This window comes from Penicillium hordei (assembly GCF_028827395.1).
Source record: "Penicillium hordei strain IBT 12815 chromosome Unknown utg000004l_segment0_segment0, whole genome shotgun sequence".
Taxonomy (NCBI): domain Eukaryota; kingdom Fungi; phylum Ascomycota; class Eurotiomycetes; order Eurotiales; family Aspergillaceae; genus Penicillium; species Penicillium hordei.
The window spans coordinates 1,768,041-2,747,543 of record NW_026623145.1 but is presented as its reverse complement, the minus strand read 5'-3'; the positions used below and the strand labels follow the sequence as shown (position 1 = coordinate 2,747,543).

At 47.2% G+C, this 979,503-nt stretch overlaps 331 protein-coding genes across 331 annotated transcripts; 169 read left to right on the top strand and 162 right to left on the bottom strand.

Annotated features, from left to right (window-relative positions):
• Positions 1-15,378: 15,378 nt before the first annotated feature.
• On the bottom strand, positions 15,379-15,819 carry N7537_008245 (uncharacterized protein; the record flags this gene model as incomplete). Its single annotated transcript, XM_056899300.1, has 1 exon — positions 15,379-15,819. The coding sequence occupies one exon, from the start codon at positions 15,817-15,819 to the stop codon at positions 15,379-15,381; it is 441 nt and encodes a 146-aa protein (XP_056751376.1).
• Positions 15,820-16,843: 1,024 nt separating this feature from the next.
• On the bottom strand, positions 16,844-20,251 carry N7537_008244 (uncharacterized protein; the record flags this gene model as incomplete). The annotated part of the gene is made up of 5 exons (XM_056899299.1): positions 16,844-16,977; positions 17,934-19,068; positions 19,115-19,601; positions 19,674-19,814; positions 19,920-20,251. The coding sequence occupies 5 exons, from the start codon at positions 20,249-20,251 to the stop codon at positions 16,844-16,846; spliced, it is 2,229 nt and encodes a 742-aa protein (XP_056751375.1).
• A 1,600-nt stretch (positions 20,252-21,851) lies between these two features.
• N7537_008243 (MFS transporter) lies at positions 21,852-25,197 on the bottom strand (the record flags this gene model as incomplete). Its single annotated transcript, XM_056899298.1, has 8 exons — positions 21,852-22,703; positions 23,321-23,591; positions 23,647-23,842; positions 23,902-23,943; positions 24,004-24,332; positions 24,383-24,402; positions 24,463-24,729; positions 24,793-25,197. The coding sequence occupies 8 exons, from the start codon at positions 25,195-25,197 to the stop codon at positions 21,852-21,854; spliced, it is 2,382 nt and encodes a 793-aa protein (XP_056751374.1).
• Positions 25,198-25,613: 416 nt separating this feature from the next.
• N7537_008242 (L-threonylcarbamoyladenylate synthase) lies at positions 25,614-26,402 on the top strand (the record flags this gene model as incomplete). Its single annotated transcript, XM_056899297.1, has 1 exon — positions 25,614-26,402. The coding sequence occupies one exon, from the start codon at positions 25,614-25,616 to the stop codon at positions 26,400-26,402; it is 789 nt and encodes a 262-aa protein (XP_056751373.1).
• A 313-nt stretch (positions 26,403-26,715) lies between these two features.
• N7537_008241 (uncharacterized protein) lies at positions 26,716-27,012 on the top strand (the record flags this gene model as incomplete). The annotated part of the gene is made up of 1 exon (XM_056899296.1): positions 26,716-27,012. One exon carries the CDS (start codon positions 26,716-26,718, stop codon positions 27,010-27,012), a length of 297 nt encoding a protein of 98 aa, XP_056751372.1.
• Positions 27,013-27,592: 580 nt separating this feature from the next.
• N7537_008240 (Zn(II)2Cys6 transcription factor domain-containing protein) lies at positions 27,593-28,988 on the top strand (the record flags this gene model as incomplete). The annotated part of the gene is made up of 2 exons (XM_056899295.1): positions 27,593-28,387; positions 28,437-28,988. The coding sequence occupies 2 exons, from the start codon at positions 27,593-27,595 to the stop codon at positions 28,986-28,988; spliced, it is 1,347 nt and encodes a 448-aa protein (XP_056751371.1).
• Positions 28,989-29,771: 783 nt separating this feature from the next.
• On the bottom strand, positions 29,772-32,563 carry N7537_008239 (uncharacterized protein; the record flags this gene model as incomplete). The annotated part of the gene is made up of 3 exons (XM_056899294.1): positions 29,772-29,865; positions 29,927-31,091; positions 31,150-32,563. 3 exons carry the CDS (start codon positions 32,561-32,563, stop codon positions 29,772-29,774), a joined length of 2,673 nt encoding a protein of 890 aa, XP_056751370.1.
• A 1,204-nt stretch (positions 32,564-33,767) lies between these two features.
• On the top strand, positions 33,768-35,589 carry N7537_008238 (MFS transporter; the record flags this gene model as incomplete). The annotated part of the gene is given in 2 exon segments (XM_056899293.1): positions 33,768-33,998; positions 34,018-35,589. The coding sequence occupies 2 exon segments, from the start codon at positions 33,768-33,770 to the stop codon at positions 35,587-35,589; spliced, it is 1,803 nt and encodes a 600-aa protein (XP_056751369.1).
• A 2,406-nt stretch (positions 35,590-37,995) lies between these two features.
• Positions 37,996-38,226, top strand: N7537_008237 (uncharacterized protein; the record flags this gene model as incomplete). Its single annotated transcript, XM_056899292.1, has 1 exon — positions 37,996-38,226. One exon carries the CDS (start codon positions 37,996-37,998, stop codon positions 38,224-38,226), a length of 231 nt encoding a protein of 76 aa, XP_056751368.1.
• A 429-nt stretch (positions 38,227-38,655) lies between these two features.
• On the top strand, positions 38,656-39,062 carry N7537_008236 (uncharacterized protein; the record flags this gene model as incomplete). Its single annotated transcript, XM_056899291.1, has 3 exons — positions 38,656-38,710; positions 38,772-38,949; positions 39,017-39,062. 3 exons carry the CDS (start codon positions 38,656-38,658, stop codon positions 39,060-39,062), a joined length of 279 nt encoding a protein of 92 aa, XP_056751367.1.
• Positions 39,063-41,340: 2,278 nt separating this feature from the next.
• Positions 41,341-42,468, top strand: N7537_008235 (uncharacterized protein; the record flags this gene model as incomplete). The annotated part of the gene is made up of 1 exon (XM_056899290.1): positions 41,341-42,468. One exon carries the CDS (start codon positions 41,341-41,343, stop codon positions 42,466-42,468), a length of 1,128 nt encoding a protein of 375 aa, XP_056751366.1.
• A 2,171-nt stretch (positions 42,469-44,639) lies between these two features.
• N7537_008234 (uncharacterized protein) lies at positions 44,640-46,896 on the bottom strand (the record flags this gene model as incomplete). Its single annotated transcript, XM_056899289.1, has 4 exons — positions 44,640-46,212; positions 46,265-46,308; positions 46,362-46,678; positions 46,761-46,896. The coding sequence occupies 4 exons, from the start codon at positions 46,894-46,896 to the stop codon at positions 44,640-44,642; spliced, it is 2,070 nt and encodes a 689-aa protein (XP_056751365.1).
• Positions 46,897-47,343: 447 nt separating this feature from the next.
• N7537_008233 (uncharacterized protein) lies at positions 47,344-49,099 on the bottom strand (the record flags this gene model as incomplete). The annotated part of the gene is given in 4 exon segments (XM_056899288.1): positions 47,344-48,132; positions 48,143-48,685; positions 48,769-48,915; positions 48,977-49,099. 4 exon segments carry the CDS (start codon positions 49,097-49,099, stop codon positions 47,344-47,346), a joined length of 1,602 nt encoding a protein of 533 aa, XP_056751364.1.
• A 792-nt stretch (positions 49,100-49,891) lies between these two features.
• N7537_008232 (putative MFS transporter) lies at positions 49,892-51,603 on the top strand (the record flags this gene model as incomplete). Its single annotated transcript, XM_056899287.1, has 6 exons — positions 49,892-50,389; positions 50,441-50,501; positions 50,567-50,793; positions 50,856-51,252; positions 51,310-51,441; positions 51,494-51,603. 6 exons carry the CDS (start codon positions 49,892-49,894, stop codon positions 51,601-51,603), a joined length of 1,425 nt encoding a protein of 474 aa, XP_056751363.1.
• Positions 51,604-52,173: 570 nt separating this feature from the next.
• On the top strand, positions 52,174-54,607 carry N7537_008231 (transcription factor domain-containing protein; the record flags this gene model as incomplete). Its single annotated transcript, XM_056899286.1, has 4 exons — positions 52,174-52,298; positions 52,414-52,506; positions 52,562-53,123; positions 53,180-54,607. The coding sequence occupies 4 exons, from the start codon at positions 52,174-52,176 to the stop codon at positions 54,605-54,607; spliced, it is 2,208 nt and encodes a 735-aa protein (XP_056751362.1).
• Positions 54,608-55,018: 411 nt separating this feature from the next.
• On the bottom strand, positions 55,019-57,415 carry N7537_008230 (putative C6 transcription factor; the record flags this gene model as incomplete). Its single annotated transcript, XM_056899285.1, has 3 exons — positions 55,019-56,102; positions 56,176-57,012; positions 57,060-57,415. 3 exons carry the CDS (start codon positions 57,413-57,415, stop codon positions 55,019-55,021), a joined length of 2,277 nt encoding a protein of 758 aa, XP_056751361.1.
• Positions 57,416-60,921: 3,506 nt separating this feature from the next.
• On the top strand, positions 60,922-66,426 carry iml1 (GTPase-activating protein IML1; the record flags this gene model as incomplete). The annotated part of the gene is made up of 1 exon (XM_056899284.1): positions 60,922-66,426. One exon carries the CDS (start codon positions 60,922-60,924, stop codon positions 66,424-66,426), a length of 5,505 nt encoding a protein of 1,834 aa, XP_056751360.1.
• Positions 66,427-67,021: 595 nt separating this feature from the next.
• On the top strand, positions 67,022-69,608 carry N7537_008228 (putative sugar hydrolase; the record flags this gene model as incomplete). The annotated part of the gene is made up of 6 exons (XM_056899283.1): positions 67,022-67,054; positions 67,125-67,239; positions 67,296-67,359; positions 67,427-68,082; positions 68,138-68,415; positions 68,472-69,608. 6 exons carry the CDS (start codon positions 67,022-67,024, stop codon positions 69,606-69,608), a joined length of 2,283 nt encoding a protein of 760 aa, XP_056751359.1.
• Positions 69,609-69,974: 366 nt separating this feature from the next.
• Positions 69,975-73,598, bottom strand: N7537_008227 (uncharacterized protein; the record flags this gene model as incomplete). The annotated part of the gene is made up of 1 exon (XM_056899282.1): positions 69,975-73,598. One exon carries the CDS (start codon positions 73,596-73,598, stop codon positions 69,975-69,977), a length of 3,624 nt encoding a protein of 1,207 aa, XP_056751358.1.
• Positions 73,599-74,796: 1,198 nt separating this feature from the next.
• N7537_008226 (pre-rRNA-processing protein ESF1) lies at positions 74,797-77,009 on the bottom strand (the record flags this gene model as incomplete). The annotated part of the gene is made up of 2 exons (XM_056899281.1): positions 74,797-76,865; positions 76,943-77,009. The coding sequence occupies 2 exons, from the start codon at positions 77,007-77,009 to the stop codon at positions 74,797-74,799; spliced, it is 2,136 nt and encodes a 711-aa protein (XP_056751357.1).
• A 400-nt stretch (positions 77,010-77,409) lies between these two features.
• N7537_008225 (uridine kinase family protein) lies at positions 77,410-79,152 on the bottom strand (the record flags this gene model as incomplete). The annotated part of the gene is made up of 8 exons (XM_056899280.1): positions 77,410-77,893; positions 77,953-78,184; positions 78,239-78,280; positions 78,334-78,447; positions 78,495-78,537; positions 78,590-78,734; positions 78,790-78,917; positions 78,982-79,152. The coding sequence occupies 8 exons, from the start codon at positions 79,150-79,152 to the stop codon at positions 77,410-77,412; spliced, it is 1,359 nt and encodes a 452-aa protein (XP_056751356.1).
• Positions 79,153-79,570: 418 nt separating this feature from the next.
• On the top strand, positions 79,571-80,818 carry N7537_008224 (glucose-induced degradation complex GID8; the record flags this gene model as incomplete). Its single annotated transcript, XM_056899279.1, has 4 exons — positions 79,571-79,585; positions 79,638-79,717; positions 79,902-80,097; positions 80,309-80,818. The coding sequence occupies 4 exons, from the start codon at positions 79,571-79,573 to the stop codon at positions 80,816-80,818; spliced, it is 801 nt and encodes a 266-aa protein (XP_056751355.1).
• Positions 80,819-81,336: 518 nt separating this feature from the next.
• N7537_008223 (putative NADH-ubiquinone oxidoreductase 64 kDa subunit) lies at positions 81,337-83,671 on the bottom strand (the record flags this gene model as incomplete). Its single annotated transcript, XM_056899278.1, has 5 exons — positions 81,337-81,383; positions 81,450-82,181; positions 82,244-82,394; positions 82,449-82,789; positions 82,852-83,671. 5 exons carry the CDS (start codon positions 83,669-83,671, stop codon positions 81,367-81,369), a joined length of 2,061 nt encoding a protein of 686 aa, XP_056751354.1. The 3' UTR covers positions 81,337-81,366.
• Positions 83,672-84,260: 589 nt separating this feature from the next.
• Positions 84,261-89,773, bottom strand: N7537_008222 (putative sister chromatid cohesion protein Mis4; the record flags this gene model as incomplete). The annotated part of the gene is made up of 4 exons (XM_056899277.1): positions 84,261-89,116; positions 89,174-89,310; positions 89,363-89,552; positions 89,614-89,773. 4 exons carry the CDS (start codon positions 89,771-89,773, stop codon positions 84,261-84,263), a joined length of 5,343 nt encoding a protein of 1,780 aa, XP_056751353.1.
• Positions 89,774-89,953: 180 nt separating this feature from the next.
• On the top strand, positions 89,954-90,762 carry N7537_008221 (DNA-directed RNA polymerase I core subunit RPA12; the record flags this gene model as incomplete). The annotated part of the gene is made up of 3 exons (XM_056899276.1): positions 89,954-90,251; positions 90,325-90,556; positions 90,622-90,762. The coding sequence occupies 3 exons, from the start codon at positions 89,954-89,956 to the stop codon at positions 90,638-90,640; spliced, it is 549 nt and encodes a 182-aa protein (XP_056751352.1). The 3' UTR covers positions 90,641-90,762.
• Positions 90,763-90,774: 12 nt separating this feature from the next.
• N7537_008220 (deoxyhypusine monooxygenase) lies at positions 90,775-91,835 on the bottom strand (the record flags this gene model as incomplete). The annotated part of the gene is made up of 2 exons (XM_056899275.1): positions 90,775-91,297; positions 91,366-91,835. The coding sequence occupies 2 exons, from the start codon at positions 91,833-91,835 to the stop codon at positions 90,775-90,777; spliced, it is 993 nt and encodes a 330-aa protein (XP_056751351.1).
• A 1,152-nt stretch (positions 91,836-92,987) lies between these two features.
• On the bottom strand, positions 92,988-93,765 carry N7537_008219 (ETC complex I subunit; the record flags this gene model as incomplete). The annotated part of the gene is made up of 3 exons (XM_056899274.1): positions 92,988-93,297; positions 93,357-93,467; positions 93,530-93,765. The coding sequence occupies 3 exons, from the start codon at positions 93,763-93,765 to the stop codon at positions 92,988-92,990; spliced, it is 657 nt and encodes a 218-aa protein (XP_056751350.1).
• A 22-nt stretch (positions 93,766-93,787) lies between these two features.
• N7537_008218 (F1F0 ATP synthase subunit f) lies at positions 93,788-94,714 on the top strand (the record flags this gene model as incomplete). Its single annotated transcript, XM_056899273.1, has 7 exons — positions 93,788-93,800; positions 93,842-93,965; positions 94,047-94,104; positions 94,175-94,189; positions 94,334-94,487; positions 94,543-94,608; positions 94,689-94,714. 7 exons carry the CDS (start codon positions 93,788-93,790, stop codon positions 94,712-94,714), a joined length of 456 nt encoding a protein of 151 aa, XP_056751349.1.
• An 866-nt stretch (positions 94,715-95,580) lies between these two features.
• On the top strand, positions 95,581-99,671 carry N7537_008217 (uncharacterized protein; the record flags this gene model as incomplete). The annotated part of the gene is made up of 4 exons (XM_056899272.1): positions 95,581-95,835; positions 95,887-96,142; positions 96,191-96,358; positions 96,418-99,671. 4 exons carry the CDS (start codon positions 95,581-95,583, stop codon positions 99,669-99,671), a joined length of 3,933 nt encoding a protein of 1,310 aa, XP_056751348.1.
• Positions 99,672-100,987: 1,316 nt separating this feature from the next.
• On the bottom strand, positions 100,988-102,932 carry N7537_008216 (NuA4 histone acetyltransferase complex catalytic subunit ESA1; the record flags this gene model as incomplete). Its single annotated transcript, XM_056899271.1, has 6 exons — positions 100,988-101,146; positions 101,220-102,406; positions 102,470-102,504; positions 102,568-102,632; positions 102,736-102,763; positions 102,850-102,932. The coding sequence occupies 6 exons, from the start codon at positions 102,930-102,932 to the stop codon at positions 100,988-100,990; spliced, it is 1,557 nt and encodes a 518-aa protein (XP_056751347.1).
• Positions 102,933-103,375: 443 nt separating this feature from the next.
• On the bottom strand, positions 103,376-104,620 carry N7537_008215 (mRNA guanylyltransferase; the record flags this gene model as incomplete). Its single annotated transcript, XM_056899270.1, has 1 exon — positions 103,376-104,620. One exon carries the CDS (start codon positions 104,618-104,620, stop codon positions 103,376-103,378), a length of 1,245 nt encoding a protein of 414 aa, XP_056751346.1.
• A 790-nt stretch (positions 104,621-105,410) lies between these two features.
• On the bottom strand, positions 105,411-106,832 carry N7537_008214 (deubiquitination module subunit SGF73; the record flags this gene model as incomplete). Its single annotated transcript, XM_056899269.1, has 4 exons — positions 105,411-105,814; positions 105,882-106,520; positions 106,577-106,690; positions 106,805-106,832. 4 exons carry the CDS (start codon positions 106,830-106,832, stop codon positions 105,411-105,413), a joined length of 1,185 nt encoding a protein of 394 aa, XP_056751345.1.
• A 415-nt stretch (positions 106,833-107,247) lies between these two features.
• N7537_008213 (putative beta-ketoacyl synthase (Cem1)) lies at positions 107,248-108,812 on the bottom strand (the record flags this gene model as incomplete). Its single annotated transcript, XM_056899268.1, has 6 exons — positions 107,248-107,409; positions 107,468-107,836; positions 107,895-108,248; positions 108,306-108,377; positions 108,430-108,537; positions 108,612-108,812. The coding sequence occupies 6 exons, from the start codon at positions 108,810-108,812 to the stop codon at positions 107,248-107,250; spliced, it is 1,266 nt and encodes a 421-aa protein (XP_056751344.1).
• A 664-nt stretch (positions 108,813-109,476) lies between these two features.
• N7537_008212 (agmatinase) lies at positions 109,477-110,887 on the top strand (the record flags this gene model as incomplete). Its single annotated transcript, XM_056899267.1, has 3 exons — positions 109,477-109,605; positions 109,694-109,820; positions 109,917-110,887. The coding sequence occupies 3 exons, from the start codon at positions 109,477-109,479 to the stop codon at positions 110,885-110,887; spliced, it is 1,227 nt and encodes a 408-aa protein (XP_056751343.1).
• Positions 110,888-112,174: 1,287 nt separating this feature from the next.
• cdc42 (Rho family GTPase CDC42) lies at positions 112,175-113,099 on the bottom strand. Its single transcript, XM_056899266.1, has 4 exons — positions 113,026-113,099; positions 112,825-112,944; positions 112,344-112,722; positions 112,175-112,265 (listed from the first exon to the last, which is right to left on the bottom strand). The coding sequence occupies exons 1-4, from the start codon at positions 113,043-113,045 to the stop codon at positions 112,203-112,205; spliced, it is 582 nt and encodes a 193-aa protein (XP_056751342.1). The 5' UTR covers positions 113,046-113,099; the 3' UTR covers positions 112,175-112,202.
• A 2,098-nt stretch (positions 113,100-115,197) lies between these two features.
• mirC (siderochrome-iron transporter MirC) lies at positions 115,198-117,262 on the bottom strand (the record flags this gene model as incomplete). The annotated part of the gene is made up of 5 exons (XM_056899265.1): positions 115,198-115,293; positions 115,343-116,004; positions 116,057-116,791; positions 116,854-116,984; positions 117,042-117,262. The coding sequence occupies 5 exons, from the start codon at positions 117,260-117,262 to the stop codon at positions 115,198-115,200; spliced, it is 1,845 nt and encodes a 614-aa protein (XP_056751341.1).
• Positions 117,263-119,406: 2,144 nt separating this feature from the next.
• On the bottom strand, positions 119,407-119,997 carry N7537_008209 (uncharacterized protein; the record flags this gene model as incomplete). The annotated part of the gene is made up of 1 exon (XM_056899264.1): positions 119,407-119,997. The coding sequence occupies one exon, from the start codon at positions 119,995-119,997 to the stop codon at positions 119,407-119,409; it is 591 nt and encodes a 196-aa protein (XP_056751340.1).
• Positions 119,998-120,548: 551 nt separating this feature from the next.
• On the top strand, positions 120,549-122,126 carry N7537_008208 (glycosyltransferase family 69 protein; the record flags this gene model as incomplete). The annotated part of the gene is made up of 1 exon (XM_056899263.1): positions 120,549-122,126. One exon carries the CDS (start codon positions 120,549-120,551, stop codon positions 122,124-122,126), a length of 1,578 nt encoding a protein of 525 aa, XP_056751339.1.
• A 337-nt stretch (positions 122,127-122,463) lies between these two features.
• N7537_008207 (cytochrome P450) lies at positions 122,464-124,261 on the top strand (the record flags this gene model as incomplete). Its single annotated transcript, XM_056899262.1, has 5 exons — positions 122,464-122,772; positions 122,830-123,070; positions 123,130-123,248; positions 123,306-124,088; positions 124,148-124,261. The coding sequence occupies 5 exons, from the start codon at positions 122,464-122,466 to the stop codon at positions 124,259-124,261; spliced, it is 1,566 nt and encodes a 521-aa protein (XP_056751338.1).
• Positions 124,262-124,921: 660 nt separating this feature from the next.
• Positions 124,922-126,566, top strand: N7537_008206 (uncharacterized protein; the record flags this gene model as incomplete). The annotated part of the gene is made up of 4 exons (XM_056899261.1): positions 124,922-125,227; positions 125,417-126,265; positions 126,324-126,433; positions 126,491-126,566. The coding sequence occupies 4 exons, from the start codon at positions 124,922-124,924 to the stop codon at positions 126,564-126,566; spliced, it is 1,341 nt and encodes a 446-aa protein (XP_056751337.1).
• Positions 126,567-129,655: 3,089 nt separating this feature from the next.
• On the bottom strand, positions 129,656-130,483 carry N7537_008205 (uncharacterized protein; the record flags this gene model as incomplete). Its single annotated transcript, XM_056899260.1, has 1 exon — positions 129,656-130,483. One exon carries the CDS (start codon positions 130,481-130,483, stop codon positions 129,656-129,658), a length of 828 nt encoding a protein of 275 aa, XP_056751336.1.
• Positions 130,484-141,346: 10,863 nt separating this feature from the next.
• N7537_008204 (Iwr1 domain-containing protein) lies at positions 141,347-143,091 on the bottom strand (the record flags this gene model as incomplete). The annotated part of the gene is made up of 3 exons (XM_056899259.1): positions 141,347-141,498; positions 141,601-142,887; positions 143,025-143,091. 3 exons carry the CDS (start codon positions 143,089-143,091, stop codon positions 141,347-141,349), a joined length of 1,506 nt encoding a protein of 501 aa, XP_056751335.1.
• Positions 143,092-143,999: 908 nt separating this feature from the next.
• N7537_008203 (putative differentiation regulator (Nrd1)) lies at positions 144,000-146,471 on the bottom strand (the record flags this gene model as incomplete). The annotated part of the gene is made up of 1 exon (XM_056899258.1): positions 144,000-146,471. One exon carries the CDS (start codon positions 146,469-146,471, stop codon positions 144,000-144,002), a length of 2,472 nt encoding a protein of 823 aa, XP_056751334.1.
• A 1,890-nt stretch (positions 146,472-148,361) lies between these two features.
• Positions 148,362-150,224, top strand: N7537_008202 (asparagine--tRNA ligase DED81; the record flags this gene model as incomplete). Its single annotated transcript, XM_056899257.1, has 2 exons — positions 148,362-149,968; positions 150,041-150,224. 2 exons carry the CDS (start codon positions 148,362-148,364, stop codon positions 150,165-150,167), a joined length of 1,734 nt encoding a protein of 577 aa, XP_056751333.1. The 3' UTR covers positions 150,168-150,224.
• Positions 150,225-152,561: 2,337 nt separating this feature from the next.
• Positions 152,562-153,048, bottom strand: N7537_008201 (uncharacterized protein; the record flags this gene model as incomplete). Its single annotated transcript, XM_056899256.1, has 2 exons — positions 152,562-152,769; positions 152,954-153,048. 2 exons carry the CDS (start codon positions 153,046-153,048, stop codon positions 152,562-152,564), a joined length of 303 nt encoding a protein of 100 aa, XP_056751332.1.
• A 4,465-nt stretch (positions 153,049-157,513) lies between these two features.
• On the top strand, positions 157,514-158,379 carry N7537_008200 (uncharacterized protein; the record flags this gene model as incomplete). Its single annotated transcript, XM_056899255.1, has 2 exons — positions 157,514-158,182; positions 158,353-158,379. The coding sequence occupies 2 exons, from the start codon at positions 157,514-157,516 to the stop codon at positions 158,377-158,379; spliced, it is 696 nt and encodes a 231-aa protein (XP_056751331.1).
• Positions 158,380-159,104: 725 nt separating this feature from the next.
• Positions 159,105-160,366, bottom strand: N7537_008199 (uncharacterized protein; the record flags this gene model as incomplete). The annotated part of the gene is made up of 3 exons (XM_056899254.1): positions 159,105-159,828; positions 159,968-160,027; positions 160,158-160,366. 3 exons carry the CDS (start codon positions 160,364-160,366, stop codon positions 159,105-159,107), a joined length of 993 nt encoding a protein of 330 aa, XP_056751330.1.
• Positions 160,367-162,190: 1,824 nt separating this feature from the next.
• Positions 162,191-164,596, bottom strand: N7537_008198 (putative signal transducer; the record flags this gene model as incomplete). The annotated part of the gene is made up of 2 exons (XM_056899253.1): positions 162,191-162,564; positions 162,622-164,596. The coding sequence occupies 2 exons, from the start codon at positions 164,594-164,596 to the stop codon at positions 162,191-162,193; spliced, it is 2,349 nt and encodes a 782-aa protein (XP_056751329.1).
• Positions 164,597-165,013: 417 nt separating this feature from the next.
• Positions 165,014-165,291, bottom strand: N7537_008197 (uncharacterized protein; the record flags this gene model as incomplete). The annotated part of the gene is made up of 2 exons (XM_056899252.1): positions 165,014-165,151; positions 165,241-165,291. 2 exons carry the CDS (start codon positions 165,289-165,291, stop codon positions 165,014-165,016), a joined length of 189 nt encoding a protein of 62 aa, XP_056751328.1.
• A 1,435-nt stretch (positions 165,292-166,726) lies between these two features.
• N7537_008196 (putative RNA binding protein Jsn1) lies at positions 166,727-170,359 on the top strand (the record flags this gene model as incomplete). The annotated part of the gene is made up of 3 exons (XM_056899251.1): positions 166,727-166,947; positions 167,013-170,280; positions 170,354-170,359. The coding sequence occupies 3 exons, from the start codon at positions 166,727-166,729 to the stop codon at positions 170,357-170,359; spliced, it is 3,495 nt and encodes a 1,164-aa protein (XP_056751327.1).
• Positions 170,360-170,958: 599 nt separating this feature from the next.
• On the top strand, positions 170,959-172,467 carry N7537_008195 (MT-A70 family; the record flags this gene model as incomplete). Its single annotated transcript, XM_056899250.1, has 1 exon — positions 170,959-172,467. The coding sequence occupies one exon, from the start codon at positions 170,959-170,961 to the stop codon at positions 172,465-172,467; it is 1,509 nt and encodes a 502-aa protein (XP_056751326.1).
• A 480-nt stretch (positions 172,468-172,947) lies between these two features.
• On the top strand, positions 172,948-174,882 carry N7537_008194 (uncharacterized protein; the record flags this gene model as incomplete). Its single annotated transcript, XM_056899249.1, has 5 exons — positions 172,948-173,174; positions 173,321-173,830; positions 173,909-174,065; positions 174,113-174,445; positions 174,511-174,882. The coding sequence occupies 5 exons, from the start codon at positions 172,948-172,950 to the stop codon at positions 174,880-174,882; spliced, it is 1,599 nt and encodes a 532-aa protein (XP_056751325.1).
• Positions 174,883-175,147: 265 nt separating this feature from the next.
• On the bottom strand, positions 175,148-175,951 carry N7537_008193 (ubiquitin carboxyl-terminal hydrolase; the record flags this gene model as incomplete). The annotated part of the gene is made up of 1 exon (XM_056899248.1): positions 175,148-175,951. One exon carries the CDS (start codon positions 175,949-175,951, stop codon positions 175,148-175,150), a length of 804 nt encoding a protein of 267 aa, XP_056751324.1.
• A 1,327-nt stretch (positions 175,952-177,278) lies between these two features.
• N7537_008192 (uncharacterized protein) lies at positions 177,279-178,683 on the top strand (the record flags this gene model as incomplete). The annotated part of the gene is made up of 4 exons (XM_056899247.1): positions 177,279-177,431; positions 177,528-178,030; positions 178,089-178,153; positions 178,223-178,683. The coding sequence occupies 4 exons, from the start codon at positions 177,279-177,281 to the stop codon at positions 178,681-178,683; spliced, it is 1,182 nt and encodes a 393-aa protein (XP_056751323.1).
• Positions 178,684-178,899: 216 nt separating this feature from the next.
• On the bottom strand, positions 178,900-180,051 carry N7537_008191 (putative mRNA decapping hydrolase; the record flags this gene model as incomplete). The annotated part of the gene is made up of 3 exons (XM_056899246.1): positions 178,900-179,141; positions 179,228-179,905; positions 179,970-180,051. The coding sequence occupies 3 exons, from the start codon at positions 180,049-180,051 to the stop codon at positions 178,900-178,902; spliced, it is 1,002 nt and encodes a 333-aa protein (XP_056751322.1).
• A 413-nt stretch (positions 180,052-180,464) lies between these two features.
• Positions 180,465-181,215, bottom strand: N7537_008190 (ribonuclease H2 subunit C; the record flags this gene model as incomplete). Its single annotated transcript, XM_056899245.1, has 4 exons — positions 180,465-180,518; positions 180,595-180,812; positions 180,905-180,979; positions 181,062-181,215. The coding sequence occupies 4 exons, from the start codon at positions 181,213-181,215 to the stop codon at positions 180,465-180,467; spliced, it is 501 nt and encodes a 166-aa protein (XP_056751321.1).
• A 461-nt stretch (positions 181,216-181,676) lies between these two features.
• On the bottom strand, positions 181,677-182,649 carry rex4 (putative 3'-5' exonuclease; the record flags this gene model as incomplete). Its single annotated transcript, XM_056899244.1, has 2 exons — positions 182,362-182,649; positions 181,677-182,280 (listed from the first exon to the last, which is right to left on the bottom strand). Exons 1-2 carry the CDS (start codon positions 182,637-182,639, stop codon positions 181,677-181,679), a joined length of 882 nt encoding a protein of 293 aa, XP_056751320.1. The 5' UTR covers positions 182,640-182,649.
• A 328-nt stretch (positions 182,650-182,977) lies between these two features.
• Positions 182,978-184,409, bottom strand: N7537_008188 (ribosome biogenesis protein NOP53; the record flags this gene model as incomplete). The annotated part of the gene is made up of 3 exons (XM_056899243.1): positions 182,978-183,194; positions 183,249-184,193; positions 184,276-184,409. The coding sequence occupies 3 exons, from the start codon at positions 184,407-184,409 to the stop codon at positions 182,978-182,980; spliced, it is 1,296 nt and encodes a 431-aa protein (XP_056751319.1).
• Positions 184,410-184,716: 307 nt separating this feature from the next.
• cef1 (putative cell division control protein (Cdc5)) lies at positions 184,717-187,268 on the top strand (the record flags this gene model as incomplete). Its single annotated transcript, XM_056899242.1, has 4 exons — positions 184,717-184,742; positions 184,798-184,831; positions 184,903-185,243; positions 185,297-187,268. 4 exons carry the CDS (start codon positions 184,717-184,719, stop codon positions 187,266-187,268), a joined length of 2,373 nt encoding a protein of 790 aa, XP_056751318.1.
• Positions 187,269-187,620: 352 nt separating this feature from the next.
• N7537_008186 (dolichyl-diphosphooligosaccharide--protein glycotransferase subunit OST1) lies at positions 187,621-190,397 on the bottom strand (the record flags this gene model as incomplete). The annotated part of the gene is made up of 5 exons (XM_056899241.1): positions 187,621-188,403; positions 188,539-188,674; positions 188,733-188,854; positions 188,914-189,955; positions 190,057-190,397. 5 exons carry the CDS (start codon positions 190,395-190,397, stop codon positions 187,621-187,623), a joined length of 2,424 nt encoding a protein of 807 aa, XP_056751317.1.
• Positions 190,398-190,688: 291 nt separating this feature from the next.
• Positions 190,689-193,439, top strand: N7537_008185 (pseudouridine-5'-phosphate glycosidase/carbohydrate kinase family protein; the record flags this gene model as incomplete). The annotated part of the gene is made up of 7 exons (XM_056899240.1): positions 190,689-190,881; positions 190,959-191,167; positions 191,217-191,316; positions 191,372-191,413; positions 191,471-191,701; positions 191,753-192,053; positions 192,125-193,439. 7 exons carry the CDS (start codon positions 190,689-190,691, stop codon positions 193,437-193,439), a joined length of 2,391 nt encoding a protein of 796 aa, XP_056751316.1.
• A 525-nt stretch (positions 193,440-193,964) lies between these two features.
• Positions 193,965-194,712, bottom strand: N7537_008184 (uncharacterized protein; the record flags this gene model as incomplete). The annotated part of the gene is made up of 4 exons (XM_056899239.1): positions 193,965-194,065; positions 194,118-194,245; positions 194,299-194,425; positions 194,487-194,712. 4 exons carry the CDS (start codon positions 194,710-194,712, stop codon positions 193,965-193,967), a joined length of 582 nt encoding a protein of 193 aa, XP_056751315.1.
• Positions 194,713-196,663: 1,951 nt separating this feature from the next.
• N7537_008183 (putative MFS sugar transporter) lies at positions 196,664-198,419 on the top strand (the record flags this gene model as incomplete). The annotated part of the gene is made up of 2 exons (XM_056899238.1): positions 196,664-197,462; positions 197,524-198,419. The coding sequence occupies 2 exons, from the start codon at positions 196,664-196,666 to the stop codon at positions 198,417-198,419; spliced, it is 1,695 nt and encodes a 564-aa protein (XP_056751314.1).
• A 1,728-nt stretch (positions 198,420-200,147) lies between these two features.
• N7537_008182 (cupin domain-containing protein) lies at positions 200,148-200,674 on the bottom strand (the record flags this gene model as incomplete). Its single annotated transcript, XM_056899237.1, has 2 exons — positions 200,148-200,318; positions 200,381-200,674. 2 exons carry the CDS (start codon positions 200,672-200,674, stop codon positions 200,148-200,150), a joined length of 465 nt encoding a protein of 154 aa, XP_056751313.1.
• A 779-nt stretch (positions 200,675-201,453) lies between these two features.
• Positions 201,454-201,933, bottom strand: N7537_008181 (putative multicopper oxidase; the record flags this gene model as incomplete). The annotated part of the gene is made up of 1 exon (XM_056899236.1): positions 201,454-201,933. One exon carries the CDS (start codon positions 201,931-201,933, stop codon positions 201,454-201,456), a length of 480 nt encoding a protein of 159 aa, XP_056751312.1.
• A 2,642-nt stretch (positions 201,934-204,575) lies between these two features.
• Positions 204,576-206,161, bottom strand: N7537_008180 (dienelactone hydrolase; the record flags this gene model as incomplete). Its single annotated transcript, XM_056899235.1, has 3 exons — positions 204,576-204,916; positions 204,989-205,678; positions 205,786-206,161. 3 exons carry the CDS (start codon positions 206,159-206,161, stop codon positions 204,576-204,578), a joined length of 1,407 nt encoding a protein of 468 aa, XP_056751311.1.
• A 2,605-nt stretch (positions 206,162-208,766) lies between these two features.
• N7537_008179 (Cytochrome P450) lies at positions 208,767-209,376 on the bottom strand (the record flags this gene model as incomplete). Its single annotated transcript, XM_056899234.1, has 3 exons — positions 208,767-208,879; positions 208,928-209,280; positions 209,372-209,376. The coding sequence occupies 3 exons, from the start codon at positions 209,374-209,376 to the stop codon at positions 208,767-208,769; spliced, it is 471 nt and encodes a 156-aa protein (XP_056751310.1).
• Positions 209,377-209,517: 141 nt separating this feature from the next.
• On the bottom strand, positions 209,518-209,865 carry N7537_008178 (Cytochrome P450; the record flags this gene model as incomplete). Its single annotated transcript, XM_056899233.1, has 1 exon — positions 209,518-209,865. The coding sequence occupies one exon, from the start codon at positions 209,863-209,865 to the stop codon at positions 209,518-209,520; it is 348 nt and encodes a 115-aa protein (XP_056751309.1).
• Positions 209,866-211,928: 2,063 nt separating this feature from the next.
• N7537_008177 (uncharacterized protein) lies at positions 211,929-213,359 on the bottom strand (the record flags this gene model as incomplete). The annotated part of the gene is made up of 1 exon (XM_056899232.1): positions 211,929-213,359. The coding sequence occupies one exon, from the start codon at positions 213,357-213,359 to the stop codon at positions 211,929-211,931; it is 1,431 nt and encodes a 476-aa protein (XP_056751308.1).
• Positions 213,360-214,301: 942 nt separating this feature from the next.
• N7537_008176 (Ribosomal protein S5 domain 2-type fold subgroup) lies at positions 214,302-215,240 on the bottom strand (the record flags this gene model as incomplete). Its single annotated transcript, XM_056899231.1, has 1 exon — positions 214,302-215,240. The coding sequence occupies one exon, from the start codon at positions 215,238-215,240 to the stop codon at positions 214,302-214,304; it is 939 nt and encodes a 312-aa protein (XP_056751307.1).
• Positions 215,241-215,453: 213 nt separating this feature from the next.
• On the top strand, positions 215,454-216,674 carry N7537_008175 (4-diphosphocytidyl-2C-methyl-D-erythritol synthase; the record flags this gene model as incomplete). The annotated part of the gene is made up of 1 exon (XM_056899230.1): positions 215,454-216,674. The coding sequence occupies one exon, from the start codon at positions 215,454-215,456 to the stop codon at positions 216,672-216,674; it is 1,221 nt and encodes a 406-aa protein (XP_056751306.1).
• Positions 216,675-217,146: 472 nt separating this feature from the next.
• N7537_008174 (ATP-grasp fold subdomain 1) lies at positions 217,147-218,778 on the top strand (the record flags this gene model as incomplete). Its single annotated transcript, XM_056899229.1, has 1 exon — positions 217,147-218,778. One exon carries the CDS (start codon positions 217,147-217,149, stop codon positions 218,776-218,778), a length of 1,632 nt encoding a protein of 543 aa, XP_056751305.1.
• A 2,162-nt stretch (positions 218,779-220,940) lies between these two features.
• N7537_008173 (ankyrin repeat domain-containing protein) lies at positions 220,941-223,571 on the bottom strand (the record flags this gene model as incomplete). The annotated part of the gene is made up of 2 exons (XM_056899228.1): positions 220,941-223,290; positions 223,492-223,571. The coding sequence occupies 2 exons, from the start codon at positions 223,569-223,571 to the stop codon at positions 220,941-220,943; spliced, it is 2,430 nt and encodes an 809-aa protein (XP_056751304.1).
• A 363-nt stretch (positions 223,572-223,934) lies between these two features.
• On the bottom strand, positions 223,935-224,815 carry N7537_008172 (SDR family NAD(P)-dependent oxidoreductase; the record flags this gene model as incomplete). The annotated part of the gene is made up of 2 exons (XM_056899227.1): positions 223,935-224,128; positions 224,227-224,815. 2 exons carry the CDS (start codon positions 224,813-224,815, stop codon positions 223,935-223,937), a joined length of 783 nt encoding a protein of 260 aa, XP_056751303.1.
• A 544-nt stretch (positions 224,816-225,359) lies between these two features.
• fgaOx3 (chanoclavine-I aldehyde reductase easA) lies at positions 225,360-226,535 on the top strand (the record flags this gene model as incomplete). Its single annotated transcript, XM_056899226.1, has 1 exon — positions 225,360-226,535. One exon carries the CDS (start codon positions 225,360-225,362, stop codon positions 226,533-226,535), a length of 1,176 nt encoding a protein of 391 aa, XP_056751302.1.
• Positions 226,536-226,969: 434 nt separating this feature from the next.
• fgaFS (festuclavine dehydrogenase easG) lies at positions 226,970-228,087 on the top strand (the record flags this gene model as incomplete). Its single annotated transcript, XM_056899225.1, has 3 exons — positions 226,970-227,387; positions 227,570-227,769; positions 227,839-228,087. The coding sequence occupies 3 exons, from the start codon at positions 226,970-226,972 to the stop codon at positions 228,085-228,087; spliced, it is 867 nt and encodes a 288-aa protein (XP_056751301.1).
• Positions 228,088-228,353: 266 nt separating this feature from the next.
• On the bottom strand, positions 228,354-229,547 carry N7537_008169 (uncharacterized protein; the record flags this gene model as incomplete). The annotated part of the gene is made up of 2 exons (XM_056899224.1): positions 228,354-229,149; positions 229,273-229,547. The coding sequence occupies 2 exons, from the start codon at positions 229,545-229,547 to the stop codon at positions 228,354-228,356; spliced, it is 1,071 nt and encodes a 356-aa protein (XP_056751300.1).
• A 216-nt stretch (positions 229,548-229,763) lies between these two features.
• On the bottom strand, positions 229,764-232,065 carry N7537_008168 (FAD-dependent oxidoreductase; the record flags this gene model as incomplete). Its single annotated transcript, XM_056899223.1, has 4 exons — positions 229,764-230,765; positions 230,835-231,355; positions 231,557-231,732; positions 231,932-232,065. The coding sequence occupies 4 exons, from the start codon at positions 232,063-232,065 to the stop codon at positions 229,764-229,766; spliced, it is 1,833 nt and encodes a 610-aa protein (XP_056751299.1).
• Positions 232,066-232,230: 165 nt separating this feature from the next.
• Positions 232,231-233,723, top strand: N7537_008167 (tryptophan dimethylallyltransferase FgaPT2; the record flags this gene model as incomplete). The annotated part of the gene is made up of 3 exons (XM_056899222.1): positions 232,231-233,375; positions 233,473-233,594; positions 233,683-233,723. 3 exons carry the CDS (start codon positions 232,231-232,233, stop codon positions 233,721-233,723), a joined length of 1,308 nt encoding a protein of 435 aa, XP_056751298.1.
• Positions 233,724-234,736: 1,013 nt separating this feature from the next.
• N7537_008166 (catalase Cat) lies at positions 234,737-236,243 on the bottom strand (the record flags this gene model as incomplete). The annotated part of the gene is made up of 2 exons (XM_056899221.1): positions 234,737-235,987; positions 236,055-236,243. 2 exons carry the CDS (start codon positions 236,241-236,243, stop codon positions 234,737-234,739), a joined length of 1,440 nt encoding a protein of 479 aa, XP_056751297.1.
• Positions 236,244-237,356: 1,113 nt separating this feature from the next.
• On the top strand, positions 237,357-242,581 carry N7537_008165 (amino acid adenylation; the record flags this gene model as incomplete). Its single annotated transcript, XM_056899220.1, is given in 4 exon segments — positions 237,357-237,953; positions 238,057-239,173; positions 239,630-242,531; positions 242,545-242,581. The coding sequence occupies 4 exon segments, from the start codon at positions 237,357-237,359 to the stop codon at positions 242,579-242,581; spliced, it is 4,653 nt and encodes a 1,550-aa protein (XP_056751296.1).
• A 926-nt stretch (positions 242,582-243,507) lies between these two features.
• On the top strand, positions 243,508-245,367 carry N7537_008164 (amino acid adenylation; the record flags this gene model as incomplete). Its single annotated transcript, XM_056899219.1, has 1 exon — positions 243,508-245,367. The coding sequence occupies one exon, from the start codon at positions 243,508-243,510 to the stop codon at positions 245,365-245,367; it is 1,860 nt and encodes a 619-aa protein (XP_056751295.1).
• A 194-nt stretch (positions 245,368-245,561) lies between these two features.
• Positions 245,562-247,738, bottom strand: N7537_008163 (flavin-containing monooxygenase; the record flags this gene model as incomplete). The annotated part of the gene is made up of 6 exons (XM_056899218.1): positions 245,562-246,425; positions 246,478-246,793; positions 246,876-246,911; positions 246,993-247,370; positions 247,446-247,464; positions 247,546-247,738. 6 exons carry the CDS (start codon positions 247,736-247,738, stop codon positions 245,562-245,564), a joined length of 1,806 nt encoding a protein of 601 aa, XP_056751294.1.
• An 875-nt stretch (positions 247,739-248,613) lies between these two features.
• Positions 248,614-252,736, top strand: N7537_008162 (elymoclavine monooxygenase; the record flags this gene model as incomplete). Its single annotated transcript, XM_056899217.1, has 10 exons — positions 248,614-248,866; positions 248,940-249,003; positions 249,073-249,325; positions 249,399-249,510; positions 249,591-249,682; positions 249,765-250,085; positions 250,168-250,278; positions 250,335-250,495; positions 250,612-250,750; positions 251,786-252,736. 10 exons carry the CDS (start codon positions 248,614-248,616, stop codon positions 252,734-252,736), a joined length of 2,457 nt encoding a protein of 818 aa, XP_056751293.1.
• Positions 252,737-255,884: 3,148 nt separating this feature from the next.
• N7537_008161 (SRPBCC family protein) lies at positions 255,885-256,465 on the top strand (the record flags this gene model as incomplete). Its single annotated transcript, XM_056899216.1, has 2 exons — positions 255,885-256,157; positions 256,241-256,465. The coding sequence occupies 2 exons, from the start codon at positions 255,885-255,887 to the stop codon at positions 256,463-256,465; spliced, it is 498 nt and encodes a 165-aa protein (XP_056751292.1).
• Positions 256,466-257,527: 1,062 nt separating this feature from the next.
• Positions 257,528-257,967, top strand: N7537_008160 (Glycoside hydrolase superfamily; the record flags this gene model as incomplete). Its single annotated transcript, XM_056899215.1, has 2 exons — positions 257,528-257,542; positions 257,620-257,967. The coding sequence occupies 2 exons, from the start codon at positions 257,528-257,530 to the stop codon at positions 257,965-257,967; spliced, it is 363 nt and encodes a 120-aa protein (XP_056751291.1).
• A 106-nt stretch (positions 257,968-258,073) lies between these two features.
• Positions 258,074-259,011, top strand: N7537_008159 (Glycoside hydrolase superfamily; the record flags this gene model as incomplete). The annotated part of the gene is made up of 3 exons (XM_056899214.1): positions 258,074-258,370; positions 258,436-258,529; positions 258,692-259,011. The coding sequence occupies 3 exons, from the start codon at positions 258,074-258,076 to the stop codon at positions 259,009-259,011; spliced, it is 711 nt and encodes a 236-aa protein (XP_056751290.1).
• A 1,646-nt stretch (positions 259,012-260,657) lies between these two features.
• On the top strand, positions 260,658-261,752 carry N7537_008158 (uncharacterized protein; the record flags this gene model as incomplete). Its single annotated transcript, XM_056899213.1, has 2 exons — positions 260,658-261,020; positions 261,075-261,752. The coding sequence occupies 2 exons, from the start codon at positions 260,658-260,660 to the stop codon at positions 261,750-261,752; spliced, it is 1,041 nt and encodes a 346-aa protein (XP_056751289.1).
• A 1,625-nt stretch (positions 261,753-263,377) lies between these two features.
• On the top strand, positions 263,378-263,792 carry N7537_008157 (uncharacterized protein; the record flags this gene model as incomplete). Its single annotated transcript, XM_056899212.1, has 2 exons — positions 263,378-263,642; positions 263,743-263,792. The coding sequence occupies 2 exons, from the start codon at positions 263,378-263,380 to the stop codon at positions 263,790-263,792; spliced, it is 315 nt and encodes a 104-aa protein (XP_056751288.1).
• Positions 263,793-265,757: 1,965 nt separating this feature from the next.
• On the top strand, positions 265,758-266,172 carry N7537_008156 (uncharacterized protein; the record flags this gene model as incomplete). Its single annotated transcript, XM_056899211.1, is given in 2 exon segments — positions 265,758-265,861; positions 265,872-266,172. The coding sequence occupies 2 exon segments, from the start codon at positions 265,758-265,760 to the stop codon at positions 266,170-266,172; spliced, it is 405 nt and encodes a 134-aa protein (XP_056751287.1).
• Positions 266,173-266,757: 585 nt separating this feature from the next.
• On the bottom strand, positions 266,758-267,587 carry fmn1 (riboflavin kinase; the record flags this gene model as incomplete). Its single annotated transcript, XM_056899210.1, has 3 exons — positions 266,758-267,060; positions 267,171-267,380; positions 267,480-267,587. 3 exons carry the CDS (start codon positions 267,585-267,587, stop codon positions 266,758-266,760), a joined length of 621 nt encoding a protein of 206 aa, XP_056751286.1.
• A 1,055-nt stretch (positions 267,588-268,642) lies between these two features.
• Positions 268,643-270,878, bottom strand: N7537_008154 (Zn(II)2Cys6 transcription factor domain-containing protein; the record flags this gene model as incomplete). Its single annotated transcript, XM_056899209.1, has 3 exons — positions 268,643-268,660; positions 268,724-270,591; positions 270,653-270,878. 3 exons carry the CDS (start codon positions 270,876-270,878, stop codon positions 268,643-268,645), a joined length of 2,112 nt encoding a protein of 703 aa, XP_056751285.1.
• A 2,309-nt stretch (positions 270,879-273,187) lies between these two features.
• N7537_008153 (MFS transporter) lies at positions 273,188-275,683 on the bottom strand (the record flags this gene model as incomplete). The annotated part of the gene is made up of 10 exons (XM_056899208.1): positions 273,188-273,254; positions 273,393-273,465; positions 273,670-273,803; positions 273,881-273,992; positions 274,062-274,471; positions 274,521-274,607; positions 274,659-274,936; positions 274,995-275,029; positions 275,095-275,204; positions 275,271-275,683. The coding sequence occupies 10 exons, from the start codon at positions 275,681-275,683 to the stop codon at positions 273,188-273,190; spliced, it is 1,719 nt and encodes a 572-aa protein (XP_056751284.1).
• A 782-nt stretch (positions 275,684-276,465) lies between these two features.
• N7537_008152 (kleisin alpha) lies at positions 276,466-278,285 on the bottom strand (the record flags this gene model as incomplete). The annotated part of the gene is made up of 2 exons (XM_056899207.1): positions 276,466-277,968; positions 278,022-278,285. The coding sequence occupies 2 exons, from the start codon at positions 278,283-278,285 to the stop codon at positions 276,466-276,468; spliced, it is 1,767 nt and encodes a 588-aa protein (XP_056751283.1).
• Positions 278,286-279,305: 1,020 nt separating this feature from the next.
• pmr1 (Ca(2+)/Mn(2+)-transporting P-type ATPase PMR1) lies at positions 279,306-282,650 on the top strand (the record flags this gene model as incomplete). The annotated part of the gene is made up of 3 exons (XM_056899206.1): positions 279,306-279,416; positions 279,524-282,020; positions 282,076-282,650. The coding sequence occupies 3 exons, from the start codon at positions 279,306-279,308 to the stop codon at positions 282,648-282,650; spliced, it is 3,183 nt and encodes a 1,060-aa protein (XP_056751282.1).
• Positions 282,651-286,028: 3,378 nt separating this feature from the next.
• N7537_008150 (ammonium transporter) lies at positions 286,029-287,871 on the top strand (the record flags this gene model as incomplete). Its single annotated transcript, XM_056899205.1, has 3 exons — positions 286,029-286,140; positions 286,203-286,534; positions 286,606-287,871. The coding sequence occupies 3 exons, from the start codon at positions 286,029-286,031 to the stop codon at positions 287,869-287,871; spliced, it is 1,710 nt and encodes a 569-aa protein (XP_056751281.1).
• Positions 287,872-288,710: 839 nt separating this feature from the next.
• On the bottom strand, positions 288,711-291,205 carry N7537_008149 (Golgi transport complex subunit COG4; the record flags this gene model as incomplete). The annotated part of the gene is made up of 2 exons (XM_056899204.1): positions 288,711-289,922; positions 289,973-291,205. 2 exons carry the CDS (start codon positions 291,203-291,205, stop codon positions 288,711-288,713), a joined length of 2,445 nt encoding a protein of 814 aa, XP_056751280.1.
• Positions 291,206-291,639: 434 nt separating this feature from the next.
• Positions 291,640-292,780, top strand: N7537_008148 (SIR2 family NAD-dependent protein deacylase; the record flags this gene model as incomplete). Its single annotated transcript, XM_056899203.1, has 2 exons — positions 291,640-291,762; positions 291,815-292,780. 2 exons carry the CDS (start codon positions 291,640-291,642, stop codon positions 292,778-292,780), a joined length of 1,089 nt encoding a protein of 362 aa, XP_056751279.1.
• A 513-nt stretch (positions 292,781-293,293) lies between these two features.
• Positions 293,294-294,991, top strand: N7537_008147 (putative hexokinase Kxk; the record flags this gene model as incomplete). The annotated part of the gene is made up of 5 exons (XM_056899202.1): positions 293,294-293,333; positions 293,387-293,509; positions 293,564-293,589; positions 293,643-294,050; positions 294,116-294,991. The coding sequence occupies 5 exons, from the start codon at positions 293,294-293,296 to the stop codon at positions 294,989-294,991; spliced, it is 1,473 nt and encodes a 490-aa protein (XP_056751278.1).
• A 1,344-nt stretch (positions 294,992-296,335) lies between these two features.
• On the bottom strand, positions 296,336-298,213 carry N7537_008146 (uncharacterized protein; the record flags this gene model as incomplete). Its single annotated transcript, XM_056899201.1, has 2 exons — positions 296,336-297,141; positions 297,244-298,213. 2 exons carry the CDS (start codon positions 298,211-298,213, stop codon positions 296,336-296,338), a joined length of 1,776 nt encoding a protein of 591 aa, XP_056751277.1.
• A 1,358-nt stretch (positions 298,214-299,571) lies between these two features.
• Positions 299,572-300,302, top strand: N7537_008145 (uncharacterized protein; the record flags this gene model as incomplete). The annotated part of the gene is made up of 2 exons (XM_056899200.1): positions 299,572-299,719; positions 299,932-300,302. The coding sequence occupies 2 exons, from the start codon at positions 299,572-299,574 to the stop codon at positions 300,300-300,302; spliced, it is 519 nt and encodes a 172-aa protein (XP_056751276.1).
• Positions 300,303-301,434: 1,132 nt separating this feature from the next.
• On the bottom strand, positions 301,435-305,718 carry jhd1 ([Histone H3]-lysine-36 demethylase; the record flags this gene model as incomplete). Its single annotated transcript, XM_056899199.1, has 2 exons — positions 301,435-302,313; positions 302,386-305,718. 2 exons carry the CDS (start codon positions 305,716-305,718, stop codon positions 301,435-301,437), a joined length of 4,212 nt encoding a protein of 1,403 aa, XP_056751275.1.
• A 973-nt stretch (positions 305,719-306,691) lies between these two features.
• On the top strand, positions 306,692-307,417 carry N7537_008143 (putative pre-mRNA branch site protein p14; the record flags this gene model as incomplete). Its single annotated transcript, XM_056899198.1, has 5 exons — positions 306,692-306,723; positions 306,866-306,889; positions 307,000-307,056; positions 307,116-307,243; positions 307,317-307,417. 5 exons carry the CDS (start codon positions 306,692-306,694, stop codon positions 307,415-307,417), a joined length of 342 nt encoding a protein of 113 aa, XP_056751274.1.
• Positions 307,418-308,449: 1,032 nt separating this feature from the next.
• N7537_008142 (STIMATE family protein) lies at positions 308,450-309,583 on the top strand (the record flags this gene model as incomplete). Its single annotated transcript, XM_056899197.1, has 2 exons — positions 308,450-308,869; positions 308,936-309,583. The coding sequence occupies 2 exons, from the start codon at positions 308,450-308,452 to the stop codon at positions 309,581-309,583; spliced, it is 1,068 nt and encodes a 355-aa protein (XP_056751273.1).
• Positions 309,584-310,145: 562 nt separating this feature from the next.
• On the top strand, positions 310,146-312,131 carry N7537_008141 (WD40 repeat domain-containing protein; the record flags this gene model as incomplete). The annotated part of the gene is made up of 3 exons (XM_056899196.1): positions 310,146-310,481; positions 310,551-311,913; positions 311,980-312,131. 3 exons carry the CDS (start codon positions 310,146-310,148, stop codon positions 312,129-312,131), a joined length of 1,851 nt encoding a protein of 616 aa, XP_056751272.1.
• A 714-nt stretch (positions 312,132-312,845) lies between these two features.
• Positions 312,846-314,660, bottom strand: N7537_008140 (uncharacterized protein; the record flags this gene model as incomplete). The annotated part of the gene is made up of 2 exons (XM_056899195.1): positions 312,846-313,283; positions 313,341-314,660. Coding segments are annotated over 2 exons (1,758 nt in total), but the record flags the coding sequence as incomplete, so codon positions are not given.
• A 688-nt stretch (positions 314,661-315,348) lies between these two features.
• N7537_008139 (TFIIIC subunit 6 family protein) lies at positions 315,349-316,297 on the top strand (the record flags this gene model as incomplete). Its single annotated transcript, XM_056899194.1, has 2 exons — positions 315,349-315,402; positions 315,461-316,297. The coding sequence occupies 2 exons, from the start codon at positions 315,349-315,351 to the stop codon at positions 316,295-316,297; spliced, it is 891 nt and encodes a 296-aa protein (XP_056751270.1).
• Positions 316,298-317,670: 1,373 nt separating this feature from the next.
• N7537_008138 (uncharacterized protein) lies at positions 317,671-317,889 on the bottom strand (the record flags this gene model as incomplete). Its single annotated transcript, XM_056899193.1, has 1 exon — positions 317,671-317,889. One exon carries the CDS (start codon positions 317,887-317,889, stop codon positions 317,671-317,673), a length of 219 nt encoding a protein of 72 aa, XP_056751269.1.
• A 5,070-nt stretch (positions 317,890-322,959) lies between these two features.
• Positions 322,960-326,349, top strand: N7537_008137 (glutamate dehydrogenase (NAD(+)); the record flags this gene model as incomplete). Its single annotated transcript, XM_056899192.1, has 3 exons — positions 322,960-323,269; positions 323,325-326,155; positions 326,215-326,349. 3 exons carry the CDS (start codon positions 322,960-322,962, stop codon positions 326,347-326,349), a joined length of 3,276 nt encoding a protein of 1,091 aa, XP_056751268.1.
• Positions 326,350-326,638: 289 nt separating this feature from the next.
• N7537_008136 (uncharacterized protein) lies at positions 326,639-327,852 on the bottom strand (the record flags this gene model as incomplete). Its single annotated transcript, XM_056899191.1, has 2 exons — positions 326,639-326,698; positions 326,785-327,852. The coding sequence occupies 2 exons, from the start codon at positions 327,850-327,852 to the stop codon at positions 326,639-326,641; spliced, it is 1,128 nt and encodes a 375-aa protein (XP_056751267.1).
• A 576-nt stretch (positions 327,853-328,428) lies between these two features.
• On the bottom strand, positions 328,429-329,223 carry N7537_008135 (uncharacterized protein; the record flags this gene model as incomplete). Its single annotated transcript, XM_056899190.1, has 1 exon — positions 328,429-329,223. One exon carries the CDS (start codon positions 329,221-329,223, stop codon positions 328,429-328,431), a length of 795 nt encoding a protein of 264 aa, XP_056751266.1.
• A 1,076-nt stretch (positions 329,224-330,299) lies between these two features.
• N7537_008134 (threonine/serine exporter family protein) lies at positions 330,300-332,459 on the top strand (the record flags this gene model as incomplete). The annotated part of the gene is made up of 1 exon (XM_056899189.1): positions 330,300-332,459. The coding sequence occupies one exon, from the start codon at positions 330,300-330,302 to the stop codon at positions 332,457-332,459; it is 2,160 nt and encodes a 719-aa protein (XP_056751265.1).
• A 186-nt stretch (positions 332,460-332,645) lies between these two features.
• On the bottom strand, positions 332,646-333,164 carry N7537_008133 (uncharacterized protein; the record flags this gene model as incomplete). The annotated part of the gene is made up of 1 exon (XM_056899188.1): positions 332,646-333,164. The coding sequence occupies one exon, from the start codon at positions 333,162-333,164 to the stop codon at positions 332,646-332,648; it is 519 nt and encodes a 172-aa protein (XP_056751264.1).
• A 929-nt stretch (positions 333,165-334,093) lies between these two features.
• Positions 334,094-334,321, bottom strand: N7537_008132 (uncharacterized protein; the record flags this gene model as incomplete). Its single annotated transcript, XM_056899187.1, has 1 exon — positions 334,094-334,321. The coding sequence occupies one exon, from the start codon at positions 334,319-334,321 to the stop codon at positions 334,094-334,096; it is 228 nt and encodes a 75-aa protein (XP_056751263.1).
• A 733-nt stretch (positions 334,322-335,054) lies between these two features.
• N7537_008131 (uncharacterized protein) lies at positions 335,055-335,345 on the top strand (the record flags this gene model as incomplete). The annotated part of the gene is made up of 1 exon (XM_056899186.1): positions 335,055-335,345. The coding sequence occupies one exon, from the start codon at positions 335,055-335,057 to the stop codon at positions 335,343-335,345; it is 291 nt and encodes a 96-aa protein (XP_056751262.1).
• Positions 335,346-336,734: 1,389 nt separating this feature from the next.
• On the top strand, positions 336,735-338,186 carry N7537_008130 (uncharacterized protein; the record flags this gene model as incomplete). Its single annotated transcript, XM_056899185.1, has 1 exon — positions 336,735-338,186. The coding sequence occupies one exon, from the start codon at positions 336,735-336,737 to the stop codon at positions 338,184-338,186; it is 1,452 nt and encodes a 483-aa protein (XP_056751261.1).
• Positions 338,187-338,492: 306 nt separating this feature from the next.
• On the top strand, positions 338,493-339,183 carry N7537_008129 (uncharacterized protein; the record flags this gene model as incomplete). The annotated part of the gene is made up of 3 exons (XM_056899184.1): positions 338,493-338,501; positions 338,558-338,790; positions 338,853-339,183. The coding sequence occupies 3 exons, from the start codon at positions 338,493-338,495 to the stop codon at positions 339,181-339,183; spliced, it is 573 nt and encodes a 190-aa protein (XP_056751260.1).
• A 410-nt stretch (positions 339,184-339,593) lies between these two features.
• N7537_008128 (Short-chain dehydrogenase/reductase SDR) lies at positions 339,594-340,637 on the bottom strand (the record flags this gene model as incomplete). The annotated part of the gene is made up of 1 exon (XM_056899183.1): positions 339,594-340,637. One exon carries the CDS (start codon positions 340,635-340,637, stop codon positions 339,594-339,596), a length of 1,044 nt encoding a protein of 347 aa, XP_056751259.1.
• A 234-nt stretch (positions 340,638-340,871) lies between these two features.
• Positions 340,872-342,437, top strand: N7537_008127 (transcriptional regulator family TF; the record flags this gene model as incomplete). The annotated part of the gene is made up of 2 exons (XM_056899182.1): positions 340,872-341,378; positions 341,433-342,437. 2 exons carry the CDS (start codon positions 340,872-340,874, stop codon positions 342,435-342,437), a joined length of 1,512 nt encoding a protein of 503 aa, XP_056751258.1.
• Positions 342,438-342,659: 222 nt separating this feature from the next.
• Positions 342,660-346,923, top strand: N7537_008126 (NACHT and TPR domain protein; the record flags this gene model as incomplete). Its single annotated transcript, XM_056899181.1, has 2 exons — positions 342,660-343,031; positions 343,093-346,923. The coding sequence occupies 2 exons, from the start codon at positions 342,660-342,662 to the stop codon at positions 346,921-346,923; spliced, it is 4,203 nt and encodes a 1,400-aa protein (XP_056751257.1).
• A 4,473-nt stretch (positions 346,924-351,396) lies between these two features.
• Positions 351,397-352,193, bottom strand: N7537_008125 (uncharacterized protein; the record flags this gene model as incomplete). Its single annotated transcript, XM_056899180.1, has 3 exons — positions 351,397-351,739; positions 352,010-352,042; positions 352,189-352,193. 3 exons carry the CDS (start codon positions 352,191-352,193, stop codon positions 351,397-351,399), a joined length of 381 nt encoding a protein of 126 aa, XP_056751256.1.
• A 1,592-nt stretch (positions 352,194-353,785) lies between these two features.
• N7537_008124 (Ty1/Copia family ribonuclease HI) lies at positions 353,786-354,034 on the bottom strand (the record flags this gene model as incomplete). Its single annotated transcript, XM_056899179.1, has 1 exon — positions 353,786-354,034. One exon carries the CDS (start codon positions 354,032-354,034, stop codon positions 353,786-353,788), a length of 249 nt encoding a protein of 82 aa, XP_056751255.1.
• A 1,414-nt stretch (positions 354,035-355,448) lies between these two features.
• On the top strand, positions 355,449-355,745 carry N7537_008123 (Cytochrome P450; the record flags this gene model as incomplete). The annotated part of the gene is made up of 1 exon (XM_056899178.1): positions 355,449-355,745. The coding sequence occupies one exon, from the start codon at positions 355,449-355,451 to the stop codon at positions 355,743-355,745; it is 297 nt and encodes a 98-aa protein (XP_056751254.1).
• A 387-nt stretch (positions 355,746-356,132) lies between these two features.
• Positions 356,133-356,465, top strand: N7537_008122 (uncharacterized protein; the record flags this gene model as incomplete). The annotated part of the gene is made up of 1 exon (XM_056899177.1): positions 356,133-356,465. The coding sequence occupies one exon, from the start codon at positions 356,133-356,135 to the stop codon at positions 356,463-356,465; it is 333 nt and encodes a 110-aa protein (XP_056751253.1).
• Positions 356,466-358,308: 1,843 nt separating this feature from the next.
• N7537_008121 (Zn(II)2Cys6 transcription factor) lies at positions 358,309-360,783 on the top strand (the record flags this gene model as incomplete). Its single annotated transcript, XM_056899176.1, has 2 exons — positions 358,309-358,547; positions 358,623-360,783. 2 exons carry the CDS (start codon positions 358,309-358,311, stop codon positions 360,781-360,783), a joined length of 2,400 nt encoding a protein of 799 aa, XP_056751252.1.
• Positions 360,784-361,567: 784 nt separating this feature from the next.
• N7537_008120 (CDR ABC transporter) lies at positions 361,568-361,840 on the top strand (the record flags this gene model as incomplete). Its single annotated transcript, XM_056899175.1, has 1 exon — positions 361,568-361,840. The coding sequence occupies one exon, from the start codon at positions 361,568-361,570 to the stop codon at positions 361,838-361,840; it is 273 nt and encodes a 90-aa protein (XP_056751251.1).
• A 757-nt stretch (positions 361,841-362,597) lies between these two features.
• N7537_008119 (Carboxylesterase type B) lies at positions 362,598-362,870 on the bottom strand (the record flags this gene model as incomplete). Its single annotated transcript, XM_056899174.1, has 1 exon — positions 362,598-362,870. The coding sequence occupies one exon, from the start codon at positions 362,868-362,870 to the stop codon at positions 362,598-362,600; it is 273 nt and encodes a 90-aa protein (XP_056751250.1).
• Positions 362,871-364,011: 1,141 nt separating this feature from the next.
• N7537_008118 (MDR family MFS transporter) lies at positions 364,012-365,773 on the top strand (the record flags this gene model as incomplete). Its single annotated transcript, XM_056899173.1, has 3 exons — positions 364,012-364,478; positions 364,541-364,685; positions 364,742-365,773. The coding sequence occupies 3 exons, from the start codon at positions 364,012-364,014 to the stop codon at positions 365,771-365,773; spliced, it is 1,644 nt and encodes a 547-aa protein (XP_056751249.1).
• A 479-nt stretch (positions 365,774-366,252) lies between these two features.
• Positions 366,253-367,747, top strand: N7537_008117 (uncharacterized protein; the record flags this gene model as incomplete). The annotated part of the gene is made up of 7 exons (XM_056899172.1): positions 366,253-366,434; positions 366,493-366,605; positions 366,686-366,766; positions 366,892-367,314; positions 367,369-367,403; positions 367,496-367,634; positions 367,698-367,747. The coding sequence occupies 7 exons, from the start codon at positions 366,253-366,255 to the stop codon at positions 367,745-367,747; spliced, it is 1,023 nt and encodes a 340-aa protein (XP_056751248.1).
• A 1,623-nt stretch (positions 367,748-369,370) lies between these two features.
• N7537_008116 (amidohydrolase family protein) lies at positions 369,371-370,396 on the top strand (the record flags this gene model as incomplete). Its single annotated transcript, XM_056899171.1, has 2 exons — positions 369,371-369,422; positions 369,474-370,396. The coding sequence occupies 2 exons, from the start codon at positions 369,371-369,373 to the stop codon at positions 370,394-370,396; spliced, it is 975 nt and encodes a 324-aa protein (XP_056751247.1).
• A 739-nt stretch (positions 370,397-371,135) lies between these two features.
• On the top strand, positions 371,136-372,961 carry N7537_008115 (cytochrome P450; the record flags this gene model as incomplete). The annotated part of the gene is made up of 5 exons (XM_056899170.1): positions 371,136-371,235; positions 371,289-371,352; positions 371,429-371,808; positions 371,864-372,436; positions 372,504-372,961. 5 exons carry the CDS (start codon positions 371,136-371,138, stop codon positions 372,959-372,961), a joined length of 1,575 nt encoding a protein of 524 aa, XP_056751246.1.
• A 2,123-nt stretch (positions 372,962-375,084) lies between these two features.
• Positions 375,085-375,599, bottom strand: N7537_008114 (uncharacterized protein; the record flags this gene model as incomplete). Its single annotated transcript, XM_056899169.1, has 2 exons — positions 375,085-375,393; positions 375,450-375,599. The coding sequence occupies 2 exons, from the start codon at positions 375,597-375,599 to the stop codon at positions 375,085-375,087; spliced, it is 459 nt and encodes a 152-aa protein (XP_056751245.1).
• Positions 375,600-376,639: 1,040 nt separating this feature from the next.
• Positions 376,640-379,066, bottom strand: N7537_008113 (uncharacterized protein; the record flags this gene model as incomplete). Its single annotated transcript, XM_056899168.1, has 2 exons — positions 376,640-376,808; positions 376,860-379,066. The coding sequence occupies 2 exons, from the start codon at positions 379,064-379,066 to the stop codon at positions 376,640-376,642; spliced, it is 2,376 nt and encodes a 791-aa protein (XP_056751244.1).
• A 234-nt stretch (positions 379,067-379,300) lies between these two features.
• On the top strand, positions 379,301-380,078 carry N7537_008112 (mitochondrial 37S ribosomal protein bS18m; the record flags this gene model as incomplete). Its single annotated transcript, XM_056899167.1, has 3 exons — positions 379,301-379,439; positions 379,544-379,779; positions 379,872-380,078. The coding sequence occupies 3 exons, from the start codon at positions 379,301-379,303 to the stop codon at positions 380,076-380,078; spliced, it is 582 nt and encodes a 193-aa protein (XP_056751243.1).
• Positions 380,079-380,462: 384 nt separating this feature from the next.
• On the top strand, positions 380,463-382,410 carry N7537_008111 (WD40 repeat domain-containing protein; the record flags this gene model as incomplete). Its single annotated transcript, XM_056899166.1, has 3 exons — positions 380,463-380,478; positions 380,531-380,619; positions 380,680-382,410. The coding sequence occupies 3 exons, from the start codon at positions 380,463-380,465 to the stop codon at positions 382,408-382,410; spliced, it is 1,836 nt and encodes a 611-aa protein (XP_056751242.1).
• A 362-nt stretch (positions 382,411-382,772) lies between these two features.
• On the top strand, positions 382,773-386,173 carry N7537_008110 (FUSC family protein; the record flags this gene model as incomplete). Its single annotated transcript, XM_056899165.1, has 6 exons — positions 382,773-382,817; positions 382,868-384,175; positions 384,228-384,636; positions 384,696-385,796; positions 385,850-386,011; positions 386,073-386,173. The coding sequence occupies 6 exons, from the start codon at positions 382,773-382,775 to the stop codon at positions 386,171-386,173; spliced, it is 3,126 nt and encodes a 1,041-aa protein (XP_056751241.1).
• A 338-nt stretch (positions 386,174-386,511) lies between these two features.
• On the top strand, positions 386,512-388,069 carry N7537_008109 (TADA1 family protein; the record flags this gene model as incomplete). Its single annotated transcript, XM_056899164.1, has 4 exons — positions 386,512-386,719; positions 386,848-387,122; positions 387,185-387,293; positions 387,390-388,069. The coding sequence occupies 4 exons, from the start codon at positions 386,512-386,514 to the stop codon at positions 388,067-388,069; spliced, it is 1,272 nt and encodes a 423-aa protein (XP_056751240.1).
• Positions 388,070-388,640: 571 nt separating this feature from the next.
• On the bottom strand, positions 388,641-391,684 carry N7537_008108 (U4/U6-U5 snRNP complex subunit PRP6; the record flags this gene model as incomplete). Its single annotated transcript, XM_056899163.1, has 2 exons — positions 388,641-388,789; positions 388,880-391,684. The coding sequence occupies 2 exons, from the start codon at positions 391,682-391,684 to the stop codon at positions 388,646-388,648; spliced, it is 2,949 nt and encodes a 982-aa protein (XP_056751239.1). The 3' UTR covers positions 388,641-388,645.
• A 169-nt stretch (positions 391,685-391,853) lies between these two features.
• Positions 391,854-393,263, top strand: N7537_008107 (dimethyladenosine transferase; the record flags this gene model as incomplete). The annotated part of the gene is made up of 5 exons (XM_056899162.1): positions 391,854-391,998; positions 392,056-392,093; positions 392,150-392,371; positions 392,428-392,492; positions 392,573-393,263. The coding sequence occupies 5 exons, from the start codon at positions 391,854-391,856 to the stop codon at positions 393,261-393,263; spliced, it is 1,161 nt and encodes a 386-aa protein (XP_056751238.1).
• Positions 393,264-393,344: 81 nt separating this feature from the next.
• Positions 393,345-395,578, bottom strand: N7537_008106 (GTPase-activating protein GYP1; the record flags this gene model as incomplete). The annotated part of the gene is made up of 8 exons (XM_056899161.1): positions 393,345-393,509; positions 393,565-393,657; positions 393,709-394,589; positions 394,642-395,114; positions 395,189-395,305; positions 395,386-395,395; positions 395,469-395,484; positions 395,555-395,578. 8 exons carry the CDS (start codon positions 395,576-395,578, stop codon positions 393,345-393,347), a joined length of 1,779 nt encoding a protein of 592 aa, XP_056751237.1.
• A 314-nt stretch (positions 395,579-395,892) lies between these two features.
• N7537_008105 (uncharacterized protein) lies at positions 395,893-399,127 on the top strand. Its single transcript, XM_056899160.1, has 6 exons — positions 395,893-396,049; positions 396,115-396,393; positions 397,538-397,578; positions 397,644-397,807; positions 397,864-398,884; positions 398,985-399,127. Exons 1-6 carry the CDS (start codon positions 396,009-396,011, stop codon positions 399,116-399,118), a joined length of 1,680 nt encoding a protein of 559 aa, XP_056751236.1. The 5' UTR covers positions 395,893-396,008; the 3' UTR covers positions 399,119-399,127.
• Positions 399,128-400,611: 1,484 nt separating this feature from the next.
• On the bottom strand, positions 400,612-402,819 carry N7537_008104 (transient receptor potential ion channel family protein; the record flags this gene model as incomplete). Its single annotated transcript, XM_056899159.1, has 2 exons — positions 400,612-400,913; positions 400,983-402,819. The coding sequence occupies 2 exons, from the start codon at positions 402,817-402,819 to the stop codon at positions 400,612-400,614; spliced, it is 2,139 nt and encodes a 712-aa protein (XP_056751235.1).
• A 2,502-nt stretch (positions 402,820-405,321) lies between these two features.
• On the top strand, positions 405,322-406,272 carry N7537_008103 (uncharacterized protein; the record flags this gene model as incomplete). The annotated part of the gene is made up of 1 exon (XM_056899158.1): positions 405,322-406,272. One exon carries the CDS (start codon positions 405,322-405,324, stop codon positions 406,270-406,272), a length of 951 nt encoding a protein of 316 aa, XP_056751234.1.
• Positions 406,273-406,740: 468 nt separating this feature from the next.
• Positions 406,741-407,319, top strand: N7537_008102 (helix-turn-helix domain-containing protein; the record flags this gene model as incomplete). Its single annotated transcript, XM_056899157.1, has 1 exon — positions 406,741-407,319. The coding sequence occupies one exon, from the start codon at positions 406,741-406,743 to the stop codon at positions 407,317-407,319; it is 579 nt and encodes a 192-aa protein (XP_056751233.1).
• Positions 407,320-408,589: 1,270 nt separating this feature from the next.
• N7537_008101 (WD40 repeat domain-containing protein) lies at positions 408,590-410,249 on the bottom strand (the record flags this gene model as incomplete). Its single annotated transcript, XM_056899156.1, has 3 exons — positions 408,590-409,444; positions 409,503-409,666; positions 409,727-410,249. 3 exons carry the CDS (start codon positions 410,247-410,249, stop codon positions 408,590-408,592), a joined length of 1,542 nt encoding a protein of 513 aa, XP_056751232.1.
• Positions 410,250-410,569: 320 nt separating this feature from the next.
• On the top strand, positions 410,570-412,051 carry N7537_008100 (inositol phosphosphingolipid phospholipase; the record flags this gene model as incomplete). The annotated part of the gene is made up of 1 exon (XM_056899155.1): positions 410,570-412,051. One exon carries the CDS (start codon positions 410,570-410,572, stop codon positions 412,049-412,051), a length of 1,482 nt encoding a protein of 493 aa, XP_056751231.1.
• Positions 412,052-412,422: 371 nt separating this feature from the next.
• thiA (thiamine thiazole synthase) lies at positions 412,423-413,502 on the bottom strand (the record flags this gene model as incomplete). The annotated part of the gene is made up of 2 exons (XM_056899154.1): positions 412,423-413,069; positions 413,157-413,502. 2 exons carry the CDS (start codon positions 413,500-413,502, stop codon positions 412,423-412,425), a joined length of 993 nt encoding a protein of 330 aa, XP_056751230.1.
• A 1,102-nt stretch (positions 413,503-414,604) lies between these two features.
• On the bottom strand, positions 414,605-416,502 carry N7537_008098 (putative MFS transporter; the record flags this gene model as incomplete). Its single annotated transcript, XM_056899153.1, has 6 exons — positions 414,605-414,918; positions 415,007-415,334; positions 415,415-415,886; positions 415,975-416,139; positions 416,208-416,241; positions 416,307-416,502. The coding sequence occupies 6 exons, from the start codon at positions 416,500-416,502 to the stop codon at positions 414,605-414,607; spliced, it is 1,509 nt and encodes a 502-aa protein (XP_056751229.1).
• Positions 416,503-417,293: 791 nt separating this feature from the next.
• N7537_008097 (uncharacterized protein) lies at positions 417,294-419,398 on the top strand (the record flags this gene model as incomplete). The annotated part of the gene is made up of 3 exons (XM_056899152.1): positions 417,294-417,419; positions 417,497-417,757; positions 417,824-419,398. Exons 1-3 carry the CDS (start codon positions 417,384-417,386, stop codon positions 419,396-419,398), a joined length of 1,872 nt encoding a protein of 623 aa, XP_056751228.1. The 5' UTR covers positions 417,294-417,383.
• Positions 419,399-420,017: 619 nt separating this feature from the next.
• N7537_008096 (Eisosome component PIL1/LSP1 family protein) lies at positions 420,018-421,368 on the top strand (the record flags this gene model as incomplete). Its single annotated transcript, XM_056899151.1, has 3 exons — positions 420,018-420,035; positions 420,320-420,850; positions 420,934-421,368. The coding sequence occupies 3 exons, from the start codon at positions 420,018-420,020 to the stop codon at positions 421,366-421,368; spliced, it is 984 nt and encodes a 327-aa protein (XP_056751227.1).
• A 376-nt stretch (positions 421,369-421,744) lies between these two features.
• pre2 (proteasome core particle subunit beta 5) lies at positions 421,745-423,239 on the top strand. The gene is made up of 6 exons (XM_056899150.1): positions 421,745-421,962; positions 422,157-422,264; positions 422,345-422,500; positions 422,580-422,628; positions 422,696-422,805; positions 422,863-423,239. Exons 1-6 carry the CDS (start codon positions 421,831-421,833, stop codon positions 423,196-423,198), a joined length of 891 nt encoding a protein of 296 aa, XP_056751226.1. The 5' UTR covers positions 421,745-421,830; the 3' UTR covers positions 423,199-423,239.
• Positions 423,240-424,006: 767 nt separating this feature from the next.
• N7537_008094 (FAD-dependent oxidoreductase) lies at positions 424,007-425,242 on the top strand (the record flags this gene model as incomplete). The annotated part of the gene is made up of 1 exon (XM_056899149.1): positions 424,007-425,242. The coding sequence occupies one exon, from the start codon at positions 424,007-424,009 to the stop codon at positions 425,240-425,242; it is 1,236 nt and encodes a 411-aa protein (XP_056751225.1).
• A 464-nt stretch (positions 425,243-425,706) lies between these two features.
• Positions 425,707-427,152, bottom strand: N7537_008093 (Zn(II)2Cys6 transcription factor; the record flags this gene model as incomplete). Its single annotated transcript, XM_056899148.1, has 1 exon — positions 425,707-427,152. The coding sequence occupies one exon, from the start codon at positions 427,150-427,152 to the stop codon at positions 425,707-425,709; it is 1,446 nt and encodes a 481-aa protein (XP_056751224.1).
• Positions 427,153-427,612: 460 nt separating this feature from the next.
• Positions 427,613-429,349, bottom strand: N7537_008092 (glycoside hydrolase family 13 protein; the record flags this gene model as incomplete). The annotated part of the gene is made up of 1 exon (XM_056899147.1): positions 427,613-429,349. One exon carries the CDS (start codon positions 429,347-429,349, stop codon positions 427,613-427,615), a length of 1,737 nt encoding a protein of 578 aa, XP_056751223.1.
• A 1,012-nt stretch (positions 429,350-430,361) lies between these two features.
• On the top strand, positions 430,362-431,993 carry N7537_008091 (MFS maltose permease MalP; the record flags this gene model as incomplete). Its single annotated transcript, XM_056899146.1, has 1 exon — positions 430,362-431,993. One exon carries the CDS (start codon positions 430,362-430,364, stop codon positions 431,991-431,993), a length of 1,632 nt encoding a protein of 543 aa, XP_056751222.1.
• Positions 431,994-432,151: 158 nt separating this feature from the next.
• On the top strand, positions 432,152-432,529 carry N7537_008090 (uncharacterized protein; the record flags this gene model as incomplete). The annotated part of the gene is given in 2 exon segments (XM_056899145.1): positions 432,152-432,245; positions 432,258-432,529. The coding sequence occupies 2 exon segments, from the start codon at positions 432,152-432,154 to the stop codon at positions 432,527-432,529; spliced, it is 366 nt and encodes a 121-aa protein (XP_056751221.1).
• A 333-nt stretch (positions 432,530-432,862) lies between these two features.
• On the bottom strand, positions 432,863-436,670 carry N7537_008089 (DNA-directed RNA polymerase I core subunit RPA135; the record flags this gene model as incomplete). Its single annotated transcript, XM_056899144.1, has 2 exons — positions 432,863-433,671; positions 433,730-436,670. 2 exons carry the CDS (start codon positions 436,668-436,670, stop codon positions 432,863-432,865), a joined length of 3,750 nt encoding a protein of 1,249 aa, XP_056751220.1.
• Positions 436,671-437,661: 991 nt separating this feature from the next.
• N7537_008088 (ADP-ribosylation factor-like protein) lies at positions 437,662-438,554 on the top strand (the record flags this gene model as incomplete). Its single annotated transcript, XM_056899143.1, has 6 exons — positions 437,662-437,711; positions 437,794-437,866; positions 437,932-437,951; positions 438,016-438,078; positions 438,130-438,201; positions 438,281-438,554. The coding sequence occupies 6 exons, from the start codon at positions 437,662-437,664 to the stop codon at positions 438,552-438,554; spliced, it is 552 nt and encodes a 183-aa protein (XP_056751219.1).
• Positions 438,555-439,369: 815 nt separating this feature from the next.
• On the bottom strand, positions 439,370-440,985 carry N7537_008087 (actin family protein; the record flags this gene model as incomplete). The annotated part of the gene is made up of 3 exons (XM_056899142.1): positions 440,913-440,985; positions 440,311-440,806; positions 439,370-440,246 (listed from the first exon to the last, which is right to left on the bottom strand). Exons 1-3 carry the CDS (start codon positions 440,953-440,955, stop codon positions 439,370-439,372), a joined length of 1,416 nt encoding a protein of 471 aa, XP_056751218.1. The 5' UTR covers positions 440,956-440,985.
• Positions 440,986-441,742: 757 nt separating this feature from the next.
• Positions 441,743-442,988, bottom strand: N7537_008086 (telomere length and silencing 1 family protein; the record flags this gene model as incomplete). Its single annotated transcript, XM_056899141.1, has 2 exons — positions 441,743-441,978; positions 442,043-442,988. The coding sequence occupies 2 exons, from the start codon at positions 442,986-442,988 to the stop codon at positions 441,743-441,745; spliced, it is 1,182 nt and encodes a 393-aa protein (XP_056751217.1).
• Positions 442,989-445,778: 2,790 nt separating this feature from the next.
• N7537_008085 (sugar porter family MFS transporter) lies at positions 445,779-447,329 on the top strand (the record flags this gene model as incomplete). Its single annotated transcript, XM_056899140.1, has 1 exon — positions 445,779-447,329. One exon carries the CDS (start codon positions 445,779-445,781, stop codon positions 447,327-447,329), a length of 1,551 nt encoding a protein of 516 aa, XP_056751216.1.
• Positions 447,330-448,108: 779 nt separating this feature from the next.
• Positions 448,109-449,731, top strand: N7537_008084 (uncharacterized protein; the record flags this gene model as incomplete). Its single annotated transcript, XM_056899139.1, has 1 exon — positions 448,109-449,731. One exon carries the CDS (start codon positions 448,109-448,111, stop codon positions 449,729-449,731), a length of 1,623 nt encoding a protein of 540 aa, XP_056751215.1.
• Positions 449,732-450,128: 397 nt separating this feature from the next.
• N7537_008083 (GMC family oxidoreductase) lies at positions 450,129-452,280 on the bottom strand (the record flags this gene model as incomplete). The annotated part of the gene is made up of 3 exons (XM_056899138.1): positions 450,129-451,668; positions 451,733-452,161; positions 452,225-452,280. 3 exons carry the CDS (start codon positions 452,278-452,280, stop codon positions 450,129-450,131), a joined length of 2,025 nt encoding a protein of 674 aa, XP_056751214.1.
• A 1,081-nt stretch (positions 452,281-453,361) lies between these two features.
• On the bottom strand, positions 453,362-455,037 carry N7537_008082 (CFEM domain-containing protein; the record flags this gene model as incomplete). The annotated part of the gene is made up of 8 exons (XM_056899137.1): positions 453,362-453,648; positions 453,708-453,775; positions 453,832-454,214; positions 454,278-454,345; positions 454,405-454,441; positions 454,500-454,684; positions 454,741-454,876; positions 454,939-455,037. The coding sequence occupies 8 exons, from the start codon at positions 455,035-455,037 to the stop codon at positions 453,362-453,364; spliced, it is 1,263 nt and encodes a 420-aa protein (XP_056751213.1).
• Positions 455,038-456,523: 1,486 nt separating this feature from the next.
• On the top strand, positions 456,524-458,201 carry N7537_008081 (peroxidase family protein; the record flags this gene model as incomplete). Its single annotated transcript, XM_056899136.1, has 7 exons — positions 456,524-456,737; positions 456,792-456,910; positions 456,959-456,989; positions 457,045-457,194; positions 457,251-457,571; positions 457,637-457,811; positions 457,871-458,201. The coding sequence occupies 7 exons, from the start codon at positions 456,524-456,526 to the stop codon at positions 458,199-458,201; spliced, it is 1,341 nt and encodes a 446-aa protein (XP_056751212.1).
• Positions 458,202-459,386: 1,185 nt separating this feature from the next.
• On the top strand, positions 459,387-461,315 carry N7537_008080 (serine hydrolase domain-containing protein; the record flags this gene model as incomplete). Its single annotated transcript, XM_056899135.1, has 5 exons — positions 459,387-459,912; positions 459,979-460,092; positions 460,164-460,190; positions 460,245-460,479; positions 460,529-461,315. The coding sequence occupies 5 exons, from the start codon at positions 459,387-459,389 to the stop codon at positions 461,313-461,315; spliced, it is 1,689 nt and encodes a 562-aa protein (XP_056751211.1).
• A 456-nt stretch (positions 461,316-461,771) lies between these two features.
• On the bottom strand, positions 461,772-462,521 carry N7537_008079 (uncharacterized protein; the record flags this gene model as incomplete). The annotated part of the gene is made up of 1 exon (XM_056899134.1): positions 461,772-462,521. One exon carries the CDS (start codon positions 462,519-462,521, stop codon positions 461,772-461,774), a length of 750 nt encoding a protein of 249 aa, XP_056751210.1.
• Positions 462,522-463,956: 1,435 nt separating this feature from the next.
• On the bottom strand, positions 463,957-465,289 carry N7537_008078 (uncharacterized protein; the record flags this gene model as incomplete). The annotated part of the gene is made up of 4 exons (XM_056899133.1): positions 463,957-464,718; positions 464,777-464,937; positions 464,999-465,100; positions 465,202-465,289. 4 exons carry the CDS (start codon positions 465,287-465,289, stop codon positions 463,957-463,959), a joined length of 1,113 nt encoding a protein of 370 aa, XP_056751209.1.
• An 836-nt stretch (positions 465,290-466,125) lies between these two features.
• Positions 466,126-468,208, top strand: N7537_008077 (uncharacterized protein; the record flags this gene model as incomplete). The annotated part of the gene is made up of 9 exons (XM_056899132.1): positions 466,126-466,425; positions 466,482-466,583; positions 466,647-466,811; positions 466,871-466,958; positions 467,014-467,107; positions 467,163-467,230; positions 467,290-467,518; positions 467,594-467,833; positions 467,893-468,208. The coding sequence occupies 9 exons, from the start codon at positions 466,126-466,128 to the stop codon at positions 468,206-468,208; spliced, it is 1,602 nt and encodes a 533-aa protein (XP_056751208.1).
• Positions 468,209-469,565: 1,357 nt separating this feature from the next.
• Positions 469,566-471,317, top strand: N7537_008076 (tetratricopeptide repeat protein; the record flags this gene model as incomplete). Its single annotated transcript, XM_056899131.1, has 1 exon — positions 469,566-471,317. One exon carries the CDS (start codon positions 469,566-469,568, stop codon positions 471,315-471,317), a length of 1,752 nt encoding a protein of 583 aa, XP_056751207.1.
• Positions 471,318-471,482: 165 nt separating this feature from the next.
• N7537_008075 (Zn(II)2Cys6 transcription factor domain-containing protein) lies at positions 471,483-472,643 on the bottom strand (the record flags this gene model as incomplete). Its single annotated transcript, XM_056899130.1, has 2 exons — positions 471,483-472,552; positions 472,604-472,643. 2 exons carry the CDS (start codon positions 472,641-472,643, stop codon positions 471,483-471,485), a joined length of 1,110 nt encoding a protein of 369 aa, XP_056751206.1.
• Positions 472,644-473,058: 415 nt separating this feature from the next.
• On the top strand, positions 473,059-474,651 carry N7537_008074 (uncharacterized protein; the record flags this gene model as incomplete). The annotated part of the gene is made up of 1 exon (XM_056899129.1): positions 473,059-474,651. One exon carries the CDS (start codon positions 473,059-473,061, stop codon positions 474,649-474,651), a length of 1,593 nt encoding a protein of 530 aa, XP_056751205.1.
• Positions 474,652-475,751: 1,100 nt separating this feature from the next.
• N7537_008073 (uncharacterized protein) lies at positions 475,752-477,555 on the top strand (the record flags this gene model as incomplete). The annotated part of the gene is made up of 2 exons (XM_056899128.1): positions 475,752-477,369; positions 477,431-477,555. 2 exons carry the CDS (start codon positions 475,752-475,754, stop codon positions 477,553-477,555), a joined length of 1,743 nt encoding a protein of 580 aa, XP_056751204.1.
• A 3,954-nt stretch (positions 477,556-481,509) lies between these two features.
• Positions 481,510-483,259, top strand: N7537_008072 (uncharacterized protein; the record flags this gene model as incomplete). The annotated part of the gene is made up of 2 exons (XM_056899127.1): positions 481,510-482,364; positions 482,423-483,259. 2 exons carry the CDS (start codon positions 481,510-481,512, stop codon positions 483,257-483,259), a joined length of 1,692 nt encoding a protein of 563 aa, XP_056751203.1.
• Positions 483,260-483,643: 384 nt separating this feature from the next.
• Positions 483,644-484,872, bottom strand: N7537_008071 (uncharacterized protein; the record flags this gene model as incomplete). The annotated part of the gene is given in 5 exon segments (XM_056899126.1): positions 483,644-483,897; positions 483,954-484,273; positions 484,296-484,372; positions 484,384-484,688; positions 484,770-484,872. 5 exon segments carry the CDS (start codon positions 484,870-484,872, stop codon positions 483,644-483,646), a joined length of 1,059 nt encoding a protein of 352 aa, XP_056751202.1.
• Positions 484,873-484,932: 60 nt separating this feature from the next.
• On the bottom strand, positions 484,933-485,202 carry N7537_008070 (uncharacterized protein; the record flags this gene model as incomplete). The annotated part of the gene is made up of 2 exons (XM_056899125.1): positions 484,933-485,065; positions 485,087-485,202. 2 exons carry the CDS (start codon positions 485,200-485,202, stop codon positions 484,933-484,935), a joined length of 249 nt encoding a protein of 82 aa, XP_056751201.1.
• Positions 485,203-485,208: 6 nt separating this feature from the next.
• On the bottom strand, positions 485,209-485,681 carry N7537_008069 (uncharacterized protein; the record flags this gene model as incomplete). The annotated part of the gene is made up of 2 exons (XM_056899124.1): positions 485,209-485,427; positions 485,517-485,681. Coding segments are annotated over 2 exons (384 nt in total), but the record flags the coding sequence as incomplete, so codon positions are not given.
• Positions 485,682-487,551: 1,870 nt separating this feature from the next.
• N7537_008068 (glycosyltransferase) lies at positions 487,552-490,593 on the bottom strand (the record flags this gene model as incomplete). The annotated part of the gene is made up of 6 exons (XM_056899123.1): positions 487,552-488,374; positions 488,473-488,823; positions 488,897-489,260; positions 489,323-489,480; positions 489,559-490,258; positions 490,404-490,593. The coding sequence occupies 6 exons, from the start codon at positions 490,591-490,593 to the stop codon at positions 487,552-487,554; spliced, it is 2,586 nt and encodes an 861-aa protein (XP_056751199.1).
• Positions 490,594-491,892: 1,299 nt separating this feature from the next.
• On the bottom strand, positions 491,893-492,390 carry N7537_008067 (uncharacterized protein; the record flags this gene model as incomplete). Its single annotated transcript, XM_056899122.1, has 2 exons — positions 491,893-492,263; positions 492,357-492,390. The coding sequence occupies 2 exons, from the start codon at positions 492,388-492,390 to the stop codon at positions 491,893-491,895; spliced, it is 405 nt and encodes a 134-aa protein (XP_056751198.1).
• A 2,863-nt stretch (positions 492,391-495,253) lies between these two features.
• N7537_008066 (FAD-dependent oxidoreductase) lies at positions 495,254-496,679 on the top strand (the record flags this gene model as incomplete). Its single annotated transcript, XM_056899121.1, has 2 exons — positions 495,254-495,552; positions 495,644-496,679. 2 exons carry the CDS (start codon positions 495,254-495,256, stop codon positions 496,677-496,679), a joined length of 1,335 nt encoding a protein of 444 aa, XP_056751197.1.
• Positions 496,680-497,365: 686 nt separating this feature from the next.
• Positions 497,366-498,477, bottom strand: N7537_008065 (uncharacterized protein; the record flags this gene model as incomplete). Its single annotated transcript, XM_056899120.1, has 2 exons — positions 497,366-498,106; positions 498,166-498,477. The coding sequence occupies 2 exons, from the start codon at positions 498,475-498,477 to the stop codon at positions 497,366-497,368; spliced, it is 1,053 nt and encodes a 350-aa protein (XP_056751196.1).
• A 337-nt stretch (positions 498,478-498,814) lies between these two features.
• Positions 498,815-500,524, bottom strand: N7537_008064 (uncharacterized protein; the record flags this gene model as incomplete). The annotated part of the gene is made up of 3 exons (XM_056899119.1): positions 498,815-499,941; positions 500,019-500,327; positions 500,380-500,524. The coding sequence occupies 3 exons, from the start codon at positions 500,522-500,524 to the stop codon at positions 498,815-498,817; spliced, it is 1,581 nt and encodes a 526-aa protein (XP_056751195.1).
• A 3,405-nt stretch (positions 500,525-503,929) lies between these two features.
• Positions 503,930-505,682, top strand: N7537_008063 (uncharacterized protein; the record flags this gene model as incomplete). The annotated part of the gene is made up of 3 exons (XM_056899118.1): positions 503,930-504,433; positions 504,493-504,646; positions 504,724-505,682. 3 exons carry the CDS (start codon positions 503,930-503,932, stop codon positions 505,680-505,682), a joined length of 1,617 nt encoding a protein of 538 aa, XP_056751194.1.
• Positions 505,683-506,129: 447 nt separating this feature from the next.
• On the top strand, positions 506,130-506,798 carry N7537_008062 (SRPBCC domain-containing protein; the record flags this gene model as incomplete). Its single annotated transcript, XM_056899117.1, has 3 exons — positions 506,130-506,285; positions 506,350-506,499; positions 506,565-506,798. 3 exons carry the CDS (start codon positions 506,130-506,132, stop codon positions 506,796-506,798), a joined length of 540 nt encoding a protein of 179 aa, XP_056751193.1.
• A 674-nt stretch (positions 506,799-507,472) lies between these two features.
• N7537_008061 (Zn(II)2Cys6 transcription factor) lies at positions 507,473-509,088 on the bottom strand (the record flags this gene model as incomplete). Its single annotated transcript, XM_056899116.1, has 4 exons — positions 507,473-508,211; positions 508,263-508,387; positions 508,466-508,749; positions 508,803-509,088. 4 exons carry the CDS (start codon positions 509,086-509,088, stop codon positions 507,473-507,475), a joined length of 1,434 nt encoding a protein of 477 aa, XP_056751192.1.
• A 417-nt stretch (positions 509,089-509,505) lies between these two features.
• On the top strand, positions 509,506-511,322 carry N7537_008060 (uncharacterized protein; the record flags this gene model as incomplete). Its single annotated transcript, XM_056899115.1, has 4 exons — positions 509,506-509,683; positions 509,732-509,882; positions 509,978-511,226; positions 511,287-511,322. 4 exons carry the CDS (start codon positions 509,506-509,508, stop codon positions 511,320-511,322), a joined length of 1,614 nt encoding a protein of 537 aa, XP_056751191.1.
• Positions 511,323-511,514: 192 nt separating this feature from the next.
• N7537_008059 (uncharacterized protein) lies at positions 511,515-513,446 on the bottom strand (the record flags this gene model as incomplete). Its single annotated transcript, XM_056899114.1, has 1 exon — positions 511,515-513,446. One exon carries the CDS (start codon positions 513,444-513,446, stop codon positions 511,515-511,517), a length of 1,932 nt encoding a protein of 643 aa, XP_056751190.1.
• A 1,995-nt stretch (positions 513,447-515,441) lies between these two features.
• Positions 515,442-517,277, top strand: N7537_008058 (uncharacterized protein; the record flags this gene model as incomplete). The annotated part of the gene is made up of 5 exons (XM_056899113.1): positions 515,442-515,860; positions 515,915-516,525; positions 516,579-516,825; positions 516,873-516,996; positions 517,050-517,277. The coding sequence occupies 5 exons, from the start codon at positions 515,442-515,444 to the stop codon at positions 517,275-517,277; spliced, it is 1,629 nt and encodes a 542-aa protein (XP_056751189.1).
• A 351-nt stretch (positions 517,278-517,628) lies between these two features.
• On the top strand, positions 517,629-519,055 carry N7537_008057 (FAD-dependent oxidoreductase; the record flags this gene model as incomplete). The annotated part of the gene is made up of 3 exons (XM_056899112.1): positions 517,629-517,749; positions 517,815-517,852; positions 517,910-519,055. 3 exons carry the CDS (start codon positions 517,629-517,631, stop codon positions 519,053-519,055), a joined length of 1,305 nt encoding a protein of 434 aa, XP_056751188.1.
• A 1,170-nt stretch (positions 519,056-520,225) lies between these two features.
• N7537_008056 (putative LPS glycosyltransferase) lies at positions 520,226-521,554 on the top strand (the record flags this gene model as incomplete). Its single annotated transcript, XM_056899111.1, has 4 exons — positions 520,226-520,405; positions 520,464-520,607; positions 520,659-520,729; positions 520,795-521,554. The coding sequence occupies 4 exons, from the start codon at positions 520,226-520,228 to the stop codon at positions 521,552-521,554; spliced, it is 1,155 nt and encodes a 384-aa protein (XP_056751187.1).
• A 684-nt stretch (positions 521,555-522,238) lies between these two features.
• N7537_008055 (uncharacterized protein) lies at positions 522,239-522,451 on the bottom strand (the record flags this gene model as incomplete). The annotated part of the gene is made up of 1 exon (XM_056899110.1): positions 522,239-522,451. The coding sequence occupies one exon, from the start codon at positions 522,449-522,451 to the stop codon at positions 522,239-522,241; it is 213 nt and encodes a 70-aa protein (XP_056751186.1).
• A 239-nt stretch (positions 522,452-522,690) lies between these two features.
• Positions 522,691-524,305, top strand: N7537_008054 (sugar porter family MFS transporter; the record flags this gene model as incomplete). Its single annotated transcript, XM_056899109.1, has 2 exons — positions 522,691-523,573; positions 523,638-524,305. The coding sequence occupies 2 exons, from the start codon at positions 522,691-522,693 to the stop codon at positions 524,303-524,305; spliced, it is 1,551 nt and encodes a 516-aa protein (XP_056751185.1).
• Positions 524,306-527,223: 2,918 nt separating this feature from the next.
• N7537_008053 (uncharacterized protein) lies at positions 527,224-527,640 on the top strand (the record flags this gene model as incomplete). Its single annotated transcript, XM_056899108.1, has 2 exons — positions 527,224-527,385; positions 527,515-527,640. The coding sequence occupies 2 exons, from the start codon at positions 527,224-527,226 to the stop codon at positions 527,638-527,640; spliced, it is 288 nt and encodes a 95-aa protein (XP_056751184.1).
• A 1,347-nt stretch (positions 527,641-528,987) lies between these two features.
• Positions 528,988-530,524, top strand: N7537_008052 (fungal specific transcription factor domain-containing protein; the record flags this gene model as incomplete). Its single annotated transcript, XM_056899107.1, has 4 exons — positions 528,988-529,118; positions 529,175-529,603; positions 529,669-529,895; positions 529,950-530,524. The coding sequence occupies 4 exons, from the start codon at positions 528,988-528,990 to the stop codon at positions 530,522-530,524; spliced, it is 1,362 nt and encodes a 453-aa protein (XP_056751183.1).
• A 94-nt stretch (positions 530,525-530,618) lies between these two features.
• On the bottom strand, positions 530,619-532,211 carry N7537_008051 (cytochrome P450; the record flags this gene model as incomplete). The annotated part of the gene is made up of 2 exons (XM_056899106.1): positions 530,619-531,879; positions 531,937-532,211. The coding sequence occupies 2 exons, from the start codon at positions 532,209-532,211 to the stop codon at positions 530,619-530,621; spliced, it is 1,536 nt and encodes a 511-aa protein (XP_056751182.1).
• Positions 532,212-533,982: 1,771 nt separating this feature from the next.
• N7537_008050 (uncharacterized protein) lies at positions 533,983-534,930 on the top strand (the record flags this gene model as incomplete). Its single annotated transcript, XM_056899105.1, has 1 exon — positions 533,983-534,930. One exon carries the CDS (start codon positions 533,983-533,985, stop codon positions 534,928-534,930), a length of 948 nt encoding a protein of 315 aa, XP_056751181.1.
• Positions 534,931-535,321: 391 nt separating this feature from the next.
• On the top strand, positions 535,322-536,611 carry N7537_008049 (uncharacterized protein; the record flags this gene model as incomplete). The annotated part of the gene is made up of 1 exon (XM_056899104.1): positions 535,322-536,611. The coding sequence occupies one exon, from the start codon at positions 535,322-535,324 to the stop codon at positions 536,609-536,611; it is 1,290 nt and encodes a 429-aa protein (XP_056751180.1).
• Positions 536,612-537,856: 1,245 nt separating this feature from the next.
• On the top strand, positions 537,857-538,693 carry N7537_008048 (uncharacterized protein; the record flags this gene model as incomplete). The annotated part of the gene is made up of 2 exons (XM_056899103.1): positions 537,857-538,037; positions 538,173-538,693. 2 exons carry the CDS (start codon positions 537,857-537,859, stop codon positions 538,691-538,693), a joined length of 702 nt encoding a protein of 233 aa, XP_056751179.1.
• A 1,998-nt stretch (positions 538,694-540,691) lies between these two features.
• On the top strand, positions 540,692-542,073 carry N7537_008047 (uncharacterized protein; the record flags this gene model as incomplete). Its single annotated transcript, XM_056899102.1, has 2 exons — positions 540,692-541,966; positions 542,023-542,073. The coding sequence occupies 2 exons, from the start codon at positions 540,692-540,694 to the stop codon at positions 542,071-542,073; spliced, it is 1,326 nt and encodes a 441-aa protein (XP_056751178.1).
• A 1,881-nt stretch (positions 542,074-543,954) lies between these two features.
• N7537_008046 (uncharacterized protein) lies at positions 543,955-544,233 on the top strand (the record flags this gene model as incomplete). Its single annotated transcript, XM_056899101.1, has 1 exon — positions 543,955-544,233. The coding sequence occupies one exon, from the start codon at positions 543,955-543,957 to the stop codon at positions 544,231-544,233; it is 279 nt and encodes a 92-aa protein (XP_056751177.1).
• A 1,357-nt stretch (positions 544,234-545,590) lies between these two features.
• Positions 545,591-557,670, bottom strand: nrps14 (PKS-NRPS hybrid synthetase psoA; the record flags this gene model as incomplete). Its single annotated transcript, XM_056899100.1, has 4 exons — positions 545,591-547,749; positions 547,819-550,906; positions 550,972-551,326; positions 551,405-557,670. The coding sequence occupies 4 exons, from the start codon at positions 557,668-557,670 to the stop codon at positions 545,591-545,593; spliced, it is 11,868 nt and encodes a 3,955-aa protein (XP_056751176.1).
• A 654-nt stretch (positions 557,671-558,324) lies between these two features.
• N7537_008044 (cytochrome P450) lies at positions 558,325-559,848 on the top strand (the record flags this gene model as incomplete). The annotated part of the gene is made up of 2 exons (XM_056899099.1): positions 558,325-559,584; positions 559,651-559,848. The coding sequence occupies 2 exons, from the start codon at positions 558,325-558,327 to the stop codon at positions 559,846-559,848; spliced, it is 1,458 nt and encodes a 485-aa protein (XP_056751175.1).
• Positions 559,849-569,218: 9,370 nt separating this feature from the next.
• On the top strand, positions 569,219-570,694 carry N7537_008043 (Zn(II)2Cys6 transcription factor domain-containing protein; the record flags this gene model as incomplete). The annotated part of the gene is made up of 1 exon (XM_056899098.1): positions 569,219-570,694. The coding sequence occupies one exon, from the start codon at positions 569,219-569,221 to the stop codon at positions 570,692-570,694; it is 1,476 nt and encodes a 491-aa protein (XP_056751174.1).
• A 355-nt stretch (positions 570,695-571,049) lies between these two features.
• On the bottom strand, positions 571,050-572,870 carry N7537_008042 (MDR family MFS transporter; the record flags this gene model as incomplete). Its single annotated transcript, XM_056899097.1, has 1 exon — positions 571,050-572,870. One exon carries the CDS (start codon positions 572,868-572,870, stop codon positions 571,050-571,052), a length of 1,821 nt encoding a protein of 606 aa, XP_056751173.1.
• A 2,627-nt stretch (positions 572,871-575,497) lies between these two features.
• On the bottom strand, positions 575,498-577,082 carry N7537_008041 (cytochrome P450; the record flags this gene model as incomplete). The annotated part of the gene is made up of 2 exons (XM_056899096.1): positions 575,498-575,839; positions 575,904-577,082. 2 exons carry the CDS (start codon positions 577,080-577,082, stop codon positions 575,498-575,500), a joined length of 1,521 nt encoding a protein of 506 aa, XP_056751172.1.
• Positions 577,083-577,176: 94 nt separating this feature from the next.
• N7537_008040 (zinc-binding alcohol dehydrogenase family protein) lies at positions 577,177-578,286 on the bottom strand (the record flags this gene model as incomplete). The annotated part of the gene is made up of 1 exon (XM_056899095.1): positions 577,177-578,286. One exon carries the CDS (start codon positions 578,284-578,286, stop codon positions 577,177-577,179), a length of 1,110 nt encoding a protein of 369 aa, XP_056751171.1.
• A 281-nt stretch (positions 578,287-578,567) lies between these two features.
• psoB (hydrolase psoB) lies at positions 578,568-579,854 on the top strand (the record flags this gene model as incomplete). Its single annotated transcript, XM_056899094.1, has 1 exon — positions 578,568-579,854. One exon carries the CDS (start codon positions 578,568-578,570, stop codon positions 579,852-579,854), a length of 1,287 nt encoding a protein of 428 aa, XP_056751170.1.
• A 283-nt stretch (positions 579,855-580,137) lies between these two features.
• N7537_008038 (uncharacterized protein) lies at positions 580,138-580,770 on the top strand (the record flags this gene model as incomplete). Its single annotated transcript, XM_056899093.1, has 3 exons — positions 580,138-580,299; positions 580,361-580,435; positions 580,498-580,770. 3 exons carry the CDS (start codon positions 580,138-580,140, stop codon positions 580,768-580,770), a joined length of 510 nt encoding a protein of 169 aa, XP_056751169.1.
• A 346-nt stretch (positions 580,771-581,116) lies between these two features.
• Positions 581,117-581,650, top strand: N7537_008037 (uncharacterized protein; the record flags this gene model as incomplete). The annotated part of the gene is made up of 1 exon (XM_056899092.1): positions 581,117-581,650. The coding sequence occupies one exon, from the start codon at positions 581,117-581,119 to the stop codon at positions 581,648-581,650; it is 534 nt and encodes a 177-aa protein (XP_056751168.1).
• A 2,098-nt stretch (positions 581,651-583,748) lies between these two features.
• N7537_008036 (M3 family metallopeptidase) lies at positions 583,749-586,110 on the top strand (the record flags this gene model as incomplete). The annotated part of the gene is made up of 5 exons (XM_056899091.1): positions 583,749-585,051; positions 585,111-585,218; positions 585,296-585,596; positions 585,656-585,856; positions 585,903-586,110. 5 exons carry the CDS (start codon positions 583,749-583,751, stop codon positions 586,108-586,110), a joined length of 2,121 nt encoding a protein of 706 aa, XP_056751167.1.
• Positions 586,111-587,617: 1,507 nt separating this feature from the next.
• N7537_008035 (uncharacterized protein) lies at positions 587,618-588,280 on the bottom strand (the record flags this gene model as incomplete). Its single annotated transcript, XM_056899090.1, has 1 exon — positions 587,618-588,280. The coding sequence occupies one exon, from the start codon at positions 588,278-588,280 to the stop codon at positions 587,618-587,620; it is 663 nt and encodes a 220-aa protein (XP_056751166.1).
• Positions 588,281-588,976: 696 nt separating this feature from the next.
• N7537_008034 (glycoside hydrolase family 128 protein) lies at positions 588,977-589,774 on the bottom strand (the record flags this gene model as incomplete). The annotated part of the gene is made up of 1 exon (XM_056899089.1): positions 588,977-589,774. One exon carries the CDS (start codon positions 589,772-589,774, stop codon positions 588,977-588,979), a length of 798 nt encoding a protein of 265 aa, XP_056751165.1.
• Positions 589,775-593,529: 3,755 nt separating this feature from the next.
• On the top strand, positions 593,530-594,308 carry N7537_008033 (frataxin family protein; the record flags this gene model as incomplete). Its single annotated transcript, XM_056899088.1, has 2 exons — positions 593,530-593,892; positions 594,033-594,308. The coding sequence occupies 2 exons, from the start codon at positions 593,530-593,532 to the stop codon at positions 594,306-594,308; spliced, it is 639 nt and encodes a 212-aa protein (XP_056751164.1).
• An 848-nt stretch (positions 594,309-595,156) lies between these two features.
• On the bottom strand, positions 595,157-595,491 carry dph3 (CSL family zinc fnger-containing protein; the record flags this gene model as incomplete). The annotated part of the gene is made up of 2 exons (XM_056899087.1): positions 595,157-595,213; positions 595,297-595,491. 2 exons carry the CDS (start codon positions 595,489-595,491, stop codon positions 595,157-595,159), a joined length of 252 nt encoding a protein of 83 aa, XP_056751163.1.
• A 357-nt stretch (positions 595,492-595,848) lies between these two features.
• On the top strand, positions 595,849-596,097 carry N7537_008031 (uncharacterized protein; the record flags this gene model as incomplete). The annotated part of the gene is made up of 1 exon (XM_056899086.1): positions 595,849-596,097. One exon carries the CDS (start codon positions 595,849-595,851, stop codon positions 596,095-596,097), a length of 249 nt encoding a protein of 82 aa, XP_056751162.1.
• A 267-nt stretch (positions 596,098-596,364) lies between these two features.
• On the bottom strand, positions 596,365-597,713 carry N7537_008030 (uncharacterized protein; the record flags this gene model as incomplete). Its single annotated transcript, XM_056899085.1, has 4 exons — positions 596,365-596,644; positions 596,728-597,311; positions 597,389-597,487; positions 597,570-597,713. 4 exons carry the CDS (start codon positions 597,711-597,713, stop codon positions 596,365-596,367), a joined length of 1,107 nt encoding a protein of 368 aa, XP_056751161.1.
• A 648-nt stretch (positions 597,714-598,361) lies between these two features.
• N7537_008029 (putative transcription regulator BDF1) lies at positions 598,362-600,905 on the bottom strand (the record flags this gene model as incomplete). The annotated part of the gene is made up of 3 exons (XM_056899084.1): positions 598,362-598,694; positions 598,748-600,740; positions 600,802-600,905. 3 exons carry the CDS (start codon positions 600,903-600,905, stop codon positions 598,362-598,364), a joined length of 2,430 nt encoding a protein of 809 aa, XP_056751160.1.
• A 2,062-nt stretch (positions 600,906-602,967) lies between these two features.
• N7537_008028 (WD40 repeat domain-containing protein) lies at positions 602,968-605,514 on the top strand (the record flags this gene model as incomplete). Its single annotated transcript, XM_056899083.1, has 2 exons — positions 602,968-603,533; positions 603,591-605,514. 2 exons carry the CDS (start codon positions 602,968-602,970, stop codon positions 605,512-605,514), a joined length of 2,490 nt encoding a protein of 829 aa, XP_056751159.1.
• Positions 605,515-607,036: 1,522 nt separating this feature from the next.
• N7537_008027 (transcription factor domain-containing protein) lies at positions 607,037-609,116 on the bottom strand (the record flags this gene model as incomplete). Its single annotated transcript, XM_056899082.1, has 6 exons — positions 607,037-607,185; positions 607,239-608,446; positions 608,507-608,690; positions 608,774-608,911; positions 608,968-608,981; positions 609,031-609,116. The coding sequence occupies 6 exons, from the start codon at positions 609,114-609,116 to the stop codon at positions 607,037-607,039; spliced, it is 1,779 nt and encodes a 592-aa protein (XP_056751158.1).
• A 599-nt stretch (positions 609,117-609,715) lies between these two features.
• Positions 609,716-610,689, bottom strand: N7537_008026 (SDR family oxidoreductase; the record flags this gene model as incomplete). The annotated part of the gene is made up of 3 exons (XM_056899081.1): positions 609,716-609,796; positions 609,851-610,138; positions 610,189-610,689. 3 exons carry the CDS (start codon positions 610,687-610,689, stop codon positions 609,716-609,718), a joined length of 870 nt encoding a protein of 289 aa, XP_056751157.1.
• A 676-nt stretch (positions 610,690-611,365) lies between these two features.
• On the bottom strand, positions 611,366-612,780 carry N7537_008025 (FAD-dependent oxidoreductase; the record flags this gene model as incomplete). The annotated part of the gene is made up of 2 exons (XM_056899080.1): positions 611,366-612,395; positions 612,479-612,780. 2 exons carry the CDS (start codon positions 612,778-612,780, stop codon positions 611,366-611,368), a joined length of 1,332 nt encoding a protein of 443 aa, XP_056751156.1.
• Positions 612,781-613,272: 492 nt separating this feature from the next.
• On the top strand, positions 613,273-614,451 carry N7537_008024 (NAD(P)/FAD-dependent oxidoreductase; the record flags this gene model as incomplete). Its single annotated transcript, XM_056899079.1, has 1 exon — positions 613,273-614,451. The coding sequence occupies one exon, from the start codon at positions 613,273-613,275 to the stop codon at positions 614,449-614,451; it is 1,179 nt and encodes a 392-aa protein (XP_056751155.1).
• Positions 614,452-615,268: 817 nt separating this feature from the next.
• Positions 615,269-616,349, bottom strand: N7537_008023 (fumarylacetoacetate hydrolase family protein; the record flags this gene model as incomplete). The annotated part of the gene is made up of 5 exons (XM_056899078.1): positions 615,269-615,444; positions 615,507-615,831; positions 615,888-616,001; positions 616,054-616,134; positions 616,185-616,349. 5 exons carry the CDS (start codon positions 616,347-616,349, stop codon positions 615,269-615,271), a joined length of 861 nt encoding a protein of 286 aa, XP_056751154.1.
• Positions 616,350-617,020: 671 nt separating this feature from the next.
• Positions 617,021-618,100, top strand: N7537_008022 (2,4,5-trihydroxytoluene oxygenase; the record flags this gene model as incomplete). The annotated part of the gene is made up of 1 exon (XM_056899077.1): positions 617,021-618,100. The coding sequence occupies one exon, from the start codon at positions 617,021-617,023 to the stop codon at positions 618,098-618,100; it is 1,080 nt and encodes a 359-aa protein (XP_056751153.1).
• A 2,169-nt stretch (positions 618,101-620,269) lies between these two features.
• N7537_008021 (GNAT family N-acetyltransferase) lies at positions 620,270-620,990 on the top strand (the record flags this gene model as incomplete). Its single annotated transcript, XM_056899076.1, has 2 exons — positions 620,270-620,280; positions 620,384-620,990. The coding sequence occupies 2 exons, from the start codon at positions 620,270-620,272 to the stop codon at positions 620,988-620,990; spliced, it is 618 nt and encodes a 205-aa protein (XP_056751152.1).
• Positions 620,991-622,558: 1,568 nt separating this feature from the next.
• N7537_008020 (uncharacterized protein) lies at positions 622,559-623,008 on the top strand (the record flags this gene model as incomplete). The annotated part of the gene is made up of 2 exons (XM_056899075.1): positions 622,559-622,577; positions 622,617-623,008. 2 exons carry the CDS (start codon positions 622,559-622,561, stop codon positions 623,006-623,008), a joined length of 411 nt encoding a protein of 136 aa, XP_056751151.1.
• Positions 623,009-623,980: 972 nt separating this feature from the next.
• N7537_008019 (WD40 repeat domain-containing protein) lies at positions 623,981-626,729 on the bottom strand (the record flags this gene model as incomplete). The annotated part of the gene is made up of 2 exons (XM_056899074.1): positions 623,981-625,623; positions 625,796-626,729. 2 exons carry the CDS (start codon positions 626,727-626,729, stop codon positions 623,981-623,983), a joined length of 2,577 nt encoding a protein of 858 aa, XP_056751150.1.
• A 318-nt stretch (positions 626,730-627,047) lies between these two features.
• N7537_008018 (Rab geranylgeranyltransferase BET4) lies at positions 627,048-628,272 on the top strand (the record flags this gene model as incomplete). Its single annotated transcript, XM_056899073.1, has 4 exons — positions 627,048-627,056; positions 627,109-627,216; positions 627,267-627,849; positions 627,908-628,272. The coding sequence occupies 4 exons, from the start codon at positions 627,048-627,050 to the stop codon at positions 628,270-628,272; spliced, it is 1,065 nt and encodes a 354-aa protein (XP_056751149.1).
• A 468-nt stretch (positions 628,273-628,740) lies between these two features.
• N7537_008017 (putative GTPase activating protein (Gyp5)) lies at positions 628,741-631,686 on the top strand (the record flags this gene model as incomplete). Its single annotated transcript, XM_056899072.1, has 4 exons — positions 628,741-628,785; positions 628,858-630,570; positions 630,625-631,566; positions 631,624-631,686. The coding sequence occupies 4 exons, from the start codon at positions 628,741-628,743 to the stop codon at positions 631,684-631,686; spliced, it is 2,763 nt and encodes a 920-aa protein (XP_056751148.1).
• A 492-nt stretch (positions 631,687-632,178) lies between these two features.
• Positions 632,179-632,690, bottom strand: N7537_008016 (Dabb family protein; the record flags this gene model as incomplete). Its single annotated transcript, XM_056899071.1, has 3 exons — positions 632,179-632,391; positions 632,518-632,535; positions 632,589-632,690. The coding sequence occupies 3 exons, from the start codon at positions 632,688-632,690 to the stop codon at positions 632,179-632,181; spliced, it is 333 nt and encodes a 110-aa protein (XP_056751147.1).
• A 541-nt stretch (positions 632,691-633,231) lies between these two features.
• N7537_008015 (4-hydroxyphenylpyruvate dioxygenase family protein) lies at positions 633,232-634,603 on the bottom strand (the record flags this gene model as incomplete). Its single annotated transcript, XM_056899070.1, has 3 exons — positions 633,232-633,616; positions 633,708-633,872; positions 633,930-634,603. 3 exons carry the CDS (start codon positions 634,601-634,603, stop codon positions 633,232-633,234), a joined length of 1,224 nt encoding a protein of 407 aa, XP_056751146.1.
• A 240-nt stretch (positions 634,604-634,843) lies between these two features.
• On the bottom strand, positions 634,844-635,098 carry N7537_008014 (uncharacterized protein; the record flags this gene model as incomplete). The annotated part of the gene is made up of 1 exon (XM_056899069.1): positions 634,844-635,098. One exon carries the CDS (start codon positions 635,096-635,098, stop codon positions 634,844-634,846), a length of 255 nt encoding a protein of 84 aa, XP_056751145.1.
• Positions 635,099-635,186: 88 nt separating this feature from the next.
• N7537_008013 (Ctf8 family protein) lies at positions 635,187-635,648 on the bottom strand (the record flags this gene model as incomplete). Its single annotated transcript, XM_056899068.1, has 1 exon — positions 635,187-635,648. The coding sequence occupies one exon, from the start codon at positions 635,646-635,648 to the stop codon at positions 635,187-635,189; it is 462 nt and encodes a 153-aa protein (XP_056751144.1).
• A 723-nt stretch (positions 635,649-636,371) lies between these two features.
• On the bottom strand, positions 636,372-636,965 carry N7537_008012 (Cnl2/NKP2 family protein; the record flags this gene model as incomplete). The annotated part of the gene is made up of 1 exon (XM_056899067.1): positions 636,372-636,965. One exon carries the CDS (start codon positions 636,963-636,965, stop codon positions 636,372-636,374), a length of 594 nt encoding a protein of 197 aa, XP_056751143.1.
• A 747-nt stretch (positions 636,966-637,712) lies between these two features.
• N7537_008011 (uncharacterized protein) lies at positions 637,713-639,063 on the top strand (the record flags this gene model as incomplete). The annotated part of the gene is made up of 4 exons (XM_056899066.1): positions 637,713-637,870; positions 638,102-638,330; positions 638,443-638,830; positions 638,912-639,063. The coding sequence occupies 4 exons, from the start codon at positions 637,713-637,715 to the stop codon at positions 639,061-639,063; spliced, it is 927 nt and encodes a 308-aa protein (XP_056751142.1).
• Positions 639,064-639,545: 482 nt separating this feature from the next.
• Positions 639,546-641,951, bottom strand: N7537_008010 (ARMH3 family protein; the record flags this gene model as incomplete). The annotated part of the gene is made up of 8 exons (XM_056899065.1): positions 639,546-640,254; positions 640,318-640,728; positions 640,781-641,115; positions 641,171-641,283; positions 641,345-641,498; positions 641,553-641,633; positions 641,693-641,815; positions 641,868-641,951. The coding sequence occupies 8 exons, from the start codon at positions 641,949-641,951 to the stop codon at positions 639,546-639,548; spliced, it is 2,010 nt and encodes a 669-aa protein (XP_056751141.1).
• Positions 641,952-642,744: 793 nt separating this feature from the next.
• On the top strand, positions 642,745-643,521 carry isa1 (Fe-binding Fe/S cluster assembly protein ISA1; the record flags this gene model as incomplete). The annotated part of the gene is made up of 2 exons (XM_056899064.1): positions 642,745-643,417; positions 643,484-643,521. 2 exons carry the CDS (start codon positions 642,745-642,747, stop codon positions 643,519-643,521), a joined length of 711 nt encoding a protein of 236 aa, XP_056751140.1.
• Positions 643,522-644,189: 668 nt separating this feature from the next.
• On the top strand, positions 644,190-645,188 carry N7537_008008 (DSC3 family protein; the record flags this gene model as incomplete). The annotated part of the gene is made up of 1 exon (XM_056899063.1): positions 644,190-645,188. The coding sequence occupies one exon, from the start codon at positions 644,190-644,192 to the stop codon at positions 645,186-645,188; it is 999 nt and encodes a 332-aa protein (XP_056751139.1).
• Positions 645,189-645,355: 167 nt separating this feature from the next.
• Positions 645,356-646,368, bottom strand: N7537_008007 (v-SNARE protein VTI1). Its single transcript, XM_056899062.1, has 3 exons — positions 646,182-646,368; positions 645,673-646,079; positions 645,356-645,601 (listed from the first exon to the last, which is right to left on the bottom strand). Exons 1-3 carry the CDS (start codon positions 646,359-646,361, stop codon positions 645,514-645,516), a joined length of 675 nt encoding a protein of 224 aa, XP_056751138.1. The 5' UTR covers positions 646,362-646,368; the 3' UTR covers positions 645,356-645,513.
• A 513-nt stretch (positions 646,369-646,881) lies between these two features.
• On the bottom strand, positions 646,882-648,461 carry rvb1 (RuvB family ATP-dependent DNA helicase pontin; the record flags this gene model as incomplete). The annotated part of the gene is made up of 4 exons (XM_056899061.1): positions 646,882-647,346; positions 647,410-647,957; positions 648,020-648,239; positions 648,318-648,461. The coding sequence occupies 4 exons, from the start codon at positions 648,459-648,461 to the stop codon at positions 646,882-646,884; spliced, it is 1,377 nt and encodes a 458-aa protein (XP_056751137.1).
• A 322-nt stretch (positions 648,462-648,783) lies between these two features.
• N7537_008005 (mitochondrial 54S ribosomal protein bL28m) lies at positions 648,784-649,434 on the top strand (the record flags this gene model as incomplete). The annotated part of the gene is made up of 1 exon (XM_056899060.1): positions 648,784-649,434. One exon carries the CDS (start codon positions 648,784-648,786, stop codon positions 649,432-649,434), a length of 651 nt encoding a protein of 216 aa, XP_056751136.1.
• A 320-nt stretch (positions 649,435-649,754) lies between these two features.
• N7537_008004 (fungal specific transcription factor domain-containing protein) lies at positions 649,755-652,207 on the bottom strand (the record flags this gene model as incomplete). The annotated part of the gene is made up of 6 exons (XM_056899059.1): positions 649,755-650,354; positions 650,411-650,860; positions 650,934-651,266; positions 651,320-651,382; positions 651,438-652,062; positions 652,149-652,207. The coding sequence occupies 6 exons, from the start codon at positions 652,205-652,207 to the stop codon at positions 649,755-649,757; spliced, it is 2,130 nt and encodes a 709-aa protein (XP_056751135.1).
• Positions 652,208-652,766: 559 nt separating this feature from the next.
• N7537_008003 (carbon-nitrogen hydrolase family protein) lies at positions 652,767-653,975 on the top strand (the record flags this gene model as incomplete). The annotated part of the gene is made up of 3 exons (XM_056899058.1): positions 652,767-653,243; positions 653,349-653,664; positions 653,716-653,975. The coding sequence occupies 3 exons, from the start codon at positions 652,767-652,769 to the stop codon at positions 653,973-653,975; spliced, it is 1,053 nt and encodes a 350-aa protein (XP_056751134.1).
• Positions 653,976-654,470: 495 nt separating this feature from the next.
• Positions 654,471-655,587, top strand: N7537_008002 (putative alpha-1,6-mannosyltransferase subunit; the record flags this gene model as incomplete). The annotated part of the gene is made up of 3 exons (XM_056899057.1): positions 654,471-654,762; positions 654,840-655,273; positions 655,357-655,587. 3 exons carry the CDS (start codon positions 654,471-654,473, stop codon positions 655,585-655,587), a joined length of 957 nt encoding a protein of 318 aa, XP_056751133.1.
• A 469-nt stretch (positions 655,588-656,056) lies between these two features.
• N7537_008001 (trans-2-enoyl-CoA reductase (NADPH) TSC13) lies at positions 656,057-657,179 on the bottom strand (the record flags this gene model as incomplete). The annotated part of the gene is made up of 3 exons (XM_056899056.1): positions 656,057-656,739; positions 656,838-657,053; positions 657,140-657,179. The coding sequence occupies 3 exons, from the start codon at positions 657,177-657,179 to the stop codon at positions 656,057-656,059; spliced, it is 939 nt and encodes a 312-aa protein (XP_056751132.1).
• Positions 657,180-658,827: 1,648 nt separating this feature from the next.
• N7537_008000 (peroxidase/cytochrome P450 family protein) lies at positions 658,828-662,403 on the top strand (the record flags this gene model as incomplete). Its single annotated transcript, XM_056899055.1, has 7 exons — positions 658,828-659,076; positions 659,129-659,226; positions 659,293-659,341; positions 659,391-659,583; positions 659,652-661,830; positions 661,885-662,011; positions 662,077-662,403. The coding sequence occupies 7 exons, from the start codon at positions 658,828-658,830 to the stop codon at positions 662,401-662,403; spliced, it is 3,222 nt and encodes a 1,073-aa protein (XP_056751131.1).
• Positions 662,404-662,430: 27 nt separating this feature from the next.
• N7537_007999 (uncharacterized protein) lies at positions 662,431-662,845 on the top strand (the record flags this gene model as incomplete). Its single annotated transcript, XM_056899054.1, has 3 exons — positions 662,431-662,441; positions 662,502-662,585; positions 662,704-662,845. 3 exons carry the CDS (start codon positions 662,431-662,433, stop codon positions 662,843-662,845), a joined length of 237 nt encoding a protein of 78 aa, XP_056751130.1.
• Positions 662,846-663,245: 400 nt separating this feature from the next.
• On the top strand, positions 663,246-675,632 carry tom1 (E3 ubiquitin-protein ligase TOM1; the record flags this gene model as incomplete). Its single annotated transcript, XM_056899053.1, has 5 exons — positions 663,246-663,293; positions 663,355-671,068; positions 671,144-671,227; positions 671,282-675,475; positions 675,538-675,632. The coding sequence occupies 5 exons, from the start codon at positions 663,246-663,248 to the stop codon at positions 675,630-675,632; spliced, it is 12,135 nt and encodes a 4,044-aa protein (XP_056751129.1).
• A 538-nt stretch (positions 675,633-676,170) lies between these two features.
• On the top strand, positions 676,171-677,440 carry N7537_007997 (ribose-phosphate diphosphokinase; the record flags this gene model as incomplete). The annotated part of the gene is made up of 5 exons (XM_056899052.1): positions 676,171-676,241; positions 676,310-676,401; positions 676,468-676,840; positions 676,927-677,199; positions 677,287-677,440. The coding sequence occupies 5 exons, from the start codon at positions 676,171-676,173 to the stop codon at positions 677,438-677,440; spliced, it is 963 nt and encodes a 320-aa protein (XP_056751128.1).
• A 658-nt stretch (positions 677,441-678,098) lies between these two features.
• On the bottom strand, positions 678,099-679,749 carry N7537_007996 (40S ribosomal protein eS6). Its single transcript, XM_056899051.1, has 5 exons — positions 679,488-679,749; positions 679,298-679,370; positions 679,167-679,187; positions 678,637-679,054; positions 678,099-678,537 (listed from the first exon to the last, which is right to left on the bottom strand). Exons 1-5 carry the CDS (start codon positions 679,590-679,592, stop codon positions 678,441-678,443), a joined length of 714 nt encoding a protein of 237 aa, XP_056751127.1. The 5' UTR covers positions 679,593-679,749; the 3' UTR covers positions 678,099-678,440.
• Positions 679,750-684,023: 4,274 nt separating this feature from the next.
• On the top strand, positions 684,024-686,310 carry N7537_007995 (putative HMG box transcriptional regulator; the record flags this gene model as incomplete). Its single annotated transcript, XM_056899050.1, has 3 exons — positions 684,024-684,465; positions 684,600-684,745; positions 684,799-686,310. The coding sequence occupies 3 exons, from the start codon at positions 684,024-684,026 to the stop codon at positions 686,308-686,310; spliced, it is 2,100 nt and encodes a 699-aa protein (XP_056751126.1).
• Positions 686,311-686,695: 385 nt separating this feature from the next.
• On the top strand, positions 686,696-690,409 carry N7537_007994 (DEAD/DEAH box helicase; the record flags this gene model as incomplete). The annotated part of the gene is made up of 2 exons (XM_056899049.1): positions 686,696-687,590; positions 687,675-690,409. The coding sequence occupies 2 exons, from the start codon at positions 686,696-686,698 to the stop codon at positions 690,407-690,409; spliced, it is 3,630 nt and encodes a 1,209-aa protein (XP_056751125.1).
• Positions 690,410-690,991: 582 nt separating this feature from the next.
• Positions 690,992-692,094, top strand: N7537_007993 (ribosylnicotinamide kinase; the record flags this gene model as incomplete). Its single annotated transcript, XM_056899048.1, has 2 exons — positions 690,992-691,173; positions 691,278-692,094. The coding sequence occupies 2 exons, from the start codon at positions 690,992-690,994 to the stop codon at positions 692,092-692,094; spliced, it is 999 nt and encodes a 332-aa protein (XP_056751124.1).
• Positions 692,095-692,565: 471 nt separating this feature from the next.
• Positions 692,566-694,432, bottom strand: N7537_007992 (protoporphyrinogen/coproporphyrinogen oxidase; the record flags this gene model as incomplete). Its single annotated transcript, XM_056899047.1, has 8 exons — positions 692,566-692,680; positions 692,738-693,174; positions 693,246-693,367; positions 693,477-693,810; positions 693,898-694,041; positions 694,142-694,221; positions 694,291-694,364; positions 694,416-694,432. 8 exons carry the CDS (start codon positions 694,430-694,432, stop codon positions 692,566-692,568), a joined length of 1,323 nt encoding a protein of 440 aa, XP_056751123.1.
• Positions 694,433-694,907: 475 nt separating this feature from the next.
• N7537_007991 (uncharacterized protein) lies at positions 694,908-697,390 on the bottom strand (the record flags this gene model as incomplete). Its single annotated transcript, XM_056899046.1, has 2 exons — positions 694,908-697,226; positions 697,295-697,390. 2 exons carry the CDS (start codon positions 697,388-697,390, stop codon positions 694,908-694,910), a joined length of 2,415 nt encoding a protein of 804 aa, XP_056751122.1.
• A 641-nt stretch (positions 697,391-698,031) lies between these two features.
• Positions 698,032-699,986, bottom strand: vosA (the record flags this gene model as incomplete). Its single annotated transcript, XM_056899045.1, has 10 exons — positions 698,032-698,298; positions 698,373-698,537; positions 698,602-698,944; positions 698,997-699,105; positions 699,162-699,208; positions 699,266-699,350; positions 699,407-699,552; positions 699,604-699,673; positions 699,781-699,848; positions 699,940-699,986. 10 exons carry the CDS (start codon positions 699,984-699,986, stop codon positions 698,032-698,034), a joined length of 1,347 nt encoding a protein of 448 aa, XP_056751121.1.
• Positions 699,987-705,203: 5,217 nt separating this feature from the next.
• N7537_007989 (uncharacterized protein) lies at positions 705,204-708,733 on the bottom strand (the record flags this gene model as incomplete). Its single annotated transcript, XM_056899044.1, has 4 exons — positions 705,204-707,896; positions 707,983-708,030; positions 708,098-708,177; positions 708,249-708,733. The coding sequence occupies 4 exons, from the start codon at positions 708,731-708,733 to the stop codon at positions 705,204-705,206; spliced, it is 3,306 nt and encodes a 1,101-aa protein (XP_056751120.1).
• A 671-nt stretch (positions 708,734-709,404) lies between these two features.
• N7537_007988 (NADH dehydrogenase [ubiquinone] 1 alpha subcomplex subunit 1) lies at positions 709,405-709,932 on the top strand (the record flags this gene model as incomplete). The annotated part of the gene is made up of 5 exons (XM_056899043.1): positions 709,405-709,452; positions 709,506-709,598; positions 709,668-709,671; positions 709,750-709,844; positions 709,912-709,932. 5 exons carry the CDS (start codon positions 709,405-709,407, stop codon positions 709,930-709,932), a joined length of 261 nt encoding a protein of 86 aa, XP_056751119.1.
• Positions 709,933-710,080: 148 nt separating this feature from the next.
• On the bottom strand, positions 710,081-711,162 carry N7537_007987 (arylamine N-acetyltransferase family protein; the record flags this gene model as incomplete). Its single annotated transcript, XM_056899042.1, has 3 exons — positions 710,081-710,587; positions 710,650-710,695; positions 710,762-711,162. 3 exons carry the CDS (start codon positions 711,160-711,162, stop codon positions 710,081-710,083), a joined length of 954 nt encoding a protein of 317 aa, XP_056751118.1.
• Positions 711,163-712,146: 984 nt separating this feature from the next.
• Positions 712,147-713,171, top strand: N7537_007986 (RraA family protein; the record flags this gene model as incomplete). Its single annotated transcript, XM_056899041.1, has 5 exons — positions 712,147-712,203; positions 712,266-712,341; positions 712,417-712,766; positions 712,831-712,929; positions 713,004-713,171. The coding sequence occupies 5 exons, from the start codon at positions 712,147-712,149 to the stop codon at positions 713,169-713,171; spliced, it is 750 nt and encodes a 249-aa protein (XP_056751117.1).
• Positions 713,172-713,460: 289 nt separating this feature from the next.
• Positions 713,461-714,896, bottom strand: N7537_007985 (3-ketoacyl-coA thiolase peroxisomal A precursor; the record flags this gene model as incomplete). The annotated part of the gene is made up of 3 exons (XM_056899040.1): positions 713,461-714,259; positions 714,320-714,770; positions 714,887-714,896. 3 exons carry the CDS (start codon positions 714,894-714,896, stop codon positions 713,461-713,463), a joined length of 1,260 nt encoding a protein of 419 aa, XP_056751116.1.
• Positions 714,897-715,803: 907 nt separating this feature from the next.
• On the bottom strand, positions 715,804-716,607 carry N7537_007984 (YdcF family protein; the record flags this gene model as incomplete). Its single annotated transcript, XM_056899039.1, has 1 exon — positions 715,804-716,607. The coding sequence occupies one exon, from the start codon at positions 716,605-716,607 to the stop codon at positions 715,804-715,806; it is 804 nt and encodes a 267-aa protein (XP_056751115.1).
• A 40-nt stretch (positions 716,608-716,647) lies between these two features.
• On the bottom strand, positions 716,648-718,359 carry N7537_007983 (uncharacterized protein; the record flags this gene model as incomplete). The annotated part of the gene is made up of 4 exons (XM_056899038.1): positions 716,648-716,793; positions 716,979-717,798; positions 717,865-718,199; positions 718,260-718,359. The coding sequence occupies 4 exons, from the start codon at positions 718,357-718,359 to the stop codon at positions 716,648-716,650; spliced, it is 1,401 nt and encodes a 466-aa protein (XP_056751114.1).
• A 104-nt stretch (positions 718,360-718,463) lies between these two features.
• N7537_007982 (uncharacterized protein) lies at positions 718,464-719,161 on the bottom strand (the record flags this gene model as incomplete). Its single annotated transcript, XM_056899037.1, has 2 exons — positions 718,464-718,715; positions 718,784-719,161. 2 exons carry the CDS (start codon positions 719,159-719,161, stop codon positions 718,464-718,466), a joined length of 630 nt encoding a protein of 209 aa, XP_056751113.1.
• A 2,276-nt stretch (positions 719,162-721,437) lies between these two features.
• Positions 721,438-722,315, top strand: N7537_007981 (uncharacterized protein; the record flags this gene model as incomplete). The annotated part of the gene is made up of 4 exons (XM_056899036.1): positions 721,438-721,548; positions 721,658-721,964; positions 722,081-722,142; positions 722,211-722,315. The coding sequence occupies 4 exons, from the start codon at positions 721,438-721,440 to the stop codon at positions 722,313-722,315; spliced, it is 585 nt and encodes a 194-aa protein (XP_056751112.1).
• A 580-nt stretch (positions 722,316-722,895) lies between these two features.
• N7537_007980 (uncharacterized protein) lies at positions 722,896-725,583 on the bottom strand (the record flags this gene model as incomplete). Its single annotated transcript, XM_056899035.1, has 3 exons — positions 722,896-723,862; positions 723,916-724,493; positions 724,552-725,583. 3 exons carry the CDS (start codon positions 725,581-725,583, stop codon positions 722,896-722,898), a joined length of 2,577 nt encoding a protein of 858 aa, XP_056751111.1.
• A 2-nt stretch (positions 725,584-725,585) lies between these two features.
• N7537_007979 (uncharacterized protein) lies at positions 725,586-725,893 on the bottom strand (the record flags this gene model as incomplete). The annotated part of the gene is given in 2 exon segments (XM_056899034.1): positions 725,586-725,766; positions 725,781-725,893. 2 exon segments carry the CDS (start codon positions 725,891-725,893, stop codon positions 725,586-725,588), a joined length of 294 nt encoding a protein of 97 aa, XP_056751110.1.
• A 1,003-nt stretch (positions 725,894-726,896) lies between these two features.
• On the top strand, positions 726,897-728,749 carry N7537_007978 (NRAMP family metal ion transporter; the record flags this gene model as incomplete). Its single annotated transcript, XM_056899033.1, has 3 exons — positions 726,897-727,538; positions 727,597-727,868; positions 727,933-728,749. The coding sequence occupies 3 exons, from the start codon at positions 726,897-726,899 to the stop codon at positions 728,747-728,749; spliced, it is 1,731 nt and encodes a 576-aa protein (XP_056751109.1).
• A 277-nt stretch (positions 728,750-729,026) lies between these two features.
• Positions 729,027-729,753, bottom strand: N7537_007977 (putative SNF7 family protein (Cta1); the record flags this gene model as incomplete). Its single annotated transcript, XM_056899032.1, has 2 exons — positions 729,027-729,611; positions 729,688-729,753. 2 exons carry the CDS (start codon positions 729,751-729,753, stop codon positions 729,027-729,029), a joined length of 651 nt encoding a protein of 216 aa, XP_056751108.1.
• Positions 729,754-730,391: 638 nt separating this feature from the next.
• N7537_007976 (uncharacterized protein) lies at positions 730,392-731,472 on the bottom strand (the record flags this gene model as incomplete). Its single annotated transcript, XM_056899031.1, has 2 exons — positions 730,392-731,213; positions 731,272-731,472. The coding sequence occupies 2 exons, from the start codon at positions 731,470-731,472 to the stop codon at positions 730,392-730,394; spliced, it is 1,023 nt and encodes a 340-aa protein (XP_056751107.1).
• Positions 731,473-732,412: 940 nt separating this feature from the next.
• On the bottom strand, positions 732,413-733,414 carry N7537_007975 (Endoglucanase H/Glycosyl hydrolase family 26; the record flags this gene model as incomplete). The annotated part of the gene is made up of 1 exon (XM_056899030.1): positions 732,413-733,414. One exon carries the CDS (start codon positions 733,412-733,414, stop codon positions 732,413-732,415), a length of 1,002 nt encoding a protein of 333 aa, XP_056751106.1.
• A 3,783-nt stretch (positions 733,415-737,197) lies between these two features.
• On the top strand, positions 737,198-741,091 carry N7537_007974 (SAPS family protein; the record flags this gene model as incomplete). Its single annotated transcript, XM_056899029.1, has 3 exons — positions 737,198-739,222; positions 739,273-739,947; positions 740,411-741,091. The coding sequence occupies 3 exons, from the start codon at positions 737,198-737,200 to the stop codon at positions 741,089-741,091; spliced, it is 3,381 nt and encodes a 1,126-aa protein (XP_056751105.1).
• A 569-nt stretch (positions 741,092-741,660) lies between these two features.
• Positions 741,661-743,931, top strand: N7537_007973 (SET domain protein; the record flags this gene model as incomplete). The annotated part of the gene is made up of 4 exons (XM_056899028.1): positions 741,661-741,677; positions 741,758-742,306; positions 742,379-742,638; positions 742,718-743,931. 4 exons carry the CDS (start codon positions 741,661-741,663, stop codon positions 743,929-743,931), a joined length of 2,040 nt encoding a protein of 679 aa, XP_056751104.1.
• A 424-nt stretch (positions 743,932-744,355) lies between these two features.
• N7537_007972 (NADH-quinone oxidoreductase subunit NuoF) lies at positions 744,356-745,973 on the top strand (the record flags this gene model as incomplete). The annotated part of the gene is made up of 3 exons (XM_056899027.1): positions 744,356-744,613; positions 744,672-744,743; positions 744,816-745,973. The coding sequence occupies 3 exons, from the start codon at positions 744,356-744,358 to the stop codon at positions 745,971-745,973; spliced, it is 1,488 nt and encodes a 495-aa protein (XP_056751103.1).
• A 421-nt stretch (positions 745,974-746,394) lies between these two features.
• On the bottom strand, positions 746,395-749,589 carry N7537_007971 (putative MFS transporter; the record flags this gene model as incomplete). Its single annotated transcript, XM_056899026.1, has 3 exons — positions 746,395-747,070; positions 747,137-748,302; positions 749,506-749,589. 3 exons carry the CDS (start codon positions 749,587-749,589, stop codon positions 746,395-746,397), a joined length of 1,926 nt encoding a protein of 641 aa, XP_056751102.1.
• Positions 749,590-749,745: 156 nt separating this feature from the next.
• On the bottom strand, positions 749,746-756,724 carry N7537_007970 (uncharacterized protein; the record flags this gene model as incomplete). The annotated part of the gene is made up of 6 exons (XM_056899025.1): positions 756,494-756,724; positions 756,091-756,195; positions 752,035-755,813; positions 751,647-751,883; positions 749,929-751,590; positions 749,746-749,859 (listed from the first exon to the last, which is right to left on the bottom strand). Exons 1-6 carry the CDS (start codon positions 756,591-756,593, stop codon positions 749,746-749,748), a joined length of 5,997 nt encoding a protein of 1,998 aa, XP_056751101.1. The 5' UTR covers positions 756,594-756,724.
• A 1,506-nt stretch (positions 756,725-758,230) lies between these two features.
• On the bottom strand, positions 758,231-760,568 carry N7537_007969 (acetate--CoA ligase; the record flags this gene model as incomplete). Its single annotated transcript, XM_056899024.1, has 6 exons — positions 758,231-758,293; positions 758,373-758,644; positions 758,704-758,833; positions 758,886-759,146; positions 759,204-760,448; positions 760,530-760,568. The coding sequence occupies 6 exons, from the start codon at positions 760,566-760,568 to the stop codon at positions 758,231-758,233; spliced, it is 2,010 nt and encodes a 669-aa protein (XP_056751100.1).
• Positions 760,569-763,572: 3,004 nt separating this feature from the next.
• N7537_007968 (SDR family NAD(P)-dependent oxidoreductase) lies at positions 763,573-764,449 on the top strand (the record flags this gene model as incomplete). The annotated part of the gene is made up of 2 exons (XM_056899023.1): positions 763,573-763,692; positions 763,775-764,449. The coding sequence occupies 2 exons, from the start codon at positions 763,573-763,575 to the stop codon at positions 764,447-764,449; spliced, it is 795 nt and encodes a 264-aa protein (XP_056751099.1).
• Positions 764,450-764,967: 518 nt separating this feature from the next.
• Positions 764,968-766,520, top strand: N7537_007967 (M20 family metallo-hydrolase; the record flags this gene model as incomplete). Its single annotated transcript, XM_056899022.1, has 4 exons — positions 764,968-765,131; positions 765,184-765,501; positions 765,563-766,390; positions 766,442-766,520. 4 exons carry the CDS (start codon positions 764,968-764,970, stop codon positions 766,518-766,520), a joined length of 1,389 nt encoding a protein of 462 aa, XP_056751098.1.
• A 405-nt stretch (positions 766,521-766,925) lies between these two features.
• Positions 766,926-769,193, top strand: N7537_007966 (putative diaminopropionate ammonia-lyase; the record flags this gene model as incomplete). The annotated part of the gene is made up of 1 exon (XM_056899021.1): positions 766,926-769,193. The coding sequence occupies one exon, from the start codon at positions 766,926-766,928 to the stop codon at positions 769,191-769,193; it is 2,268 nt and encodes a 755-aa protein (XP_056751097.1).
• A 421-nt stretch (positions 769,194-769,614) lies between these two features.
• On the top strand, positions 769,615-770,726 carry N7537_007965 (uncharacterized protein; the record flags this gene model as incomplete). The annotated part of the gene is made up of 2 exons (XM_056899020.1): positions 769,615-769,771; positions 769,891-770,726. Exons 1-2 carry the CDS (start codon positions 769,642-769,644, stop codon positions 770,724-770,726), a joined length of 966 nt encoding a protein of 321 aa, XP_056751096.1. The 5' UTR covers positions 769,615-769,641.
• A 105-nt stretch (positions 770,727-770,831) lies between these two features.
• Positions 770,832-772,601, bottom strand: N7537_007964 (uncharacterized protein; the record flags this gene model as incomplete). Its single annotated transcript, XM_056899019.1, has 1 exon — positions 770,832-772,601. One exon carries the CDS (start codon positions 772,599-772,601, stop codon positions 770,832-770,834), a length of 1,770 nt encoding a protein of 589 aa, XP_056751095.1.
• A 1,555-nt stretch (positions 772,602-774,156) lies between these two features.
• Positions 774,157-775,586, top strand: N7537_007963 (Amino acid transporter transmembrane; the record flags this gene model as incomplete). Its single annotated transcript, XM_056899018.1, has 2 exons — positions 774,157-774,320; positions 774,380-775,586. 2 exons carry the CDS (start codon positions 774,157-774,159, stop codon positions 775,584-775,586), a joined length of 1,371 nt encoding a protein of 456 aa, XP_056751094.1.
• Positions 775,587-776,862: 1,276 nt separating this feature from the next.
• On the bottom strand, positions 776,863-777,588 carry N7537_007962 (NAD(P)-dependent oxidoreductase; the record flags this gene model as incomplete). Its single annotated transcript, XM_056899017.1, has 1 exon — positions 776,863-777,588. The coding sequence occupies one exon, from the start codon at positions 777,586-777,588 to the stop codon at positions 776,863-776,865; it is 726 nt and encodes a 241-aa protein (XP_056751093.1).
• Positions 777,589-777,966: 378 nt separating this feature from the next.
• On the top strand, positions 777,967-780,767 carry N7537_007961 (Zn(II)2Cys6 transcription factor; the record flags this gene model as incomplete). The annotated part of the gene is made up of 3 exons (XM_056899016.1): positions 777,967-778,551; positions 778,616-778,999; positions 779,079-780,767. 3 exons carry the CDS (start codon positions 777,967-777,969, stop codon positions 780,765-780,767), a joined length of 2,658 nt encoding a protein of 885 aa, XP_056751092.1.
• A 471-nt stretch (positions 780,768-781,238) lies between these two features.
• On the bottom strand, positions 781,239-782,465 carry N7537_007960 (NAD/NADP octopine/nopaline dehydrogenase family protein; the record flags this gene model as incomplete). Its single annotated transcript, XM_056899015.1, has 1 exon — positions 781,239-782,465. One exon carries the CDS (start codon positions 782,463-782,465, stop codon positions 781,239-781,241), a length of 1,227 nt encoding a protein of 408 aa, XP_056751091.1.
• A 1,388-nt stretch (positions 782,466-783,853) lies between these two features.
• On the top strand, positions 783,854-785,384 carry N7537_007959 (Major facilitator superfamily domain general substrate transporter; the record flags this gene model as incomplete). The annotated part of the gene is made up of 2 exons (XM_056899014.1): positions 783,854-784,060; positions 784,128-785,384. 2 exons carry the CDS (start codon positions 783,854-783,856, stop codon positions 785,382-785,384), a joined length of 1,464 nt encoding a protein of 487 aa, XP_056751090.1.
• A 454-nt stretch (positions 785,385-785,838) lies between these two features.
• N7537_007958 (sugar porter family MFS transporter) lies at positions 785,839-787,798 on the bottom strand (the record flags this gene model as incomplete). Its single annotated transcript, XM_056899013.1, has 5 exons — positions 785,839-786,078; positions 786,133-786,531; positions 786,593-787,127; positions 787,197-787,356; positions 787,411-787,798. The coding sequence occupies 5 exons, from the start codon at positions 787,796-787,798 to the stop codon at positions 785,839-785,841; spliced, it is 1,722 nt and encodes a 573-aa protein (XP_056751089.1).
• A 1,418-nt stretch (positions 787,799-789,216) lies between these two features.
• N7537_007957 (cytochrome P450) lies at positions 789,217-790,973 on the bottom strand (the record flags this gene model as incomplete). The annotated part of the gene is made up of 2 exons (XM_056899012.1): positions 789,217-790,395; positions 790,503-790,973. 2 exons carry the CDS (start codon positions 790,971-790,973, stop codon positions 789,217-789,219), a joined length of 1,650 nt encoding a protein of 549 aa, XP_056751088.1.
• An 883-nt stretch (positions 790,974-791,856) lies between these two features.
• Positions 791,857-793,606, top strand: N7537_007956 (uncharacterized protein; the record flags this gene model as incomplete). Its single annotated transcript, XM_056899011.1, has 3 exons — positions 791,857-791,977; positions 792,049-792,331; positions 792,388-793,606. 3 exons carry the CDS (start codon positions 791,857-791,859, stop codon positions 793,604-793,606), a joined length of 1,623 nt encoding a protein of 540 aa, XP_056751087.1.
• A 3,270-nt stretch (positions 793,607-796,876) lies between these two features.
• On the bottom strand, positions 796,877-797,611 carry N7537_007955 (uncharacterized protein; the record flags this gene model as incomplete). The annotated part of the gene is made up of 1 exon (XM_056899010.1): positions 796,877-797,611. One exon carries the CDS (start codon positions 797,609-797,611, stop codon positions 796,877-796,879), a length of 735 nt encoding a protein of 244 aa, XP_056751086.1.
• A 1,149-nt stretch (positions 797,612-798,760) lies between these two features.
• On the top strand, positions 798,761-799,181 carry N7537_007954 (uncharacterized protein; the record flags this gene model as incomplete). Its single annotated transcript, XM_056899009.1, has 3 exons — positions 798,761-798,801; positions 798,854-798,911; positions 798,969-799,181. The coding sequence occupies 3 exons, from the start codon at positions 798,761-798,763 to the stop codon at positions 799,179-799,181; spliced, it is 312 nt and encodes a 103-aa protein (XP_056751085.1).
• Positions 799,182-800,147: 966 nt separating this feature from the next.
• N7537_007953 (uncharacterized protein) lies at positions 800,148-800,608 on the bottom strand (the record flags this gene model as incomplete). The annotated part of the gene is made up of 2 exons (XM_056899008.1): positions 800,148-800,439; positions 800,601-800,608. The coding sequence occupies 2 exons, from the start codon at positions 800,606-800,608 to the stop codon at positions 800,148-800,150; spliced, it is 300 nt and encodes a 99-aa protein (XP_056751084.1).
• A 2,629-nt stretch (positions 800,609-803,237) lies between these two features.
• N7537_007952 (uncharacterized protein) lies at positions 803,238-804,990 on the top strand (the record flags this gene model as incomplete). Its single annotated transcript, XM_056899007.1, has 8 exons — positions 803,238-803,392; positions 803,458-803,471; positions 803,531-803,603; positions 803,656-804,346; positions 804,398-804,601; positions 804,652-804,679; positions 804,738-804,853; positions 804,904-804,990. 8 exons carry the CDS (start codon positions 803,238-803,240, stop codon positions 804,988-804,990), a joined length of 1,368 nt encoding a protein of 455 aa, XP_056751083.1.
• Positions 804,991-805,324: 334 nt separating this feature from the next.
• On the bottom strand, positions 805,325-807,429 carry N7537_007951 (alkaline phosphatase; the record flags this gene model as incomplete). Its single annotated transcript, XM_056899006.1, has 2 exons — positions 805,325-807,263; positions 807,317-807,429. The coding sequence occupies 2 exons, from the start codon at positions 807,427-807,429 to the stop codon at positions 805,325-805,327; spliced, it is 2,052 nt and encodes a 683-aa protein (XP_056751082.1).
• Positions 807,430-809,793: 2,364 nt separating this feature from the next.
• N7537_007950 (uncharacterized protein) lies at positions 809,794-810,663 on the top strand (the record flags this gene model as incomplete). Its single annotated transcript, XM_056899005.1, has 1 exon — positions 809,794-810,663. One exon carries the CDS (start codon positions 809,794-809,796, stop codon positions 810,661-810,663), a length of 870 nt encoding a protein of 289 aa, XP_056751081.1.
• Positions 810,664-811,916: 1,253 nt separating this feature from the next.
• On the top strand, positions 811,917-812,802 carry N7537_007949 (Alpha/beta hydrolase fold-3; the record flags this gene model as incomplete). The annotated part of the gene is made up of 3 exons (XM_056899004.1): positions 811,917-812,157; positions 812,224-812,609; positions 812,662-812,802. 3 exons carry the CDS (start codon positions 811,917-811,919, stop codon positions 812,800-812,802), a joined length of 768 nt encoding a protein of 255 aa, XP_056751080.1.
• A 235-nt stretch (positions 812,803-813,037) lies between these two features.
• Positions 813,038-815,292, top strand: N7537_007948 (uncharacterized protein; the record flags this gene model as incomplete). The annotated part of the gene is made up of 3 exons (XM_056899003.1): positions 813,038-813,122; positions 813,186-813,529; positions 813,595-815,292. 3 exons carry the CDS (start codon positions 813,038-813,040, stop codon positions 815,290-815,292), a joined length of 2,127 nt encoding a protein of 708 aa, XP_056751079.1.
• A 1,679-nt stretch (positions 815,293-816,971) lies between these two features.
• On the bottom strand, positions 816,972-819,355 carry N7537_007947 (uncharacterized protein; the record flags this gene model as incomplete). Its single annotated transcript, XM_056899002.1, has 4 exons — positions 816,972-818,007; positions 818,057-818,733; positions 818,800-818,911; positions 818,964-819,355. The coding sequence occupies 4 exons, from the start codon at positions 819,353-819,355 to the stop codon at positions 816,972-816,974; spliced, it is 2,217 nt and encodes a 738-aa protein (XP_056751078.1).
• Positions 819,356-821,568: 2,213 nt separating this feature from the next.
• Positions 821,569-825,499, top strand: N7537_007946 (C2 domain protein; the record flags this gene model as incomplete). The annotated part of the gene is made up of 5 exons (XM_056899001.1): positions 821,569-821,934; positions 821,987-822,022; positions 822,080-822,454; positions 822,511-823,998; positions 824,060-825,499. The coding sequence occupies 5 exons, from the start codon at positions 821,569-821,571 to the stop codon at positions 825,497-825,499; spliced, it is 3,705 nt and encodes a 1,234-aa protein (XP_056751077.1).
• Positions 825,500-826,332: 833 nt separating this feature from the next.
• Positions 826,333-827,319, bottom strand: N7537_007945 (uncharacterized protein; the record flags this gene model as incomplete). Its single annotated transcript, XM_056899000.1, has 1 exon — positions 826,333-827,319. One exon carries the CDS (start codon positions 827,317-827,319, stop codon positions 826,333-826,335), a length of 987 nt encoding a protein of 328 aa, XP_056751076.1.
• A 1,267-nt stretch (positions 827,320-828,586) lies between these two features.
• On the top strand, positions 828,587-833,495 carry admB (uncharacterized protein; the record flags this gene model as incomplete). Its single annotated transcript, XM_056898999.1, has 2 exons — positions 828,587-830,225; positions 831,148-833,495. 2 exons carry the CDS (start codon positions 828,587-828,589, stop codon positions 833,493-833,495), a joined length of 3,987 nt encoding a protein of 1,328 aa, XP_056751075.1.
• A 570-nt stretch (positions 833,496-834,065) lies between these two features.
• On the bottom strand, positions 834,066-835,014 carry cdc31 (putative cell division control protein Cdc31; the record flags this gene model as incomplete). Its single annotated transcript, XM_056898998.1, has 2 exons — positions 834,066-834,569; positions 834,733-835,014. The coding sequence occupies 2 exons, from the start codon at positions 835,012-835,014 to the stop codon at positions 834,066-834,068; spliced, it is 786 nt and encodes a 261-aa protein (XP_056751074.1).
• Positions 835,015-835,477: 463 nt separating this feature from the next.
• N7537_007942 (uncharacterized protein) lies at positions 835,478-837,331 on the bottom strand (the record flags this gene model as incomplete). Its single annotated transcript, XM_056898997.1, has 1 exon — positions 835,478-837,331. One exon carries the CDS (start codon positions 837,329-837,331, stop codon positions 835,478-835,480), a length of 1,854 nt encoding a protein of 617 aa, XP_056751073.1.
• A 754-nt stretch (positions 837,332-838,085) lies between these two features.
• Positions 838,086-839,690, bottom strand: N7537_007941 (ssDNA-dependent ATPase MGS1; the record flags this gene model as incomplete). Its single annotated transcript, XM_056898996.1, has 1 exon — positions 838,086-839,690. One exon carries the CDS (start codon positions 839,688-839,690, stop codon positions 838,086-838,088), a length of 1,605 nt encoding a protein of 534 aa, XP_056751072.1.
• Positions 839,691-840,164: 474 nt separating this feature from the next.
• N7537_007940 (kynurenine--oxoglutarate transaminase) lies at positions 840,165-841,924 on the top strand (the record flags this gene model as incomplete). Its single annotated transcript, XM_056898995.1, has 9 exons — positions 840,165-840,238; positions 840,291-840,359; positions 840,428-840,512; positions 840,567-840,672; positions 840,738-840,810; positions 840,867-841,020; positions 841,072-841,085; positions 841,135-841,558; positions 841,634-841,924. 9 exons carry the CDS (start codon positions 840,165-840,167, stop codon positions 841,922-841,924), a joined length of 1,290 nt encoding a protein of 429 aa, XP_056751071.1.
• Positions 841,925-842,368: 444 nt separating this feature from the next.
• On the bottom strand, positions 842,369-845,986 carry N7537_007939 (uncharacterized protein; the record flags this gene model as incomplete). Its single annotated transcript, XM_056898994.1, has 5 exons — positions 842,369-842,859; positions 842,995-843,888; positions 843,948-844,028; positions 844,083-845,070; positions 845,123-845,986. The coding sequence occupies 5 exons, from the start codon at positions 845,984-845,986 to the stop codon at positions 842,369-842,371; spliced, it is 3,318 nt and encodes a 1,105-aa protein (XP_056751070.1).
• Positions 845,987-849,204: 3,218 nt separating this feature from the next.
• prm1 (pheromone-regulated protein PRM1) lies at positions 849,205-851,187 on the top strand (the record flags this gene model as incomplete). The annotated part of the gene is made up of 1 exon (XM_056898993.1): positions 849,205-851,187. The coding sequence occupies one exon, from the start codon at positions 849,205-849,207 to the stop codon at positions 851,185-851,187; it is 1,983 nt and encodes a 660-aa protein (XP_056751069.1).
• Positions 851,188-851,581: 394 nt separating this feature from the next.
• N7537_007937 (putative xanthine dehydrogenase HxA) lies at positions 851,582-855,872 on the bottom strand (the record flags this gene model as incomplete). The annotated part of the gene is made up of 4 exons (XM_056898992.1): positions 851,582-853,265; positions 853,327-855,284; positions 855,371-855,574; positions 855,642-855,872. 4 exons carry the CDS (start codon positions 855,870-855,872, stop codon positions 851,582-851,584), a joined length of 4,077 nt encoding a protein of 1,358 aa, XP_056751068.1.
• A 472-nt stretch (positions 855,873-856,344) lies between these two features.
• Positions 856,345-858,204, bottom strand: N7537_007936 (uncharacterized protein; the record flags this gene model as incomplete). Its single annotated transcript, XM_056898991.1, has 2 exons — positions 856,345-856,414; positions 856,472-858,204. The coding sequence occupies 2 exons, from the start codon at positions 858,202-858,204 to the stop codon at positions 856,345-856,347; spliced, it is 1,803 nt and encodes a 600-aa protein (XP_056751067.1).
• An 855-nt stretch (positions 858,205-859,059) lies between these two features.
• On the top strand, positions 859,060-863,635 carry aarA (L-aminoadipate-semialdehyde dehydrogenase; the record flags this gene model as incomplete). Its single annotated transcript, XM_056898990.1, has 5 exons — positions 859,060-859,148; positions 859,202-859,238; positions 859,328-859,651; positions 859,702-863,282; positions 863,338-863,635. 5 exons carry the CDS (start codon positions 859,060-859,062, stop codon positions 863,633-863,635), a joined length of 4,329 nt encoding a protein of 1,442 aa, XP_056751066.1.
• A 1,277-nt stretch (positions 863,636-864,912) lies between these two features.
• Positions 864,913-866,931, top strand: N7537_007934 (ATP-binding protein; the record flags this gene model as incomplete). The annotated part of the gene is made up of 3 exons (XM_056898989.1): positions 864,913-864,940; positions 865,002-866,524; positions 866,617-866,931. 3 exons carry the CDS (start codon positions 864,913-864,915, stop codon positions 866,929-866,931), a joined length of 1,866 nt encoding a protein of 621 aa, XP_056751065.1.
• A 1,311-nt stretch (positions 866,932-868,242) lies between these two features.
• N7537_007933 (uncharacterized protein) lies at positions 868,243-870,590 on the top strand (the record flags this gene model as incomplete). Its single annotated transcript, XM_056898988.1, has 3 exons — positions 868,243-869,597; positions 869,660-869,953; positions 870,011-870,590. The coding sequence occupies 3 exons, from the start codon at positions 868,243-868,245 to the stop codon at positions 870,588-870,590; spliced, it is 2,229 nt and encodes a 742-aa protein (XP_056751064.1).
• A 658-nt stretch (positions 870,591-871,248) lies between these two features.
• N7537_007932 (uncharacterized protein) lies at positions 871,249-873,423 on the top strand (the record flags this gene model as incomplete). The annotated part of the gene is made up of 3 exons (XM_056898987.1): positions 871,249-871,510; positions 871,566-871,730; positions 871,795-873,423. The coding sequence occupies exons 1-3, from the start codon at positions 871,421-871,423 to the stop codon at positions 873,421-873,423; spliced, it is 1,884 nt and encodes a 627-aa protein (XP_056751063.1). The 5' UTR covers positions 871,249-871,420.
• Positions 873,424-873,725: 302 nt separating this feature from the next.
• On the bottom strand, positions 873,726-874,765 carry N7537_007931 (uncharacterized protein; the record flags this gene model as incomplete). The annotated part of the gene is made up of 2 exons (XM_056898986.1): positions 873,726-874,085; positions 874,286-874,765. 2 exons carry the CDS (start codon positions 874,763-874,765, stop codon positions 873,726-873,728), a joined length of 840 nt encoding a protein of 279 aa, XP_056751062.1.
• Positions 874,766-878,514: 3,749 nt separating this feature from the next.
• On the top strand, positions 878,515-879,049 carry N7537_007930 (uncharacterized protein; the record flags this gene model as incomplete). Its single annotated transcript, XM_056898985.1, has 4 exons — positions 878,515-878,656; positions 878,704-878,759; positions 878,802-878,857; positions 878,911-879,049. The coding sequence occupies 4 exons, from the start codon at positions 878,515-878,517 to the stop codon at positions 879,047-879,049; spliced, it is 393 nt and encodes a 130-aa protein (XP_056751061.1).
• Positions 879,050-879,748: 699 nt separating this feature from the next.
• N7537_007929 (uncharacterized protein) lies at positions 879,749-879,999 on the bottom strand (the record flags this gene model as incomplete). Its single annotated transcript, XM_056898984.1, has 2 exons — positions 879,749-879,780; positions 879,846-879,999. The coding sequence occupies 2 exons, from the start codon at positions 879,997-879,999 to the stop codon at positions 879,749-879,751; spliced, it is 186 nt and encodes a 61-aa protein (XP_056751060.1).
• A 1,805-nt stretch (positions 880,000-881,804) lies between these two features.
• N7537_007928 (uncharacterized protein) lies at positions 881,805-882,197 on the bottom strand (the record flags this gene model as incomplete). The annotated part of the gene is made up of 1 exon (XM_056898983.1): positions 881,805-882,197. One exon carries the CDS (start codon positions 882,195-882,197, stop codon positions 881,805-881,807), a length of 393 nt encoding a protein of 130 aa, XP_056751059.1.
• Positions 882,198-882,809: 612 nt separating this feature from the next.
• On the top strand, positions 882,810-883,730 carry N7537_007927 (uncharacterized protein; the record flags this gene model as incomplete). The annotated part of the gene is made up of 3 exons (XM_056898982.1): positions 882,810-883,053; positions 883,115-883,311; positions 883,371-883,730. The coding sequence occupies 3 exons, from the start codon at positions 882,810-882,812 to the stop codon at positions 883,728-883,730; spliced, it is 801 nt and encodes a 266-aa protein (XP_056751058.1).
• A 3,786-nt stretch (positions 883,731-887,516) lies between these two features.
• On the bottom strand, positions 887,517-889,258 carry N7537_007926 (MFS transporter; the record flags this gene model as incomplete). The annotated part of the gene is made up of 3 exons (XM_056898981.1): positions 887,517-888,712; positions 888,800-889,163; positions 889,229-889,258. 3 exons carry the CDS (start codon positions 889,256-889,258, stop codon positions 887,517-887,519), a joined length of 1,590 nt encoding a protein of 529 aa, XP_056751057.1.
• Positions 889,259-890,239: 981 nt separating this feature from the next.
• On the top strand, positions 890,240-892,032 carry N7537_007925 (MFS general substrate transporter; the record flags this gene model as incomplete). Its single annotated transcript, XM_056898980.1, has 3 exons — positions 890,240-890,415; positions 890,687-891,197; positions 891,367-892,032. 3 exons carry the CDS (start codon positions 890,240-890,242, stop codon positions 892,030-892,032), a joined length of 1,353 nt encoding a protein of 450 aa, XP_056751056.1.
• A 264-nt stretch (positions 892,033-892,296) lies between these two features.
• Positions 892,297-894,058, bottom strand: N7537_007924 (uncharacterized protein; the record flags this gene model as incomplete). The annotated part of the gene is made up of 4 exons (XM_056898979.1): positions 892,297-892,428; positions 892,486-892,650; positions 892,740-893,689; positions 893,767-894,058. 4 exons carry the CDS (start codon positions 894,056-894,058, stop codon positions 892,297-892,299), a joined length of 1,539 nt encoding a protein of 512 aa, XP_056751055.1.
• A 762-nt stretch (positions 894,059-894,820) lies between these two features.
• N7537_007923 (cytochrome and DOMON domain-containing protein) lies at positions 894,821-896,266 on the bottom strand (the record flags this gene model as incomplete). Its single annotated transcript, XM_056898978.1, has 1 exon — positions 894,821-896,266. The coding sequence occupies one exon, from the start codon at positions 896,264-896,266 to the stop codon at positions 894,821-894,823; it is 1,446 nt and encodes a 481-aa protein (XP_056751054.1).
• Positions 896,267-896,758: 492 nt separating this feature from the next.
• Positions 896,759-897,919, bottom strand: N7537_007922 (tyrosinase family protein; the record flags this gene model as incomplete). Its single annotated transcript, XM_056898977.1, has 2 exons — positions 896,759-896,982; positions 897,034-897,919. The coding sequence occupies 2 exons, from the start codon at positions 897,917-897,919 to the stop codon at positions 896,759-896,761; spliced, it is 1,110 nt and encodes a 369-aa protein (XP_056751053.1).
• Positions 897,920-902,607: 4,688 nt separating this feature from the next.
• On the top strand, positions 902,608-904,228 carry N7537_007921 (uncharacterized protein; the record flags this gene model as incomplete). Its single annotated transcript, XM_056898976.1, has 3 exons — positions 902,608-903,226; positions 903,331-903,995; positions 904,175-904,228. 3 exons carry the CDS (start codon positions 902,608-902,610, stop codon positions 904,226-904,228), a joined length of 1,338 nt encoding a protein of 445 aa, XP_056751052.1.
• A 46,076-nt stretch (positions 904,229-950,304) lies between these two features.
• Positions 950,305-951,390, top strand: N7537_007920 (threonine aldolase family protein; the record flags this gene model as incomplete). The annotated part of the gene is made up of 1 exon (XM_056898975.1): positions 950,305-951,390. One exon carries the CDS (start codon positions 950,305-950,307, stop codon positions 951,388-951,390), a length of 1,086 nt encoding a protein of 361 aa, XP_056751051.1.
• Positions 951,391-951,764: 374 nt separating this feature from the next.
• On the top strand, positions 951,765-953,930 carry N7537_007919 (transcription factor domain-containing protein; the record flags this gene model as incomplete). Its single annotated transcript, XM_056898974.1, has 5 exons — positions 951,765-951,781; positions 951,850-952,433; positions 952,485-953,061; positions 953,116-953,461; positions 953,514-953,930. The coding sequence occupies 5 exons, from the start codon at positions 951,765-951,767 to the stop codon at positions 953,928-953,930; spliced, it is 1,941 nt and encodes a 646-aa protein (XP_056751050.1).
• A 720-nt stretch (positions 953,931-954,650) lies between these two features.
• On the bottom strand, positions 954,651-955,922 carry N7537_007918 (uncharacterized protein; the record flags this gene model as incomplete). Its single annotated transcript, XM_056898973.1, has 5 exons — positions 954,651-954,966; positions 955,024-955,561; positions 955,612-955,648; positions 955,704-955,723; positions 955,781-955,922. 5 exons carry the CDS (start codon positions 955,920-955,922, stop codon positions 954,651-954,653), a joined length of 1,053 nt encoding a protein of 350 aa, XP_056751049.1.
• Positions 955,923-956,556: 634 nt separating this feature from the next.
• Positions 956,557-957,983, top strand: N7537_007917 (alkene reductase; the record flags this gene model as incomplete). The annotated part of the gene is made up of 3 exons (XM_056898972.1): positions 956,557-956,814; positions 956,965-957,600; positions 957,651-957,983. The coding sequence occupies 3 exons, from the start codon at positions 956,557-956,559 to the stop codon at positions 957,981-957,983; spliced, it is 1,227 nt and encodes a 408-aa protein (XP_056751048.1).
• Positions 957,984-959,040: 1,057 nt separating this feature from the next.
• Positions 959,041-960,366, bottom strand: N7537_007916 (uncharacterized protein; the record flags this gene model as incomplete). The annotated part of the gene is made up of 2 exons (XM_056898971.1): positions 959,041-960,235; positions 960,308-960,366. The coding sequence occupies 2 exons, from the start codon at positions 960,364-960,366 to the stop codon at positions 959,041-959,043; spliced, it is 1,254 nt and encodes a 417-aa protein (XP_056751047.1).
• A 2,303-nt stretch (positions 960,367-962,669) lies between these two features.
• N7537_007915 (uncharacterized protein) lies at positions 962,670-963,294 on the bottom strand (the record flags this gene model as incomplete). The annotated part of the gene is made up of 2 exons (XM_056898970.1): positions 962,670-963,220; positions 963,270-963,294. 2 exons carry the CDS (start codon positions 963,292-963,294, stop codon positions 962,670-962,672), a joined length of 576 nt encoding a protein of 191 aa, XP_056751046.1.
• Between the last annotated feature and the right edge of the window lie 16,209 nt (positions 963,295-979,503).

The window sequence follows — 979,503 nt, the reverse complement described above, 5'->3', positions numbered from 1 at the left end:
AGTTCTTATAAATTATCTTTTACTTAGACTTATTAGATAGGGCGTATCTTCCTTACTTCAAAGCTAGGATAAAATCCGATATTAAGGACAAACTAGTATAAATAGATTAACCGGAAATATTTAATTAGCTTATTAAGGTTACGGTTAAGATTAATAACTATAATAGTAAGCGAAGGAGGGAATAATACGAAATAGAACTATAGAAGCGTAAAAAGATATATAGCTTTAACCGGTTCGGTAGACGCTGCGAAAGGGTAATACTATAAGATAATAATCTATATAGCCCGAAGTTAATAGAGTTAGATACTACTTATAATAAGTAAAAAGAACGTTATAATAAGAATCTTTACTTTACCTATAAAAAACTAGGATATTACGCGAGGGAATATAAATGTTATATACTAGCTAACTAGTCATAGTTAGGTTAGATAGGTTCAGGGTATACTTATCTTAATACTCCTCGAATAGTCTAATATTAATGATCGGATCGTAACTAAGCTATTGCCGCGTAGGGCCTTACTATAGCCTAAGTCCTTTTAAGCGATTAAGGAACTAATACTAGGTAGAGCGCCGAGTAGATCTATACCGGAGTATTAGTCTACTTATAAGTATTATTAAGTTATAATTAAGTAAAGAGTTATAGTAATCTAAAAGGTAAATATAAATAATAATATATAATTAAAGACGAAGAACTAAACTAAGTATATAAGGGAGTATCCTTATATATCCTTTATTCCTACTCCCTAAGATATACTCCCTAGAGTATATCTACTAGAGTTATAGTAACTATCTACTCCTTCTTAGTATTAGTAGATAGTTATAGTTATATAGTAGTTTAATCACTTAAATAGGTATATTATATTATTAATATATCGAGGTATATATATACTAAACTTTAGTCCGGCTTAGGGCGGATTATACTCTTACTTAGTAAGCTATACGTAATCTAATAATAGATCCGCTAGTTAGCTCTCGATAGCTTATTATCGTACTTAGTAGGTTATTACTAATTAGTAACGGATAGGTTTATAATATTACCTCTCCTCTTCTTAGGAGTTTCGTCCCTAAGACTTATAAAGCTACGATTCCCCTCTTTAGTAAGTAATACCGTTTATTTTTCTTTTCTTTATTTTTTTTTCTTTAGCTATATATCTATTATATTATACTAGTTAATAACGAAACCTATAAAAAAATAGACTTACTTAATATAATAAAATATTATAAAATAATTTAATCGCTAATATCTCTTATAAATTCTATTCTTCTCGTTTTATTAATTATATAATAGATCTAAAGAGTTATAACTATACTAAGTATATTTATAGCGGTTATTATTATATATATTAGTTCTATAGTAATAAAGAATAGTAACGCGTTCTTTATAAGTCTACGAAAATTAACCTAGAGATTAAAGAGATTAAAAAGTAGTAAATAAAATTAATAGCTAAAATACCTTATTTTAAAAAATAATATTAAATATTTAAAAATCGGAGTAGTAAGATATTAAATTATAACTTCTTTATTATAAAGTAGTTAGATACTAAGGATTCTTTTAGTACTAAGGATCTTATTAAGCTAGATTATCTTATCGATAAGTACGATATTTAGATTCTTACTACTATATTAGAGAATCCTACTCTAATCTAGATATTTAGTCCTTTATCTCTTTTTATCTTAAAGAGGATAGATTTATCTTTTCTTATTAGTAATTCTTTCGTACCTTCCGCTATATAAGGGTCTTTTTCGTTTATTAATAATACTATTAAATAAGCTAGTAGTAGCCTATTACGCACTAGCTAACTAGTCACAGTTAGGTTAGATGGGTTTAGGGTATACTTGCCTTAATACTCCTCGAATAGTCCAACGTTAATAATCGGGTCTTAACTAAGCTAATGCCGCGTAGGGCTTTATAGTAGCCTAAGTCCTTTTAAGCGATTAAGGAACTAATACTAGGTAGAGCGCCGAGTAGATCTATACCGGGGTATTAGTCTACTCGTAAGTATTATCAAGTTATAATCAAGTAAAGAGTCATAGTAATCTAAAAGGTAAATATAAGTAATAATATATAATTAAAGACGAAGAACTAAACTAGATATATAAATAAGTGTCCTTATATATCCCTAAGTTCTTCCTATATAGAATAGTAGATAGTAGAATAGTAGAATCGCTTTAGTAGATTCTACTAATCTACTTACTACCCTTCTACTACCTATATAATTATATAATACTAAGTAGTAGTTATCTAGTATATAGAGTAATCTATATAATAGAAATCCTATATAGGGTAGATCCGCTTAAGGCGGATTATACTTTTATTTAGTAAGCTTATACGTAATCTACTAATAGATATCCTAGTTAGCTCTCGATAGCCTATTAATATATCTAGTAGGTTATTATTAATTAGTAATAAGTAGGTCTATAATATTACCTCCCCTCTTCCTAGGAGTTTCGTTCCTAAGACTTATAAAGCTATAGTACCCCCCCTTTAGGTAGGTAATAGCTTTCTTTTTCTTAAAATAATACGTCCTTATTATACCTAAACGAAAGGCTAACTCTATTTCCTTACTTACTCCTAAACTTCCTTCCGATTCTTCTAATACTTATTACCGCTAGGCGATTTATATTAAGGATAATAGTTTTACTATCTTTATTTCTTATAATTACTATAAATCGGTAGGTATTACTTATTTAATAGATCGTTCTTATTAATATTCGAAATATATCTTATATACTCGTACGGGTCGCTTATATAAGCGTAACTTTTATATTAGTTAGGAATAGGATTTATTACGTTATACTAAAACTAAACTTTCTTTAGATCTTAAAATAAATAAAAGTAAACTCGATTTATTAGAACCTAAGTTAAGTAAACTATAAGCTTATCTTATAGAGTTATATTAAAAATTATTAAATAAATAAAAATAATACTAAGAAGTAATATCTAGATAATATCGGTTATATAAATAAATATCCTTTTTAAAATAAAAGGGTTTTAAAATATTAGAATATAATACTAAACTCTTTTAAATTCTCGATAAAAAGTAAATATCCCTAGAATAAGCTTCCCTTTCTACTCTCGATCTTAAGTAGCTTATTACTACTACCGATTATCCGAACTTTAATTAGATATTAGCGGAGATTACTAATTTCCCTATTTCTTACTAGGATAAATCCGGTTTCGTACCCTTCTTATTTTCTATTATATAGGGGTCTTTTTTATTTATTAGTAATATTATTAAATAAGCTAGTAGTAGCCCTTTAGATTCTAGATAGGTTCCTATATATTTTCTAAGATAAGATACCCTTTCTACTAAACTAAGAGTTATTACTAATTATTATATTATCTATCCGATAGGATTTATTCGACTTTATATTCGTCTTTAGTTTTCTCAATTTCTATATTAGTTATAATTTCGGTATTATCTAGTACTAATTCGAGTAATAAGATATAAAATACTATATAGAGTTTTTATATACTTTTAGGTAGCTTTAAACGATAATTTACTAGTCCTAATTTTTCTTTAATCTTAAACGGTCTTAGTCATAGGTATTACGCACTAGCTAACTGGTCACAGTTAGGTTAGATAGGTTCAGGGTATACTTGCCTTAATACTCCTCGAATAGTCTAACGTCAATAATCGGATCGCAACTAAGCTATTGCCGCGCAGGGCCTTACTATAGCCTAAGTTCTATTGAGCGATCAAGGAACTAATGCCAGGTAGAGCGCCGAGTAGATCTATACCGGAGTATTAGTCTGCTCGTAAGTGTTGTCAAGTTATAATCAAGTAAAGAGTCATAGTAATCCAAAAGGTAAACACAAGTAACAATATATGATTGAAGACGAAGAACTAAACTAGATATATAAATAAGTGTCCTTATATATCTCTAAGTTCTTCCTATATAGAATAGTAGATAGTAGAATAGTAGAACCGTTCTACCATCCTACTATCGACCGTTCTACTACCTATATAGTCACGTGCCTTTCCGATATAGTATAGTGGTTATCTAGTACGTAGAGTAACCTATATATCGGAAATCCTCTGCGGGGTAGATCCGCTTAGGGCGGATCATATTCTTACTTAGTAAGTTTGTACGTGATCTGCTAATAGATATCCTAGTTAGCTCTCGATAGCCTATTAGTATGCCTAGTAGGTCACCACTGATTGGTGACGGATAGGTCCGTAATATCACCTCCCCTCTTCCTAGGAGTTTCGTCCCTAAGACTTATAAAGCTACGGTATCCCCCCTTAGGTAGGTAATAGATTTCTTTTCCTCAAAATAATGCTTCCTCGTTATACCTAAACGTAAGGCTAATTTTCGTCCTAAGTATCCTTCGAAATCTACTTGCCCGTCGACTATAATCTATAATCGTTAGGCTGATTATATCGAACTATATAGTTTTATAACTTCGACTCCTTATAATTATTATCGTAACGCTAGTGTTGATTGCGTAATAGATTAGTCGGACAAATATTCGAAATGTGCCTCCTATACTCGTACGGGTCGCTTATATAAATAGGAGTTCTATACTAATAGTAAATAGGATTTGTTAAAATCCGTAAAGCTAAAAATTACGGCCGATCTTTCCGAAGCCGATAATAAGTTAGAGCTATTAGAGCCCGAGTTGAGACTTATCTAAGATCGCTTAGCTAAAGTTTAACAAAAAATCAATAAAACACTAGCGCGTTATACGCGATTGCGAAAATAATAAAAGTTCCTAAAAGAGCGTGGTTTTAAGATATCTTATTACGATACTAAGCTCTTAAAAATTCTCGATAAAAAACAAATATCCCTAGAGTAGGCTTCCCCTTCTACTCTTAACCTCGAGTAGCTTACTACTACTACCGATTATCCGAACTTTGATTAGATATTAGCGGAGATTGCTAATCTTCCTATTTCCTTCTAGGATAAATCCGGTTTCGTACCCTCCTCGCTTTCCGTTACGTAGGGGTCCTTTTCGCCTATTAGTAATACTATTGAATAAGCTAGTGGTAGCCCCTTAGGTTCTAGATAGGTTCCTATATATTTTCTAAGGTAAGATACCCTTTCTACTAAACTAAGAGTTATTGCTAACTATTATACTATCTATCCGATAGGATTCGTTCGACTTTATATTCGTCTTCGGTTTCCTCGATTTCTACGTTAGTTATAATTTCAGCGTTATCTAGTACTAGTTCGAGTAATAAGATATAAAACACTATATAGAGTTTTTATATACTTTCGGGTAGCTTTAAGCGATAATTTACTAGTCCCAATTTTTCCTTAATTTTAAACGGTCCTAGTCGTAGGTAGTCCAATTTGTTACTAGGTCGCTTAGTTTTAATATTATATCGTAATAGGTAAACCTTTTCTCCCTCCTTAAGGTTAGGTCCCTCTCTATAGTAGTCGTTATAGTATTTCTTTATACGTAGATTAACGAAGTTAATGTCTTTAGCTAGTTACGTATATAACTTTCTTAGTCCGCTAGCTTTTAGTCTCGCTAACTCTACTACGGCTATCTTATTAATTAGTTCTCTAAATACTATTAGATTATATCTATAATTCGCAAAGAATAGTATTTCGTTAGTCGTAGAGTACGCTATATTATTATATACTAGCTATATTATCGGTAGTAGTCCTACCTAGTTATCTTACTAGTAGTTTACGTAGTATCGTAGGTACTATTTTACTATCTAATTCACTCTTTCCGTCTAACCGTTAGTTTATAGGTAGTATATAGTAGAGAGTCTAAGCTTAATACCTATTTAGTCTATAAAAGACTTCTATATATTCGATATAAATAGCTTATCTCTATCCGATATAATCTTACTCGGTATTCTATGGTTCGCGACTATATATCGAAGTATAATATTCGCTATTTAATTAGTATCGATAGTTTCTATAGTCGGAATTATATAGGCGTACTTAGTGAGCCTATCGACTATAACTATAATTATATTATATCTATCTAAGATTAGTAACTTCGTAATAAAGTCTATCGTAATCTATTCCTACGGTTAGGTTAGTATCTTAGATAACTATAATTCTCCGTAAGGTACGTATCGTATAGGTTTATTTCGTTAGTACGTATCGTAAACGCGGATATAAAATCGAACCTTTCGCTATATATTTAGAAAATAATAGTTTTATATAATATATTCGATAGTTTTCTCTACTTCTATATATCTATATAAGATATTATCGTAGTATCGACGTATAACCTCTTCTCTTAGCTTACTTAGAATATATATCAATCTATATATATAGAGTAATCCTTAGTCGTCCTTAGTAAGTTTTCTATCCTTCTCGACAAATTAGTTGATCGTATCTTCCTCTAATACGTCTTTGATTTTCTATAAGAAGTCGTTATCCTTAACTTCTATCGTTATAGCTAGTAACTACTTATTATACGAGATAGTACTATTAGAGTTTTATCTTAATATAGTAGGGTCTACTACTTTAGTCCCTAGTTTGTAATCTAGTCGTCTACTTAAAGCGTCGGCTTATCCGTTCTCTATCCCTTTATAGTATTCGATTTTAAAATCGTATTATATAAGGGTTTCGGCCTATCGCGCTTATTATCTCGTTAACTTCTTCGTCGTAGTAAAAAATATAAGATTCTTATAATCGGTCTTAACCGTTACCGTATACTTTACTCCCTCTAGATATACTCTCTAGACTTAAAATACTAATACTATAGCTAATAATTCCTTATCGTATATATCGTAGTTAAGTTCTACTAGAACTATTTTCCTTAACTAAAATATAACTAGTCGGTACTTACCGTTAGTTCCCGGTTACGTTAGTCTTACTCCTAGAGTATAGTCTAATATATCGGTTTCTATAATAATTAGTCGGTTGTAGCTAAATATAGCTACTATTATTCCTTTATTAAAGAGTTTCTTAAGGTCCTAGAACGATTTATCTACTACCTTATCCTATATAAATTTCTAATCTTTCTTAGTAAAATAGTAGAGTCCTAATATAACTCCGGCGTATCTATCGATAATCTTTCGATAATAATTAGCTAGACTAAGAAATTGTTATACTTCCTTTATATTTTTAGGTATCGGCTATTCTATAATACTTTTGACCTTATCTTCTTCTATCCCTAGTCCTTTAGGGGTAATACAGTATCCGAGGAAAGTTATTTCCTAAACGTAGAATTCGTATTTCTTTAGTTTAAGAGTAACTTCTACTTCTCTTAGCTTCTATAATATAAGTCTATTATATTTAATATAATCTTTAAGTATCTCTAAGAAGACTAAGATATTGTCTAGATATATAATAACGAAGATATCTAAATATTCCTTAATCGTTTTAAAGATAAAGCGTTAGAATATCGCTAGTACGTTAGTAAGGCCGAAAGGTATAACCTTATATTCGTAATATCCGAACTTAGTTCTAAATACCGTTTTCTATTTATAGCCTAGCTTAATCCTAATATAGTAATAGGTATTAGTAATATTATACTTCGAAAAGTACTTAGTATATCTAATCCTATCTTATATTTCGTTAATTAAAGGTAGTAGGTATCGATCTTTAATAGTAATCGAATTTAAATATCGGTAATCTATATAAAGTCGAAGACTCCCGTCCTTTTTTAGTACGAAGATAATAGGATATCTAGCCGCTAACTTCGAGACTCGGATATATCCTTTTCGTAGGTTCTCCTAGATATATTCCTTAAGTATATCGGACTCCTTCTATAATAACTAATAGATAGGTATAAAAGTTAGTTTAGTACCTTTTATAGTATTAATCTTATAATCAAAGGGTCTATATTTCGGTAATACTCTATCGGCCGGTACTATAAAAATATCCGTAAACTCCTAGTATTCCTTCGGAATCCTAGGTTTATCGCTAGTTACGTATAGCTTCTTATATTTGATTATTATATAGTCCTTTAACTCTTAGTCGGATATATCTAGTGATTATTCTATAGTATCTAGGGCGACGCCTATAACTAATACTCTAGTCCTCTTACTTCGGGACTATTTGCTACGCTCGTTTCGTTAGGCAGACTTCTATCGACGTATCTCGTATTCGTCGTATATCTCTATATATATATATCTATTAAATAAGATATATCCCGACTACTAATTAATACTCGGGTTATATTTCTTAAGCTATAGAATACCTAAAATAATATCGTAGTCTCCTATTTCTAAGATATTAAACCGTATTAATTCTAGGTATCCGTAGATAGATATAGGTAATATAATAGTTTCCTCGCTAACTCCTCCTAAGAGTATTTCTCTATTAAGTCCGGCGACTAGTATTATATATAGTAGGGATTCGGTCGTAACTTATCGATCTTCCTTAAACCTTAGGTTTATAAAATTGTTAGTAGCTCCCGAATCGATAAGAGTCTATACCTTCCCTATAGGTAGGATCGTATATAATTTAATATATATTCCTAACGTTATTACCGCTAGATATATTATTAGTTGATCCTCATAATCGTATATCTAGCGTCCGTTATACTAAATTCCCTAGTATTCTTTCGTCTATTATAGCTTCTTTATCTATAGTAGTAGTCTTAGTTTAATACCGTAATCTAACTTTACTAACCTATAAATAGTATACGTTTCGTCGTAGTATATAATACTAGCTATCTTACTATATCCTAGGTATCGTATATATCCTTTATACGCGTAAGTAGAATTTTCGTAAGGGTATCCTACTAGGTCGTCGCCTTCCTTAATTACGTTAATAAGGTACTAGTCTAGTCTACTAGGCTATATCTTTCCTTCGAGATATCCTATAAGCTCTATAGCTTCTTTATTATCGTAATAGTTCGTAGGGCTTTCTATTAGTATCTTTAGGATAGTTTAATCTATTCTAGGAAGCGTACCTAGCGTTCCTAAATTACTATTAGCTCCGGGGATCGGGTCCTATATCTCCGTAGGCCCTATATCGTTAGTCGTAAGATACTTAGGGTCCTAGGACTCCTTTATTCCTACGACCGTGGTTTCTAGTCCTAGTAGGTCTTACGACCGCTAACTAAGGTCCTCCCTAGCCTTAAGTCCTACTAGGTCCTAGATTAATACCTAGGGCACGTACTATATCTACCCTTGACTTTCTACCGTATCCTAATCGATTTCTAGATAATCGAGTTCTAACTCGTCGGCTAACCCTTTAATATATAGGTTACCCGCCGTTATCTCTTCTAGGCTTAGGCTAGTCTATCTTACTAAGAGATCTTCTAAGAGTTCGTCCCTTAGATTTATAGCGACTCGCCTTTTTTGTCTAAGGCTATCGATAAGGGTCCCGACCTACCCTCCTAGGTCGCCCTATTACTCGTTAGGGTACGTTTCCTCCTAGTGTTCCTAACTAGCGCTTATTTCTTCGGCGCTAGTACCTATACTAGTAGTAGCTTTTCCCTCTTAGGTCGCTTATAGTACTTCGCGTATCGCCCGTATATATTGCCGTTTCTCGTACGGTTTCTTCTATTTATATTCCCTCGCGTAGTATCCTAGTTTCCTATAGGTAAAGTAAAGATTCTTCTATCGACGCTCGTCTTATTCTTTATATATCGCGTTGAGGTCTATCGGTATTAGGCCGTATAGGTTATATCTCGCCGGTTGTAGCGTAGACTGCCTAGGTCGCCTATCGTTCTAGCGATACTAGATAGGTAGTCGCTATCCGCCCGTCCTCTACTATCTTATTTCGCGATATTACGTCTCGCGATCGTAGATTCGATTGTCGATTTTGACTACGATGCCGATAATCTTATCTAGCGTATCTAGTCGATTATCGCGTGCTAGTTCGTCCTTAATATACTCCTTTAGTCTATCTTCGAAGACTAAAACGAAGTAGTCCTTATCCTAACTTAAGTGTGAGATGATTTATTAAAATTTAGCGGCGTATACGCTAACCGAGGTAGTCTATCGTAGGCGTCGAAGGCGTCGTTTAGCCGTTCGTTTCGCGTCGATATTACTAAACGTAAGTTTAATTCGTTCCTTAAACTTATCGTAGCTATTAAACACTTCCTAGGTAAAGTCGCTCTAGACTTCTTAGTCGATTTCCTCTTAAAACTCGCGTAGGAATAGTTCGAACTAATCGAAGGCTAGTCCTCGGAGGAAGGTCGATATATAGATAACCTTATCGGCTTCCGTAAGTAGCTTAGATCGGTTAACCCGTTAGTTCGTATCTAATTATATAAGGAACGATCGAAGCTTAGATCGTATTCTATTAAAGAACTTAGGTTATAGAATCTTAACTATAGAGACCGGACGTTAGCTCTCTAAGGTTAAGATTTACTCCTATAATTGCTAGATTATCTCAGCTATCTACTAAGAGCTAGGTACGTTGCTTCGTATAGAAGCACTACTACTAGTAGTCGAATCGTTAACTATATTGTCTTGTCTTAACTCGAAACTTAATTCGAGACGGTCTTCAATATATTACGTACTAGCTAACTAGTCATAGTTAGGTTAGATAGGTTTAGGGTATACTTACCTTAATACTCCTCGAATAGTCTAACGTTAATAATCGGATCGTAACTAAGCTATTGCCGCGTAGGGCCTTACTATAGCCTAAATTCTATTAAGCGATTAAGGAACTAATACTAGGTAGAGCGCCGAGTAGATCTATACCGGAGTATTAGTCTACTCGTAAGTATTGTCAAGTTATAATCAAGTAAAGAGTTATAGTAATCTAAAAGGTAAACATAAATAACAATATATGATTGAAGACGAAGAACTAAACTAGATATATAAATAAGTATCCTTATATATCTCTGAGTTCTTCCTATATAGAATAGTAGATAGTAGAATAGTAGAACCGTTCTACCATCCTACTATCGACCGTTCTACTACCTATATAGTCACGTGCCTTTCCGATATGGTATAGTGGTTATCTGGTACGTAGAGTAACCTATATATCGGAAATCCTCTACGGGGTAGATCCGCTTAGGGCGGATCATGTTCTTGCTCAGTGAGTTTGCACGTGATCTACTGATAGATATCCTGGTTGGCTCTCGATGGCCCATTGGTATGCCTGGTAGGTCACCACTGATTGGTGACGGATAGGTCCGTAATAGTAGGTAGTCTAATTTATTACTAGGTCGCTTAGTTTTAATATTATATCGTAATAGGTAAACCTTTTCTCTCTCCTTAAAGTTAGGTCTCTCTCTATAGTAGTTATCGTAATATTTCTTTATATATAGATTAATAAAGTTAATATCTCTAGCTAGTTATATATATAACTTTCTTAGCCTATTAGCCTTTAGCCTCGCTAATTCTATTATAGCTATCTTATTAATTAGTTCTCTAAATACTATTAGATTATATCTATAATTTATAAAGAATAATATTTCGTTAGTTATAGAGTATATTATATTATTATATACTAGCTATACTATTAGTAATAATCCTATCTAGTTATCTTACTAATAGTTTATATAGTATTATAGATACTATTTTACTATCTAGTTTACTCTTTCTATCTAACTATTAGTTTATAGGTAGTATATAGTAGAGAGTCTAAGCTTAATATCTATCTAGTCTATAAAAGACTTCTATATATTCGATATAAATAACTTATCTCTATCTAATATAATCTTACTTAGTATCTTATAATTTATAACTATATATCGAAGTATAATATTCGCTATTTAATTAGTATTAATAGTTTCTATAGTCGGAATTATATAGACGTACTTAGTAAGCCTATCGACTATAACTATAATTATATTATATCTATCTAAGATTAGTAACTTTATAATAAAGTCTATTATAATCTATTCCTATAGTTAGGTTAATATCTTAGATAACTATAATCCCCTATAAGATATATATCGTATAGGTTTATTTTGTTAGTATATATCGTAAACGCGGATATAGAATCGAACCTTTCGCTATATATTTAGAAAATAATAATTTCGCGTAATATATTTAATAGTTTTTTCTACTCCTATATATCTATATAAGATATTATCGTAGTATCGATATATAACCTCTTCTCTTAGCTTACTTAGAATATATATTAATCTATATATATAGAGTAATCCTTAGTTATTTTTAATAAGTTTTCTACCCTTCTCGATAAGTTAATTAATTATATCTTCCTCTAATATATCTTTAATTTTCTATAAGAAGTCGTTATCCTTAACTTCTATTATTATAGCTAGTAACTACTTATTATATAAAATAGTACTATTAGAATTTTATCTTAATATAGTAAGATCCGCTACCTTAATTCCTAATTTATAATCTAGTCGTCTACTTAAAGCGTCGGCTTATCTATTTTCTATTCCTTTATAGTATTCGATTTTAAAATCGTATTATATAAGGGTTTCGGCCTATCGCGCTTATTATCTTATTAATTTCTTTATTATAGTAAAGAATATAAGATTCTTATAATTAGTTTTAACTATTATTATATATTTTATTTCTTTTAGATATACTCTCTAGACTTAGAACGCTAATATTATAGCTAATAGTTCTTTATTATATATATTATAGTTAAGTTCTACTAGAACTATTTTCTTTAATTAAAATATAATTAGTTAATATTTACTATTAGTTCCTAGTTATATTAGTCTTACTCCTAGAGTATAGTCTAATATATCGGTTTCTATAATAATTAGTCGGTTATAGCTAAATATAGCTATAATTATTTCTTTATTAAAGAGTTCCTTAAGGTCTTAGAACGATTTATCTACTATCTTATCCTATATAAATTTCTAATCTTTCTTAGTAAGATAGTAGAGTCCTAATACGACTCCGGCGTATTTATTAATAATCTTCCGATAATAATTAGCTAGACTAAGAAATTATTATACTTCCTTTATATTTTTAGATATCGGCTATTCTATAATACTTTTAACCTTATCTTCTTCTATCCCTAGTCCTTTAGAGGTAATATAGTATCCGAGGAAAGTCGTTTCTTAAATATAGAATTTATATTTCTTTAGTTTAAGAGTAACTTCTACTTCTTTTAGCTTCTATAATATAAATCTATTATATTTAATATAATCTTCCTATATAGAATAGTAGATAGTAGAATAGTAGAATCGCCTTAGCGGATTCTACTAATCTACTTACTACCCTTCTACTACCTATATAATCACGTAATATTAAGCGGTAGTTATCTAGTACGTAGAGTAACCTATATAACGGAAATCCTCTACGGGGTAGATCCGCTTTAGGGCGGATCATACTCTTACTTAGTGATCTTATACGTAATCTGCTGATAGGTCTGCTGGTTGGCTCTCGATGGCCTATTGGTGTGCCTAGTGGGTCACTACTGATTGGTGACGGATAGGTCCGTAACATAGCTATACCTTTCTATAAAATAAATAGTTATCTTAGGGCCTACTTAATAGCTACGCGTACTGCCTAGTTTACTAGGAATAGAGTAGGATATCATCCGTTTACGTAAGTACGTTATTAATAAGGTTTGAAGGTATTGTTAAGGGGCTAAGTGATATTAACTGATCATCTATAGCCTAGAAGTCGGATAGGGTTAATATAGAGCCGGTTTCCTAGGAATCGGCTCTTGACTAATAGGCTTATAGCTAGCTAAGTGGATTATCGCTTTCACTCAAAGTCGGCTCAAAATCTCTAGGCGTCTTATGTTCCAAATATTTAGCTTTATATTAAGGCTTATTATAATACTATATATTATTTCCTTCGTTTCCCGAAGACTACGTATCGTAGCTCTCGGACATATCGTCGTAGTAGTTATCCCTAGGGAAATCAGAGTCATCTTCCGTTACCTCGGAATATAGATTGATTTCGCCGAAGAACGAGAGAAATATATCACGCTATATTACAAAGGAGGTTATATATAACCTTAGAACCATTTCTTATTAGTAGATATTTATAAGAAATAAGAGCTGTCGATCGCTTAGGTACCACTTATAAGACGGCCGACTATAACGAAATTTCTTAGGTAGATTTTCTAGGTCCGTAGTGAGATATACTTCTTCTATAGGTATCCGAATAGCCGAGGCGTTACTGATTCTATCGGACACGTTCTAAGCGACACTTATATTAGTCTCGGTATTAATATGATACTGATCTAGAGGCTGCAGCTGGTTAAGAAACTCTTCAGTGACGATTCGATATCGGCTAGCCGCAGCTTGTGTGTATAAGGTCAAGATCTCCTCATTCTTGAAACCCAGCTTAACAGCTAACTAGGCTAGATTGATAAGTCTTTCTGACTCAGGCATAAGGACAAAGAGCGCTAAACCGCAAGTGGACAAACTAAACTAAAAGCGTAATTCATCGTACCCGTCCGATATTGTGTAGTGGATAACATCATCGTCTCTCTCACGACATAAGCCGCCATTGAGTTAGAAGTGGGGTGGGTGACCTCCAGCAAACTTATATTCAATAGCAAGTTTGAATCTCCTAGGCGGCCCTTCTTTTTCTTTCCTAGCCATTTTGAATTCTAGGAAGATATATGTCAATCCGTAATAGAAATTAGTACCAGAGAGTTGTGATCAAAACAACATGCCTATAAGAAAGTATCAGTACGGGAGGGGAAAGACACGTCAGCGCTTCAGGGGCGTGTAGGATATTCAGGTGGTGTTTAGGGCATTCAGGTGAATGGGCTAAATGGGCTGAAGAGTAAGTAGAGCGGCAAGAGGGACGTTCTAAAGAACAAAAAAGAAACAAAAAGCATGAAAAAACAAAAACATACAACAGTGAGGATTCGCTGGTGGTCACCCACCCAACTACTAACTCACCGGCGTGTGGCTTAAGTACGGCTGAGCGGACGGGAAGCCCTGTTTTCCACACCCTATGGTCGTATGTACTAAGTTATGTGTCAGAGAATATGATAACGTAAATTATAGAAGTAATTGTTGCTGTGAGATGGTGACGAGGATGAGAATCCGGTTGAATCACCCGAGTCGAACGACCAAACTGACTCTCTCCCCTTAGCTAAACAACAACAGAATGTGGTTGGATTATACCCATCCATCTAAGATACTCGATATCTTGGCATATACCTATAGCTTCCTTGACAGCGATTCAGGGTCATGCGAAGACATTTTCAATTGCTATCGCCCGTGACTATGAAGCCTCCACCACGCCCGGACTCCTTAGTGAGTTCAACACGTAGACTCTCCAACTCCTTGTGAATTGAATCCCGACTAGTATTTTCCTGAAAGCATTCAAAGTCAAGAAGTTTCACCCCCTCTTCCACGATAAGGAAGATATATCGGTTCGCATCCCTATGTAGAAATCCAATTTTGTGGAGTTTCCTCAAAGCTACTTCACATATATCCAGATTCTGGATAGAAGTAGGGCGTCCTTCTATTTTCTCTAATAGAAACCCTATAATACGTCCGTTTTCATGAATATGGCCGAGGAAGCGCGCTGTTAGCCTAGAACACTTAAGCAGCTGATATACTCTCGTTTCCCGTTCGATATAAGGAATCTCCTATTCGAAACGGGCTATTTTGGCGATCACGGTTGCTAGATTTTGGAAGATGGTTGGTAGAATTGAATACGCGACTGCTTCGAAAGCCAATGCAGTGAGTAGTTTGGTTCTCTTTAACTCTAGGCAATCAACTAGGATGTGATGCCATTGGCACTTGACGCCGGCTAATGGTCGGTTCGAGATGGAAGTTCTTAAGTGGCCGCTAATTTCGTCTCGCGAAATATGGGCTACTGTCCATTCATCGTACCAAGGAAGACTTGGTAGGGATTGTATAGGGAGTGAAAGCGTATCTCTGTCGAAGGTTTTGGGAGATATGATAAGGTATTTGACTTGATTTCCCATTCGCAGTCGGTATTCACTTTCAAAAGAATCTTCATCATCCACTTCCATGGACAGGACAGTCGGATGCGTTGGCTGCTCTGGAGGTTGATAGACAGACATGGTCGCCTCACTATGATCGAAAGCGGGGTTTTTGATATAGGTTCGAAAATCTCCTTAACCGCCGATGAGCCTCCTATGTTCCTATTTTCAGAAGACGACTAGCAAGTTGTTTTGTAAAAGGGATCAACATTCTTGCCAGACCTAGGGATCATGCCGGTTGGGGTCAAGCAGGCCAATGAGGCTTAGACCCGCTCACATTCCCAGCTTAGCAGCAAATGGTCCTTTAATATACACGTCAGCGGTTACAGCGACTTATGCATGCACATTCGGCAGTCTTAGCACGGCGGCTACTTGAAACTCTATAAGGCCCACTTTTACCCAATCTTCCATTGGCTTAAGCGTCCTTTGTTTCTAAATTTGGAGAAGATGGAGTTAAATTGGCGACAAATGACGACCACGATCAGAACCCTGTCGTACAAACGCCTGTAGTACTTCTAATTAGGAAAACCTAACCTGTGGGCGCCACTAGCCTAAAACACCTCCAAGCGCTTCCTGAGTCAATAGGAACTGAGGGAACATTCGGCCTGGTAGTATAAAATGTTCAACAGTAGCAGCATCGGGATTCAAATCCAGTCTCTTCCTTCCATCAAACGTTCATAGCAACCCTCCAAGGTTCTCGATAGTGCAAGTGAAGCTCTTCTGCACTAGTCGCTTTTATTGATTATTAGGGAACGTATAAGTTGTTTGACTACAGAACATCGTAAGGAAAGATTATCTTATACATCTCGGCCCCATTTAACTTCCGGTCGCCTATTAACTTGGAATGTGCGATTCAAAGTATATCCAATATACGCGTGGCTGCAGGAGGGAGATGGGGTTCCTATAATGCGAGTTGGCTAAGCTAGACGCGGAGGTGAAATTCACGGATCAAATGGGACGAACCAAGGAGGAATAAAGCACAGCTTGTGGCCGGTGGAGCTGATATGGCTAGAATATATTTACTTTCTGGGTCCTCCTTTGTAAATTCTAAGTAGTGTGACTGCGATACGTTGCTAAATGAATTATTTAAATTACCCATAGGCTCTTAGGTGGCAGGCGGGGAATTATTCAGATATGCATAGTTCTTGGTAGAGTGAGGTCCGAAGCCACAGAATGCGCATATGCCGCTGTCGTCTTTCTGTGTCCCGGTACCCTTCTCGCGAGCGTAGTCATATATGTCTTTTCTAGCAGTTGGTTGGTTGCGGAGAGGCTTCTGAGGTCTTGCTCAAAGGCCTCTGAAGTGTGCATACCTTGAGCAGCAATTTCATTTAGTTAAATCAACAAATCTCTCTAGCTGGTTTCAAACGACTCTTGCTCTAGCTCACTGTCAGAATCTTCCAGTGTGTGCTTTCTTCCGTCCTCAATGTTAACCGAGGCAATATGTTCAATTTGTCGTGGGTATTGTCGACACAGAAACCTTCTTCCTTCATCCCAGGAACCAAAGTGAATAACAAGCTCATCCCCTGCTATTTTTGAAGTTCGCCGCAATGAAGCACTTGGTAAATATGGAGTTTGCTTTGTACCATGTTGCATAGCTATAAGCCTGGCCAAATCAGACGTGGTTTTATAATTACCCCAAGGCTTATGCTTTAGCATGAGTGAAGCTTCGTGTTCCGAATGACCGATACTTAAAAGAAACATAAAGCTTTGGTTGTGCTCCCACTCAGAATATAGGATACCCTGCCTAGAAGCTCGGAAATGACCTCTCAATTCAAGAACCCAGTCCGCGATTCGCAATCTTTCTTTGTCAGAAATAGAACGATATGGCAGGGGCAAATTGCATTTAATCTCATCTGGATAGCATTGAAAATGCTCGGGGTTCGATTTGATGGTGTGAAATATAAGGGATTTAGGTAGTGTCATTTCTTCAATCATTGAAGCAATAGAGTGGTTGTCTCGAATACCATCAAGTTCGCCTAATCCGAAAACGCATATATCGGCGCGCACAAGAGACCTAGTCGGATCATCGTTTTCCAATGAGACTAGAATGACCGTTTTGTAGGCTGATACCACAGGTAGATTCCGCCTATCCAAATATCCATGGCCAAATTGTGATTTGTGCCGTTCAAGGCTCAGAATGCATCTAGCACAGTGTTCATGCAAATGATCTTCGGCTTTCACAATATGTTTCTGACATTCTGATATACGCTTGAACGACATGTCTGTATGTCTGGGACGTCTATCCCGTTTCGAGGCGAAAACCTCCTCAGCTGTCATCCCGCTCTGCAGAGCAGCCTTCATTTCTCGACGTGTGACAGTTACATGCTTCTTCGGAGCCCACATCTTTCGAGATAAAATTCTTTGAATAAAGGGCTGCACTCTTGCCTCTCGAATGTATCCAAACCCGAGAGCCTCCAGTGCAGGCGTGAAATCATGTCTTTTCCGCAACGGGAATGGATAGATTGTGACAAGAGTGCAAGAAATAGCAGCAAGCAGAACCTGCCATGAAGATGCGGATGTCAGACAGTCAACCAAATCTCGTATTGCCTTTTCGTGACAAATCCGTTCAGACCGTTCAAGTTTGTCGATACCTTTATGTTTGACTCTAAAGTTGGCAGTCTTTTTCAACACATCAAAAGCTGTTCTGGAGATCGCCAAGCATGAAATTTCTCGCTGGATATCCCAAGAAGTACTGAAATACCAACTCGTCTCCATGATAACAAAGAATTCCTCTGGATAAGCCTCGGGGCTCGAATGACTGACTCCAGTCCAGAGCATCTCAAGCAACTCAAGATCCCTCCCCGACATCACCAACACCTCGTCAAACTGTGTGATAAAATTTATCAGCCGTCGAGCAACCGATTCAATGTTGGCTCTGGTCTTATATTTGCCTCCGACCATTTCCAGTAGACTCGGGACCAAATCAGATGTGATGTAAAGACAAACAAAGCGAAAATTCGAAATAAAGGCAGAGCGAAGAGATCCAAGCTCCGTATTCGGAATCGGGGTATTTAGCATTGCTTCATGAGTTGACAAGCTCGATTCGAATTGATCTCGGTTCGCTGTGAAACTTGATTCTGCAATGTCCTCGGCTGCGATACTTCGCGGAGGTGGGATCCAGTTGAAGACACTTCCGCATGTAGAAAAGATATCGCTATCTCGGAAGCTCATTTGGTCTGAGATTTCTCCAGTGACAATGGATTTGAGATGCCTCACAATATCAAGGCGGTAGATATCGCGGGCCCAATCCATAATGTAGTCAACAATCAGCACAAGTTGCAGAGCCTGATCTTTATGTAACAAAGAGCCAGACCATAGTAGGGATATTTCCTTTGCGTGTTAGCCTTCAATCAAGCTATGCACCCGCTGTACTCACATAGAAAGTTGGGCTTTCGTTTTGCCCAGGGGCTAGGTAAGCCCCATAGACCCTCCACGCATCACCCCGACATGCAAGGAACCAGACTAGCGGAGCCATTGCGGGATCGGATATAGGGGAATTAGATTGTAAATCCTCTTGCAACTTCAGGAGGGCCCGAATTGGAAAAGCAGACTGTATTTGTATGGCATCAAATCCGCTGCTGCTAGATTCGGACTTTGCCTCAAGGACTAAAAAAGGAAAAAGCAGAGGATCAACATCCGAGCTGAATGGAGTGTGTTTTACCACGTCAGCAATAGTATCGCCAGGCTCGTTTGCAAGTTCCGGCGGTGCTAGGCTGGAGAGCAGAGAGTCAAGATTGCTTGTATTCTTCAGCCCGTAGACACGGTCCGGGCCTTGTTTCTTCAGTTCTGATCGTAGGATCCCTTCATAAAGAATGAATTCTTCGGCCCGATCCTCAAACAGATTGTTCGTTCCGGTCTCATAGCTAGGAAAACGAGCAGATATTAGCAGATTGATCAATGACTGTCATTCAAGAGGTAGCGTAAAGTTTTCTTACAAGTCATAGAGATGCTTTCCGTAAGAGCACTCGCAAGGCTTCCGTGAATTCTGACGTTCTTCAAGCCGCTTTGAATAATGTCCGTTGTTTTGTATTGTTGCCTGAATTTCTGATTTCCAAATTCTAGCTCTACACCTTGGGCTGTTTCTTGTTAGCCAATTCGCGTTGAGTATGACCAAGTCGCTATGAGATATTGCGATGATGAAAGCAGAATTTCATAGCCCAGAAAGTCAATAGAGTGCATACCATGCTACTTCAACAGCAAACCTTCGCAATACATCGTTCTCTAGTCCAAGACGCCAGCCTGCTTCATTGCGATTTTGCTCGAACAACCTCGCAGCTCGATGAGCCAGCCATTCGGCCCGAGATTTGGTCTGCCGAACCCAGGGCTCTTCAGCAGATCTAATGCTGGCATTTTCAGCATATGTATCGAATCGATAACATCCTAACTCTTTGATGTTCTTGAATGTGTCAGCGTGACAGTCGGGCAATGGTTCGAAAGGAAGGCGAAAACGGATGTTGTATTTCTTCGCCAAACGTCTCAAATTCTTTAAATTGTTTTCTGCCATTAGAGACATGGAGGCTGTTCTCGAGGGGGAAGATTTCGGCGTGTGGAAAACTCAAATGAAAATATACAGAATATTCTAGGGAAGGGGGAGTTTTTGTTCCTGATAGGCACACGTGTCTCGGCGCATGTGTCCCAGTTAGCGCCGATGCTATTTTGGGCGATTTTTCTCCCGAAATTAGCCTAGAGGGGGAGCGGGGTTGGGTTTGGTTTGGGGGCTGTGTCTGGCCGTGCAACGATCCAAAAACAATGTATCCCATCATCGCATTCGTTTATTCCTCTTGGGGCCCTAGTCTAGTTCATTCTAGTTTAGCACAGGCAGATTTCCTGAGTAGAAGACTCATGTCATGAGTAATATAGCAAAGGAGCGAGGATATTAGGGGGTATCTATAAAGTTCTCGGTTTGTCTTGTCGCTGGCATGCTTTGTTTGGTATCAACTGGTCTGGTATTGGCAATGGTAAATGTTGAAACATAATTGCGAGTGCGGCTGCCCAAATCCGAGGCCCCTTGAAAGCCATCCTTTTATTCAGCTTCCACTGATTGAAGGGACAGCTGAGATGTCAATTCTGCTTCGTTGTCGAGAGAAACTAAGGCCGCGTTGAGAAGGTGATGTTGAGTTTAGGGAGACGTCGTCGCCTTTCTGTTAACCGTTCAATGTTGACTCAACCGGATACGGGAACGTACACTCTGGCCCTGAGAATCACCTTGTTCCTGGAATCTTTGACTCAGTTCCCTGAGGAAGTTTCTACCAGGGCTAGCTAATTATGTGTGGAATATCATGCATTCGGGACGAATAAGACCAAGCGGAATCAACCCAGGATAAAAATATTGATTGATTGAAGAGAACAACATACAATCGAAGGCAGGTTGAAATACCCAAGGGTCAAGGCGTCGAATCGATACTCAGTGTTTACAACACCAGAATTGCAAATCGACCCAGGATTACATCCAAAGCCAAAGAAATGTGGCCTAGCGGTAAGTCACTGTTCCATGCCCTGTCAAGATGCAATTGTTTAGACCGAGCGACAAGGTTGCTGTTATTGGCTAGTCCGTGATCCAACTCTGGCTCGGAAGAAATTGGGCAGATTGACGGAAAATTGAATTCCAGATCAAGGGAATGGAATACTCTTATCAATGCTTTAGATGATAACACTTTTGAAGTAATGGAGCAAGCGAGTAGTAAGGTCAGTGTCAGTGGGAACGCGGATTTGTAGAGCGAATGCAATTCCATCCTTTTGCTGAGATCAAATCTCATGAAGATGAGACAAAGCAAAGCAAGAGACCAACCAGAAGAGTCACAAAGCCAATAGAGAAGTCGACCATGACTCTTGCCTCAGGCATCACGAGACTAAAGACATTGATGAGATACCCAGCCGCGCCCGCAAGGCTCCAAGAGATGAGTACTTGACTATAATTATGAGGGAAGTGTGCAGCCACATTACTCTTGGCTTTGATCAAACCAGGAATAATGCTAAACCCAGCACCGTGTGAGAACAAGACGACCAAAAAAGCCAGAAAAACCAAAGCAGGCTCGTTGAACAATGAGACGAAGACAAGAAGGCAACCTCGCAAACAAAACAGAAACACAAAAGTGCGTTCAGGGCCGAGCAGATTATTGAGGGTTGGGGCAAGAAAACCGCCAGCCGTAAGGGCAATCAAGCTGAAGGGGAGAAAATTCAGAGGAACCTTGCGCGTGAAATGACACGATTGGGAGCAGTGTACCGGAAAGTTTCATCCCTGGCAAGGTATTTAAAAAGAGCAGAACAGAAAAGAAGGTCTTTCCTTGCATTGATTGTGACTTTTCACCCGTAGGGTATCGAGTCTTGTCGGTTGTGGTCATCAAAAACCCAGTGCTAGCACCAATAGAGACACAGCCAACTCCACCAAGAGCGACCAGTCGTCCAAGGTCTACAGCGCTCAAAGTGTCGAAATCAAGAGCCAATCCGAGGTAAAGACACACCGACGCACCAGAAGAAAATCCCAAAGGCCCGATTGCACTTCTAGCGAGAGCGTGGTTGGGAAAAGCCTGCCCCACGAGAATGACCACAGCGAGATATGTCAAGCCAATGCCAATACCACCAAAGAAGAAGCTCAGTAGTATACCAATAAAGCTTCCATATCTCAGAGAAAGGCCGGCGCAGATGAGTGCTATCCCCCAAAGACTTGTACCGCGGGCTGTAACAACACTGGCATCGGTTCGGTATAGCATGGAGCCACAGATAGCGACGCCGACGGACAGGCCCAGGCACGCTACCGCGAAAGGTGCATAGCTGGGTTGTTGCGAAATCTCCAACAATCGTGGTAATTGTTCTTGGAATGTGCTTGCGGCATATACAGTGCCAACGCCGAACATGTTTGCGTAGCCCGCTAGGGCGTTGGGAGGGCTGCCATTTGGAGATGTCTCTCGGTAGAGATTTGGAGGGGCAAACTGAGTGTTATAATGGAAGATTAAAGTAGTGACTGGCTTTGAAGATGATCAGATTTTAGTTAATCAGAGAATCAGACAGCTGTTTGGAGAGGGCGGTAATCCCGCCCATTTTGCCGCTCGAAGGTTGTCGATTATCGTGGCCAACCGCGCACTTATTACAGCCGTGATAGGGCACAGTAAATAATATTTCCGAAGTCCTCTGAAGGAAGAAAAGAAAAAGTAAAAATAAAAAAAACATTCACCTACAGTACACCAATCAAGTCGGCTACTGGCCAAACCCCCACGTGTTGTGTGCCTCCACTTGCTCGCCTTCTGTTTCTCGGGCCGTACCCGAGACCACGCTAATCTGTATTAAGGTAAGGTGTAAAGAATCCTTTCCTGATAATAGACCCTTTTTTAATTCCAGAACCACTGCTTTACGTATATTGTCGTATCTTACACGAAATCCTCCACTGCCCCTCATACGTGACATCCGTCCTTCTCGGCATCACAATCTGAAAATTGCTAGAATCTCTGTGCAATCTGGCGCTGAGACTAGGCGCCTGAGCCTTGAGCCCTAATTTGCAAACTTGCTCCATGAGCGTAGTGTCTTCCCATACTAATTAATTAATTAGCTGATAATAAATGGAACCGCGAGATATGTTTTAACCTACCCTTTCCAGAATGAAGGGAAGCGGAAGCATAGCGACGGAAATGAATCCCAATGTACTGGATGCCCAGCCAATTCCAAGAGACTGCAGCATCCGAGGGGCAGCCAAAGGTAATGCACCTCCAAATGAGCTCCTAAAAAAGGTATTGCCGGCGAACACACTTGCAACGTGTCTCGGATAAGATTCTCCAAGATAATTGAGAATAGACTGAAACGTGAGGTAGAAACCTGGCGCAAAAAAAGCGGTGCCGATTACTGGAACAACCCAGTGTACACTAAAGATACATCAGTACGCGCAATTATCCATTAGTAACGTTTGATCAAGCATACTCTGGTCGTGATGTCCATGCAAATATGAACAAACAGATTGGAATGCAAATTGCACCGATTTGTCCTGGGACTAGTCTCGCTTCGGGCTCGACACTGGATTCTAGCCTAGATACGCGAGGCTGGTAGGAGAATCGGAGCCAGAGTACGTATGCCACAACGGATATGACTGCGCCGGCGAGGATACCGAAAAATGCAACTGTCAAAGAACATATAAGCCTAACCAGACCCCTAGGTTTAATATCAGGAGAAACCCACGAGCTTGTTGTACAGGACTGAAATGATATACTCCTCCAAAAACTATAAAAGGGTTGTAAGCCGGTGGATCCAAGTTGCTAAATTAGAAAGGGATCGTCTTACCAAACGGAAAGAATTCAAACCATAGATAGAGAATGCCATATATCAGCATGGTGTGTATGTTCACGAAAATAATCACCGGATCCATGCAGGATATTTTAAGATCGTTTACTGCCTGCTCAAAGAGCATGGCGCCAAAGCTCGTCGTTGGTGCCATTTCAGATTGGGTTCGGTATAAAGGATTTCTTGTTCGTGCACGAAGGCGCTGCGCTCGACGAAGAAGAATGTTGGAAGACAGCGTCTCCGGTAATAAAAAAAAGATGAACAACGTTGTGAATGCGGTAATTCCAGCAAGAAGCCATAAACTTGCTGTCCAAGTGTGCCAACGATCGCTATATGAGTTAGCAATATCACAAGGGCATAGAGCTGGGAAGGTACGAACATCACTAGAGTCCCGAATATCTGAGAGCTGAGATTAGTTGACTTTATAATTCATGCTTAATGGTAGAACGCAGGACATACCGGTCCTAAAATCGGCCCACAAACCCCGCTTACTGCATATAAAGCAATCGCGTACGGCACTTCGCCCGGCCCGTATACTTCCATCAGAGTTGCTCCTCCAACACTTATTGGGGCGCTTCCAAAGAAACCACCGAAAAAACGTAGCGTGAGGATAGTCTCAATATTCTTTCCAAGAGCCGTTCCGATGTTTAGCAGACAGAAGACGAGAGAACCCAAGACGTACACCGGTGTACGGCCGATAGCTGGGAGATTTGATAGTGGAGACAACTAGGAAACGTAACTCAGATTATTAGCCAAAGTAGGTCTTATTTGAGGTTGGTGTGTACGTACAAACAAAGGTCCAATGCCATAGGCAATGACAAATAGTGATAGTCCAAGAGTTCCTTCAGCAGTCGTGGCGCCGAATTGATCCTCGATACCGGGAATACTTGGTGTGAAAATTGCCGAAGCGGCATAGAAGCTGAAATTCAGGAACATTACATCCAACATGACGAGCGTCTTCGATAACCGTGACCAGTTCCTTGGCATGTCCGGGTCATCGTCACCTGAGAATTCAACGATAAATTCACGCCCGGGCTCGGGCGTCACCGAAGTGGTCGACGTAGCTGAATTCGACACCATCTCGAGTTTAGGTTCGAGTTTAGGTATCTCAAGATCAGGATATGGCAAGGCATTGTTACTGGTTAAAAAATTCAAGAGGCGTCCAAACAAACTCTCGCGGATTAGAGCATTCATCGTGGCAAACCTTTGGCAAGAGGTACGATGAGCTAGGAGCAGGTTGCAAGAATCCTTTTCAAGTGTACCAGAGTGGTTAAGAGAGGGGAAAAAAATGAATAGCTGATGAACATTTCAAGTCTAATGGGCTTTTTATTGTCCATTCTTCATTAAGATTTCGGAACTCCGATCAACATTGTGGTCCAGTGAGGCTCATAGTCCCGGAATTCCGAAAATAAACTTTGAGCCTATGGAACCGAGACTCCGGGTCCATAGTTTAGATCTTAGTTAAAGCGCTAGGCTTACGTCACGATACCCCCAGCAAAACTGACTATTTGTACCTCCTCCTTGCGAACCCCTTGGAATCCCAATAAAAACGGATTTCGAATGGTTCAAGTGCAACTTATTCCAGTCTTTCAGACAAAATTACCAACCTCATGCCTCCCCATACAATTCCAGAGCCAGGAAATGTGCCAAATGTGCCTCATGACACTCAACAAGCTTACCAGATTCTCAAGTCGGGTGGAGTCATCATCGCCCCAACAGATGTAGGCTATGCACTTATAGCCACTTCTCAGGCCGGGATTCAAAGAATATTTGCTGCCAAAGGTCGTCGAGAGAGCCATAACATCGGTATCATTGGAACGTATCAGCAACATCGAGAGATCCATTTGTTGCCGGAGTCAAAGTTCGAATTAACGCGTGTGTTGACCGAGGACATGGGAATGATAATCGGAATCATCGCCAAGTTCGATTCAAAGCACCTTCACCCGCGTTTGGCGGCGCTAGATAAGGCCACACTCTCTCAGGTCACAAATGGAGACACGGTCAGCATCGCCATTCCAGAAGGACCTTTCTTGCGAGAGCTCGGTCGGCTCTGCGATGTCGACCCACAGGGCATGTTGATGTTCGGAACTTCCGCAAATCTTACTGGACAAGGGCAACGATTTCGGATTGAAGATGTTGAGCCCACCGTGCTTGCATGTGTCGATTTGATTGTTGATTACGGCCTGCAGAAGTGGCATCTGTACGGCCGCGGTGGCGTCAATCTCGATGTTGAAAACATGCAGGTCCTGCGTATGGGAGCCGGGTACGAAGTTTGCAGAGACAGGATCTTGAGATGGTTTCCACGCCTGTTTGATGAGGCGGCTGGCGGCCTTAAACAAGATCCGGAGAGCATGGCCGAGGAGACATACGATAGCAGTTTGAAAACTCCAGTCAATTAGTTTGGGACAATAGCAACTTTCTGAATCGCGAGTTGTTTTCTTCAATTACTCGGGCTTTCAGAATCAAAAGCCTCTTTTTAAAAGGGTCTCCGATATACATAGGGAAGCTTGTCATAAATGGGCGTTTTTACTAATAGGCTAATATTCGAGTTGTGAGAGATCCCTTTGGAGGGAGATGACTATTTCCTGATGTTCTCCCTCCAAGTGCTCAGGTGGGGTGCAATGCTCGGCGAGCATAAGTGACTTGTGGCGTGATTTATATTGCTCTAATATTTGAAATACAGTAGTTGGCATCGTGTACAGACTCCGCACCATGGGAGATATGCACAGCGCTTGGCAGGCTACTGAACCATCCCCTATAAACAAGGCGGACACCCACCAAGTCAGTGGCATTTATTTCCAATCCTTCCACCCTATCGCGATTTTCTTCAAGCTCTCTGGAGCCGCAAAGCCTCCTCCAACTGCCGTAACCGCAAATCCAGACGACCGAGCTCTCTTTTCCATCGAGCCACTCCAGTACTTCCGTTCATTAGGACTGCTAAAACACCATGAACCAGCACTTTTCTTGATACTCTCCCCAGAAAACCCCGCCTCCTTTGCCCAAATGTGACTAAATCTTCCAGGGTGAGGATTGCCGCCTTTTTCTCGCCGCATTCGTTCCCTAACCTCATGCCATGCAGTAATGCTCTCCGATTCGGGATACCAGGTTAGTGAAGCAGACTCGCGCACTGCTACGATTCTGCCTTGCTTGGCCACGCGCCACATCCCCCGGAATGCACGAACCGGATTGGCGATATGCTGTATGACCTGAGGTGCATGGACAATGTCGAAAGGTTTATCCGGGAACGTACTCTACGCCTGTTACAAGCCCGCGAGGTACGTGTTTGACAAAATCGATTGTCATACTCCCTGGCCCGCACGCAGCCTACATCTAGGATTTGCAGGTCTGGTTGGATGTAGGAGTAGGAAGAATGCTGAGTTAGAAAGGGTCCGTCAGCTGTGGGTCTGTAAGACTGAGGTAGAATGGTCTGTTGTGAAGATTTTGGGCATTTTGGTTGAAATGTATTTGTATGTTGATCGCTTACACTGTAGATTTGGGAATTGGTCCTGTTTGGAAGTTGAAGAAATTGAATTTTAGGTGTAGAAATGGGAGCATTATTATGTGACAACGTGTATATAATGCGGGTCGAATGTTAGACCCGGAGTTCCGTTATGCCGAGCACGGGGTTCCGACCGTCCATCTTCATGACCCCGAGACCGCCCTCACGCGACGTGTTCACATCATGAACTCGAGATCAAACATGAAAATCAGAAAACAAGGTCAACCGCGCAAAAAGGCCTGCCAGATCTGCACGGAATCCAAGGTCCGATGTGGCTTGGAGAGGCCGGCCTGCTCGCGATGCTGGACTCGCGGCAAGCAGTGTCGGTATCCCGAGGTTTCAGGCGACGTACATCGGTCAAGCCCTGGGGCTTCAAGTGAAAGAAACTCAGCAGTTAACAGTGTCAACTTTGAGCCGTCACTTGCAAACTTTTCCATTGCCTCGACTGCAACAGCGTTCCCGAGTCCTGTGTCTGGCCATGCGTCGGATATACCACACATTTATTCTCAGCATGAATCTACGCAGACTGTGGACATTGGTTTGAATTTTGATCACGTTGACCTCATGCCAATGGCAGATGCCGAGAATATCCGTGATCGCTGGCTGCAGCCTTACCTTTCTACTGCAACGGGGCAGCTCCCCAAACTGTTCAGCCCGTTTACCGTGCAGTTCCTCGCTTGCGTGCTTCGCTCATACCCCAATCATCTCCTCGATGAGAAAAGTCTCCCTCCATTCATTCACCCATTGCAACTCAACAACAAACCGATGCCGCGAACAATAGCGAACTGTTTTTCTCTGGTGCGCATGTGGATGAACAGAGTTGAGGGAAGCGAGGCAATTGTTTTATCAACCGTCAGACAGGAGATGGATAGACTATCCCGAGAGGTATGGTTTGTCTCCTTCCATTGAAAATATTCCCCTTACCATGAACTAGGACGCGACAAGTGACTTCGACACATTATGTTCCTTCCAGGTATACCTCATTTACCTATTAACAGCTTACTTCTCCCCAGTCGACAATGCCTCCCTAGTAGACGACATGAGTTTGATAACCCTCCAAGACCTCGCCTTCCGTGCCGCAAAAGCAGGGTTTACCTGCAAAGCCGAGCTTTCTCAAACGCGGCCAACTTGGGAATCCTGGATCATCGCCTCTTCCAAACGGCGCACGCTGTTCACAATGTACCTCTTCACGAATGTGTACAACTCCGACAAGGGTCTTCCGAATTTCCTGTCGGATGAGTTGAGGGATATTCTTGTTCCTGAGAGTAAGGCGCTGTGGGAGGCTTCTGATCGAGTTTCTTGGACGAGGGAATATAATCGGCACCTGTCTAAATGGGAGGATGGGATGTTGCAAATTTCGGAGCTATGGAGATCGTCGGAGACGGGGTCGGAGGCGAGGAGGAAGCGGATTGAGCGGTGGGTGCAGTCGACAGATGAGTTTGGGATGATGCTTTTTTCAGTCTGTGCGCATCTCCATGGGTGCTGACCATACCGTCGAAAAGTAGTCCTACGAAGACGGGTCCGGAGGGTTGATTCGGGTACGTTAAAACGGCGCGCTACTTTACGGATAGCGCTAGTTTCTTACTTCTTAATAGCCTGGTTAGCTAATAAAATCCTACCCTCTCTCTATTGAATTTTGAGAAGATTGAGTACGAATTGGCGGCATAGTAGGTAGTTAAAGAAGAAGGGATTAAATTAATTGACGCGTTTTGGGTGGGGTGCGTAGCTCGGTAGTGAGATACATCAGCATTGGCTTCTTCCAAGGTTAGGTCAAGCGACCTTCGCTGCCTCCCTTTTGATAATCGGTATACGCGAACCAACTTGCCCACGTCTCTGATGTCAAACAATAGCCAGGCTAGAGATTTCATTGTTCTCAAGGACTCGGTAAAGCCCGGATCCATGAGGCACTACCCGTGTTGTAGGCACCTAGGGGAGGCATGGCAAACCCGTGGACATGCATAAGGAGTAGTCAGCGAGTACAAAGACAAACACTACTGTGTCAATCAAATACCCTGCTGCACGTTCCACCTCACCTCCCACGATTTCCTTTTTACCCCCGGACTTGCTGACTACTATATTTTCCCCTGCCTGGCAGCACAAACTAGAAAAAAAGAAAAACGGCCAAAGAGCGTCGCACTCAAGAAAAAAGATTGTTCCGGGAAATAAATCTGCTTTGACTCTGAGATAGGTACTACACGCAGCGCCGCGCCGACACCCACCCGTCCCATCCGACAATGGCCCTTTTGTGTGTCTTATGGAGCCTTAGAAACTACTCTTCGTTGACGCTAGGTATACCCTCATTAAGCTTAAACTCTCGCAACCATTGTTCGTTATCTGCTGGCGTCTGATTCCACGGATCGTCACTAAACATCAGAGCCTTGTCAGCAGGAGTTGACGTTTTGAGAGGCCGCGTAAGAAACTTACTCTTCGTACCATATCCAACGCGCTTGGTATTTGATCTCCTCATCAGTGGGAATGTGGCGGTCGGGATTGCGGATCGACATTGCTCTTTTGGCGAAGCTGGATAGGTCTTTCACAAGAGCCAGATACGAGTTACCGCCATTATGAAAATGTACTCGCCCTGATGATGTCCTTGCACGTTGCTGCATGTTCAGTGTAGTATATACTGAATCAGCGTTTCCAAGTAGTCTCGCTAAACCACTTTTACATGCCGGATTAGGGACAACATCGAAGCCAGATGCGACATCCGCTGTGCCCAGTAAGCTAGTTTGGCTAGTAACTTGGAGGGAGAGATCGGAAGTGAACCCAGTTCCAGTGCCGCCTGAACCATACGCCGTCCCTACGAATGCATCGGTCGGCAATGTCGGGAATTCAAGAATCTCACCCATTGTGTCGCGAGTGCCATTGAGTGTAGAAGCTGGGTACATTGGATTTCCAATTGTCTCCGTGCCTTCTGAGCACCCCATGCTTGGCAAATACACAGGACCTGGGTCGAGTTCAGGAAAGGTAGGGATGAAATTCTGATTGGCGTTATCCATGCCGTCGGTAGCCTGCTGCCCTGCTCTTTCAAGCAGAAAGGTAATCCAGTTCACAGAGCCCCAAATAAGCCGTACCATGAAATCCATGAACCGTTTGGATCCATCCAAGAATCTGGCGTCTGCATGACTGATGACATTGCAAGCTTTTTCTTGTATTTCTGAGTCTGACAAGGCGAGGCCCAGAGTCTGGTGCATGATGATAAAATTGCGCAACTCGAGCTCCAGGTTGCAATTCTCAAATATGTTGTTTTTCCCATTGATGCTTAGCTGGCTTACTCGCACCTTGCAAAGATTGACTGGGCGCAAGCAAGTCCGCTTTGTAGGTTCATCTGAGGACATGAATACATCCCGAAGCCAAGACGGTGCTGCCTGGGCAGGAACAGGCGATGATATTTCCGCTGCATGGATGATGGAACAAGCCTCATATTGAAGTTCTGGGTCAGAGGGCAGACTGCCGTCACTATCAAATTGATGTTGCATATAGTACTCAAGCTCTAACTTAAGAAGCTCATATGAACTGGTCGGGGTCTCGGTAGGTCCTTGTACCGCAGAAAAGGGGAGAGGCGAGACTTGCTCTAAATGAATAAGGTCTATACCAAATTAGCCACAATCAGGTCTCATGCTAAACCAAACCGAGGAACCACTCACAGGGAGGCATGGCATTTTCAACTATCTCCGACACATGATCATCAAAGCCCCAATCGCCCTCCCAATCAGCCATTGTTTTCCCTGCCTTGAAGTGTTGGCCTAAGTGGTTCGCACGATATATCCACGATGTCATGGAGATACCACAAAATCCGCATCGCGACTTGATATCTTCCTTGCTGATATTCCAAGTTTTCATTAGCTCTTCTGAATAGTCTACCGCATGTACCAGCCTTAAGTGTTGCCGAAGATGGTCTTTTCGATAGAAAGTCCGTTCTTCAACAGATCGTTCTGAACATTCAACCGCATTGTGATCTCGGAGGTGTTGCTCATTCGGACTGGCTTCTCCACAAAAAGTACACAGTGTCCCTCCGTTGGTATCGGGTACTACTGACCCATCCCTCGAGCAAATCCATTTCTCGAAAGAGAGGTGTAGTGACTTTTCGTGTCGATGCCAGTCGAACTTGGTCTTGAAAGTTTCAGTACAGAACGTGCACTGGAACGTTTTGAGGGGCCGTGACAGCTGTGGAAGCCCGACTCTAAACTTTTCATCTCTTCTGGCACCGGTTCGCCTTCTTCTGCGCCGCAACATGTCCTTGAGAGGATCTTGAGACTTGAGTGAAGTGCGCTCACCGAAAGAATAGGCCGATGAGCCAGAGCCAGAGCCTATGCTTGAATATGAAGTTCCGTCACTTCCGTCCAAGGATGCGTTGCCCGAAAATGTAGCCGAGTTCTGGGAGCTGTAAGCGACGGACTCTTCAGAGCAAGCGGCGATGGCGCGTGATATGTCAGAAGCTGCAGCTGCTTCGTGTTCAGGCGGAGAGCTCTCCCATCGTTGAAGTGGATTCATGTTTCCAAAAGGTGTAGGCGTAGGCGGCCTTGGAGGTATGTCGACAGAAGATCCCTGGGTCGGTATTGGATCGGATGTTCTGTAAGGATTCGATGAGAATAATAAAGATCGTCGAACCTTGGAGCGTCGTCGCATATTAGAGAACCAGTTTTGTATCTGCTTCTGACTGAGGCTAGTGTGAGCCTCAAGCTGTTGTATATCATCGCTTGTTGGGTAAGGGTGATCTTCATGATTCGCGAACCATCTCTTTAGCATCTTTAGGGCGGAAGGGTTAAAACGATTGCCACTCTTGGGGGGCAATGTATTTTTGGTAGGCCACAGCGTCGTTGAGGCTCCGATAGCATCGTGAGGTAAATTCAAGATGTTAGTCTCTCCTGAAAGTGAGACCAGCTGTTCTTCTGCAAGCAAATCACTGTCGAGCCTCGGCTGGTACTGCACCAAGGAGCCCAATGCATTTTGCTCAGAAGTTGCGACATCGCCCCAGCTAATTGGTTCGGGACCTGCTGGGAAAGGGTCATGGCCTAGAGGACCAGATTCAAACTCGTCTACTGATGAGTGCTCATCCATGGTCCGGATGAGTGATGGAGATGTCGATAATCGGCATTAGACCAGGATGAATCTATGTTGTATGATATACCGAACGTTACGTATTGAGGAATTCTGTCGTCGAAGGGCGTAGATTTGACCCACTTTTTCTATAGATTTGCCAGAGGGCGGTAACGATACAGCACCCTCTATTCGCTATATCGCGTCTGTGGCCTTCTTTGGAATTCATAGCCCCGCCCCGGATAACAAGAGACCCTCATCATCATCGTAAGGCAGGTAAGGTAGACGGTTCCCTAATAATCGAGGATGCTCAAAGCGATACCCATTTGTAGGTCATATCGACGTTTTGTGAATTCGTTTACTTTCTAATTAAAAAACTCAACCTTGGAACTTGCCGGTACACGTAACTCAAATCGTTCAAGACTGGTTGGTTGACCTACGCCTTTTTACGGTGCTGTCTGCAAACATGTTCTTGGCGCGTCCTGTAACTGCCAAAGGCCACTACATGAGTAAAATTTGTGGATACAATTAGTAAATGACCGATGATCAAATGTTAGTGGGAAGTTGAGAAGCTATGTGACAGAAAGCTGGTATACGAACAATGTATGGTATAGATGACCAATGTTGAAGACTCTAACTAAAATGACAAAACGCGCTATTTCAACAATCTGTGCGGACAATGATGACTAACTGTAATATGCACTTTTGTATGGTATGCCTGGTACCGACTGTCACATGATGTTTCCGGTATATTACCTGGCTACCTTGTATTCGGACTTAGTATTCGACAGCTTACCAAAAAAAAAAAAGGTTGGCATTTGATGATAAGCCCGTTCTTGGCGGTAAGTTACTACTCCACATACAGTACTTCGACATTATATGCCAACCTGGGGGATGGTTGTTTGAGAGCGCATCCTCTAGTCCATACGTGCCATACCCTGGGTTTCTCAACGCACAGAGCGGTAAATTACCTCCAGAAATATGTACTGTAGGTCACACTGGATACCGCGTTCTGCCTTTCCCTTGACAATATGTGGGTCGGCGGGTTGTCAAAAGGCGTATCAAAAGGCGTATCAAAAGGCGTATCAAAAGGCGTGTCAAAGGTGTGCGCTCCCACCATGTCACGGCAGGCTTTCCCAGGTTACTTGCTACCTCTTCTTGTTATCTCTCCAGCTCTCCAACTCAACAGCTTTTGCATTGATTGGTATCGGAAGCTCCTTAGTCAATGAGGCCGGCTTCTGCTCAGACGGAGACAGAACGACAAGACGACATGCCCTCTAGCAACCATACATGCTATCCTGGCTCGAACTCCAGACTAGATGCTGTCACAGAAGGGGTCGTCTACCAGGCGGCAGAATCGCCCGACACACAGCAGTTGCACAGACCGACTGACTCAGAGGACGATGCCGAGTGTATCTCACAAGACGGTTGCAACTGTCAAATCCAAATTCAAAATGTGAGAAAAGATCTACTAGGTCTCTCTGATATTGCTGACGATACAACTCGAGAAGGGAAATGAGATTCAAAAAGTTGAGCTCTGCGATATATCGATTGGCCGCGATCAAAGCAACGACGTTGAAAATCCTGCTAGTCGTAATGTGGCGGAGCAACCTCCGGTGATGCAGAATCTCACGGATCTCGAGAATGGTCTTATTGGCTGGGATGGCGAGCGTGACCCGGAGAACCCCTTGAACTTCACGTCTGCAAGGAAGTGGCTGATCACAAGCATACTATCGGCCATTGGGTTTATGACTCCGTTTGCCTCATCCATCATAGCCCCCGCCACATCTTTTATTCAGAAGGACTTCGGGGTCAACGATCTGACAAAGAGTGCTCTTCCAGTGAGCATTTTTTTGTTAGGTTATGCGGTGGGACCTCTATTTCTATCACCCTTGTCCGAGATATATGGCCGCTACATCATCATAACTGTTGCCAGTACCTTTTTCTGTGTGTGGCTGATTGGTTGTGCGCTTGCTCCTTCATTGAACACACTCATTCTCTTTCGCTTTCTGTGCGGCGTCGGCGGTTCTGCCTCTCAAACCATTGGAGGGGCCACGATAGCAGATCTTTTCCCTATTAATGAGCGTGGCCGAGCTTTGGGCATCTGGTCACTTGGGCCGATCCTAGGGCCTTCTTGTGCACCTGTCATTGGTGGATTTGTTGCTGAGTCGATAGGGTGGCGGTGGGCTAATTGGATCACTCTGATTCCTGCCTTTCTCATAGTGGTATTAATGGCTATTTTCAACTGCGAAACCAATCACCGGGTCTTGATCGAACGGAAGACAGCCAGAACACGCCAGCAGCTTGGCCGACCCGAGCTTCAGAGTTGTTTCGCCGATCCAAGTATTCCTCGCTTGTCGAAAGAGGATATAATTCTTGGAGGTTTAACTAGACCTCTAAGACTGCTTTTTGGTTCTGCTATCGTGTTTGGCATATCTCTTTATATCGCATTTGCATATGGGTGTCTCTATCTTCTATTCAACACCATCCCCATAGTCTTCCAGGATCACTATGGTTGGTCTAGTGGCATTACAGGCATCGTATACCTGGCACTTTTGATTGGATATATCATCGGCCTGGTCATCTTTTTGACCATGTCTGACAAGACTATAGCCTGTATGACTGAGGCGAATGGTGGAGTATACGAACCTGAGATGCGACTACCTGTATGCATTTATTTCGCTTATCTGCTACCGATTGCCTTCTTTTGGTTCGGCTGGAGTAGCGAGAAAGGCAGCCATTGGATCGTACCAGTCCTTGGGCTTGTGATATTTGGCATCGGATTTGAGTGCATCTGGCTGCCGACTCAGGCATTTATTGTCGATGCGTACCCTCAGTGCGCTGCTAGTGCACTCGCTGCTTTCTCAGTAATGCGAAGTGTAGTTGCTGCATTTCTTCCCTTAGCTGGGCCCCAAATGTACCACGCCTTGGGGATTGGCTGGGGAAATACTGTTTTGGGGTTGATAGCTTTAGCACTTGTGCCAGTTCCTTTATTTATCTACAAATTTGGCAAAATTATTAGGAAGCACGAGCGGTGGAAGCTATAGGAAGACCAGGGATGTTCTCATATGCATATCATCGGTCTGGCTATCCTGATAAATTGCGAATTATAAGGAGCTGTTAGCTTTGTATGCGGCGTTGGGGCTTTCAGGCGGCATGGGTCCGGGGTTGGGTGTGGGTTAAGAAATTGGCTGGATCAGGGATGGGCGGACGTCCTCATATAGAAAGGCCAGATTAGCGTCAGTCTCAGTCTAGCAACTTATTTGTTACTAGACAAAGCTTTAGTGTATCCAAGAGTTGCCACAGAAACTGCAGATATTCTTTGATAGTGCATTGTCATAGTATCCTATTCAGTTGGATGAATCATTGATGGAATGCATTTAAAATCTGCACTTCTTTCTTAGTGCGACAATAGTTCAAATTCTTCTTTTCAAAATATGAATAAGGGAGTCCACATGGCTCTACCTACAATGAAACAAAAGTGGTCGGTCGCGAATACGGTGACTTCTGCCACGATCTACGTGATCATATGCTTTGTCACATATCACATACTTCCTTTCTTTGTTTCTTTGGTATACATATTCCTACTAGTCCTAATCGGGAAAGAGTTTGTTTGCTACGTGGGATGCTCTACTATTTAATCCCCGAGATCCCCCGTCGCTCTCTCTTTTTTCTCTCTTTCTCTCTCTTGGTCATGGATGAGATTGTGAAACCAATCGCTATATTCCTTGCGAGGAAAACCCTACGGGTAACGTTATTTGATTGTCTAAATTTGATCTTGAACATGCAAAGCTAATTGAAGATACAGAGCTTTCCGCCGGTATTGGTTTCCAACTGATCACCCCCAATGAGGAGGCATCGAACCACACAACCTGCTGGCAACAGCATGGGATTGAGCAAATGGAGGTAATACTATTTTATGGTTCATTGTAAGGCTTGCATCGAGTTTTCTCTGTATTCACACATGGGCAACCGAGCAATTCTTATGGAGAGAGAGGGAGAGGGAGAGAGAGCGTTTTCTATATTTGGATGAGGAATACACATGCGGATTGATTCCGTTTCTGTGATACAATTTTGAGCTATCTATGATGGAGCCGATTCTACTTACACACTCTGTATCACGCCTTATGACATGAGATCCAAGTTCCCCAATAGTTCATTGAACCACAGCATTTCTCTCATTTTCAATCCTAAATAGTTAGTTAATGGACGTTGTACAAGATTATGTAAAATATATGGTTTTACGTTCGGGTCTTAGTAGTATATTTCAATTCATGTACGAAGGGGAATCCACGCGATTCCATATGGTGGTTACCACTCTCGACCACCACCTCCATAGGTACTGCCGCAGTCTTGTCAATAATTTCTTTTTAAAGGCCATGTCGTACTCAACCAAAGCAATGTCATTTACCAAAATTAGTTTGAAACTTCTCGAACGAATCCCCCAAGCTTCCGACAATGAATGTATTCTTGACCGGGACAGGCCATTCGCTTCGATAACCTCAGATATGCTGACTCAATACTTGTATAGCCCTAAATTTAATCCTGGAGACAAGTAATTCAACAATAGTACTCTAGATCGGAATAGCGAAGTTAACTTCGGCTAGCGATGTCTGCAACGTGCCCACATCTACCATAGATATAGCCAAGAGTTTATACCATCTCACGAAACAATGCCGGTCGGAGTTTATGAGAAGGAGGGCATTCTTTAAGATGAAGACGAAAATTACAATACTTTTAAAGAGACCAATATCCTTTCGATCTACTTCCAAATGAATATACCCAATCACAAACTCGGCATATTTAGGATATTGTGGTCATATAGACAAATTGATAGGAAGGCTTGGTCTATGTATAGAAATTGGGTTCTTATATGTGACTACTAGCCAGAGTGGATTTACTTTGGGATCGAATCTAATCAAGCAAGGTTCCAACACGAAATGGTTAGGTCATCGCCGGATCTTTCTGGTGTCGGAGGTGTAAGTTGACATCACTTTTGATGGATTTTATTAGACCAAGCACAAACCCTCGAGAAACATTCTTCATCCTCAAATTCAGTTGACACGTTCAAACATCCGAGATGCCGCTTTCTTTCCCCCGTCGTAAAAAGAAACCGAGCCGTGATCAAGCACACAGAAAAGCACTCGGGATACTAACGGGTGACAAAAACTATTGGGAAGTCGGTCTTGAACGATCTGGCGACATAAATATTCTTCAAAGATACCGCTTGTGTCAATACTCTGCCCAAGTCAAAAGAGACCACCTTGGGCCTCCTTTTATTTCCCATAAGCTTCTCTTTATAGAGGAAGATATCCGGGAAGTTGTCCAAGAAGAGATATCTATCAAAGACGGACTTGCCTTGAATAAAGATCCTAAAGGGAGACTTGATATTTTAAATGCCAAATACTGGCTTTTAGAGCAAAAGTGGTGGCATTATTATTCCTGTCTAGAAGATGGGTATCAAAGAAGAGCGTTCGATCTATGGCGGTCTTATCCTAAATGGTATATGCACCGCGTACTTGTTGAAGATTGTGCTAGCCGACAAGGATGTTGTGCTCGTGGATGTGGTTGTTGTATTGACCGCAAGATTGATCCTATACGTGGGCTTGGAGTTGGACATTGTACCTTTGAATGTGGATGTTGTCGGAGAGCTCGAGGATTTGAAATTTGCGAAGAGGAGATAAAAGGGTTGAAAGAACAATTTCGCGAGGAAATAAGTTGTCTTCCTAAGCACCGGATTATGCGAGTTGCAATATGGGGGCTTGTCGGTGACAGCTATGAGAGCCCGTTTGATCTGATCGATATACCACCAAGCTATGGGCAAATTGCAAAAGACAAGGCTTCTACAAAGAAGAGTGATAAGACTCGCTGACTGACTTCGATCTATGGATATTGCTGTACCTTGCTCTCCATACTATTGCTGCATCTTGATGAATGTACCTCCCCGATTAAACTCTTACATCACATTGTAGGCTAATACCTTCCCTACGAACAATTATAATCTCGTACCTTCCTTGTAAGCTATTGCCCCCCCGTAATGTACAAAATGGTTTCATAGTCCACGTAAGAACTTCACGTTCGCATCATTTGAAAACATTAGTACTATCGACAAAATGACTGTTTTAAACGTTTTTTATATTTTCTTTTGTGCCTGTTGTTCCCTGGCTGGTAAGTCTGGTGTATTTCTTGGTGTCTTTCCAGACTTCTTTCTGACACGTTTTTCTTTTAGCCCCAGTTCCCCTCAGCCCCCGGGCTAACGAGGACTCCGTCGTTGGGAAACTCCTTCGCCTCGCTGTTGAGAAGGGCGCCGAGACTGCCCTCAAAATCGGCGGCGTTGTCCTTTTGTTCCTTTTTATAAGAGACCTGTTCACCTTTGGCTTTTGGTGGGGCCGTGTGGAGGTCCTGCGGTATGTCACTTGGTTTCCATATTGTATTTGTATCAACAACATTCTGACCGTTGATTTTGTGGTATAGTTCTCGTGACTCCAGTCGCAGGCCGGACTCCGCTGCCATTAAATAGTTGATCCGGGAGGGGTTCTGTCTTGGAGAAGGGGGCTGGGCCCCAATTATAATTAATTATGATATGATTATGGGTGGGGAGGGAGGGGGACGGGCTTCCACTTACAATTATGACATGAATATAGGCTGGGAGGGAGGCTAGCCTCCACCTGTAAATAGTCAGCCCGGCCATTTGTAAATACAAACAGCGGCCCAAAACTCCCATCATTATACAAACCCCCACATACGTATATGTATCGCCGATATAGTCATGTAAACTCAACAATCAAGATGATTTCGTAGCAATCTGAGAGTGCTTGAGTTCGTATAACCACCGATTGGCTTCTCTGGATACACCCTTGCAGACAGTGAGATTGGACTGAGAGGGAACTGAGGTGAAACTGAGCGGGAACTGAAACATAAGGATTGCTTACGTACAGAGTCATGTCAAGGTTCATGATGAACCTGTGAATTGAGATTGGATAGTTGCAGATAATATAAGCATGGAAGTAAAAACATGACGGATGAAGAACCCGTTTTCTCCTCCCCCTCATATGTTCTCCTCTCCTCGCGGGCCATGAAGTGGAATCTTAGTTGCTGGAAGGGGCAAGAGATCGAGGGACTATACCAAAGCTGGTCTCGGTCGGTGTGGGTAGTATAAAAGCTCGTTTGTGCCGCATGGGGGAACCGAAGCCACTTGAAGTTGCGGATGTCCTTTTACTACCGGCGAGGGACGGAATTTGCTGGCACCAGAAGGTGTATGCGTCGAGATGAGAAGGGAGAGGTGCACTTAAAGAGGTAACTGCCGAGTGTGTGCGTTGAAATCAGTTATGTTTATTTATAGGTGGACAGCTGAGCAATTTATACAGCGAGAGTTTGGTCTGCGTATTTAGACAAGGAACAAAGATGAGGATTCATTCCGTTTCTGTGATACACTCTCAAGGTTACATATTGAAGAGGGGAACGCTCAAGGCTCTATGCTCTACGGCATACGGGTCGATTCAGCACTCGTAGCTCAGCTTCATACCCGGCCTTGCGTACAAAGGAACCCAGGTGCACTGCCCTGGAAGTGGATTCAGAGAGGTGTCGGAATGTGTATTCTCTATCTGTATCTATCTGCTACCTGTAACCTCATAACCTCAATGCTTACATAACAACATAGAGAAAAAGAAGAGGCAAGGGCAAATGCGTAGTGGGGAGCCTATTTCCCCACTACAATATGTATCTCCCATTCCGCACTTCCAAGCTTTAAATAAATTGTCTTGTGTTTCTCTGTTTCTCTTCCTTTCCTCCTCTCATCTTGATATTGTATTCCATCATAGAGAAGATCAAAGTTATCGGTCGTCACCGTCTTGCCTCGGTCATCATCGAGAGACAAACGATATCCACATCATCACTAACTTACAACCTCATCAGCGACTAAAGTTAATTATTCAGGAAGCAGAAAGAGAGCATCTATGTTCCCATCGTTGTCCCAAAAATCCTCGTGTCAATCATCTTGCTAGTATAGAGACATCGACTCGAATGAACACCTCCCTCCCTCTCTGTAATATCCAAGATGCTCTGCTCCCGATATTAAGGCATGCGGAATTCTAAGCAAATATGAAAATCAGCTCATATGAGCATAGTCCTTTACCCTTCATAGTGCTTCGGATTGCCTTTTTGAAATTCCCCAAAAGATTATCGACCCTTGTAGATAGTTATTCACTCTTAAGTCTTGTGTTTATCCGTCAAATAAAAGTGCATTGAGCAAATACTCATGAATGTTTTTGACAATGCTCCCCAAATCGTCGACACTGGTAGATGGAGGTTTATTTGCTTCTACATAATTCGGTATCTTACCTGCTTTTTCGCGCACCAGTACAGACACGAGTGGGGGCGTGGGGATGTAAAAACGTGGGGGTGTGGGGGTACTTCCAAACCTTAGTCACTGCGTCTTCTGGGACCGTTTCCGAAGCGGAGACCTACAGCCTCGACGCTGAAAGCCTGGCTTGATTTCTTGCACTTTTCTGACATTGTATCAGTCGCTGCATACTTAAGCTTGTTCATGTTTGTATGGCTCTATATGTATCTTGTATTTAGCTTTGCCAGATCTGGAAATATATCGAAAACCTAGTTTCCCAATGTGACGACGTGGCGTGGTTTGGGGTCACCATCTAAAGCCGGACAAGTTTCCAAATCGGGAATCTACAGTATGCCGACTACAGCCGACTGGACCCCTCGTTTATTCCCATTAACCGAACACTCTTATATTCTCGAGGGTGGCGAGCGACAATACCTTACTTCTACTATCGTTTACAATGACCGGAATATCTAACGCAGATGAACACCCTACCAGGGCCAACAAGTCCCAAAACGAAGAGGCACTCTCAATGGAATCAATCCAAAGCCTCAGCCAGTTCGAATCCCTCGCCACAAAACAAATAAGCAAAAAAGCATGGTCCTTCAACTATGCGGCTGCCGGAGACCTGATCTCCAAAGGGATGGACCAAGAGGTCTACCGCTCAATCCTTCTCCGGCCACGCGTCCTCGTCAACGTTAAAGAATGTGACCTGTCGACGACAATCATCGGCCAGAGAGTCGGTCTACCTATTTTCGTATCGCCTATGGCAATGGCCCGGTTAGCGCACCCAACAGGCGAAGCTGGCATTTCAGCCGCGTGTGGAGTGTTCGGTGCCATGCATATCATCTCAAATAATGCGTCGATGACTCCCGAGGAGATTGTCGCGGGAGCCGCGCCTGAGCATGTTTTTGGGTTCCAGCTCTATGTCCAGACGGATCGCACTGAGAGCGAGGCTGTCCTGGCGAGAATCAATAAGCTGTCCACGATTAAGTGCATTGTCCTCACCGTCGACGAGCCCGTCCAAGGAAAGCACGAGCTCGGGCCAAGAGGATTCAAACTATACGACGATGCGCAGACCGAAGTTCCAACTCAACCAGAAGAGCCATCTCAACCAGGCACAGACGTTAAAGTGGCCATCGCATCGGTCTCCGGACCGGCTTCTGATGCCGAATGGGAGACTACGCTACAATGGCTCGCGGAACACACCTCGCTACCGATAATCATAAAAGGCATTCAGGCTTACGAGGATGCTCAAGTCGCTGCGACATATGCTCACGTAAAAGGCATTATCCTGTCGAACCACGGGGGACGTGTTCTTGATACTGCGCCGCCAGCTATTCACACCTTACTCGAAATTCGCAAATACTGCCCAGAGGTTCTGGAGAAGGTGGACATCATGGTCGATGGGGGTATTCGACGGGGAACAGATGTTGTGAAAGCGCTGTGTCTGGGTGCGAGGGCAGTAGGTATTGGGCGACCAGCGTTCTGGGGTCTTGGTGCCGGTGGTATCGCTGGGGTTGAGAGGACACTCCAGAGTAAGTGCTTCATATCCGGGACTATTGTAGATTTTGTGTATTGGCGCTGATTTTTCTTTTTTCTTTTTCAAAAGTTCTAGCACAGGAAACGAGAACTTGCATGAGCTTGTTAGGTGTGCGGAGAGTCGCAGATCTGGGAACACGCCATGTAAGTCTAAGTCGTCTTTGGTCACACATGTTTTTGGGGCTAACAATTACCTTACAGGTTAATGCGAGAATCGTAGAGCAACAGATTTGTAACATGGATTCGATTTGAAAAAAAGACTTGAAAGGAAGGCGGCACACCAGTGTAGCTACAATATATTTCACCTGTATCTCGCGATTGTCTCCAGGATCATATTTGATGCCATAGAAGTGTTTAGTAAGTACATCTGAGGCTATCGAAGCGAATGACTTGTCTAGCTCGAAAATGAATTCATTGTTGGAGACTTTGGTGATTTGTTGGAGTTTCAACAGACCTGAATGTAAAGCCATATATATTACATGATCTTGTATATATTGAATTTTTGCGGAGACGAGATAAACGCCGATCTGTATTGAATCAAGCCCAATCATTGGCCAGAATGCAAGAGTAAATGAAAAGAGTTAGAGGCCTTTCTGTGGTAATGTCATTCAAATGGTTGATTATAGCGTTGAACCATCTTTGCGATTATTGTCGCTAATGTTTAGAGTACTTAGGGTCAACCTTGAAATTATTTAAATTGCAGCCTGGCTATGTGTCCTTTGAACAAAATAATTCCCCAATATTTCCCTGCCATAACTCACTCGTCTTTGCTTTCAAGGGATGATCCTAATGTGAATTCTTTTGCATCTTCCTCTAAACTTTACTTCATCTCGCCTAAGCAGGGTGGCGCGACAGCATGCAGTGGGAAATGTCCTCCGACGAATACCGTAGCAAGAGTATGAGTATATCCATGTTTAAGGTCTTTATTAAGCTACTATATATGGAAGGTGCCATACAATCTTCCTTTTTTGCGGCCTGGATACTTGACTCCAGCATGTGCTGACTCTGCATCTGCATACATTTCCTTTTGATGATGGTTAAGACCAATAATCTATAATATATCTAATCGACGAGTGACTGACAAGTCAATAGCCTTTGATAATGGCACATTGAAAAATGATCCAGTCATGGCCCAAAGAATGATTGAAGGCCAAATCTCTGTCATGGAAGGGGGTCTGGAAGAGCCCGAAGAGCCTCTACTCAAGGCATTCCAGCTGATATGGAAACAGGTATTGGATGTGAGCCTCAATCTATCCAGCTGATCCAAATCTAGTTTTAACTAATGGCAAAAAAAGGCACCAAAGGTACAATAGGTGTCTTCTTTTCTATCTCTAATTTCCACCCACTTACATTAAGGTGTTCAGAAGCGGTTTACGAAACATATGAATTTTGCCAGGCCATTCTAGAGTAGGCCAAGCTTCAACCATCTGGCAACATAGCAGATGTCGACAAAATGAGCAACATGCGACAAGGACTGATATGCACAATGCCCATATTCGTGTTGGTTGAGTGGGTTATACTCTCTCGCTGGGCCTTAAGAGATCTGTAAGCTACAAACGATGGATGTATACGCTTCTTATACTTCCCTTTTATGGTAACCAAATGACGGCTTTCTATACTCTAGTTTCCGAACTGATCGACACTGGTATGGCCAAATGACAATGTGAGAACGACAACGAGAGGTCACCATCCCACTACAGCCCGCATTGTTAGAGGTTTAGAGAACCAAGGCACTGTACTCATTGAGCTAGATTACTAGGGAGTTTCCAGGGTTTCTCTCCTTATCCTGAGAAATATCAACAGAAGAAATTTGTAAATTTTTCGTTTCATCCCAGAGTTTTCATGGCGTTCAGAGCCCAAATGGTGGCTAGAGGTCCCTAGCCAGCGCGGAAGCGAACCACCTTACATTATCAGTTCAATAATTAACCAATTAGTATTTATGTAGGTGCTAAGGTGTCATTCTCCCGCTAAACATGTCAATCGGCTTTCATAAGATCAGAGGCTGGGAAGAAATGATCTTTGTACTGAACCCAGAAGTATTTCCATCCACTATTACAACGGCTGGTCTTCTCACGATTCTCAAGAGTTTTTCATTTTCTATCGGACAGGATAGCTATTTTCAACAGCCGATTTAACGTCAACCGGGCAAGGTCAAATGACCTCACAATTTAGACTTCAATTCACAATGCTGTTGTTTCACCTAGTCAAAAGAAATCTTTAGACATCATCAACTCTGAGAGTAGACATAATATGAGCCACAGTCTCCGCATCCTTGTCTCCACGTCCGCTAACGCAAACAACAACATCGTGCCCAGGCCCCAACTCCTTCGCAGAACGCACAGCAGCAGCAACAGCATGCGAACTCTCAAGCGCAGGGATAACTCCCTCAAGCTGGCTGAGCTGCGAAAAAGCCATCAGGACCTCCGCATCAGTTGTCGAAGCAATAGTAGCCCGACCAGATTCCTTCCAGCCCGCCAACTCAGGTCCAATACCAGGATAATCAAGCCCAGCAGAAACAAAATGTGTTTTGCCATTCTCCCCATCCTCGTTCCAAGACAAATCAGTTGGCAACCCGTGCACGATACCAATAGACTCATCACTCGGACCGGCCATGCACCCACCACGCCCCTGAACGCCAACAAGAGCAACAGACGAATCATCAAGGAACGGGTAGAACAGACCAACAGCATTCGACCCACCACCAACACAAGCAACAACCGCATCAGGAAGTCTACCATCATTAATCGCGCCGAACTGAGCTCGAGTCTCCATGCCAATAATAGTCTGGAACGTGCGCACAATATTCGGATACGGATGCGGGCCGAACGCCGAGCCGATAATAAAATGCGTAGTCTGCAGCTCCGTCTCCCAGACGCGGAAAGCCTCATTGATAGCGTCGCGGACAGTACCCTTTCCGCCACTGTGCTCGGCATCAACCGGGACAACCACTGCACCGAGGATACGAATGTGCATGACGGTCAAAGCCTCGCGTTCGAAGTCCTCGGAGCCCATAAAAATGGTGCATTTCATGCCGAATTGCGCGCATAGAGTTGCTGTCGCAACGCCGTGTTGGCCAACGCCTGTTTCGGCGATTATGGAGGTTTTGCCGAGTCGTCGCGCGAGGATGATTTGGCCTAGCACGTTGTTGATCTTGTGACTGCCTGTGTGGTTCATGTCTTCGCGTTTCAACCAGATGCGTGCTCCGCCTGCGTACGCTGATAGGCGTGGGGCTAGGTGGAGGGGGGAGGGTCGGTTGGTGTATGCTGCGTAGGAGTTGACTTCGGCCCAGAAGTCTGGGTCTGCGTTTGCTGCCTGGAAGCCGTTTTCTAGCTCGGCGAGGCCTTCCTTAAGGGATCCCGGGATGTATTGACCGCTGAAGATTTCGAAGCTAGTTTCTAAATCTCCGAGACCGGTGGCCACGTCAGTGTCTTCCGGTGTATCACCTGCCCCGTCATGGGAAAGGTAGACGGTAGTAGAAGAGATGGGTTGGTTAGCTTGCTTTCTTCTTTCTGGTATGACAATTTGATGCTCAGTACGTCCAGCAACTCGAAGACAATACTCCTTGACCTTCCGAGCACCAGTTCCAGGAGCCGGGTTTCCCAGTAAGTAGATTATTGGGCAGCCGATGACGACTCCTTCAGCGACACGAGCAATATCAATGAAATCCTGTCGGGTGTTGATACCAGATCCAACAGCTACTGAGACTGAGTTCCCAGTGAAATCATGCACACGATGGAGCAGATCTCCCGCACATCCGTACGGTTTCTCATGAGTTCCGCTAACTCCCATCCTAGATATAATACAAATGAATGAGTCAGCGATATTTCAAAGCATCTCCATACGAGCATTCTGAGTAGACAGAGCAACGAGGGGTATGTACGATAGTCTGGGATCTGGATTAGCCGAATGCAAATGTAAGCTTGAAAGATGGGTTCATACGGACCCTTTGGATTTGCACAGATCACGGAACCGCACCGCGTCCTCGAGAGGAAGATCGACAATGATGAGCCCGTCTACACCAGCAGCCTTGCAGTCTCGAAGTAGCTTATCCTCTCCGTACGGATATTCACGCACGGGGTTGTAGTACCCCACCAGCAGCACGGGGACAGCCAGACCTTGTTTACGGGCTGACTTGACCATCTGCAGGATGTGTGAGAGTTGAACGCCGTTCTCGAGGGTCTTGGAATTGGCCTGCTGGATAGTTGGGCTTTCAGTCATGGGGTGATCGGCGAAGGGAATTCCAAGTTCGATGATGTCTGATCACGGGTTATAATTAGCTGATGTTGAATATGGGATAGTACATGTCTCACAAAAGAGACAGGAGTAAACAACACATACCTGCACCTCCGGCTTGCATGGACGTCATGATGTCCGGTGTTTCGCTAACGGTGGGGTAGCCAGCTGTCACGTAGGTGATCAAGGCAACGCGGTTTTTCGCCTTGCATTTTGCAAAGACTTCTTTGATGACTTCCATATTGTGGTAGAATAAGCAGACAACAAAGGTACTCTGTTGAGGAGGAGGTGCTGTCGCACTGTCACAACATGGTGGATGGAAGAGATGGAAGAGATGGAAGAGAGAAAGAGAGAAAGAGAAAAAAGAGAGGTGAGAGGTGACTTGCAATTATTTGATCTTACAGTCTCAGTTTCTCATTTCGATGTCCTGTGATGGAGGCATTGTTGTCTAATATCTGCCTGTTTGCTCCCTATGTCCTATCTTCTAGTCAGATACATCTTTCTCTCCTCTATAGCCATTCATTCGAGATACTTTCTACCAGCGGCTTTGATTTGAGTAGTATATTTGCAAGACTCTGAATTTTGCGTATAGGTTTTTGATTAGATGTGCCATGGCGAATCAACAATCGCACCACGAAGCGAAGCATAATGGCCCGTTTCCGAGTCCCCAGCCCACCTAGGAGTTCAGCTATTTACCTACCAACTGTTCGCCCTCCTCGCTAGATCCGAGGCTCGAAAATTGAATATTGCGAATAGCATGTCCCTTCCACATGAGCAACATAACAAACATGTAGGAGAACACCGCAAAGAAGGCCATCATACCATAAACCCAGCCAACATCAACAGCCTCAACCCAAGGATTGATATAGAAACTAATTGTTAATCCATAGACAATGCGATAAGCACCAATAACAATACCTGCCTCAGCTGGATACCGGGTAAAGCACTCGACAACATAATTCACTGTGACAGGAACACTGGCCAGCGACCCAACAGTCACAATAAAAACAGCCAGCGCGAGAACCATATAGTGCAAATGATATTGCAAAGCGGCACCAAAGATCCCTAGGCCAATAGGGTTGATCACAAGGCTAGGAAGCCATAGGACATGCAGTCGATACTCGGGCTTCCAGACACCGCCGTTGTACCGTCGTGCCAGTGCCAGCGGCAGCCGGTCGTTCAAATAGTGACCGTAGAATTGGACGACGATGATGCCAATCCAATGGCAGAATGTGAATGCCGCATTTTGCTCCAATGAGAACCCGTAGCCACCTTCGGAGATGGGTTTCTGGAGCCATACCGGCGTGAGTGCGTTGACGCCCACGTAAAATCCAAAGGAGATTAGTGTGAATATTCCCATGATGATTGTCACAGGGCACATTCCAATTAAAAAGGGGGTGATTCCGACTTTGGCCTGTTCGACTGATGTTAGATCGAACTTAGTTCTCATGACATGGCATAGAGCATCGGGCTTTCCCTGTACATACCGTTTCTTTCCAGGTAGTCGGCAAGACAACCCTCTGTCCGAAGAAGAAAGTAGCGAGTCTGTTAGCCAGAATTCCAGCTGGAACATCCGGGTTCCTTTCAAAGCATTCACGATCGAATCCAGTTTCCTCGAGGAAACAGAAACAACAGATAAGCGTGAACCCCAGTAGACCGACCGTCCACCAGAACTCAACGGGAAAAAAAGAGTGCGCAGAAACAAACCCCGAGAATGTCGGACCGGCAATAGTTCCGAATAAAAACGCCATATGCAGAGCAGTAAAAGCGCGGCCACGCTGATGCAAGAAAAACATATCGGTCACGATGCGAGGGCCAAGCACTGTAGGCACGGCACCGAAGAAGCCTGCAAACAGCCGGGAGATCACGTATGCAATATAGTTACCAGGGTCGGTCATGACGGCGCCCCAGATCTGGCATACTAACGTAAATAGCACACACCAGAAGATTACGGAGCTGCGACCGAGTATGTGAGATATCGGGGCAAAGAAAAATGGGCCCGCGGCCATGCCAGCCAGGGCGGCTGAATTCTAGGGGACATTAGATGGGTGATACTCGATTTGATAACCGTGCAGAATTCAAAGTCTCGAAGAAAGTGAAGTTGTAGACTTACCGCATAGGACTCTTCCAGCTTCGTCTTGTTGTACAGTTTCTCCTGATCAGCCAGATTAAGCTGTCCCGATAAAGGCGCGATAGCGCCGGAGAAAGATGCAAGGCATAACACGGCCAGTAATACATATTTGCGAGTGATAGGCCACTTCTAGAAGGATTTCATCAGTTCGGTTTCAATGACAATGATTTTCGAAGGTCTGCTGCCATACCAGAGGGTCCCGGGGGTCAGTACTAGGCCGGGGGACCAAGACAAGGTGAGCTGTATGGCTCTTTTCCACTGGGGATAAAATGGAAGGGGATGCTTCGGCATCTTTTGCTTCTTTGTGGTCCATAGATGACTTATAATTATGTCGTCGGATTGTGTCTAGTGATCAAGTGCCTCTGCCAAGGGCTGGGGTATGTCTTTCGCTATCCCTTGCGTTGTTGCGTTGATTCCCCTTTTTTTTACAGCCCTGCGACACAAGATATCTTGGCGGGCTAGATTGCAAGCTTTAATTTTGCCAAGCTCTCCGCCGGTCTCCTTGTACGAGCAGGGAAAAGCTTGCGTGGGGACGCGTCAGCTTGGCCCAGGGGCCAGTTGTGGGCTGTTTGGTGCGTAATATGGAGCAGGTCTACAAAGCACAGTAAACATCCTCGACATATTCTGCACCTAGAGCAAACTGTGAGCAATTGTACCGAATAGACCATCTTGAATTTATGTGTTGTCGAATCGGTGCTGAGGTGGACAGAGGAAAAATTGACGCCTGATATTTCAGGTATCAAACCCAGAAATGGCACATGAACTTCAACCTCACACGGTCACGACCATTGGCATTGCCCCTGTCATCCCGTTATCCCGTTATCCTTGATCATTTTGACGTGACTCACATCTTCATACGCAAAATGCAGATGTCGGCCACCGATGCCGATTGCCCTATCCGATCCACATCGGAGGAAAAAGCTCCACGCGTGAAAAACCCAGGCTTCGGCGACAGTCGCCGAGGGGTTTTTTCATACAAAATGTCCACCGAATCCTTTTAGATTATTTTCTGTGTACATCACTTCACTAATTTAGATATGAGGAAATCATCAATCAACCACTTACATCCGCTATATAACCATCTAATCCCCCTCAACACCCAATCATGGAATTCAGACCAGACCTTGAGTCCCAAAAACCAACCCCGCAGGTCAATTCTCCCCACGACTCGGAATCAGAAGACGACCTGGCCCTAAAACCTCAGGCCTCAAACGCCTATGGCATCCCGACATGGCGCAAATGCCTCATCCTTTTTGTCGTTAGCTGGATGACACTAGCTGTCACATTCTCTAGTACTTCACTATTACCCGCAACCCCGGAGATTGCTACCGAGTTTTCTACTACATCGGAGATTCTCAATGTTACAAACGCCGGTGTTCTAATTGCTATGGGCTTTTCGTCTTTTATTTGGGGTCCTATCACCAGCCTATTCGGGCGTCGCAATGCCTATAATGCAGCTATCCTTGTCCTTTGTGCATGCTCGGCCGGTACCGCCGCGGCGTTCAATTTGCATATGTTTATCGCAATGCGCATTTTGGGAGGCTTTACAGGTACCTTCTTCATGGTTGCTGGGCAGACTATTCTTGCAGACATCTTTGAACCGGTATGTTAATTTTATTTCGATTGTCTGCTGGTTACTGACGGGGGTCGGTAGACTGTGCGTGGAACAGCTGTCGGCTGCTTTATGGTTGGATCTGTCAGTGGGCCTGCAATTGGTATGTTTAAACTATCGCTATCTCTATGAGTGTCGTCGGATCTAAGTCGCTAATTGGTTAATTAGGACCCTGTATCGGCGGCATTATCGTCACATTTGCTCAGTGGCGCATTATCTATTGGCTTCAATTCGCGATGACTTTACTCGGCCTCATCTTGTCTCTTCTCTTTGTGCCAAGTATCCAGGAAAAGAAACGGGAATCCGAGAAACCATTAAAGTTTTGCACTATTATGGGCATGTTCAACCCAATGCTCGTCTTCCGTCACTTCGTGTATCCCAATGTCTTTTTTGCAGTAAGCATCGTCTTCCAGTGCTAGGATTATACCTTTTCCAGTGATTGACTAACAAGCAACAGTGCCTCACGTGTGGTCTCCTTGCCACGTTCCAATACACAATTCTCACATCAGCCCGCTCAATTTTCAATCCACGTTTCAACCTGACGTCTCCCCTCATCAGCGGCCTATTCTACCTCTCCCCGGGAATGGGTTTTCTGGTGGGTAGTGTGGTCGGTGGCAAGCTGTCCGACCACGCCGTGAAAAAATGGATTATCAAACGAAACGGGGTGCGCCTGCCTCAGGACCGACTGAACAGTGGTATTGCCACCCTCTTTGGGGTCCTCCCGGTTGCAACATTAATCTACGGCTGGACCTTAGAGGAAGAAGTGGGTGGTATGGTTGTGCCAATTATCGCCGCTTTCTTTGCGGGCGTAGGGCTTATGGGTTCCTTCAATGGACTGAATACTTATACGGCTGGTGAGTGTTATCTAATATATATATATAAGTATTCCGAGCTAACCATATATCTCGCAGAGGCTATTCCGCATGTTCGCTCGGAGGTTATCAGTGCAAAGTACGTAGTGCAGTATATCTTTGCTGCCGGAGCAACGGCGGTCGTTGAGCCGTTAATCAGCGCTATCGGAGTAGGATGGACATTTACAATCTGTGAGTTCTCTGAATGAGATTATAGCTGCGACATATCTAACCATTTATTCAGGTGTATTCTTTGCTATAATAGGTGGCTTCCTTGTGCTTGCTATCACAAAATGGGGCATTGACATGCAGCGATGGTCTGAAAGGAAGTTCAGCCTCGATGTGAAGTCTTGATCATAACAAAATGATTCCTTTTCCCCACTTGCATTTATGTTTTTGCATACTAGGCGATATGAACTGCCTGCATGATAGAGTTGGTTTATATAGATCGCGACAGACAGGCATGGCTCAATGATTTCCTGAAATATAATACGTAGATTTAACCATATAGAGACCCGAAAAAGAAGTTTCAAGACATTCAAATACACTTTCTTCGTTCTCGCTTATGTAGGTATACAACATATTAGGCTCGCCTGGGCAGACTTTCAAGGTTGGGCTTTCAAGGTTGTTGTCGGGTGGGCACCAGAACATTGATTAGTCAGCCCTACCTCGGCCAAAGCCCAAAATTGCCGAATTCTCGGCAAAGAACTTCAAATCTCCGACCGCATCCGGCGATTTTCTTTTTTTGCACAATTTGAAAAGCCCGAGAATAACTAGAAGAGGGGGAATTATCAGATGGCGCGAAAAAGACGTGCTCTTACAGAAGAGCAAGAGCTGGAAGGCCGTGGGTCCCAAAAAAAGAAATTTGTTGCGTGTGTATTCCACCTGCACATGCCTCACGCCGAAGTCACCGAGCACTGACATATGACATCAACAGCTGTCGAAGATGCCACTCGCATAAAACCAAATGTTCCGGAGATCAGCCGTGCAGCAAATGTTGCACTGTCGGACTCGCTGATGAATGTACCTATGCTACTCGGGATCGCCAGGTGAAAGTTAGCGAGAAGTATGCAGTCAAGCCGCTTCCTATTATTAGACCAAGCCTTTCAAAAGCTTGTCTTTTACACGTGTCAGGCCAAAGCTAAAACAGTCTTCTACAATCAGCTATTTAGATCAGATCCTCGCCGAGAATCAGCGGCTCAAGGAACGATCGATCACCTCGGCTCAAGTTACCGAGACAAACGATGCAGCCCAGAGGTAGGCACCCCTTGACTTTCTAAAGATGACCGCAACATGCTGAGATGTATAACAGTGGCCCTTCCCGGACAGCAGATGCCCCTGATGGAACAGGAATTCAAAATCCATTAATTGGAGATCGAGCCTGGTTCCACCGGTATGATCCCTCTTCGCCACCGATCTACATTGGCGAGGCAGCATGTTCAGCGTTCGCAACACGGTTTCGGCGTTTCTTGTCGGGGAATAGTGCAATGCCACATATTCCCCGAACACAGTATGAGCGCGAAGAGACAATCGCCGCAGCGAACGAATCCGATATACAGTGGCCGAGTCTCCACCATGCTCGATTGTTAGTCCGGATAGCAATCCACCAGATTGGGCACCTGTACCACCTCATGATACGCAAGTCTACGTTAGATAAACTGGAAGAGATCTACCAGACACAAGACTTTGACTCCGCGGCTAACAAATGTAAATTCTTTGCTCTGTTCGCCTTCGGACAGGCGTATTCAATCCGATCTGAGCCCAATTCTGGCTCCAGGGTACCAGGCACATCGTACTTTGCTCGATCAATGGCGTTGGTCCAAATCCTGCCGGAAAGAACCAGTATTACACACTTGGAAACCCTTCTATTGTTGGTACGTGGCTCGGCATGTACTACTGTTTGACATCAGGTTACTTACCATCTTCCAAGTCGCTTTTTTCATACTATCTCAACCGGCGTCATTCTGCGTACGTCCTGATAGGGAACGCCATGCGGATGAGTTTGACCATTGGGTTGAACCACAATATCCCAGAATCACAGATCATCGACCCAGTGGAGCGCCAACACCGCATCCAAATATGGTGGACAATCTATATCTTCGACCGCATGTGGGGATCCAAAATGGGTCTCCCAATGCAAATCCTCGATGAGGATATCCATGTCGATATGCCCTCGACTATCTCCCCGCGCTCGCGCCACGAAGAAGAACTCTCCGACTCAGACTACATGACTGCCAACATCAAGCTGGCACGCATAGTCGGCGAGACAATCACCAAACTTTACAGCCGGCGAAAGTACCAAGAAACCTTCCTACAGCGCGTTCAGAAAATTCTCAAAGCCCTGAAATATTGGGTAGAAACACTCCCCGAATCCCTCAGGCTGAATATGGAAGACCTGGAATCGAGCAAGAAACCCATCGTCTCCCTCCATCTGTCCTTCAACCAATGCGTGATCCTAACTACGCGCCCAACGCTACTGCACCTCCTAATGACACTAAGCAAAAAAAGCAAACGCCGCCCCAATACCACCAACAATACCGGTGGGACCGGGGCCGGGGCCGAAAGCGAGGGCGAAGAGGTATCCGTTTCTCAGCCCGTTCTGACTCTAAGCGAAGCATGTATCCATGCAGCACGGCACTCCCATTCCATGATCCTAACACGGTGGATCAACGGGTCCATGCCGACCTTCGGCTATTTCCACGCCCACTACCTCTTTTCCTCCGCGTTGATCTTGGCAATGTCCAGCTTTGTCCCGATCGGCAGTCCAACTGATATGACCGGATTCGACTCCGCGCTAGACCTACTACGCTCCATGACCGAGAATGGGAATCTGGCTGCGGCGGAATTCTACCATAATCTCGAGCAGGTGAAGGTTTGTTTGGCTGCGTATCGGGGAGGGAGGCGGGGTGAGGGGAGTGCTGATTTAGCTACGGGTGGTGCAGTGGCTCCTAATACCAACGCTAATGCTAGTGGTAATGCTCACTCTGGCGTTGGCGTACTAGCTTTGTCCGGCCCTTCGTCTGATTTGGCAACGGCCACTACTCCTTTTTTGAACGCCTTGCCGCTGAACCAACCCACATCGACATCGGTATCCGCATCTATACCTCCACCATCGTTAATACCCACATCACATGATATCCTTGATTCTTCCACCACCCAGCCTGTCCACAGCCATGGCATCGATGCATATACCTATCCCTTGAGGGATACTGTCAGCGGATACACGACTGAAATGGCGTTTCTAGAGCCGACCATGCAAGATTTCCTGGCACAGTCAGATATCGACCTTGGGCTGTTGCACCCTGTTGATACGTTCTTTAACGAGGCAGAAAATCTATATACATGCCATGAGTTTTGACCGGTATTAGCCACGGCAAATGAGATATCGATAATGATATGCACGTTCTAGACCTGGTTGGTCTGCTCTGAGCTGAGCGACTCCACAGTCTAATGCTTAAAGATGGTATTCTTGTGAGCAAATGCAAGGCACAATACGATGACAAGACAGAAGACTGTTATAATAAGACACAGCCAACTTAGCGATTGATGAAGATAAAACGAAATCATAATTGAGACGTCAGATGAACAAGCATTTCCGCATAACAAGGGACGCGTGATGGACAAAATATGTTGCATCGTATATGTCATTAAAAGCAGCAGGCAAATGCAAATGCATCGCTCAAGACCACTTCTCCCACCGATCAAGTCAGGGTATAAATCAAACTTCCATAACTACATGAGACATGAGACGCGTTGAAGAATGCGAGTGTTAGATTTCGGCGTTAACATCGAACCTAAACTTCGATCCATGTCGTGAAAGAAGGTCCAGGCATACAAGCCAGGCTCGCTTGGAAGAAAGGTCTTTGACCGACATCTCTTTCAAGAAGCGAGTTGCTTTGTTGATCTTCCTAGTGATATCAACAGCCTTGGCGGTGCCCACATAAGTGCGAGTGAGGAGCTCGGTGAGGAGAATGGTAGTCGACTGCATGATATTGTGCAGGATGCACCACCATGGACCGACGCCATACAGCCAAGTCGAGTCTGGCTCCTCGGGCAACATTTCGAGCATTTTACCGGCCATCTGAACGCACAAGGCTGCCATCTGATCACACACTGTTCCCAGGGTGCTTGTGTCAGGTGACTGTTGGGATACACGGCGGATACAGGGTTGCAAGATTATCAGCTTGGTGGCGTAGAATCGGAAAGCAAGACCAGCACGCTGCTGTATAAATTGATGAGTTGTGTCTAGCGTTGTGAAATTAAACTCCGCCGGGAGACGACAGAGCCAGTTATCAGCATGGTTGTTTAGCGTATGAATAGCGGTTTCGATATCATGCCATGACTGCCGTATTGCTCTAGGAGCATATAGGGTATTAATAGCCTCCCGTAAGAGATGAGCTAGGTCTACTGCGTACAGAAAGTACAGAGAGGACTTGGGTGTCAGATTCTCTGCCCCCGTCTGACTGGCTCTTTCTTGTTTCCCCTTGCTCGATCCATGTTGTTCCGATATATTTAGAGTCGTATTCACTTTTAGTAAATCTGCCGTGGTATCGGAAATTAAAGAGGCGAAAAAGGCATTTCGAGTCCTTTGGTCGGTGATAACTTGCGCAACACGCTTATTCCAGAAATTCTTCTCTGCGAAGGGCACAGGAAGTGGCGTGGAGCAAAAGATATCCCCCGTGCTAGGTGGACGGCCTGTCATCTCACATAGCACAATATCCAACATGAACAGCACCCACCAAACTCGATATCGAAGTTCTTTCGAAAAGTGGGTGATGCTCTCGTTCTCGCTTCGAATGTTGAGACCTATGGTCACCGCCGATCGAATTGCAATTCCAATGAGTCTCCACGACCTAAATGAAGAAGTCCGATAGGTCAGATATAAATCACGAAGAAATAGATAAGCGATGAAACAGAAAGACCGACCTGTTAACTTGGCCAACCGATAAGAGGTAAAAAGCAGCCAAGCCCTCCACCTGTGCCTGTTGCAAGTCGGGATGATGGAGCAACACGCTACTTAAATTCAGCTTCCATGCCCGTGCGAAACAATTCTGATGGTCATCGCAATTCGGTTGGGGTTGGTCGGCAAGGAAAGAATGTCTGGTCGCAATGGCAAACACCAGGTTCAGCACTATAATCCATCGTTTCCCAGGTCGCACGTTCGGATTCGCATAGAAGGATCGGTACTGGTTTAGAAATATTGCTTTTCCAATAATCGGAAAAGTAGGATGGACAACGTGAAAGTAGGTCTCAACGAGCTTGTTAGCGATGTGTTGTGGAGGCCGGCGTGCGAGGTCGATATCGTCCAAAAACAAAATTTCCGAGTCATCTTGGAAATAGTTCACGGAAGAGATCGATGCGCGTTCGATGGTCTCTTTGGTTCCTTTCAAACTGTCATGGTCAAGGTGGCGCTTGAGTCTGTATAACCATGCCATCTCCGAATGTTCGCCCACAAATCCCGTCGCCTGTACTTTCTCATCACGGTCGAAGTCCTCTTCGGTGTAGTCTACAGTCCCCGAGGGAAATGATATAGGACTAGCATCCGCACGGGAAGAAGGCAATGATCGGTTGATGTGGCTTGATGGGTTGGTGGATAAGGCAGGGATAGGGGTAGAGGGATTGACTTGGGTGAGCGGAGTGCGTGCATTTAATTCCCTCAATGTTTGATCGACCTGTTGGGCCGACGAGGCATCCAGCTTAGGATAAAGACCGCGGAGCAAAGCATCAAAGGTTTCAACCCGTGTGGTTAGATCGTTCAGCTGCCTATTACCTGTTAGAGAAAAAGTATACTAAGCGAAAAGGTTACCAACTTCACCATCTTCTCCTTTTTCCGATAGCCATACGAGCACGGGACACCGGCATCGAGGCATCGATGACAGTTTGGGCGATGGCCACTACATTTGGCCTTTTGTTCACGGCAATTTTCACAAGCCCGACTGACTCGACCACTGCTGGTCAAATTACTGGGTTGTGCGTTCCGGGGAATAGCCACCTTAGCATTCACGCGGTCGCTTGAAGGATAATCACGGGCGTCACGGATATCACGGCTATCATGGGCAGGGATAGTTTCGGTAATGAACTCGAAAGGAGAAGGCTGTGGGTATCCAGGCACGGCCCAGTCATGATTGATTTCATTTTCCACGTTCGGATATTCGGAATATGGCATATCGTTGTCAGATAGAATCTTCGAACGGATTTAATCATAGGAAGGGTTTTTCGCCAGAGGCAACGCGAGATGCCAGCGGAACATCGACTCATAAGCCACACTGGAAGAAGCAAGGAAGAATCATCCCCCTTGCACAAGAGTTTAATATAAAAGAGAAAAGTCAGAAAAATACACAGTAGTAGACCCCCCCCCTACTGTGGGTATTCACAAGTGGGGTTTCAACCGAAATGGGGCTCTCGAGTATGTGGAGGTCTTTGCCAAGTCGCCACTAAGAGCAGCGCTAAAGCCAATAAGCGCTTCGCTTTGCACTTTGGTATTTTTGAACACATGAAGATGGATATTGCAAACCCTTCCTATGAATATAGATATGCTATAACGCGGGAGCATTAGCGTATGCGGTCTGTACAAGCCTTTCTCTCGGGGCTTCCCTTACGTTTGAAGCATCCAGGATAGGATTTCCATATGAAACCTGCTCGCTGATATGCCACGAGAGACTGTACTAGAGACAGGTCAGTCGTAACGTGGGACGTTCCAAGTCGTATCACCCTCTTTCGGTCCGAGAATAACCCGTATTCTAAGTATCGATGATAGCTTGGCATTCAAACCACCGTCTTTGTTCTTGGACCTGACGGGATACATGAATCCATTTCATGAGCCAACATTGTTTTGGTGACCAGAACCAGACACCACACGCAGCAGGACTATCCATCGGACTTCCTCTCCCTTTCAGGCTCTTGGGAAAGTTTACAAGAGTGTCGTTGCTGTGCTTTCAGACCCCGGAAAAACTGAAGATTGTAACAAGGCATGACTAGGTAAACATGCTTTTCTCTCGATCAAATCGTTTTCTTGCCCTTCCGGTTGGCCTCGGTTTCGGTGGCATGGTACTCGTTCGCCAGCAAAACAGAAGACCCAGTAATTTCGGGACGCTCATCCATACCCCAGAGGCAAACAAGACGACAAATAAGCATGGCCGTATTGATGGAAGTGACTTTTCTTGGATTTTCGGATCTCTTGTATACCAGCGAGTCGACGGGTCGTGTGTGATTGCGCGATCCTGCGGTGGACAATCAGCAGTCGGATGTCTGCAGCATTGCAGCCAAGATAGCAATCCAAGTACACGATAGACCTTCGAGGGAGGAGCAGAGGAAACTGGTCCTATGCGTCATCAATGGTGATGCCAACCCTGGTGGCAAAATTATGGTACAGGCCCAAAGGACCGGACCTCTTCATAGTTGGACAATGCTCATCAATGATCTTTTTCTAGCTCCAATGCTCAAGTTTCTAGCAATGCATGATAAGCGGCATTGCTAACACCGCCTGTGATCTGAGAGGCATTTTAAGAACCGAAACTCTGCAATGAGCATTTAAACCAGGCAAGACAGATGACACAAACGTGAACGAAGTAATCGGTCTTTGATCTCCATACTGTGAGTCTGGGAAGAAGTGCCGTTATGTGATAGTGATATGAACCTTGGTATAAAGTGGTGAATGGGACTGCACTATACGGTTTTGACGAGCCACGAGGCTATGAGAGTGACCCCAAGTCCCGTGGGCATTTTGGAGGTATGTTGAAAGTGTGAGCGATTCTGCAACACTGTCGAACCAAGGTTGGCCACCACCTGACTAGATTACACCGAGAGGGCTCTGAGCAAGAAAGTGGCCATCATCATCATGACTAACGACATCAAAACAGAACGAAAAAGGGGTTTCTCACTTCCATGAGAAAGCTTTCGTGATTAATTTTTAATCGCGCCTCGTTATTTCGGTTAATTTCGAGGCGCTTGGCTTTGATCTCCAGGGTTTCACGGTGCTGTCAGTCCCTGTGACAATGCATCGGTTGGAAGCAATGCGCCCGTTCCTTTTGCTTTTCTTGTGGGTGCAACACGTGCAAATCCATTGGCCATCGTTCAGAGTCACTCTTCTAGAGAGATCCTAGAGACAAATTGGAAAAAAAAGCCCCCTCCAAGCTTTGTGCTAGGGGTAACAAAGAGGTGTCGTTCAAATTAGGTGGAGGCGATAAACAAAGACTCGGGGGGCAACCCGGAAACCAACTCCGAATGGCAAACGAACCAATTAGGGTCCTATCGAAGAGACTAACATCATCGCCTGGGCAGCTTCTCCGCCCCTGTGATTCAGGGAAAATTCGATTTTTCGATCTCAGCCTATCAATCGTGCCAATCGTGCCATGGAAAATACTGTGGATTGCGGAAATCAAGCCATGTCTTACCCTGCTCAAGGGAATCACGACCAACTACACCCGAACTCGCAAGACAATTTTTCCATTCCTCTTTGATGCAGACGGAGAGCCATGCCCAGCACCAAAAAAAAAAAGGAGATTAGGGGTCTTAGATTTCGCCTCTTTGGTCAAGCTGGCACCAAGTGGGGTTTCGAATGCGTGAGTATGTGATTATAACATCAATGACTTGATTTGAGGTACAATTGCCGATTCCAGAAGGTATAGCATATAAGTCTATAATCGGTGGGTTCAGCCGCACTTACAGTAATCACAACCTGCACCGTGCCCGACGCAATCATACTTTTTGCTACTGACATGTGCTACTATATACTACTTAGTATATGCGACGCTCACTGCAATTTCTCGTTTCCAATGATCTTCTTCTGATTCTGTCACTTCTGTCTGTTCGATGCTGCCCACTTGACCAGATTATGATGATGTCATGTTGAGCCTACAAGGCGAGAGGCCAGAGAAGGAAGAGGGTTGTATTGGAGGAGACAAGGTTAAAAAAAACCTATGTACTAACGATCTGTTAGTTAACCATCCTGTGTTTTGGCCTGATCTGCCAGACACCCCTCCCAAGCTCTCCGCTGACATGTAAGCAGGCAGTCGTCTTAAGATATTATAATCGAATTTGTCAAATTTCCCAAGGCAAAAGGAGCCGATACAAAAGGGCATGAAAAGATCTTCAAAGGTCATAAACACGAGATTTTCTCTTTATTGACTTTATCGGTCTCAAGGGATTATTCGGTTCTACAACTGACCATTGTTACGAATCCAGCCCAACCCGAGAGATGCTATACCTGTCATAGCGCAAGCTATAAAATCATATTTCAATATTTTGTGCCTACGGTGTTCAGAAAACAAAATATGTGCCACCCTATCGGCTAGAACAGTCGTTCATCCATGTTTGCTTTACACATAAAACTAGCTCTAGAAACATGCGGTTTAGGGCTCAGAACTAGTTTTCCCCAGAATTCAAACGTTTTCGTTAGTATTTCCCAATGGGTTCTCGGGATAGAAAAGAACTTGTTGTTCATATCAATTGATTCAATTCGCATGACACCTGGAATTCAACAGCTGTTATTGTATGTGGCATAGGTTGAGGTGCATATTTTTGCCTCAGGCATAAATATCATGTGACTAAGACTGTTCACGTGATCTACGTATCTCCCCTTTGCAAAGGTTATCTCTCGCAAGAACCCATGACCGTATTCTGATATTTGAATTAACTAATTGCACTGAAATGCAAGCATAAAAGTATACAGAAATGTCTTTGCGCGGGCCCATGCGGCGGTCGCACTTGAGGCAAGTGAGTGCGGCGAGCTTGGAGAGCAGCTCCACCCACTCACTGGAGACTTCGAACCGTGACCACGACCACGACCAAGCCACAGATGATCGGACTGTTAGGCTGTCCTCGGCAGGCTGGATACGACACCAATGCACACTTTGGGTGCATGATGAGACGTTTTCACGTGAAGAAATTTTGTTGAATCCATCGGCTTTCGGCGAAACTGAAGTGCAAGTTGGGGATGTTGTCGAGATCCTGCCCATGCGGGTATCTGGCGATACTGGCTATTCTACCTTAAAGCCCGATACAGCTTCGAAAACTGGTCGCGAGAGTCATGCCGAACTCAACTCGGTGTCTCAAGCGGACAGCACTTCGAAATTCAAAACTCCAATGCAGAGCCGTTGTCTCTTTGTGGTGAAGGCCTTACCACCAGAAACCAAGGCTCGGAATCCTCAATTAGAAATTTCAGTGACAAACAACATTGCCAACATCTTTGGTTTCAAAAATAGAACACAGGTTCTATTGTCGATTGTGGATCGAGTCCAATGTGCGGCATCTCATGTCGACATCGCCTTTCGCGATCAATACATGGTCCGATCGGACATGTGGAGACTAGTCATGTCGGAATTATCAGATAAAATCATATACAAAGGGCAAAAGATCATGTTTATGGGAAGCATCAAAGCCACTGTCAAGAACATCTTTATCCGAGAGAAGAAATGCCTTTCGGGATATTTCTCGCCAAAAACGATCCCTATTTTCCGAAGCGAGTCCGCTAAATATGTCCTCTTCATCCAAATGTCGAAAGAAATGTGGAACTTTGACTCGGAGGGGACTGGTGACATCCTCTTCAGTCGGGTTATCAATGGTTTCCTGCCGGAACTCTTCAAGAGATGGGCTAGTTCGGATGCAAAACACTTGGTGACTATTGTGCTGTTCACCCGAGTCGAATATGATAGGCCCACCCATTCAAGCCAGTCTAAACTCGGGGCTGGGAACTTCAACAGCAAGTCTGGGCCGAACAAAGTTCCGACTCGAGATTTCTACCGTGTGGTAGTAAATGATATGGCAAGCGGCCATTGGACAACCATCCTAGACGAGCTGAAAAGGGAATTCAGGACCTTTTTGCGAGATGTGTCAATCTTGAAACCGGACGACATTGATGCTGTATCTAGCAGTGGTATCAAAAGCTCTTCCAAGCCAAACATGGCCACCATTGCCGGGCACCCAAGTTCGGCTCTACGAGGAAACATCCTAGAGGCCATTCATCTCGCCTCTGCTCACCTAGCTTTCGACCATATCGATCGAGACATGGTCCACACCGGTACCTCAATCATTGTTATCACCCCCGGTAGCGGCGTTTTCGAGGTCTCTTACGAGTCCTTAGCTTCTACAACAGAAGCCCTTGCGAACCGAGGCATAGCAATTGACTTGGTCTGTTTGAGTCCGATGCCTCTTCATTCTGTGCCACTCTTCAAATACCGGGAGCCAGTGGAACAACATTCTGGGGATTCGGGATGGGCTGGATCCAGTGGAGTTAACAGGGATAGGATGTCTTCTGAGATCCATCATTCCCTTTCAAGCGTTGTGAGCAGATCATCATATCTTTCTCCTAGCTCATACCTGTCTGCAACTAGAATGAGAGAACGGGCAACACCTCAAGCCAAAGACTGGAGCTTTGGTATTCCTCATTGGCTTGATATCTCCTATTGGAACCCTGAAACATACCGAGAGGCCCGGCGAATATTGAAGAAAGACCCCAATGCGCCCATCTCTCTTACCGTCACTCGGCCATCTAAGGCATTCACGCCACGAGTGCGTATGTATGAGATCCAAATGATGGGGGTCATGGAAAGTGAACAAGCAAACATCACAATCCCCTACCTTACTGAAGGCCGCGGTGGTACAAGACCTCGTGGATCTTGGCCCGGTTACAATTCAGGTGGCCGTGCTCCTCCTAAGGCCCGTTTCGCCAATTCTTCATCTTTCAAGGGACAACTTAGCGATAGTCTTCGCCCGGGATCCTTTATTCAAAACGCGGCAGACCAAAATGAGTCGCAAACTCGAGATACACAGAGTTCACGGAAGGCAGTGATGTCTTGGATGGACCAATACGATGAAAACATTTTTACTGTCTCGCCAAAACGGCACCAGGCCACCAAAGCGCCCAAGGCAAAGCGACCCAGTGAATCAGAAGTCCAGGCTGCTGGAGGCGGAGTGCATGAACGGTTATCCGCCCGCTCCATCACGCGCCTCCGCCATCATGAAACGAATCCAGCAGACGAGAATGATTCTTTACACTCTGGGCCTCGAAGAATTGACTCAACTATGACCACATCAAGAAGCCCAAGCTCGGGAAGTAGCATGTCCCCCATCAAACCAGCGTTGAAAAAGGCGCCTGTGCCAATGGCCTCACGGATTTCCCGGACGATTAGCTTTGCGCTTCGAGGCTTGAGCGCTACTCCTCCGAGAGCGGTGGCCAGCACAGGGGTCAATGTAGAACATGCCAGTGCTATGCCCATGACAAACCAAAGAACTCCTGCCGGGTCAATTTCCGATGCAAGGAGCATCACTTCTTTGAGCCCATCAGAAACAGCATCGACTACATCAGTACTCGACGTACTTTCGCCGTCTTCAACACCCTCCAAGCCTTTCCAGACTCCCGCTAAGCCGATTTCCATCAAAATACCTCCCAAAAATACATCAAAGGAATCCGAAACGCCAGAGCAGGCGGGCCTCCATGGATCACTGTTGGTGGAAACGCCCGCAAATGAAGTCGGTCGGGACCATGGTGAAGATCATCCGAACGATCACAAGATCGAAATCACTCTCAACCATAGTCCACGCGAGCTACACGCGCGCAACTCCCCGAGCAAAGCCTTGTCTCCGTGGGTCCGATCTGTCAATCCATGCAATACCCCTAAAGATGTGCTGCGGGATACTAGTTGGTTTGGTCGTTGGCAACATGCGTATCCTCGCCCTCCACATGTGGCTGTTGTAAAGTGGAAGAGCTTAAAGTCTCCGGCAGTGCTTCCTCTAACGACAGAAGAATTTCCAACAGCCAGTGAACTTGCTTCGGACTATCTACAGACGCCATATCGTGTCTTTCCAAATGAAGATTCTGAAGGTATTGACGCACCAAAGACACGTGGAGTACTTCTACGAGAAATGATCTCGCTGCGACTTTCTCATGGCTTCCAAATCATTATTGGAAAGCATGTAGCTGAAGTGTCTGCACAGCCCGCCCTTGAATCATTGAACGTCTTCGATTTCCGAGGTCTAGAGCGCGATGGGCTCACAATGTTTCTATCCAAGGGCAACACGATCCACCGACTTGTCTGCATTCAAGGGGGAGAGGTTGAAGTGACCCGCTTTACGCATCAAAACTCTGCTGTGGTCACTTCTCCCATGAAGCCTACCTTTACTCTCTATCAACCGGCGATGAAAACAATATTGAGCGCGGAATATGAAGTGAAGGATATCAAGCTGGATCCAACATCCGAAGAGTACAACTGGAACTATGCCGATAATTATGTGGCTGGTCATCGAGATTATCTCCAAAACCCGGCCCAGCAGCTGCATTTCTGGCGAGTCCGTTACGTATTGATTCCGCTCCAACTTCATGCCAATTCTCGGCGAAATTTACAGACTTCCCATGAGGATAACGAGGAAGAGATTCATTTGCTTGGGATCAGCCAACTAACCCATATCTGGCAACGGTATAAATACGTCTCGCCCGAGGAAAAGCTTTTCGAGACGTCAAATCCCAAGCGAGACCAGAATCCTTTGAACATTATGTACCAAACGCGCAATCCATCTGAGATCGTTACAGCAGAACTGGACCGTTTGCTGCTCACAGATCCAGGGCTCGACAATGCCCCTGCTCAGCTCCTACCCGAGTCAGAACTGTTGGACAGATCCAGCATCAGTCTTACGTCATTGGCGCAAATTATCCAAGGCGAAAAGGGTGTCCGGATGATGGACCGACGGTGGCATTGGAGGTTGCACTACAATTGCTTCATCGGGTTTGAATTCACAACCTGGCTGTTGCAAAACATACGTGATATCGATACCCGTGAACAAGCAGTCAAATTCGGCAACGAGTTAATCGATCATGGGCTGTTCCAACACGTGGAGAAGAGACACAATTTCCGAGATGGCAATTATTTCTATCAAGTCTGTGCCGATTATCGTGTCACTCGTCCAGAGTCCCGAGGAAGCTGGTTCCCTCAACTCAGACCGGACAAATCGATGCCATCAACACCCGCCATAGGGACTGCCAAGGACTCTCCTGCCAGCCTCAAAGCTCGATCAGACAGCATCGACGAGCGCATACCACAGACCCCCAACACTCCCTCCAAGGCGAAGAACAAGGTCGCGATCATGCTGTCCAAGTCTATGAAATTCGATGTTGATCCGCGTAAGCGGTCGAATCGGCCGGAAGTGATTGATCTTCACTGGGACCGACTACATAACCCCGAGAATTGCTTCCATATCGAACTCAGCTGGATGAGCACAACTCCCAAGTTGATTGAAGATACCGTGCTTTCTTGGGCCTCGACTGCCGACAAATTCGGGCTGAAATTGGTACAGGTGCCGATCGCCGAAGCATGTGCTATCGACAAGACGCAGCCATTCCGAAAACCCTACAAGATCAAACTCAAGGTCCCACCACCCAAGGGACCACTGCACACAGTGTTCAACAATGCTTCGTTTGCGCAACCCGGTCCACCGGATCGCCTGTACTACCAGAAGGCCATATTGCGGAAGTTTGATTTCGTACTGGACTTCGAAGCCTCCTCTGCATTCCCCGCAGACGTTGAAGTATCCTACTCCTGGGGAAAGCCCGATTACCTTTATCCACAATTCATCCACCGAACCGGAAGCATTCTCGCGCAGATCACCGACGAAGGCGATTTCCTCCTCCTTGCCAATCGGCTGGTGAGTACCCGCAGCACTGCGGCTCGAGACGCAGGCCGTTTTGAGAACCACAATCGGTCCGACTTCCGGGGCCGTGCAGGAAATCACGACGGGCTTGATCGCGTCTCACCCCGGCTTTCTCCAATTACCCGGCCCGTTCATGACATTGGCAGCATCGGCAGCCCACTTACCCCATCCGGATCAGCAAGTATCGACTCGGCAAACCTGTACCGTGCTCCGGAACACATTCTTAACGGCCTAGCCGAGTTCTGCGGCGATGTAGTCCAACTAGAGCAGTTCTACTCGGAGTCACATGCTCGGCCGTTATCTACGAAGGTGGAATCGACTACTACAAATCTAATGGATGCATCGATCCCGTCGCTTGAGCTTCCTGCCAGCGTAGTCAGTCATCATATCTCACCGCCGCCAGGGTTACCATCCCGAATCACCCGTGAGTCGCGCGAGGGACTGATGTCACCGGAAGTTACACGTGCCAGAGCTCGAGGGGAAAGTCTCAGCTACAATGCAAGCCCTAGGAGTGGCAGCTTACGACCCTTGATCTAACCATGCGAAGATACCCATTTGACGCTCTGATGATTTTGTACCCAAGTGAAACGCTATATTAGCTATGTTCTTGTTTTTTGTGAAACACAAGTGGCCGTGAAACAAAGGACTTTATTTTATTCGAACCCCACGTATTTCCGTACATATATTACAGATTTCGATATTGATTTGGGGGGAATAGAAATCTATCCAGTCTTATCCAGGCAAGAGCAAGCCACCACGCATTTTAGCCGACAATTTAACCGCACGTTTTGATCCGACTGCATCCCCAAACTCCCGGGGTTTTGCCCCCGCCTTATGTACTACCCCGAACTCCAGAAAATAGCGGAGCTCTACTGCTGGCGAATGCGCTATTCAGAATCAGGCCATCGCGGACGATACGCCGTGTCGGATGAAGCAGGTCTGCCATCCCACATGGCGTGTCGGCGTAAAACAAAAAGAGCTCGACTGCCCTCTCTGTTATTCACTTCCTTCTATTCTACTTTTCTCTTCTATCCAAGGCTGAAAGATAGCCACCAGATATCTTTGGGGTAGCTTGTACAGAACCGATTCCAAGAAGGATCTCACTTGGGATCACCTGCCTTTTCCTCTGAAGATGAAGTTCACCGAGGGGATGTGGCTCCTACGGGTAATTCCAATCGCCTCTGATTGATGAAGTTGATACAGAATGAATACTGACGCACAATCGGATCATACAGGACGGCGTCAACATCGAGTGGATGAGCAACGTGGAGCGATTTTCAATTGAAGACGACTCGGTCAATCTACTGTTGAACAAGTTCCAGGCGCACCGAGGACACACTCTCAATTCGCGTGCGTTTTCATTCCTCCCTTGGTATAGAAATCCAGCAGCTAACAAAAGTATACAGCAACTGTCTCCGCGACGCTAACCTCACCAGTGGAGGGAATCATCGGTGTGAAGCTTGTTCACTGGTAACTACCTCGGAGGCTCGAACTGGGGCTCTCAATGTTGGTGTTTGCAACCACTAACAATGTGCAGGGCGGGCCAAAACGACAACGGTCCTCACTACCACTTGAACAAGACTACCGGACACACCAAGATCCAGCACGACAAGGCCGGAAAAAAACTCAACTACGCAAGCGGGTCACTCAATCTAGCTCTGAACACCTCCGCCAATGAACTGGCCCTAGAATTCCAGTCTCCAACCGGTAAAAAACTGACTGGCCAATCGTTCCGCTCGATTGGATACGTACGCGACCAGCGCACTGAGAAACATCGCTATGAGGACGGCATGTACGCCGAGCGCCAGGGATATATGCTCGCAGGACTTGACCTCGGCGTTGGCGAGAAGGTCTACGGTCTTGGAGAGCGGTTCGGGCCTCTGGTCAAGAACGGACAGACGGTCGATATCTGGAACGAGGATGGCGGTACCTCGTCCGAGTTGGCCTACAAGAATATCCCCTTCTATATCAGCTCCAAGGGATATGGTGTTTTCGTCAACCATCCTGGCAAGGTTAGTCTGGAGGTACAGTCTGAGCGCACTACTCGCGTCAATATCTCTGTGCCCGGCGAGGAGATTGAGTACTTTGTTGTTTATGGAGCTACGCCAAAGGACATTTTGAATCGGTACACAGCTTTGACCGGCAGGCCGGCCTTGGTTCCGTCGTGGAGTTATAACCTCTGGCTTACTACTAGTGAGTTCGGCATATCATTTGCTCTGGAATAAAAGAAACTGACATTATTATAAAGGTTTCACGACCAACTACGACGAAGAGACCGTCACTGGATTCCTTGATGGGTTCCGTGACCGCGACATCCCACTGGGCGTCTTCCATTTCGATTGCTTCTGGATGAAGTCCTATCAGTGGTGCGATTTCGACTTCGACTCAGAGATGTTCCCGGACGCGCTAGGGTACCTCAAGCGTCTCAAGGAGCGTGGTCTCCGCATCAGTGTCTGGATCAACCCGTACATCGCCCAGGCATCGCCACTGTTTGAAGAGGGCAAGAAGAACGGATACTTTATCAAGGTATGTTGATACATAAGAGAACGATACCAGAAGAAACAACCCCTAACAATCCGTAGCGCACCGATGGCTCAGTATGGCAATGGGACATGTGGCAAGCCGGCATGGCAATCGTGGACTTCACGAATCCCGCCGCCAGCAAGTGGTACAACGCGCACCTGGAGCGACTAGCGGAGATGGGGGTCGACAGCTTCAAGACCGACTTTGCCGAGCGCATCCCAATCAAGGGCGTCAAATACCACAACGGCGCCGACCCTGAGCGCATGCACAACTACTACGCCCTTCTCTACAACAAGATCGTATATGAGACACTCAGCAACCGTGTCGGACGTAACCAGGGTCTCCTCTTTGCGCGCAGTACCGCACCAGGCGGACAAGCATACCCAGTTCACTGGGGCGGCGACTGTGAGAGCACGTTCGAGGCTATGGCTGAGTCGCTGCGCGGCGGACTTAGCCTCATGCTGTCTGGATATATCTTCTGGGCATCTGATATCGGTGGCTTCGAGGGTACACCGCCACCAGCGCTATACAAGCGGTGGGTACAGTTTGGTCTGCTGTCTACGCACTCGCGTCTGCATGGATCGTCTTCGTTCCGTGTGCCTTGGATCTATGGAGAGGATTGCTCGGATGTGCTGCGAGACTGCGTTAAGCGCAAGATCTTGCTTACTCCTTATATTCTGCAGGAGGCGCTAAAGGGACATAGAAACGGCACGCCGCTTATGAGGCCGCTTTTCTTGGAGTTCCCTGAGGATCTTAACACATATGCTATTGATACGCAGTATTTGTTTGGTCCCAATTTGCTGGTTGCGCCGGTGTTTACCGAGGAGGGTGAGGTTACTTTCTATGTGCCTCAGTCTCCTGATGATGAGGCTGGGAAATGGATCTCGTGGTTTGATCATTCCAAGTCTTATGAGTCCGGCCGTTGGTACACGGAGACTCATGACTTTGATACCATGCCCATTTTGATCCGTCCCGGCTCTGTTACTATCACCAATCCTACGATCAAGGCCCCTGAGGATGATGCCTTGGAGGGAATTGAGTTGCTGGTCAATGGGCGTCTGCGGGCTGAGACTACAGTCGAAATTGTCAACTCGGCTCAGTCAAATGAGATATTGAAGACTGTCCGAGTTTCCCCTACTGAGGATGGAAAGGTTGAAGCAAGTGGTCACAGTGTGAAATTGGTTTATGTTGCCTAGATTCGTATTAATAGAGAATGAAATTCATGGAACTTATGTCATTTGTATCAGATTGGTCAAGAATCATATTAAGAACGTAGGGGAAGAGCCCCCACAGGCAGAACTAAACTTCAGTATGAAGTGGGTGGGTATCATATTCAAAACAGGTCGCAATGCATGAGGCAAAGCCGAAAAAAAAGAAAAGAAAAGAAAAAACAAAGAAGAGAAAGGGAATCAAAAACTCGAAGCCCCAGGTCTGCTACCATATCATGCGAGACCAAATCACGAACTATTGGGCAGGGGAATCAAAACGAACAATGCATGAGTGCAATATGCATTGATATGCAGTCAGCAAACGTAAATAAATCAAAGCTTGGTAAAGCAGAATCACCAAACTTCTTCGACGTCAAGGAGCCACTTTCGGATTCCTTCGCGCAATGTATTATCAGCACCTGCTAGTGCTCTTCTCCGCTCGCGATCAGCAATCCCGAGTGTGCTGTCCACATCTTCACGGCAGTGTTCGGCGGTGACAAGGCGGACAACTTCTTCGAGGGCCCCGAGCACCATCTTGCGGCATTCACCACGAGGAACCTCAGGGGGAGGGGCTTCATCGCTTCTAGAAGAGGGGCCTTTGTCTTCAGCTCTACGAGCACGGTTAGGCGAAGGGGCACGTGACTGTGCCATTGACGAGTAACCGCTCTGTCCCAAGACACGCTCGACAGCATCAACTAGAACTCCGTCAAGGTCCATCACAGGCTCTTCAATGAACTGCTCTTCCACGAAGCTCTGGTCCCGGTCATCGACGGAGGGGCAGTGGGCGGGCTTTTCATGTCCAGAAAAGAAATTTGTGAATTGCGAGGCCGAGGCACCTCCAGTAGATCCGCGGGGGGTAGCGCTGGCAGGCGAAGGGGGTGTATGAGGAGCCCCAGAACTGTGACCCACTATAATCTTGCGTCGCAAGCGGAGTCGTTTCACCGTAGAAGCCTTGGTATCTGCAATTAAAGTCGTTGCAACATCTACCCATTTCTCTGATCCGTCAACATCAGATGTAGAGGGGATGTACGGGGAGGGTTCAGCCCGCATTGCCTGTTTGATTTCTGCTTCAAGAGAAGCATAAGGCCGAACCGCTTGGAGCGAGAAATCTTCATGGAAAAATTTCAACCAACCAGCCACATGGGAAGACGGTCCATCGCTATCCTTCATAGTACCGGGAAATCCGGAGCCACTGCTGTGTGTAGAAGCAACTGCATCCATGCTGGTGACGGAGGTTCGAGTCTTCTTTGGCGAGGCAATAGTCGAATCGCCGGACGAGGAAAGTGACATGAAACCAGGAAGTGGAAGGTCAACATCCACCACGCCTTCCTCTGCTCGGACTGACAACTTCAAAGGCGACTCCCGAACTTGGCTGGTGAGGGATGATGGCTCTGGCGAGGCAGGCTCAGTGTTGTGAGGAGCGGTAGCAGAAGCACTTGGAATTGAGATGTTTCCACTAGGAGCTGTTTCGGGCCGGTGCTCATCCTCATGTTCTGTGACTTCCTTGACCATTTGAGTCAAGGTGGTTGACCCGCGCCTAGCAGGACCAGATATCGCAGAGGTGGACCTTCTGCGAGCTTCAGATGGGGAATATGGCTCGCTACTTTCGGTAGACGAGCCTTGACGGGAGCTCCAAAGACCAGAGAAAATACCTCCCCAGCGGCCTCCAGCCGAGGAAAGACTACCGTTTGTGCTCATTGCAGAGCTGTCACTTCGTTGGAGGCTTTTCAGTAGAGTCTCCGATGCTAGGCTATCGTTGCCTTCAGCTGTGCTGCGCTCTGTTCCAGTCTGGGTAGAATGGCTTGGCTGAGAAGTAAAATGGGGAACAGGAACAGTGCTGCTCTGAGTGATCATAGAAGTAGTTGCTCCGCTCGTATTCATAACCCGACTATCCTTTGGGTGAATATTTGCGCCAGTGGGTTTAATGGAGCGAGCATCAGACCCTCTGCGGGCCGACGCCGAATTTTCGGCCGGCGGAGTTATTTCAGCTCCATCTATCGACCGCTGGGCTGTCTCCTGAGACGAAACGCTCACTGATCGCTGGTGGTGATCATTATCGCCCATGATCATTCGTTGAGCACGAGCTCGTCGTTCGATCGCTCTCCGAAGAGACTCCTGGCGGAGGACAGGCACAGTCGGTGGGCTTTGAGAGACAGCACGCATTGAGGCCGATGTACCAGGTCTAAGAGGGGAAGGTAACGGCTCCAAGCGTTGTTTGGAGGGCAAGAAAGCGGCTAGTAAGAACACGAGGCGACGAGCAGTCATCTTATCTGGGCATATAATGACTGTTCTGTTTGCAAGAATGAGTTCGCCATCCTGCTGAGCTTTGTGTTGCTGGTTATGGCGGCGACGATACCACTCTGGGCCAAGGCTGTTGAGCCACTCAGTGTGGTTTCCCAAAAATGCTGTGAGAACCACTAAGAAAAAGAAGTTCTGCTCTTTGTCGCCCAGACCACGGACAATCGAGCGACCTTCCTCCCGCCAAACGCCCCAACGACTTTGTCCTGTGACCACATATGGGGTTTGAAGAGCCAGGCTGATCCGGCGGGAGCTACGAAGGGCTTCTTCCTTGAGCTTTGAATTCACCGATAGAATGTTGGCAGGTAAATGCACGATGGTCTGGTTGGTCCGCTGCATATTGGGAGGCTTCGCAGGCTTTGGGTGTGGCCCGGATAAAGAGTCCACCTTCTTCAAAAGAAAGAGAATTTCGTTGCGAACAAGTCTTTCGAGGTGGGAGAGTGTACGAGTAATGACGTCCCAGTGATCAACTAACAAGTCCAGACGCTCATCCAAACTAGCCGGGGGCGAGGCAGAAGATAGGCTATCATCAAAAAATGCACCCGGCCAACGATGATCGGAATCCAGCGAGCTTGAAAACCCTGGCCGAGGAGAGTCTGGGCCTGGAGTACTAAATCTTGATACAGGACGTCCGGTATTGCGTGGCAGCAAGGGGATCTGAATCGTAATTGCAACCGCGTACATGGGTGTTTTCTTCTCCTTGATTTTCTTGCGCTTAGAAACATCCGGGAATGGGAACTCCATCTCGGGCAATGACTCTTGGTAGAGAGCACTGGCATAGTCATGTCGCTCGGCTGATGCTTCCGCTCCTTCGGGAAGATTTACGCTAAACATGCGAGTCAAGAGAACTGTGACTTTGGCAGGTGGCTTGTCGTCCACTCCTCGAGCTACTCCTATCGGCGCCGATGGACTTCCTGTGGTGTAGGCCCGGGAAAGTGGACTGCGGGCAGCAGGTGATGCACTCACCCCAGTTGCCGGGCTTTCATCGGCGGAAATTATATGCATTTTTGTAGAGGACCCCCGGTAACTGAAGGCGCTACTACCGAAGATGCAGTTCAGAAGGCCGGTGTCATTAGAATCGGAGGAGTGTCGCGATAGGCCAGGATCATGCCATGTTCCCGGTGGTGCCAGTGTAGAGCTACGGCCTCGGGCCCGGGAAAAAGCACCCGGGCCGGCTGGTGACGACCTGCGCGCATCTGCAGCTGCGGAGAGGGGACTTGATTCGACGAGGGAGGATTGGGTGAGAAGATTGCGACGTGTTCCACGAGAAAGGCTTGAGGCCGCCCGAGTATGTCTAAGACCGGGCTGGTCGTTGCCTTGTGGGTCGATTCCAAGACCGGTGGGGGAAGAATCAGACGCACGAGTGTCGAGTAAGACACATGCATCTCTGTCACCCAATGAATTTTGTGCAACAATCACACGAAAATCTTTGATTGCATCCAATTCCATTCCCCCACGGTCATCGTATGCACCAGCGGTCGAGGCATTCGGGGAATTGAAGGTTGTCTGCAATGGGAAAGCATGGGTATGGGAACGTCGAAGGAGGCTGGCGTCGGGGAAAAGAAGACCGGAGGTATGTTCCTCTTCAGTCACAGACTCAAGAGGTGTTCCATTGCTTCGTCCAGAGTATGCTGCCGGGTTCAGAGTCGACGCAGCGGTACTCAAGAGTCGACCAAGCATGGTGAATGAGAACGGGGGAAACCGGCAGAGAGAACAGATACTTGATGATGCAGGGAAAATAAAACGGGCCGGTCGAATTCACGCAGTGTAACGATGGGTATCAAGCAGCTAGGAATATCTAGGCTGCATCCACCCATAGCTTAATTCAACGAAGCAAGAATCATCATCAAACGATGAAGGGAATTGAGAATATCCAGAATTATGAGAGGGGAGGGAGTGGAAGGTGGGATGAGGTGCAGCAGTGGGGCTTGGACCAGCAGTTAGGAGTTGGGAATTGGCTTCGCACCCACGAGGACTCCACAGTCTGATCAGAATTGTGTAGAAAACCAGGAAGTCAAATGAAATAATCCCAGAGCTTCTTAAGGGACCCAGTTCCTTGAACAGAGAAACCATCCGGGGGGCAGTGGAGAGGGAACGCGAAAGGGCGGTGAAGAAAGTCACATGATCTCAGCCTCATGATTTACGGTAAGGGATAGTGACCTTTTTGGTCTCTCTCATAGATCTAATGCTCTGACTCTGATGGATGCAGCCCTGGAAACCATCACGCGGTACACAGTTTGGACCTAGGAATAGCCCAACTTGACCAAGTACTGCCGGCTATCGGAACTGCATCCAATAATACCTATACCAATCACTGGCCACCATGTCGCTATTCTCTACCGTCCTCGTCTCACCTCATAGTCGGGTTTTCAAGGAATCGTGTTACTCGAGGGGCACTGATTTGTGTGATTTGAGACGGATATGAATTTGGGATTGGAGGGAAATGGTTTATCTCCTAAATACTACCCATGATGGGCACATGCCATCTCTACACCGTCACTCATACCTCGTGTGATACAAGCATCATGCCTGCAACCCAAGATACCACACCCCTCGACAGGCCCCTGTAATCATGTTTGTAAATACCCCGACCCTAGCGGAAAGGGATCCTCTCATGCTAACTACTAAGCTGTTCTGTCCACGTGGTTTTTCCCCTCAGCCGGTCCTTTTCCGTGTTTCCGTTTCCGTTTCCGTTTCCTATCGTAGTAAGTTGACACGAGACGTCACATTGACTGTCAGTTATTCTAGACAGCATGTTACTAGTATATAGTTTCATATTATCAATGTACATATGTAAAAGAGATCATATTTTGCAGTTCAATTCCGTTCATTGAACTCCAGTGTACATTAACTTCCAAATCATTTCAGCACTATACTATCAGTGGGAACGCTTGACTTTTGCCACCAATCGCTTCAGCTCCTCGGAGCTAGACTCTTTAGAGGACTTCTTCTGCTTCTTCTTAACATCCCGGCTTTCTGTTGGGGCCTCAGTCTCCGCGTCGTCCCCGGTACGTCGGCGTTTACGGCCCTCATCCAACAAGGCCTTCATACCGGAAGTCGACTTGAACCGGGGGTTGGTAGGATCGATGGCGAAATCATGAGTGTCGTACAGACGTGAGAAACGGGGGTCGCTGACGTTGACTTTGAAGTCATCTGTCTGAGCGGGCTCCACCTTCTTGCCCTTCTTGCCCTTGCCCTTCTTCCGGGCCTGTTTCTCGGCCTTTTCAATCTCGTTCATGTCGAAGTGTTTGATGTTGACCTTTTCATCATCTACCATCAGCAGTTCCAACTCAGCCCGTTGAGCAGCTGACGCGGCTTCCTCGGCAGCACGCTCCTCACGCTTCTTGCGCCTCTCCTCCTTGCGTCGAGAACCCGCTGTAGCCTTTCCATCAGGGTCATCAAAGAAGGGATCATTGAATCCCATTTCTTCTTCCTCTTGCTGTGGCACCTCGGCTGGAGCAGCTTCGTTGTCTCCACTGTCCGCAGCGGCGTCCTCCTCTCCAGATGGCTTGGAGGCCTTGAGTTTCTCCTTTCGGCGCTTTTTACGCTCACGCTCCTTCCGCACGTACTTGTCAATTGTGCTTTCTTCGATCTCCGGTTCATTTTCGAAGATGGTATCCTTGCCATGACCACCAGCCAAGCCCGATGTGAAAGTAACCTCCATCTCGCCGACGGGGCGTTCCTCTTTGGTGCGGGTAGGCTCGGCGCTCAAACCCAGCAACGCACGCATGCGCTGTCTCTCGGCCTCTTTTTTGGACAGCTTTGTGGTCGTAGCTTCTCCTGCAGTATTATCGACAACTTCGACGCCTCCGTCCTCGTCATCCGAATCTTCGTTCTCGGAACTATCGCTACCGAGGTAAGCCTTCAGGTCGTTCTCGTCAATGTCCTGGCGTGAGCCCCGGAAGGCACGTGCCTGGGCTTCTTTTCTTGTTTTGTCATCCGCGTCCCATGTCAATTTGACCTTGCTGTGCTGCAAAGCATCCGTCACAAATTCTGTAGGTTTGTAGCCGTCAGGAATCCGGGAACACTCGTCCCGAGGCTTGTCATCGGAGAAGTCAGTGTCCTCGGGTACGAAACGAAGATCGAAGAAGTTGGCACTAGAGAGGTATTCGGCACCGTCCACCAAATCGTAGACATGCTTGGCAACCTCTTTTGAAGAAAATTTGATAATTGCGTAGTAATACCGCAGTCGGTCGAGCTGGTAACGCCGTAGCTGTGTAGAGTTGAATTCTTCGCCGTCATCAGCCTTCAGCATGGACTTCTTAATTTCCTCCTCCTCTTCATCAGAGTCAAGTTCTTCCTCTTCGGAATCCTCGCTGGTGTTCTTTTTCTTCCCAGAAGCAAAAATCTCTTTCGGGGGGCCTTCAACCTCCTCCCTCTCCATGCGCTCCTTTCCGAATTCGCTGGGGTAGACTGTGGCGTTCAAAACCCGCCCTCCAGACGGAAGGAAACTGGAGAAGACTGCCATCAAGTCCTCGGCACGAATGTTTTCCCAATCGAGGTTGACGACAGCTATCCGATTCGTCACTTCGCCAAGCGGCACATCGGACCGTTGCTGGTCCGGGAACTCGATCACATCGTCTTCCGCCTCGTCTTCTTCTTCGCTGGAGCTTTCTTCCTCAGATGACGAGGACTCGAAGCCACCATCACGGGCAGGATCATAGGAGGCAGCGTTGACCCGTTTCAATTCTTTCTGGACTTCTTCGTCGTCGTCGGCACTGTCGTCGTCCTCGTCCTCGTCCTCGTCCACCTGGTAAAACTGCTTCAATTTTTCCTTGGTATCATCTTTTCTGAGTTTTCGTCCATAGCGATCGACAGGAGCGTTACTAGAGAAATCCTTATCGTCTAGCACATGCGCAAAGCGCTTATCGAGTTTAACATGAGTCTGGCGTTTGCTAGGAAGCCGGTAGCGGGGATCAGTCTGGATGTTGGCGAATCGAGGATCCGCTACAGCGACACAAAGAGTCAGTAATCATGGTCATGGGGGTTCCTGAAAATAAGTGTTAAGCTTCCAATGCACGTACTGATCGCTGGACCGACTTCGCCTTTGGGCTTGCCGGCCTTAGACTTTTTCTTGTCTGAGCCTGCCATTGTGAGCGTTGGGAAATTTCACTTTGCACTCTACAAGCACGCAAGAAAATATTTCCAATGCCTGAATATCAATAGAGATCGTCGAATTCAGCAAGTGAAAATAGTCGAGACCGATAAATTATTTCTTTTTTCTGCCCGCCGAAGTTAGGGCGGTCAAGCACATGCATTCTCAAACCGGCCAGTCTATTTGTTACTTTCTCGAGGCCACTGTCATGCAAGACAACTTGACAACATAAACTGTAATGTATTTGCTTGGATTTCAGTAAATATGCAAGATATGTATGAGCATATCCTTGCTAAGTGTCAATCCTAGTAACGCAATACTTAGTCTCAGAAATAAATCATAGTAACCAGGTCAATATATATACTAAAAAAGAGGAACAACAAGTGAATGAACATTTCAACATCCAAAGTACCGCTTTTCTATCCAGCGCGGTTCTCCCTCTCCTTCGATGCGCCCAACAATCACATTGATCCTGGGGTATACGGCAGTAAGCCTCTTGAGGCCCCGTTCACCTGCCGCGCAAGTTACGAAAACGATCCTCCCTTGTTCCACCCCATGATCAATCAAGACGCGAACAGCCATCAGTGCAGCACCGCCACTGGACATTTGAGAGTCAATTAGTATGACAGTTGCATGCTCCTCGATCTGCGAGGGAAGTTTCAAGTAATGCAACTCCGGCTCCTCGTTGCTCTCGTTCGTTTGGATGAGTACACGACCAGTAAGACAGTCGGGAATAGATCGCTTAAGTGCGGTCTCCATACAAGAACCCCCCCGTAGAATAGCGACGGCTGATACGGTACCTTTGGGATGCAAACCGAGGTATGTGTTCCCTTGTGGTGTTTCCACATTTGCGGATACATACGATGTCATATCCAAGGCCCTGCGATAGTGATGTCAGTAAAGTAATCATAAGGCGGATATTGAGAGAGAGCACGGTACTTTTCAATCAAGATCGAAACCAGTCGATCAAAGTAGAAAATGAAATCCTCTTGCTCAGTTTTTGGGTTCTGCAGAATAGTGTTCATACCAACAAACTGCGGTGTCGAGGGCAAGACATGCACATTTGAAGGCAGCTCAACTGCTGCTGCGACCAACCCTAGCTTGCGAAGCGCTTCGGTGTGATTGTCAGATTTCTCCTGCAGCTTGCGTTGGATGTGTTTGACCACCATGTCTAAATCAATTAGTGTACAGCTCTCAAGATCAGCAGCTTCAGGGGACTGCATACCGATAGCGGTCTTGTTCTCAATACCACGCGGGATAATGATGTCTGATTTAAAGTTAACAAAAAGTCTTTAACACTTCGCAAACTCATATACCAACCTGAGATAGGGCGTTGAGGCTCCACAAATCGAGTGTAAGAAGGCTTCACAAATTCAAACCATTGTTTGATGATTCCTTCAATGTCACGCCCTCGCTCACGGACGTCGCGCAAGACTATATATTGTCAGTGGGATCAAGGTAGCACGATCAAGGCAACCCACTCCTGCGACCTAAGCACACATCCATATCTGCTTCAACGAAGATCTTGGCCGAATTAGCACTGATAAGCATAAGGATAGCGCAGTGGCTATAATACCTTCACATCCAACATCTCGACGATTCTAGGATCATGGAGCGCCAAGATACCCTCGAGAATGATCACACGAGGGGAGTAGAGGGTGGTCGTATTAGGCTGCCGCTGGTGCTCAGAAAATGAGTAAACTGGGATGTTCGCTTTCTTTCTGTGACATCCAGTCAGGTCAAAGATAAGGACTCTTGGAAGAACAATAAATTTACCCTTTCTTCAGATCACGGAGGGTCTCTACCAGAACATCGAAGTCAATCGATTCCGGGCAGTCAAAGTCATATTCATTTGCATGGGCCTTGTGATGTTGCTCGGGAGTTAAGGTCTTGTAGAATGAGTCCTGCAGGGAATCTATTAGAACAACAAGGTTTCAATTTAGATGCACCACAGTCCACAAGCTGTACCATTACAAGGATCACCACCCACGGTAAGTTCAAAGACTTGACAATCTCCATTGCCACAGAACTCTTACCGGAGCCAGAGCTGCCAGCAATGCCAATAATGCTTAAGTCCTGCCATGGGGGAGAGTATCGCACTTCGGTGGGCAAAGAATATAAAGGTGAAATTGATTCCATGGCTATGTGTGTGACATACAACGCTGTAGGTATTTTCCAAGTTGACCCTCTCCACCCCTCTGATATCGATTGTGATAGCCTTGAAAGCTGCCCAGGAGGGGGCCCACAATAGTTATGTAATCTCTAGTCCGAAAGCGGGTTAGTCGAGGTTCATTCCCTGGAAGGTTCCAAAATTGTCGTGGCTGCTCACGTGCTACATAAGCGGATGTTATATAAGCACCCGTTTGGGGCTAGCGTATTACTTTCGCTTAAGCTACTTCTTCCGCCGCAAGCTTTTCAATTCCTTTTCTCTTTCCCATCCAACCCGGTCTTCTCCCACACAGCGATTTGCCTTTCCCCATGGCCGTCGTCTCTCGGGTTGACTTCCAGCTTTACGGATAGCTTCAGATCAGATTCAAGACTGGCTGTCTAGCTCATAATGTCTGCTAATCTTGTATGCTTCTCGGCTTGACACCCGTGGTTGCCGGCATTTTAACAATATGCAGATGTCTCGCACTCCCTCGACTGCGACGCCTACTTGGCATCACTTCGAGCGGAAGCTTGAGGAGGTCAAGCCGTCCAAAACGTGAGTTACCTCTCTTTCATCCCCACTTGCCCACCACCGTGACATGATGTTCTTGAAATTAAGTTGGGAATCTCTCTGAAAACATGTGAGGAGAAACAAATTGACTTATCCTTCTGATTCACGTTACCACTGCAAAATTTTCACTCATCCGTTGAATCAATGGTTACTAACAATTATAATGCAGTGATATCAACTATTTGGTCATGGATTACCTCATCACCAACGGCTATCCTGCTGCTGCGAAGAAATTCGCAGTGGAGGCCAACATACAACTCAGAACGGATTTTGAGGCTATACAAGAACGGGTTGAAATTCGCACTGCGATTCACTCGGGTGATATCCAGGCGGCCGTTGAAAAGATCAACGAGCTGAATCCTCAGGTAAGGATTTTCCCACTAGTCTACTTCACACCCCTTGGGCCCGCTTGCTATGATTATACCAAGTTTCATGCACCACTCTTAAACTCCCTTCCGGGACATTTGCAGAAAAACAAACATCTTCAGTCCTCAGTATGAGCAATTGCCAAATATTGAATCTTACCAGCATAACCACACATAATGTCAAGTGCCATGGCTAACAAGATTTCAATAGATCCTTGACGAAGACCCCTCGTTGCATTTCGCCCTCCTGCGTCTGCAGCTGGTTGAGTTGATCCGCACCTGCATGGACACACCCGGTAGCGATATTACTCCTGCCCTGGATTTTGCGACGGCACAACTTGCACCACGCGCTCCTACAAACCCTCAGTTCTTGGCCGATCTGGAGCGGACCCTTGCCCTTCTGATTTTCCCAAGTGATAAACTGGCCCCTTCGCTTGCGTCGCTCCTAGATCCTGCACTTCGTAAAGAAATCGCAACCCAAGTCAATGAGGCAATTCTGCAGAATCAGGGTGCTCGTAAAGAGGCCCGGCTGCGCAATCTTGTGAAGACCCGGGCATACGCCGAGAAAAAGGCGCGAGAGTTCAAAAAAGACATCCCAGATACCCTGGATATTGGCTTGGTCGGCGATTCTCACGACAACAGTAACAGTAATGACCTTGCTACTAACAATCGTGACACTCTCATGTCGAACAGCAGCGACATCGATCCAATGATCTCTTAATCCCATTTTCCTCTCAAGCAGGCCTTGATTGTCACGTTTCTCCTGTCTTGTCACGACAGAATCTCTTTTTTTCGTCTTTGCCCTTCTAGCGCGGCGTCTTGGATCCACATTTCTAGGTGTTCAGGCGATAATATTTCGCTAGCTCCAATATGGGCGTTCCAGCCTTTTTCCAATACAAATGGCTTTTTAATTTTGAATTATGGTCACGCACTTCCTCGATCCTCAACACGGTAGTTCTATAGCATAACATCACTTGATTATACTATCTGGAAAAACAGGTATTGGTAGAATGGATACGAACAATACATGTATGTAACATCAACCAGAGGAGCAAGAAAGACGGTGGTTCAAAATTCAACCCGCAAATATAAATCAAGCGTCGCTATGAAAACTGATTAATAAAGCAACAAAAGAAAGATCTATAAGCGAGGTTTAAAAACAAACAAAATAGCTCCGGACTCACGCCTGCCGAATACCGAAAATAAAAATCAATCACAAATGTCTCTAGATGAACTAATGATAGAACATGAGGGGCAACATTGGCTTCCTTAGAAGCTCATGAGATCTGGAGAATGAACTATTAGCAAAGCACAACGTTGATAGAGAAGTAATGAGAAAATAAAAGACATACCTCTTCCAAATAACGCTCTCTTGGCCCAATCCATGGCCAGCATACACCGCGTGCGGAAGCTAACACTCTCAGCGAAGTAGATACTACGCCAAAGATACATAGCAATGACACCGCCACTAAAGCTCATCCCACCAAAGTCAAAGATAGCGGCGTTGCTGATGTACGCCAAGCTTCCGAGGTGCCTATACTTGAAAGCCTTGTAGACAGCCTCGTCAAGGTCACCGTAGTCGATTTCGTTGGCCTTGAGACCGGGAAGCGCGGCGGCAATCTTGGTCAGTTTACGGCCCAGGTACACACCCTGCTGGTTAGCGCGTTGAGCAGTGGCAGGCAGGGACGTGAGCTTGGTGTCAATTTGGTGCAGGAGCTCGGACAGCTCGCCGTAGTCGAGAGTGCCGGAGTGGTCCTTGTCGTACTGCTCGAAGAGCAGATCCAGGCGGCGGAGGTGGTTCGAGGCTTGTGGGAAGCGTTTCTTAACACGAGTAGCAAATTCGGTCCATTCGGAGAAAGTGAGGTGCACTTTCTCAGGGTCGCGGCCTTTTTCCCAGGCAATGGTGCGGAGGAACCTGATGATGTTGTCTGCGATGTTGTTCTGGACTGTTGAGCAGTCGCCGATTGCGTAGACGTCACCTAAGGGAGCGCCAATCACGCGGAGGTGGGAGTCTGTTTCGAGAGCGTGCTTGTTGTTTTGGCCTTCCAGTTTGTTAGAGAGTGTTTGTGAGATCTCGGCTCGGGCTAAAGAGATGTTAGTGGTTGTTAAGAGCTAGTATATTGGGTGATGGCGTTAATGAACTAACCAACTCCGGTAGACCACAAGCAAAATCCAGTTGGGATTTCTTTTACGACGGTCTTGCCGTCCTCCACCTGGGAGAAAAGAACCCGATCGCCACGCACTTCCTTGACACGGGCGTTGGTCAACACCTCAACGCCATCGCGAGTGAATCGACTCTACAATGTGTTAGTACCAGAACTAAGGGGGCTTTCGACGTGGAGAAAACATACCTCGGCATATTTGGAGAGTGCTTCGTCATAAGTGTTCAGAATGTGAGTTCGGCTTTGGATGATGTGGACAGACATCTCGTTTCGTACAATGCGAGGGAAAGAACGAAGCAGATCTTCATTTAAGAGATCAAACAGCTCAGCAGCAAATTCAACACCTGTTGGGCCACCTCCACATATGACAAAGGATAGAAGGCGTCTACGCTCTTCATCAGAAGTGGTGGGTAGACACGCCAACTCCATGTTCTCTAGAACCTTGTTCTTAATTTGACGAGCATCATCAATCGTCTTCAAAAAGTTACAGTTTTCAAGGCCCTTCACACCGTGTGGGTTTGTTACACAACCTAGTGCATAGAAATGTCAACACTTTTGAACTTGAACCTGCTCATTCTTTGGCACAACATACCGACTCCGACAACAAGCTTGTCGTATGGAAGATAGAAATTCTTTGTCTGACCATCTTGACCAATCTGGGATACTTCCACCAGCTTCGCAGAAAAATCGACATCGACCGCGGAAGCCTTGAGGAAGTGACCATTAACCCGGTCAATAATGCGCCGAACAGGTTCAACCAGCGACCGAAGACCCAAAGTTCCAACTGTAGCAGAAGGTAGCATGGGAGTAAACAGGAAATAGTTAGTAGGGGAAACAACAGTGACGTGGTAATCAGCAGGGTTCAAGTTCTTGAGGAGGGCGATGCTACCCCAGCCCGTTCCCAGGATAACCAGACGAGGCTTATCCTTCTGCTGAAGCATAGCCTCCGAGTCATAGTCGCCAACCAGCACATCGGCGATAGGCAGGTTCTTCGGGCCTCCGAGTCGAGGATTAAGAGCCAATTCCGAGACTGGAATATCCATCCCACTACCACCGTCGTGGTATGTACTAGCATCGTAGATAAAGAAAGCGACGACCACAGCGCCGGTGGTGATGATGAAGAACCCGCAGAATGTAAAGACCTTGCGTATAGCAACGATAGTACGGGATTGTTTCCAAGGTGCGACTTTAGCTGCGATTTCTGATTTGAATCGGATTGGCATGGAGGCCGGCGCCAAGGATCGCCATTGGGGGGCTGGTCGGCGACGAGCAGTGTGTATGGAGCGGGACAGAGGTTGGCGGGATGTAAATAATGCCTTCGAGACATTGACTCGGCTTGGTAATGACCCCATTGACTTCAGTGCGGCGCCGTCCGCACGGGTCCGGCGCAACATCGCGTTTAGCATTGTCATAACAGGGAGGGAGCTTGCGTAAAGGATATTCAGCGATAGAAACAAGAGACGAAACAGCTCATGATCTGTTCCCGTGCACTCAAATAACGAGCGACCTTGAAGCAACCTAAGACAAAAAGAGTCTATCTCACAAAAGTTAGGAACCCAGGACAAGAATACGACGCCAGCTATCACCGGCGACGTCATCTTAAGGATGGTCACGTGACAGGGACTACTCGGGAACCCGGCATCAAAACTCTGAACTCATACGACAGCTCCGGGCTCCATCTGTAGATTCACCGACAACTATATCTAGATAAGTCACTCTTTTTGTGTACCAATGGAAATGAACCCGTGGGATTCTATTATATACCCATAATTAATGGGGGTGGATATCGGGCCGAGCTTGAGGAAAGCCTCAAAAGCTCAGTATGTATGAAAAAGAGGGTAAACATAACCACCCATTTCGGTCTCGAAAATAAAAAATAAAAAGGCCATTCCCCGCGGAATGCTTCATGTGCAGAGGAATAAATAAACGCCGACCTCGCTTGACATGCAAATAAAAAATATAAAAAATCTCCCGTATGATGGATGATGTGGATACGCGAAATCAGTCCCAATCCAGATCCTCGTCCGGCTCAGCGCTGGACTTCTTCCTTCCGGTTGAACTCTTCCGGCTCTTAGGGCGCTTGCTGAGGTTTGAGCTGGAGACGGAGCTCTTGCGCTTCATGGACCGAGGAGCCACCGTCTCATCGATATCTCCGGTAGCGTCCAGGCTGTCCCCTTCCGCGTCCTCGTCTCCATCCACCCTGAACTCTTCATCAATGGAGAGTAGAGTTGCAAACTCTCGACATTTTTGGTACATCGCTTCCTCGCTGTCCAGGGCTGTCATATTTCTTGCAATGGCTTCCCAAAACTTGTCACCGGTTACACCGTGCACCTTGGTGGCTGTTTTATTGAGCTCCTTCGTTATGGGTTTCCCTTCTTTGTTCTTGCTGTGGGCATTGACTCCGTAGAGACGACGAAGGTGAGTTCGAGCTTCCCAAAGCATTGACAATGATGCTGCAGCAGTTGCCAACAATCTCAATGTCGCAGGGTTGGCTTGCCGCGGTATGATTGTTGCTTGAGGCATCTCAGGCGCAAACCCTGGCATCATGTCATTTGAAGGATCTAACTGAGGCGGACCAATAGGGGTGGAGGGTATTTCTGTCTCAATCGCGTGTGCAAGGATAGTGCCAGTCGAAGAAACGATACGCTCCATACACGCGATGGTTGGCACCACTTCAGCCAATTGACCGTAGTCAAAAAAGGTCAGGTTTTGGGAGATGAAGCGTGCTAGAAGAAGATGCTCTGGGGGATTGCCAGTTACATCCAGTTTCTTCAGTTCGAAGTTAATTTTGGAGCAAAGGTTTGCGAGGAACTTTTTCTGGTAACGGCTGTTGCTGATTTTGACAATCTCGAACAACGGTGCGAGCTTCGAGACGTAAGGCCGAGCAGTAGCACCATTGGAGTCGCCAACAATATCACGCTGGTAATAGAATGCCTCTTGCACAGCCCGCATGTATTCTCGCTCAAACATGGATTCGTATTGTTGGTGGAGCATTTTGTGGGTGTCGAACGCGATTTTCGCAATTGCAGGAACGGTAGAAGTCTCCAGAGAGACGAGAACACCCGCGCATTCCTTTGGGTGCACCAAGCCCTGCCTATTGATACTCGCAATAAGTTCAATGGCAGTCAGTGAATAAGTATCCTGGCGCGATTGTGCCACCTGAAGCATGTTTGAGAGGAAGTGTTGGGCGATCAAAGCAGCAGCGCCATCATTGTCGCTAGCTCTCAAAGAACCACCCAATCTGGTGGTGTCTTCCTGGGCGGCGGCTTCTGCAGTTGGCATGACGGCCTTTTCGGACTTGCCTTCATGGATGGCAAAGAAGTCTGCAAATGATCGAAGAACGATGTTTTGTAGGCTTGGGGCATCTTCCTTGAAAGCCTGAGCGAAAGTCTGCCGTGTGCGTTCTCTGCCGAATTGGCCAGGCCAAGACTGGCATATAGATCCCAGGCTTTCGAGAGCCATGACCCTCAACTCAAAGGGTGAATTTGATGCAGTGAAGGGAATAATGGAGTCAACCATCAGCCCCGCAACGGAGCCACCGCCCCAGGTGGGGAATTCACTCTTGAAATGAGATGCATACTTTTCAAGATCGCAATGCCGCCCAACACAACCTGCAATACGAATATAACTCTTGGCACGAGCCAGGATTGCAGCATGTGCAGTTGAGGAGAGATCAACACTCTTATACTGTTGCAATGGTTTCAGTACAGAAACTGTCAATTTCACCAGTCTGTTCGTATTTTGCAGAACACTGTTGATGGTCCACAAACAAGCCATGACTTCGTTCAACTCTGAACGGGCGAGCTTGGCAACACTCTTGAAAAGGTCATTCTGCACTTCCTTCAGAAGAGTGTTGTGGGACGAGGATAAGAATGGCAAGACGCAGCGATAGATAACGACAACCGATCGGAATATGAAAAGATCATCTGCGGTAGAAAGGTGTCCGATGTAAGGATGTAGGACCTCCAGCTGATCCGGGGTAAACAGATTCGCATTCGACTTGGCAAAGACGGTGATCGTCTGTAAAAGAGCTTGCTGGAATTCCTTGCTGGATCCATCTGAATCCTCCACCAGTCTCTGGAACATGGTAGAGACCATCGCCTTGCAAACTTTGAAGTTCAATGCCGCGGACTTAGATTTGTCCGAAAGGACGGCTTTCAAACAGACGCTAAGGGACTCCAGGGCAGCTTCACTGCGCTCGGTCAGGCCAACGATAAGGCCTACCTGCTCTCCGAGAGCCATTTTCAGTTTTGGCCCCTCAGACGAGGAGTCAATGGATTCGTGGAATGGAACAAGCCATATTTCTTCGAAGGTTTGGCGAGCCAAAAATGCCACGCTCTCCTCAAGATCGCCTGTGCGTTGAAGGAAACTATCGAGAATAGCCAGCTTCAATTCTTTTCGAGACGTTTTATGGTAAAGTTCCTTCAAAAGCCCAATGCAACGTTTCCGGACACCAGCTGTTTGATCAGCTGCACAGGCCAAAATGCTTCGGCATCCTTCTTCTTCGAGCTTAGGCTTCAACCCAATGCATTGTCCGATCAACTGTAATGCAGAGTCTCGAACCATAGGCGAGGCATCTGTCGTGCACCGGTGTATTACGCGCAGAACGGAAGGATCCCTGTCAAGAAGGTTCGGGTCTTTCTCGAGCATGTAGATGACACTTTTCAAGCTGCGACTGCGGACCTTGGCCGAATCACCAAGGAAAGAGGCTAAAAGAACTTTGAGAATGGTGTCGAATGCTTTGCCGAAGTTGGAATTCAAGACCGTGAGGATATAGGCAAATTTGCCATGCACGTTGGGGATTTTTTCAAATTCTTTGTGGGTCTCTAACCAGCGTGGATCTGAGAAGGATCTTGTTAAAAGGGTAACCAAATTATCAGCCACCTCATCATGTGCAATTTCTTCCTGATCCTCGGAGTTGTAATATAGGGCGCAGGCTGTTTTGGACCATTGAGCCAAGTAGTAGCCCCGCGCGCTAGTCAGTTGCCAATTGTCGGAATCCTTGTCTTGCAAAAGGTGCTCGAGTGTAATCCTATACGGACCCGTTGGAGTGATGAGGTCTTGATGATGCAGTGCACCAGAAGAAAATTCCTCAAATTGTTGTTTGAGGTAATCAGTCAATTCACTGTCGGAATCTTCTAGAGCTGGGAGCATGTGCTGAGCGGTTGCTATCAGATCTGAGATAGCAGAACCCATCCAGCCAAGTAGCTCAAGTGCCATGCTCTTCGCAGTGGCCGCGCTCTTATCTTGGTCGGTGATTTGAATCATGCGCAAGGCCAAGATTCGGAGAAGCAGCTCTGCAGCTGGCCAATCGGCCGAGCCCAGTACATTGATTAGATCCTGAGTGAACAGGTCCAGAATATTGCGGTATGGCTGGTCACCAGTTTTCGTCGAGTTCATAGCACGCTGAACGATGAAGTTCACAATGTATTGTGCGGAGCGCATAGCATTGTCGTAGAGTCGGTTAGCCTTGTTCGCTAGGCGTTCCAACGATTCGTCTGACTCGTCGTCATCAGACTCACCGTTTGCACGGTTCTCGCCATCGCCCATAAGCTCGTCATCATCGTCATCAGCTTGTGCTTTGATTCGACGTTTGGTCTTCGATCGCGAGGGTGTCTCCAACGCAGTTGTCTGAACAAGCTGCAGGACTAGTGCGGTGAGTAGCTGGATGTTTTTCCCATCTGCAACTTTGAACTGTCGGGCATTCTGCCGTGTGGTGGGAAGTTTCTCCAATGAGACCAGAATCTCATCCAGAATGAAGGGTCGCTGCTCAGGGTATTTGGAAAACACCTTTGCAAGCACATCCATTGCACCACGTCTCGCAGGCTCGTACTTCTGATATCCCAAAGCGGAGTCTTTGTCATTGTGTGCATTTTCCACAAATATCAGCTTTGCAGCAAAGAATTCCGCAGCCGTGATCGTCCCTTCGGAGACATCGATGCGAGATAAAAAGTCAGCAAAAAGAGTGAGAACTTTCTTGCTCTGGTGAACAAGAGTGCCAATGATCCGCTTCTGGGCCGAGAAGAAGTGAAAATGCTGGCTGTCTTTACCACCAGGACGCGATTCCACTGCGGGAATAATGCAATGATCAAATAGTTGATTGAGAACGGTGGGAATGGCCTCGATGAGATCTTCTGGACAAAGATCTCGCTCAGTCTGACGCCCAGACATCGTCTGCAGTAGCGTTCCGATTGCAAATAGTGCATTCAACTCATCCTCGATCTTACTCAGCCATTCCTGGGACTCAAGCTCACTGGGTGAATTGCCTAAGCCTATGTCGAGGGATTGTGCAGCAATGATTGGCTTTTCGCACAATTTTTGAATGCGGTTGAGATAATCAGACGGTATATCCTGGAGCCGATCAAACCCTGCAACTTTCCGAAGCGCTTTCTGGAGGCGAGTATGGGCATCAGATGATAGTACCAATCCATGCACCTCTAGAGATGGTGGATTCACGAAAATGGGGTTTGGTGTGTTAGAAGTTGGGGGGGTCGAAGTATCGGGTTCAATTTGGTCTTCTGCTTCAAAAACCTCGTGAAGAAGATCTTGAAGCTTTTGCAAAGCTGCATCTGCTTCCTCTTTTTGGTCCCTGAGTCGCACCGCTGCCATAGCGTCTTGGCCATGGGCTCTCAATTGAAGCTTCTTCGCCTTTGCGTAATCGCTATGTTGAGGTACGGTTTTGATTGGAATAACAACGGATAGTTGGCTTGATGAAGGAGGACGATTCTGCTCAAAAGAGGCTGAGAAAGACGCCGAGTTCGATTTGTTCGCAGCATATGCGCGCTGATTTAATGAAGCAGCTGTCTTCGCGATGAGGTCTTTACTTTCGGGTTTTGTCTTTGGGGGTGCTTCGGGATCTGTGGTCGGTCAGTCAATTAATTATGTATAAACTTCTGTGGCATCTTAGGGCTTACATCTGAATGCAATGTCCGTAGAGTTAAGCACCATCCGTGCGAAGGAACCAAGGCTATTGTGACCGGAAGTAGCACCGTCAGGATCATTTGGGCGTAACTGTTGACTTCGCGTAGGAACCCGAGGAAGCTTGAATTTGCTATGAAATCGAAATGAGTTAACTGCGCTTGAAAGACTTCAAGTTTCCTTACAATTCTGTCAGCTGGTCTCCATCCAGCAACTGTTGAATATACTCTCGAGACGTCTCTAAGCGACTAGAATCATCCTGTCCAGATTGCATTTCCGTGTCAAGTTCACCCAGTGTTTTGCGGCCTTCTTGGAGGACATGGTTTATAGAAGTAGTATTTGAAGGTCGGCCAACATCGGGGCGTAGGATACAGTCTGTGCATACAAGCCATCAGTAAATTGAGTAGGATTGAAGAGATAAAGAGAACAGACGAACCGAGACCAAAGACAGGCGCGCTAGACATGGATGAGTACTGCAGTGCTTCATCCACAGATAGCGGCCTTTGATTTTGAAACTGCATATTGGAGCCATATGGTAGCATCTGATCATGGCCGTTGATGACGACCTGCACGGCGGGTCGTCCATTATGGTCCATGGTCAATGTTAAGTTAGAAGAAGTAGGCGCGAGTCATAAAGTTGACATGCTCTTGGTAGAGACATGTCAACTTAGGCAGGCGCCTTATGATATCTCTAGATCATTTAAGTAATGAAAAAAAAAAAAACCACAACCAGAATCTGAAAGAAAATGAACTGAGCTACGAACAAATGCGCGTTCATGAATTCCGTATGGGTGACGGCACCCCTACTGCCTCCTGTGACCGCCTATCTAGAGGCTCGTGCGTCAAAAAAAAGTTGCATAGATTATTCGCTGCGTAAGGTCCGATTCGTTGTCACTCTGCTTACACCGTTGATCTTCTACAGCTTTCAGACCATCAAGTTGATTTTACACTCTATCAATATGTCTGTCATCGGTTCCTTAATTTTCTGCACGGATTGCGGTAATCTCCTACGAGAATCTACCGGCAATGCGGATGCGATTCTGCATTGCGATGTCTGCGGCACTCGGAATAAAGGTGGGTGAATAAAAAAATCTTTCTAATTCTTACCAGGCTACTAGAAGATTTATTTCTAACCTTCAATTTGCAGATACAATTCCCCAAACAACCGTGTCCGAATCCAAGCCCTCCGCATTCCCCTCAGCACTGAGAGCCAAACGATCGGCAGTCCAGACCCTGTCAGCAGAGGACCGGAAGACTGAGGCTATCATTGATCGTACATGTAACGAATGCGGGAGGAAAGAGATGTTCTACACTACAGTGCAACTGCGCAGTGCCGATGAAGGAAGTACCGTGTTCTACAGATGCGTCTGCGGATTCAAGTATGCCCACCCACCTCGAAAGCACATAATTATGCATGCCCAACAATTACTGATTACTTCGACAGGGAAACCTCCAACAATTAATCTTGGAAACACAGATTGTATAAAAGATGTGGGGAAAAGTCTATTTTTGGAGAAAGGCTGTATAACTAGCGGGACAAGAGTATTAAAATCACGACCGTCACGAGACAATCTTCTTTTTTTTTGCAAGACATCCATCATGCAGCAATGGGTGCAGCGTTATCCGGGATCAGCGCATATTGGATTTCGCCATTCTTCTCGAACTCTGCCATGTCAAGAGCAACAATGACACTGTCCCTGACCACCTGATCGGGGTCATTCAAGAATTTCTTCAAGGTCTCCTCTACACCCTCCTCCTCGCCCAGGCTACCAAGGGCCTCAGCCGCTTCGTGTCGCACCATTCCTACTTCCGACAGGTCACTCAGCGAGGCTGTAAGACTAGGAATTGAGGCAGGGTGGCAGAGTTGTCCGAACACAAAGGCAACCTCGTGGCGGAAGAGGGCAGAGGGGTCCTTGAGGCCCTTGGCCAACGCATTAACGGCGTTGACTGCTGTGGGAAGATCTGGGGGCGAGGCAAGGTCGCGCAAACCGAACATCGCACGGTATCTTTGGAACAAAGGGAGCTTTGTGTCAAGCAGTGTCTTTTCCAGGTCTGGGATGCAGGGTTCGGCGCTGGCCTCTAGGGGCATGGGTGGAGCAGGGTCGATAGAAGTGAAATCACTGTAAATCAGAAGATCTTAATGTCAGCATTTCTCTTCATGGTATATAATCTCCTGCGCAGATCGTACCTAGGCTTCAATTTCTCGGCCTTGCGCTCTTCTGAGTTCTCCCACTGAATTCGATCCACAGCGATGTCGCAAGTCTCGCGAATGATATCCAGCTCCTTTGTATCATCCCTCAGTCTCTTGAGGATGTCCAAGCTATCCGCGTATCCAAGAGCGCCCAGCGCCTCGGCGGCCTCATGGCGACACATCGCATCCTCCTCGGTATCTTTCACCACATGCTGCAAGTATGCGACGGATTCAAAGTTTTTGGTTTGGCCGAGGCAGTAGGCAAGCTCATGCTTGAGCAGGGCTGAGGGTGACGCGAAACCCGCGGCGATCGCTTCGATGGCGGGGAGGGTCTGGTCTGTAGTGGGCTGTAGGCAGGCCAGGTGCTTAAGGGAGAAAAGAGCGCGGAAGCGGCGGGCAAGCGGCTCAGATTCGGAGACCAGCACCTTGCGGAGGGTAGGAACGGTATTATCGGTTTCAGAGGCCATTTTGAGGGGTGTAGTTGAATAGGGGAGTATAGAGGTGAAAAGGAAAAGTTGTTCATCTTTTTGATCTTATCAATTTTTGGAGTGGGGTGGCGGGGCCCATTCAGGCTTTAGTTGTGCAGGGGTTTTTTGCTCGTACGTTATTGTCTTCAATGCTTCCGGCGTAAGCCCAAGCCATAACTTATTGGTAATTGGGGGTTAAACTACCTTTACATTTACATAACCATGTATCATTGTAGGTTGAAGGGTTGAGTGTGTGGGGTCTGGTAGATGGGAGTGCTGATCTTAGTATATCTAGTTTTCTCTACTTGTGCATTCTAGTGAGACCTTTCGTCTTTAAAATAAAAATTGACCAAAGAACTAAATATATGTTCGCACACTTGCTATGCACATATTTCGAGACATCTACCTCCTAAAATATACAGTTAATATTGAGATTGACGCTCGAAGGGAGCAGTTCGAAGCACCACAGAACTAAAACTAGCCTGCTTTATAGTCTTCAGCACATTCTTGCTCATAGAACCACGCTCATGCAATGAAACCAGTGGCTGCATGATACTATAGAAAGCACATCGGGATCCGAGCGCAGGTGTGTTGAGAAATATCGGGCAGTTGGAGCTACAAGCATTGGTTGACAGAATTTCCTAGGCAACTTTTGTCCAATACCATAAACTAAAATCTATGCTCATCTCACAGTACAATGTCACTGGCCTAGAACTCGATTTCTTAACTGGAAGCCTTGTATTGCACATCTAGAGACTTCCCATTCTAGTTCTATACCCTCACAGAGATGATGGTATTTAATTGAAGTTTGAAGATGCTGTATAATTGATATAATGAGTATATAGACTTGAAATTAGTAAAGAGGGTCGCGACGTCGTAGTTACATTAATTTGAACATGAGATTTTACAAACACAACATGGGGGATATACACCTACAGACATTTCAAAATAATAATAATAATAAGTCACCATATAGAAGAAGAATCGACATCGTTCCTTCTGCTCCTGGTGGTTGAATGGGAGTTGACTGGTAGTTAGCCCTAACTCATGAGGTCTAGAGAGATCTATATTAGACGCAATATATGGAAAAGCTTGAAATTGAGCTCGAGTGGTAAACTGGCAAATATGTACATAATACAGCACGAAGTCAAATCATTTGGTCTTGATATGTTTGATCTTCTTGGGCTCGTGGACGAAGTTGTTGGCATAGGACTTGGGCACGAAGCGGCGCTCGTTCGGTTCCTGGACAAAGTATTCGTAACCCTGCTTCTGGGCAAAAGCGATAGCGTCTTCCTTCGACTTGAACTTCAGGTTGGTGCCCTGCATGCTATCGGCAGACGATTGCCAGCCCATGAGCGGGTTCTCCCAACGGTGACCCCGCTGCAAGATATCCCAATCCATGCGCCAGTGGTGCTGGTGCCAAGTACCGGACTGTGTTGCGGCCTTGGTAGGGCGGTAGATACTGTGAGAGTCGTGGATTAGTGTGCGAGAGCTAGGTGCCTGGAAATTTGTCTAACGTACCGGACATTGCGTGCCTGGAGATCGGTAGGGGCTCCGGAGAGGACGGCCGCGGGAAGAGTGTCACCGGGCTCGCTACCATCCATCACGCGCTTGGGCACCGGGGAAAATTGCCTTAATTGAAGCCGAAGGGTTAGTGAAAAGATCTGCGACGGAACCAAAGGGGGATGTCGTACGAGGTGCCGTGGTCAATGGTGGCCTCATAATCCGGCTGGTGACGGGTCATAGCCTCGGAGGGGGTCTCCTTGGTGATCAGGGAGCTGTCCTTGGGAGGCGTGGTGGGAGCATCCGCGGTGGTGGTCTTCACGGAAGGAACGCCCTTGGGGGCGTTGGAGAGGAAACGGGCATTGACAGGCGCAGAAAGTCGGCTGACCCGAAGGCCAGCAGCACCCCCGATTCTGAAGAGCGACATTGTGTCTTTTTGGATGCGGGGAATGGTCGTTGCCAGTGAGGACTCCCTTCAAGTGTGGTTTGGTTGCGAATTACAGGCAGGTCACGACACCACCGAATCGGGTTTAGCCGGGCTTGGCAAGCCGAACACCCGCAGGGTTCGGTTTGTTCCTCCTTCCTCCTCCATCAGCTTTCTTTGGTTCACTTGCGTCGCGAATCAACGTAAGTCCACGTCTCTGCCACCCTACGGATGCTCATTGAGAGCCGCTATATTTAGTGCGACCAATTTCTGACTCCATTCAGCCTAGACAAGATGAGCTACATTGCCCGCCGAGGTCTCTCGACCTTGATCCCCCCCAAGGTGAGAGCACCCCCATTGATGACTATTTGTAGTCGTCCGACTCCTGAAATGATGCTAATTGTCCCTCCAGGTCGCCTCCCCTAACGTGAGTTACACCCGCGTTGCTATCTTCGACTAAATGCATCCCTTCCACACCCGTCCCGCCCCGAAACCGTTTTTCGTGAAGCCCGCGATTTGATTAAAACGTCGTCTTTCTTCCGCCTTCATAACTGACATATTCTCAATAAAGGCCATCGGTGCCGCCCAGGATGCCGCCCGCATGGAGCGTGTTGTGACCTTCTACGCTGGTCTTCCCCGTGGCCCTGCCGCTGCTGTCAAGCCCACCGGCCTCATCGGTCGCTACCAGGCCCGCTACTTCAACGGCAAGAACGCCTCCGGTGTTCGTACGTATTCTTCATCTGTCCCCTTGTATTGATACAGGTACTAATCTTGATGCAGCCTTTATCCACGCTATTGGCGGTATCCTGATCCTGGGTTACAGCATGGAGTACTACTTCCACCTGCGTATGTGCTTTCCAGCTATTAAACTCCTTATATACCCTCTTTATAGTTGGGGAATCACTAACTCTGGTTTTTTCGACTAGGTCACCACAAGAACCACCCCCACTAAGCTTTCCCTTCCAATCAAATAGGTGGAGGATTGATGTATATACTGGATCCTCTGTCCTAGTGCAAGGGAAAACTGTGGTTTTAGCGAGAATCTTAGAATCTCACTGTGTTTCAATATTCAGATTTACTATACTTTGTCATTTTGTCGTAGGTGTAATAGATTTGGAAGTATAACATATAGCATAGAAGCTTGAGTGACGGGCTCTTTCCGTAGTTTTTCACTACATACAAACTTCTCACCAAATATCAAGAACGTCCGGACAATTTACCATTTACAAGTAACGACAGCATCCGACGGAATCATCGTCTAAACCGATCAAAACATCAAAAAACCAGCGCTTTCGAAGAGATAGATCTCAAGGTGTGTGGGCAGACTTCACAACTTTCGTACGGGCCACGCTAAACCGAAAGCAGCGACCCTCAGCTTCAACCCGAGTTGACTCTTGAATCTCGTATCATCCTCCCTATCTTTGTATCATCAACCGTCCTTACGCATACTCCCTCCCTCTTTGCTCTAATCCCATCCTGGGACCTCTTGGGCTGCGGATTTCCCAAGACACACGCGCCTATCGATTCCGCGATCGTTCGCTCCACATCGAGCCCAACCTCACACGGGCTTTCTCATCAACATCCGAGAGAGTTGGTCGATACTATCGCTGGTTGTGATATCCCATATATTCAGGGTGCAACCAGTCAAGGAACCGGTGCAACTGTGGCGATCCTTGGTATCTGACGATAGGTATGTCTTTGGAATCTGGCATGTTCGATCTGCAACTACCTACTACGTCCCCGGAACTATCTTTCCACTGTCAGGGCACTTGGCTTACATGGTCGCAATTATTGTATGGAACAGAATCAAGTATTGTTATGGCAGAGCAGATCAACCGCGATGTGGTAGATCAGACCCTGTCGGGCGGCGAGCCTTCGCCTTCCGACGTTCCTGCGAGCACCAACGACAATCTATCTGCTGGAGGGGACGCAGGGAAGACCGAACATATCGCAATGACCACTACATCGAACAACTCAAACTTGAATGATCAGCAAAACCATGAGAAAACGAACACTCTTGACTCGCGGGGAGAAAAAGCCACCGGTGACAAGGACGCTGGAGGCTCGACGACGGTGAGCATCGCTTCTGGATGCGCTCCAAAGCACTTGCTAATACGGGCGCAGGATAATTCTAAGCAGGGCGCCGGAGTTGTTGCGACTCGAGTTCTTGAACTTAATGGATTGGCCTCGGCATCGGATGGCGGAGAAGATACAGCATCACAAGGTGGTTCGGAATCGGATGCGAGCCGATCAGATGGTAGGAATCTAACTCACAGTGGTTCAGTCAAAAAACCATCAGGATTCAAGCCCGTCTCATTTGCCAAGTTTTCGGTAAACAAGGTCCCGGGGGCTCCAGCACCGCCTAAGGTGCCCGAGAAAGGTATGTTCTTTGTCAAACATTTATCATAGTTGGTTCTAACTTGTTCAGTGCCAACCTCTACAACACCACTCGGTACCCCACAGCCAAGTTCTCGACCCCGCTTGGTTGCGAAGACTACACTCGGCATGCGTGATTCGTTTTCGAAGACTGGAGCAGGTGGAGGCAAGCCTGGTGGATCAGGGCCTGATCCAAATCAAGTGTGGAATAAGAACAGACGTATGTATTGGTCATTCTTTACAGTGGAGTCCCTTAAACTGACATTGATATCTGTATAGCTGTTGTGCCCGCTCCTCCGAAACACTTGACCGACGAAGAACTGAAACAACAATACGGAATTCATATGACTTCTCGTATCCAAGAAGATGGGGCTGTTAGCTCCGAAGCAAAGTGGGCGGATATTGATGACGATGAAGATGATTGGGCCCCTGAGACGATTGAGTGGACAGATGGAACTAAGGTCAATCTTACTCAACCTCACACCGAACCCCCGCCGGCTCCTAGTCATCGGGAGCCCAAAGAGAAAGAGCTACCGCCCGTAGAGTCGAGCATTGCGAAGGAGCCTGCCAAGGTTGCGCCGAAGCCAGCTATATCAATGGGATCCCGGGCTATGGTACTCAAGGTTGGAGCGAACGCTGAACGGCAAGCGAGAACTGCGAGTGCTTCTTCTAACGGTACAAATGACAAAGTTCCGTCTAGCTCTACAAGCCCAGCACCGCCATCCAAGTCTCCTTGGGCCGCTCTTCCTCCTGTCGAGAGAGTGTCACCAGTGAATGCCCCGGTTCAGCCTCACCAACAGCGCATGCCCGTGAGGTACTCCCAGAGAGATGACGGCCATCATGCTCCAATGGCACCACCCAAGGAGATTGCAGCGGATGATTTCAACCGTGCATGGAAAGATCAGTCAGATTTGCCTCAGCTTTTCAATCCTCGATCTTCCCAGTACGAGCCGGTGGCAGAAACCAGGAGAGGATCCTGGCGTCATGATCAACACCCCCGTGCTCCTGCGGTTTTGCAGAGACCAAACGATCATCCAGGTGGACCGGCAGAGCCATCTGCTGCATTCCAGACGCACAGGTCTAGCCATCAGGATGGTATGGGCTGGGGTGGTCGTCGTCGCACATCATCAAATGTGAGCGGAGGAAGCGGGGGATTTGGCCGTAGGATGTCAGTTGGCCGATTTGATGCCCCTCCGAGATACAATGATGCTCGAAGAGGCTCTCAAGTGAATGGCATGGGTGATTCAGCAATAATGGGTCACGAGCAGCACCATGGCAAAGACGAGACTGCTCCGTCTGGCCCAAATGGTACAGCACGTTCAGCTGTTGATGTAGGTATGTCTCCTGTGGAAACACAGCGAGCGGTTCCTCAAGCTCCTCAAGTTCCGCAAGAACCCCAGGAGGACCCTGTTGCTCTGCAAGAGCGTATTATGAAGGAGAAACGTCTAGAGGCGCGGCAACGAAGAATCGAACAGGAGGAGAAAGAGGAAGCGGCTAAAAAGGAGAGGATTAGGCAACGTCTCGCCGCAATGGGTCCTGCGCCAGAGAAGAAAGCCCCCGAAACGCGCAAATCCCCTTCTCTTCAACCTCAACCTCAACCCCAACCTCACTCCCACCCTCATCATCCTCCCCAAACTCCCTCCCAACTTCCTATCCAACCCATCCACTCTATTTCTTCACCACCCAAACCTCCTGTTCCAGAACCCAATCGGGAACCAAAACAGTATGGTATGATGAAAGTGCATCATCCCGACTCTGTCAAGAAACTCGTTGGTGCGCATGACCGGACATCTGAGAGCAAACATCTCAATCGACGTGTCTCATCACCCCATCAAGAACCCCATCGTGACTCTGCGCCTTCATCTACCTCACACCTCAAACCTGAACCTCACTCACCTGTCCAGAGCAAGGCATCTGATCCAAAGTTCGACGAGCACGGTACTCAGTGGCAAGGCAATTTGACTTCTACTTCGCCGTGGTCTCATCCTAATATTGCTGTGCCATCTACATCGGCGAAAAATCTGTGGAAACCGTTTGGCAGTGACCGCACTCCAACTCTCGGTAACGGCATCTTCGACCAACCTCTGGGAACTTTTGCATCACGTGAAAACCCTCTAGGCCAACTCGGCTTAGATTCGTCAAATATGCCTACACCTCCCAAGTTCTCTGCTCCTAAGGAGACAACTGATTCTTTGCCGTCACCTGAGGCACGTCACCCCTCATTTGAACCCCTCAATCCAATTGGACGCCCCGGCCCAATCGGACCGCCGAGCACACGGAATGCTCGTGCCATCAACGACTGGAATAACTTCCACGAGAACGCCTTGGAGAAGGAATCTCAAAACGCAAAGGAGTTCTTGCAGCGACTTAATGAAAGACAGAAGGGAGCACCAGCCCCGCCACCTGCGCCCGTGGTTTTCGCTGAGACTTGGAAGAAGACCCGTGCAACTGAAGACGGCAGGCGAGTCATCACCCGGGTCACCGAAAGAGTCGTGAACAATGAGGACGACATCGCGAAGGCCAAGGCGACCGTCAACCAGCAGTCCAACCCTCTCACAACTCTTGATACTCCTATGGACAGCCTCAACGTGTCTGACATCGGCGTTCGTCCAGCCGGTAATGTTTCTACCAGGAGCTCTCGGTTCTTTCCCCCGGCGTCTGAACAGTCAAAGCGCCAGGTCGCAGAGAAGGAGCGCAGCAGTCCTTCGCCTCCTCCCCCTGAGGAAGTTAGCCACCCCGCCTATTACGGAGACGCGAAGCGACCCCACGTTAATCTTCCGGCTCCTAAGCCTCCCAAGCCCGTTGTTAAGCTGCCCCCAAAGGCCATTGGTGCCCCGGCGCCCCCGCCAACATTTGCTTCTATGGCAGCTGCGCCACCGCGTAACGTAGTGCCTCCTTCTACCACGGCGCTGTCGTGGCAGGACAAGATCAACGGCCTTTTCGGCAAGACCACTCCTACGCAGAAGAAGAGTGTCTTAGCTGTAACATCAGCTACCAAGGAACCTCTGCCTGTTCATGCTACTGCCGTATCTGTTTCTATTCCTCAGACCAAGATTGGCTCACAGGCTGGCGATGGCGATTTCGCTGTTCGACAAGTCAATGAACAGGATGAGATGTTTGAAGACCGCGAACCAGGCTCGCTGCCTGCTGTTCGTGTGCCGAATATGGCGCCGCAGAATTCTTGGAGTGCAACTCGTCCGTCAGAGCGAACCCGTGGAAAGAACTTCAAGCCGGTCCAAGCGCAGACTATTCAGCCGTTCCTGGTTGGTCACAATGATCGGGACAATCATGGGAATACCCGGGCTTCGGTTCTACTTCCAGGCGGCTCTGAACCCAAAGCCGTGCTCATCCAACGCAAGGCTGGCCCTCCTCGAGGCCGCAATTCCAATACCAATGTCCGACCCCGCAAGGGAATCAACAAGTCTGGTGAAGTTTCTGGTAATGGCAACAAGAAGCCTACCTTTAACACCGTCCCACGACAGCAACCCCGTCAGCGGTCGGGCTGGAGCCCAGAACCGCCCACTTCTCGTTAAGAAGTTTCGGTCTTGCTATCACATGGTTTATCTTAAAGCGTTTCCGGTATCTTCTTTCTGGTTCATCTTGTCTCGGAGGCGAGAACTTGGGGTCATTCTTGCCAACTCCTAATCAACGTTTGTTTTCGACTCTTGTTGTCGCCCACCCCGTTGCTCTTTTCTCTTTTCCGGAGTCGGGCCCACAACTCCGATTGTTCCTCTACCCCCCCCCCCCCCTTCACGCATTTGCGTTTCTCATGTACTTGTGATTTCCGATTTCTCGCCTATTGTGTCCCCTCCCCCGGACCCATTCAGGACTGTGCGGCCTTTTTGGCTTTCTATGTGTGGATGACCATCATCTGCCGATTAAACGTCCTGTTTGCGCAATCTTTTCCTGAGTGGTGCATGCTTGTTCCGACCTAGCAGTATCACATTGCCTCATGTTGCCGAGTATTCAGCGAATCCGCACCGATACTTCCCAAGAGAATTCTATTGTTACACAATTCCATGTTTTTTGACCAGTGTAGATGTAGTCTCCAGCTCTCAACATAGGTAAAGAAACCTCCTTGCTGCAGTGTGCCTTCATCCCCCGAATCACATGTATTCCTCGTCAATGTATTACTTCCACAGAGTGCTCAATCTCAAGCAAATCCATCTACGAAATGACAGCGTTGTCCCTATCACACTTCTCCCGGATGTGGGTCAAGCAAAGGAATAGATTGCCAGCTTTGACCTGTTTTAGAACAAGCTGGTAACTTGTGGAGTGGAAGAGATCGAAGCGAAGAAACATGAACTTCTGGAGGTAGTCTTCAATTTCCCGTGGTTTTTTTTTTTTAGCCTGTTCGCGTTATCAGCCTCCTCACTCCATGTATGGACATGTCCAGTCATCTGTCATTGTCTTATGCCGCCTAGTGTCAAAGTGTGGTCATGAATCTCGTTTGCCAGGAATATACATGAAGCATGCAGCAAGAATGGAGATATGATCTTGACGATTTGATATTCCGAGTAACGAAAGGCTTTTAATTAAAAACAGGATCAGAATAAGGAAAAGAGAGTTAAATAATTTACACAAATGATAGGTATCAACCGAGGAAAGCCCTTAGAAGGCTCAAGATAAACGCCCCGTCCCTCGAATACGCCGCCCAGATCAACCGCAATGCCAAAACAACCGACTCAACGCAGACATGGTGACACCTATGATACCACAAGTCCGAATATGAACAATGTTTCAACGTCCATAACGCCCCAAAACCAAGCCCCGAGCATCCATTAGATAACCACGCATATTTAAATCAGCTCGCGGGAAATCAACAAAAGGAAAATGAACAGAAAACCTCTCACCAGTTCCAGGTCCGGCTGGAAGCAGCGAAGACAGGAGGCTTCCACTGAAGACGGGCAGGATCGATCTTGCGCGCGCCCTTGATCTCCTCCTTCTTGAGACGCTTTTCGTGTTCCTCCACGACGTGGTCGGGGAGTACAATGACCCAATTACCCTTCTGCAAAGAGAGTTAGTAAATCATACGGTACTGTATGTGCTGCAATGCAGTGCACACTTGGAAAATAACTTACGTGATATCGGAGCATGTTGAATACAACCAGAGTCTCGTGAACATCCTTCTCAGTCATGGAAGTGAGCACCGCAAGCTCGTTCTCGCTTATAGCCTCCCGGTTTGGCTCGATCAGTAACTCCACCAGCGTCTCGCGCCAGTACTGTCGATAACCAAGTAGACCCAGATCACTGAGTGGCTTCTCAGGGGAGCCGAGCTTGCCTTCGCGCTTGCTGAGCTCATAACTGAACGAGATGAGCAGACGACCGAAACCGCGGCGTTGGTATTGTGGCAAAGTCATAATACATGCCAAGTTATACCCTTCAGCAGAATCCTTCTCCTTGGAGAAGTAGCCGACGAAATGGCAGCCTGTTTCGTCGCGCGTAGTCATGCAGTAGAACAGGAACGGGTCGACATCGTAGTAAAGTGTCTTGTGGTCGAGGAAGAGCTTACTCAGGAGACACAGATTCCGACACCAAGTACGCTGGCGACGACCGTCGACTTCAAAGAAAGAAATGTAGTCGTCACGGTAGATCTCGTTACCTGGTGGGTGGGTCAAGGTGCATTTTGCGCGATGACGCTCAAAGGCACGCTTGTTGTCGAAGTAGCTGAGACAGAACTCGTCGATGTAGACTAGGTCGACGTCTGAGAAGGAATCCGGGTACGGTGAGAAGTACCACGGTTCGACGTCGTACTTGCCCATCTGGAGACGGGTCAAGTTTCGCACGCGATGGATCTCCGTCGGGTTCTGTGTCATACTACCACCTGTGCGGAGTCGCTCGATTTCTTCTCCGCGTGTTATAACCTCGCCCGTTGCCGTTTGGACTTGGTCTTCTTTTACTGATTTGCTTTCCGCTGCAGCATCTGCCATCTCGAAGTCTTCTGACTCAGTGGCCTTTGGCGTGCCGACTGTTGACACAGCCTCGGATGGGAACATCGAGGTGTCTCCCCCAGGTGTATCAACACCGAGGTTTTCTTTCCCCCCGGCCTTCGAGGGCCGTGATATCTTGCCGACATTCACGTTCTTGCCGCCTAAGATGTCGGGTGTTTGTGACAAGTCGCGGCTGTCAGCCCGGGCACGCTTATTCGCACCCACATTCTTGCTAGGTGCTGCTTTGCTGGCAGCAGCGGTTTTCTTCTTATCAGCCTTGTCTGGCTGGGGCCATTCAACTTCTTGAGAGAGATCGATGCGAGCAGCCGCAACCCATTCTAGAAAGAGAAGTCAGAGAAAATCCAACGCGAGTCAGTGCACTTGCTGGAATGGGAACTTACCATCAAGACGCTTGTTGAAATCGACATAGTGTACGCTGGGATCTATATCAGCACAAGTTCAAAAAGCACAGACATGTTATCAACAAAGGCAAACATACTAAAAAGAAGGGCCATCCTTCCGCTGTCTAATAGACAGAATTTCAGCCTTTCGCAGTTCTCCATCCTATACAGAATAGTCAGTATCAAAGCCCAAATTGCGGGATGATCACACTGATTGATAATCACGTGACGTGATCACTAAAATCTGCGACAAGGACAAAACGAACCTTCTGCACCATGGCCTTCACGCCGATTCTATGAGGCTAGTTAGTATTTGCGACCGATAAAAGTAGACATAAAATCCCCGAGGCTAATTATCCTAGACATAAAAAGCGACATACCTGATAGTGTTGAGTGTGGCGAACCCTTTGTCAACGGGGTCGGGCGTCCCCGTCGTCTCCCCGTGGGAATCTCGGACGCCCATCTTGTTGGACTGGCAGTAGGGACTGAAGCAATATCAGAGATGGGAATGATGGAATCGAGCAGATACTGTGGTCATTTGGTGATGGGGGAAATGATGCGGGAAAGGGAGCAAACTGGGAGGTTGTTATGTAAGCTGTTCCGCATCGGGCATCCCGAATCTATACAAGACTTGCTATACATATTTTTGCTGAAGATTTAAGTAGATTAAGAGAAAAAGAGAGTGTGACTTTTTATTTATTGCTTGATCCAATCCAAATGATAATGCCATAAACACCGTCTCCTGTTTTCGGGATTTGCGTCCCCTTCCATGTTGCCATGCCATGATCGTGTAGATAAAATACAAAGCCTAAACCAACGCCAAGCGCCTTGCAATGAATCAGAGACGAAGAGCAGCCGAGAAAGAATCCATGTGTCTCAGCCAAAAGGCTATAAGCCTCTTTCTCATCATCCTTCAAACTTCCGCTTGACACCATTCGGATTCACCGACGGTGGCATAGCCTGGGCTCTCCGTTTTTTCTCCTCGTCCCCGGCAGCCATGTTTTGCTGACGCTGTTTCCAAGCTGTTTTGATGACGGGAGCAAGGCGGATGAGATCTTCTTCAGTTACGCGGTCCTCGATACTCTCAAGAACCTTTTCAACAGTGGAGACGTGGTTTGCATCGTTCTTGTCATCACGAATACGATAGAAGCGCCAGCGACCTTCCGTATCTTTGGCACACTCAACAATAGTATCATCAAGAGGAATGTGCATGGCTTTGAGATCTTCCCATTCCTTCGGCTCAAGGAACATCTCTCCAAAAAGACGGTACTCGCCAGCATTGAGCATGACGAACAGGTGGCAGATCGGGATAGCGTCGTAGTCCACGTAGGGTTGGGTGATACCGTCAGCCTCATCCTCGGTATCTGGCTCGAGTGTGGGAAACTCGAGACGCATACGGAAATCAACGGTGTTCTCTTGAGGTGGCTTCCATTTGAGGATGTGCTCGTCGGTGCCGATGCGGTACGGAGTACTGCGGCAAGTAAAGATGAGACCATCGTTACCGTGAATGCGCTTGACCTTGGGGATAATTTCGCGGAACATCATCTCGATGCCGTAACTGAATTGCGTGGATTTGTCCTCGACTGCAAATGGGCGGTGGTTTTTCTCCTCCGGGAATTTGCGGTACATGGCGTTGTATGGCCTTAGCACCTTTTCCTTGAAATACGCCAGCCGCTTGTCCAGGGTACGGTGCATCAAGCTTTGTCCGTCCAAAACCAGGCAGTCAAAGACCAGATATTTCAACTGCGTGGTCCCATCCTCGTAGGTGTCGTTGACAAGCTCGCCGTCAACCAGGGTGTCGACGTGGAATCCCTGGAAACTTTCGTCATTCGGTAGGGGGAAGTGTAGGCCCGGTACGTAGCGGTAGTCGTTCTTGCGATCGATCAGGTAGTGAATTTCTGGCATGTCTGAGTCGGGATCTCCGCGCGCAAAGTACATCAGGCAGCGGATGCCGTCGGTCTTTTCGCACACAAAGTAGTCCTCCCGTTGCAGCTCACTGAGGTGTCGCGACGAGAAGCTGACCGGTTGTGCTCCAGGGAAGTTGATGTTGTTGCGCCCGAGGAGTTTGGCGACTTCGCGGCGAAACTGATCAGCTAGGTCATGGTCGGCTTTGATGCCTATCGCGTCTAGATCGGGGACAGCGTGGCCCATTGTGAAGGATTGAAGGTTCAGAGTGGCAGGACTAATGGTATAAAAAACCCAAGAGTGAGTTTAAAAAGGCTCAGACTTCCCTCAAGAGGTGAGAGGGGGGTTGAGTTGCGATCAATAAGACTCAGAGAGCTTGGTGGAGTGATAGTGAATGCGAAGGGCGCTCGCCCGCAATCGCGACAATATAGACCAGATGCTTTTTCAGCTGCAGGTGGCTTTGAAGAGAATTAATAAAAAAGCTCACCCAAGGGTTATACTAGTATGGCTCGCTTTGCTCATGATGTTAAGTTTCAAAGACAATGTATGATCGGCGAACGGAATGGCCTGAGATGTCCTGATGCCTCAGGCACATATAACGTAATCTGAATAGCTTCACTGCCTGGGCTATAGAGCTAGGTGATCCTGCATAGCACATTCATTAAAATGTCCTAGATGATTACATATAGTATGTATGCTTACAGGCATACCAGACAGAACTCAATAAAGTGGAAAGTATTCAATTGCAACTGCTCTCGAAACTTCAAATGTACATATCACGCCAGCCGGGGTATCATATCGTGACCTTTCAAAGCAGACAGAACCAGCCTGTACCCATGGCCTATCCAGGGAAATCGAAGAATGAAAAAGATGCGAAGAAATCGAAGAAGAATGATGCGGTGGCCAGTACTCCTGCACTCATGAACGCCAGCATTCAGTATCCAGTACAGGCAGTTAAAGCTTAAACCCAACCACAAACGAAAAGAGAGTCGTCATAAATCATCGCCTGATATGCGGAAGTCGACCGAAATGCCAATCAAGAGGCCCCAGTGACCGGGGTTTTGCGGTTACCTGAAACAGAGGATCTCTTGCCTGCATCCATTCCACCAGCGGAGACATCAGCCTCTCCATTGGCGTCAACAGACGAGGGGTCCAAATCGGCTGCGACAGTCGAGAAAAGAATGCCACCAAAAAGGGGTTGGCTGTCGTCATTGGAGAAAAGTCCACCGCCGTTCCGAACTCCCATGGCATGCGACATCTGCTCCTTGATGCGGACATATCGGTACTTCGACTTGGTGGTGATGATGGGGTGACGAACGAGGGGCTGGGGTGCAGAACGGGCAATGGCTGCCATGATGGCATCTCTTTCTTCGTCTGAGTCAATAGGACCGGTGTTCTCGATATCTTCCTGGAGAGGAGCGTTGGCATCGATAGCAGCCTCTGTAGTTCAATGGGTTAGTCATCTCGTGATCTATACGGGGCATAAACAAGATAATGGTGAACTTACTCTGCTGGCGAGCCTGGTTCTTCTTCTGATACTGCTGGAGAAGCATATCATACGGCAGTGTCCGGCCAGGAACCGAGCGCTTAGCACCCATCGAATGGCTCTTGCAGGTCAAGGAACGAGCGCACTGCGCGCCGTTGGGGAGAGTAACACCACACTGTTTTTCGACATCGACAGGGCCCTTGGGCTTGGCTGTTTTTTGCTTGGGCTCGTCCTTCTTCTTCTTTTTCTTTGACTCCTTGCCGTCGTCCTCGTCAGCCTTGCGCTTTTTGCCCTTCCTGTTGCCATCCTCGGTGCCCTTGGTGGCGCTCTTTTTGGCGCTCTTCTGGCCCATGTTGTGAGTTTCTCCATCGGCCTTGTCGGGGCCGTCATCGTCTCTATCGTCGCCGGCCTTCAGGCGATTGGCCGCGTCGCGGGCTTCCTTCTTCTTGCGCGCCTTCTCCTGCTTGGCCTTCAAGCAGCCGCGGACATGATCCGCTGCGGTTTGCTTGAGAGTGGGTCGCTTGCAATGCTTGCAGATTACAGTTTCGAGGAGGTCATCTTCACGCGGCTTGCCGGTCGGGAACACGGAGACGACTTTGCTGTCGAGGGTGGGTAGGGGAGATGCGGTAGGGGAGGTATCGATGGGGCCATCTTTGGCCTCTGTGTGGTTTTTAGTATCTCCAATGCCCGTGGAAGCATGCCCAGGGGAGCTGTACCATCTGCCTTCTTCTTGGTGGATGCCTTAGACGTCTTCTTCACCTTGATCTTGCCGGGTTTGGTATCCTTGTCCGTGAAGGTGTACCCGGACGCATCAACCAGACTTCCCCGTCCTGTCCAAAAACATGGAATTAGCTCAGATCATTCATAGATTTTAGATGCGCCGAGCTTGATGTCAAAGTATTCCAGGTGTTTTGCGCTTTTGACAGGAATCAGGTATTGCGTACCTTGACCGGGGTCACCATTGTTCGCCATGGTGAGCGCAAACTGAGAGAGTACCGAGAGACAGAACACTTTCTTGTCACTCGGAAAGCCTTTGAAATGGCGTGGGGGTTGGTTATCAAGGAATGAGTTCAGTCTCCGGAGTCAAGGTCAGGCTGGGGCTCCGCATTAGGATCGGTCACGTGCCATCTATTGATCTATTGAATAGGTATCTTGGCGTCCATTAGGCTTTGGGCGTAGAATTTTCAGTTTATTGTTGAGAATGGCCAATGGGTGGGAGTATTGATGCTCTTTCAACCTATCTCTTAATATAGTACATTGTTTGTCAATGAGATCAATCAGGCAGCAATTCTTTCAGGCAAATGAGTACCTGCCAAGCTTCTGGCCCTAAAAAACACATAGCTGTAGTTGAAACAAAAATATTGTACATCGTATGCTAGAAACAATATCATGAATATTGTGCAAAGCAAAGGCTACTGTTTGTACCACCGAAGCCAAAGCTGTTTGTCAAAGCAACATCAATCTGTCGTGACTGGGGATCTTTTGGCGCATAGTTGCAATCAAACCCATCAGCCAAGCGGTCTAGGTTGATAGTAGGTGGCATGGTATTCTGTTCCTTATTAGTACGAACTCTAGCACAGTATGTCCAGTGCACAACTGCAACTCACCTCATGGACTGCAAGTACACTGATCAGAGCTTCTATAGCACCAGCACCACCAAGTAGATGACCGAGGGCACCCTTTGTGCTGCTAACGTTCACATCAGCAGCCTTATCTTTGCCATCAGGGCCAAGTAGAAGTGCTTTTATAGCAGAGTTCTCAGCAGCGTCGCCAACAATGGTCGAAGTTGCATGTGCATTGACATAGTCAACTGCAGCAGGGCGTAACTGAGCCTGCTTAAGCGCCTTTTTCATAGCCATAAACGCGCCTTCACCATTTTCCTTAGGCGAGGTCATATGGTGTGCATCGCTGGAGCAGCCATATCCTTTGAGTTCTGCATAAATCCGCGCCCCTCTCGCGAGGGCATGTTCTAGCTCCTATATTTGAGACATCAGTATCAGGTGGTAGTATACGCACAAGAGGCAGGACACATACCTCTAGAATCATCACAGCTGCGCCTTCTCCAACCACAAAGCCTGCACGGTCGGCATCGAACGGGCGTGACGCTTTCTCTGGAGTGTCGTTGAATCCTGTCGATAGACTTCTTGCACGCGCAAAGCCGCCAATGGCCAAAGGATGGATACATGACTCGGCGCCACCAGCGACCATCACATCGGCATCACCACAGGCAATGAACCGAGCTGCATCGCCAATGGAATGGGCACCAGTCGTGCAAGCCGTTGTTGCGGAATGGCTCGGGCCCATGAATCCGTACTTCATGGAAATATGGCCAGCGCCAAGGTTGATCAGCAGCTTTGGCACGAACAGCGGATTGACCTTCTTGTAGCCCTGTGCAACACGTTAGTTATACACTTCCCTAGTCCATGTACGATGGAAGGACCTTACCCCCTTGTCGTAGGCAATAACTGTGTTGTAGATTTCATCAAAGTTGCCAATGCCTGATCCGAGGCAGACTCCCTATCGAAATTATTAGTATAACCGTCAAATTGGCACATATTCTCACACATACCGTCGCCTCCCTCTGCTCAAAAGACTCGGGCTTCCATTCTGCATCTTGAAGCGCCTCTTCTGTCGCCGCCATGGCATACTGCGCAAACTTGGCCATCTTCCGCTCATCCTATCCACCCCGAATTATCAGCATTGCAAATAAAACACAAATCAAAGAGTGGGGTTAGTTGTAAAAAGACATACAACTCGATCCAACCATTCTGAGGCAGTCCACCCCCCATTCTTGCGACTACCCTCTGGCACAACAGCAGCCACCTGACAGGGCTGCTCAGCATAGCGCTCATCGCGATCTTTCACGTTAACAACGCCACAATGACCATCTAGCAAGCGTTTCCATGTACGCCGAATGCCTGCAGCCAAGCACAGCGTTAGCCACAGTAGCATTCACAGATTCCAAACAACAAAGTACAATCAAACACGTAAAGTGAAACCCAGTATACAGCGGGTACTGTCTCTTATCGCGAAGTGTCCCGCACTGGTCTGTACGCCCTCCGTCATTGGCTGTCACAACCTTCCCCTTCCGGAGTGAGAAGTGGGGAATGTAGAGAGAGCTGGGGATATCGGATATCACGCATGGACTCCCGGACAATCAGATATGGGTAGAGCGCACTCGCAGGGATTTGCTTGGCTGACAGATGGTGTGGAATTGCGTAATTGCATGTATGATACCCGATAACATGCCTGGATGAGCTCCGAGAACGACCTTGGAGCTATCAATGCCAACAGAACAACAAGAACAACCCAAAAAAAAAAGAAAGAAAGCAACTCACCTACACCTAGCGGTGTCACCGCTCCAAGACCGGTTACAACAACTCGCCGCATTGCATAACTTTAGATCAAAACTGAGGAGTTGTCAAAAGAAAGAAAACCGAAAAGCGGGCCAAAGCCAAGAAGGGAAAGTCTGCACGATCGGGACCCTATCTGTTCGGCTTTCCCTTTACAACACTGCTGCTTCAGGAAACTTGACGAGACAAGAGACATGTAGAAAAAAAATAAATATCTTCATTTCTAACTTTTCCTTTTTACTTCATCCAAAATAACTTCGGCCATGTCTGCTTGGAAAACCTTCCTTACACTGGCTTTGGCCGGCTCCGCAGCCGCCTGCGCTCACCACGATAACGGCGAGGTAGTCCCTGAACATGAGCGGGCGGAATTACTCAAGAAGTGGGATCAGGAGGTATGATAATAATGCAATAATTCAATACTGCAATACTGCAATATCCAAGAAATGAGATTTGAACAATTCCTAACATATAACTATCTAGTGGTCCTTCTCCGGCATTGCCAGCTTTGCCCACCTGAAGCCAGTCAAGTGTCTTATCGAGCCCGATGAGCACTACGACATTGCCATTATTGGCGCGCCGTTCGATACAGCCGTCAGCTACCGACCAGGTACGGCAGCAAGCCTTTCCAAATCCCCATCACCCACCAATAAATCTAGCATCCAAACCATACAATGAAACGCAGTACTAACAAACTCCCCCACAGGAGCCCGCTTCGGACCCCGCGCAATCCGCGCCGCCAGCGCGCGCCAGATGGCCGCAACAAGCTACAACACGCGCGCCGGAGTCAACCCATACCAATCATGGGCTAAGATCACGGACTGCGGCGACATCCCCATCACCCCCTTCGACAACGGGCTGGCCGAACGCCAGATGTACGAAGCCTTCCTTGAGCTTGGATCACGCAGCATCGTGAACAAAGCACCCAAGGCGAACGGGATCGGTGCGCAGCATCCAAAGCTTGTAACGCTTGGTGGCGACCACAGCGTTGCGCTGCCTGCTCTGCGCGCTCTGCACCAGATCTACCAGAAGCCCATCACAGTCGTGCACTTCGATGCGCACCTCGACACCTGGAACCCCGTGCGATACAGCGCGTACTGGCAATCCGAGCAGACGCAGTTTAACCACGGGTCGTTTTTCCACAAGGCTAGTCGGGAGGGACTTATTTGTAATTCTACTTCTGCGCATGCTGGACTCCGGACTCGTCTTACTGGGGTTGATGCGGGAGATTATACGAATCCGGGTCCTGAGCAGGGATTTATTCGGATTCATGCTGATGATATTGATGAGCTTGGACCTATGGGAGTTGTTGAGACTATTATTGCTCGTACAGGGATTGATCCTGAGCAGCCTGTTTATCTTTCTGTTGATATTGATGTTTTGGATCCGTCTACGGCACCGGGAACGGGCACGCCTGAGCCTGGTGGTTGGACTACCCGTGAGTTTATTCGGATTCTACGTGGACTTGAGAAGTTGAATATTGTGGGCGCGGATATTGTGGAGGTTTCGCCGGCTTATGATAATAAGGGGGAGACTACTGCTCTTGCGGCGGCGCAGGTTGCTTTTGAGATTATCACTAGTCTTGTTAAGTCTGGTGTTGATGAGGAGCTTGGTGGGTGGTACGGGTGGATGGAGAAGGAGGGAGCCCAGGAGAAGGAGGGCAAGGATGAGCTTTGAGTTTTTGGATAAGTCTACGAGATGCATGTGGAATGAAGTGAAGAATGAATGACATATAATTGCTTGAATATGATGTCTTGCTGTCTGTAAACTGGGGTGATGTCATGACACAGTAGAAGCCCAGGTGAGCTCAGCCTATGATATCAGAGACTTGGACCTCGAGAGGTAACCCTGGAAATACAATATCAAAATACTACAAGCTTAGTAACAAAGACACACTCAACCCCAAAATAACTTGATAGAACTGATTGAATTGGAATTATCTGCGACTTTCTAAGACCCAGAAATAACGTTGCTCTTCAGTGAGGCGTAACTCGAAAGACTGCAATAGATCGCAGAAAGGACATGAACGGAGATGCTTGTATCAAGGGCGCGCGCATAGAGAGTAATGGCGATAGTAGATCAGATTGGAACAGGCGAAATCACATATTGGCGGGGGAAAAAAACGAAGAGAAGCCGGATCTGCAAGAGAAGGGTACAGCAAGCCCAATATCATAGTCCGGATTGTTCGCAAAGCTGGGGGTACATAAATAGCACGTGAAAAAGGAAAAAAAAAAAAAAAAAAAAGACAGGGCATAGGGGATGTGGGGGGATCACAGTGACGGAAACCGTCCACCAGCCAAAAGCCAAAACACGACGCCCTGACGTCCAACGCCGAGAGAGACGGTCAAGAGGTGAAAGAGCCGGGTGCGGAGAAGGTAATAGGTAGGATGCGGGGAGTGTATTCGACGCGACAAAAAGGGGAGAAGAAGGTCAAAATTGCTGTCGCTGTAGTTCGTGAAGGAGAGGAATGAGGGTGGAGGATCGGGGAAATTGAAAGGTGAGAAGGAGACGAGTACCAATAGTAACTCGAGGCCAGGTCGTTGAAGACGGCAGATAGACGCAGCCAGGCGAAGCAAGAAAAGAAGAAGCAGAACCAAAAAAGAAAAGGGACACAGCAAACTAGAGAGGCTAGGACTCGAACCGGGATATGCGAACAGAAACAAAATAAGAGAAAAAAGGGGATCAAGGAAAAGCACAGAAGCCATTTTCAACTGGAAAACGTAGATATGGAACGCTTCAGATAGCATCGCTAGCCATAATACAAGACCACACTCCCCCCCTTTTTTTTGTCGCTGAATTTGGATATCCCAGAAAACAAAGTCCAGCCAGAAATATTTGCCGCCCAATAGAACGTGAGAGAGTAGAAAAAAGAGAAATAAACAGGTTCATTCCATCGTAGCTTCGAGGCGCACGTCAACTAGGCATCAACCCAAGTGCAACATATCAGTCACACTCGGACCAACCTGTTGCGATAAGTCCGTGAAGGATAAGTTCACAGCAAGCGGCAGCCCCTTGACTTCTTCTTGGGCGCGGGTTCGAGTGCCGCGACAATAGCCTAAAAAGTACAAAGGATAACGTGTCAGTGGCGGTGTGGAAATATCGGGCAGCAAAAAAAAAGGAAGATTCGGTGTACCTCATCAAAGACGTCCTTGAGCTTATACTGTGTCAGGGCAGAACACTCGACGTATTTAACAGCGCCAAGCTCCTTAGCCATCCGGTCACCGTCTTCCTTGCGGATGGGAGACATCTTTTGACGGGCGAGCTTATCCCGGACTCCGGCATCGTCGCGCAAATCGGTCTGGGTACCAACGATCAGGCAGGGAACACCGGGGCAGTGGTGGTGGACTTCGGGGAACCACTTTTCGCGGACGTTCTCGAATGAGGCAGGTGAAGTGACGGAGAAGCAGACCAAGAACACGTCAGTCTGTGGGTAAGAGAGCGGGCGCAGGCGGTCGTAATCCTCTTGACCGGCGGTATCGAACAGTCCCAGGGTGTAAGGCTCATCGCCGATCCTGAATTTGGAGATCGATCGGTCAGAAGTGTTTCTTTGAGGCTGGACTGACGTATAATTTTTTTTTTCCTCGGGGAGGGGTGTTTTTCGGGTGATGACTTACATCACGGTCACAGCGTAGTTGTCAAAGACAGTGGGGACATATTCCGAAGGGAACTTGTTCGTTGTGTATGAGATGAGTAGACAGGTCTTTCCTACTGCACCGTCCCCCACCACGACACATCTGGGTTGGGGTTAGCCATGACATCTGGAGGGGGGGTTTTCGCCTTGGCAAGGAGGGATGAAGCGAAATAGGATAGCGTACTTGATGGTAGCAACGACCATTTTGAATTAATGAGAAGTATCGATGTAAGAGTGATAGAGAAGAAGAGTGTGGGAGACAAAAAGGGAGGAAGAAGCTGTGGTCTGGATTGAATGGGGCAACCCGCAGAAGTATGGAGTCTAGACACGGTGCTAGTTTCGATACACGGTCTGTACAGCTCTTCGCTTGATTAACAGGTCTCTATGGTATTTATTGGGAAGATTTTCGACATAAAATAAATAGATCTTTTTATAACATTTGTATAATTATTTATGATAATAATCTTGGATTTAATATGATCTCTCTTGTGTCATTCATTTACTGCCAAGAAAAACGGTATCATTATCTCTCATCTCCTCATCTCCCTCAACTCCTATAAAAAAAAAATACTAGGAATACCAATACTCTATAAATACTCCATAAATAATCAACGGCCAACCGCTGTTGGTTAAGCGCTGTGATCTCTAGAATCTGATGTCTCTATAGGACGATCACATTTTAAAACCCAACCCAATGTCTACCAACTCTACATACGTACATACGTACTAAACACCTATTACCCCAATAATACCAAGTATAGGTCTCATGAGATAAGCGTCTCAAATGCCGTCGAGGGACAAAAGGAGTTCCCCCCGGAGTATTTACCCCCTTTTCTCTTCGAGTCAACTCATTTCCTTCACCCTTTTCCCTATTTCCTTTTCCCTTTTCCCTTTTCCCGTGACGCAGAAAAGAAAAAGAAAAAGCAAGCTAATAAAAAAAGAAGTCCCCAATTTCAATCCTGTTTCACCATTCACGGGTTCCCGATCTCCCATCCCTAAATCTCCCCTTTTGCAAACCGCCGTTTTATGTATGAGATCTAAGACCTAGATGGATGCAGGAAAAATACAATCCATAGTACTCCGTACACTCCATACACTCCAAATCCAATCCAGAACACTTTAATCCTTACCTACTCCGTTATTCGTAAGTGGCTTGTTCCCGTCACAGCTTGGCAGTCACATCCAGATCCAGTCTCTCCACAACTTTCGCCTTCACTGTGTGGCTGAGGTCATTGCCCAGGTAGGTGACTCACATTACTAACCAAGTATACATAGTGCTGGTGGTTGATAGCCGACAGCTGACGGGCTGACTTAATATCCGGATATTGCAGTCTGCGCATCCTCCATACGGAGTAGCCCCAAAGAGTATACATTTACAGTAAGCACATGCACATGTCAGGGGGGCCAAGCAGGATCAATTCGTATCTCATGTATACTCAAGCCCTTCCGTTGCGGTATCTGGTATGCATGCATGCATATATGCAGGTACATGCACGGGTAATATACGTGATATACGAGCTGAATAAGGATTGGGCTTGGGCTAGGGGGAGAAGAGGATGGTAGTATGGAGTGAAAAGAAAAGAAAAGAAAAGACCAAATTCAATATTTACAAATCTAGCTAGGTTTTTGAGATTTCAAATAGAGTCAAATCCAAATCCTTCCCGCATTGACGGGTAGGCAGTGGATATAAGGCCGTGATGCGTGAAGTTTGAACTGGACTAGACTGGGATATGAACTGGTATAAGCAATGCAAAGTACGTTGTCTAGTGTGCAAAATAGGGGCAATCAACTCTATTCCTGACCGTTGCAGGGAAATGAAACTCACTAGGCGGTAACTGCGGGAAAGAAACATGTTACAACTCGAGGGTCCTAGGCGGCAAGCCGGCCGGATCGGAATAATCGCTTCGTGGTGGAAGTTTGCTGGCGGGTGGATCGAAACTGCCCGAGTTCTTTGGAGGGGTATGGGTTTCTTACCTGAGTACAAAGTACTACGATGTGCAGTGCAGTGTAGTACCGCTTGGGTATTCAAATTCTCGGTATTGATACCTATCTAGGTCTATTGAACTGTCGCAGCCTTGAAAAGATAGATACATCCAACCCCATGAATACATAAACAGTAACGCCGAACGCAGATGATGAACTGGCTCGTCAACCAGTCCGGATGAACGGGATATATCGAGGATGTGTTGTACCTCGCTCAAACAACCGAAAACGCCGCTTGCTGGTTTGTGTCGAGATGCAATAGAAATAAAAAATAAAAATAAAAAAATAAGCGATGCAAAAGCAAGACAGAAAAAGTTCAGTTCGTAAGATCATAATTGTCGTGCGCGGTGAATGCACACAGGTATGCTGGGGTTTATGTTCGTTTGGAGTGTCCGTCATCCGAGTTGCGCCCTGCCTCTGCCTCAACTGGAACCGGGTTGCTCTGATGTTTGGGACTACCGTAGCCCATCTAGAATCGAGTCAGAAGAGATCACCGGAAAGCATTATTAGCGACTTACCTTGTCAAGTTTGTAGTTGACCATAAGAAGACTCAACGGAATGAGAGGGAGGGTAGCAATGACAGCCAGCGTCAGCAGCCGGTTCATGGTCTCTTGGTACGCACGGTTGATAGCAATGCGAGTTGCAGATCCCATTGGGTACGACAGAGCTGTGGTCAGCTTGCCGAAGATTTCAGCAGCTTGGCCCTTGCTTTCCTCGGGGAGGTATTGCAGAAGCTTGTGTGGGACGGCAGAGGACCAAACAGCCCCTGAGATAGCGGCACCGACTGCACCGCCCATTTCCATGGAGGTCAGGAACATTGCAGTGGCTGCTGCAACTTCCTGGTGGCTAGCAGATGCTTGAACGCCCAGTTGGACAGGCACATTAATCAGACCGCCACCGATGCCGACTATGATCTGTGTGCTGAGGACTTGGAAGTGCGAGGCTCCTTCTCCTCGGCACAGGAGCATCAGGGCTAGGCCGGTCATGTACACAACACATCCGATCGTAATAAAGATGCGATATCGTCGGGTATACTTGATAAGAAGTGATACGCTGAATGCGGCAATGGTTGAGGTGAAAGAAAATGTCTGGGTTATACGCCCCGCAGTGGCAACGTCGTACCCCTGTACCACCTGCAGGTAGGAATAAAGGTAAGGCTGAACCGAAAAATAGAAGGCCACTAGGTTAAGTTAGCAACGACACCTTGGATGTCGAGAGAATTATCGACTTACTAAAATACCAGAACGCCAATGCACATCCCGCAAGAGCAGTTCTCTGCTTGAGGAGGTGTAGAGAGAGCAGGGGCTTGGGGGCCAATTTTCGTGAAGACTCCCAGAGCGGTAGCAGACACAGGCAAACAACACCAAGTGCGATCATGACCAAAATACTGACATTCTTCCATCCATTCTTTGCAGTAGCTGCAAGAGTCAAAGGCACCAAAATTAATGTGACGGCAGCAGACAAAAGGGCTAGTCCGCCCACGTCCAAGTCGTACCAAGTCCGACGCACGACGCTAACAAAGTCCGTCTGTCTTCTAGTCCGCTTTTTGATCAAATTCAGCCTTTGGGCCTTACGTTGGTTGAAGAGCAGCGTGAGGGCGAGTGGCAGGAAGGATGCAGGTAAGATAATAGCCCACATTCCATAACCCCATCGCCATGAGCTAGTGCGCAGCACCGCGCCCGCAATAGTCGGCCCGAGCCAGACGGTAACCAAGAATGGGAATTCGGGCAGAAGGGTGAGGAAGGCGCGGTTCAGCAAGTCACTGCTGTCGGCAATGAAGACTTGTTGGAGGATCTGTAAGCCGGTCGAGCCGGCAGAGTAGAAGATTTGGGCAGAGGCGTAGGTCTGGACGTTGGTGGAGCCGGCCATTTGGATATATCCCAGAATGTATATAAGGATGCTCAAACAGAAAGCCTCGAAGCGACCGAATACGTCGGCGATCTTAGCCATAGGGGGTTTGATGACAGCTAGACATCGTCAAAAAATTAGCAGCCACTCACTTTTTTGAACCCGGGTAGCAAACTCTCACCATTGACCACATTTTGGATAACGAGGACGGTCGAGATTAACGCGTGTCTACTGAATGCACTTGTCGCATATGCAGACAGTGACATCACGGTCTGGCCTTCCAGCGATGTACAGAATGCCATGAGGAATATACTTCACGCTAAGTCAGCAGGGGTTCAGCAAAAGCACGGGACTGCAAGCCACACGAACCTGACGTAGGCTACCATTAAAGACTTAGTTGTCCAAGTCAAATTGATGGCCTCAATCTTTTGAACTCCCTCCTGCATTTCATCCGGTGTAGATAGTCCACTAGACTGGCCTTCGATCTCGTGGTCATCCTGCAACAGTTGATCCCTTTCATCCTCCATTCCGGCGTTTTCGTGTTCGATAGTGCCGTAGGACGGTCCTGAGCGTGGATCGAGAAGTGGCATCTCGTGACCGACGCACGGTTACCACAAAGATCGTGTACGGTTTCAACGGAAGTATTCTCTAATGGACAGCGTCCATATAAGAATAAGAATAACCGGTAAGAGAGTTCAGTCTGAGATTGGTAGAAACCATATACAAAAGACGGTTATCTTAAAAGCGGCGATTAAGCGGGAAATAGGTCATAAAAAAAAAAAAAAAAAAAAAAAGAGTTCATGCGGCATCAGATGTAAGTAGCGGCAGGCGTATCATATAAAAGGGATGAAAGCCTGCTCTAATAAGTAAGTACTTTCGGCGCTCTTTAGGTAGCCCGAGCCAGTCAGGTCCACCGGGAAAAAGAAACGACAACACGAGATGTCAACAGCGAATCGGAGACCGGATTTGGCCAGGACAAGATGGAAATAAATATGGGGCGCGATATGTAAAAGAAGTCGTGGAAGCGCGCTTGCCTCGGGAGTCAACCCATGAAGGGCTATTGTAAGTAAGAAGGATCCTGTAGGCAGATATGGGGCAGATTGGCGGATGGGTAGATCCGCCGTGCTTCGGAGGAAGGCGCCCAAATGTAAGGGGAAAGCAGGCCGTGAAGATTTTTGGTCTGCGAGTCTTGGTTTTGCTGCGCAAAATGACACCAAGCCCGATCGTCGGTCGCACTTATGCACGTTGATGGGGTCTGTAGTGGTAGAGAGGTGAGGTGAGAGGCTGAGGTCCGATCTCAGCTCATCTCTTGCATTCCAGGATGATGCACCAAGACAGTTTAAGAAACAGTGTCACAGTCGTAACCCAGTCATCATTCTGGGATATTGGAAATTCCCAGGTGCTTCCCAGTATATTCTCCCCCAAAGGTAAAGATGAGTCAAAGAGGGAATTTTTTTTTAAAAGGTGGTGGAGTTTCGGGGCACGGGGACTGTTACAATCAGAGGGGCTACCCGCGGAATACATGTGTTCACTTGGTGGCATGAGCTGAGTCTTTGGTACTGCCAAGTCACTTTTACCCTGGTTCACTTCATCAGATAAGATGGAAGTTTGATCTTCCCTTTTTGATCTTTGATTCTATATATTATTTATTGTGAAAGTTCGTTCTTTTCATTTTTATCAAGGGAACTAATTACGTAACTACATAATATATTGAACATGTCTCCACTATCTGGCAGCAACATACATTGCTACCCTGTCAGTTGACTTCGATCTACTCCGTAGGGAAACCGTCATATCACTGCTGGAATGACGGACCTGGTCACTTGACTAGGGGTTATATCATTTCCCATTCTCCATTTAATGGACAATATCTGATATTCCTGGTAGTAGAAAGGTGAATTTGGGAAAGGGACGGAAGAACGGACGCAACTTGGAAGGAATCTCAAATTTACTTTTTCTCCACTTGTCGTATTAACATGCGACTGGTGTGACCTCGGCATCCGAAATAGGTCTTGTGCGGCGCATTCACCCGATTGTCGGGATTACACTGCACTAGATATAGTAGGATCAGATAAATCCGATTAGGAAGGTGTAGGCTTATGCTCTCTAACGGGGGTAGTATACAAATATAGGATACCATCGCATTAATATCAAAATAAGAACACGAACAGAAAGAGGTTCCTGAATTCTATATAGTCACATATAGGTAGATGTCTAGTAGTACAAGGTAGGCATCCGACACAGTACTTACGTTGTAAGTCCCATCTGATAAAGCTAAACTTACAAGTAATTTAATGCGCACAATGTACTACTTGTAAAGCCTCACATTTGTTGTCGTGTGTGGATCAACATTAATCGCTGCGCACCTAGTAACCACGAGTGCGCCAGTATGGCTGATCATCTGTCATGACAAAGATCGAACAACAAATCTGGGAAGTAATCAATTTTGTTGGAACCTATTCGCACATCGGCTGATCTGCACCATCTCAGTCATCTTTGGCGCCCAGGTGGACCTGAAACTCCGTGGAGCCGTAGTATGTCTGCAGCAAGCTGGTATCTTTATTTCTATCTGAATAGGTCGTGAATGTCCTGCTGTGCTCCATTGCAATGTATGGTCAAGAGCAGTCTTACTTTTACTTCATTCCAATTATCCAATTCATCATATATCATCATTGTTTGCAGTGGCCATCGTCATCTGCTTATCGGGGCATATAACTAACAACATCCCACTAATCTATTCCTCTATAATCAAATGACCAAAATGGACAGGCAACTTTCCGCCCTCGCTTGATGGCCGGGCAGCATAGACACCAACCCAAAAGTCATCCACATTCTCCTCGTCAAAGACCCAGGTGACCTCCCGAATAGGGGACTTTTGCAAACCCTCAACAAGATAGATCCACAGACTATTGTCCTTTTCTCTGACCAACTCAAGAGTTGCCGCACCACCACCCGAGGGGACCGGAAGCAAGCTCCAGTCTGCCCAGTTGTCTTTGGCGACAACGCTGAGGTGGGGTCTGCCGTGGGTGAGTTCAATGCCGCTCTTTACCCACTTCTGGCCACCGCCGGCGGTATTCAGGACAAGTATTATGCCGCCCTGGTCATAGTTCTTCTCCCAAAGGGCATTGAAAGCGACGCGGATCCGCTTGAATGACTCCAGCGGCATAGATTTGTACAAGATCGGGGCTGAGAAGCAGGTGGTGGAGGGCGGCTTGGCCCATATATCTGTGGAAGCTGGCGCATTGATGGTAAACTCTGGGGGAGGACTACCATTGCCAGGGACTTCGGCATCTGAGTTGATGAATTTGAATTGCGATTGCGACATGGTGGGCTGTGGAATGCGGGGAAACAGTATGGTCACAGATGAAGTATGTTCAGTCACGACGCCGCGGATATTTGAACAAGTGAGTAAGTTAAGTGTGAAATTTGGCAGTTCAAAGTAAGTGAACACAGAGAGTGGATGGAAAGATAAATGATTTCATCTGGGCGCGATCAGGACTGGGCTTCCACGGGTGCCCCGACTACAGCTACGTCACTACATATCGGAACCTCCATCGGAAAATCACGTTACACATTTGTTTCTTACTGGACTTACCCAAATGATGAAATGGACAAGGAGGGTCTCCATCTAGATCTCTTGTTCGGTGTTTTATTTCCCTATCTACAATCATATTCATCTAAGCCCAGAAATATTTGAGCTTCATGTTGTACATCCCTCATATACTTGCCGTTATCACGTGATTATATTGATGATGTAAGTTCTCTTTGGGGCCGGACGATATCACCAATAATGGCTGCAACGGGCCATCTCATTGGATCAATTTTCAGTTGAAGTTAGTCCCAAGGGTGTATACCCATTTGGTGACACGATCCACCATGACTGCACGACTACTCCATCCCGATGAATGGGAGCTTGCCTCACGGTCCTCAGTCGACTCGCAGGGGACGTTCAACATCGACGAGGCCGATTTTGAAGCCCAAGTCCCTTCTTCATCCAAATTTGGCAGACGCCAACTGCCCTGGCTATCCCGGTTTCTCTCTTCGGCATCAGCAGGTTATCGCCGCCTGAACAACCCTTCCAGACCGGCCCTCGCTGGCACACCACGACCGAGCTGTTCTCGACGTTTCTGTATTCGCCGCTGTTGCTACCTCCCCGTTGTCGCCGGCATCATCTTTGTACTCGCGCTTTTCACCTCGATACTTTTCCCATCATATACCCATCCGCCCGCGCATTACTCTACACTCCGCAAATCAGTACTCGAAAGCTCATATCCCGGACGAGGCAATCCCCGCCAAGAGAAGGTCTTTATTGCAGCAAGTCTGTATGATGGTGGTGGCAAGCTTGCTCAGGGTCAATGGGGAACACAACTCCTGGAGTTGATTGATTTGCTTGGGCCTGACAATGTGTTCCTGAGTATCTATGAGAACGATAGCGGTGATGAGGGAGAGCGCGCATTGCGCGCGTTAGAGGAGAAAGTGCAGTGCCAGAAGTCAATTGTGTCTGAAAAGCACCTGGACCTGAAGAGTTTGCCGACGGTGACCATTCCCGGTGGATCAAAGAGAATTAAGCGCATCGAATATCTGGCCCAGGCTCGGAACCGAGCACTACAACCATTGACCGACCACCCGGAGCTGAAATTCGATAAACTACTATATCTGAACGATATCCTCTTCCACCCCTCCGATGTTCCCCAGCTCTTATTCTCAACAAACGCTAACGAAGACGGTGTTGCCCAATACCGTGCAGCCTGCGCCGTAGACTTCGACAACCCCATCAAATTCTACGACACATATGCCACCCGCGATCTTGAAGGTTACAGCATGGGTCTCCCCTTCTACCCATGGTTCACTACATCCGGCAAAGGCGAGAGCCGAAGCGATGTGCTGGCCGGCAAAGACGCAGTGCGAGTGCGCAGCTGCTGGGGTGGAATGGTGGCATTTGATGCTAAATACTTCCAAAAAGGCTCGCCGCCGCCTACAACCCCCAACCCAGCGCGCTTCCGCTCCGGACACGATCTCTTCTGGGAGGCGTCCGAATGCTGTCTCATCCACGCGGACATCCAAGACCTGCCAACCAACGTCGACGAGATCACCGATACGGGTATCTATATGAACCCGTTCGTGCGGACCGCTTATGACCACCGCACCCTCTCTTGGCTGGGAATCACCCGCCGCTTCGAGGGGCTGTACGCGTTCCTCCATAACCTTGGAAACCATCTTGTCGGTCTGCCTTGGCACAATCCCCGTCGCACGGAAGTCCCCGGTCAAACTGTGCAGGAGACTGTGTGGGTTCCGGATGCTGCAAACGATGGTGGCGGCTCTTTCCGAGTTGTTAATCGGGTTGCAGGCAATGATGGCTACTGTGGTCGTCGTGGTCTTCAAGTTATTGTTGAAAACCGCAAGCCCGGGCAGAAAGGATTCGAGAGCATTCCTGTCCCTTCGATGAAGCTTTAATGTTCTGGAATCAGATATCACTCTACTCATTCTTGTTATATAGATTTGCTTATCCTTTGGTGCCTTTGGTGTATTGATAGTTTTGTTAGAGTCCTTTAGGGGCATTATATATGAATAATACGTGGACCAATGTTTATATCTCTGAGCACCTGTGGCATTGACAAAAATGCCCGCTCTTGAGACCACCATGCGAGGCTCATTCCGCGGGTAGCTACAATAGCGGAATTCTCCCATTTCCCCGCATTCCCCCGCATTTCCCCAATCTAAGGAGTATAAATAGTATGTCTAGTAATTAGGTATACTAAGACACTAGCATAAAATACCTGTGGTTTTTATCATGGCCATCATCTCAGAAGCATTGACCTTAATCTGGTCACACCTACCAGCCATCCTTGTCACTTTTGCCTTGTTTCACTTCACTCGCAATTATCTCAAACCAGGAGTAAAGTCAATTCCCGGACCATTACTGGCTAAGATAACAAACCTTTGGAGATTCATCGATGTTGCTAATGGTCGCGCAGAAGTGACCCTTTACAACCTTCACCAAAAACATGGGGACTATGTTCGACTAGGACCCAACGTGGTCAGTGTGCGGAATTTGGATGCTTTAAAAACTATATATGGCATCAATAAGGGATATCAAAAGGTGAGTTCAAGTTACAAGAAGCTAATTAACTTTTCTTGTTTAGCTAACATTCGCAAGACAAATTTCTATTGTGTTCAGCAGCAGCTTGCCAAAGGCAGACCGACGCCTACACTATTTACTACAACCGATGAAGTTTTCCATGCTGCTATTAAAAGGCCTATCTCATCAGCTTACTCAATGAGTACCCTGACCGAGTTTGAGCCTTTTGTAGATAAGACTATTCACACCTTATTTGGGAAACTAGATGAGGTTGTTGCTGAAGCAAAAGTCTGCGATATTGCTATTTGGCTACAATACTGTAAGTAGTCTCCTCCTCCCCGTGAGACAGGAGAGCTGGAGCTGATATAGCTCAAAAAGATGCATTTGATGTCATAGGAGAATTGACGTTCAGTAAGCCACTTGGGTTCCTCGAGAAAGGGGATGATATCGACGGAATCATCGTCGCATTGGAGCATATGCTCGACTATTCCGGAAAGGTTGGCATTTCGATGTATCAGATAATTAACTTCACGGCTAATGAGATTGAGAGATAGATTGGGCAAATGCCATGGCTCGACTACCTTTTCATCAAGAACCCTCTCAAGAGCCTTTTCGGAGGGGGTTCAACCGGAGCTGTGGCTCGCTTTGCTCGCGCAAGACTAGACGAACGATTGAACCAGAAAACCACGTCCCCAGTGGCCAACAAGCAAAAGGACTTTCTCGATCGTTTTTTAGAAGCAAGAAATGAGCACCCGAATATTGTGAGTGATAACCAAGTCTTCTCATACACTATCAGCAACATGAATGCTGGCTCCGACACAACGGCAATTTCTCTCCGAGCAATTCTTTATTACACCCTTAAGAACCCGCGAGCAAGTATGAAACTGCAGCAAGAGCTCACCACTGCCTTGGAAGAAAATCGGATCTCTTTACCTGTCTCATGGAAACAAAGCCAAGAGCAACTCCCTTACCTCGATGCAGTGATTAAAGAAGCACTACGTCTTCACCCGGCTGTAGGATTGATGCTTGAGCGGGTCGTGCCCGCCGAGGGGCTCCAACTTCCTGATGGTGGTCCATTTCTGCCGGCTGGGACGATAGTTGGTGCCAATCCGTGGATAGTACATCGGATTCACGTCTTTGGGGAGGATGTTGAGTCGTTTGTCCCGGAACGGTGGCTCAAGATGGATACTGAGTCTGAGACCAGTTTCCAGGACAGGAAGCAGAAGATGATGCGTGCGACATTTACTTTCGGGGCTGGATCGAGGACTTGTATAGGCAAGAATATCAGTCTGCTTGAGATATACAAGTTGATCCCGTCGCTATTTCTAAGATACAAGGTGAGAATACGGCTTTCAACCCGGGATTTGGAATCTGACACTAACTGAGGCTCCTTCAGATTGAATTCAATGATCCCAGAGCAGAATGGGAGATTGTTAATGCATGGTTTGTGAGGCAAAAGAACATGGACGTGAGGTTGACACATAACAGCGAGGCTATAGCAAGATCATGAGGTAAGACAGTGGCGTGAAGAGGGAATGTTAGGAGTTTAAAACTGACTCGAAAGAGCAATGCAATCTCCGTTTATATTTATCTACAAGGTTTTATATTGCAGATAAGAATAGCTGAAGTTACCTTGCTAGCACGCTCGAAAGTATCACAACCATTTTTTCGGTATTTAGTAGCCTGATGAACGAGATTCACCTAGAACACAATGGGACAGGTTGATGAAAGCACCAGTAGTCCCTAGAAGAGTAATAAAGAACACTATTTATTCATTAGGAGGTTGCTTCGTTCGATATCGTGAGAACGTGTCTTTCTACAGACCTGTTCTAATTGAACATGTTAAGAGTATCTGACATATATACCTGGGCCATTATATCTTGATGTCCATGGATCTTCGGACTTGGTCTTGGAATGAGAAAGGCAGTACCTAGTTATAGTAATATCCATGGTAGTATGACTGGTATGGATAGTGTGGATAGTATGGATGAAGTCGACTGCTCCTTCCCCGACTCAAGAGGCAAGAGCCGTGCCTTCCCAAATCAAACACAACCATCCTAACGCATACGCGCATCCAACCTCCCAAATGAATTGTTTTGTTTTCCTCTTCTCTTCTTCTTCTTCTTCTTCTTCTTCTCCGCCTCATCCTGATTTCTTGTTTTGTTGCATCATGGAGAAACCTAAGGTTATTGGACCTAACGGTCTTGCTCCAATCACTCTCGACAGACAGGCTGATATTCGTATCACCACCAAGGTCATCTACGACGTGATCTCCAACTGCGACATGATCAGCCTGGAGGAGAGCATGCATGCCCCTGCTGCTGTTCGCAAGCAGGCTCGCACCGATCGCCTTGCTGGCGTGCAGACAGTGTCAGCTCGCGTCAAGGCTCGTCGCTCCACCCAGCTGGAGATGAATGGCCCCGCCAAGCTCTATGATGCCTCAAAGGATATTGAGAAGGCCATGAGGGTCGAAAGGGTATGTCGCACTCTTCTCCCCATCCACACCTCGATCTTTCCCACTGCATGTTTATTTTACTCGCTTCCCTTCTCTGATCTTGTTTTATTTTTATTTTTGTTCATCGACTCCTCCAACTCCCACCACTCTCGAAAAGAACACTCGTGTCTCTTTGTTACGTTACTTATGTCTCACGCTGATATTTCATAGGACAAGAAAGCTCTTGCTTCTCGTTTGACTGACTCGCGTGTCCCCGTTGCCACTCCGAAGGATGTCCCTTCTCGTGTCACTTCTTTGCATACCCCCGACTCTCAGAAGGCCTCTGGTATTGATCCTCGTGCTGAGCCATTTGTTCCTGCTGCCGCCGCCGCCAAGGCCCGTGGACCCAAGGATGAAGTCGCTCATGCGCCTCTGAAGAGTACTATTCGCAAGGCAACTCCTGCCAAAGCTGATACCGAAAGCAAGGATGTAGACAATGACTCAATTGCTAGTTCTAAGACATCCCAGAAGGTGGAGTCCACCGGAGACAAGGAGTCCACTGGCTCTCCTAAGCAGACCAGAGGTCTTACTGCCCCCGCTGATTTCATGAAGCAATTCCGTTTGCTTCAATTGCAGAAGCAAATGGCACCCAAGGTTGCGCCTACTGGACCTGCTCGTCGAATCGTTTTCGGAAATCTTCCTGAGTGGGCGAATATCTCTAGCATCCTACAGCTTGTCTACGGTGGTGCTATCGAGCGCGTTTGGAGTGAGAACGGCGAAGTTATTGTGCAGTTTGTTGAGCAAGACGACTGCGTCAAATACCATGAGAACCACTCCGACGGCATCAAGTTGAAGGATGGTGATGACGACCTCACTATTTCCGTTACCATGCCGGAGGAGGGTCTGCCGGACAACGCCGAGCTTTCGAGCCGTGTCGAAGAGGGCGCTTCCCGTGTCCTTTGTCTCTCTGGTCTTCCAACTGGCTTTAAGTCTAGCGACAACGAGAATATCTTGGGTATTGCCGTTGACCCTGTCTGGGGTAGCAAGAGCTTTGACCATATTCTGATCAAGCAGGCTGAGGTGAGTTTAGATGCCAGTATCTCTATGCTTTTGGTCCTTACTAACTTGCCTTTTTAAGGGTGGTGTTGATGTTTACATCTTCTTCTATGACCTTCACGACGGTTGGGACTTCTTGCAATGCATCAAGGAGGGAGCGTACGACTGCATTGCCAGCTTCGAAGCTGACCCGTAGGTTACCGGTTTACAGTTCCACGCGAGATCTTTACTGACTAGTTATCCCATCAGATGCGCTCTTTCTGAGGGGTTCCACTTCATGGATGAGCCCAACTTGATGTTCTCTGCCATCTTCGCCGTGGAGTAGTTGGATATGAACTCCATATCCATCGACAGCCCCCGGCGGGGTGAATAGTCATTATGGCTATTTGATTTGATCACAGTGAAGGAAATATGGAGCTAAAAGCGAACACTTCTGAATTCAGATCTTGCTATTTGTTTTCGATGGGTCTTCAGTTAGCGGTTCTTCCTTTTGTTAGGACATGATTCTATCTAGCGTAGCCCAATCAATGAAATACAAGTTAACATTCAATCGAGGATTTTATGGGAACACAGGAGCCACCACGGATTGTAGAAACTCCTATATACGGTGTACAGCAGCTGCTACGGTAGGAGCAATCCAACATCGACATGCAGGTCAACCATGACAATGCCTGACACATAACGTTAGCCGTACAACCCTAGATCCCTACGTAGTACACGCTCGCACAACCTCAATGCCGTCTCAAGAAAATATCCGACACCAAAGGACACAATTGCGCCAAAGTATAAACGTAATAAGCCCTATTTAATTGGCCAATTGAAATTAGACTAGTCACAAACTATATCGGCATTTGTAGTGCCCCTCTTGCTTTTTCCATATTAGTGCTGATGAAATTCGACAGTGAAGAGGGATAGTGGTCGATTGGAGCTTATTGTGGGGTTTTGGGAATTTAGTGCGAATTGTAGTGCCGGGGATGTCGAACCGAGGTGGATCGCTTTAGTTTCGGGATGAACTGGTATTATAGTATTATAGTATTATAGTATTATAGTATTATAGTATTATAGTATATTAGTATATTAGTATATTAGTATATTAGTATATTAGTATAACTATTAGTAAAATATATACAGAGTACAATATACATACATTATACACCACTTTGCTGTCCTAGAATTCCAGTCCAGGCCAGTCCAACCTTTGAAACATGCATACAATTGCCCCATATGCAGTACTACTTTCGAATTTTGAGCCTTGAATTCAAGATTGGTTCCTGTGTCGCAGCTCTGTCACACAGTAGGCTGTGTCACTTCTATATTGCAGAGCTCAGTCTTGTTCTACACTTCTGCACTTCATGTTACCTAGATCGTACACCGAGTATAGAAATATGAAAAGTATAAATGTGAAAATATCCATAAATCCACAATTCGCTTGCAGCTAGGTCGTATTATACATAATGGCCGAAGTACAGTTACGCCTGAATTTTCCCTCGGAAAGCCACCGATCACAGGCTATATCACCCGTATAACATTCAATAGACTATCTAAATATCTAGATATCAAAGCCTCCGCAATTCATAGATTCTTCGTTACAGACTAGTACACATATAATATTTTTGCATTTCATATAGGCGCATTTACAACATACTCAACACGCCCAACTTACATATCGGCCCCTTATTTCGTCGCCCCACAGCCCGGAATAACACAACCGTCCAATAATGCCTAAAAACAATGAGGCTGAGACATTGGATCGGGAGTTATCTTTCTGTCAAAGAAAAAAAAAAGAAAGAAGCCATGGAAACCGCGGGAGAGTTCCCGAACTCGGACACGCTAGGGAGTGGCAGGATTGGCCCCATTTACATTCATGTTTTGTTTTTCGACGATCTCTATTTTACAATCCCAGTCACCGAACTAGAACAATAAGTAGATAAGATCAAAAAGGGGACGATAACAAAAACAAAAGCAAAGAAAGCAAATGCCGAAGCGCGACATGTCAGTTCGTTTTTTTCTTTCTTTTTTTGTCTATTAGTGCTAGAATCGTCGCCGAGAATATCAACTATTAGTACTATATATTGTACAATCTAGTATGATTCTCCTTAGACACATCTATAAATTGGTTAAATATGGAGCAACAAATCACCTTATATCAAACGACACCTCTGATTACCCCATTGAAAGCATGGCAATTGGCCCCCAAGGTATATATGGAACTGTACATAAGTACCATGAACTAACAATGCGATCCTTTAGCCTAAACCCCTAGCATGCCTATAGTCTCGGTCCTGGGAAGCTCCAATGGGAAGTACTAATCTATACAGGTACATTGCTCCGCCGTTCTTGTGTTCTTCCATGCACTGTGAACCGAAGAATGGAGATAGGAAAGAGAATATCAGTGTGTTGCAAAAATAAAATAAAAAAGTACCCACCCCGCCTCGCATCATGTAGCAGAAATGGTCGAGTTCGTACTACGGAGTAGCGAGGCCACAGAACCTGATCTTCATACTTAGTACGTATATGGAATACTTAGATGAAATATGGCGTGAAGGACTAGGATCCCACGATCGACGGATCTGATGGATTGGCCGAGCTGTGGATAACTAAGTTCTTTTCTTAGCATGATTCGGCCTGCTGTGCTGATTAGCGGGTTGTACTCTCTACTCCGTACGGAGTTCGGAATTCGAAGTAATATTCTTTTGTTCTAGTGGGAATCACACGATGGCTGTGGTCTGGTGGTCTGGTGGTCCGTGTTGCATATGTACAAATACCAAGCAGATGCTTGGTATCATATGTATGATCTATAATCTCAACGGGTCGAATCCAACGGTTATTCCGGCTATCCTTCCTGGGTTGGGAGGTCAGATGAGGCCGGGGCTGAGCCGAATATCGAAGGTGAGGAAGGACCATGTGCATTGCTCGGGATTTGGAATGCATGCCTCCAGGACAAAAAGCAAGGGTTATTGTCTGGGGATGCGGATGTGGTTGAACAATTATGCAGAGAGGGTAATCTTGGATATGCAGAGATTATGTGTGATTCGTCATACCGAATAACTGGCCAGAAAGGATTTTAATTCAAATTCAACCGAGTCTTCATAGTAATATCATGATATCTAGATCTAAATCTGAATGGTGTGACTCTCACAGTATGGATTGCTCCATACGTATTGTAGATATTATACCCAAAAAACAAACTTCCGAGGTTGAAAGGGTGTAGGAAGTGAAAGTGTAGAAAAGACAGGAACCCTGGTGGAAGATTTGGGCAACGAGAGAACATCAAAAAGACGAGCAGACCTCCCACGCTGAACAGAGGTATCTTAAATAAAGACAAAGACCGACCCACGCAAAAACAAATGACAGTAGAACAAATTGACCTCCCAAAACGAATCCCCAACACATCCCAAAACAAAGAAGAAAAAATCACCGTCGCAACGCAACATCCCCCTCCTTCCTCATCCAAGGATACCAAACATTAGTATATTCCCTAACCCCAAACTTGGGCGCCGCCCCATGGTCCCCAGCAAGCGCAGCCGAAGCCCCCTCCCTCAGGAACTCCCCATCCCGCATACGCCTCTGCTCCCGCAGGGTGGGACACTTCTTCTCCTTAATGAAGCGATAAAACTTGCACTGGATACCCTGGAAACCGCGTCTCTGACGGTCCGGGAACTGGCGATTGAAAGCCTCACGGACCTCCTTCCACTCCTGACACAGATCGACACGGTGGTACCAGATGAAGTACATTTCCTCTTCCTCGTACTTTGGACGGGGGGGACGACGACGGTCGCCGTTTGTCGAGGACGAGCTCGAGACGCTTGAGTAGCGCTCGCGAGGATGGTAAGGGTCCGGCGAAGAGGGCGCGGACAGCGAGCTTTGGTTTGTGCTCGCGCTTGCGCGGTGTGCGTTTGCGCTGTTTGTTGAGGGGCGGTAGGTGAAGAACATCTGGTGGGATTGAGAGGGGTTTACGCTGTGGTGACTGGCGTTTGTGCTGGTGCTCTGGGTTGTTGCTGTTGTTGTGCTTGAGAGTGCACCTGGGCTGGTGTTGTGGTAGGAGCGGTTGTACCAGTAGTTTGGGCTTGGGGGGAAGCTTGGTGAGGGTTGGTGGTAGCTGTGGCGGTGGGATGGTGGGATTGAGGCGTGTTGGGTTCGTGGAGAGATTTCTCCATCGCCTGGGTTGAGTAAGGCGTCGATTTTCATTTTGCTTTGACGAGCTGATGGCAGTGTTGAGTATGATTCTGTGTGTGTTGCCATGTTGGAGATCATGAGCTTGGTTTGGGTTGCCAGTACGTATGAAGTTGGCTGAAGATGGAATTTATAGAGATCAAGCTTTGGATTCCCCAGAATGCTCAGACCAGGTCTGATAATAGATGTGGGGATATAGAGGTTCTATATCAGAGAGCCAATGGACGATGTGAAGTACAGAAAGTAAGGAAGTATAATATGCCTTTGGGGTAACGGGCAAGGTTTATAGATCTCAGAACTCTAGAAAAAAAAGAAAAGACACTGGAATACAACTCGGTCTTAAATGAGAGAGGAAAAAACGGATTTCGAAAATCCAAAAAAAAAAAAAAAAAATAGTTCTCAAACTAACAGCGCTGTTGGGTGCACTGGACCGACTGCCTGGGTCTGGTTGTGTTCCTTTGGCCCCCTGTATAGTTGTGTACCGCGGATACACAAGACTTCTTGGGCTAACAGGGGTCCTTTTTTTTTTGGGAGGTTCGGTTCCACCCCCAGAGAGACTGCTATTCAAAATAATAATATATAATATATAAATATTAAAATAATAATAAAGGGAATTAAATGGACCGGTGAACCGGACTATTACTCCGTGTTCGGTGTTAGTGGAGACACCGTATGGAGGTTGATTATTATTATTATTTTCGCCACGAATTTAAGTTGATATCTTTTGATGTGGCAATGGCTTCGGTCTACTCCGATTCCTGCCTTTTTTTTATTTTTGTGTCCTTCTTTTCTTTGTATAGGAAAGTTTCGCAGCAATTTTGGCTATACCGTTGGTAGCTCCTCTAGCTTTATGACACAATCCGGACGATCTTCTATTTTTCTTTTTTCTTTTTTCTTTTTTTTGTATTGTATATTATGCAAGTTACAAAAAAAACGGGGGCCACGCGGTAACCAAAATTACAATTTACCTTTAGCCTTTTGCAATCTTAGCGCCAAGGCGAAATTTATGAATGACAAATCCCGGATTTGGTTTGTTGTAGAACCGATATCAAAAAGTAGTTACCCGAGAACATTCGAGGATAAATGGACTTTCCTAGACCAAGATAATTCATTCTCTCTGTACAGGATGCAGCCTTGCTACTGCATGAGCGGTTAAGTGATAGGCTCGATTGAGATTCAGCTTCGGGGACATATAAGTTAATATAAAAATAGAAATAAAAATAAACAGAGATGAAGAGATGAAGAAAAGAAATCGTGAGTGCATTATCTGTTTTAGTGACAGTGTTTCATTTACGCTGTCCAACGCTACTAAGTAACCCGTTGTTCATATGAGAAGTGGATAGACTAATTAATACAGTCAGGTGCTGACTGTTTTTTTATTATTATTATTATTATTATTATTGAATTTTTTTTTAACCTCTATTTCCTTTTTATTTATTTTTTCCGAGATCATAGATGTGTGGGAAGGGGGGAGGGGGAAGAGTGCAGAAATTAAAGAGACAAAAAAAAAACCAACACAAACGCGCGGCGTCTATTGGTAGACGCAAAAGTCATCTGTTGCGACGTACGCCATGGTCCTGGGATGCCGGGACGAATGAGCGCGAGGAGCTAATGCAAGCTCAATTTGGCACTGCCAACACATCTGTCTTTCGTGCCAGGCGCCTTATGAGGTAAGAGGGATGAGATCCTTAATCGTGGCACATAGTTTCCTTCTCCTCTAGCCTCTTCAGGGGGGTTTTTTTTCGGCGCTTCCGAGATTCCTACACATAATTACTTGTACCTACTGATCTCAAATCTTGACCGAGATATACCGAACCATGGATTGTTTTTTTTTTGTTCCAAACACCGGACGCGGGGGGAATTGGGGAAATCCAATAATGAGCTCCAGCGTCAACTCGGCAGCAGCCGATACAGAAAGCGGATTTCCCGCGCAGTCAACTTGCATACCTCAAATAGAATATTAAAAATCCGTGCCGATATATGTCCACTTACGGACCCGCCCCTATTTACTACATGTGATGTTACTCGCGTGAAAATTATTTTCCTCTGCGCCATTTTTACCCTCGATCTGCGCCTTGACCAGGCCGATCGTCAGTCATCTGCAGCCGCCAACGGTTTCCTTGGATTTTCTTCACGGTTTTACCGTTTAGACTATTCTATTTGAGAAAAAAGAAAAAGAAAAAGAAAAAGAGAAAGAGAAAGTATATAATATAGGGTATATGGAGGTATCTATAGGTATTCCTAGGTATTTCCAGGTATAGTCATGGTATCAGGTATATAAATATTTTTTCTAATCACTCGGAGACATTAATCCACGCAATCTCCTCAAATTGTCCCAAAAACAAAATGAAGAAAAAGGAAGACAACAAGAAAAGGCAGAAACGTTGTGATCGTATCTCTACGGCGCAGTCAACTTGCGCAAGCGTAAAATCCATACTCAATTAGGGCGTCATCCACCCGCTCTGTATGGCCCGTTACTTCCGAGACCCCCCTTGGCAAGCCTCTCCTCAAAAGACAATCCTAGTCCCTGAAGCCCCCGATTCCGTGCAGATCGGATCAACATGGCTCCCCCCGGGGCTAAAACCAGCCTTTTCCCCCTCCCCACTCAGGTTTCTTTGTCTGCCGCTCTCCACCAAGTCCAATCACCATACTTCTGGCGTTCGTCAGTCGCGTAGCCGCAGCCCGTTTCAATCACGTGAGAATATAGTGGTAAATTTTAATCGTTTACAATACAACCCCCGACTGGTTCCATATTTACTTTTTTGGGACCAGACCATGTAGCAAAGTACACCAAAAGCGTGTATGCAGATATTATGCATCGCGCTTGACCCCGCCTGCGACCCAGTGATCATCTCCTTCCTGAATAGTGACATGTCGCTGGTGCTCAATTCATGGTTGCAGCAAAATAACACGGTAATTTTCACGTTTAATTATTGTCATATTCACGCGAGTCATGTTGTGCATAATTGGCATATCCTGGCACTCTAACGACCAACCATCAGCTAGGGCGTTCAAACTAAAATAAAAAGAAATTGATGTTTTTATTAATTTCATTTAAATTCAGAACGTGGGCAGATTGGTCCAAAATTCATATGTATCTAACCAATCATCTTCTCCTGTCGCTAAATGTCTGATGATTTCTCTTTTTTTTTCTTCTTTGTCTGAGCCGCGTAGATCAGATGTGTCGAAATTCCCCTTTTTTGTACTTTTTCTCTCTTTGTAAATTTTTTTTCTGGGGAGGGGGGCTCTTTGTTTGTTTCTCAATTATGAGAATCTAGTATACGTAGGGTTTGTGAATTCCAAATTCTTGTCGGTTTCTCCAGGTCTTTCTGCAGCCGGCCCAAGTCAGCAACGTAAGAACGCTATGTCCTGTTGCTAAACGTTAGCGATAGCCGCCGACTGCCCCACGACCGAAGCACGCAATTAATTGGGTAATACCGAGTGCCAACTTCTTAGTTTGTTATTCGAAATTGCTTGTGCATGTTAGATATGAGCCGTTGTAGTTTAATTGGGGCCTTTTCCGACCTCAATCTAGAATCCATTTACTCCATAGTTCTGGACTCTTCTCTCGAGCTCATTTCCTGAAAATCCCCAATTCCCACATTTGAAACGAGGTAACCCCGACAAGGGTTAAAAAAAAAAATGACTCGTTTGATGCGCAAATTTCCGAAAAAAATGCACCATGGATGCTGCATGGTAGGGATATCAGGACCCAACATGTCTTGGATGGGCCCTGGACGGGAGACGCATAGTGACTGCGCAACACTCGGGGAACCCACAGTTTTAGAGCGGGCAGAACCGTTGCCTAGAGAGGGAAGAGGGGATATCTACAGAGTAGATATCTTCCCCCACAACGGACCAGACAAAATGTTCTCCAATCTGTAATTCTATCGGTACTCTGTATAGGTAGGTAATCCCCCTTGACGTATGTAAAAGCCGGTTTCCAATGATACCTATATTACCTAGTACATTTCCGAGGAGATACCAAATATTTCCTAACGAGGGGTAATTCCTACGGAGGTCTCAAAAACCCCTCATCGCCCAACCATAGATCGGGCTTATTGAGGCTCAGATAGTTTTCGAGGCGAACCTAGGATCGGAGTCGATCCTCCGAACTACGCCGAACTGTCAGATCTAAAAACGCGTGGCATGACACTTTTACTGGACTTGAGCATGTAAGACCGCAGAATAGTGCTTAACTTGGATTAGTGGAGCATGCATGTTATACTCCGTACATTGGTTATATTGTTGGTTAACCGTACAACTAGTCGACTAACCCACTAAGCAACAAGCTACCGATTGAACTAAAAACAAGTGCTGAACGTACTGAGAATCCTGCATTGGCGCGAGAACACCTGACAGTGACCTCCTGTCCCGAACCCCGGTAATGCCGCAAAGTGTTGGCTGTTGTTGGCTGTTGGCTGTTGGCAGCTAGGCCCGCTAAAGGCGTAAAAGCCGGGCGCCAGTGTTGCAACATCAGATCATGGGTCTCGGGTAATCTCCAACTATCTCTTGGCTATGCTCCTTCAAACCTTAGAATCCATAACGAGAATTTGTCAGGGAAAAATAGGAATTAATAATCAACTAAGTCCCATCTGGACATACCCCGTAACTCCTCTCGGCCTTCCGATTCGGACCCGAGATCGCCTATCTAATTACATATGGGGGGCCCAACTTCGGCTTCTGCCTGTTCGCTCATGCGGATCGCTGTATATTTCAGCCGCATGATACCAATGCAGGATTTCTCTCGCGCTAGACACGACGCCTACATTAGTAGAAGCATTAGCTGTATATCCCATAGTGAGCTGTTTTTACTACATGTAGTATAGATTGTACTCGTGCTCGCAATACACTTCCACATTTGGTGCAGATAGACTAGACTACGGTTGATGTGCAATACATATTAGTGGAAAGTCTTAAATCCGCATATCTCCGCTTCTTGGACCCCACGCCATCATTCCCACTAAAAAACGATTAAACGGGGGCCAGCTCAATCCTGCACGGTTCGATCCATCGTTGCTCACCCGCAATGAAATTGGACATGATCATCTTCCTGTTTTTTTGGTTGTGACTCGGGGCTGAATGTTCACTATCGTCATGCTAGCATCATACTAATTTAATATACCCCTGCAACATTGTATTATTGGGCCAGGTAAGGATGTCCCGCCTCATAAATCATAAATAGAGAACCTGATATGCCACGCTAGTCCAGTATCCAGTATCTACTAGCGCTTCCAGCTTCTTTTTCCATATCCAGTCTAGGGCGAGGTAGGGATGGAGTAGGATGGAGTACTCTGTCACCTTTGTCTGAAAGAGATCTAACTTTTCGGCAAGTTACGAAGAGGATTTGTCGAAAAGCGAAAAAGGAAAACGCAAGGACAAAGAGAGAAGGCGGAATTAAGGCGGAATTTTTTCCAGTTTTCTAGGTTTGAAAAAAGAATTACCACCCACCGTTCAGTTCAAAGAACTTGTAAAATGACTAGACTCCGGATTACGCTTCTAGAATCGATCAACGCGCAAATCATAGAGAAATGATAAGCGAAGCAGCGAATGAGGACCTCCGGCCGGAAACACTAAAATACAAGGTTAGCTTTTCTGTTGTACATAGCTGTCTTAGATGTCACTGTATTTTATATTTCCATTACGTTAATTACGTCTTACTGAGCAGATAGCGAACTACGCTAGTACGCATTAGGATAATGATGTTTAAGGCTACAGAGTATGGATACGTATATTGTGTGATATTATCCATATCAACCATCTTGGCTGTACTCCGTACTCCGTACTCCTGTATATGGCACACTGTGCCGCGTGGATAACATCGGTCATGATATTGACATTAATATACAGAATTGTCAAAACGCACCAATCCGCTCCACGGGATATCCACAAGAAACCCTCTATTGAATCCTAGAATTAAAAAGGAAAAAAAAAAAATATTGCATGATGTCTTCCCGTTCTTCGATAATACTATAATCTCCAGTTCACTATTGGATGTCTATTTTTCCCTTGCCGATCTTCTTCACGACTGGGCAAAGTGGGTATAACCTCAGTTTCTGTGTCAGAGTTAGTCGTTTCTCGCCTAGCTTTCCCTTCTTGGGGGTTAGTGGTTATCAAGATGGGGTACAATCTATATTGCGCAGTGTAATTCTGGGGTGTATAATCCCCGATGCTAGGTGTCATAGTCACGATTGTCCGCCCCCAAGCCAAGAAGCCGCATGATCCTGACTGTGGAGAGGTGAGGAGCACCTATAAGCACTAGTGACACGTGGGATTTCGTGACGAACTCACGGAGGCTGTGCTTATTTCTCTTTTTTGGATGATCTATTTCTTCTTTTTGTCTTACGTTGTCGTTAGCTTGGTCCCGGTTATTGTTCTAGAATCTCGTGATTTTATATGTTGTAGGGGGCTTGCCTTATCTTAGGCCTCCCAGGTGTGCATAATTCACCCGGAGACCCACGGATATATATGTAGTAGATGGTTACACGGCATACAATATATTGTACGATGTAAGTTGATTTTGATTTTGATTTTGATTATTTTGATTATTTCCATTTCTGATCTGCAGACGACTCTTCAGCTCTAGAGAGCACGATATGTCTGGTTCAACTCTGGTCTGTGCAGTACAGTCGTATGAGCATACATATACATATACAGAGTAGCGTAAACCAGTCTCTAGACCTTAAATTAAATTGGCCCGCCAACTGCCGGTTAAACATAGCCGTCTCGCATTGTGATTTGATAGGGCGTATATGCAAAGTTCACCCATCATGTGGAGAACAATGTCAATGTCAGATTCAGATAGGATAATTCTAGCCTATCGTCTCTTTTTCTCTGGAAGATTACTCTGGTATAATATATTGTAAAAGGCACCCTGGTTACTGTGAATACACTCTACATCCTGCAGATTATCAAATTTCCCACAGTGGATTCCAATCAGTCCTGGCGGCCTGATTTGGCACGGAATCTGTTACACAGCAGCCGATCGAAGGATGTGCAGTGAAACGACGGGATGTCGCCATATCTACGATGTACTACAGCCTATTATTTAACGATTAAAGAGATTTTCACTGCAAGGTTATGAATACTGCTTGGAGTGGGTGTGACGTGGGTTAGGAAAGAAGGGGGTGACCAGGGTGTGCGTCTGTGTGAAAGTTGGCGTATGGGGAGATGTGACATGGAGGATCCTTCGTAAAGGATAAAAAAAAGCCTCAAATGAAAAAGAAAAGTGGGAAAAACAAAGTCCAAGAAACCAACAGTTAGAATCATCTCCCATTCGTCAGAATGAACAAGACTACTAACAACAATAGCATCACCTTCTACGACTTATGATCATGAGCGACCGCGGCGATCATGGGTTGAATGCACGCGCGTTGGCATTCGGACATTGTATACCCCCTTTGGACCACCCACGATCCCTAAAGTAGTAAATAGTCAAATGCACGGCGTCCTCTATAACTATCGGTGAGTACACCGATCAAGTCAATGCCCGCACGTGCATAGTACTTCTTGCCCCAGCCACACCAATCAGCCCCCGAGCATGGACGACAAGGCGAAACACTAATGCTGCCATCATCACACCGAAGCCAGAGACCCGGGTCATTAGCTCCGGGATCGGGCCTTCTGGCGTGAGCTATTTCTGCACTTCAATGTTTCAGCTGATGGATTGAATGCGCCAGCCTATCGGGTATCGGATATTGGTCTTCGGAATGTGTCGCTCCGGGCTTCGTCTGTGAGTGGTGAGTGGTTCGAAAGGAGGGGGGGGAGAGGGGCGCATAATGGTCTTTGGGGTGTAGTATTCTTAGCTTTCTGAGGTTGAGGTCGTATTTGTTTTGGAAGGAGGCATCAGACAGTGATTGCATCAAGGAACTATACCTAGTTTAGCAGGTCGTTAGTCTTTTCGTGATTCATGAATTTCTCCGAGTTCTGGGTCAAATTCAGAATGAGTAATAATAAGCTTGAAGTATAATCATCATACTTTGTACTCCGTACAGAGTACCGAAGGATCCATTCTACTCCATACACCCACCTTGGCAGGTCGATTTACCTTTCGAATATTATTAGCACCTGCCAAAGTATAATCGGGCACTATCGTATAGCAGACTTGGCATTGATCTTCAGGTAATTCAGTAACAACTGTAGTATGAGTCTTCGAGGGTCGCTTCAAAGACTGCAACATCACATAGATACCAAGGGTATCCTAGTTAATGGGACGAATTCTCCTCTCCGATGTTCCTCCGACCGCTGCAGGACATTCAAGCCTAACTAATAGCGGATGCTCTAGATTCCCCTCGCACAACTCGCACATCTTGACTCGGTTTGGCAACAGCCTTCCCTTGATAGTTAATGTTCCCATTGGACCATTGCAGGGGGCCGTACAGGTTTGAATAAAGCGGATTCTCTTCGGGGGTGACGTCGGTCTCGCTCATAGATTCTTTTGCGAGTCCGAACGTTGCATGGTTGTTTTCATGTTTGGAGACATGCAGACGGAGTACAGGGAGTACATATCTCAAGTGAATCAATGAAGGGATTGGGGGGTAAAAGGTAAAATGATCGGTACTTGTATTTTACTTTGTAGTATTTACTATGTAATTGCCTTACAAGTAATTCTTCCAAGGGGGTTCTTTTTTTTTTTTTTTTTTCTTTTTCGTGGATTAGTAAATTACCTTTAGCGTGACAGGTTTGTTTTATTTTGTATTTATTTTGAATTTTTGAATTCCCTTTTGCAGAGCCTCACCTCTTCACAGAGATTTTATATCCGCCCAACCAGAATTGAGACATTAGATTCAGCATGTGAAGGTGAACCATGGAACCAGACTGATACTATGGTTTTTGTTTCCACCCATGGAAACACTTCGGGGTAGCCGAAACATGAATAATATTAATGTGGGTTTAATGAAACCGGAGAACACGGAGAAGTTATTCTTTAATCTTCCTATCTAAGGGTAAAAGGCACAAGCGTGAAGATTACGAGACATCTGGCATGCACCGGGATCTGCCCGGTTTCGTGCCGAATTTTATCTTCTTTTTTATGATCTTCGACACTTTGCATGTGTTAGGCCGCGTTTCCCGGTAGACATGGGGCTATTTCTGCAGGAGGTAGTGGGGTTTGGTAGCCTTGTCTTAAATGTGTTGAGTGTCCGCATGTAAACTGATATGCAGCCTTGCCTCGAAGGCTATTATACATTCCTCAAGCGCCGTTGGAACGCGCACGTGGAAGTGCAACTATCAACTATTTATTGAATTCTATTTCATGTCAAATAGAAGTTGTTCGCCGTTTGTTGGGTTGGCTACTAGGTTGCTGCACCCAATATCTTATAGCGCTACACTAGTGACCGCTATAGGATAGACCTCCTGCAGCATGCAGATTGCACTGTTTCGGGGTATGCACCCAGACTGATTTGTACAGCGAGGAACATCTCGGCTTTTAGCTATAACAAACTCCGGTCTGTACGGGGTACTCCGTAGCAAGATGTACATTACATGGATGTATACGATAACTATGGTTGATATAGATGGATCACCATGAATCGTCTTCAACCAACCAACTGGAGACACGAATAACAGTAAATATATATTCTCTAGCCAATGAACTATATAGCTATCAAGTACGAGATACAAGATCGACACACCGACATGTATATCCGGACACCTGACCTAACAACATCATCATCATCATCATCATCACCAACGCAATCAAAGCAATAACCATCTCTCAACAAACCAACTCCAACTCCAACACCTCTACCCGCCTAGCACACCCTCCAAATGACTTCATCTGCATATCTACCCCGCAATACGCCAGCCCCCGGCCCATCCCTAAATCTCATCACATCTCAGGATGACTGCATCATACCAAGAACCTAATCCACATGGCACGAGAACTAACTCCTTCCTATCTCAATATTAAACAAGCGAAAAGCCGCACCGCCCCCTCCCAAACATAACCCGTGCCCCTTGGTTGGTTCGCCCGGGGTAGATCGGAGAATTGAACGTTGGCTCACACACCCCTTCGTGCGGTTTTAACTTCGATTGCCTGATCACTTTCCATGTACGGAATTCTTCCGACGACACGCCCATTGATGGGAATTTATGGATATACTTTTTCGGTTTTTGTGGGAGGGGGGCGGGATTCGGGTAGAATGGTGTTCGGGGATAGGTATGAAATTGGTAAATGGGGGTGGTTGTGGTGGGGAGACATGACTCAAGTTAGGGTTGTAATTTTTTGACGCTGTTGGATGGGGCTTTTGGTGCTACTGGTTGCCAAGACCTATCTTGTACGTATGCATCCCTACGCGGCTGGGGATACTGGATAGAAAGGCGGTACTTTGTATAGTATATAGTATAGGTTGTGGTGGCTTCGTTTCATGTTTCAATTTCAATGCAGGATCGGCGGTGGGGGAGGGCGTTTTCTTTCATCTTGGTTCTTTGTTTCGGGCATATTGTTCGGTCCGGGGATAACTCTTTATTCCACCGAGAATATATGGGTGTTGGGTATGGTAGGTTAATGGTTTAGGAGGCAAGGGTAGGTATACGGCATGGCTAATCTAGGGATCATACCCCGTTAAACATCTATGCAGCGCTCGTTTGCTCCTACTTTATATACCAATTTCCTCTTTCAGTCGACAATATACGGGGGGCATGTATAGCTAGGCGTTTCAGCATTAGACCCAGCCACCTTCCCCCCAATCCCTGCAGCTGGTGCTCCTCATTGATCAAGTTTTGACTCTTAGTAGTCGCAGCAGGTAAGAAAGTAGCAAACAAAGCTTGGTTTATTTGATGGAAATATGAACTTGAGATATCCGAGGTAAATCAAAGCAAACGCTCGACCAACGGAGCTCTGCTAAAACAAGAACAAAGATAGAGGTGGGAAAAGGGCAGTGTCGCATAGCGGACTAGTTTGATGCTAGCCATAAACAACCAATTCAGGGATCAGTAGTCTTCGTCCGAGTCTACGTGCCCACGGTAACGAGACATGTACCCAGCCCCGCCATCCTCGCTCGCTGAGTCGTCAAAGTCAAAGTCTTCGTCTTCATCAGACGACGCTTCTTCATCTGGGTAATCGTTGCCGGGGTGGTTTTCAGCTGTAGTCGAAGGGTGTTAGCAGATGCCTATGGGGTTGGAAATGAAGAGGGCAAGCAAAATGGGTAAAGGAGGGGGGCAAAAGGAAGGAAAGCATCAGATACCATTAGAGTCCGCATCCTCACTATCCCACTCCTCCTCGTCATCTTCGACAAAATCGTCCCAGTACTCCTCGTCCTCGGCTGTAATGACAATAACACCGACTCCAGGCTGAGCCTTGGCGATATCCTTTTGCTGCTGGTCGGACTCGTATTCAGCGAGTGGATTCTTCAGCATCTCAGCTTCCGATAGCGGACGCCGGACGTAAACATCGTAGACATAGTCGCCTTCGTCATCCGCCTCTACAGCCTGTTCAATTTGCTCCGCAGGCTGCGGTGGCGTAGGTGCAACTCTTGGTCCCTTGGGCTGCCGGGGCTGATGTTTCAACGGGGGCTTAGGGGCTGGGCTGAGAGCATGCTGTAAAGATGCAGGGGAAGGAGGAGCCGGTTTCCCAGGGACATCGATGTCCATGCCATGGTCTTGGTTAGCCTCGTGCTCGAGCTCCAGCGCGACCTGCTCCAAATCATGGGCCAAACGTTCAGACTCCTGATCCCAGCTCATCTGCTGTGTCTGAGCGGATTTTTCCAAGGTATCTGACAGATGCTGCTTCGCAGCTGAGATGGCACCCTTGCGCTCCTCGCGCCACCGTTTCTCGGCCTGGTTAACGACAGGCCGTTTGCGTGGCTTAACTGGTGATGGGGGTCTGGCGTCGATGTCCTGGACAAGTTCCTTAGGCTTTAACGAGAGAGCCCGTGCTTCCGTGACCAGATCTGAGACCATGGATGCCTTGCGCGAGTGCGCATTCCGCTGCAGCTGCTCGACGAGCACAGCCACACCTGGAGCGGGACCACCAGTGCGTCGCTTCTGAATCCCCCCAGGGGAACTTCTTAGTGAGTTGAGATTTGAGCGGGAGATCTGGAAGCGACGCAGAGCCTGCGCGCGGCTGGAGGATGTCTCCACTGACGTCGGGCTGCTGTCACGCACCACGGGTTGGTGGGAGACATCAGAGCTGGGCTGTAGGTCAGTGAAAGGAGAAGGGCCCCCATAAACGGCACGTCGGTGCTTTTCTTCCGCTTCTTTGCGTGCATTTGCAATGCGCTGCGCTTCGCGGAATTCTGCCCCTGGTGAGGTGGCCCGCACCATGGGCACGCCCATCGAGGATGCTGGCGCGCGCCGATTTACATGAAGACTGCTTACTGAGCGTGGGCTCCGCAGGAGCCGCTGCACAGCTGGAGTTGTTGGTGGACTTGGGGATGCATCTCCATTCCTGCTCTCGCTCGCGTTCAGAGTGACTCTGTGGAAGACGAAGTCAGTGAAGCGCCGCTTGGTTTGGTGGAGAGCGGATTGAATGACTGCAGAGTAAGTCAGTGTCTGTTGTCAATGTGTCGGTCGAAGTTTCATCTCGAGGGACAACCACTTCCATAGTATTATGTATCTCTTTAAAGGGGTATATATTGCGGGGCAGAAAACAAGGGGATTGTTCTCGTACATAGGGTCTCGACCGGCTCTTCCTCGCGCCGACGCTTGATATTGATTTGCTCTGGTGGAAGCGCCATGACCTAAAGATGGCGCAGATTTTGCGATGGATTGCTTGGGGTTGTGGAGGAGAGACGAATGAATGAGGCGGTTTGAAGCATCCAATTTGATGTGTCCGATCTTTACCCGATCTGGGTTTATCAATCACGTGATCTAAATATTGGGGATATCAACGACAGATATCTGCATCAGAGCAAAATGAGGGGAAATAAATCAAAAATAAGAGACTAGCTGTATCTACATGTAATATGGATCCAATAGGAAAATACAATTGACCAAAACATGTGACTTGATGCGTCATTTCCATGTATAAAATCTGGCTGATTTCTATTATAGATAGACGATCATTTACATTTCTAACTAATGTTCCAAGTGTGGTGGGTAGATGGCCATTCTTCTTCTAGGAATAAAAGCCAATAGGACCAAAATCGAAAATGGTCGCTATGCAACGTGGTAATCGCCGCCACGCTCGTCCCTCTCCATGGTCATCATCCAATGAAACATGCGGCGTACTCACAGCCCCCAATCAAAATAAAGAGATAGAAAAAAAAGTCAAAGATGAAAGAAGGAAGAGACTCAAGGCCAGCTAGCAATACAATGTGGTAAAAGAAGGAAAGGTGGCGTGAAAAGGATTAATAGGGGAATATAAAATCGTTGCGAGCGGAATATGTCCGGACGAAAGGGGAAAATCCAGAAAAGCCAAAAAAAAGTAGCAAATAAAAGACAACAGTTGGAAGTGAATGGCAAAGAGTCCAACGTGAAAAAAAAAGAGATTAAGACCAATACAAGAAACGAATCAAATCAAATGGGGGGAGGAAAGACATGACAATCAAAAAGGGACTATATGTAAGAAGAGAGAATAATGTGGCATTAGGTTCACCGAGGACAATGAGTCAAAGGTTGAATCCTTTGGAGCGTGCGCAGATAATTATTTGGCTCCGATCTCCTCCTCAGCCCAGCCGGGCAGAGAGTTTTCGTTTTGAATGGCTAGGCCAAATCCTGAGTGGTTCAGTCCACCGAGGGCAGAGAAGCTGGAGAAACTGCTTTGAGGCTGGTGGGCCGCACCCGCTCGAGTGTGGCCGGATTGACCAGAGACAGGTCCGAAGGGCTCCTGGGAGAATGAGGGCAAGCTGACAGCCCGTGAGTGCGAAGCACGGGGCACGCTAAGGCTGCTGGTGCTTGCGTGGTGACCGTGTCCTGATCCATTTGTCACACTCAAGTAGCTGTTGGTGGACTTGTGCTGGTGCATAGGCGGGTCCATGTGTCCATTTGACATGTCGCCGTTGCTGACACTGTTGTACAGCGACTGCTGTGACTGGGACTGTAAGCTAGAGAGGGTCATAGGGTCGTTGAGGTGGTTCTCTTGATCCTGTGCCTGATGAGCAGACATCTGATTCAGGTACATGGTTAGCGGATTGCCCGAGCCGACATTCAGAACTCCAGAGGGAGAGGTCACGTTCTGTAGCGGGTGGCGGTGCTGTCCATTTTGGGAGCCGGTGGACCCCGATGCTGGGGAAAGGGCAGGGCGAGTCGGGCTGGACTGGGAGCCAGACTGGCTGAGGTTCTGCTGGAATCCGTTGAGAACGGATGGTGGTGACTGGCCTTCCAGGCCGGTTCCGTTGCGGTTCTGCTGTCCGTTCGGGGTGTTTCCGGCTTGACGCGGTGGGTTTCCGCAGCGGTCCTTGCCGAAGTTGATCTTGAATCGCCGGTAGTCCTCCCGATTGCGCATTCCCTCAATAGCCTTGATGGCATTGGCGATGTTCGTAAAGTTGACAAAGGCACAGCTCTTCTCGCGCAGTGTGTTCACCAACTCGATCTCACCGTACTCCGAGAAGTCCTGGCGAAGGCGTTCCTCCGTCCAGGCCTCGTCCAAGTTACCAATGTAGACATTGCGTGATGCACCACCGCTAACTGCTAACGCAATGGCGGGCGGGAGAGGACCTGAGTGTTTGCCCCATCCAATCTTCAAGCGTCGGTTGTGGATCATCAGCCCCTGCAGATTGCTCAGGGCGTAGAAGGAGGCGGCCGAGGTGGGATCGATGAATGTAACGAAGCAAATGTGCTTATCGGGGATATATCGAACATGGTGCAGCAAGCCTCCGCGGACGACATTGCAGATCTCTTCGATAGTAGTTTCGGGGTGAATATTTCCAAGGTAGATGGTGCGGTTGCCGAGATTGTTGACACCGCCCGCTGTCGTTGCCACGGCGGCCGCGGCAACAGACTGCTGCGCAAGCGCATTAGAAATCAGATCGCGATCCGCGGTGTTCAGCACGTGCGCATATCCGGGTGCGATTCCAAGGAACTGTGCAGCATTTTGCTGCTGAGTCTTGGACACATACGCACAACGGTCCTTGCCGTAGAACACCCGCTTTGGCGCTTGCCATTGCTGCTCCTGGGGAAGCTGGGTGACGGCCTTCATGGCATTACTGATCGACAGGAAATGGACGAATCCAATCGCCTTCTCCTTAACAATCTTAACGGTATCAATGGGCCCAAATTTGCCCAAATCCTCCCGCAGATCATCCTCGGACGTTTCCTCGGGCAAGTTTCCAAGGTAAACATTACGCGACGCGCCCGACTGTTGCACAGCCAGAGCTACTGAGGTGGGGACCTGTGAAGGCTTGCCCCAACCGACCTTGATGTCATTTCCCTTGATGGCCAACTTCTTCAAGATGGCATCTGAATGGAAATGAGTGGCGGAGCTGCTATCCAAAAAGGAAATAAAGGCACAGTTCTTATCAGGGAGCAAGCGCACCGACTCAATTTGACCGCTACGCACGTGATTTAAAATCTCCTCAGCAGATGTTTCAGCCGGGATGTTTCCAAGATACACGGTACGGCTGGTCCCTGACAACATGCCCGGAGCCACGGAAGCTTGGGGGCTACCAAGAGCCGCATTGCCCATACCTCCAAGACCATTGATTGGCGATTGAGGTCCCATCATTTGAGAGGCACCCATGCCATCAGGTGACATCATTCCATACAAACCGTGGTTCTGCATTCCTTGCGTTGGGCTGTGCATATGGTTCTGGTTGTTTTGGGCGTGTCCATTGCCATTGGCCTGCGGGAAGCCACCAAAATTGGCAAACTGAGGCGAAGCGAAAGCCGAGGGAGTTCCTGGTTGGAAAGGACTGCCTACTAGCAGCTGGGAGGGGAGAAGGGGGGTATAGTTCATATCGAAGCCGGATGTCATATCGGAGTGTTGGCCGGCGGCAGTGTTTATAGCGGGGATATTGGCGCGACGAGCGTTCCGATCCGAGAATCCTTGGATAGGGTTGGGGTGGTTGTTATTGTAAGCTCCGTGGGAAAAGCCAGTGTCACCGTTCAACGCGTATTTAGACCCGGGAGGGATTAGACGCGAGTTATTCGGGATGCTCGATACATCCGAGGCTTGCATGGCGAGATAAATTCAACGCTTGTCCAAAGACAAGAACCTAGTCTTAGTCGGGGATAAGAGGCCCTGACTACCAGACTGAGAGGCTCTGAGGAGGACAAAGGGAAAAAAATAAAAAATAAAATAAAGGGAGGATTATCAGATCACCATTCAGGAGATGACTCCACGGCCGAGAGGGAAAAATAGGGAGGAGTCGGGTGGAGAAGAAGGAATAATATCAAAAAAAAAAAAAAAAGACTAAGCTCTTCAAATGGAGACGTGTCTAAATGAAGTTCCAAAAGTCAATTGGAATGTTTCATTCAATCAGGGTGAAATTGGGGAATGGGGATAGGAGACAAACCTGTCCTTTTCTTTCTCTCTCTTAAGAGAATGCCACTTTTATATCCGTCAATCCCCCATGCAGAACTGGTATATCCAGCTTCCTGAGAGAGAGAAGAAGAAGAAGAAGAAGAAGAAGAAGAAGAAGAAGAATCCAAGTCCAAGATTCAACTACAAACAAAAACCATTAGCTTAAAGAGGTTAAGAAATCCAAAAGGGAAAAAAAAAAAAAAAACACCTGAAGGAAAAAAAAAAGGGGGTAAGACTTGGGGGGAAATTGGGGGAAGAGTTTACAGTTGACAGGCTTTTTTTTTTTTTTTTAATCACAAAATTAGAAAATAATTCTTGAAAATAAATAGAAGAAACAGAAATAAAAAAAAAGGGTTGAAAAAGAGCGTAGAGAAAAGGAATGAAAGGCAAGGAAGTGAATCCAGGTAAGGTATGGAAAGGGAAAAAAAAAACAAAAGGGGGATAGATAGGAGTGGGTTAAGGGGCGGGACTAACTTCATAGTCTTAGTATTTGATTTATAGACATCTGCAGTTGTCCTCTATTAGATTGTATATTGTATATATATTGAATATTCAATAAAACACGCGATGTAATAACCGATATAAAAGATGTAAAAGACACAAACAATATAAAATAGATAGAATAGATAAAATAGATAAAAAAAAATAAGAATATAAATTATAAATTATAAATTATAAACTCTCGGGTTCCCCAAACTTCGAGTTCCCGTGGCTCCTGCAGAACTGGATCACGACTCAATCTCCTACCCCTGACATGTTCGTGAGACTAATAGAAATTGTATGTACAACATAGTAATATCTAGAGGACGTCTTTTAAATACTCTTCCTTTAATCTCCGTGGCCTCTCCGGGGACATACTAGGGTCCATGTCCCGTGTCCCGTGACTTCCTTTATACATCTATCCAATGACCACGGAGTACCTTGGAACTGCAATATCCCATGTCAGTTCTGTCATTAGCATAGATTAAATAAGGGAAAGCTGCCTAGCTAAGGTTCTGACTCAACTCGTAGCTGAGTTTAAAATGTTGATCTGCTTCAAATCTTCAAATTGTATATCCCTTGATATCCTATAAGCACATATATACTATACATATTGTGGATGAGAATAGATCCATATAAATGAATAGATTCAAAAGATTAGAATCTAGAATCCATATTTGATATCAGATATTTGTGAATAAATCAGTCAGTGTTAGATCATTTCAAAAAAAAAAAAAAAAAAACTCCGAACGATATCCGAGATAATAGAGTACGATTAATGCCTCAGGCACCCGTGGGGAATCCCGCATCTATCGGAAATTTACCCCTCTACCTCAATGTGCGATTCCTCCCTTGGCCAACTTGCAATTGGGAAGAGATAAGAGTTCCATTCTCTGCGTTATCAGGTAAGGTCTGCTCTTTGTCACATTCTAATCTGTCCTACCTGGATTCTTTTAGCCTTGCGGTGTATGACTCACAAATTAGACCCTATATTAATTATCTCTCCCACAGAACTCTTTCGCAACCTTATTAAAGCCTCGGTCTACAAGGACTAGACCAACCATCATGGCGTCCACCAACATCTACATCGACGAAGACGTCGGTAGAGACGAGTCCCCCGCCACCGGCACCGAGACCGCCCCCTACAAGACCCTCGTCCACGCCTACGTGGAACACCCCCCAACCACCGAAGGCATTCAGTACCTCACACGCAAGTCCCAGACCGACGCCGCCGGTGAGGATGTCGATCCCGCGGCCAAATTGGAGTGGAAGCCCGCTACCAAATCGGCAATGAAGAAGGCCAACAACCTCTGGGAGCAGCGCAAGAAGAAGGCCGCCAAGGAACAGGAACTGGCCATCCGCGAGAAGGCCGAGGCCGACAAGCGCCAGAAGGTCCTTGAGGACGCCAAGAAGGTTGTGATCAAGGAGAACACCTCGCTGCCCAAGCCCGTGCGCGTTCGTCTGGACGTCACCGACCCGGCCACCATCAAGCTGCGCACCCCCGAGTCCGAGGAAGCCGGGACCCGAGTTCGCGTTCTGGGCCGAGTTCACCGTGCCCGCGCCCAGAAGGATGTCGTTTTCATCACTCTCACCGATGGCTACGGGTACCTGCAGTGTGTCCTGACCGGCGACATGGTCAAGACCTACGACATCATGACCCTCACCCTCGAAACCTCCATGTCCATCCACGGTGAGATGCGCGCCGTGCCCCCCAAGCAGCATGCGCCCAACGACCGCGAGCTGCACGCCGACTTCTTCGAGATCATCGGCAAGGCGGCTGGCGACAAGGAGGCTATTACCACGCGTGTGGCGCCGGACGCCGACCCGCAGACTCTCTACGACAACCGCCACTTGGTTTTGCGCGGTGAGACCTCCTCCTCCGTCATGAAGGTGCGCGCTGCTACTCTGCGTGCTTTCCGCAAGGCCTTCGAGGAGACCCGCATGTTGGAGGTGACCCCTCCCGCCATGGTGCAGACCCAGGTTGAGGGCGGCAGCACTCTGTTCGGATTCGACTACTACGGCGAGAACGCCTACCTGACCCAGTCCTCGCAGCTGTACCTTGAGACATGTCTCCCCTCCCTCGGTGATGTGTACTGTGTGTGCCCATCCTTCCGTGCCGAGAAGTCCCTGACCCGTCGCCACCTGTCGGAGTACACGCACATCGAAGCCGAGTTGGACTTCATCACTTTCACTGATCTGCTCGACCACCTCGAGGATATCATCTGCCGCGTGATTGACTACACCCTGGCTGAGCCCGAGATCGCCGGATATATCAAGCAGCTCAACCCGGACTTCAAGCCCCCGTCTCGTCCCTTCCGTCGCATGAAGTACGACGATGCTATCCAGTGGTTGATCGAGCACGAAATCCCCAACGAGGAGGGCCAGCCCCATCAGTTCGGTGATGATATTGCCGAGGCTGCTGAGCGTCGTATGACCGATATCATCAACCAGCCCATCTTCCTGACTCACTTCCCCGCCGATATCAAGGCCTTCTACATGAAGAAGGCTCCCGAGGATCGCCGTGTCACCGAGAGTGTTGACGTGCTCATGCCCGGTGTTGGCGAGATTGTCGGAGGCAGTATGAGAATGGACAATTGGGATGAGCTGATGGCCGCCTACAAGCATGAGGGCATGGACCCCTCGCCCTACTACTGGTACACTGACCAGCGCAAGTAAGTTTTGATTTCTCGCATTTGTTTTTCTTTAATGTCTTTTATTCGTCCATACTAACATTCGAACAATAGGTATGGTACCTCCCCTCACGGTGGCTACGGTCTCGGTCTCGAGCGTTTCTTGGCCTGGCTGTGCGCCCGTTATACCGTCCGTGACTGCTCACTGTACCCCCGGTACACTGGCCGTTGCACTCCTTAGATATGTCAAAAACAAAAGTTATATGTAAGCATGATCACGATAGGTACGGGAATGTAGCACCCATGCTACAATGGACGAAGAATGAGATTTCCTTCAGATCAATGAAAAACGATTCTGTTTCTATTTTCTATGTTACGTACGCAGGTACGCAGGATTTACGTATGTTTGGCTCGTCTTGAAAACACGGATATCCACTGAAGCCTATCATACCCTGCAAGATTCTTTAAGCCGATATCCACTATACTAACACACTATAGCCCCCAAACACCAAGTCCCGAGGTCTTCTATTCCCTCTGACATATGTATAGTCCACCCATGAGCAGTCTTCGACTTATAGGATCTCCCAGAATATAGTTTCCAAGCCCAAAGGATCCCAGCTCCTGATGCCAAACCCGTTGCCATTGTCGTTGCCGGTAAAACCCAGCAGACCCTGGCATCTGGGATTCCAAAATCAACCAAAACGGAAGCATGCATGCGCACACAGCCTCAAACCGAGTCCCGTCTGCACAGCAGTTTAACTAGATTCACAACACGACTGTCCACACGCGACGTGACACGAACTGTCATGTCTTCTGCCTCTCCTCGCCCCCTGACCGGTGAAGGGAAGATGGATTTCGTGTTGGTGTTGAATTTGGTGCATCATTTGGATTTATTGTCGATTGGCTTTGGCTTGCCTTTGGATTTGGCTTTTGCTTTTTGCATTCGTCTTCCAGCTATAACAACTAGGCCCATCGATGGAATCAAGTTGTCTGGCAATGCTGGCGATGCTGGCCTGCTGGTGATGCCAGGGTTGTGATCAGTAGGGAACGGGTAATGGGTATTGTTACGGCATAGCTGTGATCAAGGATGGGAGATGGGATTGTCAGTTATGTATAGAAAAAGATCGGAGTCGAGCTCGAGTTCGACGGAGTCTGGTTATGGTCACGGGGGATCGAATCGGCGTGGTGTCCTACTGTAGTCGTCTCGGGTCGCGGGAAACCCTGTCCTGTCCCTGGTTCATCTCTTATCATCTCCTATAGTCAACAATGGGAGATGGGTTAGTACGGACTTTCCATTGGAAAGGTTGGGAAAGGTTCGGACAGGGACTTGTCACTCTTGTCACTCTTGTCCCCCGGAGAGAAGAGTGAGAGACGAAGAGAGTCTGGGTCTCTCCCCGTCTACAGGAACAGAGACGGACAGAGCAAAGATGAATCCCAAGTCGATCTCTGAGATGGGGTTGGTACCTCCTTTTCAAGACAGACCAAAGCCTTGAAGACATCTCTAGCAGTGCGTAAGAGAGAAGAGGAGCATCCCCGTCCACAGAAAAAGAAGCGCGTAGCACAAGGGTGATCTACTACATCCTGTGCTTCCATTGCTCGAAACCGCACGGAGATAGAATCCGTGAGTCCACCAGGGTTCCCATTCTACTCGAGCCCCTTCGAGAAACGACCAAGCAGCCCTAGGTCTAGGATATTTCCGTTTCCAGTATCCAAGGGAGCAGAGAATAGATCTGTGTTCCGATTTTTTTTTTTTTGGACGGGGGTTCATCGCGCGTAAAGTCGACAGCTTACCTCCCCCTCGTTTTAACCGCAACTCCCGCCCCCATAGAGACGAATGCTCAATTTTGGCACAGTCCACATCCCCCGGGACACGTCCCCGTTCGCATCATTTTTCATCCCCTCCGATGTTCTTTCGTCGCATTGCCGGGGATGACGATTTGCCGCGCACTGGTCAATTGGTTTGCATCGGGTCCCACGAATGTTTGGGTTAGTGGTAAGCTGCTGTCACTCGTCGTATTTCACTTCTGATACCGGGGGTATGGTATGTATCTCGCAGCTTGATATCCTGGACGTCTTGAGGCATATCAACGTTCCCATATCAACGATATGACAGCTATTGGTTCAGCATCGCCTCCTGTCATTGCCACTGGGTAGAAGTACTTTTTTTTTTCTTGTTTTTCTTGCTCTTTGACTCGAGCACATCGTCATTTTTCCTTCTCCTTTTCAACAACCCTATTCATGTATACCCCCGGACAACACTAGGGCGATATGACATATGACACAACACAACACACCACACATTCAAATCCCATAGGGCAAACTACCCCAGAAAAGAACATAGATGCCGCCCCAAAAAACCAAAGCGTGGGGAGCTACCACGCGACTTGCAGGATTTGGTTTGTCTTAGATCTTTTCCAAGACCTAGGCAAGAAAGAAAGAAGGGCACTCTCATGATTGTTCGCTTATTACGCCAACCCCCCAACCCCCCAACCCCCCATTTCCAAGGTTCAATTCGCTGGACCACGCTCCAAGAAACCAACAAGGCAAATCACCAAAAGCCACGAACAACGGCGCAGGTTCTCATTGCCAAGGTCGAATACCGGAGAGTGCGACGTCCAGCTCCGCTTAGCTCCGTTTAGCTCTCATCCTGGACGCGTCGAATGGCATTGTGGATATCCTCGTTCGACGCCCCGGAGCGAATAAGCAAAACAAGCCGAGCGACTGAATCGCTAGGAGCGTCACGCATGACGGCGACCAAATCTTCCAGGAACTTCTGGTAGTAGTCCAAGTCGAGTTCCTGCTGGCGGGTCTCAGCTGAGTCGTTGTTGTGTTCGCTGTTCAGGCTGGGCGGGGAGGTCACGAGATCTCAGCTTGCGATCACTTAAGGGTTGTCGGAAGGGGGTTTTTGTTTACGGGGGAAGATGCGTTCGGGGAAAAAGGAGAGCAACGAGAGAGGTAAAGAGAGAGAGAGAGAATGGAAGGTCTCTTTTGCAATTCGCGGCGGATCGGGGAACGATGACTTCTCACCTTGCTGCATTCTCGCTTGTCGACTCGGTTTGCCGGACTTCGTTGCGGTCTCCCTGGCCTTGGCCGTTGGAGTTTGCTGCGGTGCGATGTGACATCTTGGGGTTTGGGGTTGGGTCAGGGTTGTGTTGTCCAGAAGGGGGGGGGGTTCGTTCTGTTCCTCTGTGGGGAGAGGCTTTGGGGATGGTCTGGGCTATCGTTGCTCGAAGCTGATCAAAAAGGATCCCTTGGTATCCGACCTGTGTCTACCTCAACTTCTGAACAGTCAGCAACCGGACTACTGGCAATTTTGGGGGAGAAATCGAGGGTTTTAAAGGATGAATGGGTTTAAGAGGGCGAAGTATGAGTATTGACAAGATATGAGGGGGTTGGGGGCACAGAGCGGTCGGCCATACGTGTTTATAGGCGAGTATCACCCGACTTGGAGGAATATAGTCTTATACATAGAATTCGTAGAAAGGTCGAGGAGATGGGATTCGAAAATGGAACTCGAGAAGGTCAAAGAGGGAAAGGTGGGACCTTTTAAAGGGCAGTTGAAGGTACCTAAAGGTCGTCGGGGGGAAGATACCTTCGGTACTAAGCCGGACCCCAAATGGGAATTGGAAACGAGAAATATAAATGGGATACTTTCAAGTTAGGGCTCTCCAGATTGTATCTTAACAATCACTAGAAAATTTCAGGAGTTAGAATAAAGAAAAGATCCTCCCAAAAATCAAAGAATTGCATTGTTGTTCACGGTTGTCAAGACGAATCGGTCGAATAAAAGTGCCAGCTAATCAATTGTAGTTTTCTCCATAGAGATATCCAAGCATCATATTTGGCTCAACCTAAGCTCATTTATTATTATTTTTTCGCCGGATTTTTGAACTTTGAACTTTGAACTTTGTGCCTTGGTCCTGGTCGGTGAATTGCTGGAAAAATGATGCGAATTTGGAGGCCATGTATTCGGATTGCCGGATATCTCCCTCCAGATAGATCCTTGATTCCATAGAAGCAAAGGATTTTTTTTTTTTTTTTTTTTTTTTTTTTTTTTTTTTTTTTTTGCATCCGTAGCGACTTTGGGCTTTCTGTTCAAGGTAGTTTGTTTGTCGAGGGATGCAGTGATAATGCTTTGTATCATTTTTGTTTCACTATTCCAGATAGACCCCGGAAAATGGTAGCAAATTGGGACGGCTAGACTCTCAAGTGGACTCGAACTAACTGCGATTAAACTGACTGCAAGTGTCTTTAGCAAAGATGAAATGTGACCCTCCATCTCGATGACTCGTGACGCGTGGACCCTTTCACTATACCTCGGAACCGAAGCTGTGGATACTGGTTGTGGACAATCTGCAGAAACGTTGTCTCGTCAACTCGCAACCCGAACGGGTTTATTGGGTATCCCTGGGATTGGATTTTGTTTTCTTTCACCCCCAAGAGAACATATTGAAGAAGTGAAGTTCTCTCGGTCTTGTCTGAACAGTACTCAGCTTTCACAGCACTCAGCTTTCATAGAAACCGCATGCTGACTCGCTCTTTCCGTTCAAGACCCTTTGTTAGCGCCGCATTCCCTTTCTCCAACGTCGGGACAATACTAAGCCACCTGTTCCCTCTCCTTCTTGTCTTTTTGACAATCGAATCCTCCATATCCACGCTGTATCCATTGCCGTACACTCGACCGCACCTATAAGGAGAGCACGGCGAGCTCTTCTCGCCAGACATCGATTACATGATCCCGAAGATTTCGTTCCCGGTACCACGTCCTCCGAAGGTTTTGAAACTTGAGCATCACGCCTTGAATGCCTTGTGAGACTGTCTAGACATCGATTGCTGGCCGTTTAAAGCAGGACAAGGGTTATAATGACATAGCCGTCCGGCTATGAGGGTCATGGACGTGGCTGGATGGAAGGACCGATTCGCCAACACTTCATAGTAATATTCAGTTATTGTGCCTGGATATTAGATTGAATACCACAACTCGGGGGGTTTGACATGCAACCAGCATTTGATGCGGAGTCTAGAGTTGGGTTTGGTATGATATACCAACCCAACCAAGCCCAACCCCTGGGCTCCTATGTCCCTCTCTGCGAGCATGATGTGGCACCAGTCCTTATACCGACGCTTTCGGTTATTGGCCATGCGTAACACGTCATTACTGCCGTATTATAGCGTGTCTTGTGTCCGATGGACCATCTCAGTTTCCGTCACCAGGGTATTTGTGGGGTATTTGTGGGGTATTTATTGGACAGGTGGGCTTGATGACGGTGTTTTGTAAGAATGAACAGGTACCGAGATGGGAACAAAGGTAAGTGACTGGTATTGCAGTACGGAGCCATGGGTACCGTCACCAAACTATTCTTTGCGGACGTTGTCGTGGGTCGTCTTTGTGCATCCCTGATGCCGGTGTATGTGGTTTCATGTCGATTCAGGTCAAGAGCCATGATGTCTGTTGATTTTGCAAGCCACAGAAAGGTCCGTGTTGGAAGACCGTCTTCGGGACGGATGTTAACTTGAGCAAAAGGTCTCATCGTCACGGAGTACAAGAAGGCCGTGATCATCTGAGCCAGACGCAATAAGGAGAGCATTGATCGGTGATTCGAGGCTGTTTCATCCGGGCCAAGTCCAGGCCAAGTCGAAGATTGCTTTGGTGTTGTCGGGCTTTCGATTGGGGTCTTGATGGGCATCGACGGTGGCTCTGTGCACGGCAAAAAAAAAAAAAAAAAAAAAAAAAAAAAAAAAAAAGGAGGGTGTCGTCATGTTTTTTAGGCACACTGAGAACAAGCAGCGCTGTCATCGTCCGCTGTAGCCTGTGGGTGACATCCGATCTGTCCAAGTCAGTCATTGTACAACAGTCGGTAACCTTCCAAGGTAGGCAGTTGCCCCATTTTGTCTGCTCGATGCATGACCGGGGCAGTTCCCTCCTGTGGTCGTTTTCTCATCAACATGAGGCTTTCTTGTCGGTAACGGTGATGTATCATGGGTAGGATGGATATGAGACTTGAGTGAGAAAGCAGGTGCGAGGTCTGCCTACTTGGAAGCCGAAGGCTGGACCCCTTCGACATCACTTGTCAGTAATCTTGGAAAGATCCCTGTCACCAAGCGATGTCAGCAGTCTTTCCGGGTACGACCTCATCTCGGGAATACACCTCAAGATTTTCTAGTTGCCATTTCTCCCTGGCAGCACACGAGCAGCCACCATAAGAAAGGTACGAAGTCCGCAATTTCCCCTATCCTTCACCCCGTCTAATTGGATCCACCCATAACGAGGAAAATAGTTCCTGGCGAGGTTTTATTGGAGGGGGCTCCACCAACGCCAACATTGGAAAACGCAGTTAGCGTCAGACTTGCGTTCTATAAAGTACATTGATGGTTAACGAGGAATTCGGAGTCCGGACCGTGCTCCGCCAATACGCGAAGATGGTAGGGCGTGTTAAGAAGTTCTCATGGATGTGAAACCTCGAGAGAATGTCCTGTGACCGGGCCGACCCGGGTCTTCTTCAGGGTTCGGGTCTCACTACCACCAATGTGGTGGCTGGAAACAACACAACAGCAGAATATAGAGGCTCTTGATATTACTTTTGATATTGCCCTTGGTACGGGGGGCCCCGTTTTTATGTGCAGTGGAACCTCCAAAGATTGATGAGGCCATGCGTCAAGTGGTACCAAATGCTCCGTTGACGAAGTCATGTTGGTCTACCTAGGTAGTTTAACAATGTTGTCTCTTTGCATAGTGTTTTCTGTTTTCTTTGGATGATTTGTTATTCAGGTTGACGCTCGATCAGGGGGAAATACATTCTTTAGAGAACATAACCCAGCAAGAGCCCACGCTACCTACATGGATGAAGGGGGACGAGAGTGAATCAGTGGCTCATCATAGCCCTGAGTTACCTAACTTTCTAGCCTCACATCAGCCTCTCAGAGCATCAAGCTCGTTACAACGTTGGGAAATTTAAAATTGGCTGCTTGGAGTAAAACGCTTACCCAAACATGACAGGTCCCGGGCAGATGACCTGACGATTTGACATTGATTTTAAGTTAGGTTCATTGTACCATGGAATCTAATAACCTTACTAACATATCATCTCTACGGACTACCGGATGTGGATTTTATTTCCAGCATACAATCTTCGATATATATTTTGTCAATCTACACTCGTGCCTTAAATCCCAGGGATACTAATCAAGGGACCAGTTGTCCTCTTTATCAATCCACTTCGAATGTTGATATGCAGCCATCATGAGCCAAGCCCATACCTCTTGCCAGGTCGGAATCAAGTAAAGAACAACAATTAACTACTAGCTAGACAAACCAATAGACCAATTACTCAATTCGATAACCCCACCTTACCTAGTTTATACACCGTGTCATATAGTTAAGAGTTATGCTGTGCATGCCAATGTATACAAACCCCACATTCCACTGCCACCCAAAAATGCCACCAGCGCGACACCTAAAACAACCCTCCATTCCCAATGAACGCGTGAAATACTAATAACTAACCTTGATCCCGCGCGTTGATTGTATCTTCGCCTCCGACAATCGACAAACAGCAGCGACAAGTAAAACAGAAAGACCAATTAAACATGCATCTTTCTACCCTCCTCCTGCTCAGCGCCTCTCTCGCTTCGGCACAATACGGCCCAAGCCCAGAGGAACTCGAATACCTCAAAAACATCAACGGTGTGGATAACGACCAGAACCAGAACCAGAACCAGGGCCAGAACCACAACCCCGACCACAATGGCAACTCCGGCAATTACGATGCCGTCTACGACGGCTATGGAAACCTCCTCTCGAGTCCTCATACCCCAATCCAAGCCCCACCATCATCGCCAACTTTGATCTACAGTACGTTCGTGGCGCGCCCTTCTCAGGCATTTGTTGCTCCGTATCAGGCCTCGGCGCCTGGGTACGAGTACAATTACCCAACCCCGGCTGCCTCTCAACCATTTGCTACGCAGTCGGCTTACCAGGCTCCTGCTCCTGCCCCCCAAGCACCGGAATCCAACAAAGACCAGTCCCAGTACTGGCCTCGGTCCTATGAACCCCTCTTCGACTCAGAGGACGAGGACGAGGACGTGTCAGCCGGAGCTTCGGGTGGTATTGCACCGACCAACCCGTTGAAACCTGATTCGCAGGTTGCGCAACCTCCGCTGTTCACGAACTCGAAGCATGGAAAGGATGAGGGGAATACTTTCTGTATGGGGAGGTGTTTTGAGGATGAGAGTGAGGCGCAGTGTGCGAAGCCTTATGTGAGTTTTTTTTCTTTCTTTCTTTCCTTCTTTCCTCTTCCTGCGTATGAGACACAGGTATAGAGGTACAGATGTATATCTTGGTTTACTAATACTTTAATTCCTAGTCTTCGGCTGTCTATAAGCCGGCTAAAGGGTGCTATGTGTGCTGCTTTACTTCTGATTTCTAGAGTTTATACCTGGATATTGGATTGTGAGAGATCGGTTTATTTGGTATCTTTTTCATGACAGAGATGATGGGCGAGATGGATCTCGAAGGATTTAGGATGTTCCTCCATTGTTTCGATTCTTATGCTTCTTTATGAGATTCTTCCCGCCTTTCTCGGAAGATATTTATTTCGTTTTGTTATAATGTGACCATTCATTGGATGAATTAGGATAGGAGTGTGTAGACTAAGGTAGAAAGCTTCACCGGCGCTGGGATTGACTAGCCCTAATTTCCAGCCTCCGATCTATCAGCCTGAACTCAATTACATGGTATATTACGTGCATGCGGTACATCTGCACAGCAGATAAGCACCTCAGATCTGGTGATAGATGTACCCACAAACAAATAAGCTTGAATTAAAGAACCAGACTAACATTGCTTAATTTACTGAATCTCGATGGGGAGGGAGATAGATGAAAATAATTCCGAAGGGTTCATTTGATCTAGATACCAGAGATATCCGCATTAAGAAAGTCTATATTCGCTCGGATAGATAGTAGGGAATAAATAAAGAGCAAAAATCCATCAGATCATATCATTTTCGACGCTGAAGAGTCACACTTCGCTCGGACCCAGAATTCAAAAGAAGAAAAGAACAGGCACGGGGGCACGAGAAATCAACCGAAAAAGAAGCAAAGGAGGAAAAAAAGAGCAAAGACTAAGCTCATCTGATTTTACGAGACAGCAAACAAGTCGATTTTTTTTTTGTTCCATTCAGTTCTTTACGCAAGTCTCGACGGGCCGGCCGCCAATACCCCGCGCCATGCAAATAGGAGCAGATCGTTTCTCATACGAGCTATCTTCCCACACAGCACTGCTGGCCGGGAAAATAGAGCCACTATCCGAGACACCGATGGGGCCGAGATCCTCATGCGCAGAAGCGATGTGCGGGACGACCAGCTCGACGCCCTTGGTCACGCTCGTACCGGAGAAATACGGGTTGTGGCGCGGGGGCAGCGGGCGAGCCTCGTACATGCTACCCAGGTAGTCGGAGGCGGTGCTGCTGAAGGACGAAGCCACGGTGGACGGGGTGTTTGTCAGACTGGGCACGTGACTGTGGCTGTGGGCCACACCTCCGGCCAGGGCGGGAAGGCTGGAGCTGCTGCGTTGAACGGTGGGTCGGGAGAGCATGGGCTCGCCGGTGCCGCGGTGGAACTGGGAGAGATAGTTCCATGCGTCGGAGGATGCCAGGGATGAGGCGTTGCGCGTTAATACGGGCTTCCATTCGGTGGGGTCGAGATCTGACTTGGCATCATGCACGTGGCTGAGTATCCGCATGGTAGGGATGGAGTGGCTTGGCACCCTGGTTGGGGTCAATGGGGCCACGATTGTGCGTGGAGAGAGAGGGGGAGATGTGGGTGGTGTAGTGTTGGAAGACATTGAGGACATGGATGGGAGTGATGCTGAAAGTGGTTTGCAGGAGTCTTTGCGGCGGCAACTATATAGGTAAAAGGAAATGATAAGTATTCGAATACCAAAATATATATGAATGCAGGTCCCAAACAAAGAATTGAGAGAGAAAGAGAAGGAGAGGATATCAATGGCTCTAAATATAGGCCGCAGGGATTGTCACATACCTTTCGCTACAATATAACAAAGTATTGTTGGGAACGGTAATTTGGTTCTCACACATGGCACTGGAATTGGGTCAGCTTTATGTTCATTGAAGAAAAGACCGGTGTATGAGACACAAATGACGGCAACAGGCATGTGAGGGAAATGATCCCTGCAGGATTCAAAGATAAGAGCTTTGGGTCGATCACATACCAAAAGTTCAAGAAACTAGCCATGTCAAATTCGATATCGTCCGTAGACGTCGGTGGTTTGCTCGCTCCCTTTTGTCCCGAGCCTAATTTGGAGATTGAGACGTTGGCACCGGATGTCCCCCGTCGATGTAAAGCTGGACGAGTAGACTTGGACTTGGAGGCATGAGGAGAGGAAGGGGAGCGGCGTTGAAAGGGGGCTGTTTGAGTCATGGGTGGCGGTGAAGGCTTTCAAATGCCTCACTATCTTATCGAGAAGACTCTATCGCCGAGACTGGAGCCAGTGTGGAGCACAAGGACCCCTGGGGGAGCACAGACTGAGGGATTTGTGGCCAAAGTATTGATTCCAACTGGAATGTGCCGAGTCGGTGCAATTGAGAATACAAATGCTTGACAAAATAGAAGAAATACCGGAGTATGTATAATTGAGAAACGTGGGGTGAAGAAAAGTAGATGCTGATAAGGTGTTAGCATCTGACACAGACAGCATTTGATGCAACGGGGCTATCTTTAGCCTGTGAGTGGGGAGAGATAAGGTGGATATAGAGATAAGGCGTGACATACCAAAGGGGAAATGTCTCTAAAGTCTATAAATTGGCACTTGAGATTGGAGAAAGTGAAGAGTGACACAGAAGGAATTAATTAAAAAGGAGGGGAATGAATTGAAATATATATAAAAAAAATAAAAAAAACAAAGTGGGATGGGAGAAAAACAGCCCTGAAGAGAAGAAGAGAAAGAGAAACGTGCTGTTGCGGTAGGATGAGACGATCACGTCTAGACTCTTTGAAACACAATTCGACGCCAAGTACCGGGTAAGTCACTCCCGACCGTCTTAGGTATATTTGCGGCAAAAAGAGTACTTCTCTGGTACTTACCAGGTACTCTCAGGGTACTTGCCCCTCGACACGCAATCCCCGATCTAGACCAGCTGAGTCACTTGTGACGAGCACCTTTAGGGCTGTCCACTATAATTAGTCGGTCTTGTATATTTTGGTATTTTTGTTATATGGCATGTTTCTATTTCTTTGGATCTGATCTGTCATTATCAATTCTCCACTACTTTACTTCATTAGGTATATTGCGTTTTCTTGGATCCTAGACCTAAACGCACAGATGTGCCAAGTATATGCACGCAGTAGCGCAGGGACTATATCCCCGGAGGGGATCGGATCTGGCGAGATCGGTAGATTGGCACCATTCCTCACAATCTACGATTTAATAACTTGTATACATGTACATACCATATACCATGGAAGAAAAACTACATTCTAAATGACGCCATAAATGCCTCGACGACTTTAAAGGATTTCATTTATAGACCCAGATGGCGTGAACTGGTGGGTATGAAATACATCATCACCCCATTATTTACATATAGCATTTTTTTTTTTGTTAGATTTTGTACAAAGTAATAGTCAAAGATAAAACCCACATGGAAAAGAATAACTGCCGGCTACGGCGACAACCAAAATCGAATAATCGAGAATCTCTGTGGGGATAGTATATTAAGTGCCACACACACACACACAGACACACACCCTGGACACGTCTACCTATTACGATATAGTGTTACAGGGGCCTCGTCAGAGAGATGTGGGCATCATTCTAGGCCTCGAGTGCTAATCGTCGATCTTCCGTGTTTCGGGTCTATGGGGAAAACCGGGGCTTTCGAGAACAATTCCCGGAAGATATTCTTCAACTTGTTTACATCAGAAGATAACCTTCTTATTAGGAGTTTGTTTGTGGTCGTCTTTCCTCTTTCCCGTTTGCTTTCCGCCGGGTCCCGAATTCGTTCCTTGGATAAGCTAGATCGGGGGATAAAATATCACAGGGCGAAGTTGAAATTGATTTTTTTTAACAGTGGGGCCGATGACATCTGTAACATAGAATACATCATAGGAGTGAAGCTTTGACAGGAAAGGTTCTGTAGAGTCTTAGACAAAGTCCATTAATGTGGAGTAGAGGTGATGCTGACGTTTGGGTTATTAGGTCTCGATTCTATCTGGGTATCTACTAAATATCGTACAAATAATCACTCATGCTTTATCAATCTCCATTGGCTCTGGAGGCGCCGCTCGAGTCGCGGCCGGGGTAGGCGTCGAGGGAACATCGTTGTTGAGAGCCATTCTGTCTATGCTCTTCCCTGTAATAGACTCGGCCTGGCCCTCAGCCTTATTAGTCTGTAGTTTTATTGTGCCTGGACCTGGCTTGCCTGTGAAACGCTCGGGCACCCCGCGGGCAGCCTCGGCCGGGCCGACAAAGCATCCAAGCATCGAGCTCCAGATATACCCTTCCGACAGCAGACGGCGGATTTGGCTATATGCGTATGAATTGGCGTAAGGAAGAGCAGTGTCTGGATCGCGGTAACGCGAAGGCAATGAGGTGATGACACAAAGCGATGACGAGATTTCTATTATGTGAGGTTAGCCTGAACGGGTTCCTAAGAATGAAGCGAACTGATACGTACTGGTCAAACGGGCAGGTTTCTTGGCGTTGAAGTACATGCTGTATTTGCGATGGTTGGCGGTCGCATAATCAAAGTTTTCCAAGATCGTAAGACAGCGTCCCGTATTCTCAATTACTGGAGGGGGTTCCGGAATCTCTGGTTGTGGTGGTTGTGCAGTTTCCTTCACCCTTCCATTTGATGATTGTGATTCGGGCTGTAATGTGGAGGCTTGGTTTAGGTTCTGGACTGGGACATGTTCGGGCACCGTGGCTTGACCAGGTGCTGCAGTGGCCGGCGAGGCTTTAGGGGCCAGTGCAACCCCAGGGCTGATAGCAGTGGCGAATTCAACTGGCCGAGACTCGTCCACTGGCGGTTCTCGTACAACTTTCCCAGCAGCATGTGATGTAGGCGTCTCTATGGAAGTCGATTGGGCACTAGCGACCTGCGGAGTGGCCAAGCTTGCCTGGTCTGCTGAACCTGGAATTTTTTGATCAATCTTGGTAGAATCTGCAGCCGCGGCAGCCGCTGGAGGTTGATCAATATCTAAAGCATCGTCGTTCTTGGTGGGAGACGGTTCAGGTGATTTTTGAGTAGAGCCATTACCCGCAGAATCTAATCCACGACGAGACGCTGGAATTTCCACAGCAAACATCGTTCTCTCCGATTGCTTAGACGACTCCGAGAACACCCTTTCGGTGGTGATAGATTGATCTTGCTTAAAATGTGGTACTGATGTATTTGCGTCAACCTCCGGGGCTTTGCTTTCTGCAGCATTATCCTTCCCCTGTTCGGTAGGAGGCGTCGTGATTGTCTTCGCCTCGGAAGAGTTTGCATCTGGTTGGCTAACGATCGCCCCAGAAGACACCACGGGGGTGCCTGTATTCTCTGCAGTCGGAGCTGCAGCATTCTCGGGTGGCTTGTTTTCAGGCGTCTTTTGGTCTAATGTGGAGGTGGGGGGAGGTAGAGCGGGATTTGTTGGATTTGTTGAACCAGAAACTGCATGGAAGTCCGGTGGCGGTTGTGATGTGCCTGTGGTAGAGACAGGGGCGGGTCCAACGAGGGTTGCAGACCCCAAGGCCTTTGCCTCTGCCGTAGCCTTTTCCTTATCTTCCTTCTCTTTCTTTTTTTTCCTCGATTCCTCCTTATCTGCCTTTGGTTTGATGTCGATCTTGCCCACTCGGGTGAGACGCCCGTTCGTCCATGTAGCCACACCACTCCAGTAGGAAATCACCGGACCATCAAGACGGCGATTTTGTAGTGCTTCGATCCTCGCTCGTCTTTCGTCCGCCTTTCTTTTTTCCGATAGCTCCCAGCGGTTCAAACTTTTGCTATTCAGCCGTTCCACTCTTGCAGCCTCCGCAAGATGGTCTTCTTGGGTCATCTCTTTCGGCTTCAAATGGGCCTTCCGCTTCTCTGCCTCCTTCATTGTAGCGATTATACGGACCCGTTTCTCCTGGCTGTCCTTGAGGCGAGCATGGGTAAGCTCCTTGTTGACCATGGTCTGCCGACGCGATGATTGCCGAGTAGGCCCATCCTCCACAGTGGGAATCCACGAGATGCGCTCCGACTTTTTCTTCGGACGAGGAGCGGCGGACATGGCGGATGGGGCAGTCGGATCGATCTTGACTCGTTTGCGCAAGGTCTGGAACCGGAGGTCATTCTGGGCTCTGCGCTTCTTGCGCTCGTCTTTTTGTAGTTTCTGTTCGCCCTCGTAGTCGTTCTGCGCGTTCGGCCCTTGGTCTTCATCCTCGTCCGACGATTCAAGTAACTCATCCTCTGCGTCGGGGTCTACCACATCCGCAAACTCATTATCGTCTTCGACTTCTTCGAAGAGAAGCGCCAAGTCATCATCCGCAGCGGCCTCAAGAAGGGCAGACATGTGCAGTCCCGCGGTACTTCGTTTCGCGCGCCCTTTGACCAATGACTCCACGGGCATATCCTCTTCCTCCGACGATTGAAGCCCTGACGATGGGTCTTCTTCCACAATATCGGCCATGGTGTTACTGGGGTGGCAGATGCCTTAAAAGTGGACGATTAAGCATCGGACGCGAGAAGGGGACGCGCGCGACAAACTAGGCTTGAATCGTGTGTCAATAATCAGCACAGATTTGGAAAACTATAACATATAGAATGTGGATTCTGCCACACGTTTAAATAAGAGGAGTTGAAGTGATGGGAAAGTACCGTTGCGGGCAAGTTGGCAAGGGGAGTGGCTTGAACAGGTAGTGGCGCGAAAGAAAAGTTGATGCCTCAGGCGAGAAGGAATGGTCTGACCAATGGTCTTGACTAACGTGTTTACATCGACCTTGAAGCAACGACACCAGGTTTCTCTGATCGTTCATTTGGTCCTACTTTCATTGCATAGTGACTGATACTACTCCAACTAGTATCCTAGAAGTGTCAATCCATCTTATTATGTACCACGATACCATGAACCTTCCGGCTCTTCCGCCATACCGAATGCTTCTGGAAGCTTGGCGAACACCCTGAAGATCCAGAAAATACCCTGGAGTTCTTCAAGGTACCCAGCAGTCGACAGATCAAGTCTGATCTAGTTACGTTCCTTAGCACAGCCACTATTGACCAGCCCGAGAGGGCTCTAGGCCTGACGCCCCTGGGAACAAGGACGAGGACACGTACCTGACCCATATCCCTTGCGCGCACCCAAAACACAGTGTTTTGTGGTTTCATGGTTTCAATTCCTCAGTCAATTCAATGTTTTCCTTACATGACCGATTGCATCATATCCCATACTCCAAGACAATATTGCGATGAGCCTGCTTCATCCATATCCTGTCAAGGATTCAAGCGTCGAGGCATGACGCACTGGAATGCGGGGCTTTTTTTTTCGTTTCCACTTGTCTCCCTTTTCGTGGTCATGCCATGAACGGCATTTTGTCTGACAGAACTTTGGATTGGATTTTCTGGAGGGAATGCTGGGGTTATAAAGGTCTAGTATCTGTACTAAACATCCATGGATATACCTCTTTAGATTTCTTGATACCTCACGATGTCTACCCAGAATAGAGTCTGCCTGAAATCAATGACATCGATGGGGCTGTGCCATTACCAAACGCTTGGAGGATGCCGATTCCCGATATTTATTCCCCTTGGGATGTTTGAATGTTTGAATGTACACAAGACGCATTATGGGAGTTCTCCTGGATATCCGTCTAGGTATTTATGTTTCTTGGATATGCTAGAAATCGATAGAAAATGAAACCAACTATAAGAGTCAAAGCGTAAATGGATCCAATTACATTCAATCATTCAGTCCATATTTTAACCCAAAATTCATCTGAATCAACAATCGAGTTGTGGGTGAAGCTGAAGGAGGGCCCTCCACCAACCACAGCCATCTTCCTCGGGCATCCGGCCAGCTCCCCAACATCTCTTCTCCTTCTTTTCATCTCCCCTTCTCATCCTCCCTTTGACTTCTTTCTCACGTCTCTTTTTTTTTTTTTCTTTGGCTTTCTGCATTCTTAGGGTGAATTCATCTTTCGGTTAGTATTGAATGACAATCCCGCGAGCGCAACACCTAACTCAACTTCCAGCCACCTCGATCCCTTTGGACCCGGATCATCCTTTCCATCTTTTATTTCTCACTTGACGCACTTTGTGCCAGACCATCCTTGTGAATTCGCCGTGTTTTTGAGCCTTTGACGACAATAGAAAAGAATTTATCTTTTTTTTTTCTTCTTTTCTTTAGCTCATCTCGATTGCTTTGGGGCACCCGCAGATTGTCATACACCCCGAGCAAACGGTGAGATTATCATCAAAGACCCTCGACACTGCACAGTGGTGGCTGTACTTGGAAAACATCGGACTCGGTACGAAATATTCCCATAATTCATCTCAAATTTGTGAAATTGCTTTGTCGACCCCTCCCACTTTGCGACCCCCCGATAGTAACCCACATATTTCGAACGTCAACTAATTTCGAGTTCTGTTTCTAGTGTCCTCGATCTTTCACTCTATTCTTATCCCATGATTACTGTCCCACACTTCTGAACGATCAAGCTACATTTAATTTCCGACTTTACTCCGCTTTGGCATTCGCGCGGAGGTCATATTTTCGAAGAGATTCGGGCACTGCCTTGCTGAAGGCATAAAGTGATAATCCATAATGTTGCCGGTTTCGCGACCTGACGGTCAGATGAATTTCAATTACATCCCAACCACCCAACCCATGTCGGGTACCTCGACGGGGCGCAGCTCTCCCAGTGAACTGGCAGGGTCTGGAAACTCAAGAATGCCGTTTGGACCTTCTCCGGGGTCCATTGGTAGTTCGAGGCCGGGGGCTGGCTCCCCTTCTCACGATTTGGCATCACGTCTATACTCTAAGCGGTAAGTTTGCTTCCCATGAGACATGAGAACGCGACAATTGGCTGACATCTTGACTCTTCGTGCAGAGCCCGTGAAATTCAAGCGCAAGAAGGCATTTCTCCTAGTATTTGGGGACCTCCTACTAGTGGCCATTCAACCCCGCTTCGCGAGAATATTCCCGAATCGCCGAGTCAAGATAGCTTTCCCGATTTGATGCCTACCACCAATGGCTCAATGGACAGCCCTGGTCGCCGAGCTCGCGCTGGAACGGTTCCATCTCGTTTCCCTCCAATGGGCACGCTGAATGAGATGGATCTTCAGCAGCCTTATATGCCGCAAACTTCACGGCCCACACCCTCAACTAGTCCCTTTAGGCCTCCCGGCGTTTCCGGCATAGATGCAAGTTCCAAGGTCGCGAGTGCAACTAGTGTGCCCAACCCGACATCGCTATCTCGCCTTCGAGCTGGTTCGATGCCACAAAGAAGCAACTTCTTGGGAGGTGGCGGCCCCTTCGGCCCATCGCTGTTTTCAACCAACTGGTCGACGGGTCGGGAGAGGGCCACAACTTTAACCAGCATTCGATCTTCGGAAGGGCCGACTTCGCCCAGCCACTCTTCTTTCTCGAGGGATGGACTCGCGGACACCGATGTGAAGACCTTGGATTACTTGGGGCTTGCTGAGACCCCTCAACAGGGAATGTCCTCTCTTGCACGTCCCTCAATGGAAGCTTTGATGCAACAGCAGCAGCAGCAACAACAAGCTTCCGCGCTGCCGCCACTCCTGGCTGAGTTGGCGATGATGAAGAACAATAATCGATTCCGATCATACTCTGTCAATGCCAAGGAGAAGTACGCGGATGACGAGGATCTTGAATACGAGAGCCGTTACTCTCAACTTCCCTCCGGCACTATGACACCAACCGCCGCTGCAACTGCCGCGCAACTTGCCGCCACACAGGCCCAGATTCACCAGCATAATCTCGCCGTCCAGGCTTTCGCCAGCCATGCCTCTGTTAGCAGACCCCGGGCGCGGACTGCTGGCATTTTGGAGGCACCTCCCCAGCGATCATCCATTCGCAACTACCTCGCCACACCTTCCCGCCTCGACAACAGCTTCAGTGCTGCTGACCTGCAGATCCCCGAGAATGGTGAATATGACGAATTGTCCGAGGCAGTTCAACTGATGCATCTCGGCGGTAACGGTATTCCAGCCATGGGTGGCCGACAGGCCGGCGAAATGGCAGATGAGAACAATCAGGATGGGCCTACTCGGGCACTTTGGATTGGTAGCATTCCCGTCTCCACTACCGTCACGTCACTAGAGGCCATCTTTGGCATGTATGGAAAGATCGAGTCGACTCGTGTTCTAACCCACAAGAACTGCGGGTTTGTCAACTTTGATCGCCTTGACAGCGCCGTGCAAGCCAAGTCGCTGCTCAATGGCAAGGAGATTTTCCCAGGCGCAGGCCCCGTTAGAATTGGTTATGCCAAGGTTCCCGGTGCATCAGCCACCGGTACTCCTGGCGCAAATGGCATCCAGTCGTCTCCAACTCCTGACCAAAACTTCAGATCAAATCTTGCAACGGCAGATGGGGCGGATCGAGCGGACAACGCTAACGTTATCCCTCAGATTCCTGCTCTGGCTGATCTGTTGCCTGAGATGGTACAAATTGTGCAGGAATTCGGCGCAAGCGAAGATGACTTGAAGAACATCACGGCAAGCATCCAGACTTCCATCGCGTTCCAGGCTTTCGAGGATGAAATCCCCTCGGTCCAGGAAGCGAGCCAGTCCCGGATGTTCGACGCCCCTCGTCTCCGTGATATCCGGAAGCGCATTGATAATGGCGCATGCTCGATCCAAGAGATCGAGGAGACTGCCGAGGCCATGCTTCCTGAAGTAGCAGAGCTAGCGTCCGATTACTTGGGCAACACCGTGGTTCAGAAACTGTTTGAATTCTGCTCTGAATCTACTAAGGAGCAGATGCTGTCTCATATTGCACCCCATCTCTCTGAAATTGGTGTTCACAAGAATGGAACTTGGGCTGCGCAGAAGATCATTGATGTCGCGAAGACTCCTGGGCAGATGCAGTTGATTGTTGATGCTCTCCGCCCTTACACTGTTCCTCTTTTCTTGGATCAGTATGGAAACTATGTCTTGCAATGCTGCCTGCGATTTGCCAGCCCCTTCAATAGTTTTATCTTTGAGTCTATGCTCAGCCGAATGTGGGAAATTGCCCAGGGACGTTTCGGCGCCCGAGCGATGCGGGCTTGTCTCGAAAGCCACCATGCCACCAAGGATCAGCAGCGGATGCTTGCATCTGCTATCGCTCTTCACAGCGTGCAGTTGGCTACTAATGCCAACGGAGCTCTTTTGCTGACTTGGTTCCTTGATACGTGCACATTCCCTCACCGCCGAACAGTGTTGGCCCCAAGACTCGTGCCTCACCTTGTTCACCTCTGCACCCACAAGGTTGCCTACTTGACTGTTCTCAAGGTGATCAACCAGCGTAACGAGCCGGATGCTCGCGACATTGTTCTGAAGGCACTCTTCTTCAGTCCCGGCGACGAAGTTTTGGAGAAGATCCTGAGCGACCAGACATCCGGTGCGACTCTGATCTTCAAGGTCTTAACCACCCCGTTCTTTGACGAGTCTATGCGGACTGAAGTCGTGAAGAACGTGTCTAAGGTTCTCACAAAGCTCAAAGCTTCCCCAAGCCAAGGCTATAAGCGTCTGATGGATGAAGTCGGCCTCTCCTCACGAGGTAGTGGTCGGGAGCATCACCATGCACGTGAGCACTCCACCCCGGAGAAATCGCAACACCGCCAATCTTCTCGCCACGGAAGCACAGGCTATCCAGCCCAGACGGCCATGGACAGACAGTATAATGGGCAGTTTACTCCCAACGCGTTTGGACAGAACCCCGACAACCGTCCTATCTCTGCCGACCCGTCCAACCCCCCGCCCCTTGATCCATACTCCAGCAACGGACTCGGAAACCACTTAAACGGTCTTAGCGGTGCAGGCGGATACAGCCAGGAACCTCTGAGCCAACAACAGCTACAATACCAAGCCTTCCTCGCCGCACAGGCTCGTGGCGTTTCCACGGGCTATCCTGGCATTCCAGGCGCCAACTATGGCTACCCAGCTGGCTCGCCTGCTGTGGATAACCTGCGATCTATGCAACCGCAGCAGACTCCCCCGCTGTCCATTGGACCGAACCAGATGCTTCCCCAGAACAACTACCAACAGTTCAGCCCCGTTGGCAACCCTGCCCATATGTATCAATACCCTCCGCAATACTACCCCCAGGCTCAGTCTGTGCAGGGGCAGTCGGGCGGAGGTCGACGTGGACGGGTGAGTTCATTCTCGGATCGTCCCTAAACCGTGTAATGCGGCAATACTAACGTACATGTCTTTTTGCGCCCAGCGTTGATGCCATCTTCGCGTATGATTTCTAATCGATCTGCCTTCCCATCTACATGTATAAATTTTCTTGACCATCTTATCTTCTATTTTTTTCTCATTTTTGAAGTTTCTCATGGAGACCAAGCGGGTTTATCTAGCTACGTGTTGTGATTTCACTGTCCTATCTCTTCGCCCTGATCGGACGCTGGATCGCCGGCAGGGGAGAATCGGACCCGGGAGAGGAACTGGATGCATGGGGAATCGGTGGTGAAAAAGTCTTGTGTCTCTTCTGGGTGGAGGCCCAGTTTTGTATCTTCAGCGTTTTTGAATGACCTTGTATCTTGTGATCTTACGATAGGACCTTTTTCTCTTCTGTCTATTGTTTTAAGATCGAGATTTTGGCTGCCTAGTGGAGCATAGTGAATTGATGCAGATGTGAAAAGAGATTGTATCGTAGTGAATGTAAATAAATCGAATTCAATCGAAATGACAAGAATCAACTTTATATCAAAATCCCTCCGATGTTGAGGAGTTTATATGAGGCTGAGAGCTGAAACCTCCACAACTACCCGGTGCAATCCGTCCCTCATTTCCACCATCATCAACAAGAGAAATACAAGGTCAGAAATGAGCAATAGTACCCAAGAGGATACTGCGATTCTCTTCCAGGATACAAATATATACCTACTCGACATCCCGCATTCAATTGCGCTCGCACAAGGGGGGCGACCAACACCACACCAACCACCAGCCCCAGAATCCGGTTCAGGAACAGAAAAGAGCATACACAGAAAGACACCGAACCTAATTTCATGCTTGCCTATAAAAGATCCATTCCCCTCCACCGAGCCTAAAAAGCCAGCTGCTCTCGCCAGGCTCCTCGACACCATTCCTATCTCTGAGAGGCGGTTCCACTCGGAACTGATACTACCGCTTGTGAGGGATTCCCTCGAAGCTATCAAGACTAGATTTTCCCATAATCGTCGATGGTGTGAAGCTCGAGCTGTACCTAGTGAATCTGAACCTCATGATAGCACAGCGCCGAATCAGCATCCGCGGAAGCGCCGGAGGGGAAACAATTATACGCCCTTAGAGTCTGCGTCGGATGGCCATGTCTCGACTAAAAATGAACCACCAATGATTCTGTCGACTACGTCGCCGAATGAATTTGAGTCCTTATCAGATCTTGCCATCGTCAAGAATCCATCACCAGAGCCCGCAATAATCAGGGTTGGAAGCGGGCACGGTGATGAAACAAATCTTCCTTGTGAATATATCGTCCCACCGGAGTCGAGCTTTATGCTTTGTACAATACCTCTATTTGAAGCCGAAGTGGACCGTCCATCTGCATCCAATAACTACCCCATCCCCGGACTCCCCCATCACCAGAAATTCAATCTCATCCTCATGGACCCGCCCTGGCCAAACAAATCTGTGCGACGCAGCAAGCACTACCAAACACATCACTATTCCGAGATGGATGTGCTCACCCAAGGGTTACGCGATATACTCCGTGTACACTCGCACGACCCGAAAACAAAGCAGGGGCTCCATCCATCTGAACCCCACCCGGACCTCCCGTTCCAAAGCGAACAGTCTGTAGCCGCGATATGGATCACGAATGCGGAAAAGGCCCGACGAGCAGCATACGGAGCCTTGAGCGGAGCGGGCTTTTGTATCTGCGAGGAATGGATCTGGGTCAAGACTACATGGGATGGACAACCGATTTCAGCACTGGATGGTCTCTGGCGAAAACCGTATGAGATCCTTGTCATTGGCCGCAGGAGTGGCCATACTGTCAATGCCAATGTCAATACTAACGGTAACACCGACAACACACCGCCCCTGTCTCAGATGGATGATCTGACACTGGTGAGTGAGGCCATTACAACGAGACGAGTCATAGCTGCGGTTCCGGACTTGCATTCTCGGAAACCGAACTTGAAATCATTGTTTGAGACAGTGTTTTTCATGGAGGATGGTCAGCTCCAGGAGTATTCTGCTCTCGAGGTGTTTGCGCGCAACTTGACGGCTGGTTGGTGGGCTGCTGGTAATGAGGTTCTCCGGTTCAACGCTCGTGAGTGCTGGGTCGATCTTGAGGGTGAGAGGGATGCAGACCTACATGAATGTGCATAGCTATGCAAATCAGGTCTTTTTTTAGGTCGGCCAGACGCGTCACGTTGGGTGACTTTCCAATGCTGTTAATAAGCGGGGGGTTACCTTTTTGACTCAGCACTTAGGTGTACGAGTGTCATCCATGGATGATATGATGTATGGTGCTTACATATTGTACATACATGTGTACATGGAGATGGTCCTATGAGCTAGCACACCGCATCCCTTAGTCCTTCCAGGGGGCCAAATTCCACGATCAGCGCGGCAGCCTTCCGCGCTGACAAAATTTTTTCATGTTTTTGATTAGAATTGCGAATGCAACACTCGATAAGTAATAAAATGGCATCTTCAATTTCTATTGCAGAACATATCTTCTTTCAGAAAACGTGGGAAACGACTCTCGCTTAGATTAACGCCGTGTAACCCGCTAAACCTGCCGAACGAGTTCAGCCTCATCGAGATAGACTGAATTTTCACAATTCCGTGGAAGATCTCCCAAAAATGGCGAAAGATCAAGAGAATGGTGCAAGTGATTCAGCAGTCAATACTTCGGACCGTCCAAAATGCTTCAGCAGCACATTTCAAGAAGTTCTCTTCGTCTTAACTGCCACGATGGCCATTGGCCAGCAGTCATTCTTCCAGGGCTGTATTGTGGGAGTAACCGCATCGATTGGCAAGGATTTACATATGAATTCCGCTGAAATCACCTGGATCAATGCCGGTGCTTCGTACGTTCTCCCCCCAATTTACTCAATTTGAGTTGCCCCCAGTTTGTATCGGGTCTTGATCTTGATCCCTTCCCATATATATGTTATACATACATCATATATCACACCATATATTATACACCAACTAACCATGCACTCAACCACAGCCTTACAAGCGGCGCCTTCCTACTCACCTTCGGAAAGCTAGCCGACATGTTCGGCCGCAAAGTCCTCTTTATAATCGGTATGGGCGGTTTCACCATCTCCCTACTCATCGCCGGCTTTGCAACAAACGCCATCTACATGGATGTCTTCTCTGGAATTTTAGGTTTATTCGCAGCTGCCGTCGTCCCACCCGCTGTCGGAGCTCTAGGCGCTACTTACGAGAAACCCTCAAAACGCAAGAATCTTGCCTTTGCCTGCTTCAGCGCGGGAAATCCGCTGGGCTTTGTCGGCGGCATGATCATCTCCGGTGTCGCGGCGCATTTGTATAACTGGCGTGCTTCTTTCTGGGCTCTTGCTGTTGTCTATGCTATCTTTACCGTTTTGACCGTTTGGACAGTGCCGGCTGATGGGTTTGCTAGAACGCCTTTGAGTGTTCAGGCTTTGAAGCAGTTTGATCTTCTTGGGATGGGGTTGGTTGTTGTTGGGTTTGCATTCTTTTCGAGCTCGCTTTCGTATGTTTTTTTTTTTTTTTTCCTGTTGGATTGGATACATACCTTCTTGGGATACCCGCTGACTATGTCTATATATAGGCTGGCTGCAGATGCTCCAGATGGCTGGAAAACGGGATACGTCCTTGCTCTGTTTATTGTGGGATTTTTCCTGCTCGTGGTGTTTCTGTATTGGCAGTCCGTTGCTACAAACCCTCTGATGCCTCTTTGGGTCTGGCGAGATCGTAACTTCTCTCTTGTATGTGTGTCGACTTTTTATGATCTACATCATAACTAACTGTTCAGCTCATTGGAACGTGCTCCCTTGGCTTCATGGGTTTCTCGGCCGTCAGCTTCTTCCTTTCCCTCTACCTTCAAAACCTGAAGCATCTATCTGCCCTTGAGATTACTGTCCAGCTACTCCCAATGGTTGTCAGCGGAGTGTTGGTCAATGTTGTCTGTGGTCTGGTCCTGCACCGCATAAGCAACAAAATATTAACCGGCATTGGAGCACTGGGGTATACAGCCTCATTTCTTATCCTGGGCTTCATGAAGCAGGAAGCTAGCTACTGGGCATTTGTTTTCCCGGGGCTAGTTCTTGTCGTTGTTGGTGCTGACATTCAATTCAACGTCACAAATGTATGCTTAACACCCCACGTCATTTCCATTCCTTGTCTTTGGGAGTATTGACCAATTTCATCTAGATGTACGTGATGTCCACCCTTCCGCCATCCCAGCAATCCATCGCCGGCGGCATCTTCAACACCGTCATCAAGTTGTGCAGCAACCTGGGCGTTGGTATTGCTACTTCCGTGGAGAGCTCGGTCGCTCTTCGTATGACCCCCTCCTCGCCTGCAATTCGGCCATACCTCTCAGTTTATTGGTTTGCGGCTGCGGCTTCGGGGGTATCTTTACTTTTGGTACCGTTCTTGACACTTGGTAAACAGGGCAACTCTGTCCCGCAAAATGAGCAGTTGGTTCCCGAAGAGGAGGTTAGCGAGAAGACAGCTGTTACTCCTAATACGGATTCTGTTATTTCTTCTACTGTTGATATCACCGAGCACGAGAAGAGGTAGCCTACTCGGTTGACCTTTTTAGTCTTGAAGAGAGTCAGCATTGGGATCGAAGAGCAAAAATGTGTGCGATATCTGAAACACCACAGCTCAGTATACCATAACCATTTATTCAGCGGAATTTCAGACACAGACACATATCATTAAATGTACTTAACAACGTACCACTGCCTTCAAGGCACAGCTCAAAAAGACATATCATGTATCCGAATACCAGATCCAGAAACAACCTTGAAAAGAACAAACTCATCCCCAATCCAATCCTACTCTAATCAAACAAAGGCCCCAAACTAACCAAACTAAACCTCAAATCCGGATTCCCACCCTGCGCTTCCATCTTCAAAAACCTCCTAACTCCCAACTCCAACGCAGCCTCACTAAGTGCATCCTCCCCCTCCCCAAGAACCCCCCTCGCCAAAGGCCCCTTCCTCCTCCCATCCAACTCCCAAAGCGTCCCATCAATCCCCCTCACAAAAGCAACAAAATGCAAATCAACATTATCCTCCGCCGCCGGCGCAGCTGTATCCCCCAACTTCGCCGCATCAGCATGCGCACTCTCCAGCGCCTTACTATCATACAGCAGATCCGCGCGCTGGATCGGCTCCAGGCCCTCCGCTTCACGGAGCAATATATCTAAATCCGAGCCGGCGATGACATGTTTCCGGGCCTCGCCGTTTGAAACCGCGTGCAAAAGTCCGATCAGTCCACATGCGTTCCGGATTGTCTGCTTGAACCACGTCACGGGCTCGGAGGGCCCGGAGCCTGTGTATGTTGGTTTGGAGGCGTCTTCGCTTTCGCGGGAGGCTTCGTAGGTTTGGGAGACGGGGAAGACGAGGAGGAGGGCTTGGCAGGGGCGCGGGACGAAGGCTAGGAGGTCTGGCTCGTCGATGGAGAATACGTCGGTGAAGCCTAGGGTCGGGGAAAGGCCGAGTTGGTGTACTAAATGGGACATTACTTCTGGGTTGTTTTCTGGTGAGGGGTTAGTTTGGGGTTGGGTGGATGGGGAATGAGGCGAGGGCGGACCTAGTGGCACGAAGGCCTTTTGGGTGGCTGGGACATCGACGTGTGCCATTGTGTGTGGATTGGTGGATTGGTGGATATGGATATGGATATGGTTATGGGCAATGTAAGTATGTCTTTGGGATAAGGTGAGGTGGAAGGATCGAAGGATTGCGGGGTCCGTTTAGTTTCCACGTTTTCTATGGGGGCCGATATTAAGTGCTTTAGGTAATTGCAGCTTAAATTGATTTTGATTATACTTTAATTGAGCTTTGACAGTTGGATATACTCCGTAGTACTCCTTATATTTGACTAGAAAAGAGATAGACGAACAGAATAATATGAACATAAGAAGTATGTATCTGTCTTGAGTTGTGCCCGCAATTGGAGTAGGAATGACCTTGGAACCCTGAAAAACCAGGTTGTCAGGCAGAAGATGTTTGCAGCATGTTTGCAGCATGTTTGCAGTTTGCAGTTTGGACGTGGCCCATAGCGACGTTCAATCATATGAATAGCAACAGATCTAATCTCAGTTAAAATTTGATACTTCTGCATTGACCTGCTATAAAACAAGATTTAGCTTGCTCGAACGTCCAAAAGGGGGAACTCTAAATACGAAGGCACTACTTGTCCTCGCTGTTAGGCACAGTGAACAAGTAAGAGTGGACAGGGCTATGAAATCATACGCTAAATAGGCGGATACCTGAGAAAGCCATTGTTCCTCGGAAGACACTAGTGCAAGCTGTTCGCGTCAGCTTGATCATGATCGCCACCCTGCCTGCGTTTAAAAGATCAGACGCAAGAGCGGCCAGTCTTTCTGAAAGCATCTAGTGTCCACTAGTAACTGGATTGACATACTGATTTCCCGTGTCAATTTCGGGGACCTCGTAAAAAAAAAAAGGGAACGGGAAGTCAAAATCAAACTACAGGCCCTAGAACCCAACGGCGTGGTACCTTTAGCAACCATCTGCCGAAAATTTCCCGAACCGGCACTCCTGAAACCCTAGTGAAATGGCCGTTTTCTTGTCTCACTCCCACATGTCATGCTAGGTACTTTTAACACCTTGCAATCATATATTGCTAATTAATATCCTATATGTTTATGTTTGCATGACTTCAGAGAAAGGGAATTCTAGCTCCTATTCAACCCAATTCACCCTATTTACCTTCGTGGACAAAACTATGTGTGCCGTGTCGTCGATCGTTGGCTTAGCGTTGTTTTCTTGGGTCAACTAAAACCCCATTTTTGGCCGGTCAAGAGCGAAAAGGTTCTAGTTCTCTCTTTGCCCCTGTATTTTGTACGTAGATTTTTGCGGGTCGTGACAGGAGGACGGTTTTATTAAGAATCCCTCTCCCCCCACACATATGAATCCTTCTCGGCATGAGAAGCCCCTGCCGATATGACAGACGAACACCAAAGAAAGACGGCCGTGCAGACCATCGCCGCGGTCTTCCTGCCTATCGCCACCATCACGGTGATGCTGCGCATCTATGTGCGCGGTTGGATCGTAAAGGCATTTGGATGGGATGATGGAGCTATGGTAATAGCATTGGTATGTTCAATCTTGAATCCTTCCCGACCTTCCGATCTTCCCGAACCTGTTCTTCTGGAGTTATACCAGAAATCTAACAATCTCAATCTGCCACAGCTATTCTACGCCATGTTCTGCGGAACCATGATCGGAGGCTCAATTTATGGTACAGGTTATATGTTCGAAAACCTCGCTGTCGAAAACCGCCTCATTGCAATGAGGTACTGGTGGCTCTGCGAGATCGCCTACTGCTTTGCCTCGGTTGGATGCAAGATCTCCGTCTGCATCTTCTTAATGCGCATCACTATAAAACCCCTCCACATCTGGATCCTCTATACCGTCATGGCCTTGACCGTCATAGCAGGCCTGATTTTCATGTTCCTCATGCTCCTCCAGTGTAGGCCACTGGAATACTTCTGGACGAGGCTGGCCAACGATCCTAATATTATAGGAAAATGTATGGATATGAAGATCATCGTTATCATGACCTACATTTACAGTGGATTTGCCGCATTGTGTGATTTCACCGTCGGCATCTTGCCCATCTTCCTTGTCCACAAACTTCACATGAAGCGTCAGACCAAGATCGCCGTCATGGGAATCTTAAGCATGGCTTGCATGTATGTTTTTGCTTCTCGAGTTTCCGTTCTTCCAGACCGCTGACAAGATATTACATAGTGCTTCATCCGCGGTTATCGTCCGTGTCCCCTTCGTCGCAACATTCTATGACCCCGACTTCCTCTGTAGGTCCCGACCATCTCCGAATGATACACCAAGACATGAAGAAAACTAACCAACCCCCGCCATTTTAGACGCAACATACCAAATTGCCGTCTGGTCCAACGTCGAAGCAGGCCTCGGCATTACAGCCGGTAGTCTCGCAACCCTCCGACCACTCCTCCGCATGTGGACCGGCTCCCACACAGACCCATACTACGAATCTGGGTTTCCGGGCGGACGCTCACGGTCTGCCTCGCGCCCGTTGGGAGGATCTGCAAACCGCCCTTTTCCTCTAGGCTCACTGGACGACAGCGGGCAGTCTCGATTGAGGCCGGATAAACTTGCTGTCACTGTCACGACTATCCAGGGCCATCGAGATCGCCAAGATACCTACTCCACGAGCCCGAGCAGCAGCGAGGAGAGGTTGACTATTGATCGGCCTTCGCCTCGGTTGCCTGACCTGGGGCTGGGGATTCATCGCACGTTTGAGGTTACGCAGACTTCGACGGAAAGGGATGATGCTGAACGGATCATTGTACGGGAACATGTATGATTGAACAACGTGTAGATATGACTTTTAAGAAGAATTACATATATTAATATCTTATCATCATTAACTCGTTCGTTCTTTTCAGGGTTTTTATAATGTAATGCTTTCTGGTTGGATGTATAGCGTTGCACTCGTGAAGAATGGGTTGTATTTTGATTCATTCAGTCATTAGAGCTTTTGGTCAATATGTATCTGAGATAGTCTCAAAACAACTCCCCTCTATCGACTAGGCTGCTTTCCCTGCTTCAAAGGCTGGAAAATATCCGTCCACAGCTCACTAGCCTCACCCACGAAGTATGTCAAATCAACATCAGCCAAACTAGGATCCCCATCTCCAGACAAAGTCTCAAGCTGCGAGATCAAGTTCTCCAGTCCAAAAGCCTTACCCGTTGCCTGCGTTGCACCAGCTTCGAGCATAACATTGACAACATGGATATGGAAATGGTAGTAAGTCGGTTGGTCTGCGATACTCAAAGTCAGCAATACAGCACCCCCCCAAATATCCAGTGGAACATAATGCAGCACAATGCAACCTTAAACAACTCACAATGAACGTAAAGCTTAATCTGATCCTCCTCCAAACCAGGATACATAGAAACCGTAGCCTCAAGCACCCTCTCCCTCAAATACTTCAACCAAGGCACAAAACTCTTCTTAAGATCCCTCAAACTCCAAATATCCCTCCTCTGCACCAAAGCCAACAAATGCAACGACCCCATACTCTTCCGATCCCAATTTAAATCAGGCAACATCAAAAACCCATCTTCAGGCCCGTGTCCCTCATCCCGCAGAATCACATCCTCCTGCTCAGTCCTGCCTTCCAGAATATTAAACACCCAGCCCAAGTGTCCTTCCTCGCGCTTCGCTTGCATGTACGGCCTCACGTGCGTGCGGTATATCTCCGCCGTCTCGGTTACCATGCGCAGCTGCTGGTCCGAGTACTTCTTGATGTGCCGGGCGGTGCAGGGCCAGATGAGGTTGAGTTTCAGGTCTTGCTGGGGGTTGGCAGCTTCGGCTGGTGTTGGGTCGTTGTTATTGCCGTTTGAGGAGGCGAGATACCACCGGTAGATGTCGTTGTCGCCTAGGTTGTTGATTCGGGAGATTGCGGCGTGGAAGGCTTGGAGTATTGCTAGGGATTCGGTTGCGAATGCGGCTCGCTCGGCTACTAGGATGCCTTCCGTGTTGTCAATTGTGCCTAGGAGGGCGATTCTCCGGCCGTTTTGGTCTGGAGGGGAGGGGGTTTTTTTTTTAGTCTTTTGGTTGCGGGGTGAGGGGTGGATGAGGCGGACCTTGTTTGAGGAGCTTCCTCACTTGGAATTTGGTGATTAGGGCCTCCGGGGCGACCTTGTCGGTTTCTAGGGAGTCGGCCATGTTTGGAGGCATGCTGGGATGTAGGGAAGTCTTGAGATGTTTTGAACGATTTATCTAGCTTTATCGGGTGGGGCGGTCAGGCTTATCGTTTTGGTGTAGATCTATGAGATGGATTGTGTTGCAATGCGAATATCCATTTTATATTGTTAGAAATGATCTATATAGTACTGTAGAGTTGTTTTGATATTCCGATACATTGAGCCCTAAGTGTTTCCATTGAGCCATAAGCAATTGCTCTCACGCCTTCTTCAGCCCGCAGTTCTTATTTGATAAAGGTTACAAGGAGTTTTCAGTACTCAGTTTCCAGCAAAAGTAAGTATATATCACAAAATTATGCTATCAGATGCATTGATGCACATCCTAGATCCCACAAAAAGCCTCTATCAACTCCATTCTAACCCAACAAGCCTTCCTCAAGCAGCAGCAGACTCCTTTCCGTTCATCACTGATGTTGGGGTTGTATGCATCTAATAGACCATTAGAAACGAATCAAGGAAGAAAAAATACTCCAGATAGACTAGTATTGGAGGGGGAAAAACATACCGCGTCCGCAAACTGCAGCCACTCCTCCACTCCCTTGACAAAAGTGTCATCTGCCGCAGGTAGAGCCTCATGTCCCCATACTACAAACTCATCAAAGGTTGATTGCATCTCCATAATCTTCACTGGTTCCTCTGGCTCGGCCTCTGCATCCTCAGCGCCGTCACTGTCCGCCCGTTGAGTTGCGGGTAACACACGGTCTGTGGCTGTTGCGACCACACCTGTATATTTTTCAACGGAATAGAGTCAGCCAATTATGATTCAATTGCATTTTGTATATTCTTGGGGAGCTTATTTCGGCGTTCTCTCGTACCTTGATAGCCATCAGGAAGGGTGACGCGCCGACCTCGAAGTTTGCGTCCGCGGAAATACACCGTTTGTGTATTATCTGGATATAAAAGAGATGTTAGTTTTTGTTTGTATATTGGTCCAGCTAGGTTTCTCTAGCCAGAGCTGTCTGCCTTGCATACCCTTTTCGTCTTTCACTGTCCAATACCGATCCAACGAATCAATTGGTCCATCGTGGTGAATCCGGCATGGAATGATATTAGGTGTGCATTGCAGAGTTGAGCCGTGCTTTTCGGATTGTGAGCCCGCTGGCTGGATGGCGTACATATCGGGCATTGTGTCAGTTGCACTTCGTAGAGGACGGATATTCTGGTTTGAGGGCTCGCGGGGTAGTAACGGTGTAATCCAGGATATTTGATAGGATTAATTGATTGCCAGTCTTTTCCTATGTCGTTTAAGTCTGTAATTGGAGAGGTATTGCCTTGGTTCTGCGGTCCTGGGTGGTTGCGCTGATTCTTGCAAAAGACTGGAGGTCAGGCGCGACGCGTTCTCCCGCTCTCCGCGTTAAGTGGAAATGGGAGGATCGACGACTACACATGTCTATTTAGTTATCTCTACCAGTCTATCATAGATGTTTCAATACATTTGAAGCTTTTGAAGTCGTGATAGTAAAAGAAATTATAGTCATTTAAATTCTCGTGGAAATGCAAAACAAATCAATTGGCAATGATCGGGGTATACATGTACAGAGTATCTAAGCATGTCTCTTCGAAAGCTATATCGAATATTCAACCACATCAGCGCTTGCGTGTGGTCTTTTTCTTCTTCTTCTTTTTCTGGCCCTCGCCCTTCTCCCTAGTGTCGGCAATCATGCGAGCGGGCCATTTCTTCAAGTGCTCTCGCTCAAAGGCATCCTTCTCCCGACGATACAAAGCCATCGTAGCCCGAGCATCTTCCACACTGGAATGCGCTCCTTCTTGGATCGTGATTCCCAAGAACTCCTCAGCCAACATCTTCAACCGTGGTGATCCACCACCCGCGATCCTCCGATATGGCGCGTGCTTGCTCGTGTCTCGGATGTCGCGCTTGGGATGACCGAGGAGGAGAGCATCCAAATCATTGCTGACTGCATGACCGACGAGAATGCGGTCTTTCATGATATCTGCAATTTCTTTTTGGACATGTTCAAGGGTTCGTGCCTCCACCATGTGTTTCGGGGCAATTCCGCTCACATGCGTGCGCCAGTCTGTGACCATCTCCTTCGGGCGCACGTAGGAATCATATATTTGGTCGCCGTTGAAGTTCACCACACTGACGCGGGCAAGTGCAGAGTCGCTGTCGGGGTTTGGTCCAACGCCCACCATTTCACAATCCATTGCGACATATTTTCCTAGTTCGGCGCTGGAGGTGGATAGTTAGTAGCTGACAGTAAAAGGACAGTCCAAATAGTATAAGCTGTATGATCTGTGATCTAGCACTTACGTTGAGGAACGGCCTTCATTTTCCTTGTGACGCGAACTCGTCTCGACTTTAGCGGAAATATCGGCTGAATCGCCAGTCTCTTTCTTATCAGACATTCTCTTGCGCTTGAGGGTTGGTTTGGCGTCTTGGTTATATGGCTTTTGCTTCTCTGTCAACTTGCGTTTCTTCACAATGCCATCTCCGGAATCGCGGTCGGAGGGCTTGCGCTTGACAGTAGGATCTTTCTTCAACGTCGCCTGCAGCTTCTTCCAATTACTGGAAAGCGCTGTCTTGTCCATTCTGTGTTCTGGTGGTGAGAGAGAAGATGGGAAAGATAAAAAAAGACGATAAGCAAGTAAATTTTCGGGACCCACTTTTATTTTGGGGTTGATAGTTGACCAGGTAGCGATTGGACTTTACTGGACTTTACTGCTTTATACCTGGACTATATTGGTATTTCGGGCTCCTATGTACAATTTATATACAATATGTACGATTACTACCAATCAAGTGCTTACTTTGATTTAAGTGCTTGAAAAATATTGAAATGAAACCTGATCCTAACTCATCTAACCTTAGGACCACATTATATGTCCAGATAACAAAATGCACGCGCTTTTAGAGGGAATATGCAAAATCATTCGTACCCAGTCTTGAAATCCTTCGCAGCCCATTTCTCCGTGATCTGTCGTCTGGCCTTGCGTGCCTGGGTAATTGGTGTGCGAGACTCGAGCTTACCCTGAACGATCAATGTTCGGAATCGGTCATCCAAGAGGTTACCTTCCGGCTTCAAGAGACGTAGAGAATCCTGCAGCTCATCAGGAAGCACCAGCTCCAACGGCTGCTCGGGTACACTAAAATATCTCGTTAGTCGCAACGTCGCTATAAGAAAATGGACCAAAACGTACGCTTTCTTGCCACCGAAGGTCTTCCTGCGGAGGGCAGTGTCATCACCATCTTCAGAATCATCCGCATCTGACTGATTCTCGCGCTCGAGCTCCCGTTGTTGGATTTGCTCGGCGATCTTGAGAATATGCTGGGCCTGTTCATCTCTCTTTACCCGCGCTGCCTCCCACTTCGCTTTCCCCTCTGCTGCCTTGCGTCGGATGACCTTGTTGCGCTGTGTCTTGGACTTCCGCTCGGGACGCTTCTTGTTCAGCCATTCAGACTTCTCGTACTCGCTTTCGAAGCCCTCCCAGGCACTCTCGTCATCCGACTTCACCTCGCCGTTGTCGTTCTGGGCCTCCTCAATCAGACGCTGCTTCTCAGCTTCCTTGGCCTCTTCTTCTAACCGCAGCTTCTCGGCCTCGACTGCCTTGGCACCATGTGTCTCCAACAATTTGTCCCACTCTTCGAACACAGGGTTGTAACTGGTTCCGGCGTGAGGCATCTTAACAGAGGGAATTGGCTTTCCGTTGGCAGCAAGCGAGATCGGGGGGCGTTTTAATGTGACCGGCTCAACCTTGGGCTTGGGCTTCTGCAGGAAATCGAAGCGAGGGTCGTCGTACGTGAGCGTGGGTTCGGCATCTTCGGCCCAAGGATCGTAGAAGTCATTTTCGGTCTTCTTGCCGAGGGGGTTTCCCTCCTTTGCTACTTGCTTCAAGCGGAGATATTCCTTTTTGCTAACCCAGTCGCTCTTGGGCTTCTTCGTCTTCGGCTCAATGACTCCGTCGGTGACGTTTGGGTTTACACGCTTCCGGCCGTCCAGGGCGGGGATCATTGACCGCTGGGCAAGGATTTCGTCTGACTTGAGGGGCTTCTTTTGCTTTTTGGCGATAGACTTGCGCACATCTTCATTACCGACAGTATCGAGAACGAAAAGCTCATCGGAAGGTTTTTCCGAGATAAGACCACTAGCAGGCAAGGAGTATTAGAATCTCAGTTCAAAAGTAAAGAGCCAAAAAATCAAAGAAAAGAGAGCAAAGATAGGCCTACCCTGTGATCTCAGCGTCCTTCAGATCGCGCAAACCTTCCTGCACGTCGGTGATATCGACATTCTTGCGCCACGCCTTCTTGCCCTTACGGGAAGTTTGCTTGAACTGCTGGGGGGCATCCACTGAGGTCGACATTGTGGAAAACAACAGAGACAGGCAGTCAACGATGATAGTATGAAAATATTGGCTTATCTTTTTTTCCGGTCCAAAAAAATTCTGGATCTGCTTATCTCAGCACGCGCGGGGGCGGTGATCGCGGCTACCACGTTTACCGCGCTTGATTGTGAACTCGCTTTTCTTCCGCTTCAAGCTGTCATCACTTACGGCGCGTGAACTCCCTATACGCCAGTGGATTGTCATCCTCCATCTTTCTGGTGGGACCCTTGATCTTTTACTATAGATTTTCGAAGGTTTGGCATTGCGCTCGGCGCGATCACACGCCATGCCTGTCGTCAAAGGAGGTGTCTGGTGAGTGCCACCGTTGGAATCCGCCCACGAGGTTTGGCCGCTAATATTCTATTAGGACAAACATCGAGGATGAAGTGCTTCGGGCAGCTGTACGTTATTTTAACTCACTGGGAACCCACCTAGCCAACGTTTGATGGAGCAAAAATTGACTCGATCGCAGGTATCCAAATATGGTCTCAACCAGTGGGCTCGAGTCTCCTCCCTTCTCGCACGGAAAACCCCGAAGCAATGCAAGGCGCGCTGGATTGAATGGTTGGACCCAGGTATTCGCAAGGTCGAGTGGTCGCGGGAAGAGGACGAGAAACTGCTCCACCTTGCAAAGCTGATGCCCACGCAATGGCGCACAATTGCTCCCATCGTCGGGCGCACTGCCACACAATGTCTCGAACGCTACCAGAAACTTTTGGATGAAGCTGAATCTCGCGAAAATGACGAGCTCGGTCTGGGAGGACCTGGCGAGGAGAGCGCCGCCCCTAGTGCAGACGATGTCCGCCGCCTACGGTACGTGACTTTTTGCGAAAGGCCATGATTTTCATGTTGCTGATTCCTTTTAGACCCGGTGAACTAGATCCCGACCCTGAGTCCAAGCCTGCCCGTCCCGACACAATAGATCTGGATGAAGATGAGAAAGAAATGCTGAGCGAAGCGCGTGCTCGTCTCGCCAACACACAGGGTAAAAAGGCCAAGCGCAAGGCCCGAGAGCGCCAATTAGAAGAGTCACGTCGACTGGCCGTTCTCCAGAAGCGTCGCGAACTCAAGAATGCCGGTATCAACGTCAAAGTCGTCACACGGAAGCCCGGTCAGATGGATTACAATGCAGACATCCCATTCGAAAAGCCAGCCGCTCCTGGATTCTACGATACAATTGAAGAGAAAGATCAGAACGAACGCCAACGAGAAGCCTTTGATCCTCGGAAGCAACAACTCGCAAATAAAAGAAAGGGTGACCAAGACGATGACGCTGAGCGCAAGAAGCGCAAGAACGATAAAGGCGCTGCCTCGGCTGCATCTGCTGCAGCTGCACGAGCGGGTCAAATGCAGAAGATTCGCGAGGCTGAACAGAGCAACAAGCGACGGGGATTGAACTTGCCAGCACCGCAGATCAGCGAGAGCGAACTAGAACATGTTATCAAGATGGGAATGGCTGGGGAGAAAGCTAATCGAATGGGCTCTGATGAAGCAGGCACCCGGGAACTCCTTGGAGATTACTCGGCTATTGTTGGAGGAACTCCTATCAGAACCCCGCGAGCTGCCCCCGAGGAGGATCGCATCGCCAACGAAATCAAGAACATTCGAGCTTTGACTGAAACTCAGTCTTCCCTCCTGGGAGGGGATAACACACCTCTCCATGAGGGTAGCTCATCAACTGGATTTGATGGGATTGCTCCTCGGCGGCAGGCGATTGTCACTCCCAACCCCATGGCCACGCCATTCCGCCAGGCGAATGGCATGGGTGCAACACCTATGCCTGGCGGTATTGGAGCCGGCGCTACACCATTGCGCACCCCACGAGACCATCTGGCTTTGAACCGGGAGGGAGAGGGTGGCCAGCTCATTGGCAGCACACCCCGAGACATTAAAATGCACGAGAACTTCATTCGCCAACAGATGCGCAGCAAGCTGGCCTCGCTTCCCAAGCCCAAAGAATCCCAGTGGGACTTTGATGCTCCATCTGAGTCCGCTGAGCCCACCATATCTGAGGAGGTCAGCGAAGAGGATGCGGCTGAGCGTGATCGCCGTAACAAAGAAGCACGAGAGAAGGCCGCCAAGGCTGAATTCAAGCGTCAATCACAAGTTTACCAGCGAGGCCTGCCTCGTCCAGCTGTTCTTGATCTAAACGCCTTGTTGCAACGTGCCTCCCAGGCCACCGGCACTATCGAAGGTCTGATTGCCAATGAAGCTGCCATTCTGATTGCACATGACTCTCGCAAATTCCCCGTCCCCGACGCGCAGGTCAAGGGCCAAGCACCAAAGTTACGTCAGTTGGATGACCGGTTATTGGACGCAGCGCGAGCTTCTATTGCCGCAGAGATTGCTTCCGCTGAAGCACAGCAGTCGGAATGGCAAGAGAAATTCGACGACGGCTGGTCGTCAGCTCGCGCCAAGTCTCTGCCTGGTCTTGAGAATTACGAGGATGACGAGCAGGATGCCTTCCAAGAAGAACAACGCATGGTTGCGGCCTTCGATACCGTTCAAACATCCCTCTTTGCTACTGCTGAGCGTGGAAACAGGCTCGAAAAAAAGCTGTCGTTGCACTACGGCGGATACCAGAACCGTGCAAAGACGCTGCGGTCGAAGATTCTGGAGGCTGGTGCTGCATTGCCCGCAGCTGAAAATGAGCTAGACGCTTTCCGTACACTCCAGATCTCTGAGGAGTCGGCCGTGACCCGGCGACTTGAGAGACTCCGCGAAGCGGTCTCTTTCGTTATGCGGCGTGAGCGGGAGGCTCAGGATCTATACAAGAGCCGAAAAGATGAGCTTGATGAACTTCTTGCTGGGACGGGTACGGTCAATGGATGGCATTAGGTAGTTTGCTTTTTTTGTTCTGCGTCATGACTACAATATCTTGCTCTTCTGTACAATTACTACCTCAGTCTAATTTGACGAACCGTACGCGGTCATTTGCTGGAAGATTACTTGACATACGTATGTTATCGTGTGTAATGAACAGTTTGATAAAGATCTCGTATTGGTTTAGCTGCTTGCTAATTGATGGCCTCCGACTTGTTAACAGGCCAGAGCCTCTCCAGCCCCGCTTCCATGGTCATCCTTCCTAGATCTTTCTGAAAAATATCAAGCTACACGAGAAGAATAAAGTTAAAATCCATTGGGTAAAGATGCAAACCGGTTATTACTATTGGTACTCACCGATGCCATATTAAACACCGGGCCTTGGAGCCCCGGGCTTTGCATCTTCAAGCTTTGGAGGGACCTCGAGTTCATCGTGCTCGTAAATCCCGGAAATCCGCTTATCGTACTTGGCAAGGGTATCCCTTTCCGCCGCCGAAAGAACAGGATAATACTTTGCATATTCCAAGGTAGGTAGAACCTCCAGCATGCGAATGAAAAGCGCGGTCGAACGATCACCAACAATAGCCGGATCATCAGCAGCAACCGTGTGTCTGAAGTACGCATTGACTTTATGACCGTTAACTTCAAAGAACTCACGAGGTGTGCCGCGGTTGGCATAAACATGGAAGGACAAAGGGACGTCGCGGAATGGCTCGCAGAGCTCAGCGATGGTCATCTTGTCAGTTGTCCAACCATCCCAGCCATGTAGGACGAAGATGCACTCAGTCTTGGACGCTCGGGCTTCTTCGAGAGCCATTGCTAGATACTTGCCGATTCGACTGACGGCTGAGATTCGGGTTTGAGCGGGCTGGATGATTGTCTGTATCTTGTGGGGACGGAGACCTAGGACACCGAATCGCTTGCGGTGCTCGGCGAGGGTGATTACCAGAAGTGAACGTAGGTATGCGTGCATTTGGCCGGCGGTCATGGTTGCCTTTGGGTAGCTGTGGTCGGTCAGGTTCGAGGCTCGGGCGATGAATACCACCACTGGGCCGAGGGGGTTGCGGGTGGAAGACAGGTTTACTTTGGATGGCGAGTCTTGCGTGGTGTTGTCATCCACAGGGGGTGGACGAGGTTTATTCGGCGATTGCTTTATTTGAAGCATGACTGCAGATGATAGAACACGTGGGGAGTGAGGGAAAAGGGATGGTGGAATCGAGGAGGACGAGGAAATACCTGAGTCAATACGGAGGTTTGTTTACAATTGCGATCTGATAGTGTATACCCAGTAGGCAAGTACGTTCAGAGGAAGGAGCGACCCTGACTTGAAGATTACAGGGATTTTGGAAGGCACGTTGGAAGCTGGAAAGCTGAAAACATTGTAAACATACAAGTCGATTGGTGAGATCCCTTGGACACGACTATAGAAAGGTGACAATATGATATCAATATGAATAGAATCCATTTCACGCAGTTCACCGCTTCTTGATGCTGACATCAATCTTTCCAATGCCCCAGGCAGCGACAAAGACTGTGAGCAGCCCCGCGAAGATAGTCAAAGGCTTGCGTAGGGCATCAATCATGGAGTGATCGTATGTAACCTAATGGCAAGTTAGCATGATTGCGAGATGGACAAGTGACAATACAAATCAATACATACCACGAACTTGGAGTCACGCGCTTCGTCGGTTAGACTGTCAACCTCCAGGGTCAAGGTAGTCCGGCCCAGGGTATCCATGTAAGTCTTGAGAGAGCTCACGTGAGCGTGAATGTGGTTGGCCCCAGGAAGGCCATTGCTGTTAGCTCCCTCGAGGATCTCGAAACGGACATTGTGAGCACCTTCGGGGAGAACGACACGCACAATCACACGCTCATACTGGATACCTTCAGCCATCTTAGGTCCCTCAATGAGCGGGGCCTTGAGGACATAGGAGTCGGAGTCGACACCCGCGGCACGGCGCAGAAACGAAGCAAGGTTGTTGTTCCATCCAATGCGGAAGCTGTAGTTCCAGCCTCCGAAGATCGGGTAACGGGGCTTCAGCTCCAAACTACCTGCGCTCCTACCAACACTTGGACGGTAGCGGCTGGTCGAGACATTGCCGATATCATCAATAAAGTAAGGGTCGACAGAGCCGGGAAGAAGCGGATATGCCAGCTCACGAACCGCCGAAGTAGGCGCTTTCTGGTAGCTGGTGAAAGTCCACTCGACACGCGAGAACTGATTGGTCAGCTCCGAGCCGTTGTTGCGTAGCCAGTACCGTTCCTCGGTTGCAAGGTTGCCGCCCCAGTGCGAGACTTCCAAGTCACGCTCCAAAAGGTTTACGGTGATTACGGGCTTAGTAAACTCGTAGCGGACGGTGATTGGGTGCTCGGTGCCTGGGGCCACCTGAGCTGTGTTATACGGACCGTAAGTGTATGTCGCGCCCTTGCGCTCGGGGTCCGAGCCGGACTTGAGACCATCAGTAGTTGTGTAATCCGGCACATTGGTGCTGGGGAACTTCAACTTGGTCTTCTGTGTATCCGTCGTGTAGGCGGATGGCATATAGGCGGAAAAGGAGTAGGTGAGGTATTGCTTGTCCGCTTGTCCAATGGTCGCGGGAAGCGGGCTGAGAGAGGAAAGCACCGAGTACGAGATTCCAAGGGTAACCTGCGACTTCGGGGCCAGAGGCTCGGGAAGGTGAATGACGAAGTATTGGTTGCCGCTGTTTCAATCGATGTTAGAATTGGTGTCACCGTGTATGTACCTCGCCGATTACAAGGCTAGACTCCTGACATGGCCATTGGCCTCCCAATTGATACTCACTCGGATGATACAGCTTCAGTATAGTCCACATTGAAGCGTCCCTTCTCGGGGGCTTTCTTATCTCTCACTTCGAAGCCTCCAATACGGTCGAACACCTCGGCAGAGAAGGGGATGTAGTAGTCGTTCTGAGGCTTCTTGTCGACATTCTCCACAACAACATTGACTGTTTCCCGCACATAGCTCTTTTCCAAATTGGTATTCCGAACCAGATTTGTGTTTTTGAAAACCTGCGGTGGCTTGAAGCCGGACGGAAGATCCAATCGACTAGGCGTAGTAAGGTTGGTTGCGGCGCACAGGCTGGGCGCGAGCAGCCCGAGCACCGTGGCGGTGAAAAACCTCATTATGAATACCTGGAGGACACAATTTCTCCAAGATTCAAAAGGTTCAAGAATCCAGGTTGTGAATGTGTCTAGTCGATGAACCTGGGGGAGCTTGCGAAGCTGATGATACGTGGTCCCCATTGTATACTAGGGTCGCCGAAGCGGCCACATCGCGCACTCCGGCTTATCACTGATAAGGGCCTGGTTGATCTCGGCAGCTTCTCCTCATCTTGCTTCTTTACTTCTTGCATACTTGACGTGCAGGTTCGAATTGGCTGGAGGTACAGCTGAATCTCCATTTCAGCTATCACCATGTTGTCACGCACGATGTTCGCATCTCGAACTGCTCTAAAGTCCGGCTGTCTGAGGGGAACCCAACTGCCGTCCGCTCGTCGTTATCATGGTCTTGCCCAGAGCAAGTTCTTTAAAGTGTCAGAAGAAGTACGTGATGCAGTTGCTACAGGGAAACCAGTTGTCTCACTCGAGACAACAATCTATACACACGGTGAGTCTTCCTATGTTCATTCCTGGGATGGAAGAACTTCGCTCAAAAGCGGGGAAGCCAAGACTGACCGGCTGTAGGTTTCCCTTATCCCGATAACCTTGCTCTTGCCGCATTGTTGGAGTCTGTTGTGAGAGCCAATGGTGGTGTACCTGCAACAATAGGAATCCTTGGTGGTGTGGCCAAAGTTGGTCTGAGTGCGGAAGAGCTTATCGAGCTGGCCTCGACAGCTCAAGATAAGAGCGCTCTGAAAGTGTCTCGTAGAGATCTTGGATATATCTGTGGCATGGTGAGTTGCTGTTACAATGGCTTAGAGGTCCGAAACTGATCTATATTAGGGCATGGTTGGTAAGCCTATGTACGGCGGTACCACAATCTCGGGCACTATGATCCTGTCAGAACTAGCTGGTATCAAGATCTTTGGTACCGGTGGACTAGGTAAATCCAATGATCAATATTCAATCGAAAATCTAACCTATCTGACTTGCTTTAGGTGGCGTGCATCGCGGAGGAGAAAACTCAATGGATATTTCTGGTAGGGAAAACTGTGGAAACAAAACCAGTATCCCTAATTATTGACAAATGATTATAGCCGATCTTACTGAACTTGGACGTACCCCGGTGACGGTGATCAGCTCTGGATGCAAGAGTTTCTTGGACATTCCTCGAACGCTCGAATACCTCGAGACTGAAGGTGTCTGCGTGGGTACATTTGCTGATGGCCGGGATGGCCCCGTTGACTTCCCTGCTTTCTTTACACGAGAGAGCGGCATTCGCAGTCCCAGAGTCATTCAAAATGAAGCTGAAGCTGCCGCCATCGTTTGTAAGTTTACCCATGTATTGAAAGCTACAGTTCCATTGACATAATCTTCAGATGCGCAATCAAAGCTTCCAGTAGTCTCCGGAATCCACTTCGCCAATCCCGTCCCCCTGGAGCACTCAATCCCTAAAGCCGAGATGGATCTTGTGATTGAAGAAGCTATCCGCCTTTCACATGTAGAGGGTTACCACGGCAGTGACAACACGCCATTTGTGCTTGCTAAGATCAAGGAACTAAGCGGTGGAAAGAGCGTAGTTGCTAACCGGGCCTTGGTTGAGTCCAATGTCAAGCGGGCAACCCTAGTAGCTGTGGAACTTGCCAAGCTTGAACAAGCTGACCTAGAAACAGGGTCTCGGTGAGTTTTATTTCTAGATACGAGACATGAGATTCAATCAATGCTAAGTTCGGAGATCTCCTTCCCTATAGACACATGCCATCAATCCCAGGTGTAGCTTTGCCAAGTCAAGTTGAAGATGTCCCGAAACTAGCCATCAGCGAGGCACCCATTACCCCGACCCTAAAGGCAGATGTCGTGGTAGCCGGCTCGCTAGCCATCGATCTATCCTGCGACTACACTCCATTCGGGGACGAACCCACACAGGTTGCACCAGTACCGCACACCTCCAACCCAGCAATTATCGGCCAAAGCCTAGGCGGCGTTGGCCACAACGTTGCCGTTGCCGCCAACTATGTCGGTAGCGACGTGATCTTCTGCAGCGTCGTTGCAGACGATCTCAGCGGCCGCGCCGCACTATCAACCCTTGAAAAAGAAAGCCTCAGCACCGCTGGCATTCAAGTCCTCCAAGCAACGCCATCCATCCGCACAGCACAATACATTGCGATCAACGACATCAAAAAGGACCTTCTAGTAGCTATGGCCGACATGGGCATCGTCGAGCTACCCGAATCCCAACTCGACTTTGACGGCTTCTGGGAACCTCTCCTCGAACGCACCAAGCCAAACTGGGTCGTTGTCGACGCCAACTGGCGGCCCGAAGTAATGGCCAAGTGGAGTGCTGTAGCACGCAAACATGGCGCGCGCGTGGCCTTCGAGCCCGTTTCAACAGCCAAATCCCGACGTCTATTTGGTAGCGGTGCAAACAACACCGGCGCAACTATTGGTCCCAATAAAACTGTGCCAGACAATGCTATCAGTCTTGCGTGTCCGAACCGTCTCGAGCTGGCAGCTATGTACACTGCTGCGCGGGAATCTTCTCTTTTCGAGTCTGCGGGATGGTGGCATATCATTAACTCTATGAATATGTCCCCGACAGGCTCGCGTGAGCGTCTCATTGCAATCACTTCGCTGTCTCTCGTCGACGAGGGCCTTCCGCAGCAGACTGTTCAGCTGCTTCCTTTCATTCCCTGTATCGTTACCAAGCTCGGTGGTGCAGGTGCTCTCCTCACCCAGCTTCTGCCGCCTGGAGATTCCCGTCTTACGGATCCGGAGTCTGCGCCATATATTCTTTCCCGCGCGTCGCCTGCATCGGACGTGCCTTTCGGTGGTGTTTACATGCGTCTGTTCCCGCCTGGTGCTATTCTAGGTGCCGATGACATTGTCAGTGTCAATGCGGCGGGTGATACACTGCTAGGTGTTGTGGTGGCTGGATTGGCTAAGGGCCCTTCCGTGCGCATTGAGGATGTCATTCCTATAGCTCAGGAGGCGAGCTGTAAAACATTGGCTAGCGCTGGAGGTGTGAGCAAGGAATTGGTTGAGCTGCGGGGCCTATTGGGGCTTTGATAGGTGTAGCTGTGACAGGAGCCTAGGACTAATGACGTTGATATCTGAGGTAAGGATCTCCATATGAAGTGGGCGGCTTAGGGTCTTCGGACTAATGTACAAATGCATCAAATTTCAGGCATGCCTTTACCTTTCCGTTTTAGTGCTCGCTCCTAGCCACTTTGTGATGAGTAAAATTGAGCAGTCGGTGTTTTGGCTGATTAATTGCAACTCTTCCTTCAACCCGTGGCGCTGAGGTCCACTGTCCCTTCATTTATAGTCGTAATATGCCGACCTTCGAGCTTATTAGACGATACAGCTGGGTTACCTCAAAATTCAACAAAATGGAACCGGGTTATGATAAGGCTCCGTATTATACTGTAGGAACAGTTCTTTGATAAACGAGCGTATTTGTGTGATAAAGTTACAAAACGAGTTACGACCAAACGAGTGTAAGAAGCGAAATCTCTAGAGTTAAACCAAATGTGTCCCTTGTCACCCTTACCTGAGGAAGGGAGGGGATGTCCTCGTGCTTTCCCCAGTGCCCTAAATGGCCTGGACATCAACCCAGAACCGAGTATCATCAGACTGATACTTCTCATCACTCTCAATCTGCTGTTGAATCCATGCCACGGCATCGATGTACGCTATCCACGATGTGAGAATAAGTCAAGCGATTCATGGAATAGGAAAACTCACCATTGATATCAGCTGTGCCTGGGTTGTTGACACCAGTTTCACCGTTGCGGTGGCCACTGAACCAGGTTTCATACCCGTAGTGTTTCTCACCGTCGTGGCGGGCTTGGATATCTTTGCCCAGATTGGAGCTAGCGAGTATCAGTAAACATGATCGGGGCAGTCTATAAACCAGAGAACTTACTTGAGGATTGCACCATTAGCAACCTCGGCAACGGTCTGTCCCAGGAATTCGGATGCAGAGTGTCGCAATATATACCAATTTTGCTTGAAGATACCGAAGTTGGTACCGTCGCCATCCTTTCCATCACCTGTTGGCGTGATTGTTAACACCCTACTGAGTTTCACAAGCTGGTTAGTACCTGTACATACCATAGGTGTAATCGGTAGTCATTGTCTTCGTCTCCAGCATCGCAATCGCGAGGTCACGAGTGTTGCCGCCAGCGCCAACCACTGCCTGCTTGCGGGCTCCCAGGCCAGAAATTGTTTCGTTGCCCCGATCATCAGCCCGGACCGCGATTTTCTTGAATTCGGTCACTGGGGATGAGAACACTGCAGGCACAAGTGCCATGACACTGACGAGAGAGAGGAGCTGCATCTTGCAATGGAATGGGTAAGAAGGCTTTGTGGTTGACTGTTCCTGATGAGGTAGAAGACTTCAATTTTGATAGAGGAAAAATCTAGAGGACAGAAGCTCTTTCTTATATCTAAGTATTCTATATACCTCGAGCAACAGAAATGGGGTAATTGGGGCGCTGTTTCACAACCGTGTGGGAATAGGAAAGGATCACCTCATTTGAAGCACCCTAGAAGGGTATTGTGAGAAGATCGCTTATTCTGCTTACTTGGAATACGCGACAATGCGTTCAATGTCTATGCCCGCATCGTTTCCTGATCTGAAATCGAATGCTCATCCCAGTATACGTAAATCTTTCCTCAATGAAACCAGGGGCCGTTTGAATTAGGATCTTGGCTCCGAGATATCCGACACTAGCTCAAAGGAGTAAGCAGGAGGCGGTATTACAATTGGACTCGAAAGCAGAGAGTAAAAGTCAATAATTGACCGGAGAAGGATATTGATGAAGTTATCTCTAAGTAACAAAGAAAGATATCATGCGGTAGTCCACAGAGTTAGCTATACACTACAAAAATAATGTGGGGGTAAAAAGGAGCCCATTTCGGTACTTGGTTAGGTGAGTACTTGATTAAATCAGATTTCTGCGGAGCTCCTACATCCTTCAGCCCCGCCCAGTATTAGCCCAAATAGGCAACTGGATAGGCGCATTGGGAGACTCCGTGTATTCTCGGTATGAAACAATCACACCTCCGGAGAGGAGATTGATGTTACCGTTATTGATTTAGGCAAGTAGAACACATTTCCCCCTTCAGCATCTTGTTTCATCTTCAGCATTTGGTTCTGGGTAACCGCTAGGCGTCATGTCACAACTAAAACATCAACGGCAATATGTGACCGTCGGTCATGTGTCACGCGCGATACCATAAGGTTTGGGAGTGGGACCTTTTTATTATGGTAGCTGAGATTCGGACTTGACGTGCGCTTGGAGGTGTATTCTGCTAGACTAGCAGATTTGTGGTCCCGGATAGACCATTTCGCTATTTCCCTTGCCCTTTTTATACGTGTCTATGAAGACATTTCATTACTTCTCGCCTTGGTGATTGAGTGGGAATTATTAATGCTGCATTCGTCACTGAATATAATTGCATGCTAGCGAGCAACGTCTTTGGCCGCTCGAAGGCCCGCTAAAGACGCGCTCTAGCATGTCTTCCAGGTAATCAAGGCCTTCCTTTAGCTCTCCCATTCTGGAAATATCTAGGTCTACTAAGCATTCGAAGGATGATAGCGTTTGACACAGTCAACAATGTTTCGGAGCGAACATCTCAATCAGGAATAAAGGGATTGGATCGAATCGATCGCGGAAAATTCCCCAGTCTTTGCCAGTTAGAATAGGGGATCTGCCAGCCTGGGGCCTCAATTAGTAAGTTTTGCATTTAGTCAAATCAAGGAAGGATCAAGTTTGAAAGTGTTCGGCAGTTCGCCTACGCTCGAGAGTCATAGGAGAAGCAAAGTAGTTCTGTTAAAATAGGAATGCAGAAGAATGCGACGCTAACTACTTTAGGCACGGGACACCCGTTCATTCCGGAGGTCCCCGGCGGAAGTCTGGGGAAACCTTATGTGGAAGCTTCCCATGGCTTTATTCCACAAGAGACTTTAGCGAGGACTAGTGAGATCCAAAGAGGTCTAGCCCCTGTCAATAAACCCTCTTTCTCGGAGAACCAGGGAAAACGAAGACTCCCCACTCATATCATGTCGAATTATTGCTAGAGGTCAAACTGTGTTCCCTGGAGAGTCATCAACGTGTGCCACCCCTATACCAAGTGACCATTGGGGGAAAATCCCAAATCATTTCCTCCTTTTCATTTTCAATGAACTTCTGCCCCTTCAATTCAAGAATGATAACAATTCTTGAATAAAGGCTAGACCTGATATTTGGAATCATCCTTTCACAACCCTTCCTCTGTGCCACCAGATGGCATCCAAAGCTCGCCATGACCTAGCGGAAGTTTCCTTTGATGAAATTCCGCTGGAACGGGGTTCAAATTCCCACGATGAAGACATCTTTTCCGATCTGTCGGCCCGTATCCCCAGCCTACAACCGCTGTCATCGGGCGCCAGAGCAGCCACTAGGGCGGAGCGAAAGATGTCGCTGCTCACCGGTTGTCAACTTTACCCAAAGGCAATCTTATGGTCAATTGTCCTCTCGTCAACGATCATTATGGAAGGCTACGACACCACACTTCTCGTCAGTTTCTTTACATTCCCGGTCTTCAATCGGAAATATGGAGCCCCAGACCCATCCCATCCGGGAAACTTTGAAATGTCCTCCAAGTGGCAATCGGGCCTGACCTCTGCAGCTGTGGTAGGCCAAATCATCGGGTTATTCATGAACGGCTTCCTCGCGGACCGGTTCGGCTATCGTCGGACAATACTGACGGCGTTGATCTCTTTGTGTTGCTTTATATTCCTGCCTTTCTTCGCCGTGAATGTCCAGATGTTATTAGCTGGCCAGGTTTTATGCGGAATTCCATGGGGAATATTTCAGACCTTGGCCACAACGTATGCAGCAGAGGTGATGCCAGTCGCACTTCGGGCATATATTCTGAGCAGCATGAACATTTGTTGGTTGATTGGGCAGCTCTGCGCTGTTGGAGTAGTTCGCAGCCAAGCAGGCAATGAAACGGAGTGGGCATATCGTATGCCACTTGCCTTACAGTGGGTCTTGGCCGTTCCGATTATAATCGGAGTTTATTTCGCACCCGAGTCCCCAGGTATGAGGTGTCCCCTAACTCAATTATTCTGCCAGTTATCCGAATCTTACACTACCATTAGGGTGGCTGATTCGCAAGGAGCGACCCGAGGAGGCTAGAAGGACATTACTACGCCTTACCACAGCACACGACGCTTTCAACGTTGACGAGGTGGTAGCGATGATGACACATACCAATGAGACGGAAAAACATCTGGGCAACGGTCGAATTACATACTTGGACTGCTTTAAAGGGATTAATCTCCGACGCACGGAGATTGCCTGCATGATCTGGATTACACAGCAAGCTTCCTTCTCCAGCTCGGGGACTTACGCAGCATATTTCTATCAACAAGCCGGTCTCAGCGTTCAAAATTCCTTCACCCTTGCTGTCGGTATGTACGGCATAGCTATAGTTGGCGCGATCCTGTCGTGGTTCTGGATGAGGCGAGCTGGGCGCCGTAGGATCTACCTCATTGGCCTCACGGTCTCAATGGTTATTCTCACGGTTGCAGGTGGTATTGGATGCCTACCTACAACAAATACCCAGTCATGGGCTCTTGGCGGCCTTGTTACCTTCCTATCATTCATCTACAACCTCAGCATTGGGCCTATATGTTATGTCCTTGTTGCAGAGATCCCTTGCACGCGGCTGCGCATCAAGACTGTTATCCTCGCCCGTATTGTTTATAATATGGCTTCTATCGCGACCAATGTCATTACCCCACGAATGCTGAATCCCACAGCCTGGGATTGGAAGGGTAAGTCGTGCTTCTTCTTTCTGGGATTTAGCGCCGTGTGTTTCATTTGGTGCTACCTGCGACTCCCGGAGACATTTGGGTTAAGTTACTTGGAGATTGATATCTTGTTTGAAAAGAGGGCTAAAACTAGCAAGTTCCGGGAGCTTCAACGGCACCTGGCAAATAGAGGATACTTCAGCGTGCCGGATGGGGGTCAAAAGCAGCCCACCATGTGGTGATGGGGAGTGTTATTTATTTTCCTTGATACATATGCATATTATGATATGATGATCTATTTACAGATACTAGTCATATGTTCTTACCCACTGCCCCACTTCAATTTGACCCGGCAACCAACCCATGGTTTTATTTTTCTCCCTACACCACACACACTGCTTCGAATCCAATGAAAATAGGACCAAAAAATAGCAAATCGGCGCAGCTTTCTACTAAGCAAAGAGCAGCTATTATATACGCCTACAATAATGGAGCTACGTAGGTTCAATTAGCTAATGATTTTGGCTGTACCCGTAAGACTATTTTCAATACAATCAAGCGCTATTCAGAGGATGAAAAATTGGGAAATCGTGAGAAATCTAGCCGTCCCCCTATACTTACTAAACGAGCCTATTATTATCTTCTTTTATAGGCCCGCCGGCATCCGTTTTAGACCTATAAGCAGCTAAGTACTACTATAGCTTAGTATCTATCACCCTCTACTATACGTCGAATTTTAAAGCGATTCGGACTTAAAAAACGACGATCGAGACAGAAGATACTAATTAAGCCTCCTCTTATAAAAAAGAGGCTTAAATTCGCGAGAAAATGGCGCTAGGAAAGCTTTCAATTATAGATCTTTTCGGACGAGTATTCGGTATAACGAACCTCGAACTTTAGATTACAATAGTACTTCCGTACGACCTTAGAGGGTCTTCGAAAGGAATTTGTAAATACAAAGGTTTATATTAAAGATATTTCACAAATGATTTAGGCTAGAATCTGGCTTAGTAGTCGAATAAAATTAGTTATTATAGAATAGGACGAAGACTTACCTTCGGGGCGAGGTTATACTATAAATTCGTATATCGAAGCGCTTAAAAAAGGTCTATTACTAATCTATACCCCCGGTATAGTATTTCAGCAAGATAACGTAAAGATTCATATAGCATTGGTGATACGAGAGTGGTTTGAAGCTTATAGAATATATGTTGAGGACTGGCCTATATACTCACCTGATTTAAACCCAATTGAACCGGTATGGCACTGGTTAAAAGTGAAGCTTTTTGCATTATTTCTAGAGCTTATTAGTATAGGAAGAAGCGAGACTGACTGGCTTTATTTTAAACAATGCCTAGTAAAAGTATGGGATATATTAGATTAGTCGAAGATAGATGCATTAATATTGAGTATAGGAAGACGTATGAAGGCAGTACGGCGGGCTAAGGGGTATTATACAAAATATTAAGCGAGAAATTCATTGTGCGGATATTAAGCTTACTCATATTTTTATTTAAATTAATTAAACCAATAAATGGTGGTGTAGTGTAGTATGTAGTAGATATATATATTTGGTGAGGGAAGCCAGAAAAGCGGAGTGGGTAAGAACATATGGTAGGTGATGTAGTTCCTACACTTACTTTACTTAATCATCTAGATATTGCCCAATATAGGATGCGAAAGAGTGATATAGAAAACCATTGCCCTAACTTTCCTATTAAGTCTGACAGACGGAAACTTGACCACCCTGCTCTTAGTGCCAAAATCTTCGGACGACATTGATGCTTTCCGAGGGACTTGATCTAACCAGCGAAGTGAATTGGAGGCAATTGCAAGATGAATTTGATGGTAGAGGATAGCTGGATGAAAGGGTAATCTCAACAGTGTTTGACGTTCCGTGAGGCGGAACGTCCTATCTGTCCCACTGCTTCCCTTTCGTCCGGCAGATCATTAAATCCCCCAATCCCTTCTCACTCGTCTTTAATATTATTGTCCGAGCGAGGCTCCCATCCGGCTTCGGCCATCTCAAACGACTCAAACGAGAAGGCCGGTGCAACCGTGCAACCAACTAAGGTCCACGGCCCTAGGCTTCGGGCATGCTGCCACTCTTGGCGCTCAACAACCTTTTGAGGCCGTTGGCCCTGTATAGAAATTAAGCATTGTCAAGTGGCCATGACATACACACAATAAAGAAATAACTCACTGCTACAAAATCAAGCCCTAGAATCGTGTCCCGGATGGGTGTTCCATCATTCCAGGATAGTGAGAGTTGCATGGGGGCGCCGGCGTAGTAATGCCATACCTCGGCACCATCGAGAACACGGTGCCATTGCGAGAGACCACTTTTTCCCTCGAGAAGGTAATAAATGCAGGTGCTATGTGAGCGATCGTTTGATGAATTGCGGTCGCGGAAGGTCTCGACGTAGTATCCCTTTTCTGGATGTGGGGAAAGATTCAATATCTTGATAATCTCTTGTGCGGATTGATTGTTCGCCATGCTGGGAAAAGGGTGGAGTGAAGATGTGATTGAGGTTAAGTAAAAGTGGGAAAGAGATGACAATCAAAATATATTTTACCCTTGATGAGTCACTAGGTTACGATATTAATAGTCTGCATTGCTTCTATCAGCAAATCATATCTCATCGTGGTAATACATCAGCTTACTTTCTATCCACGCCAAGATGTCAGACTTACATAGTTTCGATAGCTCAATATCTTGAAACAATTATTTTTAACAACCTTTGCCTGCGCCTACGTACAGCACTTGGTATTATGATCTCTTTGTCAGACACTCAACATCAGGTATGGGCAACATATATCATGGACATTAATAAAGTTGACCGTCATTGATCTAATGCAAGAAATATTTTGTCAATTAAACGGCAAATTGTGGGTTCAAAATCTTTTGATATTAAGCATATAATTTTCAGCCAATACAAGAAGCAGATAGCCCTTCGCTGTAGCATATATTGGCCCTGGGTTCCCCGGCTACATTTAAATTTCCCACAGCACCTTGCTCAAGACGAAATATGGCATGGTCCACAAGCGTATACGTCCCAGGAACCACAATTTTCATATTAACAACCGTAGAACCGCCCGGGGGAATACTAACGGTCTGAACAATCTGTCCAGGGGGACTAACAACGTCGCCATCGCGATAAACATTCTCAAAGTTGCTCCCAATGACATGAAACGAACTCGTAAGGTTTGGCCCCGCATTCCCAAAAAATATGCGGACTCTCTCATCCACGGAAGCTTTGAGGGGCTTATCTCTCGTTAACGCGGCCTCATGTCCATTTGAAGACAACGACACTTGGCTCTTCTCGAACCGCATTTGGATACGAAAACTTCATTTTTAAATGACGGTTTTCCATCGTCCTTGATTTCCAGTGCCTCGTGATAAAAATCGCTCTGCATCACATAGTACTCGCGATCTACTGTAGCGAGATCCCCTTCGGCTGGTTGCACATACATGAGCCCATACACGCCGTTGGCAATATGCACTGGTACCGATGCAGCTGCAAAATGGTACATATAAAGACCTGGGCAATGGAGCTGAAACCTTGCGGTCTTGGTCTGGCCTTCTTCTGCCGTTGTCAATGCAGAACCCCCTCTCGGTCCCAGAATTGCATGATAGTCGATGTTGTGCGGGTTTCCGGTTTCGTCACGGTTCGTCAACGACAGTTCAACCACATCGCGGACTCGAGCGCGGATGAACGGGCCAGGAACAGTGCCATTGAAAATTCCATTGTTCATACTTGTATTGACTAGTCAATTGTTTCACCTTGGTGGAAGTTGTGAACGGCACTTCGAGGAGAATATAATAGTTTCGAGTGATCGATGGAGGGACATTTGGTGCAGATGTGAGCACTGCTTTCTCTTTCGGGAGGTTTGAAATGTTTGTGCATCGTTATTCGGAGGTATCGCAAGGACTCGAGTGTAATTGCAATGCTTCATTCGCTTGAGGCACCAGGATTGGGTCTGACCTCTTGCTTTCTCGGTCTTGGGCCGAGTCCATCCTGAGTGTGCCCTAGTGTCGAAAGTCTTCGAGTACACTGAACACAAGTAATACAGATAGAGCAAGAAAATATATTGATGAGATGTATCCTACATGACTGTTTTCTCTAGTTTTGGATTGTCCTGTCGAGATATACCTGGTCTGTCTGATTCCGGCTTGAAAAAGGTGCGTAGAATGGGGCATATAACGAAGGACGGAATAACTTTTTCTTTCTTAGAGCGCGGTGTTGCCTGGCTACCACCAGATTTGGGAGGAAATTCGACATCATACGCGATAAATTTACCCCTCTTTGCATGATTGACTGACGAAGCCCGACGGATACTAGTAGTAATGATCATTGTTATATATATCACATTGACATGATGCAATAGTTGCCACAAGCAGCGCGGTGAGTTGTCTAAAAGCGCTTATCACGAGGGTCTTACGTGCGTATCCTACAATCAAATCGCCGAGGTCGACTTTGAATCCGTGGTAATTCGGTACTAGATGCTCATTTTTTACCGTATGACCATTTACTTGAAAGTTTTAAATTTAATTGTATTCATCTATAATTATCCAGTAGTAACAATATTTATCTTGCTTCAGTCTTCAGTCTTGCCTCCAGATTAGAATCTCTGTACCGTCCAGTTTTCCTATCGGATGATGTGAAACATTTCTTCATTTAATCTACAATGGCAGGTTATATATGATCACAGCGGGGCTTGGCTTTAGGGCTAAATTTATAAGCTAAGACGGTTGGACCTATTGCTCTGTCAAAGCCGTCTCTTTGAGATCCAGTGCTCCTAGTAGACATAATGAATTGACTTTACCATAGCAAGGAACCTAATACTTTATCCTTATCTTCCTTTGCTAGAAAATAATCTATATGCAGTTTTATAGCCTCGCTACATGATATACGCTACCCCTAAGATAAAAAAAAAAAAAAAAACAAATACAGATTTAGATGGAAGCATAGATAGAGAGGGAGAGACGCAGAGAGACAGTGGCATATTGAGGGAGATGGCGGAGATGGATGCGGAGATGGATGGAAAGATGGATGGAAAATCGATGGAAAATCTATGGAAAATGGATGGAAAGATGGATGGAAAGATGATATGTCACATAGAGTAATATTCCTACTCCCACTTCCGCGCTTTATAATATAATCCAGTTGAATTATCTAGAGCATACCGAGTATAGGTTAGCCATGTATCGTATGGATGCACTCCTTATGTAGATCATACTGTGTCCATCATAGGGCTGCTGTTCTATGTCACGTAGCATATCCGTGGGGGTGTTTTCGATGGTCTGCATTGGTATAATCCCTATAGAAATAGAAAGTAAGCTAATGAACAGAAACAGCGAGCTGAGACATACTTTGCTTGGAATTATTTCTTGACATATATTTCCAAAGAGTGCATAAAGGTTGGATCAAAGCGACGAGGAGTGCGATGATTGCGATAATAGCTTCGACGGAAAGACTCATTGTGTCGGGAAGCATATAGAGAAAACAAGACGGAGAAGCTTGCAAATAAATATATAGTGACAAGTGAAAAGGCTTAAGAGGAGGAGAATGAGAAGAATCGGAATCGATGTCTTTAAAGTAGAAAGCAGAGTATATAGTGTATATTTTTATGTTCCGTCACAACTATAAAACTAAGCTCCGAATACCTGAAGGGGCTGTGTAGACACTATGTGGTATGCCGTACTATGCAACTATGCAGGTTAGCCTACAGTAGCCAGGACAGGTGGAGCCTCTGTCGTAACCAGGAACTAGATCTGGCGAATCCCAATTAGACTATAAAGCCTTGTTCTTTTAGGTAGTTTACCACTTACAGGCGATTTAGATAATACTCCAGCCCCTTACTAGTGAACAATACGACCAAAAGCATGGTATCTGATAAAAAAGATTTTTTTTCAGCCCCTGTTGTTCGCTGATACGTTTCAACTCTTGTGAACGTTGGGAGCAGAAAAGTATTTATTCCTAAGTAGAGATCTAAGATATTCAGGAGTTTCCCTCAGCCATTCTCTCCCTCTCAGCCATTCGCTTAATTCAACCTGTGGCTTCTTTCCCACCTTGCCTTTTCATACACTAATTAAGATACACGCAGCCTAATTTTGACATAGGGAGTCTAAAGAATGGGACTTGAACAGCGCCATTCGAGTCGACCCAGTCAAAGCGACCGGATGGTATTGCCAACTAAACATCCTTGGGATCTTAAGTTCCCTTCGGTTTCTTGAACTAGTTGAACAGGGTGCCGCTCAAAAGGCTGTGTGGACAGATACCTACATAAATAGAAGCACGATGCTGATTATGAGTATGTTCTATCTTGGTAGTCCCTATTGACCTCCATGCAGTCATCTACAAGACAGAGAAACATATTAATACACCGCCTAACACTCAATATCCTTTAGCGGCTGTTGACTTCGGCACAAGTCCCGGATCCAACAATCCAACCTGCACAAGCACACCAGCCTGATCCCAATAAATACTCTGGCGTGTAATCTGACTGGCACTGAAGCTTGCCACCACAACGACAATTACCTTGAGCTCCTGATCAGTTGGTAAAACGCCAGGTAACAACCATGGAATCTCAGCAGTATGTCGACAAGTGAACAACATCTCATCCACAATGCGATCCACACCTACAGTGCGCGACAAAAGACGGACATTCTGATCAACCGGTCCAGCAGGGATATACGCATGAGCGAAGAAATCCCTCAAGGTTGAAATATTAGAGCCTGCAATATACATATAAGTAAATCCTCGAACCAGATCGTAGATAAAATAGAAGTGAAAAAAAAAAAACTCACCTCCAGCGTCGGTAGGAATACACTTGACAAAAACCTCTCCAGCGGGACACCCCATCTCACCATAATGGCCATGACCAGTCAACATCGCAATTGCCGGCTCAAAGCCAGAACCTTCAAGATTCCGCTTCCGCAACTCCAGCTCACCAATCACATGACCCCAATACTCTTCCCAGACAGTCTCGATATCAGCAACAGGCCAGTGACTCCCGACATTAAACGAGCGACGCAGACATCCCAGCGCCCGACTCCACGCCAATTGCGAGCTGATCTCATCGTCGGCGTTCAAATGCAAATCCACCTCCCCTTCTTTCTCATCGGCAATTTCCCGCTCTGCAAACCCAGCTCTGGACCGCGGGTACGTGTACACGTAGCATCGATGTTTTTTCTTGTATGTGACGTCGCCTTCTGAGACACTAAGACCGATCCATGGCCACAGCGCGCAGGGCTGAACTCGTGGGCCTGGGATGTGAATTTGGATTGGGAGATATGTTGACTTAGAGGCTGGGCCGAATATTGAACTTGTGTCTGAGCAGCCTGGCACTTCGCAGTTTTCTTTTCCCCTGTAGGTGAATTGGTCTGTTGACGAGAGGGGATAATAGGCTATCAAGGCGCATAGGTGTGGGAATGGGTTTGTGTTGCTTGATACTGTGTGGTGTAGGGCTAGGAGGAGGTAGGCGGGTCGGTGATATGCTAGGGTATAAGATTAGTTGGGTGTCTGTTATATATTGCAAGGATGAGGTGTCTGTTTCGAATAGCGAAGCTTGTACATAAAAGACAAAGTCGAATAGAAGACGTACCGACTATCGCATACCGCTCTCCGTTCTCGAGTTCGTCTTCTTTCTCATGCACGGCATTCTCCAGCGCTTTTGCGTCCTTCTCTTCATTCCCGCTGCCGAGGAATGGGATATATATCACACCGAATCCTTCTGCCTGGAAGTGGTGGACTATGTGGGTATCGAACGCCACGGTGTCGGAGATCAGGAGTAGGCGTCGAGGTGCTGGCTCTTCATATCGCCGGCTGCGTTTACCGGAGCTCGTGCTCACTGTCCGATGTATTCCGTGCGGATGAGATGCTGCGGAGTTAGGACCTGTAGAATCTGCATTTATGTCTGCTGGGTTACTGCCGGAGCTTTGGGCTCGGCGTCGAGTGAGGCGTTGGAATACGTTGACCATGGTCTGAATTTAGGCTGATTGATTGACATTAGGAGGACATGTAGCCCTGTTTATTTGCAGAAATATCTGCTTGGAGTTCGGAATGCTCGGATTGCTGTTCTTGGTATTACATTGCCAATGCTTAGGGTTCTTGGGTGACGTCATCGAATACACCATTCTATATGGGCAGTTTGGTCTATTCCGAGGGAAGGATAAGGAAACAAGTAACCGGGAACCTCACCTAGCATGACCTGGCGTGCGGCTGTGGTCTCGATCAATTTTAACGGTAGAAGCAAATGTTCGAAACTTGAGTGTAGAGGTAAGGAAGGTGCTCATCCATGGGTTGAGGTTGCATTCGACTACTCCGTGGTTGGGTTGGAACCGAGTGGCACTTATTTCCAGCCAATAGGATGATCTGTCATTGGAACTTTAAAGTATCATTGCGGTCTAGGTATTGCTAGGTACTACATAAATTGGACAGCAAACCCAGTAATCTTTGTATTTGTTACCTGATAATTGCTGGAGTTAATTTTTCATATTACTAGCTAGATCCACGGTCTACCAGAACCATAATGAGCCTATCAATTAGGGATAGACCAACTACTTATATTTGTTGAAATCCTAGCAAGAACTGCCAATTTCATTTCCGCCAGTCTTGCAAAATGCCCCCCGAACATGACCCATCTTTATCTTGCGGCAAATATCTATCGCAAGGCTCTTTCTGCCCGGATACATGCAGTCATCTCTTGGACCAATCTTTCTCTACGCCATCGCCAACGGCTGCCAATGGACCCGCCATATCTTTCACTCTAACTCCATCCACTATTGTTATGAAACAGAAACCTCGGGTCAGATCAATTACTCGAGTAGGATCTCCCTCGAGTGCAACGGAATGGTGCCAACCCGGTCAAGATATGCCATCGAGAACGATTGTATCGACGGCAGACAAATGTTTTCTTAAAGCTTATGAGAATTCATTTGATCGGCTCCGGCTGATGAAACGACAATTGTCTCAAATGATTCTATGAACGATTTAATTATTGAACTAAGTGGTAAGCACAATCATGTTTTATGGGGGTGAATGTTCCCCAGGCAGGGATATGGAAAGTTAACGACTAAAATTAGGTGTACCTGCACAATATAAGAGGTTATTCCCTGCGCACGTAATGTGCGACGCCGGGGCTGTTTGGAAATAAAACAATCAGAGGGATAGGCTCGAAAGTCACGGAAGCGGGTGAATGACGAAGCGTTACAACGACATTCCGAGATTGGCAGGCTCCTGAAGCTTGAACGTAAGAACGCTAAAAAGGACCATCAAGATACTCCTGCTTAGTGGGTATATACGGAGGGAATTATCTATTTGAGAATTTTATGGCTGGAGATTTAAATGTTAATAAGTCGGGAAATCTGACTATCCAATAAATGGGTGTTATCTTCAAATTCTTTCTCGTTTTGATACTATTCGCATATGAACACATGTGATCCGGCATGTATTACGTGCCAGGTCGATCAATGAAGAAGGAGTGAATTCCAACTAGAATAACAAAGATAGAGAAGAGAGAGAGAGAGAGAGCAGGTGGGGGATCTCTGAGGTTCAAATAGTAGAGCCTCCTACGTACTGATTTTGATTGATTGGATCGTATTTGACGCCTTTGCAACGTTCCCCTCTTTAGGTCTAGAGCCCTTTCCTTCAACGGGGGGTGAGGATCCATGTGACTCTCTTCCTAGATAGCAGCTCTTTCTTGCCTTCCTATCCATGCCTTACGCTCATTACCATTGCTTCGTTTCCTCCCCTCTTAGATCCAATATGTCTACTGCTGTAGCTTGGATCCCCTGATCAATTGTATTTTAGAGATACATCAAACATTTTGTGATTTCAGCATGTTCTAGAGAAGACTAAAGTCTAATAACTTGGGTAGAAAATTGAAAGGTTTCATTTTGGATACCAAGCCACCAGGCGCTGTTTACACTACCTTTTGCATCCAAGTCAAGAGCGATTCATCAGAGTGGTACCTTGGCAAGGAGTCAAGTGAGTGAATTCTTTGTGCAGATACCATACGAGCACAAGTATTGGCAATCGAAAGTTCCCATGGCTACACAGCTTCGTGTATTAACATTCAGATAAAGCGTTTCACTGACAGCATTTCACGTAAAAAAAGTCTAGGTCGAATCAACGATTCAGTTGCCGAAATCTGCCCTTGACCCTGTTATCTTGGGATTAAGGAAAGGAGAAGTCGATACCAATTTATGAACGTAGATTTTCAATTAAATGGTACGTCTTTTGAACAAGAATTTAGCAGTAGGATCGACTACTGTCAGCGCGCATTCAGCATTGCGCATTAGGTGTCCAGGGGCGCCTTCAGCCAGTTTGAAATCGTAAATCTTTAAAAAGCGTGTCATGAGTACCTTGGCTTCATGGATCGCAAAAAAGCGGCCAGGACATGCCTGGGTGTCTAGTCCAAATACAAGGTAATCATTATCTGTACCGACAGCCTACCAAAAGTTAGTGGTCAATGACAGAAGCAGCAGATGGAAAATCAACATGATAGGTGCTTGGAACTTCCCATCCAACCCTGGTTCCCTACGCAGTTTCTCAAAACGGAATCCGTCAAATGTTTCTGGATTCTCAAGCATAGAGTGCTTTTTTGTGTTGTGTGTCTACTCCAATGAGAGCCCCAACGGGGATGTAAGTACCATCTGCCAGGGTAATGGGAGAAGTAACCTTGCGAATTGTGCCAGCTAAAGAGAGTCAGCACTGGGTTTAATTAAGAGATTTCCCGTACATACCAAGCATAAAAAGAGCGAATCTCTGGCATTCACTAACGAAAGAATCCATTTTTCGAAGCTTGGCAATGTTCAGTCTGTTCATCGGGACGTCGCCCGAGGCCAGGACCCTTTTACGAAGAGGGTCAATGTACCCTGGCCGAGATGCGAGATCATACATGAGATGTGTCACTGTCGAAGCGGTCGTGAACAAAGCGGCACGACTGGTCCCCACTTGGGCCATGATTTGGAAGCACACCTCTTTTCCTAGATCTCCCTTCACGGTATCCATGGTCAATTGAATCAAGTCGGCAGGCGGGCTAAAGTCGGGACTTTTCGCATCTTCCAGCCGCTTCTGAATAATGGGCTTGATGATTCTATAAGGTATGAGTTAGTAGTAGATACATAGTGATGCGACGGCCGTTGAATTGTATCTCACGTTTTATCATCCTTCCTGGCTTGACGAACTGCATGTAAATGGGGATCAATAAAGGGTCGAAAGAGAGGATGAGCAGGCCATAAATCTGGAACGCTGGCGAATGCACCTTGAGTAATCACAGTGATAATGTGGATCTTCAAAAAAATCTTGGCCAGTGGATGGATCGTGGTTCGTTTTATTCCGGGCCTGCCGATCTCTCGTCACGGCACAGTGGCTCTCCGAAAAAAACACGCTGAGAGACCATGATGGTCATCTTGACTACCATAGGTAAAAGCGCAATTTTTGTCCACTCTGCACATTCTCCAATCTGGGTTTTCATCGCCTGGGCGGTCTCATCGTCCACCACTGTATAAACCCTATCCAAAAGCCGACCGAGATGGCCGCGGAGTAAGCTGGCCGTAGCTTTCTCATGTCCGGTGATTCCTATATGATCACCGAGGAAAAGGTCGTAAGAGCCTTGCTGGAAACTCAACGTGGTATCGGTCGAGCTTTTGATCACATTCAAACATTGGTTTGGGATCATCACAATTTCACCCGGGAAATGTTTGATGCGGTAGGCACGGGGCGGATACTGATCAGATATCCATGGATGTTAGAGCAGACTAGCGTTTTTCCAGACTATAAATGGTCTCACTTCTGTTGATCCGCTGGCCAAAGCTTCGCGATAATCGCCGTTTTTGACTTCCACCAAGGGAGCATCAACTTTTGACTGGGCCCAGGAGTCGAGTCAGCTATGCGCAACGAAATGTGATGGACGTCTATTGAATGTCTGGGACAATTCATAATAGGCATAGAGTATCCTGGACAAAAGGAATTTGGTCAACGATGCTGTAGTGAAAGAAAATGAAGAAGATAATTTGTCGCTCTATAAGCTCGGAATGAACAGCAAGATAGGAGATGCCATATTGCTTTACTAGTCAATCAGAGATATTTTGGACGGAATTTTTCTAGCCTCTACTTTTGTGCTCATTTATCTTTGCTTTATATATATGCTACGCTAGTAATGCAATACTAGAACTATTAATGAAGTATTAAGAGCCTTCTTAAGATCTTTAGGAAATATAGTCTTAAACGCCAGGGAAAAGAAAAAATTTACGATAAGCTGAGATAAAAGCCCTAATTAGGTATTTATTACCCTAGAATAGGGGATATATAAAGGGACATATATCATATTGTTACCCCTTCTCGCCCCGTTCTTACCTCTATTACCTCGGCCTCTAGAATTCACCTATATTACCCACACTTACCCTAAGACAAAACATTTCGCTATTTTGATACTAGTAGCACACTAGATCTTCATTTGACAGATATTTCCTATTTTGATAATTGAAACGCTTGGATACTAATCTCAAACTCCCGAACATACTCATACTTCGCAAGTATGAACCGTTGCTTCTGATTGGTGGCCGTTCCGCCCCGGCTCGACCTTCCCTCTCAGTTTCGTCCACAATCTGACCTCTATAGCACTAAGTTCCCCGACCTTTGCACTCCGGGGGTTCTAGTATGAGAGGAAAAGAAAAATAATGTACAAAAAGGGAAGGTATTAAAACTCTATATCAAGATAGCACGAACCCTTAGTTCAGACATGTCAGAGACTGGCCCCTAGAATCGGATATAGCTTCGGAAACTTCATTCCCAGAAGGTAAAGATGTCAAATTTGAAGAACGAGTTGGACTTTTTGCCACTGTGTCGGGCAGTTCTTCATCATGCCCTTGAGGTTCAGACAATGTTTAGGATTTCTCTATATGCGTTCGACGAGCTAGATACTGCGTTTTCTTCACATATCGGAAATTCTTGTTGATTGTACCTTTGATTCGTGATCGTTCTTTTTGTTCATCCAATCCGCCATCCATCCATGCTGGCTTGGCCCGGTATCTGTGGCAGCGAACATGTCGCTCAGTGCATTCCCTACAGGAAGGCTTCTCCAGATCACACTTTGGATGTCGAACATGACATGTTCAGAATTCTGCAGCAGCCGACCGCATGGTTGTAAATTGTGGACTTCTAAGTAAAGAAGTGGAGGCAGTATGTAAAGCAGTATGTAAACTGGGGAAGAATTCACTTCAAAATAGGAAGTTCAGGCGACTCCTGATTAGGCAACCTTCCAACTAGTTGGCCGCCATTGTATCATGCCAAACCGACCTCCCTGAGCCCTAAATAGGAACTTTGGTTTTTGTTATGGGCTAGTGGAAATATGCCCTGCAAAATTCCCACTTATCAGATAGTGTCCACGGGTTCCGCAGGTTATCTCAAGTTACGTTATCTCAAAATTATCTAGGCTAGAGAATTGATACAATAAGAAAAAATCGTTTGTGACCACGCGCCTAGAAAAGTCCTGGGAGAAACACCGAAATTATTGTTCCAAATATACATGTATAAAGCAAGGTTGAATAAGAATGGGCGAAGGCTATGATAAGTTATAGTCCACTAGTATGTATTCACATTAAGATCTCAAATAGGGTGATGATACATAATCTGCGTGGCAGAATTTGTGGGTGATACTCAGTCCAAGACGATAAAGCTGGGAGAATTATCTGCAGTTATATAGTCGAACCGATATATTGACAATGCCATCACTACCCAGCACTACAGGAAAACGGTCTGCTTATGGAACCGGTTTGGAATGCAGACATCTGCCAAGTCAGTATAGTTACGACCATTTGTATCAAAAAGAGAGTAACTCACAACTCCAGTGATGCTTGCATACAGACCGCATCCGAGGATACAGATACCAACGAGGAATACCAGTAGGTTCAGAAATGCGTGTCGGATATTGTGCTTCTCGTGCCAGCTTCCTTCCTTCAAAAGGAAAAACCACATTATGGGAGGAACATAGAAGGAGAAACCAGAAACGAGCAGACAGCCACAAATAGCAAGTAGCTCAGAGAAGAATGGAATAGCCTCTGCGATGATCCATGCTATGATAGTAATTATGGCAACAATCGTCAACCAAGTTACCCATCCTTTCGTAGTGTTCACATAACGGACAACAGAATTTTGATACATCCGGCCGTGGATATAGCGACAGGCAACGGTTGTATTGATAGACCCCGAGATAAAGATCACCGGCAGGGCGATACCAAATGCAATCTTAGCGTAAAGGGGACCGGCAGATAGCAATGCTGGAGAGCTAACGTCCTGTCCGACGAATGCGTAAATAATTGCCGCAGTCAATGTATAGATAGTGACCTGCACTATCCCCAATGTAGATATAGACTTAGTGAAGTCTTCTGGTGTATGCATCTCATCCATGAATGACGGTTGAGAGGCTGCGAATGCGTAGGCGAAGGCAATATTCGAAATGGCAACAAAAGCTTTGCTCAAGTTCAAGTCGTTTTGAGGCCATGCCGACCACGGGCGGGTGGTTGAATCACCCTGCTGAACACCGGTTGCGATTATACAAACTCCAATGGCCACGATTATAGATCCGAAGTCGATGAAGCCAAGAATGGAAAGCTCGGCAAAAGATGGTGGTATAGCAAATGCAAAGAGGATCACTGCGGATACAGCACTGAAAATGAGAGCGCACGCTGTGTTGTCTGAGAGTGTGGCAAAGGCAAGCTTTCCTGTCAAGCAATGTGACCCGACTGTCAGGGTCATTAACGCGATAAAGGCCACACTAAATAGCTTGTCACCAAACCCTCCCAGTAACAGATGTCCAAAATCAACATAGTGAGCAACATGTGGATATTTGAGTTTTGTCAAGCCAACCATGTAGCTTGCATAAATGGCGATGAGACCCAGCCCGATGCACAAGATCACTCCGGCCACCATACCTAGCGTTGCGAAGGCTGCTGGAAGACTAAGACTACCCAAGGCGATTGATTGAACAATGAGAACAATTGTGAGACGCTTCCAACCAAGTCGATGAAAGTGCTCGTTGCCCTGGATCGCTCTTTCATGATCATGATATCGCTCTTTTTGACTAACAACTTCACCGCCGGATTGGTCATAGTCAATTATATCGTCTGTGCCCTTTTTGTCGGTAATGTTGGCATGGTTGGCACCAAGGGACATAGCGGTAGTTGAAGATGAAAATAAATCGCACCGGATATATATTTGAGAGTAGAGAAATTGATAACAGAGGCACGCAAAAGAAAAAAAAGGATTGAGATGTGGATGCGAATCCCACTGTCTTAACTGAAGATAAACCATCCTCCATACTGCTCTGTTCTCCGATAACATGTGTCCTAGTATAGTGATGAGCGCTGTGGAGCTCTCTGTAGAGCTCCGGGTAGCCTCGGGGGGAAAGTCGAGCCGGGCCAAGACCTGGGGAAGATAAACGGTAGAAGTTATGACAGTAAGTGCATGAATTGTTGAATCTTTTACTAACAGATATCTTGATGGCCACTATATCCTTATGATAAGTTAGTTTGCGCAGTAGTGCTTTTCTGTATAGGCTTAGAGCGTTGACCCTTGCCATCGGCTTCTCATAGGAGTGATGTTTGCACGAATATCATAGAAAAGAAATCAGATTTGGGTTCGACGACTCACTAGAATTTTTCTTGCCTCGCCCGGTTTGTAGATGATCCTGTCTTGAAACATAGTCACAACACCTGTAGCCATTAAAATACTATAACAATCGGTTAGACCGTAGACTTTGCAGTTTACAATGAACTCAGTCCTAGAAAAATTGTATCCAATAATATTTATATCAGGAGTTGAGCTGTGATAGGTCCTTGGATATGCTATATCAGGAGCGGACAAAAAGCTTAGAGAAACGTAAGTGCTAATCGGAAGCACTCTTGACGTTATTATATCGTATTAGACAGTGAAAAAAGATATCTGACCGTTTTTTTATAGATGTAGGCTGGCCAGAAGAAACAATTTCAGCATATAGAATGGTGGAGTATCCAAAAGAACTCTTGAGTCGTCCCATCGGTAACTTAGCCTCCTCGGACGAAGCATTTATTCAATCGGTCGTCTCATTTACATGCCAAGATTGCTCAAGTACGAAGATTATCTCATCTCTCGGAGAACACGAACACCCTCTACTGGGCCTGCAGCCATCAGTACCTCCTTAAAAACAGCCTCCTTTTGCAATTCTATCATCAAACCTCTCGCATGAGTTGCGTCTCTTGCTAAGAAGACGCACGTTGACCCCGAGCCACTCATGAGACTAGCAACAGCACCAGCAGACTTTCCAGCGCGTAAACCAATTTCAATATCTGGCAGCAGCTCTGTAGATGGGCCTTCGAGGTCGTTAACAAGCGCAGATAGCAGATCCTCCGGATGACGTGTCCCCCAAGGGACTTCAATGCAATTTCGCCGGTTTTTCATATAAATTTTCTCAGCAGACGGGGATGTAGGCAATATATGATCAAATCTCTCAAACACCGATTTCGTTGACAAACCCGCAGCAGGCACACCTAGAACCCAGTTCCATGTATAATTACTCGTCTGCAAGTTCACAAGTGGCTTCTTATGCCCCAATCCTAGAGCCATCATGCCTTTTATGAAAAACGGCACATCTTCCCCTATATTTGCGCCCAACGCCATAAGATCGTCGTCACAGACATTCGATTCCCATAGCATATTGCAGCCGACAAGGGCGGCCGCTGCATCCGCACTTCCACCACCCAACCCGGCTTGTGTGGGTATCGCTTTGATTAGGTCAAAATGAATAAGCGGTTCAACGCCTATATGGTCTCCGAGAGCTTGCGCTGCTCTGAGGACCAGGTTGCGACCGTCTGTTGGGATTCGCTCACTCTCCGTCCCTGTTACCGTAATTGTGGGACCTGCGGGGTTGTGTGAGATGTGCAGAGTGTCGTAGAGCGATATCGCCTGGTAGACTAGTGTAATATCGTGATATCGGTCTTCTCGGAGAGGCCCAACTCGGAGCTGCGGGTTGAGTTTTGCGGGGACTTGGAGGGAAATTGATTGTGTGGTGACAGTCATCGGTCGCGTTAATACATACGATGAGTAGAATAGTTTAACAAAAAAAAGTCATAGAGTGTAATAAGGGGAAGGTGCTCACGCGACACGAAGAAACCAACCAGATCTTGGGGGAATCTGGGAAGTGCAGATCGTGACGTAGAGGCGCAGATATTGGAGGGGCATGTCGATAACTATTTCCGCATCTACCTTTGAACGCAACATTTTAAAATTTAAATGACTACTTTGACGGAAACCCCCACGATTGGTATTGTTATACCAGCTGCTGGTCGCGGCACACGTGCAGGTCAAGGCTGCCAAAAGGCCTATCGCCGAATTGGGGGTGATACGGTGCTCAACCGTGTTTTGAAGCTGTTCCGATCCTGGAATACTAATTGTCCAATTGTCATCGTTCATCATGGGGATGATACATCTTTACTCGAAGCTTCCATAGACCGTGACTCTAACGTCTATACTACTACGGGAGGCGTCGAACGACAAGCATCCGTCCTACAGGGCTTACGATTCCTCTGTTCTCTCCCAAAGAGCCCTTCACATGTCTTCATCCATGATGCAGCGCGTCCATTCGCATCCCATAGACTACTCAATGATGTTCTGGAGTCTCTTATTGAGCAACCCTCAACAGGTGTGATCCCTGCCATCGCCGTGTCCGATACGCTCAAAAAGTCCGACTCAAACGGCCTGATCAAAGCAACCGTTCCGCGCGATGGCCTTTTCCGCGCCCAAACTCCGCAGGCATTTATATTACAGACAATCCTGCACCTTCACGAAATGGCAGCTACTTCTACTTCATCGTACACGGATGACGCTTCACTCTTGGAGGAAGCCGGACTGCCTGTTCGCATCGTACAAGGCGATTCACAGAACATCAAATTGACCTACTCTTATGATTTCAAAGAAGGAGAAAGACTACTACTAGCCAACAGCCCGGTACTCGCCTCGGTACCCGATGTCCGAGTTGGTCACGGGTATGACACGCATTGTCTTGTCCCCGGAGATGAGATCACACTCTGTGGTGTAAAGATCCCGCACACTTCCACACTTCTCGGTCACTCCGATGCCGATGTCGGACTGCATGCTTTGACAAATGCATTCCTTGGCACGATTTCCGCCGCGGATATTGGAAACCACTTCTCGCCGAAGGATGTACGGTGGAAGGGAGCTTCGTCTGATCAGTTCCTTAGACATGCGGCTGAGCTTGTCAAGGAGGGCGGTGGTATTATTACACATTGTGATGTAAGCTTTGTGTGCGAGAAGCCGCGAATTAGTGAACACCGTGATGCTATGCGGGAATCTGTTGCTGGGATTGTGGGGTTGGATAGCAGTCGCGTTTCGGTTAAGGCGGGGACGAATGAGCGCAATGGGTTCGTGGGGCGCGAGGAAGGAATAGTTGCTTTTGCTACGGCCACGGCTGTTTTTCCGAGTAGTTTGTTGTGAAGCATATTTTGAGTTATTTTGAGTTATTTTGGATATTTTGGATATTTTGACTTATACTGTTCTTTTTATAAAGCTAGCGAGTCATACCCATATACCACACCCGGTAAAAAAATCCAAGGCTGTACATAGAAAGGTCCTCAAGGACAAAGGCCACATACGTGATTATTCTTGTACGTCATAAGGTGAGGAATCGTGGCGTTGGCCACAGCAGCTGAGATCTGGATCCTGGTGGTGCGGTGCCTTTCCACTATCTTCCGATCACTTCCATGTTTGGTTGACTAGAAATGTATGAACAGCTACTAATGGATAGGAAAGTATGATGGGGCTTCTGAAGAATATGACCTATCACGTATCGTCGATCTTGCACAGACGAGGGTTCAATATAGGTTGGGGGAATCGGCACGCGATCACTCGGTCAGCCTAGGCTATTAGAAAAACACAAAATACCACCATACCTCCAAAATCTCTAAATATGAAGATCTGTGTCTTTCAATCATGTTTTGAAGAACTCCAAGCTTCAGCCGGCGAGTCACAAAAGCTATGCATGAACCCCGGCCAACACATCACCCAGCACAAAATATCCCACTACACCATCCATAAGAGCACAGCGAAAGCCCAAATAGATGCAGCAGTCCGCGAAGGCCATGACTTCTATTTAAATTTTATGTGGGGAACTAACGACGACTCACTAGCTGGAATCGAGGCAATTCGATACTTTGAGTCTCTCAACCTACCTAGCGCTGGTATCCAAAGCTCCGAGCGCGAACAGTCTAAACGGGACTTCTTTGAAAAGGCGAAACGCGCCGGGAGTCCCCTGATTCCAGGGACGACGAAATTTCCTTTATTCGTTAAGCCTGCGTCGAGCTATGGGAGTATGTTCATTGATGAGCATTCTTTATGTCAGAACGAAGATCAGCTGGGTCGCTGTATTCAGAGATTGAATAAGTTGATGCGTTCTGTGCGCGTATTGCGCGCGCAAGCGCTTGGATACGTGGACCCGGACCAATATGCCGATGCTCGGGAAGCCGAAGGGAGGGATAGTTCGGATCTTGTCGTGCAGGAATTTATCGACGGAGAGGAGTACTCTGTTGTGGTCATTGCTATGGGGGAGAGTCCTTTTCCTCTCATTCCGCAACGTGCGAAATACAGACAGGTTTCTGGCCAGTGCCGATTCTTGACCTTGGATTTGAAGTTTGATGAGACCTCTGGATATGAGCTGTTGAACGAGAACGACAACCCGCGTCTCTGGAAGCACTTGCAAGCTACGGCCGTCGAGGCTTTCACAGCGAACAAAATGTATACGAACTACATGGGTTGTGATGTTGATATGCGTATTGGTCGGGATGGGAGAGCTTATGTCATTGAAGTTGATCCGCTTCCTGTTTTCTTTTATCCTGTTGGATCCCAGCTTGAGGATACAGATATCCAAGACGGGTTTCCTGGGAGTTATCGAGCCGTTGTCAACACTTATATCACCAATTACTTTCTCAAGCATCCTGGTAAGCGTGAGGATGATTTTATTGAAGTGGCAAACTTCTATGACTCTTTGGCTCAATCTCATGCTGGCGTGGTTTCAGCAACCGACACTGCCAGTTGTATTACAACGAGATCTTATCAAGGAACCGCACTTGATCTTGGGTGTGGAACAGGAACTGTCGGCCACCATCTGAAATCGGATCCAGATAGCCAAATTACGGAAATGAGGGGAATTGACATATCCAAGAAATCGTTGGATATCTGCCGTCAAAACAATTTGTATACCGAACTTGTTCCTGAAAGGATGGAAGTATATATGGCGAAAAGGACACAAATGGTGGACCACATATTCTGTATGTCGGCACTACAGCATCTTTCCATGGAGGAGCTTGACTTTGTACTCGCCCGGTGTTTCCAACTTGCCAAGCAGTCTATCACTTTGGTGGTCGATACGATTGGAGTTGCCCCTAGTAGGCCCCTTGGTTTGATGGACGAGATAAAACAATTCTCGACAGATCATTCCGAAAATCTGAGGACTTTCGAAATTCCGCATGGATGGTATGCCTTGCCAAATTGTTGCGTGGATGGTCAAAAGTTGCACTTATGTTTCCAGCGAAAAGAGCGATAGGATATAAATAATCTTCGAAGTTTACATCTTTTGTATATCCCGAGAGGCAGATGAATGTCACAGATCCAAAGAAACCAAAACTCTTCGCATGCGGCATAATGCGAAGGATCTCTGCACGTTGATTGATGGCCGCCGAGTACAGTGTACGGTGGAAGACATCGGTATGGTGGTTAGCACCCCGGTTGATGTACAGCCCGCTCCCGTAGAAATCTCACATCGCGCACTCACCTTTCTCATCCTGAACTCTCAACTGATTGCATTCTATCATTCTCCCCTACAAATTACCTGGTACATACGACCATAGGGTGTGGAAAACAGGGCTTCCCGTCCGCTCAGCCGTACTTAAGCCACACGCCGGTGAGTTAGTAGTTGGGTGGGTGACCACCAGCGAATCCTCACTGTTGTATGTTTTTGTTTTTTCATGCTTTTTGTTTCTTTTTTGTTCTTTGGAACGTCCCTCTTGCCGCTCTACTTACTCTTCAGCCCATTCAGCCCATTGACCTGAATGTCCTGAACACCACCTGAATATCCTGCACGCCCCTGAGCCGCTGACGTGTCCTTCCCCTCCCGTACTGATTTTTTTCTTATAGGCATGTTTTTTTGATCACAATGGGTTGCTTCTCGAAACGTATACGGCACAATTGTGCAAATACTCCAAAGAAAATTTCTTGTACCAACTACCATCTGTCTTCCAAAAGACTTAACAATTTTATGAGGCTTTTATTATCTGCTAGATCATTTAAGCAAAAGGAGTATATTTTATACAAAATACTAAGTACAAAGAGGGGGATAAGAAAGAAAGGAAGGGGATTTGTTAGGATGGGTACTTATGGGTCCCGAACACTGTAACATTACAAAGATCTCACCGATTTCAGGAGGAAACACCATATATATCATACGGTGTAAAGCGGGATAATGTAGATTAGAAAGAATGTTCGCTAACTAGGGAGATTCAGTTCAGCCTTAATGGACACAAAGTGTAGTAGCCAGCGGCAAGAAACCAAATGTCATTAGCGTGAGCTGCCTACACTTTGCCTCTACCTAACAAAGAAAGTGTAACTAGCTAGTTCTTTAAAGGAAAGAGTGTATTTTAACGAGAATACTAAGTATAGAGAGTAAAAGAAAGGAAAGAAAAGAATCCCTAAGATAGGATCCTTTATAGGATCCTATCACAATCAATCGAACAAATAATGATAGAAAGCTGGTGTACGAAAAATGTATGGTATAGATAACTAATATTAACAACTTTAACTAAAATGACAAAACCCGCTGTTTCAACAATGTATTCGGACTTGGTATTCGACAGCACCCTTTACTATGTGTAAAGAACCGCTGATAGTTTGTACGGATATCGCCTTGAATTAATGCTTTCTGGGAGGAACAAGGGGCGCGTTGTGAAGGATGTGGATTTCTCTAATGCTAGAGGTAGATAAGTTCCTTGATAGTACGTATAATACGTAGGAGCCACATAGTGATAGTCAGGATCCCGGATATAGTGAAGGCCGTCGTCAAAGGTTTGTAGATTGAGGATTGGTTCTTGTACGGATACTGGGAGCAGGACCCGGTTATCTGATTTCTCTCTGATAAAATAATAATAGCTCTGTAACTAGAAAACCAATGTATTTTCCCCTGCTTTTGCCAAGATGTTTATAAATTTACATAAGAATATAGGCTGACCCAATGGGCTCAGCCAGGTCTACCCAGCCAGGTCTACACACTACTTATGTAATGACATCTAGACCGTCAAATATTCTGGTTTCTTCAAATGTTTGAACACAATGCCTTCCTGTGCATTCGAAATACGCTGATTCAAGTTCTACCTCGGGAGGACTCCACACCTATTCCAGCTCCAACTCTATTCGCTCGTGCGCCTAGGAATCACTACTTTCTGGATGATCATCTTCCGAGTTGTCACCGTGAGAATTCTCATCCTTTTGCCGCACAGGAGCAGGCAGATGAGAAGAAGCAGAAGAAGCACCAGAGAGAGAAGGAGAGTTGGGTGGCTCTTGGAACTCCTGGCTGTCCGGGTGTAATTCAAATAAGTGGGGCTGTTGGTCCAGAGCCCGATAATGCTTGTGGTACATGTCTATATGTGTGTGGCATTTCTGGCACGCATCGAAGTCGGGGCATGATTGGCACTTATATGGAAGGCCAAAGATTGTCTACAAGTCACGGGAAAGGACCAGTGGTAAGAAAAACTCGGAATGACAGATGACCGGGGTTGCACTTACAATGAGGCAAATATCACAAGTGACGGAGCGTAGAGAAGTGTATTTCCGCTGGGGATGATGGTGGTCATCATTTGCAACCTCCTCGTGCTCGGGGGGGGGGGGGGGGGGGCAACGGAGAAGCTGCAGGATTTCGTCGTCAGCATCGCATCTATCCGCTAATTTCAGCGGCGTTAGTCTCTCTGCCGTGGATCCGATACCCATGGAGCATTCCCAGGTGCGATCTGCTCCGTTTTGGAGTAAGAGGCGGATTGTCTCCAGATAATCCCGGGGTTCGGTCTGCATATGAGCTGCCCAGCCCCCGCTAAACGGACGTGCCGCCCAGCACAGCGGTGTCCAGCCATCCTGGTCCGGTTGGTTGACGTACATGTCTCGTTTCTGCTGCGAGTGCTGGTCGACCCAGCACAAAATTTCATGGATGGTTTGGGCATGGCCAAATTGGGCGGCCCAATGCAGCGCATTCTTGCCCATCTGATCGGCAGCCATCACGTCCATCTCCTCGGTGGCCAACATGGTGACCTGAAAATTCCCTAGGCCGTTGGCTGCGGCAAAATGAATAGGTAGACGGCCCAGAGGGTCTTTAATCTGCGTCCAGGCGCCCTTGTCTAGTAGGTAGTTGATCGTCCTGGGAGTGGCAGCGAGGCAGGCTACGGAGAGGACGTTGAAAAAGATGGAAGGGTGAGTGGTAGCAATATTGGCCCCGTGGGACAACAGATGAGCTAGGATTTGGTGACTACTCTCCATTTCCCCGGAACCATAGATGCTATAGGGAAAGCAGGCAGCCATCAACGGGGTGGTGAGTGGACCAGACGCTTCCAAGTCCGCATCTGCAGCGATCAGCCGGACCACCAGCTCCACGTCCAATCGGCGACAGGCAAGAACCAAGGCGGTCCCCATGGAAGGGCAAGTGGTGTTGACATCTACATCAGGCTGTTTCAAGAGGAGGTCGACCGTTTCCCGTTGACGAGAGATCACGGCGCTCATCAGGGATGAGATCTTGTTGCGGTTCTGGGCATTGATGTCGGCCCCGGCACGTAAAAGTAGTCGGATGTTTACAAGATGGTCATCACGCCCCAATAGAAGTGGAGTATTGCCGTCCTGATCACGCATCTCGAGATCAATGGACTTTCGAAACTCCAGTAACACTTGGAGGATGCTAGGATCTTGGCTCATCGCAAAGTGAAGCACACCGTGACCGGACCGGTTGGTGCTCTGCAGGTTGGCTCCGCCTTCTGCCAGAAGACGAGTAATCTCAGCGTTACCAACACATCCTACTGCATCCAGGATGGGTGTCCAGCCGGCTGTGTCACGATACTCTAGATCTGGCTGCCGCTTCAGAAGCAACTTGACGGCCTCCACGTTCTGTTGCACAACCGCCACGTTGATTGCAGACAGGGAGTCTCCGTTGCGAAGATTGACTGGGGCCCCGGAATCGAGAAGAAGTTCCAGAATAGCAGTGTTCTCCAGAGCTGCCTCGAGCAAGGTTGCCCCATCTTTTGTAAGAATGTCAAGGGGCGGGTCCCGCTGGATGATCTCCTGGACCCCCTTCAAGACCCCCTTCTTGATGGCATACCAGAGTGCACTGCAATTATGGTTATCGAGCAAGCTAAAATCTGCGCCTTTCGCCAAAAGCCATCGCACCAGGCCCGTTTTCCCCTGGCGAGCCGCGATCATCAAGGGGGTTACGCCGCTATATGGATCCTTCACGTTGATCTGCAATGGCACCGAGCTCGTCGACAGGAGTTCGAGGATGGCTAAAGAAACAGCATCAGGGGATGTGTCCGAGTTCATCATCTCGATCAACAGCGGGGGCACAATCGCCGGGTCATTTGGATCTGCCCTATGATCTAACAACAGTTGTACACACTCCACACTCGCAGCCCGAATGCATGCAAACCACAAAGGTGTATCCTGGCCCGATGGGCCGGTCATGTTTGGATCGGCACCGCCGTCCAGCAGTAACCGGACGGACTTGGTGTAACCGGACTCCACAGCCGCGACCAGTGGCGCCCACTCGCCCTCAGTCTGGCCACTCTGTAACCCTCCGTTGGGACACGCCCCATGTTCTAATAAGACCTCCACGCCACTCCATGCCGCGAGAATGGAGGCGAGATAGATTGGTCTCATCGGTTGTTTTGCTTCAATCAATGATGGATCTCTGGTGGCGAGAATGTGAACGACTTCTTTGTTTCCATGGCCGACCGCCGTATAAAACGGGGTGTAGATGTTGTCTCTGCAGACGTCTGTTCTAGCCCCAAAGTTGAGCAGGATCTGGACCACGACACTGTGACCCAATCGACATGCTATATAGAGAGGAGATGGATAGAACGCAGAGAGGGACGTTTCGGGGTTTGGGTCAGCCGTTAAGGAAGCTATACTACTAACTCATTCACTGTAAAAATTTAAAAAGTTCCCCTATTTAATACTCTAAGACTCATAGAGTTTGCTTACTCTAATATATTCACCGAGGTCGTTCTTAACATACGAGAACAATGTAATGTCTTGCTTCCCGTAGATTATTGAAGCTTGACCTGGCTGCTCAGCAACGGTCTTAGATACATCCATTTGCTTTAGCAATCTTAGTGTTTGATATTCTTTGCCTGAATCTGATCATTCGTAGAGTTAAGCTGAACGGAGGATTGGTCTTCTTAAAGGCTTTCATCGAGAAGGTGAAATAGGGATATCTCAAAATGTGGGTTCGTGTGTAATTTGATTTTACTTCGCTTAAAGCGAAACGTTGTCCACCTTTTGGGCCTTTACATTTGGTAGATACCGTAGACAAACAATTTGGCTATAGAATTCCCGTCCAAGGGACATTCCAGCGTGAGACTAGAGGATCAACAAGACAAAAATTTCATATTGCAGTAACCTTGATAGGCAAGTTTGATACCAAGAGACTGCTGGCAAATGGCTATCGGCCCGCAGTATTCAGATTGGTGCGCCAACATTGATATTAGCCCCGTACACCGGTCGCGAGTCCTCGGCAAGCAACCACACAATTGTCCTAGCTACATCCTCAGGTTCAATCAACGGAAGACCCTGCTTCTCGTATAATTGCCGTATTTCATCTAATCCTTTAGCCCTTGGCTCGAATTGCGGAAGGAGCGGAGTATTCGTGATACCTACGATACGCGAAAATGATTCCACATTAGTAAATATGCATGCAATCATCCCAACCTGAATTTCCAAATCTCCCCATCTTGAAAACAGGCATCCTTACCTGGAGAAACAGTGTTGACTCTGATTCCGAGGGGAATTGCATCTGGTGCCACACAGGCGGTAAAATAAGCCGCAGCGCCCTTCGATGTTCCATACGCATAGACATCCGGGGTGTGCACAAAAGCCGCAATGCTAGCCACGTTGACGATACTACGATCCCGTCTAGGGAGACCTTTCATGGCGCGCACCTCCGCGCGTGTGCAATAGAAGATACCGTCCAAGTTGACACTCATGATCTTTCGCCATTCGGCGTCGGTTTCTTCGAGGATCGTAGGCGCTTGCCTGAGGCCCGCTCCCTGGGCGATACCTGCGATATTGGCGGCCCCATGGAGGTCACCGCAGGTTGCGATTATTTCGCACATCCAGTTCTCTACCTCGGCCGACGAGGTGATGTCCAATGTCTGGCAGTGCAGTTGGGTGACAGTGTTCTCCTGGTGGATGCATTGTTTCAATTCATCAAATCGGTTGCTGGAGATGTCCCCGACCCAGATCATCGCGGCTCCACGCTGGGCTAGTAGACGACAGACGGCGGCGCCAATCCCGGACGCACCCCCCGTGATGGCGAACACGCCGCCAGTGACAGATGCCATTGGATTTAGGTTGGTCTATGTTCAGTCAAAGTGGGTGATGTAAATTTATTGTTCAGAGCCCTGAATGGATGAAAAGATGGGGTGTCATGCTTGGGAAGGCAAACCAGGGCTAGGGCTGACGCTAGCCCGCTGCGTTTGTGACAGACGACCGGAATACAATTTGTGACGTTGCTTCGGTATTGAGACATTTTCACCTCATGTGTCGGCCAGTTATACAGGCGCCGGATTGAAGTAGTATACTCGTCACCCTGCATGTGCATGTGCTTTTGACGAGGGCCTTGCCACCAGGCACATTTGACCGAGCCTTTTTCTATACTAGGATGCTAGGGTGCATGTGCATGTGCATATGATTCGGACGAGGGGAATGTTAGCAGGCACATTTCACAAAGCCGTTTTCATAATAGTGTGCTAGACTGGTCAAGAAAGCACCTACGAAATATATATCTGTTCGGCAGGCGGAAGTGAGGTGTCAATCGTTACCCTTCAGAATTTATACGACCATTAACACATAATTTCTATCACCTGAAGACGTATATTGCCTCAGATGACGAAGTCAAACAATCTATTTACTCCTCTTCGAGTGGGCAAATGTGACCTGCACCACAAGCTGGTCCTATCTCCTATGACTCGCTTTCGAGCCGATGATGAAGGCGTCCCGCTGGCATTTGTGAAGGAGTACTACGCCCAACGGGCCTCTGTTCCAGGGACCCTTCTGATCACAGAAGCCACCGCTATCTCTTCCCAGGCTAAAGGGTTCTCTAACGTTCCCGGAATCTGGACTCAGGAGCAAGAGCAAGCCTGGCAGAAGATCGTCCACGCGGTCCACGCCAAGGGGTCCTACATCTGGCTTCAGCTCTGGGCTACCGGGCGCTCTGCAGAGGCGGAGGTGCTAACTGCCGCGGGGCATGAGTTGACCTCCAGCAGCCCCGTGCCGGTGGAGCCCGACCAACCGACGCCTCGTGCGTTGACCGAGGGCGAAGTCCAGGCGTATATCGCCGAGTACGTGAACGCAGCGCGCCGCGCGATGGCCGCGGGGTTTGACGGGGTCGAGCTCCATGGAGCGAACGGATTTCTGATCGATCAGTTCTTCCAGGCGTCCTGTAACCAGCGCACGGATCAGTGGGGAGGCAGTCTAGAGAACCGCGCGCGGTTCGGGCTCGAGGTGACCCGCGCGGTGGTGGCCGCCATTGGCGCCGACCGCGTCGGCATAAAGCTCTCGCCGTGGAGCACCTTCCAGGGCATGGGGACGATGCCAGACCTGGTGGCCCAGTTCGAGCACATCATCACCCAGCTCCGCGACATGGACATCGCCTACCTGCATCTCGCCAACTCGAGGTGGGTTGAGGACAAGACGCATCCTGACTTCGACAATCTCACCTTTGTCCGTATGTGGGGCGATCGCAAGCCAGTGCTCCTGGCAGGTGGCTATGACGCGGACTCTGCTAGTCGGGTCGTGGACGAGACCTATGGCGACTATACCAATGTGGCTGTCGTGTTTGGACGACTGTATATCTCCAACCCGGATCTCCCGTACCGGCTGAAGCATGGCATACCCTTGCAACCGTATGACCGCGATACGTTCTACATCCCGTTCTCAGACAAGGGGTACCTCGATTATCCGTTTAGTAACGAATTTTTGGCGGCCACTGAGATTGGGCCTGTAGGCGAGCCAAGAGCCCAACACACACCCTGTGTTAGGCGCCTGGCACGGCTAGCGTGAGAGGACTGAGGGGGTCGAGGAGGGGGGGCATGTGTATGTTCACCGAAGACATGCATCTACGGAGTACCCGATAGTTCACAAAATGTTTTGGTCAGACGGCTAAAAGTGGAGTCCCTAGTGGCAAATGCACTAGTCAGGCATGCATATGAATACATATAGTAACATGAACCCTGTTGGTACGTCCAGTAGGTCCATAACCCTTGTAATTCGGATTTACAGTGAATTGGAATGTCGCAGATAGTCATTAATCCTAGTTCAATTATCCGTGGCAATAAGTAAATGCTCTAGAAAGGAGAGAAACAAGGAACTATATATGTATTGGCCTCCTGCGTATATACGTTGTGACACCTTTATGGTTATCTCTTGGATTGCCAAAAACTTCAACCACCAACCCACTAGTTTTTTTGTTCCTTTTCACCCGACACTAACCCGCCATGACGACTCTTTTGCTAGGTGGCCGAGGCAAGACCTCCAGCCGAATCGCCTCCCTGTTGCATGCCACCAACGTCCCTTTCCTGGTCGCCTCGCGCTCCGTGGACCCCAACTATCCACACAAGCAGGCACAGTTCGACTGGCTGAATGAACAAAGCTATGAAACTCCGTTTACCCATGCTTCAGCCGAGGGGATGCAACCGATCTCAACGGTGTACCTAGTTCCACCGCCGGTGTTCGATCTTGCACCCCCAATGCTCCGGTTCATCGATTTTGCGCGTCCCCGGGGCGTCCGGCGGTTTGTGCTGCTCAGTGCAAGCACAATTGACCTAGGTGGGCCTGCTATGGGTCAGGTACATGAGTATTTGGCCAAGCTGGGCGGGATTGAGTATGCGGTGCTCCGACCAACGTGGTTCATGGGTGAGTTTGTCTTCTCTTTCTTCTTGTTCTTCTTTCTTTCTTTCTTTCTGGCATTACCTTGCTTCTACCCATATTTCTTCCGGGAACTTGACTTCATCGAAGCGCAATGGGCAATTCAGTGGAGGGCTAGGTTTAGTGTTTGATTCGTGTCAATTCCTCAACTCACGCGCCCCTCAAAACAGAGAACTTTTCTACTCCCCAGGAGCCTCAATATATGTCCATCAAAAACGAGAACACAGTGTATTCTGCGACGGGGAGTGGCAAGATTCCATTCGTCTCTGCTGACGACATTGCTCGGGTCGCCTTCAAGGCCCTGACGGATCCAATTTCTCACAACACAGATCATATCATTCTCGGACCCGAGCTTCTCACTTATGATCAGGTACATTGGAAAAACAATACCCTTTTCTGCCATGTGTAAACAGTAGAATAACCGAGATTTCCCGTCCAGGTGGCAAAGATTCTTTCGTCTCATTTGGGAAGAGAGATCTCGCATACGGATCTTTCCGAGGCCGAATTCGCCAAACGGCTCGAATCAACAGGAATGCCCTCGGAGGATGCGCTGATGCTAGCCACTATGGACACCATGATTAAGGGTGGCGTGGAGGGCCGATTGAACAATGTAGCCCGCGAGGTGACGGGCGTCGGTCCGGAGACTTTGGAACATTTTGTGGTGAGAAACAACGAATGCTGGCTGTGATCAATTGAACAGCTGAGTTTTGGATTTTGTTGTTTCAGCCAAAGAGAGTGGTAGACAACTGTGTTGGAATCCAATTTCACGGAGAAAGGCAACATATTTAAGGCCTCAATGTATCTCCTTACGTCTGTTTTCCTAATTCGTAAATGGACCATATGCTATCGGGTTTCTGAAGGCTCTCTCAAACTGATGATAGTGACACTGAATTTGAAAGAGAAAAATTAAGGAACCAAACGCACTTCTATTCCCACACCTCGACAGTCCAAGAACTACGAACACTCCTCCGGGTTCCTCCTCATCTTCAATCCGTAAAAGTGCACCCCGCAGCCCGGGCTGGACCATTCATTGACCATGTTGACCTCCGCCCCATCCCACAGCGTCTCCAGCTCCTCCCGATCGTACTTATAACTACATCCAAACCGCACCTTCTCCTCCCGCCGGACCGTGATGCCTTCCAAGGGCGGTCCCAGAGACACATCGCTTGTCCGGGGGATCAAAGAGGCCTCATGTCGCCCAAGAACATAATTCCACTCGCTGAGGTACTCCCAGTCCTTCGGGTCAAATGCGTTTCGGGTCTGTGCCTGCAATGCAGCCTTCTCCTCCCCTTCCCTCCCGCCCACCAATAACTGATTCGCGTTCTCCAGCGAGGTCAGAGCAAAGGGCACCACCCCCTCGCACGTGTAGGCCCGTAGCACCCGCGTGGGGACCTTACAACTGTCCAGCGTTACCAGGATGGAGCTCTCGGCCGAGTGGGCGGACAGGACCTGGTCGGCGAGCTGCCGCAGAAAGGTCGCCGCGTTCGCCCGGGAGTAGTTGCCCAGCGTCAGGCCGAATAGAAGCAGGTGGTGCACCTGGTCGCGGATGTCTGGCGTCTCGCGGAGCCAGCGCAGCCCGTCGTCGAATGTGCCGTGGAGGGCGGCGCAGCGCACGTAGCGGAATCTCGCGGTGGGGAGGCTGGCCAGCGCAGTAGCGAGCTCTGTTGCACTTAGGTCCAGAGCGTAGTAGCGGACCGGCTTTTTCTGGGCTTCGAGGGCTTCTAGGAGGAGGAGGACTTTGTCCAAGCTTCTGTTTGCGTGTTCGCCTTAGCTATGGGTGCTTTTTGGAGTAAAAACATAGATTATTTCCTCGTTTTCTCCTTTAAGGAAGAAGAAAATTGGAAGAGATGAAAAGAGAGAGAGAGTAACGTACGCACTCCCAAGATCAACAATCACGCTGTTGTCAGCTAAAGTGCTTGCAATGCTGTGGGCATGGTCCTTCAAAATGCGAATTTCTTCCTGTCGGGGATAGAATTCGAGTTGGTGGGAATGATGATTCCAGTGCTGAAGACCTTTGGTGCTGTAGAAAAGAAGAGCTGGTAGGGTTCGGGGTTCGGTCGACAGACCTCGAACGACTTGATCACAGATTGATTCAGAAGTGTCGACGCTGCGAATGTCGAGGATAGTGGATTCAACCTTCGTAATCATGGTTGCAATTGGAGAGACTATAGACGACAATAAAAGAAGAGAAGACAGCCAAAGGAATGTTTTCTGAATGGTGAAATATATAAAATTTATGATTGAGATTCTGAGCTCGGAAGCGAGATTGATCAACAGCTACAGTTGCAGCAAGAGGCCAGTGTCCAAATCATCAAACAGTGGTATGGTATGCATACATTCTCATTACAACAAGGTTGCCAATCTCTACATCAACACACCTGCGAGTACCGCCCAAGCCCGCGACAATGGGTGAACTGGCTTCCTACATGTGCCATCCTCATCCCATTCCTCGCTCCCAACTCCATATTTGGCTATAAACAAGCCATCCTTGTCTTCTTTCTGCTTGATACTAGCAAGTCGAGCGTAGTGCTCTCCCCAGTATACGTTCTGAAAATGCCTCTCGCTTGGCGCCGCCAGATTAAGGTAGGATACTCGAGAGATCGGCTCCAGCGAGTATAGGACCGGCATTTGAACGCGGGTGAGCTCGTCTACGGCAGCAGCTTTCCCTGCAATGGATGGCTCTACCGTCCGGACGAATGTGATCAGATGTGCCGCAGACCTCCAGGCCGGATGCATAGCGGTCTTGTTGAGGCCCCTGTCAGCCGCAGCAACCCCCCCTCCTAGATTGCTGGTGAATAGAAGATCCCCTGGCCGCATGGGGAGACGCGCAATTGTCCTCGCCATCCGGTTCGGTCCGTCGGGGGAATGGAATAGACGGGTCGAGACGAGCATCGAACCTTGCAAAATGCCATAGTTCTCAGGGTAAACATCTGGGGCCGTGCGAAGCACTGAGCTCAACCGAGGGTTGGCCTTGGAAGTGAGATTGTAAGACAAGTGCAAGGAATTGAGAGGGGCAAGGTGGTGGCGAATTCGCTGCTCCATTCCTGACGCTTCGGTTGCGTTGAGAAAATACACGTCTAGGCTTGCTTGCAGGACTGTCGGCGACGAAGACCACACAATCAGTTGGCCAGGGGCGTTGGCGGCGTTCATCAATTGGAGCGTGCTCAGAAGGCTAGTCAGTCCTGCAATCCAGGGCCCTGATTCATTGTGGGGCGCGGATAGAGAAATGCTTGTCACCACGGCGGGGTTATCTGGATATACTCGAAGTGTAGCCCGCAGGACGATACCAAAAGTCCCACCCCCACCTCCTCGCAAGGCCCAGAAGAGGTCTTGATTCTGGTAATCGTTGGCGACCACTAAGCTTCCCTAATAGTACAAAAGAACGCCGTATTAGTGAAACGGATGACCTAGACCGTCGAAGAAAGGCTGACTTACATCTGCTGTGACAACCTGCAGCTCGAGTAGATTATCCACAGCCAATCCGTGCACATAGCTAAAGAAGCTTGACACTCCGCCTCCCTGTAGAAACCCACCGGCTGCGCCAACCGTGGGGCATTCGCCACCGACCGCCAGGAGACCTCGGCTGGAGCCACTGGCGTACAATTGCCCATGCATGACCCCCGCACCTATGCTAACCGCCGGCCCCGCCACGACGGGACCCCCAGTCGCCCGGAAGTCTTTGTGATAGGTAATATTCTGCAGTCGATGCATGTGAATCTGCATGGAGGCTGCTGCAGCGGAGCGTCCGGCGCCGTCATGGCCTGTATTTTTGATCACCATACGGAGGCGATGGGATCTTGCAAATCGAACTACCTCCTGAACATCCTGCGATGACGCCACTACAGCTGAATATAGTGGGGTCTGACCTTGGTGGCAGACCTCCTCCCTCGGCGATTCCGCAAAGCAGCTCTCATTGACACTCGTGCCCGTTTCCCACACCCAATGTTGCAATGCTCCTATTAGCTGTATCAGCCGGGGGTTCCCTTCTGTCTCTAGCGGCCTAGTTGGAGGAAGGGAGAAAGACAATGGTTCAATTGTCTGCTTCACTTGCCTGGTTGTGCAGCTCGCCACCCACTATCGACTGCGAGCTGACGCAATTCGGCACAGGCTGTCTGATTGAAAGTAGGGTCATGACAAACAGATGCCAATGGTCGTACGCGTGACAGTTGTCCATTCAACGATGCGTTCAGCTTTGCCCATTCTTCGTGACTTGGCCAACAGGGCTCGTGAGGTTTGCAGCGACAATATCGACCATTTGTCCAGAAGGATCGCCAGTTGAGCGACCCAAGCACCAGAGCCAGAGAGCAGTACAGTATCATACGCCGTGACCAGGCTGAACCGAGAAGCACCATGATCAATGTTTCGCACAAGTGGGGTTTGTTGTGTGGTAGAAACTAGTCAAACCCCCTGAAAAGTCTCAGGGGATGAAAAGGTAGCAATGACATGAGCAAGTTTGATAATTTGTGACTAGAAATAGGCATTGCAAGGTGGGTCAGCACCATCAGCATCATCACCACCCTATCAGGACTTACTCAGAATGGATCCGCTTGAAGTCAGATCGAGTCTGACGCTGATGAGCCCATGGTATCATATCACCTGCATTAGTCTTCATGTACCACTTTTGTCCCGACTCAGCTTGACTGGTTGTGTAGATTTGTTCGGGCATGAATTGACTCCCCCCATTCCAAGAATTTTCAGAATTTTAATAAGAATTCAACTAAACAAATAATTCCTTGAAGCTAAAGGTATAACATATATGGAAGAAGGAAGACCCCCTGGGACCAAGTTCAGAACTTCGTCCTTGCACACCTTACGCAGTGAATTAAGCAATATGGCAATCAATGCTTCTCATCAACAGGCCTATCAGGTCCTGAGCGACATCTTTGAGTTCCCTAATGACGAGCAAAGGAACTGGTGGCATAGCACCGCTCCAATGTTTGCGCAGATGCTACAGACTGCGGACTATGACATTCACACCCAGTACCGATGTCTAGCTATGTTCAAGAAGCATATAATCCCCTTCTTGGGGGTCTATCCCACCAATGATCGGGATCGCTGGTTGAGCATTTTAACTCGCTACGGCACCCCATTCGAACTGAGTCTGAACTGTTCGGACTCTCTCGTCCGATACACCTACGAGCCTATCACCGCGGCTAGTGGAGGTTCCGAGGACCCCTTCAACACTTTCGCCATCTGGGAAGCCCTCAAACCACTAATGCTAATCGAGCCTTCGCTGGACATCGAATGGTTTTCTCATTTCAAGAGAGACCTCACTGTGGATGCGCAGGAATCAGCCATCCTGCAGCAACAGGGATTGGCCGGCGGGCAGATCAACACGCAGAACAAGCTGGCGCTGGACCTGAAAGGCGGGCGAATAGTGCCCAAAACATATATCTACCCTGCGCTAAAGGCGGTAGCCACGGGGCGATCCGTTCAGGACCTCATTTTTGACTCCATCAATCGTGTGGCAGACCGCCACCCGGCCATCCAGGCTCCCCTAGAGATGTTGGAGGCATACGTGCACGGCCGGGGACCGCACAGCACCGTGTCGCCACGACTCCTGTCCTGCGACCTAATCGATCCCACCCTGTCGCGGATCAAGATCTACCTGTTGGAGCGAATGGTCTCCCTCGACGCAATGAAGGACCTGTGGACGCTCGGCGGCCGGCGCGATGACGTGTCCACGCGCGCTGGATGGGAGATGATCCAGGAGCTCTGGGATTTGCTCCAGATTCCCAGCGGGCTGCGCTCCTATCCTGAGCCTTACCTTCCGCTGGGCGCTGTCCCCGACGAGCTCCTCCCCAGCATGGCCAACTACACACTGCACCAGAATGATCCCGCACCCGAGCCGCAGGTCTATTTTACTGTGTTTGGCATGAATGATATGGCGGTCGCCGATGCGCTGACCACGTTTTTTGCCCGCCAGGGCTGGACACGAATGGCGGAAAGATACAAAGAGAGTCTGTGCGCCTCTTAGTAAGTTGATTCCCTTCCTAATCCAGTGGTGGGAAATCCAGCAACCCCCTACCTAATCGGGTATCTGTATAGCTAAGAAATTGTGCTTAAATAATAGTCCCTACGCTCTACATGAGGAGCTAAACTACCTGCACGCATACATTTCATTCTCGTACCGCAAGGGTCGACCATACCTGAGTGTGTACTTGCAGACGCTGGAGACGGGCGACTGGGCAGTTAGTAAGTCAAAAACCACTTCTTTTTGGCATCTTGGATTCCCAATTTGAGATTTGAGATCCAGAACTAATGCAGAGATTTTGCTGCGCAGCACACTTAGATTCTGCCTGCGACGAAAGCAAGGATATCTAGCGATACCGGAAACCATCCAACTTGAGTATAATTTATAATGGATTTCCAATAATTTTACTATCTGTTCGTAATATCTGTCGTGAAGCAACCAAAATATAGGTAAAAATTGGGAAAATCACGTAGGCTAGACAGCAAGTTATCTATCCGCTTTAGGCGACTCTATGTGAAGTGTGGTGAAGCTGGGCGTGCCCAGCGCAATGCCCATTGTGGACGGGAGTTAGAAGGCCCGTGGACGGGCTTTTTCCAGGTCTAAGGAAGCCGTCCCCGTAGATTTGCCTGGGATCTACTAGTTTGCGATGCAACGTTGCAGGGTAATACATGCGAATGCATGCATTTGCAAGGTTTCATACTGTAGTGTGCCCTCTAGCACTCGTCATATGGGTGTTGTTAGTTCCTTTTGTCGATACAGGCCCCCCGCTGTAGAGACACTGCCATGCATGAATTGGTCTTCGAGTGGGGATCAAAACGGATCCCCTTGTCCATCGTGCCCCGGCCCAACTTACCAATTCAGTTCCACACACACTTTCTTTCTGACACAGACACAATTAGAAAGTACCTAGGAGTGCCTAGATCACAATCGCCTGCTCGCTTAGCCGTAGGATCATGCGTAATCTACAGTAGGGTAAACACCCTGCAATTGGGACTCGGATGAATGAGACTGGTAAGAAGCAAACAATGATCGAGGCTGTACTTTCCTCTTCTCCTTGTTCTTCTTCCTGTCAGTAAATCCAGATACAAGTGTTCCAAAGAAACTCATGATTACAAATAAGGCGATATCCAGCGATAAATGCTGTCCCAAGTAGGCCTGCAGCTGCACTATGAACAGTAACATGAGAAGGCTCGGGGCCTGCATACATTATTATGTAGAAGTGCCCTACAATTTGCAGTAATTGCATCACATTCGGAGTGATTGACTTCTAAAGTTCGAATAGTAGCTTCTTACACCGCATCGCTTGATTTGATACGTAAATACGGCCTAGTCCTAAGAGCGCTCAGTGACCCCATAATTTCTGCTACAGGTGCGCTTTCCGAGGGCAATGTGGTTCGTCGGTCCTCAGTTCCTTGCTGGCAGCCGGCTGGGCTTTCTCCTCGGCCAAAGTCGAGACGCGCCGGGCCAGGTCTGGATGAACCAGCTCAAAGGTCGCGTACACCCGGGTGCGGATTGCCGGCCAGGTCTGTGCCACCGAGGCGGCCAGGTTCTCGACCATGCGGTCCTGAAAGTCCTGGCCGCGAAATTCTGGCAAGACTAAGTAGTACTCGCGCGCGAACTTGTAGTCGTTTTCATGGGGCTGGGACCAGTTGGCGGAGGCCACGTCGGCTACCCATGCACGGTATGCTGGGTTTGTGATCGGAGCGCTAGTCGTGGGGGCGGGTGACGATCCACAATGATGCTGCCCCAGGCGGTACCGCTGGGCATCCGGGTAGGCGAACATGCGGGCCTGCAAGATCGGGTCCTCTGATGGCTCGACCCCGGGAACTAAGTTGGCCGGGGAGAAGGCGCGCTGCTCGACCTCGCTGAAGTAGTCCTGTGGGTTGCGATTCAGCGTGAGCCGGCCAAAAGGCCGTGATGGAATCTTCTCCAGGTCCTTTGGGTAGGTACCCAGGTTCCAGTGCTTAGTGACGTCGAGGATGTTGAAGCCGAGCTTGGGGGCATCGGCGGGATCGACGACCTGTACGTTGGCAGTCCAAGTTGGATAATCGCCGCGCTCGATGGCCTCGTACAAATCGCGCGATGCATGGTCTGGATCAGATTGAGCATCGGCCGATGTCCCCGCACCCTTTCCCTCGGAGAAATTGGGCCCACGGTCCGAGGAGAGGAAGAAATGCACATACTTGAACGAGCCGTCTGGCATCACCCACTTGAAGGCGTGGCCCACGTACCCGCTCAGTGTGCGCCAGGTGAACATGGTGCCAAAGTCGCTGAACTGTAGCAGCACCATGTGAAGAGCTTCATGGTTCGACGTCACCCAGTCCCAGTAGCGGTTCGGGCTCAGCAGGTTGGTTTGCGGATCCCGTGTTTGCGCGTGCATCAGGCTGGGGAATTTGCTCGGGTCGCGGATGAAGAAGAAGGGAAAGTTGAGGCACACCCAGTCCCACTCGCCTTGCACCGTGAAGAATTTGAGCGCCATCCCCTTCAGGTCGCGCACGCCCTCTGACGAGCCGCGCTCCAGCCCCGTCGTCGAGAAACGTGCCATGCACTCGGTCTTCTTGCCCACTCCGAGGAGCATGTCAATGTTGCAAATATCAGAAATATCTTCTGTGACCTTGTCCGATGGAAAGGTTAGCAAGGAGGATTACAAGGAGGAAGGAATAGTTTCCCCATGGACTTACCTCGAACACCCCATACGCACCCGCGCCTTTGGCATGGACAGGCCTCTCAGGAATCTTCTCACGATTAAAGTTCGACAGAGCTTCAATGATGCGATGTCCATTTAGTGGCGAGTTTGGCTGAGATACTATTCCAGGACCTTTTGCCATTACCGGACACGCTTTTGAGACCTGGTCTTTATGGTGGCCCATTCTGAATTCTTTTCTGGCGTTCTGTCAAGTTCTCTGAACTTCGCTCACACACTAGATGGCATAAGAAACGTTGGAAATCAAGATTATGAATAGTGGTTGTGAGTACCCTAGGCACGAAGGTTTCTTCCTTGGGTGAGTTGAGGGTAAATTTGCTTTCTAGATGAAACAACGCTGTATCCTTAAGCAATATGACGGTCATCCCAGGCTCTCTTGATATGTAGACGGCCACGCAAAGCTTGGTCCATATGTATACGAGGGAGATGCATATGCGACACTGTAAAGTGGCCAATTAGACTCCTACGTCGTCTTTTTTCCTTTTCCTTTTTTTCCCGGTTTTTTTTCTGAGATTTTTTGGGAGGGGGGACTCGTCGTTCTATCTTGGTGGCAAATTGATTGCCATGACTTCATCCAAGCTGCACGCGTACCGCTTACTCTACTGCATGAATATTTCATATATCATTAAAACCTGCAGCGCAGCTTCAAGTCTAGACCAGTTGGCAACAAGCGGGCCGGCCGGGAGCTAGCCTCGCCGAGGCCTACCTCCGCGGAGGTTGAACTTTAGTGATTACTATGTGCGTAAGTACTGCCGTCATTAGTCAAAGAAACTAGAAGAACTAAATTGAGGGTCCGTCGGGTTGCATCGGACTCCGAGGCAGTGGGTCTGCGGCGGGCTAGGGCCCGGCCCGGGCCCGCGAAACCCAATATTCGACCCACCTTTATGCATAAACATAAGACTGGTTTCCTGATGTATTGAGGGTGAAAGTTACGGTTACGTATTGTATGGGATCAATTTCCTATGGAAAAGGGAGAAGTAATGCCAAACACTGCGAATGCCATTTCTGCGGCCTGTCTCTTTTCCGCTTCCTAATGGGAGGTGTCTTCTTTGATTTTTTTTTTCCTAATTTTTTCTGTCACCTGTGGTCAATTCTAGTATAAAAGATAGAATGAGCAGAATGGTATCAAGTGTTGCCCGAAGATATTATTACGCAGCGGCAGAAATATATAATCTACTCTGCCCAGGCCTATTTGCGGCACACGCTCAACCCCTCAATTAAATTTAACTCACCTTTACTCGACGGATAGATATTGTAACCAAGGAAGTGAGGCGTCAAAATGCCAGAATCAATGAAGTTCCAAATACCACCACTGGATCTCTGGATGGACGAAGAACGCGGCAACGGCCACCAAAATCAGCAGGAGGAGCACTATCCTGATCCATGTTTCTTTCCTTCGTTGAGTAAACAAGCTACTGGGTCCGGTGGATGGCTCAGAAGTCGTACACAAGTACCCGTAATCCTTGGGGTGCAAATGGTTCAACTCTGCCAGTCCATTGATGTGACGATCCCTGCTGTGCTCCTCGGGGCATGGGGCTTGGTTCTGAGAGCATACACAGGGACTGACGCAGTCTGTTTTGGCTATGTAGAGCCTGTGGCAGACACCAGTCAAAGTGATTCGGCCGTCCTGCGTTCGCCCTGCTTCCTGGACATGACCGAGGACCTTGCACCCACGCACCTAGTCAAACAGGCTCAAAATGAGTGGATGAGACTGCGGGAAACCAGACCATGCTCCTCGAATAGCTGCGGGCAGTCAAATAATATTTCCAGCGCTGCGCAGTTTAACACATCCCTGGCATTTGTATCACCTACATCCACTGGAACAATAAGGGCGCTCAGCGTGACTGAAGGGTGGACTCGCGATGCTCCGGATCAGGTATGCTTTCCATCGTACTAAGCTAGTCTGTGCTGCCTACGAGCGAGTACAGACTGATCCATCTGTTACGAGCAAACAAGAATGCTGATAATCAAACCTGTAGGACGGCCTTCTCTTAGAGATTGATATGCAGAGCGCGGAGGTCGTGCTCTTCTACGGAAACTCTATGCTCACCGCGGACCAAGCGATTGGGGTCCTAGACGCGTTTTGCGTCGCCGTAGCTGGTGTCACGGACGACAAGAATCCTACTATTCGAGGCCTGTCCCTTCTGGGAGATCGTGACCGAGAGAGAATTTACGGATGGAACGCAGTGATACCCGAGCCGGCCAGTCAGTGTATCCATGAATTGATCGAAGCGCGTTGTAAGCTGCAGCCAGAAAGGCCCGCCGTCAATGCGTGGGATGGCAACTTCACTTACCAGCAACTCTCTCGTCTGTCGGCAGAATTAGCCGCCAAGCTGGTGACAAAAGGGGTGGGCCGTGAGGTGTTTGTGCCAATATGTCTGGAGAAATCCCGCTGGGTGGTTGTGGCTATGCTTGGTGTCATGAAGGCTGGAGCCGCGATGGTGCTGCTTGACGTCTCCCATCCTCCAGCACGTCTGCAACAAATCTGTCGGGAGGTTTCCTCCCAAGTAGTGCTGACATCGCCGGAGTCCGCCACCATGGCTCGCACGCTGGCCCGTCAGGTTGTCGTGTTGGGGTATGGTGAGCACGAAAGGGGAAAACTAGCTAGTGAGATTGAGATACCGTCAGTTAAGGCCGAAAATGCGCTATACGCAGTTTTCACGTCCGGCTCGACTGGGTCCCCCAAGGGAGTGATCATTGAGCATGCTACTTTCCACTCGAGCGTGCAGCCCTATACCCAGGCACTCCTCCTCGACAGGGAGTCTCGTGTCTTTCAATTCGCGTCCTATGCCTTTGATGTGATCATTTTCGACACCTTGATTGCCCTTATTGTGGGAGGATGTGTGTGCATTCCTTCCGACACGGACCGATGGAGTGACGTGGCTAGGACGATCGAACGTTTCCAGGTGAACCACGTTTCGATAACGCCCACCGTGGCCCGACTACTCAATCCACAAGAGGTTCCGACGTTGAAGACCTTGGCCCTCGGAGGAGAGCAATTGTCAGCCACTGACGTGGCCCGGTGGACAGACCATGTGCATGTCATTAATCTTTACGGTGCATCAGAGTGTCCGATTATCTCGCTTCAACGCAAAAGTGGAGGGGACACGGGGCCGGGTGAGATTAGCTTCTCGACAGGGAGTGCCAACTGGATTGTCGACCCCCAAAACCACGAGACTCTGCTTCCCATCGGCGCAGTCGGTGAACTTTTGGTTGAGGGCCCCATTGCCGGGCGCGGCTACTTGAACAACCCTGATGCCACGGCGCAGTCTTTCCCTCCGATCCCTTCCTGGTTACGGCGGTTTCGTGGGTACAAGGAGCAACACGGTCGTCGAATCTATAAAGCCGGTGATATGGTTTCGTACAATGCAGACGGCTCGCTCCGCTTCGTATGCCGCAAGGACACCCAAGTCAAGTTACGCGGCCAGCGAATTGAGCTCAGCGAAGTGCAACATCATCTGCGCCAAACCTTTCGGGACGCAGCCGATGTGGTGGCCGAAGTGGTCACTGCTGTGCGAGAGCAAAGACCTCCAATGCTCGTCGCGTTTATAGCACAAGACGCCCGTAGCACAGGCGATGACAATGGGACCGAATCCCACGTGGCGATCCTTGCCGAGCCCACCAACGAGTTTCGCTCTCAGAGTGAGAGGTCGCGGCATCACATGCAAGAGGCCTTGCCTCCCTACATGGTGCCCGCCATATTTCTTCCGCTGCGAACTCTCCCTTTGACTCGGACAAGCAAAACAGATCGTAGGCGATTACGGGAGTTGGCAGGTGCATTGACCCGAAAAGAGCTGGAGCAATTTCAACCAGAACCGACTCGCCAACGACCCCCGATAACAGAGATGGAAAAGGTCGTCCAGAGGTATTACGCCGACATCCTGCACATACCCCAAGTAAAAGTTGGGGCGGACGATCATTTCTTTCACCGTGGGGGGGACTCAGTTACAGCCATGGCACTAGTGGCTTCAGCTCGCAAGAACCACCACAAGATCACGGTGAAAGATATCTTTGACCATCCTCGGTTGTGGGAAATTGCCTTGATCATGCAGTCGGGTTCGGATTGGACTGAATCCCTTCCCCAGCGCTTTTCTCTCTTGGGGCCGGTGGAATTGCAACATGTTATCACAACAGCTGCCGCACAATGCTCGATTGATCCCAATGCCATCGAGGACATCTATCCATGCACGCCGTTGCAGGAAGGCCTCGTGGCATTGTCCGTGCAAGACTCGGGCCCGTCATTCGTCACAAAGATTTCTTTGGCGGTCCCTGCAGATCTGGAATTAGAGCGACTGCAGCACGCATGGAATAAGGTGGCTGAGGCGAATCCAATTCTCAGAACCAGGATCATCGTATCGGATCTCCATGGGATGCTTCAAGTTGTTGTCCGTGAACATATTGCGTGGGACATGCACTTAACGACTGCACAGGTGCCGGAATATCCAGCAGTGCTTGGCGATTCGTTGGTGCAATTTGCCATCAGTCCAGTTGAGGGAAGACCAGACGCGATATATCAGTTGGTAATCCACATGCACCACGCCGTGTATGATGGGTGGACGCTCCCATTGCTACTAGATGACCTCAAAGCAGCATACAACGAGCTCTCCCTCCCAATCCGACCGTTCACTCCATTCATCCGCTATCTGGCGCGTATGCAAGGCCAGGAGGCATATTGGAAATCAGTCATGACTGGTATTCATGGTGCAGTATTCCCTTCGTTGCCGTTGACAACGTGTCACCCGACCCCAAGGACTGCCATATCGATCCGCACAACAATCAACCCACCAGCCGACCGGGATTTCACGGCCAACACCTACATCAGTCTCGCGTGGGCGCTCACACAAGGGCAGATTCAAGACAGCCATGATGTCTTTTTCGGAGCCGTCAGGTCCGGTCGAAATTCGTCGGTGCCCGGAATTGAAACCATGACGGGGCCGACCATTGCATCTGTGCCATCGAGGATCATCTTCAACCCAGCAGACCTCGTCAGGTATGCTTTACAGAAAATCCAGAAAGACATGACGGATGGAATCCCCTTCGAGCAAACAGGCCTCCAAAATATCCGTCGGTTCGGGCCAGATGCAGCGCGGGCATGCTCCTTCCAGACACTACTCGTGGTGCAACCCGAGAGACGGGGCGGAGACAGCTCTCTTCTGCCCGAAATGACCTCGACAACCGACCATTATGCCTGGGTGACATACTGCTTGACACTGATCTGCAATCTGGAAGCTGATGCACTCCATATCGAGGCGGTCTTCGACGACCATGTGGTGCCGGAAAAGCAGATGCAAGGTATTTTAACTCAGTTCATTCGGATCCTTCATCAGCTCCATGCAAACACATTGGTCCCCATTGCCAATCTGCTGAGCCTGGCCCCGGACACAGCATCGTGGTCGGGACAGCTAGAGGACGGTACTACGTTTTGGAAAGAAGAGTTGGGCGAGAGAGAAGGTCTCCCTACTTTTCCTCGCCTGCCTTCGATATCCTATGTCCCATCCGTGGATCAACGATTAGAATATTGTTTCACCACAAGTCTAGATAGCCAAACGCCGCCTGATGCCACTGAGACCATGCTCTTGGCGGCCTGGGGAATACTACAGGCACGTTTCCTGGCTTCGTCGGAAACGGTCTTCGGCGCTGCCTTGGACAACTCCCGGGTGGTGCCATTTAAGGTTCGAATCGATCAAGAATTGGCTGTTGAAGATTATCTAGTGGCCATACGTAACCGCTTCCATAAATTCCTTTACCATAGAAGCGATGGCTTCGAGGCCATTGCTCGCCTTGGTAATGTCCCAGCCCCAGCATGCGGGTTCGAAAGCCTCCTAATGATGCGGCGTGATTGCAAAACGACCTGTCGTAATTCTGAGCTTCAGAGTCTCAACAAGGCTTTGGTCATCGAAATCGCAAGCGATTCTGATAGCACAATCGTCCAGGCGCTATTCGATTCGAACGTTATTAGCACTCAGGTGGTCACTCGCATGCTGCAACAGTTCGAGCATGTCGCATTGCAATTGTCCAAGAAGCGGGCAATTGCCATGAAAGAAGTTGAACTAGCAACCCCGCGAGATAAAGAAGACATATACCGGTGGAACGGCACAATTGACCGTCGCAGTAACACGACTGTGCATTCTCTGATCCAGAGGCAGATTGAAAATCATCCGAAAGATCAAGCAATCTGCTCCTGGGACGGCGACATGACCTATGAACAGCTGGACAGGGTTTCCACCAAGCTGGCTGGGTACTTGATGGATTTCGGGATCGATACAGAGACCTATATTCCTATATGTTTCGAGAAGTCACTCTGGTCCATCGTGGCCATGCTTGCTGTGATGAAGGCTGGTGCCGCCTTTGTTCCACTAGATCCCTCAGCTCCAGAGAGTCGTCTACAAACCATGATTGAAGCGGTTCAAGCCACGACCATGCTGAGCTCTAAAGCCCAGCACGACCGGCATCCGTACCTTGCACAGAAGACCATTGTCCTTGATAAATCCTGGGAACGCTTGATGGCAGATCAGTCTCCGAGGCGATCGTCGAATGTATCACCAAGCAATGCGGTCTATGTGATATTTACCTCTGGCAGTACTGGGACTCCCAAGGGCATTGTGATAGAACACGGTGCGTTCTGTACTGCTGCATTGGCTCATCAAGCCGGGCTTTCCTTAGGGAGACGAGTTCTCCAGTTCTCCTCGTGCGCCTTTGACGTCAGCCTGGGCGAGATCCTATCTACGCTTGTGCATGGTGGTGTGGTCTGCGTTCCCTCGGAGCAGGAGCGCCGGGAGAACGTCGCGTCTGCCATCAATCGCATGGAAGTTGATTACGCCTTCCTGACCCCCTCGTTTGCCAGTACCGTGGATCCCAGCTCGGTACCGACCTTGCGCACCCTCTGCCTCGCAGGGGAGCCTATGTCCGCGACGATCCTGGAGACTTGGGCCCGGTATGTCCACCTGGTGAACGGCTACGGTCCTGCGGAGTGCTGTGTAATCAGTGCCGCCAACCGGAACGTGACCATCGGTTCCCATCCCGCGAACATTGGCACCGCCGTCGGCGGCGCATGCTGGGTCGCGGACCCCGATAATGATCAGATCCTGTCCCCAGTTGGCGCTATTGGGGAGCTGCTGATTGAGGGCCATAATCTGGCCCGGTGCTATATCAACCAACCGGAGATGACTCAAAGATCGTTCATTCCCCGCCCTCAGTGGATGCCCTTCTCGCGCTGCGATCGGCTCTACAAAACGGGCGATCTTGTCCAATATCAGGAAGACGGTTCATTAGTCTACGTGGGGCGCAAAGATACCCAGGTGAAAATCCGCGGGCAGCGAGTCGAGCTCGGCGAGATTGAGCGTCAAATTGTGCTAGCAGCCGAGGGCCTTGCTTCGGCGGTGATCGTGGTGTTCCCCAACTCTGGACCATTTGCTCATCGGCTAGTCGCAATGTTGCAGCTGTTATCACCCCAAGGAGAAACATCCGGCGGTAAAGTCTTGGCTCCAGTCCCTATGCATCAGCTTTCGTTACTTGGCATGGATACTGCAGCCATCACCAGAAAGATCGAGGAGTTTCTCCCTAGCTACATGATACCAGACCGCTATATTGCCGTGGAACGCCTTCCAACGTCCTTGGCAGCAAAACTGGACCGGAAACGGGTCGAGTCTTGGCTTACCCAACCTCCTTCCGAAGTTCTACCGCGTTGGGGGAGTGAGACGGAGAGCGAGATCAGGGATGTCGAGCCAATGCTCGGCCCCGATGAGACTGTTGCGATCGCAATCAGCTGCAGGATCGCTGCCTTGATGGAACGCGATCGGGACGTTTCTCCAGTACTAGAAGGACGGGACTTCGCCATTGCAGCCGCTGGCCTCGATTCCATCCAAGTGACCAGCCTGGTCGGATTCCTCCGACAGACGTATGCCGTGAATATCCCTGTACGGAAGATGCTGGACGGTACAGCCACCGTGCGGTCACTTGCAGCTCTCGTTACACACGATAAGCCCGCCGGGACGGAGCCGAGGTCTATCGACCTGACGGGTGAAGTTGCGCGGCTGGTTCGGACTGTGAATCGCCAACTACCTGCCCCCCGAGTACCTTCCCCCCAACCACGCGATCAAGTGGTCTTTTTGACCGGGTGTACTAGCCTCTTAGGCACCGAAATTCTCCACCAACTCTGTGAGACCCCCGATGTTCGCCAGGTCATTGTCCATGTACGGGCCAAGACAGCCCAGGAGGCGTCAACCCGCTGCAAGAACGCTGCACGACGCGCGAATTGGTGGAGCGAGGAGCGACATGGCCATAAGGTTGAGGTATGGGCTGGTGATCTCTCTCAGCCACGCTTAGGGTTGAGTGATCAACACTGGGCATGTATCAGCGGAGGCCCCTCGGTCCAGGGCTCGGCTGGGGCGGGTTCTTGTGTGGTCGATGCCATCATTCACGCAGGGGCGGCGGTCAACTGGAATGCAGGCTACGGCCTCCTCCGGGCCGTCAATGTCGATTCAACGGTCGATTTGATCCGTGCAGCTCTCGCCTCGCCTGCCCGTCCGCGCTTGGTCTATGTTTCTGGCGGCCACTCTTGGGACCTAGAAGAGACGGACGCCTCCCTGGCAGACCAGGTGGTGAGCAGCGGCAGTGGTTACAGTCAGAGCAAATTCGTGGCGGAGATGGTGGTCCGACACTTTGCCGCACACCACCCGTACTCGGGGCAACTGTCCATCGTTAAGCCCGGGCTCATCATCGGCACCCCCCAAGACGGTGTCCCCAACATCGATGATTACCTCTGGCGCATCACTGCGGCCGCAGTGGGGGTAGGATCATACAGTGCCGAGGATCTTAACACGGGTCTATGGATTACATCCTCTTGCCAAGTCGCAGAAACCATCGTCCGGAAGGCGCTTGCGTTGGAAGCTTCTGACCGGCCGATCACTTATATTACGGATGGTGTTACGGTGTCTGAATATTGGGACACCGTCAATGACGCTCTAGGTGGTGAACAGCGGCTTATTGCTGTGCCACATGATTTATGGGTGTCGCGCGTGACGCAAGCTATCGATATTCGGGGCCGCAACCATCCTCTTTGGCCCGTGAAAGAGATTTTCGAGGAGGTCGACGGTCATTTTGGTGGCGCGGACTTCTCTAGTCTACGTCTCGACCATCACAAGCCACACGTCAAGGCGGCGATCAGGAAGAATGTCGAGTTCTTGGTCAAGCTCGACTTCCTGGGCGCATCGGATGAAAAGGCACGTCCGTCGAGTGAGGGGGCATTTCGTCGAACCGGTCAGGTGTGGAGCTCGGCCAAAACAGCGTAGTCACGGAGCATAAAGTTCTTTGATCTGTGAACAAGTTTATGAAGGATAGTAGTAGAAGCCAGATTCTTGAACGCAGAGCACGAGCAGTCAATTTCACATTTATCTTAGCCTCGAAGATTATGACTACACGTTTCATTTCTTTTCGATTTGGCTTTGGTTCCAAGCTTTGCATTCTACGGGTTGGAACCTGCGCACTATTGACCTCGGGTTGGAGTCCAAGCGAACCCTTCTGCTAGTAGATCTCGCAGATCCTTCACGTTCTCCGTGGACATCGGATCCGGTAGAAGGCTCCCTTCATCCGTAGTACGCAGATACCAGGTTGGATCTGCTGACGCGGCCAGCTGGCGCTGAGCGAACCCATTTCCCAGGTAGGCAAAGCGGTTCGAACTAGTATATTCAACCTCGAAGTCTTCATACCGCGGGGTTGCCAGTGCCTCCAGGTAATGCACGGTGCTCCCGGGCCACAACGCAGTAACCTTGCCCGTGCGGTAGTTCCTCCACCACGATCGACAACTCCCACTGCCTTTGCCATTACCGTCGCTGTCGCTGCCGCTGCCACTCCGCCAGACAGTGGTGTCCATGAAGAGGTCCTTCTGTTCCATGAAATCATCGACTGCGGCCACCTTTGGATCAAAGCAGCGGATCCCCTCCTTCTGCCACCGGTTCATAAAGCGAGCCATGTAGTCCCCGGCGGCCTCGATGCCGACGATGATGGGTCCACTGCCTATGGGGCAGTTAGGGCCGAGGAACATGAAATAGTTGGGGAAATTGTGCACCGCCAGCGAGAGATAGTTTCGGGGCTCCTCCGCCCACTGAGTGGCAAGATCGATCGCATTCCGCCCGACGAGCGGAAAGCGCGGCCGGAAGGAGGTATCGAAGCCCGTGGCGCAGACGAGCACGTCGAGGGCATGCTCGCTCCCATCGTCAGCCACGCATCCCCACGAAGTCACTTCTTTGATGGTGCCTGTGTGTGCTGTGACGTTTGGTTGGCTGAAACTTTCGAGGTAGTCAATTCCAGGCTTTTTTTCCCCTTGTAAATTAGCTTCCGTATTTTCCCTCTTGTTATCCGAAAAACTTGAGTCAAAGTATATCAGGGTCTCGATCGCTCACCGTAGGGCGACGACATCCGAGGGGGAAGTCGGGGATGATAGACTCAGCAAGAACATAGTTGCTGGCCAGCTTCGCTAGCATCTGGGCCTTCATATCTTGTGCGAGCACTTCCTGGACCTTGGAACCGCGGATAAACACGGAAAAAAGCGCTGCTGAGGTCATGAACCCTTCGGTCTCCTTGCGTACCGCCAGGAGCTCATCGGGGCTTTCGCGGAAGTTCTTCTTCTCCTCCTCCGTGTATTGATGATATTCCATCCCCCGGGCCGGGCTAATCCACGTTGGGCTCCGAATGAAAGCCGTGACGTGCTGGGCGGTTCTAGTAGCAAACAAAAAAAGAATTTAGCATGCCAAATGTTATCAACAAAACCGAAGGAACGCATCCTGGGGCTCCACTTCACCTTTGTAACTCTGGAAGGATCTGCACTCCAGATGACCTAAACGGAACACGGAATTAGGGCTCGAATAGCGTAGAAGTCTCTCGCGCGAGATGGCCCTCAGCAAGCAAGCTCACATACCCGTTCCCAATAAGTCCGACCTTTTTCCCCGCCATGTCCAACATCTCGTCCCAATTGGCTGTGTGTACTAGAGTCCCCTTAAAGGATTCCATCCCCGGAATCTCCGGATATTTCCACGAGTTCAATATTCCGGCCGCGTTAATCAGAAAATCACACTGTTGCTCCAGGACTTTTCCATCCGCCCCGCGACGGACTTGAACGCTCCACTCCGCTCTTCCTTCATCCCAGTGCGCGTGCACCACCTCGTGTTGGCACATGATATACTCGCGCAGGCCATACTTGTCCGCGAAGCCAGAGAAGTACCCCGCAATCTCGCCCGCGGTGGCATAGTTAGCCGAAAAGGCGGCGTTGGGCTCGAACGTGTAGGTATAATTGTGACTTGAAGATCCTAATTAGCTTTAGGGCTGATGTGAGTTCTGGCCCCGAAGGGGGGCAAGGACAGGAAAAGCTCACGCAGGGATGTCACAAGCACCTGAATGAGTTGGGAGAGAAGTTATGTGAGTAAAATTTGATTTTCTCGAACTCAGATGAGAAACTGGGGATCTTTTCTCACATCCTGGATATCGGTTCTCGAACCACGTCCCGCCCACATCGGCGTTTTTCTCGTAGATTTGTAGCTTGAAATCAGTGAAACTCTTCTTCAGTCGATACGCTAGATACAGACCGGAGACACCGGCCCCGATGCAAACTACTCGCAGCAGTCGGTTGGCGTGGATGGGCCGATTCTGGCGCTTGGAGACCGTCATTTCAACGACAAGGTCTGGTGTGGATGATGATAGAGCGTGTTCTAGGAGCTGTTCCAATGCGGACGGTGTAAATAGTTGTCTTTTTGACTTGAGGCAGGTTTCAGATGGTGTTCTAGGTAACCTCTAATTAAGTGTTACCACCAGGTGCGCTTTACATAGATCTATTTCTTGCTGTGTATGAACAGCGTCATGGTATTGTAATGCATTTTTTTACCACTAACGGTAAATACACAAACACTTACGCTAAGAGATGCACGAGATTCGCATGCAGTTTGGCTGCATGATGTTGGCAACAGGGATTCCGACTGCAGCTTGGTAAAAGTACAAATTAAAAACCGGGAATGAAACGACTAGGGATAATTGTGAAGTGTATTCATCAATTACGGTCCAAAACCACGCTGTCGTCCGAACTTCATGCGGATGTTCCAGTCCTCTCCATGCATTCACGGCCAATATCGAATGGCTGGATGCTAATGCATGCGGACTAAAATACCTGTCATTACGCTACACTCAAGCAACTGCAATGATCCAACTTTCGGCCGGTGGTAATTGAGCTATCTTAGGACGTTGAGTCTGGTTTCTTTGTAGCGGCAGGAATCTTGCTTCCAGACAATGGCTGTCTGACGGCCTGATTGCAATGCCATCCTGCTGTACCCCCCCACAAGTATATCAAGTGGATCACTCATAATTTTGCTTGTTAGTATTTGTCACGCTCCATAAATTTGTTGTGCTTGGGCTGCAATATTGTGTGACTGTCTTCTCTTCCCCTTTCGTCATAAAATCTGCGTGCCGCACATTTTCCCTCGCACCATATTGTTGCAAGTATTCAAAAATTCCACGGCATTTCAAGCGTGAGGATGTTTCAATTGACGCCCATGGGGCTTCACAAAACCCGGCTGGTCTATTCCTGGGTTCAAGATACTTTGAGTGAGAAGCTTCTCGTCGTTGCTTTTCATATTTTGGTTTTCGGCCTCAGTATCATAGTGCTGCGCCGTCTTTGTTTTCATTCATTGGCAAGGATACCAGGGCCCCGTCTTGCCGCATTGACAGATCTCTATGCATTCTACTTCAATTTTATCCGGGGAGATGGCTACTCCAAACGATTCCAGGAGCTCCACGCCAAGTACAGTAAGAGACTTCTAGCCCATTCAAACAAGTTCAGTATGTCAAATGAGAACCTAAGCTAAGAAGCGCGTGGTAGACTCACCTATTATACGCATTGGACCGAACCATGTCCATCTCAACGATCCGGAGTTTTTTGAAGAGTATGTCTCGCCACTTCTCCCAAAGTCAATCTCTCAAAACTGTCGGAGGTGCTCATAAGGCTAAACTAGGGTCTTCTGCGTCGGGTCCAAATATGCGAAAGATCCTTCATTTTACCAACACTTCGGCGGGCTGGACAGTATGGTTGATCCTCAGGACTACCGCACCTACCGAAGCCATATAGCCCCGTTATACTCGGCCAGGTCGGCAGATGAGCTGGCGCCTAGTGTTCTCAATGAGTTGCAGGAAATTGCAGCTCGACTTCGACGACATCTAAGCATGGATGAGCCCGTGAATATTCTGCAGGTCTTTCGCACCTTAAGTGTCAGTATCCCTGTTGGCCCCGCTGATTGTCTCTGATTTGAGGATCTCTAAAGCAGTTTTTCGATTACTTTAGGCCGATATAGTTCTTCGGATACTCTTCTCCCAAGATGTTAATCTGTTCGACTGTGAGACATACCATCCATTTTTGGTGGCATTAGATACGGTTATGAACAAAACCTGGTTGAGTAAGGCTTTCACTCCAGCTTCTCAAAGCTCATGACCCAGAAGCATGTATGTGACATTCATTTGGTCTAACAACACCTAGTTCTCACTTATCCGGCCGCGGCTAGTCTACTGGGCCTAGTTCCCGGCTCTAGCTACAGGGCTTTTGGGTCGGCGTTTGAAACATTCACCAAGGTAGGTCTACTATACACATGCCAGGCCAAATCAAGTGCGCTGTATTATCACCCCTTCTTGTCGGCAACTGACACCACTGCAGTACTGTGAAGAATGGGCGGCCAACGATGTCCGGTTGGCTAAGCAAGGGGATCAACCTCAGCGGGACTCTCACATGAAGCGCTACGCGCAGATTGACCCAGCGGACAAGAAGAAAGTCCGGGCCGTCTTACATCCCTTGAAAGACATTTTCAACTTTATCGCCGGCGGCAGTGATACCACGGCATATTCTACCACCTGTGCAGTGCACTACCTTTTGACTTCACCGGAGGCACTGTCTAAGCTGCAGGCCGAGCTTGATGAGGCGGCTCCATTTATCCGTGACCACTTTGATCACAACAAAATTGCCACCCTTCCCTACTTGGTACGCTGATAGGCGTGAAAAAGAACACCTTTTTCCAGGATGTGTAATCCCTCCATGTACTGACAATTGCTTTTTCTCGCAGGGTGCTGTCGTGAAGGAGGCACTCCGGCTATCGAGCCCCGTGCCAGGATGCCTACCACGTCTTGTCCCCGAGCCGGGGACAAAATGTGGCACGATCTTTCTTCCGCCTGGTGTAAGTCGGCCAGGTAAAAAATGTTTGCACTCCGTACTAATAGAAAGCAATATTAGACCACCGTATCTGTTAGTCTGTTGAGCATTCAGCAGAATGAACACATCTTCCGTGATCCCCAGGCGTTTCTCCCGGAGAGATGGCTAGGAGAAGACGCAGCAGCCACAAGAAAGTGGAACGTTGCCTTTAGCAGGGGTCCTCGTCAATGCATTGGGGTAAAGTGCGTACTCCCCTTCTCGAGAGAAATGGAAATTCCAGTGCTTTCTCCCCCTTGGCAAGGAGGGATTGCGAAATGCATTGCATTCAGAAAAGCTTTTATTGACGATATTTTGCCAGTATTGCCTACCTGGAGCTCCATGCTTGTCTTGCGTATCTATTCTCCCACTTTGAGTTTGCTTTGTCCGATACGACCGATACGGATTTGAAATGGGTCGATCGCTTTGTTGCACACAATACAAAAGACGTCATGATCAGGGTGACAAGGGATCGGTGGTCGTAATCCATCTCCCTTCGTGCTGAGAAGTATATATGAGGAAGACTGACCATACTGACATTTTAGATTATGGGTGTTGTGGGATAGAGATCTTGAACTGTTCCTCCATGGGGTGGTCTATGTCTTGTCGTTACTCGCTAGCATCATAGGTCAACCATGCAGCATTTCATGTGCGTAGAATAAGTTACAAGTACATGCTATGGTGGAATGCCAAACTGCCGATCTCCGAATGGGTGGATCGTACGAAAGTAATGGGGTCTAACTAAAAGTAGCGTTCCCACCATGCACTTGTATTCAGAAACAATAATTTTCTTGCCATCCGAAGTGTGGTTGGAGTTCAAGATCCTGTCACCCCTCAACATCTAGCCATGGCTGCATAAGTCGTCAGTGTGGGGGGATGCGGCAGGTAAACCCCGACTGCTGAACGTATAATCACCCCTCCAAGTTCGACCTAGAGCGATTCTAGCATCAGAGTGGTACTAATACAGCTTGTTTATTACCCCTCACACATGCATGGGCACAGCTGTCATCACTCACTTGACAGGTCATAGCTGCATGATGATATATTGCGGGCCCCAAGAGCAGGCAAAAATGAGTCCGCGTACAGAATCCTTCAGAAAGCCTTGACATAAAAGGCTCTCTTGCTCGCAGTATCTTATTATTCTCGTATTCTTTCAATTCGTCCCTCCCTCTTCAACCCTGGTCTTATACTCTTGCTTCGCATTCTTCTTGCACCGTTTCAGTTCTTCTTTGATCCATCTGGACTTTGTGGCTAGGAATTATTGCGTTATATTTACTATGACACCTCCTGATATACCGAGTGGATACGAATTAAAAACTCTTCCATACAAGAGTATCGGCCCGCTCACTCTCAATCTTGATATAATCTACCCCCCGAGAACAGAGCACAGTCCCAGCCGTACTGATCCACTTTCACGGGGGCTTTTTTGTACGAATCTTTTCCTTTTCCTTTTTTGAAAATTCCGAGCCACTTCCTGACCCCAAGGCTTTCTTTAGGTTGTCGGAGACAGACAGTCCTTTCTCCCGTACTGGCTGCTCAACGGCTGCGCAGCTCGGGGGTGGATTTTCGTCACACCTGACTATCGCCTTCTGCCCGAAGTGACAGCGCACGAAGCCGTGGCCGATGCCTTGGATGCATACCTGTGGATCCGACAGTCCCTAGCGTCCGCACTGAACATCTCCATCGGACCCGTGATCTCCGCCGGGTCCAGCGCCGGGGCATACCTCGCTCTGACAAGTGCCTCTCTGGCAGCCCCGAGTCACAAGCCCGACGCCTTGCTTTTCCTCTACGGGATTTTGGATCCGCTCCACGAGCGATACAACCAGCCTGTGGGCAACTTCTTCGGGATGTCACCTATCGACAGCCAGCCCTTCTTCGACGAGTGGGAAGAGGGCCAGCGCAAAGCAGCAACAGATGGCAAACCCTCTCAGGCGCTCTCCGGGTACCCGATCCCCCAGAACCCGAGCGCGGACGTACGCATGGGCTTGATCGCTGCCCTGCATTGCATGGCACGGTTGCCGGACTACATGGCCGGGATCCCGGGTCTCGGCAGCAAGATCCGCGGCAATTATAACGACAAGAACAGCAGCGGTGGCGACGGCAGCGGCAGTAACGCGAAAAGTGTAATGGTGGATCTCGTGCCAGAGAAGGCTCGAGAGCTGTTTGCCATCGCGCTTGGGCGTGTGGCAGGCCTCCCGAGAACGGCCGTGCTTCATGGCCGGAATGATGCGGCCGTGCCGTTCGCTGTCAGCCAGTCCGCGACAGAGACCCTGCGCCAACTCGGCGTGGCCGTTCACACCGAGTTCCCCGACGACGCGCCCCACGGGTTCGACGCAATGGTTGGCAATGTTGACATCGAGCAATCCAAAGAGCCCTCTCTAGATACACCGGCTTTTGATGGCCTGCGAGGAGTCCTGCGCTGGTTGGACACGGTGGTGGTGTTTTGAAAACTCGGCTTCGTATTTATTCAGATTTCTCACTTATCACAGCATCAGTGTAATGTAAAGGGACAACAATATATCATCATTTTTCCATGGTTATTTTCATATAAGCAGCCGAAGTCTTCAGGTAGATTCTTTCATCCAATGACCCATTGCAGGCTATTGCCACATACGGGCAGGTATAATGATCACCCACGCGTTCCATGGATTTGACTGATCGAAAGGATCTACATAGGAAAACATATTTTCAGTACGTAATATATTCAATGGATGCATAATTGCTCCATTTTATAGACGATCGTGCCCTTCTATGAGTATTAATAGTGCTAAAAAAGGAGAATTTTGTGCCTCAAGGCCAATCGCCGGCATTTATTAGAATAACCATAGGGTATGAAAAACAGGCCCGCTCAGACGTACTTGAGCCATACATCTACTCAATCATTCATTCGATATGATTTTCCCCTTCAAGCAGCGATGAAACCTTATTAGCCTGGGTGGGAAAAGTTGCGATGATAGTGGTAGTAATCCCACCCTAGGTGAGCATCCTACGCACCGATGAACAACGGGACACAAACTTAGATAAGGTTCGTATGGCCTTGGAGAACTATGTGGAAGACACCTACGGCAGCGGAGGAGGTGTCAAATCGGATTGGGTGGCTGTACTTTCCACTATAGGCAAAGCTAGCTAGGTATAGTAATGATGACAGGTGTTATATATCTCTTCAACCTTCTAGTTCCACTCTCTCCATCTTTCTCCATTGTTTCTTAGCCTCACTATATATATAGACCGTAAGCTAACAAGTGATAATAGCGACACAAAACTGGGAACAGAACAGCAGCAAATATGACTTTCTAAAACAGTTGACCGGCTCTTACTCTTACGCAACGTCAACGTCAGTAGGAAGATCCCCGCAGATGGCTCCTCTAGTTGCTCCCTCTGCTTCTTCAGAGGGAGGTATATATCTTGGCGGCGGGTCAACGATGAGATCCAAAGGGTTTTCGTAACTACCGGCCATCAACCCCAGCAGAGCAGCGGTTCTTATTCGATGGCAATACCATGCACGTGCACCGTGGCAATCAAGGCTGAACGAATCCTGTATTTGGAATTTTTGCTCGAGGTCGAGTGCAAACCCCCGGGCATTCTCGCAGCAAGCACACTCCACGGTGCAATGACCCTCTGCAAATTTCCGTTCTGACTGGCGATTAGAACAGCATCCACAGTCTCTGCCACAACAGCCTCCTCTCCCAACGCAATCTTCCCAAAGCACTTGATGCATGTACCATTTTGGCTGTGAACGCCAGTAATCAATACCTCTGGTCAGCGGGCCGTCCTCAAATGAAGACCTAATATTCCACCAACATCGTTCCAAGGTCCAATATTCCTTCGAAAGTGTCAATAATTCCTCCTTTAAGTCTTGAACAACAGCCACGTTGATTCCTTCCTTGGCAAGTTCCTCTATATTTTCTTTCAAGGCTATCTCGCGTTGAGCATTCTCCCGAAGTGCAATCTCTGTCTGCAATAATCCCATTAGATCGGTAGGGTATTGTCTTGGGGTTTCTTCGTTGGCGAAGGTAGCGAGTCGGTATCTTTGAAGAAGACATATATCTCCAGATCTCTCTAGTTCAATCTCTTCATCGGTTTTGTCCCCCCATATGTAATAGCTCATCTCCAAATATCGTTTCACTCAAGGATGTTGGATCTGGTAGAGGACCTCGGGATTAGAGGTTGATGTGGAATATAAAAGATAATCTGCTGAGTCCTCGTATTTACAGTGGGGGCAATTCCAGGAATATCATAGTTTCATAGACCAAAAAGCCTAGAATTTAAATTGCCGCCTCCAAAAAAGGAACGGACCGTCAGCTAGTCATTACCCTGATCTATCACCCGTTGAGAGCAATCGTCAAGATGACGGGTAGATTAAATTGAAAGCCAGTGGCGGACAACATAGGCTTCTGCAACTTTCTAAGGTAAAACTTTTAGTGGCATACACATGGACCTATTTATCAGAATTGAGGAGAAACAGACACATCGGAATGCATGATATAAATACTAAGGTTCTCTTTCTTTCTTTTCTCATGAAAGCAGAGAGGGAGCTACCATGCTACGGGAAGCAAGCAAAATGTAACATTATCCAATATTCTCATAGACGAGCCCCAGTAAAGGCTATAGATACTGCATTCAAGTAAGGGTAAGGGAGGAAAAGATCACAGAAGCGACAAAAAGTAAGGAAAAAGTAAGGAATTGTAAAAAAATGGCTCTTGGCACTGCAAGCTTCTGGCATCATTCTCTCGTCGAACTCTGCCTACATACTATGTTAGTCCTTTTCAATGACAGGCAAGTGCAGATAGAAAATTTCACCCTGCTCAGGCCGTGATATCTATGCTAATTCTTTCGGATCTGTAACATGGCATACTTCAACACGACACAGTCTCCTCAATAGGGAGCCTGTGCATGATGAAAAAACTTCGCTTGAAGCATACATTTTTCGGTTCTAATGGCGTCAAAATGATCCGGCAGGGATTTCATGGTTAACGTAGCATAATAGAAATAGACAATCCGTACCCCCCGGTCTCATTTTGCATACATCTCTCACATATGCCTAAACAAATCGCACCTTCTCTTGCCTTTTGTCCAACTGACATTGTGGTGGTTCTGGTTGGTGTAGAATGGTTATATCTTAGATGAGTGCTGCCCAAATGTGAAGCTGTATCGCCAAGGCCGTGACGATCTAATGCATACTATCTATAAATGCGGAGGGTTTTGTGCATTCGCTGAAGAGGCAACTAGACGAAAACATTGATCGAGATTGCACGCTCTTTGGAATTTGCGGCGCATACGGTATGCCGTTCAACCTTACTGATGTCGCGTATGGTGAATTTCGTCAATGAAACGCAAATTCAACCCCTTATTATTTTTCAAAATTAATGGAAAACATAAATGACAATTGGGTGCTGTTCCATTGTCGTTCGGTATTCGGCCTTGGTCGGAGACCGAGAGCTTCACATCCATCGTTCTCTTTCCTCGACATTCCGCCTTTTCCGCTAGACGGGTCCTTATAAAGCCAGAACATCCATGTCTGCTACTTTTCCTTATTTTATTCCCAAGTACATTTTCACGCATTTAACCGTTCTCCAACATCCCAAACCACCAATAATGCTTACTCTCAACATCGCCTATACCGAGCTAGTCAACAGCTCTGATTCTTCCATCCCAACCTTGACCCGGGAACAGGTCTGGAACGGCCTGAAATCGAAGGCCCGATGCCCTCAAGACTTCATCCCCTCTTTCGACGACTCCCGAGTCATCGAGGAACGGGATAATGGTACCTACATCGTGAGGGAAGCACATGTTGCGGCCGATCTCCACGAATCTCCTATGGCTGGACAATGGACCAGGGAGGAATGCAGGTTGCATGAGCCGGTTAAGGTAAGAGAGCCAGGACATTTAGAACGGCCCAGACCGTCCTGAAAACTTCAAATCTATCATCGAATGGTCTAACCAGCGAGTAGACTTACTTCACGCTACCTGGCGGGTCGATAATTCAGAACATCCTATCCGAAGGACCTGACCAGGCTCTATATCTCACGTTTACCTATGAATGGAAGCTGCCGGATATTGAGCCTGGGACTAGCGAGGCAAAAAAGGCGGAGGATGACCATAAGAAGATTGCGATATCCTCGGTTCAAGGGACAATCAGGGCGTTGAGAAAAATGGCGGAAGGGGATAAACTGTGAATTTTGGGATGGAGGAATGAACCATAAGCAGGTAAAAGAATAAAAAGGGCTGGAAAAAATCTGTCATCAACGTCAACCTGAAAAAAGGCGATATTCTTGTCTTCTAGTTAACTAGTTAATAGTAAATACGACAATAGATATAAGGCTCACAGCGCATGATGTCAGAAATGGGGATCTGCGTGCAGATTTCCGGGTATTCACCCGAGAATATCTTACATCAGTAAAAGACACACATCAAATTGCATATTACTCTTTGTCAGCGAAGTCGAGGTACAATGTTAAAAAAACTGAGACGGAGAACGACTGTACGGGCACACCGGCCATTGGGTACACCTTGAAAAGAACGTTGGTGGCGATAAATTAGTTGTGATTGTATGCCGAGTGGAGTGGCGGACCCACGGGGGCTCCCGAGTCTCCCCCTTGGTATGGCGACTAGTGGCACGACGGAGAGTGTCCGCTGGATCAATCGATGGTACATCAATAAAACGAAAAAGAGCAGAACCGCGGTCTGATGTGGTATGAGCACCTCGAAAGACCCCCTTCTTCTGTGGCTAATGAAGTACTAGGATTACGCTTACAAAAAGCCTTGAACCGCACTTAGCTGTGAAGTAGCCGTGTCACAAAAAACAATCCTAAAGCCGCAAGACGAACTTCGCCTGGAGAAGAACGAACACCAAATGACAGAAGAACTCTAAGAATCCTCTCACTGATCTTAAAGCCCACTTTTTGCAACCCTTTCGAGTCACATTGGGACATCTGAGCTATGGCAGCCATTTCGTACTAATGCATACCAAATATTTTGACCTATAGGAGATCTCAGCAAATCATGAGCTAAGCGCTACCTAGACGACATGCTTGGCTTCAACTTTGCTTGCCAAACTGCACAGTGGTGAGCTGAAGTCGTTGGCCACGGGAACAGGTTAAGGTAAGGGAAGTTTGACGGGTAGACATCATCTGTAACGCTAATTTTAAAGTGTATAGAAATTATGTTCTAAGCCTTTTCCCTGGAAGACACGACATACTACATCGCATAATTTGTGACGACAAAACGCAGGTGGGGACATGCACTTGGCGCGGGTACAGAGGAGCAGGTCTAAGCTGCACCAGTGAGTGTGCTTCTGGAGAGAACAGAGCTCACAACTAACACCAACCAGCATACCAAAAAGGGCGAAAAAAACCGTCACGGAGGCGCCCAGAGTTTTTGCTGCGCGAACTTCAAGCCCACTACTAGTTCGCTGAAACATGACCTCGAAGATGCTGCAAAAGCCGCTGCGGAGGCTGCCGCTCAGCAGGCTGCGCTTGATATCGCAGCCAAAGCTTTCTGTCGCGTTTCTGTTCCTGCTCTGTTGGCGCCTTTGGAAGCTGTTGATGACCTTATCCCAATTTTTGGTAAGATTGCTGATCTCGTTGAAATTGCCGCAACACCAGCGATCATACAAGGTTGCGTCAAGGAGGGTTCTGCTGAGTTCAAAGTGTTTGGGAAAAAGCACACAGTGTCGTGAGTGATGAATAACCATTTAGATGATTATCCCAGGTTACCTCTGTCTTGGTAGAGTCGCTGATTGAGATGAGCCGGTAGATTGAATGAGCCCACTGGAAAACCAACAAATGTTCCCGGCAGACCTAGCGCTTCAAATCATCCACCAGCGAAGACAGGTATTTTTCCCAGCTGTTCAGATGAGAAAGCGAATACTAATCAAGTACTCAGGCGACAAGAGCGAGCCTACGTGCAAACCCAAAGCAAAACGAGGTAGCAAAATCCGGGCTGCACCTAAGCCCATACCGACGGAGAACATTTATAACACTGACACCACTCCGTTCAAGATCCTGATTAAAGCCAGCAAGATATCTAGCAAGGAGTGGACAGTGAGCAGGAACGGGGAGGGACACGCCATGCAACTAAGCGTAGGTCCCTAACTCGATAATCCCATGTAATACTCGCATAGAAAAGGCTAACACAATCTATCTAGGTGCGGCCCAGTTTCTTCTCAGTTCCTCATGCCATTTACATTGCGGGCTATTTCGTAATTGGCTACAATGATGACGAAGTAACAAATAAATGCGGTAAGTCTAATCTTGTTTCTCTGAACATTCTGTATGGAGAACGCATCGGCACTGGCCATGGGAGGGCGCGGTTTGTTACAAAACACCTACTTACAGGATTTCATCATCACTTAACGTTTCCGAACCTTCTCCAAATAAAGACTAACATGCGCCCCTTTCCAGGAGAGGTCGTACACGTCGAGCGCACGTGGAAGCGCGAGTACATTGCCGGAGAATACGATTTGCTCTTCGACACACACCCAGACCGGAACCCGACAGGCGCATGCAGCCTTGGTGATCACGCCGGGGCACTCACTTGGGTGACCGACCTCGAAGATGCATTCCCGCACTACAAGTATCTCGGTCGTATCAAACCGGGCCTGAGCAACAGCGATATTATAGCACAGTCAGAGACGGTCCTCGCGAATATGGGGAAATACATTATGGTTAAGAATAATTGCTTTACTTTTGTCAAGAAGACATACGCGGATGAGGCCGCGTAGATAAGAGGATGTTGTTGCCCGTTGATGAGGCGATGGAGGGCTGGCAAGAATCTACTGCTTCTGGAATACTGTATATAAAGTCGAAATCGAACTTCGGGCATGCTATACCACTGTTAGTTTGCTTTGAAGTATATAGTATATTAGGCCGTAAGCTGTGTTGGATGAAATAACGTATTTGTTAAATACAACATATATTTTTCAAGGTATCTAGTAAGTTTATATTTTAATATCGATAGATCGGAGTAAGTATACCCGTGATAGGTATATCTATAGACCATAGGTATTATAGATAGGCCATCGAAAATCTAAATTGCCTACCGCCTACCGTGGACGGGCGATAGGTACCTTCTAGGTACCTATGGAGAGGCAATGTCGTAGTCTATTCAGCGCAGACTAGGCGGGACTGACGGGAGTCCCACGGAACTCCCATAGGCGAACTAAGAGACTAAATTTGTACTAGCCCATGGGAGATGTCAATGTCTAGGATTGAAGATTTCGCCCACTTCACGAATGGGCGGAAAATTGGGCCTGAAAGCCCCAAGATCAGCAGAGTCCGGTACAGCATTTGGAGTATCTGTCATAGTAGATTTATACATGATATACACGTTTTGAAGTAACTGTTTACCTTTGGATCACGAGTTGCTTTCTTTTCGTGTTCATCTCCCTGCACTTTATGCGTAAGGCAACTACTCTAAAAGTGGACAAGTTTGTCCACTAACCGTTAAAGGGATATGTCGAACTGGGATATGTCCCCCCGCCCCAACACCCCCACCCCTAGGCCTTAAACAGGAACTTTGGTTTTTGTATGGTATAGTGAAAAAATGGCTGTATTCTTTCACACAGGATATCATAAGTTGAATGAAATTCACGTGATACGACTACCGAACCTCTTCCTGACACGGGCCAGTGATCCTGAAGTGCTTTTGAACACCATCAACAAAATCGACAACGAAAACAATATGCAGTCTGAGACATTCCCGGTATCTGACGCTATAAACAAAGATAATAGGTCTCAACAGCAGAAAATGGCCTGGCGCTACCGCCTTCTCATATTGCTGCTCGGCCACAGCAAGGCATCCGTTGAGCTAGCGACGCGACGATATCTCGAAGATATCAATTCTGCTTCTTGCCTAACCCGTCTGGATAAAGCACTTTATTAACTGCTGGATGGTATCAAATATGTCGAGAAGATCTTCTCAAACTATGCAACGACCAATCCCAGCGGCAAACGCGTGTGGAACAGAGATAGCTTTGCTAGATACATTAACGCCAGGCTACCTGAAAACCCAACGGTGACTACTTGCGTACCACTACTCTGGTGCATTTTCTCCATCGGGGCCTACTTTCCTTTCTCGGCACCGTCAAACGAACCGGAAATCGATGTCAAAGCGTTCAGGAGAGCATTTGCATTCATTGTCTCACGCGGTTATGAGCTTTTAGGAGCCTATTCAAATGGCCGGCCATTTCCCAGAATTACAGAAGAGGTCTACACAGACAAGGTGCCGTGACTCACACGTATCGTCTTCAGGAGCTTGAGCACTCCTTGGCCGCAATCAGGGACCCAGTCTCAGGATCCGGAGGAATCGCTCCAGCTTCACGACATCAAAGATACTATTGCTTTTACGCGACCCAATATAACTGAGAATATGCACTTTGGACGAGCCATGGTAGCCGATGGGGAGTTTGAAGCCGCTGCAGGTCGCCTTCTACTTGCTGACCGCAAGCGGTCGACAGTCAGAGGGTCATCTATTGCAGTAAGCAAAGCCGATTTGCAGATTTTAATCCAGCTCTTCTTATTGCAACGTGCAGAAGATAGACGCTGGAGAGCTGGGCTGTCCTATCACGAATTGTACCAACGCTCCGGAGATATTATGTTCTCTCGTCTCATTGCCGACCCGGACGAAGTATCACGAGCTTCCGGACTTGCATCTGCCTTTTTGGCTTATCAATTTCCGGGTAGCGATGATTATGTGACATGGGAGCAGTTTAGAGCCTATTGCTCGGAATGTGTAAGTATATTTCGGGTATTTTATATCAATACAGACTGACTTATCTCTGGTTAGCCTTCATTCATCTTCTCTTTCTTCCAGCTCTGGGCTACCGTATTTATACTTCCCACCGCACCGCAAGCTCCTCGTACTGAGGGTAAGTCCACTCTCTTAATTAGCACTACAAACATTCTATCCTTCCTGAATGTTGCCTACTTCCTTAGTGGAAAACCGCCAAATTACCGCTTTCATCAAACTGAGTCCATATTCCAGCTCGATCTGCAAGCCTCTACTTTGGTAGCCAATCTCGCCACGACGCCTGAGCTTAGTGTCGAGGAACTACACAAGATCATAGCGGCGCAGGACTGGTTCCACGTGATACTTATCCAGGGAGAGGATCTGAAGATCGAGGGAAAGAGCTTTAGTAGGCTCATCGTAGCTTTCACGAGTCCTCCGGGGAAGGAGATGTGGCGACCAGAGAGGAAAGGCTCGGTGCAATACGTCTGGCGGACTTCTGTGGTTCAATTGGAGCCAGATCTTGCTGTGGCGGATAGCGGGGGCATGAGTGCGAGTGTGGTGGACAAAGTACTAGAATTACAATCCCACGGAGGGGCAGGGAAGGAAGTCACAAGTATGAAAGTCGATTTAGCCGGGAAAATAGTTAATGTTAAGGGGCTCGGTACTGGGCTTGCGGAAAATGCGGAAAATAAGAATGCGGTGGGATCGTCTGAGGCTGGACTGAAAATCAGTTGAGATTTTTTTTTTTTTTTTTTTTTTGACATGTGAACTATGGAAAACAAGATAGAACGATGATCCTCACTCTGAATCCAGCCTTTTTATCTCCTTTCCATGCCCCTGGTTATCAATATTTCAACCGTGTAGCATTTTTTGTACTTCCTACCTTTATCCGGATAAACCCGGCAAGTAGGTTTCCTTATCCTCTGTGAAACTTTCGAGCTGTATTTAAACATAATAGAAGCTCCATGCCACGACCCCGAATTCCAAAAAAAAGGTTAATATTTATAATAAAATAGGGAATAATAGCTAGAAGCTTTTAACACTCTTAGCGGGACGATCGACAGCAGAGCTAAACTGTAGTATTTTTCTAACTGTAAGCCAAACCCTTATAGAGAGATAGCTAAAGAACAATAGCAGACAGATTATAACTTTATATATTTATGTAGTGGAGATTTGAGACCCCCAAACTCTTGACTACAATCTCTCATGACGGCCTACACGAGACAATTCTTGTCATGAAATGAGGTTTATGTTATTGATCCGCGCTTGAGATTTTCTCCATGAAACCCATGTGCTCTCAAATCAGTAGATATCCCAAGAAACTCTTCCCTTATCAAATATTCTTCTATAGCGATATTTCCAAGCTCTGGTACAGTACTCTATAGATACTACACGCGAGCTTTGCAGAGGCGTCTTTAGGGATCCAAAACCTAGTGAGGTGTTATTTCATTAGCACAGCGTCTTCGTTCCCTAAATTGGGTTAAGTCTTACTCCGTAGTAGCCTCCTATTCGGTGATCTTTGTAAGTCTTCTCTTTAAACGTGGCCTGTCTCGAGCCGTCCGATGCTTCGCATCTCACCAACGAGGATTCGCGAGAATAGGTGTAAAAACACCGGAAGGGAGAAGAAGTTGCATATTATAGGCGCTTAACTGGACTGGGCGAAAAGAAAGGGGACATAGATTTGGCTGAAGGGCAGCCATTTTTGGCGTCGTTTTGGTCGCTAGTGGAAATGAGGGGAACAGCTGTGTAAGTCGAGCGTCAACATCAGGACCGGAGGATGGCTAACAGTGCTATGCGGGTGCAAAATAGTGGTGTTAAAAGGGCAGTTGGCGGCCAAGGGGCGGCTGGACGTCCAAAGGTACGGATGGAAATGGCAGCCGTTTCTAGTCTCAACAGCGGTCATTTTCGGCGTCAATCCCACAGTAGAGTATCAAACTGATCCAGGTCACGAACATGGTTTATCTACTTTATATTTATTTCCCAGTTTGGCAAGGAATGTATGTGTTGATCTCTTTTGGTCTTCTAAATGTCTCTGCTTTGAGAGAGGCACGGTCTAGCGTTTTGTTTGTCGCAGCTGCTTCCAACCCATCACCCTCCCACCTTTCCTCTTCGACTATTTCACTATCCGTTTTTGTTCTCCCTCAATCCTCTCTTCTCCTTTCAGTGTTTTCTTTGCTTCTCAACACCAGCCTAGTAAGTTCGAGCCAACGCGACATTGACTCAACCGTACACAATTCATCACGTGTCACTGTTGGCCCTAGTTCGTGAGTCGTTTCTACGTCTGGACTCCATCTCGGACTTGGAAAACTGACAAACAACAATCTTAGCATAATTTGGACGAACAGAGGACATCAGCCAAGATGGCAACTGAAGAAGAACACGGAATGCACGTTCGAGTCACGCAGCTAATTGTCTCTTTCCTCCCCGAAACCGAAACATCCAAAGCCGTGATACATGACCTCTATCACAGTTATTTGCTTCCTGTCCATGACTACGTCTCCAATGAATTTTTGATGACCGGCGTTGCCGTTGCTCACTCGTTCTGCACGCGTCTGCTTCTTCGTTGCCCTGCAAATCCTGACAAATTTTCCGGTCTTGTCATCATGGAACCATCTCACCTATGGGGTAAACAACCTTCTGGCGTCTTATTAATCGGTGGCTGATGCGCAATGGTGAGTTGTCGTTCATTCTAGTTTGACGTGTTGTATGGGCTAATAGTTTGAAGGCCATGCCTGGCTGGAAGTTGATTCGCAGGCTCCCGAGTCTAGCGTCTAGAATCACCCTGCAGTTGTTAGAGCATGAACTTTAATATAGAGCCATTACTTACAAGCCACCATCTGGAAATCCTTCACCTCGGGCTTAGAGCCCATGCGATCCAGCTCGGATTGGGGAATCTCATATAAGGATCTTCTCCCCTTCGTAGTCGCTAAGCCGTGAAGATGCGGAAGGGTATAATATTCCACTCGTGATCCTTTGGCCCACCCGTGCACCATTAGAACACGACGACCAGCCTTTGGACCACCCCTCCTGAAGCATTCGACATGGCCAGGGAATTCTTCGTGTCTCAGCCAGTGTCCGAGGCTGCACCGTTCGAGGGAGGCTTCAAGGATAAATCGGATTCGCTGAAGATTATTAGACGGTAGTCATAGAATGAATGCTCGCGACAGGTGGGACGCAGAAAACGCAATAAGCGAAATATATCTACAGCCTGTGAGGATGGAGACGGGCGGTCGACCAAGCTGCCACGACACTCGCCATCTCCTGACAGCCGCAATGAAGCCCAGCGAAAGCCCAGGAGGCGCTTGCGGTGGTCTTCAGAGGAGGTTGGATTTTTGCAGGAGTTAAGAAGAGACGAGCAACCACCATGATCGGAGGTGACGACCTTATTTTTAGACCGATATCCGGGAAGTATTCCTGCTGCGATCCAAGTATACTGGAGTAAAGTACGGGCTTTGAGAAAGCAAAACTAAGAGCATTCCAGCTACCGTTTAAAACAAAACATATTTTTTCAACCGTCTCCAAGTACATACCGCTAAAGACTACATTCTTAAGGAATACCTTCAATATAGGACATATCCATATTGAATTTATAGGATTCTATCTAGTGTTAGATACAGCTCTAGTGTTAGACTAGCCGTCGGTCGTTATCTCTAACTACCGTTCCTAAGAGCGAGGAACGAAGGACTCTATCTTAATAATACAAATAGTCTCTTCGAATAGGAAGCGAAACTAGGATAAGTATATATCTAATAAAAGTAATAATAGTAGCGTTTATTTCTATCGACTAAAAAGGAGTAAGACAACCTATTATATAGCTTAAGCCTAGACCTCTCTAGTAGAATACTAAACACCTTATAATCGACGAGGTAGTTTAATCTAAAGTAGCTATAGATTAGACTTCTTTAATAAGCTTATATAATATCGAAACGATTCCTATCTAAGGTTTCCTTGTACGATGAATACTTTTATTAAGGGTTATCTATTTAGTTATCTTTAAGGAGTAGGTAGAGTATTCCTACTGTTAAAGATTAGATAGAGCTACTTTATATTATAAAAATAAAATTAGTAGCTAGTTGTTATGGACCTACCCGTCACCAATCGATGGTGACCCACCAGGCACACAGGTAGGCTACCGAGAGCTAACTAGTAGATCTGTCAATCAGATCACGTATAATATCCTATACTCTAGAGTGCCTAGATATTAGGAAAAGAGAAACCGTGATCATACTTAGTAAGAGTATAACCTACCTTAATCGGATCTACCCGCTAGAGGTTTCCCGCTATAGATATAATTATCTATACCGGATAAAGTCTACTATATAAATAGCGCTTTAGGAACTACGGACTACGTAACTATAACTCTAGGATCTACCCTACGGGAGTATATCTAGGAGTATATAGTGACTCTAGCGGTAACTCTACGGGAGTTACGTAGGGAGTAGGAGACGAAGGATATATAAGGACACTCCCTTATATACTTAGTTTAGTTCTTTGTCTTTAATTATATATTATTACTTATATTTACCTTTTGGATTACTATAACTCTCTTATTTGATTATAACTTGATAATTTATTTTTTTCCTGCACTGAGTTAGGTGGGATGATACTCACAGTATCAATTCCCGGCTCAAAGTCGGAGGCATCCCATTGTACTAAGTATCTAAGATTGAAAAGTCAGCTTTCTGGAACGAAAATCCGTGCTATGCGTAGTGAACTTACCCGTCGTTGACATCTTGGTAGATGCGTGTACTGCAAAGTCAAACCTACGTGACAATTTACTCCGAGCACGCAGCCCCTACAGAAGGATCGTCACTAGGATGGAACCCAAATTTGATCAAGTTGTCGTATGTCAAGCCGACCTTCAGGCCGTTCGTTAATAACCGATCGAAAACTTTCTCCCTGGGCTATAGTGAAGTCTGAGTCCCTTCACCCGTATCATGCCTACAAGAATTCTGGCATTAATCTATGTGTGAATCTGTTTGTTCCTGCTGATTCCGAGCTTACCGGACCCAAGAACGCAACAGTTGTTGGTGCTCTCATCAAGGGTACCGCCGGACACAAGGAAAGTCCCACAAAAGCCGGTGCCCAAAAGGATATGGACAACGACTCCACTGCTAGTTCCACCATCCGATGTTGTCTCCCCCTTCCCGGTTGATAAAATAAATGGGAAAAAGCAGAACGGTGTCGTTAAGAATCCAGTCCGTCGTTCGCGCCGTATTAATCACACATCAATTCATACCCACTCTTGGGGTCTTCTAGGCTCCGTTTCAACTTTCCTATCAACAGACACCAGGTTATTCTCTTCTCTCTAGATTACTACGTTATGGTAGAAGATATGGCTATGTGTCAAATTTCAAACCTTAGGTGGAGGGGACAGTTTCTATAAAAGCAGTGGACAGAACGCTATTGAACCTGGCGATGGCCAGCATATCGAACATGCCGAAAAAATATGACCCGGGGGGATGGGGGTGTATGAGGAATATAAGGCAAATTGATTTTATTATCGGTCTATGTATTTCAAATAGGTGAAAGTAAGAGAAATCCCCCTAAACTGCACCTCGGCACATCTTCATGCTTGGAAGACGCATCTAGTAGAATCAGATGACACGTCAACAGAAAGATGCTTCCTCTTTGTCTATACAGCAAAATGATCTGCGCTACAGATAGAATAAGAATAGTCGCAATGCAGGATAATCATTTCACCAACCCCGAATGGCATGATATCCATATCTGACCCCACTTAATCAAAGCTCACCAGCCACGCACGATCCTCACTGACTTTCCCAGATGTGTTACCATTGTGAACAAGATAACACTTGTAAGCCTCGCGCAACAAACTCTCCCGCGCAACCTCACAATCCACCCGAATATCCTCTACCAACGCCTCCAGTGAGACATAATCAAACTCCGGCCGGATATAACCCAGAATCAGCAGGTTGAGTCGCGTTTTATAGAAATCCGGCAAGCGATTGAATTTAGTATGACCCTCCTGTCCCGCAGCGGTGGGCGATGGTTCCGTGAGAGCGGGCATGATATGGATTTCCTGGAGTGAACAACCGCGTCAGTCTGATATCGACACCGATGCCCCACCAAAATGCGGGTTTCATTATTTGGCGGCATTTCCCCTGGTTTATTATATATCACGTCACATACCACAGATCGCACGGTGTTCTTATAGAAAGGGTTATATCCAATACTCAGCACAGCAGGGAGAACCACCGCTGTGGATGCGCTGCTTTCGGATGTCTCGTGGTGGTATGTTTTCGGGTCGAGCGCTACAACGCCGTAGTAGACGCCTGTTGTCAGCTCGGGGTGCTTCTCGGATAGGTCATCGGCGGGGATGTTGGCGGTGGGAATTCCAAGCTATATCCATCCGGGAAAATGAGTCAGTGGTAAGTTGTTGTATCTGTTGCGCTGTGCGATTATGGCAGCGAGGTTGGGTTCCCAGATTCATGGACTTACGTCTTTACTCCCGCGGCCAAACCCCTTGATTACTGGACCTGACAGTCTTATGGGAAAAGGCGGCTCGGGGGCGTTGGGGCCAGCTACCGGATCGCGCGGCTTGGACATGACTCTGTTCGGGTGAGGGTATAGTGAAGCGTGAATATTGGCACAGATATATCTGTCAATGGTATTGCTTCGTCTGGTGTGTACTGATTGTGTGATTTAGCAGTAGTTTGGCGTGATGCTGGCGTTGAGTGTGTCTGAATATGACCGAATCCTGGTGTGGTGGGGGTTATCGCGATAAGGATTTAACATATTTCCCGGCGAGCTGCGCAGTCCGGAATAGTAAATGCGGTAAAGTACAACTCGATATCTTAAAACCACGATTTGATTTGATTTTATTGTGAGCCGATAGCGGTCGATAAGACTTAATAACACTATATTAATCTCGGAGAAAGTAGAAGGCTATATAATCATCGTCTCGAAGATTACCGAAAATTTTGTTTCAAAAAGCTGAATATATATATATCGCGATTATCAAGTCATAAACTTTTTCCAGACTCCCTAGAAGCGCTAAATACCACCCAAAAAGCATTAGCATGGAAGGAAAAGCCCTAATTGGCCACCGTTGTTGAGATATCAAGTTGTACATTTACCGCATTTACTAGTTAACTAGTGATGTGTTCCGGAGTGCGCAACGTGCCTTTTCTATCAGGCATCGATTCACATGCAATTCCAAGGTTAGATTAAGCTTATTTCTTTGTTTAAATTTAGATCCACGGATGGTCCAGAGCTCAACGAGGTCAGAATGACCCCACTCAATATCATGGCATTATGCTCATACAGTAACGATCCCGTCCCAGAGATATCATTTTTTGTCCCTTTTGAGCGCCGCAAAGAAAATAAAACAAGAAAGCATATCGACAATCCTGGAACTGGTTCCGGGAATCCAAGAAGCATAACGTATATACGAGAACATAGAACAAAAAAAGACCCCGCCGGTCAGTGGCCCGAATGAAATCAACATCAAAGGGAATCATACAATCCCAGAACCAGGAAATATGTACTGGATAGAACAGCAGAAGAAAAGAAGACAGGCCTGATGTTAGGCCTTGTCAAGGGTATGAAAGGGTAATCTGAAACAAGAGCACGTAACAAATCCAAAAAAAAAAAGAAAGAAATCAAATACATGGCAAGAACTAGAAGATAGCGAGTTAGCATGAGCAGAAATCTGAGAGGTTATACGATCTTAAGAGACTTACATTCATCACAATGAGCATCGGGATATCGAACACATCGCGCTTCACTGTCCAGCAGTACGCGCATTCGACCTTTCCGTCCTTGAATCCGAGCTGATTCATGCCAGCCTCGCCAGCAATGCCACCCTTGCGGAGGTGGTTGCTCCACTTTCCGTTATCATCAGACTGTGCAACCTCCATGTCCTCCTTAGTCTTATATTTGAGCAGCTTGCACCGAGTCATGACACTACCACGAGAATCGCCGAATGCCAGACGCGCAAAGTCCTCGTAGAACTCCACAACACTATCATCATCGAGAAGTTCGGCCAAGAATACCGGCTGGGGGCGTCCAGTGCCAGAATTCTCTAATGTTGTGCCGCGCGGTGTAAAACTGCCGCGTGACGTTGTTCCGGACTGGGGTACGCCCGAAACACCGGTGTTGACGTTGAGATTTGCCTCTTTTCCTAGAAGCACGTCTTTCTTCCATCCGGTTAAGATGCTGAACTCCTTGCCTACGGCGGCGATCTCGCCGGTGCGTCGGCACACGATGGTCGGTGTTCCGCATGCATTGATGAAGTCCTCGTACTCCCAGAGAGTTCGTTGGAAGCATTTTTCCATGAAGATGAGATCATCTCGATTAAGGGTCTTAGTAGTTGCGATAAAAGAGGGTCGAATAGATGCAAGCGCCTTGGCAATTCGTACGGTCTTTTGCGGCGAAAAGCGACGTTGGATGAAAGCAGTCAGATTGTGGAAGCCACTTGTGTAAGCATAGGGCTCCTTCACGCTTTCGTATATTGAAGAAGGATTGCGGTGGCGCCGTTTAGGACCAACCTGCAGATTTGGGTGCTTTAAGATCGATGCTGACGTCACCTGGCGTTGTCCATTTGGCACCAGGCTGTTGGACTTGGGAGCAGGAGCAATATTATTGAATGGGCCGTCGTCGAATGCAGCCGTTGCAATATTCGGGCTTGGGGCCGAGCCAGGGCTAGTGAAGCTTGCTGGTCCACTTTCAATTGCAAATGCATGTGGTGCGTTTGCTTTCATGTGTTCAGGGAGCATGGCATTTTGGCCATACACACCGCCAACATTCACATGCTGGCCCGAGGCAGGCCCGGTCGACCATTCGTTTAGGAGAGGATCACCGAACATGAAAGGTTGATTCCCTGGGCTTTCTCCGAAGCCAGGAGCTGGTGTGGAGAACTGGGCAGACCCACTGCGGCCGATCGACCCTCGCTGTCCTGCAGAATCAGTCGGAGAGTCACCAGCCGCCCCGGTAGCCATATGCCCAAGCATGCCGAATTCCAGAGCACCGTATCGATTTTCGAAGTTCATGCTCGATAGGTCGAAGTTGAAGAGCGCTGGATCACTAGGATCAAAAAATGGCCCTGCAAAAGGATTTTGAGACTGACTTGTATCCCCAGAGAGAGCACCTGGGGTAGGCTGCTGGTTTACAGTCGATGAAAGACTCGGGTTTCGACCGTTGGTGCTGTTCTTCATGTTAAAAGTGGGTGAAACGGGTGATTGCGTGGTAAACGGGCTTTGGCTCATGGAGGATTCTTGGTAGGGATTGTAAGATCCTGCCTGCGTCTGGGGTGTAGGGTAAAAGTTGTTATTCGTAGGATTGGTTGGTTGTTGGTTATGTTGATGGCTGTGTTGTTGACTATGTTGGCTGTGTTGCTGGTTGGAGCTGACGGCATTTGTGCCATTTCTAGATATAGGCAGATTATTGCGGAGCGTGTTGTTGTATAGATTGGTGTTGTTGCTGCTATTAATAGCTGGCATCAACGCCCCATCGGGAGCATCATGGAGATACTTGGCCTTTTTGCGAACACCGTCATGGCAAGCATCTTGAAGCCCACGTTTGATGCAACGTTGACACGGTCGTTCGTCGCCTAAAACCAATATATATTAGTCAGATATATAATAAGGGCTGGGATCAATCTATCGCCATACCGCAAGTCAAATGAGCTCGTTGGCATGCAAAGCAAGCTCGCCGAGCCTTCTTCCGTCGCGGTCGGGAGGGATCCTTGGCATTGGCTGCTTTGCGATCCGCTTTGCTATCGCCATTAGTCTTGGGCTTTACGTGCGATTGTTCGTGTTCCGTGATATCAGCGGAGTCACGATCCCCACTGTAGTCCCGTACAGGAACCGGGGAGCCGTTCTTGGCCTCCATGTTCATTTCGGCATGTATCCCGAGCACGGTGATCTATGGACACGTCCACAAAAGTGAGGTAAATCGGTGCCTCAAACCGAGTAAACCACTTTCCGTTCCTTCCTGTGTTTATCTAAAGAAACAAATCGTGGTGGCGACAATACCGATGAGACCATCCGCGCTGCGATCTCGGCGGGCCAGCGGATCCACGTGCACAAGATTCAACCCAGCTTGTGACAGAGAAAAAAGAACGATCGCAAATTGCTGATCGTCCGTGTTGAGACTTAAAATTCACCCAAGTCACCTCTCGAAGGTCGGAGGGGCCTCCAGTTCGTGGTTCCTATAATCGCGCGTTTGCGACTACAGTCGGCGGGGAATCGGAACCGGAATCACGGCGAGTCGAGTCACGGGTGTAACGGGGGACAATCGACTGGAGATGTGACGGATGTACGATGATCTGACACATTGAAGGATTTCAATGTGGGTTGTAAATGGAGAGAAATTGGCGCAAAGCTGACAGAAAAATCCCGCAACGGTTCGGGGTTGAAGTGGGAGTGGAGAGGTGGACGAGTTCGTTCGGCTGCGGGGAAGATATGAATTCCTCTCCAAACGCGAGAGCCGTGCCGATAGGAGGCCGAGAAGCTGGAGAAAGAAAGAAAGTTGAGGCAAATATTATTCGCGGGGAAGGTCAAAGAAGAAGTGGATGACTCCCAAGAACGGCTCTCTCTCTCTCTCTCTCGATCGGAGTGTTCCCGTGACTGGGTGTCTAAGCAGCACACTTCCCAAGGTTAACACGACACAGTCCAATTGTAAAGGATTGGTAAAGGACTAAATGAGACTCGCGTGAGTGACGGAATACAGTTTTTTTAATCTTATTTTTTCTTTTTTTTTTTTTCCTATATTTATTTCCCAATTTCTTTTAAAAATTTCGCACTATATTTTACACTTCTAAAAAAGGCGCACCTAGGCAGGGCTGGCTATACTTCGTAAAACAGCCACTATTTTACCTAATTAATTTTACTGAGGGTTTTCTTTTTCTTTTTTTTTTTTTTTTTTTTGCTACCCAACGTATTAATCCCTCGTTGGGCGTGTTTTAATTTTATAGCTATCTCTGATCATGAATTTCTAGAGCATAGAGTAAATATTGTCCTTCAACGTCTTCAATAAAAGAACTAAAGAGCTATATATGTACATCATATTCACATGCTGACGTTCAGGGCAACGGTCACTGGACTGGAAGCCCGGCATTTGATTTTGCCAAGTATTACATCTTTCACAGCATTACTGGAAACAACAGGTAATTTAAGCGCGTTTATGAGCTCTGATTGGCTGTATTGGAATCCTGCGCCAGATCGGGTTCCGCGCATACCAGATGACCTATACTATTAGTAACCCCGCGGGGGCAATTGCGCACGTGCAGGAACCAGGTCGGTTGTATACCTTGTTCTCTTTTGACTTATGAATTACCCATGAACGTTGAATGCAAGTATCTCCAATTGAGTCATTATTCTTCTGCCACAGGCGAATTGATTCCGAAAAACCCCGCTCCAGACCTTCCACGGTTCTCGGCTCCGACCCGTTTTGTTCCGAGGCTGGCTGGGTTTGGCTCTGCCGAGGCTAGAAAGCTCTCAATATTTCAGCTATGACGGTAGCTATACTCCAAAGAAGGGATTGTCATGTCTGTCTGTAGCCGGGGGTAAGTTGGTTGGGGATGATTGCCTGTGCCTGTATTCCAAGACCACATGACGCTCGTATGCTTCGCAACTGGCCCAGTAGACTGGGGGTTGCCGTCGGAGAATTAATGCCCGGGCCAGGTCCGTCCAATTCTATTCTTAAAGTGGGATCTATCTATTCCTGGGTCAAGCGCGCTAGTAGTATCGAAGGATTCACGGTCTGCCGGGGTTAGGAATGGCCAGACCGACTATGCAAGATGTTTACAGACGTTTACAGATGGAATCAAGTAGAGCTAGGATATGAAGCATATATCCTTGCCGATCATGCGTATTAATGACTATGGTTTTCTGTATTGGCTTTTGAACTGCAGACGGTACAGCAGCTACAGGCGTTAGGTCTTGATCTATGGTTGCAGGCCAGGTGCTGACCCATCCCCAAGCCAAAACGTCTCAGCCCAGGAGGTTCCCAACATCTGGTCATGGGATGCCGTGTTCATCGCCTACGGCACACCGTGTTCAGACCAAACCGGTTGGTACACTGTTGAGGTGCAATGGCACCGAGGGTAGGCATCTGGCTCCCCTCGCAAAGGAGCCATCCAGCCAGCAGCCAACCCGCTTAAGATTAATGTATGTACGCGTATTATATGTGTACGGAAGGATCGATCACGCCTGGGATTTCGCGAATCGGCTCTTACTTCGGATCCAGCTCCCATACCGGAAGAATAGGTACCTATTATGAATGTCAGTACAACAGTGGACAGAACAGCTTATGTTGAGTTCTCTGTCGTCAGAGCCACATGCAACTGGAATAATAAATAGGTCGGGCATAATGTAAAAGTACATCAAGTACGTCAAAACCAGCACTTACGGGAAAGGGGTCATGACAAGGGTCAGGAACGCCAACAAGGAAGTTGCCCAGTTATATCCGAGGTTGTGATACACTGCATAGCCGTTAGTCATAATCGTTACGTCTCAACTATATATAGGCAAGAACATAAGTGTCAAGCATTGAGGAAGAGCAGGAAGAGCTACAGATCGACCGGTTCAGAATACAACGCATCGACCCGCATTGGAAAGATGCACTGCATGCAAAGTACGGGCTTCCAATTCTTGTTGCGCCACGGAGACAGTACAAACAGACTTACTTTGCATTCCAAATAGTGGAAATATGCCTCCAAAGGATGAGCGGGTGAAGCTGTTCGCTGCCAGAGCGCTGGCGGCAAAAGTTGGATACGCATCGACTAGGAATGTGAAAATGCCCGAGTAGACTAGGATTGTCCTGACAGTAACACAATCAATTAGCATCATACCAATGGATCATCGTCCAGCCAGGTGAGATTGCGAGGTTGATCTTACCCTGCACCAAAAACAGCACTACCAATGATAGGCGCAATCCAATGGACATTAGGGTAGATTGTCCAAGCAAAGATGAAAAGTCCTATAGTAACCAAGGGTCCTCCCAGGATCGCTATTCCGTCAAAGTCAGCCATTGTTTTCTTGGAACCTTGGCACCTGAACAATTTGTTGACAAGCTTACCTGGGGGCAGTCGCCACTCCGGCTGGAAGTCATCGAGCTTTTTCGTGGCTTTCTCATGGTTACGCTCTAGGCGAACGTAATTTCGGCGCCAGATCGGATCTGACAAAATGGCTATAACCATTCCGATAAACAAACCAAGGAAACACAATCCACGCTGCCATATTACTAGCCCATAAACTTCTGAGAAGACTAGCTGGAAAGCACCAAAGAAGAGGTACAGGATACCCAACAGGATAGCCGAGAAAATGCAAAGGCATAGACACATTGGCTCCAATGCTAAGAGCAGAACTGGCCTTTTCATGGAGAGCAGCACGGTCTGGCTCACAGAACGCTGCAACTTTTCGATCGGAGCTTTCCATCGCTCATCCCCGGTTTCCTGGCGCAGCTTCTCCGCTTTGCGCCTCAAAAGTCTAAAACATGGTTAGCGTTGCGATCATTCCAGGATCTGGAGATACATACACTGGGTGGTAGGTCTCTGGAACCAAGAATATCATCGAGGCGAGCATCACTCCGGCCCATATCAGGAGCACATAAAACGTCCAACGCCTGCGGGGGTATAAGCTTCAATCTATACCAAAATTCAATATAAAAACATACCATGTGGTAAATGCATTGATGAAGCCACCAACTAGAGGCCCGACTTCAGGTCCCACAAAGGGGCTCGCAGTGTAAAGCATCATGGGGAAGGCAAGCTCATGGCGATCAAACATATCACCGACAGTACCTCCAGCAACACTCAAAAAGGCACTTCCTGACAGTCCACTGAAGAACCGAGCGATAATCATGGTTTGGGTGTTCTTGGCTAATGCGCATGGAATGATCCAAACAAGAAAAAGGCTGAAAGACCAAATATAAATGTTTCTCCGGCCATAAAACTAAGCCAAAATCAGATCAGTAAATTAAATATCTCCTTACGAAACTTTTTTTTTTTACCTCCGATAATGGGCTGAGAAATAGCGGTCCAATACCTATAAGTAAATCGAAAAGGGTCAATACAGTCCGGCCCGCGAAAGACGACGATATCAGCACGAACCAAGACCCCAAATAAAGAAAGACAATCCGAGAGTCGCAACTTCTTGCGAACACCCAAATTCACTCATCAATTGGGCATATGTCGTAGTATAGATCGAAGAGGCACAAGTCCTACATGCAGTAGATCAGCATCTATGCGATGTAGAGAGAGCGAGACAAAACCGGCCGTATACTCACACGCAAAGCGAACCCATTGAGACAATAATGACAACCAACCACCGTCGGCCTTTGCTCATATTGCGCGGATTCATAGGATCGTTCTCCTCCCAGCCCACAGTATATGCTTCATCCTGGTTCGCCACCGCGGCCTCGTCGACTTCATGGCCGCCAATGCTGACGCCGTCGTTCAATGACCAGCTGCGTTCCAGGGACTTGGATGTGACCGATTTAGACGCATTCGAGCGCTGTTTCTGGAGTGGTGTGTTGCCTTCATTGTGGGTACTCGGGGAGTTTATCGGGGCATAAGTCACATCATCGGATTTGGTGCGGTCGAATACGTCGTCGCTCTTATCGCTCGAGTGTCTTTGGGGGCCAATATGGGCTTTTTCTTCGCCGAGGTCCGGCTGCGATGTGTCTGTACTTGGAGACATGGTCAATTGGCATACGGTCAAATGTCAGACTTGCTCATCTGGTTTGTTTTGTTTTAGCGATGAAGTCATAAAAACAAAACGAACGGTCTGGGGCTACCTAGGTATATGTATCGACTGGTGGATATGTGAGTCAGTATCTTCCAAAAGAAGGGGAATTGTTCTTAGCGTCTAAAATAGAAATCGAAAGTCCGAGCTGATCAATCAAGGCGACCCCGGGGATAAACTAGTTCACGGGGTCCTAATTCCGCTTTCTCGAAGCCGACCTCGGGAGTGATCCCGTATAGCCAATTGGTAGCCTTGTACATTGCCAAGTGTAAATCTTATATAGATAATTATATCTAGGTTTTACGTAGATTCTACAATACACATTGTCTTTTAACTGGGACAGTTGGTTGTTATCGGGCGCCAAGAACGTAGGCACGTGGGAACGTTGCACCATGTGGTACGAGCCACATAATTCTCCGATTTGACACGGTCTAGACAAAAATAAAACATGCTTGAGTTAGAGATATGTTCAATTAAGCTAGAGCTAACACTACTACGCAACAGAATCAATTCATCAACGCTCCCAAGGAACCAGGTGCCCAAACAAAAACCCTAACAGTAACCAAGGTCCTATGTCTCCAAGCCATCCCTAAACTCCTGATAGTCATTCAATTGAACACTATCCCCAAAGAAAACACCTGATCTCAAATCGAAATATTCCATCCCAAGTTGAGCTGTACAAGAAGAGAAAGATGCGCCAATAGATCCCAGAAATTTTGATCAAGAGGACACATCCTCTACAGAGCCTGGCTAAGCTGGCTCATGGCACCCGACGCGTTCTCCTCGGCCCAAGAGCCCCAAAGTGCCTGCTTGCCAGCGATCTTGAGGGGATCACCAATAGACTTAGCGCCCTGGTCAACCTTAACAGCATCCTTCGTGGCCAGCACCAAGACTTCAAAAAACATTTTTGTGGCATCGGCCTTGCTAGACCGCTGCTCGGGAAGGAGATCTTGGAACAACACGCTCTTCTTCTGTTGGGTGGCTGAGCTACCAAGCTTCTCGCGGAGAATATGCACAGCGTGCTTGGTGCCCATTGAGACCGGCTCGGTATCCACGGGGTGCGCCATAGTATCGTCCAGCTCATCCATGGGCTGGTTGTTGCCTTCGTCATCACTCAGATGCAAGACATGGTCTTCGTCATCTCCAGGGAATTCAATTTCAGAGCGCAGGTTCATAGTGGTATCGAGAGCAATGCCCTCGTCGATCGGCACGATGGCTTCCTCGTCACCAAGCTCCAGGGCAGGAACGTCAATGGCAGCCACATCCATATCGGAAATACCACTGTCGCGCTTGCGCTTCAGCTCACCGGCCTTCTTGACGGAATCCAAAGAGAGCATGCCGCGCAGCTCGGGTGCCCACCCGCGTCCACGGTCCTCGCCAAACACACTAGACACAAAGTTGCCATTCTGCTGACGAGTCATAAGGGTAAGCAGGACGGGGTCGCGAGGCAAGAATGACGCGGGCTTCAAAATGGAAGAACGATCATTTTGCTGATCCTTAATCTTAGAGCTGGAGATTGCGACTTCCTTGTCGAGTCCCATAAGCTTCTGGCGCTTAGTGCGCTGACCCTGCTGGGCGCTAACAGCATCGGGGGTTGCAGATACGTCTCGGTTGAATTCCTCTTCCAGTTGGTTCATCTGATCAGATCCAGCATCGGAAAGGGGGCTTTCGGAGTCACGTTCGAATCGATTGTCGGCAGCACGAGGCGTCTCACCACCACCGCCAAAGTCATCATCGTTGTTGAAGTCCATGGGAGCATCTGGGAGTAGATCATTCAGATTGTCGTGGGCATCATCGCCAAGGTCCATCTTGTCGAGAGCGTCATCATCTCCAAGGTCCAGTCCAAGATCGTCGTCGTCGTTGAACTTTCCGGCGTCATTGAAAAGATCCTCCTCCACGGGACGAGGCGCGGGAGCATCTCGACCAATTTCCATAGTCGGGTCATTTCCAAGGGGTAATTCATCCTCGCCCAAGTCAAGATCAACCAGGGAAGGGTCTTCAAGGCGTGCGGGTTCCTGAGAAACAGAGCGGCGGAAGCTACTGTCTGGGAGGAATTGGCTTCCAAAATCCATGCCACCAGGGCGCTTCGCAGCAGGCTCCAGGTCGAGGGTTTGTGGGAAGAGCAGAGAGGTATCGAGGTTGGTGAAAAGATCAGATTCAGTGAGCACATCGGGAAGAGTAATGCCACCTGGAGCGACGACAGTCGAAGTCAAGTCATTGTTGTTTGTGAGACGGAAAGCCTGGTATATGATTAGACTGAACCATATCACTACTAATTCAAAAGAGTGCGTACCATTTTAATTTTCATCAAAGCTTCATTGCAATCGTCGAGGAGGTAGCGAGCCTTGCGGCTGTAAATTCGAACTACACCAAGCAGCAATTGGCCACTCAATCGCAGAGCCATAGGGGCCTGACCCTGATCAACAATAGCATTGACACTGCTCTCGATATCCGACTGCAGGATATGCGACTTCGAAAGTTTGCGTTCGATATTAGCCGACAGCCAAACGCGAGCCAACGGCCCGGTTTTCGACAGGAGGGTCTCGGAATAGAACATGGTGTGTTTGTCGCAACGAGATACTTTACAACAGCAAAATTTCTTTCACCAAATCCAGTAGGGGATAAGGACCCGCCCGGCGCGGGGGTGAGGTGCAGATGGGCGACGCGCTGAAGCCGGGAAAACAATTGACTTGTGCGAAGACTCGCACTCGGTAATTGTATGAAAAGATAGATATGTGACTAAAAGGATAAAAGGTTTTATCACTCGATCGCGTGAATTCAAGACATCGAAGACGATGAAGATGGGAAAGGTATGTGCGCGCGAGGGATATCTTGGAGTTGGCTGAGAAACCAAGGAGGTACAGAAGATGCGCGTCGGTGGGAATATCAGGCGGCAGCTGTGGCCCGGGCGGGATTTTTGCTGATGTAATTGAGGGGGCTGGGAATGTCGAGTCACGTGTAGGTACACAAAAGGAATACCAGACCAGTACTCTGCCCGAAGTACCACAACAATGAATTTTGTTGGCAAGAAAACTACATGATCTGGGATCCAGATAAAGACAAAAAAAAGTCATTAATGGAATTTCCAAAAAGATTTCTCAAAAAACCATAGAAAACACTTATATAAATCATTGCTCTTATGGAGCACATCCTATACTCTGCCCTACACGTGATACGCTGCGCTAGTCTAAATGTAGTATCCGGATAAACTACCTGTCCGAAATAGCTAGGCCACAACGGGTAAAGCATCATCAGGGGACTTAGCATCTTCTAAGTGAAATTCGATGCTCTGAATGGGATTATTTGCGGTTTGGATTATAGCAAAAGGCTCTCTTGAATTGGATTTTTGGTCTCAAGTCATTTGTCAGTCCCTTGTTTGTTGTCGACCGACTTGCGCCAACTCCGCAAATCTAGCCGTTAGTCTAGCCGCCCCCGTGTGAAGCTGCTGCCAGATCGCAACTAACGTGAATTGTCGGAGCATAGTCAATTCTTATCGAGACGGGATGAAAATTACTTCTCGAGATATCTAACGTCTTTTTTTCTCGTCTTTAACAATTCATCCTCCAAAGCATGAACAATGTCAAGGTCCGCAACACCTTCATTGCCTTTGCATAATGCATCAAACGCCGACTTTCTTCGGCCTCCCTCCACAACACATCTGACCGGACCGCCAAATGCTCCATCATCGGTAAGTATACTTGTTTGATGCATGTACTACGTGTGCTATATCCTTGCTCCACTTCTTGGCGCCCTTGGACAATGGGGTTTCTAACACATGGTCTTGTTTTCTTCTAGGCATCGACCTCAACTTATTCGTGGCTCGAGCCTCATGAAACTGCCGAGCGACTACGGACCTCCCTTTTACACGGCCTGACACCCGCTGAGGCAGAGATACGCTTAGCCAGAGATGGACCGAACGAGCTCCCCCACGATGAGCCAGAACCTCTCTGGCTGCGGTTCCTTAAACAATTCAAGGAGACGCTGATTCTCCTCCTCCTCGGCTCTGCTGGAATCTCTTTTGTGATGGGCAACTATGACGATGCCATTAGCATTACTCTTGCGGTAACAATTGTGGTGACTGTTGGCTTTGTTCAAGAGTATCGGTCGGAGAAGTCGTTGGAAGCATTAAGCCGACTTGTACCCCATTATGCCCATTTGATCCGTGATCTTCCAACAGCTTCCTCCACGGCAACTGAGAATGGTGGTACCTCGCCCGTGGGTTCATCTATAGAAATGGATGGAATTCGGAGCAAAAGCCCAGGCTCGGCGTCTGCCGCGATCAAGGCTTCTTCAACCGTCCCCGCCAACGAACTTGTTCCCGGAGATTTGGTTCTTTTCACTACTGGAGACCGTATTCCCGCCGATATTCGAATCACAGCTGCAACAGATCTCAGCATTGATGAGTCAAACTTGACTGGAGAGAACGAGCCTGTAGCGAAGTATGCGGAAGCTCTGCGCACCGCATCTGGTGGGACCACTCCAGCGCCAAAAGGAGTAGAACCCCCTCGATCTCCGTTCTATGATGCACCGGCTACCGGTGCTGTTGGTGCTGACATTCGGCTGAACGAGCAGCACAACGTTGCCTTCATGGGTACACTAGTCCGCTCAGGCTACGGTCAGGGCATCGTTATTTCGACCGGCGCCAAGACGGAATTTGGTAGTATATCAGCTTCGCTACAAGAAATCGAGAGCCCTCGAACACCCTTGCAACTATCTATGGATCGTTTGGGCCAGGAGCTGAGTTATATCTCTTTCGGTGTCATTGGATTGATCGTAGTCATCGGTCTTATCCAAGGTCGTAAGATTCTCGAAATGTTCACAATCGGTGTGTCGCTGGCCGTCGCAGCGATCCCGGAAGGCTTGCCTATCATTGTCACTGTCACACTCGCTCTCGGCGTCCTGCGCATGGCTAAGAGGGGGGCGATCATGCGAAGACTTCCCAGCGTTGAAACTCTTGGCTCTGTCAATGTCGTCTGCTCAGACAAGACTGGAACTCTCACTCTCAACCACATGACAGTTACCAAAATGTGGCATTTCGACTGTCCAGAACCATTCGAGGTGCAAAGAGAAATGACCTCGGTCATTCCTTCTGGTCCTGCCGCACGGACAATCCTTCGCGTTGGTAATATTGCAAACAACTCTCGTTTGTCACGGATGCACGCCAACTCTCCAGCCAGCGCATCTTCTGCGGCAGTACTTTCTTCGACCATCAACAGTGATTCGGCTGCTGCCAAGAGTCGATGGGTCGGTCAACCCACCGATGTGGCAATCTTGGATCTAATGGACACCCTGGGAGAAGATGATGTTCGCGATCGTATCAGCGCTCGTGTCCACGAGACCCCGTTCAGCTCCGAGCGGAAATGGATGGGTGTTGTTATCGGCGATTCTGGTGGTTCAAATGGAGGTCCCCATGTTGCCTATATCAAGGGTGCTCTCGAACAGGTCCTGGCGCGATCGGATACCTATCTCACCAAGGATGGCCGGGAAGTAATTCTAGACGAACCCCGTCGCAAAATCATCCGGGAAGCGGCAGAGAATATGGCATCAGAGGGTCTTAGAGTCCTCGCTTTTAGCAGTGGAGTTGTTCGTGACACTTCTAGAGGTGGCAGAGGCTTTGGCAGTCGGTCATCCCCGAAAATCGTCCATGGTGATGATGATGAGCGATACAACGGCTTGGTCTTCGCTGGACTTGTGGGTATGAATGACCCTCCGCGTAAAGATGTGCACAAATCCATTCGACGGTTGATGACTGGTGGTGTCAGAATCATCATGATTACTGGCGACGCCGAGACAACAGCCGTGGCTATAGCGAAGAAGCTTGGAATGCCAGTCAATGATTCCCCGCATTCACGTTCGGTCATCAGAGGTGATGAACTCGACCGCATGACTGCCGCCGAACTTGCCCAGGCGATCTCAACGGTCTCGATCTTTGCCCGTACGAGCCCAGACCACAAGATGAAAATTGTGACAGCACTTCAAGCCCGCGGCGATGTGGTTGCCATGACCGGTGATGGTGTCAACGATGCACCGGCTCTGAAGAAAGCCGACATAGGTATTTCCATGGGCAAGCTCGGCACCGACGTTGCCAAGGAGGCTGCAGACATGATTCTGACGGACGACGATTTCTCGACTATTTTGCGAGCAATTGAACAGGGCAAGGGCATCTTCTATAACATCCAGAACTTCATTACGTTCCAGCTTAGTACCAGCGTGGCCGCACTCAGTCTCGTACTGCTGAGCACCACTCTTGGCTTCAAGAATCCGCTGAATGCTATGCAGATCTTGTGGATCAGTGAGTACTCCTGCATCCGATTCCGTCCCCTGTATTTCTCTAACAATCATTACAGATATTCTCATGGATGGCCCGCCCGCCCAGTCCCTAGGTGTCGAGCCCGTCGACCCTACCATCATGAACCGCCCGCCACGACCCAAGACAGCCCGTGTTCTGACAAAACCCCTGATCCAGCGCGTCCTCACTTCAGCAATGGTCATCATGATTGGTACGTTGTCAATCTACATCCACGAGATGGGCGATATCACCGACGGCAGCCTAGTCGAGAAACGCTCCCGTGTCGTCACCGCGCACGACACCACCATGACATTCACCTGCTTTGTTCTATTCGACATGTTCAACGCATTGACCTGCCGCAGCGAAGGCAAGTCTGTCCTGCGGGGTGAAATGCCTCTGTTCGGAAATAAGATGTTCAATTACGCTGTTCTTGGCTCCTTGGCCGGCCAGGCCTGCGTGATCTACCTGCCCTTCCTGCAGCGCATCTTCCAGACCGAAGCCCTCGGCTTTGGGTCCCTGGTCAAGCTGGTCTTCATTGCCAGTTCGGTGTTCTGGGTGGATGAAGGCCGCAAGTATCTGCATGCGATCCGTCGTCGGCGTGGTATGGGCTCCGGTTATAGCGTCAATGTCTGATGTATTGATACAACGAGTGTGCGGTTCGGATTGCCTGTTACGATTTTAGAGGTGTCTATGGCATAGGCGTGTGTAGTTTATCATATTTGGATTGATATCCCCCATATACATAATAGAATTGTTGGGTGTCGGCATATATGTTGTGTTTTCCCATGTAGTCGGCCACTTATCTTTTAGTGGTTTTTTTAGATGTCTTGTCATATGCTTTTCTCGTGTGATAAACCAAAATTATGTAAACCCAACTTGCATAAATCGCAACGTTAGAGTTATTCATCCCCAGATTTTTTAAGTGAGAAAGAGAATTGATAGATTACTTCGTAGAAGCGCTGGTAATTTCCAAGGTCCATTTTAATCTCGAGTTTACGGCTGACTTCTTTTGCAATTATAGGGCAGAGAGCATAAGCTAGGGAAATATGAAGGGGCGCAGACGATGTATTTCGAGTAGCTTTTAAAGGGCAGAAGTTTGACAATCAAAGGCTCTTGTGCCATTTCATCCATGTCTCGTTTTGAGAATGTCTGTTTAGCGGAAAGACACTCCCTTTTTGTCATTGTGTGGCTGATCCCAGTTACAGTTTACCACCCTGAGTCCTGAGAGATACTCTTGATCATTCGTCCTGTCAAAGGAGCTGAGGAGCTATACAAAGAAATACATGCCTACAGTAGCATTGAAACAGCAATTTCTTTCATTCCTAGCTTTTCCTTCAAAGGAGCTTGGGTAGTTGGGTATATGAAAGAAAATATTCAAAGGTCAACAACAATTTCCTGATATTCAATTGAACCCAGGGGCAAGACAACCATTCGCTAGATTATCATGATTGGTTTATACTTATCAATTAGTATCTTTTTAATTTTTGAAGTCACTTAGGGCTAATATGACAAGATGGGCTGTTATGTGGTTGTCCAGGCCAGCGTCTCCCCAGGTACCCTCTCCGATTCTTTCTGCATGTCTCATGGATAAAATCGATAGAATATCCGCAAAACATCGTTGTGAACCGTGATCGAAGAAGAATTGAACCACCTGTGATTCCCTTGCTCGTGAAGCAAAAACGATATTCTTTAGTGATACACCTTCTGGGATAGAAAAAAGTAATGACCGACGCAGGGATCGAACCTGCAATCTCTTGATTCGTAGTCAAGCGCCTTGCCATTGGGCCAGCCGGCCGAGCTGTTATGAAGTTTTTGACAAAATATGCACTCTAAGTGAAGAGAAATTGGACCCATTTTGGGCGGTCTCTATGTATCTCATTGGTGCACTCATTCCAGGTTACCTACCTGGGTGTGTATCGAAAAAGTCGCACATTTTAAGCCCATTGCTGTCTATCTTGGAAGGGTTTTAATTGAAGCCTTAGAAGGTGGATGAGAAGAGGCAAGTATTTGAAAGGGGAAAAGATATCAAAAAAAAAAAAAAGACATCTATACGGACTACTGTAAAGACATGAGAAGGCGGCATATAGGGCGGACTGGTCTTATAATCGTTAAATCCAAGTTAAGTATTCGTTATTTAATATCATTGTAATAGTAGTTGTACCCTGGATTTTGGATTTTGTAGCGTAGAGGGTATGGTCCGGATTGGTGAGGATTGTAGCCTGTCTGTGAAACAACATATATGTTGTGCATGCTTTGCATATTTTTGGACTCTAATCCGATCAGCGAGGTACAATGGGTTGTACATATACATACTCTGTAGTCTGTAGTTCGTAGTCCATATTCGGTATATAGTCAAGCCATAGAGGGTCTACTGCATACTCAAAGACATGGGAATTTTTCCACACTAGCATCGCTATAAATACCCCAAGTGCGATAGGTATGGAGAATTGTCTCGGCCTAGATGGAGGCTGAAGACCCCGGGGGAGTGGATCACCTAGCTGACACTGCAGAATTCACTGATAAGGGTAATTTCATCCTAAAACATCCATATAGAAGATCGACAGAAACATGTATAGAGCAAATATGACAATGTTCCCCTTGTATACTAGAATTTGAATATTTGAATTGCACTCAGTTTACATCGAGTACTCTGGAGCTGGAGATAGAGTTAAGTCTCCGGCATCGGTCGCAAGGATCCGAACACGGCGAAAAATTAAAGTGCAGGAAGATCCCTGCCGGACCCGGAGATCGGGAGAAAACGGAAAGCCAAGAGAAAGCCAGAGGCGAAACGGGCGAAGACCTTATCTGTCGCCAATCGTTGGCTCATTCCCACCTCGATACGCTAATACAAAAGGGGAAAGGCTTAGCTTACGGTCAGGACCCACTTAGTACAAGTGGCAAGTTGGACTTTATCTGTAGCCAATCACATCCACCAGAATACAGCGTCACCCATCCAATTGCGGGTGGCGGATAGGAATTTTATGGAATTTGAAGCTCTGATATCCGAAAGAGAAGATAAGCTCCCTTCTTTCTCTTCCGATATCTCCAGAATATGGAATTCGACTCTATTCTCCTTAGATATATACCCTAGGCAGGACGAGAGGGGTTAACTGCAGGGGATTTATGATAAGCTATCTATCTATTCTTATTTAGAAGGAAATTCATTTCTGAATATATATATAAGAAGTAGACCCATATCTGAGGAGGCTGTGGAATCTCCTTCCCCGAAACCCCAGGAACTATTCCCCGGAGTTGAGTCACCTGGACAATGGGACTCCGTACTCCGTACAATGGGATGATAATCTACGTGTTATCTCCCAGTGTGAGAGCAGGTATATCCCTCAAAAGGCCAAGACTTGAACTATTGGCAAGGGAAACCCCATACTTATCATCCCTTGCCACCCTATCTTGCGGCCATCTATGCAGAAGGGTCATAACAATGAGTTATTATGTTAATGTATGTATACAGAAATGAAATGGAAAGTTGATATATATCCCAAGAACCAGACCTGAAGACTTGGAAAACCTGGAGAGAGAAAGAGAGAGGGATAAAGAGGGATAGTATTATCGGGATTATCCCATTGCTATTGTCACAATCTCTGACCCAAGACCACTTTAACCACCTTTTTTTTTTTTCAATCCGATTTTCTCCTCCTAACCGCGCCTTCCTACCAAATATTTTTACGGGGAAATTGTTTCATCCTCTCTTTTTAACTTTTCTCGCTAGGCGGTGCTTTTTTTGACTAGGTAAAAGGAGAACTTACGTTGGAAGGGCGAATTGCTTTTTTGGCTTACCATTCGATTTGACCCACCGGTGTCGATCTGACTTATCTTTGGATTTTTGGTTCAGCAGAATTCGGGTTTCCTTATTTTTATATTCGTGGCGAATTCTTCTCTTTTCCTTAACTTCTGGAACATCCTTATTTTACTTCCTTACTTTTCCTACGTTCGACACTTTTCTCGCTATACACCCCCCAAGCTTACGATTCAAATCTTCGAGCTCCTTGAACAATGGCGTTCAGCGGGAAAGCCCCGTACGCCCCGGACTATGCCTCCTACAACTGGATTGGAGCTCCTGCCAACTACGACCTTTCGACCAACACAGACTTGGGCGGCGATTCCCGTATGCATCTATCCTGTCTTGTTATGGGAATGATGGTCTAACATGGATTCCCTCATTTATAGGCACCGAAAATGTGAACAAATGGTTTCAATCGGGCGACCAGGCCTATATCATCGTGGCCTCGGCCATGGTCATGGTTATGATCCCCGGTCTCGGCTTTCTGTACTCGGGATTGGCGCGTCGAAAGTCTGCCCTTAGTATGATCTGGGCTTGTATGGCTTCCTTGTCTGTCGTGACCTTCCAATGGTATTTCTGGGGCTATTCACTTGCTTTCTCACCGACTGCGACCAATGGTTATATCGGCAACATGCGCAACTTCGGTTTAATGAACACATTAGCTGATCCCAGTCCCGGTTCTCCATTGGTTCCTAACTTGCTCTATGCATTCTATCAGGTACGATTGAAACATTGGAACCCCGTCTGGCATTTTGTTGGTTCTCAGGATGCTAATTGTTAAATCTCCAGATGCAATTCTGTGGTGTTACTGCAGCTATCGTTATGGGAGCTGTCGCTGAACGCGGTCGACTTCTCCCTGCCATGGTTTTCGTCTTCATCTGGGCTACGATTGTTTACTGTCCGCTAGCCTGCTGGGTCTGGAACGTCAACGGTTGGGCATTCAAGTACGGCGTGCTGGATTACGCCGGTGGTGGTCCCGTCGAAATCGGTTCCGGTTTCACAGCTCTGGCCTACTCGATGGTCCTCGGTCGCCGACAGGAACGCATGATGCTCAACTTCCGCCCACACAACGTCTCTCTCATTCTCCTCGGCACGGTCTTCCTCTGGTTCGGCTGGCTCGGTTTCAACGGTGGTTCCTCGTTCGGAGCTAACCTGCGCGCAACCATGGCCTCCTGGAACACCAACCTGACTGCCGCCTTTGCAGCCATCACTTGGGTTCTGCTCGATTGGCGTCTGGCTCGCAAGTGGTCGATGGTCGGCTGGTGTTCCGGTACCATCTCAGGACTGGTAGCTGCAACTCCCGCCTCCGGATTTATTTCTCCCTGGGCCAGTGTCATTCTCGGAATTGTGACCGGCATCGTTTGCAATTACTCCACCAAGATCAAGTACTGGATCCGGATCGACGACTCTATGGATGTGTTGGCAGAGCACGGAATCGCTGGAATTGTCGGTCTGCTTTTCAACGCCCTTTTCGGTGACGACGCTATTGTTGGTCTGGACGGTGTCAACACCGGCACCGGTGTCGGAGGCTGGGTCATCCACAACTACAAGCAGCTGTACATTCAAATCGCCTACATCGTCGCTACCGCCTCCTACTCCTTCGTCATGTCCGCCATTATCGCCTACGCAATCAACGCCATCCCCGGCCTGAACCTGCGCGCCTCCGAGGAAGCCGAGCTCCTCGGTATGGACGATGATCAACTGGGCGAGTTCGCCTACGACTATGTCGAGGTTCGCCGTGATTACCTCGCCTGGACCCCACAGAACCACGACCAGCTCGCAGACGGCCACCAGGTCCCCGCCGCGCAGCGCTACGGCATCGGCGAACACAGCGAGATGATGCTCGGTAGCTCACCGCGCGAGGTGATGCTCGAGGGCCACTCGCCCAATGGCGAGATCAGCCAGAGCAGCCGCGGCGGCAGCGAAGGTGATGTCGGTATGCATGAAATAAAGATCGCTCCCGCTCCTCGCCAGGCCGCTGAGCAACATCCTGCCGAGGTACAGAGTGCTGAACCCGTTGTGCTAAGACCTGTCCAAGAAAAGACGGAGAACTAATCAGTTTCACTACATTCTCCTGCTTCTTGCCTTTGTTTTCTCTCCATCTCTTTTGCATGGCATGCATTTCGCATACGCCATTCCGTCCAGCAAGCTTTGATTTTCGCATTTTCTCTTCTTTATCTCGATATCCCTTGAGCGTGCTTGTTTTTTTCCAATAAAAAGCCTGGGGCTTTTGCTATACCTCCAAACCCACCCCTCGACTTTCCTCGATCACCTCTACAACCAACTCTATACTACCGACTTCACACACCATCCGACATCTCACACTCCTATTCACCTTCCCCATCAACCTCCGCGCCATCAAACCAACCTCACGTTCAAACTAAACTACACCTCCCTCGGGAAAAGCAACTTGAATTATGGTCTAATTTGGCCTGGCGCTCCATCGTTCTTGGTTTTTTTTTTATCGCCTGGTAATGGCCCGGGGATATTAAATTGGGGTTTGTACGTGTACACAAACTGCTTCGTGCTTGATTGAATTGCGAGGGAAATACCTTGCTTTTTTGTCTATGTTTTCTGGTTTTGTCTCCAGTATAGAGCTGGACAACCTATTTACAAATTTATCTATTATCTAAGACTGTTTTTATATTATTAATGCTCATTTGTACGTAGATGGATGTGGATGTAGATATGTAGATTTGTAAAGATGGAAAACTACATGTCCGTTGCGAGTCTACATACAGACTAGAAGAACTCGATATAATATGAAATCCCAATGCCGAACAACACAAACACAAAATCAGAGTAGAAGCAAAAGAAACCAGTCAAATGAACAAAACACTCTATACAAAATCACCCCATCAAAACAACCCCTAAACGAAGACTTCACTTCTCTCCTACCTCCTAACCATCCCCCTAACCCTAATCAAATCCTCCCTCCCAAGCTTCTCAACAACCTCCGCCGCAACCCCACCCCTCCTAACCTCATCCCACTCATCCTCATCCATCCCCATAACAAGCGTCATTTGCACACACCGTGCAAAGCATTCCCGATACTTATATCTCCCCGGCGCACCAGCAACATACCCAACATCAACAGCAGCGTTAACAAGCCCCGCAACATCCCTCTCAAGTCGCGCCGCGCCCAGCGCGTTAATCCGAGCCCCGTAAGACCAAAGTCTCTTTTCCAGCAGACGGGCTAGGTACGCGATCGTCACGCCGAGGACGCGGTCGAAGGCGGATGGTGTCAAGATCCGTGCGAATGGTGTTAATAGGTCGTTCCATGAGGATGTGAAGCGTGGCTTGACGAGTTCTTTGTTGTCGAAGGATGAGTTCGGACTGTCCGGTTCGAGGGTGTTGGGGTTTGGTGCGTATTCGATGTCCCGGAATGCGTCTGCGAGGATTGGGCGAAGGCGTGGTTTGATGGTGTTGTTGAAGATGACTTGGATTCCGTCCGTTAGGAGGTCGCTTACTTTGTTTTCGAAGGTTGTTGAGAGGGATTGGAGGGTTTGGTGCACTTTTCTGGCGGTGCTTGGGCTGGCGAAGATTGTGAGGAGGTGGGAGGTTGCTTCTGTGGCTGTGGTATCTGGTTTTGAGCCCGTGTTATTTTGCACGATTCGCCGGATGTAGTCGACTCCCAGGTCGAGGTTGTTGATTTGAACTAGGAAGGAGATTGTGGTTTGTTCGGCGGGTTGCCCGCCTTGTATTGAGCGTGGGTAGCACTCGTCGCGCATCTTGCGCTGCGTCATGCCGATGAAATCGGAGCCTAGGACTCGTGAGAGCGTCGGGACTACGTTCGTCACGACTGTTTCTTGGGAAGTTGCCAGAGACTGCTGTATGACTTTGTTGACGATGTACATTATGTCGTCGATGGCTGAGGTGATGTGTGGTGGGTCGGTTTTCAGTGGACGCTGGGGGTTCAGCGTGAGACCTGATGGGGATTCGTCAAGTTGGAAAGCCTTTTCAACGGAACGGCGGAAGAAGAAGGTTGTCATTGCGTTGAAGGGGGACACCAAGCGATCGTTGATCTTTTGGGCTAGAGGCGACCCGCGCAAGAAGCTGGGAAGCTCAAACCGCTTATCGTCGTCTACTTCATCCTCATCAGAAGACTAGTGAAGTTGTTAGTATTGGTATTGCAGAGGCAAAGGTTACAACTCACATTACATGTATCAGCCAGGAACCGACAGTACAATGACCACCGACCCAACATAATAGCCATCTCATTCAAGACACCATCGATCTCTTTCATATCCACCCCCTCCTCGTCGGCAGCAGTGCTCGCCCCCATGGCGGGGGATTGTGAACGAGCTGGGCCAGGTCGCTGTGCGGGCAGGAAGCTCTGCACCAAGAAAGTGAAAGCATAGGATTTGATATCCATCAATTTGCGATCCACATGTCGCTCATCGCTCCAAGTATCAAGAATGATACCACCCTGTACATCAGCCTCTACTTGGAGCCGTTCAATCACCCGTCCCATCTTACGGGGACCATAGTGGTGCTCAACGAGCCCGCCATGACCATCAATAATCTGCGCAATATGCTCAAACAGCTTGGTAAGTGCATTGGCATAGAAGAACCCATCCTTAGTCTGAGCACCCCCAGTAGCTCCGTTAAGGTTAGCCCGAGCCTTGGCCGCAACACCCTGGCACACATAACGACCATAAACATCGAGTCCAACCTCAGAGCGACCAATAAGCGGGAAAAGCTTGAAGAACCGTGTAATCTTGGCCCCGTCATTCTCCTTAACCGCCTTCTCGAATTCTCGCAGGAACAGCCCGCACAGCGACTCTGCAGCGTTATCCAACGTTACACTTGGCGGGTCCGGAACTTCAGCCGTGGGAACCATCTCCGCAGCGAACGCGCCATTGACGACCGAAGCTGGGATCTGAGCTGCGCGGTGCAGGTAGCTGGCGGCTTTCTCCCAGTCCTGGGGTGCGCCCATCGACCCTGCCACGCCCAGCGCACACGCCTTGAGCTCGGCAACCTGCTCGACAACCTCAAGCGTGGCTTTCACCCGCGCCTGCTCGAGATCCAGCCGGCGGACCGCACTGGAGATCCGGTCGGCGGTGCCGGCGGCTTCGGAGAGCATTCCATGGCTGATGGAGCGGGTCGTGCTGGCATGAGTCCCGATGTTGGCGCGCATCAGGTCCAGCCGGCCCAGCTCACGGGATAGGTCTTTCTGGGATGTTACTAAGGCATCGAGGCGGGCGGTCACAGACGCTTCTTGGGTGTGCAGGTGGGACAACGTGGCTTTGATCTCGGCGACGGAGCTGGCGTTGAAGATGTCGGGCTGTGGGGGGAGCGATGCCTCTGTGGGTGAGTCATTGGTGTCTGGAGGCCTTTGGGATATGGCATTATGCCCATTGGCGGTTGCAGCCATTCTGGGCGCCATTGGTTGTCGCAAGTTGGTTTGTTGATGCCACGCCGGTTGTAGGGGGGTTGCAGGCGGTGAGAGTGGGTTTTACAGCTTCAAGCTTGAAGTTACTGTGCTACGTCAAGACTAACGAGAGTTTGAGACTCTAAATTGTTAAAACAAATAGAATTGGCTATACGTGTCTTGAACATTTTCTTTGTACCTTGTCTGTCCTTTTATCTGATGTGTCTTAATGTGATTGTGAATCAGGCCGACGTCATTTTTCCCCCACGCGCGATCCCCATATCAGTTGCGCTGTTTTTCTGCTTCCTTCTTTTTTTTTTTCTGTTGACTTTCTCTGCTGCGATTTTAGCTACTTTTATCTATCAGTCTCAAGATTTGATTTTTTATCTGTCAAGCCCTCAACCGCCATCATCGGACGTCGCAAACCTAGACGCCCAAACCGGCGCACCATGGGAAACGAATCATCGACTGAGGTGGATAAATCCACATCTCCCACGGTGCTTGAGGCGCGCAATATCGAAGCGGTGGCCAAATATGTTAAGCAGCACAATGTGAAGAAAGTTGTGGTGATGGTATGCAACGCGAATCTCCAGAGAACAGTGCATCAAAGCTAACCAAATGTAGGTGGGAGCGGGCATCAGCACTTCAGCAGGCATCCCAGACTTTCGCTCACCTGACACGGGTATCTACGCCAACCTGGCAAATCTAGACCTACCAGAGCCCGAGGCAGTCTTTGACATTAGTTTCTTCCGGCATAACCCCAAGCCTTTCTATGCGCTGGCGCACGAGCTGTACCCCGGACGCTATCGCCCGACCATTGTGCACTCATTTATCAAACTACTTTACGATAAAGGGATGCTCTTGAAGCACTTTACTCAAAACATTGACTGCCTCGAGCGCCAGGCAGGCGTGCCAGGCGAGAAGATTGTTGAGGCCCATGGCAGTTTCGCGTCACAGCGCTGCATTGACTGCAAGGAGACCTTCCCGGACGAGGAGATGCATCAGATGGTATCCAAGGGCGACGTACCCCACTGCCACGGGTGCAACGGCCTAGTCAAGCCCGACATTGTGTTCTTCGGCGAAGCTCTACCGTCTGACTTTTTCGATAGTCGCTTTCTCCCAGAAGAAGCCGATCTCTGCATTGTCATGGGAACAAGTCTGTCCGTCCAGCCATTTGCCAGTCTGCCTTCGTTCGTTAGTCCGGGTGTGCCTCGCGTTCTCATCAACATGGAGCGTGTCGGTGGCCTTGGATCGCGGAGTGATGATGTGTTGGTGATTGGGGACTGTGATGCCGGTGTGCGCAAGCTTGCAAAGGCTGTGGGATGGGGAGAGGAATTGGAGACGCTGTGGGAGGAAACCAACCCAGACCCGCAGAAAAGAGCGGAGGAGAATGCCCCGCTACAGACGCGAGATGAACGGCTGCAGGACGAAGTGGACCGACTAACGGAGGAGATCGATCGAACTCTGGGGTTGACAGATGCGTATCAGAATAAAGTACGCGAAAAGCTGGAGTCACACGACAAGGCACACCGCCAATCTGGCGGTCTCGACCATGTTTTTCCCCATTTGGCGCGTAAGCTGTCACATTGAGGTGATTTTCATGGATTGACTTTAATATGCAGAATAGGCGGAATAGGCGGAATGGGCGGAAATAGCACAGATATTCTTTTACTAGAGTACATGTACGGAGTATGTTGTAGATATTTAGGAGCTATGTACTCCGTGTGTACAGAGTACGGAATAGGTACGTAGTCAAGTCAACGTGCCAAGAGATCGTCGATCATAACGTTTGCAGTCTGAACATACCTGATTGATTTAAATAACCAATATTCCTCAATTAGTAGAGTATTTATACTATTTACTATTTATAATATTAGAGAATAGAATATTTATAGTCCACAGATGTCTGCTATCAAAAAGATACCCTTTCGTTCCATCAGCCCACCTTAGCCCCAATTGACTTTCTCTCGTTTCTCTCCGACAGTCCAAAACAAGACATCTACACTTGCCCCACGTTATATTCTCCATATCGTCATTCTCCCCCCTCCTCCCACTTTTTTTTCTTTCTTCTCTTATTTTCTTCCCATATACTTCATATTCATCATGGTTGGACTTGGCCCTAAGCACCCGCAATCCCGGAAGGGTGAGGCTCTTCAAACCCCTGCCTATATTTCCTAAACTAACTATGTCGTACAGGGTCCATGCACGAACTGCCCCAGAACTTGCTGGAGCCTATTAAGGAGTTTGAGAAGGCTTTTACCGTCGATCGTTCCAAGCTAAAGGAGATTGTGAACCACTTCGTCAAGGAGCTCGAGAAGGGTGAGAGCACTTATCCGCAGCTCTCCGATTCTACGCATCGCTAACAAAAATTAGGTCTGAGCGTTGAGGGCGGCAACATTGTGAGAAGAGATCATTTCCCCAAACTTGACATAGACTAACCCTAGGAAAATAGCCTATGAACGTCACTTGGGTCCTGGATTTCCCCGATGGAGATGAGCGGGGTACCTACTTGGCCCTCGATATGGGCGGCACCAACCTACGTGTTTGCGAGATTACCTTGACTGAGGAGAAGGGCGCTTTCGACATCACACAATCCAAGTATAAGATGCCCGAGGAGCTGCGGACTGGAACCGCGGAAGAGTTGTGGGAATACATTGCCGACTGCTTGCAGCAGTTTGTCGAGACCCACCACGCCGGTGAAAGCCTCACCAAGCTGCCTCTTGGTTTCACTTTCTCCTACCCCGCCACTCAGGAGTACATCGATCACGGTATTCTGCAGCGCTGGACCAAGGGCTTCGACATTGACGGTGTCGAGGGCAAGGATGTGGTTCCCCCTCTGGAGGAGATCCTGAAGAAGCGGGTATGTTTATCCTTGGGGTGGTGCCCCCCTCCCCATGCAGGGTCCGAAGACTTACAAAGCTACAGGGCCTTCCCATTAAAGTTGCAGCCCTTATCAACGACACCACCGGTACCCTCATTGCTTCCTCTTACACCGACTCCGCCATGAAGATTGGCTGCATTTTCGGCACCGGCGTCAACGCCGCATACATGGAGAACGCAGGATCCATACCCAAGATTGCCCACATGAACCTGCCCGCCGACATGCCCGTCGCCATCAACTGCGAATACGGAGCCTTCGACAATGAGCACGTGGTGCTGCCCCTCACCAAATACGATGACATCATCGATCGCGACTCTCCCCGCCCCGGCCAGCAAGCCTTCGAGAAGATGACCGCTGGTCTGTACCTTGGCGAGATCTTCCGTCTCGCTCTAATTGACCTGGTCGACAACCGCCCCGGCCTGATCTTCAACGGCCAGGACGTCACCAAGCTCCGCAAGCCCTACCTGCTCGATGCCTCCTTCCTCGCCAACATCGAAGAGGACCCCTATGAGAACCTGACCGAGACCTTGGATCTCTTCGACAACAAGCTGAGCATCCGCCCCACCCAGCCGGAGCTGGAGCTTATCCGCCGTCTCGCCGAGCTGATCGGTACTCGTGCCGCTCGTCTGTCCGCATGCGGAGTCGCCGCCATCTGCACCAAGAAGAACATTGACTCCTGCCACGTCGGTGCTGACGGCTCCGTCTTCACCAAGTACCCTCTCTTCAAGGAGCGTGGTGCCCAGGCTCTGCGTGAGATCCTCGACTGGGCCCCTACCGAGAAGGACAAGGTCTCCGTCATGGCTGCTGAGGATGGTTCCGGTGTTGGTGCTGCGCTGATTGCCGCCCTGACACTCAAGCGTGTCAAGGCCGGTAACCTCGTTGGTGTCCGCAACATGGATGACATGAAGACCCTGATTTGAGTGGGACTGGTTTTGTAGTGGTGATGGTGACTATTACTATTATCTGATCCATGACAAGACAAAACCCTTACCGATTGGTTGGAGTATTTCCTTTTTTCTAAATTGTGGTGCCATCTGATTCGGGGGAGGTTTGATGAAAGATTTAACGATATATCGATTCTGTGTATGTTAGCCTTGGAAGGCTCGTGAATAGAATATCCATAGTGCTATTATTCCCTCGGTAATTATGTACTGTAACCAGTATCACATGGTCTCGATCATCTGTTGCCTTTTCTCCTTTCCTATTTATATCCATAAATAGATGAATAGGCACCGCCCTGTGTGATTCAAGCATAAGGCATAACATTCTGTGTTAGATCTGCATTGTCATGTGCCATCGTTCTCTTTCGTTTCACAAATTCCAACCTCGCTTAGTCCAGGATGTCTTTTCCTCTTCATCCTACAACCCGCAGAAAGAATCCAAGCAATAGCATTATTCCAACAGAAATTGGGCACATACAGACGTGGATGTATGACAGCTGCGAACTTGGCCATGTCAACTCGGGGATCCCCCGGTTTACCGTGAAGGGGAACGGGTAGAAAATGATCCCTTGGAGGACGAATCGGTGTCAAATAATGCCATAAAATGGGGCGAGATATGTTCCTGACCATCAACCGTGTCTACGGGTATGACACTTGTTTACATGATATCTCTAGGCTGTGTATCACCAATGAGACAGCAGAGTGGACCTGCCACCCCGTACATGCTGGAGCTTGACAAGAACCAGGAGTGAGAACCACCGCTCTTGGACAGGCACCTCGGTTTATAGTGAAGTTAAATACCCCAGGAGCTGCACGCCTGGGATGCGCAACCACTTGTCCTTCGCTACAGCACCATGAAATTACCGTCTTTACGTTGCCATCATAATCATGGCTGGGCTTGTGCTACTTGTCGTTTCTGGCATCATGGCTTGTATAGTTTAAATCAAGTAGTGCAAAGCAGTAACAGTAAGTTGAACATGGATAACTACAATATGGGAAACCTTCGGATGAATGTCTAGCTGAAATGGCCAAATACAGAAGAAGACCAAGGTCTCTCCGCTTAAGCTTTCTTTCTCAACCACTTCCTATGTGTTTGCTTGTCAATGCGATGATCCTTGCCCATCATTAATGTATTTCATTAATATTCCCGGGCCATTTGATTTGGCCTGAAGGGCCTACTTGATATTTATTTCAGCTATGAAGATACAAATGATCAATACATGATCAATTGAAGATATAAAACACCAGAACACGACCTACCTACATACGAAGCTCACCTATATAATGACCATACTCATCTAGAACCACATCCCCACACCCCCCCTAAACCCCCGAATCCTCCTGATCAATATTAAAAGCCGCATCATAAGCATTCCAAGAATTACAATTCTCCTCAAGAGCCTGCCGATCAATCAACGGCTCAATCTCACTCTCCCTCTCCAAAAACTGCAACGCAAACCCTTCATCCGTATGCCACCCAATATGACAATGCATAAGCCACGCCCCAGGATTATCCGTCTCAAATGCAATAAGCAAAAACCCATTCCCGTTTAACATAGCAGTATCTCTCCGCGGCGGGTTATTTGTCGCAACACTCCCATTCCACGGGTTCGATCCCTGCGCCAAAACAAAGAAATCATGGCCGTGTAAATGAATAGGGTGCGTGACCGGGAAACTCGTGTTGATCATGAGATACACCCACTCGTGCGCCCGTGGCAGCTCAATCACGCCACTCGATTCTGTGAAATTGGGTGTGTTTTCGTTGTTGAAGACCTGGAGTAAAGTTGGGTCTTCCCAGAGCACTTGCATCGTTGTGCTGTTGAGGTACCAGCGGAAGAGGTTCGCGCTGTTGCGTCCCAGTGTCACGTCTGTCAGGTTGTTCCAGTCTGCAGCTGAGACGGTTTTGGGAACTTGCGGCACGAGGCTGGTGACGGGCTCGTCGACGCATTCGTCTAGGAAGGTGAAGGCGTTTGTTGTTGGTGTGCGTGGGAGGTTACCGTAGTACATGATTCCTCTTACGTTGTCTGGGTTTGCGTTTTCGGAGCATGCTTCCTGGGGAATTGCGCGGATCCAGAACGAGTCGGCGATTTGGCGTTGGTTTGCTGTTACGATTACATCGTAGCGTTGGCCTGGGGGTTCCTTTCTGTTAGTTGTTGCTTTTCTTTGTGTTTGGAAGAGGAGAGGGTTGGAGTTAGGGCTTGGGGTTTGATATCAAAAAATAAACCACATACCCATTCCGATATCGATATAATTCGCCGTGTACGGTCTGATCGGCACAAAGTCCGCCGCAATAACAGTAAGCGTATGATTATCAATCATAAACTTCCAGTGCGTATCAACAGCCGAATTCACAACCCTCAGCCGATACGAAGACCCTTGATCAACCTTCATCTGGAACCGCGTGCCCGTAGAATTGGTCCCATTCCCAAAGACATTCGTCCCGTTAATCAGGCCAGTATCCAAAGTCGGTGGCCCAACCGTCTGAGCCTCCAAGTACAACTCATCAACAGTGGGATGCGACCAGTCCGTCAGGAACAGACTGCCCTTATCAACATTGTAGTTCGCTGTAGCAGGGCCATTGATCACAATCCCGCCAAACACACCCTCCCACGCCTGCAGCCCAATGTGCGAATGGTACCACGATGAACCGTACTGTGTAGCCCGCCATTTGTAGGTTATGGTTGAGCCTGGGGCTGTGGGACATTGCGTGATGGAGACAACGCCGTCGTTGCCATTCGTGAAGTTCTGTCTGATCCCATGCCAGTGGATACTCGTCCCGTTCTGGGATTTATGGAGGCTGTTTGTGACGTGGATCACGAGCCAGTCGCCCCAGTCGGCGAAGATTGTTGGGCCCGGGATTGTCCCGTTCACGGCCATTACTGGTCGGCTGAATCCATCTGGTGCGGCTTCTAGCTCTTCAAGGTTGAGCCAGTACTCCCGGGTTATGCCTGTGTTTGGTACTATCTGGGTATAGTCGGTGTTGACGTCGTATTGGCACCACTTAGACCGTGTTCGGGGCGTGTTGCCTGCACAGGGTGTTCCTGTTGGCTTATTGATCTTGGTAGTGGTTTTGGGTTTGGTACTGGTTGTCGTGGGTCTATGGTATTGTGGTTGGATATTCACCGAATCGACCGGATCAGGTGGAATGGCCGCAACAGAAGCACTCAGGCTGAATGCCAGGAGAAGAGCTTGGAACTTCATGGCTGCAAGTTTTACCCACGCAGGGCACGTTTATAGCCCTCAATCTTCTCTCGGTCACGAAAAAAGCTTTGTAGAGAGCTTCCAAGACTGAAAACCCAAAAGAATTCGAGTATAAGAAAACAAATGAGACTTGCTGATACACAATCAAGAGAAACAGTCCTCTATTTAAGCCAATATCTTATATATCAGAACCCTACAGCATGACAAGGAGAGGTTTTACCAGGATCAAGAACGCCATGTTTCTTTGCACGAGGTGTCCTGCATTCGTACCTCCTCACTAGGATAGGCCAGGCACCGTACCGACGATACCGGCGATGCCGTGAGAAACAGGATCTTGTGATACAGAAGGCGACCCGGCAGACGAATGGGCTTGGCGAAGCGCCATAGTCATTATCCAGCTCGGATGTTGAGGCTATGTTCTCAGTGGATACCCGAGTAGTAAGATCAAGCGGCCCCGTAGACCATCCGCCATTCAGCCTAGAGGAATATGGTCGGCTCGGGGGGCTTCCCTGCGGCTGGATCGTTGTGCTGTCTATCATACCACGTGCACACTGGCATTTTTGAGTTTGCAGATATTTGCTACTGCCTGTTCTCTCGTAATAGTACTATCGAGAAGATGGACGGCCTGGATATTCCATGCAACTAGGGCTGTGTGTCTCGGATTGTCAAAACCTTGCAAAGAGAGCCAATGATGAAGATTGAGCATCGGGAATCTTATTTTCTAGTTTGGTCGCAGTCAGGTCGGTTCGCAGGACGTGCATTAGGGTTATGCTCCCCGACGCGCTGTCATGTTTTATCTTGGTGTAACCCGATCCAGCCTCAGAGTATACGAGCGCCCCACGTGTGTGGCTTGCATAGTAATAGTCCTATCTCGTAGATTTTGATGTTTTCTTTTTCCTGAGATTTCAGCTGGTTTGTCCAGGATTGTCGATTACCGTGAGAGTATTGACACAGTGCATGCATGTTGAGTGGATCGTTGATCTGACCATTAGGGTTGTAGTAGCCGGGTTCTGCATTTTGACATGGATCACAGCCAGATGATTACGGCGGGGGTGTTTTTCCTGGACTGGGATCATGGCAATGGGGTTGCGAATTACGTATCATCGTCCGTTCGTGTCAGTCCAAATCACAAAAGGAGGCTTGTATCATAATCTTAGGAAATAAAGAGAAGGATCAGCGATGGGAACCACACATGTCATTGGGTAATTCCTAATGTGCTGCCTGCTTCTAATTACATCAAGTGTTATCTCATTGACTATGCCCTCGTGACTCCTTTCTGTTCTATAAGTTTTGCTCAATCCTGACATACCGCCGTGTACACCCCCTTCCAACTTATTGTATAACTCGTTTATCGCAAGATGTTATTTCTTTCTATTCTTCTTCTAGCCTTTGGGCTAGTCTGCTCTGCTCACCCACTTGAAGAGCGACAGTCAAGGACAACCGAGCCCTTCAAGCTTTATGCGTATGGCCCAGGCATTAGCGGACTGCCTGTTTTCTATAGGAACGGTATCAAATCCCCCCAAACCCCTGAAATCAGCAGAATTGACTGATCCATATCACCTTGACCACAGGTACTGCCCAAGTTGCAGATGGGTCAAAAGTAGACACATCCACAATGGCGGAAATGATCCCTATCAACTGTAAGAACCGAAGATCTCTACCCCATGGGAAAACCACAAGAATCCACAGATCTATATCTAACCATGTACATGTAATAGTCACCGCATCCACTGGAAACACCTTCGTTGCACACCCTAGTGACAGCACCAGTTCTGCCGAGGACTTCACTACCCTCCCGGCCAATACCAACATGTTGTGTCTAGACCGAGGCAATACGGACTCCAACCCAGTCGGATTCACCGGCACGTCCGCGAGGGAGCAATCCAACACAACTAGGCTTAGCAACGTGTGGTCCACGTACGGGAGCTACGTCCTAGTCACTGTGACCGGGGCCAACTTTTACGCGAGACAAACTGGCACGGACGGCTTGTACTCTCTGCTTTGGAGTAGCTCGGCTGAGGCGATGACGGATACTATACCGCTAGTGCTGCGGACTACTGAGCCGGCGACGGCCTCTGTGTTGACCTAACCGAGTTGAGGTTAGATATCCTGGACTTTGGGAGAGTAGAGGGGGGGAGCGGTTATCGATGCATAGCGGGAAGTGGTATGGTGTGTGGTGGCGATGTAGTGAATCAGTCTCGGCTCTACTTACCCGGAGAGTTTATTAAATACGATGTCATGCGGCTAGTAATGTGCTATCACGTATCATCTCTTTACGTTGTCTAGGCTGCATTGTGAGGGAGGGGAATACAAGGGTTTAACCAGCGCATACTATATTATATACGGCATATAGGCTGCATTCGCTAGCTCTAGAATATGGGAGTTACGTATTCTCTAAATTGTTAGATGTAGGTCAAGTGGAAATATATATCTCTCCAAGGATATGTGATTGGAAAACGCTGATCTCCGAAGCACTGGTGGCACTTCGGCAATTCGCTATATATATGCCATAATATATAGCACTTGTTTGGAGTTTCGATTTAGAGCCGCAAGTGGAAATCAAGGGTTGGATATGGCAATGAAAGCCAAATCAATAGATAAACCTCTACAGACAAGTAACAGCCACATATCATCGGGCAGCAACCGGCATGAGAACCCAAGAGCAAACATATGAAAGAACGTAGATTCAACAAATTGCTACACAACCCTATAGCCGATATATGCATGAGGGTAAACCGCGCAGATTGTGTCAGACAAAAGAAAGAAGTACATATACGAGACTTGCAGAAAACGCCTCGTTGCTGTGCGCAGCCGGGAGAGAGGAGAGAAAGCCCAACAAACAATTATCAAGCAAAGTGTTGGTTGTGAAGAGGTCCGGGCATGAAACATAGAATCCACAGGGAATAAAATAGAATAAAGAAACTAGGGAAAAAGTGAACTCAGACCTAGAAAGCGAAGCAAGGCAGATTGACAAAGAAAACAGAACCTGATGCAAACGACAATTGATATCAAAAGCCAAAAGATAGAACTCCCCAGTTCTCCCAGACCCAGAAAACGCCGGAAATAACATGAAAACATGATCCTTGAAGGGAAAAAAAGAAAGAAAAACACCGGATCTCCAATCCCGAACCCTTGGTAAATTGATATCCCGCATAACAAAAAAACATAAAGCAGAATCCATTCTACATCTCTCATCTGTACCGGTCGTCCCTTCTGCGAGACTAAACCCTCGTCGATCGTTTCCGCAGACCAAATTCCTGTTCCTGGAGCTCTCGTATCAAACGAAGACTTTCCTCGTCTGCATCTTCGTCCCCGGTGATGTGTTGAGTATGCTTGTGCTGACGCGGAGATAATGATGTAGGGGCGTGACGATGGAAGTGCTTTTCATACATCGGAGAACTCTTCTTCGCATGTGAAGATGAGGGACGTGATGAAGGTTTTCTCGTCGATGCTGGAACAGGAGTGGTCTTGCGTGCCTCGATCGTGGAAGATGTGGCTCGTGCCGCCGGCTTCGGAGCCCGGGCTGTAGTTGCATCAGGCGCGAACCGATCGACGTGTCGAGGTTGGCGAGACGAATGTCGAGAACTGGAGTTGGGTGTGTGGAGAGCAGTTGACACTTCCCCTTCCACAGACTGTACGGCCTCTCCCTCTTGGACCCCATCCATTTCGTCGGCCAGCGACGTGGGCGGTGACACCAAGGAGGTGTTTGGCTTGGACGAAGACACAGACACGGAGTTTAATTCCTTTGCATCCACAGACTCGGCCTGGAAAGCAGGTGGTGATGCGTACAATGCTTGATTTCGAGGTGCCTGTTCTGCCTCAGGCAGATGCTTAGCCGAGTCAATTTGACTGAAAGGCTCGTGATCATAAGCATCCATCAGGTCGTCTTGCGCCATCAGTTCATCGCCTTCATGATCGAAGAATACTGCAGGCTGTGTCATGGGCGATGTGCTTTCCTGCTTTGCCTTTTTGGCCATGGAAGGCATGTCATCCTCTTCGGCAGGGCGTGCTCGTTTGGCGGAAGCATTCGCACGAGGTTTAGAGCGCTCCTGAGCCTTTATTGGATCTATCCGACCGTACTCATCGTGGATGCAACGGCGCTGGTCTCAGGTTAGTAAGATGAAAAGGAGCAAAAGAAGCCCTTTGGGGGAGGGGAAGGGGGCATCACAAACCTTGCTCTTCCGACAATCATCGCACGCCTTGCTGCGTCCTTTTTTCCCTCCATTGGCTCCGTCAGGGCTTACATCAATGAGACGATTGGCAGCTACCGTGGAGTTGCCCATAACCGCGGATTGAAATCGTGCCGAGCTCTCGAATCGTTCCAGGTCAACAAGATGCGGATTGTTTTGGAACCCAGTTTGCGACGCAATCGCTGCCAAAGAATTCAAAGCAGATACAGCATCCTGTGCCAAGGAGGACGGCGTGCTCACCCCAGAGCCCGGTGTGAAGGCATTGACTGCGATTTGCCCGTTGAGCACCATATCACCGGGTTCATCTTTGTGGCGGCATCGGATGCGTCGTTTGCGACAGGCGTCACATGCAACACGCTTGGGACCAAGACCTGAGGCCCGTTGCACAGTCCGGGGCTTGGGTGTAGCAATATCTTTGATGCTCGTTTCTGGAGCAATACTGAATAGTGGTGCAGGTGTTGCACTTCCATCAGACTGCGCATAAGCAAGGCTGCTGGATGGGGGATTTGGAGTTGCAGGGGCCTCTTCTGAAGGCCACTGAACCGCTTGCCTCTCGGCATAGGTGCGTTGGTTGTCGACGTTGCGTTCAGATCGGCGGCTTGGTCGTCCTGCAGGCTTCTTGTCCGCAATAGAAACCTTGGGATTGCTTTCGATGACGCCAGGTCGAGTCCAAAGGGGCGCTTTTTCGTTACCACGCTTCCAGGCGACCCAAATTCCGAATTTCCTAATCATATCCACAGGATCTCCCGTGCCTTTGGGGATGGAGCGTCTGACTGCGTTCCGAACGTCCATGGAGACGACTCCATCAACGGTATAGCCATTCGCAATGAGTGCAGTCCGTAGCAAATACTTAGTTAACTCAAGTAGGCCCTCCAACTCCGCCTGCGAATAAAACCGTGCATTGTGATGGGGAGACCCTGGAGGTTCCTGGTTGGCGCGTTCTCCAAACTCGTAGTAGATTGGATACTGACGGTGGAACCGATAGTTCTCATCTTGCATGAATGCTTCCATCACATTTGGCGGGACGGGGTCATCCTCTAAATACTTTTGAGCTGTATACCACTGGATCTTTTGGAAGAAAGGGTACCGGAACTTCTTGGGGACTTTGGTCTCCTTTTCGATGTTGAGTATCTTGATTTGCATCCCATAGTTCAGTTTGGTCAAGAAGTTGCCACCAATAACCAAACTGTTTTCTGGGGTCCAAACTGCGTGAATCCAGCCGGACGGAATCAGCATGGTGTCTCCCTCGGAGAGATCCACACGGTAGCACTCCTTGGTCTGGTTTCCAAGGAAAATCGAGTCCTGAGCGGGAGAGTTGCACCACTCCTCGTACTTTTTAAGATGTTTGTCTTTGGGAGGAATGAAGAAGAAAGTCTTCTTGCCCTTCAGAATATGGTAGTACACCGAAGATCCTCCAAAGTCAATGTGAAAGTCGGTATAACAGTCGGCAACAGACATCAGGCAGTAGAACTGAACTTTGGGATATTCGCCAATTGCCTTCAGTTCCTCTGGCCACACGGCATCTTGCAGATCCAAGTCACGCACAACCTTTGGTCGCCGGATGAGTCTGCCAAGTTTGCTCTGCGATACCTCCAAGCTGATGACATTCCGGACAGGCTTGTCCGACTCATTGCTTTCGTAGTAATCGGCCCATTTCTCCATGTTCCACCTTTTGTCCTCTCCTTGCTGAGACTTGACATCGATCACTTCGACCCTTTCTTCAGGTCCGTAAAGCTCTGCTACAGCACGGACAGTGAGACCCCGCGGAATGACCATACCCAAAAGGTCTTGACCACAATCGACTGTTTCTTCAATATGGGTCTCTTGCTCTGGGTGGTTCTCAAGAAGATCATCGAACATCTCTTGAGACGAAGCCTCCTGTACTAGAGATTCAAAGTCTGGATTCTCCGAGGAAACAGACTCGCAGGAGTTCCAGCATGCAGGTATCACAATAGGCTCCGTCCACCCATTTCCTCGTTCGAAGTATTCCGCTGTGACTAGCTCAGGCTTCATTCGGGGGAAATTCTCGGGTTGGAATCGAATCTTCCCTTGTCGAATGGGCTCAAGATAGTGATGCTCCAACGAGTCAGTGGCAGCTTTGACGAGGCCTTGGTTCAGGCCTGCGTAGTCAATAGCTGTCCGGGCCCGCGAGGACTTGCGTACGAAGGTTGTTTGGCCATGAACTGATCGACATTGACGACAGATAAACTTGTCGACTGTGCGAACCTCTCGATCATTCTTGAAGCCGGCGCAAACGATATGGAACCATCGTTTGCATCCATCGCAACTGATCCACGTGTCTTCGTCCTGCTCCTCGGTTTCAACTGGGATGCGCACTAAATGACATGCCCCGCAGATTGCTTGATTGGTATCACCATCTTCCTCTTCCACTTTTGGTGGAATGGGCAGGGGTTTTGGAGGGAATTGAGGTTCTTGGGGATCGGCTGGAAGATGGGTCCTATAAGCACTATGGTGAGGCGTATCAGCTGGTGGATGCCAAGCTTTGCCTTCGTGTTCATCCTCCCAAACGATTGGCGGGAAAGTGCCGGAGCTAGTAGTTGGGCGGATTCCACGGATCGCAGGACGGGATATAAAGGCTGACCCGTCAGAGCGAGAGCGCATGCGGGCATAAGGTATATCCTCGGAATTGTGATTCATCTTGACATCGCTCTGGTCAGGATGTCCAACGGCAGCAAACCCAACTCGAGATTGACGAATTGCATCACCTGCGTAGTGGTGGTAGGTCTCGTCGATGCTGACTCGTTTGGTGTGGTTGCCCGGATGGAAATTAGTAGGCCGCGCGAGATTTAGTAAAAGCTCTGCATCGGTTGTCATGCTTTCAAGCCCAGCTGGGTGTGGGTTTTCTGTCAGCATTCCTGGCCGCGGGCGGGAGGGTGACGGATTTCTCGCCGACCGTGCCCGCTTCGCCGGTCGTTCAGACTCTGCGGAGTCGGGTGGAAACAAGGGAATTGTCGACCGAAGGTTGGGGGAAGGCGGGTTGGGAGGGAGTGATGCAAAGGTAGGACTGGTTGCGAGGGCGATCGTCGCAAGTGTGTCGATAGTCGAGCTTGAGCGGCCATGGCCCGATCGCTGGTGTGAACCACCTTCTGCGGCGACATGTCGATTGTGATTCGAAGGTCGCTGATCGCGATCGAGACTGGCAGCTCGAGGAGAGCCGCGGTTGACCCAAGAGGAGTGAAAATCCGTGGTTGTGGATGGAGTGATAGGTTCGACAGCGCGTAGAGGAGGGGACGGAGTACGGTACTGCGGCGGGCGGCCGCCGATGGGATTCGCGAACGATGCCGCACTCATCATTTTCGCAACCCAGTGAAAGTGTAGGTGAAAGAAAAATAAAGATGGAGTGTCGGATGAGCGAAAAGATGCGCTTGCGGTAGGTGGGTGCAAAGCGGGGATACTGGACCACACGGGCTAGCGAGAGGCCGGCGCAGGCGAAGGGAATGTCATTCCTGGCAGGAGAGCATGCGCACGACGGACCGCAGGTTTATGATTGATATTTGATGAAAGATTGAGGGCGAAGTAGGTGGCCGACGGTGGTCGCGGAGCGTTGAGGGGGTTCGAATCGAGCGGCGGGAGGACAAAGGCGCCGAGAGTCGCGCCGCAACCTGCGGGCAGGTAGGGAAGGGAATCGAATGAGGTCCAGTAGCCAGGAATCGTTTCCTGCCAACTGGATGGGAAATGACAAGTATGCGAATGGATGAAGCGCCGAAAGCGAGAGAGAAGCGGATGAGCGCGAGGTGTTGGGGCAAAGGAGGAAGCGGGAGTCGTAGTAGCAACTTCGAAGGTATGTATACGGTACAGCTGCGGGCTGCTACATTACGTTGTATCCTGCTATCACTTTTACTGTAAACGGATTTAAATTGCATGTATAAGAGATAAAGATCAAAAGGTACTCATTATAACATACGATTGGGTTTACTTGGTTGTTTCCCCCCGATGCTCAATTCTCTGTAGTCCAAAAGAAGTTGGCGACGCCGAGAGCGTCCGTCTTGATGATACAGTCCGATACCATCATGATACCATCACGTGCAAAATTTGGCCGATCACCATACTCATGTCAGTCACATGACCTGGTCACATACGGTTTAAGAACCAACTGCCACTAAACCGGGATAAGTAAGCGCACCGCCAAGACAAACCTCGTGGTTGTCCTTGCGCCTTGCTCGGATCTTCTGCCTCTTCGCTATTCCAACACTGCAACTGATACCTTGCGTATCTTTCTTGTCAACACTTTCATTCAACATCTTCTAGGACTCTCTCGTCTCTGAGAATGAGCCGAAAGCTCGCCCCCGAAGCCAATCGGTACGTGAGAATACTTTTTCAATGCCCCTCCCCCGATCGTCGACACAAGTGCCATTTCGCCATCAACTGCTTGATCGTTGGGTTCAGCAGATCCCTGACTTTTAGAAGTGACTAGCGCTAACCTTTTTATCTTCTTCTACAGGATTCTCTTCGTCAAGAACCTCAAGTATGTACCTGATCATTTCGCTGCTTTGCCCCGGCTCGCTTCTCCGGCGGATCAGCCCTGCAACTCGCCATTTACAATCGCGACCGGGTTGCTGACATCTTTCTCAATAGCTACAACGTAACAGCGGAGCAACTGTTCGACCTGTTTGGCAAATTTGGCCCCATTCGGTAATAGCCACCCATGGTCTCGTGTCTCAGAACCCGATCTAATACCATTTCATTTGCAGTCAAATTCGCCAGGGTATCGCCAATACTTCCAAAGGAACCGCATTCGTCGTCTACGAGGACGTTCACGACGCTAAACAGGCATGCGATAAACTCAATGGCTTCAACTTCCAGAACAGATACTTGGTTGGTACGTATTGCATATGGATCAAGTGAGCACCTGATATTATTTGGAGATGACTAACTTTGGGTGTTATCTATAGTCTTGTATCATCAGCCAGAGAAGATGGTCCGTACGAAAGAGGACATTACGGAAAGGCAGGAGAATTTAGAACGGCTCAAACAGCAACACGGGATAGAATGATGTGACGAATTCTTTTTCTCTTCCCTCTGCTAGCATTTAGCTGTGCATGGTATTGCAACGGCTTTACTATTCAATCGCGGCTTGGTTGAGGGGTTTCCGGCGTTTTTATTCCCTGGGGGTTTTTTTTTCTTATTTCAGAGGGTTCGATGGTGGGCGAGGCTGGTTCTGGTCGTCATATATTGACCCAGAAATTACCGTGCGAACAACACGCTGGCGAGATCTGATTTCTTCTTATGTTTATTCTATTTAACCATTACTACTATTACTCTCTTCGTCAATTCGACCCTCCACTTTGCTCCAACATTCTCTGTGCTATAGCTAGATGCTAGGTGCGAAGGCTTCTGCGAATGCCACACTACTGCAAGTGACAAGATATTCGAGTCTTGAGCTGTTTTCGAGCTTTGCTCGAGCTTTGTGTCATCTGGATCTACGATATCAAGCTAAAGCTAGGGTCTATCTATCTAGGTAGGGCTGGCGCATCACTGAGCAGTACCCACTCTTCTGTAGGGGAATTTTAAGCTTGGCATCGACTTGGACTCTGTGTATAAAACATATCAAAATCCAGATCTAAGTAGATAGTAAAATAAAAATATCATGCCAAGACTAAAGACTCTTAAAATAGCCGTACTGCCATCCAAAAACCCTGGAAGGGAAATGTTATCGGCCTTGTCGATCCCGCTGCGGGGATCCTGACACCGCCTAGGGCGCAGCACCGCGCAAACTCACTTCACTTGACCCTCACCCTTTTTCCATATCTTGTTTTTTTTTTCTCTCTTTCTATCCCACACAAAAAGGAACTACTTTTTACAAGTTTAGGCTTGTTCCTACTCATCCGCTTGTCTGGTTCATTGCCACTCACTTCGATGTCACGCGTATGACGTTCGGCTGTCTCCGCCTTTCATAAACCTTCCAAGGTTCCAAGGCCCTGCCTGGGGTTACTAGGCCCTTACTGTTACTACCATCTGGTTTCCAGCATATGTCGCGTTCCAACTGAGATTCCTCACTATCTTTCTGGTTTTACCAGATTAAGAAATGATGGACACCGCGACCAGCTCGTTGGCTTCGATAGCGACGACCAAACTCATCGCGGCCACCACCCCAACTTCCTCTAGCGTACACACACTATACTATCATGGAACAAATTCTTCAAGCCCAGGGCAGGATCCAAACGGCGAAGGAGGTGAATGCAAGCTGCTTGGTCCATTCTCTGTGTTTGTTCAGATTGCCCTCGGTGGCCTCGCATTATTATCCCTAGTCTATAAGAGATGGAGAGAACGACCACAGCGCCCGTTAAAGATTTGGGCCTTTGACGTCTCAAAACAAGTCTCCGGGTCTGTGATGCTTCACATGCTGAATCTGGTCATGTCCATGTTTTCTGCGGGCAAGCTAGAGATTCGAAGCTCATACAAGCCGAACCCATGCTCATTCTACTTACTGAACCTTGGGATCGACGTGCGTGACTCCCGATCTTGTTTTTATCTCTTTTTTTGAGGAGCTTCTGGCTAACAGATGCAACAGACTACCCTCGGTATCCCCATTCTGATTCTCCTTCTCCGCGTTCTCAACTATTTGGCATCCTACACACCTCTTGCAAACCCCCCAGAATCAATAGAGTCGGGCAATTATGGCCAACCCCCACGCATAACATGGTGGCTCAAACAGGCCATCGTTTATTTCATGGGATTGCTCGGCATGAAGATATGCGTGTTCTTCCTCATTGAGCTCTTACCTTTCATTGTCAAGGTCGGCGACTGGGCTCTGAGGTGGACAGAAGGAAACGCTGCTGTGCAGATCTTCTTCGTCATGCTTCTTTTCCCAGTCATCATGAACGCCATTCAGTATTATATCATCGACATATTCATCAAGAAACCAGTCTCACAATACGCGGTGGATGACGCGGTTGGAGATGCTACCACAGACGATGATGCTCACCGCCGGGAGGCTCTTCTTGCTGGCCTGGACGAGTCATATTCAACTGATTCTGATGATGAAGAAGCCGGGAAATCTCCGGGAACCACATCGCAACCGAAGGCTACTGCAGACGCTCTTCAGGTATCCGAGCATTTACTTCCTGAAGATCACAATCCTGTTCCTCCGTATGAACCTCCGAGTTCGGGTAGCAGTACTGATGAACGTGACTCGAAAGCTAGTGTAACACATCACTGAATATTGCTTTGTGTTCTAACTTTGGAAATTTCGTACTTGTTTTGTTTTCAATGTTTGGTGTTACTAATAGTCTTTAACGTGTATACGATTTTTCACTCTTGAATATTACTATGATTAACACCGTTTCCCCTGCTATCTAGTGTGCGTTTGGATAACTGTTGGTTGTATTGCTCGTAATTGAACCTTGGACATCCAATGGGATATTATGTTTCTTGCCACCCTTTCCATGTGGAAAAAGTTACTCCTTGTCTCTTATTATGGCTCTTCTCATCAATTCTTTCTAAAGACGGCGAAAAAGATGTCAAATGGGTGTCTTAGAGCTTATTTAGATGGCCGTTGATAACATCCTGAGTTATCGCCTTATATCTAAGGCAACAATATATGCCGCCTTCCACACCGCTCTGATCTGCCCATTCTGGAAAAATCAAAGAAGAAAAATATTCAAGCTCCGCCTGAGGAACATTCGCAGCCTAGGATTGCATTATTGCATTCAAGTATCAATTTGGTGACCGAGTCTGCAAGCAATTGTACTTGATTGGCAGATATCCTCACACCAACCACTATGCCTAACGTAGGGCTAAAAGAAAAGTCCAAGCGGACGACCACTCGGTCTCCGTTCGAGAACACTACAGCCGATATCCGCCCGCAGGACTCGGATGTCGAGATGGACGACGAAACCAGCTCGGATGAGGACGATGTGCCCGAGAAAGATGAGGCGGAGAAGAAGCTAGAGCGTATGCTTTTTGGCGACGATGAGGGGTTCATGGGCGCATTGAAGAACCAACAAGATCGTGAGGCCGGTATGGCCCTCACTCTGCACAGTGATGACGAGAGCGATGCCAGCGAAGATGCCGAGGAAGGCGAGGGCCAGGATTTGGCTGCTCTAGCCGATTCAGACGTATGCGACTCCTCTCCCATGCGTTTACAGATCTCGGGATTTCGATCTAACAATTTTGTTTTAATCTAGCTTTTCTTCCTTGACTCCGGTGCACCTCCCACCACTGATTTCATCCCATCGCCGGAAACCCCGTCGGACGCCGAGGACGACGACGAAGAAGAAGATGACGAACCCGCAGTATGGTACGATAGCGACGACGAGCGCCTCGCCGTGTCGCTAGCAAGCCAAGCCAGACTGCGCAAATTGCGCAACACCGAAGCCGAAGATGTAGTCAACGGCAAGGAATACGTCCGACGACTGCGCAGACAGTTCACACGCCTGCACCCGACACCGGAGTGGGCCACGCCTGAGCTCAAGCGCCGCAAGACGGACTCGGACTCGGGCAGCGAGGAGGAAATTGACTCGGACGACGAGAACGAGAATCTCTCTATGCAGCCTCTAGCCAAGCTCCTCCAAAATGCCTCCGACCTGACGCGCATAGAAGACAACGCGCGCTCCAACACAAAGCGCAAGCTGCGCCAGGAAGTCATCGACATCCAGAGACTGAAGGACATCGGAAAATCCCAACCCTCCTCCGTCGACTCCCTGGCCTTCCACCCGCACTACCCGCTCCTGCTCTCCTCCGGACCAGCCTCTACCCTTTTCCTACACCACATCTCTCCCTCCGCACCCGCACCAAACCCTCTCCTCACCTCCCTGCACATCAAGCGCACACCAATCCACACGTCCGCCTTCGCCGCACCCACAGGCAACAAAATCTTCGCCTCGGGCCGCCGACGCTACTTCCACATCTGGGACCTGGACACCGGTAAAGTGGACAAAGTCAACGGCTCCTCCGACCGCAAGGAAGAGCAAAAGTCCATGGAGCGCTTCAAGCTCTCTCCATGCGGCCGCTTCGTCGGCCTAGTCGGCACAGCCCGCAAGGGCGGCGGTCTGATCAACGTCCTGGACGCCAACACCGCGCAGTGGATCGCACAGGTGCGCGTCGACGGCCGCGGCGGCGTCGCAGACTTTGCCTGGTGGTCTGACGGCGAGGGTATGACAGTCGTGTCGAAGAACGGTGAGGTCTCTGAGTGGGATGGACGTGTCGGCCGTGTTGTTGCGCGCTGGGTCGATGCCGGTGCTGTCGGCACCACGGTTCTCAGCCTTGGTGGTCGCTCGGGCCGGACTCAGCTTGGTGGGGATCGGTGGGTTGCAATTGGTTCTTCCAGTGGTATTGTTAACGTTTATGATCGTCGCGAGTGGGCGGCTGCGTATGCGAATGCTTCTGCTGCTGAGAAGGATTCTCCGGCTCAGTCGGGTATCCCGCGTAACCCTGACCCGGTGCGTGTGCTTGATCAGCTCACTACCCCTATTAGCCACTTGGTCTTTGCGCCTGATGGGCAGATGATGGTTATGGCGAGTCGGTGGAAGCGTGATGCATTGCGTCTTGGTATGTTTTCTGGCTCTGCTTGTAATTTGTCTTTTGTGTCTTCCTTGCTAACGGTCTTTCTTTTAGTTCACCTTCCTACCTGCACGGTATACCGTAACTGGCCTACTTCCAATACGCCATTGGGTCGCATTTCCTCGGTGGCTATCTCACCGAACTCGGGGCAGTTGGCTGTTGGTAATGAGCAAGGTGGTATCCGACTCTGGGAGATTCGGGGATAGAGTTCCCGTACTGAATAAAATATTTATGTTTTCTCGTCATATATTTACTACCCCAATAGTGGAAGATGCTTTTCATTCTGTTTTACAGTTGCAGCCGTCAATCCATATCTCCAAGGTTGGTATAGAGTTAGGGCTGGATCTCAATCGCTGCCTGGGCCTGTATACCAAGCATCGTCCAAACCTCGTTCTACAGTAATAGATTAAAAACAAAGCAAGATAGCACCTAAGCATTACCCAAATATAAACGCAATGATACTTTCGTAATAGGCCAATCGTTTTTTTGAGATTGTTCGTAGCTTTCTAGCAAAGAGAAGCAAACACGCAGAACGCCCAGGATCCAAAAGATAAGAGTAGGGTGGGAATAAAAGCCAGTAAACACGCCATAGCACATGCAAGTCGTGTCAAATTGAATGAAGGGCCATGATCTCATTCGTGAGAAGGTTCTATACTGTTGGCCTTGGTTAAGGATTTCCAGTAACAAAGGGGGTATCTGGGGCAAACATCAAAGAAAAAAGCGCAGGAAAGGAAAATAAAAAAATAGCTCAGCAAGGATCACCCCCGGCGTGCTTTGCTAAATTTGGGGTTGGGTATAAATTGGTGTGGTTTCAGAAGATTCTGAGGATAGGTGAAGGAGATATGGGGTAGATAATTTGTAACCATAATAGACGAGTGAGACTTGAGAGATTCCTAGGTTGAATGGATCTCCACAAAAAGCTACTCTCCCGGTCTGCTTGGACCCCACCGTTGAGGTCGCTTTCCTTGCTCGACATAGTTCTTGATGATGCAGGGAGCACGATCGGGGCCCTGACACACCTTGTGGCGGTTGAGATGCTTGAACTTCGGGCCAAGGGGTCCGTTCACGAAATGGTACTGGCCTGCAAATCGATACTGACGATTATCGCCTAGTGGGTAGAACTTGTCACCCCAATGGCCCCTGTAATGAAACCATTCCGTGGGGGCAGAGGGGCTGAAGGTGGAGGCTCGCAGATTCTCGCTGTCGAAGTCATAGGTATAGGCCTGCGAGTTGAGGAGGGGATCCCATAGTGGACCGCGGTCGGTTAAATCGTGCAGCAGTCCCCAGGGGAGAAGGTACTCGTGCACTCCGGCCGTGGCGTACATGGCATGGCTACCCTCGGCAGAGTAAATAACGGGCTGACAAGGTAAAGTTAGTGAAAGTATACTTGCTACTTGTGTCATTTGTGTCCTTACCCGTTTCCCGATCTTCTCAACGGCTTCGTAGCTATAAGCCTCTCCGCCTTGGTGGGCGCTGAAGAAGAGCGCTTTTGGTTTGCCATTGTGGAATCGCACCAGACAATGCTCCCAGTCACCGACATGATTGCCGAACCGCACGTTGACAACAGTATTACCGAGGTTGAAGCTGTAAAAGTAGAACCAGAACGCATCGACGATTCCATTGCCTTTGTCCATTACCACCAGGATTGCAGGGGCGTCGCTTCGACCACCGGCACCACCATCGTTGATCTCCTCTCCACCGTAACGTTTGCGGATCTCCTCTTTGAGTATTTGCTGAGCTTGAGAATGTTCATCGGTGTTTGATTCGTGTACCTCTGCAGCCTCTTGTTGCAATTGGTGAAAATCGTACCACTTGGCACGGTCTTCCTCCGTGTCACCGGGAATTTCACCATCGACTCGACCATCCCAATCAGCCCAGGATTCTTCCTTGTGATTCTCATCTGTTTGTGGGATATTCCTGTCACCCTCCAGCCATGGTGGACGCGTCTGTACATCATCATTGCTCGTCAAGAAAACGTGTCTGGACCCCCACTTGTTCAACTCATCCAGATCGGCCAACGTCGGATGGTCCCATTGGGCCTGAATAGGAGTGTAATTCAGGGTCGGGGTAGTATGATGCAAGTGCTCTGCGATGTCCCCCGGCCAGAACTGCTCGCCAGAATAAAGGTGAACGAGTGGGGCATAGTGGAAAACATAGTCCGGGATCTGCCGCCGAGCCCGCTCTTCGGCATCCCACTCGGACTCACTAGCCCCGCTAAGCCAAAAGGACCGCCATGGTGCCTCTGGCTCGACGTCTTGCGCATTTACCCACTCCGCTGGATCGCGATGTCCGAATTCACCGTGTACGGTTTGTAAATGGGCTGCACCACAGATGCCGAGCCATCGGCAGGATTTACGGTCGAACCACGAGCGCGAGCTCGCGATCCAGCTCCGCTCCTCCCGATCTTCCGCAGACCAGACAAAAGCAGCCGGCCGGAGTACGTGGATTATGCTGTTAATGGATACATAAGCGATCAGGGTCGAGAGCATGGCAATTGTTGCCTTGGCCTTCCGGGTCATCTGCTGGAGCGAGTCGACATAGACTGTCAGGGCCGAAGAACTATGTGGGGTATGTTCATAGACCGCGATTTCGGGAATTGCAGTCGAGGCTAGGGGTTCAATGCAGTGGTATTCAAATGGTAGGGCTGCAGCGGTCGGGCATTCCCCAGGAACTATGGTGGGACGAGAGATAACGAGGGTTGGGACCAGGAGGGTGCACAACAGGACCGCGGGGTACCCTATATAAAAACACAGGTCCCTTTGTTAGCGAACTCCCGGTGTTCCGAGTCCTAGAATATTTCCCAATCAAGGAGTTCCAAAAAAGGCAAAAAGAAAAGGAAAGAGCGACGGCAAGAATCAATATTTTGAACTGGTCAGACCGGGAGCGAACGGAAATGCAGAAAAGTCATAGCCAAGCCGGATGCGATATACCGAGTGCATAGGAGTATCCGTCGAGAGCCGGAGGCGGAAGCGACGGGAACTTACAAAATGACCCCATTCTCCTTGTCTTAAGTTGTTGCGGTGAAAAGAGAGTGGGCTTGGTTTTTGGTTTTTTTTTTTCCGTAAGGCTGAAAGGCTGGGCATCACACTACTTAGTTCTAGACAAGATTGTATAATCTTGGACATGTATATGGATGTACTCCCAAAATGATTTCTAATCTGTGTTTTTTTTAAATAGTGCATTATGGCCGGAAAAGTCAAAAAGAAAGTCAATTCTATAGGGATAACCCCTCCAATTGAAACATCAAGAAATGCACATGTTGCCATATTTGCCACCAGGTCGAATGTTGATTTTGTCCCAATTGGGAAAAGAGGGGAAGATCAGCCCTGATCTCACCGCTTGCAGAAAGCTGACTCATCTTTATCTTATCTGCGGTTTTTGTTCCAGACCAGTCAGATTATCACCTTGCATTTCATGGATACAATGGTCGACTCCGAATCCGAAGAATATGAATATGAATATGGCACAGAGACTGAGGTGGGAATAATTAACTTGATCCTCTCTCAATATCGCTATATCGCTAATCAATTAATAGAGCTTTTATCTCAACCTGGATCTGACCGCCCACCATGGCCCAGTGCGCCCTCCACGCCGTCGTCCAAAAGGAGCAACGCCTCTGGAGGAAACACAGAACCCTGCAGATGATATAAGCCAAGCTTTTCCAAGCGAAGCTTATCCTCCGATCGAGAGCGCCGAGACCGGCAATCTCGTGAACGAACGAATCCAAATTCTCGACCTCCACACGACCAACCCAATCATCTCATACCACAACCAAATGTTCAGTTGCTCCTGGGCCGATCAAATTGGCACCGAACTAGTTTTTGCCAGTCCAGATGCAGAAACCGATCCGGATAACCACTTCCTCCAACCGCTACACCGTGGCCCCTCCTACGAGCTTATAGCCGCCAACAGCGTGAAGATCCTCGGTCGGAAGGCACAGCTCGCCCCCAGCGCTGGACTAGCACAAGCCCAAGGCCCTGCCGAGGGACCCTCAACCACAGGTTCTACCGTCGAGTCCACGGCTTCTCAGGATGCCGAACCCCTCGGAGTACCCCGTCGTCCCGCGGCGCCATCCCACCAGGCACAGTTCCTCCACAGGTTGCAGCAGATCAAGAACGCCAAGGGGGAGGGCGATACCGTTCGCACGGTCATGAGTACACGTCGGCAGGTGAATATGACGGATAGACAGCAAGGCTGGGCCCGTACCGAGGCGCAGCTTGCTGAGATCGAGCGGCTGAACGAACGTGCTTCGAGAGGGGACTCGGAGGCCAAGGCGACTCTTGAAATGCTGATTCAAGAGCTCAATCCTGACGAGGCAGAGTCTGATTCCGACTTGGAGTTAACGTCTGATAGCGATGATCTTACTTCATGAATGTGCAGATCGACAGTGTGCTGACCTCGACACAGAATTCGGGTCTAGGTCTAGACCCTGTGTCGTTTGGGTCCACCATCCGGGGCCTGAAAAAGCCACCGGATGTCGGAATCTCACTGAGTCTGCGTTGTAGTCTCTCCGCTATTGCTACGTAGCCGACTTGTATTGTCACGTGGAAGTGCCGGGGATCGAGGAACTGACGAAGAGATATTGATATCCTTGCTAGAAGTAAAGAGACTACTTTCGTGATGGTGACACGCCACTGACTCTCTCTTTCTACGATATTGGAGGAATGGCATCACAACCTGGGACAATCGTCCCAAAATAAGCAATCACTGGAGATAAGCCCCCAACTTGGCCAAGGGAACAGCCAATCGATGGAGCCATTTTAGCTACGCTAAACATTTACTGTCTAGGTGGATCTAGAGGGTAGCACCATCCACAAATCCAATGCAGGAATGAAAATCTTGTTCCCGTTAAGAAAAATCACTAATCACACAAACCATGATAACACATAGATTGCTCTTCAAACCAATTGTATCCTGTATCCAATGCTCCCCTTTTGGCATCTAGAACCTCTCCACAGAGCACAGAGCAGGTTGTGCGACCCCATCTTGTTCCTCACTGTGAGACTGGTGACGTCGGGATCGGCATATCTTCACATGCACCAAGCAGACGGTTCATTGCTCGCGTCAGACTACAGCTTCCACGCTGTATATCTCGTACTATGTATTTGGTACTTTGTATTTCTCACACACAAAAGTAGTGTTCTAGCAACCCTTACGTCAGTCATGGTCACACTGTATCTTCGACTTCCCGAGGTCGAGTCCAAGTTCTGGACTGTTTGGGTTCTTTTTTACAGCAATTACAGTTGTAGTAGCAAAGCCATGAAAGGGAGTATAATATAGAGTCGGTGCTAAGTATACACCGGGCAAAAAGGTATACAGAGTAGTATAATAATATCCAATTTTCATTTCTGATTTGGAAAGCCCAGGGAAACCCAAAATTAAGAACACCAATTCCCCAGACTTTTAAAGGCGCCCCATCGCGCAAAACCAGAACCAGATAATAAGTGTCCGCGCCGCCATGCAACACGCTAAATCCAACAGGCGACAAGCAAAAGGAAAGACATAAGGCTAACAAGCATCGCGGATATCAAGTCAAGAACGAATAGGAAAAAAAAAATCAAAGAGAGAGAGCAACGGACAGGACAAGGCGAATCCACCAAACGGTTCTAAAAGTCCAAGTGCGCAAGACCATTATCAGGGAATCTTAGATGATGGTACAACAATTTCTTCTTGGAAAGACCAAGAAGAAGAACATATTGAAAGGATGGTGAGAACGAAACCCGAAATCGAGAAAAAGAGCTTGAATCACTCCAGGCTCAAGCTCGGGATATTATTGTAGCAAGCCTTGCCCTTGGAGAAGGCAACGGGCGATGGCGGAGGCGCGGGAGGCATGTCGTCGATGAGAATTGAGCGAGTCTTCTCTGTCTTTTGGTTTGAGGCTGTCATGGCGCGGGAGATGTCCTGCGACATTGAGAAGGAGGGAGACATGACGGGGGTTGCGGTCTTGGTTGCGACGGTGGCCATTGTATTGTATTTGGATTTCTTGATTGAAGGTGTAAAGGTTGAGAGGATAGAGTAGGACTCTTCGAGTTTTGGTGTTTAAATATGTTGAAGAATGAAGTTGTTGGCTTGTGGGATTTTATACTTGGGAAAGTATGGAATTGATCGGCAACCTCGGCTGGAATTTGAGGTGTGTATAAGGCCGGATTATTCTTGGAGCTATATTCACGAGATCGAAGGTCAGCTTTCTGTTTGTGCAGAGTGCTTGTGCTTTGTACTTGGATTTGGCATATGCTCCGGTATAGATGAAGCTTGTGGCTCCGAAGTTGCCCGAGGCCCGGTTTCGGTGGATCGGATCGGAGGGAGCGATGTGATGTGGCAAGTGATGACGGGAGTTATACTTACAAGGATGAAAGAAATTATTGGGTTCAGGTATTTGCGAGGTGTAATAGTACCAAGGGTTGATGGGAGGTGAGAAGTGAGTTGTGGTTGGGATGATAGGGTGTAGTTGTGACAGTAAGAGACTCGATTAACTTGATTATTGCAGTGATAGTATTGCTCCGGTAGAAGACTTGGAAGACAATCAAAGCGAACGATGATAGCAAAGCTGTTGACAGTGCTTGATATGTAGTATTTGAAAATAATTGCACAAGAGGATGAACAGAACTAGAAGAAAAGGCAAGACGATTTCAGGGTCAACGGGTCGTTTATATTTTTTTCTCCTATCAATAAATAATAATCTAAAAAAAAAGAGATATGAGACACCCCAAAACAGATAATCAAATTCAAATAAAAAAAGTCATCCCCGTAAAAGTGTGGAGGAGTACATTCCGTGGGGAAACACGAAAGTACCCAGTACACGCATACCTGGCCAGGCCTAATGCTTACTCCCTAGGGATCTGCCCGCTAAGCCTATTCGCCTCATTCTAAACCGCCCAATGACCCAGTTATCGTGGTAGGGATGGAGAACATTCCCCATCGGAACAGCGGGAGCCCAACCCGGAAAGCCTGTCGGGGAGAAATAAAAAACAAAGGAGATGGGGCCTGACGCGTTCGTGTGGGGGAGATGACCCAGGGGTGAGAATCGATGAATCAAATTGATATTATGTATTGCGTTATTGACATTATTTGCCATAGAAACAACTAGTTTGGAAGACGGGAACAGCTAGCGAAAGCCGATTAAACCGGTTGAATCGGCAAAGTTTTATTTCAAAAACTAATGCATTAGTGCTAGTTTAAGGGTTGTATTCTATGATTCTACGCCTTCTAGCGTTTCCCGGAGAAAACTCGCTGTTGACCTCGGCACGAGAGCGGATACGGGTGATCCCTTTCGAGAACAAAAACTGGGGCCCAGCGACCAGATTGCCGGACTAATGGAAGGGATTTTTCCGTTGCGGTGTAGGGGGTTGGCTGGGGGGTGGCGACAGGAATCGGAGCTATTATTTGACATGACGTGAAATATATATATGTATGTTGTACTCTGCCGGGGAAAAGGTATCATCCGATTTTGGAGGCGTTGCCATTTTCACCGTCTATTGAAAGCACTTAAATCAGGACTTTTTCTCTTTTGACGTGCTCACCGTCTCCCGAGGTGCATTGCTAATCAGGACGATCTTCTAAAAATTGAGACAAGATTGCCCGAAGACACTTGGGTTGAGTTGTATATGATAAAAGGGGCAGCTCAAGTACCGGTAGACCCGCCTATAGTGCAACACCAATGCAACACACGACAAAACTTGTATGAAATAGTATATCGCATGGCGCCACATATAAACCGGTAATAGTTTTGGAACTTCGGCTAAATCACCAGGGAGAGCAGTGGACCACGCCAGGGGCCGAAACAGTCTGAGGCGCATATCAAATCCTTTGAGGTGTGTTTACATCGTGTCATCGTGTACGGAGTAGTACGAGTACGGAGTCGGATGCCCAACCCAGGGATACGATCCATGATCCGGGGTTAGCTTTTTCCTAATGATTCACCGTCACCTCCTTGGTAAATTCAGGGGCACAAACGTTGAGCTACAAAAGTACTAAAATCCTCTTGACCGTTCAACCGTTGATCGACGTCCGAATAGGGAACTCCACAATTCTTCTCCCCCGGATTCAAGGGGCCACTGTAGTGATTTGACTATTTTCAATATGCAATGCACTCCACCCCACTGGTACATACGGACTCACAATGGATAAGTTGTCTGGGGGAAAGGGGGGAGTGTTACTCTAGAATCTCTAGAATGTCCATTCCACATATTTTGATTTCCTGATTTCCTGGGTGCCGGGTCTCCGACGGTGATCTAAGGCGCATTTCTTGGGCATTTTGGACCTCCTTGGATCGCGGATGGGCTTCCCCGTAGTATCTGCTTATAATAGCAACATTAATATACTATGGAGTATCATATTGCGGTATCAGGAACTTCTGCGCTATGTCTAGTATACTTGCATATCGAGGTGCACCATGTACCTCGTGAAGTGTTGTAGATAATAACATTCTTTTCGTCTTTTGGTGACCACGTAAGATAAGCTCTCGGCATGGTGACTTGTCCTTTTCACCGCTCGTTTACAGATACCCTTGACCATGTACTTGCGATAGATTGTAGAGATAGGGCCAAAGAGCGGGAGTGACGAGCTGGCTGCTCAGTGTGTTGTTAGATACACTATTTTCGACATTTGCGGCGCTAACCGTGGGATGGATTCGTCAGGTACAAGATGTACAACACATCCCATGCATCGTGGATGCATGGTTATGAGCTGACGTGATCATGGGCTACTAGCTATTCGGACTACTTGAGAACATACATATTTGAATCAATGTTGGTCTACCCAACACCTCAGGTTAACTTGTCTGCCTTATCGACTGATGGGGTATCCTTGTAGGTGCTAGACTTGATAGTAGGCAGTCTTGGGCATACCTACAATAAGTACCCTGGTGTACCCCTCCAGCCAAGTACATATATGTATGACAAGGCGAACACAGGGCTGATGCGATCGATACGCAGGGGGCAGTTCGATCGGAAGAGATCGAGACCAGATAATCGACTCTTTGGCCCTGCTGGGAGGGGTGCCCGATCTACAGATTAGCACTGACGAATTGTTGGATTTGGAATCGCGTTCGATTCTGGCCCTTGCACACCTTCGAAGATCTTTATCTAATTATGACATCCCTTGGACTTGTCACGATCTTTCAGGAACGAGAGCCCTACTTTGGACCTGCAACCCTGAACTCTATGCCACTTCCCACCTTGCAGAGAATATGTTTTCAAAAATGCAAGCTGACTATCTTCTAGATGATCTTCTGACCTGCTAGTGCCCCGTGTCCTGTCTTGGAAGTTGACCGCACAAACTTCTCGCTAACTGCCAACACCAGTGAAATATATCCAGGACAGCTGTGAATTTGGCGTCCGAGCTCGGGTCAGATGGTGACACCAATCAGGCCCCAGGAAACCTTGGGAAACATGGGGAAGACTTTCTATGTGTCAAGCAAACCAGATCAACCAAAGTAAATTGAAGAAAACCTGGGGGGATCGGAAGGCTATCCGAGCGGGAGTGGTCTTCAGAAGAGAAAATTGAGAAAAATGCCTGAGGCTTTTCAAATTTTACGTCACGGGAACGGAATATCATTTCCCCTAGAGGACAGCAATTACTTCATATCTCGGAGACCGGCGGGCCCTTCCAATCGCAGGCCCGCCGAGAGTCCGCAATCACGTAAAGGCCCCCGCCATGAATTTCTTGGGATGTGTAAAAAAAAGGTATACGATATAGTTGTTGGGGTAAAGAGGTCCCAAATGCGCCATTTCTAACGAATAACGATGTACAACCGAAGACTGTGCACTGTGTAGAAGACGAGGGTTATGTTTACCCCGCAAGTCGTCCAGGTACCAGCCCTGGGGAGCCCCTCCGGTTGGAGATATGACATACACATGGAGGGATATGTTAATTGTGTGTGACCGGCTCTTCTATCACCGGCCCGGTGACATTCGCAAAGATCGCATCAAATTGCAATTGGCCTTGGCCAAACGTGTCAAACTCGTCAAACTATCTCCCAATGGCGAAAATCCCCGGACCGAGACAGCCACCAGTGGATCTGAATGAGTAGGGCAGTCGATCACGATGCGATCTGGGGGGTACACCATTCGGGCTGGAACATTGAGAATGAGGCATTTAGCATCATCAAAACAACTCCGAAGTTTCTTATCCCAGCCGAGTGGATTCTCCATGACACATTGCATTCCACGATATTTGATAGAGATCGCATCATTCCAAGGTCCTCCTGTATACATCGTCCATACAACCAGAGTAGGACATCTCAGGTGACTGTTCTTTTTTTTTTAGGTCCAAGTCTCTTGCAGGTCACCCGCTCACCTCTCTTTTGCCCCTGTTCCTGTGAACTAGTTCGCCTCAGCCACGTTCCAGACTTTTGAGGCAATTTTTTTCCCTCACTATCGGCCCGCATGACGCAGCGGGATTTTTCTATCGGCTTGAGCTCGGAAGGAGGGGCGATGAGGTCCAATCAGCGTGTAATGTATCGCCGCTTCTTAGTCAAAAGTGGACAGAGAATGAGCGTTTTGGGGTGGAACAAAGTGGAACTGCGGATCACAATGGGCTTCGAGACCTCTATACGGTCGAACCTCCCGCCTACCATCGGTTATAACTGGTCAAGGGGGTGGGACATAATGTAATAATAATAGAAATAAATTCAAGAGTATTAATAGGGATAATAGAGATTAAAATATGGGATTAATAGAGATAAGTACTATTAAAAGTTATCAAGGTGACAATCAAGTTTCTGTATAAAAGGACTAGGGTTCCCCGGATTTTCTGGTTGCTCTAATCCAAAAAACATCTTTCCCCTTTCCCATCACCTTCAGTCCATGGCGACGATCGGTGATCCTTGTATTTGCAAGTAAGTCTTCTCCTTCTCCTTGCCTCTCCTTGCTTGTTATCTCCACTTGCCTGGTGGAGATAAGAACATTCTTTGTGTCGCCTTATCTCATCACACGTGCCGACTCGATGATTCATCTCAGCTACTAATTGACTTAATATAGCTTCTTTCATCTTCTCGCTCTTACGTGTTAAGAGATTTTCCTGACATACTACATCATGTCGTCTCCCGCAACCACCCCGCTGTCGGGGACTCCCACTAGCAATGGCGCGAGCTTGCCTTCTCGTCCTCAGGCTAAGCTCTTTGCGAGCCAGGATGGAAGCTCCGGCTCGGGCACCCCCATCGGTTTCCAACGCTTCCCCCCTCACAACAAGCACTTAGATCATGCCGTTGGAAGTGCTTTGCGACAACCGTCCCCGCAGCCCACTCACCTGGGTATTCCCGGTACCCCGCACCGTGTGCTCTCCGAGGAGGACCCGGGCTATATCGCGGCTACCTTCGAGGGCAAGCAAAAGCAGATGGAACAAGGTCAGTGGAATTGACGGGTGGTACCGAGATGATACAATTGGCTAATTCCCAGCAGTTATGGACATATTGGAGGAGAAGGGCTTCTTCCCCAGTGACTTTGTCATCTCCGAAACCACCTGGTTCTATAACAAGCTTGGCATCGACGATACATACTTCCAGACCGAGTCTGTGGATGCTATTGTGACCCAGATTCTATCCCTCTACGCCGCCAAAGTCGCCGCCTATGCCCGCGATGATAAGCAGTTGGAGATTCGTCTGGACAAAGAGGCCGAGGACCATGCTGTCTACATCGATACCAGCAAGCCCGGTACGGTTTCTGTCGATGGCCCACGCTACGAGCAGCGCATCGACGAGAAGTACGTCAACCACTCCAAGGGTGCCAACAGTTACCGCGTGGAGACTTTCCGCTCGCCTAGCACTCTGCCAGGCGACAATGGCCAGCAGCTCCGCTGCTACTTCGTGTACAAGTGCCTGTTTGCCAACCCCAACCCCTCACCGAATGAGACCAACATCGATATCATTGGCGAGAAGCGCTTCCTGCAGAAGGCTACCCCCAACACCAAGGCGATTTACCAGGAAATTATCGCCACCGCCGTTGGTCGCTCCGGTCCCGTCATTGAGATGTTCGAGATCGAGGGAAGCCGGGAAAAGCGTCTGGTGATTGCGTATCGCCAGGGATCCGCCATGGGCTTGTTCAGTGCCCTGTCAGATTTGTACCACTACTATCGCTTGACCAGCTCGCGCAAGTACCTGGAGAATTTCTCCAACGGAATCACTGTGATTTCGCTCTACCTGCGTCCCTCAGACAACTCCGAGATCTCTGCCAAATTCCCTCCCATTGAGGCTGCTATCCACCAGATCATGAAGGAGGTCTCCCTCTTGTACTGTATCCCTCAGAACCGCTTCCAGGGCCACTTCGCCACTGGTCGTCTGAGCTTGCAGGAGACAATCTACGCTCACTGCGCCTGGGTGTTCGTACAACAGTTCCTTAACCGTCTGGGTTCAGAATACACCTCGTTGGCTGCTCTTTTGGACAGCAACAACAGTGTGCACGCAGAGTTGCTCTCAAAGATCAAGAAGCGTTTGCGTACGGAGACATTCACTGCTGATTACATCTTTGAGATTATCAACAAATACCCCGAGCTGATCCACAAGCTCTACCTTGACTTCGCCAACACCCACTACGTTCAGACCCAGGAGTCTGGTGATGACTTCCTCCCCACCCTCAGTTACCTGCGTCTGCAGGTCGACGAGGTCCTCGATGGTGCCAAGCTGAAGCAGCTCATCCGTGGCACCGCCCTCAACGAGCACGACGAGATGGTTATGACCTCCTTCCGCGTGTTCAACGCCTCCATCCTCAAAACCAACTTCTTCACCCCGACCAAGGTGGCTCTCAGCTTCCGCTTGAAGCCGGACTTCTTGCCAGAGCACGAATACCCCCAGCCCCTATACGGCATGTTCCTTGTCATCAGCTCCGAGTTCCGCGGTTTCCACCTGCGGTTCCGTGACATTGCTCGTGGCGGTATCCGTATCGTCAAGAGTCGAAACGGCGAAGCATACAACATCAACGCTCGTTCGTTGTTCGATGAGAACTACAACTTGGCCAATACCCAACAGCGCAAGAACAAGGATATCCCCGAAGGCGGTGCCAAGGGTGTCATCCTCTTGGATGCTGACCACCAGGACAAGGCGCGGGTCGCCTTCGAGAAGTACATTGACAGTATTCTCGATCTGCTCCTGCCCCCCGTCAGCCCCGGTATCAAGGATCCGATCGTTGACCTGCATGGTAAGGACGAGATTCTCTTCATGGGCCCCGACGAGAACACCGCTGAGCTCGTCAACTGGGCCACCGAGCACGCTCGCGGCCGTGGAGCTCCCTGGTGGAAGTCGTTCTTCACTGGCAAGAGCCCTAAGCTGGGTGGTATTCCCCACGATGCTTACGGCATGACTACCCTCTCGGTCCGTCAGTACGTGCTCGGAATTCAGCGCAAGCTGAACATCGACCCCTCTACACAGCTCAAGCTGCAGACCGGTGGTCCCGACGGTGATCTTGGATCCAACGAGATTCTTCTCTCCAACGAGAAGTACGGAGCCATTGTTGATGGGGCCGGTGTGATCTACGACCCGAACGGTCTTAACCACGCAGAGCTCCTTCGCCTGGCCAAGAAGCGCGCGATGATTTCAGAGTTCGACTTGACAAAGCTGTCCCCCGAGGGCTACCGCGTCCTGGTCGACGAGAAGAACGTCAAGCTCCCTAGCGGCGAGGTCGTCCACAACGGCATGATCTTCCGTAACACATACCACCTGCGCTCACAGGAGAAGTTCGACGTGTTCGTGCCCTGCGGTGGCCGCCCCGAGTCCATCGACCTTGCAACCGTCGGCAAGCTCATCAGGGACAACAAGTCTGTCATCCCCTTCATCGTCGAAGGTGCCAACCTGTTCATCACCCAGGACGCCAAGCTGCGCCTCGAGAAGGCCGGCTGCATCCTGTACAAGGATGCCTCTGCTAACAAGGGTGGTGTGACATCTTCCTCCCTGGAAGTCCTCGCGTCGCTGTCTTTCAACGACGAGGAGTTCGTCGAGAACATGTGCATCCGGGAGGACGGCACCGTCCCCGACTTTTACAAGGAATACGTCCGTGACGTGCAGGATGTCATCAAGTCGAACGCCGCTCTCGAGTTCGAGGCCATCTGGCGCGAACACGAGCAGACTGGTGTGCTTCGCAGTGTACTCAGTGATCGTCTCAGCTTGGCCATCACCAAGCTGGACGAGGAACTTCAGATGACTGAGCTCTGGGACAATGTTGCGCTCCGTCGCTCTGTTCTTAGCGATGCTCTGCCCCGTCGTCTGTTGGAGAAGATCGGTCTGGAAACCATCCTGGAACGTGTATGTCTTCCCCCTTCTATTTTCTATCTCATTTTTGAATCCCCGCTAATCAATCCCAGGTCCCTGAGAACTACCTCCGTGCCATCTTCGGCAGCTACCTGGCCAGCCGCTTCGTGTACGAGTACGGCAACCGGCCTAGCCAGTTCTCCTTCTTTGACTTCATGACCAAGCGCATGGCTAAGCTTCAGTCGTAAGCTTTTGGAAGTAAATATTCCTGATGCGAAAGAGCTCGTTTGACTGCTTTGACATTATTATTTTTTTTCTTCCTTTTTGACGAGAAAGACTTTCCGAAGTTAACGAAATACTTAATACGGCACAAAAGAAGATTTGTTCCCCTGACGAATGTATGGTTTAAAAAAGTTTGCCGAGCGAGGGAAGAGAAGGCCGTTCGGGCAAGATGATCCTTTAGAATAGGCAGTCTAGTGCTACATAACTCTATGCAAATTCTATCATGTTACACCAATCAATTCATTTCCACAATGTTTACTTCCATACATTATAAGATGACACGGACTCAGCCATAATCAACACGATATTCACTGCCTACATAGGCTGTCAGTATATCTTATTAATAGGACCAACACCCCTGAGAAGCCCACAACTCCTAATTAAACAAAATGAAAACTCACCAGTAACAAATCAACACCTTCGGAAACCTCAACCTCCCATCTCGGCCTCAATTTCATTTTGGATTTACTGTAGTCCATCGAATTGTGTCGCGTGATATGCATAATCTTCTGGTTACCCATCATCACACCCGTACCCGAGGGAGCTTGATGTGACACTTTTAACTCCACTTTTGAACCGGGGCCTGCATTGATTTCCGCATCAGCAGGACCGGAACTTGAACTGGTACTGACACTGGCATTTCGTGACGCAGACGCAGGAAATAATGCAGCCGGCACCGGCTCTTGCGGCGGCTCAAGTGCATCGAGCAGATCTCGTAGAGGATTAGGCCAGTTTCGACGGACAGAGTCGTAGGAAGGGAGAATGGAGGGAGAGTTGGTACGTTGTGTATTTCTCGGCGATGATGCTATTCGACTCCCAGAATGTGAATTGGGGAGTGGTGGATGTACTTTCTCGTCCCGCTGCACCGCCCCCGCATTCCCCTCACGAGCACGCCCATCCGGTTCTTCACCAACCCCAGAGACTGCACTATAAGGCGGCGGCTCGTCGGAACCAGACACGCCACCCACTTCCCCTCCCACCCCTCCTACAACCCCAGATCCCTCCCTAACTGCAAGCGCATTGTTAAACCGCACCTCAAGCTTAAACCCAACCCCAACCCCAACCCTTGCCCCAGGTCCATCGGCAGCCCATGGCACAGAAGCAACCAATAAATCCTGGTTCTGACCAGGAAGTCTAGATGCCCATTTCCGCGATAACCAAGCCCGTCGCAACACAAGGACCGGCACGCCCTCGGTATCGCAGATCATGTGACTTGTGTTCGGCCATGGTTTCCCGTACACGGTGTAGAGGAGGACGGTGCGGTCTGGGCTATCTGGGGCTTCGTGTGTGCGGATGCGGTGGACTGTGAAGGTAGGAGAGGAGGATTTGGTTTCCTTGGTGGATGCTATTGTTAAAGTTGTTGCGCTGTTGGTTAGGAGGTCTGCGGGTGGGGAGAGGAGGTGGTGGGGGTGGAGGGCAATTGGTGCTGCGGGGGATGTGAGGGGGTTGGATTTTGATTCCGAGGGCATTGGGATTTTGTGGCTTGGCGGATGTTATTTATGTAGAGATTGGTGGGTTACACTGTAGATTGTGTATATTTGATAGATCTTGGAAGAGTTGGAGAGAACATGATGATGTTGTGGAGTCGGGAGTGTCGGATAGGTGGGATGACAGCAATGAGGTCACCAACTAGGAGTGTGATATACAGTGGCTGTGCATTACCTTTTAATTTCGGTTTCAAGTCTTGTAATCCCCAAGTGACCTACGTAGTATACAAATGGTAAAATTGAAGCAACAGCAACTCTTAACGCGTCCAAGGTTTCCCAACGGACATAACGGATATAGCACATTTACTGATTTACCGAGGTATCCTTCGATCAGCTTAAATTACAGTAAATCTCTTGGCGATCTAGATCTTGAAAGTACGTAATTCTAGACTCCATGTATGGTATCGTATATCACATGGAGCCCCTCCTTGCTTATTGAGCCATACTATAGTTCTTTTCCAGCACTAGACTCACTGGTTACTAAACTGGGCTTACCACGCAAATGACATATCCCTCAAACCTATATATGATACTAAGCGGACAATCTCGTCCCCCGTGTTATTCATGCACAAGCTTTTCAAACCCATCGGGTATATCTTCCCCTTCAATCCAAGCCTTGGCAGTATCCGCAAAGAGCTTCGGATTTTGCCGATTCCACGGATGTCGCATCTCCGAATGGAAGTAAGCAATCGTCTCAGGATTGCCCTCGCGGCCAGTCTTCATTAACCGAAGGCCAACCTCCTTGCTATCGCCACTGGGTACTAGCCCCCCTTTTGCAGCAACCACAATCAAGGTCCTAGCAGCCCAAGGTGACGGCCATTGCAATTCAGGTGAAGGTGCCGCAATTTGCTGGCAAAGCTTGAGCGTGGTTGCACTTGTGTTATGAGGAATATCGGTACCGTTCATAGCCCATCGAATCACCGACCTCGGTATCAGGTTTTCGACATGCTGCATTACCCATACCGCACGGGGAATGTAAGGTGTGAAGACGGTGCGAGGAATTGACATGAATCCCGATACAAATACTGATTGCACCAGGTCGGGATAGGTACATGCGAGCTGGATGGCTACTCGAGCGCCTAGACTGTGTCCTATAACGTGTGCGTGCGAGTCAATCGCCTTGTCGCGAATAAGTTGTGCCAGCAAATCTGCGGCAGACTGAACTGAGAATTCTTGTTGGGACGATTGGCCGTGGCCCGGCAGGTCGGGGGCCAAAACGTGATATTTGGTTGAGAGATAAGGAACGACGAGGTCCCACCAACTGCCAGTCACCAGAGCGCCGTGGATGAGAATAATGGAAGCGGGCGCGCTGTCGTTCCAGCTTAAATAAGAGATTGGATATTCAGTCGCCATTTACAAAGTGCTGGGACGAAGCCTGTAAATTGGTAGAGGCTGTGGGTAACAAAGATGCCAGGCGTGGATAAGCCAAGTCCTATAACCTTGGGAGTTATATGACAAAACCTAGAGTAATTAATTCGAAAGAACCGTATTATGCAATACAGCTAGGATGTCATTAAATGATAGAAGAGTAAGATTATTCTAGACTAGCTCTCTAGGAGATACAATTAATGTAGTCAAAGGTACATCGATATATGGGGGCCGAAAAATCCCCCGATATGGATTAGCGCAGCTTAGGGCTCTAGGAGAATAGAGATAAACCTGATTTCGAATTTGACTGTACTATATAATTCAATATAGCAGTTTGAATCTCTTAGCATCTCTAGGCCTGTTTAGAATCCCATAACCATCCCAATTCTTCCGGTGGAACCATGGTCCATATGCTAATAATAGCCCTGAGAGGCGCAGTCTAGACTACGGGAAAATTCTGCTTTTTATACGGAATATTTCGAAAGTTCCGAAAATTTCCAGAAATCTATACAAGTAGTCAGTACATGCTAATACGTTAATGGCAAATGCTAGAGATCAATAAGGAATAAAGTTAGTGTGGGTTAGTGGCTAAGTGAGAAGCTTGTTTTTTTTTTTGATATAAGATGTCAGATGTCAGATGCCACCGGGGAAGTTCCTTGAAGGTGTCACATAAATTAACCAGCCTATCAGAGACCGGGTATATGTTCCTAATTGGGTCAGGCCAGGAACAAATCTTGTCATGCCGTGATTGATGTTATAACTTTAATGCATAAATTACATTACGTGGAGCCTTCAGATGAAACCGGATTCTCCTCATTTCAGACAAAAGGAACCCACTTCCCCCGATTTTCTTTTCTCCCTTCTCTTTATACCATGTCCGACCGTTTGTGGGGCCATCTGTTACTACCTAGGTAGACCGTTGCCACATAAGCCCTCTTTGCTATACGGGTCTGGTGAAAGAGGTCCTACTTTGATATATCCTATTTACCCCATATCCGAAAGGACTAAAGTCATTACACTTCCGCCCACTTCCGAAAAAATTGAAGTTTGCCGGGCCAGCCATGTCGGAGGCGCAGGAAAAGTTTCCGCCGATCCCTCGTCCTTCTGCGGAGATACCCGAGAGGGACCGAGCTGAAGACAAGGATCACAATACCGATACCAACACAGAAACCCTTCATACGGACGAGACCACCCTGAAGCCTAGTATCTCAACTTCTCAAAGATGGCGGACAGCAAGCCAGCGGGTTCGAAATCGGGCTGCCACGATAGCCGAGAAGCTCGGCCGACCCCACGAAAGAGAGGCTGATGGCTTGGATTCGCCGATGTTACCAGATTACTATGGAGCAACAGACGATATCCGGGGATTCGAGGCCCGCCAGGCAGCTGACGAAGAAGCCCGGCTCCCAGGAACAGACTATGATTCGCAAGCTCAGCTCTTGGTGGATCGAATGGGGTCACAGTTCAAGGGACGGCCTCCGCGCATCGAAGAGCCGCGTTCCGGTTCGACAACCCCAGGAACTCCAGATGGGACGGCAACACTTAGTGGTCCACCAGGAGGGCTCCTGTCACAATTGCTTCGTGTATACGCTAACAACCTCCACACTGCAAGCCGGATGAGTGTTGTCTCTACAACTTCAGAAACAGACCCGGACACAGAAAGCATCTCTCAATCCGGCACAGCAACACCGGGTGGAAAGAAGGAGAAATTGAAATGGTACAACGGCAGCCACCCCAGCAAACCAACCCACAGCTATACTTCCTCCCTCATCAATGCGTCCATGGATTTGGGTCGGGTCGGGGTCCCCGGAGCCACGGGTCCCCCACCCGTGAATCCCAAAGAACGAAAGAAGCAAAAGCGCGAAAGCAAGAAAAATATCAAGCTCACCATCCACATTGCCGCGATCCTTGCCCGCCAACAGTATATTATGCAGTTGTGTCGTGCTCTAATGAAATACGGCGCCCCAACCCACCGCCTCGAAGAGTACATGATGATGACTTCCAATGTACTGGACATCAAAGCCCAATTCATGTACATCCCAGGATGCATGTTCATGTCCTTCGACGACCCGCTAACCCGCACCGCCGAGGTAAAGATCATCCGCGTAGTGCAGGGTCTAGACCTCTCCCGTCTCGCAGAGACACACACCATCTACAAAAACGTCGTCCACGATGTCATCGGCGTTGAACAAGCAACCCATGACCTCGATGAGATCATGCAGCGCAAACCACGTTACAACCGGTGGCTTCTCATCTTCCTAACCGGCTGCGCCAGCGTCGCCGTCGGCCCATACGCCTTTAGCGCCCGCCCCGTCGACCTACCCATCATCTTCGTACTAGGCTGTCTAGTAGGCTTCATGCAGTACGTCATCGCGCCAAACTCCGCAACCTACTCAAACGTGCTAGAAGTCACCGCCGCGGTCCTCACCTCCTTCATCGCGCGCGCGTTCGGCAGCATCCAGCACAACGGCGAGCGCGTCTTCTGCTTCTCAGCCATGGCACAGTCCTCGATCGCAATGATCCTACCAGGCTTCGCCGTGCTGAGCAGTAGTCTAGAGCTACAATCACACCAGATGAACGCCGGCTCGATCCGTCTCGTCTTCACCATTATCTACTCGCTCTTCCTCGGGTACGGCGTTACCGTCGGCACGACAATCTACGGGCTGATGGACCGCAACGCCACGAAGGAGTCGACATGTTCGAATCTACCGGAGGTCTGGGGGAACGAATACATCCAGCATTTTCCCTTCGTTGCGCTGTTTTGTCTCTTCGCTGCGCTGATCAACCAGTCCAAGCCGAAACAGTTGCCGGTTACGATCTTCATGGGTGTTTGTGGCTATGTCACGAATTACTTTAGCACGAAGAAGCTCGGCTCGAATCAGGTCGCTAATACAGTGGGCGCGTTCACCATTGGCCTTCTGGCGAATTTGTATAGTCGGTTGTGGCATGGTCATGCGGCTGCTGCTATTATTCCGGGTATCTTTACCCTCGTTCCATCGGGTCTTGCGTCTAGTGGGTCGATTATTTCTGGATTGGAGTATGCTGATGCCGTTGCCTCGGGTAATGTCTCTAGTACTACTACTAGTGCGACCTCTAATAGCTCGCTGACCTCGCTGGGATATGGTATGATCCAGACGGCTATTGGTATTTCCGTTGGGCTGTTTATCTCCGCTTTGATTGTTTACCCTCATGGGAAGAAGAGGAGTGGGATCTTCAGTTTGTAGATTCGGACGTGTACATGTATCTTTTTGATCTAGCGATATATTCTGTCTGTTTATACTGTATCATTTGCATTAGCGTGTTCATCTTCGAAAGAGCGGAGAAAGCATTCTATTTTTACACCAACAGACATACTACATATTTCCACACATCGTTATATACACTACTAACACCAATTTCAGTACCCAAAATCACAAGGTCAAAATAGCTCCTAAGAAAGCAATCCAGGCCGGTAAATCCGCAACAATCATCCGAACCCGGTGAACCCCGACCCAACGCGCCATATCAACCGACGCGCCAACCCCACTCTCCCCTAAATCCTCCTTAACGCCAACATCATCCACAATCCTCTTAACTGGGCCGACGACAAACGGCACGAAAACAAGATGTCCGATCGCGCCCGCCAGCCCGATCCAGTAAAATGCTGTCGTCTGCAGCGGCTTGCGCGGGTAATAGCGATTCAAGAAGAGCGTGCCAGCGGCTGAGGTTATCGTGCTCAAGTTCAGGGCGAGCACTGTCCATACTGCGCGATTGAAGACATGGGAGTACCATTTTGGTAGGATTTTGTCGGAGGTGGGTTGGAGCGAGGGGAGGAGGAAGCCGGTGGTGGTTGTTAGTTCTAGGAGGGCGTGTGCGAGGGTTCCCGTGCTTGTTGCTAATGGGAGGGTTTGGAGGAGGAGGTGGGGGTTTAGAATTAGACCCGAGGCCATTTTGGTGATTTTTGGTAGGTGGTAGAATTTAGATAGTTGGGTAAGTAAGGGTATGAGGGTATTTAAAATATCGTAGAATATTAATACTATGAAGTTGGCCGGGGACTTTGGGGCTGAATTGGCCAATCTTCGGATTTGGTGGAGACGAGTTGTTCTACACTCTATCGATGCAAGTTCACTGGCGTTCTTTATAAAACATTGAAGCCTGTTCGTCATTCCTGTTTGTCTGCTGGTCACATAAATTCTTCTTTCACTGTCAAACGTTCTTTTAACATACTCGATCTGATCTCTCAACTATGTTGTATATTATATCCTCGGCACCATTGCTCCACTTTCCACCTTCATCAACCCCCAATATTCTGGTATCAACGCCAAACATGAAAACCACAGGCTGCCTATTTAACTTATCATTGTCGATCTTTCAACCATCTTCTTACTTTCTCTTGCACCTATCTTTCAGCAAGATCATGCACAGGAGGAAGGATGTCCCACAAGTCTCCAGGGTTGATTCTTGGACCAGGAGGGACCTTGATGTCTAATGCGAGAAGAAAGGAGATATCGCTGTTTCCCTCAACAGGTAAGGTGCACATACTAAGCGAGAAGCCTAAACAGAAGTCACACTTCTAACTATCCAAAATAGCGAATGGGAACGCGCAGGCCGGAGGTATTCGTTGGATAATTCCAAAGAGCAATACATATCCTGGGTTCAAACCTTGCCCTTAAGCGGTCAAAACTACACCTCGATCAATCGAATGGAAGCTCCAAGGAATACAATACACCACACCGACGACCCAGCCCCATGGGCTAGCCTTCGCGCAAGGTAGAGCCAGTTCCTCTTCGACTGGGAATTGTGGAGGCTGATACTCCATTCTGGTTCGATGGGTTTCGGAGGCCCTTGGTTTTCTTGGAGATTCTCTTATATTTCCTTTTTACTCTACCTTGACTGGGTCGTTGTGAGACGAGTTTGTTTCGGCGATGTTGTCGAATCCAGTGCTAGGTTGCCGACTGCCGTCGAAACAATCACGGATCAGATCCCAATACAGGGCAAACTCGACAGGCTCTTCACCATTATCATCAACCTCGCCAACAGTCGCACCAATATGGTTGTCGATGGGAAAACAAAAACTGCTGAGCTTAAAACAAAACCGAAAGCTCATGACAGTTACCAGCAATGCGCTCGGGGACCAAGAAGACAGACTGAAAAAGCGCGGCTCGCAGACCTCGTGCTGTTGAACACAATGCAGTGGGCACACAACTGGGAATTGGCCGTGTCTGAGACACACCCGATATCAAGGAAACTCGAACTCATTCGCCTTGGACCCCTAGACATGGTTTGAGTCGGATAATTCCAGAGAAACAAATATCCAGGATTAAACTTTAGCCTCAAACACCACCCGGTTAAAACGAGGTATTAATACAGGGATGAGGTACACCGCCGCCGGTACAATACCGAAGAACTAAACCCGTGTCAAGAACTACCTCCTAGCAAGCAGCAACTGCGCTGAATTGTGGAATAGGATATCAACACCTCGACCCGCTTCATCTTTACGATGGCTCGCTATCGCGGAATGCCATAAGAGAGAATGCAGTTAACGACTTTGACCTTGAGTTTGAAGATGCCCTTCAGGAAGTTCAACTTTCCGGTGCATTTCTGGCAGATAACACTGGCTACCGCAAAACAAACAGAGCTTGCTTGCGGCACTGCTTTTTCCCATATTCGCTGGATGCTGAATCCATATGCAAAAGCTCCTGGCCACCATTTTTGAGAGTGTCGAGCTTCCAACGTGTGGGCTTTTATACATGATTTAAGTGAGTTGATTCTCTTTCCTATTCACGTGGTCTGTATCTGTTGAGGAGTGTTGCTGAGAAAATATTTTGAAGAAGTGGAACATGGCCCTTGAACTGGGAGTTCTGCCACAACACCTCCCATTTGAATGTGTTCATATCGCAGCAGCAATGGAAATGGTCATTGGGAACATGGATGACGAGCTGCTGCTTATGTGCCGGAAGAATATCCAGAAAATCATAACGATGAAGAGCTTTACTCTCGAAAACACTCCAGGAAGAAGAAAGAGCCTGAGGAGAAACGCATCTGGCCCAGATACCTACCTGAGAGATCGGGGCTTACTGAAGGGGTTTGCTCAACAACTGACTCGGATTCTCTCCGGCTTCCCTACCTAGCAAAAGCAGAAATCTCTGAAATCGGCCACTGATGATTGAGTCACCATTCAGACGTGAGTCTTACCCAAGAGTCTTAGACATGAAGCTCAATTGGCATACTGATAAAACGCCCTTTCTAGTGTAAAATCGTCACAATGGTTGGGCACCCGATCTTCCTGCGTGAAGCAGTTGAAAGTGGTTTTCCTGTACTTCTTCTGGCCAATAACAGGACCAAATACTCGGAAATGCATGAGTTCACCTGCGTTGGCCCTCTACATCAATATCAATGGTTGATTTTCATGGCAAATGTCAAGGCCAGCATGCCCGCACGTTGATCCCCGATCATTACTGAGAATAACCTTCGATCCCGTGACATTAGACTGGAGGAGGTATATGTCGCCGATGAAACGGGCCTTCAGGGACGATTCGAATATTCCAAGCTTTGGAGGGTCTTCAGGGACGAAAATGTGGACATTCGGTTTGCTGACTTCAAGTCAGCTGGGAATGGCTATAGTAAGTTGCACAGACATTCCTCTGGTATCATACACTGACGTGATTGAGATATTGCAGGTGGGGGTATATATTACCCGCTTGCGAGGCGATCAACGATTAAGGAGGAAGGGTAAGAAGCGGAGAGAGTGATTTCAAAGCTTAATATCCGGCTTCGAACGCCTACCCCCCCCCTCTAGTCGGGGTAGTAATTAGGACCCCCAAACCCCTTCGAACTACGTCTAATTACAAAAGCAAGCTTCGTCAATTAAAGCATTGCTTCATATAAGATCAAGGAGCCCTCTAAGTCCTCTAAATTCCGCTATAAACTAGGTTTTAAAGGCATACTAGATCACTATACAATCCGCCGCCAACGAGAAGTAGAAGCAGAAGCGTGCTAGATCCCGGAGGCAGATACCCGCCGAAGAAGGCCTCTTAGTTCAAGAAGCTTCTCAATTGATTACTGAGCCGGTGGAAGCTGATGAAACACCTCCCTCCCCTCCCCGAAGAAGCCCTTCGCCGGCTTTGGAACCACGTGTACGGGCGCTAGCGAGGTGTAGTGGGTGTAGATCAATAGGGCATAAATTCAATAGATGCCCAGCTAGATAGATGATTTTAGTATATTTAATTTAATGGCGTTTTGGTTGAGATAAATGCATTTAATTTTCATACATGGAGGTGGGGTGGCGGCTCGTTTACAATGGCGACTCGTTTACCGGTTACGTTAAGTTCCTGGAAGGATTAACTATATAGCAAAGAGGGCTTAATCACGTGAACAAAGACACGTAATGGCAACAGCCTAGGCGGTAAACAAGCTGTAGCTCATCACGGCTCAAGACCGAAACCTTGGAACTTACGACACTTCGACCCTTTGTCGTCGAGCAGCAACGATAATTAATCAACCCCCCAGCAACCAGCATAATGGCAACTCCGATGGCATCTCCGATCCGCCTATCCCCACACGTTCAGTGTATCCAACAAAGCTCACCCTACACCAACATATATAGTAATGCGCCTGTCAGTCCGCTTCGCGCCCGAGAAAACACCCAACACTTACGGGATATGCTCCCCCATTCCCACCCAGAACAAAAACGCTGGGAAAATCCCGGCGGCTGGGGTGCACGTCACTTGAATGACATGGCGCCGTTCACGCTTTGGGACGAGCAAAGCCGCAAGTTCCGTCACCCTTCACGTCAGGACTGGACCTGGATCCGTAGCAAGTTCGGGGAGGGAACAGTGCACATCTCCGGGTGGCTTATTTGTGTAGAGACGGCCTCTCCACCCCAGCCAATACCACTGACCCTTGGAACGATGCCTATCATATTCGTGCGCCCCGGTGAGATGTTTAGGGAACCAATTCCCTCATCTGGATATTCGAATCATCGTGTTTCCGATCCCTGTCCCACTGTCCGGTGGCCCAAATTGACCAATCCGACTAAGCGTCAGACAGTGGCTGTGCTTACTGCTATCGCGCCACTTGCTTGTGTGAGAGCTGCTATTTTTCTCCCGGCTTGGATTATCTTCGAACTTGAGTTTGGAGATGGCCGGAGCTACGAAAAGCAATCACTTCCCGGGGTCGTGGCAGGCCGAACAGCACTCTACCACCATGGAGATGAACCGTTTTCTAACACCATGAGAAGCCTTACCCGCCCTCGCTTTATTGACCCATCCCAGGTATCGGCTGCTGGTGCTGCACCACAAGATGACTCAAACTACCTTCGGCGGTCGGTTCTTACACCAGGATGTAGAATCGAGAGTGGTTTGGGGCTACCAAGTGCCCCAGCCGAATTCACAAACGCTGCAACCACGTGTGGTATCAGAATCCGCAATCTCGCGGGCGAAGAAATGCTGACAGTCGCCAATCATGGTTTTCTCTCATCAAAGGAAGTATACCACCCATCTGTGAATGGAGGAGATCTTATCGGCGAGGTCGTCGATGCCCGACCTGAGCTTGACATCGCTCTCGTCAAGCTAACACCCGCTGCCTCATCTAGCTTCACTAATTCCTGCTACTTTCAAGCTGAACCACCTACTCGCCTCCTAGAGATGTCCCAAATGTCCCAAGGCTCATGGAGTGAAGTGGACGGCATGAGTTCAGGGCTCTTTAGCATGATGAATATTGGCACGCAAGCCATGAAACCGAAACGTCCAGTTGGCCATCCCGAACTCGAATTTGAAGAATGGGATACAAGATCGGTGGATTTCCTTTTTGGGAATGTTAATGCTAGGGCTATCTCTGATGGTGTGTGCGGCGCTCCAATCGTAGACGTTGAATCAGGTGGGGTATCTGGCTTTTTCCATCTGAGCGATGGGGTCTTTGCTTACAGTGCTGTCCTTGATGATCTGGTGGCCGAGGGATGGGGATTAGTGTGAATGTGGAGTTCTGAGCTATTATCGCCGGATGCTTTAGCATCTTCGGGAGACTTGCCGCTAGCTCGCTATTTTGATTACCTTTTACACACCTCTTACGAGTTTTATTCATGTATTATTAGCTGCCGGTGACCTAGAACATACCGCAAAGCATGCTTTTTTTTACCGAGGACGAAGCCCATGATGAATGAAAGTTGCGATAGGGGATAGGGAATGGAGGGAGCAATGCTACCTACGTATGCCCTGGAATCTGCTATACAATGCCTTCGGTAACCATAGGGATCTGGCACCTCGGCAGGACGCAGCAGAATGCCTAAAGTACGCCGGCCGCTATGCAGATAAAGGACTAATAAAATCGACGACACCAAACGAAGCACTTCGCCATCGGAGACAAGGTCCTCCGAATCGGGCGTGGTTACAACATCCCGATCAACGATGCGATCTCCCGCAAGCTAGGACAACAGTACGCCGGCCTATTCACGGTTGTTGAACGACTTGGTCGTCTAGCATACCGATTGCAACTCCCACCTACATGGAAGATTCACTCAGTCGTCAGTGTTTGCGTTCGATTCGCTCGGCAAGCTCTCTCTGCACAACATACCAAAGGGTGCAGGTGCTATCGATATTCCCGATGCGCTCCAGATGGAGCCGAACCTGTTTGCATGACAGGCAGCTCTATCTGGAGTCGTATTTGGCTGCGGCTCTGGCCCGAGGTGGCGGCAGGCTAGCTGGGAAAAAGTGGAAGGTAGACAATGGTGACGCGGGTGCGGGTGCTGCCCATCCCCTGGTGGGAATCACGCCCACCCCTATGTCAGCAAATCATGGCGTATGGTACCTTTCACCCTTGCCGAAACCCACTCGGCTCTGGTATGATGGAGTGGGCGCTGTGGCGGCGTTTACGGACATCGAAGAGGCTCGTGCGCATTTGAACTTCGAACTGCAGAACCAACATGGATGTTCTTCGGCCTGGACCGCTTCATTAGATGAGCTTCTCCACTGATGTGACTTCGACTGGGCCGAAAATCTCGAAGACGCTTCGGTCAAGGCTGATTTACCTATGGCCACAAAAAGTTCCTTGCTTGCTCTTTTCTTAAGACAGACTGGTACGATGAATTGTTTTCGACTCACAATCATGTACCAGCCCTAAATTGAAAGGTAGTTACCCCCGTAGCAGGGGTTTGAAGGCCGTACAGGAGTGGATATCCTAAAAAAAACCGGTGGAAAAGAAGAAAAGAAGTGAATTACGGAAGAAGGGATAGAAAGCCTTACTAACCACAACTATATAGATGCTCTGCGGCTTTGTGTCAGAAAAGGATAAAATTGAGTCATACAATGAGTAATAAAAGCTGGGCGTATCGAATCCTAATTCTGCAATCTAAAATCATACTGCAATGAAACATCATAGATCCATCAAATATCTAACAACAGCCTGTCCATATCCACTACTCGACTTAGTTCTGCCGCAGTCTCCTTCCACACCTGAGTCTGCATCTTTCGACCATCATCACTGTCCCCATACCCTGCAAATGGAGCCATCTTACAATCACTCAGATATCTACCATCTGAGCTCTCGCCAGCCAGTACTGCCGCATGAACAAGGGTCCGAGCGCCCATAGAGAGAGAGCGACCCACAACCCTCTTCATGCCAGAAAGGACCCCGCTAAGGGCTCCCTCAGCCGTGCGATGCAACTCAGATCCATAGCATAAACCAGGGTTGACAAGATTAAGAATCGCACCCTGGAAAACAGATCTATGGCTACGAACAAGCTGGAGGAAAAAGAGCTGGTAGAGTAGCTTCGACGTGAAGTATCGATCACCCATGTCAAAATTAGCCTTATCATCCAACGCCTCGATGAGAGAAACACCCTTCGCAGTGGAGATCTGGGATTCTTTGAACTTCGCCCAAGCGGCAGTCTCGCTACCAACGATTGAGATCACAGGGCGGGGACGTGTAGGATTGGCCACAGCCTGTTTGTTGAGATCAGAGAGGAGAAGCAGAGTAAGAAGAGAAGTTCCCAGCCAGTTGATCTGGATACTCGACTCGTGCGATGTCGATGGAGTCTGGGTGTAGTTGAAGTTGGCAACACCGGCATTGAGAAGAGCGAAATCGATGTAGATGCCCGATTCCTGAAGACGGTTGATAAAGCTGGTGATGCTGCCATAGTCTGCCAAGTCTAATTCCCAGACTTCAACCACTGGAGGCTTGGTAGACTCGGGGAGCGAGGCGAGGAGGGAGGTGCGCGCTATTTCACCCTTTGAGAGGTTGCGTACAGCTAGGATGAGATGCGTGAGACCAAGCTTTAGTAGCTGGGCTGAGACTTCGTATCCCAGACCAGTGTTTGAGCCTGTCACAATGCCGGCCTTGCCTTGGAGAGAGGTACCGGAGGGTGCCTTGGGAGGGCACACTAGGAATTGGCGGTATAGGAAACCGGGGTAAGAATTGTAGAAAGACATCTTGGTGTTATTAATAAATATGGCAGTATATGATTTTAAATATGCATCTAGAGAGGGATAGAGAGCGTATAAATAGTTGAATGGCACATCTACCTCCCGAGCTATATAGAAAAATCGACGGTGCCGTTCTCGACTGTGATTGGCCGATCGGGCTTAAGCTTGATGTCCGAGAAATCGACGGTGCCGTTCTCATCTTCCGTCTTCGTCGCACACTTGATTGGATTGATTTCTACCATGATCTCGGAGTTTATCCCAGAAACAGTCGTTCCAGTACAGCTATTACGCTATATCCCCGTGCATCGGGTTTTAATTTGCCTGCACTGCCGGTATGCCATTCAACCAGGGGCTATCGTCCGCCATCTCAAAGAGATCCACCATTTAAAGCGCTTGCGACGTCGAGCATTTGTTGAATATGCCTCTCAATTTGAGTTAGCAGACATTGGCTCTATAATCTTACCAGATGAGACCCAGTTTCCGGTGGACTCGCTACCGATCCTCGACGGGCTGGCCTGTCGCTTTGAGGGGTGCGGTCACCTATGTGCCACCATCCAGCGAATGAAGGCGCACTGGTCATCTGTGCATCATCTTAGCCCTAGAAATGGTGGAAACTGGTGCTCAGTGCCTCTGCAGACTTTCTTTCGGGGAAATGCCTTGCGGTATTTTACAAACCCGGCGCTCTTGGCGTCGTTGACTGATAGTTCAGAAGAACCGATGAGCGCAAGCGAGGTATCTTCAATCACTGTAAGTAGACGAAGGTAACCTTTTCAAAATAATTGCTTTAACTGTCATTTGCAGACTGTTACCACCCCGAATTCAGGTGAGGGGCAAGGATTATCAAGTCTAGTCGCCTATGAAAATAACATATCGTTGAGCGTTGAGGACATGCACCTCTTCGATCATTATCTGAACCACACATATAAAACAATATCATGTGGCCCAGAAACGGACGGTCTCTTCCGCATTATTGTTCCCCAAATAGCCGCCAGATTCCCATTCCTGCTTCACGGCATGCTAGCCTGTTCAGCGCTCCACCTGGCTTCCAGTAACCCCCCAAATCAAAGATCATATACGCTCCAGGCAATCCAACATCAAGATCGGGCACTTCCAGCATTCCACCTGGCCACTATGCATGTCGACAGCAATAACTGTCAAGCAATACTGGCCTACGCATTCTTCCTAGTCGTTTATGGCCTCAGCTCCGAAAGTGAAGATGAGACACTGTTCCTCAGTAATAACGAGCAAAGAAGCTCGTCTTTGAACTGGATTAGTCTTTTGCGCAATGGTTGCTCTATGCTGTGTGATGTCTGGTCTGAACTAAAACAGGGGCCATTGGCTCCTTTCGCAGCACTATGGCGGGATGATATCGGCGTCACTGCTGACCCCAATGATCCCTTACTTGTATCTTTGCTGTCTGCCATTTCAGAGTCCAGTGAAGCTGTCCCTAGTGTCCAGAGATATTCGGATAGTGATGTGTATATATACCGCGACGCAGCTTCTAAGTTAGCCGAAGCATTCGAGTTCACCCGACGATTTGGCGCGTCTCTGAGTGTTTGGGATGCTCTGAACTCATGGCTGACGCAGGTTTTGCCCGAGTACTTTGATTTGTTAGATCAGAATCATTCTGGAGCCTTACTACTCCTAGCTCATTATGCTATATTGCTGAAGCCACTCCAAGCAGAATGGTTTCTGAATGGTTGGGTTACGAAACTGATGGATGGAATTGGGCGAAGGCTGGAGGGAAATTGTTCACTCCAAATTTGGAAGTTGTTTTTGATTGCTCGCCGGGAATTTGTTTCTTGATGAGTATTGCGGTCATTGAATACATATCACTGAAAGTAGATTATTTGGTGCATTAAGTCGTATTCGACCGCAATTTAATCTATCGGGTCGAGGGGCCGTATAAGCCACAGAATTACCCCGCGGTGATCTGCCTAAGAACGAATTAGCTGACAACTTCGACATTGAATCACCTCAGCCCGACCTCCAAGGTTATGAAAACTAAATCGATTCCCAACGTCAAAAATGGTCGCTCCCACAGACCAGTCCTCCGCCATTTGCAATAAGGCGATCCGAAAGTATTACGAAATCACCGGGGAGACTCTTGCGGTCGACTTCCTCACAAATATTCGAAGTGTCAGTGATCTCACGAAAGAAATTGACGAGAAGAACATCGCTTTCCGAGAGTTCCGCGAAAAACGAGAGGCTATCTTCGATGTTCTCGAAGCGGCCCTAATTCCCGTGCAGTTGTTCAGCAACCTCGCGGTTGGGGAAGCGGCGTCGATGGTATTTCCACCTAGTAGTCTCATCTTTGGAGCCGTGATGCATTTGGTTGGTGCTGCAAAGGGAGTATCGACCTCGTATGATGCGATTGAAGACTTGATGCAGATGCTGCAGGTACGATCTAGCTACATGCAGATAAAGACATGGGAAAGGATAGAGCCCTGAACAAAACTAGGATTTCACCGTCCGACTGAGTACATACACACAAGAAGCCATTTCTGAGGCTCTAAGCGACAAGCTGAGCGATATCATTGTTACCCTGATCGAGATTTTTGCCCTGTCATCCAAGACGATCCGACGGGGCCGACTACTTAAGTACGCCCGGAATATTCTATTGGGTAACGATGATGCCATTGGAGCCGCGATGGTCAGACTTGATAAGCTCACCCAGGTCGAGGCCAAGCTAGTTGGAGCTGAGACCTTGACCGAGTCGAAGAGAGCCGGCCGTGTAGTGGATGGTATATCTATGACCATCAACGCCACCAATGCGAAAGTTCTGGAAACTGGGATGACGGTCAACCAGACGAGTGCACAGATATTTGAAGTGCAGGGGATGCTAGAGAAGTTGATAGCCTCCTCGAACGAGGAAAAGCAGGATACCGGCGAGGATCAAGAAGTCCTGCAAACGCTCATTAAGCACGTTCTTAGGCCATCCATGGTTGATTCAGCGCAAGAATGGTTCGATAAGATCCACAAGGCGCGTTTACCGGGCACAGGAGATTGGGTTCACACGAATGATGTCTTCCAATCCTGGATCAATAAGGAAACTCCGGTCATTTTCATGTCAGGAAATCCGGGTTCGGGCAAGTCGTTTTTGGCGGCAAACATGATCAATTTCCTTCTTGAGCGGTTTCCCCCTGGCCTTCAGCGCAACCCGTTGGTCTCCATCGGCTACTTCTTCTTCAAGGACGACAAACCCCAGACAAGGTCCTGTCATCAGGCTTTACGAGACCTGGCTTTTCAAATCAGCAAGAATGAGCCAGGGTACCGAAATTATCTTCGGTCTATCGAGGAATATGAGCAGATTAGCACTCTTGAAAGCGCGTGGCGTCTCCTTTTCGTTGAATACTTTTTGAAGAAACCCAATATTGAGAGCACCGTATATCTTCTGCTAGATGCAGTGGACGAAACTCTGGATGAGGAGCGGGGGATCTTCATCGATCTTGCAAAGCAGTTGTATAGCAGCCAGTCGTGCTTGCAGCTAGCCATCGTTGGCCGACCTTATATTAGTGACCAATTGCTCGAAGGCTTGGAGGCTAAGGTTCCAACCATTCATGTCACCAAACAGAAGAACTCTGGCGATATTACTCGGTATATCCACTCCAGCATCAGAAGATCCCTAGTTTTGCGAAGGGTCTCGACAAATCTACGAAATGAGATAATCGATAAACTGTCGGCTGGGGCGGAAGGCATGTTTCTTTGGGTGAACCTCATGCTACAAGAGTTAGCTAAGAAGCGAAATGAGACCAGTATGCGGAAAGCACTGGAGCAGGCTCCTCGGGGGCTTAAGGAGATGCTCCGACATGTCTTGGCCACATTCTCTGAGAGATCTCACGAGGAGGAGCTCGAGTATCTCAATGAAACCTTGCTCTGGGTTACCTGCGCGGACCAACCGTGGACACTGGCCGATTTAGAGGCAATCCTCAGATTGAGATCACCCGAAGGGGATGGCATGATTGACCTCGAAGGAGCCCTACGGCGCCAGTGGGCGTCATTCTTCACCCTGGACCGAGAGGATGGCCTTACCACTGCCGAACTAGAGAATGGCTCAGCAAATATGGACGTGTTCGACTGGGACGGCAACCAGGAAAAGCAGGATGCATATGATAGCTCCTACGACGACTATTTCGTGGACTTCAACTCAAAAAAGCGTACAACTACTGTCACCTTCTGTCACGCATCCATTGGCGACTTCCTCCGCGATGAGTCGGAGGGCAAGGTGTGTGCTACAGGGGACCGCATTGGTGTCGGTGTAAACTACCACGAAGCCAAAGCTCATATCCTCAAGACCTACTTAAGGCTAATCACCAATGCCGACTTTGCAACAAAGGCCAATAATTCATACACGCTCGAACATACTGCACGGAATTGGTGCGATCACCTGCTCACGACTATCCCGTCCAAGTGTTCGCCAGAAAATAGACGAGAAGTTATGAAAATGGTATTGATAGCTTTTCGATCGGAAGAATCAATATCCCGCTGGATTTGGGGGAATGTATTGGCTCTTTCTACAGCTACCATTAAAGCCGTTCGTCAATGGTGGCAAGATCAAGACGTCCGCGAGTTTCTATCTCTGGAAGAGAAGGAATTTATCTCAACAACGGAGGGGAATCCAGTTAATTTATTCAAACCAGTGGCAATGTTCTGCGTCAAGGCCTGGCTGCGGGAAGACCTGGCTAGTCCTGGTCTCATGGCCTCTATAGTCTGGCGGTACCAAATGTTGGTCAAGGGCGAGGAGGTCCATGATGAATGTAGGAATATAACGGTGGCAGAACTGATTGAGGCCGCTGAGTTTGGTGGCCCCGAGAAGACCAGCCAGTGGTTTCAACAATGCGCAATCGCTCTGCGTGAGTCGGGGTACCAATCGGAGTCCCTGCGTTATTTCAACAAGGCAATGGAACTCAATGCGGATAATTGGCGGATCCTGTGGGAGCTAGCACAAACATATCATTGGGAAAATGATTGGCAGAAATCCATTGAGCTGTCGGAACGGGCACGACTAAGTTTGTTGACCACAATTTCCGAGTCATCAGATGGCGGGCCACTGAAAGAACATCTGCATAGGTGCCTGGAGCATATGGGCCGGGTTTATGAAGAACAAGATGACCAGGAGAAACGATTCGAGGTCATCCAAGAGGCATATCAATATGCACCCTCTTGCTGGAATTGTCTCGAGGCCCTTCTGCAATACCATAACGACAATGGAGCCTACGAAGTCACCATGGAATTGTTGAAGAGGATAGCAGAAGAACCGGCTCGCGAAGAAGATTCCTCGGAATTAACTCAATTCTTCCTAGGCAGCGTATTTGGTGTGGACAGGAAGGCCAGGCTTGCTGCCGATGCCGCATTGGCCACCGATGATCTTAACTTCGTATTGGAGAGCCTGCAGACGACGGCCAAGGTAGCTCGAACAGAATCGAGGACGTTGATTGCTGCAGAGGTCGACATGGCTATCGCTCGAATCTATAATGAAATCCTTTTTGACCACCCGAAGGCAATCAGGTGCTGGGAGAATATTATGGATACGTACTCTTCTTCTTCCCCCGGGAGCTTGATAGGGACTATTAGGCAGATCGCCTGCTCAAATCTGGCTCACACGTTTCTCTGTGACGCAGTCGAAGTTGGAGTCGACACACCAGAGGCAGAAGAATCTGTGGCCAGACTTGAGCAGCTCGCTCATGAAAGCCAGAATTATCTCTCAGAAAGCTGCGCATTCGTGCCAGACGTATACTTGGGCATCTACTACCGCCTCCGAGGGCAAGCCGAGCGGGCGAAGGCTCTCTTCCGACCCTCCCTACAACGAAGCGTTCAAATCCTGCGCGATGATAATCCTACGAACGATAGTCTTTCCGCCCTACGCTATACTCTGATGAGAGCGGGAGACTTTGAAAATGCTGTTTCAATTGCCTACATGTCGGAACAGGACGGCAGCGACTCTTGGTATATGTGTCGCGGCCCATGCCGGCGAAAGGTACCTACTCGGAATGGGTTTTCTATCTGCCTCATCTGTTTGGAAGAATTGTGTTCGAACTGCGTGAAACTAAAGGAGGGCACTCCCAAGAAGAGATGTAATTCTCAGCATGTTGAGTACTTTATCTCCATTCCCCCGCAGATAGAAAATATTTCCGGCGGCAGCATGCTGGTGGACGACAAGGTGATGGAGTTTAAGACGTGGTTGAATCGGTTGAAGAAAGAATGGGCTCTTGGTGATTGCAAACCCGATTGCACTGAAGCCCCCCATTTGGATATCGGTGACTTTCTAGCAGCCTGTGTAGAGTATTTCTAGCTCAACTTACAAGAAAACCTCCTGCTGCCAGCGGTGATGGCAATTGTATATATTAGTGGCAGAATAGCACAATAGCTGCAGTGCGTGTTACAATGAAGAAAGTAGACGAGAATTCAGGGGGAGTTTGTTTCTCCATAGCTATATTAATAGTCTCTTCCCTTCCCCCTTTCCTATATAATTTCTTCTTTCTCCACACATCAGCAGTGTTTTCAAGCTTTCTCCTATTCCCCATCAGCTCCACTGGTCTCTACCATCTCAATATGGGGGAAACTAAACGGGAAATAGAGACATAGGCTCTATTTGCGCTTGAAAAAGAAATAGTCAGTCTGGTGATACTGCATACTCGACCTCGGCCGGAGACGCGGCACATTCCACCCCGAATAAACGGAAGCTCACAAGCACACCTGCTTCCGCAAAGAAAAAGAATAAGCTTTTGAGCATTTTTCTATTTTGGTGCCTGTTTAATCATATTAACGATTAATCTTCGCTGGATATAGGGTCTTAAGGGATGATAACGCACATGATTGAGCTCCATCGCAAGCATTAACGGCTACCTTGACAAGCTCCTGCAAGTTGAACTTCACGTAGCGATTTGAAAGCTCATTCTTCTCATTAAAACTGCAATTTTGTCTTAAATAAACCTTGATCTAAACATTGTTGACGTAGCTTAGCTTACAGCCATCGGTGCCTGGTGTAACGGAACAGGTCTTCTTCAGATGTTTTCTACTCTAGTTATTAAACCCGTTTTAGTAATTCGATGTACTTGAATATGGCAAATATCAAGGGAAATCACCTGTGCCATTCGGCCTCTCCACGCAGAGCTCAGGATAGTAAAATGGTCGGTTTCGCCTATCCGACCGGAGATGCGAAAAAAATCTCATATTCGCTGGTGGACAGTGGAGGAAAGCGGTTGACGATAATCTCTGATTCGCGTTCCAAGCCGCTCTCAGGGGTTTGTTGATGACCATACCAATGGTGGTTTCATGGATAATGCGTCGTTTGCAAAGATGCCGGGCCGATGCCTTCACGGAGGACTGGGAGAACGTGTTCCTGTAGCAGCAGGCGCTTAGAAGTGGTCTCTGCTACAGCGTTCCGGCCAATAGTCTAATATCTATTCTGGGAAGGGAATAGTGCTGGCGCGAACGTAGAAGAGCTGGCAATGCATTTATGGCCATCCAAAGTACTAGTTATGGATAGGCGAATTTCCTTTTTTTTCTTTTTGCTGGGACGACTTTGTATCGGCGAAACGAGGCCCACTGTATCAAAAACCTGCAACGTCCATCTGGAACTTCAAGCCAAGGACAAGGAATACCAAGCGAGGCAGAGCATGGAAGATCTTCACAGGAGAGGTCGCTAAACCAGGTTCCACTCTAATGCCCAGGGGTCACACGCTGAACCCTCGGAAATCAGGCAACCATGCGCGATATTGGGGAGTAATTCTATGTCGTCCAGCCTGTCGAATACGAGGTTGAGATGAATTCAGCGTCGGCTGGAGTAACTGCCCAAACCCAGGGAGCTTCAAATCCTCATCTTGCAAAATCTGGCGCCTGAAACTCCTACTATCGACCAAGAGTATTGTAAAATGCCGAAATTTACAAAGTAACTATCAAAGGTACAACACCTTCACCCTCGGCCACGTTCTGCGCGACGCGTCTGTTGCAGATCTGGTCTTCCTGCAAAATTCCCGGCAATCCCGTGCCGAACGGCATCTGGTACGGTCTAGAATGCTCTAGACTCAACACCTGAAACTGGCTATTATTCTTCAATTGAGTGAGGTTGATCAATACTAAACTGCTTATTGTCACGTCAAGCTATAAAGGTGCGACCCAGGCAGTACGGAACCCCAAACTGATCCTTTTTTTCCCACATAAACCTTGATGTTTTCCTTATAAGACCACGATGGTCACAATCAGAAACCTTGTCAACAATATACCGACCGACTTTCCTGAAGATCACCCTGTCTTTATGTTCAGTCTTTTTCAATGGAACGAGCAAGCGAAATATTCAGAATGGAGTTCACACCCACCCTGCAGTGGCCAAGAAGCCTGGTTTGAGAGATTCATTAAAGAAATCAGCAGGCTCGCAACCGAGTCTGGGGACTTTAAAATTGTATATCAAGGCTCAGCCACCTCAAGCATTCTTGGTAATGAAACATGGGATTGGGTTGCTTTAGTGAAATTCACAAACATTGACACATTTCGCAACACTATTGGAAGCGATGACTATGCACCGACCACATTGGAACACTGTGACGCGGCTCTCAAAAACTGGCAGTCGCTTTTCTTCACTTCACCCAAGCCAACAAGATCTAGTACAAACTGTCAGTGAAGACTCACAAAGACCTAAATCGCGGATGCTAACTGTTTTCTGTGGGATAGTCGGATTTCGACCCCGAAGATTCTCCTTAACTGGGAGCCCGCATTAATGAAAAGAAAACTTCTACATTTGTTAAGGATCTTACTTCAAAGGGTTTCCTACTTGCGATAACATGTGGACCTACAGTGTCAGAGTGCACGATTGTGCAGAAATGCGCAAATATCCCTCCAGTTTGCTACCGATCCGACGAAAGCTTGGATTCAATTGTCACGGGTTTGACGAGAGTTGAATCCAGGTGTCCCAAGGCTTGATAATCGTTTGGATCCGACGAAAGCTCGAGATAATTCGATCGGATCTGAGGAAGAGAAACTCGTTCATTTTCTGTGATAGTGACCTTTACTTTACGTTGCCCCCTCGATACTGTAGCCGTTCTCTTACGTGCTGTTAATGGCCCACTACCCCCTGGATGGCAAGGAGTAATCTCTGTCGTATCCTACTCTACCCTATTTGTGGTGATTCTATACCTGATCAACTTACTATTTCATCCTCGGCACTCTCTAGAGCTCAACTAATCAATGTATTGAAAGGATCGCTTAACGTATTTTTTTAAGGAAACTATTAATCAGCCGAAAATATGGGTATTTCTTATCAGACCTCTGACTTCGGCCAAAAACCGATATGATCGCTCATCTTCGTAGGGGAACCTTATCCCATCGCGAACTATGGTAGCTACTTTGACTAGTCAAGGTCTAACAGGATCAGCCACTAGTTGGAACAGGTTCAACGGTTTGGCGAGACGTCCAGCTCCTAGCCTCGGCTGATCTGTTTATCGCTCATCGAAGGGCCCATTAGGACGCCGGCCGAGGCTCAGCAAATCCTGATAACTAATCGGTCCCAAGTTTGAGCCGAAAAGGGCTTGGGGTACACTACGTCACCCTCTGTAGCTTCGTTGACTTATCATGCATATCTCCTTGTACCTGCGCTTGTATCGACATCCAAAGGGATCTACAGCGGCTTCCACAAACACCTAAACATCTCTTGCCTATAAAAACGAAGAAGCCAAATGTAAAATGACCTCGTTGATTTTTTGTCAAGTAATATGCAAGAGAAGATGCCACGGAGATATGTTACCAGCCCAAGTTGAATAAGTCAATCACGGAGGCTGTCAGACTGAGGGCGTTGTTGAATAATCCGAAAAATCTGCCGAGGGCCGATCATGAATGAGCCGCGCATAAGCTCTATAAAGCTCCAGAAATCCACATAATCGAGAATCGCCATACAGTTTTCATGGTGGGCCGTCATGCAGGTTTGGATAAGGTCGCCGCTCTGAACCCGATGGTAGTGATCAGCGGGCACAGTGATCCGAACAGTTCCTTTGGCCCTGATGCCATCGGCGAGACTAAGGCGTACTTGAATTTCAATAGAGTTGTGGAGGAGTCTAACATCCCCGAAGGGTAGACAGTCAGGTTTGATGGAGATACGTCCTGCACGGCTGAACCCCGGGTCACTCTAGGGAGGAGCAGCACTTTCAAAGCAAAAGAAGTGAGTAATTGAGACAAAGCGAAGTTTCTGCTTGGGTTTGCTGTACATTGTTGCTCTTCAGTATGCTTTAGGTTTAGAGAGTAGGTTGGCAGATAAACCGATCTTATTCCGTCGACTGATGATATTTGTGCGATCTAGTCAGAATTATAGAAGAATGTATTGTCCGTCACCCAACAGGTTTCGGCTCCCATCATCTTCTGGAATGCTGAAGCAGCTGCTCGATAAATATCTTTGAAAATCGGTGATGTCAGTCTGAAGGCGAAATTTGCAAATAGCATAAACGGCAACTAGGCCCCGACAGGGCTTGAGAGGCTCTAAGTTCATTACCGAGAAACGCTGCGCCCAACAAATACGCACAATATATATATAGTTCTGGCGGCCTTCATCTGGCGAAGCGAGTTGGATTAAATACCACAACCCAACTGGGCACGGTTCGTTATTTGGTCTAGATAGGTAAATCAAAACAGCAATGGGTCAGGTTATTGACTTTCCCAAGAAGATCCGTGCTAAATGCACGTGTAAGCTTTTTGGCTGGTTTGGGTTTCCTCAGCGAGGGTAAACAAAACCGCCCTTCTTTCCACACTAAAATCATATGTGCTATACAGAGATCATCATTTAATCAAAAATCGATGCCTTCATCGAGTTCGGCTGGATATACTCTGACGCATTGCGGAAGCTAGTGAAACCCCAACGGATCTGCGCAGCCATAGCAATCTCAGTGTCTAAGTCCTTTGCGAAGGCCCATGCCAATCCACTGTCACGCTGGAAAGCACGGCCGACTAAGATGACGTCGACGTCGTCCTCATTGAGGACCTTTTCAGCAAGAACACCGCTGTTGATTGTACCAACTGCAGAGACAAGCACCTTGTCTCCAACAGCTTTCTTTACAGCCGTCGCGAATGGCACCTGGAAGCTAACACCCGATGCCACTTTCTGAGCGACGTAGACACCACCGGTACTGATATCAATCAGGTCAATCGTACCCTATATAGCGAGAGCCCTAGCAAACGCCACTATATCCTCTAGCTTCCAGCCATTTTCATTCGGCAAGCTATTCTCTAGCCAGTCGGTAGCAGAGACACGTAAGAAGACGGGGATGTTAGGTCTAACGGTATCACGGGTCAGCTAAGCGATCTCTAGAGGCAGACGGATACGGTTCTTAAAGTTACCCCTATACTCGTCGGTACGCTTGTTGGATAAAGGGCTAAGGAAGGAAGAGAATAGGTACCCGTGGGCATTGTAGATCTCAATAAAGTCGACGCTAGCAGCCAAAGCTCGCTTAGTAGCAGCCACCTAGGCGACCTTAACCTCCTAAATATCCTCTTTAGTCATCTCCTTAGGAACAATATCACTATCAGCGAAGGGAATAGCGCTCGGTGCCTTAACATTCTCCGTCTAGCCACCTACCGCATTGGTTGCGGTGACACCGCCGAGCCACGGGGGAACAGTCGAGGCTTTACGACCCGCATAGGCCAGCTGAATACCGATCTTCTGGCCCTAGCTGTAAGCAAACTCAACGACTTGCTTCAGGGGTGCGATCTGGGAGTCCTTCCATAGACCTAGACAAGCGGGTGTAATACGACCCTCCGGAACAACCCCGGTAGCTTCAATAATGATCATTCCTAGACCACGCTAGGCAATGCCACTATAATAAGCCATATGCTAGGTAGTCATATAACTATCATCGGCGCTATATTAGCACATAGGGGCCACCTAGAGATAGCAAAGTAAGTATAAATTTCGAGAAGAGCCGTATTATCAATAAGGGATAAAACGTACGCCTAGCCGGTTTTAGAATATCTAGCCTCCTATAGTAAGGGGCTGGAAGAGCTTAGGAATCGGCTTGCCGCTTATTTAGGGGTTCCGGGCAGTTCGGCGGACTTTAAGCCGGAGTAAAGTAAGAGATGCCCTCAGCGGGGTTGATAGGGATATTAGGCTAAGCTATAGTGGATAGTATACGCGAGAGGGAAAGGCGAGAGGGAAAGAATGGGAAATTTGCTATGGATAAGAATCAACTAGCTTTGACCAAATGTACTTCATCGACTATATACTTCTCTTCAAAATGATTTCTAAGCCCAAAAATGTTTTGCTCGGCCGCAATTACCCCCGCAACATCCCCCGGCAAGCCAGCTCAGCACTACAGAATAATACTTGGTTTCTAAGCAGGCCTTGATCAACCCGTAGTGACACTCATACATAGGCTTGAGTAAATTTACAATCTCATATTGAGTAATCACAAGATTTAGTTCCGAGGTATCACATTTTTCTCGTCCGTTAGACCCTAATACCATCCCAATACAAGCTTCACTTTTTCAGTGGGGATAGGGAACAAAAAATAAACGCACCACGTTTGGTCCGGTTAGATTGAATTCCGTTGGTGACAGGGACCTTTCTATTGGGGGGAGGGGCTTGATTACCTAGCCACCGCAACTATGAATGAGGGTGTAGAAGAAGAATTAGCATTTTAGCGGATTGGTCCCGTGTAGAATGGTTAGTACGAATAGGTACAGTTAATCGTAAGTTCATCAATTAGCCGAGGAATGACCACAATTCGGATTATTAAACATGTAACTTTCTCGGCCATGATATCGGGAAATGGAATTGAGTGACAAGGGACCCTAAAACGTTAAGCCCATTCTAGGTCGGCCCTCAATCTCTCATTTGGAGGTCTCCACATGGTCAGTTTCATGACGGACAACATTGCAATGATTGGGAACTGCTTCGGCATAACCAAACCTCAAGAAACTGGGGTCATACAGTCACATTTCACATTTATCTGCACCAGTGCCTAGCCCCATTTTATTTCTGCATAGAAATAGCATGTAATCCATTTCTACTGCGTGACGCTTAGTAACTAAGCCCTCTCTGTGTTGTAATTCAGAGGAATGAATCGATTGTTCTTGTACCAGAGGGATTGATGGAATGCGCAGAACAGTCAGGCCTCGGTAAAACCACTAAAAAAAAACCGTCGTGAGAAAATAAAGTGGAAAGAGCGCCTGCGCTATCACACATTTTGCCTTGGAGTCTCTGAGGCGTAGACTCCCAAGAGACTACAGAACTTGGCAAAAGCCGTTGGCCCTAAAGGCTTAGTGAGACCATCAGCAGTTTGCTCCTCAGTGGGAACATACTGCAGGTTAATCTCTCCTGCATTCAGCACTGATCGCTGGTAAGGGAACTTCACATTAAAGTGTTTGGTCCGTTTGTGAAACTCGGGATTGCGAGAGAGTGCAATGGCCGACTGATTATCCGCCATAATGTTAGTGACAGGGGACCGATATAAGTATTTTTCTGCCAAGAATGTGCGAAGACACTGCAGATGTAAAATGGCATTATATTGCCCAATATACTCAGCATGGGTCGTGGATGTAACAGGACAAAAAAACAAAATAGGCTACATGAGGCTGAGGGCAAAGCTGTTCAAATAACTCGTTCTGGCGCGTCTAGCCAGTCCATGCAGGTACAAATTTGAACTTGAGCTGATCTACTGTAATCATTCCGCCTAAAAATCCATTAATTATTACTGGGCCCTGTTCTGTAGATGTTGAAGTCTACAGAGTAGATGAGATCATGAAACAGCACGATGTAATGTATTGTGGGTGATGATAGTTGTACTAGAGGAAAGGTAGGTGACAGAAAGCTGGTGTACGAACAATGTATGGTATAGATGACCAATGTTGAAGACTCTAACTAAAATGACAAAACCCGCTAACGTATTTTACCCTGTAGCTAGATATGTCAGACTGGGAATTAGGTTATAAATTTTATAAAATAGTATCCTATCCTCTCCTCCTAATTCTTAAAACGGTATAACTATAAATATATAAAATATAAAGACCCTAAAATTGTTAGGGAGTAGTTTAATTTAGTTTAAGGTCTCTTAACCAGTGAAATCTCTGCACGAGGTTCCACAGTGGGGCCAGTACGACGCAAGGCACCGAGGATTGGAGGAATGATTTTTGGGCGCGAAGCATACGGTTACGTAGAGGCTTCGACGGCACGGTGCTCATAACCTAATAGGCAGATCTAGTAGGACTACTATGAATATTGTAGTGCACTGGAAAATGTCATGTTGCGTTAGGAAAGGAAGAGAACTAGCTACTGTGAGACTAATTGTACTGGGAGCAAGCAAGCGAGGTCACGTAGAGATTAGTTATCTAGTTAATCTAAGGAATCGAGGCTATTTAGTTAAAGAGAGTATAGTAATAAAGAAATCAAGGCCGTTAGAAGGTCTAAAATTGATAAAATTAAAGCTATTAAAAGGCTTAAAATTAAAGGAATTCATAGCTCTTAAAGCTAGGAAATATAGGCTTTAAGAACTAGGGGGTATATCGAATACTAAGTCCGAATATATGGTAGAAACCAGGTATTATACTGGAAACATCATATGACATTAGGTACTAGACATACCATACAAAAGTGCATATTACAGTTAGTCATCATGGTCCGCACCGACTGTTGAAATAGCGGGTTTTGTCATTTTCGTTAGTTAGAGTCTTTAACATAACATTGGTCATCTATACCATATATTGTTCGTACACAAGCTTTCTGTCATATACTCCCACCCACCGACATCCCTGGTATCCCGCCTGATCACCCAGAGCGACCATATCGTCATGCAGTATGGGGAGTGATGGCGAATTTTACGTAAAACAACCCATCAATACTTCATGGAACCCCGCGGCGAGCGCGAGCACTGGAAGGTCCAAGAAGCAGAGGCCAAACAGATGCTATATGACTATCTGACCATGCCAGAGGGTCACATGCTGCATCCCAAGCGGTACAGTAACAGTATCACCAACTCACTCGTCATTGGTATTCGCACTAAAGCCGTCCACGATGAGTATATAAAGAAGCTCTTCTATCTGATGGATAAATGGTCCTTAGTACAGGAGTTTGGTACTACCCCTCCTGTCGCCTCGTTTGCTCTGCTGCGTTATGTGCCACAATGGCTATTAGGTAATTAGTGGAACCAGGGGGTCGAAGTGGGTGATCTAATGCAGTCACTGTACCAGACCGTACTAGATCAGGTGAAGGAGCGCCATCAACGGGGTATTCGGCGTGACTCTTATGAATCGGATTCTCAATACACTAAAACAGACCCCGCTCTCCGAGAATGAGCTACGATTCCTAGGCTCTGATACTTCGTCCTCACTTATACTGACTATCATTCAGGCCATGACTAAGTATCTAGAAGTGCAGGCTAAGTATTCTGAGCGGGTATTTCACCCCAATCTGCTTAGGTGAGAAAGCTAATAGATTGGTATTGTAGGACAAACACACAAATCGGCTCCATTATCGGCCATGACCGTTCCCCGGCTTGGTCTGACTGGTCCAAACTGCCCTACATCAGCATGACCATCAAAGAGTCCGACCAGTGGCGTCCCGTCAGCCCTTGGGGTGTTCCTCATGCCGTCGCTGAAGGTCGGTTGAATCGGACTGTTTCTCTCCTGCTAAGCCAATCATCACCGATAATCGTTCTCAATGCGTGGGGCATGCATCATGATAGTAAGCAATGGCAGGAACCACAGCATTTTCAGCCTGAACGCTTCGCCGGCCTTGGCGTCGGGCTATGCAGGATCCGAACGCCGAGACCACCTGAGTTACGGGGCGGGCCGGCGCCTGGCATCCACTGGGCGGAACGCAACTGGATCATCAGCGTTGCCAAGCTGCTCTGGGCCTTTTGAGTTCCTCGAACCAACCCCTCCCCCCGGTAGCGACAAGGATATTTCAACTCACTCCGGTACTAGTTAAGGGTTTCTTCATTACCCCACGGATTATAGCTGTACCATTTATCTTCGCTCTCTGGAGAAGTGGGACATCATTATGCGGGAATTTGCCGAGATGCAAGAGGTTTTCGCTCGATTTGATTAATTAGATTAGATGATATGCACTAAAATGTGATCATCAACCCCTCTCCCCCTCTCAATTGGGCGTTTCTTTGCAAAAGTCCGGTGAAAATATCGACGCCACTATGTCGTATATATGTCAGCTCGGCATCAAACCCCCATTTTTATGTAGATAAGATCCCCCGTATCCGTATAATTAATGTAGTATGCTTTCTATGTGGGTACATTCAATTTAGTCAAAGTCCCCGATTGGTGTGGTATCCCGTTTCTTGACATCTATCTCACATCCCACGCTTTAATCAATTGGCTACTTTACGTCCAACGGCGTAGGACTTTAGTCCATGACCCCTAGAAAACCCCAAGGAAGCGGCAAGGCAACCTTGTGTTCCGTAAACCCAGTGTTTGTTCCGGTCCCACGTGTAATCATAGTCTAGTTGTGCACGGGTACATATTATCTTACTATATGGCTACTATATCGTCCCTGGAATAAGCAATTTGGACCCTTCACCAAAACTAGCAAAAGAGGAGCTTCATCCCTGTACATCGATGCACCTTGTACTATAAGGAATGGTATAATGGCAGCTCCGTTTTTGCAGCCGATGCATGTCGCCCAGAAGAGCAGCGGAACAGCGGAGGTCACTCCGATTCCTTCACAGATTAGAGCTAATTTTTGAGATAAGGTGATTGCCCTAGCACATCTTTGAGGCATGGTTGGAGTTCACGGTGTCTGGATAGGACGTGGGGGTGAATGCGTGAAGAATCCCTTAGCGCTAGATGGTGCATAGCATAATAGGGCTTACGCTAGGGTTTCATTTGATTTGATTTGATTTAGTATATTATTTATTTATTTTATTCAGCATCATTTATGGATGTTTCTTCCACTTAATTAATCTATTTCTTCGCCATCAATGCATAAATAATCTAGGTTTTCCCTGCGATCTGTATTGGCTGGGATTGTATATTGTTCATAGTGCTTGTGAATTGTCTACTTCTATGAAAATACAGAGGTCGAACCCACGTTCACAGCTGTTGTATATTCTACCAATATAAGATGAAGCTTTTTGATTTATCCTTGGAAAAGCTAGGCAAAATCGTTGGTTCATGGAAGTCTCATTTTTTTCGTAGTAGGATTGGATTTCTTGTTCACTCCAACCTTGGTAGTTAGAAGGATCTAAGTCAGTTATCTTATCTGGCTGACTTTGGACCAATGACAGAATCACACTCGCTTATTATTCCAACAAAGAGATGTGGCTAAATCGGCCAAGGATTCATGATAATCATGATAATAGCCGTGGAAGCTGACAATTGACAAGATGACACTTTATGGGGGCGCGTACCTAGGTAGCATCTCACTCTTCTCCTCGTTTCTTCTTCCCTTTTTGGTATTTCATGCAAGTCTCATGCTGTGCAGGCTAGCCCGTCATCCCTGCTCTTGCATGTACTTTTGTCAGTTTGTCCGTTTGCCCAAGCTAAGACATGCAACCTCAGGCATCAACCGCCAACACAACTCCTGCGCGTTCTTTTGCGCGATCTACCACTCCCCCTCCACCCCCTCCCCGTCAAGTTCTCCAGTAGTCCAGAGGGAAAGTCCTTTTAAGGTTCCGACCGCCATTTGGAGTCGAATGAAACTGGTCTGAATGAATATCTGATTTGTTTTGTTCTCCCATCCCACGCCTCCGTCATGTACTCCACTTTCTCCGCCAACTTCGACACCACGATCGACGCCTCCCGTTACAGATCAGCCACGCCTATTACAACTCCACGACCAAAGCGCAACCAGGTCGCTCGGGCCTGCGACTGGTGTCGGCTCAATCGTGTCAGATGCGATGACAAGCAGCCATGTCGGAACTGCCTGAATCGAGGAGGCTCTTGCAGCAACACAAAGCCACAGGAGGCCACCTCGCTCCCAGCCGCAAACCGGTAGGAAACCAATCTAAATCTCCCTCAGGATCACATCGGGATGAATGTAAATGGCCCGCTGATGCGTATCGATAGAGAGATGCAACGGTTACGAAGTAAAGTCAAGGACCTGCAGGATCAGATCGCGAAACTGAAAGATGGAGCGCAAATCCAAGCACAGACGGGTTTCGCGACACCACCATTGTCGGATGCTGCCCACACCTCGTTCGATTTTGCAGAGCTCACCAATACCACAGAAGGATGGCAAGGCCTCCAGCAGACGGGGCAGATTCACTATGGGCCCTTGTCGTCCTCATATTTTGTCTCCCGAATCAGTCGCTATCTCTCACAAGCACTCGACCAGCCAATAGAAGATTCGAAGCTGGAAGCATGCATGGCACGCCTTCATTATGTTGCCCCAACCCATCAACCGTCTCGATGGGATGCAAGCCCGGCCAGCCAGGCAGATCAGCCTCCAGACGGAACCGAGGAGGCCGAGGATCTGACCCGGTCACAAGAGGAACACTTTCTCAATCTGCTCTGGCAGTCCTTTCATTGTGTATATCCCATCCTAGATGAACGCGAGTTTCAGCAACATTATAACTCATTATGGTCAAGTTCCACGGATGGAATGTCTTCCCGGAAGCCATCAGCCTTAGTCGATGTTTTGTTGGCAGTCTGTATGCAGTACAGCAGCACGTTCTTCGTCAGTGATGACAACCAGCAGGGAGATCCGGATGCTGGATGGCAGGCCAAACACGCGAATCTAGCCAGTCGAACTTACTACCGGAGGGCCCAGAGGCTGCTGCAGAGTGAGCTCGAAAATCCAACCATCATGGTCGTGCAGAGCCATATATATTCGATTGTGTACTTGTACAACACCTCCCTGTTGAATACGGCGCATATTAACCTGGGTGCCACGCTACGAATCGCCCACGCGCTGCGGCTGCATATCCGCCCGCTGAACGGGACCGCCCCCGAACAACAGGAGCTACAGCGCCGAATTTGGTGGGCGCTCTATCGGATGGACAGCCAACTCTCAATAACCCTGGGTCGGCCGCCACTCATTCAGATGTCGCATGTGAGCTGTGGGCTACCTGGAGATGATCGCGAGCACGCGAAACTATCTGGCACAGTTCTTCTCACGAATCATGAAGACATCAGCTGGCTTAGCTTCCATGTCCAGTGCACGAAGCTCATATTTCTCGTCCAGGGTGTGCAGACAGCATTTCACCGGAAATGTTCCCAGTTGCTGAACGGGGATAAAGTCAAGGATCTATATGATGACCCACGCGTCCTCGAGACTTTGGCCGAGTTTCTTGGACAGGAGATGACGGCGATCCATAACTGGGTTCAAAATGTGCCGCAGTCACTATGTAATCCTCGCAAGGGGGGCGGGGAACCCTTCTCCACCAATCGGGATGCGCTGAATCTGTCTCCGTATAGCCCGCTCTGGCTGCAGCGCCAACGCCTCCTGCTGGAGCTCCACTACCACCATCTTGTCATCTCGACACTGCGTCCCTTTATCCGATTCCCTCCTGTGAGCTCCTCGGTGACCCCACTGACCGACGGCTACAATATATCCTGTCTGAATCACGCCATGGCGATCACCAGTATCCTAAACCAAGTGCTGTCCGAGACAGATCTGCTGCGCGGCTGGTCACCCATCTTCCAGTACCAGTGGGATGCCATCCTGTGTACCCTGGGATTTGTGCTCGCCAATTCAGTCTGCCCACCGACCCCTTCTGCCCGCAAGTCGCTGCAGACGGCGATTCGCACACTGGACCTCGTGAGTGATCACTTCGTCGCAGCCAAAAATGCGGCGGAGGTCGTCCGCGAAGTCAGTTGCCAGGCCGATCGACTCATCAAAAGCGTCCAACAAGGCCTCACCCGGCGTCAAGTGCCGCGTACCAGCCAGGCCTTGTCTACCAGGGCCCGTAATTCTCTGCCGCCGTCGAACCAAACCTCATTCGTCACCCCCAGCCAACCAGGGTTCCGGTCCAACTCGCTCAAGCGGGCGCTGTCACCGACCACCCTGGAGGTATCACAACATCAGCCAATGCCTAACTTTGAAGCACGCATGCACTCAATGGAAATGATGCCTATTGGATCGTTACCAGAGCTATCTCCTTCTTTGGGGACTACAGAGTCTCTATCGATGCATTCGGCCCCGTCTGCTGACATGGTCATCGGCACTGAAGCCCAGTGGCTGCATGCGAATGCGATGATCCTGGATTCCTGGACCACCCACTCATGATTAACCTTTTACTTTTCATTCACTGTTGATCTTTTTGTGCTGATTTTACATTTTGTCCGACTTAGAGTACCGCCCTGTCTAACTCTAATCCATAGTCCCTAACCAAGCAGCAGGCCCTGCTAGGTGGAGAGAAATAGAAACATAAACTAGATCGATAACTTGTTTATAGTACAGTACATATGCACATGTATGTACCGGATGGGCCCTCTGTTTATCGAAATAGAATCTGGAGTATATATCACTGTTATTGAATTCTATATGATACCTCGCTATAACGTTTCACGCTTCACTGTAAAAGGGTAGCTTAAATTCTCAGTCCGATAGATATCTTCATGTCCAGATACATAGCCCGGTGGAATGTGGGGGTGTTTGGCGTAATTGGCACAATGGGCGGGATGGGCGTAATCAAAATGAAATGTAGTCCTTGACAATATAGACGTATATATACCAGGTCTCTTACAATCTCAAAAGGCATACACCAACTACTTTAATGTCTTTCTCGAATATTTAACGAAATGGCTCAGTCAACTTTCGAACGGCATTCTCTCCCCAGGGGAACCGGCATTAATAGCTTGGTCCTTCGTGATGTGCCCAAAATGGTTCCCAAGTACGATTAAATACTAGTTCAAATCAAAGCAGTCTCCCTTGACTGGAGAGATGGTAATATTGTCATGGGAACTTACCCTTTCCCTGGGCTCTTGTTCCTGGTAGTGATGGAGCTGGTATGATCCTTTGCCTATCATTCCACCTATTAACAGTGGCCTAACACGTCTATACATTGTTGATGCCCAATATCGAGGCTGCCTTTGCCGCCAATGGATTCTTCTTCATGCTCTGCAATACCTTCGCGGGGACGCTTTCGCCAAAGCCGGTAACCCCCGGCTGGCGTTGGTTATACAATATCTCTCCCCTCTTCTACCTAGGCGAGGGCGTTACTGTGGATGTGCTGCAAGATTTGCCCTTTCGATGCAAGGAATCCGAGATTTCAATATTCTACCTGGCGAATGGGACAAGCTGTGGCCAGTATGCTCAGGATTTCCTAAAAGTCGCCACGTGATATCTGCTCAATCCAGCAAGCACGACAGTGTGTCAATATTGCCAGTATCGCGATGGACAATCGTACGTAAGTAGTTCTGATCAGGATAGAGAAAGTCAAGGCAACGCATCTAGTCTGGAAACTAATCATTCAATAGTTTCAACAATATGGCTATGAATTTGCTCATCGGCATCGCGATATTGGCGTTTTCATCTGCTTTATTGCGTTCAATTTCACCATGCTTCTGGTGATGACCTCCCTCGCCAAAATGCGCCGTCATTGATGGAAGATGGACTTTACTCTGCTGTCACCTCAGGCTATGGAAGTTGCTTCAGGTGTTGCTTTCTTGTTTGATATTAGCAAAAGTCTAAAAGACATAGATCGATAGAAAATACCAACGGGCAATCTTTTGGGTGTCAGTTTTGATTCCATAGTACGAGAGTGATTATGAGATTTAATAGGACCTATCGCGGTGCGAAATATGTTGCTAGGATGACACCGAAGAGGGTATACTGAAAGAGCTATTTAGGGTTAGGATCAGGGTTGGGGTTGAAACAACCCTAACTCCGTGGTAGTTAATTAATGAGAGTTAAATGCGGTTCTCAACATGATATGCCCTGATGGGTGTAATAGGTTTCTTCAATAGCCTCTACTTAAATAATAATTGGTCTCTCCTACATAAATCATACGATAGAAGTATAATCATCATGAATTTAAGCTAAAATACGCTCCAACATAACAGTGTCGAGGTAGCTGTTCAGTTCCCTTGGCCAGTTCATCAAAATTCGACCTTGTGCTCATACGTACACCGGTCTATATTGGTCAAGGTTGGCTTGATGTGCACCCCGTCGTCTCCCAGAGAAAGCACCTGGGCTTGTCCGTGATAAAGAGGCACATGGGGGTCTTCCTTGGCGTTTTGATTCCCCGCTTTGACAAACTGCACGATCTGCCGTTGCGTAGGTTGTACAATTGTGGCATTTAAGGAGGAGTCAGAGCCCTGTCCATTGTAGAAGACAGATGAGGTACCCAAGAGATACAGTGCGGGCTTCATACCGGGTATTGCAGGTAGTGGAGGGCTCAGTCCAAAATAGATTTATCCGTTCGTACTGACTATGGTACGGCCAGCTTCCATTGAATATGGGTGGGTAGCGCACCTGCGTTGAGCGCATACGCTGGCATTGGCACCGCGGAACAGCAGATCCACGTATCGGTCAAAGGTGGATCGTTGGTTACATTGGCTAGGGCCAACATAAAGCTTTCGTTAGTGGTGTAGGAAGTAAAGATTCGGACCAAGGATTTCTAAGCTTTTCATTTTTCTCATAGGTACGAGACTCGCGTTGAAGGCAATGGCTTAGTGTCGCTGATAGCCCAGGTCCACAATCGGCAATTCGGCTGCTACAGCAGTCCCCCATGTGACCAGTAGCACGCAGGTCCTGTTGATAATTTCCATTGGAGATAAATTATGGAGTGTAATGAACTCCCACGCTTCTCTCATTGCAGTATTTATTTATTTATTTATTTATTTTTCAGTCTGATACAGTTATATATATGTTGCATAAGTCGAGGGCAATGTTCTATGCAAAATCATCTAACTAAAATAAAATAAATAGCAAGCGTGAGAGATGATTCAAAGTGGTCCCACCAAATTCCGTTTACGAAGTAACCCTCAGGGCTGTTCGGCATTTCTAAGGTTCTAAAGTTGTATTATACCTAGCATTTCTAAGGTTCCATGGTTTCCATTAGAAATCTGGGAACGATTAGAAATTCCAGTGCCGATCCATGGATGCAGGTCCAGCCAGATCCACTTAGTTTAATTTCATAGGTGGAGCCCTTTGGGTACATTTATCACTGATTAGGTGAGCTCGGGAATTCCCGAGGTCCCACTCGGATTCCCAAAGGAGATTCGGAGTTGGTTAGTCAAATGGTGGGCTACGATTGGTCAGATACCTAACTGACAAAGATGAATGTCCTAAAGAGGTAATGCATTGTCACCAAAATTTCCTCGTCCAGCACTGCTAGCATTTAAGTAACTACCCAAAGTCGGGCAATATGGACATCAATACTTTCGTCGACAGTCTCCAGCGAATATCTATATTTTTGCCTGCCATTTCCACTTCATTACGACTCCTTTGAGCAGAGCTGAACCCGCGGACCTTCAAACAACTACTAAGTACCACTGTTCACTTCCCGCTATGAGTATAAATGCTTCGACGCCAAGTGAGAGCATGCTCGAAAGCCAAGCCCTTGATCGCGTGGACGAATCAATCCCGATCAAAGCTGGGGATGCCGAGAAGGATGCAGCTCCGGCCCGGGAAATCGTAGGTTTCCGCTGGCTGCTCGTCTGTATTGCTGTTTTCTCCGCCAATCTGCTCTATGGCCTGGATAATACCATTGTGGCGGATATCCAGGCTCCAATTGCGGGTGACTTTAACGAGTACACGCGGCTGGGTTGGCTCGGCGTGGGCTTCACCTTGGGATCGGTGGTTTTCATTCTTCCGCTGGGCAAAGCTTACGCTATTTTCGATACAAAATGGCTCTTCCTTGGCTGCTTGACCATGTTTGCTGCTGGTAGTGCCCTCTGTGGCGCTGCCCCTAGTATGAATGCCATTATTGTCGGGCGTGTGTGGGCGGGAGCCGGAGGGGCGGGCATGTATCTGGGGTAATTTCGATCATGACAGGAAGAGCAGAAAGAGAGAGAGAGGGCTAACGATGATGACCTAGAAATCTGAATCTGATCACTATCCTGACCACCCCCACGGAGCAGCCTGTATATGTTGGCCTGGTTGGATTAATTTACGGCACTGGCTGTATTCTGGGTCCCATTATTGGCGGTGCCTTTTCCGATAGTTCGGCCACATGGCGATGGGTACGTGGAATCCATTTCGCATTTCTCCGGCCGAGTATGCTAACTACAGTGGACAGTCATTCTATCTCAATCTGGTCATCTTTGGAGTCATGTCACCCATCTATGTATTCCTTTTGCCCTCCCTACCACGCCCAGCAGGCGAAGGCCGCAGCTTCCTCAAGAAGCTTGTGGAGTTAGACTGGGTGGGTACCGTCCTTTCCGCAGGAATGCACATCTCCATCATCTTGTTCATCGTATTTGGGGGTGTCGAATGGTCCTGGACGGATGGGCGGAATATCGCTCTGTACGTGGTGTCCGCCGTCTGCACTATTGCCTTCTTCGCCAGCCAGTATTTCTGTGTGGGAACCACCAAAAAGGACCGATTGTTCCCCGGCGAGTTCTTACGAGACCCCACTATGATCCTCCTCTATGTCATCATGGCCTGTGGTGGTGCCGCCCTTTTTGTGGCAGTTTATTATATCCCACTCTACTTCCAGTTTGTCCACGGCGACTCCGGTATAATGTCAGCGGTGCGTTTGTTGCCATTTGTCTGCTTCTACGTGGCCACGATTCTGCTTTGCGGCTATGCCATGCCCAAGACCGGCTACTTTATCATCTGGTACCTGCTGAGCGGCGTCTTCATGCTCATTGGAGCCGTGTTGATGTACACCGTGAAACTGGATACCAGTCCCGCCAACGTCTACGGGTACTCCATCCTGTTGGGACTTGGTATGACCACCACGCAGGCCGCTTACGCGGTGGGTCCGGCCATTGTGACCCCCGACCGCGTAGCCGAATGTCTTCAGTTCATGAACATCGGCCAGGGCCAGAGTCAGCTGCTGGGATTGGCTATCGCAAGTGCCATTTTCCAGACCAAGACCCTCAGCGGTCTCACTTCTCTGTTGGCGGATAAGGGATATTTGCAGACTGACATCCAAGGTGCCGTTGCTGGCGCCCAGAGTACTCTGATGGAGCGGCTGCCCCCGGCATTGAAGACGGCAGCGCTGAAGGTGATTGTGAGTTCGATCAGTGATGTCTACGTAATGGCGATTTCGGCTGGCGCCCTGTACGTGGTTGCATCCTGCCTGCTACCTCGCCGTCGGTTTTAGGATCATTCCACGGTGAGGGGAAGCACCAATAGCAGACGGAATACTGGCTTTGAATCCGCCACTTGAGGTGTATTGGGTAATGGGGTTTCTTTTCTTCTTGTCCTTTTTGCCTGAGGTAAGGCTCTAGGCCTATGCTTCCCTTTTTTTTTGTTTATAAATCATAATTTGCCCAGCCAATAGAGTCAAAATATTTTCCCGGGGATAGGAGATAGGATAGTATAGAATCTCAGCAGCCGAGAATCCCCACATTTCAGCCGCGGTTGACAAAGCCCTAGATACAGGGTTTATAATCTACAGCAACACCCATGGATTTGTTACTTTTATCTCCGAAACTCCGTATCTTACCTAATATCAGTGAAGATAGATCAAAGATCAAATAAACGTATATATAGTCCTTATCTCTCTATCCCGCTCACCCCGCACTGACGTCGAAACAAATTACTTCGCGCATCTATCAATTCTACAGCAAAATACACACCATGGCCTCTTCGATTCCCAGCACCTACAAACAGGCGGTCTTCAAGGAACAAGGCGCGGGCCTAACCTTAGAAGAGGTTACACTGAATCTCCCCAAGCGCGACGAGATTCTAGTCAAAGTCGAAGCCTGCGGCGTGTGCCATTCGGACCACTTTGCGCAAACGAACCTCATGGGAGGAGGATTGTGAGCCATCCCATCAAGGAATACATGACATGTTGCCTAATCTCCGGTTCTTATACAGTCCCCTCGTTCCCGGTCATGAGATCATCGGACGCGTGGCGGCCGTTGGGGAGGGCGAGACTGTTTGGAAGGAAGGAGATCGGATTGGAGGTGCATGGCACGGTGGGCACGATGGTACGTATACTATTCATTCTCCGCCTTCAAAAGGGCAGGTTCCTTGACGAGACTATACTGATGCGTGGTGCACTGGACAGGTACCTGCGGGGCATGCAAGAAGGGCTTCTTCCAGATGTGCGATAATGAGCAGATCAACGGCATTTCCCGAAATGGCGGCTGTATGTCTTTGCCCTTTCTTTACTTCTCTCCCTTCTCCTGTGATGTGCCGCTCTTCTAGTATTCCGCTTATTCCACTTAGTGTAATGATATCTCAATGCTAATCTGACACCTCCCGCCCCGGTAGATGCCGAATATTGTCTCATCCGCCGCGAAGCCGCCGTGCACGTTCCTGACCATGTCAATGCTGCCAAATACGCACCTATGCTCTGTGCTGGTGTAACGGTCTTCAATTCGATGCGCAAAATGAACATCCCCCCTGGTGAAGTGGTCGCCATCCAGGGTCTGGGCGGACTCGGCCATCTTGCCCTCCAGTATGCGAACAAGTTTGGCTACCGTGTCGTGGCACTCTCGCGAGACTCCACAAAGGAGGAATTTGCACGAAAGCTGGGGGCACATGAGTATATTGACACGAGTAAAGAGGATTCCGTCGCTGCTTTGCAGAGACTTGGTGGCGCTTCGCTAATCGTGTCTACGGCACCTGTGCCGGAGATCATTAACCCGCTAATTCAGGGCCTCGGTGTGATGGGGAAACTGTTGATTCTGTCAAGTAAGCTTTCCTTGGGTGGTTTTAAGGCATTTGATTGGATGCTGATAATAATAGTTGTTGGTGGTATTGAGGTGCACACTGGAATGTTGGTAAGTAGGAATTTGCTATCTGAAGACCAGACAGAAACGAAAACGGAGATGATCGCAGTATTCAAGTGATGAAAATACTAACCACAATGCAGGTTGGAAAGGGTAAATCCATCTGGAGCTGGCCCAGCGGTCATGCCACCGATTCCGAGGAAGCCATCGCGTTTGCCGACCTACATGGCATCGATTGTATGGTAAAGGAGTTCCCTTTGGAGCAGTGCAACGAAGCATTCGGTATGATAGCTCCTTCCTTTATTTATGGGTTTATTCTCTGACGGCTTGTCCTATTTTCTATAGCGGCTATGATGGAGGGAAGTGTGCGGTTCCGTGCCGTCATCACCATGTAGTAAGGAATTGGAAGGTATATTAGGGACAGTTCCCATTATGCTTGTCATGCTGGTAGTATTTACGTAGGACGAAGTGTGAAAGGTGGGAAGGTGTGAAATATACATAGGATGGGGTGTGCAAAGTGTGAAAGGCGTGATAGATTGGGTATTTATTTCTACTAGGTACTAGATCCCACGTAATATGATTCGTCTTCCCTTGTAGTCGGACTGTACATTGCGCGCTCCTTAGCAGTTGTCTAGAATTTCACACGCAATTTTCTCTGCCATCGCATCTACTTCGAGTTAGACACTCCGTTCGAAGAAATGTATGTATAAGGGATGATAAAGACTTACAAAGCGTGGACTGGGGGTGGCCTGGTGGTAGAAACCGCAAAGCTGAGGCATCCACAACCCGCAGGACGTCATCACCCTTGACTAGAGCTATAGAGTCATCCACGGCCTGGCTGTCATTTGCCAGGCCCATAGGACAGGTACAGGAGGCATGGAAGATGGCATCAAAGCTCTTCCGGACATGATCCAGGATTTCCACATCCGTAGCGACCTGAGAGCGAGGGAAGTATTCAGGACCAATGAGAATAGGCTTGATAGCAGTGCAGTGGGAAGCCGCTCATTCGTTGTATTCTTGGTTGGCTTGAGCCTCAAACGCTTCATTCAGCAGAGCCGACTGTGTGATGACATTGACCCGGTGGGAGGGGGAGTAGATGATATGATCCTGCATGTTTTATCCCATACCTGGCCGCTGCAACGAGGGGGATACCATTTGTCTTTAGCCTGGTCGCAGGGCCCACGCCAGAAACCATGAGCAACTGAGGTGATGAGAATGCCCCCGCCTAGAGAACAATTGAATTATCTCCTTTCGTGCGGGTAGCGTGTACGCATGGCCCATTGTCTCCACGTCGAGTGCGACAGGCTTTCATCGGCATCTTCATCCTAGCAGGCCGGTATTGGGACTGGGGTCCATTCTCCAGCCACCATATTTTTGGTGATGACGGCAATGTGACCGCTTGGGGATCATTCACACGTCCCGCACTCTGAGGAAAATGATTATTTCCCCCTGAGCCGCTCAGACGCGGGTGAACTCGGCAAACCAGATCTTTGAATCTCAGTAGATGGAGGATACCTCACCGTCCTTCGGATCGGAAAATAGTACTAAGCTGTCTATTTTCACCCTGAAGGTGGCACCTCCATGGCCTGATTGAGATCAGGCGTTATAGCGGAAGGACACGATGTTGCTGCAGGGAAGATGATCACCCCAAAGGAGTTTCGGAGGGATATTTCCTCTTTCGGAAGCAGCAGGAGAGGGTGATAAGATTATTAAGCGCCCATAAATGAAGACCACCAATTTGGAGGGCACATATGCGTATAGATCTATAAACACACTCCGTAGTCCTTCTCTCTCCATGTTGGCGTTTCTTCGGAGTATTCCGTAACCCCTGCAAAGCTCACCCGCCGCCGTTGATCCGCGTTCAAAGGTGGTGCTCTGGTATCATGATGATCGCCAATCAGGGTGGTACGGTCGCTGCATGCAAGGAAAAGGGGAAGGGCACAGGTAGTCAGTCGCATATCTGTATTTGAGCAAGAAATACTAAGTGCTGGTTTTCTAAAGGTTATCTCTTTTCTATGATGGAGAAAATCGATGTACACCACCATTTCTATCCTTTGGCTATGCGTCAAGGTCAGTGTCGCGCGTATTGGAACGGGGGCCCCATTGATTAACCTTTAATAGCCCTGGATCGCGCGGGTGGTGATCCTTCGGGCTGGTACACTCCACCCTGGACGCTGGAGCTGGACCAGGACATGGCACGACGGATGAAAGTGACCACCACCATTCTCTCCGTCACCGCACCGGGGCCATGCATCGAGACTGATGTTACTAAAGCTGCCGCCCTAGCGCGCAGTTGTAATGAATCCGCCGCCGCCATTCGGGACGCTCAGCCGCGCCAATATGGCTTCTTCGCCTCAGTCCCCTCTCTGTTCGACACGGCGGCAGTGTTGAAGGAAATTGATTACGCCTGCACCACTCTCCGTGCCGATGGAGTCACGCTGTTTACTCGCTACGGCAAGGGTCCCAATTATCTGGGACATGCAGCCTTTCGACCTATCTGGGCTGATCTCAGCCGCCGCGGCGCCGTGGTCTTCATACACCCAACCCACCCGGTCGATACGCAGCTCATCAACACCTGGCTACCGCAGCCTATGTTTGACTATCCGCATGAGACTGGCCGGGCTGCCATGGATCTGCTGACCAGTGGCATTTTGCAAGACTATCCGGGATGCAAGATCATCCTGTCCCACGCGGGTGGAACCCTGCCGTACCTCATTCACCGGGCGGCTACTATGCTGCCCTTGATGCCACGCAAGCTCGGTCTGTCAACTGAAGAGCTGGTGGAGGCTGCCCGGACTTTCTATTTTGACACAGCCATCTCATCAAACTCGGTCACGTTGAAGGCGTTGTTCGAGTTTGCTGCACCAGGCCATGTGCTCTTCGGCAGTGACTTCCCAAATGCGCCGCAGGACGCAATCCAACGCTTCACAGACTTTTTGGAGGCGTACGAGCTACCGGAAGAGACCAAGCGGCAGGTAGACAGCGGGGCGGCTATAGAGTTGTTTCCGCGTTTGAAGGGGAGCCTAGATAAAGCGAAGCTCTGACATGGGGTCAATTCTAGCTATACACGAGAAGTTATTGGACAAGTGTTGGAGCCGAGGCTGGTGAAACTATATTGCTAATAATCTAATGATTATTTGTAAAGCACAGTGCGGGTATAATAGTAAAACCATTCGCTTGCAACGTGTCATCCCATTGAGGAAACTACCAATGTATGATCTATATGTCTGTGAATGCTAGAGTTGGGACTTTGTTAGCCTCACTTAGGCAAGTCTTAATAACTTCATGTTCCACATAGCACCCAGACAATCCCAATTCTCGGCTTTCCTCCTGGACGACGCAGTCATTCTTCCTGAACCCTGTATCAGACATGGATGCTCACGACCAGATGACCATGAAATCCACCCTCCCAGATAGAGGGCCCCAGTTTCCTGGGTCTACTAGTTCATGACATCAGAGCCTTGCAGCATGCATCTCTTTGGGGATGATTAAGAGCTCTAGTTTTGGATACCAAATCCCTTCCTTTCAATGGCCAGTTAACTCTAGAACCGACTCTCATAGTATATTCCAGCAAACTCTACACAATGAAAGAGGAGAATGTTTCGCCAAGGGAAATATTAGTGGGTAACCGAGTCTCTTTTTGGTGATCGCAACCAATCCCATTATGCATGCAACTTGGCATCAGCCCCTCGCCTTCGATCCATAAGTCAGCACCCCACACTAATGCCCCTACTAAAGAACTCCAATCGCCAAAGGAGTCAACCCAGATAGATCTCATTGACTATGGAACCATCATTGCTTTCGCTGCTGGTATTGTTACCAGCCATCGTGCTCGTACGATATGCCTTCACCTACGGTCATCGGATTAGCACCATGCCCACCGGTGAGTCTTCGACTTCAAGATCGACTGAGAGTGTATTTACTCATCTAGCGTAGGTCCACCTACTCTACCCTTTATTGGAAACATTCACCAGATCCCCAAGAAGTACACCCATATCAAGTATGTGCAATGACCTCCCCCCTTTTCCTTTGAAGCAGACAGAAAATCCTCACCGCCATTGTTTTACGAGGTCCAGGTTCACCGAATGGGCCGCCCAGTATGGCGGGTTATATATGCTCAAGATCGGAAATGGCAATATGGCCGTCATCACCGATCGCCGGCTAGTCAAAGAAGTCCTCGATCGCAAGAGTAGTATCTACAGCCATCGGCCCCATTCCTTTGTCTCGCACGATCTCATCACTAAGGGCAATCACCTACTGGTCATGCATTATGGCGACCAGTGGCGCACCTTCCGACGACTGGTTCACCAGCACTTCATGGAGACCATGGTAGAAAATCACCACACCAAAATCGTCAACGCTGAGGCTATACAGCTCATACGAGACTACATGATCGACCCGGAGCACCATATGGCCCATCCCAAGCGGTACAGTAACAGTATCACCAACTCGATCGGTATGTCTTCCATAATGGATTTACTGTGGGAATAACCCCTAAAGCCCTATCACAGTATTCGGGATCCGCACGGCTAACCGGAAGGGATCAAACATGCGACGGCTTTACAAACTCATGGAGGAATGGTCGGAAGTCATGGAAACCGGCGCAACACCACCAGTAGACCTATTCCCATGGTTGAAACTGTTACCACAATGGCTGTTTAACAACTATATCGACCGGGCTAAGTCTATCGGTGTGCAGATGGAGACCCTCTACGTCGACATCCTGAACAAGGTGATCAAGCGACGGGAAAATGGCCACAACAATGGTACTTTTATGGACAAGGTCCTGGATAGCCAGGAGAAACACAATCTCCCCTGGCACCAGCTGGCCTTTATCGGCGGTGTTCTGATGGAAGGCGGTTCGGACACTACCTCCAGTCTCATCCTGACTATCGTACAAGCGTTGATCCAAAACCCCGATGTTCAACGAAAGGCGCATGCTGAAATTGATGCTGCAGTCGGCCACAACCGGTCGCCTGTTTGGGAGGACTTTGAGCGACTTCCTTATATCAATATGATTGTCAAGGAAGGTCATCGGTGGAGGCCTATACTTCCACTCTGTTTTCCTCATGCACTAGGAGAAAGTGAGGCTATTTCTTTCTTAATTTTTTTTTCTTTCAAATTATAATCATCTTCTAACCTCTGTACTAGGCGACTGGGTTAATTACAAATTCCTCCCCAAAGGCACAACAGTCGTGATCAACACCTGGGGAATGCACATGGATCCGTCCCACCCCGATGACCCAACCGCTTTCATCCCCGAGCGCTTTGCCAAACATCCTAAATTGGCTCCCGAATATGTGTCGGGAACATGGGAACGTCGCGATCACTACGGCTACGGCGTTGGGCGCCGGATCTGTCCTGGCATCCACCTGGCCGAGCGCAACATGTTCCTAGCCATTGCCAAACTGCTGTGGGCGTTTGACTTCCAAGCGGGAGAGGGCCAGGTGGATAGTGATCCGGTGAGTGGGTATCATAATGGCTTCCTTTACTGTGCCAAAGATTATCCTTGTCGGCCTGTGATACGCAACGAGACCATTCGGGCTACGATTGAGAGGGAATATGCCACTGCGACGGCGGAGGTGTTTTCTACGTTCACTGAGGGATAGTTGATGGTCGGGACAGACGGATTGGAATCATTGATGGAGCTGCGGTTAGGGAAGAGAATGGTCGCGTGTTGTTTCCTGGTTTTACTATAGGTTTCAGAGCTAAACATAGTATGCATTTGTCGTTCAACATCAATGAAGTAGGGTTGCAGCAACTTCAGTCCATTTGTGCTCAATCCATGTGGGCAACTTTATAGCCACGTTGGAATCATCCTTGATGTCTGTGAAGAGGTTTTGGATTTGTTTCTCCTATTATTGTCCACCTGAGACTGAATCCGCAATTGCGAGGGCTTGCAAGGACTTGAATTCTCTTTATTGACTCTGTACTAAAAGACTAGGCCTCCCAATCTCGGAAGATATTTTCTAATTTGGGCCCCTATATCCAAGACAAGGGGGCTGCATAGAATAGGGAAACAATCGCCGGATGCTGGTGTATCAGCTTTCCTTCAGTTTATGCCTTCTTCCGTGGTCCCATCTGTAATAGAAATTCGGCCTCAGCTACCAAAAGCAAAAAGAGAAATGCCATAGATGGCCCCCATAATCCCTGCAGCAACAACATTCACCGGAGAACTCGTAATCACTACCGCACAGCCCATGCTCATGTACCAGCAGATGAAACGAATCCAAAAAGGTTTCTTCCCTCGGATAGACATAATACTGAGTAATATAAACAAATAGAACGGTATAAACATCAACGAACCCCCCTAAAGGATCTTGGGCATATGGCTGAAAGGGTGGAATAACTGCGGCAACGGCCATTAGCGATCGGGGCATCGAAGCTCTCCAAAGTGATGGTAACTGACCAGACAACAAAAGAAGCAAATATAAGACGTCACCAAGTTTTTCCACGTCCAAGTGTTCGCAGGAACACTCGAATGATGCTTCCAATGACAAGGGTATAAGTATTGTGCCAACCATAAGTGGCACTGCAATCTCGAAAAACAATTGCAAAGACCATGCTTTATTGGCTCCAGAGTCCACAATCTCGGAATGGGGGATGGTGATGTTGTCCGGGTTGGTTGGATCAATCCTGGTGGCATTGCGCCAAGATGGTTGAGGCTGCGTGTATTGGTTAAGATTCATATCTAGAAAACTCTGAAATTGAATGACTCAGAAATGAATCCAAGGTGGTCACGTCAAAGAACTCACAGTCACAAACGCAAGTGGCAGGTATAGTCCAGCGAGAATGCCCAAGATGTTTGTTGGGCGTGTTTGCACAAAATCCAATTGCTCGCGAATGTCTCGACATACACCCGGTATTCTTTGCAACGAGGACTCAACTTCGTCGTGAAGGTAATCTAGATCATTCCTCGCCATTTCAAGCTCGTTAATTAAGCTTGTCTCGTCATCAGTGCGTGGTCCTTGGATCGAGTTAACTTGGTCGAGCAGCACCTGAAGGGTACGTCGATTGTTTCGACAGCAATCTTTAGCGACATGGTGGCAGTCTTCTAGGTGCCGAAGATATTGCATCTTGCTTCCAGAGGGACGAAGCCGTCCTTCGTAAAACCAAGCAAATCAGCCCCAGTACAAGGTTTGTTGTCGCGGGTGGTAATGCTCACCATATAATTGATATCGTCGCATGTCTTTGTTAGAAAAGTGACGGCCTCATCGGTGGTCTTAGTACCCAACGCTCGGCAGAGCCGCATTATATAAGGAAGTCCAGAAACTTCATGTTGAAATACTTGGGGGAGCAAGTTGCGTAACTCCGCTAGGATGCTGTGAGAGTTGATAACCACAATCGCCCGCCTAATCTGGTCGTATTGCATGGATATATCCAAAGTCTTTACTTGGGGATATCTTCCATATGGCTGAAACACGTAAACTGAAAGGACCCTCGCGTGATACGGAGCATTAATCCATTTGACAGCAAACTTCAATGGCACCTGGACGGAGCCTTCTATTTGCGATATGTTACCTTTGATGCCAAGTTAGTACAGGAATAAGAGCTTGCATGGGCCAGGTACTGTACGTTGAGATGGCAGTTCTGGTTGCCATGCTGAGAGAGAAACCTCGTTTGGACATAGGCTTTCCGTAATTCTGGCCATTGTGTCATCACTGAATCTCCATTGATTGTGGAGAATATGAATGACTATTTGACTCGGCAGGGACTAAGCTTCTCGAAACGATCATGGCCGACCAAGAAGATTCTGTGAATAAAGGAAAACGCGCGGCCAAGATGCGTGGTGTCGGAGGTAACCGAGGCAGATTTCCAACTCATTCTCATTTTTCTCTGCAGAAGAGCGTAACTGCCCAAAGCACGTTGACCAGGTATCATATCTCTCGAATATCAGCTCATCCGCATCAGTCGCTTTATACATGAAAGTTTGTCCAACTCGGCCTAGGTTGGGTCGTCCGGCGATTTTAAAGTAGTTCTTCAGGGACTCCTCGCCGGAGATAATCTTAAATATCTCATCCAAATTGAAATCGCGTCGGAACTTTGCGTCTTAGTTATTATTACCGTTCTGAAGAGGCGGTTTTGCCCTTGGCTCACAACTGCTCTGGTTATCCTGCTAGTGAGATTTTGATTCCTTTGCCGAATCCGTCTTCTGCCACGAACAGTTTGCGCAGCCATGTCTTCCAGATCGATAAGTGTCCTCGGACGAGGCAAGCCAGTGGGCGTGCGTGCGAAAAACTCAGCCATAGTGCCCGAGTATTCTATGGCGTCAAAGAAAAACTGGCAAAAACTGGCAAAAACTGAGATTAAACCACGCCAATCGCACTTTGGTCACAATGTAGCTTCAGTAAAGTCTACCAACAAAGTTGCTCTTCACTTGGGACTGGGTTATGACGTGTCCATAGCGATAAAAAGCAAAACCATTCGCCTTGGTTAATCCCAGCTGACCGTAGCTGGTTGGAGCCCCGAAGCGCTAATCAGTACTGCATGCATGCGCCGCAACCTATTGAATGTCCTGTTAGATTTAATGTATTACTACACCGTCACATCGGGAGTATTCCCAGCTTTCCCATGAGTTTGAGCGGAAACTGGAAGAAAAAAATATGACAAGTTCGGCGCATGATATAAGAGGCCGCCACTCCTGTCAGGGCGGTGCGTGGAGTAGTCTGGGGATACTAGCGTTGTCAGCCAGTTCAAAGCCCCAAATAACTGCTCATGTCAATTTCTCTATCACCGGATGCCAATAGTGTCGAATGATCCGATGGATCCGGGTTTCTTCCGAGGCAAAACGACGTCCACGAGAAACCGAGAACATGCAGCTGAAAGAAGGCAAACAACCACCTGGTCTAACCCCCCTTTTGGGATTGATCTCATCCAGTTCAAAGGTGGGCTGTGACTTATGAGGAAGTTCGCATCGAATTGTTTCCAGAAATACTGTTACATGGAAAAAGGAATTATATAGGAAAGAGGTGGGGTTACATATTGATATAAGAGCACACCAAGGTGATCTCAACACAGAGTTTAGACGAGATAAATATCTAAAAAATCTATTAACCTATCTCTATTACTCTTATCGTAATGGTCTCCCCCCTTTCGCCCACTTTTCTTTCGCTGTCCAGCATGTTGCTATATCCCAAGAGGTCCCCTATATCCGCGGCGAGCACCCCATTGCCTGCAGACACTACCCATAGGGAAAGACATTTTCAAACAGCACGATTTCCCATTGCCTTTCCCATTGCCTTTATGGAACTATAATACATTGGCTTGCTATTTAAATACAAAAATTATTACACCGACACTTCATTTGAGATGCCATCAAACTCCAGCCCTTCCTCTTGATCGGTGCGTTTAATCGTCATCAGATGCTCCCAATGCTCGGGGTACTTCTGACTCGCCCATTTCTCTACCTCATCTTTCCAGTATTGGTACGGGATAGCGTTGTAGAACAACCCGATCCTAGGACATAGATTAGCGATTAGAACGCACAGCGAATGAATATGTACTCACGTATTGCTTGTAGGAGGAAGCCCAATCTCAGCTTCCATGTTGTTGATAGCCTCAACGGCCAGATCAAACTCGCATTGCGCTGCCAATGCCTCCATGTACGCAGAATAGAGCGGGCGGTTCGCAGTGATCTCTAGCTTCTTGACCTTACCCATCATCTTGATAGCCTCCTGGGCACCATTGTGATGCTTCTCGCAGACCTTGAAGAAAATCGTGATAGTCTTGTGACAAGGGCCTTCCTCCGACTGAAGAATCTGTCGGAAAATTTCCATGCTCTTTTCTGGCATCTCGCACGCAGCATATGCCATCATCAGACCATTTAGGATTCTTGTGTTGAGATCCACTTCAAGATCCAGTTTCAACATGTTGTGCACAAGCTCTAGGTTGGTCCCATCTGCCGTGCGAGCCAGGCCCTGGAAACAGCGCGCATAAGTGTCTGGCTTGGGGCGTCGACCGGGCTCGTCGGCTTGACGCATATGTCCAAAGACCAAGACGGCAAGATCACTGCGCTTCCGGTTGAAGAAGGAGGTCATGATTTTGGTGCGGACTGAGACCCACGTCTCCGGGAATGCGATCTTCAGAAGTTCGTATGCATTCCACACGTCTGTATCGGACTGGCTTTTGTCCATAATGTACTCGGCGAGCGCGTCGCGCACCGGCATCTTCTGTTCGTCGCTGTAACTGCCTAGTCTTGGACGTAGCAACTCTGAAACGGCATCGAGATCGTTGCGGTAAAGGAGCATGTGTGTCAATGCGGCAATGGTCGCAGACTCTAGACGCACGTTCTCTTGGAAAAGCGGGTCTAGGAGGGAGGATATTTGGTCGAACAAGGCGTCCTTTTCCTCAGATCGACAGAGCATGGCGATGAGCTTGTTTGCAACTGGCAGGTTGTGACTTGTGAGGGAGGTCACGTCAATCTTTTCGTCAACGATCTTCAAAGTCTCTTCGACATCGCCGGCCTGGATACGCGACTCCAGTTCTAAGATATGAGTTTGGCTATCTGGGGTGAGACCCCACTGGCCTGCCAGCGCCATGAAATCAGAAGCCAACTGGGGGTTCTGCGTCGCGTTTGCATACTGAATAAGGTTATTAACGAGGTCAATGTTGATGGACCCCTTGAGTTGAGAATCCTTCGCAATCCATGCATGGGCCTTTTGCGCAAGAGCAGAAGCGTTGCTCCCCTTTGCTGCTTCCCAGAGCAAGAATATGCTAGCAGTGTCTTCGGTGGGCTCATTGGGGAGAGAATTGAAGATCTCCTCCGCCGCCTCTACCCGCGAATTCACGAGATAATATTTTATGAGAGCCTCTCTCGCAGCCATGGAGGGTTCTGAGTCACTGGCAATTGGAGAGTCGTAGACAGTTTGAGCCGCTTTCCACTGACCGTGGTCGATGAGAAATTTAACGATCTCCCCATGCGACGCCTGGTCAAACTTGTTGCCGTGGTTTCCCCACTCGTCAACAATCTTCCGCACCTGTCGCAGATCGTCTTTCATGGCAAATCCTTCCATAATTGTGAGCCATGGTGACGGGACAGCCTTGCTCATTTGACCCCAAAACTTCAACAAGGTATGCCTAGCATCCTCCGGATTGCCATTCATAGCCAAGATGTTGATATAGAGACCAAGGGCTGGCCGGCTGATCTTCCCCGGACCAAATCCGTGATCGAGGTTTAGTTCTTGATATGCGTATCGGGCAAGGTTCATGACAACCTCACGAGCCTGTGGGGCACAGCCGGACTCAGAGAGTACATCCAACACTTTTTCGAGGTTCTCAGTCGAGAAAACATTTTGCCAGTCTTCTTCCTCCATCTCGTTCTGCTGGGCCCTTAGATGTTTGAAGGTGATGATCAGCGCGCGGGCTTGGAAATGACTGATGAGCATTGGTGTCTCAAGCCGCATTGTGAAAAAAGTTTGGAATGCCTTTGCAAGAATATCACTCGGAGGAGTTCTGCTTCTATCTTTGAGTGCCCTCATCAAGTCAGCCATTGGTTTCAGGCCCTTTTCGGAGGGCAAAGTAGATTGTGACCGCTCGGGGTCTGAACTGAAGACAAAGAGGTTGCGTCGTGATATATAAGGGAGACTCGACATAGCAGGTCGTACACGGGCAGGGGTGATTGTGTGCAATAGGCGATTTCGATGGCATTGGGAGAACCGAAGTGGTTCATTGTTGATAATTGCCCGGAAGACCCGTCTCGTGAGATGGGACTGCATTATAGATGATGTGGGGTGAGCTTATAGCCAAATTAAACAAGAGGAATTGGATAAAAACGTGTAGTCCCAAGTTGACTCGCAATCCGCATAGAATCATGAAAAATGGGGGTTCGCGACGCGGAGAGATCTGGAAGCGGAAGAAGGCTTGGCAAAAAAAGATCTCATCTCCGCGTTGCCCGGTCTCCCTATCACCGTTTTCAACATCTACAACCAATCAGGGATTGAAAGGTCAAGATGTCTCTGAACCTCTTTTCCTCGTCGTCATTGCTGCGCAATGCCGCGACTACAGCCAATGTTGGCCTGTCGCTCTGTCGCTGGAGCTCTACCGCTGCCATGAGCGCTTTCACTTCCCAGCGCGCCACAAGCTCACAGAGTATGTGATGGACCCGATATACCCAGAGTATCTATTTGTTGTGCCATCCTATGATATGGAACACATTTATTTGAGTGTGAGCAGCGACTAACGCGTTGCGATAGCCTCCCAAGTGGTCCAACGACGCCGGTTACCCAGTCGCCTAAAGTTCCTCGAAGACCAGAAGGCGCAAGGCGAGAGCCGAGCCCTTGAGAGATACCAAACCCGTGATTTCAAGGCTGGAGACGTATACTCCCCTCACGATCTTAGCCCGGCCGAGATGAAGAAATGGGGAAAGCGCCAGAACCCTCAGACAGATGCTTTCGATGCATTGAACATGAATCCTATGGATTTGTACAAGGTACGGAGTTCTCGATCCAACGGAGCCATTATTTTTATGGAGTGTGTATCATGACAAACAGCGACTGACTGTTCGCTCTTTTATCATTACAGAACTTCTCCGTCATGTCCGAATATATGACCAGCATGGGCCGTATCAAACCCCGATCCATCACCGGCCTCCGACCTGTCAACCAGCGCAAAATTGCCAAGGCTCTCCGGAGAGCCATCGGTATGGGTCTTATGCCTAGTGTCCACCGACACCCCGAAATCCTCGCAGCCGAGATGCGGGCACGTATGGAGGGCCCTGGAGGTTTCTAAGCCGAGCATACTACTTTGGAGTCATTGTTTCTGGGATTCTAAACAGTTTTGGGGAGATCTCCTTGTACAAGTACAGGCCGGTGCCTGGTGGAAGGGGCACGACTTAGTGTATTATTACTCTTAGCGCTATGCATTGATTTTATTAAGAGATACAGCTTTCAGCTTCCTTTGTGGTAGAATATTTGGAGTTACCAGATATATTCCGTATGTGTTGACCACGATATTTCTCTTTCCTGCATATTCTCAAATGCTTGTTTTATGTAGACAATTCGTGGCTGTGTTCCCCGCTATTGTGGCCCGGGTACGTCAGTCAATAAACAGCGGACTAGCGGACTTTCCTCTGCTTTCTCCCAACTCCTCTGGTTGAGAGTGCAGACCTTAGCAATGTCACTTACGAATGGTGAGAACCTGACAGCCTCATATTGTCTTTCATTATCCTGACATATTCAAAGAGTCCATTTGGGCTCCTAGCCCCTCCACCACCCGCGGCCAGCCCACCCAGCTCTCTTCTGATTCTAAAGGCGAGCGATTGGCCTATGCAGTATGTAATTACAATAATCTCTACATTAGCACTGCCTCGTTCTGACACAAGCAATTATAGTCCAACAAATCCATCTTCCTGCGTTCAATCGATGACCCCGCAGTCGCTAGGCAGTACACCGAACACAAGGCGCAGACAACTGTCGCACGCTTCGCCCCCTCCGGTTTCTACGTTGCAAGTGGTGACGCTGCTGGAATCGTGAGAGTATGGGATTGTGTCGGTGAGGGAATCACCAAGGGTGAATACAGCATTGTTAATGGTCGAATCAACGATTTGGCCTGGGACGGAGACTCCCAGCGCATTATTGCTGTCGGCGATGGCAAGCAGCGATATGGACACTGTATTACCTGGGACAGTGGAAACACCGTTGGAGAGATCCACGGCCATACGCAACAGCTCAACACCGTGTCAATTAGGCAGCAGCGGCCTCTGCGTGCCGCCACTGCCGGTGACGACAGAAAGACAGTCTTCTACCACGGAGCGCCGTTCAAGTTCAACAACGGAATTGCCGATAAACACTCAAACTACATCTACGGGGTTGGCTTTAGCCCGGATGGTTCGCACTTAGTCAGTGTTGGTGCAGACCGGAAGATCTGGCTCTACGACGGCAAGACTGGCGAGACCAAGGGTCAGATCGGCGAAGGAGAACACAATGGCAGTATCTTTGGTGTGTCCTGGGCCAAGGACTCGCGAAAGTTCGTTACTGCAAGCGCGGACCGGACTGTCAAGATCTGGGATGTGGAAGCCGGCAAAGCAACACAGACTTGGACCTTGGGCGAGGAGGGTGCTATGGCTGTTCGCGACCACCAAGTTGGCGTGGTCTGGCCCCCAGGCAGAAGCGATAACCTGCTTATCAGTTTGTCTCTCAGTGGAGACTTGAACTACCTGGTCGAGGGAACCCCCGAACCCCGCCAGGTTGTCTCGGGTCACCAGAAGAGCATAACCTCCTTGGCACAGACTACTGTGGATAACAAGGAAACTTTATGGACAGGCAGCTTTGACGGAAGAGTCTGCAACTGGGATGTAGCTTCAGGTAGGGCCGAAGAGATCGAAGGAGATGCCCACCCCGGTTACGTCGCCGGGCTTGCTACCACATCAGAGGGAAGCGGTAGGATTTACAGTGTCGGCTGGGACGACACCCTCCGTTCTGTCGATGTCGCTGCCAAAACATACACTGGCAGCGCTTCCAAACTCAATGGACAGCCGAAGGGTGTTGCAGCTGGTGACTCGACCGTGCTTGTTGGCGAAGCCGAAACCGTCGAGATCTTCCAGGATGGCAAGAAGACCGGAGAATACAAGACAGACTTTGCAGCTACAACTGTAGCCGCACACGGTTCTCAAGCAGCCGTTGGAGGTGAGAATGGATCTGTTCAGATTTGTGCCATCTCCAGCTCTCGGCTTTCTCCCCGGGCAGACATCAATGCCTCCCGCAATGCAATCTCTGCTCTTGCCTTCTCCCCCGACGCCTCACACTTGGCCGTGGGTGACTTGCGGGGACGTGTCCTGGTTTTCAAGGTTTCGGATGGCAGTCTGGTGACAGACCGCTGGACGGCGCATACTGCACGAATCACATCACTTGCCTGGAACGAGGCTGGCTCACACGTTGTGAGTGGATCGCTGGACACAAACATCTTCGTTTGGAGCTTGTCTAAGCCAGGCGACTGGCTTGAGCTACAAAATGCTCACAAGGAGGGTGTCCATGGCGTCGGGTGGGTTGCAGGAGGATCCAAGATCATTTCAGCTGGCGCTGATGCAGCGGTGAAGGTGTGGAAAGTGGAAGGCTTGAAATAATTGTGAAGTAGCTGTGGCTGTAGTTTGCTGCGAAATTATAAAGGTCGAGCTTGACCTTTTCTTTGTTAATCAAAGAGATTCGAAACCAGTATAGATAATCAAATCTATTAATATAAAGTCGCCCAAGTTAATTGGCAAAGGCAAAAAGCAAAACAAAGAGGTGCGTGGCAATGGAAAGCGGGGGGTGGCCGTAATTGGCTTCCAATCGTTGCCAACAAGTTTACCTGCATAGCTCCCTGCACCTCCGCACAACCCTCTGACGTCTTCTTGCTTGAGTACTGGAGAAAGGGCGAGTCATCGAACATGTGCCATGGGGCTTGTACAACGCCCTGAGTCCACGCGAAGTACGTGAAACCTGAAAGATGCCGTCTGGAAATCCCAGCAGCTCCCGCCGCTCGCGCCCAACGGTATGTACTCTCACATTTTCTGACTTGGGATATACTAATTGTCGGTGAAGCTCCGCCAGGCTACATTCGTTCTCCCGAAAACAGGCCAGCGCCTGAAAGGCCTCGTTAACCTCCGAAACTCCACACCCATCTCCGACGACACTGAGGAAAGGCGTGGGCTGCTCACAAACGAGATCCAACGTTATGAGGGGCGCCTCGACACGCTCACGCGCCGTATACATGAAAAATGGATGCAGACAAATCAGTTTGTCAGGTCAGAACCGGGTATTGGAGTCTTGAAGTACAGTCTTGCGTATTTGGTCGGATCTCTTGCAACCTTTATCCCCGCGATCTCGGCCATGCTGGGCCATCAGGATGGGAAACACATGGTAGCTACGGTCACGGTCTACTTTCACCCCGCCAGATCTCAGGGTGCGATGTTCAAGGCCTTGATCTGCGCGTTCCTGGCGTTCTGCTATTCTACCTTCTTGACTATTACCAGCATGTTCGTGGAGATGTTTTTCCAAGACACATTGGAATTGCCTGCCCTTGGCCATGCGGTGGTTCTGATAGTATTTTGTGGCGGTGGGCTTGGCTTTGTCGGTTGGACGAAGCAACGACTGGGAGATCCTCTAGTGAACGTTGCCTGTTCACTCACTGCTCTGTCAACAATCACCCTTTTGACCAAAGAGGGTTCTGTGCAAAGCGGCGACTTGTCTCTTTCCAAGATCTTCCAAGTCTTGAAGATGGTCCTTATGGGCGTAGTGGCGGTCATGGTGGTATCCTTTTTCGTCTTCCCCATATCAGCGCGTAAAAAGCTGCGCTCAAACCTCGTCACGGTCACTGATACATTGGCGCTCATGATGGCACTTATCACAGAAAGCTTCTTGAGCGGGAGTGAAGAGGTCCTTGTCTCGGCCGAATTCCTTGATGCAGAGGCGAGGCACCGCAAGGCCTATAGCCAGCTAGACAGGCTTGTCCGAGAAGCTAAACTTGAGCACTACGTGGCAGGCACCGAAAAAGAGTACAGGCTCGAAAAGAACCTCGTCCGCTGGGTGCAAGATATCACCCATAACATGGGAGGATTGCGTAATGCAGCTTCTCTCCAGTTCAGTTTAATTCGTGAGACTATCGCGCATGAGTCTGCCTCTCCGGAAGATTACCAGGCTGGCTCGACTCATGTGGACTATTTTACGCCCCTCGAGCGATCCTGGTCATTCCCCGATGGGTCCTTTTTGGAGCCTATTGTTGAGCGACCAGAAGAGGAACTATCTCCAGGTGGTTCCCACCAACTTGGAAGTGCTGAATCAACACCCAGACCCGCACTTCTTCCAGCAGATGTCTTCACTATATTCATCTCTCATCTGGGTCCTGCAATGGTAAGTTGAAACCCGAGAAATATTTAGTACATTCAAGACTAACTGGAAGCAGCGATCATTGGCCTTTACGTTGAAAGAAATCTTCAAGGAGATTCCATTTGGGCCTGCACCGAACTACAAAGTCTCAGTGAATGGTCGATTGCGAATCAGTCTTGACCGGGCGCTTGATCTTTACAAAGAATCGCGCGAGAAGACACTCGCAGCGTTGTATCAACAACAGGAAACCATGAAATTGAAGACACGCGAAGCTGAAGCCGATCTTGAAGAAGTCTCAGCCAGCTGTGGCCATTTCAGCTTTTCCCTCCTCGAATTTGGCGAGCAGCTCCGAGAGATGCTTTCTATTCTAGATGAGCTGCAGTTGGAAGTCGAAGAGCGGCCTAATGGGCGAACCTGGTCATGGCTCAAAGTCTGGCAGTGGTCGAAAAATACGGAGACCACTAAAATATCCTCTTCTGATGCTGGTACGTATACCTCCACATACCAATCGTTGAGACGTGAATATGATGTTAACTACCTACAGATGCAGTTTCCAGACCTTCCAATTCACCCGCTACTGAGCAGGACCTCCATGGACATTCTAGGCATGCATCAGACGGCTTGATTGCACATGATAGACTCCCTGTCAATATTCAAACAGGAAAAGGCCCATCAGTACATGATACAACAAAGCAAAGACTGGGTTACCGTTTGTGGAAATATCTTGGGTTATTCCGACGAGATGATACGAAATACGCGATCAAGGTTGGGGCAGGAGCTGCAATCTACGCCCTGCCTGCTTTCCTTCCTTCAACTCGGCCGTTCTATGGACGTTGGCGGGGAGAATGGGGTTTGTTGTCTTACATGTTGGTTTGCTCAATGACAATCGGTGCCTCGAACACGACGGGATATGCCCGGTTTCTCGGTACTTGTTTGGGGGCAGTCGCTGCTATCCTAGCATGGAACATTACCGCTGGAAACGTATTTGCTCTTGCGTTCTTGGGATGGATAATGGCGGTCTGGACTGGATACATCACTATTGTTCGTGGGAATGGGCCCATGGGCCGGTTTATCATGCTCACGTACAACCTCTCCGTGCTATACGGCTATTCCCTCTCCCAAAAGGCGGCAAATCTGGACGAAGACGAAGGTGGTTCTAATCCCATCATGACCGAAATTGCACTTCATCGAGTTGTTGCGGTATTGTCGGGATGCATTTGGGGAATCATCATCACTCGAATGATTTGGCCCATCAGTGCAAGAAGTAGGCTCAAGGAGAGCCTAAGTCTTCTCTGGCTGCACCTTAGTCTTGTCTGGAAACGCGATCCCCTATCCATCATGGCTAAAGGTAAAAGGTCTGTTTTATACATGACGCCCCGAGAGAAGCTTGAAATTGAAAGATTTTTGTCTCGGTTGGAGACTCTCCAAGCTGCGGCGGGCTCCGAATTTGAATTGAAGAGTGCATTCCCTGAAGCCTCTTATGCCAATATTGTTCGCCGTACACGCAGCATGGTGAACTCTTTACACACTATGAACATCGAGCTGATGAAGAATGATGTGGCCACTGAAGGTGAAATCAGCCTTCTTCAATACACAAAATTAGAACGGCAACAGCTATCTGCTCGCGTGAGCCATCTATTATCAGGTCAGTCCTCTTGTAACTGCCATTAACTTGATGCAGTGCTGACTATCTTCTAGTGATTGCTTCGTCAATGAAACTCGAGTACCCTTTGAGTGATGTGCTTCCTAGCATTGAGCATGCCAGAGACCGCTTGCTTGCTCGCATCTATCGCTATCGCTTGGATCGTGAAGCATCTCAATTAACCACAGATGAGGACTGTGCTTTGCTTTATGCCTATAGTAAGTATCTCTTTGGTTTCTGGTTATATCCAGTACAATATACTGACCCTTGTACTTCTAGTTTTGGTAACAGGCCAATTATCGAATGAGATCACGGAGATCATTGCGGAGATTGGACAACTTTTTGGAGTATTAAGTGAAGATGTAGTGCAGCTAGCTTGAAAATCAAGCTAATAAATTTGAAAGGCATCTAAAATTCCAATGTAGAGAAAAATATGTAAACATTCAAGGCAACGCTGCTAAGGTTGGCGCACATCGATGTATCCGTTTCTGGCGTCTGGCGGGGAACCGCAAGTCGGAACCTCCCCTTCCACCCAAACCCATCGCCATCTCTTTCACTCCATCAATTTTCATCTTCAATTCATCAGGTTCTCTTATAACAACATCCTCTCTTCCTGTATTTCTAGTTTGAACCCTAGAATCCTCCTTCATGAAGGCGTAGGTGCCAATATTCCCTGCCCTTCGGCGTCGCCCGTCGCGCTCTCGCGAGTTCAGCAACCATGCAGATTGATCCGGCGGCTTTGAGTCGCAGTGACTCTATCTCAAATCCAAAGGGTGCCGTGCCCAACGGCTCAGTATCCGCGAAGACCTCCAGAGCTCTGATATCAGTGCCGCGGCTAGAGCTCGAGCATGCCTACACGGACCTGAAAGCCGCCATCGGAGACAAGTGGGCGGAGTATAAAGAGTCCACGGCTCTGTTCTTACTAGGTATGTCACGATGCGCATATAATTTCTGGTCGGAGAGCGATTACTTGAGCTCCGCGCAGGCTGCTCCCCCTTCCCTCCCACGCGTTGGCCTCGGTTCGATCACCTCCTGACCTCTTGTTTTCCGATAGGACATTACAACCAGAGCGAATACTCATCACGAGTCGACTACTTCCTGTGCGCCGATCCTAAAAACGAACATCTACACAACAACTTCGTATGCGCGCTCATCGGAAACCTCACGCGAGACCTCCCCGATCATGGCGTCGCAAACTGGGTATCGGCCAATGATAAACCATCAACGGTGTCGAAACCCGTTTCCGGAGATGCTGCAGAACAAAGATTGAAGACAGAGGTTATGAAATTACCTCCGAGGGACCGTCGGCGCATAAAGGGAATCCCAGAGGTATGTAGTCGCAAACGATGACGAATACCTTCGTCCCAGAACCGACAGCTAATGATCATCAGCGAGATCCCAATGAGACGGTGCCCACAGAGCTAGAAGAAAGCCATCTAGCTAAGCAATTCAAATTACCCAGCCAGGTTCCCGCAAGTGCAGGCGGGCTGAACAAAACTAGTAAGCCGAAACCATTCGCGTCGAACTCGAGATATCCTCTCCGTTCCCGTGGTCCCCTGTCAGGAAATAATCCCTAACCATCCTCCTCCATTATAGACTGGGAACTGGAAATCCGAAAACGTTATGCCCAGCCCCTCGCCGCAGAAACAGGCGAATTCCCCGATGCCGAATCCATCCATGCTCGCATGGTCCCCATATGTTACGAGGAATCTCTACCCAGCGGTGCTGGACTGCCATGCGCTGAGTTCATGGCAATCGCGACGGAAACTTTTGTGAAGGAAGTTTTGTCCGCGGTATTCTCGCGCACCCGTTCGAATGGCCCGTCCGGTACAATCAACAACATGATGATGCGTCAATACCGACACCAACTGGAAATTGAAGAGCTTGCATACACACGTGGGGAAATTACCAAGGATGCCGCCACAGGCCTACTCCCTGTTGAAGCGAGAGAGGCCAACATTCGAAAACCATTGGGCGTCAGAGACCTGCGGTTAACTTTGGAGCTGGGCGGTGGTGTCCTCGGCCACATGCCACTCATTGTAGACCAGATCATGAACGGGTACTTCGAAGACGAACTCGAGACTGAAAGACCCGAGCGGTTGGATAATGGCGTTAGTGAGCCACATCAGGAAATAAAACCCGAAGACGAGATGGACTTGGACGAAGATGAAGACGAAGACGAAGACGGTTCTCTGCTAGACTGGGAAGGCGGCACGCTTGGTGATCGAGATCAGTTGAGCTCTTTACTCGACGAGTGTCTGTCCATGGCCGCATGAGAATTTTATACCCCCGCTGTCTTTTTTTCCCACGTTTCATACATGCCACATTACATGCTTTTTCTGCTCTTTTTTTTTTTTTTCTACTCACGGTTTTGGATGGTGGCTCACGGCGTCTGGGTACTACCAAGGGAGGCTGTCACTATTTGTGACGCCAAATGATTTGCATACGGATTTGGAGTTTGAAGATATTGTCTTATCCGTTCTCGATCGCCTCTGCCTTGTCCCCTATGTTTCACCTTCTCCCTATTACGGTCATGTACAGTATCACTTCTTAAGGGACAAGGCGAAGCGGTCGACATCTGGAGGATGAAGGGAAAGCTCAGAGAAAACAAAGAGACTAAAAAGCTGAATAGCCATGACTCCTATTTGGAAGATGGGGTCAAGCTTGTTCGATACCCATGAATTCTACTTTACAACTTGGTTATCTTGAGAAGTTATTACATAGATACATATTAGGACACTGAACCTTTTAGACGTGAGTCTAACAGAGATAAATCCCTGTCAAAGATTGAATTCCATGGGCGGTTTGCCCCCGAACGCCTGTAGATTACATACCCACAAAGAACATGCCAGCTAGCTGATTGTATTTGCGACGAGCTTCAAAATCTCCTCGGTAGTCTTGTAGGCATTGGCCGGGTCCTTCGCGATGGACTGCCAGATCTCACCGTGCTTGGGTTCCATTGAGATGCACTTCGAAACGACATCTGTTCGTTTTTCCTGTAACATATAGATGTCAGCTGGGTATTCCAATGATAACACAGAGCCCAAGGAATGAATGAAAAAAGGGGGGAGATGGGGATAACTAACCTCAGTGCCATGCTGCATGAGGAACTTGTAATACCAAGCCCAGCCATCACCGTAATCACTATCCAAGACGATCGCCTTCTCAAACCAGGTCATGGCCTTCTCCAACCGACGCTCACCCCAGAAGATGCGCGCGACAGTGATGAACAGAATCGGGTCGTTCTCGACCTTCTTGATAGCTTCCAGACTGCGTGCCTTGCGCTGAGCGCGAGGCTCGAGATACCAGATACTTTCGCTCCACAGAAGTCCCGATGATGGGACTTCCTGGATCGCGCGCGCCATGAGGACCTTGGCCTGAGCGATGTTATTGGCGCGACGTTCAACGCGCACACTTTCGGTCCAGAGCTCTGCGCTCTTGGGAACAGCTAAACGGGCTCGGTCGAGGACGGATCGGGCTCGGACCACGGCGCCCGCTTTTTCTTCCAGTCGCGAGGCAAGTAGCCATAGCGCAACGGACTTGGGGCAGGCTCGGGTGCCTGTTCCGTATGCCTCGCGCGCCTGTGGGAATTTGTTCTGGGCTTCGTAGATTTGGCCCTTGATCATCCAGAGCTTGTCAGCCTTCGGGAAGAGTTGCAGGCCTTGATTGACTAGGTCCAGAGCGTCGTCGATGTTGCCGAGCTGCCGCTCGAACGCAACGCTCTTCGTCCACACGCGATCTGTGCCGGCTTCACGACGGGCGGTGGCCAGAAGCTCTCTGGCTTGGTCGGTCTTTTTGGCATCGGCCTCTAGCTTGACAGCAGCCAGCCAGATATCTTCGTTGTTGGGGTTTTGGTTGAAGGCACGGCCGAGCACTCGCCGAGCATCGTCAATATCTCCAGACTGCCATTTCTCCTTGGCAAGGAGGAGCCAGAGCTCCTCACTCTGGGGGCACGCTTCGACTGCCTTCTCCAGAACCTGCCAGAGAGCTTCCTTGGTGCCGTGGTTGCGCTCCAGATCCGCTGCCGCGAGCCAGATCGATCGGCGGTTCACAAAGACCCGCAGGGCGTAAGCATAAATTGCCCGGGCAGTTTCGTAGTTACCACGAGCAATACTGGCCTTTGCGTCGTCCATCCAAATATCTTTTCGGTCATCATCCTCATCCAGGCCCCATCCAAGAGTCTCTTGGATGATACTACCACATGTAAGCACAGCGCCTTCGCTTTCACATTTCTCGGCTTCTGTGATCCATTCCTCTCTCTTCAGCATGGCGTTCTCTCGGACTAGAGACTGAATAGCACGCTTCATGACATTGACCCTGGCGAATGTACCCATCTGCTCCTGGAGTCGAGCTGCAGCAATCCAGATTTCATAGCTAGTAGGAACGGCCTTGCGAGCAGCGTTCAAGACTTTTTGTGCATTTTCGGGGGTTTCAAGGCGAGCAAGGGCAAGCCACAATTCGATTGACAGGGGAATGATTTCAACAGCCTTTGCCAACAGCAAGCGTGCATCGGCGGGATCATCTTCTAGATTGACAGCTTCTTTCCAAATTTGCACTGATTGGGGAATGTGCAAAATAGCTTGTCGAAGAACATTCTTCTTGGCACGGGTGTCCGTTTCTAATCTCATGGCCTCAGTCCACAGTCTTGTGGAACGGTCATTGTTCTTGATGGCATTCGCTGCAATGACCTTTGCGTTGTGGCCTTCATTGAGTCGAATGTTTTCTAGCCATGCATCTTCGCTTTTGGGGCAGAGCTCACACCCTTTAGCGATCAGAGTCCTAGCGGCGACAATCCGGCCAGCAAGCTCCTCCAGGCGAGCTAGGGCAATCCAACCAGGAGCATGCTTAGGATTGGTCTTGGTGACGGATTCTAATAAGGTACGAACTCGCTTGATATCGCCCACCTCAACTTCACCAGCCTTGGCTTCTGATTGTGTCAAGCTGGTAAGATAACCCTTGGGGTCGATATTCGTAGCGGTTCCAGATTTATCACCAGATGACCCTAGCGCAGCTTGGTCAAGTCGAACCTTCAGCACTTTATCACGCGCCGCACCGATATCTGCGAAGTTCGTCATGGTGCTGTCGGCACTTTCTCCTTGGTCGATAGCCGTTTCCGTGCCATCTTCGGCGATTGTCGTGCCATATTGAGCTGAGTCTCTCGCACCAGCAATCACACTATCTGGGACGGCGTAGTGGCGCTGTCGGGCATTCTGTTTATCTCGTCGGTTCTTACCCGTCAAATCTCCAACTTCCGGGAGGTTGGCCCAGTCTTCTTCTGATACCGAGGCGAGTGTGCGCTTCAGATCGGCAAATTGGTGTTGGATCTTCGGGTTATTGCGTTCGTATTCTTCTTGTTCGGCTTTCTCTCGAGCTTCCCTGTAGGTGGCGAGCGATTCAAGTCGGTACTCTGTCCAAACAACCGGGGCTAACCCGATAAACAAATGGTTTCGGAAGGGGAATGGGATGGATATGACTAACCTGCGGGCTCTCCGGCGCTTGTCCATCTTCTCATCTACCTCTTGGTAGATGCGGTCTGCCTCGTCGTCTTCTTGGTCGAACTGTCCGTATGCGAACAGCCCAACCTCATTATCGGGATCCTGGAACCGCTCATCTTCCTCCTCCTTATCTTCCTCCTTTCCACCTTTCTCGCGGGTAGTGGCACCGTAGGCAGTGGGTGCAGCAGCCCCTAGAAGCTGAGCTCTCTTCGTTAGAGCAGCCTGGATTTGTTCGGGCGTAGGTCCTTCACGCGCAGGGCCAAGATCGGAGCGAGTGGTGAAACCTGTCGCACCACGACCTAGACCAGCGACATAGTTCTCAGGCGCTGCCTGGCTTAGGAAATCCTTTCGTCCAGACGCCATAGTGGGCACAACACAACTCAAAGGGCTCGACATCGACGGCGGAGAAGGCGAAGGCGGGCTCGGGAAAATGTAATTCCGGTACCGGCAATCTTATCGCAAAAAAAGTTCCCGCCCACATTCAAGTCCATGTGCTTTGTTGCCGCGCGTTTTCTCTCTGGTTTCTTTTGATAATTGTCAAATTCCAGAGGCTCGTTACTCCAAGATGCCCAAAGTTAACAAGCCGAAGCGCAATAGTGCCGCTTCGCAGGGCCTGTCAGATGCTGCTGCCAAGACAAAGGCTGCTCACAGCATCTTCAAGATGAACACTGATATTGGCCAGCACGTTCTGAAGAACCCTGGTATTGCCGGTAGGTACTAATTTTCACTGCATTATATACACTTTAGCTAATGGATTGGATTTCTAGCTGCAATTGTGGAAAAGGCCGAGCTCAAGCAAAGCGATGTGAGTTACGAAAGACATTGATTGGCTTAACAAACACTAATAGTGTGAATCAACAGATCGTCCTCGAAATTGGTCCCGGTACTGGTAACTTGACAGCCAAGATTTTGGAAAAGGCAAAGAAGTGCATTGCCGTGGAATTGGATCCTCGTATGGCTGCAGAAGTCACCAAGCGCTTCCAGTCCACTCCATACCAAAAGCGCCTGGAGGTCATTCTTGGAGATGTCATGAAGACGGAGCTCCCATACTTCGATGTCTGCATCAGTAATACTCCCTACCAGGTACATACAACTCCAGATCTTTTCTAAGGGTTCTTCCCGAGTCTAACAGAGTCAAGATCTCTTCTCCTCTCACATTCAAGCTCCTCGCTACATCTCCGGCGCCTCGTTCCTGCATACTGATGTAAGTCCCCGTCATCAAGGCTAGAAGTTTTCAGAAACGTTCTGTATAACTGCAAGCTTACATGTTAACCTCCCATACAGGTTTCAACGTGAATTCGCTCTGCGTTTATTCGCCAAGCCCGGCGACAAACTTTACAGTCGGCTTTCAGTCAATGCGCAAATGTGGGCCAAGATCGATCATATCATGAAGGTTGGCAAGAACAACTTCAAGCCACCGCCCCAGGTCGAGTCAAGCGTTATTCGAATGGTCCCCAAGAACCCACGGCCACAGATCAACTACGAGGAGTGGGATGGTCTTTTGCGAATTGTTTTCGTACGGAAGAACAAGACTCTCCGGTCCAGTTTCATTGGTACGACAAGCATCATGGAATTGCTAGAGGCAAACTATCGGACATGGTGTGCGCAACATGACATTCCTGTGGAGGATGGCCCGGTTGAAGTCGCCAATGACGATGCCATGGCAATGGACATGGGCGAGGAGCAGGAACAGGAAGAGACTGTTGAGGAACCAGCCGATGAGGTCATGGAGATGGACGATGACGATGTTCCTGATTTCTTCAAAGAGACCACAAATGCCCGCCTCGAAGCAGCACTCAAGGGTGGAGCTTCGCGCAAGAAGCGTGGCAAGGTTGCAGAGCTAGTTCGTGAGAAGGTGCGCCAGGTCCTGGAGGATGACACTGGGCTGGGGGATAAGCGCGCGAGAATGTGTGATGAGAATGATTTCTTGAAGTTGCTGTGGGCATTCAACCAAAAGGGGATCCATTTCAACTGAGCGAGAAAGACCACGTCTGCCCTGGGGGGAAAGCATCCGAAAATAGAAGTTGGGAATTCGGATCATGAATTATGATTACTATCAATAAAAGATACCATTTTCAGGAGGTTCATCACCCGCAGGCCGGAGGTGAGCACGTGAGTCTTGAAACAGACTCTGCCAGATAAATGCTTCGCTGAGTAAGAGTTCAATGTCTTTCTCGGTCCAACCCTTCGTCGGCAATGCCTGGAGGAACATCATAACCTCCTGGAAGAACGTTAGTTCCCGTTTAATGTGGCGATATTCGATTACAAAACCGTACCTGGAAATCCATCTTGACCAATTGATCTGTCCATTTGACCAAGAATGCGGCGCAAACATAAAGGTGGAATCGAGAGAAGCCCTGCTCCTCGGCCTAGAATGACGATCAGTATCATGCAAAATAGTCTCCCAGGGGAAAATGTACCATGTACGTGTCCCACATGCGTATCGTGTTTTTGATGCTCATTTCCCGCATGAGCAAGCAGTTCATCCATCGGAAACTAAATTGCATAAATTCTACACCTTCTTGCTCCAGGTGCTTTGCGAGTGCCGCATCGATGCGCACCGTCAAGTCTCGTAGTGCCCTGACCTGTCTGTGAATGCCAGGCTGAGCATAAATGTAATTGTCCTGGATACCGTCCAGTAGCTTTGTCAGACACCAAAAGGTATCCGCTTCCACCGCGTCTAACACACTCCGAGGCAATTGGCCTGGGTCCATGCCTTCTTCAACGTTCAGATCGGTTATGTAAACGCCCAGGAAGACCTGCCAGAATGGTGTGACCAGATCATTAATACCTTGAACATAACCACTTGCTGGGTGTCGGATGGCCCAAAGGTAAAGGATGCGTTCCAAAGACCGCTGGGTGGCTTCATAGCCGTATAGCGGAATGTGAGGGCTTGTGCGTGGAACATCAATGCTAATCTGATGCCAAACCGCCTCATCAAGTCCTCTGCCGCGACCCTTAGTCGAGGGGGGGTTTGCAGAGCTTGCCCCACTACCTCGGTCAAAGGCCTGCCGGACTCCGTCAAGGTACTCCTTACGCTTTCGTTCCAGGGTGGAGATGCGGCGCTCACTATTTGTAGGAAGATAGCCAAGGAGAAGTTGCCAAGTCATTGGCCGCACTTCCTCAGGGACACCTGACCACGCGAGATCCCGCAGCTCAGTGGGAGATACTGTACTTGCTTGCAAGATGCGCTTGAACTTGTTAATTCGCGTAATGCGACTCGAATGGATGTCCCTCTCTTTGGGTGAAGCATCTATAGGAGGTGCGGAGTGGTTGATGAGATTCAAAGCATTAGCAGGGTCTATAAACGTCAGCATGATCCTACTTTTTTTCAGCCATCAACTCAGACATACCTTGTAAGATGTCCTTGTATTGAGGCCGAAGGATCTTCCCATCCCCCTTGCGAGCAGTTGGATACAACGGGGCACCACGCTCTTCCGCAATATCTGCGCTATTCGCGCGCAGCCTGTTTGCGGCTGCTAATCCATACCCAAGTGTTGAGGGGTTTCCTGCTGCCCCACCACTGAAATCAATATTCTGAGCTTTCAAAGGTGCGGATCTTTTCCTCCTCATACTAGCAAGACTAGGGAGTCCGAATTCATCTTCATCATCATCGTACACAATCTCGTCGTCATCATCATCATCATCATCGTCATCTTCTTCCGTGGGATCACGGCTCCATTCGTCGACCCCTTCAGTCATAATTCCGGGGTAGGGTTGCCGGGGAGGTGAGGCGACTAGGTTTCCTGACCTGCGAGACATGTTTGATGCAGCATTTGTAGTCGATGCCTTCGGTGGTGTTCTTGGGGCTGAGTGGGGGGTAGGTCTGCGAAAGAAGGACACTTGTCAGTCATCGTTTCCGATCAATTGCTAGATCTGTAGGATGCATTGCTAACATACTGTACAATATTGGCATGTGAGTATGATGCGCCAACAACGGTATTCGAGCCATAGAGCTTCGATGATCCCTGGTTTAAAGACGTATTTCGGCCAGCCCAGAAGGGCGATTCAGCACGTCTTCAAAGGACATTAGCATTAAACAGACCAGGCAGCTGTTTTCATAGCTATAGAAGAGAGCATATAAAGCTTTCACTTACTCCGACTTGTCTGTGAAATGCCGAGAAACACCATGTAAGCTATAGCTGCGATTAAAATGCAAGGGGAGGGACAAGATACGAACCAACCTGGACCATTTCCTGGGGATACAGTTAGCTCAATGTCACAGAGGGATTCAAGATAGCCTTAGATCTGGGAAGATAAACATACCTGCTGGCCTTTTTTGTTCGCCATCGTGTGGGGATTCCGAAAGTGGTGTGTTCATGCGGGAGTCTAATACACGTGCGGGGTGGCACTGTAATAGAATGAACGCCGTATATCCTACAGCCAGGCCATGTAGGGACTGAATAGAAGATCAATAGAGCATATTTGATAGGAATAGACTCGAAATGAGAGGCAAATCAAAGCAATTTCGTAGGTTCTAAAGATGTATAGATACAAAATGTCTAGCTTTCATTCCCGAGTCCGGCGTGAAGAACAACGCATTATGTAAGCGCTCCGCTTGGGGATTCCCGCGGTCCTGGACTTCTGAACTTCTTCGCTTGTTCTCACATTTTCTACTCTTCTCGTTACTTTTGTTTTTACTCTACTCTGATTTACTAGGGTTACACGTGTTCCCGTGACTACCTCTGTTATCGCTTTATTCACCGCTCACTATCTCATCATGGCTGACCCAGAGGATGGAGATGATCTCTTTGCTGATCTGTATGTTTTCTACTTCGCCCTGAAAATTGAATAATGAGATTCTAATTGGACTTTCTCATTTTTAGCTATGATGCTGACGATTCCACCAATCGCACCACTGCAGCAGTTGAGGCACCGAAGCCTACTGATCTAGGCGCGACTAACCTTGCTCCTGCTGGAGAATCTGCTGGGCAGGATTTCGCACCTGCTCCTGTTGCCACATATGAATCGCACCCTTCTCAGCCTTCGGAGTTCGATCCCGGTTATAACAATGGCTCCGGAAACGCTTATGGCGCCCCTGCCACTACCCAGGCACCCCCTCCTGCCGAGCCCGAGTCTCACGGAACAGGAATCAAAGAAGACGGGTAAGTCTACTAATTGTGTTTCTTTTACATCTTATGTTCGAACTCTACCCCAATCGCATGTATCTGTTTGGTTTCGGCCTTTACCTCGCCGATACAAGCCTAGGTGGCGTCAATTGCTATTCATGAGTTCAACTACAATTCTGGGTGCAGGAAGGAGTGTCCTAGCTACGGGTTAAGATTTCTCTGGGCTGTGGACAGTGGGCTGTTTGGGGAAAAATTCGCTGGTTGGTGGACGACGCGCACGTTTCAACCTTGGAAAGGAGGGAAAACAAAATGCGGGCTCGGCGACCAATCAACTTGTCTGTTCGAAGAACCCTATCGCGCAGCCATCAATGTCTCCCAAAGGTGATCAGCAGATCATATGTTGGGATACTCCGACATTTGCCCCCATGGAATCAAGCATAGGCTCAAAGGCACATCCCCTGGAGCCCTTGGTCAAGACAATTGCTTTCGCAAATCAACCATACGCCACTCACGGACCTTTGTCACAAACGATTCATATATAGTACAGCCGATACTATATAGTTTCCTGTCGATATACCTTGATAGGGCAGAGCAAGAAGTAGCTATCTAGCTTGAGACTCTGTGTTAGACAAGGCATGGGTTTTCACGAGTCAGACAGACAGACAGTGACAATTCACTTTTTACGACTGAAATACTTGCACCTCTACGCTTCTCATCTCGCCTGTCCCCGGCTTGAGCAATCCAGAAAGAGGAGGACATGAACTCTGCATCCAGGCCCATGTAAACCAGTGGGCTTGACGTTAAACCCCGGTCATGAACATCAAAAAGTTGCTCAAGACCATCCAAGTATACATTGACGTGACTACGAGGTTCAAAGATTATGTACCGACCTAGCACGTACCCTGCTTGTTCGAAGGCAGTTGTGTCCAGAATAGCGAGGCTCTTCTCACAGTCGAATAGCCCATGAATAGCAATACCTCGCCACCCACCTTTGCACATTGATTCACTTCCTCTACCCTACCCCCCTATCATTTTTCCCCACATTCATTATTTTCATCATGCCGTTCATTGAATGTGATATTCCTGGATATTCAATTCATCATGTTTTCGCTGAAGCTGCTATCCCTGAAGCTACGCTGACCAATGACAATCTGCTAACCAATGACAATCTGCCTACTAGAAAGATGTTCATCGGTGGTCTGAACTGGGAAACTACAGATGGTAAATATATCTTTTCTACACGGAAAAACGCGGCATCTGGTTGACATATCTCGATCTTCATTTAGAGTCCCTTCGTGACTATTTCTCTCAATTCGGTGAGGTTCAGGAGTGCACCGTCATGCGGGATAGTGCCACTGGACGCTCTCGTGGCTTTGGGTTTTTGACTTTCCGTGACGCCAAGACTGTCAACACTGTGATGGTGAAGGAGCATTATCTGGATGGAAAGATTGTAAGAGCTTCCTCGCAGTTGGGACAATTAGGAACTGTTGCTGACCAATGTCGAAGATTGATCCCAAGCGTGCTATTCCCCGCGACGAGCAGGAGAAGACTTCAAAGATTTTCGTTGGTGGTGTTAGCCAGGAGGCTACTGAGCAGGACTTTAAGCAATTCTTTATGCAGTTTGGCCGTGTTGTGGACGCCACTCTTATGATGGACAAGGACACCGGACGTCCCCGCGGATTCGGTTTCGTCACTTTCGACGGCGATGCTGCTGTTGAGAAGGCTCTTTCCCGTCCTCTTGAGATTCTGGGCAAGCCAATTGAGGTCAAGAAGGCACAGCCCCGCGGCAACTTGCGTGAGAACAACGATCAACGCGGAGGCCACCGCAACGGAGGATACCGCGACCAGAACCAGAACGATGGAGGTCAGCAGCAGCAAGCCCCTCAGCAAGGACAAGGTAGTAGTTCAATGACTCCTCAAATGATGGCTCAATACTGGCAACGCATGCAACAGTACTTTACCATGCTTCAGCATCAGATGGCCGCCGGTCAGGGAGGAATGCCCGGTATGAACATGGGTGGCGCTATGAACATGAACCCCGCTATGATCGCGCAGATGCAACAAATGCAGCAGATGCAGATGCGTCAGCAGCAACAGCAAATGGGTGCCCAGCAGCAAGGTACTATGAGCCCCGGCCCTCAGAGCCCTGGCTCTCAGCAGGCCATGCCCAACATGATGAACCCCTCTATGATGCAGCCCAATCAAGCCAATGCCCCCGTTGGTCCAGGCAGCGATGCCGCCAGCCCTGTGCCCCACGCCGCCGCTGTGGCCGCCAACTACAACAACGGAACCCCAAACGCAGCCAGAGGACAGACCGGACCTGGGTACAACGCGACCGAGCAGATTGCTTTCGAGCAGCAGAAGTACGAACAGCAGCAGATTAACCGCTCCATGGATCCTCGCGGTTTCTCTCCTTACCAGCAGCAGGGTGGCCCAACTTCGTGGGAGGGCATGTACGATGAAGTTCCTCAGCCTCACGTCCCGACTGGACCAGCAGGTATGAGACGCAATGGAAGCTCGGGTAGTGGTATGTGATTCTTACGAGTCTTTGCATATTGTGCCTCTTTCATCCCAATTCCATTCTTATTTTTTATTGGCTCGCATTAACTAACACCTCTCTCAAACAGGAACCACTCCTCAGCCCCAGAGTACTGCTCCTGCTAATGCTCCAACTGGACCCCGTAACGCCGGCAAGCCTGGTGCGAACTACCGTGGTGGCGGCCGAGGTGGACACCGCGCTTATCACCCCTACCAGCGCTAATCTGCTCGTTGTGGTTCCTTCAAGTGACGCATCTAGCATCTAGTCTCTTCTCGTTTCAGATACGACTTCGTTTCTTTCATGTGTTTTTTAAGTCTTTTTTTTTTACCCGAGGCCAGCGATTTTGGGCCTCAGGAATTGATAATTGCGTGGCCGCCAGCCAAGTCGAAGTGGAACCTCCTGAGCTGGTTGTATTGGCGGTGCCTCTATCCTTCGACTTCACTTCAAGGTTATCTAGTCCGGTTTTTTCGTGTTCGCGAGTGGCGAGGTTCGAGTTCAGCCTTGGAAAGCTAGGGTCGATGTTATCCGTGCTAAGCGGGAGGGAAATCGTTCGGTGATCGGGGACAGCGAGTCTTCAGCCTTCATTCGAGCTGGGTGGTACACTACTTTTTTGTTGTGGAATTAGCCTCACAATCAAAAGTCGAAAGTGCTCATGGAGTTATTTTGTAGATGGCCGCGTAGGCGGCAGAGCGTAGCTAGGGCGTAGGACGGAGGGTGTTCGTTGTTGGATATACGGAGGGTTTTCGGTGCTAGCTCTCTTGCGGTTTTTGGTTGTTGGATGCTTAGAAGTCCGACGAGGTTCCCCAGTCACGGTAACTGGCAACTATTGAGTGGGTGGGAACCAGCGGGACAGGCCACAGCCAAGCCACATAGAGCTATCGTGTATGTTTCAAATTGCTGCATGGAATTTGTATATACTTTTTGGATAAATATCCACGTATTTTTGAACTCAGAATAGTCAGTTTTATGGCGTTGTGATCAAAACAATTCCATGGGCTGTCTTCTAGATAGGGCCATGTAATCCACGTGACTTGGCGATTGCCCAGTTCACAGATATATATCTGGAAGGTTTGCTAGGCCCTATAACTAATATAAGCACCCAACTTCCAACATGCTATCAAAGCATAGAATTACCAAGTATTTTTTTTTCACAAGCCTGTTCAGACAGTTGACTCTCCTCACTTTGAGTTGCCCTATCTATGTTATCCATCCATTTCGCTTTCACCATGCAAATCAACATTTCTGTCTTGTCAGACTTGTCTTAGCCGGAGAATCATATGATTACAAGTTATATAGCACTCAAAACTACATGATATTATTTGGTCACAACATTCTCATCTCGCCAGTATTATAAGTCTATGAACAAGATTAAAAAACCGAATATGGAAGAACTGCTCATCAATTGCAAGCGGTGATATAGATGATAGATGGTAAACATGGTAATGAATGAGGTATGTATAGAGACAAGATGAAAAAAGAATGGAAGTGATATCACACAAGAAGATGCATCTAAAGGCGGGAAGATCAAATGCCCAGCCGCCATTTTCAAGCACGCTAAAAAATCGTCAAAAAAAAGTAACTCCCAAGCCACAGCACGCGTGCCCGATCTAAGATTGTCGAGGAAGGTAAAATATGGAAGCAAGAAGAATTGTAACGTCATATCAAGTCTGTTGACGCTTTCGTTGATTGTTTTTTGTTCTTTTTTGTTTCTTTTTTTAATATGCCATTCCGTATCCCGGAGCTGTGGGACGACGGCCTTCGATCGAGCTTCGCGAGCGATGGCTGTCGGGGCTTATGCTGCGCCCGTGCGCGATGCCGTAGTCATTGCGAACTAGGCCATCGCGTTCGTTGTTGCCAGGTGATCCGGCTCGCTTGGGCTCGTCTCGGTAAGACTCGTAGGGGCCGGTGAAGTTGAAGTTGCTCATCTCGGCGTATTGCTTGCGTTGTGGGTGGTCCATCAGGAGGGAGTCTCGGGCGTCCAAGGGGGTCAGGTCGTCGATGTCGCGGTTTGCTTTTTCTATAAGGAATCGTTAGTATGTGCACATGTTGGGATGGGACTTGGATCGCAAGGTATCTTTTGACTTACCAGCTTCTCTTCTCCGCTTAGCATGCGGGTTCTCGCGGCAGCAGCTGATGAAGGCGTTGACTGCGATGAGAATGGCGAGGACTGCAGTGAGAGTGGATTGCACGACAATGAGAACAATGCCAGTGACGGTCTTTGTTGTTTGGGAAAGACCGAGTTCTTCGACGAAGACAAGGACGCAAGCAATGGACAGAACGCGGACGACCTGGACGGCGATGTTGATTCCCATTGACGCCTTGGTGGCATACGGGCGGCTCCACACTAGGAGTCCCAACAGAAGGATTTCGCAGGCGAGCTGGCCGACGCTTTGGAACAGACCGTGACCCTCGCCACCGGCGATGATGCAGCCCTTGACCAATGCGTACACTATGACGGGAATGAAGAGCCACCAGAAGTCCTTCTTGTAGTTATCGTAAAACAGACTGTATTTTTTCCAAGTTTCCTTGTCCTCGTACAGGCTGTCGGTATCTCCCTCGACCTTCTTGTACTTGCGAGCCATATAGACAATGCGAATAGCGAAGAAAAGAAGAACTGCTGTGAAGAGAGAAAGGGTTATAGCAGCCAGTAGCTTTGCTGCCCACGAGTCACCCTTTCGGAGTTGGTAGACACAGTATAGCACCCAGATACTGTATAGCACCAGGATCATGTTGGTGATTGTCCGCGCCATCAAGCCCCAATAATCCTTCCGGAAGTCGGTCAGCTTGTTGGGGAAGTTTCCATACAGCGCCCACAGCTCCAGGACGACCTTCATTAAAAGAATACCGACGACAACCACAGCGATAACGATGGCGAAGATCAGGAGAACCATCATGAAAACGTCGGCAGAAGGAACCATCAGTTCTTGAGCAACTTGCTTTAGGTCGCTAACCGTGCTCGAGGATTTACTTTCGTCGCTGCTCGAAGAGCTGTTTGAAACACTAGCATCGGCAGAGGCATCAATTGAGCGAGCAACCATCGTGCCGAATTCGATGGTGTAATCCCAGCTCCGTTTCGTTGTGTTGGTGGATGACGAGCTGCTTTGCGTTGTGGAGGAATTTTTCAGGTAGTCATAGCTCTCCGTGGTCAAGTTACCACCTGTGGACTCCCGGAATTTGTCGATGGACTGCAGCAGGCCAGGCCAAGGGATCATACCAGTACTCCACATGAAGTTCGAGGAGAAGCTGCGATAGACTTGGGGGTAGGCAACACTGAGCATGCCATTGGTGGCCATGGAATGGAACCAGCCCATTACATCGCCAAATCCAGGGCTGGACGACGGTGTTCCCACAGTTCCCGCCGAGCCGATGGCAGAGATACCGCTCAGTGCTAAAGCGCCTGCCGCAATGCCTGCCGAGGCATATTTGACCCCGACGACGTTGGTGGAGTGGCCGTTGCTCAGTTCGGACTGGATGCACGCCACGTTCTTCTGGGCTCCCTTGGACTTAAGGACAAGCTTTGCCTGACCATCCAAGTCGGGGATGTTGAATGCGATACCAGGGATCTGGCTAGCGTATTGAGACGGCACCTCCATGGATCCGCTGGCCTTGAAAGTACCCTTAGGGACGGGGCAAAGTTGGTCAACATGAATTTCCGTGCCACAGGGATCAAATTCCTTCTTGTAGAGTTCGTTGCCATAGGCAGTGACGGTGATAGACGCCGACACATTCTGTTCCATCGCGTTGGTACCAGCCACGTCGAAGACAACTACTCCAGTAGAGCGAGTGTAGGTAACATCCATCTTTTGGACATTGATTGCGGAATCGGTCATGCACAGGTTGAATCCGCTCGTGGATAGGGTGTCGGCTGCCAGGGCTTGAGGCACGATGGCCAGGCCTAGCAGAGCCCAGATGAAGTTCTGCATGTTGGCCAAGCACAATTGATGTTCGATACGATATATCAATCTGAATCTAACAGTTTGAACCAAGGAGGTGCGTATTCATCAAGGGTGTAGGTATCGATTGGCGCGATGATCGGACGGGTTGGTAACGATATATGGAGCGACTGTGGGTAAGTCACAGGGGGGGGGGGGAGCAAAAGGAAAAGGGAAAGGCAGGATCAACCCGCTATAGAAAAGAAACCAAAAGATAAATGATAATAAATGAGTCGAAAGGGTCGCGAGGACCTGGGATTGTGAGACACTGGTTTTCGAGCAACCAGGAACTGTAAATAACGAGAGACAATTGAACGAGGGTGGTTGGAGAGAGGAAGCGATTGGAGATTAGTGAATGGAATTTCCCCCTCTCGCAATGCGATGATCTGTGAAAAGAAGAAAAGAGAGGGAGGAAAGTCTCGACCGTATATTACGACTTTACGATTAGTCTAAACTTGGCCCCTGAATTTGGGACTGATTGGCTCTGATCCCGTTTCAGTCTAGACCTCACACTCGGTATTGTTACTATTTTCATTAGCCTGGGTATTTATACCTTAATTTTATTATCTTTAGTTATTATCTTCGTTATTTTAATTATTTTACCAAAAATATCTACTGATACTCCTGATACTGAATTAAAAGGAGTTGAGGTACACAAAAAACAGTTGAAGCTCAATAATTTAAAGCTTTCCTCCAGATCCGACCCAAGGGTTGCCACCTGAGTTACCACGGTACCAGTCCAAGAATCAGCTCAAACGAGGTGGCACCAAAAGTTCTCCCGGTCGCCCACCCATGGAATCACATTCCTCCCCTAAACAACGCCACACCAGCCACACGGGATGTCAATTACCTCCACGGAGTAACCCTTGCGAATTATGATTTGATTATTCAAATTAATTCAAATATATTACGGAGTTCGCATAAGGCGATGGTACCTGAGTATCTATGGTCCGCTTCTTCATATGTTGTAAATCGAACATCCCTATCACGGCTTATGTATGACGTGTGCCCCTCGCGGGGTGTCGCCAGCCCTGGATGAGAACAAAAAGCTGCAGGGCTCAAGCATGACTGAAATGCCGATCAAAGATCCTCGCACAATCCTAGTTCTAGACTTACTCAGTGGGCCCCTTACAGGCTTCTGGATGCACACATAATGTTCTTGGTGAAAATCTTGTTATGATGCACGCGACCGATCAAGTCTAGAGCACTACAACATACATAGGAATCACATTGTTCTGTGTGCACTGCACACACATCTCAGAAATTATGAAGGTGTAAAACATAAAATTTGAGACCTATGTGGGTTCACCCTATGGTCCGATCATCAATGTGAGACAAGGCCCGGCGCTGCGGTGTCGCCCTAAATCACAGATATTCTATTCTTGTCTCGTCTGACAGCCTATAGCACACCTCAATTATTATTATGATTATCACTATGACAGCCTCCCACTATGCTTACTGGTTGTCCATACATAATTCATAGAGTCTGTACCCTGTTGCTAGAGAATAGCTACGGAGTAATCCGTGAAAACTTTGCAGATATTTCTCGGATTGGATTCATTTCATGGTTTCAGGTTAATTGTTACCAATGAACAAAACCCTTTGATATTAAATGGAGCAACTACAAAATAGGGGCCCGTCCCCCGGAAGCGGTCCCACCAAAAAATCTTAATGAAAGTAATATGAAAAAAAAAACTTCCTACTTGAGAGTTAATTACGAAGTATAAAGTAAAGATCTAAGATCTAAGATGAATCGTAACTAGATACTTTCCTTAAACTCCTCAACTATTCGAATATTGTAAGAATGACCTACTACGTATCCAGCACTGTGTTTCACCTAAACACGACATAAGACTTTGACTTTAATATTAAATATGTACTCCGTATCCAAGCTCGAGATAATGTCCAAGATAATGCTACAATATATGTTTCAATGCCTTGTTTCCTTCTTACAGTTATTGACAAAAGCTGAAATAACTAATAACGGGCGCGAACAATAGAACATCAGTGATGTTTAAGCATAATTCTTACAAATGACCATGTGTAACCTGTAAACAGCGGACCTGTAAATGGCCTTTTCGATCAAGATACGGTCTATGCAGCTGAGCTAGAGGGTATCTTACTCGCACTCAGCCAGATTAAATATGGCCTGGTGAGAGAGAGCTTGCCGCTATCTCGATAGCCCTGTAGAGCAACGCCTGGAAATCCTTCTCCTGGCCATGATGGATACCCTCCACGTTGACCCAGCAAGGACCCGTAGGACTTCTTGGTTGGTCCCGGCTTTGGCGACTTCCTTAGTCCCTTGTGAAGCTAACAAGAGCTCCGGGTTTCGCTAGAACAGGTAGCTTATACCATGAATGGGCAGCTCGCTTACCGATTACGTTACCCAGAACTAGAAGACTTAACTAAGGTTGCCGACCCACTTGTTCACCATATAACGTAGAGGTCACGTTGTGTACTTGTAAATAAATAGTTCTTTTCGCTGAGATTACTATGCACCTAGATCATAAGATCCCCTGGAATACAGTGTCATCACACTTTTCCTTCATAAAAGACAACCCATGCATACGCAAAAATGATCTCATCATCCATGATCGCTTAGCTGATCGTCAATCCGCCGAGTTCACCCATTTCACGCGGACTCTTATCTCCACCGTCGAGGAGTTCTCAACCACTGAGCGAGCCAAATACCCACGTCCTGGCGCTCTACCAACATCCGGTCCTCTATACAACTCGTCTATTCTACCGACCATCGAAGAGAAGTACCAGCTTGGACCACACCAGCCCAACTCTGTGGAGTCAAATCCACTATGTGAGGAGTTCCAGGATATCGACTACTGGATCAACCAAGCCCCTTATGGCACATCTACTGCGCATCTAGCCGATGCAGTAAAAATGCTCATTATCTCGAATGAGATGCTCGCTCTGTTACGTCTTGCAAACCACAAGAAAGTTCCACTGGAAGATCTAATCCATCTAAGCTGGGGTCACAGCTTTGGTGTGGACCATGTTGCTGACGTGGCTCTGGAAATTTACATGCTGCTGAATATCGCTGCTTCTGTCAAAGCCAATGCGAAACCGGGATCTGCGAATGATACAGGTTATCTGACGGAGACGCAGCCGTTCAGAAGGTTCATTGATTGTGGATTGAAAGACTTTGATTTTCCAGCTCAGAATATACCACATCGGTTGTTTTGGAATGTGAAGGGCATTTCTGATTATTCTGAGATTCCATCGTGGGACCCATTGAGCCTTGAAAGTGATGATGAGAGGAGGGACATGAAGGAGTATCTGAAGATGTGCTTTGAGTTATTATATCGATACGACCTTTTGATGAGGGAGATGGGGAAGGATCCTGAGTGGAAGGACAAGATCCTAGGGATACTGCGTCTGTGGGGGGCAAGGTCTATTACTATGGACGAGACAGGGTTCTGCTTCATTTGACCTCTATCGTCACCTTGTGCGCATTGGGGTTGAATATGTAATTTAGAAAAGAAAGAGCAAAAGGGTGGCACAACACCGTCCGTCATTATCGCACTACCCATATTTATCTACGTGATTTGGAGGTTCTCACAAGTCCACCATATCTAATTAGGGAGGGCTAAGGTAATATTCAAGTGGAAAGGCAGCCGTTTCTGACCTCAAAAGCGGTCATTTTCGGCGTCAACTTTATAGGTCTTTATATTTTAGTTGTAATTTATATAACAAAGGCAGAAATGAGAGAGATATACTCCGTAGGTACTCCATAGGTGCTCCGTACTTCGTACTACCTTCCTGTTAAAGCCATGCACTCAGCAGAAGATATATGATCCACACCGCCTACTACATCGTGACCGACAACCGAAAGACTCCCATTCCAGCCCCTCCCCCCCCCCCCTCATCACCTCTCTCCTCAGGCACAAGCTCGCTACCATGAGCCCCGAGGGGCTCGAGAAGCCCGAGATCCCAGATAAACCCGAGAAAAAATCTCGTCGACGTGGGGCCGAACTCGATCCATTCCTTCGCACCCGGCTCTGTGCGCTCAGAACTACAGCCAAATGGACCTACAAACAGATCCAGAACGAATACCCACATATTCCCCTCTCAACCATCAAATCAACCATTCTCCGAGAGAGCAATCGTGTCAATAACCACTCACAAGCCCGCTCTGGCCGACCGTCAAAATTGAAGGAGGAAGATCGAGCCCGAATCCGTGAGGCTTTCCATGCGAATCCTCAAGTTACATACGATGAACTGCTTGCGGTGGTTGATTATAAAGTTGGCAAGGAGTCGCTCCGTCGGTTTTTGAATGATGATGGGCTGAGGAAGACACAGACGCCTGGTCGGTCTTCTTTGGCTGGGCAAGGAGCTACCAAACAAGTTGATGGGGCTCAATCTGTTCAGTCATATGACACACCTCCCGCTGGCTGGGTTGGTGATTTCGGGTCTGGTCTATTACCCAGCGAGTCAGACCCTGCATCTGCTAGAGCGAGTCAAATCGTCGGCAATTAGACGACTTGTTGAAAGAGATACCCTGTGATTTTCGGCGTTGTGCGTTCATTTGGCGCTGCATGCTCCATTATTCAACCAAATTTATTCAGCGTGTCATGACAAATATAAGCTATATCGGACATACGGGCATTGGAGTGAAACTTTCATTGCAGGGTTTGTTTTGAGCAAGCTATTATATGGCCTCAAATGCCATATTGCGGACAATTGGTCCCTATTTGCATTTATATAGAAATATCTAAACAGTATGTTCACTTCAATATTACAGTATTATCAATCCAGTAGCATTAATAACTTCTTGATTCCGGGAGCCTTTGTCAGGTCATTGTTTTTAGGCGGCTTGCTTGTATCATACCAATTGTCTCAAATATAGAATGAGAGAAATTGCAGGCAGCATGCTAGCAGAATAGACCCGTTTATGATCCTAAGATAGAAAATCAAACGTACTACGTGGTCAGACTGAAGATCTGGGTAAATCATAGCCATTTTGGGGTAAGTGTTTTGCTTAGATACGTACATAGGGTTATTTTTGTAGCTTCTGCGGACCCAAGAATAGAATGTGACATGGATATTGCTAAATCCTTGCCTTCCGTTCCAGAAACGGATACAAAGAAGCGGTGCTTCACTACCCCTGCTCTTGGATGTACCATAGTAAATAGTTCCTTCATTCTAGATGGAGGGAAAGATAATGGGGGGCTAAGTAGGGCTTCGGGTTTGTTTTATAAATAGTCACGTAACGGGACTTAGAATGGGCAGGACAAATATCGACATACTTACTTCCATAAGGTTCGTCTTTGTTTTGAGGTGCAAGCGTGGACATCCTTTCATTTTATTCGATATATCGCAAACACCGTGTTCATTTCTTGTAGATCTGACTTCCAAGGTTACAGTCTTTGCTCTCCCTTCCGCTCCCTGTAATTAAATGGGGGGAATTGAATGTTGGCGCAGGAAGAGCAGGACCACCTAGAATATGTAATTCTTTTACAAATTCAAAGACAGACTAAGCTCTGCTGCTTAATGTTAGGAGTGAAATATTGAATTATCAGACTGTGGATAATTACATTCGCTCGATATGTCACATGTTGGAATCCAATGCAAGTATCAGTCAGATAAAGTTGCATCGTAAGAATAAAAGCCCATGCCGAGAAAACAGCAGGGAAACACAAATTGTCCATATGAGAACAACACCAGACGCCGGGGTATTTTCCTTTTCCTGAAAAGCAATCGCCTATGCAAAGAAAGAAGAATCGTTAGATAAATGACAAAGATCAGCTCATGCCATCATCACATCTTCCGCCGGGGTGGCAGCGGTGGAAGGCACAGCGGAAACATCAGTCATAGCATTGTCACCATCTGCATCAAGCGTAGGGGTGCTTTTCTGCGAGTGAGACTCAGGGGTAGGGGTAACACCGCCGCTGAACACATCATCGTCAGATCCGGTGCCATTTTCATCAACTTCCTCCCACAAACGAACAGTCTTGTCCACTCCACAGCTCACAACCATACGCTTGCCGTTCAGTGTACCCGTGTGAACACAAAGCACAGCATCTGAGTGACCATCAAGGCGCTGCAGAATTTGCTTGCTCACAATATCCCAGAAGAGGATAGAACCATCCTCACTGCCGCTGACAGCGAAACACAGAGGCTGGTCGTAGGTCACATTTGGGGGTCCATAAGTACCGAAGCATCCCGACAAGCTGTACTTATCATTGACATGGCCTTGGAAAGTCTTAACGACGCGACTCTCAACATAACTCCACATCCGAATGCAGCCATCCAGGGTCCAGGCCAAGACGTATTTGCCATTGGGGGAGAACTTGACGCACGTTGCAGGCGGGTTATCTTCCATGACCAGGGTGCGGAGACACTGGCCGCTGTGAGTGTCCCAGATACGAATAAGTCCATCCAGAGCGCACGACACAATGAGGGTTCCATCATGCACAACATCGATACCGGCAACGGGGTCGGAATGAGCAGGAAGGGATCGCATGACCTGGGCTCGGCGAACATCCCACATAAACACTGCCTCGTCGTAGGAGCCACTGACAAGGATGTTACCCTTCGGTGCGAATGCAATCTGATACACATAGTTCTGGTGACCATCAAAGACCTTGGTGTGGGCCTTGAGCTAAATTAAAGTATTAGTATAAGGTCTGAGGATATGAAATAATGGATAGGCTTCTTACAGTGTTCACGTTCCAGAAGCGAATTGTTTTGTCGTCAGAACCACTTGCAATCCAGTCACCGTTAGGGGTCCAAGCAAGGGTAGAAATACCAGCTAGATGGCCCTCAAAGACGTGAATGAGTCTACCACTCGCAGTGTCCCAGACCCTGACAGCTGCGTCGGCGCCTGTTGTGCAAAGTCAGTTTACAAGTCACGTAGTAGCTAGATCATAAGTATAAAACATACCAGCACTAGCGATCATAGTACAATCGGGTGAGAATTGAACAGCCGACACTCCGCGCAGGTGGCCGCGCATAACGAACTTCTCCTTGTAGTTCAGATGTTCGGGCTTGGGAGGCGGCGGAGGAGCAATAGGCGTTGCAGAACGGTCGGACCAGTTGTCAGCGTCGGCAGGCTGGTTCTCGTCGGAGCCAGTCACATCGCCTTCCGCAGGATCATCCGAGCCGCCCTGCGAATGGTCGTCACGGATGTTAGTGCGGTTGATCGGCGAAGGGCTTCGGCGACGGTTGCGCATGCGTGAGGAACGCCAATACTCGTCGGCATCAACAGCTAGCTCGTCGGGGCTTTCGGACTCGCTGTACAAGCGGCCGGACTTCTTTGGGCGAAGTGGGGTGAAGCCCTTCTGCATAGTCCAGCTGGCGCGACGGCGTTCGGCTTCGTCATGGTCGGAGCCGGCGGCGAGTTCATCGGAGGAAGACTCGGCGGGGGATTGGGCACGAGGGTCCCGGCGGCGAGGCTGGGGATCCATTGTACAAGAGGGATGCGTAAAGCATCAAAAGAAACAGATGCAAATGCGCCGAAAGTAGGTCAACAATAGCCAATTTCGAACCCCGATATGAAAATTAATCGGACGCGTCGCGAAGCATACTATCAAGGCGGTGTGGTATTTTGCAAGCGGTGAGTTAAAGGACAACTTCTGTTGGCTGCGTCATACTAAACTGGCCCACCCTCGTGGACTGTCAGGTGGAACAACATCCATCTTTGTTTAGCACCTTATTGAGTTCTTCCTGGTCGACAAATAGCCCTAAATTTAGCTTTCAAAGCTCATTCCGGTCAATACTAGGCCCAATGGCCAGCTCTGTTCCCTCCAAAGCTCCAAGCGAGATCCGCATTCTGACATTCAATTGCTGGGGGCTCAAATACATCGCCAAGTACCGCCATGAACGTATGTCGGAGATTGGGCGGCAGTTGGCAGTAGCCAGCCCGCCGCCAGAGATAGTCGGACTGCAAGAATGTTGGACACAGAAGGATTATGAAAGCATTCGTGATCAGACTCGACACATCCTGCCGTATGGGAAATTTTATTACGGGGGCATATTTGGCGCGGGATTGGCGATTCTGTCAAAATGGCCCATCGAGGAAAGCAGCATGTTCGGCTACCCATTGAATGGCCGACCAACGGCATTCTTCCGAGGAGATTGGTTCGTGGGGAAAGGTGTGGCCAGCGCACGCGTTCGGTTCGGTCCTGGTGCCGCTGACGTCGCCGAGGTGTTCTGCACTCACCTACATGCGCCGTATGAGCGTGAACCGAACGACTCGTATCTCTGCCACCGGACCGCGCAGGCATGGGAGATCGCTAAGCTAATGCGCGGCGCTGCGGAACGCGGTCACCTAGTCATTGGTCTAGGTGACTTCAACATGCTGCCTTCCTCTTTCGCGCACCGTCTCATCACCGCACAGAGCCCCGTTCGCGACGCCTGGCGCGAGCTGCATCCAGACTCATCTCTGGCGGCAGCAATTGATCCTGTAGAAAAAGCACGGAATCGGCCTATTCCCACCGCCGAGTTCAATCTTGCCGAGAATGGAGCTACATGCGACGGGTCATTCAATACCTGGCGCTGGACTGAGGAGATGCGCAAGCGCCTAGTCAAGGGTGAGAATATTGTCATTGACAAGGATACCCCAGACCCGCGTGGCAAACGTCTGGATTATATCTTCATCGGCGACGGTGGCTACCCGCCTTCATTCCCGCCGTCTAGCTGGTCAGTTGAGTCAGTTCAAATCTCCATGACACAGCGCCATCCCACTCTGCTCTGCTCGCTGAGCGATCACTTCGCCGTCGAGGCTGTCATCACTCGTTCTTCGGTACCAATATACCCTGCTCCCCACTCCACAGAGTCTGCCCCAACCTCTCCTAATTCTCCTGCATTGCATAAAACAACTTCAAAGCCCGTCTCCCCCAATGCTGCCCTTTCTCCAGATACATACGACCACATCATTGAAATCATCCACAAATACGTGGCCCGTGAACGCTCTCAACGTCGTTGGCGTCTGGCGCATTTCCTAGTGTCTATTGTGGTTTCTATTGGTTGCATGGTTGGTGTGTGGTGGGTTGGCAGCCGCACCTACATCGGATTCATCCTTGTCCTGGTCAGCACGCTCAACTTCGGCGCTGGCATTTTGGATGGTTTGATTGGGGGTCTGTTCATGTCAGGTGAGTTACGTGCCTTGAAAGAATTTGAGTGGGAGGTGAGCAATGCTAGGAGCTTGGTGGTTGCCGCCGAGGGTACTGCATCAGAAGAAACGGCGAGAGAGCAAAAGGATAATTGATTATTATTTTTTACAAGCTGGTTTGTAAAGATATTGATTATACGTGGGGGGGAGGGTGTGGTTGGATTGCGTGGCTTATCTATTTGTTTATATTGGGTCACGAAAGTGTAGTATAACATATGCGCGGCTAGTATTATCCTTGACTGGCAAAACTAATTCATAATTCGAAAGGAAGATCAACTTCTCCAGATACAGTAATACAGTACTTGTCTACGGATTCAAACGGAAGAGTATTTTCACGAAACGAGTGTGAAGTGCATTTGTCAAAAAATCATCATCATCAAAGCTGCATAAACCTCCACCGAGTCCACTAGCATCAAACAAGAAGCAAGCAGAAACGACAAAGTAAGCTAGTACAGGAGCGTGCGAATTTACTCAGCACACTCGCGCTTACGAGTGTCGAAGACACGCAGAGTCTCCTCGGCGGCCTTAACACCACTCATAACCATAGCGCCGAAGGTAGGGCCCATACGGTTGAAGCCATCGATCTCAGATAGCTCCATACCACCAATGATGAGACCCTTAGCGACCTCACGAGTGTTCTTAACAATAGCGTCCTCAGCCGCATTCATGTCAAGACCACGCATGCCACCCAGCTTCTCAATAGCGTTCATGGAGACGAGACGCTTAGCGCAGAAAGCGCCGAATGGTCCGTCGTGGCCAGTAGTGCTGACGATGACAGGGGCGTTGATAGTGTTGGGGTCCATGCAGGAGTGGTCGTCGTGGTGGAGGGTGACGAGGGTCCAGTTGACGACGACACCGGCGAGGCGGATGTCATCGCCGTCTGGGCGGGTGATCAGATCTTCAACGCAGGTCGCGTTGAAGAGCTTCACGTTAGGGAAGGCGAGGACCTTTGACAGGAGCGTCGACGTGAACAGCGAGGCGTGCTTGACGACCACGAAGTTAGGGTTGGTGGGCTCTTCCTCGAAGGGCACGCCGAGCTCGGTCAGGAAGGCGTCTGCGGGGCGTCGGAGGATCATGGCGCTGAAGAGCTGACCACCTAGCCAGGCACCACCGCCTATATAGTATGTTTGTTAGTGATGCTGTGTTGGGGTAGAGGTCTACGAGAGAGTGTGATAGTCTGCTCGTATGGGACACGACTAACCAGGTGACACGGAGGCCTCCACGATCGCGATCTTCAGGTCTGGACGGGCCTTGGCGAGCACATAGGCAGTGCTCAGACCACAAGAACCAGCGCCGACGATGACAACATCGCTCTCGGCGTAGTTGTCCAGATCCTGGAAGTAGCGTCGGGTCATGGCGCGCGAGACTTGGCTCTCGCGGATAGGGGCGAACTTGAACTCATCCCACTTGTTGCCAAACTGCTCAAGGAGGTTGGACTGGCCCTGGCCGGTCAGGGTGGTGGTCACCGACTCGGGGACGATGACCTTGCCCTTGATGCCGGTAGGGGCAACAGTAGCAGACTCAAACATGGCAGCGGGAGGAGACATAATGGTTCAGGGATCAAGTCGAAGAGATAACTTTGACTTTGGTTAGTTTGTCTACTCTAGTTTGGGGGAGAGGGAGGGGGGAAGGCATGATCCTTTCGCTGGTATTATCCAGATCAAGTTAAAAAGGCCGTATAATCTCAGAACGAACCCACGCCGAGGATGAATCCGATGTCTGGAGACATTAAATTCACCACCGACGCAAGAACGAACACCGGCTCATACCCAGAAGTTACCTGAGATACCTTGATCCCTGAGGGATAATGTGCCCAGCCAAAGAGTATCCATGGCTCCCAAAGGAAGGGCAGTATGTACTTGTCCGTTTGAGATCTAAACGAGAGTCAGCCCTGAAGGGTATACAAGTACACATGGTAGTAAATAGTTACTGTTGTAATGTAAATTCGTTGATGGAGTGATGAAGAGAAGAGGAAAGTAAAAAAAAAAGCACTGCGGGCAGCTCAACTTTATATGCCAACAGTCATTACCCCACCATCCCACCTATCGAGATGTCATGTCGCTCCGATTCTCTCCGGTTTTCCGGTGAGCTTCCCGGTGAGCTACGTTGCACGAATTAAATTGCTCTCAAGTGACGCTTCTAGCCTTTCTAGATTGTTGTTGCTTCACGAGTGGCCGGAGTGTTCTGCCCCGGTCTTTGCCCCACGAAGTCGGTTTCCAGTGAGTACAACCGTTTGTAAGGATATGTAAACTACATAGTCAATTATTGAATACTATCAGGTAGGAATATAGTACATTGATCAAGAACTCGTATAGTGTGGGATCACCGCTGAGCTTGTCTGGACGTATAGATTTGTTTTCGTGGCTTTTGGTACATCGGACGTACTTTGTATGGGCGAGGATGGGGGCCAAATTACCAGGATCATAGAATGGGAGCACTTTTTATTTGAAATGAGATCCACCTGAAGTCGGTTGGAGTGCTATCCGTGAATTCAACAAATAAATTTCATTTTTTCTTCGAAGACCCTATGAGGGCTTTCTGACATCATAGTCATCACAGCCTACAACAGCTGGGGCATAAATATGAAACGCAAACGCAGGAGAATATACAGTGAGCTCTGTTAGATATAAAAGTCACAAAGTCACCAAGTCACAGCACAAAACGATAATTGGCACCGTAATTATCCTCCGCTATGGGGCCATCCACACATTTTGTTGGGTTTTCATCAATACGCGGCCCATACTTCTTGTCAAGGCGCCGGTTCTCCCATACCAGGAGCACACGTAGACACAAAGACAGGAATGTAGTGAAGAACATAAAAGCAGCACAGATTGCCATGCCCTTTACATACCTTGGGGCTTGTTCATCTGGGAAAATATTGGTGCCCAGGAAAGGACCACATTGGCCGATCACGTTCAGTAGGATAATACCTCCACCACGGCGAGTATCGGAGCCCTGGTTGTCTGCACAGCACAGAACGTAACACGTCCAGTCAATAACAGGTCCTTACACAAATGGAAACCCTAATGACCAGAAAAGGAAATGACTCACTCAGAACCCATGGCAGGATGTTGGCGATCGAGGGGAAAACTCCACAGGCCGCCAAGAACACACCAAAGTATCGCATACCCACTGATGTGCAAGTTGCGCAAAGGATGTACCCCACACCACCAACCAATGATAAAGCCGCGATCGTCAATCCACGCTGCTGGATGCGATCCGCCACCCAGGTGGTCGCGATCGTCGCCAGGAATGAGGCAAAGAACGGAGGTGCAGTGAGCCCCTGGGCGTTGATGGATGTGAAGCCCATCTCCTTGAGAATGGTGGGTAGGAACACGGGGAGAGATGAGAAACTGACGTTACAGCTGAAGTACATCAACTGGGTACGCGGTTCAGCATGAGTAAGTTCCCCGTACAATATACACAACGATACAATGATGATGATGATGTTCGACTTACTGCTGTCAGCCACGCTTTCACATCGAGCAGCGTCATGGCTAATTCCTTCCATTGGATTTTGCCCGTGCGATTTGGTTCACCGGATTGTTGCAGTGCACGGGCACGCGCAACATCCTTCTCTTCCTCGGTCAGGAACTTCGCGTCCAGTGGGCTATCTGGCACGTAGAACCATGCCAACACGGCAGCCGCGCAGACCGGAAGACCCTCAACCAGAAACAGCAATCGCCAATTTGCCAACGCAGCATGTCCCGAAGTAATACCATAAGCCAAGGCACCGGCGAATGTATTTGCCAGCGGGGCGGCAGACAGAAACAGACCGCAACGGAGACCCAGCTCATGGCGACGGTAGAAGAATGACAGCAGATAGGGCACACCGGGACCGAAGCCAGCCTCGAAGGCGCCCATCAGGAACCGGAGCGCCATCATGCCTTGCCAATTGCTGACCGCTGCCTGGCACGTTGCCATCAAACCCCTTTCCATCATTTGTCAGTTCATAATTCATAGAGTGATATACATTTGCAATCTCGGCTGATCGACAGCATTGCACGCGGGATTCATACCAAGAGAACACCACGAAGGCGGCCCATTGATGCGGTTTGACAATCTTCCACATCAGTGCTTGGAATTCAAACAACGTATATGAAATATAGAAGATTGTCAAGAGCCAGGCGTAGCTTTTTCCATCGAGGCCGAGGTCCTCTTCCATGCCGGCGATTTTGGCATTGCTATGGTTTACATTGTCAGCGGGTGCGCTATTCTGCGTGCAGGTCCACAGATGCCATTGCGAACGAACCCAATGTTACTTCGGTCGAGGAAAGCGAGGAGATCTAGATATCACAGAAGCACATGGTTAGAGCATGAGTTCTTTTAATGTCTGGAGTTCGAAGCTTACAGAAAAATCCCAATAACGTCGGAACATGCCAGTCCAATTTCCTTACCACTCTCCGCTCTAGCTCGGGATCAATAGCCGGTAAGGTTACAGCGGGTGGTTTCTCCTCGTGAGCGGGCACGGCAATCTTTTCAACATCTTCATCAGGGGCTGGTTGGATTACATCCTCTGGCAGCTCCTGCCTTTCCAAGAAGCCCATGGTGAATTAAATATATCAGATGTCACAATGGACAACAGAATACTGGGCTTAATGTGAAAATAGGAGAGAAGGAGAAGAGAGAAAAGATCGGACAAAACTCCGGGGTGGAGGCATACTTATTCGCGGGGTGAAAGGGAAAAAAAAGAAAAGCTAGGATCGGCAGAGACGTACTACATCACATCTGAACTATGTAATGGCCAGCTCGGCTCAGATTGGTGGGACTGTAGAAACTATTGGTATTTATTGGTCACTGAGATGGCTGAAGGGGGATTTTGAGTGGAGAAGTTGGAGACAGGAAAGCAGAATGCGGAGGAATTGGCAAAAGCTTAGGTGGAGAGCTGCCGTGGTGTGAAATGCCGAGGCTGGAGCACTTCGTACATATGTATATTTTCCCTTTCAACGGGGAAAGAGTATATCGTACCTTTTATGTATCTTTATTTTGGCTGGAGTGTCTATTTGTCCATTTAACAGAGAAAAAAAAGAGGCTTAACTGGTTATAATGCAGAAAAAGGCTAGTTTGTTAATTCTATACACCTTTTTTTGGAAATTTCTTATTGAAACCGAAGAGAATAATCCATTCATTGTCGATTGTCTACTTCTATAAAAAAAAACAATATATGAATAAATGATTGAATGAATTTCGAACTACGAGAACAGGTGAAAATAACTGGTGCCTGTAAATTCAGGTGTTCTGCATATTAGGTCGATATCGAATACCGTATCAAAAATCTCCCGCGTAGTGTCGCGTTCATTGAACACCTCCATCCTTCATTGCTCTCGCCCTGTCTACTTCCATCGCATCCCAATTGCTTGGCTTGATTTGAACCTAATTTACTCATACCTTCCCAAAGTTGATTGCACTTGGCAATCAAGCGCCCAATATGGATGACCCGGCCACACGCATCCCGGGGCAGCTGGTAAGACCCCAACAACTTCCTATATCGATTGCCCCATGATCTGTAACCCCCCACTAACCTTGTCGCAATTATGATAGCTCCCCCACATGCACCTGGTTTCGCGCAACCGATACCCTAGCATGCACATGATGCCCTCCGAGACCGCCGTCGAGTATCTGACGAGCGCACCCCGGATCTGCCAATCCCAGCCAATGCATTGGACATTCCTCGATGGTCCCCCGGATGGGACTGTCATGCTTACATGGCAACCACAGAACCACCTAGGCAATAACTTTGCTAGTGATGGCTATATCTGGACCGACCAGGAACAGGCCTTTACCTTTGAATCTCGCGGCTACGTATGCCTCCTCCTGCAATGTAGTTTCCCTTTCATGTGGATTCCATTCTAATATGTGAGGACACAGACTGTTGAGATGTACCTTCACCGAAGCGGTTTCCACCCTCCCAATGAGCCCGTGGCCACACACTGCCGCAAGCGCTACCGCATTACCTCGTCCAAAGTACCTAATGCTCCCCAGCCCGATCCATCACTGTGGATTGTGCACTACACCCGCGCGGCACCTCAGGACCATGGCCCTGCAAACCGAATCCCACTCACACCGCAAATCCAGGGCATGATGGGCCAGCGCCGCTTCCTTCAGAGCCAGGGTCAATTGGCTCGCAAGGACTTTTTGCTTCATGATCGCAACAGCTGGCCAGTTATCAACTTCCCTCAAATGGCCCAGCCGAACTTCGCGCAACCAGGTGCTTACCCGGCTGCTGCTCCTCGTGGTCCTGGTTTCTACGCTCCCCAGGGTCATCCGGGCGCAGTCGCGCCCAGTGCACCCGTAGCCAAAGGGCCGCGTGGACACCGTGCGCCGTCGGCTGCCCTCGCTTCTGCAACAGCTGATTTTGCTATTGAAGATGAAGACGTATCCAGTGGTGACGCTATGGATCTTTTGACGCCGCGCGATGTTAGCAAGATGCGATACCAGCAGCATCACGAGTGGATGGAGGAAATCTTCGCGTCGCCATACAGCGTCTCACAAATCACACCGGTTTCTTTGGGTCTAGGCCGAAAGGGAGAGCTCGAGTCTCTTACTGCAGGCTTCTTCGATGCTCCTGTTGGAACCTCCGGGGGAGATGGCCAGGAGGCAGGTGACGCCCCACAGGCTAACAAGATGGAGCCGGCCAAGGCAGAGGAGTTTGCTGAGCGGGTCTCTAAAAAGGTGGCGGACATGACCGCCGAAATCGAAAACTTGAAGAAACAGCATGCTCGCCGCATGCAACGTTTCAACCGAAGCTCCTTGCTTAAGGATGCCGAGTTGCGCCTCCGAGAGTCTGCAGCTGAGCCTACCGAAAAGGGCCCAGAAATTTGGAGGCTGGAGGGTCGAGTGGTTATCCCAACAGAGGATGAAACTCCGCAATTGGATTACATTGAAGATAAGGCCAAATACAGGGTTGACGAGATAGTCCGGGAAGTTGAGACTGCCTGGAATAAGCAAATCGTTGCCGAGCCCAAGGTATCCTGTGTCGAGAAGGGTGGTTTATTGGAGAAGATTGAACCGGAACACAAGGACGAGCCTGACTCATTTACCAATGATATGGTCATGGACGATGACTCCCACCTACTCAACCAATTTGGCAGCCCGGGCGTCGGGGTAGGCGCAGTCTCAAGTGTTTCTGTCAATGGACAACCGATTCACGGCGCTGATATGTCCGGTGATGTTGACATGGATTTGGGCGACCAGCTCCACGCTGGTACCAATGGCCAGGCCAACGACTGGGTAATGGTAAACAATGAGAGCAAAGACCATGGCCCGGTCGGTGAAGATTTCGACTTTACCAACATCGACAGTGCCGGAGACGCCTTGGCGGCTTATAGCGAGCAGAACGATGGTCTTGACTTGCCAGATCTGGAGAACTCGGCGTTTGGCGACGCATTCCATGCATCTGACAATGAACACTCGCACAACCCTGATGCGGACGACATTTCCTAGTCTGGCCCGAGATCTTTTCACATGGAAGTTTTTTAGTTTTTTAGTTTTTTAACGAATGATTCTGCGGATCAGTCATTCTGATCTGTTTCAGGCGTTGCGGCTTGCTGTTCGGGGGTCTGGATTTTATGCAGGATTAGCTGGTTGTGTACCATAAGATTGGCCAGGAAGACTTCTGCTTCCTCTGGCCATGCGAATTTCTTTTTCCTTTTTTTTTTTTTTTTTTTGTTGCCTCTAATTGAGAGGATAGAGGGTGGGATCTTTCATGAATTTAATCCCTATTTTTCACCTCGTCTTCCACTTTAGGTATAATCGAATGAGATGTTTCCCCATAAGGAAGGTAGCAGTTGTGTCCACGCATTTTCAAAATCTGAAAATAAAAAGGGCACATTAATATCTTGTGTATGATTATATATTCAATGTACTTATGAAGTGCATGGAATATCTATGGATAATATCATGATTAGTTAACTAATAGTCTGCAGATCTAGTGATGCTAGTATATTGATATACGCCAAGGGTGGAGAATGACGATCAACTCTAGATATTTTCATGACAGATATAACTCAAGAAATTTAAAGACCATCACCACTCGCGACTATTCTACAACGTTAAGCTTGAAATGTCCGCAATCGGAAAGGTGCGTGCATGAACAGCTCAACTTGACATCCGTCCATCCCCGTTCATGACGTCAGTCACCGGGACTGCACTTCCTCTGGCAAAGAAAAGAGACGCGCTGGAGAGAAATAGGGTTCGTCACCATCGTCATCTATAGGAAGGCGCTGCCGACTTATCATAACCTCCCCCAGATTCAGTTTTTCTCGGTTTCTCATCTTAACATATCTCCTCTACCATAACTCTAACTTGTATTGATTGACTATATCTACATACAAGAAACAATATGTATGTATCCTATATTCTCAGCACGTCACTTTGGCTAAACCAAAGTCTAGGAACCGCAACCTCTCATTCCGCTCGCGCAAAGAGCCCCCCCGCCAGCGGTTTAGCATCTCCACTTTCCGTGGGATGCAAGCGCCGGAGCTCAGCCGCAAAATGACCAAGCTGATCAAGAGCGAGAATAGCGCCATCGGCGCCCACGAAGCTGCCGGTCGTGAGCGCACCTCGATCGCCGCCCAGCTCTCTGAATGGGGCGAGTCGACCGAAGACGACAATGTCTCCGACATCTCCGACAAGCTCGGCGTCCTGCTTGCTGAGATCGGCGAACAGGAAGACAGCTTTGCCCAGAACCTCGAGGACTACCGTGGTATCCTGAAGCAGATTCGCAACATGGAGGCCTCGGTGCAGCCATCACGCGAGCAGCGCCAGAAGGTCACTGACGAGATTGCCAAGCTCAAGTACAAGGATCCTTCGAGCCAGCGTCTGGTCACGCTGGAGCATGAGCTTGTCCGAGCTGAGGCTCAGAACTTGGTTGCTGAGGCGCAGCTGTCTAACATCGTACGTTTGATTCTGATTTCGTTCCTGTTCTTGTGTGGCGTGTGAGGTTAGTTTGGACCGGCTGACATTCATGCCACCTGCAGACTCGCCAAAAGCTGAAGGAGGCCTACGATATCCACCTGGCGGCCGTTATTGAGCGCGCCGAGAAGCAGACCATTCTGGCTCGCCATGCTCGTCGCCTGCTCAACTACATTGACGACACTCCTGTTGTTCCCGGTGATGCACGCCAGGCGTATGACCATGAGCTCTCGGCTCGCCAGATCCTCGAGGATGCCGAGAGTGATCTCCGTCAATGGGAACCTAGCGTTGAGCCTATCACCACCGCTGCGGGCCGGGAATCTCCGGTTCACGCCAACGGCGTCAGTGGTGTCCACGGTGCCGGTGTCAATGGAATCGATGATGTGTCGGAGCGTCAGTCCGATGTTCTCGAGAATGTGTCTGTGACTGAGGGTTTCACCGAACCAGTGGGTAGCGGTGCCCTGCCCGCGAAGATGGTGGTTGAGCCTGCGCCTGCGTGATCTTTTCAATCCTTCCCAGAGGTCTAGTGGTCTCCTATTTAGTTTGACACGGACATACTTCAGCTGTTGTGTGTAAATTCGGTTTTTCGCCTCAGATTGGGCACCAAACGTTGGAGAGGTGTTTTCGGGAAAGGCGTTGGCTGGCACTGAACGTGGGGGGTCTATACTCAGGAAATATGCAAATTGTGTATTGTAAAGTTTAATTCGCTAATTCGTTAATTCGTTAATTCATCGTTTTATTTATTCCTTTTCTTCCAATTTCTCCTAAAAATGATATCAAATGAATACTCCGTATCGCGATTTGTAGAGCATGCACGTGACCACAGGCGCCAGAGTGACGCGGAAACCCCGAGCTTCAGCGGAGCTTCAACCATCACTTGCCTGTCTCACCAGAATCCCTTTCACGTCTTTCCAGCATCTTTTTTCTAATTTTCTCCTTATTCTCTCTTACTTCAGCACACAATGGATAAGCTTGTTGCCCAATACTCGCGCCCTCCCCATCAGAATGAGATGTACTCAGAGCAAGAGCAGCAGGACCTCACTGCGAGCGTCCCTCCGCTCTCGCTGAAGTTCAGCCTTCCTCCTGTCGACAACGTGAGTTCCTAATGAATATCGGGGGTAGATTCTCTTTGATCTGGATGGCGGTTTGGTCGGGGGATGTACGTCTATCCTGACGTCAACCTAAGCTGCGCCGTCATCACAGCTATGTCTAAGAGAATCGCTCGCCGGAACCTATCTATGATTGAGGCAGGCGAAATATTGGACTGACGCTGATTTCTTGTATCTAGCACTCTGCTTTCCTGCGTGCCATGACCGATGACCACTCCAATCCTAGCTGTCCTATCAAGCTCGCTCATGGCACAACAACCCTGGCCTTCCGGTTCCAGGGCGGTATCGTACGTTTTGCTATATTTCGGCTATACCATGGTTTTCTCGATTTAGGAGCATGTTTGGGCTAATGCATATATCGGGTTAGATCGTGTGTACCGATTCGCGAGCAACAGCCGGCAACTGGATTGCCAGTCAGACAGTCAAGAAGGTCATTCCTGTATCGCGGTTGAGTCGGGGCGAGGACAAGAAGTCAAACGAGCCGACGCCAGGTCTCCTGGGAACGATGGCCGGTGGTGCAGCTGTAAGTTTGGGCCGCAAGTGATGATGGCGAGTGGTGGTGTGATGGACGTTGGTTGCTGATGGTTGTTGCGAATTGCTAGGATTGTCAATATTGGTTGCGGTATTTGAGTCAGCAGTGCACTCTGCATGGTAAGTTCAGCTCGATTCTTGATATTTGCAACGCGTGGAAGGACATTGCTGATGAATTTCTATCTAGAAATCCGACACAAGCGCCGTATCACTGTTGCGGCCGCATCCAAGATTCTTGCCAACCTCACTTACGCCTACAAGGGATACGGACTTAGCATGGGAACTATGTTAGCAGGAGTATGTCCCATACATCATTCATATCCATGACATTTGGAAACTGACAATGAGATCTAGATGACGCCCCAAGAAGGACCTGCCCTGTACTACATCGACTCCGACGGCACCCGTCTCCCCGGTAACCTATTCTGTGTTGGATCCGGTCAAACTTTCGCTTATGGTGTGCTGGACGCCGAGTACAAATACGAGCTGACTGAGGAGGAGGCATTGAACCTCGGCCGCCGAGCCATTCTGGCTGCCATGCACCGTGATGCCTACTCCGGTGGTTTCATTAACCTGTACCACGTCAAGGAAGAGGGATGGGTGCACCACGGATTCGATGACATGAACCCTATCTTCTGGGAGACGAAGCTCCAGAAGGGCGAGTTCTCCAACGTGACATCTACGTTGTAAACGGGTTAGCGGAATGAATTTGTGTATGTAAACTGAGGACCTATGAATTACCTTTTCTGGTTGGTTTGCCTTCTGAGGTTTAACATAATACGCCGTCAAACCTCCCCAATGCTCGAAAGACCAATTCCCCCTTTCTCATTTTTTCCATTCTTCCTACATATCCATCGTATAAGGCCAGTAATTGGATAATATGAGGGACTCTACAGAAAGGAGGGAACTGTAGACGGTGCACTCTTGCTGACTTTAGGCAAAAAGGTCGAATCACAGTGGGTCAAGAGATCGAGATATCCTCCACCCATTAAAAAGGGTTCTCCAACATCGGGACTTGTTACGGTATAAGAAGCATATGTAAAGTTGCAATTTTGCCATTTTGTTGGAGAAAATATATACAGGAGATTCCTTATTGATTGTATAACACCATGAAATGTTATATAAGCAAGCGATATCTAGTGTGGTAGGCTAGAGGCTGTTAACAGCTATTTGTGATATACTAGTTATAACTCCGAGATAACTAACTATACATCACATACACTCAACTGTAGCTTGAGATTTCGGATTTCGGATTTCCGGTCTTATCATAGCTTAGGTGGTGTGTGTGTTTCTAATTCTAACCAGTATAACTCTATAGTTATATGTATATACGTTTTTAATAGATTCTCCGACGGGCCGTAATAGAAACTCCGGTATAAAATAGTTGGAGTTATCTGTGATCTATGAGCCCAAATGAAGAGCTGCAGATCCTAAATATCTTTACACTTTAAATTGCACCACTATCGCAGATTCCTATACTAAACATTATCTTCCCAAGATGACACCGCATCCTGCCCAGTTCCTCGCTGGTAAACGCATCATCGTCGCCGGCGGAAGTTTCGCTGCCCTATCTTTCGTCCTCGCTTTAGACCAGCTGTGGAACTCATCCCTCGACCGCCCCGCAGTTATCATCTATGAAAAGAATGAACGCGAGAAGTGCCTCGAAAAAGACCCCTACATTCTGAACATCAACGGAGCCAGTCGCGATGACGGACTCGTTGCTATTCAACAATTAGGCATTCTGGACGAAGTTCTCAAGCACGCGTCACGCAATGGCGGTGACATTCGCGTTTGGGGCGACGACTGGAAGTGGCTCTCGTCTATGAACCCAGAGAAATACGGCAACCTCCCTGCAGCAACAATCCGTATCTCTCGCGAGGAGCTCAAGCGCATTCTTCTGGAAAAAGCCGAGGTGAAACAGAAGGCCTTCAAATGGGGATGGGCTTGTATGAGGGCCGAACAAACCGGCGACGGAACGATGCGAGTTACGGTGTCCAATGATGGAGGCAAGACCACATCCTTCGAGCAATGTGACCTCCTCATAGCCGCAGACGGCGCAAATAGCGAATTGCGAGCCTGCTTCCGATCACACGATATGAAGACCACCTACATGGGAGCAAGTCAGATTGGTGGAGTCGCTTACCTTAAAGATGGAGTGCCGAAGCCCATCGACGAGGACTACGGCCTGCAAATGGACCACGGTGTCTGCTGTATCTATAATCCCTTTGACAGGAATAGGGTCGCTTGGGCTCTCAGCATGATGGGCCCTGCGCGAGAAACCAAGACAAACCTCAACGAGGGTGACTTTAAGGCTCTGAAGAATGAGGCTCTAGAGACAGGGCGTGTGTTTAAAGAACCCTTCAAATCAGTTGTTGAAGCCACAGTCCAAGATACCGCGTTTATTAGACCCGCAACCACAAAGGACGCTTTCCAACACGATGAACGTCTGGAGGGTGTGATGTTCATCGGTGACGCAAACCACATTCTCAGCCCCTATGAGTTTGTCGGAGCGAACCTTGCATTGAAGGATGGGTGGGATTTGGCGGAGCAGATCTGTCGCCATACTTCTATGAAGGCCGCGGCGGCTTCCTATGATGCCATTAGTATTCCTCGTTTTAATCACCCCTTCACTTTCCAAAACGAGCGTGTCCGGTTTGGCCATGCAGACGGTTGGAAGTGGTCAGCTTATAAAGTTGGTATGAAGGCTCAAAGGATGTCTAAGACGGTACACTAGATTTGGGTGTTTTTTTTTTCTTTGGTTTTTGTTTTAGATTTATTAGATCTTCATGGGAATTTCTTTTGCTTACATTAAATCCAAGTTCTCATATGAATACAGTCCAGTCCGGCCTTGTGATGCAAGCCCTTTCCTATTTTATTTTCAAGTCACTAGGGAGAAGAAGATAAATAGGGCAATGCCATAAAGGAATAGATAGCTCAAGGTAGGTAAACCTGGAGGATATGGTCCAAAGTTACGCGTGGAAAGCTTTCTGACCTCGACAGCGGTCATTTTAGTCAATTACACAGGTCTTCGGGGTTTGATATATGCATTGAATTATACTTGTGTTTCAAGAATCAACGCCAGTTTCAACTTATATGCTGTTCAGTTGGAAGGCAATATGTTAAACACCTGCTCCGGCTCCCATTAGTATCGCTCTGTCTTTCTCCTGTCCCCTTCACAGAATACCTCTAGATCTCCATCTAAACAGCCAATTTCATAGCCACCTCAATATGCGGAAACCTTTCCCTAATCACTCGAAACTTATCCAACAGGATATCCTTCGGCATAACCTGCAAATTATGAAAAGAAAGCACAACCCCCTGCATAAAAACAATATCATCAATCCGACTCGTCGTCTCCTCCTTCGTCGCCTGCGGCACATGAATCACCACATCAGCAATAGTATTAACAATCTCTAATAACTTGCTAATCATCGACGATCCATGCACCCGAATTGTGTTCTGCGAGATCTTCGTCAAAAACTGCCTGAGCTGACTCGACAGCCTCAACGGCATCTCCAGTTCCAACGACGGACACGATGCATGCGAACTAAGCAAACAATTCGACATAGCCATCTGCCACAGCAAGGTCCGCATCCACTGTCGCGTGATAACCAAATCCGCCTGCTGCAGCTCCGACAGTGCTGAAACTTCAACCTCCCACAACGCATCATCCAGCTCGCGGTGTTTCCGCTCAACCCATGACGCAGTCACCTGCGTCCGGTCCCCAATCCACAGACTGATAAACGACGCGTCAAGCATGCAGAACGTCTTGATCACTTGCGTCCAGCCCTGCTGGATTTCTATGCCCAAGAATGGGTCTTCTTCTGGATATTGCGTATGCGGGGGAAGTGTTACCGGAGAGAAATTCACGATCGACATGAATCTCTCGTGGATGAAGCATTGCCAGTAAAGTCGTTGGCGGCGGGCTCGCTCGGCCGTGGTGAGGCTTGCGTTGACGGTTTTGTCGCCGATGCGAAGCATCTGGATCATGCTTATTGCTTCGCGGAGGTGGAAAAAGCCCAGGTCGTAGTGGCCCAGACTCATGGCACACATCTGGATGAAGATGCTTGTTGTGGCGCGTAGGATTGAGGGCCGGAAGCCTATTACTAGTGGTTGTTGGGTTTCCACGGATTGGCGCATTAGGTCGGTTATTTGTGTTGAGGCTGGTTGAGGGCTGGGTTTGGTGGTGAATTGAGAAGAGCGCGTTAGGTCCAGAGTTACTGCGGTGAAGGCGTAGATGAAGGCTGCGTGCTCTCTTTCCGTGTTCATTTTTATGAGCGACTCGCGCACTTCTGTCTCGGTGATTATTGGACTGAAGGGGTATACATAGGACATGTAGGCTGGGAGTAGACTTTCAAAGTACGAGGTTGGTAGTTGCGGTTGAGATGAGGCTGTAGGTGCTGGTGGAGAGAGAAGTGGTGTCAGAGTAGTGGTTTTGGTGTTGGCGCTCTTGTATTTTGAGATGACCGCTCCTCGGCGTAGTGAGTGTTTTCTTGATCGCAATAAACGGTTCTCTGTGTATGTGCACATGAGATCCAGGTGCTCGCATTGTTGGCATCTTTGTTGGCCGTTGCAGCGAACTTTGCGGCGGTTACATGGGTCGCATGCTTTGGGGATTCGCGACTGAGAAGTTGGACTAGCCATTTCTTCTTTAAATTCAAGGACTTCGAGGGCCAGGGGTAGATTGATGTTTAGTTGAAACATGTACTTCTTTTCCCCGCGTTGGACGTTGAAGAGGCTTGGCACTTATGACTCTTTTAGCATAGCGCCACCGGGTTGTTCTCCGCATGACTGAAGTTGGTCATTGGAAGCGATGAGTGATTAAAATGTGCGACTTACCTAGGTAGGCCTAATCCGTACATATATGCATTATAAAAAAGCTTAATAAACCCGGGGGGAATCCGGGGTGACCCTGGGTGAAACTGGGTGAAGCTGGGATGCACAGTGGCTTTGGACCAGGTATGTCATAGTGTTGACGTAGAAGATTGGATATAAAGATCTGACTTGAATAATTCACGAAGGATAATCGATTGCAATCTGCTGTAATGATGTCTAAACCAATTTGAGTATGAGCTATCTAACCAGTAGTATAACTATCCCAGCCCTAAACCAAAAACACTCTACCCTCAAACGCCTGTAAGTCCTCCTTGTGCCCATCTACATTGCTAGCCAACAATTTCCAGTCTTCACTCTTCACAGAAGCCGGTTTCTCAAACTTCTGTGTTGTATCCGAGAAGTTGAGAACCACCAAAACGGTCTGGTCGTTTTTTGTCTTGGTATAGGTGAAGACACTTTGATTTGGCTCGTCGATGACCTCAAACTCTCCAAAGACCAGAAGATCGGCATACTCCTTGCGCAGCGCATTCATGTATTTCCAGAAAGAAAGAACAGAAGATGAGTCTTTCTCCTGGAGCTCCACATTGATCTCGGGGTAATTGTCATTCGGGCGCATCCACGGCTTCGCCGATGAGGCTGGTGAGAAGCCCGCATTGGCCTCAGCACTCCATTGCATGGGGAGTCTGGAATGATCTCTCGCCAGATGCTGCAGCGAGTCCATGACCACGCTCAACGCGGCCGGGTCGTCGCCAGACACTTTGCTTGCCATTCGATAGTAGTTGGTGCTATCGACGTCTTTGTATTCGTCAATCGTCCACTCCCGGGGCGCATTCACCATTCCAATTTCCTGACCCTGGTAGATAAACTGCGTGCCGGAAAGTGTGCTCTGCATCATGGCAAGCATCTTCGCAGACCGAACCCTCAACTCAGGTGTCTTGTCAGAGCCAAACCGACTCACAGAGCGGCCCTGATCGTGGTTTTCCATGAATACTGTGGTCCATGCATCGGTGCCCTTGATAATATCTTGTGTACTCTGCACGGCACTCTTCAGTTCTCGTAGGTTCCAGCCCGGCAAAGTGGTCAGGAACTTATAGTCCTTGCCATGGCCGAGTTCCACGATGTCGAATTGGAAGACCATGCTCAGCTGCTTCTCTGCTGCCGAGACATAGCGGAGAACACCCTCCACGGTATGTGTGTTTGGCAGTTCGCCAACGGTCATTGCATCGTATTTGGAAAGCACGTCGTTCATCTCGCGCATGTACTCGTGAATGCGAGGACCGTTGCAGAAAAGTGAGAAAGCAGGTTGTGTGTCAGACTTTGGATCAAGGATTGGAGCATTGGGATACTCGGGGTGCTTGCTGTACATGTTAACCGTATCGACGCGGAAACCATCCACGCCCTTCTGCAGCCAGAATTCCATCGCCTCCTCGTAGACTGCCTGACGAGTCTCGAGATTCTCCCAATTGACATCGGGCTGTTCAACACAGAAGAGATGGAGATAATATTCTTGTGTTGGCTCATCCCACTCCCACGCACTGCCCCCGAAAATACTGCGCCAGTTGTTTGGCGGCTGACGATTCCCATTAGCGTCGTATTTCGCTGGCTTCCAGATGTACCAGTCACGCTTAGGGTTTGTCTTTGAAGAGCGGGACTCTTTGAACCATTTGTGTTGGTCCGAAGTGTGATTCACCACCAGATCCAGAATGATTCGAAGTCCTCGCTTATGGCATGCATCGATGAGGGTCTCCATGTCCTGAACAGTACCGTATGGGCCATAGACGCTTTGGTAGTCGGCAACATCATAACCCATGTCAATCTGCGGGCTGTCGTACATGGGGCACAGCCAAACCACATCTACACCAAGGCTTGTGATGTAATCGAGGGACGAGATAATCCCTGGGATGTCGCCAATACCATCGCCATTGGAATCTTTGAAGCTGGCGGGGTAGATTTGGTAGATGATGGAATTTTTCCACCACTTTTCGCTAATTATAGCGGGAGACATGGTGGATGTAATGGATTGCAATGGATTCCAATGCAAGAAAAGATAATAGAAGAGAGAATAGAAGTCCAAAATAGGAGAAAGCGAGAAGGCCATATATATATGCCTAAAGCGTTAGATTTTTAGATAATCATTGCGCTAAGTACTTCTCCAAGACTCGACGATGGAGTCCAGGCTCCGATATCATGTAGGGAGGGGCATTGCTCTCATTGACTGAATGTCGGGCCGACACTCATTATCAGCAACGCTCTGTGCCACTCATTTGCCTGCATGGTCTCTGAATGCTGGACGGGCGTTTGGGGCTGTTTCAGTATGATAGGGATTCCCACTTATTCCTACTGAATTCCTACTAAATTCCCCTTAACCCCACGATCGGGACAACATACCGAACAGACCAAGTGTCTGACCATGTGAAATGCCGAGGGTACGTATGCCGATTCGTCTCTCTTTCCGGGTCTAACTGATCTTCGTTAGTTCAATTAACCAGAAATGAGGGGGAAAAGAGAGCAAGTCGGGCCGACATCTCACCAATCAGCTCGCGCTATTCCCCGGCCCCCTCTAACCGGATTGGGGGAGGCGACAGCCCTAAAGCGGCCAATACGAAGCACGGCTGGATGAAAAAGCCAATGAGAAAAAACTACAACGCACCAAACACTTCTTCATCCCTGGCCGGCCCGGCATTAGGCCAATCACAACTCTCCCAGAAAATCCGGGGATAGTGGGCTAGCCCAAGCCTATCCCGTGCAGACAAAACCGGGGAAGGCCTTCTCACGCCACTCCTCCCGCTTGTCACAGGAACTAAGCAAGGATTAAACTCGACGGACGAGTGGGCCAATGGAACCCCGGTCCTATCCTCGCTCATTATGGACGACAATCGACCACCATTAGCACAATTTTGTACATAAATGATCGACGACGCCCGCATGAAATACTTCTTTTCTATCCAGCCCCGTTCACATCGAGCAAAAATCCGGAATCATCCTCGGAGCCACCATTGGCAACCCCTACTCCAGAAATGGCTTCTGAAAAGCAAGCCATTGACCATGTCGAGAGACATGCCGACTCAATCGAACCAGCAGGCCATGTCCTGCCAGGCTACTCCGACCTCCAAACCACCACCGAAGCCCGCGCCGCCATCGAAAAAGAACACAACATGACCGCCATGGAGGCCCTAAGACTCTACCCCAAAGCCGTAGCCTGGTCCCTCCTCCTCTCCTGCGCCATCATCATGGAAGGCTACGACGTAGTCCTGATCGGCTCCTTCTTCGCCTTCCCAGCCTTCAACATGAAATACGGCGAACTCATGTCAGACGGCAAATACGGCCTTGCCGCCTCCTGGCAAGCAGGCCTAACCAACGCAATGAGCGTCGGTCAGATCCTAGGCCTCTTCGTTAACGGTATCGTCTCCGAACGCTACGGATACCGCAAGACCCTAATGGCCTGTCTCGCCACAACCGTCGGCTTCATCTTCATCCTCTTCTTCGCGCCCAACGTTCAGACCCTCGTCGCCGGGGAGCTTCTCATGGGTGTCCCACTGGGTGTCTACCAGACTCTCACCGTCACATACGCTTCAGAGGTATGCCCCGTCGCCCTGCGCGCCTATCTCACCACCTACGTCAATCTGTGCTGGGTCTTCGGACAGCTCATCGCCTCGGGCGTGCTGAAGGGCCTTGTAGGACACACCGACCAGTGGGCATACCGCATCCCCTTTGCTATCCAGTGGGTGTGGCCGGTGCCGATCTTCATTGGAGTGTACCTCGCTCCTGAGAGTCCGTGGTGGCTTGTTCGGAAGGACAGACGCGAAGACGCTATCAAGTCTGTGAAGCGGCTCACGCGCGCAGACCCCAACTTCAGCGCCGAGGAAACTGTCTCCATGATTGTGTATACGAATGCCATGGAGCAGCAGACTGAGACCGGTGCTTCGTATATGGACTGCTTTAAGGGGACTGATCTGCGACGCACGGAGATTGCGTGCTGTGTCTGGGCAGTGCAGAGTCTGTGCGGTAGCGGCCTGATGGGCTACTCGACTGTGTTCTACCAGCGTGCTGGACTGGCGGACTCGCAGTCGTTTACGATGTCGCTAGCGCAGTATGCGATTGGAGTTGTTGGTACGTTTAGCTCGTGGCTGTTTATGACGTACTTTGGTCGTCGCACGCTATATGTGGGTGGCCTAGCCATCTTGGCTGTTATCCTGTTTGTTATTGGGTTTGTGTCGATTCCGCCGGCGACTACCTCGCTCTCGTGGGCGACAGGATCCATGTTGCTTGTGTATACATTCATCTATGATTCGACTATCGGGCCGGTGTGTTTCTCGCTGGTTTCGGAGATGCCGTCGTCGAGACTTCGCACTAAGACGGTTGTGCTGGCGAGGAATACGTATAACGTGCTCAATCTGGTGACTGGTATTATTATTCCTTATATGCTGAATGTGGATGCGTGGAATTGGAGGGGGAAGTCTGGATTCTTCTGGGGTGGACTGTGCGTTCTCTGTTTTGTTTGGTCGTTCTTCAGACTTCCTGAGCCCAAGGGCCGCTCTTATGCTGAGTTGGATGTTCTGTTTGAGAACAAGGTGCGCACAAGGGAATTCCCAGCTGCGAAGACCGGTTTGGTGAAGAGTGAGCTCGAGGGTGAGAAAGGCTCGGTTTGAGGTGAATATGTGAAGTATAATATCTGGAGGAAGGATTTGGAGTATAGCGAGATTGACATGTAATATGGCACTTATCAGTGAAATAAATATTTCATATTGTTATAACTGGATCCTGAGATCGTTGAATCCCTTGTGTAGAGTTGAACGAACAATTAGGGATGTATTCCGTGGGATCCGCCAGTGACTATGGAGCCCAAATGCTCAGCCATGACTTTATCAAAAGATTCACACGAGAAATGATATTCGATCTTGGTGGGCATTGAGTATATGGCACGACTTTCAGCAACCGGGTAATGCTGATGTCTCTCCATAGATGTGCACGCACCATGTGTTTAGGGACCCTCCGCCTGCGCTGTCTCATGGGGGCTACGGTGAAATGGTGGTCGAGAGGGTTGGGGAGAGGAAGAAGAGAAGAAAAGAGAAGAAGTGAAAGGGTGGGGGGAAGCCTTTTATATGTTCACGTCCCCGGTACCTTCCCGAAATGGATGGCCGTTTGCTCCTGCCTCCTTTTTACCTCTCGGGGTTACTGGTTGTAGCAGGTGACCATGAGGAACCCTCCTTTGCATATTTCTTGCAAATTCAGGGCTTATTTTGAGGAGATTACCAATGAGAGAAAAGATGTAGCAGTAAAATTAATAACAGCATGGGATATCTCGACAAGATTATAGCGGGCAGTAGCCCCATACGAAGACCATTCTCTTATAATACTTCTGAATTTGGTAGGAAATGCTGTTCGTACACAAAGGAATATTTGCAAAAAATAAATAAGACAAGAAGCAGATGAGTATAATCATTAAACCAGGTATACGCCACCTATGACATTGAAACAAGGAAACAATTTTTGAGATCCCCATTCAGAGATCGATATATCAGTTATCCACCAAGAACTTCATCCTGATACCCATAGCGGCCAACTCGACATCCAAGTACCGCAGCACACCAGGAACAGCAACGATAGTAACATTGTCACCACCGACGTAGCGGTGTCCATCACCGTCCTCCCAGACCTCAGCACGGGAGTCATCGAAGGTAGCCTCACGGGCACAACGACGGCAACGCACAACACCATTGACACCACCGACAGCACCAATAGCAGCACCAGCATGAGCATTGGTGCTCTGCTGGTTAGGAGCAGCCTTGGCAGCGGCAGCAGCAGCACCAGGGTTAATAGCCGTGCGAGAGCGGGACGAGCCGGAAACAGCAACCTGCGTGGACAGGAAGGAGCCACAGCAGCGACAGATCCAGGTGTGCTGGGCGTCGGAGCAGTTCATGAGACGATCCTGCAGCAAGAAGGCCGCACCGTGAGCAATGAGCGAATCACGCTCCATCTCTCCGACACGGATACCACCACCCTTCGCACGACCCTTCACGGGCTGGCCCGTGAGCGCATTGACGGGACCAGTAGTACGCACTTGGAACTTGTCGTTCACCATGTGACGCAGACGCTGGTAATAGACCAGGCCCATGTAGATGTCGGCGGAGAACTCGCGGCCCGTGACACCACTGTACAACGGCTCGTTACCGTAGTAGTTGTAGCCGGCTTTGCGGAGCTGCTCGCCGAAGTAGTCGGTTGCGGTGTTTTCTTCGGAGAATTGGAAGGGAGTAGAGTCTTGTGGGAGACCGTGCATGGCACCTGCTTTGCCGGCCATGGACTCGATCATTTGGGCGATTGTCATACCTGGGAATAAATGTTAAACGTGGGAATACATTTCATGTTAAGAGCAATGGGAACGTACGGGATGGGAAAGCGTGAGGGTTGATGATCAGATCGGGCTGCATGCCGCTCTCAGAAAAGGGCATGTCGACCGCAGGCCAGAGTTGAGACAAAACACCCTTCTGACCGTGACGAGAGGAGAACTTGTCACCGATGACGGGCTTTCGGGGAATGCGGTACTTGACGCTGAGCGATTGAGCGGGCTCGTTGCCAGACTCGGAACCCATGAGGCGGATGCTGTCGACGTAACCTTCTTCGGCATCCTTGTATTTCATGTAGTGGGTGACTCCATCGACATTAACATACGAGTCGGAGGCGGGATCGAAGCGGACATTGTGCCAGGCCGCGATCTTGTCACCTTCCTTGACGCGAGCACCCAGGTGCGGCATTCCATCCTCGTCGATAATGTTGCGCACCTGCTCTTTGACCTCGTCGCCGGGGGCGAATCCAAACAGCTTGGTGACCTCACGCTTGGACTTAGTCCGGCGGGAGTCGTTATCGGCTAAAGTTACGACCTTGGTCTTGTAGACTGTACCGTGACCGAAGCCACGTTCGTGTGCGGACTTGTTGATAATCATAGCATCGTCCATGTCGTAACCGGTGTAGGAGATAATAGCCACAACTGCGTTCATACCGTTGGGAAAGTTGTCCAGACCGTAGGCGTTGTAGAGAGGTGGCCGCACAATTGGCGTTTGACCCGTTTGGATGCGGTACAACTTGTTGTCAGTACGGTGGGCAATCGAAGTACCTGGCGTACCCATGGTTTGTTTGCTCATCTGACATTGGTACATGTTACGTGGAGATTGGTTGTAGTCGGAGAAGGGGGTCATGTTCGCGACGATAGAGAGGATGTTCGTGGGCGTGAACTCAATATGGGTCGAAAGACCGGGGATCAGATCAGACTCCACACAGGCAATCTCCATGAAGGGCTGCTCGAATGGTCCGACGTAATCCAGCTTATCCAACGCGAGATACTTAACGGGGCGGTACATTCTCGCTGATTGGGAGAACATGTAGACACCTGGGTATTGACCGCCGCTTGAGTTGGGAATATATCCAATTTCCAATTCACGAGGGATGTTGTTTTTGCCTTCGACCTTCCAGTACCGGATGGTATCGGCGATTCTCTGGGCCTGCTTGGGCGAGCAGTAACCAATGATTCGGCCATCCAACTGGACGACCACGCTCTCGTCCAGAGCCACGGAAGACTCGGACTTGACACCAAGCTGAACCAGAGTCCGGGGCAGATGAGATACATCCAGGTTATCCGTAGAGATCAAACACTTGTGCGACAAATGGTTGAGCAGACCGCAAGGCGATCCATCAGGAGTGTGAACGGGGCAAAGGAAACCCCAACTTTCTGGTAGCAGTTTGCGAACAGTGGTAGTCTTCAACTGAGCGAAGAAACTACCACGGTGAATCATGCGGAAGTGACTGATGAAACGGTAGAAGTTGATCTTCTCTGCAATGACGGTGTAACCTGAAGTTTGTTGCAAATCAAGACCCGTAGGACTGACCAAGTTACCAGTGGAGAGGAAGTACTCGAGCGCATTACCAATATTCTCGTTTGACCGCTTAACGATCTTGGAGAGGAAGTCTCGTTCGAATGCTTCATCCGTGAACTTTGCGCCATTGTTGCGGATGGACCAATCTCGGGCAATGGGACCGAATGAACGGAGCCACTCCTCGATACGCTCCTTGAGGATCATTCCGTAAAGGAAGCCACCAAGCAGAATTTCTTGGTTGGAGACGGCATCGGGATTGTCAGGTGCACAGTCCCCTGCGACTGTGGAGTAAAGCTTGCGGATCATGAAGGTGATCAACTTGAACTTGTCCCAGTCTTGGGTCTCGGTGACATTCTCATTTCCAAGATGGGGGAGAACAACCTTGCGGAGGAACTCTGTGCCAACTTCCTCGTCGGGCATGTCAGCGGGGACTCCGAGCACAGGTCGGAAAGCCTTGCCCAGGTGGGACCGGCAATCGTACTGGCTGTGCTTCTGGTAGGCGTGGTAGGTTCTCAACAAAAGCTCAACACGGTCTGTGACGAAAGTGTTGTTCATGCCCTTGGAGGAAGCACCACCGACAATGGCCTCGAAAATTTCGCGGTCGTTGGTCTCTGCGAGTGCCTTGAGAATCATCATCACGGGGATAAGGTATTCATTCTTGCGCCATGAGAAACGGAAGGTGACGTTTCCATCGGAGAGGTAGTGAAGCACGTTGGTCTGCGAAGTCTGATCGGGACGGACCGATCGTATTTGAACACCGAACTTTGTGTAGGTCTGACCACGCTTGACGAAAGAACCACGAATGATGGACATGGGGTAGTTGCGCTTACCGACGATCAGCATACGAATGAGCTTCTCGTTACCGTTGACAATGTAGAAACCGCCCAGTTCCTCCGATTCTTCATTGTGTCGAACAAGCTCATCAGGGGTGGCCTTCTCGAGGTGACACCGGTTGGTGCGCACCATAATCGGGACATTACCCAGCTCGCGGACAGACTCCATCCAGTCTCCATTGTTGACCTGGTACTCGAGGCGAGCGCGGAGCTTACCACGGTACGTCGCGTGGCGCTCTCTGCATTCCGAGGGGTAGATTTCACGGTTTCGGGTGGTGTACTTGTTGGTCGGGGGGAGGGTAGGCTTTTCGAGGAAGATCTCACGCACGCGGACGTTTAAGCGATTCCGCTTTGGCGGGCGAACGCCTTCTGCTTGGCGGGCCTTCTTCTGCTCGTAGGTTTCGAGTTCACCATCGAGGAAGGTCTTTGTGCCGATATCCTTCAATCCTGCCTCTAGGATCTTGCTATCGTCGAAGAGAGCATTGAAGGAATCGATATGCGGTCGAATCGATTCGGCCAGCGATGGATAAGCCGTGTGATCCGTGGGAGGATTCTTGAACAGGTTCTCCCGTCGCAGGGTGTCGTATTCGACTGACCACTGGGTTTCTGTGGCTGCGGGTGCCATGATGGAAATTCGCAGCTCTCAAAAGCCGGTTGATGCGGTATAGAAAAAAGACTGAACGGCACAATAAATGTGACCGTCAATGTAAAGATAAAAGCGCGACAGTATCGGTTCGATTCCTCCGCCCAATATTATATCAGCCACTAGACCACAGGAATTGAACCGACAATGGCAGCTGCCAAACGAAGATGAGAGATCTGTTCTGCTTGGGGAAATTTTTCGAGGGTGGAGCCGGATGCTTATCCTCACGTGGTGATATGCATTGTGGCCTGAGGCCAAATTGAGGTTTCATGACCAAAATTTGACGTTCAGAGGTTGCCGTTCATCCCATTCATATCCAGTTCAACTGCAAGTTCCTGACATGCTCTTGAACCCCTAATCCTGGTAAACTCTAGCTTGATTAAACTTGCAACACCAACGACCCAGAAATGTGGAAATTTTTGTAACGCTACACGGGCTAGATATGCTGCATAACGCTGTTCACCCCTCCATTTTGAGGCCAATGGAGCCTAAGCGCCCTCGGGTCATGTGTGTAGGTAAATCGGTCAATTCTCCATAGAAAAATAGTAGATCCAATATCCTTGAATATCCTTTTCTATTGATATCTGCCGGCGGTTATCCCCTTAAAACGTCCTTCCCTCTAATAATAGGCCGTTTTAAATGGTTGCTTCTAGGTTGATCTCTTGTTACGGTGTGACGATCTTGCTTTTTTTTTTCTTTTCTTTTTTTCTCCCTCTTTACCTTTGATCTCTTCTTCAAATCCAGAAATCCAAGAATATCAACCTGTTGCGCAGTTACAAAGTTGACCCCACCCTCTGGCTTGTGTCATCCTGAGCTTTTTCACACACACAAGGCAACTTCTCAGCTCCTAATCTTTCTACTGGCTTTCGTTTTTTTTTTGGTTCTATTCAACTATACTTTCTTTCTCTTTTCTCTTTTCTCTTCTCTCCTTTTTTCATTTTCATTTTTATTTTCATATTCCCCTCTCTTCGTCATGGCCGGCATATTTCGTGCTATCTATGACTGGCTTCTGAGGATGTTCTGGTAAGTGGGCCGTTTGATAGATGCAGTTCTCGGGAGACCACGGCCCGTCCCCGCAGATGAAGCCATGCTGAACTTCATATAGGGCCAGCGAGATGGATGTCACCATGATCGGTCTTCAGAATGCTGGCAAGTCTTCTCTGCTGCGTGTGTTGGCGGTAAGTCGATCTGATAAGTCCTTCTGATAAGTCCTTATGGGTCCCCGATTGCTGACATGGAATAGGGTGGAGAGTTCACTATTGAGTAGGTTATAGATGGTCTCACATCTGAGATCATTCCATCCCAGCCAGTTTCTAACTCCTCATAGCTCCATCCCGACAATCGGATTCAACACCAAAAGAGTGCAAAAAGGCCATGTGACCTTGAAATGGTATGTTCATCCTTCCCGATCAAGCACAGCGGCGCTAATATATCCCCGCAGCTGGGATCTGGGCGGCCAACCTCGATTTCGGCCGATGTGGGAACGGTATTGTCGGGGCGTCAACGCGATCGTGTAAGACTTGCTTATTTTCTCCATTTTTTGGGTCGTCTCTCGTCTCTCCCTTCCAGCATATTAACCTATGTCAATAAAGGTATATTGTGGATGCAGCAGACCGCGCCGCACTCCCAGTAGCGACAGAAGAACTTCACGACCTGATGAAAAAGCCCACACTGCATAGTATCCCTCTCCTGGTCCTCGGGAACAAGTCCGATCTTCTAGACAAGCTGTCTGTTGATGAGATCATTGAGGCCATGGATCTGAAATCCATCACTCATCGCGAAGTAAGCTGTTATGGTATCAGCGCCAAGGAGGAAACCAATCTTGACGCTGTCCTGCACTGGCTCATTGCCCGAGCTAACCGATGAGGATACTGTCCCTTGTGTGTCTGCCTGCTTTAACCTTTGACCTCGACTCGCGATATCCCTTTCGTTTTCATTTTCATACCCTTGACTGTCTCGCATTTTGATTGTGTACATACCCTGTAGACTCTAGCGTGTTTGGCCCGCAGCTTCGGATGTAACGTTGTTGATGTAGTCTTGTTTTCTTTTCTTGTGTTCATGAATTCGAGAATTCATTATGATGATGTATGTTAATGGTCATGTGTGTTTCGTGTGATCCATGCTCTGTTTCTTTATCGTTTTTTCCCCTGGGTCGCTTTTCTGAATTGATGTGTATTAGAGTATTTCGGCAATGCTCACGCGGGAAGAAATTATCAGAAAGTCCACCTGGGTAGGGATGGCCAATATAAATAACCCAAACACGGACCACCCCGGCATTGATGTGTTGGCTGCCAACGCATCGATGCAGAAGAATAGAGCGTCCCCGCCAATGGACATCTCGCATTAAACACATAATGTGGATGGTTATATTAAAGCCGGAAACATAATTCTATTTCAAATCGTTCAGATATCATTAGTAGTATTTGTTACTACTCGATGTCTTTACATAGTTGATTTACACTGCTGTGCACCTTCATGTCTTGCATATTATTCTCAGACAAATCAAATCAAGTGGCATTAGTCGTACACAGAATATCTAGATCAGTTTTGTAGGCCCTTCCTTGCAGACAGGTCAGATCCGGAGTTGCTCAAAGCCCCCTTTCAAGCGCCCAAGATAGCGCAGTAACGCCCATAAACATCAAAAACGAAAACCAACACGAGTGAAATGCGAAGATATGGAATCATTTGCAACGCTTCTCCACAATGTTCGGCCCATGCTCTTCGTACTCCTTCTTGGATATCCACATCTGGTGGAAAGTTCCCAAACTAGCCAGGATACTTCCTCCAATCCAGGAGCCGAAGCGTCGCTCGGAGGTGTTACCGGGAGCAGTAACACGCACCCTGGGACCAGGGAACATCTGCATCAGTTCATGGTTCAGACGATCAGTGAATCCATAAAGCAAGCTGGATCCACCGGTAACCACGACATTAGCCAGCAGGTGGGGGCGGAGGTCGACGTCAACGCCGGCCAAAGAAGCCTTGACAAGTTCTGGGATGGTCTGGGCGGGTGTCGGGGGAGGGAAAGACGAGTCGGGGTCTGGAATGGCAGCCTTGGCATCAAACAAAGATTCCACCGCGCGGAAACGCTCGACACCGAAGACTTGGTTGTACCCATCGGGGAACTCGAATGGGCGACCGGGGGTAGTTCTAGCCATATCTTCGTTGGAGACGCCCGTGGGGCTGGGAGCTGAGAGCCTTGTGGGTCCGGGCCAAACCTGGACGACACATTCCTTGAACTCGGACAGTGTGCGCTCCTCAAGGAGAGCACGGTACGACGCATCGGGTGCCTTGTCGGCGGGGAAGGTCTTGTATATCGCTTGGGGCGGTTGGCCAGCTTCGACAGCCGACTTCGAGCTGATAAGGTAATGCGGCGTGATTGTGATGGGTTGTGGGGAGTTGGCCTTGAAGATTGCCTTGATCTGCGACGAGATGTAATCACCGCCCAACGGAGAGTGCTGCACGCCCCGTTTCAGGATCATGCCATCGTGGATCGGGGTAACAGAGATGTTGGAAGCTCCAATGTCAATAACAAGGGCGGATGCCTTGCCGGAAGCGAAACTACGTATGGAATCGGGTCAGTAAATGGTAGACATATCATAGTCAATGGGCCTGGGATACGTACGCCGCAAGAACACCAGTGCGCGCGAGATAAAAGGCCGGGGTATCCCATTTCTCCATTGCAATTTCAATGGTCTTTTCGCGTGCCTTTGCTGGGTTCCATCCAGGCTCTGTCATCAACAATGGGCTGTCTGACAAGGGCTTCTCCTCTGACTCCACCTCCATTTCCGTAGGGAGCTCGTCTGCGGAGACATCGTTTAATCCGTTCTGGAAGGGGTTGCCCGCTTTCGTGCCGGTAAGTCGCGACATAAATGAGTGCTCCCACACTCTCTCTGCCATATCCCAATCCTCGACGATTCCATCCTTGCCAATCGGATTGTAGATAGACAGACCGGGTCGTGGGGTAACGAATACGTCGTCGCCAAATACGAGCTTCTCTTGGCCGTCGGCGTTGTATTTTCCATAGTAGGTTGGGATCAGTGACTTGGGAGCATCTTCACCGGCAAAACCCGCGCGAGTGGTTGAGTATCCCGGGTCTAGGACAATAGCAGACACCTCATCTGTAGTCGTGCGATAATTAGCAAATTGCGCGGTGAATAGAGGCCAAACGTTCTTTGGGATCGCAACAGCAAGCGCAATTGGAATGGCATATTTGGGATCACATACCTCCACCGTACTCGGCAGCTTGAGGTGGGTTGGAAGGGTTCATCGCGAAAGTTGTGCGGGTATATCTAGGGAGTCGTAGCCGTCACGATGATTATGCGGATATTTTGGATTAAGTCGCGTGAAGACAAATCAAGACGTGACCATGCGTATCCGACGGACAATCAGAGAGGTTGGTTGGAGGCAGGAGAAGGGCGGGTCTTTTTGGTGCGGGTGTAGCTTTGGCTTTAGCACCCAAACGGGCAGTCCAAGATCTAGCTTAGTCATTCGCGGTCAACAGTTGTGCTGACTAACCAGGGCACAACTTCAGGACATTATATATCACCCTTGTATTCGCATCCTTTTCATAGTTAGATATTGGAGCTGTATGACGTATTTGAAAAGTATGGGCTATACGAGAAAGTAAAGATAAACTAGGAACGGTGAAAACAATATTCAGCTATTGGAGTATCCACACCAACCACCTGCGGTGTCTCTAGATATATATATACAAAAACTAGTATGCCTCTGCCCTTAGCAAGTAAAGATTTTGTGACCTAAATATCCAATTAGCTCGAAATAATACCGTAGACTTTGTAAATACTACAATACTTCCACTCTATCTTAATATTTGGGACTAGAAGGATACATGTGGCCGCAAATCGCAGATCACCCGCGGTTGAAAGCAGTCCATATACTTAGTCGGTAGCCCTTTGAAAAGGACACTGGAAATAGCATTGGCGCAAAAATCATTATGGTATCGTGGGCATGTCGAGTAAAAACAGATGTCGCAGAGGATCAAGTACGTAAAGTCCATATCAAGTAAAACCAGACGTTTTGGATGAGAGAAACAATCATTTCTTTCCCGCCTGTGCTTCTTTTTCCCGCATTGCAGCTCTTGCACTGCGACTGCCTCCAAGCTTAGGACCCCGAGGCGCTTCAACATTGGCCACCGGTTTTGCTGCGGGCCGAGTCCGACGCCGAGACTGCATCGCATCCATAAAGTCTCGCCTGAATTGCTCGGCAACTCGGTCATCAGCAGCCTGTTGGTCATCAAGCTGTGGTTCCTCGTGTTCATCATAAATTTCCACTATAACAGCTAGTGTTAGCAAAGACACAGATCATATAAGATTTCACTTTGGAATACCACACACATTTGCTCTCACGTAGTACCTCCTCCACAAGACGATCTCTTGCGATGTCTGCTTCTGTCCTCTGTTTACGATTGCGCCATGACTTGCCGTCTGAGCCAGGCCGACCCGTCTCTGACGCAGCATGGTCCACTGAGATCGGCAGCTCTCCCTTCTCCATTTGTCGAGTCGCAGCTTCTGTCCGCGCAATGTTTCGTAATGTGGCTTCATGGCCGAGGTCGATTTCATGGAGTTTACCCAGCGATGCAGGTTCGCGTGTCTGATGTCCTGGCAGCGACAGCCCCCCGGCGACTTCCTCTTGCGTTGGTTGGTTGGAAACTGAGTGATCCACTTTTGAATCAGGCTGGTAGCGCTTAGCCATCTCGGAATCTATGAATGCCATCCTTATCTCGTTAGCCCACATCAAACGAGTTGGACGATCAGCCGAAGCAAAGAATTCGTACATGTGCTTGTCAACATCAACTGTCTGACCGGTATATCCTGTGAAACGTTCATTCATTGCTCGTATCTTCTCATCCTCAGTTTCTCCGGCCGCTGGTACGAGCGCTAGTTGCTGGCCCTGATTATCTCCTAGTCGTGATGCGGTAGAAAATCCAATGCCGCCCTTTCTAACTGCGCGTGGACGCCGGATATTATTGCTTTCAGGAGTTTGTGACGCGCCATGATTGTCATTTTGATTATCGGCCTCTTCGGTGTCTGGGGTCTCATGCTCGGGACGTCGTCGCATGAACTTGCGCCTTTTTGCTGGCCGAAACAGGGGCTCGGTTGGCACAACATCTTCTTGTGGATCCATTGTGATTTGCGACAACGTAAACTTGGGTGGCAGGAGAAAGACGAGCGGGAAATTAATTGTGAAGGTGAGGTCATTTAGCAGTGCAGACAAACTACAATTCGCTGATTCCCGACCGCCTTTTATTCTGCCTACTTTATCGGGCTCATGAAAACACATAATGAGATCATAACATGTAAACTCCCCTGTTTGTTCAAATTTAAATACAAATTCGGATATGGTATTAGGATATAAATCTGCAATTTCCTTTGAGCCTGGCCTCAGTTTTCTAGCAAATGGAGGGGACTGTAGGACCCTATAGTAATAATTCAGACATATGAGGCCGCATAGTAGAGATATAGTAGGCGGTCAAGGCCTACATGATGGCTATAGTTAGGGGGTTCACCAGGGTCTAGCCAATATAATAGTTCAAATATAGTCGATGATGCAGTCGATTTTATGTTTATAACGAAGCTAAGTGAGGCTAACTAGAGGTAGCTGAAGTAGAGATTGACATGGCCGAGCTGGTCAGGTAAGCTAATTGTCAAGAATCTCCATCTCCAAGTGACCAAATAGGTCTTGCCGGTGATTTTACAAACTCAATCTCAATAAGGATAGAGCTGAAATGTGTATCATCTTCAAGACCGGATATAATATCGAGAAAGTTGTCCGGTGAGCCCCATATCCCAGGATCCACCTATCCGGTCATAATTCTAGCCTCGCAGTGCAGAACTGGGCATTGATTCTTAGATGTCAGTTTCCCCGACGGGTCAAGGTGTCAGCCCAAGACGGTATATCAGACGGTATACCATCTGGCATCTCGGCGTGCGCGTCTGCTAACTGATATATTCGTGTGTACAGTTGAATCCTGTAGTTGACGATCCTTCTTATTGTGTTATAGTAGGAATATATTTTTACTTGATTTCCTTCTAACAACACGGGGGTGAAACCCCTATCAATACAGTCTACCTATGTGTGTATGTTGTAGTGTACGTAGGAGAATAAAGTATGAGATCAAAGTTTATATTAGAGTTTGAACCTTGGAAGTGGTTCTAACCTCCTGAGGGTGTGGGAGTTTGATTCTCGGAAAGAGGTTTCCTGTGTCTCTAAAATCCATATTAATTGAGAAAATTCAATTTAGCCGAATAGCCTAATATACCAAATTTACTACGTATATGTGCCTTGGCAGAGACCCTCATCAAGAGGCCCGGGATACTAATACCACTAATACCTTGGCTCTCGGGTGCGCAATTCGGACAGAGTATATCTTCCATAGAAGACCGGGGAGCTTGTAGTAGGTGATATTGTTTCAGGTGTTGATTACAGATGAGTCGAGACACAAAGGTAAGATAATACTTTCCATTACCGAAGTGAGATGCAAACCTCTTGAATTGCGAGGGAAGGTCGAACTTCGAATGTCGTAGTTTAGAAGGGGCGGGAAACCGGGTCACGCGCACTGATAAAGGCATGTGGATATGACGCGCTTAATTTAGCCATTGGCAATTAGCTTCTAGGGCCAATTCAAATATTATTAATACTAATATCGATCCTTCAGAGCTCAGCTGGGCAGTATTCCCGAGATCGGGGATTTTCAGACGGCAAGTTGTACCCCGTGCCTAACCGATGTACGTTTTCTCGCTGATGCCATATATGCATAAAAATTTGTAACATGATTCCGAATGGGTCGGATGGGGGTCTATCATCTGACCTGATCAAGGATTGGAAGTGATAGATGCAAAAAACCGAAGCATATCAGGACACTACGGGGGAGAAAGGCCGAGAAGATCCTTGGGTTAGGGTAGTTGAGGTTCCAAGCTATCCGGTGTAGATGCTCAGATGCTCGCATGTTCTTTCAATCTGGCCGTTACAAAAACCGCTGACATACGTTTGCTTAATTCATCTGTTTGCTTATTGGTTTACTTTTTTACCCTTATCATAGTCATCCGCTAGACCCCGCAAATAATGTTGAAATCTCTGACTGCGGGTGAGCCGAATACGTCCACGGTGTGGAGGCATCATCTTGACCGAGTCTTTCTCAACAACACTCCTCGGACATCTCTCGGAGAACGCGGGAAGGGATCCACCAGGGAAGAATGCGATGTACACCGCAAAGGACAACATAGGTGGCTTGCCTAACGAGAATGAGACTTCCCTTTTCTTTTTCGTCATTCCAATGAGACAATCCCCCACGATTTGAATGTAATAAAACAGGTGTACGATAACACGGGCAAATCCGGAGAGTGACCGAGATGGTGGGGTGCATTGTGTTTCCCCTCGGCACCCCAGGTTCGATTCGCTGATATCTTGGCACTTGGCGCAAGTGGACAAGCCTTTAGGGCTAGGTCAAGCCTTTCCTTGACCTATCAATGCCGAGACCGGCCCGAGTTAGGCAATGAGTGCCCAGGAACCAAACCGAAAATTGCCCAGGTGGGAAATGTCTGAAATTTAATGCCGGCATTAGTCGGAAAATAAATTACTCCAAACACTTCCATATTCTGTAATATAAGAGATGGGATGAAAACCCCGTCTGTGCTCCGATTTTCGGCATTTCCTCCAATCAATCCTAGACAGTCAGCCAGTCAGCCAGATCATCCCGCCACTGAACTCAGATTTTCGGCCCTAAGCCCATGGATTAAAGTGGTCTTTGACTCGGAAGTGGCAAAGGGGCAGGATCCTTACACGCCGGGATTAAACCTACCCCGTGGAGTCGGCGACGCGACCGAGTCACAGTCGGACATTTGTCGAAATTTGACCAAAAAAAGTGGTACCTTGGTGGAGACATGTTACCCACTGGGGAATTCTCCAGCCCACAGGTACAGAATACTGTACAGCATGTATTGATTTTTCTGATGCGGGGTCTCCACGAGGAAGTTGACCGAAGCAGGGTATAAACCCACGGAGAGACCCGGCCGCCCTTTTCTCTTTGATTCTCTCATCCCTCAGAGTGGCCTTCTCTACACACACTCCAACATGGTCACCCTATTCCGAGGAAAGGCGCTGAGCGTAGCGCAGGCATTGCTCATTGTAGCACCGGCCTTCATCGTCTTCGGTTACAACCAGTCTGGCTTGGGCCCTCTGGCTACATTGCAGAGCTGGGTCAGTATTTTCCCTGAAATCGACACAATCAACACCACGGGTGCCCAACGCGCGCAAAACTCCACAGGAAAGGGTACTGTGATCGGATCCTTCCAGCTCGGTGCTCTATTTGGAGCCTTGTCGTGTACATTCCTTGGTGACCGCCTCGGTCGCCGCAAGACTATCTTCTTGGGTGCTATCCTTACTATCATCGGCCAAGTGCTGCAGACTGCAGCTTATGGATTGCCACAATTCGTCGTCGGTCGTGTCATCCTCGGTGTCGGTGTCGGTCAATTGAGTGTCGCCGTTCCTGTCTGGCAGTCAGAGTGCACGTCAGCCAAACATCGTGGACAACACGTTGTTGTGGACGGTATCTGTATCTGTTTGGGTTATGTTCTCTGTAACTGGATTGATTTTGGCCTGAGCAAAGTCTCCGGCTCATTGCAGTGGCGTATTCCCTTGGCCATTTCCCTATTCTTCTCCCTCGTCGTTGTGTTCTCGGTCTTCTTGCTCCCCGAGTCTCCTCGATGGCTCGTGCGAGTTGGCCGCATTGAAGAGGCTACCAGCAGTTTGGCCGCCTACAAGGGTCTGTCTGACGAGGATGAGGCTGTCCGCGTCGAAATCGCTGGTATCGAGACCTCGCTCGAGAGTACGGTCAACAGCGCCTCCCTCATGGATATCTTCAGCTTTAGTAAGCCCGACGACGAGCGCCTTCTATACCGTTTCTGTCTGTGCGTCGCATTGCAATTCTTCCAGCAGATGTGTGGTGGCAACCTGATCTCGACATATGTGTCAACAATATTCGAAGAGAACCTGCACATGAGCAGCGACCTGGCTCGCATTCTGTCTTCATGCGCCATGACCTGGAAGTTCCTTTGCAGTTTCATTTCCTTCTTCGCCATCGATCGACTCGGCCGCCGAAAGATTTTCATGATCAGCGGTACTGGTATGTCTGTCTGCATGATTGTCCTCGCCATCACCAACAGCTTCAAGGACAACAAAAACGCGTCGATTGTGTCGGCCGTCTTCATCTTCCTCTTCAACTCCTTCTATCCTGTCGGCTTCCTCGGCGGTAACTTCCTCTACTGTACTGAAGTCGCTCCTATGCGCCTCCGTGTCGCCATGTCCGCCATCTCGACTGGTAACCACTGGCTGTGGAACTTCGTGGTTGTCATGATCACTCCCGTCGCGCTCGATACTATCGGGTACAAGTACTACATCGTATACGCTGTCATCTCTGGCTGCATTCCAATCTCGGTTTACTTGTTCTTCCCCGAGACCATGAACCGCAACCTGGAGGCTCTGAACCACGTCTTCCGCGATGCCCCGACTCCGTGGGATATTGTCTCCATGGCCCGTCACCTGCCCCAGGGTGAGGCTGCTGAGGTGGATGTCTGGATGCGGACCGAGGAGAAGGGTGCCATTGAGCAGAAGGAGAATGCTTAAATTATAGATTAAATTTGTTGATACTTTGCGAACTGTATATACTATGTCTGACGATGACGATTGAATGGGTTGTACTAGCACAACTCAAATAAATGAGGCCTTCATATTGAGCCAATCAAGGATTTCAAATTTCTATTACTTCTAGTATTTCCCCCTGGGATTTCGTATGAACACTAAGTAAATAAAAAATTCCCCTGAGAACTTGCCACCGCTGAATAGCCTATAGTATGATATCGTCTCAATTTTGGAGATCCAACATAGTTTCCTCTTTCGCCATGATAGCATGATATATTTATACATTTCATCCATAAAATGAGACTGTCCAGCGTATTCAAAAGGTGGTATTGGCAACACTCTTGAGGAACCTCAAGTCATGTTCTTTGTCTTCTATTCTTACAACTCTCTCGACTTTCTAGCTTACCATCTTTAACTTGATATACCATGTCATTATCACTGAAACGTTCTCATTCTCATTGTTTTCTCAAGGTTATCCGCTCCACTTCGAGTTTCTTTGTCTTCCAAGGCTATGTTTGGATCCCTTCCTTGTCCACCTTATTGTTGATCGTTCATCCTTTATTTTTATTTTCTTTGATCCTATTTCTGGCAAATTTTGTGTTTGATCACGATGAGGATAACACTAAATTTCAACAAAGGTCATTCAAATGTTCAGAGCTACCTATATAACCCCCATCTGCATGTCTCATGGTCTTCATTCCAAGCGCATTATCCAACTAACTTCAATTGTTTTAGTTGTACCAAAATACCAAAATACCAGTACAATGTTGAGGAGGATTCGCCACTCGCTGTTTTGTTTTCCAAGACGCCGGTGCGATTGTGATGACAGCAATGACTCTTCTGGAGCCCAACCTAACCGCCCACGGGAAATAACACCAAAGCGCGCCCTACGCCAACCACTTCCTACGAACGTAGTCAGAGGCGCGGCTCCAGCTAACCAACCCCAAGCCGGCAGTGAAGTTGAAGACAACTGTGAATATGAGTATAGCAGTGATGATGATCATCCTCCAGCTCCCCCACCCAGGGAGGTTCCCTTGTCTGACGAGGTTTCTCCCACAGGAATAACACCCGCGATGAGTGAGACCAATATCGATGAAGACTCTTCATCTGGTGATGACCCATATTCCCTCCCAAGAAGAAATCGTCACACAGACAGCCCGCCCGAGGTAAGTGATACTGATTCCAACGAGAGTTCATCTGGTGGTGACTTTTATTCCGTCGCAACAAGAATTTCAAATATAGGTATTACTCCCAAGGTGAGTGATGCCTCCCTCAGTGAGTCCCAATATGAATCATTCCCAGAATCAGGAGAAAGCTCTCTTTTCGTGAGTGCAGGCGAATACAATACCGATGAAGAGGAATATAATGGAATTGATGAAGACAGCCTCGATCTGAACCAATATGACGACGAAGAAATGTACGAAGATCCGACAGAGTCCGAAGAACCCCAAACTTCCAGCCAAAAATGGCCGAGCAATTCTAGTGACAGGAGGCGTCGGCGTTCTCTAGATAACCAAGCTCAAGCTGATGCTGAACACAGGGGTCTTTATGGATCGAGGGGCGGTAGCGCCAGCAGCAAGCGCCAGCGTCTTGAAGGCTCGACCGACGCCTCAAGCGGGTTAGTGAGGACCGGTGTCGAACCGACAGTGAAGAATGTCACCAGGTACAGAAATATAGGAGCACAATATCAAGCATGGATCGACAATTCCCAAGCGCCAGGGTGCCGAATTCAACCGGCAACATTAACTATAGAGGAGATGATTGACGAAGCGCAATCAAGACCTTGGGCAGTCGATGAATCGTACTTCACCGTCGAGCCAATGGCACTACAAGGCGGCGACGTCGAATCGATGAATATTGCTCGCGGCGGTCCGCGGTGGCGCTACACGCACCTCCGACAGAACCCAGGGCCAAACACACTCGAAGCCAATGAATTTGAACATCGGGTTGCTCGTGGAGTTCTTGTTGCCAAGAGAATTTGTAGGGAAGACGGTCCTCATTGGAATGAGGTTGCTCGTGCTCAATATTTGCTTGATTTTAACTTGAAAACTCTGAAACATGTTATCTTTACTGACATCGGGAATGAAGAAACAGCCTCATATATACGCCATGAACTATACCCTAGATCGGGTATCATATGGTCACAGGCACAAAATGCTGAGTGTATGGTATTTAAGCATGGTAGTGCTGAGTATCAAGAGCTCCTCGGGACGAAGTTGGGTAAAGCTACGGCTTGTCTTATTCTTTCTTCATTCCCTAGGGGCACGATGAAGATAACTCGTATTGTCACCTGGTGCAATTCGACTGTGCCGCAGATGCGATTTGAGATTGAATACGTTATTGCTTCGCCTATTGCTTCGCCTATTGCTTTGGCTAGAGCTGCATGAGCTGTGTGATTTGATTAATTAGCTGTAATTGCATCTACTGGTGTTAGTATCTAAATTTTGGAGCTTTTAGTACATAGAAATTCTCATTTTGCTACGACAATGTCCCAGATCCCTGCTATGGTAGATAACATTATGTTCAAAAAGTAGGCATTAGTCGGGTCGCTCATACAAATGGGATGATTTTCAAGCTCAGAATTGTCCATCTACTATCTCATTATTTTGAAGGAAAGAAAAGAACAAAAACAATTATGCTTTACACAACGGCTTGAGGCCTAGATGCTTTTAGGAACTCATCAGAAATGTTCGACGCAAGAATGTATACAAGAATAGACGATGGACAGTCAAAGAGAGCCAAAAAAAAGTCATGAAGTTTACAAACAAGGTACCAGTACCAGTATCATACAGCATCGGCAATGATAACCTCAGCAGCCTTCTCGCTGATCATATAAATGGGTAGGGCGATATAGTACCCCGGAATTTTGGGAAAGACCGAAGCATCCACAACACGCAACCCGTCAACTCCACGAACACGGAAGTCAGCATCCAGAACAGCCTGAGGATCCCCGTCTTCTCCAATAGCAGCGGTACAGCAGGCATGGTGGCCCCATGCCTCTTGCTTAATGAAGTCTTTCATCTGACTCTCGGTAGTGACATTGGGCCCCGGCCAGACCTCTTCAAATCCGCCATCTAGGGGAATAAGGTCTTTGAAGATTGTGCGGGAGAATTGCATTGCTTCATATACAGCCTGAAGGTCCTTATCATCTGCACCATCCGTGGTCACTCCGGCATCGAACGAGTGGAAGTTGATAAGGGGCATATCACGCGGGTCAGTAGATCGGAGCTCAACCGTGCCAGCATTGTTGCGGGAGCGAGACTTTAACGTGATCCAGGTCCAGTGCTGGGCATCTTTGAGACCCTCGTACGAGTAGTTGGGGTAATAGCCAGGGAAGTTGACGGGTGCTCCTGAGATCAGTAGGTCGGGTTCATCCTCTGCGACAGAAGACTTGCGAATGATGGCGATGGCAATTCCATTGGTAGTATATGTGCCTTTGAAGAGGGGGTCGTTTTCATACTGTTCCAGACATGGGTCGGGAAGAGAATACAAAAAGGTACATTTGGATGTGAGGACGAAATCGGTAGGTGACTTGCCCACTGTGCCCGTCTCATATCGGTCCTGAAGATTGCGACCGACGCCGGGGAGATCTACTAAAGTTGAAATTCCAAGCTTGGACAACTCCTTCTTTGGACCAATGCCACTCAGCTTCAGCAGTTGGGGAGTGTTGAACGAGCCTGCAGACAGGATCACTTCACGAGCTGCACTCACACTACCTGGTATCCCATTAGACGATGTTTGGGAAGCCCGAGGATCTGCGCGATAGAGGCTCTGCCCGCGAAGGTAGTCAACCCCGGTAGCCCGTGGCTTAGCTCCGGTGGTGTCGAACCGAAGCTTCGTTACTAGGGTGTTCAACTGGATATCAAGGTGATATTTTCGCGAACCATCGGAGTTCACAGCGTTGACTGTCTTCATGAGGAACTCTCGAGGACCTGTCCGCTTGTACTCAGGAACATCCACCGCGAGAGGCACTTGATATGGACCCTCCTCGTAGTCACGAGAGGGAAGGGGATTGTTTAGGTCACGTAGTAGGACTCCTGCAAGGCCCGTGACTGTGGTGATCAGTTTACCCAACAGTGTTTGCCCCGCGGCGGTCGCACCAGCTAGGATCAAGGACAGAAGCTTTTGGTCTTCAATGACGAGACGCAAGTCTGTAAGACTTGTTGTAAGCCATCCGTCGAATCCGTGGCCCACCAAGCTGCTGGGCAGATATCGGTTGCGCTCTAGTCTCTGAAAGTATTGGCGCATATTTGAGGCAGACCATGAATCATTGCCAGTGAGACTGGCCAGTTGCTCCCAGTCATTTTCGTACGGGTAGATGGTGCTATCAAGGTACTGGTTAGCATATGATAGCGACGTGCAGAAACCGGGGAGAAGATATGGCTCACATCATGGCATTGTGAGCAGAGCATCCACCTAAAGTGCCTGCTCGAGGGTATAGAATCCCCAAAGGCTCGGAGCCATTGGGCGCATTGCTTCCCACATGGAGATCACCAGCAGGTGTCCGGTAAGTCATCTTGCTGTCTTCTTTTTGACGAGTCAAGTTCGAGTAATGGTTCACGAAATAGTCCCATCTCATCGGCTCGTATTCAGTGGACTGGAGTTGCAGGGCGGGGACAATTTGCTGGGTCGCATTTCCCTGGTCATCTCCTGCGTCCAGAAGAAGCACCTTGTATCCCGCAATAGCCAATCGTGCCGCTACAGGGCCACCTCCAGGGCCAGAGCCAACAACGACATAATCATACTTTGTGGTGGAATTCTCGTTATCCGAAGACCGCTTGTGTGTGTCATGATATCGATGATTTGACCCATGATTACTGTATTATGGCGTTAGTTTTTTGTGTCATTAAGGTCTGAGTAGGGACTAAAGGTGCACCTACAAAGCCAAGACAACTGAAAAGGTGGACAGTAGTCCAACTACTGCAGAAAGACGCATGACGAAAGAGAAAGGACGGAGACGTACTCCAGAATCGAAACGGAAAAAGCCAAGAAGAAATCTTGAGCAAACAAAAAAACACGAGCAATTAGGGATATATGAATGACCACGAACCCCTTCTCCTGGCTCTATTATAAGACCGTCATAGAAGCAAAAGCACCGCGACCACCCATAATACATAATACAATCTTTGGCCGTGCTACTGAGTACATTCTTTCGTTTTCCTTACAAGATCGACATTACAAGATCGACATAAGCTTCTATTTTCCAAATTAGCTTGTGTCACGCATGGATATCCATCCCGCGACACGACACCAATACTGCCCTGGTAACAGACTATTTTGTACGTAGAAATGGCCCTCACTCGTATTGAACTAGGTCTGAACGTAGCCGTGTCTTGGCAAAGTATAGATAGACGTTGATACCTTTCACTTGTGGGACAGACCGGCCAATCAATATGATCCAAATACTGACCATCCGTGCTAACCTCTCAGCGTCTTCTCTATGCCGTTTGACATGCCGATCATATAGCTTTCCGACAGCCACCAATCTAACGGTGAAGCTACTCCCCTAATTTAGAGTTTCGGGGAGCATAAGGAGTATATACTGCTAAGCCACATTATCGGAAAACTAAATGGATTGGGATCTGATATTCACACTGGAAAAGCTAGCCACCTGGAAATTGCCCCACTCTTCGGTTAAAAGGCATGTAAAGGATTATTCCGTGCCTGAAAGCTAAAGCCCCTTATTGTTGTTGCAGAATCGGGGATGTAGCGATGCTATCCACCAACGTCTGCTGAAATATCCTCCTATATTATATGAGGTTAATTTAATATTAAAAAAGTATGACACTTGTGAATAAGTAGAGTTTTATCATGCTTAATTATGTTGAATACATATATTTAAAAAATATACACATCGAATAGAAACATCATCCCTTTTGTGAGATCTAGTAAACTATATTGGCAAATAACTAACTAAATCACTGAATAGATAGAAAAATAGAAAAATAGAAATGAAATTAAGGAATTTAAAGACATTCCCCACTCAAGAACACCCCGCCCCTACTTTCACCCTTAAACTACACCGGCTGGGGGTGGTGTAACCGGGCTTCATCAGAGATGTCCAGCTCATCAAGTGGGTAGAATTGCCGATCAGCACTCTTTCTATGCCCAGGGATACCCGCAAATTGTGATCCATTTCCACGGGAATGAGAGTTCATAGCATATGACGATTTGGCTGGCGCAGTATCGCCAAAGAGTGTGGGGGATACACGACGTAGTAAGGATCGAATGGCAGGCAGACACGCACATATAACGCCAACATCGCATTCAATAGTACTCCAATACCCAATTGTCACATAATCCCCTTACAGATGTCAATAGAACTGCATGCATTGAAATAGGAAAGAGAAAGAGAATACTCACATGTTAGGTTAGTGGTAGAAGCAAAGTGAATGAGTGAATTCAGCCGCAGGATGCTGACAAGGGTGACACTGAGCTCATCAGTTAGTCAATGAAAATTGTGGGACAGACTGGAAGGGAAGCGCACAAAATACCCAGGCTAAACATGCATATCACGTATGATTTTCTTTTCACAGAAAGGTTTAAACGGTATAGCTGGCGCAGTGGAAGCACCATGACAATTATATCAAGGACCATGTTGAGCACTGCCGCTGCCCAGCCCTGTGCGTTGATATGGTTGCACTTATAGTTCTCCTCTCCATACCAGCGGTGCCACGCTCCGGGTAGAGGTCGACACTGGAACACCGAGATCAAGACAAAGGCAATCAAGTAACACACATTCAGTGCAATTACCACGTAAGTTGCTGTCCGGAACGTCCGATCAGGGAAGATACGAAGGTAGAAACAGCAAATTGATATTTTGGTCAGCGGGAGAATGCTCAGATAGAGCAATTCATCCCAAAAATAGACCTAGGGTAATTAGACAAATTGCCTTGGCAATTGCATGGAGTCAGGGTGTATAGTAGTACTCACATATAGAATATGGGTGATGTTATCGAAAGGAAGGGTCCACATATCCTTTCCTAAACCTGAATTGGCCACTATACAGAATGGTTAGTCGAGAGAAGGTGCGTTTAACCAACTGCAAAGGGGAACATACAGACGACCGAGAGTGCTGAAAGTGGAATAAGTAAAGCCTGCCAATTTACAGTAAGAAAAGATTTCGGTTCGAGCAAAGGGGAAGGTCGTGTATACCATTGTTAACATCAATGTCCAATCATCCGCGCCAAAAATGCCACCACAGCAGCTCAATCGAGCCAGCATCCGGAGAATGAAAGCAATAAGGGCTACAATTCCACCGCCAATCCCTGCATGAGAAACAAACTTTGTGTGGTCCCGGATAGGGGCCCCGCACGCTGATGTTGTGACATTTTTTGTAGCTTGTGTATGTTAGCAGTGATGACCAGTGGGATGAAAAATGAAACTATTAACTCACTCAGAGATTCTCGAATTGTGCAACTAGAAATAACGCATTTCTGGAGAACAGCTGTGTAATGTGTATCATTGCATAGACATGCCTGGTCAGTTGTCTCGCAGGAGGATTGCGACACTGAAGTCATCATACACTCCAGCTTTGAATGGTTAGTATTATGAGCTCGCACCAAAAGAGGGGTAGAAAGGCTGCACTACCTACCGCACACGAGGGTAAAACGGCCGCCAACTGTTCCATCCCTGCTATCACAGTTGTTGCGAACAAGGCGGCCACGAGGGCTGCTGTACTGAACAAACGCATGGTGAAGTTTGCAGGGAAGGATGCATTCGCGATCAGGAGACTGACAAAGAAGACATGGGCTGAATTTGATCAGGCAACCTAGGAGAATCTAATATTATGAGATTCATGACGATCCCTTGACTAGGATACAGGAGTTTGTTCTGCCTTCCTGTTGGGATCGTTAGCGTATGAATATCTTAAGTTTAGGTGCCGTGTTCCTCGCTGAAACATACCTTTCCACCTGTTTGGGTGTTTGGGTGCGAGATCTGCCATTGTCAGCATTTCGGCCACTGTTTCAGCTCCCTGCCAAGCATCGCATCGTCGTCTGGGATTAGTCTACAGCTTCATGAGTTCTTGATGTAAAAGACACAATACAAGCACTTTCTATACAGCCATACAACCAGTAATCTTGGATGTCTTTTGGGATCTACCGAGAAGTCGCCTTACTTATTGTCTCGTGGACATGGTGGCCGATTTAAAAAATTGGGATCTGCACTTATACGAGAGTTTCCCCAGCTCTTAGCTCTCTCTAGACCTTTTAGGGGCCTGAAAATACTGGCCTGCCTTCATCTACTCCGTAGCAAACCAAAGAGCTTAACAAGTCGCAGGTTTAGCTTCGGATTTTGACACTATACCCCACCCGGAACGGGTTTCTGCGTTTCATTCCTATAAATGAGCCTAATCGTCTCTAGGAAGGCCCACAAGCGGGACAGGCTTCGGGAAAATTACTTTTCTGGCCCATTTTCGCCTAGATCCCACGAGGAACATCCGAATATTATCCGTAGTGGGTCTACGGTCCTGCTGTTTGAGGGAAAGATCGCTTCGATATTTACCATCTCTGTTGTACACCCACCTTTTGACGCATATGTACCTTAAAAGCCCAGGACTGTGATCGGCACTGTCATTGAACTAAGATTTAACTTCACCGCGAGGCGTGCGCCAAGATTCGTGTCCGTCATAAGAGCGTTCCAACATTCCCAATTCAGGTCTGATCAACATCAACATACAAATATATCCATAGTCCACCCGCGATATAGCCAAGCGGATGGCCATGCAGAAATCAGGGGCCTGTGTCGTGCTATTCGCAGTCCGTTACAGGGGTGCTGAAAGGGATGTACAATGGAATGCTTTGAGAGAGAAAGAGCCGGAGCGTTCAAGCTGATTGTCGACATCAAGTGGGGCAGTTACTTTACGAGATGCGATGTATTATTTGCAATAAAATACCATACAGCTGCCGAGTTGTTTCTCGATGTACCCCTTTGGGCCATAATTGAATATATTGTACAGTAGACTCCGGCGCTAAGACGGGCCATTCAGGGGATAATCATTTCTCAGCATGTGTACCACTCGGAGATTTACCTAGGCACATAATTGCCGCGGGATATCTAAAGGAGACATTGTTCCACTCTTCTAGAACAGTGTTTGTCAGTCACTCATTATATGATCATTCCTTCGATCCTAAGGGGAAACTGGCATTCATAGCGGAGGATCAACACATTCGTTTATCATGCGCATGTTCACTATAGGGCTGTTGCTCTGGCCACTGTCGCTCATTAACCTAGTATCAGCCTTCCCGGGGTCGATGAATGGCCACGATGGCCACTCAGGACATCAAGGCATGCACAAGTCTTGCCCATATGCAAACGCCCAGGACGAAGTCAAGCCGAAGACGGAACACGAAAAGCGGTTTTTATTCAATTTGATGAAATCCCCTGTTGATAGTAGGTCACAAAATTCTTTTTGCGCTGTTGCAATTTGTAACGGAATATCTCTAGTTAGCGGCGAACATACATTCCAGCCCCCGGACTTCGAGAATGGTGACAAGCGAGGCCCATGTCCCGGTCTCAATGCACTCGCAAACCATGGATATATCCCACGGAGCGGAGTGGTATCGGTAGGTAATTCCTGTGCAACATATGTAAACTAAGCTAAACGTGGGAAGTTCGTAAATGTGATTGCCGCGATCAACAAAGGTACAATTGCCCCATGAAAGTACTGATGCTGCATATTCTGACCTTTGTTCTATAGTCTATGGCATGGGCGTTGATTTGGCTACCATCCTCGCGATCATGGGTACTGTCTGGACTGGAGACGTGCTGTCTCTCGATCCCAGTTTCTCCATCGGGGGTCCCGATACTGGCGTTAACAACCTTCTAAATAACTTGGGTGGTGTTCTCGGTCAGAACATCTTTACTTGCTTGCAGATCTTTGTAGACCGCTAACATTACTTGCAGGCGAACCTCAGGGCCTGATTGGCTCGCACAACTTTATCGAAGCAGACTCCTCCAACACGCGAGACGATCTTTACGTTACGGGCAACAGCTGGACACTGAACATGGACAAGTTCATGACTTGGTATAATATGTCTTCCGACGGAACTTATGATATGGGTCTCATGGCCGAACGCGCAAAGATCCGTATGGATCAAACTATCCATACAAACCCCGATTTCTATTACGGACCTGTGACTGGGCTCATTGCGCGCAACGCCGGTTACATTTTCGCAGGTCGGCTGTTTCGAAATCACTCGACTGAAAATCCAGAGGGAACACTGAGTGAGTTGATGCGATAGATCGTTGAATGCGACTGGTTATGCAAGATTTGCTAACGCCTATCCTAGCTAAGAGCCACCTCCGGAATTTCTATGGCATTTACGGCCCGGAACATAATCTGACCTACCGCGAAGGATGGGAAAGGATCCCCGAGAACTGGTACAAGACGCCTGTGGACTATGGACTCATATCACTCAACTTGGATCTCATTGGCTTCATATCGAGATATCCGGAGCTTGGAAGGTAAGAGCTCAGGCCAGATTCCCCGTATCGAGCAGTTTCTAATAATAATATGAATACAGTATTGGAGGCAATACGGGCGAAGTAGACAGCTTTGCCGGAGTTGATCTAGGGGATTTGACAGGTGGTGTCTTGAACTTGGCTGGCCTGCTGAAGGATAATAACTTGCTGTGCTTCGTGACTGAAGTGTTGAAGTTTGCCAGCCCCAATGCGCTTGCTGGGATATACTCGACTGTAGCTGCACCGTTGGAGTTTGTCACTAATATCCTCGCTGTGCCTTTGCTCAACTTTACTTGTCCGGCATTCAAAGATCTTCAGATGGGAGGGAAGCCGCTATGGGAGGCGCTTCAAGACGACTTCCCTGGTGCTCTGAAGAGTAACCGTTCGTTTTAGATATTGTGGGGTTGTTGGGATCGGCGGTACTATAAACAATTGAGCGATCATTTTCTTAGTAGAATATTTTACTAATACAGTCGACTTGTCCTGTGAAAAGCTGAAATGGGTATATGTAGTTAGGTGGGGGTGTTGTTCTAGGACACTAGTGACCAGCCCATGTAGATTTAGGGAAATATAAATCCTTAGAGATTAAGAATTTAGGAACATGTAAGATTAACCAGGTCGGTTTTTATGGCGACCTGTACATAGTAGTTGTGGTTGATGGGCATTCTGGTGCTGTCTGCATTAGTAGTTCTAGCAACTGTGTGATGATAGCAGAAGCGTGACATTATCTACCATGCGGCTCAGTGGTTTAGTGGGATAATTCATCTTTCGGGAGAAATCTCTGATTTCAAAAGAAATTACCTAATTTAGATGAGGTCCCGGGTTCGATTCCCGGCTGAGCCCCATTTTTTATTTATTGGATTCGTTAGTAAGCAAGTAGTATAAGGCTGGTATTTATTTACAATATTAGGCCAGTGTTTTCGTTAAAGGAATAGCAGCGGGTTAGAATTAAAGTACCTGCCAACCACGGACTTCGAGTGCCACAAATTCAGGGGAAAATTTGTTCTCGTTGGCCATCTGTAGATAGCGATGAGCTTTCTTGTCATTCCTCCTTGAATGTTGTTAAAATATGCGCATACCACAAAACGCCCAAGAATTTATCAAAAGAAACAAGTCAGCCTGCCAAGTCCAGGAATTGGCCATATTGAAACTAAAATAGCTGCCCTCGCGAAAAAATGGTAATCGTGGGACAGAGTGTGTGAGTGATTTTGTGACTGTCTCGGTACTGGAGATCGGTTTATTGGCAGAGGGCTTATCCTTGCTTGTCTCCAGAAATAGGCGCCAAGTGGGCAATGCCTTAGACCCACGAGGTGGACATTCATGTGTGTTTCTCTCAACCTATATGAGTTTAATTGAGTTTGACGGCGGTGCCAAAGTATTCCAGACTACTTAAAAGTACGGTTGCCAGAGGGTAGCCAAAGACATTCCTGGAACCCAAATAGGAAGTCAGTGATGTCCATTCTTTGTACAGGGAATTTAACGTTGGTCCTACATATGAAGATGAATTTCCGGCTTTAGATGTTTTGGATCTGGACTACACATTTATTCACTGGTCATCGTATTGCTCGTTTTTTTATAATGCGCACGTTGTGGACGTTATCGGCACTGGCTCTGTCAGCCGAAGCCATCAAAACAACTGGATGTCCTCTTTTGGGACCATCTTTCCCTGCCCCTACCGCTCTGTCAAAGAACCCCAGCTTTCTCAGCAAAGCTGAGGAGCTGACCTCAAAGCTCAACGGAGCCATTGGAGATGGAAGTCTACCTTCCATCTCTTTCGCAGTGCAGGTCTTCAGCAGCGAGGAGGACGATTCTGCCTTCGGTTTCTACCACACAGATGATCCAATTAAAGTTGGATCAGTGGGGGTCCAAGATGTGAACGAGGATACTATGTTCCGCATTGGCAGCATATCAAAGCTGTGGACCATGTTTCTTCTCATGACCTTGGGAGGAACACGGTACTTCCACGAGCCAGTTTCGAAATACGTGCCTGAGCTGCAAACAAAGTATAGTTCGGCACAAACAAAAGACAAAATTAATTATTTGCAATGGAGCGATGTGACGATTGGTGAACTGGCTAGTCACCAAGCAGGCCTTGCAAGAGACTGTATGATGATAATACCCCGATGGCCCAAGTGTGCAATATGAAAAACAAACTGACCCTGGATTCTAGATGCATTTGGAGACCTCGGATTCCAGTCAGACCTTCTTCAAACCCTGGGGTTCCCTTCGCTTCCAGACAATGAGAAACTGACTTGTGGGAGCAAGGATACATGCGATAGAGAAGGTAAGTTGGGCAATTGTGTTTGCTTACATTATCGCTCGAATTTGTAGGCTGACAGAGGGAATGTTCTCAAGAATTCTTTCGTGGCATTCTGAAAACGCGTGAGTAGGGTGACCCCGCTGAATCTGGATTTACCCCCTAACATGGTCTATTAGGTCCGTTGACGTCGACCTCACAGACACCGATATACTCGAACGCAGGATATCAAATTCTAGGATATGTATTGGAGTCAATCGCAAAAGCCGACTACGAAGCCATATTAATGGACCGCCTTATCAAACCACTCAACTTGACTCGATCTTGTCTTCACGTTCCAAATCCCAGCTTGGCGGTGATCCCCCACAATGAGACTTCCAGTTGGTTTGATTATGAGTTTGGCGAGGAATCTCCGTGAGTGCTAATGAGTCCTTTGATGTACACATAGCTTACACATTGCTAGTGCTGGAAACATCTTCTCTTCAGCAAAGGATATGGCCACGTTCGGCCGTGCCGTTCTTTCCAGCGCCCTTATTGACTCTGCCGAGACAAGAAGGTGGCTGAAGCCGGTAGTACACACGTCCTCCCTGAAACATTCCGTGGGCGCCCCCTGGGAGATTTATACCTTTTTGACACCTCGTCGGGTCGACCTATACACCAAGGCTGGGGATATCGGATTGTACTCTAGCTCTATCGCCCTTTCACTAGATTATAATGTCGGTTTCACGGTTCTAGTCGCCGGTGGTAATTCACACGCGATGACATCGACAATCGGGGAGATGGTTGCCGATATTATGCTTCCCACGCTTGAGGAAGTAGCTAAAAACCAAGCTATTGAACGCTTTGGGGGCACATATGCCTTGATAGGCGGCTCCTCCAATTCCTCCATCACCATCACGGGCGATGACGGGGCTGGCTTGGTAGTCTCAGCATGGACGAGCAACTCGGTCGACATGATCGCGTCTTTGATGACTTTGCAAGGAGTGACAGATGGCTCTGCGATAAGCATTCGTCTACAGCCTAGTGGTCTTGAGACTCCGGGGCGGATCTCCTTCTTGGCTGTTATTTATAGCCTTGATGTCTCGGAAGATGCTGGGCCCCTTATTGGCTCCTGCTTCTCCTGGATGATGCTCGATTCCATGGTGTATGGCAACGTTGGGCTCCCAGAGTTTGAGTTTGCACTTGACCATGATGGGGATGCGACGAGCTTATCCCTTCGGGCATTGCGTGTTACTCTTCCTAAAGTTTAACGGCCCAGCAAGCTCTCGTTACACATGTGGACGAAATGAATCAATCTCTATTTGGAGATATCAAATTCTCGCGGCTCCTGTATAGTCCCTGCTGCCGTGGCCTGACCCCTGCTGTCTGCTGATTCCCATGATACTGCCGCAACCGTCGCGTCCTCCGAGGGAACTTTGAAACCCAATACTGTCTTAGTCGTGTATAATATTTATCACATGTGCTAACTTTCAATTAGCCTCCCCGCAGAAGAGAAAATGCTTATGGTTAGCTATACCATTTCATACTAAACTACCTAAGAGAGTGATCTCAATAGATATGAATAGCTACTAGCCTCTGAATTCCAATATAAGAACGCAATAAATAAACAATCGTTTACCGTAACCTTTGCCGTGATTAGCCCTATTCACAGAACCTAAAGATGTTGAATCAAAGGGATTGAATATAGCTATGCCTTGGCCTCAATTCTAGTTCACAAGCTCCCACTCCTCACCGGCATATTGAACTTTGTAAGCCAGAGCTGGGTCACCGAGCTGGTTGGGCGTATAACTCCAATCAACTCCGAAGTCTCCATTATAAAAGCTACCGAAAGCGAACCGGAAGGAAGCTGCAGCGGCCGACACAGTATGACCGGTGACACCGATGGTTTGAGTTCCACCCGGGGTCAGTGCAACCAATTGGACATCGTCCTTTCTTTCGAGAACTCGACGATCATTTACCGGTGCGGGTGAAGGCTTGACTGAGTCGTCTCGATTGATTTGAAACTTGGTTGCCTTTCTGGGATCAAGAGAAATTGGTCCATGGTCTTGATCTTGAATGAACCAGTACAAGTGGGGTGTGGACTTGGTGCGAATGTAATAAGCACCACCGGACACATATTCCACGTTGGATGTTGCGTCGTTAGGAATGATTGGCATGGCGCCAGTGGCATGGTTGTTGTCGTATCCACTGATTCGAGCAGCCATGATAGTTGGAACGAGGTCCTTGGCATTTGACTCAATGAAATAGAAAGGGCGAGATTCTGCTGCAGCGTTGGTGAAGGTCCAGAACTGAGGACTATATCTCACGATATCGTCCAGCGGATTGACAGTCCCAGGAGCTGTGGTCGTGATGCACCGGTTGTAGAACTCATCCGCATAGTGTCTGCTTGGGAAGACGAGAATCTCGCGACCATTGTATTGGTCTCCAGTCCAATTCAGGTAAACCTGATACACCATCTGGAAATGAAAGACATTAAGTATGTGCCGTTTTCTGGAAAAGGATGCTATTTACCTTACAGTTCAGAGTATATCAATGAATTTGGATGATATTGTTGCTTTCTGATACTTTGAGGAAAAGAATGGTGATTGACTGAAGCAATGTATTGGAATGTATGGGAAATAGCAGCTGCTTTATAGATGATTTCTTCTTCAGACATCTAAGGTAATTTTGGGCAGCTATGAATGAGGCCCTTAGTTTTGCGCTCTGAATACGATTCGTCCAAGATGCATCGTCAGCTATCTATGCATACGGAGTACTCCGTACTTCATTAGTGATAATTATAATGTATAGTTCATGATGCATGATGCATGATCCATGAAGGCTGGCTGAATGACCTGAAAGCGCGGGCGTATCCATCTAGCTCTTTTAGGTTAATCAACAGCGGCTTTCTGCATGATGCTACCTGTCCTTGCCAGCTAAGCATTTCCCATACTATGATAACCCTGCGATGCGCCTGTTTGACTTTATGGAAGCGCAGACATGGTGATCTCAAAGGGCTTAATATGTACTGAATGTGGACGTGGTTAATCTCCAAAGAATATAATAGGTGTGAACAGAACTTAAGACCCACCGGGGTGTGCTTGGCATGGGATGGGGTTACAACGGAGTGGAGCTGATTGGAGTTAATTCTTAATGACAACAATATACGATTGGTGTACTCGCTTTGGGTGTGTTTGATTAGGCGGGGGGTTATTCAAGGGCCTCTTGGAGCATATATCCCTGTTGCGGTGAGATGCTCCGGTATGGTCAAGCTGAAATGTGGGGGATATATGCGAGTTTGCCTGAAAGTCATGGGGTTATGCAGGAATTTTGAACTAGTCAACTAATACTCAGAGATAGGCCTCTGTGTAGCATGTAAGTAAGGAGTACTCTGCAATTACCGTGAGATACGTAAGTGTATTGGATAAAATTGTATAATGTCATTTTAATAAATATGTCTCACAAGAGGAAAAGCACCCACTTCTACGATTAGCAACGTGTCTTGTTCTGCTGTAGATATTGTTGACGTACGCTTGGAGTCAGTGGACAGAAAGCCTCCATTCGGTCATATTGGATGCTGAACGCATCAGGCTCGCTCAACTTGGTACTAAAATGTCCCCAAACTCGCGATCGTGCCACTCATTAGCGACACGAGGGGACAAAGTTGGCCATTGCCAAAATGAAGCGGAGAGTGCCATTTGAGGATTTGGATGGTATTTGAGAAAAGGAGTTGAGAAGCTTGAAGAGAAGCGAGTAAGGACATGGACGGAAATATTTTTGCTAAGGCCGCTCCCTCCTCAAGAGGTTGATACCGTCGAGGAGGTCACGACCGGACCAATCAGCGTTGACATAAAAAACATAAAACATAGAGCATACAAGATATCAAGACAGAAGTACAGATATGTACATACTCTAATCATAATATTTAGCTACCACGCCTCCAATAATAGGTTGCTCTCCGACTTCACTCCGAGCCACACCTTTGTTAACTCCCTTGGCGACTCGCGCCTTCACCCACTCACCAGCAGTGATACCAACCGCACTATTATCGGTTGTCTGATCATATCCTAGACGATGCAGCACTTCACTCACAACCGGCCGCAGCTCGAGGCTATCCTCCGGTCGAACAAAGTACAAAACACCCAGACGGTCTACGTTCCTCTGATCCGGCGGCGGTGCAACCACACGGTGAATGCTGCTTTTGAGGAAACCGTTGGTGAGGAAATGGAGCGAGTCCGCAAGATTAACCGTGATGCTCCCGGGATACGGCTTGACCCACTTCCACTCGCCCTCCGGCGTGCGAACCTGTAGTGCAGCGACGGGTTGGCGAAACAGCAAGGTCAAGCTGCCAAAGTCGGTATGGCCCTTGGACCAAATCCCGGCGGCCTTCTCATTTTCTTCGGCTGTACGTTGATGGTACTTCATGTACCGCAGGTGGCAGTCGCTCTTCTCATCGTAGCGATGCACCTGCAGGAAATAGTCCTCTGGTAGCTCGAGGATGATGGCGAAGAGCGTGAGAAGTTTGGCCACAATTTGGTCATGAATATGGCGGGCGAACCCCTCGATGATGGGACGATTGTGGTTTACAATTTCCGGTTGGGGAAGCTCGAGGGCTGGAATGAATTTGGGGATGTTGTAGATTTCCGTATTGTCATAGACACCTGGACTGATTTCCTAAGGTAATATATTAGAGATGGTCGTTTTCGCCCAATGTGATTGATTTTCAACTTACCCGCAGACCCATTGGCTTGTAGCCATTGTAACCGCCTTTTTCAAGCTCTGCACGGAACTTTAGTTTCTCCTCTAATGGGAGCTTAAATATCTCCTTGCCAATAGAGAATTGTTGATCAACATCTTCCTGTGAGAGACCGAAGTTGGTAATATAAAAAAAGCCTGGAGCCAAGTAAGTATTACAAGCGCGGAAAGTAGAACGACTGAACCATAAACTACTGACCTATATTCTGGATAGCATCGAAGAGCTGCTTGGCTAACTGGTCTTTACCACCGGGCTGGTCAAATAAAGACAGATCCAAGGTGGCGAGGTCCGCCCAGTCCACTATATACAAATCGTACATTAGCTATAATGTTTCAAGTATAAGGCTTGCCAAAGTCCACAAATATACAATAGAGCATGAATAGAGGATTCGAAAAACGTACGATCGAAAGAAGTCTCTGGAACCTGACTGTACGTCGGGATGTCAGATCCTGTAGGAACTGGGGCTGGAGGTTGAGCCAAGGTTGTCATAGTTTATGCAAGATATTTGAAGAAAATATGCAAAATGAATACAATCACAGTAACTTGCAGTAAAACGGGTTTATTATGGACACAATCGCGTGAATTGGATTGCACTCTACCGAAGAAATGGGGGGTTTATCAAGATCGCAATATCCTTGGCTTCGCAGCAGACTCGGGACTGACTTTTGATCTTATTGTTGATCTATTCCAATCGGGCAATTTCAAGGTCTATTTACCAACAACCCGCAAGGTTGATATATAAAAGTGAAATTATGAGTGCGAATGTAGGTGGATCCCCACTTAACCCCACGTGGGTTTTTAGATCTCATCATGATATCCTCCGTTTGCGTGATCAGGAGTTATGTCGTGGATTACGACTTCACTCCCTTCGGATTATTCTAAGGTATGAGATTGGAAGATATTGCAAAATGACTAATGATTTCTCCAGGAAATCTGCTTAATTAGAATATATTAACTACATGACTCGACTAAATCCCCCCTAGGAGAGAATTATTGACAAAAATAACGGATTGTTCACGAAATATTCGAATAGACTGTTTTCCTCTAATTTTTAATCCAATTGAATACATGTTGTACCTACAGACTCGATAATAGTATGTCAATGATAGTATGGCCTAGACCATAGCAATTGCAATACTTGTGGACTATGATACAATATTTGTTATGCTAGCTTTGGAGCTTGGTCTAAGCTTCGATAATGTTTTTCGGAGGGTTTCCGAACTGATAAAGGAGAGACATTGATATCTAGCAATGGCTGCTCGCGTTTAACCGTCTTGTCCACAGTGATCTTTTAGCACTGTACTGTCGAAACCAATCTTGCGACAATGGCAGACGAAGAACACGGGCGCACTTCATCCAAAGACTTGGGTAAAACCACAGCCACTGATGTTAGTTCCACTAGTGAGAGTAACGCCGACCATGACCTCCATTTCGCTAGACGTGGTGAAGTTCTGGCCGAAACCTCATCAAGCCAGGAAAGCATCGATGGCTACGATCCAGAGCTTATGAGTGGTAGGACGCTACTCACGGCAGAAGAAGAGAAAAAGTTACTACGCAAGATTGACTGGCGGTTGATGGCTCTTTGTTCACTCATATTTATGTTCAAGAATCTGGACAGCCACAATGTGCGTACACAGCCATATGATACCCAGGTGTTACAAGATAACTTACTGCCTTGCAGGCATCCAATGCGCGAATTATGAACAAGGGAACGGATCAGAACATCATGACACAGCTCGGAATGACCTCCAATGAGTACAATCTCGTCAACGTCCTTTACTATGTAATATTTTGACCAAGTCCTAATCCAGATGTCATCACGTGTGGCTAATCGTGGACGTCCCAGGTCCCATACATTGTGTTAGAAGCACCCTCAAATTTACTACTCAAGAGATGCTCTCCTTCAAAGTGGCAGTCAAGGATCATGATCAGCTGGGGTATCGCTCTCATGTGCAATGCTGCCGTGAAGAACAAGGGCGGTCTATATGCGACCCGGTTCTTGTTGGGTGTAGTATGTTACAGCGTCAATTTCTCATGATTTCAAGATAAAATACACTAACACTGCAATAGGCTGAGGCTGGACAGTTCCCCGGTGTCATTCTCCAGATGACTTACTGGTATCGCCCGGACGAGATGTCTTTGCGACTGCTCTACTTCTGTAAGCTTCACTCAAATCATGCGCAGGAAGAAACTTTGCTTATCGTGACATAAAGATATTTGTGGAAACGTGTCGGGTATCTTCGGCGGTCTTCTTGCCTATGCATTTGACACTGTATCTGGTGCAGCAGGGCTTTCTGGATGGCAATGGTAGCCCGCTCTTATATCCGCACCCCTTTGTGAATCATTGCTAAAGCCTTTCCAGGTTGTTCCTCACAGAAGGTATAGCGACCGTCCTTTTTGGAGTTGTGATTTGGTTCCTGCTCCCAGACTGTAAGGTTCTTTGTTCTCTCTCGTAATATCAGTGGCTAACATGAGAAAATATGATATAGTTCCCGAGACAGCCAAATGGTTGAGTGAAAGGGAAAAGAAGTTTATTCAGGCTCGACTACCATCTAATGCCCCTCGTGCAAGCGAGCAGAACTTCAAGCTACGTGAAGTCATCGAGTCACTAAAAGATCGGAGGCTTTGGCTGTTTACGGCTATTTGGGCTACTTTTACTGTCGGAACCAATGGCGTTACTTTCTATCAATCGACAGTCATTGCCAACCTCGGTTACACGTAAGTTGTATACCCCTCCCCGTCTAGTTGGAAAGATCACTATCACTTCAACGAGCATTGCTGACAGACTATCAGGAGTATTGCTCAAGCCCAACTCCTCAATATCCCTATCACAGTCTGCGGTCTCCTGTTCATTGCGGTTACAGGAATTACAGCAGACCGCAGCCGGATACCCCGGCCATTGTACCCGCTTACCTTTCTTTTCATCATCTTAGTCTGTTACGGCGTTTTTGTTGCCCATCCAAGTAATGGTGCAATTTACGCTGTAACGCTAATTGGAAATGCCTTGACTGCAGGATGGTATCCTGTCATGTGGTAAGTTAACAATATCCTAGCCCCTTCTAGACGTTCAAGTATAGCTTACAACGTGATAGGCCATGGCGCGTACAAACCACCTCCCGGGCTACGGGATCTGCCTTCTCTATCGGATTCGTCAACAGCTATGGCCAGATTGGTGGTGCCATCGGACCGCAGTTGTTCCAAAGCAAGTATGCACCAAACTACACAGTGCCCTTCTCTGTGGCCATGGGTCTTGTGGGTACTTGCGCGATCTTGACGGTGATAACATGGTGGGTAACTCAGGACACAGAGCGTGATACAAGGCGGTTGAAGCTAGCCAAAATCGCAGCAGAAAAAAGAGGCGAGACTATCTTGGAGGATGTTGTCGACAATGACCTGAAGAATCGCTAAAAGGGAAATCCATGGGGATGTCTAGATATATTGCGGACGCCCTGTATACAAGTTTCAGTTCATATCAATCAATCAATCAATCAAAGTTCAATTAACCTGTTGCAGTCTAACTAGTTGCGTATGACTATGCAGGCGCTTCATCCAACCGAAGCAAGAACTCGAAGCCAAACGCCGAGCGGGATCTCTCCCAGAGTATACAGATGCTGATTGTAAAGAGTGCGGAATCAGCCCATTCCTGTAGTATCCCATAAATCCAAACCCATCCATCCCATACATAGGAAATCGTCACATAATGATTGTTGTGGGGTGCACCCCCCACCTTCTATTTCTTACTTCTCTCTCACTTCCATCTCTCACTTCTCTCACTTCTCTCTCTCTGTAGCCCCCCCTCGCCTCGGTTTCAATTGATGGTGATAGTATCCTGGCCAGTTGATTGGCATATTGGTCGACTCTGGCTGAGTTTCTCGCTTCACAGCATCATCTATCGTCATTGGCTAATACCCATCGTCTTCCACACCTAGATCCATTGCCGCAAGGCCTGTCGGTTCGTCGTCGTCCTCGGGTGTCGCATACTGGAACTGCTGGAGGAGACCTGTTCGGTGCATAAAGTTGACCACGTCGCGGGTGGCCTGCGGGTTCGACACGATCTTGTCGTAGTCCATCTCGTTGATCCCAATATTCCACAATTGCTCCCACAACTTCGTGCGCGGAATAATATACCATGGACACTGCATCAAGATATGTCTCGGTGTTTGTGAGCCCTCATCACAATTGCATCGGTCAGTCTCGGCTGCCTTGATCTTGAACAAGAAGTGTCGAAGGCCGATCCGCATTGTACGCATCTGGATCAAAATTGCACATTGTGGTTTCGACAGTCCTTCGTACAACCGGAGTGTCTTCTTGTTCGGCGTCTGCACCAAGCGCGTCGTGGGTGCGGAGGTCGTCTCTCGCTCCCACTGCTTCTCCCACCGCTCTCTGGTTCGTTGGCGTACCGCTCTCTTAGCAGCTGCGGTTTCAGTTCATAGACCAAAGCCCAAATCCATACCCTTCACAAAAAGTCTGCAGCGAATCAAATCCATAACGCAAAGTTCTTCATAAAAAAACAACATTATATGAAAATGATGTTATTTACCCCAATGTTCAATTACTCCGCACCACGCGCTTCCAAAAAAGGTCCGAGAGTCGAATCAAAATTGGCCGATCGAGCCGCCGCTAATAAAAACCCTCCGACTCCATACATACCCCTCATAATTTGTGGGAACTTCTTCGTGTGCTATTTTAGATTCGACATTATTTCTTATTCGCAGAACGGTTTCTGACACAGCACAGTTGTTCCTCGGCTCATCTAGCTTGCACAATGGACATTGCTGACGCCCAGCCACCCGCAAGGGCTTCCAGCGACCCCTACTTTGATTTAGGGACATTCGGTCGCAAAGTCAGCACCAATTCCCAGGAAGCCCAGGTCTGGTTTAACAGGGCACTTGTCTGGACATATTGCTTTAATCATGATGAGGCAATCACTTGCTACAAGCAAGCAATTGCGCATGACGAGAACTGCGCCATGGCCTATTGGGGAATATCCTTTTGCTCAGGCTCCAATTACAACAAGACATGGGCGCTGTTCGATCAAAGAGATCGACTCAATGCGATCAAGCAGTGTTTTATATTTTCCCAAGAAGCGTTGAGGCGGACAAGCAATGCATCAGATTGGGAGCAGGCGCTCATCAAGGCTCTTGCAGAACGTTACCCCAACGATGATCCAAGTAGGGACCTTGCCGGATGTAGCCGAGCGTACGCCGATGCTATGAGAGAGGTATATAATAATTTCGGTCGCGAAGATTTTGACATTATCACACTCTTCGCCGATGCATTGATGAATTGTGCTCCACGAAAGTTATACGATGCCTCCACGGGGCTCCCGATAGCATCGTCCCCAGTTTTCGAAGTGAAAGATCTGCTTGATCGCACTCTGAAGATGCCAAAAGTCGAACTCCATCCTGGTCCCGCGCACATGTATATCCACTTGATGGAAATGTCGGCGACCCCCGAGGCTGCGCTGCCGGCAGCAGAGATGATCCGGGACATCTTCCCTGATACAGGCCACACTTTCCACATGCCTGCTCATATTGATGTTCTTGTGGGTGATTATCGTCGAGCAGTGGAATACAATCTGAAAGCGACCCTCGCAGATGACAGATACTTTGAACAGAATGGCGGCTTGACATTCTACAGTTACTATCGTCTACACGACTATCACTCTCTCATCTACGCTGCGATGCTTGGTGGGAAATCTAAGGCGGCTTTTTCAGCGACGGATCGAATGGAGGCGACTATCACGGAAGAAATCCTCCGGGTCGAAACGCCTGCACTTGCAAACTGGATGGAATTTTTCAAGGCCGTCAGAGTCCATGTGCTCATTCGCTTTGGGATGTGGGAAGAACTCAAGAAGCTCGAACCACTCGAAGATAAAGATCTCTATTGTGTCACGAATGTTATGAGGCATTATGGAAAGGCCATCGCCTATGCAGCCACGTCTCAGCTCGAGGAAGCCGACAAAGAACGAGAACTTTTCAAAGCCACTTCTAGGCTTGTTCCTCCCACACGGCTTGATTTCCCCAACAAAATCACCGACATTCTCAAAGTTGCATCTGCTATGTTGGATGGCGAAATTGGGTATAGAAAGGGCGATTATGACGAAGCATTTTCCAAATTACGGGAAGCAATTACTCTGGAAGACGAGCTACCTTTCGCAGAGCCATGGGGGTGGATGCTTCCAGCTCGGCATCCATATGCAGCCCTCTCATTGGAACAGGGCAGAGTTGAACAGGCTGCACAGGCCTATGCTGAAGATTTGGGGTTGACTCCAACACCCAAACGTGCCCATCAACACCCGAATAACGTTTGGGCTTTGCATGGCTACCACGAGTGCCTTGACCTTTTAGGTCGCCATGCGGAGGCAAACATTATCAACAAACAACTTTCTCTTGCTCTTGTGGAGGCAGACGTTGAAATCACATCTTCATGCTTTTGCCGGCTTGGAAAATTGCCTTCTTGTGGAAAGCCTGAAGTGAATGGTTGCCACAGTGTGGGTGCAATGTGTAAAGGTTAGATGAACACTTTGATTAAATTAATACTGTTTTGTTGGCTTCTCGTTCAAGCCACGTAGAAAGACATAAGAGATAGCTCGGGCCACTAAAAGAAACAACGAATGTAATGTCGGTCCTTCATGATCTTCAGGACCACACTTAGAAGAATATGTTATAAACACGGGGTATCACACAACGGCCTCTGCAACTTGCTTGATCATCCCGCGAACCTCATCAACAATACGGAAGCAAGGGACCAACTTCCGCGCTACTGGATCATGCGGGCAGAGATCGAGCGGGTCGTGATTAACAGCATCCTCCTTGCTCCGACACCGACCTTCCGAATTGGGACAAGTTTCATGGCCGACCATATGGCGATTGCGTTGTCGTTGCGCAAACTGCTTGCCTAGCACCAAAAGCCGTTCGGCATCTGTCTGGAGGCCGTGCACGACGAGATCTCTGAGTTTCTCGCCGCCGATCTGTAAATTCAGTTCTGACGGGACTCCAAGCCCGGAGTCAAGATAGACGGTTCTAGTCTCATTCCTGGCATCGAGCTCAGTGCAGTGTTTATCCAGCCAGCGTATGTACTTTTGGTAGCCGGCTGTTACTTCGAACATGAGCTGGCCGATGAGTAGCACATTTTGAACCGTTACTCGGGGCGGCTTGGACACGTCATAGCACATAGGACAGATCAGTAGTCTCTCTGTGAGAGACACGCCTGTTCGAAGCATCGGGACGATATCGTGTGACATATTCGCGCGGCTCAGGTTCCGAACTAGATCGGAGACTTCTTCGTCACATTTACAAGACTGTGAGAACGACATCGGAGAGATATATGCATCTAAGGCTATTGGAGGTATCTCGGGGTCGTGTAATGTGTTCTGACGGGATGCCTGCAATAACCCAAGGGGAAAGGAACTGATATCGCCGTTCCCGAGCATCTCCCAGTGGGAGGAATCGAATCCGCAGTTCCCAGATAGCTCGTATGGTAATGAGTCGAATTCACCGGGTGCCATTAGCATATTTCCGGCTTCATGAGGGCCAAAAGGCGATTGAGAAACGACAGGCGAGAAATGCGAGGAGCTTGACGATCCTATTTGCTCCTCTCCGTCCGGCAAATCATGGTCTGGTTCTTCTTGTCGTGCACGCTTTCTCGGCCTTCCAGGTGCCCCTTTGTCTTTGAATTTACAAGTCAACGTTAATCCCCGGCAGCGAGAGCAACCGCTCTTTTCGCCTGAGCACCTGAGCTTCCGTGCTCCTATTGATTATTAGCTACACATTCAAGGGACTGGAGGACGGCTCGGCTTACGACATGCTTCACAGGAATTTCGCTGTCGAGTGGGGTTCATATTCTGTTGAATGTGTCAGTTTGATCTAACAAGCAAGACAAGGCCCGAGGTCGGGGAGATGATGTCCACCAGGTGGAATCGCACGATTGGTCATCCTGCGCTGAGATGGCGTCAACCGAGCTTCGAGCGGGGTACAGCAGCGTCTTCAGCAACAGATTCCATCCATCATTCAAAATCAGGAGTTATGATGAAATGCATCAGTAGAAAATAATAAAAGCGTAAGGATTGCATGTGCTTCAAAATATCAATGTTTGGAGTTGTCGTGGGCTGCGGCCCTTGCGGGTTTCTCCAAAATCCTCCGAGAAAAAACAGCCGAGATATCGTGCAAGATCGCTCTGCCGTTATTTCGATTGGTTCTTTCCTTCGCCATTTAAGATAATCAGAGAATTATTCATTCTTTGATCCGAACAGCAAAATGGCGAAATCTATAACCGCACGTGAGTTGCGCCAGCATTGGATAAATCAACGTGAAATTGCCCTCCTCGATGTCCGCGAAGAAGGCCCCTATTCCGAGTCCCATCCTCTATTCGCACTAAGTGTGCCAGTCTCAGAGATCGAGAAGAAGTTGCCTCCGTTAGTGCCTCGATTATCGGCCCCGATTGTGGTCTACGACGACGGCGAAGGCTATGCAGATCGGGCTACCACCCGGATATTAGCCCTGGGGTATCGGGACGTGTCCGTCTTGAAAGGCGGGCTTTCTGGTTACGCCACCGTTGGCGAGGTATATCGCGATGTCAATGTACCATCCAAGGCGTTTGGCGAGCTCGTCGAATCAATTAACCACACCCCATCCTTATCTGCGCGAGATGTAAAGGATGTTCTGGAGAGCGAAGCCGATGTGGTTGTTTTGGATGCCAGACGTTTTGTGGAGTATAATACCATGAGTATTCCCCATGGCCGCAGCTGTCCTGGTGGAGAACTTTTGTATCGCTTTTTTGAGGCTGTGCCCTCTCCGGAAACCAAAGTCATCGTCAACTGTGCAGGTCGAACGCGGAGTATTGTTGGAACCCAATCTTTGATCAACTCTGGGATCCCGAATAAAGTGGTCGCGCTCCGAAATGGGACGATCGGGTGGACATTAGAGGGCTTGGAACTGGAGACCAAAAAGACGGAACGGGTTCCAAGTCCTTCAGTGGGCGCATCACAAAAGGCACGGCAATACGCTGAATCATGGGCGAATCACGTCGGCGTCAATTTTATTGATGGTGACCAGCTCACTCGATTTACCGCGGAGTTGGAAGATCGGACTCTCTACCTCCTAGACGTGAGAGACCCGGAGGAATACGCCCTTGGACACCCGACCTGTTTCTTTAATGCTCCTGGTGGTCAATTAGTACAAGCGACCGACGAATGGGTCGGTGTTCGAGGAGCTCGCATTGTTCTATATGACACGGACGGTGTGCGTGCGCGTATGACAGCCAGCTGGCTCGTCCAGCTCGGATGGGAGGCGTATGTAGTTGAACAATCTCAAGTACCTGATGGACTTCCGTCGCACAAAGCCCCTTCATGGAATTATCCAAAAGATGGCGCTATCACAGTCAATGACCTTCAAAACCTCGCAGGCGCGACTGTCGTCGATCTCGCCCGCAGTCCATCCTACCGCAAGGGCCACATTCCGGGCGCATTGTTTGCTTCCGGACCCGAACTTACCCGAGATTTGAGATCTATCAACGGTAACGGTCCTATCGTACTGACCTCGGAGGATGGAGACGTTGCCGCCATGAATATTGATGACGCACGCAAGTCAGTCTCTCGAGACGTTTTGTATTTGGCGGGAGGGACAAGTGCCTGGGTAGCTGCCGGCCATCCCCTCGAAACGGAATCGCAGTGGCTTTCGCAGCCGATCGATGTGTATAAAAGGCCGTATGAAGGGACAAGCAACGCTCGCAAGGATATGCAAGGGTATCTCGACTGGGAGTATGGGCTTGTCGCACAACTGGCGAACGATGGGGTCGCATGTTTCCACGTTGTGCGGGACACACGTGGGGAAGTTGGGAAGCAGTCTTGATCAGAGATGGCCGGTGAATGGGATGTATCTACTCCCCTTCGAGCTCCATCTACAGTTGTTTCACACGTGCCTCTAGCCTCTTGACCTGGTCGCTTGATCTATTGTTGATACCAGTGTCCATTGAATGATTCTCAGGGTTCAAGTACCCACATGAGCCCCGGGAATAGGAGATATAGATCAGTAACATTGAATTGTCTGTCTCTGTTTTGCATCGTGCTGTGGAAATCCGCTCAAAGAATCCAATAGGCCTGTGATCTATTGTTTCGTGTTGGATGCCAGTCGCCTATCAAGTACATAGGAGTCATAAAGTATTTACCCACCACCCTACTTTTAAATCACTCTAATAACTACCTAGGTTTTTTTCTTCTTCTTCCTATATACCCCCTATGCCTCCATCAGGTATAGGAAATAGCTCGTTGCTTAGAGTAACAGGTAAGCTATTAGCTAAGTAGCGCTTAGCTATTATCTATTCCTATAAAGCCCGGGTTTTAATAGTTAACGCTAGCCGTTAATTTTAGGTATAGCCGTAAAACGATATTTAATATAATTTAACGCTTTGGATAATATAATACTATCGAATCATTCTCGACGTGGTCGCCTAAGGGAATTTAGTAATTGAACTCGCCATTATATCTTTGTCTAGGCTAGTACCTATTCTATATATATAATAGCTAAGTATAGTCATACCTAGTAACCCTTCCTAATCGTTAATTATTAAGTTTTAATAAGCTTCTGCCTATTTAAACGCTACATACAGTATAGAATCCTAATCGGAAGAGACTTAGCTTATTTTACTTCGGTCGGCAAATAACGGAGATTTAAATTTACTATGCCATAGTATTATTGGTGATGGGGCTCGGTGGAGATTCTGGCCATTCATCCTGTCATCCTTAATTGTAGACTGTGGACTGTAGTTAAAACCCGCTCCACAGTAAATTGGGGTCAGAGACCCACCCGTATTCTTATCCCAGTGAGAGAGACACTCAATTACGAACACAGCATTATACGAGGCATTATAAAGTTAGAGAGGCAGCTCATATTCTTTGGGTATACGGCCTTCTCATCTTCAATATAGTCATCAATTGTTGAAAGGTGGCGCCATGTTAATACCCAATCTTCTGTTCACCTTACTTGCAGTAGCCAATGTGGCCTGCAGTTTGGTCCCACACTCCCAGACGCGCCATAATCCTGCCATACCGGGATGGCACAGCGACCCGAGTTGTGTCTTTGTCTCAGAGAGAGACAATACCACATTCTGCGCCTCTTCGACATTCCTCCTGACTCCCGGGATTCCCATATATGCCAGCAAAGATCTGACGACTTGGAAACTGGCCAGCCATGCCCTTTCCCGAGAAAGCCAATACCCGGAGTTCAACCTATCCATTGCCCAGACCGATGGCATCTGGGCACCGACACTTAGATATCATCACGGGGTATTTTATGTCATTGTCATCTACAAGAACAACATCGCTGGAAAGAGCACCGGATTGATCTTCAACACAACAGACCCTTTCAGCGACGATGCTTGGACAGTTCCCATTCAGTATAACGCTGAGTTCATTGATCCCGATCTTTTCTGGGATGACGATGGCGCAGCTTACGTTGCAAGTTCTGGGATCAACCTTCAGACGGTGGACGTCACGACTGGTGCCATGGGGGAGCCAAGCCAGATCTGGAATGGCAGTACCGGTAACTTCCTCGAAGGGCCTCATATCTACAAAAAGGATGGTTACTACTATCTTCTGGTAGCTGAGGGCGGCTCCGGACTCAATCACTCGGTTACTATCGCACGGTCTAAGGATATCTGGGGTCCGTATCAGGGCTATGAGAACAACCCTGTCTTGACAAATAGAGACACCTCGGAGTACTTCCAGAACATTGGGCATGCGGATCTGTTTCACGACATGAACGGCAATTGGTGGTCCTGCAGTTTGACCTGGCGCTCTGGACCAGAGGGAAAGACATACCCGATGGGCCGAGAAATGGCGCTGACACCTGTGACCTGGAAGCAAGGAGATTGGCCGTCCTTCGCTCCGGTACGTGGCATTCAAGAGGGATGGTATCTGCCGCCTTCAAACAATATTCCCAGCGATGGACCTTTCGCCAATGATCCGGACATCATTGATTTTGAGCCCAACTCCACCATTCCTCGCAATTTCGGTTTCTGGCGATGGCCTAATAAAGACTCATATACCATCTCGCCAGTGGGCCATCCTAGAACACTGATGCTGACGCCGTCAACTGCAAGCATTACGTCTGGATACAAGAACTATACGGCTGGGTACGACGGTAAAGAGTTCACCCTCATTATGCGCCGACAGACCGATACACTGTTCCAATACAGTGTTGACATATCCTTTGCGCCAAAATCCCAGGATGAGGAAGCTGGGGTAACAGTGTTTCTAAACCAAGTCCAAAACATCAACCTTGGTATCACAATGCTGCCAGCAAATGCCACCAACGGTACGGGTTCGTCGCTGGCACCTCATTTCCGCTTTCTTGTTTCTGGGCTTGGCAGTGACGAGAAAAATATACCCACACCTTTTGTTACACCCATCCCACACTCTTGGCTGCAAGACCCCATCCGCTTGGTGATCCGTGCAGAGAATGAAACACATTATGTATTCTATGCTGCCTCTAGTTCTCGCCCATGGGATATTTTGAGACTTGGACAGGCCCCAGCCACAATCGTGAGTGGTGGGGCAGGACCCTTCACAGGTTTGTACCTCCACACTTTTTGGAGCTATCTCTGTATATCATACTAACTGTTTGCTATCAGGGTCATTGGTAGGAGTTTACGCCACCAGTCCTAATGGGAGGGGCGGCACTAAGTCGTATATCTCTAGGTGGAGATATCACGGCCTTGCACAGGAGATTGGTAATGGAGATTTTGTTCACTCTTGAGCACCGATGCGCCTAGAAAGGCTTAGTTTCCAGCTACAGACTTGTATACAAGGTTCTAGATAATATAAGGAAGGCGATTGGTATATCCAGGGTATGGAGAGGCGAGCAGACGGGCGGAGGGAAGAAGAAGGAAGGGGTAGAGAAATAAGAGAAATAAGATTAGATTCTGAGAGCACCAAGTACGGTACACGGAGGTCAGGATTGGACGGAATCATGCCCTGGCAGTAGCTGGTAGATTTGTCATAAAAGGAAAATCAATCGGTCGTATCCTTCTCGGTTGGCCTTGGGTCGTCATGCTAACGGGCCGCGATTTAATAAATATTCTTTCCATTATGATACACATACTAACCTAGCCAGATGAGATCCCATGGTTAGTTATGGACTTACTAGATGTGCTAGTATTTTTGGGATGAAAGGCTGGTTGGTGCTTCTGATCTTATGAACAAGCAATATGGACATGAACGTGTCTTGTGGCAGGCAATATGTCTCTTCCTTTGGTGATACTACAAGGCTTTTCAGCTAAATACAGATACTTTCTGGTCCATACACAGTGTTTAAATGTGTATAGTTGTATAATTGTTTGCCCTTGCGTTTTGGATTTTAAATTTTATATAGCTTGCGGGCGAAAAGTATGCAAGACCCACGAAAAAGCGACACAATTTTAGTGGTCACAGAGATCCTGGACAACGAGAAAAAAGTCAAGACACATTGCAACTTCCAGCTAACCTCTGGATAGGTAAGCGCCAGAAGTATAAACAAATTGACCGAGTTCGAGATATACCAGAAACCAAATACCAGGCACTGGTAGGCTCGACGTCTTCTCACAACTCGTTGATGGTCTGCTGTATTGGAAGCCGCCCAAACTACCCATGTCTTCGTCCATTTTTTGGATAGGAGAAGTTCCCGGTGGTAAAAGAGAATATCCGCCGGAATCAAATGTCAATGATGATCTAGGGCTCATCAGGAATAAGAAATGATTTCACCACATTTGTAGGTTCCCTATACTGTTGGTATTGACCTATCATGATGATACGGGATCATGCAATAGGGTATGGCCATTTGTCGGTAAAAGAGCCGTAAGACCTCAGGTCTCTGTAAATAAACTACCATATCCTTACTTCGACATATCATTATCGCTACAGTTGTTGTTACGGATCCGTCAACGTCCACAATAACCCCCCTCCCCAGCGCAGTGCATCGTAGTTTACATGTATATATGTACCTATGCGTACCGGGTTTTCCCTGGCGGGTAGAACTTTCCTATTTGAGCTGCCGCCACTTTTATGAGATGCTCAGACTCAGGCTCACTGAGTAGATGTCAGCACGGGCTCATATCAGTGATCATGCTCATATCAGTCACATGCAGAATGACTAATGCTTAGTGAGTACTTATTAGTTAACGTAACCGGTAAACGAGTCGCCATTGTAAACGAGCCGCCACCCTACCTCCATATATGAAAATTAAATGCATTTATCTCAACCAAAACGCCATTAAATTAAATATACTAAAATCATCTACCTAGCTAGGCATCTATTGAATTTATGCCCTATTGATCTGCACCCACTATACCTCGCTAGCGCCCGTATACGTGGTTCTAAAGCCGGCGAAGGGCTTCTTCGGGGAGGGGAGGGAGGTGTTTCATTAGCTTCCACCAGCTCAGTAATTAATTGAGAAGCTTCTTATACTAAGAGGCCTTCTTCTATAGGTATCTACCTCCGGGATCTAGTATGCTTTTACTTCTGCTTCTCGTTAGCGGCGCGTAATTCCTTATTTTCGTTAGCGAGTAAGATAGTACCTTATATAATAAGACGGGAGCCTTTTATAAGCTGGTTTAATATACGATCTAACGGGCTAGGTAGGCTCCGAGATCTTATACGAAGTAGAGCTTTAATTGATAAAGCTTACCGACGTAGTTCTTACTCTATAATAGGGGTTTTTAGTATATAATGTCGAATACCAAGTCCGAATACATGGTAGAAACCAGGTAATATACTAGAAACATCATGTGACATTGGGTATCGGGCATACCATACAAAAGTGCATATTACAGTTAGTTATCATTATCCGCACAGATTGTTGAAAAGGCGGGTTTTGTCATTTTAGTGAGAGTGGTCAACATTGGTCATCTATACCATACATTGTTCGTACGCCAGCTTTCTGTCACTTCACGATAATCTTGATTTTGCTATTCGAGATCAAAGGGTACGTCCAATTAGGAATCTAGGATATAGTCGAGTTGCTAATATTCAAACTATAGGAGAAATAGGATGCCTTGGAGGTAGAGTGGGTATATAGGACCTACTTCTAGCCAATAGCTATATACTAGGCTATCCTATTACATATTATTTTTTCTATTCTCTTTAAAAGCGAGAGTGCTATTAACCTCGACCTAAAAGCGTCTATTTCCGTAGCGGATCTAACATTACTCAAATCGCTTGTTGGAAGCTGTCGAAGACTAGGCATACTCTTCTATCCAAACATACTTGCTAAGTATAAGGAATGTGACCTGCCCGGATTTGTCTAGGTGGGAGTCGAGGAGATCAAGAGATTCAATATAGCACTGTATAAGCTCTGTGCGAAACTGAGTAGCGAAAGTCCGAAAGACTGGCCTTTACTACCTACTGGTGAACTTCAATTCCCACTGCTAAGTAACGATTCCCTGTAGAATTCTGTTGAACGACATGAATGGGAAGCTAATGCGAAGAGGGAGGATACGGTTTCCTTGAGCGACGACGTTCAGGCAAAGTGGATTTCCAATCTTGCAGATGTATTAGGATTCTTTGGTGTATAACGAGACAAATCGACCTTTTCCTTTCGAGTTGCCTGTAACAGTCTGACAGTTCCGTTGCTTCAAGTCTTGAATCATGAGCCACTACAGATACTCATATAGCTTAGTTCCACTGAAGCCTCCAGTGGCGGCCGGGGGTGTTCTTGATGCCGTTTCTGTCGCCTAGGCTCTGTCGGGCCATACTACATCGACCGTCACATAAAAGCTAAAGCAAGTATCATCCCAACACGTTAACCTTGAAGATACCCGAGATTACGAAGTACCAGCTGATGCCCGCTTCCCAGAACAAGGCCGGAATACAAGACCTTACGACCGACAATGCTACAAAGACCCTATGGATCATTTGAGTTGCATATTATTAAGCCTGTTGCGAAATACGAACAAATATTCGCGGCATCACCAGTAACTTCATGGCTGAGTGGAGTGCCGATGGTGGGAAACCGGCGCTGGGAGACAGATGGGAGGCCGGTGGGAGGCCGGTAGCAGACAGGTGAAAGCCGGACGGCAGGTTTATAATCACCCTTCGGAGTGAAGAGTAACTTACTAAGGTAATAATTTTGTCAATCAATAGCATTTATTACGCGTCTATAATATTACACAGTTCTTGAATATTCTTGCTGCTCGAATATCCAATACCCTTATGATTAGGGCAGTTTAATGTTGGGGTGCTGGCAGATTCTCTAATCATTTGATTATTTGCTTTCATAACATAGGATCCTTTTTACAAAAATGCATGTAGGTAGGTATTACTCCGTGGTCGACGTCAAACCCACAAGCTCCGAATATGGGAAGCAATCCCCAAAAATAGATAAGAGGGATCAGCAGGTACCTTGTCTCCTATGACTGTATAGCTCTATATCTAATTGGCTAGGGAATCTTCATCTAATCTTACATTCCGTTGGTCCGGACAAGATTGCTCAACATTAAGATTATTTTACCGTAGCAAGCGTGTCAAAATCGTACTGCATGGAGGCTTAGTCCGTAGTCCTTTGCTTTCAGGGGTTAATCAATAACCGATCAATGCACTTAAACGGTTCGGACAAGCGGATGTAACTAAGTAGTATATAAAGCAGGTACAATTTTGAAGCCTATAAGAAGTAGGATTTGGACAATGATGATAAGGACTTGATTCATGGTAACCCCCAAAGCCTCATTTTGCTCAATCATGAAAACCTATACCTCACTTGGTGCAGCCTTCCTTGTGCTCCTCCCGGCAGCACTTGGAGCTTCGTCCACTCCAACTGTGACTATCTCCTCCCCCCAAGCGACTATTATTGGATTGGGTGGCCAAGTTGAAGAGTTTCCTGGTGTCCCGTTCGCCAAACCGCCAGTCAAAGATCTCCGCTTCAAACCTCCTGTGCCATTAACCGAGCCTTACGGGGTATATAAAGCTACCGAAAACAAGGATATCTGCCCACAATTCATTGCCAGTACTGCAGACGGAAACTCTCTCCTCCCTAAGTTCCTTGCTTCGGTGATCAATTCGCCAATATTCCAGCAGCCCATTCTTTCAGCGAGCGAGGACTGCCTTTACCTCAATATTCATCGACCGGCAGGCACAAAACGTGGAGACAACCTGCCAATCCTTTTCTATATATACGGAGGTGGCTTCCAACTTGGCTGGAACTCCATGTACGATGGCAAACCTTGGGTTGAAGAGTCAGTCAAGCTAGGAAAGCCAATAATCGTGGTAACTGTTGCCTACAGAATCGGCGGTTTTGGGTTTTTGCCTGGTCGCGAAATCCAGGTAGAAGGGTCCTCCAACGCGGGACTATTGGATCAACGACTCGGCCTTCAATGGGTAGCGGACAATATTGAGGCATTTGGAGGAGATCCGGAGAAGGTGACTATATGGGGTGAGTCTGCTGGTGCCTGGTCTGTCTTTGATCAGATGGCTCTATATTCTGGAAATCACACCTATAATGGGAATCCGCTATTCCGGGGAGCAATTATGAACTCTGGCACCTTTCTGGCCGCCGATGCTACTGATGATCCTAAAGCTCAAGCGATCTATGATCAGGTGTGTGAACCCTAAATGATCCTCCGAGAACCGACTTAATGAAGGTTCATCTTCTCAGGTTGTTGAAAGGGGAGGGTGCGCAGATGCTCCGGATACCCTGCAATGTCTCCGGAGTCTTGACTATACCGCATACTTAAATGCCGCGACCTCCGTGCCAGCCATGCTCGGATACCAATCCCTCGCTCTTGCGTACCTCCCTCGAGCGGATGGAACCGTCCTCACAGACGCCCCAGACCAATCGGCATTGGAAGACAAGGTTGCCAAAGTCCCATTCATCGCTGGTAATCAGGAAGACGAAGGAACGCTCTTTGCCCTCTTCCAATCAAACATCACCACCGAGAAGCTCCTTATCGACTACCTCGCCGATGTCTTTTTCCCGAGTGCATCCCAGCAGTTGGTAAAGGAATTTGTTGATCTCTATGCCGATACCGACACGAACGGCGCGCCATTCCGCATTGGATCCAAGAACAATATATTCCCGGAGTTCAAAAGACTTGCAGCAATCATCGGCGATCACGAGTTTTTGCTTAGTCGGCGTATCTTCCTTGAAGTCTCGGAAACAGCCAGCCCTGATGTTCCTACCTGGTCATACGTAAGCTCTTATGACCACGGCACACCAGTCATAGGTACGTTTCACGGGAGCGATCTGCTTCAGGTCTTCTTCGGCATCCTACCTAACTATGCGTCGGACGCGTTCCACGCCTACTATATATCGTTTGTTAATGCTCTGGATCCGAACGACGGTAACGAGGGGAGTTTTGCTCATTGGCCTCAATGGAGCGGGGATCATCAATTGCTGAATATGTACGCCAACCACTCGGAGCTCATATCCGATGATTTTCGGTCTGAGGCTGCGGCATTTCTTAAAAAGAATATCAAGAGCTTCCGTCTTTGAGAGGCTCTTCGTGGGTCAATTAAGAGTGCCGGCAGCAGTGGAGAGCTGGATCTGAGTAAAGTTGGATGCGGAATGGAGAATATCGGGACATATCCCTCTATCAGAACAAGCTGGCGTCTGATAGATCGCATTTCTGTCTGTGTATGTAAAATTGCGCTAAGCTGCGGCTCCGACGTATGGGATTCAGGGGTATTTTGAACCTGACCTGGAACACAATCTAACCATACATGGATCAATCGACTTTTTCTTAGGAGCATGAACACTGTTCACTTAACTCTGTACACGGTACCTAGCTGGTGATACCAACAGTAATAATAAAAATATCTCTGTCTTTCATTCATTAGGCACTGCGATAGCATGATTGTATAAAGTCGTTCAATGTCCCTAGTTCGTCAGTAGCATTACTCTCGAGATACGCGAATCCTGTTTCTGGTTATCAGAAACCTCTAATGTTGCTTTCAACAGCCACCGCAATTCCTCGGCATGGTTCGGATACCCAAGATGAAGGATTTTCTCTTGCTCCGCACCAATCAAGGTGTCCCAGATTCGTTTCCAGTTGCCAGCAGCCCGGCTGATGGCGTCGAGCGGAAGGTATTTGAGGAGGCCAACCCTCGCTTGGAATGGAAGGGAGTTGATAGCTGAAAATCTTATTAGCTCTTTGGCTTGATAAAAGGTGCTCGGGGTGCAATATTACCGTATATAAAGATCAAGAGATGCTCAGATGAAAGTGAGAGACTCCATGGTATTGAATTTTCGCTGGTAGGCGTGTCAAGTAGTTGAGTAACAACTTCTTTGAGGGGCGGAAGTGGGTTCTCAGTCGGATTTGTCTTAACAATTCTGCTGAACGCAGATGCACTCCCGGCTTCCCAAAGCTCAGCGTTCCAAGGAAGTCGCAGTTCATTCCAAATATCGATAAGGACGGGTGATTTTTGAAGCAGACGGTGAGAAAACCGTCTGCGAGAAAAACCCAACATGCAATTCTGCGAATCTTCAGCGAAGGTACGATTGAATGAACTTCGCAAATTAAAAGACCTACCGTATACACATTTCCTCTGCTACTAGTATTCGCCATGTTTGTTCATCACATGTCTTTGGGGGCGTTCGCCGCTTTAACTGGAACATACCCAATGACCTGATGGTAGATACGAGGCACGGTTACGGGCAATCCGAATGCGTCTCCTCTTCAGCATATCATCTCGACCAAATTGCAGCATTTCTATGATAAGAGCAGTCTGTATCAACTGCACGGTCGGGAGAATAGCAGCAGAGTCCTTGGGCGGGGGTGTCGCGGGTAAATTTGACACTTTTCGGAAGATATACTCTTCAGCCACATCAAGAAGCCATGGTGACATTGATGCCCTGTCAAGCGGGGCTATGTATGCTGCTCCTGCCATGAAAATTAAAAGAAGCAGAGGGTTTGATACATTTCCTGGGTCGAATGTAGGAAAGTGAACGATTGGCAGGTGTTAGTGAAGAGAATGAAAGAATGCCGAAATGAAAGTGGATATACTGGACACTCCCAAGCGAGATGTAAGCTCCATAATGTCGAGCGTCTCTGGTTGATTGGTATCTGAGGGTGTCATGGATTTTGAAGTCTCAACTAACTCGGTCATAATCTCAGTAAGTTGATTGGAAAGCCTTGATGGGAAGAGAACCTCGTGTGGGTATTGGGTTTACATCGACTCATCCGTATTTGAGGCAATCTGAAACGGTAAATCGGGAATTTGAAAATTGCCGAGGAGATTTGGTGTAGGGTTAGTGGGCGTGAGCGCTTCTTCCAGGCGCGAATAGAGGCTTTCAAGGTTCCTTCGCACGAAGCGGTATCACCTATTGCAAGTCGATCTTTTTGAATCATAGGATTTGCGAAATGATGAGGGAATGAAATGGGCCGCCGCCTTCGAATGCGTTGGCCGAGAGGGTTGCAGTTGGTGAGATTGAGACATTAGAGACTAAATCGATCGGAGGTGCCTCTTAGCTCGTAAAAATGCACTCCCGCTCGAGGGGGATGCATCGCATGCATGGAAGATTATTGTCACAGACGGCTTTTGTCGAGAAGCATAGATCGCATGACTGTCTTTTCCTGCCTGGTTTTGCCGCGACAGGCGGAGGTTCGTGATGCCTTTTTGAGCATACTTTGCTGTGCCTTCGAGTGACCTCTCTGTTGGTAGCTTAGATGAGGGTAGTTAAATTTCTTTCCCGTGGCTTGGCGAAGCGTATCTAAGCTGTTGAACGCACGGTTTTAAGAAGGATTTATTACAAAAGGGGCAGCTGGAAGCAAGTTGACGAGTATCTGGAATTCGTTAGCTGGTCCAAGCCATCCATGAAAGAAACAGGGTTCCTTGGAATTTACGGGTGGATTGATGGCGCAATAGATGGGGTTTCCTCTGATATGACTTTTCACATTGCGAGCATTGAAACATGATGCTGTAGTAATATATTGGAGTTGGGTTCAAGTGAAGTTCGGGAATGTCGGGGGGAACGAAAGGCCAAAGCCAGAGCAAAGCCAGGGATGGCACTACGCCTAAAGAGGAAGGCCGGGACTGCACTACCTGGGCGGACTGATGAGAATTAAGAAATATCGATACAATTCTATATAACTGGTGATATATGAGAGTTTCTCAAGTTCTATTGACATAAAGAAATATCTAAGTATAGAGTACATCGATTGTTCTAGTAGCTCGCATGACCCAGTGCATTCTGAGCCTCCCGCATTTCATCATCGGAAGGCAAAAAAAGCCAGGAACCCCAGCATTGCACCCGAGCGTTCATATAGTATCGGCTATTGTCAGCCGCGGCTTGATGGCTGCGGTAGTATCCCGCACTATGACTTGTCATAACTGCAACTATCGACCCATTGCACTCCGATTTCCACTAATTGCTGGTGGAATACTGCAGAATTCTACGTTAACCAAGTGCCCAGTGATCTTCTCTTCCGGAGGCTGGCAGGACAGCAGAATCGTGCCAAGCCCACCAACACCACCCCTACGTGTATTTGGTGCTGGGCCGGATAACAAATTTTCTCATTTCATCAACTTCCTACCAATTTTTATACTACCCAACAATGTCGGAAAATTCGGGGTTAATAGAATTGAGATCGAACCTCTACTAGCTAGTAGATGGTTTAGGAGTACTAAGTCAGTTTAAAGGGGCAAGATAACCAAGGTTGTCTATATCTCTATCGTAAATAGATATTATTAAATTCGATTGCTAGCTCTAGGATGTAATAGACGAAATATATAGGAAGGATTAATTGCAAAGAGAAGAACAAAAGAGAATGGGGATATATATAAAGGTAGAAGACATATTAGCGTAGCTATAAATAGAGAGCTAAACAGACGACTTGTCATTTCTTAAAAGCAACTACTTTACTAGTATTTAATTGGTAATGTATTTCACTACCGAGCTGGCCACACCACCGAGCTGACCACCCCAAAATACCATAGTAAATGCGATATATTCTACACTTATATCTCAACAACCATATATTTATTTTACTTCCTTGTTTATTGATAGCTATTGATAAGGCTTATTAGTACTCTATATCAATTTCAAAGAAATTAGGATGCTATATTATCATTATTTCAAAAATTACTGATAATTACGTTACTAAAAGCTAGAAATATATATATTTGAATCAATAAGTTATAGAAACTCTTGAAACTCTATAAAGATGCTATATATTACTTAAATAGTATCAACCTAGAAGTAAAAGTCCCTATAGACTACCGTTGTTGGGATATTCAAGTTGTAATTTATCGAATTTACTATGGTGTTTTGGGGTGGCCAGCTCGGTAGTGAAATATGTTATATAGTTAATATAGGTTATATATTAGACCTAGTAAAATTATAGTAAAACGTAGCAATAATCTATCACTTTTCTAACGCCCGTTAGGCCCGGCGCACTACCTGGGCAACTTAGGATGTGTCGAATACCAATGTTACGGACCTACCCGTCACTAATCGGCGGTGCCCCACCGGGTACATAGCTGGGCCACTAAGAGCTAAACGATCAATCTGTCAGCAGATCACGTACAGCACCCAATACCTAGGCAACACTAGGGAAAAGAGAAACTATGATTATGCTCAGTAAGCGAGAGCATGATCTGCCCTAACTAGACTCACCGGGCAGAGGTGTTCTGTTACATATGCGTATACAGATGACCAAGAATATCTAACACACCGCCAAGTATCTTTTTCTTGGAAAGACAATGCATTCAATGACAAAAAAATATGCTAAACAAATGGGCTTACATCTAACCCCAAAGCAAGGTCCATGGAAATACCTATTCGCGCTATCGCAGACGGGTAAAAGCAGAGACGACGTCTTCAATATTCGTAGGGGTAGCCTTACCCGTCTTGACCATCCAAACCCCCTCCGCATGCCTTTGCACAGCTACTTCTTTCCGGGTACCACTGTGTATGGCGGTCCACAAGCTCTTGCTGATGCCACTAGTAGGATACGCAAGTATTCCAAACATACCAGCTCCGCTCTTGGTTGCCAAACCGGTGAGTCCTTTCCCTACCCCCTTCATGGCTCCCAAGGCGCCTTCTTTCCTGGCACCCTTATAAGGCTGTACCACAACGTCACCGAGACCATCAATGAAGCCCCAGGCAAATGTCTTGCCTGCTACTACCACCCCACTCTTGGCGTCTGTGACCTTACCGTTGTCACGTACAGTGCCTCCGTATATGTTCGGTACAGACTTCATGCCTTCAGTGAGAGCAAGCGGGAAGTCGACCATCATACCTTTTAGGGCGGTTGGCACAAAAGAACCGATGCTCTTAGCGGACGCAGCGGCCATCCTTCCTGCGAGTGAGCCCTGACGCTTTGCTTGAGGGCTTCCTGTTGGATCGGATTCGGTGGAAACACGGCGATCAAGATCAGCGCTGCTCGTTTCATCCTTGCTATGGTCAACGGCAGAGGCGTTCTGACGATCGAGACTTCTCAGATCCCAGGCACGCCGCCGGCGATCGCCTCGCCATTCACCGATAGGTTTTGAGACTATACCGGTAACAGACCCAGCCAGATCTACTGCCGTAGCCGTAACTGCTGAGCTTCCACCTGAAATAGGATCCCACCGCGTGGTCTCGATAATCAGGGGATTGCTTTGATACCTGCGTTTGTGACGTGTTAGTATGGTAGTTCATCGCCTGGGGTGGACGAAGAAGGTCGATGAAGAGGTTGATGACGATGATAAGTATCAGGCGCTCACATTTTCATATGTTTAGACTCCGCTGGTGTATTCACCAGTATAATCTCCGCAGCAATCTTGGAGAGCTTAATCGGGGGTTTCGATTTGCTGTACACCCATACAGCTGGATGCTCCGGAATTAGATCGCACCGGATCCGTTCCAGAGGGAGCTGTCGATGGAATGACTGAACAGCGGCTCTCACCCCTCTCTCAGACTCCATGTTAGCCGCCAAGGATGCGGCTGCAGCTACAGCTTCATTTGAGAGACAGTAGCGTATCCCTTCGGCAAGTAAATCTGCGGTCATCTCCGTGTGAGGTATAGGCCTGGGCCCTGCACCCGCCTTGGCGACCATTTCTCCCCAGAATGGCTGACTATGAAAGTGGTTAGAAATGGACCACCGTCCAACAAGGGTTTCAATAAAGTCATGGTGTGACGGGCGCTTACTCTCCAAAGAACGGCACAATAATGGTGGGCTTTCCATTCTTTAAGCCGCAAGCTGTGGTGCCTGCACCTCCGTGATGGACTACAGCGGAGACGTGCTGGAAAAGCCATTCGTGGGGGCATTCTCCGATCCAGTAGACATCTTCGGAAGCTGAGCCGGCTAGATCAGACCATCCTTTCGAGATAATGGCACGGATCCCAGTAGCACGAACAGCATCCAGTATCGTATTGACGATCTTGTCTGGATTTTCCAGCACGATGCTGCCAAATCCTATGTAGACCGGCGGAGGGCCAGCGTCAAGGAAGCGGACAAGGTCAGAAGGGGGTAAGAATTCAGGAGTGTCGCGGAAGAAGAATCCACAGACATCTACATCATAGTTAGCCGGTGCCATTGTGAAAATGGAGTAGCCGGGTCCGGAGACGGCATACCGATATGTGAAGGCCAGTCCGCTGGCTTCGGTACCAGTGCTGGTGACCAGCAGTACGTAAACGGAATGTTCAGAGCCCGTGTCAGCATTGGACCATCAAACATAGCTACTTCCTCCAGGTCAATAGACTTGCGCCATTTGTTGATTATGTCACCAAGCCTAACATGAATTGTATCAGAATGCGTCTAGGCAAGCAAAGATTTTGGGCAGCCATAATAAGCTGCGAGGAAGACGTACCCTTGCCATGTCATCCATTCCACAACATCGTAGGATATGTAATTAGCGATTCCAACATCGCCACGCACGTTAGTCAGGTTGGCTAACGGATGTGGGAAGGCTGTAGTGCTGCTCCAGGGCATAGTGAACATGAGGTGGACCGGTACACCAAGGGCCTGGGCGCAGTGTATGTGGGCAAAGCTGGGAGGGTTAGCAATGATGGCATCCGCGACAAAGGGCTCCCGCGTCACAGGATCCTTCTGCAAGCAAGAGTCCCAAAACTTCCCCAGCATCTCCTCGACCATGTCGCGTTTCTTCTGTATCTCGCCGGCTACGAGGCTTCGCATGCTGGGGATCAGGCCAGGGTTCTTGACCATATAGGCCATCAACTCGGCTGGGTTTCCACCGATTGGGTAGAACTCGAGACCGGAATCTCGAACAAAGTTGCCGAACATGTCGTGGGTCGCCAGGCGGACACGGTGACCGTACCGCTGGAGCTCGGTACCGAGTGCGATGAAAGGCTGAACGTCTCCTCGGCTGCCGACAACTTGGATGACGATGTTGAGCTTCGTAGCCCACGCAGTAGATTGCGGCACCGCATCAGCGGCAGTGGGATACTCAGGCAATGGGGTCTTGGAGACCCGCCGAGCGTGCGCGTGGTACAACGTTGTAAGCGAACGTGAGAGCCTCGAGTTGCAATCTATTTCCACCCTACCATCACCTAAAGGCACTGTGAGCATTCTGGCTACTTGGGAGCAGGCGGGCATTACATGTCTATATTCATGTGTGTTTCAATGGTACCCACTAGCGTAATTGCCGGTACGGTGCTTCCAGGTTGCGTGTTTAAAGAAGTTTGGGGGAAATACCTTTGGTGTTGGCACCGAATTCGACGGTATCTCCAAGCAGAGGGAAATCGCCAGGGAGCTCTGCAATATCTAGCAAGTTCCTCTCGCTCGCAATGGTCGGAAGACTTGTGTAGGCTGGAGGTGGCGTGTGATCGAGGAATGAGTCGTCCCCGGGGGGTTCAAAGTGCCCTGGTATAATTTTTCTGTCCATAATTAGCCAACACACCTCTCTCGGCGAGAATCTGGGCCAGGTCTCCGTCGGTATGAACAAGATCGGAGGATGGCATGAGATCGAGAAAAAGTGAAGAATGGTTAGCCATATTTTAGTCAGCAGCCCGAACGACCTCGGGAGTTCCCCTTGAGGTGTACCAGGGCTGAGCGAAAATTAACAAGGCAATAACGATTGTCGAATCACAGGATACGAGTTTAACTATGATACCCATCAATATTGCCTTGTTAGAGCCCACTAGAGTGGACAGAGTGGACAGAGTGGACCACAGATCCAGTTTTTAAGGTATCCTCTGTTGTGATGGAGACTTACTGCAACGAGGAATGACTGTGAGGCGTCATGGTCCGTTGTGTTCGTACTTAAACAACTCACTTGAATAAGAATACGAGTGGGGTCTCCAAACCTAATCTAAATACAGATAATTCACGGACACAAAAACAGGGGCTCTTGGTACCCGAGACCCACTGTGGAATTGGCAACCGGTGTACTCCGTATGTTAGTATAAAAGCAGGCCATGGTCGACCGAGTACGGGTTCGGAAACTGGTATTGCAACCTTTATGACAGAAAACTGGCGGTATAACAAAGGTATGGTATGAATGGGAGATATGTAATTATGACTCTAACTATCAAACCCAGTATTTCAATAACGTATTTCACTAAGTGGGCCACCACTAGCGAGTGGGTCACCCATCCAAAATACGTTTACGATTCTTAATGCAAATTTTAGAGAACGCACCAATTGTTAATTGTTTTTATATTTCCCCCTCCCTAGTAACGCATATAACAAAACAAAATAAAAACCTACTAAATACTCCAATTGCTATTTATATCATCTATAGGCGGAATCTAGAGAACAGATAGGGGTCCTAGTGTAGGAGATTCCTATCGAACTATCGAACGGAAGGGAACTGGTATGACTTGATACTAAAAGCTCACTATACGGAGCTAGTGGTAAAAATCAGTGTTTATATTATAAAGAATATTAAGCTACTTACTATATAACCCCTAGATGTTCGACGAGCAGCCACCCCCCGACCCCCCCCTTCCCTCCTCCCTCCACCCATGCAAAGAGCCGAGATCCGGGTCGAGCTCGAGAAGGTCGACCACTAGCACGTTGCGGGTCGGGTTTCGAGCCCGGACCTTGCGCCCAAAGTTGGGCTTTGCGGAAGTCTAGGCAGGATCAGAGAGCCTTCAGCACGACACCCAGAACGAGGCTCTGGAACTGCTTCTGCTCAATACAGCTTTGACTTGTCTCGACAGCCATCCCCAGCCCCATAGTCTCAACTAAGCTCATAGACAACCCGTCCATTCCCCTTTGACTTGGCGTCCATGGGCCCAATCTCATGTATAGCATTTTGCTCTGACGGCATCTCCGAAGCCTGCCACGCTAAATCATCATTCTGTAGTACAGGCTGCATTTGCGGGGGCATATAAGTGGGCGGCGACGAGGCGTGCTCGATATCGACAACCGGGGTCTTATCACGGCCACAGCAACCCACGATTCTCTTGCGGAAGATGATGAGCAAAACGATAGCGATGGCCGCGAAAGACACGACTACTATTCCAGTTATTGCGCCGCCTGATAGGTGGTAGGTTTTGTCTGTTGCTGTGTCTGGGCTGGAGCGTGGAGTGTGATGGATTTGTGTTGCGACTAACGATTAAAAGTACTGTTAGCAGTTGTTACGGGGCACCTGGGTGATTCGGCTATTCGTGAAAAGGTTGGTTCTGCCGAGGAGTTGCGTACTAGGTAAATGGGTTATAGCGGTCGCCGTCGTCATGATGAATGTGCGGAATGGTGTTATTGTTTGAGTCATTAAGACTTGAACATTGGACACTTAATATTCACAATGGCAGTCAAGAATCCTAAAGACAGTAACATCTCGGATCGGAGATAGTATTGGGGGCTGAGGGTTGAATATCTCAAACCACTTAGGGTCTCTATGGGAGTGGGGCCACATGAATATAAGGCGTGCCGTGCTAATAACTGTGGCGGCCCGCCCACGGTGGGTTTTGGGCCGCCTATCTTTCAAGAATACCACCCGCCAGTCTGGCAAATCTGGAGGTACGGTGGAAACTCATCGCTTTCTCTACCCATTAATGATGGAGACGCCGAGAAGTAGACTGCAACATTGTAGAGGTGGTTTAGTAGTATCAAGGGACAAGAAATAGGAGCCAGGCAGTGTTTCTTACCCCTTGCTTTCTCCTGACAAACAGCGGGTTGGTAGGATTTGGGTTCGATCTAGTTATCTCCGATCCGACGATTGTGGCTTATACGGTTAAGATATATGACATGCTAATTAAGCACGAGTCATGATTGGTTACTTATCCGCTCCGCGGGTCGGAGTTATGCTTAGCTTTAGCTTGGCTGGTCTTTAATGGTTCACTTTGTTGAATCTAGTGTGAATACAGCCTGATTTGTGAATGTTGGTTTTAACTCGGGACTAAAACCGCCTCCATTCTCCCAGATGCCTGGTGCTTCTAATTGGATCACCTTCGGCCTTGGCAATAACACTGTGCAAATCCTAATTATGGCTTTTCAGTCCGATGTGAATACGGCAATCTCTATTGTTAATAGCCCAAATCCACAAAATATATTACACTTATGGTGGCCAATCAATCTAGCAACTGGCTTTCTCAATTCTACACAGCCTATATTTGCTAGGATTTCTTCACTACGTGAAATTTCCATACGTGTCGACCAAATATTGAAGCAACCCAAAATGAAACAAATGATTTTCGCAATACGTATAACGACAAGCCTTTGTGGGTTACCGAGATCGCGCCAGGAAATACGAACCCACTTTGTTCTTTCAGCTGGAACCAACCGACGGAGTGCATGCAACAGATCTATTCCTGGGGTGAGGCAACTGAATACATATATAAATATCATCATTGTCCTTCTGGTTACCAAGCGCTTAACGTTCATACTGTAGTCAAACTTTATTCTACAGCCAACTTACACTTATACCATGCCCACATATAGCACATATCTGCTCTTTTTTTTTTTTTTTTTTTTTTTCGATTTTCCCATATAAATCTACCAGTCTTGACACCACCTCACCTTCCTAACGTAATTCACTACCGAATCGCCCACCCTACCGAACCGCCTACTCTGCCCAGCCCCTACTACTGTTTTGGAATATTACTCTACCGCGCTCTGCCAATAGAATATTGTCCATATCCTTCACCGTACTAGGTATTATGGCTGAACCGCGCGTATCCATCGATAGTATCCATTGTAGGAGCGATTTCTCTTCATTGGGAGTCAATTTATAACAATTTGCATGCGTCTCTTTGCGAAATGTTGTCCCGCTGAGACGCGTCGCTAAAGTAGAATGCGGTATCGGCGCGCAGTCTCGCGAATCGGAAGAATTTCCTTGCTATTATACGCTTATATTGCGAGTTGAATTCCACTCTCTTAAACCATAGAATTTTGTGAAATTCCCCAGCGAATTTGGGGCACAATGGGCAGTTTAAGGAGGAAGCTGGCGCGTGGGAGCGCGATTGCGATCGCGATTCGATTTAATCAATTGCAAGAGCCCATAGGGCTTGAAATATGGGGTTAAGCTTTGGAAGAATTCGACATACTACAGAAGTTAAGAACTTTATCGAAAGGAGAGGATCGGGACAAAGTTGAAGAGTATAACACCGTTGGGAAATGACGAGGGAAAAATCCGTTGCTTCTGTTTGGTCTTTTTTGAGCGTTGACGAATAAATACCTTGGAAGAAAACAACTACATTGCAAAGCTGACTGGTACTTCCTTTAATAGCCTCCTGCGTCTTGAGTGATCAGTTCTAATAAACCGTATTCTAAATTCAAGAGTTTATCTGCAAGCGCACCGATGAAAAGGCCAATGAGCGTATTATATCTAAATGTGAAACACGGAGCTGCTCACCTTCACAAAGTACGTCTACCTTCATTTGCGGATGTTCAAGTACTGTCATGTCATAATTTATCTTCGGGATAAGCATTTTCACAGCTCTTCCTGTGTGCCTTTACTAAAAATAGCAACCTTATCCGTCTTGTTGAAAAAACTCCCCATATTCCAGTAGATCGGATAAAAAAATCCCGTAAAGCATAGCCTTCACTAGGCGGAACTGGTCACGAATATGCCATGGCCAAGGCGGAAACTAAACCGTGTTGACCTCTGCACGGAGTACATGGTACCGAAAGGTTAACCCGCCGGGAGAAACAACTCCCGAAGTCGTTACTCGAAATTAGCTGGTTATATAAGCGAAAATCAGGGTAACTATCCCGGAGCTTTTGAGTATCCCTGAGCTAGAACCGGATCTCAGCTTCTAGGGTCCAATCACAATTATCAGCTGCAAGAACGTGTCCGATCATTAGGCACGTAACTATGTTGTATATTAATGATAATGACCCTGATGCCTAGGCCCAATAAAAAGGGGGCGCTAGCCAATGACTCAGCGGAGTCTGACGCCGGTGCGGGTACTTCCGCTGAGTAAACCGGATATTTTTCCAAAGTCCTTCCGAATGTTGACCCTCTGGATCTACAATATAAAAGTATATTTAATTTTTTTGGAAAGCAACAACTATAAAGCCCTGTCAAGGATAGTTCCTCTTCGTGCACATCATTCTATACACTTCGGTCTCATACCCTGAACGTATAAGCCAACTCAATGGTGCCTAAATCATTTAAAGTCATTGTCGTCGGCGGTGGCCCTGTCGGTCTGACCGCCGCCCACGCCCTTCATCATGCAGGCATTGACTTCATAATACTTGAATCGAGGAGCTCTGCGGTTCTGGATCAAGGTGCCAGCCTTGTTTTATCTTCGCCGAGTCTCAGAATCATGCATCAGTTGGGAATTCTAGAACGACTGTTGAAGATAGGAGGAGAGCTTCAGCACACTCAGTCTATGACACGAGATGGATATCGCTTTGTGAGCTCTCAAGCAGTGTTTCAAGTCCTGAAAAAGAAGTAGGTCTTCTATGATGTATTTGATAAGGAATCCGCTCCACGGTTCCCATCTGTTTGTGAATAGAAACCTATACTAACCACCGCTTATCAGCCATGGAAGTGCGCCAGTCGCGTTTCATCGCGCCCAACTCATTGAAACTATGTTTGATAGTTTGCCCGCAGCGGCGAAGGATCGTTACCTTCTGAATAAGAAAGTAGATTCCATTGAATCCGATGAGACCGGAGTGCGTGTGACTTGCACCGATGGAAGCACTTACGACGGATCTATTGTCATTGGGGCAGACGGTGTACACAGCAAGTCTCGTCGAATAATGCGCCAAGAAGCACTGAAAGAAAATCCCCAGCGTGATTGGGACGCGGCTGTCCCTTTCCCAGCTCTGTACAAATGCATGTGGTGTAGCTTTCCTCGGGTCGGCGACTGTGGACAAGCCACTGATACACAGTCCCAGGATATGTCAACCATGTATTTAGCCGGTCGGGAGCGCGGGTGGATCTTTCTTTACGAGAGACTGTCTGAGTCGGTGTCCTCGCGCGTGGACTACACTGAGGAAGATCGACAAGCCTTTGCGGCTAAATTTGCCGATTTTCCGATAACCGACAAATTAAAGGTTAAGGACGTGTATGCGACTCGTCTGACTGATGGAATGGCAAATTTGGAGGAAGGCATCTTGAAGCATTGGAGTTGGGGGCGAATTGTTTTGGCTGGAGATGCTTGTCATAAATTCACACCGAATGCGGGGCGTGGCCTTAACAATGGGATCCAGGATGTGGTTTCGTTGTGCAACGGACTTCATGAGTTGCTGGAAACGAGAACCGAGACCGACTTGCCAGATCTAGTCTCTCTGGGTAAGGTGTTCGCGGATTATCAGCAGACCCGATCAGCTCCCGTGAAGTCCGACGGGGACCAATCCCTTTATCTTTCCCGCATGCATGCCTGGGCAAATTGGTTCTCTTACTTTATGAGTCGATATGTTCTGTCGTACGATTGGTTGTTGACCTGGACGCTGAACTCACTTGCCGCCAACGGGATTCGGAAATCGTTGGTATTGAATTATATTCATGTCGACGAACCATTCTTGGCATCGGTTGAGTGGGAACATCCATTGCGACAGAAGGCAATGAAATAGAAACATTGTGGAGTTCAGAAAGGTTTTCTAGGCGACTTTCCCTTCCTCCATAGGTAAAACAAGGGGAAATTATACCGCCATTCGAATTAATAGCTACTATAATGGACGTACCGTCGACTACATATTTTCTTCTTGAATAGAATAAACGTACTCTCCGCCAATATGTATATTTAATATAAATAAAGGAATAAAGATACTTGTTTCTCAAGGACTTCACTTTGGGTCAAAAACGTCAAGGGAGCTAAAACCTTGTCGGTGCGATGTAGAGCTCAAGCTTGGTCATGTTGACCATAACACGTTAATTGAGGGGAATAAATATCTAAAGACTCGAGCCTTTTGTTCATCTTTTGTACGTTCCCTCGCAGTTCTCCTTAAGCTATCAAATCCATCCCGAATGGGGGATCCATAAATAAGCGACTGTTAGTACGAACTGTAGATTACGGTTCAATTATACGATCCACACTACTAGTAAATTTTCTAAACTGAGTTGCTTCCAGCAATTAGTACCCCAAGAATCAACCAAAGCACTTCACTCGTCTGACGAGCCTTTCTCTCGTTCACGGTGTAGAGCCTAACCAGTATAGCGCTCCCGCCCATAGTGGGCCACACCTATATCATCGCTGCTCTCATTTGACCATTTGACTAGAAGGTCGTGCCCAGAATGGTCTCAAGGTCTCCACATATCCTCAGGGTATAACGTCATCAGACTCGCCTTCTTCGTGAATCTCCTGCTCGTCTGAATTCAGGAGAGCTCCGATGCGATTTAGAAGCTCCGTCTCTTCCGGGTCTAGTTTCGTGAATTTGTTGTTCATAATCTGTGCGTGGCGGCGTGCTGGCGACAACTCTAATTCCTTTAATATATAGGGCACGTAATAGATCAGAAGGCCAAGAAAGCTGGTCACAATATAGACAATGAAGATTGCACGGTAGGAATTTCGAGGCATTTCAGAGCCTATGTCGCTAAACGCCAAACACCCAAAGTAGATACCAATTCCAATGATAAATGACGCTAGTGCATATCTCAAAAGAAGGGTAGGTGCCTTAATCATCAATATAGAATGGAAGGAAGCAGACTTCCATCGATTTTTGCTCTTAAACTCCTTTATCATTGACTCAAGCTCTTTCATTCCTTGGTGTCTCACAGTCGATTCATCGCCGATATCATTCTTCCGTATATCTGATATCAAATCATCCATGTCTTGCTGCAGGTTATGAAGTCGTTGAGAACTGCTAGGCTTGCTGAAGAAGTCTTTGACATCGTCGGGAGTAAAAAGGCCACTCATTCTTTGTTGTACTAAGCAAGAATAAAACACAGATAGGCCTCCAGCTATCAAGCTGAGCACGAATGCTGCTTCTGCAGTCCAATGAACCTGGTCAAGGTCTGTAAGTGCTAGGGCTGTAATTGCAACCTGCGCTACAATGGCTGCCTAAAAGTCCCTATTAGAAACACACTCAGCCTGTATTAGGTGATGATTTGTGAACATACAGCAACAGCTAGCATTGTGCAATCCTCCGACGTTGATTTCCGCAAAACCAGCGGCTCGTCTGTTTTGGCACTGAGAACATACTTTTCAATTCCGTCCACAATTTGCCTAGCGTCCGGAAATATTGTTATGAGAACTAGTGCCTGCAGCACACCAAATTTCTGGCTGAGACTGGAGTAATTCCTGCGGAGAGGACGAAGGGTGACAACTTCCCAAACAGGGTAAATGAACCTTTTTGTGACGACAAATTCATATCCATTTATCAGGACGGTTAGGACTCCATATACAGTTCCTACAGTCTCAACACCCCACATGTTGAAATAGAGTGAAATACCAGGGGGAAGTTGAATAGATATGATGTTGTTAAAGAATCAGAAGCGGGGTGAGACGGATAGCCCAACCAAACCCAATTGCCCAGGGGTTGGGCCGCATCACGCGGCTAATGCAAATTTCTGGACATGGGTATCTTTTGTATGACTACCATTCGTATGGCACTTAATATGAAAGGTTCTTGTAACTCCTATTTTTACGGTCTTCAAGAGATGATAATTTTTCCAAACGCAGATAAATGAGTGTATTGACTAACTTTTGGTTTGATTTACGAGATGGCAGGAACTCCAGGCAACAGCGAGGAAAACAGAGGTCCCATATTCAAGAAGAGTACAACTTCTTCTCGTGGGTGTGTAAACCATGGACATTCCCCTCAGCCTGCGCACTCGCGCTTCTCATTTCAAAGCGAACCGATCCCTTGTTCACCCCATCACGAAGGGCATCAAGATTATGGACACCGATATCCTGGAGAGAATGCTGCACACCAGCAACAAGGTAAGGGACAAACTGAGTAATAGAGCCACGATCAATCACGGAGCCCGCAACACCCTGTGCAACCTTGACTTTATCATTCTCAGAGAAGTACCGCGAAGCACCGGCATTATTGCCAGCACCACTCTTGCTCTTGTCCTCCATGACAGCAATACTGCCCATACCACGGAAGGCCTTGACTAACTGCCCTTCGCTGCTCACAAAGTACTCACCAGGAGACTCCGTGGTACCGGCAAGCAAGCTTCCCATCATAACTGCCGAGGCACCGAGCGCAAGTCCTTTCACAATGTGACCTAAGTTCTGGACACCACCATCGGCAATAGTAGGAACACCAAACCGAGCGGCAAAGGCAGACACACTGCGCACAGCGGCAGCCTGAGGACGACCAGCGGCCATGACTTCTTGCGTAATGCACGCCGAGCCACTACCCATACCGATCCGTAGACCGTCCGCACCGGCAGCAATCAACGCCGCGGCTTGCTCGCGGGTAACAATGTTACCCGCGATAACGTCGATATCGGGGAAGGTTTGCTTGATATATTTGATCATGGCAATCTGGAACTTGCTGTGGCCCTGGCTGCTATCCACGACAACAATATCCAGACCCGCGTCGACGAGCTTTTGCAGACGGACCTTATCCGCGTCGTGCGTGCTCACGGCTGCAGCGCAGAGTAGCTGTTTGGATGGAAGCTTTGATGCAAGAGGATAGTGAATGTTTTTCATCAAGTCACTCCGAGAGAGTAGTGAAATCAAAGACCCATCCGTATCCACAATTGGCAGCTTGCCCTTCTTCGACTTCCGGAGGACTTCGTTGGCTTCGGCAAGAGTGGTACCTGCCGGTGCGGTGACGAGGTCTGTCGCCATAACAGCCGTGACTGGATCCTCGGTGTTCCTGTGGAACTGGATATCTCTGCTGGTGACGATGCCTAGAAGTTTCGAATGGAGGGTTCCTTTTTCTGTGAAAGGAATAAGGTAAGAACCACCAAACAAAACAAAGCGCAAAATACAAAAGCCTAGGAGAAATCCAACTAACCAGTCACGGGGAACCCGCCGAATCCCCATTTAGTCTTCAGTTCCTTTGCCTCTCCGATGGTCGTGTTAGGAGACAGAATGATGGGGTCCTGGATGAAGCCATTTTCATAGCGTTTCACTTTCCTAACCATCTCGGCCTGCTCATCTGGCGGGCAGTTATTGTGGATAACACCCAAACCGCCCAGAAGAGCCATATGGATGGCCATGTTATGTTCGGTCACAGTGTCCATGGGAGATGACAGGAGAGGGACCTTGATGGTGAAACGCCGGGTCACTTTGGTTTCCAAAGAAACATCAGATGCCGGGAAGGCTGTTCGGAAGATTAGAGACAACTCCCACTAAACCATGGTTGGTTGCCTTACTGATAGAACCGGGCAAAATGAGAAAGTCATTGTAGGTCAAGGCTCCATGACTATCCGAGTCGAGGAGAGTGTCGACGTGGAGGCCATCCCCAGGATACTCCTTGAGCACCTCTAGAGCCTTCGTATAATCCTGAATTTCGACCATAATGAAAGCAAACCAAAAAGAATAAAAATAAAAATAAAAAAGTAATATGTATTGGGAATGGGGGGATAATTCCCGAAGGAAGTCAGAGGGGCAGGGGATGGGTGTCCTTTTAACCTTGGAAGGCTCTGGCAGCGGCACGCTTGGCGAAGGATCCTTTGATAATTTGGACCCCACGACGACCAGTTTAATCCACGCATTGTCTCAGTTGCTATTGTCTAGGCACCTACCTGGGTACGGAGTACGGAGTTCTCCGTAACGAGCCTGCCCCAGAACAAGACCATGCTAGCAGGGGCTAGAGAAACTAACCAACCAATACGAAACCAGGGATATTTATGGACTGTCGGTGTAGAGGGGCGACGCGACACAAGCAAAAACTGTCGAGACAAGCCCTGCCGGACTTAGCACTAATTGTTGTAACGTTCTATGATCTCTCGTGGGCTACCATTTGTCCAATGCTAGACCAAGGCCTAATATAGACAAGGAATAAAATCTATCACAACCCAAATATGGGCCCAGAGTGCCTCTCCAGAAATGACAATATAAATCTAAAAGGGAATATCCATAGATGGGGTCTATACAGGCCCGAAGCATGGGCGGGCGAGTTGGGTGGGGCCGCCCGCAACCAGGCCCCACATTTCCGAAATTTCGAACGCGCTAGCCAGGGAATATCGTCTTGACTTTGGGGGCTGATTTTGGATTCTATCCAACATGGATGTATGTAGGTACCCCCTCGAACTTGGTTTTTATTTTCTTGTTAACCTACGACGGCTGGTAACATATAGACCAATTCTGCTTCAATCAATCAAAGTCAATTAAACCGTTGCAGTCTAACTAGTTGCGTATAACTATGCAGGCGCTTGGTTCAACTGAAGCAAGAACTCGAAGCCAAACGCTGAGCTGGAACCACATAGTGCTCCCAGAGAGTATACAGATGCTGATCGTAAAGAGCGCCGAATCAGCCCATTCCTGTAACCTGTTAAACCATGAATCCAAACCCATATAACCCATACATAAGAAATTAACACATCATGATCGCCGTGGAACTTATAGGGCCCTCGGTGGACTTCAATGGCATTTCTACCATCATCGAAGAACGTTGGATTCTTCGAAGGACCAACCGGAAAACCCACGTCGACCGTATTCTTTTCACCCACAAGCTCAATACTTGATTTGAATGGATATTGCGCAGGCTATCTGCACAATACAGGCTTCCATACATAGGAAGCCGAGTGGATACGAGTGCTTCCTCAAACTCAACGAGTGGTTGAACAATATCAAGTTTGTCAGGACGCGGTATATCATTCCATAGCTTGTCAAATTCCACTCCCTGGCTCTTTTTCCATTATAATATACCCAGCTCCGATCTTCTCGGTGGAGGGGCTCCAAGCGTACACTATTGAAGCTGGAATATTGAGTATATTCCGAAACCTAAAAGCCGGAGTCAGACCATATAGCGCATATCAAAATGAAACCAAGCAACCCCCCACATATTGCATCGTCGCCACCTCACTAGCTGTGGTAAAGTATTGAGGTCCGGCAATAGGATTGGGGAGCTTTGCAATCACTTATTTCCCATTGTTCACCCTAAGAAGAAAGGTCTTGTTTAAGTTCCCCCCTGGAAGCTTCTGCACTTCGATACAGGACATAGACCCTGTCGCCCGGGTCGCGATCCTGGCGAGTTCTGCCAGGTTGAACTTAACAGCAGCAAGAAGGCTCTTCCTTCTCATTCCAAAGCTAGCGTCCCAATATGTAGTGATAAAGTCTATCCTCATAATAATCTAAGGCGGAGATTTGTTGCATGACAGGGGTTTCATGCGACCAGGGTGGAACAGATGTCAACAAGGCTCGCGTCTGGCGCGAGGTCCAATGTCGGAACCTGGCTATATCAACAATCTGCGATAGAAGGCATGATGAAACAAGTTCAACATCGTTATTGTAGATCAGACTTGGGTTGGAGGATCCCATAAGCCCTGCGTGCGCACATTTTGTCAAGGAAGCAAAGTTCACGTTGCGTTCAAAAAGTACATATCCTTATCACATGCATCACATTACGGGCGGGTGCAGTGCCCTTTTCAGTATCTGTCCCTTCTTCGCCTAGATTGCTAATCTGGAACATCCGAACATGCTAACACTTATCAAATACAGATTTCTAGTTCCACAGTTCTGTTATCACTACAAGGATTCTTGTCTAGCTTTCTAAACAATATGAACTCGATGTTTATTTATTTATCGGGCTTCAGAACTTGGGACGTATTTGTTTTTCCCTTTAGGCTTCCCTATTGGCTTTGATATAGCAATGGCGATAAGAGGTCACGCTCGCACTAGTCCACACCGACGATGGCGATGGAGCTATTTTGCCCTAGTCAGAATGATGATGTCATTTCGGCCGACCGCTACCCACCTTAGGCATAGCACGATGTTTAGTCAACAACAGTCTACACTTATGGATGTACCTTGCACAGATTAAGAGGTGATAATCATTTCCAGATTCCCGATTCAACACCTATCCAGGTGAGCTCGTGGAAATCTGTGCATCAATTATGAACGAATTCAGTTTATGTCCGAAGATCTCCCGGCTGACATAGATATTCCCTGATTGGCTATTTGGGATCCCCATAGTTCCTAACTTCATGTTACTACGTAGGTAATATACAATTCCACCCTTGGAACCAGCAGGGATGACTTCATATGTCGCTTTCTTGTCCATTTCCCGAGTCTTATTCTCAGCCTCCTACATTCCCTCATACTTTACATAGCAATCAATTCCGGACTCTGTATAAATATCAAGATGTAAAACATACTCGAACTTTCAAGGGCCAAAAACAACATTCCCTCACCTCAGCGAAGACTGCCCAGAGATCTCATTGTTTGGATCTGATAGAGTATAAGTGACACCCGAACGTTAGAATCTTCTATAACCAAATTCCTGCGCATAAATGGATAATAGAAGACTGTTCTGACGTCAGGATATGTGGGGAATGCCAAGAAGGGAAGGGGCCTCGGGATACCGCAGATCAACTTATAAGACTTTTTTTTCTTTTTTTTCTTTTTTTTGATGATATTCGGACATAGGATATTGGGATGGATGTGAATATTATAAACACAGTAAATGGTATAACCATCTGAATATATTGTAATATATCAAGCTGCAATTGTTTCATACATTCAACCATAGCAATTATCACTCTAGATCTAATCTGTACGGTGTTGGCCGCCACGGGCGCCACCACTTTGTAGTGTAGATCCACTATAAATCCGGTTTCAGCCCGTGGAGTTAGTTCTAAGTAAGAAAAAAAGTCTGCACATACTCAGTACATACCCAGGTAATCCGTACTTATAACACCTGGAGAAGGTCCACAAAACCTTTTCCTCTCACGCCTTTTTATCCTTCCCCCGCACGCAAGGATGTCTGCCCCAGATCAAGACACCGAAGCTGTTCATAGCGAAAGTAGACCTCTATCTACCAATGGCGCGGACAGTGAATCTAACGGACCCGTCGATATCTCCGCGGCGCTTGAAAAAAAAGAGAGCGAACGCGCCGACGGAAAGCACGAGCTGAAGGAAGGAGATTGCTATGAGATCCTGGGATACTGCTGGCCACGGTGGAAGAAATGGAGCTATCTAGCCGCGGTGGCGTTCGTTCAGGTTTCTATGAACTTCAACACTTCGGTCTACCCTGCTGCTGTCAAAGGTCTGTCGGAGGCTTTCCACATTAGCGAACAACATGCTCGCACAGGCCAAATGGCTTACTTGGTTACTTATTCTATTGGATGTGAGCTGTGGGCTCCTTGGTCCGAGGAATTCGGTCGCTGGCCTATCCTCCAGCTCTCTATGTTCTTGATCAACATTTGGCAGCTCCCTGCAGCCCTTGCGCCCAACTGGGGCAGTGTTGTTGTCGCTCGTGCATTGGTTAGTTTCCCCTTCGACAAGCTAGCGTCTTCGTAGCTTGGTAAACTAACATAATATAGGGTGGTCTCTCTACTGCTGGTGGTAGTGTCACTCTCGGTCTTATCGCCGATATTTACGAGCCCGAAACGCAACAATTCCCTCTCGCATTCATCGTTTTGTCATCATGTATCGGTACCAGTATTGGTGGTGTGATTGGAGGACCAATTGCGCGATGTGAGAAACCCATTTCTCCCCGAGATCACTACGTACCGGTTGGTGACATATTACTAACACCTATGTTTGATATTTAGTCCTTGATTGGCAATGGTTCTTTTGGATTCAACTTATCTTCGGAGGGGTTACTCAGATTATCATCTTCTTCATGCCCGAGAGTCGTTCGACTATTCTCATGGACAGAGAAGCCAAGCGCCGTCGCAAGACCGGAGAAGACCCGAATATCTATGGACCTAACGAGATGAAGAGCCCCCGCATCTCCCTCAAGGAAGCCGGCAAGATCTGGGCGCGTCCATTCTACATGCTCTTGCGCGAGCCCATCGTCCTTTGCCTATCTCTTCTGTCCGGTTTCTCCGATGCTCTGATCTTCACCTTCCTCGAGAGCTTCGCCATCGTCTACAAGCAAGGATGGGGCTTCGGTACACTCGCACAAGCATGGGCAGTTATTCCCATTAACGCCGCCTACTTCATAGCCTACTTCAGTTACTTCCCGTGGTTCATGCGTGATCAAAAGCTTCGACTCAGACATGGTGACGCCGCCATCCCGCCCGAGCGCCGTCTCAAGTGGCTGCTCTTCCTTGCACCACTCGAACCCATCGGTCTATTTGGTTTTGCGTGGACATCGTTCGGCGATTCAAGAAACGTCCACTGGATCGGCTCCATGATTTTCTCCGCCTGTGTCGGTATCGCCAACTTCGCCATCTACCTATCCTCTGTTGATTACATGGTCGCTTCCTATGGTGTCTACTCTGCTTCTGCGACGGGTGGTAACGCTTTCGCGCGTGATCTTCTCGCTGGTATCTCGGCCATGTACGCGACGCCCATGTACACAAATATCGGCAATAAGTGGCATGTTGAGTATGCAACCACGATTCTGGCTTGTCTTTCCTGTCTGGTTGTGATTCCTATCTACGTTTTCTACTGGAAGGGACCCCAGATTCGCGCGAAGAGCAAGTTCGCTTCTACGCTTGCTGCCGACAGAGAGCAAAACAATGGCCGGCGTGTCAGCAGGATCAGTATAGAGCCTGGGTATTGAGCTTTGATCTGAGATATGCAGGTGCATTATTGGCAGTACGTGAAATTTGCATATATCTTTGTTTTCATGCCTGTTATGTATATACGACTCGTCATGGGGTAGATGGCCCCCAGGAGGATTTTTTATTACCTTGTTATTGACCATCTCATCATAACTGCTACATAACCTTGTGGCTGGATTTTGTTCCATGTCTAATGTAAGTTGGTTAGACGCTAGACTCAAAAATATAGACAATTTATTTCAGCATTGTTGTATATATATTTTTGGACCTAGCCTGATCTAGTCTTCGTCGCATATTTAGGGGGAAAGATAGTGTAGGTTTATTTATTATATCTGAAGTTTTCTTCTTAGCTATATTCTGAGCATTCTTGAGAACGAATGAGCAACAAAGAAGGGTTGAGGTTATTTGTAAGTAGGGCGGGGAAAAGGATCAATGCAGTAAGGGATATGCATTATACTACATCCACGCACTTCCCTTATATTGACACCGTTTATTTGTATCCCCTATTTCTCGCGCGTCCAACCCCTCTAACCACCCCCATGCCCAAAATGATCACAAGCACGATCGAGATAGCCGCGCCACCTGCCAAAGTGCGCGAGATTGTATGTACCAGACCTAAGACCCGGATTCTCGGCGAAACAAGCTGATCAGTTATCGCACCCCTAGCTACTCAATTTCTCAGCATACCCGGAATGGCACACGGAATGGCTCAAGCGGATCGAGCTTAAGGACACGACCAAGACCCCACAAGAGCTTTCCTCGGGAGACAAAATCGAAGTCGACATTGAGAACTTCAAGTTCGTCGCTGAAGTCAAGGTGAGAATAACTCTTCCCCCCGACATGGAAAAAGAAAAGTAGGCTGAACACTCTCAATGCCAAAGGAGAACACCGAGAGCTTGTTTTCTTGGCAAGGCCCGCCCGTGTTTACCATTGCTGGTTTGCATAAATTCCACATCGAACCGGCCAATGAGGGTGCTTCGACTATTTTCACGCAGACTGAGGATCTTAAGGGCCTCCTTGCGTTCATTATGAGCCCTTCTCTGCTTGGGAAGAAAATGCGTGCCCATTTTGATATCTTCCATAGGGATCTCAAGGCCCGCGCTGAACTGGCGTGATTTGGGGGCTGGATTTGCTGCACACGCACAGTTAGCTATTTGTGCACGCACTTTCGGTTTCAGTTTGTGCTATCGGCGCCTTGCCTATATTACCCATGTGCGTACGGTGTACACACATTTGTAGGTAAAGGATTGGCTCTGGGACATGGTCGCATAGATATGTCTTGGTCACTTGATTGTATTTGAGGGTTGAACACTTGGAAGCTTAATGGAAAAGAAATATAAAGCACGTCATGTCTTTCCATCTGGACTACCGAAGTGACCGTATAATGACCGGTCTCAAATTAAATTCGCTATAGTATAGCAATGGACTCGCCAACAATGGCGCGAGAGACCTGGTCGGGCCGGGCCTCAAACGGGGGTGCAGTTGTGGCACACCGTTAGATTGATGCCCAAAATGACCCGTTACACCCCTCACACCTGTGGCTCTGAACCATACCGAGAGAATGTGTAGCACTTCCTCCACCATGGAGGAAAACATGTCCCTGACAAAAGCCTGACCGACCGAGTGCTGAGTAAACGCCCGCTTGGTAGAGATTGTGTCTCAGAGGCAGCCATCGTCTTTTGGTCGTGTTGCTCATTATGGTATGGTCGCGTATGAACCTTTTCCGTCATCAAGGATTTTCCGCACAAGTATTGCTCCGTCCATATAAACAGTTGAATGAAACTGTATTTCATATAAATTCCACGCTACTGCTGTATGGAGAGACCGACATCGAGAGGTCTGATACTACCGATTGATCTGTGGGATTGAGGATAGTGTTCCAATGGGATCGAAAGAGATCTTCACTCTGCGGTTTCTCCAACCACAAGACAGTTTTAATGTGGATGAGGGTGTCACCAAAGTTTGCCAGTTGTAGAGCGGCAGCTATACCTCGTGCCCTCTCCATGAATTGTTGGTGATGAGCTGTGCCAGCTGAAGCCACCATCCCGACCGCAGCAAACCACACATCAAATGAATGATACACACGAGGCGTGGACGCAAGATGCTCGAGGTTCTCCAGGAATCGAATGAGAATCGTATTTAGTATGACAGCATGCGAGTAATATGTTGGCCCCTGGGCGGTGAACATGTAAAGTATGATTCCGTAGCGAATGGACTCCGTCATCGGCGATGGCGCGGGTATTATCGTAGCTGGAGCAGATAGTAGGAGTCGGTGGATGACAAAACAAGTAAGGTCGTGAAGTTGTGTGGCTGGGAAAGGTATGTTGCGCACTCGGTGGAAGATGTTGCGCAGACGATTGAAGACATTCTTAACGACACAGTCCACTTCTATGGTGCTAAGATCAAATAGTTGATCGTCAATCACTGTCGAGTTGAACTGCCATTCCGGGATTGGAGGGATGCCGTCTCCAATGCCGAAATCATCTTGGGTCTCGAATTGAGGATGACCCATAATGAGCATCGATACCCTGTGAAACATGTAAATATACACCGTCTGAGTGGCAAATGGGTTGGCTTACCAGCTGATCATTCTCGCGGTAAGCGGGCTTGTCTGCCTCACTGCGTTGATGCCACCTCTCATATCGACCAGCTTTTTCAATCCATTGACATGCATTTCGCCGACTTTTGTATTTCCCTTGCCGAACTAAGCGTCATATATAATCAGGGATAAGTTCTAATTATAAAACAGTAGGAAAAGAGGGTGCTTATGGTAGTATCTCACCTCGATGGTTGCCAAGGTTATGACTGAGTTCATAGTACCATCTTGAACAGCTAACGACATATATTTAACCTTGCGTCGCAGCAAGGCCACTGAGTCTGCCATGAGAAGTTCGGAGGTCTGAAAGCCTTTCTGGGCCAACAACTCTTCATCGAGACATGCTGTCTGTAGAGAGACGTGGAATAGTGCGGGATCCCCTAGGGCAAGTGGCCACCAAGAGATAAGAAATGGATTGGAAGTCGCATTAAGGTCAAGAGGGTAGTATTGGAAGGCGATTTTGTGGAGGACTAAATGGGTAAGTTAATCTTTATCGGCAAGGCTTCATTAGAGGCCAACATACAGTTGTAGATCAACCGTTGAACGTGTTCTCGAGGAAGTCTAGTCTGCGGATACGAATCAAAAGGATCAAGCGACCCGAATCTGTAGTTAGTTAAAGTGCCGGACCCATCTAGCAGGCTTGTTGATGCTTCCTGCCACCCGGAAGTTGCCGGACCCGTCAAAGGTTCGTTCGCATATGCGCACTCGACTTGACGCTTGATGCAGCGGGAACAGCGCGGTGTGCGGAGATCGCAGCTGGACTTTGATCTGGCACATGCCGCACAGGACCGGCGGAGAGATTGGCGCATTTTGAAAGGATATTGTTGGGCATCCAAAGGGGGAATGTGTTAGCTTTAGGAATAGCTCAAACTAGAACCCCACACCGCTGTTAAGGTCACGACACGGTACAAGGAGTTTGAACGTAGGTATCAAACGCAAGTGACAGAAAGTCGGCTCAATGTTGAACTTCCCAGGCGATTATTTCGTTATATGTGGACCTCAGGTTAATGTCCCGAGTCTAAATCAAAAGAGGACTAGACCCCGCCTTACTCCTGCTTGGCATCGGAGTCTAGTCCTAATCGGGTCATATTTATGAGCTGTGGATACCTCGGCGGTATCCATCCATGTCATGCCATTACTAAGAAAACATGCCCTACTTATATCGGTGTTCTCTGCCCATTTTGAAAAAGGAACAGTTTGGCAACTTGCCCCTGTTACCTATTATTATGGACTCCAACATGGCTTTTGAGACGATCAACGTCTCCAACGCTCAGAATGAGCTGCCGCAGATATGGCCTTCCAACCATCCCCAGTCTCAAAGCTACCTGCTAGTGTCCTTGATGAACTTGTCATCTTGGCAGTACGCAGTGACTTTTATAATCGCCATATTAGTCTATGACCAAGGTAAGCAGAGCTTTTAAGACGATGAGAATGTGCTGATGCCCTCTCTAGTGATGTATATCAAACGAAAAGGCTCTATAGCTGGACCTCCACTCAAGATCCCGCTCATGGGCCCATTCATACAAGCTCTACACCCTAAGTTTGAAGGGTATCTTGCACAGTGGGCGAGTGGGCCACTCAGCTGTGTATCTGTCTTCCACAAGTAAGCGCTCACGTCTATTGTGCTGACATCCATTGTCTTCTGGTCGGACTTTATCAAGCCCGCCAAACTGTTCAAACTAACAGGATTTATTGTAGATTTGTCGTTCTAGCCTCCGACAGAGACATAGCCCACAAAGTGTTCAAGTCGCCTGCATACGCCGAGCCATGTATAGTACCGATCGCAAAGGACATCCTAGGTCACAAAGCATGGGTCTTTCTTCAAGGTAAAGATCACGTCGAGTACCGCAGGGGGCTGACCCCCCTATTCACCAACAAGGCCATGGCTACTTACCTTCCGGTGCAAGAGAAGGTGTTGGCCGATTATTTCGGCAAGTTTGTCGCCACAAGCAAGGCGAATCGGGGACAACCAAAGGAATTCATGACCATGTTCCGCGAGATCAACTGTGCACTTTCATGTCGCACGTTTTTCGGTGATTATATCTCCCAAGCCGCAGTCAAGAAGATTGCAGACGATTTCTATCTTGCTACAGCCGCCCTTGAGCTAGTCAACGTGCCTCTGTCGCTATATATTCCGTTCACCAAGCCTTGGCTTGGGAAGCGGACAGCCGACGCCGTCCATGCTGAGTTTGCAAAATGCGCGGCTGCATGTAAAGCAAACATGGCAACCGGTGCAAAACCAACATGTATCGTAGATCACTGGGTGCTCCACATGATGGAATCCAAGCGATATCACGAAAGAATCGCCGCAGGGGAGACAGACGCCGAGAAGCCAATGAACATGATCCGCGAGTTCACGAATGAGGAAATCGGAGAGACATTGTTCACTTTTCTCTTTGCTTCCCAGGATGCGTCGAGCAGCGCCACGACTTGGCTATTCCAAATTCTCGCCCAGCGGCCTGACGTGCTCGATAAATTGCGTGAAGAAAATCTGGCCGCCCGTGGTGGTGATAAAAACAAGTCCTTCGATCTTCCCATGCTCGAGTCGCTCACCTACACCAACGCAGTTATCAAGGAGCTTCTGCGCCACCGTCCACCCGTTATTATGGTCCCCTATCTGGCAACGAAAAATTTCCCCGTCACACCTAACTATACCGTCCCCAAGGGCGCCATGATTATCCCGTCCTGTTATCCGGCTTTACATGATCCGAATGTTTACCCTAATCCCGATAATTTCGATCCCGAGCGTTGGATCTCCGGGGATGCTGCGTCCAAGACTAAGAATTGGCTAGTATTCGGCGCGGGACCGCACGATTGCCTCGCTAGGAAATACGTACCGCTGTCTATGGCTGGTATGATAGGGAAAGCTGCACTGGAACTTGACTGGAAGCACCATGCCACGGACAAATCAGAGGAGATTAGAGTTTTTGCTACACTGTTTCCCATGGTTAGTACCCCTATCAACCCACCTTCTTTTACTTGTACCTTGTGCTGACTTCTAACACAGGATGGCTGCCCGTTGGTGTTTACAGAACGTTCATAGACGCCTTGGTTGCATTTCCTAGAATAGAGTTGAGTTTGTCCCGTAAGGCTTTCACGGTGGAATGATGCCCTTTGTGGTGGCAGCTGTAGAACTTCCGACCCATAAAATCGAGTTTATCATGTTGGTATATTATCTCTCTCAGCCTATTTTACAGATATATATCTCGCATGCTTCCAAAATGTGCAAAAGTCCTCACAGTCCTTGGCTTAGGTCGTCATGGGTCGCCTTTGAAACCATGCGATTAATCTTTTCAACAAGCTCATCAGTCGCGTAAGGCTTATAGATGATATCATCCATTCCAGCACCGATCATTTCCTGTTGTTGTTCATCCCTGACATTCGCTGTGACTCCCAGAATAGGTACATGTCCCCCAATTTCCTTTTCAGTATCACGAATTGCTCTCGTGGCACAGTTGCCATCCATCAAAGGCATCTGCTGATCCATGAGAATGCAGTCGAATGGCTCGTTTTGATTTGCATCCACGGCCTCTTTTCCGTTGCTAGCTTCCGATATGTCAAAGCCTAGTGTACTCAACTTGCGCGAGATAAGTCGCCTGTTGATAACGTTGTCCTCAACCAAGAGAATACGCTGACCGTCACCGGTTAGGTTCTGATTCGCCCGTTGGATCTGATCGTTCTCCACCTGGCGTGATATTTCGTGGGTACGAAGTGTGTCTTTGTCCTTCGGGCCACCTGGCTGTGCCTCAAAGACGATATCTTCAGGGGGGCTTTCCGACATCTGGGGATCTTCCGTGGTTTGATTCACACCGCTCATTTTATTTCCAAGTGTCTGGATATCAAAACAAAGTTTATCGACTGCAGAAACACCGAAGTTCTTATCTCCTTCGACACCATCGTTGGTTGTTCTGCGTACTCTGAAAAAGAACCCAAATGTACTTCCATGAGATTTCTTGGAGCTCACGCCAATCTCACCGCCATGAAGGTGGCAGAGCTTCCTAGACACGTTGAGACCAAGGCCAGACCCACCGTAGATACTCTCGGTTCTGGGGGTTGCTTGGTTGAAACGCTCGAAAAGCCGTTTCTGGGCTTCCTCTGTGACCCCAATACCCGAGTCCTTGACGGCGACCATGATATACGCCACTTCTCCACTTCCCCATTCGGAAGTACTAGTCGTGTCTCTGCGAAGCGCTGATTCACCGGAATCGAAGAAGACTATATTTGGCGGGTATGAAGTTGGACGCTCGATCGAAGCACCCACTGAGACTCGGATCGATCGCTGACTCTCTGATTGAGCGGTGAATTTGATAGCATTCGAGAGTATGTTGACGAGCACCTGGCCCATTCGATCCAGGTCTGCCATGACCCAATCAATGCCACATTCGGCATAGGAAACATCGGCCTTGTATTCGAAATGTATTCTGTGTTTTCGGAGCTCGGGTCGGAAGATCGCCATCGGAATGGTGAGATGTCGCTTTGGCTGGACCTTTCGTGGCGACAGCGGCAGCATCGACGCGTCAAGTTTCGAAAAGGTGAGAACGTCGTTGATGATTTTCTTTTGATGTCTGATGCAGAGACTTATTGTCTCGGCTGCCTCGGTGATGTTCATGACTGAGATTTCATTGGGCTTCTTGTTATAGATTGCCTCTTGAATATCCTCCGTGCAATGAACTATCGCAGATAGAGGATTGCGAATTTCGTGGCTAATCATATCAATGAATCGCTCTTGTTGCTTCTTACGCTCCTGTGCCTCTTCCGCCGCCTGCCTCTGTAGGAGCTCAGCCTTTTTCTCCGGGGTGATATCTGCGATTGTACAGATGAACACCCCACCGTCTCCTAACCCAAAGCATTGCACATATTTATCATCCAGCCGATCCAAAGTCATGACACACCAAATCGAGTCCGGGTCACGGGTGTGGTATTCGAGACGTAGCGGGCGTTTGGAGGTTGCGACCTCGCGATACCCATTGGAAACCCGCTCGTAGTCGTCCGCATGGACCGAGCGTAACCAACACTCGGAGAAGTTGACGCTGGAGCATGGCATGAGTTCTCGGAACCGGCGATTCACGGAGACCAACTCATATCGGTGGGTGAGGATGGCGACGCCGTTCGGTAGGATATCGGCCAGCTGTTGTGCCGAGACATTTTGACTGAAAGTGAACGTCATCTATTTCTTCGCGCCGAAGCGGGCTTCTTCCAATATCAACAGAAGAGACGTCGGACGCTGATAGAAAATGTTTGATGACTGCTCGATTATGTGTTACTTGCAAAAGATTCGGGTGGGGCGCATGGCAGATGAGGCTGAATCACGATCGTTGATCCTCCCGTAGTCTGTAAAGTTCAAGATTTTTTCGTGACTATCAGCCAATATGTAAGCCAATATGTGCTAGTTTATATGAGATTTCGCAACTGTCAAAAGAAAAGATATGACGATATATAATATTGTACGTCATTGTGGGTTCCCCTTCGATCTACTTCCAATGTGGAGGAAGCATTCTCTAAGACGTTATGATTGGTAAAAGAGACTGGAGTGATGTATGTTCCCTGGTGTCCACCGGGGAGTGATCCTGGATGCTTGGCACATGCCCTGCAAACTGACGTCATTCGTTTAAACTTCAGTAGCCGAGTTAGACGAGCCTCGGAGATATGCACGTTTTCACGGGCTCGATCTTGCCTTTTCTTTTCTTTTTTTCGTTTGAGATTGTTGCATAGCGGTGTTGCTTTTTTGCTTCATTCATGTCGAGAGACTTGGGGGTTGGAATGTCGGTGAAGTATGCATAGTTCTCTATTTAGCTTGACTCCGAGGCATCTCCTGAGTACTACGAACGAGAGAGGAGGTTGAGAGGTTGGTGCGGATATAAGGTCTTGCGATTATGCAGAAGCATGTAATATAATACTACAACATGGTGATAACGAATTATGCATAAGAAAAGATTAACTGTACTGAAGCACCCTCAGTAATAGTTACATGTCAAGGGCCAAGACCGCAAATTTTATAACATGGTATTCTTGGGCCATGAAGATTCTCTAATTTTACTTCGTAGCTATAACAGTTGATTATTACGAATCATCAATGGCTACCCAAGTGGTCAGAGCTTTTGCTTGACTGGCGATCACCTTGGCAATGCAGGAGAGAATGTTCCCATTGCTCATGTTTTTTGCTTGGCAAATGTGATCCGAGGGTTGGAGGGGTAGTTACATAGATGCCGAGTTATATGCATCGTTGGTCAATTTGACGAGGTTAGAACCTTGCAAGTTCGGGAAATATGGAGGAATATGTTATCACTAGCCACGTTATAGGATGCGTGGGGACCGCAATTCTTCCTTGGTTAGAGAGCCGTACTCTGTACGGAATACGCACACTGCTAAAAGATAAGTCGGGGGAGATTTTAAAATTTTCGACAGCGGAGAAGACCGGTCCCCAAGTCGGGGAGAATTAGAGGCCTAGAAGACGGCCTGTGGGTGCTATATGTGGGATGAGCTGTCGGGACGGGAGAGTAAAAATCAGAATCGGCGTGGCGAATCCCAAATTTCGACCAGGTACCAAAAATGGTAGAGATATAGCATGTTTTCAATAAAGCGAAGACTAAATCATAGCTAAATTTTACATGGATGTTATATCCGACGCGATTTAGCTTTGGAAAATATCGAGTAGCCCTAAAAATATCAAGTTCGCCAACGAGCCCTACCGGGATCCCGTGGGTCTTAGCGCTCGGCCCGATAACATTTGCCGCTAAGTTTTTTTTTTTTTAACGGAGATTGAAGATTTCAACTGATAACCATCTTTAGAACGCCAGCTGATGCGTTGGCTTTCTAAAATATGAGTAATAGCGCCACGAAGCATATGCATTGCGTTATCAGAGCCGTATTTCAATCATAATAATCCTATACTATCTCGCATGTGCGAATGACACGGCCAGTGATTTCCCCTCGTGGGCTCATCGTGGGTCTTTTATCTCAAATAGGCAACCCGAGAGAACATGCTCCAGTCTAAGATCTTACTCGAAAAGGCAATCCGAGAAGCCTCACTCCACTTTTTAAACTGGATCGATTGAAGATTTTGATTTTTAGTTTGATAGTAAGTCCTATATTAGTATGGAAGTAGGTGCCAGTGCTACTCTGGCCATCCGTTTTCATCTTCATTTTATTTTTCACGATCATAATGGGCATTGTTGACTATTTCAGTCGACCGCGTGGCCATCAAGCACAGGGTGGTGCTGAAACACCTACCATGGAAGCCCCAAAAGTAATCGAGCCTAGTGTAATCTCTAGTCCGGACTTTTCGGGCGCAGTTACACCTGCGCACATGCTTCCTTCCCCTGCTGGTAGCGAAGATGCTCTTATTTTTGAGAAGATCCCGCATCAGTTTGGCCGCCTCGGTTCTTGGAAAGGGTCTTTGATTTTGCTTGTCACCTCGGGCTCTCAGTTTCTCGACAATGTCTTCATGACAAGCGCCAACATTGCTCTATCGTCAATTCAACAGGATTTCGAAGTGTCTAGTACTGATTTGCAATGGATGATTTCTGCATACACTTTGTCGTTTGGTGGCTTCCTTTTGTTAGCTGGTGCTCTGTCTGATCGGTATGATACTTCCTCCCAATGTCTCTAGACTTGACAACGCGCTAACCTTCGCAGCTATGGACGAAAGAAGATCCTTTGTCTGGGCCTTGCATGGCTTTCCGTGTGGACCCTGGCCATTGGATTCGGGCAATCCTTTATTCAACTCACAGTGTTCCGTGGCATTCAAGGAATTGGAGCTGCGATGACCGTGCCATCTGCCATTGGAATCATTAGTTCCTACTTCAGTGGTGTTGATCGCACCCGTGCACTGTCAATATATGGAGCCTCAGGAACCCTGGGATTCTGTACTGGTCTTATCTTTGGTGGCTTCTTGACCTCTTCGCTTGGCTGGAGGTACATCTTCTATCTGATTGTCATCATAACTGGGTCCTTGGGAATTCTGGGCTTTATCGTCCTCCCAAGCGATGTTCCTTCCGAAAAGAAGCACGAAAGAATGGACTACATTGGTGCAGTGATGTCTACAGCTGGCCTGATCCTGCTCCAATTCGTGCTTTCCAGCGGTGGAACCTATGGCTGGGACCAGCCGTTCATTATTGTGCTGCTGATTTTGGCGGTTGGTCTTCTCGTTGGATTTACAATCTTTGAGAAATACGTCAGCAACCCCATCATGCCGCTTTCTTTGTGGAAGATTCGGAATTTTGCCGGTCTGTGGGTTATTGGTTTCAGTAAGTTGCCTGTTTCCCGAATCTGCGCTTCGAGGAATGCTAATTCTGAATAGCTGGCTATGGCACCTACCAAAACGTTATTTACTATATCGTCCTTATGGCACAGGAAGTGGACAAGCTTTCTGCTGGTGATACCGCACTTCGCTTCTTGCCTATGGGAGCAATCGGCTTCATTGTTTCTCTTGGAACAGGAAAACTTCTCGAATTCATGAACGGAAAGCATCTCCTCATTGCCGGACTAGTTCTGGCCGTGGTCGCTCCCATCTCGAGTGCTTTGACTTCCAATCCTGAAGCAGGGTTGTATGTATCACCATTACCTTTTGAATAAACTATACTAACTTTCACAGTTGGCTAAATGTTCTCCCCACATCCCTTATCAGCATCTCATCGGTGTCTTTTATCTTCGTCACGACGAGTACTGTGGTACTCACCAGTGTGCCGGTCGAAGTCAAGAGTCTTGCTGGCGGAATGGTAAGTTTCATTTTCTTACATTTCAAATTCTATATGCTAACATCCCACACCAGCTCAACACCGCATTCCAAATTGGCTCTGGTGTTGCATTGGCTATCTCCGCAGCTGTTACCGATGCTGTCGACATCCAGAAAGGGCACACTCTCGCAGATCAATACGCTACCGGTCTCTGGTGCTCTGTCGGTTTAGCTGGGCTGGGGCTGATAATCGGTCTGTTTGCGGTTCGGCACAAAGGTATCGGACCAAAAGATAGATTGGGTGCTGGCCCAGTTGCTATCTAAATCCGTTCTACGACTTGGTTCCAGATTCTCTCTTATAGATAGATGATAGATAGACTTGCTCTTTGTTTTCTCTTTGATTTTCGTCTTTAATAATGTTGAATTTAGCGTTTAGTTACCATGACGGGAAATGAGGGGGATAAATCTATAGATGGCGTTTGTTGACGATATTAAAAGGCTCGTGGACTAGGATGTAGTTCTCGGCATAGCTTACTCTAACCCCGCTTTGATCGGGTGTAGAAAGTACCGCATATGGAATTCCAAGTCTTTTGCGTCCCATGAAGAAGTGATACATTACTGCAATTCGATTTTGGCAATCTTACATTCCTTGGTATGAGTACGAAAATCACCGCCATGAACGGAATTGAGGAGCGAACAATGCACGAGGGAGCAGAGAGCAGCACGACACATATCCCTCTAAAAACATCTCAACCTGCTATCAGTGGTCATAGAAATGTCATCATCATCGGCGCTGGTAAGCCTTCTTCCCTTTTTCGGTCTATATTTCGAATTCGGAACTAATAATTGGCGTCTCCCTAGGCTCGACAGGTCTCGCGCTGGCCCATGGATTGAAAAAGGTTAGAGAACCGCAATTATGTCAAATCTGCCTCGCTAACAATATCACTACGCTTTAGGCTGGAATCCCTTTTGTAATTTTCGAAAAAGAAGAAGAACCGAGTCGCAAACGAAGCTGGAGTATAGGACTGCACTGGGGCTATGAACCGTTGCAATACCTCGTGCCCGCAGACATTTTAGCTGGACTCGAGCAGGCACAGGTTGATCCGCACATCCCTATTACAGAAAACGGTCCACTCCCCATGATCAATGGTGAGAATGGAGCTCTGATCGCCGAGGTCAAGTCGTCCAGAGTGTACCGCCTGCGCCGAGACAAGTTCCGGGCAATGTTGCTCCAAGGCCTCGAAGTGCATTGGGGGAAGTCCCTCTGTGATATTATTCACTCTGGCGCCGGTGAACACATCACTGCAAAGTTTACAGACGGCACAGAAGTCATTGGCAGTCTTCTAATTGCCACGGATGGTCCGCATTCGATTACGCGTACACTACTAGTTGGAGAGCAAGCTGCCAAAGTCACGCCCACTGATTTTGCCTCGACCATCTGTTATACCCAGCATACCCGTGAGCACGCGCTTTTCCTACGTGCCCATCCCCACCATCCGTTGTACCAATTGGGTCCACATCCCGAGGGCTATTGTGCCTGGTTGAGTCTTCATGACGGAGACGATATCGACCATCCAGAAAACTGGACTTTCGCCCACTATATCTCCTTCCCAGAACCGCGCGACCATATCAATAAACGAACCATGCGAGAACACGCTGCACACCAGAAGGAGCTAGCTAGTCGGTTTGTCAACCCCTGGCGCAGTGTCTTTGAGTGGATGTCCCCCGATAACGAGGTTTGGTATTCCAAGCTTCGAAACTGGGACCCAAGTCTATTGGAGCATCGGTGGGATAATCGTCAGGGGCGAGTAACTCTGGCGGGTGATGCTGCTCATCCGATGACTTTCCAGCGTGGCCAGGGGCTCAACCATGCTATGAAGGATGCTTATACCGCATGTAAGGCAATTGAGTCATTCTGGAATCAGGGTGATTTCACCATTGAGGAACGTGCCGCGGCTATACAGGCGTACGAGGAGGAGATGATCATGCGGACAGGCGAGGAGGTTCGTTTAAGCGAGGAAAGCACGATAAAGCTGCATAATTGGCCCAGTGTTATGCAAAGTCCGTTGATACAAAACGGGCTGGGAGTCAAGATTAGGTAGATGATAGAGCGTCAGGCCAGACGATAAACATGAGAGTCCATGTGGTATCACGTGCAAGGGGCCAAACCCATCAAACCAGACATCGTGAACTTCACATCACTATTGTTTCCCATAGAAGACCTTCTGTTCCAATACTTTGCGTTTTTAATACTTGTTGTCTAATACGAAGTCGTTTTTGGAGATAGAAGCTGAAATTTCCCCGATATATTCTCCATTACCCGACACAATTATAATGCGGTCGAGCCAAACTCGGCCGCTTCCTCGCTATCATCTCCAACCAGCAGTATGTTGAGGTCATTCTGTAATCATGGCATCGGTTCACTCCATCCGGATTTAATAGCAACAGTTAACAGTAAGCGGCCACGGATCATGGAAAAAAGGCTGGCTCCTTTCTTAAAGTGCGATACGGACCACTAGGAAACCGAAGAGCTGTGTTTATTAGCCTCAAGTGCCCACTAAAGGGGTAAATCATATTATTTACTCGTTCTATTCCATATTCTCCATGTATATCGGTATAGGCTATCTCCTACGATAGGCCGAGGAAGGTCCGAGACGATACAATTTGTAGTCGAATAGGTAAGAATGGTATTAACCCTCTTTTATACTATCCCGATAACGATCTAGCGGACCTATAAGAGATAAAATAGGAGGTTAGTGACGGTGAAGTTATATAGACTGGGTTCTAACTACGGCCATACTAGTAGATGGCCTTACGAAGCGCTTCTAAAAAAGAAGTAGTTGTCGAATACTAAGTCCGAATACATGGTAGAAGCCAGGTAATATACCGCAAACATCATGTGACATTGGGTACCAGATATCAATGTCCGCACAGATTGTTGAAATAGCGGGTTTTGTCATTTTTGAGTTGTCAACATCGGTCATATATACCATACATTGTTCGTACACCAGCTTTCTGTCAGAATCCTACGGTATGCCGATGTCCTTACACCGACAACACCCGCGGATCCACATTATCACGTGTATGCCATATCCGCATTTGGATAGCTCGATCGCGATGCATTCATAGCAAGCTGTTTCCGGCACTCGAGGAATGTACAGAAAAAATATTTTCCTTCGCAATGCTTTTCATTCACTTGGACTTCAATCTTTCTGAGGTGGTGTGGATGACTCGATTCTCATCATTCCTCATTATTGTTAACGCTGCCTACCATGATCGCTAGGAGAAACGTCCTTCAAGTGGCCCTGGCAGCGGCTGTTACTGCTTATATCCTGTGCGCGCTGCTTGTCAGAAGTTTCGGGGATATATCATGGTCTTCCTCGCTTCCCGATCTCTCTCGGAACTACATGGCGGATAGTGTGTTTGAACATATCCAGAACAGCACTCTTGGGGTCAGACCTTGCCTACTATATCATAGACTTAATTGCTAACTGGACATTGAATTTTTAGTTTGAGCATATCTATGCCATCACTATGAAAGAGCGGACCGACAAGCGCGATTTCCTGACACTCGCAGCCTCGGTATCGGGGTTCAAGGTGGAATGGCTTGATGGGGTGCGACCGGATGATCTACACCCCAAGGCCATGCCTGATGTACGATTTTCAGTTTAATAATCCCCAGATAATCTTCTGATGCTTTATTAGGGACTGGACCCCTCACTCGTGAAGCCCACTGCTGTGGCATGTTGGCGTGCGCACATGAATGCATTGGTCAAGTACAGTCATACTTCATCCCCATTATCCAGAGGCTGTGCTAATGTGTGGATGTGGAAACCAACAGTGTGATAAGCAATGGCTATTCGACTGCTTTGATTTTGGAAGATGATGCAGACTGGGACGTGAGCCTCAAGTCCCAGCTTGGGGAATTTGCACGCGGGCTGCACTCTTTGAAAGGAACCAAATTTGTATCCCAGGAAGCTCCTTACGGAATAGATTGGGATCTCCTCTGGATCGGCGGATGTGCTTCGGGCCCGAACGCCAACGAAACAAGCTTCTACGCTATCCCCATGGACCCCACAGTTCCAAGAGCCTACCACCGAGCCACCTGGGGCGGACCCACCGAGCAGTGGAAGCAACAATATCCAGAATTGGCCGAAGATTCAACGCGTTTTATCTATCGTGCTGAAATGGGCTGCTGCATGTATGGCTATGCAGTTACGACTAAGGGTGCTAGGAAAATTGTTTCTGCGCTTTCCATCGATCATTTGGATAACCCGGTAGATAACGCCCTGAGTGAGTTGTGCGCGGGTGCTAATGGGCGTCACAAGATTGAATGCTGGGCCCCGTTTCCCAACTTATTTGGTACATATAGGAAGGCCGGCTCGGCTTCTCGGGATTCAGATATCGATAACAACAACGCGGCTGAATTCCACGAAGAGCTGGCCTGGAATATGGTATACAGCACCAGGCGTAATATCCACCAATTGGTTGCTGGTGGGGAAACTGTTTATTCACAATGGAAGGATGAGGATGTGCCATGGTCGAGTAAAGCGATTAAGCACAGGGAGTTTGTTTATCCTAGTGGATATCTTGTCAATTAACCTTGTCTCAGATTTCAAAGTGCTAGTTAGATTTTATGCAATATTTATAAGTTTATAGAAATCGGTACGACATCATTGCTCTCTAGGGTTAAACCTTTTTAAAGCTGGCTGGTCAGAGGACTGGGTCGACTTGTGTATTTTCGGACTTGACTGCCAAAATCATTTCAAATCCCCTTGCTCCCCAAAGGATTTCTGGCAAAAGGTGTAGTTTCAATTCGTAAAACCGAATGAGAGGTTAGCCTTGGAAGGTACCATGTAGAGGAATTGTAACCCAAATGTACAGTATCATTCCATATGGAATTCTTGATCCCTTGGCATTTGGGTGTAAGTTTCGGGCTTCTATGCTCTTGTCCATACGAATTTAGAAAATCAAAGTCCTTCAGGGTCGGCCCGGGCGGGCTTTCATCGGAATATTCTTGTGATCGAAGGATAAATCTGTTCATGATATCTTATTTCACTGCCATAAAGGAGTGGCAGCACATGCTTCATGCGCGATCTGCAATACACAACAGCTTTATTTCTCTCTTATTGCAGCCCCAAGGTTAACTTGGTACTCCGTACGTTGTATGTAGCACACCAAACATTCAGCGCGTTGGGTTAGATATACCTAGAACCTCGTGTGGGACCTTTCCCCTTGCGTCGGCTCTAAAGTACTAGTTACTCCAGACTTTGGTGTTTTCTACATCATACCGAGCCGTTCACCAATTCCTCATTTCCCTCTCCTCTCCCTTTCTGTGCATTCTTTAGCCATGTCACAAGGGCCATTCTGTCCTGTGTTTCTCCTTTCCTCCAAATACTGTCGGCCTGGTCACTGAAATCCTTTGGTTCTAGAGCGAGCCGAGAAGAATGAGTCCATTCGCCTTGCATGTCCTCTTCTGGATCATGTGGCTTAAACATCCTACTTGGGTTCTGTGGCGATGAGAAGATAATGCACAACAGAATGGAATGTGTCGAGCCTGATGCCAACGAGCCGAAATACCCGGATCTCGACTGTCCTCGGTTTCTTTAAATCTCGGAGATTTCCTCAAGTTGACGACGGCTGCAGAAGACTTTGTCGATCTGTTGATCAGTGTCGATCCCAATCCTGCCGATCCATCATAACTATATTACCCACTGATCCTCATCCAGCCCTACATATGCCACGGTTCCTCGGCCTTCGGGGCAATAGCCTCAATATCGCAGCCATTCTGGGGGTGCTCATGCCTGGAATCCTCACAATAGGCTACAATTCATCACTACTCGGGGGTGTCTTGACACTGAAAAGCTTCGAGGAACAATTCCCTGAAATAAACATTGCTGCAGCCGATAATAAACCACATGCGTCAACAATACAAGGCCTTGTTGTAGCCTCTTACACTATAGGAGGCTTCTTCGGAACTCTCTCCTGCATATGGCTAGGTGACCTATTTGGCCGCCGACGCACAATAATGGCAGGAGCAGTCGTCCAAGTCATTGGAGCTGTTTTGATGGCTAGTGCGGGATCACTCGTCCAACTCGTCACATCTCGGGTAACCCTAGGTATAGGCACTGGAGTTATATTGGCCACAATCCCTCTTTGGCAATCTGAGATATCGCCTGCCAACAAGCGTGGTGCCCACGTCGGCATGAAGGGAATATTTAGCGGTTTGGGGTGTGCCCTTGCCCTTTTTCTGGACTTTGGAATGTCATTCACGCAAGGCAACGTCGCCTGGAGATTTCCATTCGCTTTTGTGATGTTTCTTTCTATCGCGATTCTGGTGTTCATCTGCCTATTACCAGAATCCCCCAGATGGCTTATCCGACAAGGTAGACTCGCTGAGGCTAGTGAAGTCCTGGCAGCTCTCGAAGATACAGCTGTCGATGATAAAATCGTGGAAGCAAAAATCAAGGATGTCCAAACATCGCTGGACTTGTTTGAAGAAAAGTCACTTGGACAAATATTCCACATGGGCCCACAGAGAACTTTCCACCGGGCCATGATTGCGGCTTTGGCAATGTTGTTCTTACAACTCACCGGCTCGACGGTTATCACGTTTTACAGTACGTATCCCGAATTGTCCATCCCCTATTCCCATGCGGTATTGACTAATTTTGTGCCCGTTAGCAACCGCAATCTTCGAAAACAACCTTTCACTAGGTAATTCGACATCCACAGTTCTAGCAGCAGTTTATCAGTTAGTCGGTCCCATTGGTGGGATCTTCTGTGTTTTCAAAATCGACAAGTTTGGTCGCCGTGTCTTGCTTCTAGGCAGTGCAATCGGAAACGTTGTCTGTCTGACTTTAGTAGCTGGCCTCGGAACTCAAGCGGACAACCCACTCGCAATGCGCGGTGCTGTTTTCTTCATTTTCCTGTTTCATTTCAGCTACATCATCGGGTTTGGCGCAATACCATATCTCTACGCCGCGGAGATTGCTCCTTTGCATCTACGCACGACTATCAACAGCTTTAGCATCAGCATAAATTGGGCGGTCAGCATTATACTCACTGCTGTCACACCCATTGCGTTCAACAGCATGGGACAGACATACTTCGTCATTTTCGCGGGCTGCAATGCATTGATGATACCTGTTATATATTACCTGTTTCCCGAGACCGCTGGGCGTAGTCTCGAGGAAATGGATAAGATCTTCACTCTTTCGCGGGGTGCTTTGGATGCTGTCAAAATCGCTCGGCTTCTTCAGCACGGGCAATCAATTGACCTGTCGGAGAAGGAACTTGATCCAAACTTCAAGTGCCCGGAGCTTCAGCTTCGCGAGGTATATTCGCCTTGAACATTTTTCAAAAACTGGAGGGCTATCCAAGTTCAATCAATAAATAGTATAATCAATAGATATATGATGTTGAGAATTGCATTTCGTTCTTGTTTATTGCCAAGGAACTGGGCTTTCAACGCCAATGGTATGCCCAATATCGAGTCAACCGCCGGATTGGCGCCCTCGATACAGTTCACTTTCGCTTATATATACAAGATAGCTCTCAAGTCAAAGAAAGTAAAATGTATGTACTAATTATTCAATATGCCAGGGGATGTATAGATGAATGCACATGAAAACCAAAACAGAATAACCTAAAACGGAAAACGCATAGCCCACAGCCCACTTTAAAAACAATAAATGGAATCGCCGCATCAAAAGTCACAAACAATGAATGGCAGATACAGATAGTTGATCACAGTCACACCATGGGTACAAACGTTATATGCAACTATATTGTTTTCTTCTCCTTTCTTTTGATCTCTTCTTTAATCTCCCTTTCAGCTCGCAAGGTGATTGCCAATAGAATAGTCCCTATCTCCTTTACAGACGATTTGCTCGAGGTATCCCACGGTCCGTACTGATGCATAGTTAAGAATGATGAAGAGTCTTCCGAAGATGAAGGCTCCTTATTGCTTAGATATTCGAGATAGTTATGGTTATACTCAGCAACGGTTACGAACACCTCATGTCGGTCTTGAGATATAATAAAACGCCTAGTATTATGTCAGTAGTGTTTGTAGCTGACCGAAGAAACGATAAATGCATACGTGGTATTAGTACGCTGGGATAGGTCATCATCGCTTCTGATCCAAGCGACCATTTGGGTGCTCTCCTGCATCTGAATGGGTAGACGATGTCGAGATCTTAGAACGGGTTTGACTTCAATAATGACCCTAGTCTTCCCCCCAGGACTATCGATATAGCCATCCGTCCTTGCTTCAAACTGCGCGTTTTCAAAGGTAGCGGTGGATGGCTTTCTCTGCAAGGTCCAGTTCGAGTAGAAATCGAAGTGAGTAGTCAGAGCATTCAGAAGCACTATCAGCCTGTGTTCACAATCTGTTCGTCCTTTGTCGGAGGGTATAAAATTCTTTCTAGTTCACGTGCGATAGTATTTGGCGGGCTGGGGTCTAAGCTTGGGCTTGGGCTTGGGCTCTCATCGCCCAAGAGAAGAAGCTGTCTGCTAGATGACGAGTTGGACTCTGAAAAGGGTCCAACCTAAGTCAACCCATTCCCTTATCCAGCGAAAAATCTGTTTTTGCACGGGTTCGAAACGCGATAGGCGTATCAAAGGCTTGAGGGTTGACTTCAGATTCAGACCTTTTAACCTCGCGCTGGTAGTATCGGACAATGGCAAAGTTTCCCTCCGGTGTTGCTTTTGAGGGCTCTCCTGAACGCTCTTTTGAGTGCGCTTCTGGGGTCAACGCTCTCACAGTACGTGAACCACGACTGATAAGAGTGTAGTTTTTTCTCGGCCTCTTTTATCCAACCCTCCATCCCCGGCAATTTTACAATTTGCGGGTTTCTGTGTATGTTCCATATCACTCGGAGGAGCAGGAATTGATCAAACCCAATTTTAGAAGCAGAAAGAAGCTTTTCATCGTGGAGCGTTGTTTCTTGAAGCCCACGTTTGGCTACCGACTTCTGCCAATCCTTAAGGCTTTTGGGTACTTCAAGCTTCGTGGAAATCATTGATATCGTAGTAGTTGATGTTATTGAAAAGACTTCAATTCAAATAGGCGGGCAATGATTTCAGAAGAATGTATACGGCTACCAATTCCCTTTTTATGCTTGGGGGGCTTTTTGGAATATATTACATCCTTTCGTGAGGATAAGTATGGGCAACAAATCATTGACAAAGAGCGATTGGCTAGGAGTCGATATCTTGGGTTGAAATGAAGGATGAATATAAGTGGCTAACGATATGTTACGAGTGACTCTTTTGTTTATGAAGCATGGGTGTAGGCGCCTAATGGCTGGCTAGAAAACGACTAGTTTTGAGAGGTTTTTTGGCCAACATAAAGGATCAATATGGGCGGCTAATGATTGGGGCACGATATCCTCCCGGATGAAGGCTGAAGTAGGCGGCTAACAATTGGGTAAGAGAGATTGGTTTTGAGGGATTTTTGTTCAGAATGATGCATCGGCATGGGCTAGGTGGAAGAAAAGCGCTTTTGAGTAGAAGGGATATATTTAGGTGTGTTCATGCTGGGTAGCCGCCTAATAGACTTGGCGCCTGGTCGCTCGGCAACCGATTTCATCACGTTCCATCACATCGACTATCTACTCTTACCTTCACATACTAGCCAGGGATCTCCAACATAAAATTGCATGGGATCCAGTTGTGCTCATCCAAACCCACCACTCCTCTCTAACCTATCGATCACCACACAACTTCAAATCTCTCATCTACGAAAACATGCCTTCAAAAAAACAAAGTCCACGAAACAGACGAGCATCTAAAGCAGCGCTGGTTCTTGATAGAGCTTGAGGACGCCATCGAGGCCCTTGACGAGCACAAACTTGACGCGACACGACTCGAGGAATTTAACGTCAACCTCTGTCACCTGAGTCTCGATCAAAATTCAGAGCTCTAGCCCCGCTTTTTCGCGCCAAGACCCAACATCCCGCAGCCCAGTGATGAGATACTCAATGAGGCCTGTACACCCGATAGTCCTACCCATTCAGATCCATACTCTGTTGCATACGCTATTCACACTGATTGGAACTCTTATGCTTTCCACCAACTAGATCTCGATGATCACGGGCCATGGCGTTCGAAGGAGTAAGTCCACCGCTCCTTGGAGTTACGTCGCTCTATCGATTCATCGTGTCTAACACTATTCAATAGACCTGGCGACTATACCCCTTACAAGGACCTGTATCAATATGGCGATCCCGCATTTGGCTTTCCTTCATTTGGCGCTTTTGAAACGATGGATAGTGCTGGAAGGGAATTCCCGCATTTCAAAGCCGTCATATACAATGACTTGGAGGCGGACTGTTACACTTGTTTCCGTGGAGAAGTCTTGATCAGCCTTCGCCTGATGCTGGGCCAATTGAGCAAAGTGCGCTTGGTGCACCATCAAATAGCACCGGTAATTTTCTATTCTCCCTTTCCCCTGTATCATTATCTCTTTTGAGATTGCTAACGAGGTATTCTATAGATTTTACTTATCTCATTGGCAGGAAGGCATGCGCGTTTATTGGAGTCATATTTTGACCAGAAAACAAAATCTCTTATGATGCGCTCTTCTGATCTTTATGAATTGAACAACAAGACGTCGATATCGGAAGCGTTCAAGACCCTCACCGAGTATTTTCTCGGTGCTCCAGTAGGGACTACGGTCTAGGCTGGGGTATCTTCTTTCCTTTTGGGTCGGGCAAGTTGTCAAATGGCTTGGGGTTTGGTCTTATTCGGTACTGGTGTTAGTGAACCTGGTCATTGGGTCAGGAAAGGTGTCAAAAGGCTTGGGGTTTGGTTGTATTTTATTGGATATTGATGTTGATGAGGCTGCTTGGGTGGTCTTTGGCGCTATTGGCAAATTTTACGCAGTGATGTGTTTGGTATTTTCCATTAAACAAGCAAGTTGATATTCATTTCTCGGATGTTGTATCCGAGTAAAATATTGAATTGCCCACAATATTCTATAGTGAAGTTACTGTGTTGTTCCGGCAATGGATATAAAGTTCAGCTCCCCATACTTTGGTCTTTTGTCTTTCTGCTAGGCCCACCCACTATGACAGCATAGTGGATGTAATCGGATAAAGACCTTAATTTGGATTGAAGAACTTCGAGTGGAGTAGTGGAGGTTATCAATGTGATAGTAAGCCAAAGGTGGGGGTTGAGATTCAAACCAGTGATGTAGGTATTGATGTAGGTATCCACATAACATGCATATTAGAGCATATGGGTTCAATGGACGTTACACACGTGGGATAATTACGTAGTCATACCCAGTCACCTGGGTAGTTCCAAGGTTAGTCAATTAGTTACTGAGAGCCTGACAAACAAGGCGCATGTGACCGCATCTGCAGGCGAACATGAGACCGACAGTTTCATCGTCTCCAAGAGTGGGATACACCCTATCTTCGTTCCTCTCTGCTCCATGTCACCTAACTAAACTTCATATTATCAACTAACTATGCCTTTGTCCGAATCGTGTATTAAAAAGCGAAGACGAAATAGAAACGGTTCAGGCAAGCCAAAAGTGAGCAAAGCGCGATCCTGCGAGGCTTGCCGGCGCTTGAAAACGCGATGCGAAACAGGCAACTCTGACCGATGTCATCGCTGTGATGTTCTCCGGTAGCAAGCCAGATTGAGAAATCGCGTTGCTGGGCTTTCATATCTGACCATATATAGGATGAGGTGCTCTTTCCAGGCCATCTCCCGCAGTCATCCCGAACCGCCGCTGAATGCGGAGGTGGTTTCTATGACAAGCCGCGATGAGTACCATACACGGTATACCCTCTCATATTCGACTTTGTTAGACGAGATCAATGTACTGATAAAATAGGCTTTGTGCGGTGGAAACTACCTTGAGTCAACTTCAAGCATCACTATCTGTCCGCAGTGATAGCAACTGCCGGAATAGACCAGGGGTAAGTTTTGGATACCGACAGCTCATCTCGGCAATATAATTGATTGGATACTCTAGATAACTTCATCAACTATTGAACGAACTGCACGCGATGCACCCATGAATCGTGTCCAAGAGATCCGACAGAACATCACGTTACATGAACAACCCTCGGCCACCGATGATAGCACCGAAGACATTATAATCAACGGTATCATTTCCGAGGAACTTGCTATCACGCTTCTTAAAGGGTAAGCATGCTATCTATACCATTACTTTGGAACCTGTTCCGAGGTTGATCTTCCAGGTTCTCGAAATTATCCAACCGCTGGTTATTCATGAGTACAGACCCCGTCCAGCTACGCACCAAATCACCGCTCCTGTTTGGTACTTGTATTTTGGCAGGTCTTCATATCACCCCCTCCTTACATGGGTCATCGACACACCAAGCTTTGTATCGCCATATTCACGGACTGCTCGGTCAAGCACATCTTTCTTCCACTGCCTCGCTCGACACAATACAGTCGATGTTGATTTTTTCCATGTGGGACCTGCGACCAACTTTGGGTCCTGACCATGGTGCCTCGTGGCTCCTCAGCGGCACGGCTGCTATGCGCGTGGTTATGACTACTCCATTTGGACAGCTTCCAAACACAAGCGATGCCAATGGAAACGAACGAGCCCAAGCACAGGAAATAATGCGCACGTGGAACTTAATTTGCCTCTGTCAGTTACAGTGTGTTATAATAGTCAACTTCCCATCTGTCTGATTATACCAAGAAATTCTAACACCGATCTCAGGTTTTCGGTGGGCTCTGGTCGCCCACCGATCATATCCAGCCAGTATTTTGACGAATGCATCAAAGTTCTCGAGTTTCCATCATACAATGCACGCGACGAACTCGTACTGGCTGGGGTCAGATTATACCGACTCCTTTGGGAAATTATAAGCTCCAACGTGATACAAAAGGGAAGTGCAGTTTGGCCAGAAATCGACAATTTGCGGAAGTCCCAGGAGAATATTTATAGTAAGCAATCTCTCATCCTAGCATTTATAGAAATACTAATTCCAATTTGTATAGAGCTTGATTCCTCTGAACCACTGCGGTTTGCATACTCCTGTGCATACCTTATTCTAGCACGTCGGACACTTCAACATATGAGCGAAACTCAACCTGAGGAAATGAGCAACTCCAGGGTTACACCAGAGGAATCAACACTCCCCTTAATTCGGTTCGCGATTGGCCAGTCGCATCAACTTTTGAATCTATTTGTCTCCATGTCAGATTTGACCACTTATATCCACCCTGCTTACGAAAACGTGCTTTGTTCCTTTGCAATGGTGACACTGGCTGAGTTTGTGGTCCATTTAGATGATGTCGGTAGTATAATCATTCTCATGGAGCAAGCCGTCTCGCATATTCAATGTGGAGGCAAAGCCGAGCCTGTGAGCCGGTGGTCTCTGAACATCATGAAGCAACATGTTGCAGATCGGATTGAGCAAGAAGAATGTGTGACTTTGATGGGAGAGAATAGCACGGGAATATATATGCCGCAGTCAGTGCAAAATGCCACTGATCCCTGGGGTTGTAACGAATGGGGTATCGATCAGGAGTTTCCATCACTTGAAGATATGTTCTTTGGTAATGTGATTTGACTTGTGTTAACAAATATTGGCATGCTCCTTCCCATTGTGAATATGATCCATTCACTCCTATCAGCTCCATATATAAATTTAAACATCCGGGATGTCAACTACACTCTCTCAATCTAAGACCTGCCTGGCACTCTTTGGGCTTCTTCGAGAATCCTTCGTGTGATTCCATGATTGGCTGGTACAACACGAACTCATATCGACGAAACAAAGTTCCAATAATCAACTGCAGCTCCATAATGGCGACGTTCTGTCCAACACATGCCCGGGGCCCATATGAGAATGGGTTGAAAGCAGTTTTCTGTCGGGCAGTCGGGTTCAACCAGCGGTCAGGCTTAAATTCTTCGACGTCGTCTCCCCAAATATCCTTCATATGATGAATGGTGTACGAGGGCACTGAAAGTACTGTCCCAGGGGGGAAGTGGAAGCCATCAAAATCGACACCGGAGCTATGATCGGCGACCAAACGTGGCAGACCAATGGCCGAGGTAGAATGAAGTCGCATCGCTTCGTCAATGCATCTTCGCAGGAATGGGAGATCTTTGACCTCAGAATAAGATGCGATCTTTGCTTCGGGGTCAATTGCTTGGTCCAACTCCCCTTGTAGTCGGGGAATTATCGTGCCCGGGGCGCTGCGTTCTCCATGCAGGATCCAGTAAAATATCCCACAGGCCGTGTTGGATATTGTGTCAGAGCCAGCGATAAGTTGCGTCAGGGCCTCTGCTATGAGTTCATCCCTCTCCATTGGCCTTCCATTAGCATCTTTTGCTTGTAGCAAGCGCGAAAGAATATCGTTGCGTGAGTCGACCATTCCCTTCTCCGCAGCATCCAGTCGTGATGCGACAGCGGCGACAGCAATCCCCGTCAGGTTCTCCACGGCCGCTACGCCCTTGGTAAAAAATGGATCGGGGAGGTATCGAGCCCATGGACGTAGGGCTGGAAGAAGGCCCAATGTCGAAGAGATCTCGCCTCGTCTATTCAACACGTCGACTGCCGGGGTGTATGAAATGGGTCCTCCGGTCACGAGCTGCGTCTCAGTCTCGTCTTTGCCCTTGTTTACCATTCCAAACGGTGATCCAAATGCCAAATCTCCGATTATATCAAAAGCAAGGTAACTGAACCAGGGCATTGCGTTGTATCGAGCAAATTCCTTCCCAATGTTTTGTGGCTGAGAGGCCGCGATCCGGTCCAGCTGGGTTATCCATCGCTGTAAGTTTTCCGCCATAAACGGCTCAAACTCAGCGACTGACCTGGGAGAGAAGGCATGGGATATAATCTTCCGCTTGCGTGTGTGTTCGACGCGGTCGCGAACATTGAACATGCCCGGGGTTCGCGCTACAAATGCTTCATAATAGTAACTAGACATGTTTCGTTAACACTAGTAAATCTCAATTCAGGTAAGAAATGTGACTTACTCTTTGAGGAACCCGTTTCCGTGTCCATAAACAACATTCAAAGCCCGTTCATCAGCGATAGACACATGGTTGAAACCAATGCGGACGACTTTGCCATGTTTTCGATGCGCCGCGTCAACTGCCGCATATTTCTGGCCATGTCTAGCACTTAATCCGACCCATATGTTGCTAAATTTAGCAACAAAAGGACCCGGGACTCGACTTAAGTGCCCGTATGATACTAAATAGGGGTATATGTAGTAGTACGCGAACCACACGGGGATAGCCACAGCCATAGTCCATGGCGAGAGTAAGAGGGATAGAAGAGCCATTTGATAGATCGATCAAAGTTAAATAAATTGATGAACTAAATGTTATTGTATTGTTTTCCACTCTTTTAAATGAAACCAGTTGCACTTAACATTTCACATGTTCACTATCGGTCCGACGGAGCACAAGCAACACCGTCGGAGACGAGACAGATATGCAGGATCGATGCACAAGGACCAAAGAACCTGCAGGTCATTAACCCCGCAAGAACTTTTGATACTATTGAACGACAACCGAATTCAAGTGCAGTTCGTTGGTCAATAATTCATTGTCGATTGTCGATTGTCGACGGAGATAAGCGGCCATAACGCGGCATTTTCAATTACCCGAAATCTCCGCTTTCACGGACTTCCTTTCTATCAAAACAATTCCAAACAAGTTTTCCATGGAGTCTCAAGAGTCCCAACCCCGTCGTCGGCGAAGGCCAGCTCGGTCTTGCATTGAGTGTCGCCGTCGCAAAATCCGCTGTGACCGAAATGACCCTTGCACACGCTGTGTCTCCGTCCAAACGCGATGTACCTACAAACTTTATGGCGATCAACCCGGGCCCCCGCTGCAGTCTCTAGAAGGCACCTCAAGATATTCAACACTGGGTACTCTCGCACCTTCACCGTCATCACATGTTCAACCGATCATAGAACCCCTACCATCTAGAGATCATGGCCAGCCATTGGAGCCTCCCACCACTGCGACAGGGACTCCAACACCAGCAGGAACACCACATCACTCGACTTTTCCTGGCCAAACTGATAATGAACAGCCAAGGCGAGCACAAAACTCAGAATCAACCATTGCGGATCTTTTGCGACGGGTTCAGAGCCTAGAACAGTCTTCGGCACAAACACCTGTGCATAGCCTATCCGGGACGGGTCGGGAAATGTTTGGCCGCCCGTCCCAACCAGAAGATCTTCAGTGGATTTTCACAAAAACTAGAGTTATGCGATGGAGTTTGTGGATGGGCACAGCTAAAGAGGTACGATATGCATTGACATGCGCTCTAAATCATTCCGCTAATTATATCGCAAGTTTGAGCCTTTTCTGGCATTTTATACAGAAGCTACTGGCAAAGGTAAAGGAGGAACATTCAAAGGCGCTGAAACCAAAGCCTTTCTTGTTCAAGTCGGTGATCTGCTTCAAAAATGCAAACACACAGCCAGAAGCATCAAGACCTGGCGGCCTAGCAGATCACTATCGAATCCTCAGCTTGGCATTGAGCTCCCGTGTCGCGATATATCAGATACGATGGTAGCCTTGTATCTGCAATCCTTCGAGTCAACACACCGAATAGTTCATATACCTTCCTTTTGGGCTGATTACCAGAGATATTGGAATAATCCGCATAATTCCCCCAACGTGCTGCGCCTCAAAATACTTCTCATGATCGGCATAGGGTCAAGCCTGCACAAGCAGGAAAATACAGATATGGGATTCCGACAATCAGTTCATCGATGGGTATATGCTGCTCAAGCATGGCTTTCTGGGCCACTAGAAAAAGACCGACTGAGTGTTTCCGCGCTGCAAGTTGACTGCCTCACAATTATAGCTAGGCAGATTTTCTCTATTGGCGCTGATCTCGTATGGACCTCCATGGGATCTCTTGTTCACAAAGCCATGCAAATAAACCTACATCGAGATCCCAAGCATCTCTCGGGGATATCTGTGTTGCAGGCCGAAATCCGTAGGAGGCTATGGACCACAATTATTGAAATGACCGCGCAGTCATCTTTAGATTCGGCCATGCCAGCTAACATCCCCGAATCTGACACTGAGGCCCCTTCAAACATCAACGACGATGAAATTGACGAAACTACCACTGTACTTCGCCCTCATCCCAAAGGCACTTACACCGCTGCCTCGTTCCAAATTTTACTGCTTGACTCGTTGCCAGTCCGCCTCCGGATACTCCATCTCCTGACTAGTTTGAACACACAAATCTCTTACTTGGATGTCCTTGCCTTGAGTTCAGAACTCAGAAATGCGTCTCGCGCATACCACAGTTTCGTAAAGGAGAACGAAAGTTCCAGCATTACGCCATTTCATCAAAACCTACTTGACTATCTCGTGCGTCGATTCATGATACCTCTACATTGTCACTTTACAAACAAGGCCCGCACAAACCCATTATTTGCCTTCTCATTAAAGGTCAGCCTGGAAACAGCCATGACTCTCGTATCACCTGAACCAGATGAAGCCTTCTCCAAACTAATAGTCAATGGCGGGGGCTTATTCAGAGAGGGTATCTGGTGCGCGATGGCCGTTATTGCCATTGAGCTCCTAGCCCAGCTCGAAGCCCAACACATCGAAGGAACGTTGCACCGCAACTTCGATTATATTACCCTGCTCAAGCGATTTGTCAATGACATGATTACTCTCTCTTCCGAGCGGATCCGCCATGGAGAGACAAATATTAAGGGTCATATGTTTCTCAGCATGATCTTGGCAAAGGTCGAGGCGGTGCAAGCGGGCGCCGATTGTGAACTGTCTATCGCACGGAGTGCGAAAGACAGTCTTGAATTCTGCCATGGCCTTTTACTAGCGCAGGCTGACTCTTCATTATTGGGTGGTCCCAACAATACTGGATTTGCATCTGGGTCGAGTCTTGATGATGGGCCCGAAGGTCCTGATTCTGGATACGACTTGGACTTGGACTGGGACTTTCTCTTGCCAGATGCTGGGTTTCCTTGATATCTTCATACAGGAGTAATTCTCTATCTGGCCTATGTATATTGTTCTTTTAGGGGGCCGTGTAATTTGTTAATTTTGCCATTTTGTATACAATCTTAACTCGGTAATACTTGAAAAAGAATATATCTATGTAGCCAATCGTAATTATGCTAGTATTATTCCCGTGCTGCACAAGTAAGAGTTGTCTTCCTTGAGCTATTACTTTCTGACTTCAATCGGCTGAAGCAGCGGTCTTAGCACGGGGCGGAGATAATCGGTCTCAGCTATTACATACCGATATTTTGTCCGGACTCACTATTTAAACCCCTGAGGGCCAACATCAATTCTCCTCGCCTAGACTACCTTGCCTTTCTGTTCTACGACAAGTCGGCCACCCGCAATTTGAAACACCATGGCACCAATGAAGATCCTCATCAGCGGTGCAGGTATCACCGGCAATGCTCTCGCCTTCTGGCTCTCAAAGCTAGGCCACAAAGTCACAATCATCGAGCGTTCTCCTTTCCTTCGGGCCTCGGGGCTCCAAATTGATCTACGCAGCCACGGAGTCGAAGTTATGAAGCGCATGGGTCTCGAGCAGGCCTTTAAGGCCCATTCCATCCCAGAGCAGGGCATGCAAATGGTCAACAAAGCGGGTAAATCGCAAGCCTATTTCCCAGCCAACGATTCTGCAAATGTCAATCTGGGCTTTAGTACCAACTTCGAGATCATGAGAGGTGATCTGTGTCGAATCATCTATGATGTAACAAAAAGCCGGGCCAACTATATCTTCGGCACAACAATTGAGAGCTTCGAGGAAAATGACAAGGAAAAAGCGATCAAGGTTCGATTTGCAGATGCCACCGAAGGCCGTTTCGACCTCGTGATTGGTGCCGATGGCCAAGGGTCGCGTACTCGAAAGATGATGCTCGGAAGCGAAGCGCCCGATGCATTCCATCCCCTCAACGGCCTCTATGTCGGATATTTTACCATTCCCCAGCCAATCAAAGATGGGGAAGGGTATATCGCTACAATGTACACGGCACCCGGAAGGCGAGGTATCATGACTCGAAGACACAATGCGCACGAAATCCAGGCATATATCGGCGGCCGGGCGGATTCAGAGCAGCTCAAGAACCGTTTGCAGGGTGATGTTGCCGGGCAAAAGGAAGCATTGAAAGAGATGTTTCAAGGGGCGGGGTGGAAAACGGACGAGATCTTGGAATCTCTCAAAGATGCTGACAACTTCTACTGTGAGCGTATTGGCCTTGTCAAGTTGGCTGGTTGGTCTCGCGGGCGTGTCACGCTTGCTGGGGATGCTGCTTATTGTCCATCAGCAATGACAGGAATGGGTACCACTTCTGGGATTGTTGGTGCCTATATCCTGGCTGGAGAGAGTGGGAGGCACTGTGGTAGACCTTCTGAGAAGGGTTTTGTGGAAGTGACTGGTACTACAGACCCTGTTATGGCTGCGCTCCAGGCGTATGAGCAGAAGTTTCGCCCTTTTATTAGCCAGGTGCAGGAAGGTGTTTCCGATGACGGAGGGCTTTGGGAGAGGATTTCGGCCACGGCATTCGGTGTTGCTCTGATGAACCATTTTATGGGAATTGCAGCTTTTTTGAGATTGGATCTTCTCAGTAGGTTCTCTGCGGACCCTGTTAAGGACTGGAAACTTCCGATATATGATGAGTTGCTCCGGGATTAGAGGTCGGGTATGACAAGACCAATTGTACGACTCTGTGTTATATGTACCTGTCTTGTTCCATTATTTATGCGCGTGGCTTATACGGCCATGAACTTTCTTCCATATATTAGCAATTTTATGCCCCGGAATCCTGCAGGTCAACCTAGCCCTGATTTGCTAACTACTGAAGGTATTAATTTCCACGCATTCAACCTTTTTATTTCCACTAGTTCAAGTTTTGATTCATGTCGAATCAGCCCCTCCAAATCTTCGTTATGAGCGAGTATTATAAATATGAGGCCTAACGACAGATTCAAACTTCCCTATATCAAACTCAACGGGCTCCGAGACGCCAGAGAGCTCCCATTAACTCCACCAGAGCACGAAGCCGCCCCACCCCTAGGGGGCTGGTCCTCCAACTGGATCCTGGAAATTCTCAGTTGTGTATTATCCATGGGGTTTCTAGTTACGATTATCGTTGTACTCGCAATTTACGATGGAAAGCCAATGCCAGACTGGCCATATGGTATCACGCTCAACGCGTTGGTATCAGTGCTGAGCACTTTCATGAAGGGCTGCCATGGCCTTCGCCGTCACGGAAAGATTGTCTCAACTCAAATAGTCATGGTTCTCTCGGAGAAATACTCTGAGCGATATGGGGCTGCTGGATGCTGCCAGTAGGGGCCCACTAGGGGCCGCGATGGTACTCTTCCGATTTCTGCCTAGGTGAGTTCCGATAAATGCTTCGATCTACTTCTTTGATAAGGGTATCCTGCAAAAGAGCATACCTGTAGAGACATGCTAACAGTAGCAGACATCTAATCACATTTGGGTGCGCTATCCTTGTTGTCGCGGTTGCCACTGATCCATTCGTCCACCAAGTGATTGCCATCAACGAACAGCCGGTTCACACCCCGGGCCAATCGTCAATCCAAATTTGCAACTCGAGCCTGTACACCGACGTTGGAGCAGGAGCCACCCCCGGTGCCGAAAAAGTGCCACTTGTGACTCTCGGCGCCATATACACAGGCATTTTCCAGAGCCAGAGTCCAGACAGCAAAACCATCGTGATAGATTGATTTTGCCAGTGGAAATTGCACCTTTGCTCCGTACCAATGTCTCGGGTTTTGCAGTCGCTGCGTCAATATCACTGATTCCGTCCATGCAGATACACCTTATTCACTTCCCCCTCCACTGAACACTACTCTCGTCTATAACTACACTCTGCCGAATGGACTACATTTCAGCACGAAGTCAGGGTTGACAATGACCACCATGAACACACCAACCGAGCTAGATCTAGTTCAGCTGGATGAACAAACCCTACTGTTGATTGTCAATTTTACCGCCATCAGCGCTACCGGCTACAAGGTTCCACCCGGCATCAGCGCAATGGAGTGCGCGCTCTACTTCTGTGTCGACACATACAATGCATCAGTGAAGAACGGTCAGTTCGAATAAATATGCACCCTAACTACCAGCAAAACAAATTATCTGTTGTCCGAATCCGAGGGCCAAAACCCTGCACTGATCCCGGACACTTGCTACGTGAACGGGACACGACATCAACCTCCGTATCAAGTTAACGAAAACTGCACATACAACGTCGCATGGCAGAGCCTGCTAGCGATGCATAACTCCGTCGGTCAATTGCTCCAAGGCAACGGCTATACGTTTGGGGGGAGGCCAACTCGGCAGTCCGATAATGGGCCATCCGATATCATCGAAGCGTTGTATGGTGTATCAGGTGGCCATGCAGATATCAACTCGCTTTTCGAATCCCTAGCGTCTTCGCTTACAACCCGTGCCCGGTCAAAGAACCAATCTTTCGTTAATGTGCGATGGCCGTGGATGGGTCTTCCTATTGCTCTCGAAGTCTTGACTGTTATCTTTCTTGTTGTCACAGTCATCCGCACGAGACATCAGTATATTTGGAAATCATCGCCCTTGGCTTTATTATTCTCAGATGTGCATATTGACGCGCCATTTTCGTTCAAATCTAATCCGACTCTCAAGGGAATGGAGAGTGCATCAAAGGATATGCATGCCTGCTTGGAAACATCATCCAATGGAGTTAGTCGAAATACTAATCCGAGTTCGTAATATTTGAATACAGCACTATCACTATCTGTCCTCACTCTCATCTACATGTGCGCTATACGCGGTTATGCGAAGTCCTACAATCCAGGCTATAGTAGCAGATAGCAGACTTTTCATGAGATTATTGACCCGGCTTAAACGTTTCATCTATCTCCATGCACTCCTCGAATAGTGTTGCCTGTAATTCTATAGACCTATACTCTGCCATATCTTCGATAGTATCATTCTGCCCGTGTTGCTCGATGAATCAAAGTCATACTACCGGTGGTGAGTAAACGATTCTTATTGCTTGAGCAATCTGACATAGAAGGGCAGATATCAGTCAACTGCGGTTTCTAGGGTTCCTGTCACGATGGTTTCACTTGTTCATAGTGCTGGACCACCAAGCAATACGCGATAAATTTCGTGAATTCTTTCCGTACGTTTACAGAACTCTCTGCCTAGTGTGCTCTTGAACCCTAAAATCTAACAACAATTAGGCAATTCTCAGGTTCCTCATGCGCAGGCTGCACTGATACAAACGGAGAGTGTTGCAGGAAGGTGCGATCTCTGGGCGCATGTGACATTGACAACCAGGGAAAGTGCAAGGGAACTGTCCACTTTGGGAAGGTACGGTTTGTTGGGGGTATAAAAGGGCACCCAGCCCCCTTCCACCTCTTCTCTTATTCCTCTCCCCAGCCCTCTCGACCGCCATCTCACCGTAGCCCCCATGAGACAGTGCAGGCGGAGGGTCCCCAAACACATGGTGCGTGCACACCTATGGAGAAACATCAGCATTACCCAGTTGCTGAGAGTCATACCATATACTCGCTGCCCACCAAGATCGAATACCAGTTCTCGTGTGAGTCTTTTGATAAAGTCATGGCTGAGCATTTGGGCTCCATAGTCACTGGCGGATCTCACGGAACACACCCCTCTACCTAGACAGATACTCCATACATTCCAAGTTTCAGACGCGTGGCTTTATAGCTTTACCTCACCAGTGTAGCTGTTCCTGGATATAAAGTAGAGCCATAGACAAATCCACTATGGCTATCTGGGATAGCTTGGTTTCTGAAAGTTTGACCTCCCGAGGTGGGGAACCTCAGCACCCCTGGAACTCAAAACTGATCACGTAATCATGCGGGGGCCGCGTGGGCTCCAGGGCTTCCGCCCTACAGAGCTTCGTTCATATGTACAAGCGATGTGCACCTCGAGTTCTTGTGCATCCAATTATCAGATGTGGCATTCCTTATTGCCGAGATACCATTTTTGTACACATCAGACATCAAGCGCTTACTCATTCACTATGCTGAATCAGGAGACAATATGGTTATGTCTCCTACACCCTATCTCGAGAAGAAGGCCCCATGAACAGACAAGCTGGAGACGAGAAGAAAACTTAACAAACGTGTATCATATTTGAGGGCCGTAGAAACCAGCATCACCTAAAGAAAAAAATATCAGCCCCATAAACGACCTGGGAACTAAGAGCCATTCTTTATGAGCTGAAACAATTACGTACAACCTTCGGGAGTTGGGACCTTGAAATTTTCATTAACAGTCTTGGAAGTGCAGGTGCTTATCCAGTATAAGCCTAGCGGTTGCCAGTGTCTCACTGTTCTTGCGGCTTGCCCCGACACGGCCTATCTTTTTCCTGCAGAATATAGTTTAACCGAACCTAGCGCCAGGAATGTTGCGAATCACCAGTCTCTCCCCGTATCTCACTCCCTGTGATTGATAAATATCGTGTTGACTGACTCCACTGTGCTCCACATCTAGACAGTCTTCATAAGGCCATAAGGGTACGGAATCCTCCGTAGAGTGTCATGCTGCTGAGGGGGTACTCCACTCTGCTGGTCCGACCATCGGTGGATTTTAGCTCTTTGATCTTATCTGATCGGCCTTTCTTCATTTTGATTTTTCTTTTTTTCGTTAAATTTCCTTTTCTCGGGCTGCACTTACACCTACACCAGTCTAGCATACAGCTCGCCGACTCATCGCCCTCGAGATCTCGACACAATGGCCAGCGAAGCTCTCCCTAAGGATCAAGACCCTGAGTTACAAGGGATCTTAGAAGGAAATGCCCGATTCCGCCGTTTGGGCTGGAAGCGACTGACTGTCATCTCGATAGTCGAGGCGATCGCCCTGGGGAGCCTAGGTCTACCATCTGCATTCGCTGCTTTGGGAATGGTCGCAGGCGTGATCCTAACTATTGGAATCGGCTTCGTCGCAATCTACGCGGGCTACAATATCGGCGAAGTCAAGCTGCGGTATCCACAAGTGGGTCATTATGCAGATGTCGGACGACTTCTGCTGGGGAATTTGGGATCAAAACTCTTCGTGGGCAGCTTTGTTGCTCTTCTTGTCTTCGTCATTGGATCGCACTGCTTGACTGGTGCGATTGCATTCCAGAATATCACTCAAAGCAGTTCGTGCTCCATTATCTTTAGCGTTGCATCTGCTGCAATTCTGATGTTGCTCGCTATTCCTCCGTCGTTTGCGGAGATTGCGATATTGGGCTACATTGATTTCGCGTCGATTGTCATTGCCATTGGGGTTACGATGATTGCGACTGGTATTCAGAGCTCGAATGGTTCTGGTGACTTTGCTGCGGATCTCTCGCCGTGGTCCGCTTGGCCGAAGCCTGGTCTCACTTTCTCTGCGGCTATCGTAGCCACCAATAATATTGTTTTTGCGTATTCCTTTGCTGGTTGTCTGCCGTCGTTCATGGAAGATATGCATACCCCCGAGGACTATGTCAAAACGCTATGGTGGCTAGGAGGTATCCAAATCGTTATCTATACCCTCACAGGGTCAATCATTTATGCCTTTGTCGGGCAGGAGGTGCAATCACCTGCTTTGCTGTCCGCGGGGCCCGTCATCTCAAGGGTTGTCTTCGGCATAGCGCTTCCAGTCATCTTCATTTCCGGATCTATCAATACAACTGTCGTCTGTCGATATATCCATGGCAAAATATACCGGGACTCAGTCGTTCGCTTCGTCAATACCGCGAAGGGTTGGAGCACATGGCTTGGTCTTGTGTTTGTGGTTACTATCTTGGCTTGGATCATTGCTGAGGCCATCCCCATCTTTTCCGAATTGCTCTCTATTATTTCTTCCCTGTTCGTGTCTGGTCTGTCTTTCTATATCCCACCAATCATGTGGTATACGCTTTTGAGAGAGGGTGCATGGTATGAAAAACATAATTTGAAGCCAGCAATTTTGAATGGTGTGGTATTCCTAGTGGGCATGATTATTTTTGGATGTGGTACCTATGCTAGCATCGCTGAACTGGTAAGTCTATATTCCTTTCACCTTCTGAGGAAGATTTCTGACTCTATGGTTCGTAGGTGGATAAATTTGAGTCGGGGTCAGTAAGTAAGCCATTTACCTGCGCTTGAAATATCGCAAAAACGTGGTGATGTCTGTCTTGCTGGCTTCCCAATGACTACAGTCTCTCGAGGAACTCAGTTTCCAATGTGGTTCTGCTTATATAAAAATTCGACTTACAGACAACTACGACTATTGTTCGCTTCAATATAACTCCTACAATCTCTTTTTCTTTCATTCTCTTCCAGTCTCACGATCTACTATATTCGGAAGGAAAGTAACAACATTATACGGGTTCAAAGTTATTAGAAGTAGACTCGGTTTAGAATCAATTAGATTCGAGAAAGAAAAACTCGATACTTTAGATCTAAATTACTATCTAACGTTTTTCACCCCATAGCTGGGCACACCCCATAGCCTGGACACCCCAAAACACCATAGTAAATGCGATAAATTACAACTTGATATCTTAACAAAGGTACTCTATCTGGAAATTTCCTAATAGCTTAATGCTTTCTAGGTAATATCTAGCCCCTTTAAGGACTTTAGAAAATCTATACGACTTTGTGATTGAGATATATATATTTCTAGCTTTAAGCAACGTAATTTTCAATACTATGATAATATAGCTTTTCGATTTACTTAGAACTGATATATAATGTTTAAAAGACCTATCGATAGCTATCGGATGATAATGAAATCAAATAGTAACTTGGTGGCTAAGATATAAGGTTGTAAAATATTGTATTTACTATGGTGTTTTGGGGTGTCTAGCTATGGGGTGAAATACGTAAACGTATTCGGTAAGCGAGCGGCGCACGCAAGCGAGTGGCGCACCCCCAACTAATATATTAATTTCAAATGTAAATATGTCAACCAAAACTCCATTAAATTAAATATAGTAAAATCATCTATCTAGCTAGGCATCTATTAATCCTATGTCCTATCCCTCCACAACCACTACACTTTGGCGAGGCCCTCGTACGTGGTTGTAAAGCCGGCGAAGGGCTTCTTCGTAGAGGGGAGGGAGGTGCTTCAATTGCTTCCACCGGCTCAGTAATCAATTGAGAAGCTTCCCGTACTGAAAGGCCTGCTTCTATATGTATCTGCTTCCGGGACCTAGTACGCTTTTGCTTCTTCTTCTCGTTGGCGGCGCGTAATTCCTTATTTTCGTTGGCGAGTAAGATAGCACCTTGTATTGTAAGACGGAAGCCCTTTATAAGCTGGTTTAATACACGATCTGACGGGCTAGGCGGGCTCCGAGATCTTATACGAAGTAGACCTTTGATTGATAAAGCCTATCGACGTAGTTCTTTCTCTATAAATGGGGTTTTTAGGGTAAAATTCCGGCTTGATTCACTCCCCCAACTCGGAGGGGGGGTAGGTGTTCGGAGCTAGATATTGAGCTTTGAGATCACTCGGTCGGGTCTAAATAGTACTAAACCGGCTACTACGAAGCTATTTTTAATCGTCTCCGATTTAAAAAGCTTCAATTCGTATAAGAGGGTATGCTTCGGGGAAGTTAAGTTTATTAATATAGTTGATCCAATTCCGTATCTTAGTTTCAACCATCCGACCGTACGTACGTTTTAATATAGCGAAACAACTAATATTAAGAGGTTCGGAGGACCTTGGTCATGCCACAATATCGGATAGTATTGGTCTTGGCGCTGAGCCTCGATCCCTCGATTTTGGTCCGTGTGACTTAGAACCTGCCGTTATTGCTAGTCAGCACCCACAAGACGTCGATTCCGGAAACCATATCGTGCCCAGAGAGCTTCCAGGCATTGAAACAATCGATCCCGCAATCTTGAACGATCATACTTTTCCAGGCGCGGGGCAAATCCAAGCCGGGGAAAATATCTCCTGCATCGTAGCATGTCCAGACAGATGTCCCTCGGAGTGCTCCCACTTACCGAATCAAGATCCGCCTCTTCAATACAGACGACAAAATGCAGAGGGAACGGCGGATCCTAATCGCCAGTCCACACAAACAAGTAAACGTTCGAGTGCCGGGAAGAAAATTAGTGCTGGCCGGTCCAGTAAAGCGCCGCGTTGTCGCAACAACGCTTCGTTTCCTACCGTTCGCGCTCAATTCTCGGCCCTTCCAGTCGAAGATCGGCTACAATTCCTATCTTGGCTGTTTGAAAGTGCTCTATCACACTGCGTTTCTACACGTACCAACACAGATGTCGCCTCTGTATCAAGATGCGCCTCGAGTCAAGATATAGACATGACATACGACTGTGATCAGCCGAGCTCAAACACCGAACCCGTTGAAGCGCAACAGCCTCCTTCGAGAAAAGGCTTACCGTGGTCCATGGAAGAAAATTTTCTATTGGTGAACCTCCGGGAAGAACAGAATCTTGCTTGGTCGGAGGTAACGAGACTGTTTGCACGGAAATTCCCCGGAAGGAGAACTCTTCGCCACATTTTGTACTCTCTCTCTCTCCGAATCGATTCCTTTCTCTACCTTGGAGATGTGAAACTATTAGGAAATGCAAGGACCCAGGCTTTGAGTGGAGAAGGTGCTGTTTTTTAGCCAATCCTTTCAAATTCACCAGTCCCCTCATTTTTCTGAAGTCTGAGTTGAAACCAGCGGCTTTCACTGTTTTCACCGTTTATTTCAACGTTTACTGCACCTTTTGGTTGATGCTCTGCTTTGGACTCTCGGATTATAATTAAGGCGCATTTTCACTGCCCACCATGCTCTTTCTTGACCTCACGTTGAACTCACATTTGAAAGGACTAATACGTTTAATTTGATCAACTAATAGTAGAAGATAGTGGTCAATTAATCGAGTATCAACGGCATCTATGACAACCCTCCTCACCCATTGCATGTTGGGCCTTACAAAAGATGGGGGTGAGAGTGAAACTGCACTGTTTGGGCTTTGTGACTTGTCTGAAAGGCATGGGTGATACTGGCCTCTCTGTTTACTCGACACGGTCAACTTATTATCCGGATAGTTGCACAGTTTTGCAGAGACTGACTCGCCTTATGTATCCGTGACTCCACATGGCTATTGACAATGTAGGCGTGTACAAATACGAGCAATTAGGCACTGCGGCAGACATTCCGTGTGGGCCTCATTATTTCTTGTATTGTTGCTCTTGGTGTTGTGTTGATGGAGTGGAAAAGCGTCAAAAAGAAGAGGGGCACTTCGTCTCCCACGAGTCCATGGAACAGAGTCACGGAGAAGACTCCGAAAAAAATAATTTTAAGGTGATATATTTTGCGTCTTCAATTTGTCCCGAATAAGCCTTGAAAGTTGGAAAACCAAAGTGAGATGGAAGTTCTACAATTTTGTATAACATCGCGTTCAAGTTGCTTCAAGACATCAATTCATACGGTCTCCCGGTACCTTCAGTTGTTCCGTGAGATCGAGTCGAACCCGACACATTTTTTTCAGCATGAGGACGCCAAAGACCTCCGGCAAGACCCTAATATTCGGCATGCGCTCATTACGACATGGCAGCTATCCTTCGAGCAAATCCGTCATGAGCGGCATCAGAGGAGTATAACAGACACCCATCCTGACCAGACTCAAAACCAAGTAACCACCTCTACCTTCCTTCCCTAAACCCCTAAACAACCACCCCTCGGCCCCCCTGCTCCGCAATCCACGACTGCAACCGCGGGAACGAGAGCGACTGACCCTGCAAGCTCTCCAAATACCCCGCCACCAGGGCGGGAAGCCCATGACCCGTGGCTTCGCGGCACCACTCGGCTATCTCTACAGTGCGGAAGGCATAGCCAGTCTCCTTTTCTAGGTGCACGCGGGCCTCTGAGACTGGGATGAGTTTCTCCCCGGATAGATGGATGAATTCAAGACGCGATGATGATGCTGATGCTGCTGCGCGAGGTGTAGTAGTCATAGTCGCGGTAGCGGTAACACCGACAGCAATCTCCTCGGCCACAGTCTCCACGCGAATAAAGTCGAAGTGGCCCGTCCAGGCGCTGAGGTCTGGGAGCGCGCGCATTCGGCGTGAGAGGTTGAGGACGTTGTGCATGACGTCGAGGGCGGGGGCGTCGGGGCCGGTGATGCTGGAGGGGCGGTAGATGCGGACGGGGATCTGGAGCTGGGCGTGGACGTTCTCGAGGTAGGTCTCGCTGGCCCATTTGGAGGCGACATAGCCGTCGATCAGGACCTCCTCCCCAGTGCTGCTGGTGGGCGGGGGTTGGTTGGCGAGGGAGATCTCGTCGACGATCGGGGTACCCCCCAATAGGGTGGCGACGCCGGCCGTGGACACGAAGTGGAAGGGCACCTGGCGGTGGGCGGTCATCTCGACGAGGGTCTGCGTGGCGCGGAGGTTGGGTCCGCGGAGGGTCTGGTAGGGCTTCAGGAAAGAGACGTCGGCCCCATTGTGGACGATCACGTCGGCTTCCTCGAACACCAGCCGGGCTTCCTCCTCCAACATGCCGAGGAAGGGGACGGCGAGGTCGCCTGCATGCAAGATTACCTTGTCGCAGGTGCGTTCGAGCTCCAGGGCGGCACTGGACAGCGGGTTGCGCACGGCGATGCAGTGGATGTGAAGCACATCGTCACGGGCTTGGAGCGCACGGGCAATAGCGCGTCCGAGGAAGCCCGTCGCTCCGGTAAGGATCACAGTCAGGGGACGGCGACGGATGGGAGGGGTTCGGCTGTCCGCCTGGGAAGAAGCCAAGGATCGAAGGGTCTGAGAGAGAGCAGTCTCTTTACTCCAGTCAATAATGTCGACAGGGGAGGAGGGCACAGTAGCCTGAAGTCCTTCGACCATGAAGCCGGCGGACAAACGTCTCAGAATTCGCTCGGCGATGGCACCAAATGTGCTCGCGCGGAATAGTTCAGGCAGGGTAATCCGCAGATCAAATTCCCGTTGAATAAGCGCTTGCATCTTCAACAATGACAGCGAACTACCACCCACGGCAAAGAAATTGGACCCTGGAGTAATAGGAATGCTGCTATGACCCAGGGCACGACTCCAGATACCGCGAAGCTTGCCTTGAATGTCGGAGAGAACTGAGTCCACACCAGCACCGGTTTCGGTGGTATCATCCTCATCCCCATCCCCAGAAGCGAGAAGCGGACGAGCAGTGAGGGCTTTCAGGTCCAGCTTCCCACTGGAAGTCATGGGTAGACTACTGCCCACATCCACAGCAACCGCTGGTTTCATAGACTGTGACAACGGGAGATCAGCAAGCAACTGTGCCAGATAATGCCGCACGTTGGCGGGCCTCTTCCCCTTCTCTGCAGCCAGAACTACATACGCAACCAGGAACTGGTCCGGACCAGGGTTGCGGACCCCGACAGCGGCGTTCGCAATGACCCCCTGCGACGTCTTCATAATTGTGTTGGCGATATCCCCAAGTTCGATTCGAATACCGCGAAGCTTGATCTGCGTGTCAGACTCAATGCGCCCGAGGTACACCATCGAGCCATCAGATAGCATCCGCGCCAGATCCCCGGTCAGATATACTCTCGTGCTCTTTTCTGGGTGGAATCTTTCACCGACCATCCGGAATTTGTCATTCGTAAACCGGTCATTATTGAGATAGCCCGCGCTCACGGCGGGACCGGAGACGGCGATCTGACCCGGACAGCCCAGGGGAACTGGATCGATCTTCTCATTGACCAGGTAGACATTATATTCCGGGAGAGCAGGCCCGATCGGAACATGGCTTTCACCATAATTTGAATCACCGTCTTCTTTCCCGGGAATCGGCACCTCGCCGATGTTCGACGCTACCGCAATTTCCGTGGGTCCTGTCAGAGGTTTATCCTGTTAGCAAAACTCCCTCTCTCCCCTTAAAAGGGTATCAGAATAAAACATACCGTAAGCATTATAGACCCGCAACTGTGCGTGTCCGAGCTGCCTGAAATCCTGCTTTAACCGCGGTGGGAAAGCCTCACCACCACACATAGCCACCGACCAATTGGAACACCGCGCCAGAATATCCCCAGTATACTCCATGAGCAGCAAGTACTCGGACGGCGCCATCAGCGTGAAGGTCACGGCCTCTTTCTGGAGGATGGATGCAAGGCCTGCCGTGTCACGGAGATTGTCGGCCACCACCAACCGGCCACCGTTGACCAGGGCGTAGAATATTTGGGCCAGGGAAGCGTCGTAGCTCGCCGCACTTTGCTGCAGCACCACCTCCCGTCCAAGCTTCATATAGGCAGAGGCAGACTGCACGTGCGTGAGGAAGTTCGAATGCGTGAGTTTGATTCCCTTGGGGGTTCCCGTTGAGCCGCTGGTGAACATGATAAAGGCCAGGCCCTGGCTGGTCGCCTCATTATACACCGGAGAGGACTGCGCTGATGGGGTTACAACCGTTGAGAGCTGGACGGTTTGTTGCACGGTTTCTGGGCGGAATTTTCCGAACCGTGTAATGGTTTCTCGGTCCACGATCACAACTGTGGCTTCAGATTCCGTAAGAATTGTGCGAAGACGCTCGTCCGAGCTTCGCACATCGCAGGGGACATAAATCGCGCCGATACGCAAGATGGCAAGCAGAGAGCAGACATTATCGGTAGAAGGCACCCCGAAGACGGCTACACGCGTGCCCACCTGTGCCCCGACAGCGAGCAGCTGGGTTGCAATGGCGTTGGCGCGGTCGGACATGGCCTTATAGCTCAAAGAGCCGCTATCATCCCGAAGGGCCTCATCCGATGGGTACTTAGCGGCCATATGGTCAATGCGATGGACGAGTGTTGGCTCCTCCCAGCTATTTGGGAGGCGAGGACCAGTTCCCAGCTCAATGGCAGTGTGCTCGAGAGCAGGAGCAAAGACGGGCAGCTTCGCAACATTAGAAGCTGGTGTCACGGCAAAGAACTCCAGGAGATGGATATACGAATCGAGGAAGATGTTCGCACCAGCCTTGTCGTAGAGATAGTCTTGCATGGACAGGGTGAGACCCGCACGACCCTCATCTTCGTCGATGGTCAGAATAAAATCGAACGGGTGGCGTGCATCCTCGTAGGAGAGATACTCCAGACCCAAATCACCGATCTTCTTGTGCTTAATAGCTCCCATTCGGTAATTGACCACTGCCTGAAATAGAGGCAGCTCAGTGGCAGAACTCTCCGCGCCGATATCTTGCAGGATCGTCTCCAAAGGCACCCCGGAATTGCCAAGAGCAGAATAGACCAGATCACGAGTCGCCCGAAGATGATCCGCGAATGCAGTTTTGTCTGATGCAATTTTGTCGAGGCGGAACTGCAAGGGGAGCATGTCCAAAAGCAGCCCGATCGTCTCCAGGAAAGCCTGATCATTGCGATTGGCATCCGTCATACCGATGCACATGTCAGTTACGCCCAATATCCGATACATCATGATGCTGAAGACTGATAGGTAAAAGTGGAAAGCGGTCGTCTGATTCTCAGTGCTGGCTGATCTGATCTTGGCCGCCAGCGAACGATCCAGTTCCACGAAATACTCAGTCACCCGATACTGCGTCAGCGGCATGCGCGTAGGCACTTTAGCAAATGGGAACAGAGGCAGAGGTTCGGGTAAGGTCCCGGAGGAGAAGGTCGTCTTCCAGAACTGTCTCTTAGACAGGGAGGGGATGGAAGTAAGATCGTGATGCTGCCGCGTGGAGAAATCCAGGAAGTCTACACCCAACGATGGCTGTCGCTGGGGATCACCGTAGAACTTGTCCAATTCTTGAAGGAAAATCTGCCAGCTGACGCCGTCCAGAATAATGTGGTGGTACCCAAAGATGACAGTATGATAGTCTGGCTGATGAGTGATGAGCGTCGCAATGAAGCTATCGCCACGTTCCAGCTCGTATACATGCTGCGCCACCCCGTCGTGTTCTACCCTCACGTCGCTCGAGTCATTTGCAGGCCCTACCTTTCGGAGGGAGAAGGTCGAGGATGTAGGTACAATGGCCTGCATTGCCTCACCGGTTTCGTGGTCAGTGTAAAAGAGTGTGCGGAAGGCTTGATGGGACTGCAGAAGTGAACGGAGAGCGCGCTCAAAGCGAGAAATATCCAACTGGCCTACCAAACGGTACGATGTAGTACAATTGTAGGCTGTTTTGTCTTGAAGCATAAGATACGGAAACCACATCCGAGCCTGACTCAGAGACATGGGCTCAATCTGGTCACAATATGCTGTTGGGTCCGAGTCGTCGTTGGCTATGTCCGATGAGTCGTCCGATGAAAAACTGTCAAATCCGGATTTGCTGTCACTGTTGCTCGAGGGATCTGTCGAGCTGCCATGCACAGACTGCATATCAAGGGATTCCTTGTCCAGGTCCACCGGAACGGACGTGCTGCGATCCTCAAAGATCTCTTTGGCCACCTCTTCCGCCAGAGTAGCCACAGACGAGCCCCCAAGCACTTTCAAGATAGGCATATCCTTCTCCACCTCGGCCAAGAACCACGACCGAATCTCGACAGCCATCAATGAATCAACGCCAAGGTTGATAATGGCAGTCTCCTTGTCCAAACTGCCTTGGCCAAGGTGGAGCATCGTTTCAACGTGGGACGCAAAACTGTCCTTCAGAATCGAGGCAATAGCTGCCTGGGACTGCACATCCGAGATCCGGCTCTTGAGACTCTCCACCGAGGAAGAGGCCGTACGCTTGTGCGTCCCATTCCGGAGCAGTCGGTGATGCGAGAAGCGAGGGTCCGTGTGCCAGTACAATGGCTCTTCTCCTTCGATGCCAAACCGTTGGAGGCCGGTCGTCAGTTGGACACCAGCCTTAGACGTGGGTCGTCCGCAATGGATGGCCTCAATGAACATGCAGTGAATGTCTCGTTCAGAGATCGGCATGTAACCCTGACGCTTTAGGTTGGCGTAGATCTTGGCTCCATCCGTGCGGTTGATGTATCCAATTCCAGAAACCATGCCAATGTCCAGAACGGCAGCAGCTTGTCCAGCCTTCCGTCGCTGGGCCGCTAGACCGGCCATAAACTATTTCACACCTATGAGTCATTATCCTGATCCTAAAACTATAGCAAAAATATTGAAAGCCTTACCATGTTGGCAGCCGTGTAGTTGGATTGGCCCTGATTTCCTGGCACTCCGGTCAAGGATGAGAACATGATGAAGAAGTCGAGATCCACCCCGGAGAACACATCGTGTAAGTTTTGAGATCCGATCACCTTGGGTGCCAGGACTTTCTGGAGAGATTCGACTGGCATGTCGGCGAAGAGACCGTCGGATAGAACCATTGCGCCGTTCACAATGCCTCCAACCTGCGGCATGCGATATTCCAGGTCCACGCGCAGCTGTCGTACGGCGTCAGCATTAGTGACATCCACGCTCAGAACCTGGATCGTGGCTCCTTGCTTCTCGAGATTAGCCTTCCAGGCAGGTGACTTAGCCGGGTTTCTAGACAAGGGATTGTCAGCAATACAGCAAATGCGGGATACAAGATAGGTGAATGCAAAAGAATAGGGGATGACCTACCGACTCGCAACAACTAAGTGACGAGCTCCGTGCAAGACCATAAACTGGCACAGACTCTGACCCAGCTCTCCGGTCAGGCCAATCATCACATAGGTTCTATCACCACGCATCTGAGACGCCGGATCAATTCTTTCAACACGCAGGGGCATACGGACGTTCTCATTCCAATCAAGAACAGTGCCCAGAGGTTGTAGCCCTTTATCTAGGACGTTCGATACAGGAATTATCATCTGCTGGTTTGGTGAGGAACTGAGCTCTTCCAGTGCAGTCTCGACTGCCCATCTGACGACGAGAAGGACGTCTTGGGCAGCGCCCAGACTTTTCTCATTGTCCAAAATACTTCCCTGAGTCTTGACTAACAAATCAAATGGCTTGATTAATGAGCATGTTGATGAATTCAAACCAGCTAGCGCGGACGGTATGAGCCCCAAACTGAAATCTGCGACGCTATCAATTCTGGATGAGGATACAGCTGCTCTGATGACATCCTTGGTCGAGAGCGGATGGAGCCGGATGAAGCGATTGTCTTCCAACTCTGGATCAGTGGTAGAGAAACACAGGACTCGCTCACCATCATTGAGTCGCTGTAAGGTATCAGCAAAGAAGGAGTCGGCTTCGTGAACCAGCAGAGCTCCTGGGCTGGCCTGCCGAAGTAAGCTTTGAGCAAGAAATATTGCCACAACCTGGTGCAGCAAAGCAGATATATCCAGACCAGTTGCAGGGAGCGCTTGGACAAGGGCCTCTGATACGGTGATAAGCGAGGAGTTGGTGGGCGATAGTGCAAGGAAGTGTCTCGAATCGCTGTCGATCCCAACGCTGACGAAGGCATGGAAGCCTTCCCTAATTTCAATTGCCCAGGCGCTGGAATACAATACTCGAAGATCAATGGAATGCGCATTGGCAGAGGCTGATGCTTTGGACGGAGTCGTCTCCACCGCATGGTGGGTGTATGTGTCTCCATTCCAGCGAGCGGAGACCTGGACAGATTGCAGCGATGCATCTAGGTAGTTGTGAACCACCCGACGAGTGGAGTTATATCTGCGATTGAGATCCTCGATAGGAAGCATGCGGGGGATTAGCAAATGCTGTCCGTCCCAAACGATCTCTGGCTCCGAAGTCCATAACGGAGTGGACTCAGAATCGACATATGTGATAAGGCGAAGGAAGCACTCTGCAATGACGGTCTCGGTCCCAGGTATGTCCGCAACGTCCAAGATCTGAAGCTTCAGCTGTGGCGTTTCAGTCCGGACAGAGCGGAAAAGCCCTATGGTACCGTAATGGTAAGCCTGGTCTTCGCGAAAACCTGACGTGAGCCAAAGAACAGACATATTTGGTACCAAGATCTTTTTAAGAGACGAGACCTCGGATGAACTGACGGAAGACAGAACCGGTTTGTCCAGATCAGACAAAACGATAACTGCCTTCACAGCTGCCATAGAAGTAGAGACCACATCTTCCAGGCGTTGTGCGGGTACCACATTTAAGGACTTATCTCGGAGAATGGCTGCAAGATGATTACTCAACTGCGCTGTCTCGAGTGTCCCTCCACCGACTAACAGAACTGTATCGGACATATAGGATACGTCGGATGCGGTCAACGGTGAAAGGAGATTCCGAACATCTGCGCTCATGGACTGTCTGATTGAGAGTGAAATAGTGCTCAAAGGACTGGTCCATGACGAGATGAGATCAAAGTCACCCTGTGCTCGCGGTGTTCCACGCAGTAATGTTTGCAGGGACAAGGATTGATGATGCTTTTGAGGGTTCTGAAGTCGATCATGGAGCGAAATCCCCGTTGTGTGGACGCAAAATACATATCCGCCGGGTGACATGAGCTGATGAACAGCATCCAATTGACCTGTGAGCGCGGTATTCTTACGTTTACCGTCAGATAAGATGACCAGGTCAAAGGTTTCTTCGGTGAACTGCTCGCTTAATGGGGCGGTCTTGTCGATAGCAAGGAATCGGAATCTGGAGTCCTGATTGCTCGTCTGTCCAGAAAGTGAGCCTGATGTGGCTGTTTCTGTGCTCTCGAACAAATGAGTGTAGAGTTGGAAAGACGCCGCCAGACCAGACACGACAGCATCCGTAATAAATTTCTGCGGTTCACCCAAGGTAATTTCTAGCACCCGAAGTTGAGGAAACCTATGACTAATCTGTGACACAGAGGCTCTTATGTGACTCTGTAGCGCGCTCTGCTCGTTGAAGTCCATGAGAATCTCTGTGATTGACGTTGGCAGGCGAGATGGCGCTCTCCGGCCGCACGAGATGAGAAGCTCCAAATAGGCGCGGAACGGTGAGTCTGGTAATCCGTTTTTCATAGAATCGGGTGTTTGCTGAAGCTTGCCCACTACACGATCGGGCTGCAAGAAATAGTTGGCTATGCGCATGCACTCGCGCTGCAGGGCTACATAGTCCTCGTTGATGCTTTCGGATCTAGACTCGACGATACCGGTGTACGGGTCTGGCTTGTAGACCGTTTCGATGAAGAGCTCACAGTCATTCCCTGTGCCGGTAGATGATAATGCGACGACGGTGAGACCCTCCACCTGAATCTCCATGTCACCGTTGGAATTGAAGACGCATATATCGCCAGAGAAATTGGCGGGAGACTCGGAGGATGCCGAGGAGAGCTGGGTAATCACCGCGTCCACATTGATCGTTGCGGCTGGACCAGGCATCACGGGGCACAGTAGTGGATTGAAGCGTATACTCTGGATTTCATGAGGGAGAAAAGATGTCCAAAGCGACCCATCGCCCGGTGCGGCATAGGCAGCAAATGCAGCCTGGAAGCATGCATCAAGAAGGGAGGGAGCTACGGGAAGGTTCGAAGTCTCAGCAGGGTGTGGCTTTGGCAGCGTTCCTGTCGCGAAATCTAGACGTCGCTGGAGGGAAGTCATCGCGCGGAACGGTCCCGTGTATCCCAGTCCAATATCCTGGATGGAATTGTAAAACTCATCTAGATCAACCCGATTCAAATCAGAAGAGGGGAATTGATTTCTCTGTGGCAAAGTCTCCGCCGAGGGCTCGCCCAGATGCAGGTGAACAGTTCCCTTGACAGCATTCGTGCCCTGAGCGTCAGCATCGCCTGGGACAAAGTCGAGGATAAATGAAGCCGAGATTACGCTTTCACCAGGAAGGGTAGGCTCCTTTCTTAGCATGAAAATTGTCTCGATTCCCTGGGAGTCGTCGCTCATGGTGATACCTCGTTTGATCGATAGATTCTGGATTTCCACCAACTTGACCGGTTTCGTGGTCAACGCTCGGGCAGCTTCAAATGCCATGACACAGTATGCTGCTGCAGGAACAATGATCTGGTCCTGGAAGCGATGATCTTTGAGCCACGGTAGAGTGCCAGGTTTCAATAAGTTTCTCCAGCGCCATTCCGATTCCGTGTCGTCGCTGGTTCGCACCCCTAGTAGCTCATGAGGGCGAGCAGGCCGGTTGAGGTATTGTTTGGCCATCCGGGGCTGTCGGTGATACATGTGGGTATGATCCCAAGGATAAGGGGGAAGATCCTTGACTACCGGGCAATCCGACATTTCCTTGCCCAGTGCCATGGATAGAGAGTTGAAATTGATTGAAGAGCTACCCAGCAGACTCCAAACAAGACCCAGTGTCGATATGACGGAGGTCAGGTCATCCCGACCGCGGTGCAATAAGCTTGCATAAGGCAGAGCCGATCCATTGACCTCCTGCATCGTCTGTACAGCAGGACCCTGAAGCGCAGGATGAGGTCCGATTTCCAGCACCATGTCAAAGGGGCCTTCTTCTCTCAACGCGCGGGTAACAGCTTCGGTGAAAAATACCGGTTGCACCATGTTGTCTTTCCAATAGCGACATGACAGCTCTCTTAGCGTAGGAGCTCCTGATGGTCCATACACGCTGGACACCCAGACACATGAACGCTTGGGGGTCATGGGTGTGATTTTAGATGTCTGTAGAGACTGTAGGTATGGAGCGGCACACTGATCCATGTGATGAGAATGGTATGCAGTGTCGACCTTCAGGAGTCTAGCAAAAGTGCCTCGTTCATCGAGCAGTGTCTTCGCCTGCTTCAATTGCTCCAGGTCTCCGCTGATGGTGACACTTGCCGGTGAGTTACTGGCTGCAATGTGAAGGTGATGAAGGAAAGCACGCTGTTCACAGAATTCGAGAGCCTCGTTCACCCCCATCCCAACCGCCATCATCCCCCCGCGGCATCCTCCTGGTCCTTGTGCCAAGCCGGCATGGAAGCCTCGATAATATGCGACGAGGATAGCGTCCTGAGCCGTCAGGATACCTGAAGCGTAGGCAGCACCAATCTCCCCCGAGGAGTGGCCCACTGCAGCCGCTAGCTCTACCCCTGCCTCATGGAGTAGGTCAACCAAAGCAATCTGAATGGCTGTACACAATGGCTGAGACAGGGCTGCCTCGCCCAGACGCGATGATGTGGGCGGAGCAAGGAGTTCTTGTTCGATAGACCACGCGGGCGGATCCGGACATGACCGGAGGACGGCATCGAGACTCTCAATCACTCTTCTGAAGTGCGATGACCTCTGGATTAGTTGCTGACCCATTTGGGGCCACTGGGCGCCCTGTCCGGTGAAGATCCCCAAAATGCGACCGCGATCATGATTAACTGTCTTGGATCGTATCCCAAGTGCTGAGCTTCCCTCGGCCGCCTGCAGTCGCTCTCGCATCTCCTGAAGCAACTTTTCTCGCCCGGCGACTGGGGAGAAGGCCACGCGATACGGTAGTTCTGACCGACGCGTCGCCATTGTCCAGGCCAAGTCATGGAGATCGATCTGAGGTTTGGAATGCAGTAACTCGATGTATTGTTTGACCTTTTTCTTGAGCGTTTGGGCTGAATTGGCCGACAACACAAATGGGAATCTCGGAATATGCTCGATCGGTTTGGCAAGGCTGACTGCTGGAAGGCCACCGTGAATGGCTGGGACGTAGCTCTCTAGGATGGCGTGGCTATTCGTGCCGCCGAAGCCAAACGAGTTCACACTGGCACGCAGCGGATGACCAGGTCGAACACTCGGCCACGGCGTGAGGGTGTTGGGGACATGTAATCGACATGCAAAGGGAACAACGCGTGGATTCATGGACTTGAGATGCTGATTTGGCGGGACTTGGGAGTGTTTTAGGGCAAGAGCCGCCTTCAAGACTCCTGCCACGCCCGCTGCCCCTTCCGTATGTCCGATGATTGTCTTGATTGACCCTACCAGAATTGAACCCTCTTCCTGCGGTTCATCACCAAAGAAGGCCTTGTATATTGCTTCGGCTTCCGTCGGGTCGCCCGCTTGTGTTCCTGTACCATGCGCCTCGAAGTACTGGCAGCGATGGTCAGGGTTCAGCACGTCGAGCCCAGACCTTCGGTAAGTGTCCTGAATCAGAGCGGCCTGAGCAACGGAGCTGGGCATAGTGATGCCTTTGGTCCGCCCGTCAGAGTTGACCCCTGTCTCGCGGATAATACATTCGATATGATCCCGGTCCGCGAGGGCCCGTGAGAGCGTCTTGAGGAACACCACCCCGACTCCTTCTCCCCGGGCATACCCATCGGCGGACTGATCCCACATCTTCGACTTCCCGTCCGGAGACAGCATATGCAAGCTCGACTCGCAGATGAATGGTTCCGGACTGAGCATCAGGTTCGCTCCGGCGACGCACGCCATGGTACTCTCCCCGCTACGTAGGCCCAGAACCGCCTGATGCATGGCGACTAGGCTGGAGGAGCACGCGGTGTCGATCGTCATGGATGGACCGTTCCAGTGGAAGAAGTAGGAGACGCGGTTAGAGATGATGGCCCGGGAGGTGCCTGTAGCGCAATATTGGCTGAAGGTAAGTTCGTCTTTGCCCGTGAGAATGTCGTAGTCGGCCGTCATTGTTCCCACATAAACACCAATCGACGATCCTGAACAGCCTTCCAAGGTAAGGCCGGCCGACTCCAGACCTTCGTAGACGGTTTCTAAAAGCACCTTTCCTTGTGGATCAATAGCCTCCGCCTCCTTGGGTGTGATGTTAAAAAATGTGCTGTCGAATCGTCGCGGGTCTTCCTCTAGCCAGTAGCCATTGGGAGCATTGGTGGTACCATGATGCTCGCCGTCCGGATGGTGAAATCCATTTACATTGAATCGTCCCTCTGGTACTTTCTCAGTAAGATCGTATGGGTTGCTCAACAGTTCCCATAGCTTTGACGGAGAAGTGGAATGGCCCGGAAAGCGACAGGCACTGCCGATGATTGCGATGGGCTCGGAGGAAGGCGGAATGTAGGCCATGGCATTAGAGAAGATACAATGAGTGAAAGACTTTGTTGGAGAGAAATTGATCTGCTGTACGCATGCACCACGAGCCCTACGTCTGTCAATTAAGGTAGATATCTGAATTGGGGGTGAAGCAACCTAAGCATTGGCCGAGCCGCTCGGCGTGGAACTGTGCCCATCACCGAATCCTGCAAGATCGTCTAGGTAAGCATGGTATCGAATTGATCGGAATCTATAGGTTCTGACCGCGTTCTCACTCTGAGTAAGAGATATCGCCGATTTTGAGTCTGGAGGAATTCGGTGTAGATTGGCTGCCCCGAACGCCGGCTGACGCTTGTTTGTGCACCTTCAAGTTTGAGGAACAAAAGCCCGAACTATTCCGACCGTCGCCCAAAAGTGGTTGGATGAAGATTGTGTCTGTCAATCAAGAAGACATTTGTAACCGACTGCATCCCTAGAATGAAGATCGAAGACATTGTGAGCAGGCTCTCAGCCCTAGATTGGAGGTCATTGTCTCTTGTTTCCGGTCCAGCTCCAACTCCAGCTCCGCCCCCTCAGTCATTTGTGGTCCATCACCTCCTGTTCTGGTGGGATAAGTATAAAGACAGTATGCAACAATATTCTGTGGCGTCTGTCGCCATAGCGTGTTTTATCGCTCTAGTTGTCAGCATGGCTCTTTATCGTTCATTCTTCTCGAAGCGCCAACGCCCTGATCCCTTGAATCAAGGCTGTCAGCCTCTACGAATGTATCCGCACAAAGACCGGATTTTTGGCCTCGATTTTGTCTATCAGAATGTTACTACCTTCCGTCGCCACAAGTATCTGGAGACTCTGAAGAACCGTTATCAAACCTTGGGTACAACCTACGGCGTGCGTGTCTTCAATCGTCGAGGGATACTCACTTCCGACCCCGAAAACATCAAGACGATCCTGTCGACCCGGTTTAAAGACTACTCCCTCGGCAACCGCGTCCCTATCATGGGCCCGCTTCTGGGACGCGGGATCTTCGTGAGTGACGGCCAAGACTGGTCGCACTCGCGGGCCTTGCTCCGCCCAAACTTCGTCAAGGAGCAAGTAGCCGACCTGCGGATGATCGAAACGCACCTGGCGCAGCTGCTGAAACTGATCCCGTCCGACGGCCGCACCGTCATCGAGCTCCAAGACCTCTTTCTCCGGTTCACCTTGGACTCGGCTACGGACTTCCTCTTCGGCCACTCCCTCCATACCCTCAGCCGAGGGACCGCCAAAGATCAGCAATTCGGCCAGGCCTTCGCCCTCGCGCTGGACGACATTGCCCTCCAGTTCCGGCTGGGTCCGTGGCGCGCCCTTCGCCGGCCCAACCGGGAGGCACTGGCTGCGTATGAGATCTGCCGAGGATATGTGGAAGGCTTCGTTTCGGATGCCATCGCCTATCGCCAAGGGAAAGCTAATTCGAGCGACAAAAACTCCTCGGACCGTAGCTATTTCCTCAAGGAGCTGGCTCAAGCCACAGACGACCGGGACCGGATCCGAGATGAATTGCTGAACATCCTCATCGCCGGACGAGATACCACGGCGAGCCTGCTGGGGAGTCTTTTTTACGTGCTCGCTCGTCACCCCGACGTGTGGCAGAAGCTCCGCAGTGAGGTAGCTGCTCAATTGCAGGGTGCAGCCCCCAACTACGAGCAACTCCGCAATCTCCAGTACACGCGGTACTGCATCAATGAGACGCTTCGGCTGTATCCCCCCGTCCCCAACAATACCAAGATGGCTGTCTGCGACACGATCCTTCCGCGGGGCGGTGGCCCCAAGGGTGATGGCCCCGTGTTTGTCCCCAAGGGTTGCACCATGATCTACACTGTCTATGCCATGCATCGTCGGACAGACCTATTCGGCCCAGACGCTGAGGAATACCGCCCTGAACGATGGGCTACGCAAAGGTTCTCCTGGGTAAGAAAGCCTTTCCCCATCACGGTGTTTGACAACCCCAAGCTAACTGTAAACCCATTTTTCCAGGAGTTTCTCCCGTTCAATGGGGGCCCCCGGATCTGTCTCGGGCAACAATATGCGTTGACAGAGGCGATGTACGTCCTGGTCCGGTTTGCGCAAACATTCCAGACGATCGAGGCCCGAGATTCTGCTCCGTGGACCGAACAGCTTACTCTCACACTCTCGTCTAGTAACGGAGTGAAGGTTAGATTGAAGGGGGCCTGATTGTCGTCCACGTAAAGCTAGGACTCGCAGCTGTAACCTGTTCGGGGATGGAATGTATATCCTACGCCCCTCAAAAATATTTCCATGCATCCTGCAAGCCAATGAAACCAGTTACTCTTAACTCTTGTCATTCACTACCTTCCGGATTAGAAATATGATCGTGCACCGAAATTAGCAGATAGAAGCATTAGTGTCAGTCTCGTAGTTAAACACATCATACAAAAGCAACCAATAAATTTGCCAAGCATTATAAGCAAGCACAAGCACTAACTATCTGTTACGGACCTATCCGTCACCAATCAGTGGTGACCCACCAGGCACACCAATGGGCCATCAAGAGCCAACCAGCAGACCTATCAGCAGATCACGTGCGCGCTCACTAAGCAAGAGCATAATCCGCCCTAAGCGGATCCACCCCGCAGAAGATTACCGTTATATAGGTTACTCTACGTACCAGACAACCGCTATACGTAGAAGACGGTTAGTTAGTATCATATAATTATATAGGTAGTAGAAAGGTAGTAAGTAGATCGGTAGAATCCGCTAAGGCGATTCTACTATTCTACTATCTACTATTCTATATAGGAAGAACTTAGGGATATATAAAGATACTTATTTATATATCTAGTTTAGTTCTTCGTCTTTAATTATATATTATTACTTATATTTACCTTTTAGATTACTATAACTCTTTACTTGATTATAACTTAATAATACTTACGAGTCGACTAATACCCCGGTATAGATCTACTCGGCGCTCTACCTAGTATTAGTTCCTTAATCGCTCAAAAGGACTTAGGCTATAGTAAGGCCTAGCGTAGTATTAGCTTAGTTAAGACCGGATTATTAACGTTAGACTATTCGAGGAGTATTAAGGCAAGTATTAGACTTCGGCACAACCCACTCTAACCCGGACCCAACCCAACCTAACCCAACCTAAAATGGGTTTTGGGTCTATTACTTCGACCTAACGATAGGTTTTGGGTTATAGCTTATAACCCAAAACCTATTAGGTAACCTATTAGGGCCCTAATATAGTATAAACTAGACAAATAGACTTCTAGTATATAACTATATAATTAATATATTTTTTACTTATAATATTGAGTATTTTACTTATAGCGCTCTTCTAGAATAAATTAAGAATAAATTAAATAATTAAATTAGGATATATTTCTCTAATATTACTCGAAATCCTTATCTACCCTACTCTTACGCTTCCTCCCTAAGGCCCGTCTCTAAGTTATAGTCTCTAGTAACTCTAGCTCTATTACCTCTATATCTATATCTATTAAATAAGGAGATATCTCTTATAGTCTATTATCTACTCCTTCTTCCTCTTTATTATTACTAATTAGGTTAAGCTTAGTATCCTCTATATATTTATCGTTCTACTCCTTCGCTAACTTAATCTTAGCTAGTATAAAGAACTACTTAAGCTACTTTACCTCGGTATCCTTAATATTAAATCTTATTATATATAGAAATAATATAAGCTCCTCGATTATTTTAGACTTTAGATAACTATAGCGGTAGTAATAAATATCCTAAGTAATATTAAAGAGCCGTTCGATATTAGTACTAGTTACTAGAATAGAGAGAATATCGTAAGTAAGTAACGCGATTATAAGGAAACGAGATTAGTTCTCCTACTAAAATTAAAGAGGTTTAATATTAATTAGATCTAGTAGTATAAATATATTAGTATTATCCTATATAGGGAAGAAATAGATTATAAATATACTACTATTAAGATATTAAGTTATCTTATTACTAACTAGCTTTATAGATATCTTATTACTCTTTAGTATCTTATTTAGCCTAGAACTAGATAATACTATTATTAGAGTATTAGTCGATCCTTAATTTATTATAAGACGCTTTTAATATAGAATTAATAATTCCTAGAACGATTTCTAGTAGATATTACGCTAGTAAGGCTTTTAATTATTAGATAGAAAGAACTAAAATCTACTATTAAGTACTAGTATTATCTTAATTATATAGATATATCCTTTAAGATTATCGGTTTAAGAGTAGTACTTATTAAGTTTTAAGCGACTAGCTATAAGTACTTTAAGTATATCTAATTTCTATAGAATACGCTTATATTTAAGTAGCGCCTCTACTTTAAAAAAGTGATTAAAAAGGGTATTATAAATCTTAAAGATAAGATATATAGTAATCTCCTTTATCTTCGAGAGCTCTATTATATAGTTAAAGAATAGCCGAGTAATTTATAGAAAATAGTTAATTTAATACTATTCTTAATTATTAAGTAATATCTCTTTATAGTTATATTTCTTATAAAAGGGCTAGAAGAAACTATATAGTCTCTTTATATAACGAAGTATTAAGAAGGTAGAATTCTACCGAGTCCTTATATCCTAGATTAGAATAAGCTAGGATCCCTTTTCTTAAAGTCGGAGAAAGGCCGCCTAGCGTTATAGACTTATATAGATATATATAGTAAGATAACGGACCTTATTTAAGGTATATAAGATCCTCTATATTTAGTACTAAGTATTTGCCTTTACTATAGATAACTTCTAGTTAGTCTACTTTATTTTTATATTCTTATTTAAAGGGATAGTCTTTAAACGATTAAGGAGCTAGTTTAAATAAAGCTAGATAATATAGATAAGATAGGGTATTCGGATTACTATTATATCGCTAGAAAGCGCCTATTAAATAGCCTTAACTATTATCTTATTATTAGTTATATTATTAGTTATAACTCTAAATACCCGATCCTAGATCTTATACTTAACTAGAGTTTTAAGGAGTATACTACTTAGATTTAAACCGGTATAGGAGCTATAAAGTAGTTTAAATCTAAGTAGAACCTCTTAGTATACCTAGTTACTATTAATAAAATAGCTAGTAATAGCTATAAACGCCTAGTTATATAGAGAAGTCTAATAATCTAATATAATTAAGATTTTTATATCGTTAGGTAGTATTTAGAGGATAGATTTCTATCGTTCTATAATAATATTATATAAACGACGACGTATTATAGTAGTAAAGGGTATCGGAGGGAGAGATAGTATAAAGCGGGCTAATCGGAATAGCTTATAAAGTATTAGATATTCGATAAAATAGAATAGAAGTCGATTAAAGGTAAGAAATTAGAGAAGATACTCTTTCTATACTAATTATAAAAAAGGAGCCTCTAGTAAGCTATAATCCTATATATCTAGGAGTATTAGGGAAATCGGATAACTAAATAAAGAGGTAAGGAGATACTACTTTTTAAAGGAACTAGGTAATTTCTCCTTTTCCTCCCTATTAAGCTTTATAATAGCCTACTATCTTTAAATACTTTAATATTATTAATATACTATAATAGCCCTTTCCGCTAGATAATAGAGAATAGGGATACTCTAGGATCTTTAAGTAGCGCTTATATATTACCTTTAGCGCTTTATCTTTAGTATAGGTAACTTAGTCGAAGTTACTCTATATATTTAAATTACGATTTAAATCCTAGGAAATCTTACTTTTCTACCTATAGTTAGTTTATAGCTACTACTTAACCTATTCTTTATATACTATATTATTATAAAGTATATATACCTTTCTCCGATCGGGGCTAACGCGAGTAAGAGAGTATAGAATCGGTAGAAGGGAGGGCCGAAAGAAGCTAGTATTAATAGTATTAAAAGGCTTAATTATAAGCTAGCTACTAGATAGGGTTAGAACTTAAGAAGAGGGTATAAGATAGCTAAGATTATCTATATCCGTATTATAAAGAGTAGGTAAAAAGTTAGAATACTAGCTTTAGGATATTATAACCGAAAAGGGGAATACTATAGAGGTAAGAGGGAGAGATAGAGAGAGTATATACTTATAAGAGAAGGGTATATAAATAGTAAATACCTTAGTCCTATAATAAAGTAGATAGATTAAAAGATATAAGCTATAATATTATATAATTAGCTATATAAGCTTAATTTAAATAGGTCTAACCTAAGAGAACCTAATAGGACCTAATAGGACCTATCGAAACCCGAGAGAACCTATTTATAACCTATCGAAACCTATAAGAATCTATTTATAACCTATCGAAACCTAAGAGAACCTATTTATAACTTATTAAAACCTAAAAGGACCTATTTATAACCTACTCCCTAGAAGATCCTTTAAAAATATTTTATTTACCCTCCTAGAAGAGCTTTTCTAACCGCGGTTAGAAATAATAATATATATACCTACCCTCTTAGAAGAGCTTTTCTAACCGCGGTTATAAGTTATAGTAAATATAACCCCCCTAAGAAGAGCTTTTCTAACCGCGGTTAGAAATAATAATATATATACCTACCCTCCTAGAAGTGATTTTCCGACCGCGGTTAGAAAATATAATTTAGAGTACGTATAAGAAGTTAAATATAAGAAAAGAGAAATATAGCTTTAATATAATATTAATTATATATAAAATAAAATAATAATAAGATATTTCTATTTATATTTATCCTATAATATATATATACTTACCTCTACTATAAATATATATTTTTAATAGTCTATAGTTAATAAATACTTAAATTAATAGAATACTACTATACTATAATTAATATCAATTTTTATCGGTAATTAATATAATATAAAGCCTATTAGCTTTAAATTTAGAGTAATTATATAAATTTTCTAACTTAATATTATGATAATATAGTAATATTCGATAAATAAACTAGAATAGTTGTAAAAAACAGTTATTTATTTGAATGACTTAGTATCGTTATAAACGCTAAGACCTATATTTTATATAAAAATAGGTTCAAATAGGTTATTATTGGGTTATTAGGTTTAACCTATTAGGTTTTGGGTTAGGTTGGGTTATAGAGGGCGGAACCTATAACCTAATGGGTTGGGTTTTAGGTCGGAGACTCCGACCTAAAATGGGTTCTGCCGAAGTCTAGCAAGTATACCCTAAACCTATCTAACCTAACTATGACTAGTTAGTTAGTTGTTACGCACTAGCTAACTGGTCACAGTTAGGTTAGATGGGTTCAGGGTATACTTGCCTTAATACTCCTCGAATGGTCCAACGTCAATGATCGGGTCTCAACTGAGCTAATGCCGCGCAGGGCCTTATAGTAGCCTAAGTCCTTTTGAGCGATCAAGGAACTGATGCCAGGTAGAGCGCCGAGTAGATCTATACCGGAGTATTGGTCTGCTCGTGAGTGTTGTCAAGTTATAATCAAGTAAAGAGTCACAGTAATCCAAAAGGTAAACACAAGTAACAATGTATGATTGAAGACGAAGAACTAAACTAGATATATGAATGAGTGTCCTTATATATCCCTGAGTTCTTCCTGTGTAGAATGGTAGATAGTAGAATAGTAGAATCGCCTTGGCGGATTCTACTGATCTACTTACTACCCTTCTACTACCTGCATAATCACGTGATGCTGAGTAGTGGTTGTCTAGTACGTAGAGCAACCTATGTATCGGAAATCCTCTGCGGGGTGGATCCGCTCAGGGCGGATCATGCTCTTGCTCAGTGAGCTTGTACGTGATCTGCTGATAGGTATCCTGGTTGGCTCTCGATGGCCCATTGGTGTGCCTGGTGGGTCACCACTGATTGGTGACGGGCAGGTCCGTAACATTAGTGCGTAACACTTATTAGCTAACCTTTTAATATATAGATTATCCGCTAATATTTCTTTTAGATCTAGGCTTTTATACCTAGCTATAAGATCTTCTAAGAGTTTATCTTTTAGGTCTATAATAATTCGCCTTTTCTATTAAAGGCTATCGATAAAGGTCCTAATCTACCCTTTTAAATTATCTTATTATTTATTAGGGTATATTTCCTTCTAATATTCCTAACTAACGCTTATTTTTTTAGTATTAGTACTTATACTAATAGTAGCCTTTCCCTTTTAAGTTATTTATAATATTTTATATATTACTTATATATATTATTATTTTTTATATAGTTTTTTTTATTTATATTCTTTTATATAATATCCTAGTTTTCTATAAATAAAATAAAGATTCTTCTAATAACGCTCGTTTTACTTATCTTAAGTAGTATCTAACTTTATTAGCTTTAGGCTATATAGATTAGAGTCTTAAAGTACCTACTATTAGTATTTATTATTAAAGCGATTAAATCTATAAATCTTACTTTTCTTCTACTAGTCTATTTCTTATCGCTTATATTATTATTTATTAATATAATTATTAATCTTAATTATAATCGCGATAAGTTAGTCTAGAGTTTTTAGCTTATCGATTTATACTAATTTATTCTTTATATTAGATTTAAGTCCTATTTTATAATATAGAATATACGCTTAATTAAATAAGTCTAAATAGGATATAATTTATTAAAACTTAAATAAGTATATTAATATACTAGTTATTTATCTAATTTTTTATAGCTTTCGTTCGGCTATTTAAGTAGCGTCGATATCTCTAAAAGTTCTTTCTAAGTATTATTAGAAACTACTATAATTATTAAAGATTTTAGTAGTTATTATAGACTAGTCTTTAAATACCTTTTTATAGTAATCCTAGATATATAATTTAAGCTAATTCTATATTTATTTATATAGATAGGTTAATATAAAAATTACCCTACTAGCTTTAGATAGAAGTTTAACTTTATTTATATCGATATATATATCTACCTAAATAAAGAACCCTCGAAGCTTAGTTCGGTTTCCTTTAAAATACTTAGCTTTAGGTAATATCGGTCTCTAGATAGTACTAGCTAGGATAGAAGTAATAACCTAAGTATATATCTACGCTAAGTAGTCCTCGGCCTAGACGTTATACTTTTCCTACTCCTATAACTTAGCTAATAAGATTATTATTTATCCCTTTAGTATTTCGATTTAGTTATCTCGTTTATTATTAGAGTTAAGATCGTCGTACTTAACTACTAGCTTCTTTCCGGTACTAATATAAGATATATTATTAGTAACTTAAAACTTAATTTAAGACGGTCTTTAATATATTATATACTAGCTAACTAATTATAGTTAGGTTAGATAGGTTTAGGGTATACTTATCTTAATACTCCTCGAATAGTCTAATGTTAATAATCGGTTCTTAACTAAGCTAATACTATATAGAGCCTTACTATAGCCTAAGTCCTTTTAAGCGATTAAGGAACTAATACTAGGTAAAGCGCCAAGTATATCTATACTAGGGTATTAGTCTACTCGTAAGTATTATTAAGTTATAATTAAGTAAAGAGTTATAGTAATCTAAAAGGTAAATATAAGTAATAATATATAATTAAAGATAAAGAACTAAACTAAGTATATAAGGGAGTATCCTTATATATCCTTCGTTTCCTACTCCCTAGATATCTCCCTTTAGAGCCACTACTAGAGTCACTAGTAACTCCCCTAATATACTCCCTAGGAGTAGGTCCTAGAGTCACGGTCACGTAGTATAGATTAACCGTTTCGTCGTATAATAGAATATTATTTGATACGGCGAAGGAGAGGCTAGAACCGGCTACTTCGTAGGTCGTTACGTGATCCTCGATCTATTGGCTCTCGATGGCCCATTAGTGTGCCTAGTGGGTCACCACTGATTGGTGACGGATAGGTCTGTAATATTATAGAGAAAGAACTATATCGGTAAGCTTTATCAATTAAAGCTCTACTTTATATAAGATCTCGGAGCCTACCTAGCCCGTTAGATTATATATTAAACTAGCTTATAAAAAGCTTCTATCTTATAATATAAGATACTATCTATCTTACTCGCTAACAAAGATAAGGAATTATACGCCGCTAACGAGAAGTAGAAGTAAAAGCGTACTAGATCCTAGAGGTAGATACCTATAGAAGAAGGCCTCTTAGTATAAGAAGCTTCTTAATTAATTCCTAAGCTAGTAAAAGTAGATAAAGCACCCTATACCGGTACCGGTATATATAAAGAACCGGGTTTAGAACTACGTACGCGGGCTATACTAAGATATAGTAGGTGTAGATTAACTAAGCAGAGATTTAATAGATACCTAGCTAGATATATTTATTTTAGTATATTCAATTTAATAGAGTTTTGGTTGATATATATATGATTGAAATTAGTAGGTTGGTTAGGGTGGACGGCTCGCTTATGTGGGCGGCTCGCTTGTGAAATACGTTATTATAACCTACTCTTAGGCTATAATATTATAACTGCTAAAGTGCTTATAATGTAGTATCTCTTTAGAGAGCTAACTAGAATAAGAGAGATTAGTTATCTAATCTAAGGAACCGAGGCTATTTTAAAGATAGTATAGTAATAAAGAAATTGAGGCCGTTAGAAGGCTTAGAATTAAGGGAATAGATAGCTCTTAAAGCCAGGAAATATAGGCTTTAAGAACTAGGGGTATATCGAATACTAAGTCCGAATACATAGTAGAAACCAGGTATTATACCGGAAACATCATATAACATTAGGTACTAGGCATACCATACAAAAGTGCATATTATAGTTAGTCATCATGGTCCGCACAGATTGTTGAAAAAGCGGGTTGTGTCATTTTAGTTAGTCTTCAACATTGGTCATCTATACCATACATTGTTCGTACATCAGCTTTCTGTCAAGTTTTTGTATAACTAGTGAGAGTGGATCTAACATACTGCCTATAATATAATCTAATGAGAATGTTGTGCCCCGCCCCCGTAAGCGCCATCAATGTAGATAAGCACCAGGGTCAAGCATTGTTCCCCACACGTCAGATTCGCATCATAATTTAGTCCAATCAAAAATCGTTCGGGTCTGTTGGCTTGCACTTCGTGCCATTACTAGACTCTCTTGCTCATATGGTTTTTGTCTTTCCTCTCGGTGATAGGAATTTATCCCCGCCTTAGTGCTGACCAGGGGCTACACAAGCATCTCCTCGGATTTCAAGTGCTGTACAAAGGTGCATTTCAGAGGTCTCAGTGTCCTCGGAATAACCCCGGTATTCCTCTGTAATTCTGAGAAAAAAAGCGCATATTCAGGGGAAATGGTACCCTGTCATAGCTAATCCAGTTTGAGAGCAGGGGATGGGGCACACGGCAGAGATCGAGACTATTATGGATAGGCGCTGCAAAAAACTGAAGCAGCATTTTCTCGTTGATACATGTCAGCTTTCAGCTATAAGGCAGAAAGCTGAGGGGGTGTGACAGAGTAATACAAGCCTCCCAAGGCTATAAACAGAAACCTTGCTTTTTGTTGTGGTCTAGTGGTAAAATACTGTGTACTGTGTTGACAGAATACTAGCAACTGCACGGGCACGGACGCCGGTCGGGGTATGTGTCGCCCACGAGAGAACATACTAGGGGTGTGGGCTACCTTTTTTATCACACGTCAATTGAGTCTTGTACATGCTTTCTGTGGCCTTCTCTCCCTCCAAGAAAGTATATCCAGAATGCCGCGGCGCGAGCGCGGGGGCTCGGGAACCTCCTCGGATCTTCGTCTGCGCAAGGCCTGCGATCGGTGTCATGCGCAGAAACTGGGATGCCAGCGTGAGGCAATTGGTGAAAAGTGTGTGCGGTGCGAGAAAGCTGACAAGCCGTGCACATGGAGCATCTCCCTCCGGAACCGTCGTGCTCCGACTCGCAAAGAACAACCCCACCAGCAACAACAACAACATACAACCATGGCAAGAAACGCGAGGGAAGAACAAGCACAAGAAGACGAAGATGATGAAGACGAAGACATACTCTGCAGCGACAATCCCACTCCTTCCGAGGCAATAGCGGAGCTTCATTCCCGTCCAGGCGGCCCTATCAACAGACTGATCTCCGAATCTCTCGACCCGGCCACTATGCCGATAGATCTTGCATCCGTCCTAGTATCCGATGGGGGCTTTGGTTTGATGACGCCGTTGTTGACCAACTCCGGCTCCTGGCTGGGTGGGACACAATTGGGCACCACAACCCTAATCGGAGAGCCACCCGGATTCTGGTCATCAGCAGCCAGGGGGTTACCTCATTCCCCCAATGGTCGAGCGACCACCATGGATCTACCTCCGGCTGAGTTCGAGATGAATCTACCGAGTGTACCACCTCCGTCCTACCCCCCGACTCATCAACCAGACCAACAGCCACCGACAACAGGCCCACCATCCTTCCCCAACCCGCAGTGGCTGAAGGAGCTCTTCGACAACAACGCCCGGCTGTACCGGAACTGGCTCGCCGTCTCTTCTAACGTGACCACCAACCGGAACAACCCAATGTTCACGACGACGAGCCATAGCTGTGCAAGCTCGCCTGCCTTCGCCGATGAAGCCATCCAACTCTCAACTCAGTTGATACGCATTATCCGCGGGCTCCTCCACCACCACCACGACGAGTCAAACTGTCAACAAGCATCAACCCCGAAACGCAGGGCCCGTCCGGAGGAGGAGCTGGATCTGGACAGCCCGGGGCTGGACCTAGGCTCTTTACTCATCGTTCTCTCCTCGTACTTCCGCATCCTGGAGATCTTCAGCATGTTATCGCACGCCCTGGAGGCGGCCGCCGCCGCCGCCGCAGGATCTAGCGCGCATTACCGGGCCCCAAGGATCCCGCCGGTCGTGCGACTTCCGGCCATCGTAGTAGGGTCGTTAGACCTCGCTTCCAACACCTCCCTTTCCACCGTGTTATTTTTGGAGGTAATCGAGGATCTTTTGACCACCCTCGCGGCGCTGGTTCCCTCCATCGCGCAATGGCCATCGCATCCTCACCATCATCATGCGCCACCACGTCTTGATCCCGGTTGGCAGGGAAGCGACACGCACCGGCCGGACGCGGGCTCCGATCGCTTAGGCCTTCAACTCCAAGGCAAGGAGGATGAGATCCGGCGAGTCATCCGTGCTATCCGTGCGAGATTGGGGAGAAAATATGATAAATCGGCGGTTTGATGTAGAGACCTACTTGGTTTGACATAGGGAGCCGACCCCTCCCTCTTTTTTCACCTTATGATAAAGACATATACTTACGGCGTAACTATGACTCATGTTTGGCTTCAATTACAAGACCGGGCTTTAGCTAGTTACAACTCTTGCCCTGAATTTATACTTCGAATATACAAGAAAAATTGACAACGAGAGTCATTAGAAATTAAAACAGACCGGAGTAGCCCTTGGAGGTAATGAAAGGCAATAGACATTGGCACCCCCATGTCTAAACCCTCCCCCTCTCTTCAAACCATCCACTGTGACCTCACTGCGACCACAACTATGATCAGGGCAAACCGCCACAACCGCAACTTCCATTTCAAGCTTCAGGCCCATTCTCCCCCTCGTCTTTCTTCGCCCCCACCGCCCCAGAAGCCAACAACCCTTCTCCACCCCCGCTCTTCATCCCATCATTCCCAGACCCCTCACTCGACGAAGCAACCGGAATAGTCTCCTCCACCCTCCCCGCCTCAGCATTCTTCTCTCCAGAAGCACCAGCAGTATTCGCAGGATCAGCACCCCCAGCCTCCTCCTCCTCCTTCTTCTTCTTCTCCTTCAGCACCGAATCCCCCTCCACCGCGGTCGTCCGCATGGGAATCTCCTCCTCCAGCAATGTCAACAACACCGCCACCGCACAAAACGCCACACAAACCTCCCACACATTCTTCATCGCACTCGTATACGCTCCGACCACCTCCTCTCTGACCCCATCCGGCAGCGCCCGGATATACGCCGCCGAGACATGCGCATACGCACCCCCACCCCCCAACGCCCCGCGGACAGACGGATCAGACACGCGGGCCTGCACGTAATACGAGACCCGACTATTGAAGATGGCCGACGGGATGGCGATGCCCCAGATACTCCCCAAGGCACGCAAGTACGCCCACGTCGCGGAAGCCGGAACCAGGTCCTTCGCGGGGTTCGCGCCCTGCACGGCGGGCAGGAAGGTAGTAAGAAGAATACCGCCGCCCAAGCCGGCGACCATCTGGTAGAGCACGACCTTCGCCAGCGAGGAGTGGGCGTCGTAGTCGATGTACAGGCCCGTGCCGAGGGTCATCAGGGCGTAGCCGAGGAGGTGGATGGGCTTGTAGCGGCCGAAGTGGGAGAGGGCGAATCCCGAGAGAATGGCGGCGGGAGCGGCGATCAGGACGCTGGGGAGCAGCAGCACGCCGGAGCGCTGCGGAGAGACGAGTAGGACGCTCTGGAAGTAGACGGGGAGGAAGTAGGAGCGCCAGTAGGTGAGCATGGAGGAGAGGAAGGTGTTGAGGAGGGTGACGGCACTGGTGCGGTTGCGGAACAGGCGGCCGGGGATGGTGGGCACGCCGCAGAAGCGCGTCGCCTCAAAGGCATGGAAGGCGAACAGGCCCGCAAACCCCATTAGGAACGGGACGAGGATGTGCCAGTCCGACCAGGCATAGACGGTGTCGGCCCAGGAGAGGGCGATGAGGATGGCGATCATGGCGCCGATCAGCAGAAAATTCCCGGTCCAGTCAATCTGCTTCACCTTCTGCGTGAAGGTGAAGACCTTCCGGAAGGTGATCTGCAGGAAGATGAACTGCAGCACCAGCGTCACGCCGCCGAGGGGCAGGTTCAGCCAGAACACCCAGCGCCAGTGCCCGCTCTGCGCGATCGCCCCGCCGATGACGGGCCCTATCGCGATGCCGATGCCGAAGGTCCCGAAGATGATGCCCTGGTATTTGCCGCGCTCACGGACGGACACCAGGTCGCTGATGATCAGGTTGGTCATCGTGCCGATCCCGGCGCCCCCCAGACCCTGCACGAGACGACCGGCGATGAGCATCGCCGTCGAGTTGGCGCCGCCGCTGATGCCGCTGCCCAGCGTGAAGATCGCCACGGCGACCATCGCCGGCCAGCGGCGGCCAAAGACTTGGGCGAACTGGCCGTAGAGGGGAATGAAGACGGTCGAGGTGAGCAGATACCCGTTGACGAACCAGGTGTAGTTTGACCCGGCGTGCAGGGAAGCGGTGATTTCGGGCAGTGAGGTCGACGTGACCGTCGATTCGAGGGCAGAGAAGAGGGTGGCAATGCAAAGAGGAGGGAAAATGGTCCAAAACCTCCAGCCTCGCGCTCCGGGCTGTGGTAATGGTGGAGGACGCTGTTGTGCTGGCTGACTCATTGTGTTGGGTAGTCAGGATTTGCGGGAATTATGGTAGCATAGTCAAAGAATGTTGAGAATGATTAAGACGGGGGAGACCTGGCTATTTAAACCCAAGCTCAGCTCGCATTTTCTACTCGAGCAAAAGGGCAGATCGGCGTTACGATGGAGGCAATCGGGCTTGGGGGAAGCTTGTTGTTGTTTGATTGAACATCGGTGTCTGAAAGTGTTGCATGCAGCAACGGAGTTTAGGATATAAGAGTCGTTAACTCCATGAGACAAAGAACAAAGAGCACTGTGGAAAAATACAGCCTATTTTACCACTAGACCATAACAAAAACCTCGGTTCCTGTTTAGGGCCTAGGGGGGCCATATCCCAGTCTGACAAGCACACCCAACAGGCTTTCCCTCCTACGATCAGAATTGCGTTGTGACTTTTCCATCAACCGCTATCTCTAGCTACAGCCACTCGCCATCGGTACCTTTCGTTGTGTGATTCCACCCTTATTAGTTAACTAAGTTAGTTAGCTAATAACTAACGTATTTCACCACCGAGCCGGCCACCCCACCGAAAACGCGTCAATCAATTAAAACCCTTCTTCTTCAACCACCCACCATGCCACCAATTCGCTCTCGCTCCTCTAAAAATTAGTGGAGCAAGAGGGTAGAAGCTTACTAGCTATCTAGGCTTTTAAGAATCAGGAAATCTCTTCAATTCGTGAAGTGGCGCGCCGTTTTAATATACCACGTTCAACACTTTAAGACCGACTATATGGCCACTAACAACGCGCGAATTCTCGCGCAAAGTTATCTAAATTGACCGAAATTGAAGAGGGATCTCTTGAAAAATAGATTCTCTCTATAGATCTATGTGGAGCTGCCCCCCAGCCCTCTATAGTGTTACGGGACTACCCGTCACCAATCGATGGTGCCCCACCGGGTACACAGATGGGCCACCGAGAGCGAACCAATCTATCTGTCAGCAGATCACGTGCAGTATCTAATACTCTAGTAACGTATTTCACTACCGAGCCGCCACCACCACCGAGCCGCCACCCCGAAAATACCATAACGTATTCGGCAAGCGAGCGGCCACCGCAAACGAGTGGCCACCTCCCCAAACACATAGTAAATTACAACTTGATATCTTAACAACGGTAGTCTATATAGAGATTTCCTAATAGCTTAACACTTATTTAGTGATATCTAGCTATATTTAGGGAGTTTAAGGGAGGGTTATAACTTTATAAGTAAGATATATATATCTCTAGTTTTGAGTAACGTAATTTTCGGTAATTTTTAAAACAATAATAGTATAGCCATTTTCTATCTTTAAAATTAGTATATAGTGCTAATAGGTCTTATCAATAACTATCGTCAAATAAGGAGATAAAATAAACACATGGTTGTTAAGATATAAATGTGGAATTTATCGCATTTACTAAGTGTTTTGGGTTGATCCACTGGCTTGTGAGATCCACTCGCTTGTGAAATATGTTATAGCTTTATATAAAGCTTTATTATACCGATATTTATAACTACTAGCTACGCTAAGAAGTAGATATCGGCTACTTTTTAATTCGTTAGGTTCTTATTACGGATATATAGATAGATAGACTTACTAAGTGTCATGTCATGCACTATATATATCGGAGCCTGGTCTATCTGAGCGTAACGCTCAGATAGAGTGGTCTTTTTTGTTAAAAGATACTCTACAAGTCAGGGTAAGTGCCTGTCAATCAGGTAGGAGAAGGTAACAAGATAGGTGGTTCCAAAAGTCAAAGACTGTTTCTTGAGGAGCCGTCAGACTTCCTCTATGTGGTCCAATTTATGTACAGTCTCCCCATGTTGATAGCGAAAGATAATGTGACACGAGAGCGGGGTTCTGTTCCTGCGGGGAACTCTTCCCGAAAAAAACCGATCGTCTCCCGACTTGACACGCAGATCTTGACATTTCCAGGGGCTGAACGAAACTCGGTTCATCACATTATTAGCCCAACAATCGTGCAGTTTTAATCTCGCAGGCTTCCAGGGCATCGACGAAAACCACGGATTTGTGTGATTTGTATATACAGGGTATACCTCTGAGCTTGCTGAATACAAGTTCCCGGTTTGAAAATAATTCTTAAATGTATTCTAATTAGGTAGGGATAAAGACAAAGACGAAGATAAGAGATGGAGATCGAGACGAATTGAACAGACAGAGGAAGAGAAAGAGGGAGATACAGTGCCTTGCAGATATTCACATAATTTGCACTCTTTGACTCTTTCCGAGCGCGGCATTTTTGAATCCAGAGAATCCGAGGACGATCTTAGATCCTATCTCGAAGTCAAGCCAGCCGCCTAATATCTGATAGGAGGGCATCCTACGCCTTTAGTTGGTAAGTTCTGAGAGAAACGAATGCTGTTGCTACATATATGTCTGTTAGATTAGAGTTTCCTGTAGCTTCAATTCCCGATACTATGGTGCGATCTTGATCATACTTGTTTGCTATGCTTCCAGAACAATGTCCGGTCAAGGACAAGTGACCTTGTTTAGCCCTGATTTCCGTGCGGACTGTAACATCAAGGATCATAAGTCCATTGCTGGTTGAACCGCGCCAACTTCCCAACTCCGGCCATAATGGCATCGCCTCGCAAAAAACCACCTATTTATGCACTTTTTTCAATCCCAGTAAAAGCGGGTGCTTCTCCCACATGACAAACGCCACCTGCTCCTCCCACCGCGCCTCGGGGCTGAGATTCTCCCAGTCGAAATGCCACACCAGCGTGGCCAGCAGCACCCGCAACTCCGCCCATCCCAGTCGTCGGCCCAAACAATCGCGGGGCCCGTAGGAAAAGGGCTGGAACACTTGGACCTCGTGCGGGTGGATGGCCATGCCGCCACCCTCCGGGGTTGCCGGGAGCCAGCGTTCGGGGATGAAGTTGTCGGGTTGGCCGAAGTTGGCGGGGGAGCGGAAGGCGGTCCAGGGGGGGATGCCGACGGAGGTCTGTAGAGTAAGTAGTTTCACTCAGCTACATGGACTTTGGATGGAGGAATGGAGAACAACTTACACCAGCTGGGACAAATCCACCGCTAATTATAGCCCCTCCGCCAGGGACCAACCGGGGCCGGATAGAGGGAGCAGGCGGACACATGCGGAGGCCCTCGTGCAGCACGGCGCTGAGGTAGGGCAAGGCGGCGGTATGGGTAATGCTCATGGCTTCGTCGGCGGAGCGGAGCGACCCGCGCACCTCGGCCTCTAACTTGGCCAGCGTGTGCGGGTTGCGCAGGAGATACTGCACCGTGCCCGTCAACGCGGTGGCGGTGGTCTCGCTCCCCGCGCTGATGAGGATGTCGACCGTCGCCTCGATCTCCGCACGGGACATGGTCATCGATCCCTTCCCCTCAGGAGGACTGTTGTTGTACCGGCAGATGTACGTGATCAGGTCGTTGCGGTCGGGAGCCTCGCCCAGCGCGAGCCGTTTAGCGGCTTTGGCGCACGAGAAGGCGAACCGCTGGCGGGCTTGTTCCTGCACCCGTTTCGGGACCAGGTAGGGCAGGAGAGGTCGGAGGTAAGGGGCGACCATCAGCAGGGAGGCGCCGCCGAGGAGGCGCCGGAAGAAGCCGAAGGTCACTTTGACCCACTGGTGGGCTTCTTCCTTGGCTACACAATCAAAGGGCTCGCCGAAGATGAGGTCTCCCGCGATGTCCACTGTCGCGAACTGCAGATAGTCGCCGATGTTGACGGGGCGGCGGGCGGCGGCGGCGGCCTGCAGCTTGGTCACCAGGAGGGAGACGTAGCACTGGATGAACCGCTCCTGTTCGCGGAGGGCTTTCTCGGAGAAACCCTGTGCCACAAGCTTGCGGATGCGGGCGTGGGTGATGTTGTCGGCGGACAGGATGTTGTGCGCCCCGTTGGCGGCCCGGGGATACCACAGCGGGTTACGCGCGAAGTCCTTGCCAGGGCCGTGGTGGCCGTAGATGTCGCGCCAGGCTTCGGGGGAGATGAAGGACAACTCATTGGGGGCCCAGCGGACCACGGGACCATATTGCTGGTGGAACTGACGGATGCGGTGCATCAATTGGCCACTACGGAGAGCGCGAGCATTCGGAATCCGGGTGACGAGCCATAGTTTGGGGCCGGGATAACCCGCCAGCGGATGGAAGAAGAGTACATATATGCTATTCACAATGTAGTAGGCTATTAGGGCTGCGAGCCCCAGAGCCGCTGCTGCCAGGAAGTGAGCCATTGTTCGCAGCTCCCCGTGTTAGTAAGTCAATGTGGAGGTGAGGTTTGTAAAGCAATATATGTTGTTGCAGGTATCTATCTACCTTATCTATCTCCTAGCTTGATCGGATCTGCACAACAACCTTCTTACGCCTGACACGACCATGGCGCATTCGGTCTACCTGGTCCATAGCCTGAGACAAGGGGCCTTGGATGATCTCCAGCGGGTGGGGCTGCACTCGGCCCTGCTCCATCAACTTCTCCAGAATCCCCGCCCACTCACGCCCGAATTCTCGGTCCTTGGGGAGGGGGTCCCGGTGGTAGGCGCCAGCGAGCTGCACTTCTTTTCCGAACAATGTCCATCCCAGAACCCACTGATGCTCCACATCTCGACGGCGGATCGTCAGCGCCCGGGGGTAATACTCCAACGCCGAATACCGACCGCCGGCGTCCCCGAGTGCCACGTAACAGAGGGTCATGGTCTCGACATTGCTGATGCAGTCCAGGGCATATCGGAGGCGATCCTGGGTGTAGTCGCGGATCTCCTCATGGCACGAGGGCGAGGCGTAGTCGAAGACTTGCACCGCACCCCGGCTTCGCACCAAATCGAAGCTGGCGGGTGAGCAGGTTGCAATTGGCGTATAACCCGCCATCCGTAACAGCTGAATGATCAGCGTTCCCGTCGCTGTGGCACCTCCGTGCACTAAGACATACTCTTTGTCCGAATCATCTAAATGGTGGTTCTTGTTCTCGTCGGGGTCCGTCAGTCGGGACCAGTCCAGACCCAGGGAGCGAAAGGCGAGCCCAGCGGTCAGTAGACCCATCGAGAGGGATGCTGCCTCAGCAAATCCCATGGAAGAAGGAATGTGCATACACAAATCGGCGGTGGCGACAGCGTATTGTGTGAAGGCGCCGTTGCGGGGGTTGCCGGGGTTGGCCCCGAAGATAATCCCACAGACGTGATCGCCGATCTGGAAGCGGGACGTCGAATCCTCCCCCACGCGTACGACTGTCCCCGCAAAGTCGCTACCGCTAACTGCACCCACGGTAGTCGATTGATCCAGGAGCTTGTGGTCGGACGGATTGAGGGCGACGGCGGCGATGCGCACCAGGAGTTCGTCGCTACCAGGCTTGAGAACAGGCACGGGCTTTAGGGCAAGGCTGCCCGGTCCCGTCGCCACGAGCGCCCGCTGAACACGTGGGATGCGATAAGTAAACTCAGACATTCTTCTCGATATGCTATGATCTGATTGTGGAAGAGAAGGAAGAGAAAGATCATGCCACCCTTGAATTTAGTCCTGTTCATTGATGATTCTTAACCTGTGGTTGATGATAACCGGCGAATAGAGCCTGGTTGCCGAACATAAGACGCACTGCCCCGAATTCCGATACCTTCATACGGCTATCTGGCTAGTTCTCACACTCATACTCAAAACGTTGAAAGAGTCCCCGCCCTCTGTCCAAGTGATGGTCTCGAACCCTACGCTTGCACTGACCACGAACCACCATGTTTCGTCTCTTCAAGTCCGACTTTTTCAACTTCGAGGCTCTCCGTCTTCTCAGCTTCACAGCGCACGAGGGCGGGGAGATTGCCGAGTTCTTTACGGCGGTGGCCCGCATTAAAGACCAGGATGTGGAGAGCTGGTATTCAGCATGGATGGACGCGGCGGACAAAGCTGAAGTGCTGGCTAGCGAGGCGGAGCTGGCAGGGAACCGCGTGGCGGCGCGACGAGCGTATTTGCGCGTCGCCAACTATCAGCGATCGGCCCAATTCATGCTCAATGGGTTGCCCGGAACCGATTCACGACTCCTGACCGCATCTGAAGCCGCTATTTCCAACTTCAGCCGGGCGGCCGCCTTGTTCGACTGGAGTTTCCACCGCGTGGAGATCCCCTACGAGGAAGGCCTCGACCTACCGGGCTACGTCTTCCTACCACATCCCTCCAACCGACTCCCGGGCAAACTACCCTTATTGATCCAAACCGTAGGCGCGGATGCCACCCAGGAGGAGATCTTCTACATCTTCCCTATGGCAGCGCTCGAGCTGGGGTACGCGGTTCTCACCTTCGAGGGACCCGGACAAGGCATCGTGATCCGGCGGCACGGGGTTCCCATGCGACAGGACTGGGAGGTGGTCGTGGGCAAGGTTCTCGACTTCGCCGAGGGATACGCGACCGAGAATCCCGAGTCTCAATTGGATCTGGAGCGGATAGCGCTGGTGGGCTCCTCGATGGGGGGTCACCTGGCGCTGCGAGGCGCCGCCGACCCTCGCATCCGCGCCTGCATCGCCGTCGACCCCTTCTACACCATGTTCGACCTCCTCAAGAGCCGCATGCCCAGCCCCGTCACCAACACCTTCGTGGCCGGCGGGTTCGTCCCGGACGCCGGCTGGGACTATGTGTTCGGGATCTTGGGGCGCTTCAACCCCATGACGCGGTGGGAGTTTGATTTCGGGCGCTGGATGCTCGGGGTTCGGACCGCCGCGCAGATGCTCCGGCGCATGCAGGAGTACACGCTGGGCACCTCGGACGGGGTGGGTTTCTTGCCGCGCATCCACTGTCCCGTCATGGTGACCGGAGCGCGGTTCTCGCTGTACTCGCAACCGGAGGTCAGCACGCAGCGGATCTACGATGAGCTGGTGAATGTCCCGGAGGATCAGAAGGAAATGTGGGTGGCGGAGGATATGGCCGAGGGAGGATTGCAGTCCAAGGTAGGGGCGTTCACCGTGCTGACCACAAAGTCTTTTGCTTGGTTGGATCGGATCTTCGGGATTGAGCGTAAGATTCATCTCTAGTCTAGTCTAGTGGTGAGATCTTGTGGTGGTGCCATGCTATCGCCGACCGCCGAAACTATGCCCGTTGTTTATTTAGCCTTTTAGGGAGATCGGATATCATGATATGAAAGCTTGACCAGGGGTCCTGAGATAAGGCTTCTTTCGTCCGTTAACTCCGGCCGCCCCGCCAAACCCTAGTTCTGTATTTAAATACCACCTCTCTCCATGCTTGAGGATTATACAACCCAAATCCATTCTCTTCTCTACAGCTAGAAACTCGCATACATCATTACCCATCACCACTATGACTCAGACGGGAGGTCGGACCGAGCGCCTGTTGCGCCTCACCATCAAACTCTACAAAGGTCAAGCCCGCCAAGGTGGGGAGGGCCATGATTTTGCCCGCGACTACGTTGTTAAGGCGGCCAAGCTACATGCTAAGCATGGTATCTACGCATACCAGCAGGTGAATCAGTCAACTCCTTATTGTATCAGGATCTCCCCATCTGACAGACATAAAACGATAGTGCTATTCGCCACCGGCATACCGGACGTTTGTCGATGAGATGAACCGCCGCAACAACCGCGGCTGGGTGATTGATGTAAGATACCGAACTCTACTGTATTTAACAAATGAAAATTGAACAATCGAATCCCCGAATAGGACCACGATGTGACAATTGAATTCTACTTCCGCAGTTTCGAAGAACTCAACAAGGTCAACCACGACCCGGAGTTCCAGGCTCTGCAGGCCAGTGAGGAGCCCTATGTCAACCGGGCGCATACCGTGGTCTCGCTGTCGTGGATCGAGAAATACGTCGATAACAACGAAGCGGTTAACATTGTGGATGATAAGTCGACCTACCCCGGCTACGATGAGTTGTTGGATCTGTCGACCGCGTTGCCGACGGGATCCGCGGCGTGGGTGAAGGAATAGATGAGACAAATGATCGATCGTACGATGCACCTGTGTACTTAGTTTCAACTTTGTTGTTGCAGTGCTTTTTCCGACCGAAGCTGAGTTCCGTAGTTGTATGAAGTTGTATTCCCCATCGTTTCGTATATTAAGGGTGGTCCATTCGGCGTTCGGTGTAAGAATAGAATAACTAGGGCTTTCGGGGTTTCGGCCCCTTGGGATTGAAACCAGCAATTTATATAACCATCACAAACCAACGTCAACAAATGTACAGTACATACATACATCCAGTCACAAACCTACACCACCTACCCACTCATCACACAACCCTTTTACTTCCACGGAAAAACAAAATTCCAAGAAAACTATGGCCGACTACGCCTCCACCCCGCTGACCACCACCACTCTAGGGACGGCCCTCCTCCGACTCAGCCCGCTCATGATCTCCTCGGCCTCGCTGATGTGCGCCTGGGACCAGCAGAACGCCTTCCGCTCGTTCCTGGCGCCGCCGCTTCTGCGCAAGCCCCACGACATCTGCGCGCACGTCGTGGTCGACTGGTTCGCCGAGTTCGCTAAGCCGACCAAGTGGGTGATCATCCTGTCGTACCCATTTGCCCTGATCATTGCTTTCATCAATGCCTTCGGGGCGCCCGGCGCCGGCCTCCACCCGCAGACCAAGGCTTTCTACGCGGCAGGTGGCGTGCTGTCGATCCTGCACTTCTACTTCGGAACCTGGTCGATGATGTGGAACGCGCGCATCTCCAGCAAGGAGCACATCGGCCCGAAGAACTACGAGGCGCTGCGCGGGTGGTTGGGGAATAATTTTATGCGTATGTGCACGGTCAATGTGCCAGCATGGTTTATGTTTGTCTGTGCTACGGCGACGTTTATTCGGGTGTGAGGGGTTGGGGGTGAGAGTTGAAGGGAGGATGGGAGGTTTGGGTGTGTGAAAGCGAGAAAGATAAGGGGTGTGGGGAGATATCGGATGTTAGTAGGGGTGTGTTGCAGGGATGCGTGGTGGAAAGGAGGCGCGCAAGTGAGTGAGGATGGACTAGAATGGGATAACTAGTAAACAGGGAGATGCGCTAACGGCAGTCTGAGCGAAACAGACAGGTCGAGGCACAATAGGATATCTACCACAGAGGAAGCAGCGAGAAAGACAACCACCCACGAAAGGTGGCCGTCTATATCCCCTAGAGCGCTCAGGAGACACAAGGGACAGAAGAGATAGAAGAATTTGGCTAAGAAGACCGCTTCATCGCGCAGGATCCCTATTCTTCTGAAACTCCGTAGTCTGTAGGGTACTCGAGGAAAAGAGCGCATGGAGTATCAGTTCATGGAGCGTAATGATGAGTGGACCTCCAGAGCAATAACCAAAATCCTCGAGCGCGTCGTTGTCCGCGTCGACAAACCATTCCTCCTGTCACGGTGTGTGGCCGCAGCTTGGGCGCCTCCGCGCGTGACTCACTTTGTTTACACATTCAGGTTGATTCCCGCCCCTTTTTGTAGCTCTTCGACCTACGTCTTGTCTATGTGCCTGAAGATAGCCTGCCTGCAGCCTACCTGTTACGTTAACTCCTAATATACCTGTTACCCGGACCTGCAACCCGACATATCTCCTCATCTTCCCCAAGATCCATCAACCTCAAAAAATGAGCTAACTAGCTTCTCTTCATATGTCTCAAAATTTCCCCGATGCATTGACTATATCGTTCCACCGTCGACAAGCACTCATTAATTCTCAACTAATTGGACCATTTTGGGTTTGGAGTCCCGAATCTATACCGAGCCCCACTGATCACCACAATAAGGTTGGGTGACGTCATTGCTCTGGCTCTTTTCCCAACGTACGTTGATATTCCAACGTGCTTCAGAGATAGGTTAGGTAGGAAAGTAAAGCTCAAATTAGCATCGCTCTGGATAGGCAGCATATCCCAACAGTCTATACCTCGTGGCAGTTGTTCGTTTCAAAATGGGGCTCAAGGGACCGCAGGAAAAGGAGACGGAAACCGTGAACCCGCGGATGTTTATTGGAACCCCCATCAATCAATGCCCATCCCAGAGACACTCCACTCGCTTCCCGGAGGGCATGTGGCTGCCCCTGGGAACTGTACTAGAGGTTCCAGGAGCAACATAGCTTCTAGACTCGACTTACACGATTGATTGGTTGATTGATTGACTTTGATAGACAGTTCTAGTAGGACTACTAAATTAAGTATTGTAGTGCACTGGAAAATGTCATGTTGCGTTAGGAAAGGAAGAGAACTAGCTACTGTGAGACTAATTGTACTGGGAGCAAGCAAGCGAGGTCACGTGACCTCCAACAGTTACCTAGCTCCCAATTCGCCTTCCGAGTAGATCGACTCATTGATTAGGCAAGGGGCGCCAGACTGAATTGTCCGAGAAGCGCGGGGGGTTTGGATTGTGTTGGCCTATTACAATGTCCACATTCAGCTCGCATTTATGAGAGCACATCACGTTAAACTGATATCATCCTATGCTTCTTATTCCTCTAGTATGTAGTCCGTCACTTAATGTATCTCTAGCATGAAATCAGTTCCCACCATGTATGATTAGGTAGTAGCCTGATATCCCAGACCCGTAAACAAAGGGGGGTCCCAACGGTTCCCGCGGGGGCCACTTTTCGGTACAGGGTGGATCGAAATCAGTTTCACCATGTTTTTCTCTTTGCTTGTTTCTGAAACTCTATTTTTAGTGACACCAGGCTTAATAAATTTAGTGCTTATCGGTACTTTTTCCAATTCGACAACTCAGGGTGATCTAGGCTAGATTGGGACTGGAGTGCGTCTGGCCAAGAGTTAAGAAGAAGAGAGAATGAAAGGGTGAAACTGATTTCGAACGGACCTATATACTTGACCCCGCTTTCCTTGTAAAAGACACACCTCGCCTTCTATTGAGCATCTCCCTATCCGTGGATATTCACCCATTGACCCGATTTAAGTATCTCCAACAAATTTCCTGGACCTAATAAAAGAAAGATGTTGCTCCCACAGTCCCTTCCCCGTGTCCTAACCACTGAAGAAATTGTTCCAGCGATGCAGCGCATAATCAACGAATACGATACCATCCGCGCCCTTATCCTTGAAGCCATTACTCCAACCACTGCAACGTTCAGCAATGTCATGCTTCCCTTGGTGCAAGTCGAAAATTCCGTCCAAGGCGAGCTAGGCATGATTTACATGCTCCAATATGGGTCACCGTCCCTCGCGACCCAAAGCGCGTTTGACGAGGCCCGGACGCTGTATCTCAGAGCTTCGGCACTCTGGACAGCGGATGAAAAATTCTTCAAACTTCTCCAAGCGGCAAAAGAGAAGCCGGATTTTCAGACGCTGGACGGAGAATCCAAGCACTTACTGGAGAAGGAGCTATTGGAGTATAAGCATGCTGGACTCGGCATCCTCGGACATGCGGAGTTGGAAGAGTACCAGAAGTCGCAAATGGAAATTTCGGATTTAGAGAGGAAGTTTCAGCAGAACTTGGCTAGGGAGGCCGGGGGGTTGTGCTTTTCGCTGGAGGAGTTGGATGGGGTGCCAGAAGATGAGTTGGCGAAGTGGAACAATGGTCCAGGAGAAGAGGAACTGATCAATGAAAACCACCAACAAATGAAGAAGTTCGTGCCTTTCGCAAATGGAGGAACGCTGGCTGTCTTAACGCATGCCCATTCTTCAGAAACTCGCAAGAAGATGTTCCTGGCGGATAATTTAAAGCTGAAAGAGAACAAGCCGCTCTTTGAAGAAATTACCAAGCGCCGCGCTCGGCAGGCACAATTCCTAAAATATACGACTCACGCAGAATTCAGGATAGAGAGGCGTATGGCGAAGGCCACAGCATGGGTGAAGGGATTCCTAAGCCAACTGCAGACAACACTTTGCCCATATGGCCGATGTGAGATTGCAGTATTGCAAAATCGGCGACTGGAAGATTTGCGAGCGAGCGGACAATACAGTGATCACCAAGTAAAGATGGGGTTCCCCCCGTGGGAAAAGCGATACTATGAGCAACTGGTGCAACGAGAGTTTGAAATTGACCAGATAAAGATCTCAGAGTTCTTTCCCTTGGAGAGAACAGCAACTAATATGCTAGCCATCTTTGCCTCTTTGCTTGGTCTTCGATTTGATTCCATCCCAGCAGAAAGACTGACTGGGGATGTCGTCTGGCATGATACTGTGCGAGGGTTCTCTGTATGGGATACGAAAGACAACTGTTTCGTTGGATACCTCTATTTTGACTTATTGTGGAGGGAGAATAAGTATCGCGGCAACCAAAGCGTGAATATTCAATGTGTATTTGTTCCCCCCCCCTTTTAATTCACTTCGCGCTTGCTGATGGAACCGATATAGGGCTATCTACGGCCGGATGGAAGCAGGCAATATCCTTCAACAATCCTGATGTGTTCCTTCCCGACTCCAACTCCAACAAGTTGTGCCTTACTCAAACATCACCAAGTAGTAACTCTTTTCCACGGCAAGTACCCACCTAAATGGTTGATTCCCCATATGGATCATCTAACAAGGACAAAATATAGAGATGGGTCATGGTATCCATGACCTACTAGCCAGGACTAAGTACATCCGCTTCCATGGCTATAGACTGCCCCCTGACTTTGGTGAGATGCCCAGCATCATGCTTGAGAATTGGTGCTGGATGAAAGATGTCCTAGAGGAACTAAGCTGCCATTACACCACACTTGATGAGAACTATTTAGCAGATTGGCAGAAACAAAACCCCAGCGAGCCAAATCCGCCGACGAAAATCCCAGAGGGCTTGGTAGAGAACCTTATCGAACATCGGTATTTTAATAGGGGACTCTATCATTTGTATCAGCTGTACGTGGGCCTTTAATACCATTCCTACCGTGCTGTTCAAAATTAATGATCCGGATTAGGTCAGTATCGATCTTCGATCTGCAAATACACTCGTTGAGTACAGATAAGGAGATTGCGGACCTCGATGTCCAGAATATGTGGTATGATCTCCGCGAGGAGATAGAGGGAATGGATTTTTCGGAATGCAGAGATGGATTTGCGTTTGGGACGTTCACTCATCTAACGGCCGGTTATGACGTTTGCTACTATGCTTACTTATGGTACGTTAGCCCCAGCTGTGGCACTAGATAATGCTAATAGAAGAAGTTGCACGGCCATGGCCCAGGATTTGTTCCTCTCTGTCTTTGCCCATGACCCATACAACAGAGATAATTGGGATAAGTACCGTCGAGGAATTCTGGAGTATGGTGGAAAGGAGCAGAACCTATTGGGGATGCTGGAAAACTTCCTGGGACGACCTCCGAACATGAATGCCCTTGTGGAAGGTCTAGCACGGGCACAAAGCCAGAGCTAGTTTCGAAGAGCGATCCTTTTGCTGGAATCGCATTCTATCAGGTGGCTTTGTTCTGACATGTAGTCACCTGGGCAACCACAAGGTGAGCGTATTATATCTTAAACGGCCAACCAAAGATAGTCTACAAGCAAGATGCTGCCAGCACCGAGAAGGGGATCGTCGCCTATCGCAAGGGCAGGATGGACTCCTGGAAGAATATCACTCGGTATCATAGCACGGAGATGTTGTTATAAGCATAAGTTTTCTCTGCCTACTAGCTTTCCATGTGGCTGTACGCTAGCATAATCAATTCCATTCCTGCAAACTAAGCTAAGTTTAGGTTGCAGATTGTTTCTGGAAATTTCGGAGGACTTGATGGACGGAATTGTTCGACCGCTTGGCGCCGGATCTATAAAGCAATTGTAGTTCGGTGGACGTATGTTCTATAAGGTCGTGGAGTAGCTTAAAGAGAGCATAACAATTACGATAATAAGCATTCTATGCTTGTTGCCGGCCGATCTGACGTACAATCTGTACTATAGCTTCCATTTTGTTTGATATTCTGAGCTACGATCGCGCAAAAGAGAGAAAGAAGCATAACTGACTCTCAGGACCTACGTGCACTTATATAACGAGGAAAACCAATTACACACTTAGGGCTCAGTCGGTTAGTTAGAATACTGTTGAGACAAACAGCGTTCTTAGCAACTCGATATATACGTAGTCACTTCTAAGGCGCCGGCCGTTAAATTAGGTTAGTAGATAGCCTTATAAAAGCGCTTCTAAGATAGAAGTAGTATCTCTTTAGAGAGCTAATTAGGATAAGAGAGATTAGTTATCTAATCCGAGAAATAGAGGTTACTTAAAGAGAGTATAGAAATAAAGCTGTTAGATGGCCTAAAAATGATAAAATTGATAAAATTGAAGCTATTAGAAGGCTTAAAATTAAAGGAATTGATAGCTCTTAGAGCTAGGAAAATGTAGGGGGTATATCGAATACTAAGTCCGAATATATAGTAGAAACCAGGTAATATACCGGAAATATCATATATTATTAGGTACTAGGCATACTATACAAAAGTGCATATTACAGTTAGTCATCATAGTCCGCACAGATTGTTGAAATAGCGGGTTTTGTCATTTTAGTTAGTCTTCAACATTGGTCATCTATACCATACATTGTTCGTACACCAGCTTTCTGTCAAAAAGTAGTTTAGATAGATTAGAGTATAATATTAATATAGTATAGTATTAAATAAATATAATACTAGTAAGGTCCATCGGTATTTACCTCGTTTACTTTCCTTACCTCTTTTTCCTTATTACTCCTTTCAATCCTCCTCCATCGGTTCTTCGGTCCATTGATTCTCATTGAGGAATGTTTGTATGGCGGCATTATCATCGCCCGTAATTCCCTCTGTGTTAAATAGTGCAGGGTCTAAAAGCGCCTGCAAAGCAGAATCATCGTCACCCCCTTCCTAGTGTTGTTGCCCATGGCCATAATCGCCCTCATTCCCCGTTTCAAGGATTATAGGACGTAAAAGATCGAACAAAGAAGTATCGTCGCCTCCTTCCTCATGTTGCTGCCCGGCGGGAGCAGGGGCGAAAGCAGGACCAGGACCAGGACTACGGACAGGGCCAGAGACGAAAAGAGGACTAGGGGGGAAGTAGGACCTGGACTAAGGCCAGAGGCAAGACCAGCAGCGGGGACAGTGACAGTTTTGTGTGTTACTCCTAGCCTTCTTCTTTGGGCCGCTGGAGCATTCATCTCAGCCTCGGTTTCTGCCCTAGTTTCCGCTGCCGTTTCTTCTGCTTTTGCTGCTGCTTCTTCGTTTAGCTGTGTCTCAAACTCCTTTTGCAACTCATCTTGAATACAATTGACATATTTATAAAGCGCCCCGGTGAGAATCACAAGGTCCGTGACGTGATTTCTAACAGCGGCTGGTAACCTAGGTATTCGCTTGCGCCACTCAAATTGGTTTTTAGTGCGTGAATAGCTCGATCGGAAGATGTTGCTGATAGCTCTGCCTTCGTTAATAGCTTCAACCGCTACAATATCATAGACCTCTTGTGCTAAATCGTGGAGAACCTGATGGTCATCGGGGCGATCTTCTATGCCAAGACGCCTGTACATATATCTTTGGTCGAAAGAGTGCGGCCAATTTTTGAGTGGTTGCGGCTGGAGTGACATGTTAGCTTTGAGCAGGGATGCTTGATGTTTGAAAGTTTGAAAGTTTGAATAGTTAGAAAGTCGACGGTAAGAGGAATATGTCCACCATTTAATATTCGAGAGGCTCTTTGTGACCAAAGAACTACTGTACATTGTGGCCTTGAATCTTGATGTTTCAATATGCATTGTCAATATTTGAAAGATACACATAAAGAAACAAAGAAACAAAGAACAGGATGTGATAGTAGACACTAGAGTAGAATCAAATAATAGATATGAAAGCGAGGTTTCAAGTTTAGCATTATTATTAGGTCAACAATAGGACTGGGACCTTTAGGCTAAAAAATATCGCATTGTTAGATCTGCCTGGCAGCGATGTATTGTGGCGGGCCTGGTTTGCCATGAATTCCATTGTGGCCATTGCCAACCCGCCACTTCTCAGGCGAGATTCGATCATGTTCTAGACTTGATACTACATAATTATGATTACGTGGGAATGGTTTGTAATAAAAAAAAATCAGATGGCGTGGTGGATATTTGCGTTAAAACTCCTTAGAAAATATGAACAGAAATTTCATAGGTGACCCTCCCGAGGCGACCGATCGCCAGCAGAATCCATAGAAGAAATGTAAATTGCTCGAATCCCCTTCGTGCTCTCTATTTTCGTGATTTCATTGTTTTTATTTTTGCGGTTTTCAACATGTCAAACAAGCAGTCTTACGCAGAGACGTAAGCTTGGCCCGCCTGGTTGAGAGTGCTGCCGGAGAGCAAGTAGTTCTCAGCGCACATGAAGTAAGAGTACCGAGTAACACCAGTCTGCGAGTCCAACCAGGGGAGAACCTCGGCAAGGAAAGCAGCAGTAGTAGCGGGGTCGGTAGAGCCGTTGATATCAGCGCTGAGAGCAAACTCGGTGATCCAGACCTCGGACAGGCTGTGCTTGGAAGCAGTGTCGACAGCTTTGGTGACGAAGGTCTTGAAATCGTCGGCAGTTTCACCGTACCAGTGAACGGCCAGACCCGAGATACCGCAGCTGCTGCAGCTACCGATGAAAGACTCGAACCAGTCAAGGCCGACTCCGCTCTCGGTAGAGGAGGTTACGGCGGGCGAAATCAGCTTTGCCTTGCCGGACCACGGGGTGATGTAGGTCTGATAGTAGCTGGCAGCATCCGTGGGGCTCATATTAGCCTGCGAAGCCATGTCGGGCTCGTTGAATCCGAGAATGTAGGTGCTGCCGCTAGACAAAGCGGTCTCGATGGCGGTCACCCAGCCACCGAACATCTTGGGGCCCCAGAGCATGGGGACGAACTCGGTGTTTGAGGGAGGGGAACCAGAGAGGGAGCCGGCCCAATTGTAGGCCCACGAAATGGTGCCACCACTGGTCAGAGCAGAAACGGTAGTGATGTCGTTGTAGGCGGCACCACGCTTGCCGGAGGTGCTGCGCTTGGCCTGCATGGGGGCGGCCATAGCCGAAGTGGCGACGAGGCCGGCAGTGAAAAGCTTGGTGAAAGAGACCATTTTGAATAAGCTCGAAAGATAAGTCACAAAAGGAGTGGACTTGTTAAAAAAAAGGAGGGAAAAAAGAGAGAAGCCTGTTCTCGACCTTGTGAAAAGGAATGTAGTCTTGAAGGAAAGTGAGGCTCAGACCGTGCACGGCACAGGACTAGAAGACCAGAAAATAAATGAAGGAAAGTTGGGCGGATGGAGAGAGAAGGAAAGAAGAAAGATCGAGGGAGGCGGAGGGTTTAAATCCCCCTGGCATCAGTGTGTCAAACCTACCAGCCTAACTCGCTGGCTGGAAGATATTCCATTTCTTCACGGTGGAGTGCAGATAGGAAAGTGGCTATTGGATGTTGGGGGCCGAGGAGGCGGGTTCTACCTCATATCCATGCCTCTGGCCAGATCAAACGTTACACGACAAATATCATTGGCGCGGGGGAGAGCAGAGATGGATATGAATGGACTCCATGGGCCATTGACAGAAACTCGAACCATGGTGATTGGCTTGAACCGAGCGTCTTTTCTGACATTTCTTACATTTGCAATGAGAATTCACTCTCGAAGGCGCTAATTGACACTAATTCTTTCGGTTCTTAGGTATCAAATAGGTTCCCATCTGGTCTAACTCCACAGCCAAGATCCGTAGACCACTCCACAATAGCCTGGACCATAATGGGGTAACAATAATGTCTGTTACATCGGGTTTTGACATTGACTTGCAATGACAGGGAAATACACGCCTTGAAACTCTGTTCCTGGTGCCTGTAACTTTGTTTGAACAATAATTGGCTTGCCCCTGGCAGAATACAAAGGCATGCAATGAGAAACAACTTTGAGAGATTTAAAGCCCACAAACAGAAACTCGACATAAATTGGAGTGCAGTGGGGTCAGGGGCGTACCACGAATGGCATTGCATCATCCAATGGTTCGCCAAGCACTCGACCGCGCGGTTCCCTGGCTCCCAGTCAGGGGAGCCTCTCTGATAGGTGCACCCCAGATACATCGTCATCTGGGTCTTTGGGTAGCCTATCATATCAATGTGTTATTGAACACAACCCTAGGAACACGATAAAAACACCAAACATTGCACTACATTAATTTAAATTGGTTCCAAAGTCTGGTTGTGTTGTAAGACTGTAAGAGTCAATAGCTCAGGTTCAAGAAAAAAAAATCTCACTCATCGATTCATACAAATCACAACACAATCATGGGCGTCAACTAAAACTGACTAATATGACACACCGACTATGAAGGCGCCACCACATCAAAACAGCATGGATCGAATCAGCCACTCATAGTGACACCAATCTCCGATCGACGCCATGTTTCACATGCAACATAAGATCCAGACCGTCTCTCCCTTTCACCGGTATTCCGGTATGTTCCTTACGTCTGGGTCGACTGGGGGCGTTGTTCTAGGGCTAGAAGAAAGAGGGGGCGCGGTCTGAAACCAACCCCCCCCCCCCCCCTGCCGATCTGTTGCCGAAAAACGGCCATGACAAGCCTTGCCGGACTACACGCCGGTGTTTCTTCCGGTACATCGCATTAGGATTGGCGCCCCATTCCATGTTCGCACACCCGTTGTTCTCCAAGGCGTATCTTAATTTTCTTTTCGTCAGTTTTGGTTCTGGTTGCTTTGTGCCATCTCTGATGGCGTAGTGATCCCCTTGGAATAATGACTGGGAATCAATGCTCTTACTCCCGATTCTCCTATAGGCTGACAGAACATAGTCGGTACAAAAGTATACCCTGCAGAATGCAGGTAGCAAAGGTTTACAGGCCAAGCAATTTCTCATTTTTTTTTCAATCATATCATCCGGAGTGCCCTTTGGTACTAATTCTCCGGGTTTCATCCATTCTTTGATTTCATTGTAACTCTCCCTGAACTAACAGCTGCCAGTAGCGAGAATTACAAGGTCGCTATGAGATCAAACTTCAGTCACCTCCCGCCTATACGGCAAGGTCCCGGACATATTTCCGAGGCATATGCATGTCTATTCCCATGACCAAGACTAGGGTTCCTCTGATCTGAAACAGGCTAAATTCCACCGATCTCTTTATCACCCACGTGAACCAAGACTCTAAATTTGTTCTCGTTCTAGACTATACAACATACTTTTCGGACTCATAATTCCCGGACTATTATTATAATAATAATTTTCTCCGAGAAAAGAAAAAGAAAATAGCGCATTCTTAGGTAGTTCTGGCCGCGTTGGCAAAGAATGTGGCTTGCCTCGATAGACTCTAGACTCGCTTCTAGCCCCGGTCCCACTTTCCCAGGTTCCGGCACTCTGCTCACGTCATCCTACTTCGCAGCCCTGCTGGCTTTGTACGCTGTACGGAGTACACATCTCACAATCCCGAAAATGAGTAGGAAAGATACCGGAAGTTCATCGCTCGTGACTTACGATCTCGTTCTGTGGGGATCTTCCTGCTCTTGCTCAAACTATCGTCCTAGAATCCTATTTCTACTAGTTTCGGCTAGTCTCCGGCCTCAACGATCAAGCAGCCTAACTATCGAGGACCATTTTTAGATTGTGACGCGTGGTCTTGCCCGTCAGGCACCCATAGCGCTGGGCATATACCGAAGACACCGGACGAGTCTATGACATGTTTAGGCAGCGAGGTTACCTACACGAAGATGTCTTCAAATAATGTCATTCATTGGTTCAAAGAAGTGCAAGCTCATGCATACCTGTGGTTGATATAACAAGTCTACCTCGTGTTCCTATGAGATACTCAGCATTGCTATGTCTTCGGTTTCTCAACTACGAGGCATAACGCGACACAAATCTCCTTGATCTCCTCATCGATGGCGCCGGGAATTATCGTTATCAGTGTTGATGCTAGTATCACTGTTGACACATCATTTCTATTGATTCCAGGCAAGTATGCACACTCGGGGACACCTTTTGCATTAGCAGTTTCATTATATACCAATCTCCTTCCTCTGGGCATCAGGCTCTCTGGTATGACTGTTCCGACATCTACCGCGGCGGCAGCCTCCACATCTGCCTAGGCGCATTCCATTATCTCCGCATGCGTATCAGCATTGTTGTGAGCAATCGTGTCATCGACAGCATACACTAGGTCTCTCATTTCTTTACCAACTTCAGCCTGTTGTCTTGGCATTGCTTACCACGTGTTAAACAGGTACTTGAAGGTGTAGGTGCTATGTAAGCATATACGGCATACGCAGGTCTATACTCCGGCCTCATTAATCACTTAGATTACAAAATGATGAGGCAATGCTAGTATGAAAATTCCCAGAGTAGAAACCCTAGGATTATACCGGGATCCACTACCCAAGGTCATCACCGGAAGGCGAGGGAAATAGGACAAAAGTCATTTATAAGTATCACATCTCTTCCAACCCAAATTTTATGTACTTTATCATGAGGGAAACAAATTCAAACATTCCTACAATGCTTACGTTTCAAAGTTCCTAGATGCTATAGTCTCAGTGGTGGCGACTGTATCCTCAACCTAATCACATCAAATGCCTATAAATCAATCCAGGTATTTGACAAGCTAGATCATCATATGTACACAAGATATATAGTCCACCTTTTGTAAATAAAATACCACATCGAGCAACTGTCATCTATACCTCGATCCAATCACAGCTACTGCCTGTAATCATACCTAATGAAGCAGGCGGTGAACAACGATGATGTAAATTATCCAATCTCTCCGCATCCATCCTCAGAACAGCTCCCCGACCTTCAATTACTATCTTCCACAAACCCAATCCAAACACCTTTATACAGCAATGCTATCCCGCACGGCTCCTCGAGCTCTACTCGCCTCCGTGCGCCCATCTATTCGCGCAACAACCACAACTTCAACTCTGCTCCCCCGGGCTTGCGCCATCCGCCCCAGCTCCGCCTCGCAGTTCACTCGCTCCTTCCAGTCCTCCCCGGCAATCCGCAAAGGCATTCACCCAGAATCAGCAAACCCCCCAGCCCCGAACCCGCAGTCCGGTTCTGTTGCCGGAGCTGCTTCTCATATCACTGAGCCCTCGCCGTTGACGCCGGAGGAGTATTACGAGTACGCGGAGCATTATTTCAATGTCCTGCAAAGCGAGCTGGAGAAGGCACAGGAAGAGGGGTCGGATGTTGAGGCTGAGTACAGTGTACGTTTTCCTGTTTCTTTTCTATATATCATATTTTGCGCGGTCTTCTTCATCTTGCTATCTTTCTCGGCCTGCACACAGTCCCTCCGTTGGCATGACATATAAATTATAAAAGTAACTAACCCACTCCTTTCCTCCAGGCTGGTGTTCTGAACATCTCCGTTCCCGCACTCGGCACCTATGTACTCAACAAGCAACCACCCAACAAGCAGATCTGGCTCAGCTCGCCCATCTCCGGGCCGAAGCGGTACGACTGGATTGTCGAGGGCGATTACATGCATGAGAAGCAGGACTCCCGGCCTTTCGTTAATGGGCAGTGGATCTACCTGCGTGATGGATCTAACCTGACCGAACTGTTGAACTCCGAGTTGACGTTGCGTTTGCCTAAGGATATTTACAGTGAGGTTGTTGAGTGAACTGTCTTGCTAGGCTATCGATTACCTAGAAAGGAGAGGATTCTTGCCATTCCAGCTTTTGTTTGGGATGTTACATATTGTAGTTTAGGGTCTATTTAATGATGCGGTTGCATTGAAATTTTTCTCGCGTTACTACTTTCTCGTAGATTTACTATGGAGGGGGATGAACGAATGATTTGGGAGCATAGTTGCAGTGATCATTTGAGGTACATGCACTAGGTGGGTATATAATGACTGTCTGTAGCAAGAACTCAATGCGAAGGCGGAGGAAAGGGTCATCTCATCGCCAATTCAACGAGTGTATCAAAGTGTTGTTCTTTCTTTTTGAATGAACACGACATGTACATAGCCAAAATAGATTCTCAACCCGATGAATGAAGTGGTGTCTTTCCTGGCGGGCCAAGTGATATTGTCCAAGGCAAAGCTCACGCTAGACGAAGTCGACAGAACCCGAGTAAACGTTGAGTATGTTGAGCGAGGTACGGCGGGTACCCCAGTGTGATACACCGAGACCAACAGCCCCCAGAGGTACCGAGTCACTTGGCAAGATGCAGGTAAACGACACTCGCACTTGCAGCAAAACATGAAACATGCTCGCGCGATCCAGTGTATGAAGTGAAGACCGGTAGATCAGACCCGCTTGACCCGGTGAAGCGCATTAGGCAGTCCACGGCGAGCAGTCGCATCTAGCAATGGAATGGCAAAATATCCAATCCTTCGAACCATTTCCGCCAAAATAATGAGAACGGCTGCGAGTTCCAAAACTCAGCAACATGATCCTTCACTTCAGGCTGAGATTGACTCGGATCGTTTCAAGGGTATTTTGCATAATCTCCTTTGTCGCACAATCAAGCCTGAACAGCCACCCCGCTCGTACTCTGCGCATCGGCTTTAGGAAGATCGGCCTGTGGATACCCCGCAGGGCGTGTAGTTAGCCCACTGAACAAATAAAGTGACATATATCTGGTTTTATGATAGGGAAACATACCAAGTCGAAGATAACACGGATCATCAGACTGCAACTGGGACACACGGCGATCTCTTCGCCGTCGCGCAAATCGTCAATCGCGATCTCGAAGCGGTCGCCACATGGGCAAGGGTATGTGTAGATCTGGATATTCGGGTCGAAGGTCATGTCCTCGATCTCAATCTCGTCGTAGATGTTCAGTCCGTCGTCGGCCATTTTGAATAATTCTCAGAGTGTTCAGGGAGAGATGTGGCGAATGAGTAGATATTGTAGCGTTGACTCTTTCGGGCAGAAAAAGTTTGGCGCGGTCATGTGATGCGCGGTATTAAGCCAGGGACATCCCCGGATTTAAGACTTGGCGGCTTGGCTTGATGAACTATGAACTTTTCATCTTTGCGAATTTAACTATGTATATATTTAGGTGTATATGCTTGGTATATTTTGATTTGGATTCAGAATATTGAACTTACGGATCATACGACACCCGTCATTCCTGGCTGATAATCTCCAAATACGCCTCGTGGACATCGTATGCCCTACCATGGACATCTACAGTAGTATCATACCGTGGCGATGCTTCAAGCTGAGAACGACGAAGAGGTCGCCACTTTCATTATAAAGCCCAATAAGTACCAGAACGAAGAGAAAATACCCAACGTTGACATCGATGCCGAAATGGCAAAGCTCATCGACGTCAAAAACCATCCTACGGGAGAATTGCGTGAGTCTCTAGGGTATGGGCCGGTTATTATGCTTCTGTCGTGCCTAGTACCAAGCATAGATGAGGTTGCACTATGTGACAGCATAGATTGCGGCGACTGAAAGGTAGCAAACAGCGAGGGAATTATAATGAACTGGGACCTCGGGGTTTTTAAGCTCGGCCATTTAGCGTTTTCTCTATGGCAGCTGTAGAAAGCAGACTTGTACAATTGGTCGGGCTTGGGGACTGTAAGGAAGAAGTGAGGTTGGGGCGTCCAGGGCTCTCTTACATGGCCATCTGCTGATCTACAGATTTAACACTGCATGTGTTGAAGCTGGATCTTAATATCTTAATTATATTATGTACTACCTGAGGTATGTAGCCGTAGTTCATTTCTCTAATCGTGCAATTTCCATCTTTACTTCTTCAACCTCTCTCGCCAAAATCCCATACCGACGAGCAATATCCGCAAAAGACCCTTCATCCGCGGCAATATCAGTAGCCGGATCAGACACCTCCACATCACCATAACCTCTCAGCTCTTGGATCGTCATCTTCCGACGATGCTGCAAACGCTCCTTCGTCTGCCTGAGATGCTGCCTATACCGAGCAAGAGCAGCAAGTGTTTCGGGCGTATAGAGCGTAGTCGCAATCTCCAGTCTCGTAACCCTGTTCAAATTGTTAAAAAGACCAATCCCACCACAAAGATAACAGCAAGACAGAAAGCTGAAAACCGGAAAGATAAAACATACTCTAATTTCCCCTCCACACCCTGTGCAACAACAGCCAAATGCTCCGCCTTAGCTTTCGTCGCGCGAGCCAGAGCCCCATGCTTCGCCCGCTCCAGAGTCACAACAGTGCGCTCCAGGACTCGCGCTCGCACGGCAACAACCTCCGCCGCCGTAGCAGCCATCTTCCGCCGTGCGACTGGGAGCTCAGACAGCTGTGTATGGCGCAATACGCGCACCCGCACCTGTAGCTGTGACGAGAGCGGTGGGACTGGCGCCATCGAGGTCCGAACTCGGCGGTCGCGCGCTCGAGCGCGTGCATTGTGATTCGAGTGCTGTGGGGCGGGGACATCTACGTCGGACCCGGTGGCTGGGTCTGTATTTGCGGTTGATAGAGCGCGTAGGTCTTGAATGGCGGATGAGAGGGTTTTGGACAAGGGTAGTATGAATGCCGGGATATTGGTGTAGAAGGCTTCGATGTCTGGTGCTAGGAGGGTGAGTGCTTCATCTGGTTTCTTGGGCTCGGTTTCTGGCTTTGGGGTGGTGGTTTCGATTGTGCTGGACGGTGTCTCTAAGTAGAGGGTTATTATAGCGAGGTTATCCTGGCACTGGATGTAGTAGGTTCGTTAGGGATATTGTTTTTCCTCTTGATGGGTTGGTATCCTATGGCAGGGGTTGTCCTGACCTCTGCAGGTAGGTTGCTGTCTGGGGCAAAGGCCAATTGCCGGAGCATTTGCTCTTTGATTCGCTTTTTCGCATTTTGGGTCTGGCATTGCTTCAGCTCCTGGTGATAGAGTTTTGTCAGAGCTCCGTTTGTGCTTGGATCTGTTGAGTACGTGCTGCGCAACAGCGTGTCGACAACTTACCTCCACCACAGCTGTGCGGGCTGGGCTCGCGCTGTGAGCACGCGTTGAGGCATCTGGATTAAGGAGGGAGGTTGTCAGATTCTCATATAGTCGTTTGAATTGAGGATTGTGCTCAAGAATTGAGGGGTCGCAGGGAGGAATCATGTTGGTGCTGCAAAGAAACTGGGGAAGTTCACCGCCGAACGCCGCAGTAGACCCGACGCGTCAGGACCAATGACGGAATAAGATAAATAGGTGGTTCGCAATACAATATTTCATACATTCAAACTACATAATTAATAGAAAATCAGATACCTTACTATTACAAGTACATGTTCATTTTGCATTTCCGCGTTTCTTTCGTAATCATACAAGTTGAAGCCAAAGCTTCGGTTCACCTCTTCCAACCGCAACGTCGTCGCGGAAAATAGAGCAACCCCATCCACCTATCCTGGCTGTGAAACGAAACGGGAGAAAAGTGTACACTCAGGCGTAGGGGAAGGGAAATTCAAGTGGTTAAGTGAATAAAATCCTGTTCGGCCAATCTTGAGCGCAAGGTTCGTGGGTGGCAGTAGAAACCTTGCCGGGTGCAGGGGTATTCAAAATCAAAGTATGTACAGACGTTGCTGGCGGGGATAACATAGCGCATTGCAAGCAGCCCGTCAGGATCAGCGGTGTGACTGAAAAAGAAAGATATGGCGAGAAATTGTTCAGATAGGCACTGGGGGAAAAAGACGCTTGGAACGCAAGTCAGGGTGAAGGGCCATCATCCGTATGGGGGGAAAATGGCGGGGTTGAGTTGGAAGAGTGTGTTTACTCCTCCTCGCTCTCTTCCTCGGACGAATCAGACTCATCATCGCTGCTTTCGTTGCGTTCAACCGAGGCCACTGGATCGGGAGAGTGAGCGCCACCTTGGAAACGAGAAAGGTTGTTCTGGAGCATGTTGATCTGAGCTTCCTGCTCGAACTTGCTCATTGGCTTGTTCTTCTTGGGTTTGGGAGGTGCCACATTGCTGGTGGTGATATCCTCTTCCTCTTCATCATCCATGAGATTCGGTACGTGCTTCTTCACGAAGTTGAGCAGCTTCAGCAAGACATCGTTAGGGAGCTCGTCGATGTCCAACTCAATTTCGGCCTCATCGGTACCCTGTGAAATCTATATTAGAATTTGTTTGTGTAATAGACGCGTGAAAATCTTACCTTGAGTTGAGGAACATTGTTCTGGATGATCTGGAGGGCTTGCTGCATCCTCTTATCAGGAAGACTACTGATACCATTCGAGATGATCTGCTTCTCGCTGTAGGTGATGGCGCGGGTTTTGCCAGGTTGAGAAACCTTGCTCTTCTTGTCTCTCTTTCCAGAGCTGATTTTCTTGGAATCCTTCTTGGCAAGCTTCGTCTTGCCAACCTTCTTGGAGGAAGGAGGTGTCTTCTTTTTCTTATTGGTGATAGCCTCGACCTGACGAGACATCTCGGCAATCTGCTTCTGAAGCAGGTTGAGTTTCTCGTCATCTTCTTCGCTCTCCTCTGCATCCTCGTCGCTATCTTCATCGGAAGAATCAGTGTTCTGCTCGGGATGTGGCTCATGCGCTTCGAGGTAGTCCGACTTCTGGGCCCACTTTGCACTGAAGATTTCTTCAGCCCGCTGGCCACAGATGTAAGTAGGGTCACCAGGGATATTGAAGCGGTAGCAATTCTTGAAAATGAGACGGACATCGTTCTCGAACTCCTTTGCATTCTCGTACTGGCCGGTCTTAAGTTTGGATTGAACAGTCGACAGATCCATGGGCTTCTTGATGACGCTGTGGTATGTGGGAATGTTCAAAGCCACGGGGTCCACGGGATAATAGAAAGGCATGACCCAACTGTAGTGCTTTTGCTTGTGCAGCTCATCCAAGACTTCCTGGCAGAAGCGCAATTCCCATTGGAACTTCTTCTTCTTTGGCTTGGTAGAATACGGAAGATCACGCTTTGGGGGGTGAATGGACCGTTTCGGACGACCATCGGGGTTGGAAGAATCGCGGCGGATAACGGGGAGACCTTCGGGTCCTAGTGCAAACGTCTGAGACTGGGGAGAAGCTGCCTTGGGTTGACTTGGTAGAGAAGTCCGAGGCTCCCGGCGAGCGGCAGACGTCTTCTCAGCGTTCTTCTTTGGCTTCTTCTCTTCAACCTCTTCAGGCTTGGGGAGGTTAGTCATCTGCTTCTCGAATGTCGCCTTCAGCTTGATCCCCTCTTGAGTGACCAGGTGGTCTGCACCGTTGAAGATCGTCGTATTATTGACCATCAGTGCAAAGTCATCTGCGACTGCCTGGGGAGAAGAATATTGGTTGTTCTTGAGCTTCCTTTCCATAGTTCCTAGGTCCATGGGTTGGGTGATAATAGTGTGGTATTGCGGAATGTTCAATTTGACAGCATCCACAGGTTCCTTGTAGAAACGCGCATCGTGCATGCGTTTGAGGCTTGTGAGACTCTTTGAAATGAACTTATGTTGCATTTTAGTGAGTCCCGGTCCGCCACTAGTGCGGATTGGACCATGTGTTGCGGCAGATGGGGAGTTGAATCCAGGTGCCTGAAAGTTAATAACCGAATCGTCACCCTCGACCTTGGTCCGCTTTGGAGCTGGTTCTTCGCTGAGATCAGCATCCCGTTGTCGGGAAATCTTGGAAGGAGATAGTGGGGCCTCTGATGCATCCTTCATCTCCTGGTCAACGGGCTGCGGCGCGGTGAGCGCAGGTGGTGCAGGTGCTGGGGTAGGATGATGAGGAAGGTCGGTTTTCACGGGAGTCGAGACTCCTTGAGTGGTATCGATGGCCATCGGCTCGAGGATTTCATTAGGGCCATCTGTGGATGCAGGAAATGTGGGAGCGTTTTCCACAGCCTGCGGGGCGGACGAAACGACACTTTCAGCCGCAGCATTAGTTGCAGCAAGAGTGGTAGATTCGTTACCCTGCGGAACGCTAGTCTTTTCTTCGGTCGGCTGTGACTCCGCGGGTGGAGGAGATCCCGCAGCAGATGTGTTGTTTTGGATCATTTCTTGGGGGGGTTGATGCTCAGGAGACTTGGGCGGTGAGGTGGCAACGGTTGTACCATTGGTATTCGAAGGTGCGACAGGAGTGTGGCCATTCAGAGCAGGTGATTTAGCCTCGGTATCCGCGGATGCGTCGCTTTTGGAATTCACTGCGACATTTTGCGCGCTGCGTACCCATCATACCAGTCAGATCAAGAACAGAGCAGACATGAAGCTGGTTCACTTACCTAGTGGGTGCGAAGTCAAGTGCAGAAGGACCAGTGGGCGATGGAGGCAACTGAGGCTTGTCCTCCTTAGTGACAGGAGGAACCTCGGGAGGCGGAGTCGCCATTGGGGTCGCGTTGGATAATCAAGAATACAAGTTAGGGAAGATTGAGGTAGTTGAAGATGTGAGAGTTATGGCAAGGTGTTTTGAAAGCTAGTGATCAACTGAAAACACCCGTGGGATCTCTCTGCGTAACAATCTTGCCGCGTGCAAACAATCTCGAGTGAACAAACACTAGCAGCAACCAAGGCCACGTAGTATGGACTCAACGGTTGATGAGGTTTGATATCAAACGTGTGGGCGCAAATAAAACGCGACGGGCGGGGGAGGAAGAAGAGTGAGGTCAGAGATGATCGAGAGATAGGAAGAGTGGAGAATGCGATCGGAGACGAGGTATTTATACTGCCAAGAAGGCGGTATAAAAGCTGTCACGTGATGTAGTAAAATTGAGGCCAGGTCTAGATGACTTGGATTGACCAAGATATGGAGCTAAAAAGTTCCCGGGTTATCAGGGTAAAAGGGGATTATGAAAATAAAATAAAAAAATAAAAAAATAAAAAAATAAGAAAAAGAATTCGGGGGTGAAGGCGGTTAAAAGGAAGAAATGACGCGAAGACGCGTTTGTTATGTTGTAGGGCGGTCAGGAGAATAAAAATAGGAGAAACCAGGACGGAAGCAGAAAAATGGTCGGGAGGGGATGCCAGAATCCTTAAGTACAAACGGCTCTCTTGCACTCTCCTCTTACCCAGTTCCACCAGCCACACTAGTCCCGATTCTCTTACTTTCTTACCCCTTGATTGGTTCTATACCCCTGGAACTACTTTTTTTTTTTCTTCTTTTCTTTTCTTTTCTTCACTTTGTTCTTTCCCTTGTATCGAGGTTAATATCTTATGATTGAATGATATCCATGTACAATTTTTTTCTTTTTGCTTTCTTCCTCTCAGGTTTTCCTATATAGGTTTTATAAAACTGTCGAAGTCCGGTGGACGCATATCTCGGATGACTCAAAGCCCTAGGGTTTTGTCTACATCCGGATTAGACCGGACCTGATGGGGGTCTGAGTCACGTCACCACTTGGGAATTCACGTGACTATATCAGGATGAGTACACGTATTGTACATCGTTCCCAGGTTGATAAGCAATAACATCACTTTTGGATATATACATAGTCGGCGCAAGGAACATGTTATAGAATCTTGAAACACCTATAGATGATACATTAGGCTAGTCACCGCCTGGTTCCCCGCTTAGCATCCTGGAAATTTCCAATCAGCACTTTGCATTTACTACCTCGATGGGCAGCTAGCTGCACCTCGACCCTTACAGGTTAGGTATATATGCGGATGTCACATGATTCGGGACCTGGGGTACTTTTGGTCTCGAAGATCTGCCCAATGGGAGTCCATATGCTTTAAAGTATACAACATAAATTTTTAGTACTGGACATTTTAGATGGCTTGGGTGTATCTGGGAGCACTCTATCAAGGGCTCTTATTTGGCTACTTACTGTCTTGCTCCTCGTATATATTGAATTTGGATTGGGTCACACGATGAACCTGAAACTCGTTGGGATTTTATTATATTTTACAAAATACATTCTGGGGATATCTGCAGGAAGTATATGTTGAAATGGTCCGTTATATATATTTTCGTTCAGCAAAGGGATGCTAAAACCAAAAGTGCCCAAAATGAAAAAATTGAGTGTTATTATAAAAGCCTTAGAGCGAGAGATAAAAAAAGGTCTAGTGAAGGTGAAAATCAAATAGCTTTGAAATCTCGATAAAAATGAAGTAAATAGCTAGCAGAGTTACCCTAGGACCTATGGATAGTACTCTACTGACATTGAAGCATCACGGGATGATATGATTAGATAAGAGAGCCATTGACAGCCTAAACCCCTTTAGGACTAGCCCGTCAAGGCTCTACAGAACATTTTTTTTCAGTCCGGATCAACTGCGAAACCACCAGCCTAAACCCCCATTTGTTTCCTTAGGGGCGGAAAAAAATAGAGTCTTATCGGAATCTTTGCTGTCTTTATTTGGGTCTGCTCTATTGATATTTATCTTCACACCACCATACCCTCGACTGCGAGAAAAAAAAACGATAAGAAAAAAAAGTTACAGCCAAGATGGGAAAGAAGACGACTCGCCCATCCACCAAGGTCGCCTCGGCCGCCGCATCGCTGGCGTCAGGCATGACATATGCGGGAAGCAAATCGTCCATCCTGCGCGCTGCATTCTCCCCATCAGAGTACCAATTGGCCCTGTTTGCGTCCGTTATCCAAGGCCTCGATGGCCAGCACATTCGCATTCACGACACACAGACAGGACGCCTCCAGTGTGAACATGCTCTGGGGCCGAAGGAAATGGTAACCTCTTTGGACTGGGGATACTACGGTGGCTCGGGCAAGGGCCGTGACCAGTCGAAAAAGAAGCGCAAGCGCGGCTCCGACGTCAATGGGGCTGTTGATGGCCTGGACCAGGGCGATATCGTGGTTGCATTCGGCACAAACACATCGGATATCCGCATGTACTCTCCATCCGAAGATAAGGTGGTCGGCACCTTGACTGGCGCACATGACAAGGGTATCAAAGACTTCAAGTTCACGGCCGATCGGCCCGCCCAGGAGGCTTGGAGTATCGGTGGTGACAATAAGCTTGTCCAGTGGGACCTGCGCACCGGACAAAGCACCAAGTGAGTTTTGATATTTGCTGGGATACACCGAGCTCCTGACTAATGATATACCTATAGGACAATCCACCTCCCCGCATCCTCAGTCTTCACTGCTCTCTCCCGCCCCGTTCCTTCGAACCCTCCTCTTATCTGCGCTTCCCAGACCCCGTACTTAATAGATACCGAGAAGGCCGACGAGCCGGTTCAGTTCCCTGCCATGCGCAACCCTATCCACACCGTCATTTCGTCCTCTTCCGAGTCTGCTGGAGTGGGTGCATTCCTTGCATCCGATGGTGACCGTTTTGTCAACGTCTTTGATGCCACCACCCAGAAGCTTGTTCGCAACCTTGTCGCCGACCAGGAGGTCTCATCCATTACTCTGCAAACTGATGGCGTTGCCGCCCCAGAGAAGCAAGTGCTTGCTGCAGTCACCGCAGATGGTAGCATCGAACTCTTCACAAAGCCATTTGTTCAACCCCAAAGTGCGCCCTCCGCCAGTGCCAAAGCCAGCCGGAAACAGATGACCCAGAAAGCAAACGCAACTCTCAAAATCACCAACACCGACTCCTCGAACGCCTGCGTTCCCGTCGCCGCCATCTCATTCCAGGGCCCTACTCTCGTGGTTGCATACACCGAGGGTGGTGTGATTCCTGTATTTGAGCGTGTTAAGTTCCTCGATGAGAACACCGATGAGCTTTCTTTCACCGGAATCAAGACTGTGGTGAAGACCAAGTCCGGCTCAGCACTTTCTTCCGTCACAACAAATGGAGTTAAGAGCTCAGGCGAGACCCGTGTTGACGAGTCCCGCATGAATGTCGAGCAGGGAAACCTGGTCGATGATGATGTAGAGATGGAGGACTCACGACAAGACGCATCCGAATCTGGTAGCGAGGAGGACTCCGATGATGAGGACAACAAGAAGTCCAAGATTTCCACCGAGAAGAAGACAAAGCCCACCAAGCAAGTCGTAGCAACTGAGGATGTTGAGATGCAGAATGCATCCGATTCCGAGGAGGAAGAGGAGGAAGAAGAGGGCGCAGAGCCATCATTCGGAGAACTCTTGCGCGCAAACGCAGGCCAGGAAGTCGATGTCGAGGCCGAGCTTGACGACGACGTCCTTCTGGGCGCATTGGTGCCCGGAAAGCCCCAGGCTGCAGTGCAACAGATTCCCACCGGCGTCTCACTTGCTACTGTCCTCACACAGTCGCTCAAGACCAACGATAACAGCATGCTCGAGTCTTGTTTCCACACCGGTGACACCTCAATCATCCGCACTACCATCCAGCGTCTCGACTCCTCTCTGGCCGCGACTCTGCTTCAAAAACTCGCCGAGCGCCTCGCCTCCCGGCCGGGTCGTTACGGCCACCTTCTCGTTTGGGTGCAGTGGACCTGCGTTGCTCACGGTGGTGCCCTGGCCGGCCACCCCGATCTCCTGAAGCGCATGACTTCCCTCTACAAGGTCATGGACCAGCGCTCTGCCAGCCTGCCGTCCCTCCTGCTCCTCAAGGGCAAGCTTGACATGCTCGATGCTCAATTGGGGCTGCGGCAATCTATCCGCGGTGGCGATGAGGGTATGGACAGCGAGGACGAGGATAATGTTATCTACGTCGAGGGTCAGGAAGATCTCGAGGACAGTGAGACCGAGGCCAAGACGCCGCGGAAGTCAATACGCGACCAGGCGTACGATGAGGATGAGTCAATGATGAACGGCGTCGATGAGTCTGAAGATGACGAGGACGATGGAAGTGACGATGAGGATGATGACGAAGAGCCTATTTTGGACATTGAGGCTGCTGAGTCTGTCGGTTCTTCCGATGCCGAGGAATCGCTCGAGGAGAACGAGGATGAGGACGATGATGAGGATAGCGATGGATCCATGGTTGACTTCATTGCTGACACGGAAGATGATGAGTCTGACGACGCTCAGCAGCAGCCCCCCCCATCAAAGAAGAGCAAGTCTTCTGCTTCTGTCGGCAAGAAGAGCAAGGGCGGCAGGAAATAAGCGTGTCTCTTTGAAGTTGTACGAATTAGAGATGGGAGAAGGGGGTAACGGTCTATAAAAGAACATATATTTTTCCTTCGATGCATCCGACCGGGTCTGCATTTCATTTTTCTTTGGTTTATCTTTTGCTTTTGATATCTTGTGCCTCTACCGAGCGCCTCTGCGTCTCTATCAATGTCTATTGAATTCTACCTTGGTGTCTTGATATCTCTCCTTCAGTAGCTACCGTGCAGATCTGGACGTGCTTTTTGGATGTTATTTTTAGAAGCCTAACATGTACACAAAGGCAATAAAACGCATAAATCCTACAGAAGACTTTTTATGTATACATATACATAACCACGGATTTATTTTAGTAAACTCCGCCCCCTAACAGGGACCGCTATGCAGGACCCGATGACCCGGCACCCCTTTCTCGCTGAGGGGGATCGGCACGGATGTGGTCCGGTCTTGCGAGGGATAGGCAGTTCAGTAACCCAGCACTGACATCAGCCTGTCGAGGGCTAATTCCACACTTATAGATGGGTGATCTTCCTCTCCGGCTTAGCGCATATCACGCTCCCTAACTCGACAACCGAGGCCTGGATTCACGGTGGCAGGAATGGGCCCATTCTGGCGAAGAATTGCGGAGTCTATAAAAACAAATCTAAAAAAAGAAAAAAACATATGACTCGAGACTTTTCCCTTTCCATTTTAGTGCTCACCTCTTGCTGCTTTTTGACTGATCCACTGACTGATTATCATATGAGCGATCTGATTTGTAGGTGGTAATTTACCAGTTGCTTCTAGTAGGTTACAGTAGGAGGTTAGTAGGAGGTTGTCATTACTAGGGAAGAATAAATTACGCCCTAGTAGGCTATTAGGTTGTTAGGTTTTTTGTTCTAGTAAGGGTCTAAGAGTGACTAGTAAAAAGCGCTTAATTTATTCTTCCCTAGTAATACCAACCTCCTATTAACCTCCTACTGTAACCTACTAGAAGCAACTGGTAAATTTCCACCTGACAACCTCACAACCCGACGACTACCGCGCCGCTAGTATCTCCATAGTCATCATTCAACTTCTGTACCCCCTCCTACAAGAGATGGCTCAGTGTCGATGTTTTAAGCTGAAAGATTGTAAATGAATGGGATATGCATCTTGTGGGAGAGTCTCCCTGGCAGGAGATTTCTGCTGAAAATGGCTGGGGAATGGCCCTGGATGTCCCTGAAAGTCGGTGGGAGAGCCTCGAGGCTGTCCAAGGTATTCTTGTGACAGGAGGACACGAAGAGGGTTTCAGCAACCACATGCATGGCCAATGAAGCCCACGATGGACCCTTGATGGACTTTGCGGCAGCGAGACCTCCGAGTGGAACAACACAGGCTATAATGGACTTTGTGGTATCTTGTTTCTTATTTTAAAGAATAAGTTGGCTCTCATATTATACACATCGGTTTAGTTCAGTGTTTGTACTACTTTACCTCTATCCGGTCGAAATAATTAGCGGGGCACCTTCAATAGCTAGAGTTGGATGATTCCGAAATGCTATTGACATGCTTCTAGATCTGTGTTGGCCGATGAGAGGAATTGCAACCACCTGGGATGTAAGGGCGCCTCGAAACGCGACAGTATTAGAGCAACGTGGCGATAGGAAAGCGGGCCAGAGACTGATTGACTGAAGCTTTCGAAGGACACTGGGTCTTTATTAGTAGAAGTTGCTGACAATTGGTGGAGCATGATGACCTACGCTTGAGAAGCCTTGGTAGTGTCCAAATGTTACCAAAATGTTGGAGTTGAAGATGTAGTATAGTGATGTGATGATCAATGTCGGAGATGAGATTGTGCTCCACCATGATGGTCGTCTTTTTGTGAAGATCCAGGAAGATCAGCGCCGTGAAGATAGTGAAAGAAATTGCTGGGTCGACAGTGAGGCAAAAGGAGCTATCCCATTGCTCTGCGATAGATGCGATATTTTGACATGCCTCAAGAACTCGCTGCCAGCTTCCCAGCCATTCGTCGCCTTGCTGCAGACCAGGATCTACAATTGAGAGGAGTAATTGTACCATTTGTAGATGAAGGACAGTAATCATCCGCGCATGGTGATCGACGTGAGACTCGTTCGACAATGCGTTGCGCCTTGGGTTAAGCCAACCAGGTGGGAGGGCTAAACGAACCCCAGCCAGCTGCCGCTCAACTTTGGCGACTTGCGCCATCATTCCTTCCTGGGACCGTAGCAAATGCAAGCGGGTGACAAGCCCAGCCTGGCGCATAGTAGCGATCGTGATGTTGTGAACATTCTTCAGCAGTGTTTCCGGAGCTAAAGGGGCGGCGAGAAGGACTTTCGATAGGTCTTCTAAGTTGGGCGGTAAGTATAGCTTTTGAAAGGAGCCGGCAGTGTTTGATGGCTGAGTAGTATGACTTTGAATAAACGAGGTGCTTATGACGGTGTCATCAATCAGATACGGTGTTCCGGACGACATATTAGAATATGTGTCAAGGTGATAGATACACCACCAGACCGATCGCCATTCTTGGATATCTTCGTCACTAACGGTGTTCCAGTCAGGATAGATCGTGCGGATATGGTCCAAGTGGTCGAGCCCGATACGATAGGCCATGCGTGTCACTTTACCCACGCGCAGCCAAGACTGGTGCCCAGGGAATTGATGGAATTCATAGAATGCCAGAAGATAGGCCTTACGGAACTGATCAAGTGATGGGACATCACCAATCAGATCGTCCTCCAGTATACTTGAACTGAGTAATACATCGAGACCGGTATCCAGACTGGGGAGGTCATCCTCGTTTGCGGTAAACCCTGTAAGCTTTGCGGTAATGATGACTATTGTTGAAATTAGATCTTCACTGCACAGGGAGCTGTGATAACGATGGAAAAATAGTTCTTTGGAGAAGATAGGATTCGCATCTTGAAGAATATCGAAGTAACTCCCCAGGCTAAACCATAAGCATTAGGTCCAAAATTGACACCTTCAAATAATAAGGGATAGTGCATACAGGTGCTCCACCTGCTGAGGGGAGTAATACAAGTGGCTAGCAAGTTGAACGACGTTGCCTGGCACTTGGCGAGTAGCCGCAGAGAGTGGAACGGATGGGCCAGGCGAGACATAACCTCTAAAGGTGGGAGCGGATTCTTTGCTGGAAAGATCCTCCCCCAGAGAGTCGCTATCACGCTTTTTGGCTGGATCACGTTTTGCACCAAATATCAGCATAACGTGTTGAGACAAAATGATTGCAGGAAAAATTAGTGGAAAAATTAGTTACCTGAAGATTTGCGTGACTTTGATGGATTAGATGTGTAGTGGGAGCCAATTGGGGGGCCAGGTTTGCGCTTTACCGAAGTGTAACTGCACGTCTCTCCGATCTCAAAGCAGCGAGAGCAAATTGGCTGTGCCTGGTTACCTGTTCCAATTCAGCGGGCGTGCCAGAGCTTTGGGATGGCGACGCTAAAAACTTACACTTGACCTTCTTGCTGCAGTAGATCTTAGCCAGAGCCTTCAGTGCGAAGGGGGATAACTTACCGAATGCACCTGTCACAAACCCTCAACGGCATGGGGCTGGAATCGGGACTAGGGGCTGTGATTGTGGGATGCTGCATGAGTGCCATCTGGTGGGGTTAGCTTTGCTCGGAGGGACTCTATATTATCTCGTCAAAAGATCAGAAACCCCTTTTTTTTTTCAGTGCCTTGCCCAAGAGAGGCACCAATTATGTGGTATGAAGAAGTCGAACAGTTCGGGAGAATCACATCCCTGGAGAGTCTCCGCTATAATTTGCGGCTATTCCCCATCGAGTTAGTGATGTCAGTTCTTCCGTTGAAATTTGTGGGGAAATAAACCGAAATCGATCTATCATTGGCTAATGATCGGCCTAGCAATAGGTTAAGTTCCTCCGCGGAGGAACTTTCTTACTTGACTATCAATGGACCATTCACTTCGTCAAAACAAGTATGTGTTCTGCCGAAGTTCATCACGGAAGTGAGGGAATACAATCTCACAAGAGATTTGAGACGTCAACTGGTCGCACAATGTTTTTATATGGCGTCTACGTAGTTATTCAGTTAGGAATATACCCCCAACCAAAAAGAGTAAGCCCTCTGATTCTAGGCTTTTCTGGAAACCTCCAAGTTTAGGCGTGCGGCAGATTCACAAGTTAATCATATTTCAAGCATATTTAGGCTGCTGATGTGCGAAGGTAACCTCATTGTGTCATCCGGCATTATTCTGCTGTTCATCGTCCAATCGAGCTTTTACAAGGTCGAGTTTGAACTTTCGGTAGAAGGTCCAGTTCTGTGTATTTGTCCTTGTTAGTCCTGTCTTTCGCCGATGGAACGAATGGTTTACCAGTAGCCGTAGTGGTAGGAGTGTAGCAAGCAAGCCGAGAGTGCGCGCTCGAGCTCCTTCCCGTATCTCAGGGCTGACCTGTGGCCGCGTCAACTTTGCGACCACAGATTTAGCATAAGCTTCGGGCGACATGCCATTTTTATTGCCTTGGTACTTGATCTTCTCAACAGTACTCTTGATTGGAAGGTAGAGAGATGTCTCCGGGGCGTGTAGTCCATGGTGAAGAATGTTGCTCTGCACGAACCCGGTCACAATCTCGATCACCTCTATACCGAACGGCTTCACCTCCTAGTCATCGGTTAGATAAATGCGGGAAGGGCAATGCATGACGTACTCACTAGTCGAAGCGTCTTGGAATACTGGCTAAGAGCAGCTTTAGATGCATTATACGGCCCTTGCCATACGACCGGTATGTCTCGCGTCACGCTTCCAATATGCACAATTCGCCCGCGAGAGGAGCGACGAAGAAGCGGCACGAAGACCTGGCAAAGGCGCATGATAGCGAACAGGTTCACTTCAAACAGCTTGATGACCTCTTCTATCTGCATATCCACTGCTGTTGATGCGTAGTGTGTCCCAGCATTGTTGATTAGAAAATCCAAGCGGCCACAGGTGCGCTTAGCTACAGCATCCTTTAGCTGATTGATACTTTCCAGGTTGCCGAGTTCAAGGGCAAAAGCTTCGATGTTGTCGTACTTGTTTGTTAGTTCGCTGAGTGATTTGGCGCGTCGTGCTGTGGCGAGAACCGTAACTCCCCTGTCCGCAAATGCGATCGCGAGCTCTTTTCCGATCCCACTGCTACAGCCAGTGACGAGCGCAAAAGAAGCCGTTTGTGACATGAGGAAGACGAAACAAAAAAATCAAGTTGCTGTCAATATGGTATTGTGTAGGCGGATCCTGGATTTAAGTGAAATCACCACCTACTAGATGAGCCAGGTTGACAGCCGTGAACTTTGCCCATATTTTCAGTGACAAATCTCCCCGAGGTTATTCTAGTATTCTATTCAATATTAACGTTGAACTCACAGACTATCACAAACTCGGAATAGTTATCCCCAAAAATGGAACCATCCACCAAAGATCCTCCGATAGGTGAATGTGACACAGCTTCCCAGGTGACGATAGCTCACTTGAACTCGCTGGCAATATTCTATTCGAGACCACTATGTGTAGCATGTACTGCATTCCAAAGCCAAGGGCCAGGACAAGGAAGCCCCCCAGGCTCGATGGATCTTCCTTGACGCTCTGGCATCCAATACCCAAGAGCCTAAAGTCATCCGATATAATTTGTAGTTTTGTTTGAAGCTTTCACGGAAGATAGGTGACATCGTCGGAGGGGCCTTTTACCACCATCTATTGAATAGTCTTGTCAGGCTTTGGCGTAGCGGGGCGAACCCTAATCAAGTACCCAGAATGAACATTCAATACATATCGAATCACTTTGCTCTGAAGAAGTCTCACAAATTGTAGATATACACTAGTAGCCTTTTAGGGCTGAATAGCTAGCTGTCCATTCTAAGCCTTCATTGGATACAACCAGCTGATCAAACCTTTCATCGGCTCTTCCTTTGAAACAAAATCCAAAATCTGTCCTTTGCGAAACTCAGGCGCCATAATGTACCGCATGACCACGCCCTCCGTCCAGTGAGGAAGAACTAAATACCGAGATAGAATGTAGTACCATGTATTGTGCCAGGCGTGCATACGGGTCTCAAACCCAGATTTCCAAACATCGCCCTTGAGTGAGCATTCGGAGCTCATTCGAGTTGCCTTGTACTTCTCAAAAGTCTCTGTGAGGCCACTGGAGCTTGGGTTTCCGTTAGGAGCTGCATTGATTGCCTTCCGAAGACTGTTGCAGAGTACGACCACATCTTGAACACCATTGTTGAATCCAAGCCCCAGATGCGTAGTCATCTTATGACATGCATCACCTACAAGCACAACTCTTCCTAGACTCCAGTGTTGGACGATTCCCTCTTCCAGGTTGGTTAGACCCGCCCCTAACATCCGTGGCCAGACATCTTTCACCTTCACGGTCTTTGTCAGGGGAAACTCCAAAAACTCATTGGCCACGGACTCGACGTCCTTGTTGGTGTAATTCGTGCGCTCTTGTGTAGGTTTCGGTAGCCTCTTATACAAGAAAAACCATCCGCGGTCCGGACTGCTGAAGTACATGATAGCCTTGTCCTTAGCCTGGATGTCATACCCGAAACCTGATGCAGAGGATGAGGGAAATGAACCGTATAGCAGCTGGTAGGTTGCTGTATAGGGTTGCTCGGAGTCCCAGGATCGTGTGGGGTTTGTCTTAAGAGCGAGTGTGCGCATTAACTGGCGAGTTTTGCTGTGGACGCCGTCGGCACCGATAATGATCGATCCTTCAAAAGCGCTGCCATCTGCGCAGGTCACTTTCACCCCATCCGGCTTCATTTTGATGTCGACTAATTTCTTGTCCGTTAAGACTTTTTCTCTCGCAACAGGCGGTAGACACTTGTACATAGTCTCGATTAATTCGGCACGGTGGAAGGCAACCGGTCCACAACCATGGCTGATCTTGGTCAGCATATATGTGAGAGGGAAATCGATACTGGTGGTAAAGAGAAGGGCGCATGATGAACGGATTGGACTCACTTCTCGCGTATTTGGGCATATTGAGTACCCTCCTTAAAAACGTGTCCTTCGGCAGTAAACGACAGATGGTGATGCAGCTCGGCACCCCGCGGTAGCAACTTCTCTAGAACACCGAATTGATGCAAAACCCGTAAGGTGTGAGGATGAACGATGAGGCTGGCACCTTTGTCTTCCACAATGGCAGGCCTGCGCTCCAGGACCAGGAAGTCAATGCCAGCCAGGTGAAGGGCATGGGCAACTGCGAGTCCTACCGGGCCTCCGCCCACAACTATCACCTTGAACGCATTGTTCCGGTTACTCATCTCGTGTCTATGGGTTCTGTGATAGTCAATGAATCAGATCATTTGTTTGTTCAAAAAGGGAGGGGTGGTTCAATACTTTGTATACACAGTAGCTGCTTCTCCGAAGTCGTTTGATACGCCGATCAAGCCAAGGGACGCACGGTAGTCTTGTATTGAAGAGGCCCTCAAACAGTGAAAGTAATTTTTGCAACCGGAGTAGTGCCATCGTGTCGTGCCCTTTAAGGCCCACTACAAGAAAATGGGATTTCCCAAAGAAGTTCCTCCGAAAGTTCCCCCGCGCTGGGGCCACATGGATATTTCATCTAATTGAGATCTGAAGTAGCGATTGAACCGAGGTACTAGTTCCTCCAGACTCTAAATATTGAAGTCACCCAGAGGATCTCCTTGACGGACCGCAAAGCTGTCACACCTCGCTGCCGAGGCGCGAATATATATTATCTTCACAGACCTTACTCACTTCCTGATGTCCGAATAAACGACCCTCCACGAAAAATGTCATCCAAACCTGTTTCCGTGATTGTCATTGGAGGCTCCCATGCAGGCCTAGGAGTCAGCCATAAACTACTCCGACAGGCACCCAATGCATCAATCACACTCATCAATCCATCGGAAGAATATTACTTCAACATCGCGACACCCAGATTTCTCGTCAAGCCCCAGAGTTTACCGTCGAGCAAATACCTCCTCAACATCCGTGAAGCCTTTAGGGAATATCCCAGTGGCACCTTCACTTTCGTTCAGGGACTTGTCACCAAAATTGATTATTCCAACAAGTCAGTGCTAGTCACTACAGGTGAAAGTTTCTCCACAAAGAGCGACGATATTTCAGTTGGATTCGATTATCTGGTAATTGCATCTGGTAGCACAACACCAGCTACACTTGGACAGGGTAGTCTGAAACTTCCTTTCAAGGTGACTGGATTTGAAGATACCAACAAAGCCATTTCCGAGGCGCAGAAGAAGCTCCAGGTTGCCACGAGAGTTGTTATTGGCGGTGCAGGTCCACTGGGAGTCGAACTTGCAGGAGAACTGGCCGAAGCATCAGGCCCAAAAAAGATCATCACTCTGGTCTCAAAGACCTCCTTATTGTTGGGAGGAGCGACGGAGACTGTGCAAAGAACCGCCGAGTCACTTCTACGACGTAAGGGGGTTGAAATACTGAAAAACATCACAGTCGATCAAGTGGAACAGGATCACGAAACGAAGAGCTGGATGGTAACACTGTCCACCGGTCAAACCATCGTGGCAGATGAATATATCTCTACAACAGGGGTAATTCCAAACAATGAGTTCATCCCGAAAGGCTTCTTAACCCATGGCGGCTGGGTTAATGTAGATGAACACCTCAGAGTCGTGGAAGACAAGATCAGCCGCAGTGACACTTACGCAGTCGGAGACATCACCTGCCATCCGTATCGACTTCTCTCCCGAGTCTCACTCCAAGGAGCGACCGTTGCGTCTAATATTGCCGGAAGTATCGCGAAGGACACTCGCCTTGCGACATACTCTGCCGAAGCTCAGACCAAGATGATGGTCGTCCCTGTGGGACAGTCGACGGGTACGGGACACCTAGGCGGATGGACACTCTGGGGTTGTCTTGTGTGGTACTTCAAGGGCAAGGATTTCTTGACATATGAAGCGCCGAAGTTTCTGCGAGGCAAGATGCAGTAATGGGTGATGCTAAAATTTATCTTTTTACACAATGAGTTCTACGTTACATTTAATTGAAATGTTTGACCGCCAGGATGTACCAGAGTTCCTCCGCGAAGAGATTATTCAAAGTCGATCTTACCATATAGGAAATAGCTGCGGCTGGTCGTGAAGGGCTAAAGCCAAAGGGGAATCAAATTGACTATGGCATCAGGTCGAGAAATACCCACTTTTGATTAGCTCCGAGTAATTTGATTGTCCGGTCTATGTAAGTTCTTGAAATAAAGCACCAAAGTCGCTTTTCTCCTGCAGGAAACTGGCGTACTAAACTTTCGGTAAATTTATCTTTTTCGTGAAGCCCAAAAGATCACTTGCGTATCCGATATTGCCCTTTTAGATCATCTCTCGCCCCAAGATTCTGCCAACGTCGAGACGGCTATTATTGGACCGAATACTCAAGAAGCGGCGCTCACGAGGGATTGCTCAGACGAATCGAATTTAGTCTCAGTAAATTCAGTCCCAGTCAAAACGATAGGGTATTGATTGGTTAGCTTCAGGACAGCCTTTCTACTCTTCCAGAACTCGCGACTTTTAGAGAATCTTGGGTGTCGATCACCTAACGAGCATCAAACCCTCTAGATTGTTAAGAGAAATAAAAATTTCAAACAGCTAATAGTACAAACACAGAAGGGATCATATCAGCCAAAGGCTAAACCTATACCAGAGTCTTGCTTTCACTAGCTTCCAAGCTAGTGATCTATGGGACCAATTCAACGAGATCTAAATCAGCATTCAGTCTCATCACTCGGAATGCCGGCCCGGGCGAAGTAGGAAATTCTCACATTATGGAATCTTGTCCCTTCTCAAATCTGACCTGATTCTTCAGTGTGCCCAATCCAGAGATCTCCACTTCGATCTTGTCTCCGTCTTTGAGAAGTTGACGTGGCTTCTGAAAAATTCCAACTCCCGCCGGTGTTCCGGTCATCACCACCGTGTGTGCCGGTATAGTGGTGCCTACAATCCATGTCAAAAACCCGGCAAGCTGAGACAACAAAGGGAATCAGCATCAGACTTACTTTGACTCATCCAACTCAGCACCCGTTCTGGGGTAAATATCATATCCTTTTCAATGATAGTATTTTGCTTCACTTCTCCGTTGATGCGGGTTACCAAAGTGGCCGTTGCGTTCCTCTTGAAGATATCCGGGCTCACAAGGACCGGTCCTATTGGAGCAAATTTGTCGAAGGCCTTTGCGTAGAAAAACTGGCCACCGGACTGTTCAGGGAGTTGAAAAAAGCGGCAAGAAAGGTCGTTGCCTACTGTGTACCCAAGGATATAGGATGAGGCTTCCTCCGGTGTAACATCCCGGCACTGGCGCGCCGTGATGAATACTAGTTCACCCTATCAATTCTTCGTCAATTCCAATCCGTATCCTCGGTCTGCGTGGTCAAACTTACTTCCCAGTCGGGAAGATGCGAGGCACAAAATCGACTGACTGGGATACTTTCATTTGGAGCTGATAGTGCTGCGGCAGGTTTGGTCCATACTGGGGGATTGGCTGGGACATTGATCTGTCTGGGGTTAGAGAACAAGTGGCTAGCTGGTAAAGATTGAGTAGCATACACTGGCTTCTTTTGCATGGCTCCTGTAATTGAGTCCGACACAGTAAATTGGAAGTCCCATTTGGGGAAGGGGTGGGAGTAGCTATCAAAAATCACGTCAGCTTCTGAGTTGAAAGTATCCGGTCGTCATACCTTTGCTACGGTCTCTGTTCTCGGATTTCTGTTTTCCACCAAATCTTCAAAGGTCGGGTAGGCTGTGACCGATGCCCCAATGACGGGCTCTGTTGAGTCACATTTTGCGAAAAATCTCTCCTGATGTTCTGTCTCGAATTGGAAAAGATATTGGAAAGTAGCCATTGTAAATGGACGGAAAAACGACGATTCTGAGGACAAGTAAGATGGACAAAGGCGGATTTCCAGCAGGACAAATTATTGAATGATGATTAGAAGTAACCTTTTATCTGCCCGGTTCGATATTGTAAGTAGGCAACAAAGCCACTTCCCCCCTGGGAATCTGGGGATATGTGGCTACCACCAAAGTTACTCCGCGGATGATCATCCACTTGAGGTAAAGCAGACAGGAAGGGACAATTGGATCATCTTGGGGGTGTCCACCAAGACTCAAAGATTGATTTTGATTTTTCACAACGCTAATTAGAGCCCGAGCGAGACCTATGTCGGCTGTGATACAGTATACTCCGAAATATGCTCAGATATAGTGGGAAAATGACCTTACTGTTGATCGCCGCCACATAATACCTGGACCGAAGATCCTCCGCTAAATGTGCCATGGATCTTCCGAATGCCTGATGTAAAGGACCGAGTCATACTGTAAAGAGAGAGCCTATATACAAATATACACACTCCGCAGTTCTTTTAAAGAACGAGATACGGTACGGCTCCCCGAACTTTTGAGCTACTTTTTAATACCAATCCACTTGTTACTATTCGTCCATCCAGCCCTGCAACTCGAAACGCAGACCAGAAACATTGGAAAACACCAATTACAGGCAGAGAAAGGGCGAAAAATGTCTCTTTGGATGCTTGACTTGATTACGCTTCTCCCCAATAAATGGCAGAACTGGATACTGCCGCCATCGATCATTCCAACTGTGCAGAATGGCCCGTACAAGGTTCAGCTGAGCCGCATCGCGCATGTCTACTTTGAGCACTATGATCTGGAAGCGTTCGACAGATTTGCCAAAGATTTCGGCTTCATGGAGGCAGAGCGAAAGGGGAAGACCATCTACTACCGCGGATATGGCAGAGACCCCTACGTCTATGTGGCTTCTCAGAGCTCCACACGGAGATCACGGTTCATTGGGGCTGCCTTTATCGCAAAAGACGAGGAAAATTTCAATAAGGCCGCACAGGTACCGGGAGTTGAACGCCAAACATTAGACGACGCTCCCGGTGGCGGCGAGATGATCACGTTTGCGCGCCCCAATGGGACCTACTTTTATGTGGTATACGGCCAGACCGAGCGCGAGCTGAACGAGAAGCATTTACCCACGGCGACACACGACTCTCAGGGTCCATTCAATACGCCCTTTGAAAAGCCCCGGAAAGGGCAGTTCCAGAGATACCATGATGGTCCTGCTCTGGTGCACAAGCTTGGCCACTACGGATACGTGTGCAAGGAGTTCGAAACAGAGTTGGAGTTCTACACCGGCAACTTCAATTTCGTCCATTCCGACATCCTAAATCTTCCGCAGTTTCCTCAGATGGACGTCATGACGTTCATGCATCTTGATTTAGGCGAGGAGTATACGGATCATCATACGCTCTTCCTGCAGCGCGCTTCGCCGACGGTTCGCGAAACATACGTTCACCACACTTCGTTCGAGGTGGCCGATTTTGATACACAGTTGATGGGACATCACTACCTTGCTAAGAAGGGATGGAAAAGCGTCTGGGGAGTGGGAAGGCACATCCTAGGGAGCCAGATTTTTGATTACTGGTACGACAGCTCCCAGTTCAAAATTGAACATTATGCCGATGGGGATGTGGTGAATCGGAATAATCCGACACGCAGAGAACCGGTTGGGCCGTTGTCTGTGTGGGGTCCTGACTTACCTAAGGACTTCGGAGACAACAAAGCGAACTGACAGATTTGTTTTTTTTTTTGGTTAAAAGCCACGTGACTTATGCTCTGTAAGGATCGCATGGATTCTATTGGATAGTGACAGAAATCTGTGGTACGAACAACGTATGGTATGGATAACCGATATTGAGAACTCTAGCTGAAGTGACAAAAATCCGCTATTTCAACAATCTATACGGATATCGATGACTAACTGTATTATGCACTTTTGTATGGTATGCTTGGTACCAAGTGTCACATTGATTTTCTGGGTAAAATACCCTGTCTCCACCATGTACTCGGCTTAGTATCCGACAAACCCTACCAAGACATTTTATGCTAAGTGGAATTTCAAACTCTTCATTACCTACATGTGACGTCTGCATGTTCCAGAGGTTGAACATGTATACATCCAGAAGCACGAATGAATGGATCTTCGGTGGGCTGATGGCTGCCTAGGCGATCATAATCTTCGCCATTGAAATGTGAGTCTCAGCCTCGGTAGAAGCCAGCGACTCGTCTAACAAGACCCAGCTTTATCCTTGTGGAATGGCAACTATGGATGCGCTCAACGGCCATTCAAGTCACCCCCTCGTACATTGTTCCCATTGACGCGGCAATCATATGGTTCGCCTGCACCTATGAATTTTCACTCTCTGTCAACGCTATGCGTCACAAGAACAACATCCTACTGTTCGCGATCTGCGTCAGTAATGTTTTTGCCGTGGCCTTCGCAGCCATGCAGTATCCGGCCATGAAGGGATTCTGCAGAACCATGCCTGAGCAACGGGCCATGAATGATGAGTCACTGGTGGACATCAGTAGAAATATCTGGCCGCAAATCCAAGGCCCTCAACTTGCAATTCCGATCTTTATGGGGCTTTGCACCCTCGGAATCTGGGTGTTAGTTACACAAACAGTATGCCTGGTCAATCTACCGAAGTGTGCAGGGTGATTCACGCACAAGAGCTCGACATCTCGCCTATGAAGTAAGTGCATGGCGTTTACTTGTTTATATAGCTGCTAATTAATTATAGATTTATGTGGTTTTCGTTAAGTTACATGCCTTCTTCATCATCTGCTTCATTCTGCAATATGGCTTGATCGACGTCCACTTCATCGAGCCAGAATTTGGCCTAACCATGTCAGTCCCACCAGCGCTAACATTTGTAATGATCTTTGGTGTATATTTTGTCCGCAAAGAACATAAACCACTGATGATGTTAGTGATTGTAAGTAACAGCCCTATTTGCCCTCTCGAATATTAATTCCCAAGCCACGCTAACAGAAACAAATCTGTCATTTGGCCATGATCACGTACCTCCTTTCCCGGATTGTTGTACTCTATGGAAGCAGCCTTCTTGCCAGAACATCTACCAAGGATATGATACTGCTTTTCGCATTTGTATCCTTAATCCTGACCATTCTCTCTCTTGCATATGGGATCCAGTGCTTTATGAACTTTGGGTATGGACTGAAGCCTATTCTGGCAGGCAAAGTCCATTCAGCTCGTGCATCTTATGATTTCCACACCATCTCTAGACACAATCCTGTACTAGATGATATTTCACATTCCCGGTTGTCTATTGATTAGGTCTGGAACCGTCTAACGGGCAAATTGTGGCAAGTGACCACAACACCACAACCCCCAGATGGAAATAATTTCATTATGAATAGAAATATCATACGCTCCAGGTTCCAAAATCGTTTTTATATTCAAATATTATTGAAAATTGTGAGGTGGGAAAGATGTAATACTCCCAGCCAATAGAAACCGACGAATACCAAGCCCGAATACATGGTACCAGGCATATCATACAAAAGTGTATATTACAGTTAGTCATCGATGTCCGCATAGATTGTTGAAATAGCGTGTTTTGTCATTTTTAGTTTGAGTTGTCAACATCGGTCATCCATACCATGCATTGTTCGTACACCAGCTTTCTGTCACTGTGCCCTAAGGTCAGCCCCAGCACGCTACGGCTCCAGACAAGTATGTTTAGCCAATAACATTTGGACACATGTTCCAAAAGTGAGTCAGATTGAGGGACCAAACTCAGCGTAGTGAAGTAGAATATTTGTATGAGAATAGGGTGATGCCTTGTTCAGATTGTCCCCAAACCCTCACATCAATTAGAGTATTGTGGCCATTAGATGACTACCTCTCTTCAAATCAATATCTGTGGTCAGACAAATGGTTTCAAAGTAAGTGCTATTCTTTGAAGGGCCAATCCACCCAAGAGCCAGATGAGAAGACGAAGAACAAAAGTGAAACCCCATTCACCAATATTCACTAAATTTTTGCAAGTACTATTCACAATGGATCTGATGAGATTGCTATTGTACGTGCAAGAGTGGACGACGTTCCAGTGGTCCTTAATATCCTAGATGCCACGGTTAAATGGCTGGTATCGCGTGGCGAAACCAGGCAGTGGGGAGCAACATCATTTTCAGAGATTCCACAACGCACTAAGCAACTCGAAGAATACGCAACAACTGGGCTTGGTATTTGGCTCGCTATCAAGGTCGCTGATGGCACGCCAATGGGCCAAAATCAACACTCCAACGGTATGAATGGAGGAGCTCCACGGACTATCATAGGAGCACTTGCTATTGGAGAGAGGGCGTCTCATATACCACCTGTCTCTGAGCCTGAGCTTTACGTGCGATTGGTAGTTACAGATCGACAATGGGCTGGGAAAGGAGTTGGCAAACGCCTTTTGCAACATGCGCGTAATCTTGCCAACGAGGCTGGAGTCGCATTACTACGGGTGGATTGCTATGCAGGTGGCGACGGCAAATTGGTCCAATACTATGAGTCCCAAGGATTTAAGCGATCCGACAGCTTTAGTCTCGAAAGTGGCTGGCCTGGTCAAGTGCTTGCTCAGCAATTACATGAGGTGAAGGGAGAATAGAGATATTACTTCATAGTGTGGCTAATCTGTATAGCTCCACCTTCAAGCAGTAATTCGCAACCTATAAACGAAATTTCTGCTGTATATGCTGGTAATTATTGATGCTTAAGCTATGACAATACTCTACCGTTCAAGATATTCGTGTGCCTTGAAAGGGTACAGAGCTAAACACCTAAGCCGAAGCAATACGTCAGGCTAGTATGCTCCCCGGCCAATATAAAAATGTCTCCAGCCAGTTTATGACATTCTCCACATGCTAACTCTTATTTGTGTTTGCTACTGTTTTGTCTGCCAAAGACAATCTCCATCTAGCAGTGAATATCAAAAGAGCCACCGATATTGTTAAGTATCAACAAGTGGCCGACGCTGGTATATCCCACTACGTCATCTACCCATCACCTCGAATTTATGGCAAAGATTGTGACTAGTTAGTTAAACGTATTGGAACTGTGGAACATATTCAGATTCGAATATGCACTCGTTGTTACCTCTACTCACTTTCCGACTTATTTCACTCTGGTTGTCGCCTTCAATATCCACGGTATATTGACTGGAGACATAGTTAGCCGGTTGTATATGTATCTATATAATAATTTAAATGGTAAAGAGCCTACTATGCGACCCTGAGCTTCTTACGAAGTAGTCTGATCGCTTATCTCGTTGTCCTACCTCAAGCTATTTGGCTTCTTCTATTCTCACGTTGCCTCCTAGTTTTCACCTACTCCGATATTAGCTGCACTACCCATCAGTGTTCCCAGGAGCTTGGGCCAAGATATGTCATATTCCTGTGTCGGTAGGGGCACACTATCCTTCTCAGAATTTTCGTTGATTGACTTAGCTCTAACTTATACAAAAGATCTTGTGCCGAGGAGATCAAGTTTAAAAAAAAAGCAATTCCAAGCAGCTGGGAAGTGCTAGAGTTCAGGGTTGCTCTCGATAGTATAAGAGTATAAGATCCAATGTATCATGCAAGCCCAACATTACAAGGCCCCAGGAAGACTGAGGAAAGAAGTGTGTAAGATCATGTTTCTTGTCATCAGTTTTCGGTTTTCTAAATAATCTACGCTCCCAATGCCGATTTAAACGGACATTCCTCCATCCTGTTTTGAGGCTGCCAAGTCTCAACATCCCCCAGATGGCAGGGATTTACCTGCACTTCGCCCCCATATGCAAGCCAAACACAGTAGGCCAACCCCTATTGGCCGCCCGGATGAGCACAGATGAGCACAGATGAGCACAGATGAGCACAGATGAGCATAGATGAGCATAGATGTAGTTATCATGTAGTCAGACTCCTCGATCCATACAACGCTCCATGCAGAGTTGATCTGGTGACTTCTCTGTGAAACTGTGGTCGTCATTGCCAACGAATCAACACGACGTTAGGTATTCTTGCATTACACCCATTTCCTAATTTGGAAGCAAACAATTTCATTTGTGCCCCGCTCCAATTGCGCACCATAGAGCATAAATAGGGTCTCTTTCCTTCTCCTTAATCGTTCCAACTATCTTCTCTTCATATTTCCTTGTATCTTTCATCTGACCTTCATATACTTCTGTTCGACAGAATGGCACAGGGAAGTCAGGGTATGTTTCGTTCATATTTCTGGACGTCCGATCAATCAGGTCACCAGTTTGGAAGCCAGGGTATACTGGCAGCAAAGAGAGAATGGGTTGAAACGGACCCGAGAACGAAGGATAAGAAAAGGATTCTAGGAAAGCAAATTGCTTCAGGAAAGCCTTTCATCAAAACCGCAAAGAGCAAAGAGTGGGAGGCCAGGGAGGCGAGACGTGGCTCAAAGAGCGGACACACCAATGTCCGCTTTTTCGAGGTCGCTATTCCATGTAATCGGCACCAGCGAACGAAACGTGTTAGCTGGAGAAAACTGGAAACATGGCGGAAATTGGCTGGTGAGAGGACTGAACGGGGTGTTGTCCCGTCTGCTCAAAGGGAGTATCTCTTCCTCCATCTTATTCCAAAGACATACATTTCTGAGGTGAATTGGAGGATGGCTTGATGAAATACAAAAGCTGTCAATGTGTGAAAGGGCCTAGGGCCTTAATTCATACGACATATCATCGGCCCTGGATCTTGGGTTTTCTAGTTGTCTACGACATTGAGTTTATTGAGAGAGTTGGAAACACAAAAAACTGCCAATATGGTATGAACGGTTTTTTCAAAGTATTGTTCGCTGTGAAATTCTTGGGCATATTGTGGAAGAGAGTTGGACACATACAAAATTGAGTGGGATCTATATAAAGCATGTGCGGTTTGAAGTGAAGAGAAAATGAGCTGTTTTGATATACAAAACTTAAGCTACCGTGGACCAAAGGTTCTTGTTTCTGTCTAGTCGCGAGACCCGTTTACCCATTTTTCTTCACACTATATCATTCGTATCACTACGTGTTTAGCCCAGGTTCATATGACCGTGGTGTTTGTAAGATTCGCTTCCTGTGTAATTATGTTTGGATCCTTCTTCTAAACGTCGAAAGCAAAAACTCAAAATATATACTTCAGATATGGACAAATGAAGTCATTTTTCCTATCGCTCTTCCTACTTATCTTGAAACAGGAACGATCTTGCCGTGTAAAAGAAAGTTGCTTTAGCCCTTTCACACAAGACGGATTCACTATGGAATTACCTTACAGAATTTGTTCACAGTGATGATTTAAAAATAAACTAGCCGAGAGCTGGTATAGCCTACACCGGAGCTCCCATACACAGTTCAATCCTGCAGCCTTAGTGCGCTTTGGATATGGACTGATTTCAGAATCCGAAGAAAATGGGATCTCGAAGAGGATTCCGAATCAAGTTCCGATTCTGAAGATGAATGCTCGATTGTACTATAGAAAACAAGAATTCAATTCATCAGAACAAAGGATGATAAACTTACCCAGGCTCCCTCTTTGGAGCACTAAACTAATAACAATATAAGCCTTTAATGATAGTGAGAGTACCTAGTACTCAGACCCAAGAAGACAAAGAATACTAACGAATGACTTCAACGCCAGACTTCTCAATGCCCTCCAGGCCCTCGAGAATGTCGCTTCCCCCAAAGAGTCCACAAGCAGAGATAGTACTTGTCCTTCTTCCAGTCCAGACCTCATGGAACTTCACAGTTTGATCACTAGACGCGACAATAATGCATCCTTCCTCCTTTGTTCGTGTACACCACATTCCACCTTCTTTCTCCTTGGGAGCGACCATCCGAGCACCAACCTTGCGGCTACTGACCTTGCGGCCCCGGTTCGGGGCTCCTCGCTCTGTAGACCGACTCTGGTTTGACGACGATAAAGATGACTGACTGTCCGGTCTATTAGAGCGTACACCCGAGAAACGAGGGACTTTCCCTGGATACCGTACTGCCCACAGTGCTCTTCCGCAGTCGAAGTTGCTAACTCGAGTGTCGGGGCCGTCCCAGGTGCTTCCATAGGGCCCCCAGGGAACGACGGCCACCTGTGCGCAGCTGGGCCAGGCAAAGACGGCGATCCGAAATGGGTGATCTGGCTGTGCATAACCGAAAGTAGCGGCGATCTCACGTCGAGTTTCGCTCCATATAAGACTGGTCACCTGCGCAAAGACATTGATGGTTGCGAGACAGGCTCCGCTCCGGGTATGATAGAAGTGGATAGCTTTGTCGTTGGTACCTCCCCCCGTCGCGAGCAGGGATGAATGCCATGGCGCAAATGCAATTGCTTTGACTGCAGCGGAGTGCATCAAACGATGTTTCTGACGGCCGTATGGGACCAGAATCGTTCGCCCACCACCGGAAATCAGAGTACCTGCATGGTTTAAAAGCGCGGCTGTGGCCGGAGGCTTAACCGGAGCAGCAAGCCATGATGGGAGAACAGGCCGTCTAAGAGACAGTCGTCTTCTTGCGGTGCCTATTGCAAGGTATGGAAATACACCGAGACTGATGCTGCTAGGGGAACCAGGGGGCGTAATGGATGGGACCGTATACTTCAAATGCTGCGGTGAAACGATCTCAGCCAGTTTGAAGAGAAGGCAGGCATTGTCATTACCGCCCGTGGCAAGGTACTTGTCATCGGGTGACCAGGCCAGTCCACAGATTTGTTGAGTGTGTGCACAGATCTTGGCAAGTAGCGTCATGGACCCGTTCCATTTCCACTTAGCTTGATCTTCTTGGTCAGACCACTCGACCGAATAGTACCAGATATTCCCAAAGTCATCGCCGACAACAATCTCTTCCACGTTGACTAATACATGCATGAACCGTTCTGAAAGTCGCCGTGACGTTCTCGGCTTAAATGCCACGCATGTAAGGGTACTGGGATGACTGATCTCGAACCGGGCTTGCTTCTCGAATGTGCTCCATAGAGACAACTGACCAGATCGCCGGGCCACTGCAAGAATGCTTCGCTCGCCATCATCAGAAGAAAAAGAGAGGGAGGTCACATAATTTGAGGGGTGTAGGTCCGGAAAAGGGGGATAATCCACTCCATGGCCTTCAGACCAGAGATATACTTGATGGCCCAGACCCACAGCCAGTATCCCAGACGTTGTTGAGTATGCAAGAGTACTGCAGTAAAAATCGTCTCGAAGGAAGGGAGCATCAAGGATTCGAAAAGGCTTCGGTGGAACAATCTCTTTTCTTGCAGGGGATGTGGGCCCTAGGAAACAATCGGAGTTAGTTGATGCCCCGGAGAAGGCTGTGGATACCGCCAGTCTCACAATTTCCAAAAGCTGGATTGAAATATCATATATATTTTATCTGTAAATGGTAAATTTGTTCCAAAAGTAGGGAGTCAGGGAGTGGCTGTTGCAAACTACAGTTGCACTTACAACGCTCTTTTTCAAATTTTTTCCAAGAACTGTCCTTCCACTCAAATGGAGAGAGGTGTTCAAAGTCTGGATACGTTGGATTGAGGGGAGCATCCAGATACCGCAGACAAGTAGTACCGAGCTGTCTAGTCGTTGGGTCAATTCCCAAAGCCAGAGCAAGCCTTGACTCATGGATTTCCTGTTCACTGTATTGAGGTTTCTTGGGTAAGAACCGAGCCACGACTTTTGGGGCAGTTGATGATCCATTGGTCGACGTGATCGGCGTGTCGTCAGGGGTTGCAATAAGGGAACTACCGAGGACTGCAGAAGCCCCACCCACGTTCCAAACTGCACCAGAGCTGACCTGTCTTAGAGATTCATGAGTAGCGTTGTTGCCTGTGATGTTGCCTTCAGTGACTAGACGAGGCCGTTGGTGTGAGATCTGCTGGGATCGAGCTGGCTGCCGGGGTCTGTTGCCAACATAAGTCCTACGCGGGATTGAGGGTAAAAATGGATCATCCCCGGGAGGAAGTCGTCGAAATATTCTCTCCTGGGGTGAAAGGCGCTGTGGATGCTTGGCCACACGAAAGGTTGTTGATGTTGGTTCCACGAAGTCTCGCTTTGGGATGAATCTATCAGGCGACATTGGACTTCGGAAGGAACTTCTTGATACTGCTGTATCCCCATTGTTCCTCACTCTGCTACGACCTCTTTTGGGTGATGACACCCGATTTTCTTTGGAGCGAGGGATGGGTGTCAGAACAGATTGGGCCTTGGGCTTTGACAATGATTGAGAAGCAGGTGTTTCAAAGAATGGCAAGTTGATTGTTGCAAATTCAGTCAGGTGGACAGGTCCATTGCCCTTGGAAGACTCGGATCGAGAGTGTGAAGTCAAAGGATGTTTGCGACTTCCTGTAGAGGTTTCCTCGAAGGAGTGACGTTGCATATCTACCATTGTTTCTGGATGCAGGTCGATAAGCTGTTTATCAGTAATGGCCTAGAGCTAAGAAAAGGAGTGTATAAGGAGGCCTCTCTTTGAAGGCATAGCGGCAAGATGAAAAAGGCGATGAAGCAAAGACAAGTCCCCAAAGTAGAAAGAGTGCTGATCACGTGAAGCCATAAGTACATCCATGGATGTGCCAGGTATGTTACGTAATCTACTCCACCGCCTCATGCACCAATGGGATAATTCTAGTTGGCGGGCATCTGATCAAAACGAAGCAACCTAGGTAACACATTTTACTTATTTCTTATTGTCAAACAAAAAGTGAAAATGCCCAGTGTGAGATTAACTCCCCGTGGATGTACCGTTCTGGGGCTGACGATTGCGATAGCATGGTGTGCCACGGTACAAACCAGTTGAGAAGTCCACCGAGGCACGGCAGCAAGAGCTGCAGAAGATAGAAAATTACAAGGATCTCGAGCGTTCGGTATCTAAAAGGGTTGGTCATCTTATATATCTCACGTACAAACACAGCCTGACACATGGCAGGTGGCTGAGCATGAGTACACACTCGAGACATTGAAGAAGATCTCGGAGTTGCTGTCTAGCAATCCAGAATACTACACAGCCTGGAACTACCGCCGGCAGGTACTGCAGTATCAATTCTCCCAAGCAGGGGGTTCGGATGATGAGACTGCTTCCCATTCAATTACAGAGTTAATCATAAACGATCTACATTTCCTGATTCCCCTTCTCCGGAGCTTCCCCAAGTGCTACTGGATCTGGAACTATCGTTTGTGGCTGCTGGATGAAGCTCGCCGTCTACTACCCCTTTCCGAGGCCCAGCAAATCTGGCAGCAAGAACTTGCCCTTGTGGGCAAGATGTTGGCTCTCGATAGCCGGAATTTCCACGGGTGGGGTTATCGACGCTTCGTGGTCGAGACCTTGAAGGAGCTTGGCACTGCTGAAGAAGCAACAAGTATGACTCAGAAGGAATTCCAATACGCTAAGAAGATGATTGGAGCCAATCTTTCCAACTTCTCCGCGTGGCATTACCGGACAAAGCTTATCCAATCCCTTTTGGATGAGCAATCTGCCAGCGATGACGATCGGAGAAGAATGTTGGATGATGGTTGGTCTAACCGGTCTTATCGGAGTCAGCCTTACGCTAATTTGGGGTTTTTTTTTAGAACTATCTCTCATTCATCAAGCATTTATTGATCCTTATGATCAGTCACTTTGGTTCTATCACCAAAATTTGATGAGTGTGTTTGACCCGTCGATGGCCGAACGAACTCTGGCTCCCAATTTGAGCTCATCCGACCGGCTGGAGTACATTAGAAATGAGATTGAAGAGGTAAAGGAGATGCTGGATGGGGCTGAAGACTGCAAATACATCTACCAGGCATTAATTGAGTGCACCCTTCTCGCATCCAAGGTGGAAGGCAGCTTGTCTTCTGAGGATCGGGATCAGATTCTGAGCTGGCTCTCAGAATTGAAGAAGCTGGATCCATTGCGACGAGAAAGATGGCTTGATTTTGAGAAGACTTTGTGACAATAAATAGTTCCATACCTATCTATGCATATAAATTGGACTATTTGTTTACCCCTTTGCTCACTATGTAGTGCCACCATAAGACATTGAATTCCTAGAGAAACCAAAATACCACGTTAAGGCATTCTTATTAAAACGTCCTAAACATAATATATGCATAATATTCGGCTAATTATACTCCTCTAGACATATGCTGTATACATCGTAAAGTATGCAAATGCATTCCCAACGTCTCCGACCTGTCGGTTCCGCCCTGAGGCGCCAATCAGCGGCGAGTGTACCTGGCCATTCGACTTGAAACTCGTCAAATCCCTTCAATTCCTTCCTCATTCCATTTTTTTTTCCTTTCCTTTTCCGCGAATTCCACTCCCTTGAAATTTTTGCCCTTTAGCTCTTTTGAGCCTTTGCTTTCTTGCGATCCTATGGAGTGTTTGATCTTCTGATTGTTGTGAGGTCATCGAAACAGCTATGGCCGACATGTCTACGCCTAAACACAGTCCTGAATACGAAGGGGTAAGTGGTTAATACCCAGATATTTCCAAATCATCAGCTTGCCTTGACATGAGCTTATCGCCATCTGAATAGGAGTCGTTTGACGACGCCCTTGAAACACCCGAAATCCAGGAGAACAACAACCTCAACGTCACCATCCCCAAGTCCACTTCCACCCGATCATTGACCGACAGTCCTCCAATTGGCTCACATATGTCTCCGGAATCAACGGAGAAACCTCCGTTCCCTTCTGAATCGCAGGACGAGAAGAAGACCGAGACCGTCGATGAGCAGGACAAGGATGGCGAGGGGCAAGATGGACAAAATAACAAGAGAAATAAGAAGAACAAGAGAAATGGGGAGAAGCAGGACGAAGGAACGGATACCAACGATGAAAATAACTATGACACCAACGACGAGGTGAACACCGCGACCGATGAGCCCACCCAGGGTGACAAGCCGGAGCAAGGGTCCGAGGTTACGCAGACAGAAGTAGAGAAGAACGAAGAAGATCACGATCAGAGTCCACTCCAGAAGTCGCCTCTACTCACATCCCACCGTTTATCAACATCATCCTCACTAGACGAGGTGAACCTGATGAACAGCAAGGAAGACGAACCGATGGACAAGCCACAGGGCACAGGGGACAAACCAGAACCGCCTCCGTTGCCTCCCAAGGACGATGTCGCCCCTCCGGCAAGCGCTGGGCTGATGGGTCTGTCGGGTGGTCTGCCCTCAGTCCCATGGGCGGCTCCTCCAGTGAACAAGAATTCACCTGTTCCCCAGCCAGCCCCTCCTAAAAAACCGAGTGGTCCCTTTGCGTGGTTCTCTCGAAGCTCAACCTCGAATACTGCGAAGGACATCAAATCCCCACCCCACTCTGCCAGCCGACGCAACACTGCCACCTCCGTATCGACTCTCGGCAGCAATCTAGACCAGATTGCTCGTGATGGCGATGATGTCTCGAGCGTCGGATCAAAGAAGCCGAGACGAAATAGCTTGAAGGATCAGTTCAAAATGCTGCGTCTGCGCGAGGAGAGCCATGCACCGGAGATCGATCAGACGAGCGTGCGATCAGGCCAGGCCAGCATCAGCCAGTCTGGGGCTAGCCCCCCAATTATTCCAGAGGAAGGAGAGGAGGGCATCGTGGCAGCATCAGGAGCCATTTCACCATCGACGATTGTCGCTCCTGGGAGAACGGGTTCTGTGGCTGATGCTTCAATCCCGGTGGACTGGGAGATGTGGCAGCACCTGGTGAACAATGGGCCCCAGGCCTTGGCAAGCTCAGAGGAACTGAATGCTGCCATCAAACGAGGTATCCCTCAGACGATCCGAGGAGTGATTTGGCAAATCTTGGCGGATTGCCAGACTGCTGAGATGGAGGACATCTATCGAGAACTCGTGGCGCGTGGCACAGCACAAGACAAAGATGGACGAACAATAAATGGCACTGAAAGCACATCGTCGTGCTCTTCAGTCCGCTCCCACCACTCGGGTTCCGTATCACGGTCTAGCAGTGCTGCTCCTAGTCCATCTTACGAAGGAGACGCAGATAAGTTGTCCAAGGAAAATGCCTCAAATGAGGCCGAGCGTCTGAAGAAAGCAAAGACAGATGCCGTTGCGCTGCAAAAATTGGAGAAAGTCATCAGGCGAGACCTAGGTGCTCGCACTAGCTACGCGAAATACTTTGTTTCTCAGGGCAGCCAAGAAAGCCTCTTTGGGCTGTGCAAGGCATATGCCTTGTATGATACGGGAGTTGGATACGCGCAAGGCATGAACTTTATTGCTATGCCATTGCTGTTCAACGTGAGTGTACCCTTGATCAAGCTGACTGAGCTCATTGGCTAACGTTTTACGCAGATGGATGAAGTCGATGCTTTCGCCATGATGGTCAAGCTGATGAACAAGTACTCTCTACGAGATATGTTCATTCAGGATATGCCCGGGCTTCACCGTAGTCTATACCAATTCGAGCGACTTCTAGAAGACCTAGAACCTGCTCTCTACTGCCATCTCCGGCGCCGTGGAGTTCCTCCTCAGCTCTACGCCACCCAGTGGTTCTTGACACTGTTCGCCTACCGTTTCCCGCTACAACTGGTGCTTCGCATCTACGACCTGATCTTCGAAGAGGGACTAGAAACTACCATCCTCAAATTCGGTGTTGCGATCATGCGACGAAATGCAGACGCGCTACTTGAAATGAAAGACATGAGTGTGCTCACTACTTTCTTGAAAGAGCGTTTGTTCGACACCTACATCGACAAGCAGCCATCTACCTCGTCGATCCTGGAGTCAGGCTTCTTCGGAAGCTCCGGTGCCTCCGATAAGGAGATCTACCGATCCGATATCATGGTGCAGGACGCCTGCGCCATTCCCCTCACGTCCGAGATGCTTGCCACGTACACCGCCGAATGGGAGGAAAAGACCCGAACTGAGAAAGAGCGTGAAGTCGAGCTGGAACACCTGCGGCACACCGTGGGCACGCAAGGCGCGCGTGTCCGACTTCTCGAGGAACGTGCCGAAGCATCAGACAAAGAGCATGTGCAATTGGCCTCCGAGCTGGTTCACGTCAAGGTCGAGAATGAGGAGCTGCGCGACCTCAAAGAGGCTTTGGAACTCCAGGTCAGCGAACTCAAGAACGTGGTTGACAAGCAGCCGGCCGAAGTCGAGGAAAAGCTTCGCCTTGAAATGGAACGGATAATGAAGCGGAACATCGAGGTACAAAACGAGAACCGTGCGATGGAAGAATCAATGTCCGACATGGAGAAGGAGTTGGTTGCCACGAAGATGAAGTGGGCGGAGGTAAGATTTCTCCTTCAATGCTCAGCGTTAGACGTTGAAACTGACGAACTCAAACAGATTTCCGAGAACCACGAGAACCTCCGCCAGAAATGGAGTGACCTCCGTCGTGCCCTCGACTGATCGCACCGTTGTTTCTATTACGCCTCAACTCCGGATAGCAGTATCCGGTTCTGTATATTTGGAATGCGTGGAAGAGATAGTGAGGATCTGCGATCACGTCCTATCCTGCGCATTTGCATCATGCTTATGGGCCGGGTCATTTGCTTTTGTCGTGATTTCCCTCCCGTGCCTGCTTTCCCCCGTTTTGAGCCAATATTATGATTTGCCCTCCTCCCCCCTTTTTTTAACGACCTTCTCCAAGCTCTCAGCATGCCATTTTTGGAAGGCATCGGTGTTTTGCTACTTGTTGAATTATATTTGCTTTAGTGTGTATGTCTATCTCCGATCCTCGGGCAGGGCGTACTAGACGTATGCAATGTACATCATCAATGGACTTTGTTCGCCTTATGATCTAGCTTCTGCATGTGCTAGCTCTCTACCTTAACTCTATACTCTCTTTATACGAAGTTCAAACATGCAGAAAACCCCAATATCTCTAGATTTTAAGATTCTTTACAAAATATTCTCATAGAAAGTCGTCAATACATCCTCGTTGACAGGCCCAACACAAGCCTTGAGAGCCTTATGCGCCTCACACTCGTTATCATAGTACTTCATATCGTCCATCGAAGCAAATGTCGTCTTAACAGACAAGTTGTACCCCTTATTGCGAGGATCGGGGATCGAACTGCCAACAGCAGCAGCGACGATGTAGGGCTTGCCGTCCTAAAAACGAAAAAAAAAAAAAAAAACACCCGTTAATAACCGCTCAATTGCGTTTCGTTCCGACAACCCCTGTCCTTTTCCCTTCCGTTCTCTTCCGAATGGCTAGGTAGTACAACATGAACGTACGTAGCTGAACGATGCGGACTGCACAGGAATAGGATTGTGGATGTATGATGTATAAAAGAGATAATACTGACTTTTGTAGCGGTCTTCGCGAGGACCTTGTACTGCTCCAGTACGCGGGCGCGATCCGCCTCGTTGGGGATCTTGAAGAGGGTGATTCGTTCGATAGGGGCCATTGTTTTGAGTGGATGGAGAGTCAGGAGCCGGGGAATTGGATATCGGGGGTTATGGGCGGACTTTATATGGATTTATATAGCGGGGCTAAGGTGGGGGATAATATGGTATTGTTGATACTTCCGCCGGGATTCGGAGGAAAGCCGTTGATTTATGATTTTAATCAATCTATGATTTTTGCTGAGTTGATTAGTGTTGACCTTGATTGTATTCCATACCTGCTATATATTCTATGTCTTTCATACCTATCTCGTCAGTTGAGAGTGTTTCTTTGTTAGGGCGGAATTGGTGTTGGAGAGCGCACTATTTCCGCTCGGGTATTTGGTGTGCGGAATTGGGATACACAGTCAAGGATGGTGGTTATTATAGGTATTGTATAGGCACCAATGATGGATATTGTAGTACAGAGGAACTTATTAGTTTCACTTATGATGCTTAGAAGCTTAACTAAAGTCGTCCTTAGATTTCATATGATATGGCGCTTCTCCCCCATACCAATTCAATCATTCCACGCTCCAAGATCCCCAAAGCAACCACTAGTGCTCACAGATTCCCACGCAGAGCTTGCTCCCTTTCAAAAGCCTCGAACAAACTCTTGAAATTCCCAGCCCCAAACCCATCAAACGAATTCCGCTGAATGACCTCTATAAACACTGTCGGCCTATCCCCGACATGCTTGGAGAAGATCTGAAGCAGGTATCCACGCTCGTCAAAATCAACCAAAATATTCAGCCGCTCGAGCACGTCTACATCAGCTCCAAGCGTCCAAGACACTTGTGTCAGGCGTTTCCGCAGATCCGCGTAGTATGTAGCTGGTACGCTGAGGAACTGGACACCGCGCGCTTGGAGCCCCGTTACGGCAGCGATGATGTCGTGCGTGCGGAAGGCTATGTGTTGCACTCCGGCACCGTGGTAGTAGTCGACAAATCTGTGAGGGTTAGAAGGGTCGGTATGTGGGGGGAGTAGAGGACATGGGAGAGAAGAAAGAAAGAACAAAAGAACAGGGGCGGGTTGCGTACTCTTCAATCTGTGATTTCTTTTTGCCGGCTGCGGGCTCATTCATGGGCATTTTGATAGTTTCATTTGGTGAAGCGATGACAATTGATCGCATGGCTGAGTACTCGCTGCACATATCTTTATCGTCGACTGTCCAGTAGCGATGGAAGTCGAGGCATTCCTCATAACTAAGGCTCCTTTGTTAGAGCTACAGTTCCAACAAGGACGGCATGGACTCTACTCACTATTGGACAATCTTGTCCACTCCTCCCCACGGCTGATTCCCGACACAGTGATCAATCTCAAGAAGATTGATGGGTGGTAGAAGCTGTGTGATCGGATCTTCACCATCGAGCAATCGATATCCCGGCAAGAAGGGAGCGCTCGCCGAATACTGTTCACGATTCACCAAAGAATGTACAGTATCCCCGTATGTACCAACAGTTGCAGAAACGATCCAGCCATGTCCCTCGACAGCAACCGTTCGCGGCTCGGTGATGGCGCGAGCACCGTTACCTACAGCCCGCTTCCATACAGTTTGTATATCGCCCGCAATCCGGAATGCGACATCCTTCACCCCGTCGCCATGTATGGTCAAGTGCTTATGGATTTCAGCCAGCGTCGTCCGCTCAGAATTCGAAGCCTTGCGCAAGAGACCGTCTTCTGAACCTTCCTTCGGCGGGCCACAAACTGGCCCCGTAAGAACGAAATTAGCGCTGCTGTTGGCCACAACATAGCTCACGAGATAGGGAGAGCCGGTTTCCGGGCCGCGGTATGCAATGGGGCGGAAGCCCATGCGAGTGATCCAATAGGAGGCGGCTTGTTTGGGGTTGCCGACATACCAATGGACGTGATCGAAGCCGACATATTCGGGCCCCATCTTCGCTGGAAAGATATCTTCATTTTCGGGGACGGTCATGGTTAATGCTGTTGATTGTGGCTGCGCTAGCATCGGTGTATGCGTGAAACGAGACGCGTGTCATCCTTCCGCCAGCCCTTGGCGCCGGTATAAGTTGCGGTAAAGTTATTTTATGAGTGATTTTCAAGACAGCTGGGTCGGGGTTGAGGAGAAGAATGAAATGCTGGTGAGGGGATCCTTATTCAGACTTGGGAGGTGGCTATCTAGCTAAACATATGAGGCAATCCTGAAGTCATCCATTCATGCAGAGCCGGTAATTCTGCTGTCTTTGCGGGCTGCTGCTTGGTCCTTCTTTGGTGAAACCTGGGGGGTTTCGAATCCAGGCCTGTATACCCGGAGAATCCGATTTGATGTTTGTGGCACACGAACGAGGCCAATGTTGTGGAGAGAAGCCGCTGTTCTCCGTAGCAAAGCGCGAGGCCATGTCCAGTTGGGCTGGCCATGCATGTCACAACCTTTCATCCAAATCTTCCAAGTCCTGCGGCCCCAGTACATGTTGCACACAATAGATGCCATATCCAGAAGATCCCATCTCATTGATCCCATTCCAATGCAAGAAAGTAAAACCTTCAACCTAACCCAATCAAACATTGGTCACAGGTTCCGGTCGACTCTTGAAGAAGATCTTATAGCGCACAATCTCCACAACCTCCAGTTCCTCGCCTTCCGACGCATGGCGTTTCCGTAGCACAGCAATTGGCCGCGGCAGCTTCTTAACTTCCCCAGTCATCCGCTGATACCGGCCGACATACATGTAAGCGCGCTTCATCCATTTTGTGTCATCTGGGTTGTGGAACGAGTAGTCTGGGAACATGAGTTTTCCGATCGGAGTTTCAAAGGTGGAGGCCGGGTTTTCCGTAGATGTAGAGTGGTCTAGGTCATCTTCTTCGTTCCCTGAGGGGACGTTGATTGTGCCTTGGAGCTCGAGAAGGGCTAGACCAGAGGGTGTTTGAAGGAGTGCTGGAAGGGGATTGTTCGGAGTTGGGGTAGTTGTAGTCGCCTTTGCCGGACTCGAGCAGTGTGGTTGTAGCTTTATGGAGGGCATGATGTAGTGTGATGTTCAATTGGAGTTGAAGGAAAACGCGAACGCGGCACGCGTTGAGTATTTCCCCACATGTTCTTATCGCCAGAAATGGAGGTGCAATTGATTATTGGAATTACAAGCACATAGTATGTTATTCTTATTATTTTTATTATGATTTGTAGAATTAGTGGGATTAAGAATATATATATGGCTTTAGATGCATGAATTCTCCACTATTTTTGTCCTGTCTCAGGCACAGTATACCTGGGTAGCCAAGACTTGGTGTAGATTTGCTGCGTGGCTTGGATTTGAGCGTGGATGATGGACATGAGCTTTGGCGTGATAGAAGCATTCTTCCAAAGCCATGGCCCAGATTCGGACTTGTATCGTAAGAACGTAATAGATGGCCTTTCCAAGAGAACAATTTTCGTGCCGTTGCAAAGAGCAGAGAATATATAGCTTGGTTGACCATGCAACATAGCTCTGAGGCAGAAAGTGGTGACAACACAGCACGAGTTCCAGATTAGAACGTAGAGCTCGATACTTCGATGCCTGGGTGAACAACTAGACAACTCTCAAAAGCAAGATTCCCACACTAAAGCGCCCGTGATATTTCGCCTTTCACCTGCCCATAGATATGTTAGCTAAGGTCTTTTAATTGCCAGGATCAACATTGAAACCACATACGAATAGTTCAGGGGTATTCACTCAATTGCAAATAACAATGGACCAGAAGCATAACTCTCAAGAAGTGCTACTCTTATAGCAAACATCTTCGAGATTCTGCAGGCCCTTGATCGCCTCACCAGCCACATCTTCAGCAGTCCCCGCTGGACCCTGTAATTTGCCGTAACGGAGATCGCTCATATCACCAACAGTCGTACTGAGTTGAGTCAAAATCTCCGCAGCCTCTTGATCGATACCGGCAATTTCATGCTCGATATTAGCGCTGGCCGTCTCCATTTCAGCCAGCAGACTAGCCACCGAGTGATAATCCCCTGGTGCAGCAGTAGGTGGTTGACCGAACAGATGGACATCCATGTCCATCTCGCGCTGCTCTTCAGAACTCGAGGCTTCGACTCCAGTGGCTAGGATGGCTTTTCGGAGCTCTGCTCTCTGCCTTTCACCTTGCTTGATCTCGTTGTCGATGCTTTCGTTAACTCGGTCCATATCCTGTTCTCGGACCTGCTGCAGCTCCCGATACAAAGTCCTGATGTGTGGATGAGCTCTCAGGCGCTTTGGGAAAAGCTCTGTGAACTTTTGCAGTGACATGACTGTTGGTAGCGGGGCTGGTGAGAGCAGGAAATTGCTGAGGATGGACTCCTCGGAGAGAGGCATGATGAGGGCGTGATGTGTAGTACACACAGTACACACAAATATGAGAGTAGAGTCGTTTTTACTTCCCTTCCCCCTGACGAGTGTAGGAGTTGTAGTTCTGCCTCCCGTTTGACGCGAACCGAAGTTGGCAAGATTCACGTGCACAAAAAAAAGAATATGAAACAGAATGAATAGAAGAATGGAATGGATCAATAGTTCCTATTGTATTATTATAATAAATAGAAATTGTATGAATAGTTGTCAATGTAAAAGGTGACAATAAGCTGCCCGCGCCTAATTCTTCCAAGGGGCCACTCATCTTCGCTTGTTTTCCTCCTTCTTCCACTCGACTTCATCTACTTCATCTACATCACCAACTACGCTAACCCATTCTCTCTTCTGAAGTCTTGATTATTTCTACTGTTCCTGAGCTGGTCTCTCGTCTGATCTAATTTTGTTTCTTGTTGCACCTTCTTCCACTTTACTGAATCAAATTTGCCGTCAAAAGCATCCTGTACTGCCATTTGTGCATCTTCCTCTCTGACAGTCTTTGCTCAAGTCTGCAAGGGTCTACTTGCAGGGTTGTGATCCGTTGGAGTCTCCGAAGGCTTCCAACGTTCTTCTGATCGTGGCTGTTGCCGCTTGTATCACACCCTTTTCCCGCAAGACAGGAAACATCCTGACATCTTCTCTATACCTTTGTGCTTGAAGGTTTGCAATTTGTCATACCAACTTCAATACGCACATATTCTATCTTTCTCCGACAAAATGGCTCCTATTTCCATGTATAGCAAGGACGAGAAGGTCCTCTGTTTCCACCATGAGATCCTTTACGATGCCAAGATCCTGGATGTTCGCCACAAGGACTCCAGCGACAAGAAGAGCCCCTTTGAATACCAAGTCCACTACAAGGGCTGGAAGAATACGTAAGTTTGGCTTGTTGCATCACTTCCGCTGTTCATCTGCGTCCTGGCTGTCGTGTCGAGATTGTTCCCCCTCCAACCTTGGAAATTTTGTCCGGGCCATTACGGAAGATTTGACCTTGACCTATGCACTCTGTTATGCCAAAAATGCCTCTTGCTTTTTACTGCACCTGTTTCTAAAAACCAATATGTTCAAGAACATTTTCATGGAACCATTTGCTAAGATTGGAACAGTTGGGATGACTGGGTCCTGGAGGACCGTCTTCGCAAGCATACCGAAGACAACCGCGAATTGGCCAACAATCTGCGTCGCGAAGCTGAAGCCTCCTTCCGTCTGAAGAACACCAAAGTCACTGCTAAGAAGCGTGCCGGTTCCGACCGTGACTCTGTGCGGGACAGCGAGGAGCGCGGCTCCGTTCCCGGCCGTGGCACCAAGCGAGCCCGTGATAGTGAAATCGAAAAGGTATGCAATTACCACATCTACTAAATTTGGTGTAATGGAACCAAAACCAGGGGAAAAAAATACACAAAATGAACTATATCATTTATGACCCCATACTAACAAAATTCAATAGGAGGAGAGCTTCAACATCCGCCCCTCTGTCCGCATTATCATGCCAGACAATTTGAAGTCCCTACTTGTCGATGACTGGGAGCAGGTAACCAAGAACCAATGCGTGATCTCTCTGCCGGCGAAGTACCCAGTCCGCCAGATCCTGCAAGACTGGCACGAGGAAGAGCTTCCAAAGCGGTCGGGCTCGTCGGCAGACGAGGACGTGCTGGAGGAAGTGGTTGCCGGGATCCAGGAGTACTTTGACAAGTGTTTGGACAAGATCCTTCTCTACCGTCACGAGCGCCCCCAGTACCGCGGGCTGCGCAAGAAGTTCGAGGCTGCCACCGGCGACCTGGCCGATAAGGGCCCCATCGATGTCTACGGAGCGGAGCACCTGATCCGCTTGTTCAGTATGTATCCCGTTCCGGTTCACCTCACTTCCAACTCAACTGTGAGGATTGAGAACTGTGCTAATAGTTGTGTTTGTGTAGGCACCATGCCTGAGTTGATTGCTCAGACCAACATGGATATGCAGGCCACAAACCGCCTGCGAGAGGAGATCTCCAAGCTGTCCATGTGGCTGAGCAAGAACTCCGAGAAGTACTTCGCTACCAGCTACCAGCTGGCGGAGAGCACTCACTGAGTGCCGGGGGGGGGTTGGAAGGGGGGTTTCTGTCTTTTTTTGTTGCCTGCGTTGGGGGTGGAGGTGGCCACCCTTCCAGCAGCAACTTGTTCTTTTTTTTTTAAAATTTCGATTCGAGAAGCGCGACCTGCGGGCCTAGAATACAAATACTTTGTTTGACTTAACTTCAAAGAAGACGTAGAATATTCCATATTTCTCGTGGGATTCTGAAGTCACAATATGTACCGGTAGTTGAGAGATCGAGCTCTGACATCTCTATGACCTTACTTGATAGTTATAAAATGTAAACAAATAATGACTTAACATTAACAAGGAAGAAGAAAATATGAATTCTCAACTGAATATCTTAATTGAAAACTCAATGATACACACTACTACCTTGATCTACCTCTTCACCGCACTACCAAACATATTGAATCCAGATCAAGATCCAAGAACCATGAAAGTAGAAAATGAAAAGAAAGATCGCCGTAAAATGACACCTAAGCAACCAGTTGCCTAGCATCATCAACAGCACACCGCGCCGCACGCTTCAACTCACTCTTCCACTCCGCCTCACGCCACTTAGCCCAAGCACTCAGACCCTCCGGTGGCTGAATACTCAACGTATCATAGCCCTGCTTAATGATACGGTGGACCTCACGCGGGGAGAGATTTTTCTTCTTAATCGACGGCAACGCCACCCGCGTAGGCTCATCAGCTTTAGGACTAGCAGCAGCAGTGACAGCAGCGGCATCCGCGCCTTCCGAATGGAAGAGGAGGGTGTAGAAGTGAGTAGACACGGATTGGAGAGTGTCGATGGCTGCTGAATGCAGCTCGTTCTGGGAGATTGCTTCGGGTGTTTTGGAGGTCGAGACACCGGCTACTGCGTTATTGGAGCGGGACAATGCGTATGCATCGCGGAATTTGGAGATGATGGGACCCGTTTCGACCAGCTTATAAAAGAGGTCGTCGTAGGAGGCTGGGTCTGGGAGGAAGGTGTCGCCGCCCGAGACGCAGAATGCGATTAGGTCTGCGAGGGAGGTCGTGAGTGTTTGGATCTTGGGGTTGCTGGTTAGATCGGGGGCGTATGTTGTTAGGAAGCGCATGAGGGATAGCAGAGTCCGCCAGAGCTCGGACCAGTGGTAGGTGAGGCGGATCTTGTTCTTTGAGAGGTAGGTTAGGAGGCGGAGGGTGATTGCGATTGTGTGGCTGGGAGGATTGTTAGTTATGTCATGGTTGAATATAGTGAGTGAGTGGAGGATTGTTTCATACCTGTAGATGTTGACGTCGAGGCGCCGGCGAAGGTTATGCGTAATAGTATCGATGGCGATATCAAAGATGACGGTTGCAAGGACCCGGTCTCCGCTGACTATGGGGAGGTAGGGCTGTTTCTGTCGACAGATGCGGACCTTTCGCTTGGCATCTTCGCTGCAAATTTGTTTGCAGATGGTCGGGTCTTCGACCAGAATGCGAAGTGTAAACAGGTTTAGTTCGGCATAGTGCCCGACCCGCGGGGATCGATATGCATGTTGGAGGAGATAGGAGGACAATGAAAGGAAGCTCGAGAAAGGAGATTCATCCTCGCTGCTTTCTGGTTCCAAATGAACCAAATGATAACCAAAGAGCTTATTGGCGTTTGTGAAGTCATATGTGGCCATTAGAATTGCGGCTTCTTGTGCCGGACTGCCAAAATTGTAAGTTTTGGATCAATGGATTCTCCTCGCAGAGCACTTACAGATCAGCGAACATGGCCTTCGCTTCTTCCACCGAAGGAGGATTTGCTTTGTCCCTGGCGCCAGGAGCGAGCGCTCGTAGTCCGAAGAAAATCAATGTGTTGGTCAAGCTCCAGCCCTCTGGAATGTCATCCTGGACAGCAATGTAGCCATTTCGCAGGCGATTACAGGCCAGACCGACACCCTTGGCAACTTTCTCAATACTTGACTCGTTCACAAAATCATCAAGTCGAAGTTGGTAGGGGTTTTGGAATTCAAACTTGTTGTAGTTGGCCAATAGCCCCAGAAGGAGGAATGGATCGAACACTTGCAGAGGGGTATCAGAATCAGAAACATACTATTCGTAACTGTCAATTATTTCCATAGATAGAAGCAGTATGATTGAATCAAACCTTCATAAGCGATGGGAAAAGATCCCTGTGTGTAAAATAGGAAACCAGGCTAGTTTTGTATGCTCCGCTGGTCATGGCAATGGCAGTCTTGATGGCCTTGAGCCGCACATCGACTGGAAAAATTAGGATCAACCGTCAAGATATCGGTTAAGAGCAGAACAGGCAAAGACTTACAGCTACTGCCATTGCGAATGATTCTGTCCAAAACGACCACAAAGTTGGAAATGACATGGTCCACTTCGTCGAGTCCTGCAAGAACAGTAATGACATCCGAACTTGGATTTGTGTATTTCTTGCTCAGAATGCTCGTCAAGAAAACAGTCAATGTCTGTGAAACTAGATTAGAGAATATGCCCCGAAAATTGATCACGGGGGTTCTTACATCTAGTGCATAAGAATCCGCCGGGGCGACCCCAGCTGCTGCCTCGCGAATGGCACGGGCAAAGAAACGCTGGGTTTGGATCTAATATTTGCATTAGCTGTCTGTGTTTACTTTCTAGGACAGTTTCTGCAATGACTTACCTGTAGACCGATTGTATCGTCTGGGCTCAAATGGTCTAGGATAGCATGCAGTTGGTTCCGATCTGGAGGTAGCAAAAAGAGTTCTCTCCAAAAGCCCTCTGAGGGGTCTGCATCATCTGGCACCTATCAGGGGTATGTTAGTAAATATCAGACAAAGTCATGTTTATGTCCCTACTTTGAAGAGATTCTCATAGAGCTGGACAATCTTAGGTTTGAAGGACTCGGGTCTACTCTGCTGGGTAAGGGGTGAGGCGTCCATGGTATTAAACGAGAAGATCTGCAACGGTTAGATCGCCAGCATTGGACCTCGGGAACCAAAAGAGTAAGGTTAATTTAAAGTCGAGTTGATTCAATTGCTTCGGAGTTCATGAAAAAGGGACACCAGCCACTTTGTCAGCCGATCCAGCCACATGTCCTCTACACTTGGCAATGTGTTTACAATCTGGGATAAAAAGAAGAAAAAAGGAACAGCTTTTAGTATATTTGTATATTAAACCGGCGGATTTACACAGCCCATAATTTATATTTTGCTACTATTCCCCGCCACATGCCACATGACTGCATTTGGAGGTGTGGCATCCTCATGAGGGGTGAGCCAGGTCCGAAGAACGGAACACCACGCCAGTGTGTGATGACTCAGCTTCCGAAAAACGCATTGGATGAGAACATTGGAAATCAATGCTGAGTTGTGACTTGGTCATTCCACCAAGGTAGTTAGATTAATATATAGGGCAAAGTGGAATCAGCTCTCTCCAGCAAGTCCTTTGATTAGTCTATAATTACCAAACAACCTGGGACCTTGAGGAATGGCGCCACTGCTACAATTGCCGGTGTGTAGAAATTAATCAACGCTGATTGGCTGAATCTGCGCCATGCAACTGCCTTACGTAACTAACCCCGGGCCACGGGGGAATCCTCAAAACAGTCAGAGATTCTTCTTTCTCAACTTTGTTAAGCAATCCTTCCACCATCTTTCTCACACAAGATCCTATGACCCAATAGCAATTTTAGTCGAGGTTTACTCCCATTTTCACATTGATTGCTCATCGACCATGAGTTTCTCTACCGCCATGCAACGTCCTGTGACATCATCCGCCACACTCCTCCGATGGGCAAAGCCCTCGGCAGGACGTCTACGCACTTTCTCATCATATGGAAACGCTTACCTATCCTCCAAGCGGGACATGCAAACCGCAACCGCCTACCGTCCTCATTCACTCCCATCCTCCTTCCCGCCTCCTCGAAGCAGCGGCGGAGCCGACACTTCTATCTCAGCTGAATTCCCTCCTTCCGACATGAAATCATACCAAAACACATCACAAAGCACATTGTCTAATGTGAGCCTACGGGAAGGCGAAGCGCAAAAATCGAAACCGACTTCCGCTTCTCCGGCCGCCTCCAAGACTTCGCCGAAGCCCCGTCGGCCGCTTCGGGCAAGAAAGGCAGCCATGAAATTGTCCCCGGTGGCCACCGAGCAGCTTCGGAAATTGATGGCGCAGCCGGAACCCAAGTTTATTCGAGTGGGCGTGAAGAACCGTGGCTGCTCTGGCCTCGCCTATCACCTGGAGTACGTGGAGAAGCCGGGAAAATTCGATGAGGTAGTCGAGCAGGACGGGGTGAAGGTCCTGATCGACAGCAAGGCTCTATTCAGTATTATCGGCAGTGAAATGGACTGGCAAGAGGATAAGCTGAGCAGACGATTTGTTTTCCGCAACCCCAACATCAGTATGTGGCCCCCTGCAAAAATTGCACCATTTTCTCAAGATTCGTTTTACTGACTCATGATTACAGAGGAAGAATGTGGCTGCGGCGAATCTTTCATGGTTTAAGCATTCCTTTTGATATGTTTCTTATACGGGACCTCTCGGCGTCTTTCTTCTCGGTGCATCGGACGGCGTTTTCAAAGGGGGTTTGGGGATTCCACAACTACCCTTTTATTTCAGTACATACGCTTGATATCCAGTTGATACCTTTATATACTTCGCTTATTCTTTCTGTGGGGAGATTTTTTATATTTTTATTTACTACGCCACGTGATGGCTCTGGGCTCCTATGGGCTCATAAGTTGGCAGGCCATGTCAAGAGACAGGCTAGAGGCTCAGCCAATGAACCTTTGATTCTTTTTTTGTCTGTGGAGACGTTCTTTTGAACACTTGCGAGATCAACCATGTGATATCTTTTGTGTATAGATTAGTCCGAAGGACATTGATGATGAAATGTGACATACTTACCTTAAAAAAAAAATCACAAAATTTACCTTAAACCTGCTTCCTCGATCTACTATATCATCCCTTCCTTTTAGTCTTCCAGGATTGCAGAAAAGCGGTAGCACACGTATGCCGTTGTCATACGTTGTCTAGAATGTATCACCTGACGGATGCCCGAGGCCCCGGAATGGGGTAAGCACCGCATCTCCAGCTTGAAACACACCAGCGATTGCTTGGATAGAGCGTCCTCCATTCCATATAAGAGCACAATATTACCTCCTACCTAAAACATGGCCTTGCCCTTCCTATCTCCATACGGAGTAAGCGAACCAGAGACCGACCCGCTCCTCATCATCGTCCGTTTCTCCGCCTCCATCCCCGATCTCCAACTAGATGTCCCAGGGCCCGAGACCACAACAGGCGCAGGCCTAAAACAACTAATCCGAGCCGAGCTTCCCAAACCCTTATCATCCCACCGACTGCGCCTCATCTACGCTGGCCGCGGTCTCGAAGACACAACCGCCTTAACTGTCTCACTAAAGCTCCCGCCATCACCCAGCCGGAGCCCTTGCCCCGCAGCAGACCAACCCGAGACCCCAGACGACCATGGCAAAGGCAAGCAGGCAGTGCTGGATACCCGCCCACGCCTCTACATCCACTGCTCGATCGGTGATATCGCACTCTCAGAAGCAGACCTAGCCAGCGAAGCAAGCGTGTCATCAACAGTCCTTCTACAACAGAAGAAGCAGCGAACAAACACAAGCAAGGAATCTCCAGCGAAAGATGTCTCACCTCTACTCTCCACACCTACGCAACCTGGCCGCCAATACCAATCACAGTCCCAATCCCAGATAACTACTACTACACCTGCCCCCCGCGGCTTCGACCGCCTCGTCTCCGCGGGCTTCACGGCTGCTGAGGTCACTGCACTGCGCTCCCAGTTCCTGGCTATGCAGTCTGTATCCCGGACGCCGGATACTATGCCTACTGGTGATCAGCTGCGGGATCTTGAGGACCGCTGGATGGATGAGGGGTCGACGGCGGCGCAGGTACAGGGTGGTCTTGGTGGGGAGGGTGGGGGTGGGGATGATGAGGGCGGGATTGGATCTGGATCGCGTGGGGCGATGGATGATATGCTATGGGGGGCTGTTATGGGGTTCTTTTGGCCGGTTGGCTGTGCGATGTGGTTGCGCAGAGAGGAGGGGGTTTGGAGCTGGAGGAAGGGGGTTGCGGTTTGTGTGGGTGTTATTGTTAATGCTGTTTTCGGGGCGATGAGGATTATGAACTAAGGGTGTTGAGATATATAGATTTCATTCTTTTGTTATTTGGCGTTATGAGATACCCCCCAATTGAAGATATTTGGTACTATCAGATAAAGGCTTGGGACTTATTTGGGCTGTTAACCGTCATATTAGAGACCGGGGTTGCTTGGACCAGAAAATTGGATCTAGCTGTGTCAAGTCTTGCCGGATGCTATCATACATAATGGCAAAGATGCGAGAGACAGAGAGAGAAAGACAGGCAATAGCCTTGCTAGTGTAGACGTAAGAGCAGTAAATAAAAGGACATGAAAGATAAGGCCGAGTATACAAACGCCAGCGTAAGACCCAAGCGCTAATGGAACTTGCCGTAAATGACAGCGAAAATCAAAAGAACCAGAACCGTAATGATAGCAATAGTGATCATCCGATTGGTAGCCATCCTAAACAACACATGGAAAGTCAGCAACCACGCCTAGATCAAGTTTAGAACGAGACAAAGGGGAGTCAGTACCTACGGGCCATGCCCCTCAAAGTCTTGATACTAGTATCGACATAACCCTCACTCTGTTGCAAGTTATTCCGAGCATTCGTGATCTGCTCCCTCTGCTCATACAGGGTGCCGAGGGTGCCGCGGGCAACATCCTCCGTCTCCAGCGCCATGCGCTGACTCTGCTGCAACCGTGCGGAGCTGCGCTCTAGTCGGTCCGTACCGGAAAGCAACTGCTGCCTTTGTTCGAGGTGCTCATCCTGCGGCTCGTCGGTGTACCGGTCGCCGAAGAGTGCTTGTCGGTCATCCGAGAGGGACTTGAGCTTGCGCTTGACCTCGTCGATGTCGGTTGAGTAGTTGCGGAAGCGGATGTTGACTTTTGACCGGGCTGCGGAGGGGATGTTCTGCTTCTCCATGCGCATCTGGTCGAGCTAGATAAGGGTTGATTGGGTTAGTTTTGGTTGTTCTTGCGGTTGTTGGTTGTTCTCGCATTGTGGCGCATGAAAACAGATTAAGGGGCTCGATGGACTCACCAGTTCTGTTGCTTCTTCGAGGACTTGTGTTGCGACGCCGATTGCTGATTTCCGTTGCTCGCCGCTTGCCTCGGCGATCTGGTCCAGCTTCTGGTTCAGATCGGCTTGAACCAGCTTCAACTCGTTCTCATAACTGGCGAACATCTCCGAGCCGGCATCTGTATCCAGTGGGTTTGACATGGTGATTGTATGATGTGTGTTATAGCTTGGGTGGAAGTAAAGATCCGCTGTTTGCAATGGTGGTTGATGTGTTGATGTAGGCTCCACCTTTATCTGGGGCGGGTGACGCTGTTCAATGCTGAGTGGCGGTTCGATCGGATCTTGTTAGGATAGCCTCGCTTTGTAAACTAGGTGGACTGGTCTTCTCGGAGTAATAGGGAACGCAAAGAGAAAATAGTTTAAAATAACCCAAGGTGCTGATAGGATTAACAAACGCTGGAACAGGAACGGGTGACGATGAGACACACGTGATTCATCCCGGGGTTGCATTTGCGACATCCGATGACCTCTACATCTACTCCGTACACTATTTTGGATCTATCATTTATCTTCTAGAAGTTGCAATAAGTTAGGAATAGAATTTGATACATAGCATTAGCGTAACACCAGGCCCACACAAAAAAATTCGCCTTTTCAATAAACATCCAAGATACCCCTTTGGTATACAAGATCATGGAACTTCCTCAAGCCTCATAGTCATTTATGACAGGAAATTCTTGCTGTCTTGATCAGCAATGATTGCGCTGCGCTTGGCATCCAGGAAGAGGTCCTCGCATTCAGCAATATCGGCTTCCTCGATTGCGCCGGGGCGGCCGTTGACGCGCGAGAGAATGCTTGCGGGGGCCAACAGCTGCAGGGCATACCGCAAGCTGACCTTGCTGCCATGCTCAGAGACCTTGTTCAAAGCAGGTTCTGTGATGTTGAGGCCTTCAACCTTGGCGCGCAGTCGGATGATAGTCTTGATCTCCTCGGGCACGTAGGGGTTGGTGGGGATGATAAGAAGGCGGGCAAGCAGATCAGGGGGAATACCGTGTGGTGCACTGATTTCGTGGGTACCACGGATAACGGTGTGACCGCGGTTGGAGGCGAGGATGACAATCGGGGAGATGGTCGATTCGAGGGCACGGTTCAGATACGTGAAGCACTCAATGTCAAGCATATGTACCTAGAGAAGAAATGGGGTTAGAGACGTGATCCAATAATTCGCTGGATAAAGTTCTCCACGTACCTCATCGATGAAGAGCACACCGGGAACCAACTCTGCGACACCCTGATCAATGTACCGGTTGACAACCTTGTTGATTTCCTGGCGCAATTTGTCCGTGATTTCCGTCTTCTTGGGCTTCATCAGCTGGCCCATCATGCTCATCACGTCTTGTCCGCCCTGGGGCCGGGCGTTGGCCATATCCAGATCGTGAAGGGTCACATCCTGAACAATCTCTTTCTTCTTGTGAACCTCGCCCTTGGGGACAGGCACATACTCCTCAGCCTCGAGATCGAATTCGGTCGCATAGGCATCGGATCGTCCGACTCGCTTGCATGAGCCGGTGTTAGCTTCAATGTAGATGACGTCTCCGACTGTGACACGCTCCTTCTGGATGGCTTCGTAGATGCTGGGGTCCAGTCGCAGCTTCTTGGAGCCCTTGGCGGACTTCAATCCGATGATCAAATGGCTAATTGTGCGCCCGTATCCGCCCAGTGGATTCTCAGCCTCCTCGGGGGTAAGCTCAGTCACCTCTCCCTCATAAACTTCCTTTGTTTCGCGAACACGGAGGCCTGTCATACGTTAGCTTGGCTATCCACGTTCGTTGCGCTTCCCCTAATGTCGCATTGCATACCAATAGCTCTCCGGAAGTTCTCCATCAATGCCTCGGTCTTCTTGACCTCTGCGGAATAGATTTCGCTGCCAACAATCGGGCAGAAAGGAACCTTGGTTCCCAGCTCCTGTGATACAGCAAGAGCCAAAGCGGTCTTTCCGGTACCAGGGCCACCAGCAAGCAGGACAGCTCGTCCAGCCATCTTCTTTGACTTAATCAAATCCACCACAACACCACATGCCTGCCCCATGGTTGAATCGTTAGTTATCGTTACTGCTAGCCAGATACCCTGGTGCATTCAACGTTGCTATCCACTCACCTCACGGGCAGCTCCCTGTCCCACAAATCCATCTGCATTGCTCTCTGGAGTTCCATCAGAGCGCAAGCCTAGACCCCGAATGTGTGTATGCGTTGCAGTCCTGTTCTCGCGCGAGTTACCCTTCACTTCACTGATCTGGACCATGTTTGGGAGAGGTGTGGCCGAGTAGAGCCACAAGTATTAACGGAAGATGAGTCAATGGGTCGAGAAGAAGGAAGTACAAATAAATGAAAGCTTCAAAGGAATAGCCTAGATAGAAAAGAAAGGCAACGCGATGGTTCTCTGTGAGATATGCTTCTGGCCGAAATTCGCGAGCAAGGGATCGTCGAATGAGAACGCCGCCCCCAGGGCGGTGAGCTGCCCCAAATTCTTCCTGTTGGTCCTCTCCTCCGCCTGTTGTCTATAACGACTTTCCGGCTCTTTGCATTCTCGACATTCTGCGAGAGTTCGATACCTGTCGTACACAATGGCAGGTCTACACACAAGATCTGCGATGTCCGCCCCCTTCTCTCTGGCCTCGGCCTTCCGCAGTCTTTCCATCGCCACACCGAAGCGAGCCTTCTCAACGACGCCGGCAACGCAATCGGTTCCGAAACTACCGGAAACCGCCCCGGTTTACCCCTACGGACCATCCCAATGGTACAAGCAGGCTGACTCCGGTCTCTACGGCGGCGCTTCGATCCGATTCGGTAACAAGATCTCCAAGGGACGCAACGCAGGCAAGACACGACGAAGCTGGAAGCCTAACGTGCGCCGAAAGAAGATTGAGAGCGAGGCTCTGGGCGAGTCGGTGTTTATCAAAGTTACTCGTCGCGCCTTGCGATCAATCTACAAGGCCAAGGGTCTCGACAACTACTTGCTGTCCGATCGGCCAACACGCCTCAAGGAGCTCGGTCCTTTCGGATGGAACCTTCGACACCAGATTATGCAGACCCCGACCATTAAGGAGAAATTCGCAAAGCAACGCAAGGCCTTTGGTATTCCTGAGCCCCCGTCATTGGGCAAATGGATGCGGGACCACAGGCTGGAAATCAGAAACAAAATCGAAAACCTGGACATTGACGCAATGACCAAGCCTCGCGCATCTCCGCGAAGCACCCAGTCGTATGCTCGTTAGAGCAGCTTGTACGACCTTGCGTGCCGAGGGGAATGAACAGGCGCTTGTATCACTATCCTGAAGAGCGATGGACGGTTTTTTGGACACCACGGATTTTGTGCCATCTTTGTACGCTATCTTGTTTTTCGTGGCGGAAATGATGGCCACAACTTTCTAATTTGGGTGCGGTCTCTTTTTCAATTTGCATATTGGGTCTTCTGTATTATACTCCAATCTTACTTCGTGTTCACTTCAATGTTGTCAAGACGTTTCACTTAATTCTATTTCTACGTCAAACCGATAACAAGTTTGTAGAAAGGAAATGGCGCCCTCTACCGAAATCAGAATTCCGCTGAACCAAAGAGGAGAGGATACATGAGTGTCTCGTCAACCTCATAAGCACTGCTAATCCCGTCCTCGAGTGGAGAAAAAGTCTGGGCACCCACACCAGCCATCGATCCAGGATGAATTTGTTCATGGAAAAGCGGACACTCCTCGGAGCACATGTGACCACCTAAACTCCCAAGCATAGTTTGGTCATGCGATGCCGGCAGTGGGTGGTGGAATTCCTCATCTAGACTCCGAGGGAAATCCTCCGTGGTCATCTCCCATATCATGCGCAAGACACCCCGATGCATGATGATCGACGTAAGCAGAGGCATCTGGGATTGGATATAGGAAGCAGACTCCGCCGAAATGCGCCTCGGTGGCGGGTCTTCCTCTGCCGTCCCGTATATTGGAACTTCCTTGGCTAGAACATCGAAGACATCGCGCAAAGGTTCAGCCTGAACCCATCGCTCAGCAAGAATTGCCAGTGCAGTTGAGCAGGCGCGTAATGCGTCTGGGATTTCTCGTGATCGGTAGGCCGTGGTTTGACGTTGAGGTGGAGTCGCCCAGAAGCAGTATAGAAGGGTGATACCCACGGCGACTTGACTCAAGAGCTAATTACCGGACTGAGTCAGCCGATGAGAAAGAATACGGGTTTTCGAGTACATACCCCAGGCCATAGTTGTGCTGTCTGTCGGTCTTTCTGGAAAGTCCTAAATGTCATAGCAATGTGAACACAGGCTGGGACTGATCGGTCCCCAAAGCCATTACAGACGTTTGCTTTGGTTGGCTGGTGTAATAGGAGGATCGTGTAATTGTAAGCCATGCCAACCCATCGATCGCTCGTGTAGCTTTTGGAGGCAACATCGCTCAATAGCCGTAATTGAGACCTCCAAGAGTCCAATTCGCCCAACATGTGTTCTCGCCATGTCGTTGAGGCATCGATTTCTTTGAAATCAGACCGCATCATGGTGCTGATGATCCGGGATTGTATACGTCTGCACCGGAATAGGTGAAGGGCTGGTGAGACATGTGTTTTCTGCGATGGTGTTTCTATTCGGATGCGGCTGTCCTCTGATCCTTCGTGGTGAAGGTCCGCGTCTCCCACGTTTGAAAAAAGCTACCCTTGTCAGTATCTTCGATGTCCTCTCCAGATACAGATCCTACGGTAGGGGTATTGAGAAATGACCTACCTCCACACTAATGTGTTCATCAATGATATTGTTCGGAATGTGATAGATCCAACTGATAAATCGATCCAAAGCATAAGCAGACCAAAACACTCGACGGCGCGTTTGGACCTCCAAGGAAAACGCAGGATTTGGCACCTGCGGCTCGCTCTCAGCTAAGTGAAGTTGGGCCATGACACAATATCTCATCATTGCAGAGACAATGGTGACAATCATCTGTGATGATGGAGAATGGAGTGCATGCAGAGTCAAAAGGAGATATGCCTGGGCATGTAAAACAGGATCAGGTTGCGCGAAAACGTGGGTAAGATATTGCATAGCAGTGTTGTACAAAGACTAAGTTGTTAGCCTTCCCTTGATCGTAGATATAGTATTTGACATGCACTTACTTGAGAAATAGCAATGTCATCGACCGAGACCCGAGGTGTTAGAAGTAGGGCAACAGCATGCACCTAAAATGTATCGAAGGTTACTATGAATTCGAAACACCCAGTATTTTGTCCATACCATGGTTACAAAATAGTCCTTCCATAGAGACTCCTGATGTCTTGCCCTATCCATCTGTGAATGGGCTTTCCACGATCCATACCAACTGAGAAAAGTAGCTAGATGAAGAAAAGGATATCGTGGGTTAACTCTTTCCAAATATACTTGAACCAAACGGTCAGATGCCTCATTTGAAAGCCGCGGGACACGATTTGCTTGTAATACCTGATCCGTGAATTGTGAAAAGGTGTGGGCATTTGGGCTTTCAGACTGTGTTCGGGGGAATCCAGAGAAATCGGTACACGTGAGAGTAGCTAGTATGCCAATCAACAGACCGGAATGTCCACATTGGCCATGAGGGTCTGGCAAACCCTCCGCTGCATGGGGGGAGGGGGAGGTTAATGATGGGCAGAAGGCCAGATATTTCATAGGAATAGAATCTGACGAGGGGCTATCCTGAGGCATATGGCGAGAGTATGGTGGCCTTGACGCAAGAGAAGCGTGAGAAACATGGTCTGTTTCATTTCCTCTTCGAGGCGCAGATTCCTGTGTAGATATTCTCCGACTGGAAGAGAGACTTGCTGGCCTCTCATCTGGAATTTGAGACTCGAGGTCTATAATTCTTTCTTCGAGTGCTCGCGTGTACCTATAAAAGCAGTTAGCAGGGTACTTGTGGGATGGTTGACTCGACCTACTCGGTACTAACACGAGCCTTTCGGCTCACCGGCTCACTTAAGATGCATTCTATATGCAATCAGACAAGTTTGATCCGTGTTGGTGCCATTATACATTTACCCTTATTCGCTGCTGTGCAATTATCACATGGTCTGCTTCCGGTACACTGGCTTTGATTGGTTTTTCTGCGATTCAAGGCTGTAATCGAGTACACTCACCTTTTGCTTCCGTGATCGACACCGTCGACAAGCTAGCGGCTTCTGCCTCTTTCTAGATGGCACCACTTTGTTTATTTCCATTGGGACTCGGCATTTGGTGGCTCACTGAGTATATCGGACTAAGATGTCCGATGACGGTTCCGTTTTGACTCCATCTATCCACGTGACTAAAGATTTACCAGAAGGACGAAGACTGAAAGACTTTGTTATTTTATCTTTGGCCTCATTTGAGTGTGTTTATAGAGATATCTGACCAATTAGATTCAGGGCTAAGTTCAAACTATTGGTGAAATTGCCATGCAAGCTCATCGGCATACTAAGCTCCGTCGGATACTACAGCCTCCGAAAAGAGTCCGAATTGAGTAGTTTAAATGCCCAGAGAGGCGACAACTTATTTTGACTCCTTTTAATTTTCCCTCTCGAAATATTTCACTAGTGTAAAGAAGACTACATTATAATGCCTCAGAAAATCACCGTTGCTGTGGCGCAAGCCCGCACTTTGTCTACACTTGATTTGACCCTCGCCGCTCTCAAGAAAACCACCCAGCATGCAGCTTCAAAGGGTGTCCATCTCCTGCTCTTCCCAGAGGCTTATCTAGGCGGGTATCCTCGTACTTGTGACTTTGGAACTGCTGTTGGTGCGCGTGCCCCCTATGGCCGGGACCAATTTGTTGAATACTTCCGTGCTGCCGTTGACCTGGGCGATACGCCTGCTGGAGCGGGACATGACTGGGTGGAGCGCAAGCTGCCTGTGGCTCAAGGTCGAGACCACCGTGGTGATGGGACAAGAGAGTTCCTCGAGCGGGTGTCCCGCGAGACAGGTGTCTTTATTGCAACTGGGTTGATTGAAAAGGCCGGGGGAAGCATGTACTGCTCCGCGCTATATGTCGATCCATTGCGGGGTGTTCTGGGAAAAAGAAGAAAGGTCATGCCAGTAAGTACATTGTCATTGTTTTTCGCTGTGAACTGTAGTCGATTTGACTTGTCGTTGAATGCAACACATTTATAAACTAATGCTGACCTGACCCTGTTGAAAAAGACTGGCTCAGAACGTCTTGTATGGGCCCAGGGTTCTCCTTCTACTTTGAAAGCTATCACTACGGAGCTCAATGGGGTCAAGCTTACTATTGCCGCCGCTATCTGCTGGGAAAGCTTCATGCCTTTGCTTCGTCAAAGTCTTTACTCGCAAAATGTGAACATCTACCTCGCACCCACAGCTGACGGCCGTGACACTTGGCTGCCTCTCATGCAGACTATTGGTGGTGAAGGCCGCACTTTTGTGCTGTCTTGCAATCAGTGCGTGCGCTACAATGAGCTACCATCCTGGATCACTGAGCAGGGTAAAGCTACTGAAGGTACGTGGTGTATTCTTCACTGAAGTGTTCAAATAACTCATGGTCTCTTAGAATCTCCAGACCGCTATATCTCGCGAGGTGGCTCCTGCATCGTCGGACCCTTGGGTGAAGTCGTGGCTGAACCCATTTGGGAAGTCTCCACTGACGATTCAGGTGATGGCTCCAGCATCGAAAATGGACTTGTGATTTCCGAGATCGACTTAGAGGATTGTGAACGAGGTCGACTTGATATGGATGTTGCGGGAAGTTATTCAAGAGATGAATTCCGGTTGACAGTTGACGGGTTGGACTTGAACCCTCCTCCGTTCTAGGAAGCAGGGAAAAAGCAATGTTGTTTTAATCTCTCATAACTCTGAGAAATCATTTGGGTTTATATAGAAGAGCTAACAATGTATATAAGGGATGTCTCTATGATACTTACTAGGGTCGATCTATAAAATATATTAGGCAACTTTTTCTTTTTCTTTTTCTTTTTCTTTTTTCCTTTCGTAGATCTTGTTCAATAAATACGGTACTATTCAACTAATCAACAAGTAATACACATATTATCCCTGATTATCTTTAATATGCTAAATATAAAATCCCACTGGATGCGGGATCTCTGATGGAAGTTTGTTGGAATGCGGCCAGAAGGTGGGCCGCATTCGGACGCCACATCTCGGGATCTTCGCACCCGCGTCGATCTTCAAGTCTCTTTCTTCAAGTCTCGACTTTCGACATTGCCCCCTCTCTTATTATGATTTGATTTAAATCGAGATACTGTCCCTGTTTGTATAATTTCACAATAGGGACGAGGACACGCCTTCATGCAGTTCGCGTTACCTCCGCGGCGGAGCCCGCATCCTCTACCTCTGTCCCGTTCCTCTCGAATGTCATCCTATCGCAGGAAACAATTAAAGTCGGCCGGTGTCCTGGCACTCGCAATATTATCCCTTATTTATCTTCTCCACTACCTCTATTCCTCAGCCTCTGCGTCCGTTGTTGCTCCGGTGGGTACTTCTGGTGTGGTAATCGTCACACTACTAGACCGTCAACGGTACAGCGAGAGCTATCTCAAAAAGATCGTTGCAAACCGGGAGTATTATGCCAAGCGTCATGGTGAGAAATCCTTCTATGAAATATTGTGGAAGAGCTTCGTTTCCAATGAACTCAATCTAACTCTCACGCGGGAACAGGCTACATCAACTTCTTCGCAAGTGCATCAGATTACGACGAAGCCGTTGGCGATGCCCCAATGAGCTGGGCAGTTGCACCAGCCATGCGACATGCCATGGCTACACATCCTCGCTCGGCATATTTCTTCCATCTCGCGACTAATGCTTTGATCATGAACCCAACCAAATCCCTCAAATCTCACATTCTGGAGAAGGGCCGTCTAGAGGACTTAATGATGAATGATGTGCCCATCGTGCCGCCAGATAGTATTATCAAGACGTTCGCACACCAGAAGGAAAAGGATGTGGACATTATCATCACCCAGGACAGCGAAGATTTGAACCCCGGAAGCTTCATTTTGAAGAATGGAGAGTATGCCCGTTTCTTCCTAGACACTTGGTTTGACCCGCTTTACCGCAACTATAAATTCGCTAAGGCGGAGACACATGGACTGGTAAGACAAATCTTTTATTCCATTACTTTATCTTTATATAGATAGAGCCCGAAGAGCCTTGATCCTGACCTAAATTCTGCTAGGATCACATCATGCAGTGGCACCCAACTGTCCTTGCCCGAACCGCGTTGGTCCCTCAGCGAGTTATGAGTTCCTATAGCCATGGCTCTCCGGGTGCTTCTTTGGATGGTACCTACAAGGATGGTGACCTCGTGATCCAATTTCATGGGTGCGAAGATACAGAGGACCGGGACTGTGCTCACGAACTAGAGCCATATTATAAGATATGGGAGAAGAAGACACACAGCGATTAGATAGCCTGAAGCCCAAGAACGAGGTTCTTGAAGTGGCGCTTGCATTTAGGAGTCCGCTTTTTCCACGTGGGGGAAATGGCGTTTTGCTTGGAATCTTTCTCTTGTTCACGAGTACAATGTTTTAGGGTTGGTTGGCGTTTGTTCGTGGAGACCTCAACATATGGCGTATTTTTGCTTTCAATTGGCATGCATAGCTGCAAAAGGAACACGATAATCATTCATTTTTACTATGTCCAATACTAAAATAATACATCGCCTCATGATATCAGTAGTTAGCGCGTACCGTATATCACGACAACTAGGGTTGCTCGATAAGCTGCTTGGGACTTCCTTTAAGCCGTCAATAAAGGTAATTTCAGTCTTGCTATAGTTTTCTTCCTCTTCTCCACCCACTCAATCACCCTGCCCATTGCCATAGCACATAGGGTAGCCAAATACCAAGCCTGGACTTGACCATTCCGCCAACTTCTTAGGCAAGGCCAGGGAAGATGACAGCGCGCTTCTTCTTGTACTTGTCACCAAACTCCTTGCGATAGCGCTTCTCCTTCTTCCAACCCCAGCTCCACATCTGCAACCCACCAACAACAACGAAGAACAGTACACTCCAGTTCAACTGACTGACAAGGAAAATACCCAACCAAGCCAGGATCTCAAAGAAGTAGTTGGGGCAGGTAACGACGCTGAAACCGAATCCAGACGGAATGCCGCGCTCAGTAGTACCAGGCCGACGAAGATTACGCAGGATGTAGTGCGCATTCAGATTCGCCAGCTCACCGAAGACAAACAGCGCCAATCCGGCGTAAACGAGAGCCTGGTTGGGGGTACTGGTGGCGGCAGTCGCGTCCGGGCGGAACACCCAGTAGGCGATGTTGAAACCGGCCAGAACCCAGTAGTGGGCGCTGTTCTTGACGATGTTGCGGGCGGGCATGGTGGCGCTGCTGAAACGGTGCACGAAGATTGTCTCGAACTCGCGCTTCAGGAAGTGCACAGTGAGGAGCGCGCAGACTAGGAGCTGGAGATCGGAGGGCAAAGGGAGGGGCTTGTCGAAGGTGAAGTACAGGAGGGGTCGGAGTGGGAAGAGGAATAGCGCGGGGATCAGGAGGGGGCCGAGGTACTCGATGATGAAGACGGTGCGCCAGGCGATTTGCGGTCCTAGAACTATATGTTAGTTTTGTTGATTCGTTTGGACGAGTGTGCTGATCTTAGGGGTTGAATTCGCATTGTCCATGATATGGGGTATAGGCACGCACCGAGATCCTTGACGTAGATTACGCTTGAGTTTCGCATGCCAGTGTCCTCAATGGTCGTGTTGATCGAGTTCGGGACCACGCCGTGATCGCTACCCTTGGTGATTCTCATCCGGTGGACTGAGCAGCCGGATGCTGCGGAGAGCGCAGTGTGCAATTCTTCACTGGAGGCATTGAGAGGAATCTCAATTTCCTTGGGGAGCTTCTGGATGGGCTTGCCTGCATTTAGATTAGCGATGCTTTCAGGCTACTCTCTTTGTGGTCTTGCTGAGAGCTTTGGGTAAACAAGAGCTATGGATGCATACCCCTTGGCTGAACGACGAGCGTAATTTTACCAGCCGCCATGATGATGACTTGGCTCGCGCAGATATAATGCTTCAATGATGGACCTTATTTGAGACTACAAAGGGAACTTGAAATCGCAACTGGTCCAAAAAAAAAAAGTAGTCCCAACAATCTACAAGTTGGGCCTCGGTTGACGTCACGTGCCGACACCTGAGGCCAAATATCCGATATCCAATATTTGTGCATTCCTGGGATACCTTCTAAGGCTGCCTTGGCAGCTTACTGAGGTTGTACGGAGTGTTACCATAAAATCTTTGTGTCTTGGCGATTTAGCGCGTGGCTATGTCTTGTTGCTCCGGATGATGTCTTCTCCACTTACTTCACCTTAGAAATTGGACTAACCTGTCCGCCAATGGCACATGTTCAATGCAGTATTTCAAAAGACAACCTTGAATGCCATTATCTACTGGGACAACAAAGGTTATATATGCGCTCTGTAGCCTCCCAAGTCATTTGACATGTCAGCTGAAGCAACCCGTTCCCCTCGGAAGCTAACGTGTAATATGCATTATAGCGGGGCATGGGGGGTTGTAAGGCAGTGCTGGGTTTTGTGGGAGCTGAGAAAAAGTGGGAGCTGAGAAAAACAAGCTACTGTAGGTAACGTCAAATCAGAATCGAATGATATCGCTTTTTCTACCCTGTAGGTCTCAGCTCCGTCTTGCCCGGCTAAGTCTGGCCGAACAGCTCGCCAATCAACGTCGCATCTGGGACAAACCCCAGAATGCCATTGGAGATTCCTAGCTTCCATTGTTATTGTTATTATTTTCTCCAAGAAAACATTATTTTTGCAGAGAGCATGTCGCAGATCTCCGGGCCCATTCGGCCGCTGTCATTGTTCCAATCACAGTGTGCGGTTTAGACCACCTCCTCCTGCGAAGCTACTAAGTTAAACCATTGAATGTGCGAATATAGTTCGCGTCTATCAATTTAGCTAGGCAGTTGTATTCTGGGTTATCCATTAACCATTTAATAAGTGGCCTCGGCAAAAATGCCCTAAGACTTGACAGGGGAAATGCCATAAGACTTGAGATTTGACAGGGGATAGTCCGTATAGCATGTGCGAATCAGAGATATCTAATTGCTCATAACAGCCAGTGGGGCGTTCCTCTTCACCCAGGTCCACCTTACGCGAAGCATGACCACGAATGAAGACGCACCTGGGCTTTTAGAATGTGAGGTGCATTCAGCCGTACGCTCTGTTCGGCTGATGGCTCTCGGCTTACTCCGTGATTCCCCACGGGAGGCTTATAACAATATGTCCTATCCCATTTCCGCCGAACTGTTCGCATGATCATTCACTTCTTCTTTTCCTAACTACCTGTGATTGCTGTGTTCCTCTTTCGCTGCTTCCCCTATACACCAACTTTGAGTAGTTCCTAAGCTCTCCACCTTATTATCTCAATACCTAACCCTACCCAACTCTGCTTAACATATACCGGTAAGCTACCAATCGATACATTATTGTTATTATTATTTTCCTTTTGTTCGACTTCTACCTTGTACTGTTCGGGCCTGGCTCAAGGCCTTCTAAAACCTTTAGTCGCAAGGCATGATCCGGCTGAAATCTATGACATTGAAGTTAACGGGTTAATGACAGTTCGCACCCGAATTCCTGTATTATTACATTGTATTATATCGTCAATTCACTATGGCTGAAGAGTCCAATTCCAGCAACAAACTTGCTCAGATCGAGCAAGTTGTGACTGCAGCCTTGCGGCCCCTGCCCACCCAAACTGGCGATGGCAGCTATATACAAGAGCCAACTGTGACGGGGCTTGCTAAGGACCTGCTCCATTTTGACCTGAAAGATGCCAAAACTTTGGCGGAGGTTGCCAAATCTGCCCTAACTGGTGAGGCTATGAATGACAGAGATTATATCATGGAGCGCGTGATTCAGGTTTGTGATTCAGTGAGGAATTGGCTGTGTACTCACTCTAACTCCTCTACAGCTTGCTGCTGGCTTGCCTTCGACATCTCGAAATGGCAAGGAACTGACTAATACCTTCCTCACCCAACTGTGGGGTGATTTGGAGCACCCGCCTATCTCGTGAGTTGTGCAATGCGACGTTGATCTGTGTGGAAAATGTCGGGTAGTGACTGACTGGTGATGCAGCTATCTTGGACGCGATGCGGCATACCGGAAGGCTGATGGATCTGGAAACGTAGGAATTGTCCCCTGACAGGTTGAGAATCTCTGCTAAACTGCCCTAGAACACCTTCTGGCCTCAGATTGGTGCTGCTGGCACTGCATATGCACGGTCTGTTCGTCCGAAGACTATGCTGCCTGCTGCTCTCCCAGAGCCAGAGGCACTTTTCGATAGCCTCTTGGCCCGGAAAGATTTCAAGGAGCACCCGAACAAGATTTCTAGTGTGCTATTCTATCTTGCCTCTGTTATCATTCACGGTAGGTTATCGCCTGTTGAGATCTCTGCAATGAGAGATGGTAGAATCATCGAAGCTAACAGGCCTCAGACTTGTTCCAAACGGATCCCAGAGACCAAACGAAATCATTGACATCCTCGTACTTGGACTTGTCTCCGCTTTATGGTAACAACCAGAAAGAACAGGATACAGTCAGGACATTCAAAGATGGAAAGTTGAAACCCGACTGTTTTTCCACCAAGCGGATTTTGGGATTCCCCCCTGGCGTTGGCGTCCTTCTCATCATGTTCAACCGTTTCCACAACTCGGTTGTTACCCAATTGGCAGCTATAAATGAATGTGGCCGTTTTACGAAGCCCAATGAGTCAAATGCCGAAGCATATGCCACCTGGGATAATGATCTCTTCCAGACCGCAAGACTGGTTACTTGTGGTCTTTATGTTAACATCATTCTAAAGGATTATGTCCGGACCATTCTCAACGTCAACCGAACTGACAGTGTGTGGAGTTTGGATCCCCGTGCCGAAATGAAGGATGGCTTGCTCGGCCAGGCACCTGCTCAGGCTACCGGAAACCAAGTATCTGCCGAATTCAATCTTGTTTATCGCTGGCATTCTTGTGTCTCAGCTCGGGACGAAAAATGGTCAGAGGATCTTTATAAAGAGCTGTTCAGTGGACAAGATCCCAAGCAGCTTAGCTTCCAAGAATTCACGGGGGGTCTTCGCCAATGGGAATCAAAGCTCCCAGCAGATCCTCAAGAACGTCCTTTCGCCAAATTGCAACGCCAAGCAGATGGAAAATTCGATGATAATGATTTGGTCAAGATATTTGAGGAAGGTGTTGAGGATCCTGCTGGAGCTTTCGGTGCTTTGAATGTGCCGGATGTTTTCAGAGGTGTTGAAGTTCTCGGCATCAAGCAGGCACGCTCTTGGAATTTGGCTACTTTGAACGAATTCCGTCAGTACTTTGGTTTGGCTTCCTATCAAACCTTTGAAGAGATCAACTCAGACCCATACGTTGCGGACCAGCTTAAGCATTTCTATGACCACCCCGACCTTGTTGAGTTGTACCCGGGCCTCATTCTCGAAGAGGCCAAACAGGCTATGACTCCGGGTAGCGGTCTATGCACCAATTTCACAACCTCCAGGGCCATTCTCTCAGACGCCGTTGCTTTGGTTCGTGGTGATCGTTTCTATACTGTCGACTTCACACCGAAGCATCTTACAAACTGGGCATATAATGAGATCAAACATGACGTTTCCGTTGACGGTGGTCAGGTCTTCTACAAACTGGTCCTGAAGGCCTTTCCCAATCATTTCCGCGGCGACTCGGTTTACGCACACTTCCCGATGGTTGTGCCTGACGAAAACAAGAAGATCCTGGCCAGCCTTGGTAAGGCTAAAACCTACAGTTTTGACCGACCATTCTATAAAGCCCCGGCCGTCTTCATCAACTCTCACTCTGCCTGCGAAAAGATCTTGAAAGACCAAGAAGGATTCAAGGTAGGGTGGGGTGACAAGATTCAATTTTTGATGGAGAATAGCGGCCGTCCTTATGGCCGAGACTTCGCCTTGTCGGGTGATCTCCCTGCTAACGCGGCTTCTCGAAAGATGCTTGGTGCTGCTCTACAGCGTGGCAAGTGGGAATCAGAAGTGAAGGCCTTCTACGAGGACATTACACTGAAACTCCTCGAACGAAACTCATACAAGGTTGCTGGCGTCAATCAGGTCGACATCGTTCGTGATGTTGCCGTTCTCGCCCAAGTTAACTTCTGTGCCAACGTCTTCTCCCTGTCTCTCAAGACAGAGTCAAATCCAAGAGGCGTGTTCAGCGAGCAGGAGTTGTACCAGATTCTGGCTGTGATATTCGCTTCTATTTTCTACGATGTTGACGTGTCCAACTCTTTCCAACTTTGCCAGACTGCTCGTAATGTTGCACAGCAGCTGGGCGAGTTGACGCTAGCTAACGTCGAACTCGTTGCTAAGACTGGATTCATTTCCAACCTGGTCAACCGCCTACACCGCCATGATATCTTGAGTGAATATGGCGTCCACATGATCCAACGCTTGCTCGACAGCAAGTTACCCGTTAAGGACGTTGTGTGGTCGCACATTCTTCCCACGGCTGGTGCTTTGGTTGCCAATCAAGGCCAGCTTTTCTCCCAGTGCATCGATTATTACCTCTCCGAAGAAGCGGCGGAGCATCTCGTTGAGATTCAGCGCTTGTCTAGGGAAGACACTCCTGAGGCCGACGAGCTTCTTGTGCGATAGTAAGTTCCTCTATACCTTGTTAGGATTTAAGTGGCCATACTAACTGTATGCAGCTTCATGGAAGGAGCGAGACTCCGATGCTCGGTGGCATTGCCACGCTTTGTCAATAAGCCAACGGTGGTCGAAGATAACGGTGAGAAGGTCACTTTGAAAGCTGGCCAGGAGATCATTTGTAACTTGGTAAGTCCTTGGGTGTCTATCCTTTGTCTTGGCATTCAGATATTAACAGACCGTACGAAATATAGGTTGTTGCAGGCCGCGATCCTGTTGCGTTCCCCGATCCCGACAAGGTCCGTCTTGACCGTGATATGAGCTTGTACACTCACTTTGGCTTCGGTCCTCATGAATGCCTGGGCGTTAAGATGTGCCCTCTTGCACTTTCCACTATGCTCAAGGTTCTTGGGCGACTGGATAATGTCCGTCGCGCCCCCGGGCCCCAAGGCCATCTGAAGAGGCTCGATGGACCGGGAGGAATTGCAATGTATATGGATGCCGAGCACGGTAGCTTCTCTCCGTTCCCCACGACTATGAAAATCCAATGGGACGGAGATCTGCCTGCCAGGAAGGAGTAAAGTCTGTATATCTGAGAATTTCAAACGATGTGGATTTTGTTTGAGAGATCTCTATAACAAGGCTGGTTGCTTGTACAGCGTGCATGCGTTGTCCTCAGAGATGTGGCTCACCGCGCATCAATAAAATTGGAGCTAGCTTTGAATCTGGAGTCCCACATCCATTCTTTTAAAAAGAAAAAAAAGTAGTTGCGAGACTGTAGTTAAGTAAATTTCAGTGTATTTCTCTGTATAATAAAATCCAACAATTCCAAGGTTCACCTTTTGTGCTGAAGATAAGTGAAAAAACAATCGATGCCTCAGGCCTAGCGGGGGAAATCAGCCAGAGAGCCGCTCCGCCCTTCTGCCTTCTGCCGGCAAGACCAGCTTCTCTTCACGTTGGCTCGTCCTTTCTCTCTTCTTTTTTTATCAACCAACCCCCCCTCCTGTCATCTTTTCCTTTTGACATACCCTTCTCACTACCTCTACGTCATACTTTGAGGGATAACGACCTGCACCCGTTTTTCCTTATTTGACCGACTTCCCGATATCTCATCCTCTCATCCTCTCAGCTCTCGAGTTGAGCTTTCTTACTCAAATTCCTTCACGATTGGTTGGTAAATTCGATTTAGTATCTCTTTGGGTTACTTTTTTATTGACAGTGAGACACTTCCCAGGTGTTGATCACGCCGAGTCGATTCGATTTTCGTTGAGGCAGCAAAGCAGCACCAAAAACGTCATAAGGCATCTTCGCGCTTCCTCCGCGACACCGGTCTTTACGACCTTCTCACTCCACCCTCTCTAGGAGACAACCCTCCTGGAATCTCTCAACTCCCTCATGTTTGACTGGCCCACCGATCGTTATCATGGGGAGAATTAAGAAGGTAGCCAGCCAAAAGCATGAGGCTACGATCGTAAGTTACTCTCCTCCGGCCTGACGTGCAACCCAACTAAAAAATTTTCCTTTTATCACAGTCACCTTTTTTGCAAGAATTCATAGCGCGTGCCACAAGTCTTCCCGTTCCAGAGCTCCCGTCACTTCTCAACACATTCCCTAAGCTATGGCCGTTCCCACGTGGTGATCTCTACCATTGGATCAATGTCCTAGACCGATTCGACGAGATTCTAGCCTCAGCTGTGGAGAAATACTTCCTGAATACTGGCCCTCAGACCCAGCTGTTTACCCGAAGTGTTTTGGAGGAATTATACTCGGCCGATGAGAGCAAGAAGCCATCAGAGGGTGTTGATGCTAAACTAAATGCCCTGGGATATGGCCCTGAAGGAGATAGAGAGCTTGTGGAAGCAGTTCTTGATTTCTCCCGTCTTTTGCTCGAGAAATGTGGGAACCGCAGCCTGTACAGCAGCAGCGATCGCTTGGGTGATCTGTTGAATACCACCTCACTCTCTCTCCTACAATCTACATTGCGACTGTCTCTTTGCTTAGCCCAACGATACCACTCTCGCCAGCGTGGCACCCATCAACAGTCCGTATTGCAGTCCCACTATGCTCTTGACCTCGAAAAGTTGCAGAAGATTGCAGCTCCTTTCCCGCGTCCAGTCATCGCTAGTAAAACACCGTTTGCCGCGTCTCCCGCCGTTTCAACCAAGGGGAAGGAAACTACAGCCCAGACCAAAATCAACGCCAATGAACTGGTTTCCCTCGTGCGTGATGGCGATGGCTGGGAGGAATGGGGAGATGTTCGAGTTCTGTACTATCCCTCGGGCTCTGAACAGGTCAGAACAACCTCCGAATTTGGTCACACAGAGCAGGGCTCCCACGTTCCAACCACACCAACCCCACTGCGACGCAGTGCAACACACCCCACTCATTCCAATCAGGGCTCGAATGGAGATGAATCACCAGCTGTCGCTGGTGGAAAGGCAGAAGAGGCCACACGAGCGGGGAAAGTCCTAGAGCTTTCCTATTCGAAAGTTTCAGCTGCAAAGGTGGAAGATCTTCTTGCGGCCAATTTGCCTCATCTGCCCCTTGAATCAAAATATGAGCTGCTTCAAAAGCTTCGAGTCGCTAAGGCGTTGACAGGGTCGCGTGCCACGCGAGAACAGATCCTTTCCATCAAGGCACTGGCAGTGACCAACCTGGCCCATGTCCAGCCGGAGAGTACCTTCCAATCAAAGGTTCTCCAAACTGACCTAGAACAACCAAAGCGTCTTCAGCTTGCTTACCAGCTTGCTGAGGTGGTTCATCTCGGTGCTAGTGGTGACCTCGAGGTCTCCCGGTCTGTCCAAACTTTGGCGATCCAGGCACTGGATGCATTGGCCAAGCACAAGGCTCGTGCGGTTGACGTCTGCGCAGCTTTGAGTGTCAATGTCAACCACGGAATTCTGATGTTCTTAACCCGTAAAATGGTCAATGAACTAGGCCCTGAGAACAACGACCCGGATGATGCTTACCACGATGAGTGGCGAGATGCTTTGCTTGCTCTCCTACGCACTCTCCCAAGCTCTAGCACACGTACACCGGAGACCTTGGTTGCAGCAGGTCTGATCCCCATGTTCGTTGATATTTTGAATCTGCGGACTGAAAAATCCCGCCGCGTCTATTCCCGTATCATGGAGTTCCTTGACACATTTGTGCATGCGGTCCGGGATGCACTGGGTACCCTGACAACAGCAAAGGGTTTTGACGCCATGTCTGATTTGATTGACCACGAGACCAAGACCGCGTTTGAGAAAGTTAACCGCGGGGATGGATTCCCTGCTCAATACAAGAACCCTTCGATTGACTATCAAATTCCTTACTTCCAGCAGCAGACCCTGCGCTGGATGTTCCGTTTTGTCAACCATATCATGCAGCACAATGGCGGAGGATTTGATCGTGTTCTGCGAAACTTGATCGATTCGCCTCAGCTGTTGACTTCTCTTCGACTTGTGTTCGAGAATGCTCGTGTGTTCGGCTCACATGTTTGGAGCAATGCTGTCAACATTCTCAGCAGCTTCATTCACAATGAGCCTACTAGTTATGCTGTCATCGCCGAGGCTGGCCTGAGCAAAAGCCTTCTTGCCGCCGTCATGGGTCGTGAACTTCAGGTGCTGGAGAAGCCGCCGGCTGTGGAACCCGAAGACCGCGATACTGAGGCTGAGACCGAGGCGGAACCCGCCGCCACTCAACCGCCTAGTGCTGAAGCCGCTATTCAGTCTGAGGAAAAACAGCAAGATCGCGAGTATGCTATCGTCAGACCCCAGAACACCCCTCTCGCCCCTGGCATTATGCCCGCAGCTGATGCTCTTGCTTGTATCCCTGGTGCATTTGGAGCTATCTGCTTGAACTCCTCTGGTTTGGACCTATTTCAGTCCTCCGATGCACTGGAAAGCTTCTTCGAGATCTTCGAGAACCCTGAGCATGTCAAGTGTCTGAAGGATGACGCAGAACTGGTTCGTTCGTTAGGCACGACCTTTGATGAGCTTGTCCGACACCACCCGGCATTGAAGACCTCTATTATGTCTGCTGTTCTTGTAATGGCTGCTCGTGTCAACATTCTGGGGCGAGTCAAGGCATGGGAGCTTGGTATGGGCACAAAGATGTGGACTCAAGACGCCGACGGCAAAACAACTCTTTTAGGAGATGTCTTTTCATTGTTCCGAGAGATCGGCACAGCTGTTGATGCACCCACAGACGACCCTGCCTCGCTTGGTGCTCCCCAGCTCAACGTCAACACTCTTCCTAACGGTGCTAAGCTTGTTGTTGGGGATCTGGATCATGTTCTTCCTTCGCCAGGCCCCGACTTCGAGCCTCAAGATAAGGATGCTTATGGTCTCTCGGTTACGGACTACCTGTTCCCAGCTTTGCGATTCCTGGGCGCTTTCTTCGAGAATCAAACGAACTGCACATCCTTCATCCTCGCTGGCGGTACAGAGTTTTTGTTGGATCTTGCGACACTCCAAAGCTTGGCATTTGATTTCCACAGCACCAACGCCAACCAAGAGATCACTGTGCTTGTTCACATGCTCGCGGAGACGAAGCCTCACCTCGTTCTCCCGTCCCTCGTTCGACGCGCACAGGCAGCAGTGGACAATCTTTCGGCCTTTTGGACTGCGCCCACTGGATCAGGATTCTTTACAGAATTGATTCAGCCAGCAGACTCGAAAAACCCAGCCCTTGAACCTACGGCTGCTGCTAAATCTGGCACATTCTTCGTGAGGCACTTGAATGCCGTTCTTCTCCTCACCGACGTCCTTCGCGAGGTTTTCGCGTCACCACTGTACCAAACTCGCCCTGGCCAATCCACTTCCATCTTTGGCCAAGCCAATCTTGCGGACCACTACTGTTCTCTAATCTCTTCATTGAGCAACCTTCTTGCTTCTTGCGTGTGGGAAGGGATTTTGCTAGAGAAGAACATCCCTGAGAAGTGGCTGAAAGCGACACAGGCCTCTGCTGAAAAGCATGGCTCTGGGAAGTCAAAGGCTATTCCAGTTGGTGGGAACCCCCAGGAGCCTTCAGCAACGTCTGGCGCCGAACCTCAACAGGAGAGCACTACTGCACCAGAAACTGCTCCGGCTCAGCCGGGCCAGGGCCTAAACGAAGACGACACGGAAGTTGATGAACAGTGTCCGGCTTTCAAGAATGCGCGTACGCTTCGCTACCTTCTAAGCGCTCTACCAACTTCGATTACGGGTTTCTTGCACAACCTCGGACTCGGTATTATCGGCAAGAGACGCACAGATCCGCTCCAGAAACAGAAGGCGAATGCTATCCTAGTCTCAGACGCCATTGCTGAAGGTATTCTTCGCCAACTGCAGTTCAACCCTGCCAATTCGAGTGATAGCCCCAAGCACCGGTTCGCATATCTCATTGTCGTTCTTTCCCACTTCTCGCACCTTCTCTATGAAGTCTCAGCAGACCGTCCCAGTCCCAACTACTTGACTTCAGTTCTCGTTTCATTCAATAAGAACAACGGCCTCAAAGTGTTGAAGGACATTTGTAGCGTCTTCCTGGGCGATATCAAGTCCCTCCCATCTGCGGAGTCCATTCCGGACCAGGACAAAGAGCTTGCTGACCGGCTTGCATCTGGGTATGGTGGAATTAAGATAATTCTTGGGTTATTCGCAGACCTCACCTCTGGGAAATTCATTGTGGACTCTAGCCAGACACAAGCCTTGACTTCTCACCCTGAACGAGACCGAGACCGTCCCGATTACTTCCAGCCAGGTCAACTCTTGGTGGAACTTCGCATGGAAATTTTGCCCATGGCCAAAGACATGTGGAACTCGGACTTTGCGACTCAGTCATCGAGTCCAATCGTCCGATTGTTGATTGATATCATGCGGTGCTCCTTGGATGGTGAATACGAGGCTGGCGCGGCTCGTAAAGCAGATACCCCGCCTATCTTGGTAGAGATGCCCAAAAAACCATTCGTCGTCCACACGGAACGAGCAACTGCCTTACTCGAGAAAGGGTACATGGATGTTGATCTTAACAAAGAAGCCCTCTATCGTTGCAACAATCTTTTGACGGCGGCCGAAGAGTACTGCAAGGCGCAGCAGTGGCTACGTGCCCCTCCCAGGGTTCCCCCGGTTCCCAGTGATATCAAAACTGGAGTGCCCGAGTCTGCTTCTGGCATCGACTCCCTCGAGGATACTGGTCTCGGAGAAGTTCAACCTTTCACTAGCGCCACTCCGCTGGACCGCTCTGCAGCACTCCAAATGCTTCTGGCTCAAGCAACCGGGCGACCCGTGTCTGACGCAATGCCACGTTCTCCTTTCCCCGGAGGCGATATTGACTCCGACATGCACGACGGGTTGGCGAGAGCTTTAGACAATGTTCTCAACGACAATGATGACATGGATAGCGATGATCGAGGCGAGTCATCGAGCCAGCGTCGGTCCGAGAGTCGCAATACCGGAGCAAGCTCTTCTGAACTTACCGGGGCCTCCCAGGGAGAACCGGTCAAACGTCGCCATATGGTTACAATCGAAGACCTAGACGCAGAGAGGCAAAACATTCGGTCAAACCTGATCGATCGGGCCCTGGACATTCTAAACGAACACCATGACGTCTCTTTCGAGCTGTCTGACTTGATCACCTCGGCTATCAAGAAGCATAGCGAGCCTGTCAACTTCCGTCGAGACGTTGGAGAGACTCTCGTTCAATCTCTAGTATCCCTGCAAATGGAGAACTTCCAGACGGCTGGCAAAAAGATCGCAGCGTATGCACACATTCTCGCGCTGACCCTTCAAGATCGTGACATGTACCTCGCCACTCTTGAAGAGCTCAAAGATTGCTTCTCGACTTTCCTTGGATTTATCAAGCTGCCAACCCCCGAAAAGGCCGACCAAGAAACCTTCCCCTGGGTTGGCCATGTCCTACTCATTCTCGAGAAGCTGCTGTCTGATGATTGTCAGCCTCCCAAGATTTCCTGGACCATGCCAAGTCTTGATGATCCAAGCCCCAGCGGCGATGAACCAGCCCGTCTTGAAGATCCCCTTGTCTCAATCGAGGAGAAGACCCAGCTATTTGAGGCTCTTGTCGAGATCCTACCCCGAGTGGGCAAGGATGATACACTAGCGCTCTCAATGTGCCGTGTTCTTGTCATCCTGACCCGCGAGCGCAGCATTGCCGCCCGCTTTGGTGAAAAGCGAAACCTTCAGCGTTTGTTTGTGATGGTTAAGCAACTTTCCAGTGCTACAAATGATAAACTTCAAAGCGCCTTCATGCTGATCCTTCGTCACATCGTCGAGGATGAAGCTACCATTCGGCAGATCATGAGAAGTGAAATTGTTGCCAACTTTGAGTCCAAGACTACCCGTCAGATTGACACCAACGGCTATGTGCGACATATGTACCACCTCGTGCTGAGAGCTCCTGATATCTTTGTGGAGATTACAAATGAAAAGCTGCGGTTACTCCGATATGACAATCAACGTCCACAGGTTCTTGGACTGAAGGCCGACAAAGATCGGCAACAAAAGCGAGGACGACCCAGTATCCTCGCCGAAGAGCACAAGCCAGAATCATCTGCAGCAGGCGAAGCATCTGCCTCAGGTGAAACATCTGCCCCCGAAGATACAGAGAAGAGCAAGGAGGACAAGGGCAAGACCCCAACCAAGAGTGCCGAACTCAAAGCTCCAATTGTGGAGAACCCCGATGGTGTTATTCATTATCTGCTTTCGGAGCTTCTGTCCTACAAGGATGTGGACGACAAAGAAGCCGGTCCTGAATTCCCAGAGCAAGCCGCCGACCAATCCGATACTCAAACCGATGTTGAGATGGCCGTGGACGAGCCAACACCTTCAATTGCGAGCACTGCCGATGCACAAGCATCTCGTGGCTCCAAGAAGGCAGAGAAGCCCCATTTCAAGGCAGATGACCATCCGATTTACATCTACCGCTGCTTGCTTCTTCAGTGCTTGACAGAACTTCTTTCCTCTTACAACCGGACCAAGGTCGAGTTCATCAACTTTTCCCGCAAGGCTGATCCACTAGCCACTACGCCCTCCAAACCCCGCTCTGGCGTCTTGAATTATTTGTTGAACGTGCTCGTTCCTCTCGGTACTATGGATCATGACGAGTCTTTGGTGTTCAAAAAACGCAGCATCACCTCCACATGGACCATGCAAGTTCTTGTTGCACTTTGCACCAAGACCGGCGAGTTTGGCGGTGTTGGGAGACGTCGTACTGAGCCAAAGTATGAAGACGATGAACCTGAGCTTGCTTTTGTCCGCCGTTTCGTGCTGGAGCATGCTCTCCGGTCCTACAAAGACGCTATGGCCTCTACAGAGCCCCTAGATGCCAAGTATTCTAAGCTCATGTCTCTTGCTGACCTCTTCGATAAAATGCTCAGCGGTTATTCCTTTACAAATGACGCGGGCTTCCCAACTTCAACCAGACAGCTCGCGAAGACCATGTTCGAAAAGAATTTTATCCCCGCGCTTACTTCTTCAGTCGCCGATGTCGACTTGAATTTCCCATCCTCCAGGCGTGTCATCAAGTATATTCTTCGTCCATTGAATAAACTTACCCAGACTGCCGTGCTTCTCAGCGAGAACTCGGACATCCCTATTCAAGGTGATAACGAGGATGATGAGATCTCGTCCGCAACTTCCGTTTCTGATATGGAAGATGAACGTGAAGAAACACCTGACCTCTTCCGCCACTCTACCCTTGGCATGCTAGAACCTCGTCATGATGAGGAAGAGAGCAGCACTGAAGAATCCGAGGGTGAGGACGATGAGATGTACGATGATGAATATGACGAAGAAATGGACTACGACGAGGATGTCGCTGAAGATGATGGTGAAGTCGTAAGCGACGAAGACGACGATGGTATGGGTCCAATCGAAGGTCTTTCCGGGGATGCAGTCGAAGTCATCCTGGACGAAGATGATGACGAAGACGAGGACGATGACGATGAAGATCACGACCATTCGGACATGCATGATGACATGTATGACGGAGAAATCGGAGGCGACCGAGACAACGAAAGCCTCGAAGACGGCGAAGAGGACGAATGGGAAAGCGAAGAAATGACCGAAGACGAGGAAGAGGTCGAGATGATGAACCAATTTGAAGATGAAATGGCCGACATCAGACAATCCACTAGACACCAAGGTGAAGACCAACATCTTGGTGACCTATTCCGTGCTCTGAATGGTTCTGGTGTTGACGATATCCATGGAGATGCCTTAGGTGGTGATATTCACGAAGAAATTCTTGATGACCTCGATGAAGATGGTTTGTCCTTCCTTAGATTGCTGCGGCAACTCCCACTGCCGCTGCCACGACCAGCCTTGCTGACATCCGGTCTAGTTGAAGACGAAGACGAAATGGATGAACTTGACGAGGACATGGATGACTTCGATGAGGAACAAGGATCTTATGGGGATATGGAAGGTGAGTCCAACTCTTTTTATGATCTTGTCAGATCGTTACTGACTCGCCCAGAAGACGATGACCTTCTTGAGCCATGGGGATGGGAAGGCGATGAACCTTCAATGGCCCGAGGACATCCCCAATCCCGCTTCCGCGGAGGCCCGCCACCGGCCTGGGCTACGGTCACTGAAATCATGCCCGGCCGCCCATCCGGTCTTGTTCCCATCCAGCCTTACCACCGTGTTCACCGAACCCAAATCGCACCCCGCGGCAACGACGATGGCATTAATCCTCTTCTTGTCCGGACTGACCGCCCAGATCCTGCCATTCCACCTCGCGCTGCTGCTGATCCTTTCGCCGATTGGGGCCAGGCTATGGACACTGCAGGTGGCCGGGTTGTTGCCATGGATAGCCCCATCAGCTTCATGAATGCCATTATGCAAGCCATTGGCGGACAGGCGGCGCCAGGTTTCGGCGTTGTCACTCGCCCCGATGGCATTCACGTCCATGTCGACCGACGGGCAGTTCTTCCTGGTCGTATCCAGGATATGCTTGGAATTCCCCGAGGAGCAGGCCCCCCAGCTCGCACTCGCGGCGACGACCCTCACACTGCCGTCAAGTTTGGTCTTGGTACCACCAGAAACCGCTGGCAAGAAGAGGCCCGCATTATTTTCGGCAACCAGCATATTGAGCGGACCATGCGCGTCATCAACTCCATTCTCAAGCTCTTGGTTCCCCCTGCCATTGAGGAGGAGAAGCAACGCCAGAAGCTCGCGGAAGAGGAACGCAAACGTCTTCAAGCCGAAAGGGCTGAAAAAGACCGCCAAGATCGCATTGCCGCTGAAGAAAAACAGCGTGAGCTTAAGCAAAAGGAGGAGGAAGAAAACGCCCGATTACAGGCAGAGAAAGAACAACAGGAAGCCGAGCGCCAAGCTGCTGGGGTCGATGAGCCCATGGAAGATGTCCAAGAAACCGATACTGCTGTTGAAACCGATGGCCCATCTACTCAACCCGAAGCCCAGCCCACTGAACCTACTCGTCGAGTCTACACGAACATCAGGGGCCGCCAAGTTGATATCACCGGTCTGGAGATTGATTCGGAGTATCTGGAGGCTCTGCCTGAGGAACTCCGAGAGGAAGTCATCATGCAACAGCTTGCTGAACATCGATCCCAGGCTGCCGCCGCGGGTGAGGAGGATACTGAGATAAACCAAGAATTCCTTGAAGCCTTGCCTGCCGAGATCCGCGAAGAATTGCTGCAACAAGAAGCGGCCGATCGACGCCGGCGCGAACGTGAGACCGCGCGACGACAGGCGGCCACTGCTGGTGGTGCTGGCGCTACAGCTTCTAGCACTCAACCGGCAGAAGAAATGGATGCCGTCAGCTTCCTTGCTACTCTCGATCCCTCTTTGCGCCAGGCTGTTCTGGCCGATCAGCCCGAGGACGTTCTCGCAACCTTGGGTCCAGAGTACTTGACCGAAGCCCGTGGTATGGGTGGCAGCGGCCGACGCATGGCCCAGTTTGGTGACATGAGTGCTGTCGATCACCGACAGAGAATTGAACCTGCTGTAGGCCAAGAACCGAAGAAAGAGCAGAGACGTCAAATTGTTCAAATGCTCGACAAGGCTGGCGTTGCAACCCTTCTCCGCCTGATGTTTATGCCTCTTCAGGGCAATGCTCGCCATCAATTGAACGATATTCTTCACAATGTTTGTGAGAACCGCCAAAACCGGGGTGAGGTGATCAGTGTTCTCCTTTCGATCTTGCAGGATGGCAGCGTTGATTCCACTGCGATTGAACGCAGCTTTTCTCATCTTTCTCTGCGTGCAAAGGCACCAGGAACTCAAAAGACACCGCAGTCTAAGCGAACCCTCGCTATTCAGACTGCTTCAAGCGTCAGCAGTGAAGTGACCCCAATTATGGTCATCCAACAATGTATCGCTGCGCTGTCTTTCCTTTCGCAGTTCAACCCTCACATTGCCTGGTTCTTCCTGACGGAGCATGACTCTGCTTCAGCTGGTAAACTCAAGTCATTGCGCAAGGGCAAAGGCAAGGAAAACCGAGCTAACAAGTTCGCTCTGAATGCACTCCTTTCTCTCCTTGACCGCAAGTTGATAATGGAAAGCCCTAACTGCATGGAGCAACTGTCTAGCCTCCTTAGCAGCATCACACAGCCATTGACTGTCCTTCTTCGTCGTGAGAAGGAGCGGCAGGAAGAGGGCAAGGGCAAGAAGCCCGAGAGACCTCAAATTGAAGCATCTGCCGATCAACTTGCTGAGGCTGCCGATTCCAGTATGGACACATCCATGACCGACGCTCCACTTCCCACCGTGGAAACCCCCGGAGCCCCTGTCCAAGAGACCGCAGAGGATGAAGAGGCTACTTCAGCTGAAGCCAAGAAATCCGAAGATTCCAAGGAGCCCGCCGAGGACGAGAAGCGCAAGAAGCGAACCATCGAGCCTCCTGTCGTTCCGGATCACAACTTCCGACTGGTTGTCCACATCCTTGCGGCTCGTGAGTGCAATGGCAAGACATTCCGCGATACACTTTCTACCATCAACAATCTTTCCGCTATTCCTGGAGCTAGAGACGTGATCGGCAATGAACTGGTTGCTCAAGCGCAGGCCCTTAGCGACACCATCTTGGGTGATTTGGAGGATCTTCTTCCTCATATTCACCAGGCCAAGACTGGTACCGACATGCAAGGCCTTGCTCTAGCGAAGTTCTCCCCAGCTAGCTCAGACCAGGCGAAATTGCTACGTATTCTGACCGCACTTGATTATCTATTTGACCAGGCACGAGCGGACAAGTCCAAGGACATTGAGCCTGGATCCGCTCCCAAGGAGGATGTGCTCAAGAAACTCTATGAAAGCGCCACTTTCGGCCCGCTTTGGAACAAACTGAGCGACTGCTTGACTGTCATTCGGCAGAAGGAAAATATGCTGAACGTGGCTACTATTCTTCTCCCTCTCATTGAGGCATTGATGGTGGTCTGCAAGAACACCACGCTGAAAGACCAGCCGCTGTCTCGTAGCAGCCGTGAATTGTCAGTCAACAGCACCGCCACAGCTGATGCTGGTCTCAGCATGGAGAATATCTTCTTCCGGTTCACCGAAGAACATCGCAAGATTCTCAACGAGCTCGTCCGCCAGAACCCTCGCCTCATGAGCGGTACATTCTCCCTATTAGTCAAGAACCCCAAGGTCCTAGAATTTGACAACAAGCGCAACTACTTTACTCGTCGTGTCCACTCCCGCGGTGCCGAGCCTCGCCACCCTCATCCTCCTCTTCAGCTCTCTGTACGCAGAGCTGAGGTTTTCCTTGACTCCTTCAAGTCCTTGTACTTCAAGAGCGCCGATGAATTGAAGTATGGCAAATTGAACGTACGATTCCATGGTGAGGAGGGTGTCGATGCTGGTGGTGTCACCAGAGAATGGTTCCAAGTTCTTGCCCGTGGCATGTTCAACCCCAACTACGCCTTGTTCATCCCTGTCGCCGCTGACCGGACTACCTTCCACCCCAACCGCCTTAGTGGCGTCAACTCAGAACATCTCATGTTCTTCAAATTCATTGGGCGGATCATTGGTAAGGCCTTGTACGAAGGCCGTGTTCTCGACTGCCACTTCAGCCGAGCAGTCTACAAGAATATCCTCGGACGAGCCGTATCTATCAAAGATATGGAAACTCTCGACCTAGACTACTACAAATCACTTCTGTGGATGCTGGAGAACGACATTACCGATATCATTACCGAGACCTTTGCCATTGAAACCGATGACTTTGGCGAGAAGCAGGTTATTGACCTAAAGCCCGGTGGTCACGACATTCCCGTCACACAGGAGAACAAGGAGGAGTACGTTCAGCGCGTGGTTGAATATCGCCTCGTCGAGTCTGTTCGCGAGCAACTGGACAACTTCCTCAAGGGCTTCCACGAAATTATCCCTCCCGAGTTGATCTCCATTTTCAACGAGCAAGAGCTGGAACTTTTGATTTCCGGTCTTCCTGAGATCGATGTGGACGAGTGGAAGAACAACACCGAGTATCACAACTACTCCGCGTCCTCCTCGCAGATCCAGTGGTTCTGGCGTGCCGTCCGCTCATTCGACAAGGAGGAGCGTGCTAAGCTTTTGCAGTTCGTCACTGGAACTAGTAAGGTTCCCCTCAATGGCTTCAAGGAACTTGAGGGTATGAACGGTGTGAGCAAGTTCAACATCCATCGTGACTATGGCCACAAGGATCGCCTTCCTAGCTCGCATACCTGTTTCAACCGTAAGTTTTTCCCCGCATTTCTTGGCTGTATCGATGCATTTTTACTAACTATTCTTAAACAGAGCTTGATCTTCCTGAGTATGAAAGTTATGAAGATCTCCGTCAACGCCTTTACACGGCCGTGACGACTGGCAGTGAGTACTTCGGGTTTGCCTAGACTATCCTATTCTACGGCATGGGGATGGTTTCATCCAGCCAAAGCATTGCCTGGCGTTTCTCTTGATTCTTATGGGATTTTCTTTTTATTGGGGACGAATGAGGAAGTATGAGTATGGAAGGCTGGCATGGGCCAGCGAGGAGAAGTTAGTTTATGAGAAGATGAAAACTGAGGCACCTGGTAAGGGATCCGGTTGAAGTGCAGGTCAACCGTGTTCTTTTCAGAGCCCTCTTTATGTACTTAAATTGCTGCATTTATTTATTTTTTTCCCCTTCAAATTCGCTACGTACTTCTTTCCTAGTCATTATGGGTAGAATCTCACATGCAGGTCATGGATCCCCAGGGCTCCAGGGCTTGGCGGTGGGTTTATGTCATCGGGCGGTGAGTCCGTCACGGGACTGCTAGAAAAAAAGGACATGCGGGGCCGCGGAGGAAAATCGATTTTTTGAGCCGAACACGGTCATCTTGAAGAAGAGTGTGTTTTGTGCTTCTTTCAATTGAATATCTCTCTTCTTACTGTTTCAAAAATCCCTACATCATGTCTACCAACTCTATTAAGCTCCTGACTGGCAACAGTCACCCGGAGCTTGCTAACCTAGTTGCCGATCGGTATGTGTAACCAACTAGGTCAACCTTGGAAGACTGGGCCAGCAGCTAATTCTAGAGTTATGGTTCAGGCTCGGCATTGAGTTGACCAAGATTATGGTCCTGCAATACTCCAACCAAGAAACTAGTGTCACAATCGGAGAGAGCGTCCGGGACGAAGATGGTACAAGCATCCCACCTTAATCGTGATATCAAGAACCCCCACTCATATATATGACTTGTTACGCAGTCTTCATTCTCCAATCCACAAAACCCAATGATATCAACGATGGGCTCATGGAGCTTCTGATCATGATCAACGCTTGCAAGACCGCCTCAGCCCGCCGCATCACAGCCGTCATCCCCAACTTCCCTTATGCCCGCCAAGATAAGAAGGACAAGAGCCGTGCTCCCATCACCGCCAAGTTGATGGCCAACATGCTCCAGACGGCCGGCTGCAACCATGTTATCACCATGGACCTGCACGCCAGCCAGATCCAGGGCTTCTTCAACGTCCCCGTCGACAACCTGTACGCCGAGCCCAGCATGCTCAAGTATATCCGTGAAAACCTCGACGTCAGCAACTGTGTCATCGTCAGCCCGGATGCTGGTGGTGCTAAGCGGTGAGTTGTACCTGTCTTGATACTATACACGTGACGTATCTATATACTGGGGGGTAGTTCAAAGGCTAATTTGGATTGCTATTAAGTGCTACTGCCATTGCTGATCGCCTGGATTTGCAATTCGCGCTCATTCACAAGGAACGTGCCCGTCCCAACGAGGTCTCGCGCATGGTCCTTGTCGGTAATGTCAAGGACAAGATCGCTATCATCGTCGACGACATGGCCGACACCTGCGGCACACTCGCCAAGGCTGCCGAAACTGTCATGCAGCACGGTGCCACTGAAGTCAACGCCATCGTTGTACACGGTATTCTATCCGGCAAGGCGATTGAGAACCTGAACGGCAGCTGCCTCAAGCGGTATGTACACGCCCAGATAACAGCATCGAGTCATTGGAATGTTGAATGATTTACGTTTCGGGACACTTTTCACTAACCCTCTCGCAGCATTATCGTCAGTAACACTGTCCCATTGGGCGACAAGCAAGAGCAGTGCGACAAGATCCATACGATCGATATCAGCCCTACACTGGCAGAGGCATGCCGTCGTACACACAACGGCGAGTCAGTTAGCTTCTTGTTCTCGCACACCGTGGGGTAAATCAAAGGCAGAAATGAATTATTACATCAAGACAGAGGATCAAATCTACGGGTTGTCCTAGAGATTACCTACGAGCGTGGTTGCGCGATACCGTGGAGTGAGCGGGAAACCAAAAAAAAATACGATTTTTATGACCCTTTTTATTAGCTGGACGAGGATGTTAGTCCCCGGGTGTTTTATTATTGTTTACTATGTTTTTCTTTTGAAGAGAGAGATCGACGCTTAAATGTTGACATTACGCGGTTCTCTCTGGCGGAAGTTGTTTAGCCTTGGCTGGGCTCGGTTGCATCGTGCATGTGTGTGCTCTCTTATGCAGAGTACTTCCTATTTGGTTTAGATTATTGCAAGGCCGGAGGGCTGTTTCACAACATTCAAATTTAGACATGGTGTTTTTTTCAATTTAGGAATTGCTGCTATGGCTGTTAACATATAACACGTGACCCGTGCATATATGTACCCTTGGGGGGATTGTGCCTGGAAGCGGGGGAAATTAAGGTAATGGCATTATCGAACTAGTGTGTATAAGTGACTTCATCCAAGTGGAGCAGACTTAAGAGCCCACAAAGAGGGGGGAATAATATAAATCGAGGGGATATACAATCGACTACTCCATACCCAATATAACTACGCCTACTCCTTGAAAAAAAGCCTCGAGTAATTGACAGAACTGAGTATTGAAATTTGCATGCACTCCATTCAAAAAAAAAGGGTCATCAAAAAAAGGAAGGTTCAACACAGATATGCATGCGACTCCCAAGGCCCGAGATCACCGTAGCCAAACACAAGGGAGTATCAACCACTCAGCCTGCTTTGTACGTTTTGAAACCTGTTCCCCGTCTCTTTTCTTGTTCCCTTTTCTTTTTATCAGACATGTATCCTCCGCGCCCCTGAGAGTGATTCATTTTTTGTGAATTCCCCTCAAATCATCCCAGAGACGTGAAGCTCCTCCATTAAACCCCATCGCCGCAGAACGAAATCATAAAACCGCGGGTTTGGAAGTTTACTTCCGCATGGAGGAAGCCCTCCGCTTGCGGAGCTCATCACGCTTGGCCTTCTCCTCGTGGACACGGCCGGCAAGGAGCTTAGCGTAGTCGTTACTATGTAACCGTTAGTTCAAATGTTTTTTTCCCCAAAATTCAAACCAATACACCCGTAGATAATTGATCAGAGTATAGAAAAAGAAGAGGGAGTCTTACGCAGCATCACGGGCAGTCTCAGCACGGCGGCGCTTGATGGCAACGCGTTGGCGCTTGCGCTGGAGACGCTGGGGGGTAACCAGACGCTGGATCTTGGGGGCCTTGGTGTAATCCTGCTTGCCCTCCTTGGTGACGGTGCGGCGGATGACGAACTTGCGGACGTCGTCCTTCTTGTCGAGACCGAAGAAGCGACGGATCTTGGTGGCACGCTTGGGGCCGAGACGCTTGGGGACAACGGTGTCGGTGAGACCGGGGAGCTCACCCTCGCCCTGCTTGACGATGGACAGAGCAAGGACGGCAAGGTCCAGACCGGTGATGGCACCGCGGACGGACTTGCGCTTGCGCTCACCGGAGCGGCGGGGGCGGTAGCAGCTGTGGCCGTCGGCGAGGAGGAGACGGGTACGGGTGGGGAGGAGAACTGTAGAAATAATTCGATGAGTATCCTGCGGTTTGGTGGTTGTATCCCTGGGGTTGGATATAGAAAATTTTTTTTTATCATTCCCCAGGTTGTTGTGCGGCTGTGTACGTACCACCCTGCTTCATGGGGAAACCTGTAAATTAAAATTGTCAGCATTTTGTTCTCGTTGTGTGCGTTGAATTCCATTTCCCATAATCGAATTGTTGTTCCGACACTGGGAATGGAGAGAGATTGTATGCGTACCCTGCTTGTCGTTACCACCGGTAATCTTGAACACGTAACCGTTGAACTCATCACCGAGAGCATCGCCGGCAACCTAATCAAAAGAAATACCAATTAGCCTGTCGTTCTCCATAGTCGTGTGTGTGTGTATATATTGTTCATCGATTTGGTGTCGGAGTCGGGGAAGAATGAAGGTTAAGGGAGTGCTGACTTCGGTGCCCATGCGCTTCTCCATGAAGGGACGGAGCTTGCGCTCATCGTCGATCTCGATAATTTTCTGGGACCCATTGGCCGGGTAGGAGATGTTGAGCTTCATCTTGACGGAGGCGGCGCGGTCAAGACGGTAGCGCGGGTGTTGTCGATTTGTGAGATTGTCGTCGAAGGAGTCTGTATTGTGGATTTTTTTAGTTCGCCGGCTTAGCGAGGTGCAAGTCACGTGTCACGTGTGGGAAGTAGGGCTTGTGGCCACCAAATGTAGTTTAGCGTGGTTTTATCAGGTCATGTGACTGGATATCGGCACCCTGGCATTTTCTTTTCTTCGTTCATCAACATAGTCAAGTTCATACAATGTTGTGGTGTGGGTGTCTATAGAGCGCCGAAACCCCCAAAATAACTGTATTCTCAACGATGCATACCCAACTCGCTCCCGCCAACTATGCATCCAAAACACAACACATATCCAGGACCGCTAGCAACTATAGCTTTCCGTCCGCCTTGAATCAACACAGTGCTCCTTCACTAAGATGCGAGACCTTCCAGTGCGACTTTTGAATCCGACCGACTTAGAATCACCAACGGAATGATGAATGAATGTTTCGGGTCATGATTTAGTCTCGACCGGCTGAACTTTAACTTTTATATACGCCAAAAGACTGAACACGGTCTCACCAAGCGACTCATTGACGGCTGCCACGAGCCTCGTACGACATTTGCAAACCAACAGCCTCCATTAACCGTATCTGACTCTATGCTTGACCGTTGGTCTGAACCGTTGTCGGACCTTGCAAACGCCAGTGCATGGGTCATTGAGCAGACAACCCCTGGATTTGCAAAACACTGTCTCAAGTGGATAAGTGGATAAGCCCAGGATAGCTTCAAACTCTGAAGACTCAGGAATGACTAAGTACTGGTTAACTAACCGCTGGTCCCATTCCGGGTATCATGTACGAGAACAGTCAGCCGCTGATACGACCTTCGTACTTGGTGACATAGGGGTTCAGAAATACGATCCATTTTGCTCAAAAAATATCAGAAACGTTCCAATATCATATTTAAGATAACACTACTATGTATTTTTTTGGATGTATTCGATGTCTCACCTTCTCTGTGTTACAACCAGAAAAAAATGAAAATGATTACATAGTTCGTCGATCTCCATCGTATCTTTTCCCCATACTTTTTTTTATCCCTTATCCATCTATTTTCAAATCGAAACATATTGTCTCACGGTACTCCGCTCTAGAGATCTACAGTATACAATGTCTTGGCACATCCATAGTATCGAGAAACAATTGCGTATCAGACGGCAAATAGGCTAAAAGAATGTCAAATCACTAAGACAATGCGAAACAGAACGCCATTGGACGTGGCTTTGTGTGATGGGCTTTGTAAGAGATGCAAGTCTAGACCGATCCTCACCATTCGGACTGGAAGACGTGAAAGAAGAGGAGAACCCAAATATCAGCAAGAGGCTTAGATATGGAAGAAAATACTAGATCAAGGAATTGTAACCCAGTCTGCTCCACAAGTAAAAAAAAAGTTCAACCCGGCAACTCTGTTTCTCCCGTCGGACGTTGGCCCACTCCGCTCTGTCCGAGCTTCTGTCCGAGCTACGGGGCCAATCTATAACTGTGACAGATTCACGTCTAATATAGGGATGCTGATTTTGTCGGTGCCACTTGTGTACTCTATCTCTAGCTTATAATCTGGACAATTGTATCATATTTCTACATATCATATTTATATTTTCCTGTAGCGTTTTTGGAGAATCCGTCACACGTCCGACCTTACCGGTGCTTCTTGTCCGTGTGGAGATTTCGTCGTAATTTCTTTGTAGTGTCAGAGAACCATTTGGTTGCCCGCAGAATATGACAGACATTCGTTTCTGACTAGGTTGTGTCGCATTGCTACTGCTACCTAGGAGCATAGCTCGACTTACACTTTGCCATTAGAGCATCTGGGGTGGCTTGTTTTATATCCGAAACAAGCATCATGTATGACCGAACCAATCTGAAACGTGATTTGTCCCCTAAAATGCAAGAGCATCGGCGCTATAGTCGACAAAGAACTCGATCTATTAGACCAATTGCCTTAGACCCTCCCTCGCAGAATTTAAGTCCCAGCTTCAGCAGTGGCTAGACGCCGAGGTAGCCGCGACAAATGGGCTTTCCGAGGAAATGCTTCGATCCCCACCAGGACCGCACGATCATATCTGAAGCTCGGTTACAAGGTACTACACAGTAAGCAAATCGGCTGGGCGGCGTATTGCAACACTTATGGGTCAATACGTTGTCCGAGCGACGGGGCATAACGGAGCTGAAACTCATTCTGACGCAGACGGCCGACGTGACTTTCCTGCCAGGGTTCAGGTCTGCAGGTGGTCGGTACAAGGGTTCAGTAGGGATCCTGGAAGAGTGGAATGGGAAGCGCGAGGTGGCTAGGGAGTGGGGTCATGGTACTGTCTATATTGATACCAATGCTTTTGTGACGAACGCATTCGTGACTGGCAGCTTTATGCGGCGGGTATTGAGAAGGATAATGGGTTAGGGAAGAACTTCGACCCTGGGTGAGAAAATATCGTGGAGCCTTGTGCTGAGAGTGGGTTCCAGGTCATGATGTCAAAGGAGAGAGAAAACAGAGTAAGCATCCAGACAAGTATCGGTTCTGGTAAGTGGTTCCTTTTTTTTTTTTTTTTTCGTCATTCCTTACCATTTCTATAAGAAACGTGGGGGGAGGGATCGACAGGTCAATTTTCCTATTTTTTTCTGCTGACCGTGACACTGTTGAATTCAGGAACCAGATATGCATTTGGGACTTTTAGCTCACCGGTTCATGGCTGCGGAAATCTACCATGGGAATTGATCTTTGAACCTGAAGGGAGCGTCAGGGAAGCGCCACAACCGACGGGGATTTGCAGCTTAGACATTGTCTAGATCAATGAGAAGCCAATTTCTTCACCCAAACAACTCGAAAATGAGAAGCGAAAAAAGGAAAGAAAGTAAAGAACGGTGACAAATATGACGTCTCGCAAATGTGCCCGGGGAGGTCTGTACATACATGTAGCAAATGATGTCGGTACCCGAGAATCAAACGCAAACCCGACTATACTTGATGCGGAGCAGTGGCCAGGTTCCAGTGAGGACAATCGAAGCGTGGATAACCCTTGACTCTGAACCAACCTTGGAAAGGACACGGTAGTACCGAATGTCAGACCATTAACTGGAACCTGCAGAAGAGTTATTGGAACCTGACGGGAAGATCCAGACCGATATCGTTTACCCGAGACATAAGGAAAATAATAGAAAGGGTGGTATTGTTAAGAGTCAAAGCGAGTTTGACTGTAACGGTGGATGGAGAGAGCGATGAGATCATCCCGGATCCCAGCGTGTTGGGAAGGATTTTGATTTCCGATTATCTAAACGAATATAATTATAATCATAATCATAATCATAATCATAATCATAGGAAAAGAATATAGATCAGTCCAGGTGACAATGCCATGAGACAAACTACAAACTAAAGTTTAAAAAAACCCGAAATAAATCATTTGACTCTAGTCTAAACTGAACTGATTGAACTGATTTCTTTGTTTGATTTGCCGGGGAACTGATTTAGGAAATGCCCCGGCCAATCAACATGAGGGAATTGTTCGGTGGAGCCTCGTGGACCAGCTCGATCAAGCGGGTCGCCGCATCCGGAGACAAAGAAAACAATGACTCTAGTGCCTTGGCCCTGGAAATTAAGAAATTAAGGAAAATAAGGAAATTAGGGAAATTAGGGAAATTAGGGAGATTAGGGAGATTAGGGGGGTTTTCTTAGTTGGATTTTTTTGAGTTGACACCTCGTTTTTCTTTTTTCTTTTTTTTCTTTTTTCTTTTTTCCTTTTTATTCTTTTTGCTTCTTTTTTTAAAACATGGGGGCTACCTAATATCTGAAGGGTACCGTGTCAGTTGGAAGTATAACGGTTGAGGTTTTAGAATGAATGTATAACAAAGAAAAGCCACTTGCTATCGATTTTTTTTTTTTTTTTTTTAATTGTTTTTAATTTGGGTACTTCGATAATTTCTTTTTTATCTCGGTTGGCTCGGTCAGAATATCAAGAGCAATCTGGAGCTATTGTCAAAGAACCAGCCGCTAGACAGGGATTCTGGGGGGAAAACCCAGACAAAGAATCCCACGCTTTTTAGGGCTTTTTTGTCCAAACGCTATACTTCGCTTTGTCCTAATCCCTGGTATTCCCCGGTCTTTCAATCTTTTCTTATTGGGATTATTTCCCATTTTTTCTCTGATTTGGATTCATTTGGATTCATTCGGATTCATTCGAATTCATTCTCTTTGTTGCTCACTTCTAGCCTCCTCTTTCTTGTTATTTCTTGGGGCCCAGTCGCCCCCCAAACCTATTCACTTCAGCCTTCTCTTTCAAGGCTTATGCTTTTTTCTCCTCCCCTTTTATCTTTCCCTTGTGGTATTTCTTTCATTCAAACTTCGCCGTCGAGCCCTTTCATTGAGAGAGAAAAGTATTAAATAAATGTCTTACGATCGAGTTCTCCCCAACCCTGTTGCTCTGCGCTATGAGTCTGCCCAAGTCACTCTGCCTAGGCCGAGCAATTTACTCGATCACAAAATCATGAACGAAGAATTATCTGCCATGGCTATGAGACACCCTGCCGACGGTGGTCCAGTTGGATCTTCAGTCAGATACTCTGATCCTCGATCAGCGGTACATCAGACACATCAACATATCTCCCTAAATGCATCCAAAGAGCCACATGCACACAAGGTGTCCTCAAATGGCTCAGTCAAACCTGTGGGGCCCATGATTTCGACTAAGGAATTGCCATTGCGCGACAGATCAGATCGATCATCTTCGTCTTCCGCCAGCAGTACCAGTCCCGTCAAATCACAGAAAGAGAATGCCATGCAGTTTTGCCTGTGTCAACCGGATCCGAAAATTCCCCGGCCTCGTAATGGTGAGTCGATACTGTCCGCACCGTCATTAGAGATTGGCAAGTGGCTTTTCTTTTCGATTGTTTCTTTTTTGGTCTTCGTTAGCCAGATCTGATCTTTCGAATACATGGGGCATAGCTAATTGTGCAATTTCTAGCTTTTATTCTGTATCGTCAGCATTATCAGGCCATGGTGGTTGCTCATAATCCCGGCTTGGCCAATCCCGAGATATCCAAGATTATTGGAGAACAGTGGCGATCTCTGTCGGAGGATGATAAGAGTAAATGGAAGGCACTTGCAGAGGTGAGACTGGCATCTCTGAAAATAGGATTTCAAGATACTGATGATCACCCCAGGAGGAAAAAGCTCGGCATCAGCAGCAATACCCTGACTACCGCTACCAGCCTCGGCGGTATGGTCGGGATGGAAGTACCCGGAGTTCGGCCTCGGGAATTGGGCACAATCCATCTGGTTCATCGCATTGTAACAGGTGTGGTGGCCGATTGATGAACGCACCCGCTTCCCCCATGACTCCATTCACACCCAGCAGTGGGCCGGGGTATCGACCACCATCAAATTTCTCGGTATCATCACCACACCCAAATGCCATGCCGCCAAGAAGTGTCCAAGGCCGCGAAAAGGACCCCAATCCCGCACCAAAGTCGGCAAAGATGGACCACGATCCTCGTTCTCGCCAAAGACACTGGGAGGAACCCAGTGGTCGATCTCCCGATAATAAACGCCGCCGAGTATCTCACTCATTCAAGCCAAATTTACATCCCTCTTACCGGGACCACAGTCCTGGCAGTGCCATTCCTGAATCACCGCACCCGATGACCCCTTGGAGTGCTCGTCCTGATATGCCACCACGTCATCTCCCCATGCTTCAACCGCAACGGTCATATCAAAGTGTCCCAGGCCAGCCACACCCGGACCCCAGTCTAAAGCTACCACCACTCCAGACCACAACACCTGTGATGACTCCCATGACACCCTATCCACAAGAAGGATCCAGTGTCGAAGCAACAGTCATGACAATCCCCTTCCTCAACAAGATCAAAGTCCTCGCCAAGATCTCCCCACCGCTCCTCCCCTCATTCCAAGACGGCATCCCACCAGCCCGCGGTCCCGTCATCGCCGTGGACGGCCAAGACCCGGACCTCGTCCAAATAGCCCTCGAATACCTCAACAACCTTCTAAAAAAGGAAGCAAAGTACAACGTCCGAGTCTTCGATGGACCAGAAATCAAAGCACCCCGCCCCAACTCCGCAGAAGCAGGCCAGATGGGCGACGCGACAGTCGACTACCTCAACACCATCTCAGCCTGGCACCGGATCTCGGATGACGTCGTCAGCTTCGTGAAATCCACCTCAAGAGCCGGCTCCGTCGACGCCCGCTCCATAACAACAGACGAGGAACCCCCCGCCCCAAACCTCTCCCCTTGCACCCTCATCCCCAAAACCGCAAACATACACATCCACTCCCCAGCCCAGTCAAGCGAGAACGGCTCCGAGACAAGCGCCATCACAGCAGGTAGTAACTACGGCGTGCCGATAGCGCTCGTCCCGCGCTACCAGCTCACTACGGCCGACGCATTCGCCTGCTCCACGCCCATCAGCGACTCCTACGCGCCGCTCGATCACTGGCAGTGGATGGCGTCGCTGTGGCGCGCGTGCGTGGGTCCTGATATCACGGTTTACATTCGTGAGTGCAGTAAGGAGGAGCTGGATCGTATGGGTGGGAATCCTGTTGAGGTGCGGCTGCAGGATGCTCGCACGGTTGTGCTGAGGAAGGTTGTTGGAAGGGATTTGGAGGAGAAGGCGCTTAAGCGCATGGGTTTTGAGATTGAGGACTTTTTGACCCAGTGAGCTCGAGATCAAGCTCGGGCCTGTTTGGGGCCTGGGTAGGGAATGGAATTTGAATTTGGTGCATTGTTCAAGGAGTCATGGATTCATTGGTTGGGGGGGGGGGGGGGGGGGTGTGATAGATTAGATCGTGGTAATTTGATGATGGCTCATCGTGCTTCTAGTGAATAATATTAATAGTGACAACAGTGTAATGAATGAGGTTAATATAGCCATTAACGAGTGTTGTAAAATGTATTAAGAAAGGACGTTGGCCTAAGGAGCCAACCCGTGGGAGCTCGGACCCTTTTTGATCCACCTGGCGGAGCCGCTTATCAAAAGCGGTCACCTTTCTGCCAATATCTCTCCAGATTCCGTGGGATGTTGTTTCTTCTTGCAGGTATTCGCCATGTCAGAGCAAGCACAATGGGCCCCAGGTTCCATGATCAGACCAATACAAACAAATCATGGACCTTCAGGGGTTCCTCGGCCTTTCAGTGCCATGTCCGGTCCTGAACCCGATATGAAATGGGAAGACCAGGCGCTAGATGCGCCTCTCGGCCCAGATGTGACAGATGGGCTCGACCTAAGGGTGAAAGATGAGCCCTCCGACTCGGAGATGACAGATGAGCATCTTGAACCCCATACCCTAGAGACAACGAATGCGCATATGGATGGCTATATCCCAGCCGGCGTTTTGGGCAAATTCTCCTCCAAGCCCCGCTACCCAGACTCCGAGGTAGCGCTTCTAGAAAAACACGAATGGATCCGAACACGCTCTCTTAGCGGCAGCAACAATGTACAAGTTTTCGTGCTACCGAACGCACAGCAAAAGAAACCCATTAAAAAAAAGAAAAGAGGTGAAACCGAAAGTATTCTCCTAACCCATCTCAAACTCGTCATGTCTATGATCGACAACTCCTCTGAAGCTTGGAACGGCTTGATTGATGCCCATGCTGGTCTAATTACCAATAATCAATCCGATAGTGACGAAGAAGAATCTCTGTATTACATATTCAATACGCTGCAAGAACCCACTCTGGACTTGGATCGCTTAACAGATTTGCACTCCCGGGACGCCATGGAGGCATTGCTTGGCGATTCGGTTCGAGGTCTTAAAACACAACTTCATCCGTTTCAGCGCGAATCTGCTGTTGTGATGGTGCAGCGGGAGGCAGAGCCGGCGCTAGCGCTTGATCCGAGATTCCAGCCTTGGCGGGGTCCGACTGGGTTGGAGTTCTATTATAACAAAGAGTCTGGCAGTATTTTGAAGGACAAGATATTGTATCCCGAGGCTTGTGGAGGTAGGAACTCACTTTATTGGCGCTGGTTTCCCCAATGATTGTTGGGTTGTAAATATCTCAGTGAACTATACTGACTGTTACTAGGGATCTTGGCAGAGTCCATGGGATGTGGAAAAACACTCATCAGTCTTGCTGTGATATTGGCTACGCGGGGACATTTCCCCAAAATCCCGGTGGAGTATCAAACACTCGAAAACCCAATCAGGAACAAGACTGGAACATTAATGGAAATGGCTGCTGCTGCTGTTGGTCGCTTTTCCCTGCCCTGGAAGGACTTCTTTGACTTGCAGCTGGTAGAAAAAGAGAAAGATTATGTTAATTGTAGGACGGCCTGTATGGCCCAGAGTGGTTCCTACATGATACCGGCGAAACGCGACAATCAAAGGTCTACATCATGGTACGCCGAGCCGGCGGAGCACATTCGTCTCTGCTCTGGTACACTCGTTATCGTCCCGGAAAACTTGGTGGACCACTGGGAACGTGAGATCGCTACTCACACCAGCGATCTGAAACTTCTAGTATTGCGAACGAAGGACACAACACCATCAACGGACGAACTTCTGAACTTTGATATTGTGATGTTCTCCAAAGGCCGATGCAGCAAAGAGAAAGCAAACCGCAACAGTCGTGCGCAGAAGTCGGATGCCCCTATTCTCGATCTTCACTGGTTGCGAGTTATTGTCGATGAAGGGCACAACCTTGCGGGTAAAACAACCGAAATGGTCGACTTTCTAAGAAAGCTGAAATTCGAACGCCGCTGGATGATCTCGGGAACCCCCCTCTCAGAAATGTATGGAGTGGAACTTAGCATTGCTTCACAGGAAGTGGGCACAGACGATCCTGAATCATCGCCCGACGATCACGCCGGTTCCATCCCCCAAACCCGCAGAAAGGGGGGCAATGAAGACCCGGACTTGAGGAAATTGGGCGACATGGTTCATAATTTCTTCAAACTCAGGCCCTGGGCCAACAATCCTAAAGAATGGGTATGCTACACAAAAACGGTGGGTAAAGATGGAATTTCTCGAAAATCTCCATCTCTACGTGCGACCCTCCAGAGTCTTGTTGTACGACACCGGTACGAAACGGTCAAAAAAGAGATCACTCTTCCACCGCTGTATAACAAAGTGGTCTACCTTGAGCCGACTTTCTACGACAGGCTATACATCAACATGTTCCTCTTTACACTCGCAGTCAACACTATTACATCTGAACGTGAAGGTCCCGACTATATGTTTTATGAGGGCGACGAAAAAAAGAAAAGCAAAAACAAAAATAAGCTCACTGAGTTGATACAAAACTTACGCCTGGCTGGGTTTTGGTGGGCTGGCGATGACAATGTCCAAAGCACTGTCGACATTGCTCTAGAATATCTGGAAGAAAACCAAGAGAAGATGACAGTGGCGGATCTCAACCAATTGAAACAGGGAATCCAGATCGGACGAAAGGCAATGAATTCCCCTGGCTGGAATGGATTCAAAAAGATGCATGAGCTTGGAGTCTTCGTTCGGCGTTTCCCAAAATATGCTCGCAACATGTGGGCCCTTGATGCCACGGACACCGACCGCGAGCCTCTGCTCATGGGTATGACCCAAGCCCGTCGCGCGCAAGAATTTGTGATGAACCGTCTCCGCATGCCTGATCCCGCCGATGGTCTTGCAGGAGAGGGAATCAAAGTTCGTCGGGAGCTAGCTCAACACAGCCAGACAGCCACTTCAAAAAAGAAAGACAAAGATCAAACTTTGAACTTCTGCACTCTCCCAGAAACTTCGCCATTGAAACAAACGAAACTGGAAGGAGTAGCATCGGCCAAGCTTCGGTACTTGTTGGACCAAGTGCTGAAGTTCCAGAAAACCGAGAAAATCATCATCTTCTATGAACACGACAACGTCGCTTCCTGGGTCGAGCAAGGCCTGGAGTTAATAGCAGTTAAATTCCGCACCTACGCAAGTACTGCGAGTATGGGATCCAATGTAAAAACCGAGAGTCTGAGTGAATTCCGCGAAACCGACGAGGTCCGTGTTCTGCTGATGAGCGTCAAACAAGCCTCGCATGGCCTCCACATCCCCGAAGCCTCGCGGATGTACATCGTCAACCCGATTTGGGAACGCAACGTGGAAAGCCAAGCCATCAAACGAGCCCACAGAATCGGCCAGAAAAGAGCAGTCTACGTCGAAACCCTCGTCCTGGGCGACACTCTCGAATACCGGATGCTCACCCGCAGCAAAAATATGACCGCCGAGGAGACAAAGCACGCAGGAAATGACCCGCTTCAAGATAGTACCATGAGCGACATTATTAAACACGAGCCCTTTTTACCCATGCCCGACGAGGCTTCCGCCGGCATGGCTCCACTGACACATCCACTCGGGCTATTTGATCGGCATAAATTGCCGATTCCCGATAAAGAGAAGGTCCGTGCGCCCAGGCCACCGGGGCAGAAACCGACCGGCAAAACGGCGCAGAAACGGCCTCGGGCTTTGGAGTCCGATGCTGATTCTGATTCGACTGGTGTTCAGGGGTCATCGGCCCCGCGGCGACGGATTGGCTTTGCGGAGCATGACCAGGTCATGGGTGAGGGTACTGTGGATGCGGTTCCTACGCCGCTGCAGCCCGTGCCTAGGTTGAATTCGGCTTCTAAGGCTGAGGTCCCTATATCTAGACCTTCGCTGACAGGCTTTGCGGAGCGTGGGACAGTTATTGAGGATGGTGCTGGAGCATCTAGTCCAGTGCGGCTCATGCCGATACACTCTGCGGTAGATTTTACCAGGGACGGTGTTGAGAGGGCGCCCTCGTTGTTTGGGCCGTTCCGGCCATGATATTTCTCTATACTTTAGCGTTCTAGCGGCATTTTGGATTTTCTTACACTATACTCCACACGCATGTAGAAGAATGACAGTTTATTCAAGTCAAAAGGGAAAAGAATTAGTTCATACATCAAGTATACATATGGGCAACATAAGATAAAGTAGAATAAGGAATAGAGCCTAAAGGGCATTACATTTAAACCATTAGTAGGGGCAGTTGCTGCTTAACTCTTTTATGCGCTATTTATAACTCTAGATTGAGATGAGTTTAAGTTGAAGGTTCCGATCCTAATTAGGTAGACCCGTGGCTTGTAATTTTACAAGCCAGAAGACAAGAATAGTTGCGCCTCTGTCTTCGACGTAAGTCTTTGATAATCTGATATATTATGTGTACCGATGTGCATTTGGGTACTCTGTTCAGATGTGACTTTTATAGATGTATACGAAATACGAAAGCGGTAGAAACCAGGTTTCTATGTGCCTGGATCTATGAGGTCAACGATAAGATAAGCTTTTTCTTACAATCGCACCCCTCACCTGGCACCTGGAAAGCTTCAATTCTCCAATCTCTTCCAAGTTATTGAGAAAAGAAAGATGAGCAAGCCAGTTCATGAGAAAGCCGTGATAATAGGGATCTCGGGGCCCTCGAGCAGCGGCAAGACGACCCTTGCGCGGTTACTGCAGCGTGTATTCTGCGGGGTGAATCTTAAGCCCAAGGATTCACGTCTAAACACCTTCATAATCCACGAAGATGATTTCTATTTCCCGGACGATAAGTGCGTACACCTCTTCGTTAGCACCATCCATATACCTACCCTGTCTCAAATAAAAGCAGTCCTCCGTTAATCCAAAAACCAACCCCCATACTAACACACCCCAGAATCCCCTACACAACCACCGCCTCCGGCGAGAAGATTCAAGACTGGGATACAGCCTCCGCAATCGACATCCCCTTTCTCTCGCAGGCACTACACTACGTGCGCGAAAACGGGACACTCCCACCGCGACTACGGAGCAAGGAAGACCAAAACGACGCGACGGATTCCGGCGTGTCCGACAAGATCGTACAGGAGTTGAGGGATATTGTTGGGTCTCGGTTACGGAACAAAGCAGCAGAGAAAAGCACCGAGAGCCCGACTATTGCGTTCTTAGAGGGATTTTTGCTATTTGCGCCGCCTGAGCAAGAACAGCACGTCCTCCGTTCCGTCCATGACGCTATACATCTCCCTCTCTTCCTGCCTGCGGCATATGAGCTTGTTAAGGCTAGACGCGAGGGGAGGAGTGGGTATGTGACTGTTGGGCCGGTGCCGGAGCCGCCAGCGCAGATTACTGAAGATGGGGGGGATAGTCAGGAAGGAAAGACAGGGACAGATATTGATCTTGAAGCTGAGGATGATCGGCCACCTCAGAATTTCTGGGTTGATCCGCCCGGGTATGTGGATGATGTTGTCTGGCCGCGGTATGTGACGGATCATGCCTGGTTGTTGATTGCCGAGGATGAAGATGAGGATCAGAAGGACGGTAGTCAGGCTCTGACGGAGGCTGAGCTTGTTCGGAGGATTGGGGATGGGACTAAGGCTAGGACTGATGTTGGGGTCGAGGTTGCACCGGGGTGTGGGAGTGCAGGGATGGATGTTGTTTTGAGGTGGGCCGTTGAGTTGATTTTGGGGTATTATTTGGATCGGATGGGGGTATAGTGGTGTAGGTATAGCTTAAATGGTTTACAAGTGCGTATACATAGTGCGTATATATAGTGGCCTAAGCAATATATCTCCGTCTTCTATTTTTGCTACCTGCTAACTGTAGCGATTGCTGTGCCTACTTCTGCAATTCTCTCCGTAACGATACTAAGCCATCCCTATAGTCAAAGATTTACTACCGCAGAATTGCTTCTCGCCATCCGACACGACAGTCAAACAGTCTCTCAAAGATGATGGAGCTACTATATAGACATGAGCAAAAGTTTGGATGTCTGCAGCCAAAATGGGGTTGACCTTCAAATCTGATTTTCATCCTAAAATAGCAAATTTATTCCTATGGCTTAAATGATAGTAGGAAATAAATGAAAAATAAGAAGGGCCTAGGAGAATTCAACGTATTATTAAACATAAATTCGCTAGGGTATCCAGCAGCTTCGTATTATGATACCATGCCTCACACAACAGTGTTCACACTAAGCGACGCTCAGTGTTAGCACGGCTATTAACAAAGTCCGGGTAGGCCAAGGTGAGCTCGACAGCACCAGAGACGATATGGTCAACAGCTTCGACCCCCAACATGAAACTACATTCCGTTAGCATACATCACTCGCTGACTTTTTTTTAGAATTGGCCAGCTTACCTGTGATCCTGGTTCCCGACTTCATACTTCCACGAACCGAAGCGGCCACGTGAGAGAATATCCTTCTGCTGCAAGTAAGGCAAGATCTCGTCCAGTGCACCGTTACGCTCTAAGCTGGGGGTCGGGTAGCCGTGGTCAAAACGACGCACGTACGTACTGACGATTTCGTCCTCAGGCCAAAGTAATTCGGTGTTGATTAAACCCTGGATGCTGTCGGCTAACAGGGTGTCGTGGTTGACGGGCTTGTACTGCGACTCGGAAACCTCCAACATGATAGACCAGTATGGTCCTTCTTTGGGCTCGGAAGAAGCGGGTCTATAGCCGTTGGCAAGTTGCTTGGTAGGCAATTTGGTGTCCTTCTTCGGCTGATTGTTAGGGGAGTAGTTAGAGAAGATGGTGGCACGGTAGAAGGGGCAGTTGTCCTCGGGGAAGTAGACCTATGGCTGTTAGATGCTATTTTTTGTTTTGTTTTTTTTTTTTCCATTTTCTATTGTTGAGGTTAACATACCCAGCACTTGTCTCCGATGCGTCCAGGGAGCTTGCCACGAACACCGACACCGATGACATTGGTGGAAGAGTAGAAGAGGGGCTTGCACAGCTGCTGCAGCTTGGTATCGGCCATGGCTTCAGCTAGGTAGTCAACAGCCATAGTCGAGATGAGTGATCTGTATTAAACAACGGTTCCTAGCAATATCCTTTAGCTTGCTGGCTGAAGATGATATGTGTAGTTCAAACCTACTGTCCTTCAGGTAGACCTTCTTAGCATCGGCATCAACCCTGACCACCGTTCCTTGCTTACCAAAGCGAGTCTTGTCCTTAGCAATGGTATTGGCCACAGCAATCCAGATACCCCCAGTACCACCCTCAGCCGGGAACTTAAAAGTGGCATTGGGGCCCCAGTTGCCGGCCACCTTGTTCAGGATGACATTGCTGGTCAACAACTTCAGGTCGGGTGCGGCAACACGCTCACCTAGCCAGGTAGCATTCATCTTACTTAGGGACAGAGCCCAGACCTTGAAATTGTACGGACGCATGAAGATCTCATTCAGTCGCTCGCCAACATTACGGGTATTCTAGATGTCGAAGTTGTTAGGTTTGTCGCTAGCCGGACGAGCGCGAGCCTCCAGGGCCGCATCCATTAGGCTAGTGATGCATTTAACCTGTTCTTCCTTGGGCAAGACGGAAATGTTGTTCTGGAAAGGGTAGGGGACCCAACGACCATCGTAGCGCACGAAGAAGACACGCTGGTGCTCATACCAATCCTCGGCCTTGGGAAGGGCTTCATTGAGGCAGTCATCAAAATACTAGTAGTGGGAGAAGATAACGTGTCCACCGACATCGAACAACTGCATAGCAATGAATATCCGATTGCTTTTATACTCCCTTGCTGCAGAGTTGACTTACGAAACCCTCTGGGGTAATGTCGGTAGAAGCCAAGCCACCGGCGGTTTCATTCGAGTCGATAATCAACCATGAGGCGTTTTCTAAATTCCACCAGTCCGTCAGTTGGCCTGGATAATAATTTCAATATTTCTCGTTTAATTTATTCTGGCCTAGCACCTGCTGGAGACGCTTAGTAGCACCCAGACCGGTTGGGCCAGCACCGATAACCAAAACATCGACGTCGCTATAAACTGTGTAAGCGTTTATGATTTCCTAAGAACAGGGATAAAGTCACATTTGCTTAGTAACCATAGTTGGAAGCTTTTAGGGATAAGCGGGTAGAGAGTTGGGGGAAAAGGTATAAGATATGTAGGTACTAAAATAGATGAAACCAATGCCGCGCGTCGTGAGATAACGATAAATCCTTTGGAGAAGCGGGTTCGATAGGGTCATGTTACTTTGTATGGCGAGCTCAATCTAATTTCGGGGCTACCTGCATAGCGTGTAAGTACTATGGTCACAACATTGAACTCTCCTTATCTGATATCTGCCTTGACTTCGCTAAACGCTCTTTTGTGAACAGTCTAGCGGAATAGTAAGATAGGTATACCCCGGGTGCCATAGTAAAAAGAATGAGTAGGACAATCGCTTAATCAATAGATTTTTTTTCCCTTATGTTTGCTATCTGCTAACTACAGCAATTGCTGCGTCTTATTCTGCGGTTCCTCATTCATATCCCGATATTCTCCTCCGTAACGATACTAAGCAATCCCATTCCCCCAGAGATTTACTCCATTGGCCCTCGCCATCCGAGAAGGTAATCGATGCGGTCTCTCAAGGGCATTGGGGTGATGCTGGCAGGTGTGGTGTTGACGGACGGCTGAACTTCAAATCGAATCGGCTCAGGCTGAAGATTAAACTCCATCAAGACGTTTTTCAACTCCTTCTCCAAGTCAGGATTGGTAAAATTCTCTGCGCAGTCCACTGGATCATAGACATACACTTCGTTTGGCGGGCATGAAGTGTGGAGAGCACGGAGGTCGAGACGGAACCCACGGTTGAGCAGCAAGTACGACCAGTAGATGGTGTGAACAGATGCCAAGAAACTAAGCAGTTGGAAAACGAACCTGATTAAGGTCCACAATCCGACAGCACGGCCGGGCTTCTTTGGCTCGGCAACTGGAGTTCCCGCAACAGTCTGTGTACTTGTAGACTTGGAAGCTGGTTTGCCAAATAGAGGCCCATGGATCTTAGGCTTGTGATTGAGAAGAGCTCCACGTTGAAGATATGGAGCTGGGGTTGCCATAACTGGGGGCTTAAAATCGAAAAACATTCCCAGTTGGCCACTTGAAAATTGGCTCCTAGTATCAACATCAACCTTCTGGCGCTTCGGAGGGATCACTTCATGCTTGGGGCTAAAGATGGCGTAGTCCTCTTGGAGAATAGTTTCAACATCACGGAAGCTGACCGTGGTCTTAATCCATGGCAGCCAGGTGACAGCCTTGCCTCGCGGCAGTGTGACTTCCCACGACACCGTGAACATTTCCAGAGCTTGGGGAACACTGACAACATCGATGCGCGAGATTCCCATCCCATCCAGCGCTGTTTGTAGCCGAATCGAGTTTATCAGAGGCTTTTTTGCTGCAAAAACGGCGTTGAACTCGCCGTCTGGACCGCCATGCACAAAGAGGTTGAATTTGCACTTCTCAGCCCAGAAGTTATGATTGATGAGACCAATGGAGCAAACGGCATTGTATTTGATTAGATAGGACGATGGATCGCCGGCGTCTGCCACCTCGGCCCGTATGACCGTGTTGACTTTGTGGTCCTTGAGTTGTCCGTAGTATTCTGCGTTGCACCTACGGAACGGAACCACGAGGCTTTTTCCACTGTGAATCTGAGCCATCAAGCAGCTTTCCACGAGGGTATGTCGTTTGAACGATGAGGTCATGAACTCCATTCCCTGGCCCGGGGGTGTTCGGAAGTAGAGATAACCAGACTCGGATTGGGCGAGTCGAGGTAGTCCATTCACAATCAACTTCCACCAATCCCTCGATTTTCCTTTCTGCAGCCTGATCTTGAGCGCAATCGCAATTTGGTATGTCGCAGAGTAGACAGTGGAAGGGGTCTGAACATAAAGAATGTCATTGTTTAAGATGAGCTTGGGCTTGTTTTTCTCTTTGTCAATTTCCGCGGACGTCGGGGACAGAAGTCCATAAAACCCAGAGCACGAGAAAAATGATGGTGATGCAATGGATTCAAGTGAGACAAGCAGGTCCTCTTTTTCTTTGTCAGAATCTTCGCTGTCAGAGAGGCTTCCATTGCACCCACGAGTTGATAGTATATCATAATTCCGATGGAGCAAGTTCGCTTCGGTGAGCGGTTTAGTGCCGCTCAAGTCAATCTTGTTGAGAGAAGTGTCATCAGATTCAGGTACATTATAAACCGTCGGTCCTTTGCCGTTTAGCAAAATATGCTCAGATGTAATGCTCGGGGTAACTGGCACAGAGTCTTGAGGCAAGAGGATATTCTCAGGCGTGATGCTGGCTTCCTCTAGACTGGAAATGAAGCTGCTGATTTTCTCGATGGCGGGGCTATTGTCCTGGGACACAGGCTCCAGTTCCGGCGGCAGGTCGATCTTGGTCATCATAAGTTTGTGTCGGGTGCATTGGTACTCATCGTCAGGAGCGATTGAGTCAGGCAGAGAAGCAGCCTTGGCCGATCTCTTCCGAGGGTTGGAGGAGTGCGGGCTACCCAGGCTGTCGACCTGGCTCTTGCGAGGGGCAGAAGAGGTTGAGCTACCCGAGCTCTCAACCTTGGTGTACATCCCGGAGATATTCACAGTAGGACTAGAGACACCCTGCGGATCATCATGAACAACAACACTCCCAGAGTCAGGAACAGAGCCATTCTTGGCAGGGTATTTCTCGGTCTCATCGCTATGTTCCAGACCATGCCGCCAATCCTCTTTCTCCGGCGGAGTGTCGGCATCATAGTGGGCATAGTCAGGCTTCAACCGGATGACCCAAGACGGGATCTTCACGGTGTTTGGTGACTGGACGTTGAGGATGGGTAAATTGAGGTTGGGATGGCCGCAGGTTTGTAGCTTAATTTAGACGACAGTCAGTACTGAGACCCAAGGAGAAGACTTGAGGCCCGGCTTTTCAGTGTTACCTCCATGGCGATTGTGATAGACACTGGTTCTTCTGGAACACCGCTCCAGTCGCACCACAAATCAAGGTTGCTGAGAGGGCTATCGTTAGGGTCCATGGTGGGTTCCATTATAGGCTCCATGAGATGAAATGAAGATGGGGAAATGAAAAAAGAGAAACTGATAATAGAGAGGAAAGATGGAGTAGAAGAGATGATGGGGAACCTGGAAGGTAGCAAACAACAGGAAGGTACGTGAAGATATTAAGCATCCTCTAGACGGTTTATCCTATGCATCTAAAAAGACACCTAAATAGACACCTGGGCACTGGGGTGTTCTTACATATAACGTCCCTAATATATCAACTTTGACAATGTAAGAAAAGTCTTACATTGTCAAAGACAAGTGACAAGAGGCCGACTATTCTTGTAAATCGTCAATTAAAAAAAGAAGAGAAGCAGCACTTGCAAGTAGCTAGTGATACTGCTTTTAAAAAAGGGCTTGTATATACAAGAAGGGCTTAAGAATAATCTCACTTTTCTCCCAATCCCATGAAAGAAAAACCTCCCCCTTTTATATCCGCCAGCGCCTGTATAAAAAAAAAAAAGAAAAAGAAACCCTGTAGCCACCCAGTTAAAGCATCAAGCATAAAAGAAGAATAATGAAACACTCCTCCCAGTCTATCAAGACAGAAGAAAGAAAAAAGAGAAAGAGAAAGAGAAGATAACATAAAGCGAGAACGTCGAGGACATCAAGCAAATCATTGGGGCGTTCCATTCGAGGAGTCGGGGTGATCAAAGGTTGCTGGGCCGGCCACGGAGCCAAATCGATCGCCTTCGTTGACCATTTGAGATGGAAGAATAGGGGTATTCGCCTGAGGGGTTTGGTCGAAATAACCTCGCGCGGATCCATTAGTCCCTTGGGGATAGTCGCGATTCCGCTGTAGAGGAGGAAGTATGGTCGAGCTAGGGGGGTATCCGGACCGGGCATATCCCTGAGCTATCATAGCTCCAGTCGAATCCGGGGTCTGTCTCGGGTCCAAAAGTCCTTAGCTAGGTGTTCTATTCCACACTCTCACTGGTTCGCAGAGGGGTGTCGTACAGGAGTGCCAGGCTGGTTCATCGCCATCAGTTGCCCCACAGCGGCCTGCTGCTGCTGGCTGGATCGGCTTTGACCGGTAGGATCGGGGATCTGGGACATGGGGGTTGATGCTTGCATGCCCGTTGATGCTTGCATGCCCGCTGAGGCTTGCATGCCTGGGTACATCTATCCACCGGGGTCAGCTCAAAGCACTCCCAAAACCTGCAAAGGGGGGTTTGGGAATACGAACCGCCGCATAGTCAGGCACCACCTGCCCTGTGGAGTAAGTCTGCATGGCGGCAGGTGTTTGGTAGGTTCCCGGCTGACCAGCGTACATGGCAGCTGTTGGCTGGCTATATGGATCCATTTGACGGGCCATTCGACCATCCACATCGTAGATACCCTGCTGCCTGCCATAATCGATCGAGGTACGATGACGCTTGACCGGCGGCTGCTGGCCGTAGTAACCATAATCCCGGGCGGCCGGTGGATAACCTCCATAGCTAGATGATGGAGGAATCTGCACCGCCTGGCGCTCCGGAGATCGAGTAGGGACTGGCGGGTGGAACTCCTCCGGTCGTGTGGTTCGTTTCCTGCGGTTGTTAACTACACGGCTTCACATTCCCATGGGTTCATAGCACGTACAACATGGTCCGAGGCTCCTTCCGAATGCGCAACTTCACACCTTGATCCGCGAATGACCGGGAAAGGTGAGTTGACTCCATCATTCCGGGGAAGCTCTTGGGAGGGGAGACTGCAAGCTTGTCAGAACCCAACTATGCCAGCCCTCTCCAAAGCACAGATTCTTACCTGTGAACCGTTCTGAGATAACGGTCTTCAAATAGGAGACGCGGTCCCTGTTGGCTCTTTGTTAGCTATTGAATCCAAACTAGGCTCCCGACCGTGCTACTCACTTTCGCATCTCGAACAAGGTAAACTTCAGGCGAAACTCGCCCTCAATCTTCACGGAGAGATCTCCAAAAACAAAAAACCCACCATCTACAAAAGTCCGTCAGTGAACAAGCTCCACCTCTCCCAGCCCAGCCAGAACTAACCGCTGTTGTCCACATCCTTCAACCGGTGAAGTGACGAAACTAGGGTTCCTGCTAACGCAGTCGACGGTGCGACGGGCACAGGACGCTCTTCTGTTGCATCGTACAGACTGCAGCACATGAAATAGTAAGGGCTTTGCAGGTAATGTCTGGGCCAAAGTCAGCCACGTGCGCAAAGCCACGGTGAATGGCACACTTACTGTGCGAGGTAGGTGCCCTCCTCTCGCACCCGGAGCTGGACGACTGGGGGCGGATCGATAGGTTTGCGCTCTGCAAGCGCCATTAGATCCGGTTCCTTTTCTGTCAGTTCCGCGCTTCCCCGCTTCACGGGGACTAGCTAGGAACAAGAGCGAAAGAGAGAGAGAGCTTCCACATACCTTTTTCCTTGCCCCCCGCCACGCGGGCCCGATTGGGCTGCTGGCGAATGATCAGGTCAAAGTCAGAACTGGTGTTGTTCAACATTGTCAGTGGGATTCCCTGGACGACCGCGTAAGAGTTGCGACCCTGTCAAAGTAGACACGGGAAGAACGACTCACCCCTGAGCTTCGCGCGAGAGAGAGGCGTCGGAGAATGTCGCACTCATCAAGACGAAGAGTCACAGACAAACGGGGGAAAGGTGGAGAGAACCAGCCTAAATTTGAGGTTGCTTTTGAGAGACAGTGAACCAGCAAGATACGAAGGTCGATCCTCGGGAATACAAAGACCAGGTATAAGTGATCTGTGGTTTACAAAGTAAAGAGTGGGAAAGAAAGGGAAGGAACGGGTCTTTGGACCGAAAGAAATCCAGCCAGAGAAGATAAGGACAGAAGAGAGAACCCTGGACGAGTCACGATGTCGTCGAAGAGGGGTGGCAGCTGTAGTGGGGTAATGATTTTTTTTTTCTTTTCTGATTCCCTTGGGACTTCCAACCATGGACAAGACAAATGAAGGACAAATTTGGCAAAGAATAGAGAGAGTGTGAGAGATGGATGTGTCGAAAGTGACGAAAACGGAGTGGTGTCGTCAGTTTGCAAGCGGAAAGAGCCAACCGAGCACGGTTCCAGACAAAAACCTTAAGCGGATCTCGCTGATGGGTATAACGGCTGATAAAACGTAGATATTCCGGCCGGGATTTTGGATCTAAAAGAATATTATTATCAATAAATTGGGGGGAAGAAAAGGGAAAAAAGAAAGAGTCAAATTCAGAAAAAAAAAAAAAAAAAATCAGAAAATCAATTGGATCACAGGCTTCCAAATCTCCCAGTCTTGAGCAAATCAGATCCCAGAATCCCACAAAAAAAGGGAAGGGAAAAAAAAAGAAAAGGAAAAAAAAATTAAACTAACCCAATGAATTCTCCAGGGTTTTGATTTTTTTTTTTTTTTAAAAAAAAAAAAAAGAAATCCAAAAAAAAATATATATAAGGACCAAAAAAGAAGAGATCCAAGAGATCTTCAAACTCTACCACAGTAGCAATCTCTTCAAAACCGAGAGCAGCTGAGGTGGGTCAAGGCCAAGTTGTGACTGCCTTGGGAAAAGAAAGGAAAAAGGAAAAAGAAAAAGGAAAAAAAAAGGAAAAAGAAGGGAATTAAAACCGTAGACGGAAGAAAAGTGGAAATAGGTTCAGCTGCCCACGGTCGAGGGGGCGAATGGCGATCCGGATGTGCAGTAAACTTCTGGCTCAGTCTGACTTTCTTGTCTTTCTCGTTGGCCCGAAAGAAACGGCGAACCGCTAGTCCGCTAGTCCGCGTCTGTTTTGATCATGAAAAAAAAAAACCCACAAGGTTGGCGCCGGCTATGCAGGTGATCAGACCCGGTTTTCTTGTCGTAAATGTGTTGGTCTAAACGCCAGGTGGACTCGGGCCCTGGTCCGGCGTCTAAGCATTCCAGTCAAAAGTGGAGATATGCACGATCAAGCCGCATCGCCTATGTCCCGGGGTTGCTCCTGTGTCTCCACACTCGATCTCGATCTTGTAATGATTAGCTTGGTGGTTCAACCGGTATCAAAATAGTTCCTTTTTTGAAGCTCAAGGAACTTCGCAACAAGGCGGATATAACTGCCGCTTGTCAACGAAGGTTCCAACCATGGTTTCAAGGTTGGGTTCCTTATGTCATCCCGAACCAAAGAATGCCTGAAGGCCCTAGGCCTCCCACATTCGGTTGGGCACCTCCCCTCCAAACAAACAAAAAAATATATAAAAATCGAAGAGACAATACCTTTTTTTTCCCCCCTTGATGTCCTGGATGGTTCTTGCTGTGATAAATCCGATCTTTGAATATCGCGCGTGAATTCTTCAATTTCAGGGATGCGTGTGTCACGCGACGAAGGTCGGAGCCCAAAATGAAAAGGATTCAAAGGACTCAAAGGACTCAAAGGACTCAAAGGACTCGGCGCACTCGCATTCGAAGACCTAGGTCTGACGCAGTCACAGATTGACAAAATGAACGAGAAAGCTGATCTCCACAGACACGATCGAGTGCAATGGCACGTAAATCCCAACAGCGCTGTTATTCCGATCCGAGACGACGAAGCGATACATGCCGGGTCATGATGCGACAGTGGGAAGCGAGTCGAGTCGAGGAAAAGCGAGAAGGAAAAAAACAGGCAGCGCAGAGAAATGGACCAGGCGTTTAAGGGGGGGAATGCAACCACGAACAACGCACCACTGCAACGCAGAACTTTCCTCATGACGCGTCACATTTCGAAGACATGCAGGCTCAAAAACCCATGCAAGCTACTGTATGTTGACTGCAGTCGGGTGCCAGCGTCAACGCTGGTTGGTTCCATCGGCCGGAAATCACTCGATCAAGCTATGGGGTCGGGGCAACATGCATCCGCCAACGAAAAGAAAAAACACACCAATACCAAAAACCGATTTGGGGCAGCCCTGCAGCTAGCAGATCGGGCGTTCGTCATGATAATAAAAAAAATCGGTACTTTCTAGTATGGACTACGGGGGTTGCTTTGCGCCACACTCGCTGACCCTCGATTTGCGGCTGAGGATGTACAGTACTTTTCCCCCTCCTGTTCTTCTGTTCAGTCACCTTCCAGATAGGTTTGGCTGCATCGGCAGTGCAGATGTGAGTCCTGCATCGAAGGCATTGGTTGCTGCGTCTTTCCGAGGAACTTGCTATTCACACTCCTTCGGCATTAGTGGCCGCATGTCCTCTTCGTTATCAGGTGCTTTTCCTGGCAGGATTTGCAAAGAAAAACACACATCCCAAATCCGAACTTTCATGCAGATATTCCAGGGTCCGGTTTTGGAGAGGTAATATGGCGATGATCATCGCTCGTCAACATGTGATACGGAGGGCTGCAGATGCAGTTGACTATGACATGCATTCCTGTCACAGTTGACGACCTATCTCCACATCATGGGAGCTTTGACGGCAGCGATCATATGCAAGGGTGAAGATAGCAGGAATCAATTTCGATCAGACGCCGATCAGCCCGACAAAAGTCCGGCCCCAATATTCGATCCTGCAGCGAGAGTGGTACTATCGTTATTGGCAAGTGACTGGAGCAAATGGGACCCGCTGAGTGGGGTTTTCCGGCGCCAATACCCAGCTTCCAGAAAACAACGTCTGCGATTCGCTGACTGACCTCGGGAGAAGTACAAGCTGACAAAAAGGGGGGATCGAATAAGGAAGGGGGAAAAAAGTAAAAGTGAGGGGTGGAAAAACGGGAAAATACACCCAGAGTATGGGCATTATTTGATGACCTGGCTTGGTCTGAGCTGTGGTTCTTATCCATTGCATTATGTCCGGGCGACAAGTTCCTGGGAATGCAGTTGATAGGCCCTAAAAAAAACTCACTGCCTTAAATGCACATCATTATGCGACAAGCAAGTCCAAGCGCTGGGAGCACAACCTGTCACTTCCATTTGACTTCCGAGATTCAGCCCCAGGGCAGAAGTCCCAAGACTTGGTTCTTGATCTTGGTCATGGCGGGAGGGGGAGGGGGAAGCCACTATTGCCTCTGTTGGAGAGTCATGATTCAGTTGTGGAAACTAGCATGACTCGCCCGGACGATGGACAGAATAATTGGGCGAAAGTGGGTGTGATACATGTGCTAACAAGTAGGGACAAGAAGAAGGAAAAGAAGAAAAGAAAGTTCCGAGTGCGAAAAACGAAAAATTAAAAAGTGACCGCCAAAAAGGAAGCGAATTTTTTCGAATTTTTTTCTCCCAATTTAAAAGTACAGCGCACACCCTGGCCGAAATCCACTGCGGCCCCGATTGGAAAAAACTGGGAACTTGTTAATGTCCGGGATGTTCTACTGACTATTCCGTACAGTAAATAATAGGAAGGAAACCCAAAATGGAACCCCGTGGAGAACGAACCCCAAACAAGGCCAATTAATAGAACGAACCCCTGTTCGGCGCTTCAACACACGAAGTCGCCGAAGGAAAAGGAGAGAAGGGGGGCTACTGACGAGGGTACTTGGACGGGGCGGGATAGGGAAATTTTTAGACTCACGGAGAACCGGTTAGGAATTTATTAGGGGATTAACTTAGCGAATTGCGCCAGTCAAAACTAAAATCCAATCCAAGGGCGCATATCTGACAGCGGCAATCTCCATTGAGAACCAATGGTTAGGAGCTGCTAGGTGGGCGCTACTATGTTTATGCTTAAATGTTGGCCCTGTGATGGTTCCATGGTGGTTTGGGGCCCGTTCCATGGTTGTGTGCCCTCCCTGACACCTGTCCGGTCCGTGTTGGAGCTGTGGCCGCCGATCTTTTGTCGATCGGAGCTTTGTCGGCACTACTATAGATTGAATGTCTGCTACCTACATATGTTATATATTATTATTGTACTAGTACTCCAGAAGAGGTAGGATCTTGTATTCCTTCTGATCTATGTGATCCTTTAGGATGCTAGTTGGTATTACTCGTACTCCGTATCTGGTAAGCTGATGCCTGGATTGTCCACGGGTATCCCAATTCTCACCTTCCTAAAACGGGTTGGTCTGATATCCTCCCGTTGTGGAACACTTGATAGACTGACGCATTATTGCTGGTTAATTCGGTGTATTTTCGGTCGCCCAGACCCATCGTAGATCTACTGCAAGGATTATACAGAGTATTTCGTACTTATGTTGGATGTGTCGCATGGCCCCCTAGTGGAACACATCAGATAACCGCAGATCAGCCCCAACTATCGAGATCTAGTATGACGCTTTGTCCCTCGTATTCAGCTGGGGCTACAATTGGCTATTGGGTCTAGACAAAAACATTATTGTTGATCTTCTTTCTCCTCCCGTTTCGGCGTTTTGTCTACAGATCTCTCCTATTTTGACATTTTCAACTAAAATGTCCTGCACGGCATGACACCATTCTTGGATATATCGTATGGATCTACTCCATATTTACACTAGAGCAAAGAGCTACCCAGTAATTGATACATAGACATAAGATATACTAATCACACACTGTACTCATTCGTCGCAACTAGATAAAAAGAGAAAAGAAACACCCAAACAAAAACTCCAGATACCCCCATCCCTGCTCCGTGCTGGATGAAATCTCTGAAAAAGCGACTAGTAGTAAATGGACAAAAGAGGATCGACGAGTGCTGCATAACACTCACACTCCTGTCGCCCCTGGACATCCACTTAGCGTAAGATAGCCTTTGAACCAAAAAAAAATGGAGAAAGAATATTAAATCAAACGGCGGGATAATGCAGTTCCCGAGGACACGTGAAAGAAGAGAGGAGGGAGAAATAAAGGAATCAGAAATTTCGTTAAAACAAACGCCCTGTCCACATGCGTAACTTGCTTTGCAGGTAAAAAAAGCCTCCACGAATCATGAGCTTCACGACTATCATGTCTGCATCACGACATCCCCATCGACTTCGTACTCGGCGTCAATCTCTGCATCCGCATCTGCGTCTGCGTCTGAATCTTCGTCGGTGCCATTGGTATTGACCCCGGCCTTTTGACCCTCACCTTGGCCTGGTGACTTGGAAGCAGACCCTGGCTCAGCGGGAACCATAACGTGAACTTTCTCGACCAAAGCCTTTCGGTTGACTGATCGCGGTGTCTTGGGGTTATCGTTCGATCGACGGGACATTGCTGTTCCAGGTGACTGCGAGATGGAGTTGCTCTTCTTCTCAGGGGTTCTGGGCACTTCTGTGTCCTTATCCTCGGACGGCTCGGGCTCAGTAGCATCAATGCCATTAGTCTTGACAGATTCATTGGCGGCAGAATCTCCATTAACATGCTCTGGTTCTTTTTCGCTCACGTCTGCAGCTCCTTTGGGTGCAGGAGCCACGTTTTCGGCATCCTCATCAACGACAGCTTCTTCCTCGACAACTTCGCTCTGCTCCGGTTCAGAACCGTTGGCCTGGCTAGGTGTTGCTTCGGCTGCGGGCGAGTCCATGAGGATAGAGCTTCTCCCACGACGTATGCTGCCTCCAGGGGTGACCATTGCCAGCCCGGAGGGTCGTCGGGGTGTGCCGCGACTGTTACTGTTATTACGGGCAGCTGTGGGTGTCATTGACATGTTATTGAGTTTGGTGCTACCAGATGGGCGACCAGGTCTGCGTTTGGGGGGTGCCGCAGGAGGCACAGGAGGCCAAAGTTCGAACCGGGAGGGTGGGATTCCAGCGGCAGGGTTGGGGATTGCAGATGGTTCAGAGTTGCTCGCTGTAGAATGGTGGGGGCCATTAGGCCGCAGAGCCGATGTGGAAGGCGGTCCAGCGGAGTCTGCGAGAGTGTCTCGATCCGACCCATTCACCATTCGGCCATTGCCCTCATAGCCAGTCGCCCTTGTCTCGGTCTCATCTTCATCTTCATCCGGGTCATCTCGGGGGGCGACGGTGTGTATAGGAGCACGATCGAAATGAGACTGGTTACTACGACCCATAATGTAAGGTGTCCAGAGAAGCGCATCTGGATTGAGCTGGACGTAGCCCTTGCTTTCCCAGCCACTAATGACCTCGTTGTAATATTTGTGATCGAGGCGGATGGCGTACGTCTTGGTAATGGGATCCCGCACGAGAGCTCGAAGTCCTTCCAGGGCAGATACAATATCATCTGCTGTCATTCCCGTGCGATCAGACAGATCTGCAATGCTGACAGGTGTCTTCAGATCACGAAGTTGGTATGACAAAATCAATCGCCAATAGTTCCGGTACGACACCAGACCCATGTCAGAGAGCGGCTTTTCGGGCGATCCATTTTTGCCTTCGATGCGGGTCAGGAGGTATGAGAAGTCGATGAGGAGGTTTCCGTAGCCTTTGCGTTGATGGATGGGTAGTGTAAGAATGCAGGAAACGTTGTTCGCTGAGCTTGGACGTTTTTCTTTACTGAAGTAGCCAACGAAATGGCAGCCCAGATCGTCATACTCAGTCATGACATAGAATAAGAATGGCTCGACGTCATAGTAAAGAGTCTTGGAGCCAAGGAAAAGTTTTGCAAGAAGGCAGAGATTTTGACAGTACACCGGGTTCTTGCGCCCATCAACCTCGAAGATTGAGACAGATCGATCACGATAGATCTCGTCACCGGGGGGATGCTTCGCGGGACACTTGAGTTTATGGCGCCAGGCGACGAAGTCCGAGTTCATGTATTTGAGACAGAACTCGCAAATGTACAGAACACGGTTCCGACTGTATTCCTCCGGGTAAGGCGCTGCGTACCAGGTTTCGATCTCGTAGCCACCGAAGTTAATAGATTTGATCTTTGAAGGAGGGCCAGAGACCTTTTGTGATGCATGCGCAGTGGCTTCGCCATTCAGTTCGGCCTCCTTCACTTTCTTTTGCCATTCATCTTCGGCTTTCAAACGTGCCTGTTCGAATCGGTCGCGATCGAATTGAGTGGGGAGTGTCCTGGATGTATCTTGTTCGATTTCGGATAGAATGCCTCCATATGGTTTTGATTTGGCGTCGTCGGTCTCACGGTCGAACAAAGTCATGGAGTTGTAGGATATTGGGGGAAGGGGAACGAAATGTGCCTGGGGTTCTGGGGCCACAGGTGGCGGCTTTGGTGCTTTCTTCTTCTTGCGTCCGGGGCGGATTTGAGAGCCTGTTATTTTAGACATTTTTGCTTCATCCAGCCGGAACCCGATAATCAATTTCCCAAATTGCCTAGCTACCACGCGGCAGTGCTCTCGGTCCACTGCACGAGTGCGTCGCACGCGCACAGAACGTGTTCGAGCAGGAGAGTGGACATCACCATCACCAGTGGGATCCCCGCCCTCCAAGGCCGCATCATTCAAAATTGGGTGATCGGAGCGGAAAGAAGTTTGTCGAAGTCTTTTGCGAAGCACAGGTGTGTGTTCTTCGGCCTCGATTGACGAGGCCTTTCGCTTGCGTAGCGACCGCGAGCTATTCAACATCTCGTCGTCGACACCTGTGTTGAAGATAGAATGGAATCCCTCGTCGTGTGTGCCAGCGTGCATGGGTAGAAGCTCTTTGGGAAGGGCTGATGCCCCGAGTCCGGTTTCTGTCGCTGGATTTGTTATCGTGTCGGGCTCTAGATTGTTGTGAACACAGCTAGGACACCTCCATGGGTCTGCATGTTGCGATGTTAGTGCGTGTAATGCATCAAAGAGGTAAAAAGGTGATGAGACAGAAGTCAATGACCATATGTTTGCGTACCTTCCGTTTCATCATATGCTTCTTGTTCGCGCGCGCATTGCCGATGAGCTGTCAGGATGTCGAGTCAGCGATAGTCCGACATAATCAGGGTAAAGGGCAACGAAGCGACACGTACAGTGATCACCACATACAACACAAGTGAGCCATTCCTCAAAATCTTCACTTGGATCGTGTTCCTCGTCTTGACTGCAAACCCTATTGGTCCGTTGTTAGTACCTTAACGTCCTAATTCTGTGCTCAGTCCTGCATCGAGCCCTTCCACTTACAAGCAGTTTGAGCCACTACGGATATCAGTTTCGACATCCTCGCCTCCATTGCTCTCAGCTTCCCAGTCCTCGGCTTCTGACTCGTGGTCAGTTGATTCGGGTTCTGATGCGTCACGGTCATTTGCCTCAAACCCGGGATCGGCATCCGCGTCGGCTGTCTCAGACTCCGCATAGTCTTCTTCAGAACCCGCATCGTCGTCAGGTAGCTTGACAGCTCCAACAGGTTCAGCCTCGTCATTGTCGTCGTCTTCTTCTTCTCCGTTCAACCCATTGACGCTTGAGTTGTTTCCATCCGCAGCTTCCTCCGGGCCATCCTCATCAACTTCTCCAGTGTATGCTCGGTGGACGGCATCTTGAAGCTGTTGATCCATTTCATACAAGTCGGTTTCTTCTTCGCCCTCCGCATCTAGGTCGCTATCGGTCGGGTCCACAGGCGGGTCAAGTTTGCCCGGTTCATCGTTTGCTGGCGGCACCGTCGCCGCCATAGTGAAAGTCACCGCCACCGCCAGGTTGAGCACAGCAGTGCTTATTGTATGCGCTCAGGCTGACTGAGGTATCCTTTTCGTGAAAGAAGCTTAAAACCGATCCGGTTACAGAAGCACCCCGCTGACGTCGGCGCTGATCCGGAGGTGCATCTGGATCAAAAACGGGTTCGAGGCTGGTTGAAATAGTTCCGAAGATTCTTACGAACACAAGTATCGTTCGGGATTGACACTCAAAGTCTCCAGGCGCAAAGTTGAAGCTAAACAAACAAGAAGTGTCAGTCCGCCGCTGGAGTGGCTACACATCGCAAGCGCGTCGCAAAACAGAGGAAACTCACCCCAAGAGAAACCAGTGCAATATTTGATTCAAAAGCGTACCAGACGCGTCGAAGGACAGTCCGTACACCGAGGCCTGTCTCTTTTACAATCGAATGCGATCTGCAACGGCCTTCACGCCCCTTGTCCTGTGAGTGTCGTTGCAGCGTGCTGAGTCAGCGGAGGCTAAACCATTTTGGGTGGGGGAGACCTCAAGCCCGTCGCTGTAGGAAGAGACACTCCCCTCCACACTCTCCGCGATCGATCTACTCTCCTCAGTCTATAAGAGGCTTTACGGCTCTTGGTTCTAAATTGACATCTCTTTTCCGATTACCTACATACCCATACTCCCGCACGCCATGGGTGTCCCTTTCGAGGCCCTGCTTCCCTATGGGATTATCATGACCGTACGTCCCATTGGTCAATGCCTTCTAGGACTATAGCTCACCAATTGCTACAGATGTTCGGTGTGACCGGATACGGTCTTCACTACGTCAAGCGCTTTGCCAACGATGGTAAGAAGGCGCGCTGGAACCAGGACCTGTGGGATAGAGTAAGTTGTTCCATCCTTGTCGGCGGCGGTCGGAACTTGCCTCGAGCACATTGGCTAATAATTCAACAGCAAAGTGAGTGATTACTAGTTTATCTGCCGACCGAGAAGCGCCTGAGAAGAATTATATGAGACTAACCACAACCAACAATAGTGATGGAGAGAGATCAGCGCATCACAGGGTCATTCCGCGGGCAGTCCAGCAACCACAAAGCGCCCACTGGATTCGAAGTCAGCAACCCATGGAAGGTATGAATAATAGATCCCGTGTCCGTTGATTCCCAGCTCCGTGCAGAAACGCTGACCCGAGACATAGATCGAGAACCGGATCTACTAGTTTCAAAAATTGCAACCTCTTTTCCTTTACGTTCAACGTCTGCGCCTTTCTTACATCGAGATCATACATATCCACTACAATTTCTCTAGAAACGTTGTACCATATCATTTATTCTCTCGGATTTCCTTAGTAGTTCGCTCAATCATGTCTACTTGAGCTCCGAGGTCAACCCCCGAATACCTTCGATCTCACTCTGACGAAGGTGCATATCGAAATACTTGGCCAGGGCCTTGACACGGTCCTCTTCACTCTCCAGCACCTGCAAGATCTCCGTTTGCCCGCGCAATCTCTCCTTGACTTCTTTGCCCAACATGACGCACTGCCCAATGATCTCTGTTCCAGTTTGATCCAAAATCATTCGCATGCAGAAAAAGGCCTGGGTGAACCAGCTAGTTCTACTCTGGCTGACGAAGAAGTTCATGACCCCGAAATCCTGTGGAAGGAATTCCACCTCGGAAAAGCAGATTTGTGGCAACCACTTACTCTCGGGGTTGTATCTTGTTTGATAGATCCAGATCTTTTGACTTGGATCCGTAAACTCGGCAATGCTCTCTCTGACAAGACGCATCTCGGATGGCGCAATAGCCGTAGCAGTAGCACCTTCTTGAAGTAATAGTGGAGCAGTGGCACAATTTTTTCCAAACCCGACATCAACCTGTCCTCATCCGTTAGTATGTCTAGTCCATGCGGTAGCTGCAGTAGATCTTCATGCCGTACCATGTACTTATCCCCTTCAATGGTCACAATCAAAATCATATGCCCACTTTGCCGGATCAATGGTGTCAGCTCAGCTCAAAAGCTCAGAATGCTAAACTGTCGGAGAACTTACACTGCCAAGTATAACCCATTATCCACTCCATTCGCTGCAGCATGACTGACCTTACCTCCAGTGGCGTAAACAGAATACCCCAGGGACCGCAAAACAATGAAGAAGATTCCCGTATTCTCCATGCAGTATCCATCTAGCTGCCGCTCCACTATCTTCTCAAAGAGATTCTGCGGATGCAGAGAGATAGTATGATGCTGCGAGTAATGCAGTCCTGAGTTGCCCCATGGAATGGCAACGAGATGTCGTCTTTGCAGATGACATAGCGCAGAAAGTGCATCGTTCTCGATATCCTGACGGAGATGCTGGAGAAGGTTGCTCTCGGATTGAGCGGAGTGGGAATACCCGATGCGTTTCAGGTACAACTCCAGTTGTTGATCGGTATATGTGGGTTTATGTGCCATTATTGGGGTTCCTCGCTATTTAGGCTGTGCTCGAGGGATATATGAACTGTCTATATCCACGGCTAGCAAGGTTAAAGATCGGAATTATTCCATTTCCTCCAGTTGATGACCAATTTTAATTTTCACTTGGCTCCCCACATTCTCCACATCCAAGGTTGCCTCCGCGACAACGGTTTATAGTATCCGGCTATGTTAGGAAAATGCCCCTGTTCTGTGCACAATTCAGAGGTTGTAGACAGTCTGCTTGGGTGTATATATCCATATATAGTTATCGTATTATAGCTGTTATCGTATATATATATCGTAGAATGCGCTTATCTTTTTCTATCTGCAGCATTACTCGCATTACGTTGTATTTCAACGAAAATACATCGTAGATAGGCTGATTCCAAATTTTAGAGGCCTGCTATATCGTAAAGTCCCCGCCTTAACTGGAGAAAATAATCCCTAACGTAGAACATCGGCAATGGAAGACAGAAATCTCGGTACTTGGAGTAACTACTAATTAGCCATCTATTTATGCTTTGCTTTTAAGGTATATTTCCCCGAAAATCACTTGGTACCCCACGTTTCCTGCAAGTCGTACATGCGGAAGACACGTTATTCTTATCCATCACCTCGGCTATGACTGTCCCGTGTGAAAAACAGAACTATCCGGACATTGACAGTTTTATACATAATATGTAAACATATATATATATATATATAAAGATATGATGACAGCCAGTATCTCACCATCTCAAAACCAAACAATAGGCTTATGAAACGTGCCTTTCAACGCTCCGAGTTATAGATCTCCGATGATGTAGTATTCATCCGATATCCGGACCTACGGACATGTGCCTTCGATTGATCAGCGAATGGGACTTTCCATCATATTTCTCTATTACTTCCTGTCTAAATTCTTCTTTGTACAGTACAATTATCTATACAAATTCAACAGAACATTGCCCTTTCCATCGTGAAAACCCGCATCTAGACAAAATGGCTACGCTAAACGAGCAACTTGCGACATTGGTCGAGAGCTACTCGCCCTGTGATGTATGCCAGCATTGCTTTCCCATAAGCCATCGAACAACACATCTAACATTCTAATTATCCAGGTATCTGATGCCCTCATCAAGCTACAAAAGACGCCCGAGGGTAGCACACCAAGAGCAGGCTACCTCACAGACCTAGGTAAGCCACCAATACAACGCTCTCCAACGCCTCTATCTATTATCCCAATAATCCCACTAACATATACCCCGTCAGTACCATTCTCTCCCACAACAGGAAGGAATGAAACAATGCCCAGAATTGCGGCCCCGGCAACAACATTCAAATTTCTAGCCAAAGACGCCAGCCCACCATCAATCGCAACAGAAAATCCCCAGAAGCACGGCTTCCCGCCAGGTAAGCACTGGGTGGATTACGTCGGCGAACTCCAAGCGTCGGATCCTTCCGGCGCCGGATCCATCGTCGTCATCGAGCAGCCTGACAACCAGCACTGCGCTGTGACGGGCGGGATCATGGCAACCCGGATGAAAGTTCTCGGGATCAAAGCCACGGTTGTGGGTGGCCGTGTCAGGGACCTGAAGGAATTAAAGGCTACTGGCCTTCCGGTTTGTCTTGATCTCTCATGGTTTTGCCGGTAGCGTTACTGATTGCGTTTTTACTTGATAATAGATATTCGCTCGTGCTAATTCTACCGTTGGCACAAGTGCCGAGGCCAAGGCTGGTGCTCGTGATATACCAATCTCAATTGGAGGTGTTACTGTTTCGCCTGTGAGTTGCCGTATTGCTGTTCGCTGATTGTTTCACGGTGGAATTCATAGTCTGATCATTGAAATGCATTATAGGGAGACATCATCTTCTGTGACCCCTTGGAAGGAGTAGTTGCCATTCCTCGCGAGCTACTTAGTCCGGTGCTTGAGCTTATGCCTAAACTGACTGCAATGGATGAGAAGGCCAAGGAGGCTGTTGCACAGGGAATGAGTGTCACTGATGCTTTTAAGAAATTCCGCTGATCACCTACCTTCAGCTGGGTGTATATAGTACATATAACCAGATTATATAGTAGGCGACGGATTGGAAAGGCTAGACGAGGCAAACACAAGCATCAGTAGGTAATTTACGGCAATATTGTTATCAGATGTGGAGCAAAAACTTAGCCAAGCATATATATGCAGTTCCAATCTTTTGGTATTCGTAGTATTCAATACATAACGAGAAATCTGTGTATCTGAAATAGAAAAAAATAAGGGGGCTAAAAAGCCAAATCGCTGTGCAAATGTACAATCGAAACATAAATTTCGTTTACTCCGACACCCAGACCGCGGCCATACCCATACCGGTACCGATACACATGCTGGTGACACCAATATTCTTGTTTGTGCGCTTGAGCTCAGTGAACAATGTGCTGATCTGGCGAGCACCAGTGCAGCCAAGAGGGTGACCGAAAGCAATAGCACCACCCTTGGGGTTAACCTTCTCGGCAGGAATTCCGAGCTCATTAACACACCAGACACACTGGGAAGCGAACGCCTCGTTGATCTCGTAAATGTCGACATCATCCTTGGTGATGCCGGCCTTCTCAAGGGCAACGGGGATAGCCTTCCAGGGGCCGATTCCCATGAGGAGGGGCTTGACACCGACAACGCTGGCAGCGACGTACTTGCCGAGAATCTTCTGGCCCAAACGCTCGGCGGTGGACCGCTTCATGAGGAGGACGGCGGCGGCACCGTCGGAGATCTGGGAGGCGTTACCGGCATGGATGGAGCCGTCCTTGGCAAAGGCGGGCTTGATCTTGCCCAGGGACTCGGCGGTGATACCGGGGCGGATTCCATCATCAGCCTTAACAGTGATGGTCTTCTCCTCGCCGGTCTTGGGGTCGGTCCACTTCACATCCAGGGGGGCGATCTCCTCGTTGAAGAGACCGGCCTTCTGGGCGGCAATGGCCTTTTGGTATGAGTGAGCGGCGAAAGCATCTTGGGAGGCACGGGTCACGCCACGGTCCTTAGCCATGTTCTCGGACAGGACACCCATGGGAACCTTGCAGTTTGCGGACTCGGGGTGGCTCTCGAGGAGGTCGGAGAACTCGGTCACGGCACCGGGTCTACATCGACTTGTTAGCCCATATTATCGAAGGAGGGAATTCCGGGTGCTTGAAACATACCCGTACTGGGAGGACATGCTCTCAACACCGGCACCAATGCCAACATCGATCATGCCAGACTGAATGGCGTTGGCGATATCGGCAATAGCCTGGAGACCACTAGAGCACTGACGGTTCAAGCTCTTCACGGCGGTGCTCTCGGGGAAACCAGCCACGAGAGCGGCAGCACGGAATTCAGTGGCACCACCACCGGGGGCAAGGACGGAGCCGACGGCAATGTCCTGGACGGCACTGGGGTCAACACCGCTCTTGTTCAGAACAGCCTTGAAGACACCGGCAAGCAGGTCAGCGCCAGCGGTATCCTTGAAGCCACCCTTACCACCCTTAGTGAGGGCGGTGCGGAGGGCACAAGTCACGACAATGTCATCGGGGTGCTTCTCGATGATGGCGGCGGCTCCCTTCTTGCCGCCAGGGCCGAAGTGGGAGGAAACCTGGTTGAGACGTTGCTGGGCTATGGATAGAAATTAGCTTGCTGGTTCTATTTCGATTATAACTTCCAACAGGCAACCATAAGCCAAGCATTTTGTTGAATACATAGCCATGGGTGATCACATGCACAGCACTCACCGTTAGACATGACGTCAATGTGTGATGGAGGTATGGGAGAGGTGTGATGGTGAAGAACAGGGGAAAAATGAGGATAGTAAAGTAGCCCAGATATCCGGGGAACCGATGGTTTATAAATCAGGCCCGTGGAATCGGTGATATTTCCCTTTTGGACGGTCCGCTGCTGGCCGTTGTCGCATTCTAAGGAAGTACCGAGGTCCATCTGGCCGCATCATCGTTGATCCATGACAGTCACGGGATCTCCGAGTGATGGATCACAGGGGCATGTGAAATCGGGGGATTGCATATCACATGCGCGTGGGGATGTCGGACTCATATTTTGCGACGTCATGTAAGTAGATCAGCTCGGCACGAGGCTACTCATATATTCAATATGTTTTCAGATATTGTCTACATAAGCTATTTATTCCGGAGCTTCTCAACATGATGTCAATATCGGGGTGCGTCTCCACGAATAAGGAAAGGCTGAATCCATATGTACTTTTGTCACAGCAATGTACTTCATAAATAAATGTAGTAGTAGCTAACTACAACGAACTCCCCTGATAGCTCAGCTGGAAGAGCGCAAGACTGTAATTGCCCTGTTCTACAAGGAACTTGTTATCTTGAGGTCCCTGGTTCGATCCCGGGTCAGGGGATTATTTTTTATATTCTTTCTTTAATTATAGTACTTTTTTTAAAAAAAAGAAACCCCCCCCCCCCCCCCCTTTGAAACCACCTGCAAGTTCACCCTCAACTGCTATGTTGTATGGCATTACGCCCGTACTTGCATTGCAGGTACGTGCACGGGATCTGCATCTTGATGCCTCGGTTCCCATAATATCGCCGTTAATTATGTACATACATAACTTCCAATGCATACAGTACATACAATGTCTCTGTTTCGTGTTCTTTACTGGCACTTGGTATCTCTATCCCTATCTAGAGCTCTTAGCCACCACTTGTAGTCGAGACCAAGCTGCTTCAATATGGCCTGGAACATCCACATGAGCAATAAAACCACGCCCCTGAGGACCATAACCATCTTTATCGTCTCTCAACCTCGGTATCTCGCCCATTATCAGCTCCAGAAACCGACTTTGTGACCACAACTCGGACGGTGGCGATATGTCTGAATACTCAATGACTCCTTTGTGGGACAATTGCACCTGCGGCACAAATACCGGGCAACTAACAATCGAGACCGGAGTTTGGGTATCCTCATAAGCCTTCTCAAATGATGCCTTGGTCCTGAGCATCATCGTAGGGTCCTGAATGATAATGCAAGTGGCTGGTGCCTGAAAGCCAGCTTCATCAAGGACCTTGCGAGAGAATGAAGCATTCTGCCCGCAATTCGTAGATCGGGGTTCAAGGAGAATCTGACATGCTTCTTTGGTGATGAGAGATCGATCGAAAAAGTCATCTAGAATTCGTTCGAGAACTTTTGCTTCGGGGAGACCTTGGATCTCATCGGCGATCCTGGAAAAGACAGGATGGGATTTCACTGCATCATAAAGCAGCTCGGTTGAGTGACCGATGCCGCCACATAGTACGAGAGCTTTGGTAAGAGATGGTCTTTGCTGAAGAGTCTTGAAGAGAACCTCGGCACTGTGGAGAACAGCTGAGGCGCATATGACAATGCAGTCGACTGGGGATGTGATGGAGAGATCGGGTAATTGATTGTCGCTGAGAAATTCTGATAAGAGGTTGATATCCGCGACCGTAGAGGAATTTGCGGTCATTGTGTTGGTTCAAAGTAGTTCGTTTTGTGAACAATCAGCACTAGACAGGTAAGTTTGTGATGTAGCACAAAAATACATGTGCAGAAATAAAAAATGATCCCCTGACCCGGGATCGAACCAGGGACCTCAAGATAACAAGTTCCTTGTAGAACAGGGCAATTACAGTCTTGCGCTCTTCCAGCTGAGCTATCAGGGGATGTGATTGGTTGATTTGCCTATTTGAAAATTATAGTCTAATGCAGCCAGATCTTGTTCATGAATCCCCTTCAACCGAATTCCTACCTTTGGAAGACTTAATTTTTTGGTCAAAAAAGTATAAACCCATTAATTTTTCGACATGGGCGTATCCAGATAAGCCGGTGGCAAAATACCCTCCAACGCAGCTTTGATCTGAAGCGCCAACGTCCGCGAGTGCCACCGGTGTTGCTGTGTATAGCCACCCATTACCCAAAAGCCATCAAGGCGTGACTGCCTCTTCCACATGCCACGGATCTCGCCCTCGGAATCAACACCCCATGTGGCGTCAATGCAAGCAGCAATCTCGCGAGGACCGAGCTTCTGCTTACCATTGGCCTCGCCCCCCATGCTGTCCACGCCATTCTTGTCACTCTGGGAATTGCTGGAAGCCTGACTTGCAGAGCCACCCAGGATCTCAATAGCCGTTTCTCGCACATTTTTATCGGCAAATCCAGTACACCATATGACAGCATCCACATCAACATGGCTGCCATCCGAGAACCGCAGCCCCGTCGCCGTGTATGCAATAGGCTCAACATTAGCCTTGATACTAGCCTTGCCTTCTTCTAGTAGCTTGGTACCGCCCACATCGACATAGTGTTTACCAGCACTCTCAATCAGGTTCTGCATCAAAGCACATTCTGGGCTGGTGCTTTCCAGAACGGGAAATCCAGTTGCTGCCAGAGCTTTGTAGCGGTCCGGCTCCTGTGATGCGAGATGCGCAAGCAAGTCGCGGGCGAGCTGGGCGTCTATGAATGTCGGGAGTGTCATAAAGATGTTGTCTCCGCGCTCAACACCAGCATCATAGGCGCCTAGGCTGGCTGGGTGATCGATGTGCTCCACTGGGATTATATACGTCGGAGAACGAACGTTCATTGTTGTTTGGAGTCCTGCAGCGTGGCAGTCCTTGAGGATATCGAAAGCTGTATTGGCAGAGCCAATTACGATAGCTGACTATAGTGGAAGTGGCACGGTCAATCTCAATTCCGCCAGTTTATTTTTCGCTGGGGCTTCACCTACATTCGCTCCTTTCTCCTTCAGTTTCTCGGCATTCTTGTATTGCTCTGAGTGGATGCTGATACCTTTGTATAGGTGGCTATCTGTTATCGATGGTATATTCATTTTTTGGGATCCAATTCCTGTGGCCATAACAACGTGTTTAGAGATTGCTGTGCATTGACCACCAGGAGTCTGGAACTTCACCATCCACCTCTTGGTCGATGGATCATACTCTGTCCATTGAATCTGCGCCGAAGTGATCATGTTGAGATTGAAAGCCTTGACATATCGTTGTACCTGGGAAGCCAAATCCTCTTTCGACAGACGGTGGGGAGTTGAAAGCTTCTTGTCATAGTCTGGTTTCCAGATTTCATATCAGTCACGCTTAGTCGGATATTAAGATGGGAGAAACTTACCCATATAGGGCAAGTGGCATACTGAGGTGGGGAGATGGAACTGCATGTGGTCATAGCGGAGAGCCCAGTTATCCCCTGCCTGGGCATTACGCTCAGCCATGATGCTCTCAACCCCCAAGGCTTTAAGGCGTGCGGCAAAGGCTATAGCTCTTTAGCATCAAGTGGCAGGTTAGCATGGATATTTTCCGAGACTTTCTCGGCTTCTTACGCATTTCCGCCTCCAATTATGAAAACATCAGTCTCAAAGCTCTCAATGCCACCGAGTTGTCTGCCGGGAGAAAGAAGTAAGGTCTCATTCTCTTTCTGCAAGTTCAGCTCTTTCAAAATAGTACTCAGGACCCAGATCTTCCACTCGACTGTCTCGTTGGCGCCCTTGACCGGCAAGAGCACCACCTTTCCTTTGCAAGTGGCGGCTGGCGAGCTAGTTTGGAAGGCAATTCCACAGTCAATGAATTGCTGTGTATGAAAAGTCAGCTATCCTTCACCGGGCTCAGTTTCCACAGATCCAACGGTCATTTTCTCACAAGAACTGGTGTCGCCGGGAGAAATACAGCCTCGCCGTCGACCGTTATATCTTCCTTGATGGCCCTCAGCTTGTTGGTATCCAGCAGACTGGCGGCAATTATGTCTGGTGTTTTGAATGTCCGCAGATGGTACGTTAGTGCTAGCTGATCCTTCCAGTATGCCTGGTCCTTGAAGAAGCAGTCTTTGAGCGCCTCCGCATCATTTCTGGCCAGCGCGCTGTTCAAATTATCCAATACAACTTGAGCTTGCTTAATTGGTTCATCACCTGCCATTGAACCCGGATCTATCATTCCAGAGGCGAGCAGGGGAAGCGGATCCTGAGCCATCAACTTGAGGAGGTCGACGCGCGGGGGAAACTCATTGTGTGACATGGACATATTTTCGTCCGTTAACCGCATGTTAGTCTTGTCGACATATTGGATCCGTGATCACGAATCGTCTCACAGCACTCACTGGGGGTCATAGTTGGGTTTGAAATAAATGATGCCTGCTCTGGGTAGGATGTGAATATTTGACAGCCTTCCCGGTGGATCCTGTCGCTGTACACAGAGTACGAATCAGGCATTCGCCGGTGACGTATTTCACTACCGAGCCGCCACCTCACCCAAAATGCATTAAGTAATTTAACCCTTTCTTCTATACCTTTAATAAGTCTGGTTTTATAATAGGATTAACTCTAACTATAAAGGTTATTATATGGAGTAATTACTACGGTCGGAGGCCGGTTTTATAACCTAGAAATCGCAAGTAAATAACGGTAATCGAGTATACGAATACTTCTAGATAGGCGCTTCCTCTATGTATCATTTTTGAAGGTAGAGTGGCTTTGAAAAAAAAAAGTCAGTGGGAGATATCATTTGTTGAAGGCGAATAATTGTTTATCAATGTTTCAATTTTGTTCCTCGCTTATCGGGGTCTTGCGAGCTTCTGGTTTATTTGATTTGGTATTCTTACGCTTTTATGTTCATCGAAATGTATATAGATTGTATAGATATATATATAATATATATATATATTGGACGGGATGTGGATCCGCACCTCCGCGTTTCCCGCAACTTAAAAAGTTGTGTATACTTTCTACGGAGTACACATCTCTTCCTTTGAAGGTTCATCATGCCCGGAAACCTGACTAGACATGTATTAGGAGTTCGAATTGGTTGCTCCTGGCCTCTTCTTCGCCATAGGTTGGCCATCGCTCCTACGGCCCCCTACCTTGGGACATAAGAAGACCAAGGTTATTGATATTCCCTTCGCACCTTCTTCAGATATCCCCAATTGGCGACGCTATAAATTTCATACCTAATGTCGGACCTCAATAACCTATCTATCTCCCCATCGTCTGCTGATCCTTCCCATCTCGACATGGCCGGGACACCCGGAGAGAATGTGAAACTCTACTTTTCCACAGGAGATCCAAGATAACCTCGAAGAATTCTCGCAACGCCCGATCGAGCAATTCACCTTTGAACGTAAGGTGGTCGACAAGATAGACGTATAGATGCAGATATGTCGTCAAAAGCAAGGAAGCAAGTCGTCTGAGGAATATGCTAAAATCGTACGTGCTTTGAGTGCCTAGGGGAAGAGGGCTAAGCGGAACTTGCACGAGCTTTGGTATCTGGCCTGAACGGCTAGTACGTTGGTGCGGGTCATTAGAACGATGATGCTCACGCGGAAATAGGTCGCTATGCCCGACACCATTACGCTGGTTCGTCGGATATTGGGCGCCAGTCAATATCAATCATTGCTTGAGATTTTAGGTGGATTCAAGGACAGTCTGATGACAATCGACAACTCGGCGAATAATCTATTTGCCAGGATACAAAGACTAGGGGGAGGAACACTTGTAACAGGCAAACAACATAGAATGCCTTAGGTAGAAGCAACATCCCAGCATGTCTGATTCTCTGGGCAGAAGAAAAAGAAGTCGAAAATAAAGTATAGAGGAACTACCCCATGCCCTGTGGCCCTTTATGTGGCACAGGGCGCCAGAAACCAAGCATCCTTCGTATACTAGCGCTGTGCTGTACTATATATAACCTCAACCTTGGCACCTTCTATAGTAGTGTCTATCGGTTAGAAGCCAGGAAGTTACAAAGATAGATCAAAACATATATTTTCAAAGAGAATAAAACAAAGGACTGCAACCGCAGATAGCCTGTTTATCTACAAGAGAAAGAAGGCCATATACAATCCCCGGGGGCGGGTTCAAAGATATCAGTTGTAGGTAGTCCAATTAGACGGGCTGGTTATCTCACGAAGGGAACTTTGCAAGGAAGAACGTCCCTATATAAACACAGAGGGCTTACTTAGCCCTACTCTTATCTTACACCATACTATCTATCATATTTCTACAGATAGCCAAATGAAAATAAAATAAAAATCACAAAAATAATCCCCTGACCCGGGATCGAACCAGGGACCTCAAGATAACAAGTTCCTTGCAGAACAGGGCAATTACAGTCTTGCGCTCTTCCAGCTGAGCTATCAGGGGAGGATATGTTAGAAATACTAAAATTAGGAACTATAAGCCAAAAGTATCGACCAAGATAAGAATCACGCGGGCGATTCACCATCCATATTCCCAGGAACCACCAGCCAATATACCTCCTCCAACCAGACCAAAAATACAACCAAACCAAGCAGAAAACCACCCATGTTCCGACGCGCCCTAACCACCGCCTCAACAGTGCGCGCATCACCCACAAGCGCAATAACAACCGCCTCATCGTGCAAGCTCCAACTCACCCGCCCATCATGGCACCTTGTACGCACACCCAAGCCAGAGCATAAGCCTAAAACGCTCTTCGCTCCTCTTCAATGATATCTCAAGCCCAAAAGCAAAACAAAAACTAACCATAAAACCGTACCAATAGAACCCAAGCACTACCCGCCTCTTCACCACCACTCCATTCACAGCTTTCACAGCATCACCACCAACCAAAGACCCCTCACCCTTCCGCCTCTCCACAAACAAAACAGACTCCTCCCCGCCGCCCTCCTTTGAAGATGTCTATTACAGCCCTTACCAGCCAAAGCGCCAATGGCCACCGGATATGTCCAAGCTCTCTCCGAAACACCAGTTCCGGCTTGAGCGCAAGTACCGCCGTCGCGCGGCGCTAAAGTATGCCCGGCCGAAGTTTATGAAGGCTGTTACGCTGGCACAGTGGGCTGTTATTGGATGTGAGTTCTTTTTGTTGAGATTGCGGGTCTGGAGATTGGGGATGAATTGGGTGAAAACCTGCGGTGGATATTGTGCCATAGATTTTGAGCAAGATGCTGACTTTTTTATGCTATAGTTGTCATTATCTATTCTGTGCTATTTATGGAGTGGGATACAGATGATACTGCATTCCATGCGGTAAGTGTTCTCTGTGTCTTGGGGATTATGCGCATTTGTATCTTGACTAACATGGTTTCGCCTCATAGATTCGGGAGAAATTCTTTGCTGGTATCCGGGCTATATTCTCCAGCGCGCCACCTCCTGGTCCGAGAAGGGATCAGAAGGATAATACGGCGTCTGAGCAGAGCTAGGAGTGGAGTTCATGTCGATTTGTGTCTGACATCAATATCTTGTACAATATTCAACTAGATTCCCTACTTGTATCTACAGCCTTCAAGAAAACCCCAAAATCCCAAAATTTAATAAGAAAAACTACTGTCGATTCATTCAATTCTCATATCTGTTCATAGGTCATTTGTCATGAAGAAATCCTGTGGAAGAACAGGCGTCGCTGTACCATGGAGAGAAGGAGAAAGAGACAGGGGAAAAAAATCATCAGTCCGTCTCTCTCTCGCTTTCTGCTCCGTCGCCTGTGCCAATATTTGGCTTCATTACATCATGTCCGCAGGACTTCTCTGGACAAGGAAATGCAGTCAACATGCCAATAACACCAAGAATGCCAACTCCTGTCAGAAATAATAAATCACCAATAAACTCCGAAGGTCAAGTAAACAAAAAATACCAACAAGATAAGTTGGGATGGGGCTGCTTGAGGACCAGCCCTAACGCCGAGTCATGATAGTGTCAAAGCAAAAGAAAAGATAGGAAATAAAGACAAGAGAGGAATGGGAAATTCGTTAAAATCGAACCGGGGGGTTGTGCACCCGGTTCTTAAAGCCAGCTCCGTAGGTCGCCCGACGGGGTAGTCGGACCAGCAGCTGGACGGTTGTCCGAGAAGTCCAGAGCAAGCTCCAGCCTGGGCGGCCGCTCGTCGATCAGGCCCTTTCTAGGGCTACCTGGTGCGGACTTCTTGGGGGATTTGGTGGGCGAGCCAGGTTCGCCTGCTCGGGGCGGACCCTCGCGCACAAAGGTATAAGGCCAACCATCATCGGCTGCTGCTGCGACCCAGGTTCGCAAGCAATCATGCACAGAAGAATAGAACTTCTCCTTGCAAGTACGTAGGCTACCACCCATGACTTTCTCAAAACCAGAGGCACGGAGCTCATCACGAAGTTGGTTTCGCTCATCAGGGGTGGGCAGCATGGCAATCAGGCCGTTCACAAGATCGAGATGTGCCGCGAGATAGTTGGTCGCATCCCATTCAACGCCTCCAACGTATGGGGCAGCCGGAACAGGAGGACGAGGGACTGGGAAGTGGCGCTCATTGTAAGGGCGAGTGTCTACTGGTGTTTTCTCGCCGAAAAGGTCCTCAGACTTTGGGAGGGGAATCACATTCAGGTGGTGAAGGAAAATCCAGAAGACTTCCTTAGTCACGTTGGTGATCTCCTTGCACCACACTCTATAGGGTCGTGACTGGTAAATATTGGCAATGAAGGCGAGCGGCTGGTTATCCACTGGTGGCGTAGGATCCTTCAGATAAGAAAGGATCTGTTTAGCGCGCTTGGTAGCCAATTCACCAGCAGGAGCAGTAGAGAGCTGCGTGAATAGCAGGTTTGCAATGATTCCTCGAGTGGTGAACTCACTGGGACCCTTCTTTTCCTCGTCAAACAACATACGCAGCAGGGCGGGAAAAAGCTCTTCCTCGATGGAAGCGAGATGTGCCAGGGCCACAGATGTAGTGCACAGTGCCTTCAGGCAGAGCAATGCCTGGTGCAAAAGGGTGTCTTCATGGTCCTCACTATAAAACGGGTTAGTTACTGGTCGGAATGAGGAGGGAAATAGATTACATACCGCCAGGTCATCTTCATAATGCGGTAGAGAAGCTGTACAATCTCGTCCATTCCGCCTTCCGTGATGAAGTCATTGACCCAATGAACGGTTTCGTTCCGTAGGAGAAGACGCAGTTTGTGCATCTTTCCCACTTCAACCATCTCAGGCTTTTGGATCTCTCTCAAGTAATGCACAAAGTCGGAAGGATCCGCCGCGGTATCGACAGCAGCCGCATCAGCAAGTGATGCTGTTGAAGCATTGGCCGAAAGGGTGGTGTAGACACCAACAGGCTGGGAAAGATCTACAGACCTTGGACGACGGCTTGATGCTTCACTATCCCGCCGCAACTTTTTACCAGGCGACGAGGGGCCTTTCGTGAAGGTGAATCCGCGGCTCCTAGATCGTGATCGAGAGCCTTTACGGTCCTGAGGCTGGGAGTCTTCCTTGGATTCTTTGCCGCGTCCTCGACGGCTATCACCGGTTCCTGTGCTGAGAGGAGTGATGTTCTCCGTCCGATCTTTCTGGATAAAATCAGCCTTGATATTGGTATCAAGCGAGCGCATCTTGTCTCTCATGTTATGAGGGATATTCCTCGCATCCTAAAGATAGGTTAGCCTTGCAATTCAAATTGTATCTAGTACGACTGGGTTAACAAACCAGCAGCTTCTCGAACTCGCTTTCGAGGTCCTTGGAGTTCAGATGTTGATGCACTTCAGCATCTCGCTCCTTTGCATTGAATGCCGAGATAGCAGCCTGTACACGAGAAAGCCGCTTGGGTTCTTCTTTCATGGTAGGCGGGGATGTTTTTCGCGGACTCGGTGGTCCTCTGCTCTTAGAAGAAGCACTATCGGATCGAACAGGGTCGCTTTCTCCCGAAGGTGCGCGCTGCAACCCGAGGATATCCTTCATTTTGCGGTTTCCTGTCAGGATGTCTGACTTGGGGCGAGGCTTGGAACCGTTCGATTTGGCGAGGGAGGGTTGGTGGTAGTCATAGAAGTTGCGTTGCTGGCTTGGCCCGTAGCCCTTGGGCGTATAGAGAGAGACTTCGTCAGCCACTGTTCGCCTCAGGTCGGCGGTCGAGTTCGGTCTCGAACGACCAGTAGGCTCTTTGTGAACCGAGGCTGAGTCCTGCGACCAGACCGGGGATGGCATATTATCAATCAGGTCAGTCGGGCTGCGGTTTTCCTTATCGCGACTCTGCTTTGAGCCTTCCTTTCTTCCTCGTTGGGACCTTTTGAGGATGGCCGAGAGACTGTTGGATGATTTCGCCTTCTTCGGCGACAGATCCTCACTCTGCTCGGGCGCCTCATCCGATTTGCTATCCTTCCGCTCCATGTAATTTCTCAGGGACTTCAATGAGACAGCGCTCTTGGTCTTCTTATGTAGGGCACCTTTGATTTCCTTGCCACCCATCTTTGGCCCGGCCACTCCATGGTCGCCCGCATCACGATTGGGGACAATCTCACTGAGCGGGCGGTAGCCGGCAATCAAACCAGGCTCCTCTGTGAATGGGAAAGGGATGTTCTCGGTTGGCTTGCTTCTCTGCAGAGGCCGCGGGGCCACGGCATCGTCGGCTGATTGGTTTCGTTTATGGGTTTTGGACGACATTATGGCCCGAAACATGGACTGTTTGGTAGGTGATCGGTTCGCATCGTCAAAGATTTGGGGACCAGAGGTACTTGCAGCCATTGCTATCCTCTTTGACCAGCAACTAAGTACATCTTGTTAGCAGATGAAGTGGATGAAGACCTGCGGAGGGGAACGGGTAGTTGCAGTTTGAACTCACGGGATCTGTGGAAACAAACGCAGAATAAAACAACAACGCGGGCACCAAAAAAAAGGAAAGGGTGATAGTCAAGTATATCCCTTAAACTTCAACAAAGAACAAAAAGGCGGGGAAGCAGATAGGCCTGGTGGAAGGAAAAGAAAAGATCAGACGATGGGCAAGCTGGGGAATTTGAAGAATTAACGGCGTCTTGCTGCCAACAGCAACCGTCATCGAGGATCAAGATATTGATCCACTTGCCTCGACTTAGCGTATGAGACGATCCTTGGGGTTGGCTGGATTGATGGTGGAGGAGTAAACAACGTGCGGGTAAAGAGGTTGCGAGGGGCAACGAAGGGACTCGGCGGTGAACATGGGGGTTTATTCGCAGTTATTAACCTTCGATGTACTCGACAGACATGTCATATTGCATATTATTGTACTATTGCCCATTCATTTTGGGGTTATTTTAGGTATGCATACAGTCCTTGCATGTTCTTTTTCTTTGTTTTGTTTTTGATTGTTATTGTTATTCCTGTTGAATCTGGGATTGTATAGACTCTACGTAGATATATTGGATGGATCCTTGATTGGCATATTGGCATCACTTGATACATCTACTTGAAAATATGAATGTTATGAAAAAGAAGCAATATCTATATTCCAATTCTCTTATAGGGTATAGTTTGTAATTATCAATCCTCTTTGTTATTCTTGACCAAAACATCTAACTCACCTGTGCCGATGCCGGTAGGACTGGCCCAATTGAGAATAATACATCGTGTTTACATGCACTTATGTAGAGTAACTCTACGCCACCTTTTTTTTTTTTTTCCAAGATCTTCTGACCATATTTTATGTAGACTGTGCATACAAGTATCACTCCGACCGTTTACTGTTTGAGTGGAATTCGATCTATCGTTTGCGATCTCCGGTAGGAAACTAAGGCACTTAAACCTCAAAAACCCTCCACGTAAAAAGACATAAAATAGAATCACGGTGGGGATTTCAAACGATAACCCAAGTGAGACAAGGCCGGTTTACATACTCCGTAGGATTGCGGGTTCTAGAACGGAGACGAAAAACCGGGCGGTTTCGGACTCGGGATTTCCACAAGTTACCCCATTGAATATTGACCTCTTTGGCACTCCAGAACCCCAAGGCTGGATCTAAGAAATCGTCAACATCCAGAGAGCCAAGCCAACCGAGCCAAGATAACTGAGCCAAGCCTGCAACCATGAATTGCCCCTCGCGGACTGACGACACTCTCGAAAACCCGAGCTGGAATCAGAGTCCACCCCCTTTCAGTCCGGACACCACTACCCGGAATGACTTCAATGGTCTAGCCAATTCCAGAGTCCATCGCAGACATGCCAATTCTGCAAATGCAGCCGGGGATGATCCGTTATCCATCGATGACAGACCCAACAATCAGCAAGATCGAGACCCCGGGAAAGAAAAGGTGCCAAGCGGCGAAGTGATCGCTGCCGACTCGGGAGGTGATTCACCCCCGAGGAGCAGCGGATCACCTCGCCAACCTTTTTTTACTTTCTTGACGTCTTCTACTCTGAACTGCGCTCGAATTTTGGCTAAATTCAGCCGTTTCATCGGTCCTGGTTTCCTCATCGCTGTCGCCTATATCGACCCCGGAAATTATGCCACCGATGTCGCAGCCGGTGCAGACTTCAAGTACTCCTTGTTGTTCGTCGTTCTGCTTTCCAACCTATTTGCGATTCTTCTGCAGTCCCTGTGTATCAAGTTGGGCTCTGTGACTGGTCTGAACCTGGCCGAAAATTGCCGAGAGCATCTTCCGAAATGGATGGTGATTATTCTCTATATCCTCGCAGAAGCGGCCATCGTCGCAACTGATATTGCAGAGGTGAGTGTCACATTTTGGTCTAGAGGGTTTCAATTCAACGTACTAACAAACTTGAAAGGTGGTTGGATCGGCGATCGCGTTGAACTTACTATTGCATATCCCCTTGGTAGCTGGCTGTGCTATCACATTGGTGGATGTTCTTTTCATTCTCATTTTCTACCGACCCAATGGCAAGATGTGGGGACTTCGACTGTTCGAGTTCTTTGTCATGGCTTTGGTGTTAGGTGTTGTTGTTTGCTTTTGCATCCAGCTCTCTCTCATAAAGGACCAGCCAATTGGTGAAGTATTCCGCGGATACCTGCCATCTTCAGCCATCGTTCAATCAGAAGGGTAAGTCTGTCTAATCTGCCTCCTCGCTGCCCCGCAAAGTTCTCAGCTACTAACGCACCTACAGTCTTTACCAAAGTTGTGGAATCCTCGGTGCCACTGTTATGCCACACTCTCTATTTCTTGGTAGCGGCGTGGTTCAATCCCGTCTCAAGGAATTCGACGTCAATTCTGGTTATGTGGAGACTTCAGTGCCTCTAGGAAACGCCGACGGCGAAGTGAAATATCGCCCGTCGATCTACGCAATCCGCGGCTGCATGAAGTACTCGATCATCGAGTTGTCGTTGTCACTTTTCACTTTCGCCCTATTTGTGAACAGCTCAATCCTAATTGTCGCGGGTGCTGCTCTCTATGACGTTCCTGACGGAGGCAATGCCGACCTCTTCGGAATTCACGACTTGCTCTCCAAGTCGATCGCACCAGCTGCCGGCTTGGTATTTGCTCTCGCCCTGCTACTATCAGGTATTTCCGCTGGAATCGTCTGCACAATCGCTGGTCAAATGGTGAGCGAGGGGATGCTGAACTGGACCATCCGACCATGGCTCCGAAGACTCATCACCCGCTCGATCAGTATCATTCCCAGCATTATCATTGCTGCGGCTGTTGGTAAGGAGGGTCTTGACAAGACTTTGACTGCGAGTCAAGTTGTTTTGAGTGTTATTCTACCATTTGTCTCAGCGCCACTTATCTGGTTCACTTGTCTCAATCGCTACATGACCGTTCGGACTGAAGAAGCTTCTGGGCGAGAGGGTGAAGTTGAAGTGGCGACAGTTCCGATGCGGAATAACCTACTCACTTCGGTGGTTACGGTCCTTGTGTGGGTACTCATCGTTGTGATGAATATGGCTCTGCTGGTGCTGGTGGGAATGGGCAAAGCATCTTAATCTCTAGTTATGCTTTGCATGACACAAAAGATGCATACCTGGGACGATAGGAATGGCCTAGCACGTCCCTGATTGCAGCGAAAACAGATCCATGGAGCTTGGCAATGCGTATGCTAATTGCTATGGTATGACGCATGGATGGAATGAGTGGTTCAAATATGATATGAGTGTAGCTTATTGCAAGTTAAAATAAACACCCAATCAACTCCACTGCCTGTGTCTTGACATAGAATAACACCTAGTCGCCGCTAAACAAAAGCACGCTTTAACATTAATCTTATCCAAGTCCGCCTGCGGCCTCCTTGACCTTATGTTGCTCCGGCGGCTCATCAATAAACTGCGGGGGCGCCACCTCATCTTGTAAGAAGCTCGGCATAGCACTCTCGCTCATGCTGCTCTCAAACATGGATTCCTCGCCCAGCGCCTCAAGCTCCGCATCCAACTCGGCCTCATCGACATCCTCAGGGACATCATAGGCCCGGGAGATACTTTCTTGAATCTCGTTCCCGACCTCCATCAGATCCGCCATCTCATCTTGCATCTGCTCGATCTTATCCACGTCGACCTTTCCATACTGCTTCTTGAGTTCCTTGGTCGTGGTCTTCATCGCGTCCACCGTCGTCATCACATTCTTCAAATTATCCTGCATCATGCCCGCCTGCTCCATGTTCCATGATTGTTGGGAGAGCTGGTCGCGCTGCGCCTCGTATTGTTTTCGTCGCTGCAGGACCTTGAGCGCTTTCTGTCGGAGGGCATTCTTGCCTGGCCCGTCGCGCATCTTGGCAATCTTGCTTTGGTATGTGGAGAGTTCGGAGTTGAGCGCTGCTAGCTTGACATCTATGCTGGAAACTCGAGTGTCGACCTGTTGTATTGTTAGTGGGGTTATCTTGAGGGGGCGGGGATGGGTGCCTCGGATCGGGCTTGTGCGGGCATCGTACATTGCTAATAGCACTGTCAAGAGTCGGCTTGGGGCCTGTACTCTTTGTGCCAAATAGTCGGTTCATGGTGGCGGGTTGGGTTGGAAGGTTATTATTGAAAGATGAAGGTGAGGGCAGATAGGCAGCGGACTTGGGAGCGATTCCAGACCGCGCGTGGCCAGTGCTCAATAAAACCGCGATGGATGGGCCGAGGTGATAATTAACTAATAGTTGGGACAAAGCTAGGAAGAGCTGGCAAAAGTATAGAATAAACGAGAAGTCTTGAATTGTTTCCTACGTAAGTAAATAAGTTATGTAGTTATGTACAGGTACGTAGACTGGATTGCCTCGAGCCACTTCTTGGCTTTCCCTTTCCGTTTTGGTCCTGAGACCTCGCCGCTTTTCCCTCGGAGTAAAACTGAGCACGACCGCTTATTAGATAAGCTCACTGAACCCGTGGACTTGGGTGCCCACCTGAACTGATATCATTTCGAGGTGCCTCGGCTTTGAACCTCTAGTTTGTCAAGTTCGGCCATCCTCCTGGTTGAGCTCAAGTATGATAAGATTATAGAAGAGACACTGCCTGCTTCTAACCAGACCTAGGTCTGGAAGGACAAGCTAGACTTAACAAAGGTATTGTTTAAAACTAGTTGCGTCTTGATCTTTGCGCATATAAAAAAACGAATTAAATTCAAAAAAACTACATTATCTAAAAATTTCATTTCCTACACATAACTCCTCCATTCCCCTTCACACCAAGCCCAGAACTTACTCCCATAATCCAGACCCCCTTCCTCCTTGGTACCCCCCGCCTTGATGAGATCCTGTCGTGGAGTAGCCTCATTAGGGCGGATCCGACCCCAGGGAATGATGTACGAACCGCTATTTTCCAACGTGATGTCGGGCGAGAGTCCGGCATAAAGTTCCGTGTACGCGCCGTAGATCGCATCACTCAGGACAACCTTGTTCAAGATGAACATGACGGCTGCAGGGGTCCCATTGAAGGAAGCTGTCTTCAAGAAGCCCGGATTCAGACAAACACTGACGATTTCATCCTTGGCGTATCGACGAGCAAATTCCCGACTGAGGATCCAGGTGCCCGCTTTGGATGCCCCGTAGTTCTCAGTGCGGTTATTTGTTCCTTTGTCCAACTGCTCGAAATTGATGCCGTTGGTTGATGAGCCCACCTCTGCCAGAGCGCTCGATGTCCAGACAACGCGAGTCTTGCCACTCCTGCCAGAAGCAATGGTGGCGGCGCGCAGCTGTGGGAGGAGGAGTTTAGTGAAAAGAAGTGTCGCAATACAGTGCATTCCTATCATAGGCTCGAAGCCTTGGGCTGTGCGTTGGCCAATCGTGACGGCGTTAGCGCCGGTGCCGGCATTGTTCCACAGCACATCTAGCTTATCTTCCTGCTGCCCAAAGCTTTCTGCTGCAGCTTTGACGACCAAGAGATCGTTCAGATCCAGATGCAGGAACTTCAGTTTACCACTGGTATTCTTGGATGTCGATGCCTCGGTGATCGTTTTGATGACCGTTTCTGCTTTGGCCTGCATGTTCAAGAGGGTTAGTAGATTTTGGGGCAAAAAGCCAACTGTTTGGACTTACCTGGGATCGAGACGCCATATAGACAGTTGCTCCGCCGGCGTAGAGGATCTTGCACAGTTCAAGTCCAATACCCGCATTTCCACCTGTCACAATAAAAACACGACCATTTTGCGAGCCTGGGGGGATATTTGCCTCAGTGAAAGCTGGAGCAGGAGGATATGCTTGGGTTAGGGTGGCGCAGAGGCTTGAAAAGGGCGCCATGCTTTTGCCTTGAACAGATGATACTTGTGATATAGAACATTTGGCTCATGCTTGCGGTTGATGCATTATAAGGAAGATATGAGATATCAAAAGAAGCAGACTGCAAATTAGCTCGGGTGGATTTATAATGAGCAGGGGGGTTATTTCTAAGCACAGTCCGTACTTTCGTATATCTAACCTTTGTTTAATGTGGAGATTAGTAGATAGAACTGGAACACGTCTGATTCGCCATCTTAGTTGCTGATGGTGGCCACGGGTAGATGCGTTCGTCCGGCCCGAAGGGTTGCTCCCAGCCTTTTCCCAATCACTACCCAGGTAGCTATTAAAAGTAAAAGGATAAAGCAATAGGCAGAGATATAAGAATCCAAATGTGCATTATAGAGTAAAATAGCAGAGCCGATGAATTAATACTGAAATTCAATAAGAAGCACATGTATTTTGTAAACTATCCGTCTATGTAAAACGTCTTAAATCGCTTGAATCAAGTAGCCTTTTAGTTCGCCTGATGTTTGAAGCATTTTGGCCAGTTGGATTAACGTGGTGTTTTAGTCGAGTAAAATAATCAAGCGAAAGAAACAACTGAAGTTACGTTTTAGGAAAGCAAGTAAGAAAAGAGAGAGATAGGTGAATTAAAAAGGAAAAATGAACTATCTCTCTATAATACCGAAGGTAGAAAGCCTGCCACATGTAATCACTCACATGAGGCATCATAATAGAAAGTATAATGGGTAAACACGGGACAAATAGACACCCACAACGTCCACGCGGAGCAATAAGAAACATTGAAACAAAAGAATGGACACCCAAGACAATATTGAACAAAGCCTTGTGCAATACATGTGAAAAGAACCTCAATCCACACCCAACTAGGGGTGTAGCTTAGAAAAACATTGTCACAGATCATAGACCTATGGTTCCCTGACTAAGGTCTAAGCCCGCTTTAGTTCTTAACCTTTGTAGTACCATCGAGGGTAACAACGCGCTTGTTGTGGAAAGTGTCCTTCACGAATTGCTGGGAGTTGTGCTTCCCATCCTTGATGAACTCGTCGTTCCAGGTCATCCAGTAGGCCCAGGGAACGTGCTCCTTAGCCTGAAGTTCAGGATCGGGGATATTTCCAACTTCCGCCAGCGCAAGAACTCTCTCACTCTTAGTGACATTTTGCAGCTCGTGGAATTTATCTCCGAGAACACCGTGGTCACCAGCGTCGCCATAGTAGTCAATAGTGGCAATATCACACTTGTCATTTCCGGGATACCACTTGGAATCGGCGGTGTTGCAGACCCACACGATATTGTGAATATTGTGCACGCGGGTGATGCGGTCGTAGACGATGTCCCAGAGCTTCTTGAAGGGAGCTGGGCCTTTAGCCCCCCACCAGAACCATCCACCTTCCGGCTCGTGAAGCGGGCGGAAGAGAATCGGAACATCTGCATCCGACAAACGCTTGAGCTGTACTGCAATAGCATCGATATCCCGAATCAATAGCCGGTGGTCCGTTCCGTTCCCGCGGCGGCTAAGGGCACTGGCTACATTGAAACAGGTTGCCTTGGTGTAGAATCCGCTATACCACGGCTCTTTATCGGTATCGAGCAAACAGTTGGGGGCATACCAATGCCAGACAAGAGCGTTGATACCACCTTCCTTGTCAAACTTGATGGCCTGCTCGATAGTCTGACTCTTGGTTCCGTGGGCAACGCCAGAGGGCGAGTAATTCATGAGGTCGGTGCCCAGGATGGCCGGAGTGACGCCGGTATTCTCCTTCACCCATTCCAAGCTGGACAGTTCCTGCTGACCAGCAATGTAGTGCGAGCCGTACTGGGACTGAACATACTTGAGGAGCTCCTTGGCCCGGGGAGTGGCAGCCTTGTCAATGTTGTCGTAGGACAACCCGGCGGCCAGCGTCGAGGCAAGAAGAGAAAACAGCGAAAGTCTGGTGAACATGATGGAACACAAGAGCTAGAAGAAGAAAGGATGAATGAATGAATGATAGTTGGGTGCTGATAATGTTACATGCGACATGTTTCTCTCTTATAAGTTTGACATGTCGCTGATATGTGAATGTAGTCCACGTCTGGACCCTTGAAATCAAGATGAAACTACAACTTGATACATTACGACATAAACCAGGGTTTCTTTTATTAATTTATCCACCGTAAGACGTAGACTCTTTACACTCAGCCCATGACCAATCTTGTACATGACGTTGCCCCACTTGGGCAGGGGATTCTTCGGACAATTACCTTCATAGGTATAATCGAGGCGGACTTTGTACCCGCATTGCCTTTCCGGGCTTGGGCCGCACGGTTGAGCGCTGCACGGTTAAAAGCTAAATTCATCCAATGAACTCAAGAACGGAACTTATCAGAATATATTATGTAGTTGGGATAAAGTTATGACTTCTAATACTACGTCCTTCATCATACATGGTTCATAGGATTCAGTCGAAATATAAGCGTAGTTTAGAGTAGTTGAGGAGAAAGCCTTTTATCTCACATTCATATACTCCGTACGCGTCTTTTGGATAGTTGGACTTGATTCTCAGTTTAATGCAGACCCACATTGACTTTACATTTAGAGATCGCATTCGGTAATTATTTTGAGTTAAGTAGTTTTAGCGTGCGGCCCCCTTCCTTGCCCCTGGGTGTGGGGTGGTCATCTTGGTAGCGAAATGCCAAGTACTATCCAGTATTGCGCCGATAGTGCTATCAAGGCTACTCGAGAACCTCTGATCTGCAGATCTGCAGGGACATCAGATGGTATGAACGCAATCTGAAACAAAGGTAGGTCAATCCTAACCCAGTCAATTAAACAAAATTGAAATTATCTAAACCGATGGGGAAATCTACTTAAGTAGTTGTGTAATAACTATTTACAATATGTTTTTTCTCTGCGAGTCATTTTAGAAGTATGCAAAGACGGTAAAAAGCATAAACTGACTTTTCCATGTATATAGCCTTGGACTGGAGAGAAATCCCCGGTACTTTGGTAAGACCAGCCGTCCGGTGAAGGAATGAAGAATGACCACCGAAAGATCGCCTACAGAATTATACCCCATAGACTAGACGAATATGCTGTTTCGGGTAGAAAGGGTACAGACCATCCCAACAGTAGTCACTGTCGGACACTGTTAGATCACCAGCGCGTTGTCTCGCTCCAAAAGTGGCGCACCACGTAAACTTTAACCGGAGTGTAAAGGTCGATAGTGCGGCCGCTACCACGGGTGGCGCCGTGCCCACGGATGGAGGCGTTGGAACCCTTGGTGCGGTCTCTGTTGATGTTATTGTTGCGGCTATTGTTGTTGATCGGAGTGTGTCCGCGGTCTAATAATGCGGTTTTTCTTGTACTTGTCTTTCTCTTATTTCCGTGCATTCATTCGACGCTGAAAAACACAAGCCTACTGGATTTCCCTTTACTAACGCGGTGTATATGTACCATAGGAGCTTCACAAAGGAATATAAAGGCTGTGCTGTGATAGGTGAGACCATTATTGCACCTTGTAGTCAATTCCATCTCTCGCAGCCTCGTCAAAGTGATGAATTGGAGCCATCTATGGATAACAACTAGCTTAATAGTGACATTTATCACATTCGTTCCGTCTAAAGGTCTCATAAACCGTAAATTAAAATGTGAATAAGTAATCTAGATGACTAGGCCGTCTAGTGAAACAAGGAAAAAGATGAGAGGGTTAGCAGTGTACTTCTCATATAAAGATACTTGACCAAGTTTTCCCCTCCATGCCTTCTAGAATATTGAAGTGGTTGTCGCGTTTCTATTAACCTAACGGAAACACCGGAATGTTTAACCAAGTAACCTACAAATATATAGAGAACTAACCAAAAACCGATATTAGACCCCTACAGAAAACGGAAATCACCCCGAGAAGCGAGTTATTAGACCTTTTCTCACTTTGGCCACTACCACTAGGATATCTACCTAGCGAATGCATTTTAGACTCTTTATATATAAAAGTAGGAAACGCCAGAGTATTGACCCCCGTTACCACACCAAGCTTCTGTATTATCATGAGCGCACCCTATATATAACCTAGGTAGAATGTATCATACACTTATCTAGAAATCAATAGCTCGGATACGGTAAAATTTCCCTGATTGCTAGCGTACTTGGGTAACCAGGGCCTTTAGTAGGAACTTTTCCATGCTGGACTTACTGAAGGATCATCCGACTGGTTTCGTGAACTGATTGTAGATGAAGTATACTCTAGGCAGTGATAAAAACTTTGACCGAATAAGTCCAATTAGCATCTGAATTTTAGGCCATGCATAGTTGTGCGTATAAATGGAAATTAATCGCAGTCTGTAAGAATGTTGATATAGACTACGTAGATACGGGTTATTTCGTCATATTTTTGTCATATCACCTTTTCCCGCCCAGTTGGTCATGCACACGGCTTTTCAGCGGTTTCTCTAAGATGATGTGATCTATGATTGTGCACCTGATCGTTGTATTACAAAAGTAGACGAGCTCAGAACTGCATACAAGAAACGTCATTTAATGCCTGAGGCTACATTGCACACGTGATCGATCGTAAATTACACAAAGTTTCAGTTCACTTGGCTTTTATACCCAAGTTTGGCCTGTTCACCTTAGTAGGTGTTTGCTATGAGATTTCACGAAAGGCATGGAGTGAAATAGTCAGATGATGTACATACTATCCGCTGGCACCTAGATCCTTATATTTCACCGTGGCAGTTAAGTTGGGCTACGATGTGGGACATAACACTGAAGGTATTTGATACTTTCTTTATCACACAAATCTGGCGGGGGAGGTTTGTACCTAGTACCCACCGTCATTTTCATGCAGCTGACCCCATGATGAGATGAGATGGAAATTTAAAAGCACCGGAACAAATAAAGCAAATTTTTTAAAAAAGAACATAATATAGATATAATTCCCAGCAAAGTCATATATATCTAGGGATCTGGTAGGACATTCTTATCTGGAGGTTTTTATCCCCGCGGTGATTACATACGTGTTTCCGCCCCTGCTTCTACAGGGCTCGTGGCCATCAGGGATCGGTAATCGATCAGCACAGCTTCCCCCGAAGCGGAACCTCTCTTCTCTCTTCAACTGCTTCCTTGATGGACAGGTGTTGAGTCACCATTGCCGTCGCTCTCTCTCTGTGTCTCGAGTCTGCTCATTTTGACTCTCCATCTCCACTCCCCATTTCTTCATCTTCCCCTCCCCAAACCCACAGGGTGGTTCAGATTTCTCTATTTCTTCGTCATTCCCTCGAGATTGAAGGTACGATCTATCAAGGGCTTTATCTTCTGGTTCAGAAGGTCCTCCAAATCCCCCTGACCAGATCCTCCAAATCCGTCCGTCGCACCCATTCGGTGAAGGCGGCCTGCTTCACGGGTACACATCATCGGGACTGCTGGTGATGCAAGCGTATGAACCCGATTGCTAATACATTCTCTATTCGCACAGCGCTAGATCGCTTCACTTTTCAATTGATTATCTCTCTAGCCCTAGTCATTTATCGGCCGTGACGGTCGAGCGTACCCCACTCAATCTGCGCGACCTGGTCTCTGTGTGTGGACACCACGCTTGGCTTGCCGGTGTATCGGCCTGTCGCGCAACCTCTCCTGGGAACCCGATCTTTCGACCAACCCTTGTACCATAGACTGCTCCGTTACGACATCTCGGAGACGAACGAAACGAATCCATTTTATGAATCATTTCCCTCGGCTATATACTCCATCATGTTTTGGCGCTTTGGGGGATATGCGAATATCTCCACCATCGATACCCTACTCGACAAACCCGATGTCACTCTCGAGGAACTCTTAGACGAGCCCGAAATCATTCAAGAATTGAAACAGCTTAATACGAAACTCATTGAATACCTGCGCGAGGACCATGTCTTGAAACGGCTTATGGACTATGTCACTGCACCAAGCTTGGTGAGTGATGACGAAGAGAACGATGAAGATGATACGAAGGACGCTTTAGAGAAGGATAAGGATGCTGCCGCATCCGCTGAGCAGACGGACACAGACGAGGAGAAGGAAGGGGATCCGCTGAGGGATATTCTTGACCCGGAGGATCTAGACAAAGTTGAGAAGAATCGGCTGAAGCATGCTTATATCGCTTGTGAGATTCTCTCATCAGAGACTTGGTCCATCCTCGAATCTATGATGGCCAACCCTTCATACTTGCAAGACTTCTGGGGCTTCCTGCGACGATCCCCACCTCTTGATTCATTGCAGGCAAGCTACTTCACAAAAGTAAACGAGACTTTGCTTGATAAAAAGACTGAGGAGATGCTGGAATTCCTCAAGACCCTCGATGGGATTGTCCCAGCATTGTTGCAGCATGTCGATAACCCGATGGTCATGGATCTTCTTCTGAAAATTATCAGCCTCGAGAAGGCGGAAGGTGGCCAGGGTACCGTCGACTGGCTCAAATCCCAAGATTTGATCCCCAACCTCCTGTGTTTCTTGTCGCCCGATCGTCCGGCATCAGTTCAAACCTCAGCAGGTGACTTCCTGAAAGCGATCATCACTATATCTGCAAACGCAAGCCCGAACGATCAGTCATGTATTGGTCCTAACAGTTTGACGCGTCAGCTTGTCTCGGCGCAGTGTGTACAGCAGCTCATCGATGCTATGCTCAAGGGCGGCAATCCCTTGACCGTGGGAGTGGGTATCGTCATTGAAGTAATTCGCAAGAACAATTCGGACTATGATCCGGAGTCCCTTGGCGGACCAGATACAATGCTCACCACTTACGACCCAATCTACCTTGGAACATTGCTGCGTCTCTTCGCCAAACATATTCCCCAATTCATGGCTCTAATTCAAAGTTCCCAGCACACTATTCATGATGGAAATAAGCTCAAGACTGTCGAGCGAGGAAAGTTGAACTCTGCATGGGGTGGGCGAATTGAGCCGCTTGGTTTCGACCGATTCAAGACGTGTGAATTGATGGCAGAGCTGCTTCATTGCAGTAATATGGGACTTTTGAATGAACCAGGCAGTGATGAGTACGTCAGGCAGAGAGATGAGGAGCGTGAGCGGTTGATCCGTGAAGGAGTTTTCGATCCACACCAAGACGAGCATTCCGGAGTCGATTGTAACGATACCACGGCCGATTTTGCAAACGATTCAGCCTTCGATTCTGGATCCCCGGAAGATATCAAGACCACAGAAGTGCCTCACGCGGGCGAAGAAGAAGGATTTGAGGACGTTGGTGCATCTGGTGTTTTAGTGGGCACAAAATCGGATGCCGACACAACGACTACTGCAGACTCGCAGCCAACAGAGACCGTCAGCGAAATTCCTCCACCGGAGATCACAGTAGCAGAGGCGGTGTCTTCTGAAGAAATCAAACATCCATCTGAAAGTTCCACCGAGCCCATTGACCCCTCGTCGCCTACTATTGGTCTCCCTGACCAAGTTGGCAGCATGAATCTTGAAAATGAAGCACAAGGCGAGCAGCAAAAGCCTGAACAGGACAACCAGGAGCCTGTGGCTTCTCTCTCTCAATATGTTCCAGCTCCTCTCTTCTCGAAGGAACAAGCATCGGAGTCAAACTCGGCCCCTGCCGATCAATCGGAAGAAGCATCCAGTGTTACTGCACAGGCCGAAGAAACAAGCGTTTTGAACGACGGCGGCGATGAGGATTCGGCCGAACAATACATCCAACTCGACACTGACGGGCGACCTGTCGTCGGTGATTATTTGAAGATCCAGTTTGTGGAGAACAAAGTGGTCCCAACTATCCTGGTTAGTATTTCCTTTGGAAAACGGTGAACATCTATGCTAACCATTGATAGGGCTTCTTCTTCCGTTTCCCGTGGAATAACTTCCTTCATAACGTTGTTTACGATGTGATTCAGCAAGTCTTCAATGGGCCCATGGAGCGTGGCTACAACCGGGCACTCGCTGTCAATGTATTTGACACTGGTCGGATCACCACCGCGATTGTTGAAGGACAGAAGCGCAGTGATGAGACCCAGCGGACGAAGCAAATCCGCCTCGGATACATGGGACACCTTACTCTTGTCGCGGAGGAAGTTGTTAAATTTAGCGAGCGCCATCCGCCAGAGTTGCTTTCACGGTCCGTTATGGAGAGCGTGTTGAATCCTGACTGGATTGAGTACGTCGAACAGACTTTGTCAGAGACTCGCGAGCGGGACAATGCCATTCTCGGCGGCGTTCGTCCCGATATGTCGGTTGGGTCTCGCCAGACTAGCCTTAACAATACCAATTCTGGCCAAGGATTCTCTAACTCAAATGCTCTGGCGGATGCAGGATTGAATGGAGGAATCGGTGGCTCAACCTTCCAGAGCTTCGATCTCAGCCAAGGAAGTGCTTCCGGTGGAGCATTTAGTGGAGGTGGCACCTCTCTTATGAGTGGCTTTGCCAGCTCAAGCGATGACGAGGACGAAGAAATGGAGGATCAGGACGACAGAGACTCCGGCAATGCCGATCACGGTGACACTGACAATGTGGGTGACCTCTTCCCGATTGACATAATGGGGCACGATCCTTAAACGTGCATCCCCCATTATATTTCCATTCTCGATTCTCCCTTTCTCTTCTTGATTTTTTATCTTAATATCCCCCCCCCAATGTATCAAAAGGTATAGCGAGAGGCAACCGAGCCGGGGTTTCAGGTAGAGAGCTTGATCACTAGCGCTTTTTTAATGGAGGCATCGACCTCCTGTGGGCGTTTCGGATCTCTATCTGCCTATTTACATTGTCCCCCTCATGTAATCTCTGTGGTTTTGACTCAAACTGGCGTTATGCCTGTTGGCTGATGTTCACTGCCGACAACACCGTGCAAATCGCAGCCCAGAGAATCTTGTCATTTTTGTACTGAACTGGTTTTCTTCTGCACTTTTCCCTTTCCTTTCACAGGCCATCGGCCATGAAAAATATTGCCTCTTTACTAACGCGACTTTCTAATAGGTGCTGACAAGCTCAGCCAGTCAGCCTATTCCTATCTTACCCCCGCCACCTGCTCCATTGAGCCTCGGTCCATCCCGGGCACGCCGTCAGTTAGCCGCGCGCCTTGCCGCCCAAAAGCAACAACCACCAGAAAATGAAGAGGGCGACGGAGAAGACAGAGGGGCTGAAGGAAGTGGGGATCGAGAGTCAGACTGGCCGAGCAACCCATTCGTAATTGCAGGGATCGATGATGATGCGGAGGGAGGCAGCTCCGCGTTCCCTAATAGTGACTTTGGTTCAGCCAATGCCAAACACTCACCTACCTTCCCAGAATCGGGATTCAGCCCTCCAGACTCACTGTCGACCAACTCATCTGAAGATGAAGGTGATGGCCACGCAGAATCCGTGAGGCGCCAGGTTCGTGTTCCTCTCGAAGTCGAAGATGACGACGATGATGAGATGGGCGAGATGGTCGGGCCGAGTGGCATTGGCATGATGGACTCCGACGATGAGGACGAGGCTATCATAAATGAATCCCTTGGTTACTCCAACCTCTCGGGCCCCGGCCGATACAACAACTTCCGCCGATCCCGGGCCGTGAGCTCCCATTATGAAGACGAGCAAAACGACAGTAGTGATGGCGAGGATGATGGATTGGTGGAGATTGTGGTCCCTGGCCGCAAGTCCTCGACCTCGAACTAAGGGACTCTATTGCATTTGATTGCGTGGCCGTGACGGTGCATCCCGCCGGGAGAAACGGTGGAGGTTTTTACGTCGCCGTCGCGGCATGGCGTTTGTATATACACTTTCCATCGATGGAGTAGCCACGGGGTTTTGCATTTATGATCCTCAAGTTCTGCATGGAGAACTTTCTGGTCTGATGTTTTATTTGTGTCCTTGCATGTATCGCATGCTACCTTTCCTAGGATCGGCTTACGAGTCCGTGGCTTTTGATTGTTGGCATTCGCCTGTGTACGATAGTTGAAGTCTGGAGAAGCGAATTGATTTAGTTTGAGAAATTAGTAGCAAACCCCTGCAGATCAGCCTTACAAGTACACATATTTCATAGATCGTTCTTCCAAGATGCGTAAATAAGAACGTCGAATCTCACAGACTGGGAGAAAAAAGCGGGCCCCCACCATCCCGCATCAATTCTTTCACTCAGGACTTTGACCGATACAACCAAGTCCGTTCATTCTTGGATAACAGTGTGGCAAACAAGTCACACCTGTGAGAAAATAAAGATCAAATAAAATCTACCTGCTTGAAAAATGGCAGCTTCCTCCGAGTAAGTGCAGTCTGGAGATACGTCATTCAAAGGTATTTGCAAGCCAGGAATGTTATACATATCTAACACAAATCAAACAGACAAGTCGATCCAGGCCTAATCGGCCATACAGATCTACTAAACTGGTTTGTCCAGCATGGTGGCACGGTCGACAAGAGCGTGCGTATCGCACAAGACGCCTCGCGCGGCGTGCACTTGCAAGTGAAAGCAGACTGGCCAGAAGCCATCCCGAAAGAGACCCGGGTGATCAACACTCCAATTGAGTTGTCAATGTCCTGGTACAATGCCATTGGCTACGAGTCATCACGGGGCTCATTCCCTAAGCACGGCGTTGACCTCCCGCGGACATGGATCGACCATGTCGGGCCGGAGGAGACTTTTGCCTTCTTCCTTATGGGCCAGTATCTACGGGGCGCTGATGGATTCTGGTATCCGTATCTTCGTACCCTCCCTCAGCCGGGTCAATTGACTACCCCTTTGTTCTTTGGTGAGGAGGATGTAGATTGGATCCAGGGTACTGGCATTCCCGAGGCTGCCGTTGAGAGGATTAAGATATGGGAGGAGAAGTATGATTCGGGCTATCTTCAGTTGGGGGCAATGGAATACCCGGATTGTGAGCAGTATACGTGGTGAGTATGGGATTCTGTTATTACCTGTCCCTTTCATCCAGTCCGAGGAAACATTATGCTGATTTTATGCAGGGAGCTGTATCTCTGGGCTTCGACTATCATTACCTCCCGAGCGTTTTCGGCAAAGGTTCTATCTGGGGCGGTTCAGCCTGATGATCTTCCAGAGGATGGAGTCTCCGCGCTGCTTCCACTAATTGACCTTCCAAACCATAGACCAATGGCAAAGGTTGAGTGGCGAGCGGGTGATAAGGATATTGGCCTTCTTGTGCTTGAAGATCACTCAGCAGGCCATGAAATTTCCAACAATTATGGCCCTCGTAATAATGAACAATGTACGTATCGCGTTTGCTATGGCATGATATCAAATCCTTTCAAACGTCCGAATCACCACAAAGACTGACTATAACATAGTGTTGATAAACTATGGGTTCTGTATTGCCGGTAATCCAACCGATTATCGAATTGTTCATCTGGGTGTGAAGCCCGATAGCCCGCTCGGCAAAGCCAAGGCTCGCCAGCTAGAACTGTTCCCTCAGGTTGCCAAGAATATCGAGGATCACTATTACATCTTCAATACCTTTTACCCATTACTGGCTCCCGAAACAAAGATGGAGCACTCGATCTTCTCACCGGCATTATTCAACGCATTGACCGTCATGGAATCCAACACACGCGAGCGAAAATTGCTTGAGATCTCCGAGGGCTCTATTCATATTCCACCAGGATATGGAAACAGCCATAGTATCTATGCTGCTCTCGCTCAGATTAGCTTTGAGCTCATGGCTCATGCCACAAACCTGAAAGCCAGTGCGGAGCATCTGCCTTTGCAACCAATTACCCTGAACCAGACACACTCCCAGATCTACCGCAATGGACTCATAACATTAGATCAGGCTGCGTTGGTTATCGCCACTTGGACAATTGCGCGTGGCAGGGAACACAAGCGTGGTGAAAGTTGGGAGGATACCAAAGTCCTCCTATATGAACTAATGGCACGCGTCCCGGCCGGCCTTCTCTCAGAAGATGTCATGTCTCGGATCCGAGTGCGTATCCTGGAGCGTCCATCACTCATCACCAAAAATGGTGAGCTGTTCAGATTAGGCGAGCTTTTCAGCCTTCTCCCGGCTGAAATGCAGGAGCCAGCTCAGACATGCTTCCAGCACGCCCTCGGAGTGGCGAGCCAGGCCGTCCCGAGTATATCCACCGATCCACAGACTATGTTTGCAACGGTTATTTGCTTGCTTGTTGCAACGTATAATTCGCCAGAGACACAACAAAGATTGTCATCGCGTCTCAACCGATGGTTTACTTTCCTGCTTGAGCAATACCCTCCGCCTTCTGACACTTCGAGATCTATTGAAACAGGCGTGGACGAAGCTAGCGAAACACTTCGTCAGTTCCAAGAATATACTCAGGCAGAGAAACCAAGCTCATGGGCGCCCGGTGATGGAGTTGATTGGCTTACCGAGGGTAGTGGGTGGCTGGACTCAGAGTGGCTTCAATGGGCGTGGACAGTGGCAGGCTCGGAAATGGTGATGATCCCTCTTGAGCCATTTGAGATCCTCAAGATGGAGGGCTCACTATCTATGTTGAAGCAGGCGTGTCTCTATGTACCACAAGAGTAAATAGAGAGAAAGTAGACATAGAAATGAAAGAGTTGTTTATGGACCAGCCTGCTTGTTTTGTGTCCATTACCTTAGCCCTCGTGAGTTGAAGATGAAATAACACAAGAAAAAAGAAGACAGAGAATATACCTACGAGAATTCACCTAAAAATGAAATCCGAACACATGCTAGAGAAACAGGCCACTTAAAGCGGCCATGTCTTTATGTATACCACCACGTGATATAACATACTTGAGGTCGTCATGACCCAACCAGGAAGACTTACTCAGCAACCTAATCACGTGAAGACCCAACACCCAATCATATCGAGCCCAAAGGCGGATCATTCAGCAAGCGCAGGAATTGCCGTGAGCTCCACGACTCCCTTCCCTCCTTCTCCACGACCCTTTGACCCTCACCACGCATTGTCACCCCCGCCGTCATCATGATATCCAGAGCGGCGGCTCCCTCCACCTCCTCCCTCTCCCATCTCTCGACCCGCTCCCTCCGCGCCCAGGGGGCGGCCGCCCGCTCCTTCGCATCTGTGTCGGAGGCGCCTCCCGTGAAGCACTATGGCGGACTTAAGGACCAAGATCGGATCTTCACCAACCTTTACGGACACCATGGAGCGGACTTGAAGTCATCAATGAAATATGGTGACTGGTACCGGACCAAGGATATGATTTTGAAGGGTGATGATTGGGTGGGTTGTCGCACAATTGACGGGTTGGGGAATTACCAATTGCTAATGCCATGAACAGCTCATCTCAGAGATCAAGGCATCTGGCCTCCGTGGCCGTGGTGGTGCTGGTTTCCCTTCAGGATTGAAATACGTAAGTAGCCTACACGCAATTCGGACGAACGCGAATGTTTTGGGATACCCGGGCTGACCCGCTACTCGACAGTCGTTCATGAACTTCAAGGATTGGGACAAGGACCCTCGCCCCCGTTATCTGGTTGTCAATGCCGATGAGGGTGAGCCCGGTACTTGCAAGGACCGAGAGATCATGCGCAAGGACCCCCAGAAGCTGATCGAGGGTTGCTTGGTGGTGGGCCGTGCTATGAACGCCAACGCCGCCTACATCTACATCCGTGGCGAGTTCTACCACGAAGCTACTGTTCTCCAGCGGGCTATCAACGAGGCCTACGCGGCTGGCCACATCGGCAAGAACGCCTGCGGTTCCGGATACGACTTCGACGTGTACATTCACCGAGGAATGGGCGCCTACATTTGTGGTGAGGAGACCTCGCTCATTGAGTCCATTGAGGGTAAGGCCGGCAAGCCCCGCCTTAAGCCTCCCTTCCCCGCCGCAGTCGGTCTGTTCGGTTGCCCCAGCACAGTCACCAACGTCGAGACCGTTGCTGTCACACCGACCATCATGCGCCGTGGTGCCAGCTGGTTCTCTTCCTTCGGCCGTGAGCGTAACGCCGGTACCAAGCTTTTCTGTATCTCCGGTCATGTCAACAACCCCGTCACAGTCGAGGAGGAGATGTCCATCTCGCTACGCGAGCTGATCGAGAAGCACTGTGGAGGTGTCCGCGGTGGTTGGGACAACCTGCTCGCCGTTATCCCCGGTGGCTCGTCAACCCCCGTCATCCCCAAGTCCGTTGCTGACAACCAGCTCATGGACTTTGACGCCCTCAAGGACTCCCAGACCGGTCTGGGTACAGCTGCCGTCATCGTCATGGACAAGTCCACAGATATTGTCCGCGCCATCTCCCGTCTGTCTACCTTCTACAAGCACGAGTCTTGCGGTCAGTGCACTCCCTGCCGTGAGGGCAGCAAATGGACCATGCAGATGATGCAGCGTCTCGAGACCGGAAACGCCCGCGAGCGCGAAATCGACATGCTCCAGGAGCTTACCAAGCAGGTCGAGGGTCACACTATCTGTGCTCTGGGTGAGGCCTTCGCCTGGCCTATCCAGGGTCTGATCCGCCACTTCCGTCCCGAGCTGGAGGCCCGTATCCGCCAGTACGAGAAGGAGCTTGGCGCTGCCCCCTACGCCGGTGGCTGGCACCCCGACAGCCGTGCTGAGGGCAAGCTTATCTCCCCTGGCATGTAAACGCATGTCGCAACTTTCCTTTTTCCATTTACAACCAATTTTCTCCCTTTGTTGTCCCCTCAAAAAGAAGCAGGAACAGGTCGGGGATGATTATCACATCTAGACCTCTTTTATATCCCCCTCTCCCTGGCCGGTAATGTCTTTTGTTTCTTGTTTGCCTGGTCCGGCCGGGGAGGGTGGTGTTTCTCTTTTCTTTACTCTGCTCGATCCCCTCGTGTTCCTCTATCGCGCCTAGGTTTCCCTTTATTGTACAGTCGGTAGCAAATTTGATGCATTTGATGTCTTCATTCGTGCTATGTAGCATCTTCCCCTTTCTCCTGTTCCATCAAGTTAACCCCGTACTCATAATAGATAATCGAATGCAGTAAAAACGAAGTCTGACGCCTCGGAATAGTAGGTTCATCATCTCCCGTCATTTGCTTCACTGGTTTGGGCGAGTATCAGTTCCTCCAGTGACACCAGCATCAGCAACAGCAACATTAGTATCCTTCTGTTCTCTCCCATCAGCCTTTCCCTCGACCTGAATCTCAGCGGTTCTCGCATCCTTCTCCATCTTCTTCTGTTCGATCTTAAGCAACCTCTTCTCTCTCCAGGCCATCCCATACACACTCTCAACCCAGAGCAACCCCATCCCAACAGCCATGACTAAACCCAGAAAAACAAAACACCATCCCCACCCCATACCACTCAGCATCTGGCTAATGACAGCAGCCCCAACAGCACCAAGACAGCAACGAACAAAATTGCATGCCGACGCAGCTGTGGCGGGCTTGTCTGGAAACAGGTCGACAAGAAGGGTGTTGAGGCAGTTCAGGGATGCAACGAAACAGAAGCCTATGATGAACTGCAGTACTAGCGGGGCAGCTAAGTGTACTCTTTGCTGCAGGACCCAGCCATATGGAATGAACGCCGCAACACCGATGGCCATTGCTGGGAATACCGTTTGCAGGCGAGTGCGCTCGATTGGAAAATTACGCAAGTCGTCTCCTTTCTTCCGGTCTACTGGGAATCCGAGTTTCCGGGCTGTCCGCTTGTAATTGTAGTCAATGATTTTCCCATATAGGACTGCGCCGAGGCAGGAGCTTACTCCGAGGGGCCTGGAAGTTTGTGTTAGTTTATGGATCCCTGGATGGAAATCACAAGAAGAAGAAACTGAAACTTACAAAAAACAGAGCCCAATCTGGAGTTCGTTGAATCCGTACAGGGGACCAAAGAGATTGGGAGTGCTTGTCAGCAGAGCGATATTCGAGAACATCACAACCCCGACGTACGAGATGATGATTAAAGCATCCCATTCCAGTAGAATGGCAAAGGACCTAAGAGGATTCGGGAACCTAAGTCCCTTAGTATGCGGGGACTGTTGCTGAGATCCTTCTGCGCCTATTTGCCCTTCCTCATCCGACTGTGTCTGCCTATTCGACCACCGTTGGATGACCGACCTGCGCCACCACTCATTTGGTACGGCACGGCCATTGCCAACAATCTTGCGTGCCGTTTCTGGCATAACAAGCACGTAGAACACCAAGTACCCTCCACTAACAATGACCAGGAACCAGAAGACACTGCGCCAGCCGAGAAATTTGGCCAAAAGACCACCGATAACAGGACCCAATGCAGGCGCCACCATAACACCTGCTGCCATGGGTCCAATATACTTCCCACGCTCGGCTGTTGTGGCAATATCCGCTATAACGCCATATCCAAAGGCAACTGTGCCACTGCTCCCCGCACTCTGGAGACAGCGGAGGACAAGCAACGCCGCGAAACTGTTCTGCAATGCTAACCCGATGTTGGCGGCGGTATATACTGCAAACGCAATAATATACGCTGGACGTCTGCCCCCGGTGTCGGCGAATGTGCCCATGAAACTCGGGGCCAGGCCTTGGAAGATCATATATGTTGTGACTGTGAGGTTGATCAGCTCCGGGGTGAGGTGGTAGTTCCGTACCAATGTTGGCATGACGGGGTAGTAGATTTGGCCGGAAAGAGGGGAGAAGAATGAAGCAAGAGTCACCATTACCACGATGAATAACTTTTCGTATCTGCTGAATGCTGAAAACAATAGCTGGGAATCGTCCAGTCCGGTTTGTGTGGTCTCGATGTGTGGCTCTGTAACTGTCAGGCCTGAGCCCTCAGCAGCAGCTTCGGGCTGATTATGGACGTTGTTGGCATCGCTGGGGGATGCATGTGTAGCTAAGGCTGCGGCGGGGGCTTCAGTCAAACCAGGGCCATATCCACTGTCGACTCTCCTTATGTTGTGGTCTGCCGGAGCGTGCTCGAAGGGACCAGGTACTGTCAGGGTATTTCCCTCACGGCGTCCTTCTGGGGTCTGTTGAGGCTCCATGATGAATAAGGTATAGCAAGCGGGATAAAAAAAATAAGAGAGAGAGGTGGAGAGAGAAGGAAAGAGGAAGAGGAGAAACAGAAGAGAGAAGTAGCAAAGTAGCCAAGTATAGCTCTTTCCGCATATAAGGCACTTTCCCTCTACACGACCCCGGGGACTTGAACTTGAACTTCTCACACTTCTCCTATTCACCCACATCTTTACATATATGTGCTTTTCAACCCTTTCCTGGATCAAATTAACATCACTCGAATATGTAAATTGCATTCCCAAGGTCCTGATATCAATTAATACTGACTTGAATTTTACATATCTCCAGGCCCCAAAAATCAGCACCAAAGGGGCAACAGGATCCTCTGCATTTACCTTCTATTGATATGAAAATACCACATAGCCTGAGGTCAAGGGCAAACCCTGTTAGTGGTCTGGTTTTCTACAGGACGTAGAAGCTACAACTCTGGTCCGGAAGCGACAGGCTATTGATCTTACTCAAAAACCACACGATGGAGAAAACAGTGGAAGTGGACGACAAGCATGGCGTGTAATGTCGATCTCAGCAGTCGTTTAATTTCATGGGAAAAGTCTTAAAAGGCCCGATCGATCTGTGTTTTGCGGATTTCAAATCGCACCTCCATCGACATCGAAGTTGTGGACATGAACGCGGCGTCCAAGGACGTTTCCAACATTCAGTTGGCTCGGTTCTCGGACATGTTATTAAGACCCGGCAAATTGACCATCACTTTGCAGATTTCAAATGCTTCGTCTTTGTCACAGCACGCCCGATGTTGTGAAGAATAGCAACCAAAGAGTTCAAGGTTGCCGGAGAGCTAAAAGTCCCGTGGAGTAGCGAGCACCGGATACACAATGCCTACCTGAATGAACTACAACTTGGAACTACGTTTGCTCAATAAACTATATGCAGGGTATGGATTGCACGTGTGGGGATAGGAATACATGGCCCCCCCGCTGGCTGTGCGCATCTGCACATTGAGCTACTGGACCTAATCTACTACATGAATGACTTCTGGGAACAACATATTGGTCCGCTTGACCCGCCTGAGCTCACCTGCGCTGTTGTCGAAGCTGTGAAGGCACTTCTGCAAGGTTGAAGTAATGAGCGGAGCTATAAGTGATCATAAGGGTATGGCTACGAACCATATATTCTCCATTCTGCTACAATGTTTATACCGGAGAGAAAAGGACAGAGTGAATTGGTTCAAATAGTAGTTTTTCAGCAATAGGGTAGAGTACAATACAGGTCATGGGAACCATTTGAGATCATTTGGGACAGAACACAGGGAAAAAGTGAAGAGGCAAAACAAAAGAAAAAAAGATCAGAGGTGCTTGGGCTTTGGACAGTTAGTGCCCGCTAATTCCACAATGAACATATGCAAACCGGAACATGATTCCCTCTATCTCCTCAAAAACTTAATAGCCACCCGCCATGATGACACCGTAGTACCGACGGCTCATTTCTGCGGTCTGCAACACACGAGCATCGCCTGTCAAGGGCAGGCCCAGGACAGCAGCAGATTCAACAGACTGTAGAAAGATAGAAGTCAGCAATGAACAAAAGCAATATATCAATGGAAAAGGGAGAAGGGAACTAACATGAACATCCTCGTGCGTAATCCAACCGGCGACAGCCCGGCTCATCTCCTTGAACGCAACACGTTCCTCCAGTCCTTCCAGACTAGATCCCTGGACACGATCACCCATTGCAACAAGAGCGGTGACCAAGCGGTTCAGACGAGTTGGATCACGTCGGCCGCTAGTGGAGTTGACCAACCGGAGGAAGTCTTCGTAGACACCGCCTCCAGAAGACCAGCCACGCATTTTACGCTCGGGTCCGTCGCCGAAGCCGGAGACCAGAGCCTCAAGGGTACGGTAATCGCCTTCGATGATGGTGCTTGGACCGACGATGCGACAGAATGTGGCATGGGCGTCGTTCCAGTGCTTGCCGCGAATAAGACAGTCGACCTCACGGGCGGCGTCGCCGATGTCGCGAGCATGCAGGGCCTTTGCAACCCAGATCCAGGCCTCGGGCAGCTGGAGCTCAGTGATGAGATATTGCCATGCGGGGTGGGAGGAGCCGTCGGCAGCGAAGGGCTCGGGGAGTTGAGCGGCAAACCGGGCGAGAGTCTCTTGGACGGCGCGCTTGCGGTCGTTGGCTTGGGAGAGGTGCAGGAGGACGAATAGCGCCTGATCCAGTTTTCCACCTGCGCTGAGTTCAGAAGTGAAATCCCAGACAAGTTGGTCAGTTTGGTGTTGGTCGATTTTGATGGCTTGGTTTTGTCCGACCGTCGCAGCGAGAACGTGGTGTAGCTGGAAGGAGAGTCGGTTGGAGAGACGGTCACCGGAGACGGATTCGGGAAGGAAAGATGCCGGGAATTGAATGGATTGGGTACCGCGGCCTTGAATCACTGAGAAGGCCTTGAGTAGAACCCAAAGAGGAGATTCGCGGCCAAGTGTATCAGAGCCAGGCTGCAGGACTGCATGTGTACTGGCCTGATACGACGGGTGGGGGAAGGCAGGTTCTTGTCCGGTGGCCAAGTCCTCAAGGAACTTGGAGACAGCCGCCTCAATTGGCTCATCTTCAGCAGTGCAATACCATAGACGAAGACCAAAGGCCTGGAACCAATCCAGATCGAACCGTTCGGTGAAGCTAAAGCTGGAGGCCCGGTCTTCAAGCGCACCGCCCGATCTGCCCTCGCTGCGGAGAGCATTTCCTGCGACAAGTTCATAAAGGGCTCGTGTGGGTTCAGTGATCTCTGAGAGGATATTGTTCTCACGCCATATATCGATCTGGTTCGCGATGTCGGCCTGGGAGGTAGCATCGCGGCCAATCTGTGCAACTATAGTTGCTAGATGGGGATTTTGACTCTCGATCAGTGTCTTACAGGCTTCCTCCACTCGGTGCGAACAAATCAAATGAACGGCGCGTTCCACGGGGGAGCGAATGAGATCTAGGTTTTGGGAGTGCTTTTCACGAATGATACCCTCCCAAAGACGGGTGAGTCGGTCCTTCTTAATCCGGTGTGCAAATTGTTGTCGTAGACGCGGCGGTACACCCGCTGAGATGTCGTCCTCAATATCGTCATTAAAAAGAATGTTGAGAAGCTGCCAAACCAAGCGCTCTTCCTCCGACTGGGAACGGGTAGACGGTGAAAGAGGGAACTGTGACAGGTCCACCTTAGACATACGAACGAAAGGAGTGCCGTCGACGCGCTGAATAGAGGACTGAAGTCGCTGGACATCAAGCATCTCCCTGACCTATATCATCATTAGTATCAAGTTCAAATAAACACCAACCAAGCCACCAAACATACCTCGCCGGATTGGCTGTGAGTCATCACTGCAATATCACGATCCTCGCTGAAAATGGAGAAACTTTCTTTCCAGGTTCGATTCACCCCCAAGATTGTGTCCTCCATATCGTTTTTCGCGCAGACTAGGGAGTCCATGGGACCCCAGCGAGGTTTGAAAGAGTCATGGAAAGCGGCGTCGGATTCGCTCATTTGTGTTGCATCGCCAGCAAAGGTCTTAGGTTGCTTGTTGTAGGGCCACTGGAAGGAAGAAAAAAAGTTTTAGCTCAGGTTATCGCATTTGTTAAACTATCTGACAAGTGATGTGCAATTTCATAGATACATGATGCAGTGACACAAGGGGAAAACAAAGGGAATGTAATCAGTGTGAACATAAGAAAGGAGTTCTAACCTCAAAGCCCTTTGGGGGGGCCTTAGCCGCCTTCAGCGGAGAAGGAGCAGCTTGCTTGCGCGGCTGCTGAAACAAAGAGTTCATAAGATCAATGCTATTCGAGAAACCCTTCTTCGCAGGGGCAGTTGCAGTGGCCGTGGGAGATTCATCGTTCACGAGGTTGCGGTCAAGAAAAGCGTTTGCCTGCATTTCACGCAAGGCATCACGATTCTGCTTGCGAGGGCTGATGGTGCGCTGCAGCTGCTCAGCCCAGTCACCGCTAAGATCAAGCTGAGGCTTTGCAGGGCTGCCCAAGTGTTTTGAGATAGGGTAAGTGGTATCCAGATCACCATTTGTGCTCTGGTAGTCGTCCCGCTCCACGGTGCGATGAGGAGTCGGAAAGGCACCCGCCATATCCATTTCATCTGCCTCATCTGATCCAACTACCGAATCGCCAGACTGTTGGCTCTCGGTGACGACGTCGTCGTCATTCTCAGTAGTCGAACCCGTGGAGCCTTCCTCTAAAAAAGACTCGGTTTCACCCTCAGAAAAATAATCATCCTCCACAGGCATGGCCTGGTTAGCGAAAGAGCCAGGAACAAGCTTGCGCTTCTTGAAATCAAATGTATCATCTTCAACACCAACCATAGAACCGACGAAGGATTCGTCAATGGAGAAGGTGGTGGACTGATCGAAATTCGTGGACTGATCGAAGTGAGCCCTGGGGGTAGGGTGGTCAGGGCCCTGGGCACTCATGGTACTCTGGTCAAGACTCTCACCTTCCTCTTCATCGTAGTCAAGGCCATATGTAGTGAAATGAGGCACCTTGAAAACCCAGGTTCCAGTCTCAGTCTCGTAGTTAACGAACTCAGTATCGCCAACCTTCTGCAGACGGTCAATGTGTTTGTCGAACAGAGGACCACTTGTGACAGGGGAGTTGCTCTTCTTATCTCTTCCACGGGGCCAGGAGTTCTCAATCCGGAGGGTAGATGGCACGTTAAGTCCTTTGCCTCTGGCAGGCTTGACGGATTCCTCGGGATAGACAGTAATCTTGCGAAGCCCAATATCCACAACATTGGTGAAAAGGTTGTCCAGATCAACGGTAGTCAGATCAACCGGGCCGTTGAAAGTGACAGATCCACAGTTTTGACGTCCAACGGTGAAGTCGACGACTTGTCTGAGCTGGTCGCGACTCAATCGGCTAAGCTCGGCACGAGAAGGCTGCATCCAGTACTCACCAGGCCGTGGGTCACCGCCAGGGATGAACGTAAGGCGCTTAACGGTAGCACCGTTGGTTGTTTGCGGTGCGCTTTCGGGGACAACAGCAAGCTCTCGGCGGACAGACTCCGTCTCAGGACGGTCGGAAGTGCCGGTGGCATCGAAACCGTTGAGGCTACCGCTCTTGCGCACAGAGCGAAGGAAGCCAAGCTCCTCAGCAGACGGTTCGGGGCTTTGAGCTTCAACGCGAACAAGGTCTCCCCCGTTGAGCCCGTTGGTGTTAGAGTCGAAGCTTACCTTTTTCTTCAACTTGTCGGCAGACTGAGCAGCATCTTCTCCGTTGGTGAGAAGAGGGGCCGGGGAAGCGCGAGTAGAGGTCGATAATATTTCATTTCTCAGACCCCGGTTGATAGTGAGACGCTTGAGATTGCTGCTACCACGTACGCTGCCAGCCTGCAAGGCACCGGGGGAAAGAATGCTGTCCGCCTCTGGGTCGAAAGTCTTACGAAGGTTGCTAGTGGAGTAACTTTTGCTGAAGGAACGGCCAATGCTGCCATTGACGCTACCACGGAGACTGTTACTGCCGCCACCAGCACCCAACAAGCTGCTACCAAGACCAGATGGGGTACCAGTACTGCCAGACGGCGAGCCATAGGTCGAATAGGAGAAACCGTATCCACGCTTCGGAGGGGTAATGAGGCGATTGGCAGCGTTAGGGGTAATTCTGTAGACCGGCAGCGGTGTTCGCTGCTTTTGCTTCATGCTGGAAGACAGTGGCGTGGCAAGGGGACCGGGAGCCGATCCACCAGGAGCAGGAAGACCAGAGAAAATGGACTGGCTTCCATATGGGTTTCCATCAAGGAGCGACGCTTGGAAGCTACCAGGGGCAGGCTGAGACTGTTGTCCGGGCACCGAGGCACCGAAAGGACTGACACCTAGGCCACCGGCCTGCGGTTGCTGGCTTTGACCTCCGAAGAGAGAAGAGCCGGCGCCTTGGCCTGTGGTGGTTTGACCACCGCCGAACATGCCGCCGCCGGTTCCTGTAGTCGAGGAGAAGAGACCACCGGGCTTCTGCTGCTGTTGATTCTGTGTGTTGAACAGGCTACTACCGCCAGCGGCTGGCTGGGGCTGCGAGGCACCGAAGCCAGAGAAACCACCTGTGGCGGGAGCTGGGGTAGATCCAAAGAGACCACCGGGCTTTTGCTGCTGCTGATTTTGACCACCGAAAAGTGAGCTACCTGCCTGCTGGGGTTGCTGCTGGGCTCCACCGAAGAGCGAGCCACCTGCCTGCTGAGGCTGCTGCTGGGCTCCACCGAAGAGCGAAGATCCAGCAGCAGGAGTAGTGCTAGCGGCACCGCCGAGTAAACCTGTGCCAGTTCCCTGTTGCTGGGTGCCCGTGCCAAAGCCACCGCCGCCAAACAATGACTTAGGTTGAGTTTGAGCTTGGTTCTGTTGGGTTGCACCACCGAAACCACCGAAGGCACTTGTTGCTGGCTGCTGAGTTCCGCCGCCAAAGGGTGAGGCTGTGGCGGTCGAGGCTCCGAACGGATTCGCAGCTGTGGTTGTTTGGGCATTACCGAAACCACCAAAGCCACTACCGCCAGTTGTACCGGCAGCGCCAAATGCGGGCTTGTTCTGCTGTTGCTGGTTGTTGGCACCGAACATAGACCCGCCGGTGTTGCCGAAAGCCGATCCAGTTCCAGTACCGGTGTTGCTTCCAAAGCCACCAGCGGTCTGTGTGGCTCCACCAAAGAGGGTTCCGGATGAAGCTGCAGGGGTAGTTCCACCTCCGAATAAAGAAGTTGCGGGTTTGGCTGCTCCGCCGAACAATGGGTTAGAACCAGTGGAGCCGAATCCACCTGCGGTCTGGGTTGTACCGAAGCCGGTTGGCGCAGTTGTGGCAGCCCCTCCGAACGGAGTGGTGCTAGTGCCAAAGCCGCCAGGAGTAGCTGTAGTATTTTGCTGACCAAACCCACCAGTGGTGGCGTTACCGAAAGCAGGAGCGCCAAAACCACCGGCTTGGCCACTGCCGTTGCCGAAACGGCGACCTTGTTGGTAATCCGCTAGGCGCAGCTCCTCGAATGACCATTTATTGTAGGGTTGCATAAAGCAAATGCTTTGATAGTGGTTCGTGACGTTGGTTGAACTGGTATCCTTCTCGTTCCAGGGACTAAACGGGGTGCCACCAGTACCTTCGCAGTTAGGTAGAGCTCCTTGGAAGGCAGTACCTGAGCCACCAAAGCCTGTGCTGGGGGTTGTGGAGGCAGCAGTAGATCCGAAGCCACCGCCAGTGCCGAACCCGCCAGTGCCCGTAGCCGAAGTGCCAAAGCCGGTGGGCTTGGCACCGCCGAAAAGACTTCCTCCCGCGGGGGCTGCAGTGGCATTGGCGCCAAAGCCGCCAGTAGTGCCCGTAGAACCGAATCCTCCACCAGTACCGAAGCCGCCGGTGGTGCCAGCAGTCTGAGTACCTCCTCCGAAGAGAGATCCGCTGTTAGAAGTATTGGTAGTGCCAAATCCACCGGGGCGAGTTTGGCTGCCGAAAAGGGAATTAGGTTGTTGGGCTGTAGTATTGGTTCCGAATCCTAACGAGAAGTAAGAGTTAGTAAACACGATCAACCCTTCATTGAAGCGATTAAACAAGTGCAGATTAATGGAGAGGTTCTCGGGTGCATGTCGGCCAAAATGTGGATAAGTCGCAGGTAAGTGGTAACTCCAGGGGGATCGAAGAGCAAATCCACATAATCCACGTGCGCCATCAGTGCGGGAGCGTCTGAATCGCAAGGCCGTGTAAGGAGACGGGGGATCTCGCCAGGGAAAATCGAGAGAGCAGCGCGAAGCTCAAGATGTTTGAGCACGTACCTCCGCCAGTGCCGGAACCAGATCCGAAGCCAGTAGATGTGTTGGAAGCGCCACCGCCGAAGGCGCCTGAAGCGCCTCCGAACGGGGATGCTGTCGAGCCAAAGCCTAGATGACGGAGGGGATCGCGGTCAGAGAGACTTGGATTCGAAGAAGCCCTTGCATTCCTTATCTTGTTGTGGTGTCGCTAATGCATCCAAAATGATCCGCAGGTGGTTTTTGATCGCACGACGAAGGTTGTTATGGTGATATTTTTCGCCTTGCGCGTGGCACCATCCCGGGTCGGAATTAGGAGCACCGGTTGTCGAGATAGGGAAAAGCCGAGGACACGAGTAGGAGGGGGGAAGTTGGGAATAGGCCGAGGAAACACAGGGGGCATCTGAAAAAGGGAACGGAAAAGACCTACCTCCACCAGTGTTGGTGCCAGCTCCGAAGCCAGAGCCAGTACCTGTGCCAAAGCCGCTGCTTTGGTTGTTCTGGCCGAACCCTCCAAATCCGAAAGACATGATGTCGGTTGGAGTTTGTCGGGTGTTTACGAAGTCATAGGTTGATTGCGCGCAGTTTCGAGAGTGTGCAGATTAATAGAAAAGAGAATTGCGAGCAGGTGTGCGCGGGGGTTGAAGAAGAGAGGGAGAAGACGCGACAGAAAAGGAAGAGTTAAGTTTGCTGGAGACTTGTGTTAGGTAAGGTCCGGGTCACAATGTTCCGTCACGTGATAGCTGCCTAAATCGGATTTCTCGAATGAATGCGGAGCAGAACAAGGACAATAGACTTGTATTTGGTCTGTTTATTGACGAATGACTCATTGTTGTTCAATGCAGCTCTAGGTAAAATATCTTATTGATTGACGACTATTGTCATTCACAAGTGATCCGAAGGTGAAATACACCCACCCTAGTGTATACCCATGTACTTGAGTCTACTGTGAAGCCCAGACTTCTCATAAGTTATTATTATTATTATTATTTTGTCCTTGCTATATTCATGATCTGTCAATGGTTCTCTCAATAGTCTTTTAGTCGATACAAATTTTCGACCGTAAACCCACTTACAACGCTTATCTCGACATGATTGTTTGTATCACTACAGAACTTTTGGTATGAGAAAAAGTCCAGCACCTCGTAACCGATAGTATGGTAGCTCCGTATAGTTCACTGCCATCCAATCATCTCAAGACTTCGAGTGATCGCTACAACCACGTGCGCATATCAGCTGGTCTCATGCAGTTTAAGGGCCACTGTTGTCCGCCGGACACCCACGGGCCGGAGGCAACTATAAAAACAGCTAAAAACAGTCAGCCTCATCGGTACTAGTACTATTTCCTGGTCAATTTCTAGACCATATTTGAAAATAGAATTCGATAAACGATACTGTTAAGAAATTATCTCTGATAATTGCACAGCATGAAGCTAAAAGAAACCATGACGTTCGTATTCTGCATTAGAAATCGCAAGCCAGCGCTGTAGCTGAAACTCATTATTAAGCGAGTTGAGATAGGTACCGCGAAGGACATACGGTACACGGTGAAATAACAGCGATTATTTGCTATGTAAAGTGCGTAAAACCATGCCTACTGCGCGTAATGAGAGTCAGGGTAATGCAGGTAATATTTTATACCCTATTGGGTACGAGCTCATGATACATATACGTATACCCGGATTCAACCCGAGGCAAACTACATAAAACGTTTGGCTGCAACCGGAGGACGTCATCTACAATTAGTTCATAGATAATTCCCTAAAGGAGTTTTATTCTTCGTTTTTTTGGACTATTGACTGCAGAGTACAAGCTAGCCAGCAAGCAAATGCTTCGCATCGAGGTTGACTCCGGTAAACATATATAACCAAAAACTTCAGGAGCATGTCCACGAAGCATATATGAAACCAAAAAAATACTATTCACATCGCTTCTGAGCGAGCCAAGGGAATCTCAAATACAAGTAGTGATTCTGAAACCGGCCAAAAAAAAAGAAACTTCAAAAGAAAAAGAAAACCACTCGTGTGGGCAAGTCCAATTCTGCCATGAACCAAACGGACCTAGATCGGGGGTGTATGATCTCCAAAAGCCCATAATACTGCTTCCAAAATCTCACCAGGAATTTTGCTCTCCGACGTCATTATCATCAAATTCATAGACCTTCGCTTTACTTCTGGCGGGCGACGTGGACGGTTTCGATGATCCTGTCCACGACACTGGGGTCGGAGAGCTGTAAAGAAAATTTCGTTAGTTATTGTTCGGAATATACGATTGCGAGTATCTTAGTGCTGAGGGGGCGGTGAGCTTACCGTTGATGTATCACCAAGGCTGTCCTCCTCGCCACTGAGAATCTTCCGTAGGATTCGGCGCATGATCTTGCCACTGCGAGTCTTGGGGAGGTCATCCACGACGAAGACGGCCTTGGGAGCGGCGAAGGGACCGATGGACTTGCGGACTTGCATTGCAAGGTCCTTGCTGATCTGTTCTGACCCGTTGCCGTCTTTGAGAGCGACGAAAGCATTGACAGCCTGGCCGGTCAGCTCGTCGGCAATACCAACGACAGCAGCCTCAGCAACGGAAGCTGTTCATAGTTAGCTTAGGCTCAGCTGGAAGTTTGGAATGTACCGCGGTTGCACTTACGGTGCTCAAGAAGAGCTGCCTCGATCTCAGCGGTTGACAGACGGTGTCCAGAAACGTTGACTACATCGTCGACACGGCCACGGATCCAGTAGTAGCCGTCGTGATCACGGCCAGCACCATCTCCAGTGAACTATATATGAGTTAGCGTCAATTCCGTAAAGTCAGATTGCGAGGCGTCTTACGTAGTAACCCTTGTACACATTCAAGTAAGTGTCCATGTAACGCTTGTGGGCACCCCACACGGTGCGGGCCATGCTGGGCCACGGCTGCTTGAAAGCCAAAACACCCTCGACATCATTGCCAAGAATCTCCTCTCCGGAGACGGGGTCGATAATGGCAGGCTCGATACCGAAGAAGGGCAGAGAAGCACTGCCAGGCTTGGTGGGGGTAATACCGCCGAGAGGGGTGATGACATTTGAGCCAGTCTCAGTTTGCCAGTATGTCTACAAATCCAAAAATTAGAAGCTATTCCAAAAGATCCAGGGGGAAGGGAAACGAACGTCGCAGATGTGAGCTTCTTCCTTGCCGACAGACTCGAAGTACCACTTCCAGACCTCTGCAGCAATGGGCTCTCCAACCGATCCAAGAATACGCAGACTGCGCATCTTGTGGTGAATGTGCTCATCCCCAGCGCGCTTCAGCAGACGCAGAGCGGTAGGTGCAACGTAGAATTGTGTGACGTCGTGCTTGTCAATGACATCCCAGTAGCGGGAGAAGTTAGGGTAGGCGGGGGTACTCTCGAACACGACGGTGGCACAGCCTAGCAATAGAGGGGCGTACACGACATAGGTGTGACCGGTAATCCAACCGACATCACCACCGCAGAAGTAGCGATCATCATCGTGGATATCGAACACGTACTTTCCAGTCATAGCAGCACCGAGCAAGTAGCCGGCAGTGGTGTGCATAACACCCTTGGGCTTGCCGGTTGAACCGGAAGTGTACAGTAGGAAGAGAGGGTCTTCGGAGCTGACCGGCTCAGGGGCGAGGTAGTTGGGGTACTTCTCGACCTCCTCGTGCCACCAAATGTCACGGCCAGCGGTCCAGGGCACCTCGGCACCGGTGCGCTTGAACACCAGCACGGTGTGTACATCGGGGCACTGCTTCATAGCCTCATCCACAATCTTCTTAGTGCCAATGACCTTGCCACCACGCTTGCCCTCGTCGGAGGTAATGACGACCTTGGAGGAGGCGTCCAGGACACGGTCCCGAAGGGAGTCAGAAGAGAAACCAGCGAAGACAACGGAGTGCACGGCACCAATACGCGAGCAAGCCAGGAAAGCGATCACGGCCTCGGGAATCATGGGCAAGTAGATGCCGACCGTGTCACCCTTCTTGACACCACGTTCCTTCAGAGTCCAGGCAACCCGAGATACCTCGCGCATCAGCTCTCCGTAGGTGATCTTGCGGCCCTCGCTGGGCTCATCGGCTTCATAAATAATGGCGACCTTATCTGGGTTCTTGAGGGCATGACGATCAACACAGTTGAACGATGCGTTCAACCGACCCTCGACGAACCAGGCATTGTCGCCGTTCTCGAAGGAGCCGTGGTGTGTGGTTTCAAAGTCCTTGTCGAATGTGAGGAGCTCGCGGGCCATGCGGGCCCAGAAAGTGTCGGGGCTCTTAATTGATTCTTGATAAAGCTTGTTGTACTCGTCGATGTCCTTGAGGTGAGTGCCGGTGGGGTGCTTGTCGTGGAATGCCTTGGGAACGTGGAAAGTGTCGACCTCGTGTGCTTCATGCACCTATATCACCAACTGTTAACCCATGTTACTGCGGTCACCGTAGCTACAACGGTCTGGCCATCCCAGTTAGGTGATTCTTACCACTGCGGGCTTGGGAGGCTGAATGGGGCCGTCCGACATGATTGCGGAGTCCAATGGGAGAGATGAATGCAGAATGAGTTATATGATATTCTGCGCGAGATCGGATGTCAGAGGAAATGAATTGCGAAAGGTTCGAAATGGGGAAAAGTCCAAGGTGGGGTGAGCTCTTTTATTAATGTAAATAGTGGGGTTGGAAAATGAACTCACTCTGAGAGTCGGAAGGTTATAATTTAATAAATAAGGATGAAACAGGTTATAACAATTAGAGAAGAGAAGAAAAAGAAAAGAAAAGGAGATCGAAGAGGGGATTCACGACAATATTAGTAGTCCGGGAGGATGTGCCACTTCCCTTCCCTTTTCCCTTCCCTTCCATATTGGGAATGGTCCGTGCATCCTTACAATTCAAATACAATACCACTCTATGTTGTACACATCTGTCTAGCCGCAGACGGCCTACTACAGGTACATTTAGATTATCCACTTTGATTTCCGAATCAGGATTGAATGGGATACATTCTCAATACACTCCAATTTAATCATACAGCTATTTCATTGCAACTATCACATCAGAATATGAGTTTGGGTTCGGCCATGCGGGGGTTGGAAGGTCCCTTCCGTTGCTCCGGGGTAAGCTTGCCCCTCCAGAATTTTGACTAAGATGTGCCCGCCACCTCATTGGGGGGTTTCTAGTCGGGAAGAAACGCTAGTTCAACTGACCACGGCCTAGTTGTTCTCGTGTCGAACCCTTTGTCCGAGTCCAATAGGCGGGCGTTGTAACCTTGGACTTAGCCAAGGGCCAAGGTCCGGGGATGGTCGCGGGCCAGGGGAGAGCGGGCCACAGGAGACATGCAAGTCAGTGACATTCAATACAAGCGTATCCAGTCATTCCCGAACTAAGCCAGACCTCCGTATGCCGCATTCGAATATTTGAGGCCTCCGTACATACCCGTTATAGATTGTTTTCTTCCCCCCAGATCATTCTATGTTATCACTCCCGAGGTTACTTTCACTTTGATATGTCATAATATGATTTTATGATGTCAAAGGATTTTCCGACCGAATATCCCCCATATAACTTCCAAGGTTCGCCATCATAGAGGCTCATCATGAGACCAGATCGCCGACCTCGGGCCTGGAGAATGTGGTGTCCAGAATGAGTAAAGCTACATAAACCGTGTTTTTGCGTTTGCGCTATTGGCGCTGTTGATCTGTTGATCATACCTAGGTAGTCGTCTCAAACTTTGGCACTGTAGAAGTAATCAAAGGGATAATACTTGATGTTCAAATATCAAAGCCACATGGGTAGGTCCCACTGTTACACTGTTAGGTCACGAGGCTCTGTATTTGCAATATGTTTTAATTTAGTTCTCAGGTTGTTTTTTATTATTATTATATTATTTTTTATGTGTTATCATTCTCAAATGTTAAATAGCAAAGCTTTGTATGCTGAATTGTATTGTGGGGAGCAAAACTGATTGTGGGACGAAAAGGGGGGCTTAAGTACAATACGTACTTTGTACTTCTGTTCAGTTCTAAAATTTGCATTAGTGGAAACAATTCGAAATGATCCTTGAATCTAAAATAGTCTAATGTTGAGTTGATCCTATCTCTTAGTACCAGTTAGGTGGTATCAAGCCTTACGATGTAGTATGCATCGTACGTTTGACGGCGGGATCTTCGCCCCTCCATGGTACATTACTACTGCGCCTTGAAGATCAGTGGAATACGAAATGAACACACTGCTCTAGCTTTTAGCTGCTTTGCTAAAAAAAAAAAAAAAAAATCATGTCGGTCCACCCTTTCCCACTCGTTTCCCAACAAAATAAAAAAGAGAGGTGATGCAGCCCGAACCCCCAAGACCATGTACACTACACCGGGCGATCCGACGGGGTATCAAGCTGTATTTGTACTATTGACCATAGTACAATCGTTGAATTGTAGCGGGGAAAAAGTTCAAACTGCCCAATGAGCACAATGGAATTTTCGATAACAACGATTATTGTGGGACAAGTCCCTCCGTACTCCGTAGAGCGTGAAAGAAGCCCGAGAAAAGGCCGCACTAACTCCATGATTTGTTCGACATCGCCCCAACAAAACAAACATCCAAATTCCAATTACACACTAGGAAAAGGGCCTGGACGTACAACCTGTTGAGAAAAAAAAGTACTTTCGCGGCAAACCTATCCCGTGTGGTCCATCTAAAACTGCACAAGCGCCAAATCTATCATGCAGCTACCCTTGTCTGTCGTTCATATACCTAGGCTAACAGCGTACTAACGCGTGGATCGCATGACTTTCAGACAGGCGGACGATCTGGAGCATTATTAAGCTGGAACCGCTGCAAACCAAAATTTGACATTAAAGAATCGAACGCAGCTAGGTCGTTGTTTCCGGGTGCTTCGAGGACTGCGTGTCTTGTTTTAATTTATTCGGTCAAGTCGATCGCGGGGACGGGCCGGTCTATTTTGCCTTGGTATCTTGTTCGATGTAGTCGTTGGCCATGTTCGTTGAATCTTCTGTTTCAAATAGTTTGAGTGGTTGAACGGACCATTGGGTGGAGTACTGAAGCTGAAGACAGTTAACATCTAACTATAACGAACTTAGTAAGCAACAAGAAGGGCGGTCCCTAAGAGGAACGAGGAAGAGAAAGGGGATAGAAAGGGGATACTAAGATCTCTCTATTTTCTAATATACATAGTGCGCTTTGGATTTGACGTTTAGTTTGTGTAAACGGACCTGTCAATTGCCTTTTCCGGTTTGGTGCACCAATGCCCCGTCACGTAACCTCCCCTCCAACCGCCTTTGGCGTCAATCCCGGCGTTAACGCCCTATCACCGAGCCCCAATTCTACGACGTCATTGAGCAAACAAAGAGATGAACTGAGTATAAGAATGCTAGGGCCCCGGTCGTAGTCCCTTTGAAAAAAAATCTCAATTTGATATCCCTCCCTTTTCACGCTCATGAGAGAAATTTAAAGGAACAATAGACCTCAGTACGAATTACTTTTATTCGTAAACTAGCATCATCCCTAACGTCCGACACAATGGGGGACTTTGAAAGTCAGTTCGCGCTGCCTCTCCCAAGCAAGCTAGCGATAGTAACGGGGTCATCACGTGGTATTGGTGCCGGCATTGCATGGGAGCTTGCCCGCCGTGGTGCGAATGTAAGAAATAATTTGCTGTAATGCAGTCATTCTTTCTTTGGTATTTTTGGAAAACGAGAACTTAAAGACTAACGAGAACTAGGTGTGTATCACCTACGTCTCAGACAATAGTAAATTACTTGTCGAGGAGCTTAGGGCTAAGATCAGCCAACTCCCTCACAAGCCGATCACATGGGCTTGTCAGGCTGACCTGTCAACGATCATGGGCGCCCAGGAGGTCATTTCGCAGCTCAAGGCTTACTTTGGCAGCGATGACCTTCAAATCCACATTTTGGTGAATAATGCCGCCACCGAGACGGTAAAAAATATGCAGAGCGTAATGCTTGAGGATTACAATAATGTTTTCAACCTCAACGTGCGTGGTTCTATGCTCATGACGCAAGCTGTGGTTCCGTACCTAGCTCCCAAGGGCCGTATTATCAACTTAAGCTCCGTGGGAGCGCGTGCCGGCTTCAAAGACGTCAGCCTTTACAGCGCGTCCAAGGCCGCTGTCGAAAGTTTCACGCGTAGCTGGGCTAGCGAGCTGGGTGGGAATGGCACGACAGTCAATGCTGTGGCGCCAGGACCTGTACCTAGCGATATGCTGGACAACATTCCTAAGGAAATTGTCGACATGCAGAAGATGACAACGCCTCTCGAGCAGCGACTTGGCACAACGGAGGAGATTGCGAGCATTGTGGGGTGGTTGGCAGGACCCGATGCCTCATGGGTATCGGGCCAGGTTATTTGTGCAAGTGGTGGCTGGTCAATGTATTAGGTTATATAGCCGGGAGGTGCAGTGAGTCCACATCCACAGAAGTACTGATATTATGAGAACTAGTTTTTAGAATCTTGCTTGAACAAAGCTTCAACAAGTGCTCCATCTGCGTGCATTTTTGACGTGTTGTATTTCCAACCTCTTGTAGGGTTGATAGGTGTGTAGTTTCGGTAAGAGATTTAGGGTTCGCAGATGTTGCGGGAAGGCGTCCCCGCAATGAGCCGTTGACCTTATAACGAATAGCTGTAGGTCTTTTCAGACATTACCTGACAATTATTTGATTATCTAGCCAAAATATACGGTTAGCAGGTTCGATAATTCCTGCGACTGTATCCACATCTGTTGCGAGAAGGCGCTGTCAGTCATAGATTGGTGAGTAGTCTCAGACGACCTTCAGACGATTTTTAACCCAATAAAGCCCTTTAATATTCCAACCCTTCACCTTCCGCGGTCTGCTTGAAATTACATAGGTTCTGTCAGAAGACCAGTTGTTTGGCCAGTGTCACTTTATTTGCAAAATGTACGGCACAAAAGGCGTAACACGCGCTCTTCATTCCAATGCCCGGCGATTCTCTACTGCCACCCGACTACAAGCACCATCGGGTCTCAAGATCAATTCGGAGCGCTTATGGAACACGTTACACGAGACTTGTGAATGGGGTGCTGAACATCGCTATGGCGAGTATGTACTAATATCGCAAAAAACCATTGAAAACAATCTAACGCTATCACAGAAACCCAACAGATACAGGGATGGCTCGTCTGACCCTCAATGATGATGATGCCCGTGTTCGTCGGTGGTTCGCCGCCGAAGTCCAGAAGCTGGGCTGCTCTCTTTCTGTAGATAAGATGGGAAACATGTTTGCGCGGAAATCAGGCCGGTTGAACTCGGCTGCTCCAATGATCGCAATGGGAAGTCATCTCGACACTCAGCCCCGGGGTGGTCGGTATGATGGTATTGTCGGTGTCATGGCTGCACTTGAGATCCTTCGGACGATGAAGGAAAGTGGATTCCAGACTAACTATGATGTCGGAGTGGTCAACTGGACCAAGTAAGCATCAGAATTTGTTGTATCGTGCCATTTGGGATTGGTACTAACCACGAATTAACAGTGAGGAAGGTGCCCGATTCCCCAAATCAATGTGTTCCTCGGGAGTCTGGGCTGGAGCCATCCCAATTCAAGAAGCTTGGGGCCTGCGCGATATTCACGATCCGAGTGTGACTCTCCGATCCGAGCTTGAAAGACACGGATATCTGGGCGACATTGCTTGTTCTAGTGATCCAGCAACTGGATACCCCCTGGGAGCTCATTTCGAGCTGCACATCGAACAGGGCCCGATTCTCCCAGAAAATAACCGATCAATTGGTATCGTTCGGGGTGCCCAGGGATACAGATGGTTGACTATGATCGTTCACGGGAAAGATGCTCACACCGGAACGACACCTTTTAGTGCTCGTCAGGATCCATTGCTTGCATCATCTAGGATGATTGCCGCTTCACATGATATCGCTAAGCGACACGATGCGCTGGCCTCGACTGGTATTATTAGAGTTCCCTCGAACGCGTCTACGAACACCGTCTCATCGCAAGTGACTTTTACTCTTGATATCCGACACCCGCGGGATAGTGTGGTACACGCCGTTCAGGACGAATGTCTCAAGGCGTTTGAAGCGATTGCATCGCAAGATGGCAAGGGTGTATCCTTTGACTGGACGTTGGATACGGACTCGCCAGCTGTCAAGTTTGACGACAACTGCGTGGCGTCTATCCAGGCTGCGGCGGATCAGCTGGTTGGGCGTGAAAAATCGATGCTCATGACCAGTGGTGCGGGTCATGATACTGTTTATACTAGCAAACACTGCCCCTCTGCCATGATCTTTGTCCCTTGCCGCGATGGTGTGAGCCACCATCCGACTGAATATTGCAGTCCGCAAGATTGGTAAGTCCCTCTCGTTTCTTTGGAGATTTTTTCAGAACCTAACAGTGGCAGTGCTCTGGGTACGCAAACTCTTCTCGAAGCTGTTGTCCACTACGATCAATTCAGGCTAGAGGCTGAAGGGAAAAAGTAATCGGCATTTTTAGTTGTAATGGCATTAAATCAGACCTAGATTCGAATATGTTATTTGATAATACAAGTTTTCAGACAAGAGAAGTACGTGGAAATAAGAAACCTCAAATATGCCTGTTGTACATTTCTACCAAACTGTATAGAAGCGCTAGTGCCAAACCCAAGAGAGATAATCCTGTCAAGTAGAACGCACAGAATAAAAATCTTAAATCTGAAAATCTTAAAATCTTAAAAAAATCCCCTAAATTCCACAAATTCGTTGTAGTTGATGTCATGAGAAGGCGGAGTCCGACATGTCGTCAGAAGGCGCGATGTCTTTAGAAGGCCCAAGTTACCGGAAATGGCACAGAAATAAATAAAGTATCTGCATTGCGCACTGATCAGTTATATGCGAACACACACCAACATGTCATCACGAAGGTCGATCTACTTCAACCTCGCGGCAGCAAATGAGCGCAGTGCCTCCCCGCAAATCGAAGGCCTAACAGAATTCCATCAATCCTTCCCCAACTATGCTCCAACTCCACTAGTCCAGCTCCCAGAGCTCGCAACTGAGCTGGGCGTTGGCCACGTTCTCGTAAAAGACGAGAGCAACCGGTTCGGCCTACCATCATTCAAAGTCTTAGGCGCATCATGGGGCTGTTTCCGAGCAATTGCCGCGCAACTCGGCCTATCCTCTACAGTCTCGCTCGATGAAATCTCAAGTAGAGCAAAGGAAGCCTCGATTGTCTTGACGACAGCCTCGATGGGAAACCATGGACGGGCAGTTGCGTTCATGGCCCGGCTCCTTGGTATAGAAGCGCGGATCTTCGTTCCTCGGTCTTTGAACCAGTGGACTCGGGATCTTATCGCCGGGGAAGGGGCTCGGTTGGTTGTTGTTCAGGGTGACTATGATCATGCCGTGCAGGAGGCTGTGGATGAGACGCGTGTGGGACAGGGTGTACTTCTCATTCAGGATACGGCGTTTGAGGGGTATGAGGATGTGCCTACGTGGATCGTGGAGGGATATTCTACTATGATGCACGAAGTCCAGAATGAACTTGCCCAGCTTGGTCTATCAGGTAGTCTGATGATTACCCCTACTGGTGTGGGCAGCCTTGCGCATGCGGTCGCAAAGCATTGCAAGTCGCAGAGCACCCCTATGTCTGTAGTTGCTGTTGAGCCTGACACGGCTGCTTGTCTATCTTCTAGCTTGGCTGCTGGAAAGCCGGTTACTGTTCAAACTTCTTCCACGATCATGGATGGTATGGACTGCGGTACTGTCTCTTCTACTGCCTGGGCCGATATGCAGCGTCTGGTTGATGCCTGCGTCACCGTCTCATCTTATGAGAGCCACTGCGCTGTGCAGTATCTGACTTCCAAGTCTGTGGCAGCTGGGCCATGTGGAGGTGCATCGTTGGCCGCACTGCGACAGCTGGCTACATCAAAGGAGGCTACGTCACTTCTGAACAAGGATTCTGTGGTCATTCTTCTCAGCACTGAAGGTGCGCGCGAGTACCCAGTCCCAGAAGATGTCTCTGTTGAAGATGTCGTGGGGTTAACTCAAACTCTCACTCAAATCAACTCTTCCAACCCAACCTTGTCTGTAACAGACGGAGTTGGTGAGACCAAAATCGCAAACTATCTCGCAGCCTGGTTTGCCCATCGAGACATCGAGTATCACTGGATTGAAAAGGTTGCTGGACGACCATCTCTTGTGGGAGTCTTACGAGGTAGCGGAGGTGGCAAGTCTCTCATGTTCAACGGCCACACAGACACCGTCAGTCTCTCTAGCTACGAGACAGATCCCCTATCCGGGTCAATTGGAACCAAGAATGGCAAAGAGGTTATCTTTGGCCGGGGCTGCCTCGATATGAAGGGGGGATTGGCTGCAGGGTTAGCTGCCCTTGCAGCAACTAAAGCCAGCGGCCGCGTGCTTCGTGGCGATGTTATTGTGGCTGCAGTATCAGACGAAGAGGATGCCTCACAGGGAACTCAGGATGTTATTGAGACTGGCTGGCGTGCCGATGCTGCTGTACTTCCCGAGCCAACCCAAGCTGCGATATTTACTGCCCACAAAGGATTCATGTGGGTGGAAGTTGATATCCTAGGAGTTGCTGCGCACGGGTCCGACCCTGTATCAGGAGAAGATGCTATCTTGTATGCCGGATCCTTCTTACAGGCTTTGGAGAAGTACCAATCCCAACTGCCAGTGGATGATCTCCTGGGACAGGGTTCGCTACACTGTGGCTTGATTCGGGGTGGTGAAGAACCTTCATCCTATCCAGACAAGTGTACTATCACAGTCGAATTCCGCACTGTCCCAGCTCAAACGGAAGCGTCCATTCTAGGAGACATCAGCACACTACTGAAGGAAATCGCTGAGCAGAAGCCTCGTTTCAAATATGCCGAGCCGCGTATTACGATGTCACGCCCTACACAGAAGGTGGCAGCTGATCATCCGTTCGTGCAGAAGGCGGTTGCTTGTGCCTCTGCCGTGCTGGGGAGTAAACCCGCTATCAAGGCTGGCCCATTTTGGACCGATGCGGCCTTGCTCGGCGCTGTTGGTATCCCATCCATTGTGTATGGCCCGGCAGGAGAGGGCCTTCACGCTAAGGAGGAATGGGTCGAAGTTGAGAGTCTTCAGCAGTTTGAGAAGGTGTTTACTCAGCTCGTGCAGGACTTTTGTCATTGATTAGAGACGTCCGTATAAGTACAGGTTAAAAGAACATACCCAAATCATGTTGTAATGTTTCCCTTGGATTTCAACTGCATTCCAACTGAGATATACTACCTACTACATCTAGCAAAGTTTCGTGTCATGCTTGATGTAGCCTTAACCTGATACCCCAGTAGAGTGATCATTAAATCCAGTAGCGGAATACAGCTTGAAAGAAAGCAGTACTTGACAAGTTGAATGATTTAAAGAGATATCCAGGCGTGGCCGTTGATTCTTATAGAGGAAGTGTTGTGGCTGGTGTTCTTTATCGCCACGGGACTACACAGGGCCGATCGGCAAACATCCAGATCGGCCACCTTCGCCAGATGACATCCCACTTATGATCACTACTATCTAGCACACCCATCTCGTTGTTTCCGAATTTTTAGCAACTTTGATCTCTTTTCTTGAAGATCCCGCAACGATGGCAGACGAATCACCAGCACAGCGATCCGCCCGAGTGCGCCGCGAGCGCCGCGAGGCAAAGATCAAGGAAGGAGGCTCCGCGCGCCTGGACAAAATCACCAGTCTAAGTGGACGCACGCCACAAGCTGGTAAGAAATGAAATCTGAATCCCCGGCTTTCAACCAATGAGCTCCCGATAGCAAAGCAGAGATGCTACCTTATCGTCCACGCCAGTACATACAATGCTAACCGAAGTCAACTACAACAGAGCGCGAAGAAGCCTCCCCATCCCCTCAACCTCAGCGTGCAATCTCCGCATCTCCCTCCCCAGGACCGCAAACCCCCCAGTTCCGACCCTCACCTTCGCCCCAACCAGACATGCAATCACCAGAAGCGATCCGCGCCCAGCAGGAAGCGTTCTTCTCTATGCTCCGACAATCCGCACCGGAACCAGGCCAGGGCGTGCAACCCGACCCACAAGCTCCAAATAGCCTCCAGGCCCAGCAAGAAGCCTTCCGCGCGATGTTGAGACAATCCGCACAGGACCAAGGACAGGGCCAGCCGCCCAATGACGCCGAAGACCCCACCATCAAACTCCTGAACTCTCTCATGGGTGCTATACCCGGTGGTGATCCTAATGCCCCACCGGGAGCACCTGCAGCTGGCGTAGGCAATCAACCGGCACCTGGATTCTCTCCCGCTGCTATCGCAACAATGCTCGGCGTGCCGCCTTTCATTGCCAACATGCTGGGTGGAGCGACGCCACCAACAGAGGCGGAGCAGAAGCGTGCTCAGATTTGGAAGACACTGCATACCGTGTTTGCTTTAGCGGTTGCTGTTTACCTGCTCTTCATTATTGGGACTTCGGTTGCGTTGTTCGGTAGTCCCCCGCCAAAACCTGCGACGGCACAAAACCCCTTTGCGATTTTTGTGACCGGAGAGTTGCTGTTGACTGGGGGTAAGGTGTTGCTTGGTGGGAAGTCTGGTGGTATGGGAATGGTAGTACAGCTTGTCAGGGATATCGTGAGGGATGGTAGTCTTCTGTTGTTTATTTTGGGCATGGGGACTTGGTACAATCGCGAATGGCAGACCACGGCATACTAGGGTAGCTTGGGTATGTAGCTTCGTTAACGATCAGCGTTATAGGAGTATTTCAATGGCATGTATTATGTGATCATTATTTCATTATTCGTATATAACTTTGAATCGTTAAGCAGGCATATTTACAACGGCCCGGTGAGACGGTGGGATAGCGTTGCGTAAAACACTCAAGGCAGATGCATCCAAACCCCAATCACCTTCCCATTGATCCATACGAGACCCTTTCTTGAAATGACCAGCCAGATGCTCTGCTCGAACTGACCAGGTAGATAGTGGACATCCACAGAATCCACATCGGCTTTCGACATTGGCGCCCGATCCGTGCCAGGCTTCGAGGTCAGCCACGGGGACTTTCGTGCAACCGTGGAATTTGCGCAGATGCTGCCATAGATAATCCTTTCGACTGAATGAACGCTCTGTGGCAGGCTTCTGGGCGCATACTTGGAATTCATGCTCTTCCCAATGGGCGGGCGTTGGGGAAAGGACGTCGCAGAGGGGGCATTCAGACAACTGCAGTTCGAACGCTTGTTGGACGTCGTTGAGATTTGGAGTGCAGACCCAGGAGTCCAGGGTGAGATGGACGCTTTTCTCGTGGCGGGCCCAATCGTGTTTCTTCTTGAAAGACTGCGTACAGAATGTGCACTGGTAATTATGGTCTACAGCTGGTCGTTGCCGTCCTCGAATGCGTTTGGGTTTAGTTTGTTTGGGGAGCAGTGGGAATGGCAGACTCGTGTCTGCTGAGGAATGGTAGCTCCATGCTGAAGAAGTGCTATCGGAGGTCTCAGATGCCTTGCTCCCAATACTCGATACTGAGGATGCCAGGTGTGACGATGTCTGGTCGAAATTGAAGAAATCCATGGTAGACTCATCGAGCTGGAACGGGTCAATGCTATCGTCCAACTCTATCGATCCAGAGGCAATGGCATTTTGAATGGCCGCTTCTGGAACAGGTTCATCGTCTGGCGGGGAAGCCTGCCATCGCTCCATGGGAGTTAGGGAAGATAGCGTGCTGGTGACCATGGGGGAGCCTGAGCGAGTACGGGATGTTGAAGAAAGTCCCGCAGTCTGAATCTTTTGCTTTTGACGTCGGCGGGCGTTTGCAAACCACATTGATATGCGCTTTTGGGAAAAGCCAGTCTCGTTGGCCATCTGATTCTTTTTTGCATCTGTTGGATAAGGATATTCTTGATTTTGATAGAACCACTCGCGGAGAACTCTAGCCCCTTTTCTGAGAAACTGTTTGGGTTCCTTTCGTTCATCGGTATTTTCTATAGTGGGAGCGGACAATGGGTTTACATCTTCCGGCACACCGTGGAGATGACCTAAGACCGGAGAGATAGTTTCAAAACCCGACGGGAGCCGTTTTTCACCCTTTGCTAAGCTGCATTCGCGAAAAAGGGCTACGCAGCTTGAGCACGCATTTTTGGGATTCGGATTGGCAGGCGTAGTGCGAAGTATCAAACATTGCAGCCGATGCTTGCGACAATAGGAACATGATACAGGAGGACGATATGCCCCGTCAAGCCACTGTGAGACATTGGTAAGACTTGATTGCGGCAAGGACGGGCCAACATATTCTGTTGCTAAAGGCACAAATTCAAAAGCCTTCAAGTCTTCATGATCTTGATGTCCAGGTTGTGCATCGGCGGTTGGTATGACGTGTGACTCAGAATTTGTCCACTGCGCCCATTCCAGATCACTGATGTCCGAGGGAAATGGTTGCAATTCGTAGTCAGGATTTGTATCAAAATAATGACCTTCTTGCATCCATTGGGTTGGTTCATTTGCATCCAGTACGCCCTCCAGCTCTATATCCGATAGAGGCTGTGGCAACGGCTGCCATGATGAAGGGTTGATAGGTGGTGGCTGAGGAGTCATGCCATATAGCGATGAGCAGAGTAGCCGACGCGGTATATAATGACCCTTTATCGTATGTCGAGATTATAGTTCAAAGTCCACAAGTAGCTTCGTCAGACCCCGTCTCGTTCATGGCTCGCCGTTTACTTGCCATGGGGTTGCTGACAAAGAATAAGCGCTAAACCATATTGGGTCAAATAATATTCTTCGCCTCACTAGTCCAAGAACGACAGGTACGCATCTGCACGGATATTACTAAGCTTTCACTGCCCCCGGGGGACCGGCCGATCTCGGGAACAAACAATGAATCTGGGGCCTGCCCAGTTGTGTTCGCCACGCCTACTAGATTTTTCCCAGAGCTTGCTTTCCGATTCATCCGTATCGCTCTTTATGAAATCCTCGCTATGTATGTACAGCGAGGTCGTGGTGGTTCAAAGTTTCCGAGGTCAGCTCCAAGGACGAAATTATCCTTGTACCAATAACTGATACCTCGGCTGAACGCTCCTCGAAGAGATGGTAGACCACGTCTGGATGGAAGCAAGGTCAATATCCTGGTCTAAAACTAAGCCTATACGTCCTAGGAGCTCTAATCGGTGTTTTTCATATGATTATCAATCTGGCAGTCACGTTGCTTATCAGAATTAAGCTTATCTTTTATGTTATTACAAGACCAAAAACTCAAAAGCTCGGTCTGTTTAGAAGTGGAACTTCACTTCTTAGACAGGATACTAATACTTTGAAATCTATAATCTGGGGATAAATAGGCGAATTAGAAGAGATGTAGAGGTTGATGTGGCATCAACCGCCGTGGATGAAAGTATTAGACTCGGGGTTGAGATGTCGGGGCATAACTAGCCTACATAATTCGAATCCACAAATTGGAGACGCCGGAGTTGGCCCTCTCCTCCGTAGTTTTGGGTGGGGCGCTTTTGAGTCGCCACCCGGTGAGGTAAATTCATTAGGTGAGCAGCCGGAATGAACCCGAGTCCCTGCGAAGAAAATGATCTCCCGAAAAAAAAAGGTTATTCAATATAAAAATAAAAGCCACAACCTACAATTTCGCAACACTTAGCTGGGTACATATCTACACAAATCTACAAGTTTCCCCAACAAATAATAAACTTTAAAACGGGAATGGCGATCGACACTGTAACTATGTGTCAACGATCAGGCAATTGTAGGCTACGATGTAGTACCCGGTGCCCAGGTGGGACTGGGGGTGGACTGGGGCAGTATTAGCTTTTCACGATCGATTTCTATCACCAATCTCAATGAGTCAGCAAGGCAACCCGGACACTAAGATTGGTCAATCGGTGGCCAGGTCTCCGGATTCGGACCGAACTGAAACGGTCATTGGTGAATTGATCAGGTTGCATCGAATTTCTGTGGAACTTTCCATTCCGTCCTATGGGGCAAATTCCAAGTTTGGCACGCGAGAAAATCGAAAATCGGGGAAACAATAAGATGGCCAAATTTCCCACTTCTGTTTGTTCTTTCCTCGTGGGATCTTACAACTCATCTTTTGTACCCATCTTCTTCAACACTTTCTCACTCCTCTGATTTTCAACTACACAGAATGGAGGTCAATACAGCACCACCTTCTTATGAGCAGGATAAGATCGCTGAACGGAAGGATGTGCCACAATTCGAAGAGGAGGGCCAGCTCAAGGCTGGTGAGGTCCACGATGCCTTTGGCAACGAGGAGTACGCTGAGATCAAGTATAAAACCTTGAAGTGGTGGTATGTATCATCGGGAACAGAGTCTCTTGATCGATTATGCTAACGTAAGGTGTCTCCAGGCAATGTGGATTGCTCATGATTTGTGAGTCAGTCTCACTGGGTGTGTTGTCACTGCCCGCAGCCGTAGCTACCCTGGGTCTCGTCCCTGGTGTCATCCTCATTATCGGCCTCGGAGCTCTCGCAACATACACTGGCTACAACATTGGCCTCTTCCGTGAACGGTACCCTCACATCCAAAACCTGGGTGATGCCGGTGAGATCTTGCTAGGCAAGTTCGGCCGTGAGCTTTTCGGTACTGGCCAGTTCCTGTTCTGTATCTTCGTCATGGGCAGCCACATCCTCACCTTCCGCGTCATGATGAACACTGTCACCAACCACGGCACCTGCTCCATTGTCTTCAGTGTCGTCGGTATGGTTCTCTCCATCGCCCTCTCCATCCCCCGTACGATGAAGGGTATGACTTGGATCTCATTTGCGTCATTCCTCAGCATCTTGTGCGCTGTCGTGATCACTATGGTTTCCGTGGGTGTCGAAAGTCACCCCGGTCGTGTCATCCACGCCACCGTCGAGACCAACCTGTACACTGCATTCCAGGCTGTTTCCAACATCGTCTTCGCTTACTGTGCCCACGTCGCTTTCTTCGGTTTGATTGCCGAGATGGAGTCGCCCCAGGATTTCAAGAAGTCCCTGTTCATGCTCCAGGGCTTCGAGATCTCCCTCTACCTGACCGCCGCCGTTGTGATTTACTTCTACGTTGGCACTGACGTGCATTCCCCTGCCCTCACGTCCGCGGGCCCTCTGATGAGCAAGGTTGCCTACGGCATTGCTATCCCCACCATTGTCGGCGCCGGTGTCGTCAACGGCCACATCGGCTTGAAGTACATCTACTTCCGCCTCTGTTCCAAGTCGGATCTGATGCATCAACGCAACAAACGTTCCGTCGGTCTCTGGATTGGTCTTGGTGTGGCTTGCTGGGTCGTTGCGTGGATCATCTCTGAGGCCATTCCTGTCTTCAGCGACCTGAATGGTTTGATCAGTGCTCTTTTCGCTTCCTGGTTCAGCTACGGTCTCTCCGGTATCTACTGGCTCCACCTCAATCGCGGCGAGTGGTTCTCCACCCCCCGCAAAATCTTCCTGAGCATCCTCAACATCGGCATTGCCTGTTTCGGTTTGGCGCTGTGCGTTCTTGGCTTGTATGCTTCCGGCACTGCTATCAACAAGAACTCCAACAGCAACAGCTTCTCCTGCGCCAACACCGATACTTAAACAGCCCCATCTTGCTTTATCGTAATGCATATGCGTATTGTTGCATGTTTACTTCATGTTTATTTTTATTTTACCATTACACGCATTGTACATACATCGCATATAGATTATGCTAAGAGCGCACAGGTTGGCTCTGGAATTTAAATAATATTAAAATATACTAAACATAAACATAAACATAAGGCTGAGCTTAACGAACAGCTAAAACTCTAAATTCCCCTCGTCCAACCCTTCCAATCTATGTATTAGTTGAATTACATATATGGATTTTGGCGCATTGACAATGAAACGATCTTTCCACGACAACATTTTACTAATACGGTATGGATGGTGGATTATTCCCCAGTTATTCGTGCATCCACCTACGGGTCAAAACCCAGCTGATCCCCTACCTATCCTATCTATTTCTACAAGAATAGTCAGCCGCTTATGCGGCCTTGTCATGTGCTTTTAGATGCATTTTTAGGTGTACACGAATGGGGTTAAACAAAATCATATTTTGTGCAAGAAACTTTTCTATATATAACCTTTGATCAGGCAATGCCTTTTGCACCTTGTTATTCTCGCAAGTTCACAGGGGCCAATTTATAACCCAACTCCGAAGACGCAATATGCGGTGGGTTATTAGATATGTACAATAGATAGGATAATAGTGATCTGAAGTTTTAAGCCTCTTTTTTACCTATGCATACAGAATTGGGAAACAAAGACAAGTATATACTATGGTAGGATATGAAATAACAGGTGTTTTGTTAGGAATCATAAACTCTTTAATATATGGGCGGGTCAATGTCGCCTTTAGTTACTGGTGACCCTCTCAGCTGGTAGCACAACAAGCTTGACTAACTGTAAAGAAATCACTATTTGGCCATCCATATGAGGGTTAGTTATTCCTGTGAGTACGGTGAGACATTTGAGTGACAGAATGTTCTCGTCAGTGTGCGACTCTGATTGTAGTGGTTTTGGGAACGACTTCCTGGATGAGTACATAGTAGATGGCCGCTTCCCTTGCATTATCCTTGAAAGATAGGTGAGTGTTACATCACTTCGTAGTTCAGGGTCCTATTTCAACCTTATGAAATAGTGCGTCTAGTCTTTATGATTATTCGAGCTGATGTGGCGACAGACTATGGACAGTATTGATTTTCAATTAGTAGATGAGAGTCTCTGCGATGCATTCAATTAATTACAATGGTCATTCCTAATTTATATGTATCCATGATCCCAGCAAGCAAAACTTCCTCGGCTAGTTCATCCATTTCCAGCACCACCTCCATCAATATGTAACAGTCACATTCTTGTTCACATACTTCGCATCTATCTTCAAGACAAGGTTCTCAGCGAGCCACCTCCCCGTATCCTCCCGAGAGATAGTATACCCGACAGCTTTAGACTCCGGGCCAGTCTTAGGATCCTCGATTCCCACGCGGATAGTTTTATCCGACTCGCCATCAACAAGATGGCTCGCACGAATGATCGTGAATGATTCCCCGCTCTGTGCGAAACGGTCTTCCATGACTACCTTGTCTGCTCCGGGGACTTTGACAAACAGGTTGTAGATGGGAATCATAACGATAGGAATATCGCGGCCGAAGCGGGAAAAGCCCACTGTACTGCAACCGATTATGTGTGGAGTTCCGGTAATGCCGGTGCTTCGAAGCTGAGCGAGGGCGTCTAACAGAGTTGCCGCGCCTTTTTTGCAGACGTCCGGATCGTCGACAGTCATTCCACGTGGCTTGGCGCCGATGGTGGATACAATGACATCGACGATGGCTGCATTGTCGGCTTGGAGGCACTGCGATACGGCGGAGATATCGTGTGCGTTGCCTTTAATGACTTTCAGGTTTGGTGTTGACTCTGAAGGGAAGATGGCTGTGAGTTTTGAGGGATCACGGCACAGCGCGATGCATTTGTGCCCGGCAGCGAGAGTATGTTTGAGGGCAGCGAGGCCAACGCCGGTGCTGGCACCAAAAAATGCAACGGACTTGATGCTTGACGTCATTGTCTAGATGGGTTGTGGTTGTTTAAGTAGCGAGGTATTGGAAGAGTGTATTCCGATGGAAGAGATAGTAGAGATGGGTTCTTTTAAGTATTTTGGACAGAACGATGGGCTCCATAATATACATTTTGGTCGTGAATTACAGAGAAAGCGAAAGTCATCCGAGCTAATGCAGCAGGCCTCGCTCTTTTCTCGCGACTCGTATTAGAACGAATCGAGACTGACATGCCGTTCTCTCATTGGTTATCCCACTCTATCGACGCTACTGAGTCAGACAATCAGCGCTTCCAGGCCTCGCCGTTCGCCTAACGAGATCAGGATAATCAAGGTTTTGCTGGACCCGTTTAACTCGCTGGAACAAGCCCATAACAATCCCAAGAGATGCACGAAGAGCCTCCTGTCACTGTCTCCGGGGTCCTTGGCGGCGCGCTCGCCTCGGCCTCGGATGCCGAGAAAAACGCGAGATTGGACACCTCAGGCCGAAACGAAAACGCAACCCCCCTGAAGCTGCGCAGTTGTGTAGTATGTCGAAGTCGGAAAGTCCGCTGCGACAAGCGAGCGCCTTGTTCCAATTGCCGTCGCGCAAATATCGCGTGTGTGCGTCCACCAACGGACCGTCCACCAAGATGGGCCCGCCATCTCGACCGCCTTAACAGCGCGGTATCCAATCTACAGGCCTCCCAAGAACCTGTACCAGTAGCAGAAGACGTGATGGAGAGGCTTCACAACCTTGAAAGCCTGGTTCAAGGTCTACGAGTTCAGCTAGAACAGGCTAAATCAGCAGCTAACTCCGCCGGGGGATCATCCGGGGTCGGTTCGCCCGAAAGCTCCGCACATGACCGACAGTCAAACCCGTCTTCCATTAATACTGCTAATGTGCAAAACAAGTTTGGGAGACTGGTGCTTCAGGATTCCAATCGAAGCCGCTACGTTAGCAGCGGCTTCTGGTCTCGCGTCAATGACGAGGTATGCCGCCTTGCTTTTTGTGCATTGCTGCTCGGAATGAATGGCTAGCTGATTCCTATTGTAGCTTGATGGTCTCAAGGTAGATGCTCGTGGTCTTCCATTAGGGGAATCTGATACCTCGGATGACGAGACATCGCCGGGGACGACCTATTCCACACAAGAACTTGAACGGACCCCCGCGGAGCGTCACGGATTCTTGTTTGGGCACAATTTGAGTCCCTTTTCTCCTAATTTAACCGATCTTCATCCACTTCCCTCTCAAATTCCGTTCCTTCTAGAAGTGTTCTCTGAGAATGTGAACATCATCTTTCAAATCGTTCATATTCCCTCTATCAAGAATATGGTTCGCGATTGGCGCGGCCGTGAAATGAAGGGACTCACACTGGCCAATGAAGCCTTGATGTTCGCCATATACTACGCTGCCATCACCTCGATGGAAGAAGAAGATGTAAGCCGAGTCCTTAGACGTTCAATTTTCTCACAGAGCCAAGCATGCGGGTTTCAGGCTCACGTCTTGGTATATTTAGATATTACTTAATTTCGGAGCCACCAAAGCCGAGCTCAATCTCAAATATCGCCAAGGCCTCGAACATGCTCTTGCAAGAGCCGATTTTCTAAATGTGCCTGACCTCGTTCTTGTGCAGGCATTTGCAATATTTCTCGCTCTTGCTCGCCGACATGACAGTCCGAGGTTCGTGTGGATGATGACAGGGCTACTAATCCGAATGGGCCAAGCTCTGGGATTACATCGTGATGGAACACATTTCGATTATTTCAGTTCATTTGAGATTGAAATGCGGCGAAGAGTCTGGTGGACCCTGTGCGTGTTGGATGTGAGAGCATCCGAGGATCAAGGGACCGATTACACAATCACAAAAGCGAGCTTCGATACTAACATTCCTCTTAACCTAAACGACACCGACCTTGACCCCGAATCAAAGCGAACGCTTCAACCTCGCAATGCCCTGACTGATATGTCCGTTGCGCGAGTCACCTTCGGCATGTGCGAAGTCACGCGGCAGATGATGGCTCATGGGTTCAAAGACGAAGCACCAAGTCTAGAAGAGCAAAGCCAGTTGTTGCAACAGATATACCAAGGTCTTGAACGAGACTTTCTACAGTACTCAACTGAGTCAGGGAACATCAGATACTGGGTGATAGTTACGGTCGCTCGGCTTCTTCTGGCCAAGATGACTCTGCTTATCTACCTGCCTCTGTTGTTTTCCTCCCCAAATGAAGACTTCTCGGAAGAGCTGCGGACAAAAATATTGGTTTCGAGCATCGAGGTCGCCGAGTACAATCATGCCCTGAACAACGAACACGCATGTAGACATTGGCGCTGGGTTTTCCAGACCTATACCCATTGGTACTCCATTGTCTACATGATGCTAGAGATCTCTCGACGCCCGTGGTCGCCTCTTTCTGAACGGGCATGGGTAGCTCTTCATAGTTCCTGGCTAATACCGAATCAATCACATATGGAAAGGAATCTACGCATCTGGATTCCACTCCGAAAACTGATGACCAAGGCTAGGAAGTACCGCGATATGGAGTTCGGCCGGCTGAGAAACGACTCTCAAGCTGTCCAACAGCTGGAGCAGGGCTATTCCATTGCATCAGTCCCGTCGAGTACTGGGCCTTTTCCACCTGGTTCAAATTCTGCAGATCTGTTTCTTTACCAATGGCGTCAGCTGGTGGCACACCCAGATAAAACCAAACAACACTCACTCGCCCCCGAGTTCGCAGTTCCCAATCCGCTGAATCCACCGATGCAAATTGCAAGCACAACGCCGTCAAGTGTGCATCCTGGTCGCGGTTTATTTCAAAAAGTTCTTCACCCAGCTTTCACTGCTGAGCCAGAGTATCTCGCTGCACAGGAACGGCAATACGTGCGCGAAATGCCAAGCATTGAATCCACGAACTTCGATTCAGACATGGCGCTTAATTCAGGAATCGGATTTGGACCCGAGAATCCCATCGCTTCATCACACAATCAGTTCTTAATGGCACCAGATGCTCAATTCGACAGTCAAATTGCCACCCCAGCTGTTGTACCTTGGCTGTGGGCTGAAGAGGGCATATCAACTGATTTCACCACTGAAGACCAAGCCAATAGCACCATGGGCATGGACGAGGAGGTGAATTGGTACAATTGGACCACGTCTGCGAAGAATATGGAGTGTGATGGGGCGACCTATAGCAGTAGACCGCGTTAATCTACATCGTAGTATATTAGAGACTTTATAATTAGAATAGCACTACGATGTATTTTGGACGACTTGGAATGTATTTTTTCGAATAATTAATGGTGAGTTAGAGAGCATCGCCTGGGAAGAGGTTGCGGTCTGTATGCAGGAAACAGTTCCCCAATACTGTGAGTGGCCCATTCTTCTCCAACTCTAGGGCGATCTAATCGAGCTGGAAACCCACAACAGGGGGCTGCTGGTATCCAAAGAAGACTCGGGTATCCCCAGTTGCATTGATATTTGATGGTCTAATTGGTGTGAAACCAAGAGAAGACATCTACCTGATCCAAATTGTACACAGATGTATTTTAATTTTTGACCACAGCATCGTTATTGCAAAATAGACCCAAATAGACAAGAAAATAAACAGCAAGGAAAATCGAAAAAGTATGAGAACTGCAAACGCGCAAAGACTACCTTTCAACAATGTTAGAGAGCCTATCACGCCCCGACTTGAGCTGTCTGTAATGGAGTATGCAACTCCAGCCTGTTGCCAATAGGTGAGTCTGACAAGGATGCGTGAACACTAGGAGTATTGTCCACTGGTCCACCCAAGGCATGAAGCACTTGATCTTTGCTCGCATCACCAAGTCCAGCAGATTTCAAGGTCCTTCCGTGCTCAAAGTAGTCAAAGCCACTAACAACGGCAGCCATCTCGATAAGTGCTCGGATAGTTGGCGAAGTCAAACCACACTTCAGGCCGAGCTCATACCAGGGGACCAATCCATAAAGAACATCCTCCAATAGATAGCGATGATTAAGAGAGGACGGGGAGCTCTTAGTCTTGTTGTGCACCACGGAGCCTGAAGCAAAATCGTGGTAGTCAGAGTATTCCCGATCATTGTTATAGTTCTGGTTCATGTACGCCGTGATAGGCGTGATCTCGAGACCATAGGCGTGGGAAATTGCCAGGCGCTCCTTGTCCACCTTTTCAGTCACGCGGGAGACAGAGGGTGACATTCCCTGGGCGTAGAAGTAGAAATCGCCCTTGGTGGCCTCGATCCAGCCTGCATTCATGAGCGCTGCTGGGCAATGCACGACGGGGTTGACGTTGTTCAACCCAACCTCGAGCAAATTCTGACACCACACTAGCTTCTGAGAAAATATCATCTCCACCTTGTGTCGGAGGCCGAGCTCGGCCTGGGGGTCAAGTCGCTCGACCTGTGTGGTGTTTGGTGGCTCGGCCCAGATTGACAGAGTCTTCTTGCAGCCCTTTACGAATACCGTGTCACCCTGGATGCGAGTGGCATAAGGGGAGATGTCAGTCTCGAGGATTGCATGAGCGTTGATCTTCGAGCGGGCGGAGAGATAGAAGAAATTGCCCACGTTGATGATGAGAGTATGGTTTCGCAGGTCGAATTGACTCAGCAACGTCAAGATGGTATCCTGTCCATATGAGGGGACTGTGGTTACGATAAAAGGGGAGTGGCGAATGGCAATATAGAGGTCACTGGTGGTTTTGATTTGGAATTTCCCACTGATCTCTCCAGCTGCGTTCAACCAGCCATTGTTCTTCTCAATCATATCCGTCCCACCACGGTGGTCGGGGTGGGCATATAGCATGACTGACTTCCCGCGGCTAGCTAAATCGGCCGCAAAGGCACAGCCACATGGTCCTGCGCCGATGATAGTGACTGTTGGCACGGAGTCAAAATTTTCAGTAGCCATGATGTTGGTGTGGGCTTTGTGTTGAGGGTATCGTTGGTGTCGGATTTGGGGAAAAGAAAGGATTTTCAAGAGTGTTTGTAGAGAGTTTCAGTTGGTTTGATTTGAATTGATGGGTTGATTCGAGGGAACCTGTCCATTTAAATATCGCTGCCTCAAGTCGAAAATGGATCTACACAAAGGATACGTTATCCTATACGTTCTGGCCCCCCCAAGAAGGCATGATTCACATGTACCGGATGTAATTGCATCCGCCCTGCGCTCTGCGTTGTATACCATCCACTTAGGGATCATCCATGGGAACTCTCCCTAGCTTGCGTCATGTCAATGCTATAGTTCGTGCTCTAATGAGGACCATGTGCGCACCGTACAATATACAGTGTACAGAGAACAATATACGATGGTGTGATTATATGATCTACCACGGAGCACACTTGCTGCAAATACATAATATGACTTGATAGGATTAACGGGTGTGGATTTTCTCGAGCATCTTGTCTAATTTGAGTTGGCACAATCCTTCAGCTCAGGGGATTAGTGGACACGAAGGTGAATTCATTACACAATGAAAATTGCAGATCACCACATAGTTCAGTCTAGAAGTCTAGGGAAGCATATCACCTTCGAAGATCCGCCACACGTGTTTCGGGGTTCATTGTCTGCAGGAACTGAAACATCCAGTTTAGTTCGGTACTCCATGTTTCTTCACATTTGCCTATTGAGTTTCATGGTAGTGCGCATGATGGGAACCAATTAGATTTTCTCCTAATCTGCATGAAAACGGTGGGCCAAGTAACGTATATTCTCGATCTGATAAATGATTGTAACGGGGCAACAAGCATCCGAGAATGTGGGTCTTGGGTGGATCATTGCGAATCAATGGGGACCTTACGACCAATCAAACAAGCTTATTGGTGCCATGTGAGCTTGTCTTAAGAGGTTCCATGATGACGACCCTGCAGATCTCCAGGTCCAGGGGGTTTCCCGAATATCAACCCACTACGGAGTACCCAGGTAACTCCTAGCTCCGTTGACTCCCGACCCGAAAACTGCCCCTCGGTATTGGCAAAGTTACGTGTCCCCGAAACTACTACTACTACTACTACTACTACTACTACTACTACTACTACTACTAGGTAATTATTGACACTTGGATAATTTTTGAGTAGTCGATCACTATGTTCGAGATTTTCATAGTGGAACCTTTTCTCCTAATTTGACGTCACAGTATGCTACGGCCTTTTTGGTGTTGCCTGCTGGGTCGACGATGAGTTGTTCATTGCGATTAGTCAGTGGAAAAGGGGACGGGGAGAACCTCATAATTTCTAAATAATCCAATTCATTCAATCTATCTCGACATTTTCACACATGCCCTAACAACTCGGACAATAATGAATTCGGAAATTACGCTTGCAGAGTATGTGCCGCCGTACAGCTCCTTTAGCACCGCAAAAAAAAGATACATCGTTGCTACGGCTGCTGGAGCCGGTCTCTTTTCCTCCTTGTCGGCCCAGATTTATTTCCCAGCTCTGAATACGCTGGCTAGTGACCTCAATGTATCAGCATCCATGATCAACCTGACGGTGACGAGTTACATGGTAAGGATGCCCCATTTGATGCAAATGTCAGAACGCACATGTTAACGGATGGGGATAACTTCACCAGATCTTCCAAGGAATTGCGCCCATGTTCATCGGCGACTTTGCAGACAGAACAGGTCGTCGACCAGCCTACATCATTTGTTTCGTGATTTACATCGCGTCAAACATCGGACTGGCTTTGCAGGATAGCTACGCTGCTCTAATTGTATTGCGATGTTTGCAGAGTTCTGGGATCAGCAGTAGCGTGGCACTCTCCGCAGCTACCGTGGCCGATATCAGTACGAAACAGGAACGAGGATCGATGATGGGCTTTGTGATGGCTGGCAATTTCATGGGCCCCGCCATTGGTCCGATTATCGGAGGCCTTTTAGCCCAATATCTGGGCTGGCGGTCGATCTTCTGGTTCTTAACCATCGCCTCCGGTGTATTCTTATTACCTCTTCTCCTCTTTCTCCCCGAAACAGCCCGAAATGTCGTCGGTGACGGATCATCTCCTGCGCAGAGATGGAATCGGCCATTGATTCACCTCTTCTCTCGCCAGAATGGGGACAAGCAGGATCCTTCCGACAAGGATAGTCTTGATCGACCTGGTAGCAGCGACTCACCAAAGAAAATTATTGAGCACAAACTCCAGTTCCCGAATCCCTTGAAGCCTTTGATACTTGTGTTCCATCCAAACTCGATCATCATTCTCTTGGTAACGGGAATTATTATGGGTGGAAACATGACAGTTCTCTCGTCTATCACAGAGATATACACAGCGCAGTATGGCCTGGATGAGCTTGAGATCGGTCTATGCTATATCTCACTAGGTACTGGGTCTATCGTGGCATCTGTTGTGACAGGGCGCTTGCTGGATTGGAACTACCAACGTATGGCTGCCAACAAAGCCGCCAATTCTGCTGCCCCCGAACAAGACACAACCGAGAATTCGATCTCTGTCGAGAAGGCCCGTAGTATGATTACTATTCCCCTCGTTGTCCTCGGCAGTCTCACTGTGCTGGCATTTGGCTGGGTCTTGAAGTATGGCGCGCCTCTTGCGGCTCCAGAGGTGCTTCTGTTCTTCGTTGGCGTAGGGCAGACTGGCGGCTTCATCTCCACCTCTACCCTGCTGGTCGATCTGCACACAGCTAACCCCGCTGCTGCTACCGCTGCCAACAACATGGTGCGGTCTTTCTTCTCGGCCGCGGCCTCAGCTGCCATCGACCCTATGCTGACAGCAATGGGTCGGGGATGGACATTCACGCTGGTGGCATTCATCTTGCTAGCGACGATTCCATTTCTGTTGTTGCTCTGTGGGATGTGGTGTCAAAAGAGATAATTACCGGAGAGGTCTGAGGACTGATAGATGTTCATCAGCTGGCGCATTACTGATATAAATATCTCTCGGAGACGAGATGACACTGAATACTCGAAATATTTGAAAATAAATTACCGTCATTGAGGTTTCGCGATTCTTGAATTACTAGAATTTACATGTATATTCAGGTTGCCCAAGACATCTTGTGGGAAGCCCTACCGTAGATATTCTCATTTAAGATCGGGGGACGTTAAAGAAACTACGTACATACACATCGGACCTTTGTCCGCGCAAGAGAAGGGAAGGGGACAAGAAGCGGAGATGTGGAACGAAAAAATATGAACTGTGGTGTTTGAAAGTCCTAAAAACTATGCGGATTCTTTATTCACTGTTACATCAGTAAAGAAGATGTAGAAAATCTATGAAGTATTCCATGAAAGATATCATAGCTGCACTCTAGTCCTGCTTTACTAACCTATGAGCTGGTAGGTCGCTCCATAGACTGTTCCATGAGCCTGGAAAGAATGGCGGCACGGCTTTCAGCTTCTTCAACAGTGGACTTATCTTTGAATACAGAGTCCATCTGCTCCAGAGTACGACCGGCGGTCTCAGGAACAAGGAAATATACCCATATCCCCGAGAGAGCGCTGAAACAGCAAAAGAAAACATAAGTGCCAAAGCCAATGTTCTGGAGCATTGGAGGTGTGATTAACCCCTAAAAATGAATTAGCAAAGGAACCCAGCTTTTTAGTATGCTGTCTATACTCACAATTATGAAGTTGTTACCCCAATTAGACATAGTGCCGAAAGCGCATCCTTTGGCACGAAGGGAAGAAGGGAAGATCTCCGCAGGCATTGCCCACGGGATAGGACCCCAGGTGGCTCCGAACGACAACATAAAGAAAAGAATCAAAGACACACTGGCCCAGCCGGGGGCAGTATGATCAGTCCATTTTCCATTGTATTTCCCAACCAGAATGGAAATGATGAAATGCGCGAGGAACATGCAAAACGCGCCACCCAGAAGAAGCTTGCGACGGCCGAAGCGGTCCATACCCCAAAGAGACCAGACACAGGCGACGACTTGGCAAATGTTCATCACACCTGACATGGTCAGTTGCATCTCGTAGTCTAGGCCCATTGTTTCGAATAGGGTCGGCGAGTAATACTAGATACGTCAACAGTTAGAAAGGTTTCCAGCAACTTCACGAAATGGGGTGTAAGCTCACAATTAGAGCGTTAATACCAACAAACTGTTGGAAGAACATCAGGCCCACAGCTACCTGGGTGCGCTTATAGATGGGCATTTTCCAACAATCAACATACAACGCCAATTGTAGCTTGATGGTATTCCACAACCCAGGGCTAGTTAGGCTGGGGTGTTTCTTTTCTGAAGCCTCCTTGCAATATCTGCATTCGGCGCGAATTTCGCACCATTCCTGCAGAACTCGCTCGTCGCTGGTGGGTAGTTCACGAATCTTAGCAAGTGTCCGGAGAGCCTCTTCATCTCGACCACGCTGGCACAGCCACCTAGGAGAATAAGGCAACATGAAAACACCAGCGACCATGAAGAGAGCCGGGATCATCTGGATCAGGAATGGAAGACGCCATGACCAGTGCCCTGGAATATGGCGCGTGCCATAGGTGATGTAGAAGGCGATGACAATACCAGTGACAATGCTCAGTTCCTGAAGAACCAGCAGAGTACCTCGAATCTCAGGAGGAGCAATCTCAGAGATATAAAGTGGGGCGACCATAGCAAGCCTGTGTGGAAATTAGAATGAGAGCAAAGACCGACGGCAAAGATCGACGGAACTTGGTTTCCGGTCTTACATTCCCACGCCAACGCCTCCTATAAAGCGTGCGACGGTCAACATAGCAAAGGAGACTGCTCCAGTCTGTAGGGCGGCGCCAATAAGGAAGATACAGCCAGCAGTAAATATGCCCCATTTGCGGGAAATCTTGTCGGCGATCCAACCCTGGTTTAGAGCACCTGAGATGTATTAGCCCCGTCCGTAGTGTGATAAAGATGCTTAACAGTAGTTACCAATAAAAGCCCCCAATTCAAGGATAGCAGTCATAAGGCCCTTTTTGAATCCAGCTCCTGGAGCAGTTGGGGAGACATCAGGAAACTCCTCAAGGAACTGAGGCATCACAAGCGTAATCGAGACCACGCCCTGGTCATAACCGAAGAGGATACCCCCCATGGTAGCGAATAGTGCACACAGGAATACATATTTGGAAGAAAACAATCCCTGAATCCCGCTCTTGGTGTAGCTGCGACGTAACTGCCCGTCTGGAGCACCATTGTGTCCATCGGCGGACTCGGTGGGTCCTCGGGGGAGAATCACCCCTATTTGGACATTGTTCAAAGACGCACTCTCCACATGAGTAGAAGTGTCATTGTCATTGTCAGACAGGCTCTTTTTCTCCATATTGTGCAAATGTTGGAAACAGGCGTAATGTTATAGGCTAAGTAAACCCCGTGGGGAAATTTAGTGGAAACCTGGGGAATCCGGGGATGCTATTTAACTTGACTAGTTTACATGCGGGGTACATGCAAGGGACTCCATAAGTCTTCATAGGAGTCGAAGAGTCTAGGAGTCTAGGGGTCGATCTCTAAGCCTCGAATTCATTGCAAGGTTCGGCCATGAATGCCGATGTGCTGCCCAGCTTTGGCCAAGGCAGGGAATATAAATCCGAGGCTTGGGAGAAGTAGTAGTCTTTTTACTCCCGGATACATCCCGCGTATTCGTTCATAAAACGGGTATACGATCTGCCGGTATGATATCCGGTCTAAATATGCCTCAACTTGGCAGCAGGAGGAACAGCGCCTCTCTGGAATCCTAAGTGCGAATACCGGCTATGTTATGAAAAAGACGTTTTAAGTTTGAGTTAAACCTCACGTATCATTCAAATCTTAAAGATTCCATAACCTCCTGCTAAATTGTACTCCGTAGTCGTCATCTCTCGGAGGCCATTTATGGACTTGTGCGGATAAATTTTTGGGGCAGCCAACTGAAAGGTTGGTTAAGTTGCTGGCGCCAGCATCACAACGGCGTACGACGGTAATATATTTTGTAATTTTGGCTATAGAAGTGTATGGTTCCTAGCCACCTAGATGAAGACCAAGTTTATGAACTATGAATTAGACAAGAGACTTGTGTTTCAACCTTTCCGCTATGGAATGCGAGTGACAACCTTGCCAATATGTGATAAGCTCCAAAGATACTTGTACGCTTCTTGTGCCTTTCCAAATTCGAACGTTTTACTAACAAGTGGATGAATGGAATTTCCAGTGAAACAGGCCAGCAAATCCTGGAATTATTCTCGAGACCCGACAATGATCGGTCGAAGTATGGAGGGTCATTTCCCGGAAATGTCGCATCACTATGCTCATGACTTTGTGATCGACCATATTGGTAATATGGCCAATGGAATGAATTACCCCATTCCATGCAACTGCCTGGAAGGTCTGCGGTAAGGTCCTGATTCCTCTGACTTCGAGGATATGATCTGCTCCTCGGCCATGCGTAACAGCTTTTACGTCTGCCGCCCAGTCCGATGTGCGACAGTTGATGCAGAGCAAAAGGATGAAAGGATATATTTATCTTCGCAGTGTCTGATGAGGCTTTCGAAAAACATTACTTTAGCCAAACATGAGCTTTGTATTAAAAATGATAGTAGGAAACTACCGCGATAAGTCATGCGGTATAGACCTTCGCACAAATATATATAATTTGCAAATCCTTTGGCAAGATCTCCCAAACAAAAGCATTCTCAAATATCCCACCAAACACCCCAAATCATAAAAATAGTCAATCCAGCCCAATCCCAATTCTGCCCAAACCATTCAATCCTCTGTCTCTGCCTGGTGCAATCTCACAGTCACCGGATCAGCAGGACAAGAAGTAAGCGAAACACCAAACCGAATTTCCTTCTCAGAGTTCACATCCTCTATCTTATCAAACCTCTGCAACAATCTCACTAGCACATAACTAGCCCTCATTAAAGCAAATTGCTGGCCAATACATGTTCTGGGTCCCCTATTGAATGGAATATACTCCCAGGTGACGTTCCGGCCGATCCACCGGTCCGGATTGAAGATTTCAGCATCCTCACCCCAGATATCCTTTCGACGGTGTAGGACGTAAGTGCTGTACATGACTGTACGGCCCTTGCGGACATAGATCGGGGAGGTACCGTCTTTCCCGCCGCCACAAGGAAGCGTAGTATCATTTGCGGCACAACGGCGGTTGAAGGGTACGATCGGGTAGAGACGAAGGGTTTCTTTGAGAAAATGCTGGAGGTATTGGCATGATTTCAAAGAAGCAAAGTCCATGTTTCGTGGCTGATGGTAATCACCAAATTGCTCGAGGATATCGTTTCGAAGTCTTGCGAAGATGTCCGGGTGTCGCGCGAGAAGGAGGATCGACCAGCTCAGTAGAGAAGCCGTTGTGTCACGGCCTGCTAAGAGGACGTTTAGAGATTCATCGCGTAACCTCACCGGGTCTTTTGTAGTACTAGTCAGGGCTTTAAGGAAGATATACTGCGATGAAACCTTTTCGATGTCCTGGGGTTTATCTTCCTGCTGCTGCGCCTGCATCAGAGCAGAGTGAACGTACTTGTCCACGAAGGCATGCACAATGTTGATGCACTTCCGAAATTCTTGATTGTTGATGACCCAGTAGAGCCGCTCAAACCGGAGTCGCTCCGCGAGATACCACATGCACCGGTCAAACCCATAGAGGAAAGTATCATCAGAGGGCTGTCCCGCTTGCTTTTTCATAGCAGCAATCTGGCTATCACAACTTTCACCGAAGAGGAACTCTGTGGCTGAGTCAAGAGTGAGACGAAAGAAAATGGCTTGCATGTCCACTGCAGAGGACCAGCCATCAGACAACATCGGAATGGCACGCAATGCGTTCTGAAGATGCCGTTCTTCCCTATCAAGATTGCTCATCTGATCTCGTGTAAACTGAGGCCGTAGCAGTGATCGGGAACGCGACCAACTTTCGCCATCGGTAGTAAACTAGGTCCAAGTCAGTCAAGCTCCCCACCATCCTCGAAGTAGAAAAAAAGAGAAAAAGAAAAGAAAAAGAAAAAAACGCTACTTCCGATGCAGGGGAAAGGACTCACGATTCCATGACCAACAACAGGATCGGCTACGTTACGACGTGTATCACCCAAACCGAAATCCTTGAACTGAGTTGCCAGCATAGCCTGGATATTCTTAGGATCGGCTGTGAACAGGTTCTCCCGACCAGCCTGGCACATACGAAAGGTAGAAACGTATCTGTCATGCTGACGGGATAGAAACGCCATCCGCCTCTCTGCTAGTTGTGGGAGCAGCTTCTCTCTCGCTGCTTTGAGTGTCTGGAGGAGAATGGAAATACCGAAAGGGTCCTGGCCGGGGTAGACAGGGGGTTCTCCACAGCCTACCATGCGAGCTTTCTGGGCATGATGCCAGGTGGAATAGAAGGATAGAAGCAGACGCCCTGTAATGGTGAGTACCACAAGGGCTGGAACCAACCAACTTTGCATGAGGAGGTTGTTAAGCGTTGTGGTACCAGTACAGGAGGTGCTGAGATACACCTTTGACTCGGACATGGTGTGAGAGATGAAGTAGAAGAATTGAAGCATAGTAATAACCTTATCTGGTGATTTTCAACCCTATAAAAGACCAAATAAGGCTGGAAAAAGTAGGTAAAAATGTACCGGCCAGTGAATTCACCAGTATGCTGTCGCAATATTAATATAACAAAACAAATCTTTTGATCATTATCAAGGAATCTAAAGATCATATACTTGTATAGTGAATCAAACATAGCGGAATCTTAATTTAGCATAGATGAACAACGGGCCCACTATCCCTGCAAGAGACGATGGTCTCACATCTGAATGCCTTACCGGCAGCCCCCACCTGCACTAAGCGGCACATTCTTCCTAATGCGGTAGTACCTACCAACCTTGGCTTCCAACCTAGGGCCAGAATTTCTCTCGACATGCTAATCATGATTATTTACTCGAGGCTGTAAATTGTTCCTACGGTGCCACGTGTCAAGCGCCGGGCAGATGGGACATAGACTCGGTAGATCAGCAATTGGGCTGACGTGATACGAACTATATTTCCTTTACAACCACAGCACTGGCCTAGATGTCCTTATGAGCGGGTCCAGGCATGGTGGAAGTGGTAATAAGTGGGTTCAGATCTAGAATAGATTCTGGCCGGTACAAAGAACGAGGTACTCGGTATCCTGGTCCATCTTGCATTAGCCTTACCATTAGGAGGTGATATATGAAATACATTATGCGGTTCCCCGTCAGGCGAGGATGGAGTACATTCCTTTCATGATTCATGCCCCACATCTCTTGGGCTCTATAAAGGTCATATCTATTTATAAGAACCACCCTTCCCTTACGTCTAATACGTTTTGCTGGCGTGTATTGATCCCTTGATCGCCAAGAACCGTATTTCAGCATCAACCTCACTATGTCATCTTCAGGGAAGGACGAGAGCTCATTGTCGCTAGAGGCCCATCCTCGCAGCCATATCCCCGACTGGAAATGGAAGGGAACGCTTGCAGTCCTTGTTCTGACAACCCTCATTAATGGTCGGTTAAGCCCTTATATCATTACGCCACGCGCATCCCACATCATCCTTCTGACGAAGTCATTGTTTTAGGTTATGATGTGAGCAATGTGGCCAATATCCAGCCCGCCCTTTACAAGGCCTTCGGCAACATTACGCTTCTGCCATGGATCAGCTTGTCCTTTAGCCTCGCCGTGTTTGCCGTCCTATCCTTCTCCCGGAAGATCTTGTATTGTGTCGACATGAAGTGGATCTATATCGCTAACCTTGTGATATTCATGGCTGGTGCTGCTGTCGCCGGCGCAGCTCTCAATCTCCCTACGGTCATTGTAGGACGGATCATCATGGGTGTCGGTGGTGCTGTTGTTTACCAAAGGTCTGTTCCAATCCATCTCTGACGTTGTTAGGCTCATAGGACTCACAGCAACATAGCAACCTGACATTTGTCGCCGTCTTCGCCACGCCCGATGAGACACCTCGCCTATTCGGTCTTCTGAGCGCAATATGGGCTGTGGGTCTCGTCATTGGAGGTCCTATCGGCTCCGCTCTCGCCTCAAACAGACACACCACCTGGCGGTGGGCTTTCTACATGAACCTACCATGGGTAGGTCTCAGTCTTGTGGGCGCCATTCTCTGCCTCCCTCGCAAATACCTAGGGCCGGAAATTCCGTTAGTCTCTCGATTGATGGCGATTGACCCCATCGGCATTGCGTTTAACATAGCGGCCCCAGTACTATTTGCCCTCGCATTGGAGTTCTCCGGTCCTGTATGGGACTGGGGATCTGGTGCGTCTATCGCGACCTGGGTAGTTTTCGGGGTGGTCCTGGTTGGATGGATCGCCCAACAATATTGGTGCATTGGCACGACTTCTGAGCAACGCGCTATCCCCCTTCACTTGCTGAGTCGGGTTGACCTGCTTCCGCTTTGGATCGCGTCTGGATGTGCGGGCGCATCGTACGCCATCACACTCTACTACACGCCACTCTTCTTCGCGTTCGCTCGCGGCCACAGCGCCATGAAGCAAACTGTCCGGCTTCTTCCTTTCGTTCTGGTATTCATCGCCGTGGTCATCCTCGTCGGAGCGTCGCTCCCCATCTTTGGCCGCTACAACCTGATCTACATCGTTGCGGGAATTGCCACGATCGCGGGGGCTGGCGCCATGGCCGGCACACTGAGTCCCCACGTCTCAGAATCCCAGGTGTTAGGCCTAGAAGCACTGATTGGCGTTGGTCTGGGTTGTTCGTTCCAGCATGGGGTGGGTGTCTCGAATGTGATAAATAAGACCCCACGCGACCGCGTCGACAGCGCGGTCATGTTCAATATGGCACAGATGGGCGGCATTGCAATTGCCCTGGCGATTGCGGGCTCGATTTTCCAAAATGTGGGGTACAACCTGCTGACGGATGCCATTGGGGATAACGGGTACTCAGAAAAAGAACTGCGTGAGGCGCTCGCCGGGGTATCATCAGCAGTGTGGCAGTCTGGCAATCCCGAGGTTCTTTCTCGTGGAGTTGACGCCGTGGCCACAGTTATTGGTCGGGAGTTTTATTTAGTGGTGGCCGGCGGTGCCATCTGTCTCATCTGCGGGTTGGTGATGAGATGGGAGCGATTGGACTATGGCAGGAATAAGAGCAAGGATGTCGAGGCGTGACCGCTACTCGCAATATTTATTTTTAGCTACCACTCGACTCCGGTATAAAGGTCATATCTAATATGCCTTAACCGAATTAGGTCGAATGTTGCGCACACCCATGCCAAAGTCTGCCAAGCGACAGATAATACTCGAGTTATTGGCCAACGGCTAACATTTCTCCTGCGATGGGGCCAAGGCGGAATGGCCCTATATTTTGGTTGGAACCGAGTGGACGCTTTGAGCCCTGGCCTCCTCCCGGTTATAGAGTAGTGTGAATGACCCCTATTATTCATCTTGCGTAGTTAATGATGTTAATGATGTTTAGTTTCTTGATGTTCAGCCTCAGAAAATCCCAGACTTATAAATTATTACGGGGCTGAGTGTCTGGGCGCCACGACACCTCATACCTTGCTTGACTCGCTCCTTCGGCCTTGCGAGTAGCTCGAATAAATTTCAGGATCGATACCATACAAGTCCACACCGCACCCGACCCCTGTTATTTAGTCGTAAAGTCGCCCAAGTATCATAATACTCACCGCTGGGTCGTCGTATGGCCGTAAATAGCATAATTCCAACCCATTATAATTTATATAAGCCCGTAAATTTACCGCAACCTCATTGCGACACGCTCAAATGTCAAGAGTGACGCTAGCACCACACCTTTCTTCGCCCCTTATTTCTCGTGTTCATACAGACAATACCGTATTCGCGCTTTCACACAGGACTTGCTTACGTAGGTTTTCTTCTTTTACTCCACTTCCGCACCTCCTTCCTATGCTTGGCCTTGTTGGCCGCGCTCATGGGTCTCGCTGCAGTTGTCTTCCGTTTTTCAGGCCCCACCGGTATTTCCGAAGGCACCGTCCTCTGTGGAATTGTGGAAAGGACGTGCTCGTCATGTTCGATGCCTAGCATGGAATCGAGATCGAGAATCGCATCATCTTCCTAGTATTTGTCCATTGTGTGGTCATAGCTCCGTTTCATCCTGCGGGCTGAAGGTAGTAGGTAGAAACCTCCATCATCCTGTGTCTCCAAAAAGCCATGGTATATCGCGGTTCATCCTCGTTGCCCTCCAGGGATGTGGGTTAGTGTCAGCTCAACAGCCTGACGATGTTATTTCCTCTCAAGCTTGTGGGCTGTTTTCCGTTCAACAGCTTGACAATTTCGCAAAATGCAGAGTGGGGCAAGCACCTTGGTAGTTGAAGACGTCAATTTGATGCCCGTAGGGACAGGTTTCCCGAAGATAGCATATCAAATCCTTGTAGTTATTCTCCTCATGTGTGGTCAAAGAAACATTCATTAGAGATGCCGTAGAAGACGACAAAGATGAAGTCTCCAGAGAACGAAGCTAACCACATTTGTAAGTAGTGTAGGAAGTTATTGGGCTTTGGCGGCGTCGAGCTTTCAATACTGCAGTTCGAAGGTTTCGAGCATGGATCGAAGTGAGGCAACAGAGGTTGGTATGGGTACTCGGCCTGATAGCCGGTTCCATTTTGTCTCCTTAATTCGGCAGATCCATGCAGGCAATGGTCGGGCGTATCAATCTGGCAGATCATCTTATACCCAGACTTGAAATGCATCTGTACCTCAGGGTACTTGTTCTCCAAGCAGCAAATAGATGTGAAAAGAATGCAAAGGGTAAAAATCCGCCACCAGCCTTCGGTTGGGTATGACTTCAGCAGGTCCTGGACGGCTAGGTTATAGTGCAGGAGGGTATGCAAATTGTCAGGCGTTGTAGATGTACCAACAGGTACAGTGGAGACAGAAGATTCGTGGGCTGACGCGAGGCTAATAATGGCATGCCAGATGACACCGTCAAGGTAGCAAGCTCTAGAAATTCTGTATTCCAAAATGTAGAATCAAAGATGCCTCCTAGTGGAGGAGCTGTCACATCGATGAAGGAACGGAAGCTACATAGTTCCTTAGGGGCCTTGCCACGGAGAGGCGAGATAGGATTAGCCACAACCTGAAGGGCCCGAATCGGAAGATTATGTGGATTGTGGGGCCCAAAGGCTGGTATGGTAGCATAGCTGTCACACCTGCGGCCAGTAGAAACACACTGCTTGCATCCCGGTCTCGCCTCGTCACAACGTGCTTTCCTACTCCTATTGATGGTGGCTTGGTTAGAGCTGGTCACCAAGGACTGTTTGAGGTGGCGTACCTGCAGGTATTGCACCCTTTTCTATCTTTGGTATGGTAGGCTCGTTTAACAACTTTAGTCTTTGTGACTCGTGGCTGGCTGTCATCGGCCTTTTAGGCTGTAGTGGGTGCCACAATAATGGTCAATTTCTCAATAGGTTGCTGTTTCGGCTTCGAGAAGGTAAATTTAGCTCTTGGAATTTGAAGCGTCGGGTTCCATTATCGACACATGGAATCTGTACGCGAGTGCACCGCGAACATTTGGGGGTTGATTCATCACACTTCTTTTTTGCTGACACGTCTCACAGCCTCGACTTGACGGAACGCCAGGCATTGAACACTCAGCAGCCTCATACGAGTTACTGCTCAAATGGTTCTTCCGAGTGGGGTGAGGTACTAGGATGGAGACAAGAATCTCCCCGCGCGTATGTTGCAGTTCCTATGACGGAGATAAGCGCGTGGACCGTGCGAAAGAGAGGTGGGGAGGGTGGGGGGTGGAGAACTGGAGGACTATTGTCGGATTATAGTCCTCCCGGTCCGACTATCCTCTCCATTAACAAACTGATAAGGCACTGGCCGGTAAAAGCCAAAGGGGCTTTCTTTAAAATCTCGCCTTAGAAGCCCATTTTGGTCGCTAATAGAAATAGGAGGAACAAACGTTGAAGTCGAGTGCAGCATCAGGACTGGAGGATAACTAACAATGCTAAGCGGGTGCAGAATAGCGGTGTTCCAGTGGGCAGTCAAGCGGCGGCTTGACGAACAACATTACGAGTGGAAAGGCGGCCGTTTCTGGTATCCATCCCACAGGTCCTCATATTTTAGATGTAAAGAGGGGGAAAAATAAATAAGAGGAGGGGTTTTGCTGGGACCTCCAGTCACATAATCCAACCTTCTTTAGGTTATCAAAATCTGACAAAGTCCCTCATAGTCTCAATACTATATTTTAACACGAACTGGACATTTATTGCGCTGGAACTAGTGCTTCAGTTGGAAATAGACAGCCGCTATGTACAACATAAAAAACAACAGGAAATCAAGACCTCTACCGCTAGAGTCTTATTGCGCCCAATAGGCATATTGTGAAGTGAAAGCGTGGGCAATATCCATGGTTCAAACCCTGAAAATGCCGACGAAGTCACCGAAGTTGAAGACTTATTCCAAGCTACCATCTCCGACGCAGCGCTTCAGAGGGTAAGTGTCTCCCAAGCAAGTGGTAACAACACCCTTTACCCAAGACAAGGAGTTGGCACCATACTTGTAAGTATCCTGGGTGAAAGAATCCGCCTGGAAGTGTTCATATTGTCCACTTCCAGGCTGTCCGCTGAATACGTATCCGCTTCTGCGGTTAGTCAAAGGATTGCTAACAATCGCCCCCCACTTGTTCTTCGGGATTGTCATGGTGACCGTGCCGGTGAGAGTAGCAGTTTCGGTGTACTGGTAGCTGACGGTGGCACCGACACTTAGGAACCCTTCTACGGTGGCGGTATACGAGGCGCCAACCGTGATACTGTTTGCGATGGATTGGCCTGATGCCATAGCAGCAGTGGCATCGGCTTCGTTGGCATGCACGATGCTAGACATTGCGATGTCCCAGCCGAGGAATTTCTCGTCAGGAAGAGAGATGATGAATTGGGCACCGGAGCGCTTGCCCAGACGTCTCGAGGGGGCGGAATCATTAGATCCAGTCTCAATGAACTTCGGGGGAGAATTCGTAGGCGGGGACAGAGAGACTCCAGGTAGATTGGCAGCTAGGTCTCTCTTGTTTATAGTCTGTGTGGTGCCATCTCCCAAAAGAAGAAGAGCGGTGTCGGCTGTATCGGCCGGTAGGGCAGAAACGAGTGCACTGTTGGCACAGAGAGAAGCAAGGAAGACCAAGTCGATCTTCATGATGTCCAACAAGGAGGGATTTGGTAAAGGACCGTGGATATTGACCAAGAATGGGTCTGGAGGGAAGTGATATCGCAAATTCAGCGACGGAAAGGACACGCTATTTAGAGTCGCCCGGGGAAGGCAACGGGTTTTCCAACAGCTCCGGAAGGATGGTATACTTTGTCAAACTAGACGAAACCGTCCTACGGAGCCATATTACCGCAGCAGATCTACAATATACCATCACCATAGAAGCTCAACATATTCATGCAAGAATCCACCTTGTTTCAGCTGTATCCTTCCGAGGAATAGCCGGGGATCTACCGGTGATGATAACATCAAGCCACGGTGGGGAGAGATTGCGACAGGCTAATCAATTTGAGTTCCTGCAGGATCTCCAGAGGATGATGTATGTAGATCATAAGCTCTGTACGGGTGATCCTACTGGTCAAATGCATTGGTCCTGAAGAAAGCCACGGGGCAATTGAGACCTGGGGCGTGTAACGGCTGTGGGGCAAATTTGCTGATCCTGGTAAGGGGCAGTGAGACGCCGTGGGGGCCAAACCAAGTTCAACCGAAGTATTCCGTACGAAATAGTAGAAGCTCTAGTTGGATCTAGGCATTTTTGAATGCGTTGCTGAAGGAAATATCGACCATGAGGATTAAAATTCATTTTGCGAGTATATAGCCACTGGAAATGAAGATCGGAACTCCGTTAATCATCTTGTAGATCAGAACCCTGACAGATACAGTTCCCACGTGCTGATGGTCTAGAACCTAAATGGCTAGCTAAACTCTAAACTCTTGCTAATCAGCTCCATAGTACCCCCATAGGTTTGGTTGTGAGACATATTGCGCATTAAGGGATCTTTCAGGATAACAGGAATGATCACAAGGCACCATATATGCAGTTGGGGAAATGCAGATCAAAGATCATCGTTCCGATGGGGATTGCTCGGAAATTATGTCTTATGTTGTCTCATTTCAACAATGGGGATCTGTATGACCTGACGTGCGGAGAGACAGGTAAACTCAATTTAGAAGGACTATCAAAGTCCCTTTTAACGTACCGCTTCTCTGGCTTTTCGATCATCATTTAAATCTACATCTGCCACCCAATCCTCGAAAGCCAGCTTGATAATTATCACCCATACCATTACCATCAAGATGAAGTCCATTTCACTTATTATCGCAGCTCTTGCTGTTGGGTAAGACGTTCTCCAAATTGACATCATTGATACAGACACTGATTCTTTGTAGTGCTTTCGCAGATCTGCACACTCAAGGTGTTTGCATCGATACCCCTGCCAAAGGAGTGGTAAGTGCCAGCTGAAAGCTTATACCCTTGGGGAATACAGTTCTAACCATATTATAGGAGGTATACAATAGAGCTGCGACTGAAAAGGCATGCACTGCTTATAAGAACCGAAACACTGGTAGCAAGCAATGGGATACATGCCCCGATTGTACACTCCTGAACGAGAAGGACCTGCTATACTATTGCGAGTCCCAGGGAAAGCACATCGGAGGTGATGAACTAAACTATTACTGCACCCAAAACGGTGCAGGAGACAGCGTTGCTTGGTGAGAAGGCTGAGGAGAGCAGCCAGAATTGGCAAAGATATCTTGGTGCAATTTGTACTTAAGCGATGCGAGGTGAATTTATGAAGCCGGTGCTGCGCTTTTGGGCCCATGCTATATTGTTTACACCGTCTGGGATCCAGCTGGAACTACTCTAAATGTTTTTTTTTTTTAGATACTCGTAATATAGCACCTAACAATCTAGTTCTAAGGCAAATAGATAGCCGTCTTGGGCTCGGATGCACCGGGAGTGTGATGAAGATATCATTGAGGCAGGTTGGGCAGCTAGAAAGCTAGGATTCTCTTCGTAACCTATACGGCAACTAAGCAAGGAATTGACTTAGTACGAGTAAATTCGATCGACGGTCGCATTTATCATTATGCAAACTATCATGACACTAATTCTCAAAGAGGACTAAGTTGTTTTCACTTCTTACAGCTATGAAACACTGGGCTGTCTCGGCTTTTTGAAGGATGCCTACACCAAGTTGAGCCATTTCAGTGACGTTCCCTTTCTCGACATGGTGCTGTAGTCAGTGCAAGGCTACCAACCTTGAAGAAAGTAATACTGAGCTCCAAGACCCCATAAATCTTTTCCTGTCGACCTCCCTGCCAAGATACCACCGGCGATCATAAATGCCCCGCGGGTTTGGTTCATTATGGTCACAGGGAGGTTGTACTACTCTGCACTCCGCCGTCGTTTCCAGGGAGATTTGGGTGGTTGGTTTATCTGTTGTTACGCCACGGTGTTAGAGGACTGCTCGATGTCTTGGTAGAGTACCTTGCGAACCCGAGAGCGAACACAAGAGTGGATACCATCTGCGCTGAGTGGGTAGACTGCCCCCCCCCCCCCCCCTGTTCTGCTGTTGGCGTTGGCAAAGGCCCATGTGCCACCCGGGAGAGTTTCGGACCGACTTTTTATCATAGATGACGGGAATGCGAGCTTGCGCCACTATGAACGATCGCCCCTTAATCACAACGTGGTGGTAGCCATGCAGGCCGGAGTAGCCATAGCCCAAGCGGTTTCCGACCTCGTTTTCGCCGCTGTATCGGAGTGGAGGTCATAGATCTCGTGGCTTTCGGGCTGGATGCGAACGAAAGCACCCAGCTTGTCGAGGATAACCGGTGCATTTGGGGAGAGCACGATGGCCTCACCGATGGATTCGGGGCAAGGGCGGACGCCGTAGATGGTGCATGTTATGGAATCTCTATGTAGGGCTAGGGCAAAGAAGAGACCGAAATGACTTGCCCCGACGATAGCTATGCTGGTGATGGGTAATTTTCATTGTTCGAGGATAGTATGGTGACACTATTGAATATGAGGTGGGTGGGCTTTTGATTATTCTGTATATTTCGAAGTTTTTCGATCCTACTCTAACCATGGAGGCACAGGCACAGCTCCCCTCATGTGCCCTTGAATTCATACTGTATCATCATGCTTTTGCTGTATTCCAAAGTTGCTTAACGTCCCCACGTGGAGATAACATCCGGATCCGGATCGGATCGGGTTCGGAATTGAATGTTAGTGTATAGGAGATGGGTGCAACATTCTGGAGCATGCTACTCAGTGAATGTTCTCAATGGGGAAAGAATTTATGTGCATTCGCTATCAATGGGTCGGACAGAGAAATAGAGCAAGTGGGATTTATTTGACTGCATAATGTGCTGACCCTACGGGGAGCTTGGGGCTACCCCACGAAAATATATATAAGCTAAAGTCTATCAGAATTCCATAGACGTAGCCACGCTAGCCGCGTCCCTAGAGTTACAATATGGTCTTATGATACTTGTACCATCTCATACACTGTCTCTTATCATTCGCGTTAGACCATAATGGGTAATGAGCTCGAGTCGGTAGATAGTACGTTGGCGGATTCCAGCTCATTTTTGCTGCTGACCCAAAATATCTCGGAGGTCACGGTATCGATCCAGCACGATATCGCTGCCTATGTTTTTTATTATTTCAATTTCTACGCGTAATGTCGCTACATTGATTCACGAAGCATTATGAGACTGTTTTACGTAGCATAAGAAGTTCGATTTTGGAATTGAAATTTGTTCAATAAAGGGCAATTCGATGTTTGTACCCCGTTATGGGAAAGATGGGGAAGATAATTAACTAGCGATTATAGAGTACCGTGAGAGAACCCCATCGCTCCCTGACCTTTCAACTTGTTGACTCCTATCGTTTCTGGGACCTAACAAGTTAAACTTTCCTTATTGCACCTATCGAATTTTACAATATTTGTGTCATAACATACTGGGTACTACCTGGTGCGACGTAACGTTGCATCGCACTAATGCCTTCGGAAGCGTAACACATCAAGAAAATGCCTCTGCTCAGCAAAAACGGAGGCGCCTCTACAGCCTCATATTGCATCTCATATAAAGCTCCTCAGTAGCCTAGCTCAGTGCATAAAGACAATGGCATATTCCAAGCCGTGTTCACATACACGGGATAACCGGCACAATTTAAGCGAAAATAAAAAGTTGTGCACAAACGTCTCGGATATTTATTGTACAACAGTCAATTAGCAATTTAGTGTTATTTCCATATAAAAATGAGCCTTTCTCAGGATGCTCGAGGTGAAAACTCAGATTTCTTGTTAGGCTCCTCTACTTAGCCCAATAACGGGGTGGGCCGCCCGGGAAACCATGTACCCGTTAGTAGCTCAATGCAAAGTTACTGATGTAAGTATCCCTTGTATGAGGCCACAATACAAAAGGTACTTATAATCAAAAATTTCTCATAACTCATATTTCTTAACCAAGAGACATGATATTCAGAAGGTAAGTTGTTATTAAGAATCAGGTCTACTTTGTGAGTTTCAAAAAGAAGCTGAAACGTGTTTTCCCACTAGAAGATGGAAAAACGTGCACTATTAGGGACCCCTCGAGTATGACTTTTGTATGACTTTTCTCTTTAGAGCAATCTCCTATACCCTAATCCTGATACCATGCATTCTGAAATTACATTCATTTTTTATCTATACCATACTGCGGTGGAGGAATATGACGCTGAAGAAATTTTGATCATAAGTACCTTTTGTATGGTAGTACCACACAAAAGGTACTTATATTAAGAAATTTGCACCAAACTGCCTGGTCAATGAAGAGAGCGCGGAGGTGCACACCAAAGGGAATTCCCACACCCCGCATGTCAACTAAGAAAATGGATCGGATCCATGCGGGATTCAATCCTGGAGTGACCCCAATTCCTTTGAAACAGGACTAGAACCCAACCCGCCAAGACCCGGGGTTTTGACTTCGCAACCCATTCATGGCTGAGTCTCCCGAGATCGGGCCGTGGGACCTGATAGGTGAGAATCTCGCTTCCAGAAAATTCTATGTATGTCTTGTAATAAAGTTAAAAGCGCCACAGTCGGACTTTAGTTTATGCACCATTACTTTAATTTTTCGAACTTCTCGTGGCAACTGATTCTTCTAGAGCCAAATTGTATGATCTGGGGTTGAAATTTGGGGTAAACCCAATATATGGATAGTACATAAAACCTTGACTAAAAGTTTTCAAAAACGTTATCGCTGAGGAGAGATATTGGGGGGGTTACATGCCCCTCCGGGGGGCTGTTCAACGCCGGGCCGGGTGCGCCGGGCCGGTAAAATCTATGTCCAGGGTGCATACCGCGTACGGGGTTGGCTCGCCTGATATCGAATACCCCACAAATATGGACGGGTGCGCCGGTGAAGATACGCTTATGTAATCGTCCCACGGAGTCGCTAGCCAAACCCATGAACGCATTTTTCAATGCCATCTTCAAAGTTGCAACCTCATTGGCATTTTACCCCGGACACCCCAGAGTGTGTTTGAGCGAGTTCGTCATTAGGCAACAATTGCTCTCCCTACGCTTCCGAGCATCTCTCAACCAGTACTATATATCCGGTGATAGAAGATTCTATTAACCTTTATAATTTCGGACGCCAAGCAAAAGCCCTTGGCCAACCGTTCATTTTTGGGCCTCCACAAGCGATTTTCAGTGCCTTTTTCTCTCGCCCTGGACGTTTTCTTTTCTTCACTTTTTCATATCATACACTATTCAACAATATGAGCGTCCCTGAAACACCTCGTCCTATTCAGGACTACGAAGTATACAATGAGTCAACCGACATGGAGAAGAAGGCCTATCCAGTAGAGCCTACAGATGATCCCTTTGGAAACGAAGAATCTGGGGAAGTGAAGTATCGCATCATGCCATGGTGGTCAGTATCTCACTCTGTTTACTGCTTTTGTTGCACCAAAAAGCAAAGTTCTGACTTTTATATAGGCAAGCTGGAACGCGTAAGAGCCCGTCATTAACCCCAGTCAACAGCATCCCCTTTCTAATACTGTTCATCTAGTGATGGTCGCTGAAAACATCTCGCTTGGTATCCTATCTCTTCCGTCCGCAGTAGCAACCCTTGGAATTGTCCCGTAAGAAAACGTCTGCCTCTATGATGCTGGAACAAAACTGACCATCTCCCAGGGCATTCCTCATTATTATGTTCTTGTCCGGCATCTCGTGGTACACTGGATACACCATGGGCCAGTTCAAGCAGCGTTACCCCCAGGTCCACAGCATGGGCGATGCTGGCGAGCTTCTTCTAGGCCCCATCGGACGCGAGATTTTCTTCGTCGGTCAGCTTCTGTTCATCATTTTCTTGATGGCCAGTCACATTCTCACCTTCTCGGTCTTGTTCAACACTATCACGAACCACGGCACCTGCACCATTGTCTTCGGAGTTGTCGGCTTGATCGTCAGCTGTCTTGCGGCCCTCCCACGCACGGCAGAGAAAGTCTTCTGGATGTCCACCATCTCCGCCCTCAGTATCCTGGTCGCCACCATCGTCACCATGGTTTCCATCGGTGTCCAGGCACCCGCTGATGTCAAGAACGATATCGTCGCCACCCCGACCTTCCAGGAAGGTTTCTTGGCCGTCACCAACATCGTCTTCGCCTTCATTGCCCACGTCTCTTTCTTCGGTATCATGTCGGAGATGCAGGATCCCCGCGATTTCCCCAAGGCCCTCGCTATGCTCCAGGTGGTCGATACTACTATGTACGTTGTGACCGCCATGGTCATCTACTGCTATGCGGGCCCGGATGTCGCATCTCCCGCTCTTTCGTCGGCTGGACCTATGATGAAGAAGGTTGCCTACGGCCTCGCCATTCCAACGGTGTGTTACTTGTCTCCTTGCGGTTTGAGAGTCTATTCTAATTTTTAATAGGTCATTGTTGCCGGTGTTGTTTTCGGCCACGTTGCTTGCAAGTATATCTATGTTCGAATCTTCCGCGGTGATCGGTCGCACCACATGCACCAGAAGACTTTCCTGGCTACGGGCACATGGGTCGCGATTGGCCTGAGTACCTGGACTGTTGCCTGGGTCATCGCCGAGTCCATTCCGGTGTTCAACGAGTTGCTGAGTTTGATTGTATGTTCTCTAAGCATTTGTTACCGTGCGTCCACTAATTCGTTTTGCAGAGTGCCCTCTTTGGAAGCTGGTTTAGCTGTAAGTCGACTTTTGAAACTAAAATCCTGATGCAAAATGGATTACTGACCGAGGACAGACGGCCTCCCTGCCATTTTCTGGCTCATGATGAACAAGGGCAACTTGTTCTCGTCAATCAAAAAGACCACCCTGACTGTCATCAACGTGGTCATTCTTGGAATTGCTTGTGCTATTGTATGTTTTGCCTCTCTCCAAGATTCGGAATTTATAGCTGACAAGACTAGTGTGGATTGGGTCTCTACGTCTCGGGAGTGGCTATTAATGAGAGCTCGTCCAAGGCTAGCTGGACCTGTGCGAACAACGCCACCTAACTTGGTTTTTATTATGGTGAACATTTTAAAACGTTTCCAGTGTTGGAAATGGTTGCTTTATAGATTTGCTTTGGTAAGTATGGACTGATATATGGCATCAATTGGCTGGGCCATTGTAAATAGACTGCTGTTTAATTGTACATGTATACATGCTGCAGGTGTTGCTTGATATTTAAAGGATGTTTATTACTTAAAATTGCAATCTGAATTCTCGACATAATTTCATATTCTTCTCTTGTACAAATTGAGCTGTAAAGTCTGGCCTCTAATTATTCGGCTCGAAAATTCTATGAGAAAGTGATGCCATCACCAAAATGGTACCCAATTATACTGATCATGCTTTTCCACCATGGGGAGGCTTGCCATTTCGCTTCGTCTCCGACAATCCAAGGCATTCCGCCATGTTGAAGAAGATGTCAATCGAGCTATACACACCTCCGAACAGCTCCTGACACGGGCCGCGCGCAAAGACGGGCACATCGGTCAACGAGTGGACACCCTGCGCCGCATCAAGGGGGAGGGTTCCATTGACCATGAAACCACTGACGGCATCCTTGTAGTTAGCAACGTATCCCTTCTTCTCATCCTTCACAGCAGGTTTGCGGGGACCCTCGCTGTGAACCTGGTAATCCTCCCGGTGGTCAGGGAAGGCACCAACTCCGGAGTGCAGGGTGTATCTCGGGTCCCATTGGGCAGGGAAGTGGACACCTTCGGAGTACCGCAAAGCATTGGATCCAGCGACGGTGTATTGCGACAAACCGGAGTTTTCGTAATATCCGACCGCGTTGCGCTTGCTGCGGTCGTCTTCCTGAGCTTCCATGTACTCGGTGTCGACCGAACCGGTGACGTCAAAGCCGTGGCCGTGATCAGCTGTGACAACGATGAGGGTGTCTTCAAGCTGGCCCAGCTTCTCGAGTTTCTCTATTGTTGCGCGCACGGTGTCGTCAAGCTCGAGCAGCTCGCCTAGGGCACGATCGTAATCCAGACCGTGCATCTGCTTGTCGATGCTGGCGGCCTCGGACATAAGGAACCAGCCATCCTTGCGGTGGCGCTTGTCGAGCACGTCGATCGCCTTTAGAGTCATGTCCTTGAGTCCGGGCAGATCGTCTGCGTCGCGGTCTGAACCATCGGGGTAGTTGCTCTGATTGTAAAGGTTGGACTGATAGACGTTACGATCAAGCCAAGTGGCGAGATTGGATTTCTGGAAAACGCCAAGCAGCTTCTCGTCGGTCGGGGCACTGTTCAGAGCGGTGTTGTTCCAGGCAACGTTGTAACCCTTCTCGGCGAAGAGCTTATAGTAATCACGGGTTTCTTCGCTCTCAAGGAAATCCTCTGCGCCAGCACCAAGGAGCACATCGGGGCCATCCCAGTTTGTCCACTCGTAGTCGGTCAGACCTTCGTAGTATGAGCCGATGACATGGTCGTATTCGCCACGGTCGCTAGTGTGAGCAGCCAATCCGGCAGGGGTAGCATCTGCCAAGAACGCGGTTGAGACAATGCCAACACCGGACTTCGGGTTCTGACGGCGGAAGATTTCTGCGATTGTCTCGAATTTCGGATCATCAAAGACGTCGCTCGACGAGTCTACATAGACACCCAAAGCATTGACGGTAGTCTTGTGACCAGTGTAAAGGGCTGTGGCGGAGTTGGCCGAATCGGTAATGAACGAGTCCATGGAGTGTGTCATCTGGTGTCCCAGCACAGGGAACTTGTCCAATGCCATCTTCGTCAAGTATTTACCGTTGATGCTGCGGTGCGCAATGAGGCGTGCTGCAGTGATCATGTTGGTTGTCATTCCGTCTCCAACGAACATGACGACATTCTTCGCGCGCCGCTTGGTAGGGAGATCGCGCACAAGCCAGTTCGCGACTGTCTTTTGTTCCCCGTAATAGGTCAGAGTAGCTTCGTATTCGCCAGGCTCATAAAGGGCGATTCTCCTGTAGATCTTCGAAGTCACATTTACGAGGGAAGGTTTGTCGGCGTCCTCGGCGAAGCGATCTGCTTCTGTTAGCTTTTGTGCTCCCCAAGAAGTGAATGATAGGAAGCTATTACCTTCAAACCATGTGAAGTCCCACCTCTCTAGCTTAGGTTCATCAATGTTGAAGTATTCCGTTGCAGTGACAGGGGCACTGCCCTTGCCCTTTCCATTGCCCTTCTTTGCGATGGTGAAGGTAAAGTTCTCGTCCGGCTCTCCAACACGAGCTTCAGAACCATTGACGGGGGAGTGTACTTCGAGGCGGATGTCGAAGTACTGACCGGCTAGGAAGTCAACTCTGCAAAGAGTGATTAGAAAGTAGGAATTAGGCGCAATTGAAACATTACGTACTGATCCGGCGGGAAGATACATCCCAAATCAGGACAACCACCCAGGCGCTGGAATGTCTGGGCAGCCGTGAACGCGACAAAACATGCCAGCGCGGAAATTGAAGAGGCGCGCATCTTGATAAGCCGATTGTGATGAAACGAGTTACATTTAGAGCGAAAGCACCTCCGTTAAGTACAATGAGCTTTGGAGCTAATTGCAAGCGAGCATCCTGCCAAGAGCCTCCCGCCAAGATAACCTATAGTAATATCGAAGACACAAATCTCCGAAATATCCCAGTGCCTCAAGTGTGTGGTATTCCTACATATTACATGTTCTCTATGGGAACGAATAAGAAACAAGGAGGATCTGCACGTGCGTAATCCTGGAGTTTCCCTGGGAAGCTTGAACCTCCTTGCCAAGTCGAGGGGACGGAATGCCAAGCCAGTCCAGCCAACCCCAGTCGTCCGCCAAGCTAAGATGGCTTGGCGGGGAATTGCACGTGGGATGGATGAGAGATGAGGTGGAATGACGTTCGTTCTGCTCGCTATGTAGACACGTGAATGCTTTCCCATAACTACCTATCATAAGACGAAGGAATACCAGCCAGTTCTATACCTCTCCGGTGGTATTCCGAGGTCGAGAATACGTAGGTGTAAGCGTTCGGTTGAAATGTCCAATATGAGATAAAATAAATAAACGACATATTAATTAAAATAAATAAAACAACGTATTATGATGTCGTATGTTGCGCCTATAAATCGCCAATGATTCAGGGCTATCGTATCATTACCTCTACTAGTTCATCTGATTCTCTTCTCGGATTTAGACCATTATTTTCATCCAGATGGTTGAATAACGGTTCTAACCTAGCTTGGAATAAATAAAACTTCGCCTAAATCCTAGTTATGTCGTAATATCCTTATCTGGAAGCGGCAAATTCATCCGAGTGCCAAAGCAACAAGAACACCACATAACCCAGCGCCTGCCCCTATTCTTGTAATATAGCCCATTAATAGGCCCAACAATTCCACAGCAGTGTCTCAAAATTCTGGTGTCGTTGTATATGTTGTATATAAAGACGTAGGCATCCCAAAAGCGGAAGCTGGAGCCGAACCGGGATCGGTTGATTTCCAGCAGTCCTCGACATTAGCTTTCATTCTGTAGAACGGTCCGGGGTATGGGCATAGGCTAATAATATTGATGTTGGAGCTGTCCACTGGCAACCCTAGCTGGTGTGCCTGGCAAAGTTTAGCACGCCGGTGCCCGTACTTAGTGTACTAAATCCCCAGTCCTGATCTGTACGGAGTAAAAATGCCATATTAATATTGAAGCGAATTTTCCATGAATTCGAAGCCGTACCTATAAGCAGGACAACACGTTTCTTGTTATTTTCTCGGCGCTCAAACGTTAGCGACCAGAGTCCAGCCTATCCTCGACGAATAGTAGGATCATGGTGCCAACCCGGTGGCAGACATTATGTAGTGTGGATGGGGCCCGGATACGCTCAACCTCAGGCTAAGTACTGGGCCCCGGGGTCATTAAGATATTGTTTATAGGTGCATCGGGCGGCGTGGAAGATGGTGCGAGTGGGAGAACGTGATTACCTAGCATGAGCAGGGGAGGCTAAAAATTGGCGCTCAGCTCTACAACATCTGCGCAGAAGTACTTTTTTCGATCTTGTTCTTCAATAATATTAGCCATGGTGCTTTGGGATAAATATAAAATGTAGTATAGTAGTCGAAAGCAATGACAAAACGGACAAAGAATCGAGTACTATTATCAGGCTCTGAAGATGACTACCGGTATTGGACAATGAACCGTATTTTCAAGGGTTATCACGCTAACCATAAATTCTTCAGTCACTACCATCTGAGGATGTTCTGGAAATCTCGATGTTGATGAGTGTTGTACTAATGGGGTAACATATCGTAACTGTGGGTTCATGAAAATCTATTCTCATTATAGTAGCTAATAATGTGGCTTTGGCCCGTCCTCAGTCTTGACCTTCATTGTTCTCATATTTTATTTTGGGGCCCTGGCATTGCTTACACTTTCGACTCTCTTTATTGTCGAGGATAGAAACCATGGACTCCCATCCACATGGCTCACAAAATGTCAAAGACATTGGAGTGTCCATTGTATCAGTCTTTGAAGGCATATGTTACTATTTAGGTATGATCAAAAGCCTACACTCGAGTTCAATAAAACAGCTAGTATCTCTTTAAACACTGCATGGTTTAAATTTAGCCCTTTGATTTCGACGATTCTTTCGAGCCCATCTCTTTTTTTCATTGTCTATTGATGGCGCTCAGTGGAAAGGCCAAATATTAGTGCGAAGCGTAGCATCTATAAGTTCCTAATATCCATCAACTTTGCCTTGACCAACGAAATTTGACACACAGAAACCTACAATGCTCCTTCATGGCCTTGGATTGATATCACCTTTTTTACAACAAACTTCATACCAATGCCAATTTGGAGTCTCTAACTTCTCTCCAATGCTACCTCCCACTCTCAAATACGGGAGGCGGCAAGCCGTTGGCCGATTACTACAGCAATGGATAGAATGCCCAGAAACCGACCCGTCTGCGCAATTATGTCCAATTCTACCTTCTAAGCTGAAATTTAAAGACCTTGAGAAGTTCAAGCAACTTGAAATAGACACGGACACACCTGCTTATCTTCCACTCCAGATTGAACACGAATTTGGAGACCTCGAAATAATGGGACCAACCGGTGGGGCGTGGGAAAAGATCCACATGGCTGAATCTGACGCTCCACTAAACCCTGAACACCCGGAGATCAGTACCTGGGAAGGGCTAATTGCGCCTGGGGTGTTAATTGTTGAAGAAATAAAGAGAACAAAGGGTGTATACATGTCGGAAGTCTGCCAGGCCATTTACCAGAACCACTTCCCGATTGATACCTTGAAGTATGTCTATCTGCTTGATGTTTGCAATAAGGATACCCGTTCGTTTGTCAGGGACGAGCTTTATACCGAATACAATGGCCTCGCTTGGCCGGATGAGCAAATACGTGATTGGGTATCTGGAACTCCGGAATTTGAGGCGCTGCTAGGGACCAAACTTGGACAGACTGTGGCACATTTGGTTTTGGGGGCCTTTAAGCGTGGAACTCGCCGAATTTCACGGATCAGAATCTATGATTCGTTTGAAGCATTGCAGTTGCAGTTTGCTATTGAGGAGATTGAGAATATTGTTCCGACTTACAGCCCGACTCAAAGTCCTTCGGCTCGTAGTACAAGGTCGACCTCGCGCCGCCTCCGAAACATCGAATCGAGGAAGCGTAGGATGGACTGGGGTGAAGAGACTAAAGGAAAGAAAGTTCGGGCTCAATGGTCCCCATGAGTTGGGCGTGTATGATGGGTCAACCTGTATATCACTGTTCTTGCTATTTGTATTTTACTCTTGTCTGTCTTTGTTCGCCATGTCAAAATGTGCATCTAGTGCTTTGATACTTTTCTAACTCCGTGAGATTCTTGTAAATTTCTCTTCATTGGGTAATCCAGTCATCTCTCCAGGGCTTTACATACTAGTTCTGCCTCTTCTGCTCTCTTCAAATTAATTACCCCTATAGACCCCATTAGAATGACCGCAATATCTGCAACTCAGGTACTCCTTTGCTATCTGCCATTACCTACTGGTTTTATTCTTAATCAAAATATTGAAAATAACTATAACTGATCAAGAATATGGAAGGGCAGCTCTAGTTAGGATGCTTCATAAGACTTAACAGACACATGTTAATTTCAAAAATGGCCAAACCATTAAAAAGCCAATGCATGCTTACCTCAAATTCACATACCATCTGGACAAGATAATTTAGTTGGCCCCGGGGGTTATCTGCCACACAGGCCTTAGGACAGCCTTCCACTACCTGGGACCGTCCCCTTCCACTTTCAGATCCCAACTTCCCACTTTCCGTCAACTTCCCATTAATTTATCATGCCAAGATAACTATCTCTCTCTTTTTCATTCTACTGCTTTTGCTTTTGCGCACCCTGAACCCTAGAGAGCAAAGTTTGGCCGATTGGTCCAAGGTGAGGCTTTCTTCCGCCGAGTCGGCGGATCTGTCACACTATACTCAAAGCTCCCTGCACCGCAACACAACAGAACGTCTTTTTTCTTTCTGAAAATCCGGGCTCTTAGATTGCGATATTTGTCTGCGCCCGATATTCTCCGATTAATTTCGAAATCATCCACGTATCATCGCGTCCCATGGCTCCCTTGGCGTTAGGTCTGGGGATTGCAGTGGTCAAATCCGGTAAGTTACCAATGAGGGATCCCTGAATTCGACAAACATGTCGCCTCATGCAACTTACATATCTAGTTGCCATTGCAATATGGGCTGCCATCATTGCTCCATTCCGCGGTCAAAAGGGAGGCGCCACAACTTACAAGCATATTGCACAGTCTTTTACCCCTGCCCTCTTTCGATATGCATCTATGGAGCAGATCCAGTGGGTTTAGATCCGAGAACTCATCGAGAATACTCAAATATATCCAAAGCCCATGCATGACCCGACAAAGAAATAATTCGAACAACACCTCGCAGAGTTATTCTTACCCCCGCTTCTCCTCAGAAAGGTTACGAGGCCCACATGAGCCAACAAAAGGCCCCACCCAACATACTCGTTCCTAAAGGCACAACGACATTCTGGCTGGGTAATCCTGCCGCTGAAAAGTTGATCATCTACTTTCCCGGTGGCGCCTACTGCCTCCCCGCTCTACCAAACCACTTTACCCACCTCGAAGCTCTCTCCGCAGACATAACACAGTGTTGGAATAATATCGGTGCGCTATTCCTTGCCTATGAACTTGTCCTCCGAGCCCAATGGCCTCGTCAGTTGCAACAGGCCGTTATAGTCCTACGGTATGCCATCGAGACACTAGGATAACGACCCTCAGACATTGTTCTTCAAGGGGACTCGGCGGGCGCTCATCTTGCACTTGCGCTACTATCACATCTCGTTCACCCACATCCTCAAGAGATCGTGGCAAGATTTTTGGTCGATGAACCCCTCAGAAAGACGATGTTGTTGTCCCCTTGGGTTGACTTCGGAATCAATCATGCGAGCTCCAGAGGAAATGCGGACAGAGACATTGTTTCGGCTCAGACTTTGAATAGCTGGGCACAGATATTTCTGGGTCAAACCGTGGAAGATGAGTACAACTGCCCCGCCAAAGCCCCAGCGGGCTGGTGGAGAGACCTTCCCGTTTCAAGAATCTTTGTTGGCGCGGGAGGAGACGAAGTCCTGTTGGATCCGGTAAGGGAGACGGCCAAGAAGATGAAGGTGAGGTGGTCCTCCCAAAATTCGTTCCTATCTAACAGTTTGTCATCATCAGGCTGAACTCCCTGACGTGAGCATTAGCATTGTGCCTCGAGACTTCCACGTTGAACCAATCACGGACTTCGCATTGAAGTTACCCCCTGGATTGCAGTTCAAGGTGATGGCGTCATGGTTAAACCAGACCTTTTCGGAGTGAATTACGAAAAGGGACGATGAAGACAGTGAGATGCATTGAATTCATTATTCTTACAGTTGTAGATAAGCGGTCAGACAGCGTTAACTCGATCAGGTTTGGGGCTTTGTTTGACGGGTACCTGGGCGCCCGGCTTCCCCTCGATCCTCGATTGCACAACTGATGTGAGAATAAATTTTAATTCCGAATTCTTACCATTTGTGTTTTATCTGAATAGTGAGACATTCTCCCATCCGAGATGCAATCGATCCACGATCCACAGGCGCAGCCTGGGGATCAGCCTCGGAAGAAGATCCGAAAGGGGACCCACAGTTGCTGGCAATGTACAAGAGCCCCTGCATCTAAGCGGATGATTTATCCCTAACAGCATTTTTCTATATACATAGGCAAACATCGCAAAGTCCGCTGCAATTTTGCCTCTGATAGCGACCAGAGCTGCAAAGAATGTCTCGCCCGGGGACTTCTATGTCGCAGCCAAGAATTCCCGGAGCCTGAGAATCCCCGCGAGTCGGATCGTACATATCTGAACGAGCGGATGGCTCGGGTGGAGACCTTGTTGGAAAAGCTTCTGATACGAGTCGACGGTGGGGGCAGTCAACAGCGAGATTCGAAATCACTCCTAGATTCAGTTGAAGCCAGTCCCGAATCGAGTCCCCCGATCGTGACACCAGCGACCGCGACACCAGCTGCAGGTAATGCTCCAGTTCTGTCTCTTTTTGACAATGAAGCGGTTCGTGTGATACCTTGCATTAGGGGATGTGCAACTCCCGTTGGCTTGTGCTGACTAGTGATCAGCTAGGTTTCCAACGATCAGACACCGTTGCGTCCGATTTCACATCATATGGCACGACCAACCGCGACTGGGGGAGACTGCGCCGCGAACTTTTAGCCTTGCTGCCTTCCAAGAAGACATTGAAAATTATATCAGAGGCTAGCAGTAGCTGGTGGCTCATGCGCGTACAGGTATTCGACGACCACGATAAAACATTGCTTTCGTCCTCGGTGCAAGAGCTTTCACAGCGCCACCCAACCGCGGTTGGTAAGGCGATCTTGTGGATTGCACTGTGTCTCCAACAACTCCCTTCGGGGTTTGATTTGCCCTCTCTCGAGCTTCCCTGTCTACCATGGGTCCTAGTTGAAGAATGCGTCACCCGTGTTTCTACGTTCGTCTGCTCTGATGACTCTATTGTCAGTTGTATTGACGGGCTTGAGTGCTTGATTCTGCAAGGGTTGATCTTTAGCAACAGTGGGAAGCTACGAAGTGCATGGCTCTGTAATTGTCGGGCTGCCAACATCGCTCAGCTAATCGGGTTCCACCGTGCTGAACCAGCTCCCAATGAAAGTGCCGAGTATCAACATCGGGCTACATTCATTTGGAGACATATTCTCATAGTTGACAGGAATTTTGCACTGATCCTTGGGGTGCATGGATCTATATCCAATACAGCAATAGATCAATATCAATCCAACCCAAGCGACTCTCAAGATTCACCTCCCTACCATGAATCCGTTATGAATCTGCTTACTCGGATAGCCGGATCAATCATTGAGCGCAATCAGATCTTCACAGAAGTCACTCCGGCCATGCTGCAGATGACCCAGAGCATCGATCTGAAACTTCAAGCGTTCACTTCCCCTTCTTTGGCCTCACCCGAAAATGTTCCGCCAGGCAAGAGTACCGAGCAGTCCTTGTGTTTCCGAAACCTTTACTTTCGGTTATGGTACTACCAACTCATGGCCTGGTTACACCTGCCTCTCCTCCTAGCGTCAGGTACTGACGATTCCTATTATTATAATCGGCAAACATGTCTCCACGCCTGCCGCAACATCATCGCTTGCTATGTCAATATCCGACGCACTACCGAAAACGGCTTTGACTCGAGGATTACCGATTTCCAAGCCTTCACTGCGGCAATGACAATCATTATCAATGCACTCAGACCATCTAGCACACATGACTTCACCAAGGAGGATTACCTAGCTCTCGACCGGGTTGTGGCTATTCTAGAGCAACTATCAAAGAACGTTCCTCCAGACAAAATTGCAACTCGCTCGTTGCACGTTTTGAAGCTTATCAAGGCGATAGGCATGGGGACCGAACCCCCGCCACTTGACGAATCTGAAGGAAACCAATACGAGAATGGAAAGCCTAGTCGCATCAAGCTTGATATCCCTTATTTCGGCACGATATACCTCGAACGTCGTGTCATCCTCGATCATTCAACTAGAAATATCGCTGTGGTTAGTACGCCGCGGCCAACTATGTCCAGCACTAATCTAGGGCAATACTACCCATCATCCTCATGGATAGGCACGATCCCAGACCCCGGTTATGCAAACGAGCAGGTTGCGGAAACTGCCCAATGGGCGGATCCCGGCTTGAGCTTTGATCCGCCTACCGAGTTTTGGGCTCTCAATTCTCAGTTCACGTTTCAGCCTCCGTTTTTGGCTGATTACGATATTAATTGGGATTATTGGGATATGATGTTGTGACGGACGTGTGGAAGTAGAGCAGGTTTGTGCTCAATGTACACCTTCCTTTCCTTTCCTTTCCTTTCCTTTCTTTTTCTTTCTTTTTCTTTCTTTTTCTTTCTTTTTCTTTCTTTTTCTTTATTTATTATCTTCATCTTGGTCTTTTGACACATCACACTTTGATTTTTTTTCTATGCGAAGTATTCTTAGAGTTATTCGATATGCCTTGACGGTCCTGTTTTTGATAGATATATTGGTCTACCCATCAACCAAACCACTTCGATTCGCCTTTCGTCAATTGCGCTGCTTTATTTTATCCTTTACTTTCCCTTGATCAGATATTCTTGACCAAGGCTGAGAAATACGAACCTAGCTCTCACCCGCGAGTTGCACCTGAGCCCCCGACCAACAGAGCCCCATTTAGAACACCCATAGAATGACACTATCGAATACGCCCGTGGCCTACTTTAACATCCTACTCCAAGCTAGCCCGACGTGGCATATTGATCCATGATCAGCTACCCGGGCCTCCCAGATTATGGCTCAGTAGGGCGGAGTGGTTCCCTTTGTTCCAAGGATCAAACCTGAGCCTTGGAATGACATCCATATTGACTTCAATCGTGGCTCATAGTAAATTCAGCAAGTAGCTAAGTGGTCCAGTTGTATAAATCATGTCATTAGGTACGTTAAGATACATGAAGGAGAAGGGGGGATATGCTAAGCTACACAGGTATCACAGAGGGGATGAACAAGGACAAGTTCAAGAAGCATCGGGTGTAATATGATCAATGATAGAGTCGGATTCCAGCCTATGAAGGACTGAATCTGTTATATGTGCTCTAGAACATAAATCAGTAAGAATCCCCGTTAAGTCTTAGACTCGGTGGAAGGGCACATACGAAAATCCTCTCGCAATCATATCCGGAAATCGGTTTATGACAGTGCCACCTTCTTCCTGGATTTGATGCATGTAGGAATTGATTTGCTCGGTCGCAGCTGAGTCTTGGAAGGTTACCTTATTTGTTAGTAGGGTTCACTGGGGAAGAAGGGGATGGGCATTTACTATGTATTTTGGGGCCATTTTATCAGACATGTATAATGATCTGTATATGCTTTTTCGCTATAGAGAGAGAGAGAGAGAGAGAATTAGTATCAATACACTATCTGTGATCAGGCGTGACTATATAGGCCGGTTTAAGCCAAGAACGTTGACGTCATTCATTGCATGGGAACTCCGGGTGTTCCATACACAACATGCTTTGTACAGGCAACTATCATTACATCTATACTTTTGAATTGGGCCAATCTATTTTAAGACTGCCTGTTCTCCACCTTGGAAGTGGGTATTTAAACCATTATTTGGATGGACAATATTTGGGCATTGCCTTGTTGATCATTATCTGAGTTCCAAGGATCATTGCCGTGACGCGTACCCTTGAATACATCAATCGGCGACTTCCTATTCAGAGAGTGGCTGGTTTACATCCGCTTTAAGGTGATATATTAGGTAAGATGTGTAAGCAGGAAAACATCGCACTCTAACTTGCCGGTTTGGGCTCATATATAGATTCGTCTAAATTAGAGGGATGATACGCCGGGTGATGCAGAGGAAATCAGTAATACTTCTTGTTGGATATGTGAAGTAAACAAAGGGAAAGGGACCTACGAGGGCCAGGGATGTGGCAGCCGGACGAGAGATCTTATTCTAAAACTTTCAATCCTTGTGATGACAAGAGCTCCGTAAAGTGACCCCAAGCCCGCTTGACAGATGGATCCTTGGTGGAACACTCACTCAACCATCGCAGAGCCTTTTGGACTCTTTCCAATGACTCGTTTCTTTCACTAGCCCTCGCTTGATTCTGGGTGAGCAGCTGCGTTATGAGCACTACGGTGCTTTGCGTGAGGTAATGGAGAGCACACCACCAAGGTGAGCAACCCAAGAGCCAGGAGATGTTTGGTTCATCGGGTAAGAGATCAAGCATTTGGCCAGCTGAATTGAGGCAAATGATTGCCATTGGGGTGTAAAGGCCAGTGGAAGGGTCTTCACCGGATATATGAGAACGAAGGGCAGGTTGCGAAATGACAAGCTTAGTCGAATAATATTGGAAAGCCAAACTCGTGCGCTGACGGACAAAGGCTCGGTCATCTCTGGCCTCTGCAAAACGATAAGTCGTAGGGAGCCGCGCAAACCAATTGTCAGCGGCACTATTGAGCGATGTCATGGCCAGTTCGGTGTCACTCCGAGGTCTTCGTCCCGCTTCAGGGGAATACAAAATCTCAATTGCTTCTCTCATCACAGCTGCCAGGTCAATGGAATAAAGTAAGTACCATGAGACGTTAGCCTGGAGCTGCTGGCTGGGTGAGGCAGATTGGGACATGGACTGTGGAGAAGGCGAATTGGCTAAAGGGTCGTTCGGTTCAGTCGAAGGATCGAAGGAGAGCAGAGAAGCCATGAGGCGGTCTCTGGATTGAATATCCAAGATAAGCTTCGTCACATGCTCATCCCTGAAGTCTTCTTCCTTGTAAGGCACCGGCAAAGGGGTCGTGCAGTGTTCCTGCTGCATTCTGGGCATGCGTCCAGTAATGACACTGAGCAGAATGTCCAACAGGTATAGCGCCCACCATAGCCGATATCTTGTTTCTTTAGACACGTGGGTGATGCCGGGGCTTTCGCTACGAAGGTGGATTCCCATCGCGACCGCCGACTGGATCGCAATACCACATTTTCTCCATGCCCTAAACCAAAATCAGTGGCTAAAGTAGAGACTCGTAGTATTCGACCTACCTATTGGCCTGTCCAATGGACAGCAAGTAAAGTGATATTAGCCCCTCTACCTGTGTCTGCTGCAGGTTGGGATTCTCCAATAACACAGTGTCCCTAGTGTGTAATCGCCAGGCACGGGAAAAGTACACCGCGTGGATGTTGTGGTCTAGCCGAGATTGATCTCCGGAAAGCTCGGAATGTCTTGCAGCGATCGCAAACACCATATTCAATAGCGCCATCCATTTGTTTCCGGGGTATGTCGTTGAGTTCGAATAGAATGATCGACACTGGCTTAGAAAGATTTCTTTGCCGACGACGGGGAAGGAGGCGTGCGCAACTTGGAAGTATCTGTCCACAAGTTCATCGGCGGCCTCTTGTGAGGGATATGCGAGGACATCTATATCGTTTATTGGCGGGATTGCGGTGTCATCCATAAAGAATGCACAGGAAGACATTGATGGACGGGATAACTCCTCGAATTGGCTGTCCAGATTGGAACTTGTCTGACCGATCAAGCACTTAAGCCTGTATAACCATGCTGTTGCCGAATGCTCTCCTACAAACCCAATGGCTTGCAGTGAAATGTCCCCATTAAAGTCCTCCTCAGTGTGATCCACGTAGAAAGGCGTTCGGGTTGACGAGTCTGCCTCATCTGGTGTTTTGGCGACGGTCGGCGATGACAGGGAAAGGCTAGATATCTGTAGTTTGTTAGATTGGCCAAGAGGTCTAATCTCGGTTGGCTGGACCATGGGGTCTTCACTCACTTTTCCGAGGGCTTGATCGACGATTTTGGCCAGCTCGGTGTCGAATTTGGGATAAATCTCGCGCACGAGAGCTTCGTAGTGTTGGAGTTGGGTCGTTATAACTGTAAGTTTTCTAACTTCTTGGGTAAATATTTTGGGCGACCATATCTAGGAGAACTTCAGACCTAGCGTTTCTCTCTCGTTTCCCGTCGACGTAGACGCAAAGAACGTTGGTCTCCTGACACCGGAGGCAAGAAGGGCGATGACCAGAACATTTGTTCTTCTGTTTGCGACAATTGTGACATGCTTGACTAACTCGACCGTTATTGCTTGCAAGTGGAAGGTCGAGTCGGGGAATGGCCACTTTGGCGTTCATTGGCTGTTCCCCGGAAACTCGAGGTGTGCTCCAGGGATGGTATGCACCGAAAACTGTCGATGTCGACTCAAGCGGGGTCAAAGGCGAGGCCTCTGTACTCTCAAGCTCGGCTGTGTTGTAGTTGAAAGGATCCTTATCATTTTGGACAGATGGAAGGGGTTCACACGGCGAAGAGTGACCAAGAGATGGCCTTCGGCTCATTGCGACTTGGCCCCGCTATTCATTGTCAGTGCTGAGTTATAAGCGAAAAGTGGAAATGTAAGACGCACAAACCAACACGCTTGTGAGAAAGTGATCGGGAGGAATATCCCTGCCGATGGTGGGATTATCGATGGCAGGAGTATAGCTTGTAACAAGACTGTTTTGGCAAAGGAAATGATGCCTGTGATTGGCAGGCTAACCCTGCCGGCTGAATACCATTCGGTACTATCGGTTAGTGTACCGAAATCATAGCGGCCCACTGTTATTTCTATTTAGCAAAGACCAATGTGTCGAAGTTGCTGGAATCATCTAATGTTGGTCACATCTTTTTAGATGTGACCTATATTCCAAAGCTGAAATGCAAAGTACCAATTTATTATACATGACAAATGAATTTACTTGAATGGATTCGATCATGAAGTATCTTAAATGCCAAATCATAGTCGATCATGTTGTGACCTCGGGAAGTCGAGCCCCCTATATGAGTGTATGCTTCACGCTGAATGGTCGCCTAAAACACCCAGCCAATCAGAGCTTTTATAGTGGACCATGTCTGTCCAATAGAAATAGACATTGATCTCTATATGGTTTTATACCCATTGCACCCATGGTTTGCTACTGTGACCTGAAAATAAGCATCAATTGACTACATCATTGGATGCTCCGTATAATATTTATACTGAGGGATATCTAGCAAACCTCTTTTTGGTTCACCTCTTTTTTAGTGGTACGCTCTAAGCCACTATATCTGTCTAGCCTCCCGTTCTTCTTTGATCTGAGCTAAGATCCTTCAATCTCAGCTAACGTCTTGTTCTTTTTGTTGCACACCTCATTGATCTATCGAGGATCAAGGCGCATACTCGTAGATAAAACAACGAATCACAGCTTTGACCTGTTGATATTACCACGTGACTAATACCTAAATTAAGTATCGATAGGCGGCCATTGAATACCAAGTTAGGTGGGAAGGGCTTGCTCTAAAGGTGATAATAGACAGTTAGCTAAGTTCATTCAGGCTGAAGACCTCGGGATACATTGTAGGAAAGCTAGTCGAAATGGCCAAGTGCGGTTTCTTCACGGAGTACTAGCTCTTAACTTCTCTAGCTCCCATGGTCATGGCTATTGTTGAAGATACTACCGTGACATGGAATTACCAAAGCATGGAGTATAATAATATTCATGTTTTAGGCTATAGAGCTTTGAAAGAGGTGAGAAAAATGAAAATTGTATGTACTGAAGAGAGATCATGTGACCTGGGAGATCCAAACAGCTGTCAGCCTTATAATTCGCTGTAACAGGCTAGGTACCAGGCTACCCTGTGCTCGTCATTACACAGTACGGCTTCGTGCCATGTCGTTATCTTTATCCAGTACCTTGTGCAGCATTGAAGCGCGTTTCTTGTCGATCAACCCACTTCTCTATCCACCTTATCATCGCACGATATCCCGCATCTCTCAATGTTTTACCAGGGGCATCTCTCTATGTGATTGTGTACCTCATTCGCCAGGCTAATTCCTACTCACTCCGACATATAGGTGTAACGAAGATAAATTATTGTGTTGTATACTGTACGTCGGTCAGAGAATATCCAGGATGCATATATTGAGGTCCATTGGTTATTCACGATCGATGACATCATGTGCTATATTACAGATTCAGCTGGAAGCCATCCCTGTGGCCATGGCAAATAAGAGAAATCTAACAGAAAAAAATGAATGGAATTCTGAATTCCAGACTCAGTGCATTTACTTTGTATTGTCAATGGACAGCTGTGCCAACCCACCAAGTGGGAGCTATCAACGCCAAGACCCGATTCCGCTGAGATGGACAACCAGCAACCCCTGGCCAGGCCCAATCTAATGTGGACATAATAATATGGGGAAATGATAGTAGTCTTTGTGTGTGTACTAGGTAATCTAGCTTGCACGGATAAATGATTGGTGCTCGATCTCTTGTATCATCGTCATAGCCTCATTTCCCAGGTCAATGACGTAGCTCTGGGGAAAGCTTCCATCATCCCGCCGATCTTGAGATTTCCTGTATTTCTCTACAATCCTTCAGTTCTCTTCACTCAATTTCTCTATCCTCATAGTAATGCTGAGAAGGTGTACTCGTCTTCCACAACGTTGTACAGTCAAAACAAATTAACCTCATAGCTACAAGAAAAGAAAGCCAAACGACAATTCATTTGCTTTACTCCACCGACCTCCAAGATGGCCACAGGTCAGCAGCCTAAGGCTCCCCAGAGCCGTCGGGTTGGGGAGCATTGGAGTGGTGCCAATCCCATTCCAACCATTAGTCACTTTATGGAACATGTCGATGCGGAGAAGAAGGAACGCGATCGCAGGATAGACGCAGAACATAGAGCCAAGAAAGAAAGGGATGCACGTGCGAAGGCGAGAGGGACCTCTGGAGGAGCCCCAGAGCAAGCAGATCAAAAAGATGGAGATGTTGTCGCTCATAAGCCACGCGAAGTCTCCGAAGCCAAGATGCGCACCGTGACAGACCCGACTACAGGCAAGGACATCGGTGTTGAAGACCAAGACGAGACATCTATGGATGCTGTAAAGAATCCAATGGTATGTGGGATGATCTGGAACATATCATGAATGGAATCTAATCCATTCGCAGTTGACGGTCCCAAATGCAAATCTTGGAAAACCCACGGTGAGTTGTCTATATAGAATGCCATTCACCAGGGCATATTACTGACATGTATCCCAGGATATCCAAACAAGTGCCGACCAAGATCTTGCAGAGTATAAAGAAAAACAAGACATTACCGCACCCCCCGATCCCATTGCCGAAGGCACAACCTCCGATGTTCCCATTCGAGGAGAGAAGACGAATGTTCTGTTCCACCCCACGCCAACTGTCTCATATCAGCCTATGTTCGATTCATTGCAAACGCGTGCAACAGCCCTTTGCATTGGGATCCCTATTGCCATAATCATACTAGGGCGGATGTGCGGAGGATCTCTTTGGGGCCTTATCCCCTTAGCCGCATGCGTCACAAGTGGAGTATGGTTGTGGATGCAGGAAGTTATTCGCAGTGGTCGAGCGGTGGAATGGAGCAGTGAGAAGCTTCGTGGCCAGATGGTAAATTTCTTAATGTATGATCTTGTTCATGGGTAGAAATACTAACAATTCAAAAGGCCACTGCCAATCTCCTTCCTGAATCTGTCGAGTGGATGAACAGTTTTGTCGCCGTTGTGTGGGGACTCGTTAACCCAGAGATGTTGACACCCATGGCCGACACAATCGAAGATATTATGCAAGTCTCTGCACCCAAGGTTGTAGAGAATGTTCGCATCGCAGAAATCGACCAGGGTAGCAATCCACTGCGAATTCTGAGCATGAGAGCTCTGCCCGACGATCATGTGCAGGGCTTGAAAGACAACATCCACGAGGAAAACAGAAAGAACAAGGACCCACACGAAGCCGCTGCTGCTGAAGAAGGGGGGAGTTATTACAACATGGAAGCCTCCTTTGCCTATCACGCAAGCCCAACTGGTCAAAGTGCCTCGTCAAAGGCACGCAATATGCACATGCAACTGGTCTTTTATCTGGGCATTCGAGGCTTGTTTGGTGTGCCATTTCCCGTGTTCGTGGAGCTGATTGAGCTTGTCGGGACTGTCCGCATGCGCTTCCAAATGATGCCCGAAGCGCCATTCATGAAGGACGTGACTTTCACTTTGGTCGGCATTCCCCATGTCAGGGCCGGCTGCATGCCGATGTTCCGAACGGGAGTGAATGTTCTGAACTTACCCTTGATTTCCAACTTTGTCAACTCCGCCATCAGCACCGCGTGTGGGATGTTCGCAGCCCCAAAGTCTATGACCATGGATCTCGGCATGATGTTGACAGGAGATGATATCCACAAAGATACTTTGGCTCTGGGCGTGATGTGGATTCGCATTCACCGCGCTGTCGGCTTGAGTAAACAGGATACTCGCGGCAGCGAGGGTGGCGGCAGTGATCCATACATCAACCTGTCCTTCTCGAAGTATGGCAAGCCCATGTATTGTACACGTGTGATTACGGATGACCTCAACCCAATTTGGGAAGAGACTGCCGCCCTTCTTGTGACACCAGAATTGATCAAGGCCGATGAAAACTTAAGCATCGAACTCTGGGACTCTGACCGCAACACTGCGGATGATATTGTCGGCAAGGTCGAGCTACCTATCCGTGAGATGCTTCAGCATCCCAGCCGGATGTATCCCCAGGTGTCGAAGCTCCAGGGTATGGATGAGGGCAGTGAAATGCCCGGTCAGCTGCATTGGGAAGTTGGATACTTCGGGAAACCTAAACTCCGCCCTGAGCTGCGTACTGATGGCAAGAAGAAAGACCTTCCTGAAAACCTAAAAGGTGATCCGACTTTCGAAGATGAAAAGGGAGCCATCAACAACGAAGAAGAAGAAGCCGTAATGTGCACACCGCCTGATCCAATCTGGCCTAGTGGTATTGTGCACATTGTTGTACACCAGATCGTCAACCTTCAGCTTGCCAATATCAAAGGCAGTGATGGGAACCGTAAGGGCAAGGAGTATGAGCCGGCAAAGCCATCTGGTGAGAACACAGAGGAGGAGGGTGAAGATCTTCCAACCAGTTACTGCAAGATTATGTTAAACGATCAACTGGTACGTATCTGTAGATGCATATCCTCACCTGCAAATTCTAGATACTAACATAATGTTTCAGATATATCGCACTCGTGCAAAGGCTGTGAGCTCCAGGCCTATCTTCAACGCAGGAACTGAACGATTTGTTCGCGACTGGCGCTCAGCCGTTGTGACCGTCACCGTCCGAGACCAACGCTATCGCGAGCATGATCCCATTCTTGGCGTGGTCCCCCTCAAGCTATCCGATATCATGCAAACTAGTTCCCAAGTGACCCGCTGGTATCCCCTCGACGGTGGTATCGGATTTGGACGCATTCGTATTTCGCTTTTGTTCCGCCATGTGGAGACCAAGTTGCCACCTCCAATGCTTGGCTGGGATGTTGGCACCTTTGAATTTGCTGGACAAACTATCATGGCCAAGAACTACGCTCGAAACACTAAGATCAAGCTGCGCACCGGTGGCAGCGTTGGCAAAGTCACCCGGCACAAGTGCCACGTGCAAGGCCATGACGCGGTATTCGATACCTCCGATGAGACTTTCCGCGACTCACTGCGCATGCCTGTGAAGCACCGATACCGCTCCCCAATGGTGTTCGAGCTTCACAACCAAGGCAAGCGAGGCGCAGCGGCATACGCTGTTTTGTGGCTCCAACATCTTGTCGATAACGAAGAAACAGACATCGACCTTCCCATCTGGACAACAAAGATGGGTGCTCGCTTGACACAAAATTACGTCACGGAGCAGAATTGGAAGGCCAAGGAAACACCTGGGCTTGAAGACTTGACAGAGGTAGGACGCCTACAATTCCGCTGCAAGTTCTCACCGGGCATTGACGAATCCCACGAGCGTTTCGTCGTGGACAATGACTCCCGTGAGACCTTCGAGACCTGGGAAGCGTGTCTTTCACAGGGTGTGCGTTCCCGCACCGTGATCATCGAAGTACCCGCGGAAGTGCAGGAAAAGCACGAGCAGTCCTTGATCGACGGACGGGACATCTTGAAGCAAGCCTCGCCCTCTGAGCGTCAACGATGGATTGACCACAGCGGCCAAGATTGGAGTGGTGCGTTTGGTCAAGACCCGCGGGCCTACACCGATTCCATCGGACGCAAGGTCGCTGAGCCTGGCCGGGACCAACCTCATCATGACCCATACACCCCTCCCCCACTCAAAGATCAAGCTTCTTCTCATCGGGCTAGTTTCCAAAGTGGACAGCACCCTGATGAGGACACCTCAGAGTCAGGTGATGAGCTCGAGCCTTTGGCTAAGGGACCCTCGACGATTAGTGGCAGCGGTGGAGCTGGTTCGTCTTTGGCACAAAGCAATATGAGTACCAGCCAGGTAAACAGGGCGAATAAACACAGTGAGCAGCGACAACAGCGTGGTCTCATGCAGTGGAAGCCTGCGCGGAATGCTGTTTTCGCCAAAGATGAGGCTAAGTTTGCGCTCCAAAAGATGAAGAAGAAGATCGGAGTTGGGGGTCTCACTGGTCGTGAGCCAGATGTTGAGACAGAGACTTGACGACGTATGAATGATTTCTATTTGTTTTCGGCGTTTTGTAATTTGCATTTGCATCAATCGACTGTATAAAATAAATATCTGTTATTTCCTGTTTAACCCTTAAGTGTACATCTACTTCACCTTTCCTCAATGCTCAAACTACAATTTCAGTATCTTTCAAATCTGCTCTCACGGTTGTTGATGTCACTAGCAGGATTGCTGCCGTTATATTGTCCAAGAAATGATCTAGGATAGACCCTTCAGACTCGCATGGGTTCGAATCAAGTGTAGTCAGAGAGGTTGGTAGATTCTTATAAGCCAATAGCACCAAAGTCTAGAATGCTCACCTATTTAGTAACCACAATGGCCCATAGTATAATGGACAGAGCCCCTACATCCGGTCAGACTACTACAAAGATTTTGACTGGGCTCCCAAAAAATTGGAAGAATATTGAGGGTATCGCCAATTCAATCGTCAATCGTGCAGTAAAGGTAGGAAACAACTAAGAATTGGATTTGCGAACTGTGTTCTGTGATGGTCACTCGCTGTGTTGTTTTGCGGTGCCTTATGAAATTGGAAAAAGTGTACACAATATGTATACATCGAAAGGATCCATGGATATAATGCATAGAAGATAAGATGCTAAAACCACAGCCAATGGGTGAGGGGGAGGGCGCATATGCGCCGAAGAACCATCGGATAAACCCAAACAACACCTCTCTATACAACATGATTCGTGAGTAAATTATATGCATCGCCATTATTATGCAGGGAGGAAAAAAAAAAAGAAACAGCGAGAAAGAAGTCCTCCCCAAAAAGGGACATCAACCATAAAATCATGAACATTGCATAATTAATGATCGGGCGCAAAGTCGGTGGATACTCGGAGAGACTCAGACCCAGAATTAACCTGTGCCGCCTGCAACAATGAGACATTCTCGGATCCACTGTTCGAGGCCTTATCGACAGGCCCAAGATCGACAGGCCCAAGAGTCCATTTCCATTCCCTACGACGCTTGGCTCGACCCTGCCGAGGAGTTTGCGGCGTAAAGGATCCGTCAGCCTCAAAGCCATCTAGCAGAGCGACCGCGCGAACCTGTCGCTCTATCTGCACTGTGCGGCGTTTTTTGCGTTCGGTCTTTGAGAGCGAGGACCCGCGCACGCCTTCATCAGCACTGGTATCATCCGAAGTGCTTGTCTCTGATAACGAGGGGCTAGAATCGGAATTCTCTTTTTCGCCTTTTTCGCCTTCGATGTTCTGGAAGGGGGCGGGGCGTGTCTCAGGTGGGGATTGGGCGTCGGTGTCTGCCTCGGCTTGCACTGCCTCCTCCGTCACGAGATCGAGATGTTGCGCTGTGTAGCGTTCTGTGCGGATCTCTTCTTCCAGTGGGTACCGGTAGCTGACTTGTTTCTTTGCTGGGAAGAAGACGCGACGGGAGCCTGCGCCGTTGGGGCCATTCCCGCCCGCTGAGATGGAGCCTGATCGTCGGCGCGTTGAGGGTTTTAGTGGGGAGTTCCGTAGAATGCTGCGCACTCCGATGGGGAGTTGGTACGGGCTTCGGTGGTTGAAGAGATTATTGTTCGGGTGGAGGATGAAGGGGGAGGTGGGTTTATTGTAGCGGGTGGATTTGGTGGGAGAAGTTGCGGATGATGGGGATGCGACTTCGTAGGCGTTCTTGAAAGTATTTCGAATGGTGGGGGATGAAGCTGGTGCTGCTGCGAAGGAAAAGGATAGGCCGGTGGTGGATGTGCCGAATGTGCGAGGGAGAGCGGTGGTTTGGAGGGTGAGTTTTGGTCGGGAGGTTATTGTAGTGGTGGCATCTGGCGACAAACACGACATGATGGAAAAGTACAGAGGAATTAGAAGGATCGAATGTGTATCAAAAAGTAAGAAAGAAAAAAAAAAAAAAGAAGAGGGAATGTGTTTAGCGGGGTTGATGAACTAAGAATAGAGGAGGTTGGCGCTTGGATGTGATGAAAGATGCATGTCACAGGGGAGATTTAAGACTTTTAAGATTAAGAGTATTTGACACATACTTCTATGGTTATACCCCATAATATACATACAACATATACTCCGAAGGACTCCGTTAAAAGTAAAAGAGTAGAGTCAGATTTTTCATTCCAGACTCAAGTGGATGCGTACACTATCGACGCCACCCATCCACACTATTTTTCCATTTTTTTCTAAATTAAAACGCGAGTACGCATCACAGAATACGAAGGGCACGGAGTGTACGGAGTTAAAAGTATTGTTCATCGACAATATTTTAATCTATTTCTTAAAAATCAGAGTCAAAAAGGAAGACATCTATAAAAAGAACAGGGCCCGTGGGTCTCTGATCTACATCTATATACGGGTACGTACTTTGGTGGCAAAGACTAAAAATGTGTAGAGAAATCTCTGTTGAATTCCATTTTGTAGTCTCTCCTGTTTTGTCTCTATCTACTTGGTCTATACATATAGTGTACCTAAGATCAAAGCCTGATCTAAAAACCCTTGTCACTATGGTATACCACACATGATGGCCGGAAGCATCAAAGAGGGTCGTCTAGGCTATAATTGGTGGGAAATAACTTCAAACTGCGCCGGATTCACCTGTTATATCCATCTTATTGTTGGGGGGTGGCAGTGTGACATCAACTCCACTTAATGGTGTCGACGATCTTTCTATGTGGTATTTTCCAATTTCTTGAAGGGCATGCCGGAGGAAAGCTTGACCGATCGACTAGGATAAGGCAGCACCGGGTCTCTTTGGGTGTGGATATGTCTAAAAGAGAGAGAAAGCAGCCTTGGAAGATATAATTGTTTGAGAACCAATCAGCTTTGAAATGGCCTGTAGCTGTCTGTAGCTGGCTGATATTGAAAGAATATAACTAACTAGTTGACTAGTTAAGTTATTCCACGCATATTCCACGCAGGCAACAAGGCATCACGGCCAATAACACTAAGCCACTGACGCCACACTCACCAGCCACAAACATGGGTTCCTTTCGAAGTTGCCTTGGGTTTCTGTTTTCAGCTGTTTTCAGCTTTGGGTCTTTGCCAGGCACCAGAAAATCAACCTTGGAGGTCGCATGGTCACAGCTGAATCAGCCCAAGGCTCATGACTCCACTAGTGCGGAACGACAGTCGTATCGTCCTCCACTTGGTGACTCTCCCCACTCTTAGGTGCCATCCTTTGACTAACCGTATTCAGGATTATGACTGTTTTTATGCCTCTGTTTTCGAGGTTGAGCAACCTGAACTGAGGTCACGTCCCTTGGCAGTCCAGCAAAAGCAGATTGTGGTGACCTGTAACTACGAAGCCCGACGGCGAGGTCTGCACAAGTTGCAGCTCATCAAAGACGCCAAACGCATCTGCCCCGATGTGGTAATAGTTCTGGGTGAAGACTTGACCAAGTTTCGAAATGCCTCCAAGGAGCTATATCTGTTGGCTCGCTCCGTTGTCTGGGGCGGCCGGGTCGAAAAGCTAGGCTTTGACGAGCTCTTTCTCGACGTCACGGAAATGATTGACTACAACATTGGCGTGTTGAATCAAAACGACTTGCCAAATTCGTATTTCCATCTTGATCGGAAGGACCCGACCGTTGGATTTTCTTATGACGCCACTCGCTTTCAGGGATCGACCTTCCCTGCAATGGAGGAAGCCTTCGTCGCTCCGGCTGATCCGTCTTCGTTAGAAATGAGGTTGCTCGTTGCCTCCCATCTACAAGGTCATATACGGAGTAAGCTGGAACATCAAATAGGTTTCACGGCTACGGGCGGGATCTCAACCTCCAAACTGCTGGCAAAGTTGGTCGGGAATGTTCACAAGCCCAACGGCCAAACGACTCTTCTGCCGCCATATACGGCAACAGAAGAGAATACTAGCAACGTGTCCAAGTTCTTGGATGGTCATGAGATTCGGAAGATTCCTGGAATTGGTGCTCGCATTGCCCAGAAACTAAAATCCCATATCACAGGACAAGAGAGCGTCGACGAGAAGGTCACGGTCAAGGATGTCCGACAGTCCCCTGGCATGGGCCCACCTTTACTGGACAGAATCCTCGGCGGGCCAGGCTCAGCGAAAGGGATCGGGGTGCGCATGTGGAGTATTCTCCATGGTATAGATAATTCCGAGGTGCTGGAGGGTCGCGACGTGCCCACTCAGATCAGCATCGAGGATTCTTATGGGCGGTTAGATACGCTCGAGCGTGTACGACAAGAGCTAGTAGTGTTGTCGCGAAGTCTAATCCGCCGCGTAAGAACCGACCTACTTGATATGAGTGATGATACTGCTCCTCAAGGGAGATGGCGTGCTCATCCTCGCACTCTGCGGTTATCGACCCGGCCAAGACTTCCGCCAGACTTGGGTACCGGGCGTACACACAGTTACCATCGCATCTCTCGCTCAGCGCCACTCCCACCCTTTATTTTCAACTTGGATGAGAATATCGATGCATTGGCTGAGCGGCTGGTCCGGGAAAGTTTTTTCTCCATGTTCCGCAAATTACATCCTGAAAAATCTGGGTGGAACCTCGGTTTGTTGAACGTTGCAGTTACCAATATGGTAGAGACCGCGGGGGATCAGAAACAAAACAGTGGACGAGATATCGGGAAGATGTTCCGACAGCAGGAGACTGTACTCAAAGATTGGACTGTGCAGGAACCCGAGGCATCATCTGATGTGCCGTTGTCCGGAGGTTCCCCTGAGATACAGTCCCAGTCGGACGATGGCTGGGATGACGATGAACCATTGGGAAGTATGGACTGTCCTACATGTGGGGTGTCAATTCCATATTTTGCCCAGTTGGCACATCAGATATATCATTCCGAGAAATAGACACGGATAATATTATTCGGCAGCCTTAAATGCCAAGCATGGGAGGTCTTTGATAGGTTAGTGGTTGGAAGCGCCTTGGTCCTGAGCCACTTACGTGTTCGATGTACAGGGTCGATGAATAAAAGGAAAAAGACCCTGGCGATCAACTTATTTCCATGTGTATGTTGTATGTTGTACAATTTGAACATTGGATATATAACCGGTGTATCACCCATGGATGCTATCGTATGCCAAGCATTTAATAGGCAATATAATTGGACGTTGCAACAAAAATAGGTGTGTCTCTCCACTAAAGAATCTAGAGTAAACCAATGTCATCCTATACGGAGTATATTAAAATGCCGTTGAACTGAAGTGTTTCAGTCCACTTTTTTGCCAAGCCCTCTGGTTTGGGGATTCCTAAGCCCTTGGCATTGAAGCCCTGTACGGCTGAGCCCGGATTATCTGATCCCTCTTTCCCTTTTCCCTTTCACTTTGGATTGTCTTGTGTTTCTAGTCCTTCGTTGATTCCCTCTTTTTTTATTTTTTTATATTTTTATATTACATTTTTCAATATCCCACTCTACTTGAACTCCCCTAAACCCTAGGTGGACCCTGACATTTCCCTTACCACTCAGGGCCCTGGAAACTCTAGTCCAATAGACCGGGGAAAGGACCCTGAGATTCGGATCTTGCCATGAGGTTTTCTACTATCCTGCCCTTAATCGGTGCATTTTCATCGCTCTTTCAACAAACACAAGGTAAATATCAACTTGCAGTCAGCGTTGCCCAGCCACAGTTGCCTAGCCCCGTTGCCTAGCCCCGTTGCCTAGCCCCGTTGCCTAGCCGCTGACAATCTCCAGCACGATCACAAGCCTCAGAAGCCATTCGACGGGTGACGCCCGTCGACAATGCCATTATTCGTACTCCTTCACATCAAATAGACCACCTGTCACATTTTGATATCACCTTTGCTTTACACCAAGACGACAAGCGCATAAAGTTAGAACTCGAGCCCAATCATGATATCTTGGCCGAGGACGCTTACGTGCAATACGTCGGCGCCGATGGCACCATAAAACATGCCGAACCCATCAAACGACACGAACACAAAGTCTTCCAAGGTCGCGCCCTGGTAGGATCCGGAAAGGGGAGATGGACGCCCGTGGGCTGGGCCAGAATCACCGTTAAAAGGGATGGCCTAGAGCCTCTCTTTGAAGGTGCTTTTAGTGTCAACAATGACAAGCACCATATTGAATTGCAGTCGACCTACCTCGATAAGAAGCGCCCGGTCGATGCCGACGTCGAACCCAGAGATGGGGAATCGATGATTATCTACCGTGACTCCGATATGTTCCACTATACGCACTCCGAGCTCAAGCGGTCGCTTCCCGTATCCGAAGGCTGCGGTGCCGATCAACTTGGATACAATGCTGATCTGTCCAATTCGATTTTCGGATATGACATGGACGAAACAGATGGTCAGTGGGGTGTTGCCTCGTTGAACTCGATGTTCGGACTGGGCAAGCGACAGTCCTCGTCTGATGTTGGCGGTGTCTCGGGCAACACTGGCGGTGTGAATCTGAAAACGACCATCGGTGATACCAGCGGATGTCCTAAAACGAAGAAGGTCGCTTTGATCGGAATTGCAACGGATTGTGAATTCACCGAATCGTTCATGGCTACCAACTCCACCCCCGAAAAAGCCGCCAGGGACTGGGTCATCAACGTCGTAAACACGGCTTCAAGTCTCTATGAAGAATCTTTCAATGTGTCCATTGGTTTGCGCAATCTCACAATCTCCGAGACAGGCTGCGCCAGCTCGGGCTCCACTGCTACCCCATGGAACGTGGATTGCAATGGCGGAAATGTCACCTGGCGTCTGAATGAATTCTCCAAGTGGCGCGCATCTCATTCCGATGACAATGCCTACTGGACCCTGATGACAAACTGTCCAACAGGTAGTGAGGTTGGAGTTTCATGGATGGGTCGTCTATGCTCCTCCGACCTGGTTAGCTCCGGAGAGAACTCTGTGACCGGGGCGAACGTCGTAGTTCGCAATTCCGGTTCCTCCTGGCAGGTATTTGCCCACGAGACTGGTCACACCTTTGGAGCAGTGCACGACTGCGACCAAGACGGCTGTACCAATAAGTTGGATGTCTCATCTCAATGCTGCCCACTGAGTTCGTCGACCTGCAATGCCGACGCGGAATACATCATGAACCCATATGCCAAGAACTCGATGACCAAGTTTTCGGAGTGTACCATCGGCAACATCTGCTCTGCGATTGGCAAAAACAGCATCAAGTCCTCTTGTCTATCGGACAACCGCGGCGTCGTGACAATCAGCGGCAGTCAATGCGGCAACGGCATCGTCGAAGGCGACGAGGAATGCGACTGTGGCGACGAAGAAAGCTGCAGCGACAACTCCTGCTGCGATTCCAAGACCTGCAAATTCAAAGACAGTGCCGTCTGCGACGACTCGAACGACAGCTGCTGCAGCAAATGCCAGTTCGCCTCCGCCGACACCGTCTGTCGCGCCAGCACCGGCGAATGCGACATCGCCGAGACCTGCAGCGGAACGTCGAGCTCCTGTCCCGACAACAAATACAAAGACGACGGTTCCAGCTGCGGCGACAAGAACCAGAAACTCAGCTGCGCCAGCGGCCAATGCACAAGTCGCGACTACCAGTGTCGCACGGTGATAGGCTCCCTGCTGAACACCAATGACACCTGGGCCTGCGAAAACACAAATAGTCCCTCCTGCAGTCTTGTCTGCGGTGCACCATCACTCCAACACTCAATCGGTGTCCAGGAGTGTATTAGTATGAACCAGAACTACCTCGACGGTACACCCTGTGAGTCGGGTGGTCGCTGCAGCGCAGGTCAATGTAAGGGCTCCTCGGCCCTGGGCTGGATCCGTCAGCACGAGAAGCTGGTTATCGGTGTCTGTGTCGGCGTCGGCACATTCATCCTACTCGCTATCTTCTTCTGTATCTATAGTCGCTGCAAGCGCAGTGCACAGCTACGGAAGGCCCGCAAGGCTATTCCCCCGGGTACATATCGCCGCTACAACGGGCCCCAGCCCAGTTCTCGCCAGCCTATGGACCAGTGGCATGGATACCGCAATGCCGGATATCAGAATATGCCTCCCTATGCCGGATACCAGAATGTGCCTCCTCCCCCTGGCCCCCCGCCACGATACTCATGATTACCCCCCTTTGCTTCTGGTTTTATTCTAGTTTATGGGTTCCATTGGACCTGGTCATGTTTGCATCCGTGCCTCTGGGATTTGCGGTGGGATTTGGGTATCGGCGTCATCGTGGATGATTACATGTTTTATCGGTCCTCATAGTATGCTATCATCCGCGATCTGGGGGTTTGGGCTTTCTTTCTTGTGGCTACTGTCTTATTGAATTTTGTATGCATTTTTTTTTCGTGAGTAGATACGTCGAAGCCCTTTAGGCTATGAATGATACCGCATCTCCATCTTGCAAGTATGCTCAGCGCGTAGATGTAGATATCGTATAGAGGAATGAATATCCATTTGAAGTGTGATTTTAACCCAAAGTAAACACAAAACAGGCACTTACTCCCAAAACAAGCATAAGTAAAACGACAAGAGACACAAGAAAAGTACTCAAATCCCAACACCGAGGGAAAAACCCCCATGCACAACAAATAATCAACCCTCAGTCAAGTCCTAGTCTCCTAGAGAGAATCAAACCTATCCAAGTCCCAGGCAACGGTGACCAATAATCCCACCTGCTTATTTAGCAACTCATTGCCAACAAATCCCAACAAAAGCCTCCCTCGTAACACCACCAACACCCTCAAGATCAAACTCCTCAATCATAGCCCTAAGCTCCTCCTCCTCAAGCCCGGTCTCCCCCAATTCCCTCGCAACACGTCTCAAATCCTCAAGATCAATGAACCCCTTAGAACCCTCATCGAACAACTCGAACGCACGCAGGATCTCGTCGCGCGGGTCCCGCTCGAGAATCTTCAGCGCCGTGACAGCCTGGAATGAAGAGAGCGGCATGAGCAGGTTGGACGGGTGCTGCGGGTTCGAGACAGGCCCTTTGTTTGAGGTGAGCGGTTGACCCGGGCCGTGTTGGTTACCGGCGGCTTGTTGTTGTTGTTGCACTTGTGGACGGGGAACGCCGTAGGTTGTTAGAAGTGAGATTAGTTCTTGCTTGCCGAGGGTGAAGCCCAGCGCGCGGAAGGCGACGCGGAGTTCGTGGTAGTCCAGGTGGCGGTCGCGGTCTAGGTCGAAAAGGGTGAACTTTTGGAGGGGGTTGGTTAGCTGGTGGATTTTGGATGGGTTGTGTTTTTCGTTTCCTTTGCACTCGTGGAGGGAAATGAGAGAGGGGGAGAGGTGGGGTTTCAGGAGGGTACAGTAATTGGGGAGAATTGTAATGTCATAGATGGATTGGGGTATCCCTTACAGCTTCGTTAATCTCTTCCCTCTGCTCTTCCGTCAGCCTGTTCAACGGATTCGCGTCCTGCGCTGGACCATGGGACTGCGCGTTTGTTGCGGGCGCGGGCGCAGACTGTTGCATCTGCTTTTGGGCATCGGGCCCGTTGAAGTCACCTTGGTTGGCGTTTCCCAGACCGCGATGCCGTGAGAATGATGAGGCGCTGAAGGGCATTGCGTTCGGGTTTACCGAGCGTTCTGGGAGTTTCGTGCCGGCGTAAGAGCGCGACGCGAAGGGTTGGCCAGAGGCCATGGTGAATGGCGTGTTCAGGTTTAATTAGATGGCTGGATTAAGAGTTCTTCAGCATTGATTGGAGAGGGGCTCGTAGCCCATGAGAATGCGTGGAGAGACGGAGGTGTTTGGCGGTGGGAGGATTCTGGATACGCGCCAGACGCGGGCGGAATGACAACGCCTCGCTGTTTTGGTTTTGTTGCAGATATAGACATCAACCAAATTATTACTTTTTGTTACTTTTCGATAATTTAGGATTCGATTTTATTATATTGTGCTAGAAGGAAGAGCGAGTGAGCGAACTTCTAGACACAGCACTACCTGGTGCTAATCACAAGCTATTAGACATCTGTCCCAATCCATAAAAAAACTTCGCTTCCTGTCCAGCAGCTAACATTTTCTTCAAACGAGTGTCGTATGTTCCTCCCATGGATAACTTGTAACAAAAATTAAGAGTGGTGAGCGAATGTTGATGTGGAAGCCTTCAACAATTGTACAGGGATTGTCGGAAATTGCCATAGAGTGGCATTGGAGTATCGAGTGGCATCGTATCAACCAAGGTCGCAGCCATCGGGTCGAATGGATTGTCATACTCGTTGCTGAACATCAACAGACCATTCGAGTCAAAGGGTTCAATTTGATCAATAAAGGGCAAGTCATCAACGGGATTATGTTCTTCAGTAATCATCGTATTGTGAGAAGTCGCCGATGATTGCAAGACCCCATCGTGCGGCTCAACATGATTCACCATATGTCCAGGCCGAGGGAAATGATCAGCCAAGAACGCGTGCATTTTGCAGGCTGGCGGCGAAAAGGGACTGTCTTGCCGGCGAAAAACAGAAGACGACATTTCCTCGGAGTCTGCGAGCCAGAAAGCCATATCCACGTCTGGAGATGACGGGAAGCTGGGAACTACATCCCCAAGAATCGCTCTACAGGATGATTTGCCTGTAGCCCCGTGTTTGGGAGACACATGGCGCAGGATATCTTCGAGTTTTTCGCGAACGCCAGTCAGATAACAGATAAAGGGGCCAAATATTCTCGCAACGGCTGCGTTCTTTTGAAGATCTTGCAAGCCGCACACAACTCGGTAATATAATGCCGCCGCGATCCAAGCGGGATCGACCTCATTTTCTTTCCGTGACCGGTTTTTGTTGTTCTGCTTGGCCTTTCCACACAGAGCAATGTATAAACCAGGGCAAAAGTCCTGGGACATTTGTGCGAGCTTTCGAAAAGAGAGAATCAAAATATAAAATAAGACGAGGCGCCCCGGGGTAGTTTCAAACCAGGACGTACGAATTCGAGCGTCCGCCAGGCCTTGGATGGCCATAAACAGCTTCGCCATTCCGAGTGCAGTCCAGACGAGTTCGCTGTGTTTGTATAGATCTCCAAATTTGACCAGATCCACGAGGGGGAGGGCACTAGTAACCCCAGTAAGAAAATCATCGACAGGACACTCTGCTTTACTCGATAGTGTGATACTGGACCCCGTTACTGTCCAATGCCATGCAGTGCAGTTTCCGCCATATGTTTCGCGGATATTGACAACCGCTTTGAATGCATTCATGCGATTGAAGACCTCCTCACTCATACGTTGTAAATTATCTTTCGCCTCTTGGGATGGAAAACTAAGGATAGTAAGAGAGTTCCCCGTAGGCGGGCCAATCAGGCACAAATCTCCCCAACTTCGAAAGCAGATTCGATTACCCTTAGAAGAGCATGGAGGACATGGTGTAGTTATTCCACACTTCTTCTTGGCCCGATAGCACACCATACATGAGCCACCAGCTCTCTTAAGTGCAGCGGTGTCTTCTCTCTGTTGCTCAAGTTCGGCCTGGGTAAGGAGGATTTTTTCGTGGATTTTGTCAGACTTCGCAGGGTCCGCCGGGTCCCAGAAGATAAATCCATCGGGATAAAGCTCTTTGAGATACGGAGAAGGATGTACTGGCCCAGCATATAGCTGGGTTTCACCGCGGTCATCTTCAGGCGAGACGGATGACCAAGAATCATTGGTGCTGGAAGGCCACGTCGAGGGTTGAGATTTCAAGCTTCTGGGAGATAAGGACATTTGTAGTTGATCGTTTTGTAGTTGATCTTCAAATGTGGAAGGTGTCATAATCGAATGAAAACGAACTGGCCCGCTAATAACACCGAGCTCCTGAGGTAGACTGCCAAGCTGCTGAAGCTGGCTGCCTATCGGATCATTGTTGAGCTCGTTGACCATTTGCAGTATGTCTGGATCTATGGGCTGGGCTTCATGTGCTATGGCTGTCGTCGACAATGATTGCCACCTCTGTGGCATGGCATGTTCGATATTAGGATCAGAAAAGTAAGGCATAGTTGATGCGAGTGAAGACATGGGAGACTGAATAGTCAGTGTCAAGAATTCACGAGACGTGCAAGCCTAAAACGAAAACCACAGGGATGTAGGAGGGCAAGATGAGATATGGATAGAGCTCACAGGATAGATGGAGACCGGTGTACGCGGAGCATGCGGTGCACATTTACGCCCGTGGTTCGGATAAGTAGAGAATGGAGACGGTTGATGTCGTGTAGCAGCAGCTTGCGCTATCATGGTTTCGAGGATAAACGAGAGGAATGGGAATGATCGAGATTTGGAAAGATGTTCAAGCAAGGAGCGAGAGCGAAAGGATGTGCATAGGTCGGAGCCTAATAACAGACTGACTCTCTGTGCTTGAACAAGTTGTCGATCCTTTGCGAAGGTAGAGAACGAGAAGAATGGGTGGTGCAAAGTAAAGATGGAAGTAGTAGATACACCTGGGCACCTCGAAAGTTGCCTAAAACGGACTAGTAGCACCGTCTATAACAAGGCTGAAGCTTAGCTGAAGCTTCGACATCATAGCAAGGCATAACGGAGTCACTTGAGGCGAAGCAGGCACGACCAGGCCCATGAGGCCGATTCCTAATCCGGTAAAGCGCATGGTTAGGTATAAGGTTCACCTAGTGCGTGGAGTTCCCGTGGTTCAGGGGCGGTAGAAGTATGAATGCCGCCATGTCATATTTCCATCAATGGGTAGGGTATAGGAAGTAAAGAAGAGATCAGACAGTGAAGACAATCGACTTCTTTGACATCAAGTACTGTACAAATCACGGTCTTTCCGCGTACCCAGATCCAAGTCCTCCAGGAAGGTACGACCGAGGAGTTGCTCTGGTAGGTAATCCTGCTGGACCTTGCCGTCGACATAGTTTGGGTTGTACTTGTACTCTGCACCATAGCCCAGCTCCTTCATGAGCTTCGTTGGCGCATTCCTCAAATGAACAGGAATGGGCAAGCCCGCAATTCCTGGCTCGTTCAAGGCGGCATTAACGTTATTCAAGCCACGGTACGCGCGAGTACTCTTTTTTGACAGCGCCATCGCCACGGTAGCGTGTGCCAAATTGATTCGTGCTTCTGGGAGTCCAATCTTCTCAACGGCTGAATGTGTCGATATAGCAAGTGACAGCATGGTGTTGTCAGCCAGGCCAATGTCTTCGGAAGCGACAACGATCAGCCGTCGAGAGATATACAGCGGGTCTTCACCCGACTGAATCATGCGAGCAAGGTAGTAGAGCGCTGCATCTGGATCACTTCCTCGAATGGACTTGTGAAAGGCAGAGATCGTGTCATAATGCTGATCTCCAGCACGGTCATACACGAGCGTCTTGGTCAGAGATCGTTTTAGATCATCTTTGTCCATCCCAGGCCTTTTTGACAGATCCATGGCTAACTCCAACAAATTCAGCGAAGTGCGAGCATCTCCATCGGAGAATCTAGCGAGATACTGAACCAGCTCTTCGTCCACCAGTTCGGAGGGCGAATAACTTGGGCCTTCAACCCGGAGGGCACGATGAAGGATCGAAATGATATCCTCATCGGTGAGCTTCGCAAGAGTAAATGTCCGGCATCGTGAGAGCAGTGCATTTTGGACCTTGAACGACGGGTTCTCGGTTGTGGCACCGATGAGTGTGACCTGGCCGCTCTCCACCGGGCCCAAGAAAACATCCTGTTGTGACTTGGAGAATCGGTGGATCTCGTCACAGAATATAATTGTTTTTCTCCCAGTGAGCCCTAGCTCACTGCGAGCTTCGGCAAATATCTTCTTGCACTCTGCCACGCCGCTGCTGGTGCTGTTGATTTCCACGAATCTGCTGCCCACCAGTGACGAAATGACCCGAGCGATTGTTGTTTTCCCTGTCCCTGCGCTGCCCCACAGTATCATACTCGGTACTCTGTCTTGTTCGATGAGTCCGCGCAGGACGCCGTTTGGTCCGACAAGTTCTTGGCCGCATACTTCCTCCAGTGTTTTAGGTCGCATACGCTCCGCTAGAGGTGCTGCTTTGTGGAAGGCGTTGATCTTCGGACGTTTTGCTTGTAGCTCTTTGGAGTCACCCTTTTGTTGCATTGGCCCATCTCGCTCCCTCATAGATTCGTCTTCCTCGAGAAATGATCGCTTGCCGTTGAGAGCGCGTGGAGTCGTGGTGGGACGAGACGGGGACTCCTTCGAAATATTCGATTGGGCAGCAGCTTTGCGCGCGGATGGGGGTTGGAACATGCTAGGGACTGGTCCCTTCTGGGAGGATACCAGTTCCCCTGGAGAGGACGACGATTCTTCGATGAAGCTCTGGCAGCCCGAGTCGATGTGGTCGTTAATCTTCAACTGGGAGACAGATTGTTCGCATATTGGGCAGGAAACCATGATGACCGGAGAATGATCTGGTCATTCACTAGGTTACTCAAAAACTTCAAGGTGAGGTAAACGAAGAAATGATAACGTCCACCCGTGGGTGCGACGCGTTCAACGCGTTAATTAGTAAGTAGCAAGCCTTGATGCCTGAAAATGAGCAAACAACAGGATCCACTACCTAAATGCACAAATAATATTTATATATATAGATATAAGTACTTGTAAGTACTATATAGTCTCCGAATGACCCGAGCAAAATCAATAAACAAGCTGGTCCAAGTCCCTAGAGCCGTCAAAGCCGAATGCGGAGCACGCCATGGTGGGGAAATCTAACTCCTCCACATAGTGACCTTCCTCTTCTTACTTTCTTCGATACTCATGTTTTCCCGCTCTTATCGCCATATACTTGCTCAATCACAGAATTGCAGGTCTAGAAACCTATTCTCCCCTTCGAAATTACCCCGACCTAGTTACAGCGCAAGAGCGATGTCAGCTACAGCTTCGCGACCCGATCCATTTCGCCCCGCCAAGCGGGTGGCAGGACAGCGCCAGGATGTCTGGTATGCAGTTCCGGGAAACAAGTTGGGAATCATATACTAATTGGGATTCAAGGTCAATCGTCAACGAAGCGGCCGCAGCTTCGCCAGTTCAGCCGATCGTGAACATGGGCCAAGGGTTCTTGTGAGTCACCTATCTCGACCCCAAATTACTTCAAGAGATAGGTATTGACGAGCAAATTTTCTGTGCAGTGGTTATAACCCTCCCAAGTTTGCTCTTGATGCTGCAAAGGATGCGCTCGACCGAGTGGAATGCAACCAATACTCTCCGACAAAGGTAGAGGACGCCAATGAATCTGCGCATGGTTACACAAGTACTCATACAATATAGGGTCGCCCCCGCCTCAGACAGGCTATCGCAGATGCTTACTCGCCCTTCTTTGGCAAGAAGATAAACCCCGAGACCGAGGTCTCGATCACAACTGGCGCAAATGAAGGTGGGATATCAGTATGATTTACGCACAAATGGATATTTGGCGCTGACAGGTGACAAACAAAAAAGGCATGCTCAGTGCCTTCATGGGCTTCATCGAGGATGGTGATGAGGTCATTATCTTCGAGCCCTTCTTTGACCAGTAAGGAGCCCCGATATTGTGAGAGGATTCAGGCGATACTAACTCGCGCGGAATAGATATATTAGCAACATTGAGATGCCCGGCGGTACTATCCGCTATGTTCCTCTCCACCCGCCCAAGGATGGTGCCACCAAGACCTCTCCTGCATCGGAGTGGACTATTAACTTTGAGGAGCTCGAGGGTGCCATGAACTCTAAGACAAAGATGATTGTAAGCATACAACCCCAAGGTTTTCATGGATATTCAAGCTAACTGTAGCAGGTCTTGAACTCACCGTAAGGAGCCTTGATTAGACAAATGAAGTCTCAACTAACAGCATATTAGGCACAACCCCGTCGGCAAGGTCTTCTCGCGCGAGGAGCTCGAGCGCATTGGTGAACTATGTATCAAGTACAACCTTATCATCTTGTCTGATGAGGTCTACGACCGCCTCTTCTACGTTCCCTACACTAGAATCGCTACTCTGTCCCCAGAGCTGTACGAGCGCACTTTGACCGTGGGTTCCGCCGGCAAGGCGTTCTACGCCACTGGTTGGCGTGTTGGGTACCTCATCGGCCCTGAACACCTGATCAAGTACGTGGCCGGTGCGCACACCCGTATCTGTTACAGCAGTGTGTCTCCTCTCCAGGAAGCCGCTGCTGTTGCTTTCGAGCAGGCAGAGAAAGAGGGCTTCTGGGACGAGAGCCGCACAGACATGAAGGGTAAAATTGAGCGGTTCTGCGAGGTCTTTGATGAGCTTGGTATCCCGGTATGCGATTACTATGCCCCCATCTATCAAGTATACTTTGCCATATATTAATTTTGCTGACTTCAATCTCTACAGTACTCTGATCCTGAGGGTGGATACTTTGTACTTGTCAACATGGCATCTGTAAAGCTCCCGGCTGACTATCCCTTCCCACCCCATGTTGCTAGCCGTCCTCGTGATTTCAAGCTCTGCTGGTTCCTCATCCATGAGGTTGGCGTGGCTGCTATCCCTCCCACTGAATTCTATACCGATGCCAACACCCACATTGCTGAGGATTATCTCCGCTTTGCGGTGTGTAAGAATGATGATGTTCTTGAGACTGCCAAGGAGCGCTTGAGGGGCCTGAAGAAGTATATCACCCAGTAAACAAAGACATACAGGGCTTTGATGTGTGAGAAGTGACTAGATATGCATAGAAGTGTTACGATTCCAATGGAAAATTGGATATAAAGATGCAAGATACGTGCCAGCAAAACCAATTCTCCTTATATCCATATTCCCTTACATGATTAATCTACTAGTATACTCATGTACAGCTACTCCTACCTAACTTACAGCACCTACGAACAATGAAACACGCACATTAGGACAAGCGCATAACCACGCGACGGTCTTTGTTTCTCTAAACAAAGGAGGGGGTGATCAACTCCCCCTCCAAACCGCCGCCACCACCGAAAGCGTAATACATAAATGGGCATCCTGGACCTGGGGCATCCACCGAATTCGCGCTGATCATATCTCTCTCCAAACCAGCCACCCCAGGTCCAGGACCCCGGTACAAAGAATTAGGGCTAGGGAGGGGACGGCTCCCTACCCTGACCACGGCATCTCCAACTCCATGGGGCCCGTTCCCGCCCCGTCCCAACCGACACCACGGTAGAATAACCGCCGGTCCATTGAAAGGACCTCCGAGAAACCTGCCCCGCACGTGCGAGCCACCACGTCGCTCACCGAAGGATGGGTGGCTCGGTGCGCCCTCAGAATCCAATAGTTGGATTCGAGGGCTTCGCACACTCTCCGGAAGCCCAACCCCATACGATGGTTACCGAGCAACGTGGGGCGACGCTCGCTCGCGCAGGTCAGATCCTCGCAGTGGCGCCGGTCAGCACCGACCCACTCCGTCTCACAAGCATGCCGCAAGCCAAGACGGCTCTTATCGATGGTGCCACCCATCTCGAGTCCCATCTGGCAGCGCAGCATGCTGTCCATGTCCTTGTCACTGGCCCACATGTTGTGAGCCCGCATCCAGTCCCGGACAAGCCGGTAAAGATAGTCCACGAGGGCTGGATGTTCAACCGCCGCTGGAAGAAAAGAAGAGTTAACGTATGGTCTAAAAGGTAGGCAATTGTGAGGGTTATAAGATATCAAAATGCAAGGGAACTGAAAGTGAAATGAAGCTGGAAGTGTAAGGAAAGTGAAAGTGATATAAAACTTACTGAAGAGACAAATTGCTAGGCACCGGCGGAACCGGTCCTTCTCTTCGGCGTCCTCGAATCGCACAATGTGTGCGATTCGAGGTGAACATCCACGCCCTGTGTGACTGGCTGGAGCGTCCGCAGCATTCACCGGGGTGTCCAGCTCCGCAAACACAAAGTAATCACCTTGGTCGCGGGCGGAGCTGAACCACAGCGCCTGACGATGGCGTTCAGGGCTGTCCCACTGGTGAAGGCTGGGAAGCATTGGTGGACCCACGAGATCGTCGTACGAAATCAAACCGGCCAAGTGTTGCTCCAGGACTGGCTGCATCGTGCAATTCAGCCAGTGCCTCTTGGCATCCTCCCACAGGTGGTTCTTTCTGCAGTAGCGGACCAAGGAAAACGGTCCGCACTTAGGGCAAACAACGGAGACCCCATCCCCCAAAGTACAGAGGACTTGGCAGTCTTTCTCCTCGCAGACAATGCCGAGTCTGGGAAAGTCCATCTGTACTTCAGGGGGTGGGGCCCCGATGTTGCCGAACTGCTTGGCTGTGGGAGTCGGTTCATCATCCTCAAACGACTCGGGTGGAGACGGAGAACGACCTTCCACTATATCACCCTGAGAGGAAGCACTAGAAACGGTGCGCTCGACGTCCGCGCTGCGCTCTTGCTGACGCTTCGTCGACTGCCTGCGCCTCCGTTTGTTATGCCTCCTCTGTTTGTATACACTCTTCCTACCACACGGGCTAGACTCAGCTGGACTTTGGTCACCTGACTGAGCGGCGCCATCTGAACTGGGATCATCTGTCCCAAATCCAGCCGAGTCTGTGGTGGATGAGGCGGAAGAGGTACGGGAGGGCGATCGAGGGTCGGCCGTTGGAGACGAGGATATGGTTTCCTGGTCCCTAAAGAGCCCTATGGTTCTTTTGTCAGCTATATTCAAAGCAGAACATAAGTAAAATGTGATTCCATACCTAGACTGGCCACATCAAAGGACTGACGTCGACGCACGACTGGCTCCTGCACCTCGTGGCCGCCAAGGTACTCTTCAGGGTCTAAATAATAGTTAGCAGGTGCATCAATAATGACATCAAGGGTAAGTAGATTACCTGAAAACCACACCTCATTCCTGTTGTCCGAGACAGGGCACCGAAGCCCAACCTCATCCGCCCGCGGAGTAAAGCACGGCTCATCTGAAGCCTCTGCTGGCTCATTTTTTTCCGCTTGCACTCCCCCTTCCCCCTCATCCTCTTTCTTCCATGAGGTGCTCATAGGTGTGAAGAAAGATGAAAGTGAGGATGAAGGGAGGGGAGTGTGGGGGGAGAGGTGGGTTCGGGCTGTCTCGAATGATGAAGAAAACGGGGCAGTCAAGTCATTGGGGGTGATGGGGGTGATGGGGGTAATAGGGGATCGGGGTGCATCGACTGTTTGTTGGCCAGCAACTGCCGCAAGTTGCTGCTCAGTCAGGACATCCTGTCGAGCGATGTCATGCACTCCCGAAAGTAAGTCACCACGCTGGTTGTGATCACGTTGGTCATCACGTTCTGTAACGTAGTCTGTGATGCGATCGGTGACATGGTCTGCGTCCTTCTTTCCTGAGTTGGACCCAGACGAACCAGGCGTGCGCTTGCCCTTACCCTTGCCCTTGCCCTTTGACCTTTTGTTGCTCTTCTGGGTATCAATAGTGAGCGTTGAAACCCTCTTGGTCAACCCTTTCAGGGTAGACTCATGATCTTCCTGGGTCAACACTTTCTCGGCCAACTCTTCATGAAGCAACTCTTCCTCGGTCAACTCTTGACTTCCCGTTGTCTCCATCGTATGTTCTTGCCCTAACACTGACTGCTGTGTGCTTGGCATGACTGACGCATCTGACTTTTCGTCCTGAGAACTTCCTTCAACTCTAGAAGATTCTTGGACACTGTCTGGCATGTTCTTTGATGCCATTCCCCCTTTATTATTCCTTGAAAAAAGGGGAATTTGATCGGCAATCAACTTTCCAAACAGTTTGCTGTCGCCAACGTCGCCAGTCTCTGCAATCATCCATTGAATGCGCAGCCAAATCCGGACCGGAAGTGCCATGTATTGGCCGTAAGTGTTCTATGATATGTTAGCTAAATTCCAAAAATGATGGCGAAGCTTGTATACTGACAGGGTCTTTCTTAGAGATCATCTGGTAAAACGCATCACGCTCATCAACAGTGACTATCATCTGCTCCTCGCGTTTCGCATTCCGTCCACTGACGAATTTGAACTTGATGATTGGCGATCTTTCTTTCGCCTTCATCCAGTTTACTCGACAACCGCATGTGTCCCATTGGGTTGTCCAGTCGATGTAATGGCTCTCTCTCTTTGGGTCATTCGACTCTCGATCAGCCGCTGCAGAACCTGTCTCGACGTTTCTCATGGCAATCTTCTTTGGGAACATGAAGAGTGCTTCAATCGATTGCATGACCCCCAACATGCCACCTGGGTGATTGGTGGGAATCGTGAAGTCAATGTATACCAACTTGGGGCCTTCAACAACCCCATGAAGGTTGCACTTGGGGTTGCCCTTGGGATTATTCTCAACGGCAAATGTTGGGCCAGGGGTCTTCCAGTTCTCAATCTTCAGCCTCAACTGGCCATTTCCCAGAGTGAGCCCGGCCTTTTTATCATTCCAATCATCTGACTTAGACTGAGTCATGTTGGGCTGTTCCTCTGCGGATTGGCTTGACTCGGGCAACGCCATCTCAGGACTGGTCAAGGCAGGGTTAAGCAGTTCTGGCGCTCGCGTTTCGCGAGTTGTATACTGATTTGTGGCGGAGTACTCGGCCTTTTCAAGGCATAGCTGAGCTTTGAGCTCATCTTCGGGTGTCTTAACCTGTTTCATCTCAGCGTGGCTTATCGGAGGCTCATCAGAGCTGGGCAGCCGGGTGTGTACTTCCGACTTTGCGTCGGGTCCCTGTTCAGAGGCAGGTTGGGGATCATGCGGGAGAATCTTGCCATCGGCGAACTTGCTCAAGATGGTAGGCATTTTGGATGATGACGGTGGTGAACTGTTGGATTCATATCGTCTGTTAGTAACTCTCTATCGAGTTATGCTTTTCTTCGGATTTGGAATACATACCAAGTGGAAATAAGAAAGAGGTATTAGATGTTCTCTGTCGAGTATGGGAACCAAGCTGACTATTCATTAGCTGAGGTTAATGGATATCCGATACAATGGTTCCCAAGAAGACTCACTTGATATTAGGCAAAAGCCTACAGCAGCTTCTTACTGCACACTGAGCTTTTGATGTGTCAGTTGAAGCTCATCAATGGATGTATGAAGAGTTTACCATGTACTCCTCGGTCAGCACAGGGCTCTCTTTGGCCTAAGATTGCTCTTGAGGTATTCAAAGAAGATATTTCGCTGCAGGATACATCAGTCAAATGCACGATGGGTCATCTCTCTTCACAAGAAACGACTTACCACAACCGGCCTTCAATATAGTGACAAGCTGTTAGCTTTGGTCTTATGCAACAGGTTGTGTGCACTGCTCCGAATACGTGCTAGTCAACAGAACGAGAAGTGATACCGCTTCAAGGCAAATGACTTATCAAGAAGTCCTTGGGATACTGGAAGCTGTGAGATTTGATCTTACGCAGGAGGTTTTGGGTACTGCCCCGGCTATGCATCAGTCAACAGAACGATAGCAGACACGACTTCGCCCAATTGACTTGTCCTTGGGACACTTAAAACCGGGGCAAGTGTCTTACACTTGTGGCTGCTGTCTTGATTCATCCATCAGCCAAGGTCCATGGACATCTGGGATGACCCAACGCGTGAAGTTGTGTCACAACTTACTGTGTGAGGTTTCAAAGCTTGGATCATGCGTCTATGACATGCACCATGTGGTGAAACATGCTTTTGCTCTTTGGACAATGGCTTTGGTCAGTCAAAGAGATGAAAAGTGAGATGTACGAGCCAAAGCTATTGAGTGTGCGGGGAGATGTTTGAAAGAAAGGAAACTGGGAAGAGAACGAGATGGAGACAAAGGACGACAATAAGAAAGGACAAGAGCCGATAAGCATCGATAAGCATCAATAAGCATCGAAGTTCGACAACAATGGAGGAGACAAACAGACTGTGCACGTGCTACCTCCACAGAGTCTTCGATCGGAAGTTGCGACTGGCCGGGAGAATGTGACAGGAATGAAGATACTTACATTTCTCTTTTTCAGCTACCTTATTGCTGAGAAGGATTGAGGTATGAATGAGGTTTGATGAGATCTGTCGGGACTGTGGGTTTATGGTTATCGTCAAGTTGTGGTTACAGTCCCGCTTACTTGACAAAGAGTCTCAAGTTTAACCTTGGGGGTTTCTCTGGGACGGAAGCTTCCCTTGAATTCCATACTCAGAGAATCAATACATGAGACGGAGTATCCGTATTCAGCAAACGCCATGGCATACAATTAGAAATACGAAGACGATGATACATACGACCTACTTCTCACTCCAACGCAAATACCTAAAACCTACCATGATGTCGGCCTCATATTTCTTCCACAACATCCGAGTTACCAATACTTGGCATCTGTAGAGCTACGGCAGGACCGGTCTCTGCTCAACACTTCTGCTCGCCGCCAAACTACATCAAAGATCAAGCGACAGAACTGATATGGAGACCTGAAGAAAGCCGCGTCAACAGGAGTGGCATTTCCAACAGGCCTTTTCTTCAGCTAGTTTTAATATTACTTAGCTCTAGACTCAGGAGTATGGTCTCATATTGAAGGAAATTGTTGCTTTATATCAATCTTCTTTACGTAGAAGTTCCAGAAAAACACACCTGAAGTAATTTACCTAAAAGAGATACTACAAAAAGTCCATTGGAGTAGTCATAGTCCCGTAGAGTTCCATGAATTAGCACAACACACGGAGTTAATTGGGAAACTGATCGTCTTCTTGTCGTATAATTCAAGACATGTAGTTGCAAATTGTTAGGGTGCGACTTGGTCACGTGTGGTCACGTTTCGCACTGATCCCGTGCATTTCACGTGATACTCCTCATTCGGCGCTGGCCACCACGTCTCGAATAAGCATCAAGTACTTTTTTCACGCACTCCACCCTTTAGCGGACTTACTAAATAACCTATGATTATGATGGAATATATTTCAATTTGATAAGTCATCTTTCTATTACTCAAAGTTGCGTTCGTGGAAATTTTGCTCTGCACTCGAGTGCGATCTTCGGTGAATCGATTCACAGACTGGAACACTCGAGTTAAGCGGCAACAGCCAAAAACAAAGACTAACCCCCAGATGTCAAACAACATTGCTGTAGTCTATGCGCATGACACGGAACCAAAAATCTGCACAAGCATGATGTTAGATCAACCAGCCCTCTCTGTCCGGCTATTGGCTCTCAGTGGTGGGCGGCTAAGCGCCCATGGTGGCTATATTTGGCTGATTGTCCACTTCGGCGCTTTTGACACATACAGTAGCCAGTTAGATGCTCTGATGCTTCATGAAACAACCCATTACACAGGCTCCTTGTCTTCAGGCTTTATTTTTATATTTTCTTTGTTTCGAGATGGTTATGGTTCACTCTGATTGGGGCTGTCTCGACTATACGGGGTTGCCAAGGTCCATCAAACTGCTTCTTTATGAGCAATATTGGGCTATTGATATGTCTGCTGCCGCCCAGGATGTCTGACAATTTTTAGGTGACGTTTGTAGGCTAGTGTATTTGAAGATTCATTGTCCCTTGTTTTATTTTGATTCTATTGTCCTCTGTCCCGGTCTATTCATCTATTGATCCCCCCATTCATTCAACATCTATAAGAAATCATACACAACCATGTCCCTCCGCTAGTCCGGACTTTTCTTTTGCTCTCTTTATCCTCTTTTTAAGAACTCTCCACCTTGCTGCAGGCTCTGCATATTTTTCCTTGATTTAATTACGCCTCCAAGCATTCCTGGTCTTCGCTGGACGAGATCACACCTGGAACATTCGACAACCATCGCTTTCGAGCAAAAGAATCGCTACAATGGTATTCACCCGATCTGGGCGATCGGTCTTTCCACTACTCCCGCCTTATGGAGCTCATGATTCAAGCACGGGGCGGATAATTCCCCTACATCCAGATGGCCTCACTCCCTATCTCGGTCTACGAGCTCGACTTTCACAAGTATGGATCAATCGATGGACCATACTTTTACTGCTTGTTCTCTTCCGAGTATTGATTGCAGTTGGCGACTTGCAGTCCAACATGGCATCCGCCAAGCGTGAGGCTCTCTCTGCATGTACGTCAGTGGAATCTATGGGTAGCGCCATGGCTTCAATGCCCCACTATCTATCCAAGGGTACCAACGAACTTGTGGCTTCCTCGGTTGATGAGGCCGTTTCTGCCCTGAAGTCAGTGTTGTTGATGACTATCACGGGCGTTGGGGAGATCCTTTGGTTTGTCATTAACATGATGTACTCCACCTACGCCTGTCTTATTACAATGGCCGTCCGTGGCACAGTAGGAGCCGGGATCGAATTGATCAAGGAAGCTACTGAGTGGATCAACAAAACCCTCAAGGCAATCAGTGGCGACATTGAGAGCACCGTCGACAAATACAAAGACGAACTGAACTCATTCCTCGAGACAATCAACAAAGTGGCTAGCGTGTTCTCGGACGATCCTAGTCCAATCAACCTCAACAGTACAATCAGTACTCTGGAGAATTTGTCTCTTCCGTCGTCGGTTAACCGCACGGTCGAAAAATTGGACAGCCTCGTCCTCCCCAACTTCAAAGAGATCCAAAATTACACAAAGACCCTCTTCGAAACGCCCTTCAAAGAAGTCAGGGATTTGGTCAACGGCACTTTGGGCACTTACAGCTTTGATCGATCCGCTCTCCCGGTCCCTGTCAAGACACAGTTAACCTTCTGCAACGACAACAAAGGAATCAATGATTTCTTTAACGGTGTCACCGAGCTAACACTAAAGGCACGCAAAATATTCATTGCTGTCCTTATCATTGCTGCCATATTGGTATGTATTCCAATCGCGTGGCAGGAAATCCGCCGATGGCGCTCAATGAAAGAGCGCTCCCAGCTAGTTCGCAAGGAAGCTCATGATCCAATGGATGTTGTCTACATTGTCTCACGGCCATATACCGCCGCTGCAGGTATCAAGGCAGCAAGTCACTTCAGTAACAGTCGCCGACAGATCCTCGTTCGATGGGCCATTGCCTACGCAACATCCCTCCCTGCTCTTTTCGTACTGGCCCTTGCATTGGCAGCACTATTCTCCTGCCTGTGTCAATACCTTCTGCTGCACTCAGTAAAACAAACTGTTCCTGCACTGAGTGCTGAAGTGGGCGAATTCGCAGACAAGGTCGTTGACGCACTGGAAACTGCCTCGACAGATTGGGCTACCGACGCCAACAAGGCCATCATTAATCTCGACACCGACCTAAACCACAATGTTTTCGGCTGGGTCAATACCAGCACGCACGCCATAAACGGGACTCTGAACTTCTTCATCTACAACACATCCAGCGTACTAAACGAGACCTTCAAAGGTACCATTCTACAAGAACCTGTCTACGAGCTATACGAGTGCCTCATCGGCCTCAAAGCAGAGGCACTCCAAAAGGGTCTGAACTGGGTCGCTGAGCACGCACATATCTCCCTTCCTACTCTTCCGAATGACACATTCTCCGCTGGTGCCGCCTCAAGCATTAATGACACCTCCAATCCATCCGACAGTTTCCTCGCCGATACTGGCGACCAAACAGCCAACAAAATTACCGAAGTTGTCATCAGTGTGATCAACAAATTGGAAGCAGCGGTGCGTATCGAAGCCATTATTGCCACTGTCATTCTCCTGCTCTGGGTGTTCATCGCCTTGATCGGTATCACTCGTGTCATGATGCTTTTCTGGAGCCGCGACAAACACCGCGGCGAGGGGGGGCAGGGTCATATCCTGGACCCTGTGCCCAATGGTGGACCACAACCCAAAGATCCGAATGGTTTTACTGAAGTTCCACTCACTGGTATTCCGAGGAATATGTCTGAAGATGGACACATTGTCCCTCAGTATACGGCGGCGGCACCATCCGTGCCTGTGCGGAGTGAGCCGTCATATGGTGATGAGAAGCTTGGTTTTGCAGGTCAAAGGAATTATGAAAATGCATTGCAGGTGGACTCGGGTCCTGATCTGAGGGGAAGTAGCTACGTTGAATATGATATGAAGCGATGATAAGAACATACTCCTATCTTCATCATTTTTTTCTACCCTCACTTTTCTCAAGAGAACTGTGCTCTGTCCTGACTCTCTTTTTGTGCCATCTCCAGCATTCCATTGTACTCCTTGGCCATTTGTTTCTATATGAGGCCAGTGTTCTATCATAATAATTCCCAAAAAGATAGCATTTCTAGTTTAGAATCAAGAATGCCACTTGATTTCAAAATCATAATTTCCCATGCCGTGTTGAATGCCATCCTAAGATTACAATACACTTCATGTAACGCCTCTTACCAGATTGGCGTAAACATAATAAAAAATATTTCAATCTAATTGTCTGACTATACTAAACAAAACTCCAAGATATGGTATACACTCATACAAATCATCGACCATAAATTCACAGCCACTATATAGCAACAAAGAAGCTTTTCTCCCCCTCCTTGGGCTGCACTCTCACCCGTTCAATAATCGGATCAGCACAGCTAATCCGAATACGCTCAGGGGTAGCAGGAGACTCCAAAGAGAGCACACCATTCACGTTCCACTGCTTACGTGCAGCCTTCAAGGCGTCACGAATAGCAAAGAAGACCGCACTACCCATAAACAAGGGCGGCTCGCCGACACCACGAGAGCGTTGAATGGTGCGCAAGTTTTCCCACTCCACGTCCTTCAGCAAACTCACATTGAAAATCTGCGGGATATCACGGAAGCCAGGGATCTTATAGTTGCCCGGGCCTTTGGTGAATATCTGACCAGAGGCACGGTGCCAGAGACTCTCTTCCGTGGTGAAGAGACCTTGTCCTTGTACAAAGGCGCCTTCGATCTGGCCGTAGTCCACTGAGGGGTTGATACTGCGACCCACATCCATCTTTATGTCGGCGCGTAGAGGTGTCCAATCCCCCGTCAGTGTGTCGATTTGGACTTCGGCTGCAGTAACTCCTTGTGTGAAGTAGAAGAACATCTGGCCGCTGTTCTCACCCCATACGTAGCCGATATCGGGGGTACGGTAGTATCCTTGTGCGGAGAGGTTGACGCGGTTGAAGTAAGCTGCGTGGGCAAGTTCTTTCATGGTGGCATTGGGCATCTTCTCGCGGAAGGGACGTAGGCGTTCGTTGATTTGCTCACATGCATTGAATATGGCATAACCGTTGAGATCGGAGCTTGCTGAAGCAGCGGTTGCGGAGGTATTTGCCACTGTATTAGTTGCAGTTTCAGATATGAAGACGCTCGCCTGCGGCACTTGCAATGCTTCGGCGGCAATCATAGTCATCTTTGTGTGGAGGCCTTGTCCCATTTCAACACCACCGTGTGCTACGAGGACACTGCCATCGTGATATATGTGAACCAAAGCTCCCGCTTGGTTCAAGAAGAGAGCCGTAAAAGAGATACCGAACTTGGTTGGCACAATCGCCATTCCACGTTTGGACCACTTGTGCTGCGCGTTGTATTCCTCAACAGCCTTCCGACGCTCATTGTAAGAGCTCTCTTCCATCACTTGCTTGTACATCAACGGCACATACCAATCTTTGAGAGGTTGGTTGAAATGCGTCGTATCATCTGGCTTGTACATATTGATGGCCCGGATCTCTTCGGCCGGAATATCCAGATGATCTGCAATCTCTGATATATAACACTCAGCAAAGAACAGGCCTTGCGGACCGCCAAAGCCACGGAAAGCTGTGTTTGAAACGGTGTTGGTTTTGCAAACCCGGCCGCGCACATTGACATTGGGTATCTTATACACGCCATCAATGTGTGACAAGCTTCGCTCCACGACAGCACCGGATAGATCTTGTGTGTGACCTCCATTGGCGAATACATCTGCATCAAGTGCAAGAAGTTTTCCTTGTTTGGTCACACCAACCTTCCATCGACAGAGGAAAGGGTGACGTTGACCGGAGGTCAATATATCTTCATCACGGTTGAGCATACATCGCACGGGTCGTTTCATTTTTGCAGCCGCAACGGCACAAATACCAGCCAGCTGAACAGACCGCGACTCCTTGCCGCCAAAACCACCACCAAGTCGCTTCACGCGCGATACAACTTTATTCGCAGATACTCCTGTCACCTGAGCGACGTAGGCTTGTCTGTAAACGGTTAGTTTAAAAAAAAGTTTGATGAGACACAGTCGAATAGATCGCTACTCACGTTTCAGTAGGATTCTGGGTACCACTCCAAATCTCCATTTCATCATCCTCCGGCTTGGGAATTGCCACACAGGCTTGGGTTTCCAGGTAGAAGTGCTCTTGGCCACCCATTCGCGAAACTCCAGTAAATACGTGGTCAGCTTTTTTGAAAGCTTCCTCGGTATCACCATTCTTGATGAAGCGATAGTGCTCAAAGTAAGACTCCGCCTCGATGGCCTCTTCCATCGTAAGGATACTCGGGAGGTCCTCATATTCGACCTTGACAGCCCTCATACCTTCCTCGGCGATTTTAGCGGAAGTTGCCAGGATCACACCAATTGGTTGACCAGCTGTGGTAACTTCATCGACGGCAAAGAAAAGCTCATCAGACTTGGGTTGCCCCCACCAGTTTGCCTGAGGGTTAGGAAGATCCGTATGGTCCACATAGTCCGCAACACCTGGGATGTCCAATGCAGCGGACGGGTCAACGCTGATGATCTTGGCATGAGGTTTGGTAGACAAAAGCATGCAGGCGAATAACTCATTCTGTTGAACAGGAATATCATCCGTGTATTGAGCCTCTCCTGTGGTCTGTTTCAACGCCGCAACGTGCGGAGTGGCTCGTCCAAGAATCTTCTGCTGATAGGCGACAGAGGTCTCAAGATCTTTTGCTCCAGTGGAAATTTCTCTCTCAATCTCAGCGATAACGTCTGGATCCAAATCCGAAGCCTTGACCTCGAGTCCTGAAAGTACATCGTAGTAGAATCTGTAGAAGAATCCCAAAGCCAAAGACTTCCGGTAACTGGCCATACCACCAGGAACTCCAAACGGCAGGTTGAAATCCTGCTCCAGTGCGCTCATGACGCCCTCTAGAGTTGCGGGGTTCGTGAACTTCTTGCCAACCAAAAATGCTTCAGCATTCTTCGCTGAGACGGTCATAGCTGCCATGCCACCAAACACAAGATTGGCGCTGACCACATCATTGGTCTCAGAAAGAGTCACCCGTAACGCGGAGTTGACAATTGCAATATCATCATCTTTCCGCTTGGCCTGTTTGTAGGCTCGCATGTGCTCTCCCTGCGCCTTAGCAGCTGGGATGCGCAAGCTAGCGATGATTGCGTTGGGAGCAAGGGCAGTCTTTCTGTATCCCTGGAAGAATTCGGTCATTGGAATTTCAGTCTCGCCTTCGAGAGACTTGGCCACGAGGATAGTGTCGGTGGCTACCAAAACCGGGTTGAGATCAGAGATTGGTGATGCAGTGGCCAAGTTACCCGCCGGGGAAGCGACATTTCGGATCTGTCGCCCAGCGAAATAAAGCAACTGTTTCTTAATCGCTTTGAAAGGTTGGCCTCTGGCTTCGCCGTATTTCTCTACCGCTTGGTCACAGATGTGTTCGAGGTCTGTTAAAGACACGTTTGCGCCGATCTCCAAACAATCGTCGTGCAAGGTAAATTGTCGCAATTCGGGAATATCTCCCAGGTAGACGGAAGCCGCGTATCGCATTGCCTTGAACTTAACCTCAATTTGCGTCTCCGTACTTCCACCAATTACTTTAGCGTCTGGGTGGACGTTCTTAATCTGCAACAGTTGCTCGACGGTCACTGGTCGGTACCATTTCTTCTTCTTGTTGCCATATGCTAGGGGTCGGTATTCGTGTTTCCGCAGAGCGGCAGGGAAGATCAGCTCTGTGTCTGGACTGTACGGCTTGAAGTCCGGCGCAGGAAACTTGTAATCGACTGTCTCGTTCTCGTCATTGTTGGTGGAAGACCCTTTACAGCAGCCACCGGAGCCCTTTTTCTCCATGCAGCAGCCCGACCCACCATTGGCAGAAGCCTTTCCACAGTTGTTGGCTGAGTTGAAGCTCTGAGCAGCATCTATAATAGGTCGATAACCCGTGCATCGGCAAAGGTTTCCATCGAACGCTTCTTCAACATCGTGTTCCGAGGGAGACGGGTTGTTTCGTAGTAGGGCATAAAGAGACTTGAGGCTATCGGTTAACTTCACATCCCTTCCAAAAAAAAAAAAAAAATACAACCGAATCAAGCGCAAGGACCACATAGGCGTACCATGACTATTCCAGGAGTACAGAAACCACATTGACTTCCATTACCGACCGCAATCCGCTGCTGGATAGCATGGGGATTCTTCACATTCCCAATCCCTTCGACTGTGATAACGTGTTTACCGTCAATGCTAACGAGTGGAGCAATACAGGCATTCACGGAGGCATGGTAGATTTTCTTCGTTGTAGGATTGATATGGGAGACGACCTATTGACCGTATAACACCTCTGGTTAGCACTAGGTGCATAACCCGATATAGTTGATTGAAACCCACCACAGTGCAAGCACCACAGCCTCCCTCGGCACATCCAAGCTTTGTACCTGTCAACCCAATACCCCGCAGGTATTCCAGTAAAGTCACTTCCGGGTTGATCGTGTCTATCGCAACCTTAGTGCCGTTAAGATAGAACCGAATAGTGTCATCCCAGTCTTCAGTCAATGCAGACAGGCTGGTCGGCTTCTCAGCCACGGCCATGGAGTCTGTCTCTAGGATTCCCGGCGCCATGGTGGAAATGTGGACGTTGTGGCGATATTTAGAGGTAGGCTTTCTAGGGCGACTTCAGGTGCGCATCTTGGGTTTTATAGCGAGTTGGGGAATTCCGCAAGGACTTAAATCTATTACTAAAATGAAGTCTTGCAAAAAGTATCAAAGGAGGGGAATTCCAGATGAGATCAGTTCTCCAGATTCGATATCAGGTGGGCCCCCACTTGGTCTTCTTATCTTTGCGGGGATCGCCACTGTCCGATGAGAGAAGTCGGATGACCGTCGGATTCCGGCTTGGCACCTCCAGGACCCGGTGGTTTTGCTGGGATTACTACTATTTATATAATTACTATGTATATAATAAGTCTTGAACATCTGCTTTGGTCAAATTTCTATATCTGAATTGCGCCAAACCAAAAATAAAAATAAAAAGATATGCTACAATACATATATAAAAGAAATGGTCCATAAATAGTAACCCCCAAATGCACGCTCACGGTCTCGAGCCTGCAAAGGCTTTCTCTTCCTCTTCCCACTTCTTGCGTTCAACGACACTTCGGGCCCTATATGATAATGGAATTAGCAAAGAGTGCATGAGGCATTAGATAGCGACAACTTACCGATAGGCCTTCACAAAACGCCAAACCTCTGTGTCAGCAAGGTTCCAAGCCTCAACAACATCCTTGATGTTGATACGGTTCGTTTCCTTATTCTTAATTGCCTCGCGGGCCTTCTGGATAAGTTCATATTCTTTGCCAACGCCTTGCTCGCTTGGCGTGCGATCCTGCGCGCTCTTGGCGGAGTCTTTGTCATTCTCAGTTGCAGGATCAATCTTACTTCCACGAGGGATCTTGAAGCCAAACTGCCATTCAAACTCGTCCAAAAGTTCTGAGGGGAGACTCTGGCCTGCCTGGGCAGGGAGAGATTCCACAGTCATCCACAAAGAAGTCCCGACAGCATCTTCGCCTGCGACAACCTGCTTGAAGATCACTCCCCGGTATGAAGAACCCAATTCGGGTCCAAGGTGTTCCTTGGTCACCTCAGACAACCATGCGTCGCGCTCGGTCTCCCGGCGAATTTGTGGTGTGGTGATCTCCTCCGAGTTCTTCTGCAGGCTGATAAGAGTGTAAGGGTGAGGAAGGGTACCGATGGTGAACAAAAAGGTGGTGTTTTTATAGGTCGAAGGCTGGCTGATACGCATGGGTTGCTTTGCAGACCCAGACCCACACGGCCGGCACTCGGGTTCATTGGGTGGACAAGAGTCGGGAATGGGCGATTCGGGGCACTGAATAAGAGCCTTTGCCAGCCGAAGAGCAGGTTCCACCAGCGCGGTAGTGTGTTGAGGGAACGGTTTCAGCACGGCCAGCCCGGCGGGGAAGGAGCTATGGAAGTGATTGTGGAGGTGGGAGTTGATCAGTTGGACAAGAGCCAGCTGACCACTTGCAGGGTTCTGGGTCATCTTTTCATGCACGGCAGAGTAGTGAGAGGTAATAGCTGCAGATTTATAAAACGCCAAAGCATTCGGCGGCTCAACCTTAAACGATTCCGGTGCGATCAGATCAATAAAGGACTGGGTTTTATCGTCGAGCTTCAGAACTGCGCTCTGAACGGCCACATCGATCCGCGACTTGTCCGCCGCGTAGAGGCCATTCTTGAGGTTTTCAAATCGAGTAATTGACTCTGGGATACTACCCCGGCGAAGATATGAGAGCATGGGATCATCATAACGCGCCATGGGGAAGCAGTGGAAGTCCGCGAGCAAGCCGGTGCCCATGTGCCCCCACGCAAGCCAAGCGAACACCTCGTTCTGTGTTTTGGGCGCGAGTTTCCACTTCTGAACAATTTCATAGTTGGGGTTTTTCATCGCATCGCCCGGAGTCAATACCACGGGCTTGAATCCTTGTGCAAACCATGCCCGACGCCACGTGAGAAGCAATTCCGCATCGGCATTCTGCAAGTCCTTGAGATCCTTGCCATTGGCTTTATTGGGATTATACTTCGCATCGTAGTATGTGTAGATTGGTCGACGTTCGCGAAGGGGAGGGAGGACGGATCGATTCTCATCCAAGGTGATGGCAGAGGAGAACGGGTTCAACCATTCGAGGGTGCTGTACCATTTCGACTCGCCGTGTGTGCTGTTGGTCTGTTCCTCGGGCTGCTCGTGGGAGGGAGGGCGGAACGAGGGCAGGTGGAAGTTACTTAAGGAAGGTAGCTTTGGTGTGGGCACAAACTTGGCCGGGCCTGTGGCTGATTGCTCGCCGGCATCAGGCACCGGAGAGGACGAGAAAATGAATAGCAAAAGCGCGACAAAAACGATTACAGACAGGAGAGCTGTACTCCTGTGAGGAATCATCTTTCCAACATTCAAACCAGAGGACCTGTATAGAGGCCCGTCAAAAGTTGAGAAATAAAAAAACACGTGTGGCTTCAATCCGCGACACTTCTCCTGAAACTCCGCCTCGAACAAGACCGGATTTGGCCAACGCAGTCTTGGCAGGAAAATGATGATAGATTTGGAGGCAACTCAGCACACTCGCATCTGAATCTCTTCGGCTAAATTAATTTCACCCTAGCTTTCAATGATGAACCAAATACAAAATCGTACCCTTGATAATAACCTTTCGAGCTAGGACGGGGATGTTGCTTCCTTGCCTGAGGTTGAAAACCGTGTGATGACTCAGCCAATTGGAAACCTTAAATGACCTCATCGGAAGAGTGGTCCATGAACGTACAACATTGAAGCTCTGGTGTATCAAGCAGGTACAAGTTCAAGATATGCTAGTATCTCTCTTTTAAATAATTAGGGTAATTAACACTCTTATTCCCTATGTACATGTTATGTTCATTTATAAAGACCTAAGAACTACCAGTAATTCATAAACACTGCAACATATATGTCTCCGTAGGTACCTCCCTTTGACCTAGACCAATGAAGCTATGTGAAGGTTTATGAGATGATACGTATACCAGTAATGTTTCACTGAACCATAGATACATACCTTAGCTACCGGCACATGCTAGGTTGTACATGTATACATGTATCTTGATCTTCCATCTATATGTCATCTTCACCGAGATCGATATCAGACCTCTGTGTTAGTTATAATCTTAGCAAGAATAGTCTCAAGGTGCCAAATTATTCAGTAGATAAGTCAAACAAAGGGAAATAACTAGACCTCCTTGTACAATCTACTTTGTACTCGCTACAATGTACAACCTCGCCTCGGTTCTGCCAATCTGTGCCGCTCTGGGCTGGAGAAACCTCAACTCCGACGCCACCCCACCATGTACAAGGCGGTGAACACTATGTGGGGAAAACAGCTAATCAGCGCCTCAATTCTCATTGGCAGAAATAGCGGCGAGATCGGACTTTTCCACTATGGGGGGGTAATTTTAATATTGAGTCATCGTAACTTTCATTCTCCAACTATTTTGAACATACTGCAATGATGGCTGTAGGAACGGCCTCTTTGCAGGACCGCCTGGAGATATGGGCACAAAGGTTGAACAATTTGACTGTCTCTCCATTGACCCGCGATTATCCCGATACACAAAAGGCCGACAGCAAGAGAGTCATTGAAGCTTTCGAGTCTCTTCAACTCCCTAAGGAGAAGCTTTCGGGCTCATCATCTGGTTTCACTGCTTTCCTGACTTCATACATTATTCTGGTAGCGCGATTGACCGGTGATGAGGATATCGCTGTGGGCACAAACTCCAACGAGGATGGTCGTGCATTCGTCATCCGGGTGTCCATTGATACCTCGGAGTCTTTTGCCCAGCTCCATGCCAAAGTAGAAAAGGTATGTATGTATGTTTCTTGCCATAGGGTTTACTGCTAAAAGCCCCGCAGGCATATAAGGAGGGCTCTTCCCAAATCGTGCCCTTGGGCAGCCTTCGCTCGTATATCCAGGAGAAGTCCAAGTCCGAACGCACACCGGTCCTCTTCCGATTCGCCGCATATGATGCCCCCGCTGCATCACAAGATTATCCTGCAAACACCTTCGATACTACTGATTTGGTGGTGAATGTTGCCCCGGGTTCAACTGAGGTCGAATTAGGCGCATACTACAACCAGCGTCTCTTCTCAAGTGCTCGTATTGCCTTCATTTTGAAACAACTAGCCAGTATTGCTAGTAATGCTGCTGCCAATCCAGATGAGGCTATCGGCCGTATCGACTTCATGACCGAAGATCAGCGCGCACTCTTGCCCGACCCAACATCCAATTTGAACTGGTCTAACTTCCGCGGTGCCATCCACGATATTTTTACTGCCAATGCTGAAAGCCACCCAGACAAGTTGTGTGTGGTTGAAACTCAGTCGAACAGCTCCCCTCACCGCGAGTTCACCTATCGCCAAATCAACGAGGCCTCCAACATCCTCGGTCATCATCTCGTACGGTCTGGCATTCAGCGAGGAGAGGTTGTCATGGTTTATGCCTACCGTGGTGTTGACTTGGTGGTTGCCGTCATGGGAATCCTGAAGGCCGGTGCGACATTCTCGGTTATCGACCCCGCCTATCCCCCGGAACGTCAGAACATCTATCTTGATGTTGCCCGTCCCCGCGCTTTGGTGAACATTGCCAAGGCTACAAGAGATGCAGGTGAACTTGCAGATATTGTGCGTACTTTCATCGACGAGAATCTTGAGCTCCGCACTGAAATTCCTGCGCTTGCCCTACTCGATGATGGAACTCTTGCCGGTGGATCCGTCAACGGTCAGGATGTCTTCGCCAACGAGGTTGCTCTGAAGTCCAAGTCTACTGGTGTCATCGTTGGTCCTGACTCTATTCCCACCCTTTCTTTCACATCCGGCTCGGAAGGCCGGCCGAAGGGCGTTCGTGGCCGACACTTCTCTCTGGCCTATTATTTCCCTTGGATGTCTGAGACTTTCAAGCTCACCCCAGACGAGAAGTTCACTATGCTGAGTGGCATCGCTCACGATCCTATTCAGAGAGATATTTTCACACCATTGTTCTTGGGTGCTCAACTCTTGGTGCCCGCACGGGAGGACATCCAAAACGAAAAGCTTGCTGAATGGATGCAGAAGTACGGTGCCACCATCACTCACCTTACGCCTGCTATGGGTCAAATTCTTGTCGGTGGTGCCTCTGCTCAATTCCCTGCTCTCCACCACGCATTCTTTGTGGGTGATATTCTGATTAAGCGAGACTGCCGCTCACTCCAGGGACTTGCGCCTAATGTCAGCATTGTGAACATGTACGGAACAACTGAGACACAGCGTGCTGTCAGCTACTTCGAAATTCCTAGCTACGCCAGCAACGAGGGCTACTTGAACAACATGAAAGATGTAATTATGGCTGGTCGCGGAATGTTGGATGTGCAGATGCTGGTTGTCAACCGCTATGACCCCACTCGTCTCTGTGCTGTTGGAGAGGTCGGCGAGATCTACGTCCGCGCGGCAGGTCTTGCAGAGGGCTACCTTGGTTCCCCGGAACTGAGTGCGAAGAAGTTCCTTACCAACTGGTTTGTTAAGCCTGAAGTCTGGGCGGAAAAGGATCAAGCCGAATCCAAGAACGAGCCCTGGCGCGAATTCTATGTTGGTCCTCGTGATCGCCTTTATCGCAGTGGCGATCTAGGCCGTTACACACCGTCTGGAGATGTTGAATGCTCTGGCCGCGCCGACGACCAAGTGAAGATCCGTGGTTTCCGTATTGAGCTTGGAGAGATCGACACCCATCTTTCTCAGCACCCTCTGGTCCGTGAGAACGTGACCTTGGTGCGAAGAGATAAAGACGAGGAGCCCACGTTGGTCAGCTACTTCGTGCCCGATATGAACAAGTGGGCTTCATGGTTGGAGAGCAAAGGCCTTAATGATGAGGACTCTGGATCTGAGGGTATGGTTGGTCTGTTGCGGCGCTTCCGTCCTCTCCGTGATGATGCTCGTGAGCATCTCCGGAGTAAGCTTCCTACATATGCAGTGCCGACCGTCATCATTCCCCTTAAGCGCATGCCTCTGAACCCGAACGGCAAGATCGACAAGCCCGCACTCCCATTCCCAGACACTGCGGAACTGAGCGCTGCTGCACCCCGCCGCCGCTCGTCTGCAGTGCAGGCCCTCTCTGAAACCGAGCAGACACTGGCTCAAGTCTGGGCTAAGCTCATCCCCAATGTGACGTCTCGCATGATTGGACCGGATGACTCCTTCTTTGATCTCGGTGGTCACAGTATCCTCGCACAGCAAATGTTCTTTGAGCTTCGTCGCAAGTGGCGTGTTATTGACATCAGTATGAACGCTATCTTCCGCAGCCCGACCCTCAAGGGCTTTGCTAGCGAGATTGACCGCCTTCTCGCAATGGAATCATTCGCAACTAGCGATGACAAGACTCTAGCTGTGCAAGCTGCTAATGAGCCGGATGACGAGTACTCGAAGGATGCCGTCAAGCTTGTGGATGAACTGCCCAAGAAATTCCCTCGGCGTACTGAGGCTATGCTCACTAGCGAACCCACGGTGTTCCTTACCGGAGCCACTGGTTTCCTAGGCGCGCATATCCTCCGAGATCTACTTACCCGTCAGTCACCTTCCACCAAGGTGGTAGCTTTGGTTCGGGCAAAGTCTGAGGAGCAGGCACTTGAGCGACTCCGCTCCACTTGCCGCGCATATGGTTTCTGGGACGAAGCATGGACCCACAAGCTGCAAGCCGTCTGTGGTGATCTTGGAAAGCTGCAGTTTGGCCTTTCCCAGACAACGTGGGACGACCTTACCAACCGTGTCGATGCTGTAGTTCACAACGGAGCTCTTGTCCACTGGGTCTACCCCTATGCCACACTGAGACCGGCCAATGTTATGGGTACCATCGATGCCCTCAAGCTGTGCGCCAGTGGAAAGGCCAAGCAGTTTGCTTTCGTCAGTTCGACCAGTGCTTTGGATAAGGATCACTTCGTGCAAGAATCCGAACGTATCATCGCCGCTGGTGGAAATGGTATCAGTGAAGACGACGATATGGAGGGCAGCAGAGTTGGCCTTGGAACCGGTTACGGTCAAAGCAAATGGGCTGGAGAATACCTTGTCAAAGAGGCCGGCCGCAGAGGCCTGAGGGGAACCATTATTCGCTCCGGATATGTTCTCGGTGATTCGGTCACTGGAACTACCAACACTGATGACTTCCTCATCCGTATGCTCAAGGGCTGCATTCAAATTGGTCTTCGCCCAAATATCTTCAACACCGTGAACATGGTCCCTGTTGATCATGTGGCTCGTATTGTAATTGCCACTGCCTTCCACCCACCTTCCACAGGCGTTAACGTCGCCCATGTTACTGGACACCCTCGCTTGCGCTTTAACCAGTTCCTTGGTGCGCTAGAGCTCTACGGATACAATGTCCCTCAGGTTGACTACGTGCCTTGGTCTACTTCCCTTGAGCAATATGTCAACGATGGCGAGCACAATGACAAGGAGTCTCAGCATGCTCTGTAAGTTTCACCCTTTTTTTCGGTCCATTGACGAATCCATACTAACCTTGTGTAGTATGCCCCTGTATCACTTTGTTACATCGGACCTGCCTTCCAACACCAAGGCTCCGGAATTGGATGATGTGAACGCAGCGACGGCTCTGCGTGCCGATGCTATCTGGTCGGGCGTTGACGCATCAGCCGGTGCTGGCGTGACCGAGGAATTAGTCGGCTTGTATGCTTCGTATCTGGTACAAACCGGTTTCCTCCCCGCACCAACTGTCGCGGGGGCCCGCCCTCTACCTGCTGCTCAGATCAGTGAGGAACAGAAGAAGACCCTGTTGAGTGTCGGTGGCCGTGGTGGTACATCTTGAAATTTATAAAAAAGATCTCATGTACTTATTCTGATGTTCTGATTTTCAAAAAGCATTTACATTTCCAACCCCCCTGCAATATATGAATTAAACTGAGCCACTAAAAACGTGGCTTGTAGTACTCTATCGAAAAAGCCCGATCTGCCGATCTGCCCGTTCAGTAGCACTCCGCGTTTTCCCTCTCCACTCTTTATTTACTCCTGTCACTGGGGAATCTATATAGCTTAAAAAGGACCCTCTTTCTTGCTCTCTTCCATATCTCTCTCCACAATTAGTATTCCATCATGGCTGAACGTCAATATGTGAGCGGTGTTTGTGCGCGTTCTTGGCAATTCCACTGCCTCATCAACACTCAGGACTCGGGGGAGGTTATTAGGGCTCGTCTGACGGCTTTCCAAACGGAATAATAATGAGTTAGCGAAGTTTTTTCGGAGTTTGGGGCGGTTTCGGCCGAAGGCCAACTCATTATGTAACAGTGATACATAGAACATTGCGACAGGTATTTGATGAATTGATGAACATCCATGGGCAAACATAAACATGATACAGAAAATTTTCTTTTCTTTTCTTTTTTTTCCTGGGGCAAATGTCGGGGATACCCCTCATAAATATAAATATATGGCATGTTGTGGATCAGGGGATCCGCAATGGCCGGGGATGGTGTAAGACCAATCAATATGTCCAGGTCTGAAACATCCCGAGATCTTTATCTTGTAGGGCTCTCTATACGAAGCATATACGAAGTATATACGAAGTATGTGGTTTGATCATCTTTTGATAAATCCTCCCACACCTCTAGACCTTCCCGGCAATGATTAGGTATCTTTTGTATAGCAACTCCATATAACTTAAAGGTACATAAGCACAACACAAGGCATTATTGTACATTCACATCCACCTAGGCTTGTCCAACGCTTCTGTTGATCTTTCTAGTTCTCTTTATACTCCAGGCATGTGCATGGTTATTGAAGAAATGGTATGGATTGGTAAGTCTATGACTATTGTTCACCTAAGCCATTAACACCTAACAGTAACGGTCATCAATGAATGGACTAAATAATAAAATAATATACTTATGGCTATAAACCGATAGAAGGTGTAATAGTAGCATAAGACATCCATGGATGGATCATACGTGTAGGACAAACCTTGGAACATAGGAACATATAAGGGTAATTCCTCCTTCATTCCTTCCCTGAGTACTTAACTTCCCCTCTAACCCCCCTCATATTTCAAGTCTTCTTTTTCCCCCTTCCAATTCTCTAGTGACATTCATCATGGCGATCGATATCTCAGATGGAATTGGTAAGTATATGGCCTTTCTGACGTTTGACTACCCGCCACCTAACCAAGCTAATGATCAAAGCCATCGGTGATAGTACCGAACCCGAGGCCAAGGATATCCAGTATGAGCCTTTAGGCACCCTCTGTGATTTCCACGCCCTCTACCAGACAGATCCCGATGCATATGGCAAAAAGTCATGGAGCAAAAATGTACCCATCGATTTGCCTGATGCCGTCGAGGATGCCGAGTCAGCACAATACGCACTTCTCGTGAGAAAAAAGAAGTGCTATGATGGACGGAGGAGCTTGTCTATTCACTCCATCATAGTGCAAAGCGAACGTCTCAAGGAGTTCTTGAAAAGGGCACTGGATAACTATCCTGGAGTCACGACGACCTTGCAGCGCCTCGAGATCACATCGCCTTTCCGCCCATTTGTTCATCGATGGGAAGAAATTACCAAATTGCGAGATGAAGAGCAGGATCCAACAACTAAAGCCCATGTCGACATGTTCTACCGCATCATGGACGAGGAGCTCAGGGATGTGGTTGACCGCAAGAACGACCTGGTTGCCAAAGGGGTCATCACTCACGACTTGGTTTGGACGATCCTGGAACCTCAAGATGTGGTTCTTTCTTCAATTGATGGAACTCTACATGCGTATTTGCTCACAAAAGCATCATCGGATGATGAAACATCGAGAAATGATTATCTCGAGATGGAATACGTTGGATTTAACGGAAGCAATTTCGGATACAGATATACACGTTTCATGATACCAAGCTTTGTGGGCACGGTGCCAATTACCTCATTGCCATACTTTCCACTCAGATACCACCCAGAAAAGGATACTATCCAAGAGTTGTTGATTGCACGGGGCAAGAAGTGGGAAGCATACAAGGGGTACCATTTCAAAGCCTACGAAGAGGATTCGACCAGCACGAACTCCAAAGGTCGGGATAACAATTTGAGGGACATCAAATATCATGCCAAGAGTCGCGTCATCATCGACATCGAGGCATACAACCTTTGTGGGCATACAGCCTTAGTCACCGTTGACAGGAAAATTGATGGAGAACTAAATGATTCGCAGCGCCTCATTGCAACCCCAACGCTCTATGGATATTCCCTGAATGACAAAGAATGGAGTACGTTCTGCGTGGATCATGTGAAAGACATTGAGTGGGATGAGAAGGCCTTTGAGTCGCTGGTCTTACCGCGGGAGAAGCAGGGGATCAAGGAAGTTGTCTTGGCTGTTGCAAGAGCTCAATCCAAGAACGTCGATGGATTTGACGATGTCGTTCGGGGAAAAGGCCAAGGGTTCATTATGCAGCTTAGCGGTCCACCGGGGGTCGGAAAGACCCTCACTGCGGAAAGCGTTGCTGAGGTCATGAGGGTTCCTCTTTATGTCATGAGTGCGGGTGACCTTGGAATTAGCGCTAGAGGCTTCGAAACAAAATTGAAAGACATCCTGGAGCTGATTCCCAAGTGGGGTGCTGTTTTGTTGCTTGATGAGGCTGATGTCTTCATGGAAGCCCGTGATTCAACCAATCTCGATCGCAATGAACTTGTCTCAATCTTCTTGAGAATGCTTGAATACTACGAGGTAAGATCCAATGCCCAGGGTCACCAAAGTCAGAGGATGCGGGGGAAAATATGCAAAATGACGTGTTACTGATCTTCTATCTTTTTCTTCAGGGTATTCTCTTCTTGACCACCAACCGTACACAGAATATCGATCCTGCCTTTGAGTCTCGGATCCACCTTTCCCTCGCCTACAAGGAGCTCGATGCGGAATCCAGGCTTCAGGTTTGGACACAGTTCCTAAGCCGCTCATCGAACATTGAGGCCTTCACGGACGAGCAACTTGACCAGGTGGCCGAGTGCCAATTGAACGGTCGCCAGATCAAGAATGTGGTCAAGACGGCCGGTCTCCTGGCTTGGTCCAAGGGGCGTGAGCTTCGATACGAAGATCTGAAGGTGGTGCTTGCTCTGAGAGATTTGCAAAAGTGATGTCTGGTGAGAGCACGGGGTTTATTGCGTATTCATTTTTAATAATTAGCTAGCAACGCCCCACAGACTCGATATCCGAGTTCCAAAAAAAAACCAAAAAAAAACCGATTCTATGGCTCTATTTACTGCTTATAATTTCCTTCCAATATGTTGATAAAGGGCCGAGGTGTGTGTTTTATGCATTGTATGGCTACATTTGCTCCCGTTTGCCGCTAACGGGGTCCGAGTACGAGGTCCGAGTAGGATTACAAGGCTGAGCAGGCAACTCCCAAAAACACACCCGCCAAGACTTTCACTTCTTCCATCGAGTCATATTTGTTGATATATCCTTGGCTCCCACGCTGACAATGCCTCCAGTGTTCCATCCAAGACTTCCGGCAGGCCCCGGGGCCCATTCCCCCTGAACCACTACTGTCTATAGGGCTACGGGGCGCTTCGTTTTCGTTTTCGGATACGCAGAATCCCGGCCCACTCCGTTCCATACGACAGGGATTATGTTGAACTTGCAATTTGAAGATGTTATGGCCTCTTAAGGCTGAACGGATGATATTCCCCGGAACGCCGATCATCGAAAAAAAAAAGAGATGTACACACTAAAACATCAAAACGCCCATCTCCAGGACTGACCAAAGACCCCCCTGACTCAGGTCCACCGTGTGTTGGCTAGTGCACCCGCACGATCCGACGATTTCACAATTATAATCTAATCGAGGCGCCCCCCATGGCACAACTCCGATAGTATGCTGTTGTGGAGCACGCGAGCAGTCAATTTCTTCTCCTTAATTTTTCTCGCATTTTCCTTTATTTTTTCTCTTTCCCCCTTTATATTGTGCAGTATATGCGGATTGGAGAGCAGTCCGTGTCGAAAGATCCCCTCATGTTGGCCGCTTTTCGTGTTAGGCCATTATGATTGTCACTCGTTTTCATCATCCGCAGCGCTTAGTTTTGTCTATTTTGGTGCTTTCCGGTATCTGCTCCAAGTTGCTTCACATATACCAACATCGATCTCTTCCCTTACACCTTTTGGTCCTTTATTTCCCAACATTCTTTATTCAGGAGGTTCTTCTATTCGTTACAGTATGGATTCTCTTGTATGCAACTACCGGTCGGTGGTCAGTAGCTGCCGTTATCGGCTCAGCGATTGTCGCGTTGGTTCACCTTTTTCCTTAAATGCACCGGCCAACGATATTGACTTTTACCCTCAGATGCACGGATTTATTAGCAACGTCGTCGCAAATTAGTTTCTATTCTCAAACCGGCAGCGAAATTAGATGGGATGCAGCTAGGTCCGTGGGCGCCAGTCGACAGGGAATGAAGTTAATATTGAGCGGTCTGGTGCCTATGGCTGCCGCTACAACAGTGATCGCAGTGGCTTCCTGGCTTATGGCTCAAGGGATCTGGAATCTCATGACCCGCTGGCTATGTGCCCTCGCTAATATCGGAGACGCCAAGACTTCCGCCGTGTTACCAGGGCCCTCGGATCTGAGGAATTTAGTGTCGCATAAACCTCGGCTTTGGACACTTGTGGGCACCGGAGTAACGATCGGACTCTGGATGATCCGGCCGTCAATCCCATACAATCATATGACGGGGGCTCTGCCTTTCACCATGCTCGGCGAACACTCTCGGGCTCGTCGGATGACCATCGAAACATTCCCGCTCCCTGAATTACTAGCGGAGGAATATCAGGAGCCTGCAAATGGGCACTATAAGGGGTGGGCACCGACATTGGATGACTCGGGTAACACTGCCTATGGAAATAATAAACCAGCCTGGGCGCGAGGCCCTCTTCCTGCTGCGTTTGAGAGATGGATTGTGAATCCCGATTCAAATTCAAACACGGACGGAATTAGCTTGGAAATTAGTTTGGAGGCGCCTAATTCGACCGTTCAAAGTCTGTCCAGGAGAGGCGAAAACGAATCCGATTCTACAAACCAGAACAAGACAGCCGAACCGCGACACTATTTCTATAATCCTGTTCAAGATCCCATGAGGATAAGCAACCTTGATCTGGAACCACTTGGTCCTCTGCAGGAGGCTCTGAAGGACCATGCCATTCCGATCAACCACATCGTCTTTGTGTTCTTGGAAAGCGGTCGAAAGGACCTCTTCCCCCTCAAAAACGATTCTCGCTTGTACAACCAAATCCGTGAATCATATGAATTATACGATGAGGAGGACGAAGCCGATCTACACGACAAACTATCTCAGATAACCCCCGTGGCAGAAATGCTTACAGGGGAGGAATCCGGCTTCGGCTCCCCGGCTAACTCGACGAATGCCGGACTAGGTGGTCTCAGCTTCGACGGGATATTGTCGGGGAGCACTCTCTCTGCGAAATCGCGCCTTGTCAACTACTGCGGTCTTGGGCCACTCCCGGTGGACTTTATGCATGAAAATGATATCATTCCATACCAGCCGTGTCTGATGCACATCATGGATCTATTCAACCAACGCAAGAATTCTTCTGGCTCTGGGAATTCCACCGACAGTCACCTAGAACGGGAATGGCAAACCATCTATGCGCAGTCTGTCACTGGGGAGTTCCAAGCACAGACTCGGCTTATGGATCTGCTCGGTTTCAAACAGGCATTGTACTCGGAAGATATTGATGTGGAGGACGCGAAATATTTCCATGAGGAAATGGAAAAGATCAACTATTTCGGGTATGTTGTTGAGCAGAATGCGCCGAGGCTGTTCCTCATGTATAAATACTAACTTAGCACAGTTATGCTGAAACCGAGGCCCGCCCCTATATCAAAGACTTGATCGACGAAACGCTTCGTCAGAAAAAGAGACTCTTCCTTTCACATTTCACCAGCACCACGCACCACCCTTGGGGCACACCTGAAGGCTGGAACCGAGATAAATATTTCGGTGATCTCCACAAATCACAACACGAACTCATGGATGAGTTCCTCAACGCAAACCGCTTTGTCGACACATGGCTCGGCGACCTAATGGGCATGCTAGGGGAAGCTGGCATCGCCAACGAGACCTTGACAGTCTTCGTGGGAGACCAGTACGTACATTTCCCACAAGTAACCAACGAGCCTATCATCTAACCAAAACGAAACAGCGGCCAAGCATTTGGAGAAGACTGCCCCGTCACAGGAACCTATCACAACCCACACATCAGCAACTTCCGCGTACCCCTAGTATTCCACCACCCCTTATTACCCCGCATGCACCTTAATGTCAACGGCAGTGCCGTATCCATCCTCCCGACAATCCTCGATCTCCTCGTGAACACCAACTCTCTCAACGCAGACGACACAGAAATTGCCCTGGATCTATTGAACGAGTATGAGGGCCAGTCCCTCATCCGACCATACCGCACCTCACACAACGGCCGCGAAGCCTGGAACATGGGTGTTATTAATGCCGGTGGCTCGATGCTGAGTGTTGGCTCCGCGGCTGTGCCCTGGCGTCTCAGCCTGCCATTAAACAATGACTTCGAGTACCGATTTACGGACTTGAGTAAGGACCCGTATGAGCTTGAGCCTGTCACCGGCTGGACCATGAGCTCGCTTGCTGCGGAGGTTCATTCCAAGCATGGGTCTGAGGCTTTTGATTGGGCTCAGAAGGCCGAGAAGGTTGGTCTTTGGTGGGTTGCGGAGAGGAAGAAGCTTTGGAATTATAGTGATCCTGATGAGTGAGGGGTTGTTTATGATAGTGCATAGCTCGTTTTTTGTTTTCTCTTTTTGGTCCTTGGAGCGATTTGCATAGCATGCATTCTGGGGTATATGTTTTTCTGGGGGGGGGCTACCCAGGGGTTAGTTTGGTTACCTTCTGGCTCTGTATAATATTCGGGTTGGGTAGACCTGCTGTATATAAAAAGGATATGATTTGTGTGGTTTTTCTATTCATACCGATTTTCTAGGGCAGCTACGAGCATGGAATAGTCAGCGCATAGAATAGTCATTGTTGTGCTGCTTCATCAATTAATATAACTACCGCATAACTAGTGTGTAGCATCTATAGAGATCAGCCTGGCAGTATCCAAGGCGGTAAGCTCTGAAAAATAAAGATCATTCCCCTCATGGCAATGCCAAGTATGGAGACAGTCATACTAAAGATTCAGGGAATTATGCTTATTTCGCTAAAACTAGAGAGCGCTGAACAATAGCGGTCTACGGGGTAAGGCTAACAACTTCATACTTCATTTCCAATGTTGTTGCCGTATAGACGGTAATATTACCGACAGCCGAGAAGTGCTGACGAGGCCTCATGGGTTTTGCGGTCCACTTGAAGATCTTCATGAGCCTGAGGGAAAAAAGCACCACATTTTCTACGTTTCACCCCCTTCGGTACATCAGAGGATCCAATTACAACCGTCTTTGCTTGGCCCTTCCGCCCCTACCATTCGCCCACAGGACTTGGCGTCTCCCGAGATCCGCACATATCTTACCTTGTCTAGACCCCCGGCGATGGTCCCCTTTCTTTTTCTCTTCTTCAATGACTTCCTTATACCACGCTCTTTTGAAGAATGCTGTTTTTGAGCGTTTCATTGCTGTTATGGTTGTGCCAGACCGCACTGGCGCAATATTCCAGCGATGATCTCATGTCATTCGTTACGGTCCGTGTCCCATATCCTACAAATTGTTTAATCCCGCTAACACCGTGTTCTCCAGCTCCCCGATATTCGGGCAGTAAAATTCAACGTCCAGTACGAGAACCGCGATCGCATTAGCCCTGGTTACTGGTTCGTCGCTCCCTACCTACACATTGGCCCCGATCCTCCGTCGACCTTGTACGAGCAGTATCAGATCGGCCCCCATATCTACGATGGTGAAGGAGTGCGTTTACACCAATGCCCCCGCGATACAGATCCGGACAGCTGACCATATTTCGGTATAATAGCGCCTCATCTGGACTGGCTCGCAACAGTTCGACAACCGGAACGTCTTCGATTTCAAAGTCGTCAACAGTCTGGGCCTTGACCCACACCTTTCGATGGTCTTGCAAAACTCGTGGGATCCGCAAATTGACTCCGGGTATGGGCTGGTCTTGACCAATGATTATCAAGTCCAACGAAAGCTTCCTTTGCGGAGGGATCTCGGCGTCTTTGACATCCACGAGTTCAACATCCGGGACGACGGTAAGACTGCGCTGGTCACGGTCTACCTTTCACATGAGATTACTCTAGAGGAATTTGGTCGCCCGAAAGAGTCTACTTGGCTCGAATCCGGCGGGTATGCTGAGATCGATCTGAACACCGCCGAGGTTATCCAGTGGTGGGACTCTTTCAATCACATTCCTTTACCCGAGACTGTTCACTACAGCCCATATTCTCCAGTAGAGGGACACCCTGGCTGGGATTATGTGCATATCAACTCAGTTGACAAGAATGAAATTGGGGATTTCTTGATCTCATCGCGGTTTACGAACACTATTTACCTTATCTCCTGCATAGATGGAAACATCATGTGGCGATTGGGTGGACACTATAGTGATTTCGAACAAGATTTCACCTTTTCGAAGCAGCACGACGCGAAATTTATCGAATCCAATGGGACGCACCATATTATCTCATTTTTGAACAACGCCTCGGACGAGGAATTCAACGAGGAAAATATGTCATCGTCCCTGTTCGTCGAGTTGGACACCCGCGCGAGGCCCATGACCGCCAAAGCCATCCGTCGCTACAACCGCCCTGATCACCAACTCTCAAGACTCCGCGGCAATACCCAGCTGCTTCCGAATGACAACGTGTTCACTTGCTGGAGCAAAGAGGGCTATATTTCCGAACATGCCGCCGATGGAGAACTACTGATGACTGCCAACTTCACCTCCTCACGCTATTCCTCCTACCGCGGGTACAAATTCGAATTCACCGGTCGCCCCACGGCCCCACCAGACATGGTAGCCTCCGTCTACGGCACCGACGAAACCAACATGGTGACCACATTCTGGGTCAGCTGGAACGGCGCGACGGATGTCGCAGAGTGGCGTTTCTACGCACAAGCCTCCGAGTTCCACGACCCTGTCTTTATCGGCAAGACCCCCCGATCCGATTTCGAAACCATGTACATCGCCCGCGGATATCTGGACTGGGTATCTGCCGAGGCAGTGGATGTCAATGGCACTGTGCTAGATAGGTCCGAAATGCACCGAAGCAAATCCCCCGACTGGAAGTCTGTCGGATATAGAGGGAAGTCAACCACACCCATTCCGGTTGACCCATCGATTATGTACCAAGCAAGCGATAGCGCGACAGACGACAATGCGGTCAACGAGTCTAACCGCACCTCATCGGATGCAGTCGATACCCAAACACAGAAGACCACCCAAATCCTCAAGCATACATACGATGCTATCCGCAGCATTAGCGGTATCTTTTCTTTTGTCTTGCTTCTTTGTGTGTTCGTTGGCGTTATGGCATGCTATATGGTTATCCGTGGCTGGCGCGTCCGGGTCTACCAGCGTCTTGCTACGGAAGATGGGCTACCAGGCGAGCGGGCGCATCTTGCATCGCCGCACGAGGATTGAGTTGCTTTGACTTTTGTCAAAAGCATTAAACGCTATTTGCATTATTTGTGGGAGTTTTCGTACATTATTTTTCGGGTCTTTGGTGGGCTCTGGTCCAATGTGTATATAGTACTGGTTCCTAGTTTCGTCGACTACATACCCGGCCATATCAGGGTGTTTTTGGATTTCGCGATATACCACGATTTGTTCAGATTCGACCTCAACTGTAATTCTGTTTTGATATGTGGAAAGGCTTTGTTTTTCACCTATATTTTCCATTTACATTTTCTCCCTTTCTGGGTCACAAATGCGCAGGCACATTTCTAGTCACGTCGACGCCAGATAGAGACTCTGTCATGGATCACCCCATTCTCACCCTGGCCCACAGTGTGCGTGCGCTCTGGCTGCCAGTACGCCACTCTCTCCAGGCCGGCCTTGCTGGGCTCTCGCAACGGGTCCGCATTGACAAGACCCTTATCGTTGTAGGAGATCTTCTCACCGGGGTAGCTCAGGTGCTCCATATAGGCCTCGGAGGGAGAGGCAAATGGAGGGCCGGGGGCTAAGGGGTCCTTATGACGAGGAGATTCCAGACAGATCAGATTGCCTGCAGGTGAGGGAGCAAGGAGCTCGGTGTGTCGGAGAGCCCATTTAGGACGGAGCTCTCGGTTCAGAGCACAGAAAAACTAGATGATTATTAGCAGGGAGGACCAGAAAGACCAGAAAGAATAGAAAGATCTAGGGTGGGTCGGAAATAGCACATCAAAAGTCCAAAGACAGAGAGTGAAGCATCTTGTAGGTCCCCCTGTAGAACGCAGAGTACAAGTGGAGAGAAAATGATAGCAATAACGGAATGGAGCCCAACGGCGGCAGTGAGTATACATACCGTGTAATCGTAAATAACATCAAATCCATTTCGAGGTACTCCAATTTCCTTCAACCAGGTATCATCAAAGAAATCCCCCTGGACGAAAATGACCTTCCCTTTCCCAACTTTCTCGTCTCGCACGCGGTACCGGCTCTGGTTCTCCTTCTCCTCCTTCATGCACGCATCGACAGCCGCGGCGCTGCACTCCAGGCCATAGGCATCATACCCAAAGCTCGCCAGTAAGAGTACATCGACACCACGTCCACAGCCCGGCACCAGGGCCTTCCGCCTCTGACCGTCCTGGGCGATGGGCCCGCCAATGGTGCCAGCTCGCTCGACCAGGGTGTCTTCTAGCGCCGGATTGGGGAAGCCACGATCCCAGGGCAGATTATCACCTTTGTCCCAGAGGGAGGCCCAGCCCTCAACATATTTGTCGTCCTGATATTTGGCCCAGTATGCTTGAATATCCTTGGGATTAATGTTGGTAGGAGTCGTCATGGCTGTGGGGTGGCGATGGAGTGTGGGGGAAGTTGGTGCTCGCTCTGGCGTGACAGTGATAAACAGGATAGAGAACAGGAATAGTACAGAGCGGCCAGAAACTATTGACTTTATAGGGAAGTAAATGATATTGTAATTGAATGTCTTTACGTTATGATTAGAATCATTGTCGATGGATAACCTTAAGCTCCGATCGCGAACCAATAGTCAGTTAGGTGTTGGATCGAAAGTTAATCAGTCTTTACCTGTTTATTCATCATACCGAGAGAGGTATGTCGAGAAAAGTGGAGCTTTCTATTATAGTGGCATGGGATTGGCCCATATTACACCGTCCTACTTATTGTGCATGCCTTGTGTACAACAGTATGTTGTATTTTCTTGACATTGAGCAGGACGATCATAGACTCGTGGTCTCCGGTCTAGCCCGATTGCTCGGGATAGAGCAGAGACTGTGACTGACCTGGCCTGGGGGCTTCCAGATAATGCCAAATACACGTGACCCCATATCTACTGTAATTATTTCACTTATACTGTACCAGATGCCACTTTTGAACAGCAAGTGCGTTGAAACACAACAACTTCAATGTTTCCTTCTGTTGCAATACCAAGACCTGTTGAATCGTGCTGTAAAACGTGGTCAAATTTCATCTCTGTTCCAATTTTTTTAATTTTTTAATTTTTTAATTTTTATATATATTTCTGCTGCGTCTAGAATTAGCAGTGCAGTTAAACACACTACTATAAGCATCTTGCTCACAACTTATTACAGGCAAGCGGAAATCTCGGGCCCGCCGCCCTCCAAGTCACTCACACTCGCTCAAATCTGCCATGCAAAGTCAGGACGTTATGATTGGTGGTGATGCAGCCGGGCACTAAAAAGATAAGGTTTTGACTGATGAAAACAACTTTGATGCTACGCCACCCGGAAATATGAATAAACATTTCGACGTAAAGGTCCAAGGTCTGATCAGAAGGGAGTAGTAGTGGCGGTGCTATATTAATAATCAAGCGGATAGGTTAGTTGACTAACTTAAATTCAGAAAGAAATTCCGATAGAAAAAAGATAAGCATAACTATTAAGAATAAGTGGGTTTAGTTGGTCTTTTTTAACGTACTGGATTGATTCTAGTCGTTCGATCATCGTAGCCCGTAATAAATATGATATATAGTTGCGTGCCGAGCGAAATGGCGGACCTATGGTAGCTCCGTCCGTTATTGCTCTTTACCATTTATGCTTGACCATTTGCAGTTAACCATCAAATGTTTATTATGGGTTGTGAAAATTTATAATCGTTCGTTGTTAACCGTACAATGATTCACTATCGTTGCGTTACTGACTATATCTCCTTACCGTTGTTTTCTTGGGCTTTATCTACTATAGCTTTACTGTCACGTATTTATACTCGATGGAGGTAGGATAGAAGGACATAACTCTGTATGATATACTTGTTCTCTGGCGGACTTTGTACAGTACGATACTGTATAGTAGTAGAGGTCTTTAGGTGCCCTAGGGTGGATAGGAGAGATTTTATAGCGATAGCTCCTGAATTTCGAAGTATCCGTCTGCGGTAGCTCCGATGCTAGTAACGCGTAAATTGGACTAACAACGAGTAAGGAGGCCGTAAATTCGATTTTATTAGCGAAGGGGGGGTGATATATCGGGTCTAAACAAGCCGGAGGTATAACAAGAAAGGGCTTATTAGGCAAGACGATATATAATTTAGAGTATAAGGCAATATAAAGGTGCCAGGGGTAGAATAGGGGAAAGTACGTTTATTATCGAGCTCTTCTTTTGACGACTTAATGAAGATACGAACTTTGATTGGATTCCAGCCATAGGCTACTTCACTAGTTTATTATTCAGTTCTCGTGCCACGCAGTATTATTCCTAGGACTTAATCACAAATACCAGGGGCCGTGCCCTCTATATATCTAGTCCTGCCTAATTAATAAACAGTAGGTTTACTATACAACACCGCCCGTTAAGTCGTTAGCGGTTGTAGGCTTAGTAAACTTTACGTTAGTGACAATAGCCCTAAGACCTAATACGTCATTTTCTGATCCAACCTTTCAACCTATATAGATTGTCGCGAGGAAGCCGTAGGACCCAGTCTCCATTATCTCCGCAAGTGGTTCAAGCCGATTATACGCCGGCCTCGCACGTCCGTGTTATAGTGTATACTCTTAGTGCAGCCGGTCCAAATACTAGCGACAATCATTAGTCAATATACTTGCTCCATCTTGATCGCGTGTCGTTAACTCGCATCAACATTAGGGCTGACTTTGAAGATCTAACAGGGATCCTTAAGTGGACCCAGCATGGCTACACCTAAACTACATCTGCCATCACGTATTAGGACTTCCTAGTTGCAGTAGGAGTTACTGTATTATTCTTCGCATGCCTCATCTACAGCCTTCGCCGTGACAGATACGAGATGTCTGGGGGGCTCGGGTTACCGGTGGTGGGTGTAAGTTTAAGAAAACTTTTGAGAGCATTCCCATGCTGATTTACCAAATTAGCTATACCATCATACCCGATCTAGCACAGAAAAGCTACATCCACCAGGCTACCCCCAACGAAATTTGGCCGAACCTATTGTATCTGTATCACATAAATTAGGGGCACTAGCCATTACGCATGGTTTAGGGGGAGTTCTATTAGCAAACTCTCAAAGCAAGGGTGCATACGTCAACTATAAAGTCTAGGTTGACGAGGCTCTGACTAGATTCCACGAACTAGCAATCGGAGATATTGAAGGTTTCTTGTTCTGATGTACCTGTAGCAAAAACCGGCAGAGTAGGACAGGCGAGAATAACATTAAAACTAAGCACAGGTTGGAGTAGATTTACTGCAAGCGAACTGGGCGCCAAGGAGAATTTGGGCCGTTAAGATTTGGTTAAGAATGGACACAGAACGATTATATGGTGGGTGCTAATCACACCTCAAGCGCTTAGAAAGATTTCATCACATTTGAAGCCAATAAAAAACATTTCTTTTACCGCTTATGACCCAGGTGTAGATAAGGCTAGTCCAGAGAAAAGCCTAGATGCGCGAATAAGAGTGGGGTCAACATTGACCGAGGTGTTTTAGCCGAAGAGCATCGTTGGTGGTGAAAACAAACCACAACAACAGTATAGTATACGGTAACTCATGTCTTCGAAGGTCTATATTTGCCAGTTTGATAATGACAAACACGCCATTCATCTACCAACTAGTGCTCATAGCCGATCACACTCATGATGAGCTTCACCGGTAAAACAGCTTCGAAGCAGCATAATAAAAGTGTGCTATTATACAAGTCTGGTGGATGCAAAATGTGCAGGAGAAGGTTCCCTCTGGGCCCTCAATTTTCTGCCGGACTAGAACCGTTTTCAAGCTAATTTATCCTCGGTTTCTGCCCGCTCTTGAAGTTTGTGGCGGGAATACATGTTTATACCATGAGCCTTTTGACCTCTTTAACATAATCGGGCTATCCTTTAATACGGAAGTGTTGCAACGGAAGTCACATAATGGCTAAATCACTTGGCATCTTCATCTAGCCTCTGAGGCTTCAGATCATGGTTAAAAATTTGCGGACCACCCTCAAGAAAACTATGTCGATACTCCATGTGGCAACGTGTGCTCTGGTGCAGACAATTCATATTTAAAGCCATGCGGTGTGCTCTTCATACTATCCACCCAAGACAAGATAGTCTATCATTCCTGAGGTCGTTCGAAGATGTATTTTTTCTTAGTTGCGATTCCAGTCATGATTCAGACGGGCACCTTCCAAGCCGGAACTCTTGAGGTCATAGATCATGATGGGCAATGCCTGATATGGTCTAACGATAACTATGGCTGCACGGGCTACTCTGCGGCTTTTGGCCATCTCGATGGAGTTGATTGTTCGGGTAGGCACCCTCCATTGAAACTTAAGACGCTATTAACAATTTGCTAGAGCTCAGTGAAGTCGTCAAGGGCAATCGCCATGAATTGAATGTGCTCAATATCGACGTATGCGGTAGAGAAGACGGCTCGCGTGCTGCTTGGATCTAGGTGAACCACACGGGCCTGGTCACTTTTACCAATAAAAATGGGAATGAAGCTCCTGTGTACTCAATAATAGATTGAAGACTGGTAGCTGATTTGTTACTGTTGGAAATAGGGGCAAAACAAATTCGCCCTCCTACTCATCCACCAGTAAACCACCCACTAGCACTCCATCTACCAGCGCCCCATCTATCACCATTACTGTCGCTTCTCTCATTACCACTACCACTGCTATTGTCTGTGTTACAGAGTAGATATTGGAGGTTATCGAGCAAGATATGACCGCTGAGAATTTCCAAAGACTCAATTCGTATGATATCGAAGTCCCTGGTTCCATTGGAATTACGGCAAACGTAATGAACCTACATACGTACCTGTATGTACCGGATTTTAGGCCGCGGATACGAATTTCCCGATCGGGGTGCCGCCGCTTTATGAGGGCGCTCAGGGTCCTGCTCACTGAGTATTTCACAGTACAGGGTGATTGCTCAGTGAGCGCTCCGGGTATGCTCATTCAGCACTCAGGTCTTGCTCACTGAGTTAGTTAACTAGTTATGATATATAGTAGAAATTACCGAGTCAATATAGACCGGAATATCGATAGACCGTTATAATAACAGTACTATACAAAATTATATACATTGCTTAATCATCGATATCCGTATAGATTGGAAAACCAACAGACTTTGTCAATTTAGTGAGTAAGAGATTTTTACATGCTGTGAATTTTACATACATTGTCGTATACGTCGAGTTTCTGTCAACTAACTCCAGCGAAAGCTTATCCACCTCTATTGGGATTTCCAGTGGAAAGGGAAGCGATGTGATTGATGCTAACAGATTTCATCGCAGACTTGATGCTTGAAACAAATCCTCAGGGCGTCGGGGTTAGCTCAATGGAGTTCCAAGATGTTTGACAGGATTTTCTTCTTTGATTGATTGAGCTTGCATTCCTAATGAAAGCGGTGTGGGTCCCAGGTAGTGCCTAAATATATATCGCAGTTAGTTCATGCCAATTTTCAACAACGATAAATTGTAAAAATCACTTACCATCAGGTCGTTTAATTAAACCCTGTTTGTCATGTTCAGAAAACTTTCGTTCATCTAGCCAGTCCTCAAACCATTCCCAATCAACACAGGAATGCTCAACCTTATTGTGGGCATGAGGATCATATTGGCCCGTTCGCCAGCCATAGGTGTACATATTCAAATCTGGCTGACACATTAGGCTTACACGGAGTGTTTGTAAACAATGTTCTGATTCAAAAAGGGGGTGTCAGTGACCTAAATGTTCATAAACAGTGGAGATTGTAATACCTATATGCTCCGGGTATGCCATCCCCGGCTCCGCCTCGTATTTCTGTACGTCAGGATAGTAGTCCTTGGCTAGGTACTGACGGATAACCTTCTAGAATAAGGATTAGATGTAAGGAATGAGATGAGAGAGAGATTAGTAATTTACCAAGCAATGTAACTGATGGAAAACCTCTACTGACCCCCAGTAGTCTCCTGAGCTATCCGCTATTGGAATGGAAGTCTGGTTCATCCTTTGCAACGAGTCTCCCGAAACCCGTATGTTTATTCCTATTTTAAGGTAAGCATTATGCGATCATAGAGGTTGCCAGAACGAACTACTCATTAAATCCTCCCATGCTTGATCAACCTCTGGACTGGGATTCCCTGCAAACATAGAGTTGACCAACCTACTACTATCGATTGTGACAAGTTTGTACTTCATAGCCTCGCGAGCAGGTGCTATACAATGCGATTAATGAGTATACTTTGAAGCTTTTGTGGTTGTCTCACAATATATCGATTGCTCTTCCGGATCTTTCACACCAGAGCAGTTTTTAGAGAAGGTTCTTGACAATATGCCTGCTGAAATCAGGTACAATAAAAAGAAAAATATGTGCAATGAGCATTGTCGGAGAAGCGAAGGCCTGTTCAAGGCATGATTTTTCGACCAGATTGAGTCATCTCCCGGTATACTGCGGTCCGTATCAAAGCTTGTGTTTAGTGGAACTGCAGACTCGGTCTCTGCTTTGTATTCCATCTTGGTTTCATTCATGAAAATGAGCCGAATTTCGAATATGAGAAATTATTGATATCACCTTCCTTCTATTCGTGGATATAATATGTTGAGCGACATGTGATGTTCGCTTTCGTCGACGTACTGTAGGAAAGTTTGCGAGGTCAATTCTCTGTGAAGGAATGTCTTATCCTTGAAAGTGTATTCTTCAGGGTTTCTGACTAAGAAAGTAAATGCTAATGCATATCTTTAGTAAGGTTTACTACGTACCAGTCAGCTAGTCAACCGTGACCTGTATTACGTAAGATTTAATAGTTAGTAATTTTCAACTTATTCAGCAACTTACAAGAGTGCATTACTCTGCAGATTTAAGATCATGTAGGTGTGTAAGAAGGTATGGGAATGGGACATAGTATGATATCTGTAACCTTGGTAGAAGGTTCACGTGCACAGTGGAGAGAAGCCCTGGAGGTGGAGAGATTCTGTGACGTCATCCAAAAAACTAGAACCTTACACCCACGAGTCACGACACTCCAATGCAGCGTGTGACATATAGCCTCCTTTGCAATTATGAATACTCAGCGCTTAAAGGATAAGATGCAGAGGAGAAAGAAGATAAAGAGGACTTAAGTGCTTAAGACTACAAACTCCCACCAATAAAACATGGCCGGATCCATGCATAGCAGTAAATCCCTTCCCATTCAACATTGACAATTAAGCAAGAAAATGCGAAGCCTGCTGGCCAGATCTACAGCTATATGAGATAAGTGAATTAATACTGTGAGGTCTGTGTATTAATATCTCCATTCGATGTCTGTCTAATCATAGTATAGGAAGACATTCCCGGATGAGCAGGCGCAACATGCTGGGCTAACTACTGATTGAAAGGTGGGTGATGATGACATGCCATTTCCTTCAGCTCATGACCGACCTCCATCATTCCCGTCAGAACAAACATCCGATGAAAAAGGTCAAGACCCTTAATAGGGAGTCGCGTCCTCCATCGAGCGCTTGTAGGGGGTGGCATCCTCCATGGACCGCTTGTAGGGAGTCGCGTCCTCCATCGAGCGCTTGTAGGGGGTGGCATCCTCCATGGATCGCTTGTAGGGGGTCGCGTCCTCCATGGACCGCTTGTAGGGAGTCGCGTCCTCCATCGAGCGCTTGTAGGGGGTGGCATCCTCCATGGATCGCTTGTAGGGGGTGGCATCCTCCATGGACCGCTTGTAAGGAGTGGCGTCCTCCATGGACCGCTTGTAGGGAGTCGCGTCCTCCATCGAGCGCTTGTAGGGGGTGGCATCCTCCATTGTTGGCATAGCCCAAGTCGTGGATAGCACGACCAGGAGGAGAGAGGAGGCGATTGCAATTGGACGCATGTTGAAGGTAATTAGGTCTGTTGTGAGGCTGGGTGGCTTGTCTTGAGTTGTCTGGGACGGAACTTTGATGATGGTCTAAAACACGTCTTGTGGTGCGAATTTATAAGTCTTTATAACTAAAAAGTTGTACTTTCTGCATAGTATTACTACAAGAGAACTTACTTCACTAGATTTCAAAGCATATTTGTGATAAATGTATGATCACAAGTCAGAAGCCATTGATTGACTAGGAATAGAATTGGATCTACCGATAACTAAAGTTTCTGACACCAACGAAGATCATACTGTAGCCAAATCCAAAGGCCTGTTAGATCTGTAGACAGATGAGTCGTGACACAGTCAGAAAATTCCGTGTCGAACCCGTTAGAAGCACAATCCCTCCACGTCCTAGCACACAGTACAAGGGGATATTCAATCTTTCACTATTTCTTTCCAAATAGACTGAGTTCACTCATGCATTAGTAATCATAGCTCCCTATAATAATAGTTCAGGGATTTTATATTTGTTTCCACCGTCCATCGTTCATGACGCATAGGCTTATGAAGGGCTATAAAACTTTGCGCGTACGAGATTGAAAATTTGCAATAGCACATCCTCACTCCACATTTGACATGGATTTGTATGAACGACTGTCCTGGCCAAAAAGTCGAATTTCCACGCCCTCAGAGTTTGACTCCAAGGAAGAGAGCGAGGGGCTGTTACAGCAAACTAGTCTCCTTCACCCAAGAGGGACAAGACTACGCAAGACTCTCGCCGGTATCAGTGCAGCCCTCATGCTCATCGTTCTCATGCAAAGCATAATTATCTTTCGAATGAGCAAGGTGGTATCGGGCCAGCTTCCAAAAACATCCCCCAGTTTGTTACCCCTCTGGGCTATGGAAACCCAACCTTTTCAAAACTGACATCCCTGTACCAGACGGACTTTCCTACGCGAGGGACAAGGAACGACTAGCACACGTGCCTACACGTTTCTGGAACGGGGACGAGGGTGAAGAAGACAAGTCTTGGACAGCAATTGAGGGAGGTCATGGCCTTGTCTCAGTTTCACCCGAGTGGGCGTCGGAACGGGGTCTTCCGGAAACACTTGTGCATCCCCGCGATCCTTCGAAGCGAGTATATGTGATCGAAGCATACCATTCAATTCACTGTCTGGTACTATTTCCTTCTTGAAGACTAAGGGTGCGGATTCAAAAGCTAACCATGCTGCCCATCAGCAAACCCTTCGTCGGCATTACCTGAATCTACGACGAGGCGAAACGCCGGATCGTCCCATGGAACATGATCTTCACTGCTTTGATTCCCTCCGCCAAAGTGTTATGTGCCAGGCGAATGATGAGCTTTTGTATACCACAGGGCATAACGATGCAGGCATTAACCAAACTCGTATGTGCCGAGATTGGGATGCACTGCGAGAGTGGGCGACCGGTTTCACATCATGTTATCATGACTATGTTGCACCACCGGGAGAGACGAAATGGGGAAAGTGTGACAACGGCATGGATGGCCTACCATATGGCTCGCTATTATCATGAGGTAGTCGGTATGAATTCTGTTATCCAATGAATCTGGGATTGGCATACTGTTCCATGGATGTATATTATCGGAGACCTTGAATGGAATAGGCGACATTCCCAATAAAATTAGATAAAGCGAGGTCAACGAATGATCAGGAAACATAGGAATGTTGTATTAAATCAATAAATCAAGAACCCTAGTTCTATTGACAAATTCGAAGTGACAAAATTCCTTGATTATTGTGTAGGGCTTTCTTCTGACCAAAAGAGGTACTTGTCCCTGAAGCAAATCTTGGAAAGGTCCTACACAACCCGAATAACCCACATAAATGATATAGAGCAGTTGTTGCTACTCATGATACGTGGTTAAGAATAAAGAATCCCCCAGATCACAGCGCTGCCTAAATAGAACGCGTTTCTGTCTCATATGCTCTCGATTAACCCCCCTGTTGTTCCCCCACCTGGTCGCACTTTCTACTTGCCCACCTTGCTTCACCCCTTCCATCCTGCTCAAGTCTCAACTGTTGATGACGGCTCTGGGCTTCTGCTAAATGCATACTTTTCCTTCTTCTTCAGAATCAGGCCAGAGGTACCTTCTTTCGCTACTCAAAGTTGGTTCTCCTTTTCTTTGTCACCTAGTACCATGGCTACGAGGCCTGCAGATTCATTTTATTAACCCGGAAGTTGTTCAAAATCGGCGCATTGATAAGACCTATGACGGGGTGGCAGTCTATCGACTCCTTGAGATAAGTTCCTGCTCCGAAAACATCCCCCTCATCCTCATACGAATTCAATGTCTACTTTTTGATTCTCATGACATGATCGAAGCATATGGGAGGAAGACCGATATCGAGACAAACTACCATTCTGGTCGGTGCACTCTACAAGCACTCAGACGGTGACCCTGACTGTTTAATTTCCTACTACCTTGAAGCCCTTGTCCATCACTTGCGCATGCGCTCCGGAGTCTGCACTGGAAGCAACCTGGACTATGTAAGGCCATTGTTCTGAGCCCTCTCACCTTATCGCTTCCAAAGGACTGACTTGTTTTGCGTCAGCGGTTTCTTTGCCGGAATGTGGAAAATAAGCAAATCATGACTGCGGAGGAAAGCTTGGGCGTTTATGCAACCCGACGGCTCTTGCGCGATTATAGATCGACATTATTACTTCCTGGCCGGACTCTCGATGTGAACCTTTCGGCACTTGACAAGTAGCCTTGCTGTCAGACAAGATGACTAATGTACACTGACTCTAGGTTGCAGTCTCGCTCCGGAGCCTGAAGCCCAAGGCCTTTAAGAGCTATCTCAATATCGCTAGCCTCAGCAAGGTGCACAGGCTCGTATCTCGTATAAATGACGTTTGTCCCAATTATTATCTCTTGAACTACAAAGGCCCCTCCCACCGCTATCCGTGAAGACTATCGATATTGGTGGACTCCGGTCCAAATTAGTCGTCATTTACTACATCACAATCCTATCGTGAAAACTCTGCGCCAGTTGGTGGTACTCAATCACGCCGTGCCACTCCTAGGGGATGAGTTTCAGTATTATTCGAAATACCATTCCACCTTCCACCCATCCGACCATGCCAGATAGGTATCTTTGATCACCTGGGGCCTACGGAGGGGCCCGAACGTCTCGGTTTGGTTTCCTGAGGTTACTTGCACACCATACCGAGCACGCCCATGGGTGTCCCATCTCGATTTGCATCTTTGTCCATTCGAAGGGTCATTTATTTATTGATAATTTCAAGGGCCATTGACAACGAAAGAACAACGAAGCATTGCGTGTTTATCAAATTCTCAATCTGCCGCCTTCGTGTTAAAGCTTGCCTCAGAATCAACTCTCAGAAGGACAACCGATCTTGGCATTTATCTCAACGCTTTATTAAAATTGCGAAACTCAAATGACTCCATATTGTGTGATTGAACGCTACGTCCACTGACTTATATATACCACTTTCGCAGTCTAGGGCTTTTTGTTCAGGTATTGCTTGCTCATGCAGCTATCAACCCAGCAAAGCAACAGATCTAGCGAAGTTTTCCGATAAAAATATAACATAGACACAGGACTTCAATGTCTCGTTACGATATCCCTAAGCTTCCTACTGACTCCACGAGTTGGCTTTCTCGCGGAGATAAGGTAGAACCTTAGGAATGTATCGCTTTCTGCTAACTTGTTAAGCATTGAATGCAATTAACGACTAGGAAAATTCGGCTGTGTACTAATAAGATATGGCTGTATCAAATTTGGTGAACCCGACCCTGTTGGCACATTCGAGAAGGAACTCCATCCCTTCTTGCAAGCTCGCCGTCTCCATGGTATATCTTCATATGTCTGTCCATGAATTCCTGTTCCCCCCAAGGAAAGGAGATTATTCAAACTCTGGGGGGATCTTTGGCCATTGATAAGGGTAGGCTCCAGAAAGGACACGGGATACCTCGTCTTGAGAAGCAACCAGGGAGGCAGCCAGCCAGTGTGGCAGTGTGGGCAGATTGGAATAAGCACTATCACAATCATGGAGCGCATGATGCCTTATCACTTTCGCTTTCTCCATTTCAACGTGTCTCATCTAGGATTTTTCTCCAGGTCGCTATATCTCTGTTCTTTTCTCTCCGCATTTCGTCCCCAATGGAGGTAGCAAATGTCTCGGGCCAAAAGGTTGGTGTGGACCCTTTCATCTCCAGTGGTAGAAATGATCTCTGAGATGGCATAGCGCAATATAACAGGCACATTTTCATTAGGGACACCAAAATTCTGTTTCACAGAGGGCCGTGCCGAAAGTTGAGTGATGACCACTCCACATCGCTGGCAGTGATTTGGTGATTGCGCTGCACGTCGAGTCTCAAGTGTTGAAAACTGCGGTCGTTGATTAAACGTTGGACTGAGTTTCACAAGAGGGTGTTAGGCGAGGAGCATCCTGAGACCGTTTGGAGCATGCGCGAGCTGGGTTTAACACTCCGGGGCCTGGGCCAATTTCAGGAGGCCGAGGCGCTAGAGGCACAAATCCCAGAGAGTCCTTAACGCAAGGTATCCTGATATCTTGCGTTCTCTAGCTCTAATTCAGCTCCATGGCGAACTGTAAAAGGAACCCCTGGGGCGATAGACGCGCAAGTCGCGTGAAGTCTGCACAATTTCTATCAATTAACTACGATAAATATCTGGTTAACCTAGGTAGTTGCAGAGTGATATGTCCACTACGTAGAGAGAGAGCTATGTCAAAAGCTCAGTCGTGATATTGACCTGAAATGCTCTACTTAAAAGCACAGCGAAGGCAGAGAAGGAAGAAAATAGCCTGTCCAGGTCTAAAAAGCAGAACTGGAAACCAGGTACTTTTGTCAAGCTCTCTCTGTCTCGCTCACGTTTCTTCCCCCGCCTTATCATCCCTAATCCTTAGTAATCGGGCATTCTGTTTCCGGGCTCTTCCCTCATGACTGATACGTAACACATGGCGCTTTCATGTCAGTCGAGCTGTTTCGGGAACAGAGCTCATTACAGGGTTACCAAATACCTTCCTGATCAAAGAATTCTATTCGGCATTTCGCGCAGTGAGCATCTTGCGTGAGGGAAGAAGGCTACTGGTTTTCTTCCCTTTCTTCCATGTGGGTGGTGTTAGCACGTATGTGTTGTGCAAGGAGAGGAAATGTGCAGCTAAGCATGCGGAGCCGAAGCTGGAAGGCAAGAGGAAAGCGGACGAAGTATATTAGGTCCTATGAAGAGAGAAAAGATCGAAGCAGATGGAAAGTGACGCTTCTCACAACTGGATCGTCACCTGACCTGTCAACAATATGTACGCACAAAGGCATCACAGTTCAATGGGATGATTTATCCTGATAGACCGACCATACTTCCAGAGATAGTACGGGGCCGGGATCATGGCAAGTGCGATAAAACCAAGCAGAGAATTTCCCCAACCCAGACCAAGACGATTATACAAAGGGGGCCCCACGAGCGGGAGCAGAGCCCCGAGAAGTGATCTGGAAACCGTGATGGCTGCCATTGCGGAGGCTGCATACCGGGGGAATGCATCGATCATGTACATCTGGATGGCGAAAAAGATACCCAGCATGCCAAATCCGAATGGGACCAGGCCGATAATGGGAACAATCCAAAATACAGCCTTGTCGGCTGCCCACCCGTACCAGAAGAGGGCAATGGGGATCAAGATGCCAAACAATACCATAAAAGGAAGCCGCATCTCGGGCTCGTAGACACCTTTATTCTTTTCCGTCAGCTTGACAATCAGCTTATCACTAGTCGAGGCAATGATCATAAGGCCAGCCAGGAATCCAAGACTGGGGCCCAAGTATGCCAACCCCGTGATTTCAGGCGACCAGTGATATGTGTCGCTGTAGACAGTGGTGATGGTGGTGAGAAGCAGGTAAAACAATCCATAGATCAAGGCCATGTAGCTGGAGAAGATAGCAACGACGCGCGAGAGGAAGAGCATACGCAGCGGTCGCGTCAGATCATGCTTCATCTTCTGCCAAGAGGATGGCGGTGGGCTGTTGACATCGTAAGTCTTGTCGTAGCAAGATCTCAAGTCACTCCGGTTCAGCTCCTTAGCTAGTCGGGCCGTCTTACGAGCCATCAACACTGGGGCGTAGCTCTCACGATTGAAGATCTCGATCGCGACACTGAACACCCCGCCAGCGCAGCAGAGGATCCAGAAAACCCATCTCCAGCCCGCCCGTTGCGCAATGAAACCTCCACAGATGGGGCCTAGCACGGGGCCGAAGATTACCCCCAAGACCGCGATGGCGTTGGCACCGCCGCGTTTTTCGGGGATAAACAGATCTGCCACCACCCCACCGTTAAGGGTCATACAACCTGCCCCGCCGATACCTGCCAAGAATCGAAAGGCAATTAGAGCGCCAATGCTAGGAGCCTGGGCGCAGCCGATTTGCCAGACCACGAAGGACCAATTGGAAATCGACATGACCGGACGTCGTCCCCAAATTTCGCTTGCGGGGCCTAGAAGAAGGGGTCCGACAACATAGCCTTTATTTTTTCGAGAGTTATCAGTGAATCAATTCTCCAATGAAAGCACACTTGATACATGAATTCTGGACCGGTCGCTCGACATACCGAGAAGATAAACAGACGTCACGAAGCTGGACAAGATGGAACTAGAATTGTGGAGATCGGCATCAATGTATGAGGCAGCCGGGGCCACGATTGTGGTAGCCAATGGTGAAATTAATGTAATGGCGGCGATTTGAGCGATGAGAGTCCACTTGTGGGCATTTGAGAAGTTCAACGGCATTGAAGGATCATGCTGACTATCCCAGCCAACGATACCGTTGTCAAGATCGGTAAGCTGCAGGATTATTTCTCCTGTGCCAGAATCAACGGGCGGAGCATCGGAAGCTGCCTGATCGTCTTCTGGCCCCGTGCTGGCCTCCTCGGCCTCACGGCCAGACTCGAGGGGCGCGAGAGCAATATCAGGAACCTGAAAAGAAGCCTGCCATCTCAGAGATTATTTCTACCACCGGAGAAGAAAGGGTCCACACCAACTTTTTGGTCCGAGACTTTTGCTTCCTCCATTGGGGACTAAATGTGTAGAGAAAAGAAGAGAGGTTTAAGGTTCTAGAGAGAACAGAGGTGTAAGGTTCTAGAGAGAAATCGTAGATGCAACATGTTCAAATGGAGAAAGCGGGGATGATAAGGCATCATGCGCCCCCTATTTCAATCTGCCCACACTGGCCACCTACCCCTGGTTTCTCGTCATTCGCAATTGAGTTACAACTCACAAGACGAGTAGCACTGAGACTGCAGTTTCTTTGTTTAGACCAGCCAATCGGAGCTTCACGTTAGGGAGAACCCGTCGCAGGGACTAACCGGAAATATTCTAGTAGAATGGCCATACCAGAGCGTGAGAGATATTTGCGTAAGCGAGGCGCCCGACGGGAAGGAGGAAGAACTAGGCACGGAGTTCCAACCATTTAGCGTGGCTAACCGACCTTGTCTGCGTCAGGCAATTTGTCGAGTAGATTGGGTCTGGCCAGGGCCTGGCCGTTTCACGTATCTCGGAATTCTGACTCAGAATCTTACTGTATCACGGATGATCATCGGGTGGGACTCCCGTAATGCTTGTTAAGACTTGGCCATCGGATCAGTCCAACTAGCTGTCCTAGTGAGAAGCTTAGTGTTCGGTCAGACGCGGGGTGAAGTCAGGTCAGCAGACCCAGCTCTTTCTCGACAAGATCTCACTGGCACATGAACAATTGACATGGGTCACTACTAATCCGTAGTGGTAAAAAAATAAGAAAACAATATGTATCATTCATAGGGGGGGCAGGAGGATGAGGAGGGGAAAAGCAAAACGGGAAAGCTGATGAGGTACGAGATGTGGGACTGGACACCTGATATCTAAGGCCACATTACACATCTCTAAATGTAAATATGTACACTTTCATAGTCCATTCTGTATCAACTGTTCCCTTACATTTGAATTCAATCCATTTTACATTCCGCCCTTGGGCTACCTTTCCGAGTCCAAGAAATCGGTGATCAGTACGGTTAGCCATGTCATTCCAGTCCGACCCGGCCCCTTCATCTTCCGCAGATGTAGAGCTATATCCGGCGCAGCAGAGAACCGCCTACCCATGTCGCCTCAAAGATGTTAAAGAAAAAACACCTTGCCGTCTCCAAAGTCGTGCGGGGAGTCTTTACTTGCTGGCTCTATCGAGTGGATTTGGAACGTGAGTGTCCTCCTCCTACAAGTTGACCAGTGTCGTTAATATTTTAGCCTACAATTTGTGTTTGCTTTGTTAGCGTCGTATGGCACGGTAAAAGTCCTCCTCAACTTGTTCTAATCTACTGCGAACTTTTGCTAACGTTGCTAAATCCGCGCTGGTGCCAGCCCTATCTATTGTCAATTGGAATCACTCAGACCGGAACAGGATTGACCTGGCTAGCAGGTCCCCTTGCAGGAGCCCTTGTTCAACCTTTAATAGGTATATTCAGTGACAGATTTGGCAACCACAGACTACTCATAGCAAGTGGCATAGTTTGCCTTGTCATGTCACTCTTAACCTTGGGTTGGGCACCGGATTTAATTCGTCTAGGAAGACGAGGCCCGGTGTTAGCTAAGGTTATGGCAGTGGTTTCCGTGGTGGCACTAAATATATCCGTTCAACCTGTTCAGCTTGGATTGCGCACACTCATCGTCAAGACTTGTCACCCAGATCAACAAACCCTGGCTTCTGCGTGGGCGGCCCAGATGACTGGTGGTGGAAATATCATCGCACAAATGGCGGGATCAGTAGACTTGAGCCGGCTCAAGCCGCTTTTTACTGAGTCGCAGTTGAAGAACATGTGCTTAATAGCTTCTTTTGGGTTGATGTTAACTCTGCTGACGTTGATATTTATTATCGAAGAGGACGAGTCCCCCATCAGAGCTCAGAAGTGCACACAGCAGCATAAAACTTCGCTTACCTCGCTTCAAGCCATCTTGGCCGTTTGGAGAGGCATTCCCCAAGAAGTGATTATTGTTTGGAAGGTTCAATTTCTTTCGTGGATGGGTTGGTTTCCCTTCCTATTCTATACGGCTACGTAAGTAACGCTTAGCTGGTCTTGTTGACCAACAATGGACCCACCTTACCTCACACATTTCTAACTGGAAAAACCTACCAGATATATCAACAACATAGGCAAGTCAGCTCACGGAGTTCACAGTTAATCAGACACTAATCCTAGATTTCGCAGCGTTGAGCCAGCATCGCAATGACTCGGAGCAATACGATTCAGAGATAACGAACGACATGCGCATCGATTCATTGAAATTCGGCGCAGAAGCAATGCTTTTGAATGCTTGTGTGGCCTTTAGTGCGAGTCTGCTTCTACCAGCACTATGGGGCTGCCACAACCGCTCAGGTCAAACACATAACTCCTCCTATCAGCCGACTCTCTCAAGGATGTGGGTGGCCTCTCAGGTGCTATTCGGTGTGTGTATGATCGCTTTGTTCTGGGCCGTCACCATGATAACGGCCATGATTCCCATCGGGCTCCTAGGAATAAGCTGGGCATGTACCAGTTGGATCCCAAGTGCGCTTGTGAGCACCAAGATTTCTCAGGATATTATGAGGGTCTCCGATGATCAGACGGGCAGGACTGAAGCCTTTGGACCAGGGTTAGTAATGAGTCTGCACAATGTCTCTATCGCTGGCCCTCAGATTCTAGCGGCTTTGATCGCTAGTTTTATCTTGTATACTGTCCCTGAGCCTAGTGACCCACTTGCTTATGTGCTGGGTGTTGGTGGTGTGTTTGGATTGATCGGGGCGTGGATGGCTAGCAAGTTTGACACTATCTATTCATGAGCCGCATGTATTTGGAAACAATCAATCAAGCTCGGATCGAATCAGGGCACGACGGTTCATCTTTTTCCAAGGTTTCCATGGCTACTCCGTTATGTGGACCTTCATGTTGGTGGCTTACAGATCTGTCGCGATTCCCCATGAGGTTCCAAGGCTCTCTTATTAGGTCATTCAATGATCAATATAGCTGTATTACCTACGCTAGAAGATACGCTGGTTTGTAAGAAGCCTACTGTTACTCTATAGTTTATCTTTTGTTCCGAAGATCTAATTGGAATTATTGAAACATTGAAACCACTCCTTGAGAGCATCTGAAAACAGAATAAAGCCAAGCTCAAAAGGGGATGGCTGTCCAGAAATTGGAGTGTTCATTGAGGCCAGAAGATCGCTAACGTGGACCTGCTTTCAATAATCAATCATAGTCCTGCAAACTTCATTCATGTGTACCATACGTACCTGACCACCGTAACACTGGCCAAACACCGCATTGTCTTGTGGAACATCATTGCACTTGGGAATGACCTTTGTCGATTGTCTGATTAGGGCGCTTGGATTGATGGTTGTGTCCGCATGGACCCCTAGAACTCGCCACGGGTCGTATTGTCCGTTCGAAAACATGACCTATAACAAATTATGGGTGTGGTTAGCTCATGAAAATGGTATTTGAACTGTCTGACAGTCAACGAAGAGAGGGTTGGGTAAGGTCTCACATTAGACACGCTGATATTCCAGCCTCCATACTGATTGATTGAGCTTACATTGGGGGTTGTGAGCGTTGGTAGGTATGGGAATATTGATTTGCAGACTAAGGATTGTGTACTTGAAACGTTGTAGAATCGTGAAATGAAGTTCAGTGGGTTGCTAATATTGGCCACCTGGTCCTTCTTGTCAGCTAAGATGGCATGGTGGTTGTGAATCAGCCTCACCTGGAGATAGCCGAACTCGCTGCAGTACTGCCACATCCAACTTATACGATCTGCCGGAAATGGCGATGCACCTAGTGGAGATGTGCTTTCCTTACTTCTCTCATCTTTGACCTTTCGGTAGATAGCTGAAAGGAGCGCATTGAAAGCTGTGGACGAGTTGTGTGTGGTAGCCAAACCAATCGAAGTAGGCATCTGCTTGTTACGCAGAGGGCTTTCTAGAAATTCAACCCAGGAAGCCAGATTGGACTCCTCCGCCAAAGACGGAGAAGGAAAAGGAGGTGCGGATTTGATGTTGTAATGCTCCATATCGTCACAGAATTGTCGCAGTGACTGGGAAAATCCCTGCATCTGGAAACTGCGGGATGTGTGCTGGAAGGGAATGGCCAGTATCTGCGCGATCGTCCACAGACTCATCTCGGATGGCGAAGTTGGGAAGTCCTTGTAAGGTGAAAGTATGCCAGCTCTTAACCCCGGTGAGTCCAATGAGACCAACAGTCCTGTCATGTACACTGCTTGTCGGACTTCAGCTATCTCCTCATGTGTCCCACTATCCAATATGGTATCGGCGTGTGTTACTGCAGCGTGTAGGTCCATCGAGCAGTTTCTGGGAATGACGTGTTGCATAGTGCTGTAGTATACGGACATGTCGACCTGTGCTTGAACGGGTGCTGAGGATGCCCAGCTGGCGAACCATGTCTCGGGGTTGCGTTTCCGTGCTAGGGCGGCGCGAATGCCTAGAGACGACAAGGGAAAATGACAGTCAGCTATTCAATTCCTGCAATCGGAATACCTGTAAAAAGGGCCAACTCACCAGGGTAGCTTCCGCCGATAAAAACCCATGGTGTGTTGTGTGGGGATAAAGCGGACCAAAACCTGCTAAGGGTGGGTGGATGAAAGTTCTCCGAAAAGTAGACCGTGTCCTGTAGAGCCTGCACCGAGTAAGTAGGCAGCGTAAGGAGATGGAGGGGGTTAACAAACTTGCTCAACAGTGTGATATTTGTATGCCTCATAACCATCCACTGCGATCCCAGTTTCAAGGTCCAGCTCAAAAGGTAAACTTTGACCATAGAAACGGTGTTCCCACAGAATTGCGAGTCCACCATATCTTCGAGCAAGAGCCATGAGGGCCGAGCTCCCTAAGGACTCTTCTAGAAAGATTGAGACCATGGAGTCAGAAACCCCATGCTCACCTGCAGTGTTGTTGTTTTCAGTTATTTTGAACGCAGGGGATATGTCATTGAGAGCAAACACACCAGTGTCAAAGAAGAAAACCGGACCACCTTTTTTGTAAAATGTGTCATTGATCCAATACCTATTAGAAAACTTCCGCTCATCGCCCGTACCAAAATGATCGATGGGGATATCCCCTGTGAACCAAGAATCTACACGGTCGGACGTTGTGGACCTTTCGCCACTAGAAATAGGCACTTTAGCACTGTACCCAAACCAGGACAAAGATAGATTGGACAAAATGATCCATAAGGTAAAACAAAGCAATATTCCATATCCAAACACGGGCCGGCATTCAAAGTGTAGTGGCATGCCCAAGACGAAGAGTTTTGTATTGGTCCAACCTTGGAAGATCGGATAATCATTGGAGTTTATAGTTTTATTTATAATCCATCTACCTTTATTGTTCAGTGGGAATCCCAGGTATGACCTGATGCATTGATGGAGAATGGGGTACTTTGCATAACAGAACAGTCAGAGTATTTTATGACACTCAATACCTAATTGGCTGAGGCTCTATAAATAGATATTGAGCATTTTCCAATCCAAGGTCAACGTATTGCGTGTTGTGGGGGACGACAAGTCTCGCTGCGAAACCTCCATCTCCACAAAATTAAAGGGCAAGAAACCAATACTTAGTACTGAGAGCTCATTCGGGGTCTCTCGCTCTTGCCCAGATCGTTCTCTTGCATTGCCTCATTGCTGTCGGAAGATTGGTCCTCACCTTCTGCCGTTAGTGTGTAGAGGCTTTCGCTACCCGGAGCCGAAGCCCCATTTGTGGGAGCATGCCTGGCCCACCGAACCGTCTTTTTTCTTGAAAGGAGAGACCATACTGGAATATGAGGCATTCCCACTGGTTTACCGGCTCTATGTCGATACGCGACAAATACAAGGCCGCCAAACTCCAGACATGCGGCGACCACAAACCAGCCCTGAAGGGTCACTGTGTAGTCACTGAGGCGTAGACCCATGGCTACATTCGTCCAGCCCAGTATCAAAACTACCCATCCCAGCCAAACATGCACATCTCCCATCTTTGTCTTGCGCTTGAGTCGCTCGTATTTCATGTGGTGCATCCATCCGAGAATCCCTTGAAGTAGGATAGTGGTGGCTATGACAAGGCCAATGTATTGATGCCAGGTATGAACTCCATGACTCAACAGAAAACCCAGGGTCATTCCAGCAAAGGCAGTCATGGAGCCTAGCATTTGCATGGAAACATGAACGATGAAGGACTTGGCTGAAGAAACGCGAAGAAAGAGAATTCCACTAGGGAAAAACACGTAGAATGAACTGGCCATGAGAAGCCCGTGAATAACCCAGAGCTTTCTCTGCGATAATATATATCGAGGATTTTCAGAGGTGTCCTCAGCGGCAGGGGGGTTTCCATGTTCGGGATTTTCGCCGGCGAAGGATGATAATGCGATATTATATGCGATTGTGTCGGGAAGCTGAGGGGGTGCTAATGTTGTTTCCTTGAACATATCGAGATCGAAGCTGCCGAAGCGGTCGTGAAGAAACAATGGCGCGTTATCCGAGTAATTTGAGGTGGATAAATATTGATCGGTGTTGACAGCCCAGATCATAGGCAAAACGTGGGTTGAGGCGCTAATGTCCGCATTGAACCAAGCATTACACCCATAACAGGTAAAGCTTGCTGACGCGACTCTCGCCTGGTCCCTGTCAGAGGTCTCCCATCCAACATCCAGGTAGCCAACATGGACCCCGTTCTGATGCTGATCTCCCATAGCCAGTGCAGCTGGAGCCATATGGTGGGTTGTGGAGCGGATGCTGAGGGTGGGTGGCAGATGTGAATTTGGGTCTCCATAAAGGATAAACATCAAAGCTCCATCCATATGATTTCCCATTCCAAAGGCTGTCCAGCCAGCAGCGTCATACTGAGTTCTTTTGAAAGTAAAGATGAAATCTTGTTTTGAAATGGCCGTGTCAACATACGTCGACAATGAAACACAGAAGTCGTTATTCGAATTGGAACCAAATGACTTGCAAAAGACGTCTGGCTCAGCCCAAGCACTGGATATAAAGAGAGAAGCAATAAGAGGAGCAAACAAAAACTGCATGTTGAACTATTGTGTTGGATTTCTTCCACATATAAAGGCCTATGAAGTCAATATATCTTTGAGATCGCGTATCAAGATATGGAGCAGAAATCGGCATTATTTTGCGCTGGAAATTTCCCATTATAGTCAGATTTTACGTAGCTTGGAATGGTCTGAGCCGAGTGACTAAGGTACAGTCAGATTTATGATATAGGACAGATGGCTACGAAGCAAACTAGATTTCGCTTTAGAGAAAGTCTTGTCCCACTCTCATCTCAAAAGTTCTAGCTTGACATAACATGCCACCCTTGTGTTATCATTAACATTTCATGTTAGCTGGATAAAGCCCCGGGGATACGGATGGGTAAATGCCCGCACCAAGCATTAGTATCTTTGAAATACAATATTTTTGAATTTAATGGGGCGTTGAAGGAAGTGGTAGCACGTATTAGCTGGATGTGTAAATAAAATTTATCAAATAATAACTCGATCAAGATTGGTTTTACACATGACTCAATATCTATAGCACATGACGTCGGTATCAGTACGCAGAACATCGCCAGCAGCAATGTTTGGAAGTAATCCCCCAACGTCGAGCTTATCAGACATCAAAGCAGATCTATTCGATCCATACCAAGCCTTTCCGTACATGTCTGAAAACCTTGTCGCGGGCTTCATTGACTGCCACAGCCACCATAAACGGTCAAGTTGTACGTGGGCGAGCCAAAAAATTGGATCTAGTTTATATGTTAGCCAGTGTACAGCTGGGTAAGGCAGATATATATTACCGTTTGGGGCACTGGTTTGCATCCACTCGCCTTGAATTACATACGGCATCGATTTGTGGGCATCCTTCTCAAGCCAGTGAGTGAAGTCATGATACTCGTCTTTCTGCATTAACTTTTCAATCGCGGAAGGCGAAATCTTGCTCATTGCCAACTCAAGCGTTTCACCCGAGCGTATGGCACGTGAGAGACAGTGTGTGTTCAGGTCACGGTCGTAATACATTGGCCGGAGGCCAGCAAATGGACCGGTAGTCACGCAGTGCCCGTGGCCAACGCTTTCGGGGGCGGAAGCGTTTCCATTACCACCAAAGCCCGTTTTTGCGTCCCAAAGTGGAGAGGCGTGGAAGTTGACCCAATCCAGAGTCCAATCCCAATACGGCAAGCGACCGCTGTAGTTGCAGTGAACACGAAGTGCCGTCTCGTACGAGAGTATGAAGTACCGATGCCATGGGAAGAAGCCGGCTGTCAGGATAGTTTCGTCTCCTTTGTGTGTATGAATCCATGTGAAATCGTCGTAAAGAGTGTGAGGAAGATCAAGGATTGACGGCTGGGTGGCGAGGCACTTTGTTGCGGTAATATATGCATCTTTCTCGAGGTGACTCAGGCTTCGCCACTCACGTCTAGCTAAAGGCAAAATACAAGAAGATGAAGGAGTCGAGGTTATGGCGTTTTTCAGTGACGCCCCCCCCGTGACACCAGTTATAAAGCCGAAGGTGAAGCAGAGGCATATGAACAGAAGGGTAAGGATTTTGGCAACCCGGTTTTGTCCTCGCTCTGCCCCATATCCATCCTGCACCTTGCCTTCTTCGCCAATACTTGAGTCGTGGGAAGAACCGTTCGCAGCCGAGCTACTACCTGGGAGGTGCGAGTACTTCAAATGCTTCCACATGTCGATGGCGAGCCAAATGCTGGTATAAATCTCCGTGGTGTAAAAGGAAGAGGCTGTGACCACTCGTTGGGAGCTTTCACTGCTCCGGTAGATCAAGATGAAATTTTCACACTAAGTATCAATTACACCCGTGGACATTCTCCCCCTAGAGTTCGAAATTTTGAGACTGAGATACATATCTTTTACTCAGAAAACGGTACTACGAGCCTAGGAACATAGAGATCAAGCATCGTAGTACAGTCATACCTAGGTGCATAAGGACTCAATACCAGCGAGTGTTATTACACTTTCTCCAGCTCAAAACAAGAGGATTAGGTACAGTAAGATAGATGTGGAATTACGCGATGAAAATAAGTCAATAAACAAGTGGCCAATCAGGATCGCCTGATTGATCAAAGGCAGGATCCACAGCGGACGGCCGGCCGGAATCCCAGCCTTAGCTCCAGGGCTTCATGCCACGTATGTACTGAAACAAATATATTAATTTACGCTCTGCAGGTAGTATGCGCACGGTTCCAAATAACCACGCTAAGTGGCTCAGGGCTTCGTGCCTAGTCTTTCCGATGGGGTCCTCGCTTGTGTACCATATGTCTCATACCTTAGTAAGACTCTTCTATCATGTATGCGTAAATGCACTGACGGTACATCGTGAATCTGGTTGCATCAAGCTTTTCCCCACCTAGATTGGAGCTGAAATTGACCATTTAGAGGAAGGAAGTTATCCCTACTGCTAGGCTCCCAGCAGTATTCAAATCCCGGTGGAACCTGTCAATTTCCACATTCCATTACTCAGAAGATGGTCGTTTCAATCGTTTTCTTTTGTTAAGTTCCCTGCTACCGGCGTTTTGCTGGCTCTGACTCCTCTCTGATATTCTTAAGGAAAAGGCGGGAGGATCATGAAGATGTGCGCTCCTTTCCCTATTCTATAACAGCGTGGAGGAAGTTGAAGGAATACGGGTATTTCCGTCTCTGATTTTTGCTAGCGTGTTATAGGCTGTTACGAATGTCAAAATTCAAGCCTTTCTCGCACCGATAGTTTTCATTACTCCAATTCTATCATGCAGCTAGAATACAGTGCGGGGACATCGATACAAGCCTCGAATCCGCTCCACTGAGATGCATTTGAGCCGATGGCAAACTAAAATATTCCTTCAGATATAAATAAAAGATCTCATTATAGCAATGTGGAGGCGGCTAATAATACACCAAAGAGCGAGTAAACGACAAACCTAGGAGGTAACACACCATGTCCAGGCCAGATTCTATTCAGAACAGACCTTCAGCTACGGTCGAAGAAGATTGGTCGAAGAAGATTGGTCTAAGATCACAGATAAGACGGCCAGGAAGTGAGTCCAGAACCGCATTGCACAGCGCAACTACAGTTAAACCCCCCCCCCCTTCCCGCCCCTCTCCATTATTTTGTAAAATATTTAGCTAAGCCCAGACCCAAAGGAAGAAATTTGAAACAGCGACTTCACGACCTTGAGCAGCGAAACACCGCGGGGTGTTTGGGACACCTAAATAGCGATGCTTATTGCTGTTCTGGAAGCCACACAGCCGAAGCTCATGATCCGCACAATAATTGCGTTCGAACATCGGTGGAGCCTGATAGAAGCACTAGTCAGTGCTACCCTGCAGACTTTCCCGGAGATTGAAACATGACCATTAGCAGGGTATTGAGCGCGAGAGCCTGATTAGTCCCGCGTCGCTCTATCGGGATCCCTGCAGGTTGTAGCACCAGGCGCGGCTTTCCTTTTCAGTAAATCTGAGATCCACCTGAGGTGGAGAAAAGCTTGTTGCAGCGGGCAACAGCATGGACCGTATAGGTGTACGGAGTACTCCGTACATATTATTATTATTATTATTATTTATTCCTCGGGCTTTTTACGACCTTGGGTCGTATGTAGTCCCCTAGCTAGTGTGCGCTGCACCGTTGACTATGTACATTCGAATAGCAAAACCACTAACGTATTCGGTAAGCGAGCTGGCCATGTAAGCGAGCTGGCCACCCCATCGAAAACGCGTCCATGGGTTATTACTTAGTCAATTCAACCACCCACCATGCCACCAATTCGCTCTCGATCCTCTAGTAATTCAGCGGAGAAAGAGGGTAGGCTTTTATTAGCTATCTAGGCTTTTAAAAATCGAGAAATCTCTTCGATTCGTGAAGTGGCGCGCCGTTTTAACGTCCTAAGATCTACTCTTTCTACTCGTCTTAATGGGGTTTAAAACCGCGCGATTTCTCGCGCTAATTCGTCTAAATTGACTGAAATTGAAGAGGAATCTCTTTAAAAATGGATTCTCTCTATAGATCTACGTAGAGCAGCTCCCCGGCCCTCTATAGTACGAGAAATAGCGGATCTTCTTCTTTAAAAGCGTGGAACTACCCCGGTTCTTTCGGTCGGCGAAAAATAGGTATATAACTTTGTTAAACGGCGTCCTCTCCTCTCCTCCCGATTCTCGAAACGATATAATTACGAGCGCGCGAAATATAAAGATCCTAAAATCATTATAGAGTGGTTTGATCTAGTTTAAAAGACAATCCTTTAATTTAGAATCGATCCTAACGATATCTATAACTTTAACGAGACTGGTTTCGCGATAGGATTAACTATAACTACGAAGGTTATTATAAGGAGTAAATACTATAGTCGGTATTTACTTTTATAACCTAGAAACCGAGAGTAGGTAACTGTTATTAAGTATACGAATGCTTCTAGCTAGGCCCTTCCTCCGTATATAATTTTTAAAGGCAAAGTCTTTATTAAATTATAGTTCGACGGCCTCCTAAAGGATTAGCGCTTCGAAGTTAGTCCTAACGGCTAGACTTCCGATAAAATTAGCCTTCGTTAGCTTAAAAAGCTCTTTATTCCTAGTACTATACGTACGAAGGGGGTATACCGGCTCTTAATACTCGACGGCTACGGAAGTTATTTAACGCCTAAATTTGACGAAATTTACGAGTAAAATAAGGTGATACCAATTTATATACTAGCGTATTTATCTTATCTTTTATAACCTCTAGATATTAGTTGTTTTACGGTATTAAAACGTATATACGGTCGGATAGTTAAAATCAAGATACGTACCGGGATTAACTATATTAACAAACTCGACTTCCTCGAAGTATACCCCTAGGTACGAATTGAAGCTTTTAAATCGGAGACTATTAAAAATAGCTTCGTAGTAGCCGGTTTAGTCCTATTTAGACCCGACCGAGTGATCTTAAAGCTTAATATCCGGCTTCGAACCCCGACCCCCCTAGCTAGCTAGGGTAGTGAATCGAGCCGGAATTTCACCCTAAAAACCCCCTTTATAGAGAAAGAACTACGTCGGCAAGCTTTATTAATCAAAGCTTTACTTCGTATAAGATCTCGGAGCCCGCCTAGCCCGTTAGATCGTGTATTAAACTAGCTTATAAAGGGCTTTCGTCTTATAATATAAGGTGCTATCTTTCTCGCCTATGAAAACAAGGAATTACGCGCCGCCAACGAGAAGCAGAAGCAAAAGCGTACTAGATCCCGGAGGCAGATACCAGCTAAAGCAGGCTTAATAGTTTAAGAAGCTTCTTAATTGATTACTAAGCCGGTAGAAGCAATTGAAGCGTCTCCCCCCCGCCGGCAGAGACGGCTCTCGCTACCTTTACAGCTACGAACGAGAGCATTACCAACATGCGGGTTATGCAAAAACCAGGGTCATAAAAGAAATGCATGTCTAGAGAATAGATCATTTTAGTGTATTTAATTTAATGGCGTTATGGTAGAGATAAATGCATTTCAATTTAATATACTTGGGTGGGTGGCCAGCTCGCTTACATGGCCAGCTCGCTTACCGAATACGTTATACTTTGTTCGATTCAGACCTAGTTCCTTTTTCACCCTTCCGGGGCCAACCGGCCAGTCTTCATTGCAAACGCGATGACAGCTCTGACAATCTTGACATCCGGTTTCCATGCCCTTTCATTCAACTCACTTGTATCTTCTGTAGTCTCAGGCTTACCTCCTAGCGTCTTTGACAGACTGCCAAGACTCGGTCCCACGGTTTCAGCCAGTGCGCAGCGTTGTTCATTCCATCTTGTACATCGAAGCAGGAAATGTGAGACTGTTTCGCGCTCGACGCCACATCCACATACATCAGTGTCGGCCTTGCCGATTCGGTGGAGATAACTATTCAGTCTGGCATGACTCGTGCGGAGTTGAGCTAGTATTGACGCTTTCTCCCGATCCAAGCTATCGTACAGCACCCTTGTGCGGGGTACTCCGTACATATGCTAGTATATTCATCGTACCAAGGTATGAGAGATATTACGCGTAAGCGGCCATGTCGACTAGATAGATTATTAGGGCCAAAACCAGGATCCACAGCGGACGGCCGGCGGGGATCCGGATACAGCGGCCCGGTGCCAATCAGGCTCTCGCACTAACTTCCTGCTATTCATGTACATAACGGACATATTGACTTGCCTTGTGCAGGTAAGTCCGAGTTACCACGCTAAGTAGTCGGGAACTTCGTGCCTACGTCGATACAAGCCTCGAACCTGCTCCGCTGAGATGCATTTGAACCGATGACAAACAGAGATATTTCTTTATCTATAAATAAGAGATCTCATTGCAAATACGTGAAGGGGTCTAGTAGCACACTAAAGAAGTGAGCCAAGAGCAATCGACGAACATCAGAGGTAGTTCACCATGTCCAGGCCGAATTCCATTCGGAACAGACCATCAGCTACAGTTGAAGAAGATTGGTCTAAGATCACGGATAAGACGGCCAGGAAGCGAGTCCAGAACCGCGTTGCCCAGCGAAACTACAGTGAGACCCTGCCGGCCCATTATTTTGTGAACTATTTAGCTCAGGTCAGACCCATAGGAAGAAATCTGAAACAGCGAATTCAAGATCTTGAGCGGCAAAATGGCTCGGGATGTGTGAGAACCATAAAAGATACTCTTCACTGCTGTTCCGAAGGGCAAGCTGTGAGGAGCCAAGATGAATGTGCGGATACTTGCATAGGTGTCCCATTGCACCAACACCAGGCCGGCGAAGTTCATAACCCGCACAATCATTGCGTTCAAGCATCGGCAGAGCCTGAATTAGCCTATCCAGTGTCTTTTCTCAAGCCTGCCCTTATCAATAGTCAGAGATCTCCCCAAAGTTTGAATCATCTACTTTCTTTGGGAGGGACAGCGAGTCATGGACAGAAATATGGGGATATACCAATGCCTTCTCTTCGGTCTCCAATAGACTGCTCCGAAGACTCACTTCAAGTACCATCGGAGCAAGCTGATGAGGCTTTTTCTGATAAGGACTGGAGTAAGCCAACTCTAAATAGCACACTCTTGACTTACTGATCACTGCCGGTGTAGGTGAAATTCCGCGTTGGCTGGTGAATTTGGACCCAAATTCACTTGATCCAGAAATTGCTGGAGCAATCGAAGAAGAGGCCAACGATTTTCAACCCACTTTGCAGAAGAATAGTGAGAATTTGATTAAACCAAATCTTCCCGTGGCGGAAACAGACTTCTGTTCTCGCCGTTCGGAATGTGTCGCCAGGGAGACTCGCCGCATTGGCAAAGGAATCGCTGTACCCGGAAACTCTGCCCCTTCCAAAAGTAAACATGGAATTGATCCGGATGGCATGAACAGGGCACAGCAATCAAGCACGGTTCCTGATATCCCACCGGACACGGCGAGCTTGCAAGAAAGGGTCGAGTTTCTTCTCGAATGTGCGAACAGAGTCGGGTTCACCAAATTTGATACAGCCATATCCCATTATTACACAGCCGAATTTTCCCAATCATCGATTGCTTTCAATGCTCAACGAGTTAGCAGAAAGCGACACTTGCCTGAGGTCCTGGCTCTTATCCGCGAAAAGGCCAACTCGTGGAGTCAGTGGGAAGCTCAGGGATATCGTGACGAAACATTGAAGTCTTCGGAACAATTCCTACTAGAGGAATATAGACATGCAAATTCATTGAGTGACGGGCAAATATTCCAGCATATAAGGCGTAAGTCGCTAGGTCATAAGCAGAGCCCAAGTGAAGATCTTATCTCGGATGTCAATAAGACTCTCCAGGCAAAGGTAATCAAGTCATTCTTATCCATTCGATTTATATCATGCTAACGTTTTACCCGTGCAATATACAGCTCCCAAATTTATGGTCGCTTGTAACAGCTCTCACTTCAGATACTAGAATGTTGTGTCAGAAGGACCAGACTTGTGTCATACTTTTGACTGTGTCCCTATTATACTTCTATCAGAAAGTCTCGCTGGATTTGCTGCTGTGCTGGGTTGATATCTGTATGAGCAAGTAATATCTGGTGGATGCCTGAGGCATCACCATGTGATAGAACATGCAGATAGCTTCTCTCTCTCTCCCCTTCTCTTCCTCCTCTCCTCTCCGTATACGTGCATCAAGACAATACAGACAGTGTTTTCTCCATCTATTCTCCATTAGGTTATAAGTCCTTTCCTCGACACCCCGAGCAAGAGTTTATTTTAAGACCTAGCAGCTGGGGTAGCAGCCCCCGGGGCTCGCTACCCCTAGCCCCACCGCACCCCGTACCCTCGGTACACTACATACCGAGATACTGATACCTCCGAAGCTTAGGAGAAGAGAAAATACCTTTTCGCGTAAATTTACGCCACCTATCTACGTTTTCGCGCATGATCGCGTATTTCATGATTTTCGGTCTGCTAGAATGAGTTTTTACTGTTTATACCTATATACTCGAACGTCCGAGTATCCTTTACAACATAACAATCGACTAATAAGAAGTACGTCAGTGTATAGTGTATAAAGCTAGAGCTAGTATATAAAGCTAGTACCAGTGCCAGTTAGACTTCGGCACGACCCACTATAACCCGAACCCAACCCAACCCAACCCAAAATGGGTTTTGGGTCCATTGCTTCGACCCAACGATGGGTTTTGGGTTATTACCTATAACCCAAAACCTATTGGGTAACCCATTGGGGCCCCAATATAATACAAACAAAACAAACAAAAATTTTATATGGTTAAAATTCAAAGACTTGAATATATATATATCTAGCATAGCAACTTAATTAGAAAACGAAAACAAATTTATATAAAAAGCATTTTATACTACTGAAAAAGTATATTTAAAAATGCTAAGACTTAGATTTTATGAATTTTATGAACTTTTATGCAAATATGGGTTCAAATGGGTTATTATTGGGTTATTGGGTTGAACCCATTGGGTTTTGGGTTGGGTTGGGTTTAGACCTTGCCAACTCCCATGGGACTAGAAAAATTTTGGTCCCATATCCTGGTCCCATCACTCCCATGGGACTAGCCAAAATTTTGGTCCCATTACCATAGTGGTCCCATATAGTCCTATAGCATACATATTTTTGCCAAGCATTTCCTATTTTGGCTACATAAAAATGCCAACTAAGCAGATAAAATACTGTTTTTTACAAGTATTGTTACCAGCCAGATCTTCAAAGTAAAAGAGTGCATTAAACGAGGATACTAAGTACAAAGGAGGAAAAGAAAGAAGAAGAGAGGAAATATATACGATAGGACCTTTGAGGGTCCTTATCCTATCTCCTTGTATAAACATAACAAATATCGATAAGTCGGAAACTTCTAGTAGAAAACTCCGTAGGCGGTGAATAGTAGTAGAAACTATTTAATTAATACAATCTATTAGTAGAAAGGACAATATAGTCTAGTCTATCTAGTCTCGATCGTTATATAATCCCCGGCTAAAACTATATTCAGTCCTTAAATATAGGCTTATTATTATTAATATAATCCTTAAGGACTTGATCTTCTTTGTTAGTATATAGCTATTCCTATAAATGTAGTAGAGGACCCGGCTTTATAGGATATTAAGTATAGAATTCTTACAATTTCCTTAGTATATACTTTATATTACTAGTAGGATACTACTATAAATCGAGATTATATCTAATCTATTATACTCTATATTATAGCTTTTAGTAATATATCCTAGTATCTAGGATTTTCTTAACTTCCTATTTATCTATCTCTCTAATCTATATTAGTAGAGTAGGATCTATATACTATCTAGTAAGCAGCTTTATCGATACTATCTTCTATAATTTACTTAGATAGAAGATAGAATATACTCGAATTGCCCTAGAAAGATCTAATTTATAGGAATTACCTACTTTCTTAATAATCTTATATAGTCTATTAGCTAGATATAAAAGCTTCCTACTAGGTCAATTTTAAAGCTAGTCCTTTATTATAATAAATACAAAGTTACTAACTCTAAAATCCTTCTTATAATAATATTTATTTACCTATCGAATCTATAATTACTATAACTTTATAATTTACTTCTTTATCTAGGTTTAGATCTCTTATAAGTCCGAGAGTATCCGGATTACTTTTTACTTATTTAGTATTACTAATATTCTTTAATCTTTCTAGTTAAATATTATTACTAGCTTATAGTCTTACTTTATAAAGAATAGAGACTTCTTTATTATATCTTAGGGAAGAATTGATACTACAAAATTAACTATTAGTAGAAGCTCTAACTAGTTATCTTAATTTTATTTAATATATAGGTATAGTCTTTAAGTTATATATTAGTTTATAATCTTACTCTATCTATTAGTTTATAAATAGTATATAGTTAAAAGCTTCTATTTAATTCTTAGAATTCTATAGAATTTAGTCTAGAATTTAGAGATAAATTATCCTCTACAATCTAATATAATTATATCTAGGATTCCTAAAATATATATAATATAATTAATAAATAAATAGACTATTTACTTGGCTTCTATTTCTTTTTAATATAGAATAGAGATTAGTCTTTTATTTAAATAATTAATAACTATAAATACTATATTATATCTATAATAATCCTTTAGGAATAAACAGAAATGTATTAAAAGATATTACTAAAAATATTCTAGGATCGGTAGGGGTTATAATAGTCTAGATATATAATCTCTTTAGGTCTTTATATACTTATAGATTAAGTAATTATTAATATATTATTTTATATTAGTTATCTATCTATACTAATAGTATCTTACTATAACTAGTTTTTTTATCTTTTCGATTTCTAGATATACTATTAAAGATTATTAATATATCTTATTAAGTAGATAAGTATATAGATCTTTATTATCTAGTACTTCGAGCTATTCTTTATAAAGAAATAATCTATCCTATATTATCTATTAAAAGCTCTCTTTTATCTAGGCTATCTATTAGAACTCCTCTAACTCTAAACTTTGATAATTAGATTCTTAGACTCTTTTAATAATCTCTACTATCTCTTTAATAATATCTTCTAGTATAATAGGGGCTAAATAAGCTAGGAATACTTTTTTATCTAGATAAGCTTTTAGTAGTATTATAATCTTATAACTTTTATCTATATAAAAGATCTTCTTTCTTAATAAAGCGTCTATAATAATATTCCTCTTTCTAGGTTAGTACTTAATTATAAAATAGAATTGTAAAAGAAATTTATTTTACTTTATCTATCACTAATTTATTTACTAAGTTATTATAAAGTATTCTAGCAACTAATAATTAGTAAGAATCTTAAAACAATCCTTTTATAATAGTCCTTTAAGTTCGGATCTCTATTCTTACAATACCTAAATGATTACCAAAAGTTCTTTATCTTAGACTTCGTAATTTAGTTCGGCTAACTATATCATTTTTGTTATGATATAAGTAGGTATAAGGTTATTCCTAGAATGATACCTTAGGCCTATAGGTATAACGAATCCTTAAGACATACTAACCCTTTCGGGACGGAATCACCCATATTTCCTTATTATCTCGGAAAATCCAGCCCGTAGAATCATACCCTACTCTACGTATTATATCCCTTACTATATAAGACTATATATAAATTGGACTATATAGAGAAAGTCTAATAGCTCCTTAAGAAATAGTCTTTAACTTTTAGAACTATCTTATTATCTTCTCCTACCTAGTTAATAGGTACCTACCCTAACTTATAAAGTATCTTAATAATTCTATTTCTTCTTCTTTAATTACCTAGAAGAATAGTACTAAGAACCTATTCTACTTCTACTATAGAAGAGATACCGAATCCTCCCTAAATAGCTAGAGAACTACTAACTACCGAAGCTAGTTCCGGGACTAACCCGATAGAACCGACTACTAATCTAGATATAAACCTTATAGTAATCTAAGCTACTATAGAGAAGCTATAGAGACTTAAGGATCTCTAGGACTAGATTAAGACTCTTAAATCTTAACTTATAGACTAAAGTCTATATAAACCCCTAATAAGCCTCTACCGAGATATATATAATATCTCTAGAAGAGACTAAGAAATTAAACTTAAGAGTATATTTATATTTACTCTTAACTTTATCTTATAATAATATTAAGAATAACTCCTAGACCTATAATAACAATTTAAAGAAGTACTAAGATATTATTATAACGATCGAATCTAGATTCTCGGAGTACTTAGTTATATAGATATAACTTACTAGTAGAGATAGTATTGATATATTAATAAAAAAATACCGATCTTACTATAAAATCCTAAGAAAGACTAGTCTTACTTTAAGAACTAGACTTTAACTCTTATTAAGAATACGGCTATCCTAGAATCTAAGATAATAGGCTAACTTAGGAAGATATATTAGATAAAGAATAAGAATTCTTAAGAATTCTATATATATTTTAATATCTTAGAATATTATTTCTTAAGAATAGTAAAGAAAGAAAAAGCTCTTTTCTTCTTTATAAAACTTTTATATAATCTCTAAGATAAAATCTATTACTATATTATAAAACTCCTTAAAACCTAGAAAGATATAATTAATATTATATACTACTTCTAGAATCTAAAGAAATCGGAATTAAATTAGAAGCGAAAATATACCGAAACTATTAAAAATACCTCTTAGAAAAGAAACTCTAATTAAAAGTTATAAAAGTCCTATTTAATAGGAAAATCAAAATCTAAGAAAAATAAGGATATACTATTAGAAAAGTATCTAAATCCTATTAGGGATAATAGTAAATATAACTAATACTTTAACTATAAAAGCGAGAAATATTACTCTAATAGATATTTAAGTCTTATAAAGGACTAAAAGACTATAATATAGTTAGCCCTATAGGAAAATAATAATAAAATAGAGTAACTTCTATATCTTTATATTTTCTAATAATAAGAACTAGAATCTAGCTTTATATTCTAATTACTACCTAAAATAATCTTAAAACCTATATAGATCTAGATACTAGGACTAAAACTAACTTTATAAGTTTTAAATTTATTAAGAAATATAAGCTTAACTAGATAAAACTTACTATACCTCTTCTTCGTACTATTAATTAAAAAATAATACTAACTTATAAGATATAAAATATTCTAATAATAGCTACTAATTTAAGAGATACTACCTATCGATTTACTTATACTTATATAATAATTAATTAAGACCCCTAACTCTCTAAAAGCCCTATTTTTCTTTTAATAATAATAATCTATAATCTTAATATTTATATTATAAGATAAAGTAGTTTTTAGTAGTTTAGAATATCTTCTATAAAAATCCTATCTCTAGTCTATTTTACTAAAAAAACCTAAAATCTTATATATATCTTTACTATAGTAAAACTATCTAAAGAAATATAGCTATCTATTAACCGGGATACTATTAAAATATCCCTAGAATACTACTAAATATCTATTAAACTAGTATAGTACTAAGACTTCTTCTTAACCTAAAACTTAAAAACCTTATCTTCCTTTAATAAATATAATTATATTATTAATCTTACTCTAAGGATAAAGATCCTATTCGGTTCTATATACCCCTTATTATAAAAGAAGCTTATAAAGTTATAGAAATATCTTAATAAGAATCTCTAAAATAGATAGATCTAGGAATCTAAGAGCCCTATTAGGACCTCTATTTTATTTATATTAAAGTCTAATAGGAGCTTATAGCTTTATATTAACTATTAAGGACTTAATAAGATTTTAGTAAAGAATTAATATCTATTACCTCTTATTTTAAAGATTTTAGACCGGCTTTCCGGCTTTAAAGTCTTTAATAAGATCGATATCTAAAATACCTACTACCGAATCTATATTAAAGAGAATAATAAGTAGAAAACTATATTCTAAACCTATTATAAATACTATAAATATATAGTTATATCTTTTAGTCATATAAATACTTTAGTAATCTTCTAAAATTATATTTATATAGTATTTTATAATATTCTTAATACCTTTTTAATAGTATATTTTAATAATATCCTTATATTCTCTCTAGATTAGGAGTTATATATAAACTATCTTTACTAGATAATTAAATAACTCTAAAAAGTAGGACTCTATATAAAACTTAGTAAATATACTTTCTACTAAGACTAAATCGACTTCCTAGGGTTTATTATATCTCGAAAAGATATTTTAATAGATCTTAACTAGATTACTAATATTGCTTTATAGGAGATTCTAAAGTCCTACTAAAATATCTAGATATTCCTAGGATTTTATAACTTCTATTATAGATTTATTAAAGACTACTCCTAAATTATACTACTACTTATAGTCTTACTAAAAGATAGTAAAAATAGATATAAGCCTAGCTAGATTAATCTAATACTAGACAAAAAGATAACTTTTTAGCGCTTAATTACTATCTTTTAGTTTATATCTCTCCTCCGATACTTTAATCTCTTAAGACTAATTCGGTTAGAAATAGATATATCGGATAGTACTATAACTAGGATTCTCTTCTAACTAAACGAAAGCGGGATATAATACCTCATAGCTTTCTAGTTATAGAAGTTTATATTACTAGTCAAATCTCTATTAAGATATTACTAAATATATAAAAGATTACTAAAGATAATATTTAAGGGTTTAGTTTATATATTCTGTTTACTTATTAGTTTATAGGTAAAATACTATTAAAAGCCTAAGATATATTTATAATAAGTAGTATAGTTTTAACTAGAACTTACTTATAAATAGTGATCTATAGTTAGATATAATATCTTTAAAAGATTTAAAATATAATTCTATATAATTATAGAATAGTTCGGTAAGATTTTTTATTATAATTATTATTAGAATAAAAAAGAATAGTAACTATTTTATAAATCTATTTATAATAATAAGGATTATATTAATAGATTTATACTTAAATATTACTAGTAGTAAGTCTATTATAAAATCTATTAAGATCTCTATAAAGGGCTATAAAGAGATTAGTAATAGTTATAGCTTTCTATATAGCTTATATTTTCTTACTATAATATCTTAATAAATCTAGTAATCTTTTATATATTTAGTAATATCTTAGTAGAGATTTAGCTAGTAATATTTTCTTTTTATTAGTTTAAGAGTTCTTAAATAGCTAAAATAGCTAGCTAGAGGATTATTATAGTGAATATTTAATAGTTTAATTCTTAAATTACTTCTTATAGGAATATAGATATATTCTTTAAATTATAAAAAGTCTATAGATCTAATACTCTAGCCCTTTAACCCTAGAGTTAATAACTTTATAGTAGTCTTTTAGTACTAAGTCTCTAGGTCTTTATCTTAAAGTTACTTAATAAGTTTTTTAAGATCTATACCTATTTTAGTAAGATATATCTACTCGGAGGTATAAACTAGTCTAATCTATATATTAAGAAGATAGTATATATATCTAAGCTTTTTTTAATTGATTGTACTAATTGATTTGTTCCTATCTTTATTCTTTTTAAAGTATAGGATATCTAAGATAAATATACTTATAGTTAATAACTAGACTATAATAGAATAGTGATTAGTTATCTATGATTTACTAGCTATTTAGCAGCTTAATAATAAGATTAGGTTAATCTTATAGTTACTTAGTAGCTAGTATTAAGAGAGTCTATTTATAGGATTATTTTTCCTAGTATAATATTTTATTATAAAATTAAATAGAATAAGGGCTAAATACTACTATATTTATCTACTATTAAGTTTTAGTTATTTTATAAAAGCTTAAAGATTTAAATAATCTAAAAATACTTTAATTAGGTAAGTATTCCTTTTAAGATAGTATTATTAATATTTAAATAAGTATATAATAGCGAATAGTTCCTAATCTAGTATTCTATAAAGAGTCTTTATCCTATTAAACTTTTATAACTAGAAAGTTACTAAGTATTATATCCTATTCTTATTTAGTTAGGAGAGAATTCTAGCTATAGTATTATCTAATATATCTATTTCTAACTAAATTAGCTTTAAGGAGTTAAAGTATTAGAGAAGAGGTATAGACTAAAAGATAGTAATTAAATACTAAAAAGCTACTTTTTTATCTAGTATTAGGTTAATCTAGCTAGACTTATATCTATTTTTACTATCTTTTAATAAGACTATAAGCGGTAGTATAATTTAAAAATAGTCTTTAATAAATCTATAATAAAAGTTATAAAATCCTAGGAATACCTAGATATCTTAGTAGGACTTTAGAATCTCTTATAAAGTAATATCGGTAATCTAGCTAGGATCTATTAAAATATCTTTTCGAGATATAATAAACCCTAGGAAGTTAACTTAGTCTTAGTAGAAAGTATATTTACTAAGTTTTATATAGAATCTTACTTTCTAGAGTTATTTAATTATCTAGTAAAGATAATTTATATATAACTTCTAATCTAAGAAGAATATAAGGATATTATTAAGATATACTACTAAAAAGATATTAAGAATATTATAAAATACTATATAAATATAATTTTAGAAGATTATTAGAGTATTTATAAGACTAAAAGATATAATTATATATTTATAATATCTATAATAGGTTCGGAATATAGTTTTCTACTTATCGTTCTTTTTAATATAGATTCGGTAGTAGATATTGTCGAATACCAAGTCCGAATACATGGTAGAAACCAGGTAATATACCGGAAACATCATATGATATTAGGTACCAGGCATACCATACAAAAGTGCATATTATAGTTAGTCATCATGGTCCGCACAGATTGTTGAAATAGCGGGTTTTGTCATTTTAGTTAGTTAGAGTTGTCAATATTGGTCATTTTATACTATATATTGTTCGTACACTAGCTTTCCGTTAGTTATAAGCCTAGAATCGTTCTATTGAACCTAGCTATCGTCGAATTGAGGTCAAAGTGACATTATATCGTTACCCCCGTCGCCGAAGCCAACCCCTAAACTAACCCCTAAATCAAGAATCGGAAGCCTATCTATAAAGGATAACGAACGTTTATAATAACTAAATACCTCTCCGCGGGTATATCCTCTCGCGTTATACTAAAGGATACAACGATATAGGATATATAGCTAGCTAATATTAAATCGATTATAGTATAATTCGACGTATAGGAGCTATATAATCCTAGTAATAATAAGAGACTAGAGCTACTAGTAGTACCTAAGAAAGTTATCTCAATTATAGAAGTATAAATATAGTATAAAGACTATTAGGTCGATATATATAAGATACTATAGATAGAATAGGCTAATAATAACGTGGCCTATACCTAGTAGAAGAAAGGACTAAACGTAGTAGTAATAGCTATTCGGAATAGCGTCTATACTAACTACTAATCGTTTATTATCGACTTTAAGATACTATATAACCTCCTCCGTAACCTCCGATAACGGTTCGCCGCCGAGTATAATCTAATAAATATAGCTAGGCTTTATTAGCTTTAGCGTACCCTAGATCGAGGATTAGATCGGAATACCGATATCGATAAGTAGTTATTAAACTAGGAGACCGTATAGGTAAGGTATAAGAGAGCGAAAATACCGGAAGTAGATAATACTCTAACTTAGTTCCTAGATACTATCTTAGTAATATCCCCTAGGTTTTATAAAATATAGACCCTAAGACTATAAGATAAAGTAGATAAAGTAACGTTTACCGAGCTTCTTAACCGATATAGAGCTTACTAGAGAATTACCTATAGTAAGCTAGCTACTAACTAGAGAGGTATTTCTAGAGCTATATTTTCGATATAGTAAGGTTATAAAGAAGCTAAGCCTAAAACCTAGCTTTATAATAGACCCTATCTATATAGCTAGAGTAATAGCCGGTATCTAGCTTAGAAATATTAGGACGTATTCGATAAGAATAAGCCGCCTTTATATATAAGAAACTAAGGTACTAAGGATAAATAGGAGAAAGTAATAAAAGCTAACCCTACCTAGAAAGCCTAGGTTAATAAGAAACGTCAAAAGGTAAAAACAATAGAGTAAGCGAATACCGCTTTTAAAAACTAAGGTTATAGCTTCTTCTCCTCTAAACCTATACCCTAAGCTAGTCTACTAATAGCTAGTCTAGTAGTAGCTAGTCTAGCAGTAGCTAGTATAGTAGCTAGTAAAACAGTAGCTAATAAGATAGTATCTAGTAAGATAGTACCTAGTACAGTATAGGCAACTATATTACCGGCTAGTAAGTATATTAACGTCTCTACTACTATTATATCTACCTAAATCGATAGTATATAGCCCGTACGAAAGCGCTAGGTAGTCGACACTAGAGTATAAATATATATATATAACGATCGAGAGTTATTTATGACTTTCGAGGACGTATAAAGCAGCGTATAGTTAAGAGATATAGAGACGAAAATCGATAGGGTAGGTACTATAGTTATCTATAGTATTAGTCCTAATAGTAGAAAGGTAGTAAGGATAGAGTTATATAACGTTAGATACTCTCCTAATTTCTATACTAATCTAATATCCTATAGGTTAATAATAAAAGGAGGTCTTATAATAAACTTTAGAAGGGACTATATTAAGTCTAAAGATAGACAACCGATTTTCAAAGTCTATTAGGATATAAAGCTATCCTAGTTAACCTAGCCGAAGGATCTTTAGTATCCTAAACTCGAACCTAAGGATTTAGTGTTTATGACTAAGAAGTCAGCTTAAGAACTAAGAGTAGAAGTATCGATTTAAACCTAGTATAGACGCCTAGGCTATATCGGCTAATAGCGTATTAAGAAGCTAGTAGAGATAACGGAAGGTATTACTATTAAAAGTAACCCTAGTATAAAGTAAGTATATAAAGCTTATCAATTAGTAGATATACCGAGATAGATCTCTCGCCGGAAGATAGGCTAAATATATAATATATTTAGAAGGGTCTATTTCGACCTAGTATAGAATTAGCCGGCCTATAATAGATATATCTAGTTAACTTACTTCTACCTAGATAGTATTAAATACTACTTTATATTTACCTATACTAAGAAAAATAACTACTAGATAGCTATTAGGAAGTTCCTAGTACTAGTTAAGAACTAGTTAAAACTAGAAATTAGAGTAGTCTACTATAATAACGAGCGGAGCGCTAGTAATAAGGTTAAATTAATAATAGAGGTAGAGGGATATACTATTAAGTATTCACTACCTAGCTTACTAGAAATAAATAGTCTAGCCGAGAGATCTAGGGGGATAGTAGTACGTACTACTAGAGCGTTAATTAACGATATAGAGCTACCCTATACTCTATAGCTAGAGGTAATATATATAGCGATATATATCCTAAATAAGACCCTAACTAAGATTAGTAGCGAATAGATCATATCTTAGAAGGAATTGATAAAACATACTATATGTTACGCACTAGCTAACTGGTCACAGTTAGGTTAGATGGGTTCAGGGTATACTTGCCTTAATACTCCTCGGATGGTCTAACGTCAATGATCGGGTCTTAACTGAGCTAATGCCGCGTAGGGCCTTATAGTAGCCTAAGTCCTTTTGAGCGATTAAGGAACTAATGCTAGGTAGAGCGCCGAGTAGATCTATACCGGGGTATTAGTCTGCTCGTAAGTGTTGTCAAGTTATAATCAAGTAAAGAGTCATAGTAATCCAAAAGGTAAACACAAGTAACAATATATGATTGAAGACGAAGAACTCAACTAGATATATGAATAAGTGTCCTTATATATTCCTAAGTTCTTCCTATATAGAATAGTAGATAGTAGAATAGTAGAACCGCCTTAGTAGATTCTACTGATCTACTTACTACCCTTCTACTACCTATATAATCACGTAATACTAAGTAGCGGTTGTCTAGTACGTAGAGTAACCTATATAACGGAAATCCTCTACGGGGTAGATCCGCTTAGGGCGGATTATACTCTTATTTAGTAAGCTCGTACGTGATCTACTGATAGATCTTACTAGTTGGCTCTTAATAGCCTATTAGTGTGCCTAGTGGGTCACTACTGATTAGTGACGGATAGGTCCGTAATATTACCTCCCCTCTTCCTAGGAGTTTCGTCCCTAAGACTTATAAAGCTACGGTACCCCCCCCCTTAGGTAGGTAATAGATTTTTTCTCCTTAAAATAATACTTCCTTATTATACCTAAACGAAAGGCTAACTCTATTTCTTTACTTACTCCTAAACTTCCCTCCGATTCTTCTAACGCTTATTATCGTTAGGCGACTTATATTAAGGATAATAGTTTTACTACCTCTATCTCTTACGATTATTATAAATCGGTAGGTATTGCTTATCTAATAGACCGTTCTCGTTAATATTCGAAATATACCTTATATACTCGCGCGGGTCGCTTATATAAGCGTAACTTTTATACTAGTCGGGAATAGGATTTATTACGTCGTACCGAAACCAAACTTTCTTCGGATCTTAAAACGAATAAAAGTGAACTCGATTTATTAGAACCTAAGTTAAGCGAACTATAAGCTTATCTCGTAGAGCTATATTAAAAATTGTTAAATAAATAAAAATAATACTAGGAAGTAATATCTAGGCAACGTCGGTTACGTAAATAAATATCCTTCCTAAAATAAAAGGGTTTCAAAATATCGGAGTATAATACTAAACTCCTTTAAATTCTCGATAAAAAGTAAATATCCCTAGAGTAGGCTTCCCCTTCTACTCTTAACCTCGAGTAGCTTACTACTACTACCGATTATCCGAACTTTAATTAGATATTAGCGGAGATTACTAATCTTCCTATTTCCTTCTAGGATAAATCCGGTTTTATACCCTCCTCGCTTTCCGTTATATAGGGGTCCTTTTCGCCTATTAGTAATACTATTAAATAAGCTAGTAGTAGCCCCTTAGGTTCTAGATAGGTTCCTATATATTTTCTAAGGTAGGATACCCTTTCTACTAAACTAAGAGTTATTACTAACTATTATACTATCTATCCGATAGGATTTGTTCGACTTTATATTTGTCTTCGGTTTCCTCGATTTCTATATTAGTTATAATTTCGGTATTATCTAGTACTAGTTCGAGTAACGAGATATAAAATACTATATAGAGTTTTTATATACTTTCGGGTAGCCTTAAGCGATAATTTACTAGTCCTAATTTTTCCTTAATCTTAAACGGTCCTAGTCGTAGGTAGTCTAATTTATTGCTAGGTCGCTTAGTTTTAATATTACGTTATAATAGATAAACCTTTTCTCCCTCCTTAAGGTTAGGTCCCTCTCTATAGTAGTCGTCGTAGTATTTTTTTATATATAGATTAATAAAGTTAATATCTCTAGCTAGTTATATATATAACTTTCTTAGTCCGCTAGCCTTTAGTCTTACTAACTCTACTACGGCTATCTTATTAATTAGTTCTCTAAATACTATTAGATTATATCTATAATTCGTAAAGAATAGTGTTTCGTTAGTCGTAGAGTATACTATATTATTATATACTAGCTATACTATTAGTAGTAGTCCTACCTAATTATCTTACTAGTAATTTACGTAGTATCGTAGGTACTATTTTACTATCTAATTTACCCTTTCTATCTAACCGTTAGTCTATAAGTAGTATACGGTAGAGAGTCTAAGCTTAATACCTATCTAGTCTATAAAAGACTTCTATATATTCGATATAAATAGCTTATCTCTATCCGATATAATTTTGCTCGGCATTCTATAGTTCGTAACTATATATCGAAGTATAATATTCGCTATTTAATTAGTATCGATAGTTTCTATAGTCGAAATTATATAGGCGTACTTAGTAAGCTTATCGACTATAACTATAATTATATCGTATCTATCTAAGATTAGTAACTTTATAATAAAGTCTATCGTAATCTATTCCTATAGCTAGGTTAGTGTCTTAGATAACTATAATTCTCTATAAGGTACGTATCGTATAGGTTTGTTCCGTTAGTACGTATCGTAAACGCGGATATAGAATCGAACCTTTCGCTATATATTTAGAAAATAATAATTTCGCGTAATATATTCGATAGTTTTTTCTACTCCTATATATCTATACGAGATATTATTATAGTATCGACGTATAACCTCTTCTCTTAGTTTACTTAGGATATATATTAATCTATATATATAGAGTAATCCTTAGTCGTCCTTAGTAAGTTTTCTACCCTTCTTAACGAGTTAATTAATTATATCTTCCTCTAATATATCTTTAATTTTCTATAAGAAGTTATTATCCTTAACTTCTATCGTTATAGCTAGTAACTATTTATTATATAAGATAGTACTATTAGAGTTTTGTCTTAATATAGCGGGGTCTACTATTTTAGTTCTTAATTCGTAGTCTAGTCGTCTACTTAAAGCGTCGGCTTATCCGTTCTCTATTCCTTTATAGTATTCGATTTTAAAATTATATTATATAAGGGTTTCGGCCTATTACGCTTATTATCTTATTAACTTCTTTATCGTAGTAAAGAATATAAGATTCTTATAATCGGTCTTAACCGTTACTATATACTTTACTCCTTCTAGGTATACTCTCTAGACTTAGAATACTAATACTATAGCTAATAATTCCTTATTATATATATCGTAGTTAAGTTCTACTAGAACTATTTTTCTTAACTAAAATATAACTAATCGGTACTTACTATTAGTTCCTAGTTACGTTAGTCTTACTTTTAGAGCGTAGTCTAATATATCGGTTTCTATAATAATTAGTCGGTTATAGCTAAACGTAGCTACGATTATTCCTTTATTAAAGAGTTTCTTAAGGTCCTAGAACGATTTATCTACTACTTTATCCTATATAAATTTCTAATCTTTCTTAGTAAGATAGTAGAGTCCTAATATAACTCCGGCGTATCTATCGATAATCTTCCGATAATAATTGGCTAGACTAAGAAATTGTTATACTTCCTTTATATTTTTAGGTATCGGCTATTCTATAATACTTTTGACCTTATCTTCTTCTATCCCTAGTCCTTTAGGGGTAATATAGTATCCGAGGAAAGTCGTTTTCTAAACGTAGAATTCGTATTTCTTTAGTTTAAGAGTAACTTCTACTTCTCTTAGCTTCTATAATACGAGTCTATTATATTTAATATAATCTTCGAGTATTTCTAAGAAGACTAAGATATTATCTAGATATATAATAACGAAGATATCTAAATATTCCTTAATCGCTTTAAAGATAAAGCGCTAGAATATTACTAGTACGTTAGTAAGACCGAAAGGTATAACCTTATATTTATAGTATCCGAACTTAGTTCTAAATGCCGTTTTCTATTTATAGCCTAGCTTAATCCTAATACGGTAGTAGGTATTAGTAATATTATACTTCGAAAAGTACTTAGTATATCTAATCCTATCTTATATTTCGTTAATTAAAGGTAGTAGGTATCGATCTTTAATAGTAATTGAATTTAAATATCGGTAATCTATATAAAGTCGAAGACTCCCGTCCTTCTTTAATACGAAGATAATAGGATACCTAGCCGCTAACTTCGAGACTTAGATATATCCTTTTTATAGGTTCTCCTTAATATATTCCTTAAGTATATCGGACTTCTTTTATAATAACTAATAGATAGGTATAAAAGTTAGTTTAGTACCTTCTATAGTATTAATCTTATAATTAAAGGGTCTATATTTTAGTAATACTCTATTAGCCGGTACTATAAAAATATCCGTAAACTCCTAGTATTCCTCCGGAATCCTAGGTTTATCGCTAGTTATATATAGCTTCTTATATTTGATTATTATATAGTCCTTTAACTCTTAGTCGGATATATCTAGTGATTGTTCTATAGTATCTTAGGCGATACCTATAACTAATACTCTAGTCCTCTTACTTCGGGACTATTTACTACGCTTATTTTGTTAGGTAGACTTCTATCGATATATCTCGTACTCGTTATATTCTTATATATACTTATACCTATCGAAGGTAATCCGTCCCGATTACTAATCGATATTCGGGTTATACTTCCTAAGCTATAGAATACCTAGGATAATATCGTAGTCTCCCGTTTCTAAGATATTAAACTATATTAATTCTAGGTATCCGTAGATAGATATAGGTAATATAATAGTTTCCTTACTAACTCCTCCCGAAAGTACTTCTCTATCGAGTCTTACGACTAGTATCACGTATAGTAGGGGTTTAGTTATAACTTATCGATTATCCTTAAACCTTAGGTTTATAAAGTTGTTAGTAGCTCCCGAGTCGATAAGAGTCTATACTATTCCTATTAGTAGGTTTATATATAGTTTAATATATATCCCTAATAGTATTACCGCTAGATATATTACTAGTCGATCCTCGTAATCGTATATCTAGTATCTATTATACTAAATTCCCTAGTATTCTTTCGTCTATTATAGCTTCTTTATCTACTATAGTAGTTTTAGTTTAATACTATAATCTAACTTTGCTAACCTATAAATAGTATACGTTTCGTTATAGTATATAATACTAGCTATCTTACTATATCCTAGGTATCGCGTATATCCTTTATACGCGTAAGTAGAATTTTCGTAAGGGTATCCTACTAGGTCGTCGCCTTCCTTAATTGCGTTAATAAAGTGCTAGTCTAGTCTACTAAGCTATATCTTTCCTTCGAGATATCCTATAAGCTCTTTAGCTTCTTTATTATCGTAATAGTTCGTAGGGCTTTCTATTAGTATCTTTAGGATAGTTTAATCTATTCTAGGAAGCGTATCTAGCGTTCCTAGATTACTATTAGCTCCGGGGATCGGGTTCTATATCTCTATAGGTCCTATATCGTTCGTCCTAAGACGATTAGGGTCCTAGGACTTCTCTATTCCTATAACTATAATCTCTAGACCTAGTAGGTCCTACGACCGCCGACCGAGGTCCTCCCTAGCCTTAAGTCCTACTAGGTCCTAGATTAGTGCCTAAGGTACGTACTATATCTACCCTTAACTTTCTACTATATCCTAATCGATTTCTAGATAATCGAGTTCTAGCTCGTCGGCTAACCCTTTAATATATAGGTTACCCGCTATTATCTCTTCTAGGTCGAGGCCTTAGTACCTACCTATAAGATCTTCTAAGAGCTCGTCTCTTAGGTCTATAGCGACTCGCCTACTACTTCTAAGGCTATCGATAAGGGTCCCGACCTACCCTCCTAGATCGCCCTATTACTTATTAGGGTATATTTCCTCCTAGTATTCCTAACTAGCGCTTATTTCTTCGGCGCTAGTACCTATACTAGTAGTAGCTTTTCCCTCTTAGGTCGCTTATAGTACTTCGCGTATCGCCCGTATATATTACCGTTTTTTATATAGTTTCTTCTATTTATATTCCTTTACGCGGTATCCTAGTTTCCTATAGGTAAAGTAAAGATTCTTATTATAACGCTCTTTTTACTTATTATAAGTAGCGTCTAACTCTATTAGCTTCGGGCTATATAGATCGTTATCCTATAGTATCGCTCTATCGTAGCGTTTACCGAATCGGTTAAAGCTATATATCTTTCTACGTTTCTATAGTTCTATTTTATATCGTTCCCTTCTTCGCTCGCTATTATAGTTATCGATCTTAACTATAATCTTAATAAGTTAATTAAGCTCCTCTAGCTAATCTATTCGCGCTAGTTCGTTCTTAATATTAGATTTTATTCTAGCTTCGAAGTAAGGAAGGTATACTCTATCTAGCTAATCTAAATAAGAGATAATTTATAAGAACTTAGAGGTATAGTTTAATATAGTTCTAGTTTATCGGATTCGTTATAACTTTTTCTAGACTGTTCTTATAGCGTCGATATCTCCGAACGTATTTTCGAGGTATCGACGGAAATTACGATACTCGCTAAAGATATTTATCGTAGTATCCGACTATTCTTTAGGTTTCTTTCTATAATAGTTATAGATATAGGGTTCGAACTAATCCTATATCTAGCTACGTAAGTAGGTTAATATAAAAATCACTTTACCGGCTTTATTAGGTATCTTAGTACTATTTATATCGAGGTATATATCTATCTAAGTAAGGAATCCTCGAAGTTTAATTCGGTTTCCTTTAAAGAACTTAGCCTTAGGCAATCGTAGTACCTAGATAGTACTAATAGGTACGGATACGTTGACTTAAGCCTTAATCTACTCGAGGTAGTCGTCGATCTCGCTAAACTTAGTATCGCTTTACTTACCTAAGTTACTAAGCTAATCTATAACCTTTTTAAGGTTATACTTAAGTTCGCTAATCTTTCGCTTCTATTCTATAATAGTATTGTCTCGTTCGACGTTAGAGTCGGGATCCTTTATAGGTAGAGTGACTTACTCCTAAATAGGCTTCTTCCTAGTACTAGCGTAAGATATATTGCTTATCGTAACTCGAAACTTGATTCGAGACGGTCTTTAATATATTACGTACTAGCTAACTAGTTATAGTTAGGTTAGATAGGTTTAGGGTATACTTGCCTTAATACTCCTCGGATAGTCTAATATTAATAATCGGGTCTTAACTAAGCTAATACCGCGTAGGGCCTTATAGTAGCCTAAGTCCTTTTGAGCGATTAAGGAACTGATACTAGGTAGAGCGCCGAGTAGATCTATACCGGGGTATTAGTCTACTTATAAGTGTTATCAAGTTATAATCAAGTAAAGAGTCATAGTAATCTAAAAGGTAAACACAAGTAATAATGTATGATTGAAGACGAAGAACTCAACTAGATATATAAATGAGTGTCCTTATATATTCCTAAGTTCTTCCTATATAGAATAGTAGATAGTAGAATAGTAGAACCGCCTTAGTAGATTCTACTGATCTACTTACTACCCTTCTACTACCTACATAATCACGTGATACTAAGTAGCGGTTGTCTAGTACGTAGAGCAACCTATATAACGGAAATCCTCTACGGGGTGGATCCGCTTAGGGCGGATCATGCTCTTACTCAGTGAGCTCGTACGTGATCTGCTGACAGATCTTGCTGGTTGGCTCTTGATGGCCCATTGGTGTGCCTAGTGGGTCACCACTGATTGGTGACGGATAGGTCCGTAACACTATACTAGATAGGATCTAATATTAGATAATTAACCTATCGAATATAAGGTTATATAGGTACTTAACGTACTCGAGAATTATCAAAAGGACCTAGTTAGATAAGATATCACCTAGAGTAGAGATAGGATATCTCGTTAGATATATTTCTAAGAACCTATATAAAGTATAGTTCCCTTATAAGGGACGTACTAGCGGTATAGGGAGGGTAGACGTCGTTCGAGATACTATATTCGACGAGACGAGACGGTATTCGAAATCGAGACCCCTACCTAAGTAAGAAAATGCAATTAGTACTATAATAGATAGACTAGGCATATAGCCAGCTATACTTACTATAGAAGAAGTATAAGTTGAGCTTAGTATATAGATACAAATGCCTAGATCGATAGCGAGGATAGCTCTAGATAATAAAACTAAGCTTACCGAGTAAGGCTAGATAGCTGCCGACATAGCTATCGATATACCTGATGATATAGCTGATGCAGCTATCGATATAGTTGATGAAATAGATGATAAAATAGCTAGCTAAGCAGCTAGAGAGATGGTTACTAAAGAGAGAACTCTAGTATATATAGATATCAAGCTAGCAACTAGCTTACCTACCCTATAGTCTATTACTAGACCAAGGGAGCAAACATTAATATAGATAGGACTAAGGGACTAGATAGGACTATAGGTCTAGATAGGACCGAGGGAGCATATAGATAACCTGCCTAGTAGCTTTCTAACCTCCCTACCACTAAGTGTTACGCACTAGCTAACTGGTCATAGTTAGGTTAGATGGGTTCAGGGTATACTTGCCTTAATACTCCTCGAATGGTCCAACGTCAATGATCCGGTCTCAACTGAGCTAATGCCGCGTAGGGCCTTATAGTAGCCTAAGTCCTTTTGAACGATCAAGGAACTAATGCTAGGTAGAGCGCCGAGTAGATCTATACCGGAGTATTGGTCTGCTCGAGAGTGTTGTCAAGTTATAATCAAGTAAAGAGTCATAGTAATCCAAAAGGTAAACACAAGTAACAATGTATGATTGAAGACGAAGAACTAAACTAGATATACGAATGAGTGTCCTTATATATCCCTGAGTTCTTCTTATGTAGAATGGTAGATGGTAGAATAGTAGAACCGTTCTACTATCCTACTGTCGACCGTTCTACTACCTACATGGTCACGTGCTTCTCCGATATGGTGTAGTGGTTATCTGGTACGTAGAGTAACCTATGTATCGGAAATCCTCTTGCGGGGTGGATCCGCTCAGGGCGGATCATGCTCTTGCTCAGTGAGCTTGCACGTGATCTGCTGACAGATCTTGCTGGTTGGCTCTCGATGGCCCATTGGTGTGCCTGGTGGGTCACCACTGATTGGTGACGGACAGGTCCATAACACTAAGATCATCATTAGCATCCTCCCTACCACCACTATCTAGAATAGCATTAACATCTCCAAATCTATCGAATCTAGCACCCCGAGAAACCATGCTATCGTCGCTAGATCCGATTTCCGTGATACCGTCGATCGAAACTAGGGGGGAGGAGATAGATAAAGAGACTAAGATAGAACGTCAACTATAGTAAGAAATAGTATACTCGCCGACCCTAGAGCTATTCTAGCGAGAAATATCGTCCTAAGCAAGTTTAGATCGAGCACCAAGAGATATAGTAGGTGATGTCGATATATCAAATGTCATCACCGGCACTAGATCTAGGAAACTAAGGTTAGATCTAGATTATGCTATATACCTATCTCTTAACGATACCAACTAGATAGAGCCACTAAGCTTACTATATATATTTACTATAGGTATAAATAAGCGGTTCGATACTAAGCCATATCGGGATGACCTACTACCGCCGCTAGAGACCTAGAATCAATTGAAGACCTATCGATTCGCCGAGCAGTTTAAAACAGCGGCTATATTCGAGGTCGAGATATTAAGGAAAAAGGAGACGTTCTCCTAGATTCTAATTCCGAACGAGCGAGGTATATAGGTACTACCACTAAAGTAGGTATTCATATACAAATTCGATGCTAATAGTATACTAGAGAAGTTCAAAGTAAGAATCTATGTTCGTAGAGATCTTTAATAGTTATCTATAGAGGAAAAGAGAGCCGTAATACTAGCTGTTAAGATAGCGAGGGCTATCTTTATATTAGTAGCTATATTCGATCTAGATATAATGACGGAAAGCTGGTGTACGAACAATGTATGGTATAAATGACCAATGTTGACAACTCTACCTAACTAAAATGACAAAACCCGCTATTTCAACAATCTGTGCGGACCATGATGACTAACTGTAATATGCACTTTTGTATGGTATGCCTGGTACCTAATGTTATATAATGTTTCCGGTATATTACCTGGTTTCTATCATATATTCGGACTTAGTATTCGATATACCCCCTAGTTCTTAAAGCCTGTATTTTCTTAGCTTCAAGAGCTGTCAATTCCTTTATTTCTAAGCCTTCTTTAAACAGCCTCTGTTTCTCGGATCAGATGACTGATCTCTCTTATCCTAATCAGCTCTCTAAAGAGATACTGCTTCTGTCTCGGAAGCGCTTTCGTAAGGCTATCTACTAGTATAGCCGTAGTTAGAACCTAGTTAATATTAACTCGACCCTCGCTAACCTCCTATTTCATCTAGTAACGATTAATGTCAATATATCGGAGCTTTGTATATATCGCCGCCCCTTCCTTTGTTAATAAATCGACGGTTTGCTAGTTATTATATATAATAGATAGTAGGTAGTTAGGTTAGAAGCCTAATATAAAGAGGACTCGACGCTATTACTATATAGTTTTACCTACCTCGGCTAGAGCTAGTAGCTCTACCTCTATAGTCGATATAGTTACCGTCTTCTACTTAGTTACTTTCTAATCTATAAGGCCCCTATATAGCTTATAAATATAACCCTCGGAGCTTTTCCTATCCTTATTATCTCTAAACGATATATCGCTTATAAATTTAATTAATTTTATAGCTAGCTAGAGATTTAGTTTAGGATTTAAACTAAGGTTTTTATCTTATCGATCTTAATAATCTCTCTCTCTAGAACTATACTCGATAGCCTAGTACCTAGTTTCGTATAGGTATTATATAACTCGGTCGATAGTATTAATATACTTAGGACCGGGGTTAGTAAGGAACTTAGCTAGTTTAGCTATAGCTTTTATAGTATCTAGCCGGGTAATAGTAGTAATATACTAAGTAGATCTAACCTTAACCTAGAAACTATAAATCTAACTTAGTAATACTACTCTATCGTACGGAATTAACTACTCGGTAGCTATAAGTAGAGATCCTACTTTCCTTATAGTAACTAAATTATACCTTACTACTATACTCTTAATATAGCTATCCTAGTATAACTAAAGCTTCTTTTATTCCCTATCTTTAAGAATTCGTATATTTAAGAACTAGCTTATATCTAGTTTACGTACTTCCTATTACTTTTTAATCTCTTAATCTAGCTAAGCTACTTACTTTATATAATCGGGATAATTTACTATAATAATATCGTCGATATAAAAGAAGACGATAATACCGGTAGTAATAAAGATATATAGATCTTCCGGTACTAGGGTAAGGCCTAGTTTTACTAGTACCCTAGTTACTTCTTACTACTATAGTCTTAGTAATATACGTAATCTATATAGCGCTTTATAGAGTAGCTAGTATTAATTTAATACTTCGAATCCTAGAGGGTACTTTATATATACCTTATTTTATAGTACTAAGTTTAGAAATATAGTAACTATATCTCTCTATATTATATCTAGATTAAATATAGCTACTAATATAAAGATAGCCCTCGCTATCTTAATAGCTAGTATTACGGCTCTCTTTTCCTTTATAGATAACTATTAAAGATCTCTATAAATATAGATTCTTACTTTAAACTTCTCTAGTATACTATTAGTATCGAATTTATATATAAATACCTACTTTAGTAGTAGTACCTATATACCTCGCTTATTCGGAATTAGAATCTAGGAGAACGTCTCCTTTTTCCTTAATATCTTAACCTCGAATATAGCCGCTATTTTAAACTACTCGGCGAATTAATAGGTCTTTAATTGATTCTAGGTCTTTAGCGGCGGTAGTAGGTTATCCCGATATAGCTTAGTATCGAACCGCTTATTTATACCTATAGTAAATATATATAGTAAGCTTAGTAGCTCTATCTATTCGTTAAGAGATAGGTATATAGTATAATCTAGATCTAACCTTAGTTTCCTAGGTCTAGTACTAGTAATAATATTTAATATATCGATATTACCTACTATATCTCTTAATACTCGATCTAAACTTACTTAGGATAATATTAATCTAGATATTATCTCTCGCTAGGATAGTAGTTCTAGGGTCGGCGAGTACGCTATTTCTTACTATAGTTAACGCTCTATCTTAGTATCTTTATCTATCTCCTCCCCCCTAGTTTCGATCGACGGTATTACGGAAATCGGATCTAGCGACGATAGGATGGTTTCTTAGGGTACTAGATTTAATAGATTTAATAGATTCGATAGATTCGGAGATATTAATATTATTCTAGATACTAGTAATAATAATCTTAGTAGTAGAGAGGTTAGAAAGCTACTAGGTAGGTTATCTATATACTCCCTCGGTCCTATCTAGACCTATAGTCCTATCTAGTCCCTTAGTCCTATCTATATTAATATTTGCTCCCTTAGTCTAGTAATAGACTATAGGGTAGGTAAGCTAGTTACTAGCTTAATATCTATATATACTAGGGTTCTCTCTTTAGTAACTATCTCTCTAGCTACTTAGCTAGCTATTTTATTATCTATTTTATTAACTATATCGATAGCTATATTAGCTATATTATTAGGTATATCGATAGCTATATCGGTAGCTATCTAGCCTTACTCGGTAAGCTTAGTTTTATTATCTAGAGCTATCCTTACTATCGATCTAGGTATTTATATCTATATACTAAGCTTAGCCTACGCTTCTTCTATAGTAAGTATAGCTAGCTATATACCTAGTCTATCTATTATAGTACTAATTATATTCTCTTACTTAGGTAGGGGTCTCGATTTCGAATACCGTCTCGTCTCGTCGAATATAGTATCTTAAATAACGTCTACCCTCCCTATACTAGTACGTCCTTTATAGGGGAACTATACTTTATATAGGTTCTTAGAGATATACCTAATAAGATATCCTATCTCTACTCTAGGTAATATCTTATCTAACTAGGTCCTTTTAATAATTCTCGAGTACGTTAAGTACCTATATAACCTTATATTCGATAGGTTGATTATCTAATATTAGATCCTATTTAGTATAGTATATTTTATTAATTCCTTCTAAGGTATAATCTATTAGCTACTAATCTTAGTTAGGGTCCTATTTAGGATATATATCGCTATATATATTACCTCTAGCTATAGAGTATAGGGTAGCTCTATATCGTTAATTAACGCTCTAGTAGTATATACTACTATCCCCTTAGATCTCTCGGCTAGACTATTTATTTCTAGTAAGCTAGGTAGTAAATACTTAATAGTATATCCCTCTACCTCTATTATTAATTTAACCTTATTACTAGCGCTCCGCTCGTTATTATAGTAGACCACTCTAATTTCTAGTTTTAACTAGTTCTTAACTAGTACTAGGAACTTCTTAATAGCTATCTAGTAGTTATTTTTCTTAGTATAGGTAAATATAAAATAGTATTTAATACTATCTAGGTAGAAGTAAGTTAACTAGATATATCTATTATAGGCCGGCTAATTCTATACTAGGTCGAAATAGACCCTTCTAAATATACTATATACTTAGCCTATCTTCCGGCGAGAGATCTATCTTAGTATATCTACTAATTAATAAGCTTTATATACCTACTTCTCGTTCTTATTAGGGTTACTTTTAATAGTAATACCTTCTATTATCTCTACTAGCTTCTTAATACGCTACTAGCCGATATAGCCTAGGTATCTATACTAGGTTTAAATCGATACTTCTACTCTTAGTTCTTAAGCTAACTTCTTAGTTACGAATACTAAGTCCTTAGGTTCGAGTTTAGGATACTAAAGATCCTTCGGCTAGGTCAACTAGGATAGCTTTATATCCTAATAGACTTTGAAAATCGGTTGTCTATCTTTAGACATAATATAGTCCCTTCTAAAGTTTATTATAAGACCTCCTTTTATTATTAACCTATAGGATATTAGATTAGTATAGAAATTAGAAGAGTATCTAACGTTATATAACTCTATCCTTACTACCTTTTTACTATTAGGACTAATACTATAGATAACTATAGTACCTACCTTATCGATTTTTGTCTCTATATCTCCTACCTATACGCTACTCTATATATCCTCGAAAGTCACGAATAACTCTCGATCGTTATATATATATATTTATACTCTAGTATTAACTACCTAGCGCTTTCGTATAGGCTATATATTATTAATTTAGGTAGATATAACGGTAGTAGAGACGTTAATATACTTACTAGCCGGTAGTATAGTTACCTATACCGTACTAGGTACTATCTTACTAGCTACTATCTTACTAGCTACTATCTTACTAGCTACTATACTAGCTACTAGACTAGCTTCTAGACTAGCTTAAGGTATAGGTTTAGAGGAGAAGAAGCTATAACCTTAGTTTTTAAAAGCGGTATTCGCTTACTCTATTATTTTAACCTTTTAACGTTTCTTATTAACCTAGGCTTTCTAGGCGGGGTTAGCTTTTATAGCTTTCTCCTATCTAGCCTTAGTATCTTAGTTTCTTATATATAAAGGCGGCTTATTCTTATCGAATACGTCCTAATATTTCTAAGCTAGATACCGGCTATTACTCTAGCTATATAGATAGGGTCTATTAAAGAGCTAGGTTTTAGGCTTAGCTTCTTTATAACCTTACTATATCGAAAATATAGCTCTAGAAATACCTCTCTAGTTAGTAGCTAGCTTACTATAGGTAATTCTCTAGTAAGCTCTATATCGGTTAAGAAGCTCGGTAAACGTTACTTTATCTACTTTATCTTATAATCTTAGGGTCTATATTTTATAAAACCTAGGGGATATTACTAAGATAGTATCTAGGAACTAAGTTAGAGTATTATCTACTTCCGGTATTTTCGCTCTTTTATACCTTACCTATACGGTCTCCTAGTTTAATAACTACTTATCGATATCGGTATTCCGATCTAATCCTCGATCTAGGGTACGCTAAAGCTAATAAAGCCTAGCTATATTTATTAGATTATACTTAGCGGCGAACCGTTATTAAAGGTTATAGAGGAGGTTATATAGTATCTTAAAGTCGATAATAAACGGTTAGTAATTAGCGTAGACGCTATTCCGAATAGCTATTACTACTACGTTTAGTCCCTTCTTCTACTAGGTATAGGCTATATTATTATTAGTCTATTCTATCTATAGTATCTTATATATATCGACCTAATAGTCTTTATACTATATTTATACTTCTATAATTAAGATAACTTTCTTAGGTACTACTAGTAGCTCTAGTCTCTTATTATTACTAGGATTATATAGCTCCTATACGTCGAATTATACTATAATCGATTTAATATTAGCTAGCTATATATCCTATATCGTTATATCCTTTAGTATAACGCGAGAGGATATACCCGCGGAGAGATATTTAGCTATATTCGTTATCCTTTATAGATAGGCTTCCGATTCTTAATTTAGGGGTTAGTTTAGGGGTTAGCTTCGGCGACGGGGGTAACGATATAATGTCACTTTGACCTCAATTCGACGATAGCTAAGTTCAATAGAACGATTCTAGGCTTATAACTAATAGAAAGCTAGTATACGAACAATATATGGTATAAATGACTAATATTGACAACTCTAACTAACTAAAATGACAAAACCCGCTATTTTAACAATCTGTACGGACCATGATGACTAACTATAATATACACTTTTATATGGTATGCCTGGTACCCAATGTCACATGATGTTTCCGGTATATTACCTGGTTTCTACCATGTATTCGGACTTGGTATTCGACATATAATACAAAGAGATATAGTTACTATATTTCTGAACTTAGTACTATAAAGTGAGGTATATATAAAGTGCCCTCTAGGATTCGAAGCATTAAATCAATACTAGCTGCTCTACAGAGCGCTATACGGATTACGTATATCACTAAGACTATAGCAGTAAGAAGCAACTAGGGTACTAGTAAAACTAGGCCTTACCCTAGTGCCGGAAGATCTATATATCTTCATTACCACCGGTATTATCGTCTTCTTTTATATCGACGATATCATTATAGTGAATCATCCCGACTACGTAGAGCAAGTAGCTTAGCTAGATCGAGAGATTAAGAAGTAATAGGAATTACGTAAACTAGATATAAGCTAGTTCTTAAATATACGAATTCTTAGAGATAGGGAACAAAAGAAGCTTTAGTTATACTAGGATAGCTATATTAAGAGTATGGTAGTAAGGTATAATTTGGTTACTATAAGGAAAGTAGGATCTCTACTTACAGCTACTAAGTAGTTAATTCCGTACGATAGAGTGGCGTTACCGAGTTAGATTTATGGTTTCTAGGCTAAGGTTAGATCTACTTAATATACTACTACTATTACCCGGCTAGATACTATAAAAGCTATAGCTAAACTAGCTAAGTTCCTAACTAACCCCGGTCTTAAGTATATTAATACTATCGACCGAGTTATATAATACCTATACGAAACTAGGTACTAGGCTATTAAGTATAGTACTAGAGAAAGAGATAGAGATTATTAAGATCGATATAATAAAAACCTTAGTTTAAATCCTAAACTAAGTCTCTAACTAGCTATAAAATTAATTGAATTTATAAGCGATATATCGTTTAGAGATAATAAGGATAGGAAAAGCTCTAAGGGTTATATTTATAAGCTATATAGGGGCCCTATAGATTAGAAAGTAACTAAGTAGAAGACGGTAACTACGTCGACTATAGAGGCAGAGCTACTAGCTCTAGCCGAGGTAGGCAAAACTATATAGTAGTAGCGTCGAGTCCTCTCTATATTAGGCTTCTAACCTAACTACCTACTATCTATTATATATAACAACTAGTAAACCGTCGATTTGTTAATAAAGGAAGGGGCGGCGATATATACAAAGCTCCGATATATTGATATTAATCGTTGCTAGATAAAATAGGAGGTTAGCGAGGGTCGAGTTAATATTAACTAGGTTCTAACTACGGCTATACTAGTAGATAGCCTTACGAAAGCGCTTCCGAGACAGAAGCAGTATCTCTTTAGAGAGCTGATTAGGATAAGAGAGATCAGTCATCTGATCCGAGAATAGAGGCTGTTAGAAGGCCTGAAATTGATAGAATTGAAGCTATTAGAAGGCTTAGAAATAAAGGAATTAACAGCTCTTAAAGCCAGGAAAATATAGGCTTTAAGAACTAGGGGGTATATCGAATACTAAGTCCGAATATATGATAGAAACCAGGTAATATACCGGAAACATTATATAACATTAGGTACCAGGCATACCATACAAAAGTGCATATTACAGTTAGTCATCATGGTCCGCACAGATTGTTGAAATAGCGGGTTTTGTCATTTTAGTTAGTTAGAGTTGTCAACATTGGTCATTTTATACCATACATTGTTCGTATACCAGCTTTCCGTCAGATATCTTAGATATTAATCTTACTAAAGATCTTAAAGCCGGAAAGCTAGTCTAAAATCTCCGAAATAAAAGGTAATAGGTACCGATTCTTTACTAAAATCTTATTAAGTTCTTAGTAGTTAATATAGAGCTATAAGCTTTTATTAGATTTTAGTATAAATAAGATAGAGGTTCTAGTAGGGCTTTTAGATTCCTAGATCTATCTATTTTAAAGGTTCTTATTAAGATATTTCTATAACTCTATAAGCTTCTTTTATAATAAAGAGTATATAGGACTAAATAAGATCTTTATCCCTAGGGTAAGATTAATAGTATAATTGTATTTATTAGAAAATGATAAGGTTTTTAAATTTTAAGTTAAGAAGAAGTTTCGATATTATACTAGTTTAGTAGATATTTAGTAGTATTCTAGGAATATCTTAATAGTATCCCGGTTAATAGGTAGTTATATTTCTTTAGATAGTTTTATTATAGTAAAGATATATATAAGATTTTAGGTTTTTTTAGTAAAGCGGACTAGAGATAGGATTTCTATAGAAAATATTCTAAACTACTAGAGATTACTTTATCTTATAATATAAATATTAAGATTATAGATTATTATTATCGAAAGAAAGATAAAGTTTCTAGAAAGTCGGAGGTCTTAATTAATTATTATATAAGTATAGATAAATTAATAAGTAGTATCTTTTAAATTAGTAGTTATTATTAGAATACTCTATATCCTATAAGTTAGTATTATTTTTTAGTTAATAATATAAAGAAGAGATATAGTAAGTTTTATCTAGTTAAGCTTATATTTTTTAATAAATTTAAAGTTTATAAGATTAGTGTTACGGACCTGTCCGTCACCAATCAGTGGTGACCCACCAGGCACACCAATAGGCCATCGAGAGCCAACCAGGATATCTGTCAGTAGATCACGTGTAAGCTCACTAAGCAAGAATAGGATCCGCCCTAAGCGGATCCACTCCGCAGAGGATTTCCGATATATAGGTTACTCTACGTACTAGATAACCACTACACTATATCGAAGGGGCACGTGATCATATAGGTAGTAGAACGGTCGATAGTAGGATAGTAGAACGGTTCTACTATTCTACTATCTACCATTCTATATAGGAAGAACTTAGGGATATATAAGGACACTCATTCATATATCTAGTTTAGTTCTTTATCTTTAATTATATATTGTTACTTATATTTACCTTTGGATTACTATAACTCTTTACTTAATTATAACTTGATAATACTTATAAGTAGACTAATACTCCGGTATAGATCTACTCGGCGCTCTACCTAGTATTAGTTCCTTAATCGCTTAAAAGGACTTAGGCTACTATAAGGCCCTACGCGGCATTAGCTTAGTTAAGACCCGATTATTAACGTTAGACTATTCGAGGAGTATTAAGGCAAGTATACCCTAAACCTATCTAACCTAACTATAACTAGTTAGCTAGTACGTAATATATTAAAGACTGTCTCGAATTAAGTTTCGAGTCACGATAAGCAATATATCTTACGCTAGTACTAGGAAGAAGCCTATTCGGGAGTAAGTTACTCTACCTATAGAGGATCCTAACTCTAACGTCGAACGAGACAATACTATTATAGAATAGAAGCGAAAGATTAGCGAACTTAAGTATAACCTTAAAAAGGTTATAGATTAGCTTAGTAACTTAGGTAAATAAAGCGGTACTAAGTTTAGCGAAGTCGACGACTACCTCGAGTAGATTAAGGCTTAAGTTAACGTATCTATACCTATTAGTACTATCTAGGTACTACGACTACCTAAGGCTAAGTTCTTTAAGGGAAACCGAATCAAACTTCGAGGATTCCTTACTTAGATAGATATATACCTTAATATAAATAGTATTAAGATACCTAATAAAGCCGGTAAAGTGATTTTTATATTAACCTACTTATACGGCTAGGTATAGGATTAGTTCGAACCTTATATCTATAACTATTATAGAAAGAAACCTAAAGAATAGTCGGATACTACGATAAATATCTTTAGCGAGTATCGTAACTTCCGTCGATACCTCGAAAATACGTTCGGAGATATCGACGCCGCGAGAATAGCCTAGAAAAAGTTATAATAAATCCGATAAACCGGAACTATATTAAGCTATACCTCTAAGTTCTTATAAATTATTTCTTACTTAGATTAGCTAGATAGAGTATACCTTCCTTACTTCGAAGCTAGAATAAAATCTAACGTTAAGGATAAACTAGCGTAAATAGATTAGCTAGAAGAGCTTAATTAATTTATTAAGATTACGGTTAAGATCGATAACCGTAATAGCGAACGAAGAAGGGAATAATACGAAATAGAATTATAAAAGTATAGAAAGATATATAGCTTTAACCGATTCGGTAGACGCTATAAAAGAGCGATACTATAGGATAACGATCTATATAGCCCGAAGCTAATAGAGTTAGACGCTACTTATAATAAGTAAAAGGAGCGTCGTAATAAGAATCTTTACTTTACCTATAGAAAACTAGGATACTACGCGAAGGAATATAAATAGAAGAAACTATACGAGAAACGGCAATATATATAGGCGATACGCGAAGTACTATAAGCGACCTAAGAGGGAAAAGCTACTACTAGTATAGGTACTAGCGCCGAAGGAATAAGCGCTAGTTAGGAATATTAGGAGGAAATATACCCTAACGAGCAATAGGGCGACCTAGAAGGGTAGGTCGGGACCCTTATCGATAGCCTTAGAAGTAGTAGGCGAGTCGCTATAGACCTAAAGGACAAACTCTTAGAAGATCTCTTAGTAAGATAGACTAACCTAAGCCTAGAAGAGATATCGGTAGGTAACCTATATATTAAAGGGTTAGCCGACAAGTTAGAACTTAATTATCTAGAAATCGATTAGGATACGGTAGAAAGTCAAGGGTAGATATAGTACGTACCCTAGGCACTAATCTAGGACCTAGTAGGACTTAAGGCTAGAGAGGACCTTAGTTAGCGGTCGTAAGACCTACTAGGACTAGAGACTATAGTTATAGGAATAGAGAAGTCCTAGGACTACAATTGTCTTAGAACGAACGATATAGGACCCGCGGAGATATAGAACCCGATCCCTAGAGCTAATAGTGATTTAGGAACGCTAGATACGCTTCCTAGAATAGATTAAACTATCCTAGAAATACTAATAGAAAACCCTATAAACTATTACGATAATAAAGAAGTAAAAAAGCTTATAGGATATCTTAAAGGAAAGATATAGCCTAGTAGACTAGACTAGTACCTTATTAACGTAATTAAGGAAGGCGACGACCTAGTAGGATACCCTTACGAAAATTCTACTTACGTATATAAAGGATATACGCGATACCTAGGATATAGTAAGATAGCTAGTATTATATACTACGACAAAACGTATACTATTTATAGGTTAGTAAAGTTAGATTATAGTATCGAACCGAAACCACTATAGTAGATAAAGAAGCTATAATAGACGAAAGGATATTAAGGAATTTAGTATAATAGGCGCTAGATATACGACTATAAGGGTCGACTAATAACGTATCTAGCGGTAATAACGTTAGGAATATATATTAAATTATATACGATCCTACCTATAGAGAAGGTATAGACTCTTATCGATTTAGGAGCTACTAACAATTTTATAAACCTAAGGTTTAAAGAAGATCGATAAGTTATAACTAAACCCCTACTATATATAATACTAGTTATAGGACTCGATAGAGAAGTACTTTTAGGAGGAGTTAGCGAGGAAACTATTATATTACCTATATCTATCTATAGATACCTAGAATTAATACGGTTTAATATCTTAGAGATAGGAGACTACGATATTATTTTAAGTATTCTATAGCTTAAGAAGTATAACCCGAGTATCGATTAGTAATCGGGATATATCTTATTCGATAGATATATATATATAAAGATATATAACGAATACGAAACGCGTCGATAGAAGTCTATCTAAAGAAACGAGCGTAGTAAGTAGTCCTAAAGTAAGAGGACTAGAGTATTAGTTATAGGCGTCGCCCTAGATACTATAGAATAATTACTAGATATATCCGACTAAGAATTAAAGGACTATATAATAATTAAATACGAGAAGCTATATATAACTAGCGACAAACCTAGGATTCCGGAGGAATACTAAGAGTTTATAGATATTTTTATAGTACCGGCCGATAGAGTATTACCGAAATATAGATCCTTTAATCACGAGATTAATACTATAGAAGGCACTAAACTAACTTTTATACCTATTTATTAGTTATCGTAAAAAGAGTCCGATATACTTAAGGAATATATTAAAGAGAACCTACGAAAAGGATATATCTAAGTCTCGAAGTTAGCGGCTAGATATCCTATTATCTTCGTACTAAAGAAGGATAGGAGTCTTCGACTTTATATAGATTACCGATATTTAAATTCGATTACTATTAAAGATCGATATCTACTACCTCTAATTAACAAAATATAAGATAGGATTAGATATACTAAGTACTTTTCGAAGTATAATATTACTAATACCTACTACCGTATTAGGATTAAGCTAGGCTATAAATAGAAAACGGTATTTAGAACTAAATTCGGATATTACGAATATAAGATTATACCTTTTAGCCTTACTAACGTACTAGTAATATTCTAATACTTTATCTTTAAAGCGATTAAGGAATATTTAGATATCTTCGTTATTATATATCTAGATAATATCTTAGTCTTCTTAGAGATACGCGAAGATTATATTAAATATAATAGACTTATATTATAAAAGCTAAGAGAAGTAGAAGTTACTCTTAAACTAAAGAAATACAAATTCTATATTTAGGAAATAACTTTCCTCGGATACTATATTACCCCTAAAGGACTAAGGATAGAAGAAGATAAGGTTAAAAGTATTATAGAATAGCTAATACCTAAAAATATAAAGGAAGTATAATAATTTCTTAGTCTAGCTAATTATTACCGAAAGATTATCGATAGATACGCCGGAGTCGTATTAGGACTCTACTATCTTACTAAGAAAGATTAGAAATTTATATAGGATAAGGTAGTAGATAAATCGTTCTAAGACCTTAAGAAACTCTTTAATAAAGGAATAATTATAGCTACGTTTAGCTATAACCGACTAATTATTATAGAAACCGATATATTAGACTACGCTCTAGGAGTAAGACTAACGTAACTAGGAACTAATAGTAAGTACCGACTAGTTATATTTTAGTTAAGGAAAATAGTTCTAGTAGAACTTAATTACGATATATATAATAAAGAACTATTAGCTATAGTATTAGCGTTCTAAGTCTAGAGAGTATATCTAGAGGGAGTAAAGTATATAGTAATAGTTAAGACCGATTATAAGAATCTTATATTCTTTACTATAACAAAGAAGTTAACGAGACGATAAGCGCGATAGGCCGAAACCCTTATATAATACGATTTTAGAATCGAATACTATAAAGGGATAGAGAACGGATAAGCCGACGCTTTAAATAGACGACTAGACTACGAATTAGGAACTAAGGCAGCGGATCCTACCGTATTAAGATAAAACTCTAATAGTACTATTTCGTATAATAAATAGTTACTAGCTATAACGATAGAAGTTAAGGATAACGACTTCTTATAGAAAATCAAAGATATATTAGAGGAAGATACGATTAATTAACTCGTCGAAAAGGGTAGAAAACTTACTAAGGACGACTAAGGATTACTCTATATATATAGATTAATATATATCCTAAGTAAGCTAAGAGAAGAGGTTATACGTCGATACTACGATAATATCTTATATAGATATATAGGAGTAGAAAAAACTATCGAATATATTACACGAAATTATTATTTTCTAAATATATAGCGAAAGGTTCGATTCTATATCCGCGTTTATAATATATACTAACGAAATAAACCTATATAATACGTACCTTATAGAGAATTATAGCTATCTAAGACGCTAATCTAGCTATAAGAATAGATTACGATAGACTTTATTACGAAGTTACTAGTCTTAGATAGATACGATATAATTATAGTTATAGTCGATAGGCTTACTAAGTACGCCTATATAATTCCGATTATAGAAACTATTAATACTAATTAAATAGCAAATATTATACTTCGATATATAGTTACGAACTATAGGATACCGAGTAAGATTATATTAGATAGAGATAAGTTATTTATATCGAATATATAGAAATCTTTTATAGACTAGATAGGTATTAAGCTTAGACTCTCTACTATATACTACTTATAAACTAATAGTTAGATAGAAAGAGTAAATTAGATAGTAAAATAGTACCTACGATACTACGTAAACTACTAGTAAGATAACTAGGTAGGACTACTACTAATAGTATAGCTAGTATATAATAATATAGCGTACTCTATAACTAATAAAACACTATTCTTTACGAATTATAGATATAATCTAATAGTATTTAGAGAACTAATTAATAAAATAGCCGTAGTAGAATTAGCGAGACTAAAGGCTAATAGACTAAGAAAGTTGTATATATAACTAGCTAGAAATATTAACTTTATCAATCTACGTATAAAAAAATACTACGACGACTACTATAGAGAGGGATCTAATCTTAAGAAGGGAGAAAAGGTTTACCTATTACGATATAATATTAAAACTAAGCGACCTAGTAACAAATTAGACTACCTACGACTAGGACTATTTAAGATTAAGGAAAAATTAGGACTAGTAAACTATCGCTTAAAGCTACCTAAAAGTATATATAAACTCTATATAGTATTTTATATCTCGTTACTCGAACTAGTACTAGATAACGCCGAAATTATAACTAACGTAGAAATCGAGGAAACCGAAGACGAATATAAAGTCGAACGAATCCTATCGGATAGATAGTATAATAGTTAGTAATAACTCTTAGTTTAGTAGAAAGGGTATCCTACCTTAGAAAATATATAGGAACCTATCTAGAACCTAAGGGGCTACTACTAGCTCGTTTAATAGTATTACTAATAGGCGAAAAGGACCCCTACGTAATAGAAAGCGAGGAGGGTATAAAACCGGATTTATTCTAGAAGGAAATAGGAAGATTAGCAATCTCCGCTAATATCTAATTAAAGTTCGGATAATCGGTAGTAGTAGTAAGCTACTCGAGGTCGAGAGTAGAAGGGGAAGCCTACTCTAGGGATATTTATTTTTTATCGAGAATTTTTAAGAGCTTAGTATCGTAATAAGATATCTTAAAACTACGCTCTTTTAGGAACTTTTGTTATTTATATAATCGCGTATAACGCGCTAGTATTTTATTGATTTTTTATTAAACTTTAGCTAAGCGATCTTAGATAAGTCTTAACTCGGGCTCTAATAGCTCCAATTTATTATCGGCTTCGGAAAGATTAGCCGCAATTTTCAGTTCCGCAGATTTTAATAAATCCTATTTACTATTAGTATAGAACTCCCGTTTATACAAACGACCTATACGAGTATAGGAGGCATATTTCGAATATTTATCCGACTAATCTATTACGCAATCAATACTAGCGTTATAACAATAATTATAAGATATCGAAGTTATAAAACTATATAGTTCGATATAATTAGCCTAACGATTATAGATTATAGTTAACGGGTAAGTAGATTTCGAAGGATACTTAGGACGAAAATCAGCCTTACGTTTAGGTATAACGAGGAAGTATTATTTTAAAAAAAAGAAATATATTACCTACCTAAGGGGGGACACCGTAGCTTTATAAGTCTCGGGGACGAAACTCCTAGGAAGAGGGGAGGTAATATTATAGACCTATCCGTTACCAATTAGTAGTGACCTACTAGGCATACCAATAGGCTATCGAGAGCTAACTAGGATATCTATTAGTAGATTATATATAAGCTTACTAAGTAAGAATAGGATCCGCCCTAAGCGGATCTACTCCGTAGAGGATTTCCGATATATAGGTTACTCTACGTACTAGATAACCACTACACTATATCGAAGGGGCACGTGATTATATAGGTAGTAGAACGGTCGATAGTAGGATAGTAGAACGGTTCTACCATTCTACTATCTACCATTCTATATAGGAAGAACTTAGGGATATATAAGGACACTTATTTATATATCTAGTTTAGTTCTTCGTCTTTAATTATATATTGTTACTTGTGTTTACCTTTGGATTACTATGACTCTTTACTTAATTATAACTTAATAACACTCACGAGTAGACCAATACTCCGGTATAGATCTACTCGGCGCTCTACCTAGCATCAGTTCCTTGATCGCTCAAAAGGACTTAGGCTACTATAAGGCCCTACGCGGCATTAGCTCAGTTGAGACCCGATCATTGACGTTGGACCATTCGAGGAGTATTAAGGCAAGTATACCCTGAACCCATCTAACCTAACTGTGACCAGTTAGCTAGTGCGTAACAATTAGCTTTAGTCTTAGTATCTAGATTTATATAGATTTTAAGATTATTTTAGGTAGTAATCGGAATATAAAGCTAGATTTTAATTCCTACTATTAAGAGAGATAAAGATATAGGAGTTACTCTATTTTACTATTATTTTCTTATAGGGCTAACTATACTATAGTCTTTTAGTTCTTTATAAGACTTAGATATATATTAAAATAGTATTTCTTATTTTTATAGTTAAAGTATTAGTTATATTTACTATTATCCCTAATAGGATTTAGGTACTTTTCTAATAGTATATCTTTATTTTTCTTAGATTTTAATTTTCCTATTAAATAGGGCTTTTATAACTTTTAATTAGAGTTTCTTTTCTAAGAGATATTTTTAATAGTTTCGGTATATTTTTATTTCTAATTCGATTCTAATTTCTTTAGATCTTAGAAGTAGTATATAATATTAATTATATCTTTTTAGGTTTTAGAGAGTTTTATAATATAGTAATAGATTTTATCTTAGAGGTTATATAAAAGTTTTATAAAGAAGGAGAGAGTCTTTTCTTTCTTTATTATTCTTAGGAAATAATATTCTAGGGTATCGAGAGATATATAGAATTCTTAAGGATCCTTATCTTTTATTTAATATACTTTCTTAAGTTAGTTTATTATCTTAGATTCTAGGGTAGCTATATTTTTAATAAGAGTTAAAGTCTAGTTTTTAAAGTAAGATTAGTATCTTTTTATTAATATATTAGTACTATCTTTATTAGTAAGTTATATCTATATAACTAAATACTCCGAGAATCTAGATTTGATTGTTATAGTAATACTTTAGTACTCTTTTAAATTATTATTATAGGTCTAGGAGCTATTCTTAATATTATTATAAAGTAAAGTTAAGAGTAATAGATATACTCTTAAGTTTAATTTCTTAGTCTTTTTTAGAGATATTGTATATATCTCGGTAGGGGCTTATTAGGGATTTATATAGGCTTCGGCTTATAAGTTAAGATTTAAAAGTCTTAACCTAGTCCTAGAGATCCTTAAGTCTCTATAGCTTCTCTATAGTAGCTTAGATTACTATAAGGTTTATATCTAGGTCGGTGGTCAGTTCTATTAGATTAGCCCCGGAACTAGCTTCGGTAGTTAGTAGTTTTCTAGCTATTTAGGGAGGATTCGGTATCTTCTCTATAGCGGGAGTAGAGCGGGTTAGGCCTCGCCCTTACCTGTAGGTAGATAGGTTTTACCTGACCTATACCCATTTCTTGGCGGGTTTTAGGTTCAAAGTTCGGACCTAGGGTCGGGTATAGGTTTTGATATTAGACCTATATCTAACCCGCGGGTTACCTATAGGTTAATAAACAATACAAATATAGATAATCTCGTGATATATATAAATTATATATTTCTAGGCTATATTTATATATATTTAACTTATAGGCGATATACTTTAAAGGAACTAGATTAAGTATAAATAGCTTTAATTATATAACTAATTAATAAACTATAAACTAATTATTATGATACTGTAGGTACTTTCTAGATCTTCTAGAGATACGCTATTAGGTCTCGGGTAGAGAAACCTCTTTCTTATTATTATCGATATATCCTTTAATATCCGATTTAGATATAATACTCTTTCTCCTCTTTCTAAGAGAATATTCTAAAAGATCTTATCTTACTAATTCGGCTTAAATAAGGACTATAATCTTTTATATATTATCCTTATTATCTTTCTTATTATTACTAATTAGCTTTATAGTATCTTTAAGTTATTAGTTATCTTTCTCTTTATTCTCTACTTCTATTTTCTCTTTAGAAAGATACTACTTCCGGAAAGTAATTATATCTTTCTTAATCTAAAACTCTATTATATAATAATATAATATAAGCTCCTAAATTATTATAATACTTAGTAAATCTTAGTAATAATAATAGATATCCTATATAGTATTAAATAGCTACTTAATATCTATACTAGTTATAAGGATTAAAAGAATATTATATATAAGCTTTATAAGTATAAGGAATATAGCTTAGTTTTTCTTCTAGAATATATATATTGCTATAGTAGGAGTAGTTACTAATATATATTTATTAGTTAAGTCTAGTAATTTATAGATAGAGTATACTTACTATTATTAAGATATCTTATAATCTTATCCTACTAATAAGCTAGAGATACCGAAAGACTAATTATTTAATTAAGATTTAGGCTTAAACTAAGTATAGAAGGCTCTTAACTATTACTAGTCTATTCTTCCGATTGATATTACTTATATAATCTAAAATAGTCTATAAAACTTTACTAATATCTAGTAACTAACTTAAGACCGCTATCCTAGTCTTTATTTTAAAAGAACCGGAGTTTATATTATAAGTAAGTATTATACTAATAGTAAAAAGATTCTTATAAATATCCTCTATCTTACTATAATACTATCTAAGCTTTTTTTTAGCTATATAAAAAGTAGTAAATATAAGCTTTTTTTAGACTATCTTTTTCTTTATAAGCTATCTAATTAACTTCTTAAGATAATTAAAAAGCTTATTATAGATAGTAAAAATAAGATAGATAATAATATCTTTTATCTTTAATAGTATAGTTATAAACTAGAAGAATAGCTATATAATTAAAAGTAGATAATTAATCTAGTACTATTACTCTTAATTAAACTAGAGATAAGGATAGCTATACTTTAAATAAAACTTATCTAAGATAGATTATAGTTATTTAATATAGTAAAATATTAAAAATATTAAATTCTATTATATATAGATATCCTATATTAGAATAAAAGCTTTAAGACTTATCTATAGACTATAAAAAGCTTTATAGTACTATAGACTTATATTAATAAAAATAGCTAAGCTTTAAAGCTAAAATAAGATTAGAATTAGATCTTTTATAACTCTTAAAGAAATAAATCTTATTAAGAGTATTAATAATCTCCTATTTCTAATATTTAGAACGAACTAATTGCTTCTAATAATTAATCTATTCGATCTAAGTAGTATTATTCTTTAGATCTATCTTTATCTAACTAAAAAGTTACTTTAAACTTAGTTAGATAATATATATTATATATAGAACTTAAATAATTACTATATTATTACTAAGATTAAAAGACTAGACTATTTTTTAGATATTTACTATTAAGATATTATTATTTAATATATTATTAATAGTAATTATAAGTACTTAATTAGCTAAATTATACTTTTATAAAAACTATAATAGAATAGTACTAAGATTAATATTAGAATATATTCTATTAAGTAGCTTAAACCTAAGAAATAGCTTATAATAGTTCTAGTCTATATTAAAGAAATATCTAGTAATTACTATAAATATCTACTAGAAAGAAGATATCTAATAGTTAAAGATAATTAAAATCTTTCTATTTTTAGGTAAGCTTTCTAATATATTCTAATAATATTTAATTACTATAGTATATAGTTAATTTTATATTATCTTTATAGATAGAATATTAAGCTTCTTTAAAACTCTTTAGACTATAACTATAATATCCTAGAATCCTAGATACTTTAAGAGCTAGAATAGTAGTTTTAACTTAGTAATAAATTAAAGAAAATATTATTCCTATTTTTCTTAGCTAAATAGGATCTTAATAAAAAAGATCGGTATCTATAGAAGTAGTTAAAATTAATATATTTCTTAATAACTAAGAATATATAAGCTATTATACTACTTAGATAAATTATCTTATATCTTAGTTTCTTAGCTTTTTACTATAGCATATAGTATATTTCTTTATTATTAAAATTCTATCCCTAAGCCCTAAATAATTAAGAATAGTCTTATAATACTTATATATTATCTTTAATTCCCTATTAATAGTCTTAGATATCTAATTAAAGTAATTCTAAATATTAGAAGAGTATTATAAGTCCTAGTATAAACACTTTCTTCTTCTAAAGTCTATTTATAGTTACTATTATATAAATTCGATAGTTATTACTTTAGAGTATATTATATATAGATTAATATAGTTAGATCGAATAGTCTTAAGACTAGATAAAACCGGAGACAAAGAAAATCTTAGTTAAATAGAATTAGAATTAATAATTAAGCTTATAATATAAGAAAATATTTATTAGCTTATAGATAGATTAGGGATAAGATTATTTAATAAGAGAAGTTAAAGATTATTTAGTAGTAGTAGGTCTAAATTATATAAAGATAATCCGTAAGTATTAGTAAATTAAGATATCTAGTAAGATACTAATAGATAAGTACTTAGATAAAGATTATTAGAACTTTAGAAGATTTATAAAAAAAATCCTAGTATATAAATATAGATTCTAGGACTTTGTAATATCTTATTTTTCTAAGATAAAAAAGTTAATAGATTAATAAAGACCTATATAAATAAAAAAAAGCTATATTAATTAGCTTATAGCTTATATATATAATAGGTAATCTATAGGTTATCTAACGTATTTCACATACGAGCCGGCCACACAAACGAGCCGGCCACCCCACCCAAAACGCGTCAATTAATTAAACCCCTTCTTGTTCAACCACCTACCATGCCACCAATACGCTCTCAATCGTCTAAAAATTTAGTTGAATAAGAGGGTCGAATCTTACTAGCTATCAAGGCTTTTAAAAATCAAGAAATCTCTTTAATTTGTAAAGTGGCGCGCCGTTTTAATATACCACGTTCAACCCTCTAAGACCGTTTACGTGGCCACCAACAACGCGCGATTTCTTGTGCTAATCTGTCTAAATTGACTGAAATAGAGGAGGAATTGCTTGAAAAATGGATTCTCTCTATAGATCTATATAGAGTAGCCCCCCGGCCCTCTATGGTACGAGAAAAGGCGGATCTTCTTCTTTAAAAGCGTAAAACTACCCTAATTCCTTCGGTCGGCTAAAACTAGGTTATAAACTTTGTTAAAAGACGTCCTCTTCTCTCCTCTCGATTCTCGAAACGATATAATTACGAACGTACGAAGTATAAAGATCCTAAAATTATTATAGAGTGGTTTAATTTAGTTTAAAAGACAATACTTTAATATAGAATCGATCCTAATAATATCTATAACTTTGATAAGACTAGTTTCGCGATAGGATTGACTATAACTACGAAGGTTATTATAAGAAGTAAATACTACGGTCGGAGGCCGGTTTTATAACCTAGAAATCGTAAATAGGTAATAGTGATTAAATATATAAATGCTTCTAGCTAGGCCCTTTCTCTATATATGATTTTTAAAGGTAAAGTCTTTATTAAATTATAGTTTAACGGCCTCCCGGAGGATTAGCGCTTCGAAGTTAGTCCTAATAGCTAGACTTCTAATAAAATTGGCCTTCGCTAGCTAAAGAAGCTCTTTATTCTTAGTACTTCGCGTATAAAGGGGGTATACCGGCTTTTAATACTTAATAGCTACGGAAGTCATTTAATATCTCAATTTGACGAAATTTATAAGTAAAATAAGATAATACCGATTTATATACTAGCTTATTTATCCTATCTTTTACAATCTCTAGATATTAGTTATTTTACGGTATTAAAACGTACTTATAGTCGGATGGTTGAAACTAAGATATAGAACGGGATTAATTATATTAACAAACTTGACTTCCTTAAAGCCTATCCTCTTATACAAATTGAAGCTTTTAAATCGGAGACTATCAAAAATAGCTTCGGAGTAGCTAGTTTAGTCCCTTTTGAACTAGAGAGAGTGATTTTAAAGCTTAATATCTAGCTTCGAATGCCTACCCCCCCCCCTAGCCGGGGGAGCGAATCAAGTCGAAATTTCATACCAAAAACACTAGCTATAGAGAAAGATCTACGTTGATAGGCTTTGTTAATTAAAGCTCTACTTTGTATAAGATCTCGAAGCCTACCTAGCCCGTTAGATTATATATTAAACCAGCTTGTGAAAGGCTTCCGTCTTACAATGCAAGGTGCTATCCTACTCGCCAAAGAAAACAAGGAATTATGTGCCGCCAACGAGAAGTAGAAGCAAAAGCGTACTAGATCTCGGAGGCAGATACCTGCTGATACAGGTTTAACAGTACGAGAAGCTTCTCAATTAATTACTGCGCCGGTAGAAGCAGATGAAGCACCTCTCCCCCCCCGACAAAGAAGCGCTTCGCCGACTTTGGAACCACGTACGCGGGCTATACCAAGGTACAGTGGGTGCAGAAAGACAGGGCATAGATTTAATAGATGTCTAGAAAGATGATGTATTTTACTAGATTTAATTTAATGGAGTTTTGGTTGACATATATGTGTTTGTAATTAGTAGGTTGGGTGGGGTGGCCGGCTCGTTTGTGTGGCCGGCTCGTATGTGAAATACGTTACTAAGAACCTATAAACCTATAAATAATCTATAAGTAACTTACTAAGGAAGCTATATAACAATTAGTTAACTAAGTCTATTATTAGGTAGAGGTCCTAAATTATAATATAAGAAAGATAAAAGAGTGTTTAGTTAGATTACTTATAGATAAATAAATATATAGCAATTATTCTAAGACTAAATAATTATATTTAATTTTAAAAATTAAGAAGATTTTATAATTATATATTATTTATATAGAAAATATACTAACTATACTTCGTACTTTATATATATATTTCTATACTCCTAAGAACTATTTTAACTAACTTTGATTTTTATAACTATAATAATATTATAAAGTTCTTAAAACTAAAATACAATCTATTACTATTATTTATTAATTTAAAAATAAGATAATTTCTCAATATTTCGTAGGAGAAAAGATATTTATAACTAAGAGCTAAAGAGGTGACCGGAATATATATAAATAACAGTATTTTATTATAGTTAATCAGCAGTTTTGTACGTTTTCGTATAGACTAATCAGGATATTTATACTAGAATAGGTTCTTAGCGGGTACCTATGGGTACCCGCCAAGAACCCACGGGTTTTGCGGGTATGGGTTTTAGGTCTTGGGTATGAACCCAACCCGTGGGTACGAGTCCTAAAGTTGGACCCAAACCCGACCCAAAGCGAGGTCTAGAGCGGGTTCTTAGTACTATTCTTCTAGGTAGTTAAAGAAGAAGAAATAGAATTGTTAAGATACTCTATAAGTTAGGGTAGATACCTATTAACTAGGTAGGAGAAGGTAATAAGATAGTTCTAGAAGTCAAAGACTGTTTCTTAAGGAGCTATTAGACTTCCTCTATATAGTCCAATTTATATATAGTCTTGTATGGTAGGGGATGTGACACGTGGAGCGGGGTATGATTCTATAGGCTGGATTTTCCGAGATGATAAGGAAACACGGGTGATTCCGTCCCGAAAGGGTCAGGCCGCCTTGGGGATTTGTTATGCCTATAGGCCTGAGGCATTATTCTGGGAATAACCTTATACCTACTTATATCATAATAAGTATATTTCGATAAGGAATATATTCTAAATCGTATCATATATATTATAGTTTTTTATTTACTTGGATATTTCAATAAAATTTATAGATATTATAGATTAAAGCTGCGATTTTATATAGAGTTAGCAAAATAGGTATAAATAACAGTTATTTATTATACGAAGTCAGCGAGTTATATATCCATTTTAGGAGAATTTATGTAATAGTGGGCATAGTAGGCATACCCGCGATAGGCACGCCTACGGGCCGTGGGCGTTATAGACGGGCACTCGAAAATCCAAATAGCCTACCGCCCACCGTGGACGGGCGATAGGCACCTCCTAGGTGCCCATGGACAGGCGATGTCGCAGTCTAGGTCACCAGAGGGTCCAGTATATAGCGTATGTCAAAGTCAAATGGGATACGGGATAAGGAGGAGATATGGATGGTCCTAACAAACAACTTGGAGTTTTTTTTTTACACTGTATGCCGGAATCTAGGGGTGAGGCAGGTTCTATGAGGGGGATGTTGTCGAAACGAAGTGGTATCGTAAAAATAGGCGGTAGTCCTTGAGCTTATGTAATAATCGGGTCGTGCTCAGTGAGTAGTTAAGTTAGAGCGCTTAGGTCACGCTTAGTGAGTGGGATTAGGCGGCTCAATGAGCAAATCAGAGTGCTCAGGTCACGCTCAGTGAGTGGGGATCAGGCTGCTTAGGTGACGCTCAGCGAGCGAGTTATCTAGCTTATGTAATAATCATGTGATGCTCAGTGAGCGGGTCTAATGATCACGTAATACTCAGGGCGTGCTCAGTTTTACGCAGTGAGCAAACGGCGGCAAGGGGTGAGCACTAAAACGGAAAAGGAAATCCAACTTGCCCGGCCTAAAATCCGATGTATATGAATGGGGAATGATCTCGCGAACTATCCACTAGCAGCATATCAAACGTGAAATTCTTTCTTGAATATTCTAGAACCCAGACCAGGGAGTGGGTCCCCACTGTTTACGATGAGATCTGGGCCATCAAAACATCGACCATGAGACCGTGCGACCGTGCGACCATACGACCCTCGCACGGGTTGAGCGTTGGGAAGGACTACATATAACCGCGATAGCGGTGTTCCCCGAGTTGATGCAATACTTTTCATCACTGCAAGCAACTTTCATATCGCTCACCGAAACTATTCTCAATGTGATACAAACCCAGTAGGGAATACCCCTCACAATACCCCTCGTGAGGGGTACCCCGTGAGGGGCATCCCAATGACCATTATGTCTTTCTAGACTCTTTACTCGTCGATTCCAGAGTGCCCGGAGCCCGGAACTGGGTGTCGATCAGAGACACTAATCTAGATCATATATTGCCTCAACTTGAAGAATGTCTCACAACATATGTTTGAAATATCTCAATTGAGACTTGTTTATACCAATTGGAGAGGCCGTAGTAAAGCGGTGCTACCCCATGTTCCCGGCCCACAAATTTACTTAAGAATAACTGCGCAGGTGGAAATGCCCGCATGGGATTCCCGGTACTGATGAATCTCGGGAATAAAGTGGCAACATTCCCGAAAAAAATTATTCCCGAAGATTCTTTTCCGTTATCAATAATTTAGTACTGGTTCAAATAATTCTTTTCTTTATTTTTTTCTCACTTGCTTCTTTAAAGTTCAACCTTGCTCAACCCTGGAACTCATCTGTTTGTTGTGTTCAACCAAATCCATAATCGATACCCACCATGCCCTCAACAAGCTTATGCCAAGATGAGGCATGCCCGCCATACAGCCTTATGGATGATTACAGCGAGGGAGCTCACCCACAAATCCTTGAAGCTCTTTTGCGAACAAACTCCATACAGCAAGTCGCCTATGGAAATGATGAATACAGCATCAGTGCCCGGCAATTGATCCGAAACAAGATCGGTTGCACCGAGGACGAGGCGGGTATCTTCTTTGTTCCCAGCGGAACCTCCGCAAACCTTATTGGAATTGCCAGCTGCCTAAGGCCTTATGAGGCTGTTATTACTCTGGAGTCGGGTCACATCGCCTGCAAAGAGGCAGGTGCGATCGAGGCAACCGGCCACAAGCTTATCCTCGTGCCTGCAGTCGACGGCAAGATGACGCCCACCAATCTCCAGAAGGCGCTCCAGCAAAACCAATTCTACCCTCATTACGCCAAACCCCGACTACTTTATATCTCTAATGCCACGGAGACTGGCACCGTCTACACAAAACGTGAGCTGAGCAGCCTCTCCGCGATTTGCAAGCAATCAAATCTCCTCCTTTTCATAGACGGAGCACGAATGGGCGCAGCAATTTGCTCAAAGAATAACGATCTCACTCTACGGGAGATCTTCGACATAACCGATATCTTCTGGATCGGTGGCACTAAAGCCGGTGCTCTGATGGGAGAAGCAATCGTCCTCAAGAAGGAGCTAGCCGATGGTTTCGATTTCCACCTCAAACAACATGGCGCTTTGCTGGCCAAGAGCCGTATTCTGGGAGTTCAGTTCATGGAGCTCTTCCGATCAGACTTGTTCTTCACACTGGCCACGCATGCCAATGAGATGGCTCAGAAGATCTCAACCAGCTTCGAGAAGTTGGGTTATAAATTAGCTGCGGAGACGGAGACAAACCAGGTGTTTGTCTCCATTCCTCAGCAATTGGTTCGCACACTGCAGGAAAAATTCCGATTCTATGTTTGGGAGCAGCTTGATGATGGAAACTCCGTGGTTCGACTTGTGACGTCCTGGGCCACGGATGAGCGCGAAATTGATAAGTTCAATGCGTGGGTGCAACAGTGGACAGTGGCAACCAACATTTGAAATGACTCGCCGTCCATTGACTGTTGCCCTCGGTGATATTTTTAATACGGTTCATTAGCACTATAGAGACACCCAATATTAATATAATTACAACTAGAATTCAAAGTTCTTCAAAAATTCATATCGAAATTCTTCATAGATCCAAGTCAGCTGATCGCGCTAACCATATTCGGATACTAATATATCCGCGTAACTCTAGCTCCTCCAAACGTGTGCGACTTGTTCAATTAATCAACATAAATGGTTGGATTGGTGCAATTGCGCTCCTACATTGATCCGATGGCTTGAACTTGTCTTAGTATGCCCCACGATACTTGACAGCCACTTCTTATTCTTACCACGGCCCACTCCACTCTTCGCCATATGTACACTCGATGAGGCTGTCAATATCGTGTGATGCTTGTCGGCAAGTTTATATCGGAACTCTCAGCTGCACCATTTTATCTAATATTTATGCAGACAAGCAAAAGTCAAGTGCGTCCATGAAGGGCAACCGCCCTGTCAACGTTGCTTGAAGTCCAAGAACCAAGGATGTAATTTAACAGATCCCCGCACCTCAAGACAGAGGACACGGAGGAATACCATCTCATCCAAAACCCCAAGAAAGCGAAAGGCATCATCCGCCTTATCGCCGGTGGTTGGAGATGCGGAAAGAAGCACCCCTGAGAATGCCCCCGTGGCTCAAGACCTATCCAACGATCCCATAGCTGCGCTGTCACCGGCAACCGTCATCAGCGCAGTAGAAACATACAGAAAAAAGTTCCCAATCACTAATTTTCTTCATTACCCCTCTTTAATCTCCGAAATATCATCCAACGTCCATTCGGTAGACTCCGTCTTTGTGGCCTCGGTCCTTTCCTTATGCGTACGGTTTATGAAAAGCGATGAACTCGAAGAAGAAGAAACCTACGCCGACTATGCACGCAAAAACCTTGCGCAGCGCGTGCTTGAGGCCCCCTCGCTTTATCTTGCTCAGTCCCTTGTGATGCTCTCATTTTATGAGTGGGGCACTGGGCGACCATATCAAGCTTGGATGTATAGCGGTATGTATCGAATCCCCAACTGGCCATATAGCACTATCTGACAAGCATCAGGCATGGCAACGTACATGATTCAATCCCTTCTAAAGATGGCAGATGATAGCATGGAGCACAATCCTCAAGAGTTCCATGCATCACAAACACAATACGAACAGCTGGTCCGAACGTACTGGTGCTGTTTTGCGCAGGACTGCGAGCTGAGCTCCGGAGCCCGTCAGCACTTTGCACTATCATTCTCCCAGATCTCAGTTCCTCTCCCTATCAGTGATCGGGACTTCACGTTTAATCATACGCCAGCCAGCAGGTTGATGCCTGCTGATATGAATAAAAACTGTTTGCTAGCGAAGGACCTTACGATTGAGCATGGTCTCACAATTGTGACTCGGGGATTTGATATATTCGTACGAATCCTAAGATTTGCGAACGAACATCGACGAGCACTGGCTTCTTTATCTTCGAACGATTCCACCTCCCCGCTCCTCTTGACTTGGCAGGTCCTCAAGGAGGAACTGGATGAATGGAGGTCTCTCCAGGATGTAACAGTTAGGTTCCCAGCTACCAGCGTTCAGTCTCACGTGGCACTCGGGTACGGAGAGTTGTTTGCATACATCAATCTGGTTCATTGCATGAGGTATGTATTTTTATTTTAACGCATTCCAAACGATACTAACTACATCGCCTTTAGCATCCTTTTCCTCCATCGGGACCGCTTCTTATCCAACCTCAAGCCCCATTCCGACGTTTTCCACGACACAAATGACAACGCGCAAGGCGAACCCGACACGATCAAGCAGCTATTTGAAGTCGCTCAGCAAATCGGGGGTATCCTCAATGCGCTAGATGCCTCTGGTGCACCTGTCATATCACCGTATTCGGGCTTCAGCGTCTTTGTCGCGGCTCATATCAACATGTACGGCACAATTGCCCCACAGCGATATCCAGGTGGCCTCAAACGAGCTGAGGAAGAAAAGAGTCGAAATCTCGACTACCTCGAGCGACTGAGTAAGCTCTGGCCTGTTGGTCGCAGCTGGGTGGGTGTTTCCACAACATATCTGACCAAACATCTCAATTAACAATAACCAGTTGCGAACGGTCCAAGAAGCAAATCGATTCTACGAAATGGTCAAGAGTAACCAAGCCCACTCCGCGTCTGGGATGCACAGTCCCAGGAGATTTGCCCTCGCGGGTACCCTGGATGAATATGGTGATATCCGATCTCGTCCGAGTAGAGACGCGTATGCGACTAGAACACGAACCTCTGAATCCAGTGATACCCACGGCTCTCGTGCCCGTGGAGGGACTTCGTCGTCGCCTGGTCTTGGTGGTGAGAACAGCTTTCTTGCTAGAGAGAATTCTGCGCTTGGTGGTCATCATGACTTCGAAACTGATATGTTTCAATGGCCGTTTATTGATGGGTCATGGTCCCTTGGGTTTGATGCGGGATTGGATGGGTTGTGGTCTAACTCGGGGTTGTTTGATCCAAATCCGGCTCTTAGATGATGATAATCTTTTTTTCTATTGGGGTAGATATACGGCCACGGCATTGCTTTACTGGCTCCCTAAAAATAATCACTATTTCGATATAATGTTGTTGACTGGGATTTACTTTCACTATAGATATATATCGCCACGATTTGTCCTTTTTTTTTGTATCTTAAATTATTCCTAAGGGAATAGCAATACAAATATATCCTATTCAATAAATGTATGAACAAATTTCAATTGATCTTAAACATAGATATGCTAGCTATACAAAGTGTTGAATGCTGTACATAGATGGAAATCGCTCATGAAGTCAAGATGGCCAATTCCTTTCATCAACCAGCCAAGTGGTCGAGCAGTAACTCAACCATCGTATCTTCCTTGGTCTAGTGGTGATGATTTCCGCTTGTCATTAATACCGATAAGCGCGGGAGACCGGGGTTCGATTCCCCGAGGGAGAGATTTCTTTTTTTGTTTTTCTTTTTGCTAATTTTACGCACAAATTTTACCGCCAAGAAAGTGGCAGAGAATAACGTGGTGGCGAAGATTAAAATTGTTTTCCTATATTAGTTAATAAGACAAAGACAATCAGACTACTTGAGACATACAGCACCTTACACCTAAATCGGTATATGCTATATGCAGGTAAAAGGAAGGGAAGAAAGAGAACAAAAAGAAAATTCATTAGGGTATTAATGAGTGGATATATAATAATGAAACATTTGACAGCATCCCTCATTAATGTGTTTCGACGACCTGTGATACAGCCACCGTCTTCCTGATGCCATCCTGGTTGTGGATGGAGTCGGCAGAATCGCCGCCCTCCGGAGGGCCGGCAAATGAAATCAGATGACTCTGGTCACCAAAGTTCGTCACCTTGTCCCAGTCAGTAGCAACATTGGAAGCCGGAGCCGATTTCCTATCACTCAACGGATGGGACGAGCCACCGTTCTGGTAGTATTTCTGCGACGAGTAGTTCTTCTTGTAATGGACAAACATGACGTTGAGGACAGGTAGACAAGCGCAGATCAATCCGACGCCTCCCTCGGCATTTCTACTAGACATTAGAAAAAGAAAAATGATCAAGAAAGGGAAGGGGTTCATGACATACCCGGACAAGATGACACGAACGAACATAAGGCCCGGATCACTTGAACCTTTCAACACCATGATTAATCGGTAAAGACTGAATCCAGTGGCCAGTCCACCTGCACCAAGCAGGCCTATCACGCGAAGCTTCCGATTGCGCGACATTTGCAAAGACCATGTCAGTGGCAGTGGGAGAATAAGGATGATGAGGTCACTGACGACACTAATCACGGAGTCGGCGATGAGGGCGGCGGTCTGGTCCAGACAGGTTCCCGGCACCTGGTCACCGAGCCAGTACCTGGGGATGGGGGCGCAGATTCGAATCTTGACGATCAGGGCGACAGTGTAGTAGCAGAATAAGCAGCCGAGGAAGATATAGATGAACCAGACTTTGCCGCGGAAGGGAGCGAAGATGCGGGTGAGAATGGCTAGGAGGGCGATTTTGACGAAGAGTGCCATCGGACAGTAGAGAATGGTCGCAATGTAGCAGAACTTTTTGAATGCGATTTGCTCCTTAGTGTCGAGTTCGGCAAATGGGTATCCCCCACCATGTTGACCGACTAGCAGAGTAAATATGTGGTTGTTAACATGTGGGAAGTATAGCACCTACTGACGATGGATATTGCACAATATCCCATAAACAGAAACTGCATAAAAGTCAGTTTTGGCTGCTAAAGCACCGAATTATTTTGCTCAGCGTACCCAAGCAACTGTACAGGCAACTAGAGAATGGTTAGTAAAATCCCCGAAAAGGGTATATCTGCAGGGAACAAACTCACGATCTTCAACCCCTAGGGATTGCTTGAATCGAAACCGAGTATAAAATCGCAATACTACGAAGATAGTCACGATTGGAATACATAGAGCCTGTGTGACAATATTGATAGTATGCAAGACATCTGTTGGGTTCTCGACAGTCATGATGGACTTGAAGTTGAAGTTCTCCCCCTACAATAGCGGGAACTTCACAAGATAAAGAACTTCACATCGTGAAAATGAGAAAATTAGGGTAGACAAAAACACGATCTTTAGCGGAGACTTGAAAGCTATCGAACCACTACTCTGTCGACTATGTAACAGTGGAGCGCGGACGGTGATGATTACCCAAGGGGGTGCGTTAGACTCCACCACCGGGGCTTTTGTCATTTCTGAATGGTTTTGGGGCATTTCCATGATCCATAACACTAGATAACACTCCATTTGGTTTATACTCCACCCATATGCACGAGCCTCGTAGTGCCAACCAGCCGGGCAAATAGTATCGATTCTAGTGTCTCGTATTAGTCCGATCCAAAAATTTGCCGGTTCGCCACCAACACCGTTGTTTTACCCAAACAGATAAATGGGCCTTAGTTGAACCCTATAATGGCTAGCCGAGGCACGATGACAGTTTTGACAGCAATGCCTTTAATTAGTGATCAACAGAGGGTGAAAAGGAGTTGTGTGTGGTTTTGTGCCTCCTTTCCTCTTTCCCTCTTTTCTCTCTATAATTCCCTACATAGTAAAACGGCATAGAACCAAAAACAAAACAAAACAAAAAACAGACAAAAAAAACATGACCGTCCACTACTTGAACGGCAAAGACTCCGGTCTCTTCAAACCCCTGACTATTTCAAATGGCAACATTACCCTCGAGCATCGTGTCGTCCATGCGCCTTTGACCCGCAACCGAGGAGAACCATTGAATCCTTCGAGCACCCCGGATCATCCCAATCGTATTTGGATACCTGGAGATGCAGTTGTGGAGTATTATTCCCAGCGTGCGACCAAAGGTGGCTTGATAATCTCTGAAGGGATTCCACCATCGCTCGAGGTAAGCATCGAACCCAATTTGGTGGCACACGGTCCCCTTTTTGAGAACGGATAATGACGGAATACCGAGTGATTCCCTTGGAATTGCACGGCTAATGATAATTATTCAAACTTTAATTTTGAATATTTTTTTTTAACTTCGTTCTCACAGAGCAATGGTATGCCCGGAGTACCCGGCCTTTTCAACTCCGAACAAGCCGCGGGTTGGAAACGAGTCGTGGACGCCGTTCATGCAAAGGGAGGGATCATCTTCTGCCAGTTGTGGCACGCCGGACGTGCGACGATCCCTCAGATGACCGGATCTCCAGCAGTTTGCCCCTCGGCCTCTGTGTGGGATTCCGCGACGGAATGTTATTCCCATCCGCCTGTCGGCTCCACCCAGCCCGTGCCCTACGCCAATCACCCGCCCATCGAAATGACACTGGCACACATCAAGCAGACTATTGACGATTATTGCATTGCCGCTAAGACTGCAATGGATATTGGGTTTGATGGCGTGGAGATCCATGGCGGAAATGGTTACCTGCCAGAGCAATTTTTGAGCTCAAACATCAACAAGCGTAATGACGCTTACGGCGGTACTCCGGAGAAGCGCTGCCAGTTCGTGTTTGAATTGATGGAGCAGGTGGCCAAGACTATTGGTGAGCAGAATCTGGCTATTAGATTGTCGCCGTTTGGTATGTTCAATCAAGCGCGCGGAGAACAGCGTATTGAGACTTGGACTCACTTGTGCGAGGGTCTGAACAAGACTCTCCCATCGCTGTCGTATGTCAGCTTTATTGAGCCGGTATGATTTTGTTTGTATCTATCTGACTGTACACCGCTAACCTATCCTAGCGTTTTGAACAAATCTTTGGCGCTGAAGAGAAGGATAAATTCCTCGAAAGCTGGGGCCTGTTGGATGTGACTCTTGATCGTTTCCGCCAGATATTCGGCTCCACCCCGTTCTTCTCCGCCGGTGGATGGGATGATCAAAACTCTTGGGGAGTAGTGGAATCGGGCAAGTACGACGCTCTGTTGTATGGCCGATACTTTACCAGCAACCCAGATTTAGTGCACAGACTGAAGGAAAAGATCCCCATGGCCCCTTACGACCGAACTCGGTTTTATGGACCATTTGAGGATAACACCTTCCATTATACTGATTACCCTACTGTAAATCAGAATTAGGTGATTCTATATAGTGTGTATAGCATTAGATATTAGATAGATATCATACGCAAACCTGCTTAAGCATAAAAACAACCTTGAAAATTTCAAAACACATCCCTGGAAACGTTGGAGTTCAGACCAAGGCCGACTGCAAATGAACCATGGTTCAAAATCGTACCGGCATCGGGAATTTCCGTAAACAACATTTGGACCTACGGAATTATGCATGACAGCTCTATAATAACGTGCGACTATGTAGGCATCATTCTCGGAATTACTCCACAGGCATAAGTGGAGACAACCGCGGTGATTGAGATCGTCGGAAATCACCACTCAACTCCACCGCGGCGGTTACGAAAACCCGATGAAGACTAGAAAAGTAAAAAACAGTACAAACTACGGAGTAGCAAATATATCTCAAAATTGGTGTCGGTAGAGTATTTGACACTGTCATATTACTCAACTCAACATTAGTAACTATTAACAAGCCCAAAGTCCACTGAAATCCGCTTGACACCTCGGGCGGGGACCACACCCGTGTGGCTTCACGGAGAGAACTAGTACATTCACCAACGGAACGGTACGGAAAGGGACGGCAAAGAAAGCAGAAATGTGAGAAGGAAATTAATTATCTCGAGGTCTAACCGAACAGCTCTCCTTTCCTTTACCCCCCCCCCCCCCCCTTTTACCGCTAGCTGACGCTAAGGGTCTATGGTACCTGGAACAGTTGGAATTTGTCGATCATAGTTCTAGGGTTATCCTCATTTGTTACCAATAAGCGAACTTGTGGCGGACGCATGTGAAAAGGCTAAAGGAATAAGCGCGTTGTTGACGAAGGTGAGATGGATCATGCTGAATATGTACTAGACCAAAATGGGGTTAGCGCATTAAGCTAAGGGAATGAATTTCCTTTTTTGAGTTAGGTTGATAGAAAAGATGATAAAAGTCCACACTCCGTATCTAGGGGTGAAATGTGGCAGTGATGATGATTTGCTTTCGCATTTGAAGTCAAGCGTCTTGTTTTTATTTACATGGCATAGATGTGATGTTGAATGAGTTTCTCCATCGATTTAGGTCAATCGCAAATGACACGCACAGGCCACTCAATCCAATGGTGGAATTCAGTTCCTAGAGACTGCCGAATTCCCGCGATGACATGTCGATCCCAAGCGATCATAAGCCACGAGGATCTCATGAACTTCAAAAGAATACACCAGTAAGCAAGAATAACCAGCGCAAATGGCTCCTTCTCCTCAAGAAGACAGATGAATTCCTCATGCCGTCTGTATATCCACCCGAAGAGAGGGGCCATCAAGTTAACACCATCCTTCCCAGCACTTAGATATCGGTATGCTTCCTCAAACATTTCGGACAAGTTTTCAAGTGCATCGATATAAATATGAGATGTGGAACTCCTGCTAGCTTGCGAATCCATAAAACGCCCAAGTGCTTTAAGATGAGACTGATGCTCTCCGAGCTCATCTTGTAACAAGGGGCTCACGCCCTGAATAGCAGGGTCGGTTTGAATCTCCAAGACCCCGGTAAAGATTTTGTCATGGCAAGAGAACAAAGTCGATCTCACTCCTCTCATAAGAACCAGCCATTCAGCCTTTCCTGTATCACTGAACACGAGGTATTCACCAGGTTTTGGACCGTGTGCAAAATAGATGAGACATATCAGCACCGTCGACATGTAGATCGATTGGCAGTTCTCTGAGTTAAGACTTGATAGAATAGCCGACACAGATCGAATGCCGAACGTGAAGTGGTCATCAGCCTGCAATATATACTGGTCTCGTGCCTCGGGGTGGAGGTAGCCCAGATGCAAGGCTGCCAGTGCTAATATGAGATGGAAGATGGACGGTGTGGAGAACCCCCATTGCGGAACGTGAGTTCGCCAAACTTGATTGCGGTCGGTTGCTTCGTCCCCTAGGGTGCGGTATGTATCTGTGACAAAGTGGTGGAAGAGTCGTAAGTCGGCGAATGAGACGGTATCCTGACTATTTTGTAGGGTGCTGGAGCTGGGATCTTTGTATTGGACTTTCGTGGAGACTGTCTGCGAAAATGGTTGTCTTGTTTTATTCTTGGGCTTGCAATCTTCAGATTGGTATTTAGAAGGCTTGAATCGAAATTGTGCCTTCGAAGATTTGGATGGGGATGGTGCTGAAGAGGGCGAAGCTGATGATGTAGCTGGCGTGGAGAGGAAGTCGCACTCGATAGCATGATTGATGCATTTGGAGCATGCTGGCTTGCCTTCGTCACACTGTAGACTATTAGTGGTTTATCATCCAAAAATTTTCCTTTCAGCCCAGTCTAGTCGCCATCTAAAACAAATTGATGACTGGAGAGTATTCAGGGTCCTGAAATAAATGCTGCTCTCCTTCATATCCATCTCTTTCATGATAGTAGCAGGAGTGCAGGTGGCTTGTGAAAGACGACAACTGGACTCAGAGACTTGGGAAGTACTCACTTTTATTCGCCGTCTTTTACAATTTCCACACCCTGAACGGGATTTATGATGAGACTTTCGGGATCGGATCGTCTGTATGTTTTCCATGATTACCTATCACCTGGGGCCTGCAGAGCATCGTATTCGGTTTAAATTTGCCGTTTCGGCCCTAGCAAAGGTCCACGGGATGACGTAATTATTAAAAGAATAGAACACACGTGACCACGGAGTACAGACAAATGTAGGCATAACCAAGCTTGAAGATGTAGAAAGTCAACCTAAGGAGTTGTGGAGTTGGGACATTGGGGTAAATGGAAGAGGGAATGGTTGGAAACCAGCCAAAGTGGTTCAAGTGCTCTCGCTTGACACTAAACTCAAGGCTGCTACGTCCTTTTTATATGTCTGCCTAAGAACAGATCCTCACATTCAGGCCGAAAGTGGAAAATTCGCTAGGGTGCAAATTATGGGCATGATATGGACCATCTTTTATGTTTAGAAAACTTTACATAGTATTTAACTCAAGAATTAAGGAAACATCAATTCATAAAGTAATATACACCATACACAGACGTTTTGTTTTGATACTCTTAAGCGTCCCTTAGTTAATGAGTGATTATAAGTTATACTATAAAGATACATAGGTATTCCTCTGCTAGTGTACTTACCACAGTTGGGTGTCACATCTGCAAGTTAAGTAAATTTACCAAATTTGCCTGGAATTAATGCCCAGTGCCATAAGATCATCGAACCTGTCAGCCAGCTCTTCGACATTTTGAAAAAAGGGATAGCTCCTATCCCTTATCTCGTTTTCAAGCCTCCTCGTAATAGTTGTAGACTTCTCTGTGGCCATTTCAAGGTGGCCCTGACTACCAGGTATAATAAGGTTTCTTCATTCGGAAGCCTCAACAAGGCAGGGGCTATCTGTGCCTTCTGGAAGCAGTAGTAACGCGATTTGGCTGTCATCATTCTTCACTGCAAATTGGAGGGGGGTTACATCGCCGAGATCGTATGTGTTGATGATAGCACCCTTATCGAGAAATTGGGTTCAACGCTAACCCTAGCATGGCGTTATGTATACACTAGTTATAGAGTTTGTGCATGTCAACAATCCCAAACTCCTACTGCATCGAGTCAATCTCGATGCAGTTTGACATCCACATCACCAGTTTCTGCATAGAAACTGCATCTTGCCATATCACAAGATGACACTCCAATCCAGGCTGCTTTCAGCCAATGAAATATGCGAGAAATCAGCTTCTTTCTAATTTAATTACAGATGTATGAGAGATTTCTGTATCTACAGGAGTAGAAGAGAAATCGAAGTCCATAAATATGGCATCAATTCCAGGTATGAATAGATTAGACAGTTTGCAATTTTATTCCTGAGCATAGATACGGGCTTCTAAAAGCAGCAGGGGTTTGATTTATATGCTCTTCCTGCGATTGTGTAAATCTGCTTTTGGGCAACCATGTTGCATGAAGTTTGAGACTTAGCATATATACGAGAATGCATACTGTAAGTTCCCGATTATTCATTTTGGTTGTTTACGGTTCATCCATCATTTGCCGCCAGAAAGTAGATCATACTATTGGCTATTTGCATATTGTTGCCGTGTCATCTTTTCCTGAGGGTGTATGACAGTTGGTCACACAATCTTGAGTCATTATAATGACAGACTCCACACTGTGTTGGAGTCTCCCATTCGACAAAAAGCCTAGAATTGCTGTATTCGAGGATCTTTCTAGCATTTCCACACACTGTGCATGAAGTGTGCTTCTTCCGGGCTGTGGGTCTTACATCCTAGCGCAGGGTCAGATGGGGTAACAAAACCCCTTATATATATTGTAGTGGGAAACCTGGTCCTCACTATGTCGTAAGTATTCGCCTTGCCTGTCCTTTCTTTAAACTATTGCACGGTTTATCGTGTAATCGTTGAATTACGGAGGATATAACTAGATAGTCATATATTGGCAATACACACTTCTTGGGTGGCGCGCGGCTTTTGCATGCAAGGTTGGATATGAAGCTGGACTACGAGTGCTGAATCGACCTGTATGCCTTTGAGCATACTGCCTTGAGCGTTTCCCTCTTCATTATGAATATTGTAGCAAATTCTCTTTGTTTGCGCAGCTAGATGAAAAAGAAAGCAATACAAAGATAGCCTTGTTCTCGCTGTAACAAATTTGATCAAAGACCACATCGCCACCAAGACCAGCATGAAAGAAAGAAGTAATTTGGTCTGATTCATCTGATTTCACCCATAGTAAGCCCCTTCCTCGAGCGGGTTAGGAGCCCCCCCTGGCCACCTTTTATGGAGTCCATCGTTCACAAGTTCGACCTCGCCCTGGTTGGCGAAGATACCATACTGGTTGAAGAGATCGATTTGATCATAAACCCAGGTTCGGCTATTCCAACCTTCTTCGTCAATCTCGTATTTGTGCCGGTTATTCGTAACAATTATGTTGCGGATATCCCTCACCGTGAATCCCGGGTTCACGCTCAGGACAAAGGTCGCTTCCACACCGCGTGGGACCAAGAGCAATGTCTTTTGAAATAGAATTTTGGCTTTAGAACCTTGTAGAACAACAGTGGTTCTGCGGCGGCTAGTTGGTTGACATTCAAGTCTTACCGCTATCATTCCTTCTCCAGACGTGGACAGATAAAAGGCCCAGATGTTTGGATGGTAGTAGTCGGGGGGAGACAGGCATACGGCTCGAATACACTCCACTGGCTGGCTCAGGATTTGGAGACACTCTCCCTGAGGTTGGAACTCGATTGGGTCCCATTCGGGGTTGAGAATTCTGTCTGGTTCTGTTAGATCTTTTTGTTGGCATGTAGCGTGGAGTTGACGTACTGGTCATATAATCCGTGATCAGCATGTTGGATATTAAGAACGAGGGTAGAGAAGGGACGAGAAGTGAATTCTGAACGTCCCGGCCGTGGTATAAATGGCAGAGTATCAACGCGCGTAGAGACACCCTGCGATAGTCTTCAATATTTTGGTCTTCTGTTTGCTTAACGCTCTCTTTTGTTTAGTCTATCTTGAGGTTATAAGTCATCCGTGGTTCTATTAAAGACCTTTTCTTCATCATTATTTCCATTATACAGTGAATTTAACAGCATATAAGTAGCCTCAGTTATGTATGTACTTTTGCCTTTCTTGGTATAATATTTTAATATTTTAATTTTAAATAGCCCAGTTTTTGCTTTTTCGACATATAGTTAATTTATTAAAAGGACAAGTTGATAGACACTTTTCCCTATTACATATTTACTTGGCTTGAAAAACGGTTCTACTACTACGCTTCGCGCTATGTTGGGACTACTTGGATATTGTATTTTTACCCAATATTGCCACCGTAGATGTATTGAGCCTAAATAGTGAGTACTCATCACCTATTACTACAATCTGTAGTTGACTCGGTGACCTCGAGACCTTCCGATATCCTAATTCAGCTATGGCAATGATCTATAAAACTTAATCTCATACACTCTCTAGGACTTCTAATTACTAAATTCTCCGAGATTTTTAACTTGGAATCTACTGGTTGTGTTTTCCCGCAATGTCATATTGAGATCTCACTGCCTGTAGAGAGACCTTGGAAGCCTTTCCCTTGGTTTTCCCTGTGTCTTGTCGTGTCTCACCGTGGAGTCGGGAATATACCAAAAACATATGTACCGGATAATGCCTGGCACTCGAGACCTTTCCGTTTCCGTTTTAGTGCTCACCCCTTGCCGCTTTTTGATCACTGAGTAAAACTGAGCACGTCCCTGAGTATTCTGACTTGACCACGGGTCATTACATAATCAACGTGATCTGCTCACTGAGCATCACCTGATCATCCCTGAGCACCCTGATCCACTCACGGATCATCATCTGAGCACTCTGATTTGCTCACTGAGTGCTCACTGAGTGTAGGGATGAGCGGCCTGAGTAAGCTACATTGACGGAAAGCTGGTGTACGAACAATGTATGGTATGAATGACCAATGTTGACAACTCTAACTAACTAAAATGACAAAACCCGCTATTTCAACAATCTGTGCGGACAATGATGACTAACTATAATATGCACTTTTGTATAGTATGCCTGGTACCCAATATCACATGATGTTTCCGGTATATTACCTAGTTTCTACTATATATTCGGACTTAGTATTCGACATACCCCCTAGTTCTTAAAGCCTACATTTTCCTAGCTTCAAGAGCTATCAATTCCTTTATTTCTAAGTCTTCTAATAGCTTCAATTCTATCAATTTCTACACTCTCTTCAAGTAGCCTCTTGTTACGCACTAGCTAACTGGTCATAGTTAGGTTAGATGGGTTCAGGGTATACTTGCCTTAATACTCCTCGAATGGTCTAACGTCAATGATCGGGTCTCAACTGAGCTAATGCCGCGTAGGGCCTTATAGTAGCCTAAGTCCTTTTGAGCGATTAAGGGACTAATATTAGGTAGAGCGCCGAGTAGATTTATACTAAGGTATTAGTGTTAAAAGATACTCTATAAGTCAGGGTAGGTGCCTGTCAATCAGGTAGGAGAAGGTAGCAAGATAGGTGGTTCCTAGAAGTACAAGACTGTTTCTTGAAGAGCCGTCAGGCTTCCTCCATATAGTCCAATTTATATACAGTCTCCCCATATTGATAGCGGGAGGAAATGTGACACGTGGAGCGGGGTCTCGTTCCCGCGGGGAACCCTTCTCGGAAGGGTAGGGAAATATAGGCGATCCCCCTCCGGAGAGGTCAAACCTCCTATAGGCCTAAGGCACCAATCTAGGAATGGCCTTACGTCTGATTATATCATAACAAATCATCCCTCCTTTAAGAATCGCGTGCCCTTACGCGGGGTGATAGGTAATTAGGAGGAAGTATGTGATAGGGTAAACGATACAAAATAGGTAGGAGCGTGAGGTAGGCAAACAAAGCAAGATCTCGCCTATAAGAATAGGGGACGCGTCCCTTTGTTATGATCCTATAGCCTCTCTTCGTTTTACTTCTACTCTTCGTATCTTACTTCCCTCCCTTTCCCTTTATTAGAATCGTCGTTTCGTTAGCTCTTCTTCGGTTTCGAGGTACCGGAAATATTACGATACCTCGACGAAACCCTATACGTAATACCCGCCCTCTTTTAGAGGCCCTAGTTCGTATTAGGATCCTCTAGTATATATACTACCTACGTACCGTAATTGCCGAGTGGAAGGAGGACTAGACTCGCCCTTTTAAGATCAACTACGTGATAAACGCTAAGGCTTCTATCGCGTATAAGTAGTGTTCTAGCCGCGCTTCGATATATATTCCTATAGGTTTCGCTAAGCTTTATATATAGAGATAGCGGCTAATAATTCTTAGGCCGCGACCGCGGTACTCGGCGACTATTAGGACCTAAGTAACGTACTAGCGTGGGCCTATAAGGTATTCTGGCTAGACTAGGTTGATATTGATAGTGCTAAGGAGGATAGTAGCGAGCTAGAATAGCCGTTTTCTACGGAGACTCGTTAAGTAGTCGCCGAGAAGATAATAGAGCTCTATAAGTCCTTCGACGCCTCGGAGTAGGCTCACCGTAAAGAGTATAGGTTGACCGGTAATAAGGTCTAGGTTAAGGTATATAATAAGGTGGTTTTAAATAAGGTTTTCGGCGTTCTCTAACTATAGTTTTAGTAGTAAACCTAGGCCGACTATAATATATTTCTTATAGGCCGTCGATCCGCGCTCCCTTCTATCGCCGCCCCTAATTTCTTTAATACCTAGGAGCAAAGAGTAGCCCGTTTTTCGAAGGGACTTATACGTCTTTTGCCTAGAGATAAGGGATACGTTCTATAGACCCTAGTAAAGCGGGTGTTTTACGAAGGTATTTCGGCAGAGGTTCGTAAGGCTTAAGATACCCTAGACTCTGATATAGATGATAATACTTCTATCGGGGGTAATAAGATAGAGGAGCGGACTATGATAGATTTCCCTATTCCCTTAGAGGAGATTTAAGAGTAGGCCCGGTTATGTTTTTAGATACTTTTATTGTACTACCGTTTCGGCGTCTCCTTCCCTACTTATTAGCTAGGTTTCCCTTATCTTTTAGGGTAGTTTCGCTATCCCTTCGTAGTAACTAAGGGTTTTTTCTCCTTTTTTCCGCTTCTAGTAAGAGTATATTGCTTTAGTTGTATTTTCTATATCTCCCTAGGGAACCTATTAGTTATATTCCGAGGGCTATCCTTTCTATTTAATAAGGAAGTATTTTTCGTCCTTAATTTATTTTTTATTACGTACTTCTTCGACCTCGTATTCCTCTTCGTCTTCTAAGTCGGGTATCGGTAGGGATTCGCTACCCTTTCCGGGTATTTTTCTCTATAGTTCGAGGAGGGTTATATAGAAGATATTATAGATTCGATTATATTACTAAGGTAAGCTTAGGCGGTAAGCTTATTTTCCGATAGCCTATAGGACGCGAAAAGGGCCGATAAAGCGGGGTACTAATTTTCTACTCCCTTTTAATCTAAGGTTTTTTATTAATAAGCTAATAAGATCTCCCTTTTTAAATTATATCGGAACGTAGTCCTTATTATAATATTTTATTATAGTTTCGTTTGCCTTTCGCTAGTATTCCTATAGTTTCTAGCGGAGGTTTTCTAATTTCTTAACTCGCGCGGATACCGCTAGGACCTCTCTATAGGGAGTTTCGCCCTCGAAACGTTACCGGAAGTCGGGTAAGTATCCTAGTAGGGCCTAAAATAGAGATATACTAGTTATTACGTTAATAGCGTTATTATATACGAATTCGGTAGATCTTAGTAAAGAAGCCTATAAGACTTACTTATCGTCTATAAAATACCGGAGGTAATATTTAAGGGTTTAGTTTATACGTTCCGTTTATCTATCGGTTTATAGGTAAAACGCTATCGAAAGCCTAAGGCGTATTTATAATAGATAGTATAGTTTTAACTAGAACTTACTTATAAATAGTAATCTACGGTCGGATATAATACCCTTAGGGGGTCCGAAGCGTAGTTTAACGTAGTTATAGAATAGTTTAGCGAGGTCTCTAGTAGTAATCGTTAATAAAACGGGGAGGAATAGCGACTATTTCGTAAACCTATTAACGATAACGAGAATCGCGTCGACTAATCTATCCTCGAATATTACTAGTAGTAGGCCTATCACAAAATCTATCGAAATTTCCGTAAAGGGTCGTAAGGGGATTAGTAATAGTTAGAGCTCCCCGTATAGCTTATACGTTCTTACTATAACGCCTTAGTAGATCTAATAATTCCTTACGTATTCGGCAACGTCTAGGTAGAGGTTCGGCTAGTAGTATTTCCTTTTTATTAGCTTAAGTATCCTTATATACCTAAAATAGCCGGCTAGGGGGTTATTATAGTGAATACTTAATAGTTTAGTTCTTAAATTGCTCCCTACGGGGATATAAATACGTTTCTTAAATCGTAAAAGGCCCTCGGGCCTAATACTCTAGCCCTTTGACCCCGGAGTCGACGACTTTACGGCGGTCTTTTAGCGCTAAGTCTCTAGGTCTTCGCCCTAAAGTTGCCTAATAAGCTCCTTAAGGTCTATACCTACCTTAGTAAGGTATACCTACTCGGAGGCGTAAGCTAGCCCGACCTACGCGTTAGGGAGACGGCGCGTACGCCCGAGCTCCCCCTAATCGATTATACTAATCGATTCGTCCCTATCTTTATTCTCCTCGAAGTATAGGATATTTAAGGTAAGCGTACTTATAGTTAGCGACTAGACTATAATAGAATAGTAATCAGTCGTCTATAATTCGCTAGCTATTCGGCGGCTTAACGGCGATATTAGGTTAACCTTATAGTTACTCGGTAGCTAGCGCCGAGAGGGTCTATCCGCGGGATTACTCTTCCTAACGCGATATCTTATTATAAAATCAAACGGAGTAAGGGCTAAGTACTACTGTACTTACCTACCGTTAAGCTTTAGCTATTTTATAAAAGCCTAAAGGTTCGAATAATCCGAAAATACTTTAATTAGGTAGGTACTCCCCTCGAGGTAGTATCGCTAGTATTTAAACGAGTATACGATAGCGAATAGTTCCTAATCCGGTATTTTATAAAGGGTCTCCGCCCTACTAAACTTCTACGACTAGAAAGCTACTAGGTACTATACCTTATTCTCGTTCGGTTAGGAGAGAATCCCGGCTATAGCGCTATCCGACGTATCTATTTCTAGCCGAATCGGCCCCGACGGGTCGAAGTATCGGAGGAGAGGCGCTAACTAAAAGGCGGCGATTAGGCGGCGAAAGGCTACCTTCTCGCTAAATATTAGGTTAACCTAGCCTAGCTTTCGCCTATTTTTACTACCTTTTAATAAAACCGTAAGCGGTAATATAATTCGGGAGTAATCCCTAATAAACCTACGATAGAAATTATAAAATCCTAGGAATACCTAGATATCCCGGTAGGACTTAGGAATCTCCTACGAAGCGATATCGGTAACCTAGCGAGGGTCTATCGAAACGCCCCTTAGGGATATAATAAACCCTAAGAAGTCGACTTAGTCTTAGTAGAAGGCGTACTTACTAGGCTTAGTATAGAGGCCTACTTTCTATAGTCGTTTTATTACCTAGGAGAGGTAATTCGTATATAATTCCTAGTCTAGGGAGAATATAAGGATATTATCGAGGTACGCTACCGAAAAGGTATCGAGAATATTATAAAGCGCTATATAAATATAGTTTTAAAAGGTTACCGGAGTGTTTATAAGACCGAAGGGTATGATTATATATTCGTAGTGTCTATAGCGGGTTCGGAATATAGTTTTCTACTCGTCGCCTTCTTTAATACGGATTCGGTAGTAGGCGTCTTAAATATCGATCTTACTAAAGACCTTAGAGCCGGAAAGCCGGTCTAAAATCTCCGAAATAAGAGGTAATAGGTACTAATTTTTTACCGAAACTTTATTAAGTCCCTAGTAGTCGATATAGAGCCGTAGGCTCCCGTCGGACTTCGGTACGAATAAGATAGGGGCCCCGGTAGGGCTCTTAGATTCGCGGATTCGACCATTCTAGAGGTTTTCGTCGAGGTATTTTCGTAGCTCTATAAGCTCCTTTTATAATAGGGGGTATATAGGACCGAACGGAACCCTTACCCCTAGAGTTAGGTCGATAGTATGGTCGTACTTATTCGAGGAAGGTAAGGTTTTCGAGTTTTAGGATAAGAAGAAGTCTCGGAACTATACTAGTTCGGTAGGTAATTAGTAGTATTCCGGCGATACTTCGGCGGTATTATAGTTAATAGGTAGCTATACTTCTTCGGGTAGTTTGACTATAGCGAAGACGTACGTAAGGTTGCGGATTTCCTTAGTAAAGCGGGCTAGAGGTAGTATTTCGATAGAAGGTATCCTAAACTACTAGAGGCTACTTCGTCCTACGATATAGATATTAAGGTCGTAAATTGTTATTATAGAGAGAAGGATAGGGCTTCCGGAGAGTCGGGGGTCTCGGTCGATTACTATATAGGCGCGGGTGAATCGACGGGTAGTACCCTTTAAATCGGTGGCTTTTAGTAGGATAGTCTATACCCCGTAAGTCGGTGTTATCCTTTGGTTGATAGCGTAAAGGAGAGGCGCGGTAAGTTTCGCTTAGTTGAGTTTGTACCTCTTAACGAATTAGAAGCTTATAAGGTTAACTTTAGCTCTACTATTAAGATCCGCGTAGGTTTCGAGGTCGTTCTAGGCGGTAATCGGAAGGTAAAGCCGAGTTCTAGTTCCTACTATAGGAAAAGACGGAGGTATAGGAGTTACTCCGTCTCGCTATCGTTTCCCTATAGGGCTGACTATACTATTATAGTTGTTTAGCCCTTAGAAGGGGTTAGGTATTTATTAGAGTAGTGCTTTTCGCTCCCGTAATTAAAGTATTAGTTACGTTTCTTATTGTCCCCGATAGGGTTTAGGCGCCTATCCGATAGTATATCCTTATCTTCCTTAGATTTTGATTTTCCTATAAATCGGGGCTTCTAGGAATTTCGATCGGAGTTTCTTTTCTATAGCGTATTCTCGATAGTTTCGGTACGTTTTCGTTTATAATTCGACTCCGATTTCTTAAGGTCCTAGAAGTAATACGCGATATCAATTATATCTTCCCGGGTTTTAGGGAGTTTAATAATATAGCGGCGGATTTCGTCTTAGAGGTTATATAAGAGTTTTACGAAGAAGGAAAGAGCCCTCTCTTTTTCTACTATCCTCGGGAAATAACGTTCTAGGGTATCGAGACGTATATAGAATTCTCGAGGGTCCTCGTCTCTCTATTAGTAGGCCTTCTCGAGTTAGCCTATTACCTCGGATTCTAAGGTAGCCGCGTTCTTAATAAGGGTTAAGGTCTAGTCCTTAAAATAGGGCTAGTCTTCCTTAGGGTTTCGTAGTAGAACCGGTATCTTTTTATTAACGTATCTATACTATCTCTGCCTATAAGTTATATCTATATTGCTAAGTGCTCTAAGAATCTAGGTCCGATCGTCGTAGTAGCGCCTTAGCGCTCCCTTAAATTGTTATTATAGGTCTAAGAGCTATTCTTAGCGTTATTATAGGGTATAGTTGAGGGTAAATATAGGTATACTCTTAAGTTTAATTTCTTAGTCCCTACTAGAGGTATCGTAGATATCTCGGTAGGGGCTTATCGGGGGTTCGTTTAGGGTTCGGCCTATAAGCTGAGATCTAAGAGTCTTAACCTAATCCTAGAGGTCCTTGAGTCTCTGTAGCTTCTCTATAGTAGCTTAAGTCGCTACGAGATTCGTATTAAGGTCGGTGATTGGTTCGACCGGGTTAGCCCGGGAAATAGCTTTAGTAGGGGGTGTTTCCCTAGTAGTTCGGAGAGGGTTCGGTGTCTCCTCTATGGCGGGAGTAGAGCGAGTTCTTAGTGCCATTCTCCTAGGTGATTAAAGAAGAAGAAATAGAATTGTTAAAAGATACTCTATAAGTTAGGGTAGGTACCTGTCAATTAGGTAGGAGAAGGTAGCAAGATAGGTGGTTCCTAGAAGTATAAGACTGTTTCTTGAAGAGCCGTTAGGCTTCCTCTATATAGTCCAATTTATATATAGTCTCCCTATATTGATAGCGGGAGGAAATGTGACACGTAGAGCGGGGTCTCGTTCCCGCGGGGAACCCTTCTCGGAAGGGTAGGGAAACATAGGCGATCCCCCTCTGGAGAGGTCAAACCTCCTATAGGCCTGAGGCACCAATCTGGGAATGGCCTCACGTCTGATTATATCATAACAATTAGTCTACTTATAAGTATTATTAAGTTATAATTAAGTAAAGAGTCATAGTAATCTAAAAGGTAAATATAAGTAATAATATATAATTAAAGACGAAGAACTAAACTAGATATATAAATAAGTGTCCTTATATATCCCTAAGTTCTTTCTATATAGAATAATAGATAGTAGAATAGTAGAATCGTCTTAGCGGATTCTACTAATCTACTTACTACCCTTCTACTACCTATATAATCACGTGATACTAAGCGGTAGTTATCTAGTACGTAGAGCAACCTATATAACGGAAATCCTCTACGGGGTAGATCCGCTTAGGGCGGATTATACTCTTACTTAGTAAGCTTATACGTGATCTGCTAATAGGTCTGCTAGTTGGCTCTCGATGGCCTATTAGTGTGCCTAGTAGGTCACTACTGATTGGTGACGGATAGGTCCGTAACACCTCTATTTCTCGGATTAGATAACTAATCTCTCTTATCCTAATTAGCTCTCTAAAGAGATACTACTTCTATCTTAGAAGCGCTTTCGTAAGGCTATCTACTAGTATAGCCATAGTTAGAAACTAGTTAATATTGACTCGACCTTATTAGCACTTTAGCAGATATAATATTATAGCCTATAATTAGGTTATAATATTTTAGTAGGGAAGTAGTATTAGGTAATCTTTATAGCTTATATAATTATATTATATAAGATATAAAGGGTTATACTTAGCTAGAATAGGAATTAATATAAGAGGTAGAAGTCAAGTTGATTATTATTATACTTATATTATTATAACATACTAGCTAAGCAAGGAATTTCGATTCCTTATATAGCTAGTTAGGAGGCAATTATAAGATAATATAATATCTTATAATATTATAATATGACTTCACTATATATGGCAAATATCATAATATAACCTCACTATATATAGCAGATGATAGTGAGTCATAATATAGTTTACTATATATCATATATCTAAGGATTACTTAGATAGTACCGGTAAAATATATGTAGGCTCCTTTCCTATTATAATAACATATATATACTATAATATATATCCTATATATATATTATATAATACTATTATACTAATATACCCCCTTAATCCTTATAATAGTTATAAGGATTATTAGTATATAGTATATATATATATATATATAGTAGGTCCTTATATAGTATCTAGATTAGCTAGATCTATTAAGGCCTTATATAAGATATTATTAACATTCTTTATTAAGAAGTTAGCTAGTATATATTTAGAAGGTATCTAGTTTATAACCACTTTTCCTTCTAATATAGCTTATCTTATAAAATAGTATATAATTTTAATATACTTAGAGCGCTTATAGAATTCTAGATTTTTAGCTAATTTCTTAGCTAAATCACTATTATCTAAGATAGTAGGCATACTTTTTATATACCCTAGATCTAGCTCTATATTTAATAAATTAAATATATTAGCTAGATATATAGCTTCCTTAGTAGCCTCTTTTAGAGCTATATATTCTACTTCGTAGCTACTAAGGGCTATAGTCTTTTATAGTTAAGAATTCTAGCTTATAGGGTTATTTAACCCTATACTAGGGCTTAGGCTAAAAATATAGCTAGATATAGACTTTCTTAGATCTAAATTATTACCCTAATCTAAATTAGAATACCCTTTAATATATAGGTTATTACCTAAGCAATTATATACTAATCCTATATTAAGATAGGCTAATAGATATTTCTAAATCCTATTAAGGGCTATAAAATAGTCCTTACTAGGATTACTTATATATCTAGTATAGTATATAGTAGTAAAGATTATATCTAGCCTAGTTTTAAGGGCTAAATAGAGTAAAGATCCTATTTATTTTTAATATTCTTTAATATTATTAGGGCTTACTTTAGTAGTATTTTTCTTTAATTTTAGCCCCGGCTTACCTAGTATTTTAATAGGCTTATAGCTAGGATTATTATATATAGAGAACTTAGTTAATAGTTTCTCTATATATCCCTTTTAGTCTATATATAGTATCTTAGTCTTATAGTTAATAGTTATACTATTACCTAAGAATATTAATACTATACTAATTTCTTCTATCTTTAACGTATTTCACCAGTGAGTGGGCCACCACTAGTGAGTGGGCCACCCATCCAAAATGCGTCAATTAATTTAACCCCTTCTTCTTCAACCATCTACCATGCCACCAATTCGATCCCGAAGCTCTAGAAATTCGACAGAGCAAGAGGGTAGGATCTTATTAGCTATCTAGGCTTTTAAGAATCAAGAAATCTCTTCAATTCGTGAAATAGCGCGTCTTTTTAATATACCGCGTACAACTTTGCAACGCCGCCTTACTAGTGATTCTTTTCGTCCTGAAACACGCGCTAACAACCATAAATTAGCAGAAGTTGAAGAGGAATCTCTTAAAAAATGGATTCTCTCTATGGACTCTCGTGGAGCAGCCCCCCGGCCCTCTATGGTACGAGAAATGGCGGATCTTCTTCTTCGAAAGCGTAGAACTACCCCGGTTCTTTCGGTCGGCCAAAATTAGGTTATAAAATTCGTGAAACGACATCCTCTCCTCTCCTCCCAATTCTCGAAACGATATAACTACGAGCGTGCGAAATACGAAGACCCTAAAATCATCGGAGAGTGGTTTAATCTAGTTTAAAAGACAATCCTTTAATATAGAATCGACCCCGATAATATCTATAACTTTAACGAGACCGGTTTTATAATAGGATTGACTGTAACTACGAAGGTTATTACGCGGAGTGAATACTACGGTCGGAGGCCGGTTTTATAACCTAGAAATCGTAAATAGGTAACGGTGGTTGAATATACGAATGCTTCTAGATAGGCCCTTCCTCCGTATATAATTTTTAAAGGTAAAGTCTTTATTAAATCATGGTTCGACGGCCTTCCGGAGGATTGGCGCTTCGAGGTTAGTCCTAACGGCTGGACTTCTAATAAAATTGGACTTCGTTGGCTTAAGAAGCTCTTTATTCCGACTACTTCTTTACGTACGAAGGGGGGATATCGGCTTTTGATATTTAACGGTCACGGAAGTTATTTAACGCCTAAATTTAACGAAATTTATGAGCAAAATAAGATAATACCAATCTATATACTAGCGCATTCATCTTATCTTTTATAACCTTTAGATATTAGTTGTTTTGCGGTATTAAAACGTACGTATAGTCGGATGGTTGAGATAAAAATGCGGAACGGGATCAACTATATCGATAAACTTGACTTCCTCGAAGCATACCCCCTCGCACGAATTGAAGCTTTTAAATCGGAGACGATTAAAAATAGCTTCGGAGCTACCGGTTTAGTCCCTTTTAAACCGGAGAGAGTGATTTCAAAGCTTAATATCCGGCTTTAAACCCTAACCCCTCCAGCTAGCCGGGGTAGTGAATCAAGCCGGAATTTCACACCAAAAACCCCCTTTACGGAGAAAGAACTACGTCGATAGGCTTCATCAATTAAAGCTTTACTTCGTATAAGATCTCGAAGCCCGCCTAGCCCGTTAGATCGTACATTAAACCAGCTTGTGAAAGGCTTCCGTCTTACAATGTAAGGTACAATCTTACTCGCTAACGAAAACAAGGAATTACGTGCCGCAAACGAGAAGTAGAAGCAAAAGCGTACTAGATCTCGGAGGCATATACCTGCCGAAGAAGGCCTTTTAGTTCAAGAAGCCTCTGCATTAATTATGCAGCAATAGGAAGCAACTGAAGCACCTCCCCCCGGCCCCGGTATACCTAGAGAATCAACTATTCGGCCACGTACGCGGCCCCCCCCCGGGGTGTGGGATATGCAGATTGCCAGGGCATAGAAGAGAAACATGTCCAGATAGACCACTTAGTTAGTTGAATTAATTTAATGGCGTTATGGTTGAGATAAATGTATTTAAATTGACGCATTTTGGATGGGTGGCCCACTCACTAGTGGTGGCCCACTCACTGGTGAAATACGTTATATAGTAGCTAATTTTAGCTACTATATTATATATATAGCTTAAATCTTTATATATTACTAATATATTATTAACGTAATATATTAGTATATATTTGTCTTTAGGGTTTATATATATACCTTTATTATATATAAAAACCTTAAAGCTAAATTTAGCTAAAATAGTAGATAGATATTTATACTAAAGCCTAGGGCTTTGTTTTAGACTATATAATACTTTCTTTAAATAGTAGTATTTTTTAGGATTATTATATACTCCTATAGGTAGGATAGTATATATATTAGTATCTATATTAGTATATATAAAGGTATTTTTAATATTATATTATAGTACGTACTAGCCTTTATTAATAGCTATTATTAATATTAGATACTATAACTTAGTTCTATATATTATAGAAAAGGTTTCTAGGAAATTAACCCCTAGCTTTTAGTAAAATCCCTAAATAACCTACCTAGCTTTATATCTAATAATCTTATTACTATTAGTAATATAGTCTTTATCCGGATTAGGACTATTTATAGGTTTCTTTTTAAAAACCTATCTACCCCTAATAGGGGTTATATTAGGTAGTATATCTATTATATTATAGGTTCCTTATTTTTCTAATTCTTTAACCTTAGCTAGGTAAGCCCTTTACTATTCGTCCTTTTCTAGACTATTTATAGCTTCTATATAGCTATTAGGTTTAGATAATAGCGAGGTAGTTAGTAGGAATCTACTATCTATATTAGTCTCTATAGAGCTAATATAGTTAGTTAGTATAGTATCCTTTATAGTATATAATATAGGTATTTATACTTCTACCCTATAATTAAGGTTAGCTATAATTCTAGAGGTATCTCCTCTAGTTATTACCTTATTACTATTATTATTAGGATCTATACTAGTTTCTTTAGAGCTTATAAGCTTATTTTTAGGACTTTTATTATAGGGATTTATATTTCTAGGTAGTTTCTCTAGAAATTTATTTTTATATATAGTAATATCCCTTAACTATAGGCATTTTTACCTATTATAGTCCTATAATTTATAGTAGTTATATTTACTATAACCTACTAATATAGCTTCCTCCTTTCTAGGAGATAGCTTAGTTTAATAGTTATTAATATAATAATAAACTAATAAGCCCTAAGCTTTAATATTAGCTATATTAAGCTCTCTCCTATTTAATAATTTATATAGGGTTTTAAACCTTAAAGCCTTATATAGAGTCCTATTATATATATAGGTAATAGCCTAGAGTACTTCTCCCTATAGATAATTAGGGCTTTTAGATTAAATAAGTATAACTCTTACTTTATTAAATAGGGTAAGGTTAATTCTTTTAATTAGTCCGTTTAATTCTTTAGTATAACTAGGAGTAGTTATATAGTTAATACTATATCTAGATAGGGCTAATTAGAAGTACTTATTAATATACTCTCTACCTTTATTAGTAAAGAATTGCTTAATTTTCCTATTTTTAGTATTCTCTATTAAGGTCTTAAAATCCTTAAATACTTTATAAGTATTATCTTTAGAAAATAGTAAGGTAATCTAGAGATATCTAGATTTTTTATCTAGGAAAGTAATATAATATCTATATTTATTATAGGTAGGTAGTAGAGGTCTACCTAAATTACTATATATCCTATCTAAGATATTATACTTAATAGGATTATCTAATTTCCTATATATATATCTATTATCCTTAGATAATAGATATACCTTATATTTCTCTTTAAGGAATACCTTAATATTATCTAGGGTTATATTAATCTCTAGGGCTTTAAATAGGATAACTTTTAAGGGCTATATATTTATATACTCTAATCTAATATACTACTATTTAATAGTATTAACTATACTATTATTAGTAATTTCTTTAGGAATATAACTATTAATACTAACTAGCTTACTAAGGTAATTAGTCTTAGTAGTCGTTATAGTAGTATTAATATTCCTTTTTAATATAGTAGCTTTTATATAATATAGGCTATCTTTCTTATTACCTATAGTAACTATTTTCTTTAAAAGTATATATAAATATACTTTATTTCTTATAAATAGAGCTATTATATCTTCTAACTAGTATATACTAATAAGGTTAATATCTAGATTAGGTATATAATAAATATTCTTTAATAAGTATATATATCTAGTACTAGATTTTATATATATATTACCTTTATAGGATACTTTAATAGTATTAGCCTTACCCTACCTAACTAAGGTAGTAGTAGGTTTATAATAGGAAAAGTATTCTAATTTATATATAGTACTAATAGTAGTAATACTATTAAGAATAAAGTCTACTTTTTCTTTTATAGGAATTAACCCTATATTATCTAGTAGTACTTTAGTCGATACTATAGTACTATATAATAAGAGAGGATATACCTCTTCTATTTTATCTCCTATATCTAGTAATTAATTACTAGCTATTATAAAGGGTTAGTTTTTAATACTAGTATATAGTTCTTAATCTAATCTAATTACTAGATTAGAGAGATTAGATAATATATCTATATCTTTAGTAGATTTAAGAGTATCTACTATATTAGATATAGTCTAATCTTATATTTCTTACTCTTTAGGAATCTTAGGGCTAGTCTTAGGCTTAATATTTCTAGCTTTATATAATTCCTTAGTAGTAGAAATCGGGGGTTTTATAGTTATTTTAGCCCTTTTATCTTTCGGAATCTATCCCTTAGGTACTAGGTTAGGAAATAGTAGCTAGTATATCTTAGTACTATAAGTAGTAAGTTTATAATACTAATAGTATCTCCCTTTTAAAGGCCTATTTTTATATAACTTTTTATACCGGTTATTATACTTAAGTAGTATAATATTAGTATAATAACTACCTTTAGTAGTATATACTTCTCTACCCCTAGCTTTATTAATTAAGCTAGAGAATAGGGATTTAATAGTATATATATTAGGGTTATTTCGTAATAACTAGGTTATATTTTAAATAAATCTATTATAGTCTATATTAAGACTATTAAAAACCTAGGCTATAACTACCTAATTAGGTAGTTTAATACCTTTCCCTTTTAGGTTATCTACTAGGGTTTTAACCTTATTAAGATATTCTTCTATTAAATAAAACTTATTTAATATAGTATTAAAGAAATCTTTTAGGGTTAAATACTTAGTAGTAAAGCCCTTAGGGTTATATAGGGCTTCTAGACGAAGCTAGGCTTTATAAATACTCTCTATATCTTTTAGATATAGTAGAGGTCTATCTTTATAATAAAGCTTTAAAATAGATATAGCTTTATTATTTTTTACGCTAGTAGAGATAACCTCTATAGACGTATATAGGTCTTCTTTTATTAGGGTAGCCTTAACCCTAATAGACTATATAGTATAATTGTTAGATCCCTATAGCTAGGGAAAGAATATCTTATCTAACGAGGCTATAATAAGATATAATACTATATATATACTAAAGAGTATATATAATAGTATAGTAATATAACTATATATAATATATACTATATATAGTATATTAACGTAATACTATATACTAATAATAGTATATAATATATAGTACTATAAATAGTATATTAATATACTAATTATAGTATATCGGAGATCGTTCGGAGATAGCTTAGAGATATCTCGGCTTCGATCTTATTTTCGGTAATTGTTCGGAAATAACTCGGTTGACTAAATATTTCCTATTTAGGAAATAAGTAATAAGCCGGGCTTATAACTTATTAGCACTTTTAGTAGATATAATATTATAGCCTATAAGTAGGTTATAATATTTTAATAGGGAAGTGATATTAGGTAATCTTTATAGCTTATATAATTATATTATATAAGATATAAAGGGTTATACTTAGCTAGAATAGGAAATAATATAAGAGATAGAAGTTAAGTTGATCGTTGTTATACTTATA

Coding starts and splice junctions, on each gene's coding strand:
- N7537_008105 (XM_056899160.1), top strand. CDS start 396,009: ATGGCTGACCCAGAGGATGGAGATGATCTCTTTGCTGATCT. Junction 396,050..396,114: donor GATGATCTCTTTGCTGATCT/GTATGTTTTCTA, acceptor TCTCATTTTTAG/CTATGATGCTGACGATTCCA. Junction 397,808..397,863: donor ATTATCTGGATGGAAAGATT/GTAAGAGCTTCC, acceptor CCAATGTCGAAG/ATTGATCCCAAGCGTGCTAT.
- N7537_007996 (XM_056899051.1), bottom strand. CDS start 679,592: ATGAAGCTCAACATCTCCTACCCGGCCAATGGGTCCCAGAAAATTATC. Junction 679,188..679,297: donor CGGTGGTAACGACAAGCAGG/GTACGCATACAA, acceptor TTTAATTTACAG/GTTTCCCCATGAAGCAGGGT. Junction 679,055..679,166: donor TTTCCCCATGAAGCAGGGTG/GTACGTACACAG, acceptor TTATTTCTACAG/TTCTCCTCCCCACCCGTACC.
- cdc42 (XM_056899266.1), bottom strand. CDS start 113,045: ATGGTCGTTGCTACCATCAA. Junction 112,945..113,025: donor ATGGTCGTTGCTACCATCAA/GTACGCTATCCT, acceptor ACCCCAACCCAG/ATGTGTCGTGGTGGGGGACG. Junction 112,266..112,343: donor TCAAGGACGTCTTTGATGAG/GTACACCGAATC, acceptor TGTACTTTTTAG/GCTATTGTCGCGGCACTCGA.
- N7537_008007 (XM_056899062.1), bottom strand. CDS start 646,361: ATGTCAAACCCACTGGATACAGATGCCGGCTCGGAGATGTTCGCCAGT. Junction 646,080..646,181: donor TCGAAGAAGCAACAGAACTG/GTGAGTCCATCG, acceptor ACCCTTATCTAG/CTCGACCAGATGCGCATGGA. Junction 645,602..645,672: donor TTGAGGGGCATGGCCCGTAG/GTACTGACTCCC, acceptor TGTGTTGTTTAG/GATGGCTACCAATCGGATGA.
- pre2 (XM_056899150.1), top strand. CDS start 421,831: ATGGATAAGCTTGTTGCCCAATACTCGCGCCCTCCCCATCAGAATGAG. Junction 421,963..422,156: donor GCCTTCCTCCTGTCGACAAC/GTGAGTTCCTAA, acceptor TCTTGTATCTAG/CACTCTGCTTTCCTGCGTGC. Junction 422,501..422,579: donor CGATGGCCGGTGGTGCAGCT/GTAAGTTTGGGC, acceptor GCGAATTGCTAG/GATTGTCAATATTGGTTGCG.